General features: G+C 45.2%; 18 protein-coding genes, 1 long non-coding RNA gene, 3 other non-coding genes and 2 pseudogenes across 41 annotated transcripts; 13 read left to right on the forward strand and 11 right to left on the reverse strand.

Annotated features, from left to right (window-relative positions):
• Positions 1-23198: 23198 nt before the first annotated feature.
• LOC130709140 (small nucleolar RNA SNORA51) lies at positions 23199-23330 on the reverse strand. The gene has a single exon (XR_009009628.1). It is a non-coding gene; the product is annotated as a small nucleolar RNA SNORA51 (small nucleolar RNA).
• A 19673-nt stretch (positions 23331-43003) lies between these two features.
• LOC103004076 (C-C chemokine receptor type 1) lies at positions 43004-49436 on the forward strand. Of its 3 annotated transcripts, none has more exons than XM_007168866.2 (2): positions 43004-43212; positions 46906-49436. In XM_007168866.2, the coding sequence occupies exon 2, from the start codon at positions 46973-46975 to the stop codon at positions 48038-48040; it is 1068 nt and encodes a 355-aa protein (XP_007168928.2). In that variant the 5' UTR covers positions 43004-43212; positions 46906-46972; the 3' UTR covers positions 48041-49436. The 3 variants fall into 3 exon arrangements, with proteins under 3 accessions (XP_007168928.2, XP_007168929.2, XP_007168927.2); XM_007168867.2 differs by lacking the exon at positions 43004-43212 and adding an exon at positions 43720-43799; XM_007168865.2 differs by lacking the exon at positions 43004-43212 and adding an exon at positions 43741-43881.
• A 5240-nt stretch (positions 49437-54676) lies between these two features.
• On the forward strand, positions 54677-54749 carry TRNAE-CUC (transfer RNA glutamic acid (anticodon CUC)). Its single transcript has one exon. It is a non-coding gene; the product is annotated as a tRNA-Glu (tRNA).
• A 67713-nt stretch (positions 54750-122462) lies between these two features.
• XCR1 (X-C motif chemokine receptor 1) lies at positions 122463-123464 on the forward strand. Its single transcript, XM_007168868.2, has one exon. It carries the CDS (start codon positions 122463-122465, stop codon positions 123462-123464), a length of 1002 nt encoding a protein of 333 aa, XP_007168930.1.
• A 6022-nt stretch (positions 123465-129486) lies between these two features.
• Positions 129487-215418, forward strand: FYCO1 (FYVE and coiled-coil domain autophagy adaptor 1). Of its 6 annotated transcripts, none has more exons than XM_007168869.3 (18): positions 129494-129677; positions 139193-139335; positions 142351-142457; positions 144074-144199; positions 148056-148162; positions 157461-157604; positions 160883-160973; positions 161933-164356; positions 165408-165500; positions 166183-166301; positions 168454-168621; positions 170916-171065; positions 171828-172039; positions 173460-173604; positions 198441-198536; positions 202015-202225; positions 209416-209525; positions 211528-215418. In XM_007168869.3, exons 2-18 carry the CDS (start codon positions 139281-139283, stop codon positions 211601-211603), a joined length of 4434 nt encoding a protein of 1477 aa, XP_007168931.2. In that variant the 5' UTR covers positions 129494-129677; positions 139193-139280; the 3' UTR covers positions 211604-215418. The 6 variants fall into 6 exon arrangements, with proteins under 6 accessions (XP_007168933.2, XP_057410536.1, XP_007168934.2 ...); XM_007168870.3 differs by lacking the exon at positions 129494-129677 and adding an exon at positions 138622-138719; XM_057554552.1 differs by lacking the exons at positions 129494-129677; positions 142351-142457 and adding an exon at positions 138622-138719.
• Positions 180732-185345, reverse strand: CXCR6 (C-X-C motif chemokine receptor 6). The gene is made up of 2 exons (XM_057554554.1): positions 185280-185345; positions 180732-181778 (listed from the first exon to the last, which is right to left on the reverse strand). Exon 2 carries the CDS (start codon positions 181755-181757, stop codon positions 180732-180734), a length of 1026 nt encoding a protein of 341 aa, XP_057410537.1. The 5' UTR covers positions 181758-181778; positions 185280-185345.
• Positions 215419-231280: 15862 nt separating the features above from the next.
• On the reverse strand, positions 231281-239953 carry CCR9 (C-C motif chemokine receptor 9). Its single transcript, XM_007168874.3, has 2 exons — positions 239909-239953; positions 231281-232369 (listed from the first exon to the last, which is right to left on the reverse strand). The coding sequence occupies exons 1-2, from the start codon at positions 239927-239929 to the stop codon at positions 231281-231283; spliced, it is 1110 nt and encodes a 369-aa protein (XP_007168936.1). The 5' UTR covers positions 239930-239953.
• Positions 239954-289328: 49375 nt separating this feature from the next.
• Positions 289329-308153, forward strand: LZTFL1 (leucine zipper transcription factor like 1). Its single transcript, XM_007168875.3, has 10 exons — positions 289329-289470; positions 295335-295459; positions 298087-298281; positions 299797-299857; positions 300955-301026; positions 302652-302717; positions 302804-302881; positions 305306-305482; positions 306267-306370; positions 307466-308153. The coding sequence occupies exons 1-10, from the start codon at positions 289468-289470 to the stop codon at positions 307482-307484; spliced, it is 900 nt and encodes a 299-aa protein (XP_007168937.1). The 5' UTR covers positions 289329-289467; the 3' UTR covers positions 307485-308153.
• Positions 308154-359319: 51166 nt separating this feature from the next.
• On the forward strand, positions 359320-410379 carry SLC6A20 (solute carrier family 6 member 20). Of its 4 annotated transcripts, none has more exons than XM_007168877.2 (11): positions 359320-359519; positions 375319-375459; positions 377570-377661; positions 381581-381808; positions 385969-386079; positions 387058-387299; positions 388558-388720; positions 398075-398279; positions 399784-399943; positions 401143-401308; positions 409839-410379. In XM_007168877.2, exons 1-11 carry the CDS (start codon positions 359399-359401, stop codon positions 409863-409865), a joined length of 1656 nt encoding a protein of 551 aa, XP_007168939.1. In that variant the 5' UTR covers positions 359320-359398; the 3' UTR covers positions 409866-410379. The 4 variants fall into 4 exon arrangements, with proteins under 4 accessions (XP_007168939.1, XP_007168938.2, XP_007168940.2 ...); XM_007168876.2 differs by lacking the exon at positions 409839-410379 and adding an exon at positions 402960-403369; XM_007168879.2 differs by lacking the exons at positions 359320-359519; positions 409839-410379 and adding exons at positions 373380-373464; positions 402960-403369.
• Positions 410380-411703: 1324 nt separating this feature from the next.
• Positions 411704-470233, reverse strand: SACM1L (SAC1 like phosphatidylinositide phosphatase). Of its 2 annotated transcripts, XM_007168880.3 has the most exons (20): positions 470080-470233; positions 452303-452400; positions 449179-449253; positions 447516-447643; positions 441246-441395; positions 438354-438413; positions 437460-437493; positions 433451-433552; positions 431277-431362; positions 430415-430501; positions 429839-429907; positions 425983-426062; positions 423444-423542; positions 420355-420493; positions 418433-418502; positions 418244-418316; positions 417408-417501; positions 417196-417288; positions 416474-416531; positions 411704-413557 (listed from the first exon to the last, which is right to left on the reverse strand). In XM_007168880.3, exons 1-20 carry the CDS (start codon positions 470109-470111, stop codon positions 413421-413423), a joined length of 1764 nt encoding a protein of 587 aa, XP_007168942.2. In that variant the 5' UTR covers positions 470112-470233; the 3' UTR covers positions 411704-413420. The 2 variants fall into 2 exon arrangements, with proteins under 2 accessions (XP_007168942.2, XP_057410446.1); XM_057554463.1 differs by lacking the exons at positions 447516-447643; positions 470080-470233 and having other exon boundaries at positions 452303-452377.
• Positions 470234-470519: 286 nt separating this feature from the next.
• TRNAR-ACG (transfer RNA arginine (anticodon ACG)) lies at positions 470520-470592 on the forward strand. The gene has a single exon. It is a non-coding gene; the product is annotated as a tRNA-Arg (tRNA).
• A 6087-nt stretch (positions 470593-476679) lies between these two features.
• On the reverse strand, positions 476680-559767 carry LIMD1 (LIM domain containing 1). Of its 2 annotated transcripts, XM_057554656.1 has the most exons (9): positions 559536-559767; positions 545209-546884; positions 511525-511626; positions 488028-488095; positions 485404-485466; positions 481380-481510; positions 480055-480106; positions 479470-479538; positions 476680-478319 (listed from the first exon to the last, which is right to left on the reverse strand). In XM_057554656.1, exons 2-9 carry the CDS (start codon positions 546593-546595, stop codon positions 478182-478184), a joined length of 2010 nt encoding a protein of 669 aa, XP_057410639.1. In that variant the 5' UTR covers positions 546596-546884; positions 559536-559767; the 3' UTR covers positions 476680-478181. The 2 variants fall into 2 exon arrangements, with proteins under 2 accessions (XP_057410639.1, XP_057410638.1); XM_057554655.1 differs by lacking the exon at positions 559536-559767 and having other exon boundaries at positions 545209-547297.
• LOC130709039 (uncharacterized) lies at positions 551668-568525 on the forward strand. The gene is made up of 4 exons (XR_009009484.1): positions 551668-551890; positions 554249-554303; positions 565686-565823; positions 568504-568525. It is a non-coding gene; the product is annotated as an uncharacterized LOC130709039 (long non-coding RNA).
• Positions 568526-580273: 11748 nt separating this feature from the next.
• On the reverse strand, positions 580274-848536 carry LARS2 (leucyl-tRNA synthetase 2, mitochondrial). 3 transcript variants are annotated; one of them, XM_007168883.2, is made up of 22 exons: positions 848353-848536; positions 832591-832805; positions 737198-737452; positions 731503-731631; positions 710339-710430; positions 707472-707532; positions 677866-677955; positions 667008-667151; positions 641878-641985; positions 640524-640683; positions 632107-632211; positions 629190-629305; positions 626223-626506; positions 622350-622448; positions 619247-619384; positions 604055-604155; positions 601429-601611; positions 599672-599841; positions 597868-597945; positions 596852-596963; positions 586247-586374; positions 580274-582209 (listed from the first exon to the last, which is right to left on the reverse strand). In XM_007168883.2, the coding sequence occupies exons 3-22, from the start codon at positions 737429-737431 to the stop codon at positions 582030-582032; spliced, it is 2712 nt and encodes a 903-aa protein (XP_007168945.1). In that variant the 5' UTR covers positions 737432-737452; positions 832591-832805; positions 848353-848536; the 3' UTR covers positions 580274-582029. The 3 variants fall into 3 exon arrangements, with proteins under 3 accessions (XP_007168945.1, XP_007168944.1, XP_057410805.1); XM_007168882.2 differs by lacking the exons at positions 832591-832805; positions 848353-848536 and adding an exon at positions 741190-741345; XM_057554822.1 differs by lacking the exons at positions 731503-731631; positions 832591-832805; positions 848353-848536 and adding an exon at positions 741190-741345.
• On the forward strand, positions 706191-706811 carry LOC130709051 (small ubiquitin-related modifier 2). Its single transcript, XM_057554823.1, has one exon. It carries the CDS (start codon positions 706340-706342, stop codon positions 706625-706627), a length of 288 nt encoding a protein of 95 aa, XP_057410806.1. The 5' UTR covers positions 706191-706339; the 3' UTR covers positions 706628-706811.
• A 190-nt stretch (positions 848537-848726) lies between the features above and the next one.
• Positions 848727-850586, forward strand: TMEM158 (transmembrane protein 158). The gene has a single exon (XM_057554029.1). The coding sequence runs from the start codon at positions 849061-849063 to the stop codon at positions 849943-849945; it is 885 nt and encodes a 294-aa protein (XP_057410012.1). The 5' UTR covers positions 848727-849060; the 3' UTR covers positions 849946-850586.
• Positions 850587-921247: 70661 nt separating this feature from the next.
• CDCP1 (CUB domain containing protein 1) lies at positions 921248-982127 on the forward strand. Its single transcript, XM_007168884.3, has 9 exons — positions 921248-921487; positions 949931-950137; positions 956941-957303; positions 958245-958613; positions 970123-970344; positions 971383-971763; positions 973152-973517; positions 975545-975632; positions 978263-982127. The coding sequence occupies exons 1-9, from the start codon at positions 921406-921408 to the stop codon at positions 978693-978695; spliced, it is 2511 nt and encodes an 836-aa protein (XP_007168946.1). The 5' UTR covers positions 921248-921405; the 3' UTR covers positions 978696-982127.
• Positions 982128-993160: 11033 nt separating this feature from the next.
• On the forward strand, positions 993161-993819 carry LOC103019068 (40S ribosomal protein S15-like; annotated as a pseudogene).
• Positions 993820-1009968: 16149 nt separating this feature from the next.
• Positions 1009969-1018262, reverse strand: CLEC3B (C-type lectin domain family 3 member B). Its single transcript, XM_007168885.3, has 3 exons — positions 1018007-1018262; positions 1013818-1013916; positions 1009969-1010404 (listed from the first exon to the last, which is right to left on the reverse strand). The coding sequence occupies exons 1-3, from the start codon at positions 1018113-1018115 to the stop codon at positions 1010004-1010006; spliced, it is 609 nt and encodes a 202-aa protein (XP_007168947.1). The 5' UTR covers positions 1018116-1018262; the 3' UTR covers positions 1009969-1010003.
• A 9325-nt stretch (positions 1018263-1027587) lies between these two features.
• On the reverse strand, positions 1027588-1058248 carry EXOSC7 (exosome component 7). The gene is made up of 8 exons (XM_007168886.2): positions 1058129-1058248; positions 1050345-1050446; positions 1049946-1050040; positions 1042695-1042860; positions 1037457-1037527; positions 1032341-1032464; positions 1031118-1031273; positions 1027588-1028116 (listed from the first exon to the last, which is right to left on the reverse strand). Exons 1-8 carry the CDS (start codon positions 1058183-1058185, stop codon positions 1028012-1028014), a joined length of 876 nt encoding a protein of 291 aa, XP_007168948.1. The 5' UTR covers positions 1058186-1058248; the 3' UTR covers positions 1027588-1028011.
• Positions 1058249-1058281: 33 nt separating this feature from the next.
• On the forward strand, positions 1058282-1117185 carry ZDHHC3 (zinc finger DHHC-type palmitoyltransferase 3). 6 transcript variants are annotated; one of them, XM_007168888.3, is made up of 8 exons: positions 1058282-1058527; positions 1074147-1074476; positions 1085346-1085470; positions 1092859-1092955; positions 1093618-1093699; positions 1093807-1093902; positions 1097371-1097501; positions 1111823-1117185. In XM_007168888.3, the coding sequence occupies exons 2-8, from the start codon at positions 1074171-1074173 to the stop codon at positions 1112078-1112080; spliced, it is 1095 nt and encodes a 364-aa protein (XP_007168950.1). In that variant the 5' UTR covers positions 1058282-1058527; positions 1074147-1074170; the 3' UTR covers positions 1112081-1117185. The 6 variants fall into 6 exon arrangements, with proteins under 6 accessions (XP_007168950.1, XP_007168949.1, XP_007168952.1 ...); XM_007168887.3 differs by having other exon boundaries at positions 1058282-1058518; XM_007168890.3 differs by lacking the exon at positions 1111823-1117185 and adding an exon at positions 1099891-1101550 and having other exon boundaries at positions 1058282-1058518.
• On the reverse strand, positions 1112189-1132227 carry TGM4 (transglutaminase 4). Its single transcript, XM_057555756.1, is given in 13 exon segments — positions 1112189-1112269; positions 1113848-1113943; positions 1115063-1115225; positions 1118117-1118253; positions 1119815-1119927; positions 1119930-1119980; positions 1120560-1120841; positions 1120998-1121002; positions 1122358-1122391; positions 1122394-1122498; positions 1131000-1131024; positions 1131027-1131136; positions 1132152-1132227. Coding segments are annotated over 13 exon segments (1278 nt in total).
• Positions 1132228-1139662: 7435 nt separating this feature from the next.
• Positions 1139663-1143379, reverse strand: LOC130709118 (protein SET-like; annotated as a pseudogene).
• On the reverse strand, positions 1143071-1146596 carry TMEM42 (transmembrane protein 42). The gene is made up of 3 exons (XM_057554989.1): positions 1146355-1146596; positions 1144341-1144487; positions 1143071-1143728 (listed from the first exon to the last, which is right to left on the reverse strand). The coding sequence occupies exons 1-3, from the start codon at positions 1146544-1146546 to the stop codon at positions 1143588-1143590; spliced, it is 480 nt and encodes a 159-aa protein (XP_057410972.1). The 5' UTR covers positions 1146547-1146596; the 3' UTR covers positions 1143071-1143587.
• Positions 1146597-1153433: the final 6837 nt, after the last annotated feature.

Here is a 1153433-nt window from a genome sequence, read left to right on the forward strand (position 1 = left end):
TGTGGAAAAAATGAAGCATTTGTTGACATGAACCTACTTGGAGAAGGAGTTGGCTGTGCCTGCAGTTTCAATAAAATTCTTTGAAAGGCATTTCTCATGGCCCAGACCTTATAAGAAGCAGAGCAGGGCTCAAGGCCATATTTTCTTGATATATTCTGAAACAAATTTCTCTGACTTCTCTTAAGCTCTGCTCTTTAAACCAGATCATAGCATGTGTTGTTGAGGTTAAGAAAATACCACATCCCTGGGATGCTGAGGGCAGAAACCTTGAGCAGGAGAGAACACCTTGCTGCCTAAGGATGTTGCCAGGCCAAGAAGTACATCTTCGTGAGGTGCTCAGTGGCCATAAACTCACCTTCATTCTATGCTTTCCTCTCACCCTTACGTATTTTTACTTTAGAACACTGTGTACACATGGGTGTTGGTTCTGTTCTCACTGGTTCACAATATAGAAAGCAGGTAGCAAATGCCTAAGAAATAATTTTGTGAAAGAACATTATGACTTTCTTTTTATTTTCACAGTAACTCAGACCAAACTGGAATCTCTATAGTAGAAAGTGTCACATTCCTCACACTTGAATAAAATATTTAGAAATTTAGCAAATGGGTTCTATGTCCTAAAACAATGTTTACTTGTAGCTATTATTGACTTCATTTTTTAATTTAAATACGTAATTTTGAGTCCTGGCTCTACGATTTGTTTTTTCTAACTGACTTGACTCTGCAGCTTCATAGCATTGAAACACTTGAGCCAAGAGGTTCACAGGGTAGTGTTGGTTTTGGATTTTGTTTTTGTATTACAGTTTGTGGTCATTTAATTTATCAACAAAGAAATTCAAACAAATGGATATTCCCAGAAGTCAAGTAATTTCCCCAGAGGGAAAATAAAATGCCATTAGTTCCTAAAGTTTAAAATCTCCTAACTCTCTTTAATAATAACGATGGAAATCCTATTTCTTCACATGTGACTCAAAGAAAGATTTGTTTGTACATCCTGAATGCGCAGCTGCTTTATATGTTTCCTGACCTTCACTTACATGCGTTCTAATCCCTATATGAGAGGTAAATAGATTCTAAAAATCGATTTAAAATGATTGCCTGAGTGACCTTTACCCTTATTAGCATCTGGCTGTAATCTAAATGAAAGTACATTCTAATAGGGGCATTAGAAATCATTCAGGCTAACTCAAAAGGGTCATTTCTGGCAGAAATGACACAAGTTTATTATAATTAAAAATTAAGGGATATAATTAATTATAATTAAAAATTATGCTTAATAATTAAAATTAATTAAGCATCTCATAAACCTAACATACACATGAAGTTGCTTAATGGGTCAAGCTTAAAGGAACGGTAATATTGCTTGATGTCATTGCCTGACAGCATTACACTCCCCTCTCTTTGCTAACCTAACTTTGAACTAACAAGAGGAAGCCAATTACAAGGTTATCCCTTTTTCAGCATAGAGTTCCTCTACTGGGTGACTCTGCCTTGGAAGCTGGGCAGCCCTAGGAAAGATAGTGTCGTCTCCATAAAGTGGCTGAAATTTCAACGGCAAATGGTATTAGAATCATTTGAGAGGCCATACTTGAAATCCTTCGTATTTGATTTAGTGAAAAATTTTTATTATACTGTGTTGTCAAGCCTAATTTTAAAAAATGTGAATGGGAAATATTTTCTGAAATGAAAATGTAAACATTTTTTCTGTTTTTATAACTGGTTTTTGACTTAGTAAAGGGAAGATTTTAGAGAGTTTTGAGTGGAAAAAGTGACAGGATCTGACTTTTGGCTTAAAAGGATCACTCAGGATGCTATGTTTAGAATAGAATCAAGGGGCAAGGGGGACCAGTTAAGAGGTTACTGCAGTAATCCTAGTGAGAGACGGTGGAGCAGAGTGGAAGCGGTGGAGGTGGTGAGAAGTGTCAGATTCTGGATACATGTTAAGATAGAGCCAGGAGGATTGGATTGTGACAGGAAGGAGAATGAGAGGTGTCAAGGCTGACCCTAAGGTTTGGTGCTTAGGCACCAACTGGAGGAAAATATCTGCAAAACACATATCTGATAAAGGTCTTGTATGCAAACATATAAAGAATTCTTACAACTCATTAATAGGAGGAAACATAACCCAATTTTTAAAAATAGCAAAAGATTTGAATAAGCTGTCCACCAAAAAAGATATACAGGTAGCAAATGAGAATACAGGAAGATTCTCAGCATCATTAGCCGTCAGAGAAATGCACCACAATGAGATACCACTTCACACTCACTAGGATACCTATAATCAGAGTCAGAAGATGATGTCAAGAAATTGGAACCCTCATACACTGCGGGTGGGAATGTAAAATGGCATAACCACTTTTAAAAACTCTTCAGTAGTTTCTTATAAAGTTAAATATACACTTGCCATATGATACAGCAGTTGCTCCTAAGAACTTATCCAAGTGAAATTGAAACATGTTGTATACAAAGACTTGTATACAAATATTCATAGCAACTTTATTTATAATAACTCAAACTAGAAATAACTCAAGTGCCCGTGAACCAGAGAAGGGATAAACTGTGATACATCCATGAATAGAATACTACTCAGCAGTAAAAAAAAAAAAATGAACTATATGCAAAGAATAATACATACAACAACTTGGATGCATCTCAAATGCAGTATGCTAAGTAAAAGAACCAGACTAGAAAAGCTACATACTGTTATGATTCCATTTCAGTGAAATTCTAAAGAAAAAAAACCCAAACTATTACAACAGCAAGCAGAACAATGTTTTCCAAAGGCTGCAGGTAGAAGGGAGGGAAACAGAAGGGGCACAGGGAGCTTTTGGGGTGATAGACGTATTCTATATCATGATTGTGGTGATGGGGACATAGCTGTATAGCTCTGTGAACATCTATTAAATAAGTACATGAGGGTCTTCCCAGGTGATGCAGTGGTTAAGAATCCACCTCCCAATGCAGGGGACACGGGTTCGCGCCCTGGTCCGGGGAGATCCCACATGCCGCGGAGCAACTAAGCCCGTGCGCCACAACTACTGAGCCTGCGCTCTAGAGCCCGCGAGCCACAGCTACTGAGCCCAAGTACCACAACTACTGAAGCCCGCATGCCTAGAGCCCATGTTCCGCAACAAGAGAAGCCACTGCAATGAGAAGCCCGTGCACCACAACGAAGAGTAACCCCCACTCGCTGCAACTAGAGAAAGCCTGCGCACAGCAACGAAGACCCAACGCAGCCAAAAGTAAATAAATAAATAAAATTTAACAAAATGGTCAGTCAACAAGCATTGTTACAGGCACACGTGGGGACAGCACACTTAGCACAGGATCCTGTATGCACATCCACTCATCCACTTGCCAGTGTGAGGCATTTCTGTTTCCTAGTGCACAGCACCCTCCTCTGAGCCCGCCTCCTTGGCACCTGTGTGCCGCAGACCGGCTGCAGAAAGCTAGAAGTTCCTGGCGGTGAGGGGTAAGGAACTGAAAAGCACCAGTATGGGGTCAGAAGGGCCAAGACAACTGATGGTTGCAAGGCAAGTTTATTCAAAGAGCATGAATGTATATATAGGTTTAGTACGGAACGAATATCAGACAATAAATCAGTAAACCTTGTATTTCCGCATAATTCTGTCGCCACTATCTATGCGCCACTATCTATGCACCACTATCTATGCACCGCTATCTATGCACCGCTATCTATGCACCACTATCTATGCACCACTATCTATGCGTCAGCATGCCTTATGGGCCATTCTTTGGAGATACAGACTTCCCCCTCAGGGCAGCACGTCCTTCTTCTGGGGAACAACCAGGGGCTCTTAGATGCAGAGCAGGCACCTGGAGCGAAACTGGCCGCAAGCCATTTTCCTTTTTTACGCTCAATACCGCAGCGTCAGGAGTGCATACCAAGAGAGAGACAAGCAGTTCTCCGGAAAGCAGAAAGCTGAATAAGCTTACAGCTTGGGGGCCACCACATTTCCCCCTTTTTTATTATTTTTTAAAGCTTGATAATGTAGCTTTAAGCCATGAACATCCTGACGCAAGACAGCGAAGCGCCCCATTACAAATCTAACAACACAAGGTAATAAACCGATCACCAATAAAAGTAGTACACCAATTGATATCAGGCCTGAGAGCCCTCCATGAATCCATTGTATCGGGTTTAGCCCTTGTAGTTGATCTAATAATCCTTGAATCAAATTCTGGGGTCCATCTTCGTCCAGGTGGGCCTCTTGAATAGCTTGTATTTCGGCATTTAACTTTTGAATATCAAGCCTAATGTGTCCATCAGTCCATACACTTAATATATGCATTTTTACTTTTTCCCAATCCCATTGTGAATCATTATATAAATGTTGAGTTACACAAATCCAGGTATATTTGGTATGACAAATCAAACGCATTTTTAATTTTAAAGCCATAACTTGATCCCCTATTCCTATTAGAACATTTTTTAATTCATCTACTTCCGTTTTTAGTTGGGTATCAATATGACTTTGTAGGGCTAATGCTACACTAGTATTTTTAGATAACTGATTAACATAATGAGCCTGGTGAATAGTTTGTGAAAGAGCAATCCCAGCAGTGGCCGCAGTAGCAGTTAAAGCTGCTAAGGCTAGGATTGCACATATTAAAACACCTATAAATCTCTTTGGTCGTTTTAATGCTTCAGTCAATTCCAGCCAGGCTTGCATGCCAGTATTATGATACCATGGTTCAGACAAATTAACAGGTAACATTATATAAGAAGGTTGCTTCATAATCATAACAGATGTAGATCCTTTAACGGGCAAAACACAACTACTAAAGATACAATTAACACAAGTAATATTATAACCTATAGGATTCATAGTGTTTTCTACAATTAAATCTCCAATCAATAAAGCATAAGGAGGAGCGACGCAAGTAATCACCGGTCTATAAGAAAAGGATAAGGCAAGTTTCCAGAATTCCCATTGCTTGTAAAAAACAAGGCTGTTATTATTAACGGGGACAGAAGAAACTAGTATGGTGCCATTATCATAATCTAAAGTCCACCAGACAGAGGCTGTGGTCCATGTATCGTTACAAACAGGAAACTCAGACTGCGGGAATTCAGAAGCCATCAAAGCAGGAAATTGTAGTCCTGTGACAGTCTTTACGACCGTAATTTGATGTCCAGCTAATAACGTCCCTTGATTACCTATGGTAGTTTCAATACACAAATAATGTCCAGTATCTTCAATCCTCAAGCGGTATATGCATAGAGAGTGATCCAACGAAGTATTAGAAGCAAGCTTAGTTACTCTAGCATTCATGTGAATGGGAACGTTATCCTTATACCAAAATACAAAGGTGGATAAATCTTCTCGTCTAGAAACAGTCTGTTTGCAAGGAAGACAAATATTAGATCCCACAGCTTTATAATTTTTACGTAAATGAGTAAAAAATTGAGAATTTACAGTGGTTTGGTAAGAAATAGCATGTTCTAAAGCAATAGCCTTAACACAACCAGAATTGGTACTCATAGGACTTAAACAAACAGGGGGAGTATTAAACCAATTAGAGTAATTAACAGAAGTATTAGTAATAGGCAAATTTCCTAGCACTCTTCCAAAAGTAGAATCATTATAGAAAATTGGAAGGTCAGCTTCAGACCATGTAACAGGTTGTAATAAAGGAGGATCGGGTACATAAGCCCAATAAGATTTAGCCTCTATAGGTGGGGCTGCCAATACAGCTATCATGGCTAAAAAAAGGTAAGAGGAGAGCGAGGATGAGCACTCTCCTCCATAATCTTACGTGCTTGAAATACTAAACATTGCAATTGATACCAAGTAATTTGATTTCGATCTCCCCTCGCCTCCCTGACAAGTTGTCTCCTACTCTGTCGCCGCATTCTTCTCGTCCGCCGGGGGGAACCGGTTGGGGTGTGCTGTGGTCGATTGCGAGAGCCTCAGGCGACGCATTCTTCGAGTCAGGGTGTTTATTGGTGATGGCATGATAATGTCGAACCAAGCGCTCCGGGAGCCACCGAGGAGAGTCTGCCTCCCTAGGGAAAACACAAACATGGCCTCGGCCCCATACTAAAACAGGGTCTGGTCCATGCCAAAGGTTAGTCATGGGATCTTTCCATTTAACAAGCGCTTTTTCAGGAGGGGTTCCAGAAAGACCTGTAAACAATCGTTCATAAGGCGTGTGACTAAATGCATCTAAAGTTAAAAAATTTAAAATAAATAAAGCATGATTAAGCATAATCTGAGGAGATCTATCATATTCCCCCTTTTTTATTTTTTGTAATGTAATTTTTAATTGTTGGTTGGCACGTTCTACAATACCTTGACCCTGAGGATTGTAGGGAATGCCTGTTTTATGTGAAATATGGAAAGTTGCACAAAAATTGGCAAAAGCTTTACTCGTATATCCTGGAGCATTATCTGTTTTTAAAGCTTTAGGAATTCCCATAGATGCAAAACAATGAAATAAATGAGTAATTACATATTTAGTAGATTCCCCAGCCAAAGGCGTAGCACATATAAAATTAGAGTAAGTATCAACAGTTACATGAACAAATTGTAATTTACCAAAAAAGGGAATATGAGTAACATCCATTTGCCAAAGATGATGAGGGAGTAAACCCCGAGGATTGACTCCAAATTGTGGAACAGGAAGGTGGGGTAAACATTTAGAGCAGGACTTAACAATGTATCGGGCTGTTTCTCTAGAAATAGAGAATTGTTTTTGAAGCATAGCAGCAGATTGATGATGTAAATTATGTGATTGAGTAGCAAGATCCTGAGGTTGAGATAAACTTAAGGCTATAATCTTTGTATTTTCGTCAGCCAATTGATTTCCCAAAGACAATGGGCCAGGGAGACCTGAATGGGCTCGAATATGTAATATGGCTACAGGAAAGTCATGCTGACGAATAATCTTTTGTAGTTGAAAGAAAGTCTGAAACAACTGAGAATCAACAGTATTGCCAATTATAGCAGTTTCTATGTTATGCAAAATAGTAACCAAATAATGGCTATCCGTATAGAGATTAAAAGAACAATGTGAAAAGATTTGAAAAGCCAAGGAAATCGCATGTAATTCAACTCGTTGGGCAGAGGTATGATCTGTTTGTTCTTTATGAAGTAAGTCATCAGAAATAACCACAGCGATGCCATTGGCAGAACCATCAGTAAAAACATTTGGGGCATTGAGAATAGGAGTTGAACAGATAGTTTTAGGAAAAATAAATAGATGTTGAGTAGCAAAATGAAGGAGCTTATTAGAAGGATAATGATTATCAATAATTCCTGAATATCCAGCAAAAGCAAGAGCCCAAAAATCAGAGACAAATAATAGCCAAGAATATTGATAAGTAGTATAAGGTATAATAATAGAATTTGGTTCATATCCTACCAACTGAATATTTCTTCTACGACCCAATTGAACAAGGGTTGCTATTAACTCATAATAAGGTGTAATGACTTTATTAGGCGTATTTTTCATATGAATCCATTCAAGAATTCCTGTTTCTTGCCATAATAAGGCGGTAGGGGTATGTGACGTAGCACAGATTATTAATAGTATAGGTAAAGAAGGCTCAATTCTAGTTAGCTGAGCAGATTGTATTGCTTTGTTTACAAGCTTGAGTGCTTGTTGAGCTTCAGAATTTAAAATACGAGGGGAAGAAGGATCAGGACTTCCTTTTAGGATATTAAAAAGAGGCTGTAACTGACCCGTAGTTAATTTTAAAGAAGGTCGCAGCCAATTAATATCTCCTAATAACTTTTGAAAATCATTTAAAGTTTTAAGAACGTCAGTCCGTATCTCTATCTTCTGAGGTGTAATATTATAATTTGTGATATACTTACCAAGATATGAGAAAGGTGGGTTCATCTGCCCCTTGCCTTATTTTAGCAAGGTCTTCAGTCCTAGTGGAGGCAGGTAAATGTTTCCATGCATGTAGAGCTATATGATTGATCTGAGCATAAGCCACAAAAGGGAAAGCTAATTGATCCTGTAATAACTGATGTTGTCCTTCCCCAATCAACATCTCATAATTTACTAGCACATTATGTGCAGTATTTCTTTCAGTTTGTTCAGCAGCCTTTTCATAATATTCTGATTTCCAAAGTAAATAGTCGCCACCAGTGAGACAAGCACGAGCAATAGATTTCCAGTCTGCTGGAGGCAATGCTTCTGTTGCAATAGTATCCAACATAGTAATAGTGAAAGGGGCTATAGGCCCATATTGTGCACAGGCTGCTTTTAAATCTTTCAAAACCTTAAAGGAGAGAGGCTGATATTCCCGATTATTTTGTTGTGGATTTTGAGGATTAGGTCGTTCCACCACCGGGCAGCAGAATAAAGGATCCTCCCCTCTATTAAGAGCTCCCCGTACTGCTTGTTGTAAAGGACTAAGCTTAGGAGGGATAGGGACAGAGACATGTAATTGCTGTAACCGCGGAAGAATATCTCCATCAGGATATTTTTCAGCCTCATATTTGGCTTCTTCACCCGCTAAATCAAAAGAAAAGTCATCATCATCAAGTGAATTAACACTCTTTATCCTCGGTGGCAACGGAGGAGCAGTAGCTACTGCAGCAATATGTTCTACAGATTTAGCTGTTAATTTTGGAACTGAATCATAAATTGGATTAAAACAATCTTTTATTAAATTACACAAGCTAAAAATGGAATCTGAAACAGAAGATGGTCCATGTACTTCATGATATTTAGATAACTCATCTCCTACACGAGTCCAAATTGCTAAGTCCACTGATCCTCCTTCAGGGAACCAAGGACAAGCATCATATACTAATTGCAAAAATTCCAAAAGTTGTGAGGTAGTTACCTTAGTTCCACGGGCTTTTAACATTGAAAGCAAAACCTGAGCAAATAAATCACGCTCCTTAGAGCCCTTTTGTCCCATATTATTTTACTTCTGACTCTTTCTCGAGTTACCGTCCTAAAAACGAAATTATTTCTTGTGGCCACACTATCTCACTCGAGAGTTCTACTTACCTGAAATCTTCCGAAATGCCTCACGCACTCAGGTCCCTGTGCGGGCGCCACTTGCCGCAGACCGGCTGCAGAAAGCTAGAAGTTCCTGGCGGTGAGGGGTAAGGAACTGAAAAGCACCAGTATGGGGTCAGAAGGGCCAAGACAACTGATGGTTGCAAGGCAAGTTTATTCAAAGAGCATGAATGTATATATAGGTTTAGTACGGAACGAATATCAGACAATAAATCAGTAAACCTTGTATTTCCGCATAATTCTGTCGCCACTATCTATGCGCCACTATCTATGCACCACTATCTATGCACCGCTATCTATGCACCGCTATCTATGCACCACTATCTATGCACCACTATCTATGCACCACTATCTATGCGTCAGCATGCCTTATGGGCCATTCTTTGGAGATACAGACTTCCTCCTCAGGGCAGCACGTCCTTCTTCTGGGGAACAACCAGGGGCTCTTAGATGCAGAGCAGGCACCTGGAGCGAAACTGGCCGCAAGCCATTTTCCTTTTTTACGCTCAATACCGCAGCGTCAGGAGTGCATACCAAGAGAGAGACAAGCAGTTCTCCGGAAAGCAGAAAGCTGAATAAGCTTACAGCTTGGGGGCCACCACACCTGTGGATGGACATGGAGGCAGTTTTCAGTTTGGGGCTGTTAAAGATACAGCTGCTATGAACATCTGTAACAGGTCTTTGTATAAACATAAGCTTTTTTTTCTCTTGGGTAAATACCTAGCGGTGAATGCCTGGACTTTATAGTAGATGCATATTTAACTTTCTTAAAAACTGCTCAACTATTTCCCAACGTGGCTGTACCATTTTATATCCCCATCAGCAGTGTGTGAGAGTTCCAGTTGCTCTACATCCTCACTAACATTTGGTATGGTTTTTAATTTTAGCCATTCAAAGGAATAGAGGTATCTTCATTGCATTTTAATTTGTATTTCTTTAATGAATACTGATGTTATATGTTTCTCTTTCCTTTTTCTTTTAACCAGTTTGTTTCTTAATATATGAAGTTGGTGTCTGAAGGCAGCATATATCCAGGTATCTTCATACTAACTTTGCAACTTTTCTGTAAGTCTGAAATTATTCTAAAATTAAAAGTTTATGTTTTAAAAAAGACTTAAATAATAAGAGAAAAAATACTTTATATTTATTCATGTAGTTACCATTTCCACTGCTGTTCATTTCTTTGTGCAGATCCACATTCCCTTCTCATATCATTTTCTTCTTGTATGAAGTTCTTCCTTTAATGTTTTTTTGTAGTACAGCTCTGCTGGTGATGAATTATTTCAGCTTTTGTTTGTCTGAAACCATCTTTATTTCACCCTGAGTTTTTTTTTTTTTTTCTTTTTTCTTTTACAGTTTAATTTTTTTAAAATTTATTTATGGCTGTGTTGGGTCTTCATTTCTGTGTGAGGGCTTTCTCTAGTTGCGGCAAGTTGGGTCCACTCTTCATCGTGATGCGCGGGCCTCTCATTATCGCGGCCTCTCTTGTTGCAGAGCACAGGCTCCAGACGCGCAGGCTCAGTAATTGTGGCTCACGGGCCTAGTTGCTCCGCGGCATGTGGGATCTTCCCAGACCAGGGCTCGAACCCATGTCCCCTGCACTGGCAGGCAGACTCTCAACCACTGCGCCACCAGGGAAGCCCACCCTGAGTTTTTGAATGATAATTTTTGGGGGTATAGAATTCTAGGTTGGCAGTCTTTTTTCAGTACTTTAAATGTGTTCTATTATTTCCTCACTTGATTTGTTTCTAATCAGGAATATATCATCATTATTTTTATGCTTTTTGCTTTCTTCATGTTACTTGTACTTGGATTTCATGGAGTTTCTTAGATCTGTGGATTTATACTTTTCATCAAACATGGAAGTTTTTCAGCCATTATTTCTTCTAATTGCTTCTTCCCCCACTCCTCATTTTCAGGGACTCTAATTATGTGTCTATTAGGCCATGTCTTAAAATTGTCCCACAGCTCATTGATGATTTTTTTTTTTTTTAAGAAAGAATTTTTTTTTTTAATTTTTATTTATTATTTATTTATTATGTTTATTTTTGGCTGTGTTGGGTCTTCGTTTCTGTGCGAGGGCTTTCTCCAGTTGCGGCGAGTGGGGGCCACTCTTCATCGCGGTGCGCGGGCCTGTCACTATCGCGGCCTCTCTTGTTGCGGAGCAGAGGCTCCAGACGCTCAGGCTCAGTAGTTGTGGCTCACGGGCCTAGTTGCTCCGCGGCATGTGGGATCTTCCCAGACCAGGGCTCGAACCCGTGTCCCCTGCATTGGCAGGCAGATTCTCAACCACTGCGCCACCAGGGAAGCCCGATGATTTTTTTTTAATTCTTTTTTCTCTGTTCCATTTTGGATACTCTCTACTGCTGTCATCAATTTCACTAATCATTTCTCCTGCAATGTCCCGTCTGCCATTAATCCTGTTCAGTTGTATGACTTCTCCATTGTTGCATGACAAATTACTACAGATTTAACAGATTAAAACAACATACAGGCATACCTCATTTTACTGTGTTTCACTTTATTTACTTTTGCAAATAGTGCGTTTCTTACAAATTGAAGTTTGTGGCAAGCCTGTGTCAAGCAAGTCTGTTGCTGCCATTTTTCCAACAGCATTTGCTCCCTTTGTGTCTCTGTGTCATATTTTGGTAAGTCTCACAATATTTCAAACCTTTTCATATTATTTTACTTGTTATGATGATCTGTGATCAGTGATCTTTGATGTTACTGTTGTAATTGTTTTGAAGTGCCATGAACCACAACCATGTAAGATGGCAAACTTAATCAATTGTTGAAATGACAACAAAGGATTTAGAATAGTCCATAAAGCTAGTTGGTAAAGCAGCAACAGGGTTTGAGAGGATTGTCTCCAGTTTTGAAAGAAGTTCTACTGTGGGTAAAATGCTGTCAATCAGCATTGCACGCTCCAGAGAAATTGTTCTTGAACGGAAGAGTCTATTGATGCAGCAGACTTCAGTGCTGTCTTATTTTAAGAAGTTGCCACAGCCTCCCCAACCTTCAAGCGCCACTCGCTGATCAGTCAGTTGCCATCAGTGTGGCAATAGACCCTCCAGCAGCAAAAAGATTACAACTCACTGAGGGCTTAGATGATGGCTAACATTTTTTCTCTCTCTCTTTTTTTTTTTTTTAAAGGGGGGTAGAGTTGTTTTACAGTGTTGTGTTAGTTTCTACTGTACAGCGAAGTAGAGTTCCCTGTGCTATAGAGCAAGTTCTCATTCGTTATCTATTTTACACATATTAGTTAGTGTATATATGTCAATCCCAATCTCCCAATTCATCCCACCCCCTCCCATCCTCCGTTGGTGTCCATACGTTTGTTCTCTCTGTCTGTGTCTCTATTTCTGCCTTGCAAACAGGTTCATCTGTACCATTTTTCTAGAATCCACATATATGCATTAATATACGATATTTGTTTTTCTCTTTCTGACTTACTTCACTCTGTATGACAGTCTCTAGTTCCATCCTCATCTCTACGAATGACCCAACTGCATTCCTTCTAATGGCTGAGTAATATTCCATTGTATATATGTACCACATCTTCTTTATCTGTTCATCTGTCGATGGGCATTCAGGTTGCTTCCATGACCTGGATATTGTGAATAGTGCTGCAATGAACATTGGGGTGCATGTGTCTTTTTGAATTATGGTTTTCTTAGGGTATATGCCCAGTAGTGGGATTGCTGGGTCATATGGTAATTCTATTTTTAGTTTTTTAAGGAATCTCCATACTGTTCTCCATAGTGGCTGTATCAATTTACATTCCCACCAACAGTGCAAGAGGGTTCCCTTTTCTCCACACCCTCTCCAGCATTTATTGTTTGTAGATTTTTTGACGATGGCCGTTCTGACTGGTGTGAGGTGATACCTCATTGTAGTTTTGATTTGCATTTCTCTAATAATTAGTGATATTGAGCAGTTTTTCATGTGGATGGCTAACATTTTTTAGCAACAAAGTATTTTTAAATTAAGGTATGTACATATTTTTTTTTAATATCTTTATTGGAGTATAATTGCTTTACAATGGTGTGCTAGTTTCTGCTATATAACAAAGTGAATCAGCTATACGTATACTTATATCCCCATATCCCCTCCCTCTTGTGTCTCCCTCTCACCCTCCCTATCCCACCCCTCTAGGTGGTCACAAAGCACCGAGCTGAACTCCCTGTGCTATGCAGCTGCTTCCCACTAGATATCTATTGTACATTTGGTAGTGTATATATGTCCATGCCACTCTCTCACTTCATCCCAGCTTACCCTTCCCCCTCCCCGTGTCCTCAGGTCCATTCTCTACGTCTGCGTCTTTATACCTGTCCTGCCCCTAGGTTCTTCAGAACCTTTTTTTTTTTTAGATTCCATATATATGTGTTAGCATACGGTATTTGTTTTTCTCTTTCTGACTTACTTCACTCTGTATGACAATCTCTAGGTCCATAACATCACAAGGAATTAGAGAAATGCAAATTAAAACCAAAGTGAGATACTGCACACCTACTAGAAGTATCAAAAAGACTGACAGTACCCAATGTTGGCAAAGATATGGAGCCACTGGAACCCTCGAACATTGCTAGTGGGAAGATAAAATAGTACAGACACTTTAGAAAACATTTTGGCAGTTTCATAAAAAGTAAATCATGCACTTACCACACAACCCAGTAATTCCACTCCTAGATATCTACCCAAGAGAAGTGAAACATAGATCCATATGAAGTCTTGCATGGAAATTTTCGTAGTAGTATTATTCATAATAGCCAGAAATGGAAATAATCAAAATGTTCATCAACTAGTGAATAAATAATCCAGATTTGGTGTATTCATACAATGGGATACTATTGAGCGATAAAAAAGAACAAAATGCTGCCACCTGCTACAACATGGATGAATCTCAAATACATTTTACTGCTCCCTTGCTCTCCCCCTCTCCCTCCCTCCCTCTGTATTTGCACAAAGAAGAGGTCATATGAACACACAGCAAGACAGTGGCCACCTACAAACCAGGAGGAGGCATCTCACCAAAAATCCACCATGCTGGCACCCTGCTCTGGGACTTTCAGCCTCCAGAACTGTGAGAAAATACAGGTCTGTTGTTTAAAAACAAAAAAAAGTTCTGTGTGAAAAAAGTTGGACATAAACAAAAATAATAATAATAATAATAAAAATCATTGCCTTAAATTTTTTTTAAATTAAAAAGCAAGGTGTGTTAGGAAATAGTTTCACGAACTCCATATGTTAAAGACATCATGGCTTTTACAGCAAATGAATTTGGCATAGCCAGAGGAAGATTATATAAATACCGATTAATATACCTGAATAAATACCTGAAATTTCCAAAACCCAAATGTCATTTTCTATGTAGCTTTAACCTTTGGCATTGCCGGTGAGTAAATACAAAACTGGATCCATTTATGAGTACGCCCAAAGTACATTGAATTGGGGTTGAACGTTTCCCGTCTGCCCAATCAAGAATGTATTCTTCAGTTATTCCTGAGCATCCCCAAATGGGTCCTCACGTGTGTCCACAAACCAGTTTGTCAGTGGTGGTTACCTCAGCACATCTGCCACCTCCTCAGCCAACCCCCACTCAGTCTCTGCCTGAGAAGCCTCATTCTAGCATCATTAATGAAGCCTTTGCTAATGGGCTTTATTGTGAGAGTGCCAGCCCTCTCGGTCCCAGAGCCGGGCCAGCTTTCTCACAGAGGCAGGGACCCCAGACCATTTCTGAGCCTACCGTGCTTCGGATGTATCACCGCTGCAAGAATCTTACAGTCTGTAATGAAAGCAGTTCAATCCTCCAACATCCAGGCTCATGTGCAATCCAGGGAGCCAGACAGGGAACAGAGACCACATCACCCTCTAGCCTCCTCTTCTCTCTTCCCCACCACTTCTGAGTCAATCAGACTTCATCTCTGTCCCCCCTTACAAAACAAAGGCCCTTGTGCTCATCAGCCAATGACAGCAAACATTTGATGGGGCAAAGGGAGAGAAGAGTAGGTATTTCGTGCATTAGCAATATCTGGATGCAAAAACCACACAACCCAAGTGCCGTGTTCCATAGTTGCTGGAGCGCCACGTCATGGACATTGGGGTCGTCGGGCCTGGAGCCTCAGTTGAATGTCTCATTGGGTTGTTGTTGGATCATCCGGCAAAAGCTAAGAGCAAAAGCCACCCTCCTGGGGTGATTTGGCATTCTCCTTGGCAATCTAGAATAAGGTATCCTCCCAGAGCCCCTACATTCCCCGTCTTTAGAGAAGGCATGACATCTCTTGCGTCAGACACAGCTGTGGACTTCTTCCTTCTCCTACTCCTCCTCCAGGATTCCGCCAACAGATTGGTACAGTGGAGTCTTATTTCCTTTGGTGTCCTGGACCTTCCTTTCCACTGTGATTATAAAAACATTTATTAGAGAATAATTTATTCCTCAGGCGCATTAATGGAGTCCAAATTCTGTTTGTTTTATATGGACAGACAGATGTGCAGTGTTTTGTGCTACTTTTAGATGAGCAATGCTGTTTACACAGAATTTTCCTGAGACCACCCAACTCAGTTCGCATGTCATCTTCAGCTACTTGCAAGCCTTGGCTTCCAGAGGAAAAGAAAAAATTTAATAACTCAGCGCCCCACCCAGTTTTGAAGACATGACTTAATACTGAAGGAATTTGCAAGCCTGCACTGCCAGTCAACATGTCTACATCAAATAAACCATCTTTTCTTGTTCTGAAAAAGGGAAGATGGCTCTAGAAGCATTCTGCTCTCCGACCTTTTCACACACGACTCATGTCTCACTTAGATACCTGGAGCAGTTGGAGCAAAGACCATAAATCTAAAAAATAATAATAGTAGATGAAATACTTATAGTTGGTCCTCCCCAAGTCTTCCACTTTCTGTTATGTTTCACATAAATTACCTTTCCCCTCAGCTCTGGATTATGCCCAAAGATATGGCTAATGATTTTTTGCACATAGAAAGTTTGCCATATTTTTATAGCATTTGCATAAATTGACAATTTTTTGCTCATTTCATGAACTCTGAGAAGCAAGTAAGGTGGTTGGTAATATGTGTGTTTTACAGATGAAGTAAATCAGAAATCAACTGAGTTTGCCAAGGTGTCCCAGTGAGTAATTGGTGAAGGCAATCACTCTGGTTAATCATAATCATTTACTTTCTCTCATACGATCATGTTTAATCTGGAACCATTTCCTATTTTTAAATTTGGTTGTTTTGAGTTACATAGACCAGGTGTCCCTGCCCCCCACTCCAGTACCGGTCCGCGGCCTGTTAGGAACCCGGCTGCACAGCAGGAGGTGAGCGGCGGCGAGCGAGCAAAGCTTCATCTGCCGCTCCCCTTCACTCCCCATCACTCACATTACCGCTTGAACCATTCCTCACCCCCACCCTGGTCCATGGAAAAATTGTCTTCCACAAAACCGGTCCGTGGTGCCAAAAAGGTTGGGGACCACTGACATAGACATACCATTATATTATAGATGGGTAGTAAATATATTATGTTACTTTATCATTTACTAAGATGTAAGGATACATCAGTGCCTTTTATTTGTAAGGCTTATCGGAATTTTAGCCAGTGATTTGTACAGGAAATATGAACCAGGAAACAATATTCTAGGTTTCTTCTGTAAATACTGATAAATTTTAGTCACATGAATGACTGGGAGTTACTTACATAACCAAAATAAAGTACAGTAGAGCTTCATAGAGTGGAAAAATGACCAGAATAATAGTTAAGATACCTGGTATCTTAAGCCTGGTATCTTACCTGGCTCTGTCTTTAACTCACTTTCATGCCCACCTCCTTTCCTTATTCGGGTAATAAAAGAGGAAAATCCAATTCAATAAATAATTATTGGGTGAGGCATTTTACGTATGACATGTAATTTAAACCTCATAACAGTCCAAACAGATAGGTGTTACTGTCCCATTTTATAGACGAGAGGACCAATATCAGGGAGCTAAGGAAGGGGGCAAGGCAGGGTCACGTTCCTTTCTGCGTACAAAGTCCTGCTTGTGGTCAAGGAACCTATAAAGATGAAAGAGATAGAGTCCCTCTCCTCAAGGTGCTTTCAAAATAGCAGAAGTGAACAGATGCACAGCCAATGAACAGGGAGGTGCCAGTTAACAAGGAAGAAGCAAGCGCTGCATGAAATGGTGCTGAAGGCAAGGGAAGCACATCAGAGGGAGAAATCAATTCTGGCTGTCGGTGGGGGTGGGTGAGGGTCAGGTGATGATTTATCATGAGAGTGGACTTTAATTTGTATATCTAAGGGAGGTTATGATCTTTGACAAACAGAGATGTGGCAGAAAGACATTCTGGGTGGTGGGAGCATCAGTAAGACATGGTGATGATAAAACATAGAGTGTGCACTGGACTTAGCCAGCAGGTTGGCGTGGGTGGAACACAGACCCTGGTGACTCAGAGTGTCCCCTCTGGACCTGCTCCATCCCCCTCGCCGGGGAGCTCATTAGAAAGGCATGCTGTCAGGCCCCACCCCAGACGGGATCACATTCTGCACAGGTGATTCATGTGCAGAAGGAATAAAGGGGCAAGTCACACAGAAAGGTAACTTCCTTTTTAAAAAAAAAAAAAAATTATTTATTTAGGCTGCACCGGATCTTAGTCGCAGCATGCGGGATCTTTTAGTTGTGGCATGCATGCAGGATCCAGTTCCCCAACCAGGGATCGAACCCAGGCCCCCTGCATTGGGAGTGCGGAGTCTTACCCCCGGGCCACGAGCGAAGTCCCAGAAAGGTAGCTTCCGATCAGACCCCAGAGAGAAACTGTAGAATGTACTGGTTAGATGGAGGCCTTGGAGCAAGACAGAGGGTCAATCTCTGCTCTGCCTTCAGCTCCATCACTTTCCAGCTCTGGGACCTTTGGCAGAGTTACTTAAACTTTAAGTTACCTGTTGCCTCATATGATTTTTGTTTTAAACGCACTTTATTTTTTAGAGCAGTTTCAGGTTTACAGCAAAATCCAGGGGAAGGGACAGAGTTCCTGTATACCCGTTGCCCCCACATGCCCTTAGCGTCTCCCATTATCAGCATCCCTGACCAGAGTGGTACCTGTGTTATGGCTGATGAAGCTACACTGATTCATCATCATCACTCAAAGTCCATAGTTTACAGTAGGGTTCACACTTCGTGTTGTACATTCTAATGGGTTTAGATAAATGTGTAATAATATGTATCCATCACTATGGTATCATAGAGTATTTTTACAACCCTAAAAATCACCTAAGAAATGTGCTCTACCTTTTCATCTCTTCCTCCCCCAAATCCCTGGCAACTACTGATCTTTTTACTGTCTCCATAGTTTTGCCTTTCACCCTTGTCAGATTGGCTTCTTTCACTTAGTAATAGGCATTTAAGCTTCTTTTCATGGCTTGATAGCTCATTTCTTTTTAGTGCTGAATAATATTCCATTGTCTGGTTGTATCACAGTCTGTTTATCCCTTCACCCACTGAAGGGTATCTCGGTTGCTTCCAAGTTTGGCAATTGTGAATAAAACTGTTCTAAATATCCAGGTGCAAGTTTTTCCTTTATATTTTTTACGTTTTAATACTTTTAAATTGAAGTATAGTTGATTTACAATGTTATGTTAATTTCTGCTGTACGGCAAAGTGATTGTTATATATACGTTCTTTTTTTTTAAATATTCTTTTCCATTCTCTCTTTTTTTTTTTTTTGGCTGCATTGGGTCTTCATTGCTGCGCTCAGGCTATCTCTGGTTGCGGCGAGTGGGGGCTACTCTTCGTTGTGGTGCATGGGCTTCTCATTGTGGTGGCTTCTCTTGTTATGGAGCACAGGCTCTAGGCACATGGGCTTCAGTAGTTATGGTGTGTGGGCTTCAGTAGTTGTGGCTCGCGGGCTCCAGAGTACAGGCTCAGTAGTTGTGGCACACAGGCTTAGTTGCTCTGCGGCATGTGGGATCTTCCCGGGCCAGGGATCAAACCCATGTCCCCTGCATTGGCAGGCTTATTCTTAACCACTGTGCCACCAGGGAAGTCCTAAATATTCTTTTCCATTATAGTTTATCATAGACTATTGACTATAGTTCTCTGTGCTGTATAGTAGGTCCTTGTTGTTTATCTAATCTATATATAAAAGCTTATATCTGCTAACCCCAACCTTCTACTCCATCCCTCCTCCAACCCCCTCCCCCTTGGCAATCACCAGTCTGTTCTCTGTGTCTGGGATTCTGCTTCTGTTTCATAGATATGTTCATATGTGTTGTATTTTAGGTTCCACATATAAGTGATATCATATAATATTTGTCTTTCTCTGTCTTAATTCACTTGGTATGACAATCTCGAGGTCCATCCATGTTGCTGCAAATGGCATTATTTTGTTCTTTTTTATGGCTCAGTAATATTCCACTGTATGTATGTACCACATCTTTTTTATCCATTCATCTGTCCATGGACAAGAAAACTAATGGAAAAACTGGACTCAAAGAGAACAAAGATTAATTATATGGGATTAAATAAACTGCTAAATATGATTATAATTTTTATGACTTGTCTGACATAGTACTGGCTTCTAATCTTTGTTTTTCAGAAATAGAAAAGCCCGTTTCCTCAAGCTAATTATGATTTACAACAATTTGGTAGTTTACACCTGTGGGTAAAATTATAATATTTTTCTTTTCCTTCTGTCTGGTTCCTCCAGAAATTGGAGACTCTTGGGTTCTGAGCAACCTTACCAGGTGAATGAAAAAGACTATCTTTTGGCAGGTGCAGGAATCTAGATATTTTGGGGACCTGGAAAAGAGACAAATTTACCCAACTTATAGATATCACAGGCACAATCTGAAGGCAAGCCATTGGCATGGCTTTCCTAGCCTTGAGAGGCCTTTTAAAAGTTCGATCCGATTTTCCTAATAAAAAGTTCCAGGGCAGCCAATTTGAAAGAGCCTATATGAGCAATTACACTTATGTGAATAATCAGGCCATATTTATTGAAACCAAACTTATTTTGAACAAATTAGTCTTAATTTGGCTATATTTAGTAGCCAAACTTTATCTATTTAGTAGATAAAGTAGATTATCTTTAGAAATAAAGATAATCTCGAGAAAAAAAATTGATACTGAACTTTTGTATTTACTGAGGCTTTGTATTATCTATGTCCAAGATGGCTCCTTGTTGCTATGTTACATTATTATGAAGTTCAGTTGAATTAGTAAAGGATATTCTAAGCTTGTTTCTAAAGCTGATCACAGTAATCTGTTTTTGGATGAAGATTAGATGCCCTATGACCTGCAGCTAGGAGATTATATACACTGGAAGAGACATTGTTTAAAGGACTGTCTTCAAAATAAATAAAAGGACCCTTATCAGGTACTCACCTAGCACATGTGCAACAAAACTGAAGGGAATTGACTCTTTTTTGTTTGTTTTCATTTTGTTTTGTTTTTGTTTTTATTTTCTTTTATTTTTAGTTTTTCTTAACATCTATATTGGAGTATAATTGCTTTACAATGGTGTGTTCGTTTCTGCTTTATAACAAAGTGAATCAGCTATACATATATCCCCATGTCTCCTCCCACCCTCCCTATCCCACCCCTCTAGGTGGTCACAAAGCATCGAGCTGATCTCCCTGTGCTATGCGCTGCTTCCCACTAGCTATCTATTTTGGTAGTATATATAAGTCCATGCCACTCTCTTACTTCATCCCAGCTTACCCTTCCCCCTCCCCGTGTCCTCAAGTCCATTCTCTACATCTGTGTCTTTATTCCTGTCCTGCGCCTATGTTCTTCCTAACCAATTTTTTTTCTTTAGACTCCATATATATGTGTTAGCATATGGTACTTGTTTTTCTCTTTCTGACTTACTTCCCTCTGTATGGCAGATTCTAGGTCCATCCACCTCACTACAAATAACTCAATTTTGTTTCTTTTTATGGCTGAGTAATATTCCATTGTATATATGTGCCACATCTTCTTTATGCATTCATCTGTCGATGGACACTTAGGTTGCTTCCATGTCCTGGCTATTGTAAATAGAGCTGCAGTGAACATTGTGGAACATGACTCTTTCTGAATTATGGTTTTCTCAGGGTATATGCCCAGTAGTGGGATTGCTGGGTCGTATGGTAGTTCTATTTTTAGTTTTTTAAGGAACCTCCATACTGTTCTCCATAGTGGCTGTATCAATTTACATTCCCACCAACAGTGCAAGAGGGTTCCCTTTTCTCCACACCCTCTCCAGCATTTATTGTTTGCAGATTTTTTGATGATGGCCATTCTGACCGGTGTGAGATGATATCTCATTGTAGTTTTGATTTGCATTTCTCTAATGTTTAATGATGTTGAGCATTCTTTCATTTGTTTGTTGGCTATCTGTATATCTTCTTTGGAGAAATGTCTATTTAGGTCTTCTGCCCATTTTTGGATTGGGTTGTTTGTTTTTCTGATATTGAGCTGCTTGTATATTTTGGAGATTAATCCTTTGTCAGTTGCTTCATTTGAAAATATTTTCTCCCATTCTAAGGGTCGTCTTTTCGTCTTGTTTATGGTTTCCTTTGCTGTGCAAAAGTTTTTAAGTTTAATTAGGTCCCATTTGTTTATTTTTGTTTTTATTTCCATTTCTCTAGGAGCTGGGTCAAAAAGCATCTTGCTGTGATTTATGTCATAGAGTGTTCTGCCTGTGTTTTCCTCTAGGAGTTTTATAGTGTCTGGCCTTACATTTAGGTCTTTAATCCATTTTGAGTTTATTTTTGTGTATGGTGTTAGGGAGTGTTCTAATTTCATTCTTTCACATGTAGCTGTCCAGTTTTCCCAGCACCACTTATTGAAGAGGCCATCTTTTCTCCATTGTATATTCTTGCCTCCTTTATCAAAAATATGGTGACCATATGTACGTGGGTTTATCTCTGGGCTTTCTATCCTGTTCCATTGATCTATATTTCTGTTTTTGTGCCAGTACCAGATTGTCTTGATTGCTGTAGCTTTGTAGTATAGTCAGAAGTCCGGGAGCCTGACTCCTCCAGCTCTGTTTTTCTTTCTCAAGATTGCTTTGGCTGTTGGGGGTCTTTTGTGTTTCCATACAAATTGTGCAATTTTTTGTTCTAGTTCTGTGGAAAATGCCATTGGTAGTTTGATAGGGATTGCATTGAATCTGTAGATTGCTTTGGGTAGTATAGTCATTTTCACAATGTTGTTTCTTCCAATCCAAGAACATGGTATATCTTTCCATCTGTTTGTGTCATCTTTAATTTTTTTCATCAGTGTCTTATAGTTTTCTGCATACAGGTCTTTTGTCTCCTTAGGTAGGTTTATTCCTAGGTATTTTATTCTTTTTGTTGCAGTGGTAAATGGGAGTGTTTCCTTAATTTCTCTTTCAGATTTTTCATCATTAGTGTTTAGGAATGCAAGAGATTTCTGTGCATTAAATTAATTTTGTATCCTGCTACTTTACCAAATTCATTGATTAGCTCTAGTAGTTTTCTGGTAGCATCTTTAGGATTCTCTATGTATAGTATCATGTCATCTGCAAATAGTGACAGCTTTACTTCATTGTTTCAGATTTGGATTCCTTTTATTTCTTCTCTGATTGCTGTGGCTAAAACTTCCAAAATTATGTTGAATAATAGTGGTGTGAATGGACAACGTTGTCTTGTTCCTGATCTTAGTGGAAATGATTTCAGTTTTTCACCACTGAAAACAATGTTGGCTGTGGGTTTGTCATATATGGCCTTTATTATGTTGAGGTAAGTTCCCTCTATGCCTACTTTCTGGAGGGTTTTTATTATAAATTGGTGTTGAATTTTGTCCAAAGCTTTCTCTGTATCTATGGAGATGATCATATGGTTTTTATTCTTCAATTTGTTAATATGGTGTATCACATTGATAGATTTGCGTATATTGAAGAATCCTTGCATTCCTGGGATAAACCCCACTTGATCATGGTGTATGATCCTTTTAGTGTGTTGTTGGATTCTGTTTGCTACTATTTTGTAGAGGATTTTTGCATCTATATTCATCAGTGATATTGGTCTGTAACTTTCTTTTTTTGTAGTATCTTTGTCTGGTTTTGGTGTCAGCGTGATGGTGGCCTCATAGAATGAGTTTGGGAATGTTCCTTGCTCTGCAATTTTTTTGGAAGAGTTTGAGAAGGATGGGTGTTAGCTCTTCTCTAAATGTTTTTTTTTTTTTTTTCCCCATGTCACCCCATTCACAATACAGACCAGGCAAAGGGCCTGGGCTGAGGTGTATATGGGGTGTGTTTACTCTGCCTCCTCTTTCTATACAGTCAGTGTAAGAACACAGCCTGTGGTAAGCACCAGGAGGCCCCTCTAAATGTTTGATAGAATTCACCTGTGAAGCTATCTGGTCCTGGACTTTTGTTTGTTGGAAGATTTTTAATCACAGTTTCAATTTCATTACTTGTGATTGGTCTGTTCATATTTTCTATTTCTTCCTGGTTCAGTCTTGGAAGGTTATACCTTTCTAAGAATTTGTCCATTTCTTCAAGGTTGTCCCTTTTATTGGCGTAGAGTTGCTTGTAGTAGTCTCTTAGGATGCTTTGTATTTCTGCAATGTCTGTTGTAAGTTCTCCTTTTTCATTTCTAATTTTATTGAATTGCGTCCTCTCCCTTTTTTTCTTGATGAGTCTGGCTAAAGTTTTATCAATTTTCTTTATCTTCTCAAAGAACCACTTTTTAGTTTTATTGATCTTTGCTATTGTATTCTTCATTTCTATTTCATTTATTTCTGCTCTGAGCTTTATGATTTCTTTCCTTCTACTGACTTTGGGTTTTTGTTGTTCTTCCTTATCTAGTGGCTCTAAATGCAAGGTTACATTGTTTATTTGAGATTTTTCTTGTTTCTTGAGGTGAAATTGAATTGCTATAAACTTCCCTGTTAGAACTGCTTTTGCTATGTCCCATAGGTTTCAGGTCATTGTGTCTTCATTGTCATTTGATGCTAGATATTTTTTTATTTCCTCTTTGATTTCTTCAGTGATCTCTTAGTTATTTAGCAGCACACTGTTTAACCTCTATGTGTTTGTGTTTTTTACAGTTTTTTCCCAGAAATTGATTTCTAATCTCATAGAGTTGTGGTTGGAAAAGATGCTTGATATGATTTCAATTTTCTTAGCTTTTCCGAGGCTTGCTTTGTGACCCATGATTTGATCTATCCTGGAGAATGTTCCATGTGCACTTGGGAAGAAAGTGTATTTTGCCACTTTCAGGTAGAATGTCCTATAAATATCAGTTAAATGTATCTGGTCTGTTGTGTCATTTAAAGCTTGTGTTTCCTTATTTATTTTATGGCTGCATAATCTGTCCATTGGTGTATGTTGGGTTTTAAAGTCCCCCACTATTATTGTGTTACTGTCCATTTCCCGTTTATGGCTGTTAGCATTTGCCTTATGTATTGAGGTGCTTCTATGTTGGGTACATAAATATTTATAATTGTTATATCCTTCTTGGATTGATCCCTTGATCGTTATGTAGTGTCCTCTCTTAGCTCTTGTAACAGTCTTTATTTTAAAGTATATTTTATCTGATACGAGTATTGCTACTCCAGCTTTCTTTTGATTTCCATTTGCATGGAATATCTTTTGACATCCCCTCAGTTTCAGTCTGTATGTGTCCCTAGGTCTGAAGTGGGCCTCTTGTAGATAGCATATATATGGGTCTTGTTTTTGTATTAATTCAGCCAGTCTGTGTCTTTCGGTTGAAGCATTTAATCCATTCACATTTAAGGTGATTATCAATCTGTATGTTCCTGTTACCATTTTCTTAATTGTTTTGGTTTTGTTATTGTAGGTCTTTTCCGTCTCTTGTGTTTCCTGCCTAGAGAAGTTCCTTTAGCATTTGTTGTAAAGCTTGTTTGGTGGTGCTGAATTCTCTTAGCTTTTGCTTGTCTGTAAAGCTTTTGATTTCTCCATTGAATCTGAATGAGATTTTGGCTGGGTAGAGTAATCTTGGTTGTAGGTTCTTCCCTTTCATCACTTTAAATATATCCTGCCACTCCCTTCTGGCCTGCAGAGTTTCTGCCTAAAAGTCAGCTGATAACCTTATGGGGATTCTCTTGTATGTTATTTTTTGCTTTTCTCTTGCTGTTTTTAATATTTTTTCTTTGAATTTAATTTTTGTTAGTTTGATTATTATGTGTCTTGGTGTGTTTCACTTAGGGTTTATCCTGTATGGGACTCTCTGTGCTTCCTGTACTTGGGTGGCTATTTCCTTTCCCATGTTAGCAAAGTTTTCAAGTATAATCTCTTCAAATATTTTCTCAGACCCTTTCTTTTTTTCTTTTTCTTCTGGCACCCCTATTGTTCAAATATTGGTGTGTTTAGTGTTGTCCCAGAGGTCTCTGAGACTGTCTTCAATTCTTTTCATTCTTTTTTCTGCTCCTCGGCAGTTATTTCCACCATTCTGTCTTCCAGCTCACTCACTCGTTCTTCTGCCTCAGTTTTTCTGCTATTGATTCCTTCTCGTGTATTTTTCATTTCAGTTATTGTATTGTTCATCTCTGTTTGTTTGTTCTTTAGTTCTTCTAGGTCCTTATTAAACATTTCTTGCATATTCTTGATCTCTGCTTCCATTCTGTTTTCAAAATCTTGGATCATCTTTACTATCTTTACTCTGAATTCTTTTTCAGGTAGGTTGCCTATCTCCTCTTCATTTATTTGGTCTTGTAGGTTTTTCCCTTGCTCCTTCATTTGTAACATATTTTTTTGTCATCTCATTTATTTTGATGGGTGGAGTGTGTTCCTCTCTTACTGTTTGTTTGGCCTGAGGCTTCTAGCACTGGAGTTTGTAGGCTGTTGGGTAGAGCTGGGTCTTGTTGCCAAGATGAGGACCTCTGGGAAACCTCACTGTGATTAATTTTCCCTGGGGTCTGAGGTTTTCTGTTAGTCCAGTGGTTAGGACTTGGTGCTCCCAGCACAGGAGCTTAAGCCTAACACCCGGCCTGTGACCCAAGATCCTGCAAGCTCTGTGGGGTGGGGGACAAAACAAAGGAGAAGAATAACAACAAAAAATATAAAATAAGATAAGATTAGAAAACTAACAGATATGTTAGAAAAAATAAAAAAATAAACAACAACCAGAAGGTGAAACAGAACCACAATAGCAGAAAAGAAAAAAAAAAAAAGGCTGGAAAAGACCTTGGCTGTGGGGTGGAGCTTAGGCAAGGGTGGGGCTTAGGCAGAGGTGGAGTTTAGGCAGTGGCGGGGTCTAGGTTTAGGACCCACTGCCCCTAAAAGGCCTTGGGGGGTTGGGGGGGCGGGGCTTAGGCTCAGTGCAGCTGGAGGGGCCCCGGAGTACCTCCAGCCTTCGAGTGCAGATGATTAGGCCCAGGACCTCAGCAGGCTCACTGGGGCCCAAGTGGACAGAGGAAGCACTAGCTGTGTTCCCCCCCGATCCTCTGATCCTGGAGGATCCCTCCCCATTCACCTCTATTCCTCTCCACCCTCCCTCCCACACCGCTAGGACCCACGCAGCGGAGGGGACCTTGGAGGGTGGAGCACCAGGCCTGGTACCCCAGCAAGCTCCCTGGGACCTGAGTGAGCAAGGGAAATGCTAGCCATGTTCTAACCCAATCCTCTGATCCCAGAGGGTCCCCCCCATTTGCCTCTACTCTTCTTCCCCCGCCCCATCCCCCTAGGACCCACGCAACTGGAGGGTGCCTCAGAGGGAAGAGGACCAGGCCCGGGAGCTCAGGAGGCTCACCAGAGCCCAAGTGGGTGGGGGAAATGCTACCTGCATTCCCCCCCCAATCCTCCAATCCCAGAGGGTCCCTCCCTGTTCACCTTTACTCTTCCTCTGGCACAGCGGCCAGAGGGGGCCTCGGAGGGTGGAGAACCCTGTCCAGGACCCCTGCAGGCTTCCCAGGGCCTGAATGGGTGGGGGAGATGCTAGCCACGTTCCCCTCTGATCCTCCGAACCCCCGAGTGTCCCTCCAGGCGTGAGAACCCCTCTCCTCCCCCAGCCACCCCTCAGGGGCTCTGGCCCTGTCTGGCCTCCACTTCTACTCTCCACTTGCTCCACCCCCCCCATCCTACCTGTTCACTTGGGGGTTCCTCCTGTCCCCTTGGGTGTTAAGGTCCCCCACCAGCGTCTGGTAGGTGCCTTAGTTATGAGGAGACACAAACTCCGCATCCTCCTACTCTGCCATCTTGACTCCGCACCTCACTGCGTGTTTTAAGTGTATTGCTAAAAACATATGTACAATGTTTGTGTGACAGTTAAGTACAAGTGATGAAATGCATAGCCTACAAAGTGTTTCCCCATTAATATACCTCTGAGCCTCTTCTTGATATCTGATTAGTTTTCCCCCAACGTGGAGAACTAGGCAGAAAACAAAAAAATAAAGAGGCCTAGCACTGAGAGACATAAATGGACCCAGAGCAGGCAACTGGGCCACTCTGACAACGTTAGAAAAATATATTGATTATCAGTGCCATTTACGGAAAGATTTGCAATCGAAAGTGGAAAATGATGGGAGGAATTTTCACATGTTGAGGTGTGGGGAAATCATTCTGGCTTGTACATGATTGAATTTGAACTTTTTGCTAATCAGAACAGCCTGTTTATGACCTGTTAAACTTGTGTTGTACATCTGCTTCAGCCATTAAAAAGATTACATTAAAAAAATCAAAACGAAATAACTGTCGTTCAGACATCCAAAATGGAACTAGGTGGCTGTTATGGATGTGGATTTAGACACGTTCCTACATTACTGAAAACTTGAGTTCTCTAAACTTTATCAGACTTAAGGACATCATCAGCCATTTTCAAAACGATATATACTACCAGCTGCCAACTGCAACCTTACGGTCTCAATGTCTTCTTGTAGCTATGAAACCTTTCTCCTACTTTAAAAATAGTAATAGCAAATGAGACAGCTCAAGCTATAGCCTCCCAGCAAAAGTCTACCTGGTTACTAAATATATGTAAAAAGAAAACACTCCAAAACTTATTTTTCTGGTTGCCATCTAAAATAGGAGGACTCTTTTCAAAAATACTGCAAAGGTGTATTTTAACCATTATCTTCATTGTAATACATCTAGTAATTTTCAAATGTTTGTCCAGATGCTATGACAAAGCAATCAAAGAGAGAGGTAATATTTTCTTAATATAAAATATCGATGCTAAGCTTGGAACTCAAGATTATTTCCAACTCTGTGTCCATTCCCCAAATTAGGCTCCTCCTGAAGTACGCCCATTTCAGCAGGAAGTAACCAGAGCGGTCATCATCCCACCCCCTCAAAAAGTTGGGGAAAATTGAAACAGAAACGGAATTAAAACTGAGTTCCTCTGCCAAATTTATGATTAACCTCTCAATCTAAAACTTTATTCCCTTTCTTGTTCCACACCTATTTCTCCTCAAGATTGAGGAGTATCAAAGAAAAAGGGGAATTGAAACCATGTACAAGCGTCTGTGTCCTTGTCTTTTGAAGTAAAATGCTGACTCAAGAGTTATTGATTGGGAAATGTGAAGATGTAGAAACAAAGAATAGTTGTTGGACTGGGGAACTGGTAACAATTTAGGCTATTTTTCTGCCACATAGCAGAATCACCAAACTCACAGTTCCCTGAAAGATACAGACAAAGGCTTGACACACATTCCTAAGTTATTTTTACAGGAAGCAGACCCCCCCCTAGTTGAAAACTGCAGACAAGAACAGACCCTAGACTCCTTGAAACTAGAATGATGCTTGAAACTTCACCTTGTTGCCAACCAATCTGAGAATCGTCCACAAGTTGTTCATGCCCTGCTCCTTGAACACAATTAAAATCCTCACTATCCCCTCCAGGGGGTTCACACAGTTTTGAGGGCATTAGCCAGCTGTAGCCCGCTTTGTCTGGCAAAGCAATAAAAAGCTACTCTTCTCTACTTCACACAAAACTCTGTCCCCAAGTTTCTATTCAGCACTGGTGAAGAGAGGCCGAGTTTCGACAACACTACCTCTGGTCCTCTGCCTGGTCCTCTGGTAGACTTCAACTCATTGTCTGCACTCTCACATTAACTGTCAGTGTCTCTGCAAAGCACTTGGGACCCCATCTACCCTCCTCTGTGCATCTCTTGAAGCCAAGCAGATTCCTATCCCACTAGATTGTGATCTTCTAGACCAGAGTGCCTCACACTGTGATGTGCAAACAAATCCCGGCGTGGGGGGAGGGCTGATAAAAGTGCAGATTCTCTTTCAGTAGGCCTGTGCTGGGACGTGAGAGTCTGCATTTCTGACAAGCACTCAGGTCTTACCATTACATTTTAAAGGGCAAGGGTCCAACACCAATTCTCAAACTCCAGCACAAATACGAAGCACCTGGAGGGTTTGTTCATCTGAGTGCAACACCCCACCCCCCACCCCAAGACTTCCATCCTGCAGGTCTGAGGATGGCACCTGAGAATCTTTATTTCCACCAAGCTCCAAGGTGATGCTGCTGCTGATGGCCCACAGACCTGACCTTGAGTTAACACTATTTCCAGGCCTTGCCTAACTCATCTTTGAGACCCCTTAACTGGCAGAGAAGGAGGGCGTTTAATAGACATATGATAAATGAGATGGAAGGGAATGAATACCAGCATGCGCCAACCAGGTAATTAGAGCTTTTAGACAAGATTGAGGAGGTAGTGGGTATGTACATGTACATGTAACGGTCTACAGGTTAGACTTGAGGTACAAAGGGTCATTATCAACCTCTTCATTCCTCCCTGCCTTCCCACCAGGCTCAGCCCACAATGAGCCAGTACCCAGGGCTTGCGGATACTTGGTTCACGGAACTGACATGGTCTAGCTCGCAGCCCTTGGCACCAGCTTTTGCAGGCTCAGTGGCCACACCCTGGGCTCTCTACCAGCAGGAACCACCCCCAGAGACCCGTGTATTTGAGCAGGTTGTGGGGGAGAGGAAAGAGTCTGGGAGGAGATAACTCGTTCCCCTTTGTTCTTTGCCTCTCAGATCCTGCCCCCCAGTGTCTCCTTCCTGCTAAGCAGTTCCCTGAGGCAGAAGAACTGCAGACAGGAGTTCTTCCCCGTGTCACCATTGCCCAGCCCTGCCCTGGGAGGCCAGGTAGAGGGGCTGTCTCCTGGTTTCACTGCAGAGAATCCACCTCCCATGTGACTGTTTTCTCACAAAACCTCTCAGAGCTTCCTTGTTTCTAAAAACTGACAAAAGGAAGAGGCGGCCCTTTTTTCTGTTAGGTGTCATCTTGCCTGGATGAGCTCAGCCGTCTCGTGGCTGTGAGCACAGCTGGTCATAATGTGTTAGAAAGATGGAAAGAGCCCTGGGTCCTGGATAAGCTGTAGAATGGTTATTAAACAGCTCTGTAGCCATCCTGCCTCTGAACTTCTTGCGGTTTATCCATTCCAAAATGCTTATTCAGCACCTGCTATGTGGGGATACAGCAGTGAACAAAAGAGAGAACATTCCAGCCCTCAGGAAGTTGGCATTACATTGGAGGAAAACAGTGGACAATAAGTACATATTAAGTATATATATTTGTTAAATATATATAAATATTTTATATATATATAGCTTAGGTGGTAATAAGTAAATCTGGGAAGGGGGTCATTGATTTCTGAGGTGGGGGAGGAGGAGATTCAATTTTAATTAAGATGGTTAGAGAATACCTCCTGCGAAAGTAATGCACATGTATAGAAATGAAGGAGGTAAAGGAGCAGGCTTTCTAGGCATCTGGGGGAAGGGCATCTTGGCAGAGGAAACAGCAAATGTAAAGGCCCTGAGGTGGAAATGTACCTGGTGTGCTCAGGGACATCCTGGAAGCCAGTTTGGCTGGAGCAGAGTGAGCAAAGGGGAGAGTAATAGGAGTTGAAGTCAGAGAGGGAATGAGGGCAGGTGGTGAACCACCTTGCAGGCCAGTGTAGGGACTTGGAAGAGGAGTGCCTGACTTGAAATAACTTTTGAAGAATCACTCTGACTGCTATATTGGAAAGAAACTATGGCCTTGGGTGGTTTGGACCAAAGCGGTGCCAGTGGATTTAGCAGGAAAGGATTGGAGTCTTTATATATTTGAAAATGGAGTCAACAGATTTTGCAAAAAGATCACATGTCAGGTTCAAAAGAGTAGAGTCAAGTGTTACTCCAAGGTTTTGGTAGGTTCAGTGGAAAGGTTGGAGCTGCCATTTACCTCTAGATCTGGATGACAGTGGCAACAGAGAATTTGGGGGAAAGATCAGGAATTCAGTTTGAAGTGCTTTTGAGAAACCCAAGTGGAGACATTGAGCAGAGTGTTGGGTATGAGCCTGGATTGGGGATGGGGGCGGGGGCTGGGCCGGAGATGTACACTTGGGCGTCTTCAGCGTGGATATGATGTTCAGAGCCATGAGAGAGATGGTGCCACCAAAGATGTGAGTGTAGATTGGGAAGAGGGGGGTTCAAGGACTGTGCCCTGGGGCATGCCAAGGTTAAGAAGTTGGAACATTGAGCAAAAACCAGAAGTGGGAACTGAGAAGGGGTTGCCTGTGGAACAAGAGAAAAACCAGGAGAGTGCAATGTCCTGCACACATGGAGGAAGAGTTTCAAGAAGAGGGAGCCATAATGAACGGTGTCAAGTGTGCTGAGCACTCAAGTCCCATGAGGCCTGAGAATTGACCATTGGATTTAGCCACATGGAGGTCACTGGTGACCCTGACAAAAGTGGTGGGGGTGGGGGAGAAGAGCCTGAGAAGAGTGGGTTCCAGAAACTTGGGTGGAGTGGAACTGGATGCAAATAAAGACAACTCTTTTAAGTATTGTAAAAAGCTGTGCAGAAAAGAATCAGTAATTAGAGATGAAAGTGCAATCAAGGGAGACTGTGCATGCTTACTTGTTTGTTTGTTTGCTTATTTATTTCAGATAGAAGTAAGGGCACGTGTATACTGATGGCAATAATCCGGCAGAGCAGGGAAAACTGGTGATACAGGAGAAAATGACTAGAGTGATGTCCTCGTGCTAATGAGAGAGGATGAGATCCCGGGCAAAGTGGAAGAGATGGACTTGGATGGGAGCCTGGAGAATCCATCCACACGGCAAGAGGGAAACAGGTAGAAGGGCCAGGAAGGGGTGGGTGGGAAGAGGGGAGGTGGGATGTGTAAAAAGTCTCTTCTGATGCCTTCTGTTTTCTCAGTGATGTAGGGAATAAGGTCATCAGCTAAGATTGAGGGTGATGGAGGTGGTGTTAGAGGTTCAAGGAAAGGGCAGAAGGTGTGAAATAATGTCTAAGAGAGGAAAATACAGTTGATGGGCATGAAGGACCCTTTGAATATGACCACCACTAATTCAGAGCGATGCCAGTCAGTACCGTTGTGTGGTTTCCTCCAGCTGCATTCAACTTCACGGGTGCCAGTGGGGATTTGGATCTAACCAGGACTGGGATTTTGCCCGGTGGACACAACAAGATCAGAAAAGAGTAAAGGCGTTGAGGATGTATGTAAAGGAGGGACTGTAATGATGGCTCCTGGACTTTAAGATGATGGAAAGCATGTGCATGAGGAGGCTGAGGGTCAGGAGAAAATTAAAATGTCAGTGGTTGCACTGGGGTCAAAGAACCATTGGAGGTGAGGTGCTAGAGGGATTGAGCAGTAAAGGTGGATGTGGGATCAGGGGCTGGGATACTGGGAACTGAGACAAGAAAGGCTACAGATGTTGGTGATGGTAAGATCCCGGGATTAGGGAGGATCACAGGAGTGGCTAAGGCTGAGGGAAGACAAGACCATTAGAGGAGAGGAATTCAAGGAACCCCTTTGAGAGGGAGCTAGAGGAAGTCTGTGCTTTTTGTAGAAGGTAAATATGGCTTCAGAGTCCTTCCATCCTGGTACACACAGGCTTTTACAATGTGACTTTATTGCTCTTCCTAAAAGACAGATTCTGTTTCCTGATTCCCTTCTCTGTGGCTGGGCTCTGTGACTTGCTCTGACTGATAGACTGCAGCAGAAGTGATCTTATGTGACTTCTGAGGCTTTGCCTTAAGATGCTTTGCAGCTTCTGCTCATACCTGAGACCATCATGCAGAAAGCCAGTCTGGCTGACTGGAAGATGAGAGCCACATGGAGAATTGAGGCACTCCAGTCAACAGCCAGCACCCACTGTCAGATGTGGGAGTGAGGCTCTGTGGGAGCTCCTGCCTAATCCACACAATCATAGAACAATCTCGTTGTGACTTTAAGCCCCCAAGTTTTGAGATTATTTATTAGGCTGCAAAGACAGAGATGTATGTGGATAGTGAAATAAAGAATTATTACAAGAGAATGTTAGATAGTAGTACCAAACCAGAGCTAACATGCAGGATTTTTAGAAAATAATAGTTTCTATTCTTTTCATTTTTTGAGCTATTTTGAGTGATGCCTTGCTATTTATTGTCGAAATGTCCAACGTATACAACTAGGTGTGAATAAAGAAAACCCTACTGCCCCCCCAAAAAACTTAAAATCCTCAGAGCTCCAGCACCTGCCTCTCATGGATGACTTCCTGCTGTGGAGGGTAGGAAGGCTTCAGGGAGGAGGTGCCCTCTTGGGACCTGACCCAGCACAAGGGGGCAGCTGAGCAGAACAGAGGGACTATTAGACCTTCCCTTTGGTTTGTCAGGTTAGGGGTTGTAGGATTCTGGGGGTGGGGGTGCAAGAGAGCCCGGGAGAAGCCAAGCTGGCGAGGAGAGGCAGAAACTAAGGAGATAGAAGAAATACGGAGTGAGAAAGGGTGGTGGGAAGAGAGGCTGGGGAAGGAAATTAGACAAGGAATGGGGTAGGAGGGAAGGGTATGAAATGGGGTGGTGTGGAGGGGGCAGGGGTGAGCTATTGCCTAGGAGCCACTTGTGTCACCCAAAGGCCCTCTTGTCCATCTGTGGGACACTCACCAATCGGGCTTCAGTGTCTGAATGTGGCCTGAGATCAGAAGCAACCTCCTTTGCCATGTAGCCAGACAGTGCGTCCCAGGATTAGGCAACAGAGAGATCTCCAAGGTCATGACACTGCCACCCCCTCTCTTGGAGATTAACCTACTGGTGTAACATTTGAACCTGAAAGATGTGCCTCATTGACAGGCAGGCTCCCTGCAGCCAAGGAGCCTGGCTTGACCCTGTCTTGGTTACACAGAGCATAAGGTTTCTGGGATGTTGCCATTGTGACAGGAAAGGAGAAGCAGAAACAGGGCTGGGTCAGGATCAGATGTCATGGATGAGACACAAACAGGAAGTCTGTGAGATCAAAGAGGAGAGGCCAGTGGGAGGGGTTGTTGAATTAAGGAATCAGAGTCCTAGACAAAGTCAAGGTCAGAATCTTGTGGTGTGTGCCTTACTGATACTCTGTCTGTTTCCACCACGTCAGGGGCCACAGGTCCTATGTGGTGGTGGGGAAGAATCTCCTGGGTATGATGTTCAGTGACAAAAGCAAGATGGAAAACAACGTGTATGATATGCTCCACCTGTATTAAAAAAAAAAAAAAAAGGCTATGTGTATGTATGTGGATGTGTGTGTGTGTATGGTTTTTTTTTCCCACTATCAAATATTTTTTTTCTTATTAGTCATCCATTTTATACACATCAGTGTATACATGTCAATCCCAATCTCCCAATTCATCACACCCCCACCCCCACCCCCCGCTGCTTTCCCCCCTTGGTGTCCATATGTTTTTTCTCTACTTCTGTGTCTGAATTTCTGCTCAGCAAACTGGTTCATCTGTACCATTCTCTAGGTTCCACATATATGTGTTAATATACGATATTTGTTTTTCTCTTTCTGACTTATGTCACTCTGTATGACAGTCTCTAGATCCGTCCACGTCTCTACAGATGACCCAATTTCGTTCCTTTTTATGGCTGAGTAATATTCCATTGTATATATGTACCACAACTTCTTTATCCATTCGTCTGCCGATGGGCATTTAGGTTGCTTCCATGACCTGGATATTGTAAATAGTGCTGCAGTGAACATTGGGGTGCATGTGTCTTGTTGAATTACGGTTTTCTCTGGGTATATGCCCAGTAGTGGGATTGCTGGGTCATATGGTAATTCTATTTTTAGTTCTCTAAGGAACCTCCATACTGTTCTCCATAGTGGCGGTATCAGTTTACATTCCCACCAACAGTGCAAGAGGGTTCCCTTTTCTCCATACCCTCTCCAGCATTTGTTGTTTGTAGATTTTCTGATGATGCCCATTCTAACTGGTGTGAGGTGATACCTCATTGTAGTTTTGATTTGCATTTCTCTAATAATTAGTGGTGTTGAGCAGCTTTTCATATGCTTCTTGGCCATCTGTATGTCTTCTTTGGAGAAATGTCTATTTAGGTCTTCTGCCCATTTTTGGATTGGGTTGTTTGTTTTTTTAATAGTGAGCTGCATGAGCTGTTTATATATTTTGGAGATTAATCCTTTGTCCGATGATTCACTTGCAAATAATTTCTCCCATTCTTAGGGTTGTCTTTTCGTCTTGTTTATGGTTTCCTTTGCTGTACAAAAGCTTTGAAGTTTCATTAGGTCCCATTTGTTTATTTTTGTTTTTATTTCCATTACTCTAGGAGGTGGATCAAAAAAGATCTTGCTGTGATTTATGTCAAAGAGTGTTCTTCCTATGTTTTCGTCTAAGAGTTTTATAGTGTCCGGTCTTACATTTAGGTCTCTAATCCATTTTGAGTTTATTTTTGTGTATGGTGTTAGGGAGTGTTCTAATTTCATTCTTTCACATGTAGCTGTCCAGTTTTCTCAGCACCACTTATTGAGGAGACTGTCTTTTCTGCATTATATATCCTTGCCTCCTTTGTCATAGATTAGTTGACCATAGGTGCGTGGGTTTATCTCTGGGCTTTCTGTCCTGTTCCATTGATCTATATTTCTGTTTTTGTGCCAGTACCAGATTGTCTTGATTACTGTAGGTTTGTAGTATAGTCTGAAGTCAGGGAGTCTGATTCCTCCAGCTCCATTTTTTTCCTCAAGACTGCTTTGACTATTCGGGGTCTTTTGTGTCTCCATACAAATTTTAAGACATTTTGTTCTAGTTCTGTAAAAAATGCCATTGGTAATTTGATAGGGATTGCATTGAATCTGTAGACTGCTTTGGGTAGTATAGTCATTTTCACAATGTTGATTCTTCCAATCCAAGAACATGGTATATCTCTCCATCTGTTGGTATCATCTTTAATTTCTTTCATCGGTGTCTTATAGTTTTCTGCATACAGGTCTTTTGTCTCCCTAGGTAGGTTTATTCCTAGGTATTTTATTCTTTTTGTTGCAGTGGTAAATGGGAGTGTTTCCTTAATTTCTCTTTCATATTTTTCATCATTAGTGTATAGGAATGCAAGAGATTTCTGTGCATTAATTTTGTATTCTGCAACATTACCAAATTCATTGATTAGCTCTAGTAGTTTTCTGGTGGCATATTTAGGATTCTCTATGTATAGTATCATGTCATCTGCAAACAGTGACAGCTTTACTTCTTCTTTTCCAATTTGCATTCCTTTTATTGCTTTTTCTTCTCTGATTGCCGTGGCTAGGGCTTCCGAAACTATGTTGAATAATAGTGGTCAGAGTGGACATCCTTGCCTTGTTCCAGATCTTAGAGGAAATGCTTTCAGTTTTTCACCATTGAGAATGATGTTTGCTGTGGGTTTGTCATATATGGCCTTTATTATGTTGACATAGGTTCCCTCTGTGCCCAATTTCTGGAGAGTTTTTATCATAATGGGTGTTGAATTTTGTCAAAAGCTTTTTCTGCATCTATTGAGATGATCATATGGTATTTATTCTTCAATTTGTTAATATGGTGTATCACATTGATTGATTTGCGTATATTGAAGAACCCTTGCATCTCTGGGATAAATCCCGCTTGATCATGGTGTGTGATCCTTTTAATGTGTTGTTGGATTCTGTTTGCTAGTATTTTGTTGAGGATTTTTGCATCTATATCCATCAGTGATATTGGTCTGTAATTTTCTTTTTTTGTAGTGTCTTTGTCTGGTTTTGGTATCAGGGTGATTGTGGCCTCATAGAATGAGTTTGGGACTGTTCCTTCCTCTGCAAATTTTTGGAAGAGTTTGAGAAGGATGGGTGTTAGCTATTCTCTAAATGTTTGATAGAATTCATCTGTGAAGCATTCTGGTCCTGGACTTTTGTTTGTTGGAAGATTTTTAATCACAGTTTCAATTTCATTACTTGTGATTGGTCTGTTCATGTTTTCTATTTCTTCCTGGTTCAGTCTTGGAAGGTTATACCTTTCTAAGAATTTGTCCATTTCTTCCAGGTTGTCCATTTTATTGGCGTAGAGTTGCTTGTAGTAGTCTCTTAGGATGCTTTGTATTTCTGCGATGTCTGTTGTAAGTTCTCCTTTTTCATTTCTAATTTTATTGATTTGAGTCCTCTCCCTCTTTTTCTTGATGAGTCTGGCTAATGGTTTATCAATTTTGTTTATCTTCTCAAAGAACCAGCTGTTAGTTTTATTGATCTTTGCTATTGTTTCTTTGTTTCTATTTCATGTATTTCTGCTCTGATCTTTATGATTTCTTTCCTTCTGCTAACTTTCGGTTTTGTTTGTTCTTCTTTCTCTAGTTCCTTTAGGTGTAAAGTTAGATTGTTTACTTGGGATTTTTCTTGTTTCTTGAGGTAGGCTTGTATTGCTATAAACTTCCCTCTTAGAACTGCTTTTGCTGCATCCCATAGGTTTTGGATCATGGTGTTTTCATTGTCATTTGTCTCTAGGTATTTTTTGATTTCCTCTTTGATTTCTTCAGTGATCTCTTGGTTATTTAGTAACGTATTGTTTAGCCTCCATGTGTTTTTGTATTTTACTTTTTTTCCCCTGTAATTGATTTCTAATCTCATAGCGTTGTGGTCAGAAAAGATGCTTGATATGATTTAAATTTTCTTAAATTCACTGAGGCTTGATTTGTGACCCAAGATGTGATCTATCCTGGAGAATGTTCCGTGCGCACTTGAGAAGAAAGTGTAATCTGCTGTTTTGGGATGGAATGTCCTATAAATATCAATTAAATCTATCTGGTCTGTTGTATCATTTAAAGCTTGTGTTTCCTTACTAATTTTTTGTTTTGATGATCTGTCCATTGGTGTAAGTGAGGTGTTAAAGTCCCCCTCTATTATTGTGTTACTGTCGATTTCCTCTATTAGAGCTGTTAGCAGTTGCCTTATGTATTGAAGTGCTCCTATGTTGGGTGCATGTATATTTATAATTGTTACATCTTCTTCTTGGATTGATCCCTTGATCATTACGTAGTGTCCTTCCTTTGTCTCTTGTAACATTCTTTATTTGAAAGTCTGTTTTACCTGATATGAGTATTGCTACTCCAGCTTTCTTTTGATTTCCATGTGCATGGGATATCTTTTTCCATCCCCTCACTTTCAGTCTGTATGTGTCCCTAGGTCTGAAGTGGGTCTCTTGTAGACAGCATATATATGGGTCTTGTTTTTGTATCCATTCAGCAAGCCTGTGTCTTTTGGTTGGAGCATTTAATCCACTCACGTTTAAGGTAATTATCGATATGTATGTTCCTATGACCATTTTCTTAATTGTTTTGGGTTTGTTTTTGTAGGTCCTTTTCTTCTCTTGTGTTTTCCACTAAGAGAAGTTCCTTTAGCATTTGTTGTAGAGCTGGTTTGGTGGTGCTGAATTCTCTTAGCTTTTGCTTGTCTGTAAAGCTTTTGATTTCTCCATTGAATCTGAATGAGATCCTTGCCGGGTAGAGTAATCTTGGTTGTAGGTTCTTCTCTTTCATCACTTTAAGTATATCCTGCCACTCCCTTCTGGCTTGTAGAGTTTCTGCTGAGAAATCAGCTGTTTACCTTATGGGAGTTCCCTTGTATGTTATTTGTCGTTTTTCCCTTGCTGCTTTCAATAATTTTTCTTTGTCTTTAATTTTTGCTGGTTTGATTACTATGTGTCTTGGTGTGTTTGTCCTTGGGTTTATCCTGTATGGGACTCTGCACTTCCTGGACTTGGGTGACTATTTCCTTTCCCATGTTAGGGAAGTTGTTGACTATAATCTCTTCAATACTTTCTCGGGTCCTTTCTGTCTCTCTTCTCCTTCTGGGACCCCTATAATGTGAATATTGTTGCGTTTAATGTTGTCCCAGAGGTCTCTTAGGCTGTCTTCATTTCTTTTCATTCTTTTTTCTTTATTCTGTTCCGCAGCAGTGAATTCCACCATTCTGTCTTCCAGTTCACTTATCCGTTCTTCTGCCTCAGTTATTCTGCTATTGATTCCTTCTAGTGTAGTTTTCATTTCAGTTATTGTATTGTTGATCTCTGTTCTTTAATTCTTCTAGGTCTTTGTTAAACATTTCTTGCATCTTCTCGATCTTTGCCTCCGTTCTTTTTCCGAGGTCCTGGATCATGTTCACTGTCATTATTCTGAATTCTTTTTCTGGAAGGTTTCCTATCTCCACTTCAGTAAGTTGTTTTTCTGGGGTTTTATCTTGTTCCTTCATCTGGTACATAGCCCTCTGCCTTTTCATCTTGTCTGTTTGTCTGTGAATGTGGTTTTTGTTCCACAGGCTGCAGGATTGTAGTTCATCTTGTTTCTGCTGTGTGCCCTCTGGTGGATGAGGCTGTCTAAGAGGCTAGTGGAAGTTTCCTGATGGGAGGGACTGGTGGTGGGTAGAGCTGGCTGTTGCTCTGGTGGGCAGAGCTCAGTAAAACTTTAATCCACTTGTCTGCTGTTGGGTGGGGCTGGGTTCCTTCCCTGTTGGTTGTTTGGCCTGAGGTGACGCAACACTGGAGCCTACCAGGGCTCTTTGGTGGGGCTAATGGCAGACTCTGGGAGGGCTCACGCCAAGGAGTACTTCCCAGAACTTCTGCTGCCAGTGTCCTTGTCCCTTGTTGAGCCACAGCTGCCCCCCGCCTCTGCAGGAGACCCTCCAACACTAGCAGGTAGGTCTGGTTCAGTCTCCTATGGGGTCACTGCTCCTTCCCCTGGGTCTTGATGTGCACACTAGTTTGTGTGTGCCCTCCAAGAGTGCAGTCTCTGTTTCCCCAAGTCCTGCTGAAGTCCTGCAGTCAAATCCCGTTAGCCTTCAAAGTCTGATTCTCTAGGAATTACCCCTCCCGTTGCCAGACCCCCAGGTTGGAGAGCCTGACGTATGGCTCAGAACCTTCACTCCAGTGGGTAGACTTCTGTGATATAAGTGTTCTCCAGTTTGTGAGTCACCCACCCAGCAGTTATGGGATTTGATTTTATTGTGGTAACACCCCTCCTACAGTCTCATTGTGGCTTCTCCTTTGTCTTTGCATGTGGGGTGTCTATTTTGGTGAGTTTCAGTGTCTTCCTGTCGATGATTGCTCAGCAGTTAGTTGTGATTCCGGTGTTCTCGAAAGAGGGAGTGAGAGCATGTCCTTCTACTCCACCATCTTGAACCAATCTCCGTGTGTGTGTATGTTTGCATTAAGAAGTTTGCCTCTCACCCTCGAAAGGCCATAGGTGCCCTGGGTGTGGGTGTCAGGAAGAGGAAACAGAATGGGCCACTGAGCAGCCTCTTGTTTTGGCCTCTAGCTGAAAGCAAAAGAAGTCTTCCCAGGTCACATCAGGTCCAGCCAAGCTCTCCTAGAGAGAGATCATATAAAACTTTGAGCCAAAGGCCTGGCAGAAATCCAGATCCATGGTTCCCAAACATTTATGTGGAGGGTGTGTTAAAACACAGAATTTCTGATTCAGTGGGTCCTGGATGGGAGCGCAGAATTTGCATCACTAGCAGGTTCTCGGAGGTGCTGATGCTGTTGGTCCAGGGTCCTCACCTTGAGAACCTCTGCTCTGGAGGGCTCCCTCACCCTCTCCTGCCACCCAGGTGCACCCTTCCTTGGCCCTGGGTACTTCCCAGGCCTTACTGTAGTGACCTGCTTAATTGTCTGTGACCTCTCGAAGAATGGCATCTGCCTCTCTTGGTCACCACTATATCTGTAGCACCTAACACAGTGCCTGGCACATCGTGGGTACTCTATCAATATTTGTTAAATGAACAAGTATATTTGCCCACATGTCCTCTCTGTGGCATGGGTCCTACAGAAGCCTAGCACAGAGCTGAAACGCCAGTCAAGGACTGACCATGTCTCTTTCCTTAGACTTGACCACAGAAGAGGCAGGCCTCGCAAACCTGTGTTGTCTGGAAACTCATCTGGCAGCAAAGTACTACAAATAGGCAGATGCAGACCTCCCATTGACTACCATTGGGGGCAGGGCTGAGAGATGATCAATTCAGCAGAGTCCTGTAGTGGGGCAGGGGCTGGGTGTTTAGCTGTGCTGACACTAGCTGGCACGCATTGGAATTTCCTGGGCACCATTCAGTGTCCCTGGCCACACATCTCAACATGCACCTCTACACGCTGTAGGCTGTTTCCTGAAAATACGAGGCTCCCTGCTTGTGGAGTGAGCTTGACCAACATGCAGGCAGACTGGAATTCAGAATACCCCAAGAAGCAGCCCTCAACCAGCAGTGAGTGGGTAGAGATTTGATGGACACATGCTCAGTTTCCTCACCCCTCCGGCCGCCCCAAAATTGGGATGACTCTGAGGGGTGTCCTAAGTTCCCCAGTAGGACCAAGCTCCTGGCTCACAGCGGCACTGGCTCTATGACACCCTCTTCATCGGCTCCTTCCCTTCCCCGTCCCACTTTCCCCTCCCCTGCAGTGTTTCCCGGGATCCCCTGCAGACACATTACTGGAATCTGCATCAGGGTTCGAACCTGAGAGATTCTAAAGTAAGACAGGCATTTTTAATGTCTTGAGCAGCACACCGAATCATGCATTCAGATGTGTGTGTGTGTGTGTGTATGTCTTCATTTAATCCTCTCTATGAAGTATTATTAGCTTTGTTTTACAGAAGAGGAAAGAGACACTCAAGAGAATAAATAAATAACACGCCCAAAGTCAGTAAAAGGTGGACCTGGGATATGAATGCAGGACTGTCTGATATGTGAGGCCTCCCCTCACTGGTGCTCCCCTCACGCCCTGGTTTTTGCATCAGGCGGCAGGTTCCAGGCTCACCCATAGCTGTCTGTCAGTCTACTCACTTTCTGCCTCCTGCTTCCTCCATCTCTCGAAGATGGGCTGCCGAAGAAGGAAGACCCAACCCCAGAAGACTCATGGAATATTGTACTGAAGGGCCCACTGTCACCTCATCTGAAGTCTTCATTTTACAGATGAGGGAACTGAGCCTTGAGGGACAAGTGACATTTTCAAAACACATTCACATTTGTGATTTCTGAAATGGGCATTTTTGCAGCAATCCTGTGGGGAAGGTTCGAGCACCCCCATTTTACAGAGAAGGAAATGGAAACCCAGAGGGGCACAAGCACAGTGGCAGCAGGAGTTGGTAACTGTGGGGAGAATCCTAATGAACCTCATCCATCGGCCATTTTTCCTGGTGCCAGGCACTCTGTGACACTTTTCATGTACAAGCTGACCTAATGCATCCTCCTCTGAGCATAAGTATTCAGTGTTCTTCTTTGATGGAGGGGTATCCAGGGCTTCAAAAGACATAGTGATCCGTCCACGTCTCAAGCAGAGAGCTTGGGCCACTGCATAAACCAGGAACCCAGCATCAGAAAGGGACAGCCGAAACCCAACCAGCAGACCTGTATTCACTCCAGGCTGGAGGCTCCTCGTGGTAAAGCCGCTCTGTGGGGCTTGTGGGGCAGAGACTAGGGAGCAGTCACTGGCACAGGCACGTAGGGGTGCCAAAGAGAAGCGCCTCCTGCCTCTCTCAGGCTGAATGAGCCAGATCGTTTTGAGGAACAGGACCCAGGGTTCCTGTTTAAATCCTTCTATTGCAACCTTAAAAAAAAAAAGACTGCTAAGTGAGGGCAGGAAGTCTGTGCCCTGCCCCCGCACCATACACATTCCCAGCCTTCTGTTGCTTCACAGGTTCTGGGAACACCTCATTGCCACCCACCTCACCCTGCTCAACTCCACCCAATCCCCTTAAGGCAGAGAGCCCAAAGGAGAAGTGAAGCTGAGTGAACAGAAAAATACCTCAGAGTGCATTTGGCCTTCAGGAACTGGCCACCAGTGGGTGTTGTGGCCATTCATGGACACCCAGTGGTACAAGAAGAAGAACGTTGTCCCCTTCTTGTTGTTCTGAAAGACTGAGACCCCAAGTTCTATCTCCATCATCACACAGGAAGCTGAGAACTTCTGACTCAGTCAGGATCTTGACCTTGAATTCATAAAGACTCTAAAAGCTCCAGAAACAAACGCTTCGTGGACACAATCCCCTGAAACCAGTGTAAGTGGCACTTGTCTTTTCTGTTCATCAGTCACTGTTGAGGGCAGTGTTGTTTGCATGTGGCCAGGTTGGACTGTAGTCCTTCTCCCGTTGCAGGAGGTGACTTGTTTACCTGGCTGTCTCCTCAAAGGTGGGGAATTCTTCGAAGGCCAGGCAGATGTCTAAGTAACACACCCATGCACCTGTAAGGCAGTGAATTGTATAGCAATACTGAGGATGGAAGGATTTATAAGACTGGGTGCTCAGATGTAAAATAAGCTGTTCTTTTTGTTTTTGGGGGGTCTGTTTTTGCTAAAAACAGGATGCTTTCTTGTATGATTGGTTGCTAGTGACTAATTAAGAAAGTCAGCCCAGTATTAAGGGACAGGAGGCACTTTCTTTGGAAAGCTATTCAAGACACTGACAGTTGCCAAGTTTCCCCACGTAAACAAAACCCAAACGTTGGGTAAGAAGAAGTTGTAGCAAAAGGGAAGTATTAATTAGAAAAACTTTGCAGATGCAAGGACGATTTGATACTGAGACAATTTCTTAAGAAGACTAAACCCAAGGATCCTCAAGATCAGGACTGTGGGATGTCTTTGGAGGAGGTAGGATTTCACCTACGGGAAGGCAGGGAGCTGGCCAGGTGACCTCCTGGGAGGCATCCATTCTGGTCTAACAAAGAGGCAGGTAAGAATTTGGTTCTGAAAATACAGGGACATGGGGGCTACTTGGAGGTATTTACTTCAACCTTTCCTCCTTTAAATCTGGAGGGTCCCAGATTTTCAGAATTAGAAATTCCCAGAAGTTTGCATAGCCTGCCCCCAGGCTGTGTGCCACTCACTGACCCTTTAGCTGGCTCACAGGACAACTCTAGGCTATTCAGACTGCAGGGCGTTGATGTGCTGGTAAATGTTTAATAGCTGACTCTCCTAAAAAAGTGCCCTGATATCTAGTGTTTCCTGATTTCCATGTGTAAATATTCCCATTCTGGTTGACTCCAAGCTACCAACATGCTGAATGCAGAGTTGGGAAGAGGTACACACTGCTGGCTTTTATGAATTAGTGTAAGGCACCTCCTGCACGCCACCAGGCCAGGGTGTCTTCTACCATCACAGACTGCCCTTTGTCTTTTCAGAGACTTGCCCAACTCCGAGGTTAAAGGATGCTGGCACTGGAAAGTTCCAGGCTCCAGGGCTGCAGCTGAGCACTAGTGCAGTGACCTGGGGCAGACTTTTGTAGCAGACTGCAGCAGGGCTGGCACATGGCATGGCAACATGCTCCTTTGGTCTCTCCTCCAAGGCCTTACCGCAGCCCATGTCCCTTTAGGAGCAACATACTCTGGAGCTGGTGCCTGGTGCCTGACAAGTTGGGGCAATAGTGAATGGAGTTGGAGGTGGGGAGTGGTAGCCTGGTGCCTGACAAGTTGGGGGAATAGTGAATGGAGTTGGAGGTGGGGAGTGGTAGCCTGGTGCCTGACAAGTTGGGGGAATAGTGAATGGAGTTGGAGGTGGGGAGTGGTAGCCTGGTGCCTGACAAGTTGGGGCAATAGTGAATGGAGTTGGAGGTGGGGAGTGGTATGAAGGTGACTTTCTGTTCAAATGGCACCTGGCAGTGCTGACTCAGTTTGCCTTCACCTTTGCCAAAATTCCCCAGAAACTGGGCTCACGGGCTCAGCCTTGCACCCCTTGCTCACCGTGCTGCCTGCTGCTAACACTGTAAACCTGGCCGCCCGCCCACCCACAAGTGCTGACTGCCAAGCGGAGCTGTCAGCACTGGCAGTGGCAGCAAAAATCAGAAATTGCCAACACAGCTTGTTTAGTGACTGGCAGCTTAGGTTTCTCCAGAAAGAGGCTTGACCGGGATATGCAAGTTTGGAGATGGTGGAGTGAGCCATAGGGATGGATTTGATGGGAAATGACAGTCCCCCAGCCAGGGTGCCCAACAACCCGCCCCCCCCCCCACCCCCAGCCCCATGTGCCTTAATCTCCGAATGCCACTGCAGAAATGTGAATTTTGTGAGCAGGAAACATTCATTAAGCACTGTAGAAGGAAGAGCACTGGAGACTCCAGCGTCAAGATGGGAATTATGATGTAGGTTCCACTCACCTTACTGATTGGTGTTTAGGTCAAATCAATTTAGATTGATGGCCACATTTTGGAAATTTCAAAGCGTAGCGCAGATGGAAGGGACTGTCAGTGTCTATCACTGTCAAGCAGGATTCATCTTCCAGATTAACTACAGAGAGACCTGGTAGGGAGTGGGGTACATTGGCCAGAATAGGATTGAAGCCTGGGACATTCCTCGTGGTGCTGGGCCTCAGAACGGGACCCCTTCAGGGAAGGAGGTCCCCTAATATTTACCGAGGGCACGATAATTGCCAGGGGATGGCTCAGACATTGCCTTAGAGTAGCCCTGCAAGGTAAGGCTTACTTTCCCACATTACAGATGAGGAATGGAGGCTCAGAGAGGTAGGTTAACTTATCCAAGGTCACAGAGCCGGTAGGTTACACCAAAGCCTGTGCTCCCTTTGTGGAGGCGTCTTCAATAAGTGATTGGAAAGGAGTGCTAAAAACAGGGTCTGGGGAAGTTCTACAAAGGCAAGCTATCTAATGGTTTTTTGTTTGTTTTGTTTTGAGGCAACCCTGGTTTAAAATATCTAAAAACTTATTTTAGGAGAATTCCAGCCTCTTTCTGGTCACTGTGTGACACTTCCTGGCTTGAGGCTGTTCTGAGCCTTTCTTCCCCCAAAGCCCCCTCTTCTCCATACCATGTCACCCCACTCCTCCTAGCCTGTGCTTTCCTTGAATCCTCCTCACGGCTGTCACTGGAGGTCTACAGTGTTACCTGGGTAACCTCAGAAGACCGTGTGACGTGGGCCAGGCTGGGCCCACTCTGGTGCCCTCAGTGTCCTCATCTGCTGAGGGATGGGTTGACCTTCTAGGATTTCTCTATGGCTGCAGTATTGGTGTTTGGTGTAGGGTAATTTTTTACATTACAGAACATCCTTAGCCCTGCCTACCAAATGACAGTAGTGTACCCCAGTCTTCGTGACGACCAAAAAAAAAAAAAAGTACACATTTTCATGTGCCCCCAGGACACTGTATCACCCCTGGCTGAGAATCTTTTTAGGCCCAAAAGCCATAAAGATCCGTTTGTAAGTTTTTGACTCTCAGCCTTGACTATTTTCCTTCCCAGCATCCCTCTGGGGACACCATGGTACAGAGTCAATGCTTGTGATTGGGGGCAGGAGAGCCAGGTGGTTTCAGGAATGGGCCTGAGAGTGGTACACACCTGTGTTTGAGCTCCAGCTCTTGTTCTCACCACCTTTGTGTCCTAACTACTCCCAGTTTATGTGTCATCACCTCTAAAATGGGGAACGATAATGGTACCCCCTCAAAGGTTGTTTAACACTAAGTCCAGGGCCCAGTCCATCGGAAGCACTGGGGAAGCATTGGTCATGAATAGTGTGGTGAGGCCTCCCTTTGTCTGCGCTTTCCATCCACCAGACTTTTCCTTCACAACACCCATTGCCAAAGCAATGAGTGATGTGTATATGCCTTGTTTATTAATGTGTTAGACTACCAGTTGCATGAGGGCAGAGAGGACCTGGGTCTCCCTTGCTCAGCAGGGCATGATACACAGTAGGCACTCGGTAAACAGTTGCCAAGTGGTTAAAGACATATAATCACTGCCTTGTTCTTGTTATCCAGAGCCCACTGCCTTTAATAGCAAAGTAAACACGGAAAACATTTCCCTTGACCCGTGGGAGAAGCCAGGATGGAAACTTCCACCGCCCCAAAGGACTATGACATGACCACAGAATACGACTATGGGGACACAACCCCGTGCCAGAAGGTACAGGAGAGGGCCTTTGGGGCCCAGCTGCTGCCCCCCTTGTACTCAGTGGTATTTGTCATTGGCCTGATAGGCAACATCCTAGTGGTCCTGGTCCTCATGCAATACAAGAGGCTCAGAAGCATGACCAGCATCTACCTCCTCAACCTGGCCATGTCTGACCTGATCTTCCTCTTCACGCTGCCCTTCTGGATTGACTACAAGCTGAAGGATAACTGGGTTTTTGGTGACCACATGTGTAAGTTGCTCTCTGGGCTCTATTTCATGGGCTTGTACAGCGAGATCTTCTTCATCGTCCTGCTGACCATCGACAGGTACCTGGCCATTGTCCATGCTGTGTTTGCCCTGAGGGCTCGGACCGTCACCTTTGGTATCATCACCAGCATTGTCTTCTGGGTCCTGGCCATCTTGGCTTCTGTCCCGGGCTTGTACTTTTCCAAGACCCAGTGGGAGTTCACTCACTACACCTGCAGTCTTCATTTTCCTCCTGAAAGCCTAAGAAAGTGGAAGCAGTTCCAGGCTCTGAAACTGAACATTGTGGGGCTGGTGTTGCCTCTGTTGGTCATGGTCGTCTGCTACACGGGGATTATAAAGATTCTGCTCAGACGACCAAATGAGAAGAAGTCCAAAGCTGTGCGGCTGATTTTTGTCATCATGATCATCTTCTTTCTCTTTTGGACCCCGTACAATCTGACTGTGTTTGTTTCTGCTTTCCAAGACTCCCTGTTCACCCATGAGTGTGAGCAGAGCAGACAGTTGGATCTGGCCATACAAGTGACGGAGGTGATCGCCTACACACACTGTTGCATCAACCCCGTGATCTACGTCTTTGTCGGTGAAAGGTTCCGCAAGTATCTACGGCAGTTGTTCCATCAGCTGGTGGCCGTTCACCTGGCTAAATGGCTCCCCATCCTCTCCACGGAGAGGCTGGAGAGGGTCAGCTCCATGTCCCCCTCCACTGGGGAGCATGAACTCTCTGCTGGGTTCTGACTCAGGCCCCTGGAGGCTGACCCAGGACCCAACAAGAGTGACCTGCCTGGCATGCCAGCTGGGGAGGAGGCAGCTTGGGTGTCCTGGCCAGATTATGATGCATGACGCAGATGGAATGGTAGCCACGTGGGGCTGAGGGAGCTCCAGGTGCTCTAGACCAAATCACCTCTGGGGCTTGAGTTTTCTCTGTGAACTTCCCTTTGGTGGAAAGGAGATGAATAAATGAAACAGGACATTCCAGAAGACTGGGACAAAGGCTGACCAAGAAGGGCTTGGTCCCAAACAGGAATTCAGATTTGTGAACATTAACATTTTTAAACCAAACCACTGAGCATCTGCCACCCTTGCCCCGTCACCAGTGAACTTGGAAATAGTGATTTCCACCACGGACTCCACTCTGAGCCGAGAGCCAGTCAGGAGCCGGCAGCTGCCTCCACCCACCCACCCCACTCCCACTGCAGGATTTAGGCTCTTGGAAACCCGGAGGAACCTAGGACTCATGATGGAAGAACTTGACATCTAATGGGAAGTAGGATTGGGGAACTTCTTTTGGCAGTGGAACTAAGAAAGCCCTTGGATGGAATTTTTATATTCACTAAAATTGAACAATTCACGCAGTGGGCTGGACACAGACGAAATGTATAAAATGCTGTACTTCTTGAAATAACCAGGGAGTGGAGGAAGTCATTACTTCCATTTAACATCCCTTTCTTTCTGAATATTTTTCAGAATCTCCCTTTTCTGTAAGTTGAGGGATGTGGCAGTAAATTCTGACAGCTTTATTGCAGAAATTAACAGGCAAAAGGAGACCGGATTGATTTTCTTCCTCTGGTTCTCCATCCAGACCTTTTAGTTGTGTGGCTCAGAGTTCTGGCAGCCACCTTACACACTTCAGCAGAACAGGGACCTGGTGTGCAAGCTGATGGGGTTTGAGGCTGGGAGGGTAACGTCTACCAGGAAGGGTGGGGGGACCCTGTCGATGTAGGAAGTCGAGGAGACCTTAACTCAAAGAAACTTCTTAATCACCCTAAAGGTCCTTAGCACTTCAGCTCTCACCTGAAGTGCGATAGGACTTCCTATCCATTATGTCTTCTTCCGTTTTCCCTCAGACATATATTTCTTTTAAAATAATTTTCCCAATAACAAAAATTGTTTTCTAGAAAAGCTTAAAAACACAAAGGGAAAAAAATATCAAAAGCATTCATAATCCCCCTACCCAAAGACAACCACTGTACATTCTTTGATGTATTTTCTTTTAGTTTTTTTTTTCTCCTATGCATATCTATGTTCATGAGCAAGATGGACTTCAGCTGTATTTACTCTTCCACTGTTGTTGTTTTTCAGTAGAAGTATGTTGGGAACACTTTCCTAGGCAATAAATCATTTCAAAGCATTGGTTTTGGTGCCTGCACTGAATTCTACCATAGGAATTCACCCTAATTTACTCCGCCTACTTCCCCGTGATTGCTTGTGCAAATCAATTCAGTCCGGCAGCAGTGACTGAGGGACCTGCTTTGTTCAGAGCGAGCTCTTTGGGACCTGGGAGACATGGATGCAAGAGGAATGTCTGTTCTCACAGAGCTGTCAGTGCAGTGGACAGGTACAGGGATGCCATCTGAGCCCAGGCGGGACGGGTGGACCTGCCCCAGAGCCCATGGTGCCAGGGCAGCAAAGCGGAAGAAGGACTCCATCAGTCAAAAAGCACCCTAAGTGAATGGGTGTCCCACCTTACATCACAGTGACACCGTTGAGCTGGCCTCTCATGGACACTAGAATTTTGTGCTCTTACCAAGTCACCCTCTCCTTCAGTCAGGGACCTACTGTGTTTTCCTGCTGTCCTTATGCAAAGAAGCTGGTGTCATGAAGGTTTAGGAAATTTTTGTCTGGGGAAGAAGAGGTCACGCTGCACTGGGTTTATGCTTCCACACAGGAAACGTGGACAAATATAGGCTTCAGGAGCAAGGCGGGTGTCAACTCTCCGCTTGTAAACCTGCCAGGCCTCTCTGCGGTGTGAAGAGAAGAAGGCTTAATGGACTTAAGAAACATTTATTTGTCCACTACTTTGGTAAAATAACACTGCCTCAAAAAGTACTACTGGATCCACAGCAATATCATAATGAAGACTATTTCACAACATCCTCCAATTCAATTTTTGAAATAATACTTATTTTAAAACTTGTTACAAAGGCAGTCTGTGTTCATTGTAGAAAGCTGGAAACAGGAAAAAGCCCAAAGAAGAAAATGGAAGCACCTGTAATTCCACTACCCAAATGCAACCTCTCTTAGCGTATTAGTGATTTAGTGTGTTACCTTCCAATGTTGTTTTCTAAATGTGCGTGTGCGCACGCATGCGCGCGCACACACACACACACACACACACATATCCAATCACACTTAACATTTTTTTGTGTATCCTCAGTAAAGTTTGACACATAGCAAGCACTCAGTAAATGCTGGTTGAATGGATGATTCTCTGAACCTCCAGTTTCTTTATCTATAACATGAGGATAAGAGTAGTATATACTCCATGGGGCTGTTCTGAGGATTAAATGAAATAAAGGAAGGAAAGTGGGGCGATCTTTCTCCAGCTCCATCAGATGAGAGATCTGACTCCTCCTGCCAGGGCCTCTCCTTGGTCACTCAGGATGCCTCCAGCCCTTCCCAACTGCCTGCATCCCATCACCTGCCCTCCCTGCCCCTGTGTGAACGGGCTCACACCCCATGTCCTTGTTATTGTTGTTCTTACTCTTTTCTCCTTTTCATCCTTTCCCTAAGATGGATGCATAGCACAAAGAACTTCCATCTCCCCCACTCCAAACTCCCCTACTGTCAGCTTTTTACCACATTTGCCTTAAATTCCTTATTATCTTTTTTCCTCCCTCTCTCAAAAGACGGACAAATAGGCGCAGATACTTTTTTTTTTTTTTTCCCAGAACCATTTGAGAGCAAGTTGCAAATAAGATGCCTCATCACCCCGTTAGTACTTCAGGATGGTTTTATTTAGACAAGGATGCACTCCCACACAATCAAAACAGGAAACTAACACAGACACAGTATGACCATGTAATTCACAGCCCTCTTTCCAATTTTGCCCACTTTGTAAACAGTGTCCTTTATAGTCCCAGGGTCCAGAACCACTTGTTTTACTTAGTTGCCATGGCTTTCTAGTTTCCTTCATTCAGGAACAATTCTTCAGGCCTTTTGTGACTTCATTATTTTTTATTATAACACTTAAGTAACCTGGCAGGTGGTTCCTTGTTTGGGGTTTACTGATGTTTTCCTGATGATTAGATTCAGGTTATTCAGCTAGGGCAGGAAAATCACAGAAGTGAGGCTGTGTTCTTCTCAATATCAGGAGACACGTGGTGCCAACTTGCCTCATGACTAAAGACGTTAAACTTTATCACTTGTTTTAGAAGGTGTCTACCAAGTTTCTCCACTGTAAAGAATTTTGTACGTATTAATTAATAAGTGACTATTATTGTCATTCTACTGTAAAGTAAATCTTTTCTCTTCCACTTACATATTATTCATTTGTTTATATCACCATGACCTCCTGGGTTCCTTTTTTATCCAGTTGAATACAGTCTAATATTGTCTTTATTTTGATGCACAGATTGTCCCAGATTTATCTGTGGGAGTCCCTTCAAGTTGGATCCTATGTCCTTTTGCTATGCCTTCCTATCCTTTTTTGAGCACTTTCTTACTTTTTGGCACATGAGGTTCCAAGTTCTGCACAGAAAAAAAAAAACTATCAGTAAAATGAAAAGGCAACCTATGGAATGGGGGAAAATATTTGCAAACCACAAATCCCATAATGGGTTTATATCCAAAATATACAAGAAACTCACTCAACTCAATAGCCAAAAAAAAAAAAAAAACCCTATTTAAAAATGGGTGAAGGACCTAAATAGACATTTTTTTCAAAGAAGACATACAAATCTCCAACAACATGAAAAAGTGCTCAACATAACTAATCATCCAAGAAATGCAAGTCAGAACTACAGTGAGATATCACCTCACATCTGTTAGGATGTCTGTTATCAAAAAGACAAGAGATTCCAAGTGTTGGTGAGGATGTAGAGAAAAGGGGACCCTTGTGCACTGTTGGTGGGAATGTAAATTGGTGCAGCCACTGTGGAGAACAGTATGGAGGTTCCTCAAGAAATTAAAAATAGAGCTACCATATGACCCAGCAATCCCACTTCTGGGTATGCAGTATATCCAAATGAAACGAAGTCATTATCTCGAAGAGATAAATGTTCTCCCATGTTCCTTGCAGCATTACTCACAATAACCAAGGTATGGAAACAACCTAAGTGTCTGTTGACAGATGAATGGGAAAAATTGAATGACCAAAAGCAGAAATCCCATTCTAAGGGTTTAAAAAAATTTTTTAAACATTTATTTATTTATTTATTTTATTTATTTATTTTCAGGCTGAGTTGGGTCTTTGTTGCTCCGCACGGGCTTTCTCTAGTTGCAGCAAGCGGGGGTTACTCTTCATTGCAGTGCACAGGCTTCTCATCGTGGTGGCTTCTCTTGTTGTGGAGCACGGGCTCTAGGCGCGTGGGCTTCAGTAGTTGCTGCAGACGGGTTCAGTAGTTGCGGCACTCAGGCCCTAGAGCGTGCGGGCTTCAGTAGTTGTGGTGCACGGGCTTAGTTGCTCCACGGTATGTTGGATCTTCCAGACCAGGGCTCAAACCTGTGTCCCCTGCATTGGCAGGTGGATTCTTAACCACTGCGCCACTAGGGAAGTCCCCATTCTAAGGTTTTTAATGAATATCATTTTCTTTTTTTGTTCCCCACAATTTTTATTGTGGTAAAATACACATAAAATGTACCATCTTAACCATAAAGTTACAGTTCAGTGGTATTAAGTACATTCATCATGTTGTGTAACCATCACCACCATCCATCTCCAGAACTCTTCTCATCTTGTAAAACTGAAACTGCTTACCCACTAAACAATAACTTCCCATTCCTTCCTCCTCCCAGGTCCTCATTTTTGTGGAATCATACAATATATGTCTTTTTGTGACTGGCCCTTTCACTTATGTTCTCAAGGTTTATCCATGTTGTAGCATTTGTCAGATATTCCTTCTTTTGAAAGCTCCATAGTGTTCCATTGTATGGATGTCCAGCATTTCGCTTATCCATTTATTCATTGGTGGACACTTGAGTTGCTTCCATGTTTTAGCTAATGTGAATAATGCTGCTGTGAACATCAATGTACAGATATCTCTTCAAGACCCTGCTTTCAGTTCTTTAGGGTATACACCCAGAAGTGCAACTGCTGGCTCATAATGTAATTCTATTTCATTTTCTTTTTATGTGTTCAAAATATTTATTGTTTTGTGTAGTGTTTTTAATTGAGGTAAATGGTATCTGTTCCTTACTTTTCAACATAGCACTTGGTTTGCATGCCCATCCATGTTGCTATGTAGAACATCCAATCCATATCTTTTCCCTGCTGCACAGTACTGCACAGAGTATATCTTCCATGTTTTACTTGTCTGCTCTCCCAGGGATGGACACTAAGATTTCTTCCAACTCTCTGCTCTTACAGATAAAGCTGCAATAGTCTCATACAGAGTTGGCCTGAAAAAGGGCATGTACGTGAGTTCAGTCTATATCGCCACTAACTGCATGAAGGTTCCTTATAACCACTTGGTGTTACGGTGCTTTCTAATCTTTGCTAGTCTAACAAGTAAAGTGACAGAGTTGTTTCATTTTATATTTCTCTGAATACTGATGAGTTAGGACATCTGTTTACATACTTGGTAGGCTTTTGAGATTCTTCTTGAAATTACTTGTTCTTATCTTTGATCATTTTGTATTGGGTTTGCTGTCATTTCTTGCTGACTTGCAAAAGATCTTTGTATATTCTGGATTTTAATTTCTTATGCTTTAGACATTGCAAATGGCTTCTATCATAGTTTCAGCTGTATATTATCAATACTTTACATATAGTTTCCTTTGTTGAATAGAAATCCTTCACCTTGGTGTAATGAAACTCATCAAGTTTTGTCTTTTGGTATATGCTCTTTAAATTGTAGTTTAAAGGTTCCTTTCCAACCCGGAGGTACTGGTGTTTTCCCGATTTGTCCTGTATTTTCTTCTCTTGGCATAAGAGTACTCCATCTCTTATTGAGGCCTTTAATCATGTGTGTGACTAAGGCAAATCACTTCACATCTCAGAAAGAGAAGGTACCCAAAAGTTTAATGAGATTTTTTAATGTATCATTCAGGGTTTCATCAGAGAAATGACATGAGATAAGGCCATGGTTCCCAAACTGTGGACTGAGACACCCCAGGGGCTTCAATGAATTCAGAAGAGTGCTATGGAATATTTCCAATTTTCAAGGGCTATAAATTGATACCTGACATTTCTTGGACACCACAGGAACTACTAGTTTGAGATAGGTTACAGTTTCAATATTAGATTGTAGTACATGCCTTTCAAAGTTGTCATATCTTTGCAGAGCTGGGTTTTCAGTGGTTTGAGATAAGCAGTGAGGAACAGGAAATGAGGGTGGCAGTGTCCAATGGGATTCCAAGGTTTGAGAAGTTGGGCCACATCCAACAGCTGTACATATCCCACTGGTACTATTTAAAAATATAAAATCAGGGGATTCCCTGGTGGTCCAGTGGTTAGGACGCTGTGCTCTCACTGCTGAGGGCCCAGGTTCAATTCCTGGTCGGGGAACGAAGATCCCACAAGCTGTGCAGCGCAGCCAAAAATATATATATATTTTTTCAATTTATATGTATTTTCCTTTCAAACATAACTTCAGTTGTTTGGATCTAACCACTTAATGAGTGGAATTGTTTGGTATTTCTTTTGGCCCAGGGCACTGAGAAAAAAAAGTATGAAGGCAATAAAGGCACCAAGAACTGAGAAGCCTTGGGAACCTCCGGAATAAGGGATTTGTTTGGGAATTGGATTGTATGCCGCTGTGGGAGCTGGTAGGTGAGTCTGTGCAGGTTGTCGCCTCCGCATCTGATGCTGAGTCATCACTCTAGAGGAAGTCTCTGTAGGGCAACCTAGAGATAACTGTAGGACCACTAGACCACATGAGGACAAACTATGCAGAGAATGACCTGCAGGGGAACCTGCACTTTTACCATATTGATGCGTAGGTGGCCCAGGATGCAGGAGCAGTGGGACTTGCACTGGCTGTGGGTCCAGGCACTGCCCCACACCCACAAGAGTAGCCTGTGAGCCAGCACACTGACCACTGTTTTCACCTTCGGAGCACAGCATTGTAGCTTGCTTCACTCTTGCAGATCGCCCGCTAATGATCTCCTGCAGACGCTCACCTGGACCACTACAGGCAGGGGATTCTTGGAAATGTCCTTTCAGCGTAACTCCAAGGATGCTGTACAGAGCACCACACCAGTGGTTTATTTCCTTCTGTACACTCTTTCAGAACTCTCCAATATTTTATTTTATTTATTTTTTAATTTAATTTAATTTTATTTTGTAAAATATTTATTTATTTATTCAGTTGTGCCGGGTCTTAGTTGTGGCAGGCGGGCTCCTTAGTGGCGGCTCGCCGGCTCCTTAGTTGTGACATGCGAACTCTTAGTTGCGGCATGCATGTGGGATCTAGTTCCCTGACCAGGGATTGAACCCAGGTGGAGCCTTATCCACTGCGCCACCAGGGAAGTCCCTCTCCAATATTTTAAATGAGCACATCATAAGAAAAACTGTTCTTTGTGAAAAGAAAGAAATGAAGAAGGAAAAGAGAGAGGGAAGGGAAGAGAGAAGGAGAGTAGGGAAAAAGATTGAGAAAAGAAAAGGATTCAGTGCTTCTTCCAAGAACATCCAGGATCAGCATTCCTGGATGAAGGTATGGTGTGAATAAGGACCCAGAAGCATGACACCCTTTAGGAAGTGTAAAACATTGGGTAAGACTTCCAGTGGGGGGTTGGGTGGGGAGTGCTGGGGTGGGGGCAGAGGGTGGAGCGGCCGGGAGATGGGCTAGAGCAGGAGCCATCAGAAAATACTGAGTTTGAGTTTTCTATTCAGGAGGGGACTGAGTGCATGCATTAAGCACAGGTTTAAAACACAGGTATCTAAATGCCAGGAGACCCCGGAGAAGCACTTTAGCATTTCCCTGAGCCTCGCTTTTCATATTAATTGAAAAGGGTAGCTTAAATAGTGGTAGTTATAAAGACGGGGTAAAGCCTCGTGGGGTGGTGGCAATTGCTCAAAGCCCTTTTGTCCCCACACCGCTCAGTGACCAGTGTCCCCTGACCCTCTCATTGCTCACCCTCCACTGCCTCCCAGGCCTCTGCCCCTTCCCGCCTTGTAACAGTGTGGGTAGAGCTGTGTGGATTGCACAGAACTCCAAACGGGGATTTAATAACTACTATCTATGAAAAACATCTACCCCAGAGTGCCCCCTCATTTTATTTTCACTTCTTACAAGGTTTTCCTCAAAAGGAAGGTTTGGTGCATTTTCTTTGAAACAGTGTCACACTCCAGTAATTTCCTCACATTACTTTGAAGCCCCAGATGCCTTCAGGAAGCTGACACATTGTGGCCATTCTCACTTGACATCACTCCAGTGCCTGTGAAGACAGTTGTTTCGCCCTGCAACATTTGCTTAATTCAATACTTGGTTCCTGAGAAGGAGTAAAGGAGAAGTCACCCCCTTAATTTAAATGTTGAATATGTGTCTTTGCAAAATTGCAGAAGTTCAAGCAGCTTTGTACTTCTGTTTGGTCAAAACTCAGTTTTCTTTATCTTCTCCAGGAAGCAAGGTGAGGAGTTGTCCTGAAAGTAAATATGATGGGCATTACTAAATCTGACCACAGGAAGGCTGCAAGAATGTTAACCATAGCTGTGCTCATTATGAGAGAACAAATTCCCTGGAGGGCCAGCATTCATTTATAGCAGGGAATAAAAATAGGCTGCTTCTTCCTGCTTCGAGGGGCACTTCTCTATATTGAGGGTAAAAGGTGGAAAAACAAGAAGCAAACAAAACCCCCTCAAATCGCGGGGTATTGGTTAAATACATTCAGTAATGTGCTGCATCCAGCTTGTAGCAGTTTATAAGAACCAACTGTGAGATCTCTTCCCAACTCCATGATGTTATGTAACATTGGTACCTTGAAATTGGAAATGGTTGGATTATTTACACCAGGGGAATTGGCAAATACTACATATTAGGGCTGTTGGGTTTTTGTTTGTCTGTTTTTGTTTCTTTTGAGAGACAGTTGTTAAACACTTATCAGGATCCTGCTATTTATAGTATGTTCATGAAATGGAATATTAAGTTGCTATCAACATTGACGTTATAGAAAAATATTTCATAGTAAGTAGGTGTATGCAGAAAGATGAATAAGACCCTCACCTCACACCATACACAGAGATTAACTCAAATGAATCATGGACTTAGACCTAAGAGATAAAACAATTAAACTTTTAGAAGAAAACACAAAAGAAAATCTTGAGACTTTGAGCTAGGCAAAGATTTCCTAGATGCAGTACCAAAAGCATAGTTCGTAAATGGAAAAAAAAAATTGATAAAGTGGACCTCATCAAAATTCAAAACTTTTGCACTTCAAAAGACAACATTAAGAACATGTAAAGGCAGGGACTTCCCCGGCAGTCCAATGGTTGGGAGTCCGCCCTTCCACTGCAGGGGGCATGGGTTCTATCCCTGGTCGGGGAACTAGGATCCCACATGCCGTGTGGCACCCCCCCTCCCAAAAAAAACCATGTAAAAACAGGAAATAGACTGGGAGAAAATATTTGCAAAACACGTATCTGATAAAAGACTGGTCTCCAGAATTACAAAGAACTCATACAACTCAATAGTAAAGAAAACAATGGGCCCAAGCAAAAAATAGGCAAAAGATATGAACAGATATTCCACCAAAGAATATTTATGAATGGCCATTAAAGTATGAAAAGATGCTCAACATTTTTAGTCATTAAAGAAATGCAAATTGAAAATTAAAACCACAATGAGATACCATTTCACACCCACAGACACCAACCAAGGTCACAGCTCCCATCCTTCCTAGAGCTGGTCACAATCAGTTAGGAGTTGGCACTTTACTCCTCCTTTCCCACCCAGACACTTGATCCCAAGATGTCTTCATGGCATCTATTATTTTTAATATTTGAAATTTTATTTTAATAATTTATTGACAACTATTGAGATAGATATTTCAAGATTAGGGTGAAAACTCACTCATGATTTTCAGTTCCATATTTGACCCTTTTGGAGGTTGAAAGATTCCTTGGAAGGTCATATCCAATGTGGGAATACGCTCTGCAATAAGCCAACAGAAGGTCATCCACCCCTTTAGTGTTTTTCCACTAACCGAGAACTTGCTTTTTTCCATGCATTCACAAGGAGAGGGTGCCCTTGTTCAGGGTCAGCCAATATCTGACCAGCCTGAGACAAGAACTGGACAACAGATGTTGAGAACAGAAGAGCATCTGGAAAAAGACAAGGATCAAAATTGAGACCTTATTTCTAACCACCCACATCTAGAGAAGTTGACCAGCTACTTAGTGTGAAGGGGCTACTGGGTTGTACCTGTGGTAGTCAGTGGGTATCTTCCCAAGCTGGTTCTTAATTTAATCCAGAGGTAATTTATCCATCGTAGCCCTTTGATTTTTCCCAAGTGTTGGTGGGGGTGGGGAAGGGGAGTAGAGTCCCTTTGTTTTCTAAGCCCAGAGATAAGCAGATCTTTGCAATGAATTTTCTAGCAAATGTCACACAATTGGTTCTTATTGACCTAGTTTTAAGGTAAGACCTTGTCACTTATGGCCTGATCACAAGATAACTTTTCCCTGAACTGCCATCCATCACAGATCTTACCATCTAGTTCTTGTGCATGACTAATGTTCTAAGTATCAGAGCATGAATTTACTTTCTTTCCTCTTAAATCTCATCTTGTTGGTTTCAGTTCAGTGACCCAGTCTATCAAGATCCGTTTTAATCTCCATCTTTGCATTGAGTTCCTAACCTGTGTTCTTGTCCTCAAAATTGACAAACAGTAAATGCTATGTGGAACATAAATCTGTAAACTGTTATAAAATAATCACTGTAAGAGAACTACAAGGTTGACAGGCATTGTTGAGTTGTATTCACTTCCTCGCCCTTGAGGAAGCCAAAGATCAACGCTGAAGAGACTGAAGTAGCACAAAGTTCACTGGGCACCGTGGCATAGGAGTGGTGGGTACAGAGCAGAGGGAGTTGTGGATACTGGCATGTGCACACATCTGTGTACCTGGGTGTGCAGAGGGCAAAAGGAGGAGGCTTCTGTGGGGCTCGCTGTGAAAGACTAAAAGGAATGAGACCTAGGGGGGCGGCACTAGCACGTTTGGATAAAGACCGGGAACAGTGAACCCCAAGACTCCTGGAAGTGTCTCGTAACCATTTCCACAATGTTAATTTTGTTACCTGCTCTGTTTCTCTGTTTCGATATGTGATGTTCCTTGGAAAGACAGCTGTGTGTTTTTTCGGTCCCTGTGCAGTGAAGGGGTGGGGGAGCCTCGGCAACTCTAATGCCCTTTGCAGAGAGATCAACTCAGGGAGAAGGGGAAGCAGAGGTACGCAAGGTGATGTGGGCCAAACCCAAAGCAGTCGAGGGAGGAAGGGGGCGCTTGTATACCAAGCTCAGACCCTTTGGCAGAGCCGTCCCTGTCTCGCACAGGTGGGCTCTTTTCTCCTTCGAAAGGGAGGCAGCGGGATAGGGTAGGAAGCAAAGGTCTCTACACTTCTGATTGCAGCCTGCTGTCAGTTACAGCGCTGCGCAGGTACCTCCAACCTGTGAATATTTATTTATTCATTATCACATGTGTGTTCTACTGTGCTAGTATCTTATGTATAGAATAACACCAAAAGAAGATAAAAGTATAATATAAAAATAAAGAGCAGTTCTGTTTTCTTCCCACATCCCAGTGGAAGGTCTTGTACTCCCTTGCCCACGTCTACCCCTCCAGGCATCTGCCTTTTTCATATGGGGGAATTACATGGCATGTGAATTATATATCAGTAAAGTTGTTGTGTGACAGAAAGAAAGGGCACTGGCTGGCAGGAGTTGGGGACATCTGGGAAGGCTTTATAACTCTAAAATCAGGCACAAAGAAGAGGTTGTCAGTGTGTGGAGTGGAGTGGAGGATGTGCCAGATCGGTTGATGCAAAGACCTGAAGTGAGAGGGGGGCTTTCCTTGTTTCAGGAGCCGAAAGCAGCCGCAAAGACAGGCACAGAGTGAGGTGGGGTGAGCAAGGGGGGAGAGCCTGAAGAGCCCAGCAGGAGCCAGACCCCCAGATGCCTTGTGAGCCAACTGAAGTTTAGGACCTCTTCCAATTAGCAAATGAGTCAAGCTTGGGAGTGACATGCCCAGATTTGCATCTTAGGAGGATCATTCGGGCTGCAGAATGGATTAAAAGAGGATAAGACGGGGACTCTTTATCAGGAGGAGGTTGTCCTCAAGGGATGAAATAATGGGGACCCAACACAGGCAAGTGGCATTGAAGACAGAGCCAGGTGGACAGGGTGTGAGGGCAGGGACCTCCAGGTATCTGTTTCTGGCAGTTTAGTCAAGGGCACTGCCATTTGCTGAGATTGTGAACCCAACTTGGGCAAGGAGTCTGCTAATGAATTGGGTTCTGGGTGTACCACATGTGGCCACAAGATGCTCGGTGGGTACCTGGAGGCAGGCGCTGCCGGAGATCTTCTAAATGCAGGCGTTTAATAACTAAAAGTTTTCAAACAAAATCCAGCTTTCTGGCCTCTCTGGGAAACCTGAAGATTTGGTCATTCTGCATTTGTGTTCACTCTTGAGCAAGGATCAGCAAACTACAGTCTGAATGCCAGATCCAGCCCTTGGCTCGTGTTTATATGACCCTAGACGTAAGCTTTTTTTTTTTTTTTTTTTTACGTTTCTAGAGGGTTGTTAAAACGAAGAAGGATATATGACGGAGATTGTACGTGGCCCACAAAGTCTACAATATTTGCTCTCTGGCCCTTTAAAGAAAACGTTTGCCGACCCTGCTCCTGGCAGCCATCTGCTAGTGCTGAGTTGCTGCTGCCACCTTTCCACCATACGTGCCCCCGGTTGCTTCAGTCCCCACGCTATGCTCCTGCCCAGCCCGACTCACTCACGTACAATTTCTCCTTGGCCCCTGGCTGGACCCCTGATCCTGAGAATGTGTGACAAGAGAAAAGGGCCAGAAGCCAAGGCAAAGACAACCTTTTAGAGACAAGCAAAGAAAGACTGAAAGGAACAGAGAGATAGGAGGGAAACTAAGAGAGGGGGTGTTTTCCAGGTCAGAAAATAGAACTTTTCAAGGAATAAGTGGTGGTCAGGTTCTCTGGTGCAGCTGAGCAGCCAGGCTGGGGGAAGCCTTTAGAACCCCCAGTGGGTTTAGCAAGTGACCGTGGGGTGATGAGTTTTAGTGGAATGGAGAGCACAGATGCCAGATTTGAGTGGTTGAGGAGCAGATGGCTTTCCATTTAACTGTGGAGGGAGGGAGAGAGGGGGCAGCAGCTGGAGGGGTCACGACTTTATCAGATGGGAAAGGCTTGAGCTACAGAGAGGAAGAGATGGAAGATGGGGGACAAAGCTGATGGAGTAATGTCTGCAGAGGGGGTCGGGGATGGGCAGGATTTGCCTCGGCTGAGCGTCCCATGGGAACGAGGCCAGGAGGTGTGAAAGTGCAGGTGAAGAGGAAGGTTTTCTAGCAAGAAGTTAAGAGTATTTTATCCTGTTGGCTTCTATTTTCTTGGTGAAAAAGTAGTGGGTCACCTGCTGATAGTAGGGATTGGGGGACAGTCACAGAATTCTAGAGTGAGAGGGTTTGAGCTACATGTGGCACAGAATAGGGAAACTCGGCAGAGTTGCTGTGTAGCTCTGTGAGGCCCACTGAGCCTGGAGGCTGTGGCTCTGTGGGGACCCCTAATCTTCTAGGCTGTCTGAGCAGCCCAGGGAGTGGCCTGAGGAAGGTGGACGGGAGCCTGTGAGTCATAAAGGCATGACCATCTTCCCCTCCCTCCTCTCAGGGACCCTGTAAGTGTCGACTTCTGGCCCGAAGTCAGAGGACTGGGCAGACACAGGGTGTCAATCCACACACTCCAGCCAGGACTTCCAGCAGCGCAGGAAAGACAGGTTCTCTCTTTGAAATGTGCTCTATTTACAATTGAAAAAGCAGAAGAAAAGGAAAGCAGAAGGAGCCCTTTTCTAAAACCTTGCTTTAAAACCAGCACAGTTCAACATGAATTATGATTTAGCATCTGCAGAATATCTCATCGTTTTAATGAGTGGTCACATTGACTGCCACTCACACGGATTACACAGCAGCCCCCTTTCTCACTTCATCTCACCACAGCAACAGGGTGCTGAGCAGGGAAAGCAGAGGGAGGCGTGTTTCATTTTCACAAGTGAAAGGAGCAAAGTTCACATAATTTGTAAACACCACAGCCAGGAATGTCAGGCTTTGGATAAACCTAACTTATCCAAAGGTACAACTACAATCAGAATTCTGAACTCATCCTGTAACGAAGGGAAAGACAGTCGGGGGTGCAGTTGACACTGGGACCCCTTTAGTTAACCTTGAGTTCAAATTCCAACTCCACTTTCCTTAGCTATGTGACCTTGGGCAATACTTCAGCTCCTCTCAGTCTTGTTTCCTCATCTGGGAGGTGGGTATTGACCACAATCTTGACAACAGAGGGTGCAGAGCCTCAGTGACGGTTCAGAGAGATAGCCCCACGGAGCAGGAGCAGAGCACGTGGGGAGCTGTAGATAAGGGCTCAGGTTTCTAACTGTGATGGTAACGTTTCTTCCTGTGCAGAAAGGAGAAGATTTCGGAAGACCTGGCCCTCAGTCTTGCTTTAACCACCAGCTTTGTGACCTGTGCAGTCACTTTCCCTCCCGGGTACTCAGTGTCTCCATTTACAACGGGAAGCCATAGATGGGAACAGTGATCAGGGTGTCCTGAGTCCTTGCGGGAGTATAAATGACACAGGCTCTGTCAGCTGAGCCTTAAGCCGGACTACACGACCTCATCAATTAGGCTTCTATATATTTCCTGTCTGATTCACCTGACCAGCTTATAGTATGTGTTGTCATTTGTTACATTAAAAAACAAACAAGCAAAAAAACCCCTAGAACTTCATGGCTTAAAAATAACAAAACTGTTTATTCCCAGTCATGATTCTGTGGGTGACTGAGGGGTTCTTCTACTTCGTGTGGTATTGGCCGGGGTGCTGGGATGGCTGGAAGGTCCAAATTGGTCTCCATCACTGAGAGGGCAAGTTGGTGCTGGCCGTCTACCAGAGTTCAGTCCTCCATGAAGCCTCTGTGTGACTGCACTGGGCTTCTCACCTCAGGGCACTGGATTTCAAGAGGCAGCAACCAGCAACCAAGAGTGAAAGTTCCAAGAGGAAGAAAGCAGGAGCTGCCAGGTCTGAAGACCAGGGCAGGAGAGTTCCACCACATTAGGTCAAAGCAGTCCCAGGCCAGCCTAAATGCAGAGGGCAGGAAATGCACCCCACCCCTCGATGTGTACAGGGAAGGACGGAACTGATGGTGACCACTTTGGAGATTACATACCACCCGGTAGAGACACGTATTTTTTTTATTTCACCAATTAATAGTTCACAAAGATTCATTGTTTGCTCTCTGAGGCCCCTCCCTCCTCAAATTGTGTAAGAACCCTGGGGGCTTAAAAAGTCTTGGTCCTTCCAAACGCAGGCTGGGAGAGAACTTGAAGGGGCTGTGCTGGCCACTGCTACTCTGTTCTAGAAACAGCACACAGGTCACTGTTGAAGCCTGGACGGCCTCAGCCCCAAGGACACTTGTCTGTTCAGGAGGTGATGTCCTCGCTGCTCTGGCTCCATCCAGGCCACTGTAGGGGTGTCACACGCTGGCCTCCAACATTGTTGCTCCTTCAGCTCACACATGCTCAGCCATCGTTCCCAAGGTGAGGCGCCATGCTGGTCCAGAGGCTGCTGGTCTAAGCTGCAGGCTATTCCAGAATCACTGCTCCCTACACACACACACACACACACACACACACACGCACGCACGCACGTGTGCGAGCACACAAACACACTCACTCTGCAAAGTCTTAGGCCCTTGAATTAAGCTCAGAGCCCCTTCCCCCCAGTGAGTTTACCTTTGCCCTTAGAGCCCTTGTCCTTTCCTGTCACCCTGGGCCCCTCTGCCAGATTTTCTCAACTTTTAATGTATGCAGTCCCTCCCCTCCCAAGGCTTTTGACCCCTTATGTGAAATAGTTTTCCCCTCCCTAAAGCTCCAAGGAGACCCAGGAGGGGCAGCTTTCATCAGGCCACACAAAGCACATGGCTGTTGCACCCTCTCCAAAAAGCAATTTGATTCTCCTTGCTGCCATTAAGTTTGCACAACTACATGGGGACACTCAGGAAAAATTGCTCCCAGGTGACCTTCAATCCGGAAGCCTCTGGTCAAAAATTAATATATAGAGTAAACTCTGTTAGAATCTTAGCAGAAATTGGTGGTCGCCAGAGGGGAGCGGGGTGAGGGGTTGGGCAAGATAGGTGGAAGGGATTAAGAGGTGCAAACTTCCAGTTATAAAATAAGTCATGTGAAGTAATATATAGCATCAGGAATATAGTCAATAATACTGTAATAACTTAGGTGACACATGATTGCTAGACTTACAGTGGTGATCATTTTGTAATGTATTTAAATGTCGAATCACTATGTTGTACACCTAATACTAACATTATATTGTATGTCAACTATATGTTAGTTTTTTTTTTTTTAATAAATTTATTTATTTATTTATTTTTGGCTGTGTTGGGTCTTCGTTTCTGTGCAAGGGCTTTCTCCAGTTGCGGCGAGTGGGGGCCACTCTTCATCGCGGTGCGCGGGCCTCTCACTGTCGCGGCCTCTCCCGTTGAGGAGCACAGGCTCCAGACGCGCAGGCTCAGTAGTTGTGGCTCAGGGGCCTAGCCGCTCCGCGGCATGTGGGATCTTCCCGGACCGGGGCACGAACCCGTGTCGCCTGCATTGGTAGGCAGATTCCTAACCACTGCGCCACCAGGGAAGCCCCATACGTTAGTTTTTTTTAATAAATTTATTTATTTATTTATTTTATTTTTGGCTGCATTGAGTCTTCATTGCTGTGTGCAGGCTTTCTCTAGTTGTGGCGAGCGGGGGCTACTCTTTGTTGTGGTGCGCGGGCTTCTCATTGCGGTGGCTTCTCTTGTCGCGGAGCACAGGCTCTAGGCACGCAGGCTTCAGTAGTTGTAGCATGCGGGCTCAGTAGTTGTGGCTCGCAGGCTGTAGAGCACAGGCTCAGTAGTTGTGGCGCATGGGCTTAGTTGCTCTGCGGCATGTGGGATCTTCCAGACCAGGGCTTGAACCTGTATCCCCTGCATTGGCAGGCGGATTCTTAACCACAGCGCCGCCAGGGAAGTCCATATGTCAATTTTTTAAATGACAGCACAAACAAAACTGGTAGTCCCTAATTATTAATATTTGAAGAATACATTTAAGTCAGTCTTCCACAAAGGTTGATTCTAAAGAAAGCAAAAAACCCAACTTCGGTTCACTTGCTCCCCTCACAAAGTTTAGTTTATTCTCACCCTGAGTTTAGATTTCAGCCCTAAGCAAAATCCAACCCTGACCCTTGCCTTTGCTTCTTTGTAAATTTTAAATTTGATATAATTTCAAATTTGCGCAAAAGTTTCAACAACGGATCAAAGAACTCAAGTTCAGGGAACATTTTATCCAGATTCACCAGTTGTTAGTATTTTGTCCCCTTTTATGTAACCGTTCCCCTCCCCCTCCATATTTAGTATGTATGTTGTTTTTCTGGGCTATTTGAGAGTAAGTTGCAGACATCGTGTTCCTGAAGACCTTCTAAGTACTTCAGTGTGTATTTTATAAGAACAAGGACATTCTCTTATGTAGCCACAGATCAGTGATCAAAGTCAGGAAATTTAACATTCATCCAGTGCTGTTTTCCAATCCACGGTCCATATTCACATGTTGCCCACTGCCCTGAAATGGTCCTTTGTGAGCTATATCTCCCTATAATCCAGATCCAATCTGGGTTCTTGATTTGCATCAAGTTGCCAAGTCTCTCCAGCTGACTTTCATCTGGAAGAGCCCTCAGCCTTTCTTAGTCCATGTCTCCTCTTTAGGCAGGTGCATTTCTGTGCAAGGATTGGGAGCTCAGAGCCCTTCACCTCTTTGCAGCCACACCTGCTCCTTTCCCTCTTTGCCCCCTAATCCTTCCTGGAACGTGCAGTTCTTCTGTAGATAAGGAAGCCCCACTAAGCAGCCTTGCCTCGGGGCAGAGAGAAGAGACAGAGAACATGGGGTAAGCATCTGTATTGTTTCTTGTGACTTCTCTCCAGCCAGGAAAATGTGATTCTGGTAGCTCCATGCTTGTTCCCTTTTTATTTTAACCACATTTTGTTGTAAAAATAATGTGCTGATCATGACAAAGGAAACTTAGTGAAATGGAAAGAGAACATAATCCTCGTTACATTTACATGTGCCAGTCTAGTAATGCATTTTATACAGTTGAAGTCATTAGACTTTTTGTCATCTGCTTTCCACATTTTTTAAAATGTAAATTGTTTCTGACCTCTGTCCTCCACATAGGACACTCAGACGAAGGTGCAGACAGGACCTAGCATAGTTCGTGAAGCCCCCGCCTGCCCTCATCCCCTAGTATATGGCCCCTGTGCTCCTCAGGCCAGGCTGCCTGGAGGCCTCTGAACACACCAGGCTCTTTCTCTGCTGTGTCCGTTCTCTCCCACTGTCGATGCTGATCCATGGTGCCCACCTGGTAAACGTCCCTGTGATCTTGGGTGCCCTTGGCCTGCAGTGGCTCGAAGCAGGATTTCGGTTCCCCGGCCGGAGATGGAAGTCAGGTCAAGGCAGTGAGAGCGCTGAATCCTAACCACTAGACCACCAGGCATAGTGGCCAGTGACAAGGCCGTGGCCCATCGGCTTTGTGGAAATGAATTCCCACAAAGAGGTGGAAAGTAGTGAAACAAGTGAAGTGTTTATTAGGAGGATAAAGGGTACATGTGGATAGACACACGGTTGGGATCTGAGAGGGAGTCACGCCCTCGTGGTAGTTTGAATCACTTATATGGGGCGTTTCTTCCAGGTTTCCTTTGGCCAATCACCTTGCTTTGCCTGGTTCTGAGTCCGCATTTGGTTTATCTCAGTGTCCTCCCATGTGTGCGCGCCAAGGTGGATTCTAGTGAAGAGGCCTATGGGTAGGTTGACATCACCTGCAATGGGGTGGCACCCCCTCCCTTTTTGACCTTCAAGGAGCCTTTCTGCCCATGTGTATTCAAGGAGGTCTCCTTGACTTCGAGAATGAGGAATATGTGGTCTCTTTATCTCTCATCTGGGCAGGGCTCAGCTTCTCTCTCGTTCCTGCTATTTTGGAGTCTCTGTCTGCAGGGTATGAACTCCAGCTGCTCAGCCTGGAGCCCATCTTTCTCCTGCCTCACTTGGAGGCAGCCTAAGCATTACTTCCTTGTTGCAGCTGCTCCTGACCCTGATCTTACTACCTCAGCCCCTCCTACAGCCCAGGACAGTCCCTCCCTGCTGGTTCCAAACAGTGGTTATCGTTCTGTTTTGTAGATGTGCTCTGTGAGTTTCCTGTAGGCGGCACCTGCTCCTTCTATTTCAGTGTCCCCAATACCAGGCACAGCACATAGTCTGGGAGTGAGTAATGCATATGTGAGGTTCAGTATCCTTTTTTTGTGGCTGCGCGGCATGTGAGATCCTAGTTCCTCGACCGGGGATTGAACCTGCGCCCCCTGCAGTGGAAACGCAGAGTCTTAACCACTGGACTGCCAGGGAAGCCCTCAGTATCAGTATCCTTCTTTCATCCCGATTTCACTTCAAACCATGCTTGTGTCGATTGGGGGAAAAAAATGCAAAATCTAACAGTTGAGAATTATGTTTTATTCGTTGGAATTTCTGAGGACTGAAGCCTGGAAGGCAGCCTCTCAGATAATGCTGAGGGACTGCTCTGAAGAGGCAAGGGAGGAGCCAGTATATATAGGAGTTTTTGCCACAAAAACCAGGCAGTCAGAACATCAAAAAATTACTGTCAGTTAAAGAAAAACCAGATGTCTCAAGTTAATGAATTTAGCACTTTTCCGTGTATAGGAATATGCAAGAGTCTGGACTCATTGAAATCATTCCTTTGATATGCACCTTAGCTATCTAGGGCCAGTATCTAGCTTCTCTCCATCCTGAATCCCCTCAGGGTGCACAGCTGGGGGCAGCTGCAGTGGCTGCTGCCACAGCATCCTTTGTTTACTAATATAGCAGGCAACATTTTTCACCCGCACTTGTAAATACTCCTTTTGGAGAATCATGGCATCTGCCTGTGCCCTCCCTCCCTCCTTGTTCCTGCTGCTCTTCGTCCCCTAGCTTGTCGGCTCTACCTCTCTGGATTCTGAGTTTTGTTTAAATCTGACGAAGATTCTTTGCTTGACCAAACCTTAATCAGCCTCCTGAATCTCCTCCTAGGCCCATCTGTGCACTTCCTTGTAAAATCCAGTTTTAGCAAGAACCCTGCTAAGTCAGTTTAGTAAGAACCTCCCTCCTCGATACCTGATTGGATTCCTCATCCAACACCAGCCCCCAGGTGGGGTCTGATCACTCCAGCCTGCCTGCAAGAGTCCCCCTTACCTCTGATGTTTCCTGTTAGTAATTGCCCACCCACTGCCCCCTCACACCCTGTTTCTTGGCTATACATTCCCATTTACCCATGCTGTATTTGGAGTTGAGCCCTGTCTCTCTCCCCCACTGCAAAATTTCATTCCAGTGGTCCTTACACTGGTTTCTGCAGCCTCCCCTTAAAGTCTGCTTACCGTGCTTTAGCAAGTATCCTTGAATTTTTCTTTTCCTTTTTTTTTTTTTTTTAACAAATCCTATCTCTCTCAACGACTAGCTGTGTAATCTTGGGCAAGTGTACCTCTCCACCCTTGAGTTTCTTGACTTCAAATCCTTTGCCTTCCCCACCCTTCAGCCACCCACACTCTAAACCTTGTCACCTCCAGAATCTGCCTTGCCAGGAAATCTTTAACTTAACATCTCCCTCACTAACCACAGCTTCCTTTAGTTCCTACTCTCTCATGCCCTCATTACCATCACTCCCACCTACCTTCCACCCCATCAAGACCTCTGGCATCTTGGATCTGACATTTTTCCTGAATACTAGCAGTCCCTTATGTCTTGACTTAATTCTTTATCCAGTCAGGACACATGGTCACTACTTCAGGCCATCTCTTGCCAATACAGTCTCTCTCCACACTGTCCTTCTGCCATCTCAGCCTGGAAGACCCCAGCCCTGCTTCCCTCTAGCAATTCCACCTCTGTTTTTATGCCCAACTGCCTAGAGAAATTCACCCAGGTGTGAAGACATCACGAATTCATGGGTGCTAATTTCAGCTGGGCCCTCAGAGAGCACAAGAGAGCTGGATCAATAATTAGACACCATGTGGTCAAGTCCTGGCTCTGTGATTTCAGGCCCTAAAATGTTTGTCCCTTCATCTCCGTGGTGGTGGTGGTGAGGCTTGGTTTCCTCACCACTAAGTGGGAATCCCAAAAGTGTGTGCCTCTCTGGAGGTTTTGAGAGGGTCAGAGCCTGGCACGTGGCATGCCCTCAGTAAATGTTAGTATTAGCAATTGCAATCGCTGTTGATGGCTGCCATTTACACATGAGCACAGGGAGGTTCCTTTGAAATTCCCCACAGCTGTTCCAAGCCTTCATTCTTCTCTGCCAGCCCCTCGCCCTGCACTTCCATAATCACTTACCACCCACCCCGTCCTTAACGGAGGAGATGGAAACTACTGGAGCTGGCATTCTGTCTCATTCGCATTTACCTGCACCCTCGGTCCATTCTTACCTTCATTTTCAGGATTTAACCTTCCCCTGCCCAAGGCTAATCCCCCCACCCTCCAGATCCTAGCCTGACCATTTCCCGACATCGGCTTCCATCAGCAGCTCCCTCCCTCCCTCCTTCCTTCTAGCCCTTGGAACATGCTCAAGTCTCTCCTAACACAAGAGCAAACACCTAAAGAGACTTCCCCTCCTGAGAAGATGGAGTCAGTATACTTTTCCCTATTCCCTTCTTTCAGTACAATGAAAAACCCAGGACATAAATATAAAACAAACATAAGAAGACTGAAAGGTAGAGATGAAACTGCACCTCAGATGGGACTTGAACCCACAATCTCCCAAATGAATCTGCACACCTGGTCTCAGGACTTAATGAAGGTCGGGTTCTTTATGTCTTGGCGTAGAAGGAATTCAGCGAGAAGCAAAGTGATAGGTAAGAGGTAGGTTTATTAAGAGAGATACACATTCCATAGGTAGAATGTGGTCGGTCTTAGAAGGCGAGAGTGGCCTGGAAATATGGGGTGGTTAGTTTTTATGGGCTGGGTAATTTCATAGGCTAATGAGTGGGAGGATTATTCCAACTGTTTGGGGGAAGGGCGGGGATTTCCAGGAATTGGGCAACTGCCCACCTTTTGGCCTTTTATGGTCAGCCTCAGAACTGTCATGGTGCTGGTGGGTGTGTCGTTTAGATGCTAATGTATTACAGTGAGCGTATAATGAGCTCAAGGTCTACCGGAAGTCGAATCTTCTGCCATCTTGGGCCTAATTGGTTGGAACCAGTTTTTGTCTCCAGTTTTTCTCTCCAGCTGTGCCATTATTTAAGGGTTGTGCCCTGCCCCCTTCCCTCCTGTTTCAGAGAGAAGAAGGCAGACTGATCAAGGACCCTAGGACTTGATGAATGACATGGTGGTGAGTTCCCCGGGTTTGTTTTTTTGCCTCATATATCCCAAAATTGGAGCTGAAGAAGCCTGGAACCAGGAAACACCAACAGGCAAGGAGGAAAAAAGCTCCCACCAAAGCCTGCTCTCCCCGACTCTCCTGCTGGGGTGGTGTCAGTGGATGCCCAGTAGGGAGAGGGGCTTTCATCTCCGCTGGGTCGTAACAACACCCCCACCCTCACTCCCTTAGGTGTCAGAGGAGACCACGTGGGGAGCCCTTACTTCCACCCCTCCTGACAGGAAGCAGGTGCCCCCACCTGGGGGAGTCAGGGCTTTCACCATTGTAAGGGGTAAGGAGGCCACCACCCCATCTGCCGTGTTGTCAGTGGGAGCCACGTGGGGGCAATAATGAGGCACTCCTACCCCTCTTGAGGTGGGGGAGGTGTACCAGTGGAAGCCCCTGGTGACCAGGCAGACTTGGGACTCCCACCTCTGCTGGCAGTAATGAGGAGTCCACCCCACCCTGGGTGTCAAGAGAGGCCTAGCAGGAGCCTGGGCTTCTGTACATGCCTGATGGAAACCGGGCGGTCCCCTCCCTCCCCCTGCTAAAGTCAGCTCAAACAGAAAGTTTAAATAAGTTCCAAAGTTTTGTAACATAATGGCCTAAACTTCCAGGTTTTTAAAATAGTGATAAAGTGTACATAAAATTTACCATTTAACCATTTTTAAGTGTGCAGTTCAGTGACATTAAGTACAATCACATTTTTGTGCTACCATCATTACCATTCATCTCTAGAACTTTTTCATCTCATTAGACATTAAACATTAAAAAGTCCCTGTTATCAGCCTCTGATAACCACTATTTTAACTTTCTGTCTTTGAATTTGCCTCCGTATTCTAAGTACCTTTTATAAGTGGAATCACACAATATTTGTCCTTTTGTGTCTGGCTTATTTCACATAGCATGATGTCTTCAGGATTCATCCTTGTTGTACCATGTGTCAGAATTTCATTCCTTTTTAAGGCTGAATAATATTCTATTGTATGTAAATACTACATTTTCTTTATCCATTCATCTGTTAATGGACATTTGAGTTGTTTCTACCTTTTGACTATTGTGAGTAATGCTGCTATAAACATTGTTGTACAAAAATCTGTCTGAGTCCCTGCTTTCAGTTCTTTTGGATATATACCCAGAAGTGGAATTGCTGTGTCATATGGAAATTCTATTTTTAATTTTTTTGAGGAACTGCCATACTGTTTTCCACAGCAGCTGCACCATATTACATTCCCACCAGCAGTTCACAAGGGTTCCAGTTTCTCCATATTCTCTAAAACACTTGTTATTTTCTGGTGTTTTGATAATAGCCATACTGATGGGTATGAAGTGGCATCTCAGTGTGGGTTTGATTTGTATTTCCCTAATGATTAGTGACGTTGAGCATCTTTTCATGTGCTTATTGGCCATTTGTATATCTTCTTTGGAAAAATGTCTATTCAGATCCTTTGCCCATTTTTAGATCATGGTTGGGTTGTCATTGTTAAATTTTAGGAATTCTCTACATATTTTGGATATTAATCCCTTATCAGATATGTGAGTTGCAAAAATTTTCTCCCATTCTGTGGGTTGCCTTTTTACTCTGTTGATAATGTCCTTTGATGAACAAAATTTTAAATTTTGATGAAATGCTATTTGTCATATTCAGGAAATCACTGCCAAATCCAATGTCATGAATATTTCCCCTATGTTTCCTCTACGAGTTTTATAGTGTTAGCTTTTATGTTTAGGTCTGCGATCCATTTTGAGTTAATTTTTTAATATAGTGTAAAAAGTCAGGGTCCAGTTTCCTTCTTTTGCATATGGATATCCAGTTTTCCAAACACAATTTATTGAGAAGACTGTCCTTTCCTCCACTGAATGTTGTATTAGTTTTCTAGGACTGCCATAACAAAACACCACAGACTGGGTGGCTTAAGCAACAGAAATTTATTTTCTTACAGTTCTGGAGGCTGGAAGTACAAGAACTTAGTTTCCTCTGAGGTCTCTCTTCTTGGCTTGCAGATGGCTGCCCTCTTACTATCTTTTAACAAGATCATTCCTCTGTGCACATATGCCCCTCCCCCTGCCCTCACCATGTATCTTCCTTCTTATAAAGACACCAATCATATTGGATTAAAGCCCCACCCTAAAGGCCTCATGTTAACTTAATCACCTCTTTAAAGACCTTCTCTCCAAATATGGTTACATTCTGAGGTACTGGGGTTAGGACTTCAACATATGCATTTGTCAATCCATAACAAAGGGTCTTGGCTCTCTTGTTGAAAATCATTTGTGAGAGTTTAATTCTAGGTTCTCTGTTCTATTCAGTTGATATGTGTGTTTGTCCTTATGCCATTACCATACTGTTTTGATTATTGTAGCTTTGTCTGTAGTAAGCTATGAATTCAGGAAGTGTGAGACTTCCAACTTTGTTCTTCTTTTTCAAAATTGTTTTGGTTATTCAAGGTTTCTTGAGATTCTATATACATTTTAGGGTGGATTTTTCTATTTCTGCAAAGAAACGTAATTTGGATTTTGAATCTGTTGGTCACTTCGGGTAGTATTGACATCCTAACAATTGTAACTCTTTCAAACCATGAACACAGGATATCCTTCCATTTATTGATATCTTCTTTAATTTCTTTTAGCAACATTTATAGTTTTCAGTGTATAAGCCTTTCACCTCCATGGTTAAGTTTGTTCCTAAGTATTTTACTCTTTTTGATGCTATTGTAAATGCAATTGTGTTCTTAGTTTCCCTTTCAGGTTGTTCATTGTTAATGTATAGAAATGCAACTAATTTTAGGTTGTTGATTTTATATCTTGCAACTTTGCTAAATTCATTTATTCTAATAGTTTTGTGTGTGTGTATGTGAGTTTTCTATATATAAGATCATGCCATCTGCAAACAGAGATAATTTTACTTCTTATTTTCAAATTTGGATGCCTTTTTTTTTTTTCTTACCTAATTGCTCTGTCTAGAACTTCCAGTACTAACGTTAAGTAGAAATGGCAAAAGTGGACATCTTTGTTTTGTCCCTAATCTTAGAGGAAAGCTTTTTTTTTTTTTTCCACCATTGAGTATGATGTTAACTGGGTTTTTCATATATGGCCTTTATTTTGTTGAGGTACTTTCCTTCTAGTCCTAGTTTGTTGAGTGTTTTTATCATGAAAAAGTGTTAAAGAGTGTTGAATTTTGTCAAAAGCTTTTTCTACATCAGTTGAGATGATCATGTGGGTTTTACCTTCATTCTGTTAATGTGGTATATTATACTGATTGAGTTCCATATGTTGAACCATCGTTGCATTCCAGGAATAAGTCTCACTTGGTCATAGTATATAATCCTTTTAATATGCTGCTGAATTTGGTTTGCTAGTATTTTGCTGAGGATTTTTGGCATCAATATTCATAAGGGATATTAATCTATAGTTTTCTTGTCTCTTCATCTGGCTTTGTTATAATGGGATAATGCTGGCCTCATAGATACAAGAGTTTAAGTAGGATTGGTGTTAATTCACCTTTAAATGTTTGGTAGAACTCACTAGTTAAGTCGTCTGATCCAGAGCTTTTCTTTGTCAAAGAGTTTTTCGATTACTGCTTAAATCTCCTTTCTAGTTATAGGTCTGTTCAGATTTTCTATTACTAGAAAGCCATACAAAGATCTGGGAGGAGAACATTCTGGGCAGATGGAAGAGCAGGTGCAAGGGTCAAGGTGGAAGCATGCTTGAGGAGAAGCAAAGAGATCCATGTGGTTGAAGCAGAGTGGTTGGGGTAGGGGAGGGATAGGAGATGGGGTCAGAAAGGTGGCGGGACCAGATGAGGTAAGGTCTTGTAAAGAATATAAACTCCATGGCAAGCCATGGGAAGCTTTCCATGACCCGGCCCCTTCCTCCTCCCCAGTCCCCTTCCACCATGCTCCCCACCTTTGACCCTGCAGTCTGGCTGTCCTGTCATTACCTAGAACAGCTGCTCTGTCTGCCTGGCCAAGCCCTACTGTTCCTCACAGACCACCCTGGATGCCCATTCCTCTGAGAGGCTGTCCCTGACACCCCAGGCTACATGGGGTGCTCCTCTCTGTGTTTTGATGGTGCCCTGCAGCTGGGTCCTGTAAGAGCTCTTATCTTCATGAATGGGAACTTTCTCTCTAGGCTGGTCATTTTTGTGTTCCCAGCCTCTGGCTAATAACAGACACTGATATATTTGAATGAATGACCATCTGGACCCACTGACCTCTCCTGAGCAGAGAGGCTGATGCCCCAGCCTGTTCCTCTTTTGCTCTGAGCATCAGCTCAGTTGGAATCCTTTCTATGTCCCAAACATCTATGCCTGGCTCTTGGTTCATTATGTGTGTAGCAGGGCAGGAATGGCCGCAGTGAACTGGGACGATTTTCTTTGTCAAACAAATTTAAGAGGAGGAACTGAAGCTATACATTACCACAGACTTTTCCTTCTTGCTATGTACTTCTTCCAAGTTTTGTGTTCTCACCAACATGTGATCTTGTTCTGACTAAATGAATCAGCTGAGATTGGATTATTCATTTATTTCAGCAAATGCATTAGTGTGGAGCATGTGGTTGGATGGACCTGCTCCCTGACAGGTGGTTGAGGTGGGTAGAAACTGGCATAGCCTCTCTGGAGAGTATCTTTCTCTAACTGTATATTAGGTCTTAAAATGGTTCATACCGGGCTTCCCTGGTGGCACAGTGGTTGAGAATCCACCTGCCAATGCAGGGGACACGGGTTCGATCCCTGGTCCAGGAAGATCCCACATGCCACGGAGCAACTAAGCCCGTGCGCCGCAACTACTGAACCTGCTCTCTAGAGCCCGCGAACCACAACTACTGAGCCTGTGTGCCACAACTACTGAAGCCCATGCACCCTAGAGCCCGTGCTCCACAACAAGAGAAGCCGCCGCAATGAGAAGCCCACGCACCACAACAAAGAGTACCCCCGCTCTCTGCAGCTAGAGAAAGCCCGCGTACAGCAACAAAGACTCAATGCAGCCAAAAATAAATAAATAAATAAATAAATTCATTAAAAAATAAATAAATAAAATAAAAATAAAAACTGAAATCTTAAAAAAAAAAATGGTTCATACCTTTTGACCCAGGAACATCATTTCTAGATATGATCCTAAAGAACTAATCAGACATATTTGTACAAGAATATTCAATGCTGTACTAACATTCATATTGAAAAGCGGGAGACAGCGTAAGTGCCTAACAGTAAGTGCCTGGTCATTAAATTATGGTATACCCATGTGACAAACTGTATGTGATCATTAAAAATTATTTTGGAGAACTGAAATGATATAGGGAAGTGCGATGCAATGCTAAGTGAAGAGAATGGTGAACAATTTGATCTCAATTTCACCCACCCCTCCAAAAAAAGATCAGAAGCAAACACTTCACAGCATTATAAGTGGTTATTACTGAGTTGTGTTATTATTGGTGAAGTTTTGAGTTTATTTTTGTTGTATTTCTCTAAATTTTCAGTAGTCACTATGTGTTTCCTTTTTTAAATGACTTCAGTATTTACCATGAAATATTTCAAACATTCAAAAATACAGGAACCAATGAGCAGATATACATTAGGTTTCTACCTCATACAAAAAAATTAATTCCAGATTGATTATGGTACGTAAGTATGAAAAGCAAAATGGAGAAACTTTGAGAAGAGAATATAGAAGTCCCTTTAGGATCTCAAGGTAGGAAAGACTCTCTTTAGCAAGAGCAAGACATGTTTTATTTAAATATTTCTGTATTACCAACCAGCTCCAAACTTGATGGCTTGAAGCAACAACCAGTTTTCATTGTTGATGATTCTGCAGGTTGGCCAGTAAGGCTGGGCTTAGCTGGACAGTTCTGACAGTCTTTGCTGGGCTCACTCATGAACTATGGCCAACTGCCAGGTTAGCTGGGAACTGGCCATTGGCTGGGCCACAGGGTGTCTGGACCACATGATCTCATCATCCAGTAGGCTAGCTGGAGTTCATTTCCATGGCAGCTGGCAGAATTCCATGAGAGAGCAACCCCTAAGATATCTCTGTGCTCAGAACTGCCACTGCATTACTTCCACTGCTTTCCCTTGGCCAAAGCAAGTATTGAGATTCAAGAAGGGTAGAGATAGAGTGCATCTCCTAACAGGAGGGGCTGCAAAGACACATAGCACAGAGGCATGAATCATTGGAACAAAAATAGTGCAGCCATTTATGCAACCTACCACAAGAAATAAAATGCACAAATCATAAAGGAAAAGGCTGATACATTAGAATACATTAAAACAAAAATCTTCTGTATAAAAAATGATACCGGAGCTTTCCTGGTGGCGCAGTGGTTAAGAATCTGCCTGCCAATTCAGGGGACAAGGGTTCGAGCCCTGGTCTGGGAAGATCCCACATGCTGTGGAGCAACTAAGCCTGTGTGCCACAACTACTGAGCCCACATGCCACAACTGCTGAAGCCCGTACACCTGGAGCCAATGCTCTGCAACAAGAGAAGCCACCACAGTGAGAAGCCTGCGCACCGCAACAAAGAATAGCTGCCGCTCGCTGCAACTAGAGAAAGCTTACACGGAGCAACGAAGACCCCGTGCAGCAAGAAAGAAAGAAAGAGGGGGAGGGGGAGGGGGAGAAAGAAAGAAAGAAAGGAAGGAAGAAAGAAAAGAAAGAAAAAGAAAAAGAAAACCTTGAACATGTATTACTTTTGTAATCACAGAGTAGTAAAGGCAAAATAAATAAGTCATGATGCTGCACCAGACCACATTATTTTTTTTAAAGCACTGAAGAAGAACATCTAGTATGTAAACATCTGAACTTTCAAATTGGGGAAAGTATTGGATCAATAATTTCATTATCCTTGGATGCTTTCTTCTTAAACAGACATATTACAAGATTAAGTTAAATCATAAAGCCCGCCTCCTGCATTTGAAAAGGAATTCCTCCCACAGCCATTGTTATTCCAGGACATATCTATTGTATATAATAAGGTGTGCCCAGTTGAAATTGTGTTTCTTCACCTTAATTCTTCTCCTTCAGAAAGATCCTCAAACCAACCACCAGAATCTTGGAAGGAAGTCCTTTTTTTAGAGAAGCAAAAAAATTGAGGGAATTGATCATTTCTGGCTTCAGGAATGAGTGAGAAGGAGCTGAGACCAAGAACAGACTGAGGGGGTGGGGGTGACAATTTTTTTTTTTTTTTTGCTGAATCTGTACTCAAGAGTGCTACCTCATCCTTGTGTATGACTCGGGATATGCCCAAAACACAGACCTCCCGCCATGGCCCCCTCCAAGGTCACGTATGAACAGTTTGGGGTCAGACCATGTAATGAGTTATCCTAGAGGCTTGTGCCCTGAACAGTGTGAACAGAGGGGGCTGAGGTTTCTTAAGGATGTTAATACAAACACACCTCTGTGGGCAGCAAGAAGCTGTGTCAAAATGATTAGAAAAAAAGCCAAGCAGCCCTGGCTTATACCCACAGAAGAAAAGAGAGAAAAGCCAAGCAGCCCTATCTGGCTTATACCCACAGAGGAAAAGAGAGAAAAAGAATAACAGAGAGCGAGTAGAGGAGGGCCACAGAATCTTCCAGATGCCTCTGTTTCACCTGCCCTCCCTTATTTGCCTCCACTGCGCCGGCCAACATCCTGGAAAGAGCCAGGTTTAGGCTCAGAGATGTTTACGTAAAGAACACGTGGGATAGTGAGTCACCTCTGACTTTGAAGGGCCAACAAAGGTGACCGCTGAGCATTGATGTGGTTTCCTTACCCAGCCGCGCACAGCATCTTCCTGCCAAAGTGGAGTGTAACACAAATCACACCTCCTTGCTACCTGCTGGCCCCACTCTCCAGGGGGGGTGGGCAGGATGGTGCCTCATTGGTATATGTCAGGACCCCGTTTACAGGGATGCCTCAGTGCTGCTTGGTGATAAATCTGGCAGCATCGTGGCCTTGGACAGCTGGTCCACGGCAGAGAGGCCGGAAAGTGCTGTGTGGCAGGCCTGCAAAACAGGAGAGCCTGGTTACTAAACTAGAAACAGAGAGCTGCTGCCAGCCTTTGGGCGGGGGCGGGGGTAGGGGAGGGGACTGCCGGGGCACAGGCCACACGTCCTACTCCTGTGGGGCCAGGAAGTTGGGACTCGGGGCTGCCCCGGGGCAGAGCCAACAGAGAAAGGAAACTGTGTTCATTCCTCAAGGAACGTGTTCTGAAGCATAAAGCATGGTGTGCTGGAGGACTGCCCACAAGTCGGTATTATTAGTACCGGGCTGTGGATAGTCTTTGTACCAAGCTACAAAGCTGATGCTCATGGATGTTGGGGAAATTAGAAATCCTGCCAATGCAGAGAACCCTCTCCACATAGGTGGAAAGGAAAGAAAACAGTTTTATTATTGAATAAGCATAAAACCAGATCACAATGTGTGTCACAGGCAACCCACTGATGAGATTACAAAGGCAGAAGAAAAGTTTCCCATTTTTGTACTGCCTAGCGGTTACAACCCATTATGAAAACGTGCCCAAGACTAATGGTAGCATGTTTTCCAATAGGAGGACCTGGCAGCACCATTTGCTGTGCATTCTTTCATACTTCACCCAAGTTCACCTGCTAACTGGGGGAGCCAGTGTGCTAGCTAATTGCCTTTATCTGAATTGCCTTTGTCTCTATGACAAGCAGACGAGTACAGCTTAGAACAGGTGCCAGGCTGAACTCCAAGGTGGCAGGGAAATAGGGGCAATTTTTATATTTCAAAGAGATCTCAAAAACATTAAATACTTGAAAAACATTCCTGGGTTTTAAAGCTGCAAGGTACTTTACTTAGCCCGTACAAATACTTAACTACATATCGAAGGGACAGAGTAAGGATCCACAAAGACTAGGTTTCTCACGTACAAAAGGGAGGGGGAAAGTTTCTTTGCTCTTTGGCCACCAGGAAAGCTGAGTTTTAAAATTTGCCCTTACATAGGTGATGGCAAGGCACTAAGACCTGGGCAAGGCTTGGGTCTCCTTCCCTGAATTCTGTGGGAGATTCCACAGCCATTTTCCAAAAGGAAGCGATTAGGGAGTTGGTGGTGACCAATGGATGACACAAAGGGAATTTTTTCCAGGCCTGGGAGATGGGAATTGCTTTCCTGGTGGAGCGGTGGATGCCTCTGGTTCAGTTAGAGGTGATGTTTTTTCAAGGAACCTGCCAGATACAGCTTGCTTTCATTTCTGTGAACAATGTCTGAAGCTCTCTATGGGGCCCAGAGCCGCTGAGATGCCCTGAGATGCGCTGTGGGGACTCAGCACACAGGAAGTACCGGCCAGGTGCGAAACCAACTCTTGTCACGGGTCCAGCCTTGAAAGGGCCACTCCGTGTGCCCTTGGTGTGGGGGTCTCTTTCTGTGGCCTCAGAGTACCCTCGGTTGGGCCCCCTTTTGACACCTACGCCATCCCACCTCTGTGTGCAGTGCAGTCATTTCCAGCAATAGAAGATTGCAGACGTTTCCCAAGTTGCTTCTGCAAACCACAGACGATGCCCACAGCACCCCATCCCCCACCTCAAATCAAGAGTGTCACAGAGATGGTGTGGCCTGAGCAGCAGGACTCATTCTCTCTGGAAAGCCAGGGGAGCCCCCAGGGTGACTGTGGAAATCACTCTGTTGCATCTCAGAATCCCCCTCCCCAAGAGAAATGATGCAGACTTGGCAGCACAGGGACTCAAAGAAAGATTCCAAGAGGGGACGGAGACTCTGTGACTCTAGGAAAAAGAAGGTGTGCAGAGCAGCAGAAAACCATCATCATGGCCTCGGTGTTCTTCCTTGTGAATTTTGTAGCATTCCAAGGCCCAGTTCAAATGCCCCCTCTTTTATGAAGCCTTCCTGCTCTCTCCCATCCCCAGCTGCCTGTGCTCTTGCCCACCTCCCACCATTTCAACTGAGTAACTAAATGACTGTGATACTTTACATTTTTTTTACTTCAAAAGCAAGAAATGGTCATTATAGAACATCTAGAAAAGCACAAAGAAGAAAATTAAAATAAAACACAATTCCCCCACCTTGATGGACCTTTTTCTATGCTTTCTCCTGTCCATTTTGTACACACTTTAAAAAAATAAGAACCAGACTGACTGTATTGCTTTGTAAGCCACTTGTCCCTTCGACCTTATGTACATTTTCCTGTGTTCTTCTAGAACATCATTTTAAAAATTTATTTTATTGAAGTATAGTTGATTTATAATGTGTTAATTTCTACTGTACAGCAAAGTAATTCAGTTATATATACATTCTTTTTCATATTCTTTTCCATTATGGTTTATCACAGGATATTGAATATAGCTTCCTGTGCTATACAATAGGACCTTGTTGTTTATCCCTCCTATATGTACTAGTTTGCATCTGCTAATCCCAAACTCCTAGTCCTTCCCTCCCCCTACTCCCCTCCCCCTTGGCAGCCACAAGTCTGTTCTCTATATCTATGAGTCTATATTTGTTGCATAGATATGTTCATTTGTCCCATATTTTAGATTCCACACATAAGTGATATCATATAGTATTTGTCTTTCTCTTTCTGACTTACTTGACTTAGTATGATAATCTGTGGGTGCATCCATGTTGCTGCAAATGGCATTATTTCATTCTTTTTTATGGCTGAGTAATATTCCATTGTAGATATGTACCACATCTTCTTTATCCATTCATCTATTGATGGACATTTGGGTAGTTTCCAGGTCTTGGCTATTGTAAATAGTGCTGCAGTGAACATTGGGGTGCTTGTATCTTTTCGAGTTTTAGTTTTGTCCAGATATATGTCAAGAAGTGGGATTGCAGGACCATCCAGAAACACTACTTTTAGTTTTTTGAGGAACCTCCATACTGTTTTCCACAGTGGCTGCACCAATTTACATTCCCACCAACAGTGTAGGAGGGTTCCCTTTTCTCTGCCCCCTCTCCAGCATTTGTTTACTTGTAGACTTGTTAATGATGGCCATTCTGACTGGTGTGAGGTGGTACTGTATTGTAGTTTTGATTTGCATTTCTCTAATAATTAGCAATGTTGAGCATCTTTTCATGTGCTTGTTGGCCATCTATATGTATTCTTTGGAGAAATGTCTATTTAGGTCTTCTGCCCATTTTTCGATTGGGTTGTTTGTTTTTTTGTTATTGAGTTGTATGAGCTGTTTGTGTATTTTGGAAATTAAGACCTTGTTGGTCGCATCATTTGCAAATATTTTCTCCCATTCCGTAGGTTGTCTTTTCACTTTATTTATGGTTTCCTTTGCTGTACAAAAGCTTGTAAGTTTGACTAGGTCCCATTTGTTTATTTTTGCTGTTATTTCTATTGCCTTTGGAGGCTGACCTAGGAAAACATTGTTATGATTTATGTCAGAGAATGTTTCGCCTATGTTCTCTTCTAAGAGTTTTATGGCGTCACGTCTTATATTTAAGTCTTTAAGCCATTTTGAGTTTATTTTTGTGTATGGTGTGAGGGTGTATAGAACATCACCTTGATGCTTATGGACCATGGTTTATTTGGGGCTGTAGAGAACAATGATTAAAACTGTGGGCTGTGGAGTTGGACCACCTGTGTTGAAATCCTGGCTTGGTGACCTGCAGCAAATCAACTTCTCTGAGCTTCAGTTTCCACATCTATATAATGGGGATATCCCTCAGTGGGTTCCGTGAGTAGTAAAAATATGTAAAGCACTCAACACAGTGTCTGGCACATATAAGCACTTTACAAACATTAACTACTGTTCTTGATTTGTTCATAATCCTGTAGAGCTGAGTGTTTAATAAGAGTCAGGGTTGCTCTCCTAAGCTTCACTGCAGTGACCAGCTATGATTTTTCCTTAGGATAACTGGAATTTCTGGGTTATAGTATTTGCACACTTTAAGGTTTTTGTGTATGCCAAATGGCTTTCCATCGATATGGAACCAGTTTAAGAATCACCAGTGTAGGTGTATGTGACAGTGTGTGCTAACACAGGACAATGGATGGCAAAGATCAGAGAAAAATTAAAACTTGTATAACCATACCCCTCCACTTTCAGGCAGTTTAATAAATCAGCTGCATGTTGTTCTTCCCTTGTTAAATCACAGGTCATGCATGTGACAGGCTTTTTACATCTCCTCTACTAAAGAGGAAGCACTGAGAGGCTGAACTGTCTGCCATTTTTTCAACCTATTCTGCCCAGAGTAGATAGTCAATAAATGAGGGGGGAATTGAATTGACTTAAATATTTTTAATGTTTTTAAAATAAACAAACTTGAGCCCTTTAAAGTAAAAGCAAGTCTTTGTTGGAAGTCTAAATTTGACGAGTTAGTTAAGAATTTCTCTTCTGTCCATTTCGCATTGGCCTTTCCACCACTAGACCTTCAGCCCTGCATGGGCTGGTCCCCAGCACAAATCCAGTGGGTCCCAAAGCACTGTCCACTTCACCTTGAATCTAGCCTTATGCTGTCAGGTGTAGGGGAGATCCTCCCTTTGAACTGGAAAAATGATCACGTAAAGATCACACAGAGGTGATTACAACCAGTCACATCTACCTTTGGTCAAGCTGTGTGGAAAGAAAGCCGAGTTCTCCATCCCACCAAGAAGAACCCAGTAAACAGATCTCAGTTGTTGATACGAGTAGAACTGGGCCTATCGAGAAGAAACAACAGGTCCAACATAAAACAGAAGATTCCCGGAGATCTAGACTTTGATGTGATTGGGGCTTCTCAAGGCCTTATGGCTTCACCAGTATTCACAAGAGCCAAGAAATAGGAGTGGGGAGTTTTTCTTTTGCTTTGTAACACTTTGCAGTTACTAAAGCAAATTCTCATTAGAGTCTCAACACAACTCTTCAGCATAGGTAAGGCAGGGCCAGTGTCTCCATTATGCAGGGGAAACGAGGCCAGTAAGCTAAAGTGACATGTTCAGAGGCCGCACAACTCAGCAGGATAGAGCTGGAACCTGAACTCCAGTCTTCTGGCTCCCAGTTGCCCCCTCCAATATAGATGTGGGGTCTCTGCTTAGGCCAGGGGACTCCAGTCTGGACACCTCTGGACACTTCGTGGGGTGGGCAGTAAGTGACTGTCAGACTTTAATTTCATTTTGTAAATATACAATATTGATGTTAATTCATCCTTGCATCTTGTGATGGTTTTGAAACATGCTTATGAATTCTTTGACACACCTCACATTAAGGGGTAGAGTCTATGTCCTCTCTTGTTGAACTTGGACAGGCCCTATGGCTGCCTTAATGAATAGAATGTGGTAGGAGTGGTGCTGTGTGACTTCTAAAGTCAGATTAGAAAATGTCGTGCAGCTTCTGCCAGTGTCTCTTTAAGACACTTACTCCAGGGTTCCGGCTGTAAGAATTCTGGCTACTCTGAAGCCACTTTGGGGGGAGACCACATAGAGACACTAGATGGATAGATCTATACATGGATACATGAACAGGTTGATCTCCATCTGTTCGAGTCTTCTCATCCCAGACCTGTAGTCATATGAGTGAAGAACCCTTCACGATAACTGTCGCCCCAGCCACTGTCTTTCTGCAACTGCATGACAAAATGAAAACTGCCTTGCTGCGCCCCATCAACTGCAGGCTGGCTTTGCCTTAAGCCACTGTTTGGGGTGGTTTGTTACACAGCTATAGCTAATCAGAACAAGTCCTATTATTTGTTTAATAATAGTTCATATTTACAGAAAAAATCGTATAGTATCCTGTAATCTGGGACTCCCTCTTCCATGCTTCTGATTTGAGCTCCCTGTCCATATTCTAGGCAAAATTATTCCCTTGGTGGCAGTGACCCCAAGATTAGAAATTATTTCTGGCCCAGAAACATAAATGGTTCACATGAATGGTAGGTGTTATTTCTATTATTAATGAAACCATAATAAACAAATTAAGGCTTCGAATTCTTCCTGTTTACATCCTCTCCTGCCCCAGATGAGGAAACTGAGGCTACGACTTGCCCCAGGTTGCTCAGTTGTCAACAAGGGAGATAGGACCAGAACCCAGGTCTCCAGGCAACCAGATTGATGTCCTCGTTACTCCGTTTCATCACTTCCTGCCCTGAACTGGAAATGGACTGTGCCATCTTTTGGACCCAAAGTAGAGACCAGCCTGAGGACGAGGAAGACTCTAGGCCAACTCAACAGGTCATATCAGAGTCGAGAGGAAACCGATTCATGTCCTGCTCATTCACCTACTAGTATTTCAAGTAGTATTTGACTCTAGGTCAAATCAGGACCCCATTCAAGCTACTACATTTGTGTAAACAGCTATTAAAAACAAACAGAACCAAACCAACATAAAGCTAAAACAAACAGGGATCTTTTTCATTGAAAGTGTGAAATCAATGAGAGTTGTCTGTGTATTAATTACATGAGGAGGCCTGGAAAGATGTGGGAGTTGAAACAGATCTGAAATTCTCCCTCGCCCACAAATCTAATAACCACCAAAGTTTTGTTTTTTTTTTTTTAAAAACAGGCAGAAGTACTCCGGCAGCTCTCAAACCAATAAAGGAGCAAATGTCACAACATACACTACTTTGCAAAGTGCTGTTGAAAGCAGAAATAGAAAATTCGTGGCATCATTGGGTCCCTTCCCCCAGAAACAGTGTGAATGGGAACGAGGTGGAGAGCAGGAAGACTGGAAGCTGAGTGGACAGATTCTGAAAAGTATGTGACTTAGATCCCCAACTCTGAAGAAGTGGATGGGGAAGGACAGTTTCCAGAGTAGAAACTCTTTCTACCAACATATCAAAGATTAAAAACAAACTCATGGGTGTAAAGAAGAAAACAGCATTGCTTACAACCTCTTCCCTCACTGATAACACTGATTAATATGAACAGATACATTTTACATCATCAAAATCGTGTGATACATACAATTTTATGTCCTTCTCACTGAGTAGTCTACCATAAAAATTATCCCACATCATTAAAAATGGCCCACATACATCACTTTTGAGAACTATATAGTATTTGTTGACTGTACCATAATTTACTTATTTCCTTATTGCTGGATATTTTCCCAAATTTTCAATATTACAAATAATACATCATTAAAGCACATTGTATCCTATTTATGTTTTCCAGAGATATGCTTCTCTCTTAGCCTTCCCTTATAAGCACCCAGAAATAACTGGAGCAGAATTTGATAAAGAGAGAGAACATTGATGTTGTTACAAAAGTAGAGGTTAATGAGCCGGTAAAATGCAATATTATATTATATTATATCATATCATATCATTAGATTATAATTTTACCCAAAAGCTTAGGAAGGTTGTGGATATTTGAATTATTTAATTATTTACCAAATTATCTACAATGAATATCACTTTATAACCAAGAAAGTAAACTTCATTTAAAAGAAAATTTTATTTTCAAAGAATAGTTAACTTGAGTTCAAGATGACAACCAGCCACATTTATCAACCCTCTTTATTGAAAACTTGTGGAAATAGCAATAAAGGCTTACAGGGATGAATAAATTTTAAAAAGTACTGTGTATAGGGAAGAGGACAGCAGACCAAAATGATGATGAATTTTGTAAAGGTAGCAAGTGGATGGAATACTGTTTGTAAAATCTGAAGTTTGGAGACCAATGCTTAGAGCACTTTGGGGACAGCTGTAGAAGTGGAAGTTAGTGATCAAGGCAGCATGGGTCTTTCTCGTCAGAGCCTCCCAAAGTTGGCAAGTACACAGACCAGGGTGGGCGTAAAAGGAGGTGATTGATGGAAAGTCTCTACCTAAACTGCTTTGGGAACTACCCTCCCCACCCCATTGACCACCAACACTGTGGGTAAGAAGTGGTAGCTTATACTACAAAGGTGAAGCTGGATAGATCATTTTTTCTTAATAACTAAATGAAAGCTGACAGGAAGGGGCTAAGGCTCACAGCGCGGGGCTGCCATCCCCGAGTAGGGTGGCGAGGGGTGGAGCCTGCTTGCCTTCTCCCCACTCTCCCAGCTGAAAGTGAACCACCCCCCCACCCCCACCCTCTCCAAGCCCCCCTTCCACACCCAGAGCACTCACAATCAGCCTTCTTTTTCAGAGAAAAGGAAACGCTCCCCAGTTACCTCAAGTAAACACCCAGCTTGGTGTATATAAATAGGGATGGGCAGTCAAAAGTCCCCAACAGGGGCTTCCCTGGTGGCGCAGTGGTTGAGAATCTGCCTGCCAATGCAGGGGACACGGGTTCGAGCCCTGGTCTGGGAAGATACCACATGCCGCGGAGCAACTAGGCCCGTGAGCCACAATTACTGAGCCTGCGCGTCTGGAGCCTGTGCTCCGCAACAAGAGAGGCGGCGCTAATGAGAGGCCCGCGCACCGCGATGAGGAGTGGCCCCCGCTTGCCGCAACTAGAGAAAGCCCTCGCACAGAAACTAAGACCCAACACAGCCAAAAATAAATAAATAAATAAATAAATAAACCCAAAGTTTAAAAAAAAAAAAAACTCTTAAAAAAAAAAAAAAAAAGTCCCCAACAGTAAAAGGGAAGGACCAAGATAGGTAATTAGAACAAATGAGCCTGGAGGAGGTGGAGCTAAGTAACGAGAACAAAATGAAAACCCTAAACTTGACTTATCCTCGTGAAAAATCAAGAGTATACATCCATAAAACAACAACAATCTTCTAAAAAGGAGCAGTTGAAAACTAAGAGTTTGTTTTAAATCCCTTGTGAACTGTATTTACTTTTTAATAATTAAAATAAATATAATACATGGAATAAAAACCAAAATTCAGACAGTAGAAAGACTACACTAAAAAGTCTAGAGGATCTTGCAGAATAGAGAGTAAAATGGTAAGTGGATAATTTGAGGAAAAAAATGCATAAAAGGTCAATTCAGATGGGCCAACATTTATGTAACAGGAGTTTTAGGAAAGAAGAGTGAAAAGGGAGAGGAGGAAATAAAGAAATAATTGAAGAAAATCTCCCATTGTGGAAGAAAGACGAAGGTTTTAATTTGAAAGATCCCAAGTACCCAGCACAATAGATAAAGAATGATCCGTAGAAATAATCTCATGGCATTTCAGAGTACTGATCATAAGAGGAGATGCTAAATGCACTTAGACAGAAGAAACACATAACCAACAAAAGAATAAGAAGATAAACATCATTCTCATCTGCAACGCCAGTGCTTGAAGACAATGGAACAATTACTTTCAGAGATCAAAAAAATAATTTTGTACCTAAAATTTGATATTTTACCAAATTATTGATCCAGTGTGGAGGAGAAATAAGGACTCATTCAGGCATGCAGGAACTCAGACTCCCATACATCTTCTGGAAATAGAATTACTTGATGGTATACTACCCAAGAAAGAGAAAGATATGAGAACTAAAAACCATTAAACCAGCCTAGAAATGCAATTAAAAGAAACTCCAGTACAGATGTGCACTTGGCCTAGCCAAAAGTCAGTACATTTTGGAGCACTTAATAAATGATTTAATTAAAAAGCTGGAAGGTATCTGTATTATAAAGAAGGCATATGTTTCTATTGTCAATCAACTAAAAATTCCAGGAACAGTAAGTTGTGAAAAAATATATATAAATATATAGAGAGAGATAGAAAGATAAATAAATAGATAATCTCATGACCCACATATAAAACCAACCAAAAAGTATCATGATTTTGTGTAGATGAGGTCCAAGAAAAGAAGACCCACTTGACCTTGACATTGGAACATTCCCCTCTGCAGATCTCAACATAATACCTGCTTCTGTTGGGAATAATATTTACATCATCTTTGTACTTTAAATACTGTTGGTTCATTGGCTTTCAGTTATCATAATTAACTTACTGACAAAACATGGAGGACAACTTTACTAAACAGAATTCTTGTGCTATAAACCTTGACAATGTTAAAGAGGTGCTATAGCTGAGAGAGGGTAGGGAATAGAAGAGGGAGAAGAGGGAAGTAAAGGAGTGTTACTTTCCTGTCTTACATAGTGGAGAATCAAGAATCACTAGCTACAGTTAATGGGTCAATAAATAGAGATTGAACGTGATGTAAAATCATAAGGTTAACCATCAGAAGAAATAAAAGTACACAACTGTAAATGATTTGGAGGTGGGAGAAGGGGGTCAATAAGTGAATAAGTTACTCACCAGTCAAAACAAAAAGTCTATAAATAGTGCTTCAAGCTGATAAATGAAGACATTAGCAATGTCAATCAAGACAAATACCATAAGAAATAGAAAGAATCAAAAGAAGATACCTATTAGAAGAAAAACTAGGAAAGGAGTGAGGAAGAAGACTTACTTTTTGCCTTCATATTTTTAAAATTCTTTTCCATTAGGTTTTACTACAGGATATCGAATATAGTTTCCTGTGCTATACAGTAGGACCTTGTTGTTTATCCATTCTGTATATAATAGTAGTTTGCATCTACTAGTCCCAAACTGCCAATCCAACTCTTCCCCTCCCCTCTTGGCAACCACAGGTCTGTTTTCTATGTCTGAGTCTGTTTCTGTTTTCTAGGTAAGTTCATTGGTGTCATATTTTAGGTTCCATGTATAAGTGATATATATCATATGGTATTTGTCTTTCTCATTCTGACTTCACTTAGTTTGATAATCTCTAGGTCCATCCATGTTGGTGCAAATGGCGTTATTTCATTCTTTGTTATGGCTGAGTAGTATTCCATTGTGTATATATACCACATCTTTATCCATTTATCTATTGATGGACATTTAGCTTGTTTCCATGTATTGACTATTGTAAATAGTGCTGCTGTGAACATTGGGGTACATGTATCTTTTCAAGTTATAGTTTTGTCCTGATGTATGCCCGGAGGTGGGATTGCAGAATCATCCAGAAACTCTATTTTTAGTTTTTTGAGGAACCTCCATACTGTTTTCCATAGTGGCTGCACCAACTTACATTCCCACCAACAGTGTTGGAGGGTTCCCTTTCCCCACACTCTCTCCAGCATTTGTTATTTGTAGACTTTTTAATGATGACCATTCTGACTGGTGTGAGGTGGTACCTCATTGTAGTTTTGATTTGCATTTCTCTAATAATTAGCGATGTTGAGCATCTTTTTATGTGCCTGTTCATCATATGTATGAAGAAGACTTACTTTTTATGGCTTTCTATACTGTTTGAATTTTTATTTCCAGGTACCTATATTTTAATAATTAAAAAGCTTAAAAATATTGGAAGATTTTATAGTAATAGTTAGGTATCTCAGGTCAAAAAGAGATTGTGTGGGTGATTTTTCTTCCTCTGTTTTCCAATTATACAGTAATGTGGTTTTTGTTATTTCCGTAATGGAAAAATTCATAAAGAAAAGAGAGATATGGTTAATACATTATTTTTATCACATGGTGGTTATAAGTTGTAGGAAATGGGGATGCCTAAGCAGAGCAATTTTTGTTTGTTTGTTTGTTTTCCTCAAAATGTTTTCAGCTTTTTTAAAAAAATTTTTTAACGTCTTTATTGGAGTATTTGCTTTTTTCTGCTTTATAACAAAGTGAATCAGTTATACATATACATATGTCCCCATATCTCTTCCCTCTTGCATCTCTCTCCCTCCCACCCTCCCTATCCCACCCCTCTAGGTGGTCACAAAGCACCAAGGTGATCTCCCTGTGCTATGCGGCTGCTTCCCACTAGCTATCTATTTTACATTTGGTAGTGTATATATGTCCATGCCACTCTCTCACTTTGTCCCAGCTTACCCGTCCCCCTCCCCATATCCTCAAGTCCATTCTCCAGTAGGTCTGCGTCTTTATGCCTGTCTTGCCCCTAGGTTCTTCATGACCATTTTTTTTTTTTTAGATTCCATATATATGCGTTAGCATACGGTATTTGTTTTTCTCTTTCTGACTTATTTCACTCTGTGTGACAGACTCTAACTCCATCCACCTCACTACAAATAACTCAATTTCGTTTCTTTTTATGGCTGAGTAATATTCCATTGTATATATGTGCCACATCTTCTTTATCCATTCATCTGTCGATGGACACTTAGGTTGCTTCCATGTCCTGGCTATTGTAAATAGAGCTGCAATGAACATTTTGGTACATGACTCTTTTTGAATTATGATTTTCTCAGGGTATATGCCCAGTAGTGGGATTGCTGGGTCGTATGGTAGTTCTATTTTTAGTTTTTTAAGGAACCTCCATACTGTTCTCCATAGTGGCTGTATCAATTTACATTCCCACCAACAGTGCAAGAGGGTTCCCTTTTCTCCACACCCGCTCCAGCATTTATTGTTTGTAGGCTTTTTGATGATGGCCATTCTGACTGGTGGGAGATGATATCTCATTGTAGTTTTGATTTTAAGCAGAGCAATTTATCTGGACTATTTATGGGATGATCCTACAATAACCATGAAGGCCAGGCTAGCAGTATGACCTTGGGCAAGTCACTTAACGTCTCTGGACTTTGGTTTCCACCTCTGATTCATAGAGGAGTTTGCTTCAGAAGTTGTCAGGCTCTGTTCAACTCCCATAGCTTATACGTCTCTGAGTTTCTAGCAACTGTGAGCATTGCCATTGAGATCATGTGACCCAGGCAGTCTTGACTACAAAAAAATGGCTGGGCTCTATTTTCTGTGCTTGTTGAGGGGCTGAAGAAGTCTTCCATTTGAAACCTGAAGCAGTCAGGTGCTGCAAACCTCATGTTTCTCTAACAGATTTTCAGGTGTTCATTCCAACAGAAGGTAAAGTCCACGTAGATTAATCTCAGGGTTCACATAGGAAAACCAAAGCCAAAGGCCTCACACACTGAGGGCCAGCGATGTGCCCCGCGCCCTGCCCAAGCCCTCAGAGGAACCTATAACCATTTGGGCTGTGGTCTGCAAGAGAGGAGTCAGTCATCTCTGTTTTGCAAGAAAAGCAGGAAGTGTGTTGAAAGACATAACCACAGCAAAAATTGCCCCATCAAACCGAGAGGTATCCTCTAAACATGGGGAAATATTGCACCACCAGGAACCCAGATAGAACGACATCCTGTTGCCTGCTGGATTAAACATCATCTCTCCATGTCGTGGCCAGGATGATACGGACATTTTATCCAAAATGAAGTTCTACGGGTAGTACGTTATTAACAACAACAACAAAACAGAAACCCTGTGGTGAGATCGTGTAACAAATGGCAAGTCATTTGCTTTTTGTGATGACAGTGTCTGAAATTGTGAAGTCAAGTTTAGAACAGTTGAGGGACAGTAACTAAGGAATATCCACAAGTCGTTAGTAGAGAGTCTACAATCTTTTTTTTTTTTTTGAGGTATAGTTGATTTACAGTGCTGTGCCAATTTCTGCTGTACAGCGCAGTGACTCAGTTACACACATACAGACATTCTTTTTTTTTTAATCTTCTTTTCCACTACGGTTTATCACATGATATTGAATATAGTTCCCTGTACTATACAGTAGGACCTTGTTGTTTATCCATCTTATATATAATAGTTTGCATCTGCTAATCCCAAACTCCCAGTCCTTCCCTCCCCCCACTCCCCTCCCCCTTGGCAACCACAAGTCTGTTCTCTATGTCTGTGAGTCTGTTTCTGTTTTGTAGATAGGTTCATTTGTGTATATTTTAGATTCCACATATAAGTGATATCATATAGTACTTATCTTTCTCTTTCTGACTTACTTCACTTAGTATGATAATCTCTAGGTCCATCCATGTTGCTGCAAATGGAATTATTTCATTCTTTTTTACGGCTGAGTAGTATTCCATGGTAGATATGTACCACATCTTCTTTATCCATTCATCTGTCAGTGGACATTTAGGTTGTTTCCATGTTTTGGCTGTTGGGAATAGTGCTGCTATGAACATAGGGATGCATGTATCTTTTTTTTTTAACATCTTTATTGGAGTATAATTGCTTTACAATGGTGTGTTAGTTTCTGCTTTATAACAAGGCGAATCAGCTATACATTGTTGCTGTTGTTATTATTTCTTCGTGTATACAGATGAGGAAATCCAGGTTAACTTCAGCAGAACTGAGATTTATTAAAAGGCTGCCAGAAGCTTGGAGAGAAGGCTTAGAGAGATTAGAAACTTGTCCTAGGTCAAAAGGTAGTAAAGGGCAGAACTGGGCCTTGAAACAAGATTTCCTTGAACCCCCCTATAATTTTCAGTTGCCTCCCTAGGGTTGAATGTTTTCAGGTGATTCACTTGAACAGTTGCATCCAGTTGGTAGCATGTGGAGAACCATTTTCCAGAATGTCATCCTAAGGATATCTCGTAAACATCCTTAGGAGCTTTTCCCACCCTTCACCTGACCATCTGGGTGGATATAGATGGGCTGGGAGGGACACTTCCTGGAGTTTTGTACCAGAGGGTGTGACCCTCCTAGGCAGTCAAGTCTGAGTCACCGTGGGGCTGAGTATGACAGTCAGCCCCAGAAGCAAAGCCTAGAAATGCCTGTGTTTAAAAACAGAAGGCCAAGGCTTCCAGGAAGGCTGATCTATTTTATGATGCCTTAAGGTTTCAGAATGACTGTGGGCCCCCCTCACCTACCTCCTCTGAGCTAAAACACTATCATCTACCCTCTGCCACTCTTGGGTCTGGAGACAGAGGGTGTCAGGGGTGGAGGCAGTTGCAGCTGACAGGAACCTTGCTTTTCAAGAATCTGGGCTCCAGGACAACCTGGTCAAGGTTCCCCAAGCCCCTCATGATATGGCTTGGGGAAATGAGGGTTTGCTGGAGAGCCCTGCATGCTTTTCCTGCATGCAGGGAAAGGAGAAGTGGGAGAGTCCAGTAGTGAGCTTCTCAGCAGCCCGTTCTTAGCCCCACTTTCTAGAAGATCCCACATGGGAATCATCTTCTCTATGTGCAAGAATTAGATTCAGCTGCCAACAACAGGAAAAGAGTAAGAATAATAGTGGCTTAAATCAGTGCTTCTTAAACCATCATGTGCACATGAATCACCCATGGCTCTTGTTAAAATGCAGATTTGGATTCAGAAGGTTCAGCATTTCTAACAAGCTCCTGGGGGGAGCCCATGTTTCTGGTCCACAACACACACTGAGTCGTGAGGGCTTCAACACGATGGAAGTTTATTCCTGACTTAGTAAAGAAAACCTAGAGGCTGACCCTCCAGGCTACTTGGGATCCATAGCAGATCCAACTCTCTCTGCTGCTCCATCTTCAGCATGTGGCTTCCACCCTTAAAATCACCTTACGATCTAAGATGGATCCTGGAGACCCACCCCATCCGCGCTCTGAGCCAGCAGCCAAGAGGAAGTGGGAGAGGGAAAAATAATGATGTTCCTACCAGCCAAACCAGCAACTCTGAAAAATTTTCTTGCAGACCCTTACCTTCTGCTTCATCCCTTGACCACCCCCAAGCTAAAAGAGGCTAAAAATTGGATTTCTTTTCCTAAGAAAAGAGAGGAGAATGGGTGGCTGATGGGCAGTTAGATGTCTGCCCCATCTCTCCAGCATGCTTATCATTTTGAAACCTTAAGGCGAAGGATCACAGCAGCCCCTCTTTTCCAGCAGTTTCCCTGAGGAGGAAAAAGCCAGACTCTGCCTTGCATTGTCTGGGCAATCAGTGAGCCATGGTTAGAAGCCAGAGTAAGAACAAATGAAAAAATGCTGGCAGCAGCGCAAGATGAAGGATGAATTGAGCAGGGTAGTCTGGAATCTTCTGCTAGAATTTGGCAGAAAAGTGGAAAGACCATGGACAGACCTTACGTCCTACTTTTGAAAACTGGCTTTGGTCTTGCTGCTGAGATTTAAGATCTATCTTGTACCCAAGGGGTGGGCCTCTTCCCCTGGGCCTGCCAGACTCTTTTGGTACCCCTGGAGCAGAAGTCCTCTCTGCAGTGTTCTAGCTAGACTTTCCCCATCCTCCCTCCCTCCCTACTCAGAGATGGGGTGCTGCCTGTACCCGCCCCAGCTGAAGCCTGGGGCCTCACTTTTGGCTTATGCCATTGGCACCTGGCCTCACCCATTCCTGGGTCCTTTCTCTTGCTTTGAATAGAACTTCCCCTGTTCTGTAATCTGCCAGAATCACCAGAAGTGGTTGCTGCCAATTCCTTGAGGCTTTCGGTGTTTTTCTTCTATGACCAATGTCCCCTTGAGCTGAAACTGCCTGTGCAGCACACACCCCCTACATACACACCTAGGGAAAGCAGTTCTGGGGTGACTTTGGGCAGCGGTGACCACCTAGGGACCCAGGAGTGGATACCCTACCATGCACTACTAGTGGCTTATGACATGGCCTGATACAAAGGGAACTGACAAACCAAGGTGATAGCATTAAGTAAGCCAATCAGAGTCCCTCACTACGGAATTTGACATGAAGTTACAGCACGGAAAGAGGCAGACCTGTGGCTGCCACAGAATCAGACTAATGATCTTATTTCTGACATCCCCAGCTCCTGGTGCCATTGGGCCTGCATTTCTGGATATTCAGCCTTATGGTTTTCCATCCTGCTTGCCATCTAGGAACCCCACAGATTTTTAGACTAGCACAGTTGACATCCCCTTCTATTCATCTAGTGACATGTTGTGACATTTGACTAATGCTGTGCAAAGTTCTTGTTTTGATGCCTGCCCAGCCATACTGTTTATCCCTTCCTGGCAGAAACTACCCTCCCCAGAGCTCCGTACCCAGGGAAGCAGTGCTAAACTATTCTCTGTGCAAAGGTGGCCACTGATTGCATCAAGGGTGGGCATCGACCCAAGAGAGCCCAACTGTAAAAGCTTTCTGGTTGAGGTGGCTGGCTTGAAGGCAACAATGATTTCCTAAATGTAACAGTAGCTCAGCTGCCATGAGAAAACCCCAATAACATGGCTAAAACAAATACATGTTTTTTTTTCTCATGTGGGAGTCTAAGCTAGTATGGAAGCTCTATTCTGCAAAGGTTTCAGGGGCCCAGGCTCTTTCTATCTTGTTGCTCTGCCCGCTGCAGTGTTGTCCTCATAGGCACTGCCCGAGATGGTTCACAGCATGTCCACTTTCCAACAAGTGGGAAAGGAAAAGGGACCCCAGAGGACATGCCCCTTCCCTTTAAAACACAACCTGGAATTTGCACAGATAACTTTCACTCGCATCCCATTGGCCAAAGGAAGACTCAGGTGCAAGGACAGCTGGGAAATATTAGCCGTATTCTAGGCAGCCATGCCTAGCTAAAAATCCAGGGCTATATTATTTTGAGAGAGAATGAATAGTAGGGGACATCTCCAGTCTCTACTGGTCAGACCAGCATCCTCTGGAATCTGGGGCTGGAGAAACCAGAGATGATTGTCTTCTTGAGAGTAGGAGGAGATGGAGGGTGACACACAGAAAGAATCACAGCCATGAGGCCCAGGAGAGAAGTCGAGGGCATGGGCAGGCCCCAAACTCCCTGTGACACCAAAAAGCACTCCCACCCCTGCCCTCACAGGTGGGTGTCCTCTCAGGAAATCCCCTTCTTTTAAGGGGCCTGAGGTACTCAGAAGTCTTTGCTGCAAGTCCAGGCTATTCAGTCCTGTTGTAGGTGAGGTCTGAGCAATGTTTTAATCGTGGTTCCATTCTCTAGATGAGAAAACTAAACCGTAAATGCTTCATCATCTGTCCTCAGGTTCCCTGGCCCTAATGAATCGAAGAAGAAAAGATACATCAGAAACTGTTACTTTCAGCCTCTTGATTAGTGAGACAGAAACAAACCATCGACACACAGTGCTATCTGGCTTCCTCTGTGTGGAAAGTGCAGGTGGAGATCTTGAGGGTCTTGTTTGCCAAGGCCACAAGCTCAGGGTGAGTCAGCCGTATAATATAACAATAGAAAAGATATGAGGCTGGGATGTTTAATGGGCACAGAGCGCCAGACACACAGGCCCTCGTTGAGGTTCCATGTGTATGAAGCCTCCCTTGGAGATCACAGTTCAGTCAGCCAGAGTGCACAGTGGTTCTGGGACATGCAGGAAAGGAGAATGGGGCCAGGACATAACTAGCATGCAGGGGATAGGATTAGCCTTAGGTCTTGGGGGAGGAAGTCCTTCCCAGAAGGCAGAAATGGTTCTTGAAGGGGATGGCCAGGGTGACAGCTTGCCTGGCAATGTAACTTTTGAAAATAAGAGTCCAAAATCGCTTTACAGGCCTTAACTGATCTACAATATGCATGAGCCAGTTGTGGGCAAGCTCAGAGGTACAGACATCCTGCTAACCCCAAGAGTGGGCGTCTGCCAGACACACTGGCCATAAACTAACTGCTCAGCAATAGTGAGGGTCTCCATTCTGGCCTAGATGGTCCTCAGGTTAGGACCGGGAAGCATCAGGAGAACAGACTGGGTGATTGTGGTCCTTAGCAGCAAGCACCAGAGGTCCCAGCAGCAGCACAGGGCTTCAGCAAGGAAGGTAAAGGTGGTCCTGTAAAGCAACTACTGACCATTGTTGGTGGATAAGTTAATCAGAAACTTAAACCAGCTTGCACCAAAAAAGGTCACTGTGGGCTGTATAGCCAAACCACACAGAGTGCACATTTGGGTACAGCTGGACCCAGGGACAACTGGATTTAGAGATTCAACTATTGTCAGGACTTCCTATCTCTCCATGTACATCTTAATCGGCTCAGGCTGCTGTAACAAAATACCATAGACTAGGTGGTTTAAATAACAGGCATTTATTTTTCATAGCTCTGGAGGCTGGGAAGTCCAAGATCAAGGCACTGGCACGTTTAGTTTCCACTTCTGGCTTGCAGACAGCCACCGTCTCTCTGTATCCTCACATGGTCTCTTCCTTGTGTGAGTGCATGTGGGGAGAGAGAGTATGAACTCTGGTGCCTCTTCCTTTTCCGATAAGTGCACTAATCCCATCATGGGGGGCCCACCCTTATGACCTCATCCAAACCTAATTACCTCCCAGTCCCCACCTCCTAATATCACCACCTTGGGAATTAGGACTTCAACATATGAATTTGATGGGAGGGACACAAACATTCAGTCCATAACAACGTATGTCTCTGATTCTCTCTGCATATTGGATTTATCCTCACAATTCAGCTGTCTCCCCAAGGCCAAAGACATGCCTGCAGGCAGCTTTAAGAGAGTGTCTTTGTGGAACTTCCCTGGCAGTCCAGTGGTTAAGACTTCGCCTTCCAATGCAGGGGGTGCGGGTTCGATCCCTGGTCAGGGAGCTAAGATCCCACATGCCTCGCAGCCAAAAAACCAAAACATAAAACAGAAGCAATATTGTAACAAAATTCAATAAAGACTTTAAAAAAAATGGCCACATCAAAAAAAAAACCTTAGAAAAAAAACCAAAAGAGAGTGTCTTCGCCAACTCTGTATTGAAAAAAATCTCTAGGAAGTCTCTTGATTGGCTTTGCAAGCCCCTTGTCCATTCCTAGCCAGTCACTTTGGCCAAAAGGATGAGGCTGTAGTGATTGGCCCAGGAAAGTCACATGCTCATTCCCACAGCCACACGATGGCTGGAGTGGGGAAGAAGCAACTTACCCCCAACATGGGGAGTGCTGTTGTAGGCATTCCAAACAACAAATGCCCGTTGCAGAGGAAGCTGGAAGTGGAAAGAGATGAAGTGGGGACTGTGCTGAGCTATAGTTAATGAACCCGTTGGTGAGTCCACATGAGACTCCTGACAGTACCTAGAAATAATTCAGGGGACTTACTTTGCAGGGGGCTGAAAACCATGGAATAACATCTTGTGAGCCAAAGAAATGCTGATTATTACTATTATCATGGAGGCTGGGGTGCCCTAGTACTATGACGTCTGCAGTTTATACTTCAGCACTGACAACGTGCTCTAAATGTGGTTCATTCCTTCTTAATCTATACCCTAGAGGAGGCCAGTTGTGCTAATCTGGGCAACTCCAAGGGTGCTAATTAGGGCTTAATCAGAAGGCCACACTCCAGAGGAGCTCCCACAAGTGCTTCAGCCATCTTTATAGCTGATCAGTACTAGAGGTTTTGTTAATTAGCATAATGAATGGAGAGCAAGGTGTTCACTGGTGAAGCATGGAGGAACTCCACAAACATATATGAACAGGGTATTAGAATCTAGTGAATCTTTCCTCCTTCCCTGTTAGGAATGTTGCCCACAGTCCAGCTGCTGCTTCCGGAGAAGGTGGGCCAACCTGAGTCTGACTAGATGGTTCGCCAATCCCACTACTAGAGTATTATCACATTTGCCCCAAGTGAAACTTTGTTTCACGTGTGATCTTGTTGGAGCACCCTAAAGGACAGAGAGTCTGGACTTTATCAAGCTCACAGGAGGTGGTGTGACTTGTGCCTATTTGCTAATCATTGTCTCTTTGCGGGGAGAATTTAGTCTGAGACTTCCTTTAATGGTAACCTAGAGTGAGGCCATAAGAAGGAGCCAGCCCTTGAATCTTATAACTAATGGCGGCTGTTGATATTAACCAAATGGAACCTCATGGTTGTATGTGACCAAATTGGGAAGTAGGAGCTCCCCTTCCAAGTCTAGGGACTCATCAGTTTTCCTCAGAAAGACCTGTCATCCATCAGGTCTCAGGGTCCCAGCTGGGCTGGAGTCTGGGCAGGAATCCAACCCCCAAAGAGGTGGAGGAAGGGTATTGGGTACAAGGCAGGGCTCATTCATAGTGAGACTGGGGATTGAGCAGGCTTCCATGAGGGAGGCAGGAGAAGACCCAAGAAATGAGGCAAAGATCTGGTACCCAGAACTGGAGTAGGCCTGGAGCCAGAGCGCACAAGGGGCCTCCATGGACGTGAGCCTCAGGATCTGGGCTGTAGCCTCCTTAGAGATCCGGCAGAAGGGAGCTGAAGGTAATGTCGGCTGTAGAAAGAAGGAGGCTGCAGAGACTGGAAACCAGGCCAAGCCTGACAGCTGTCCATCCATCCCAGCAGCACCCTGGAATTACCACAAGGAAATGCAACGAGATTAGAACTCGTGATGCCTCACTCTGTGTCAACAACTCTGAGTCATCACCCCTTCTTTTAGCTGATCAGCACTTTCAAGGTAATTGCAAGGACTATGGAGAAAACGTCTTTGTAGTTGCTGGCATGAAAATTTCTTGGAGGAGAAACGGTCTTTGAAAAGTCCAATTTTCAAGGGTAGAAAGGGCCCTTCCAGCCTGGACTTGGAGCTTCTCCCCAGTTTTCTGTAGAAGGAAGGAGATTTTCTGGAACATGAAGGAGGAAGGAGAAGTGGGGCTGGGTGCTGTAGGCAGGAGGCCAGGAGAGAAGAGCGATGCCACCATAGCCTAGAGGAAGAGTTCAAGGGACTTGCTGGATACATGCATGTGAGGTTAACTTTCCCTGGTCCACTGCCTCCAACTCAAATCTTTAGTCAGTTCTCCACTGCCCATTAATGCACCTCCTACTCCCCAGTGTTAGAACTGACCTAAGCCAATTTAGTCCTGTATAACCATTCAGGTCCTTTTGGTTAATAACAACAGCTGCCATGAGCTAAGGGAGTTGACAATCACCTACTCCCCTATAACCTCACTCAGTGTCACCAAAAGCACAAGTTTCTGAATTCGGCCCTGAATACAGACATTTGTTAGCAAGGAGGCAGTACTTTGAAGTGCAATCATTTGGGACCACAAAGAGCTGGTGAGAATGAAAACAGAGACCTCAGGCAAAGACGAACAGATCTTAGTGGGAACTACTGTAAATGGATTTTCTGTGTATTTATTTATAAACACCTATTACTTCATTCAGAAACTCACTGGAGTCAGGGACTACTTGTTTTGCTTTTAAAATCCCTGTGTGACCTTACTCCCTAACCAGCAGGGGAGAAATATGACAAAACATGAACGACATAAAAATGTGCCTTGTGCACTGAGAAACATGAACGATTTTTGTTCTGCTATAAACACTGCAGGTGAAAATCTAGGCTGTTGTCCCTCTCAAACCAAGCATTGTCCCCCAAGGTGTCCACCAGGAAGATCTATAAGGAGATTCCCTTCGGAGGGCAGAAAGGGAAGTGTGGGAGGGGCTTGTCCAATGCAGGTGCAGGGAGAAAGTCCAGTCCAGCAGGCAGGACTGGGTGTCTGGAATCTGGTACAAAAACACGGTACAAAAACAGACCTAAACCAGGTGAGCATCCAGCGCTGGGGTCCAGCCAGCCAGGTACCAAGAGGGGTAGAACTCAGAACACAACAAAGAGGACCCCAAGAGCAGTGGTCCTCACAAATCCAGGAGGATGGGCAGCAGTTAGGAGGGCACCTGGACAACAGTGGATTATAAGGCTGTAGCCACTGGAGTGAAATTTTGGAAGTGGAGGGAACTGCAGCCCTAAGCAGGAACTGAGAATGACAGGACTAATAAGAGTGGGTTCCAGAGGGACTGAGCCACTGTCAGGTAGAGGCTGAGTGCAGAGAGTGAGAGAAAATCCCAGAGTAAATGAACAAGGAAAGATTCAGAGTCAACTTTGAGAGGCTGTTTCTGATAGTTTCAAAACAGTGAATGTATCTCAATTCCTCTTTTTGGCTATTTAAGGAATCAGTGGAGAGATTCTTTGGAAGCGTGATCTGTGGGCATCTTACCAGGAGGTAATAATGATGGACTTTCATGTTTATGCAGCTCTTTGGAGTTTGTGAAAAATAAACTAACTAATTTAAATGTCAGAACTAATGGCTAGGGCACCATTCAATCTTCACCATGGCCCAGCACCTCCTCCTGGAATTCCTAAGACTATGACCCACCTGCTTTCCTTAGAAAGAGCACTTACGGCTGAGTGCCATATGTAATGGGCACATTGTCAGGCACTTTTCTAACTGTCTCCACATTGTACCTTCATATGGGGACAGCAAAGAGGACTGGAGGCCTCTGAGCTACCACGTTCCTGTGTTGGTCCTCCTTTTACTTGTCTCAGAGCTTCCTGTGATGGTCTCAGAGTCCAGTCTCCAGCAACCCTTTTTACAGCTGTTTTTAGCAGCTGCTGTCTTGACTCTTATCAGGTGCATCCTCTGGTTAATGGTTTTTCTTGCAGTGGGTATGCGAACAAAACCTCCTGATGGCTCTGTGGGATGGGCAGGGCAGATATTACTAATGGTACTAATTACTTCTAAGGTGGTAGCCAGCCTTCATGATGGCCCCCAGTGGTTTGTACCTTCTGGTGTTCACATCCCTGATTAGGGTTGACTTGGTTAACAAGTGAGATAGTGCAGAAATAACAGTGCTTGACTTCAGAGGTTAGGTCATAAAAGATAGTGTGGCTTCTATCTTGCTCTCTTTGATTGCTCATTCTAGGGGAAGCCAGCTACCATGTCAGGAGGACACTCAAGCAGCCCCATGGAGAGACTCATGTGGCAAGGAACCGAGGCCTCCTGCCAGCAGCCATATGAACAAAGCTGTCTTGGATGTAGGTCCTCCAGCCCCAGTCAAGCCTTCAGATGACTGCAGCTCCAGTGGACATCTTGACCTCATCCCATGAAAGACCACGAGCCAAAACCACCCAGGTGAGTTGTTCTCAAATATCCGACCCACAGACACTGTGTGAGATAATAAATACTTACTGTTTAAGCCACTAGGTTTTGAAGGAATCTTTAAAAGAGTGATAGATAATTAATACACCCATTATACAAGTGAGAACCTGAGCCTCAGACACATACAGTGACTAGCCCAAAATTGCACAGCTAGAGCTGTGGCAGAACTGGGAAGAGAGCCCTCATCTTGTGACTGCTGACACACACCACACGGGTTCTCTTACAGTCCCATGATTCAGCAGTTCTCTAATTTGGGTTCAGAAGAGGCAGAGATGAGGTTGCAGGCATGGTGCAGCGACTGTCCAGGCACCCGTGGCCACACTCAGGGCCTAGACTCACACGGGTCCTTGACCAGGAATCCAGGGTAGGGAGGGGAGCTGAGACCCTTTGCTCCCACTCATGTGTGGCTCTCATGAGGAAGAGACACAAGCCAGAAACAGGGACTTCTTCCCACCTGGGCAGACCCACACCTGTGCAGGCTCACACACGTGTTCGGGCCTCAACCCGAACTCAAAACAAACTACAGCTGACCCACAATGCTATAGATCTTCGGGGCTGTGGTGGGGAAGATTTGTGGTGTTAGGGCTTGCACTTAAGATCCCTGCCTGCGGCGCAGGGTCTGGCCTTGCCTCCCAGCTTCCCCGCCTCTGATTCATGCGTCCACTTTAGAGAAGTCACCCCACTGAGGGGTGCTTTCAGTTTCCATGTGACTCACCAGCCATGTGATCGCTGGTCCCCGCTCTGCAAGCAGGGCCTGTGGGCAACGTGAGCTCTCTGTAGTGACAGAGGGTGGTGGACACGGGGTCAGCAAGTGATCAGTCTAGCTGGCTCTATTTGCTCATCCTTCCAGCTGGGTTGGACTTACTCCAGCAAGAGCTACGATGGCGCCCTGGGTGGGACTGGAATTGGACAAGTCTAGAGGATAGTTGAAGACAAAAGGGTGAGAAGGGCTCTGTAATCACTGCTGGTCTCCAGGGTCTCTAGCCAGGCTGTTAGCGCCAGGGAGGAAGCAGCCAGATAGAGCCCTAAAGCAGGGCTGGGCTTCCTAGCAGAGAGCAGAAAAATGCTCACGGGGTTGGCAGAGGATGCAAGAGGGAGTGGCCCCTGGGCTGTGCAGGAGACCTGTGGAAGCAAACATCGAGAGACCTGAGGTGGTGACATTTCTTGATAAAGGACCTTAAAGGCCCACAGGACATAGTCTTGTGCCTATGTCCTCTTGTGGCATTCAAGGACCTCCATAATAGGAGAGATTAAAAAAAAAAAATAGGGTATAGGACACCTGCATTCGAATCTAAACTCAAGATCCCATCACTTGGATCACCTTGGAAAAGCTGTTGGCCCATGTGAGCCTCAGTTTCTTCATGAGTGGTCAAGTGAATGGTTTTCTAACTGGGTTCCTTGCAGACCAAGGGTTCTGCAGACCTCCCTTAGAGTTTGCCATTAGGAGAGAGCCTCTAAACCTATACTGTCCAATAGAAATATGAAGTAAGCCACACATGCAATTTAAAATTGTTTAGTAAACATATTTTTAAAAATCTAAAAAGAAATAGGTAAAATTAATTTCAAGAGTATCTTTAATCTATCTAGAATATTATTTCAACATGTAATCAATTTATTACATTTATTAATAAGATATTTTACATTCTCTCTTTTGTACTAAATCTTCAATATCTGGTGTGTAATTTGTACTTAAGCACATCTCAGTTGGGACCTGCCACATTTTCAGTGCTCAATAGCTAGAGTTGTGTACCTGACCTGTGAAGAGGGAGGAGGAATCAGGCCTTAAGAGAAAACTTCCCCCTGGTGGACAAAACAGGAAAATACATGGAAGACCAAAAGATTGGAATGAGCAAAATGTCTTTGGATTGTGAACTACCACATCCATTTCCTTGATTCAATAATCATGTATAATATCAGCATTATATGTATAGTGAGGGTGTTTGGAGGGAGCACATACAAATCAGAGAAGCAGGTCAAGGCCAGACTCCTGAGGAACTGGAGTGAGAATTGATGGCAGAGTCTCTTGCTTCTGGGAAGAAAGTGAGTGTGGACTATTCTTTCAAGGAATTTTGCTGTGAAAGGGAGGGACCTATAAGGGATGGAGCATAGACTTGAAGGTGTTTTAGATGGGGAAAAAGTATTTGGACAAAATACAGGCTGCAGAACAATTGTCATGATCAGACCAAAAGGAACCAGAGGCATTCAAGAGTCAGATTTGCAGAGCTGCTAAGAATACAGACCTTGGAGCCAGCTTCACTGCTTCCTGACTGTGTGACTTCGGGCAAATTACTTATCTCCTTGTGCCTCTGTTCTCGCATCAATACAGTAGTACCTGCCTCTTGTGTATGCATCCTGTTGAGTTGTGTTTGTTATGAGGATTGATTCTTTTTTTCAAAATAACACATTCAAATGCTAATAATAGACATAAGAAAGTAGCTATATTGTATTAGCTGTAACGATTAGAGGGATTCCTTTAGAGGGGCAGCATTTTCTGTGAGTGCTGAAACAGCAGTCTGCCTTCTCCCCAGTGAGTTGAAGTTCAAATGCTATTACATGGCAAGTCTGAGAATTCTCTACTCGGAAGTGACAACATTGTTTCAACAGGGGGCAGTGGCCAACAACATATTTCTCTAGCATCTTCAAACTGAAACTGCCAAGAAGGCCAGCTTCCTGACCTAGTGGGGACATTCTGGACCATGGAGATCCAGCCCCTTGTTTTACCTCCTTCCCAGGGAAATATGGAACTTACCAGGATTCACAGTTCTATTTTTTTAACTTTGGTGCTGATGAATTCAATGATCTCCTACTTTTTTTTTTTTTTTTCAAAATAATGGCTACCATCTGTTGAGCCACTACTAAGTGGCAATCAGTGACCAGCATCCCGTCTAATCCATTCAGTTCTGCAAGGTGAGATTGGTTTACATAAATGACATTATGCCATAAATATCATTCAGAATACTTTTTTATTCAACATGATGTTTTTGAGCTACAACTGTGCAGCTGTAGTAAATGTATTTCTGATTACTGCTTTGTCTTACTGTGTGTGAATGTACCGACATTTATGTATCCATTTCCTAGTGACAGACACCTAGATTGTCCCCGATCTTTGCCATCAAAAACAATGTTGGAGTGAGCATCTTTCCATCTGTCTCCTTATGGCCTATGCAGAGTTTCTCTGGATGAAGAACCCAAGAGTGGAACTGCTAGATCAGAGGTATTTGCAGCCTTAGCTTCTTCCAGGTTGTCCCTCAGATGCTACAGCAGTCCACATTCCCATCAGCCTTGCCTCCAGGGTTCTCACTTTCCTCATTCTCATCAGCCCTTGGTATTATGACTTTCTTATTTTTGCCAAATACATGGGGAAAAAATGATGTCTGGCAGCTTTAACTTGCATGTGCTATTGAAATCTCCTCATATTCCTAGAGCCATTCCAGACTTGAATTCAAAGGGCTGTGCAAAGGGCAGTTTCCATCCAAGAACAGGTAAAAATTTCTGACAGATGTGTAGCTTTTCACCAGGTGACTTCGTGTATCTATTGCTCCCACCAGCCCTGGGAAGTACTCACAGCAGATGAGACTCAGAGGGCTTAATGACTGACCCGTGGGTCATCCAGCCAGTTATTACTAGAACTAGGATGAGAATCAAGGTGTCCTGACCCCTCACCACAGCTCTTCCTACTCGACTGTGTTGTACCCGGAGCCCATCAATAAGAGATGGCCTTTTCCCCAAAGTGCAGGGTTCAGATGTTTGTGAGAGAGCTGGGGATTTTGTTTGTTTTTGTTTTGTATATTTAATCAGCTTCATTGACGTATCATTCACATACAATAAAATGTACCCATGTTAAATGAGTGTTTCCACGAGTATACACCAGTGTAACCACAACCAATCAAGATATGAAACATTCCTGATACCCCCAAAAGTTCCCTTGTAACCCACCTTTCCAGATAATCACCCACCTTCCCAGATAATCACCCACCCTGGCAACTACTTATTTTCTTTCTGTTGGTGTAAATTAGATTTGTCTTTCCCAGATTTTCCAAAGTTTTGTTCAGAATATGTACTCTTTTGTGTTACTCAGCATAACTTTTGTGAGGTTCATCTATTTTGTTGCATGGATTAGTAGTTTGTTCCTTTTTATTGCTGACTAGCATTTCATTGTATGACTATATCACAATTTACTGGTCCCTTCACTAGTTGGTTGACGGTTGTTTCCAGTTTGGGGGTATAATGAATAAAGCTGCTAAGAACCTTTAAATCCAAGTCTTTATGTGGAGAACAGGGCCAGGACCAGGTGGAGACAATCTAAGATGCAAAATTTAAGGAGGCATTCACTCTTAGGTTCAGGAAATGCTAACTCTGCACTTCCATGGACCCGAGAGTGAGTGCCTCCTTAAATATCACATCCTTGGCTCCTTGCCTGCCTTACCCCATCCTGGATCTGGTGAACATATATTTTTGTTGTAGAGGAGAGTGTTAACTGTAAACTAAGAGCTCAAGAGCAGAGCCAGAGTCTGAGTTTCTCAAAGTGTGACCTGAAGACCCCTCTTGCAGCCTGATCAACTGCTGAGCTCATTAGATATTCTGACCCCCGCCCCACCCCCTTACCTACTGTATCAGAGTTTGCATGTTTAATACAGCATTAGTCATACTTATGTACACTAAATTTGTGAAACCACTGCTGTGGGCAATGGATAACTGTTGAAGCTTTTTGAGCTAAAAATAGCAGGATTATAGCTTTTTTGTTTGTTTAACTTTGAAATAATTATAGATTAGCAAGAAATTATAAAAATAGTATAGAGAAATCCCACCTAATTCACTCATTTTCCTCCAGTGGTTACATCTTCCATAACTATAGTACAGTATCAAAACTGGGAATTAGACATTGGTACAACGTGTGTGTACAGTTCTCTTCCATTTTATCACATATGTAGATTCCTGTAACCACCACCCCAATCAAGATACAGAACGATTCTATCATCACAAAGATGTCCCTCCTGCTACCCTTTTATAGTCACACCTGCCCCCACTATTCCTAACCCCTAACCACTGATCTGCTTTCTGTCTCTATGATTTTGTCATTTCAAGAATGTTATGTAAGTGGAATTGCTCAGTATGTGACCTTTTGAGATTGCATTTTTTAAACTAATCATAAAACCCCTGAGATCTATGCAAATCATTGCATATACCAAAAGCTTGCTCCTTTTTATTACTGAGTAGTATCCCATGGTATGGAATTTAGCCATTCACCCATTACGGGACATTTTGGTTGTTTCCAGTTTGGGGCTATAAAGGATTAATCTTCTGTAAACAATCATGTATTGGTTTTTGTGAGAACATACGTTTTCATTTCCCTGGGGTAAATGCCCAAGAGTGTGATTGCTGGATCATATGGTGTGTGTTCAGTTTTTTAAGAGACTGTCATACTCTTTTCTAGAGTGGCTGTGACATTTCACATTTCCTACAGCAATGTATGAGAGATCATTTCTCTACATCCTTGCCAGATTTTGGCATGGCCCCTGTTTTTTATTTTAGCTTTTCTAATAGGTATGTGGTAATATCTCATCATAGTCTTAATTTGTATTTCCCTCATGGCTAATGATGTTGAATATCTTTTCATGTGCCTATTTACAATCTGTATATTCTCTTCAGTGAAATGTCTCTCCAAGTTCTTTACACATTTTTAACTGAATTGTTTGGTTTTCTTACTGCTGACTTTTGAGGATTCTGTATATATTCTAGACATGGGTACTTTGTCTGATATGCGGTTTGCAAATGCTGTCTCTCAGTCTGTAGTTTATCTTAACAGGGTCATTTGCAGAGCAAAGCTTTTTCATTTTGATGAAGTCTAATTTATCTCTCTTTTGTTTATGCTTTTGGTGTTATGTCTAAGAACTTGTCACCAAGCTTTAGGTCCCCAAGATTTTCTCCTATGTTTTCTTCTAAAAGTTTTTATAATTTTATATATACATTTATATCCGTGATGCATTTTGAGTTAATTTTTATATAAAATCCAAAATTTAAGTTGAGGTTCTTTTTTTTTTGGCCTATGAATATCCAATTGCTCCAGCACCATTTGTTGAAAAGTCAACTATCCTTCCTCCAGTGACTTGCTTTTGCACCTTTGTCAAAAATCAGTTGGCCTTACTGGTGTGGGGCTATTTCTGGGCTTTCCATTCCCTTCCATTAATCTTGGTGTCCACCCCTCTGCCCATACTACGGTCTTAATTACTATAGCTGCATAATAAGTCCTGAAATAGAACAGAGGGATTACTCCCATTTCTTTCTTCTTTTTCAAAATGTTTTATTTATTCTAATTCTTTTGCTTTTTATATAAATTTTAGAATAAGCCTGTCTCTGCCTACAAAAAATCTTGGAGGATTTTGCTAAAAATTTCATTATAACCATATATCATTTCAGGGAGAATTGACATTTTTACTATGATGAATCTTCCAACCCATGAATGTCTCTCCATTTATTTAGATCTTTTTTATTTATTTCATCAGCATTTTATAATTTTTAGTATACATGTTTTGTACATTTTGATGATTTATGCACGGGTATTTCTTTTTGGAGAGAGAGATTGTAAATAATATTGTACTTTAAATTTTGCTTTCCATGTGTTTATTGCTAATATATAGAAATACAATTGATTTTTATATGTTGATCTTATATCTTGCAACTTTGCTAAACTCACTTATTATCCTAGGAATTGTTTCAGTTTTGTTTTGTTTTTGGATATTTGGCATTTTCTGAGTAGACCATTATGCCATCTGCAAACGGGGACAGTTTTATTTATCCCTTTCCAACCTGTACACCTTTTATTTCCTTTTGCTTACTGTGCTGCCCGAGGCTTCCAGTACTATATTGAACAAGAGTGGTTAATATAGACACCCTTGCCTTGCTTCCAATCTTATGGGAAAACATTGTCTTTCAACATTGGTATTTTGTCAGCTGGTGGTTTTTAATAGGTATTTTTTATCAAATTGAGGAAGTTCCCCCCATCCTTAGTTTTTTCTGAGAGTTTTATCATAAAGGGTTGCTGAATTTTTTTTAATAAATTTATTTATTTTTATTTATTTTTGGCTGCACTGGGTCTTCATTGCTGCATGTGGGCTTTCTCTAGTTGCGGCGAGCGGGGGCTACTCTGCGTTGTGGTGCGCGGGCTTCTCATTGCGGTGGCTTCTCTTGTTGCGGAGCACGGGCTCTAGGCGCGTGGGCTTCAGTAGTTGTGGCACGTGGGCTCAGTAGTTGTGGCTTACGGGCTCTAGAGCGCAGGCTCAGTAGTTGTGGCACACGGGCTTAGTTGCTCCACGGCATGTGGGATCTTCCCAGACCAGGGATCGAACCCGTGTCCCCTGCATTGGCAGGTGGACTCTTAACCACTGCCCCACCAGCGAAGTCCCAATAGTTGTTGAATTTTGTCAAATGATTTTTCTGTATCAGTTGATATGATCATGTGGTTTTTCTTCTTTAGCCTTTTAATACAGTGGACTTCACTGATTAAGTATTGAACCAGCCTTGCATCTCTGGAATAAACCCCATATTCTATTTGCTAATATTTATTAAAGAGTTTTTTCATTTGTATTTGTGAAGGATATTGGTCTGTAGTTATACTATGTACTTTTTGGTACCATCTTTATCGAGTTTTGGTACCAGGATAATACTGGTCTCACAAAGTGAGGTGTGAAGTATTCTGTCTTCTTCTGTTTTCTGGAAAGGATTATGTAGAATGGGTGTTAATTCTTCTTTAAACATTTAAAAGAATCCTCCAGTCAAATTATCTGGGCCTGGAAATTTCTTTCTCAGGAGTTTTAAATTATGACTTCAATTTCCTTGAAGGGCTTATTGGGTGAGCCCTTTCATATTGGGTGAGTTTATTTATTTATTTATTTCATATTGGGTGAGTTGTGGTAACCTGTGTTTTTTGAGGAATTAGTCTACTTCATCTAAGTTATATAGATGTTCATACTATTTGATTATTATCTTTTTTTAAAAAAATATTTTTATTTATTTATTTATTTATTTGGCTACACCAGGTCTAGTTGTGGCATGCAGGATCTTTTAGTTGCAGCATGTGGGATCTTTTAGTTGCAGCATGCAGGCTCTTAGTTGCGGCATGCGGGATCTAGTTCCCTGACCAGGGATTGAGCCTAGGCCCCCTGCATTGGGAGCGCGGGGTCTTAACCACTGGACCGCCAGGGAAGTCCTTGATTATTATCTTTGATGTCTGCAGAATCTGTAGCAATATCCACTGTTTCCTTCCTGATATTAGTAATTTGTGTCTTTCTCTTTTTTCGTTAGTCTTTCTAGAGGCATATCACTTTTATTGATCTTTTCAAAGAACAAACTTTTTTTGTTTCATTTCTCTTGGGTTTATGTTTGCAGTTTTATGAATTCTTCTCTTTATTTTTTCTTTCCTTCTACTTACTTTGAGTTTATTTTGCTTCTCTTTTTCTAGGTTCTTAAGATAGGTGCTTAGATTATTTATGTGGGACATTTTCTCTTTTCTAGTGTAAGCATTTAGTGCTAAAAATTTCCCTCTCAGTGCTGCTTTAACTGTGTCCCACAAAGTTTGATGTTGTATTTTCACTTTTATGCCATTCAGTGTGTTTTTTTTTTAATTCCCCTTGAGTCTTGTTTGATCCTTGGATTATTGAAAAGTGTGCTATTTATTTTCCAGTAACTCACTTGTTGAAGATTTTCAGGCACAATAAGTTGGTTTACTATTTTTATTATATTCTTTCCAGCTGTTGATTTCATGGTGAGGGTGGGTTAGAAGGAGACCCATCTTTATCATTGAAGGTGCCCAGAACTTTGCCAGCCAACTTGTGTTGACATGGAAATCTATACATACACACTCAGGAACACACAACCACACACACGCATGCACACACACACACCCCCATGGCTTACTTATACCCACACCTAACCAGCAGAGCTCAAATTCTTATTTTCAAAAAACAAGGCTAATGGCAGAGACCGTGGTAAACAAAAAACAGGAAACAGAAGCTGTTTAGGAAGGAAAAAAAAGTACCAAATCAGCATTGCGTCTCTAAAAGAATTAGGCCAAACCAGAAACCTCCAGCAGAAATACCAGTGACGTTTCAGGGTGTGGGTTGACTGTAGACAAGCTGAATTTCTTGTATGTTGGCAACACCTGCCTTCTAAGTCAGCTTCTTCGCCCCTTCCCACCATCACTGCCCCTATCACAACAAGGTCAATCCAACTAATTCTGCTTCAGAAAATTGAAAGGAAAAAAGACACTACACTGACTACCACAACAGAATAGAAATTCCAGGAACTAAAGATGTATCAAGAAGAAAGCAAGCTCTATCCTGCAAACCAATTCACTGTCTGACAGATAATAATGTCTTTCTTAAATGACATGTGCTGAAAACCATGGACATATTGTATTTATGTTTATATGCATATATGTAAATATATGTTTATGAAGTCATTCCCCATCCATCTGATAACTATTTCTGTTTTCCCCCTTTTTTGGTTTCACTTCTTACATTTCAGTCTATCTAGAACTTCATATGGTTGTAACTTTATAATACGTTGACATATCTGGCAGTGTCTAGTGTCCCTTAGCAGCTAAGCCATGAAACTGAATCTCTGGGCTCATAGCTCCAAACGTGCAGTGACACAACTTCACCTCCGTGTATAAGCTAAGGGCACCCAGTCGGTTTAGACCATCGTTTCTCAACCTCGGCATTATTGCCATTTTGGTAATTTTCTCTCATGGGAGTTTGTCAGCATCCCTGGCCTCTACCTGCTAGATGTCAGTACCTCCTCCAAGCTGTGAGAACCAAAAATGCCCCCCAGACATCACAAAATTGCCCCCAATGAAATCTGCTTGTTTAGACATATGCCTCCTTATTTCCTGATTTGGGTGCTGTACAAAGCCGTGATGCTTGGTGCCATAGCAGCCATCTTGCAGTCGTGAGGAATGATACTACAGAGGCGCTGAGGCTAGTACAAGAGGTAGAAGGGGCCGTGGTTCTTGATGACGTTGCCAAGTTGCTGCACCAACCCTAGCATTACCTTCCTATGGAAAATTAACAGCTTCGACCACTTAAGCCTCTTCAGTCCTGTGCTTTGTCACTTACAGCCAAGAGCATCCTAGTGAATCCACTGATCACCTTATTCCTCTGCTTAGAACCCTTCCCTAGTTCTCCATTCAGGATGAGTTTCAGACTCCTGAGCTTAGCACCCAAGGGCCTTTGCCTCCCTCTCCTGCTCATCTCCCACCGCCCCTCTCAGCACACATCTCATCTCGAGCCTAAGCTGAGTCCTTTGACCCAGCCCCAAGACTTCCTATCTCCTGATGTTTACATTTGCTGGTCCCCGAATGGCACATCCTTCCTGCTCTTCTCTCCCTGTTCAGTCCTACTCACCTTTCAAGACTTGGCCCATGTCCTCTCCTTCAGGAACTTTTCCCTGAATGTGGTGATTTTGAAAGATGGACTCCAAATTATTTGACACTCCTCCACTGAGAGTGACTTGGGCAGGGATTTGGACCTCTGTGACTTTTCATACACTGGACACCAAAGCAGGGTGCTAACTGACTAATACAGGGGACCGTTATTCAGTGACACACAAGGCAGTCTTCGTGATCAGGACGTGCAGTGCGTGAGATGAGCTAGTCAGACCTGAAGGCATTGGGCAACCCAACTCAACCCAACCAGCTGATGCTGCTCATCTTTCCAGCCTCAACCCCCAGCGGTCTGCCTCTTCCACCACACGTCTCACTCACTTCGAGTCATTGGGAGGCTCAGAATGTGCCCTACTGCGTAAGTGTTCCCCCACACCTGGCATTTGTCCCCTTTCCCTGCATAACTCCTACTCATCCTTCAGATCTCCCTTTGACATGACCTCCTCTAGGAAGCCTTCCTTGCCTCTCCAAGGCTGGTATGCCCAGAGCCTGTCCCTCACATCACACTTAACACACTGTATCCTAACCACCCATTTCCACATCTGTGAGCCTGTGAGCATCTTAAGGGGCAGGGAATGATTTATTCCTTTTTGAACCACCAGCACCTAGAATAATGCCAGAGCTTGCTATAAAAATAAATGTTCATGGCATGGTTGTGCCAGTGGTATGGCTGAATGTGTTTTGCTCTTGTCCTCCATTGAACAAACATTTATTGAGATCTGACCCTGTACTGAAGGTACTGCTTCCTGCATTGCATCTACTGCCATCGTCCGGGTAGCTGGAGCTCACAGTTATTGAGCACTCACTGGGCGTTGTCCTAAGTACCTAACTCATTCACTTTGTCTAATCCTCATAACAAGTCAGTGAGGTTGATGCTGTAATTATCTGCAATTCACGTGGGGAAACTGAGGTGCCAAAATTCCATGGGCACTGAATCCTGGAGTCCACGTTTGCACCCCTGCAGCCTAACTCTGGAGCCCATGGTATTAATCTCTACACTGCCTGGCTTCCTTCTGAACCCTCCAGACACTTGTCACAAATGCAGAGGCCCAAGCCTCACCTGAAGAGCTTGTTTCTATAGGTCTGGGCAGGGCCTGGGAATCTGCATTCTTCACGAGCCCCACATATGCAGAAATGATGGCTGTGCCAAGGGCATCCAGGAGTGTCCGAGGCTCTGTGAGGTCTGGCCCTGATGCACCTGTCTCACTGCCTCACGAACACATCCTGTACTCGCTCTTCTCCGAACTCTTGCTGCCTCTGCCAGGAATGCTGTCACGACGCCCCCCCCCCATCCACCCAAGTGTGCTTGAGGAGCACTGGCGGGCGTGAGAAGAGGGAGACCTTGCTGCTCAGGGTGGGCTGGCAAAGCCCCAGGGGCATCCCCACACGGCCCCTTCCGGAGGCCCTGGAGAAGGTCAAGAGGCCTCAAGCCTCTCAAACGTCTCTTTAGCCTGTGGTCCTGCCAGAAACGTCCAAAAGGCTCCATTCAGAACCCTCCACCCCTTCAGAGCACATCCCCAGGGTTTAGTCCTCTACCTGAAACCCATGTGGCCCTCGGAAGCTCCTCACAGACAAGTCCTGGTGATGCCAGCAGTGTTCGCTCTGCCTGGGACGGGACCAGCCGGGGAGCGGGGCAGCCCCGGCCAGCGCCTGATTTCCCCAACTGTCAGCGTGAAAACCATCCAACCAGGCCTGTGCGTGGTCGGGTGGGCAGAGCAGGCCTCCAAGGAAAGGGCCTCTCCCCGGGAGTCGGTGATTTCACTGTCACAAAAGGTTGAAGGGGGGCCATGTGAAGATTTGGCAGTTGACCCAGAACAACTCAGCTCTCTTTGCTGCCTACCGAGCAGCCAGGCCTGCCCATGGGGGATTTCCCAGCCGTGTTCAAACGGAAGCTCCCTTGAGTGGGCACCTCTGTTAAAGCCACATCAAAGGTAGCTTGCTGGAGAGTCAGCAAGACTCTGGGTGATGATAGTCATCAAGGGGCACGTAGAACGTGGGATGGGTAAAGGTGGGATGAAAAGTCAGCATAGGGATTTCCCCCTAACCAATATTATAAGTTCTGACTATTGTTGTGTAATTAAGCACCCTCAAATACAGAGGTCTAGAATAAGAGCCGTTTTATTATATCTCATAAATTGTGACTCAGAAGCCTGAGCAGCGCTCAGCTGGGTAATAATCCTTTTTCGTGTGGCATCAGTGGTGGTCCCTCGATGCCACTGAGCTAGGAGATGGAGGGCTGCCCCAAGGCAGCTTCCCTCCCAGGCCGAGCCCCAACAGAGAAGGCTGGAGAGCTGGGCTCAGCCACAACTAGCAGCCGCTCCACATGTGGCCTCACCAGCATGGTGGCCTCGTGGAGTCGGACTTCATAAATGGTGGTTCAAGGCTACCAATGAGAATGTTAGGGACCCAGCCGAAGTCCCTGAATCTCACTCTCACCACATTCTATCAGTCAGGTCAGTCACCAAGACCAGCAACATTCAAGGAGAATAGAGTTAGACTTTGCCTCTCAGTGGAAGGAGCAGTAAAACATTTGCAGCCATGTGTAACCTCCCATGCTACAGACGAACTGGGAAGCACTTGCTAGGGTCATTGTGAGGATTTTTACTCCACATGTTTGTCAAGCTCCTAGTGTGTTCCAGGCTCTGTCCCGGGCACTGGAGAGAGAGAGCAATGAACAAGACAGAGACATGGTGCCTGCCCTCTCGAATACAGCCTAACAGTTACACAGTGCCTGGCATGTGGGAAGTGCCAGTAAATGTTGGCTGCTGGTATTTTAATTGTTAAATGAATCATTATTGGATAAAAATGATAAGCATAATAAGCATAAGCAGAGAATTGCTTTGAAGAATGACAAGGTGTAAAAGAACACAGTCAACAGGAGGGTGATGTTTAAGCCAAGGAGGAGGAGTTATGAGCCATCAGGGGAGGGAGGGAGCAGCGTGTGTGGCCACCAAGGGCAGTGGGCAAGGGAAGCGTGCATCAAATGAGCTGGATGGGGACGGACCACTTAAGGCTCTGAACTGGATGCCTTACTTCCATCCCTCCAGGTCTGCCTTCCACCTTCCCCACCCGCCTCTGCTTCTGAGGCTTCCCTGTATGGGCTGTATCAACAGTCTCCCTTGCCTCCCTCCTGGTGCCAGTAGAAGGCACCAGCAGGAGTTTGGGTGGAGTGGGGTGGGAGGAGAAGGAGGTTGGCGTATTTATTCTTCTGGCTCTCTCTCTGCTGGGCAAGTGGTAGAAGTGAATACTTCCTCTGCCAAAATCCACGTTCAGTGTCCAGCAACCTTCTTGTAGGGCCCGTCTCACCAGGTCCTTCAGTGGCTCTTTCTCCTGTGCATTCAGCCCTGGGCTAAGTAGCAGCTGCCCACTCTTGCTGGCCCAGGGGTACCTCACCATCGCTGCTTGCATTCCCTACACCCTGCCCACACCTTTGTAAAAGTCCTTTCCTTGCACTGTCCTCAGTCACCCTTTTGAGAGGGCCATCTGTCCCTTTCTGGAATCCTGAATGATACCACTACACCAGCAAGGATAGGAATTTGGGACTTTATCTCAGGAGCAATTCTAAGAAAATGCTAACCTTCTATCTAGTGGTGTGCTGGTAAATTTTAACAACCAGCTCTCCAGAGGGAAAAGCCCTGATCTGCAGTGATTGCCAGATTCCAAGGTGTCAGTACTTCTACCATGGTTGATTTCATGCTACTAATGCAACAGCAACCAACTCATAAAATTCCTAAAAATAAAACACACACAAGCTGGTATGAGCCAGCTCTAGCATACCTCTGCCCAAATCAAACACTAGCTCTAGTCTCTCCCACTAGGGCCACCCCAGCCAGGGGCTAGATGTTCCAACAGAGAGGTGGATGGGCCTTCTGGATGCTGTCAGCCTCCTCCCTCCTGTGCCCTGTGAATGTACTTCCCAGTGAAACCAGGATGCTGTCTGCAAGGGCTCCCAAAGCTGCAAGACCTTTCATGTGCCCATGCCTGTACCTGTTCTCATGTGCATGGGGCTGAGGCTCAAACAGAACCATCCATCTTGCTGGACTTGGTCCAATTAGATCATGAGACCCTGGGGATCTAGAGTCAGTGGTTCCCCTATTAACAGCAATTAATTCCCGCCAAGAGCCCCACTCTGATGCTGATGCCAAAGACCTCTGATGCTGGTCTCTGCCCTGAATCCCACTCCCCCACAGATGGGTCCAGACCCTGAATGTGATAACCAGGCCCCTATCCACATTGTGCTTTACCCAGAACTGAACTTCCCCTTCTGTACGGCGAGTCTGTATGAGGCTGGAACTCAATTCCATCTTTGTCCAGCCTGACCAGTGTTTTAGAACTTTCTGTTTAAGGTGAGAGCATGAACTTTTTTCACAATGAAACCAAATGTGAGGAAATGTGAAAACGTTAGTTTCAAATTGTGTCTTCATATTTAGGGAACAAACATTTGTTAAACACTTGCTATATGAGTCCTTGCAATAATTATCTACCTCAGCAAGGAACAATTACACACACACACAATTGGACAATAAATCTGTAGAGAAAATTCCTAACTCAAAATAACAATATTTTAATCAAAACAACGTGATACTACAAGTATCCTTTCAGAATGACCAAAATTTTTAAAGTTAGTAACACCTAATTTTGACCAGGTATACACTATTTTGGAAATGTAAATAAATACAACCATTTTAGAGGTTCTAAATAGTAAGTATTTTGGCAGTACTTACCAAAATGTAAAATGCACATTCCCTATGACCCAGAAATGCACCACTTCTAGAAATCCATCCTACAGTAATTCAACACCAGTACATAAAAGGTGTATGTATTAGATATACCTTTAATCCCTGCAGCATTGTGATAATTTTAAAAATTGAAAGCAAACTGGATGTCCATTGACAGGAAAATAGGTAAAGCCTGATACCATAATGCAGTGGAACACTTTCCAGCTGTTATAAAGAAGAAGGCTTGGAAAGACTTTCATTCCATTTTGTTTAATGGAAAAAGGATAAATCAACGTACATCATACGATCCCCTTGTTGCAGAGAAAATCAACAGAATTGGAGCCTTCATACATTACTGGTGGGAAAATAAAATGGCACAGCTCTGTGGAAAATGATATGGAAGTTCCTCAAAAAGCTAAACATGGGGTTACCAAACAATCCAGCAATTCCACTCCTAGGTGAATACCCAAGAGCATTGAAAATATATATCCATACAGAAATTTACAAATGAATGTTCAGAGCAGCATTATTCATCATAACCAAAAAGTAGAAACAACCCAAATGTCATTTAATTGATGACTGGTTGAAATGTGGCTTATCCATGCAGTGGAATATTACTCAACCATAAGAAGGAATGAAGTACTGATACATGCTACAACATGGATGAGCCCTCAAAACATTATGCTAAGTGAAAGTAGCCAGACACAAAAGGTCACGTATGATTCCACTTACATGAAATGTCCAGAATAGGCAAAACCATAGAGACAGAGAGTAGATTAGTGGTTGCCAAGAGATGGAGCGAGGTAAGGAGTAGGATTTTCTGCTGGCAAACAAGCGTGAATTTCTTTCGGGGTGATGGAAATGTTCTGAATTGGATAGTGGTGGTGGTGTACAACATTGTGAATATGCCCAAAACTACTGAATTATACAATTTAAAATGCTAAATTTTTTGTTACATGAATTATTTCAATTTAAAATAATAATAATCAAGCATTACTGGTACATTAATCAAGTATAATTTTTGATAAGATTAAAATACCACTTTAAAAAAATACATTATCTTTTACGATCCCTTCCAACTCCAAAATTACCTGCATCTATCCTTGGTGGAACCCAGGGGCTTAGATGACCCCTAAGCTGTGGACCCCACCTTCCTGTGGAGACAGGCTGGGTGACCAGCTGTTTTCCAAGTGACGAGTGACGTAGCCAGGTTCTACTTGAGGTCTTGGGTGGAGTGGGGGGTTGGGAGCAGATCAAGCCAGGACGCCTAGTGGTGGGAAGAGGGGGGATTAGGAAGACTCGCTGTCTCTCCCTCTGTCTCCCTCTGAGACTCTGCACATTAGCCTTCCCCCACCTTCCTCTAGCCTACTGGGAAGGGTAGGTGTTTCGGTTTCTTTGCGCAAAATATGAAACAAAGAAGCACCATTTCTGCCTCAAGACGCGTGTAAAGAGGTGCAGATATAGGTGAGTTCCTTTACAAACATTTCAAACATATGTTTTCCTCTACTTCTAATAGCCTATAGCAGGAGTTCTTAAACTCCCAGGTAGGTATCAGAACCACCTGGAGAGCAGGTAAATAATGCAGATTCCTGAGCCCTCCCTCCAGAGGCTCTGATTCCCTGGATCTGGGGATTGCCAAAAACCTGTGTTGCTAAAAAGCAAGTCTGTGGACCGTGCTTTGAGTACAACTATCATATATAATGCTTTGCTTTTCCTTGTGCTAAAGAAAGTGGAGGTGTTTGGTTAAAAGTCTCTGTGTAAGGCACTGTTATTATAAGTGTTTGGGTAATTTAGAGCTGTCTTTCTCAATCCAAATTATAATGTGGACCAGAAAGCTAAAGTTACTCTATTAGAATTGAAGTGGGCTTCAGAGATGGGGTGGGAGAGCAATGACAGGCAAAGGGAACCAAACCCCTAGGATGTAACTCAGAGAGGTTTGGGGTTTGGCACCATTCTTCTTTCTATGCCCAAGGGCTACCAGGCCCTGACTGGCAGCTCCTCTGAAAATTTGAGTAAATGAATCAATAACCAACAAAAAACTGGAATGTTTTTTGTAGGTGCCTGATATCCCTTTTATTTCTAGTTTGCTGAGTGTTTATATCATGAAAGAGTGTTGAGTTTTGTCAAATGCTCTTCTGCATTTATCAAAAAGGATCATATAGTTTTTGTCTTAATATGGTCACTTAAATTGATTGATTTTCAAATATTAAACCAACTTCCTACTTCTGGGATAAACACTTGGTCATGGCGTACTAACCTTTTAAAATATATTGCTGGATTTGATTTGCAAATATTTGGTTAGGGATTTTTATGTCTATCTTCATGAGGGATATTGGTCTATAGTTTTCTGTTGTAATATTTTTCTCTGGTTTGGTATCAGGGCTATGCTGGCCTCATAAAACAATTTGGGAATATTCCATCCTGTATTTCAGGTAGTTTGCCTAAGATCATTGTTAATTCTTTCTTAAATGTTTGAGAGAACGCACTAGAAAAATCATCTGGGACAGTTTTTTAGAGTTAACTAAATTACTATAATAAAGGTAGGACTATGTCATATCATTTCATGTCAGTTCTGGTAGGTTGAATTTTTAAAGAAGTCTGTCCATTTCGTTTAAGTTGTTGAATTTGTTATAACTGATCATAATATTTCTCTGTTATTCTTTTAAAGTCTGTAAGATCTGCACTCTTTCATACCTGCTATTGACAGTTCGTGTTCTCTCTCTTTTTGTTCTCAGTCTAGCTAGAGTTTTAGTACCTTAAAAAAATTTTTTTTCAAACAACCAGCTTTGGCTTTGTACGATATGAAGGGTGCTTACAAACCCCCTGTTCCAAAATATCTCCACTTCCAACTTGTCACACTACAGGAAATCCCAGGTATTTGTATCATTTCTGAGTTCATTCTAAACTGTAAGCTTCTTGTAGATAGAGTCTATTACATTCATACCATATAATCCAGCATCTATCATAGCGCCTGGCATATGTCATTGGTCATTAAGGGCTGTTCCATTGAGTCAGATAAGCTCTTCTTTAAAATGTAAGTACCCAATTTCTAAATGTCAAAAAAATAAGACCATAAGACATAGTGAAAAGCAGAATGGGTTGACCAGACTAAAGTGCTCTTAAAAATCCGTAAGAAAAACAGTGTTATCCCAAGTAGAAAAATGAATAAAATCCATAAACACTTTAAAAATAAGAAACAGAAGTGGACAGTAAACATGCAAAAACACATGTATCCCTCTCTAGATATCAAAAGAATACAAAACAAAACAACCATATTAATATTTTCAACTATCTTCACTTTTGTGTTTAGAGACACAAATTGATTTAACTACCTAAAATAGGGTACATTTTGAGACTGCACCCTCACCCCTATTATTCTTCCTGTCCCAAACTAGGAAGTGGGAAACTATTTCTCCAGTTCTTCTCCTCAGAGTACAGGGTCATAAAGCCTGGGTTCCAGTCTTGGCCCTCCTTGCTGCTTCCTGGCTTTATAACATTGAGAAGGTCATTTTACCAGTCTGAACCTGTCTCCTCTTCTGTAAAATGGAAATGGTCACGTCTTAAGAGAAAGCGTTGCAGGATTAAGGGAGCAGTTGAGCATAATGTGTTAGCACAGTGCCTGGCACATAGTGGATGATGAGAGCTCTCTTATCTGTTTCAGGCAGATGCTTCATCCGAGTCTCCCATCTGAGGCCCTGCAGCTTCATTTGCCTCTCAATGAAATTTCCAGCTCTTCAATCACTTTTTCTCTTTTGTCTCCTTGGCCTTCTAGTCTCACTATTTCTTTTTTTCTAATATATATATTTATTTATTTATTTATATTTTATTTTTGGCTGCATTGGGTCTTCGCTGCTGCACACAGGCTTTCTGTAGTTGTGGCGAGCGGGGGCTACTCTTTGTTGTGGTGCGCGGGCTTCTCGTTGCGGTGGCTTCTCTTGTTGCGGAGCACGGACTCTAGGCATGCACGCTTCCGTAGTTGCGGTGCGTGGGCTCACTAGTTGTGGCTCGTGGGCTCTAGAGCGCAGGCTCAGTAGTTGTGGCACACGGGCTTAGTTGTTCTGCGGCATGTGGGATCTTCCTGGACCAGGGCTCAAACCTGTGTCCCCTGCATTGGCAGGCGGATTCTTAACCACTGCACCACCAGGGAAGTCCTAGTCTCACTATTTCTAAAATCTCACTAGCACAGAGGATTAAATCAATTTGACCATATGTTTTCTTAGCTACTCCCCTCCTATTGGACACTAGGTTATTTCCACTTGCTTGTAAGATACTCTGTAGACCAAACTCCCAGATGATGAAGCTTTCTGCTCTGAGAGTTAATCCTCTGTGTTAGTGGGGATTTGGTCTCCCAGATTCTCAACATTCACTGAAGTCTTGAGATTATTTCATAATTGGATTTACGTGAGAGAGATGTTTGCTCCTTTTGTGTCTTCTCTTTTTGGACTAGTTCCTGGAGACAGCAAGTTTCCTGAAACAATCCTGCCATCAGCATTTGTACATTTCACGGGAGGAAGAAAAGGAGGGAGCAGAGGAAGAAAGAAAGGAAGGGAGGGACAGAGGGAGAGGAGAGGGAAAGGCAGGTGGGCATAGTAAATGCTTAGTAGATATTTGTTGAATAAATGAAGGAATGACTCTGGGATCATTAGTCCTGTTTTGTAGGTGAGGACCCAAGGTTCAGAAAGGTTAAAAAGCTTGCCCAGGAACGTGATATTGGGCCCCACATTTGATCTCAGGTCTTTGAATCCAGTTCCACTGTCTTTCTCCTCCACCTACTGGGACACTGGTCTAGCTTAATGTTACTCAAATGACAGTCTTCAAGAAGGGAAGGGGCTTATGACATACTGTAAATTAATGTGTCACTTCCTTCAAGAAAGCCTTGCTTAGAAAAAATGCTAGCCAAACTAAACAGCATGCTTAGTGACTTCACGTTTTGGCAAAAGTTCCTTATTTCATTATAAATAGTTCGCCGACCAGTAGCTGGACCATGGACCACACTTTTTTGTCTCATGGGTCCTATTGCTCTCTAGCCTAACCACATGGCTTTGAACTCCATGTCTGTATCACTTCAGATGCTCTCAACGTCTAGATGGAACCCTCAGACATCCCGGAGACCACCACCCCTTTTGAGTATGATCCTCAGAGCTTTCTGTGTGAGAAGAAGACCTTTGTCTTTGCCACCTTCAGCACCACCATCCTGTACTGCCTGGTGTTCTTCCTCAGCATGGTGGGCAACAGCCTGGTGTTGTGGGTCCTGGTGAAGTATGAGAGCCTGGAGTCCCTCACCAACGTCTTCATCCTCAACTTGTGTCTCTCAGACCTGGTGTTCTCCTGCTTGTTGCCCGTGTGGATCTTGGGGTACCACTGGGGCTGGTTGCTGGGAGACTTCTTTTGCAAGCTCCTCAACATGATCTTCTCCATCAGCCTCTACAGCAGCATCTCCTTCCTGACCGTCATGACCGTCCATCGCTACCTGTCCGTGGTGAGTCCCATCTCATCCCTGCGTGTCCACACCCTCCAGTGCCGCATGCTGGTGACCATAGCTGTGTGGGCAGCCAGCATCCTGGCCTCCATCCCCGATGCCATCTTCCACAAGGTGTTCCCTTCGGGCTGTGATTATTCAGAACTCGAGTGGTTCCTAGCCTCAGTCTACCAGCACAACATCATCTTCCTCCTCTCTTTGGGGATTATCCTGTTCTGCTACGTGGAGATTCTCAGGACCCTGTTCCGCTCGCGGTCCAAACGGCGCCACCGGACAGTCAGGCTCATCTTCACCATTGTGGCGGCATACTTCCTCAGCTGGGCTCCCTACAACCTGATCCTGTTTCTGCAGACACTGTTGAAACTTGGGGTCATTCAGAGCTGTGAGGTCAGCCAGCAGCTGGATTATGCCCTGCTCATCTGCCGCAACGTTGCCTTCTCCCACTGCTGCTTCAACCCGGTGCTCTACGTCTTTGTCGGGGTCAAGTTCCGCAGACACCTCAAAAGTCTGCTCCGGCACTTCTGGCTCTGCCGGCAACAGGCACCTGGCCTTCCCCCGTCACCTCACCCCCCAGGTGCCTTCGCCTATGATGGCACCTCCTTCTATTGAGAGGGAGTTTGGTGGGGCAGGTGGAGGTAGACAGAGGAGCTGGAGGAGGTGGAGCTGAAGGAGAAGTAGGGCAGGAAGGAGCATAGGAGGCACAGCACTGGGAAACGCTACCGCTGCAGCGATGGGAGTGAAAGAAGTACATTACATCAAGGGGTCCTATATGCCCCCTCTTCTGCGGAAAATTTTCCCATCTGGAAATTTTATATTGCCATCCAGAAAAACGTTTCTTAGATTTTGAGAAAATCTTTTAGCATTTATTCCTTCATTCAGACATAGATTTCTTATCCTTGCTTAGTTCAGAAGGCTCTAAAATATGAAAGCATTCCCTGAAAGGAGCATCCCTCAAGACTTTATGAGGGTCTGAAATTCAGTTGTGCAAATGTAGGCTGCTGGCAAGACGGTCTCTCCCCTCCCTGATTGCAGGGCTGTCCCAGCTGATTTTGGAGGGGGTTGGCTCTGGATGACTGCTGGATGGGGCTGTCTGCAGAACAAAAGTAATCACATCCTCAAATAAGCTTAGTCAGAAGGAAATCTGGATTCTAAAAACCCACAGCTGGACTCGAGACGTGTTCTGTGTCATAGTTCCAGTTTCTAGCACGTGAACTGGCACTTGCATATTTAGTCTATAAATCTTAAGAATGAACGCGATAAGCGCCATCTTCTGTCGGCATTTATTTGGAGGATATAAAAATGAATGAGATGCAGATGCTACCCTCCAGGTGCCAACAGTCCAGCTCTGAAGGCCCAGATAACTATACACCCACCTTGATGAAGGCATCCAGAGTGAAGATTCCTCCAGCATCTCCTCCTCTCCAGGTGGATATTGAGCTGACATTTCCGATTCATCATGTGCCGCCTAAGATGTTCTCTCCCTCCTGGCTGATGGTCCCAGCTTCCCCCCAAAACCAAGTTATCTTTGAGCCCTGCATTTCCTTTCCCTCCACTCCCACTCCCACGGCCAAGTCCTGTTGATGTTACCTTCCCGGTGTCTCTCACATGCCTCACATGTTTGGGCTTCGCCCCCAAACCGCCTCACTTTCTCTGCATCTTCCTGCTGCTCATCTCTTTCCCCACCAAGCGTCCTCTGCATTGACATCAGGGTGCTTCAGAACCCTCAGTGGCTCCATGTTACATGCAAATAAAGCCCAAACACCTTAGGCTTTATTTGCATGTAAATAAAGGCCCCTACAATCCGGTGCCAACTAACTTTTCCATTCTTTCTAATTTTATTCCAACGTAAGCCCCCACCCCCCAAGCAGCCTGGGATCCAGCCACAAAAGACCACGGGTCCTTTCCCAGATACCCTTCTCCCAGTCTCCTCTGGGCCTTTGTCACGCTGGGCCTTCTACTCCCTAACCTGCAAGCCCCAGCTGAAACGGCAGCTCCTTCAGGAAGGTGTCCACAATCTGCAAATCAGAAGAGCACTCTCTGGGTTGCCACAGCACTCCGCTTGTTCTCTCTAAAGTAGTATTTGGCACTCTCCAACATGTCGTAGTTACACCCATGGATGTCCTATCTCCCTGCCCCGTCACACTGCAAACTGCCAGAGGGCAGGAACCTGGTCTTGCACCCTGCCAAGCATGGGCCCTGGTGTTCTATCACTGTGTACTGAGTGGGAGAAAAGAATGATAGCTGTCATTATTCTTACAATTTGTGCTCTTTGTAAGAGCCATGCCCATGTGACATATTCTACCTTGTTTGCCCAGGCTGCTGCTTTATAAATATTAACCTTTCTTTGCTAGTCTCCACTCTCAGAGCACGTTGCTTATCTCTCTCTGTGGCATTGGCTAAACTTGCCCTTGCTTTTTAGTTAGTGGTACACATGCCTGTCTCTTACACTGTCCCAGAGCTTCACATCCAAGGACATAGATAAAAACCACCCTCTGAGCTTCCCCATACCGCACAGACCTGGTCTCAATCTGTGAACCTGATTCAGCTCTGGAGAGGGGTCTTTGGAAAAGCTCCCCATGTGATTCTGACATGCACCCCAGTTAGGAACATTTGGCTGCAACTCCTTGAAAATGGGAATTCCAGAGTCTTCCACAGTCCCTTGAGCAGGACTTTGCACTCAGCAGGCACTCAATACATGCTTGTTGAATAAAGTAGCTACTAATATAGCCCTCACCTGGAGCCTAGAGAGCTTGTAAAGCTTTTTCCCCTTCACTTCCAGCTGCAATTGATCAATGATCTATTTGCCCCTGGGCAGCCAGCCTTGAAGGAGTTTGACCTGACTGGGGAAGAGTGAGGGTCTAGTTTTAAGAATCAGGCCTGTAGCACCTGTTGGAGAGGGCTGGGTAGTGCACCCGTGAAGGGATAAAACTCCCGTGGACTTATATAGCCAGTTGGTGGGGCCATCACTCACCACAGAAGAAAGGAACAGCAAAAGGAAAGACAGTTATGGGGTCAGAGCTAAGCCTATGAGCTTCTGGTCAGGCTAATCATTCTGCACTCCTTCAAATTGATATTATTAAAATTTTATTCAACTTTTGTTCAGAGGGCGGGCTGAGCCCAGGGAGCAGAAGAGCAGAGGGCTCCACTGGCACACCCACTTCGCCAAACCAAAGCAGGTTTTGAGCCCACTCTTCTTAGAAGGCAGGTTTGGGGAGCTTGTATCACTGCAGAGCATGCATGCCCTTTGAGAGCCTCACTCCACCGTCTTCTCGCCCCATCCCATTCCTTCACATCCCAAGATACTCATCTAAGTATTCTTTTCAACACATAGCTGTATCCCTGGGAGCACTTCATCAGTACAATCACATTTGTCTCTTTGCATTTCTAGTGATGTTTTGGCATCCCTAGTAGACTAGCTCCCAGGGTAATCTTTTTAATCCAGAGTCTTCTCCTAATCTAGCTCCTTGGGAATCCAAGGGAAGAGGCACAGAGAAGGAGAGGTATGAATGGGAAGATGGGGGGGCATCCATCCTACCAGAAAGGGAACCTGGGCAGGACTGCTGCAGGAAGTAACACACAAGCTGCACCCCAGTGACCACACTCCACATTCGCTGACCACACTCTTCATGGACCACAACCTCCTGCTTTCCCCTCCCGCTACCCACTGAAACAACTGCTCAACCTCAACTGGACCATTGTGGGCCTATCCCTCCTACTCCAGTCAAAAAAAGGCGCCCTGGACCCAGTGCTGCAGACCTCCTACTACTGCTGGAGCATAAAAAATCCACAGCAGCTCTGAGGGAAGATCCTCTTCACAGCATTTCCACCTCCACACTCTCGGACAAAATCAGCAGGAGAGAAACCTTGCTGATCTTTAAATAGGAACATGCCTCCAAGCCTGGGGCAGCCCCAGACCTCAGATGACCCAAGCCAGAGTGGAAGTTCATTGAGGGCACAAACCCCATGTTGCATGTCTAGAACCTCCCTCAGTGCCCAGCAATGTTTGTGGTTGGTTGCGTAAGTGGATAGGAGACCATCTTTTTGGCTCTTTGCTACTTCTGTTTCTTCTTCTCACACTTGCTTATGTCTTCCGGTCAACACCAGGCACCACACCAATGGGCTTCCCATGAACTCTTCTCTTGGGCCCACCAGCCCAGACAGTGCCTGGTTTGCTGAACTCACGGCTTTCATTTGTGAAACCTGCCTGTGACGGGATAAATATGAATTACTCTTAAAATCATCTCATAAAAACAGAAAGCATCACTGTATCATATATGCAAATAAAAGATTAGCATGTACTGACTTACCTCAGGCTGGTTATGTTCCCCTCATTTCTACCCAAGATCATTCTTTAGGATTCTCAAAAGTTCTCTGCTTATGAAGGATCTGGGTTAAGATCTTGGGTGAAAGGAGTGATACAGAAGGAGGACTGGAGATAAAGTATCAAACAAGCCCTGTGTGGGTCAGGATGGTAGGAAATTGGCTCCGCTCAGGCCTTAGGTGAAATTTTCCAGGAGGCCAAGTCTGTCTTGAGAGCTCCTAGCCTCAGCTTTCTGTCCCTATCTGTCCCCTGGTCTGGCACCCATGTTTTCTGTCTTCAAGTCCAAGGTTTTCTCTGTCTCATGACCCATGGTGCCTGAACAAGTACCTTCCGAAGATTAACCCTCCAGCCAGAAGGAGTGATAACCACTTCCTGCGGGGAATTTCAGGCATTCTGAAAACTTGGTAGGATGTATTTGGCAGGTTTGCAGGGGATTTTGGTAAGGGAAAGAAAGTTATCCTAAATCCTCACCAAGTTATTCCGAGTACAGAGCTCCCCTCTCTACCTTGGGGTCAGCCCAGATTTTAGGTGTAGGGTTGTTGCAATCCCCCCACATCCCACACCCCTATCCCCTCCACAAAAGAGTGTGGCTAGAAGGACCAAAGGATGACAAAGGTGGCCTGGCTCCTTGACTTTATCATTTCAGAAAATCAGCCTTGGGAACTTCCCTGGTGGCACAGTGGTTAAGACTCCACACTCCCAATGCAGGGGGACTGGCTTCAATCCCTGGCCAGGGAACTGGATCCCACATGCATGCCACAACTAAGAGTTTGCATGCTGCAACTAAGGAGCCCTTGAGCCGCAACTAAGGAGCCCACCTGCCGCAACTAGGACCTGGCACAACCAGATAAATAAATTAATTTTTTAAAAAACTTACTAAAAGAAAAAAGAAAATCAGCCTTGAGCATCACCCACAGTTAGAGAGAAGACATGGGCAACAGATGGCACATGGAATTGGATGGTTGCAGGGAGTAGAGACGAGGGTGGGGGTGAGGGAGGGATATGTAGACCTCCAGGAGGTCCCTGGCCACTTTTGTAGAGGGCCTGTTCCGGGCTCTGTGCAAAGGCTGTGGGAGGGCCACGTTGGGGGGAGTGAGACCACAAAGCCCCACTCTCAAGTTGGCCAGCCTCTGCTCATTCCTGTGTGGGGAAAGATTTCCATAGGATTACTTCCGTCCCAGGGAACCTTGGCCCTTTTTCCAGGTGACCTGGATGAACCCTCTTGACTGAGAGAGAACAAACGGGCTTGATTGTCCACACAACTGGGAACGAACACCTTAAATGTGTCATTAAAATTATTCCAAGGCACTTTGCAGTGAACTGTGGGAGTCTGGGGAAGGAAGTACCCACCTGTGTCTGTTCCCTTGGCAGGGGAACTCAGTTTTAGGGGGACTGCATTTCAGGAGGAATGACTTCCCTTTGCCATCTCCTTCCTCCTCTTCCCTTTTCCTTTCATTGTTTCCATCCTAACAGGAAGGATGGAAGTCACTTCTCCCCAGCCCCCACAAATTGACTATTCCAGTCATCTAACTCACTGCCTTCTCTACACCTAACTCAGAAAAGATGGCTAATGAGATGACGTAGCCTAAATCTATTTCCTTTCCCGAATTATTCTACCAGATAACTCCCCTCTTTGTGCATTTGTAATGTTTGGGCCATGGCTCCTGACTGGACACCAACGGCCAAGTCCTGTGAGGTAGAAAGGTGTTTTGGAGCCCAGTTCATAGGCTGAAGTACTCCAGGTACTGTTGCTCTCCTCTCTTGTGACCATTCATTACTGATGAGTGCATTTTGTTCTATTGAGTGCAGCCTCAGAGTGCTTCACAACTTATAAATAGAAAATGTAACTTAGAAATTGGGCAGAGAGTAGGGAGAAGTTAGGGGTGGTAGTTCATTCATTAACACATAGTTTTTGAGCAGTGATTTTAAGCAGGTCCCTGTGTTAAGTAGCAAGGGGGATGAAAAGATAGACCATTAGGCCCAAAAATATATAATGCTTTTTATTTAGCCCAATATATTAAAACATTATTTCAACATGGAATCAATATAAAAATGTTAATGAGCTATTTTACATTCTTTTGGAACTCAGGTGTATTTTGCACTTACAGCACATGTACAATTCAACTCAAACTAGTCACGTTTCAAGTTCTCAAAAGCCACACGTGTACAGCACTGCTTTCAGGATCCCAGACATACGATTTGTGGACACACATGCTCCCAGGGATTGCAAGGGTTAATTTAAAGCCGGCCGACCCCGTGGAACCCCTGGCAGTTTTGAGCATCAGCTCTGCGGAGCATGCCGGGAGTTGTAGTCCGCACTCGTCTGTCCGTGGGGTCCGATGGGAGTTGTAGACAGAGGCCCCGTGGAGCATGCTGGAAGTTGTAGTCTGCGCCAGCCTGTGGCGGGGTCTGCGTATCATGGCCGCCTACGCCGCGCTCTCGTACTCTTCCGCTTGGCCGCAGAAAGTTTCGGTTCTGTCCCACCGTGGACCCACGAGCGCGTAAGTGCTGCGGGTAGCCGGCCGGACTCACGGGGCACCTCTAGTTGCTGTCGCCTCTGGAGCGGAGAACTTCCCTCCAGGCGCGGCTTGTCACCTGTTGCCCTGACCGCCTCCGCCCTTATGCCGGGTCTCCCACAGACTCCGCCGGAGCCCTTGCCCATGCCCTTGCCCTTGCCCAGCGGGCCTAGGAAGCACCTAGGGCCGGTGAATCTGACCCTGGAACCCAGGCTGCCTCTGGTAATCAGTTAGAAAGACAGACAGTCCCCCTCCCCCCCCCCCCCCCCCCCGCTCCGCCCAAACACCAGTTCCAAGACACCCGACGGCCAAGGAGCCCACATGTGTGGTCTCAGAACAAGTCTTGGAGTCTTTAAGCACAGGAGGGACAGGCCCCCGAGTTTCTGCTTGCATTGTCCAAGAAGCCGATGACCTGAAGAGGCGTACTTCCTGGCTCAGCTGGGCCGGGACAGCCCAGACCTTAACTTTGCAAAACTCCAAGACCTAACTTTGCCCGGGTCTCTCCCTTCTCGTAAGGGGACGGTTTGTTCATCCTGGGCCGTCCCCAGGCCATGGCCCATTCTCTTTACCCACTGAGCACATTCTCTTGTGCTCTGGTGCAGGGTTTCGAGATAGCCCCCAGGTGACTGTTCCTGAAACACCTGTGGATTTTTGGATTGTGGTGTGGCTGCACCGGACTTCGGCTAGAGTCCGTGATATGAAGAACCTAGGCTGGAGGGTGTAAGGGGAGGGCTGAATTTTACTTTTCCTAAGAAAAGCATGTGTGGTTGACACCTTAGCCACGTGGCTCCCAGATAGTGCACTTGTGTCATCTGATGCCCCTTGTCACTCTTCACAGTTCCATCCGCTGCCCCCCTCCAGAACAAAATAGAGCACTCTTTGAAACTACCGGTGTTGGCCACAGCCTCTCTGCCCCTCTGCCTGTCTTACCACAGCAGTTTCCTTTCCCAACAGAGAAATGGGTCAGGGGCTCTTTGAGGGCAGAGGATCAGGAGTTAATCTGCTCACTGCTCTCCTGCCACTTCCAGCCTTGTGGTGCTCTGTAGCCAGCTTAACTCCCCTGCCATCTGCCTAATGCGGGCTGCTGGGTATTGTAGCCGGGGAAGAGCTGTCACGCTGAGGTTCTGCTTTCAGTGGCTCCCACCCTCTGAAGTGGGCCATGTTGAGTAGGTTCCACTTGACCCTCCCTCCCATGAAAGCTACTGTTCACAAATTATTGAATGCCCTGTACCAGTTATGAGCCATTATTATTAATCACCCTGGAAATCAGAGTTAATTGTCTCAGTGATGGGACGTGGCCTTCTTTGATGAAAAGAATGTGAAAAGGCTTTAGGAAAAAGATTTTCTGTTTCTGTTAAAAGTGTTCTTTGCGTAATGCTTCATTTAGTTTTTAATTTGGGAAAACAAACATACAGAATCATTGAAAGAATTGTATAGTGAACATATACCCACCTGTTAGATTCTACAGTTAATATTTTACTCCAGTTATTTTTGTGTTGCTTTAGAGTCGATCCTCTAGCTGCTCTTTGGATGGTCTTTGCTCCTTGTGGCTGGTTTTTGGGACACCAGCATGGGTTCAGGAGCCACGCTTTTAACCTGGTCCTTCTGGGATGGGATGGCCCCTACTGATGTTTGTGACAAGAGGAACCACCCAAAACAGCACAAGATCAGAGCAGTTGGTAACTTTGTCCCATGTTGGTCACTGAGGCTGTGGGCTGCTGCCTCTAGAACATACAATAGGCACTCAAGAATGGCAGTCCCCCTCTTCCCTTTAGGGGAGAGGCTTGGCTAATGGGTAACCTGCATTTTCTGGTGATTCCAAGGACAGCTTTGGTGACTCAAAACCAGAGTGTCTTTAAACCTGAGGCAGAGGAAGCATGTTGTCTAGCTGTGGTGTCGTGGTGAAAATCACTGATAGGAACTAAAAAGTCCGGAGCCACATTCACTGGAGCCAGCCCAGGCAGCAGAGCAGGTAAGATTCATTAACCAGAGGCCGCCTGTGAGCAGAGATGATTCGGGTTTGGCCTTGTGAACATCTCTTCACCTAGGGGATGGATGTCATTGTGTTGCTCAAAAGATAAACAATATTTCCTATTTGTGATCTCAATGCCAGATTTTTTTTAAGCTCTTGATTGGTTTAATAGCCTCTGTTTGAACAGCTAAATCAATCAGTAGGGTGGGTTTTGAACTGCTTCCGTGGGTCTCTGTTTATCATGCTGTTTTTAGATGTGTTACTATACCGCCCCCATAAGAGCTGCGGCCTCAGAGTGCATGGGCTCCCTGGCTTTTAGAAGATGAGGATGACAGAACTGTGCTGATTTGGGCAGGATGTGTTTCTCCCTCTTCCTCACTTTGGAGCCAGTCAGCCTGGTGGTTTTAGTGGCCGCCAGTGGTCCTTCCTGTTCTCTGTGGCATTTGAAAGAAATCAGGTGCCTGTTTCTAGTTGGGGTCAGATCCTCTTTGCAGGGATGAAGATGTGCGTGTCAGTGTGTTTCCGAGGACAGACTTAAGGAGAATCTGTGGTCTGGGTGTAGTCCTGTGGCAGTGTGGCTAGTTTCAGAGCCCAAGGGCAGGTCTGGCTAACCATCTCAGGAGCCTGGGGTACCGAGTTAGGGGAGCCCTTGGAGTCCAAAAGAAAAACCTGAAGGGAAAAAGCATTCCAAGCAAGCCATTAGTCTGCAGAGGGCTAGGCCGAGAGTAGAATCCCTGTAAGAGGTCCAGGGTGGGCTGGCAACTGAACCAGAGGTGGTGGCTTAATGTGGAGCTGGAAGAAATTGTAGCCCCAGGTGCTTTTCCCAGGGCATCTACAGCCTGGCTCAGGAGCGGGGCTTAGAAGCCTCAGCCAAAGTTAACCACCGAGAATGTCTGTTCTTCTCCTTGCGCACCTCCTCCATGGAGGAAGGTAAAGGGTAACCTCTCTACACTGTATCTGGAAACACACACACACACACACACACACACACACACACACTCTCTCTCTCTCTCTCTCTCTCTCTCTCTCTCTCTCTCTCTCTCTCTCTCTCTCTCAAATAACTTCGCCAGGACAGATATGTTACAATTGCCTCAAAATACTTTGAACTAAATGTACCATGGGTCTCCCCCAATCATGGCATAATCTTTATCGCATTATTTGTTACATGATAGGGAATGGAAATTTCACAAGATGAATCTGATTCTGCATTCTGAATAGGGTCCAGCTTGGCAGGACTCAGCTGTGATTGAGAGAAGAGAAGACACTTTCCTTGCCCATTGCTTCCTGGATGTTTTCTCTGGGCTTTCCAGTGGCAAGACCTCTGCCCTGCACCCCCAAATATGGATATATGGCTCCTTCCTGAGCAACTGCCCACCTTCCTAAAAAAGATAGCTTTCTCCAAGCCCAGAAGCAACACCTCACAACCACAAGTTCCTCTTGACCCTGCTCTACTGGGTCAGCAGACTGGAATCAGGGCCAGTTTTGTGTATGTTCCAGGGGGAGTGACCAAGAGACCTGGAATTGTTGGTGGGAGGGAGGGGGCCAAGAGAAGGTTCAAGAAGTGATGGCAAAGTCTCAAGTCTTCATTCCCTTTAAGAAAGAGAAGATGACAAGCAAGGAGTGTTTGGGCGAGATGACCCAGGCCTGCAGTTGGTCAGCCCTTTAATTATAGGTCTTCAATTATAATTGTGTCTCCTAATGAGCCTTTGTTCATGTGCGCTGAAATGCTGGCCTCTGACAAACTCTTGAGCACTCTCCTAGGCACCATCTAGAAGCCCTGGTGAGGGCAGTCTGCCTGACCACTGACCGTTTTAGCACTGAGCCCCAGGACCTCCAGGCCTTCAAAGCTGCAGGTACCAGCCAAGTGCCCCCTTCCCATAGGTGGTAACTAGATAGATGCTGTTGGGTGTGCTGAACCAGGCCAAGGCAATGGACTCTTCGGAAAGGCTTTCTGCTTTTGACTGGTCTGAACTGTCCTTGTTAACGTTCTTTCCCAGTCAGGGTGGAATTGACAACTTGTATGCCCCACCTTGTTCGGGAGTCCGGGAGGAGCCAACTGTATGGTGCCCTCTCTGGGTCACGCCTTAGCTATTGTGTTGGGAGCAATTATGACAGATTTGGCAGGCAGGGCAGGGTTGTCTTCTATGCCCCAGACTTCCTCCTCCCCTTCTGAGCCTTCTTTCCTTATGTGGCTACTCCGATGCTATCGTCAACTGAAAAAAAATGCACAACATGAGAGTCGTGAGTTAAGTTTTATTAAGGGGGGGGAACGTCAGTATCATATATGATTTTAGTGAAGGGGGGTACGTGCAGTCAAGCACACATTTTGGCAAGGCTTGCCGCTAGTCACAGGGAGCAGATGTCACTGTTAATGATTTTAGTGCTTTTCTGTATATGAGAAGATGGAAGAATTTAGGCTCGTAAAATCTTCTCCTGAAAATATCGAACTATCTGAAGGCCTATTCTGCCAGTTTTTCCCAGAGTACAGAGTGCTTCATTCCTGATCTCCACCCTGAACTCCTTTCAGGATGTCTTGAAGGTCAATGACTGTAGTGGCTTAATCCTTGTAGAGGCAGATGGCAAGTGCCAATTTCAGCTGGCACTGTGTTTCTCCTGCCACAGCCAGTATGGGGGCAACATCATGAGTATTAGTCATTTGTACCATAGTGTAAAGAAGTTTACATGAGTCAGTGTCTTTGTTTCTTAATTTGGGACTGAACTGCTGTCTCCGTTGTTTAAGGCATTTAGGGCATCTAGGCAGGTATGGGAGGAATTTGGAGGTCAGGGAAGATCCTTTACCTCTGAAATAATACATAGGCTGTGACGAGGAACCCAGGCAACAGTACCAGGTAATAAATAAGAATTTTTAAAAATGCGTTTAGTCCCTTTTCCTCTTTACCAGAAGATTGGATGTTTTCAGACATTCTGGATAAGCTTAAACATCATTTTGAGTTGTTGACAAGAGAATCCAGTGTTCCCCAAAATTTTATAAAATGAATTTCTCTGGTATTTGAAAGAGCTTGCCAGAGACAGTGATGGAGGGGTTCACAATGTCATGCAACAAGGACCCTGGGTTGATGGAGGTGATTTGCACGTTGGGGGCCTTGCAAGGCGCTGGAGTCCTGGAGCCCATGGTGGTGTGGATAGAAGCAATCTCTGAGTGTCTCGTGAGTTAGGAGAGCAGTTTGCCAATGGGCTGTAGAGGTCAGGATCGCACTGGTTCATGCCAGAAGTCTGTGATTCCTGTAATATAATAGGAAATATATATTTGGTCTCTTTCCCTGGTTCCTGGCACAGAGCTTCCAAAACTCTTGGAATTTCCTGAGTAATAGGAGTGTCTTTTGTTATTCATAGCAAAACCCTTTCAACCATAAGCATAACCATATGCTAATAAGATGACTCTTCATGGGCCCCTGGATAGATAGCTTCTGCCTGAGGGCTGGTTGCCAGAGGACTTTCAGCCCCACCCTTAGACCCCTCTGGGGAGTGGAGAGGGGCTGAAGGTGGAGTAAATGGCCAGTGGCCAGTGATTTAATCCGTCATGCCTATGTAATGAAACCTCCATAAAAACCTCAAACGTCAGGATTCTGAGAAATACTGTGCTGGTGAACACACTGAAGTGCTGGAGGGCGCAGAGCCCTGAGGGTATGGAAGCTCCCACCCCACCCCCCTTATCTTTGCATCTCTTCCATTTCCCTGTTGCTGAGTTGTGTCCTTTAAAATAAACCGGTTATAGTGAAATGTTACCCCAAGTTTTGTGAGCCGTTCTAGCAAATTATAGAACCTGAGATGGGGATTGTGGGAACCCCAGTTTATAGCTGGTTGGTCAGAAGTACAGGTAGTGACAGGTACTGGGACCTGTGACTGGTGTCTGAAGCCGGGGCAGTCTTGTGGACTGAGCCTTTAACCTGTGAGGTCTGCACTGACTTCAGGTAGTTAGAGTTAGAATTGAATTGAGGGACTTCCCTGGTGGTCCAATGGTGAGGGCTCCGCGCTTTCACTGCCGAGGGCACGGGTTCAATCCCTGGTCGGGGAACTAAGATCCCGCAAGCCCTGTGGCATGCCCAAAAAGAAAAAGAATTGAATTGAATTGCAGGACACCCATTGGTGTCAGCTGGATATCGGTGTGGGGAAAAAAGCCACACGTTTGGTGTCAGAAGTGTTGTGAGTAAAAAATATCTCATCCCTAAACCAAAGGGCAAGCTTATCTAGAGACACAAGGAAGTTGACCAAGGGGTGGAGAGAGACTGTGCCCCATTCTGTGTCTTTTGAAGTTTCATAATAACCTCAGGCCCAGGAAAAGGGAGGCCAGAATGCGAAGAGTCATTCTTTAAAGTCCATGAAAATAGCATTCCTGTGGTGACCATTTGCTTCCTGAAACCCTGTGAGGTGGTGACCCACAGCCATGGTGGGTCACTGTGTAGTCACTGTGACCTACAGGCCCAGCAGTGGTTTCTCAGGGCTCATTATCTTGGTGGTGAGGCAGAGGCTCTTTGGAAAATCAACTTGTGTAACCAGTGGTTGGGCACAGCTCACCCCGTGACCTGGGAACTTGGCCTCAGCGGAGGGAGGCACTCCGAGGCTCAGGCGGAGAAGGCCTCCTGGGCTCGGGCTGACACTTGCGGCTTCACCAAAGTGCCAAGAAGTCTTGAAGGAGCATGTTTCTGTCTGTTCAGGCTCGTCATTCCAAGATGCCAGTTTGGTTTACAGACGCTATTGCCCTTGTGCCAGGCTCCAAAGAGGGCTGGTTTCTAGGAAATCCAGCTGGTCATATAGTTCATGCGTTGTCCCAGCCAGAGCCTGGATGACATAACTAAGAATCTGTTGTCATTAGTGCTTCCTTTCCAGGCTCCGCCCTCTCTGTCATTTGCGGGTCTCAGCCTAGTTTTAAGTAAGTATACACAGAGACCCAGTGAACTCACGGGGTTTAGGTCATCTTCCTTCAAGATTATTTCTTCCCGAAGGTACAAAGCTCTCTGTTGACCATAGTCAAATAAGGGGAGTGCAGGTAGAGAAACAGCCTCTACACCTGCCGTGCCCTCCACCCTGGCGCCCTTTCCTCCTCAGGTCTCTTCGATGACCTCCTATTCATCACCCAACTCAGTTGCCATTACTGAGAGTGTCCACCATTCTCTCCCTTCCCCCAGCAGAATGAAAGTTCCCTTCCTCAGGTCCCATTGCATCTTGCTAAACTCATACCGATGCTGCTCTTTTGTTTGTTGAGATAAGATGTACAGTATGTGAGTTTTGACAAATATATGTTCGTCAAATATATACAGTCATGTAACCACCACCATAATCACGACACAGAATAGAGTTGCCCACCAAAATTTCTGCATACTCTCTTGTAGTCAAACCCTCCCTTCCCCCTCAGCTCCTGGCACCCACGAATCTGATTTCTCCCCAGTGTTTTGCCTTTGTAAGAACAGCATGCAGATGGAAACATAAAGTAGGTAGCTTTTCAGTCTGGCTTCTTTCACTCGGCAAACATCATTTGTTGTGTGTATCCCTGGTTCATTCCCTCTCCTTGCTGAGTACCCATAACTTTTTATTCGTGTCTCTGCATGGACCTCTTCTGCCATGTCCGCATATCTGGATGCTTTTCTGTCTGTCTTCTTGGAGCACAGTCGAGCTCCTCCAGGGCTGGATGGTGCCTGGTTGCCCCAGTATCCCCAGGCTGCAGTTGACAGTGTAGTGCCAGGGCAGCTGTGCACTGACAGTGATGATCCTTGATCCTCTCCTCCTCGCTGGGGGAGGAGCCAAGTGTCTGCCCAGGCAGCAGAGCCCCTGCAGAAGTCTGGTCCATCCTGGGCTCCTGCTCTCTAGGGCCCTGGCTGGTCCCTGCTCAGGCTCTGTGTTCAGCAGGTGACCTACAGGGCCGCCCAGGGATGGGCAGGCTGGCTTCTGGTAAATCACACCCACCCTCGGTTTGGTGTCTGTGATGGCAGGGTGCCAGCACTTGCTAGGGACTTTGGCGGAGTCTTTGTGGATGCCCTGACTCTCTGGGGCTCCGTGTCACGAATTACTGGGAGTGTGGTACAGGTATGTACCTGTCTAGTTCTTCCTAGGCTGGAGAAGCCCTCTTTGGGCCTTGTTTTCACTGAGTCACAGCTGCACTGGCTTGTGGGTTAGAAACAGGCCTAGGCATATCTGCACCAGGCCCTCCCCAGGCCTCAGGCTGACCTGAATGCTTGTGTAAATATTTGGAGGAACTTGAGGTTGGCGACCATTTGTCCTCCTGGATCTTCTTGCCTTGTCTCCTGGAGCAGTAAGGCGAAGAGCGTGGTGGGAGAGTGAGGACCAGTTCATGTTTGAAACACTCAAGGTGGTGGCACATTTGAGAGGCGCTGGAGTTCAGGGCAGTTCCTAGGAGCCATGGAAGTGGTTAACATTTGCTGTAGTGACAGTGGCTCCGTTGTAGAGCCAAAGGGGTTGAATTCAGACTGACCAGAGTTCACATCACGATTCCCCTCCCTACTGGCCCAGGGCCTTAGACAAGTTACACGGCTTCTCTGTATGCCAGTTTCTCCCTTGTATGTTATCTATCTCCCAGGGTGCTGCTGAGAATTAAAATGAGTTAGTGTGTAAAGCACGTAGCAGGCCCGGTGCACAGCAGGCCCTCGTCTAGGGGTGGCTACTATGGCCACCTCTAGTCTTGCCAAGTGCTTTTGCCAGCAAATGTTATACCTTTGCATCGTACATCTAAGGAAAGGGTTAGAGGTTCTGAAAGGAGGATACGGTGGTGTCCAAGTGCACGTCCAGACCTCCTTCCAATGCTGCTCATATCTCCTCTTTATTGGTCTCCAGCCACCACTGCGTCCTTAAATCACTTCAGCAGCTGCCCAAGTAGCGCTGGTAACTCGGGACTCACCAGCCATGAGAGGACTGTAACCGAGCTTAAAATAGAGATGGCCCTTGACTGGTCCTGAGGGCTGCGCAGGCCCCTGGCGGCCCCTGGTGTCTGCCCTCCCAAGCTGAGCCGGACTCTGGCGGCTGGAGGCTGCAGACCTCCCTGAGAGGCAAGCCAGGCTCTCCTTGGTCCGCAAGCCCTGAGGGTATGTGTCCTCAGCCTCACGCCTCCACCGCTGCCTGGGGAGGGGGTAGGGCCCGGCCTGGGGGAGCCGGCAGATCTGGTGTGGTGGCACCTTAGGCTTAGCAGGTCAGTGAGCGGGGTTGGACTAGTTCTGGCCTTGGTGTAGGGGGATGGGGGGAGCCACTGGAAAGCATTTTTAAACATGGAAAGTGCGGCAGGCCTGTCTAAGGGCAGACTAGGAGGGGAGCTCAGAAAGAATAGGTCATGTTATTTAGTTGATCTTGTTTCTTTTGAAGCTCCCAACCAGGTCACTGTGTCTGAATATAAGTGTATCAGAGAATGCCCACAGAGCAAGGCCCACACAGAAAGGTCAAGCCCTTCCCATTGAGGGAAGATGCCCAGATGGGGCGACTTTGTGCCCGGAGCAGCGTGCCTCTACTACTGTCTTTAAATTGTGTCCGTGACCGCCTCCTCCACGGCCTCCTTCCTGTGCAGGTGCCACCACGGAGTCTGACCGCTGCTGAGCGGCCCCAGGCAGGCGGCCCACAGCCAGGAAAGGCGGCCCCTGACGGTCACGGTTACCATGGCGTCCACCAGCGTGGAGAGCCAGCTGCAGAGAATCATCCGTGATTTGCAAGGTACGGCTTGGCTGCAGGACACACACCGAGCTTGGTGTTGAGAGAGCTGTGACTGTGCTTTTGCTGTTGCCAGCTGAAATTAGCCCTGTGATCTGTGTTTACACCGAGAGTAATCGGAGCCCTCGGGACACATCATATTGAAATATTTGGGGCTCAGATGTCCGCCCTGTTAAGGCTGGGAGACCTTGCCTGGCCTTCCTCTCAGGCACTGTAAAGGCACTTTGTAAACAAAATCAAATACCCCTTTCTGGGTCTGGGTCTGATTTCTGTGTGTGTGTGTGAGTGTGTTTGTGTGTTTGTGTTTTCAAACCACCTGTTAAGTCTTTGAATTGTGAGCCTCTGGGATATGGTGGAATTGGCTCATTTGCAGAGATATTCTCCCTCCTTCTAAGCAGGAAGACGAGACACCCGTCTTTCTTGTTTTGCTCTTCCACCTGGTCCCGGGTGGAACTCACTCCAGTTCTGGGCCTGCTGCCTCCCAGACTTCCCTGAGCTCAGTGTTGCCCAATGAGAGAGACTTGTGGGCCTCGGCTCACTGGACAAAGGCAAGGCAGGCGGGGGTGCGTGTGCAGAGAGCAGGCTCGGGAGGAACGCGCTGTGTTCTGTACTGGCTGTGGAGTCCAGGGCCCAAGTTCACCCTTTCAGGTGACGTCCCAAGGGGAGAATTTTGGCAAGTTTTCTGTCCCTCATGGATCACCAGGGCTTGTAAGCCTCTCTGGAGCACAGCACATTTGCTACAACACAGTCTGAAGCTGACTCCTTCCTCCATGTCATGGGGACCCCAGTGACACTCTCCTGACAGACTCAAGGCGCAGGTTCCTAACTGCTCAGACATGGTGACAACCAGCTGCAGTCGCTCATACCCGGGCCAGTGGAGGCCACAACAGTCTTCACTGTGAAGGCAAATATCGATGAGATAAAAATCACTTTCTCAGGCTTATCTCCTGTTTATGTAGTATTTTGGGCCTTCATGGCATTTCATGTGTGCCAGGCACGAGTCTCACAGATAATAGCTCATTGAGTCCTCACGTTTGGTCCTATGAGGCAGGGACCATTATTATTCCCATTTTGCAGATGTGGAAACAGGCACAGAGAGGTTAAGTGACTTGCCTACAGTCACACATCCAGTCAGGCAGAGCCTGGGTTTGCACACACACCTGGAGCCAGGGTCTGTGCTCTTAACCACACCAGTCTACGTCCAGCTAAAATGTGGGAGATGGCTTTTTTCTTTTTAAATCTATATACACACATACACATGCACACACATACACACAGAAAGTAAAATGACAGTCCCTGCAAATCTGAGATTGCCCCTGGTCTTCAGAGGTTTCTCCACAAAGTAAGCCATCTTCTCTCTGTTTTAGTCTCTGGATCTCAAGGATGACTCTGGGACCCAGAGGTCGTTATTGGAGGGAAGGAAGAGGAAGGGAGGAGCCCATGGTAGAGCTCCTGATCCAGGGAGGAAGATAGGCATCAGAATTTGTTCAGTTGCCCTTTCCCACCCCATGTGCTATCCTCGTCTGTCATGCCCCACATCCCAAGGCCATCTCAATGTCCTATACCCAGCCCTCAGAGCACTTTGGTGGGAATTTTTAAAAGGCACCACACTTTCTCAAGACCCTTTCTTTTCATCTGTTGGTAATTATCAGAGATTAGAGCTGGAAATTTCATATTCCACGTCCAAGGCTCCTTCTTTCAAAATTTCAGGAGTTCCCAGGTCAGGTTATGAGCTTTACCCCAGCCTGAGGGTGGGGGAGGAAGGCTGTGTGTCTTTCCTGGTCCCTGGCTGCTGGCTCTCAGTGCTGCCACAGCAGACACTTCTAGTAGGGCACACCAGACCACAATCACTTGTTGTGAGACTCAGTCCCAAGAACATGTCTTTGCCATTTGCTGACCTTTGCCTGAGGGGTCAGTGTTGATTAACTTTTTTAGCAACTCAGGCTCAGCTTCAGTCCTGGCAGGTCTGCTTTCTAACCATGGTGTTTGAGAGCAGTGGCTAGGGGTTCCTTTTCTTTCAAGAATTGTCTGAGGAGATAGCTTTGTGCAGCATGTCCCAACCATCTCGGCTGGGGACATTTTTCTCAGTGTCTAAACCAAACCCAACTTCTGACAGTCCCTCTGTCCCACGGCAGGGCTGTGAGTGAGAGTCAAAGGGGTTTATCCTCTTTTTCAACACTGGGAGGTAAATCGTCTTAGAAGTTAAGAGGTGAGCTCTGGGGTCAGAGAGCCCTTGAGAAAACCAGGGTTCTCATTTCAGCTCTGCTGTTTGCCACCCGTGATCTTTGGGTCTGACCTCTCCGTGAGTTCCTCATCTGTAAAGTGGGGATGATAATGCCAGCCTTCGTCAATTCTACCATGCAGTTACTTTTTTTTCACATTTTAACAGCTCTGAAATTGGGATCATCTTAAAATCAGTTGCATCTTAGATTTGTTGAAATAAAGCAATTCCTTCCTCACAGTGCTCTATTGAATGAGAAAGACATGCAGAGGCCTGGTCCCTAACCAGTACTCAGTTAGCAGAAGCAGGTGGTGGTGTCATTCTTGGCACTGTCATCATGACCTCTGTTTGCATATTCTGGGTCCTCTGGAAACCTGGACTTAACCTGTACCGAGCAGTGGGGTTATAGTGAAGAACAAGAAACATGGCTGGAATAGAGGATAAAGCTCTCAGGAAGTCAGGATTAGGGGACTGCTCTATGCAGACATTTATCCACACAGCAGACATTTTTGACGAAATAGTACTCGCAAATGATAAGGCCTACACGGTGGGCCTACAGGGATGACCAAGAAATGTGCCCAGTCAGTGAGCTGTTGTAAAGTACCTGTGGGCTCTCAGGACATCCTAGCGCCTTCTGACTTGGAGTTCCAGCCCATGGATGTTTATGTAGCACTCCACATATGCACAGCGCTTTGCTATCGTGGGCCACTTCCTCCTGCTGCTCCCCAGGGCCATCCCGCTGCTCTCTCTGAGGCCAGTCTCCAACTGGTTACATGCTCCTGTTTGTTGTCTTAAAGATGCTGTGACAGAACTAAGCAGAGAATTTAAGGAAGCAGGGGAACCCGTCACAGATGACAGCACCAGCTTGCATAAGTTTTCTTATAAACTTGAGTATCTCCTTCAAGTAAGTGACTCCTGTCATGTGTTGATTTCTGCTCTATTGTCTCTTGTCTCCCTCTTGGCTTCTTCATCAACATTCAGGATGCAGCTCCAAAAACTCAGTGCAGCCATTGAGGCCTTCTGGTTAGACTGAAGGTCACAGCCGTCCCCAGCCTCCAAGTGTGATCCTCTGGGGAATCAGAATGTTGCCCCTCAGGATGGTTTTGGGAATCGAGAACATTCTTCAGAGATGTAGGTCATCTTAATGCAGGTCACAAGGTCTCTCTGTATAGCAGGGATCTTAACTTTGGGGGAGTCACATAACCCTTTGGCAGTCCGGTGAAAGCTATGGAATCTCTCCCCAAACATATGCATACACACGCAATCACACATTTTCCAGGAGTGTGCGGACCCTCTGAAGATTATCCAGAGGCCCCTGTTTTAGAGCCTCGCTCCTCAAAGTGTGGTCCATAGTCCAGCAGCATCGGCATCACCTGGGAGCAAGTTAGAAGTGCACTCTTGGTTCCCACCTTGACCTGCTGAATCAGGATCTCTGAGGTCAGCTCAGGAAGTTTTCTTTTAACATGTTTACAGTGTAATGCTTATATCTGCTTGGTTCAAGAAGCACAGATCTAGAGAACTCTGCAGATGTGGAAAAATACAGGCAACTACAATAGGCAGGAAGGAAATGGACCAATATGATAACAGAAGTTATCTTAGGGTGATGGTGTAGGCATTATAATTTTTTCTTTTCTTTTTTTTTTTTTTTACCCAGTTGTCCTAACGATGTATGCACATCTTTTATAATCAAAAAAAATGCTATAGAACATTACGTTATAGGAAGATATCCTCTGTCATTTAGAACACCATAAGTTTGCAATGTCACCTCCCACCAACGTGTATAGGATGAGAGCCCACTGGAGGAGGTGTCTCAGTGTGTTGAAGGCTCACTTTTCACATGCCTTTTTTTTTTTTTAATTTTTATTACAGTATAGTTGCTTTACAATGTTGTGTCAGTTTCTGCTGTACAGCAAAGTGAATCAGCTGTATGTATACATATATCCCCTCTTTTTTGGTCACATGCCTTTTCAACTGGTTCTCTTGTTCTACATTGTGAAAGTATTAATGGGGCTTTTTTTTTTCTTAGCCCATTTTGGTTTTGGATTTGAAATGACTCATGGCTGACATTTATTTGGGTTTATTCTATGTATATTAAAACAGTATTGAATCTTGAGTTGAGTAACGGATAGAATGTCACTAACACATTTTCCTATATCAAGACATTGTCAACACTCTTCATGTTGCCCTTAAAACTTTTCATTTGCGTTTCTTTACCATGTCTTAATAGCACCTTTGGTGTCTTCCACCCAACTCTGTGCACAGAGGTCCCTTTGGGCGCCTGTTATTCCTGAATCTCACTAGTTGTATGACCTTGAGCTAGTTACTTAACCTCTCCTAGCCTCAGTTTCCTCACCTGTAAACTGAGGATGAAAACCCCCTCATTCACCAGTAAATAAAAATAATGCCAATAAAGGGCCTCGCCCAGTGCCAGGCAACTAAGAAGCTGTTATTATTCTTCGTTTAAATGGTGGGATAAACAGCAGTGGGTTTGGACGTCCTCACTCTCCTTTCCCTGCCCAGTTCGATCAGAAAGAGAAGGCCACCCTCCTGGGCAACAAGAAGGACTACTGGGATTACTTCTGTGCCTGCCTGGCCAAGGTGAAAGGAGCCAGTGACGGGATCCGATTCGTCAAGTCTATTTCGGAGGTAAGCAGAGCAACCAAGGACATCACCCCTTTCCCTTGCCTGCCTTAAACCTCTCTCGCAGAGACCTTAGCTGCAAACAGCCAAGTGAGGAAGTGAGGGTTTACGTGTAGGAAAGAAGTAAAGAAATCCAGTCCAGGTATGTGCAGTGCCCACTGAGAGCTCCGGGAAGCCACCTATGTGAGCGTTTACCAAGCCGAGGAATGGCTCAGTCATGACTGTATTAGACCCGAACCCAAACGTAACCTAACAGGGTGGGCTGCTCACATTGTGGTCTGCTCATGGTGCCCCTGAGAGGTGTACAGCATAGGACACCTTTACCTTTTCTAAAAGAATCGGTTTCTTAGATAAAATTCTTAGAGTTTGCTAGGCTACTTTCCCTATGATTTGCCCAGGAAACTTGGATTTGAAATGAAGAGAGTGATGTGGGATCTTGAGAGACAACTAAGCAGCTTCCCACATTAAGTTCTGAGCCCCTCAAGAGCAGAATGCCATGGCTTTGCTGTTTTACAAAACTCCAGATCAACAACAACACGCATACTCTGTCTCTCTGTCTCTCTCTCTCTCTCTCTCACACACACACACACACACACACACACACACATACACACACCAGCCTACTCCATCTGGGAGTGAAGAACTTTGTACATTAAGGAGCAAGTAATCCCCTGGATTTGATGCAGGAGGCCTAAAGGGTTTGTATATTTCATCTTTCTTTCCAGTATCTCATGAGTAAGTCTAAGGTCCCTTTGAAGTCGGCAGACATGCTCCTTGGCCGGCCTTCCACAAAGGCCACAGGGTCAGGTGCTCTGGGAAGAACTCCCTGGCCGTGCCAGCTGGAGCCAGGTGGGTTTCTACTTGTAGAGAATGATGGTGTTAGACACGTGGACACTGAGGGCTGGGCATTTTCCACCAGCTGTACCTTCTGACAGCTGAGAAAATGAGGAAAGATCCTGGCTCAGAGGAGTTGGTTTAATGTCCGGGTAGCACAGATAGGTCCTGTGAGATCTTGCCTGGTGGGACACTCAGGTGCATGATTAAGTGTTGTATTGCTTCTCGGTATAGTGCGATAAGTTCTGATTAGATGCTAACAAAAATTAAGAAATTAGATAATGAAAGTGGACCCATGATCTCAAAAAGTTCAAAAACAAAAAAACCCAACAAGGCTATGCAGTATATTCATTTGCAGTATAAGGGAACTATTACTGTTCCCTTCCCCAAAGGATGTTTAAAAAGACCTTTTTTTAAAAAAAAAAAAAAATTATTTATTTATTTATTTTACTTTTGGCTCTGTTGGGTCTTCTTTGCTGTGCGCAGGCTTTCTCTAGTTGCGGCGAGCGGGGACTACTCTTCGTTGCAGTGCGTGGGCTTCTCATTGCGGTGGCTTCTCTTGTTGCGGAGCACGAGCTCTAGGCGTGCGGGCTTCAGTAGTTGTGGCGCACGGGCTTACTTGCTCCACGGCATGTGGAGTCTTCCCGGACCAGGGCTTGAACCCGTGTCCCCTGCGTTGGCAGGCAGATTCTTAACCACTGTGCCACCAGGGAAGTCCCTAAAAAGACCTTTTAAAATAGCTCCTTTTACATATATAATCAATTCAGTTAATAGGCCTGATTTAAAATGTAGCCTCAACTGTTTGCCTTTAAAAAATTAAATGTTCTAAATGCTGTTACAATGGCCATCTTATTAATAAGGACAAGCCCCAGGACATCCCTGGTGGCACAGTGGTTAAGGATCCACCTGCCACTGCAGCAGACATGGGTTCGAGCCCTGGTCCGAGAAGATCCCGCATGCCGCGGAGCAGCCGAGCCTGTGCGCCACAACTACTGAAGCCCACATGCCTAGAGCCCATGCTCCGCAACAAGAGAAGCCACCACAATGAGAAGCCCACGCACCACAAAGAAGAGTAGCTCCCGCTCTCCTCAACTAGAGAAAGCCGGCGCACAGCAACGAAGACCCATCACAGCCAAAAATTAATTAATTAATTAATTTAAAAACAAAACCAAAAACAAGCCCTTCCCTTGGGAGCTTACAGACATGGGCTGTTATGTGGGGTTCTTTTTAGATTCTGCAGGGCCTATGTGTGGGTGTGCATTTGTATGACCAACACACTTCACTTCAGGATGCCTTGCTCAGCTGTTCTCGGCTGCCTGGGTTTCCTGGTTATCACCACTGAACACTTTGTTTTCACCTCACTTATCAGTGGAAAAGCATTTGGACGTAGGGATGTCATCAGGATTCTCCCCTGGGCACCTGTCTTGATCCACTCCCCGCAGACGTGCCATGGTGGTTTTTATAAAGCCAGGTCAGGCTGCTGCCCACCGTCATTTCCAGACCTCCTGGCTATACCCCAAACCCACAAAACTCACATAGAAAAATGTCTTACAGCCTCTTACATAAATGTCTTATGAGGTTTCACACCTTCTTATTTTTTAAAACTACTTCACATTGTGGTATCATTTCCTTGAGTCAGCAATGAGAAGGCATACAGCTCTGAGCTAAAAGGTGCTGGGTACCAGGATGTTTACAGCATCATGAATGTGCCGGTGCTTGAGGTCATACCTCATGTTTCCTGTCTCATTCCAGCACCATGGCTGGCTTCTTAATAGGATGGAGGATTAGGACCATCTTTTGGTCAAACCACTACCGTCCCTTCCCCCAACCACCAAGTTAAACATTTCTGACCTTTGAAGAGGTGAGGAGGGAATGGGTCTTGGCTTACCCTGCTCAGAGCCAGCACCTGACAGAACAGGTGCATGTGGTAGGTTGAGAGGTTTTGAGTTCCTGCCTACTTATCTTGAGCTTCTGGGGCTGAAACATTGGGAGCATGAATCCTAATTTGCCTACAGATCTCAAGTGTCTTCTATAGCTGTACCCTTGGACAGCTTAATAGCCCTTGGTCCATCCTGGCAACTAGGGCCAGAGTCTGTGACCAGCATACCCCACCACCATCACAACAAGCTTCCAGAAACCTCTTTAGAAGCCACGTTTTGGCACTGTGGGGAGAGGTTTTGAAGACAGGCCTGCACCTGGACCCTCCGTCCACCTCAGACTTCCTGAAACAGAACCACACCCATTTTTCATTACTTCAGTGTAACTGGGCCACCTAGAAACACCCCTGCCCTCACCCCCTGGGCACCTTCTGACTAAATGCAGTGAGTTGGTATAGCTGAAAATAAATCCAACCAGGAAAGCATTGACAGATATGTGGATTTTAGTGATGGTTCCACGAGGACACAGAGGAGGCAGTTATACATCCATCACAAGTCCCCCTAACACTCCTCTGCCTTTTGCCCTCCTCTCTCTTCCCCCTTCCACATGGGCTCCAGCCAAGCCCCTTAGGCCTCTTCGCCTGCATCTCTTCTCCCAAAACTTCAAAAACAAGCCCAGGCATTAGCTAAATTGAGACCATCTCTTCCTCTTCAAGCGTACTTCTGGTATGAGAAGCCCTTCATTTACCTCCAACCTGTTTTCTAAATATTCCAAATTAAGTCAGACCGTTTCATCTCTGACTCTAAACCCAAGGATTCTGATGGAGCAGGGGAGGAAGAATGACATTCCAGTAGAATCCACAGTAGATGTTTGAGCCTCTAGTGACTGTATCTTCCTTGACACGTTTGCTGGAGTCTACAGATTGTTCTCAGACGGAGGCCTGCAAGACGTCCACCCACTTTAGGCCTCCCTCTGTGGGGTGACATTCTCAAATGTTTTGTGTTCTTTGAGAGACATAAGTGAAGGTTATGTGTAGGGTAGGATTGGGTGACATTTTCTGCCCTGTTGCTGCTTTTGTCAGCCATCCATGAGGCCTGTATTTGGAGTTAGGCTAACAGCTCTTTATTTCTATTTTATCTACATTTTCCAGCTCCGAACATCTCTGGGAAAGGGAAGAGCATTTATTCGCTACTCCTTGGTGCACCAGAGGTTGGCCGACACCTTACAGCAGTGCTTCATGAACACCAAAGTGACCAGGTAAATACATGACAGTGCTGGGCTTTACCCCACACCATTCAGAAATGACCCAAAGTCCCCTCATTAATAATAACGATACTACTTATAAGTCAGACAGAGAAAGACAAATATCATATGATGTCACTTATATGTGGAATCTAAAAAACAGTGTGAATGAACGTATTTATGAAACAGAAACAGACTCACAGACATAGAAAACAAACTTACGGTTACCAAAGGGGGAAGGGGGAGAGGAGTAAATTGGGAGTATGGGATTAACAGCTGCACACTACCATATATAAAATAAACAAAGATTTACTGTATAGCACAGGGAACTATATTCAATATCTTATAATAAGCTATAATGGAAAAGAATCGAAAAAAAGAATATAGATATGTACATATATATATGTGTAACCAAATCACTTTGCTGTACACCTGAAACTAACACAATATTGTAAATCAACTAGACTTCAGTTAAAAAAAAAATGGTGATGCTACTTTTAATACACAAGATGGAAGCCATCAATGTCCAGTGATGGGGGGCTGTTAAATTACAGCAAATTAGGGCTTCCCTGGTGGCGCAGTGGTTAAGAATCTGCCTGCCAATTCAGGGGACACGGGTTCGAGTCTTTGTCTGGGAAGATCCCACGTGCCGCAGAGCAGCTAAGCCTGTGTGCCACAACTACTGAACCTGCGCTCTAGAGCTCACAAGCCACAACTACTGAAGCCTTCATGCGTAGAGCCCATGCTCCACAACAAGAGAAGCCACTGCAATGACAAGCTCGTGCACCGCAACGAAGAGTAGCCCCTACTCGCCGCAACTAGAGAAAGCCGTGCATAGCAACAAAGACCCAGTGCAACCAAAAAGAAAACATAATAAATAAATAAATAAATAAATAAATTTATTTTAAAAAATTACAGCAAATTATTTTAAATGGCATAGCAAGGCATCATTTAAAATTGCAGTAAGGTATACCAAAACCTGAGATGAATTACCATATTTTAGTATACATTACCACCCTTTTGCTAATATACATATGATTTAAGTAGCGCCATGACAGTCCAGGTTAGACTCTATAGGGTTAAAGGAGGAACTAATTATGTAAGTCTTGACAGCTGCCCAAGAGTGAGGAAGAGGTGGTCTTCTCCCCTCCCCACTTTTTCTTGGATTATAAGAATGTAGCCTACTCTGTTCTTGGGGCTGCTGCGCTGCCTTGCCTGCCCACTTGTATCTCTCACAAGTTTCCTATGCTAAGAAACTCACTCTTTGCCTGCCAAATAAATAAATAATTAAAATTGCAATAAGGAAGTCTATATAGCAACAAGGAAAATAACAATATAATAATGAAAAAAAATGCAAATCTTACCTATCCTAATGGCAACAATGAAATTACAAAAAAATATATAAAAGAATTAGAAAGTATATGAGAACATGGGGAGGCGGAGTCAAGAGGGCGGTGTGGGAAGATGCAGAGTTAGCGTCTCCCCACAACTAGGGCGCCTGCCAGCCGCTGGTAGGGGACTCTGATGCCCAAAGAGACGGGAGGAAACCCCAGAGTGAACCGGTAGGACGTAGGGGGACTGAAGGGGGAGGAGAAGTGGAGGCCAGACAGGATCAGTACCCCTGAGGCCAGGGAGATCAGGAGAGGCAGGCAGGAGGGACTCTCCGGGAAGAGCGGGAGAGGAGCGGAGGGCGATCGCCTGGCGCACTCGGGCTGGGGAGCCTTCTGAGTTCCCAAGCCGATCCCCTGCCTTCCAAGGCCCCCTCTAGGCCACGTGGGTCCTTGGGGGCATAGGAGGGAGGCCGGGGAGATCAGGAGAGGCAGGTGGGAGGGGCCACCCCGGAGGAGCAGATGACATTTTCCCTGCCCACTTGAGTCCAGGAAGCCCACTGGGCATCCAGGAAGCCCACTGGGCTCCCAGGTGAGGTCCCCTGCCCTCTGAGACCAGGGCTGGGGAGCACGCCTGGGCCCCTTCTGTTCCTTGAGCCTAAGCCCCACACCCCACAGCCCCCAGGGTGTTTTCCAGCCCTGTGGGTCCTGAGCATTGGCCCCGCCCACCACCCAAACCTCACCCTTGCTTAGGCCCCACCCTCCACAGGCAACGCCTTTTCCCCCCGTTTTTTAAATTTTTATTTATTTTTTTTCTTTTCCCTCCTCTTTTTTACTATTGTGGTACTAATGTACCTTCCGGTTGTTGATTCATCTATATTTTTATTTTTATATTCTTCCTAGCATATCTGTTAGTTTCCTAGTCTAATTTTATTTTTTACTTTGTTATTGTTGTACGTTTCTTTCTTTTCCTGCTGCCCCAGGCAGCTTGCGGGATCTTGGTTCATGAGCCCAGGGTTGGGCCAAAGCTCCTGCGGTGGGAGCTCCAAGTCTGAACCACTGGACTAACAGAACCTCAGACCCCAGGGAATATTCTTTGGAGTGAGGTCTCACGGAGCTCCTCATCTCAGCACCAAGACCCAGCACTACCCAATAGCCTACAAACCCTAGTGTTAGAAGCCTCAGGCCAAACAACCAGTAAGACAGGAACACAATTCCACTCATTAAAAAAAAAAAAAGGAAAATGAGATGGCAAAAAAATATGTCACAAATGAAGGAGCAAGGCAAAAACCTACAAGACCAAATAAATGAAGAGGAAATAGGCAATCTACCTGAAAAAGAATTCAGGGTAATGAGAGTAAAGATGATCCAGAATCTCGGAAATAGAATGGAGGCATGGATTGAGAAAATACAAGAAGTATTTAACAAAGACCTAGAAGAACTAAAGAGCAAACAGAGATGAACAACACAATAACTGAAATTAAAAATACACTAGAAGGAATCAATAACAGAATAACTGAGGCAGAAGAACGAATAAGTGAGCTGAAAGACAAAATGGTGGAAATAACTGCTGAGGAGCAGAATAAAGAAAAAAGAATGAAAAGAATTGAAGGCAATCTCAGAGACTTCTGGGACAACACTAAGAGCACCAGCATTCAAATTATAGGGGTCCTAGAAGAAGAAGAGGAAAAGGGTATGAGAAAATATTTGAAGAGATTATAGTTGAAAACTTCCCTAACATGGGAAAGGAAATAATCACCCAAGTTCAGGAAGCACAGAGAGTCCCATACAGGATAAACCCTAGGAAAAACACACCAAGACACATATTAATCAAACTAACAAAAATTAAATTCAAAGAAAAAATATTAAAAGCAGCAGGGAAAAACAAAAAATTACATACAAAGGAATCCCCATAAGGTTATCAGCTGATTTTTCAGCAGAAACTCTGCAAGCCAGAAGGGAGTGGCAGGATATACTTAAAGTGATGAAAGAGAAAAACCTACAACCAAGATTACTCTACCCAGCAAGGATCTCATTCAGATTCAATGCCGAAGTCAAAAGCTTTTCAGACAAGCAAAAGCTAAGAGAATTCAGCACCACCAAACCAGCTCTACAACAAATGCTAAAGAAACTTCTCTAAGCGGGAAACACAAGAGAAGAAAAAGGCCCACAAAAACAAACCCAAAACAATTCAGAAAATGGTAATAGGAACATACATATCGATAATGTAAATGGATTAAATGCCCCAACCAAAAGACACAGACTGGCTGAATGGATTCAAAAACAAGACCCATATATATGCTGTCTACAAGAGACCCACTTCAGACCTAGGGACACATACAGACTGAAAGTGAGGGGATGGAAAAAGATATTCCATGCAAATGGAAATCAAAAGAAAGCTGGAGCAACAATACTCATATCAGATAAAATAGACTTTCAAATGAAGAATGTTACAAGGGACAAGGAAGGACACAACATAATGATCAAGGGATCAATCCAAGAAGAAGATATAACAATTATAAATGTTTATACACCCAACATAGGAGCACCTCAATACATAAGGCAAATGCTAAAAACCATGAAAGGAGAAATCGACAGTAACACAATAATAGTAGGGGACTTTAACACCCCACTTACACCAATGGACAGATCATCCAGACAGAAAATAAATAAGGAAACATAAGCTTTAAATGGCACAAAAGACCAGATAGATCTAATTGATATTTATAGAACATTCCACCCAAAAGTGACAGAATATACTTTCTTCTCAAGTGCACATGGAACATTCTCCAGGATAGATCACATCTTGGGTCAGAAATCGAGCCTCAGAAAATTTAAGAAAATTGAAATCGTATCAAGCATCTTTTCTGACCACAATGCTATGAGATTGGAAATGAATTACAGGAAAAAAACTGGAAAAAACACAAATACATGGAGGCTGAACAGTGCAGTGCTAAATAACCAAGAGATCACTGAAGAAATCAAAGAAGAAATTAAAAAATACATAGAAACAAATGACAGTGAAAACACAATGACCCAAAATCTATGGGATGCAGCAAAAGCCATTCTAAGAGGGAAGTTTATAGCAATACAGTGTCACCTCAAGAAACAAGAAAAATATCAAATAAACAATCTAACCCTACACTTAAAACAACTAGAGAAAGAAGAACGAAGAAAACCCAAAGTCAGTAGAAGGAAGGAAATCATAAAGATCAGAGCAGAAATAAATAGAAACAAAGAAAACAATAGCAAAGATCAATAAAAGTAAAAGCTGGTTCTTTGAGAAGATAAACAAAATTGATAAACCCTTAGCCAGACTCATCAAGAAAAAAAGGGAGAGGTCGCAAATCAATAAAATGAAAAATGAAAAAGGAGAAATCACAGCTGACACTGCAGAAATACAAAGGATTATAAGAGACTACCAGAAACAACTATATGACAATAAAATGGACAACCACGAAGAAATGGACAAATTCTTGGAAAGGTACAATTTTCCAAGACTGAACCAGGAAGAATTAGAAAATATAAACAAACCTATCACAAGTAATGAAATTGAAACCGTAATTAAAAATCTTCCAACAAACAAAGGTCCAGGACCAGATGGCTTCACAGGCAAATGCTATCAAACATTTAGAAAAGAGCTAACACCGATCCTTCTCAGACTATTCCAAAAAACTGCAGGGGGGAGAAACACTCCCAAATTCATTCTATGAAGCCACCATCACCCTGATACCAAAACCAGAAAAAGATATCACAAAAAAAGAAAATTATAGACCAATATCACTGATGAACATAGATGCAAAAATCCTGAACAAAATACTAGGAAACAGAATCCAACAGCACATTAAAAGGATCATACACCACGATCAAGTGAGATTTATCCCAGGGATGCAAGGATTCTTCAGTATACGCAAACCAGTCAATGTGATACACCACATTAACAAATCAAGGAATAAAAACCATATGATCATCTCAATAGATGCAGAAAAAGCTTTTGACAAAATTCAACACCCATTTATGATAAAAACCCTCCAGAAAATGGGCATAGAGGGAACCTACCTCAACATAATAAAGGCCATATATGACAAACCCACAGCAAGCATCATACTCAATGGTGAAAAACTGAAAGCATTTCCTCTAAGATCAGGAACAAGACAAGGATGTCCACTCTCACCACTGTTATTCAACATAGTTTTGGAAGTCCTAGCCATAGCAATCAGAGAAGAAAAAGAAATAAAAGGAAGACAAATTGGAAAAGAAGAAGTAAAACTGTCACTGTCTGCAGATGACATGATACTATACATAGAAAATCCTAAAGGTGCCACCAGAAAACTACTAGAACTAATCAATGAATTTGGTAAAGTAGCAGGATACAAAATTAATGCACAGAAATCTCTGGCATTCCTATACACCAACAACGAAAAATCAGAAAGAGAAATTAAGGAAACACTCCCACTTACCATTGCAACAAAAAGAATAAAATACCTAGGAAAAAACCTACTTAAGGAGGCAAAAGACTTGTACTCAGAAAACTATAAAACACTGATGAAAGAAGTCAAAGATGACATAAACAGATGGAATATACCATGTTCTTGGATTGGAAGAATCAATATTGTGAAAATGACTATACTACCCAAAGCAATCTACAGATTCAATGCAATCCCTATCAAACTACCAGTGGCATTCTTCACGGAATTAGAACAAAAAATTTTACAATTCGTATGGAAACACAAAAGACCCCGAATAGCCAAAGCAATCTTGAGAAAGAAAAACGGAGCTGGAGGAATCAGGCTCCCCGACTTCAAACTATACCACAAAGCTACAGTAATCAAGACAGTATGATACTGGCACAAAAACAGAAATATAGATCAATGGTACAGGATAGGTAGCCCAGAGATAAACCCACGCTCATATGGGCACCTAATTTATGACAAAGGAGGCAAGAACATACAATGGAGAAAAGACAGCCTCTTCAATAAGTGGTGCTGAGAAAACTGGACAGCTAATGTAAAAGAATGAAATTAGAACACTCCCTAACACCATACACAAAAATAAACTCCAAATGGATTAAAGACTTAAATGTAAGACCAGACACTATAAAACTCTTAGAGGAAAACATAGGAAAAACACTTGTTGACATAAACCACAGCAAGATCTTTTTTGACCCACCTCCTAGAGTAATGGAAATAAAAACAAAAATAAACAAATGGGACTTAATTAACCTTAAAATCTTTTGCACAGCAAAGGAAGCCATAAACAAGACAAAAAGACAACCCTCAGAATGTGAGAAAATATTTGCAAATGAAACAACGGACAAAGGATTAATCTCCAAAATATACAGACAGCTCATGGAGCTCAATATCAAAAAAACAAACAACCCAATCCAAAAATGGGCAGAAGACCTAAATAGACATTTCACCAAGGAAGACATACAGATGGCCAAGAGGCACATGAAAAGCTGCTCAACATCACTAATTATTAGAGAAATGCAAATGAAAACTACAGTGAGGTATCCCCTCACGCCGGTTAGAATGACCATTATCAAAAAATCTAGAAACAATAAATCCTGGAAAGGGTGTGGTGAAAAGGGAACCCTCCTGCACTGTTGGTGTGAATGTAAATTGATATAACCACTATGGAAAACAGTATGGAGGTTCCTTAAAAAACTGAAAATAGAACTACCATACGACCCAGCAATCCCACTACTGGGCATATACCCTGAGAAAACCATAATTCAAAAAGAGACATGTACCACAGTGTTCATTGCAGCACTATTTACAATAGCCAGGACTTGGAACCAACCTAAATGTCCATCGACAGATGAATAGATAAGGAAGATGTGGCACATATATAAAACGGATATTTCTCAGCCATAAAAAGAAACAAAATTGAGTTATTTGTAGTGAGGTGGATGGACCTAGAGTCTGTCATGCAGAGTGAAGTAAGAAAGAGAAAAACAAATACCGTATGCTAACGCATATATATGGAATCTTTAAAAAAAAATGGTACTTATGAACCTAGTGGCAGGGCAGGAATAAAGAGGTAGACATAGAAAATGGACTTGAGGACATGGGGTGGGAGGGTGAAGCTGGGGTGAAGTGAGAGTAGTATCGACATATACACACTACCGAATGTAAAATAGTTGGCTGGTGGGAAGCAGCAGCATAGAACAGGGAGATCGGCTCCGTGCTTTGCGATGTCCCTAGAGGGGTGGGATAAGGAGGATGGGAGGGAGGCTCAAGTGAGAGGGGATCTGGGGACATATGTATGCATATGGTTGATTTGCTTTATTGTGCAACAGAAACTAACAGTATTGTGAAGCAATTATACTCCAATAAAGATCTATTTAAAAAAAAGTATATGAGAACATGATTTGATAAAGGATAGGATTATGTATATTTTTCTTTTTAAATTATTGTTTTTGCAGTGAACAATTTTTCAGCACTTTTCAGCATGTATTAAAGTGTATAAGGTCTCTGAAACAAGTTCAGAAGACCTCAAATAAATGTGATAAACTAAACAGTAATAATGACAGCCGCAGCAGCAGTGCCTGTTTGTGTCACACCCTGGCACGAGCAGGGACCTCCACCTGTCATCCTCCTCTCCCCTTCCCTACCACAGTCCTTGGCGCACATTGGGCAGGTAGCACTGAGCTTTCACAGGTGAGGAAAGTGAGGCTCAGAGAGGCCAAATGCCTTTCTCTGGGCCCCACTGATGCTGAGGCAGAAAGCAGGAGCTTGGGTTTAGGTCTCTGAACTAATGCCAGGTAGTTTCCTCTGGTGGATGGCAGGTCCTTGGTGCTGGCACTAATGGGCAGACCCCACTGGTCACCCTGGACCAGTGGGTTGCAGCCTCGGCCTCTCAGCAGAATCACCTGTGGGGTTTTTAACACCAACGAGCCTGGGGCCTCACCTGAGACACTGAGTCAGCACCCGCCCCATGGGTCTGGGCTCCCTGGAGATTGTGATGGGTGACCAGATTGGGAGCCTTTGTGCCCCTCGTGCTGAAGCCTCAGCAGGAGGGGAAGGAGGAGGGAGAGGTGGGGTTGAGCGTGTAAGGCGGGGAGAGGGTGTCAGATTAGGAGCCGCAGATGAGCTGCCAATCAGCTGAACCTCTTTGGCTCGCCCGGCACCCGTTTTCCAGCTCTGCCTCCCCTCTACCTCCAGAGTGTTCTTCCAGTTAATTAAAAGAAATACTTCTGAATAAAAGAAAAACCATTGGGGGGGAATATTTTGTTTCATTTTGTCACCTTTAAGATTGATTTGCATAAATGTGTATTTCTCTTGTATGTGCCAGGCTTTGTGAATGCATGTGAGTTGAGAACCTTTGCGCATTTGATTTGAAGGTTATTTTGTTGTAATGTTTGGTGAAAACTGTCATAAACAGCTTGACTTCCAGTGTGTCCCAGTTCACGGATATCAGCCAAGTAGCTCATTAAACTCATCAGTGTTGTCTTTTTAATTCTTATTGTTTCACGTGAAGTGAAACAACTACCACTTCAAAATGGAGATGTTTTGTTCCTTGGCTTTTATATTGGTGTCTGGACAGAAATTAGCAGCGAGTTCAATGTCCTGTATTGAGTTCTCTGGAGGGGATAGAAGACAAGATTTTCTTTTAAAAAAAGAAGTGTTAAAAAAAAAAAAAAAAAAAAAAGAAGTGTTCTTTCCCCTACAACTGCCCTTTCTAGGACAGTAATTCAGATTTAAGGTTTCTCGCATTCATTTGGAAATGGGTATGATATAAATAATAAACAAATAAGCATCTAATTCATTTCAGTAATTTCCCTGAAGAAGAGCAAGCTTATTTGAGAGTTATGTGCTCCTACAGTGAAAATCAAATTAGGGTGTATGTGTCTGTCTTTAATTAATTTAGTCATCTGAGTTGAAATTTGATGAGGCAGAGCCTTACTGGGAGGACTGATGAAATGCACTCTTCCCTTTCTTTATGTACTCCTGTACTTGACCCCTTTTTGTGTTTCCCTGCAGTGACTGGTACTACGCAAGGAGCCCCTTTCTGAAGCCAAAGCTGAGCTCTGACATCGTGGGCCAACTCTACGAGCTGACCGACATCCAGTTTGACCTGGCATCGAGGGGCTATGACCTGGATGCTGCCTGGCCGACATTTGCCAGGTACCTTGAAGAATTAACTGCTTGGTTGAAAAGAGGGGAAATAGATGTTTGAAGTTTTGAAGCTTGCCACCAGGCCACTCAAAGCAGTTTTGCTCGTGCAGTAAATTACCTGTAGCCTTGCAACTCTTACACTTGCTAATTTTACAGACTTGGTTGAATCGTGACTAACGATAGCATCTGGAGGCTCCAACCTTAAACTAACCTAACTGGCCAGGCAGCATGAGTCAGTGGAGACGCATATGTGAAACCCAAGGTTTTCAGATGTGTTAAGGGACTTGGTGTGGGAGCGAGGGGGGAGCAAGTGGGCTTTTCCCCGATGTGTTCTCATAGATACAGTTATCATGGAGGCCAGTAAGAGAGGGAGCGAAGGCTCGTCCATGTAAGGGTTGCTGGAAAGGTTGCTTTGCTGTGTTTTCTTTTCTTACACCGGTACGGCACTCACACACCGTCCAACTGCATCCTCACAACCGTTCCAGGAGCAAGGTGCTGAGGAAACAGGCTCAGAGAATTGGAGGGATTTGCCCAGAGTCACACAGCTGGCAGGCAGCAGGGCCAGGGCCAGGGTACTAGACTTGAGTTAAACTCAAGTCCAGCATTCTTTGTTTTGTTTTGCTTTCTGTTAATAAGGTGGTGGTTTGTTTTTTTTTTCTTCCAATTTTTGTATTTCTTATTAGGGAATTCTTTCTATGGAGGAAAAAATACTGACTATAATGGAACCCATTTGCCAACCACCAGGATTTAAGAGCTAACATTTTTGCCATATTTACTTCGTGTCATTTTTAGAACTGTTCAATTTTAAAATCATTTCAGACTTACAGAAAAGTTGTAAAAATAGTACACAGTACTCATTCACTTCGATTCCCCAGTTATCAGTATTTTACTACAAACGTTTTAATCATTCTTTCTCTCTCTCTCTCTTTTTCTTTTTCTGGCCGTGCCGCATGGCATGTGGGATCTTAGTTCCCTAACCAGTGATCGAACCTGCGCCTCCTGCAGTGGAAGCGTGGAGTCTTAACCACTGGACCGCCAGGGAATTCTTATCGTACTTTATCTTTATGTAAACATGTTGGTTTATTTCCTGCATCATTTGAGAATAAGTTACAGACCTGATTCCCCTTTACTCCTAAGTACTTAATCATATATTTCCTAAAATCAGGAACATCCTTTCCTAAAGTCAGAGACATCTATATAACCTCAGTACAATTGTTAAAATCACAGAACATTGATACAATACTGCTGTCTAATCTACAGACTGTGTTCAAATTTTAAGAATTATGCCAGACATGTCTTTTATAATCCAGGAGCCAATCCAGGGTCACATGTCAGTGAATTGTTGGGTCTCTCTAGTCCTTGTTCATTTGGAACAGTTTCTCCTCTTTGCACAGACATTTTTGAAAAGTACAGGCCAATTATTTTGTAAAATGTTCCTTAATTTGAGTTTGTCTAGTGTTTTCTCATTATTGGATTCAGATTAAGCATTTTTGGCAGAAATACCCCAGGTGTTGTGTCCTCAGCATGTTGTACCCAGAGACACAGGATGTTGGTTTGTTTCATTACTTGCAAGGTTAACCATGATCATTTGGTTAAGGTGGTGTTAGCCAGGTTTCTCCTAAAGTTACTGTTTCTCTGTTTGTAATTAATATGTATCTTATGGGAAGACATTTTCAGACTAGGTTTTCATCCTGTTTCTTTTAAATCTCCCTCCTGTTAGTTTTAGCGTCCGGTAAATCTTTCCTGAATCAATTACTGTCATGGTTACCAGAGTAATTTTCTGACTCCATCATTCCTTCTACATTAATAGTTGGCATTCTGTTGTAAGGAAGATCTTTTCCTTCTTCCCCATCTATTTATTCATTTACAGCAGCATTGACTCGTGGATTCTTATTTTATTCAATAGGTTATATTCCGTCACTGTGATTATTTCAAAGCTTAAGGTGTCTTATATTTGGCCAAAGTCCCTTCAAGCTGGTTCTTGTGGGATTTTTTTGTTATGTCTGATACCTTTTTTTTTTTTTAAGAAATAAAATATTATAGATCCAAATAAAGCCCCACCCCGCGGCCGTCCTTTCTCCTTTTCTCCCTTTCTAGAAGTAATTACAACCCTGTAGTTGATGCATGTCATTCCCAAATATTTCTGTGTTTCACTACATGTGCCCGTAAATATTACGTATGTATAGTTGTATTTTATATATATATTTTAAATTTGCTACACTGATTGAATCATGAGGTGGCTTTACTTTTGCAGGTGCTTTTTTCATTCCACATTGTTTTTGAGATTTTTATCTGTGTTTGTACAGGGAGTTCTATAGATGTGGAGTAGGGCTGGCAAACCATGGCCCACAGGGCAGTGTGTAACACACCTTCATTTACCTATTGTCTATGGCTGCTTTCATGCTACAGTGGCAGAGTTGAATTGTGACAGAACCCATAAGGCTTGCAAACCGAAATATTCACTCTCTGGCCCTTTACAGAAAAGATTGCCAACCTGTGGCATAGAGTATTCCATTGTGTGAGTAAACAGTTTATCTGTTTCTCTAGTGATACGGAGTTAGAAAGGTTCTGCTTTTTCCACCATGACGGTGCTGCCAAGAGCATCCCCACACGTCACCTTATGCACATATGTGACTGTCTTTCAGGTAGTACTGAGAAGTGCAGTTGTTGGGTTGTGGACACTAACAAGGTTTAAAATGCAGTAATTGTAGATTAAGGAGAAGATTCTGGTCGTTAAGTAAAAGTGTGTTTCGTTCGCAATGACTAGTGCCATCAAATAGAACTTTCTGCAGTGAGGGAAATGTCCAGTGTGAACCAGAAGAGGTCTTCCAGCCACATTACTCGTGTAACATAACGTAAAGCAGTGACCTCAAGGCCCGAAGCACAGCGTGACCTTTATTTACCAGATTAACTGTTGCTGGTTCCTCCCTGGTAGACAAGTTATGGCTGGCATCGAAGGTTCTAGGAAAACTTAAACTAAAAACTGGGAAATACTATGTTCACTTCGTTCTTTTTTGGCAGTGAGAGCAAAGCCATCATGCTTAGACTTCAACAGTGGGGTCCAGCTGCTACGACCAACCTGAATGTGTGCTTTGGTGGAAATTGTTGGACTTTGCCCTCTTACTGGACCTGGGAGGGCACTGCCCCTACCACCACCTGGTTGCCTAGTGACAACCAAGGCCTCCCCAAGTGTGTGTGTGTTTGAGTGTGTGTGTGTGTGTGTGTGTGTGTGTGTGTGTGTGTGTTTCCTGCTCTGATGCAGGCATGTCTGTTTTGCGGCCCAACAGGAGGACCCTGGGCACTGGCTCTTCTGCTTACCTATGGAGACCCCCCAGCCGAAGCTCCAGCATGAGCAGTTTGGTGAGCAGCTACCTGCAGGTAATGCCGAGAAGGCTGGGGACTCGCTCTCTGTCATGTCAACCAGGGCATGTTCTTGCCCCTCCCAGCTCAGGGGGATGTTCTCAGACGCCTGGTGTTCCAGCCCAAGCGATATAACCCCTCAGTCCTACCCACTGTTTCCTCGAGTCCAGGTTTTTACAACCAAAAGGAATTTAGGCCTTTTAAAAAATAAATTCTTTTAAAAGCTTTTTAAAGTGTTTCAGAAGAAGTGGTTTGGCACTCTGGTTAAAAGTGGCAAGGTCAAATCCTGACTGTCACTCGCCCCTGTGTGACCCTGGGAAGGTGACCTACCCTGTCGAAACTTGACCTCTCTCATCTGTAAAATCTCATACCAGCCTGAAAGGTGGTTGTAGGGAGTAAATGAGGGCACACACGCACAGTGCTTAAGGGCTTGGCACAGACTAGTGCTCAGTAAACGTTAGTGCATCAGGTCAGTTTCATTAATTTTGTTAGAAATGTGAATGTATCGTATAGTTTAATGGGAAAGAACACTGAAATTAATCAGCAAAGCAATATAAGACCAATCAGTAGAAGAAGCATTAAGAGTAGCATTTTTACCCTATTTTGTGATTTAATTGCAACAGGAATTGTGGGTGCAGTGCAGTGGGTAAGCAGTAGTTTACATATAACATCATTTCCCTAAGAACCAGCATCCATTATGTTACCAAAGCTACAGGAGGCTGAATGGGAAAGGCAAGTTCTGAGTCTCAGTGGAGCTCACACGTGTGACGTTGCATCATATTTTAGGATGTGCTACTGACCTCCTCTGGCAGATGCTTTGAGCAAAGGGGTTCTGGTCCTTTGAATAGCTCGATAGACTAACCTTAGGTCATGTAATTGCTGTATTTTTACTTCTGTTCTCATTAAATTCTAAAGTTTTGCCAAGCAGCCATGTAGCTTCATCCCCAAGCCACCTGTTTTTCGTGTTTCCTCCCCAGACTCAGGAGATGGCCTCCCACCTTGACCTGAGCAACCCCTTAAACCACGAGGCACTGGAGGGCTTTGACGAGTTGCGGCTGGAGCTGGACCAGCTGGAGGTGCGGGAGAAGCAGCTGAAGGAGCAGATGCAGCAGCGGGACCGAGAGAACGAGGAGCTGAGGGCGGCCGTCAGCCTGCGTGGAGAGCAGCTGCAGGCAGAGAGAGAGAGGGGCCGCGCCGCCGCCGAGGACAACCTTCGCCTCGCCGGTATGGTGGCCGCGCTCCGGAAGCAGTGGGAAGTCACCCAGGCCACACAGAACACTGTGAAGGAGCTGCAGATGTGCCTGCAGGCCCTGGAGCTGGGGGCCTCGGAGAAGGAGGAGGATTACCGCTCAGCCCTGCGGCGGCTGGAGTCCCTACTGCAGCCCCTGGCTCGGGAGCTCGAGGCCACACGTGACTCCCTGGGCAGGAAGGACCAGCGCTCAGCTGATGTCCCAGACCAGCTGGGTGCAGCCGAGCAGAAGGCTGACGTGGCACTGGATGCAAAGGGGCGGCAAAAGCGCATCCCCAGTGACTCGCCCCTGGAGACTCAGGAGCTGGGGGAGAAGCTCCTGGAAAGGGAGAGCACCTGGGTCCAGGAGCTCAACAGGCAGCAGAGCACCCAGCTGGAGCAGCTGGCCAAAGAGCTGCAGCTGAAGGAGGAGGCCCGGGCCAGCCTGGAGCGCCTGGTGGAGGAGATGGCCCCGCTCCGGGAAGAGCTGTCCAGGAAGGGGCAGGAGGCAGCCCAGCTCCAGCGTCAGCTGCAGGAGTCATTGGCCCACTTGAGCTCCCTGGAGGACGAGCTCGCGGAGGGGCGGCGGCAGGAGCAGCGGCGGCAGGAGGAGAAGGAGCTGCTGGAGCAGGAGGCCAGGTCCCTGACGCGGCAGCTGCGGCTCCTGGAGACCCAGCTGGCCCAGGTGAGCCAGCACGTGAGTGACCTGGAGGAGCAGAGGAAGCAGCTCATCCAGGACAAAGACCGCCTCAGCCAGAGGGTGGGGGCGCTGGAGCGACTCGCTGCGCAGTCCGGCCCAGAGCTGCCCGTGGCAGCTGAGGAGCGCGAGGCTCTGAGCTCCACCCTGCAGCAGGCCTGTGAGAAGCTGGAGGAGAAGCTGGAGGAGGAGCCGCGGGGCCCGTGGGAGGAACAGGTGGACGATCCCAGGATGCAAGGGGCCGGCCAGGAGAAGAAGCTCCAGCAGGCCAACAGGGAGCTGGAGAAGGAGCTGCAGAATGTGGTGGAGCGCAACCAGCTGTTGGAGGATAAGCTTCAGGCCCTGCAGGCTGACTATCAAGCGCTGCAGCAGCGCGAGGCGGCCATCCAGGGCTCCCTGGCCTCCCTGCAGTCAGAGCAGGCCAGCATCCGGCGCATGGGAGACCAGATGGAGGCAAGCCTCCTGGCTGTGAAGAAGGCCAAGGAGACCATGAGGGCCCATGTGGCTGAGAAGGAGGCTGCCCTGCAAAGCAAGGAGGCCGAATGCCAACAGCTGCGGGAGCAGGTGGAGCAGTGCCGGCAGCTAGCAGAGGCCCGGGCGGGGGAGCTCAGAGCGCTTGAGGACCGGTGCCGCCAGCAGACCCAGCTGATTGAGACCCTCACGGCAGACAAAAGCCAGCAGGGGTCCAGCACACCTCAAGACCACACGTCCCAGGAGCTAGCAGCCCAGCTGGCCCTGTCTCAGGCGCAGCTGGAGAGCCAGCAGGGGGAGGCCCAGAGACTGCAGGCTGGGGTGCTGGACCTCCAGGCCAAGCTGCAGGCAGCCCTGGGTGACCGGGAGAAGGTGCAGAGCCAGCTGAGCGTGGCCGAGGCCGCTCTGAGGGAGCACAAGGCCCTCGTGCAGCAACTGAAGGAGCAGAACAAAGCCCTCAACAGGGCCCACGTCCAGGAGCTGCTGCAGTGCTCGGAGCGTGAAGGGGCACTGCAGGAGGAGAGGGCCGGAGAGGCCCAGCGGAGGGAGGAGGAGCTCCAAGTAGTGTGGGAGGAGCTGTCCCAGGCAAAAGGCGGCTCCGAGGAGGCTCAGCTAGAACATGCTGAGCTGCAGAAGCAGCCGCACCGGGCCACCACGGATATGGCCGAGCTCGGCATCCAGGTCTGCGCGCTGACCGCGGAGAAAGAGCCGGTGGAGGGGGCGCTGGCCCACGCCATGCAAGAGCTCCAGGATGCCAAAGAGGCATCCTCCAAGGAGCTGGAGGGCCTGGAACACCAAGTGGCAGGGCTGCGGCGAGAGAAGGAGAGCTTGCAGGGGAAGCTGAAGGCAGCTGAGGAGGCAGCTGGCTCACTGCCTGGCCTGCAGGCCCAGCTGGCCCAGGCCGAGCAGCAGGCCCAGAGCATCCGGGAGACTGCACGCCAGGAGCTCGACACCCTCAAGTTCCAGCTGAGCACCGAGATCATGGACTACCAGAGCAGACTTAAGGTAACCCTCACCTTGACCGTCTGAGCTGCACCTGTCTCCTGCGGCAGGGCCTGGTGGGTCCATGAGTGGTTGGGATGCACCTTCGGCCAGGTGGCACATGAGGGCCCAAGAATGTCCTGGGGGGCCCAAGCCAACATGGTCTCGTCCAGGTGTCATAGCTCACAGCATCCTTCTCCCTGCAGGAACATGTTAGGGACACAGCATTGGAGAGGGATGCTTTAACCCAGACGTCTAAATTTAAGGCCATTACAGACAAGTTTGGCCCACACAGAATTTTTTTTTAACTTAGTAGCCAACATTTCAAGAGCAGGGTGTTTATAGATTCCGTTTTTGGACTTCTTTTGAAATCTTGGGAGTTCCTAAAGCCTGTGCTCTCATTCCTACGTGGCAGCAGTCAGCAGGAGCTGGGTGGGGACTGCCCACTTTAAGGAAGCTTGCATCCTCTGCTATTTTCCTTGCACTCGTTTATGTACTTGTCCAGCCCCTTTTGGCATGTGAGTTCCTGACTGCCTCAAGTCCTGTCCCTGGATTCTCTGTCCCTTCAGGTGCCTCCTGATAACAGAGCAGTTGTAGGAAACCAACTCAATTCATTTTCACAGAGCCCTTGGGATAGACAAGCTTATGAGAACAGTGTTTACCGTGTGTCTTGAACTGCAGAGAAAAAGGGTTAAGAGTGAGGACACAGGCAGACGTCTACGGGGCTTTGGCTTCTGTCTGCTTCTGGGTCTGTGCACTCAGACCACTCCTGACCTCTGTCTTAGGCAACTACTGCGTTCCCACAGATGTGCCTCCCACCTTGTGTCACCCCACCCCTTGCAGTTCCGTGTGGCTCATACTCCACCCTTTCCTTGGCAGAAATGAAATTCTAAGTTTGGGGGCCAAGCTAAGTCTCTTGGCTTGACGGGATTGTGTTACCAGGGAAGCCCAAAGTTTATTGAGTTTGGGAGAAAAAGAGAGAGGTAGCTTGTTTTCACCCATTTGCGGGGAATGGGGCCGAGGGAGTCTCAGAACAAGGACCCCACTTTTCTGATCCCTTTCTCATCCTCTCCAGACCTCCAGTGAAGAATGCAGGAGCCTCAGGGGCCAGTTGGAGGAGCAAGGTCGGCAGCTACAGGCCGCCGAGGAGGCTGTGGGGAAGCTGAAGGTAAGCCTGGCCCCTGAGGCCCAGGGGCGGTGCTCCTGTGAGCCCTGAGCAGCGGCCGGCCCATTGTTTGCCTGGTCGTTCCACTCCCAGGGCGTGGGCCTGTCGAGGAAGGGGATGTGGCTTGGCTTTCATTGGACCATCAGAGAGGCCTCCCTGCAGGAGTTCCAGTGCCCTGGCTAAAGCTGCCGTCGGCTCACCTGTGTCATGGCTCTCCCACTCCCTGGACACCTGGCTAGAGCTGTCAAGTGTGTTTTTCACCGCCCCTGTGTCTTATGGAAAGGAAATAAGTCATCCCCCTCTGCAGATGCTCTCCAAGTCAGTGTTTCTGACGTGAGCCAGAGCAGGGATGGGACTGAAACCCGTCTTCAGGGCAGTGACTTTTTTCAGTGACTCCTGTACCCTGCCACCCCACCTCTGCCCCCACCCTGGAGATTCTGATACCTGCTGCCCCTCCAGCCACCACAACCGGTTGCAGCTGATGCTTGAGGGACATAATTACAAATGGGAGTCTGTCATACTCCACACACATACTAGTTAATGGTCTCTTGAACTTAAAAACAGACAAAAGCCCCTCCTGTTAGAAGTGCGCCAGCCAGATGGGGTGGGGAGCATGCCAGTCACTTGATGGCATCTTGCATGGGCTTCTGCAACCGAGCGTCTTCTCCCTGCTGTCCTGCTCCAGGCTGCCCAGGCCGACGCGGCGGAGAAGCTGAGCTGCACCAGCAAGCACCTTGCCGAGTGCCAGGCCGCCATGCTGAGAAAGGATGAGGAGGGGGCCGCCCTGCGCCAAGACTTGGACAGGTTAGTTACACGGTCCACCCACGCGGCCAGTGAGAGAGTCCTCAAGGGAGGGGGTGTTTGGTACAGTCATTTAGAAAGTCAACCACTCATATCAGGTTAAAGAAGCCCTTTTGCAAGAAAAGCCACAGACTCGTAAAGTGCTTGTGTCAGAAGCATGCCACAGAGAACCTTGGCAATCTGCCTGTCACAAGCCTATAGAAGGCTGCAGAGACCCTTTCTCTTAATTCCATTGTCTTATCTCTAGCAGGGCATATTTCAGTTCAGTAACTTCATGCTTTGGTAAAACTAAAATGAAATAAAAGCTGGGAGATAATCGTGGTACTACTAACAGCAGGCATTTAAGTAATGCCTAAAATGTGGCAGGTACCGTTTTAAATACTTGGTATTTATTTGCCCATTTAATCCTCCCAACAGTCCTGTGAGGATGGTATTATTATTTATCCCATTTCATAGATGAGGAAAACAAGGCTCAGAGGAGTGAAGTCACTTTCCCAGGGTCACACAGTGTGTAAGTGGTGATGGCAGGATTGGAACTCAGAACATTTGGCTCCAGAGTCTTTGTCTCAACAACTACCCTAGAAAATATATAGACAGATAGTTTTGTGTTTTGTTTTAGGGTACTGGTGTGTGAGTATTGTGTGTGCATGTTTTCCCCCCTGTGTGTTTTGACTTGAGTTCTTCATTTCCTCTGTGAAGTGAGAGGCTGCGGGGTTAGGTGTGAGGTTCTCCCAAGCTCATCTGAGAGTGAGCGAGCGAGCCAGGGAGCAGGACCGGCTTGTCTTCCTGGAGACTCTCTGGTGCCGTGTCTGTGGAGAGCACGTCGTGCTGTCACCCTTTTATCGTAATTTTTTTTTAACCTTAAAGTATGGCCCTACCTGTGTCCAACCCCAAGACCTCTTCATCTTCAGGCTTTGGGGCCACCCGGAATTGTGAGCATCAGCAGCCCACTGTCTGGTGATGGGGCCAAACTGGTCCTGTAGGGGATGCTGGGACCTGATTGCATGTGTGCTCCCAGCAAAAACAGACACACCACGTTCTCCCGAGGCTTTAACTTTTCCACCCATCTCCTACCATCTGCTTCTAGGCCTGGGCCCAGGCTCAATGGGAGATCCAGACCACACTGGATGTTTAGTAACCTCAGTGTACATTTCTTCTCAGCTGACTCCTTACAGAGTTTGAATCCTATAGGACTCTGGCTGCCCTTAGCCAGGTGGTGTTCATGTGACAATTTAAGTAGAACCTCCTAAGTTGGTGGCATTTTTTTTAATGCTATAACTCTGTGGTTGTGTGTGTGTGTGTGTGTGTGTGTGTACCCGAGATCATTTTGGAGGACAGTGTCTAGTAAAAAACCTCCTGACAACTTTATACTGGACATGGAAAGGCTGGATTAGATACAGATTAATTAGTCTTGCACAGCCCTCTGTTTTATTGGAGCTGTTATGAAAGCCTTGCTTTGTAAGGCATCCTTGGAAAACCACCGCCTTAGGGGACAGGTGAGCTGAAAGAGAAGTGGGCAAGGGCGGGAAGACCGTGGTTCAGCCGGCCCCTCTGCTGCAGCTTGAGGCTCCGAAGCACCCAGAACAGGATTCCTTAGGCCTCAGGGTTGTCAGGTTGAACGCCTTGCAGTGTAGATTGAGTGCCTGCTGTGTGCCCCATGCCAAGCCCCATGTGTAGAGTCCCAAAGGCACATGGAAGATAGGCGCTCCTCTGTGTGGTCATCTCCAGGAAGCTACGCCTCTGTTCCTTCTCTCCTGGCTCCTTTTTCCTCTTGTGTATACCGCCATCACCAGCCCATGCACTTAACCCATTGGGCTCCTTTCAAAGCCTCAGTCTCTGCCCAAGAACCAAGTGGTGCAGAGTTTGACGCACCTGGGGTGCTCCTAGTGACCTGAGGTCAACCTCCTCTCCCAAATGTCCCTTGTATTTGTTGTGAGGGGTAGTGGTGTGTGAAGAGTTTGGGTGTGTGAGGGAAGTTTTGAAGGCTTAAGAGAGTGTACAGCCTGTGAGTGGGGCAGTGCCAGGTGGCTCCCCCCATGAAGGGGAAAGACTGGTAGGGCAGCAGGACCCCCCATTAGAGGCCTGGGTTAGCCCAGAGGCACGGGGGAAGCTGGAAGTAGTGGGTAGTAAGGAAAACTTACTACTCCTCCACCAGGACCCAGAAGGAACTTGAAAAAGCCACGACAAAGATCCAGGAGTATTACAATAGACTCTGCCAGGAGGCGACAGACAGGGAGAAGAATGACCAGAAGATGCTTGCTGACCTGGATGACCTGAATAGAACCAAGAAGTACCTGGAGGAGCGGCTGATAGAGCTGCTCAGGTGAGTGTCAAACAAGGGGCCAGGGGCTCCCCGCAAGCTTGGCTTTTCTTTAAAGAAATGCAACTGTTCTTGAAAGGACTCTTTAAGGGAAATGGGCCCCTGTCTGCTTGTGTTCTGTTGTAAGCGCCCACACATATGAACAGGGTCTGCTCAGACCCTTGGCAGCCTTGCACCTGGTCCGTGTTTTCTTATTGCTATGCTAACTGTTTTCAAAATCTCCATGTGCTCAGCCACAAGAGTGACAATCAGAGATGTTTAATATCCTCAGGGACTTCTCCATTCCCTTGTCCCTCTCTCATGAGCCCTTTTCTCCTTCTCCTCCATCCCACTCTCCCCAGCACCTGGGCCCCCAAACTCCAGTGCCTGCAGGTAGCAGACAGTGATGTAAATGTGTGAACCGGGCCAGGACGGGGGCTCTGAGAAACCGGAGGACATGGCCTGCCCTGCTCTTGCTGACTGTTGCCCCACAGGCATCAAGTCCAGGGTTGCCAGGTCACCTTACTTCTTAAGAGAAGGTGGAAATCTGGATTTTTATGTGAAATTGGCCTGACTTTTAAATGTTGACAACTCATTCAAAAAGTTTTTAAAGGTTTTTGTATGGAATTTTTTTTTTTTTTTTTGGCTGCGCCTGGCTGCTTGTGGGATCTTAGTTCCCCAACCAGGGATCAAACCCACGCCCCCTGCAGTGGAAACGTGGAGTCTTAACTACTGGACCTCCAGGGAAGTCCCGGAAATTTTCAAAAATACAAAAATAGGATAGCAAAATGCACTGTTGTGTACCTGTCACCCAGCTTCAACATTATTCAGCTCATGACCAGTCTTGTATCATCCAAGAGTCCTACCGATTTCCCCCACCTCCTCAGATTATTTTGAAGCAAATCCCAGACATCCTATCATCTCATCCACAAGTATTTTGATACGTACCTCTCCAACACAAGGACTCTATTTTAAACAACCACAGCATCATTACCGTGCTTGAAAATTAACTAATTCCCAGTATCATCAAGTGTCTAGTCAGTTTGAAATTTTTCTAATTGCTTTATAATTTTTTCTAATCAGGATCTATATTAGATCTATACATTGCATGGTGATATGTTTCTTAGATCTCTCTTACTTAGTCATGGTTCCCCTACCATCTCTCTCTCTTTTTTTTTCCTTTGCAGTTTACTTTTAAAGAAAGCAGGCCATTCATCTGGTAGAGTTTCCCATAGCCTGGACTTTTCTGATTGCATGCCCATGGTGTCATTTAACGTGTTCTTCCATCCTCTGTGTTTCCTATAGCCCCGAAAATTAACAGCAGTTTTTTTTTTTTAATGAATTTATTTATTTATTTATTTATTCATTCATTTATTATTTATTTATTTTTGGCTGTGTTGGGTCTTCGTTTCTGTGCGAGGGCTTTCTCCAGTTGTGACAAGCGGGGGCCACTCTTCATCGCTGTGTGCGGGCCTCTCACTATCGCGGCCTCTCTTGTTGCGGAGCACAGGCTCCAGACGCGCAGGCTCAGTAGGTGTGGCTCACGGGCCTAGTCGCTCCGCGGCGTGTGGGATCCTCCCAGACCGGGGCTCGAACCCGTGTCCCCTGCATTGGCAGGCAGATTCTCAACCACTGCGCCACCAGGGAAGCCCAACAGCAGTTTTAAGGAAGGCTTTATACACATCTTCCCTGGTGCATCAGGCACATTCAGATGCTGCTAGAGCCTCCTGAAAATCCTGCCACTTTTTTCAGTGTGCTTGCTTCCTGTAGTGGCTGTGCTGTCTCTCTAAGGAGTGGAGAAGGTCAACATCCCATCAGATTTTCAGGAAAAGCTCGACTCTCCTCCATTAATTGTTACTTAAACCATAAAAACATGAAGGATCCCAAGCACATTTAAGATTTGGGTTCTTGGGCTCACAGCACACAGACTGTCATGTAATCATGGCAGCACGTGACAGCTTAAACTCCCAGTGGCCACATGCACTGTCATTTAGACATCTGAGCAGTTGGTGACCCTTGTCAGTGCCAGCAGGTCTTTGCAGTTGCCAGAGCCCTTTATGGACATCGCAGGCCCCCCGTACCTTCACACTCACACGTGTGGTGTCAGATGAGGACTTACACGTTGGGAGGCTCCTGCTGAGTCTGGGACTGGTGTGGGGTGACAGAGGAGACCTAGACTGGGGGGTTATTTGCAAGGTAGAAGTGAATTTTCCTTGTGTTTTGGGAAATTCGGAAGCAGTCTTTTGAAATGAACCAGAGATAATTCTGTTGTTTTCATGGATTCTTTCTTCTGTTTTTCTAATGCGGCTTTTTCCCAGGGACAAGGATGCTCTCTGGCAGAAGTCAGATGCCCTGGAATTCCAACAGAAGCTCAGTGCTGAGGAGAGGTGGCTGGGGGACACGGAGGCGAACCAGTGCTTTGACTGCAAGCGGGAGTTCAGCTGGATGGTGCGGCGGCACCACTGCAGGTCAGCAGGCGGCTTGCGGGCAGGGCCCAGCACTAGAGCAGATGCCTCTGAACGAGGACTCCGTGGCAGGCGTTGGCACCTCAGCCAACTGTCTAGGAAGAGCACGTTGCCTCTTAGTTTCAAGGGAACCAGTTGAGGAGGGTATGTTAGGCAGGGTCTCAGCAGGACACTCAGGGATCCCCGAAAGGGAAGAGAGTTTAATACAGAGGTCGTAGGCAGAGTTAAGGGGACCCACAGGGATGTAGAGCACCCAGAGACCCAACCCCTGACCCTCTCTTGGCCTGCAGGGGTCAGAGGGGAAACGAAACCCAGAGAGAGCAGGGGCTGAGGCTTCACTGGAGGAACACAGAGCAAAGACCCCCCACCCCCCAGGACCCAAAGAAGGGCAGACAGGAATGAATCTTGGGTTGGGGTGGGGTCAGATGGAGAACGGTCAGCACAGCGGGATGGGGTCTGTGGTCTCTTAGAGCCCAGCCCCCGAGGCCTGGAATGCACACCTGCATCGTTGCGTCAGGGAAGGGGGCTCGGCCTGCCTCCCAGGACCCTAGGAAGTAAAAGTGTCTCCCATCAGGCTTACCAAGATGGCTTTCTTGGAATCTTATGAGATAAGCCTTCAGGCCTCACTCTAGAGTGGGGGCAGAGCCAGGTCTGACGAGCCGTGTGGCGTCCAGAGCCCAGAACAGAGCCCGGTTCCGGTGCCGAGCAGGTCACTCGAGACCTGTAGTGCAGCGTCCTCAGGGCCCGTGCCTGTGTCGTCCCCAGGATATGCGGCCACATCTTCTGTTACTACTGCTGCAACAACTACGCTGTGAGCAAGCACAGCAGCAAGAAGGAGCGCTGCTGCCAGGCCTGCTTCCAGAAGCTGAGCGAGGGCCCCGGGTCCCCCGACAGCACCAGCTCGGGCACCAGCCAGGGAGAGCCCAGCCCCGCCCGGTCACCAGCCCAGGCCGCACCGCAAGCCACCAGAGGCCAAGGTCAGGCTCCGCCACTGCCCTCGGTGTTTTCCAGGTGCCGCCCTCACTGCTTCCCCACTGTGGCTGCTCAGCTGGAACATGCTTAGTTCAGTGTTTTCCACACTTAGGCACTAAAAAGGTAGTACCACCAATCTGAGACTTTCTTTTTGATGTAATCAGGATTGAAGGAGAATTGAAAAGGGAATAACTTTCTCCTGGTATGATTCAGTGTTATTTAACGTGGGGTCTGTTTACTTCTCAACTCACATACCACCAGTGGATCCCACAGCTTTGGAAAACGCTGTCTCCCAGGGCCCCAGCCCCATATCCAACCCTCTCTTTCAGGGTAACCAAAGGCCAGGAGTTGAGTGTGGAAACGAGCACATCCTTCCCTGTCTCCCTGTAGCTCACATTCTCTCTCGGCGGCCAAGAAGGGTGTATTCTCCTTCATGTCCTCTCACTCAGCTCAGTAAAAGGAAACGGGATTTGGTTCCTGCTGCTTCTCAGCACAGCCTCGCAGACCAGCCCAGGCTGCCCTCTCAGGACTGGACTGTGGGTGTCTATTCTGAAGCACGGCCTGTCCCAGGAGCCATGCGGCAGGGCCTGCTGGGAACTTGTAACTCCCGTGAACTGTTCTTCTTGCTGACCAGCCCAGGAATCTTCCCCTCGCCTGGCTCACTAGTGGGTGTTCCAGTGACGACAGAGGGTGGCATGGTGCCAGCATGCTGAGGTTGCTTGTTGTGATTTCTGACATTTCCTGTCTCCTCCTCTGTCTGTCTGTCTTACTTTCTGTCTTTTCTTTTTTCGTCTCAGGCCTGCCATCACGTTTTCCATCACATGCAAAAGACTGCTTGTTGGCGGGGTCGGGGGTGACTAGCACAGCCACATCGCACAGCATCCTTCCTACTGGGGAGCCTGCAAAGTTGGGCACAAGTCCCCCTGGTCAGAAGCACAATGGCTGCTGTGCAGAGGGAGGTTCTTTTCCACCCCCCAGTGGATTGAGGTGAAAATGCAGGTCAGACAGAATCCTCCTCTCAAAGAGGCATAAGTGAGGTCTGTGTCTGCTGGAGCAAGGATTCAGCAGCACAGAAGTATGATTACCTTTTTGTTAGGTTCTTTCCTGGTAAGATTTTGATAGGTTTTTTTCCTTCTAAATAAAGGGGCTCAGAGAACATGTAAGAGCTTAAATCCTCTCCACGCCACTGCCTAAGGGACTTCAGAGAAATCGCTTACATGGTGCATTCAGTTTCATCTGTAGTCCCCTCATCTGCTTTTCTGGAACATCCCAAGAGCCATTTCTCTCCATCTGGACAGAATAGCTGTCGGTTGAGTGAGCACTTAGAGTGTGTCCTGGTGGCTCGTCCCACATAGCTGCACTCCCTCCCCGTACTGTCCATGACTGTGCATTTCTCTTCTCTCCCGACCTGCCCCTGCACCCCAGGTGCTAACACAGACTGCCGGCCGCCAGACGATGCCGTGTTTGACATCATCACAGATGAGGAGTTGTGCCAGATACAGGAGTCCGGCTCCTCCTTGCCTGAAACACCCACCGAAACTGATTCTCTTGACCCAAACGTGGCTGAACAGTGAGTAGACATCACCTCCATTTCCTGAGTGCTCATTAAGTGCCTGGCCTTGTGGTTTCTTATCAAAGGATTAGGAAAGCTCGGAAGCAGGATTGGCTGTCTTTGCTTAAGGGAGGGTGCCTGCAAACAGTGCTCGGGGCAGGGTGCCCTTGAGGAGCACCAGGGCTCCAGGAGTAGTCAGTGTTGAGCCTTGTCAGAGAGTTCCTGGGCGTGTCTGTCAGCGGTTCCCCTGATTTCAGCATCTCCAGGAAGGCCTTTCTTGGCTTAGGCGACTGTATTAATCTGCTCAGGCCGCCATAACAAAATACCATAAAAAAAAAAAAAAAATACCATAGACCAGGTGACTTAGACAACAGAAATCTATTTTCTCAGAGTTCTGGAAGTCCAAGGCCAAGGTATCGGCAGGTTTGGTTTCCTGAGGCCTCTCCTTGGCTTGCAGACAGCTGCTATCTTCCTGTCTCTTAACAAGGTCATGCCCGCTATGCATGTGCCACCCATGTCTCTCTGTGTTCTAATCTTTTCTTCTTATAAGGACACCAGTCAGATTGAATTAGGGCTCACCTTATTGGCCTCATTTTAACTAACTTACTTCTTTTAGGTCTTATCTCCAAAAACAGTCACATTCTGAGGTACTGGGCATTAAGACATCAACATACGAATTTAAGGGGGGGACACAATTCAGCGCATAAGAGCAGCGTTGGCTGGGCTGCTATAGCCACGCTCAGAGCAACGCACTGCTCTTTAAAAACCGTGTTCATCTTTTGGAACCACTCATCAGGCTTGGTAATGGTGCCACAAGATTAATTTCTGTTGTCTCAAGTAGATGTTTCTCTCAGAAGTCCTCTTTTTTTTTTGGCTGCGCCATGCAGCATGCAGGATCTTAGTTCCCTAACCAGGGATCGAACCCGCGCCCCCTGCAGTGGAAGTGGGGAGTCTTAACCACTGGACTGCCAGGGACGTCCACCCCAAAGTTCTAAAAGCAATAAAAATATAACCAAGTTTGTTACCCAGTGCTTTGTGGAACCCGAGGGACTTTCCCCTCCCCCAGCCCGTGCCTGCCCCATCACCAGTATCTTGTGCTGCTCTTAATCAGTGACCCAGACCCACCAAATGTTCCCGATGCCACAGATGGACAGCATCAGGCACAGGGGCGTCCTTTAGTACCGGCTGTCCATTGGCCCTCTCATTTTTCTGGGCCAGCTCTTTTCCAACAAGGCCTGTGAGGAGAGTCTGCAATGGCTAATTTCTAAATATATGAAGTAACTGCACAAAGTGCCATTGTATTAAAGTGTCAAGAGTTTAAGCCAGGGGACCCATGGGAAAAGTCAGGTTCCCCTCCATGGCAGCCTTGCTTGGTGTTTCTCGGCCCCTGTGGTCTGGCTTGACTGCGGTTCCTGCAGCAAAGCACTGCCTGTTTAGAAGCTCAAGGGAGAATTGACATGGCTCCTGTGTCCAGACGTTCGTTGACTCACTTTCCATCCAGTTAGGGAGTTTTGTGATGCTCCTGCCGACTTGTATTGAGATCTCTGTTCCTCTATTCCTGCCCAGAGTTCAGAGGAAGGGCTGTCAGATTTATCATCCAGGATTTCTGCTGCGTGGGAGGAGATGCACTTAATCTTCGGGAGGTTCTCAGCGCAGGAGATTTTAGGCTCAAGTGTATGTCTCCATACTCTTCTGTTCTCTTGCTTGAGGGTGACTGACCTTGCCTCATGGATAAAGCCAGCCCCATCACCCAACCCAAGAAAGCCTCTGCTCACTGTGACCACGGGCCCTTTCTTTTCCTTCTGAAGCCTTTCCTGGCTGCGTGAGCCTCCAGCGTTCTCCCCAACCCCCATGGTTCAGTGGTCCCCAGGGCACGTTCTGTTGCATTTGCACTAAGCCATACTCATGCCGTCGTCACCTGGCAACTCTTCACTGACTGTGCCTCAACTGCCGGCCAGGTGGGTGGGTGGGTGGGTAGGGGGTCCGGGGAGCAGGACCGGAAGCTCAGGGCCTGGGAGGATGACCTTGGGCTGTCACCTGCAGGAGGAAGTGCCGCCCTGCAGCTCCCTCTTCCCTTCACCTTTCGCCTTCCCCTTTCTCAGTAGGAACAAAAGCAGAAGGTCTTCTGACCGCTGACAAATAAGTGTGTTTTTGGTCATGGGAAATCAGGAAGCGGTTCAAGGAAAGGAAACTGCCAGCATGCTGGCCTGCGGCCTCCAAGGGAGATCCAGGGCTAATGGATGGACCTGCAGTCCCCATGCATCATCTGTTTGGGTGAAGGGCCAGCCCTCCAAGTCAGTTCAGGGCCTGCCTTGTCTCACACCTTCCTTGTGAGTTAGCCGAAGACAGACCCCCGTGTCTCTGGTGGCTTTTTCTTATGTTCTTTTTCTTCCTAAGCTTAGGACCAATCAAAACCACCAGGAGTCTGAGAAACTCAGACAGGTTTGGTGGGGTGGGGGGGTGAGGGGTTGGTATAGAGCCTGGGTTTGTGTATACATCCCTGCCAAGACACTGAGAGAAAGAAATCAGCAAGTCCAAAGGAAGAAGTGGTCCAGGAGGGGTTAAAGGCTGTGAAAGCCCTGATGAGGGGGGGAAGGAGGCTGCCTGGAGGCAGTGTCTGTTGAGCACTTTCCCTGTGTAGCAGCTTTTGCACGTGACCTCACTTAGTCCCTGCCCAACCCTTCAAAGAGTAGGGATTATGGTCCCCATTTTGCAGGTCAAGGTACTGAAGCTCAGGAGGGCAGGTAACTTGCTCAGGGTCAGGGGGCTGTAAGTGTTAGCACTGAGCTTTGTGCCCAGAACCCCTCCCTCCAGTCCACAGGCACGAGATTCATTTTGAAGAGTACAGCCCTCTTCTCCTGGTCCCGTTTCCCTATCTTCACATCAAACACCTGCCCACCTTCCCTGCCTCTTTGTCCATTCCTCCCCCGCCACACACACACATTCTCAGGACAAACACAGTTGTCTGCCTTGGCCCTCCTGGCCGTGATGGGACAGGAACAGGTCCCAGAATCCAGGCTCTCGGGGAGACCTGGCAGGATCCCGCAGATCCCTAAGCAGCCTCCCAGAGCCCCCTGCATGTGACTCAGGAGCACAGCCCGCCTCAAGTGGAGGGGCGATATTCTCCAGAACCCTGCAGGTGTGCACACCCCTCCCTACAGTGACCCAGGCCCACCCTCAGCCGTCTCCCTGACCAGGTGCCCAGCTGTTCTCAGGACCAAGGCAGGCAGAGGAGGAAAGAAACTGTCCTCCAGCAACAGGCCTGGCCTTGGGTCCCTTGGCCTCTGCTCTGCTTCCAGCAGCCATTCTCTCCTCCAGGCCCGGCCTCCCTTCTCGAGCAGACCGTGCCGATGAAGAGCTTGAGGGCCAGAGTCAGACACTCCTGGTCTGCTGCCTCCAGGTTCCCTGGCTTTGAGCACCGCAGCCCGCAAACTCAGTTCCCTCCCTCGTACAGAAGAGACAGGGACGGCACCTCTGGGGTTGTTAGGAGGATCAGACGGAAATGATGTGGAAAGCCTTCCACGGAATTGCGTGGTTTTGGTGATGTTTCCCCTGAGCTGTGAGGTCAAGGGCCACACTGTGGTGTCTACTGCCACGGGCCCTGGTTCCTTACATCTCGTAGCTCAGTTGTGTTCGCCAACGAAAATCCCGCCAGATGCCCAGATGATACTGAGCTCAAACTCACGCACAGAGACTGTCCCTGACCCACAGAGCATCTTTGCCAGTACTTGCTTTAGAACAGGTGCTCTGTGGTCAGAGTGCTTCGGGGATCTGCGGCAGGTTTATCACCAACCAGGAGATACAATACCTGGTATCTCAAACCGAGAACAGGATATGGTGATAACGGTTAAGGTTAGAAAGCCACCTTGTGCTTGGGTTAACCTAGCACCTCCGCCTTCAGACAAGTACAGAGTTGTCAGGTACCCCGGGCCGTCTTAGCCAACATTTGGGGGAAGAGAAAGAGGTTATTCACCGGGGTTCCAGCCCTAGCTCTGCTGTGTGAGCTTTGGCAGGTAGTAATGTCTCTGAACTAGTTTCCTCATCTGGAAAACAGGGATGATAGTACCAGGCGTCCTACCAAACGGCATTGGGAGTTACCGTGGACCACAAAGGACTGGGCCTGTGGAAGGGGTGCTGCCCTGAGAGAACAAGGCTAGAGCCAGCGCCCCGGCCACTCCTGGGCCCTGTGCTCTTTGCTCCGCCTCCACCCCTCCAGTACGGGCAGCTTCTGTTTTTTCTCTCCTGCAGCACCATTTCCTCAGTCCAGAATGCTCACTGAGAATCCCAGGCTTCTGGCTCCAGGTAGCCCCTGGAATCAGGTTCACCCTGTGTTCACCGCATCTCGGACAGTGTGGCCATCATGGCCTCTAACCGCCCCGCCCCCGGCCTGCAATTGCAGGGAAGCTGGTGGGGGAGGAGACCCTGAGGCCGCACGTGAGGCCAACTGGACTCACCCAGGGTCCACACCCAGCCTGACCCCCCTCCCACCAGTTTCCCCCACACCCCAGGCTGCTTACGTCAAGCACTGGTGCGTGGGAGCAGAGGGGAGAGCCAAGGGGAGAAGGGCGGGTCTGAGCTGTGCTCCATGGGGCTGTCTCGTGGATGAGTGAAGTCGAGAGTGAAAGCCTTGTTTGGGCTGTGCCAGTGTCTGTTGCCCGTAATGGTGTGTACCCAGGCGGGCTTTGGGAAAAAGATCTCTACTCCCAAATGTGAGCAGGTGAGGGCCCAGAGAGTAGGGCCAACGAGTGACTGGGGAGGCAGAGAAGGTGAAAGAAGATTCAGCTGCTGTGCTTTTCCTCAGGACAGGCGGGCAGGTTCTCCTAAGCTGTGGAAGGGCCAGTGCAAAACCTTCTTGCAAGGAGCCTGGAGAGAGGGCACATAATAGGCCTGGGATGGGGCACGGCCTGATGGGTGCCTGGTCTCCTTTGACTCAGCCAGGCAGGCACCGTTCGGGGAGAACCCAGCAGTCCCAGCAGCCGCCCCTCTGTTGCCGTGACCAGCAGCCCCCAGCGTGGCTTGGAGTGCACTGTCCGTGCCTCACAGCGCTCCTGGAAGGAGGGCCGTCGTCAGCTCGTGGTGTGGATGGTGAAACAGGCTTGAGGAGGCTGCGTGGCTTGTCCCGGGATGGACAGATGTGGAGCTCTCCCCGGGGCAGTGTCTGAGTCATCCCAGAGCCCTACTTTTCCCATCCCACCACACTGCTTTCCTCCGTGGGGACACATGGAGAGGCCGCAGGGCCCCTGGCTCCCTGACTCTTCACTCCTTCCTTCCCAGTTAGGGCCTCTGCCTCTTGTTCTGGGACATTGTTGGGGAGGCCAGGGGCTCGTGGCCCCTCTACCAGAAGTGCTCAACATTAAGGTGACAGCACAGAGGAGGGTGACCAAAACTCCCCCTCTGAAGCCAACGTAAACAAGTTGAAAGTCAGCCTTGACTCCATGAAAAGGGCAGGTTTTGGTGTTCGAGGAGCACTGGGTAGTCCGTGCGGCCTCAGCACAGTAAAGCCGCTCTCCCCGTGGGTGCATTTAGGCACGTGTATGAAACAGTCGGTGGCCCTGTGGGCCCTGCAAGGCCGGCCTGTGCGCAGCTGGACGGTGCCGTGCACCTCTGGAAGGCACGAAGCCGACCGGCCCACGCCCCGCCAGTGCACAGAGAAAGGCAGGCGGCTAACGTTTTGTGTGGCTGGTTCTTGAGAGAATAACAACTACCACCGTTTTGGGGGCCCTTCCTCCCACAAATGCAAACCGTGCTAAGTGTTTGTGTGCACCCTCTCCAGTCATCGCACGCCTTCCCTGAGAGGTGGTACTGTTACGGTCCACGTTTCACCAAAGTGGAAGTGATTAAGAGATTACCAGCTGGTCTTACCCACTCGTGACGCCGGTCTGTCCAAGCTGCGAAACCTCACTGTTCAGCCCTTTCTGGCCCACCTCCCTGAGCGCTCTTCTTAGCTGTTGTCAACAGGTTCTCCATATTTCAGTGAGTGATTTTGTGACATGTGAGCCAAAAAGGCCACTTTAAGCCTGTTGAGCAGGTTGCTGGGATCTAATAAACATGCACAAACAAGTGACTGACATTTAAAACTCTGCCTCGTTCTGTGACCACATCTCAGAGGTAACAAATGCACCTCTCGTTCTGGGCAGGAGGTTGAAGCCACAGTTGTTATCATTGGTGTATTGATAGAGCAGTGCCCTGAAAGTTGACAGTTTTAACTTATTTCCTGTGCTCTGAGCCCACAAGTGATCACTTTTGGTATATTCAGGAATACCACAGTAAGGTGGAATGTGCCTAAGGATAAAAGTAGTTTGGAGACTTTTAAAAAGTTTTATTTCTCAGTCATGAAAATCATGCTCTTTGAGATGTGTGTGTGTGTATTATATATACATTTATATATGATTTGTGTGTGTGTGAGGCATTGGGTAAATTCAGGTTTTAAATGAGCAAACCCACCAAAGATCCATTTCAGAGGTGCTGCTTAGACTCATGATAGTCTTAAACTCAGCTTTGCACATTTTTCTAGCATTCTGTGGCCCACTGGAATCCTCAGCCGACCCTAATTTGCTTTGGCCCGTTCATATTCCCTGGTGCTAGTCCTTCCAGGATTAATCAAAGAGAACATAAAGCACCTATCTATATAAAACCAAACCCACAAGGCGTGGCAGAACCTGAGCTCATTTCTGTTGGGTGCCTGGTGATGGAGGTCTGAGTCACAGTGTCAGCACTGGTTTTCATGGCTGCTTTAATCTCCCCTGCTTCCCAGTCGGCAGAAGAATCTTCTGAACTTGGGAGCCCAGAGTGTCACCTGCCATCAAGACCTTTGTTGGCCAGGTCCCCCTCTTCAACCCTTAGTCCCAGTCCCATTCCCATTGAAGGAGAACCTGGGGTCTTGAGAATCACACGTCATTCCCTGGTGTCAGTATTCTCGGGGTAGAGGAAGGAAAGCCCTGGCAGCTTTCAGACTCCCCTTTGAGCCTTAGGCCTGGGTGTAAAAGAAGAGAGCACAATCTGCGCATGCCTGAGAAGAAGCATCCCACCCCAGCTGCACCATTTGGTAACTTCTCCGTGAGAATGCTCATGCTATACACAAAGCCTTAGAGGACACAGCCATGCTCCTGTGACTTCCTGAGCAGCCTCTCCAAGCCCAGCAAGGCCTACAGCTGGAACATGCTGGTCGCCTCCATGTTGCGAGAGGCTGAAGCAGTCCTGGAATTGTCCTCTGAACACTTCCATTGGCTTGAGACACCCAGGTAAGGGAGGCAGCCAGCGTCTTTCACAAGTTTCCAGAAGTTCTTCCGAAACTTCAGGCCAACAAAGGCATAGAGCACAGGATTAAGGCAGGCACGCAGGTAGGCGATGGCCTCTGTCACTGTGATGGCATAGTGAAAGCTGGTCATGGTGTGGTACTCCCAGCTCATGCTGCCTATGAGCTTCACGAGGTTGAAGGGCGTCTGGGTCAGCAGGAACACCGCCACTACCAGGAAGATGATCTTCAGAGACTTGTGCTTCTGGAAGCCTCGGGCCTGAAGCAGGGTCTTGATTATGACTGAGTAGCAGACAATCATGGCAAGCAGTGGCAGGAAGAACCCCAGTGTCATCTGGGTGGCCAGAACCATGGTGGAAATCTCCTCGTTGTGATAGCCGCAGACAGGCTTGTCAAGGTAAAGGACGTTGCCATAGATGATCTGTGGCAAGGAAACCAGCAGGGAAACTACCCAGATGGACAAGCAGATGACCTTACCCCAGGCCATCCGCTTGGCCTGCTGGTTATAGGCCTTGGTGGCCTGAACCACTGCAATGAAGCGGTCCATGGTGATGCAGGTGAGGATGAGCATGGACGTGTAGAAGTTCAAAGTGTAGATGCCCAGCAGGGTTTTGCACATGACGTTGCCAAAGACCCACTCATGGATGCCTGCATAGGCCCAGAAGGGCAGAGTACAGACGAACACCAGGTCAGCCAAGGGCAGGTTCATTAGGAACACGTCCGTCAGGCTCTTCAGCTTCTGGTAGAAGATGTATATGACCAGCACCAGGGAGTTCCCCACCAGGCCACAGATGAACACCACCACGTACATGCAGGGCAGGAAGAACTTGCTGAACTGCAGGAAGTGTTCGTGCCCCTGGCTGCTGTCATTGGAAGCGTTGAAGAACCCGGGGTCTCCGTAGTCGTACTCGGCCATGGTGTCTGTTCTGATGGACCCCTGGGAGTCAAACCACAGGAATTATATATATTTGGGGCTGAGGGTGATCCCTCCTGCCTTCCCACTGTCCCATTGCCCACAGTTAGGGGGCAGATAGTCACCTCCTAAACCCACCCACTGTTCTGCTCAGTAACAGCCCAGTATATTGGGGACAACCAGTTCTGAGGGGAAACTGCTCAGACAGGACGAGGAACCCTTCACTGGCCCTAAAATTCTCAGGCTCTTACCCGTCTGCGAGACAGCACATAACTGACCCCACCCACATTCCATAAAATCCTGTGCTCAATGGCCTTGGAAGCAAAGGTCACCACGTGGTGAGCTGGGGACTGTGTCCTTTTGGAAGAGCTGCGCTGCTCTTCAGTGGGGAGGGCTGTGTTCATCTGCCCATGCCTAGCAGAAGGTGCCCACCCAGCCTGTGCCCCATCTTCTGTTAAGTTGACCCCTGGACTACGAATTGTGAGAGCTAAGGCAGTATCCCCTTTCCAGGGGGTCCACCATCAAGGAGACTCCTGGAGACCAAGAGGTGTTTGGGCCTTTCTGCCTGGGTGGGCCATCCATCCTGCCTCGTCTTGCCGTGATGGGGAGCCAGGGCAGGGAAGAGCCCAGGCTGCCCAGTGCTTTGGCTGAGCGGCTTTCTGACCAGGGAACTGGGCAGTTTTCCTCACGCCCAACCCCAGCTTTCCCCTTCATCATCTGTCATAGTGTATGACATTCCACCCTCAGGGCCTCTTTGATCTTCAGGAATCTCTTACAAGGTAGGTTCCCCCAGAAGGGAACATTGCTTTAGCTTTTATGACCAGCAGTGTAGGGCTGAGGGGTCTCCTTTAACACACGGAAGAGCTGATTGAAATGGGACGTCAGGTGGGTGGGCTACCGCAGCAGGGCTGGTGGCCAGCCTTGCAGTGGGGCTACTTATAGCAAAGACCAAATAGCTGTCTTTCTTGCCTGGGGGTCCCAGCCCTTCAAGGGTATCACTTCCCTCTGACCCTTCTCTGGGCCCCGTGACCCTGCTGGGGACCATGGAGCAGACACGGGTGATATAATCCGTGGTGTGGGAGCAGGGGCAGCGGCGGCAGCGGCGGCCTTGGAGGGCCAGGTCAGTACCTGCCACTGTGCTGCGGGTACTCAGTATGCAGGGACTCTTCCAGTGAGCGGTGCTATGTCCCACTGGCGCCTCAAGGGAATGTTTAAGAAGAGCAGGCATTTGGTTTAGCAAAGTCAGACTATCAACCGGCCAGACAAGGGGGTGTAAAAGGAGAGATGATCTCTCCTTTCTGGTCTCCTCGGAGACTTTTCTTTTCCTGATGCTGGGTCCTGACGGGAAGGGATGTCAGCCCTGCTGCCACCTTGGCATTTCATGGGCTCAAAGCACCCTTTCTCTCCAAGGAAGGACCTTGTCTTTGGGCTAAGACTACTCAGTGAAAAGTCCCTCCTCCTGGACCACAAAATGTTAGATCTCTAAGAGTGAAAGGCCAACCCATAGGCATTGTACCCCACCAGCTCTGGGCTGCTGGGTTAAGTGAGTCAGACGATGCTGTGTGTGTGTTACTGCTTCACATGGGGACAAAAACATATTCTTCATCATTTAGAATGTGACACTGAAAGTAATATCAGATCTTCATTATTGTTTGACTTACTCTTGGGCTTTAAAAAAAATTCTCCTGGGACCTCCCTGGTGGCACAGTGGTTAAGAATCCTCCTGCCAATACAGGGGACACGGGTTTGATCCCTGTTCCGGGAAGATCCCACATGCCGCAGAGCAACTAAGCCTGTGTGCCACAACTACTAAGCCTGTGCTCTAAAGCCTGCGAGCCACAACTACTGAGCCCACGTGCCACAACTTCTGAAGCCCGCGTGCCCTAGAGACCGTGCTCCGCAACAAAAGAAGCCACCGCAAGCAATGAGAAGTCCGCACACCACAACAAAGAGTAGCCCCCGCTCGCCACAACAACAGAAAGCCCACTCAGCAACAAAGACAGCCAAAAATAAATAAATAAATAAATAGATTAATTAATTAATAATTCTCCTACTAAGGCTGTTGCTGCATCCTTAGGCTGGCATTGCAGTTTCCTCAAAGGACCCATGCAAATTCATTTGTAATAATTGGTAAACTAAACAGTGTTTAACAGATTGGGACTGCACAGTTCTGTGCAGATCGAGTATTAAAAATTACTTTCCCTTCTAGAAATATTAAAACCATTTCTTTATTTTCTCTAACCAAAGTCCTATGTTGATTTGTGAAAATTAGAAAGAAAGTAATATATACAACTTTGGAAATAGTGTCTGATAATAAATAAATAAGCAAAGTATAATTTAGGCATAAAACAGAATATGACTGAAATGTTTAGGAAGTGCCTTTAATGATTTTGGAAAATGCAATACATTTAAAAAAAATTTTTATTGGAGTATAGTTGATTGACAACGTGTTAATTTCAGGTGTACAGCAAAGTGAATCAGTTATATATGTATAACTGATACATATATATAACTGATATATATATATCAGCTATATATATATATCACTGAGATATATATATATATATATATATATATATATTATATATATATATCTCCACTCTTTTTTTTTAGATTCTTTTCCCATATAACTCATTGCAGAGTATTGAGTAGAGTTCCCTGTGCTATACAGCAGGTTCTTACTAGTTATCTATTTTACATATAGTAGTGTGTATATGCCAATCCCAATCTCCCAATTTATCCCTCCCCGCTCCCCAAAAATGCAATATAATATTGGCTGTTACTATTACAACGAAAAGATGACAAAGTGAATGTAAAATTGATCATGATTCTCAGCCTTCTTTGATCATAAACCCCTTTGAGAGTCTCATTAAAGCTGTAGCTCTTTTCCCTCAGTAATAATGTACAAACATGCCTGCAACTCCAGGGGTTCATGAACTCTTTAAATCCCTCTGCCCCATATTCTATAGACTTTGTTTACAAATCTGTGATAAGCTATATGATTTTGACTATATTTTTTAAAACATAGAAAAATGATCAGATTTTATCAGCAGTTCACCCCTGGCTGGTAGAATTAGGGGTGACTTATTTCCATTCCTCCTTTATACTTTTCTGTATTTTCTGAAGTTGCTACAGTTGTATATTGACATATATGGAGAAAAGAAAGTAAACCGTAATCTAAGATAACAGCCTGTCTTATAAAATGGAAAAGAAAAACAGAAAAAGAGATTAGTCAATGAACACACACAGTGACTAGACTCTCCTTATCTCCTGGGGAGGGTCTAATTATGCCATTCCTATCAGCATCATCTTACAAGCATCATCTTACAGAACCAGGTTAAGTCATAATCCTCTCCTCGGACCCTCATGGCAGCAAATAGCAGAGATGGAGTTTGAGCCAAGGGCAGTTGAGCTTGAAAGCCTGGGCATTTGACACCGTACCGTGCTGCAGGCAGGACTCTGACAATCCCAACAACCTGGAGTTAGCCCCTCTTTTAACTATAAAGAAGAAGACCAATGACTCACCAGTAGAGATGCTCTTTCAGTTTGTTCCTGAGATGAGGTTGCTCACAGCAGCAAGGTCGGCCTCTGCCTCTCTCATGTGGTCTGTGTTTCCGTTGAGTGATTTTTAAGAGCTCTCGGTTGGTGATGATAGGAGACCCAGCCCTTCCCCATCTTGCAGCTCAGAATCCACATGACCAGCCTGCACCCATGTAATTTGGGGGTCAAAGAGACGAAGCAGTGGCTCTGATGCTGCACACCCCCTGCAACCTGGCTGGGGTCTTACTCTTTTGCCAGGATCCAAGAGGGTTTTAATTTGTAAACTGAAGGGGAGCAATATGCAGTGTCTGGTAGTCCACTGAAGATGGTGGCATTTGTACCCTAAAATTATTTCATTCACTAGTCGTATGTCTCTTTGGAGCAGTTTGGGTCTGGACCAATGCAAAGTCGATGCTATGGCCTGGGTTCCCTGTGTGCCTGCAGCTCCAATATACGTGACAGCCCTGATCCTCATACCAGTCCTGCAAGTAGGTATTACACCATTTTATAGATGAGAATACAGAGGACTGTAGCCAAAGAACAGCCCCACGGACTCACAGCTAATAACTGCCACTTCCAGGATACAAACGCAGGTCTCCGTCATTGCCAGACCAGTGGACCAGATGGCTTCTAGATGATGGGTCTGCCAGACGGCCAGACACAGCCCTTCCTCCTAAACCCACACCACTCAGACAGGGCTCACCGCCCTGCTTGTCCAGGCTAGAATCAACAGTGAACAGGCTGAACCAAATACTGAAGGTCAAAGCACCCATCTTCCTGAAGGAAATCTTCTGAGACAAGACATTCCTTCACAGTCAGCCAGCCTGACATCTTGGAATCTTTAAGCTTTGAGAGATGAGTTTTTCCCAGAGACAAACCAACTGTGTCACTTAGGACCAGTTCACAGGGTGATGTTAGAAGGGGCTGAACTTTGGCAGACACACTGGCTCAGCCATGCTCGTCCCTCTCAGCAATCGCTTATCCTCCGTGGGGAAAAACAGGCCTCGGCCCGGTGCCCTCCGTGACCACGTACATGCTTGGGAAGGAGGGGTGATGTGTGTCTTAGAGAGAGCGTGACCGTACTTGTCATAACCATTCTCCAATGGAAAGTTCTCTGATGGAAAACTTGCAACTAAATTAGAGGATAAGAGCCCTTCACAATTTGGGGGCCAGAATTTTATTTCAACCACTTTACAAAGTGCCTTCTGTTGTCTTCCAATTTGTAGTGCTCATTGCTTTTCTTTGAAACAAAACTCTGAACTACTTAAGGGCAAGTACCCAACCATATGTCTTGGGTTTTCCCCAGAATATGCAAACATTTCCGAAACAGAATTGGGGGAGAGTAAAAGGGCTGTGGCAGCCGTGCCCCCCGCAGATTCTCTCAGAAGTCAGACTGAGTTGACCTGCTTCCTTTTGCTGAACACCTGGCATTCTGGAGCCATGGCCCTGCGTGGGACGGCAGTTCCAGGACGCGGGGATGGGGCAGTTGCTGCTGGTAGAGGAGTAACTGCCAGGCGGTGGTGGGTGGCGGCGGCTGTGGAGGATGAGTTGGAAAAACCCTCAGAAAAGCAGCCTAACCAGAGGGCAGTGGGCGGCAGGTCAGTGGTGAGGACGGGCATGTGGGTCTGCGTGTTTTGGTCAGCCCATAGTTACCAAGTAATCAGAAATCAACACCAGAAGCTATCTTCTTCACTTGGTTTTTAGGCAAAAAGGAAAACAATGACTAAAAGGAAAACTACTAGGAATTTAATAGTAAAATAGAAAGATGCGCCCAAGCCCCACAGTGGATGTGGCCCACCGTGTGGCTCAGCCTCTCCTTCCAAACCCGAGCTGTTCAGTAGAGCCTTCTGAGATGACAGGCGTGTCCTGTGTCTGTGCATCCAACACAGCGGGCACTAACTCCTGTGGCTATTAGGCACTCGAAGTGTGGCTAGTGCAACCACAGAGCCAAGCATTTAGTTTTGTTTTAATTCTGATGAATTTGAATTTAAGCAGCCACATGAGGCCAGTGGTACTGTATTGAACAGGGCAGTTGTAAACCAAAGACTTCTCCAGTTCACAGGAGATCCCGTGTCACAGGCAGAGCAGCACTCCTAACCGTGCTGGCTTAGCAAGGCGGAGGGGTGGATGGAGCCCTCTGGGGAAGGCTGTCAGCAGGACACTCAGGCCATGAGGCGCTCTGGGCTCCATTCCTTCCTCAGCCAACCTGAACAGCCAGAGAATCTGCTCCTTGGGCGACTGGCAGAATTGAAGTTAAAGAAAAAAGAGGCTAAGGTGTTGTGATTTGTGACAGGAGAATACTCTATATTACAGTTGCAGAGAGCAAGCTGGAGGGACCTCACCTGTGACCCCTAGTCCAGGCAGGCGTGGACCCCTGGACTGCGTTGCTGGGGACTTCCTCAGCGTCCTTGCCTGTGGTCACCACTTTATTCTCACTGGGTTCCGAAGTGGAGCAAGCCTTGGTCATGTCCTTGGGGACATTTGGGACAGAAGACCACCTTGGCTGTGTGCATGACAGGTGCCCAGGCCAAATGTGGCAGGTGTGGCCAAGATGACCACCCTGATAGGGTGGAGCAAGTTGACAGATACACGTGCCTTAGGACAGTTCAGCTCGACCGACCGCAGGCTCAGGGACAGAAATTCAGATGGACAGGAAGGGATGACGAGCCATCGGCCATGAGAGGCCACCATAGCTAGCAGTAGGCTCCCGTGGCCAGAGTAAGGGGAGGAGGAAGGGCACTTGTGGGCAGTGAGTTTGTCTTGCATCTTTTCTGAGGGAAACACCTCAATGGCAACAAAAGGAGATAGGGTGCCCCCTAGTGGCCTTATCTTTGTTCCCCGTCATTCTCAAACTTAAAAATCCTTTGACATCTTCCAACAGAGTTGCTTGAACATTTTCTGCTGCATCCCACAGTCAGAAATTTACATGACTACCCAGGTGTGTATGTGTATAGACAGAGTCAAACAAGAGCCTCATAAAACAATACTTATCCTTACCACATGCAATATAATGCAAAAACACGTTCATATTTTCTATTATATCCTATTTCTTTTTTTTTTTTTTTTTACCCTTTTTTAGGAACATTTTTGCAAAAGCATCAGGTACACCCAGAACTGTCTGTAAATGACAAAAGACTTAAAAATGACCACGGTTAAAGATCTGATGAAAGTTCATAATAATGCAATTGACAAGGAAATTTAGTTATTTCTGAGATACACATTTTAAAATAATAACTAGAATTATGGCTTATAACATTATACCAGAACATATAAGATTTTTGGGAATTTCATGTAATGTCTGAAACATTTATATTAACATATTTCCATGCAAATAACCCAAAGAAAGTTTAGTATTAGATTTTTGTCTTTTGTTTTATTTAATTTTTGAATTTTATTTTATTTATTTTTTTATACAGCAGGTTCTTATTAGTCATCAATTTTATACACATCAGTTTATACATGTCAATCCCAATCGCCCAATTTAGCACACCACCATCCCCACCCCCCTGCGGCTTTCCCCCCTTAGTGTCCATACGTTTGTTCTCTACATCTGTGTCTCAACTTCTGCCCTGCAAACCAGTTCATCTGTACCATTTTTCTAGGTTCCACATACATGCGTTAATATACGATATTTGTTTTTCTCTTTCTGACTTACTTCACTCTGTATGACAGTCTCTAGATCCATCCACATCTCAACAGATGACCCAATTTCGTTCCTTTTTATAGCTGGGTAATATTCCATTGTATATATGTACCACAACTTCTTTATCCATTCATCTGTCGATGGGCATTTAGGTTGCTTCCATGACCTGGCTATTGTAAATAGTGCTGCAGTGAACATTGGGGTGCATGTGTCTTGTTGAATTATGGTTTTCTCTGGGTATATGCCCAGTAGTGGGATTGCAGGATCATATGGTAAATCTATTTTTAGTTTTTCAAGGAACCTCCATACTGCTCTCCATAGTGGTTGTATCAATTTACATTCCCACCAACAGTGCAAGAGGGTTCCCTTTTCTCCACACCCTCTCCAGCATTTGTTGTTTGTAGATTTTCTGATGATGCCCATTCTAACTGGTGTGAGGTGATATCTCATTGTAGTTTTGATTTGCATTTCTCTAATAATTAGTGATGTTGAGCAGCTTTTCATGTGTTTCTTGGCCATCTGTATGTCTTCTTTGGAGAAATGTCTATTTAGGTCTTCTGCCCATTTTTGGACTGGGTTGTTTGTTTCTTTAATATTGAGCTGCATGAGCTGTTTATATATTTTGGAGATTAATCCTTTGTCCATTGATTCGTTTGCAAATATTTTCTCCCATTCTGAGGGTTGTCTTCTCGTCTTGTTTATAGTTTCCTTTGCTGTGCAAAAGCTTTGAAGTTTCATTAGGTCCCATTTGTTTATTTTTGTTTTTATTTCCATTACTCTAGGAGGTGGATCAAAAAAGATCTTGCTGTGATTTATGTCAAAGAGTGTTCTTCCTATGTTTTCCTCTAAGAGTTTTATAGTGTCCAGTCTTACATTTAGGTCTCTAATCCATTTTGAGTTTATTTTTGTGTGTGGTGTTAGGGAGTGTTCTAATTTCATTCTTTTACATGTAGCTGTCCAGTTTTCCCAGCACCACTTATTGAAGAGACTGTCTTTTCTCCATTGTATATCCTTGCCTCCTTTGTCATAGATTAGTTGACCATAGGTTCGTGGGTTTATCTCTGGGCTTTCTATCCTGTTCCATTGATCTATATTTCTGTTTTTGTGCCGGTACCATATTGTCTTGATTACTGTAGCTTTGTAGTATAGTCTGAAGTCAGGTAGTCTGATTCCTCCAGCTCCGTTTTTTTCCCTCAAGACTGCTTTGGCTATTCAGGGTCTTTTGTGTCTCCATACAAATTTTAAGACATTTTGTTCTAGTTCTGTAAAAAATGCCATTGGTAATTTGATAGGGATTGCATTGAATCTGTAGATCGCTTTGGGTAGTATAGTCATTTTCAAAATATTGATTCTTCCAATCCAAGAACATGGTATATCTCTCCATCTGTTGGTATCATCTTTAATTTCTTTCATCAGTGTCTTATAGTTTTCTGCATACAGGTCTTTTGTCTCCCTAGATAGGTTTATTCCTAGGTATTTTATTCTTTTCGTTGCATTGTTAAATGGGAGTGTTTCCTTAATTTCTCTTTCAGATTTTTCATCATTAGTGTATAAGAATGCAAGAGATTTCTATGCATTAATATTGTATCCTGCAACTTTACCAAATTCATTGATTAGCTCTAGTAGTTTTCTAGTGGCGTTTTTAGGATTCTCTGTGTATAGTATCATGTCATCTGCAAACAGTGACAGTTTTACTTCTTCTTTTCCAATGTGTATTCCTTTTATTTCTTTTTCTTCTCTGAATGCCGTGGCTGGGACTTCCAAAACTATGTTGAATAATAGTGGTGAGAGTGGACATCCTTGTCTCGTTCCAGATCTTAGAGGAAATGCTTTCAGTTTTTCACCATTGAGAATGATGTTTGCTGTGGGTTTGTCGTATATGTCCTTTATTATGTTGAGGTAGGTTCCCTCTGTGCCCACTTTCTGGAGAGTTTTTATCATAAATGGGTGTTGAATTTTGTCAAAGTCTTTTTCTGCATCTATTGAGATGATCATATGGTGTTTATTCTTCAATTTGTTAATATGGTGTATCACATTGATTGATTTGCGTATATTGAAGAATCCTTGCATCCCTGGGATAAATCCCACTTGATCGTGGTGTATGATCCTTTTAATGTGTGGTTGGATTCTGTTTGCTAGTATTTTGTTGAGGAATTTTGCATCTATATTCATCAGTGATATTGGTCTATAATTTTCTTTTTTTGTGATATCTTTTTCTGGTTTTGGTATCAGGGTGATGGTGGCTTCATAGAATGAATTTGGGAGTGTTTCTCCCTCTGCAATTTTTTGGAAGAGTTTGAGAAGGATGGGTGTTAACTCTTCTCTAAATGTTTGATAGAATTCACCTGTGAAGCCATCTTTTCCTGGACTTTTGTTTGTTGGAAGATTTTTAATCACAGTTTCAATTTCATTACTTGTGATTGGTCTGTTCATATTTTCTATTTCTTCCTGGTTCAGTCTGGGAAGGTTATACTTTTCTAAGAATTTGTCCATTTCTTCCAGGTTGTCCATTTTTTTGGCGTAGATTTGCTTGTAGTAATCTCTTAGGATGCTTTGTATTTCTGCGGTGTCTGTTGTAACTTCTCCTTTTTCATTTCTAATTTTATTGATTTGAGTCCTCTCCCTCTTTTTCTTAATGAGTCTGGCTAATGGTTTATCAATTTTGTTTATCTTCTCAAAGAACCAGCTTTTACCTTTATTGACCTTTGCTATTGTTTTCTTTGTTTCTATTTCATGTATTTCTGCTCTGATCTTTATGATTTCTTTCCTTCTGCTAACTTTGGGTTTTGTTTGTTCTTCTTTCTCTAGTTCCTTTAGGTGTAAGGTTAGATTGTTTATTTGAGATTTTTCTTGTTTCTTGAGGTAGGCTTGTATAGCTATAAACTTCCCTCTTAGAACTGCTTTTGCTGCATCCCATAGGTTTTGGATCATCGTGTTTTCATTGTCATTTGTCTCTAGGTATTTTTTTATTTCCTCTTTGATTTTTTCAGTGATCTCTTGGTTATTTAGTAATGTATTGTTTAGCCTCCATGTGTTTGTGTTTTTTACGTTTTTTTCCCTGTAATTCATTTCTAATCTCATAGTGTTGTGGTCAGAAAAGATGCTTGATATGATTTAAATTTTCTTAAATTTACTGAGGCTTGATCTGTGACCCAAGATGTGATCTATCCTGGAGAATGTTCCGTGCGCACTTGAGAAGAAAGTATAATCTGCTGTTTTTGAATGGACTGTCCTATAAATATCAATTAAATCTGTCTGGTCTATTGTGTCATTTAAAGCTTCTGTTTCCTTATTTATTTTCATTTTGGATGAACTGTCCATTTGGTGTAAGTGAGGTGTTAAAGTCCCCCACTATTACTGTGTTACTGTCGATTTCCTCTTTTATAGCTGTTAGCAGTTGCCTTATGTATTGAGGTGCTCCTATGTTGGGTGCATATATATTTATAATTGTTATATCTTCTTCTTGGATTGATCCCTTGATCATTATGTAGTGTCCTTCCTTGTCTCTTGTAACATTCTTTATTTGAAAGTCTATTTTATCTGATACGAGTATTGCTGCTCCAGCTTTCTTTTGATTTCCATTTGCATGGAATATCTTTTTCCATCCCCTCACTTTCAGTCTGTATGTGTCCCTAGGTCTGAAGTGGGTCTCTTGTAGACAGCATATATATGGATCTTGTTTTTGTATCCATTCAGCAAGCCTTTGTCTTTTTGGTTGGAGCACTTAATCCATTCACATTTAAGGTAATTATCGACATGTATGTTCCTATGACCTTTTCTTAATTGTTTTGGGTTTGTTTTTGTAGGTCCTTTTCTTCTCTTGTGTTTCTCACTTAGAGAAGTTCCTTTAGCATTTGTTGTAGAGCTGGTTTGGTGGTGCTGAATTCTCTTAGCTTTTGCTTGTCTGTAAAGCTTTTGATTTCTCCATTGAATCTGAATGAGATCCTTGCCGGATAGAGTAATCTTGGTTGTAGGTTCTTCCCTTTCATCACTTTAAGTATATCATGCCACTCCCTTCTCGCTTGTAGAGTTTCTGCTGAGAAATCAGCTGTTAACCTTATGGGAGTTCCCTTGTATGTTATTTGTCGTTTTTCCCTTGCTGCTTTCAATAATTTTTCTTTGTCTTTAATTTTTGCCAATTTGATTACTATGTGTCTCGGCGTGTTTCTCCTTGGGTTTATCCTGTATGGGACTCGCTGCGCTTCCTGGTTTGGGTAGCTATTTCCTTTCCCGTGTTAGGGAAGTTTTCAACTATAATCTCTTCAGATATTTTCTTGGGTCCTTTCTCTGTCTCTTCTCCTTCTGGGACCCCTATAATGCGAATGTTGTTGCGTTTAATGTTGTCCCAGAGGTCTCTTAGGCTGTCTTCATTTCTTTTCATTCTTTTTTCTTTATTCTGTTCCGCAGCAGTGAATTCCACCATTCTGTCTTCCAGGTCACTTATCCGTTCTTCTGCCTCAGTTATTCTGCTATTGATTCCTTCTAGTGTAGTTTTCATTTCAGTTATTGTATTGTTCATCTCTGTTTGTTTGTTCTTTAATTCTTCTAGGTCTTTGTTAAACATTTCTTGCATCTTCTCAATCTTTGCCTCCATTGTTTTTCCGAGGTCCTGGATCATCTTCACTATCATTATTCTGAACTCTTTTTCTGGAAGGTTGCCTATCTCCACTTCATTTAGTTGTTTTTCTGGGGTTTTATCTTGTTCCTTCATCTGGTACATAGCCCTCTGCCTTTTCATCTTGTCTATCTTTCTGTGAATGTGGTTTTTGTTCCACAGGCTGCAGGATTGTAGTTCTTCTTGCGTCTTCTGTCTGCCCTCTCTATCCTATTTCTTTTAATATTCATCATAACTTACTAAATTGATTCACAACTGACGGAATGGGTCATGACCCACAGTTTGAAAAGCCATTGAAAGGAGACTCTGTGTCCCTAATCATTGCCTTTGAGACTGCATCACCCACCCATGCACACTCCCACCTCCACCCATCTCCCTTTCCCACCTCACAAAGCTCCCCCATGCAGGGCCTCAGCCAGGACTAGCAAGGGTTGCAGGACCTACTCTGGTAATAGTGTTGTCTGTGTTGTGATGGTCAGAGAGGTGGGGAGATGGAAGAGGAGAGGGAATAAAAGATTAGGACATCTTGGGGTTTTTTTGGCTGCACCCCACAACTGGTGGGATCTTAGTTCCCCAACCAGGGATTGAACCCTTGCCCCTTGCAGTGGGAATCAGAGTCCCAACCACTGGACCACCAGGGAATTCCCGACATCTTTTATTCTTAATGCGGGTATATTGAGAGAACCAACCACAGTTTTCAGAGTGCATTTCATCATATGTTATTTATCTTTCTCATTTATGGTGCTTGCACTTTGCACAAGGATGAGAGCAAATGAAACGAGGCAGGCCTGAGTGGGCTTGGGCCCGTCTCCTCTCACCTGGCCCCTGCCTCCTTAGCCATCAAGTGGAGTTGGACTGGATGGTCCTTTGAGCTTCTTCTTGCACTGACATTCTCTGATGGGGGTGGGGGAATCTGGAAGCCAGCGATTGGAAGATGAACAAGAAAGAGGTGTTGGACAGGAAGGAGGTCAGAGGTGGGCTGGGCTGGGGAGAAAAAGGAGTGACAAGGCTTGCCCTTGGTGGCAGCAGGCACTTTAGGACATGTTCTTGCTGCACCTTCCCTGGGAAGAGTGGGGAAGGCTGAGGTCAGGAGCTGCCGACCAGAGCGAGCCCACCTCTTTCCCAGCCAGTAAAACGCCTTCTCCAAGTCCTTTGAAACTTACAGCCTTTTTAAGCCAGCAGAACCTGGAGTCCATCCAGTTCCATCTCCTCCCATTTAGAAAGGAGAAATCTGAGGTCTCAGAGGAGGAAAGGGCTCACCCAGAGTCACAGTCATAAAGCCAAGACTGGGACCACCTTGGAGTGATACCCCCCTCCCCTGAGCCGTACCACCTCCCCTGCCCTCTAGAGCCACAGTGAGCTCCAGCCAGAGGGAGCCCACTGCTTAGGCCTCAGCGCTGAGGGCGAGGTGTTTGTGAGGACGGGCTCTCCCACCTGCCGTGGGCTGACGTAGACTGTGCACAGACAGCCCTGGCCTGACACCTGAGCGCTAGCGGGCGTCTGATTACCTAGGCAGCCCTGGAGGCCCCCGTGCCAGCCGCCACCTCCACCCCCTCGCAGCAGCGCCCTGAGCAGCTTGTCACAGCCAGCGGCCTCAGCACTCCAGCAGTAGACAGGAGCGAGGCCGGGAAGCGGGGCCATATGGCGGAGCGAGCAGGCGTGATGTCCAGCTGTCTGAATGAAGCCAAGTCTCAAGCTCAGAGATTTCCAGAGAGGCCGGAGGCCTCCCCCTGTGCAGTGCTGTCCTCCAGACAGAGAGGCTTTGTAAGTTGGCGGCGAACAGTCTGCTTTGTGTCTGAGAAAATCCTGTTCGAGGTGGAGGTGCTGCAGTTTGTCCCCAGGTGTGGCTTTGCTAACCCAGCGTCTGCCACTCCATGTGTGACTCGGGGTCTTCCTCCTTCAGGATCTGTTGCTGATTCCTTTCTTGATTTCATCAGCATTACCTCTGCCCTTTTATCCTGAATTTACACGCTAACAATTTACGCCCCCATGTATGTTTTTTAGCAAGTAGCACAGACATTCTTTGGTTCCAGCACACGGCAGTGACCTGTCCTTTGGGACGGGAAAAGCCCAGCCACAGCCCCTGCTTGCAAAGAGCTTGTGGACCAGGGGGAGATAAGACCCAAAAGCAGATAGGCAAAGCCCAGCGTGACCAGGGCTGTGACACGTGGGTGGCAGGGAGGAGTATGGGGTGCAGGAGCATGGGGGGTGGGAGCGAGCTGCAGGTGCCCTGGGGTGACGCCACCAGTCACTGACCCCAAACTCTTGGTGCATCGTGGTTGCTGCAGGTACGCTGCATGTTGCACAGATATTCCTGCCCCCAGGGTTGAGTGACAGCCAGGACAGGCTTAGGCGAGACTCACTGGATTTTGCCAACTCTGAACCACCCCTCTTCACATCCGCATGAAGAACACCTGGGTGCTCCAGGGACCTTCCCAGGGTCCTACTGACTGAGTGAGGAGCCTCAGGCCTCAGACACAGGACGTAGACTTTGGGGGACGGTATCTGCTGCCCCTCCCCATGGGCGGGTTGTGCGTCTCTGCCCATTGTTAGTGCCTCTCCCTGTGGAAGGATGAGCCTCATGCCCCTGCTGTGGTGTGTTTGGCCACGGGACCCACCAGGCAGTGAAATGTGAGGAGCAGTGTGGTGAGAACCATTTCTGAGCAGAGGCGATGGCCGCCGCCTCCAGGCAGAAGCTCTGTGAGCATTAGGGTCTGGCTACCCACTGTGCTCTCTTGTATTTCTCATGTTCCAGAGATGATGTGAGGTCCCAGGCTCACCTGAGCTCTGGGATTCAGGGTCTGTTAACTCCCTGGGAAAGCTGCAGAGCCCCTCCCCAGGCATCACACCTGGCCGCGGCCCAGATAGCGCTCTCAGAGAAGCACACCAGTTTTCCAGCATAAGTTGTAGGTCCACTCTAGGGGCAGCCGTGAACTTGGTGCCCAAGTGGGTGTGAGGGCAGGTGAGGAGGGCCATCTGAGCACATGGTCTGGATGCTTGCTGTCAGCCGCTGACCTTGCGTGTGCCACTGTATGTGCTGAGGCCTCCTTCCAGGCAGGCCGCAGCTGTCTGTCCCTGCCTCAGATGGAGCGCCTCTGTGGGGTAGGGCCCATGCCCACCTCACGTGTCCTGTGCAGTGCTGGGCTGCCACTTCAGGACCCGCTCAACAGTAGGCAAGGTGAGGGTAGGGCAGGTCTGAGTTCACACAAGTTCACACGGGGCCTCAGAGGTTGAGTGAATGTGCCTGGGGGCCAGGCTGGTGACAGCCCAGGGATGTGTGTAGGGGGTGGGATGGGGGAGCAGAACTGGGTGAGGGCATTTTGGGGCCTACTGACCTCACCCCAGAAACATCTGGGGAGAGCCTGCCAGGACAGTTGAGAAGGGAATTATCACAGCATTTTGGGAAAAAGCCATGCTGCTCAGGAGATCTTCCTCATTAACCCCTTCCCAAAGGGCAAATCAGCAAATCATTTCCCTTTCCTGGACCTAGGTTCTTCTCAGGCAGCATTGGGCACTGGAGCTGGTTGGGTTTGAGATCCCTGAGCTCATATAAGTGATTGGCCGCACTGGGCTTGGGACCCAGCAAGATGAGCACTGAGCTGGAGTCAGGGTGTCTGATTCTGGCCCTGCCTCTCAAGACCTGCCTGGGCCTCTGTGTCCCTATCAGTGAAGTGTGGGCACTGCTCCGAGGATCAGCAACTCAGCAGCGGTTAAAAATGTTCCATGGGAACGCTAGAGTTAACATTTAATACATGTCTTGGGACTTCCCTGGTGGTCCCGTGGTAAAGAATCCGCCTTCCAATGCAGGGGACTCGAGTTCGATCCCTGGTCAGGGAACTAAGATCCCACATGCCGTGGGGCAACTAATCCCGCGTGCCACAACTACTGAGCTCGCGTGCCTCAACTAGAGAGCCTGTGCGCCACAACTACAGAGCCCACGCGCCCTGGAGCCTGCATGCCACAACTAGAGCGAGAAAACCCGCACGCCACAACTAGAGAGAATCCCTGAACGCTGCAACTAGCGAAGAGCCCGCACACCGTTAACAAAAGATCCCGCATGCCTCAACAAAGATCCCGCATGCCTCAACAAAGATCCCGCATGCCTTAACAAAGATCCCGTGTGCCACAACTAAGACCTGACGCAGCCAAAAAAATAAGGAAAATAAATATTAAAAGAAAATTAATAGATGTCTTTACTGCAGGACATCTCAGAGCCTTGAATTTACTGTTTAAGAATGCCATGAGTTTCTAAGAAAGAGTGCAGGGTTCCCCTCGCTGGCAGTGGTGTTCCACAGAGCACACTTTGGGAACCATGGCACCTCTGTACTGCCAGGCAGCTCCTACAGCTAGTTCTCCGCACAGCAGACAGTGGGTTGTGAGGGAAGAGGAGGTGTGGCGTGGATCTGCCCTCTTTGTATGAGTCTCTGTCCCACAACCTCCTCAGGCCATGCCGCTTCCTGCCTCATCAGCTCTGGGTGCCTGTCCTTGTTCCCCAGAGATGGGCCAGAGCAGGCTCGTCTAGTCAGGGACTGGCGCTGAAAAGGCAGCATCAGTGGTGCTGGAAACTTACCCCGTGGCTGTAGCTCTGCTGGCGTGGGACAGGAGGGTGGTCCATTTGTGCTGTGGTCACCCATCCCACGCCCACTGGGAAGACATTGGGCAAGTCACTGCAGCCCTGTTGTCTTCCCTCCCTATCCTGCCTGCCTGGGCCTGACCCCCATGGCTCTCCACCCTCAGAGTCTGCGGGGCCTCTGTCCTGGCCTCCATGATTGAAGGGTTCCCCGTGCGTTCTGAGGTTGGCTACCAGACTCCAAGACTACGGGCTTCAGGATGCGGGACCCTGTGTGCTGATAGCTAATTGGCTGTGTTCTCGTTTGTGACATTTCAGGGACACCACATCAAACTCGCTAACCCCTGAGGACACTGAAGACATGCCTGTGGGGCAGGATGCTGAAATCTGCTTGCTGAAGTCGGGAGAACTGATGTAAGTGACGGGCCCCCAAGCTGGACTTGCCAGGGTGTCACTTTTGGGGAGGAGGAACACCAGAGGAGGCCTGGCCTTCCGGTGTCCCAGCTGGAAGGCACCCCAGAGGCTCAGACTTGGCACCCATGGTGGTTTTCAAGTTTGTGCTTCTTTTTCTTTTTCTTTCTTTCTTTCTTCCTTTCTTTCTTCCTTCCTTCCTTCCTTCCTTCCTTCCTTTCTTTCTTTTGTAAAATTTATATACAGTAAAGGTCCCCATTTATAGTGTACAGTGCTTGGATTTTGATAAGTAATACAGTGTAATCACCAGGCATCTGCCAGCCCCCACATCGAGCTCTGCCAGTGGCTTTACAGTCTCAGGCCTCAGCACCCAACCAGCTCCACTCCCAAGTCTGCCAAAGAGGAAACCTAGGTCCAGAAAAGAAAATTGACCGGAGTGAAGATATAGAACAGTTCCATCACCCCAAAAAGCTCCCCTGTCCTTTTATACTCATCCTTCCCTCACCCCTATGTCCTGTGTTCTTCCTTTTTGAAAATAACTTTATTTTCTTATTGTAAGAAAATTTTCCTTGTAGAAAATCAGGAAACAGAGATAAGCAAACCACTTTGCATATAGCCTTCCAGTCTTGTTTATACTAATATACCTAATTTTTCAACATAAACAAATATCCTACATCTTATTTCACAGTCTTTTTAAACTTAATCTTGTATGAGTATTTCCCCATATCATTCTTTTTCTCCAGTGTTGTGACCAATGGCTGCATGATTGCATTATGGTCATTGAGTACATTCAGTCACTCGTTCACAGATATTTATCCAGCACCTACTATGTGCTAGATACTGTTCTAGGTCCTTAGAGCACATCAGTGAACAAAGCAAAAAAAGATTACTGCCCTCATGTTCACTTTACATTCCAGCAGGGGTGACAGACAATAAACATCAGTAAATAAGTAAATTATATAGTATGTTACAAGGTGGTGCTTGCTTTGGAAAAGAAACAAAGAGTAGGATGAGGGGGGAAGGGTTGCAATTTTATTTTTTCTTAATTTTTTAAATTAGTTATCTATTTTATACGTATTAGTGTATATATGTCAATCCCAATCTCCCAGTTCATCCCACCACCACTGCCATCACCACCACCCCACGCCCGCTTTTCCCCCTTGGTGTCCATACATTTGTGGGGTTGCAATTTTAAATAGAAAACGCTAAGAAGGTAAGACTTGAAGGAGTTTTCATGCAGATATGTGAGGGAACAGCATTCAGGCAGAAGGAACAGTCAGTGCAAAGGCCCTGGGGCAGGATGGTGTCTGGTATGTTTAAGGAATAGGGATAGGGTCAGTGTGACTGAAGCAGAAAGAGGGAAGGAGACTGGGTCAGAGAGGGAACAGGGCCCACGTCACATCAGGCCTTCTTGGCCATTGTAAGGACCTTGGCTTTTAATCTGAGGGGAATGGGAGCTTTAAAATTAGATTTGGAACAGATGTGTGACTTAATATAATTTACATTATAAAAGGGGTCACTCTAGTTGCCATGTGGAGAATGACTATGAAGGGACAGAAGTAGGGAGACCAGTTGAATTTACATTTATGATGTGAGTCTTATGGACAACAGACTTCTTTTATTTAAGATTATATTTGAGCAGAGATGGCAAACCCTTGATTTCTTTTTATTAGCATCTCCTTTGGTGAGACTGAGTATTGTCCTCTCACTGAACAGATGAGGTCTAGAAAGGTAAAAAAGATTAAAGACACAATCCAAGTAACTCGGTGCAAGGGGAGAATTCTGGAATGTAAAATTATGAAATGACCCAGCATCAGTGGGGCACCCTGTCAGAGTAAGTAATGCAGCAAGATTTCCATGTTGTGAGAGACCTCTTTTCCAAAATGGACCCTTCTGCCTACTTGCACATTCTTGAAAATTGTAAATATTGGACAAGACCTTTTTTTACTATAATTAGCAATAAAGCTTAAATTAACACATGGGAAATTGGTCCATGGAATTAAATTTTTACACAGGTGAATGACCTATATCAGAGCTGTTCCTTAGAGCATTTTGGTTTTCTAATCATTGATTAGTCTTCTCACTTGCAAAGCTTGGGGAGTATTCCCATCCACCTCTACGCCTTTGGAGCCAACAGAATTCTTAGCGCCACCACTTATTTGCTGTGCAGTCTTGGGCAAGTTACCTCCCCTCTCTGAGTTTTGGTTTCCACCCCTGTGTTAAAGGGGACAGTAATATTTTTGTCCATGAAAGGCAGTTTGGTATAGTAGAAAGGCAATGGCTTTGGATCAGACCTGTATGGATCTGGATAGAGTTGCTTAGTCTTTTTGAATCTTAGTTTCCTTGTGTGTAGACGGGAGCATCATGCTTCCTCACATAGCCCTTGTGACAACACCCGAAGCTGGCGAGCAGAGTTAGCCCTTGTACAGTTGAGGAGAGGAGATGGGACCGTCCAGGGCCGCACACTCCTGAGCTGCAACCCCGCACTGGAGGCCCTGCCCTCATGGCCCTCGCTCACCTGCTGCCTCCGGATTTGCTGGGCAGGAGGAGGCACCACTTAATCAGGGAGACTTTGCCCTTCAGCATGGGTTCATCTTCTGATGTAATTGTCACACCCGCCAGAGGCAGGCGTGGTTGTCCCTGTCTGCAGGTGAGGAACCTGAGGCTGACGTGAGGGTGAGCCCTGCGGCAGATGAGAAGCGAGGCAGGTACCAGCACCAGGTTCTCTGGGTCCTGCAGAGAAACTCACTGTCCCTAAACCCTTTAAACTTTTGGAACTGGCTCTTAATCCAGCTAATGAGAGGTAGAATAGGGACACAGCTCCAAGAAGCCTGTCTCCCCAGGGCCCTCAGACTACCCTGCATTAAAGAGTCTGGGGTGTTTGCATTTATGAAAAGTCAGGGTGCCTGCTTGGAATTTTTTGGCAGGCCCCGGATTTCCGCTGAAAAGAGGGACGACTGACCGAAAGGGCAGGAGGTTTCAAACGATGCGTGTGCTTACTTCTGGTGCTAATTAGGTAAAAGCAGGAGGCGAGGAACTGGAAGGAGTAAGGGGAGAGAAAGAGTGGACAGCTGAGCAGCAGGGCAGCTGCAGGAGAGCTGCAGAAGGCTGAGGCCTCGGCATGCACTTCCTGTCCTTGAGGGGCACGGAGTGGCCCAGGCCGTCCTCTCAGTTCCAGCCGGCTTGCGGGGACCACACCGGCTCCTTGTGGGCAAGGGTTATCATCTATATTTTTTACTTCTGTGTCCCCAGTGCCTAGAGCTATGCCAGGCACCTAGTAAGTGCTCAGGAAACATCTGATGGCGTGAGCTGCACATCAAGAATTCTCCCATGTTTAAGCGTGTGAGTCATGGTGACCCAGGGCTTGTCCTCCCAAGAGCCTCCAGGGTTTCCAGTCACCTCGGAGTCACAGACAACGTGGCCAGTGGACTCAAACGCTTTCCCCGCTTTGATCAAGTCCCTCTCTGCATTCCTATTTTAGGATAAAATTACCCCTCACGGTGGAAGAGATCGCCAACTTCGGGGAGGGCAACAGGGAGCTGTTTGTGAGGTCCAGTACCTATAGCCTCATCCCCATCACCGTGGCCGAGGCAGGCCTCACCATCAGCTGGGTCTTCTCCTCCGACCCCAAGAGTATCTCCTTCAGTGTGGTGTACCGGGAGGCGGAGGACACGCCGCTGGATCAATGTAAGGTGAGGCCATCTCCCTGCCAGCAGGATTCCCCGGGCAGACCTTACCTGGGATGTTCTGAGAGGGGCACAGAGTGACCAGAGTGGGAAAACCCCCGGGGCTGCATTATGCAGAGCAGGCAACACACCCGGGCTTGTCCAGCCTGGGGGAGGAGAGCTGTCTCCTAATGTCTGAAGGCCCACTCCTGGGTCAGCTTCAGACTGACCTTGGAATAGGTCAGTAGGTGAAACTGAAAGGAATACAGATGTGTGACTCAGTTTAAGGATCATTTTTTTAACAGAGCCATGCCGAGCAAGAACGGGTCACCATGGGAGGTGGGGACCAAGATCTTTGCTTCTGGTTATGAGCTTAGGGTGTTCAGCATCTCACCTCAGAAAGGTCAGTAGGGACTCATAGCCATTGTGTCACTTGGGTGGTTGGGCTGGAAATCTTCGTGGCAGATACCAGTTCATAAACTCCTAAGACATTCTAAACATGGGACATTGACAGTGGCCGGGACCATAGTTCTCAACCTTGGCCACACATTAGAAACACCTGGGAAGCTTTTTTTTTAAATAAATGTATTTATTTATTTATTTTATTTATTTATTTTTGGCTGCGTTGGTTCTTCATTGCTGTGCGCGGGCTTTCTCTAGTTGCGGCGAGTGGGGTCTACTCTTCATTGTGGTGCACGGGCTTCTCATCGCAGTGGCTTCTCTCGTTGTGGAGCACGGGCTCTAGGCATGTGGGCTTCAGTAGTTGTAGCTTGCGGGCTCTAGAGCACAGGCTCAGTAGTTGTGGCTCACAGGCTTAGTTGCTCCGTGGCATGTGGGATCTTCCCGGACCAGGGCTCAAACCCATGTCCCCTGTATTGGCAGGCGGATTCTTAACCACTGCACCACCAGGGAAGCCCTGGGAAGCTTTTTTTTAAATAAATTTATTTATTTATTCATTTATTTTTTGGGTGTGTTGGGTCTTCATTTCTGTGCGAGGGCTTTCTCTAGTTGCGGCGAGCGGGGGCCACTCTTCATCACGGTGCGCGGGCCTCTCACCGTCGCGGCCTCTCTTGTTGCGGAGCACAAGCTCCAGACACACAGGCTCAGTAGTTGTGGCTCACGGGCCTAGTTGCTCCGCGGCATGTGGGATCTTCCCAGACCAGGGTTCGAACCCGTGTCCCGTGCATTGGCAGGCAGATTCTCAACCACTGCGCCACCCGCGAAGCCCCCTGGGAAGCTTTTTAAAACATACTTCTGAGTCCACACCCCAGACCACTAAACCAGAATCTCTAAGGGGGATCCAGGCATCCTTAGATGGTCCCAGTGGGCAATCAAGGTTGAGAGCCACTGGTTTAGATCAAGGAGAAGAAGAGTAGAAAGGATGGAGTAGGATGCAGAGCACAGGACAATGAACAGGCCTCCGTGGGGGCTGATTCACTGTGGGCCGAGGAAGAGGGAGGGTCTGAATTCCACACCTGAATCTCTGCGGGGAGGGTGCCAGGGGATGATGGAGGGAGAGCTGGTTTGGGTGGAAACGCGAGTTCCATTTGAATCACTGTGACTGGAAGGAATAGTGAGGACAGTCACACAGGCTGGATTGGAGCTCCGGGTAGATCTTAGACTTTTAATACAGAATCTCCATTTTCTAAGAATGAAGCTAGAGAGGAGCAATTTGAAGTCGTGTGAAAGGAGCCTTCTGTGAAGTCTCTGCGATGACATCCACTAGTCCCTCAGGCTTGTGGTCCTCTGGGTGTCCTAAGGGGCTCGCGGTGAGGGCTGGGGTAGGCCCAGAGCCCCAGGAGGGCCAGGCTTGGGCATGCTGGGCACACAGGTCCCCGCTCCAGCTTCGGTATCCACATGGGGAGGACATGTGTCCATCTGTGTTTGCTCTCCTGCCATCCCTGTCCTGGTGGTATCTGCCTATTATAGAGATTGCTTTGTCATTTCTGTCCTCTTCAGATTCACTCCTCAAATTTAATTCTAGCCCCCCTGAGTTGGCCTTGATTATTGGAGCCTCATGCTCGTGCTTATTTAAAAACTGCTCTGCCCCTCTTTTCCTTTTGGAGGCTCACAGCCACACCACACATGTAGCCTTGGAGCCCTTCCTTCCTGAGCGGTTCTGAACGTCCACCTGGGAGGTCCTGGGCTTGTGGTCAGAGAGTGGATTCAGGCTCACTGCTGCCACCTGGGCACATGTCTCAGTCCATGAGGCAGGTCTTAGTCCCACTTTGCTGATGAGGAGACTCGGGTGCAGAGCGGCCTGCCTGGGCAGTTGGTTGGGCCGCAGCTTAGGCAGCGTGCTTCTCAGCTCTGCACTAGCAACCGGCTGCACCACCCGGTACTCAGCACCAGCACCTTCGCTGTTCACCTCCTGTTCCCAACGCCCACCGAGCGCCTCGTGCTGTGTCTGCCCACGTTAGATACTGGTGGATATTTGTGGGAGGGAGAGAAGGAGGCGACGAGATCCGGTCTCCACGCCTCTCTCCTTGCTCAGTCACTCACCAGCCTAATCCTCATGGCCCTGGGAGACCTGTGTGGTTCCTCCCAGGAATCAGGAGCTCAGGGACGCCCAAGAGCCATCCTCATCTCTGGCTCCCTTACTGCCTGAAGGATATGGTTACCATTGTCTTTCCCACAGTGGACGCCAGGGGGCAGAAGGAGCCCATCTGCAGGGTGGGTGAGAAGGGTGCTCAGGTGCTCCTCTGCCGTCACAGGCCCGACTGTCACCAGCCAGCTGTGGGGATGGCTGTTACGTCTGCCTGAGGTCCCGTACAGACATCAACCTGGAGAACCTACGTCCAGGCTCACACCTTTAGCATCTATCCTGGGGACTCCCCGTATGATGCCCTGACCAGACTGGACCTTGTTGGGAATAATGGGACATAGTGCAAATTGCAACACTCAGGTTTCATGATTGTGGAGGTTCAGGCATGAGGAGCTCTGCTGTGTACTTGCACTCTGTTCACAACCATTTACTGTACTGCTGTATACTGGGCTCTGTAGGGCGGGCCCACTGGGGATAAAGAGAGAAGGAACAGCATGGGATCTGCCCTTGAGGAGCTCATGGTGTGATCAGAGAGAGACCTTATTAAAAAAACAACTGTGGGAGAAAAAAGAAAGAAAGAAATAACTGTGATTCCAGGTGGTGACTGTCATGGTGGGGTGGCACTTGAGGGTGGGGGGCAGGCACCTAACCTGGGGAGCAGTGATCAGGGCAGGAGACTCCTGGGCCAAACCAAGAGAAGTCGTGGGGAGGGGATGGCAGGGGGACATGGGTTAGAGGAAAAGCATACAGGTAGAGGGAACAGCATGGAAGGCCAGTCCCATCTCTAGGGGCATGTCAGACACTCCCACCCAGGACCACCCTCTCTCCAGAGGGACCTCCTCTATCAAGGCCATGCCTCGACACTGAGATTAGGGACTGTGACTTTGGGAAGCACTTGACGAAAGAAGCGGTAAATCAAGGACTTGAGGCTACCCATGTGCAGACTGCTGCCCTGAAGCCTGGGACAAATCAGGGAAGAAGACCTAGGCCCTGCCTCTCTCTTTGGCCAGAGAAGCTCAGAGGCCTGCCTGGGGCTACTGGGAGCAAGGACCCTTGACTTTATTTTTTAAACAGCTTTATTGAGGTATAATTTACACACCATATAATTTACCCATTTAAAATGTGCAATTCACTGTTATTTCAGTATTATTCACAGAGTTGTGTAACCATCACCACTGTCTGATTTTAGATCATTTTCATCATCCCCCAAAAGAAAAAGAAACCCTGTGTCCATTAGCAGTCACTCCCCAACATCCACCCAGCAACCACCAACCTACCTTCTGTCCTTACAGATTCCGTGTTCTGGACATTTCATGTGAATGGAATCATGCAATATGTGGCCTTTTCAGACTGTCTTTTTCCATTTAACATAGAACCCTGGCTCTGTACCAGGCCGCCAGGTCACTAGAGTCCCTCGAGAAAGCAGTAAAACCAACTTGGACTGTTTTACAGACATATCACATAAATCAGGTCATGGGCACCCAAGCACTGGAGGCTGATTGGGAGACGCCCCCAGAGCTCACACAGCAGAGACCTGTCTCACTCAGGGTTACATGAGACCCCAGTCATCTCCCGTCACCTCTGCTGTATGGGCTTTGACACCAGAGCCTTCGTTAATCTCCCCTAGACGTTTTGATTGACTGATTTTAAAATCAGTCTTACAGATTTTGACCATGGTAGAAAAAACAGCAGCTGGAATGAACCAAAAGTCCATAGAGTAGACTGTTTAAAGAAATGAAGAGTATTATCTTACACATGTCCTCTTCAGAGGATCTGCCTTAACAAGCTCTTGGGTTTTGCTTTGTAATCACAGTAGTGTGTGGGAAGGTTGAGGTGTGGGGCACACAGGCGTCCCTGTGTAAACAGCAAGCCTTTCTCCCCAGCACTTCCTCCTACATGTGGTTGCTGAAGTATCTTAGGCCAGGCTCAGAATTTTTAGATTATGCATCATGGGAACAGACCCAACCACCCAACCTCCTGGGATTCTCAGTCCCCAGTGGAATTAGAATATTGTAGAACATTAATGGAACTTGATGAGATAAGAAGTAGCTGCCACAGAGCCCACGCATAGTAGGTCCTCATGCATCTTTGTCCCCTCCGGGCTTGTCTTGGGCCCGTCCTACTCCCTCACCACCACCAGCTTCCAGCCAGAGCAAATGTACTGTGGTGTCAGGAACATACTGTGTGCTCTGTCTCTCTCTCCCATGCCTTTGGGATCTCCCTCTTGACTTCTCTCTGACCCATATGTTATTTAGTTTCCAAATATTTTGGAATTTTCCAGACAACTGCTTTTTTTTTTCTTACTTAATTCCATTGTCAGAAAATGCACTTTGTATAGTTTGAATCCTTTTAAATGTAAGTTTTGGGTTTTTTTTTTTTTAATGACCTAGAATATGGCCTACCTGGTGAATGTTTCACGTACACTTGAAAAGCATGTGTGTTCTGCTGTTGTTGGGTGGAGTGTTCTATACATATCAGTTAGATCAAGTCAGTTGATAGTGTTCTTCTATTTCCTTACTGAGTTCCTGTCTACTTATTCCATCAATTATTGAGGGACATTAAAATATCCAACTATAATTATGAATTTATTCTATTTCTCCTTGTAACTCTACCACTTTTTGCTTCATGTGTGTTGAAGCTCTGTCATTAGGGCCATAAATGTTTAGGATTGTTTTGTCCCCCTTGATGAAATTGACATCTTTATCATTATGAAACTGTCCCTGGCCATGTTCTTTGATGTAAAAATCTACTTTGATATTAATATAGTCAATCCCTCTTTCTTTTGACTGGTGTTAGCATGGTGTATCTTCTTACATCCTTTTAACTTCTTTGTGTCTTTACATTTAAATTGTATTTCTTGTAGGCATGATGGGGTTGGGGCTTGCTTTTATCCAACCTGATAATTCCTGCCTTTCAATTGGGATGTTTAGCCTACTTACATTTAATGTGATTGTCAATAAGGTTAGGTTTGAGTCTCTCATCTTACTGTTTTTTATTTGTTCCATCTGCTTGTTGTTCTCTTTTCCTCTCAAAGCAGTAAACTAGGGCAATTGCAGGGCTCACCTTGTTCTCTCACAGATCACTGTCCATCATTGCCTGATGTACAGTGTCTTAAAAACTGTTTTGTATATTTTGTCGGTTTTGGTTGTTACTTGAGAGGGTAAATCTTAGCCATTCTCCCATGCTTTTGAATATGTTGTCCCTGCTGCCTGGAGCTGCCAGACCTCCCTATAACTAGCTAAATTGTCCAAGCTCAGTGTTGCCTCTTCCAGGAAGTCTTCCCTGATTCTGCCTCTCCCCCCTCCCACCCAGAGGCTGGGATAGGCACCCCTCCCTGGTAGACCCCTCGTGACAGTTTCACCCAACATAATTGAATGTTTTTTTTATCTGTTGTCACCATTAAACCACAAGATCCTTAAGGGCAGCAGAGCCTTCTGTGGGAACTTACTTCACTTTGGGAACTTTGTGGCCACCATGTAGTGTTTCAAGAAATAGGTCGCTGTATTCAAGTTTGAGTTGAAAAAGTAATCACATCTTTATAACTATTTTGGATTCAGTCATTTTGCACAGGTTGAAAAATGTTTAATAGGAAAAAATTAAAACTAAATTTAACAAAAATTGAATTTCCAAAAAAGGAGCAACATTTAATTTTGTAGAGAATGAAAATTTTTACATTGTGAGGCAGCTCACTTCCTTAGGAACCCGTTGCTAAGATGTTACGTGGTCTGCGTGACCATTTATTTATGTGTAGTCCCAAATGGGAGGCTTATGGATGCTTAATGAGACAAGACCCTCTAAGTGCTTGTCCCATCAGAAAAATGTGTTTAATTTTGGTTGGCTCTTGTGTTAATTCCTGTCATATCTTCAGTTTTAAAGTATCTTAGCTGGCTAACAGGTTGAAGACTCTGCCCATGGGAAAGAAGTTGGCCATCCATAGACCCCAGCCCTGGCCCTGTCCAGCTCACACCATTTGCTCAGATTTGGGCTCTGACAGTGAGGCCCTTAGAACATGTCCTTAGAAAATAAACGTCTCCTGGGATTAATTTCTCATTCTCAGAGGACATAGAGAGGAAGCAGGAGACTTGGAAAGATGAAAGGGCTCTGAGGCATATGGACCGACTGGGGCCAAGTGAGAAGCCACGGGTGGAGCCAGGGGTGGTCAGCCTGGAGGAAAGTGGGCCCAGCAGCTTCACAAAGTGCTCAAGAGATGTGGAAAGAGGGCTCGGCCTGTCCTGTGAGACCCCCAAGGGTAGCAGCACCAGCGCAAAGGAAAGAGCCAGGCAGGATTTCACCTAGAATAAGCCTCACCTTCCTGAAGCCAGAAAGGGGCTGTTCCTCTGGACGGTGGAGCGTTCTGGCACTGGCCATGGTCAGAGGAGGCTGGAGGACCATTCTTTTGGGATGCTGACCAATTCATGATTCTGGATGAAACTCATGTCTACAGCCTCCCCACTATCTCAAGTTATCGACAAACCCAGGGCATGTGGGAGGTACCCCACCAATCCTGGGGGCTGATCTCAGCCCCAACCCTGCTCAGCTGTGACCTTAGACGAGGCAGGCTCTCAGCTTCCCTGGGCCTCAGTTTCCTTCCCCAAGATAAAGAGTCTGCCCAGAGGATCCATGGTGCCCTCTCAGCTTCTGTTTCACTTTTCCTATCTGCTTTGTCTCCCAGGTGCTCATTCCCACAACCCGATGCAATTCCCACAAGGAGAACATCCAGGGCCAGCTCAAGGTCCGCACACCAGGCATCTACATGCTCATCTTCGACAACACCTTTTCCAGGTAGGGGCCACCTCATTCATCAGCATCCAGATGAATCCACCTGGCACCTGGTCCCAAGAACAGAGGTGGATGTTTAAAAGAAGTTATTTAATTATCAGTAGCTTATTATCAGTAGTGCTTTGATTTTAGACCTACGCTTTGGTGTTCCAGTGTCTGTTATAGACTGTGTAACACACAGGCTAATACTTACAGAGTCTCGCCACATGTCAGGTGTGTTCTCCGCCCTCTGCTCTTACTTACTCACTTCAGCCCCACATCAGCCTCACGTAATAGGGACTGTCTTTCTCCTCGTGTTACTACTAAGGGACTGAGGACAAGAAAGATAGAAGAGTGACAATCCCAAGTCACACAGCTGGTGGTAGAGCTGGATTTGAACCCAGGTGGCCAGGCTCCAGACTCTAGGCTCTTACCCGGGACACCCTTCTGCCTCTCTGCTGTCCAGATTCCCACTGCCCAGACCAGAGAAGAGCTCAGTAAATATAGTGGAAGGATTAGGTGGATGGATGGATGAGAGAGAAGCGAAGGAATGAAGGCTAAAGTTTGAGATAATCAGGACCAGAGCTGTGAGGTGAGGCCCCTGGGCCCTCCTGTCATGGGAGTGGAGCAGCAGGTACCATCTTTGGGAAGCACTGTTTCAAAGCACCAGATGCAGATCCAGGAGTGTAGGGCTTGCGGGGCAGGAGGATGGGGATGTAGGGAGATAAGGCTGGAGGGGCGGCCAAGAAAGGAAGCAGGACAGAGGACCACCATTGATTGAGCATCTGCTGTGAGCCAGGGGCCTACGTCATGGAGACGTGAGACAGGTTGCTGGGCACCTGTCCCTTTTATGTCTTCTGCTTCAGCGTAAGCCCTTAACTGGGGCTTGCCTCTGTTATAAGACCTGTCTTGTCAGCATCCAGCCACATCCTCTCTGAGCGGAACCTTGAGCTAGCGGCCACATCCCTCCACATGGGTGCCCTTCCCAGCCCACTTAATAGGCTGGGAATTACTTAATAGGACACTCTAGGGGAACGCTAGAGTGCCACCCCCTCACCACCTCCAGGCCTTGAACTCCCAGGGCTTGTGGCCATGGGCATCCACCAAGGGAGAGGTTAGAAGAATGGGCTTCCCACCTTGCCCCACTCCTGCCCCTCCCCCCAACCCCCCCATGAACATGAACACACCTTGAGTTAGCAGGACTCTCGGGCACAGGCCCAGCGTGTCCAGAGAGCTGCTTTCGGACTGGACGTGGGCCTCAGCCCCTCTGGGGCAGCGGTTAGGAGACTGGGTGAAGGCCAGCCAGGCACAGGCTCTGCTCTTCCCTCTGTGGGTTTTAGTTGAACCCCAGTTTCCTCTGCAGTGGCAGCCAGCATTTTTACTACCTCACGCAGCCCCACTGTGTTGACGGAGAGGCCGGTAGAGGCGTGTTGAGGGCAGAGTGCAGCCCCAGGCCGGCCCCCAGTTATCGTTAGAAGCGGCCGTGGTGCTGTGACACACTCTGGCCTTAATCCACTGAGGTCATCTCAGGGGCCTACTCGAGATTTCCAAAGCATGGACGGCAAAATGGATTTAGATGCCCAGTCAGAATGAAATCCAGGCTCACTTCCACCGTATATGTCCCCTCCATGCCTGCTCCATTCACTTCCCCAGTGCAGTCCAGACCACCTAGACCCCAGAGACCCCCGGGACTGCTTCAGAGCAGCAAGGCAAGCAGGGGTGGGGCTTCACAGTGTGAGACCAAATGGGCCTTTCTGCACCCAAGCCCCAGGAAAGTCTGTGGCGGTGTCCCAAGACCCCTGATACTGTGCAGGGAGATGTCTCTGCTAGACAGACAGGAAGTGGGGGTGAGGGGGCCTGGAAGAGTCCACACATTCTGCAAGAGGCCCCAGCCTCCGAGCAGAGGCCTCTGCACAAAGACTCGCCGTGCCAGCCAGCGCCCGCTCCAGCCAGGTCACTGCAGCTGCTGCCCCTCGGGCTTTTAGCCCTCAGGGTAACACCTCCTTTTCCATTTCTGTCTCCTCAGGTTTGTCTCCAAGAAAGTATTTTATCACTTAACGGTTGACCGGCCTGTGATCTACGATGGAAGTGATTTCCTGTAGCCTCAAGCACGTGGATTTTAATAGTTTCCCATTACCCACAGGAAACACTACTCTTCCTCTCCTGTCACATAAAGCACTTACAAAACCCAAAAAACAAAAAACAGCTGCTCTGAAGCTATCAAGATCCACTGTGCAACTTTAAGAGACGGGCCCTTGGCTGCTCCTTGGAGCTGGGTTGTTCTTGTACTCAGCACCATGCACGTCACTCTTAGCCCTGTGGCTTATAAGGGCTCAAGCAACGTCTCCATTGTCCTCACACCCAGAGGGACACTATGCCAAAGTTTTAAACACTCAGGAGACCATTGGCCTCTCCTGGGGGCACAGTTGGTTCCAGGCCTCCTGTGGAGAGTTTCCCAGGCCAGAGAGGATCCCAACTTCTGCTCAGGGAGAGACATGGCCCCCCTGTGCCCAGCCTGGGGCCATGCATCACGGGTGACCATGAGCTGGGATGCCCTGGCCAGACCCTGTGAGGCCCTCGAGTCCTCGCAGGAAAAGGAGGTCGGGGCACCCAGGGGCCCACCCAAGATCCCAACCAGCCTCCTCCATCATGCTCCTGTCCCTTCCTGCCCCGTGAGTCCAGGGCTGCTCCAGAACTCGGCCATTTCAGAGGGGCCTCCAGCTGCACTTGCCTCCTGGCCCTTCTGTCTGGGCAATTCTGTCCTCAAGCAAAGCCCTTCACTCAGCCAGGCCTCTCAACAGCTCAAAACATCACCCTAAGAATCAGAACTGAAGCTAATCCAGGGAACAGAACCCACCTACTGGGGGCCTGCAGTGCTGTCTGTCTACGGATGGCCAGAGCCCAGATGCTGGGTAATGTCAACGCCATGACCAAAACACAGGGTTGTGCATCAGCCTATAGGGCCCACTCCTCAGCTGACAGCCTGTCTTTGTTTATATCAATAAGAGCTTCTGCCTCACCTGCAGATATGTTTACTAATGATCATAAATCAGGGTAGGAACCACTTTTAAAAATTGGGGCTTCTTAACAGAAGTCTTTGGTAACTCAAGTGTAAACAGGCATAATTCATGAATCTGCTCTTGGCTTACCTCTTGGTCCCTCCTCCCCACCTACCAGATTCCCCACACCCCGTTTGCCCACTTCCTGCTGCTCAGCCTGCACCTGACACCTGGGAGCTGCCTCCCTCTGGGGCCAATGAATCCTCTGTCCTTTTCCAGGACGAGAAGGAGATAATCTTCCTGTTCTCTGTGGCCCTCTTCTCCCACCAGAGGGCTCACCTTTGATGGCCTTTTTGTGCCCTGTTCACCGGGCAGTCAGGACCCAGGTATTGCCACAGTGAGTAGAGCATCTGACAAAGCAGCCCACCTTGGCTGGGACAAGGGAGAGGGCGCCGGGCAGGGTGACTGTGGGTCTGAGTGCCGGGCCCAGCCAGCCCTCCAGCTAGCCTGGTGACTAAGCCAAGCCACACCACCTCGAAGCTTCATCTCGTCGTTCACAAGCCTGGTCTGACCGGTTCTGAGAGCTGGAGAATGGGTCAGGAACCCCAGGCCAAGTTCAGCTCAGACCCCACACCCACCATGCACCAGCGGAGAGGACTCATGGGGCAGGGGCAGGAGGAAATGACTTTGGCGATGGACTCAGAACTTTGATTTAAACAGGAGACTTAGGCACTCCCAGTCACTTTAAGTGGGGTTTGGGACATGGTGAACAGAACCTTCCAGAGAGATTAGCCCAGAGAAAAGCTGGACCTCTTGTGCTCTCTTTCCTGGGAGTAGCCACCTGTGGCAGAAAGCCACGTCTCTAGCATCTCCTCGAGCAAGGTCCTGACAGTGCTCAGCACCAGAATGGAAATAGCCAGGCCCCCAGAGACTCCCTAGCCTCGTGCTTGTCCCCACAGGGTGCCACACAGCCTGAAGATGGTTCCAGGGCAAATTATCCTGCCTTTAAAGCCACCCACCCTCTTGGAAAGGATAATCAGATGTAGCTAGTTCACCACATGAGAGAGACTAACAAAAGAACCCAAAGCAGTCTGGAATCTTGGTTTGAGTGCTTAGCTTTCCCAGGATACCGTGGAGACTCTGGCCAAGCTGATGGCCTTCTGCTGGTATCACCACCATCACCTGCAGCTAGAACCAGCGTTTCGAGAGTAGCTGATGTGTTTCCTGCGAAAGGCCTGGGACATTCCATCTGAGGCTGATTCTGAACCTCTGTCACTCAGCCCAACTGTAGCTTAAAAAATCACTTGGCTCTTGTGAAGCCAACCCAGAGCCACTCCTGCAGGAGAGCGTGGGCCCCTAGTGGCACCACAACAAAAGGTGACTGCAGTTGTGCAAAAAGGCCTTTGCTGTGTTCAGAGACCTGCCCCCTGACCCCTGGTCACACCCCGCTTCTGCAGCGTATTTATTTTTTGTGCTGAATGGACTCATGTCCTTTGTTACTTTGCTGTGCGAGCTCAGGTTTGCTGTGCACTACGCAGCTAGAGAGTATCTATGGCTGCAAATATGCTTGCAGCCATATTTAAGTATGGCTTGTATAAATAGCTTTCTTATTTTAAACAGGTTCCCAATTTTACTGAGGTTTTGGGGTTGCAGTATTTTTTTTTAATGCAAACGACAATGAAAGACAGCTATTGAAAGTGGTGGCCCCAGCCAGTAGACTGAATTACACTAGAAGTCAACAAGAAGGAAACATCCTTGGGATCTCAGATCACTATTTAAAAACAAAAACAAAACCCCAGCAGTCCCTTGATGGCCCAGCTCTCTGAATAACTGTCACTCTTTAGTATTGATACCAGCCACCTTGCTCACCACTGTCTCAGAAGCCACTGATCACCCTCGCCTATGAACACAGCCTCTGTCAGGCGCACTCATACACCTCAAGGAAGGGCGTTTGGGAGAAAGTGTGGCCTCTGCAGAGCACTTCTGGCTGGAGCCCACCTACTCCAGGTCTACTGGACCAAGAGCAGGCAAGGAAATTCTCAAGCAGGAACCACATAGGGTTTAGAAAGTAGACGTGAAAAGCCACACTATGTAATTCAAAAATAAAGGGGATGGTTTTTCTGGAAATTTTCAGTTGTCACTCACCTTTGGTGGTGAAGCCATTCCAGACTCAGATGAAAAGAAATCCCCATTTGGGGATGAAATCTCAGAGTCTGTTTTATGATACTGGTTAGATGTCCACTGACATGGTTTTATAGGAGTTTAAATTTCAGAAGCCCACCTTGGTGACTCTACATGGGAGAATCCCATCCTTGACTCAGAGGTTTTGAGAATCAGCAGAGCCGCCATCTGTGATGCTCAGAACCAAGGGTTGCCCAGAGACTGGAGTCAGCCATCCACATTTACAAAATGCTTACTCAAAAGGTACTTTTCAGTGGAACCTTGGGTAAGTTTCTTTTCATTATGCTTCTTCCAAGGAAACAGGAAAGACTGAGTTAATGCCTTTTCTCTCTTAAGCACTTTTTCAAAATAATAAAGTACATCTTTAAATTCTGGGAGGCATCTCTGATAAAAAGGCTTCCTTAGAACCTTAGGAGAGTGTTATCCAGAGATGATCCTGCCCCTGGTGGCTGCAGAGCAACAGTGAAGCCTCAGTTGGCTGGCTTCCAAATCGGAATTGCACTTTAATTGACTAATCCTCAGTTCTTGCAGTCTTACAGGATAGCAGGTCTGGAAACCCATCGCATTCTTATCTGCCAAAGAATTACCCAGAAGCACATCAAATGTCAACAGTCCACCTGCACAGCAGGGGTGAGGAACTTTTGTATCCGAAAACATATTCCTTACAGCATCTGCTGCACCATTTGGGAATGTCTTTATTTTTAACCTCAGGATTTAAATAAACACTATGTCATTGACAGTAGTGTCATCTTTCATTCTGTTGAGACATAAGGCAAATGATGAAGTTGCCCACAGCAGAGTCGGGGTCGAGCTGCCCTTCTGGGACACGTCTTGTACCATGACTTTTCAAAAGGGCCCAAGCCAGCAGCTGTCCTGAGCAGTTGCCACGTGGCCTGATATCTGGACCCACAGTCTGCTCTGAGGCCTGTGTTCAGACCTGCCTGAACCATCGCAACGCACCAACCCACTGCCCTCTGCCAGGTGAGCTTTTGCTTTCAGCAAAATTCCCCAGCCTTCCCCTGGTCCTCAAAAGAGCACACTGAGCAAAGAGCAACCTGATTTACCAGAATAATGGGGTGGGGGAGGAGGTCACGGTGACCTAAAACCACAATTAGTGAATCTGGATACAAATCTGGGCAAAACTGCCAGCACGAGGCAGTACAGAGGATCAGCAGAGAGCCTGGACACAGGTCCCGAGGTGCATGTCCCAGTCACTCCACTGGGCAGATTGAGCTCAGGCTGGGCAGTCCATCTGCACTCACCTCTCCTGAGTGCCTTGTGCCCCACAGAGCCCCTCCCAGCCCCCCGGATTCTCCTGTGGCCTCTTCTTTCATCAGTTACTCAGGAATAAGTTACTTTCCATTATCGGATTGTTCCCGCAAGGGCCAGGACCTGTGTTTCTTCCATCTTCATCTCCCTCCTCTACCTCACCTCACAGCCTCCAGCACTGTGCCAGACACGAGAGCGCTCTCCAGCCTCTGAATCGGCGAGGACACTCGGTGCCTTGGTCAGCTCTAAGCCATCAACAATCCCACTGGCCAACTTGGCCAGAGACAAACTCCCAAAACCCCCATGTCAGAGAAGGACAAAGGGCAAGCCTGCAGGGGAGGTTTGGGGAGGATGGAGGTGAGCTGGTCACTAGATCCGACCCCTCACAACCCCCTATACCCTCAAGTCAAGCCTCTTACTGTCCAGTAACAGAAGAGTGGTTTATCCAAGTGCCCAAAACAGCACAGCAGAAGGATTTCTTTGTTAATAGGACAGTCCCTCCAGAGACTCAGGTGGCCACGTGGACTGGGCCTAGAAGGAGAACCGACGGGGACACGTGGATGTGCAGGCTGCTCTATCTGGGCTGGGATCCTTCGTGGCAGAATCCCTGTGCACCTCACCCCACCTGCTGAACCGCTGAGTAGTCCAAGGTGACCAAACCAATCCTCCGCTCCAGGGTTTCCCAGCCCCCACTCGATTCCAGGCATTCTGGCCCATCTCGGCGTCCGTACGCGCCGTGGCACTCCGGTTCCCCGCCTCTTCCGCCCGGTCGCTGCGTGGTGCTGGAGAACGTAGAGATTCCCCAGGTGACTCAGAAGGACACTGTCTGCAGGGTCAGCCCTTTCGGTTTGAAGATGCGTGGGAAAAATCTGGCGAGTGGGGCCCGCCACCCACGCACATTTGAAAAGCAAATAAATGGTGAAACCTGTCGCCCGAGATGAGAAAACGGACTTTTTCGGGGGGAGAGATTGAAGCCGAAGCCATCAAAACCCAGGGGAGAGCAGAGTTATTATGAAAGCCGCTCAGAGTGGGTTAGGGTTGAAAGAAAGGTCAGCCTTTTACTTTTTCCACACCTGCTGGTTTCTAAAGAAAGATGGTAAAGCCGAGCAGAAGTGTGATTGCCAACCTCTGGTCTTTGATGTGTGTCTCCTGGTCCCTCCCCCACTCCCCGAGCTCTGGGGGAGGATGGAGGCTGGTGTGGTTTCCTCACACCTCCTGGCAGGTTCGTGCTGAGGTTATCGCAGACTTGGCAGCCCCATCTTCAGCCTGGAATGAGTTGTCTTCTTAGCTCGAAAATGAACAAAGGGAGCCAGGCCTCGCCAAAGCTGAGATGCGTGAGTGCCCTTCCCCAAGGAAGGCCTCATTTCCAGAGCAGGTTTGGCTTTGTTCCTGTGGCTCCACAGAATCCTCAAAGGGGAGGTGATTTCAGGGAGGCCTCCCAGCTTTCCACTCCCAAGGTGGCCTCTGACTGAGCCCCAAGGAGAGAAGGACACCATTCCTGGGAGGTCACACATCCGTCTGCCAGGTCAGTGGCTCAGGCGTTGTCTTCTCCCTGGCGTTAGAAAGGAAAGCGGGTGGGGGGGTGGGGGTGGGGGAGGGTGAAAGCATAGGAGAGTGAAGAAGGAGTTGGAAAAGAGGGCCAGCAGCACGGAGGGCCTTTCCGGAGGAGGCCTGGAGGGGTGCCACACCGCAGGCCAGCTTAGCAGAAGCCGCCTTTCTCGTGGGAGGAAAGGAGTAGTGGGGAAATGGCAGGTTTACCGAACAGACACCAAAGGCAGTGACTGCAGACACGGAGAAGGTAATCCAATTTGTCCCTCTGTCTCGGAGGCTGACTTCAAGGCCCCATGTGCATTCACACAACGGCCCTTGGGCGTGGCAGCAGGTCAGCCCTCCAAGTGGCCTTTGCACAACACACAGGGTCCATGTGTAGAAACAAAGGTCTTTGTAAAGACAGCCCTTCTTCACCAGCAAGGACCCCACAGGACTGTTGGGTGTTCTCAGCAAGAGGATCACACGTTCACACCCCCAAGATAACCCTGTGGAAGAGGGATAGGGACCCATGAGGTACAGATCAGGCACACTGGCTCCTTAGGATCAAGGGTTCAGGTGTTAAGCTATCAGGAAAAGCCCAAGACTCACCCAGGGCTCAATTTTGCTCCAGAGTCAAACTGTTCATTTATTAAGTGTCAGTAAATACAAAGCAAGTAGCAAAGAGTTTCTTAGAAGAAAGTCCTCTTATTTGGGTTACCTGGTGGCATATTACAATGCAGAGTCATGGGCACTCCCTACATCAACTCTGGTTCATCAGGTCTGGTTCATTCACAAGTTTGCCAGGTGATTCTGGTGGAGGTGACCCATGGACCAGAAAGTCGTTGATGATCACTACTGTGTCATCATTTTGGTTAGAACTTGAGGAAAGGGGTAAAATCAGCTAATGGATATGTCTTCTAATTTAACTCTACCAGTGACCCTCAAATCTTGGAACCAGGACCTATCCCTCAATCCACTGATCCAAGCACTAGGTTGCAGTGATGGAAATTTCATTCTTGGAGAGGAAGATATTTCTAAATGAATCACCTGTTATGAAACTATTCTACAGGTAAAATCTTTTTACAACCATAATTTTCTTCTTTATGGCTTGTATTTGTATTCAAGGGATATGTTGTTAACTGGCGTCATTTGTAAATGGAAAGACATTCCCTTCCCCAAATCCAAAGTAGTCCCATATGTGTCCACAATTTAAGAATTAGAGGAAGAAATATGAGTTTGGTACCAAAGGGTTTGGGTTAAATATGGGTTCCTAAGCTGGTCCATACACAGAATTCAGAAGGTCTATGAACTTGGAAAATGACATCTTTCCCCTATTATCTAACTAAAATTTAGGTCTTCCTTCAGTTATGAATATAGACTACATGTCACACTAGTATGTATTAGCAAGACCTGTGACTCGGTCACTGGTGGAAATGACAGATATTTTCAAGTTACGCGAAAGTTGTTGCAGACTCTCAAAATATCATTTATGCTGATTTCCATTGTGAAATGAAGGTTGTCATTAGGCCTGCTGGTAGATTTTATTTAACGTGTTCATAAGGAGGCATGTGTGTTACTAGTTCACAAATTTGTTTTAATAGTTAGAGAATTATGCGTCAGTGTAATTGGTTTCCTTTATAATCCTATTTATTTTATTTTATTCATTTTAAAACATTCTGAAAAGGGGCTATAGGCTTTGTCAGATTGTCAAAGGGGTGCATGAGGGGAAAAAAAAGGTTAAGGACCTTCGGGTTCTGGCAGGTCTTCATGGAAAAGAATAGAAAGATCACCTCATTGCAGCACTGGTTTATTAATAATAACATAATTAATAGCATATATAATTTAATAGACTCTTGCCATAAGTCAGCCACCTTTTACAGATGAGGAAACCAAAGACCCAGGGAACCTGATAAGTTTGAGCCATTTGGAGAACATGTCACTACTAGGCTGAGACAGCTGTGGGAGTAGTTTTCTCCAAACCGTTACCATTTCACTGGAACATAGATTCTCCAGTGATTAAAAAACAACCTTCCATATACCAGGCTATGCTATGGCAGCTCTTGACCTTCAGACCCTTACTGTGTATCATCTTCCATACACGAGGCTTTATCAGTTATTTATTGTCACAATAACACTGCATAATGAACAGCCTCAAAACCAGTGGCTTAAACCACTAAGCATTTATTTCGCTCACACATCTGTAGGTTGACTAGAAGGTCTTCTGGACTCACTCTTGCCGGGCTCGCTGATGTGTCTGCCCTCCGTCAGCTGTGTGTCATCTAGGCAGTTCCGCTCATCTCAGCTGTGCTCTCTCACATCTGGGACGGCTGGCTGCTCACTGACCTTGGCTGAGCTCACTCCCCTGTCTGTGGTCAGTTGGTTGGTCACCTGGGGCTGGGCTAGCATGGCCTTGGCCAGATGACTGTGCTCTGCTCCTCACAGTCTCCCATTCCCCCAGCAGGGTGGCCCAGGCTTGCTCAGATGCCTGCTGGGCAGGTTTCCAAGAGAGCAAGGAGTACACAAGCCTTGGGAGACCTAGTCTCAGAAGTGCACAGCCTCACTTCAAACACATTCTGTTGGCCAAAGCAAGTCACAGGCCAGCCCAGATTCAAGGTATAGGGAAAGGGACTCCTTGATGGGAGGAACTGCAGGGTCACATTGTAAAGGCTTTGGGGACAAGGGGTGGAGAATTCGGACCATTTTTGCTATCATTCTACCGCAGAGTCGGTCGATCTTCCCTTCTTGCACTTCCCCCTCCAGCCCGATTCTCACTCTCCTTCAGGAAAACACAGGCCTTCTCCAGATCCACTCATCCATGTGCACAAAGATACACACAAGACTCTTCATGGACACATTGTCTGTGACAGCAAAACACAGGAAAGAGCATGTTCAAGGTGGGTGGGTTGAAGAATGACTGCCTGTGGAAATGGGGCTTTGGAGATGGTGGCTTTTACTTTTCTCTTATAACTTTTTGTACCATAGCATTATTTTTACTGCATGCCAGTTTAACTTTTAAAATTTGAAAACTAATTTATCAAAAGAACAAATTCACCTCAGTTTATGGTTATCTCAGTTTCCCAGTAAACAACCAAATGCCCAATTCCTTCAAGCTCAAGTCATAACAGAGTTGTTAATATCTTCCTACATTCACCAGAGGGCCACTGCTCCTGTAAGCATGACCGCATGAAGCCAGAAAGGGAGGGCCTGGGAGCAAGCCACAATCTGATCAGGCCTCTTGCTCCCCCGACCTCAGGGCTGACCCATCTGGGGCCACCGCACCATCCTGACTCTACCCACATGAGAAGAGAGCTATTCCTAGGCTCCACGGTGGGAGATGGCCACTGGAACAAAAGTGCTTGAACTCCAGTTGGGGAGAAGGTATAGCAGTATCGAGGAGGTCGGATTCTAGTATCAAGAAGGCATGAATGGATTCCTGGTACCACTACCTGCTAGCTGTGGCTTGCGGCGATGCGGGTACTCTGTGCCCCACTTTCTCCATCTGTTAAATGGGAGACATAACAGTAGCTTCTTCATAAGGATGCTGCGGAAACCACATAAGATCAAAGAGGGCCTTATGGAGTGTTTCCCATAAAGAGCCACTCAGAAATGTGATAGCTGTTGTTATCAAGAAAGCTCTCTGCATACACCTTGTCCAAGCCCTTTTCCTCTCCTCTCTGGGTATCAGTCAGCTAGGTAGTTGAGGGATTGAGTGGTTGGGATCATTGAAGACAAGTTAATTTACAGAATAGCAGCTTCTGGTGGTTCTGAAACACAACCCAAAGTTATTAGACATTCCTCCCATAAGAGGTGGGTCTGGGGCCACTCCCCCATTGAACCTGGACTGGCCTGGCACTGCTCTGACTGGGGAGAACAGCCAAAGTAACGCTATGTGACTGACTTTTGGTGCCAGGTCAGAAAAAGACATACAACTTCCCCTGGTCCTCTTGGACCCTTGCTCAGGAGAAGCCAGCTGCTATGTGAGACCCCTGTGCTGAGGGACCATGTGTTGGCACCCTACTTGGCAGGCAGCTCAGCTTCCGGCCCAGTGGCCTGACCCTCCCAGTGCAGCTTTCAGGTGACCACAACCCCAGCCAGCATCTGACAGCAGCCAGAGGCCTCAAGCTAGACACGCCCAGCCAATCCCCTTCCAAATTCCTGACCCTTAAAATGAGGAGCACAATAAATGATTATTGTTTTATACTGCTGAGCTTTGTGGCAACAGTAACTGGGACATAGCTGAACAGAGTACAAGCGCGTTCTAAAATCACTCCTTTCATTTAATTGTGAGTGAGACAAAAAGAGAACACCGTATCAAAAAAATTGTTCTATTGGATGACCCCTTATACTTCATCACAGCAGATCTGACATGAATGTTGTCTATACATCCCCTTTCCATATCCTCACTTCCCATTTGCTTCTCACCCAGCCCTAATCTGCCTTGATTAGGCCTCAGAAGCCACTCACATCAAGGCCACAGCCAGCCGCTACGGAGCCAAGTCCAGAAATGCTCCCGGTCCTCAGCCTCCAACCTTTAAGCATCTCAACACAGTTGACCCCTCCTTGATCCGCACTTGCTTGCCTCCCACGGTAGCACTCCTCTCCCATTTCTCTTACCTGAGTGGTCGCTGCTTGGTCCCCAACGCAGGCTTCTCCTCTATCCAGCCTCTAATAGTGGGTTCCTAGAGCTGCATCCTGCCCTACCCTCAGCCCCCGTCCTTTCCACTCTGTCTTGATCTTAGCACTTCCCATGGGCATGACTGTCATCTTCATGTGGGTGACCTCCAGATTTGCATCTTTTCTCTGAACTCCAATCTTGCATGGATAGCTAGGTGACATCTCCACTTGGATGGCCCTAGATGAAACTCTTGATTTCTCCCCCCAAGCTTCTTCTCCACTAATCCTCCCCTCCCCAGTGGTGGCACCACCGACCGCCCAGAAGTTCAAGCTCAAAACCTGAGTCATCCTTGATTCCTTCCTTTTTCTCAACCCTCACCCGCACCTGTTGCTTCTACTCCCAGAATGAGTCTCAAAGTCATCCACCTCTCTCCACCACCTCTGCCACCATCACCCTAAGCCCAGCCACCGTCGTCTCTTTCCTGAACAACTGCAGCAGGCTTCCAACTGGTCTCTCTGCTTCTACCCTTTCCTTCCCACTCCCAGAACCCCTGCCAACCTTTCTTCACCCAGGGGCTTTAGAGATCTTTAAAACATGAGTTAGATCAAGTCACACTCCCACTTAAATATCTTATCCCTGACAGTGGAATAAAATCTAAATTCATCATCTGGGTCTGAGGAAACCCCTACCTTTCTCTCCAGTCTGACCTCCCTCACGCTCATAACCTCCAACCAACAGTGAAAGAAGCCACAGTCTTCTTTCAACTCCTTAACTGTGATGATCACTTTCCTGCCTCAGTGACACCAATGAGGACTAGAGCTGATGGTCCCACACTGTCTCAGTGAGTCAGATCTCTTCTGGCCCTTAGAGGGTTTCTGGTTGAAAAAGTTCAAAAGTTCAAAAGTTGAACGAGAGAAAGTACTGGGGCTCACTCTGCATTTGTTAGTCTCCCAGGGTATTCTGAGTTCCCTGGATTGTTAGTTCCACTGAGAAGGTGTCGCCCACAGTGTGAGACCTTTTAGAGTCTGCTCATTCATTCCCAACTGTCTCTGTACTTCCCTTGGTCCCTTTGGTAAGGAGTGGCCCAGCTAGATAGGAAGTTTCCATCCAGTATTCATTCATTCATTCATTCATTTGTTTATATCTGGAGCTTTGAAAGGATAAGAGCATGATTTTTGAGGGAATTTATGTGATGTTTTGGATTTGCTTTAAAATACTCTAGCAAAGATAAAGAAAGGAAGGAGCTAAGAGAGAAAGGTAGGAGTGAAGGAAGAAAGAGGGGAAGGGAGGAGCAAAGGAAGGAAGGGGGGCAAATGAAACAACGAGTGAAGAGAAAAGGAAAGAAAGAAGAAAAGAGAGTGGGTGGTGTAGGCGGGGTAAGAATGGAGAGAATGTTGATCACTGTTGAAGCTGGGTGATGGGTGTGTGGAGGTTCATTATGCTATTCTCTCTACATTTATGCAAGTTTTTTAAATTTCCATAATTAAAGAGTTTAAAAAGAAAAGAACATGAGTGGAGATAACCTGAACCAACTCAATGGCAGGGACACTTTCCTAAGTACTTAGCCTGGCACAGGCATGGGTGCTGCAGGGCCTTTGCACGTGCCACTCCCTCCTCCCAGTACACCCTCCCTCCCCTTCTTCCTGTAGGTAATTCCTGCTCATCCTTCAGCTCTCAGCTCAATGTCACTTTCTCATGGAGACCTTCCCTGTCCCCCATCCCCAGAGTAGGTCAGAGCCTCCTGTAATGCACTTTCTAGCATCTTAAAAGCATCTCTTTGTGACAGTCTGATTAGGGTCTGTCACCTGTGGACTGCGAGCTTCCTGAGCGCTGGGCCTGTGTCTGCTTTTGCTCAGCATCACCTAAGCCCGGTGCCTGACACGTAGAATATGTTCCGTAAGTTTCTGTTGAATGAGGTTGTCAAAGTATTGTTGTCAATTGCTGTATTTTCCCAAGATACAGGATTTCACGAGGATGGGTGCTTCATGAAACCAAATATTTGAAATTGGAGGGGCCACTGATTCATTTGACACACGTTTATTGTCTGTCATGTGTGAAGCCTATTGTAGGTGCTAGGGAAATAGCAATGAACAGAACAGAAAAACAATCCCTACCCTGTGGCGTTTACAGTTGTTGTGTATCAGGCGGTGCTAAGAGCTGTGGAGAACAACAAAAGCGGGGGGGCTGGCGGGGGAGGACTGAGGGTGGGCAGGGAAGGCCTGGAGGAGAAGGTGGTGCTTGACCAAAGACCTAAGGAGGCAGGGTAGGAAACTTGACTGGTGGGGATCCAGCCAGAGTCACCTAGAGAACTGCAGGGTGAACTGTCTGATACCTCGTCCAGCCTCTTCTTTAACGCTGGGTCTTTGCCGTATGCTCCGGGGGGTTCACCCGGGATGGTCACGTTATTGTGTTGGCTCTGAAAGACTAACACCAGAAATTGTTGGCTTCTCAGCATTCTGTTTATCAGCTGCTGCATAATGAATTACCTCAAACTCAGTGGCTTAAAACAATAATAACCATTTAATTATATCTCATGATGTTATGGGTCAGGAGTTTGAGTAGGGCTTGGCAGGGTGATTCTTCTGTTCCATGTGGTATTGCCACACTTGGTGGCATTCAGCTGGCGGATGGGCTAGTCTGTTTGTGAGAAAGGAGCTAGGAAAGACAGGTGGGGACAGAGTGGGGTGAGGAGGACAGGTGAGTGTCCAGAAGTCTGGCCAGATTTGGGTGCAGTCTCCTTGGACCTGCACGTCTGCCGACCTGCAGCGGAATCTGTGGCTCCTTCACAAAGAATTTGAGGCTCCACAACTGCATGTGTCTGGGGGGGAGCCCGGGCGAGGGAGCAGGGAGGAACCTTCTTGAGTCCGTGAGGATGATGACGTTGTCCTGTGCTGGTCCTCCCGCATGGCCCACTTGTGAAGGAGGGCTCAGCACGGCCTCAGCTGTCACATGTCATCATTTAGAGTTTGTGTGCAGTGGTATATGAAGCAGTGCTGGCCAAGGCTGTGCCCATCCATCTTTGCATCCCCTGGTACTCAACCTGGTACTTGGCAAATTGTTGGTCGACCCTCCAAAGCAATGGCTGATATGTCTGACCATGTCAGGCAAGGCGGGACAGCATCATGGTTAAAAGCCAAGGCTTGAGTGCCAGACATGCCCAGGGTCATGTCCTAGCCTTGCCAATTACTGATGGCATGGTGCTCAGCGAATTCCTGATCTCTGAAGCTCAGCTCCTTCATCTGTAAAACGGGGTGAGTTACCATGTCTACCTGGCACAGAGCAAGCAAGCAGGAGATGACGGCTGAACGGTCACGAGGGGAGACTGTGTCTGTCCGGTACCCGCGGGACCTGGCAGGCCACTGGTGTGCACGAAGGTCTGCTGAGGGTTGAATTAAGATCAGGCAGGCTCGTGCTCCCAGCCTCCTGAGATGAGTTCTGTGACGGATGCTCACAGAATTCTCTGTAGCTCTGGACACCCCGTGTTCTTTACCCAGCGGGTCTCAAACGCGCTCTTGTAATTGGCAGCCCCTGGTGAAAAGACTGTTGCAGGCTGCCTTCTCTAGAAGCAGATGCTGAGCTGGAATTTGGGGGGCGAGATGTCTATTAGGGATCAATAACTAGGAAGGGAAGTTGGGGGAGACAGGATTGTGCAGAGGGAGGAGTCAAACTGAGAAGCAAACCCAACAGGTGTTGCCAGCCTGGCAGGAAGCTCTGGAGCAGATGCTGCCCATCAGAGCCCCCCCAACAGTCTGACACCCTGTACACCCGCTTCCAGGCGCTGGACGCAGGGGAATGGACCTTGGGTCACGTGGCTCCGACCAGGGCTGCGCTGTGCAGCAGAGGCAGACCTGAAGGAACTGGCAGCTGGAGATTACATGCTGACCAGGTTCCCTACAAGTTATTTCACGAAAGGACATCCGGTTGGTGCCTCTCCATTAACCACAGAGATTTTTTACTTATCCTGTGTACAAGAGCGGAGAGGAACTCATAAAGGGTCTCATTTTGGAGAAACACATTTGCATGTCTTTCATAGGATTTTATAAAACAAACATTGAAAGGGATGTTAGCTATTTGGGTTGTCTGTAGTAATAATACAGAATTGACTAGAGAAACACTGCATGTCCCAAGAGGATGCTGGGCTTAGACCGCAGTTGTAACAGGAGGGCCATATGGAATGGGGCAGAAGAAACTGTGTTGCAGAAGCACCATGTCTTGGTTGTGATGGTAATTCTAAAGCCACAATATTTGTTAATCACACATAGTAAACAATCAGTAAACATTTGTCAAATGAAGAGAGAGATTTGTTTGGAGCATCTAAAATGTGTGAGGTGTGGGTGCTGGAGGCCCTGGTTATTTCCCTTTTCTCAAAGCCACTTGGAGCCCCTTGACCAGACCTCACTTTGAGACAAGCTGACCAGAGTGGAGGAGGAGGAGGAGCAGCTCCAGTGTAGAGAGGTCAAATCCACTGATGGACAGAGATCCAGGGGTGGCATGGGGTGATGCTTTGACCTGGAACCCATGGGAAGCTCCAACCAATGAGGCCAACTCAGAATTGGAAAACCAAGCACACCTGCTGAAAGATTACAACCACAAAACACATGTGCCAGCTTTTCATTTATTAAAGCAGAAAGACAGTTGGAGGTGTCCAAAGGTTTAAGCTTCATGGCAGTTTTGCTGTGTGTTTAAGCCCATCATACAAGCACTCCGCATAACCGCCACACTACAATGGCGATGGCCTTCTGTGAGGCTGACAGGTCACAGTGGAAGGAGCTCGCTGGAGCTGGTTGCTTCCTTGCACAGGACTATTTGTAGCAGCCGCTATGGACAGATGGAGGAAATTATAACCACACGCCTCTCCCAGGGGTTGGCGGCGGTGGTCTGAGCCACTCAGTGGACCGTGGGAAGGCAGTGGTGTCCAGTACCACTCTAGCCAGCCCTCCTTGACCACCAACTCCTCTCAAGCTGCTGCGGGTGACAGGACAGCACTACTGCCCAATAGACGTAATGTCCCGTTGCTCAACGTTGCTAATTTTGGGGGGGATGTTTTCCGGCACCTGATTTCTGATATGTGAAGTACAAATTTGAGAAATGACCAATTTTAACAAATTTATTCATTCAGCATAGGGTATCTGCTATATCCAAGGCACTGTGTATGGGGTATGTTTGGCACATAGACCAGATGAGGAACACACACATGAAGTTGCTGTCCAAGGGCTCACTCACCCAAAGAGGCTGCTTGTCCTGGAAACTATCTACAAACCAGCTTATAAGCCATGCAGTGACACCAGCCTCATGGTTCTCAGCCGAGGGGGGGTGGGTCTCACCTGAGACTTGGCTTTCCCATATTGCTAGAATGTAAGCATCTTGACAGAAAGGACTATCATATTCCCATTATAACCTCAGTGAATAGAAAGGGACTGGCTCATGGTGTGCACACAAATGTTTGCTGAATGAACAAATGAGGATTCTGTAGGCCTGAAAGACAGGCCAAAGACCAAATCTCTAGTCATGCAAGCTGACTACTTCAGAATGGCAATCCCCACTTGAGTGTGCATGTTGTGATGTGTTGATTTAAGATTAGTTTTTAAAAATTGTTTTTCAGTAGAAAAGGCAATTTCTTTTTTATAATAAACACACATCACATTTCATTCAGTTTCTTGATTTTTCTGATTTATAGAGTTCCAGTCAAATGTAATTATATTATAATCCTCTTTTATCATTATTTCAGAAAAGTACGCACACAGCATATTTTATAGAAATGTTGAATGGATCACAACTTCCTTGTGGGTTTCCCCTTGTTGATTCTTCCAACGTTTTTATCTTAGGATAAATCTGCTACTAAAACCTAGTTTAATTTGAATATAAAATGGTCCTACTTATGCAGTCATTTAAAAACTAAGACAATTTGCCAACAAAGGATACTTAAAATCTTTAAAATATAATATAGCTGCAGCATGTCTTTAATCCTGCATTGAAGCTGCGTTAGGACTGGGACAGTCCAATAGTGACAGTCGGGTCCTAAAAGAAGTCTTTGGAACTAGGTGTGGTCATTGTGCGTTAGGGTGCAATGCAGGGTTCGTAGTTCTTGTGGTGTTCCCACATCTCCTTTCTTAAAAATCAGAGGGGGAAAAAGTACAGTCCCTGGCATTTTTTTTTTTCTCAACTAATGTACACTGACCAAAGCCTTATCTACCTCTGAACTCCTACTAAGTCTCCATCATGGTGTCCCTTAAGTAACTCTAGGCTGGAGTAGATTGAACAAGTGTAATCATGGCTCACCCCTCCCTCCTTCCATCCCTCCGCCAATCCTCAGCTCCACTGGGACCCCTAGGACATATAGTACCAGAACCACAGTATCAAAATGGCATGGGATCCAAAATATATAAACAGCTCATGCAGCTCAATATTAAAAAAACAAACAACCCAATCCAAAAATGGGCAGAAGACCTAAATAGACATTTCTCCAAAGAAGACATACAGATGGCCAAGAGGCACATGAAAAACTGCTCAACATCACTAATTATTAGAGAAATGCAAATCAAAACTACAATGAGGTATCACCTCACACTGGTTAGAAGGAGCGTCATCAGAAAATCTACAAACAATAAGTGCTGGAGAGGGTGTGGAGAAAAGGGAACCCTCTTGCACTGTTGGTGGGGATGTAAATTTATACAGCCGCTATGGAGAACAGTATGGAGCTTCCTTAAAAAACTAAAAATAGAACTACCATATGGCTCAGCAATCCCACTACTGGGCTTATACCCAGAGAAAACCATAATTCAAAAAGACACATGCACTCCAATGTTCATTGCGGCACTATTTACAATATCCAGGTCATGGAAGCAACCTAAATGCCCATCGACAGATGAATGGATAAAGAAGATGTGGTACGTATATACAATGGAATATTATGCAGCCATAAAAAGGAACAAAATTGGGTCATTTGTAGAGACGTGGATGGACCTATAGACTGTCATACAGAGTGAAGTAAGTCAGAAAGAGAAAAACAAATATCACATATTAACGCATATATGTGGAATCTAGAAAAATGGTATGGATGAACCAGTTTGCAAGGCAGAAATAGAGACACATGTGTACAGAATAAATGTATGGACACCAAGGGGGGAAAGCACAGGGGGAGGTGGTGTGATGAATTGGGAGATTAAGATTGACATGTATACACTAATATGTATAAAATAGATAATAAGAACCTGCTGTATAAAAAAAACAAAAACAAACAAACAAACAAAACGGCATGGGATGGAAGAGCCAAACTCAGTTGAGTTCTTCCACTTAACTTCACAGTGTTATTTAGGTTTGGCCCATGCCTATTGCTTATTCTTCTAGGTTCCTCAAAGGGTATCTGGGTCTCCTCCTGGAAAAGGTGGCCATATAGACAGCTCCGTCCATAGACTGCCTTGGGGAAGTCATCCTTCCCTTTGACCGTAGGCAGTTCTTGTTGTGCCGGGACCCATGTTGTTGTGCTGGTCCCAGGCCAATGCTTATTTGCCACCAACTGCCCACACTCGGGGTGGGTTGGCGCAGCCTTTGTGTTACCCTTTGCTCCCCCTTGTTGCTGCCCACTTTCTGCTCACCTTATTTTGCACTGACATGTAGTTTAGAAGTGGGTGGGGAGAAGATGGACACCATGGCAGAGTCTAGAGCTTTTGTGTGCCCTTTGGAAGGGATGGCCTTGGAACTGAAACCACAGCAATTCACAGCCTGCTGGGAAAATGAGATGCTTCCTCAGGAGCAAGTGGCAAAGCTCGTATGGTTTATGGTGCTGCTGTAATTGTCCTTCTTGGAAATTCCATTGGACTAACCTGGAAAAACTTGGAAAATAAGTTTGAACAGAGGAGAAATTAAAAATTGGTCAACCAAGATGATTTTATGGTATTTTGGAAATGTTATTTCCCTATCCTAGTCTCTTATTCTTCACACTCTGATACGGCTATTTGATCTCTAATTGTACACATTTAAAATATAGAGACAGGGTGAAGAAAGTGAAAAGTAACGGATGTTTTTAAACAGTCATTTAAAAAGCACTTTTCTAATAAATGAAAATTTTAAATGTGATAAATTTGCCAAATAGTTGAAAGACACAGAACAAAGGTGAGTTCTATTAACTTTTTTTCAGCCTAATCTCTAAGTTGAAAGCTTTTTTTTAACATGTTAGCATTATACAGTATGAAGAAGAGAAGCATGGAAGCAGATATCCTTGCAGTGGCCTCAGAAACAAAAGGGCAAATAGGACCAGCCCGTTTTATAGGGAGCAGACAGAGTGGACCATCACACAAGCCACTCAACACAGTGAGCCCATGATGGAGCCAGGTTCCCACCAGCTGAGGTTCTTAGTCTCCCTGCATGGGCTGAGAGGACCACTTCCATGACACCACTGGACAAGCTGAATCCTTGATCAGATCAGCGTGGCAGCCAGGTGTGAAATCACAGAACCTCTGGCAGAAATGGGTTGGAAACCAACAGAATCCGGGTGACGTGCTGGTATGGTCAGTTACCCAGGATCAGTTACCCAGGGCCTCACTGACCAGTGCTGCAGATAGCTTCAGAACAGGAACAAGGACCCTCACTGGCCCAAAACAGATCAAGGAGACCAGAAGGGCATTAGATCTGAGGTTGTTTGGAAAGATTCTAGAGCAGGAATCTCTAAGACCTGGCATGGTATCAGCCCCCCAAACCAGGGTAGAAATTCTCCAAAGATGGGAGTTTTCATGAAGCCTTGTGCATTTGTGGACTATGGCAGTGGCCAGTGCTTCTGTGTCTTCTTTTGGAAGGGGTGGCATCAGAACTGAAGGCACAGCGATTCACTGTGCACTGAGAAATCAAAGCCTCCTCCAGAGGTCGGCTGCATTAACGCTCAGGCAAGTGGCAAAGCCAGGGAGGCTTGCAATGCTGCTCATTAGTCCTCCTTTGAAAACTGCAGGTATTGCAGCCAGGAGCCAATCAGCAGCCCCCTGGGATGGCCAGTCAATTTTGAAGACTCTGGCTTGGCAAATCCTGACAAAAAGTATAACGTTATTCAAATTCATCCCTTTCTGAGTTTTTTATTTCCTTTTATTCACTTCCTTTTCCTTCTCTGCTTTCCCTCTGGCCCTACCAGTAAGGGAAGCCGTAGCTGTATTTCTTGTTACTTCCAAAAGGACCATCCACCTCAAGGAGAAGATCCCTCAGAGGGAAAGAGCTCCTGAGGTTGTCTCCAGCAACATAGATGACAGCTTCAGGCTTCCTTCTCTCCTTGTAAATGAAACCCACTGAGCCTGGCTGATGCAACCCAAGTTCTTTAGGGTCTTCACAAGATCCCGGCGGAACCTCTCACCCACAAAAACGTAGAGAACAGGGTTCAGGCAACTGTGGAGAAAGGCGATGGTTTGAGTGACCTGGAAGCTGATGTCAATGTTGGTGGAGACAGCACAGCTGGAGATGAACGTGCTGTAGGCATCGATGGTCTGCACCAGCAGAACGCAGTTATGGGGGAACTGGGATAGGACGAAGACAGTGAGCACAGTGATGGTCACCTTCAGGGCCTTGTGCTTGGATGACTTCTTGGCTTGTTTCAGGGTGTGAATGATGATGGTATAGCAGCAAGCCATGACCACAAAAGGGAGGAAGAACCCCAGGATGACTTTCAGAGTCAACACAGCTGACTTCAGTTTGGTACTCTCGTCACTGGGGTAAACCATGGTGCAGATAGCAATCCCATACTCCTTCTTGACTTGGCTGTACAGGAGTTCCGGGATGCAGAGTGCGGCTGCCATCAGCCAGACAGTAAAGCAGACCATTTTGCTGTACAGAAGCCTTTTCTGCCTCCACATCTGCGCTCTCGTGGCCTGAGCAATGGCGATGTACCTGTCCACGCTGATGCACGTGATCAGCAGCACACAACTGTAAAAGTTCATCTTGTACATGCTGTTGACCAGTCTACACATGAAGGTCTGGAATTTCCACTGGTCAGCGGCGGCAATGGCCCAGAAGGGAAGGGTGACAAGAAAGAGAAGGTCAGCGATTGCCAAATTCAAAAGGAACATGTCAGTCATGGTCTTCACCCTCGTGCAGTACCAGTAGACAAGGATGACCAGACTGTTGCCCAAGGACCCCACGATGAACACGAGCCAGTAGAAGGGTGGAAGGAAGTAGCTTGCGAACTGCCTGACGTGGTTTTTCTTACAGAATAAGTCAGTGATGTTGAAGTTCCCGTAATCTTCCATGGAAGACGTGGTGTCATAGCTATAGTCATCTGCCATATTAGGGATCAGGCTCTGCAAGGAGACACAGGACGGCATTGGGTCAAGGGCATGCTTTTGGAGGTTCTATCTGATGATGGCAGAGGCATGGAGCCCTTGAACCTTCCATTCCCAAAGTCTGTGATAAGACAAAAGAAATGTATGTGTAGGAAGTAGGAATTCTGAGAGCATCTGCTTGGATTGTAAATGATTTATTTATTCAACAAATGTTTATTGAGCACCTTCAACATGGTAGGTAATGGGTACATGCTGAAGAGTCAGACATGGTTCCTGCTCTCATGGAACTTACCTACTCTGGGAGGAGACACTCAAGCAAAGGAACAGTCACAGGCTGCATGACAGATGCTCTGACGGCGTGGGAAAGAGGGTCTGGGACCACTGGTGGGCGGACCTTTATCAAACTAAGTGAATGGTTCTGATTGTCCCTTCTCTCTACTCTACCCTCCCAACAAGGTCCTCAGAGGCTTTTAAACTTTTCTGGGTCCAGGTTCCCCTGAGTCTTCTGAAAGCTGTGGATCCTCTGTTTGAGAAGCACCAAAGAGTCACACATGCACCCACTTACACATGTGCACACACATGAACACACACACACATATTCATACACTCTCACATACACGCACATACATAAGAACCAGGACAGACTACGTGATTTCAGGGTCCCTTGTTCAAAATTTGTTAAGAATTTCAAGATAGCAGAGCATTAAATCAAGCAAGTGACACTTCTAAGCATGAAGTGTGCAGCAGTAGGGGTCACACACCCATGAAACCAGCCCTCACAAGCACACACACACACACATTTACAAACACACGTGCACACAAACATGCCTACACTAATATACATACTCACATGTACATACCAACACACATACATGCACACATTCAGACACGTGCGCACACACCCTCACAATGTGCACATGCGTGTGCTCATGCGCATGCACACACACACCCCTCATTACAGCTTCAATGGGTTCCTGGCTCAGAAGCCTTCCTAGAACCCCTGCTGGGGGAGGAGGAAATAAAGGCTGGAGATGGAGCCCTTGAGTCAAGCCTGGGATGGAGGGAATGGAGGAGAGGGTTGCCTGGTGGAGGGGAAACTCGGTCCCGTATCTGACATGTTCCAAGGCCTCCACTTACAAATTCTCACATGCTCTCACTTCCCACCAGCAACCCCCTCCTAGGGCCCCCATTAGGGCCCCCAATCCTGCCAGGGACCACTAGCTCTCGTTCCCTTGCCCCAGGGCACACGCCTTGCCAAATCTCATCTCTCCCTTCATTTCTGCTCCGGAAATTCAGCAGTTGTTCAGTTCATCTAGAAGCATTTGGACTAGAAGTAACCTCAGATCCCCACTAGGTTTTCATTTTGTTTTAAATATTAAATATTTAATGCCAATAAATATTTAAGTAAAAATATTTAGTTTATGTATTAAACTATTCATATCAAAATAATAAAACATCTTCTACCAGTCTTCTTTTAGCTGGGAGCTCCCCTTCTACACACATTATAATCTCCATCTATTTCTAATAGTTTCAACCAGCATTTCCCAAACCATGTTTTGGGTGGAACACCAGTAGTTAAATAGTTGAGAATCTCTGCTCACTATATCACCTTCTTTGAAATTCACAATAATCATGAGCATATTAAAGGCTCTGAGAAGTCCTGCAGAGCTTGTTTTATTTTAACGGCATGATAGCATAGTAAAGGCTCTGAGAAGTCCTTCAGAATCTGTTGAATTTTGTTTAATAATGTTTCCTAATCTTACATGAGCATGGAACCTGTCGTGTGTGTGTGTGTGTGTGTGTGTGTGTGTGTGTGTGTGTGTGTTTACTGAGTGCTTATTAAGATATCAGGACACACTGAGTGGACTGATAAGGTGCAGTAGATGCCAGGAGGCTGTGGTCTCCTGAATTCTGAAGCTCGTGCTGAGAGCTGAGGTGATGGGTCCATTCCGTTTGGGCCCCGACTGGCAGGAAGTGCCAGGGGGATGCCCAGGGTAACCTGGATTACAATTAGGAAAATCTGGAATCTGGTCCTGATCCACCTCTAGTGTGCGACCAAGAGAAAGTCCTACTGCAGAGAGACCCCCGGGGGCCAGATCCAGGAGCCAGCAGCCGGGAACGGCCCGCTTCTGGGAAGAGCTGAAGAAAGCTCTCCATTTTGAATGTGCTTCGTCCCCAGGCCTGGTTCACCCATTCTCAGTGTACATTTAAAGACTTCCCTCCCAGCTTTGGCCGTTGTCTACAGGCCCGGATAATAGGGAGGACAGATCTTACGGATGACTCGTATTTCAGTGAAGATGCCAGGAGACTTCTGCCAAAGCGGGACGTGGGAGCCAGGTACCGTCAATGGCCCCACTGGGAAGGGCATCCCCTAAGAGGTGGGGTTTGAGTAGACTTTGAGAGGAAAGAAAGAACTTTCAGGTGGAAGGAAGAACATGTAGAGCACAGAGACCTACAGAAGTATCACTGGCGATTTAAGAAGTTGGGAGGGTGACATTTTGGAGGAAAGTCAGTAAAGCCAAGCAGATGAGCAGGTGTCAACTGTGAATCCACAGTGAGTAAGCGTCAAACTGCTCTGTAGAGGGTGGGTTTTTTTTACGTTTTGGGGGGGGTTAAATAGCTTTAATAGACTCTCACATGAGCCTGTACCCAAGGCTGTGAGTTAGGGAGGCAGACAGCATCCCCATTCACAGATGTGGCACAGAGGGTCTCACAGAGGGGACCCCTAGCAGTCCCAGTGTCCCGGGAGACCCAGCCTTCTCCGTGGCCTGGTAAACGAGCCCGTGACCACCGCTGCCCAAGACTGTGTCCCAGAGTGGGGACACTGTGTCCTGCTTGAAGCACAAGGAGCACGCTTTCTTGTTGGGTGAGGGTTGGAGGACCAGTGCATCAGCATAGAATTATATTTAGTTAGGGACTCCCCAGACATATTTTAAGAGTGACTGAATTCACACACAAAAAACCTGGGTTTGTGTGAATTTTATCAAGACTACAAGGTAAGCCTATATCATCCTTACAAGTTCAAAGCGTTGGCCGTCTTTTTCAGGATGACAAAGGAAGAATACACGTCCCAGGCTAGGGAGAGCCTGGACAAACTGTCCACCTGCATTGAGACTTGTGCTCACAGCTTTGTCCATGCCTGATAGGTAAATACCCAAGGATCCTTTGAAAATCTTCCAGCAAATGTAAACGTCGATTATTTACCAATTTATTTGATTCCCTACTGTCAGAGCACCTAGTGCACATCAGACCCAGTGCGGAGTACAGGACATGCATGCATTTAATCCTTGACCTTCCAGGTAAGGGCGGGCCCCTCTTCCAGATGAGGGGCACCTGGCTTCCGGGAGGAATTCTGAGGTTGCCAAGCCATTCCTTCCTCCCTCCCTCCCTGCTCTCTGAGTCCTAGAGACACTGCTCTTGCTGGAGAAGCTACCCACAAAGGCTGTTTTCAAAGTCTGGGTCAGAACATCTTGAGAGAAGATCAGTGTAAGCATCTGAAATCCACATGGTTTCGCGTGCATCCAGGAGCACCTGCTGGAGCCTCCTGGCCTGAGCACTGCGTAGAACGACTTCCCACAAGCTGCCATGAGTTTATCCCGGGGTCTGCATCGAGGTGGCATCTAAGGGGCTCCCCGTGGAGCCCACCCTCTCCACCGAGAGGGGACCTCCAAGGGCCTGTCCGTATAGCTCTGTGTCCTACTCACCAAGACCTAGCCTAGATATTTATTTGGCATTTAAATATAAAAGAGAAGTGAAGAAAGGCTTTCGTATCTCCTGAAGAACAGGTGAGGTGTTTTTTTTTCGCTCATGCACCATATAAATTTTGTGACTTAATCAGGATTCCCTTTTTAATTGGGAAACTCAGTCAAACTGGTAGCCCAATTATAGTAACCAAATAAGACCCTTCGACCAACGCTGTCCAATAGGAGTATAAGGCAACTCTGGGTTAATTTTGCATTTTCTAGTAGCCAAGTGAAAGAAGTGAAAAAGAGACAGGTGGAATTCACCTTAATAATGTATTTTATTGGAACCTAGTATGTCTAAAATATTTTTTCGTTACATAAGCAATGTAAAAGTTACCAAAATATTTTACATCCTTTTGTTGCGGAGACTATATTTGAATGGAGTGCATTTTATACTCACGGGGCATCTTAGTTGGAGTGGCCCCATTTCATGTGCTCAGGGGCCCCACGTGGCTCGTGGCTACCTCACCAGACAGCACAGCTTTAGGCTGAAAACCCAAGTTCTAACTCCTCTTGATCTTTTCTCCCTATTCTGTCAATTTCCTCTGACCCTGTTTTAATGTATGTCCTTTCTTTTCTATTCTGTTGTACGCACCCAGTACGGTGCCTCAAGCCTGTTATGGAACACGAGGCAGGCAGTGGAGACGGAGTGAGACAGGGTGTCGTTATTGCTGGGAAGTGTCCAGGCCCTGCTCTCTGAAGGGGCTGACCATTCTCTTCCACATCATATTAGAATGTCTAGAAATCTTCTTACCTAAGGTTTCTCTTGCATTTCTTAGCAAACTGTGTTGTTCTCAGACACTCTTAAAAACATGACGTCTTTACCAACTAGACCACTATTCGGAGCCTGTGGACCCCCATGAGCAGAGGTCTGAGCCAGATCTAGAACCTTCTTCCAGTGGGAGAAGTGGTGATTCGCTGGGGTGGACAGGGCCCAGACCTGGCCGGGATGGTGTTTGTGTGAAAATGCCGCCATCTCATTCCCTGCCTGCCTAAGAAAACGGCATGCTCGTCCTAGGCTTGAGAAACAGCTCTTTATTTCTAGTTCCTTGCCGATAAATAATGTGATTTGTTCACTCATTCGACCGATATTTAGTGAGCACAGAGTACATGCCAGGCAAGGAAACCACTTCCAAAGGACACCATTCGCCTCGGTGATGGAAATAGAATTGGAGCAAAATGTTAGAGAGGTCGATGGCTCCTGCGCCAGGCCTCACCTGTCGAGCTCGAGGCTGGGATGGGGGTGGGGTGGGGGGAGGGGAGGTCCCTCTGTGTGCAGGGCCCTGACGGCAGCTCCACAGCTCAGAGGTGCCCTAGACAGGGCGGCATCGTGGGATGGCTCTGTTACTCCCAGGGGGCTGCTTAATTGGGGGATTTATATCATTTATTTTGGATGATTTTTAGCATTTTGATCAAGAAAAGAAGCGCATTATAGTCATAGATCTAAGTAGACGAGAGAATGTGTCACAGCGTGACCCGTGGCCGGCCTGGAACTCAGCAATGGGGTGCCTTCTCCTCACGTAAGCTTTTGTTTCTGCTCTGGAAAATTTTTTTGGAAGCTCAACAGGTTTTAGAATGATGTTCAGATGTTAGAGACCATCTTAGAGAGGAGGAGACAGACCCAAGGAATGGGAGGTTCTGCCCCAAACCCTCAGCCACTGGGGGAGGGTCAAGGCCAGAGCCATCCCCCCAGCCCCTCAGTCCCAAGCTGGGGCACTTTTAATCCCTGCTGACCCAAAGCCCAGCTCTCCATGTGCTGATGTTGTCAAAGTGGCCACACCAAACGTGAGCCACGGCATCTGGGTCCCAGCACCTGAGCTGGGCCTCACGGAGCCCAAGCAGAGTGGCCGTCAGGTGCCCTACGTCCCCACTCCCAACCCTGGAAAGATTCTGGGCACCAGAGGATGCCCTGTGGCTTCCTCTGCCCGGAGCAGCCGGGCGCTGCCTGATGCTGGGGGCAAACCTCAGGGCATGGCCGGGCAAGGGGCCTGCGCTGCCTGCTGGTGCCCCCAGCGAGGCTCTGCCCCACAGGCCTCGGCCCCCGAGCCCGGGCAGGTGTGTCCTCCTCCCCTCAGGAGAACCTTGGCCCCGAAGCAGCAGCCCAGGCAGTGAACGTCGTGCAGCTCCTGGAGCAGGAAGAAGGTCTCCAGAGCTTTCCGAGGCCTCCCTCACCGATTCACGTTGTCTCTGGAAACCTTCCCCCAGCTCCAGGCCCCTCATTCCCACCTCTGGGGAGAGGCCAGGGTAGAGGGCAAAAACTGTGTCCCTCATTGCTCCTTAGTACCAAGATGGGCGTCTGGGGACAGGAGACGGGAAATGGGAGGGGAGGGAGACAGGCAGGGAGGGACGCAGAGTCGTTAGGAGCAGTGGGAGGTGGCAGGCACCGCCCCAAGGTGCTCTGTCCCTGCCCTCGAGGAAGTGAGACTTCCACACAGCGAAGCTTGGACCTCGGCGTGTTGACATTTGCCCACAGGGGGGAACCCAGTGAAGCCGTGACTCTGAGAGCACCCTCTAGGGCTCCTCCTCCTTGTAGCCACGAGACCTGGAACCTTCCGTTCCTTCTCCCAGCCTCGTTTCCTCATCTGTAAGCATGGCTCTGCCTTTACCGTGAGGCTGCAGGAAAGTGGCACCCTGGCTGGTTACTGGCACGTGGCCAGTGCTCAGAAAGGTGGCCACAGGGACGTCATGGCTGTTTCCCAGGGTCATAGCCACAGAGACCCCATCTTGTCCCCATGTAGGTGGTGCTGGACACCTCTTGACCACAAAAGGTCATTACTGGGGTGCATTTTTCTTCCTCTCTGGAGCTGCCTTGCAGAGTCTGGATATCTTCCAAGACTCCAGAGGATAAAACCGAATGACTGACAGTGTCAGCCCCGTTTCCAGCATCAGGGATGAAGAGCAAATTCTAACTCAGGAGAAACTAAGGGTCTAATTCTGGTTAGAAAAATAGAGACTTGCCTCGTTACTTCACCAGGTCCAAAATAATTGCCTTGTTGTTGTTGTTGTTGTTGTTACGGGATATGCAGTGACATATGCAATACTAAATATCATGAGCATATGATAAATAACTTATTTGACATCAGGGGTGGCAACCACCAATCTGCACAGATGGTGGGAGCCTCCAGTGTACTGTGAGGGACAGTTTGTCGGCTCCACTAAGAAGGTTTGATTTCAATACCGACATGCAAAACCCAGATTCTTACTTTGAGAAAAGCAAAATCAAAACCTTTAGATATGTTTGTGAGCATTTATGAATATAACAAAAGCATAGGAATTTGATTTGATTCTATAATTAATTACATTTGACTATAAAACCACAAACAATTCTCTGGATAATGACTTCACTCACTCATTTTTGTTGGCCTCTTTTCCTCTTTCAGAGAAATATATATCATTATGTGTTTTTTGTAAAGGCTACATAATGTTATGTAAGAAACAAAACTAACATGCCCACCGTGGGTCTTTTAAAAACAAACTAAATGGATTCTCTCTTGCCCTCTTTTGTCTGAGTTTCAGAACAGACACATGGGACAAAGACATCCTAAAGATCATACAACCCTCACCTATTAGTAAAATCTAAAGTAGCATTTTCCTCTGTGCTCCCACATACCCCAAAGCTCTTCTAGCGCTTCACGTTTGCAGAACCCCCTGTGCTGGGCATCAACCCCCTGTCCTGGGCACTGCTCAGCAGAGCTCTTACCCTGGGAAACCACAGAGAAGTCCTTCCGCCACAATGGATTCCTTCCCACTCCCTGAAAAGAGGCCCCAAAATAGAGTGCATTTTGAGGAACCCGAGGGGCGTGGCTGTACTCACTGTGACTTCTGTGGGGACCATGGTGGGTCAGGTGCAAGCTTGCTTCTAGAAAGAGAGGGGAAAAATCAAAAAGAGGACTGGCTCTTAACTGAACAGTAACTAGTACCTAAAGATGGAGATTAAGCATTAAATCTGTTTGTTCTCATGGAAAAAAAAAATCCCAAGTAAGAGCTAGAGTCCGTGTTATACTGATGTCAAGTCAGATAGATTTCAAGTCAAGTCTAGATTTCAGTATCATCTGGGTTGTTAACCTAGAAATGAAAGAAACCTCTCCTTTGAGAGCCCTTTGTGGCTTTGACATCTTCCCAGCACGTCCTTTTAATCTTAGCCCTTTTTCTCTTGACTCAACTTCTCTATCAGGTGCCACCTACCCCCATTTTATCCACCAAAGGACTCCAGAAGATGGCAGGACAGCAGTGACTTAAAAATGCGCTGTGCTGACTCTGCAGGGGAGGGGCCTCTGGGTAACCGGGTGGCAAGAACACAGGAGTGCGGTGGCTCTGTCAGTATCAGTCCCTCTCCAGGAGGGGCCCCGTGCCCCAGCACCTACCTGTGTGCTCTGTTTACAAATTCAGGGCCTATTTACTCTGTACCCCAGCTCCAGCAGGAAAAGGAAGTCCTAGGTTTGTTTACCAAAGAAAAGGTATTTGTCTAACGCAGAGGGCCTCCGAGCTGAGATAAATCTCAGCTATTGTTTTCCTGTGTTTTGAATCTCTGCAAAACTCCCCCCTCTGTGACCAAAGGAACAACAGCTTGGCTCCCTTCAAGGAAGGGGTCTGTGCCCGTATCTCCAAGAAACATGTTCAGCCCACCCCAAGCTTCTGGAAGGAAACATTCTCCTTCATAAATCCAGCCCTAACCTGTTGGGCTTTTTTTTCATAACACAACGTTGTAACTGTCCCTGCTTTTCTAAAAGTGCAGTCGTTTAAAAAACATAACATGTGGGACAACCACTCTGGAAACCCGTTAAACACACACCCTGTGATCTAACCATCCCACTCCTAAGTATTTACCTAAAAAAAATGCAAGCTTATATCCACACAAAGACCGATATATGAATGTTCATGGCAGCTTGATTTGTAATAGCCAACTACTGGAAATAGCTCAAATGTCCTTCAAGTATAGCTAATGGATAAATCACTGTGGAATAGCCATACAATGGAATTGGAACAGCTACTGATACACACAGCAACGTGGGTAAATAATTATGCTAAGTAAAGAAGCCAGACCCCAAAAAAGTACATACTGTGTGATTCTACTTACAAAAAATTCTAGAAAATGTGAACTAATCAGTAATGACAGAAAGTAGATCAGTAATTTCATGGTGAGAGAGGGAAGGGGAGGACGGGGCAAGGCAGGAGGGGGATAAGAGCACGCCAGGAAGCCTTTGGGGTGATAAGTATGTTCACTATATTGATTGTGTGATGGTTTCACAGTTACATACGTATGTCAGAACTTAGGTTCTGCACTTCATATATTTGCAGTGTTTGTAGCTGGACCTCAATAAAGTGGTTAAAGTAGAGAAAGGAAGAACAGCAAGATCTGATGAAAACTTTGTTTTCGTCCCTCCTCAGAGTCATATCTGGCCATTAGCAGGCAAGGAGAGAGGCGGCCAGAACTTCCTCCTTGCAACCTTCCTGCCAGTAGCTTCTCCACAGTGCCTTGTGCTGTTCTGTGGGAATTGAGGGCTCAGTATGAACTCATGTGTTTTAGGGTTAGATGAGATTAGACAGATGATGATGATGATAGAGAGGTAGATGATAGATAGATAGATAGATAGATAGATAGATAGATAGATAGATAGGTAGATATATTTGTGTGGACAGGTGCTATGTATTTGAGCATATTTCCTGGCTCTGTCTGCTGAGAGGACCTAAAAGCCATGACACACAGTAGAATGACCTTCTAGTGCCCAGATCTTGGTTTCTAAATATCTTTCTTCCTGCCAAGAAACCAGGATTCCTAGGAGAAATGTCTGATTCCAGAGTTAGGGCAGGGAAACTATAAGATGAACCTGGGACTGATTTTTGCCACAGAATGCAAGTGTTCAAAGACGGTGAGGATTTGTCAAAGGACATAGGTGCCAACTTGATGGGGTTCCACTAGCCAAATCTGAGGCAATTTAAGCATCAAATTAAATAATGATAGCAGTCTTTATAGCACATTCAATTAAATGAGGATCCATGAATCCATACTAAGGAAAATAAATGAGTAAATACATGAGAAAAGTAATATCCTCTTATGGTGCCAACTAATAAGTACAGAATGAATAACGTAATTGGAAAATCACCAATGGATGATGAAATTAGTGGGTGAATGTTTGATGAGGAATTTACTTCATCTCAAAGGATCTCCCCCCAAATTACATATTGCCCCATTGACTTTATTGTTCTCTCTGGGTTTTTTTTCTGAATCATGCTCTAAAAAAATAAAATCTTTGTAAAAAATTGCCCAGTTAAGTTTGAAAGATCTCAACTCAGCTAATTTAATTTTAATACAGCTTGGGTAATAGGGAGATGGTTTTTGAGACATTCGTTAGAAAACATTTCATGTATTTCTAGTACCTGTGGCTTATGTCATTTCCTTTTAACTTGCATGAAGAGACTGAATATTAACCAGATAATATCTGAGAAAACAAATGCCCAAAGAAGGAAGCCACATGAAAGAATGGCTTTGGTTATAGTTATAGGTTGAAAATAAGGATTGATGGTAATGATGTTGGTAAGAGTTTGGGGGAAAAGTCTCCACTTGGCAGTGGGGAGTGTAAATCTTTGTGACCTTTTTGGAGGGTTAAAAATCTTTCAAAACATACAAAGCACAACAGCTCTGACTCAGCAGTTCATCTGCTGAAAACATGCCCTCTTAGTAGTCACACAAAGAACATAAAGATGCATGTACAGGCATATATGTTGCAGCATTTTTTTTTTTTTTGTAGAACCAAAAAACTAGTAACAACCTACGTATCTAGCAATAGTTAATATTCTGATACATCCATTCAGTAAACCACATGTAGTCAATACATAGAATAAAATAGACCCCACGCTGATACAAAGAGGTCACGAAGATTATTATAGGTAAAAATGCAAGGTGTAGAAGATTATGATGCATGATCTTTTTAGAAATATATAAAAGGTTATACACTTCACAGCTGATCAGTACTGAAATGTTTTCTGGAAGGAGCTTGAACAAGGATGACCAGTGGAAAGTGAGACTTTCATTTTTTTCCTTTAGGTTTTGTAAACTATTTAAATATTTTACTTTGTGCGTGACCTTCTATTTTAAGGGCTATCATAAAAATAACTTGTCAGCTTAAAAAAAAAAAAAGCAACCCTAGTGCTATTCCATTCTGTACACCTGTTTGCAAAACTCGTCCGAAGGAGGAACTCGTAGCCTCCTCCAGCTGGCCTGGAAAGCAGCACTGGAAGAGCAAATCTAGCAAGTAACTTGCTCGGGCTACTTTTTGCAACTTTGGAATCCTACACTAGCTTTTTATAAAGGTTTTTCTTCCTTCCATTATAAATGTGTTTCTGGCTCATAGAAGATTTGGAGAGAGCCCAAGAGTAAAAATAAAAACGAAATATATTCCTCCATGGACCCACCACCTAAAGACACCGCTGAGAGCCTTTTCATCTATTCCTCTCTTCTCTTTGTCAGAATACTTTTTGTCTATTTTATTCCACAAACTGCAAAGTCTCAGAGCTTGCTTTCATTTTCTTCTCGCCCCTGAGAAGGAGAGAAAAACAGAGGGGGAAAAACCCCACATGTGACAAAACACACTGAAAGCAAGGAACCTCTCAACCGTCTGTTGGGAGAACACGAGCGTTGGACTCAGTGCCGCCCCAAATCTCTCCCCTTGCTGCTCGGTGTGGCCTCATCCAGGGCAGTGCAGCTGCCCAATCTGAAAAGCCTGCTTGTGTTTCAAAGCCCAGTGGAGTGAGGTGGGGGTAGCACACTGGCCCCCATCTGCTCCTTGGTCCATCCTTTGCTGCCTGTGGGACCTCAGCAAGGAGCGACCTGCCCTTCCCCAGCCTTGGTTTCCTCCTCTGTAAAATGCATGTGATAGCCCAGCCTACTCCAAGGGCTTGTTTCGAGGGTCAAGTGCAGTGCTGTGCATTAAGGCTCTTAGCGGAATGCAGAGAACTCTGCAACAGTGAGGGAGCAGTCTTCATCCCACAGCTTACTTGACACCAGATACACTTGCTTGGCTTAAACACTGTACAAGACATGATCCATGTCCTCAAGAAGCTCACATTCAAGTACAGGGAATACATCGTGGCTGCAAATACCAATAATGGGAAATGCTATGAGACGATTTGGGAATTGGGAGAAGGAAGCTGGGTCTCCAGCGCTGGGGAAAATCCAGGAGGGCTTCATTGAGGAGGTGACATTTTTGCTGACCCTTGCAGGCTGGAGAGCAAGGGAGGGGGGAACATGACTCCAGGGCAGGGAAACACAAAACATATCCACAAAGGCATGAACGCCAGAAAGCAGAAGGTATGTGCAGGGTCCTTAGAGGTAGGGAGTTGTTAAGTCTCCGAGAGTGGAAAGTGCCTATTAAAAAGTTTGCCTGGAATCCATTAATATCTAACCATTATTTTTCTATTCTCTGCTGTCCTTAAAAGTAACCAACGTGAAAATCAGCATGGAGTTGCTGGTAGTAGCCCCAGTGAATTAGATACTGATACTAAAGTGAGTCAGGAAGTCAGGTCCTGACTTTGATCTTTGTCTGACTTTGTGCACGGAGGTTGAATCACCTCTCGCTTTTTGGTTTTTGTTTGGAAGCTCTGCCTTTTTCACCCTGCACGAAAGCAGGGACTCTGAGCTGTCTATCAGGCTATCTACTGCCCCGGCCTGGGCCAGGTGCCCACCCCTCAGGCACTGTGCTGGGCCCGGGGCTGTGAGTGGGTTGCGTGTGAGGGGGCTTCCGAACAGACGGACAGATACTGGAAAAAAAGAGGCTGTCAAACTCCAGGTGCTGAAATGGCAGATGAACTCTGGTTTGTTGGGTGAGGGGAGGGAGGAGCGGGCCTCACCTGCTGGTGGCTGCCCCACATCCCAGACCCGCACTCAGCAGCAGCTCCCCCGCAGCGCATCCAAGCAGTAACAGCCAACTGAGAGCTAAAGAGAGTGTGTTGACAGGACAAAACAGTAGTCACTGATGAGTCATTTAAAATAGAGTGGCTTTGCTTTTTTCTGATTATAAAGGAGTATATTCACAATGAACAACAACCAAAAAAAAAAAAAAAAACCCCCCAAAGCAAACATATATAATGAAGAAAAAAAAAAACCCTCAAACACCTCTCTCCTAGAATAGCCACTGTTCATTTTCTGAGATGCAGCCTTTTAGACATTTTCTCTGTAACACAATCTCACACACACGAACGCACACACACACTCTGAAAGGAAATCAGACTGCACAAACCATTTTCTGTCTTGCTCTCTAGGGAACAGTCTTTCATGGACCACTTTATATGCCAATTCAGTTTGAGGCCGTATCACCAGATTGGGTGGCTGCCAAGTGTTCCACTCTCCGGATTCTCTACAATTCATTTAACCAGTCGCCTCTCGGTGCAAAGTTCGCTTGTTTCCAGTTTTTCACTGCTACAGAGAATGCTGCCAAAAGCATGCTTTCCCTGGGACAGTCTCTCAGACCCAGGGACCTCATCGGGGCTTCACTTTCCCAGCCCCTGGCCACCTTCTTGCCATCTGTGCCCCCTCCTGCTTCTCCCTCCTTTAACGAACAAATCACAGAACAGACTGCCTTGAACCTAAGCTTCACACATGTGGGTGGCAGGCTGTCCTGGAAGCCTGGCCAGGGCGCCGCCGGATTCACCTCTGCCTCCCTGGCAGCTTCTAGCCAAGTGCCTGGTTCTCAAGGCCACTGAGCAAACGAGTGGGTTTTAGAAGCCATCGTGGCAGCACACAATGGAGGGCACGGGTGACACTGGGACGGGGAGGAGGAGGAAGGGCGATACTCACGGTGGAGGGCAGCGTGTGAGGCCCCTGGAGGAGACCGCCCCGCCAGCTCCGGGTCTGGGGATGGTGCTGGCCTGCTGTCTGCCTGGGACGAGGGGCAAGCCTTCTGTGAGCTCTGAGCAGGCAGCTACCTGATGAAAACACCAGAAAGGAAGCCAGGCCACCCCTGCCTGTGCTGTCACTGGTGGGGTGGCCAGGAGGGTGGGGAGAGGGGAGTCACCAGCTGCAGTTTCCAGCACTCAGCAGAGTCGGTGATCTGCAACCAGAAATGAAAAGCAGAGAAATGCTGGGTTAAGGAAAAACCGTCTTCTCTGAAGACGCACATACAGATTGATCATCTGAGAACAGTTTCTTTTCCTAGACAGCATGGCTACTTTCAGGGAATGGGGAAGTGGAGAGTCCCATCCAGAGAGGTCAGCCTTTTCTGGCAGGCTAAAGTGTGTACCTTTATAGGATCTCTTTGGGTGGTGTTGTCTGAACAGGCCTGTATGGGGTCATCACCCCCCAGCACCGTGCATCCCAATGTAACCCTTTTGGCCTTAGATATACCTAAACCCCTACAGCTGTGCTGTCTAATGCCGTAGCTGTTAGTCACATGTGCCTATTTAAATTGTTTAAAATGTGACTGGTTCCTTAGTCACACTAGCCACATTTCAAGTGCTCAACAGCCATGTGTAGCCGTGGCTACCGTAGTGGACGGCACAGATGCAGAGCAGGCCCATCACCTCTGAACGTTCCATCGAACGGCGCTACTTTATTAGAAGGTCATGTACGTGACACATATATGGGAATACAGGGAGTGTTGGAGAACCAGAAACACCCTAAAATTGGGGTCAGATACAGTAAGATTTTATTTTGACGTGACCACTATCCATCAGATAGATTAACATCAAGGATGCATTTCATCTTATTAATCATGGGTGTTTAGGTGAAATTTTGAAAACGCCTAAACAAATACATGTTATGTTTTTAACAGAGTCACAGAGGAAGTCTTCACCAGCCATGGCTATGGTGGGGCCTTCGATCATGACACAGTTGCACCCCCTCTGGGTCCCAGGGCCAGGTGCTGTGCCTGGCATTTGAGGGGCGTTTAAGGAATAATTGTGGAAGAGAAGCTGCAGTCCACAACCTCTGATGTCCATAACAGAAAAAAGACCCAAGTTGATTCCTTGTTGTCATTATGGCAAAGACCTCTTTTTTAGATTTGTTCTGGGGAAAAATCACAACTACCCTGCAGTGGAGACTCATTTCATCTTTTCAGTATACTTATTATCCTGTGGCCTTGGTGGTGCTCTCCTAGGCACATGGCCTGTCAATCACTGTTAACTCCTACAGAACAAAGCGATGCACAAGATGCAGCTTGATTTATTATCTTATTATCTAAATGGAAAGGCCAACGAATAGCCCATATGAAAGGTACAGAGCAGTGAGCAGTAAGAATGAAAGCAGTGGTTGATTCAGCAGCCTTGAGGGAGCTGTGAATTCCCTTCCTTCGTCCACATTCATTGAACATCGTGTCTAAAACGGCGCATGACTGAGAATCGGCCAAATGCTTTCGCCTTTCACTTCTCCCTCTGAATTGGCAAATAATGACAGAGAAGGAAGGGGCAATAGACGGATGAAAATGCTCCCTTAACTGATTTCTGGGTGTCTTGGCAGAGAGAGTAGAGAAGCTGCTTCTCCCTTATGTTTGACTGGGGCCTGGGAAAGCTTCCAGGAGGCTGACACACACACTACAGGTACAAGAGCCCTGGGTGAGGAAGATGCTGTACTTTCTACCTCCTCTTGACTCAAGCTGCTTCTTCACCAGGTATGGGCATCCCAAGTAGACACTGCTTGCCCACCAGATGGCTGGTGAGTCTGGTGGGAAGAAGGGAATTGGGGGAGGTGGTCAGAGAAGAAGAGAAGGGGTAAATATGCTACTGTGGGAAGATGTCCTCTTCTGTGTGGCCCCTCCCCTGCCCCCATGGTCCACGTGTTCTGGAACTTGGTCCAGAAGTTCTGGATGAGCTGCTTTAGAACTCCCAGGTCCCCTCCCCTGGGCTGCAAAGGAGGCATGAGGCTGGAAGATGCAAGGAGGTAGTAGAGAGAATTTCTGATTTCTCTAAGGAGCCTAGGACAAATGGGATTCTTTTTGCTGTCATTCAGTTTGGGTTCATTCCTTGGAGGGAATGCCCCATTCTTTTGTTTTGTTTCTTTTTGTTTGTTTTCTTTGCTGTGTTTCTCTCTCTGCAAGTAGAATTCAGAGCTGGGTGATTATGGGAGGTTGCCAGTTCCCTTTTGCAGCGGGGATTTCTCTTTTTGCATTCTCACCTAGATGAGTTCTAGAGGGCAGGGTGGTGGGTAGGCCCTCTGGGTCCCAGGGCCCAGGACTGAGCCTGGAGTTCAGGGTCATTGAGGGACTAATTGTGGAATGGTAGCTGTAGCCCTGAGGTAGTCTGATGTCTACCTCGGAGGAAAGGCCCAAGTTGACTTTGTCACAGGGGCCAGTGGGAGAGCCATGTCTGGGTTCTCCCGTGTTCGTCCTCACATTCCAAGTGTCTGACACTATCTCTGGCAGAGAATAAATGAGTTTTGCTTCAGTCCTCTACTTTCCAGGTTCTCCATATCTAAGTCTCGATTTGTAATCTTTTTTTTTTTCACATCTTTATTGGAGTATAATTGCTTTACAATGGTGTGTTAGTTTCTGCTTTATAACAAAGTGAATCAGTTTTACATATACATATGTTCCCATATCTCTTCCCTCTTGCATCTCCCTCCCTCCCACCCTCCCCACCCCACACCTCTAGGTGGTCACAAAGCACAGAGCTGATCTCCCTGTGCTATGCGGTTGCTTCCCACTAGCTATCTATTTTACGTTTGATAGTGTACATATGTCCATGCCACTCTCTCTCTTTGTCACATCTTACCCTTCCCCCTCCCCATATCCTCAAGTCCATTCTCTAGTAGGTCTGTGTCTTTATTCCCGTCTTGCCACTAGGTTCTTCATGACCTTTTTTTTTTTTCCCCTTAGATTCCATATATATGTGTTAGTATACTATATTTGTTTTTCTCTTTCTGACTTACTTCACTCTGTATGACAGACTCTAACTCCATCCACCTCATTACAAATACCTCCATTTCGTTTCTTTTTATGGCTGAGTAATATTCCATTGTATATATGTGCCACATCTTCTTTATCCATTCATCCGATGATGGACACTTACGTTGCTTCCATGTCCTGGCTATTGTAAATAGAGCTGCAATGAACATTTTGGTACATGACTCTTTTTGAATTATGGTTTTCTCAGGGTATATGCCCAGTAGTGGGATTGCTGGGTCGTATGGTAGTTCTATTTTTAGTTTTTTAAGGAACCTCCATATTGTTCTCCATAGTGGCTGTATCAATTTACATTCCCACCAGCAGTGCAAGAGTATTCCCTTTTCTCCACACCCTCTCCAGCATTTATTGTTCCTAAATTTTTTGATGATGGCCATTCTGACCGGTGTGAGATGATATCTCATTGTAGTTTTGATTTGCATTTCTCTAATGATTAATGATGTTGAGCATTCTTTCATGTTTGTTGGCAATCTGTATATCTTCTTTGGAGAAATGTCTATTTAGATCTTCTGCCCATTTTTGGATTGGGTTGTTTGTTTTTTTGTTATTGAGCTGCATGAGCTGCTTGTAAATCTTGGAGATTAATCCTTTGTCAGTTGCTTCATTTGCAAATATTTTCTCCCATTCTGAGGGTTGTCTTTTGGTCTTGTTTATGGTTTCCTTTGCTGTGCAAAAGCTTTTAAGTTTCATTAGGTCCCATTTGTTTATTTTTGTTTTTATTTCCATTTCTCTAGGAGCTGGGTCAAAAAGGATCTTGCTGTGATTTATATCATAGAGTGTTCTGCCTATGTTTTCCTCTAAGAGTTTGATAGTGTCTGGCCTTACATTTAGGTCTTTAATCCATTTTGAGTTTATTTTTGTGTATGGTGTTAGGGAGTGTTCTAATTTCATACTTTTACATGTACCTGTCCAGTTTTCCCAGCACCACTTATTGAAGAGGCTGTCTTTTCTCCACTGTATATGCTTGCCTCCTTTATCGAAGATAAGGTGACCATATGTGCGTGGGTTTATCTCCGGGCTTTCTATCCTGTTCCATTGATCTATGTTTCTGTTTTTGTGCCAGTACCAAACTGTCTTGATTACTGTAGCTTTGTAGTATAGTCTGAAGTCAGGGAGCCTGATTCCTCCAGCTCCATTTTTCGTTTTCAAGATTGCTTTGGCTATTCGGGGTCTTTTGTGTTTCCATACAAATTGTGAAATATTTTGTTCTAGATCTGTGAAAAATGCCAGTGGTAGTTTGATAGGGATTGCATTGAATCTGTAGATTGCTTTGGGTAGTATAGTCATTTTCACAATGTTGATTCTTCCAATCCAAGAACATGGTATATCTCTCCATCTATTTGTATCATCTTTAATTTCTTTCATCAGTGTCTTATAGTTTTCTGCATACAGGTCTTTTGTCTCCTTAGGTAGGTTTATTCCTAGATATTTTATTCTTTTTGTTGCAATGGTAAATGGGAGTGTTTTCTTAATTTCACTTTCAGATTTTTCATCATTAGTGTATAGGAATGCAAGAGATTTCTGTGCATTAATTTTGTATCCTGCTACTTTACCAAATTCATTGGTTAGCTCTAGGAGTTTTCTGATGCATCTTTAGGATTCTCTGTGTATAGTATCATGTCATCTGCAAACAGTGACAGCTTTACTTCTTATTTTCTGAATTGGATTCCTTTTATTTCTTTGTCTTCTCTGATTGCTGTGGCTAACACTTCCAAAACTATGTTGAATAATAGTGGTGAGAGTGGGCAACCTTGTCTTGTTCCTGATCTTAGTGGAAATGGTTTCAGTTTTTCACCATTGAGGACAATGTTGGCTGTGGGTTTGTCATATATGGCCTTTATTATGTTGAGGAAAGTTCCCTCTATGCCTACTTTCTGCAGGGCTTTTATCATAAATAGGTGTTGAATTTTGTTGAAAGCTTTCTCTGCATCTATTGAGATGATCATAGGGTTTTTCTCCTTCAATTTGTTAATATGGTGTATCACGTTGATTGATTTGCGTATATTGAAGAATCCTTGCATTCCTGGAATAAACCCCACTTGATCATGGTATATGATCCTTTTAATGTGCTGTTGGATTCTGTTTGCTAGTATTTTGTTGAGGATTTTTGCATCTATGTTCATCAGTGATATTGGCCTGTAGTTTTCTTTCTTTGTGACATCTTTGTCTGGTTTTGGTGTCAGGGTGATGGTGGCCTCATAGAATGAGTTGGGGAGTATTCCTCCCTCTGCAATATTTTGGAAGGGTTTGAGAAGGATAGGTGTTAGCTCTTCTCTAAATGTCTGATAGAATTCGCCTGTGAAGCCATCTGGTCCTGGGCTTTTGTTTGTTGGAAGATTTTTAATCACGGTTTCAACTTCAGTGCTTGTGATTGGTCTGTTCATATTATCTATTTCTTCCTGGTTCAGTCTCGGCAGGTTGTGCATTTCTAAGAATTTGTCCATTTCTTCCAGCTTGTCCATTTTACTGGCATAGAGTTGCTTGTAGTAATCTCTCATGATCGTTTGTATTTCTGCAGTGTCAGTTGTTACTTCTCCTTTTTCATTTCTAATTCTATTGATTTGAGTCTTCTCCCTTTTTTTCTTGATGAGTCTGGCTAATGGTTTATCAATTTTGTTTATCTTCTCAAAGAACCAGCTTTTAGTTTTATTGATCTTTGCTATTGTTTCCTTCATTTCTTTTTCATTTATTTCTGATCTGATCTTTATGATTTCTTTCCTTCTGCTATCTTTGGAGTTTTTTTGTTCTTCTTTCTCTAATTGCTTTAGGTGCAAGGTTAGGTTGTTTATTTGAGATGTTTCCTGTTTCTTGATGTAGGCTTGTATTGCTATAAACTTCCCTCTTAGAAATGGTTTTGCTGCATCCCATAGGTTTTGGGTCATCATGTCTCCATTGTCATTTGTTTCTAGGTATTTTTTGATTTCCCCTTTGATTTCTTCAGTGATCACTTCGTTATTAAGTAGTATATTGTGTAGCCTCCATGTGTTTGTATTTTTTACAGATCTTTTCCTGTAATTGATATCTAGTCTCATAGCGTTGTGGTTGGAAAAGATACTTGATACAATTTCAATTTTCTTAAATTTACCAAGGCTTGATTTGTGACCCAAGATATGATCTATCCTGGAGAATGTTCCATGAGCACTTGAGAAAAATGTGTATTCTGTTGTTTTTGGGTGGAATGTCCTATAAATATCAATTAAGTCCATCTTGTTTAATGTATCATTTAAAGCTTGTGTTTCCTTATTTATTTTCATTTTGGATAATCTGTCCATTGGTGAAAGTGCGGTGTTAAAGTCCCCTACTATGATTGTGTTACTGTCGATTTCCCCTTTTATGGCTGTTAGTATTTGCCTTATGTATTGAGGTGCTCCTATGTTGGGTGCATAAATATTTACAATTGTTATACCTTCTTCTTGGATCGATCCCTTGATCATTATATAGTGTCCTTCTTTGTCTCTTATAATAGTCTTTATTTTAAAGTCTATTTTGTCTGATATGAGAATTGCTACTCCAGCTTTCTTTTGATTTCCATTTGCATGGAATATCTTTTTCCATCCCCTCACTTTCAGTCTGTATGTGTCCCTAAGTCTGAAGTGGGTCTCTTGTAGACAGCATATATATGGGTCTTGTTTTTGTATCCATTCAGCCAGTCTATGTCTTTTGGTAGGAGCATTTAATCCATTTACATTTAAGGTAATTATCGATATGTATGTTCCTATTCCCATTTTCTTAAGTGTTTTGGGTTTGTTATTGTAGGTGTTTTCCTTCTCTTGTGTTTCTTGCCTAGAGAAGTTCCTTTAGCATTTGTTGTAAAGCTGGTTTGGTTGTGCTGAACTCTCTCAGCTTTTGCTTTTCTGTAAAGGTTTTAATTTCTCCATCAAATCTGAATGAGATCCTTGCTGGGTAGAGTAATCTTGGTTGTAGGTTTTTCTCCTTCATTACTTTAAGTATATCCTGCCACTCCCTTCTGGCTTGCAGAGTTTCTGCTGAAAGATCAGCTCTTAACCTTATGGGGATTCCCTTGTGTGTTATTTGTTGTTTTTCCCTTGCTGCTTTTAATATGTTTTCTTTATATTTAATTTTTGATAGTTTGATTAATATGTGTCTTGGCGTGTTTCTCCTTGGATTTATCCTGTATGGGACTCTCTGTGCTTCCAGGACTTGATTAACTTTTTCCTTTCCCATTTTAGGGAAGTTTTCAACTATAATCTCTTCAAATATTTTCTCATTCCCTTTCTTTTTCTCTTCTTCTTCTGGGACCCCTATAATTCGAATGTTGGTGCATTTGATGTTGTCCCAGAGGTCTATGAGACTGTCCTTAGTTCTTTTCATTCTTTTTTCTTTATTCTGCTCTGAAGTAGTTATTTCTTTCCACTGTTTTATCTTCCAGGTCACTTATCCGGTCTTCTGCCTCCGTTATTCTGCTATTTATCCCTTCTAGAGTATTTTTAATTTCATTTATTGTGTTTTTCTTCATTGCTTGGTTCCTCTTTAGTTCTTCTACGTCCTTGTTAAATGTTTCTTGCATTTTGTCTATTCTATTTCCAAGATTTTGGATCATCCTTACTATCATTATTCTGAATTCTTTTTCAGGTAGACTACCTATTTCCTCTTCATTTGTTAAGTCTGGTGTGTTTTGACCCTGCTCCTTCATCTGCTGTGTGTTTTTCTGTCATCTCATTTTGCTTATCTTACTGTGTTTGGGGTCTCCTTTTCACAGGCTGCAGGTTCGTAGTTCCCGTTGTTTTTGGTATCTGTCCCCAGTGGCTAAGGTTGGTTCAGTGGGTTGTGTAGGCTTCCTGGTGGAGGGGACTAGTGCCTGTGTTCTGGTGGATGAGGCTGGATCTTGTCTTTCTGGTGGGCACGTCCACGTCTGGTGGTGTGTTTTGGGGTGTCTGTGGCCTTATTATGATTTTAGGCAGCCTGTCTGCTAATGGTTGGGGCTGTGTTCCTGTCTTGCTAGTTGTTTGGCATAGGGTGTCCAGCACTGTAGCTTGCTGGTCATTGAGTGAAGCTGGGTCTTGGTGTTGAGATGGAGATCTCTGAGAGATTTTCACCATTTGGTATTACGTGGAGCTGGGAGGTCTCTTGTGGACCAGTGTCCTGAAGTTGGCTCTCCCACCTCAGAGGCACAGCCCTGATGCCTGGCTGGAGCACCAAGATCCTTTCATCCACACGGCTCAGAATAAAAGGGAGAAAAAATTAGAAAGAAAGAAAGAAAGAGGATAAAATAAAATAAAATAAAGTAAGATAGAATAATATAAAGCTATTATAATAAAAAATAAAAAAATTATTAAGAAAAAATTTGTTAAGAAAAATTTTTTTTAATTTTTTAAAATAAATTTTTTAATTTTTTAAAATGAAAAATAAAAAAATATTAAGAAAAAAATTTAAGAAAAAAAATTTTTTTATTTTTTTAAATAAAAAATAAGAAAAAATTAAGAAAAAATTTATTAAGAAAAAAATTTAATTTTTTAAAATAAAAAATAAGAAAAAATTATTAAGAAAAAATTTATTAAGAAAAAATTTTCTTTAATTTTTTAAAATAAAAAATAAGAAAAAATTTATTAAGAAAAAAAAATTTTTTAAGTAAAAAAAGAAAAACGGACTGACCGAACCCTAGGACAAATGTTGAAAAGCTATATAGCAAAGCTATACAGACAAAATCTTACACAGAAGTGTACACATATACACTCACAAAAAGAGGAAAAGGGGGAAAAATAATATATCCTGCTCCCAAAGTCCACCTCCTCAATTTGGGATGATTCGTTGTCTATTCAGGTATTCAACAGATGCAGGTACATCAAGTTGTTTGTGGAGCTTTAATCCACCGCTTCTGAGGCTGCTGGGAGAAATTTCCCTTTCTCTTCTTTGTTCGTACAGCTCCCGGGGTTCAGCTTTGGATTTGGACCCGCCTCTGCATGTAGGTCGCCTGAGGGCATCTGTTCTTCGCTCACACAGGATGGGGTTAAAGGAGCAGCTGCTTCGGGGGCTCTGGCTCACTCAGGCCGGGGGGAGGGAGGGGTATGGATGTGGGGCGAGCCTGCGGCGGCCGAGGCCGGCGTGATGTTGCACCAGCTCGAGGCGCGCAGTGCGTTCTCCCGGGGATGTTGTCCCCGGATCACGGGACCCTGGCAGTGGCCGGCTGCACAGGCTCCCGGGAGGGGAGGTGTGGAGAGTGACCTGTGCTTGCACACAGGCTTCTTGGTGGCTGCAGCAGCAGCCTTAGCGTCTCATGACCGTCTCTGGGGTCCGCGCTGATAGCCGCGGCTCGCACCCATCTCTGGAGCTCGTTTAGGTGGTGCTCTGAATCCCCTCTCCTCGCGCACCAGGAAATAAAGAGGCAAGAAAAAGTCTCTTGCCTGTTCGGGAGTTCCAGACCTTTTCCCAGACTCCTTCCCGGCTAGCTGTGGCTCACTAGCCCCTTCAGGCTGTGTTCACGCCGCCAACCCCAGTCCTCTCCCTGCGATCCAACCGAAGCCCAAGCCTCAGCTCCCAGCCCCCGCCCGCCCCGGCGGGTGAGCCGACAAGCCTCTCGGGCTGGTGAGTGCTGCTCGGCACCGATCCTCTATGCGGGAATCTCTCCACTTTGCCCTCCGCACCCCTGTGGCTGCGCTCTCCTCTGTGGCTGCGAAGCTTCCCCACTCCGCCACCCGCAGTCTCCGCCTGCGAAGGGGCTTCCTAGTGTGTGGAAACCTTTCCTCCTTCATGGCTCCCTCCCACTGGTGCAGGTCCCGTCCCTATTCTTTTGCCTCTGTTATTTCTTTTTTCTTTTGCCCTACCCAGGTACGTGGGGAGTTTCTTGCCTTTTGGGAGGTCTGACATCTTCTGCCAGTGTTCAGTGGGTGTTCTATAGGAGCAGTTCCACGTGTAGATGTATTTCTGATGTATCTGTGGGGAGGAAGGTGATCTCCATGTCTTATTCTTCTGCCATCTTGCCCCCTCCTCTCGATTTGTAATCTTGTTCTCCTTCCTGAACCTTTGGTACATATTAAGAAAGTCAGATCCAAAAGCACGGTGGGGTCTTTGGAAACACGATGCTAGATTTCCGCTCTTCGTTGATAAAGGCCTTATCTTACCTTGGGAAGTCCAGAGTGTCTTGAAGGGGTTAACAGTCAATTTGGCAGTGAGGGTCTGACCAGTGCAGGTACAAAGAGTTCCAGGGGCAAACTTCCGAGGAGTTAAATTCATAAGGACTTTCCCCACTAACTCCGTGAGGACAGGGGCCATGAGGTCTTGGCGTAGTTGCAGCTCAGCAGCACATTCCAGGAGCTTATTAATCATCTTTTGACTACATTAATGAAAAAAACAAACCTCATCTAAGTCCTGGGAATCTAGAGCAATGCCATCCGTTAGAGCTTTCTACAAGGTGGTGGAAATGCCTTGTATCTGCACTGTTCATTGCCCAGCTGCCAGCCACATGTAGCTAATGAGCACTTAAGCTGTGGTTGGTATGACTGAGAAGCTGATTTTTCTAAATTTTATTTAATTGCAATTGGTTTGAATTTAGATGTAAATAGTACATACAGCTAGTGGCCACGATAGTGCACAGTATAGGTCTAGACTGGCCCACATTTCAGCAGCTAATAATCTCTGCCTTAGCAAGAGATTTAGGATGGCTGACTCTACAATATAGGGCGGGACCACTCTCCTCTCCCCGAGGGCAGAGGGGCTTGAAGGGGATCCTGTCCCTCCCCAGGAGGCTTAAAGTCAGTGCAGACTTTCCAGGACACCTGTAGATTCTTTAAATTCTTCATGTTTTGTGGTTAGCAATTAAAACCATTAAAGGACAAGAAGGAGGAAAAAGTAGTCGTTTTTGCTAATATCAGGTCCCATGAATAGCCACTGAAGGTTGGGAAGAGACTCAGGAGACAGTTGTCAGAGGCAGAGGGATGGGGGAAAGAGTGGTCCACAGCATGCACAGCAGTAGGAATGAAAGGAATGGGAGAGACATGGCCATGTGACCCACAGGAGCTGGCAAATGATGGGATGTTGCAGGAGGGGGAAGCAAGATCGTTCAGAGGCTCTGGAAAGACTTGGGTGCCTTTAATAGAGAGGGCATGCGAGGGGAGGTGTTAGTTTTATAAGAGAGTGGTACATTTAACATTGGATGTGCTATGGTTAACGTTCTGAAGTGAAGGTATCTGGAGGCCAGAGAGGAGGTCAGGAGTTCACTGTGTGGCTGCCAAGTTCGTGTAGAACATGCGCTATTTATAAAGGAAATAAACGTCATCCACACCTCCTGAGGTTTTGTGCTCACAGCATGTGAATCATGAGACCAGTTGCAGGATTTCTGATTTTATTTGCACCATATATTTATGATAAAAACCAGCCCTTCTGCCCTGGCATGCTTTATCTGACTGGAAGATCTCATGTGAGTCCTTCATTCAACATCTGTTTGCCAAGTTCCTGCTTTGTGCCAGCACTGATCTAAAAGCTAGGGATGGAGCAGTAAACAGGACAAAAAATATCAAGTTAAATGACGGAATTAAAGTAGAGAGTTGGCGGCGTGACTGAGGGGGCTGCTCACACCGGGTGGTTAGGAAGGGCTCGCTGAAGAGGTGACACTTAGGACCCGGATTGTAAGTTCCCCTAAGGTGAAGATTGGGGTAACCATTCCCAGCAGAGGGAACAGGTGGCAGGAGGAGCTTGGTGTGTCCAAGGATGAGAAGACCAATATGCTGGGGGACAGAGAGATGTGAGGCGGCTGGAGAAATAGGAGGGGTCCAGTGGTATGGGGACTTGAGGCCCGGGTCCGTAGTGTTGATCTGATGCCAGGTGTGATGGAAGCCACCGAAGGGATCTGTGTAGGCAATGACTCAGTCCGATTTCCATTCCTAAGAGATCACTGGCTACTGTGTGGGAAACTTCAGGGAAAAACAGCAAAACCTCATGGTTTCTCTGCAGACTGTCTCAGCATGAACTCCCGCCGGCCAGAATCAGCTCACTGGATTCTAGCTTCCCCTTAGCTGGGCCACCGTCCATCCTCCCACTTCCGCCTCTAGGGAGGCATCAGGGCAAATTCAGGGCACTTATGTCCCTCCCTCCCTCCCGACAGCCCAGATGGAGGAACTGTCAGGGAACTTTTGCAGTGATGATGACAATTATGCAGCAAGATTCCCGACGGCCTTTTTAAAAAACAAATAGACATTCTTTTTTAGAGCAGTTTAGGTTCACAGCAAAATTGAGTGGAAGGTACAGAGAATTCCCACGTAACCCCCTGTTGCTTCACCACGTATATCCTGCACCAGAATGGTATATTTATTACAATGGATGAACCTATGTCAATGTATCATTATCACCCAAAGTCTGTATACATGAGGGTTCACTCTTGGTGTTGTACATTCTCTGGGTTTTGACAAATGTGTAATGGCATGTATCCACCATCATAGTATCATACAGAATAGTTCTGCTGCCCTAAAAATCCTCTGTGTTCCACCTATTCATCCCTCCCTCCCCCTAACCTCTGGCAACCAGTGACCTTTTTACTGTCTCCATAATTTTGCCTTGACAGAATGTCATATAGTTGGACTCATACAATGTGTACCCTTTTCAGATTGGCTTCTTTCACTTTGTAATATTCATTTAAGTTTCCTTCAGGTCTTTTCATGGCTTGATAACTTCTTTTTTTAGCACTGTGTAATATTCCTTGTCATTCACCTACTGAAGGCCATCTTGGTTGCTTTCAAGTTTCGGCAATTATAAACATCCATGTGTAGGTTTTTGTGTGGACATAAGTTTTGAACTCCCTTGGGTAAATACCAAGGAGCTGGAATGCTGGGTTGTATGGTAAAAAGAGTATGTGTGGTTTTGTGAGAACCTTCGAAACTGTCTTCCAAGCTGGCTGTACCATTTTGCATTCCCACCAGCAATGTGTGAGAGTTTCTCCTGCTCCACATCCTTGCCAGCATTTGTTGTTTTGTCAGTGTTCCAGATTTTGGCCATTCTCATAGGTATGTGGTGGTATCTTATGGTTTTTTTAATTTGCATTTCCCTGATGACATATGATAAAGAGCATCTGTTCATATGATTATTTGCCATCTCTATATCTTTTGGGTGAGGTGTCTGATAAGGCCCTTGGCCCATTTTTTTTTTTTTTTTTTTTTAATGAGGATCTTGAATCAGATGCGTATGTTTGATTGATTGATTGATTGATTGATTTTGGCTGTGTTGGGTCTTCGTTTCTGTGCGAGGGCTCTCTCCAGTTGTGGCAAGCGGGGGCCACTCTTCATCGCGATGCGCGGGCCTCTCTCGTTGCGGAGCACAGGCTCCAGACGCGCAGGCTCAGCAGTTGTGGCTCACGGGCCCAGCCGCTCCGCGGCATGTGGGATCTTCCCAGGCCAGGGCTCGAATCCGTGTCCCCTGCATTAGCAGGCAGATTCTCAACCACTGCGCCACCAGGGAAGCCCCCCCTTGGCCCATTTTTTAATCAGGTTTTTTGTTTGTTTTTAAACTGGTGAGTTTTAGAGGTTCTTTGTATATTTTAGATAACAGTCCTTTACCAGGTGTGTCTTCTGCAAATATGTTCTCCCAGTCTGTGGCTTGTCTTCTCATTCTCTTGACATTGTCTTTTGCAGAGCAGTTTTTAATTTTAATGAAGTCTACCTTTTCAGTTCTTTCTTTCATGGATTGTGGCTTTCGTGTTATATCTAAAAAGTCATCACCTACCCAAGGTCATCTAGATTTTCTAGTGTTGTCTTCCGGGAGCTTTGCGTTTTACGTTTAGATCTAAGATCCATTTTGAGTTAATTTTTGTGAAGGGTGTAAGGTCTATGTCTAGATTCATTTTTTTTGCACGTGGGTGTCCTATTGTTCTGGCACCATTTGTTAAAAAGACTGTCTGTCTTTGCTCCATTGTATTTCCTTTGCTTCTTTGTCAAAGATCAGTTGACTATTCACGGGGGTCTATTTCTGAGCTCTCTGTTCTGTTCCATTGATCTATTTGTCTCTTTTTTCACCAATACCACACTATCTTGATTACTAACAGCCTTTTTAAATTTGGAGGCTCTTTGTGACCCTAAAAATCAGTCCATTAAACTTTTAATTCTTCTTTTCCTATAAGAAATGTAAATAAAAAATAGACCCCTATTCCCCAGCCTCATCCTGCCCCCAGTTTTCTTTATGATGTTGACTCTCACCCTGTCCCTGACCCCGCACTGCATTGAGACTTGGTCATTTTTTCAAAAGCTTGAAGCTGGTGTTTTTAAAAAGTCCAAAAATTTCCACAGCATTAAACTAGCTGTGTCAAAGTTTCAAAATGACCACATCAAAACAGCCTCATCAAAGGTCAGGTCTCTCTCATGGAGGCCCAGGGAAGAACTTCTTCATGGGGGGCAGTTAACCTGAGGCCTCCAGTCTGATGCTTCCTCTGTAAAGTCACACACACGCTGAACACACAGGTGCTTACTGAATTTCTATCTGCTGGACGTGGAGAAGCATGAATTAAGACCCCCATCACAGGCTTCAGGTTGCTCACAGGTTTCCATCTGAGAAATAACAGCCCGCTTTTCAATATTAGCCACAATTGGGGAAAAAAAAATATGCCCCCAAAACAATGTAGAGCAGCTTTCCCGAACTTGAGTCTTGTGGCCCAGAGATGTGGGTAAGTATTCAGCAAAAGGTAAAATTCTTTGCAGAACAGGCAAAGCAGCACATCTAAGGTTCTGAGACATTCTGCAGGAAAGACATCTGCTTGCTATCTTTTAAACTTGGAATTTGTTTTTTAGTAGTGTCAAATATTTTATTCGACACATCTCAGGCTATAGGAGCTGGGACCCCCATTCTTTTCCCTCCCTCTTGTGTTGATGAGACCTTTCCCCCTATATTCGAGATTACACAAGAGGGAGACAGCTGCTGTCTTGGCTTCTACCTCCACCGTCTTGCATGCAGGGGGCTCTGCCGAGAGGCTGGGGGATAATTCCACTTCCACTTGATGACCCGCCCTTCCTTTCTGTTGTAGCTAAATCTCAAAGATTTAGCTCATTTCTCTTTCTTGTTTTTTTTTTTTTTTTTTTTAAAGAATTTTTTATTTATTTATTTTTGGCTGCGTTGGGTCTTCGTTGCTGAGCACGGGCTTTCTCTAGTTGCGGCGAGAGGGGGCTACTCTTCATTGCGGTGCACGGGCTTCTCACTGCAGTGGCTTCTCTTGTTGCAGAGCACGGGCTCTAGGCGTGCAGGCTTCAGTAGTTGTGGCACGCTGGCTCAGTAGTTGTGGCTCGCGGGCTCTAGAGCTCAGGCTCAGTAGTTGTGGTGCACGCGCTTAGTTGCTCCGCAGCATGTGGGATCTTCCCAGACCAGGGCTCAAACCCGTGTCCCCTGCATTGGCAGGTGGATTCTTAACCACTGCGCCACCAGGGAAGTCCCTCTCTTTCTGTTTTAAGGCAGCTATCAACTAATTTATTGAACTTTCTTTCCTCCATCCCTGGGAACGGTCAAGGAAGAGAATGAAAGTTCTCTCAGCAGAACAGGGTTGGGATGACCGGCTATGACCCTGTGACCCGGGGCAAGAGACTTCCCTTATCTCTAAAACATGGTGACAGTCCCCCCTTCCACCCCCCACCCCCCCCCACCCCGGCTGCTATGAGGGTTAAAAGAGCTACTATAAGAAAGGAGCCAAGAAGGGCCTGGCACTTAGCACATGCTCAGTGAGCAGTACTTTCTATTGAAGGGGGTCATCCTGATGTTATGGCCATGTCTGAGGTCTGTCCAATTCTACGCTTACTTACAGGGTGGCCTTTGTCTCAAAGCCTCAGTTTCCTCTTTTGTAGAACAGGACAGTAATACCTATTCCTTACGGTTGCCATCAGTGTTGCTATCTGAGAGATTGCCATTCGGGAGGTGCCAAAGCAAAAATACTGGTCCTTTTTTTTTTTTTTTTTTTAATTATTTATTTATTTATTTATTTATGGCTGTGTTGGGTCTTCGTTTCTGTACGAGGGCTTTCTCCAGCTGCAGCAAGCGGGGGCCACTCTTCATCGCGGTGCACGGGCCTCTCACTATCGCGGCCTCTCTTGTTGCGGAGTGCAGGCTTAGTAGTTGTGGCTCACGGGCCTAGTTGCTCCGTGGCATGTGGGATCGTCCCAGACCAGGGCTCGAACCCATGTCCCCTGCATTGGCAGGCAGACTCTCAATCACTGCGCCACCAGGGAAGCCCTGGTCCTTTTTTTGATAAAAATACTTCATTTCTAAACACTACAGAGAAATCTGGTAAATAACAATGCAGGAACATCATTCAAATTCAACTGAATTAACAGGTTTGCTTTGCTATCTCACCCTGGGTCCCCTTCCTAATGACCTCTCTTCTTAACGGTTCCAAAGCCTCTGAGGGCTTTCTTGGGGTTTTCTCTCCTGTTACTGGGGGAGAATGGCTCAGGCATCCTCTTGACTGAGATCACCACTCTTCTCCAGGGAAAGAGGAAATAAATAAACGTCCTGAGCCCCCAGTTTGTGCCAAGAGCTTTACAAACATCACTTTATGTAATCCCTTAGTAAGTATATAAGATAAAGAGTGTATCCTTTTTAAATATGAGGAAGGAGAGTCTTTGAGCAGCTAACTGAATTTCCCAAGAAGGGCTCTAAAGGAAATAAGCAAGGTGTATCAGTTAGCTATTGCTGCATAAGGAGCCACTGTGTAATTTAGTGGCTTAAAACAATGACTGTTACTTAATTCATGATTCTGTAAGTTGCAATTTAAGCTGGGCTCAGCTGGCCAGTTCTCATCTCGGGCAACATCAGCTAACTTTAGCTGGGCCTGCTTATGCGGCTGTGGTCAGCTAACAAGTTGATGAGGGCTGGCTGTCTAGGATGGCCATAGCTGTCATCTGTGTGGTCTCCCATCCTCCACCTGGGTCACCTGGGTTTGTATATGTGCTGATGACAAGGTTCCGAGGGGTGGGGAGAGACAGAGAATGCACGTGAGTGGAAGTACACAAGGCCTCTCAAGGTCTGGGCTCAGAGCTGACACACCATCACTTCTGTCACATTCTGTTGGTTAAAGCAAGGCACAAGGTCGGCCTAGATTCGGGGGGTGGGGAGATATCCACCTCTTGATGGGAAGAACCGCAAACTCCATCTCAAAGGATACGGAAGGAGGGAGACCATTAATTAGGAACTTCGATGAAATTAATCTCCCACACAAGGTGATGTGATAGAGGGTGGCTGGGTCATGGGAAAGGGAGAGGATAGGGCTACTTCCAAGGGGCGAACAGGGAAGGCTTCTCTGAGGAGGTGACATTTATGCTGAAGTATGAAAAGGAAGAGCCATTCCAAGACATGGGAAGGAGCTTCCCCTAAGATGGAGTTATAAAATATACAATCCCGAAGGCAAAACATCCATATCCTGCAGACAGACCTATTGGATAAACATATATTAAATAAAGGACCTAACAGCAGGCACACAGGAGAGCAACGTAGCATAAACTTAGCATCAAAATGCTCATCCCTTCACCTCCCTCCACCCCCAAATGGCTACTGAAAGCCTGAGGGTTTTTTCAGTGGCCATTATTTTCATGAAGTAGTTTTGGTTCCTTAGAGAAAATTGCCTCCTAAAGTAGGGATGTGGGAGAGAGGAGGAAGCAGAAAGGAGTATGCATGAAGAATGAAGACAGGAGAGAATAACAAGAAAGAGGGAGCTGGAAAGACAAGGGTAGAAAAATCTCTGGCACGTGGGAAGCCCTTATAAGTACTTGTAGAATCCATGAATGGATGACATCACTGTCTGCGGCATAAGATAAAGCAAATTCCAAGTAATTAATATAAGACAGAATAGGAAAATGTCATGAGGTAAGTATATGTGTTTGCGGGCGGGTGGGCGCACGCATGCGTAATGGAGGAATAAGGGAGATAAAGGGAAGCAGAGGAAGACATCTCTGCTAATGGGGGCAGAGAAGCTAAATGTCTTCAGAAGGTTGTGTTACGATTTGAGCTTTGAGCGATGGGCAGTACTTCAATAGGTTACATGGAAGCCTGTGGGGAGGAGATTGTAGGAGAGAAGGCATGGTATTTAGGAGGCATGAATGGCTTGAGGAATGCTCAGAGGCTAGAAGGGTTTGTTTTTCTTTGAATCTGGGGAAGGAGTAAAGTAAGTGGGTGTAAGGAGGTCTTCCAGAGAAAAGGGGACTTGGTAAAATATCCGTTACAGGGAGCTTTGGGAGGAGACACAGAGGATTATTACGAGCAAGATACTATAAGAAGAAAAGAAAGGCAATTCAAAACTCCTCGGTGATAGCCTTGACTTATTAGCCACTTTCACAAAGGATGGAAACACAGCCTACTCCAAGCCTGTTTTCTAAAAATGGCTGGAGCCTTTCCTGTCAAATCTTTTTAAACAATATTTAAAAACAGAGGGTTCAAGGGATTACGTCACACAGATCCAGCTCTTTGCCCCACACCACACCCCATCTTTGGAGTTTATCCTTGTTTGCTCCATGACCTCCTCCACAGACACATCAGAACCAACCACAGAGAGGCTGGATCCCCTGCCGCCTTCCTCCTCGGCCCCTCTGTGCCCCGTAAGTGCCCTGTTCTCTCAAGCCCACAGGTTTCAGCTTTCACCCAGGAAGATGCCCTGTGGAGATAAGTTCCCCTGCGGTTGAGAGTGAGTTGTGAGCCCAGGTCTGCCAACTCCTTGCTACCACCTTGTTGTTCCTCTGTCTCTGTCACTACCACGGTCGATGAGCCCCTCAGATAACCCCAGACGAGGGCCACAGACTGACATCACTTCCTTAGGTGGGCAACAGATGAGCAGGAGCCCAAATCCCAAGCTCCCACCACAGGAAAGATTTCTACGGGAAAGAGTTGGTCCTGGGGTTGCAAACGAAGCTCCTGCAGGCTGTGAAAGCCAGAGTGCAGCTGTTGGCTGGAAATTGCCCTTCTTGTTACTAAGCATCTGTCAGAGCTACCTCACTTTTCTGTCTTTCATCTTTGCCGTTGCACTCTTTGGGGGCTTCACTCCGTTTACTAAACGTGTGTGGGTGTTAAAGTCACACCATGGAAAACAACATGCACATACACACACACCGCAGGCTTTTTTCCCTCCATTTCTACACAAACAGGTGCTTTTATAGCTTTTTGCAATCAAGAAAACTGTCTTTTACTACTTGCTGTTGCAATTTCTCTTGGAAAAGAAGTTCTGCTCCTACAAACTCAAAAGAAGACAACCCAAATTTTAAAATGTGCAAAAGTATGAAGAGGCAGCTCCCAGATGAGGGAAGAAAAACACCTGAAAAGATGCTCTCTAAGTGGTCATCAGGGAGATACACGTTAAACAACAACAATATTTTCATCCTTCACATGGGCAAATCTTTATGAGTTTAATAGTGAGCATTAGGGTGGGGAACTAGATACACACTCCTGAGAGTGTGTGAATTGGTTCAGCCATACCGGGAGGGGATGGTGGCAGGATCTGTTAATGTATAAAAGTCGCGACAATTCCTTTATAGAATATTCATGCATGCCCTCAAGGAGGTATTATAGCAAAGGTACTTGTGTTGGTGCAAATGGAAAACCACCTATATGCCCATCAATAAGACAAGGATTTCCTAAAGGATGGCATATCCATTCTATTGAATACTATGCAGAGGTTAAAAAGGAGATGGATCTATAAGTAGTAACATGGAAAAACCTCCAGAATATGTTTCTGAATGAACAAAGCAAATTGTAGATTTATAACGGTATTTCTGATGGAAACAAAACAAAACATCACAATGACATTAGCTATTTGTCTGGGAACATATACATGTTTATAACTGCAAAGAAAAGACTTTGGAAAGATTCATACCCAAATGGCCACACTGCTTACCTCCGGGAAGAAGTCGGGGTTGGTAGGAAGTGGTTAAGGAGGAATTTAGCTTTGTCTGCAGTCATTGACTATTTTACTATGAGAGTGTATTCAGGAATAAATTGCATAATTAACATTAAACATTTTAGGATTCTAACAAGTTTTTCTATTGAGTAGCATTAAAAAAATCTGTAATTCATCTTAAATGTTAAGTAGACTTTGTGCAAATATATGATTATTTCTCTTTAGAAAGTTATTCTAAAATCATCCCATTTGTCAAAATCTCTCATTGTTCATCTGATAGTTAAAAACAAAGATAGGTTCTCTGTATTCAACCACACACACACACACACACACACACACACACACACACACCCCATCACTCATCCTGGGCATAGCAATTTCCACCCTATGCCACACTGTGCTAACATTCAGGATATCTAAACCACATCCAAGCAGGCCTTTCTGATTAGCTGATAACTTTGTTTCCAGGCTTCCGTGCCATCTGATTGTCAACTCATAATTTCAGAGCTGCCAAAACCAAGAGACACCTGACTTGGTGGTGATGCCTGGGCCTGTGGGTGTAGCCTGACAGCCAGGCACCTGGTTTCCTGACCCCAAACCACACGGCTCCCCATGTGGCCTCATGAGCATCCTTGTAACGTGCTGCCCTGTCCCTCCCACCAGCCTGAGCTTGAGAGCACGCCCTGGGGAGATGGTGAGAGGCCTAGAAGGCTGCTGGTCTGGCAAAAGCCATCTCAGGAATATCTTCATTACAACCTTCTAATCTATACCCCATTGAACGAGGAAGTGTTGCATAATGGAAAGACACGGAGATTTGGAGGAAAATGTAAAACCAAACGTCCAGGGGGCTCATCCTTCTTTGTTGGCATAACTACTCTGTCTCTGTCCATGGGCACACCCAAAGGAGAAGCCAAATTATAAACCTGGAGGAAATGGTTTTAGAGAAGAGGTTAGAAAATGATGTAAATGTTATCTTGGATTCTTCCAGACTTTGGGGGTGACCTCATCTTTCTGGATCAAACTTACCTGAATTCCTCTTTACTTCCATGAGATGGACATTTTAGGGCACCAAAATCAAAGCCTACTTGGGATCTTCATTCCCTGCCAATGCAGTGCCATGCCACAGCACAGTTTACAAGGTCCTTTAGGTACATTGGCTCTTTGGCCCTGACAACCCTTCTCTGTTCAGGTGGCTATTACGACACAGGGCTTCTCCCCACATCTCCCAAACCTGGAAATAAGACTATCCTCTGCTGTCGTTCTACTCAAAGTGTAAAGTGTGGTGTGAGGGGAAAATTTCGACTGTTACTATAACTTTATATTATACAAATTATTTACTTACTTTGGATTTAAAGAGAGCTGGATTTATCCCTCTCACAGCTTACTAAGTAGGGGTTTGAGCAAGTCAGTCAATCTCAGTTTCCTTAGCTATAAAATGGGAGGTTATCCTTTAAAGAAAGATGTATTTGCAGATATTCTTAAGTGAATATATATTTACATATTCATCTTCTCTTTGTAATCTAAATGAACAAAACCTTTGTGTGTGTGTGTGTGTGTGTGTGTATTTACCTCACTAAACATTTCTGCTAAATGCTGAGAATCTGGAACCAGAACGTGGCTAAAAATCCACTCCAAAACTATTAAATCAAACAGCTCTGTTAAGAGCCATCTGGTCTTCTAAGGTTTGCAGAGCTTCTTAAGGAACCCAGAATGATTTATGGTTTGTTACCACAACTCTGCGAAGCTAGTGGTTTCAACCAAATTTCACTTACTCAATCCTGAAATTCAGTGGAAAGCTAGGGAAAATCCACTCAAAAAGAAAATTACTCCCCTGAATCCTTCTGATGACCAGAGCTATCAGGGCCAGAACGTGGAATCCATTCCATTGGGACCAACGTTTATCTTTGGCTGACATGAGTATTCTAAAGAAGTACTAAGTAGTAGTGCTTTTTTTTTTTTTTTTTTTTACAAAGTTATTTATTTATTTTTTGGCTGCGTTGGGTCTTCGTTGTTGCACACGGGCTTTTCTCTAGTTGTGGCGAGCAGGGGCTACTCTTCGTTGCAGTGCACGGGCTTCTCATTGCAGTGGCTTCTCTTTGTTGCAGAGCACAGGCTCTAGGCGCGCAGGCTTCAGTAGTTGTGGCACGCAGGCTCAGTAGCTGTGGTGCACGGGCTTAGTTGCTCTGTGGCATGTGGGATCTTCCGGGACCAGGGATCGAACCCATGTCCCCTGCATTGGCAGGTGGCTTCTTAACCACTGCGCCACCAGGGAAGTCCCAGTAGTAGTGCTTTTATTTTTCTCTTTCATTCTTATGTAATTTCCAAATTTTCTATATTAAACATGCATTACCTTTTTTTTTACAGATTCATTGAGATATGTAATTGGCACACAATAAATTGCACCTATTTAAGGCATAAACTGGATAAATTTTGATATAGCATACACCAGCGAGCCCGCCACCACGTGAAGGTGGTGAACATACCCATCACCCCCAAAAGTTTCCTTGTGCCCTTTGTGAACCTTCCCTCTCACCCCTCCCCATTCAGCCACCAATCTGCTGTTGTTCACTGTTGCTTGGTTTGCATTTCTAGAATTTTCTATAAATTGAAATATGTAGTGTGTACTCTTTTTGTCTGGCTGCTTTCACTCACCATCGTTATTTTGAGATTTATGCAAGCTGTTGTGTGTATCAATAGTTGTTTATTACTGTTGAATAGTATTCTGTTATATGGCCATAGCACAGTCTGTTATCCAGTCACCGGTTAGTGGGCATCTTGGTTGCTTCCACTGTTTGGCTTTTACAAATAATGCATCCATAAACATTCATGTCTTTATGCCTGCAGGTATTTCTTTTTCTGTTGTGTAAACAGCTCGAAGTGGAATGGCTGGGTCATATGGTAACTCTGTGTTTAACTTTTTGAGGAACTGCCAAATTGTTTTTAAGTGAACTGTACCATTTTTACATTTCTACCAGGAGCGTATGAGTTCATCTTTCATCCTTTTTAAAAACTGCTTGAGAAATAAATGAATATCTGTTGCTGTAAAGAGAAAATTCAGAAATATCTAGAGTAAGAAAAGTTAAATTTCCTTTTCATTCCATTCCTTTCCTAGCTCCTCATACATATTTGTCATTAAAAGCTTGGTGTGTGTTCATCCAGAGCCTTTTCTTTGCATGGGCAGGCATGGGTGTGTACACATGTGTTTGCATGTGAATGTGTATGCATGTGTGTAAGTGGGATTCTGCGGTCCTGTTGCTCTGGCTTCCTTCCTGCACAGTGAAGCCCGGAGACCTTCCCTGTCAGTGCCTGTAGCTCTACATCAATCTTTTGAACCACCGCTGAGCATCGTACTTCAATCATTGGGGGAGGAAAGAGGTTTTTAACTCAGCAAGAACTTATTTACCTGTCTCGTGAAAGAGGCAAGCCTCTTGGAAATTTTAAATGAATGTGACACTTGGTGAAGTTTCTTTTTCTTCTCACAACTGAGAAAGGGCTGCCCCTGAGGAAGGATTGCGTTTTCTTTCAGTCAATCCTGGTCTCCTGGTAGCACCGCAGGCCTGACCGCCCTTCTGGAGAGTGAGGGAATTTTCAGTGAACATTTAATGGATAACCATAGATTTAAACAGCTCTGCCATCATGTTATATGTATGCGTATCTCGTGTCTGTCAGAGCAGCGTTGCTTTTTCTGGTCCCCAGTGGGGGAGGATTTGGCGGTGAGGAGGTACACATACATTTAGTTATTCTGAGAAGGTCAAAAGGGCTTCAGCTCTTCAACTTTCAGCTTTGGAGATGAGTAAAATTAGATTCTTTTCTAATCATGTTGGAACATTTACCACATCTGCCCAATGTGGTGAGAGAACTTACTCTCTGTTTTAAAACAGACAATAATGTAATCCATGCCTGGTGAACTCGACAATTTTTTGCTGCCTCCTCTAAATGTATTTTTTTCTATTATTTTAACAATCCAGTGTTGCTAGAAATACATTAAATGGTTCCTCTTTATCCCTCTCTCAGCGATTATCTGGAGGCTCAATCACTTACACATACATAAAATTGGGACTGTCATATAGTATATATCATAAATATGTTTTCATGTTATTGAATATCAATTCAAAAGTTAAATTAAATCCAAATCTTAATTGTCAGTCACTTCACAGTATTTCAGATATGGATATACCATAATTTATCTAACCATTCCCTTGTGGTTGATCGATTTTTGCTAATAGATGAAGATTTTGAGTGGCACTAAGTGAAGAAAAGTTATAAAAATCATTCATTGTGATCATTGGAAATTAGGTTCTGGCGGCAATACTAAAATTATGTGAGATGTCACGTCTTGCGTTTGTTTTTGCTCATCTAATGATAATGCTTTCCTCACTATGTTAAGACTAAATATTTTATGCTACTCTTTTTGACTTTTACTCCTTTTGACTTTACTCAGTTTAAAGACTTTAGTCTTTAGGAAATGCTGTACAAAATGTTACTCATTATTTGATAGCAACTTATAATTACATATTACTTGCTAGTCTCTGACGAGTGTGGTTGGTTAAAGGTCTATGTGTGCGTGTTCAGCCATTTCATAGGGGACCTGAATGTCACAGTCTGTTTTACACGTGGTATCCCACTGTACATCATCCGCAAAGAATAAATTAGAGACATCATGACATTACCCCCTAAGTACCTCAAAATGCATCTCTAAAAGAATAACACTTTCCTATGTAGCAAAAAAATAACATTATCACACCTAAAATTAATAATCATTCTTTAACATTATCTAATAGGCTGTATATATTCAAGTTCCCCAAATGTTCCCCCAAATGTCCTTTATAGCTTATTTGTCCAAACCAGAATCCAATCCCAGACCATGCATTGCACCAGACCAGTGAGGGTTTATTATGTCCCCTCACTGTCTTTTAATCCAGCCTCTAGTTTCTTTTGTCTCTTTCTTCATGGAACCATCTTGCTACAGCCACTGGGCCTATATAGGTTCCCTGCACCGCCACTAGCCTGTGGTGTCATTTAGCTTGTTCCTCTTTTCCCCTACGTTTCCTGGAAGTTACATCTACAGGCTGATTAGACCCCAGGTAAATATCTTTGACTAGGCTTCATCCCAGGTGATGCTGTGATTTAGAATGCATGACACCAGGAGACATGTAATATTTGGTTGTCCCACCATTTCTAATGTTAAGATCAACCATTAGATTAGGGTGATGGCAGTCTGATCCATCCATTGTACGACTATGTTTTTCTCCTGGTGAGCAGAACTGTATTGTTGTGATATTACTTTGGTTCCATGTGACTTTCCGAGGTCCCATCGACTCTTCACCTGATATTTTCTACACAAGTTGATAGTCCTTGCTTGGATCTACATTCTCATTAAATGTTGCAAGATTATGATTTTCGAAGTTTCTCATCCTTCTACACCTCTCTGGCGTTCTTCTGTAAAATAGAGCTTTATCTCATCAACTGGAGCTATTTGTTTACCCTGAAATATAGTTCCTACTGGAAAGACATTAAATGTATTTTCCCCTTAATTACATAGTTTCCAAATAAGGGGCTGGTAACTAACTGCCTCAAATGAGTTTCTTTTGGCTTTTTCTTTTTAAAGTATCATTATGGGCTCATGAATTTTCATATATTCAATGGGTATGTTTTTATTGAATTATTCTTGGCTTCCATGATAATACTATTCTCATCAGAAACCAACGCAGCCAAAACTGAGTTTAATTTAAAACAAAGTTTCAAAACAAGAGTGGTTCCAAATATAACCTTCACACGTTCTGGAAAGAGGAAGTGCTACTCTCTAAGAGAACCATGGAAGACAATCTAATAAATTACTGTTATCATTATTATTCACATTTGTGTTCTCATCTTCAAGATGTGGGAGAATTCCAGATGTGCACCTGAAGGATGGTCATGTTCACCGATTGTCAGCGAGTTAGGTGTGTATTATTACGAATGCAGCACAGATAAACTCATATTCAAGGTCAAGATCTAGTTGACTGTTCGCCACTTTAAGAGGCTTCCAAAGCCACAAAATTTAAAAAAAAAATGTTCTTACCTGCAGCAAAAGCCTGATTGAGGCTCTCTTTCTTCCTCACATAACAGCTTGTAGAAACAAGAGGATCAGAATCCATCCCTCAGTAAGTCATGGTTTCCCCACCATAGTTTGCGGAAGAAACAAGGAGGAGACTAAGGTTGTTGTTGTTGTTGTTAAAATAACTGTTGAGGAGGGTGTATGTGCAGAGTCCCCTCCCCTCCTCGTCCTCCATGGCTCTGCAGGTGTGCGCTTTGGTTGACTTTGCCCTGTCTCACTCCTGGTCTTTTCCCTGGGGAGCAGATGCATCTGGGGAGAAGCCAGCGCATCCCAGCTCCTTGCCTGGTACATGACCCCACTTTGCCCGCCCTCAGCAGAGGCTGAGGCACGCCTCCAGGCTACTCCACATGTCCATAATATGTCCAATGGGGGATCCAGAGGCTACCATTAATCTGCAACTTTCTCCAAAGGAAGAGCAAAATTTTATTTTATTTTTTAATCAATTTTTAAATTGAAGTATAGTTGATTTACAATGTTGTGTTAATTTCTGATGTATAGCAAAGTGATTCACTTATACATATATATATGTATACATTCTTTTTAATATTCTTTTCATTATGGTTTATCATAGGACTTTGACTATAGTGCTCTGTGCTGTACAGTAGGCCCTTGTTGTTTATCTATTCCATATATAAAAGCTTCCATCTGCTAGCGCCAACCTCCCACTCCAGCCCTCCCCAACCCCCACCCAGTTGGCAACCACCAGTCTGTTCTCTATGTCCATGATTCTGTTTCTGTTTTACAGATAGGTTTATTTGCATCATATTTTAGATTCCATGTGTAAGTGATATCATACGGTATTTGTCTTTCTCTTTCTGACTTACTTCACTTAGTATGATAATCTCTAGTTGCATTCATGTTGCTGCAAATGGCATTATTTCATTCTTTTTTATGGCTGAGTAATATTCCATTGTATATATGTACCACATCTTCTTTATCCATTCATTTGTCATTGGACATCTAGGTTGTTTCCATGTCTTGGCTATTGTAAATAGTGCTGCTATGAACATAGGGGTGCATATATCTTATTTTTTAATTAATTAATTTATTTGTTTGTTTTTATTTTTTGGCTGTGTTGAGTCTTCGTTGCTGCACACGGGCTTTCTCTAGCTGTGGTGAGCAGGGGCTACTCTTCGTTGCTGTGCACGGGCTTCTCATTGTCGTGGCTTCTCTTGTTGTGGAGCACGGGCTCTAGGCATGCGGGCTTCAGTAGTTGTGACACGTGGCCTCAGTAGTTGCGGCTTTCGGGCTCTAGAGTGCAAGGTCAGTAGTTGTGGCACACGGGCTTAGTCCGCTGCATGTGGGGTCTTCCCGAGCCAGGGCTCCAACCCATGTCCCCTGCGTTGGCAAGAGGATTCGTAACCACTGCGCCACCAGGGAAGCCCTCATATATCTTTTGAATTATAGTTTTGTCTGGATATATGCCCAGGAGTGAGATTGCTGGATCATATGGTAATTCTATTTTTAGTTTTCTGAGGAACCTCCATACTGTTTTTGACAGTGGCTGCACCAACTTAACATTCCCACCAACAGTGTAGGAGGGTTCCCTTTTCTCCAGACCCTCTCCAGCATTTGTTATTTGTAGACTTTTTAATGATGGCCATTCTGACTCGTGTGAGGTGGTACCTCGTTGTAGTCATTTAGTTTTGACTTGCATTTCTCTAATGATTAGCGATTCTGAGCATCTTTTTCATGTGCCTATTGGCCATCTGTTCTTGGAAGAGCAAAATTTTAGAACCAATTTGCACAGCTTTAAGACTCACTTTTCCTCACGAGAGGAGAGACCATATCTGTTTTCCTCATCAATGTGACCCCAGAGCCTAAGATGGTGCCTGACATATGTATCAGGTCTCACTATCCATTTGGCAAACAAATAAATAAACGTGATTACCAAGAGTCCGTAGCTGGCCGTATATAATTTTTATTTTCCCAGGAAAAAGAACTCCATAACAATGATAGTGGTACTAAGCACCAGGTAGGGAATCAAATGCTCTGACAGTGCCTTGGTACCTTAGGCAAGCCCCGTGGCTGTTTTGGATCTCAGTTGTCCCCAAGACAGGTTGTAATAAACGGCATGCATGTCCCTCACAGCTTTCAGTTTCTAAAAATAAATTGCTTTTATAGGTAAAGGGTGAATAAATTCTTCCAGTTAGTTACACTGAGAGATGTAATTGGTGAAGCCTAAGAAAGTGATGGACCTCAAATCAGTTGTGTGCTTTAGCTTGCAATGAAACACCAGTAGGTATTTCTCACGAGGTCTTCTTCATCTGTGATTTTGCTTCTTATATCTGCAAATAAGCAGGCATTGGAAAACACACACACATACACCCCTTTGCAAATACAGTTCACTCATAGGCAGGGTCAACTTACCAATAGGACTTTTTTGGTTAAAGATCGCCCCATACCCACCCCGCACAAACGTTGAAGCTGGGGTAAATGGTTTTATGTGAGACTAGCAGCCAGTTAGAAAAACCTTTTAGGAACAAGGTAGATGTGTTTGATAGGCTTCTGGCTCAGAAAAAAACAAACACTCAGCAAACCAAACAGCACTTCTGGGCTTTCCGAGCTATTGCATTTTCATCGGTGTTCTCGAGTTTACTCACAATCCATCTTCCCTTTTAACATTAAAAATAAATCCTCCCTTGAACTTTTGCCCTCTGAAGTTTTGATCTCTAAAGGGTGTTTTTTTTTTTTTTTCCTCCTTTGCATTCTCTCAGAATAACTCTACTACCCACAAAGAGTATCTGTACTGAGATTAAGCAGGTTTGGAATAAATGCTATTGCCAGGCCCGCTCTAGTTTCCCAGAAACGATGCCTATGTCTCTGGCCTAAACTCCTTCCTACAAGGCCAGTGTACTTGGACCCTGTGCTAAATAGAGTTACATTTTTTTTCCTTCTCTCTAAAAATAACCCCAAATAAAAGACCCAGAAGAAATATGCCCAAACGAGAGTTAAGTATGGAAATGTTGACAGTGGACCAGACCAGGTGTCAGTTCAGAGACTTAAGCTGAAAATCTCTCCTAGTAGCAGAAAAATAGTGATTTTTAAAATTAAGGTGGGAAAGATGTCACTTAAGTATTCCATGTTTATTATAAACACCTTTAGCTGAGTTTCCTCATTGTGCAGTGTTAATGAGACCAGATGAGAACCAACCTTTTCTACACTGTAAAGCTCCCCTGGAGCTCTGTCAGGCCTTTATGATCCATTTTCAAGATGATTCTTGTGTTCCACGTGCTCTGGAAGTCACATAGTGGCCTTTACTGAAAACATAGGTGCCTGGCCTAAGTATTTTGAGAAAATCTAAAATAATAAAAGATTGACTTCAAGCAAAGATAATCTTTACCTGCCAAAGAGAACTCCAGAACTCTGTTATGAGAAAATAGATGGTTTTTGTTTGCTGATGCTATTATTTTTATCACCTACAAAAAGCATTAAGATAGGCTCGTGATAAATGCCCATCCACCATCGGAATTATCTTAGGGCTCCAAAGTCCTTTCCTGTTCATTTCTGTTCCTCCCCACTAACACACACACACACACCCCAATACACTCACGCACATGCATATGCACCCATACACATATATACACACACATCCATATACCACACAGATATATGCACACACATACACACATACCACACACATACACTCATGGACATACTCTTCTCTCATTCTCTTGGCATCATTTCTTGAATAAATTATTACTTGCAGCTGCAAATTTTTAAATCTACATTAAATCTCCATTTTCTCCCTCTAAAATAACAGTGGCTGTTCATCATGATGTGATCCTTAGAGACTAGCAGAGCCATATTCTATGATTAATATATAATTAATATGCCATTCCATTTCAAGTTTCCCAAACCCTTATTTTTCAAAAAGGAAGTGAATTTTATTTCAGTTCTTTATGCTATTTAATAAGTATTCCATGTGATGTTCTCTCTGAAAGATCCATGTTCGTTCACCTATTACTTTTCGCCATTTGAAAATGAGAACTAGCGCACTGATGTTTCTTGTTGGTTAAAGATGAAAGCATCAGCATAAATTAGAGGCCTGGAGAGGGTCAGACATTCTTCTGATAGGTGTGAATGGATTAGAAAATTTAGACCAGACTTTTAGGTTAATTGTAAGATGAAAAGTTATCTCTGCAAAGCAGTTTTTTTACATACAGGAAGAGATTAGTTCCCATTTCTGCCCCACATGTTGTATTATAAACTTGTGCTTTCCCGAGAAGCGAGATCCTGCATTTTGTTTTAAGTCCAACTGTTAGAGCCGTATTTTTTTTTTAACCTGTAAAATAATTTTTACAAGGAGCAACACCTCCACCTGTGTCATTTCTTGGAGAGCTTCCTGGAAGCCTGTGAGTTCCCAGTCAGTGAAAACAAGGTTGGTAAACTACATCAGCTCTTCTCTGAAACCCACGTTTTATACCTGTAAATGAACAAATACTGATTTCTACTGTAAACATCCCATAACAAATATTTGCAAACATTTGAAGCTTGTCGAGCTTCAAATCAACAATTCTTAGAATTATTTTTTTTAATGATGACATTACAGGAAAACTCTTTGCTCTTTTAGTAAACACAGACTCAGCTTTTTGGTGAGATAAAATATGAGTCCAGATTTAACAAAGTTGACTCTCCTTTTCCTTTAGATCTAAACAAGGCACTTTCAAAGCAGTCATGTCTACAGCTTCTCATTCTCTCAAGATTTCTATTTTTTTAAATTGAGGTTGCTTTTTTTAGTTTTTGTTTTTATAGTATTTATATCATATAAATACAGGTTGTAAAATATGGCATCTGATTTTAACAAAGGATAACAAAAGTTATTGGGGTAATAATAAGTTATCTCAATAACACTAAGTAAAAATGTAAGCAAGTATATTATTTAGTTTACCTGTCACTTTGAATGCTTCTCTGTCACCATGTTTATACCCCAGCAGTCCTATACCCTAGAGTCTCCCAATCTTCCCTTGACCTTGGAGGTAATGTTGAAGGGCTAATTCCTATTTTGGCTAAAGTACTTACAAATACAAGCCTCTCAAGAATCTTTCAGAGTAAAGAAGAGAAACATAAAATAATTCTTTTGTGAAGCATTGGTGTTTTCTTCTTGACAACACACCCTGATAGTTGTTAAAAGAGCCAAAGATGGTAGCATTTATTTTTAATCTACTATTTATGTACTTATTCGCTGTTCTTGGAAAGGGATATAAATTAGCCAGTGTTTTTTTTTCCTGAAAATTGAGTGTGTGAAAGTGTGAAATGCCTGGAAAAGCTTTAAAAAAAAAATGATGGGGCTTCCCTGGTGGCGCAGTGGTTGAGAATCTGCCTGCCAATGCAGAGAACGCGGGTTCGAGCCCTGGTCTGGGAAGATCCCACATGCCGCGGAGCGACTAGACCCGTGAGCCACAACTACTGAGCCTGCGCGTCTGGAGCCTGTGCTCCGCAACAGGAGAGGCCACGATAGTGGGAGGCCCGCACACCGCGATGAAGAGCGGCCCCCGCTTGCCACAGCTAGAGAAAGCCCTCGCACAGAAACGAAGACCCAACACAGCCATACATACATACATACATACATACATACATACATAAAAAGAATGTAAGCAGACAAGAATATCATTAAAAAAAAAAAAAATTAGGGCTTCCCTGGTGGCGCAGTGGTTGAGAATCTGCCTGCTAATGCAGGGGACACGGGTTCGAGCCCTGGTCTGGGAAGATCCCACATGCCACGGAGCAGCTGGGCCCGTGAGCCACAATTGCTGAGCCTGCGCGTCTGGAGCCTGTGCCCCGCGACGGGAGGGGCCGCGATAGAGAAAGGCCCGCGCACCGCGATGAAGGGCGGTCCCCGCACCGCGATGAAGAGTGGCCCCCGCTTGCCGCAACTGGAGAAAGCCCTCGCACGAACCGAAGACCCAACACAGCCAAAAATAAAAATAAATAAATAAATAAATAAATAAGAAAATCCTTAAAAAAAAAAAAAAAAAAATGATGGCCCATTCATTTAACCCATTTCACAAGAAAAATGCAAAATTCGGAGGCATTCAAACTGGCACATCTTTGATAAAATTATCATTATGATTAACTGATTTGAAAAATCACAAAACTATTTTCTACACAGTTCTATTTTTTAGAACTAAAAACTAAAACCAAATGGTCTTTCAGCCTATTTGCCAATAGAACCTCTAGCAGGTTTTTAAATTTTTTACTTTAAATATTTAAATATGAGTTTTAGCCCATTGGGCAATTTTGTCAATATGATTAACTTCTAGGTTGGTGTAATTGATATACCTCTCAGTCCACAGAGTCAGATGTGCAAGAATCATCACTTTGATTTTCCAAGTCGCAATTAAATTTTTATTTTGAGCTCTCATTTCATGGGGAAGGAAGACAATATCCATCAGTTTGTACCCCACTCACCCAACCTTCCACAACTTTTCCCTGAAGCTGGTCTAAATTCCAGTAGGAGAAAGCTCTGTAAATTAATAAGTGCTTTAGACAAATCAGAATTTTGTTTTGGTTTTGTTGACATTTTTTTGTGTGTGTTTTTATTGCAGTAAGAGGAATGGGACGAGGGGAGTAGCTGTGAGAATGAAGAGGAGGGTGGTGATTTTGCAAGTTATTTCAGGAGATGTAATCCCAGGATATGCAGCAGGAGAGAAAGGAGAACTCATGGAGGACTCTGAATCATCTCACTGGTGGATGGTGGTAAAATGATTGGTGATGGAACAGGACCAAGACAGACTGGTGAGTTATGAGTTCTCTTTAGATGTGTTGATTTTACGTAGCTTTTGGGACACTCAGTTGGAGAAAACCTAGAAATATAAGTTGTAAGCTTCTAGAAATATAAATTGGGTATGCAGGTGAGAAACATGGCTTGAAGGTGCAGCTTTGATGGTCATCCTCATACGTGAGAGATGAAACCCTAGGAATGAATGCAATTACACAGATGAGGAGGGTGCAGTGTTAAGACAAAGCAGTTGAGGAGAGACCCCAAGGGACACCACTTCTCAGAGGGGAACAGAAGAGGAGCCAGCGGTGGAGAGCAAGAAGAAACAGAGAGGAGAGACTAGAGCAGAAAAAGTCAAGGGAAGTGTAAAGAAGGAAGCGGTCCACACTGTGAAATGCTGCCAAGCTGACTCAGACGACGTATTAGATTTGGCAACTAGGAGATCATTTGATGGCTTTTGAGAAATCTGTTTCAGTAGGGAAGAGGAAAAAAAGCCAGACTGTGGGGTGACTGAGCTGTGAAGTGTAAGCAGTCATCAGGGAGTAATCTCCTCAAAGAGTTTAGCAATAAAGAGAAGGAACAAGTTAGGGGAGCCGATTATAGGAAAAGTTTGGACAAAGGACGCATTGGTTTGGGGTTAACGTTTGTTATTGTTTTGTTTCATTTTTAATCTGGAGGAGACGAGCATAATTTTAAACTGAGGAAGGATCAAAGAGAGAGAAAGAGAATGCAGATATAGGAGCTAAATATATGTATATATTTATACATATATACACATGTGTGATGGAGTTGAGTCCCAGCAGAGGTAGAAGGAGGTGGATGGGACCATGAGAACTGGATCATACTTAGCCTTAGACAAGAGTTTCTCCTGAGAATCAGTAGGGAAAGGAGAAGTTATGTGGGTGTTGTAGAAGATAAGGTGAGAACTTAGATTATCTGTGTAGCCCCTGAGATACACAGCATGCATTTAATAATTTTGCCCTCTATTTCCAGAAAGAAGGGTGGCAATAATAAACCATGATTGATAATCATTGATAATTTTGGTGTAAGTCACACCAAAATTCATATGCACCTTTCCCATAAAAGATATTCCATGTAATGCAGTAAGGAAAATGAGCCTAATGGTTTTAATATTCCTGTACAGTGCACCTTTGTGTCCAAAGACACATGCCAGCTTCTTGTTTAATTCTGCAATATCTGCTCAGTCCTCTGGAGAAAAAAAAAAGAGGAAGAAAGTTAACAGCAGAGGGCTGCGACCAAAGTGAAAATGTCTAAATGTTGGCAATAGCGTTTGGAGTGACCACCTTTGGGTGGTCTCCTTCCAGGTCTCTTGGTGACCTGAAATTTCTGCCTCATTTCTTGTTTAAGGAGAAAAGAAGTGAGGCTTGACCCTCAGAAGGAAGGCGCCTTGATTGTGGTGAGCACATAAAACAATGACAAATGTAACAAAAGGGTGTTTTAGTATCGGATTTCGTTTTCTCTTTATGTCACTAAATTATAAAAGTAATGACTGCTTAATAACGAAATTAAAATTACAGGCATGTATAACATAGGGATCAACCACCTCCCACACTTGTCACCATTCTATTACCCCTGCCCGGATTTGGGTATAAGGAGTTTAGTGCTTCACCTTTCTGAATTTGTCTGTATGTGCATTTACAACTAAGTAAGTGGGATCTTACTATGACTATTCTCCAACTTGATTTTGTCATTTTATTATATATTATAGATATCTTCCCATGTCGGTGCACGTGGATTCTTCCTGGGCTTTTTGACAGCTGCTGAAAATTCCACTTTATTGCAGCACAATTTATTTAGTCATTCCCCCAAAAGAGGAACGTTTAAACAGTCTCAGGAGTTTTACCACATCAAAACCACAGTAAATATCTCTGTACGTACATCTTTGCACTCTTGTTTTCTCTTGAATAAATTCTTAGAAGTGAAGACAAATCACTGGGTCAAAGGGCATGTGCATTTTCAGTTTTGATAATAATTTCCAGTTTGTCCTCCAAAAAAAGACCCACTATGCCCTTTATCCTCCTACCAAAGTTTTAAAGAATGTGTTTTCCTTATGCCCTAGGCAATACCAAGTGTTAATAATCTTTCATATTTCCTCACTTACTGATGAAGAAAATGTGAGCATAAATGCAGAGACATCAGGGGAGCTTACCCTCCTGGAAAAGCAGAAGGGGATCATCTGTGGGGGATGAAGAGAAGGGAGAGGGATGATGCTTAAGGAAACCTTAGGGGACAGCCCCTTGGATGACGTGGAACAGGAGCTGAGCCAGAATGTCTAAGCAACTGTAAAGGCCAGAGGAAACTGAAAAACAAAAAAAGTTCAGAAGATTTTATGAAGTAAATACAGTTATTTATGTGAATTCTCTGGTTTTGGAGCAAGAACAATAACAAGAAAATGGATGGCTGGGAGGATTGAAGGTTGGTCAAGTTGGTGTTGTAACAGAGTTAACTGGTGAGAAATAGAAACTTCTCCTGGTGGAGTGATGACCTGGAGGTCTAGAAGTGGGACCAGGAGAAGTGAGTCAAGGAGAAGGGATGCTAGAGCAGAAGAAAATAGAAGGTTCACAAGATCACAGTTAGCTCACAATCACGTGAGAGGCAAGGTTTAAGGAAAGTGCAGGAGTTGGAGCAACCCAGATAGCTGGTGATGATCAGAGAGCGTCACTTCTGAGTTGTCAGCACGGCAATGGAGCAGCTTCGGGCTATGATGGGATGTGGGGAACAGAGTAGGTGCTACAGTGAAATAGAGCTCAAGGTTGCCAGAGAGCATCAGGCAGAGCCAGGACAAAGGGGCGCTAGCCGGGTCATCCCCTGGGATGGCAGGATAGGCTGGAGCCAGATGTGATAGGCCTCGAGGGTGCTTGAATACATGAATGATCTGGAGGTTGGTGGAAGATGGTTGATGGAACACAGGTGGCATTGGTAACTAGAGACAAGAGCTGGTTGAGGGAAGGGTCAGTAGGTGACTGTGAAGGAGGCACAGCCTACAAGTCCTTACAAGGGTTTGTGTGTTGAGGGTCGCAGTGGTGGGAAGAAGGAAGTATTTATCTTCTGGGGTTGCTTTGAGGATTAAACTAAATATCGCATTTTAAACATGAAGCATTCGTTACTGAAACACAGTTCAGTGTGCAAAAAATGACAGTTATAATGACACATCATAGAGGGTTTAAAAATACATATCCATTTTAAAGATACAAATCTTCACAATATTGTAAATTCTAACTGAAAAATACATTGGGCATGTGGACAATCTCTCAACACACAGACAGAACCTTCTTATGTGGATACAAGCAGAGATCCTAGGAAAAAAGCCAACTCCGTGGTTTTAATGGTTTCTCACACACAAAATCAAATATAGAAATTCACACTTTAAATCTCTTAAAATGTGAAACTGTTTCTGTCCTTAAAGTATGCGTTGTCTTCTGACTTATGCTCAGGTCTCGCTATTTTAAAATAAGACCAAATTATATCAGAAAAGAACAGTTAGGGACCATTGATGTCCAGTTCTGTTCAGTGAAGCTATTGATTCTGTGAGTGTTAGATGTTCAGGGTTAGTCTCCACTGGTTTGTTCGTGGATGATTTAATAAAGCTGCCCCTACCACACTTCTCTTCCACTGTACCTGATGGTGCTGGGGGGGTCTTTGCAGGCTGACGGAGTGCAAGTCAGATAAATACACTCCAGTCCTGGAAAGACATCTTCCCCTTAGGTTATCACCAGTGCCTTTGATAGGTGTCTTAGCCTCAATCATAGCAGTTAACCACATATATAACCTACCTTTTTTTTTCTTTTTAGCATTTTAAAAACCTTTTAATTGAAGTATCTGTACACAAATACATACATACATGTATAGGCATTTAAATTTTCAAACTCTTTATTGAAGTTATATATGTAAGGGTATAGCTCATTAATTTTCACAAACTAAAAATACATAACTTGCACCCAGATCATGAAACAGAATATTACCATAGCACTAGTACCCCAGACGTCCCCCTCTGCTCCCTTTTAGACAATAACAGATGTAGAGATATAACTTATCTTTATATCCCTTTGGTTTTTAGTGTGTTGGGTTATTTTTTTTCCCTGTGAAGGTAATTTGTTTTTCTACTCATGACTTATTCACCAATATTTTTAGCAAAGCAATGACACTTTTGGCAGCATTAATTCCTAAAAGTAGAGGCTAACCTGTTATTTAAGCTTTGTTAGGAATTCACACGCTGGACTGTTTCAGGTTTTGTTGTGTTCCCTCTACCCTTTCTGCCTTGCTTTCCCAGGCTAACTCTTGCCAGTCCCTCAAGATTCAATTCAGGGATCTTCCTCAGTGGTTTCCTTGAAGTCCTAGATTGAACTAAGTGCCCCTTATCTCGTTTCCCAAAAGGTGACCACATTATACGAACGTGACCTTCTAATGGGTCTATCTCTCCTGCTACACAGTTAGGAGCCTGGAGAGCAGGGACCTTGTTTCAATCCTCTTTGCTCTCCCAACATCCAATAGGCATTTAAGACACAGAGCCTGTAAAATATGTGAGATCTGAAATAAAATACTGCAGATATTATATAATATGTATAATATATGATATTATATAATATGATATATAATATAATATATAATAAAATGGTGGGAGTCCATGATATGAAAAGAAAAGCACAAAATCTAAATTAGTACTAGTTTTATGGGATATCTTCAAAATGTAACATTAAGTCAACTGATCAACTAGAATTCAATTTGTAGTTTTTATAAAAATTTAAGCGTTAAATCACAAGAACTAAATAATTCATTCTCAAAGACTCATGATTATAAAAGTTATATAAACCAAACTCACGATTACATTTAATATAGGAAATAGGGATAGCTGGATGTTTGATAATACACGATACGTTTTCTAAGAGGCAGCATGCCCAGGGCCAACGACGTCCCCCACCAAACATACATACAGTGCCTGGAACCCAGCAGGATCTCACGACTGTTTGCTGAGATGTTCCTGTTTAATTTCATTTCAATTCTGCAAGCACTGCTCAGAGATATTATAGCCGAGCCCTTGCTGGGGGGCTCAGGTTGATCATGTAATAAAGATTCCATCCTGCAAGGAGCTTGAAATGTAGTAGTGGGAAAGACAAACAAGTATAGACCAACCAAGAATGACATTTCCTTTTGCCTTCTATTTACCTATCCCGTCGAGAAAACTTCCGTCCATGAACACAGTTTGCACTAGGACATTCAGACTTTCCAAAGGGACTGCATAGCCCCATCTTTGTAGGCAAAACTTCCGGAGCAAATTTAAGTCTGTTTTCCATTTTCTAAGATGGGATGCAATTGGTGAACATCTTTCCATTGACAGTAGTCCAGGTAAACATTTAGCAAAGATCACAGATCTAGGAAGGCCCACATTCCTGAATAAGATACTGGAATAGATACTCCATCGTTGTATATCTCTTTTTGTAGTTTGACCCTTGAAATAGTAACAAATTAAAAGTACGTCTCTGGACAGCTCTTCTGCCTCACCTGATGAAAATTCTGGTTCTTTGCACAGGACAGCCTTCTCTCCCTCAATCATCATGCCGACCCACACTCTGCCACACACCTTTTAAAGCCCAGCCCAAATTCCACTGCCTTCTGAAAGACTCTCCTGAACTCCTCCTTTCTACCTTCAAGAGAGGTAACCTTTCCCTTCTCTGAACTCACATTCCACTTATTGTCTGCTCTGAGATCGTTTTGCAAGCTTGCATTTTCCCTTGACTTGATTATAAGGCCATGTTTGAAAGGGACAAATCCCATCTTGCTCATTGTTCCCTTCCCCACAATGTCTGTTGTGTGTGGGGTTTTCCATGAACAGTCGCTGAACACAAAGGTTCAGCTCAGGGGTCTAACTCCAATGTATACATGCACACATGGAATAAGGATTTGGTGCATATCACCATATTTACAATAAATTTTTCTTGTACTTCACAAGGAGGTATTCCTCACAACCAATCCCTAACATTTTTTTTTAGGTGGTCTTCAGTTTTTGATGTTTTTGGTGTTTGTTTCCTGTGGGGTGTTTTAATTTTGGAGATTTATCAGTGAAACTGATCTATCATTTGGGCTAAGAAATTATCATCATCCACACAGTCTTAAAGGGAGTTGCAGTATTTTATGGTGAACCACTTCCTTTAAAGCATGTGATATTGATTTCACTAATCTAATTTGTTAGCACCCTCTAATACTCTGCGGGTCACGCTGCATCTTGAAACCAACTGACTGAAGGAGCAAATAGAATAACTGAAAATAGCCTCTTGCCCACTAGAGACCCAATCAAATGCCATAGCTCCTGTAAAGACTCTTTGAATCCTGTGTTCTTCCCTTCTCTAACGTCTTGGCTACCTTCTCAGTTGTAATTGGGCAGGGTGCGGGGAGCTGCAGAGGACCCTGGTAGTATCACATGTACAAAGCCATGCACTGAAGGCTCTGCTCCTTCTTCAAGATAATCCACTCCCCCGAAATGATTTTCCCCTAACCATTTCCTGCCTACTCTCAGTTCAGTGTTTCTCAAACGTCAAACATTCCTTTCCCATATACTCTTCAAGGTTTTTGCCTTTTTTTGTGTACTACCTGTATTAGTTTTTACTTAATCATTTTCTTTATTATTTCCTCTTTTTTACTTAAGTAAAGACCCACCTGAGTCCCCCAACCTTACCCAAGATTTATAGAGTATAGGGGAATCTGGGGCTTCCTAAATCCCTCCACTTCGTCCCTCAGATTCTATCTTGGCCAGAGAACCTTGCACACAAAGGGGCTCTGTAAATAGTGGCAGAAGGAGCAATCTGTCAACGCTGCTAAGAAGACCACGATCACCTTCCCGTTCCTCCTTTTGCCTAGTCTAGGTTATAAACACCCTGAAATTGGTGTCCCCAGTGTTAAGACTAGTAATTTATAAACTCATAATATAAGTCTCATTTTGTAGTAATCTAAAAAGACAGAGTTGATCTTCATTTTATTGGTATTGAACTATGCTAAAAGGTATATAATGGCCTTGTTTGTATGCCTCCCATCCAATCCTTCCAAATGGACATACACATGTATGCATGCACACAAACACATTTTTTAAATTGTCACAGTGATTAAAAAAAAAATAGAATGAGGCTGAGAAGCTCACTGCTAAAGTAGGGTGGAGATGTTCTTCCTCACAGCTTGAACTGTTTGCTTTGGTAATCAACTCAAGCTAGTAAACAACCCAAAGCATGGGCTCAGTCTTTTCCTGAGCCAAATTCATCACTTGAAGACCAAAATACATGTTCATATTTGCTGACACTATTTAGACAGCTTATGTAACAACATTCGACTCAGCTGGGTAGATGGGCTAACAGTGATATTATAACATCCTTGGTACAGAAGATTTTAGATTAAAATAGAATTTTAAGTTAAAATAACCAGCTGATGTAGCTTTGCATAACAAAGAATCACCAAGCCCCAAACGTATTCGCCAATGAAATACTTGCATTATCCACCCACTGCTTTGGTTCCCCTGCATTAATAACACTTAGTAAGCACAGGAGTTTGCCAGCAGGAAAATACACTTAAGTTTCCTTAGAAATGCAGACTGGTGAACAACTTTGTTCACTTAAATGTCATAAAAATGTTTATGAAATTCCTTCTTTACCTTGTGTCCACAGCACCTAGTAAAGTGACCTTTCCCTATGTGAATTCAATGAATACCTACTGCAGTAAGAAAAAAACCAAAGATTTTGAGGATTAACTATTGAAATGGAATATGTCTAGCCTATTGTAGGCACTAAATAATGGCAACTATTATTATCAAATTAGACCAGCACTCATTGAACAGAAATGTAAGGGATGGCATGGTAAAGCAGAAATTTAACTGAGCTTGGAGGGAGTCATAATGGGAGGCTGAAAACCTGCCCTTTAGACCCTGCAGGGAGACAGAGATTCTGCCCCGATACTACTGGGAGGCCACTGAAGTGGGGCATACCCAAGCCACTGCCACCAGGCCATCCTTCCATGCCTGGGAGTGCTCCATTACACACAGGAGAGCCTTGTCAGCTGTTCATGTCCCTGAGGATTGAGATCCTTCCATGGGCAACTGCCTGCATATCATTCCTGGATCATCCAAGCAAAGGACTCTTGACTGTGCCCCAAGATTTTGCGAAGCCCCATCCAAATTGGAAAACTGCTCTTTCAACCCCTGCTTTTCAAGTAATGGGACACTCATAAGCTCCCCTAAACAGAGGGTGAGAGGCCTTACTTACAGAGGGGAAGAGAAAGACCTGTCACCTGTATTTGGTTGGAACTAAATGGTCAAGAAACTCTTGCCAGTAAGTCATAAGATTTGGATTCCAGACCTGGTTCTGCTGCTTCTCTGGCCAAGACAGTTTACTTTTCTGAGCTGCCTTTCCTCATCTGAAAGTATTATTTCCTTCTAGCTCTTACTTTGTCTGAATTGAAAATTATCCATTTAAATTACTTCCATTTTACCGTATTGACCGTTTAACTAGTAAATGTTTTCATTGCCACACCTCTTTTTCTAAAGACATCATCCCTTCGTAAGTTAGCTTTATTCTACAGAATTTATCTGCTGCCACTTTATTCTAGCAGTTAAAGTGTCAAGTTAAAAAAGTATTGAGCTCAGTTCTTGGGACAATTACTAAGCTTTGTACATAATTTAGTATATAATTTATACTAAATAAAATGAATGTGGTGATAAGTGAAAAGAAAAATGAAATTCTTGAAACCAGAATATGACTTAACATGCACTGTACCAGAATAGTTCACACCTGCTTTCTGGTTTTGCTCTTAAAAACATATTTGTATTAGTTTCATCACTGACTCAAGCTTCAGATGCCCCCACCTAGCCCTCTGAAGTCTTGGACATGTGACCTTGGCTCTCAGTCTCTTCATCCATAAATTAACCAAGTGGAACCAGGTCTCTAAAATCTTGTCTAGGTGTTTAGGTTCCAATTGCGATCCTTTTTTTTTTTTTCTCAATTGTGATCCATTTTAAATTGCACTGTGTAGTAGCCAAAATCAACGTAAGCCCCATAAGCATTATCTAAATTAGCTTATCTTTTCCTGAGCAGGGATAATGCCAAATATCCTGTCCTCAGTTTTGAGCCTCCCAGATTCTCAGAAAGCGCCCGGCTCTGTGCTCCTTCTCATTTCAATGTCTTCTCATGAGGGGCTCACTTTTTAGCCTCCCCAGTGATTGTATCTGCTCGTGTTTCTGTCTTCTGAGCCTCTGAAATGCCCACTGAATGGCCCATATTCATTGGCTTTCACCCACCCATCCCAACACCTCCATCCCCCCCACCCCCCTCCACCCCCCCACCCCCCTCCACCCCCCCACCCCCCTCCACCCCTCCACCCCTCCACCCCTCCACCCCCCCACCCCCCTCCACCCCCCCACCCCCCTCCACCCCTCCACCCCCCCACCCCCCTCCACCCCTCCACCCCTCCACCCCTCCACCCCCTCCACCCCCCCATCCCCCTCCACCCCCCCACCCCTCCACCCCCCCTCCACCCCCCCATCCCCCTCCACCCCCCCACCCCTCCACCCCCCCTCCACCCCCCCTCCACCCCCCCATCCCCCCGGCAGTATTTGCAATAATGCATCTCTTCCTACACCTCTGCTTCTTCTAGGGCAGTGTTTCTTTTTTTATATAAATTTATTTTGGGCTGCATTGGGTCTTCGTTGCTGTGCACGGGCTTTCTCTAGTTGTGGCGAGCGCAGGGGCTACTCTTCGTTGCGGTGCGCGGGCTTCTCATTGCAGTGGCTTCTCTTGTTGTGGAGCACGGGCTCCAGGCGCGCAGGCTTGAGTATTTGTGGTCTATGGGCTCAGTAGTTGTGGCTTGCGGGCTCTAGAGCGCAGGCTTGGTAGTTGTGGCGCACGGGCTTAGTTGCTTCGTGGCATGTGGGATCTTCCAGGACCAGGGATTGAACCCATGTCCTCTGCATTGGCAGGCGGATTCTTAACCACTGAGCCACCAGGGAAGTCCCAAGGACAGTGTTTCTTAAAGAGTGATCCATGATCAATCCTGGAGGGTCGGTAAAAGCTGCAGATTCCAAAGACCGGAGTGATTCAGGATTTCTGGGGGTTAGGCCAGGGAAGCATTTGTACAACACGCTCCCCTGATGATCTAGGCATAATAGTTCGAAATTCACTGCTCTTTCACCAATTCCGTTCGCAATTTTTTTTTTTTTTTTAAGGAAAAAGGTGCTATATTAGACATTTTTACCAAGAATATAAGAGGGAAAAAATGGGAGCGGTGGGGAGTGAGTCGTTCAAAGCTCTATCCAGGAACCTGGCAGCACTGGTGCTGTTGGCCCATCTCGGCCAAGTAGGAACACTCGGGAGAGAAGAGAAATAAGTCTGGGACGCCCCACGAGACCGTTAAAAGGTCGGGAGTCAACGGTCGAGGCCACGGCCCTCGGGGCCGCCAGGTCACAGGAAGTGCAGGACAAGCCCTGAGCAGCAAAGCAGACCCAGATGCCCCGCGGCTCCCGGGAGCGGTGGGGAGTTAGGCGGCAGCTCCACTTCCGTTACCATTGGCAACGGCGGCCTCCCCCCAAAGTCGGCGTGGCACGGAAAGGAGGGACTTCCCGGCTCTGGGAGCAAATGCGCATGCGGCTGTCGGCCGGTCACAAGGCACTTCCTGTCGCGTGATCTTGAGGACCAATAAAAGTGCATAATTCCAGGGTCACGTGCGTCGGTTGCCATTAGCAACCGGAGGCTTCTAAACAACCCGCCCGCCCTCCGCGTCCTCTGCGGTCCAACTTCCCTTGGAGACGCCGGGCCTGGCGAAGCTGCGCCTGGCCTCTCCCGCTTTTCCAGACCGCTGACTCCTTTCCGCCGCCATGGTGAGTAGCCGGCCGGGTACCGCCGGCCCGCGCCGGGGAGAGATACAGAGCCGGGGGCCCCGGAGTGATGCCCTGGCCTGTAGCGGGTCTGAGTCCGGCCCTGGGCCTCCCTGAGGAGGGGAGGCTGCGCCGGGTGCGAGAGGCTCTGTTAGCCTCGGCCGAAGCCCTTCCGGCATAATCCTAGGTGGAGTCCTCTCCTAGCAGCCGCGCTCCGCCGCGTCGCTTCATTCCTCGCCCCTGCCTGAGGTGCCCGGGCCAAGTCACTCTTCACAGGTGGCTAACGAAGAGAGCTGGAGGGAACCGGCTGCCAGCAGAAGGCTCAAAGCGGGATTCTCATTCGATTCCAAAAACTCCAAGTTTATGCGCTCGCAGACACAGATACACACACACGCCCTTTGGCAGCATTACTTACGTTAACGAGCCGAGGAGGAAGAACGTGATTGAATACAACTTCCTGATGTGAGAGTGACTGTAAGAGTCCCAGCCCCTATTTTATAGCTGTGAAAACTTGAGTGACATTTATTGTGTTTTGACCTGTTCAAATGAAGGCACGTTTTTCCTGTATGCTAGAACATATCCCATTAATCACTCCAGCGTACACAGAATGCCAACTTAAATAGCAACCGTTCTTAGAAGAAGGCACAGTACTGAAGTGTTCAGAAAAAAAGATGACTCCAGGGTTGGGGGCACCACTGAAATGGGCTACTAAAATACCTCAGCAACCAGAATTCCTATTTAGCCCACGCTATGTCCCAAGCACTCTCTTGCAGCTGAGGGTACAGCTGTGAACAAAACAGACCATTCCCTACCCTGCTTGAGCTTGTCCCTCTCATTCTCTTGATTTCCCTAAAATATCAGGAACAAGTTGAAAAAATGATGGTGATGTCACAAGAAGGTTGACATTTGCTCCCATTCTATCTTCCGTAATTCCTTTCTATCAATTTGCTTAACGACTGAGGTTTCGGAGTCAGGCTCAGTTTCTTCATTAGTAAATTGCAGATAATAAGTATACTTAGGTTGTTAAAATGATAAATGAGATAATGCATATAGGACAAATAGCCCAGTACCTGTTAAAATATTAAGCATTCAGTATATAATAGGTTTTATTAGATTGTGTTCATTTTTTTTTTTAATTTTTACGCTTTATTTATTTTTATTTTTGGCTGTGTTGGGTCTTCGTTTCTGTGCGTGGGCTTTCTCTGGTTGTGTCGAGTGGGGGCCGCTCTTCATCGCCGTGCGCGGGCCTCTCACTGTCGCGGCCTCTCTTGTTGCAGAGCACAGGCTCCAAACGCGCAGGCTCAGTACTTGTGGCTCACGGGCCCAGTTGCTCCGCGGCATGTGGGATCTTCCCAGACCAGGGCTCGAACCCGTGTCCCCTGCATTGGCAGGCAGACTCTCAACCACTGCGCCACCAGGGAAGCCCCGATTGTGTTCATTTTTATCATTACATTTTCATCCTTATACTTCTCGTAGTAAAGCTGTATATGGACTTCGGGGTGTGGCCAGGAATAGGGAACCATTTCTGGTACCTTCACCACTCTCCCCTCACTTCATGGCACAATTTCAGGACACTAGCTTGGCAATGCTCTGGTAGGATTCTTGCTCTGTGTTTTAGCTTTTTTTTTTTTTTAAATAGAATCTTTCTGCAGCAAAATTCAAACAAATTCTGATTTCCCTATTTGGATACCTCCCACTAGCTCTACATATATTACAGCTGAACATCATATCTTCTCTGATTTAACAGCTGGCAAAACTGGTGTCAATGAGGTTAAGTGATTTGCTAACAGAAAGTTGCATAGCTAGGCTTCAATTTGGTTTTTAAGCCAGTGCTTTCTCTACTTACACCATACATCAACCCATTCCTTTTTCTCTCTAATGATGTGATTCGTGTACGTATAATGTACACATGTGCATATGGGGAAGCAAAGGTTTATGAGTGCTGTTTCCTGGGCTAATGCTATTTCTCCTACTGAACTCAGCTGCTTATTTCTGCTCCCTTTCTTCACTCCCATCCATTTTAGAGGAACTTTTCTGTCTTTTGTCCTAAAGTTCATCCTCAGTTTTTGTAATTTTTTCTTCTTGGTCTTGGGACAGTCAAGACTTTTCTTGACAGAAGAGAAAATAATTAACAGATTTGAATTGGCCACTTACTCTGCACAAGGCACTGTACGAGGAGCTGTGTGGTATAAGAAATGATTCATGCCCTCAGGAGCTTACAGTCTACTTGAAGGAGCAACACCTGGAAGAAAAGACTACTAATAGTACAAGGTAGTAATTAGTCTGTGGTGTTGCCAAATGAGTAGCAGAGGTGATATGTGCTAATTTTTGGAGGAAGGCATAACTAGAGTTACTGAGGGCATATTGGGAGGCTTCACAGAGTAGGTAAAATAAGTTTGGTCTTGAAGGATGGGTAGGAATTTGGTGATTTTCTGGAGCATGCTCATACTGGCTGGTGAGAGCCAATCGTGTGCATTTCTTCTCATCTCTGCATTCAGTGACGTTACCTTGGTAGCTTGAAATCAGCCATGCTGGGAATTTTTATACCACAGAAATCAGTAAGGGCCGCAAATCAGTTTCATACCCCCCCACCCAAAAGCCTGTTGTTAAGCATTTACCAGCACACCACTGGGTTGGGTTCAGATTCTTGAATAAGAATGGGGAGGTACTTTTAGTCAAGGATTGGGGTAATGAGAGTGAAAGTATAAGCAGGAAATGTTAAATCATGCTTCTGATGAGCAGACTAGTCTGACTGAAGTAGAGTGTTCTTACGGTAGAATCCTGGGAAATGGGGTTAGAGAAGGAGTTTGGGGAGTGTGGAGGCCTTATGAATTTAATACTGTAAACAAGGAAGAATAATTGAAAATTTGTTTATGGGATTTTTTTTTAGCAAGATGTGACATTGTTTTGAGTTATTTCCAATTGTAAGATATTCTTGCCCATACTTACGTGACTATAAGAGATAACACCTTTTCTAATGTAGGTATTCAGTTCTTTTTTCAAATGCCTGGTGGAGATCTGTCTTGTTGTGAGTCACAACTCAGGTGCATATGCAACTATAACATGTTTGTGTTCTTTTATTTATTTAAACTCTGACATTTTCCAAAAAGAATTTAAAACAGCCAAGGTGAGTGGGGGCTGTGGAGTTAGATTGCCTGGTTCAGATCCCTGCTCTCCCACTTACCTATTCAGTAGCATAGAAAATATTTCTTCTCTGTATCTCAGTTTTCTATCTGTAAAGTTGGTTGTTTTTTTAAAAAAATTAATTAATTTATTATTTATTTATTTTGGCTGCTCCGGGTCTTAGTTGTGGCGTGCAGGATCTAGTTCCCCGACCATGGATCGAACCCAGGCCCCCTGCATTGGGAGCACGGGGTCCTACCCACTGGACCACTAGGGAAGTCCCTGTGAAGCAGGTTTATACTACCTTTATCATAGGGTTGTACTGAGGATTAAATGAGGTCATGCCTGGCACATTGTAACCTCTGAATGACTTTTAGCTGTTATCATCATTACTATTATTATTTCTAATGTTCGACATTAGTTCAGGGAGGTGGCTAATAATCAGTATAAACCAAAACGAAAGAAACTTCTTTCCATTCACTTTGTCTAGCTCTAAGGCAAGATCTTAGTTACCATTTTAATCAAATAAGGTAAAGTCATGAAATTTAAGGTAAGTACATATCTCAAATGTGTTGGTTTACATTGGTCAAAATACCTCAACTGGTTGTTCTGAAACATTAGTCTACTGGATAAATGACCATTAGAGAACATCGTAATATCTTGGGTAATTCTTAAATTATTGAACTTTAACATCTTGAATTGTAGAAATATTAAAAACAATGTGGGGGAGAAAAAGACTTGGTAGAGCCGTTCATCATGCGGTTGGGGGTACACGTCTGTAGGCCAGCCTGTTATATTTGAGAGTCAGATGCATATAGGTAACAGCTGACACCTTGAGATAGATCATGTCATCAAGGAGAGGATATAGAATGACAAGAGTAAGGGTCCCCACGCAGGGCCCTGGGAAGTACAGCTACTTAAGAGGCAAGCCCAAGAGGAGCCTACAGACGAGATCAAGAAGGGAGGTGGGGTTAGCAGCCAAAGAATGGAGCAGGTCAGTGGACAGCAAAGCATCAGCCACGGTAGTTGGATTTGTTATTAAGAAGTTGCTGGTGAGCTTTGCAAAGGCAGTTTGAACAGCATATAGAATGGAGACAGCAAGAGTAGAAGGGAAGTAGAGAAATGCAGCAGTAGCTGGAGGGAATTTCTGGTTATGTATTTTTTTAGCATGAGTGAGATTTATGTACACAGTCTTCTGTATAGTCCGAGGGGAAGAAGAAACCTATAGAGAGTTGAGACAGGGAGTAATTGGTTAAATAAAGTCCCCCAGGAGCTTGAAAGAGAACAGATTAAGGCCACGATGGAGTGACCTTCAAAAAGAGGAACTCTTTCACTTCACTTGTCAGGCACATATTTGTTGTATGCCAGGCACTATGAGTCGTCCCGGGGATACTCAGGGAACCAGAGGGACAAGGTCATGACCCTTGTAGACTTCTGTTCTCAGGAAATGGAAACTGCTGAGAGGAGGTAAGGATGTATGTAGGTGCAGCAAAGCCATGGTGCGGGGCTTGGGGGGTGAAGGAGGTCATGCCCAGTGACCTTGGTGCTGGCCTCCACAATGCAGCCCAACACTGTGCTGAGAATGAGAGTTAGACCTTTGTCTCCCATAGACAGGTTATTCTTAAAATAAAGATAATCCTGACTTATTCAGTCCCCTGCATTAGATGTTCACTTTTATAATTTCCTTCTTTAATTTTCAGTATAGCTATAAAATGAAAAAGTTTCATCAATTTCTAGCTTATAGTTGTCAAGCTCTCATCCAGTTTAAAATGAAGACCAATTAGTGGCTATTTCAAAACCAAATATATTTTTTAAAGCTGTATGAGATGGGATAAGGTTAAGTTGCTGTAATAGAGACTGAAAAAAAAAAAGAAAAAAAAAACAGTGCCTTAAAGAATACAGAAGTTTGGGCTTCCCTGGTGGCGCAGTGGTTAAGAATCTGCCTGCCAATGCAAGGGACATGGGTTCGAGCCCTGGTCCGGGAAGATCCCACGTGCCGCAGAGCAACTAAGCCCATGCGCCACAACTACTGAGCCTGCATGCCACAACTACTGAAGCCCGCGTGCCTAGAGCCCGTACTCTGCAACAAGAGAAGCCACCACAATGAGTAGCCTGCGCACCACAACAAAGAGTAGCCCCCGCTCGCTGCAGCTAGAGAAAGCCCGAGCGCAGCAACAAAGACCCAACGCAGCCAAAAATAAATAAATTTATGAAAAAAAAAAGAACTAATATTGTAACAAATTCAATAAAGATTTAAAAAAAAAAAAAGAATACAGAAGTTTATTTCTGTTATGCTTAACAGCCCTCTCACTGCTCATCACAGTTAGGTACGAGGGTCAGTGCTGCTCCACAAAGTCGTTCCAGGGATACCAGTCCCTTTCAGCTTGCTGCTCCCCCAGCCCCCAGGGCGTTGTGCTGTCCGCATGGTTCAGCGGAGTCACCACCCCCAGGTTTCAGAGAGATAGGGTGTGGCAGAGGTGTGCCCCATGTCTTAAGTCCCAGGCTTTAGAAATAGCTCTTATTCTTCTGCTCACATCCATCGCTGAGAAGTAGTCATGTGGCCACACCTGACTTCACGGAGGGCTGGGGAGTGTTTTCTAGTTGGGCAGCCATGCGTCTGGGAAGACGGGAAGAACAGAATTTAGCAGACATCTTCCAGTCTCCACCACAGGATAACCTGTATGTTTTCATTGTTGGTTCCTTTATTATATCTTCAAGACTAACAATTAAATTCTTTCTTTCAGGCAGAGTTGGGTCTAAATGAGCACCATCAAAATGAAGTTATTAATTACATGCGTTTTGCTCGTTCAAAAAGAGGCTTGAGACTCAAAACTGTAGATTCCTGCTTCCAAGACCTCAAGGAGAGCAGGTATCAGAGAATTCTAAGGAAACCCAGTGGGAAGGAACATGGATCCCTTCTGGTGGCCAGTATGAGGGTGCTGTAGCAGAGAGGCCTTACAAACCATTGCCAGGATATCATGATCAATTATTCATTGAGAGCAGCTACACTAAGCCTTATGGATATGTGAAACTCAAGAAATCAGATTGTGGTGGGAGCAGTCTATTACTAAACATGCATATAATGATAATTGAGGGGTTGCAAAGTTTCAGAAGGGAAGTCAGGAAATTGTGAAGTGCTTGTGGGTTAAAGATTGGCTTGCTGTATTAAAGATTCCAGAACCTTAATTACTTGAGTTATTAATTAAAAGATTAGAGCCATAAGACATGGAAGTTAGCAAGAAAACACCTATGCAGTTTATATTGAAGAATTAGAAGAAGAGAAAACAGCAGGAAACCATGAAAAGCTTGCTGACTAGTACCAAAATTATTAGTTGATTTGTAGCAAGAGATGATAATTAGTTTAGTTGGACCAATAGTGGAAGATAATAAAAGTCCATAGAAAATTTAGTAATAGAGGATAATAGGGAAGCCAACCAAAAGGACTGAATAATAAAGAGACATCAGATTACCTGGGGATCAGATTTTGGCACACTTAAATGTCAAGACGTAAATGAAAAAGGTCTCCAAGTGATCTGTAACTGTGATAAAGTCATTAACTTCACTCAATAGCAGAGACCATCAGCTGTAGACTGTTACCTGTTCGATCCATTATTCTAATCTGATAATCTGGCTTCCTAACCCACAGCAGAGGTAAGCAGCAATCTGATTGGTGAGTCTGTGAGACAGCCAGAGAAGGTACCCATTATTTACTTTATGCATTGGAGTACCTTAATTGCTGTTCATAATAATGAACTTGGGTTGCTCAAAAAAACAAAACAAAACATATTTTTAAGCAGATTTGCTTTGTTCTATTAAAGAATATAGAAAGATTGTTAATATATTTAATAAGGACTTGCATCAAAAATAAAGTTTTGGTTTTTTTAGAGTGGTTAAATTCTGCTGGGTAAATGAAACGTTAAAGAATGGTAAATCAAATAAAAGTTTGGTGTAACTCCCTTCGTTATGTCCTTTTGGAATGATGGAGAAGATGACCTGAGGTCAGGGCTGTAGCTCTTCATCTGCTGAGCATCTGAGGGATAAAAGACTTTGAGGCTGGAGGCAGGGAGCGGAGGAGACTGTCTTACTATAAAACTGTCATTGATCGTAGGAGGCATGCTTTCTCAAGAATTCAGCTGTTGGGCATGTTCCTGAGATTGTTGGAAATGATTGTGGAGTTGGGACCATGGGCAAGTCACCACCACCTTCTGAGCCTGTGTTCCATCTGTGAAGTGAGGGAATTGAAGAAAATGGCTCCAGAGTTCCCTTCCAACACAAACGTTCTCTGTGGAAGAGTCGATCTTTAATCTTTTTGATGATGATGTTTGTTTTTAATGGAGCTTTAATTAAGTTAGGATTTTTTTTCTTTTGGGTGTCAAGAATGCTAAGAGAAGCAATATATAATTACCATTGATTTTCTCATAGGCATTTACTAACATGTGAATGGTCATTCAGTCATTGAAATGCTAGACAAATGATATAAAGAAAGGAGAAATTACACCTCTCAGGTGACTTATGAAATAATTAAATGTGATAAAACTAATTTTAGGGGAGAATAAAGTTAAAAATTTTTCACTGAAAAGCTAAAGAAAAAAGTAGATAGTTTGGGGAATGTTTCTGAGCATGTACTTGTATTAAAGGATGTGCACATTTGAAGAGTGAACCACAGTTTAATCATTTAAATAGACATCAAAAATTAATTGAGCTTAAATTATTTTCAAACTTTTATTAATAAAGAAGATAATTTCCAGAGAGACTTTCACTAAACCCTTTAATCTCTTAGATGAGGGGTCCCCAACCCCTGGGCCACAGACTGGTACCGGTCCGTGTCCTGTTAGGAACTGGGCTGCACAGCAGGAGGTGAGCGGTGGGTGGGCGGGCGAGCAAGTGAAACTTCATCTGTATTTACAGCCGCTCCCCTTCACTCGCATTACCGCCTGAGCTCCACCTCCTGTCAGATCAGCAGCGGCATTAGATTCTCATAGGAGCGCGAACCCTACTGTGAACTGTGCATGCAAGGGATCTAGGTTGTGCTTATGAGAATCTAATGCCTGATGATGTGAGGTGGAGCTGAGGCAGTGATGCTAGCGCTGGGGAGCAGCTGCAAATACAGATTATCATTAGCAGAGAGATTTGACTGCACAGGGACCATAATGAATCAATTGCTTGCAGACTCATTTCAAAACCCTATCAGTGAGTGGTAAGGGAAAACAAGCTCAGGGCTCCCACTGATTCCGCATTATGGTGAGTTGTATAATTATTTCGTTATACATTGCAATGTAATAATAATAGAAATAAAGTGCACAATAAATGTAATGAGCTTGAATCATCCTGAAACCATCCCCCCACCGCCACCCCCCAGTCCATGGAACAGTTGTCTTCCACAAAAGGTTGAGGGCCGCTGCCTTAGATGACATGATGTGTGTTTCTTAGTTTTGTTTTACTTGTAAATAGTTGTTGTTGTTTATCCAGAGGTTTTGGATTGTGGTTGTTTTTCAGGCTGGTGGAGGAGACCTTCACCATAGATGAAGTCTCTGAAGTCCTGAATGGGTTACAGGCTGTGGTCCACAGCGAGGTGGAGTCTGAGCTCATCAACACGGCCTACACCAATGTGCTACTTCTGCGGCAGCTTTTCTCACAAGCTGAGAAGTGGTACCTCAAGCTACAGACAGACATCTCTGAACTTGAAAACAGGTACTAAAATTTGTATCCACAATTATGACAATAGAGGCCCAAGCATTAAGAGTTAAGAGTTAGTGAATATCTTTGCTGCTTTGCTTGGGCCTGGTGTGTGAGAAAATTTGGGTAAGGTAACAGCAGAGCATCCAGTTACTAAGTGATCTCTTAGGTGCCGCTCAGCATCCTCTTCAAAATGCCCTGTTTCCACTATTCCTAGGTGTTATAAAGGCCTCTGAGATTTATGAGATTGCTCTTAAGGCTATAATTAATTATTCCATATGGTATCTCTGGTTAGCCTGATCAGTATTATAATAAGTCTTCAGAGATAGGTCAACTAAGAAAAAAAGATTATGAAACAGTTGAAAAGTTAATTCAAATACCATCAAATCACACTTAGTAGTATTGGAAGTTTATTTCTAGATAATTGCATTAAAATTATACACTGATCTTTAAAATAGGGAAAGTAAAAAAAAAGTTTTATTATCTGAACTATATCAAAAAGCTCATTAATTTTTTAAAAATATGATAAAATCAATGAAATTGAAACTCAGTCTAAGAAAAGTCATGCCAGAGATCCGGAAAGACTGATATCGAGCCCAGGGGCCGTTTGCTAAGCACAGGTGCAGTGCAGCTTGCGGACAGTGCTTAACAACACTGGCTGTGGCCTTGGGTAGGGAAGGAAACCATTTAGCTTCACCAACTGTCAGTAGATAACTGGTGAGAAAACTTTGAGAAACTGACCTATTAAGAAGCTTAGGAGAGTAGTTACTGCCATTCACTCTGTAAAGTTTTGTATAGTCAAGCCCCCAGGTACCTTTGCAAATAAAAGGAAATGTTCAGGTGGATCACCCCCAAACCATCTGTCTTCCTTGAGAATTTACCATACTGTTTTTCAGTAGATGTGAACTAATTTTATTTTTCCAAGGCTACTCTATTAAAATCAGTTTTCCTTGAACCTCTACTAGCTAACAATGTGTATTATAGAGCAATTTCCCATTAGCACCTCAAAAATACAGTGTTGACTACAAATTTCAGACATAGTTGTATTAACATTGTAATATAGTTCTAACGATTATATTGTACACTCAGTAGGTACAAAATAGTAGGTGCTATGGAGATTCAAATTTGAGTGCATGGAACTTAGGTTCTCGACCATTAGTAACTAAATACCATTTTTGATGTGAAGTTTTGTTCATCTTGCTCTGTTGTTTCTGGCATGTAATAGATTGGTACCAGTGCTTTTATTCTTCTTCTTTTTTTTCTTTTTTAATTTTATTTATTTATTTATTTGGCTGTGCCAGGTCTTAGTTGTGGCACGCGGGATCTTCGTTGTGGCGTGCGGGATCTTTTTTTAGTTGCAGTGTGCAGGATCTAGTTCCCTGACCAGGGATCGAACCTGGGCCCCCTGCATTGGGAACACAGAGTCTTAACTGCTGGACCACCAGGGAAGTCCTGCTTTTATTCTTCTTGTGTGTATGATACAAATCTATTCTAAACAAATATTTTTTCATATTTGTTTTTGTCTTCAAGAGAATTATTGGAACAAGTTGCAGAATTTGAAAAAGCAGAATTTACATCTTCAAATAAAAAGGTAATTTTTGGTCCTTATAAATCCATACCTTAATAGCCAGTGTTTAAAATCCTCAAGTTGCTCAGAGCATTCAGAGATTAAAGTGAGAACTCTCAAGGAAAAGCATTCAACTCAAGAGCAGAATTCCAAGCTTGCCTCTCAGATTTTTAGGTGAAAGAAGATAAGTTTTGGAAGTAACTATGAAAAACTTGTTTTTGTCTACTACCTCACACACGCATGTGCATGCACGCAACTTCCCTGCAGTCCACCCGCCTCCCAGCCATGGAAGCTCTTCACTCAGATGATGCGGAGCACAGGCTTTGGGGGCATGCATCCTGGCACTGTCACCCCTCAGCTGTGCGACCTCGAGCAGGTTACCTGAGGCGGCTGAGCCTCGTTCCCCTCATCTGTCAAGTGGAGACAGTACTAGTAGTTACCTGCTTGTCTCTTTAATCATTCTCATTACCTGCAGTGACCACTTAGCATTCCATTGTGTAGATGCACCATAAATCCTCTGTGGTGTTACATAGTAAAACACTGCCAAGATCAATCCATGAACATACACGTACAAAACAATTTTCTAATTATTCCTTTGGAACATATTTCTAGCTAAGAAATTTCTAGGTCAGAGGGCATGAATTGTTTTGTTTTAATGCATATTGCTAAACTGCCAGAATGTTTGTGTCAAGTTACTCATCTGTAATGTAGTTTACCTAAATCCTCATCATTATTACAATTTTTCTGCGGTTCATGCAGAAATCTCTGTTTTAGCTCCCACAGTATAAAATCCCAGTCCCTAGGTACTAGGATCTTTATCGGCTCTGGCTTTGAGCACCTTCCCTCTCTCCTTTCTCTTCCACCTGTTTTGTTTTTTTTTTGTTTTTTAAAGATACAAGGAGGATGGGTTTCGTTTTTATCTCTAATTTGCATTGGGCACTGTGGGCCAGGCACTGTCCTAAGCACTAGGACGTAGCAGAGATCCAAACCAATGAAAATCTATCTGACATCTCAGTGAATATGTTTACACAGTGTCTTCCACTTAGAAAGTACAAGCGTTCAGTGATTACACGTGCTTTATTCAGTGGTGATTTCAGTTTGGTTTCTTTGTTTTGTTTCAGCCCATCATAGATAACATAAAGCCAAAACTTGCTCCACTTAATGAAGGTGGAACAGCAGAACTCCTAAACAAGGTAATGTTGCCATCGTTTTGAGAAATGGCAAACTCTCTAAGGGTGTATGCTCACTGCCTGCACAGCTCTAGGGTAGAGAGACTGGGTGGAAGGTGTTGATTCAGGCTGTGGTCCACTGAGGGTAATGAGCCCATCGCAGTAGTTGTACTTAATGGTACCTGGTGGGCCAGAAGAGGGCACACTTAACTCCCAGAGAGTCTGAAGCAGCTCTTGGTTGCATCTTTTCATAATGAAGTGAAGAGTATAGAATTTTGGAAAGTGTTTATTGATGGACATTTGAAGTTTATGAGCTGTGATAACAATGAAGGGATTTTTTAAATAGGTTTATAAAGATTAATTACCGATATACAACTATTTTTCATGACTCTTATGTTCTCAACATTATGCTAGATATTGTTACATAAAAAGAAAAGTAATACCTGGCCTTTTGCCCTCAAAAACCTTGTAGTCTCATTGGGAAGGGGTAACTAATATTCTAGAAACAGAGACAGCAGACTGCTAACCTGTGTGCCACAGTTGCCACTAACTTGGTGCCAAAGGTGCCACAGGGTGGCAGAGAAGACACAGTTCTGTGTGGATAAGAGTAGTTGAGGGGCTTCCCTGGTGGCTCAGTGGTTGAGAATCTGCCTGCTGGTGCAGGGGACACGGGTTCGAGCCCTGGTCTGGGAGGATCCCACGTGCCATGGAGCGGCTGGGCCCGTGAGCCACAGCTGCTGAGCCTGCGCGTCTGGAGCCTGTGCCCCACAACGGGAGGGGCCGCGACAGTGAGAGGCCCGCGCACCGCGATGAAGAGCGGTCCCCGCACCGCGATGAAGAGTGGCCCCCGCTTGCCGCAACTGGAGAAAGCCCTCGCACGAACCGAAGACCCAGCACAGCCAAAAATAAATAAATAAATAAATAAATAAATAAAATAAATTTAAAAAAAAAGAGTAGTTGAGGACAGGCTCTTGGGTAAGGTGGTGCCTGAGCTGGGCTGAAAGGTGTAGACAGATTGAATTGTCAGAGGGAAGAGAAATGGTATGGCCAGCAGAGGAACAGAGTGGGCAGCAGTCAGAGGCAGAGAGGGGGCTGGCATGCCTTGGAGCAGAGTGCAGGCTCTCCGGCTGGGCGATGCTGCGTGTGCTGGGGTATAGTAAGAAGTGAGACTGCACTGACAGGTGATGCTTGTGACGGAGCTGCTGATGAGCAAGGCCCTTGGACCTCAGCTCAGCTGGAACCACTTAGGGGCTGGGCACAGGGTATGGAATGATGAAGATTGTGTCTTGAGGATAAGCGGCAAGGGGTATGCAGTGTAGGCTGAGAACAGACCCAAGAGTTGCAGGATCAGCTAGGTGAGAGATGGCAGGGGAGGGGGACTTTGCAAAAAGGCTGAGAGTAGAGGGCTGCAAAAAGCCTGAGAGACTGCGAAAGAAGGAACTAGAAATCTTAGAGCCAGAGATGACTCATAGGTGTTGAGGCTGGTGGGCTGGGTAAAACTGGAATATTACCAGTAACCAGGGCATGCAGACTTGAGCTTTTATGTAATTTAAATTTAATATAAAAATTAAATTTTTAAGTGAAACAAATAATTTCAAGGATTAAAAATACTTTGGCTAACATAATAAAACTTGAATTTACTCACAAAGGAAATTTTAAGACTTCAAGAAGAGAATGAGAAATTAAAGTCAAGGCTGAAGACCCTTGAAACACAGGTAACCGAGAAATACTTTAACAAAATTATTGAAAGAGTTACTTACAGACTAAATACTGAATGTATTGTGTTTAATCTTGATTATAGGCAACAAATGCATTGGATGAGAAGTCAAAACTAGAAAGAGCACTGCAAGATTTACAGCTTGATCAAGGAACTCAAAAGGTAAAATCAGTTTTAGCATTTTCACATTTTCTAGATGATCAAGTTATAAACTTATATTAAGTCTTAGCTACTATCGATATTATGCCCCACTGCCAGCCACTCCCTGAGAGGGAGGCCACCACTGTAGTTCTGCATCGAGACAAACTTGTCCAGGAAAGGCCAGGTGAGAGCCTGTTGAGGGCAGTGGGGGCAGATACACAGCTCACATGCTTCACATGTCCCCGAGCCCATTGGCATATGAGATATGCTTAAATTTATTTTTTAAAAGTTCTTCTCCCTTTCACTTTGCCCTTCCAATTACAATGGGAAGAAAGGAAGAGTTTTTAGTTATTATTATACAGAACTTATTATTGCTTAAGTTTCCCTTCAGTGAGTGTGACAAAACAGAATGAATTTACTAGTCATGCATCTTCTAATCCACCTATATCTAGCTGTGCTTGTGTAATACAGTGAAATCCAGTGTTGAAGTTCTCCAAGCTTGTCTGAATGGAATGACTGAGTATCACTCCGCCCTGGAAGTCATCATGTGCACAGTTCTGCCTCCTTTGGCCTTTCCATTGAGATTAGATGCTGTAATAGGATCCTGTCAGCAGGACCATTTGAGTGAATTTTCATTGCAGCACTGGCTTTTCTAGTGGTTGTAGTGCCATTGTAAATGTCTACTAAACAATCCCCAAACTTACTTCATTAGACTTTGGTTATACTTTTTCTATGGCAAATTTCAAACATATACAAGAGTAGAGAGAATAGTGTAATGCACCCCAGGTACTCATCACTCTGCTTTATCAGTCAGTCATCAAGACATGGCCAGTCTGGTTTCATATTTACCTCTACTTTCTTCTCCCTTCCCCCATGTCTTTTGTTTTTTTTAATTAATTTATTTTTTGGCTGCATTGGGTCTTTGTTGCTGTGCACAGGCTTTCTCTAGTTGCAGCGAGCGCGGGCTTCTCATTGTGGTAACTTCTCTTGTTGCGGAGCACGGGCTCTAGGCGCGCAGGCTTCAGTAGCTGTGGCACGCAGGCTCAGTAGTTGTGGCTCACGGGCTCAGTAGTTGTGGCTCGTGGGCTCAGTAATTGTGGCTTGCGGGCTTCAGAGCGCAGGCTCAGTAGTTGTAGCACACAAGCTTAGTTGCTCTACGGCATGTGGGATCTTCCCGGACCAGGGCTCGAACCCGTGTGCCCTGCATTGGCAGGCAGGTTCTTAACCACTGCGCCACCGGGGAAGTACCCCCCCATGTTTTTTTGAAGCAAGTCTCAGACATTACATTATTTTATCTGTAGGTATTTTTTAAATAAAAGGATGCTTCTTATATGGCTAAAACAAAGGGAAATATGTATGATTTTCAATGATTATATACCAAGGACCATAAATTTGTAAAACAGCTAAATACTCCAGAACAGCTTTATAGTTTCTCAAAAGTAAACCAGTTGCCAACATTTTCGGATGATGAATTTGTTTTAAAAGCCATTGAAGGCTTTGCTCCAATTTTACTTTTAAGATTTGGCAAAAGCACACAACAAGAGAAAGCCCTCGCACAGAAACGAAGACCCAACACAGCCATAAATAAATGAATAAATAAAATAAACAAATAAAATAAATAAATTTTTAAAAAAAGATTTGGCAAAAGCGAAATGTGTACAGGCCTTCACTAGATGCAGTGAAATAATAATCCTTTTAAAAACCAGATTTCAAAAATAAGTAAGGAATTCTTCTTTTGTTGATAGTAGTGCTTCGTCTTCATAGTTAGCAATTATAGACCATTTTCCTGTCATTAATATAACTTTTATCTTTTATAAATTTTATCTAGTTAAATCCAGGTAGAGAGAAGACCCAGCTGCTTATATTACACTGACAAAGTGTACAAATATGTGCATATCGAATTAATGTAAAAAACTTAAAATCTTGTAAATTTAGCAAGCCATATAATCAGTAAGCATTAATTAGGCTCTCTAATATTGTAAAACATGTCTGTTACACTTTTTGTATAAATTGTATTAATTTTATTATTTTTCCATCTGTATCATTCAAAATTCTTCACCAGGATTTTTTACCTTGACTTTTCAAAAATGAAGCCTATTTGCCACCCCAACTCTGGGAAACACAATCTTGTCAAATTTAGGATCCCACCTCTCTTGTTCCTCTTTTGGAATTCCAGCAGTTCATAAATCATATTTTACATACTTGGAAATCAGTGACCACTGAGTGTCTGCTGTGCTCAGGACACAGTGCACTGGGTGCTGAGGGTGAACTGGGTGTGCTGGTGTCCTCACTGGGCTGCAGTGGCAGAGAAGGCTGGCGGGTGATGCTGACATGCACACGCAACACACAGCATCATCTGTTCCCATCACCTGTGATGCTGAATCTAAAGCAGTTACTATTTAGGATGTCAGCATGAAATCATGTGAGTGTCTGTATTTTTCATAGGATTTTATGAAGGCCCAAGACTTGAGTGACTTGGAAAACACAGTTGCTGCTTTAAAGAGTGAGTTTCAGAAGACACTTAATGACCAGACAGAAAACCAGAAGTCCCTGGAGGAGAGTCTAGCGACGGCCAAGCATGACCTACTCAGGGTGCAGGAGCAGCTGAGCATGGCTGAGAAGGTCAGATTTGTCTGTTTATATCCGATTAAGTGATGAATGCAGTGTAACTAAGGGAAACGGACAACTACAGATCCACTTCATTTTTTGTCAAGGTATTAGGCAATTTGTGTTCTAAAGAGTTATCATTTGGGGACACTGAGATTCTTCCATCTTTGACACTAAAATATCTGTGATAATAAAAACCTACACTCCTTCCTGTTCTATAGTAAATACTCCACTGAGGGTGGCGTACACCCGGCACCCTGAACGCCCATTTTGCTCTTCCTGATCATCCCTCTCACAGTCTGGCAGAGGGATGGGTGGCTTTTTTCTAAAGGGTTCTATACCTTTTTCTTAATTTATATGAGATATGTGGAGAACTGGTTTTTTCACTTTAGGGGTTAGACTCTTAAGAATATGGGAGCTAAGATGTAATTAAATTTAAAATCCTCCTCTTCAAATACTGGCAATATTTTGGGATTTGGAAAAAAGAGCATGCTTATTTTACCTGAAAATGAATTTACTTTTTCAAATAGATTTCCCATGTCTATGGCATAGTGTGTTTGAGTTATTTGCTAATATCGTACTTGGGAAATGTTACTATTTTATTAGCTTCCCATTTGAAAGAATGTATTTTTAAAGTTTGAATGGTCTTAATTTTATATAAGTATATATTTTTTTAAATTAGAAAATAAAATAAGCAGAATATTAGTAAAATTAGGGCAAAAATATATATTTTCATCAGATATGTTATTTCTTTCCTTAACTATTTGTTAGTAATGGACTGACATTTTTCACTATGCAGGAATTAGAGAAAAAATTCCAACAAACAGCAGCTTATCGAAACATGAAAGAGATTCTCACCAAGAAGAATGACCAAATCAAAGACCTGAGGAAAAGATTGGCGAAGTAAGCCATACTGATCCTGTCTCTCGGATCATCTCCCTGCTGGGTTGATGTCTGTCCTTCATTAAGTCTAACCTTGTGTCTGGAGAGGTCAGGCCTGTGGGGAGTTGCTCTGTCATTCAGTCCAGAAGCCTGTGTCTGAGGAAGGCAGAGGGGCTTTGACCAGGCCTCATGTGTAACACCCACCAGGGTTTCTTTTCAGGTTCAGCCGAACCTTTAGCCTCACACAGGGCTACGCTAGGCTACTCTGGCCGTGGATTCTCTTAGCAGGGTATTGGACAGAAACCACAGCAAGCACACAGGGCAGCACTGGGCATTTCTCCTCAGTGGTGTGCTTGCTGCAGCCCACAACTTGATCATACTGTGCTCTCACATGACAATTTAGGTGCTAGAAAATGAGGTCCATGCGTGGGTGCCAGAGCCAGCGTGGCTTAGAAGTTCCATGCCCCACATAGGACCAGTGTCTTTGGTCCAGCCACGTGATGCCCAGGCAGGGACACATCCAGGAGGGAGGGACTCAGCTGTACCCAGGGAAGCTGAAGCCATGGTTTCCGCCATGGATGTATAGTTGTTCACAGTTCTCCTGGTCCAGATGGAGTCTTCTAATCGGGGTCATTTCTGTCATCAGTGGTTCTGCCTGGAAACTCAGCTGACATTTTACCTTTATCAGGGTTCCAGGGTACCAGAGCTAGAAAGTGAATCCAGATCATATTTTTCTTTAGAGAAGAGGGTCTGTTAACCCTGTACTCACAAAGCCATATCAGCTGTTTGTGTCCATCAGGCCATCGATTAGATAATTACCGCCGAATCCCTAATCTACTAAGCTATCACAGATCTAGATGCCACATGTAGAAACTTGGAACCTGAAGGTATCTCAGCAGTTATCTGGTCCATTCTCCACCTGTGGCAGGAATCCCCTGAGTCACCCTCGTCATGCCTTGAATGTATCTGACTTCTACTGTAGCAGTGATTTTAAGTGAAAAATGCAACAATACTGGTTTAGTCACTGGAGATGTTTCAAGTAAACTTATTCGGTAACAACAACAACAAAAAGTATCATGACATTATGCTGTAAATTTAATATATATCTCTTTCCAGATATGAACCTGAAGATTAAAAACTGAAGAAGATTTCATCTGGAAGCTGCCACAACATGAAAGTACAAGCTGTTTCTCACCTCAGGCATGTATTTGAAGCAGTTTGTTGTATTCCCTCTCTTTATTTTTCTAATATTTAGACTTTGCTTCTAATATTTAGAACTAGAGTTCCTATTTCAGTTACCTAATTGAGAAGAGAGAAAACCTACTGACTGATTCTGGCCTGTCATCCCAAACTCCTCTCTGCTGAGTGCTCCAGAATCTTAGTTCAAATGCAGTGAGAATTCTTTATAGTAAAGAAGAGGCTTATCCTTCTGCATTAGTGTAAAGAGCACGCCTTTTCAATAAATGTTAAAGCTAGCATCGTCTAAACTTGTGCATTCCCCAGAGTAAAAGTGTAGAATTATTAAAGATAGTTACTACAAATAAACCTTATTTTTTAACATGAAATCTAATTTGTTTTCTGTATGTGATCATCAAAAAAATATGAATTTATTGAAAATGTGAATACCATCTATTATAGGCATCATTTTTACCAATTATAATGAAAATTAACAGTGAACATGAGGGTTCGGTTAACTCCTTCGGTCTCTCTAGCTAAATGCTGAGGAGGGTCAGACATTTTTTGCAGCATAGCTTAGGAGTCCGTATTACTAATGGAGAAGGCAGAGCCATCCTGTACTTATACAGTTAAGAAAGTATCTGGATTCAGAATAAATGTAATCTTTATACTTCAGTTTCCAGAATATTCTTTTGAATTATATGTTAAATGAGAACACTTTTTTTTAATATAAATTTATTTATCTTATTTATTTATTTTTGGCTGCGTTGGGTCTTTGTTGTGGTGCGCGGGCTTCTCATTGCGGTGGCTTCTCTTGTTGTGGAGCACAGGCTCTAGGCATGTGGGCTTCAGTAGTTGTGGCTCACGGGCTCTAGAGCACAGACTCAGTAGTTGTGGCGCATGGGCTTAGTTGCTCCATGGCATGTGGGATCTTCCCGGACCAGGGATCGAACCCATGTGCCCTGCATTGGCAGGAGGATTCTTAACCACTGCACCACCAGGGAAGCCCCGAGAACACTTTTTAAAAGACCTGTATTTAACATAAATCAGTCACCAGACCTCAGATTCAACTTTTGATTATAGTTTATTTATTTTTGTGCATCTACAGTAACTGCATTTTCAAGAGGTTTTGATTACATTTCCATTGGTCCTGCTTTTTCTTGTATGATTTTGGATAAATCATTAGAAGTTAGGTATCATATCTGCACTTGTGTAATGCAACAATATACTCTAAGGATAAACAAAATAAAGACCATAAAGCAATAATGCCTCAGAAGGAAAGTACTTACTTTTAACACATTATTTAGAAAGTAATTACTCCCACTTCCAAAAGCAGAGTGTCACACCCTAAATGAATGCCGTCTGCTAAGAAAGGTCATCCCACTTCCACAAATGAAAATTTTATTCACCAAGAAGAGTTTACTGATCCAAGGATAAGACTTCTTGATATCTTTATTCAAGCTCTTAATACTAGCCTTGAATTTGTTGTTTTTCTTGTTGGTTTTATATTAAAGTACTGAAGGAACAAATGATGAAGGGTAAGATAATTTCCCCCCAAAAGGACACAGAAGGCAGTCTTAAAAAGATGAATGAATGAGAGAAGGGAGGGGAGAAGATCCACTAACAAGCCAGCACTTACTGCATAGTCGTTCCTCACCCATCCCTCACTATTCAGGTCACTCATTGGGTGCTGTGTCCTTTTAGCGCTTTCACTGAGGGTTCCAGTCTCACCCCATATTTCTTTAGGCAAAAGTTGATTCTGTCTCTGAAAACTATTCCATTATTTATGGACCAGAATATTCTGTGTAATTCAGAAACAGACCTCTTTAAATGGCTTGTGTATCTTTAAAAAACCATTTATTTTCTCTCTACATGTTTCTTAGTTTGATGTCCATAGAGAAGGAAGTTATGTTGAGAAACCTATGTTGCTAGGTAGAATTTCAACTTTGTTTTCTTTTTTTTTTTTGGTAGCAACTTTGAAATATTCTATATATCCAGTTCAATAATAAATTCAAAAGTATTTATGAAACCTTAAAACCTAACTAGGCCCTGCATTAAGATAAACAAACATGATATTCTTTGACATAAATTAACGTGATGATTCTTCCACATATAAATACTTTCTGTGCCTGGTTTTGTCACTGTGTGTGTGTGTGTGTGTGTGTTAACTCATGTGCCTAGCAAAATGCAATATTAAATTTTTATTTATTGAATGTTTTCCTAGTCTTAAGATTTATCTCATTTAACCAAGAAAGAAAGCCTTTTTAGTTGCTGTATTTTGGGTTTGTAAGAAAGTTGCCTCAAGCCCTGATTGAACTTTCAGAGTGCTAAGCTGTATAGACTGTGCACAGTGGCTGTTATAATGCAGCTTTAGTTTAGCTTAAATATTCAAGGCTCCTGCTAAATTATGACTCAGACCCTTTATTGACAAAAATAAAATGTAAAGGGTTTTTGTTATTAATTTTTTCTGTTCAATATTTAAGTGTTCATTTTTTCTCATTATGTATTACATTTGAGTTATATTAATGTTTAATGATCATTTGTTTATGTCTTACATAACTCATACGGAAAATATTGCTCTACCTTGAATTTGTTATCCTATTTGATAAAACCTTTGCTATTTGTTATTTCCATTCTGATGAGTTGAAAAGGGTTAATAGAGACGTTTACATCTTTATTTTTTTATTGAAGTATAGTTGATTTACAATGTTGTGCTAATTTCTGCTGTAGAGCAAAGTGGCTCAGCCACACACATACACACATTCTTTTTTATATTCTTTTCCATTATGGTTTATCTCAGGAGACTGGGTATAGTTCCCTGTGCTATACAGTAGGACCTTGTCGTTTATCCATTCTAAATGTAATAGTTTGCATCTACTAACCCCAAACTTTAGTCCATCCCTTTCCCTCCCCCACTCCCCCTTGGCAATCACAAGTCTGCTCTCTATGTCTGCGAGTCTGTTCCTGTTTTATAGGTAGGTTCATTTGTGCCATATTTTAGATTCCACATATAAGTGATATCATACGGTGTTTGTCTTTCTCTGTTTGACTTACTTCACTTAGTATGATAATCTCTATTTGCATCCATGTTACTGCAAATGGCATTATTTCGTTCTTTTCTATGGCTGAGTAGTATTCCATTGTATATATGTACCACATATTCTTTATCTATTCCTCTGTCGATGGACATTTAGGTTGTTTCCATGTCTTGGCTATTGTGAATAGTGCCGCTATGAACATAGGGGTGCATGTATCTTTTTGAATTATAGTTTTGTCTGGGTATATGCCCAGGAGTGGGATTGCTGTATCATACGGTAATTCTATTTTTAGTTTTCTGAGGAACCTCCACACCATTTTCCATAATGGCTGCACCAACTTACATTCCCACCAACAGGGTAGGAGGGTTCCCTTTTCCTCACACCCTCTCCAGCATTTGTTATTTTTAGACTTTTTAATGATGGCCATTCTGACCGGTGTGGGTGTGACGTGGTACCTCATTGTAGTTTTGATTTGCATTTCTCTAAGAAATAGTGATGTTGAGCATCTTTTCATGTGCCTACTGGCCATCTGTATGTCTTCTTTAGAGAAATGTCTATTTAGGTCTTCTGCCCATTTTTGGATTGGGTTGGTTTTTTTGTTTGTTGAGTTGTATGAACTGTTTATGTATTTTGGAGATTAAACCCTTGTCGGTCGCATCATTTGCAAATATTTTCTCCCATTCTATAGGTTGTCTTTTTGTTTGTTTTTATGGTTTCCTTTGCTATGCAAAAGCTTGTAAGTTTGATTAGGTCCCATTTGCTTATTTTTGTTTTTATTTCTATTGCCTTGGGAGACTGACCTAAGAAAACGTTGGTACAATTTATGTCAGAGAGTGTTTTGCCGATGCTCTCTTCTAGTTTTATGGTGTCATGTCTTTAGTTTAAGTCATTAAGCCATTTTGAGTTTATTTTTGTGCATGGTGTGAGGGTATGTTCTAAATACATTGATTTACATGCAGCTGTCCAACTTTCCCAGCACCACTTGCTGAAGGGATTTTTCCCATTTTATATTCTTGCCTCCTTTGTCAGAGATTAATTGACCATAGGTGTGTGGGTTTATTTCTGGGCTCTCTTTTCTGTTACATTGATCTATATGTGTTTTTGTACCAGTACCACACTGCTTTGATTACTGTAGCTTTGTAGTATTGTCTGAAGTCTGGGAGAGTTATGCCCCCTGCTTTTGTTTTTTCTTCCTCAGGATTGCTTTGACAGTTCTGGGTCTTTTATGGTTCCACATAAATTTTTGGATTATTTGTTCTAGTTCTGTGAAAAATGTCATGGATAATTTGTTAGGGATCATATTAAATCTGTAGCTTGCTTTGGGTAGTATTGCCATTTTAACAATATTAATTCTTCCAGTCCAAGAGCATGGGATATCTTTCCATTTCTTTGAATCCTCTTTAATTTCCTTTATTAATGTTTTATAATGTTACAATGTTTTCATAAGTCTTTCACCTCCTTGGTCAGGTTTATTCCTAGGTATTTTTTTTGTATGCAATTTTAAAAGGTACTGTTTTCTAACATTTCCTTTCTGATATTTCATTGTTAGTGTAAAGAAATGCAACCGATTTCTGCAGAGATGTTTACATCTTTAAATGCTTGGTGCTTTTAGATATATTGGATTGCCAAAAAAATTGGCTTTAATGATTTCCCTTTGCTTACGTGTAAATACTTAACACATAAAGCTTTGGCATTATAAATTCAAGACATGATTTCTCTCATGTAAGCAAGTCTTTCAGAAATAAAAACCATCTCAGCAAAATATTTAGTATTTAGACAAAATAATAGTATTTAGGCAATATTTAAAGAAAATGATTTTCAACACCACATAGGAAAAAAGTTTCAGTATTTTACAGATAAAAATCCACCAATGTTAAACAAAGCCAAATTAGACTTTGAAAATTATTTATAATTTTTAAAAAGTAACAATATGCCTACTATCAAATTATAACTTATTAAATGGATTTTCATGAGTACTTAGAAAAGAAACATAATCACCAGGAGCCAGCATGGGTTTCCCTAGCAAGAAATCATAGCAGACTAAACTCATTTGTCTTTTAGGAGAGAGAGATGTGGTGTATGAGGATTTCAGCAAGGTGTTTGTCAAAGACCTCATGATAACACTGTTGAAAAGGGTCTTACTGGGGTTCTCCCAAATGCAGACTTTGGGATAAGGATTTGGGTGTAGGTAGTTTATTTGGGAAGTGATTCCAGGAAGTCCTGTGGGAGACTGAAGACTTGAGACAAATTGAGAGAGTCACCACTAATACAACTGGGGCTCAGTCCTGCTGGGGACCCCCTGAGACACTGGCAAACATCTCCACATTCTTCCACTACCTGTACTAGATTCCCCCTCGCCCTCAGCCAACATTTCTTGTCAGAATTGCTTGCTTAGTGAGCCAGACCTTCCTCTTCTAGGGGTCTGAATCCATGATTATTTTGCCCTTGTCATGCTGTTATTTGTGAAATTTCCCATTTATTGTTATCCCCAAGTATCACCAAGAAGCACACCTATGAATCCTGAGTCCAGAAAAACTTCTTTCTGCCTCATTGTATAGCAACAACCCAAGCTCCTCATGATAATTAGGGTCAGTTATCCTTTGCCAGTATGGTAACTCCTTTCTTTGCCTTCTAGTCCATGGACTTGAAGAGCCTTCAAATGAGCAGGCAGCAGTCATAACTTTGGGTTAAGTAGAACCCTTACTGTGTCTAGAAACATTAATCCCCAGTGCCTAAAGCTGCGGAATCATGAAGCACAAAATCCCCAAGTGAGTAACAAAATGATGGTGAGAGGACCCACTCTGTTTGCACCTCTTGGTTCCCAGAATTATGTGATCTGGTTGTGGGTTCATTATATATACCATATCATGAAGGACTACACCTCAGCCCCATGGGGCATCATCTGCTATCAAGTAATTCCAACATTTAATAATCTGGCAATTTCCAAGTGATGTAGTATATTATAGGATCAATAGACCTTGTGTCCATGTGCCCATTGTCATACTTCTTTGACTTTAGTCCCTTTCTGTGGGTCCTTGGTCTGAGACGATGTTATGCAGGATCCCATGTGAGCCCTCAGTAGTGGTATTGGCAGAGGCGTGGTTGACCGGTAAGGCAAACCTGTGTTTGCAATACATATAAGTTCCAATAAAGATGAATCACTGCCCTTCCCAGAGTGGAAGAGGTCCAACATAATCAACTTGTATCAAATTGGCTGATTGTTCTCTTAGAGTGATAACACTATATAAAGGATTCAGCACAAATTTCTACTGCTAATAGTTTGGACATTCAGCAGTAACAGTAACTAAATGAGCATTGTTGAGAGGGGACCCATACAGAGCCTCCATCCCTATCAATATGACTACTTCATTTATGGGTTCATTATCCAAACACTGAAGCAGCTGATGACAGAGGCTGGCTGACATCTGTGGACAAGTCATTCTGTTCACATAGTAGTTCAGCACCTTCTACAATGGATGTTCTCTGATGGGTATTGACAAGAGATAAAAAGATCCATCCCTCATACTTAGTAGTGAGAAACTTGAAGCTTTCCTGCTAAGATCAGATACAAGGAAAGGGTGTCTCCTCTCACTATTCCTTTTCAACATTGTATTGGAAGTTCTAGCTAATGCAACAAGACAAGAAAAGGAAATAAAAGGTATTCAGATTGGGAAGGAAGAAATAAAACTGTATTTGTACACAGATGACATGACTAGAAAATATGGAAAGAATCATCAATAACAACAACAAAAACCTCCTGGAACTAGTAAATGATTATAACAAGGTTGCAAAATACACGGTTAATATAGAAAAATCAATCTTATTCTTTGTATACCAATAATGAACAAGTAGAATTTGAAATTCAAAACACAACACCATATACTTTACCCGAAAATGAAATACTTAGGTATAAATCTAACAAAAGATCTGAAAGATCTATATGAGGAAAACTATAAAACTCTGATGAAAGAAATCAATGAAGAACTAAATAAATGGAGAGATATTTCATAGTCACGGATAGGAAGACTCAGTATTGTCAAGATGCCATTTACTCCCAACTTGATCTATAGATTTAATGCAATCCCAATCAAAATCCTAGCAAGTTATTTTGTAGATATGATTTAGTAGATCATTTTGTCTACAAAAATGATTCTAAAGTTTATATGGAGAGGCAAAAGACTCAGAATAGCCAACACAATATTGAAGAACAAAAAAGTTGGAGGACTGACATTAAAACTTACTATAAAGCTATAGTAATCAAGATGGTGTGGTATTGGTGAAAGAACAGACAAATAGATCAATGGAACAGAATAGAGAGTCCAGAAATAGACCCACATGAATATCGTTAACCGATCTTTGACAGAGGAGCAAAGATCATACAATGGAGTGAAGATAGTTTTTTCAACAAAGGATGCTAGAACAACTGGCCATCCACATGCAACAAAATGAATCTTGACACAGACCTAACACCTTTTACAGAAATTAATTCAAAATGGATCACAGACCTAATATAAAATGCAAAACTATAAAACTCCTAGAAGATAACATAGGAGAAAACCTAGATGGCCATGGGTATGGTGATGACTTTTTAGATGCAGCACCAATCCATGAAAGAAAGAATTGAGAATCTGGACTTCATTAAAATTAAAAACCTCTGCTCTGCAAAAGACAATGTCAAAAGAATGAGATGATAAGCCACAAACTGGAGAAAATATTTTTAGAAGACACATCTGATAAAGGACTGTTATCCAAAATGTACAAAGAAGACTTAAAACTCACCAATAAGAAAATAACGTGATTTTAAAATGGGCCAAAGATCTTAACAAACACCTCACCAAAAAGATATACAGCTGACAAGCATAAGAAAAGATGCTCTACATCATAAGTCATCAGGGAAATGCAAAGTAAAACAATAGTGAGAAACCACTACACATCTATTAGAATGGCCAATATTCAGAACACTGACAACACCAAATGCTGGCAAAAATGTGGAGTAACAGGAACTCTCATCCACTGCTGGCAGGAATGCAAAATGGTACAGCCACTTTGGAAGACAGTGTGGCAGTTCCTTACAAAACTAAACAAACTCTTGCCGTATGATCCAGTAATTGTGCTCCTTGGTATTTACCCAAAGGAGTTGAAAATGTATGTCTACACAAAAACCTAGACATGGATATTTATAGCAGCTTTGTTCACATTTGCCAAAATTTGGAAACAACCAACATGTCCTTCAATAGGTGAATGCATAAACTATGGTACATCCAGACAATGTTAAAAAAGGAGCTATTAAGCCATGAAATGCATGCTAAGTGAAAGAAGCCAATCTAAAAAGATACTATATGATTCCACCTATATGACATTTTGGAAAAGACAAAACTGTAGAGACAGTAAAAATATCAGTGGTTTCCAGGGGTTGGGGGTGTAGGGAGGGATGAATAGGTGGAACACAAAGGATGGGGGGGCAGTGAAAGTACTCTGCATGATACTATAATGATGGATACATGTCATTATACATTGGTTCAAACCCATAGAATGTACAACACCAAGAGTGAGCCCTAAGATAAACTGTGGACTTTGGGTGATGATGTGTCAATGTAGGTTCATCAGTTGTAACAAATGTTCAACTCTGGTGGGGGATGTTATTATCTGGTGAAGGAGGCTATTCATGTGTGGGGACAGGGAGTATGTGGGAACTCTGTACCTTCTGCTCAACTTTGCTATGAACCTAAAACTGTTCTAAAAAATTAAATCTTAAAAAAAAAATCCATCCCCACACTCTCTGTGCTTTTTACCATGAGTCTATCCACATGCCTCTTTCCCAGACCTCCTCATTTTCACTCTTCCAAACTTGATCCTTCTCGGATCCTGGCCTCCAGTCAAACCATTCACCACTTTCAAAACTCCATATATAGGGGCTTCCCTGGTGGCACAGTGGTTAGGAATCCATCTGCTAATGCAGGGCACACGGGTTCGAGCCCTGGTCCGGGATGATCCCACATGCCGTGGAGCAACTAAGCCCGTGCACCACAACTACTGAGCCTGTGCTCTAGATCCCGCGAACCACAACTACTGAGCCTGCGTGCCACAACTTCTGAAGCCCATGCACCTAGAGCCCGTGCTCCACAACAAGAGAAGCCACCACAATGAGAAGCCCGCACACCGCAACGAAGAGTAACCCCACTCGCCGCAACTAGAGAAAGACCGCACGCAGCAACGAAGACCCAATGCAGCCAAAAATAAATAAATAAATTTATTTTTTAAAAAAAAGTCCATATATATTCTTACGTCTGACCTCTTCTCCCTCCACACCAGGTTGATTAAGTGTACAGCTTGAAGTTCTGCCAACTGGGGGGATTTCCACCCAAACTGTCTTTCAGCCACTGAGTGGAATTATGCATCAGTAGCAAGCCATTTGGGGCTTATCCCCAGCCATTGAGCTGACCCATTCATTTACCAAACCCGGGCTTTTTTTTTTTCTTCTCTCTTGCCATAGGTGTGAGCCAAAGGAGAGGTATTAGTGTAATGACATGGGAGTCTAGACCATCTGTGCAGTTTGCTTGTGCCCTCTGGACTTCTTGGCCCAATCCTGAGCATAGCGTCTTTATTATATTATGGATTGATGATGTGCCTGCTTGACCTTATGATTTAGTGGTTCTGACGAGATTTAGCTCATGATGGATGACTCAGTCTCTACAAGGGCCTAGTAGCATGCCAGGACCTGCTTTTCAAAGTGAATAGTTCTTTGCTGCCTTGCTCCAGAAACCTAGAAGTTTCTGCACCACAACTGTCCTATTGGGGGCTTGTCAGCCCCTTCACCTCAGCTGCCTCTTGCACTGTGGAACTTTTAGGACATGTAACCCAAGGGGAAGGGCACATTCTGTGCTGTAGTCTGAAGCACAGAGGGCTACAGAGCCCTCTCTGACTCTGTGTACTCAAAATTGGAAGCCTTCTGAGTGACCCAATAAATGGTCAGAGCTATATTCCCATGTGCTGATTTGTTCTAGTAGAGGTACCACTTCCAGCACAGCAGCTGCTCTTTGAAGCTACTTTCTGCTTTGCATTAGTCCTCTGTCATCTTCCATTATCCATTTGTGTTTCATTTTGTTTTGGTGGGTTTTGTTTGTCTGGGGGTTTGTTGTTGTTTGCAAGAACTATTCAGTGGGATATCATGGGGATCACTGTCGTTACACCTGGGACATGGTGTTGCCTCTGATTTTGGCCAGGAGGGGTGATAGGGTAGGAGGGACATTTTGAGCATAAAATAAGCCTTTTCTACCATTATGATTCTACTCCTCAGGTCAGGAAACAAATGTGAGGGTCTATAAGTTAAGTACGCTCAACCCAGTTATCTACTCAGGAACCAGGGAAGCAACCACAGGATGGATCCACAGACTCATTGGATCCACTTTGAGATGGACTTGAGCTAGAACTTTGTTTTTGTCTGGATCCTGTATAGCCCTATTCTAACAGGGGCTGTCATGGTGTTTTGGATCCCCTAAGTATGTCAACTCAGGCCCTATGTTCAGCTGTGCTCGAAAGATGTGTATATTCCACTTTCCCAGTGTATAGTTACTCTGATAAATAGCCACAGGGCTCTTTGGGAAAGATTGGGGGGCATATTTCTTATATATGATTGCCATAGCACTGTAGGGTTCCTCCTCAGAGGACCCACCTCACCTCCAGTTGATGGGCTCTGGAACTGAGAACTGACTCAGGTATGGGAACTGTAGGAGAGATCATGATTTTCCATTATGGTGACTGACATCAATTTTTTACTCATCAGCTGTTTGTTTGGCTTTATAATGCAAAAAATAACTTCATTGACTGCCCATTCATCTCATCTCTAGGAACATCATAATCTATTAGCTACTGATCCTCAGCCCCCTGGTTGCTATTCTGGCCTTGCAGCCCATTAGGCTACTGCATTCAGTTTTCTCTCAAATGGTTCAGTGCTGCCATTAGACTCTTATTGTGGAGTCCTATCCATTGACCCTAGGGAGCCCAGTTATGTACCAGCATCTTCTACTCTCAGCTCCGGCCAATAGGACAGCAGCCACTAAGTTCTCAACAGTGCTAATGTTGCATTCCTTATTGTTTCGGTGAAGGGAATTATCCTCTGCCTATGGGTGGGCTTTCCTGTCCTATCTCCGTTCTAGCATGCTGTCCCTCCGAGCCTTCTGATCTCTCCTCAGTACTCTGCCAAGGAAGTTATGGAATCTCCAACTCCTTTTTGGTACGTCATCATCTTTGAGCTCCAAGGAGCCATTGCAGCAATGTATTAGGAGTGGCTTCAAGTGTCCTTGCCAAGGTGCCAAATCCTAAGTCATGGAAATGGGCCTCCTTATCAATAAACTCTTCCTTATCCAGCTTCTGTTCTACCTCCCACTCCATCATCCTCAAGATCCATGGCCATACATGCTCGTCCAGTTCCTGCCGGTCCATATTAGCCAGGTTCTTCAGCTCTTTTGGGGAATAATTTGTTCCCTCTCCAAGCAGAACAATATTTCTGTACACAGGCCATGCTGATTCTCACCCCTATTTATTGGTTTAGGAGTAAGTGGGGGCAGATCTTGGGGAGGACAAAGGTTATCTTGCCAGTCTTCTTTCTGAAGAGAGGCCTTTGAATGATTTCCAGGTAAGGGGAGAATGTTCTCCTCTAGCAAGGAGGAGTGAGCCACTTGCTAGACCCACCCAAGGGTTCAGGGGGGTCTGGAGTGTCCAGGTTCTTGAGGGCATCTACCCAAATGGGCCCAACTCATGTCTCAGAGACCCATTCCTTCCCAGTCAGAGCTCTGACTTGAGCAAGAGTCTTTCCAAGCGTGAGAATTTGGTTCCCTTTGTAACTGCACCACTTTTTTTTTTAATTTGTATTTTTTTTAAATTTTATTGGATTATAGTTGATTTACAATGTTGTGTTAGTTTCAGGTGTACAGCAAAGTGGTTCAGTTATACATATACATATATTCATTCTTTTTCAGATTCTTTTCTCATATAGGTTATCACAGAATATTGAATAGAGTTCCCTGTGCTATACAGTAGGTCCTTTCTTATATATAGTAGTGTGTGTATTTTAATCCCAAGGTCCTGATTTATCCCTCCCCCCCCCCACGCTTCCCTTTTGGTAACCATAAGCTTGTTTTCGATATCTGTTAAGTCTGTTTCTGTTTTGTAAATAAGTTCATTTGTATCATTTTTTAAAATTAAAATCCACATATGAATGATATCATGATATTTGTCTTTCTCTGTCTGACTTACTTCGTATGCTTATCTCTAGGTCCCTCCATGTTGCTGCAAATGGCATTATTTTGTTCTTTTTTATGGCTGAGTCATATTTCATTGTATATATGTACCACATCTTTATCCATTCATCTGTTGATGGACATTTAGGTTTCTTGCATGTCTTGGTTATTGTAAATAGTGTTGCAATGAACATTGGGGATGCACCACTCTTATAATCCAATCTTGGGCCTGATTCTCAGCACCTTCTCTCTGCTGCACATAGGAGACATGGATGGGTCTCTTTAAATGTTGCCATGGGGCATTCTAGTTGTCACTGCATTTCCTGAGGTGACACTTGGCTTATCATGGCCTATGATCCTCTTCCTTTATCCCAATCCATCCCAGGTGGGAGTTTTGTAACTGACCCAGCAGAGCACCACAGATTATCACCACCACACTTACCATCAGCAGTGGGATCCTGTTGTCAACTGGCTGGCATCCAAGTCCACTGTCTCAACCAGGGACTGTTTTCTAGGGCCACTTCTGTTTTAGCTGGGCTCCCCTAAGATCAGGCCTTGAGACAAGGATTTTGTTTTAAGGAGCTTACTTGGGAGGTGATCCCAGGAAGCATGGTGAGGGCTTGGGGCCATGATGCAGAAAAGGGAAGAAAGCCAATAGAGGATATATGTTGATGAGCAGGTAGCTAGCGTGGACCACCACACTCAGTCCCACCTTGGAGTGAGGAGGCTAGGGCATGACCCACCAGCTCCTAATTTGTCAGGTCCAGGGTAGCTCCTGCGATGATAAACCTCAGCACTTCTTGTGCCTGGGTTCAGCGTGTGCCGGTAACCAAGAAAGGCCCCCAGATGAAGAGACACAATCTTCTGCAGGCCACCTCCAGGTTAGGATAAGTGGATATTTGTGGGGCATCAGTAGCATGTGGTCAAGTGGACCCACAATGACCAGAAGAGAAAATGCAATGGACATTCCATACATGCTGTCAATACTCACTAATCAAATGATAAACTCAAGAGACTTCCCTGGTGGAACAGCGGTTAAGAATCCACCTGCCAATGCAGGGAACATGGGTTTGATCCCTGGTCCAGGAAGATCCCACATGCCACAGAGCAGCTAAGCCTCTGCGCCACAACTACAGAGCCTGCGCTCTAGAGCCCACAAGCCACAGCCACTGAGCCTGTGTGCCACAACTACTGAAGCCTGTGCACCTAGAGCCCGTGCTCCACAAGAGAAGCCACCGCAATGAGAAGCCTGCGCACCGCAAGAAAGAATAGCCCCCGCTCGCCGCAACTAGAGAAAAGCCCACATGCAGCAACGAAGACCCAATGCAGCCAAAAATAAATAAATAAGTTTTTAAAAAATGGTAAACACAAATTAGAAGAAATGACAAACCTGCTTGGCCTTTTCAGCTTAGTGTGCTCACATGGCCTGGCCATTGCTGCCTTTAAGTAGTAACAGATCTGAAAAAAAGAACGTACCTGGACTGAGTACCCAAACCAGACTCCATCTTTGTGACTCAAGAATTGGGCCCATTATAGGAGCTCAATCCAAGTGTTTGTGAAACTGAACTTCTGGTTCCTGCACAGGCACTGCTTAAGTCATGGAAAACTTCGGGTTGGTTGTCAAAAACTATGCTATATTGTCTGTAAAGTAATTTTCTGATAACTAAAATTTCTCCATATAAATAAACAAAACTTCTTTAAAATCAGCCATTGGGGGGGCTTCCCTGGTGGCGCAGTGGTTGAGAATCTGCCTGCCAATGCAGGGGACACGGGTTCGAGCCCTGGTCTGGGAGGATCCCACATGCCACAGAGCATCTAGGCCCGTGAGCTAAGACCGTGAGCCACAATTACTGAGCCTGTGCGTCTGGAGCCTGTGCTCCGCAACAAGAGAGGCCGCGATAATGAGAGGCCCGCGCACCGCGATGAAGAGTGGCCACCACTTGCCTCAACTAGAGAAAGCCCTCGCACAGAAACGAAGACCCAACACAGCCATAAATAAATAAATAAATAAATAAATAAATAAATAAATAAATAAAATTTTTTTTTAAAATCAGGCATTTGAAAAATCTTTAATGCAGAATACAATTTTATGTCCTCTTAAGCAGTGAGTCATAAGCATAATCTTATCTTTTCCTGATGATTCAAAGTCACTATTGCAAGTATCAATGATTGTCCTTTTTTTTTAAATTTTAATTTTATTTTTTTTACACAGCAGTTTCTTATTATCTATTTTATATATATTAGTGTATACATGTCAATCCCAATCTCCCAGTTCATCCCACCACCCCCCACTCCCCCCGCCCCGCTTTCCCCCCTTGGTGTCCATACGTTTGTTCTCTACATCTGTGTCTCTATTTCTGCCTTGCAAACCAGTTCATCTGTACCATTTTTCTAGATTCCACATATATGCATTATTATATGATATTTGTTTTCCTCTTTCTGACTTACTTCACTCTGTATGACAGTCTCTAGGTCCATCCACGTCTCTACACATGACCTAATTTCGTTCCTTTTTATGGCTGAGTAATATCCCATTGTATATATGTACCACATCTTCTTTATCCGTTCATCTATCGATGGGCATTTAGGTTGCTTCCATGACCTGGCTATTGTAAATAATGCCGCAGTGAACATTGGGGTGCGTGTGTCTTTTTGAATTATGGTTTTCTCTGGGTATATGCCCAGTAGTGGGATTGCTGGGTCATAAGGTAATTCTATTTTTAGTTTTTTAAGGAACCTCCATACTGTTGTCCATAGTGGCTGTATCAATTTACATTCCCACCAGCAGTGCAAGAGGGTTCCCTTTTCTCCAAACCCTCTCCAGCATTTATAGTTTGTACATTTTCTGATGATGCCCATTCTAACCACTGTGAGGTGATACCTCATTGTAGTTTTGATTTGCATTTCTCTAAGGGAGAAAAGTTCCCTTTTCTCCACACCCTCTCCAGAATTTATTATTTGTAGATTTTCTGATGATGCCCATTCTAACCACTGTGAGGTGATACCTCATTGTAGTTTTGATTTGCATTTCTCTAATAATTAGTGATGTTGAGCAGCTTTTCATGTGCCTCTTGGCCATCTGTATATCTTCTTTGCAGAAATGTTTATTTAGAGATATATACAGATATGTGTAAGAGTAAGCTGGAGAACCAAGAAAGCAAGTGGTGTGATTCAGTCTGAATCAGAAGAGCTGAGAATCATGTGGCCTCTGTTATAAGTCCTGCTATGAGTCCAAAATCCCAAGAAACAGGAGCACTTACATCCAAGGGTGGGAGAAGATGGATGTCTCAGCTCAGAGAGGACGAATTCACTTCTTTGTTCTATTCAGGCCCTCAATGGGTTGGATGATGTCCACCTGCATTGGTGAAGGCAGTCTCCTTTACTCAGTCTGCTGATTCAGATGCTAATCTCTTGTAGAGACATCCTTACAGACACACCCAGAAATAATGTTTTACCAGCTATCTGGCTTCTAGAAATATATAATAGTATCAAATCACACAGAAAGGGTGCCAACAGAGAGGAGAGGTAGCTACTGCTTGAGCACCATCCACTTATCTCAGGTTATGAGCTTAGAACAAGAAATTTCTAAGCTTTCCATCATTTTCCTGTATTATATTTCTTTATAGTCACAAAGCAAAGGATGCAGCTGGAGAATTTTAGTAATGCCAGTAATGAGGAAGTCTTAGAATTTAAGAATAATTATATATCTTATTTCTGTTTAATTTAGTAATTTATATTAAAAATAAGGATCACTGAGCCAGTACTCTGAGTTGGGCACTAGTTTAGGTGGTGGTGGTAGACTATGGAGAAAGACAGATAAAGCCCTGACCTCATGGTGCTTCATTTCCAGTGGGGACGAAAGGAAAAAAAGTAAATATAGAAGAGGACCATATTATTATAGATAGATTTTAGTTATTATAGATAGCTGAATTGTGTCCCTACCCTCAAAAATTCATATGTTGGAGTCCTAATACCCAGTACCTCAGAATGTTACTGCTCTCAGACATAAGGACTTTAAGAGGTAATTAAGTTAAAATGTGGACATTAGGATGGGCCCTTATATACAGTCTTACTGGTATTCTTATAAAAAGAGGAAATTGGGACATAGATAAACACAGAGGGAAGCCTATGTAAAGACAAAGAACATGGCTATCTACAAGCCACATAAAGGTCCTCAGAAGAAATAATCTCAAATTTCTTAGCCTCCAAAATTGAGAAAATAAAATTCTGTTAAATCCCCCAGTCTGTGGTACTTTATTATGGCAGTGCCAGCAAGCAATAGTGATAAGTGTTATGTAGAAATAAAACCACACCTGAAAGTGTGATTGATGAAAGGAGTCTGGTGGGGGAGGCAGCACATTTTGGTTAGAGATGTCAGAGGAGAACTGTGCGAAGAGATGACATTTTGATTTGAACAAATCATACTAAAACCCAGGATAGCCACATTTCAGGCAGAGAAGACTTTAAAAAAAAAAAAAAAGAAAAGATGTCTATTTAGGTCTCCTGCCCATTTTTTGATTGGGTTGTTTGTTTTTTTAATATCGAGCTGCATGAGCTGTTTATATATTTTGGAGATTAATCCTTTGTCCATTGCTTTGTTTGCAAATATTTTCTCCCATTCTGAGGGTTGTCTTTTCATCTTTATAGTTTCCTTAGCTGTGCAAAAGATTTTAAGTTTCATTAGGTCCCATTTGTTTATTTTTGTTTTTATTTCCATTACTCTAGGAGGTGGGTCAAAAAGGATCTTGCTGTGATTTATGTCATGGATTGTTCTTCCTATGTTTTCCTCTAAGAGTTTTATAGTGTCCGGTCTTACATTTAGGTCTTTAATCCATTTTGAGTTTATTTTTGTCTGTGGTGTTAGGGAGTGTTCTAATTTCATTCTTTTACACGTAGCTGTCCAGTTTTCCCAGCACCACTTATTGAAGAGACTGTCTTTTCTCCATTGTATATCTTTGCCTCCTTTGTCTTAGATTAGTTGACCATAAGTGTGTGGGTTTATCTCTGGGCTTTCTCTCCTGTTCCATTGATATATATTTCTGTTTTTGTGCCAGTACCATATTGTCTTGATTACTGTAGCTTTGTAGTATAGTCTGAAGTCAGGGAGTCTGATTCCTCCAGCTCTGCTTTTTTCCCTCAAGACTGCTGTGGCTATTCAGGGTCTTTTGTGTTTCCATACAAATTGTGCAATTTTTTGTTCTAATTCTGTAAAAAAATGCCATTGGTAATTTGATAGGGATTGCATTGAATCTGTAGATTGCTTTGGGTAGAATAGTCATTTTCACAATATTGATTCTTCCAATCCAAGAACATGGTATATCTCTCCATCTGTTTGTGTCATCTTTGATTTCTTTCATCAGTGTCTTATAGTTATCTGAGTACAGGTCTTTTACTCGTTAGATAGGTTTATTCCTAGGTACTTTATTCTTTTTTTTGCAATGGTGAACGGGATTGTTTCCTTAATTTCTCTTTCTGATCTTTCGTTGTTAGTGTATAGGAGGAATGCAAAAGATTTCTGTGCATTAATTTCGTATGCTGCAACTTTACCAGATTCACTGATTAGCTCTAGTAGTTTTCTGGTGGCATCTTTAGGGCTCTCTGTGTATAGTATCATGTCATCTGCAAACAGTGACAGTTTTACTTCTTTTCCAATTTGTATTCCTTTTATTTCTTTTTCTTCTCCAATTGCCGTGGCTAGGACTTCCAAAACTGTGTTGAATAATAGTGGTGATAGTGGACAACCTTGTCTTGTTCCTGATCTTAGAGGAAATGCTTTCAGGTTTTCACCATTGAGAATGATGTGTGCTGTGGGTTTGTTGTATATGGCCTTTATTATGTTGAGGTAGGTTCCCTCTATGCCCATTTTCTGGAGAGTTTTTATCATAAATGGTGTTGAATTTTGTCAAAAGCTTTTTCTGTATCTATTGAGATGATCATATGGTTTTTATTCCTTAATTTGTTAATATGGTGTGTCACATTGATTGATTTGCATATATTGAGGAATCCTTGCATCCCTGGGATAAATCCCACTTGATCATGCTGTATGATCCTTTTTTTTTTTAACACCTTTATTGGAGTATAATTGCTCTAAAGTGTTGTGTTAGTTTCTGCTGTATAACAAAGTGAATCGCTATATGCATACGTATATCCCCATTTCCCCTCCCTCTTGCATCTCCCTCCCACCCTCCTTATCCCACCCCTCTAGGTAGTCGTAAAGCTCTGAGCTGATTTCCCTGTGCCATGCAGCTGCTTCCCACTATCTATTTTACATTTGGTAGTGTTTATATGTCAGTGCTACTCTCTCACTTCGTCCCAACTTACCCTTTCCCCTCCCCGTGTCCTCAATTCCATTCTCTACGTCTACGTATTTATTACTGTCCTGCCCGTAGGTTCATCAGAACCTTTTTTTTTTTTTTAGATTCCATGTATATGTTATCTTACAGTATTTGTTTTTCTCTTTCTGACTTACTTCACTCTGTGTGACAGACTCTATGTCCATCCACCTCACTACAAATAACTCAATTTCATTTCCTTTTATGGCTGAGTAATATTCCATTGTGTATATGTGCCACATCTTCTTTATTCATTCATCTGTCAGTGGACACTTAGGTTGCTTCCATGTCCTGGCTGTTGTAAATAGTGCTGCAGTGAACATTGGGGTGCATGTGTTTTCTTGAATTATGGTTTTCTCAGGGTATATGCCCAGCAGTGGGATTGCTGGGTCATATGGTAGTTCTATTTTTAATTTTTTAAGGAACCTCCATACTGTTCTCCATAGTGGTTGTATCAGTTTACATTCCCACCAACAGTGCAAGAGGGTTCCCTTTTCTCCACACCCTCTCCAGCATTTATTGTTTGTAGATTTTTTGATGATGGCCATTCTGACCAGTGTGAGATGATACCTCATTGTAGTTTTGATTTGCATTTCTCTAATGATTAGTGATGTTGAGCATCTTTTCATGTGGTTGTTGGCAATCTGTATATCTTCTTTGGAGAAATGTCTATTTAGGTCTTCTGCCCATTTTTGGACTGGGTTGTTTGTTTTTTTGATATTGAGCTACATGAGCTGCTTGTATATTTTAGAGATTAATCCCTTGTCACTTGCTTCGTTTGCAAATATTTTCACCCATTCTGAGGGTTGTCTTTTTGTCTTTTTTACCGTTTCCTTTGCTGTGCAAAAGATTTTAAGTTTCATTAGGTCCCATTTGTTTATTTTTCTTTTTATTTCCATTCCTCTAGGCAGTGGATCAAAAAAGATCTTGCTGTGATTTATGTCAAAGAGTATTCTTCCTATGTTTTCCTCTAAGAGTTTTATAGTGTCCGGTCTTACATTTAGGTCTCTAATCCATTTTGAGTTTATTTTTGTGTATGGTGTTAGGGAGTGTTTTAATTTCATTCTTTTACATGTAGCTGTCCAGTTTTCCCAGCACCACTTATTGAAGAGACTGTCTTTTCTCCACTGTATATGCTTGCCTCCTTTATCAAAGATAAGGTGACCATATGTGCGTGGGTTTATCTCTGGGCTTTCTATCCTGTTCCATTGATCTATGTTTCTGTTTTTGTGCCAATACCATATTGTCTTGATTACTGTAGCTTTGTAGTATAGTCTGAAGTCTGGGAGCCTGATTCCTCCAGTTCCGTTTTTCTTTCTCAAGATTGTTTTGGCTATTCAGGGTCTTTTGTGTTTCCATACAAATTGTGCAATTTTTTGTTCTAGTTCTGTAAAAAATGCCGTTGGTAATTTGATAGGGATTGTACTGAATCTGTAGATTGCTTTGGGTAGGATAGTCATTTGCACAATGTTGATTCTTCCAGTCCAAGAACATAGTATTTCTCTCCATCTGTTTGTATCATCTTTGATTTCTTTCATCAGTGTCTTATAGTTTTCTGCATACAGGTCTTTGGTCTCCTTAGGTAGGTTTATTCTTAGGTATTTTTATCCTTTTTGTTGCAGTGGTAAATGGGAGTGTTTCCTTAATTTCTCTTTCAGATTTTTCATCATTAGTGTATAGGAATGCAAGGGATTTCTGTGCATTAATTTGGTATCCTGCTACTCTACCAAATTCATTGATTAGCTCTAGTAGTTTTCTGGTAGCTACTCTTAGGATTCTCTTATGTGTAGTATGTCATCTGCAAACAGGGACAGTTTTACTTCTTATTTTCCGATTTGGATTCTTTTTATTTCTTTTTCTTCTCTGATTGCTGTGGCTAAAACTTCCAAAACTATGTTAAATAATAGCGGTGAGAGTGGGCAACCTTATCTTGTTCCAGATCTTAGAGGAAATGGTTTCAGTTTTTCACTGTTGAGAACGATGTTGGCTGTGGGTTTGTCATATATGGCCTTTATTATGTTGAGGTAGGTTCCCTCTATGCCTACTTTCTGGAGAGTTTTTATCATATATGGGTGTTGAATTTTTTCAAAAGCTTTTTCTGCATCTATTGAGATTATCATATGGTTTTTATCCTTCAATTTGTTAATATGGTGTAACACATTGATTGATTTGCGTATGTTGAAGAATCCTTGTATTCCTGGGATAAACCCCACTTGATCATGGTGTATGATCCTTTTAATGTGCTGTTGGATTCTGTTTGCTAGTATTTTGTTCAGGATTTTTGCATCTATGTTCATCAGAGATATTGGCCTGTAGTTTTCTTTTTTTGTGACATCTTTGTCTGGTTTTGGTATCAGGTTGATGGTGGCCTCATAGAATGAGTTTGGGAGTGTTCCTCCCTCTGCTATATTTTGGAAGAGTTTGAGAAGGATAGGTGTTAGCTCTTCTCTAAATGTTTGATAGAATTCACGTGTAAAGCCACTGGTCCTGGGCTTTCGTTTGTTGGAAAAGTTTTAATCACAGTTTCAATTTCAGTTCTTGTGATTGGTCTGTTTATATTTTCTATTTCTTCCTGGTTCCATCTCAGAAGGTTCTGCCCCTCTAAGAATTTGTCCATTTCTTCCAAGTTGTCCATTTTATTGGCATATAGTTGCTTGTAGTAATCTCTCATGATCCTTTGTATTTCTGCAGTGTCAGTTGTTACTTCTCCTTTTTCATTTCTAATTCTGTTGATTTGAGTCTTCTGCCTGTTTTTCTTGGTGAGTCTGGCTAATGGTTTATCAATTTTGTTTATCTTCTCAAAGAACCAGCTTTTAATTTTATTGATCTTCGCTATTTTCTTTGTTTCTATTTCATTTATTTCTGCTCTGATCTTTATGATATCTTTCCTTCTACTAACTTTGGGTTTTGTTTGTTCTTCTTTCTGTAGTTCCTTTAGGTGTAAGGTTAGATTGTTTATTTGAGATTTTTCTTGTTTCTTGAGGTAGGCTTGTATTGCTATACACTTCCCTCTTAGGACTGCTTTGGCTGCATCCCACAGGTTTTGGATCATTGTGTTTTCATTGTAATTTGTCTCTAGGTATTTTTTTATTTCCTCTTTGATTTCTTCAGTGATCTCTTGTTTATTGAGTAAAGTATTGTTTGGCCTCCATGTGTTTATGTTTTTTACATTTTTTTCCTTGTAATTTATTTCTCATCTCATAGCGTTGTGGTATGAAAAGATGCTTGATACGATTTCAGTTTTCTTAAATTTACCAAGCCTTGATTTGTTACCCAAGGTGTGATCTATCCTGGAAAATGCTCCATGTGCTCTTGTGAAGAAAGTGTAATCTGCTGTTTTCAGATGGAATGTCCTATAAATATCAATTAAATCCATCTGCTCTATTGTGTCATTTATAGCTTGTGTTTCCTTATTAATTTTCTGTCTGGATGATCTGTCCATTGGTGTAAGTGAAGTGTTAAAGTCCCCCATTATTTTTGTGTTACTGTTGATTTCCTCTTTTATAGCTGTTAGCATTTGCCTTATGTATTGAGGTGCTCCTATGTTGGGTGCATATATATTTATAATTGTTATATCTTCTTCTTGGATTGATCCCTTGATCATTATGTAGTGTCCTTCCTTGTCTCTTGTAACATTCTTTATTTTAAAGTCTATTTTATCTAATATGAGTATAGCTATTCCAGCTTTCTTTTGATTTCCATTTGCATGGAATATCTTTTTCCATCTCCTCACTTTCTGTCTCTTTGTGTCCCTAGGTCTGAAGTGGGTCTCTTGTAGACAGCATATATATGGGTCTTGTTTTTGTATCCATTCAGCAAGCCTGTTTCTCTTGGTTGGAGCATTTAATCCATTCACATTTAAGGTAATTATCTGTATGTAAGTTCCTATTACCATTTTCTTCATTGTTACTGGTTTGTTTTTGTAGGTCCTTTTCTTCTCTTGTGTTTCCCACTTAGAAGAAGTTCCTATAGCATTTGTTGTAGAGCTGGTTTGGTGGTGCTGAATTCTCTTAGCTTTTGCTTGTCTGTAAAGCTTTTGATTTCTCCGTCGAATCTGAATGAGATTCTTGCCGCGTAGAGTAATCTTCGTTGTAGGTGCTTCTCTTTCATCACTTTAAATATATCGTGCCACTCCCTTCTGGGTTGTAGAGTTTCTGCTGAGAAATCAGCTGTTAACCTTATGGGAGTTCCCTTGTATGTTATTTGTCGTTTTTCCCTTGTTGCTTTTAATAATTTTTCTTTGTCTTTAATTTTTGTCAGTTAGGTTACTATGTGTCTCAGCATGTTTCTCCTCAGGTTTTCTGTGCTTCCTGGACTTGGGTGGCTATTTCCTTTCCCATGTCAGGGAAGTTTTCAACTATAATCTCCTCAAATATTTTCTCGGGTCCTTTCTCTCTCTCTTCTCCTTCTGGGACCCCTATAATGCAAGTGTTATTGCATTTAATGTTGTCCCAGAGGTCTCTTAGGCTGTCTTCATTTCTTTTCATTCTTTTTTCTTTATTCTGTTCCATGGCAGTGAATTCTAGCATTCTGTCTTCCAGGTCACTTATCCGTTCTTCTGCCTCAACTATTCTGCTATTGATTCTTTCTAGTGTATTTTTCGTTTCAGTTATTGTGTTGTTCATCTCTGTTTGTTTGTTCTTTCATTCTTCTAGGTGTTTGTTCTTTCATTCTTCTAGGTCTTTGTTAAACATTTCTTGCATCTTCCCGATCTTTGTCTCCATTCTTTTTCTGAGGTCCTGCATCATCTTCACTATCATTATTCTGAATTCTTTTTCTGGAAGGTTGCCTATCTCCACTTCATTTAGTTGTTTTTCTGGGGTTTTATCTTGTTCCTTCATCTGGTAAATAGTCTTCTGCCTTTTCATTTTGTCTATCTTTCTGTGAATGTGGTTTTCGTTCCACAGGCTGCAAGATTGTAGTTCTTCTTGCTTCTCTGTTGCCATTTCTAATGTGGTATGGGTTTGGAAAATAAATAGAGAAGCTGACTAGAGTTACATATCCTCAGAGTGAGGGCTTAAGGGACTTCCCTGTTAGTGAAGTGCATAGACTTTGTGACATCTTGGCTGCTCCAAGACCTTTTTAGATTGTTTTATAGGGGACAGTTAACCTTCCAGGTTCTCAGCTTTGTTTCAAATAGATGTGGTTTCCACGTAATGAATTCTTGATAAGTGAGATAGTATGCCTTTTATTTATTTCTCTTACTTTATTGCACTGGCTAGGACCTCTAGTATGATGTTGAATAGAAGTGGTAATAGTGGGTATCCTTGCCTTGTTGCCAATTTCTGGGGGAAACTTAAAGTATTTTACCAATAAGGATAATATTCACAATATTCTGTAGCAGAATAAGGAAGCTCTTTTCTATTCCTAGTTTGATAAGAGCTTTCATAAGAATTATAAATGGGTGTTGAATTTTGCCAAGTGCCTTTACTGCTTTTGTTGGGATGATGATTTAATTCTTCTCTTTTTTTCCTGTTAATGTCATGAATTACAACACTTAATTTTCTAATGTTAACTAATCTTAGATTCCTGAAGCATACTCCACTTGGTCATCATGGTGGGTGCTGTGGGCACGTAGACCATGCGGGCAGGGGTTGAACTGCAGCTAGTTTGAGTCTTGGCCGAACACCTTGTGATTTTCCCAGTAGCACAAGGGTGGGAGGCTGGTGAGGAGCTGCTCCAAGGCCATCTCCCCTTCCCCCACCTATCTACCCTGGGAGGAGGACTCTGATGAAGCTCTCATAAACTTGGGATAGACCTGCTTAGCTGCAGTCTACACTTGGCTCCTCAGCAACGTGGCATCCCATAGCTTCTGTTGTAGCTACCCTGCTGTTTTTGTTTTGGTGCTGTCCTTTCTGGTATGTGAGTGAAGGGCCCGGAGAGCTGGCCCTTTGCCGTCCTCTCTTCCATTGTCTAAGTAAGTAATAAACCGCCTGAATGTAAAAGTGGCTTATTGTATCTCTACCATGTGACTCAGTCCAGCCACCACCTCACCTTGGCTGCTGCTGTGTGTTTGGAACAAAGGACTATGGCCCCAGCTACTGGAAATGTCCAAGGCAGTCAGCCCTTTGCGGATTGCCCAGCTAAAGAGAACTACTTCGCCCAGGTTTACACTCCCCTTCAGGGTGACTGCATCCAACTGTTGATGGAGAAGTATAAATCCCCAGCATGGGACTGTGCTGAAGTGTGCCTCATCCTCAGAACGCCCCTCAGGATCGAGAGCCTTTCCACTGGGCCTGCCAGTCCTGCTTCCTTCCCTTCCCAGGGGCACTCCCTAATAGACGTCCAGCTCACCAGCACACCTCGGAGTCTGCTTCCCAAGGGGCCTGACCTGCAATGGTCGTGTTGTACTGTCCTTTTACACCTTGCTGATTCCTATTAGTTGATATATTATTTAGGGTTTTTGCATCAATATTTATTTTAGAGGTAGGTCTGGAATTTTCCTTCCTTGTAAAGCAGCTGTTACTTGAAAGCCACCAATAGTCTTTCTGAATCAATAGCTGATTAACATTCAACTAAACCTTTGAATACTTTAACCAGTGTTTACTCCACTTTGTATGTAGAGTCAATTATCTATCATCAGAAACAAGCCCATCTTAAAAGAAAGAGCAGACATATAGTGAGGAACATGAGTGAGTTAGATGGCGGGGGGCAGGTAATGAAGAATGACCACTACCCCCAGGACAGCTGTCCTATTAACCGTGAAAGGTTTTCTTACATTACTAAGGCCACAGATCTGTGTCCCAGGGCTTCACGCAGAAGGTGAGGAACTTGCTGTGTGGCCTAAACGTGGATTCTGTTAACAGTGCCGTTCTGCAAGTGCCTCCTTGGTCAGGCTCCCAGTAGTCGGAACCACCTGCCTTCTGTCACTTTAATTTTATATTTTCTGCTTCCTTCTAATCTACATTCTTTTTTTTAATCAAAGTATAGTTGATTTACAGTATTATGTTGGTTTCAGGTATACAGCATAGTGATTCAGTATTTTTGCAGATTATACTCAGTTATAAGTTATTACAAGATAATGGCTATAATTCCCTGTGCTATACAGTATATCCTTGTTGCTTACCTATTTTATACATAGTAGTTTGTATCTGTTAATCCTATACCCCTAATTTGTTCCTCCCCCTTCCCTCTTCCCTTTGGTAACCACAAGTTTCTTTTCTTTATCTGTGAGTCTGTTACTGTTTTGCGTACACATTCATTTGTATTATTTTTTAGATTCCACATATAAGTGATATCATACAGTATTTGTCTTTCTCTGTCTTATTTTAGTAAGCATAATATTCTCTAGGTCCATCCATGTTGCTGCAAATGGCAGGATTTCATTCTTTTTTATGGCTAATATTTCATTGTGTGTGTGTGTGTATATATATATACACACACACACATAAACACACCACATCTTCTTTATCCATTTGTCTGGTTTTCTTTAATTTTTATTATATATTGGAGTATAGTTGATTAACAATGTTGTGTTAGTTTCAGGTGTACAGCAAAGTGATTCGGTTATATATATACATGTATCTCTTCTTTTTCAAATCCTTTTCCCATTTAGGTTATTACAGAATATTGAGCAGAGTTCCCTGTGCTATACAGTAGGTCCTTGTTGGTTATCTATTTTATTTTTTTTTAATATCTATTTATTTTGGCTGTACTGGGTCTTAGTTGCAGCACACAGGATCTTTAGTTGCAGCATGAGGACTTCTTAGTTGTGGCATGCGGACTTGGTTGCAGCATGTGGACTCTTAGTTGTGGCATGCATGACGGATCTAGTTCCGTGACCACGAATCAAACCCAGCCCCTCTGCATTGGGAGCACGGAGTCTTACCCACTGGACCACCAGGGAAGTCCCTGGTTATCTATTTTAAATATAGCAGTGTGTATATGTCAATCCCAACCTCCCAATCTATCCCTCCCCCCCATCCTTCCCCCACCTTGGTAACCATAAGTTCATTCTCTAAGTCTGTGAGTCTCTTTCTGTTTTATAAATAAGTCATTTGTATCATTTCTTTTAGATTCTGCATATAAGTGGTATCATATGATATTTGTCTTTCTCTGTCTGACTTACTTCACTTAGTATGATAATCTCCAGGTCCATCCATGTTGCTGCAAATGGCATTATTTCATTCTTTTTTATGCCTGAGTAGTATTCCATTGTGTATATGTACCACATCTTCTTTATCCATTCATCTGTCGATGGACGTTTAGGTTGCTTCCATGTCTTGGTTATTGTAAACAGTGCTGCAATGAACATTGGGGTGCATGTATCCTTTTGAACCATGGTTTTCTCTGGATATATGCCCAGGAGTGGGATTGCCAGATCATATGGTAACTTTTTGGTTTTTTTAGTTTTTTAAGGAACCTCCATACTGTTCTCCATAGTGGCTGTACCAGTTTACATTCCCATCAACAGTGTAGGAGGGTTCCCTTTTCTCCACACCCTCTCCAGCATTTATTGTTTGTAGACTTTTTGTTGATGGCCATTCTGAGTGGTATGATGTAATATCTCATTGTAGTTTTGATTTGCATTTCTCTAATAATTAGTGATGTCGAGCATCTTTTCATGTGCCTCTTGGCCATCTGTATGTCTTCTTTGGAGAAATGTCTATTTAGGTCTTCTGCCCATTTTTTGATTGGGTTGTTTGTTTTTTTAATATTGAGCCACATGAGCTGTTTGTAAATTTTGGAGATTAATTCCTTGTCAGTCACATCGTTTGCAGATATTTTCTCCCATTCTGTGGGTTGTCTTTTCATTTTGTTTATGGTTTCCTCCATTCGTCTGTGATGGGAACTTGGGTTGCTTCCATGTCTTAGCTATTGTAAATAGTGCTGCTGTGAACATTGGGCTGCATGTATCTTTTTGAATTAGTGTTTCATTTTTTCCAGATATATACCCAGGGGTGGAATTACTGGATCATATGGTAGTTCTGTTTTTAGCTTTTGTGGGTTTTTTAAAGATTTTTATTTATTTATTTATTTTATTTATTTTTTGGCTGCTTTGGGTCTTCATTGCTGCGCGTGGGCTTTCTCTAGTTGCAGCGAGCAGGGGCTACTCTTTGTTGCGGTGCATGGGCTTCTCATTGCGGTGGCTTCTCTTGTTGCAGAGCATGGGCTCTAGGCATGTGGGCTTCAGTAGTTGTGGCTTGCGGGCTCTAGAGCGCAGGCTCAGTAGTTCCGGCACACGGGCTTAGTTGCTCCATGGCATGTGGGCTCTTCCCGGACCAGGGATCAACCCTGTGTCACCTACATGTGGATTCTCAACAACTGTGCCACCAGGTAAGTCCCCATTTTTAGCTTTTTGAGGAACCTCTATACTGTTTTCCACAGTGGCTTTGCCAATTTACATTCCTACCACTATACATTCTTGCCACATGTTTTTGGACTCTAATGTAACATCTTTAGACCTGCTTCAGGGTCCACGGTGGGTATTTCCCTTAGATAATTATTACATTATTCTAAACAAATAAACCACCTTATTTTTAATCACCTGTTTGAGGTAAAATTTACAATAACATACACCCATTTTAAGGTACAGTTTAATGAGTTTTGGCAGATGCTGACACCCACGATGCAGTCCCACAATCAAGATATAAACATTTTCATCACCCCAGACGTTCCTTCCTATTCCTCTACAGTCAGTCTTCTTTATCCTGGGCCCTGGGAAGCCACTGTTCTGCTTTCTCTCTTGATAGGTTAGATTTGCCTTTTCTAGAATTTCATATGATGATATCACACAGTGTGTCCTCTTTTATGCCTGGCTTCTTTCACTCAGCAAAATGTATTTAAGATCCATATTGGTGTGTGTATCAGTAGTTCATTTCTATTATTGTTGAGTCGTAGTCCAGCATATGGATATATCACAATTTGTTTATCTACCTAACTAAATCTTAGAATACCTTAACCAGTATTTACTACACTTCATAAATAACCTGAATTATTTTTCAAGCTTCAGTGTCTACTATGTGCCAATCACTGGTATTTGAAATACACCATGAACAAAATAATAATTTGTTCCCTTATGGAGCTAACAGTGAGGGGATACAGAAAATAAACAATAAATAGTAATAAATAAATTATATAGTATGTATACTAGTTTCCTAGGGCTGTTTTAATAAATTACCACAAACTTGGTGGCTTAAAGCAACAAATTCATTCTTGCACCTTTCTGGAGGCCTGAAGTCGAAAACCAAGCTGTTGGTAGAGTTGGTTCTTTCTGGAGGCTCTGAGGGAGAATCCACTCCAGGCCTCTCTCGTAGCTTCTTGGTGGCTTCCAGCTATCCTTGGATTGTGGACGTGTTGCTTCAGTTTCCGCCTCTGTCTTCCCATCACAGGCTCCTCTGTGTGTTCTCTCCCCTACTCTTCTCTTAGATGGACACTTATCATTGGATGTAGTGATCTAGCATCTCTCAAGACCTTAACTTAATTACATCTGCAAAGACCCTTTTCCCAAATAAGATCACATTCATAGATTCTGGGTAGATGTTTTTGGGGGGCTACCACTCAAACCATTACAGTATGTTAGAAGAATGCGCTGTGGTAACATAATAATAACGGAGTAGAATTAGGAGGATTAAGAGTGTTGGAGGGGGACTTCCCAGGTGGTCCAGTGGTTAAGAATCTGTGCTTCCACTGCAGGGGGCATGGGTTCGATCCCTCGTCAGGAAGCTAAGATCCTGCATGCCACGCGGTGCAGCCAAAAAAACAAAGAGTGCCAGAGGGATGCTGGATGCAAGATCAGTAGGTGGGTCAGAATAGGCCTCACTGAGGAGACACTGAGCCAAGGCTGTGAGGGGTCAGCCCTGGGGGATGAGCACCCCAAACCGAGGGAACAGCAGGGGAAAGGCCTTGGGTGGGAGTGGCCCTGGCGTGTCGAAAGGCAGCAAGGAGCTACATGCCTGAATCATGTCAGCGAGGGCAGCAGGGCAGGATCATGCTGGCCTGGGGGACTGCTGGAAAGATTCAAGTTTTTACTCTGGAAGAAACATTGTGGTTGTGAGCCTTGGAATGATAAAATCTGATGACATTTAAAAGGACAAGTCTGTGGATATATTAAGAACAGACTGTCCTTGGGCAAGATTGGGAGCAGGAGCAGGAGCAACTTAGGAGTCATCCAGGTGAGAACCAATGACTTAGACCAAGGTAGGAGCAGCAGAGGTGGTAAGGGTGTGATTGAGTCTGGACTGTTTTTTTAAATTGAACTAAAACTTAAGTGAAAGTGCACAGTGCAAAGAATTTTCACAAAGTAAACACTTCATGTAGGACCAGGATGAAGAATCGCTTATTATCTGCCCCCTGGGACTTCCCTGGTGGCGCAGTGGTTAAGAATCTGCCTGCACCACCTGCCAATGCAGGGGCACAGGTTTCAGCCCTGGTCCAGGAAGATCACACATGCCGCATAGCAACTAAGCCCATGCACCACAACTACTGATCCTGCACTCCAGAGCCCGCGAGCCACAACTACTGAGCCCACGTGCCACAAGTACTGAAGCCTGTGTGCCTAGAGCCTGTGCTCCGGAACAGGAGAAGCCACCACAATGAGAAGCCCGTGCACTGCAACGAACAGTAGCCCCTGCTCACCGCAACTAGAGAAAAGCCCACGTGCAGCAACAAAGACCCAACAGAGCCAAAAATAAAATAAATTAAATTAAATAATTTTTTTTTAATTAAAAAAAAAAAAAAAGAATCCACCTGCCAATGCAGGGGACACAGGTTTGACCCCTGGTCTGGGAAGATCCCACATGCAGCGGAGCAGCTAAGCCCATGCACCACAGATACTGGGCCCACGCGCCACAACTACAGAAACCCACGCACCCTAGAGCCTGCACATCACAACTATTGAGCCCATGCACCACAACTCCTAAAGCCCGTGTGCCTAGAGCCCGTGCTCTGCAACAAGAAAAGCCACTGCAGTGAGAAGCCTGCACACCGCGATGAAGAGTAGACCCCACTCGCTGCAACCAGAGAAAGCCCACTCATAGCAACGAAGACCCAACACAGCCAAAAATTAATTAATTAATTAATTAATTTAATTAAAATTAAAAAAAATAAATTGAAGTAAAACTTACATAAAACTGCACAGACTCCCTCTTGTGAGAGCACCGGAATCACAACTAACTGCTGAACAGTCATCGACAGGAAGACACTGGAACTTACCAAAAAAGATACCCCACATCGAAAGACAAAGGAGAAGCCACAATGAGATGGTAGGAGGGGCGCAATCACAATAAAATCAAATCCCATAACTGCTGGTGGGTGACTCACAAACTGGAGAACACTTATACCACAGAAGTCCACCCACTGGAGTGAAGGTTCTGAGCCCCCCATCAGGCTTCCCAACCTGGGGGTCCAGCAACAGAAGGAAGAGTTCCTAGAGAATCAGACTTTGAAGGCTAGTGGGATTTGATTGCAGGACTTCGACAGGACTGCAGGAAACAGAGACTCCACTCTTGGAGGGCACACACAAAGTAGTGTGCACGTCGGGGCCCAAGGGAAGGAGCAGTGACCCCATAGGAGACTGAACCAGACCTACCTGCTACTGTTGGAGGGTCTCCTGCAGAGGCAGGGGGTAGCTGTGGCTCACTGTGAGGACAAGGACACTGGCAGCAGAAGTTCTGGGAAATACTCATTGGCGTGAGCCCTCCCAGAGTCCGCCATTATCCCCACCAAAGAGCCGGGTAGGCTCCAGTGTTGGGTTGCCTCAGGCCAAACAACCAACAGGGAGGGAACCCAGCCCCAACCATCAGCAGACAAGCAGATTAAAGTTTTACTGAGCTCTGCCCACCACCAGTCCCTCCCATCAGAAACTTGCACAAACCTCCAGCCACCAGAGGGCAGACAGCAGAAGCAAGAATAACTACAATCCTGCAGCAGGTGGAACAAAAACCACGTTCATAGAAAGATAGACAAGATGAAAAGGCAGAGGGCTATGTACCAGATGAAGGAACAAGATAAAACCCCAGAAAAACAACTTAATGAAGTGGAGATAGGCAACCTTCCAGAAAAGGAATTCAGAATAATGATAGTGAAGATGATCCAGGACTTAGGAAAAAGAATGGAGGCAAAGATCGAAAAGATGCAGGAAATGTTTAACAAAGACCTAAAATAATTAAAGAACAAATACATAGAAGAATTAAAGAACAAACAGAGATGAACAACACAATAACTGAAATGAAAAATACACCAGCAGGAATCAATAACAAAATAATTGAGGCAGAAGAACGGATAAGTGACCTGGAAGACAGAATGGTGGAATTCACTGCTGTGGAACAGAATAAAGAAAAAAGAATGGAAAGAAATGAAGACAGCCTAAGAGACCTCTGGGACAACATTAAATGCAACAACATTCACTTTATAGGTGTCCCAGAAGGAGAAGAAAGAGAGAAAGGACCTGAGAAAATATTTGAAGAGATTATAGTCGAACACTTCCCTAACATGGGAAAGGAAATAGCCACCCAAGTCCAGGAAGTGCAACAAGTCCCATACAGGATAAACCCAAGGAGAAACACACCAAGACACATAGTAATCAAATTGACAAAAATTAAAGACAAAGAAAAATTATTGAAAGCAGCAAGGGAAAAACGACAACATACAAGGGAACTCCCATAAGGTTAACAGCTGATTTCTCAGCAGAAACTCTACAACCCAGAAGGGAGTGGCACGATATATTTAAAGTGATGAAAGAGAAGCGCCTACAACGAAGATTACTCTACCCGGCAAGGATCTCATTCACATTCGACGGAGAAATCAAAAGCTTTACAGACAAGCAAAAGCTAAGGAATTCAACACCACCAAACCAGCTCTACAACAAATGCTAAAGGAACTTCTCTAAGTGGGAAACACAAGAGAAGAAAAGGACCTACAAAAACAAACCGATAACAATGAAGAAAATGGTAACAGGAACATACATATTGATATTTACCTTAAACGTGAATGGATTAAATGCTCCAACCAAAAGACACAAGCTTGCTGAATGGATACAAAAACAAGACCCATATATATGCTGTCTACAAGAGACCCACTTCAGACCTAGGGACACATACAGACGGAAAGTGAGGGGATGGAAAAAGATATTCCATGCAAATGGAAATCAAAAGAAAGCTGGAGTAGCTATACTCATATCAGATAAAACAGACTTTCAAATAAAGAATGTTGCAAGAGACAAGGAAGGACACTACATAATGATCAAGGGATCAATCCAAGAAGAATATATAACAATTATAAATATATATGCACCCAACATAGGAGCACCTCAATACATAAGGCAAATGCTAACAGCTATAAAAGAGGAAATCAACAGTAACACAAAAATAATGGGGGACTTTAACACCTCACTTACACCAATGGACAGATCATCCAGACAGAAAATTAATAAGGAAACACAAGCTTTAAATGACACAATAGGCCAGATAGATTTAATTGATATTTATAGGACATTCCATCTGAAAACAGCAGATTACACTTTCTTGTCAAGTGCACATGGAACATTCTCCAGGATAGATCACATCTTGGGTCACAAGTCAAGCCTCAGTAAATTTAAGGAAATTGAAATCATATCAAGCATCTTTTCTGATGCTATGAGATTAGAAATCAATTACAGGGAAAAAAACAGAAAACAGAAACACATGGAGGCTAAACAATACGTTACTAAATAACCAAGAGATTACTGAAGAAATCAAAGAGGAAATCAAAAAATACCTAGAGACAAATTACAACGAAAACACAATGATCCAAAACCTGTGGGAAACAGCAAAAGCAGTCCTAAGAGGGAAGTTTATAGCAATACAAGCCTACCTCAAGAAACAAGAAAAATCTCAAACAATCTAACCTTACACCTAAAGGAACTAGAGAAAGAAGAACAAACAAAACCCAAAGCTATTAGAAGGAAAGAAATCATAAAGATCAGAGCAGAAATAAATGAAATAGAAACAAAGAAAACAATAACAAAGATCAATAAAACTAAAAGCTGGTTCTTTGAGAAGGTAAACAAAATTGATAACCCATTAGCCAGACTCATCAAGAAAAAGAGGGACAGGACTCAAATCAATAAAATTAGAAATGAAAAAGGAGAAGTTACAACAGACATTGCAGAAATACAAAGCATCCTAAGAGACTACTACAAGCAACTCTATGCCAAAAAAATGGACAACCTGGAAGAAATGGACAAATTCTTAGAAAGGTATAACCTTACAAGACTGAACCAGGAAGAAATAGAAAATATGAACAGACCAATCACAAGTAATGAAATTGAAACTGTGATTAAAAATCTTCCAACAGGGCTTCCCTGGTGGCGCAGTGGTTGAGAGTCTGCCTGCTAATGCAGGGGACACGGGTTCGAGCCCTGGCCTGGGAAGATCCCACATGCCGCGGAGCGGCTGGGCCCGTGAGCCACAACTGCTGAGCCTGCGCGTCTGGAGCCTGTGCTCCGCGGCGAGAGAGGCCGCGGCGGTGAGAGGCCCGCGCATCGCGATGAAGAGTGGCCCCCGCTTGCCACAACTGGAGAGGGCCCTCGCACAGAAATGAAGACCCAACACAGCCAAAAATCAATCAATCAATCAATCAATCAAACATACGCATCTGATTCAAGATCCTCATTAAAAAAAAAAAAAAAGAAGGTGCTGAAGTAAATATCTGTTCAATGAGTGAAATAATTTAAAAAGTGGAACTTAAAAACATTAAAAAAAAAAAAAAAAAAAAATCTTCCAACAAACAAAAGTCCAGGACCAGATGGCTTCACAGGTGAACTCTGTCAAACATTTAGAGAAGAGGAAACACCCGTCCTTCTCAAACTCTTACCAAAAATTGCAGAAGAAGGGACACTCCCAAACTCATTCTATGAGGCCGCCATCACCCTGATACCAAAACCAGACGAAGGTACTACAAAAAAGAAAATTACAGATGAAAATCGCTGATGAATATAAATGCAAAACTCCTCAACAAAATACTAGCAAGCAGAATCCAACAACACATTAAAAGGATCATACACCATGATCAAGTGGGATTTATGCCAGGGATGCAAGGATTCTTCAGTATACGCAAATCAATCAATGTGATAACACCATATTAACAAATTGAAGAATAAAAACCATATGATCGTCTCAATAGATGCAGAGAAAGCTTTTGACAAAATTCAACACTCATTTAGGATAAAAACTCTCCAGAAAGTGGGCGTAGAGGGAACCTACCTCAACATAATAAAGGCCATATATGACAAACCCACAGCAAACATTCTCAGTGGTGAAAAACTGAAAACATTTCCTCTAAGATCAGGAAAAAGACAAGGATTTCCACTCTCGCCACTGTTATTCAACATAGTTTTGGAAGTCCTAGCCACGGCAATCAGAGAAGAAAAAGAAATAAAAGGAATCCAAATAGAAAAAGAAGAAGTAAAACCGTCACTGTTTGCAGATGACATGATGCTATACATAGAGAATCCTAAAGATGCCACCAGAAAACTACCAGAGCTAATCAATGAATTGGTAAAGTTGCAGGATACAAAATTAATGCACAGAAATCTCTTGCATTACTATACACTAATGATGAAAAATCTGAAAGACAAATTAAGGAAACACTCCATTTACCATGGCAGCAAAAAGAATAAAATACCTAGGAATAAACCTACCAAGGGAGACAAAAGACCTGTGTGCAGAAAACTATAAGACACTGATGAAAGAAATTAAAGATGATATAAACAGATGGAGAGATATACCATGTTCTTGGATTGGAAGAATCAACATTGTGAAAATGACTATACTACCCAAAGCAATCTACAGATTCAATGCAATCCCTATCAAATTACCAATGGCATTTTTTACAGAACTAGAACAAAAAAATCTTAAAATTTGTGTGGAGACACAAAAGACCCCAAATAGCCAAAGCAGTCTTGAGGGAAAAAAACAGAGCTGGAGGAATCAGATTCCCTGACTTCAGACTATACTACAAAACTACAGTAATCAAGACAATATGGTACTGGCACAAAAACAGAAATATAGATCAATGGAACAGGATAGAAAGCCCAGAGATAAACCCACACACCTATGGTCAACTAACCTATGACAAAGGAGGCAAGGATATACAATGGAGAAAAGACAGTCTCTTCAATAAGTGGTGCTGGGAAAACTGGCAGCTACATGTAAAAGAATGAAACTAGAACACTCCCTAACACCATACACAAAAATAAACTCAAAATGGATTCAAGACTGAAATGTAAGACCGGACACTATAAAAGTCTTAGAGGAAAACATAGGAAGAACACTCTTTGACATAAATCACAGCAAGATCTTTTTTGATCCACCTCCTAGAGTAATGGAAATAAAAACAAAAATAAACAAATGGGACCTAATGAAACTTAAAAACTTTTGCGAAGAGAAGGAAACTACAAACAAGATGAAAAGACAACCCTCAGAATGGGAGAAAATATTTGCAAACGAATCAACGGACAAAGGATTAATCTCCAAAATATATAAACAGCTCATGCAGCTCAATATTGAAAAAGAACCCAATCAAAATATGGGCAGAAGACCTAGATAGACATTTCTCCAAAGAAGACATACATATGGCCAAGAAGCACATGAAAAGCTGCTCAACATCACTAATTATTAGAGAAATGCAAATCAAAACTACAATGAGGTATCACCTCACACCAGTTAGAATGGGCATCATCAGAAAATCTACAAACAACAGATGCTGGAGAGGGTGTGGAGAAAAGGGAACCCTCTTGCACTGTTGGTGGGAATGCCAATTGATACAGCCACTATGGAGAACGGTATAGAGGTTCCTTAAAAAACTAAAAATAGAATTACCATATGACCCCGCAATCCCACTACTGGGCATATACCCAGAGGAAACCGTAATTCAAAAAGCCACATGTACCCCATTGTTCATTGCAGTAATATTTACAATAGCCAGGTCATGGAAACAACCTAAATGCCCATCGACAGACCAATGGATAAAGAAGAGGTGGTACATATATACAATGGAATATTACTCAGCCATAAAAAGGAACGAAATTGGGTCATTTGTAGAGACGTGGATGGGCCTAGAGACTGTCATATAGAGTGAAGTAAGTCAGAAAGAGGAAAACAAATATCATATATTAACGCATATATGTGGAACCTAGAAAAATGGTACAGATGAACCAGTTTGCAGGGCAGAAATAGAGACACAGATGTAGAGAACAAACATACGGACACCAAGGTGGGAAAGCGGGGGTGGGGTGGGGTGGTGGGATGAATTGGGAGATTGGGATTGACATGTATACACTAATATGTATAAAATGGATAGTAAGAAACTGCTGTATAAAAAAATAAATTCCAAAAATAAAGTGCAGAAATCGTAAGTGCACAGTGCAAAGATTTTTCAAAAAGGAAACACTTCGTTTAGGACCAGGATGAAGAATCGCTTATTATCTGCCCCCCAGGACTTCCCTGGGGGCACAGTGGTTAAGAATCCACCTGTCAATGCAGGGGACACGGGTTTGATTCCTGGTCTGGGAAGATCCCACATGCCGCAGAGCAACTCAGCCCATGCGCCACAACTACTGAGCCTGTGCTCTAGAGCCTGTGAGCCACAACTAGTGAGCCCACCCACCACAACTACTGAGCCCCCATGCTGCAACTACTGAAGCCCGCATGCCTAGAGCCTGTGCTCTGCAACAAGAGAAGCCACTGCAATGAGAAACCTGTGCACCGCAACAAAGAGTAGCCCCCACTCGCCGCAACTAGAAAAAGCCTGCGCATAGCAGTGAAGACCCAACACAGCCAAAAACTTTTTTTAAAAAAGTATTTCTGTCTGCCCCCCAGAGGTTTCCTGTGCTCCCCCTTCGGGCACCATCTCCCCGCAAAGGTAACCATTTTCCTGAGTTCTAGCACTTGAGATTCATCTTGGCTGGTTTTCAGCTTTCTATACGTGGAATCATACAGTATATATTGTATCCAGCTTCTTTCAATTTTGTTTGTGAGATTCATCTATGTTATTGTATGTTGCAATTGTTTGTTCACCCTCATTGCTGTATAGTGTTCCCTCAGTGAATAGTCCATAATTTACATATCCATTCAACTGTTGCTGGACACTGGGGGCTGTTCCACTTCTGGGCTAGTACAGAGAATACAAAGAATGCTGCCATAACATCTGGGGTGGATCTTCTGGTGGAGATACATACATCTAGGAGTGCCATTGCCTGGTAGCAGCATGTACAAATATTCAGGTACTGCCCCAGAGTTTTCCAATTTGACAGCTTATACTCCTACTAGCAGTGTAGGAGAGTTTGGTTCCAGATGTATAGTTTGAAGGTAAACAAAAAGGACAGCAGCTCAGATTGGAAGTGAGGATTAGAGAGGAATCAAGAATGACTCCAAAGGTCTCGGTGTGAGCAACTGAAAGGTTAGACTTGGTATCAGGGATGAGGAGCAGGTCTTGGGAATCGAAGATTGGAAATTCACTTTTAGACAAGTTTGATATGCCTCCCTCCCCAGACCTCCAAATGGGGATTTGGGGACGTGGTAGACATACAAGTCTAAACATCTGAGGTATGGTCTGGGCTGAAGATACAACGTTGGGAGTTATAAATGAATAAGTGGCTTTTAAACCACAATAAAGAAAGATACAGAGGTGAGTGTAGGTGAGAAGCCCAATATCACAGATCATGGAGAGAGGAAGAATCAGCAGAGGAGACTGAGCAGGGAATCCAGGAGACAGTGCTGTCCTGGAAGCAAGCTAGGAAAGGTGCCCCAGGAGAAAGGAGTGAGCACCTGGGTCAGAAACAGCTGAGCGGGCAAGGGAAGGAGTCCTGAGAGCGGACCGCTCAATTTAGCCACCTCTGGGGTTGTTGGTGACCTTGACAAGAAAGTTAACTGTAAGAAGCCATGGGAGGAGAGAGACTGAGACAAAGTAGGTATAGACATCTCTTGATGAGTTTTGCTATAAGATAGAGTAGAAGCAAACAGGACAGAAGCCAGAAGGGAAAGTGGGGTCAAGCAAAGGGATTTTTTTCTTGAGATGGAGAAGCAGCAGTATGTTTTCTTGTATTCCTTCCTACTAGAATGCATGCCTGGAGTCTGGGTTGTCTTGTTTACTGCTGCATCCCCAGTACGTAGAACAGGGCCCTGCACATAGGGACAATCAATAATTACCTCTAAATAAACTAATGAATCAGACCTGATAAATGAGAAACTCACATTATATGCTAAATAGTGATAAGGGCCAAGGAGATAGAATGAAGCAGGAAAGAGGGTATAAAACCTGGGGGTGGCAGTTGCCATTTTAGCTAAGGTTATCACTGAGGCCTCACGAGAAGGAGACTTCTGAGCAAGAATCTGAGGAAGTAAGGAAATTAGCCATGTGGCATCTGGGAGAATAACATTCAGGCAGAGAAAACAGCCAGTGCAAAGGCCCCAAGGCAGGACCAATCTGGTGCTGTGCCTGGGGTAGTTTGAACAAGGCAAAGTAGTAGGAGAGGAGGGCATAGAAACAGTGAGGGGGTCAGGCCATACAGAGCTTTGTAGGTCACTGCAGGGACTTTGTCTTTCGTGCTGAGTGAGATGGGGAGACCACCTGCGGGTCTGAGCAGAGGAGTGACCTGTTTTGATTTATATTTGATAAAATTCAACATCCATACTGAGTAGTGATGTGTGGAATGCTTGCCCTTTGATCTTAGGAACATAGTAAAGTCCCCTGCTCTTCCCACTTCTGTTCAACATTGTGCTGGAGCTTCAAACCAAAGCATGAGTCCAGGGGAAAAAAAAGTCATTATCTATAGATGGCAGGATTGTGAACATAAAAAGTACACAACAATCTGCAGGTAAATTATTCAAATAAAAAGAGAATCTAACACTGCTAGAGATAAACAGAGTCACTCTATAAAAGTTTTATTTCTCCAGGAAGATATAACAATTTAAAGTTTGATTGCCTAACCCCTTCAAAATCTATAAAGTAAAAATGGATGCAATTAAAAGGAGAACTAGACAAATCCACAATCATAGTGGAAGATACTAACACCCTTCTCTAGTGATTGACAGAGCAAGCAGACAAAAAAAAAAAATCAGTGAGAATATGAAGATAGAACCATACCAAAGCAAATTTGGCCTAACAGACAAATAAAGCACTGACCTCAAACTGCTGCATCCACTCTCTTTTTAACCACATAGAGAATATTTGTAAAGATTGGCCACACTCCACCTTGTGAGGCCAAGTCTCAACAAAGTTCAATAGACTGAATCGGGACTTTCCTGGTGGCACAGTGGTTAAGAATCCGCCTGCCAATGCAGGATCCCTGGTCCGGGAAGATCCCACATGCCGCGGAGCAACTAAGCCCGTGAGTCACAACTATTGAAGCCCACGTGCCTAGAGCCTGTGCTCCGCAGCAGGAGATGCCACCGCAATGAGAAGCCCGCGCACCACAATGAGGAGTAGCCCCTGCTTGCCTCAACTAGAGAAAGACCGCATGCAGCAACAAAGACCTAACGCAGCCAAAAAAATAGACTGAATCACACAAAGTATGTTCTACTGAAAATTCCCATGTGCTATAATCATAAAATTGACTGTCTACAGCAATGAAAATACACAAGTGACAACTACATACAACATGGATGTGTCCCACAGACAGGATGTTAAACAACAGAAGTAAAACACAAAAAGACATTATGATTCCATTTCCATAAAGTTCAAAACCAGGCAAAACCAAGCTACATTTTTTAGGGTATGTGGATAGGTAGTAAAATCATAAAGAAAAGCTAAGAAACAGATAGGATAGTGGTAATCTCTGGGCGGGTGGGGCGTTGGAGAACTGCGGAGAGGAGGGGTGGAAAGCGCTCTTGAGCACTAGACATTATTTCTTCATTTATGTGGTGGCTACATGGGCACTAACATTATAATTATTTGCTACATTACACACATGTGAATGTACTTTCCTATAGGTATCCTATATAGTCGGAATTTTAAAGTACTGAATAAATGAAAACAAAACATGACAGACCGTGATAAAATGTAATTCTGGGTAGGTTGTATGTTGGGAAATAGAAACCAGAAAGTCAGAAATTTGGGAAGCATGTCATTCCCTGTGATACAGCAGGGAATCCATGTAGCAAAATACCTCCGGCAAGGGCCTTGAGCTATATCCAGGCAATGTGGCACCTTGGTAAGCAGGGAAAAGATTTCCAGCTCCTCAGGTTCAGGAGGAGAAAGTTTTGTTTGCATATACAACAAAATTATCTTTAAGATCTTTTTTCTGTTGACTCAGTGTATTTTAGAGAAGAAATTTGAAAGGTGGAAAATGCCACGCGACTTCTAAACGAACACTCACTTGGCATCCTGCATCTGTGCTTTAAAGCTGCATAGAGGATCCTGCCGTGAAACCAGGTTGAAGAACCAGCATGCTCCTGAAACTTTAACCTTCCTACAGATCCCCCGGGGGTCTTGCTAAAACGTAGGTTCTGACTCAGGAGGCCTGGAGAGGGGCCCGAGAGTCTGCATTTCTCACAGGCTCCCCAGTGGTGCCCATTCTGGGCCAGAGACCACATTTTGCATATCGACAGGTGAAAGAAATCCAGTGTAATTTGAACTATTGAGCTTGTGAAACGAAGCATGTGTGTTTTCTGGCAGAGTGAGATTCATAGGGCTTCTCCTGTTATGAAATGAGAGAACAGGCACAAAACAGCACAGCAGGACACAGTGAAACTCCTTTGGGGGTCACTAATTGAGACAGCGTGGCCCCAGGCGTACTCTGACCCTTGAAAATATTTTCACAGGGCTCTGTTTTTCTCCACCAGATTATGCCTTCTAGTTGGTCTTGATTGCTTGTTCCCAGCAAAAATATGTGAGGTGAAGAAATAAATTTAGCCAACACCAAGTACGGAATGGTTCACCGCTGCTCTCAGGCCGGTGTTTTCGTAGCATGTGGCTGGATCTTACTAACGCAGGTGATCAGCTGAGTGGTCATGGTGAGAAGCCACAATGTTTTCCAAATAAGCTTGTTTCTGCATCTGTTCCCTCTGACCTGAAAAATGCCTGTTTGTTCCATTTGGGTCTTTCTAAACAATGCCCACTTGGTGCTCTTTACCCGAATGAGTTCCTTCAGACAACAGAAGGATCAGTTTACAGAAAAGCCTTTCAGGTTGCTCTCTTGAAACAGCTGTCCTTTGGAAGTGGGCATGTGGACAAAAGGACACAGCATATTAAATTTATTATTTTCTTTAACCATACTCTGAGTCTCACAAAGCCCTGAGTTTTTACCAGTAAGTAATAGTAAAGTATACAAATTCAAACATTTATGCTATGATTTCCCTATCATTTTAGGTTATTAAGTCTTCTTTGCTTTCAAGCCTTAGACTTCTCATTTTCTTTTATCTCATTTTTAAAGCTGCCATTAAAGTCATCTGTGTACCATTCGTTTTTTCATATCTCACAGCAGAAGCAGCCCTAGAAACAGAGCCACAGCCTGCAGCTGCCACCCCAGTCCCAGCTCTGTGTGGTCACCAGACTTCAGTTCTAGCCAGTGATTCTTCGCCACCCTAGGGGCATTCTGCCTCGCTTAGATGTGCCAGATAGTCTGAATTTAGTGGAGAAGGTCAGTACTGTCTCTCATTTTGCGAACATAAATTGCAAACTCAGGTTACTTACTCATTTTTTTCCCAAAGTCTATCGGTAACAAATACAATTAATTGCCTAAGTGCATTTACAGTGCTATAGTATATATCACACATGCCATATAAAGACTAAATTGAACGTGTTCTCTGCAAGTTATAAGGAGGAAAAAACAGTGTTAAATGGCCCCCAACGAAACAATCAGGCAAATCCTGAATGTAGCACATTCTGCAATTTAAACAATTTAGCCTGGTCTCTTCAGAAAGTCAATATCATGAAATTTAAAAGGTGGGAAAACTGTCCTTAAAGCAACCCTATTCATAACAACCAAATGCAATATATGAACACTGATTAGATCCTGGAGAGCTATAAAAAGCATTTGGAATCAGCTCCCTGAAATGTTCACTTTGCATGCCATCACAGAGTCTAAAGTTATTCACCTCTGTAGAACATTTGAATTCTTATCACTCTTCTAAATTATATGCTATTCTACTTGTCCAGGACCTAAGTTCTACCTTTCTATTTTTTTCAAAATCCCCCAAATTAAACAATGCTCTGCAGTGAGACCTTTGTCATGGATTAAGCGCTCACCATGATGTTCTGGAGCCTCATCATGATGCATCTTGAGATAGATAGATAGATAGATAGATAGACAGACAGACAGACAGACAGACAGATAGATAGACAGACAGACAGACAGATAGATAGACAGACAGACAGATAGATAGATAGATAGATAGATAGATTTTTTTTTTAATCCTGCATAAGATTGATTGGACTGCATGAATCCATAGTGGAAAATGCCGAGCTCCTAGTACTTTAAGTATGGCTCTGTCTCAGTTTCTTTCTCTTTTCATTCTAGAATTCTAGGTAAGCGTATACTACTTTATTGCCCTGCATAGCTTGTCTATATATCTTAACTTCTTTTAATATTTTTTACCTATTTATCTCTCCGTGCAATGTTCCAGAAAATTTCTTATGACATATCTTTGAGTTCATCAAATCTCTCCTTAACTGTGTCTAATCCACTTTTAAACCCACTCATTGGGTTTCTCATTTCAGTTATTGCATTTTTCATTTCTAAAAGTTCCATTTGGCTCTTATTCTAATAATCTATATCATTTTCCATTCCTTGTTCTTTACTTTTTATTTTCTGCTTTACCAACAATGGAGAGAGGAGTGCAGAAATCTCCATCATGATAGCAGATACGTCAGTTTCTCCTTGTAGTCTATCACTTTTTGCTTCCTGGTTTTTGAAGCTATGTTACTAATTGTATTCAACTTTCAAAATGTTATATCTTTCTAGTGATAGATGTTCTTTCTATCACTAATAACATTTTTTGGCTTAAAGTCTATTTTGTCTGATGTAATACAGCTCCTCTTAGCTTTCTTTTGGATAACATTATCCTGCTATATCCTTTTCATCATTTTACTGTAAATCTTTCTGTGATCTTGTTTGATTTTTCTCTTGTAAATGGCATGTAAGTGTATGTGTGAATTTTTTTATTCTGGTCTTATAGTCTCTTTCACCTGGTCCGTTTAATCCATTTATACTTATTGTAATTAATGATACATTTAGACTAGGTACAATAAAACTACCATACTCAATACTGATGATGTCAAAGACATCCTCACCAATTAAACCAACAAGCCTACACTAACTTTAATACCAGATATTAATTCAATATTGAATATTTCCCAGATCATGTGAACCTGAAATTCATTCTGGTCAGTTTCCTTTATATTTCCAAGAATTTATATAAGCACTTAAGTTTCCTTTAAACCAGTTAAATAGAGCTAATTTACAAATTAATTTTGATAATACCGCCTGGAGATAAAGACGTCATATCTATAATATACACAGACATACCTACATCCATGTAGACACAGATATCTCATAGTTTTCCTGCTTGAATTAAAAGGGCTCTTCCCCCACCTCACTTTTTTTTTCAGTCTTAGGAATTGGAGAGGGTCAGATAAGATGAGTTCCTGAGAGCCCTGGTAGAACATTTACATCTCAAAGGCACCTGGAGAAAAAAATAAGTTCCTCCTAGAACACCAGCTTCTTCTAACTGCATATGCAAAAACCAGTTTTGGAATGTCAAAAGAGCCCCATATTGGCCATTTTCATGGTGGTTTCCTTCAGTTCTCAAATAGCCAATTCAGTCTAAACGAACCACAGTAATAGACAATAATACATATCGTTCACTCACCTTCACACTTCCAGATGAACTTACCTGCTCTGAATCAGACTCAAGACCAAATTTAAACTGTCAGTTTCTAGGACTGTCTAGACCACATTCAAGTTACCAGGACCCTCTAATGGTCAAAACCAGGGCCCTCTAACAAGGGTCAATACCAAGAGTGTCTCTGAGAATGATTAATCCTTTCACTTTCTTCCTCTCCTACAGGTAGGGTTTCCCCAAAAACCCCAGGACCCCTTAACGAGGGTCAAAACCAGGGAGAGAAAACAGGATTTGGACATAATGTACCAAGACACTCATGCACACACCCAAGATAAAAGCCAAACCAATTCCAAAAGGCTTACATTGATAGACTATCATAAAAGCCTATGCATAAGCAATTTCATCCCATTTTCCTTCCCTTTTACAAAACAGTTCTAATTGAAAGATGGTGTTATAATCTAAAGCACCATTGAGGGGCCATTGTTCTCCAGATCTCAGGGAGTACCGAGGCCAAGCAGTATTACAATAAAATATCATTTTTTCTTTCATGGGAGCATAGCTGAAGATCTCCCAGTTTTGCAAAATACACCCTAGGGTGTCATGGTCTGAACGCAGGTTGGAAAAGAATTTCCAGACATAAGGCAGAATGTAAAGAAGATAGAATTTATTAGAGGGAAGGGTTGCTGCCATAACAACGGGCAGACTTCCTAGTAGTCTGGGAGAGTCAAGCCCGAACATGTGCTATTGATCAGTTTTTATAGCCAGAAAACAAAGGAATGGTCCAAGGTGAAAATTTCGTTTGCTGATTGGTCGAGGCACATATACCTTTCTTCTGTAGGGTGGGGGTAGGACAAGGCAGATGCCTTTCCTTATTTGGAACAGGTCCCGTTACCCAGGTGGGCATCACCCAGGTGGGCTCAGGAATTTCATAACCATCGCAACATGGTGGGGAGGGCGATTAAGAGTCCGGTAGGGGGTGTGACGCTGACACTTTTTCAGGCAGGGTTGTCCTTTGTCCTTGAAGCACCGTTGTCCTTGGAGCATCACATATGGGACTACAAGGTGGAATAGAGTTATGGTTTCCCATTATTCTTTCACACGGCTGGTATTACTAGAAACAGGCAGATCAGTATCCGATGGCCTTTCAGGGTTGCAGTTCCCTAGCACAAGAATGGAAAGTTTCCTACTTGCCATTCCAGATGGGAGTGCGGGCAAGCCTTGGTCTAACAGGGAGTTTCCCAATTACCACTCAGGCGGTGCCTGATGGCCAAGGAACTCAACCCAGAATGGAAAATCCAATTAAAGCAGCACTCCACTCAAAACCAGATGATCAAGTCCTATGCCTTTCCCTCCCAAAAAAGGGAAATTCCAATCAAGGCAACCCAGTAGGGAAGAATATCCTGATGTCGTCACACACAAGGTTCTGGCACTTGCCAGAGGTGTCTTACAGACCAGGACCAGAGCCTTGTTTCCTTCACCATAGAACCAAAAGCACCATGGGTCAGCAACGCCTGGTCAGCAGCAAGTTCTAGGGTTTGTCCCTGAGACGAAGGTGCTCAGGCAGCTGCTGGACAGAATCTGAGCGTCACCACCAGCCAGGGGACAATGTGCCATGGGCAAGATGCCCACTTGGGACAGCTGTCCTTTCATGGTTGCCAAAACTTTAACTGAACTGAACTTGGGTCTGCTCACCTGCTGCACAACAAACCCAGTCTACTGACATCAGGTTGTGGTGAAGGAAAGTACAGCATTTATTTGCAGAGCACCAAGCAAGGAGAACGGGCAGCTCGTGCTCAAAAGACCCTAACTCTCCGATGGCTTTCAGGGAGGGGTTTCTAAAGGCAGCGTTTGGGGTGAGGGCTGCAGGGTGCAAGACTTTCTTCTGATTGGTTGGTGTTGAGGTAACAGGTTGATGTTTCAGGAATCTTAAATATCAACCCTCTGGTCCCAGTCTGGGGTCTTGGAGTCAGCATGTAGTCCTCCACCTGGGCGGGTGTCTTAGTTTCTGCATAAAAACTCAAAGATGTGCATCAGACTGTTATGTGTGTCTCTTGAGGGGAAACTAAGACTCTGTTTTATCACTGAACTGATTGGTTTTCCTACGGAACCATTTGCTTTTTCTTTGTTTCTGCATGCCCTCACTTCCCTAATTAGTAACTGCTTGAGTCTGCTCTTTGGAACTCAGGGAAGGCCTAGGAGACTAAAGCCTTTTTCTACAAACAAGAAACGGGGACACAGAGGAACTGCTGTACCCAGGAAGGCCTCAGAGGGTCCTGCTCAGTTTCACTGTCTCCTCAGCGACACACACACACACACACACACACACACACACAGAGGCATTTATGCACCCACATGTGCACACATGCAGGCACACACAAATACATGCACATACATATGTGCACACACTCAGCCCTGGAACAGGGGCTCCCCCAGGCTCTTGGGAGGGCCCTCCTCTTCACCACCTGAGCTGGACTAGTCCCCCCAGCAGCTTCAGTGTTTCTTCTGCAGAACCTCCTCCCGGTGGCTTCCACACACCTATTTGCACTGTGTGTGTCTCTGTGCTCCCCATGGGAGAGTGAGCAGGTGGCTTGGAGAGCAGGGAAGGGAGGGCCATGTGCAGAGGTTTTACCTCGAGTCCCCAAGCTGACTCCTGGGACACAGTAGTAGGTGGGCAATAAAGACTTGAAATGTCTGAAGAAACCTTCTGCAACACAGACGTCTCGGGGTCTTGGATGCTATGGCATTTATTACTGAAGTGCTCAGATTATTCAGCAGGCTTCTCCTTTATCAGCTAACTTCAGTGAGACTCAACCGTGCGCCTGGCACTAGGGAAAAAAGGATGACTTAGACATGATACCAGCCACAGCCCAGAGGGGACATGTATCTTACACTTTCCCTGACAAGGCAGCACTGAAAGTGTTAGAAGCCAGATGTACACCCAGGCTTGAGGGCAGGAGAGAGGGAGTGATATATTCTGGCTGGGGATAGAGGTGCTGGGGCTTCTTAAATAGGGCAATAGTCCATCTTGGAATGGACATGGACAGGCTTTTCCTGGGTGAAGAAGGGAGAAGGTGTTCCTGGCTGAGGAAACTGCCCAGAAGTATAAAAATGCACAGCATTTTCCGGGGGTGAAAAGTCTAGCTTCTCCTGGGACCTAGGTAAGCAAGGGTCAAATTCCTCAGGGCCCAATTTTAAAAAATTCCTAGAGCCTTCCAGACCAGGCTGAGGAGTTTGGACTTTATCTTGTGGGGAACTGGGAGCCACTGAAAGGGGATTAAGTAACAGCGGGATCACCAGGGTGAGCACGTTACTGAAAGCTGTGTGGCAATAGCTGGTGGGTGAGAATCTGGAATGCTGGCGCGGGGCCGTGACCCACACCCACACAGCCGAGTCGGGGCCATCCCCACTTTCTCCACCCTCTTCCCGAAATTAGATGACTTGGGCAGGCTGGCCTATCCTTCAGGGAGTGTGTCCTGTGTGACGTGGCACAGTGAGACTAGACAGGCCGGTCCACGGGAAGATTTCTTCCACGCTGCCAGTGGAGGCCCCTGGGGAGCACTTGGGGTGGGGCTTAGCTAAGCCAAAAACCCTGCTGTCCTTGGGCCCCTGACTGCTGAGAGCTGAACTCGCTCCCCTCGCTCCTGCCACACAGAGGTTGCTTCCCCAGCCCCGGGTCCCTGTAGAGTGCTGGGCCAGCACCTACAGGCTGGTGAGTGCCACCTGGTACATTTTCAGGAATTTTGTGGCTTGATTGCTAAACAGTGCCTTTTTTTTTTTTTTAAAGAATTCTTTTTTTTTCATGTTTTTTTTAAAAATTTATTTTATTTATTTTATTTTTGGCTGCATTGTGTTTTCGTTGCTGCACGCAGGCTTTCTCTAGTTGCAGCGAGCGGGGGCTACTCTTCGTTGGGGTGCGCAGGCATCTCACTGCGGTGGCTTCTCTTGTTGTGGAGCACGGGCTCTAGGCGCACGGGCTTCAGTAGTTGCAGCACAAGGGCTCGGTAGTTGTGGCTCGCGGGCTCTAGAGCGCAGGCTCAGTTGTTGTGGCACACGGGCTTAGTTGCTCTGCGGCATGTGGGATCTTCCTGGACCAGGGCTCGAACCCACGTCCCCTGCATTGACAGGCGGATTCTTAACCACTGTGCCACCAGGGAAGCCCCATAAACACAGCCATTATTAAAAATTAAGTTATATGAACTAACAAATGATTTAAAACAGAGGTAGTCAATACTCAAAGCCCACCACTTCCTAATTATTTTCTACACTATTAGCTCTGTTCTTGAGGTTATCTGTATCATTGCATATGTGTGGTGGACGTTCTGTTTAACGGTGAGCTACTGCACTTCTCTCCCAACTCCACGTTCAGTGACACCATGTTGGTAGCTTAGAATCGGCTGTGGTGGGAATATTTACACCATAGAAATTGGTAAACCTACATATCAGAGCTCTTGCCGCAGAGAGCCAGTTGTTAACCATCTGCCAGCCCACCACCACTGACATCCACCCCCGGCTTTGCTGGCTCCCTGGGCAAGCACACCCACCCTTCCCAGGCCTGTTCTGTCCTCTCCTAGCAGCCACAGCAGCACAATGGGTCTTGTCTGGTTAGAGTCTTGTCAGAGGGGGTTCAGGAAAGTGTGGGGACGCTACCAGCAGGCCTGAGGTGTTACTTAGTCCTGTTACAGGGATGCCTCCTGTGCTACCCACAGCCCCACCCGGGGCCTCACAGCAGGAACAGGCTCCCAGGGAGTCCCAGCCAGTGTGACGGGACAGAGGTGCTGGCCTGATCCCTGGGGGAGGGAATCGAAGAGGGGCCTTGCTTATGTCAAACCAACAAACACCAAGCCGCCTCCTCTTCCAGGTAACAGGCTGGGCATCTCTCCAAGGCGCCCAGTTTCTGAAATGCGGCGACACAGCCAGGTAGTCTCTAGGGAAAAGTCATTCATGAGAACAAGAACATGCCAGGAGGATGGCTAGAGGCAGCAACATGCCTTCTTTACTATTCGACAGCATTAAAAGGCAGCCCTCTCTGTGGGTCTCTGAGACTTATTTTGCCACAAATTTTAATTATCAGGAATATCATCATGACCCTGGAGATGGTAAGGGAGGGATCTCTTAAAATGACATTAAAAAAAAAAAAAACTAAAGGAGAACAATAAAGTGAAAGACTGGTAAATTGGGACTTTATTAAAATTAAGAACGTCTGTTCATCAAAAGACACCACTGATAAAATAAAAAGGCAACTCACAGACTGAGAGAAGAAATCTGTAATACATAAAACTGACAAAGGACCCATATCCAGAATATATAAAGAACTATACAGACAAGCCATTTAAAAGCTGGCAAAAGACTTGAACAGGCACTCCATGAAAGAGGATATGCAAATGACCCAATCACCCTATGGAAAGGTATGCAGCCTTATTAGCATTAGGGAAATTAAGATTAATAGCCACAGCGAACTATCACTACACACCCACAAGACTGGGTGGAACTTTGAAAACAGAGTGACAAGTGTTGGTGAGGACGCCCAGCAACTGAAACTCTCAGGGGAGTGTAAACTGGTACTGCCTCTCTGGAAACAGTTTGGCCACGTCTACTAAAGGTGCACATATACCTACCTGATGGCCCGGAGTTCCCAGCAATGCGTGGATTCATGCACCTAAGGACACGTACTAGGATGTTCAGTAACGCTTTATTCATCACAGTCCCAAACTGGAGACAACACAAACGCCCCTCAGCCATGAATTCGAGTATGTTCACCCCTCAGAACCCTAGGAGGCAGGGATAAAGGACGTCATACACTGCACACCAGAATGTGAGTAAATCCCACCGAGGAAGCCAGGCAGCAAAGGGCACACACTGCATGAGTTCCGTTTTGTAGAGGTCAGAGCAGCTGAAACTGACCTCTGGGATGGAAACCAGGATAGTGGGTTCCTCTGGGGAGGAGGCGAGGGGTAAAAAAACCACTCTCTAGAATTCGAAGTCTAAAAATCAAAATCGTCTCCCCTGATGCACTGAGAACTTTTTCTCCTTGTTGGAGGTAGGAAGGTCGAGGACAGGTGGTATGTCTGAGGAGCCCCTATCTTCCTCAGCACACCCCGCTTTCTGTTGTGCCGCTAGCCAGGCAGGAACTCCGGGGAAAGTCCAACCAGGGGTTGAGCCACAGTGGTGATTTCATTTTGGCATCAACTAAGATTCCTACTGGCAACTCTGCTTTTCATCTCTTTTTAATTTCACTTATTTATCAAGTATTTTCTTAGCTCTTACTCTGTACCAGATGCACTGTTCAAAGTATGTCATTATTTAATGTGTTATTCATTCATTCAGCCTGTAATAATGGCTTCTTTGTTGAGTCCTTAGTATGTGCCAGGTAGTAAGCTAAATTCTCAATTAATTCTCACATGAGCTCATGGAAGGGGAAAATATTTGTTCCCATTATAGATAAGGAAACAGAGGCTCAGAGAGGTTAAATGACTTGTTCAAGGTCACATAGCCAAGTTGGTGGCAGAACTGAGATTCAAAGCCAGATCCTGCTTCACTCCCAAAGCATCTGACTTAGTCGTTTCTAGCGACCTCCTTAAACCAAATCACCTGAGAGACTGGTAGAAATATGAGGTTTCTTAGCCCCCTACTCGAGCCTAGTGAACCAGAATCTCTGGCCCCAGGAGTAGAATCTCCCACAGTGGTTGTTCGAAACCTGATTCCTGGCCACGTCCTGCACTACAGAGCCAGACTCCCGGCCCTGCACACAGTAGGCACACACAGCCTGTCTGTGGATGGAAGGAGATGGCTGCCTGGATCACTCCTCTTCCGCTGGAGAGGTGGGGGGAGTCCCTCGCTTCCTTCTGGTCGCTGGGCAAATGTAAGTCCCCTCCTCTGGGAAGCCCTCCTTGACCACCCCAGCCTACCCACCCACTCCCCCGCCCCCAGAACTGCTAACCCCTTTGCCTTAGTTGCCTTCCTTGCCTCTCTCTGTCTTAAATATGGACTAGGGTAAACCATATGGAATTATCCTTTCTGTAGGTCAAAAATAGTTGAAAATGGGCTATTTCATCCAGTTCATTTAAGCAATTCCCTTTACCAGAATGTCAGCTCTGGGAGGACTGAGGATGTTTGTGCTGTTCACAGCCCTGTCCCCAGACAAAGCCTGGCACACAGTAGGCACTCTGTAAATGCTGGGTAGGTGCTCGCGGGAACCCGACCACTCCCAGGAGCTCCACAGAGGACGCACCAGACCCCACGTCGAGCTGGAGGGGCCCGGGCGCCATCCCGTACGGCGCAATCTCGGGTGCCTTCCCGGCCGCGGCGGCCCGGCGGCGGGGTGGGGCTCGCCGTCATCCATTTACCAGCCTCGCCCCTCCGACGCGAGCGCCGTTAATGAGATTAGCAATTAAAAAGCGGGCGAGCGGCCGCGGCAGAGGCGCGGGGCCATCCCCAGGCCGAGCCGGGCGGGACGGCGCTCCTGGCGGCCGCGCACCCACCGCGCCGCGCGCCGAGCTCCGGGGCCATGGACGAAGCGCGGCCCCTGTGGGCCACCCCGCTGCAGTTCGTGTTCGCCTGCATCTCGTACGCCGTGGGCCTGGGCAACGTGTGGCGCTTCCCCTATCTGTGCCAGATGTACGGCGGAGGTGAGTGCCGGCGCCCGGGCTGCGCAGTCCCCGCAAGACCCTGCGGGGTCGCCTTCTGTGCCGAGTGGCCTGGGGGTGCGCGCTGGGGTCGGCCCCATATTGCGTGCCAGTAAACTGAGGCTCAGAGAACGAAGTGATTTGCCCAGAGTCACAGAGGCGGGAATCGGACGTAGGACATCTCAGTCCACAGCTGGAGCTCTTATCCAGAGCGCCTTCCCGAGCCCTCTGCAGCCCCGACCCCATCCCCGGGGCGGCCAAGCCCTCCAGCGCGCCCTTGTCACCCTTGTTGGTCAGGCTGTGGCTCTGCGAGCAGTAGGAGGCACGGGGTGGGGGGGACACTATTTTCCTCCCTCGGGAGAAGAGGTGGCAGTGGTCTGACAGTGAGCAGGAAATTGTCTTGTTCAGCAGAAACTCGTTATACAACTTTCAGATCAGAAACATTCCTGGCAGCATGATTTGAAACTCAGGATAAAAGGATTTTGAGCTATTTCTTTAAATTTCTTATCACAAGATTGATTTGGGTTTGGGACCACAGTAGGCAGGAAGGCTAATCAGTCTATTGCAGTGTTGTTCATTTGTTTTGGTTTTTTACAAATTTTTCCTCTGAAGCATCACAGTGCACTCACTAGACAGCAACGCACCCACACAGCCTTCGCATACCTTCCAGGGAGCTGGAGACGCCTTCTGTGACATGCCAGAGAACCTCAGTGAGGGTCAAGTGCCTTTTTGGAAGGCAAGGTGGCAATAGAGACTGAAGTCTCAGCATTAAAAAAATTTTTTCTGAGTTATTCCATTTTTAGCATTCTACATAAAGAAAATAGTTCTGACAGAAGGTAGACAGTAGACGGATAGCCTCCATCTTTTAATAAGAGCCAGGCATGGGAAACCTCCTAAGCCCTCAACTATAGGGGATTTGGTTCCATAAATTATGGGACATGCACGCGGTGGTGCTCTTGAAAGCCATTAAGATGGTTTTTCAAAAAATGTATTTGAGTATTTTTTCATGTCATACATTAAATGGAGGGAGGGAAGTCAGATTCAAAGCTGTATAAAATGGATGATCTCAATTATGTTTTAAAGTATGCAGAGAAAAGAGGATGAACAAAAACATACCAAAGAGAATAAAACAATAGTTATCTTTGGCTGTGTGTGTGTGTGTGTGTGTGTGTGTGTGTTGTGGTGTCTTCTATACTCAGCATGAGTGGTTTTTTTCACCATAGAGGACAATGAAAGATGTTAGACCGAAGTATTTACTAGGTTTAACTGTTCAAGAAGACCAACATAAAACACTACTCCCTCACTCTCACCCACCCCTCCCAGCTCAAAAAAAAAAAAACTTGACAGAAGATTAATGTACAGTTTTTTAAAAAAATATTGCATTCTTAATCCTCTGACTCCTTTTTTTAATTTAAAAGGCATATATATATATATCATAAGTATGTGAAGTGCATGTATTCCCATATGCTCCAACAGCTTCATAACTGACTTTCATAAGAATTATTTGTCAGGATGAGATTTCCACATCATTCGGCATTCAGCACACCTACCCATGATACCTTTATCCTGCTACACGTTTCCCAAACATCAGGCCAGGTGAGCCTTGCTGTCACGTGACTATTTAATTCCTTGTTTCTAACAACAGCATTACCTGAGTAGTCTGCAGGTAGACACTGGTAAGGTGGGGTAGTTCTGAGGTGGAATATAATTGACCCTCAAACAACATGGAGGTGAAGGGCGTCCATCCTGCACGCTGTTGAAAATCCCTGAAAATCTGCATATAACTTACAGTTGGCCCTCCGTATCCACAGTTCCTCCATATCTGTGGTTCAGCCCACTGGGGATTATATAGTATTGTAGTACTTATTACTGAAAAAAGTCTGCGTGTAAGTGGACCCATGCAGTTCAAACCCAGCGTTGTTCAAGGGTCAACTGTATATATAAATTGCTAGGGAAACAGCAAGACCTTCAAGACCCAGGAAAAGAAAGAAGAAATCTTGTGCCTGGTACAGAGTATGGTTAAGCTGATAGGTGGAAAGGTAGATGGATGGATGATGGTTGACGAGCAAATGGACACTGGGGAGAGGATGGATTGGTGGGTGGGTGGAGGGATGGATTGATGGATGGATGGGTCCAGGATGGACAGATGTAGGTTAGGTGGGTGGCGTCCTCTCAGTCATCAGTGTCTACAGAACAAAGACCAAACAGCTTATCCTGGCTCGGTAAGGACTTGGCCACCTAACACCTGCCCTTATTTCCACCTCATTTCCTGTCACTCATCTTCCAGCAGCCCCCCTCCCCGCCAACTATTCTGAACAACTGTCCATTAGTGAATGCCCACTCTCTACCTCCACACTTTGCCCAAGCTATTCCTCCACCTGGGATGCCACTGTTAGCCTGGGGCACTTCCAGCACCTGGGCAGAAGGCCTGCACTTTGTTCTAGAGTTTCTGTCGCCCACTAGCCCCGTCTCTGTGAAGTGGTGGGGTCAGAGGAGGCACCCAATGAATATTTGTTGCATGAAGAAGCCAGGTCTGTTATGAAAAGCCGCAGAGTTCGTGAGGCAGGGGCGCTGGTGGTTTTCCCAAGCCTTTCACTGCCCAACAGTGTCACCTACAGTAAGTGATTTCTGTTTACACTCCCGTTCTGTACCTGACAGGTAACCAACCACATCATGAAAGGCTCCAGAGGGGCGTCTAACTTCCCTCTACACAGAGCCCTGGCTTCCACCACCCCGCCCCCCACCAGCCAGCAAAGAGCTTGTTTATAAACCGCAGAGCCAGGCTGCGCCAAAATACTTCCCAGAATAAAAAGGATTAGGGGTCTGTGCTCCTTCCCATGAGGCTTCCTTCCTGCTCTGCGGGCCAGGCGGCACAAGGAATGTTAATTCTGAAGATTACATTCCAGGTGCCAGCACCCCGACGCTAGAACAAAGGAAAGGCAGCTGAAGGCACAGCATAAAATCTGTGCTTGATAGTCAGCAGGCCTTGGAGACCAAGTCAAAGTCTAAGGCCGTGGTTGTTCAGGAAGAAATTGGGATGCAAATGTGTTGTATACCAACATGTGGAAAATGAGTGCACCTGCTGTTGACTTTTATATAAATGTGCTCAAATCATGGAAGAAACATGGAAGAATGAGAACATTGATGTGGCTCATGGAAATGTGGATTTTTTTCCTCTAAATTTTCTCTATATGATATTTAACCCATAAAGAGGGGCAGTCAGAAGACACCTGAATAGGCAGTGGGACAATGACACTTTTCCTCAAAGCCCCTTCTGCTCCTCCCTGGTGCTTAGGTCATTGCATCTCAGACTTTGCCCACCGAAGCTTCTTGATAAACTACAGACTGCTGGCCCTGCCCCTAGAGATTCTGATTTGGAGAACTGCGGGGAAGGGCAGGATTCTGCATTTCTGACAAGCTCCTAAGTGATGCCGATGGATGCTGCCAGGCCATGGACCACACTTTAGAGGAATCCCCCACCCCAGACCACCAGCTGCTGGGAGCCAGGCGGTGGGGTGCCAATAATGTAGAACAACTGGTTTTTGGAGGGAGGAGCAGGACCTAATTTATAGCATTTGCTGATGACCATGGTGTAAATACTCCCACTGTGGCCAAGTTCAGACGAACCAGTGGAATGTCTGGGAGTGTGGGGTTGGGAGGAGATGTGCAGCTCTTGAGAGCTGGTGGGAGCCAGCCCCGGCATGCCTGGAGACACAGCCCTTCGGGGCAGCACCCGGCCTGGGATTGAGCCCCACCAGGCCAGTCCACAGATGGACGGGTGGGCAGCACAACGGCTGCTCCCTTGTGTACTGTGTGCGTGTGTGTGTTGTGCTCAGTCTCTGGCCCTTGGTGTTTCTACAGTGCTCCTGGATGGAACAGAAGCCTGAGTTTCAGAGGCTGTAAAGTATCAAACACAATTTGCAAAGTAAGCTCGAGAGGCTGGGTCCCGGCCGTCAGAAAATGTCCCTGGGAGTCTCATATCTGCTGCTCATCCTGGGACTTCCAAATTCAATCCTGGTAACAACCACACTCTTGGGCTCCTAACATGTGCCAGGCACATGTAGGGTGGACACAGGGGACTGAGGCAGAGATGTGATGAGTGTTAGGTTGGGGTTAGGCTGGGCCTGTAATAAGGAAGAACCTTTATATTCTATCACAAGTTAATCAGTAAAGGCATGTTGCCTATAAGCTTAAATTATACGTAATGGCCCATCTCTGGGAACCCTGGCTCCCAGGTAAGGAGCATTAAGCTAAAATACCTTTGTTTAGCTCACAGCAAACATCCTGACGAGGCCCACCTGTGAATGGCTCCATCCCCCCCCTCTGGAGGCTGACCGGAACCAGGAAGTGCTTGGCTTTACTCCCTCCCCTTTAGTATAAAAGAGCCTGAATGCTAACTTAGGCGAGATGGTTCTCTGGGAGACGAATACACAACCTTCTCAGTTTTCTGGCTTTCCGCGTAAGGTTGCTATTCCTTCCCCCAACAACTCATCTCTAGATTTATTGGCCTGTCGTGCAGTACAAGCTTGGACTTGGTAACAAATTTTGGGTCGGGGAATTTTCCGGTAAGGCCCTAGCAGCTGCCGGGACCACTTGTCCTGAGAATCTGCCCTTCAAAATTCCCCAAAGTGGCACCGGCTGCCCCAGTGCTAGGCAATTGGAACAAGGAATTGATATTTGGGAGCCGACGGTTTCTATACAGTAGGGTAAGTCACTCTGGTGTGTACAGCCGGAAACTTTATTTCCTCTCCATTTGGGGCTTTTTCTCCAAAATAAGCCAGTTTGTTTTGTATTTGAGTGGGGTACCCTGTTGGAGAGAGGAAAGAGCTGTTGGACTTTTACCCGGTTCGTTTGCTTCTTTGGATGCTAGCACTGGTATGTTGCCATTTGTGTTTTGTTTGTCTTGGATTTCTGTCTTTAAAAATGGAGAATGTTTCAACTATCCCTAAAGAAAGTCTTCTGAGGTGTGTTTTGGATAAGTGATCTGATTACAGCCATGACCCATGAGTAGAAGATGATATTTTATTGTAACATTGTGTGGCCACAGTACCTGTTAGAAACTCCACAAGGGGTTTAGGCAGAGTTATCTTGGGACCCTGTGCACCATATACTGCTACCCTTGCTGTGTTCACTACGTCGTTTGTGGGTCTCCTATGTCGTTGGTATATGTAAAACCTCAAGACCAAACTTGAGGGTTTATTTAGATTTTGTTTGTTCTTTGGGGTTTTTGTTTCATTTTGTTTGGTACTCTTTCTCCATTTACAGCCAAATCAATTTTGTGATATTTAAAACTCTTAGTGATGTCAGATGGAGGAAAGGAATAGAAAAGGGGGGGAAAAAAAAAAAGACCTGTCTGTAGGACATTCCCAGGGAGAAGAGAAAGGTTCCACTTGGTTCCTAAAATCACCAAAAGCCCCAGCCCAGAATTCAGCCCGGTTGGTTGATGCCAAGGCAAAAAGGCATCCTTTTAATTGTTAGAGATGATCAATTACTATTTATGGTTTTATGGTGGCTTTTCTGTGAAGAAATGGGGAAGAATGATGAAATTCTTTACATGCAAGTATTTGTGCTATTACATCAGGGAAAATAAGAAAAAGAAAGGAATGAGAGTGAGGATAGGTTGCTTCAAACCTTAACTACTTCAGCTGAGCTCGGGACTGCCCCTCCTTCGAGGGATCAACTAGAAAATCCTGTGTTCGTTCCTGGGGCACAGGGGCCTGGTCTGGTATCGCCGTCTAAGGCCCGGCAGGGCACCCAGCTGGGGTGAGGGGCCACTCCCGGGGCAGGGCAGTTTCCCTTACGCCGTTATCTCATAGGGGCCTAAATGCCAACAACCAGCCAGCTGGGTTTCTCAGACTTGTTTATTTGAAAAGATTGCAACCCTCCTTTATAGGGAGCTTTCCTACACCTGAACCCACTTGGCAGTACCAACAGCTGAACCAAATTGGAACCCAATGAGGGAGGACTGCCCTTATTAGAGCATTACTTATCAGTGCATCTTGGCAGGGCTTTGAAAAGGGGAGCCAAAACAAAAGAGGTTGAACAAAATTAAGCAAAAAAACAAATGAAGACCCCTCTGAATTCTTGGAGAAGATTTATCAGGCCTACAGACATTATACTAATGCAGATCGTGTGGCCCCTGAAAATATCAGAATCGTAAATTTGACCTTTTTTAGTGGGGGCAAAGTGCCTTCTATCAGGAGAAAGTTGAAAAAATAAGATGGTTCATTTGAAATGAACCCTTCTCAATTGGTAGATGTTGCTTTTTAAAGTGTTCAGCAGGGCTTCCCTGGTGGCGCAGTGGTTAAGAATCCGCCTGCCAACGCAGGGGACACGGGTTCGAGCCCTGGTCCAGGAAGATCCCACGTGCTGCAGAGCAACTAAGCCCGTGCGCCACAACTACTGAGCCTGCGCTCTAGAGCCCGCGAGCCACAACTACTGAGCCCAGGAGCCACGACTACTGAAGCCTGCATGCCTAGAGCCTGTGCTCTGCAACAAGAGAAGCCACTGCAATGAGAAGCCCGTGCACCGCAATGAAGACTAGCCCCCGCTCACTGCAACTAGAGAAAGCCCGCACACAGCAGCAAAGACCTAACACAGCCAAAAATAAATAAAATAAAATAAAATAAATTAATTAAGAAAAAAAATAAAGTGTTCAACAGGGAACAACAACAGAAGAAAGAAGATGCAAAATGAAGCACCACTTTTTTGGCAGTGGCGTTGAATTCCCGGAAGGTGAGTAACTGGAAGAGAGGTAAGTCACCGTTGGGGTGGGAACATTGGAAAACAGATTGCCCTAGGCTAAAACATAAGAAGAAAAACAGAGATGAGAGCCTCTCGTACGATAGAAAGAGAGGAACACTGGTGAATGAAGAGGCCAGGGGCTCCCTTGGACTTGAGGTGCCTAATTCCCTACAGGAACCCCGGGTGAAGCTGACAGTGGGGGATGAGCTGATTAACTTTCTGATAGACCTCACCCTGAAGTTTTTCACCGGAACAGCCTGGCATCAGAGTCCCGCCAGAACACACTTTAAGCCTACAGATGGTGCTCAGGAAAACCCCAGGAAGGGAGACAGCTCTTCCCCCATGCTCCCCACCCTCCCCAGGTCCATGAAAAGGTAAGACCAGAAGTGTGTGCTAATGGCACCCCAGGGAGGGCCAAAAACACACGACCAACACGAATCCCATTAAAAAGGGACGCTGGGAGGTGAGCGCCCTCCCCCGAGTGGTTAAAGGCACGGCCGGTCACGGGCGCCGCTGGAGAGGCGCGGGCTCCGAGAGCACCATGAGACCCGAGGCAGCGGCCGGAGCCCAGGAGGCACAGGGATGCATCTGTCACTGCCGTGGGGATGGTCCCCAGGGACCACCACCTCCACGCCTGAGAGCCAAACACCGTGGAGACCTTGTATCCTGACCCCCCAGGTTGCTGACCCCACCAGAATTGGAAGCCAGCTTGAGGCTGGGTATGACCAACAAACCTTTGGATCGAAGGGGGCCTTTGGGTTTCAGCATCCTGTAAGACTTTACTTACCCATTTCTAAGCATCAACAGTATCTGCAGAGTTCCGGGGAGAAGGTGCTGGCCAGTTTCCCTGTGCAAGCCACCATTCACTTCTATAACAATGAGTCCAATTCAGATGAGCAGGAGGAAGGAACCCAGCCCTCCCACCTTCAGTGTCAGGAGGCGCAAGACGGCCCAGGAGGAAAGGGCAGAGACCGGCTGACAAACCCAGGATGGCAACCTGGAGGCTGCAGTGGCCTCAGTGGTAAGGGTTCGCTCCACCACCCTGACTCTCCGGAGGATGCTGGGTACCCCTCATCCAAATAAGTGTGTTTCTCCTGCACCAGACCAACCTCACATGTGCCCTATGGGACAGCCCTTGGGGACAGACGCTCCAGGACACTTTGCATTTCAACTGGGTGTACAAGGACTTGACTTTCTCTGGCCAGCACCCCACTCGTGGCAAGGACTCAGCTTTTACTAACCCTTCTCCTAGTGATTCTTTGTGCCTCATTTATACCTTTGAGAAAGGATTCTAGGACCAAGAGGTTTGCATCCACATGGGTTGCTATCAGGCGGGGCCAACTTTCAAAGTACATTCAGCAGTGTCACGGTGCTGATCAAACAACAAATTATTCCATATCGATTAATAACCCACCCATGCCTCTCACTTAATCTGAGACCCTTTATTTGGCTATTTCCACTTTTGTAAAAATGATTCAGATATTGTCCGAGGTTTATGTGGTTGCTTAGTGACATTGTGAAAAATAAAAACTTATTTATAAAAAACACACAAACACACTGAATAGTTTCCATAAAAGTAACAAAAATAAAAAGATAAGGATTTGGGGGGGGATCATCCTGGATAAAAACATATGATGCTTGTCTAAGGGCTGCGTGTATGAATAGAGAGACGAGCTTTAACTCTTAGTTGAGGACCACTTTGGGCTTATTACTTGACTAGAGTAACACTGTTTTCAATCAAAGTACCTAATGTAATATTATTTTCAGCTTTTTATATTTTGATGACCAAATGAGTGTATTTGTCAAGGTTTTTTACTTAACTATTTTACATGTTGTTGTCTTCCCAATTTCTACTTGAAATATTTTGAGAGACAAAAAAAAAAAAAAAAAAAAAAAAGGGACGCTGGGACAATCTCCTCTGAGGCAAGAGAATCGCTTCTTCCATTGATAGACTTGTCAAAATACCAGCCAGTGTATTCAGGAAAGGACAAGGTGAGGGCTGAAGAGTGGGGTTTCACTTGGACCACACCTCACCTGGCTGGAAATGTAGTGCACAAGGAATTGTTTTGATCCCTGAGGCATCTTGGACACTGGGCTGCGGCACATTCACAATAGTGTCCATTAGGGAGAGATGCCACCTCACAATGGATTCAAAAGTCAGGGGAGTTCCCAGGCAGTCCAGTGGTTAGGACTTGGTGCTTTCACTGCCAAGGGCACGAGTTCAGTCCCTGGTCGAGGAACTAAGATCCTGCAAGCCACTCAGCACAGCCATAAAAAAAAAAAAAAAAAAAAAGAAAAAGCATATAATGGGGCTAACCTACAAAAGACCATCCAGCAAGTCACTCAGAATTGCATGATTTGTGCTAAAAATAACCCAAAAGCGGCTATTGGACCTCCCCAGATGGGGACCCAACACAGGAACCTGCACCACTAGGACTGGACTCAAATGCCTTGAGCTGCAGGAAGTCAAGTCTGTTGAAATGCACAAAGAAAGCTTTGAGTAAAGCCCTTCCTGGGGACAGTGTGGGCCTCAGTGTGTCAAGAACGTGTCTGTCAAAAGTGTTTGTTGTGGCAGTGTGGCTGATGACAGCAAAAACGACCCGCCGATGGAAGCAGCTGGCTTCACAGCTCAAGAGGATTATCTTGAACCATCAAGGCCAAATCAGTGCTGCATGTGCACCTGTACCGAATTGTCAAAGAGCTCACATTGCTTGCAAGTTTGCTGGGCTGAAGAAGATTGATCGTTCTGGGGGACAAGCTGGAAGATGGCCCCCAATTCTTAATCTGGGGATGCTGCCATCATTGATATGGTTCCTGGAAAGCCCATGTGTGTTGAGAGCTTCTCTGACTCTCCTCCTCTGGGCCATTTTGCTGTTTGTGACATGAGAGACAGTTGCTTTGGGCGTCATCAAAGCAGTGGACAAAAAGTCAGCTGGAGCTGGCAAGGTCACCAAGTCTGCCCAGAAAGCTCAGAAGGCTCAGAAGGCTAAGTGAATATTATTCCCCAATACCTGCCACCCCAGTCTTAATCAGTGGTGGAAGGATGGTCTCAGAACTGCTTGTCTCAATTGACCATTTAAGTTTAATAGTAAAAGACTGGTTAATGATAACAATGCATCATAAAACCTTCAGAAGGAAGGGAGAATGTTTTGTGGACCATTTGTTTTTGTGTGTGGCAGTGTAAGGTTCTTAGTTTTTAAAATCAGTACTCTTTAATTGGTTAAAGCCCTCCTTGAGGAAATTATCCCATGATTTGGATTAAGGCATTGGAACTACATTCATCCTGGAGACCACAATCAACAGGAAAAACTGAGAAAGTGAATACTAATTTGACTTGGGATAAAGCCTTACCAGTTGCCCTGCTGTGAATCAGTGGCTCCCAGAAGCAAGCTTAAAATAAGTCCCTTTGAAATGTTGTGTGGTAGGCCATTTCAGGTGTCTGCACAGGCGAGAGAATCTATAAATGCTCTAAAAGACCTAGCAGTTGCCAACTGTGTTAAAACTTTGGGCACTATACTAACCTCTGTTCATGAGGTTTGCCTCCAACAGGTCTGCCTATCCAACTGAAGTAAATGGTAATTTCATTGTAGCTGGAGAAGCGTCAGCCTATTTAATTTTGTCCAAATAAATAGCACAGGAATTTAGTATATGTATTGGGAACTGGAACCAAAACTCAAGTCCAATTACAAATTAGACAACAAAGTGCTAAGGGGTTTCATCACATTCAAATACTTGTAGATAAAAAAGGAAAGATTCTAAGATTCTAAGGAATATTCGTTGCCCCATTTAACCGGAAGTAGCCAGAGCAGTCTTCATCACTTTCCCCACAAAACCGTGGAATGGACATCGACAGTGGGGAATTGTAATAAGGAAGAACCTTTGTATTCTACTACAAGTTAATCACTAAAGGGATGTTGCCTATAAGCTTAAGTTACACATAATGGCCCATCTCTGGGAACCCTGCCTCTTGGGTAAGGAACGTAAAGCTAAAATACCTTTGTTTAGCTCACAGGAAACATCCTGACCAGGTCCACCTGTGAATGACTGCAGGCAGGGAGAAATTAACACATTCCCTCCAGAGGCTGACCAGAACCAGGGAATACTTGGCTTTACTCCCTCCCCTTTTAGTATAAAAGAAGTCTGAATTCTCAGTCAGCCAAAATGGTTCTTTGGGACACAAGTCCACCATCTTCTCGGTCTGCTGGCTTTCTGAATAAAGTCGCTATTCCTTGCCCTAGCAATTCATCTCGATTTTATTGGTCTATGTGTGGCGAGCTGTACAAGCTTGGACTTGGTAACAGGCCATCCACACAGGGCTGGGTTGGTGCCTCTGTTACCTGTTTCTGCATGACAGACCACTCTAAAACTGAAGGACTTAGAAGGAATGATAGAAGAAGAAAACCACCATTTGGCAACCAACACAGTAAATAATTGTTTCAGGCAGGATTCTACCCATGGATGCTAAAAGTAGTGGGCAAAGGTCTGATGAGAAATAGGATAGTTACCTGGTCTCAAAATATCTCCCTACAAGATACGTAGTCATTTCAAAGGGGAGATAGTAACTTTCAGCAGAGAAACCTGGTGGACCCCACCTTAACCTAGTGAGTAAGTTAACATTTCCAAGCATGGGGCAAATCTACATTATGTCCCTCCGGACAAAGAACCAGGTCACTTTAGTGTTCCTGCCAAAACTGAAAATGATGGGCTTTCCACAGAATAACTGGCTAGTGTCTCCAATGTGTCAAGATCATGAAAGACAAAGACTGAGGTACTGTCCTAGATTAAAGGAAGCTAACTAGACGTGGCAGATGCCATGTGCGATCGTGAGCTGTATCTGAGACCAGGAAAAGGACATTAGTGGAATAATTGATAAAATTCCAGTAAGGTCTGCAGATAAAATAATTCTGTATCAGTGTTAATTTCCTGATTTTTTTGCTCAGTGCCCTGGGATTATGTAAGAGAATGTCTTTGTTTTTAGGAAAGACATACTGAAGTATTAAGAGGTAAAAAAGAAAGTCATGGCTAAAACAGTGTATTTCTCACACTTCTGTGAGTGGCTGGGCACTTCTCTACTGGTTTCATCAGGCCTGGCCCACGCGGCTACATTTGCTGGTGGGTGGGCTGGGCTGGAAGTGCCCTCACATGTTGGCAGTTGGTGCTGAGTTGGCTGGGCCCCTCGGCTCTCCTCCATGTGGCCCTTCATCCCCAGGTAGCCTAGACCAGCTTGTATACGTGGTGGTCTCAGGGCCATGCTCCAAGAGGATGAAGGTGGAGCTGTAAGGTATCTTGAGGTCTGGGCTCTAGAACCACCATGGTGCCCTCTTGCCCACATTGTACTGGACGAAGCAAGTCCCAGGGCCAGGCCAGATCCATGGGTGGAAATAAACTCCACCTCTTCCCGGGAACAGCTGCAAAGTGTGTGGCTGGATTTAGTCTCCCACACTATTGCCTCATTGAGATACATGGGAGCAGATGCACCCTTTTCCAGGCCCCTGTTAGCTTCTCCCTGATGCCAGGGTCTCCTCATACAGAGCCAGGGTCAGAATTTTTACATAAAAGGAGCATGGGGAACAGTCCAGTTGGAAGAGGGTTGGTTAATGGACTTGTTCTCAAACTGATGACAAAACAAAACTATTTTATTGAGGTATATTTGCATGCAGAAAAATTCTTGTTTATTGGCACACAGTTATATGAATTTTGACAAATGCAGGCAGTTGTTATCCCCACAATCATGTCCCCTTGTAGTCAGCCCCTCCTTACTCCCAGCCCCCAGCAGCCACAGATCTGTCTTTTTCCCTATAGTTTTGCCTTTTCCAGAATGTCATATAAATGGAATCACACAGTACGTTGCCTTTTGAATCTGGCATCTTTCACTTAGCATAATGCTTTTGAGATTCTCCCATGTGGCTGCATGAATCAGTAGTTTGTTTCTTTTTATTGGCTGAGTAACACTCCGTTGTATGGACGTACCAGGGTTTATTTATCCATTCACTCACTGAAGGACAATGAGGTTGTTTCTAGTTTATGACAACTGTGAATACAGACACTGTAAATGTTCATGTATAGGTTTTTGTGTGAACATAAGTTTTCATTTCTCTAGGGTAAATACCCAGGAGTGGGATTGCTGGTCATACAGTAAATGTATGCTTAACTTTATAAGAAACCGTCATACTGCTTTCCAGAGTGGCTGAACCATCTTACATTCCCACTAGTAATGTATGGGAGTTCCTCCAAACCCTCGTCAGCATTTGGTATTGTCAGCATTTCCTGTTTTAGCCATTCTAATAGGTGTGTAGAGTCATCTCATTGTGGGTTGAATATGCAGTCTCCTAAGGAACACCAGTGCTGATCATCTTTTCATGTGCTATTTTACCATTCATATATTTTCTTCAGTGAAATGTCTGTTCATATTTTTGTACATTTTTGAACGAGTTCTTTTCCATTTTTGAGTTTTTATATATTCTAGATCTAAAGATACATGGATATCTTTGTCAAATGTGTTTTGCAAATACTTTCTCCCAGTTTGTAGCTTGTCTCTCCTCTTAACAATGTCTTTCATGAAGCACAGTTTTAAAATGAAGTCTGATATTTTATCAATATTTACCAATATTTTCTTTCACAAATAGTGTTTCTGATGTTGTATCTAAGAAATCTTTGCCTAACCTAAGGTCAGAAGGATTTTCTCCTGTGTTTTCTTTTAGAAGTCTTACAGTTTTAAGTTGTACATATAGGTCTATGATCCATTTTGAGGGCTTTTGTTTGGTATAAAATGTGATATATGGGTTGAGGTTCATTGTTTCTGCATATGGATGTTCAATGTTCTAGCATAATTTGTTGAGAAAATGATCATAGAGCAGATCCACGGGGATTGTGTGTGTGTTTGGATGGTTGGGCAGTGGGAGGGGCAATAGAAATTACTGAAGGGCAGCGCTAAGGAACCCATCTGGGCACCTTGAATGTCCAACCTTCCCACAGGCAGTGGACCATCAAGCAGGCTCTGTGAAAGAAAAACCTTCCGTGGACCTTGCCAGGCCTCCTGTGGCTACTGTTTAACACCTTGGGTGAAAATAATCTTTTCTTATAACCACTGAGGGTTCGAATGCTGCTCCAGGCAGGTTGTGCCAACGCAACCTGTATTGATGGGTATATGGTGGGTGGGAGCTCCTGACAGCCTCGTGGACTCCTTGCTGTTGAGAGGAACTGGGTAAGATGCTGCAACACCTCCCTGCTGGGCAGGAAGGGAGCAGGGTCTGGCAGAGTCTTCAGAGCAGGGTCCAGAAATGAGGGGGCAGGATTCGTCGTAGCCTTGATGTGAGCAGGGAGGACGAAGCTGGGAGTGCGGAGGTCCGGTGATGTGGGGCCCGCTGTCCCGAGCACACGCTGGCACCTTTCTCTCCGGGGTGAGAGGGCCTTGCGGGGGCCCCGCTTGGCCTTGGTGCCAGCCATTCTCCTTCTGGGATTTCTGTCCCGAGGAAATAATCAAACACGTGGACCGGTCTTTGTTTAGGACGGCAGAAAACTGGCAACAGCCTAAGTGCCCGAGGACTGATGTGTTGATAGAAATTCTAGGCTCATTCTCCCAGTGGAATGTTGTGCAGCTTCTTAAGGGGTGATGGGAAGGTACATGGTGTGGTCGAGAGAATGACTGTGAGATCCTGTCGGGAGAGAAAAGTGGGTTATAGGACAGCACGTATGTACAATGGAGGCATTTTTGTAAATATCAGATGTTCCAGTGAACATACGTATGGTGTTGTTTACCTTAATACTTCCAGAGCCAGTTCCTTCTGTAACCAGCCTTTAATTCCTGCAGCTGTAGAGTCAGGGTTTTCTTTTAATCAGAAGTCCTGCCCTCCTCTCCCAGTGAACCTTTTTTCAGGTCCGCTGCCAAGGAGCTAGGAGCTGGGGGAGGGATGTCCGAGGGGCTGCGGAGGAGGGGGCGGGACCAGCAGGAGAAGCAGTGGGGCAGCCGGGATGGGGGACGCCCCAGCAGGCTGCCGTCCTCTGTCCATGTGTCTGGCAGTGGGGGGGCCTTTTGTAGCTCCGTTCACACGTCCTGGCTCCCCACTATCACCGAGGGCCATTGTCTGCAGATGGCTCCTTGGGAACCAGTGGGTTTAAAATTTGAACTAGTCACGATACCCTTTATTAAAATGAAAACTTAGGCTGAAGGCCACTGTATAAAACGGATGTACATCCAACAGAGGTGCTCTGTAAAGGGAGCTGGTGGCCTGGGCTCGGTCCGTCGGGGACCTCCTTGTCTCCACACATACATAGCAAGCCCTTGCCTCATCTCTGAAGACAAAGGCCCAGAGGAGTATTCCATGGCTCCAGACAGTCATGAAGCAGCTGAAATTCCTCTGCCCAGGTGATCCCTCGTGGGCAGGGAGCAGGGCTGCTACTCTCCCATCCATCCTACACTCAGCTCAGGGCCCGGCCCAGAGGAGGCGTTGAGGAAAACAGTTGTTTGATGTACTGCCTCCCGTGGGGCACCATCTGGGCCATGTCAGAAGCCCAAAGGAAGTGTGTGGGGGTGGGTGGCTGGCTGACTGGATTCAGAGGTGATGTTCAAAACATTTAACCACTCAGTGGTCCAGACTCTGATCAACCATTAGTTGCTACAGTAGGAATGGAATGGGGGTTTCTGGCAGAGGGGCTGGGGCAGCTGAGGCCTTGAGGAAGGCGCTCAAGGGTCTTGGCATGGTGGCAGCTTACCACCCAGGATGGGCGTATTTAACGATCTTAACAGCTGATTTGGCTGCACGTCATCCGTGGATGGAATGATGGATAGAAAGACAAAAGGGTAGAAGGACAGCTGGCTGGATGGAAGGGCAGAAGAGTGGATGGGTGGAAGGATGGAGGATGAGTAGAAAGAGAGGAAGATGGATTCCGAGGGAAAGACAAAATACAAGAAGGGATGGAGGATGGGTGGAAAGGTAGAAGGATGAATAGACTAGTGGAAAGACAGGAGGGTGGATGGAAGGCCATTTGCACAGAGGTTAGGTGGGTTCCAGAGTCAAGCCCTGGGTGACGGCCTGGTTCCGGCCCTGGACACCCACAGGTAGTTTCCTGGTGCCCTACATCATCATGCTCGCCGTGGAGGGCATGCCGCTCCTGTACCTGGAACTGGCCGTGGGGCAGCGCATGCGCCAGGGCAGCATCGGCGCCTGGAGGACCATCAGCCCCTACCTCAGTGGCGTTGGTAAGTGCGTGCTCTCCAGTCCTCTCCCGCCTGTGGACCCCCAGACTGTGTTTTGGGCGGGAGAAGGCGACCGGGGGAGTCCCTTGGCAAAGCTGCTGGAGCGAGGGGCAAGCACGAGGCCCCAGAGAGAGCCCTTGAGTGGGGCGGGCAGAAGGCCCAGGAGGGGTGCCACAGAATGGGGGCTGAGAGGGGCCGGATTTCTTACCCACTGGACGGTGAGAGGGGGAGGAGGCCCAGCCTCTGCGGGGCTGATGCCCCATTGCTTCTCTTCTCTGGGGCTCAGTTTGCTCATTTGTAACAGGGAAACAGCTGCCCGAGAAAGGAGCTGTAACTCAGTGTCCTGTCCAGCAACCATTCTGGGAACCCGTATAACGGCTCCCTCTGTCGGTGAGCCCCTGCCCTGTGCCAGGTGCTGGCCCGTCTGTGTATGTGTGTGTGGGCTCATTTAATCTTCATCGCACCAGAGAGGGTGTGGCTGCCATTAACATCTGCAGTGCATGGAGGCCGAGGCACCGTGGGTGGCAAGAGGGGCACTGCTTTCCATCCTGCCTCCCCTGAGTTACTTTGAGCCAGAGTCCGGGGTGCCCGCGGGAGATCTTTGCCCGACCTGTGCGGCCCTCCTGGGCCGGGGCTCCTCTGCTGAACTTTGACCAGCAGTGGCCACGGTCTGTTCTGCTCACCTCTCCCACCCCCCAGGCAGAAAGGGGGGACAGGAAAGTTTCAGGAGCGAGGAGGATGTGAACTTGGGTGTGACTTAGTCTCAGATGCAGAAGAACTGTGTCCGGTGGCCTCACAAATCACCTCCAAGTCGAACTGCCTCCTCATCTTGAATGGCTGTTAATATTTAACACAGAGGTGTGTGGTTTTACAATCGGCCCGAGTCATCAATCACAGAGGGCTTCTCTGAGGCAGCATTTGCTGAATAGGAAAAATACCAGATGTTGGTGCCAATTGGGGATGCTGGTGAATGTTTAACAACCAGCTCAGGGAGGTGGGGGGGGAGGGGAAGGCCTGGTTGTAGCATTTACTGATACTGGTGGTGTAACTACTGCCACCACGGCCACCGTCAACTTCTAAGGAGATGTCCCGGAGCATGGGGCTGGGCAGAGAAGTGCACAGTGGCTCTCAGGGCTGGTGAGGACCAGCTCCAGAACACCACTGGTTGTGGAGCAGCCCTCTCTGTGCCCCGGGTCCCCCGAACACCCCCACTGGTTCCCGGCAGGCCTGACCAGGTCAGGGGTAGCCCCCATCCCCTCCACTCCTGACACACCTCCTCACACCCTGTTCCCTGCCACTGCTGGGCAGGGTTTGGCACAAGTGACCCAGCTTCAGGTAAGCCAAGGAGAGAGCAACTGTTATGTCTGGCATCAGTGACAAAGTGCTTCTCACACTAGGTGCGAATCCTAGTTGTGCCACTTAATAGCTGTGTGGTGTTGGGCAAGTGCTGTGTCTCAGTTTCCCTCTCTGCGAAGTAGGCATAACGTCGCATTTCACAACATCGTTGTGAGGACCTAAGCACATCAAAAGAACATCACAGGGGCTTCCCTGGTGGCGCAGTGGTTGAGAATCTGCCTGCTAATGCAGGGGACACGGGTTCGAGCCCTGGTCTGGGAAGATCCCACATGCCACGGAGCAGCTGGGCCCGTGAGCCACAATTGCTGAGCCTGCGCGTCTGGAGCCTGTGCCCCGCGACGGGAGGGGCCGCGATAGAGAAAGGCCCGCGCACCGCGATGAAGAGCGGTCCCCGCACCGCGATGAAGAGTGGCCCCCGCTTGCCGCAACTGGAGAAAGCCCTCGCACGAACCGAAGACCCAACACAGCCAAAAATAAATAAATAAATAAATAAATAAATAAGAAAAAAAAAAAATAGTTTAAAAAAAAAAAAAAAAGAACATCACAGGCCTCACGTCCCAGAAGATGGGGAGGGAGGTAGTGGAAGAGACTAACCCTTAGAAAGTGCTCGCAGGTGCCAGGTTACAAACCTGGTTTTGCCTTCCCAGGGCGGGCACTGCAGGCGTGTCCTGGGGGCTCTGGGTGGGACCCCCGCTGCCCGGTCCAGGCAGGCAGGGTAGGGGCCGTTCTCAGCACCCTCTGCATCCTGTCCCTGCAGGTGTGGCCAGTGTGGTGGTGTCCTTCTTCCTCTCCATGTACTACAATGTCATCAACGCCTGGGCCTTCTGGTACCTCTTCCACTCCTTCCAGGTGAGCGCACCCGAGCAGGGGTCAGAGCGGGAAAGGGGGAGGGCAACAGAGTGCCCACTGCCGGCGCATGGGTGGAGCATGGGGGCAGCAGCCTCGAGGGAGTCAGGAGCTGTCAGGAAGTGGTGCGAAGGGCTGGGGGAGGCTGGGCGCCCCCAACCAAGTGGAGGACTTCTGAGCCAGGGATCCGTGGACCCCTGCTGTTGTGTGTGATGTATGTGCACATTTTGGGGGAGCAGGCCCATGGCTTTCATCGGGTTCTCTCTGAAGGATGTGACCCCCCCCCCCAAAATATTAAGAACCACTGCAGAGGGGGCCCAGGGGGAAACCTGTGGAGAGAACTGATGGGGAAGGGCTCCACCCACTGAGCGTAACAGTACCGGCCTCCCTCCTCTTCCCCCTTCCTGCCTCTCATCACTTGTCCTTCCCGGTTTCTGACTCCAGGCTGGGGCCCTCCTTTTCTCTACAAAAGTTCTCAATAGCAGCTATTCCCAAGATTAAACATTTTAAAAATGCATTTCTGATTATAACCATAGCTGATGCTCATTGTAGAAAATATGGAAGGAAATGGAACATGTAGAGAAGAGAGGACCCTAATTCCACACCGAGAGGTGGTCTTCATATCCAAAATGGGAACTTCCCGTCCACTGCCCACGTTCACTTCTTTTCCTCGGAGTCTGCCTTTCACTATCAGGGACCCCACTCCTGCGGCCTCCCAGCAGCCTCCTCCATCTCGGCCGCCTCCCAGATAGGAAAAGAGAGGGAGGAGACAGGAGCTCACGGGGTGGATGCCTTACCCTTTGCCACTGAGCCAACCCTTCATGGGACAGACCCCATCTCCAAGGTCCAAAAGCTAGATGGGGCCGGTCATGGACTATGAACTGACCCCAATTTGTGAGGCCAGTCTCTGGAGCATTTGGGCACAGCCTTGAATCTTTGGGGCCCCAAGGAATGCTTGGGTTAATGACCTCAATAATCAGGAGTCAGCATCTATGCTCAGAAGGTGCTACATCCACACCCAACTCTGGCTTCCCAGTCCACCCCACCCAGGTCATCTCACTGGAAAATGCCCTGTGCATGTCCCTGACAGGAAGGACTCTGCCCTGAGCACAACTGTAGCCCCTCATCCTTTCCCTGGCTCAACCTAGAGTTCCATGAAGACTAGCCACAACCTTGCCTGTCCTCTGCCTTCTGGGTGGAGGGCAGCTCCTCTACTCTCCAGCCTGGTAACCATTTCCCTCCTCTGTGCTGTGCTGTCATGTATGGTTGGGCAGGTTGTGCACTGCACAATGCCGTTCCAATTAAGGGGTTGCCATACATGTCTCAGGCACTATATGTCTGCATACTTAAGACAGTTTTCCAAAGGTGGAAGCAACGTGTCTTGTAACAAATCAGGATAATCTGACCATTTTCTAAAGGCAAAAATAAAGTGTCTCAAGTAAGGGAGTACTTTTTCCTAACCTTCAGAAGTGTGAAAATTAGTGATTCCTGAAAATCACTTGACTATTCATTCCAGCCTTCAGAGATCCATGGGCCTCTCCCTTATCCCCTCTGCCCTGGAGCCTCCTTCATGGTCACATCATAATGATAGTATGTGCAGCAACAGACACTCACACTTGCTGTGGACCAGGTAGAGTCACGAGCACTTCAGAACTATTCCCTTGTGTGATCATCACCGCACTCTATGGTGCTGACACAGCGCGTACCAGAGGCAGAGGGGAGTTGAGTAGCCGGGAGGCTGGATGCGGCAGCCTAGCCACAGGGTCTGTGCTCTTGTCCACCTCCCACCAGGCTGGGCTCTCCAGCTTTTCCCTGCGGGAGCACCGGGCTGTTACAAACACAGATGCAGCGATCCCTGCCTGACCCACTGATTCAGAGGGGGAGAGTCTGGGTGCTGAGAATTGGTCAATTTAAGTCCTTCTGTACTTTAAAGCTTCTCCATGTTGGCTGCTTGCTGGAATCACCTGGGGGAGCTTTTAAAATTCTGAGGCCCGGGACCTACCCCAGACCAATGAAATCCGAGTCACTGGCGTTGCAGCCGGGCATCCGAGTTTTTAAAGCCTCCCCTCCTCGCGAGTGATTAAGTCATGTACGTGTAGCCAAGGTTGGCAGTCAGGCTGGGCTGGGCTGGCAACAGCAACGGTCCAGTGAATGGACCCAGTCAGTCCCATACGGGCCAGGCAAACCCAGGGGACTGTGGTCTGGGCTTCAGGTCCACAGGGACCCTCCCACCTGACAGGGGCTCGGTGCTGGCTGTCGCCAGACACCTCAGTTCACTCCACGTGGCCACTCTTTCCACGAGCCCGCCTCGCTCAGCCGTCAAGCCCGAGTGTCTGTACAGGGCAGCTGGTTTCCAAGAGGGTGAAAGTAACAGTTGCAAGGCCTTGGGATGCCAAGGCCAGGAAGTCACACAGCTTCACTCCACTGCATTCTGTTGATCTAAGCAAGACACAGGTCAGCGCAGGTTCACAGGGAGGGGCAGTGGATGGCACCTCTCGAGAGGAGGAATTGCTGGTGGTCGCCTTTGGGAAGATTTGAGGTCGAAGCTAGAAACCAGCTCTTATATTCTAGCGGGTGAGGGGCCCCCTGTTGCTGCCAGGGGTCCTACCAGCATGGGTCCCAAGCACTTTCCAGGTGACAGACCTGGGCTCCAGCTACTCACGGGCAGAGTGGCCCTGGCCCATCAGGTAGTGATGCCGTTGGGTCTCATTTCTGTTTTCTGTGAAATATAGGGATTGAACCCAATGGGGTTAGAGTTGCTTCTGTCAGTGGAGAGTTTTTGTCGAATGAAATCTGATCAACGAGGGGCTGGTCTTGGCAGAGCAGAGGGGGGACCCCCTTCCCCCTCCAAGCCAGAATCTACCACCCGCCCCCACTCAGCTCAGAGCTTCTCTCAAGCTCTTGGCCTTGGGTCGTGTTCATTGTACATGCACCATGTAGGCTCTTTGGTTTCTAAGTGACAGAGAGCCCTGTTCAAACTAGCGGAAGCAGAAGAGGCTCTTACTGGCTCTATCTACAAAGTCCAGGAGTGGAACTGCTACAGGTGTAGCTTGACTCAGGCTCAAAGGAAGGAAGTCATCAGTGCTGGGTTGTCTCTGTCTTAGACGCAGAAGACGGCTGTGGTGGGGCTGAACTGCGTCCCCCTCTAACTTCCAAACCCAGTGCCCGTTGTAGGAAACGCCTGTCTCCACCACCAGTTAGTGAGGGCAGGACCCAAGTCTTATTCATGCTAGGACTCGCTAGGGGCTTGTGGAAATAAACAGACCACCCAAATGAGAGCAAGCAGAGGCTGTCTATCCGGAGCTCGTTAGCAGGAGGTCAGCACCTTCACTCGTCTTTGGCAGAAACTCCAGGCAGGACAGGCAGAGGAGCGGGAGATCGTGCTAGTGGGAAACGGAAGGCTGCAGGTGTGCCCTGATTGGAGCATGCTGGCATGGAAACTGTAGCTGTGTGATTGGTTAGGGGAGCGTATTTGGCTTTTTCCACTTGGTCCTGAGTTAGAGGGAACACAAGTTTGGAAAGCTGCAGCCGGTGACCGAGTCGTGTCCACTTTGGGCTGATTACTGCAGGAATTGTGGTTTGGGTTCCTGGGCTGGTGGCTGCAGAAGTTGTGGGTCAGAGTTCGTTTGTCAAAGATGGTCTGGCCATTGTCCCTTTGATTTGGTCTCTCAGACCCACTGTAGAATTCGGTAGATTGGGAGTGTGGAGCCCCTCCCTGCCTGACCCCTCTGCCCAAGCCCCATCCGTGCCCGTGACAAACCCCTCGATTCCCTGTCTGCCTTCAGGGGCTTCAGCCGCCTGCCCTTTGGGGACCAGCGTCCTCTTCCAGGAGCCTCCTCTCAGGGCCACCTCCCGTCCTCCCCACCCCGACCTTTGGCCTCAGCCCTCACCTCTGTGTATAACGTTTGTCTTGATCCCAAAGGATCCCCTGCCGTGGTCCGTGTGCCCACTGAATGGCAACCGTACGGGCTACGATGAGGAGTGTGAGAAGGCTTCCTCGACGCAGTACTTCTGGTACCGGAAAACCCTCAACATCTCGCCGTCCATCCAGGAGAGCGGGGCGGTGCAGTGGGAGCCGGCGCTGTGCCTCATCCTGGCCTGGCTCCTGGTGTACTTGTGCATCCTGCGGGGCACGGAGTCCACCGGCAAGGTGGGACGGGGGCACGGTGTGTGTGTGTGACGGTGGCACGGTGTGTGTGTGTGTGTGTTGGTGGCGGGGGGGGGGGTGTCAGCCCCGGCCCCGGACAATGGCGAGAAGCTGCGCTGGGGGGGAGGGCGAGGACAGGGATGCTGGCACAAGTCACCTGCTAGTGACTCTAGAGATGGCCAGCGGTGCTCGAAGTCACAACCCTAAATCTCGAAATGAGGACTTTCCCATTTCCTAAAACGATGAGCATTTCTGTCCCAGCCCCAAACCCGTACCACCCAAGGGGTGCCAAGCAACTAAACAGAGTTTTCCTTGCTTTGAAAACTTTTCACGTTGGCAGATGTCCCCAAGACACCCTCGGCTCTTGACCCTAGCTGCATAGTGGTACCACCTGGAGAGCTTTTAAAACCCTGCTGTCTCAGTCCTACCGTCAGAGGTTCCAGAATGATCATTGTGAGGTGCCCCCTGCGCACTGGGATTTTAAAAGCTCTCCAGGTGATGCTGGTGTGCAGCCGAGTTTCAGAACTCAGCTTTGGTCTAAGCTGCTTTCAGTGACCCTCCAGAGCTGTCGGGCCTGATGTAGAAACCTTTTCTCTTCGGTGTGTCCCCAGGTTTATACTCCTGCTGGGGCTGAGACACTTCTTTAATCTGCTCCACGTAGAAAGTTCTCCTGGAGAGTTTCCCTCATCTTCCGTCTCTCTCAAGCTGCAGCAGGCGCTCTGAACCCCCCGTGTGCCCTGCTCATACTCAGTCACTCCTCTCACCCTGGGTTAGACAGGCACATTGTTTCAATCTTCAGTCCTTCATGGTAGATTTCACCGTCCCACTCGCCTGAGGCTTAGAGAGGTAAAGTCCCGCCCAAGGGCACCAAGTAGTGAGGGCAGAGCCAGGCAGACCCAGCTTTGCCCCAGAAACCCCCCATCATCTCGGTTTGGTGAGTCACCTCCTGTTTGCTGACACTTTTCATGACTTAATCCCCCAGCTTTTCCCTTCTGAAGGTCCCAAGAATCCACCTGTCCTCATCCTCTTGGCCATCTGAGTTGCCTTCTCTAGCCCCACCATGTGTTTCTTGAGGCATCAAGACTAGAACTACCCACGGTATTTTAGGTGTCCTGTGATGCCCCAGTACCATGCCTAGTAGGACATCTTCTGGTTTCCGAGACCTTGTGGTGGCCAGCATCTTAGCCCTAACAACACCCCATCTCACCGCCAAGCTGAGGGACTAGTGAATCTTCCTGGCGAAAGCTTAGAGTCTGCAGCAACTCACTCTGTCCCGTCTTGAAGCTTCCTGATAGTTTATGCTCATAAAAAAAAGTTCTTCAATTGGTCTATGCCAAATTATCATGACCATGATCCAAAAGATCCGAGGGCAATATCTGCAAACTTGGAGATTTAATGAGGCCATCCCTTTTCCAGATCATTTAGAAACTTGTTAGATGAGGACATGTCATGCCATGAAAACTTACGCATTCTTAGTGTCTATTTCCTCTGCTTAAGCCACACCTCTCTCCATGATAGAAGTGTCCCAACAGCTCTCTTTAGTTATTTTTTTAAATTGAAGTATAGCTGATTTACAATGTTGTGTTAGTTTCCGGGGTATAGCAAAGTGATTCATTTATATATATTCTTTTTCATATTCTTTTCCATTATGGTTTATTACAGGATATTTAATATAGTTCCCTGTACTATACAATAGGACCTTGTTGTTTATTGATCCTATATATAATAGTTTGCAACTGCTAATCCCAAACTCCCAATCCAACCCTCCCCTGTTCTCTATGTCTGTGAGTCTCTTTCTGTTTTGTAGATAAGTTCATTTGTGTCATATTTTGGATTCCACATGTAAGTGAGATCATATGGTATTTGTCCTTCTCTTTCTGACATACTTCACTTAGTATGATCATCTCTAGGTCCATCCATGTTGCTGCAGATGGCATTATTTCATTCTTTTTATGGCTGAGTAATAGTCCATTGTTTACATATACCACATCTTCTTTACCCATTCATCTGTCGATGGACATTTAGGTTGTTTCCATGTCTTGGGCATTGCAAACAGTGCCGCTGTGAACATAGGGGTGCATGTAGCTTTTTGAATTATAATTTTGTCTGGATATATGCCCAGGAGTGGGATTGCTGGATCACATGGCAACTCTACTTTTAGTTTTCTGAGGAACTTCCACACTAGTTTTCCATAGTGGCTGCACCAACTTACATTCCCACCAACAGTGTAGGAGGGTTCCCTTTCCTCCACACCCTCTCCAGCATTTGTTATTTGTAGACTTTTTAATGATGGCCATTCTGACCAGTGTGAGGTGGTACCTCATTGCAGTTTTGATTTGCATTTCTCTAATGATTAGCAATGTTGAGCATCTTTTCATGTGCCTCTTGGCCATCTGTATGTCTTCTCTGGAGAAATGTCTATTTAGGTCTTCTGCCCGTTTTTGGATTGGGCTGTGCTTTGTTGTTGTTGTTGAGTTGTATGAGCTCCAACAGCTCTATTTACGGGGATTGATTTTGTTCAAGACTGTGTGCCATGTCCTGGCCTCCTCTGCTGGAATCTGCTTTTCACCCCTCCAAGATTTTTTTTTTCAGATTATTTAGAAATGGTTTTTCCCAATAGTTGAGGCTGGATCATGTGTCCAGCAATCCTGCCAGCTTCCCTGATGGGGGAGAAGTGAGCCAGCCTGGTCTCGACTCCAGAGAGCCTTCCGGGAAACTTGTTCACCTGAGGGGACGGGGGGAGATTCCATGGGCTTGCTCTAAGTGTCCAGTGGTTATGGACATTGGTCACCCCTCCCCTGTTGTCTCTTGTTTTCCTTCAGCTCACTCGCCGGATGCCCTCTCTTTCCACCTATCCCATTTCCACCTCAGACCTGGTTTATCTTCTTGTAATCTCAGGTGGATTTATTAGTCATCTCAAGTTCAATGTTTTCAGTTAAGAAGCAATCATAGAAGACACACCCCGCTTCTGCCTGCCATTCCCAGGGTGAGAGGGGACAGAGCACCACTCTGGTGGCCTTGGAAATTTATGGGAAGATGGGTGCCACACCTCAGTGGGAATGGAGGGCCAGGTGCCACTCAGGCTCGTCTGGACTTGGGTCACCAGCTATATTTCTCATAGGAGGATGTAAACATTAAGGGAACTGCTCTCACCAAAAACAAACAAACAAAAAAACTTGCAAAGTATTTCATTGCTTTATATATGGGGCTCTTGTGCACATACAAGTTGATATACAGAAAAAAAATTCCAGTCCTAGATGGGCATCCATGCACTTGAAGGTCACTATTGTAAGGCTTTGTAAAAGTTAAAATTACCCAGAATATGAGAGGCTACTTCTAAATCCACCATGAAAACCGAAGATAAAACATTACTGAACCCATGACGTATGTCAGCAGGGAAAGGTTTTGGTTCACAAAAAATTCCATTGATGTGCAATTTTAAAGCCTCTAGAAGTGAGGCCTTTCATAAAAAATCACTGAATTTCTATTGTATTTATTATAGGGACACCAGTGTCAAGACTTTTCCTTTAGGGCACCCATGGCTAAGCTTCTCTCAGGCCCCAGTCCTGGGGGATACCTGACATTCCTCCAACCTCTTGGACTTTTTTTTTCCTTTCAGAGACAATATAAATCTTGTAAGTGATTGTGCTTCCTGCTTTGCTTGGGCCACGAGGAAGCTCAGAGATCAATCTGGCTCAGAAACTGGGTAGCACCTCACACACCTATTCTGTGGGCTGCCCTTTTCTTTGGGCTTATCTTACTGGATTGCCCACATTTTCTTTTTACGCAGATATCTTTATCTAGCAGTTTTAAAATGTTGATGTGATTATGTATTTTTGTGGGCTGCCTCAAATCCTTTCTGGAAGAAGTTCGGGTTGAAGGGAGGGTGGAGGACAGAGGTCTCTAGGACCTGTTCCCTCTTCCCCACTAAATAAGAGATTTCCTGGTGGCCACACACGTGGGCATCCACATCCCACCACCCAGTTTCCCAAACTCGGAACCTGTGCCTGACCAAGGATCTCGATACCTTTCCAGCTATCAGTAGCCCGAACAGCCAAGACAGTGCCATGGTGTTTTGGGGGGATGGCGGGTCTGCCCTGGGCAAAAGGGCCCTGTAGTCACTGCATCTCCAGGAGGCTGACTCTGCCCTCTGGTGCCCGCAGGTGGTGTACTTCACTGCGTTGCTGCCCTACTGTGTGCTCATGATCTACCTGGTCAGGGGCCTCACGCTCCACGGAGCCACCAACGGCCTGGCATACATGTTCACTCCCAAGGTATGGGCTGGAGGGGAGGGGTCCCGAGGGCACCCCCATGCATCCTGCCACCTTCCAGGATGGGTGGAAGGGGGAAGACCAAGGGTGGGGGCAACAGTAGTGGACCCGGGGAAGGTGGGTGTGAGCCCGCCAGGCAGTGGAGGGGCGTGGATTCCGTCCTCAGACAGGCAGTCCCTATGCCCTGCTAATTCTGGGGCATTAAGTCTTCCGTCCACCCTCCTCTTCATCCTCACTGCCCCCAACCGACTGCTACCCCAGCCCCACATCTGGCCTTCACCCCAGTCTCACCCCAAACCCTCCCTCCAGCCTGTGGACCAAGTTGTTTACCAGGAGCGTCACGCCAGTCAGCTCACCCTCCTGCTCGCACCTCCATGCACCCCGCTCCCGACAGGGGTGCCTGCATACTCCGCAGGGCTCTCCGTGATCCGGTCCCAGGCACCCCGCCCCCCAGTCACCCCATAGCTGATGCTAATCAAGGGAGGCCACCATTGCCTTTGGGGCAGGACAAGTTATTCATTTAGCAAATCTGGTCCCTGGAAACAAAATGACTTTGGCAGCACCCCCCCCATTAGTGCCCCCATCACCTTCCAAATGCCCCCTAATATTAGTGCTGGGGTACAACCCAGACCTAGACACCAGCACCGCCATTTCTGGAGGCCCAGACCCGTGCAGTGCCTGGGTCATGGATCAGGGGCTCAATACCTTTAAAAGTTATTTTACCCTACACTTTTCAATTGCACACCTCCTGTGGGTAAGAGGCAGTGGAGGGTAGGACATGAGGATGCGTTTTATCTGCTGAGGACCGGGCTGGGCACGCATGGGGCCAGGAGAGCTGGGTTCGGGGCCCAGGGCTGCCTCTGGCTGGCTGTGTGCCACGGGCAAGTTCCTTCCCCTCTCCGGGCCTCCTGCCCCCTGCTGATCTGAGAGCCTGGGATTCCCACCCGGGGCTCTCCAGCGCTGTCCCTGCTGGCTTTCCAGGTGGAGCAGCTGGCCAACCCCAAGGCCTGGATCAACGCAGCCACCCAGATCTTCTTCTCACTCGGCTTGGGGTTCGGCAGCCTCATCGCCTTCGCCAGCTACAACGAGCCCTCCAACGACTGCCAGAAGCACACCGTCATCGTGTCCATCATCAACAGCTCCACCTCCATCTTTGCCAGCGTCGTCACCTTCTCCATCTATGGCTTCAAGGCCACCTTCAACTACGAAAGCTGCTTGAACAAGTAAGCCTGGGCCATACGGTGGGCCCCAGGCCTCAAGGCGGGGGGGCAGTGAACCTCCAAAGGCCCGAGCTGAAAGGGTCCCTGGGAGGAGGCAGGCACCAGAATTCAAGGGGTGTGGGGCAAAGGGCACAGGCTTTGCTGTCCTCAATCCAGGGTTCAAATCAGAACCACCAGCAGCTGATGAGCATGAGGCAAGTCGGCGTCTGCCTGAAGGGATGAGGGCAGTTTTGTGTCTGCAAAGCCCTTAGCACCAATAGGGCATTCAACAGATAAACCTTAGTTTCTTCGGCCCCATCTCCCCACCTCAGAAGTAACCAAGAGCTCTCCAGCTGAGTCATGGAGATTGCAGGATCTACTTTCTGCTGCCCCTTACCCAAAATATACGAAACATCATCCAGAAGGTGTGCTGTCCAATACAGTAGTCACTAGCCACAAGGGGCTAGTGTAAACATTGAAATGTAAATTGATTTAAAATTAACTAAAATTTGGGGGACTTCCCTGGTGGTGCAGTGGTTGAGAATCTGCCTGCCAATGCAGGGGACACGGGTTCGAGCCCTGGTCCGGGAAGATCCCAAATGCCACGGAGCGACTAAGCCTGTGCGCCACAACTACTGAGCCTGCAATCTAGAGCCCGCGAGCCACAACTACTGAGCCCGTGAGCCACAACTACAGAAGCCCGTGCGCCTAGAGCCCATGCACTGCAACAAGAGAAGCCACTGCAATGAGAAGCCCGTGCACTGCAACGAAGAGTAGCCCCCGCTCACCGCAACTAGAGAAAGCCCGCGTGGAGAAATGAAGACCCAGTGCAGCCAAAAATAAATAAGTTTAAAAAAATTAACTAAAATTTTAAATTGATTTAAATTTTGATTTAAATTGGTTTCCATTTCAATGTAAATTATTTTAAATCAGTTCCTCAGTTGCACTAGCCTCATTCGAGTACTCAGTTGCCACATGTGGCTAGTGGGTACCATATTGGACAGCAGTGATGGAGAACATACCAATCATCACAGGAAGTTCTGTCAGACAGTGTTGGTCCAGAGGTTAAAATAGCCCAGCTGCGTGGGTTTGGTTCCTTTGATCATCACTGTTCCTATGTGAGGCTTCTTCAAAGCCGGTCACAATCACCCTGCCCTTTAAAAGCTCACCAGTCAACAGATTCCCTTTGTTGGAGCGACCTCACCTAATCAGAAGAGGCAGAGGGTTTGGTGACAGCGGCCTTTGTAATCAGCAAAGGTCAATCAGCTGCTCTGCTCTGCAGGGTGATTCTGCTGCTGACCAATTCTTTCGACCTTGAAGATGGCTTTTTGACAGTCAGCAACCTGGAGGAGGTGAAAAGTTACCTGGCGTCTGCCTACCCCAGCAAGTACAGCGAGGTGTTCCCACAGATTAAAAACTGCAGCTTGGAATCGGAGCTGGAAACGGTAAGGTTTCTCAGCTTGCTTCTCCCCACCCGCTTCACAGGGCCCTCTGGGAGCTGCTCTAGAGAAAGTGCAACTTGAGGGGTATGCACATCCCGTGAAAATCAGGGAAAACTCGGGACTTCCCTGGCGGTCCAGTGGTTAAGACTCCATGCTTTCAATGCAGGGGCCACGGGTTTGATCCCTGGTCGGGGAACTAAGATCCCACATGCTGTGCGTGGTGTGAAAACAAACAAACAAAAAAACCAAAACAACAACAACAATATATATATATATATATATATATATATATATATATATATATATATCTTCCTTGTGCCTCTTAGAGGACGAGAACTCTGCCCACTAGTCTCCCCAAGTGCTGCACAGGAATCCCAGTCTCTACACAGTTCCTTTGGGATCCCTGTGTCCTTTCTTCCTTTAAATTTTCTCTTTTTAAAATTTAAAAATAGAGGAAAGTATAAAGAATAATATAACAAACACACATCTATCCATCTCTCAGAATGAAAAATTGTAAATATTTTGTCATTTTGGGCTCAGATTTTTTTGATGTAAAAGAAAACATTTCAGAGATAAAGGTAAAATCCCCTTTGTTACTGTCCGCAAAGCTTTCACTACTCCCCAGAGGCCAGAACCTTCATTTTGACGTCCTTATTACCCGTATATATTTGTGAGTTATATTGTTGTTTTGCTTCACAGTTTTTAACTAGAAATAAGAGATCCTGGGAGATATCTTTCTCATTCAACATTTCATTTTTGAGACTTGTCTCTGGTGATACATATGGACTCCCATTCATTCATTGTAAGAGCTACATTTTATTCCATCATTCAAATATCCTACAGTTTACTGGACCCAGGCCAGCGGCAGTGGAAGCCCGGAGTCCTAACCACTGGACAACCAGGGAATTCCCTATGGATTCCCTTACTGATAGACATTTGGGTTTTTCCACAAAACTTTTGCTACTAAAATCACCTTTATTTATATTTTACAGAATTATATTTGCTATGCTGGCAACTTTTTTTTTTTTTTTAACAATTGAAGTATTGTGTTACTTTCTTATATACATCAAAGTGAGTCAGTTATACGTATATATTCTTTTTCATATTCTTTTCTGTTATGGGGTATTACAGGATATTGAACATAGTTCCCTGTGCTGTAGAATACTACCTTCTGGTTTATCCATTCTATATGTATAGTTTCCATCTGCAGGTCCGAAACCCCCAATCAAACCCTCCCCCCACCCCCCTAGGCAACCACAAGTCTATTCTCTATGTATGTCTTTTGTTCTTTCATAGATAAGTTCATTTCTGTCATACTTTAGTTTTTCAAACTTTGTTGAATTTAATTTTATTTTATATTGGAGTATAGTTGATATACACTCTTGTGTTTGTTTTAGACATCCAGCAACCTGATTCAGTTATACATAGACATAGATCTATTCTTTTTCAGATTCTTTTCCCCTATACATTATTAAAGGGTGTTGAGTAGAATTCCTTGTGCTATAGAGTAGGTCTTTGTTGGTATCTCTTTTATATATATTAGTGTGTATATGTTAATCCCAACCTCCCAAGTTATACCTCCTCCACCCCACTTTTCCCGTTTGGTAACTGTAAGTTTCTTTTCTAAATCTGAGAGTCTTTCTGTTTTGTAAATTGGTACATTTGTATCAATTTTCAGATTCCACCTGTAAATTATGTCATGATATTTGTCGTTATCTGTCTGACTTACTTCATTTAGTATGATCATCTCTAGGTCCATCCTTGTTGCTGCAAATGGCACTATTTCATTTTTTATGGCTGAGTAATATTCCATCGTATATATTCACCACATCTTTTCTATTCATTCCTCTGTCGATGGACATTTTGGTTGCTTCCATGTCTTGGCTGTTGTAAACAGTGCTGCAATAAAGGTTGGGGTGCATGTGTCTTTCCGAATGATGGTGTTCTCTGGGATTACGCCCATGACTGGGATTGCAGGATCGTATGGTAGCTCTATTTTTAGTTTTTTAAAGAAGCTGCAGATTGTTCGCCATAGTGGCTGTCACAAATTTCCATTCCCACCAGCAGCGTGTAGGCAGCTTCCCTTTTCTCCACACCCTATTCTGCATTTATGCTTTGTGGACGTTTGCTGATGGCCATTCTGACTGGTGCGAGATAATACCTTGTCCAAGTTTTGATTTGCATTTCTCTAATAATTAGCAATGTTGAATATCTATCCCTGTGCTTTTTTTTTTTTTTTAAACAGTGTGAGTAAAGCTAAACTCTTGAAATTGGCTTCTTGAAAGTCGGCCCTGTTTTGAATTCTTTTTCTGTTACCTACAACAGGATATTTCTTTAGACCAGGGGTCATTTACTGCCCAGCAGGCCCTGCGAATATAAGTGCCCATAAGCCCCCTTTTAAGGATGTTATGAGAAACGGCCACAAGGCGGCAGCATTTCTTCATGCCCCACTCTGGTAACTCCGGCAACCAGAGCCTTAGAGAAAGTCGTATTCCTGGGTTGTAAATTACATGGAAAATGCCCGAAGAAAACCCCGAGGGCTTACGTCTCATCTCGTTACTTCATCCCCTCACCCCACAGACTGATCCCCAACCCCTGCAAAAGTGCTATGCAGATGGTGCTGTGGTACGTAGGGGGGGCGCCTCTAAGGAACGAGGCTAGAGGTGGGAACCCCACCACCAAACCCATGAAGACCAGGTGACTTTTCAAAGCTCTTCCTACCCAGGAGGGTCCACCGTCCTTTGGGTGCACTAGGCTTGCTTCAGCTGTAGGAGGACCTGCCTGGATCTGGAGATTGTAGTCCCATGCAGAGGGGACCAGGCACTACAGGTCCCGGGGGGGCTCTTTTGCCAGCACATTCTCCCACCCAGCTCCCTCAGCCCCAGCATACTCCAGCCTTGGGACCCAATCCTGCTCAGGCTCCAGGGATGTGACACCAGCCCAGGTCACCGAGGCCTCAGGGCAATATAGTAGGCATTTTTTTCCTCTTTTTTTTTTTTTTAATTTAATTTTTACTTTCTGTTGGAGTATGGTTGATTTACAATGCTGTGTTTGAGTTTTACAGCAGCTTGATTTAGTTATACATGTACCTGTTCTCTTTCAGATTCTTTTCCCACATAGGTTATTACTGAGTGTTGAGTAGAGGTCCCTGTGCTCTCCAGTAGGTCCTCATTGGTTATCTATTTTTATACATACATATATATGTATATATATATTTGTGTGTATGTGTTAATCCCAACCTCCTAATTTCTCTCTCCCCCCTCTGCAACTTCCCCCTTTGGCAACTCTAAATTTCTTTTCTAAGGCTGTGAGTCTGTTTTTGTTTTGTCAATTATTTCATTTGTATCTGTTTTTAGATTCCAGGTGTAAGTGATATCATATTTGTCTTACTGTGTCTGAGTTACTGGACCTAGTGAGATCATCTCTTGATCCATCCATGTTGCTGCAAATGGCATGATTTCATTGTGTTTTCTGGCTAATAGTCCACTGTGTATATGTAGCACATCTTGTTTATCCATTCATTCATCTCGGTGGATTTTCGGTAGTTTTGATGCCTCGGCTATCGTAAATCTTACTGCAATGACCACTGGGGTGCATGTGTGTACTCGAAGGATGGTTTTCTCTGGATATTTGCCCAGGAGTGGGATTGCTGGATCTTATGGGAGCTCTATTTTTCAATTTTTAAGGACCTTCCCTACTGCTCTTCATTGTGGGTATTACCAATTTACCTTCCTCCCAACAGCATTGTTGGGTTCCCCTTTCTCCACGTCCTCTGCTGCATTTATTCTTTGGAGAATTTTTGATGATTGGTGCCAGGGGATAACTCGTTGTCATTTTGATTTCCATTTTTCTACTCGTTGGCGACGTTGAACATCTTTTCACGTGCTTTAAAACAAACAAACAAAAAACACAACAGGGTGAGTAAAGTTAATCTCTTGAAATTGCTTTCTTGAAAGTCGGCCCTGTTTTGAATTCTTTTTCCGTTACCTACAACAGGACATTTCTTGAGAGCAGTGATCATTTAGTGCCCGGCAGGCCTTGTGAATATTAAGTGACCATGAGCAGCGTTTTAAGGATGTTGTTATGAGAAGCGGCCACAAGGCGGCAGCATTTCTTCATGCCCCCACTCTGGTAACTCGGGCAACCACAGGCTTAGAGAAAGCCATGTTCTGGGTTGTAAATTACATGGAAAATGCCCGAAGAAAACCCCAAGGGCCTGTGTCTGGATACTTCCCACCCCCCTCACCCTGCAGACTGATTCCCAATCCCTACAGTAGTGCTATGCTGATGGTGCTGTGGTTCGTAGGTGGGGCGTCTCTAAGGAAGGAGGCTGGAGGTGGGAACACCACCAGCAGGAGCCGTGGAGATCCGGTGTCTTTTCACAGCTCTTCCCTCCCAGCGGGTCCACCATCTTTTGGGTGCACTAGGCTTGCTTCAGCAGTAGGAGGACCCGTCTGGATCCGGAGATTGTGGTCCCATGCAGAGGGGACCAGGCACCACAGATACGGGGGGGGGGGGCTCGTTTGCTGGCACATCCTCCCCAGCTCCCTCGGCCCCGTGACAGCCCAGCCTCGGGACCCAAGCCTGCTCAGGCTCCAAGAATGTCACACCAGTCCTGGTCACCGGGGCCTCAGGGCAATATAGTCTGCATTTTTTTCTTTTTTTTAATTTATTTTTTATTTTCTATTAGAGTATGGTTGATTTCCAATGCTGTGTTTGAGTTTTACAGCAGCTTGATTCAGTTATACATATACAAGAACCTATTCTCTTTCGGATTCTTTTCCCACACAGGTTATTACTGAGTGTTGAGTAGAGGTCCCTGTGCTCTCCAGTAGGTGCTCATTGATTATCTATTTTATAATTATATATATACATATATATTAGTGTGTATGTATTAATCCCAACCTCCTAATTTCTCTCTCCCCCCTCTGCAACTTCCCCCTTTGGTAATTCTAAATTACTTATCTAAGGCTATGAGTCTGTTTTTGTTTTGTCAATTAGTTCATCTGTATCCTTTTTTAGATTCCACCTGTAAGTGATATCATATATTTGTCTTACTCTGACTTATTGGACTTAGTTAGATCACCTCCTGATCCATGTTGCTGCAAATGGCATGATTTTGTTCTGTTTTCTCGCTAATAGTCCACTGTGACACGTATGGCGTTTTCTTTATCCATTCATTCAACTCGATGGACATTTCGGTAGTTTCGATGCCTCGGCTATTGTAAATCTTACCTCAACGACTGTTGGGGTCCATGTGTGTATTCGAAGGATGGTTTTCTCCAGATATTTGCCCAGGAGTGGCATTGCTGGACCTTATGTGGGAGCTCTATTTTTCAATATTTAAGGACCTTCCCTACTGCTGTCCATTGTGCTGTTACCAATTTACCTTCCCGCTAACAGGGGTTCCTTGTTCTCCAGACACTGTCCCGTATTTATTGTATGTAGACTTTTTGGGTTTTTTTGACCAGGCTGATTGTCTTTCCTACTGCTGTGAGGTGACAACTTGTTGTAGTTTTGATTTGTATTTGTGTCATAATTATATATGTTGAACTCTTTCCTTGTGCCTTTTGGCCATATATATATTTTTTTTGGAGAAGTGTCGTTTTAGGTCTTTTTTCCATTTTTTGATTGGGTTGATTTATTGTTGAGTTGTACATGCTGTTGGTATATTTTTGAAATTTAGCCCTTGTAGGTTGCATCATTTTGAAATATTTTCTCCTAGTCCGTAGTTGTCTTTTTGTTCATGGTTTCCTTCGATGTGCAAAAGCTTTATGTTTGATTGGGTCCATTGGTAGGTTTGCTTTTATTTCTGTTGCCTTGAGTCTGACCTAAGAAAACGGTATGATTTATGTCAGAGAATGTTTTGCCTATGTTCTCTTCTGGGGTTTTATGGTGTCATATCTTGTATTTAAGACTTTAATCCCTTTTGAGCTTATTTTTGTGTATGGTGTGAGGGTGTGTTCTAACTTTATTTGCGGCTGTTCAGCTTCCAACACTACTTGTTGAAAAGACTGTCTTTTCTCCATTGTATATTCTTGCTTTCTTTGTTGAAGATTAATTGACCATAGGTGTGTAGGTTTATTTCTGGCCTCTCTATTCTGTTCCATTGATCCATATGTCTGTTTTCGTGACCATGACAGTTTTCTTTACTGTAGCTTAGTATTTTCTGAAGTCTGGGAGGGTTATGTCTCCTGCTGTGTTCTTTTTCCTCAGGATTGCTTTGGCAATTCTGGGTCTTTTTTGGTTCCATATAAAGGATTATTTGTTCTGGTCTGTGAAAAATGCCATGCATAATTTGATAAGGATCTCATTAAATCTGTAGATTGCTTTGCGTAGTGTGGCCATTTTAGCAACATTATTCTAGGACTTTTTTTTTTTTTAATAATTATTTGGTTGCACCAGCTCTTAGTTGAGGCAGGCAGGCTCCTTAGTTGCAGCACGTGGGCTCCTTAGTTAAGGCTCACGTGCTTCTTGGTTGTGGCATGCATGTGGGATCTAGTTCCCTGACCAGGGATAGAACCCAGGCCCCGTGCATTGGGAGTGTGGAGTCTTATCCCCTGTGCCACCAGGGAAGTCCCTAGGACCTTTATTTTTCACATTAATTTTCAGGTCAATTTGACAAGTTCCACTGGGGGGTGGGAAATCCCTTTAACTTTTATTAGAATTGCACTGACTATAATGTAATTTGGGAACAATCAATATTTTTTCAACTGTGACTTCTGATTTAGGAACAGGCTTTTTCTCGTCATTCACTGAAGTCTTCTTTTATATTCTGCAACTAATTTTCTCCACGAAATCCTGGCAGATCTTTGATTACCTTTAAGTCTATGAACCTTATTGTTTTGTTCCCATTGTAAATAGTGTCGTTCATTTCCCAATTTCTACCATTGCTGGTTTTCGTTGCAAAAGAAAGCTAACAGTTTTTGTGTTGGTCTTTTATCTAGCAACCTTGATGAATTCTCTTATTCTCGTATTTGTCTATATATTTGCTTTACTTTTCTGTGTAACTCTTATGGCACCTGCGGATCCTAGGAATTTTTTTCTAGCACAGTGGAAGTGCAAATGAGAGTGGGCATGTTTGTCTAATTCTTATATTTAATGTAAATACTTCTAGAGACTGCCTCTAGAAAGTGTCTCTAGAGAATGCCTTTCAAGAAGAGGGAACAGTAAAGCCCCATAGCTCTGCTTGCCAGTAAGGTACCCTGGAGTTTTTTTGGCCCCTTGATTTCATAGGTGGAGCCATTCCAGGTCATTTCATGGATGAGGCAACACTTTGTTACTCCTTCCTCCCTGCTTACACTGACCTGTGGCACGACCCTCCCTACCAGGGTGTCAGCAGATCCCCAGACCTCAGCCCCTGCCTTTAAGGCCTGGATCCTGTTCAGATGACTTCTGAGGCCTGCTTGTGTTCCTGCTCTCAGTTCAAATTTCCTTTTTGTTTTTGGCACCTGGGAATTTTCCTCACTTATTTTTGAGTTTGGCTCAGTGCCCAAGAATTGTGTGGTTATTGATTTATTTAGACTTTTTTCCACTTGAATTTTCCATGAATATTTAACAAAGTCTAAAGTTAAACTATACCTTGAGTTCAGTACGAGGACTTTCAGACACTTTCACTCACCCCTCCTGTTGTAAATACCTTTTATGTCCAATTCTTTTTTTTTAAAGGTTAACAGATTTTTTTTTTTTTTTTTTTTTTTTGGCTGCATTGGGTCTTCGATGCTGTGCGCGGGGTTGCGGTGAGTGGGGGGCTACTCTTCTCTGCGGTGTGAGGGCCGGGCTTTTCATTGCAGTGGCTTTTAATTGTTGCAGAGCATGGGCTCTAGGCACGAGGGCTCAGTAGTTGTGGCGCACGGGCATAGTTGCTCTGTGGCTTGTGGGATCTTCCCAGACCAGGGATCGAACCCGTGTCCCCTGAATTGGCAGGTGGATTCTTAACCACTGAGCCACCAGGGAAGTTCCTAATTCTTTTTTTTTTTTTAAGCCGGATTTTTTTTTAATTAATTAATTAATTTTTATTTTTGGCTGTGTTGGGTCTTCATTTCTGCGCGAGGGCTTTCTCCAGTTGCGGCGAGCGGGGGCCACTCTTCATCGCGGTGCGCGGGCCTCTCACCGTTGCGGCCTCTCCCGTTGCAGAGCACAGGCTCCAGACGCGCAGGCTCAGTAGTTGTGGCTCACGGGTTTAGTCGCTCCGCGGCATGTGGGATCTTCCCAGACCAGGGCTCAAACCCGTGTCCCCTGCATTGGCAGGCAGATTCTTAACCACTGCGCCACCAGGGAAGCCCCCTAATTCTTTTTAAACTGATAAATTGGATGCTATTGTTATCTTATACAACAGTGTCTGTATTGACCTGCATGCTTGCTATTTTGTTTACCTTTATTGCATCCCAGCTCTCTTCTGGGGGCATGTATTATCAGTGACACTGTTTAGCACTGTTGGCTCAAGGTAATAAAAAGCAGGCCACCTTTAGTAGGTTCTGTTGTTGTTTCTAAATTCTCTGCAAGTGATCACTCCCTTATGGTCTGCACCCAGGGCGGATGAATACCATTGTCCCCATTGGTATGCTGTTGAGCTGACCTATATTTTGAATCTGACAATCCAACATCTGCCATTCCAGGGGAAGGGTGCTGAAATCTTAGTTCTTATTCCTGCAGACTCTTCACTCATAGTGGCATGTTTTCTGGTCAGTTTATAAATCTCGGGTTGCAGGCTCACTGCTTGATCATCTCTGGTGGTCTTACAGGTAACCCAATTCAGACCTGCAATGGAAGCTTTCCCCAGTGTCTGCTTCTGCTGCTTCTGCTACTGGCAGCCAGGCGGTGCTCCCCGCCCCCCACCATGAGCCCTTTCAACCAGGAGTTGAGGCTCTATTTCCACAGTTCAGTATCCCTACAACAGCACTACCGCCGCAGGCATCCGGCCGCTGAGCAGCCCTGCCCACTTGGTTGCCTGCCGGCCAGGCCAGCTCCCCACCATTCTGGCTCCTGTAGCTGTGGCTCCCCTATCTCAGCGCCCAGAACACCCAGTCAGTCATGATACAGGAAGCAGAAATGATCCAACCGTTATTTTACTATATTTTATCCATGATGATGTGAGTTGGGGCAGGAGAGAGGAACTCAGTGTTCCAAGTTGACTGAGATGTCTCCTCACACTTTGCAAACAAGGGCCCCTGACAGCTCACATTTCTATCCAGCCCAGCTCAACCTGAGTGGGCTGGTGTGCAGATGGAAGATCCAACCTCAGAATGTGGCTTCTCGTGGCTGATTCTCAGGTTCCCCAAGTAGCTTAGCACTGGGTGTGTTTAAGGAGTCCTAAGTCCCCCGGGTGTGTAACTGGTGTCTTCATCCTGTGGGCAGGCTGTCCAGGGCACCGGCCTGGCTTTCATCGTCTACACAGAGGCCATTAAAAACATGGAGGTGTCCCAGCTGTGGTCGGTGCTCTACTTCTTCATGCTGCTGATGCTGGGCATTGGAAGCATGCTGGGGAACACGGCCGCCATCCTCACCCCTCTGACTGACAGCAAGGTCATCTCCAGCTACCTGCCCAAGGAGGCAATCTCAGGTGAGTGGGCCAGCGAAGGTGGTGGGGCTCGGGGAGGTGAGCAGAGGGAGGCGTTTCCTCAGGGGCCATGGGCTTACCAAGAGGCTGCGGCAACCTCACAGGGGTCCTGCCATGGCTCTCTCCTCTCGGGCAATCTGGGACCTGGTACACGTGATTCACCCCCATGCATCTGGTTCTCCACAGGGAAGTGAAGTGGTCACCCCAACCTTGGCAAAGGCCAAACTCCCCAACATGGCCCTCAAAGCTCTCCAGGCTAGCAGAGAAACTGCTTTTGTCTTTGTGTTGACTGAAGCATAACGACAACACATACATTTCTCACACCAGAGCCCCTCCCTGCTCCTGCCCCGTCAGTATGCCCCCATCCCCATCCTCTTTACCGTCCGTGTAATAATCCAGCCTAAGACCATACAGCACAATTCATCTACCCCTTCTGCAGTTGGCGGACCTTTGCCTTGTGAGGGAAAGAACCTGTTTATCCAAGCGTGCCTCTCCGTTTCACTCCACCACCCATCTGCTCCAGTGCAACCTGGCAGTGTCCGGAGAACCGTGACTCCTCACCCCCACATCCGGAACCCCTCGTCCCAGCCCACATCAAACCCAGCTCCCACCAGAGCCCTCTAGCGCTTAGCCTCCCTGTGCTCAGAAGCCAGCATTATGTGAGCCTCCTCTCCGGCACAGAGCCTGCTCTCCTTGTGTCCCCCTCAGGACAGCAGTGGGGCTCACTGGCTGGTGGTATAGGGTGTGGCCATGGAAAGGGCAGGTGGGAGCTTTAGAGTCTAATACTTTGTGGGGTGCCCAAGGGAGGCAGCAGAGACTGGGGCCAGAGCTTCGGTTCTGGAGACAGAAGGGCCTGTGTCTGAATTCCAACTTGTTTTCTTTCTGTGCTGTGGGATGTTGGGAAAGTTACCCGACATCTCTGAGCCTTGGCTTCCCCCTCTCTAGAAAGGGGGCTCCTGATAACCTGCCCCAGAGGCTAAAGGCTCCACTGCATGGCAAGTGCCTGGGGCGTAGTGGCAGCTGGGTAAGCATTCGTTTCTTCTCTTCCCCTCCTACTCCTCTCTCTGGTCAGATGTGAATCCTCTCTAGGGGGTCCCGTGAGGGGTGCCCTGCAGCTCAAATCTCCTCCCCTGATTCACTTCCCATGAGCTCAGTGGCTGAGTTGCTGGGATAAACAGAGTCACCAGACCCATAGCCTGGGTGAGATTCCCCTAGACAGCAACGCCTACAAGTTTCTCTTTTCCACCGAGTTTGATTCCCCGCTACTGGACAGCTCCATGAATTAACAGCAGTAAGTCCTGCTGGCACTCCTCGCAACACCTTTGCCCCATGCTCCCCCACACACACACGTGGCACACACACGCAGAGGCGCCGCTCCATGACGGCTCCCCCAGCCCGTGCGGATGAACCGAATGGCCAGCGCCTCCTCAGGGTCCATGGCTCTTGGGCCCCACAGAAAGCTGGGTGCACAGGCCGGGGTCTCAGGCAGGTGGCCTTGTGTTCCTAGGTCTGGTGTGCCTCGTCAACTGTGCCATCGGCTTGGTGTTCACCATGGAGGCCGGCAACTACTGGTTCGACATCTTCAACGACTACGCTGCCACGCTGTCCCTGCTGCTCATTGTCCTGGTGGAGACGGTCGCCGTGTGTTACCTGTACGGACTGAGGCGGTAAGGAGGCCCCGCCCCTGCCAACTGCCCCGGAAACCCACCCATGAAGGCCATGCGTCACAACACTTTCTGCCACATGTAGTTTCGAGAATCCCAGGTGTTCACATTATGCATGTGGGTCTTTGTGGTCTACAGCCCAGGGTCCTGCTAGGTCAGTGGCAGCAGGGGGGCAGGTGGTGATGGACACGCCGCAGGGTCCAGGAGAGGCAGGGGCTGTGGTTCCCGCTGTGACAGTCTCACCCGGCCCCCTCTCCTCCCCCATGGCTGCCTCTTCCGCCGTGGGGAGCAGTTTCAAAGGCCCTGCACTGGAGGTAAGACACCAATCCGGATGCTGGGCCTGGGTCGGCCACTAGCTGGGTGCCCTCAGGCAAGTCACATCACAGCCCTGGACCTCAGTCCCCTCCCCTGGGAAATGGGGAGGTGGCTGGGTCAGCATTTCCCAAAGTGCTGAGATACTTTCCATATTTGTGTGTGTGTGTGTCCCAGAAAAATAAATATATGATTAGCCTATCCAATCCATGGTAAAATGGATATTGTCATGCTATTGCTAAATTCAGGTAAAAGAGTCAATTAAAAAAAAAAAGCCCACAGACGATGGAAATCACAATGGTGGGCTGCAGGCAGCTACACTTGGGAAGCAGCACTCCATGCCAGCTCCAACGGGTCAGGGCCAAGGTGCTTCCGGTTCCTTCAGGTTTGGTCCTGCCTCCCTCTGCCCCAGAAAACCTGCTCTGGTTTCAGGGGACAAAAGCGATTCCCCTCTGGGGGCGTTTCTAGGGGGAAGGAGAGTTGCTGACAGACAGCAGGGTGGGAGGGGTGGAGCAGGGCTGCCCTCGGGGTCCCCTGGTGTTGAGGACTGGCTTCACAGGCGCCCCGCCAGGCCCTCTGTTCCCACTGTCGCTGGGCGCTGCCCTCTGGTGTACAGCAGCCGCCTCCAGCTGCAGGCCAGCACCAGGAGGATGGCCTCTCATGTCCACTCACCTATGGGCGGTTGCTTTGCCCCCTCTGTGGCGGCCTCAGCCCTTCTCCCCTCCCTGCTCCCAGGACCCCCAGAAGGAATCAGAGACGGCCCAGTGGTCGTGTTCAAACATCAGTGGCGCCCAGCACAGAATCTTCCTGAGCAGACGGGGAGGTGTGGCCTGGACTGCCTGCTGCAACAGCATGGATAATCCAAGCTTTCTCTCCCCACCTCCCAACAGATTCGAAAGCGACCTGAAGGCTATGACTGGACACGCTCTGAACTGGTACTGGAAGGCCATGTGGGGCGGCGTGAGCCCGCTGCTCATCATCAGCCTCTTCGTCTTCTACCTGAGTGACTACATCATCACGGGGACCCTGCAGTACCAAGCCTGGGACGCCTCCCAGGTAGCTATCTGCCATCTCAGGCCCCAGGCTCGTGAGCGAGCACGGGCCTCTAGTTTGCTGAAACCAAGGAACTCTTTCCAGGGTGGGGGTAGGTTATTTGTCACAACATGGAAACATCACCCAGGTATGTAAAAATACTCAGCCCAGGACAGTGGAGCTGGGCTGTGAGTTTTTCAACATGGGCTGCAGTGAAGAGAGTGAGATTCCGTCCAGAACTTCCTGGTGGCCTCTGTCCACTGAGGCCACTCAGGAAAGGCCAAGCAAGGCTGGAGGGCATGGCCCCTGAGGAGCTGGGCGGGGCAGGGACTGGCATTTACACTGGAGTTGCTAGGACAGAACGGGGGACTGAGGGGGGCACTCAGGAGGCTGGGCTGCATCTGCTCACCCAGCAGAGGGCAGCACATCAGTGTTTTAACAACCTGGACAGCCGTATCACTGCACCGGGCCTGAGGGTCAGCCTTAGCTGTCCCTGCACAGACACACTCTCATAAAAAAGATTTACTTTTTAAGGAAAGTAATACAACTGACCAATTTGGATTTCTTTCCCTGTGGGTAGAAGATGCTGCCCCTTAGCATATGGTGTGTGTGGAGTGTGCAGACACGGTGCACAGGGCCCGTGCTCCCTCCACACACTCCACGCTGCACCGCGGCTGGGAAGGCGCCCCTGCGTCTGGTTCTGGCAGTGGTGCCGAGCAGGGCTTCCCACTCCGCAGTGGAGGAGCAGGGTGTTTCCTCCAGGCCATGCAGCCTGATACTTTTGGAAAATGCAATTAACAAACAGTGAATTCCTTAAAAAAAAGGTAGAGCAAATACAAGCACCCAATATGTATCAGATTCAGCAGACAAAAGGATTATGCTTCAAACTGCTAAAATCATTTATGTTTCCTCCCAATTCCTGTACTCATCACACAGAACACAGAGTAACAACAGATGAGCAACAGAAGTCTGTGGGCTGGTTCCCACGGCCACACTCCGTGTGGCATTTTGGTTTACAAACCGTACGTACTCTGGTTGACAGCAAGTGCCTGCTCCCTGGACTTAGCTGTCCTCTGGTTCCTTTGTGGAAAGGTAGTGTAGCATTTATTGGCTTTTGGGCCTCAACTGGTTTCTCATCAGTTTTGCATTTAGGGAAACATCCATCATTCTTCCAAGTCCTAAGTCCTGAGGTCCATCAACACTTCTCGTGAGATGAGAGCTGTGCTGCTGGACACAGAAGCTAATAACCACATGTGGCTATTGAAATGTAACGCATTAAAATTAAACAAAATTTAAAATTCACTTCTTGCGCATCACCGGCCACATTCCCAGTGCTCAATGGCCACCTATGCCGGTGGCTGCTGTATTTGGACAGCACTGGGCAAGGGTAGCCCCTACATTTAGGTGCCCTGCTGCTGCCTTGAACATAAGCCTTGGATTATTCTCATGGTTGCTCTTTCCAGGTAGCTCCAAAGAGTATGCACAGGGGGAGTTAGTCTGCCCAGCAGAACCACTAGTGACCTGCACGCAGAGCTGGGGCAGCCCCGGGTGGAAGGATGCTCGGCCGCAGATGCTCTCTTCCTCCCGCCGGAGGGCCTGAGGCCTGGAGGGGTGGTGCCCTCAGAAGGTTCCGCACGGGAGGTTCTTTCTTCTGACACTCAGGTTCCTTCTTCAGGGCCAGCTTGTGACCAAGGACTACCCCCCGTATGCACTGGCCATCACTGGGCTGCTCGTGGCCTCCTCTACCATGTGCATCCCCCTGGGGGCCCTGGGGACTTTCATCGTGCGCCACCTCAAGCGGGGAGACACAGCCTCTGTGGCCTGAGAGCTGGGCTTCCCCGAGACTGCCGTCAGCTGCTCACTATCTTACAGCTACTTACGTACAGATGGAGCCAGCCGCCTCAGCTGCTTTTGGAAATATTGACTCCGGAAGCACTCAGCCCATCGTCTTCTCTAGAAAGGATTAGGAAGGTGAAAAGAAAGAAGACTCCCTCAGGAGGACACACACCCTGCTCACCGAGCCACCCCGCCCGCCCCCCCCAACCCCCAGAGTCACACACGGTGCTTCCTACCTGTCACCACGGAGGCAGAATTCTCACGGCCAGTCTTGAAGACAACTGCTTGACTCTAGCAAAGTCCTAGAAGTAGGGCACACCGGGAGCTGAAATTTGACTACAGTTTTTATGGGATAAAATTTAAGGAATTTTTTTTTTTCTAAAGAGATCCCAAAATACTAGCAGGCATTCATTTTTAGAGAATTTTGAAAAGGAGTTTTTTAAACTAAGATGACTAATCTGAATGTCATCAATGCAAAATTAGTTCTTTTTTCAGTCACAGTGAACCTGCAATCACTGTGTTCTCCTTCGCTAATAGGATTGACTGGCCATAAAGAAGGCCTTTGTTTGGAGCTCACAAAAGGAGTCACTTTTCCCTAATCTGAGGCCTCTCAGTGGGTCCAAGACCAGTCCTCTCTACGAACAACCCCAAACCACCTTCGGCCCTGGTGTCTCACGGCACTGAAGAGCTGCCAGAGCCTCTATGAGGATGAAAGTGAAGCTAACTTTCCCATAGACCTAAGGTTATATTTGGATATGATGACCAACTCTTTATAGGAAAGACCATGACCATATTTATCTGTACATAAGTTTTCTAAAATGTATAGAAAGATGGCTCTCAAACAGAACACCGAGTAAGTGAAGACACACTATTTATCATACAGCATTAGTCCACCTTGTGAACGTCTCCTGTCTTTTAACTGCAATAAGTAGGTCAAGGTTATCCCGGAAGTGAGGAGGTCCCTTACTGCTCTAACATTCCTGAATTCCATGTTCTCAGTGAAGCACACAAAGTTTCTTTGAGTAGATTTGTACAGACATCTTTAAAGACACTTAAACATTCACCTGGGAAATCAGCTAGAGATGGCTTTTCTTTTAAAACTTCGTTTTCATGCCATAAACTTCCCTATAACAAGAATAGGCATTAGAGAGGTCTTAGGCAGTCTTGAACTTCCAGCTTCACCTGATGCCCATAAAAAGACCACTTGGTGGTGTTAGGTAAGCTGGACAGCCGCATGTAAGTCAATGAAGTTAGAACACACCCTCACCCCATATACAAAAATAAACTCAAAATGGCTTAAAGACTTAAATATAAGACACGACACCATAAGACTCCTAGAAGAGAACATAGGTAAAGCATTCTCTGACATAAATCATACCAATGTTTTCTTAGGTCACTCTCCCGAGAGAACAGAGATAAAAGCAAAAAATAAACAAATGGGACCTAAATGAACTTAAGCTGTTACACAGCAAAAGAAACCATAAACACAACAAAAAGACAACCTATGGACTGGAAGAAAATATTTGCAAATGATGTTACCAACAAGGGCTTAATTTCCAAAATATACAAACAGCTCATACAAGTCAACAACAAAAAATAAACAACCCAATCCAAAAATGGGCAGAAGACCTAAATAGACATTTCTGCAAAGACAACATACAGATGGCCAACGTGCACATGAAAAGATGCTCAACATCACTAATTATTAGAGAAATGCAAATCAAAACTACAAATCAAAACATCACACACCAGTCAGAATGACCATTATTAAAAAGTCTACAAATAACAAATGCTGGAGAAGGTGTGGAGAAAGCGGAACCATCCTACACTGTTGGTGGGAATGTAAACTGGTGCAGCTACTATGGAAAACAGTATGGAGGTTCCTCAAAAAACTAAAAATAGTTGCCATATGATCCAGCAATCCCACTCCTGGGCATGTATCCAGACAAAACTATAATTCAGAAAGATACAGGCACCCCTATGTTTACAGCAGCACTATTTACAATAGCCAAGACATGGAAACAACCTAAATGTCCATCAACAGATGAATGGATAAAGATGTGGCACATATATACAATGGAATATTACTGAGCCATAAAAAAGAACGAAATTATGCCATTTGCGGCAACATGGATGGACCTAGAGATGATCATACTAAGTGAAGTATGTCAGAAAGAAAAAGACAAATACCATATGATCTCACTTATACGTGGAATCTAAAATATGATACAAATGAACTTATCTGAAACAGAAACAGACTCACAGACACAGAGAACAGACGTGTGGTTGCCAAGGAGGAGGGGGGGTGGGGGGAAGGATGGATTGGGAGGCTGGGATTAGCAGATGCCAACTATTATATATAGAATGGGTAAACAACAAGGTCCTACTCTAGCACAGGGAACTATATCCAATATTCTGTGATAAACCATAATGGAAAAGAAAAAAAAAAATCACTTGGCTTTAAAATGCATGAACCAGCATTTACTTACCACAACTAGTCAGTCCTCCGATTTCTCATCAGAGGGTTCTTCGGTGTCAGAAAACCTCAGCTATCAAGGCTTGCAGAGTGAGCACACTCGGCAGCAAATACACAGCACAGAGTCTGTTCCTAAATCCTTACGGGTCACAGCCTCCGAGCCCCCAGCCCTGATCACTGTCTTACAACAGGGGCCGCCCCTCGGGGGTTGGTCATCACCTGGGTATTTCAGCCCTGAATGCTAGGTATCCTCAGGAGCGTAGACGTAAATGTTGTTCTAGAGCGGCTCTTTAATTCACAGTTGCTGTACTTCAGTGGTCCTCCACCTCAGTGTCCATTCAAACCACCCGGGAGCATTTAAACTCCTGGTGTCCAGGCCACGCCCTGGAACCTGCCAAATCTGAGAACCGGGGCCCTATTTAAGAGAGAAGGAAAATGTGTCATATATTTAGGCACACTTACATCGAAAGTGACCTTTAAAAGTTTGAAAGCACTTTTGAGCATTTCTAATTGTATGGAAAAGTTACTTCTCCAGAATAATTTTTGCTCACAGAACTCAAATAGATGAAGTCCCATTATTATAGACTAACGTGCTCCAGATGAAAATGTCTCCAGCTTGGGTTCAGTTTTATTCTGCTTTCTGAGAACGCATGAAGAGCAGAACATTTCATAGTAATCCTCTTGAACCACTAAGTCCTGTTTCAAAAGATTCTTTGAATTCTTTGACTATTTTCTAGGGACTGCACAAAAGCAGTCATCTTAACATTTGTCCACCCTCTTCCAATAAGCTGGAGAGAAAAAGGCACGTTCCATCCTCGTGCCCTTAGCAGTACAATGACATTAGAGCCAGACACGGACTCCAGAAAGCTTTCTGATTATACTAAAAACACACCTACTCTTCACTTAGTTCTAAAGAATCAGGTAGGGAAATGCTTGGGTTTTTTTAGCAATTGTCATAAATAAAACCCTAAACAAATATATCTCTAGGTCTTTTTGGTCACTTATGAAATGTAGTTTTGTTTTGAGACCTCTCAACCCAAGATTTTCCCTCCTTATGTAAACATACTAGCTAATTTTGAAAAAAAAAAAAAATAAAGGAGAATCCATCTGGTCTCTTTTCTACTGCCTTCTCTATGTTTGCTTCCTCACATGCAGTGAAACCGCACCAATGCAGTGTATGAAGGCCATCACATGAGAAGAGGATCACATGATAACAGGAAGGGTAGCATCCAAAAGAGAAATTAGGGGAAAAAATTCTAATTTGCTGGATTTAAACAGAATGTGAGCTCTTCCGAATTGCTGCAGAATCTTTCCAACCCTTTTGAGAGGTGCCCTGGGCAGTCTGCCCACCTCAGGATCCCTTGTTGGCTGAGGCCATGAGAACCCACACAATAGGTTTGGGTGTGCCCTCAGAACTGTCCTGGGGTGGAAAGAGCGTGTAAACTATTGTGTTAGATTTCTGTATAAGTTATTTTACATAGAAAAATTAACTTATGGCTGTTCCACTTTATAGATAGAAAAGCTGGGGAAGAGAATTAATTCACCCAACCATTTTCTACTCAACATCCAGTCAGAGGAAGAAAAAAAACGAGCGATTTAAACAATCCTTTTGCAAGGCAAAAAGTACATCTACAAATATGAAATTCTCAACCAGAATTTTCTGACCAGTCTCTTACATGTGAATCATGTGTCCTTTCGTATTGCCCACCTGCACAGGATCAGCCTTTATGGAGTGTATTACAATCCAGTCCCTGTGTAGGCTCTGGGTAAAGTTCTGGTCCCTGGACTTCATGGCTCTTAGATTCTAGAAGGGAAAAGAGACAATGATAACAAATGATATAATTACAGACTGTGATCTTTTCTAAGAAGGAAATAAATGGGCCAAGTGATGGCGTGAGAGGGACAGTGCTTCAATCAGGTGGTCGAGGAGGAGATATGTGGACTGAATTTTGAAGAAGAATGAACTAGTTATTGGAATTGCTGGAAGGTCTGTCCAGGCAGAGGCAATGGCAGTGCAAAGGCCCTCAGGGGAGAAAGAGCAGAAAGGAGGCCTGTGGTTGGACTGGGGAGGGGAGCTATGGGAGATGAGCTTGGAGAAGTGGGCAGAGACCAGGTCATATAAGGCCTTGTAGGCCACAGCAAAGAGCTTCGGTTTTCTTCAAAGAGCAACAGAATCTCACCTGAGGGTTTAACGTGGGGCCCTGCGTCATCTAGTTTACACTTGAAAGATCACTTGTAGCTATGGAGAACAGACTGGAGAGGGTTGTAGATGGGGACCTTGGAAAATTATTCCAGGAGCTACTTTAGTAAGTCCATGGGAAAGATGATGGTGGCATGGACTTGGAAATTAATATGGAGAGGAATAGGTGGGTCCGAGTTATATTTTAGCAGGGGAGAGTTGCCAAGACTTGCTTATGGACTGGATGCATAGTTGAGAGGAGAGGGGTGAAATGTTTGACTTACTGGGTGGATGCTGGTGGCATTTCCTGAGATGGGGAAAACTCGGCATGGAACCAGTCTGCAGAGTATAAATCAAGAGCTCGGGGGCGGGGGGGGGGGGGAAGAGCTCTGCTTGACCGTACTGAGTTTGAGATGCCTGTGAATCAGGTGGGAATATCTGGTAGGCAGCAGAACATTAGAATCTGAACCTCTGGGAAAGGTCCAGTCTAGAGGTATATATTTGGGAGTCACAGCATAAAGATGCTATTGTAAAACCATGGGTCTAAATGACATCACCTGGGGTAAGTGTGTACATGGAGAAGAGGGCTTAGGACCAAAGCCTACAAAAAAATCCAACATGTGTTCAGACAGGGCCACAGGTTCTTTTCCATCTTTCTCATTGAGAGAGGGGGTCTGTGTCCCTCCCCCTGAATCTGAGTGGGCTTGTGAGTGCTCCGACCAATAGAATATGGCGGAAGGGACACCACTGGACATTAGAGGCTAAATCATAAAAGGCCATGCAAGCTTCCACCTGGTTTGCTGGAACACTCACTCCGGCCGCCCTGAGCCAACCAGGTATGAAGTCCTACTACCTTGAGGCTACCGTGCTGCAAAGCCACATGGAGGTGCTCCAGCTCACAGAACCAGCTGGGCCACCTTCCAGCCACCCTTGTACAGCACCAAACCAGCACGGACCAGAGACCAGCCCCTCTGTCAGCTGAGTATCACTGAGTGACCTCTGTCAGTGCCATCTGGAACAGAAGAGATCACCCAGCTGTGCCAGGTTCCATTCCTAACTCGCAACACTGTGAGATTACTTTCCAGAAATAGATAACTAGAACAGGGATAAAGCAGAGAGGAGACATCAGTAAGCAATGGAGTTGTGAGTAAAGCTGGACAGAACCCAGGAGAATGTGTGCTCCCAAAAGGTCAGGAGAAGGACATCTTAAATTCTCCTAAACATGACTTACAACCTGTACTTCCTACTTCTCCTAACCTCAGAGTCTATGTTTAAACCGAAGTCTAATAGGAGCTCAATTTAGGACATAAAATGTAACATGATATTTTAATAGATGATACTTTAGCTTCCTACAGCTAGAAAAGTAAACAGGCAACAGGCACACATCACTGAAAATGGTGAATGAAGAAAGACAAAAATCTGGGCCTTTGGCTAAAACAAAAAGCAAAGACAAAGTCATGCTCAGAATAACTTACAAAGGGAAGCACTAAGAACAAACAGGCCATCTGACCAGTTCACGCAGGACCAGGGCATTCGTGGTAATAATTAAACATGTCACAACTCCTTTCAATTGTCTCTCCCCCTCCACCCCTGCAGAGAAATCCCATTTATGGAGCCTCTGCGTGACGTCCAACACAGGGGATGAGAGCTGGACGTCAAGGAAGAGCTCCCGCCTGTAGATTTACCTGGGTTTCTCAGCAGGGGGGTGTGTCCGTGTGCATGTGTGATCTTAGGGAACTGCCATATGGATGAGAATCCAAGAATTTAGAGTTAAGAGACAAAGTTCAACACACAAGTGAGGTTCAAATATAAATTAGAGCCCATGTTTTCTTTAACTCCAAGGCCAGAGTGCTCGCCCTCATGCGAGCCTTATTCAAAATCAATTTCACAGAATGGTCCTATTGAGATGCTCTGTAAATAAAAAATGCCACAGACCAAAAAAGTCTGGGTGCTGCTGCGTTGCATACGCCCCTCTAGGGGAGTCAAACCTCTGACAAGTCCAAGAGTTGAGAGAAGTCTTTGACTATGTTTAACCCAATGTTTCCAAACGGTTCTCACCACAGATCCCTACTGTCAGAAAACGGCTCTGAGCACACAGGACTCGTGTTATTCCAAACACACTCAGGAAAACGCTTTGCCGAACAGACTGAGAAGCTGGGGGCCCAGAGCTCAGGGAAGAGCCAGGCCATCCTGCAAGACACGGCTGAGTGAGGAAGAGTTCTCAGCAGTGAAAACACCCAGGCCAACGGGACAGAACAGAAAGCCAAAACCCCGCAAGTGGAGGGAAGCCTGATGTGTGACAGTGGCAGCACCGCACAGCAGGACGGAGGGAGTCGGGAAGGCTCTCTGCTGACTCTTCCCGTTAACCCAGTGGGAAAAGAAAACTGGGGCCTGTGTCGGATGACAGCACACAGTCCCTCCCCAGGGGCTACACTCTCCTCCCTCCATCACTTCAAGTATGGCCATGCGACTTGCTTTCACCAATGAAATGTGAACAGAAGAGATTGTCACCTTCAAGCAGAAACTTCTCCCTTTTCTTTCTGCCAGGACGACTGGTAATGTTTCTGTGTGAAGCTGTTCCGTCGCTCTGGGTCCCAAGATGCAGATGTCATGTAGCAGAGCTGCAGCAGACCCTTCAAGGATACAGAGAATGAGTGAGAAATAAGTCTTCATTTTTTTAAAGCCACTGAGATTTGGGGATCATTTGTTACTGCAGCATAATCTGATCTACCTGGATTGACACAGACCATTTCCTTACTTTATAGAATGGAGAAAAGACCTAAAGTGAAAAAGCAAAATTATGTGAAAAGAAGTCCCTTGGAGTTGAGCAATGTTGTCTTACCCAGGCACAAGGGATGGTAGGAAACTTTTGGTAAATTCAACACCATTGAAATTATACACTTCTTTCACCAAAAGTAACCACAAGAAAATGGAAAGACAAGCCACAAACTAGAAGAAGATATATGTAGTACATATAAGCAACAAAGAATTACTCTCCAGACTATAAAGAATTTCAGAAATCTTCAAGGACAAGCAATCTAACAGAAACAGGCAAAAGACCTCAAAGGCACAGCACAGGAAACATCCAATTCCCTCCAGCACCAGCTCTGAATCATGACTTCGGGTTTTTCTCTCCTTACAGGCTGTGGGAACAGACTTCCGGAGAGCCCCACCTCCCGGTATTCATGCCCTGTGTAATCCCCTCCCCGAGTGAGCTGATCTAGTGGCTTGTTTCTAATGCATAGAATATGGCACAAGTGATGGGATGACACTTCTGAGATTAGGTTAAAAAAGACTGTGACTTCCATCTTGCTGGCTTTGGTGAACCAAACTGCCAAGGTGGAGAGGTCCATGTGCCAAAGAACATAATATTTTAAAGATTTATTGTAATTTATCTGTAGTAGGAAAACTTCTGACATCAGGACTCTTAGGCAAGCTGGAGGAAAAACCCCCAAACCCTTGTTTAAGCCACTTCCCCCCAAAACACCCCTTCACACACCACACACACACGTGCAAGGGTCTCCTAGGCGCCGAGGTGTCTACATCAGCATTTCCCTCGTACTCCCTGACACCTTCCTGTGGCCTGAGAGGACGTTTTCTAATAAGCATATTGTCCCACTTCTTGGTTGACAGCCTCTATCATTTTGAAAAAGAAATTACAATTTGGAGGTGGGAATACAGGGGACATCATTTAATGAACACTATACTAAATATTCCCCTGGAATATCTGTAACTGAAAAATAATTATAAGGATAAACACAATTTTTCAAGTGGCCATAACTGGAAAGTAGAATTTCAGAAGCTACTCATTTTCTTGCTTACTTATATTGTCTAATTTTTCTATAATGACCACACATTGCTTTGCATGATTTTTATAAAAAAGAACATCCCTTTGTAAGACAAGGTATAGGAATGACACCAACATTAGTTAGAAAAGAATATGACATTTTATTTTCACTTACGGATGGACAGTACATGAATTTAGAAATATAATCATTGCAGGGTTCTGAAACATTGATACCTTAAGATCTAACGCACCAACATTAGCCCATTCACTGCAAAACAGCCACATCAGCAGTTCAGATTTGGTCTTTGTTGTGGTCGTTGAAATAAGTTCTTAATGTGAAATGCCCAGTAGCATCTGAGTAATACATTACAGTAGACATGAACTAAGTTTCGATATTTCCTCTTTGGAACGAATTATGCTTATTTACAAGTTAAAAGTAGGTAGTTCTAATTACTTACCCTATTGTGAGTTTTAATGACTGACTTTAAGCTACAGAGGGTTTTCCAGCTATTATTTCCTTTAGAGTTTCTAAAAGCAACAACTCTTATTAATGTTTATAAAAGATAACGTTGGAAAAAAGGTAATGTTAAAATCAAGGCGCTCTTTAGAGATATTTAAGGACAGGAAAAGGTATTACCATTGAAAAAACTGTACATATTTTCAAGCACAACACAAATATTGTAGCAGTATTTAATTGAACTATTTTAAAATAGTGGCAATTATACTTCCTTACATACTTTTCTAATTTTTAAACCTCATAATTACAATTTGAATATACAGTCTGACTTATAATTAGAACTATGCACAGCTTCTAGAGTGTATTTTTCAGATTTATTTCTGCACATAAATTAAAGTTTAAGTTGGTCCTTGATTTGGAGAGCTGTAACTACCTGGAAGCACTAAATTTTAGACACTGTTACTGACAGCTAACAAAAACCCTTAAAGAGGGAAAAGCATCGACACTACCGTGCGTGGAAAAGCAGCTGCTGCCTCCAAGTGCAACATCGGATTCAGCACAAGACCCGCTCAGAGGCCTGCATGTCTCCACGAAAGACCCCCAAGAAACCGAAAGGTCCAGGAGGAAGGAGCTGACCAGCCAAGGGTATTTTCCACACTGGGGCAATCCTGAAAACGGAGGAGGCTTTGGACCTCTAGCATAAGAGAGAGACTTCACATTCTTTGATTTCATTTACACCTTTTAAAAAAGATAAAATACACCTGAACCTTTTTCATCACACTTAAACTGCACAGCTCAAGCTGACTGAACTCATAACGCAGCCCAACTGAAGCTCCAAAGGAACACCAGACCCCGGTCTCCTCTTTCCTACCATGTAGTGACAGACTATTTCGTCCAACTACTTGATGTATGTAAAAGACATTTTATAAACAGAGTAGAGTTAGCTTATTATTAAACTAAAGAAAAGTCCAAAGATGTATGGAAAAGTATGCTTGCTAACAGCAACTGCTTCTACAGTGACAATAAACTGAGCTAGAAAAATAATTTCACTGTTTTAAATAAGGAAAGAAGCTAGATTTTTTTAAAATATATTACTTATTCTGCAACAGCTGATTAAATTGACAATGAATAGATTCCTTCCATTCCGAGAGCTGAATTGAGGTTACATTTTAATTATAGAATAGCTTCAAATTATAAATATAACCATCCCAATAGTAAAGAGATCATCAAGGCAGTAACATCAGATCAATTCTAAGTCATCACCCCCACACCAAGCGCAAGATGTGCTTCTGGATAAAGGATTTAAAAAGACCTTGGGCTGATGTGGAAAGCGGGTCAGTAAAGACTCCAGTTCTGCATAATGGAATCTTCCAAGCCAAGCCGCTTTCCACAGACACAAATTCAGTCTATCTTTTCTTTCTGGACCAATCTGGGAGCATCAACAAAATCTTTGCCATTGTAAAGAATAATAAAAAATGTTCCAATGCTTGCAACTCCCCAGAAGAGCACATAGGCCAGTGTTTCTGTCCAGGTGTCACCTGTTGATTTTAAAAAACAAAGAGCTGATAAATAACAAGTCATTTTATTGATAACTAGATCCAGCTTTCAGCCGTTTAGCACATCTTGACAACATTAAAGTTTACAAACACATCCAAAGGAAAAATATAAGAACCTCTCAATTAAGGTTTAAACTAGTGGTTCTCAAACTCTGGCTGGCATCAGAATCCGCTTCAGGGCTCGATAAAGAATCAGCTGCTGGGCTCAACCCCAGAGTGTCTGTCTCATTCAGCAGGCCTGGGGTGGCGTCCAAGAATCTGCATTTCTAACAAGTTCCCAGATTATGCTGATGCTACAGGTCAAGAGACCACATTTTGAGAACCACTTGACTAAACTAATTTCAGGTTATATCAAGCAAATAGTAATTATTAGTTTTAGATTATATACTTAAATATTATAAGAAATTATTACTAATAGATTAGTTCACAGTCCTATCTATGACAGGTATCAGCTACTACCAAAATGCCTACACAAAAAATACTGGGTTGGCCAGAAAGTTCATTCGGGTTTTTCTGTTATGGAAAATAACTTTACAAATATACATGCTTCAGAAAAGTTATGTATTAAAGTGTATAAAACGAAACTCAATACATACAACATATTTTAACAACATATTTAACACAACTCTCCTGATACGCATTTTTTTTCAAAGTCTAGAGTACATGAAGGAAGCAGCAAGCCAATGGGAAAAGATCTATTTTGTTCTACTCCTTGAATAGATGAACCCAGTGCTGCTTCTCTCCTGCAATAGTACTGGCCTCACCTGCTGACAGGGAAACATGCAGAGGTCAACAGCCAGTAAGAGAGCACGCCAGAAAGGAAATTCAGGGTGTAGACACTTTCCTAATAAGCTGTCAGAGAACATGCTTGCATTTATTTGCTATTCTCTTAAATACCAAAGTAGGGGCTAGAAATCAGACACTGTCATATCTAAACACCACAAAGATCATTACTTTACAAGAATTAACTGACACGAGATGTTACTATCCACAGCATCCAATATCTTTTCACTTGAAAACATTCAAATTTCCACAATTGCTAATTTTGACAGCTCTGGGTTTTAAAACTCTTTTTGGATAAAGAAAAAAGCAGTTCCTCACAAGCCCACTCTAGGACACTCCCCAAAGGAATGGTCCGTTTGTTCACGCTGAGTCTTGGTCTTGACTTCCCTGCCTTTCCAGAGGTTCCACAGGGAAATGTGAGTATATAAAAAGACCAAAATAACAGGGAAATGTGAGTATATAAAAAGACCAAAATAACAAAACTAATTCAGCAGTGGAGTGGTTCCCAGAAAATGGCATCCAACAGGCAATGTTTTAAAGAAAGAAGCCAAAGGATCTAGGGTGTGAACTGAACCGTGAGCAGCACGTGCCAGCTGGTCCTGTCCTCCTCCTTCCTGCCCCAAACGTGACACAGACCCCCTAGTCATGCCACACAGTGATGCTGCACTCGAGAGTCCTCGGCTTGTTTCTGCACTGTGATGGTTTTTACATTTTTAAAGAGCTGTAAAAACAAACTGTGCATACAGAGACTGTATGTAGTTTACAAAATCTAAAATATTATCTGACTCTTCAGAAAACGTCTGCTAACCCCTGCCCTAGAGTAACAAGAGGACAGCTCCTTCCTGTGTCATGACTACCTACACTGCTGAACACTGAGGGGATTACAGAGATGAACAGGTTCTGAGCCTCCCCTCAAGAAGCTGGCAGAATTAGTGTGGGCTGTGGGGGGTGAACAGGAGTCCTTAATTCAGCAAAGTTTTGCTGAGGGCAAAACTGTATCCCAGACACAGGAGATAAAACAATGAGTAAGACACCATCTCTGCCTTCAAAAAATTGCTGATTCAGTGATAAAGACGAATGAGTATGCAAATAACTACCACACAAACAGAAATACACCTTGGGTGCATTCAGGACCCCAAAGAGTACAGCACCTCTGAAGAAGAAATCCCTAGGTGCTTACAAGGTTAAAAGAAGAAAGTGCTATAAGAGAGGTACACAAAATGCTGTGGAAATCAGAAAGGGGGAGATGAGGTCTGTGTGGGAGAACAAAGAGACACTTCATGAGAGGGGAGCATGAGGATGGCAGAAGTCAGCCAGGCAGAGAAATGTCAGCCCAGCGAATTCAGGATAGAGGATGAGACTGGAGGTGCCTAAGGCTGCACCTCCCAGGTACAATGCAACGTGTTACACACTCAAACTCCCAGAGCACTGAACACTACTTAATATGCATTTAAGATGAAAATGTCTCCATTAACTTAGTAACACAGAAAAACATTGAGAGAAAAAAGAAAACCAATAAAGACCTTGTTAGCTCAGGTTCTTAGGCAATTTCGCTATTAAAATTTAAGAAGTAATGTATTAATCTATAATAACATTTATTGTCCAACATAGGTGGTTGGTTAAATAAATTATACATCCATTAATGGAATACTGTGCAGCCATTAAAAATAAAGAACATGGGGAAATATTTATATTGCTCAGTGAAAAAACAGATTACAAAAAAATTTGTATCTCACTTTTGAAAAAAAAATGCACACTTATAAAGATTAAAACAATGTTAAAGAGTAATTAGCTTATCTCTGAAAGACAAGGTGATAAATAACATTATCTTCTTTTTTGCCTAACTGTATTTTCTGTAATTACTATGTATTACTTTGATAGCAAGAAAAAAATATTTTAAAAAGCTTAAGTGGAAAAAAAAAAAGTATCAAGCTACTGAGTATACATTTTTCCTTCTGTCACATCTAAGGACTAATCCTCCCATCTGCCCACTTTACTCATTCAATTCAATAGGGAAACATCAAGTACTGAATAGGCGCAAACTTAAGATGCTGTACAGGAAAGTTCAACATTCTAAGAAATGACTGTAAGAATGTGAAACAAGGGCAGACTTACCAGCCATAAGCAAACAGATAATGCACATGGAAAAGGCGACAACCATGATAATAGGCAACTGGAAAAGAAAACGGAAACAGAAACCATCACGTAAGATGCTAATCAACGGTTGTACAGTTATGCATGTTTTGCTTGAAAGAGAATAAAACCCTTCTGCAATCTAATATACAAAATATCTTTCTTTCAGCAAAACATCATTATTTAGAGTTTTGTTCATAACTGCCCAAATCTTCGAACAGGTTAAAAGATCTGAAAAAACATGGCTTTGCTCCAAACCGGGGAGTGCTAAGCAGAGGGAGGTCGCCCAGATGAGAACCCAGACACCAGGCCCCTCCACTCCAGGACACCTTGCCCACTGGAATGAGACCCCAGAGAGGCTCTTGAAAAGTCTGGTGAACAGAGGAGTCAACTTCCAGGTCACAAGTTTGCCTCCGGCAATCCCTGAACCTCGGGGGAGTAGTCTCCGGAAATGAGAAACCCTCACACTCCCTTTGCGTCTGTGTTCTCACTTAAAAAGGATCCGCGAAAGACACTCAAGTTTGAAAGAAGACAAACATTCCAAAGTTATTTTACTCCTCTCCCTGATCTGCTCCTTCGGGAAACTTAAATATTTATGTTCCATTTAGAACAACATACAATGTTTTATATCAAGGGGAGTTGGCACCACCTATACCTTCAGACACAATGCTTTTAACAACTTGAAAAACATAAAGGTTTCTTACAGCCAGGAATTTCAAATCCCTTGGAACACTTAAAGGACTATGAGATTCTAATTCATCCACTGAATAGTTCCCAAGAAATAAGTCTATGGAATCCTAGAAGAGAAAAAAAGGAAATTAGTAACTCCCAAATTAGATATGATTATATTACTGAAGAACAGTACAAAGATACAGCCACCTAATGACCAAAAATTAGCACCAAATAACAAACTTACTTGTCTAAATCCATCAGAAAAGTTGTTCTTGTAATACCGTATTAGTGAGTTCCAGCCATCCATTATAAGTCCCAACTGAGTTCTCTTCCCAGTTCTGGTTAAATATGAGGTTAAGTTTTGAGTTACAGATTTGCATATTAAATTCTCACACTGTTTTACAGCCAATAAGTATGTGGTATGGAGATAAGTGAATTATAAAGATTTTTTAAAAAACATCCCTGAATATATGAAGGAGACACCTCACAACAGAAACCAATATCGGGTCCAAGAAATGTGTATCCTATTTCTAAAATATTACCAAAGTAGGCACAAAGAGGAAAAATGCTCAGTTCCACTTGCAAAGACAAGAAATAAGAAGAGAAACACACAGCCCAGGTTAAGTGGCATGAAATAGCAAAAAGACTAGAAATCTTATCTTGCTCCCAGGGAATCCATATAGCAGAAAAAGACGCAACCACATGTGTAACAAATTCAAAACATTCTACCCTCTCACTACCCAGTGAGAACAGCACCAGCATCACCTGGGTACAGAATCTCAGGCCCTGCCCCAGACCTGCTGAGTGGGACTGCGGTGAGTCAGGTGCACAGTTAAGTTTTGAGAAAAGCTAAGGAGCCATGGTTCTCAACCCCCGCTGTGCATCCGAAGCACCCAGGGATGCTAAGAAGCCCCCAGTGCCTGGGCCTCATCTCCCTGCAGTCCTGACTTGACTGGTCTGAAATGAGGCCCAGGCACTGGTGGTTTGCTGTTGCTATTGTCTAGAAGTTGCCCGAGTGATCTACTATGCACCAGAACTGTGAACCACTGGTCTGGAATGTGATTTTAAAGCATGGCTTGCCTGGTAAAGTCAGTCTTCAAGGCACCAGTTCCCGCATACTGTTTGGCACAAGCATTTGCATTGTCAGCCCAGGCTGTGAAAAAAAGTAAAAATCAGCTGATAATGATTAAAATGGCAACCAATGCTCTAAATCCAAAATATTTATTTCAAACTTTGAGTAACCTTGCCTCTGTTAAAGAAATTACCTACCGTTTTTGTAAATCTTCTCAAATTCATCTTGTTCTTCAAGCTTTTGTCCCACATGCAAAACTCCTAGTCTCTGGAATAAGAATCATACCTATGTTTATGTGTAACAGATTTCGGCACATACGACTTAGGAAGAAAAAGCATAGTCCCCAGATCAGCTCACATGGCTGCTGGCTGCTGGCTGCAGGTGGGAGACGCTCTCCCTGGATGTGGGGACCACAGCACTCTCCCGCTCAGGCCAGGCTGCAAGGCCTCTCTTTGGGCTTCCTTCTGCCCACAGCCCCCACTCTCCCTTGAGCCCCAGCACCAGAGGAACAGTGGCAAGACTGTAAACTCAGAGACAGGGGCAGAAGGGAAAGGAGGGGGGAGAGTGAAGGCTGCTGCAGGATTCCAGCCATTACTACCTCCTTTCCTGCCACCCCCAACCTTCCACTGCCTTTACCCCTCTACCTCCTCACAATTCACCATCTCCAGACTTCTGACCTCCAAACTTATCCCCTAACCCTGGGACCCTTTGAGAATTGGGATGAATGCTACCTACCTACTTCCCCACAAACAGCCCTTTGCATATAATCTCAGAGGACTCCTGGGCATCCCGAAGCTCTCTATGGACTCCCCATTGGAGTTCACTGACCACAGATTAGGAACTCCTGCCTTGGTCTGTCTCGGACCCGCAACCCTCTTAGAACCACCATCTTCACTGCTCACCTCAAATGACATCTCCCTTTCTCCCCCTCAGAATGGGGCCTGCCCACGCTCAATGACCTGCCCTCACTGGAAGGGGAAAGGCACAACTGGAGTCCTCACGTTAGCTGGCACTGAGGCTAGAGAGGTTCCTGCCCAAAGACTCTCTGAAGGTTGGTTAGGTTTTATAATACTATTTTTAGCATGTAAATTAGTTAAATACAGATTACAGAACCTAGTTAAATAGATTTCTGTTAATCAGCCTTGGAAACAACCATTCCTAATATTGTTTCTATTGAAAAATATATTCTGAAGTATAATAAATCCAACAGACTGACAAGGACACAGTACCATACAAGCTAGAGAATGCTCAAAGAGGGCAACCACTCCTTTGGTATGTCCTACTTGAGGATTTAGGGAGGTATTTTCCCTCCATAATTCTTCCCTGAGTCCCATAAAATTGTCATAAAGTTGAACGTTTACAAATTATTTAGGCAGGAAACCATTTGGGATGCATTTTGTTTGCTCCCTACAACAAATGCCAATGTGATCTGGAAATCTGGGATATACATATTTTTAATTCCAAATATAAAGAGAAGAAAATATTTATACCTATTCTTTCTCAACAACACAGTCTTACTGGTAAAGCAAAGCTGTGTCAGAAACTTTATACCTGGGAGTTAATATCCCTTGCCAAACAATAAAACAGGTGCAAACGAAAACAACTTTGAGGTACTACTCTGTACTATTAAAGAAGAAAAAAAAACCTTTCTAAATAAAAATATTTAATGCTGGCAAGATTCACTTTTCACTGCTGGCTAGTCTTAGGGGTAACTGGTATAACCCTCTTGAAAAGTATATATTCTCTTTAACCCAGCAGGAGTTAACCCAAAGGAAATAATTCAAGCTAATAATAATATACATCGGTATATTCTCTATAGTCTTATTTATAAGCCAAAAATGTAGCAACCTAAATGGCTTAGTAAATTATAGCACAACAATGCACCTCTTAAAAACTATGATCACATACAATGCTAGAGCAAAAAGGCAAAATTTAAAACTGTGTACATACACTGACCATGGTTATGGACAAAGTGTACGTCCATGGATGGCAAGACACAAAACCAAAAAGAATTGGGTTAGGACGAGGGCATGTGAATGTTTCTTGTTATTGGTTTTTAAAGATGAAGTTTCTGTTTTGCTATATTGTTTATCTGATAAAAGAAAAAAAGCATTTGTACCTGAAGCTGGGCCTGAAGCGAACGACGAGCTAACAGACTCTGGATCACATTAGTTCTGTCCAGACAATCCATGCAATTGCTGCGGAACACGCCTTCCTGGTTAGTCACCACCTTACCATCAGAGTCCACTAGAAAATAACTAAAACATATTTGTATAAACACTCTCATACCAAAGTCAGCCAAGCCTACTAAGGACAGACCTCTTATAACACAGGTCCACGTCAGAGACATTATTAAAACTGGTAAATTAAAAGGTCAGATGGGAAATGTACGGTTCAGGTATATTTGATTACCAAAGACCAAAAGGAAGTTTGAACAGAAGACGCAAGACAGCCCCTATCTCAAAACAACTGTAGCATCAAGGTCACTTCATCCAAGAGATGTGAAAAAGGACAGTTGGGAGTATTGTAAAGATGGCTATGGACATCACCGTGTTTCCCTAAGGCCAGAAGAGGTCTTCCTTTGACATAATTATTGCACCTATGCCCCCTACGTCGGGATTTCTTGAAGCACAGTCCCCTGTGCTGTCTGTATCAGAATTCTGAGATGTTTGTTAAAAGTGAAGATGCTTGGCCTTGAAATAAACTGAGTAAGAATCTCTGAAGCAAGGGCTGGATATCGTGCATTAAAAACATTTAACATTTAAAAATCCCTTCATAAAATGGGTAACAGGGCTTCCCTGGTGGTGCAGTGGTTAAGAATGCCAATGCAGGGGACACAGGTTCGTGCCTTGGTCCGGGAAGATCCCACATGCCGCGGAGCAACTAAGCCCGGGTGCCACAACTACTGAAGCCCGTGAGCCTAGAGCCCGTGCTCCACAACAAGAGAAGCCACCGTGATGAGACCATGCACTGCAACGAAGAGTAGCCCCCTGCTCGCTGCAACTGGAAAAGCCCATGTGCAGCAACGAAGACTCAACGCAGCCAAAAATAAAATAAATAAATAAATGAATTTTAAAAAGAAGGGTAATATATGCAAATAGTACTAAATTTATAAGGTATAATAGGCTATTATTTGAAAAATCCATTTTCCTTTCTCCCCTGAACCACCCAGATGTCTGCACTGGAGCCAACCATGGTTACCAGTTCCTATGTTTCTGTCATTTTTAACAATCTGTTCAGATTATTCTATGAACTCAAAAATTTGACAATGTTGGCACAGTGTGGCAGTAAAGAGCATGGACTTTGGCAGCAAACAACTGGTTTGCTACCCTTAGCTCCTTAGGCAAGTTACTAGCTGTGTAACTTTAAGTAATTAACCTAATCTCTCAGAGCCTAAATTTTTTTCACCCACGAAATGGAGATGACAGCACCACCATTAGCCCGCTCTTAGGTTTAAATGAGATAATGTAAAATGCATATAAAGTGCTTAGCCAGAGTATATGGGACAGAGAATACAATGAATACTAGATAATATTAATTTTATTGCAATTACTCCCCAAAATCAAAAAGTGAGGGAGAAACACAATAGATTCACCAAGGGCTAAAAATCATGACCTTAAAATTAAGGGCTTAAGGGACTTCCCTGGCAGTCCAGTGGTTAAGACTCCGTGCTTCCAATACAGGGGGCATGGGTTCGATCCCTGGTCAGGGAACTAAGTTCCCACATGCCGTGAGGCGTGGCAGAGAGAAAAAAAAAAAAGGCTTAAAAGAACGTGTTTAGACTAAAACTCTACATGAGGTTTATGCCAAACTGGTGAAGTCTGATTAGAGTATGTATATATAGAGTGCATGTGAGTGTTGGCACCCCATTAGTACTTATAAACTAAATACTACATGTTTGTTTCATAAATATTATTTCTTAAATTATACAAGTCTAAGAGATAAGTATTATTATCTCCACTTTACAGATGGAGAAATCAAGATTTGAAGATAACTAACTTGCTCCTTGGTCACACGGCTAATAGGAGGCAAACTGAGATTTCAAACTTATTGTGTAGGACCCCAAAGCCCAGATTCTTTCCACTTCCCCCAAAATCCCTGGAAACAAATGTGCAGAGATGTCATCTGAAAGTCACAGGTGAAAGGTCTACTGTCCCTGTGGAACATAGTGAGAGCAATGGACAAAAATTCTGGTGTCAATCCTCCCTTCTTTCTTATACTCTGTGGGGCAACAATTAACAGATGAACCCAAGGAAGTAACCCCTCTGACAAGGTTTCTCTACCCCAATAATGATATAGGTCAACCCCCCTTCACTAGCTATGCTCAAAACAAAACCTCATAGAAGAAGAAAAAAAAAAGCAGATTTAACTAACTATAGCTGATGACTTAATATGTATAAAAATATTTTTTTAAAAGCTGAGCAAATGTCTACAGAAGTTTTACTATGTTACTGTGTAACTGAAATTACACAGTGCATTAGAACTACACAGGCAGAACAAAATGAGACTGGTTTCCAGATTCCTACTTCTGGCTTTAAAATAGGTAAAGACTGACATGTGCATAGAGTACAGCGAATATCTGAACCCACACAGTAAGTAACACTGTAAACACACGTGAGAAGTACCATGAAGATATTCAAACCCTTTGATCCATTATCCTACCCCCAAGAATTTATTTCAGGAAACAGTTTAACAGAAGTAAAAACATATTTATACCGAGAGTGATTCACTTCAGCACAATCTTTCACGGTAGGAAGAGAAAAGGAAACAAACCAGATGCCCGATGCGAAGAAAAGCATTTAACTGAAACTGTACTATGACAAAATGGAACACAGAAAAGCCATTAAATGCTATCATTACAAAGACTTGGTAGGCTAATGACAAAGTGTGATAAAATGTTTAGTGGAAACAACTGAACATAAAACAGTAGCAAACTAACTTCAATTATATATAAATTTGTAAATGCGTAGAATACATAAAAATATGAAAATACCTGGACTTGGGTCATTTTAAAGAATTTTTAAATATTTAAAAATCACCAAGTCTCATCTTTCAGGGGAAAAAAAAAAACTACAAATGAGAGTATAGACAAGTGCTATCAACCTAGTGAACTACATCTGTAAGTCTGTTAGATAATGCATAATATACATGATTAACATATGCACCTACCTCATCCCTCAACCTCTGTAGGGAAATAACATAGCTTACCTTAATTCATCTTGCATTTCTGCTACTTGATCCAATAAAATACTTAGTCGATCCCATCTCATATTTTTACATTCCTTATGGAAGTCAAAGGCAATATATCTACCAAAAGAAAAGATATTCAGAAAGTGACTGAAGATTATTCATTTTCTTTCTGTTAATAATACCTTCATAAGCTGATCCTCTTCTCTACATACGTATCACCTGGGAATAGTAGAGCCTCCTTCACTCTGGGTTTACCACTATACATATACACATGAATGCAGGCATGCACAGACACACCCACCTTCTCATGCTCATATCTACTGAAGGAAAAAAATACACACACACACTCTTCTATCTTCACGTTTTTCTAGAGGCCCTCAGATAGGAGTTAAGAAGCCCAGTGAAATGCTACAGAAGTGAGCTCAGGTACAGCAGTCAGGCATGTTAATATAAAGTAGTCTTGTCCAACTGAATATCTACTGTATATTTATTCTCTACTCCCATGTACAAAGAATAGGGTCTCTTTTTGATTTTCAGATCAATTAAGATGTTCAAAATGGTCAAATTCGATTCAGTCCAAGGAGGACTGGACTGTCTGTTGCGTATTAGGGGCTGTGAGAAGAACAGAAGCAGGATGGTCCCCACTCTGGTTAGTTACTGTTCATCCTACCAAAATATTCATTATTTCTATCCATACATCACACATACATGTGGTAGAGAGAATTTTCTTGTCCATCAATCTGTAATGGGCTGTTTTCAGCTATCTAATATTTAAGAGGTAGAACACATCTAACAGGGAAGGTGTCCTACTATGAGCTGGAAAATGTTGCCCCTTGAGAGGGCGAAAAATCATTAACCAACTCCCGCAAGTCAAGAGAGGAAGAAAGAATGAAGAGAACCTGGGCACCAGGGTACATAAAGATTCTCACACATTCCCCTTCTACCCAACTTCCTATTCAGGGATCAAGTCAAGTCATAAAGGAGGAGAACTAGAAGAACATTACACTCTCATCTACAGAGTAACATTCAGATTAGGTGTCTGCTCTCACGGAGCCTTGGCTCCAATGGCTGAAGGGACATCAATGTAGGGTGGGCTTCCAGCAGGTCAAGAGAGGGGCTTCTATCACCTCCATGGTTATCTCAGGGGAGAACGGGGTACTTAGAAATTAGTATAAAAACAGAAGTTAGCCAACTGTGAGGCCAGACTTTGGGAAGACTGGGAGTGGGGGGAAGCATTTCCAAAGGCAGCTCCATTAGAAGTGGTGGTGTAATAGTTATTTTTGGAGTGCTCTGACCATAGCTCTAGACTCGCCTGAAGAATTTAAGTGGCTCACTAGCACATAAATGCATTTGGATTCTTAAGCTTGTATCCTTCTAAAATTACATTTGTATCTTCTAAGAATGTCTTACATCATTATATTTTGGTAACAATAGCTTTAGGGTGTTTATTCCTTAGCAGTATGTATCCTCCAAGTGTCCTGGAACACCAAGGGCATAACTTTAGACTCTGACTTATGCCTCAAGTTCTCAAAGTTAGGTGCTGCTACAAACACTAGAGGCAACTCTGGAGGTGAGTACACCTACAGAAACCCTCTGAAGCACAGACAGGGGCTTAACCAGGGGTGTACAAAGGAGGCAGCAGATAAACTTTTTCCAGAATAGACATGTTGGACTCTAAACCCAGTGATTCTGATTTTGCAGGTCTTAGGTATATTCTGAGTAATTCCTCTGAGGGTTTTCAGGCACATCCTGGATAGGAATCACTTCTTTGACTCATCCAAGTGTGTTTGGGGAGGTTCCACTATGAGAAGGCAGAAATGGGCATGGAGTAAGGGTCTGATAAATTTGCTACAGTTTTTGAGTTGGACAACAGACTTAAATTCTTCCCCAAAGGTTCATTATATCTTTCTATTTTTGTGTATGTTTAAAAGTTTCCGTAGGTTAAAAAAAAATTCTCCCCAAATAACCGAGTACCATTTCTTTTGAAGTCTTCCCCCAATGCCTGTGACCACTTGCTACCACAGTATACCCCCACCTCCTACCCCGGTTTCCTGATGCAGAAGCTCCAAACAGGCTGACTCATTACCCTGCACGTTTCCACAGGGCAACTGTTTACGTTTTAGGATCCCCCCTCTTTTGACAAGGCTACACAGAATTTGTAACTGTTGCCCGGTGCCTCACAGGAGGGGCAAGCTGCTGCTCCAGACAAGGCCGCCATGCAACAGTAAACTGCTCCAGCTCGTGTGGTGGTCAGGACCAGGCAGACCACACCAAACAATCATGAGTAACTGAAATTCAAGACCCAATGGGCAGAGCGACACAAAGCCTCAAGGAGAGGATTTTAATCAAGGACTAAACTTTTACAAAATTCAAATTAAAATTCAACTGTTAAGAAGTTATTCTGCAACATGAATTATGCCAGAGAAAATTTCAAGCTAACAAAATCATGCTTTGAAAACAACAAACTGAAATACATCTAGAGAGATCTATGTACTTACGTATATATGCACTGCACATCTACTCTGAAAAGACCTACAACAGATTTCTAGTGAGGTACCTGATCATTCCATTTGCCAAGGAAGACACCATTGTTGCAAACGCCTGTTCAAGTGGCTTCTCTGAGCCCTTCTGATTAACCTGTAAAAAATTAAAAATACCACAGCTTGCTTTCGTTTTAAATATTTGTTTGTTTGTTTATTTATTTATGGCTGCATTGGGTCTTCATTGCTCCACGCGGGCTTTCTCTAGCTGCAGCGAGCAGGGGCTACTTACTCTTCATTACAGTGCGCGGGCTTCTCGTTGCGGTGGCTTCTCTTGTTGTGGAGCACGGGCTCTAAGCACCCGGGCTTCAGTAGCTGTGGCACGTGGGCTCAGTAGTTGTGGCTCACGGGCTCTAGAGCACAGGCTCGGTGGTTGTGGCGCATGGGCTTAGTTGCTCCGCGGCATATGGGATCTTCCCGGACCAGGGCTCAAACCCGTGTCCCCTGCATTGGCAGGCAGATTCTTAACCACTGTGCCACCAGGGAAGTCCCACCATAGCTTTCTTTTAAGTTTAATTAAAAGGACAGAGTGACATCAGCAAAATGGCAGACTAGGAAGCTTTAAGCTCTTATACCCTCACAAAAACATCAGAAAAAAGAGAAGCTTTCAAACCAACTTTGTAGGAGCTCTAGAAACCAATCAAAGGTTTTTTTTTTTTTTTTTTTTTTTTTTTTAAAAGCCAGGTCTGATTTATTTATTTATTTATTTATGGCTGTGTTCGGTCTTCGTTTCTGTGCGAGGGCTTTCTCTAGTTGTGGCAAGCGGGGGCCACTCTTCATCGCGGTGCGCGGGCCTCTCTTGTTGCGGAGCACAGGCTCCAGATGCGCGGGCTCAGTAATTGTGGCTCACGGGCCTAGTTGCTCCGTGGCATGTGGGATCCTCCCAGACCAGGGCTCGAACCCGTGTCCCCTGCATTAGCAGGCGGATTCTCAACCACTGCGCCACCAGGGAAGCCCCCAATCAAAGGTTTATAGCAACCAAACAAATGTCCAATCAAGATAAAGCCAACCTCAAAATTGTAGGACAATTCTGTAGCATTTTTCTTGCCCTTATCTCATCCTTTCCCCAGTGCAATGACGATCTTAGCTTAAGCAGCGGCAACACAGTTCTCAGCCCCCCTCCACAAATAGGAAGAGCAGACCAGACCTTATTTGCACACTGCTCATATAAGCTACAAGAGGACTATAAACCAAGACGCCTAGGGCAAGATATTTCGGGTGGAGACATAAAATAGACCATCTAAAGCCTGCAGAAGCAGCTGGGGTGACACTCTTTGAGAAATTAGGATACTCAAAAGCAGCCACGTATATGGAGGGTTTTAGACAGCCGTATGCATACCCAAGCAAGATGCATGCTCAGAAAAGTCCTGAAAAGACCTTAAGCTTTCACCTCAGGCTAATCCCTACAGTTCAGAGCAAGCCTAAGTAAATAAGTGAAGGACTGCTCCAACACAGAAGCAGTCTGCAGAGATTAGGAGATGGGTTGTTCTCTCTTTTTTGTTTTTTCCTTTGTCTATTTCAGTTCCTCGTATTCAAGGAAATTTCTGTCAAAACATTAGCTGAACACAAGCTAAAAGAACGGAGACTTCAGTGAGCATACACAACAAGGAACAGTCTTTGCAAAAATAGTTTGGAGGGGCTTCCCTGGTAGCGCAGTGGTTGAGAATCTGCCTGCTAATGCAGGAGACACAGGTTCGAGCCCTGGTCTGGGAAGATCCCACGTGCCACGGAGCAACTAGGCCCGTGAGCCACAACTACTGAGCCTGCGCGTCTGGAGCCTGTGCTCTGCAAAAAGAGAGGCCACGACAGTGAGAGGCCCGCGCACCGCGATGAAGAGTGGCCCCCACTTGCCACAACTAGACAAAGTCCTCGCACAGAAATGAAGACCCAACACAGCCATAAATAAATAAATTTAAAAATTAAAAAAATAAAATAAAGGCAGAAAAAATTAAAAAAAAATAGTTTGGAAAAGTCTCAAAACAAATAGATTACTACAGCATTCAATAATCAAAACACAAACAAAATAAAACAACAGCAAACCCCTGGGAAAGAAGAATCTGACTTCCAGAGTTACTACATTATAAACATCCAATGCCCAGTTTTCAAGAACAACAACAAAATCATAAGGCATACAAAAAAACACAGGAAAACAAGGCTTATTCAATGGGAAAGGATAAATTGATAGAAACCATCCCTGCAGAAGCCTTATTTATAAAAAGCTTTCAGGGAATTCGCTGGTGGTCCAGTGGTTAGGACTTGGTGCAGCCTGGGTTCCATCCCTCGTTGGGGAACTAAGATCCTGAAAGCTGTGTGGCGTGGCCAAATTAATAAATAAATAAATAGGACTTCCCTGGTGACACAGTGGTTAAGAATCAGCCTGCCAATGCAGGGGACACGGGTTCGAGCCCTGGTCCAGGAAGATCCCACATGCCTCAGAGCAACTAAGCCCGTGCGCCACAACTACTGAGCCTGTGCTCTAGAACCCTTGAGTAACAACTACTGAGCCCGCGCGCCTAGAGCCCATGCTCCACAACAAGAAAAGCCACTACAATGAGAAGCCCATGCACCACAACGAAGAGCAGCTCCCGCTCGCCGCAACTAAAGAAAGCTGGTGCCCAGTAACAAAGTCCCAATGCAGACAAAAATAAATAAATAAATAACAAAAAGCTTTCACAACAACTGTCTTAAATATGCTCAGAGCTAAAAGAAAGCATGGACAAAGAACTAAAGGAAATCAGGAAAACTGTATATGAAAAAAATGAGAATATCAACAAAGAAACAAAGTATTCAAAGGAATGACATGGTAAGTCTGGAGCTCAGAAGTACAAAATGGAAATTAAAAATTCACTAGAGGAGTTCAACAGCACATTTGAGCAGGAAGAAAGAAGAATCAGCAAACTTGTATAGGACAAAAGAAATAATCAAGTTGAAGCAGCAGAAAGAAAAAAGAATCGGAAAATTGAACAGAGCCTGGGGGACTTCTGGGATACCATCAAGTAGACAACATATTCATTATGGGAGTCCCAGAAAGAGAAGAGAGAGAGAAAGGGTCAGAGAGATTATTTAAAGAGAAAATGGCAAAAAACCTTCCCAAATTTGATGAACGATACAGATCTTCAAATCCAAGAAGTGCCCAATCCCCAGATATGACGAACTCAAAGAAACACACCAATCACATTATAATCAAACTACTTAATGACAAAGAGAGGATCTTGAAAGCAGCAAGAGAGAAAGGACTCATCACATACAAGGGATTCTGAATAGAATTATATGCCAATTTCTCTTCAGAAACCTTGGAGGCTAGAAGGCAATGGGATGATATATTTAAAGTACTGAAAGAAAAGAACTGTCAACCAAGAATTCTATATCTGGCAAAACTGTCCTTCAAAAATGAGACAGAAATTAAGACATTCTTGGATAAACAAAAGCTGAGGGAGTTCATTATCCCTAGACCTGCCCTACCAGAAATGCTACAGAGAGTCCTTCAAGTTAAAATGAAAGGACACTACAAAGTAACTTGGAGCCACATAAACAAAAACATTCTGCTTAGGGAAATAAGATACAAAGGAACAAATATTACACAATACAATTTATATGGGATACCTAGAATAGACAAATTTATAGAGACAGAAAGTAGAATAGAGTTACCAGGGGCTGAGGTAAGAGGGATAATAGGAAGTTACTGTTTAATGGATACTGAGTTTCTGTCTGGTATGATGAAAAGTTCTGGAAATGGTCAGTGGTGATGGTTGCACAACACTGTAAAATATTTAATGCCACTGAATTGCACACTTAAAAATGTTAAAATGGTAAACTTTGTTTAAAAAAAAAAAATGCTAAGGTTTTATTCCCCCCAAAATGTAAGAAACATACCAGATTGATTATGACTTGTTTTCCATAAATAATTATTTGTGAATCAAAATGCCTTTGGAAACCATCCATCTAGAGAGGGGAAAAAAAAGAGTTACATACTTTACCAGATTACATTATAAGAATATTTATAAGATGTTAAAAAGTATCTCCTTAAATGTCCTATCTCTATATTCAAGAGAATGACATTAAGATGGACTATGTCTTCTAGATATTCTAAATACTATGTAGTGAGTAGTAATTATAAGCCATTCTACTCTGAGCTACAATATTACTATTTTATTTCTGAGCATGTCAAATAGAATACACTAAATATTCTAAACAGTGTAAGACTGCAAATCTTACTGAGATCTCTAAAATCAAAATTTACCAAGTCATTCAGTTTGTTTTTCCACATTTCTAACATGCCATATACACAGTCCTTTGGTTTAGAAGCTCACTAAGTGCCAGAACCAAGGAGAAAGGCCTCAAAGATGTTGAAGTCTGACTTATGAGAAATAAATACATGCTCTAAACACAAACTATAATGCCACTAAGCTTCTATTTATAGCCAATGAAAAAAGCATGGAAGATACACACATGATTTGCTACTTTGTTGATCAGTGGCAGTGGTTTGTACTTGAGATTTGGTCTTTGAGACCAGTACAGTGGTATTGATCCTCGAGTCTAAAAGAAAAAAAAGATATATAAAAAGAAACATACACACAAACTTGTTTTTCTCAGCTTATTGTCAGGGGTATATACAATATCAATGACCGCAAAAGAAAAAATAAAAATGCGATCTACTAACTATGAAAGAAATCCATGCATACCGGCTCCTAAAATTCATATTTTGGGGCATACATTTGGAAAGGACTTTTTCTGATTTTATATACATGCACTTGTGTAGTAGACAGTTGTGTTTCTCCTAAATTCTAAAATAAATCAATTTTTGTCTACAAGTAAAAATTACCAAGTTACGTCTGGTATATAATTTGGCATTATAATAAAACTAGAAATTGCTTTATTCATTCTCGAAAGAATATGTTTATGAACTGAAAAATATTTTTAGCCATTAATACTCTGGAGCAGTAAGTGATCCACAACTCAGATATTATGTCACAATGAATGCAAGGCAGGTAAAGTCAGGCATAAGCCAGCTGCTTGTCCTGTCATCACTGTCCTGAAGAAGTCTAAGGGGTTAAGCAGACCAATGGCTCCATTTCTGTAACCCTTGCACCTCCTACCCTACCCTCTCCTTTAGGGATTTAATTCAAGGGCAGAAAACCTCAGCAGCTGAGTGCCAGGTTAATGGAATATCCTTGTTTTGGGTGAACTTTTTCCATATTGTAGACAATGGTATTACTTTAAAAAGGAGAGAAATTTCAACAATATGTCAGGAAATTACAATCCAAGTAGAAAAGACCAACTGGCTGGCTGCCTAACAGACCCGTTAACTTGCCTGTACAAATGAAGCTCTGCTCCCATTGTAGTGCACAATTTGTTCTGTTTCTACAAAGTTAGCCGCATGGCCTTCAGAATCAATTCCTGAATTGGAAAAAAATTAACTATATTTATTACATAAGAAAAACATCAGAAACTCACTAATTCACTCTAACTTGAAGAGAATTAAGTCAGTTCAAATTAGTGGAAAAGTACTTATAAAACTAAATTTCAAACAAATGCATAGTCCACCATCAGAAAGCTAACAAAGCTCACTCATTTAAACAGGCTTAAAGGGAGTATTAACGACCTATTAACAAACAAATAATGTTGGCTGCTATTTAATATATCAATTGTTTATATATACACAATTCCACTACAACAGTGTTTCTCAAATTTTGGACATATTTTAAAGAAAAAACAAGTTCTCAAAAACCTCTCACAGTATATCCAAAGATCCCAATTTTGGAGGTTAAAACCATTAAACACAATATTAAATGCAAATGTGGGCCATTATGTTAACAGTATTTTGTTATAATGATGCAAATGGTCCAGCAGATGCTTACAATTTTAATTATCAAAATGAAAGCACAAAAACTGTATATGATCCTACAATTTCTACAACTCCATGAATATACCCAAAAAAACCAATTTGAAAAGCACTGCTCTTAAATATTTACCCTTGACTTGGTTAGTTCTTTCAAATGTTTGAAGCATTACCTTACTATCTTGTTTACATTATCTTTACTAAGAAAAGCTTGCTAAGCAAAGGCAACTTTCAAGTGAGTCCCTGACTCAAATTATTAGGAAAGGAAAAAAAAAAAAATCAACAGATTTTTAATGATCTCAAATATTTCTTAACATCCTTTCTATCTGACATACTTCTAAAACATGTAACATTTTGAGGTGTAACATATAATATCAGTGTTTCTGTTAACACATTAACAGAAGGGAAAAAAATTATGAGTCAAATCAGCAATAAAATGCCTTCTCAGTACGTTCTAAAATTACTTGTCAGAAGCATGGGCTATACTTGGTTCTGTCCAGAATTCCCATTAAGGAATAATATGTAGTTATTTTAAAAAGTGAGATTGAGAATAAGAGTGAGATTGTGTGTGTGTGTGAGAGCAAGTGAGCGTACGAGACATCTTTATGAAGGGATTTCTAATATATATTAAGATAAAAAAACCCAAGGTGCAAGAAAATGTACACAGTATACAACCACTGTCTGCAAAAGAAGCAGAACATACTTGGAATAGCATAAAAATTATCTGAAGGATAAGTAAGAAACTAACAACAGATCAGCTGGTCGAGAGGTAAGATGCAGCAGATGAAGTCAGAAATGAGAAATATTTTTTAACTGCATATCTTTTTATACCTTTGATACCTGATCTATGTGACTGCATTACCAATTCAAAACTTTTAATTAAAAAATATGACTCCATCCAAGAAAATCCAGATACAAGGGCATTGCTAACTCTAATCCTGGTTGTGTGATCTTGGCCAGGTCACTCACCTGGCCTAAATGTCTTTCTTCCTCTGCTATATCACCTATACTAAAGGAGATTAACCAAATGACTTTTACAACTTCCTGGCCCAAAACTTCTATGATTTACCTAAGGGTCTATAGGATTTTATTCTGATATACTCTGGCTTAAAAAAAAAAAAAGAGTTCAGGAAACTCATTTTCATAATGACAGTAACTTCTAATACAGATTTTAAAAGCTTGGTTTAAGCAAATTAGCGTGTTGCTAGCACAAAGCCTAAAGAATGCTCAAATGTAAATCTTCAAAGTTGAAGGCATAAGGTCAAATGTCTAGCTTTATACATGCAAAGAAACCAAGAGCAATAAAAGAAAATACTTTCTGATATGAGTTTTAGGTTATTGAAAACTATAGTGAGTTCAGCTACGCTTTCAGACATCCAGCAAATAACATGATCAATTCCTCTTAAAGCAGTAAGAAGCAGCCTACAGTGTCTCATTAACATCTGCAATGTAACTACAGTAGCTGGAGTAAAGCACAGAAGACCTACCTAATTATCATAATGAAGCAGGAGATAAATATTTAGCGAGGCTATCAAATGATGAAACAAATAAAATACAAAAGGTTACATTCATGTTACCATGAGCCAAACATTAATTAGAGATAGATATAACCCAGTACCAAATTGTGCTGACAAAATTAATCTCACCTCTTACATAATAGCGGACACCAGCTCTGAAACAACTCCTCCTCGAGATGAGAATCCAATCAAAGTATTTTCCATTAATAGAACATGAGTGCATAGTAATAACTTAACTACATTAAGAAAAATATAACATATTGCAAAATCATATGTATTATTTTCAGATGAAATTTGAATCTATCTACCGTAGTAAGAATGACTCTGCCTTTAGAAAATAAAAAGGATAGAGAATATGCAAATTTTTGGTTCTCATGAATATTCACAAGCCTTTAGTACTGATTGTGAAGTTCTGTCAAGTCAGTAACCCTATAATGACATACAGTCAGTGTGTTTAAGTGGTTCATTACAGTGTTTCTATTTAAATAATATGATTTCCTTTCCCACGTAAGTCTCAACCACTTTCTGAAAGTAAAGAATTAAATAATAACCACATCACAAAAAAATCTTTGAATGAAAGACTTATACATTTAAAATAGATTAACCTTCCAATAAGAAATGGAAAAAAGGGGGGGAAAAGACTAAGCTATTGAAGTTTATATTATATGCGTAATTACAATTACAAATAACAGTTGCTAAGTATATAAAGATTTACAGATCAAACTGTAAATTAAAGATCATTCAGAAACAGAATGTATCTCTCTCCTCCTCATAGGTTTGGGTTTACCATATGGTTATTTCCTATACAAAACATTTTGCTTACTATAATTTGATTCATCCATTATAAAGCATAAGAGCATAATAAAATAAATATCTATACATCTACCTCCAACTTGCGAACAGTATCAATGCCCTGAATCTAATATCTGTTCCTTCTTCATCCCATCCAACTGCCTTCTTGCCCAGAAGCCCTGTGGAGACGATTCCCCTGCCTTCTTAGTTTCATTATATGCAACCATGACTTGAAAACACAAAGCTTGCTTTTGAGTTTTATAAAAATGGCACAACACTCTTAATAAACTTCAAGTCCTTGTTTATGCCCCCAGTAAGTACCTAAGAGCCATCCTTGCACTGCATGAAGCAGTAGTTTGGTCCTCTTCAGTGTTGTGTGCAATCTATAAGGACCGTATCACAACAGCCCTAATTCTTCTGCTGATGGAACTCGTGGTGCTCAGAGTTTGCTCTAACAGTGGTGCCGTGAACATTTTTTGAAAAACCTCCTGGTATAAACGTATTGGGTATGCAGAGGGGAAGGCCTGGTAAATCCATAAGGAAATGCCAAATAATTTTCAAAATAGTGGTACCAAATGATACTAGCAATATGAATTTCTTATGATTCATCCCTCTCTATCACCTGGTATCCTCAGACTTAATAATGAGTCATCTTGAGCTCCCAATTCACAATCCTTTAAAACCACAGTACTAGAGAAGACTCCAAAGCCGCATTTACTCATTCATTCACCCAAATTATCTATTTGGAGCAGGGCACAAAGATGAATCAGACATGGAGTCTGCCTCTGAGAGAACTGAGTATAGCATGGAGTATGTCTGTTTTATGAATCATTTTCTTCTTATTACAAGATGAATATCCATCCAAAAGCATGGAAGGAACGAAAGAAAAATAAAAATCATGCAGAATCCCACCAGCATGACACAACTTTTAAAATGTCGATGTATTTACTTCTAATCTTTTATCAATTAGTGACTCAGCTAATGGCACTGCTTCCAATTTCACTGTGAAAATAAAAGCCATCCACAGGCTCCCACCACATCTATCTACCTACTAGCCTCCACTTCCACCATAGCTGCTTCCTTTCTACTATGGCAGATGAGCTGGATGGTGGACAAGCTGTCTGTGTCCGGCCTTCGACCTGTGTACTACACCCCACCCCTCACACACTCAAGGACATTGCTTGAAGGTGCTCCCACCTTCTCCAAAATCTTTCTTCCCAGCATTTGGTAACAGCCCCCATTTGGGGAGGAGTTGGGGGAACAGGAACATAACCTCCCTCTCTAATGGTCATTTTTAAACAACCAGCAGCATTATCAGCTGATGAGACCCTCTGCTTGGAAACCTTATTTTCATTTGCTTCTGGGACACTGCTCTCACTTGGTTGGTTCTTCTCTTCCTCACTGCCTTTGCTGGTTCATTTTTCCAACTTCAAATCTTAGAGTAACTCTATATGACTCGTCCTCTCAGTTCACTTACTTTGGTTCCCCCACTTCAGAAGTCCTTTGTCCTGAGGCCTGTAGTCCGTGGCTCTAGCATTTATTCACTATCTAGAACCCCCTTCAGGCTGTCTTCTTTCTTTCTCCACACCTTTTTCTTCTCTATATACATTTCTTCCTTTGATGATCTCATCCCACTTCATGGCTTTAAATGCCATCTATACCCTGAGGACTTGCTTAACATGTCCAAATAGAAGTCCGGATACTCTGGCCTGTCTTCCACCTCGGCTCTTCCCCACCACAATGCATGGTTTCCTTCCACTTACTCTGGCCAAAAATCTTAAGTCATACTCAACCCTCCTTCATTCCCCATGTACAATTTGTCAGAAAATCCTTTTAGCTCCACTTTCAAAACATATCTAGAACCTGACCATTTTTCATCACCGTCAGCTACCACCCTGGTCCCAGGCAACATCACCTCCCATCCAGATTACTAACTGCTCCTAGCTATTCCTTGCATCCTCCCCTGCTCACCTTTGGCATATTCTCTACATCACTGTCAGAGTGATCCTGTCTTACCATGACAATCCTCTACTCAAATCCCAATAGTTTCCCTTAACAGTTAAAGTAAAAGACAAAGCCTCTAAGGCCCTGCACGATGTGGGTCCAGCAGCCTCTCTGAACACAGCTCTCACTCCCTGTCCGTTTTCTGCTCCAGTCACGCTCCTGCGTTGGGCCCTTTTTTCTTGCTGATCTCTCTCTAAATACATGAAACATCTGAGGACAGTTCTAGTCAAAGAGCTACACTAAACAAAAGCCAATGTAAAGCTTCAGATTTAAAGCTAAACAGATAAACTGTTTCTGAAATCACCTAGAAAAAGTGTTCTATAATCTCATTTGTTATCATTGCCCATTCACAATCTCATTTTGGAATTAAAAAAACACATACACACAATTGGCCCAAACCCTTAAAGCACTACCTAAATAGTAGGCTTGTTATTATTTCATCCTTAGGAGAACTTAAGAGAGCTCCAGGGAAAAACAAAAACAAAAACCAGAATAAATAAGAGCTTTTATCCTGCCATTTTCTGATTTTTATTCCCCCACAACTGTGGAAAATGTTTCCTGCATTACTTTCTGTTTTTAAGTATAACAAGCATAATAATTTAAGGAAATCATACTAACATAATGAACAAATAAATCACAGACTGTTGTGTTAGTTAATAAGCTTCTTTGGGGGTATGTGATAGAAAGACCCCCTCAGTTTCTGCAGGGCAGAGTCCTGACGATAGGCACTCATCAGCACATTGTGCTTACCCTTTAACAGCCAGCTCACTTTGCTTCCCTATTTTTATTATGATGTCTATGATAAAGATAAGCTTTAAAAATGAACTTACAATTAGATAACCATTACTCATTTTGCATTTGTACTACACCTCACCCCAAGCATCATTCTTTGTACACCATGTATTTTCATTTTTCTGTGGCTATTTCAAATGACAAATATAAGTTTTAATTGTAATTCTCCTCTCCAACTTGCTGGCTACCCTAGTTCCTGAGTCTAACTTTTTTAATTGCTAAGGAAAATTCTCAATAGGCTAAAACTATTCTTGTTTATTGATACAGTCTAGTAAAGCCAAAACACAGTAGACATATTTCTTCTTTTAAAACACCAGCACCAGAGAGCATTAGTCAGTCTAAAGAGTTCATTCTATTAAAAAAAACAATGGTCATTTACAACCAGTATTCTAAGATTTTATGTTAATGGTTTGATATTATTATCAAAAGAGATTTCTACTCATTCTAAAATACTCTCCTCATGTAATATTTGAGACTGTCTTTAAATCTAACTTCTAATAATATTTAAATAAAGGCTGCTAGAAAACTAAAGAGTAATATGTAAGGATACAGCCATATAATACCGGAAGAGCAAACCGATGGACCTGAAATGAAGATGTATGTTACGTTTAGGAATAAATATACTTCAAAAATAATAAACAAAAAGAAGCACTATATAAAAAATACTTACAGATGGGGAGGTAATATACAAATACAACAAAGTAGTAAGCTTATGGGTAACTTTTAATTTTAAAGACATTTCTCTAATGTAACATTGTCTTTTTAATTAAAAAAATTTAAGTATGTGCTACAATCATTTGGGCTTGAACATTTGCAGATTTTGGAACACTAATAAAACTACATGAAGTTGCAGAATATTTATCTCCCTCCTTCTCAGTCTTTGCCCACAACAAGTTCACTGCTCCAGGGAAAAGATATCCCCACGCTAACGGGTTCGCAGTTTAAACTACCTTTCCCGAAAAAGCAAAGCAAATGCCAAGAAATAACGCCATTAGGCAAATCTGTTTACCTAGATTCAATACATTATGCTTCCTAGGTGGCCTCCTTGTTTACATCTCATTTGTATAAACCAAGAACAGAGGAAGGTGACACCTATGCATGTCTATCCTGGGTGACTGAAGGGAGTCAGGTTCCCATAGGAAGACAAATGCAGAGCTCTCCACTGCCTGGGGAATTAGCTCTGGCCTGATTTCTAACATTATTCATCTACCAAGACCCATTCTCTCTCTCTCACTTATAGAAAGCAATGTATTTTTACTGAGGTATTTTCTTCAACCTACAATGATGTGGGAGGGCAGATCGGATCAAAGTCCATAAGTTATAAACAGAGTTAAATTAGAATTCTTTACCAAAATCCTTGGCAATTAGGTAGCCATTTTATAACATGTATTCAATTAAAACTTGAACTGTAACAAATAAGCTGGTTTTATTTAGTGTACATTACCTCTGGCTGAGCAGAAAGTTCTCTTAGAAGATGACCATTCCATACAAACCGCTGGTCTGCCTAAGAGAGAAGTTTTAAAATTAATATTCAATATCTCCTGCCAATTTGAGTTTCTATAGAAAGAAAAGTATAACAGTCAATGTCTCCACCTGGTGGCTAGGAGCAGGTCTCTTTGACATGCTGCAAAAAGAACTCCACTTCCCCACCAACTTGCCCCTCCTCCGGGTATCCCTCTCTCGTTGCCTCAAGACAGTGCTGCTGGCCCATACAGAAACCTGGCAGTCCTTGCAGGCTCCTTCTCTTATATTTAATCAATCATCGAGTCCTAAATCCCCTTCCAGATCCATTTCCTCTTCTACATATCTATTCTCACCACCCCTGGCTAACACCTGACTGCAGCCCAACTACTAAAACAGCCTCCCTGGCCTCACTCAAGCCTTAGCCTGGCCCTTCACACCCTTCCTCCACATGCTGCCAGCAGCTGTTGTCTAACGTGACACATCTCTTGTCTGCTGGAAATTCTTCACTGGCTCACTGTCATCTAAAGAACCAAATCTTCACATGGCCTAACCAGTCCTGGAACCTGGCAACCCCTACTTAACTCTCTGCTCTCATCTCTGGCCACTCTGACGTTCAAACTATACAGAAGGAACTCCCTCAACAACTCAGCAGACTAACCAGTTCTCTTCATTCTCTTTATAAAACACAGCAACGGACACTCCCCTGTCCCCCGTCACCAGCAGAAAGTCACGAGGAGTGGCTCTTGCACTCAGGCATAACCAGTTGAATGGTACACTTCCTGAGATTCAGACTGTGTGTTCCCAATCAGTTTGTTCCAGTTTTTCTTATTATTCATAACATAATTTAACTATTTTATAAGTCAATGAAATATGACTTAAAAATAAACTGCTCTTTCTATAAAGTTGAATGATTTAGAACAGAACTTGATAAAAGGCAAGCTGCTAAAAACAAAACTTCTGTTGAATTAGGAGGAAAAATGGCAACTATAAAAGACTGGAGAAACATAGTAAAAATATATAGTATTCCGCAAACAGACTGCTCTGTGTCAAAATCTTTAAAGAGACTCAAACTGGAAAGCATTATGGATATAACTTATACAGGAAAGACAATTAGGAATCAAGGAACCAAAAACAAAGAAAAGCTTACGATCCTACATCAAAAAATTGACCAGTCAATGTAAAATTGTATGTTTTAAGTTGAGATAAAATGTTTATAGTATATATGGTTCACTTATCACTTTTGTGATTCCCAAAGTTATGGTAACTTTGACTCTTCTGATTAGCTGACAAAAAATTCCCTCCCATCCCAACAGATGAGATGGCTTCTTCTTCAGTTTAGCCTAATATTGCCACTGCCTCTGACTGGAACCCTCCTTCTCCCACGGCCACCTGATCAATAAAGCCTATTCATCATTAAGTCTCGGCTCAAAAATCACCTTCCTCTGTACAGTCGTCCCTGACTCCCCCAGACAGAGTGAGTCCCGTCTTCCTTCAGGATCCCACCACACTTGGGTACCTATCTCTGTGACAGCAATTGTCCCTTGTTCTGTGATTGCCTGGACTTCCACTTCCTCAGCAGACTGCAGGCTCCCGCAAGGCAGGGGCATGTCTTTTCATCCTGTGTGGCTGGTGGCTAGTACAGTGCCTGGTACATAGCAGGCATTTGAGAGACATTTCATAGCAAATGGAGACTGCAGCAAAAAAGCAAGAGTCTCTTTGCAGTTAAACGCCAAATTTCTTCATTGCTTAGCTTACATCTAAACTTACATTGAAGCCTACATATAATCTTACAAAATTAGACTATAAAGTCTTTAAAAAGCCAACTAAAATATTGATTTAGGACTTCCCTGGTGGCGCAGTGGTTAAGAATCCACCTGCCCATGCAGGGGACACGGGTTTGATCCCTGGTCCGGGAAGACCCCACATGCCGCGGAGCAACTAAGTCCGTGCGCCACGACTACTGAGCCTGTGCTCTAGACCCCGCGAACCACAACTACTGAAGCCAGCGCGCCTATAGCCCGTGCTCCGCAACAAGAGACGCCACCGCAATGAGAAGCCTGTGCACTGCAACGAAGAGTAGTCCCTGCTCGCCGCAACTAGAGAAAGCCCGCGTGCAGCAACAAAGACCCAATGCAGCCAAAAAAAAAAAAAACGATTTAGGTTGAGCTATATAAAATGATCATTTTTATTGGTCAAATATGGTCAATTAGTGGCAATTTCATATGGTCCAACCTAACAGTTATCTGACAACTTTTTTTTTTTTGACAGCAACCTTTTAAATGCTGTCTGCTCCCTAAACATATCTACTTTTGCTAACAAAAAATCAAGGCAGCAATTATCTAGGTTCCTGAACAGCAGAAATTTTATGTTGAGATCATCTGAGGTCCAGTTTTAAAGATACACTTAAGTCAATAAAATAACCAAAAACCCCACCCTAAACAAAAGCATATTTTTCAAGTCCTTAACAAGTTGTTACTTTTCTACTTGTAAAAACTATAAATAACACCACTGCAGAAAGAACATCATCCATTAGAACATTAATGTTACAAGTACAATTGTGTTGCTAATGCTAATAATTGTTATAACACAGAACACTGAGAGCTAGGAAATTACCAACATTCATGTTTAAGCTAGATTTCTGAAAATGGACCCCTGTGGTTCTCAATCCTGTCTGTGTAACATACACAGATTCTGGGGTCCTGAATTTGGAAATGAGATGTCTATTTGAAACATGGTATACTTTCAAAGCCCCATACATGATCCTGATATAGCCAGGACCGAGAAAAATCAATATGTATTTTATGGATGAAATAGAGACAATCTCCTTAAAATTAAAAAAAAAAAAGTAATAATAATTGAAGATTAAGCTTACCCTTTCCAAGAGACTCATTTCCTGGAATTCTGGACTAGTGTTAGACAGCCGCTGCAAAGTATGGGTCAAATCATATGTCGTTGAAAAGTAAAACCCATCCACACTCAAGACATGGTTTATCATTGCTAGGAAAGTTTTGTTATCTTGTAACTGTAAACAAAGGAGAGCAAATAATCAGTCTATCTTATACTTGAAAAGGAATCTATCAACATGACAAAAGAGTGAAAATAAAAACCTGTAAGTTCAGCCCTGTTAAATGCCACTGGCACAAAGACTGGGCGAGGAGATGCTCACCATTTCCCCAGGACCTGGGACAGTTGCTGATACATGGACAGTGCTCAACACCATAGGGTATTATATTAACTGATTAGGCAGACCTCCTTTCCCATTGGTGTCCTTCACAATTTTTACTTTAAAGGGCAGAAGAGTTACTTTAACAAAACATCACCACTTTAGGTTATGACCTACTGTGTCCCAGACACTTTACAGAGATTCTCCTTCATCTTCACAGCAACCCCTTGCTAGTTTAGCATTAATTATCCTCATTTGACAGAAGAAAAACATAAATTCATGAGGGGCCCAGTAACAGAGAGTCAATAACGAGAGAACAATACCATCCTCATCCCTAAGAAACTTTACTGGTTTGGGCTAGTTGGGAAGTTAAATGGAATTCTTTACAAAAAAAAAAAAAAAAAAAAGCAAAGACTGAAAAGAAAAGTCCAGGAGAGAGAGAAGTGGCCAAGATGGTAGCGTAGGAAGACCCTGAGCTCACCTCCTCCCACAGGCACACCAAAACTACAACTATTCACAGAACAACTATCTATGAGAGAACTGAAGACTAGTAGAACAGATTTTTCACAGCTAAAGATATAAAGAAGAAACCATGATATGGGTAGGAGGGGTGGAGACCTGGTATAGTCAAGACCCACACTCTCAGGTAGGTGACCCAGAAATGGGGAGAATAATCACAATTGCTGAGGTTCTCCCCAGTGAGCAAGGGGTCTGAGCCCCACGTCAGCTACTGAGGCCAACGATCTTGCACCAGGAAGACAAGCCCCCAGAATGTCTGGCTTTGAAGGCCAGAAGGCCAGCAGGGTTTGTGTGCAGGAGAGCAGGACAACTGTAGGAAACAGAGACTCCACTCTTAAAGAGCCCATACAAAATCTCACATGCTCCAAGTCCTAGCGTGTAGGCATTTGAAGGGAGCCTAAGTCAGACCCACTTAGTGATCTTTGCGAGCCTCCTGGAGAGGCAGGAGGCAACTGGGACTGCTACTGGGGGTGCAGATGTTGGCAGCAGCTGTCTTAGGGAGTTTGTTCTACCACGAGGACACTCGTGCTAGCAAGTGCCATTTTGGAGTCCTCCTTCTGGCCTATTAGTGCAGGGGCTTAACCTGCCCACCAGCAGGCAGGCACCAGTGCCGGGACACCCCAGGGCAAACAACAGAAAAGAACAATGAAACTAAGACCTGTTTTTCTGATAAGATAAATAGAAATTGATAAACCTTCAGCCAGACTCATCAAGAAAAAAGGAGGTAGGGCCTAACTAAAATGAGAAATGAAAGAGGACAAATTACAACCAACACCACAAAAATACAAAGGATCATAAGAGATTATTACAAATAATTATGCACCAATAAAATGGACAACCGAGAAGAAATGGATTCGAGAAGAAACGTACGATCTCCCAAGACTGAATCAGGGAGAAACAGAAAATATGAACAGATTTATTACCAGTAACGAAATTGAATCAGTAATCAAAAAACTACCAACAAAGTCCAGGATCAGATGGCTTCTCAGGTGAATCTACCAAACATTTACAGAAGAGTTAACGCCTATCCTTCTCAACTATTCCAAATAGCTGAGGAGGAAGGAATGCTTCCACACTCATTCCATGAGGCTAGCATTACCCTGATGCCAAAACCAGATAAAGACACCGCACACACACAAAAAATTATAGGCCAACATTACTGATGAACACAAATGCAAAAATCCTCAGCAAAACATTAGCAAACCAAATTCAACAGTACATTTAAAAGATCACACGCCATGATCAAGTGGTACTGATCCCAAGAACGGAAGGACAGTTTAATATCCACCAATCAATCAATATGATACACCACATTAACAAACTGAAGAATAAAAATCATATGATTATCTCAATAGATGCAGAAAAAGCTTTTTACAAAATCCAATATCCATTTATGATAAAACCTCTCAACAAAGTGGGTATACAAGGAACATACCTTAACATTATTAATAAAGACCAGGGAATTCCTTGGCAGTCAAGTGGTTAGGACTCCATGCTCTCCCCGCTGAGGGCCAGGTTCAATCCCTGGTCAGAGAACTAAAATCCCACAAACCACGTGACGGGGCCAAAAAAAAAAAGACCATATATGACAAACCTACAGCCAACATCAAGCTCAACAGTGAAAAGCTGAAAGCATTTCCTCTAAGATCAGGAATAAAACAAGGATGCCCATTCTCACCACTTTTACTCAACATATTATCAGATGTCCTAGCTACAGCAATTAGACAAGAAAAAGAAATCAAAGGAACCCAAATTGAAAAGAAGTAAAATTGTCACTGTTTGCAGATGACATGATACTATATTTAGAAAACCCCAAAGTAAAGATGCCACCAAAAAACTAGTAGAATAGGACTTCCCTGCTGGCGCAGTGGTTAGGAATCTGCCTGCCAATGCAGGGGACACGGGTTCAAGCCCTGGTCCGGGAAGATCCCACGTGCTGCGGAGCAACTAAGCCCACACGCCACAACTACTGAGCCTGCACTCTAGAGCCCGTGAGCCACCACTACTGAGCCCACGTGCCACAACTACTGAAACTCATGTGCCTGAAGCCCACGTTCCGCACAAGAGAAGTCACCGCAATGAGAAGCCTGCGCACCACAACGGAGAGTAGCCCCCACTCGCCGCAACTAGAGAAAGCCCACACGCAGCAACGAAGACCCAATGCAGCCAAAAATAAAATAAATAAATAAATTTTAAAAATAAAAATAAAATGGCAGGATATAAAATTAATATATACAGGAAGTCTGTTGCATTTCTATGCAGTAACAATGAACAGGAAGAGAAATTAAGAAGACAATCCCATTTACAACTGCATGAAAAAGAATAAATTACCTAGGAATAAATCTAACCAAGGTGGTAAAAAGACCCGTCATTAGAAAACTGTAAGACACTGACAAGAAAACCATAATTCAAAAGGATACATGCACAACAATGTTCACTGCAGCACTATTTACAATAGCCAGGACATGGAAACAACCTAAACATCCAACGATAGATGGATGGATAAAGAAGATGTGGTACATATATACAATGGAGTATTAGTCAGCCATAAAAAGGAATGAAACTGGGTCATTTGTAGAGATGTGGATGGACCTAGAGTCTGTCATACAGAGTGAAGTAAGCCATAAAGAGAAAAACAAACATCGTATATTAACACATATATGTGGAATCTAGAAAAATGGTACAGATAAACCTATTTGTAGGGCAGGATTAGAGACGTAAACATAGAGAACAGACATGTGGACACGGGCAGCAGTGGGGAGAGGAGGGTGGGACGAACTGGGAGATTAGGTTTGACATAAATACACTACCATGTGTAAAACAGATAGCTAGCGGGAACCTGCTGTATAGCACAGGGAGCTCAGCTCAGTGCTCTGTGACGACCTAGATGGGTGGGATAGGGGTGGGCGGTGGGAGTGAGGTCCAAGAGGGAGGGGATATAGGTATAACTGACTCACTTCACTGTACAGCAGAAACTAATATAACATTGTAAAGCAATTTTACTCCAATAAAAAAAATTTAAAAAGAGTTAAAAAAATGATACAAACAGACCCATAGACAGAGAACTGGTGGTTGGCAGTGGGGAGCGAGGGGTAGGAAGGACGAGTGAAATAGGTAAGGGAGATTAAGAGATACAAACTTCCATTTATAAAATAAGTAAGTCATGGGGATATAATATATAGCATACAGAATACAGTCAATAATATTTTAGTAACTTTGTATGGTGACAGATGGTAACTAGACTTCTCATGGTGATCATTTTATAATGCGTAAAAATATTGAATTACCATGTTGTACACCTGAAACTAATATATTGTAAGTCAATTATACTTCAATAAGCAATAAAGGAAGATAAAGTAAAAGCAGTATATCTATTTATTTTCTGATAATCATTTTAGCTGGCTTTCCCGATGAATACCAAGATTGATATCTGTTTTTATCCTTGTTTTAAAAAATAATTTTTAATGTTTGTTACTGTTTAATGTTTAGCAAATGATTAACATGTTAATTCATGTTACGAATCTACGTACAAAATTTTTAAGTTGGCCTCAACATTTTTATAAAAAACAAAAGGTATAAATAAGCAAAGCATATACAGCGAGGAATGCTAAAATTAGTTACATAGCCTGAAAACAAACTATAGCAATAAAGAAGAAACTGTTCAAGTAAATATTACTAGGCTATTAAATGAAAACAACCATTTTTATTGCCTTAAATTATCGTGTCTCATAGAGAATGAACTTATTAATATATTGATATATATACAGTAAGAAAGAAATTTTAAGTTTAAAGTATAAAAACTATATTCTACAGCTTTACTTAGCCAATAAGACAATAGTGCTAGGACTGATTTTTTTTAAATGTTTATCATAGGTAAGATACATATTTTAGAATAATTAACTTTCTTTTAAAAACAAACTTTTTGTAATCTTGGGAATAAAAATACAACTTAAAATTTTAAAAAAGCAAATACCGTAAATAAAGTACATTTAGAAAACAAGTACTCAATAGATGTAAATCTCTAAACATAATGTTGACTTAAAAAAAGTAATTTTCAAAAACTAGAACAGGGTTAATGCCATTCATGTAAGTTTTAAAAAATACTGCAAGCAAAACCAGATATTGTTTGAATATGAATACAGGCAGTCTTCACTTTGCATGATAGGGTGGGACTATAAAAATGATCATGTTATCTTAATCTTAATAATCTTAAACTATCTTAATAATCATAAGTAAAGTTAAGATCATTCCGTGACTTAAAATTTTTTAATCAACACATTAAAAACTCTCCTACTGTAAGTTATAAATGTATAGGGAAATGAAAAAATAGTAAAACGTTACTTAGTATACTGTAATTTGAAACATTGATAATTAAAAATATTTTACTTCTGGTCAAAATTTATCAAGAGTAGCCTGAACAGTGCTTGCATTCTTCTCATCATGTAACTTATGATACCATCTTTTCTATACCCTGATGAACTGTCATACATCTAAGCCTGAACTAGCTTCTAACACTTAATCCTTCATACTATTAATATCATGAAATACTTCTGTGAGTTCCTTTAATGTGAAGTTTGTTACCGGCATCACTTGCTCTGGGACACGTTCAACCTTTTCATCACAACCACCTGACCATTAATGTCGATAACATCACCTTCACTGAGACCTCTGGCTGCATATCCAGAGTCTCTTATTCCCACCATCAGCTATTTCTTCTATACTCTATTCATGTTCAATGTGAATTTCACTTCTAGAGTCATCATTTTTTGTTTCATTGCACTTTCATCTTTGGTGAGCTAATTCTTTAGTCAATATATCATGGGAACTGAAATTTAAAGTGTGTTGTTGGGAACTGGTGTTAACTAAACTGTGGTAACTGAAATCCATGCATATAGGAACTGAGCAAAAAGAGGACTGTTTGAACATGTACACATGCACACACACTTATATTCCCATGTGGCAAAACTGAAGAAAGCTTTCTCCCTAGGGAAAGAGGGAATGAAATGGGATGAGTGAAACTTCAAAGATAATTTTTTTTTTTAGTAATATATAGGAGCATCCCTTTTATTTTTATTTCTTTTAACATCTTTATTGGAGTATAACTGCTTTACAATGGTGGAAAGATTTAATATTTTATTTCTTCACAAAAAGGATATGAAGTTAAATCTACGTGTTGACTACATGTGCATTTTCAGTCTGTCCTTTTCTCTCGTATGAAATTTCATATCTAAGAATTGAGTTGGTTAAAAAAAAACCCAAGTGCAATAAAATATATGAACAGTTTTAAAAAAAAAATACATTTTAGGGCTAGGTATGTAGAGTGACCATGCTCTATGCATTGTTTAAATAATTAGGTTTAAAAGAAATCCATCAAACATTCTTTGTGTTCCACCTCCCTTCCCCATCCACCCCATGGGACTTCTTTGGATTTTGCAATTAGTAAGTGCTTCCAGTTCTTACCTGAATATCAGTTAAGTGCAACATTGTCTTCTTATAAGAAAGGACATCAAAATCTACTGCTTTCCAGATTACATGATTGAAAAATTCACCTATTTTCTTCTTTTTGGTAATGACAATTAGATAATTACCTACAAAAAAGCAAAGCCAAGTACACATAAATAGAAATAAGGCAACTGTAAAGCCAGAAATAGCAGTCCTTACTCTTTAAAGGCAAGAGTTGCGGGAATTCCCTGGCAGTCCAGTGGTTAGGACTCCGCGCTTTCACTGCCGAGGGTGCAAGTTTGATCTCGGGTCAGGGAACTAAAGTCCTGCAAGCCTTGAGGCGCAGCCAAAATAAATAAAGGCGAGAGCTGTGCTAAATAGATAAAGGACCCATACTTTTCGAAAAGCAATCTTATAATTTATGAATAGAAAGACCAGCATATTATTTAGACAAATTTTTATTGAAAGATCAAATTTTTTCTCAGAAAGATAAAAGTAAAAGCTTTTGGTAACCAGAGCAGTGATCCTAGCAGATGGAAAGTACAGACAGGAAACGCTTCTCTCTCACTCTCCTGTCATCCCCAAAGCATACGGGCCTCTGCTAATGCATTTCCCAACTTGTAGCTTAAAGCATCACAGGTCATAATATCTGGCCACTGCAGATATCTACACCTCCCATGTCCCTCATGTCATTCTAAATGGTAGAGAAATGTGCTGGGGCAGTATAACTAACTGGTTACTGCAACATTCCAAAGATGAGTGGTCAGGAATCAAGAAGCGATCCCAGCACCATGCATTAATACACCAACCCTGATCCTGGCCACCTCCTCCTCCCACAAATAAACCAGGGTAAGCCTTTACCACTAGATTAATTCTTCACATCTGTTCAAGGCTCTAACCACAAGTGCCCTCCCTGAAAGTTTTCCTATGTACATCTCTCTCCTAGAACTTGTCACACTGTTCTGCAGTAATTTACTATTTAACTGCCTCTCTCACTCAACTGTAAGCTACAGGGCAAAAGGGACTTGCATCTTTTATAAATAACATCCAGCACAGTGCCTAATACAATAGGAACTTTTCAAAAGTTCAATGAAATAAAATTTAGATTAAAAACCATCACTTTCCTAGTAACTCAGAACCATGGAGTTGAAGGTTTAGAATACTCTGGTCCAGGACTTCCCTGGTGGCACAGTGGTGAAGAATCCGCCTGCCAATGCAGGTGACACGGGTTCGAGCCCTGGTCCAGGAAGATCCCACATGCCACGGAGCAACTAAGCCCGTGTGCCACATCTACTGAGCCTGTACTCTGGAGCCCACGAGCCCCAACTACTGAAGCCCGTGCGCCTAGAGCCTGTGCTCTGCAACAAGAGAAGCCACCGCAATGAGAAGCCTGCACACCACAATGAAGAGTAGCCCCCGCTCGTCGCAACTAGAGAAAGCGCGCGCATAGCAACGAAGACCCAACACAGCCAAAAATAAATAAATAAATAAATTTATTTTTAAAAAAATAGAACCTCAGGCTCACAAATTTAACCACTTGCTATTTGGGGTACTTTTAGAAATTAATGACAAACACCTACAGATTTATTGCCTAAAGGGAGATATAAAGTATGCCTTCATCTTATACTCTAATAGCGTCGATTTAATTACCTTCTTGTCCATCTTAGCTCATTTTTCTTACCTGCCACCAGATGAATTGTGCCCAGTATACCAAATATTGGTCTTGTGACAGCTGAAGGAGGAATATCTTTCTTGACTTTAAAGAAGAAAGTAAAGAAAAATCACTTAGAAAAAGCTCACCAACTGAAAGAGAAATTTAGTTTCATTTCAATGGTTACTTCAATATGCACGCTTCGTTCTAAGAAAGCAATATTCCTTCATTAGTGTTAGACCTCCACTTTGGCAGAATATAAAATAAAGATGTCCATGTTACATGTAAAGGTCTCTCTGCCTGTCTAGAATATGGTGCCAAAAGTAACATGCTTCAGCAACCTCACTACGTAAATTAAAGGTTATTTCCAATGCCAATCTTCAACCAAATTTATTCAACCTCTTGTCAGAAACCAAATCTTTACCCCTTTAAGAGAATTAGAAAGTAAATGCAAGTTGAAACAAGATTTTAATCTCAACATGCAACAAATGGAATGCAAAAAAAAGGACTCGCCTAATTCCCTAATAAGAATGTGAGACATGGAGGCCAAGATCCAAGAGGGGAGGAGGAAGGAAAAGCCTCCTGTTCATGTCTAAAAGAAACTGATACAGGTATCCAGGGAGGCAATATCATTAGCTGCGATTTTATCCATAATGCCGTTATTAATAAAGACTACCTTACAAGGTTCATTTCACAACTGTTAAACTTTAAGCCAATGTGCTTCACAAAACATATTTTGTAGAACTCTAGTTTAGGGAATAATGCCCCAAAAGGGGGGAGGTAGGGTCTCCCAGTCAAAGAAACTTACTTTGCTACATCCATACTAACTCTACTCCTTCTCCCAGAGTCACAATGCACAGTAGGAAATTAAAGGCTCTGAGAAGGCCTACAGTAAACGAAAGCTGTTCCACTGTTTAATTCAAAGTTTTCCAAACCTATGTGGCTATCAAATTTTTCTTTCAGTCACAGTTTAATTATCAGCCTGGGACCCATTTTGAAACACTGCTGTAAACTCCAGTCCTGTTTCTTAAAGGCAGTCCTGTTTTTCTGAATAAACTTATTCTGAATAAGGTCTAAAATTCACTTGTTTCTCTCAATAATTCAATTTACTTAGCAATGCTATGCCATAATTAATTACCATGAAAAATGGAAATACCAGTGCAGTTAAAAACTCAGAGAAGATTCTGAATATATTGAGATCACTGATAAACATAAATGTACTACTGATACAGCTGTAAGTTACATTAACTGGAGCGTAATAGCAATAACACTATGATAATTCCTAAGACTACGTTGGTTTTTCAGGGAAGAAAAAAAATTCCTCTTTCGGTGTCAATGGTTTGTATTCCCAATGGTAAAAGGAAACTGCCAGAGAAACTGTGATCGACAGCCCCTCATCATCACTAGCTTCAGGTCAAAGTATCTCTTCATGTGTCTACCAATGACTGTTTGGTTATCATTTTTACATCCAAACTATTCAAAACCTTTAGCTTTGTCCACTCAAATGGGTCTGCATTCTCTACTTACAAATAAAATGTCACTGAAAGGACAAAAAATAATTGAAAATACATCCATACTAAAGCTTTTATAAGACAGTAGGTGGTAGGGAATTCTCTGGTGGCCCAGTGGTTAGGACTTCGAGCTTCCACTGCCGGCAGCACGGGGTGGATCCCTGGTCGGGGAACTAAGATCCTCGTGGCAAGGCCCACCACCCCCAGCCCGCCCCCCACCCCAAAAAATAAAAAAGACACTGGGTTGGGGCTTCCCTGGTGGCGCAGTGGTTGGGAATCCGCCTGCCAATGCAGGGCACACGGGTTCGTGCCCCGGTCTGGGAAGATCCCACATGCCGCGGAGCGGCTAGGCCTGTGAGCCACAACTACTGAGCCTGCGTGTCTGGAGCCTGTGCTCCGCAACGGGAGAGACCGCGGCGGTGAGAGGCCCGCGCACCGCGATGAAGAGTGGCCCCCGCTTGCCACAACTAGAGAAAGCCCTCGCACAGAAAAGAAGACCCAACACAGTCAAAAATAAAAATAAATAAAATAAATAAATTAAAAAAAAAAAAAAAAAAAAAAGTTGTAGCACTGAGTGCAACTCTTAAAAAAAAAGACACTGGGTTGTATCAATATGTTATAAAGAAGTAGTGGGACTAAACTTCAGAAGTACACTAAGGGTGGTTAAAATCAGTCAGCTATTCTGAGAGAGCAGTCACCAAGCAACAGTCACAGGAAATGCCAAATTATCAAACTAAAACAGCTCTTACTTTATTTGGTCAAAGGAAAAGCTTAACAGAAAAAGCAGACAACCAAGGAAATGGAGATTTATAGTCCTACCTTTCTTACACTTTAGTATCCTATGCAAAATATTTTCATGTTTCACTTAATCCATTCAAAGGATATTTGCCATTTACCGAATGCCTACTCTATGGTTACTCAAATACTGCCCTTCAAAAAAAAAATTAATACAGAACACTATCTAGAGGTAAATTTTTAAACAAATGAAATATAAAATTCTAAATGTGATATCACATGATACATTAATTCATCACCAAAATTACTTCACATTAATCTAGTCAGAAATCAGTGTTCCACACAACTGAAAAACAAGTTGCTTTTCACACCCCAGAGAAGCAAAGCTAAATTATAACTGGATTGATAGATAAGATAGATAGATAAAGCTTAGGAAAATCATTCTGCCTAAAACACAAGTTTTACCCAGTGATGTATATATTATTTTTCATTTATTAAATTATCCTCATAGTCATGAATATTTTCAAAAACAAATCAGCTGTTAACATTCCACACACTTAATGTTAAAACAACTTTCTCACACTCAAATAATTCAAATCTTATAGCTAGAAAGGAACCTAACATATCAACAAAACCAATCCTGTTATGGTACTGATAAGGGAACAAATAAAGTTTTTAAATCCTTATGAACGGTAAAATGCTACCTAAAATTTTCAAGATCATTTCTCCTTTTCATGAAAAGGAAAAAGTATAAAATTAATGCATAAAAATCAAATGAGGTAGCAAGAATTAAAATTTTCTAAGAAGACACTCAGAGATCCACACACTCACATGGATCTCATTAATTTAACTACTGCAACTTAAGTGTAAAATCTTTCTAGACACTTCTAAATCTGGCCATGAAATACCTGAGAGCGTAACTTCTGTGGACACACGGTCGATGATAAGTACATCATCTGCTCCATCATCACAAGCTTCCACATAAAATTTTTCAGGTGTGATATGCCTAAGAAGAAATTTAAAACCATAAATAACGAAGTGAAATGAAGACTTCCAAAAAAACCTATTATAACAATTTAGCAGTGTTTAAATTTGACATCATTTTCCCAGCTTCTGAATAGATAAAGCTATTATGTTGTCCTTATGTGTTCACTGCAACTCTTTTCACCTAATTTAATGCTGATAAGGTTTTAATTTGCTGTAAAACTACCACTCTGACTTAACATAAGAAAATCATACTAAACTCTAATTTATACTCAACATGGTACAGAAGGCAATGTAGCACAGTAGTCAGGAGCACAGGCTATGGAACCAGACTGACTGTGCTGTGTGAACTTGGGCACGTTACTCATCCCCTCTGTTCCTCAATTCCCTTATCCATAAAATAAGGATAATACCAGACTCAGTAAATTGCATTGTTGTGAGGATAAAATGAGATAATCTTTGATAAGCACTTAGAACACTTGACACATAGTAACCAAGATTTATGTATTAGCTAAAAACACTAAGAAACACATTGCCAGGAAATTGTTTAAAATAAACTACTTTAACATTCTTGTATTTTGTTTGAATGCCACTGATGTGTTCTTGAAAAAAAAAAACCTCATCCTGCAAAGTAAAAAATAAAGGGGGTAACATTAGGGTCGGGACAGAGTACTCAGAATTTATGCAACTTTGTAACCTGAGTCCAACAAAAATTAACAGTTGGCTCCTCAGGAGGTAACATGGGTAACTCCAGGCAAGCAATTCAGCATGGCTGGGCACTGCCTCAGGAAATAACAATCAACAAAAACTAAATAAAGTGAAAATAAAGATTTGCAGGCACTAAAACAATGGAGACTGAGGCTGTTGTTAAGGTGGGCCCAGGAGTAAATACAGGTATCTGCCGGGGACTGGTTCCAGATACCAAAATCTGTGGATGCTCAAGTCCCTCGTATTAAATGGTGCCGTACAGTCAGCCCTCTGCAACCGTGGATTCAACCAAGTTGGAACCTGCAGGTACGGAGGGCCTCCAGGAGCTGACCAGAGTTGGGGCGAGAACTAGCTTGTTTGTTTTTCCAGGGACTAATCTCTGCTGTTCTTAAACCACACTTGAAAGAACATCTGTCTGTGCAGCAGCCAATCTGAGGGCTTTTTCCTTTTCTTTTAAATTCTACTTCCTCTATTCTACTCCTCTTGCCAATGAAAAATCTTATAAAAACCCACACACCATCACTGACAGCATTTCTTATTTACTGACCATGTATAAACTATTTGGTGTATAGAAACACGTCCTGTAGCAGAACAAACTGTACTCAGCATTTTTGACTATAAGTTTTTGAGGAATAATCAACCCTTAATTATCCAAGTATAACTTACATCCTTTTATGGTTCATCCATAACTAATTTCTTAATATTTCCTCCATGGGGTGGGAGTGGGGTATGCCAAGGGAATAAAAGTCAATTTTAATACAAAATAAGAAATGCAACAAAGGAAACAAATCTGCTTCAAATATGGCAGTCCTCAATTCAAACTAAATATATGTTCCTTTTTATTCCTGAATAGTAGTCCACTGTATGGATATATCACAATTTGTTTATTCATTCACTTGCTGATGGACATTTGTGCCGTTTCCAGTTTAGGATATTATGCATAAAGCTTCTATAAACATTCTAGTACAAGTCTTAAGGCAGACATATGCATCATTTCTCTCGGATGACTACCTAGAAGTGGAATGGCTGGGTCATATGGTAGTTGTATGTTTAACTTGCACAGAGAAGGGAAAACGGGAGTGATTACAGACACAAGGAAACTTTTAGGGGTAATGAATGTATTCATTTGATACTGTTGATGGTTTCACAGGTGTAAAATATATCAAAATGTATCAAAGTGCATGCTTTAAATATGTGCAGTTTATTGTATGTCAACTATGCTTCAATAAACCTATAAAAAGAAAGCAAAGTGAGAGGTCCTGAAACAAACTAAAGGAAGTATAAAAAAACTTCCAATCTAGTCATAGGATAGTTACCTCTAGTCTCGAATCATTAAAAAAAAAAAAATCCAACACATCAGTCCATATCTGCAGAAGATGTTTTGTGCAAGGGTAAGTTGCACTCCAGGAGTAAGTCAATAAATTTATTGAAAAGCTACCATGTGCTAAGCATTACACAAGCAGTAGGGACAAGGAGGTAGGTGATAAATAAAAAAACAAGTAACAAATAGAAACAAAAATTTTAAACAAAAAGTAGACCTGAAAAACATGACTTCTTTATAAAAGCCTTTGGAAAAAATTCTGTCTCTAAATCAGAGGGCATTTTATAAGCCTCACTCTTTAGAATCCCTCCACACCCTAACAACCCCCAATCTTCTAAATGCTGTTTAAATGCCTGTGCATCAGATGTCCCACTGCATTTCCAGGTCTTAAACAGGCTCAGGATCTGAAAGAGTCACGTGAAATGCTTTCCTACAATGGAAAATGCTTTCCTACGATGGAGATTTCAATCATGAGAAGGATGTGACAAGTTGTTGGTAGTTCCTGAGATGTTGAGGTCATGTGCAGGGACAGGAGAGTGGCCTCAGGCTGACAGCCAGCAAGAAAACAGGGACCTCAGTCCAACAACCACAAGAAAATGGATTTGGTCAACACCCTGAATGACCTGGATTCTTCCTCAGAGCCTCCACTATGAAACATTTGATTTTAGCCCAGTGAGACTCATATTGGACTTCTGACTGACAGTAACTAAGAGATAATACATTTGTATTGTTTAAAGTTTCTAAGCTTATGATAATTTGGTACAGCAGCAATAGAAAACTACTACAGTGATCAAATCCCTCCTGGAATGAAATAACCTCCACATTAACCCCTGGCCAAAACACAAAAACACTTTATCTTCCTGGAACAAAGCAAAGAGATGTTTCCTTCAATTGAGTTTGATACCTGGTGTGTGAGTTTCTAAGTGATAAAACATTTTAAAAACCATTTTTAATGGAATGTCTTTAATTTATATTTTATTAAACCAAGGTTTTTTCCTTATGTCTTAACCTAAGTATAAGTAACAATGTTTTCTTGACTGACTAGGATCTTGAACACACAGATTTCTGGGCCATCCTACCAAAAGATGATGCCTTCAAATTCTAGTAACACAGTATGGTGAAAAAATTACAGGTTTTAAACTCTTACAAACCTGGTTTGAAATCCAACTCCATGCTTACTGTCATGAGTCCCTGAACAAATCACTGAACTTCCCAGCTCAGCTTTCTCTCTATTAAAAAGTGGTAAGTGATCGGTGAGGGTAAATGAGAGAATACGTGTGACATGCCTGGCACTAAGAAGAGACTCCATGAAATGGTGGCATTATTTTTTTTTTACTAAATGACCTCAGACCACTGAGTTTTAGTTTTGTTTCTCTTCTGCTGTCTCAGTCTCTTGACAAAGCCATCACCACTGCTCCTACTCAGCCGCTTTAGTTTTACATTTGAGACAAAGGCTGATGAATACTACACAGTTCTGACCACGAGTGAAGTCCCTGGGTTTTATTATATCCATTTTCTTCATATTGCTCAGGGCCCTACGCTCTTCTAAATTCACAGCTGTTTTTTTTGGGGGGGGGGGGGAAGCTAGCACAGTTTACTTCACACAAATGGTGTTACTTCTTTAATAACTAATGTTATTCTTAATATGAGATGATTATCAACATTCAATCTCAGAAATCAAATTCCTCCACTTTTTCAATACAGTGGACAAAAACACAAAGCTTGCATCTAAATAAACAGCCAGTAGAGAAATGCATACTGTGTTCCCTCAATAGCTCCACCCTCTTATACTTTGACTTCTTTTATCTATACAGTAGGCCCTCTTTATCCATGGGTTCCACAAGGGTGGATTCAACCAACAGTGGATTGAAAATATTCAAAAAAAAAAAAATTCCACAAAGTTCCAAAAAAGCAAAACTAGAATTTACTGAACACCAGCAACTATTTGCATAACATTTACATTGTATTTACAACTATTTACATAGCATTTACATTGTATTTACAACTATTTACATAGCATTTACATTGTATTAGGTATTATAATATAGAGATGATTTCAAGTATAAAGGAGGATGTACATAGGTTATATGTAAACACTACGCCACTTATATACGGAACTTGAGCATCTTTGAATTTGGGTAACTGACGGGGCCCTAGAACCAATGTATTTAACCTTCTCACCTGCAAAACTTCTACCATAAAAATAAATTATTTGAATGAAGTCAATGAATTAAAAAAAATCATACTTGTTTCCATATACAAGTTTTGGTGTGTTACCTAACAGATACCTTTTAGTCAGTGATATTTATTATAAAATCAAATGTTTATAAGAGCAGAAAAATTTCCTATTAAAATTTTAATATGTATAATTATGTAAAATATATATATGTAAATATATAAATAAATATATTTAAAAAAATATATGGAACAAAAAGTATCCCTAATATAAGCAATTAAAAAATTTTTCCCAACTTGACATTTAAATTTAAAACTTATCTGGAAGGCTGTGGAACACTGAAAAAATATATACATCTTGGGGACTTCCCTGGTGGCGCAGTGGTTAAGAATACACCTGCCAATGCAGGGGACACGGGTTCGAACCCTGGTCTGGGAAGATCCCACATGCCGCGGAGCAACTAAACCCGTGAGTCACAACTACTGAGCCCGCACGCCTAGAGCCCGTGCTCCACAACGAGACGCCACCGCAATGAGAAGCCCACGCACCACAACGAAGAGTAGCCCCTGCCCGCCACACTAGAGAAAGCCCGCACGCTGCAATGAAGACCCAATGCAGCTGCAAATAAATAAACATTTTTAAAAAATATATATATACATCTTGGATTAAGACTTTAAATCATATAAAAAAAATATACAGCCACAGAAATAGGCCTTTACTAATTGTTACATTCCTAATAATCGCAGTCAAAGTTAATAACCGCACTATGTGTTTAAAATCCTTAAAAGTACAAAGTTAGAAATGGAAATTTGTGGGGCTTCCCTGGTGGCGCGGTGGTTGAGAATCTGCCTGCCAATGCAGGGGACACGGGTTCGAGCCCTGGTCTGGGAAGATCCCACATGCCGCGGAGCGACTAGACCTGTGAGCCACAACTACTGAGCCTGCGCGTCTGGAGCCTGTGCTCCGCAACAAGAGAGGCCGTGATAGTGAGAGGCCCGCGCACCGCGATGAAGAGTGGCCCCGCTCTCCGCAACTGGAGAAAGCCCTCGCACAGAAACAAAGACCCAACCCAGCCAAAAATAAATAAATAAATAAACACGTTCAGTTCAGTGTTTATGGTCTCCAAAAAGCAATGTAACCAAGAAGCTTTTTTAAAAAAAAGAAATGGAAATTTCTTTTATAGGAAAGTGAAATATACTATATATAACACTTCCAGTCTGGCTAGGTACATTTGAAATGAGAAGATCAACAAATTAGCTTTTTAATCGAAGTAGAATGAAATGAATTTCCAAAAGTGAAAACCCTCCAGAGAAAAAGCCTTGATATTCTTTCAGAAGATGGAATCTGGGTAGTACCAAGAGGTGGGTGCAGGCTGTGGGGCAGATACTAGTCATTCAAATGCAGGTCTGGAAGAAGAAAAGTGCTTGGAAATGGGCTAATTAAGTTACTACAGAATCTAACTGCCTATGGGGTGAGAGCCAACAAAGCAAGCAGATTCCAGCTGTAGAGTGGTGAAAAGCCTCAACAACTAAGGACCTGGGTAGGGGGTGAGGTGGGGCAGTGAGATTAACTGCAGGGTTGGGGGTAAGAATAAGGTGGTTCAAAGTCTGTGTAAGGAACAATCAGATCCCTACCCAAACCTAGAGTCCAGGTACCTCCCTGACCACACGATTTAACGCTTAGAGCAGTTCAACAAGAGAGGCCCTGAACTCCAGAAACCAGGCACAGTTGAGGACCAGAGTGAGTCAAGTAAAGTCTGGAGACACAGAGACGGTCTGCTTACAGATTGGGAAAATCATCCACCCTCTTCCTCTGCCAGGTTCCCAGAATGCTAGCAGCCAAGCATCCCACTCCCCCAACTCCCGAAGGAGCTATGAATACCGTCTCTGAAGAAACTTACTGGCCCAAAAGAAAAGACCTGCAAATGCTGACATTTAGGGCATCTCCCCCAAAGAAACAGTTGAGTTCCTGCACAATCACTCTACAGTGAAGACCACCAATTGACAAATCCTGACCCACAAACAGACCCTTCCAATCAATTTTTTAGTGCCTCATTCTTAAACATGAAATGACAACCAAGGATCACCAGATATTTGAGATAAGCTTCCATCACAGAAGACACAGAACAAAACAAAGAGAAAAATAACTTTGGGTAAACAAACTATGCTGAGAACAGAATAAAACTTCAAAACACATTTATAACTGGTAGCCTCAGAGAGAAGACACTGCATTCATGAAACAAGAACACCAAAAAGAAGGAGGGGGAGGAGAAGGAGATTCAGCAAGAACATGTTTTTGGACTGACAGCAGAAATAATAACTTGAATATTCAATAGAAGGACTGGAAAATAAAACTGAAGAACTCTCCTTGAGAACAGAATAAAAAGGTAAGAGCTGTAAAACAGAAAAGCATAGGAAGGAAGAAAGGGGGAGAGGGAAAGAGACAGGAGGGGGAGAGAAGACAGGAAGAAAGAGAGGGGCACAATCCAGGATGTTCAACATCCACTTAGCAGGAATTCCAGAAGAGTACACAAGAAAAAAATTTATCAAAGAAATAGTACAAAAACAAAGAAGAAACCTCAAGCCAAAGGACAAGTTTCCAGATGAAAAGGCCCACCAAATATATGAAACACACACACACACACACACACACACACACACACACACACACACAGAGGCACATTAAGTGTAAAACTCAAAACACTATACAGATACAATCCTAAAGTTTCCAGAAAAAAAAAAAAAACTAAGAGAAAGAAGCGCAGAAATATTCAACAGCCACACTACTGGATTATTCAACAGCAACACATTGGACTATTCAACAGCAAGGTCTTTAAAATTCTGAAGGATAATAATTTCTGAGAATTCTATACTTAGCCACACTAACAAATAAACGTGAGGATAGAATGAAAGCATTTTCAGATGTGCAATATCTCAAAAGATACTTCTCTTTCACTCTTTCTTGGAAAGAAGCAAAAGTTCTTTCATCGACATGGAGTAAATCAAGAGTTAGACTTGGAATCCAAAACAGGAGAGAGGTAAAAGAAATTCTCATGATGATGGTAAAGGGAGGTTCCAGGACAATGCAACAGGCCTAAAGAACAGCCAGTCCAGATTAAAGCAGAGGGGACAGGGCTCCTGGAGGTAAGCCTCACAGAAGATGAGTTGACAGTTAACCGTCAGCAGAGGAGTTTTACTGCTGTCCCAGAGACTGAAGATTAATTAGCAACAGGTACATTAAAGAAAAGTCAAGCAAACCTTTTAATTCAAGGAAAAACAAAGCATTTTTATAAGGAAATGTAATTATAATACATTACTGACTTCCTTTGAGTCATACCTACACAACCATAATAATGTGAACACTGAATATCTTAATATAACCACACTGAGAGGAGAGGAAAGGAAGAGAGGTATAAAAGCTAAATTCTCATCTCCTGAAGTAAAAACTCATCATATGACTGAAACTGAAAAAAAAATCAGGAAATAGCAGTATAAGCATGTTGTTTAGAAGTGTGAAGCAAAATACCAGAAGAAACTGCTTAAAAACATGAAAGTACTAGGACTTCCCTGGTGGTCCAGTGGGTAAGACTCCACGCTCCCAGTGCAGGGGGCCCGGGTTCAATCACTTGTCAGGGAACTAGATCCCGCATGCTGCAACTAAGAGTTCACATGACACAACTAAGAGTTCACATGCCACAACTAAGAGTTTGCATGCCGCAACTAAGACCCAGCACAACCTAAATAAATAAACATTTTAAAAAAATGAAAGTATTGATAGATGTCTCTGGGACAATGGGAGTTGGAAGTGCTGAAAAGTGCTCTTTTATTATATAAGCTTTGTGTAACTATTTAGTTTTAAACCTTACACTTGTATTAGATTATAATAAAAATTAAGCTTAAAAAGGTGTTAAAAGAACAAAAACAAAAATAAGAGTAACTGTGGATCAAGGTAAAGAGTTCTATCTAGCCTAAGGGCTCTGGGACCTTTGCTGGATCTTACCTTACCTCTCAGAGAGATGTTGCTAGAATCTAAGTTGCTGGTGCTGCCACCAGGCTGCTCTGATAAATGTTATTGAAAATGGCTTAAGAATTGGAGATATGAACAGTGACTGCCAGCTAATCAACATTTCTAAGAGTAATTACAAGTAATCGCTCTAATTAATCCAACTAATAACAGCAAGTGTCATCCCAACTCAGCTATTTACGTATGCCTTTGCTGCCTTCCTCTTCTCCTTTCCCTCCTTCCATTTCCCACCACTGTTTAATTGGCCTTAATACTGATCTGAAATGTGTTTTATGTAATAAATTTTATTCTTTAAGTTTTATGCTCCCAGGTTTCATTTCAAAAGCTCATGAAATTAACTTTAACTCTCTAGCACTTACAGTCAGAAACACTTGAGTAAACATTCAGGGTGTAATTTTTGCTGGGGTTATGGTTTTATTGTTATTTTTGTTTTAAAATCTTCACCAGGGACTTCCCTGGTGGCGCAGTGGTTAAGAATCCGCCTGCCAATGCAGGGGACATGGGTTCAAGCCCTGGTCTGGGAAGATCCCACATGCCGCGTTGAAACTAAGCCCGTGCGCCACAACTACTGAGCCTGCGTGCCACAACTACTGAAGCCCGTGAGCCTACAGCCCGAGCTCTGCAACGAGAAGCCACCACAATGAGAAGCCCTCACACCACAACAAAGAGTAGACCCCACCCGCCGCAACTAGAGAAAGCATGCACGCAGCAATGAAGACCCAACAACAAAGACCCAGTGCAGCCATAAATAAATAAATAAATTTATTTTAAAAAAATCTTCACCAAACAGGCTACCAAGCCTCTGCAGGACAAGGACTCTAAGCTTATCCATTCCCATTGGTATTCTCACACAAGATAGTAAAAGCTCAATCAATTTTCTTAGAGAATAGAACGTGATTAGTCAGAAAACACATACATTGTTTTTTCTATATGGCCCTTAACTAATGTTTTCTTTGGCTCAGTGACAGAATAAATGGAATTTTAAAAATTGTTTCTTTTCTCTTAGCTAAGGAAAGATCATGAGAGGTCAAATTTTAACTGGATTTGAAGTTATACTGTAACTTATAAGAAGAGAAAGAGGAAGCAGGGTATTCTCTAAATAGAAAGTCTACAAAGTATCACTAACACCAAGTTCTGCCTGGAGTTTTTCCAAAATTAACCAGTCAACAGGCTCTGCTAAGTTCTCAATGTAATAAGTACATGGAAACCAAGACAGAAGACTCAATGATGAACAAATATCTAGGCAAAATCCTCTCCCTGTTGCAAAAAGAATGGCCCTCAACTGGTGTGATGTTTCTCATTTCAGTAAAACTCTCTCACATTACTTATTTATGAAATAGATCTTAGAAGTTAAAGAAATTCCCTCCAAGAAGATTATCTGGTCATTAACTATGCTGTTGATATCAAATCTCTAAAGTTCAAAGTAATACTGTATACTAAAATAAACTGTCTGGTGAGATTATCAGAATCCAATAGGTATCAACTATTAACTAACAGAACAGGAATACTACCTAGTTTCTTTCAAGACAGGGGATGTGATATCAACCCAGAGTCCTAGTTTCTGTTAAGATAACACATATTTTGGAAGATATATCAAAAATAGGCATGAGCTTGCACTCTCTCTTCTTGATCCCAGAGACCATGGACTTCAAAGCCTATTAAGCTTTGAAAATAAAGGCCCATGGAGATGTGTGGCCAAGATGGCAGAGTAGGATGACCTTGAGCTCACCTCTTCCCACAGGCACACCAAATTACAACTCTTTACAGAGCAACTACTGATGAGAAAAACTGGAAGACTAGCAGAAGAGATCTTCTACAACTGAAGATATAAAAAAGGAACCACAACAAAACGGGTAGGAGGGGAGGAGAGCCAGTGTAACCAAGACCCATACCACAGTGGGGGCAACCCACAAATGGGAGGATAATTACAACTGCAGAGGCTGTCCCCAAGGGGCGAGGGGTCCAGCCTCACATCGGGCTCTCCAGCTCGGGGTTCCTACATCAGAAAGATGAGCCCCTAGAACGTTTGGCTTTGAAGGCCAGTGGGACTTACCATCAGAAGAGCCAGAGGGCTGTGGGAAATAAGAGACTCCACTCTTGAAGGACACACACAAAATCTCACATGCTCCAGGACCCAGGACAGAAGCAAAAATCTGAAAGGAGCCTGGGTCAGATTCACCTGCTGATCCTGGAGAGGCAGGAGGCAACTAGCTCACCCTGGGGACACAGATGGTGGCAGCCATCTTTAGAAGCTCACTCTACCACGGGGACACTGGGGGTGCCAAGTGCCATTTTGGAGTCCTCCTTCTAGCTTACTAGCACAAGGACCTGGCCCCACCCACTGCCTAAACTGGCTCCATCAGCATCAGTACCCGGACACCTCAGGCCAAGCAACTAGCCAGGCAGAGACACAGCCATACCTACCCACCAGCAGACATGCTCTCTTAAGACCCCTCTGAGTCCACAGCTGCCCCAGCAGTCAGCCCTGTCCACCAAAGGGCACAGGACCACCCCTAGACACCAGGGTCCCAGTACTAGCCCCAGAATCCCCAGGACCCTGCCACCAGAGACCTTGGGACCCAGCTCAGCCCACCAGTGGGCTTGGCACTAGCCCTAGGACCAGCCTCACCCACTAATATGTAGGCACCACCTCTGGGATGCCCTAGGTCCCCGTCCCACACACCAGTGGGCAGACAACAGCCCCAGGACCACCGCAGCCCCACAGCCTGCCATATTAGGACCCAGCCCAGCCCCCTGGGCCTGGGCTCTGCCCACCAGCAGGCCAACACGAGCTCTGGGACACCATGAGCTCTGCAGCCAGTGGATATAGCCAGTAAAATCACCTACATCCACAATAAGTAGTTACGGGATACACGAAACAAAAAGATATAAAAGATGACATCAAAAGAGTAAGCATGCAGGATAAGGAGGAGAAGAGGAGCAAAAATGCAGGGTTGTTAAAATGTGTTTGACTTAAGAGATCAGCAGCTTAAAATAATGATAAGACAGACAGACTGCTATATATAAACCTCACTGTAACCACAAACCAAAAATCTATAACAGATATACACATAAAAAAAAAGAAAGGGGGGCTTCCCTGGTGGCGCAGTGGTTGAGGGTCTGCCTGCCAGTGCAGGGGACACGGGTTCGAGCCCTGGTCTGGGAGGATCCCACATGCCGCGGAGCAACTGGGCCCGTGAGCCACAACTACTGAGCCTGAGCGTCTGGAGCCTCTGCTCCGCAACAAGAGAGGCCGCGATAGTGACAGGCCCGCGCACCACGATGAGGAGTGGCCCCCACTCGCCGCAACTGGAGAAAGCCCTCACACAGAAACGAGGACCCAACACAGCCAAAAATAAACATAATAAAAAAAAAAAAAAAAATTAAAAAAAAAAAAAAAGAAAGAAAGAACTTCTTTCAAGTGCACATGGAACATTCTCCAGGACAGCGTGCTTGGAAAACGAGACAGCTAGATGCAAAAGAATCAAAATGGACTACTCTCTCACACCATGCACAAAAGTAAATTCAAAATGGATTAAAGACGTAAACGTAAGACTTGAAACCATAAAACCTCTAGAAGAAAACAGAGGCAGGATGCTTTCTGACATCAGTCTTAGTAATATTTTTTTTGGATATGTCTCCTCAGGCAAGGGAAACAAAAGCAAAAATAAACAAATGTAACTACATCAAACTAAAAAGCTTTTGCACAGTGAAGGAAACTATCAATAGAACAAAAAGGCAGCCTACTGACTGGGAGAAGATATTTGCAAATGATACACCTGATAAGGGGTTAATATACAAAATATTTAAAGAACTCAAACAACTCAAGATCAAAAAAAAAATGAACAGGGACTTCCCTGGTGGTGCAGTGGTTAAGAATCCGCCTGCCAATGCAGGGGACATGGGTTCGAGCCCTGCTCCCACATGCCACAGAGCAACTAAGCCCGTGCACCACAACTACTGAGCCTGAGCTCTAGACCCTGCAAGCCACAACTACTGAGCCCTCATTCCACAACTACTGAAGCCCGCGTGCCTAGAGCCTGTGCTCCGCAACAAAGAAGCCACTGCAATGAGAAGCACACGTGCCGCAACTAGAGAAAGCCCGTGCACAGCAGCAAAGACCCAAAGCAGCCAAAAATAAATTAAAAAAAAAAAAAAAAGTTAAAAAGAAATGAATAACCTGAGTAAAACATGGGCAGAGGATCTGAACAGACATTTTTCCAAAGATATTCAGATGGCCAATAGGCCCATGAAAAGATGCTCAACATCACTAATCATGAAGGAAATGCAAATCAAAACCACAATGAGATACCACCTCTCACCTGTCAGAATGGCTATTATCAAAAAGACAACAAATACAATAAGTGTTGGTGACAATGTCAAGAAAAGGGAACACTGCACTGTTGGTAAATTAGGGCAGCCACTATGGAAAAGAGTATGGAGCTTCCTCAAAAAATTAAAAATAGAACTACCATATGATCCAGCAATTCCATTCCTGAGTAATAATAGAAAACAAAACACTAATTAGAAAAGATATACGTACCCTTATGTTCAATGCAACATTGTTTACAAAAGCCAAGTTATGGAAGCAACCCAAGCGCCCATCAATGGATGAATGGATAAAAAACATGTGTGAAAAAAAAAAAAAAACGTGTGAGAGAGATATATATATATACACACACAATGGAATATTACTCAGCCATAACAAAACAATGAAATCTTGCCATTTGCAACAACCAATGCACCGACAGGGTATTATGCTAAGTAAAATAAGTCAGAAAGAGAAAGACAAACACTGTATGATTTTACCTATACATGGAATCTAAAAAACAAACAAACAAACAAAACAGAAGCAGAGTTAGAGATACAGAGAACAGAGGGTTGCCAGAGTGGAGGTAGGTAGGGGAAGGAAAGGAATAGGTGAGGGAGATTTAAAGATACAAACTTCCAGTTATAAAACACTGTAAATGAGTCAAGGGTATGAAATGTACACTGTGGGAGATATAGTCAATAACTATGTAATATCTTTGTATGCTGACATATCATAACGAGACTTATGGTGACAATTTTTAAATGCACAAAAATATCGGGCTTGCCTGGTGGCGCAGTGGTTGAGAATCCGCCTGCCAATGCAGGGGAGACGGGTTCGAGCCCTGGTCTGGGAAGATCCCACATGCCGCGGAGCAACTGGGCCCGTGAGCCACAACTACTGAGCCTGCGCGTCTGGAGCCTGTGCTCCGCAACAAGAGAGGCCGCGACAGTGAGAGGCCAGCGCACCGCGATGAAGAGTGGCCCCCGCTTGCCACAACTAGAGAAAACCCTCGCACAGAAACGAAGACCCAACACAGCCATAAATAAATAAATTTAAAAAAAAAATACAAATCACTATGTTGTGTACCAAGAATTAACATAGCACTGTAGGTCAATTACACTTCAAAAACAAAATCATAGAAAAGAGATAAGATTTGTGGTTATCAGAGACAGGCGGGAGGGGGGGTGGACGGGAGAGGCGGAATTGGATGAAGGCAGTCAAGAAGAGAGATGTGTGAGTAATCTGAATGTTCACTGTACTGTGTAAACTACATATATCTTCATCACAGAATTGCTTAGTTTACATCTGTTCTCAGGATTCTATCACCTCTCCCCTGGCTGACCTCACAGCTATGACAATCTTTTAAAAAGAAAGTCCACTTCTTAACTGAGAAAACAATGTTTCTTCAGATAGAAGCTGCAACCTGATTCACTTTCTAATTTCCTGCCTTACACTTTTTTCACCTGACCTTTAAAAGGAAAAAAATGCTTTAAATGTTTCCAATCATGGATTTCTGTTAACTGTCTTGCAATTTCAAACTTATCACTGTTTGACATTACAAAGGCTTACACAAATGATTTTAAATGAAAAAAGGAGTTGCAAAATAGGAATATTAAGAACTGCCTGGATGTTTAAATAGTATAAACTTTAAATTCTGAACAAATCAATATTGTTTTCTACATCAAAAATCCATAATGAACATGTCAATTATTTTCAGTTGTTAAGTAACTCATTTCTATACCAGACATGTCCGAGGACTAAGGTGAGAGCAATCTGATGAGAAAAAAGGTAATCTGAATAATGCAATATAATGAAAAGATCATTGGACTCTGGGCCTGCTGTGTTCCACGGTCAGTTCTGTCATGGTTTGGCTGTGTGACCTAACTGTGGTGGCCAAGGGCAATTATCTCCCTGTCTTCAACAATGACAGATGATGTATATCAACCTAGACTTCACAGAGGCACTGGAAAGATAATACCATACACAAAATGACTTAAGTTGCTGCTACTTCAAAAGAATACATTCCAAATTACCCCAGACTGTGTTTTGGTTTTTTTGTTTTTTTGAAGTACTGGTAGGTGTTCTATACTGGAAAGTTCTTTTCATTTACTTAGGTGATCCACTGAGGACCTGTAATGCACCAGGCTTTACGTTAGGAACTGAGGACTAGAGAAGAAATCAATGTTAAGGTGTTTCTAATATGTTCTACATACTGGTAACCTAGTTGGAGAAACAAAGTATTTATTAATGACTTCATTTCTAGGCAGCAAAGTGAGTGGTTCAAACGGTGCTACGGCTCGATCATTCTTTCAGTCCTCGTGTCCATCAGACAGTAACTACACTGCTAATGAATCATAAGAGACAGAATGTGAAAACTCATATAGATGTTTGGTGTCTAGTTCCTGTGATAGTAGACTGTTATGGGAGCTCAGTGAAAGAAAAGACATTGGAAAAAAGGCTTCGCAGAGACAAGGAGTATCTGTTAAGTATGCTGGTTTCATCTACGCTCTTTCAGTCCTTATAATACTGTGAAGTAGAAACGTTCCCATTTTACAGATGAAAACCCGATTCAGAGAGATTAAGTAACATGGTCAGGACACAAAGCAAATAGCAGGTGAATCTAAGTCTAAGTTGAGTTGTCTCGGCTCTACCATAGATGTGATCAGCATGTAAAGAGGGGAGAGAGGAAGAAAACATTCTGGATAGAAAGATCAAAATGAGCCCAAGCTTGAAGCAAAAAGAGGGTGACCAAGTCTGGTGAAAGGGAAAAAAAGGAAAAAAAAAAAAAAGCACTAGGCAGTTATGGGAAATAAGGTTGGGGATAGACTGTGAAGAGGCTAGAATACAGGTGGCTAAGAAATGTGGGCTTATTCCTGTAAGTCAATAAAATGGAACTGGAGATTTTAAGCAGGAGAGTAGAGGATGAAACTTAGGGCATTAGGAAGGTGAACACCACAGGACAGAGATGGACTGGAAAAAATGTATGGCATAACACAGAACAAATTTTTAAAATCCCAAGCACTTCAATATTTAAATAAACCCAGTAACAATACTTTCATAATAAAATAATCAAACTATCTCTTGTACGGATCTTCCTTAAAACATATCTCTAGGCACTTTTAAAAATGGCCGTTATGTCCTACTAATTCTTATATGGATCAGAAACCACTTCCACCTCCGATGCATCTAAAGAAGAATACACCTTAGGTCAGAGGCCACATTTTAAAACCACGCCTCAGAGCAGCAAGGGCCAAACAAAAGAAATAAGAGCAGAGACTCCAACTCACAAACTCCTTGGCAAAGAAAAACAAAGTTGTAAAAAAGTTGTACCTTCATTTACAGGAGCACTTAAAACTAGTTTTTTTCAGGGAAAGAAGTTAAGCACTGAAAAATTAGAGAATGACTTTCATATAACCCCAGATTTACTTTTTCCCCCAAATTTATAGTTTCCACTTCTCACAAAAATCAATACAAAAGCATCAGCCTCACCACTTCAGTGCCAAATTTCCTTTCTCTTTTATGGATATAGCTTTTTTTTTTTTTTTTTTAAGGTCTGGACTGGGCATTTATTGCCTCCTTGGCAGTTATCATCATAACTCTCAAGTTCTCCATTCCATTCAATCTTTGCCACAGGAAAATTCGATTGCATTTCGTAACCTAACGCTGAGCTGCAATCAAGCCAAGGCTCCATATTTCTTAAACACAACTGAGACCTGGTGTAGGATCACATTAAAACCCTTTAATGACTATCAGGTAGACAACAATAACCTAATTAGCCAACACAGCACACGTGACACTGGCCCTGCCAGTACCTCAGTCAAAGACACTTTCCTAGACTCATTCATCAACAAGGTGATCACCTTGTGAAGGGGAACTGGGAGAGAATAAGGAAACCTGGCAAGGAAAATGTGGAGGGAAGTGTGCAGCTGGGGTTTTTCAAGGGAATTACAGTGAAGAGAAGAGGCAAGGGGGGTGGACTGAGAAAAAAGTAATCTTCTTTTATGCAAAACATCTGATGTCGAGATGGCCTCACTTCCAATTCTGCAGCGCTAACTTTTAACTGAACCTTCCAGAAAGTTAAGTGAGCTTGAGGTTCTGGGGAGCATAGGAAGTGCCCAAACCACATCTTGATGTCCTCATATCCTTGTATAGGAAATGCGATACCTGTGCCTAAGTCCCAAGATATTTTAACTTATTTAGGGATAGATAAGCTTCTCAAAAATCACATCTGCTTCTGGTGCCAAAGACTTTCTGAGATGTGGTCACTGGATTTTCAGTCTAGAGGTAAAGCAGTAAACACAAAGTGAGTAGAACAAAGTTATTCACAGACAAGAAAAGCATAGGGGCTGGTAGTAATGCTAAGGGAAATACATGTTTTTGCTTTTGTTTTAAACCCAGGACGAACCCCAAACCCTACAAATACCTAATTTACAACTCTAACAACCAGAGCCTATTTCTCAGAGCCTCAAGAGCTTCGCTTTACCGAAAATTCAATTTGCAATGCCAAAATTCTCGACAGTAGCCCCTGGCTGTCCACATGGACTTAACAATCTGCTTTATGATTGGGCGGTATAATATTTAAAGCCAAGTAAACCTTTTAGGACCTTAAGAGTATTGACTGTACTTTAAATTTTTCCTGCATCCTAAAGACCGGTCAGGAAGGCTTCAATGCCCAGATAGAGAAAGGTTTATCCATTTGTGTGTGGCCTCTAACATGCTGCTATGGGTCCATGAAATAAGAAAAAAACATCTCGTTTTCTCTCCTAAGCAATAACGATAAATTTAGCCGGCACCTCTCCAAACAATAAAAAATAAAATAAAATAAAGCAGGGAGGAGCGTGCCCCGAAGGGCTGCATCCAAACGCCGAGCCCGGCTCGCCGGAAGACGGTGCGCAGCTTCGGTCCCTCGCCGTGGGCTCTGAGGCCGAGTCGAGCGGAGAAAAGCTGGCGGGACTGCCGCTCCCGGGCCTGTGGCGACTCGGGCGCGGCGCCGGGGGCGGCCGCGCCCGGCGAGTAAGGCGGGGAGCGCGCGGGGTTCCCACACCCGGCCCGCCGCCCCGGGACTCAGGAAGCCTCCCCGCTGCCGGCGGCCCACACCTGCCGCCCCACCCGCCGCCTCGCAGACCCTTTCGGGCAACGGCTTCCGGCCCGCGGAACTCACAGCTTCAGCCGCTCGTAGGTTGTTGCCGCCATCCTGCACCACAGCCTCCTCCCTGCTCTTTCCGCCCGCCCCGCCACCTCAGCTACGGCGCTACCGGTCACCCTGGCACGGCAGCCGCAACGCCCCACCTCGTCCCACCTCCTCTCCCCGCCCGGCCGTGCGCCCCCCGAACGGGAGGCGGCCGTGGACAAACTTAGCGCGCGCGCTAGAGAACGCTAAAGGCGCAGTCCGACGCGGCGGATTGGAGTGCGCCGAAGAGCGCCGTGACGTCACCGCTGCGGATTGGTGGAGCGCATGGTTGGGGAAAGGCGGAGCCTTGGGAGCTGTGGACTAAAGCCGCGACGCCCGGCTCAGGGGCGGAAGCGCAGCGCTAGTGTCGGGGAGCCTGTTGTAGATGCGTAAGGCGTAATCTATGCTACAGTGCAAACCCAACTAGTACGGGGCCAGTGGCGCAATGGATAACGCGTCTGACTACGGATCAGAAGATTCTAGGTTCGACTCCTGGCTGGCTCGAGGCGTACTTTTTAGCCACACCTGGGTTTGATGTTACAGAACGTCCATAGAAAGGACTCTGGTGTGAAGGTTAAATATCTTGAATTTTAACGCTACTCTGCCCGAAATGTCATTTTTTAAGCTGTGTTTGGAAGCCGGAGTTGTGTGAGGTGGTTTGTAAGCTGCAAAGCGTCCTAATTAATGATGCACACGAGAAGACTCTGTAAATGGGGTACATGTAGGAAAACACACCTAGAATGGTGGTAGTTTGCAGTAGGGGGGCGTGCTGTGGCCCGAGGTTAGCTAGCGGATGACACAAAAGCGCATTTAAGGCAGCAGTTCTTGCCCTTTTTCCCGTGGAGCAGAACCCCTACGGTGACGTAAAAAGCGGCACAGTCCCAGTTTACCAGGATCTAGTGAGCTCTGGCTCTTACCTGCCCCGGAGACGGGAACGCTGCAGTGCGGCTGCGCGCGTTAGAGGGGGTCCGCAAAGTGATCGGAGTCTGCAGCCCTGTCCCTTGAGAGCTCCTGGTCCCCAGTGAATCGGGAAACCTTAGCACATGGGTGTTTTTACAGTACGAAGACCCCAGGTAATCTAGTATTATATATTACCCCTCATTTTATTGGCGCCTGGGGGGAAGACCTGAGAAGGACCGAAATGTCTGTGGCGGAAAGGAGAGTCAAACCTGAAGAGTGGCTGAAACATCCGACACTGTCCATAACTAATCATTCAATCGATCAATTAATCTCTCCAATATAACGTTTCTTCCTCCTGAACAAATTACAGGAAACTTGTAAAATACAGAAAAGTACTGGGAATCAAAAAAACGCAAATTCCCATCCCGAGATAATTATTATTAACGTCATAATCCCCGCCCCCCCCGTCATTACTATTAACGTCATAATTTTTTTTCCTTATGGACTTTTTCTTCCACACTTTTTAATATAAACCTACACACATAGTTTTTCCAAATTTGGGTTTTTTTTTTTTTTCAAATTTGGGGTTTTGTCACAAATGTCTTTGTGTTCTCATTTTGTCCCCTTAGCTTTTTGTCTGAGATTTATGGTCATTAAATATTCTTTGAAGATAACCCATCAAAAAACTAGATATTTTAAACATTACTCTCTTTGTTGGGAATCTGGGTTGTTGTCAGTTTAATAGTTTTTTAAAAATAATGCTATGTTGAATTATTTCTGATATCTTACAAATTTTTAGATGTTGAATGATCAGAGAGACATTTTTAAGGTCCATTTCATGGACTTTTTAAGACTTTGGTACATATTTTCAAGTTGCCTGCCAAAAAATTTAAACAAATACACATTTCCATCAATAGCATCAGTTTCCTTGCATGCTAACCCTGAGTATTATAAATTTCATTATGATTTTTTTGCACTTTTCTTAACTGAAAAACGGAACTTCCTTTTACTTATATTACTTGATGTATATATTTTCTCTTGATATATGTACTCATTTTCTTCTTATAGATTTGTTAAACTTTTAAATACATTAAGGATATTAATTCTTCAGCTATCGAACGCATTGCAATTTTTTTAGCTTATCTGTTATATTTTCCTTTTCCTTATAATATTTTTGAACCTCAAGTAATTTTCACTTTTATATATTTCAGTTTACCAATATTTACCCTATGGTTTCTCTGTTGCTCTTTACTTTCTTTCTTTCTTTTTAATATTTTATTTATTTATTTATTTATGGCTGTGTTGGGTCTTCGTTTCTGTGCGAGGGCTTTCTCCAGTTGCGGCAAGTGGGGGCCATTCTTCATCGCGGTGCGCGGGCCTCTCACTATCGCGGCCTCTCTTGTTGCTGAGCACAGGCTCCGGACGCGCAGGCTCAGTAATTGTGGCTCACGGGCCCAGGTGCTCCGCGGCATGTGGGATCCTCCCAGACCAGGGCGCGAACCCGTGTCCCCTGCATTGGCAGGCAGACTCTCAACCACTGCGCCACCAGGGAAGCCCTGTTGCTCTTTTCAAATTGTGTTTGTATTGTTTTTTCCATGTACTTTAACCCATTTGTAATTTATTTTGTTAGTTGTCCCAATGGAAAGATCAAGTAAGTCTTAAAACCTGTGACTATTATTGAAAAATTAAGAGCTCTAAGCTCGTTACTTGGACTAATTCAGTCAGTTCCACGATAGTCCTGTAAGGTAAGTTCGGTTGTTATCCCCATTTTTACAGATGAGGGAACTAAATTTGCTTACGTTCATTGAGCAATTTGGTGGTGAAGCCTGAGTTAGAACTTCAATCCGGGCTTCTGACCCCAAAGCCACCCTGCCCGAGGGCTTATTGTGCACCAGAGGGTTGACGACATGAGTAGATTCAGGGCTATTCCCTGTCTGGGTATAGATGGCAATCACATACCTTGGCTCCTCACCCCTTCTCCCATGCTAGTTAGCAATCGGGAGACCTCATCTCTAGTCCTGGGCACACCCTGGCCCAGACAACATTTCCCCTGACTACATCTTCATCCCTTGTAGCATAAGGGTCATAGAAAAACAGCAGCCTACATTTGTAAAATCGGAATAGCCACTCTCTCATTGCTTGCCCCTTCCCTCTGCAAGTCCTGCCTTCCTGTATGTGGTTGCCTTAAATCTAGAGGGTCACTCACCTCTGGAATTCTTTGGTCATAACCTCATTAGAAAAAACAGTAACATACACAAAAGGGAAGGAGACAAAACGACCACCGTTTTGAGCATGACCTGAAAAGTCTCAATAATAAGGTCCCAGGTGAAGAAACTGCATGCTTGGAAGATGATTCTCCCAGGGTCTCTCACATTCCTACACATCTTGTGAGGGAGGCACTGCCTTACTTCCAGACTACCTTTTCAAGGATGTTTGTGTAGTAAACAGACTTGGATGGAAGAGAGAGTGTCTCTCTCTGGAGCAAAAGTCAGGCAGGTTTACTGCCCATTTATAAAAGATTGTGGTTCTCTAAGCTTGGGTTTCCTCTTGTAACACAGCCCATCGCATGTGCAGGTATCACCTGGCCCTCTTCATGGGGCCCTGTAGGAACTGGCGCTCAGGCAACTAGTGCAAAGGCTGACAGTGTGAAATGCTACTGCTGCTACTGTGAGTAATAAAGTGTCCTTTGTCTCTGACCCAGGAGTCTTATAACTTCTGCCAGGATCCACAAAACCATGGCATGCTAGCTTATTAGCTTGCCAGTAGGATAAAATCTGAGACCCTACACAGTTTCAACGCCCGAATATTCCTTTAAGAATCCAGAGCTCTCAGACATAAAAAAGAATGAAATAATGCCATTTGCAGCTACATGGATGGACCTAGAGATTATCATACTGAGTAAGGCAGAAAGAGAAATGACAAATATCATATGATATCACTTTTATGTGGAATCTAAACTATGACACAAATGAACTTATCTACGAAACAGAAACAGACTCACAGACATAGTGGACAGACTTGTGGTTGCCAAGGGGCAAGGGGGCGGGGGAGAGTTGGACTGGGAGGTTGGGATTAGCAGATGCAAACTATTACATACAGAATGGATAAACAACAAGGTCCTACTGTATAGCACAGGGGACTATATTCAATGTCCTGTGCTCAACCATAATGGAAAAGAAAGAAAGAAAACAAAAAGAATCCAGAGCTCTAAAAGACCAAATCCCGTTAGCAAAAAGCCCCATCTGCGTACTCCATACACACAAAAGAAGACCCAGTAAACATGATTATGTTGGAGATCACTTTAATAGTCTACAAATTAAGGCAGTTTTATTGTCATGATATTTGGAATAATTTTATAGTAACAGTAAATTTTTGAATAATTTTATAGTAATGATATTTTGGATAATTTTATAGTAACAATATTCTGAATAATTTTATAGTAACAGTAAAATTTTGAATAATTTTACAGGAACAATATTTTGAACCAATTAAAGTAAAAGAAGAGACACAGGGGAAAATAATTTCCCTGCAGAGTGAAACTTTCATACACTATATAGAAATTTCCCACATCTGTCCAGTTCTGGCTCAGAACAATTGATAGCTAACACATCTTCCTCATCTTTTTCCTACTGCTTTTAAAAGTTACTTCCAATAGTAACTGGGAAATTAGGACTCATTCCTGGCACAAAGGAGAATACAAAGCACTTGGTTTCCTGGTCGACAGTTTTAACAAGTGCATCAAACAACAATGGTTTGGGGTCAAGTCTTGCACACATTCTTTGCAAGGGCACTAGCAGCCATCATAGCTCTCATACTTTCACACATGTGGGAAACGGCACACAAAAACAGCCTGCAAAGGAGTGTGAATTCCAGATCATTCTCTCAAATTCTAACATTTCTGTTTTTCATCTTGGGTAACTCAAGTCCACTGAAACAAGGTGATGGCAGCACTTGAAAGCAATCAGAACTCCTTGATAATCCCACCGGCCACCCAGGACACAGTGGCACAACCTCAGTGGACTCAGCCGAAAGAGGCTTTCGCTCAAGCACTAACCACAGAGAAATAGAAAGTCCTGAGTCCTGCCGCCACGTGCAGGCAATGACCCAACAGGACTCAATGCCCTTCTGTGTGAAAAATGAACAAATTACTCTCTACTCAACCACAGATGGGAGGATAATGTCAGAGAGAGGATCCTGCTATGACAGGCGAAACTGCATTCCTGGCTTTTCTCAGATCACTCAGGCCGTTTTTGAATGACTCTAGCTGGGGGGAAGAAATGACAAGAAAAAACTAGAGGGCAAAGTGAGGCAAGGGAGAAGGCTGGAGGCTGGCTTTGGCGTCTGGAATCAGGCCATAATTCTTGTTTATCTAAAGCCCAAGAGTCATCTAGGGAACTCAAGATAAGGCTATCTGCTCTACCTTTTAAAACAAACTTATTCATCCTCGTCTACGAAGTGCTTGTGTGTTCTTTCTACATGCCTATAAATACAACCCCATTATAGCTCTATTTGGCTAATAATTTATAGAAAGTTTAAAATACCAGGTAAGTGGGCATCTATTCATGGCTTTTTTGCAAGGGCCTGAGGAGGAGACAAAACTGGTAGGAGATTCCTACCCAGTACCCTCTCCAGGGACACTGACAGTAAGAGAAGTCGCTGCTCAGATTTCTAGGGTGTCTAGAAATTCTCTTATTGTTCTTCTTCAGCAGTATAAAATATTTGCTGAGATATCAAAATTACATCAAGGCCACTTTAAAAATTTCATTTAAAAAATGAATCAGATTTTTAAACTACAGTTATGCCTTGAACAACTTAAGGGTTAATCCTCATAACTTATAGTCGGCCGTCCGTAACCATGGTCCCTCTGCAGCGTGGATTCAACTAACCACAGATCTCGTGTAGTACTGACTGCAGTCTTTACTACTGAAAAATATCCACATATAGATGGACCCATGCAGTTCAAACCCGTGCTGTTCAAGGCTCAACTGTTACCCACTTTGCAAACAAATCCCTGCTACTTCTGATGGGGCTCCAAGGCAGCTTTCCTTCTTCTGCTTGACTTGATGAGTGGAGCAAAGGTGTGTCATCAAGGCCAGAAATAATCCTAGGTTGGCAGAGACAGGTTGAGACATACCGGCTGGCTCCATCTGCCCACCAGCCTTGCCAAGGCTGAGCTGGATGGTGTGCTGGGAAGGGGGGGGGGGGGGGAACCCCAGGGTTCACCTCCCCAGCCCCCTGGATTTTTAGCCCTCCTGAAAACATTCATGGGTTTTTAGGAGGCTCAGCCTGTGAAGAGGAACCAATAGAATCACACAGCTTGGGCTGAAGTAACATCTGGCCGAAGGATTCCAGCAGAATGAATTTAACGAAAATGGAAAAGACAGTCCATAGTGCCATTTCTGTGCTTCTTACAGGCAACTGCTACCAAACGAGTCAAAGCGTGGTCTACAAGTAGAACTGGGCCCAGTGAATAGTCTGTGAGTCCCTTGTGCCTTTGGGTTCCACTGATGCCCTCAGAGGCCCCAGCCACCCAATCCCCTCCCTCTGGATATGAGGTGAGGCGGCAGAGAGCAAGCAGATGCCAGCCGCCATGCTCCCAGCCTGGCTGGCAGTGGTGAGATGGCCCCTGCCCTCCTGCGACAAGGCCCGGGGTCCCTCCCCGTGGGCTGAGAAGCCAAATGCTAGCCAATCTTTTTCTCACACTTTCTTCTCATTGACATACCCAGGGGTATTGACCTCTGGCCTCAGCAGTGTGACACACAGGGCACATTTTGCCTCTTCAGAGCAGAGGTGGCCTGGAAATCCTGCCAGTAGGTGGCCCTCCCTTAGCCCTTGCCATCCCGGGGAGCCAGCATGATGAAATGCGTAAGGCAGGAGCACCCAGTATCAATCAGATCTATTCCCAGCTGAACTTTAGTTAAGATTACAGTGCCCGGACCCACTGGTCTGACCTGGGTGAAGCCGGAGGTTCCTAACACACACTGGCTGAGTCCAGTGTGATGGCCAAATTCCTCCTTAATCTGAAGCTCTTATCTGTGAGGTATTTTTTGTGTGTGGGAGACTGAAAGTAGAGGGAAACAATTTTTACAGAAAGAAAAAGAAAAAAAAAAAAAACAGACAAAAGCAGTGTACCTTATACTGGTTTCTTCAAGCATAATGCCTGAATTGGCAAGAGAGAAACCTGTGAAATTAATATCATAACTTATGCTCAGGCACTCTCTCCCAGGCTGGCTTTGAGAGCTTACACACAAAAACTCTCCTCATTAATAAGGGGTCAGGTCTCAGCATGTGGGCACACATCCCCAAAGTCCATTGTTAAAGAAGCGAAAATAGGCATAAGAGGATCCCCACAAAAGATCCCGAGACCAGCCTGTGCAGGGGGAACTCTGAAGTCCCAGATTCTTGAGAGCTCCAGAGGAAAAAAAGCACAACAGGCGGGCAAAAGAGGCCTGGCGCCTGCACCAAGTTCTCATCCCAAAGCACACTTTCCTTCCTAGAACAGGATCAATCCTCCTTCAGGCCGCCAGCTGCCTTTAAAGGAGTGACAATTTCCAGGGGCACACAGAATGCTATCAGGCCACAGGGAGAAAACCCCATCTCACTTATTTCACACCTTGGCTCTGCTTTACCAAGTGAATTCTTCCTAAGATACAAAGCACACGTTAGAGCATCCCTCTTGCAATGATGCAATTAAAATTTGCAGCCATTCTACAGAAGAACTGAAGCTCTGGAGTGGAAGGAAATCTTAAATTATGGTGTGTGTGGGGCGGGGGAGGGGTTGGGAGGGGGTGTTTGGGTGCAGGTATTTTCCGAAGGGGAGGGAAAGGATTGAACATATCGGCAGCTGAAATCTCTCTTCAGTGCAAACCTTTCCCACTGAAGTGTGAACTCTTCCCAGAGGGGACAGGAAGGTTCATTCAGTCACACTAATGAGATCTCCTGTCACATGCCACGCTTGCTGGGGCTTCTTCCTGAGTAATCTGATGAGGGTGTGGCAGCAGTGAAAGGCACTTGGAAAATACATAATCCCAGACCAGCAGGGATCCCCTCCTTGTTTAAAGGAAAGGCACCTGCCTCCCCTCCCCTCCCCCGCCCCCAATCCCTCCCCAGAGGTGACAGGAATTAACCCGAGGACTTCTCATGGTGCAACCCTGGCTCCTCCTCCCCACCGTGAGGTCTGCAGGAGGCTCTGGCTAGAAGTGGTGCTGGTGAAGGGCTGTGGATGAGTGACCCTTCTCCAGCCTCTTGATGTGGCAGGAGTGACAGAACAGGTGGTCCTCCAGGGGGTAGCAGCGGTGACCATCTTCATCATTGAGCTCCAGACCGCAGTCCTGGGGTGAGGCAAAAATATCCAGTGGTGACGAAACAAAACAAAACAAGACTGCAAGAGTGACACAAAGGCCACACACAGTCCCGTAAAACCAGCAGAGGGCGCTGTGTGATTCTTTCCGGGCAAAAAAAATGCCGGTGCAGAGACACGCAGCTCCAGCCCAGTGAGGGTCTGGACTGTACTGTCCAACACTGGCCACATGAAGCTCTCCGGCACTTGGAATGGGGCTGGTCAGAAATGAGATGTCTTGTCAGTGCAAACACACACACCAGATTTCCAAAACTTAGGACAGAAAAAGGATGTAAAATATCTCAGGAAAAATGTTTTCTCTCAACTGCATGTTGAAGCGATAACATTTTGGATATATTGGGTTGAATAAAAGCACAGTTGAGCAAGTGTCTTTACCTTTTTTTCCAGCACCTGCGGTACCAACCGACAGTGATGCCCACCTATTTCTTCAATGCTGGCAGTGGGATCAAGCTATATGTCACCCACACTCGTTCTCCCTACCCACAGCATCACAAAATAAATCTCCTTCCTTTGGTGAATCCACTTAATTCTGGCTGAAATTCTACCAGCACTTAACGCGTTTGCACCCTTCACAACCTCTGGCTCTCCTGACAGTCATGGGGCACCAGTGGCTCCTTCAGCCTGGGGTGTGACACAACAGAGAAGGGACAGATGGGCCCCACCAGCCTTTACACCAACCAGCGACATGCCTGTTTCCAAGGGGGCGTTTCTTCATGATTTTCAGGGCTTGGTTGAAAAAGGGGTTCCCGGCAGATAGAACAGACTACAAGCTGGAGGGGAAGGAGTCTATTCTTCAAATCACACACCTGCCTGACAATCTGGCCCCCCAAAAGGACCTGAAACCCACACCCCCCGTGACCCTCCCACTCTGTGGCTTCAGGGAGAGCAGCTGTGACGGGCTCAGGGCTTGGTGGTTACAAACATGGAGAAAACAGTAAAGACTTTTATGCATCTTCTCCAACCTCCCTCCCCCCACCACCAAATCAGGCTTCACCCCACTTCTTCCACCAGCTCTGGAGGGCAGCCCCTTGCCCACATCCTGCCTCCGTCAGCCTGTGATGCTTTCCTCTTGGACTTCTAGGATAGGCTTTGGGGGCCTCGTAGGGCGGGGGGGGGCCTACCTCGCAGTGGTAACACGCCACGTGGTAGTCTCTGTCCATGGACACGACTCGGATGGTCTCGTCTGAGCCCTGGACCAAAGGAAAGCAAGAAGCAGAGGCTAGCTTGGGGGCCATCGGGTTCCGCGGCCAGGAGAGTGGGGGAGGGTTCTGGGGTAGCAAGTAGGCGGCCTTAGGAGAAGAGCAGGAATCCGTAGTGGATACTAACACCAGCAGAAAAAAGGACACGTACAGGAGATGAGAGGAAGTGAGAGGGATGCAGCTCTACCATCTGGAATGTCAGAGTCAACAGCGAAAAAACCACCTACTTGGTCTTGTTCATCTGCTCATCATCTAATCTGGGAGTTAGTATCAAGTCAGAGAACTTGACCCAATTACAGGGACAAACAGGGCATAAGAAGGACACTGGGCTAGGGAAGGCAGCTAGTGAGAAAGGGGCTTCTTGGTGAGGACACCATTTATCTCAGAGTTGAGATTTTAGAAGGATTTTTAAAGAGGTATAAGGACAGGACACAGATCTTGTAAATGACCCAGGGAGATATTCATCTCTTGGAAGACCCCAGGAGCGGAGTTGAAAAAGCATCTTACCTCAGGTGGAAGGATGGGAAGGCCACAGGCTGCACACTTGGGGGCCAACACCCTGGCGGGAGAAGCAAAGAAGCAGTGAAGGGCATATTGAGGTGTTTCTGGGAGACTTGTGCCTGGAGCCTTCCTCGCTGGCCCGGCCCTGCCGCCCACCCGTCACTCTTCACGTGAATCCCTCTAGCTCGTCTATAAAGACAGACCCGGCACACTCCTGGGACTATTGCTTCGGGATTGTTCCCCAGCGGTTAACAAGTGCATTTGCCCCCTCTCACTCTGCTAGGGCTGGAGGCTGACCTGTTTACCCCCCTCACGGTGCCTCACACAGGCCCAGGCAAACTGAGGGTGGTGGACACCAGCCCTGAATCGGGGCCTTTTTTTTTTTTTTTTTTAAAGGATTTTCTTATTTATTTATTTATTATTTTTGGCTGTGTTGGGTCTTCGGTTCGTGCGAGGGCTTTCTCCAGTTGCGGCAAGCGGGGGCCACTCTTCATCGCGGTGCGGGGACCGCTCTTCATCGCGGTGCGCGGGCCTTTCTCTATCGCGGCCCCTCCCGTCGCGGGGCACAGGCTCCAGACGCGCAGGCTCAGCAATTGTGGCTCACGGGCCCAGCTGCTCCGTGGCATGTGGGATCTTCCCAGACCAGGGCTCGAACCCGTGTCCCCTGCATTAGCAGGCAGATTCTCAACCACTGCGCCACCAGGGAAGCCCGGGCCTTTTTTTTTTTAAAGATTTTTTATTTATTGATTGATTGATTGCTATGTTGGGTCTTCATTTCTGTGCTAGGGCTTTCTCCAGTTGCGGCGAGCGGGGGCCACTCTTCATCACAGTGCGCAGGCCTCTCACTGTTGTGGCCTCTCTTGTTGCGGAGCACAGGCTCCAGACGTGCAGGCTCAGTAGTTGTGGCTCACGGGCCCAGTTGCTCCACGGCATGTGGGATCTTCCCAGACCAGGGCTCGAACCCGTGTCCCCTGCATTGGCAAGCAGAGTCTCAACCACTGCGCCACCAGGGAAGCCCCTGAATCGGGGCCTTTTGAAGTTTGGTAAGGCTGGAACCACAGGGCTTGGCACATTCCTCCGGAGGCCTAGCCAGGCACCTGATTATAGGTTTTTTGGTCCTGTTTTTCCAGTAAACATAATTCTTTAACCAGTTCCTGTCTGCACGGGCATCCGCTGACCCCCGAGGCCCGTGCTACACCCCTCAAAACCACTGCACGTTCGCTGCACTGTCGACAACAGTGCAAGCAGCCTGCAGACGTGCCTCAGCAGGTCCCCACCCTCCACCCTGCTGAGTTTCAGCCAGTGTGGCTTACACAAGTGGCTCTCCTTACTTGTGGTAATCCCGGACACAGTAGATCTTGTTCTCTGAGTCCACAGTGAAGGGTACCCCGTCCAGACACTCATTACAGATGACACAGCGGAAGCAGCCGGGGTGGTAGGACTTCCCCAGGGCCTGAAGGATCTGGGGGTGCAAAGGAAGAGGTCAGGACTCAGCAGGAATTATAGGGAAGGAAGTGCCAGCGGAAGGGAGAGACACATCAGGCCGAGGGTCCATATGAGCAACTGCCACCCTCATCCCAGTTTCACTTGGACCAAGTCAAGAGATGATGGGGGCAGGAAAGGCTAACCTAGTTACAGGTATAAGTAGGAGGAAACAAAATGGGATCCTTCTCCTGCACTTCATAAACCTCCAGAAGGGAGGGTTCTCTATCAAAAAACATGATTCTCTGCAGGAAATGATGCAAAGCAGGGCCATGAAAGGTTCCACCTCAGATTTGGGAAGCAGCAAGTACATGGAAAGATTAAAGGAAACTCCACAAGGAAATGGAAGAGCTTGGGAAAAACCTCTTAACTTCTCCTTCCTGGGTGCCCCTACTAAGCAGCTTTGACTCTGCAGTGATAATCCAGAAGCCCCGTGACTCAGCCCCGGATTATCTCAAATCCAATTGTAAGTAAAGCCTCTTTGTTGCTGCTGCTTTTAAACACAGTGAGGAGAAAGCCCCATGCACCTTCTTCCTCTCGGCATCGCTTGATCTGGATGTGACTGATAACCTGGAACTGTAAGAGGCCATCCTGAAACCAGAACAGAACCTAGACGCGGAGGGTGGGAGAGAGAAGAGAGGGAAAGAACGTCCTGTCTATGGTGGTGTCAGTGAGTCACCAAATTAACTCACCATGGAACTGCCTCCCTCCAAACCTCTTAGGTGAGATAAAACACTTTTTCCTATTAAGTCAGTGGTTCTCAAAGTATGGTCCCTGCACCTACAGCATCAGCAACCCTTGGGAACTTGTTTACAATGCACATTCTTGGGCCCTATCCCAGCAATGGGTGTTTTAATAAAGTGATTCTGATGTATGCTAAAGTTTGAGAAACACTGGTTTGAGTTGAGTCTGGGCTTTCTGTAATCTGCAGTTGAAAGCATCTCTGATGACTCAGTAGCAGATTCATTTCTGCGATTACCTGAGCCATGAAACTTAGCACAAACAACAGAACTACGGAATCAACACCAGCGAGCCTGCACCAAAACACCGTAGGCAAGGAGTGTACAGAATGGTCATGAGCATCCCTGAGTGGGGCCACACGGAAAGCCTTCCGACAGGCAGAAGGAAGGGGACTTGGAACCAAGGAGAACCTTGGCAGAGCATCGTAAGTCCCATGGGAAAGCCATGCTGTGTTCTGGCCATGCCACACCTCACACGCTGCAGCCGGGGGGCACCGGGAGGACGTCGTGCTAGCCCAGCTCTCCTCTGAAAGCACAGCTTTCAAGCTTCCTCATCCCCTCTGGGATTTCAGGCTCCACAAGCTGCCAAAGTAGGAAGAACAACCGGCTGGGCTTCAGAGTCCCCTTGGCAATCTGGACCTTGGAATGCACTTGGCCCCCAGACTAATGCTGTCTTGGCAGAAAGAGACCCTTAAATTAATTTAACCCACACTGTGCCAGAAGTATGGTAGGATAAAGATACCATTTTGCTGCATTCTGACTAGGTGTAATAATTTTTTTCATGTGGGAAAATGCCCAGTTCCAACCTCCAAGCCCGGAGTATTCCCCTCTACTAACAAAGATGGAGCAGAGACAGACAATTTACACCAAGAGTTGCACAACTGAATTCTGCTGGAGAACCAAGAATGGTAACTGAAGGAACCTTTCTCTGTATTATTATAATTCTTGGTGGCAATTAAGGGTTCTATTTTTAAAAATAAGTGTCACTACCAGTCATTCACTGAAAGTTGTCAAGTCTGAGAGGAGTGTGACCTCATGTTATCCCATGAGGTAGAGATGGTCTCCAAAATTCAGTTCCCCACTTCCCTTGAGTTGGGATTGGCCTTGTGACTTTCTTAGATCAACAGAATGAGGAAGAAATGATGTTCTGAGATTTTAAAGTCAAGGATGTAAGAAAATTGGCAGCTGCTACTTCCTCTCTCTCGCTGAAAGGAAGTCCAGGCTAGACTACTGAGTAAGATTAGTAGCCACGGGGAGAGAGGCCTGGAGGGTGAGAGATCATCTTGTGCCATCAGCTGAACACAGCTGAGTCAGTGACCCCAGCTAATGCCACATGGAGCAGAAGAATCGCCCTGCAGAGCCTTGACCTAATTCCTGACCCATGGAATCATGATAAATAATACATCACTGTTGTTTTAAACCACTAAGTTTTGGGGTGGCTTGTCATGTAGTAATAGATAAATGAAATACCTTGAGGCCCAAAGAAGGCTTAGGATACCCACAGATAAGAACAGTGTATAGTCATGTTCATAAATTTGGATACTGTTGGCCTCATATGTATGTGGTGGGTTTGTCAGAAGGGCTCTAAAATCAAGGACAAAATCTGCTAAAGAAATGGAGCCCTGTGGAGTTGGGCAGGCACTTGGGGAAGGTAGGGGTGAGGGTGTGTGGTTTCCTCCTGCCTCCCCTGGTGGAATGGGTGGAGGGCCACATTCCTAGGGAGGCCTTAGCCGCTTATCAGGACACCGCTCACAGGGCCAAGCTGTGCTGTGCGGTGTCAGAGCCTGGACGGCAGCAGGGTCTGTTCACAAACAGGGACAGCTCTGGTTCACTGTTTTATACCTGTCAGCATAAAACCAGCAGAAATGAGTGTTTATGTCCGCCAAAGACATGCATAAGAGCGTTCACAGCAACTTATTCATAAATTGCCAAAAACTGAAAAACACCCAAATCCCCATCTGCAGGAGAATGGATAAATAAAGGGTGCTATATCCATACAATGGAATTCTACTTAGCAATGAGAATAAATGAACTACCAACACAGACAACAACATGGATGAATCTCAAAAACATTTTTCTAAGTGAGAAAAGGCTGACCCAAAGGAATCTATACTATATGAATCCACCTGTATGAAGTTCCAGGACCAGCCTGGGGCAATAGAGGTCAGAATAGTGGGTATCTTTGTGAGAGAGGGTCTTTCTGGATGTTGAAAATGTTCTATACCTTGATCTGTGTGGTGTTTACACATAGGTATATACATATATAAAAATTCATTCAGCTGTACACTTAAGATGCACGCCCTCTGAGTTGTTTCTCTATAAAAAAAGGTAAACAAACAAACAAACAAAAACAATGACTAGCAATTCCCTTCTCCAGAATGGAATTAATGGCTCAGCTTAGAGAGGGATTTATCTCTTTCAACTAATAGAATGTTATATAACGATTTTCTCTGACCAATATATTAAAGAAATTCGATAGGGCTGTTCTCCAATGGTGAGCAATTTGATCCCTGAGAAAAATAAGAACTCTGTATTCATTAACCTCACAACCTTACCCTAAAAGGAGGCCAGGAAGGAAGAACTGTCCTCGCTCAAAAGATAAAGGCACTGAGGCCCAGGACAAGCTCAGAGAGCCATGGCTGAGCGAGGAACGGAATGGATAAAACCTGCTCCCTGTTTTGCTATCTCAGAACTAACAACGGGCCCCCAGACCTCATCTTAGGAAATGATCAAGCCGGGAAGAACATGGGGGAAAAACAACTGTGTTATCTGACGTTCTGCACCCAATTCCAAAGTAGCTGAGATGTCTGCAGCTCCGTTTGGCATCTCACCTGGGATGCCACAAGGATCACGGAAAATCAGAGGGAGGCCAATGTGACATGAACAGCCCAAAGGAGAGAGTGCCAGCAGCAATGACATCATGTGGATTGGATGGCGAAGGATGCTAATTCCAGTAAAAGCCAAATGCGGGTGCCACTACAGCAGGCAAGCAAGCATGGGGTCTTCTTTTAATAAAACCAGATGTAGCCACAAATCAAGGTAGGAAACACTGTTCTCAATTATTAATTTCTTTTTTCTCTGAATGCCTCCCCCTCCCACCATGCTATTATCTGGTTCGGCTGCCCCTACTCACCATGTCCATGATCAGATGTCCACAAAGAAAACACCTGTCAGCAGACTGCTGGAAACCAGAGTACTGCAGTGGAAAGAGAAAAGAAAGTTAAACTCAGGCAGGGCAGAGGAATCTTGCTACTTCCCTGCCAGTCATGAGGAACACAAGGAATTTCTCAGAAAGATGTGTCACTCCACACAGGATCTGTCATGTCCCCGTGGACAACAGTGTGATGAATCACGGAATATCCTCTGCCACAAAAGCCATTACAAATGCTAATACCACTCGCCTTCAACAGCTGCACCCACGCACCCATGACACGCCAGGCTCTGCATGAGAGGCTGCGCAGAGAGAGGCGTCAGTCTCTCATCCGGTGGTTCTCAAAACGGAGTTCCCTGGCATCACCTGGGAACTTGTGAGAAGCGCAAATTCTTCAGCTCCACCCCAGACCTACTAAACTGGAAACTCAGGGGGTGGGGCCTGGCCATCTTGAGTTTTCACAAGCCCTTCAGGGGATTCTGATGTACACTCAAGTTTGAGACCATCACTCTAATTTTCAAAACAATTCTGCAAGGTATATATTACACCGTTTCTCAAACGGAAGCAAAGGGAAGCTCCGAAAGGTTAAGTGACCTTCTCATGGTCACACAGCCTGTAAGGGGTAAGGATGGGATTCAAATTCAAGTCTGGGTCTGGTTAAAAAGCCAATGCCTTTTACAATTAGCTTCAAAGAAACTGCATAAATATTATTTACCTTACCTTACCAAAACACACACACACACACACACACACACACACACACACACACACACACACACACAGCTCTAGTCTTGAAAGAAACGAGGAACTCACCTCAGAAAACAGACTAGATACTACACACTGGAAGATACTAGAAGCTTACATATTGCAAACACAACTTAATAAGGGAAATGTAATGGAAAGGAAAGTGGAAAAGAAAAGGGAAATTTTCTGCAACTCTACACCACATAGTGTGGGGTTTTGCTGCCCAGCACTTCCTCCTGATTCTAGGGGTAACAGTTCTTTATTTTCTATTGGGATCCAGCCCCATTCCCCATCCTGTGGTCCTGTGATTCCCGTGGGGCTGACCCCATGGTGGGATCCAAGGCAAGGCACTGGCTCAGACCTGGCCAATCAGAGCCTCGCAGTCATCCAGCACCCAAGACTTTGCCCAGGGGTGGGCACCTGGCCCACCAAGAGCCCATGAGACTCCAGGAGCAGGACAGGCACTTGGCCCATCAGACGTGAGACGGGGAGACGGGGAGACGGGGAGACGGGGAGACGGGGAGACGGGGAGACGGGGAGACGGGGAGACGGGGAGACGGGGAGACGGGGAGACGGGGAGACGGTCAACTCTGGTGTGCCACCATCTGACTGGCAAACACGCGGCGCCGGAGACTGAAGTGAGCACGTGGAGGAGGTGATTCCTGAGGGCTCGCAGGAAGCTATTTCCTTGGGTTTGCTTGGCTGTTGCCGGCAAACACGAGTCATAATGAGTCAACCCACACATCCACGGAGAAGCTGGCCCCGAGCCATCTCTGGGTCTCACGTGGGTCGTCCCACTGACCACGCAGCGCTCCATGCCTGGCCCTGTGTTAGGGTCTGAAGGTGTAAAGGTGAAGCAGCATGTTCCTCCCTGCCTAGGAAGTTACGGTCAAGTCAGGGAAAGACTTGTAAACAGACACGCGGTGCGCTGACCACTGGCAAGCCCGGGGCAGCAGCAGCACACAGGAGGGGAGATCCACTGTGAGGCGGGGGAACATGAAGGCCGTCGGGTGACCTGGGCAAACGAAGGGTGGAGACATTCCAAACAGGGGACCCAGCGCAAGCTAAGGCGCACAGGATGGGGCCATGGCGTGCAGAGAACGGCAAGCCACAGAGTGAGTGAGATGGGAGGCTGCCCAGACCGCAGACAGCTCCTGCGCATGCTCTGAACCCTGGATCCCGGGCCTGGGCAGTGACACAGCACAGCAGTGAGGGGGCGGCGGAGCCATGCTGACATCACGAGCCACACAGGCTCACCAGGCCCCATGCTTGGCCACACCCTAGTAGGAGAGACAGGAAACAGGAGGGGTAGAGGAGGAACCTAGGACACTGTTCTCAGAGATAAGGTCCCAGGCAAGGGGACTTTTCTGCTTCAGGTGACTCTCAAGTACAGTGGGAGGGGCTGGTGGATGGGCTGGGGACAACCCTGGGGACTGTCTGATGGGCAGGGAGATTGTGAACAGCTGGCCTCAGAGTTCAGACGTGGGAGTCACTGGCACATGGACAGACTTTCAGTGCGTGGGAGAGGCAGGCAGGATGAGAAGTAAGGGGGCCCAGGTCCCAGACTGAGAGTTAAGAGCTGGGTGGAGTAGGCAGAAATGGGCAAAGCACAAGAGGACAGGCTGAGCGACCCCAAAGTCCCTGAAAAGCACAAAGCTCTGCAGTTTGTCATTTGCCTGGGAACGTGGGCCACCCCATGCTTCTGCAGAAGGAAAGTCAGGACCCCTTTCTCCAGCAGTGCAGCTTCCAGATGGCACTAGGGACCACAGAGAGAAACCATCTTCTTCTGCTTTAGCCCAGCTTCTCTGCACGCTCCCCGCCTGACTCAGGGCAAGGAGGGGGAGCTTGGGTGACAAACTCACCAGGAAGTCTTCCTCACAAAACACTTTGCCGTTGACAAAATAAAAGGCTTTTCCTCTCAGTTTCCGGCCTAAGGAAAAAACACAAAGGGGGGGTAAAAAGAAAATGTTAATATGCAGTGAAAAAAGAGAAAAGAAAGGCAAAATCTTTTAAAGCAGAAATAATCATGCCAAAAAATGCCAATTATCGATAACAGCTTCTGGTTCCTGAAAGCTGCTGTGGTCCTTGGTAACAGGTAGACTCAGGCCAGAAGACAGGGTCCCCTGGTGGTTGCTGCCTGGCAGACTGACTTGGGAATCATCCTACACCCACTTCTCGCACCTCGTCTCTGCTGAGAAAGAAGCCAGCGAGACACCGGGTGACCAGATGGCAGAGGTATCCACATGTGGGGACACCAGGCAACAGTCTCCTGTGACGCTGCCGTTTCCCACAGACATCGGGCGTCATCACCTTTGACATGTTCTCCAGGGGAGGCTGGTGACAACCTATCAGGAAATTCCTTACAAATTGGTCAGCTCTTATCTTCCTTACTTTCACATCTATTTTCACCTGAACGACAGAAAACACACACTGTTGAAAAGATGATGATTTTTCCTATTTTCTCTTGATCTCAATGGGGTGGGTGGGAGTGGGAAAAATTCTAAGCACCCTGAGTCCTTAGATGTAACTTTAGTTTCCATAGAGCTAGGACACTGACAAGAATAGCACACTGTATCAATTCCTTGGATCCCTTATGAAAAAACACAATGGGCCACCTGTTCGAGGTAAGCGGGAGCATCTTTGTGGGAGACCCTGGATCTGTATCCAGCAGCAAACCCAGATCTGAGAATACCTCCAGGGCCACGCACAAATCACACCCAACAGACTCCGTGGAAGTTTCAAAAACTGAATGAATTCTAAACACTAGTGGAATCAAGCTCCTTAGGCCTAAAGTCACCTGAAACCAAAATCACTGATGTCGAAAACATTAACGGTGCTTGAGACACAGAGAAGTCCCCTCCATACACAATGGGTGTCCTTGCCTGTGACGCCCCAGAGCAGGCAAAGAGGACAAGGTAATGAGGGAGAGGTTGCTGATGAAGACTCATCGGAGCTCAGAGAGGACTTTGAAAGCATCAATGTAGGGGAAAAGCCACAAAAAGAAATAAATGAAACTACAATAGCAAAAAACTCCAGATGGACTAAAGACCTCAGTGTGAAAAACAAAAGCTATTTCAAGCAAATACAGGCAACTGTCTTTGACTTTAGCACGGTAAGGATTTCCACTCACTGACCATCCACTTGCCTGCCTCTATACTAAGCTTAACAGGAAGGCCCTGACCTTCTCCTGACCTCATCAGACCCTTTGCGGGGCGTTAGTTGCTGCCAGATTTACTGTTATCTCAATGTCTCCCCAACCCTCTGATGGGTTCCTCTAGAACGTTTTAATGCTCTGAGCATGTGCTACATTCCCTGAGGACGTAACTGTAATTTCAACTCAGCCTCAGACTAAGAGGTGTTGGTAACAGCCTAACCAAGGGAAGGGCAATAAATGGAATAAAAGGAAAGGCAAGTCAGGGATCAGAAGATGGCTACAACATACAACATGGCATTAGTATCTAAAACATACAAAGAATATTAATAATCCTAAGAAAAAGACAAGCAACCCAATGGGGAAAAAGATCAAAGGAAGGTGTAGAGAAGAGAAGACTGTTATTGAATCCAAGCTCATGCTGCTTGCCCCACGACAGGCCAATACATGGAGAGATGAGTCGTTGGGACAAGGAATAGCGACTTTATTCGGAAAGCCAGTAGACCAAGAAGATGGTAAACTTCTATTCCAAAGAACCATCGTGCCTGAGTTAGAATTCAGGCTCTTTTATACTAAAGGGGAGGGAGTAAAGCCGAACATTTCCTGGTTCCAGTCAGCCTCCAGAGGGGGACGCAGCCATGCATGGGTGGGCCTGGTCAGGATGTTTCCTGTGAGCTAAACAAAGGTATTTTAGCTTAATGCGCATTACCTGGGAGCCAGGGTTCCCAGAGATGGGCCATTATGTATACTTTAAGCTTAAAGGCAACATGCCTTTAGGGATTACCTTGTAATAGAATACAAAGGTTCTTCCCTATTACAAAACCTGTTAAACTCTAGGCAACAACCATTGAAAAAGATGTTCAATCCCACCACCAATCAGCGCAAGCAAATTAAAACCACAATGAGAAGATAACTCATCCCTAGATGGGCAAAAATCACCAAGTCTGACAACTCCCTGTCTTGGCGAAGTTGTGAGACAAAAGGGGGACCCTTTCACACCGCTGGTGGGAATGTCGATTGGCTTGACCACTTTGGGAAGAATTGGCAAGAGCCAGTTGAGCTGAAAATTGACATTACCCACAACACACTGCTAGGGACACCCCTTGAGAAGATCCCCCAGTGTGCAGAAGGAGGTGCATGTATGGATTTTCACTGCAGGGCTGAAATGAAAACTGAGAAACCCAGAGCATCTTCAGTGTTCACCAATATGGAAAAATTGATAAATACATTGAGGAAGAATTTAGAGTTATATTCAATGGATGCGATACTACACAGCAATCAAAATGAATGAACTAGGTCTGTATGTATCATTATGAATTGAACTGAAAATCCTCATATACAAATGAGGAAAACTGTTCAACGATGCATTATTATGAGAGAGTGTATATGTCAGTTACATACACAAAACTAGTCCTAAATATTGTCTATTGATACTTGTATATGTGGTAATAGTATAAAAGCTGGGATTGGAAGGATCCATACACTCAATTCAAAATAGTACCTGCCCTGGGGAAGGGGGAAATGGGACGGGAGGGGGAACCAACATGATTCCAATTTATCTGTAATATTCTTCCTTTATTAAAAATAAGCCAAAATGACAACATATAAATGTTTGTGCATTCTGGGTGGTACGTAAATAAGGGTTATTTCCTATGGTACTTTCTTGTAGCTTTTTTCTTGTTGTTTTTAAACTGCACACACACATCTTCTTTAGGTGAAACACTCTAAACCAAAAGGCAAACGACATGCTAGAAAAAGCACCTGTACTATATGACAAACAGAACTTAATCCCAATATGCAAATTACTCAATTAACAGCCCAATATTTTAAAACTGGGCAAAGAATGGGGGGAAAATGACAAAAGTAGTATGAATGACCAATGAATATAAAAGAATCCTTAACTTTTCTCAAATTTTTTTATAACTGCAAACTAAAATAGTATACCAAGCTTTGTCTATCCAATTAGCAAAGGCTAAAAAGAATGACAGTGTTAGTAATGACATTGACAGACTGACACTCTCCACTCTGCAAGGAAAAGCAGAAACTGAAACAAGCTTTTTAAGACAAATTTAATATTAAATTTCAAAAGAATTTAGAAAGTTTGGATTATTGTGACCCAAAAATTCTACTGCAGGAATTTATTCCAAGGAAATAATCAAATTGTTTAAAGGATCTTCATCTCAGCATCATTTATAACAGCTTACAAAAAAATGAGTGTCGGGCTTCCCTGGTGGCACAGTGGTTAAGAATCCGCCTGCCAATGCAGGGGACACCGGTTCGAACCCTGGTCCAGGAAGATTCCCACATGCCGTGGAGCAACTAAGCCCGTGCAGCACAGCTACTGAGCCTGCGCTCTAGAGCCCACGAGCCACAACTACTGAGCCCGTGTGCCACAACTACTGAAGCCTGCGTGCCTAGAGCCCATGCTCCACAACAAGAGAAGCCACTGCAATGAGAAGCCCGTGCACTGCAAGGAAGAGTAGCCCCTGCTCTCAGCAACTAGAGAAAGCCCGCGTGCAGAAACAAAGACCCAACGCAGCCAAAAATAAAATAAATAATAAATAAATTTTTTAAAAAATGAGTGTCAACCAAATATCTAATTCTTATCAGATAAATTATGTACTATTACGAAGCCATATTAAAGAATGTGTTTCTGACAGGAAGAGGAGAGTGAAGAGAAAAAAAAAAAGATTGTTTTCCAAAAATATTTAGTGGAGAAATATTTAAAATACTGCAAAATGGGGTTAAAAACATCTGTGTGTGTGTGCGTGTGTGTACACAGACATGGATATACATACACACTTATATGCTCATACACAGTCATTATCTCTGAGTAAAGGAAATGGTGATGTTATTAGTTTTTTTCTGCAATGATTATGTATATTATTTTTATTGCCTGAAACAAACTTTAATGGAGTGAGAGGGTGTGAATGGCAATGGGGCATATGTTAGAAGTCTTGAGTTCTCCAAACTTTCCCTCCTGTCCTCACCTCAAAGTTGTTCTAGGAAGTTCTCATTCTAGAACCTTCACAAGCATTTCCCAACTAAACTAGGGTAACAAGAATGAGTACCTACAGCTCAGTGATTTCAGGGTTCACTAACAGAACCCTCTGACAGCCATGGAAGTTAAACTTAATTACTTTACTGACTTACAAATTTCCCCTCTATAAAAAGACTCCACAGGACTCAGAGTTTTAGAAAGGAAAATGAAAACTAACTAGAGTATCCTTTCTGCCTTGTGTCCCCGCCAGGCTCGGGGTGAGTGCTTAAGTCCTGCTTCCAGTCCCTCCCTGGCAGCCAAGGCAACAAGGACACAAACAGCCCACCCTAAGAGGAGAGCAATCCTCACACCGTCTGGCTGCAAGTCCGTGGAGCGCCGTTACTCTGCTGCCCTCTTCTGGGATGTCCCACTGGGAAGAGCGGGTTCTGATGAGAGGAAGGGAAGCGAGGCTGCAGCTACTGAGGACGCCACTAGAGGGAGCGAGGAGGCCGCCTGGAAACGCACAGGACTTCCCAGAGAGAGGTGAGGCTTCTGAGGCAAGACGTGGAGAACGCCCCGCTCTGGCTCCTGGAACAGGGTCAGGGAAGTTCTAAAGGATCTAAGCAGGAATTAGCTTTTTGATTTAATAGAGGGTAGATCACCTCTGTTCCAAAAATCACAGAGGAAAATCATCACACGTGCAAAAGTGTCCAACCCTCCAGCACTGTAAGAAACACAAAAGTAAACAAGAGCTTTTCCCACTTATGATAACAACAAAGATTTTTTTAAACAGTCATATTCATTTGTGATGGCTGTCAGTGCATATTTCTGTAAGCTATAGAGGAGAGTGTAAAATGATTAACTCACCCTGGAGAGGAAACTTTAAAATGTTTATCTCTGACTCAATTGGGCTGTCTGGGACTTAGCTTAGGGAAAGAATCGGAAATGTGAATAAATGTTTACTTAGATCCAAATTGGCAGCCTTAGAGAAATGATCACATAAAACAGAACACATTTAAATGTAATATGTAGCCATTTAAAATACCAGTCAAATAAGTGTTTCATTGGTATTGGAAAATGCTTATACTATAGAAGGATACTCGAATTACATTAGTAAGTGAAAAAAGCAAGCTAGATAACTATATTTATAGTACAATTCCATTTCAGTAACCTATACCCATACACACACACCACTGATATGAAAAAAAAAACTGGAAGACTGTATATTAAAACTAATAGTGGTTAGCACTGGCTGACGGTGTTACAGGGAAATTTCACTTCCTATTTTATAATTTTCTTTTTAAAACTTATCTAATACCATATAGCACTGACAGGTTGTATTAAAGGGAAATTTCACTTACCACTTTATATTTTTCAATATTTAAAATTTTTTTCTAGTATTTAGTACACTGGAAGATGGTATCAGAGAAATTTCACCTTCTGCTTCATACATTTCTAGATTAAAGTTTTCTGGAATTATGTATCCATAATCTGAGAAACAATACTTTCTTCTTAATTTTTAAAAGAAAACTCTTACGTAATAATGTGAAAAGTTAAAAAAAAAAAAAAAGTAAGATTCAACTACGTAAAGAAGAAATTCAAAGAAAAAAAGACTGGAAAGTAAATCTGTCCAAGAATGACAGTGCCTCTGAGACATACATGGTATCTGTAGGATGTGGGGTGGGGGGGTGTTAGCTAGTTGTTTGCTTCTTTATACTCTCCTACACATCCCCAAACTTTTAATAATGAACAGGTATCACTTTGATCATCATTTTAAAAAGTGCCCAACTGGCTAGGCAAATCCTCTTTTTTTTTTGGCCACGCGGCTTGAGGGATCTTAGTTCCCTGACTAGGCATCGAACCCAGGCCCTCCGCAGTGAAAGTGCCGAGATCTAACCACTGGACCTCCAGGGAACTCCCTAGACAAATCCTTTTGCTGCCAGGCCCCAGAGCTGAGGAGTCCCATGTCCAGACCCCAGAGGCCAGGGGAGGGCTCAGAGGTTGCATCTGCATTTCCTTTATTACCAAAAAAAGAAAAAATATTTAGGACTCCGCCACAGTCCTGAGAAGGTGGGGACTTCCTCTGCTCTGAAGGACTCAAACTCCAGTTTTCACTAAAGTTTTAAAAGACCCCCTGCGTTTAGAAACTGGCTCCCACACCCATATTTAGTTTGCATTTTGTCAGAGTGAGAGAAAAAAATTAACATCTGTTGATTGCCTTCTATGTTTCAAGTACTATATTTAGAACTTTCATATACTAAAAAAAGTTTTAAAGGTGTCTGAAAACACTGCCACACATATCACTGTATCATTAGCCCCCTTTCTGTCCACACCTGCCACATGCCTTTCACAGAGACGTTTCACAAACCACTCCGTGTCACCTACTCTAGGATTCAGCCAGCGTGGAAAGGGTTCACCTAAGAATTAGGCAGAAATAGAATCCGTCACGTGTCAACATCACGGAGCAGTGCAAAGATGCAGGAATTGCTTACTCTTGGGAATCACTGGAAGTGACACCCAGGGTTGCTCCCAGCTCTCTGGGTTTCCTCTTCTCTTCATAAAAACACCATACTTATAAGTTAAACGTTATCATCTCCATTTCATAAATTCCAAGGCTCAGAGAGGCTCGCCCAGGCAGTAAGTGGGCAGGTTGGAAGCCAGGTTGTCTGACGCTGACGTGCGAGCTTGTTCCATTGTGCCATGAGCCCGCCCGCACTATTTAATGCTTGCTGAGTGCACACCTCCACGTGGATTCCAGTTTCTCTCTTCCTACCAGGGAACGGAGAAGGGCATTTTCATTTTTTAAAGCACTTTCTATGTACTGGGCACTTTACCTACGTTGTATCTCTTTGTCTTGACAATTCTGTAAAAATCCTCCGCGATGGCACCCATGTGGCTATAACATGACTGGTGACTGGCCCCCATCTTCTACCACAGACACATTGAGTGACAGTGAGGCCAGGCAGAAAACAGCAAGCAAACTCATCTTGAGAAGCAGGGAGGCAGAGAGAAGGTATCCTCCCATATGAATCACTCCAGATCTAGCCAATGAAACAGAAACCAATGAACCTGGAAATTCCTGGAATCACGGCCACTGTCCTGAAAGTTCCAATCAAGCGCAGGACCCAGAACCGCCCTCGTTGACAAATAAGCTAGAGCAGCCAACTACCACTAGGCGGCGCCAGACCACAGCCAGGACAGGGACAGGCGGGAACAGCACAACCAGCTGAGAATTCCAGGCTGGCGGATGTTGGAGGTTGGCGGGGGTCATTTCGTTAATCCTGCAATCATGTGACCCCACGCTTTAAGCAGTTTAACTCCACTTATCGCATTATATGCAGGTTTACTGAGCCTTCGTTTTGCAGATGGGGAAACAAAAGCTAAGGCGGTCAGGCAAACTCGGCTGTGTGTCTGAAGCTAAGCAGAAGAGCTGGGATTTGCACCCAGGTCTCACTAATGCTAAGTCAACACTCTCCCCATCACAATATACTATCCCTTTGTCCCGGAACAAGTATTTCTCAGACCGTGGGAGGGGAAGAAGGTGGATTCTTGACCTTCCTAATCACACCTCTTCCCCACGCGACTCCCTTGAGTGGTGACAAATCACTGTCCTCACACTTCCTATGGTGGCGCATACTTGGAGCCAGCTGTGCCGTGCCAGAGCTCATACACACCAGAAGATAAGACAATGGTCGAGGTGTGAACACCAGAAAATTCAGCCAGCGGTCCTCAAACTTTAGCGTGCTTCAGCACCACCTGGTGGGTTTGCTAAAACACAGATTTCTGGCCCCTCCCCAGAGATTCTGATTTAGTAGGTCTGGGAAGGGCCTGAGGATTTGCCTTTCTGATGAGTTCCCGGGTGATGCTGGCTGTGCTGGTCCAGGGACCACACTTGGAGAACCACAGAGTCAGGCTGTGCCTCAGGACTGTCTCTGAAGCAGCATCTCCACTTGAAGAGATTCATCTTGTTCAAACAAAAGTGCTAAAACCTAGACCATCCCTATAACGATTAGCATCAAACATAAAGCTGTTGAGAGGCAGGGTGTGTCCGGGTTACGTCTTTATAACTCTAGTTTCAGAATCATCCTGCTTCTAGCAGAGGAAGTCCCTGAAATGGGAAACGGATAGTGATATGCACAAGAAAACTATATCAAATAAAGAGCTTTTCCACAGCTTTAGAATATAGTACTCAAAGTTGCTCTTTATTTTCGAATCACCACGACAGTTTATAAAATATTCACTAATAAATGTACAGACGCATCAAGAACCCGTTCCAGAAAGTCACTTCCCATAGATGGAGTGAATGAATATTTTATATATGCCTTCAGGGGCACCTTCAGATGAAAACAGAAAAATGTGGATAAAGTCAGTGTAGCTTGGTGAAGAAAACAGCGGTTGAGGATGATGACACAAAGAGAGGTTGGCCATTTAATGTGACAAATAAAACTAAACTTGCAATACTCACCATTCTCCCTTGTTTCTAGAAATAGAACCAAATCATCTATTCTGGAAAAGTAATTGGCCCTTAGCTGTAAGACTTTACCGCAAATTTCAGTTTCTAAAATATCTCCCTAAAAAGTAAAAATGCAAGGTTTTCCCAACAATGAAGATACTTCCTGAGAAAAGTAAAAGCTAGCAATTGTTTAGATCATGGTTTTATTGCACCATTCCAACTGGTAACTTCTACCTGTGCTGTCCACAGTGGCTACCAGCCCATAGGTGGCTATTGATATGTAACTGAATTAATTAAAATAAAATAACATTAAAAATTCAGTTCCGGGACTTCCCTGGTGGTCCAGTGGTAAAGAATCCGCCTTCCAATGCAGGGGACACAGGTTCGATCCCTGGTCAGGGAACTAAGATCCCACACGTCACGGGGCAACTAAGCCCGCGCGCCACAACTACAGAGCCCACGCGCCCTGGAGCCTGCGCACCACAACTAGAGAAGAGAAAAAACCCGCGTGCCACAACGAAGAGCCCGCGTGCTCCAACTAAGACCCGAGGCAGCTAATAAATAAATAAATAATAAATAGATCTTAAAAAGAAAAAAGTCAGTTCAACTTGAACAAGCACATTTCAAGTCCCTGAAAGCCACTTGTGCTCAGGGCAGCTACGGAACACTTGCGTCATCCACAAAGGTCTACCGGATCTACTTCTTCAAACAGCTTTTTCCAGAATAGGATAACTGTTAGAAGGTATTGCTAACAACAAAGCAACAGAAAGAAACCAACCAAATTGGTTCGGCTCCAGTGAACAGATCAACCTGGATTCCACAGGCTCACCTTGCCCCAGTGGGATGAGGAACAGGAAGAAAGAGGAAAGTGGAAAAGCACTCAGGCTGGGGTCCGTGGCTTTGCTACTTCCCAAGGGAGAGGCTGGCTGGGCACCTAAACCCCTGGGTTCCTCCATAGAGGGTGCTGAGGAGAGGACAAAATCAGGGATCACAGTGGGGCCCAGCACAGCACCGGCTCATGCTAAGCATGTGACATAAGGCACCGTTGCCAGGATCCCTTCAGAAACCTTCAATTATTGAAGCTAATAGTCACATCCACTTCCGTCTCCCTCTTTGTCCAAATCCTCCAGGTCACTGTTCCCTTCTCAGTTTTTCTGTGGTAAAGGGCCAGGTCTTGGGGGGTTTTTTTTGTTTGTTTGTTTGTTTTTAATTTATTTTTATTTATTTATGGCTGTGTTGGGTCTTCGTTTCTGTGCGAGGGCTTTCTCTAGTTGTGGCAAGCGGGGGCCACTCTTCATCGCGGTGCGCGGGCCTCTCACTATCGCGGCCTCTCTTGTTGCGGAGCACAGGCTCCAGACGCGCAGGCTCAGTAACTGCGGCTCGCGGTCCCAGTTGCTCCGCGGCATGTGGGATCTTCCCAGACCAGGGCACGAACCCGTGTCCCCTGCATTGGCAGGCAGACTCTCAACCACTGCGCCACCAGGGAAGCCCGGGGGTTTTGTTTTTAATTTCCACCTGTCAGACTTACTTTCTCATAAAATACAATAATATGGGAAAATGAAACATATGATATCCAAGCCTCAATATGCTCTGTCAAATTGTTATGAAAGTTTCCAATTTCTGTTGAGAGTGTTATGAAAAGCCTCAATTTCTGTGCTTCTGTCCTTACTGGCCAGCACTGGTTGAGGACCACACTCTGAGTAGCCCACTCCACACTGCAATCCTCTTCTCACTAGCCACTCCCAAGTCTTTTTTTTTCCTTACAGTTTTCCATGCCCACTATTCCAGACCATCATCATCTGAGTCAGAGAAAAGAACGCTGCACAGAGAAAAAATCCTGGAGATTCGCAGAGGGTCTCCTCTGAGGATTTAGCAGAGCACGGATCAGCACATGCATGTGAAGAAAATAACCACCGCTGGGGGTAAAAGACATCCGAAAGGATGAGAGAGAACAGTGCCTGGTGTGCACAAGGGCCGGAAACTGTCTATTCCCACCAGACTGGGAAAACACATAATAATCCATGCAACACTGAGTAAAATACTCAGAAAGGTTTTGCCCTGGGAGTGGGGCATAATTACCCCTAGACTGAGCTCTACTCTAAACTCACTTAGCAAATCATAAAAACCACACTGGAAAGGATCACTGTTTCTAAATAAGTTATCTGCACCCCAGAAGATTTAATGCTCAAGAAGATTTAATGGAATGTAAAAAATCTAGGACTCAACAAGGTATGATTCACAACGTGTGGCATCCAATCAAAGATGATCAGGCGGGCTTCCCTGGTGGCGCAGTGGTTGGGAGTCTGCCTGCCAATGCAGGGGACACGGGTTCGAGCCCTGGTCTGGGAGGATCCCACATGCCGCGGAGCGACTAAGCCCGTGAGCCACAATTGCTGAGCCTGCGCGTCTGGAGCCTGTGCTCCGCAACGGGAGAGGCCACGGTAGTGAGAGGCCTGCGCACCGCGATGAAGAGTGGCCCCCACTTGCCGCAACTAGTGAAAGCCCTCGCACAGAAACGAAGACCCAACACAGCCATAAATAAATAAATAAATAAATAAAATTAAAAAAAAAAAAAAAAAGATGATCAGGCATGTAAAGAGGCAAGAAAACACAACCCATAATGAAGAAAATAATCAATCTATGGAAATCAACCCAGATCTGACACAGACATTAGCATTAGTAAAGAAGTACGAGTTATTGTTATTCTATTCCATATGCCCCAAAAGTTAAACAGTGACACAGAAGATATTTTTAAGAGGCCCAGATTGAACTGCTAGAGATGACAACTAAAATGTCAGATGAAAGATACACTGAATGGGATTAAAAGCAGATTACACATTGCAGGAGAAAACATCTATGACGTTAAAAGCATAGCAATAGAAACTGTCCAAAATGCAACAGAGAGGAAAAGAATCTAAAAAACAAAAAGACCGTTAATTGGGGGGGAGAGATAAATTAGGAGGTTGGAATTAACATACACACACTACTATATATAAGACAGATGATCAACAAGAAACCACTATATAGCACAGGGAACTCTACTTAACACTCTTTAACAACCTATATGGGAAAAGAATCTGAAAAAGAATGAATATGTGTATACGTATAACTGAATCACTATGCTGTACACCTGAAACTAACACAACATTGTAAATCAACTACACTCCAATAAAATTTTTAAAGAAAGAAAGAAAGAAAGAAAAGACCATTAAAGTGAGCCGTGGGACAACTTCAAGATGCCAAACCAAGGGGCCACTGGAGTCCCTGAAGGGGAAAGGAGGAGGTGGCAGAAAATTTGAAGAAATAATGGCCAAAAATATTCCAGATTTGATGAAGACCATACACTCACAGATCCAAAAAGCTCAACAAACCCCAAGCACAAGAAACATGAAAAGTGCACCAAGGGACATCATGATCAAACTTCTCAAAATCAATGGTAAAGGGAAAATCTTAATCAGAGGAAAAAGACATGTTACATACAAAGAGACAAAGATAAAGATGGCACTGGATTTCTGATTGAAAACAAAGCAAGCAAGAAAACAGTGAAACAACATTTTTTAAAAATGAAAGAAAAAACTATCGACCTAGAATTCCACACACAGCAAAAAATATCTTTTAAAACCAAAGTGAAGTACGGCTGAATTCAGACATTCAAAAGCCGAAACAATTCTTCACGGGCAGATCTGCATCACCAAAAAAAAAAAAAAAAAGTTAAAGGAAGTCTTTTAGGGAGAAAGAAAATGGTACCAGATGAAAATCTGGATTTAAACAAAGGAATGAAGAGGACTAGAAACAGTAACTGCATGGATAAGTAAGATTTTGTTCTCATTAGTTAAATCTCTTTAAAAGATAATTGACTAGAGCAATGGAAGAAAACTGAGAGACCGGAAATAAACTCTTACATTTTAGGGTCAATTAATTTTTGACGAATTTGCCACAACAATCCAATTGAGAAAGAACGGCCTTTTCAACAGACGGGGCTGGGAAAACTGGCTATCCACACGCTAGAGAATGAACCTGAACTTCTACCCCAAACCACATACAGGAATTAACTCAAAATGGATCCAAGAGCTCAACCTAAGAGCTAAAAACTATAGCTCTCAGGGCATGAATCTTTGTGACATTTGGTAGGTCTATGTTTTCTGAGATAAAGCACCAAAACCACAAGAAACAAAAGATTAGACTATATCAAAATTTAAAACTTCTGTGCTGCAAATAATAATATCAGGAAAGTGAAACAATAGTGCACAGAATAAGAGAAAACATTGGTAAATTATATATCTAACAGGATATTTACATGTAGAACATATAAAGAACCATTAGAACTCAATAATAAAAAGACAAATAACCCAATTAAAAATGGCTAAGGGGGGACCTTCCCTGAGAGTCCAGTGGTTAAGACTCCGAGCTTCCAATGCAGAGGTCGCGGGTTCAATCTCTGATCAGGGAACTGAGATCCCACATGCCATTCGGTGCGGCCAAAAAAAAAAGGGTAAGGGATCTGAATAGACATTTCTCCAAATAAGACATACAAATAGGCCATGAAAAGATGCTCCACATCAGTCATCAGGGAAATGCAAATCAAAACCACACTGAGATTCAACTTCACACTCACTAGGATGGTTAGAATCAAAGTCAGACAATCACAAGTACTGGCAAGAATGTGGAGATACTGGAACCCTCATACACTGCTGGTGGGAATGGAAAATGGTGCAGCCATTTTGCAAAACAGTGCCTCAAAAAAGTTAAACATAGAGTTACCATATGACACAGCAATTCCACTCTTAGATATCTATCCTAAAGAACTGAAAAAATATGTCCACACAGAAACATGCACAGGAATCTTCATAGCAGCCTTATTTATAATGGCCAAAAAGTGGAAACGAGTGTCCACTGACTGATGAATGGATAAATAAAATGTGGTCTACCCATACGATGGATTATTATTCAGCCATGAAAAGGAATGGAGGGACTTCACTGGTGGCACAGTGGTTAAGAATCCGCCTGCCAATGTAGGGGCACGGGTTTAATCCCTGGTCTGGGAAGATCCCACATGCCGCGGAGCAACTAAGCCTGTGCGCCACAACTACTGAGCCTGCACTCTAGAGCCCACAAGCCACAACTACTGAGCCCACATGCTGCAACTACTGAAGCCCGCATGCCTAGAGCCCATGCTCCGCCACAAAACAAAACAAAAAGAAGCCACCGCAATGAGAAGTCCACGCACCTCAACGAAGAGCAGCCTCCGCTCACCGCAACTAGGGAAAGCCCACGCGCAGCAATGAAGACCCAACGCAGACAAAAATAAATAAATAAATGAATAAATAAACATTTTAATAAATAAATATAAAAGGAATGAAGTTCGGATACATGCTACAACATGGATGACTCTGGCTCACATTACGCTAAGTAAAAGAAGCTAGTTACAAAAGACCACATATATATGACTTTATTTATATGAAACATCCAGAATAGGCAAATCTATACAGGAGTGCTTGCTTAGGGCTAGAAAAAGAGGGATGGGAAATGGGGAGTGAAAGCTTATGGGTACAGGGTAATGGATAATGCCACCTTTATGCCCTCCAACATTTCCTCAGTGCCGTGTGCCCTGCATTATACTAAAGGTGACAGATCAAGGGTAAATCAAGGTCAGTTAAACACTGTCCCCGTTCTCACAAAACTGACCACAGAGGGGGAGGCATAGACCCCTGCCAACAGTTTCAATCTAACCATAATTCAAAACACCACAAGCCAGGTAAATGAACAAGGTGGGTATGAAACCTGCGTCAGAGGGGCCACAGCAGAGATCACAATGGAGGACGTCGCTTGGAGAGTGATGCGTGCCTGGTGGGATGAAGTGTGAGGGTGACAAGACACAGGGGTAGGAAAGGGTGGGTGATGGTTAGTGTGGCCGGAGGTTCCGATGGACACAGGGTGGAGGAGACAGTGGCAAGAGAGCAGACAAGAAAGGGGTTGGAACTACTTGAAGGAATGTGTTCAATGTCAAGTAAAGGAATCGGACTATGATGTTATGAGAAGAAGTGGCTGAGGTCTCAGAGCAGGGGAGTGGTCCCCTCACAGCTGTGCTCAAAGGCCAGCTGTGTGGATGGAGGTGGGCAGGGCAGCAAACAGGACCTGAGGCAGTCAGGAGGGACAGCAGTGGTCCACAGGAGGAACAGAGAGGGTCTTCCCTCGGTGGGGCCCCCGGGCCCCCGCTGGCATGCAAACCCACCAATGGTGGACACTGCAGGCGCTGCTGCTTGCACGGTCTGTCCTGGCAATGGATTTGCCAGACTCCCAGGCTGCTCAGTGCCCCAGAGGTGCATCTGGTCCTTGAAAACCTGATCACAGGATCCACGCCTGGCTCATGTGGTAATAAGGATTCTCTTCCCCTTTAAAGTTTAACTGGCAGGAAGGTTGCGTTGGCTTTGAGTCATCAAGTCAACAGTATCTTATGCAGCAGATGCTTAAGGAGACCACGCAGCAATGAGGAAGAAGCACGTGACATACTTCTAAATGGAACAAACAGAACATAAAAGCAAGCACTGTGATGACAACCTGGCAAAAATGATGTCCATGTGGGTATAGCCAACATTATTTTGTTTTGTTTTGGTTTGGTTTGGGGTTATGGGTGATTTTCTTCTTCCACATGTATTTTTTTTACAATGTGACTATATTGCCTTTGTGACGCATAAAGTAAAAACAATAAACTTACTGATTGTTTCTTATTAATAAGTGAACTATGGCTTAGGAGTAGAGACTTTACCTACAACATCCAATATGGTAGCCACTAGTCACGTGTGGCTATTTCAATTTAAACTGAACTAATTAAAATGAAATAAAAATGTCAACTCCTCAGTCACACTAGCCACATTTCAAGCACTCAAAAGTCACATGTGGCCGTGGCTGCCCTACTGGACGGTGAACGTCTAGAGCTCAGAAAAGCAGCCAGGGAGCTGGGGGCCAAATGAAGGTAAGTGGGTGGGGGTGAGGCCAGTCACATGGCCACAGACAAGATCCCAGCTGACTGCATCAGACCCCCTGGGATGCTCGTCATGCACGCGCGGGCCTCTGCTCTGTAGACTTCAGGAATCAGGATGTCTGCAGGTGGAACCAGCTTCTCGGGACCGGGGCTGGTGTTCGGTAAAGGGTGAGGACCGGAGAGGTGGCAAAAACATAGACTGTGAAGCCACCTGGACCTGAGTCGGGACCCCAGTCCCCCACAGACCAGCTATGCAACCGCTCTGGGCCTCCACTTCCTCTTGTGCAAATAAGTGTGGCTGGGAAGCAAAAGAGGGGCGTGAGACGACCAAGCAAATATTCTGCAAACAGTGGCTCATAGTACAACCCATGTCAGAGGCATCAGAGCACCAATAGAAAGCCTGGGTGCAGACGAAATTGTCAGTATATACACGGGGAAGGCAGAGGAGGAAGAGAGAGAGAGGGAGGGAGGTTGATTGGTTATAAGGAATTGGCTCCCATGATTATGGGGATTGACAAGTCCCCAGATCTGCAGTCAGTGCTGGAGGCCCAGGACAGTGATGATGTAGCTCCGGTCCAAAGGCAGGAAACAACTGATGTCCCTGTTCAAGGCAGTCAGGCAGGAGGAAGTCCCCTTACTCCAGAAGCATCCACCTTTTTGTTCTATTGAACAAAACTGATTGGGTGAGGACCACCCACATAAGGGAGAGCTTTACTCAGTCTACCAATTGTTACTCCCATCAAGAAACCTTCACAGACACCCAGAATAATGTTAGACCAAAATCTGGGCACCCCGTGGCCCAGTCAAGTTGACACATAAAATTAACCATCACAGGCCCAGAGGTGGGGACAGAAGTTTAAGAGAACATTTGAGAGAGAAGAGATGCTCTTAGCAAGACAAGGGCACCAAGGAGACCCAAGCAGTAACTGTGATGCCAGAATAAAGCTCAGTTTTCCGTAAAAGATCTCACTCCCTAAACCCAGGATTCTGGGTCTGAGATGAGGCACCCAGTGTGACGTCATGTGCTAATCAGGGTGTGATGAGCCCCGTCGTGTCAGAGCACCCTCCATTCTGCTCTTAGAGTGGAGGACACACTGGGTACCACCAAGTCTCACCCTTGGTCTGGGATTATTGAAGGAAAGGGTGCAGATTTCCACCCAAACTATGCTTGTGCAAATATAAGAGAAGTGTTTGGAATGCAGGTGTGGCAATTAATGATACAGGTCGCACTGGAGTTACCCTCACAACATAGCTTAAAAATTCCACACTCCTTTAATGTCACAGGCACGAAGAAGCTGATGTTCTCTCACTGTCGGGGACATCATGGCTTCTCACTGCATCAACAAAGTCTGATCTGGGAAACCAAGTCTGGTCCCAATTCTGGTGCACGCAGCAGAACTGGGTTTGCTGGAGAGGGACAAGTGACCGTCTGATGACACGTCAAGTAAAAGCCACCCCTCTGCTCTCCTTCGACCCGCACAGCCCTTTGCCCAGCTCCGTCTATTTTGGTTGTTTCCTGATTTCACTCTCACCCGCTGACTTCCTTTGTATCTGCCCACTGTCCCTTTCTCACTTTCTTGATCTTCAGCTTTTTCCCTAGATCCAGCTGACTCATTCAGCTCGCACACAAATGCTGAATATGATGAGAAATATTGGGATGACTCAACAGCTCAGAAATTCAGGGATCAAAACCCTTAAAAAGGAACAGACCTCTAATCAAAGCCCTTAATCCATTTCTCTCCTACGGGAACATCCCACCCACTACTGAATTCTAGCTCCCCTATTCCAAGTACAAGGCCACTCTTCTGCATTCACAAGTCAAAAGTGTCCCCAAACCCAACCTTTGCTGTCACATAGCCCCCAGGCAGAGATGAACCTGAGATGTCACGGCAAGATCCAGTGTCTCTCCAAGCAAAGCTAATTTGATACAGTGGCTGCAAGCAAGGGCTGTGGGTCCACATGGTCCTGGGTTCAAGTGCCAACCAGGCTATTTAACATCGATATAACCAACCACAAGCAAACTAAACTCTCCAAGCCTCTGCTCGTCTGTGAAATGAGAGTAATAACAATGATGAACTCACTGGGCGGTTAACAAGGATTTAGTGAGCTACTGCGAGTGAGAGGATCAGGGCAGGGCCAGGCCGAAAGTAAGCTAGAAAGCTCACCTGCGAATTACTTACAAATATTGAGATGACTCTTAAGAAAGCATGCCTGCCATGAATTAAAGGGAGACCTCCCTAATTCAGGCTCAACTATTTCAGAATCCGGGCATCTCCAAAGGCTGGGCTGGTGAGGAGGCATATACAAAGTCAATGAAAAAGGTTAACATGATTTCAGAGGCAGTGCTTACTTAGACTTGGTAAGAGAAACAAAACAACCTCCAAGAACCCTCCCGCACTTCAGATGTGAACTTACTGATGGATGAATCACCAATCACTGATTTATTCACTAAGAACCTCCGTCCCACAGCTCTGGGCTTATTTCTAGTTGTTTCATTTACCTGAAGGAATGAAATGGCACTTTCTAGTGTTCTGGATGCAGGATTTCACTAACTCTGTTAGACAGACTTTCCCAGATGGGGTCTAAATAAATGTGTGAGATTTCACTATAAAATCCCTTCACAACCTTTAACAGGCATGGATGTTTGGTTTTTGGAAGGTGGGATGGGCAGTGGCATATGTTCTTAGTTTTGTTGTGTTTTCTCCCTAAGGCAGATCACAGTGCAACACCAGGCTCAGGAACATAAGCACTAGGTCACAACACTCAAGAGTCACCTGTTCTGGCCGTGACCTGCACATCCCAGCCCTGTTCTGTAAGTGGACCCCATCCGGCCCTCAGCTGCCTTCCTCTGAGCTCAGGCCTGTGCTGGGCATAATTCCCATCAGCCTCAGGACTGCCTGCCCCCCAAGCCCTATCCCCAAGACCAGGGCACCCTTGTGGTCTATGGGCTTCTGGGGAAGAGCATGTCTTATCTCGTCCATCGTTTTCCAACTCACACGGCTGAGAAACAGTAGGGGCCGTGAACATGGCAAACTGGTTTCCCCATGACTCCAGGATGGAATTTATTTAGTCTTTACAAAATGAACAAAATCTTACTTTCTGGACCTAAAATGGCCTGCGGCGAGGACACAGAGCCTGGCCTCTCTCTGCCTCATAGTCTATTCTGGAAGGTGCCGAGGAGACTTCACTTGACCCCCCCAAGTCCAGCACACTTTTTCTTCCTTCTTGTTCGGCCTCTCTCGAGCCACAGACGGGCGCCAGCTTCTCCTCATTCAGGCCACTTGACACATGGTGTCCAGACACATGGCACATGGCTGCTGGCCAAGGCCATGCCCACCCTCCCCCCACCCCATGGTGTGCCAACGGCTCCTGAGAGCATCCAGTTGGGGGCCTGGCCACCTTGGGTGGGCAGAGCCGAGGTGGGAGAGGGAGACCCACAGCACACATCTCCATGGCAACCAAACACACCCGCTGCGGCCGGAGGAGCACATCAAAAAAGAACTTTAACAAACCACATAAACGCCCACGCATCGCGCCCTGAATGCTTGCTTCTGGGAACGAACACCAAGGAAACAACTCAGCAGAGGGAGAAAAGCACGCGGGCACAAAGACATTCACTGGGGCCACGTGTAGTAACCAACAAACCCGAGACACGGAGACACTCGCTCCCTGCCATCAAACCGTGGAACGGCTCAGTTGACAACTATGTAACTATTAAAATGATTATTATGAAGAAGACTACAAAGACAGGGGTGAACTTATGACACAATATTAAATCAAAAAGGATACAATACTGGTTTACACTCTATGATCACAACTCTAAAAAATGTGTATAAATCTGGACAAAATCTAGAAGGGAAAATATTAGTGAAAATACCTGTTCTAGAATGATAACAAACCAGGTTACTGTCTTTAAAATTTTTTGTGGCGGTCATGTCGTTCCCACAACTAAAAATGAACTAAACATTGTTGCTTGTTGGCAGATGGGGAATTGGCCGAGGTGTCCGGGAGAACTTGCACCACCCAGAGGCAGAGGTTTGTCTGGGCGCGTGAAACACCTTGGGATCCTCCCGGGACATAGGATGAGCGGCTTGTAAGGAGCTGCTCTAGGACTGTCTCCGGGACACGAGACAGTCTCTCATCTCTGACGGGGTGAGGGCTCTCTGCACCCCCCCTCTGAAGGGAGCTGCTGACTCATGACCACTTAGCCGCGTCCAGGACGGACTGCTTAGCATCCCATAACTTACACTGCAGTCATCGGCCCTTTTGTTTCAGGGTTGTCCCTTTTGGGGTGTGGGACAGGGACAAAGGCACCTTTGGCATGTCCTTTTGGTTGCTCACGAAGGGAATAAATTGTCTGAACCTAGAAATAGCTTGTTTTATCTTTACTGATCAAATCAGTCGGGCCTTGGCCTTGCCTTGTAAGTGCATGTGAGCTCTCAATAAGATCCCGATGTTATGTTTTAATAAAGTATCAATAAGATCCAAGAAGTGAGTGTGTGCACGTGCCGGTGTGTGTGTACCTACAGAAATACATCTTGACGGTGTTTCAAGCTAGATTATTCTCATAAATGAAATGGGAAAACACACTCACACACATATATACAGTACACTCTCACACACACTGTAACCAACCAGACAAACAGATGTGCAAGGCTAACCTACTCTAGATTCAGGAGCCATGGATTCAGCTCAACTGCTAGGTTTTCAACCTCGAGAAGTCTCTTTCCCTCTCTGACCCCAATTTTCTCTTCCGCAACGAAAGAGGGGACGGACTGGATGAGAGCCCGGCCCCCACTGTGCTGCGTCCACGTGCCGAGGCTCATGCAGACATCCTTGAGGACTCGCAGAGGCAGGACGTGGGCCACCCTGGCACCTCCTTCTGCTGAAAGCAGTTACTGGCAGCAGTAAGTTAACTGAACAAAGGCAAGTCACTTCTGGCGTCCACGAGAAGCTGCTCAGACACGTGCCTGGGCCTCCAACTGCTCCCTGTGAGTGGGGAGGAAGCTGTATGTTTACCCACAACAGGAATGCCACCACACTCACTTTCTGATGGAACTCAGAGCTTCCTTCAGCAACTCTGCTCTAGGGCCTGGTTTGCTGGCACCAGAATCGCAGACAGTGGTTCATTGTTTATGCGAGAAGGTAGGGCATGCCTAGTTCAGGAGAAACGGTTCTTTCCTGCTTGGGGAACAAGGAAGGCTTCCTGGAAGAGGAGGCATTGGAGCTGGGTCCTAAAAGCTGGACAGAATTTAAATGCACGAAGTGAGTGGGGAAAGGAGGTTCCAGGGAGTGAATGGGGAAGAGAGAAATTGTCTCACTGTGATAAGGAAGTAGGAAGCAATAAAACACAGACCAGACCACAAGGGCCTTAAATGCTAGAACAAGCAAAATTCCTAAGCAGCTGTCTTCCTGAGTATTTGTGTTTGTCATAATTTGAAAATAAACTCAGCCCATTAAGGAATTGCCAGCTAGTCAAGCAGCCACTGGTGGAACCAACAGACTCACCAGTAGTTTTTGCCCCCCAACAACTTTCTAGTTCAAATGGTAATTGCTTGAGATATAAAAACAGCCTCTACTTAATATTTATTTTCTTTTTTCCTGGAAGATAGAGCAAATATCAAGAAACAGTTACAGGAACCAAAAGTCAAAGATAATTTTTAAAAGAAGGTGTGATCACAACTCTTTACGGATAAAACACAAACACAGGTCAAAGATTTTATTTAATGCATCACTGAATGAGAGACCAATAAGATGTTACAACTGGGAGACAGCAAAGAACCATCCATATGCAGGCCATCAGAAATGCTGAAGTAAATTTGCTTAATGGATGCAAAACTGGTCAATCTCTGCCAGACACAGTTTGCGTTGCTGTGGACAAGAATCACGGGCCTTGCCGTCAAGATTCTACAACTTACAGAGTGTAACACAGCTCAAAGGCAAGGAAAGGCCCAGAGACCCAGGGACTCCAATAACCAGAAAACTCCTACATTTCCACTGCGGACGCTCAGGAGACTGTGTGATCCATCTCAAAGTCTTTCACAATTTTCCCTACAAAGGTGAGTAACGATCAAGGCGGAAACTCTTAGGCATGTGTTTTATGGGAAATCACCGTGAGGATGAAGCCCAAGGTTTGGAACCGGGCATATGCCTGTGCCATCAAGGCATGGCAGGCCCATGCCCACCTGGTGAACTTCAGACTGGGAACCAGGCCTCTTGAGGGCTGTGCCACAAACCAGCCAAGAAAAGTCCCTCCTCTTCCCGTCTCCGGAGGCTTCTAAAATGAGAAGCTTGGCACTAATCCCAGGTACTCAGTTCTGGCCACACCTGGGAGTCACCGGAGGAGCCTAGAAACGATACATGTGCCCCACTCTAGAAACCCCACCCCTAGGGCTTCTGATTCTGCTGGTCAGGGTGGGGCTGGGGCATCACTGGCTTTTTTTTTTTTTAATTAATTTATTTATCTTTGGCTGCATTGGATCTTCATTGCTGTGCGTGGGCATTTCTCTAGCTACGGCGAGTGAGGGCTACTCTTCGTTGCAGCGCACGGGCTTCTCATTGCGGTGGCTTCTCTGATTGTGGAGCACGGACTCTAGGCACGCAGTCTTCAGTAGTTGTGGCTCACGGGCTCAGTAGTTGTGGCTCACGGGCTCAGTAGTTGTGGCTCACGGGCTCAGTAGTTGTGGCTCGTGAGCTCTAGAGTGCAGGCTCAGTAGTTGTGGCACACAGGTTTAGATGCTCTGCGGCATGTGGGATCTTCCCGGACCAGGGCTCGAACCCGTGTCCCCTGCATTGGCAGGCGGATTCTTAACCACTGTGCCACCAGGGAAGTCCATCACTGGCTTTTAAAATCTCTCCCCCCCAACTCTCCCGTGATTCTAATGAACTGCCAGGACTGAGGACCACTGGGCCAGACGATAAGACCCCCTGGTCCCGGACTCTCTTTGGATTTGTTGTAATGTTTCCTTTTAATAGACAGCTGCCAGCCTTGGTGTAGAAGTGGAGATATCAGTGGGACATTTTTCAAAAATGCTCCTCAAAATTAATCTCTGGTAGAGACCATGAAACAAGCACAATTCATGGCTCCGTCAGACTTGGCAAACAGCCTGCAATGTGTTAGAATCTTCCACTGTGGATGCCATCAGTTCAATGAGCAGTTTGCTGAGCTGAGCACAGGCCTAGTTTCCTGATTTGCTGCTTTAGGCATAATGCCCGTAATGCAGTACAAAGATGCCCACAGGTGTTTGCTAAGAGGCACCGATACGTGTGTGGCATGCATACACACAGGCATTCACGCACACGCTCACACTTCCCACTGAACAGCAGCCTCCAAATGAAAGATCGGGGCCAAAGAGTTATGAAAGGACCCTGCTTCACACAGGGGTAACTGACTGACTGGTCCCCACAGTGGCGGAGAAAACTGACAACAGGGCAGACAATGGTGGATCCCAGCGCTTTCCTCCCGACTCTTCTGAGACCTCTGATATGCATTACAAACCTGATGTTATTAGGGACTGCTCCACTACCACCAGAGTGGGCCCCAGGCAAACTCTGGTACTCTGTGATAAGTCAGCTTACCCTGATGGGCCTTGTGTTGGTGGTACAAAACCCTGTTCTAGAGGACACTGTCCTGCCTTCCCATAGGACCATGGAGGGACATGGGCCAAGTGTCTCCAGGAAGGATGCTCTTCTGTCTCCTCCCTTCCTGGTTCCCTGTGTTCCTTACCCTGTCCCTCAACACACACACACACACACACACACACACACACACACACACACACACACGCACTTACTGCAGGCCGCACAGGTGAAGCACGCATCGTGGTAGAGGTTCCCCATGGCCTGGCAGGCCTGGCCGGCCCCAAACACCCCCTTGCTGCATTTCACACAGGCTCCTGCAAGGGAAAGAACACAGCAGTGAGTCAGGAGGGAAACAGTGTAAAGTGAGTGATAAAAAGCCAATGGACAAAGCAAGATACCCACCCCGTCCCCTAACCAGCCCATCACCAACTCCCAAGGATTCCTCCTTTGCAATGTCTTTCTCTCATGCTCTCTCCCTCCATCAGCCTTTCAACTATCAGTCCTTTCCACTGCAGGAATCAGGCCCCAGGCTCATGTTCAGGCCCCCTCCACACCAGCGTGCTAATGTTCAGAATACCTCCACTTCTTCCATCTCCTCCCTTGCCCAAAGCTTTCAAAGCCTCCCACCCTTATAAGACAACATCCAAATGTTGCACCAGGATTACAATATGCCAAATACACAGGTTGGGCAACTTCAACCAAATTATTTCCTTTAATTTACAATGGGAACCACCAACGGGGATTTACTCACCTCACTTTTTACAAAGAGTGATCAGGCCCCCAAGCCCCAGGCCTCTCAGACTGCAAGCCCAGTGCTCTGCCCTGCCCCTGCCCCTGGCCACTGGGTCGAGCTCCTCGCCTTTGCTCGGGGCTCCCCTGTCTGAGCCCTATGCCCATTCTTCGGTCCCTTTATATGGTCCTTTCTGTGGGCCAGTCCACATAAAAGGAGGTCTTGGAGTCTCCCTTCCAAAGAACTCCCCCATTATAGTCAAATGAAAAAGATCACAATTATGTAAATAATGCATGAAATTTTTTTTAAAAAAGATTCAAGAAGGAAATATACCAAAACTGTAAAATTATGGCTGGTTTTACTTCTTTCCATCTTCTGTATTAAAAAAAAACTTACAAGGGCAGGCATTGTTATAGCTGAAAAAAGTCTAGTCTCAAAAAGTGTTTGGATCTGTTTTCTTAAATTTTTAAAAATTTTTAAGTTTTTGGCTGTGCCGAGTGGCTTGTGGGATCTTAGTTCCCTGACTAGGGATCGAACCCAGGCCCATGGCACTGAAAGCGTCGAGTCCTAACCACTGGACTGCCAGGGAATTCCCCTGGATCTGTTTAAATATACTGTATAATGTTAAAATTTTTGAAAAATCAATTATACATCTCTATACAATTTATATATAAAATATATATAATGAATTTTTCAAAAATTTAAATATATACAAAAAGGTCCCCCAGCATCCATGAGGGTAGCCAGCTCATGTCCTTGGTCAGGGGCTCAGCCAGCCTTTTCTAGCTCTGGTTCCCACCTATCAGGCTGTTCTCAAGCTGCAAATCCCCAGCCACATTCTGCCTACAGGGCAGAAAGCCCTGTGTTTCAAAGTTCTTATCATTTCAAGTTGATAAACTGCATCACCTTCCAAGGAAGTCCAAGCTAACACATCCTTCATGAAACACGCCCACACCAACCACACCAGGTCCACAGAGAACACACTAAGCCCAGGGCCCTCACGTCGCTTCACCAACACTCCCTTAGGAAGCAGGTGATGCCATTTGTAGGAACGGTACTGGGTCAGCCGAGAAAACTGGCTCTTGGGGGAATTCGCTTATGGAAAGTTCTAGGGATCACAAGTGGTGGTTATTTGTAGTTCTTCTGCTTTAACATTTTATTATGAAAACTTTCAAGCATGCAGAAAAATGGGAAGAATCATACAGGGAACACCCATATGCCCACCACCTCAATTCTACCATTGTTAGCATTTTGCTGCCCATCCCTTAACCAATCCAACCATCCATCTTATTTGTGACACATTTCACAGTAAGATGCAGAGAGCAGTCCACTTCACCCTGAACACTTCAGCCTGCATATCATTAATCAGTCCATTATTTGCTTACAGTTATTTTTTCAAGATAAAATTCAAACAGTGTAATGCACAAATTATAAGTCTATCATCCAATGAGTTTTGACAAGTAACCTATGTGATGTAAACCCAGATCAAGATATAGAATGTTTCCAACACCCCGGCAAGTTCCCCAAGGCCCTTCCCTTCCACCTTTTCTTACTGGCTATGAAATTACCTTTGTGTGTGGGTACGTGTGCACACACATGCACACACATATGCAGGGTGAAACTACTGGACAGCTGGTATTTCTGTACCTAGCAAACAGCATGATGAAATTGAAAATATCAAGGAACTCAGAGGCACCAGCATTTCTTTTTTTAAAATTATTTATTTATTTATGGCTGTGTTGGGTCTTTGTTTCTGTGCGAGGGCTTTTCTCTAGTTGCGGCAAGCAGGGGCCACTCTTCATCACGGTGCGCAGGCCTCTCACTATTGTGGCCCCTCTTGTTGCGGAGCACAGGCTCCAGACGCGCAGGCTCAGTAGTTGTGGCTCACGGGCCCAGTTGCTCCGCGGCATGTGGGATCTTCCCAGACCAGGGCTCGAACCCGTGTCCCCTGCATTGGCAGGCAGATTCTCAACCACTGCGCCACCAGGGAAGCCCCATCAGCATTTCTTTTTGTCTGATTATTTCATATACAACTTAGGCTGCTCTTAAGTCAAGAAATACATCCGTTCTGGGCAAACTGCATTCCTTTGCTGGCACAGTCAGAGCTGTGTCCAGCTAGCAGGGAAGAGTGAAGACGGCAGGGTTCTGCCAGTACCACTCCTCTCTAAACCTGCTGCAGCAGGCTCGTCACTCTAGAAACCAATGGTGCTGGTGGCCGGCCACTGAAGCAGGCAGCCCAGGTGGGCCAGGTGGGGCCTCTGGCATTTAGGCGTGTGTGTGGACATGGAAGCAATGGGGTTGGTGTGCCCAGCACTGGACACGGCACCTACTGTGCTGTGGCAGGTTACTGGTTACCTGGGCACTGCCTGCCTCTCCTAGTGAATTGGGAGCACCTTCAAGATAGGGGCCACATGGATGTAAACTGGTGTAGCCATTATGGAAAACAGTCTGGTGGTTCCTTAAAAAACTAAAACTAGAATTACCGTATGATCCAACAATCCCACTCCTGGGCATGTATCCAGAAAAGACAAAAACTCTTATTTGAAAAGATACATGCACCCCGATGTTCATAGCGGTAATATTTACAATAGCCAAGATATGGAAGCAACCCAAGTGCTTCAACAGATGAATGGATAAAGAAGATGTGGTGTATATATATATACACAACGGAATATTACTCAGCCATAAAAAGAATGAACTAATGCCATCTGCAGCAACGTGGATGGACCTAGAGATTATCATATTATGTGAAGTAAGTCAGACAGAGAAAGACAAATATTATTATATGTGAAATCTAAAAAGTAATACAAATGAACTTATTTACAGAAAAGAAATAGACTCACAGACATAGAAAACAAACTTATGGTTACCAAAGGGAAAAGAGGGGGGAGGGATAAATTAGGAGTATGGGATTAACAGATACAAACTACTGTATATAAAATAGATAACAAGGATTTACTGTACAGCACAGGGAACGCATATTCAATATCTTGTAATAACCTATTATGGAAAAGAATCTGAAAAAGAATATATATATTCTTTTCACTTCGCTGTACACCTGAAACTAATACAATATTGTAAGTGAACTATACTTCAGTAAAATAAATAAATAAAAATGTTTAAAACATAAAATAAAATAAAATCCAAAAAAAGAGAGACAGGGCCACGTCTTAACTGTGGCCTCCGCAAGTGTTCAGTGAAGAACTGCTGAGCTGAATCACTTTCTGTGCAGCTCCACATACAGCCTGTGTCACCTCCCCTCTGCCCTGGCCCTCACCTCCTTGTACCTGGGGTACACACACCCCTGTAAACGCCTTTTACAGTCTTATGCATCTCTGAACACCTGCAGCCCCTGACAAAGTGCACTCATATGCCCTCAACAAACATACATAAAAATAGAGAAATGGACAACGTGGGCCTCTACTGAGCCCTGGTTGACGGCAAAATTCAAACATGGTGACGGGGGGAGAATTTTCCCTTGAAAAATGGCAACTATCGGACAATGACAAGGTATTAATTATACTATTTGGTGATCCTGGGGTTGATTTCCACACCACCCATCCCAAGCGCCCTGGGACTGGACTCTAAACCTTTACAAAGAGCAACACCGGCTGGTTTGTTCGGCAGCAACCAAAGCACGCTCACAGCAGCCTGGATGGAACCTCAAAGCAACGTGAATGTAATTCTGCTCACGAACCTGGAACAAAACCGCCCCAAGCGCAACATCACTTCTTCCCTCTCCATCACTGTGGTCTCTGCGCTTAAGCCCCGTAGACATGTTAGCTGCAAAGCACAGAGAGGCAGTGAGACTCAACTGAAGCCGTGATCAGCCCTTCCACCTGTCCGCATGGGGAGCGCGGGAAGAGGACCCCCTTGAAGACAGCTTGCCAGTGAGGAGAGGTGGAATACATCTCCTGAGCCAGATGGATGCTGCTGGGTCACAAGGACATGAACTCATCTTGCCTGGGCTTGGGGAATAAAATCAGACAACCTCCCACTCCAGCTCGTAAAGTGAGAGGCAGGGTGGGTAGCATCTTCCAGTGGACACTGACAACTGCCCAGGCCTCCCTGGGCTTCCTGCTGTGTTATCTCTCCACATCAGGCCTTCCTCCGCTCCTGCAGCCAGCAGAGTGACACTCTCTCTGGCTTCCTCTTTATCCAAGGGCTGGGACCTACTGACTTCAGCATCCCCCTCACTCTCTCTCATTCCTTGGGGATGCTGACATCCTTTCTCACCACTCTGAGCGTCGAGCGCAGATACAAAACAAGGAAGGAAGCCGCTTGTGCTCTAAACCATCAGTCACGGACGGAGGAGGCTTCTTACCGGAAGCCAAGTAGGTAAGAAAATATTTCATCCCTGTGGCTTGTGGTAAATGGACAGAAAAGTACTTCATGGGCAAAAAATAGATCTAGTCTTCCTTTGGCAGGAAAAAAAAAAAAGACAAAGTAAATTTCACATTCTAGGAAATAACGTACCTCCCAGAGCCTGAGCTAGGAGTGTTCATCCAGTGCATGCTGGATGTGCATCCCTTTTCTCAAACCCACGTTCTAGAAAGGTGCTGTGACTTGCTGAAGGTCACACTGCTGGGAGGTTTGAAAGATGGAATCTGAGCCCAAGTTCTAACTCAAAGGTCCCGTTATTCCCATCCGGTTGGCAGCTGTGTGGCTATTCCTGCAACACACACGGGGCCCCCCCAAAAAAGAAGGAGCTCCTTACTCACCACCCACCTCCCCCCAACATACAACCTGTTCAGGGATTCAGACCCAAGACCAGCCCTGCCCCAGATCTCCTAGTGGCCATCCGGCCCACCTCCCATGCTGGCCTATCCCACGCACACAAGGCCATCTTTCTGCCAGGGACCTCCATCCCAAGGCCGCCCCCACGCAGACCCTCTGCTCCTCCTGCCCTTCTGCCAGGGACACTGCAGCTGAAGGATTCACCCCACGAGTGCTTCTCCACCATTCACTCGGAGCCAAGCTCTCTGCAGACGCTGGCAGCAGGATGGCGAGCAGCGCGACTGCACTCTGATCCTGCCCTCACGGGATGGTCATCCAAGGAGCCAGGAAACCAGACTATGCCACTGCTGATAGATGAGCTGACCAATCTCACCCAAAGTCCTGTGCTGTAAGTTTGCTTAAGTGCCAGGGCTGAGCAGAGGCTCAGGCTTGTGAAATAATAAGAAATACATATATTGGTCTCTGCCCCCAGTTCCTGCTAATATTTGGTTTTTGACCCCAGTTCCTGACACAGAGCTCCTAAATCCCTTGGAATTTCCTGGGCAAAATGAGCATCTTTTTTTCTAATGAGGAGACACTGTGTGGGCTCCTGGTTGGGGGCTGGTCACCAGAAAGACCAAGCCAGGCTTATAAGTTTGGAACTTTCAGCCTTACCCCTCCATCCTCCAGGGAGGGGAGAGGGGCTGGAAAATAAGTTAATAATCAATCATGCCTACATGATGAAGCCTCCTCAATGTACAGGATTCAGAGAGCTTTGAGGTTGGTGAACACAACCACATGCCAGGAGGTTAACACACCCCAACTACACCAGGCAGAAGCTTCTGTACTCAGGACCCTTCCGGACCTTTTCCTATCCGGACCTTTTCCTATGTATCTCTTCATCCAACTGTTCAACTGTATCCTTCATCATATCCTTTATAATAAACTGGTGAATGTGTTTCCCTAAGTTCTGTGAGTCATTAAGGCAAATAATCAAACCCAAGGAGGGGGTGGGGGGAACTCTGATTTATAGCCAGTCAGAGGCATAGTTGACAAAGTGGGAGGGGGACTTGTAGGACTGAGTCCTTCCTTAACCTGTGGGGTCTGTGCTAACTCCAGTTAGCATCAGATTGAATTGACTTGTAGGACACCTGGCTGGTGTCGGAGAATTGGTTGGTGTGGGAAAAACCACACATCTGGTGTCAGAAGTGTGAGCACTAGTAGCACAGAGAAGAAACAGAAGTGAGTTTTTCCGAGACAGGACTCAACAAGAACAAAAGACCCCTAGACACCCTTTGTTTTCCACGTGGTCCCTTAGTTAGAAGATTTTAAAGAAAATCCTTACTTTTCCTCAACAGAGGAAAGTAATAAAATGTCAATCACATATTACTATAGTAATCCAAGCTCCAAAACCAGGAGGAAAGTGAGGGAAAGAAGGAATTAAACTTTTAGGAGAAGGGAGGAAAGGATATGCAACTATTGCCCTGTAGTTAGACTCACTGCCCTTTAATCCATTCTCCAAACTCTAGCCAGAGGGATCTTTTTTTAAACAGCTTTAATGAGGTATAAGTGACATCCAATAAACTGCACATATTTAAAGTGTACAATTTGATAACTTTTGACATCTGAATACACCTGTGAAATCATCACCACAATTAGGACAGTGAACACACCCACCATCCCCAAAGATTCCACATGTCCTCACACCTTTTCTAATGCCCCCTCCCTGGGCAACCACTGCTCTGCTTTCTGTCAGCAGAGATCAGTTTGGAAGGCTATGCTCACCACTATACCACCAATGTGAGCTCAGTTAGTATTTTCTAGAGGTTATATAACTGGACCCTAGAGCATGTACTCTTTTTTTGTCTGGTTTCTTTCACTCAGCATAATGATTCTGAGATTCACCCAGCTGCTGTATATACCAAGAGTTCACTCCTTTTCATTGCTGAGTAGTAGTCCATTGTGTGATGGGACCACCATTTTTTTATCCACTCAGCTGGTGATGAACATGAGTGGTTTCCACTTCGGGGCTGTTACAAATAAAGCTGCTTGTGTGCAAGTGTTTATGTATAGACATATTTCTCCTTTTCTCTTGGGTAAAGACTTAAGAGTGGATTGGCTCAGGCTTATGGTAAGTGTATATTTAACTTTTTAAAAAGCTGCCCAGACTACCCTGGTGGTCTAGCGGGTAAGACTCCGAGCTCCCAATGCAGGCAGCCTGGGTTTGATCCTTGGTTGGGGAACTAGATTCCGAAGGCTGCAAGTAAGAGTTTGCAAGCCACAACTAAGAAGCCTGTATGCTGCAACTAAGAGTCCAAGTGCTGCAACTAAAAGATCCTGCATACTGCAACTAAGACCTGGTGCAGACTAAATAAATAAATAAATAAATAAATAAATAAATAAATAAATAAATATTAAAAAAAAAAAAGCTGCCAAACTGTTTCCCAAAGAAGATCTATCATCTCACATTCCCACCAGCAGTTTATGAGAGTTCCAGTTTCTCCACATCTTTGCCAGTACTTGGAATGGCAGTCATCCTGATTTTGTCCATTCCAATCGGTAGGTAGTAGTACCTCATTGTGTTTTTGGTTCTGTTTTTTTTTTTTTTTGCTGCTCCGCATGGCACGCAGGTTCTTAGTTCCCCGACCAGGGGTTGAACCCATGCCCTCTAGAGTGGAAGCGCAGAGTCCTACCCACTTGACCGCCAGGGAATTCACCCCTCGTTGTGGTTTTAATTTGCATTTCTCCGGTGACTAACGATGTCGCACCAGAGCATCTTTTGCTGTGCTTATTTACCATCCTGTATCTTCTTTGGTGAGGTGTCTGTTCAAATCTTTTCCTCATTTTTTTTTTCTTTTTCTTGAGTTACGAGAATTTCCTACATATTCAGGAGACAAGTCCTTTATCAGACATATGCTTTGGAAAGATTTTGCTAGAGTCCTATGAACTCCAGCTACCTTAGTCTCCCCCAGGATCTCAGCAGCACTTTTTTTAAAAATTAATTAATTTACTTGTATATTTATTTATTTTTGGCTGCGTTGGGTCTTCATTGTTGCACACGGGCTTTCTCTAGTTGCAGCGAGCAGGGGCTACTCTTTGGTGTGGTGAGCAGGTTTCTCATTGCGGTGGCTTCTCTCGTTGCGGAGCACGGGCTCTAGGCACACGGGCTTCAGTAGTTGTGGCTCATGGGCTCAGTAGTTGGGGCTCGCGGGCTCTAGAGCACAGGCTCAGTAGTTGTGGCACACGGGCTTAGCTGCTCCGCAGCATGTGGGATCTTCCCGGGCCAGGGCTCGAACCCATGTCCCCTGCATTGGCAGGTGGATTCTTAACCACTGCGCCACCAGGGAAGTCCCCTCAGCAGCCTTTTAACTCAAGGAGTCTCCCAGGCTCTCTCTCCCTTCTCCCTCCTTGTGTCAATGTCTGGAAACTCTCTCAAGGCAGTAAGCTGGGGCAATCATAGGGCTGCCCCATTTGCTTCCCATCTCTCAAGGATCATTGTCCATCCTTGCCTGAATCCAGTATCTTGAAAACCTTTTGTTTATATACTAATTCAAGCCAGCCTAACTCTCCTGGTGCGCAACAGTGGTTTCCAAACGGCTTAGAGGGGGAGAAACTTTTCTCAAAATAAGTATCAGTGGAACCTCAAGAGTATATAACAGACAAAAGGGAAACCACGACGCTTGAGATGGGACAGAGCCCACTCTGCCTCCTGGAATGTCCCGACCCACTGCAACAGTTCCAGGAAGATTATTCGAGAACCAATAACACAGCCTAACTGATCGAATGCAGACACCACCCAGCCTAGCCCGGGCAGCGTTCCACGTGAAGGAAGTGATCCCAAATTGGCATTCAATGATCTCCTGTACACCCAAAGCCAAAAAACAAATTGGGTTTAGGGCCATGGCATCTTCCCTACTGGCTTGCAAAGGCAGGATTTACAAACAAGGGGGCCCGCAAAGCAGCCTCAGCATGAGGTTTTGGTTACAGCAGAATTCCTGCCTCCTTCCTGCAGACAGGCTGAGGACCCTGCAGCACTCCTACAACTGAACACACAGCCAAACTGGGTGATGACCAAGTCGCCACCTTTTATTGTTAGGATAAGGTTTGAAATAAAAAGATTCCATCAGGCCGGCCAATGGGAGTGGCCCTGCACCTCCAGCTCACACCTGGGCCTTGTCCGGGTGACCACTCCTGTCCCAGTGAGGAAGGGAGGCCTCTGAGAGGTGCGGGCATCCTTTTTAGCTCTGAATGGATGCTGCACATCACATGGCATCACACAGCCATGCACCGCATACTACGCTGAAAGGGGGCTGAGGCCAGGGGCAGGGCACGCAGTCAGGTTGGGGGTGGTTACAAGGGCAGATTTGAATGAATTAGTCTGCACACAAGTTGAGCAAGGCTTTTTCTCAGCAGAAGGTTGCAGCCTATGGACCTGGGCGGCTCTGGGCAGCTCTGGGAGTCAACAGGTTCTAGAAGAGGGGCCAAGCGTTTGGCAGAGCTGGACCAATGGCCTCAGCAACAGACTTCCTCCTAGCCACAATATAAGCTCATGGAAAAAGCCCTGAAGGCGGTGGGTGCCAGGCTCCTGCCTCCCAGGCAGAGGGCTGCTTCTCAAGGAAGGGATCAAAGTAGACGCCCACCATCACCTCCAGAGACTCTGCTTCCAATTTGGGGGTGGGACCACAGTGCCTCAGTTGACTCTAAGGCTCGGCCAAGGCTGAGAACCATGGATGCAGATAACACAACAAACTACATCCTCCCCGGCACCCGTGCCTCCCCTGCCTGCCCTCTCTCCCACGCACCCTGTAGTTCCCAGGTCAAGGGGTGATACTCTCACCAAGCTACAAAGGAAGTACTCAAGGCCATTCTGGGCTATGGGGTCATTGCACCAGCCTACTTTCTTCAATCTCAAAGCTATTCAAAACCAACGATGGCTTCACTTCATTGCAGTGGGAAAGGAAGTTTCTCTTGCAGCTTCCCAATCACCACCGTAAGCTCTAGCTAGCCTTGCCAGACAACCTGCAGGGGCACTTCTGCCCCGGCGCACTCCCATTCTCTGGCCCGAATCATTCCCTGCCCTCCGCTCTCCGAAGGAAAGAGTTCAACAGCCTCCAGGGCACCCTGTGCTGTGGCTTCTGGGCTCGCCACCTGCGTACTCCCCCTCTTCCAGCCTCTCTGCACAGAGCCCAGTTACCTTTCTCAACTCTAATCTGAAACAGAAATATGCCAATCAGCACAGGAAAAGGTGTTCCACCCAGGAGCCAAATGCAAAGGTGGGTGCCACTCGTCACTGTCTCAGCGGCAAAGACGAAAACAATGATAATAACAATAGTAAGAGTGTCACGGAGGGTGCCGAGAAAAGGGCATTCTCGTACACTGTTAGTGGAAGCATAAATGTGGACGACCTTTCTGGAGGGCAGTGTGGCACCACATATCGAAAGTCTTAAAAATGGGACTTCCCTGGCGGTCCAGTGGTTAAGACTCGGAGCTTCCACTGCAGGGGGCGTGGGTTTGATCCCTGGTCGGGGAACTAAGATCCCGCATGTGGCCTGGCGTGGTAAGTAAATAAATAACTAGAAGAAAGCCTTAAAAAGCCTTCATGCCATTTGATCCAAGAATTTAACAGAATTTTTCCCAAGGAAAAAAATCAAAGATGCTGCCCAAAATAGATATGCAGAGACAGTAAGCAGATGAGTGGCTGCCTTGGACTGGGGGAGAGGGGGGAAGGGGGCATCTGCTAATGGGGGTGGGCTTTCTTTTTGGGGTGATGAAGATGTTCTAAATTAGACAGTGGAGATGGTTATACAACTCAGTGAATATACTAAAAGCTGTTGAATTGTACACTATCAAAGGGTGGATTTATGGCATGTGAATTATATCTCAGTAAAGCAGTTATAAAAAAACAAAAAGTCATCAAACTATTATTAAAACACTTAAGCATGGATAATTGAAAATAATATAAATACCCGAATGAAGACGTAAAGTTAAATAAATACTACACAACTTTAAAAAATCATATTCTACAGCGCTGCCACCCAGTAGAACTTTTTCTGTGATAATGAAAATGTTCTATTCTGGATTGTCCAATATGACAGCTCAAGTGGCTGCTGAGCCCTTGAAATGTGGTTAGTACACCTAAGTAATTGGATTTTTAAATTTTAATTTTAAATAATCCCATGTATTGAGCAACACAGTTCTAGAGTATTCTTTTATGACACAAACTGTTCACAATACACTGTTAAATGAAAAAAGGGGAGGGGACCATGATGCATATGGACACATTGTTTTCTATTCTGTTTTTTTAAAGAGTATATTTACATATAAAGTCATGACCACGAGGATGAACACTAATTATTGTCCACGTTTACTGCTGAGAAGTAGGGGTTAGGGAGGATTTTTATGTTATTCTTTAACCTCTTCATATATTCTAAAATGAAGATACATTACCATCATAATCAAAAACAAGGTTTTTTTTTTAAGATTTAAACAATGTTTTAAATATAATGCAAATCCGCCACCTCACACTCTGATACCCACAGGAAAAGTGCTCCTCAGGGCATCCTGCAGCCCTACAACCAGCCCCTCCCCATGCACAAAGGTGCTGCTCCCACCACCCCACCCCCAAGTTCATTCACTTTCAGGGGCTTCTCACGTGATTTTGGACTCACAAATACGTTGTAAAAGTAAAATAAATACTTTCTATATACTCTTCATCCAGATTTCCCAAATGTTAACTCTTGTATGACCACAGTACAATTACCAAAGATCAGGAAATTAACACTGATATAATACATATTATATATATTATACACACACACACTAATCTGTAGACCTCATTCAAATTTCAACAACTGTCCCACTAATGTCCTTTTTTTTGGACCGGGAGCCAATGCCAGAACTAAATCCACTACATTTAGTAAGTGTCTCCTTGGTCTCCTTTTATGAGACACAGATCCTTAATCTGTCTCTGTCTTACATGACCTTGACACTTTTGAAGAGTACTGGTCAATTATTTTGCACACTGTCTCTCACTTTGGTTTTGTCTAATGTTTTCTCATGATCAGACTGAGGTTATGTGTATCTGGCAGGAACACCCCAGAAGTAATGATGTGCCCTTTACAGCGCATCATATCAGGATATACATGCTATTGATACGTCTTAACTACTGGTGAGATTAACTTTGATCTCTTCTTAAGGTAGAGTCTGCCAGGTTTCTCCACTGTGAAGTTTTACTTTCTCTTTGTAATTATTAAGACATTTATGAGAAAACACTTTGACATTAAGCAAATACCCTTTTCTTCATCATATATTTTTGCCCACTATTCAGCCTCCACTGATTCTTGCCTGAAACAATTATTACAAGGGTCTTTCCAAATGGTGACCTTTCTATCTTCATCTTTCTTTCTACATTTCACTAATAGGATCTTCGGTACAAGAGTTTTCCCCCCAATTCTCCCCATTTATTTATTTCAGTAAGGACTCATGGATATTTATTTTATTCTCTGGGTTATAATCCATTTCTATCATTATTTGTTTTGTTGCTCAAATTGTCACAGATTTTGAAGCCAGTTTCTCAAGGTAGCTCACTTCTAACATCACTCTTTCTTGTGAGAAGGCTCAAAATTGTGCATTTTTCCCAGGATCTTTGCACAAACATAAACTGCTAGAACAAACGTCAACCTCCAGCAGAACCCATTTTGAAGGCTGAGTGGTACAGCATTTATATCACTACTCCCTTACCTGTCAGATTATTCTGCATAACCCTCTCTTGACATTGGTTCAATTTCCCTCCAGCATCTCAGAATCCCCCAGCCAACATCCTGCCCCCACCTGCTTTTCTCCTAGATTATTTTCTTGCCTTTGGCCTCAGAATCCTCTGATTTCTCAAATGAGGCTCAGTTGCGTTTCTCACCCCGTTCAGCTCTCAGCTCAAACGAGGGTTGTCAGATAAAATACTAGTCACCCAGTTAACTGTGAATTTTAGATAAACAGTGAGCAATTCTTTAGTGTAAGTATATCCCATGCAAATTTGAATCTCAGGTAAATGAATAATTGTGTAGTATAAGTATGTCCCAAACATTGCATGGTACATACTTACACACTAAAAAAATTATTCATTGTTTCTCTGAAATTCAAATTCAACTGGGTGTCCTATATTTTCATTTGTTAAATCTGACAACCCAAGTTCAAGCATAAAGAAGAGGTGGCATTTATTGTCCACACAACTGGTGACCAATTTAGGCAAGAAGATAAGCAGCTAAAACACTTTACAGAGTTCATTATCCTTTTCTAGGGAGCGTTTTGTTTTTGTTTTTGTTTTTTTAAAAACACTTTTACTGAGGTATAACATGCATAAAGAAAACCCCATGGTTTACGACTCAATGATTTTCCCCAAAATAAGCACTCCTGTGTAAACACCAAGCACATCAGGACATGCAGCATCGCCAGCCCCAGGATCAGGGTCCACTCCTGCTGAGCCTGAGGATGGCCCAGCCCCCCTCCTGTGGTGGATCTGGAAAGAGTGGGTTTGGGCATAAACACTGGGCTCAGATCCCACCTTGGGCACAAGCACAGTTTCCTCACCTGCCAGATGAGTTTTAATAACATATACATTTCATGGGGTAACTTTGAGGATTAACTGGTAACTTTGAGGATTAACTGAGATCATGTAAGTGCCTGCAACTGCTCCCAGCACATGGGAGGTACCCAATAAAAGTTCATTTCCTTCCCTCCCTTTCCAGGAAAGGGGTTTTCCTCCTTAATTTCCTACCAGGCCTAAGACTGAGAATGAAAACATATCATCCACTCTCCTGACAGTCACCCACACTCCAAATACCTCACAAAACTCCTGAGTCCTTCTGTGGGGGACCCCCAGGCACTCAGATCTGAGCTCCCCCTCCACTCCCCCACTGCATTCTAACCACACAGAGGGGTAACTGCTCCTGCCCAGCACACGTGGGCGCTCAATGGACGTTTGCTCATTGAATGAATGAATGAGTGAATGAGTGGATCAACCCACACACCCCGCCCCTGGCTCCTCTCCTGCCCACACGGCTCTGTGCATTTCCCTACTCGGCACTTTCCCAACCTCCCGCTGCTCTCCATCCACCCCACAATGGAAAACACAGCAGGCGGGGTGCCCAGTCCACATCTGGGTCAGAGAGGACTGCTGCGGTGCAGAGAAGCTCTGAGATTAGTGACCCCAGATCAGTGAGAAGCCTCAGACGATGGTCCAATGCCACAGGCACAGCTAACCATGTGGAACCAGAAAGGAACAGGAATGAAAATCGTTTTTTTTTTTTTTTTTTTTAAATTAATTAATTAATTAATTTATGGCTGTGTTGGGTCTTCGTTTCTGTGCGAGGGCTTTCTCTAGTTGTGGCAAGCGGGGGCCACTCTTCATCGCGGTGCGCGGGCCTCTCACTATCGTGGCCTCTCTTGTTGCGGAGCACAGGCTCCAGATGCGCAGGCTCAGTAATTGTGGCTCACGGGCCCAGTTGCTCCGCGGCATGTGGGATCCTCCCAGACCAGGGCTCGAACCCGTGTCCCCTGCATTGGCAGGCGGATTCTCAACCACTGCGCCACCAGGGAAGCCCCCGAAAATCGTTTTTTTAAGGAAGAAATAAAGTCCTGAACTTTCCTCAGAAGTAACACGAAGCTTAGTTTAGAGATGCTTTAAATCCACATTCACCCAAGACGAGAAAAGGGTGCGATGGAGCAGGACAAAGACATAGTGAACAGTGCCGGTGGAACCTTGAAGCTGAGGGGACATGTCTGCTCTCTCCAGTTTCCAAACAGAGCCCTTCTTCCTGCCCTTCCTCCCCCTCCCTAGGGAATCAGGAGCAGAGACTCTGGTCTCGGTTGAGTCTCCAGCTTCAGTGCCTGTGGCAGAGTAACACCACCAAAAGATTTCCCTTAGAACAGAGGGAAAGTCTGGAAGCAGGCTTTGTTGGGTTCTATGGCCGAGCGAGTGAACCACCCTGGGCAAGCTACTTCATTGCTCTGTCTTACTTTCCCCAGCTTCAAAACGGGGAAGTAGTCACAGGCGCACTGCAGGGCTTCAGGGAGCCTGAGAGACGGCGCGGGTGAAACCCCTGCACATCACTCCTTCATAAACGGTCCTGAGCCTCACACAGGAACGATGGTTTTCAAACAGAGGTTTTAACATCACTTTTAGGCTTGACTGAGAGTGTAACACAGGGTAAATCATTCATTCCCCTTTCTGCGAAAGGACAAAACATTGCTTTTTAAGACTATCCATTTAGAATCTGCAGGATAGGTGAGCTACCTGCAAGGCACACACAGACATGAGTTTCCTGGGGGACCAAGAACAAGACATCTTTCAGGAAAGGGCCTTAACAACTAACCCACCCAGAGGAAGGAGCTTGGAACAGTGACGTCCACCATGCACGGACCAGGAGAGGGGAGGATGTGGAGGGGGAAGGCTAGTTGGACGATGGCTCTAATTCTGGGAGTGAGGAATGGGGAAGAGGGGAATGAAAGGTTTTTTCTGAGCCCAGGAGTGACAGGACCTGGTCATTTTAACAGGCTCAACCTGGCTGCCAATTGGGTCAGATCTTCAGGAAGACGGTTGGCCAGACAGAAGAAAGACTTTCTGATGATCAGAACTGGCCAACCCTTCTCCGGCTGCCTTGAGACTGAGCCCCCTGAGCTGCTGGTGATCACAGGAGGGAAGAAAGGTTTCCTGCTGCATGGAGCGGGGAGAGGCCCCCAGTGCTGGGTTCAGACTCCATAATTACTGGCCGCTGGCCCTGCAAAAAAAGTCAAGACAGTAGCTGGGGTGACACAAAGTTCCCTGGGCAGTTCCAGAAACTAAACGGAAGTACGACTTCCAACAAGCAACAGAAATGGAAAGTGTCTCATTCACTGGCTTCTGATCTCTAGTTTTGTGACATACCGAGAGGCCTTCTACCAGTACAATCCTCACCAAAGTCTCAATTCACTCAGATGCTTAAAAAATTAAATATCTGTGTGTTTAAAAGAGTCTGTCTTAACAGTGATTATCTCTAGGTAGAATGATGGGTGCCTTTTACTATTATCTTTGTCTATATGTTCTGACTTTTCTACAGTTAGTTCTGTTTGTTTAAATGTTTTAAAAATGACAAAAAAACACAGAAGAAAGCAGGTGAAAAAAATCAAACCCTTCAGAGAACACAGTTCTCTTAGCATATGTGTATAACTGAGTCACTCTGCTGTACAGAAGAAATTAACACAACATTGTAAATCAACTACACTTCAATAAAATTTTTTAAAAAACAAGAGCATAGTAACTACCAGAAAAGGGATGAAAATCTCTTGTGAAGATATTTCAACAGAAGAAGTTGGAAGGTTATCAGCCAAGCAACACCAGCTTGGAGAGCAGGTCGTTGAGAAAGCGACGAGCAGAGAGAGCCCAAAGAAACTCCTGAGCCAGCTCGAGTCAAGGACCACAGAACTGGTGCAGCCACTATGGAAAACAGTACGGAGGTTCCGAAAAAATATAGAAACAGAACTACCGTGTGATCCAGCAATTCCACTTCTGGGTATATATCTGAAGAAAATGAAAACACTGATTCAAAAAGGTACATGCAGGGACTTCCCTGGCGGTCCAGTGGTTAAGACTCTGCGCTTCCCCTGCAGGGGGCACCGGTTCGATCCCTGGTTGGGGAACTGAGATCCCGCATGCCATGTGGTGTGGACAAAAAAAAAAAAAAACAACCCCCAAAAGGTACATGTACCCCAATGTTCAGAGCAGCACATTTACAAGAGCCAAGATATGGAAGCAACGTAATCACCTATCAACAGATGAGTGGATACAGAAGATGTGTCATACACACACACACACACACACACACACACACACACAATGGAATACTACTCAGACATAAAAAAGAATGAAATTCTGCCATTTGCAGCAACATGGATGGACCTAGAGAATATTATGCTTAGCTAAATAAGTCAGATAGAGAAAGACAAATACTGTAAGATATCACTTATATAATACAACACAAATAAATGATATGCGAAACAGAGACTCATGATATAGAAAAATAATACAACATAGTACAAATGAATGTATATGCAAAACAGAAATAGACTCACAGATACAGAAAACAAACTTGTGGTTTAGACTCAACCGAGACCAGAGTCTCTGATCTGTGGTTTTCCCTCTCCCCTTTGGGAGAGGGAAGGGAGGAGGGACAAATTAAGGGTATGGGATTAACAGATACAAACTACTATGTATAAAATAGATAAGCAACAAGGATATACTGTATAGCACAGGGAATTATAGCCATTATCTTGTAATAACTTATAATGGAGTATAATCTGCAAAAATACTGATCACTAAGCTGTGCACCTGAAACCAATATAATATTGTAAATCAACCATACTTCAATTAAGTATATATAAAAGAACCATGGGAGGGCTTTCACACTGCTGGTAGGAATGTTACATGGCACAGTCACACTGGGAAACTTTCTGGCAGTTGCTGTAAAAGTTAAACATACTCCTACCGTATGATCTAGAAATTCTACTCCAGATACATACCCCAGAGAAATGAGCACATATGTCCACACAAGTGATCACAGCAGACTTATTCATGATGGCTCTACACTAAAAGAACCCAAGGTTCCTCCACAGGGAAACAGAAAAACTGTGGTGTATTCATACCATGGGCTACTACTCGGCAGTACAAGAGGACCAACCACTGATACAGGCGGCAACAGAGATGAATTTCAGACATTGTCTAAGTGAAGTAAGCCAGACAAAAGAGTACTACAGTAGATTCTCGCTATTTGAGGCGAGAATAAAGTTACGTTCCATAAAGTCACCGCAAATACCAAATTAGTGAATAGTGAATCACTGCTCCCAGAGGAAACACAAGGTTAGGTTCCTGTGAGCCTCTGGTCACAACGTTTTCATCCATCAAAAAATACACAACTTGTTTTATCCATTTCTGTTTAAAGACACCTTATTTAGTATATATTGTTCTTCATTAACATTGAACTCACGGCCAACAGCCCTGTAAGTCATGCCTGAAGGAAGCTTATCTAACACATGTATTTTCTCCGTCAGGCATATCCCAGCCTTCTCAAGTTTAGGACCACTAGATGTCACTTCAGCCATTTTTTTACACGTGGGCCATTTTAAACAGAGAAATCATCAACAAAGAGCACAAAAATGCAAAAAACCACATTGCACTAAATAGACCATGAAAAGGACACTTGTTTACAATATGAGAGCAGAAACAAGCCGGCAGAACCTCTCCCAGATCAACCTCAGCCGGGGGTACGTGTGTGGGGTGACTCAAATTTTTCGCCACTCTACACATGTTCCCAAATGATCACCAAAGTGCTGTGAGTATTTGTTTTTTTGTTTTTTGGCTGCGTTGGGTCTTCATTGCTGGGCGCGGGCTTTCTCTAGTTGTGGTGAGCGGGGGCTACTCCTCGTTGCGGTGCGCGGGCTTCTCATTGCAGTGGCTTCTCTTGTTGCGGAGCACAGGCTCGAGGTGTGCGGGCTTCAGTAGTTGCAGCATGTGGGCTCAGTAGTTGTGTCTCGCAGGCTCTAGAGCGCAGGCTCAGTAGTTGTGCCACACGGGCTTAGTTGCTCCACGGCATGTGGGATCTTCCCGGACCAGGGCTCGAACCCGTGTCCCCTGCACTGGCAGGCGGATTCTTAACCACTGCACCACCAGGTAAGCCTGTGCTGTGAGTATTGATCTGGGGTTACAAAAAAATTTTAGCAAGCAGGCAATGTCACAGATACAGAATCTGTGAATAATGAGGATCAACTGTGTATGAATACCACGTGGATCTATTTACATTATGTTTTGGGGCAGGCAAAACTAATAAATGATTAAAAAAAAATCAGAACAGGGGTTGCCTGGGGATGGACACTGCCTGGAAGAGGCAGGAGGGAACTTTCTGGGGGTGGAACTGCTCTGTCTTGATAGGAGTGTGGGTTACACGGGTGCATGTGTTTGTCAAAACTCATCGAACTACACGTTATTTCACTGTATGTTATTTCCTTCCCTTGGCTTCCTCTGCTCTCTGGCTGTAAACTTGGGCAGAGTTGCCCTCCCCACACCCACACGCCCACTGTCAGGCATGGGTAACGAGGGTGGCAGCCACAGGTGGACCACGGGCAGACGAGGGGCTGCCGTCTCCTGTCCACTGGGCTTCTAAAACTGACCTGTAAGGCTGGCCAACAAAGGGACGCTCTCTGAGCCCCACCACCTGAGAGGGAAGCCTCAGCTACTTCACAACAAGCCCCAGATAACTGGGTCTTTGGAAGCTGCCTGGAAAGCCACCCTGATCTGGCCACTCTCCTGCACGCCCAGGTGAGGCCTCCAGAGCCCGGCTGGAGGCTCACGGGGTGGGCAGCCTGTCGGCGGGGCCCCCAGAGGAGCCAAATCCCAAAGGGCCCAGTTCCCACCTCTTGACAGGAAACACTTCTCTAACTACAGAGACGGGTTGGGTGATCTCTTTGGATGCTCTGCCTGTACTTGCTAAACTGAGGGGGGCTTTTAAGGTCCTGGAAAACTGGCTCAGCTGCAGATACCGCCTGCTCCATCACGCCCTGTGCAGACACCAGCTTCAGACCCCAGAGTATCTGCTTCCTCCATCAGAACACACGTGAGCCTCGGTGGGCCTGTTCGGGGGGTGCAGGGGGCAATCATGAAATCAGTCTCCTTTGGACAAACTACAGTCCTTCTGTTTAAGCATTTGTGGGTCTGAATGAATCAATTGAGCTTGGCTTTCAGATGGAAAAAGGTAAAGGTGCTTTGATACTTCTGAGAAAATACTAACTGTAAGTGCTTGTCCAGTAAATGATCACCACATGCCAGAGCCTGTTCTAAGTGCTTCATATAGCAAAGCCCCGTCCAACAGAAAAATAATGCAAGCCACGTGTCAGTTTACACTTTCAAGTAGCCATGCTTAAAAAGTAAAAACAGATGAAACTAATTTTAATGATGTATTTTACTTAGCCCAACATATCCAAGTATTCTCATGTCAACATACGATCAGTATAAAAATATTAAGGAGGTATTTTACTTTTTTCTCCCTATACCAAGTCTTCAAACTCCAGAGTCTATTTCACGTGTATAGCACATCTCAACTCAAACCAGCCTCCTCTTGAAGTGCTTAGTAGCCTCCTGTGCTGTGGCTCGCGCACTGGCCAGTACAGATTGTACTAATTAATTTAGTCCTCACAACAACTATATCCACATTTTCCTAATGGGGAAACTGAGGCATGAGGATGCTGAGCAGTCTGCCCAGGGCAGTTCCAGAGCCCACAGTCTTATATGGCTTTTCATTCCCACAAAGAGCTCCTCAGGGGCTTCCCTGGTGGCGCAGTGGTTGAGAGTCTGCCTGCCAATGCAGGGGACACGGGTTCGAGCCCTGGTCTGGGAAGATCCCACATGCCACGGAGCAACTGGGCCCGTGAGCCACAACTACTGAGCCTGCGCGTCTGGAGCCTGTGCTCCGCAACAAGAGAGGCCGCGATAGTGAGAGGCCCGCGCACCGCGATGAAGAGTGGCCCCCGCTTGCCGCAACTAGAGAAAGCCCTCGCACAGAAACGAAGACCCAACACAGCCAAAAATAAATAAATAAATAAATAAAAATTAAAAAAAAAAAAAGAGCTCCTCAAATTCTGATTTTTAGTGTTAACAGGAATGCCTGCTCAGTTAAGAACACATCTGCCAGCACATCTCTCTGCTCCCATCCAAACTTCCCCAGGACTCTGATGAGCTGGTCCCTGGAGCTCGGTGAAGTCTCCACCCACACAAACCTGGCATCCCAACCTCTTCCGGGCTCCCACTCCTCAGCTACCCGAGACACCTTCCACACACATAGGAAAGCTCTTCCGAGTAACTGCCAGTCAGGGTGAGGGACGTGGACAGCCAGCCCGGCGCTGTGTGCCCACCACAGGGGTAACACCCCACTCAAAGCACTGCCACGCAGGAGGGAGTCAGGGAACATCCCTTCCCTCCACTGGCCGGGGCGTTCACCATTTGTTCAAGTACATACTGAGCATCTACTGTGTGCCAGTCACTGCCCTAGGCCCTGGGGGTACAACAGTGACCAGCACAGACACCCCACACCCAGCAGAGGGCCAGGCAATAAGTCTGGCACAAAAGAAGCCCCACAAATTCTAATCTAGTCTCTTGTATACAATAGGCGATCCATAATGGCTCTTGAGGGAATACGCTATTTGGGCTTGGAACTGGAAGTGGTGATGGACAGAGGTGGGGGAAGGGTCTGGGTAGGACTGGGATGGGGGTCGGTGAGAGCCTCGGGAACCTGGCCGGAAAGTCAGTGCCCCACTCAAGGTTCATGCCCACAACCCCTGCTTCAGGACAGACTCCAAAGCTCCACCCAGCCAAGCAAGACAGGAAACCATCCAGAGATGCACCCAGGTTCCATGCTGTCCTACTGAAATCCCCTCCTCCTCAAAATGTGGTCATGTCTCAAGTTTGCCCTGGGGAACAGGACTTCTCCAGGCTTACAGACTAGCCCACCTGCCACCAGTCATGTCACCCAAGTCCCTGTCCAATAAGCTCATCCTTCTACTCAGACGGGGTAGCACAGATATCAGCACAGCGCGTCACAGCTACCACCGGGAACAAGTGACAAAGCAACTGTGTCTGTAGCATCCACTGTGTCTCAGCCCACGGGCATTGGAACTAAAACATTTTGATTTTTTACTCTGATTGCATAACATTATAAATACACGCCATGATTCATTCATTCAACAAATAGTTCACAAGTAACTTCTATAGACCAGGCCCCGTGTTTTGTGTATTGAATCTTATCACTAAATCAGTGTTTGGTTTTATTTCCTCACTTTCCTTCTTTCTTAAGGGCTGCTTTATCATAGAGTGTCCATTTTTTTCCCAAAAGAATAGAGTTCTGAGTTCATGAGCAAGGCCGATGATGACCAAGCATTATTAGTGGGAGAAGGGCATTTTGGAGTCACCTCTGCTGGGACATGATCTCACGGAGGGACCTGGTGGGCCAACCAGGAGAAGCGCCTGCCATCACCACCCACTGGCCTGCTGCCTGGGGCGTGTCTGTTGTTTTCCATGTCCTTCCCTCCCCGGGCTTCTGCGCTCTGTTGCTGGTTTCTCTGCAAGCCAACGAGGGACCAGCTTCCATTCAACTGATGCCCGCATGCCCCCCATACAGTGTCTGAAGCAGGTCCTGCCTCCATAACACTGTCACCCTCAGAGCCAGGAGTCTCCTCCCAGGCAACAGCCCTGAATCCAAAAGTGGCTCTGGAGGCTCAGAGCACAGGAAAGGAAACAGAATTAGAAGGAGCACAGGACCTCCAGTCCCTGTCAGGTGAGGAAACCACGGGCAGCAAAGTGAAGCAGGGTGTCTAAGCCGGCGCAGCCCTCAAGCATCTCCAGGCAGGCCTGCATCTTGCTGAGCCTGCTGCCGCCATGTCTCATGAGACAATAACGCTGTCAGCAAACGCCCTGGGGCCCAGCCCTGAAATCCATCTCTCTCTAAATTCACTCCCTCACTGCACCAGCAGGAAGCAATGCAAACTAAGGAGCCGGAGAGGGGAACAGAACAGGCGATGTTTCAGCAGATGGGAAACCTCTACCCCGCTCCCTGGGGCCAGTCCTGAGCATCATGTGAGCAAACACGGCCACGACTTGGCTCCACTCTGCTGAAAGGAAGCCATTAACTCAGCTCATGGGGAGGTTTGGGAGAACAGGGAAGCCGCTGTCAAGCTCTAGGCAGCAAAAGGCCAATCTGCTACTGTCTTATCGTGCTGAGGTGACCGTCACATGCCGTTGGGCCCAGAGCCTGCTGTGATGGGTTCACCCTGACTCAGGGCCTGTGTTATAAGATGGGGGCCTTGTCCACGACATCCTGAATGACCTGGGTCACTACACCTCCCAGGATCAGCGGCAGGGCAGACCCATGCTGAACTGAAGTCCCCTCCTCTTGAATGACAGACAGCATCATGGCAGGCTTCCAGAACTTTCAATATGTTACAAAGACATGTGTGGGGGAAGGAAGGTAGAGGCCCCGATACGCTCCTGACCAACTTCCAGTGACCGGGAGTAACCAGATCACACTCCCCTGGGACACACGGAGACAAACTACAGAACAAAACAGATGAGGGAAGAACTTGGCCAAGTCTAAACACCGTGGCTCTCAAAATTTAAAAATAACCTGCATCTAAAATACTCCCTCGGAAACACTCAGGCAGAGAGTCTCCAGCCTTCCAGCGTGACCCTGAGATTCTGTGTCCAGCTGGTTTCTCTGGGAGGGGACAGATGAAAAACAAAACCCGAAATGGATATAAATATTTGGTGACAAGTACTACCCTGCAGTTGACATGCCTGGGAACTTTTGGAGCGTGTTTTGTTTTAGGGTAAGGTTTCCGTTTGGTTTGCCAGATGGACGCTGAGCGTAGATTCATCCAACGCTGGGTTTTGAGCATCTCCACACACGGCCTGGGGTTGATACTGACCCTCAGACCAAGGCATCCTAGCTGCCCCCAAGGAAAGTGAGGGCTGGCACACCCCTGTCCTTGCCCACAACCCTTGTGGGTGTCACACAGGCACCCCCAAGGGCATGGCCCGCTCGCCCTAACCAACGCCCTTCAGGGGAACAGGAGAAGTCAAGGGCCAAGAGGCTGTGGGCAGTCAAGGCCCCTACGCGGCCCATGTATGTGCCTCTGAGCCTCCACGATTCTGTCACTGCCCGGCAGGGAGGGGCTGGTACAAGCCCAGGCTCCTGGCTTGAAGATGAACCTGGGTGCACTGCTAGCTGCAAGAGTGGGATCCGCCCCTCTAGCCAGCTTGGGTAGCCATACACGGCCTGCCTTCCTCATTGATCCACCAGAGAAGCGGGAGACCTCAGGCCTGATTTACTCATAGCCACAATGCCCTCTGGGGTCCCTCTGTCAGAAAGCCACTGTGCTCCCAGGAGCTCTGAGCCAGCGCAGCACGGCGGTCAGGATCCTGGACTCAGCAAAGCTCCTTCATAAATGCATTAGGCAGGTTACTTAGGTTCTGTTCTGTGTACCTCAGTTTCCCCGTCTATAAAATGGGGATCATAAAATAGGGTTGTTGGAAGGATTAAACAAGTTAATGCGTGTGAGATGATTAGCAAAGTGCCTGACACAGAGCAACTTGCTCAATAAATTTTTGCAAAACTATCTCAGAGCTGTAACCCCAGCTAAACATCCCTTCCTCTTCCCCCTCCACACCTTAACTGAGGCCCCTCCATTCCTTCAACAGACAACCACCCAGCCCCACGATCTGGGGCCCTGACAGTGCCAGGCCCCAAGGCCACTGTCCCATTTCAAGCCTGAGACCCAGAAACGCTGAGGGTACTGCAAGAGCCCTCGGAGATGTCCTGGGATATGCCAGCAAAAACAAGCTCAGTGAGCCCCATGGCCAGTGCTCTGAGCTGTCCCCCACACTAGGGACCCCAAGTTTAATTAGAATGAGAGTCTCAAAAGGCCTCTAAAGGGACTTCCCTGGTGCTGCAGTGGTTAAGAATCCACCTGCCAATGCAGGGGACACGGGTTCGATCCCTGATCCAGGAAGATCCCACATGCCGCGGAGCAACTAAGCCCATGAGAGCCACAACTACTGAGGCCTCGTGCCACAACTACTGAAGCCCATGCGCCTAGAGCCCGTGCTCCACAACAAAAGAAGCCACCGCAATGAGAAGCCCACACACCGCAATGAGGAGTAGCCCCCGCTTGCTGCAACTAGAGAAAGCCCGCGCGCAGCAACGAAGACGCAATGCAGCCAAAAATAAATAAATAAAATAAATAAATTTATTTTTTAAAAAAAGGCCTCTAGGGTGGGTGACCCCCGTAATATCAGTGGCTCCCCATGTGTGGCTGTTTCCTACAGGAAATCTTCAGTCCTTCCTAATCTCACTTTCATCAGACACACCGCAGAGCAAACTGGCTTCTAGCTCAGTAAACGCTTCTACATCTGGCCAAAGAGCCAAGAACCACAGCACATCATGCAGCCTGCATCACCGCGGGCTCCGGACACTACTTGGGACTGGAAACTTTCTGCAGAAAATCTTAACACTGATTATTCTAAGGGTGGCAGGCATGTCAGTGATTCATGGTTCTTGTTTTAACTGTATGTATTTTCCAGAATACCTACAGTAAAAATGACTACCGCTTACAAGTGAAAATGTAACTGTAACTAAACAAACATAAAAGTTCTTTTTTAATTCTGTAGAGGCCTGGAAGGGAGATGAGATGCTAGGCCATTCAGCCCTCTGCCTTTCCGGGCTCTCGCCACTGTGGACAATACTGCTGCCCGGTCCCCTGTTACTCGATCAGCTAAAATCAGGCATCCGATTGTACCCACAGCCAGAGCACTTTGGGTTAGGAAGAGCCCTCAGAGGTGGCCCTGGCTCAGCACAGAGGAAGAGCAAGCAGCCCCACATCACACCTGGGGCTGTTGGTAGGCTCGGGCCCAGAACACCTGGTTGCCTCACTCCCAAACACATGATGCATTTCTTACACAGTTCCTTCTCCTGAGCGGGAGCCATAAATCCAGAGATGTAAAGAAACATAACTTTTTAAAAAAAACCTCTGGCAAGAACAGTCATGTCAAAAGGTCAATTCGATGTTCTGCATTATGAATGGAAAGAGCAGGAAAATTAGATGGAAAAAACAAGACATTTTTTTCCTGGTCACAGATGAACAGAGCAGAAACATTCCGAGGAGGGAGAACCTCAGAAAGACAGCCTGATGGGATGAGGCAGCTGCCGTGGGAAACGGCTGTCAGGACTGGCCAGGGCTACAGCTGGAGACCCGCCGCCCCGAGGGGGATGGCAGGGGGCAGCACTGTGCTGGCCAGAGGACGTGGGCTGGGGAACAGCAAGGGCAAGGGCCCTGTGGTGGGAAAGAACTCCATAAGCTCAGGGACGAGCAATGAGGCCAGTGCGACAGAAGCCGGTGATCACGGCGGGGTTGGGGGGACACCCCGAGTGCAGGCCTGAGGCCGAGGTGACAGAAGAGGGGCTGTCACTCCAAGTGCAAGGGCTGAGTCTGACCCTCCAGTGTCCTTCCAAGCCCAGTGCTAAGAGCACAGCAGGGAGTGGACACGCGCACCTCGCCGACACGTGGACCCAGTGAACAGATGAATCACTCTGAATGAACTGTAGGGGTTGCTGATCGTCCCCCTACCCCGAAATCTCAGAAGAGAAATCCTGTGGGGAGAGCGGGCAGTAGGGACAGGGCTAAAGCATATGATGAAAAGTCCATCCCTTCAGAGAACACAGAGGACCAAAACAGTGTAGGAGCCCTGACCACTGACCACACGGGAGCAGCCACTGGTACAGAGTGAGCTGGATGGCCCCGCTGACAGCACCCACTCCTTGCTGTCCCAGCCTCAGCTGCACTGTGATCAGCCACGCGCTCTCCATCCACCCAAAAACCTGCCATGAAAGGTTTTTTAATTATCTCAAGGTTTCAGAAGTTACTTCAAACCACACAATTGCTCAGAAACTCATGTTTGGAGACTTCCCTGGTGGTCCAGTGGTTAAGACTCCGTGCTCCCAATGCAGGGGGCCAGAGTTCGATCCCTGGTCAGGAAACTAGATTCCCGCAGGTATGCCGCCACTGAAGATCCAGCGTGCACAACTAAAACAAGAAAGATCCCGTGTGCCACAACTAAGACCCAACACAGCCAAATAAATAAATAAATATATTTTTAAAAAACCCTCATGTTATTTAAATAACTAAAAAAAGAAAGATCCCGTGTGCCACAACTAAGACCCAACACAGCCAAATAAATAAATAAATATATTTTTAAAAAACCCTCATGTTTGCAGTCAGAAGTCACAACTATCCCCGGCGGGTAGTGGTGACTGTAAGGGGGCACACGGCAGGGGGCTTCTTGGGTGCTGGTCGTGCTCTGTGCTTTGATCTGAGTGCTGCGTGTCTTCACTTTGTGAGCATCTACAATATATGTATACCATACACCAATAAAAATTTAAAATATATACCTTCCTGGTTTTGAGGGGAAGATTACCTGGCCTACAAAAAAACATGCACATAAGCTACCCAATTTCTAAACAGCTGGGAATCCCCATGTCTCAGGGTGCACCCCGGCTGGGCTAGACAGGCAGAATTGGATTCCTTTATTTTTTTTATAAATTTATTTATTTTATTTATTTATTTTTGGCCGCATTGGGTCTTCGTTGCTGCACGCGGGCTTTCTCTAGTTGCCGTGAGCGGGGGCTACACTTCGTTGTGGTGCGCGGGCTTCTCATTGCGGTGTCTTCTCTTATTGCGGAGCACGGGCTCTAGGCGCGCGGGCTTCAGTAGTTGTGGCACACGGGCTCGGTAGTTGTGGCTCGCTGGCTCTAGAGCGCAGGCTCAGTAGTTGTGGCGCATGGGCTTAGCTGCTCCGCGGCATGTGGGATCTTCCCGGACCAGGGCTCGAACCCGTGTCCCCTGCGTTGGCAGGCAGATTCTCAACCACTGCGCCACCTGGGAAGCCCAGCATTGGATTCTTGAGTGTCACTTACAAAAGTTACCAAAGGATCAGAAATCTACTCCACGGCTAGAGAAGCCTCCGAATTATGGCACCATGTCTCCAGAAGGAAGGTGGGCAGAAGTCCCCACACTTGGTCATGCCAGCTACTCAGACAGGGCCAGATGGTTAATGACCTTCTGCCCCCTTCTGCTACTTCAGCACTTGGTTTGGGTTTACTGCAACGCCTGGTATCTGGGGGGTAAGCAGGGCCTCTGGGGTGCACACTGGCCCCCGTCCTGAATTCTGGAGGGGCCCCTCTTCTACAGGATTGGCCCATGTTGTTTCCTTTTATATGACAAATGCTCTGAAAATCACCCTCAATTTTTCATTCAAGGCTGGACTTAAGCCCCATATTTCAAGCATCTGTTGCTAAGCAAGTCAGATAAGACGTGCTTAAAAGGTCATTAAGACAACACGCAGCTCGATGTTGAAGAGACTGTCCAGTGGGAGGGAGCAGATAGGACATTTATGGGTTCCTTGTCTGGACTGCTTTTTTCACCTCCTGCGTTGCTAGTAAAATGAAATCAAGTGTGACAGGCTCTCTGGTCCCTGGCAGGGCAGGACCATCCCCAGAAGGAGTCACACTTGTTCTCAGGCTCTCAGGCTAAGGCAGGTCTGCCGTTGCAGTTTTCTGAGTTCAAATACTGCAGCAGGAATGTCCACCCAAGACAGGAAAACTAAAGACAGAGCCAGGTGCTTCTCTCTCCATGCAGGTGGAGAAGGGCCCGTCCGTCCACTTGCTGGGTGACAGAGACCCTGAAACGAGCTCCCTCTTGCCTCGCCACCCCGCTGGTGCCTCACAGAGTGTGGCTCTCGTGGGCGGCACTAGCAGTGCCTGGTCCCCCAGGCCCACACACAGCACGGAGGGAAGGAGCTGGGGGCTGCAGGTCCAGAGTCCTGACCACAGGGAAGAAGGCCTGGAAAGGGCAGGGAGGCCACTGATGCCCCCGCAGCAGCTGGGCGGAGAGTGAATCTGGAGGGGCAAACGGAGAACATCCAATTCAGCCCCGAAAGACCACCTAGTTCTCCCGTGCGAGCGGTCAGAGCCCCACCTGGCGTGGCAGCACCACCGCGGACACCTGTGTGGTCCTGAGCACGTCACGGCCTTAGTTTCTCAACTGTGCGCTACTTCTCAACTGTGCGCTGTTTCTCCACAGTTAGGGTCCCAATAGCACCCTTAGTCAGCCCCCTGCACGCTAGACTCTGTCTCAGAGTCAGCTTCCCGGGAAACCCAGCCTGTGGCAGGTGGTTTATTTGTGTCCTTTTTCCTTAGGAAGGGGGACGACCAGTGTGAGGAGAACAGATGGCTACCGTGGAAGAAAAGAGGGGCGAGAGTAAACAAACAGCACGAGGGCCTCTTCACTTCCTCTGCAGGGAACACAGTGGTGTGAAAACAACCACACGGGGGGGCACCTTCTGAGCGCAAGGCCCAGGGAGGTGGAAACCCAACAGTGTTCTCTAAGAAGCATCAAGAGTTTGCTCTTAACTCTTTCCTCAAGGACAGGAAGACACAAAGAGGCCACAGAGGAACATGGGAGAAGAAAGAGGGGGAAGAAATGCCTCCCTGGGACCAAACTGTCCCAAAGCCACAGAGACCTGGCCTTGGAAAGTGCCAGAAGAGTCCTTGGTGATAAGCTGATCAATAACTGGACACTGAGGTGTCTTCAAACCCAAGTGTCCTCCAAGGTGGCAGCAGGGATTCACAAGCTCTTCCCACAAGGTCAAATGCCCAGGAAGGGGTCCAGGTAAGCAACCCAAACATCAACTTTGCTTTACTTCTGGCTAGAATTACACTGACTCTGATGATGACTGTTAACATTACCCTGATTCCCTCTGGCAAGAGCCCTGTATCAGTAGATATTCTTCTATTTAGAAGTAAAATTTCATCCTTATGTAATAAATGCAGTGTGTTGGACAGACAAAATCTTTCAAGTAACACCAGATCTAGAGAAGGGAAAGACATCTGCCGATGTGAGCCCCTCAACCAGCCAAAAGCCTCGTACTGTGGATGAGCGGGGAGGCCTGGAAGGGACAGTTTGTTCAAGGTCCCACAGCAGGGCTGGGCCACACACTGACGGCCAGGTGCTCAGAGGAGAGACGCCCTCCTTGGCCACGTGGCCAGTCCCGTTAGAGTGGCTGGAAGCTCAGCTGCCAAAGCAGGTGGGGGCAGGCCCTCTCCTATATGATGGGCAGTGGGGTCCCTGGCATGACCTCTGCGGAGGGCAACTAGGCAACATTTAAAGGCCACAAAGCCCCCAGCCCTGCAACCTACCCCCCGCCCCGCCCCTGGGAGTCTGTCACAAAGCTAGGCTTTCACCTTGCAGTTGGCCCTTCTGAAGTCCACCATGAGGCTGCTTACGTGACCCGGGGCACATCCACAGAGGGTGACACTGAGCCAACTCAACGCGTGCTGATGCAGAACAGCTGCCAAGACGCACTGTTCAGAGGGAAAGGCAAAGAGCAGGTGGACAGCAGGCCCACAGAGAGATACACACACATATACACTCATCACACCAGGATGCTCGGCTAGAAACCGGGGTGAGAAAGAGACTAATTTTTCACTCTATGTGTTTTTGTGTCTTTTGAATATTCTACATGTGAATGTGATGCTTAGTCAAAAAATAACTTAAATATGATTCCCTCTATATGCAATATCCAGAATAGGTAAAGCCAGAGAGAGAGAATGTACATTGGTAGTTGCCAGGGGCTGGGAGAGTTGGAGGATTGGGGAGCAACTGATTTATGGGGGTGGGTTTCCTCTGGGGGTGATAAAAATGTTTTGCAACTAGATAGGGGTGGTGTTTGCACAACATGGCGAACGCGCTAAATGCCACTCATTACTTTTTAAATTAATTCCAAATTAATTAAAATGATTAATTTTATGTTATAGGAAGTTCACCTCATTTAAGGAAAAAACAACCATAAAAATAAATAGATAAATAAAGCAGGCTTTCACATCTGTGCTTGGGAGGCAGCTGGGCAATGCTGGTTAGAAGAATGGGCAGGGAGCCCCAACTGTGGGGCTCAGACCCCAGCTACACCCAGTCCCCCCTGTGAGACCTGGGATCAATAATCTAACCTCTCTGAGCTTCAGCTTCCAGGTTGGTGAAATGGGCTTCCTAAGATTACACGAGTAAATTAAACAGTGTCTAGCACATTGCCTGGCACAGCCCAGGTCCCGGGGCCTCTGCTCTTGCTGTCTGCCCTGCTGGGAACGCCCTTTCCCTGGGCAGACCCGGACTCAGGGTTCACCCCCTCGCCTCCTTCAAGCCTAGCTCCAATGCCACCTTCTCGATGGGATCTTCCCTGATCACCTGATTTAAAACCAGAAACCTCCCTGCCACTCCCTGCCCGGAGGCTCCATCCTCTCCTCTTCCTATTTCTCTCCCTCATACTTGCTTATTTATTTTGTTCATCTCCTGTCTCCCTCTATTGCACTGTCTGCTCTGGGGAAGCAGGGGTTTCTGTCTGTCCCATTCATTATGTACCCCATGGCCCAAAGTAGGCACTCAATAAACATGGGCTGAATGAATGGCTAGTGTTAGCCAGTATCTCTGCTCTGAGGCAGTGTATAAACTTGCCTCCCTGAAAAAGTAAAACTGCTGTTTTGTTGTTTAATGAGCTTGAATTAAAAATTCAAGATAAATACTGTATTTCATGTATATGTGGAATCTAAAAAAACAACACAAGTGAACAAACACAACAAAACATAAACAGAGTTATAGATACAAACAGGTGGTTGCCTGAGGGGAGAGGGGTAGGGAAGGAAAGAAATAGGTGAGGGAAAGAGGTACAAACTTCCAGTTGCAAAACAAATGAGTCATGGGTATGAAATGTACAGTGTGGGGAATATAGTCAGTAACTACATACTATCTTTGTAAGGTGACATATTGTAACTAGGCTTATCGTGGTGATCAGTTTGAAATGTATAGAAATACCGAATCACTGTGTTGTGTAATAGGAACTAACATAGTGTTGTAGGTCAATTATACTTCAAAAACAAACTCATAGAAAAAGAGATAAGATTTGTGGCTACCAGAGGTGGGAGGGGGGGTGGAGCCGGAGAGGGGGAATTGAACAAAGGCAGTCAAAGGTATAAACTTCCAGTTATAAGGTATATAAGTACTAGGGGTGTAATGTATAACATGATAAATACAATTAACTCTGCTGTGTGTTACAGATGAAAGTTAAGAGAGTAACTCCTGAGTTCTCATCACAAGGAAGAAGTATTTTTTCCTATTTCTTTAATTTGTACCTATATGAGACGATGGATGGTCACTAACCTTATTGTGATCATCACTTCATGATGCATGTAAATCAAATCATTATGCTGTACACCTTAAACTAATACAATGCTGTGTCAATTATATCTCAATAAAACTGGAAGAAAAAAATTCAACAACAGTTTGAACTAAAAAAACCCACAGTTTTTCCAGCCAAGTGTTATTCCCAAAGTGGGGGATTTGCAAAGGAGAAGAGATGGTTCACAGTAAGAGGGTGCTACGTGCTCTAAAACATAAGCCAGTCAACAGTCACCCCGACCTCTGACTGCCCAGGGTGGTGTGAGAGCTGTTCCCGCGAGGCTCTCATGAGAAGCGAGAACACAGTGCTAGCTTGAGTGCCTCGGACCCCAACCCTCCAAGCACCTTGGGACAGAATCACTCACTGACGCAGAATGAGGCAGACGGAAAGGAGCAAGCCGGTCACCCTTCATGTCCAGGGCCTTCCCGGACCCTGCCTGGCAGAGCTGCCACCCCAGCGGCACTCAGCTTCCCAGGGCTCACAGGCCTCATGTGGGGAAATCGTGACCTCAGTTGTGCAGAGTTCAAAAATGCAAAAATAAAATAAAATAAAACCAACCCTCAGACTCTTCTAAAAGTATAGGCTGTCTTTCTAGTTAGCTCTCCTATGAGACGGCTACATCATTACTCAACAGAAGCATATCACTGCTTTCCTGCTGCCTCCAAACCCTGTGAGGAGAAAAAAGCTGAAGCTAGCAGTCTCCAAGAGTTTGTGGCTTTAAAAGAGAAGAAAACAAAACTTGCAAGTTGGAGTGAAACCAGCAAAAAGCATCTTCCATCCTCTTGGGAGCCACGACGGGGGGTGTAACCTGGCTGCCAGCTGGAAGCCGGGGCGGGGTGGGTGGGGGGAGTGGGGGCGGCGGGTCCTGAGTTAGAAGGTACCTAATGCACAGGTCTCAAATTTCCCAGAACGTCAGGATCCCGGGCTGGCTTGTGAAAATGCCGATTGCTGGGTCCCACCCACCCCACAGTTTCTGATGCCGTAGGTCTGGGGTGCGGCCTAAGAATTTGCATTTCTAACTAGTTCCCAGGCTAAGGGTCCAAACTACACTTTGAGAACTACTGCTCTAGAACAAAGCCTTCCATGTCAGTGTTTCACCTCCCTCAACCGAACACAGAACCTGCAGGCAGACATGCGCACACACAGGGAGCCGCAGAGAGCCCCTGCCCGACCACTAGTCCTCAAACAGCCAGAGCCACCTGGCCCAGCCAACTACAGATGGAACACTCACAGGGTACCTGGACCTAAGAAGCCCATTCAAGTCCTGCCTGAGCCGGTCACTGAGAGAGGCTCTAAGTCACCCCCAAAACCTTTGAAATCCAAAATCACAGCATTTCCCTTTTGGGGGAGCAGTCATGAGTAATCCCGCCCTTCGCACATGGGTAACCCCCGGCTGCAAGATCCGCTTTCTGCCTAGGGATACTTTCAAGTTTCTTTTCAAGTTTCAGAAGAAGCAGCTGAAAGAGGAACACACACACACACAAAAAGGCAGGCCACTCAAGGAGAGCTACAGCATCCCTGGTGGGGGGCACTTCCCCCAAATGCCCAAATGCAGGGACCCCATCAACCCACCATGGGCAGTCACACCCGTCTCTCACTCACCAAAGTAATCGGCCTTCGGGTGAGCATCCATCTCACGCTCCAGACGCTGGGTGAGGGCCTCTAATTTCAATTCGGCAGCCGTGGGTCCAAGCTCAGGGCCCGGGATGAGGGTCTGGCAGGGCAGTCTCACCCTGGGGGAACCGGGGCTCTCTGGGAGCACAGGCCCCAGGCTGCCATCAGAGGACCAGCCAGAGGGACTTTCTTTACAAGATAACTCAGGCAGGGTGGACATCACTGGATGGACAAGGCTGAGCTTGGGACCAGCGCCAGCGTCTGTACAGCCAGGCTTGGGACCCGGCCCAGGGACTGCACCCAGCTGCATATTGTCCATGCTGGCTAGCGAGGATGAAGGGGCAGAGCTAGAGAGGTAAGATTTGGGGCCATCCTGGAACCAGGGTTGAGGGTCCACAGTGGGTTTGGGCATCATGCCTGAAACCTCACTCCCTACCCCCGAGTTTGTTCTTGGAAGAGGTCCCTGACTGGAGCGGTTCAGGGCCAGGGGCACTGAGAAAGAAGGGGTCCTGGGCTGAGCAGGTCTCGGTAGGGCCCCGTTCTCTGGGCCTGGGGAGGGGAGGCCAGGGCTCACTCGCTGGGAGGAGGCGGTGGTCCAAAGAGCTGCTGGCTTCTCACTGCTGTGGCCACCAACACCACCATCCTGGCTGCTCTGCAATGATCTGCTGGAGCTCGGGGAAAGCTGCAGCTGGTATAGGTGATGGTCCCTGGAGGGTGTGGACAGTGGTGGGCCACTCCCTGGCGTGCCAGACCACCCACTTCCTACACCCAGCCTGATGCTGGGGGACACTGCTGGTTCATCGCCCCAGCTGGGGCTTGCCAAAAAGAGGTTGTCATAATAGTCTCCGTGGGTGAGGCAGGAAGGATCCTCACAGGGGCCCGGCCGATGGAGAGCAGACATCTCAGAACTCGTCACGCTCTCCTTGGAGCCACAGTCCTGGCTGCCTTGCCTCGCGCCACGGACACACAGCTTGGCCCTCTGTTCCTGGGGTGGGGACAAGGGCTGCCCAGCCGCGATGGTTGTGGCTGTCCCAGGGGCCACTGTCGAGGCAGCGAGAGGAGGCTTTGCAGCGCCATCCCCCGTCACCTTGCTGCCCCCATCAGCTTCCCGGTAGGCCTGTGGGCCCAGGCGGCCCCCACCATTCACGGGACCTCGGCTCCCCCTGGGCAGGGTCTCCTCCTGCAGGAGCTGGTGCGGCTGGTGCAGGTGGATTTTGGCCATCTTGGTGGCAAACACCCTGCGTGTTTCCTCAAACTCCGGGTTGTTGCTTGCACCCTTGTCCACTCGGAAGAGTCCATCCTTGGAGGCCTCATACATGTTCAGGTCCTCAATGAATTTACTGGCCTCCAGGCCCAGGTCGTCATACTTATCCATGTTGCTGACAAGTGTCCGGGCCTAGCCTAGATGCTGGGTATTGAGTGTGTGGAGGCGGGCCGGTGGAGGTGCTGGCGAAGGGCAGAGACTCACGTCCAGCCCAGGACAGGCAAGGCCTTCCACCTGCCCAGCATGAGAGTCATGACCCCAGGCCTTAGAGTCCAGCCGACGGTGAGGCCTCAAAGTCACTTGGACCAAGTTTGCTTCCAATTCCCTTTCCTCTCAGAGGTGTCCACGTGGGGGCAGCTGGTGGCGCTTCGCTGTCGGAGCTGGCTGTGAGTTCTTTTCTCTGTTTCAAATCATAAAAGGAAAAAGAAATAAGGGGGGTGAAAAAATCACATCCTCCTTAAGCAACCAAACTCGGAAACCCACAAGGCAGCAGCCGCTGGACGGGGTTAAGTCGCTCAGAGCGAAGAGCGCAGAGGCCGCGGACCCGCCGGGCCGAAGCAAAGGCGCGGCGGCGGGAGACGCTGGAACGTCCCGGGCGCTCGGTCCTCCGCTGCTTTCCCTGGTGGCGCGGAGCTGCGATCCTGGCCGGCGCGGAGAGAGATCAGGGCCCGGGGCACACGGGCCGGCCGGGCCCCGGCAGGAAGTTCACGGCAGCCGGGCGGGCGGCCTATTGTCCGATGGCGGCGGTGGCTGGGCGCGCGCGGACCGGAGGGCGGCGGGACGCGGAAGTGAACGCGCCGGACGCCGTCCCTGCAGCTCGGTCGCCGGCCGGGCACGTCGCGGGCCTGCGAAGAGGCGGAGGCGGAGGAGGAGGCCGAGGGGCGGGGGCGCCGGCAAGGGGCGGGGTCGGCGCGCGCAGAGGCTGGCGCCCCCGGGCAGGCCTGCGCCCGACCGGTCTGGGGAACCTGGAGGTGTGTCCCGCGCGCCTCTTCCAGCGCTCGAGCCCGGGGATGGCGCCGAGTTCCCCGCCGCCGCTGCGGCCCCCTGAGAAGCCCGGCCCAGCTCCGGTCCTCGGGCAGGGCTAGGCGGGGGCCACTCCGTGGAGACGGCTGGCAGGCGGCCTGGACAGCTTGCGTGGAGACGAGACGTGCCGCTTGGAGTTTGCGGGAGTCTGGAGGGCGCGCGCTTCTCTCCCCACCGTGCCTCAGTTTCCCGGGTGGGAAGCCAACCCCTTGTGCCGCCTCTGCCCCAGCCGTACCCTCCACCCTACACAGGGATGCAGGATTGGCGACCCAGGGTGTCACCGTGGGCTGGCCCAAGTCCTCCTAGACAGGTAGGGAGACTGAGGCACCGAGGGGGAAGTGTCCAAGATGCCATCGTGACCAGCAAAGCGTGGATGCGAGCCCAAGTCCTCTGAAAGGGGGTTAAAAGTCATGTTGTTGCCCGGAGCGCGCTTATTTGAGGTCCTCTGTGCGGCAATAAAAACACGTGCCCTGGTGGCTCGTTATTCACGAGGGGACTCCTGACCCCCCGAATAGATCCACGCGACTCTGAGGGCGCCGGGCCTGACTCCTGGGCGCCCTCGCATGGCCCAGCACTCCCTGCACCACCTCCGAAGGGACCCTGGAGAGGTTTCATTTCCTGAACAGCAGCCAGCGTGATCCCAAGGCAAATACCAGACCAGTCACTTCCGTGCTAAAACCCTCAATGCTTACCCCGCATTTGGATTGAAATCGGCCCCCTACCACGGCCTTCCTGCCCTGGCGGGCCCTGCCTCCACCCCCTCCCCCTTCCGGATTTGGGGGTCTTCCTTCCCTGCCTGCTAGCTGCAGGAGCTTCCTGGTGTCTGCCGAGAGCTGGCCCTTGAACTTCTCCGTGGCTCATCCTTACCGTCACTGCCAAAATCACCTCCTCCTAGAGCCCTTCTTTTTCGGCACCCTCTTCATTTCCTGATCAGTTCTGATCACTATTTATATTTATCTGTTTACATGTGGGTTTTTTTGGTGGTTGGTTGGTTTTCCACCCCATTAGACCATATCTGTATGTCCAGTATATGTATGTTGTAGTACCTAATGGTTGCATAAGTGAATTAGTGAATCTGTTTGCCAGGGTTGTAACAAGGAACAAAAAATGTAATACACATGTCAGTTCTTTGTACTCTGTAAATCCAAAGTGTGGTTCCTGGGCCAGTAGACTGGAATCACCAGGGAGCCTGTTGAAAACGCAAAATCTCACAGCCCTGCCTCCCCCGCCCCCATCCTACTGAACCAGAATCTGCATTTTTAACAAGATTCCTAAATGGTTTGCACAGTAAAGTTTGAGAAGCACTACTGTAAAGAACTATACTAGAATGAGGTATTTATATTTTTAAAATATATTTTTCTATCTGCAAAAGTAATACATGTTTACAATAACAACTTTGAACAATTCAGAGATACATCAAGTTTTAAAAGTTGCCCGCAATCCCCTTGTTCAGAGGCAATCACTGTTAAACAGCCCTTAGGTATTCAGTAATACTTGTTATTTAATAACTGGATTTACTCATAACCTACCTGAGTGATTTGCTTGTGAAATTTCTAGAACACTGGTTTTCGAAGTATGGTCCCAGAACGAGCAGCAGTACCATCACCTGGAACTGGTCTATATCAGTGGTTCCCAAACTGCAACGCACATCACAATTCCTTAGAGAGCTTATTCAACGCTGGTTGCTGGGACCTACCCCCAGAGTCTCTGATTCAGCAGCTCTGGGGTGGAGCCTAAGAATCTGCATCTCTAACAAGTTCCCAGGTGATGCTGATGCTGCTGGGACCACACCTGAGAACCACTGGTCTAGAGTCCCAAGTCCTGAGCTTCCTAGAAGCACTGTGGCAATGACCCTTGGTGCCCAGAGCGGTGAGGACATCTATCAAAGTGGAAGGCTGTGGCCCGCTTTGCCTGACCCTCAGTATTGGGGAAGGAGCTAACGAAGCACTGGGAACACGCAGCCATCCCCCTGCAAAGTCTAGCAAGCCCAAAGCCAGCTTCCTGTGTGCTCAGTTATGATAGCTGGGACCCTGGTACTACAAGAGCCATAGACACCAGCCAGCACCTCTTTAGAATCAGTCTTCTCTTTTCGTCCTAGCTTGGCAGCTGCCGGGGCCCACCATCCTTGGTCCCCTTCTAAGCCCCCATACCCCCATTTTGGCTTGCCTGGAACGCTCAGAGTTGTGGACTTTACTCCCCACTCCCACTGCAATTCTAGAAGCAGCTGCACCAACTCCACCAACTAAACACATAGACCTAAACCCACAATCCACATATTTCCTGGCCAGACTATCTTGTCCCCTCTTAGCGAATACTTTATACCTTTACAAAACAGCTTATAAAGATGGCATCTCATGAGCATTGGACCACATAGTATACCACCTGAAAGGGTACTTAGAAATGCTAGACGTCGCCAGGAGACTGCTGGGTGTTTTACTGCTGCTGTTTAATGCTTAAGGGGCAGAGACATTTTCAAATTCTGGGCCCAGCATTTAGAATCCCAGCTGTGGTTATTTAATATAGGCCAGTTTTGCCTGTACCATATGCTCAGAAATGTCTGTTGGTTAATATCTCAAAAAATGTGTTAATACTTGCACACCAGCTGTTTAAAAAGCAAGATACTGAAGAGCTAAATATTTTTATCAGTAAGTAGGTGAGCATGGATGGTTCTGTGTAAGTGCTTACCAATAATGTTTTGTTTTGTTGTATTGCATTTTGCTGGGTGAGAAACGTCCTACATTCTATTTTACCTGTAAAGCCATTTCTATATAACAAAAGCCATCATCAACACAGAACTTTCCTTTAAGTCTGTTTTCCTTGAAGTCTATTTACATGAGCACGAGGATGTAAAGATTGCCTGCCCACGACACACTCTCGAAACGTAGAATTTTCACCTTGACCGGCCCAGAGTCTCAGTGACATCAATCAGATCATGTCCCTTCACAGCTCCAAACCCTCCAGCAGCGTCCCAAACCACACTTAGAGTAAGACCCTCCCCTTGGACCCTATGTGATCGGGCCTCTTGCCACCCCTCCCGCCTAATTTCCCCTATCCCCCCTGCTTAGTCTGCTCCGGCTGCAGTGATTTCCCTGCCGCTCCTCGCCCAGCCCTTACCATGCATTCATTCATTCACCAAACAAACATTGCTGGGCACCTCTGATGCCCTGGGCCCTTTTCCAGGTGCTGGGGATGTGGCAGACAGCTGAACAAATTAGCAGACATCACTGTCCTATTTGGACTTACATCCCAGTAGGGGGGCGGAGTAGATAATCAACAAAATGGATACATGCCTTATAGAGGGTATTAGCAAGTGATGAGAGCTACGGAGAAAAATGAAGCTGGGAAGAGGACATACAGAGGGGGTGCCACTTTCAATACAATGGTCAGGGAAAGTGTCCCTGAGAAAGTGACACCTGAGCAAAGACTTGGAGAAGAGCATAAGGAGAGAGGTTAGAGACAGGCAGCCATCTAAACAACTCTTCCCAAGAGTTTTGTTGGGTAAAGTGGAATGGAGGGAAAAGTGCCACTAAGAGAGAGTTAAAAAAAAATTTTTTTTTCAATATGGGAAATGGTACTGCCTGTTTCTATGCAGATGTGAATGAGGCAGTGGCTGGGGAAAGGAGAATTGCTAATATAGGAGAGAGAGAGGAGGATTTGGGGAGTGGCATGCCTGAGAAGCAAAGGGGGGCTGGGCTCCCCTGTACATTTCTTCCATGGTAATAAGGAGCAAGGATTTGGGCAATCATCTGATCGGTAAGTATGTAAGGTGTTGGCATCTTGGAGTGGTAGGTAGCTCTTCTGATTAATTTTCTCAGTGGGATAGGAGGTAAAGAGAGTTAGCTGAGAGTGAGGCCAGGGAGTTGTTGCTAGGAACTGGCCGTCTAGGGGAATGAGAGAGTGAATGGGCTGGAGAAGCATTTGTGATGGAAGCATGAAGCTTCCTCTGTGCTCCCCACCCCAGATCCTGGGCCTGAATTGCTACGAGGCCAGCCAGCATGGGGCACGTGTCTCTCCAGAGGAGGTTCAGCTGCACGGATGTGGGTGTGGAGTAGGTGGAGAGTTGGGTCTAACCAGGGCTGGCTTTTGCCAAGTGAGTGCAACGTAACTAGAGTGGGCAAGAGAGTTGCGGTCTCTCTGCCTAGAACCTGCTCCCCAGATATGCCCGTGACTCCTTCACTTACAGTCCTCAGGTCTCCACTCAACACTCACTCCCCTGGGAAGTCTGGATGCCCCTCTCTCCATCCCCATCCCTACCTGCCACCGCAGTGAACGGCTGTCTCATCAGGAGGCCAACTTCACGAGGCCACAGATCTTTGCGCATTCTGTTCATCGCTCTATCCCAGGAACCTAGAACAGTGCCTGGCACTGTTCCCCAAATGCTTGGTAAGTGAATGCATGAGCCACATCAAAAAAGGGAGTACAAATGTTACCATCTATAGGTGGAAAGACTTAATCGGACTTAATGGTGACCCAGATTCAGAGAAGCAAAAAAAGGAGGCTGTATTATTACTCTTGTAACTGTATGTCACTGCAAACCTTCTGCAGATCTTGTTTGATTACCTTGTACCAAATATTTGATCTGCATCGCATATCATATATCTTGCTAGTCAAGAGTATGACTACATAGAATTGTAGGTGTGTGTGTTTGAAAGTATAAAGGATATTGGACTTAAGAATATCTGTTTGCATGCATACATATATGTTTTTTATATAAGTGTGTATAAAGAATTATTGACTAAACGGCATTTGAAAAACACTCATCCAATAGGCTGTAGGCAGTAAACGGTGCTCAGACAGCCTATAAATTACCAGGGGGCCCAGGAGGCAAAGGGCTCCTGTCTTTGGACAGAGCCCTGCTTATTTTGCAGTTAACTGAAAGGGCCTCTCTGTCACTTTTGCTTGGCTACAGGGAATGTCCCTGCACACAATGCTGTGTGTGTCCTAAAGCTGGAGGGCTACTTCAGGGAGAGCTCTGAAAAGAATCTTTGTATTTCAGCCAGGCAAATGGATGAAGAAATAAGAACCCAGGTTCCTTTGGGCTCTTTCCATCCCACTGATCCCTAAAGCAGGCCAGGAAGCCCTGGTCCTTCCAAATCTGTTTCCTGAACCTTAGGCTTTTCTGGTCCCAAGTTTCACTGTGGAATTGTCCCATGAATGGACAGAAGCAGCTGCGATGAAGGCCCTTTCCTGGTGCTTCTAACGAGGTTTTGTCTCATGATTGTCTCCCCTGGAAAGCTGCCCAGGCCAGACCCAGATATTAGGACCATGACCTTGCTCTGTGTGTGCAGCCCCTGCCAGGCAACTGGAGCCCATCCTTCCCGAGTCTCAGTCCCACACCCTGGGCCTCCCGCCACACGGGGAGACCAGCTGCAGGCATGTGCCAGCCACAGGGCCCCACGTGGCTCCCCACACACCCACGGGGGGGGAGGCTGCCCCCTGGCCCTGGCCCAACCCCTCCCGGGCCATCTGCTCGGAGATCAGCGGAATATGTTTAACAGAACAATGAACTGGAATGAGTTTTGAATCAGCACCAATCTTCTGCTTACTTTTTTTTTTATTTTAAAGTAATACATGTATATGGCTTAAAATTCAAAAGGTGCAAATGAGCACCCAGTGGAAAAAGGAGTCCCTCCTGCCCCTGAGCCCCAGAGAGCCAGTGTCCCTCCAGAGACAACCACCGTCATGTTACCAAAGTACACGGGCATGCGCATTTCTTTTTCTTAACACAGAAAGTAAAAGTGCACTGCCCCTTGCTTTTTGCATTTAACAATACTCTTGGAAATCTTTTCACATCATTTCACATGCAGCTGCCTCATTCTTTCAGAGGGCTAATATTTCTGTCTTTGGGTGAGTCATGGATTTCTTAACCAGTCTCCTATTCACAGAAATGTAGGCTGCTTCCAGGCTTTTGCTATTACGTATTCTGTGGCCATGACTGACTTATAAACCATACCACACCTGTGCAAGCATAGCCGTGGGATAAACACCCCCAAGGCAGGTATATTCTTGAGAACTCCACCATGCTGCCTGGATTTCTTCATCGACAACAAGGAGCTCTGCCTTGTTTTCTGCTGGTTACCATCTCACTGGGGTGAGGGTTAGAACCGTTGATGAGTCATAACAAGAACAACGATTATTAAAAGCGTCATAGCACCTACGCTTTGCCCAGCACCATTCTCTGTATTCTACATATGCTACAGTGTTGAATCCTCCCAACAGCTCATGAGATAGGTTCTATTATCCCCTTCTTTATACAGGTGAGGAAATTGAGGCACAGAGGAGGTAAGGAACTTGCCTGAAATTCCACAGCTAGGAGGCATCTGGGATCGGAACCCAGGCAGCCCGGCTCTCTGCCACATCACCTCTCATAATGAAATCATCTAAGAAATCACTTGGCTACTGAAGCTGCTTCCAGGGTGTGAATATCAGTGGGTGCTTGCCTGCAAAGCCCGAATGGGAACTGTGTCTTCTGTTCCCAATACACTGTGTGTCTAGAGGGAGGACTGGATTAACCTGTAAGCTCTGTGACGGTAGGAACCAGCTCTGCCTTGTTCATCTTGGTACCTTGCATACTGCTCATTAGTTACTGTTGAATGAATGAATGAATATTATCCTGAATAATAATAATGCTAGTAATAGCTGATATTTATGGAGCACCAGCTAAGAGTTTGTCATAAATTATCTCATTTAATCCTCACAACAGCTCTCTGAAATAAATTCCATTATACTTCCATTTTACAGATGGAGAAACAGAGGCTCACAGAGGTTAAGTAAATTGCTCAAGGACGCACATCTGGTAAGTAGATGAGTTGGGATTTGATCCCTGGATGTCTGCTCTCTACCTCGAGTGATTTCTGAATGATGTCAGTCTGCACCTAAGTCTGTGAATCCACGAATTTCCCACCTAGGAATTGACCTCCACTGGGTGCAGCCTGAAGATGATAACCACACGTCCTTTTTAAAAAATTAAATAAACTTAATTTTTAGAGCAGTTTTAAGCTGAGTGGAAAGTACACTTTTGTGTACTCAGAAGTACAATTTTTAGCTTCATAGAAATATTGAGTGGAAAATACAGAGATTTCCTATATGCCTCCTGACCCTACACACATAGCCTCCTCCACTGTCAACATCCTGCACCAGAGTGGTGTATGTGTTACAGTCAATGAACTTATGTTAACACATCATTATCACCCAAAGTCCATAGTTTACATGAAGGCTCACTCTTGGTGTTGTACATTCTATGGGCTTGGACAAATGTAAAATGATGTGCATCCACCATTATAGTATCATACAGAGTAGTTTCCCTGCTCTAAAAACCCTCTGCCAACTCATCTCTCCCTCTTCCCTAACCCCTGAAAACCACTGATCTTTTTCTGTCTCCATAGTTTTGCATTTTCCAGAATGTCATGTAGTTAGAATCATATAGTATGTAGCCTTTCCAGATTGGCTCCTTCATTTAGTAAATCCTCCATGTCTTTTCACACTTTAGGGTAAATAGGTTACAGTTTGTATTTGTGGGGAGGAAAGGCCAATAAAGTTTAAAGATAGAAAAAAGAAGGATAGCTAAAAATTAAACCATTGAGTCTCTGGTCCACCTGAAAAAAACGAGGCAGAACAGAAGCAGAAGGTAGTCTGTCTACCAAAGGGCCCCCAAAGGGGGCTGGCAGCCCTTCACACAGGGCCCCAGGCTCACATTTTAATCTCTGTCTTGAAGTGAAAGCAAACAGAGAAGCACCAAGATTGAAACAAGAAGACATGTATCACACAGCTTCATGCCTCTGTCCCTTTACCAGCCACATTGCCCATATTGGGTACAAGGAACTCATTAAAAAAAAAAAAATCCTGGGGGGGAGGGATAAATTAGGAGACAAGGACCTACTGTATAGCACAGGGAACTCTACTCAACACTCTGTAATAACCTATATGGGAAAAGAATCTGAAAAAGAATAGATGTATGTATAATGTCTGAGTCAGGTTGCTGTACACCTAAAACAAACACAATATTGTAAATCAACTATACTCCAATTAAAAAAATAATAATCCTGTAATCATGCTATGAGTGTGGAAGTTTTGTGTGAGTTTGAGCATGTTAAACATACTATTTAGTTAAATGTAAATATTTAAAATATGCCACAAACTTTGAACTCTATTTTAATGCTATTTGTTTTCAAATATACTGGGAGTCTCAACGAATCAAAGCAGCCAGGACCTCTCTTGACCCTTAAGAGGCCCCATCTGCTTGGGATCTGGGAAAAAAGGAGCTAAGAAAGAGTGTGTGTCTCTGTTATCCAGCCCTGTTCCCGCAGAGAGGATCCCGAATGCTGGAACAGAATGACGAAGGATTGGGGGCATAGCACAGGGTTCCAGTGGGGACAGAGAGGGTACACCCAGCCCACCCAGGGCTGGCCCTCTGCTCTGAACGCTCCAGAAAGTTCTGTTACTGCTGCTAAGCATCCTGTCTTCTTTGTGAGACAGGAGATCAACTGTTGTAGGTTAATGAAACACAATTTTTTTTAAACTTTATTTTATTTATTTATTTTTGGCTGCATTGGGTGTTCGTTGCTGCACACGGGCTTTCTCTAGTTGTGGTGAGCGGGGGCTACTCTTTGTTGTGGTGCGTGGGCTTCTCACTGTGGTGGCTTCTCTTGTTGCGGAGCACGGGCTCTGGGCACGCGGGCTTCAGTAGTTGTGGTGCACGGGCTTAGTTGCTCCGCGGCATGTGGGATCCTCCCGGACCAGGAATCAAACCCTTGTCCCCTGCGTGGGCAGGCGGATTCTTAACCACTGTGCCACCAGGGAAGTCCCGGAGGCTGCATTTCTGACACCAGGGAACACGAGACCAGCCCCGGGTTGACTCTCTCTCCACTTTGTAAGTGGGTGGAAGAAATAAATTCTTATATTCTTAAGCCATTTATTTTGTGGTTCCTATTGCTTGAATCTAATTATGACTAACATAAACTTTAAGTTCTAACATGGAAAAATCAGCAAAAGCAAGCATTTGGGGTTAAATTATGCCACCACCACCCACCTAAATTCATATGAAGAAGCCCTAACTCCTAGTAAACTGAAAATAGAGCTACAATATGATCCAGTAATCCCACCCCCGGGCATATATCCAGAGAAAACCACAATTAGAAAAGACACATGCACCCCATGTTCACTGCAGCACCACCTACAACAGCCAGGACATGGAAGCAACCCAAATGTCCATCAAAAGATGAACAGATAAAGAAGATGTGGAACACCACTAGCACAGTAGTATTTCACATCCTCTTTATCTACTACTAGTAATGCTACTTTTAGTAGCATTACTAGTAGCAATGGAATACTACTCAGCCATAAAAAAAGAATGAAATAATGCCATTTGCAGCAACATGGATGGACCTAGAGATTATCATACTAAGTGTAGTAAGTCAGACAGAGAAAGACAAATATCATATAATATCACTTATATGTGGAATCCAAAAAAATGATACAAATGAACTTAATTACAAACTAGAAACAGACTCACAGACTTTGAAAACAAACTTATGGTTACCAAAGGAGAAAGGTCGGGGGGCAGGATAAATTAGAAGTTTGGTGTTAACATATACACACTACTCTATATAAAACAGATAATCAACAAGGACCTACTGTATAGCACAGGGAACTCTACTCAATATTCTGTAATAACCTAAATGGGAAAAGAATCTGAAAAAGAATGGATATATGTATATGTATGGCTGAATCCCTTTGCTGTACACCTGAAACACAACACTGTAAGTCAACTATACTCCAATATAAAAAAATTAAATTAAAATAAACAAATTTAAAAAAAAAATAATAAAAAGAAGCCCTAACCCCTAGTACCTCAGAATATGACTATTTAGAATACAGCCTTTAGGGGCTTCCCTGGTGGCACAGTGGTTGAGAACCTGCCTGCCAATGCAGGGAACACGGGTTTGAGCCCTGGTCTGGGAAGATCCCACATGCCGCGGAGCGACTAGGCCCGTGAGCCACAATTACTGAGCCTGTGCATCTGGAGCCTGTGCTCCGCAACAAGAGAGGCTGCAATAATGAGAGGCCCACGCACCGCGATGAAGAGTGGCCCCCACTTGCCACAACTAGAGAAAGCCCTCGCACAGAAACGAAGACCCAACACAGCCATAAATAAATAAATAAATAAATAGAATACAGCCTTTAAAGATGTGATTAAGCGAAAATGAGGCTGTTAGGGTAAGCCCTAACCCGAAACGCAATTTTTAAAAAAATTTATTTTATTTATGGCTGCATTGGGTCTTCATTGCTACATGGGGGCTTTCTCTAGTTGTGGTGAGCAGGGGCTACTCGTCGTTGCAGTGCGCAAGCTTCTCATTGCAGTGGCTTCTTTTGTTGCAGAGCACGGGTTCTAGGCGTGCGGGCTTCAGTAGTTGTGGCTCGCGGACCCTAGAGCACAGACTCAGTAGTTGTGGCGCACAGGCTTAGTTGCTCCGTGGCATGTGGGATCTTCCCGAACCAGGGCTCGAACCCGTGTCCGCTGCATTGGCAGGTGGACTCTAAACCACTGCACCACCAGGGAGGCCCTGAAACGCAATTTTTGTTAAGCAAATGAATTTCGTGATCAAGGGCTTCAAATTTGCAGAGTATGTGAATATAAAGATATCATCTTTATATGTATTTGTGTTTCATGTAAAAGAAAACATGTTTTCTGATGCCAAAAATAATTTAATTGACAAAAATTGGGAAAGCATGGCAAGTACATAGAAGAATATCAAAGCCAGCCCCCTGGGCAGCAAAAGCCAAGACAGAGTTAAAGTGCAAATGATTAATTCAAATATCACCTGTGAAATTAAAAGGGGTGAGGGATCAGGAGTGGGTGGGAGAGCCCACAGACTGTGATGCAGGTCTAACACCTGTGAGGGCAGAGGGAGAAGGAAGGAGGATTGGGCAGGAAGAGCCTCAGGCTGCAGTGAGCTCTGGGAGAGTTTTGGCCAACCCAACATAAAGCTCCAGCACAAAGATTGCCTAGAAGAGTCTCGTGCTAGGCAGGAATGACCAGGCCCGAGTACTCCACCACACTTAGTCATTGGCTGCGGCTGCCAGGAGACAGCGTTGCCTCGGCTCCAATGTTGCAGCTGGAGGCTCTCAGCTAACTATCTCCTCTTGGCAGGTTCTCTCTTAAAGGGAGAGCTGACCATATGTATGTGTATGAATGTGAATATATGTGTGTGTGTACATAAATTATTTTTGTTTTACAAAATTGTGATCATATGGTACAGACTGTTTGGTAGTCTGAATTTTTTCTACTCAGTTTATGCCACTGAGTACCCTGACACATATCATGAAATGATTCTTTCAAATCACAATTCATTGAATGGAGCTTCTGTGAATCCACCAGTTTTCTGAAATGATGTGCTGAATTTCGTGACAGTGTATTTATGAGCATTTTCCCAAGGACAGGGCTCATAGTTTTCCTCACATCCTCTAAGGGGTCCAAAAAGGTTAAGACCCACAATCTAAAACATGATTTATGGCAGTGATATACCATGATTGGTAAAACCGGTCCCCTACCACTCAGTGGTTTCCAGTTCTCGGCTATGGTGAACATTGATGTTCATAGATCTTAGCATAATATGACTATTCCCTTGGGGTAAATTCCTACACAGGCAATGCTGAGTCAGAAGGTATGTGCCTCATCTTTAAGGCTTTTGATACTATTGCCAAATACACCAATGCCTGGGAATAGAGAGCCTTGGGCAGATGATAAGAAAATCCTGGTTGCCATAACTTTTTATCCCTTTTGTCTTCTCCACTGGTGGACATTATTATCCTCATTTTACTAATGAGCTCACTGAGTCTCAGAGAGGTTAAGTGATAAGCCCAGGGTCACACTGGGATCTGTCTGGTTCTAGAGGAGCCAGACTACAGAGGACTTTTTCATAAAGAGCCCCATTATTTAACCATCCATAGGCTGAATCTTCAAATACTTCCCCTCTGAATTATTTATGATTCTTTTGCTTGCAAGTGACAAGGGCCCATCTCAACCTACCTTAAGAATAAAGGAAGCTGACAGCAGGCGATGGCACGGTGCATAAGGCCCGGAACGCGGCGGATGCTGGGTGTGTGAAGGGTGGTGGTCAGTCAGGGTGCCGCCTCAGCCCTCTCCTCTCTGCTCACCACGGCCACGCCGTTGGCTTCTCGGGCTGCATGATGACCATCCCCAACGCTCAGGTCCCGCCTGTTGGAGTCCAGGCAATCATTGGAAGATTGACTCTGCTTTTTCTGTCTCAAACCCAAATTCCTGGGAAGGAACTCTGACTGGCCGGGTTAAGTCAGGTGATTCCCCCTCTCAGCCACTGCTGCCAAGGGAGGAGGTGGGGCAGGGGGTGGAGTTGCCCTGTATTAACAAGAGCTCCGTACACTAAGTAGTCACCACAAGCAAGGAGGGGAAATGCCATGACCCCTACAGTTTGCTCTAGAAGAAGGAGAATAGGATTTTTCATGGCCCCTCTTCAGCTCATGGAGATGGTCTTTGGGGAGAAAAGCACATGCCCTTGACCCTGGGCTCCACCCACAAGTGTGGTAGGAGATCTGTGGCACTGCAAGAGAACAGGTGTCATTTATTTGTTCAGCCAACTCTTTGTGGTACTAACAGCGAGGCCCTGGAGCAGATGAAAATCATCAGTTAGCCTTTTGGTTATTAGCCTGCCACCCCCCTCCCCCCAAAACACACATGCGGCTCAGCGTCCAAAAGGAAGAGATTAAGTAAAGGGGGAGATGAAAGTTCTCTGTACAATAAAGGCACAGGCATTTTCAGGGAGCCTGTTAGGGAGAATATTTAAGGGGAGATCTGGAAAAGCCAGATACTGGGGGAGTATTCTTGCAGAGGGAAAGCAGCTCCCAGTTCTGGGGCAGCAAGGCCAGTGTGGCTGGAGTGCAGGGAGCACTGGGGGAGAGGGGGCGTTGAGGCCAGCAGGGCCGGGACAGGGAGGGGGCTCTCAACGGCCCGCTGCTGGGTTTGGCCCTGGGGATTGTTAAGGCAAGTACGTGATTTGAGCTAAGCTCTGAAAAGATCAGCACAGCTGCCATGTTAAGAATAGACTTGGGAGTGGGGTTGGTGCCAAGGGTAGGTGCCGGGAGATGGGTGAGAAGGCGAGGCTGTTGTAGGGCTGGCGAGGAGATGGCACTGAGATCAGTGAGATGGCCCTGGAGCCAGAAAACAGTGGATGGACTCAAGATACCTGGAGATTGTGGTTGGATATGTGGGAGGCAAGAAAATGGGGAGAATCAAGAATAATTCCTAAGCTGCCCATGTGTGCAACTGGATGGTTGGGCGACGGGTGACGGGTCATTTACTGAAAGGGAGCAGACTTGGAGGGAAACAGGGTTGGAGAAAGAAATCAAGAGGAGAGGCAAAGAAGCCAGCTGAGCGGCCAGAAAAGAGGTCTGGCTGGACATTAGATTTGGAGTCATGGGTGTTGGAAGCCGTGAGGCTGAGTGAGCTCACCTGGGCAGGGGCTGTAGCTAGAGAAGAACAGAGGGCCCAGGACCAAGTCCTGAAGAGCTCAAAGAGAGGGAAGAGCCAGAAAACGAGCCTGAGGCAGAGCAGCCAGGGAGGTACCAGGAGAAGAAAGAGTGTGTGACATTAAGAGGAGGGTCAATCCCTGTTGTGGGTTTGCACCATGGAGGTCACTGCTGGGGCAATTTCCGTGGGGAGGGCCATGGCTTCCCTGGTGTCATGGGAACAGGGGCTGGATCTATTTCACTTGGGTGATATGGAAGTGGGTGACTCCACGCCAGAGGACTTGGGGACCTTTGTGCTATGTTTGTAGAGCAACATGAAAAAGAAAAAAGTGCCTGTGACATTTTCATCAACCAACATGGTTGGGGTGTGAGCTGTGAGGGCAGCCTGCGGGCAGCCTGAGGAACGCCCTCGGAGCTGCTAGAGGAACTGTGAACTGAGGACCTGGGTGTGAAGCCGCTCCCCATCTGCTACCTGGGAGGAGAAGTGCCCTGCCACATGGGGAACGTGAGCCCTACAGACAGGAAGGAGGATCGCCCTGTTTATTTTTGTCTGCCTGATTTCACATCTGCTGATGTCTTCACACCCACCCTCCTCCCCTTCTTTGAGCCTCAACAGTTGAGGAGCTAAAAATGTACCCCTGAGGCCAAAGCTATCCGTTACGCTTGGTCAATTTAGCACAACCAGTCTACTGGGGAACTCAAAATGCTCACAATCCTCTAAACCTGTAAAAAAACAACCCAAAAAGATGGAAAAGATGTGCTCCATGCCCTCCGAGCACTGTGACCACAAGACGGGTGTCCACAGGGCGCCCACCACATCTGAGCGCTGGTTGGAGTGACTATTTTTTTTTCTTGTCAAAATAAATGGGCCTTTTGTGTTGAAAATGATTTCACGGTTTCATTTCCTTCGAGGGCATCCTGCCCTCATTGACGTGAAAATGCCTCATGGACACTCCTGCTGCGGGCTGGCTGTCATGGGTGACCTTCAGGGCGCCGGGGCCCCCCCTCCTGCAGCCCCCACCCACTTGAGAGCTGACCTACCTGGGATCCCCCAGACCCCAGGCTTCTTCCCCTGGTAGGGCCTGAGCTTATGGCAGGGCTGGGAGAGAACTGCTGGCCCTTGTGACCCCCTGGTAGGCCCTCCAATCTCCAACTGTGGGGAGCATGATTGCCTGATGCCAGGCTCTGAACCCAGGTGTGCTGAGGCTACACGTCCCATGGGCTGTTCCCAGCGCCTGGCTGAGCTCGGCGGAGACAGATGCTAAGCCAGGCCTGTTTCTGGGAGACGCAGGGCTCCTCCAACAGGCAACTTTGGCCTGGGAAGACCTTTCTTCTCCCTTCCTTCTCTCCTTCCCAGGGGTCGACCAGCATCTCCTTCTCCCAGCCTCCCGCATCTCCCTCCCCATCCCCTGCGCAGGCTTGGAATCTCATCTTGGTATCTGCGTCTCAGAGGATCCAAGTTAACACACCTGGAGCTTCCAGAAATTGATGGGAATGCAGGAAACAGCCCCAGTGTTCATTGCCTGGAGGGCAAGGTCAGTCTTATGCCATAGTCTGTCTCTAATTGGGGTCATCCCTCTGTCCCCTTCTTCTTCTTCTTTTTTTTTATTTTATTTTATTTTATTTTATTTATTTATTTATTTATGGCTGTGTTGGGTCTTCGTTTCTGCGCGAGGGCTTTCTCCATTTGCGGCGAGCGGGGGCCACTCCTCATCGTGGTGCGCGGGCCTCTCACCACCATGGCCTCTCTTGTTGTGGAGCACAGGCTCCAGACGCGCAGGCTCAGCAATTGTGGCCCACGGGCCCAGTCGCTCCGCGGCATGTGGGATCTTCCCAGACCAGGGCTCGAACCCGTGTCCCCTGCATTGGCAGGCAGACTCTCAACCACTGCGCCACCAGGGAAGCCCCTTTTTTTTTATTTGAGTTCCTTATATATTTTATTTTATTTTTTAAAATTTTACTTATTTTATTTATTTATTTTTGGCTGCGGTGGGTCTTCGTTGCTGCGTGACAGCTTTCTCTAGTTCTGGCGAGCGGGGGCTCCTCTTCGTTGCAGTGCGTGGGCTTCTCATTGCAGTCGGTGGCTTCTCTTGTTGCGGAGCACGGGCTTTAGGCGTGTGGGCTTCAGTAGTTGTGGCACATGGGCTCAGTAGTTGTGGCTCACTGGCTCTAGAGTGCAGGCTCAGTAGTTGTGGTGCACGGGCTTAGTTGCTCCACGGTATGTGGGATCTTCCAGACCAGGGCTCAAACCCATGTCCCCTGCATTGGCAGGCGCATTCTTAACCACTGCACCACCAGGGAAGTCCCCTTTGTCCCCTTCTGAAGAGACAGATTCCCTCATGAGAGGTGCACGTGGCATCCCCATGCCTTTGTGGTGCCTGCTGCAGAGCACTGACACTGAGCTCCAGCCTGTCTTAATTCACGTCCGCCCAAGTCACTGAGTGTTCCCATGATGGGCACCTCAGTGAGCTGGTGATTCCCATGTTCAAGTATGAGGGGACATGTGACTTCACACTGAGAAACATAAAGCGCAATGGGACGCAGTCAGCAGTCCATCCTCTTGTTTGTCAAGTAATGTGACTTTAACCAGGGATTCTGGGTGCTGCGCGATTAGAGAAGAAGGATGGGAGAGGAGGAGGGAGCAGGGAGGGAGGGTGAAGTAACAGGGTCATTTTACCATTTACCAAGGGGAGGTGTGGGGCTGGCAGTGAGTGGAACATAGGCAGGAGGTAGAGAAATCAGACGGAAAAGAGCAGCTGAAGACCTGTACTGGGTTGAACAGTGTCCACCCCATCCCCAAGAATTCACGTCCTTCCTGGAACCTCAGAATGTGACATTATTTGGAAATAGGGGAGTTGCGGATGTCATTAGTCAAGACGATGTCAAACTGGAGTAGGGTGGGCTCTAAATCCAACATGACTGGTGTCCCTATAAGAAGAGGAGAGACACAGAGAGCCAGGAGGAGATGCCATGTGGAGACAGAGGCAGAGGTTGGGACAATGCAGGGGCAAGAGAGGAATGTCAAGATTGCTGGCAGGCCTTTCTCACCTTCTGAGATGGCCCACACTCTATCTGTGGAGTTTGTTTCTCTCTAAATAAATCCACTTCTTACCTATCACTTTGTCTCACACTGAATTCTTTCTGCGATGAAACATCAAGAACCTGAGCTTCATTAAGTCCTGAAACCAGGGAACACGGGGTCGAGCCCTGGTCCGGAAAGATCCCACATGCCGTGGAGCAACTAAGCCCGTGCGCCACAACTACTGAGCCCACGTGCCACAACTACTGAAGCCCACGTGCCTAGAGCCCATGCTCCGCAACAGGAGAAGCCACTGCAATGAGAAGCCCGCGCACCGCAAGGAAGAGTAGCCCCCGCTCGCCGCAACTAGAGAAAGCCCGCGCACAGCAACAAAGACCCAAAACAGCCAAAAATAAATTAATTAAAAAAAAATGAATACCCCAATGTAAATGTCCAAATTATATGAACAGGCAAATTACAGAAAAATTAACAATATGGAATGTTCACTAAAATTTTTAAAAATTTCAAATTAAAAAAAAAGAAAAAGATTGCTGGCAGCCACCAGAAACTAGGAAAAGGCACAGAAGACTCTCCCTTAGAGCCTGAGTTTGTGGTACTTTGTTACAGCAGCCCCAGGAACTGATACTGCGGAATCTCGCAGTGAGGCAGATTGGAAAAAGCACTGTAATAACAGTTCATTTCATTCATTCAACAATTATTTACTTGCACCTACTCAGTGCCTGGCCCTGTGCTAAGTGCCGGGTAAGCCGTGGGAATGAAGTAGATGTGCTCGTGGCCCCATGGAGCCTCCAGCTAACAGGAGACAGATGCACATGGGACGGTCACGCAATGGATGGAGAATTACAAGTTGTAAAAAGTGCTGGGGAAGGCAAAGAACATGTTCTTATGAGCGCAGTTGGGCAGGAGGGACAAAGCATAGGTGAGCAGTGGGATAGTTAGGGAGGACTCTGTGAGGAGGTGACGTTTCAACCAGGAGTGTGTTGCAGGCCGAGAGGAAGAACCAGAGGAAGGGTGGCTGGGCATCTGGACTGAGCGGGTGGTGGGGCAGTGCTCACCCTCCAGGAACTGAAAGAGGGTGCGGCTGAGCTCAGTGGGGAGAGGGGCGCAGCTGGGAGAGGGAGGCAGCCTCCTAGGGCTTACTGGGGCTCTGGGTTTATTCAAAATCAGTGAGAAACACTCCCAGTTAAACCTTCACCCCAGGTGGTCATGCACATGAATGAATTTTAAAATGGGGATGGGGGGCCCCTGGATGAAAGGTCATGATGAAGTGTTGTCACCCCCTGGGCAGCAGTGGGTCACCTTGGCTGAAAGGGCACCCTTACATCCCTCCTTCAAGTGTGTACAAACCTCACACCAAGTCTATATGGAAAAACAGGCCTACACCTGGATTCCAAATTGAGGGGAAAAGGAAGGAAGGCGGAGGTTGGAGGGGCTGCCCTTCTGCCCTTTACAGTAAAGCACTAACTGTCAAGTCAGCCTTCTGAGGCTGGGCGGTGGCTCTGCAAGTGTGGATGCCTTACTCAGGGGCAGTGTTTAGAGAAGAACATTCTATGGGTCTCATCTCTCTCTCAGGGCTGCCCTGGATCTCAGAGGCCCTGCTGCTCTTTCATGTGTGGGTGTCTCTTCCCTGTACAGACAGCGGGAACCTGGGAGGAAGGTGCGAGGGCTGAGAAGCTGGTCTCCCGTGGAGGGTCACAGATGGTGGTGGCCCCAGCTCAGCAGGGCCTCTTTCCCTCTTCTGTGACTTGGCAGGAGCAGGCCAGGACCCTGGGGGTAAGTGTCACACAGGAAAGAAGTTCTCAGCATCTCTGGCCTCAATTGAAAGTCTCACTGTCCCATATGGGTCTCCATTTTTATGTCTGTGTGCCTCTCATCTCTTTACTTGATAATATGTATTCATTCACCCACTCACTCATTTTTTCAACCAATATCCATTGTAGTCAGCATTATCGAACTGCAAACAGCATCAACCTCAAATAAATCCAGAATCCTTAACATAGCTAAACGGGCTCCCACCCACCTCTACATGGTCCCCTGCCCTCATTCATTATGTCCTGGTCACCCTGGCCTTTCAGTTCCTCAAAGATGCTGAGTACTTTCCTACCACCTAGCATTTGCACAGGCTGTCCCCTCTGCTGGGACCACCCCACCTTCTTGTTTTTACCTGACTGACTCCACTCCCCTTCAGAAGCCAGAGATCTCCAACTAGCCCTCACCATCTCCCCTCAGTAGAAGCCAGTATATTACCATCTCACTTTGACATCATCTTGCTGCATCTGCTTCTGTCTCCTGTGTCAGGGGACTCATAACCACTCTTTGGAACCCATCATTCAGACCTGGGGTCCATCTTTTTCTCACAGAATGGGGAGTACCCATCCACCCTCATTTTCATCATGTGACTCTGGCATGTGTCAGATGGAAACGTTCTTGGAAACAAGTTTACAAAGTGAAACTGGGTAGGTGCCAATGTGCCATTGGTCAGTGAGGAAGGCCGTCTCTGGGTCTTCTGCTGCTCACCCCTACTCTTATCCAGTCCTCCACGATGGGAAGACAGTGCCTAAATCTTCTTTCCTTCATCAAGGGAATTCCTTAGTTACATCTAGATATGCATAAAATGCTCCAAATATGCTTCTCCTCCCGTAACAACCATCCCCAAAACCTGCCCAGCAAGGTCAGTGTTGATTTCCCTGCCTTCGATTACTTTGTTGTCTCCTTTTCTTAACTGCCTGATAGAGCCATGTCCTTCAGAAGGGCTGGGTGGATGGATCAAGGTCCTCTCTGCTCTGGGCTTGACTGCAGACCCAGTGCAAAACCCTGTCCTAAATGCCATGTTGACCCACACCCCTCTGCTAATACACTCCTCCAGAAGCTTGTTTGTTCAGTCAAAAATATTTAGTAAGTGTTAGCTTTTGACCCAATTCACAACCACTATCTACTGATGGGAAACAGAGAGGGATGAGACACAATCCTTGTTCTTAAGGAGCCTACATGGCGACAGGATTGAGAGAGGGCAGGAGAGAGTAGAAACCCAGGTCATTCCAAAGCAATGGGGCAAAGGCATGGAGGAAGGTGTGTGTGGCGGTGGTGGGGGAAGAACTCTGACGTAGCCTAGAAGTTCTGGGAAGGTTTCCTGGAGGGAAGCCTTGTAGATGAACAGTGGTTAGCCTGGTGAAGAAGAATGTCCTTTAGAAATCCGGCAGACTTCCTGGGGATGACACTCAGAGTTGCCAGATCTCCTTAGCCACCTGTTCAGAGACCATCTCTGCTAGAGGGAGGGGCCTGACACCCATTCAAGACTTGAAACTAAGTGAACTGAAACTACCAAAGCTATGACTGAGCCCCCGGAGGGTTCAACTCCTGAGCACGTGAGGAGATCAGCCCCTCTCTCTAGCTTCTTGACAGAAGACAGGGCAAGTCCTTTCTGGGGAGAATAGTATCCACCTCATTCTCTAGTGTGCTTTTATACCTACGTCTGGCATACACTAAAAAAAAAATTATGACACATGAAGAAGCAGGAAAATGTGATCTTTCATTGGGAAAAAAGAAACAAATAATAGAAACAGACCCACAGATAACCCAGCTGTTGGAATCAGCAGACTAGGTATTTAAAACAACTTTAAATACATTAAAGAATTTATGTAAAGAGATAGACAAATATAGGGAAAAAATGGACTAATTCAACAGAAAAATGAAAACTTATTTTAAAAAAACCAAATGGAAAATTTGAATTAAAATATATAGCATCTGAAATGAAGAATTCCTTATATATATAAGTTTAACAGTAGACTAGACACAGGACAAGAAACAATCAGTGAACTCAAAAACATGCCAGTAAATATACAATTACCACATAACCCAGGAATTGCATTCTTCAGCCTTTATCCCAGAGAAATAAAACCTCATGTTCACACAAAAGCCTATACATGAATGTTCATAGCTGCTTTATTGGTAATAGCCAAAAACTGGAAAAAACTCAGACGTCCTTCAGATCGTATGTGCATACCATGGAATGCATCTCAGTAATAAAACGGAACGAACTACTGATAAATGCAAAAACTTAGATGAATTTCAAGGGAATTGCGCTCAGTAAAAAAAAAGCCAATCCCAGAGGTTACATACCATATGATTCCATTTATGTAACATTCTTGAAATGACAAAATTATAGAGATGGAGAACAGATTAGCTATTGTCAGGGGTTAAGGAAGGGGTGGGGATGTGGTAGGGAGGTAGGGTGGTTATAAAAGGGCAACATGAGGAATCCTTATACTGATGGAACTGTTCTGTATCTTGACTATGGTGGGGGACACATGAACCTACCGTTGTGATCAAATTGCACTGGACCAAATACATGCACACACATACATCAGATCAGTACAAGTAAGACTGAGGAAATCTGAATAAGATTGGTAGATTCTATTAATTTCATTATCATGGTTGTGATATTGTACTACAGTTCTGCAAGATGTTATCATTGGGGGAAATGGTACAGGATCTGTTTGTATTACTTTTTTTTTCCCCTTTTTAATTTTTATTGGAGTATAGTTGATTTACAATGTTATGTTAGTTTCTGCTATATAGCAAAGTGAATCAGTTATATTGATACATATATCCACTCTTTTAGATTCTTTTCCCATATAGGTCATTACAGAGTATTGAGTAGAGTTCCCTGTGCTATACAGTAGGTCCCTATTAGTTATCTGTTTTTTTTTTTAAATAGCTCTTTATTGGAGTATAATTGCTTCACAATACTGTTAGTTTCTGTTGTACAACAAAGCGAATCAGCCATATGCATACATATGTCCCCATATCCCCTTCCTCGAGCCTCCCTCCCATCCTCCCTATCCAACTCCTCTCAATCATCGCAGAGCACCGAGCCAATCACCCTGTGCTATGCTTCTGCTTCCCACCAGCCAACTATTTTACATTCGGTAGTGTGTATGTCGATGCTACTCTCACTTCGCCCCAGCATTGCCCTCCCACCCCACGTCATCAAGTCCATTCTCTATGTCTACCTCTTTATTCCTGCCCTGCAACTAGGTTCATCAGTACCTTTTTTTTTTTTTTTAAGATTCCATATGTATGTGTTAGCATACAGTATTTGTTTTTCTCTTTCTGACTTACTTCACTCTGTATGACAGACTCTAGGTCCATCCACCTCACTACAAATAACTCAATTTTGTTTCTTTTTATGGCTGAGTAATATTCCATTGTATATATGTGCCACATCTTCTTTATCCATTCATCTGTCGATGGACATTTAGGTTGGTTCCATGTTCTGCTATTGTAAATAATGCTGCAATGAACATTGTGGTGCATGTCTCTTTTTGAATTATGGTTTTCTCAGGGTATGTATTACTTCTTACAACTGCATGTGAATCTATTTTTTAAAAAAGAAAGGAGGGGGCTTCCCTGGTGGCGCAGTGATTAAGAATCCGCCTGCCAATGCAGGGGACACGGGTTCGAGCCCTGGTCTGGGAAGATCCCACATGCCGCGGAGCAACTAAGCCCGTGAGCCACAATTACTGAGCCTGCGCGTCTGGAGCCTGTGCTCCGCAACAAGAGAGGCCACGATAGTGAGAGGCCCGCGCACCGCGATGAAGAGTGGCCCCCACTTGCCACAACTAGAGAAAGCCCTCACACAGAAACGAAGACCCAACACAGCCATAAATAAATAAATAAATAAAATTAAAAAAAAAAAAAAGAAAGGAGGGACTTCCCTGGTGGCGCAGTGGTTAACAATCCGCCTGCCAATGCAGGGGACACGGGTTCAATCCCTGGTCCTGGAAGATCCCACATGCCGCGGAGCAACTAAGACTGTGCGCCACAACTACTGAGCCTGCGCTCTAGAGCCCGCGAGCCACAACTACTGAGCCCATGTGCCACAACTACTGAAGCCTGCACGCCTAGAGCCCGTGCTCCACAAGAGAAGCCACCGCAACGAGAAGCGTGTGCACCGCAATGAAGAATAGCCCCAGCTTGCCGCAACTAGAGAAAGCCCGCGCACAGCAACGAAGACCCAATGCAGCCAAAAATAAATAAAAAAATAAATTTATAAAAAAAAAAAAAAGAAATACCAAAGAAGATTCTTTAAGCCAACAGGAAATTATCTCAGACTGAAGCCCAGATCTGCAGGAAGAATCAAGAATATAAGAAATGGTAAGTATTTGGGTAAATATAAAAGACTATTTTTTTTGTTGTTTTTAAAGCAAAAATAATAAGCAATTTGTGTGGGATTTATAACATATGTATAAATAATTTTGACAATAGCTCATAATTTGACAATAATTTGACAAAAGGACAGGAGGGGAGAGTTCTGTCAGAACAGTTCAATTTGTCCATTGTGAAGTGATTACAACATTAACTCAAGGAAGACTATTATTGGTTAAGGTTGCACGTTGTAATGTCTAAAATACCCATGAAAAATAATACAAGGAGATATAATAAATATATTATCTATTCAACACTCATGACAAGTAGGTAGAATGAGCATTAACACCCAGTTTCACAGGTAGAAAAACTGAGGCTTGGAGAGGCTAAAGCTTTGCCTGAGGGCACCAGATGGGAAACGGGTGCACCAGAACTTAAGACAGGTTTTCAGACCCCCCAAGCCCAGCGTCCCTCCCATCATTCTGAGGTTCAACAAACTTTCTCTGTGCAGGGCCAGATAATAAATATTTTAGGCTTTGTGGGCCACAGAGTCTCTGTCACAACTACTGAACTCTGCAAAAACAGCCACAGAAAATTCATAAATAATCAAGCATGGCAGTGTTCCGATAAAACTCTTTATTTATAAAAACAGGTGGTGGGCCAGATTTGGCCCACGGGTCACTGTTTTCCAGTCTTGCATTATGCTACTGTCCAGTGGTTTTTTGGTTCTGGCCCAGAGAGGGTCATTGTGATCCACAGCCAGCGTCCGCAACCACCAACATAGCAACAGGCTCTTTTTGGTCTATGGCTGTCCCCCGCCCATCTCCCCTGCCTGGCTCCCGTGGGCTCTGGCCCCAGCCTTATGATAAATAGAAACCTTAGTTCCTTTTCATTCCTTCCTCAGGGGAAATATCCAGCAACAGGCCAGGGACTGCTGGGCCCCGATTACTGCATCACATTTTGCTCCCTCACCTCTGCTTTCCAGCCTTAAAAATAAACCCACAGCGCTTCCGCCAGCAGCAACTCACTGCCTTCTCACTGTTTCCCTGCGTCCTTTGCTTGAAGCTCTCTCCCCTGAGGGCTTCCAGTCCTTAGGGTCAGCCCAGCTCTTGACAACCAAGACTTTAAAACACACACAAACCATAGTTGCAAGAGGCTGATGTGCTCCAATAATGCCCCATGACTAACGTTTAACAATGACTCTGTGGCAGCCCAGGCAAGAGAGGCCAGAACTGAAGTCTTAACTGAAAGAGCAGGAAACCATCCGGTTGCTGTCCTTTTGTTCCCTTGGCAGAGAAACCCCCAGACTGTTACTTAGGGCTGCTCAACAGTTTCTAGTTTACAAAATATCCCCAGACAATTTTCAGCAGATTTCCCTTCCAGGACGCCCACCTCACCCACCAGCTGGCTTTTTTTTTGGCCTCGCTGCCGTATGGCATGTGGGATCTTAGTTCCCTGATCAGGGATCGAATCTGTCCCTCCTGCAGTGGAAGCACGGAGCCCTAACCACTGGACGGCCAGGGAATTCCCTCAATTTGTAATTAAGGAAATAAAAACCTCTGCTGGGTTTAACAACTTGCTCAAGGTCACCGAGCCCACTTAGGACTAGAATCATTCATGCAAATATTTACTGAGCACCTACTGTGTGCCTGATGGTGTTCTGGGTCTGAGACACAACAGAGACTAAAATTGCTGTAAATAAATAAAATAAGGCCCTGCCCTCACGATGCTGACCTTCTGGAAGGAGAGACAAATGATAAGATAAATATGCAAACTGGGTTATTATTTGCTAGGGGGTAGGGGATGCTGGGGATGGGGTGGTATTTGGTAAAGGATGGTCAGGGAAGACCTTACGAGCACAGAGACCAGCAGGAGGTGAGAGAAGGAGCGATCTGGGGAGGGGCTTTCTTGGTAGAGGGACTCCAAGTCTGAGATGTTGAGGCAGGAGTGTGCCCGGTGTGCCCGGGGAACAGCAAAGAAGCCAGTGTTTCTGGAGCAGAGTGACCTCGGAGGAGTGTGGAGAGGCAGCGGTGGGAGGGAGTGGACCCATCATGTGGAGACGGCGTCTTATTCATTTCCAGGTACACTTTGCTTAGCACAGCACAGAGCAAAGCACGGCTGATCAGAGGTTTATGGCAGCTTGTGGGGCTGCAGTAACAGATGCGGGGGAGCTCAACCCTGCGGGTGACCTGGTGTTCTGTCCTCACCTGGAATCTGTCCCGGAGCTCCTGCGGGGAGGAGGGGCACAGGTAGAGTGCGTGGGGAGAGGCCTCCAACTCGCATTCCTAGCTCTTGCACTGAAAGATCAGCACCTGGATAAAAACGAGATGGGATCTGGGAAGCGAAGACCCCTCCGCCCCTGCCCCCACCTCTCCCTGACCCCCAAGGCCACCCTCTGGGAGGCTCGTGTTTGTCGTTACCCTAGGCAGGCCCCCGCCCAGACCTCTGACCCCTGCCCCGGCCCTGGGGCTGTGCCTCAGCTCACCTGCCCCACCTGTGACCACCTGGCAGTTGTTTGTGGCCACAGGGAAAGGGAGGGCTCTGAGAGGGGAAATGGGGAAACCAAGGTCAGGTCTCTGAACCCTCCTCTCCTCTGCTCCCTTCCGTAGGGCCCTGTCTCAGGCCAGGAAAGTGGGGAAAAGGGGAAGAGAAAGGAACTATCCTGTGCTAAGCACTTACCGTGTACCAGAGCTCATGACCTCGCGCATCCTGGTGGGCACCATCCCTGTGGGGTGGGTTAACTGCGAGCACGTGGAGCCTCTGAGCTGTGGGAGGCTGGCCCAGGGTCCTGCCGGGTAGGTCATGACTGGCTTTTTTTGCTTTTAGCACTTGGTGTTATAGATTTTTTTTTTCTTGAAGTATAGTTGATGTACAATATTCTATAAGTTATAGGTGTACAATACAGTGATTCACAATTTTTAAAGGTTATACTCCATATAGTTATTATAAAATATTGCCTGTATTCCCTGTGTTGTACAATATATCCTGTAGCTTATATAGACTTCTTAGAAAAAGTGAACATTTGCGGAAATACAGATTCCGAAAACGCATACACATTAAGCGTACAGCTCAACAAATCCTCATAAACTCTGCCATCAGCACCCAGATCATGAAACGGAAACCAACAGCACCCACCTCTAGACACTCACCAGCTGGCGACCTCAGGCAGGTTCCCCGACAGCTCCAAGCCTCAGTCTGCCCATCTGTAAAGTGGGGCCCTGCTTGTTAACCTCCTCACAGCACGTCTGGTGAGGATTAAATGGGATAAAGCATTTAATCATAAGAACACTGGCCGAGTCATCAGCCTTTCTACATACATGAACTCATCGAACCCTCGCAACAACGCCAAGGTTAAAACTGTCATCCCCACTTCCCCAGGTGAGGAGACGGAGGCTCGGGGGGTTAAGCGGCCTGCTGAGCTCTCAGGACCAGTACCTGGGAGAGTGGGGACTCCAGCCAAGCCAAGTTCCAGGGTCCCCCATCTCACCCGCCATTTGCCGAGCTCAATCTCTGCACAAAGTTAAGCTTAATATGCAGTAGAGTCCCAACTTATTACTGTGCTTCCATCAACAATACAGACGACTCCCACCATAGGTGGGTGCTGTCACAGGAGGGTTCCCTGCAGTTTGATGCCTCCGGTGATGGTGTCACCTGAGCACAGGTGAGGATGGGGGCCTCCCTGTGTAACTGTCCGCCTTGGCCCCAGCCTCAGGCCCTTCCCTGACTGGCAGCTGTGGCTTGGATTAATCCTCAAGACTAAATTGCCCTCCCCACAACACTCCTAGTCACCTGATGTGAAGCTCATCCTCTGTCAGGCAAAACCAAGTTACCAGTTACCTCCCCCAAAGCAGGTTTCTGGCTGTGGGCTTGTGCATGTGTTGTATGCTGGCGTGTATGGCGCGGGGTGTGTGTGCAGTATGTGTGGTATTGTGTTATGTGTGTGTGGTATCTCTATATGTGTGTGGGGGGGTGTGTGTGCGTGTTGAGGTGTGGGTGTGTATATGTGGGGTGTGTGTGTATGCGGTATGTGTGTGTTGTGTATGGGCTGTATGACGTGTGTGTATGTGGTCTGAGGAGGTATGGTGTATGTGGTGTGTGTGGTGTGTGTGTGTGGTGTGTGTGTGTGGCGTGTGTGTGTGTGTGTGTGTGTGTGTGTGTGTGTGTGAGGTGGGATGGGGTGGGATGGGGTGGGGTGGGGGTATAAGTCTCCAGGACCAAAACAAGGTGAAGCATTTAGGGCTGTGTCACATTTCTACCGTTAATAAACAGCCCTGACCCTTCAGAAACAGGAATCTGAAGAATTTCCCAGGTTTCCAGCAGGGCACGTGGGAAACCTGCCTTTCTCTACCTTTTAAAATGCCCCACTTCTTCCAAACCAGCAAAACACTCCAAACTGTCTCCATTAATCAATGTGTGAATCTCATGGAGGAAGAAAGTGGGGAGAACTAGAGACCAATAAACGGACCTTTGGAGTAAAAATCAGTCATTTATAAAGTGGCACAAAGCAGATCTGTGATTTCATACATTTCTGGAGTGAGGCCTGGAGTCCAGGACAGAGGGCAGGGCCGGCATCAGCAGGCAGGCGATGAATGAGTTATTTCAGAGCCACAGTCAGCAGCGTTCACACACTTAGAAGGTGAACAGTCATCACTCAGGAGATGCCTATATACCCAGGTGTCAGCAGACAACTGAGATATTTAGAAGATAACAGATTTACACAGACAGCCAAGAATTTAAAAGCAAAGATTGTTCAGGTGGTGGAGGCAGGTGGCTGCCCACCGAAGATTTGGGTTCCCCTTCCCTTAGGCAGAGTTGCTCTTGGGAAGGGGCTGCCCAGCCGGGACCACATTTCCCAGCCCCCTGAGGCCAAGAGAAAGTGGGCAGAAGTGATGTATGGCCATTTCCAGACCCGGCCCATAAAAACCACCTTCTGAAATTCCACCTCTCTCTGCCCATATCTGAGGGCTGGATATCGACGTCCAGGGCAACTTGAGAGCCAAGAGGTGAAGGTGGTGGAGGTTCCTTCAGCCTGGGTCCCTCCATCAAGCTGGAATGCGATGGAACAGGATCCCTCCCTGCTCCCTTCTCCAGAGGATTAGACTTAGGGAATGAGAAATAAAGTTTGCTGAGTGAGCCCACTGTGGCTTAGGGGCTTATCTGTTATAGTTACATTAACAGCTGATAATTTTTGAAAAATTATTGCTAAAGATGATGGTAGACAATCAAGATACTGGCAGACCACTAAGGTGTTAGTGCACAATTAAGGGGTTGCAGGTAATCATGAGGTAACTTGTAACTGAGGTCTACTGCACTCACTAAGAGGGGAACTGACTCCTAAGATGTTAGTAGTTGTCTTAGTTCTGGCTGCTGTAACAAAGTACCATAGACTGCATGGCTGATAAACAACAGAAATTTATTTCTCACAGCTCTGGAGGCTGAAGTCTGAGATCAGGGTGCCAGTTTGGTCGAGTTCTGGTGAGAACCCTCTTCCGGGTTGCAGACTGCTGACTTCTTGTGTCCTCACGTGGCAGAACGCAGAGAGGAAGCAAGCTCTCTTGTGACTCTCATGAGGACACTAATCCCACCCATGAGGGCTGCACCCTCATGATCTCACCTAGTTACCGCCAAAGCCCCACCTGCTAGTATCATTACATTTGGAAGTATGATTTCAACATATGAATTTTAGGGGGCCACAAACATTCAGGCCATAATAAAAATCAATTAAGATATTACTAGAAAGCTAACATGTTACCTGATAACTAACAGGTTAACTGACATCTAATCATGGAGATACTTGGTGACATCTGGCTTTTCAGCCTATTTCCACGTGGTGGCTGCCTTGTGTCCTGCCCACTGACAGCGAGCCCCCTGGGGAACCCACCTCGCAGAGCCCCACTGGCCCACCCTGGCCCTGTTTCTACTGGAAGGGAGCTGCCTTTTCCCTGATGAATGACATTCCAGGTTCAGTGAATAATATCACCTTTTGGGTGGCCCCGCCTCCCCAGTTGATCCCACAGTGTCCGCTATACCCACTGGACGCTCGCTCCTCACCTCACAGTGTCTGAGGAAGGGGATCCCTGCCCAGGCCTGGTTCTTCTCCTGGTCCTGAGGCAGCCCATGAGGGTGCAGCTGCAGCAGGTGTGGCAGGCGAGTCCACCTTTGGGGGGGCTGGGGTGAACCACCCCTAAGTAATCCCAGATGAGGTTCTTCTGTGGGCGGAGGAAAGGATGTTCTGGGGAAGACACTGGCCTGGGTGCTGTGAGGCCAGGCAGCTCTCGCTGTGCCCACAGGCCCAGGCCAGGTCTCCCCTTCCATGGGATTTTCCTCGCAGTATGTGGAGCAGAGCAAAGTTGACCCCCTGACTTCTAGGTCTCACTGATGCGGCTCAAAGGTGAGGGCTCCCTGGGAGTGGTCAGTCCCAGGCTCAGAGAGAAAGCCCAGACCTCTCCCTGGGTACCAGGGAGGTACTCACCCAGCTGTCCTCAGATCAGGAAGTGTGGGCGTGGCAGGTTCTAGGGTACTCTGAGAGCCAGAAATCAGGGCTGTCTTGGAAAACCCAGGAGGTTCAGGGCTGGTTTGCATCAAGGCCTTTGGGAAGCAATGTGGTGGAGCAGGGTCGGAATCATGGCTCTGCCAGCCTCTCGTGTGGTCTTGAGCGGGGCCCCTTCTGTGGTAATGCTCTTACAACAGGGCCTGGCACATAACTAGTCCTCGGTAAGTGGTAAATGTTATTATTGCTGCTGATATCGGGGCATCTCAGGCATCACTGGGTGTCTGGCACAGGCCTGCTCTTCCAGAAGCCAGACGAGAACTGGAATTCAAGTTCAGGGCTTGAGGCGCATGGAGGTGAGTCATGACTGCTGGGTTCCAGGCGCGTGACTCCAGCAGGCCTGGCTCTGCACCCCCGCAGGGCCTCGTTGTCTGTGCATCCGCTCCCTCACGTGGGCAGACGCAATGAAGACCTGGAGTGAGGTCAACCGTTCTGGACGGCTGTTGGCCCCACCCTTGGATCCGAGGCTGCTGCCCACAGGACTGGCCCTTCCCCAGCCGTTCCAGGCTGCCGCCTCCCTGCCAGCACTGCCTGCCCACCCACCCTGGGGGGATTCCTCCTTGCTCATTGTTGGTCACCACAGATTCCAATCTCCAGACTCATCAGCTTGGATGAGAGCCTTTGGCCGCCCACCCTCTGAGCTTCAGACAGGGACTCAGCCCATGAAACAGATGTTTTCTGCTTGCTCTTCTCACAGGAAGAAACGGGAGTACAGACTCTACTCATTTTGTCTACCCTGATGGTTTCCACAATTAAGAATATTTACCTCCTGAGCTAAGTTTTGCCGGGCAGTACCACCAGGCTTTTCCTACAGGGTAGGGGCAGGGGCCCCTGAGTGGAATGAGCACAGAAGGGGGGTCAAGATACTCCATCACTTACTGTAGGACCTTAAGTAAGTCACAGCCTGTGTGAGCCATGGTTCTGTCATCTGCAAAAGGGGAATGACGCCTTCCAGTTTGGTCTCACCCGCTGCCTTGAATGCAGCAGCAATGCCCGGAGCCACCCAGCCCAGGGCATCAAGGCAGGCCCAAGGCAGCTCAGCTTGTCCTCACTCCATCCTATGTTCATCCACATCTCTTGTGACTCTGCGTCTGTCTAGAGCGTTTCCTCACCCACGGACTCGCTGCTTCTCAGGCTTCTCAGGACTGCTTCTCAGGACTCTCACCTTCTCTCCTTGTGGTGGTCGCCTTGGGTGCTCCACCCGGGTCCTCCTCACAAGCAGGGGTGCCTGTCCCCAGCTCCCGTGCATGCTGGCTGCCGACGGCTCAGCTGTGCTCCTCTTTGGAAACCTTCCCTGAGCCAGTGGGAGTCCCTTCATCCCAAGATGCCCAGGAAATTATTAACTATCCCCCTCCACCTGGTGTTGGCCCACAGCCAGTGATGGACGGATTCAGGGTACAAAAGCCCAGCCCTCTTCTTTAAGGAGGGTCTGCGGGGAGGTGAATCATGAGTGTGGGGCTCCAGTCTGCGGGGCCACATACATGCCAGAGCTCCAGTTCAGAATTCCCGGGACAGAAAGAACAAGAAAGAGCTGTATTTCCTCCCAAGACATCCCACTTCTTCCCTCCCGGAAGGGAGGGTGGGGCTGCAGAGAAAGCATGAGCTGTGAACAGAAAGGCAGAACTGGGGCCGAATCCTGGCTCGAGCAGTTATCAGTGGCATGATGTAGGTCATTTGCTATACTTTTCTAGGCTTCAGTTTCCTTCTTTATAGGATGTGGGTCATAATTCCCACTTTGTAGCACTGCTGTGAGGATTTAAGAGCACCAGCCAAACCCCTTGCATGGTTTCTGGTGCACAGAATGACCCTGTAGCCTTGTCTGCCTCCTTTCCTTCCCTCCTAGGAGGAGAAAGACAAAGAGGGCAGCTGGTGGTGGAGGCCAGGGCAGCTGGTGCAGGAACCATGCCCTCTTTGGCCTGAGTAATGGCCAACTGTGGCCCAGCAGAAATGTCATCAGCCCAGTTGCATGTTGCTGCATGTCCGTGTGCACTAGTGGCCTCATAACACTGACTTGGGCTCAGTTCAGGAATCAAACCACCTGGAAATGAAAACCAAAGCCAACTTCCGATCCTCAGCTTTTGGTTTGGAGGCCATCTTGTCTGAGCATTGGCCTGCCAAGAAGCCTGTGGGCCATGAGTGGCTTGCAAGGATTTCTGGTGGACTTCTTTATGTGGCCCCAAACCTCTAGCTCACACCACTGGGCCATCTGCCCCCAGCAGCCACAGGCCATCAATCAGTAAACCCCAAGCCAAGGCAGCAAAGGCAACAAGAATAATGGCCACTCCATTCAGTCACAAGGCTTCCCTAGTAAGCCCCAAGCTTCCAGCCAACATCTCAATTTTCCCGACTTCAAGCAAGATGCGCAATTAGGTGAGGGGACTGGTAGACACAGTGGATGGCATAAGGGGATTTGGAGGCCAGAGGACCTGGGCTTGGATTCGGTTCTTCTACTTAGCTGTGGAAACTGAGCAAATTACTGAACCTCAGAACCTGGGGATCTTCATATTTATGAGAGAATAATTCCTTCCCTCTAGAGTTTTAGTGGAAATTAAATGACATAATGCAAGTGAACTTGTTGAGTCCAGTTTTTGACCTAATCAAGGCAGTTAATAAAGGACTGAGATCATTTCCCACCCTAGGGATCAGATTTTTCTGTTCAATTTTTCCATTACACCAACCATCTCAGTAGTACCAATGAGCTCTTGTTTTTAAAAGTTTTATCCTCTTGGAGAAAAAGGTCTCCAAAGACATGCTGGTTAGTCCAGTGGCCTTGAGGCTGGACTCATCCATTGCTCTGGTCAGATTATGTGCAGACAAAGGGCTCCCTACACTCATCTTGTTGACAGACTCAAGACCACTTACCTTACTTCTGGAATAAACAAGACAATCAAGCAAAAACACTCACTCACCTCCTTGTACCAAATACCCTCATCCGTTCACTTATATTTAATCCACATTTGTTGGTACATGGAATTGGATTGTGTACACTCAAGTCAGCTCTAGGAACGTCTTAAATATTTGCTCCAGAGTTCCGGCCCCTGCCTTCCCTTCTGGTCCTAGTCTTTCCCAGCTCTACTTCATTGTGTTTTGGTCGTTACCAAATTCATCCCAGTTAAGCTGAAGGTTAGGGAGAGAAAGGACTAGTTAGACATATGGTTCAAATGCATCAATTAATCCTGTGGTTTTCAAACTTAGCTGTCCATTAGAATCACCTGTGATGCTTTTAAGATTCCCAGATGCCCAAGTGCACTTCAGATCAATTAAACCAGGATTTCTGGGCATGGGGATCAGGCAGAATATTAAGTTTGAGCCAAGTGACTTAGTTGCTGTTACTAACGTTCCTGAGTCAGTATGGTCTACCATGTTCTGTAAGTTCCGCATGCATCCCACTTTATAACAGTCCACGTGGAGTCAGGCACATAGCCAGTGCTTCAGATGACGATGGAATACCTCCATCTGTTCCTGATTAACTCCCAGAATTGGAATATGGTGGCTATTCCAGGATCACACATATGTCCCAAAGTCATACATGACAAACATTTTATTCCATTAAAAAAAGTCATCTGTTAACTGCTGAAGTGCAGGGGACCACATCTGAGGCTACTTCAGAAAAAGGCATCAGAGAATGAATACAGATTTTCAGTGTCACAAAATGGCTAGATTCTCCTCCTCCTCCCCCTATTAAATAGTAATCAGTGGCTTAGGCCAGTTCTGGTAAGAGCACCTGATAGCTGACTTCACAGAAACCCAAGATCACCCTAATATACAATCACACAGGGTCTCCCTGGCAGCCAACTGCTGTGGCTCAAGCACAGGAGGAGAGGCCTGGGTGGCATCAGTCCCACCCCCTGCGGTGGCCTTGCTCTTCCTAATGACTGGCTCTGGGGGCCACATCCATGGCGGCATCACCATCTGCGGCGCACATGAGCAGACTCCCTGTTGAGCTGCAGCGGGCTCCGAGATTGGTTCCATCCGAGGCTGGAACCAGCTCCGTTCTGCTTCACTTCACAGCAAATTTTACACCCTGAGGGAGTGGTTAGGAAGCGCTGCTCACCAGTCACAGTGGGAAGTGGTACTTCGTCCAAGAGCCTGAGTACCAGGATCAGAGAAGGCCCGGCAGGCAAGTCCAGCTGGGCTGGGGTTGAAACAGCCCGCACGGCAGGGCTGAGAAGTGGTGGGAGTGCTGGCAGCCAGACTAGCCCTGCTTGCCTTTTGATTCCGAGCAACTTCTTCTTCTTCTTTTTTTTTTTGGCTGCGCCAGCCCACAGGATCTTAGTTCTCTGACCAGGGATCGAACCCGGGCCCACGGCAGTGAAAGCGCCAAGTCCTAACCACTGGACCACCAGGGAATTCCCCCGAGCAACTTCCGAACACCCCAGTGTCCATTCCTCATATGGATATTTGGACACGACCCAAATGGCTTCTCCATCTAGCCTGAAGGCGGGAGACAATCCACCACGATGTTGAGGCTCTGTCACCATTGCAACAGTGACTGCCCACGCTGCTCCTGAGCCCCTGTGCCTCCTCAGTTTAGCCTCATGTTCCTAACACCTGCCTAAGGCAGTGCAATTTCTGGGGTCCAGAAGCTCCCAGGCTGCTCGAGAGGCTTCGTGCTCATCCTCACTTGCTTTTCAATTCACCTTCTCGCTCCCACCCAGCTGACTCTCTGGTGGCTTCCTATGGGGCTAGATGCTTCCTCCACCCTGCAATGGTGGAGGAAGGTACAGGGTCCCCAACCCGCTTCACTCATATTTCTCCTCTGCCTCCACCCACCTTCACCCCTGCACCAGGCCACACCTCAGAGGCACCCTGTTGATGCCAGCCCGTCAGAGTACAAAGGCAGACATTCAAGACATTGGGCTTGGGGCTTGGTGGTGCAGTGGTTAAGAATCCGCCTGCCAATGCAGGGGACATGGGTTCAAGCCCTGGTCCGGGAAGATTCCCACATGCCGCGTAGCAACTAAGGCCATGTGCCACAACTACTGAGCCTGTGCTCTAGAGCCTGCAAACCACAACTACTGAGCCCACGTGCCACAACTACTGAAGCCTGCACGCATAGAGCCCGTGCTCCACAACAAGAGAAGCCACGACAAAGAGAAGCCCGCGTACTGCAACGAAGACCCAACACAGCCATAAATAAATAAATAAATAAATAAAATTTATGTATCTATATAAAAAAAGGCATTTGGCTTTTCCCTGCCCCTGGGCCGCAGACTCCTTCCTTCATCCCAGACCTGGAGGAGACGCGTCAAGCCCTCGTGGTAGCCGCAGCGTCCCTGCAGTCACTCCTGCACCAGGAAGTTGATGAGGGCGGTTCGGGGGGAGAGGAAGGCCTTCTTGATGCTTCGCCCCTGTAAGAGCCTGACACCCAGTTCACTTTGGAGAACCAGTTCGTGGACTTTGTCCTGGTCTTGGGCAACTTGCTGGGGCACAGGGATTTTGCCGCAGGCTTTGTTGTTGATCTGAGAAGGTGAAAAGCCGAGACAAACAATGAGGAAAGTCCTGAGAGTGGCAGGCAGCCAGACATCAATACCCACTGCCCCTAAAGGGTACTGCTGCTTCTGTGTGGGGAGGGAGTACGGGAAAAGAGAAAGAAAAGGCAGCACCCAGCTTCCAGGAAGAACAAAGTGCACTTAGATGGGCAGGATTAACGCCTGAACACTTCGGATAAGGAGAGGGAGAGGGCGCCGCCTTGTATTTCCTGAGTGCTGCCCCATCACAGCTGTGGTGGAAACTATGTCAAAAATCCTCAGCATGAGATGGCTTAGGCTGTATCCGGGGGTAGAGGGATTATTGTGTTACTGAAGCTCCAATCAAGTTCAGATCTGGCTACAGGGGGTGTCACCGAGGATTTACCTAGATCTCACGTGGACTAATTTCTGGGGCGTGTAGGCAACCTCCCTCCCTGATGACTGGTTCCAGAAGGGGGCGCTCAAGTTTGACCACCTGGAAGCTGGACTCATATCACACACAACTCTTGCCTAAAATGGGCCAGTACGGTTCTAGCCGTAGTGGTATTCACTGAATATTAGTTTCATAAGGATAAACTTCACATCAAATATGAACTGATACTGCCACCAAGGAAAGCGACACATGACCCAAATAGCTTCTGAGCAGCCGTGCTTCAAATCCTCCATCCCATCGCTCCTGTAAGAACGCGTACGTTTTTTTCACGAATGCTCCTGTTTTTAACCAGGAAAATAAAGTCACTGTGTTATGAAAAATTACCAGGAATAACTTCTGAAGTTTCACCCCAAGCACGTTATCCAAGATCCCTTAATCACCCACTTCATCTTTTCAGATTTCTGTAGAATTTAGTGGCATTTTTATGGGCTGCATTAGCCTAGATCACTGGGTGGGAGACAAGTAAGACATCACCTCAAACAGCGGCTGCTTGACTTTAGAAAGGTCTCCCAGTCCCCATTTGGTGGCCTTGCAAGCTTCTGCCCCTCCAGGTTTGCCACCTCCACTTCATCGCTCAGCCTTGGTCCGGGCCTCTGCATTGTTCTCTTGGACTTTTCCAACAGCTGCCTGGAGGGCCTCTGGCCACAAGCGCTATCCACCCGCCCCATCCACCACTACTCACTGACAGGAGCCCTGCAATGGCTAATGACAATAAAAGCTCACGTTGTCTGAGCTCTCACTCTGTGCCAGGCACTGTGTTCCACCATCCACCTGAGTGAACCTGTTTATCCCCACCACAAGCCTGTGAGGTAGGTCACAGCCGTTCCACCCCCGATTCACAGAGGGCAAAGCTAAGGGATAGGAGGTGAAGCCACTTACCCAAGGCCCCTTTCCAGCAAGTGGTGGAGACGGGATGACCCCGTGGACCCTCTCTCTTCCCTGCCAGCCCCCAACCTCTCGGGATGGAGTCTGGCCTTCTCTCCAGTGCTGCCCTGCCTCTGCCTCTGCCTCTGTTCCACCTCCTCCATGGCTCACGGTCCAGTGAGGACTTCCCCCGCCTTTGCTCCTTTCTCCACTAGGGAAATGCTGCTCCTCTTTCAAAGCCAAGGTCCACATCCCTTTCCTCGGATGCCTTCTCCAATCCCCCAGCTGCCAGAGGCAGCAATGCTGATGCTAGCAGCAGTTACCATTTACTGGGTGAGTTATTAAGCCCTGTTCTGCCACTGTTTCCTCACTTGCAAGATGCGGTTAGGCATGTATCTGCCTCCTCTGTGAAATGGGGAAAACGGCGGGGTCTGCTTCACAGGGCTGTTGTGCGGGGTCAATGAGTTAGTATCTGGAAAGTTCTAAGGGCAGTCCCTGCCTCTTAGTCGGTACTCACTGTGTGTTAGTGGCTTTTGTCATTAGTGTGTCCAGAAGCAGGCTAAGTACCTCCTGGCATTATCCCATCTAATTCTTTCAACAACCAGGTAAGACAGGCCCTGTGTTTTCTAACTGAGGAAACTGAGGCTTAGAGAAATTAAGTACTTTGCAAAACTGAGATGGTCCAACTCCCAAGCTCTTACATCTTAACCTGGAGGCTACACAAACTCTCGGTGTGCATGACAATGCGTGCACCTTCCCAGACTGTCCCTCCTGGGTGCTGGGCTCCGTGAAGACGATGTAGTGTCTCTGGGCTCAGAGCACACGGGCACGGCTGAACTGAATTACACTGAGTTACACTGTTCTGTGTTGCAACTTCTATTTCTGGCCATGGCACCAAGTGAGATCATGTGGAGACAGAACACAGACCCTGACAGAAGTCCTGCCACATGGCACAGTGCCCCAACCCAGAGGTTCTTGAGTTGGGTGTACTTGCAGGGGGTCCTCCACACATTTTTTTTTTTAATTTATTTATTTATTTATGGCTGCATTGGGTCTTCGTTTCTGTGTGAGTGCTTTCTCTAGTTGTGGCGAGTGGGGGCCACTCTTCATCGCAGTGCGCGGGCCTCTCACTGTCGCGGCCTCTCTTGTTGCGAAGCACAGGCTCCAGATGCGCAGGCTCAGTAGTTGTGGCTCACGGGCCTAGTTGATCCGTGGCATGTGGGATCTTCCCAGACCAGGGCTCAAACCTGTGTCCCCTGCATTGGCAGGCAGATTCTCAACCACTGCGCCACTAGGGAAGCCCCTCCACACATTTTAAATCTTGGATTTTTATTTCAATGATAATCTGAAATTATTTTACCAATTATCAAAACTAAATTTCTTTTCTTCAGTGGTAATTTAAAATGGAAAGACATTTTCACAGATTAAAACTTCAGTGTCTCAGGCTGGCATTTCTCAGTTGCACTGAGGACGAGTTCTTAGGGGTACACAGTTATTTCTTAGAAACATTATTCGAGTTAAAGAAATCGCTTCTCTGTGCCACAGGCTGGTTTCGGTTTTGAGGATTTTTGGAAGAAGCCTAGCAGGGCAGTGCCCCTCCTCCCCTCCATGGGGGTGGGGGCGAATTGGAGGCAGCGAGGAACTAAGTGTCAGGGAGGTGGTATGGAGACAGAACATCTGTGACGGAGCCAGTCTCCTGCGGGAAACTGTCTTTCTCAACATGGACCTGCCCGCAGGGCCCAGGGTTTGCAGACGCAGCAGGTGGGGCCTGGCAGGCCGGCCTCCCGTTCAGCCCCTGGGTGATTACTTTGTGGTACTTTCCACAGTTTGCAATTATTTTGTTTATTTTTCTCTTTCCTTCTTCTTTTCCCCTATCTTTCCCACCAGGCTTTAAGCTCCGTGAGGGCAGGGACCCTGTTTTTTGCATTTCAGTTTGTGTCCCCAGAGCCTAGCACTGTGCCTGATGTATTGATAGCATAGGTAACTTGATAATGACTGAGGAATAAACAAATAAACGTGGGCAAGGTGACGAGCTTCTCTGAGCCTGTGTCCTCAGCTGAAAAAAATGGGAAGAGCTATGCCTATCTTTTAGGGTGGTGAGAGTTAAATTAAACTTGGGATGTAAGTTAGCTGGCCCACATGTGGTTCAGACTAAAAGGTCCACCCCGTGTTCTCTTTCCCTCTTCAGCCACATCAGCATATTTAAGAGATATTCCTCATAATGGGTCTCAGATTAAACAAATTAAATACATAAAAATTACATAAGGATAAACTATAGGAGAGTTATTTGCTCTATAAACTATAACCAACTACTTTTATGTATTTAAAATGACACAATTTACCAAAAAATAAATTTCATGTAGCCTTTCTGAAATATATTTTGCAGAGCGAGGTGTTCCTTGCCCACCTCCTCACCATCACCCTACCCCCGCCAAGAGCCCAGAGCAGCTGAATGAAATTTAGAGAGATTGAAACACAGTTGGAAAGGAAGACAATTAGAACCTATAATGCAGGACAGGTTGATACTTTCCACTTTCTGGCCACAAGTTTTATGCTCACAAGCTTTTGGTATGTGGTAACTTCAAAACTGAAGGTGCTGGCAAAGGAAGACAGGCTGGAGGGTTGGGCGGAGAGCTGGGTGGGCTAAAAAGGGCTGGCGAGAAACTTCCAAACCCATCCATGTGTGTGTGGCTGGTTCGCCTTGGCCCTGGGGGCTGCGGGAGACACTCACCAGAACCGCCATCTGTACGACATCGGGCTGCTGGAGGAACTGCGGGTCCACAGCTGGCCAGGCTTGAAGCAGCACACTGGTGTCCCAGGCGTAGTGGGTACACAGCTTCCTCGGCACCAGCGCCAGGCCTGCAACGCCAAGGCACAGAGAGTCACTGAGCACATACGAGGCCCTTGGGAGCACGTAATAAAGCGTTTGCCCTGACACAGCCTGGCTTGGAGCCATCTGAGGCCCCAGGAGGCCACACCATGGCTTTCCACAGCCTACCAGGTGCCCCCTACTTCCTTCAGCCTGGCTCATCATCCCAGTTTATAGGTAGCTTTCTTTTTCTTTTTTTTTTTTTCAAACGACACCCAGAGCCGTAAAGATGGACGGACACACTGTTCTCAAGTGCATTTGCAAAAGCAAGGCTGCTGATTTTACTCGGTCTCTCTGCAGTCCTGCTGGTGAAGGAATCCTTTGTGCTTCTGAGAGTGGATCCCAAAGTAATGAGCTACATTTGCTTCCTTTCTGGCCCATGAATACTTGTGGCCTGAGAGTACTTTTACTCATAATCACCAGAGCCAACATGCTGAGAACAGCGGGGCGCTCCTTCTGGACCTACTCAGAGGGCGCTCAACCTTTCCGCTAAACTTCTCGGGAGGGGCTCCCGCCATTACCAAATTGGAAAGAGCTGTCCTTGGCTCAGGGTGGGGTCAAACCCAAGGAAGCAGGGAGGAATGAAACCCTCTCCAGTCTCTCTTCCCAGAGTGCTTCACGCTGCAGTTCCCAAAGCAGAGGGGGCTCACCATCCAGAGCTGCTCAGGGCCAACTGTCAGTGCTTCGGGACTTCAACCAGGGGCTTCCTAGCAGGGAAAGTTTGATTTCCAAGCCTCTGTTGATCTCATGAGTACAAAAGATGCCCCCAAATGGGCAGGAAATACACAGAGCAGAAAACAGATCCCTGGGCAATTGTTGTGTGGTACATCCCCGCTGCCTCCTGGTCCTCCCAGAGGCAAGCCCTGGGCAAGCGGGCAAGTGCATGTGGCCAGTGTGCCCACTCTGGGGGTGGTGCTGTGGCAGATGCACAGCCCTCACGCTGTGAATGGCTTTTCCAGGGCTGGTGGAGGTGGGGTGGCCCTTGCACACCTCCCCCTTATTATTAGCCTTGAGACCAGCAAATGCATTTGAGGGACGGGCCCATAGCTCAGGGGATGGTCTGAGGCCAAGTCTGGGACAGAGGGAATGAATCCCACCAATGCCGGTCCCGAACACTGGGCTGTGAATGACAATGTTTTATTTTATTTTCTTTGATGACAAAAGTAATGCATGCTCCTTGCAGAAAATTTGTAAAAAGTCTAAAAACAAAGAAGAAAGTCATGTTCATATGGATAGCATCTTTTAAACTTTTTATTTTGAAAGATACTAATGTAATATATTTAATGAATACTTGTATGTACAAACCAACTCCACAAAATGAAACCAAACTACCACCAGGATCATGCTGTAGATATAGCTTTGGATTCTCTTTTTTCCTACATTTTAAACTAATAATCAATTTCATGGAAAAGGATGACACACAATAGTATATATAGTATGGCCACAGTTTTAGTAAATATTTAAATAAACAGATAAAAATTTAGAAGGAAATACATCAGAATAGCAGCAAGCATTATCCCTGGGAGGCAGAAGTATAGGTGATCTTTCTATTAAGAACAAATTATTGATGATGATGAAAAACCACCACTGAAACAATACCAATGCTGGTGAGGAAGTAAAACAATGGAATTCTCATGTACTGCCTCCATCTAGGCCTTTAGTAGTATTAGGAAGAAGGCAGCTACAAGAGCATTCACTGAAGCATTGTTGACTTTTTTTAATAGTAAAAATAATTAAAACTTCAAACAGCCCATATGTCCATTAGTAGGGGACTAGATAAATAAATTGTGAGCTATTTATTCAACAGAACATTATACAGAGTGAAATGGAATAACTAGAACTATAAGAATAAACATAAATTTCCAAACAAAATTTTATAGGTTTTCTACAAGGAATACTTATTACTTTTGTAATTAGAAAAGATATTTAAGAACAGTTTTCCCATGCTATAACATCAGTTCAAGATTTTTCTTCTGGTTTCTTTTTAAGGTTTCATTTTCTGGCCCATTTATCCATAATTTATCTATCCATAATTTATTTTGCATATAATGTGAAAAAACATTCTTTAAAAATACTTGGTCAATTCTCCAAATCCAATCTGTTGAATAAACCTTCTCTTCCTTATTGGTTTGTGATTTTTCTTTTACAATATATTATATTAGGGATGGTTTCAGAACTATTCACTACAAAGATACTCAAAATGCCTGTCTGTGATGAGGTGAAGAACGGGCCAGAATATGAATCAACACACTGCTTCCTTCATTGAGAAATTCTTGCTACCAAAAAAATGGTCAGTCTTACACGAATATGTGCTTAGTGACACAGGTGATGTACCTGCTAAGCTCCTTATCTTGTCCTAGAGACAGTTCCTAGACCAGCCTCAGGTCTACGGACCACTCTGAATAGCACTGGTCCATTTTGTTCTGTTGACCTCTGTCTTGGTTCTTGTGCAGGCATCACAGATTTGTTGTAGCTTCCCATGTTTTACTATCTGTCATTCCTATTGTAACCCTGTGCTGCTAGTCAACCTGGGGGAAGGGAAGGCCCATCGGGGTCTGAGAATCAAGTAGCATAAAAGATGTATTCCTGGGGCCCATCTGGCCCCTGTGTCCTGGGGTTCCCATGCTTCTAATGAACCTACTCCATTTCTAACAGACGTGCCTTTTGGCAGAAGCAGAAAGGAGCTTCCTGCTTGTTCCTCAGAAGGGATCCTATTAAGACTCATATCGCAAGACAGAGGTCACAGAAGGAAGATAATTACTTCTTTATTTTAGCTGGCTGGGCCAGCATGCCTTGTCCTGTGACCCAGCTGCAGTGGGAAGCATTCCAAAATCTCCGCATGGCAGTTGTACAGGATGCCTGGGAGATGAAAGGACATTGGACACAAATGTTCTGGGCAGAAGCTGTTACAAATTCCACTTTAAAAAAAATGAGGAAGTCCAGCCTTCCTGGAGCAATCAGGATGCTTATTTATAGCGGCCTGGGCCCCCGCCAGCGATTCCATATAGATGGGAGTGGGGCCATCCTGCTCAGCAGGGAGGAACAGAAACTCACTACCCCAGGTTCTACGTAGTGTTTTTGCCTTCCTGCTCTTTTTAGGGTAGTAAAAATACCTAATATTTGCATGGCAAATACAATGGTTTCTTTACGTGACACAGGGCAGGTCAAGAGCTGGCCTTTGGGAAGCATGTGGAGAAAGTCTGAATACAGGCTGGGAAGTGGCAAGGCCCTTGCACACAAGGCCACCACGCAGGGCCAGCTGTCGCTCTCAGCCCACCCCCTTCCTGCCCCTCCTCTGGAGAGCTGTTGTCGCTGACCTTCCCGTGAAATAACTGAAACAAGCCTCCTCTCCCGCTCTGAGAGCTGGCGAGGTCGCCACACCACCACGGCACCCGGAGTGAGTGCTGGGTGGTCATGGTGTCCGTGGATGGCAGGCCTCTCCTGAGAGCCATCTTCAGGCCTGTCTCCACCCCACCCCCATCCTCATATACACACAGGGGAGGACCTGGGGACTCTGTGGTGTCTCATCCCCATCATGCCTTGTCCAGCCCTGGCACTTCCAAGGAAATGGACAGGAAGTGATGCTACTTCACATTAGCCTTTACCCACAGAAAGGGTTCTGTTGACATTATTTTGAAATAACAACACTGACACAGCATACACATTCATGTATAAAACCATCCGAGCATCAGCAGATGTCTTACTGTCCCTTACAAGTATCTTAGCGTCCCTTACAAGAAGTGTTCCCACACTTCTAGATTATTTGTAGATTTGCAGTTGTTGTTGCTGTTGTTGTTGTTTTTTGGCTGCACTGCGTGCCTTGTGCGATCTTAGTTCCCCAACCAGGGATTGAACCTGCACCCTTGGCAGTGAAAGCGTGGAATCCTAACCGCTGGACCGCCAGGGAATTCCCAAGATTTACAGTTTTGTTGAAATTAATGAATACAGCATATATGTACAGCAAAACAATATAGCTACAATATTTTACCACCATTTGTACAAAGAAAAAGGGGTTTATGGTAGTAGACTATACTTCAAGATTAGAGTTACTTCAGAAACTTAAGAGAGGCAAAGGGTCACCTTGCTGTGACCCTCACAATTAAAGTACTGATGGAAGACTTGGAGATGACAAGAGGTAGAAGCTGGAGGCAAAAACCAAGATAGATAAATCACTGTTGAAACTGTAAAAATGGCCAGAGAAACAGAAATGGAGATCTTATCACCCCATTTTAAATAACTTGTATTTTGGACAAGAGGCTCATCTCAAAGCAGCACAAAAAAACAGAAAAAGAGGAGAAATCACTCAAATGCCCATCAGTGGATGACTGTTTAATAACCTATGGAATATTCACTGGGTAGGACACCATATAGCTGTTAAAAAAGAACAGGGTCAGCCTGTAAGTGTTGATATAGAATGACTCTATACACTCCATATGGTAAGAGAGAAACATTTCACATACATGCATGGAGTTCTGTCAAATCAACTATCCAACTGGCAGTGCAGGTACCTGGGGAGAACAACTGAGCATAGGGGTGAGGATGGGAGGGAACTTAGGACACACCCTTTGTAAGAACTGAAGGTTTCACAATATGCGTATAGATGTACTTTTCAATGAAAAATCTAGGTTTTGCTTTTGCTTTAAGAAGCCCAGAGAGGTACACTGGAGGGTGGAGCTATTTTCTGCAGCTGGCTCTATGGGCTTTTCTTCGGAAGCTAGGCCTGTATAGCTGCGAGGTCACCCTGGAGGAGCAGCGCTCCTTGGGCACTTAGGGCAGACCCATCCCGTCATCACGAGCTCCTTCACGCTGCTCTGCAGAGCGATGCAGGAGACACGGGCGCCTCACACACTAGTGGGATGAATGGCTGCATCTGGTCAGTTGTGTGTGTGTGTGTGTGTGTGTGTGTGTGTGTGTGTGTGTGTCTATTAAAACCTTCCACAACAAGAAATAAATTGCTTCTTCCCTTCCTTCCTCTCTCATCGTCTATGACATTCCAGAACCAGAATCTCAACACTCAGGACTTGTGGGTTTAGAAAGGTAATTTAAAACAAACAAACAAAAGAAATTGAAATAATTATAGATTCACAGGAGGTTGCAAAGAAATGTACAGGAGGTCCTGTGACCCCTCCCCCAGCCTCCCCCACTGGTAACATCTGGCATAACTACAGCACAATATCAAAACCAGGAAATGGACATTGGTACAATCCACAGAGCTCATTCAGACTTCACCAGTTTTATAAGCACTAACGTGTGTGCGTGAGGCTTCATATAACCACCACTGCACTCAAGAGACAGAACTGTTCCATCACCACAAGGCTCCCTCTCCCCTTTTGTGGCCACCACCCCTCTGCCCAGTCCCTAACCCTGGGCAACCACTAATTGTTCTTCATCTCTATAATTTTGTTTTTTCAAGAATGTTATAAATGGGATCATAGAGTATATAGCCTTTTGAGATTGGCTTTTTTTCACTCACCATAATCCCCTTGAGATCCATCCAAGCTGCTGCCTGTTAGAAAGGTCATTTTTTTTTTATAGTCAGGCTATAGTTTATTACAGCAAAGGAATAAAAGGCAGGATCAATAAAGGAAAAAGGTACATCAGGCAGAAGCTGGAGGATACCAGGTATAAGCTTCCAAGAGTCCTCTCCCCGTGGAGTCACACAGGACATACTAAATCCCCAGCAGTGAACTGCAGAAACACATGCAAAATGTTTTCTTCCAGGGAAGTTTGCTTGAGCCTAAGAGTCCAGGGTTTTTATTGGGGTAACTGCAGTGCTGACTGCAGTTACTGAAACTTCAGACCCCCCAGAAGGAAAGGAGGTGTTCACCATAAATCACATTTTTTACACAAACTATCCACACAACCTGGTATAATGTGGTTCAAGACCTCAAGCATGCACAGTACCCTAATCAGTTAGTAGCATAGGGAATGTTCTAAGACCTCAGTTCCTAGGAGCCAGCCAAAGCCTAGTCATACAAGTAGGCCCTTCTGAGAATGTACAAGATTTGAGTAACTCAAGGCTGCTGGGTTAATTGTTTACTTCACAGATAGGTATCAAATTATCGTGAATTTAATGTACTATATATACATATATGATAAAGCAGTACATTATAAAATACATACATTAAATTATAATTAAATGTAAATAAATATATCATAAACGTTATAGGACATATCATACATATGATAAGCAGTACATTAAATGCAAGGTATTACTATTACTACAAATGAGTAATGAGGGCTACAGCTGTCCTAGGGTGTGACTGAGCAGAGTAATAATGGACATTTGCAAGGCAACTCCTCAGAGCACTGAATGGGAGGCTGTGAAAAAAATCCCACTGAGGAGTTTTTCTCTCTGATAGAGATAATTTTGTCACTAGAACCATTTTGTCCCTCTCCAGTTTGACACCATACATTCTTATCATTAGCTATGTATTTCTTGGGGGGGCATGCACAAGCTAAATTGTTCCACCACCCACGATGGAGTTTTGGCAAGGATGTGACCCTTCCAAGGAAGGTGCAGAATTGAACCTCTGGAAAAAGGCATAGACAGGTGCTTCCTAACAAACCCTGAGCAAGGCTCAGTAAAAGACTGTGATTAATAATATGATGACTAATACCAACAGTGAATTTGAGTCTGAACTGAATTGAGATCAATTTATGTGAACCTGAATACTGTTGGAATATCATTCTGAGCTAAATACTGGACTAGATGCCCAGCCAAACCCTGATCTTTTTTTTTCCAAAAAACATTTTCCCTCTAAGGATGAAGAAGAAGACTATGGAAATGAAACTTGGGCACTGTGCATTAGAATGACTTCCTTGTGTAGAGGGGGCGGAGGAGGGTCATCCTGAGGAGGCACACTTACTCATACCCAAAACTGCCAAAAGCATTTACCAAGGCATAGTCTGTATTACCTGAACCCAGTTGGTGGTGGCAGCCAGTAGATTGGACGACAACTTGGGGGAGGGTGGATCTTACAGATGGACAACAAGCCTCCTGATGGAGCTTTGGTGAGGGAGTGCATGTTAGAGTATTTTAGCTGCTGTCAGGCTCCTCCCCTGCTTTACACCTGCGTATGTGCTGTAGTTCCCCCCACCAACCGCCCAAGAGCGGGACCTGAGGCAGTTGCCCTTATTCTGCATATAAGATAAAACCAGCTCATTTGTATTGCTGATATATTCTTAGAAAGGTCATTTTTGATGATGATAAAATTATACCTTTAACCAGAGTACCATCAAGGAGCTCCCTGTTTGGTGATTTTCTGCTTTTTTACTATCCACCAACAAATGAAACCTTGTGTCCTTTGAGTAGAAACAGTATCAGTAACTCCAAATATGCAAAATTTCCCTAACACCCTCATAGATAGGACAATATTCTATGATGGTAAACAAAAGATAAGTTTGTAAATTCAGATGTGGTCTATTGACCTTCTCAGATCCAAAGTTTCAGGAAGGAAAAAAAGATTTCCTCATCCTGTTGAAGTGTGCACACTGCCAAGACACTGGTTCTGTTTCTTGGGTCTCCACTGATTCTTTAAGTGATCGGTAGAGAAGTACTTTGGGCTTCTCTAAAGGTTTCCTTTTATCCAGAGCCATGGTGGCCATTTTGCCCATGGACCCCAAATTGTCCCCAGAAGACAGATCTCAATTCTGCTGCCCTTGGGGGAGGATCTCTTTTATGAAAACCTGCTTCTCTGGAGAACTCTGAGAAATAGTAATTTCTGAACATCTTACCCTCACTGACCACATTTCCATTATAGTCATTGTGAGGTTATCTTTCAAAGATGCAGGAATGAAACCAGAAGTTATATGAAAGCTATGTTTTGCAGAATAAACCAAATGTGTGTAAAAACTGTCCCAAAGCCTTGAGACAAGAGTGACTGACAGTGTGGGGTGACAATAATGACCCTCACAACATAGCACTTCTGTTTGCAAAGGACTTTCAACACCTTGTGACACTGGCCCTTATCCGCTGCTGGGAGAGGCAGGAAGGGGTCGTGGCCCCATTCTCTCCAGAAGGCACCTGACAAAGACCTGTGAGTTAATGACCAGGGTGATATGCCTGGTGTGTAGGACTCCTCACTTGACTGTGCTACAGCCCCCGATGCTCATTCAGAGGAGCCACAGACATACACATGTGAAGGGCCAGGAGACAAAGGTTTCCCATTGTTTCTTTGAATTAAAAAAAAAAAAATTAGTTGCCATGAATTTGTAAAGCTTGAGGGAAGATCTTCTCAAGTGAATGAACACAGACTGCAATGCCCGCTTCTCAGAATGGCCTCCCCAGCTTTCCCACCAATGCCTAGAACAGAGTCAGGCACAAAATACATTCTCAATGAATGTTTACTGAATGGCTGAATGAGACATGCTAGCAAAACTAAGACTCAGTCTAGACCCTCTCCTTATTATAACACAGCTCACAAAAGCCCACTGGTATTGTGTGTGGAAAAAAACATGGAGCAAAGTTTGAAATGGGCCAGTTTCTACCATACTGCTTTAGTGTATGTCCTGCTGGAGATCTTGTCACACAGTTGAAGGACAGACTAACGGGGTAACACCACAGTGTACACCTGTCTGGTAAGACCTGCCGGGCAGGGACAGGACCCTGGAGACAGCAGACCCTCTCTGCAACCCCCCCAAATCCTGGCCCTAAAACACAGAGACTGGAGGGGCATGCAAGGAGGGAGTTTCTGAAAACCCCATTTACATCAGTCCCTCCTGGGAGAAATGAAATGAAGGAGGCAGACAGATAACGTGGGACAAAAAAGGATGATAAAAGGGAGGGATCTGTATATTCTAGGGTCAGAGTAAACACGTTTATGATAAATTAGGTAAGTTTTGTTTTAAAAGAAGGGAAGACTAGGAAAGAATTAACAGTGAGCCATTTAAAAGACTCAGTGTGATCACCAACGCTAAATGAAAGAGGCATGTTTCCTGCCCAAGGCGATAATGAAAGGCTACATAATCTAATATAATATGGCAGTAGCCTGGCAGGGCCTAATACCACCCTCCCTTTAGGGCATTCTGTCTATTCAGCAAAGAATGGGTGAACGTCTTGTCCTGTATAGTCTGTTCTAAAGCACAGAAGCAACTCAATTCACTTGGTGAAGTCAGCAAAACCCTTATTCCCAAACCTGACAATGCATACTGAGAAAAAACTGGTGTCTCTTAGGCGTATAATTGCGAAATTCTAAATAAAACACTAGCAAATAGAATTTAACAGTATGTTAAAGGTTTACTACCCCATGGTTAAGGTAAATTTATCCCGCAATAGGCTATTAGGCAATCAATTAATTGGACATAAGTCATAACAACAGGGCAAAGGGGAAAATTAAAAGCAAAGGATACAACACCTCAACAATTGAAGAATGGATGTTAAGTAAAATCTACCTCCCAATTCCTAAGATGAGTTCTGGTAAACAAGGTTAGAAGGCCGCTTCCTTAACATGACAGGGAATATCTACTCTAAACCAACAGCCAACACCATACCTAATAGGGAAGTGTTCCATTTAAATCTGGAAGTGAAACAAGATTGGCTGTTGCCAGTATTCTTTAACATTACATACAGTTTTCTAAGCAGTATATTAAAGAAAGTAAACAGACACAAGGGCATTACTATCAGAAAGGAGAAAACTTAACCTTATTTGCTGATCATAGACTCCTAGAAAATCCAAGAGGATTCTACCCCTTACATGAAGGAGGAGAGATTGGTAGGGAATCTGGTTAGAAAATAAGGAAGTAAATTAATATTAAAAATTATATGCCAGATATTACCAGTCAAAAATTATTAAAGAAAAAAGATTCCAGTCGCAATAACAAAAATAAAATGAAATGTGGCAAGATAAAATACTTGAGAATTATCTTAAAGAAATGTGTGGGACCTACATGAAGAAAATTACAAAACTTGCCTAGGCATGAGGGAAATCTTGAATGAATGGAGAGACAGATCATGTTTTGGGATGGAAGCCTAGATGCGGTAAAAATGTGAAACTTTTCCAAGTTAATTCTAGATTTAACCAAATCTCAATCAAAATCTCAAGGAGATTCTGGGAGAACTTAACAGAACTATGCCAGAGTTCTACCGAGAAGAATAAACAGGTGAGAAGAGCTAAAATAATTATGAAAAAGAAATGAATGCTATTTCTCAGAGGCCCCAAGATAAAAGCATGATGTAAACACAGCATCCCTAGGCTGCCTGTCTTCTGCAAGCTCCTTTGAAACATCCGCAGAAGTCACAGGAGACCTCTGAACACAAGGTCTGGAGAACGGGGCCCAGAATAACCATCAAGTCCTCCTGCACAGCACCTTCTCACTTCATTCCCATTTCCACAGAGAGGTCCCAAGTGCAGATGCCAAACGCTGGACCCCACGGCTGAGGACATCTGAGTCCTGAATAATGCTCAACAAGAGGCTGGAGCACATGCTGGTCAGTAGTAACTGGTCAAGCAAGGCCTCCCCACCTACCTGCCCAGAGCTCCGAGGTTATGTGAGGGGCCATGGGAGCAGCCATCACCATCAGGGCGCACAGAGCATCCTCAAACTCAGGGCTGTGGAGAACAACTGTCTGAGAAGCTTGCTGAGGAACAGAAAAGAACAGCAATGTAAGAACACTGAGGTGTACAAGATAAGCCTGGGTAAGAAAGGCCATGAGTGTACGTGAAATCCAGAGACACAAACAGGCAGGAAGAAACCCTCTTCAACATCATTTTTGCTCTGGGCAAAGAACTCTCCCCGTTTAATCATAGTATTAAAAATAGCTGGAGTAGCAACAGCAGATATATTACTATTTGTCTTTTTGGCCGTGCTGCGCGGCTTGCAAGATTTTAGTTTCCTGGACCAGGGGTCGAACCCGTGCCCCCTGCAATGGAAGCGCAGAGCCCTAACCACTGGACCGCCAGGGAATTCCCGAGCAGATATATTACTGTTGACTGAGCATTTAACCACGCCCGCGGACTGATGCTAACTCATTTGGTTTCTACTACCCTTTGAGGGCAGTATTGTTTCCCCATTTGACAGATAAAGCAGCTGAGGGTTAGAGAGGGAGAGTCATCTGTCCCCGGGTACACGGCTAACCAAGAGATGGAGACCAGATTAGAATCCAGGTCGGTCTTAATTCTTAACCACTCAGCTATGTTTCCTATGTGCACAGAACCAGTGGGAAATACAGAGACTTGCTCAAACGTTCTGCAATGTGGAACCTCCAGGACAGGGGTCCTCTTGCGCCCCTCAGGGAGCTCAGGGTTCCCCATTCTTTGACAGTTCCTGCAAACACTCAGTGTCTTCCTGAGGTGTGGCTAATCAGTTAACTCAGTCACACCCATTCACTTTATGGGGCACCTACTATACACCAGACTTCAGAGATAAAACGTCCAGAAAGGCATAGTCTCTGCCCTCAAGGAGCTGCAGGCCACCTCACAATGTGACTGGAAGCCACGCTCCCTCCTCGGTTACCAGCAAATGAGCACAGACGGGCCACTTACCAAGAGGGCATTGCTGAGTCCCATCAGTTGAGAAATCGCAGAATTCAGTGAGAAGTCCTCTGTGAAATGGGCAGTCACCTATTGGTAAAAAGTTGAATTATTCACTTTGTTCAAATTTCCTTTAAGCTTTCCATAAAAAAACTGAATTATCCAAAAAATGTGAAACTAAATGAATGCAATAAAAGATATTTATAAGTGTATTCACTATCTCAAATAGTCACTTTAATGTTTCGTCAGCACAAAGGTTTTTAAAATCAAAGTCAATGTTTTTCCCACCACTCAAGACTGTTACTCTTCCCCCATATCTGGGACAGTGTTGGTTCCCATAGTAGGTGCCTAAGAAAACATTGATCATTACCTGAAAAGGAGGCGGGACCCATTTGATGAGCAAACATCAAAATATTAAACAGGAGATGGGGTAAAGGATGTCACTTCTCCGTGGTTACATGACTTCAATTCACAGTGAAGGTTATTGGTATATGGGATAAGGTTAGTTTTACATTTTCAAATACGGAGTCAACACAAGAACACAAATACGATTTGTCAGCTTTTTCCTGTTGGTGTGCTTTTCAATTTTGACCATGGGCAAAGATATAGAAAAATAACACATCCTTAAGATGTCAAGAGTTTCCAACTTGTTGAAATAACCCAATTCCATTATCTGACAGAAGAGAAGAATTTGCCAAATCCAAAGAGAAAATATGGGGTATGAAAACGATCATTCAGGCATCACTCAGATCACTAAATTCAATTCCGTGAGCTCTGTTTCTCTACACTATAGTAGAGAGGATGAAAATAAAGCTGAAGAAGTGTCACTAAATGAGACCATGCTGGACCCAGGGCCACTGTAGGTTATACAAACCAGAGGAAAAGCCCTGCTCCTTCGATGTAATCAGTTGCCAGAGTCCAGCGAAGTGACCTTGGCTAACTTTCTAAGTTTGAATCAGCACAACTTAAAAAAAAAAAATTCAGCCTAAGGAGAATTTGGGGTATCTGGTACCCATTAAAAAATGGCTTCAGATTTCCTAAGGGCCTTCTTTCAAAGATATATGACATTTTTTCACAAAGTTCTTAAAAAAGGTGAATGCCATGGTATTATAGCAGACTTCTAGATGAACAATTTAAAGGGATGCTATCAATGAAGAATCTTTTAAAATGATTTAGAGAATAATATACTATTCTCTAAGAAGATAAAGTGAACAATTATTTTACCTGTAAAATTTAACCCACAATAACTCACGTGAACATTGTGTAATGAAGTACCTGAGTGGGAAAGTACCCGCTATTCTGAGTATCAGGGAACTCTCTGCTCAGTTCCTCACTGGTTGTGTGACTTTCATAAGACATTTAACCTCTCTGCGTCTCAGCTCTGCCCACAGACAGGATGATGAGGAGGCTAAAGAAGAGAGTCTTTTCAAGCCCCTTTCAACTCTAAAATTCTGCTTCTGTTTTTATAACATATACAGTGTGTCATCAGTATGATATTAAATTTGGTTCTCTACCTGGATGTGTTAAATATGGAAACATGGAAAGTGGGCAGCTTCTTGAGATCCGGGATGGATAAATGGGAGGCACCATTAGAGGGAGCCATTTCCTGAGAGCATCTCTGTTCATAACAACGTTTGCACTGTTGCTCCACCTTGGAGAAATACCCAAAGCAGTAAGACCAATTAATCAAGGCAAGTGGGCCACCATAATAAGAAAGGAGGAAGACCCAGAGTGCCCACCCCAAGGCAGGGTGAGCCACACAGATCACGAGGGCTCAGTTACAGAATCAACCAGTGTCCCCTGGAAGGTTTCTGACCTGAGAGATGATGGAGTTCTTGTACTCCCACAGCTTCCTGGCCTCGGCTTTCTCCTCGTTACTCAACAGCTGAGGCCTGGGAACCTTCCCAGAAACCCTGGCCTCGATAAATCGAGTTGCCAAGGACCAGAGACGCTGCTGCCATCTCAGCACCCCAGGGAGGGCGTCGGCTGAGTGTAATGTCAGTGAATGAGAGAGAGAAAGAGAGACATGTGAGAATGATTGGTTTGGTTACACCTAAGTGACAAAGCACCTGTGAATGAAGAGACACTTCATTGTGCCCGGTGGATCGCTCCAAGGGCACGGAGGAGGGTCCTTCCTGGCTTCCAGTGTCTGGGAACTCAGACCAGGACTGACTCTATCATTTCTTAGAGCCCCAGATATTCAGAGTACAGGACGGCAGGGCTACACAAAGGGTTTCCACCAACTGTCACTGGCCCACAACAAGCTTAGAAGCTTGGGCCAGGATGTGCATCAGGGTACTGCCTCCTTGGTTAAGAAAGCTTGCTGTGACAAAAGGGTCCTCGGAACTAACAGTGTGCTTGGAGACAGGGTTGACTTACACTGGTGCAGGTGCCCCATCTCACGCGGACAGGTAACATGCAGAGGCGGCAGTGGTCCACAGACCGCACTCTCAGCTGCAGTTCTGCACAGCCTGAGGTGTTTTAACACAACCCCTGTCCTCGCCAGATCTGTACGTATCACATATTTCAGATGTGTTCATCAAATCAGCTGTTCATCTGATCTGGAGAAGTTGAACAGCTTCACCTGGTGGCGCTGGGTCACATGGCTAACCAAATTAGGGCCAGTTCAGGTCTTTTACACTTTAGCCACTGGACTAGACATTCTCAAGCCTGGATGCACAGCAGGATCTTCTGGAAGGCTTGTTAGAAACAGATTCCTGAAGCTGGTCCCACAAGGAGGGCTGGGGAGCCAGAACCTGGGCCTGAGTGTTCCCAGGGATTCTAGTTCCAGGACTGGCTTCTGTGACCACTGCTCCAGACCACACTTCTCACTAGAAATGGTGTGTTGAGCTGAACGGTGATTCCAGGCACCTGATTTCTTTTTCCCATAACACTTGGATAAGACCACATGAAGGAAAACTGAATTACTGATTACTGTTGGACAGCTTATTCTAGGATATCCAGATACCTGAGATTATTTTACCTCACACCATTTTAGGTCTAAACAACTTTGGAGGGACGAATCTCCCCTGCCGGGGCCTCTGAAGGCTACTGTGGGTGACTGAAGAGGTCACAGGTAACATCAGGACCAGGCCCCATGCGGGGTTTTCTGGACTGGTGAGGGGCAATGACACAATTCTAGAAAAAACCTTTCAGGTTAGACCAAAAGGGGACTGGCTTCTGTGGACCACAGCGGGCCCAGGAGTACCACAAACGCCAGTCTGGCTCAAGGAAACGTTTCCAAAGTGGGATCCTCGTAGAACCTGCATGAGAACGCCACAGACTCATTGAAGGCAGGCTCTGGGGCCCTGCCCTGGGGGCTGGGTCAGCAGGGCTGTGGTGAGGACTGGGAGTCTGCAGTCACAGGGAGCTTCCCCAAAGGTTTGAGGCTCATTACATCTGAGAAAACTGGCCTAGGAATGGCACAGGATGTTGGGCAAATTGCTACTTGCTTCACAGAGCTGATTCCTAGAACCCTACTATTGACTCAGCAAAGACATTTCCTTCCCTGAATTCCTTCGGCACCGAGGCGGATCACGGAGGAGGCAGGCTGGGAAGAGGAAGGTGACTTACTCTTTACGTCCCACAAGATATCCTTCTCAGGAGGGGCGGCGAAAAGGATGTACAGCCGGATGGTGTCAATGCCGTACTGCTCCACGACGTCCTCGGGGTCCACGCCGTTGTGCTTGGATTTGCTCATCTTCTCCCAAGTCACCTCTAACTTCTCCCTCGTGTTTGCATGAACAGGAACAGAACCTAGACGCCAGAAAATTGCATCGGTAGGGGATGTGTGATGCCGAATTGGTTCTATAACAGTATATTCAATAAGAAAATACTGGGTGAGCAATTATAAGTGTCAATTTAAAGAATTCCACTAATTCATTTAACATGACTCGTTCTCTCCCTCTAGACGTCATAAAAATGTTTTTGTTTTCAAATAAATGAGGCCCACCTCCCATAACAAATCTTCCTTTTTCTCAATCACAAAACAAGACAAAGCAATTTCCCTTTTTTAAAAAGAGTAAATTACTTATATACAAAACGGAAAGTGAAAAAGGATAAGACTCGCATATTGCTCTCTTCTTTACGGATTCAGGGTCTCCTTTGGAAACTGGCAGATGACCAGTCAGGGTCTCGGAGCAGCAAAGCACCTGAGAGGTCACTTCACCTGGAGGCTAGGTCCCCTGTCTGTGCTGAAGTCACCAGAACATGATCTCGCACCATCGAGGCCCATGCATGGAGTTAGCCCGCTGGGCTCACAGTAAACGTGGTGTCCCGTTGTGGAGCCCTGTTCTTTGTCTCCTCCCCACCCACACACCATCGGTCTAGATGGTGCTGATGGAGGAGGCCTTCCACGGCCATGTTTGGATGAGGTGACCTTGCTGCCAAGCTCCAGTGGCTGGGACCAGGAAGGACATCTGAGAAGGCTAAGCCTCCTCCTCAGGAATTGGAACTAAGAGACAGAAACTCTGTCTCGATGCTGTTGGGCACTGGAACCAGAAGGTCCTAAGGAGATGGGGCAAGACGTGGCTCTGCGGCTGCCAAAGGTCACTTTGTAAACTGAAATTAGGGAGAGCAGAATCCAAGCCTGGCAGAGGAAAGAGAACACGGCAGAAGAACAGAGAGGAGCAGGAAGAGGAACTGGAGGCTCAAGAAAGAGAGAGGAGAGAGGAGTGGCCCGGCGGCTTCCTACATGTTGTACTTCCTGCAGCTGGGTTTGGGCGATGTCCCTACATCCCTGTGCGAAACCTGCCTTTGTGTGGATTTCTGTTCCTTCCAGCTAAATACTCCCTCTAACAGCAACCAAACTCACTCCCTATATACCTACAAGCCAACTCCATTATTTCATGAGAGGCACACCCACTAAGGAGACAGATGCCTGCCCTTGCTGATCCACGTACATATTCTCCCCCTGGGGGCAAGTCTGCGTGGGAAGGGAAAAGATGTTCACAACAATGCTTGACCCCGTGACATCAGAGCAAAGGGAGACTGAAGTCCTGGAAGATGTTTTATTCAAGCTGTGGTGAGGATCAGGGAACCACTGCCCCCTCTACTCCACACCCCCCGTCCAGGCTGCAGCAAGCCTTTATAACACTGCTGTGAAAATTAGGAAAAAGGCATCTTTCTGGGCAGAGAAGTTGAGAAGTTAGAAAAAGGTGCCCCCTCTTGGCAGATGTGGCCCTGAGGTGTATAGTTGGGTGAGTGGCTGGATCTCGGGCCCTGCTCACCCCCTCAGCCGGCTGCCTTTGTGCATTGCACAAACTGCACAGTCATACGTAGCAGCCCTGCCCATGACACAGAGAGCCCTTCACCAACAGCTAAAAGTTATGTGTCCCCTGGATTTAGCTCCTTTCCCTCTGGCAAGTGTTGGAGAAACACTGCCAATTTCTGCTTCTCCAGCTTCTTTTTCTCCCAAGGACCATGGTGACCCTTCCAAACCCTGAGGAATTACTGCTTTAACTAGGTAATCCCATTGCCTGCTTCCACCTAAACCTTCTCTCTAGTGTTTGGCTTGGGAGGCTGCCTACCATTTAAGGGGTTGTTGGGTTTACCTAATTTCATCCATTAAGCATGAGTTATTCTAAATTTAATGGCCAGAGTTTCTCACAGCCACCTCCCAATTTTCTAACATGTCATTTATTTGTATGCTGGGTGCACATGATACACCCTCATCATGCCACCTAGAGATCTTTGAGGATGAGTGAAAACACAGGGTGGAAGGAAAAGGCTCGGGAAAGCTGGGAGAAGGGGAAGTCCAGGGGGTCAGGGGGAGGAATTCCACCTGGGGGCCCAAGTAGAGTGGTCGCCCCTGACGTTCTGAAATGCCCCTCTAGACCACGGGGGGAGATGTGCCGAGAATGCCCCAGTCTTACAAGAATGTCTCTTGGGTCTGGGGGCTCTGTCCCTGAGATGGGCTGTCAAACACAGGCTAGGACAGGAGGTGATGCCAGAGTTGACTCCATGTTATACACAAAAGAAAACACTTCCAGAAACTGAACTGACACTTGAGCTGGATGGGACGGGGCTGAGGGGCAGCCAGCCTCAGCCTCAGAGGGCGCCAGCCCAGAGCCAGCTGAGGCTTTGAGACCGTGAGGCTAAAGGGTCACTCTCCTGGATTCCTGCCCAGCCAGGGCCTGGCAGCGTTCTCCTGTTTGGTTTTCTGTGAGCACCTGGATGGGACTAGATGGGCCATTCTTACCTGTGAGATCTACTTCCTCTCGCTGTAGATACTGTCCAGATGGTAGGCGGAATGTCTGCCCCTTGACAAGGCCTTGGGCCAGCAGTTTATGAAAAGGCTCTCTGAGGAAAGATAACAGAAAAAGAAAACTGGTGGGGCAGGGGTTCAAAGCATCCAGAAAACAGCAGTACCAGCCTTACCAGCTGATGAGTAGAGATAACTGCCCTGCGTGAAAACAGGCTGACCAATGCCACTTGTAAATCCAACTTGAACAAATGGCTCCTTACAAATAAGCGATAAGGAAATTAAGTCAAATCAGAAGAAATTAACTACTTTCCGATGTGGCAAAGTGGAAAGAACACCAGGCCTCACATCTGGAAGGCCTGGGTCTGAATCTCTGTTCTGCTTCTCAAAGACGTTTATGAGCCAAGGCAAGTCACTTACTCTGAGGATCAGTCTGCTCATCTGTAAAATGGGGATTTTAAAAACCTGCCTCAAAGGGTTGTTGGGAGAATTAAATGAAATGACTGCATGAAAATACTTGTAAATTTTAAAGGTCTGTACAAATGTCAGTTATGCTGAGCCCGGAGTAATGAAGGGCTCAGGGGGACACAGGCAGGTTTACGTTGGCGTTTTGCTTAAGAAGATTACTCTTTCCTTAACTTTTATACAGTGCCTGCTTACATTCTTTTTAAAATTTTTAAATCATACAAATTATATATGAATATACCCTTTCTGTTCAAATTCAAACACCCCTGCCCCGGCCTTCCCAGGCCTATCCCCCTCTGGTGAGGCAGTTATTATCAGTCCATACAGATCTATTTCCTTTTTTTTTGGCTGCTCCGAGAGGCTTTCAGGATCTTAGTTCCACAACCAGGAATTGAACCTGGGGCCCCAGCACTGAAAGCACCGAGTCCTAACCACTAGACGGCCAGGGAATTCCCCAGATCTATTTCATTTTTAAAAATCTATCTAGCATTTTACATATGGGTGGATTACAATTTATTTATAGTGCCTTTTTTTTTTTTAGTAGTGCCTATGTTTTAAAAAGCTGTTTTAGTCACATCCTTACTGGCTGAATAGTGAACTATAGATGTTTTCTTTTAAGAGAACAAGCAGGGGTTGACCCTCCAACTGAAATTACTTTGTTTCAGATTTGAAATTGTTACTCAGTTTTGAAGCATGTGAGCAAGAGCTATGCCAAACTCAAAGATTTGTGGAAACCTCTGCTGAGAGCACGTGCCTGTATTTCACTCTTACAAAGCAGCAGGCAGGAACGTCTGAATGAGAGGACAGATTGATGTTCTCCACCAATATCACCCCCAGCATGACGAGCCTATTGATGTACAAACCCTCGGGTGCTTCAAGCTCACTTACATGGAATGGCTTTTATTTAGAGGCTCAAAAACCCAATAACCTCAAAGAGGCCAAGCAGACCACAAACCTAGCTCTAGTGATGGAGGCAGAGGGCGCTGTCTTTGTTAATTTAACAGGATCTCATTTCACACTCGAGGCTCATGTAGATGAACCCTGATACAGGGTAAGGCCTCTGGACAGGCCTCTGATTTGTACACTGTGCAGCCCCTGTCACAGCAGCTGTGTGGACAGAGGCAGTTTAAAGGAAACTTTCTAGTGGATTCAGAGGGACAGAGTGGAACAAAGAGGCTGACTGGGAAAAAGATGAAGGTCAGCTAGAAAAAAAGGACTCCTGGCCTTCGTATTTTAAAATCTTGTTATGAGCGTGTGTATGTATGCGCGTGTGCATGTGTGAGTTTGGTGGTATGTGTGTGTGGGGGGGTATTTCCCAACGTGGAAAAGACCCATATATTTAACATCAAATGGAAATGTAACACGTATTTTTGAAGCCTCAGTCAAATTATTCAGTGTCACAGGGCCCGTCCAGCATGGTACCGTGTTAATTTGGAAGAAATTTCACATGTGCATACGCATAAAAATAGTCACCCCATTGTTCCGGCTCTAAGATCTATCTTAATAATAAGCTCTTTTGAGTCATAAAACTGCCTTCCTTCCACCTCCAAGAAATTCTACCAGCAATGTCACCACTGGCAGAATGACATCCTTTTGTGCCACATCCCAGCAAGATTCCCAGAAAATGTGAGTGATGGGAAGATATGAAAAATGATTTAAAAATACAATGCACTTGGATCTTATGATGCATTTTAATACAGAAGCACCTTGAAGGGGGAGCAATGGTGTCTGGGGTCCCTGTTTCTCAGGAACACTGGCATAGACACTGCGGGAACCTTGTGTCCTCGGGCCACATGAGCCGTATCCAGGGTAGGTGGGGGTTTTGATGCCCAAGGACCCAGATCTGCATTTTCCTCAGGAAGCTCAGGGAACTGTACCCACAGACCAAGCATGCAGTTCTACCATCAGCCCCATCTACCTTCCTGGCCTCTCCTCTCACATCTAGATGCCCCTGCTCCTCACAGAGGTCACACGGACACTTGGCCATTCCCAGAATGTGCTGTGCTTCCTAGGATTCAGCAGGACTGCCCACCTCAGCCTGGGTTCCTGGGGAAACCTGGACCCAACCTTTACCACTGAGCTCAGGCATCCCCTTCTCTGGTGGCTGTCCCTGTACCCTGCACACAGTCCCCTTCACGCAGCTCCGAACCCTCCTTTGTGCCCTGCCACGTCCAGCACACCCTGCCGTGAAGAGCATGACCAGGTTGCACTGTGATTACAACATAAATACCCGTCCGCCCCCCGCCCTACCCGCACCGTGGCAAGGAGCATTCTCTTGTCCTTCCCTCTATCCCAGTGCTTAGCACTGTACTCAACAGACAACAGGCTCTTTAAACATGTTCAAAACATGGATGGATGGATGAACAAATGCGAATGAACAGACGGATGGCGGGATGGAAGGAGGAAGACACAGGATGTTTGGGGCTGCCAGCTCCTGAAGCCATCTTTGCCTTCCATCCAATTTGAGGTGGCACCTGAATTTAAACCTCATTACAGAAACAATACAACACAGTTTTAAAACAGAAGGAGAAAATCGTATGGCTACGTTTCATTGGGCAGATGAAGAGACTGGTTACAAAGCAAACTACACAAGTGTTCTACACAGAAGGGATGCCTCCCCAAGCCCCATTGGTGCCTTCACTGGCCATCAGTGGCTCGACGGGGCTGATTTCTCACACGCCCAGGATGCACGTTTTTGAGCACTAATCTTTCAAGAATCTTCCTCAAATAATTTTACATGCTGCTGCCTAACACAAAAGAGACAGACTGCAACCTTGTCCCTGCTGTGCTCAGTGGCAGGAGGATGAATTTGCTGTTTTTTTTTTTTAATACTACTCTTTATTTATTTATTTATTTGGGGCTGTGTTTGGGTCTTCTTTGCTGCGTGTGGGCTTTCTCTAGTTGTGGTGAGCAGGGGCTACTCTTTGTTGCGGTGCGTGGGCTTCTCATTGTGGTGGCCTCTCTTACTGCGGAGCACGGGCTCTAGGTGCACGGGGTTCGGTAGTTGCAGCACACAGGCTTGGTAGTTATGGCTCGCGAGCCCCAGAGCGCAGGCTCAGCAGGTGTGGCGCACGGGTTTAGTTGCTCCGCGGCATGTGGGATCCTCCTGACCAGGGATCGAACCCATGTCCCCTGCATTGGCAGGCGGACTCTCAACCACTGCACCACCAGGGAAGTCCCAGGTTTTTCCTCTCTTTTCTCACTTTGAGTACATGGCTTTGGTCACTCTTAAGAGAAAGAAAAAAGATGTCTTTGGGATGGAAGGAGGGAGGGAATAATCTGGATCCCAAAGATAAAGGCCAGTAGGATGATCAAAATCAGTAGTGTTAAGCCTCCTGAAGGGGCGGGGTCAGAAACAAGGAGCTTGTTCTCCAGTCTTGCAGGTTATCAAGTGGCACAATGCTGCCCCCTTCTGGGAATTGACAGAATTGCAACCTGCCGGAATCTTGACCCTAACTCCAGCCTTTCCGCCTAAGGCTGCACTCCTCAGGGCTCATCTTTTACAACTCTCTCTCTCTTTTAAAAGTAAACTTTTAAATGAGGTAAAGCACACATACTGAAAAGCATATAATTCCTACGGGTAAAACTTGAGGAATTTTCACAACATAAACACACCTGTGTAACCAGTACCCAGGTCAAAGATCAGAATGTGACCCACTTTCTGAAGGCCCCCTCCTCCCACTTCCAGGCAACATCTCCCCACCATGGGCACCACCAGCCTGGCTGCTAACACCACAGATCAGTTCTGCCTGTTTCAAAACCACTTCTAAGCCTTTCAGAATGAGGGATCTCGGGGGAGCGTCCACACTGGAGGCCTTCCCCAGAATGGCAGGCGTACCCTTCTCACACAGCAGCACGCCCAAAACAAGGCCTGCCAGTTAAATGAATCAATCTTAATTCCCAAAAGTTAGCAACAACACAACTTGATAGCTGAGGCTCATCTGGGCTACCTTCTTCTCCCAGGGCCGAAGCACTGCAGGGATGGCTGGAGGTGTCATCTAGTGCGGGGATGGCAAGACTGCCCCAGTGCCCCTCCCGCCCCATCACTGATCCATGGCAGCACTTCCTGGTGGACTCAGGCCGAGGCTCAGAATTCTTGGTATCACGTCCTCAGAAAGCAGAGTTACCCTGTGAAATCTATCATTTATTTATTCGGCAGGTATTTATTGAGTGCTGACTATGACTCTGGCACTGAGCCAGGCATTAGGGATGTCATGGTGGGCAAATCAATCCCTGCCCTCAGGGAGCCAGCCTGTCTGCTATCACTGAACCAAACCAATGCCTGACCACTCTCAGAGCTGGGAAGGAGGAACAGAGAGTCCAGTCAGATCTGAAGATCAACTCCTGCCACATCAAGTCCAAACTGCCGGCTTGGCCATCGGACTTCTATCCCTCCCTCCCTTTTCGCTTCCTTTGCTCTTTCTACATGTTGCCCATATGCGCTTCCATGTCCTCACTCACACTGTTCCCTGAAGTGCTATCAAAACTGCCCATTTGTCAAAACTCTACTCCCCCTTCCAGGCTTGACTCAAATGCCACCTCCACTGTGAAGGCATCTCAGGCCCTCCTGGTCAGAATTAGTTGCTTTTTCCTCGGTGTGTCCAGTGTTGTGCCTGTGACGGCATTGGGCAGATAGTACATGTCACTGTGTATTCAGGTGAGTTGCATTGCTGCCTGTCTTCCTCCTGAAAGGGAGGAGGAGGAGGAGAAGAGGAGGAGCCGTGAAAACCCCTCCCAGCGCCCAGTTCATAGTAGATGCTCAATTAATGTAACTGGTTTGAAATGAATGAATAAATAAATCTGCCAGCAGCAGGGGGGGGGAACAATGTGGAGGGGACAAGAGATGAAGGAAGAAAGGGGATGAAGAGTGGGCACTGGATGCTATGGCTTCGAGGTGGGGCCAGGACCTTTTTGCAGAGAGAGGCACCCTCAAAGATTTCAAACTCTTTCTATTTCAAGCCCTTGGGAAGATCAGCAGGGAGTGAAAGTGGGAGAGAGAGAGAAATTCCACAGTGGGGAGGGGCGCTTCCCAGGTCCTGGAATCCTGCTCACTCCCCAGTGATTCTCCCTCCACTCTTCCAGGGCCAAAGGGCTCTAGGAAGCTGGTTCTTATTCCATCCATCCTCAGGTGTAGTTTAGCCCAGAATGAGGAGTCACATTTGTATTTGAGCGACAACTGGGTACAGAGCCCTCTGAAATTAATCAAAGAGCTTACAGTAAAATGAGTGGCCCAAGACATGCTCATAAACCGCCACCACCACAAGGAGGAGGCATGAAGTGTGATATAGAGAAGCACGGTACATGGGAATGGGGGACAAGGGGACATCAAGGGCCCTGCTAGACTTGGAGCCTAGTCCTGCTGGAGCAGAGATGACACCACATTGCCAGGTTCATTATTCAGATTCACAACAATGTAACTAATGTATTTCCCATTTGTTCATTCATTCATTCATTCAACAAATGGTACCTGGGAACAAACTTGTATAAGCAAACAAGTTATTCACACATCATAATGACTGTGTATAGCAGGGAGCTTTATAAGAAAGTGAAGAGTGAATGTTTTTAAAGTCTGGGAACAACGTCTCCACTGGGTTAAGATGATGGCCACGCCTGGGCACCCAAGCTTCTACTTTCCTCCATTTGAAGGTAACAGGAGGCGTTCCAGCAAGGTCAGGAGTGCAAACGGCACTTTCTCTTGCAGGTGGCGCCCTCCTCCACTTTGGGTGGGTCACGCTGCTGGTGCCCGCAAGGGACCAACATGACCGGGCCATGTACCTGGGTCCCAGACCCCTCCGAAGGAGCCCGGGGACACCTGTCCAGCCAGGCCACGTCCCAGGGACCCGCCCACCATCTCCCTGGTCACTGCTCCCACCCACTCTAGCTCCTGGGCCTTTCTCAACAGCCCTCCTCCAAGCTTCCCTCTGAAGGGAAAACTGGACAACAAATACACAAACCGGGGAACAGGGGGGTGGACAGTATTAATGCACTTTCATCTTGTTTGAATTTTTTTAAACATGCATTTGTCCTTCTGTGATATTTATTTATTTAGTTAGTTAGTTAGTTAGCTAGTTATTTTTCAAGAGAAGGAAGGATTTATTATTACTGACAGCAAGTAAGGAGAACGCCGGGGATCTTTCCCAAAGCAGCGTCTCCCTGAACAGCAAAATTGGGAAGTTTTAAGCTAAGGATACATGCATATTCATGACTTCTGTGATTTTTAAAATAAATTAAAGTAAATTAAAAACAAGAAAAAAAAAAAAGAAAGTGAAAAGTCTTCAACTCTAAACCACCAACAAACCCCTTCTGACTCTGAAGCCATTAAAGGTGGAGGCGTTCTGCAGGGCATCTGCCTTGAGGAAGGCCTAGATGGTTTCACTTTCATGAATACAAATTTGTGCTCTTTGCTGAGTCAGCTTTCTTCTCACTCCTTCAATACCACCCCTAGAGATCGATTACCTTTGTTTGTACCACAGCACAGCTATATGCAATCAGAATGATGAAAAGGGATGGAATCTTCACTGTTTCCTTGGTAGTTTGGACTGTACTAATTCAGAAATTACAATGAATACCTGCTGGTCATTGAAAGGCACCTTTGTTCAAGGAAGGAAAGAAGGAAGGAAGGGAGGGTGGGTGTGAGGAAGGGAGGGAGGGAGGAAGGTTACTAATTCTTAGGATTAACAAGGAATTTCAGAACATAGATAAGCTATTTTAAGCACCCTTGTAAAACTCACTGCATAAAGGAATGCATTAACCAAGATGGGCTAAAAGAATCTCAGGATCCATCAGAGCCCTAACTAGTCACTGCAGATGACATTTCCCTACTTAAGAAGACCTGGAGAGCCTGCTACCCACTTTCCTGCCTGGTCAGGCAGCTACTATAGATCTGGAAAAAAGAAAACAGAAAGCCATGGATCTCTGAAAATAGTCTCTAACTGGGATTTTTCAGACTAAGTTCACCTTGCTCTTCGTCCCTACCCTGAGTCTAGGACCATCATGTTCACATAATTAGCCCGTTTCTAAGTATCAAGACATGGCTCATCTTAAAATATCACGGTTTCCATTTCCTAGCAGCTAGCCAGGGGCATGGAAGGAAGCCTTAGCATTACAGCGAGACTCAAGTAAGGCTTTTCTTCTCTTCCTTTGCCTTTTCCCAATAGCTCCATTTCTGGTGTGATCAGAAAAAGTTCCCCGGACCATGGATGGGGGCCTGCTGAGCTCTCAATGGTCAGCAGGTGGCTGTTAGCACGGGGGCAGCAGCTTCCCACGCCACCCCACTCATTGTTGTTTGCGAACTGCAGGGAGAAAGTCGGTTCAGGGAATTTAGTGTCTGAGTTGTATGAAAGAGCGAGAACAAAAACTGACAAGATTCCGCGTTACAGCTGTCTCTCACAAAGGGGGAGAAAAGGCTTCCTGACCCCAGTTCAGTGGAGAGGAGCAGAGACACGCACCCCCACCAAGCGTGCCCCTCTGTGCCTCCCAGCATCCTGGTGACGAGCAGCCAAGGCTGGTGCCAACCTCACACTCACAAGTCACACTGGCAGGCCCAGTGCACTTCCCTGCTTCAGAATATAAACTGTAAATGACTTCGTTTTACTTTCTGTTATAAAGTTACATAATCATTGTATAACATCTGGAAAAAAATCCATTAAAAAATAATAAAATCATCAATAAGCTCACCATCCAGAGAAAAATAGTGTTAGCATGCTGACATAATTTTTTCTAGTCTTTTCTCTTGCTTTGTGTATGTGTATTGGTATGTGTGTACATATAAAGACAGAGATAATCAAACTATCTACAATTTTCTATCTTGCTTTTTTCACTTCTCATTACTTCAGATGTATTTCTCCATGTTATTCAACATTCTTTGTAATATAATTTTAAAGAGTTGTACAAGAATCCTCCATACAGATGGGGTATACTTTGCCCTTTCTCAGCATTTTGGGGCATTTAGGTTCGGGGTATTTAGCTACTTGAAGTAATACTTACAGGAACACTTTGCTGTATAAGTTTGCATTTCTGATTATTTCTTTAGGATAGATTTCTAGAAGTGCAAATAGTATCCAAAAGTCTGACTATTTTTAAAGCTCTCACTATATACTGCCAAAATGCTTTTCATGAAGCCTGTTGGCAATTGCCTTGTAGTATATGAGAGAGCTGCTCTCATTGGGATGCTATATGGAAAACAGTACCTCACTGCTGTTTATTTTGTATTCCTTTTGCTGCCAGCGAGCTAAACATTTTGTAGTATGGTTATTGATCACTTGTATTTCTCCTTTTGCAAATTTCCTGTTGACATCAATTCCAGCTTAATCATTAACCTGGGGCTTCCCTGGTGGCACAGTGGTTAAGAATCTGCCTGCCAATGCAGGGGACACAGGTTCGAGCCCTGCTCCGGGAAGATCCCACATGCCGCAGAGCAACTAAGCCCGTGTGCCACAACTACTGAGCCTGTGCTCTAGAGCCCGCGAGCCACAACTACTGAAGCCCACGTGCCTAGAGCCCGTGCTCCGCAACAAGAGAAGCCACCGCAATGAGAAACCCGCACACCGCAACAAGGAGTAGCCCCCGCTCACCGCAACTAGAGAAAGCCCGCATGCAGCAACGAAGACCCAAGGCAGCCAAAAATAAATAAGTAAATAAATTTATTAAAAAAAAAAATCATTAACCTGGTGTTTCACACAATAAAGGCACTCGCTGTCCCATGTGATGGCATACCCAACCCATAGGCCAGTTTCTCATAAAGGGTAAAGAGACCTTCTGAAAGTTCAAACTGCAGACCTAAATGTACAAGTGATGAAAGAAAGGGCCAGGGCTCTTTTAGGAACTAGGAAGATTATTAAATCCACATAAACCTTTACTTTTATATTGATATTTGAAGACATTTAACCAGAATCATAGAGTGAAAAGGGTGCTCAGAGGTGACTGAATCCCTAACCTATGAGGCCACTGAGAACCAAAGGGGTTAGGTCTCTTGTCCACACCGCTAATGACAGGCCCACGTGATCATGGGACAGAGGTTTTTTTGGACTCCCAGTCCAGAGCTACTACTTGAGACAGTGGCCACATGGCTGAGAAATGAAAACAAAAGTGAACAGTTGTAGTCTCAAATCCCTCCTGAAATGACAACGCTAATCAAAAAGAATACAGAAATGGACATGAAATTCCAACTTATACACATTTCAGGAAAAATAGCTAATAAACAGAGAAAAATACACACATGGTTGACAGGTTTCAAAATTTCCTCCTAGGCCAGCTTGATAAAATTGTTTGGAGGCTTTAAAAAATGTTTAATCAGAGAGTTCTGAATTACTCATCACAGAAAGTAGATGATTTTAGTTTCATTTGAGGCCAAGTGGTTTACCAAAACACCTCTGATAAACAGGTAACACTCAGGAATAGTTTTCAGAGGCTATTGTTGCCCTGATGTAATTTAACAGGAGTAATTCTGACAACTGTGCTGAGAAACAGAGATAAGATGACTTTCTGCACCTTCCTCAAAAAAGTCAGCCTTCTAAGTACTTAAAATAAATCTCCCTCTTTTTGGGGAGTGGGAGGGCATGGAATAGAACGTACCGTCTTGTCAAGAATTAAAAAAGTATATTGCCTAGGTATATTTCCATTTATACCATACAGCTGTCCCTTAAAGTTGATGGTAAGGCAAATACCAGGTGTCCCTCGAGGCTTTGCAAATTAGAAATTTATCTGAACAGAAACAAGTCACATCCAAACCTGTATTTTAAATTATGTCAGAATGCTACAAACATTTTTCCTCCTTGACTATAGTTTTAAAACACTGTAAAGAAATCAGAAAAGTAGCCAGGGCCTGTCCTACATCTTAAATTAGTGAGCCATTGAATAATTTATTTGCTCATTCATTACTTCTACAAATAATTGTTCCAAAGCTGAGAAATGTGCCCTACTGTTAAGGAGCCAGAAGCCATTTATGGTCTTTGTTTCTAGACCTACATGAGAGGGAAATATTTCTCATGTTGTGTTTGGTCTTTGAACTTAACCTCTCTCTATCCAACTCTCCCGATCCCAAGAAGAACATTTCCTTTGAACAACATAAACTTTTATCTGTTTATATCAAGGGGTTAAACTCAACTTATTTAAACAAATATTCACTGAGAATATTTAATGTCCATGAGACTGTGATAGTAACAGAACACGGTTTCCATCCTCCAGGGTAATCTTTACCTAGTGAGGTAAAGAAGTTTCCATAGAGAAGAAATGCAAGACAGAATGGTAAATTCTATAATCCAAGTTACAAACATTTTAACTACAGTCAGCCCTCTTTATCTGTGGGTTCCACACTCGTCGATTCAACAAACCGTAGATCAAAAATATTCGAAAAAAAGAAAAATTCCAGAAACTTCCCAAAAGCAAAACTTGAATTTGGTGCACCCAGGCAACTATTTACATAGCATTTACGTTGTATTAGGTATTATAAGTTATCTAGAAATGACTTAAAACATTCAGGAGAATGAGTGTAAGTTATATGCAAATACTACACCATTTGGTATGAAGGATTTGAGCATCCTCAGATTTTGGTATCTTTGGGGGTCCTGGAACTAATCCCCTATGGATACCAAGGGATGACTGTAATTTATTTCTCTGAAGATTAACACTGTTAATGTGTTTAGTGTCCTTCTGGTGCAGATGGGTTAATTTTTACACATGAAGGTCTCTGGGACTAATGAGAAAAAATTATTTTAAGCATTTAATTTATATCCTAAATTAGCCTTCTGTAGACTTTTAATCCATGCATGCATGCACAGAATGAGGGAGCAGGTCTGAGGTGAAAAGGGAGGGAGCTTTCAAGATACTTCATTTTAATGAAACTGGATTTTAGTCTGCATTACAGAGGTTCTAAAAGTAATATATTTTTTAAGGATCAAAAATTTAAAAATACATATCCTTTGACCCAGCATTCTCCAGTGTCAGGACTTGAACCTACAGATATGATCCCAAATGCCTGCTAAGAATATAGATAAAGAGCATCATTGGACTTTTTCTTTTTTTTAATAGCAATTAGAAAATTAGGTGACTGCTTAAATAAATTATGGTATATCCATATGACAGAATACTGTGCATAAGTTGTAAATGCTGATGTAGAATGACAACTGAAATATATTATATCAAAAATGCAAAAGGCATATATATATATATATATATATATATATATATATATATAATATGTGTAACATTTAAAAATGAGTATATCAATAGAAATATGGAGATATGCAAAATATTTTTCTGGAAGAAATCAAAAGAAACTTAACAGGTTGAGGAGATGGGTAGAGGGTGGGATGCAGGGAGGGAGATTTCAATGTTTACTTTCTGTGCTGTTAAATTTTTAAATTTTAACCTTAGACGTATTACTTTTTCATTATTTAATTTTTTAATTGTTAACATGAAGTTATCTGCACAAGGAGATAACCAGATTTTCCCCCCTTTTCTTCTCTGCAATTAAAAAATATTCTAAAGGTTGTTGTATTAAAAAAACAAAACACAGCAAAACTGAAAAAAAATCCCAGGAACCATGCTCCAGGCGGTATGGAAGACAAGAGAGCCTGAATCATTGTCCTGATGAAAAACAAGTGAAAAAGTCAGGTAAGATATAAAACGTGTATAAAATGTTTTAAATGTGTTATTGAGCTGGCAAACTCTAAGAAATGAGGTTGAAATAAATGTATTTTTAGATAAATAATAACTAATAGATGGACCTTCACTAAAAAACATAAGATATATTTCAGTATAAGGGAGAGTATATATTTCAGATAAAAGGGAAATGATTTCAGATGTTAAAGTCAGAGATGCAAGAAGCAAGAGTGAGAAAAGATATTAGTAAGTATGTTGATCCAATGCAATTACAGTTGAACTCCCAATAGATAACCTCTGTGGAATTTGACAAGCTAAATCTGAAATTTATATGGAAGAACAAAGGTCCAATTATAGTCAAGATACTCCTAAAGTAAAAGAACAAAGTAGGAGGACTTCCCTTACTGGATACTGAGACTTGTAAAATTAAAATAACAATGCCAGTAACTAATTAGCACAGCAAAAAACAAATAGACTAATGGACAAAATAAAGACCTTATAAATAGGCCCTTGCATATATATGAAAACTGGATTTATAGTGGAGAGGGCACTGCAGATCAGTGGGGAAATGGATGGACTGTTCCATTAAAGGAACTGAGACACTAAAAGCAATAGCCATAAAGGAAAAGATTATTAAAATTTACTACATTAAATTAAGAGTTTCTGTTCATGACTAGTGGCAGGGCAGGAATAAAGACACAGATGTAGAGAACGGACTTGAGGACCGCGGCTGGGGGGGAGCTGGGAGGAAGTGAGAGAGTAGCACTGTCATATATACACTACTAAATGTAAAATGCATGGCTAGTGGGAAACTGCTGCATAGCACAGGGAAATCAGCTCGATGCTCTGTGACGACCTAGAGGGGTGGGATAGGGAGGGTGGGAGGGAGGCTCAAGAGGGAGGAGATACGGGGATATATGTATACATATAGCTGATTCACTTTGTTGTACAGAAGAAACTAACAACATTGTAAAGCAGTTATACTCCAATAAAGATATAAAAAAACATATGGGGCTTCCCTGGTGGCGCAGTGGTTGAGAGTCTGCCTGCCAATGCAGGGGACACGGGTTCAGGCCCTGGTCTGGGAAGATCCCACATGCCGCGGAGCAACTAGGCCCGTGAGCCACAACTACTGAGCCTGCGCATCTGGAGCCTGTGCTCCGCAACAAGAGAGGCCGCGATAGTGAGAGGCCCGCGCACTGCGATGAAGAGTGGCCCCCGCTTGCCGCAACTAGAGAAAGCCCTCGCACAGAAACGAAGACCCAACACAGCCATAAATAAATAAAAAAAAAAAAACAAAAAAAAAAACATATGAATCCATGTGTGACATGAAAAAAAAATAAAAGAGCACAACAATCATTAAAAAAAAAAAGTTTCTGTTCATCAATAGACACCATAAAAATAAGACAAGCCAAAAACCGGGAAAAAATATTGCAATTCATATAGCTGATAAAGGATTAGCATCCAGAATATTTATAGAACTCCTACAATTGATAAAAGACAACCCAGAAGAAATAAGGGCAAAGGACACAAATAGGGATTTAACAGAAGAGGAAACACAGAGGTCCATAAACATAATAAAAATATGCTAAACTTCATTAAGTAAGCAGTGTCTTTAAATTCAAATTTAACTCACAAAGTGATCCATTATATAACCACCAGTTTGACAAAATTTTAAAAGTTAGATAATACAGTCAGCCCTCTGTGATTATGATCCAAGTTTGGTTGAATCCAAGGATGTGGAACCCACAGATAAGGAGGGCCTACTATGAGAACTGTGCATCTACAGATTTTGGTATCTGTGGCGGGTCCTGGAACCCATCCCCCGCAGATACACAGGGATGGCTGTACTATATGTTGTAATGATGAAGATCTTGAGTGATAGGACCCTCACCTCTGTTGGTGCCAGTGTAGGTTTATATAACCAATTTGGAAAACGGTCTGGCATTTCTTAGTGAAGTTGAACATGTGGTTACCCTAATCTTACTCCAGGTACACATCCTAGAGAACTGCTAACACGCGTATGTCAGGAAACGTACCGGGATGCTTATGGCAGTTTTGTTCTTAATTGCACAAAACAGCCCAAGGACCGTTAATGGTGGTATGGACATAAACTGAGCTCTGTATTAGAAATTCCATTCCATGTAATGGAATACCAGATAGCAGTGAATCACGAATGAAACATAACTCCATGCAGCAACATGGATGAATCCCCAAAAATGCTGAGCAAGAGAAGCAAGAGAGAATACGTGAAATATGATTCTACTTATACAAAGTTCAAACACAGAAAACTAAACAACACATATTGTTTAAAAATATATAAAGAAGTAATACATTTAAGAAAAGCAAGAAAATGAATAATTCAAGATTCAGGATAGGGACTGTATGGGGGAGGGGTGGGTGGTGTAGGAAGGGGGATGATCTGATTAGTGAGGGCACCCTGGGTATTCTAAGGGACCTGGAATACTCTACATCCTAATCTGAGGAGGGGGTGCATGGATGTTCATTTATTTTTTATTTTTTAAATTGTATAATACATTAAATACATATTATATAATACATTATGTATATATTATATATACATATATATGATATATTTCATGGGAAAAAAGCACACACACACATCTTTCTGAACATGATGGGGAATATATTATAGACCAACAAGAAAAGAATTTATCAATGGATTTACAATGTGATTCCCTAGCTTTTAATCCATTTTATCAGAATGACATATTGAGACAGGATTCAGTCAAGCAGAAACAGAGCTTACACCAAGGGACCAGATGATAAACATGACCTCACATGAGAAGCTATAAAAAGCTGTGTGACATTATGAACTGCTCTTCTCTGCCTCACAAGTGAAAATCTCAACTACTTAACTCAGTTCAACAGAGAAAAGCTGAAGGGAAGATCCTATGCAAGCAGGCAGACACCACGGGCTAGAACTGACTAAGCAACATAAATGGACTTCCAGTGGTTAAGGCTGACAGTGACCTCTAAAGTATGCTTGAAAAATAGAGTTCTTCTGCCACATATATTTACCTTGCTTCAGAAGAACCAACACCTGCCTTCAGTTGCTGTTCAAGGAACTGAATTCTTTTGCAAAGCAGTATAAATGCTCACCTGTGTTTGACCATTTTTTGATCATGGCAAAAATGACTAAAGAATCTTGCATAGAACAAGTGCATGACAGCATGTTCTTTCCCTCCAATGTACACATCCACAGGCATCCAGTAATCTGCCAACGCTGTGCTGAAAGGGCTGGGAGGAAGAGAGATGGTCATTTATAAAAAAACCCTGCTTTGTCACAATTTCATAAATTAGACCAATCATAATTTGCATATTCCCTGAAATAAATTATGTCAGAGAAAAACAGTGATTTTCTTTTTAAAATATAATGAGAGAAGCTTATGTAACAAAGGAGAAAAATATCAGAGCAGTGTTAATTTATGAAATTTATAAAAACTGTTTCAGAAGCCATTATTGACATATTTTAACAAATGTGATTTTCATATATAATGAGGACAAAAGGAAAACATACCAGCAAAAAGGATATTTCTGTACAATGCATATTTGACTATCTGGATTTATTTTAATTTTTATTACCATAGACAATCAAGATTTTTGAGTTCTTACCAATAGAGGGCAATATGGCATGTACAATGGAGACTCTCATGCAGACAGTCTCACTCTCATGACACATGCATGTCATTTCTTAATACACTAGAAAGGGGAAATAAAGTACACAAGTCCAAGTCTAAAATTAGTACTTTTCCATGCAGATTTGTGCACCTGTGAGAGGGTGTCCAGTTTGTCTAGTGATTGTTAGAGTTGGACCACTATTGTACGTTGCTAATAATCATCGACTGTAGTCCCAAAAAAGCCTTGTGAAAATGTTATGTATGCCCTATGTAACAGCAGAGTAACATAAAATAAAATTACATTTTATAAACCAAAAAGTAAATAAATAAATAAAACAGAAATTCAATCTTATTTTTAAAGCAGCCTCAAAATGCAGATCCTCAGCAAGAGCCTGCATATGCTTCCTGAATGCACTGAGCATACTTGGAGTAATTAACATGAAATAGCCTAACTCTCTGTCACCTAATAGATACTTTTTAGTCAACAGAGGTCCTAACAGAAAGGCTTCCTCACTGGAAGCATCATTTCCTAGTCCTAATGGATGCTAGGGAGGAAAAGAAATGCCACTCACTTTATTTTCTGGGGGAGGGTGTGTGTGTGTGTGTGTGTGTGTGTGTACACTCTGTGTGTGTGTATACACCCTGTGTGTGTGTGTGTGTGTGTGTGCACTCCATGGTTTCACATATATGTGAATTCTCTTCCCCACACCTCAAGGTACTTTTTTCCCTGGCGCTCAGCAGGTGGGCCTGGCCAAACACCATGTGTTTGCATCTTAATGCAGCTTGGTTTTCTCTCCTCCAGTCACTATGCCAGAATTCTGGTAAAATTTTAAATAATGTTTCTTTGTGAAAAATGCTTCCCCAGAGAAATCTAACTGCTCATGCAGGTGACAGAAAAGCAAGGGAAGTCAAGGATGGTACTTGGCCTGACAGTAAGTTTGAAATAAATTGAGGAGTGAGATGTTGAAGGTAGCTATAGCTGGGATCTATGATCTTTCCTGGAAACCACCTAGTGAGAATGCAAGCCAGCATGGAAATAAACAACAGCATTTTACGAGGGAAATGATGTGATACGTGGTATTCCCAAACTGGGGGCTGCGAAGGTCTCGGGACATACCTCTCACCAGTTAAGGGTTCCATCATTAAGTTGGAGTCTATCATCTGTAAGAAGGTTTTCCCTTGAAGCATTCTGAGAGGTGGAGAGCCTGATCTCCCTTGCATTCTAAGGCAGCTCTTCCTAACTGGAAGTCACCAAAAGCCCCTTCTAGAAGGAAGACCCAGAAGAGGGGCCCCTCTGTGGGTTAGCAGGGGCTGCCCTGGTGGTTCCCAGCCACAGCAGTCGCCCTGTATCCTTTCTTGCCTCTGCCGGCTGCTATTTACTCCGGATCCTGCTCTTCCTGCACAGCCTCAATTCAAATCACAGATTCGCAGGACTGCAGAGCAGGCAGGAGCGCCTGTCTCCCTGGAAATATATTATCTTACAACCAACGAAGAAAATGGGGGCATTTTCATACGTGGACTATGGGGTTTCAGTATAATTGTTCTCCCATGGACAAGAGCAAGCTGGCAAGGTCTTTGAAGCACAGTGTCTGTGGTTTTCCTGTGCTCTGCACCAGTTTTCTTTTGTTCTCATTTCCTTCTTTACCTATCTACCTACTGCTCTCTTTCCCTTATTTATTGTTGTCAAAGAAGCACATGCACATAGCTGAAAAAAATCAAGTAGTACTAAAAGGTTTATAATTTAAAACAGTGGTCTCCAGCCCCATTCCTTCACTAACCTCCCTCCCACTCCTCATCTGTCGCTTAGCCATTTTTAATTCTTTCAGATGCTTTTTCTGGCAATTATTAAAAAACATGTTTAGGCTCTTTGTTTGTTTATCAATTTTGGAAATTATCTAGCGACTGTATGTGCTAAGAAGTCATGCTTCTCAGCTCTCTCACACTCCCTACCTCCTATCCTCCCTGAATAGTTACATCATTATTTTCAGTTAAGTAAATAACATTACATCTTTACAACTGCATAAATGCAGTTCACCACAGGGCCAACGAGGGTATTAGCACTTCCTTCCTTTTTCTGTTTTTCATTTTCCTTGTACCTGGGACTTACCTGGCTGTGAAGAATCTAATTTAATAATCGAACACACTCCCTACAAGAGCCTGTTTCAAAGAGCACAACTGATCAACAGCTTCCAGCTCTTCTGTCTTTGGAGCCACTGGGTGTTCACGCCAGCCCATGCCCTCCTAGAGGGAGCGGACCACAGCAGGCATTTCCTCCTGACTTGGGACTCTCTAATGGACAAGCTTTGCTTGAGGCTTCCCGTCAGCCTGCTCGAGACTTTCTCAAGCTGCACTGGGGTCTGAGGCTCTTCCTACGCAATCCTCCTACCTTCGCCCTCCCCTTTCACAGGTGTCAGACCTGCATCACGGTCAAGGGCTTGCCCTGCCAACTCCTGCTCCCTCACCTCCTTATTCCCTAGAGGCACTTGCCCCAATAAATCTCTTGCCCATCGAATTCCATCTTGGTGTTTGCTTCTTGGAAGACCTAGACTGACACATGCTCACAAATTCAGCAGGGCTTTCTTTACCTCTGAGTATTCTGAGGGTCGGTATATCTGAAGTAGTACCAAGCAGAATCAACAAAGGTATCCATCGTGTCTGTCTCTCTCGTGGCTGCTCCCTTGCACCTAAGAAATAAATGAAGTTCATCGATTGGTTTCTTTTTAAATATTAATGCATTTTCCACCAGCTTTTGAGAAAGCTATGATAATCATTATGAATTTAAAATGTCATAAGAACAATGCCCCATCATGAAAAGATAATTCACAGTATGGACTCTCTTTGTACTGCAGAGTACATGATGTTTTAAAGAAACTTACAAAATAAACATTTAAATCTTCAACAATGAAAAGCCCTATTCTGTACTTCTCTGAATTTAACATGGTAGAATATCTAACAGGAATCTTGTCTCTTTACTGCATTCACTTTTCTTTCAGGCATATCAAGACTGCCTTCAGCCAATGCCTACTCTATGATGCTTATGAGGCAAATCAGTTTATGAAGAAAAGCTGAAAACCAAATGTAGTGAGATACTGTGCTGAAAAATGAACTTGGGGTTTTTTCTATCTCTGTCTCTTGGGTAAGGGGAGCAGAAATCCACAGGGGGTGACCTCAGGAAGATAAATCACCCTGGGAGCCCAAAGGCAGAGCTATGCAGGGGCCGCCTCATACCAGCTTGTGCGGATTAACTGTCGGGATCGCTTCCCAACTCTGGGACAAATGATGCCAAGTTGGTAGTCTGAAATTAGCCCTTGGTGGAAGTACCTATACCACAGAAATGGGCTAACACTACAAATCAGAAGCTCCCCTCCGGAGAGCTATTTAGTACACTTACCAACACACCACTGCCTAAAGGAAGCTTCCTTATAGAAGGGTGAAGATAGCCCCCCTGTTCAAGAAAGTGAATGAAGTGAGATGCTTGGTGTGTAAAGGGTTGAAAAGAAAAAGCAATCCTCATCCTAGGCATGCAGATGCCTGGGGAGGACTAAGGTTCCACAAGGACCCAACTGCTGAACCAATTTTGAAACATGTTGGTAGGGTGATGGCCCTGTGGGACTGAAGCCAAAAGCCACAACTTCTGGGAAGCCAAGAGAGAGTACCCTGAGCCAAGTCTGGCCAAGGAGGGTGCTTGGCTTCCTTGAAGACCCCCCAAAGGCATGGAACAGCAGTGGATGGGGTGAGCCAGCTACCGACAGCTATTAGCAGGGACCCTTTGTGGCCGTGAGAAGCCACAGCAGGAGAACACGGCTCAGACTCCAGGCTCTCCCTTCTGAGGCATGGAAGTGGGACCAACCACCTCTCCAAATGCTGCCCTTTTGGCAGTATGGGTCCTTGGGGGTTCTTGGAGAATTTGAGGAGGGGGATGAAGAACCCCAAGAGGAACTGATGAATCCTCTGCTAATTTAGCACGCAAGGGCTTGAGTCTGTTTTTAATTTAAAAATAAAAGAAGTGTTGCCTTTATATGTTGCATCTGTGACGCAGTTCATACTGGCTTTCCAAATATTATTGGAGGAAACAGCCACTCCCCATCTTCTGCTCATTAAATGGAAGTGGCTCAGCAGAGAGCACAGGAGCCCAGATCTGGCAGGGCTCTGGGCTCCCAGGGGCCTCCTCATTTCAGTCAGGGGGCCTCCCACGGGGAAGAGTGGTGGTCCCTGGGGTAGGAGCTTATCGGAGAGAGCCCCAAGGGAGCCCTAATCCTGTTTCCTACAGTGCATCTCTAAATGAAAGCCAGGGGACTTCCCTGGTGGTGCAGTGGTTAAGAATCCGCCTGCCAAAGCAGGGAACATGGGTTTGATCCCTGATCCGGGAAGATCCCACATGCCGCGGAGCAACTAAGCCTGTGCGCCACAACTACTGAGCCTGCGCTCTAGAGCCTGTGAGCTGCAACTACTGAAGCCCATGTGCCTAGAGCCCGTGCTCCGCAACAGGAGAAGCCACCGCAATGAGAAGCCCGCGCACTGCAACGAAGAGTAGCCTCCACGCACTGCAACTAGAGAAAGCCCGTGCGCAGCAACAAAGACCCAACGCACTCCCCCCCAAAAAATAATAAAATAATTTAATAAATAAATAAAATACAGGTCTTTTTATTTGGAAGGCAATCAACCAGAACACATACTATTTGGGGAAATAATTAGAAGATAACTGTTACTTCTTCCTCACCATTAGGGCACCCATACAAGTTAGGAAGAAAATGCAGGATTCAACTGATAAAAGGACTAATATCTGACTAAAACTTGCCATGCTGATTTTCTTTTTAAAGGTCATGTTGGACTTGAAGACAACCAACATGTTTTCCTGCTGACACTAAAAGCTGGACTACACGGAAGAGGCTACTTGGTAAGTGGGATGGAGAGATGATGGTGATGGTGACAACGTTATTACCATTATTAGCTCCAATAGTAATAATACTAACACTGGGTGGCAGATACTAAGCCAGATGCTTCACGGGCATTATCTCATTTAATCCCTAGTAACCCTGGGGATTATGAGGTAGACACTACTCATGTCCCCATTTTGCAGTTGAGTAACTAGGGTTCCGAGAGGTTAAGAAATCTGCCCAAGGTCTTGGAGCTCAAGGGTAAGGAATCCACCTTTGCTGGACTCGTGCCTGTGGTGCTTACCACCCCATGCTGTCCCGCTTGGCCACATGGGCTCAGTGGCTCTCAGCCCTGCGTGCTCATTAGAATCATCAGGGAGACTTGACCAAGACCAAGGCCTGGGCTCTGCCCTCCAGGAATCTGCAGCCAAGGTAGGAAACCTTATCCCCACCACCAACGCCCTGGGCTGCCACAGCTGGTGGGCTGAAGGCTGCTGATGTCTCTGGAAGGGAAACCCTTTGTCACTGTTTATCAACAAAGAGGGTGATACCCTAAAATGGCCCAGAGCTTCCTACGTTCCTGAATGCAAGCCCCATCTCAAACCTCAGAACCGCCTGGGTGAGGACCTGGGTGGACTGTTGGCAGGCCCGGGCAGGATGGCACTAATATTTCCAGTTACAGAGTGTCTGCTAGGTGTCACTCTGCAGAGTTACATGCATTAATTCTCGTCTTCTGAAATCCCTTCAAGGCGGTTATTTTAGCTCCCGATAAGGGAATCACAGCTCAGAGAGGTTAAGTGACTTTCCCAAGACCACACAGCTAGGGAAGAGGCAGGGCCAGGACTTGAAGCCATTACTGTCTGACTCCCCATTCTGAGCCATGCACTTGCACTATATGGTTACCCAATTACTGACCTAGAGATACTAAGAAGAGGACTAAGTTATTTTAAAACAACCCCATCATGATCTATAAGGCAGAGGAAAATGGCTTTTCCATAGAAGGAAGAAGGGAAATATTACAGCTCGGCATCTGTTATTTATTTGTTTAATCAGCTGGAATGGTATCATAAAAATCACATGTGAGACATGCCAGTGAATTAACAGAAAAACATAATCCTACTGCCAAAATGAGAAGAAATGAGATATGGTATGTTTCAGTATATTAAAGAATGAGACCCCCTGAGCATACTTGTCCTCGTAGCTACTACTGCTCTGCTACTTGTGATAAAAATCCCCACTGTTATCACAGCCGCTGTGTGGGAAAACGGTGAGGCGTTTTCTCTCATCTCTGAGAAGCTCTTTGGAATATAAAATGGAGGAAAGTGGTCTCTTCCAAAGCTATCATGAAAATGTGTAGCTTTTCCACCAGTTGGATCAGCTGTTTCTGGGGAAGATGTGAATTGACATTGCTGCTTCTACCGGCTCAGAAGAGAGGACAGGGTGCTCATCACAGGGGCTGGGCCCCAGATTCCAGCCCCTTCTCTCAAAGGTAGCAAAAGACCTAAGACCTACGTTATTCTTTCCAGCTAAGTGGAAGTCTGGGACCAGACATGGTCACAGCTGGGGGACGTGGTTCCTTACCTAGGGCAGGAGCAGTTCACCCACTCCGAAGCCGAGGCCAGTGGGGAGCCTCCCTTGCCAGTGAAAGAGGTGATGCTGGGCAAGGTCACAGGCAAGTCCTCCAGAGGCACGGGCACAGGACCGCAGGCCGGGCAGTGAACCATGGGGATGGGCGTGCCCCAGTACCGCTGCCTAGAGATCAGCCAGTCCTTCAGTTTATCACTTGTCACCTCTCCGCCCACTCTCTTCCTCCGGGCTTTCTGAGTCACAGCTAGAAATGCATCCGGCCGGTTCATACCTGTGAACTGAGAGGGGAAGGAGAGAGATCGCGTTCCTCCCTTGGTAAGAATGAGCTGCCACCCTGATGCCACCACCCTGGATTGCCATTTTTTGTGTGGTCTGTGCAGGGCCGCATTGTGACTCTCTGTTGCCTTTGTGGGCACATTCCTCCTTACAGTATTAAAACTTATATTTTATGATGGTGGTGAATAAAGATGAATATAATTTTTGACCTTAGGAGTTCACTTTTTTCTTCTGATGTTAAAAGAAATTAACACTTTTTTGGGGGCCCCTGAGAGTATTGTGGGCCCTGGTTTATGGCTCTCCTTATCACCAGAGCCCTGTGGCACCTACAGAGAGAGGCAAATATCAGCATTCAGCTGCCAGTAAAAAACTGCATATTTATTTTAATGACTACTCCCCTCTTGAGATAGGGGTAGCCAGAAAAGAAAAGTTCATTATCCTAGAGCTGAAGGAATTCGGGCAAGCAGGGGAACAAACTGAGGCCTCAGCTTGAAGGACCACCCCTTTTGTATTTAAATGCTCCCACGTTAGAGACAGCAGGGCAGGACACTAATAGCAGAAAAGAGGAATTCTCTGTTCACCGGACACTTTTGAGAGAACCAAACTAATGATAAGAATCGGGCCAGCATGGCTTGCCAACGAGGGGATCGTGGGAACCTTGGAATTGGTTCAGCGCAGATGTACCGCAAACCTACTAGGTGTCAGGCTTGTGCTAGGCGTTGGGAGCAAAAAGATAAATCTGATCTGCCCCTATCCTCAATGAGCTTACAGCCATGGGGCATAAAGAATAGGAAAGTACAGCTATGTTTATCAAAAGCAGCCTTTTCCATTAAGCGTCTCAAGTGTCCTGAAGACTGAGCTCTCTACCAAGGAACCACTTACACTCTGGGAGAGCACTTTCTTTGTCCTACACTCCCACTATCATGTAATTATGGTGCAGGTGATCACAAGCTCTCTTGAAAGTCCATCTTCTCAATGCATTACTGTTTTCACATCCCAGAAGCTCATGGAGGCTTTCACCATCCATTCTCCTTCCATCCATTGAAAGAATTCCTCCAGTCTAGATATTCAGTCTAGGGCCACCAGAGGATTCAACAGAGCACCTGAAGCTATTTGAAAGAAGCCAGGGAGCATAATTAATGCTCAGTCCTATAATAAGGAGGAGGCATTTTTCTGGCTAATTCAGAAGACTAATTTTGGCCATGACTGTCCCCTTTCTCGCACTGCACAGGGTTATCTGGGTCTCCTTTTTGGCACCTTGGCTTGGCTCTGCTCCACATCTAAGAAGCCTGCTCACACACAGTCTTAAGAAGGGTTTAAGGTTCAGTATCTTAAAACATGACTCATGTCTGTGGATATAATTTATGAAGTGAAGGCACAAACATGAGGTCAGAAAACATTGCCACTCCTGATAGAGGAAAAAAACCTGGCTAGTCGCTTATTTTTTATATACATAATATCCTATAGCTAGGTAGTCCCAAACCTGAAAAACCTGGATCTTCAGGTCTAACGGAATCAGGATCACCCAGGTGGGGCCAGTAAGCATCTCCCAGGTGATTCTGAGACATGGCCGGGTTGTAATCACTATGTTAAGCCAGGAGTTCCCAGGCCCTACTGCACGTTAGAATCACCTGGGGAGTACTGAATGCTCCTGATGTGTGATCCATGTCCTCTCCACTCCCCCAACCATTAAATCAGAATATCTGGGGTGGGACTCAAGCATCAGTATTTTTTTAAATGTTCCAGGTGTTTTCAAAGGGCAGCCAAGTTGAAGAAAGAGTGCTCTAAACCGGAACTCTCAAACTTTAATGTGCACTCCAATCACATGGGGTTCTCACTAGACCAGGTCGGGTCTGAGAGTCTACAGTTCTAACAAGCGATGCCAACGCTGCTGGTCCGGGGACCAGACTTTGGGTGGCAGAGTTCTAACCCAGGGATTCTCAAAATGTGGTGCCTGGATCAGCAGCAGTAGTGGCATCACCTGGAAACTTGTTAGAAATGCAAATTCTGCGGTTGCATCAGGGACTGTGAAGCAGGATCTCCAGATGGGGGCCAGGGAATCTGTGTTCTAACAAGGCCACCAGGTGATTCCGGTGTGTGCTCAAGTTTGAGAATCACTGTCTAAGCCATTTCCCACTTCCCCCTTCCCCACCTCACCCTTCTTCTCCCATCATAATTTCTGGCCTAGTTCGGTATCAAGGCTGAGCTCAAATCCTGCCAGACTTACCACCTAGCAAGAGACAACCTTGACCAAATAAACATGACTCAAAACTTCTCTGCTGATTTCTAAAACTGAGTCAAACTTTAGGTGGGAATAAGTCAGTAATCTGGGGAGAACAGAGATCTCTAAAAGGAACAGCCAGTTTTGGTCACCTGTCCCAAGGACTCAGTTTCCCTGGAAGAGGTCATTTTTCTTAAGCAGAAGATTCGCAAAATAAAGTTTAGTTGCTTCGATAACCACACTATCCTAGGATCAGGTTCAACTTGGAGCTGATAAGTTTTAGATCTTGAAAAAGAATATTATTTTGTTTTCATAGATTAAGAAACGAGGCTGCAAGACTGTTAGTGTGGGTATGAATGAAATGATAGGTTGTAACTTGCACCCAAAGGAAAATGTGTCATCAAGCTCATGTCAAGGCCCTGAGTTTATAAGTAAGTTCTTCAGCCACCTCCACGGGCACCGACCTCCGCAGAGCTGCTCAGTCTCTCCGTGCCATCTGGCATCGTTTCAATGACTTCAGAGTACGACAGGCCCAGGGTTTGGGCTAAGAGAGTGTCCTCTAAGCTGGTGCTGGGAATTCCTGTTTAGGGGAAGAAACACAAAATGTCTCCTTTGCAAATGGCCAAATCACAAAGTAATTGACAGCACTGACACTCAGCGTTAGCTTCTGAAGGGAGACTCTAAAAGATTTTAGTCACAGAAATTATAAAACCACATCATATTCATTGGGAAAATGGAGAACAGTCTTGGAGAAACTCACTACCCTAACACAATAGTTTACCATATTGGCACTACTTCCTGTAAGTCTTTTTCCATTGCTTAGTTTCTTTTAAAAAATAGTTGTAATTCTAAAATATACAATTTTGGATGCTTCTGTCACTTAAATAGTAAATCACAAGCATCTGGGGAAGTGTCTCCTTTGAGTGACACAGGGCAGTGGAGTTCTCTTGAGAAGCAGGGCTGACTCCTCCAGCAGCTCCTAGCACCCCAGAAAAATCCACTCGGTAAGTGGAAAGCTGGCCACTGTGTTTCTTCAAACTATGCTTTGTTCCCAGAGGCAACAATACATTCTGAATAGACATTTATTCTTCAACCCACATATGCCCTTGAGGAGATGGAGTTGAATGTAAGTAAATCACTCATCCAGAGGGCCAAGGCATGCTGTTTCAGCTTCAGCTATTAATAAAAACAGGCTTTTTAGTTGTTGGTTCTGTAGGCCAGGGTTTCTCAACCTGGGTCCTACTGACATTCTGAACTTTGCTGGGGGGCCTGTTCTGTGTGCTGTAGGATGTTGAATAGCATCCCTGGTCTCTACCAGTAGAAATGTTTCTAAAATTGCCAAATGTTGCCTGCTGCCAAATCACCCCTGGTTGAGAACTGCTGTACGGTCAACTGTCAAAACTGCTGACATCCTTATGGACACTACACATCACGCAGCAACTGAGAGAGATAAAACTAAGGGTAATACACAAAATGCTTACGTCAGGTGTCCATGAACAACCTCTCTGGAACACTGCCCTAAAAGGGTGATTTAATGTTTGGAGCACACATTCTGAAGCTCCTTGGTAAGATGGAAAACTCCATGGTATGATGGAAAGTTCTGTGGTGTTCCAGCTGAGATTATGGACGAAAAGCATCTAATGAAGCAAATAAACTCTCAGAATGGACTTGAAGGATACTGAAGGGTGAGGACAAATGGCAAGCAATAAAGGTTGCTGAAAAGTGTTTATGGTCAAGAAGGGAAAAAAGTCATTTACTGCATTCCAAAAGCTTGTGGTCTGTAGTAACTAGGAGCAATCTTCGAATGGAGACATTGTGACCACGGAATTTATTTGATCACATAAAGACCGCTCTGGGCCATGGTGTTGGTCATGTGGGGCTCAGTAGAATGTGAACTATTTGTAATATGCAGGTGAGATGGTGAAAACTCCACTTTAACTCTTGTTTACTTTTGTTTCTGTTCTTCTTGGAAGGCAAGAGCCAATAATTCAGAAAACATTAATTACGGAAGTGTGGGAAATCAAGACAACAGGAAAAATGATTTTCCATGCATACCCAAGAAAATCAGATTTTCCTTTTTCTTTTTCCCTTATCCTTCAGAACTCTCAATATTGTGTTAATACTTTGACTCAAAATACCAAAAGGGGAGACTTCCACGGTGTCCAGTGGGTAGGACTCCACGATCCCAATGGAGGGGGCCCAGGTTCAATCTCTGGTGGGGAACTAGATCCTGCATGCATGCTGAAACTAAGAGTTCGCATGCCACAACTAAGAGTCTGCATGCGGCAACTAAGAAGTCTGCACGCCGCAATTAAAAGATCCCTCATGCCGCAACTAAGACCCAGCACAGCCAAAATAAATAAATAAATATTTGAAAACAACAATAACAACAAAAACAAAAGGGAAAAAAGCCACATCAACAAGAGCTTCCTTTATTGTTTATCTTGGCTGGTTCTATTAATGAATTTTACTAATTATAAAATGCATTAAAGTAATAGAAGGAATTATTTCCTTTAAGCAACATACTTTCTAGGTTTAAATTGTCAGAGGAGAATGACTTGAGTGGCTTAATATCTGTTTTCTGTGTTGATGTTTCTTCAAATCAGTTTGCCAAAAAAGGATCTGAGAATTGTGAGCAAAAACATGATTTCAATAAGCAATGCTATTTCTTCTGTGTGCTAGGAGATAGAGAGTGTGGAAATAACTTTCTCCGCAGGTTTTGGCACTTTGGAGACTGGCTGGAATCTACAGTAGGAAAGCTGTAGAGAGATGCTCAGGTCTACCCTGAGGGCAGGTCTTGGATGGGGTATGATTAGGTCTCACGCCTTGGTTCAATCCCAGACTTCCTGTTACGTGATGAGAGGTTAGAACTCTTAGGAATGAGTAAGGCCGCCAAGGATATCCAATTTACAGCTCTAAATATGCCTTCGATTTTACTGCTATTTCACGATCCCTTTCTTGCATAGCTGAAGTTCACTTCCTCCACAAAGCCTTCACCAAAAACCCAGCCCACATCGATCATGTGTGCTTTGAACGCCCATCTCAGCAGTTGCTGTTGGTTCTGTGAATTCTGAAATTGGATTTTCATCTGAGTTGTATGGTTCCCCACATTGTATAGGCAAGTCTCACCAACTAGCTCTACTGGCAAAATCCATGGGCCAGACATTTTTCATTACTCTCAGTAGCAACTAGCAAGATGTGATATACTTGGTACGTTTTCAAAATGTGATGCTTAAATAAGAGATGATGAAATGAAGGGACATTCATTTTTACAAAGAGGCAAAACAGATCATGGAATATATAGTCAGCTCTTCCAGGCTAGTATTTTGATCTTAAACCTGCCAAGTATATTATCCTGATTACATTTTAATGGCTACTTACCTATTTTTGCATCCAGAGAGCCCTCAGAGTCAGCTTTGGCCAAGATGACAACAGGGACTTCCTGCTGGGTGAGCATGCTCACAGCCGTCACGGGTGTGAGGCAATCTGAAAATGAGAGCAAACAACTGTGGACGCCAGTGTGCTGGGACTCTAACACCATCTGAATCTCAGAGGAGACAAGTGAGAAAAATAAGCTTTAGAATTTCTGTGTTTTTGTGCTAATTATTACAGAATTTGTTCTTTGAAGGTATTAACAGATAATTCACACTAGTGGAGAATCAAAATTAAACAAAAAAATGAAAATATTCATTCGCGCTCCTAACCAAAGACATGAAAATGGCATTTTTACTTTCCAGATGGTGGAGTAAAGATGTTCCCACCACCCCCTTTTCCTTTTGAAAAGTACCTCAAGTATACAGAAGAATGAGAAACACAACAATCTATCTATGGTGAAACTAAAAGATATCTGAAATTTTAAACTATACCACTTGAAGACGGAAGTGTATAGGAAAGGAGAAAATGACTGAGCAGAGAGGAGATTTCCACACATACAAGGACAAAACAGTTCCTTCCCATGTACCATTTCTAAGGAGATACCAGAGGTTGTGGTCCAGCAAAAGGAAGGGGTAAATCAAGAAAGAGACAGACATGGGATCTAGGAAACAGAGGATCCAACAAAGAAAAGAGGGTAGGGACATTTGCAGAGCAGAGACAGAGAGAAGTCCCAGGAGGACAGATATGCAGAAGCCTGGAGGATGACCAGGTCATATTTAAGCAGGACAGAGAGCCCCAGGAAGCATCTTCAGGAAAAAAAGGGGATGGATAGATTATCTGACAGGCTGGAATATGCAGAAAACTTGAGAGGAGTTTTAAACAGCTTCTGGGAGGATGTGGGAAGACAGTCAGAAATTCAAAGAACACAAAGCAAATTTAAAAAATGAGGACACCATGAACTTCAGGAAAAATAGAAAGTTATATAAAAAGGAAAATGTAATCGTAGTATATTTGGCTCAGGTGACCAATATTTATGTGGTCATAATAAAACACTTAATTTGGAATTATCCAAACAGTGTGTCATCTTAAATGAAGCTTATTACAACTACTGCAGCAGTGAGATAAACCATACATACATGAATCTTCACTGAATATATGTAGGACTGGAAGCATGAAGACCGCAATAAAGTCCCAAAGGAAGAAGGGATGAGAGGTGTAAACAATTAGTGAGTTCATTTGAGCTTTTGCAACATAAGCAATTAACTACAGTTATAATTTATGAACTATTACTATTTACACCCGCTATGTTTTAAGACTTTATATAGATTTATCTAAAATATGTTCTACAAACCCCAAAGTTAAAATAAGCCTAGGGGGACTTCTCTGGTGGTCCAGTGGTTAAGACTTCGCCTTCCAATGCAAGGGGTGTGGGTTCGATCCCTGGATGGGGAGCTAAGATCCCACATGCCTCGCAGCCAAAAAACCAAAACATAAAACAGAAGCAATATTGTAACAAATTCAATAAAGACTTTAAAAATGGTCCACATCAGAAAAACCTTAAAGAAAAAAAAGCCTAGGAATTAGGATTTATTTTTCAGAGAGGTAAAGATAGGCTCTGTAAACATCTAAGCCAGCTCCGATCTTCCTTCACCTTGGGTGTCAGGAAGCACAGGACAGGGTATGGTGGGGACAGAGTGAAAATGCAACGCAAATGGGTCTCCAGGGATGAGGTTCAGCCAGCACCCTGGTACCATGACTGGGAGGCACCTGCTGCCGGAGCTGCTGAAGTGCTGACACCCTCAAAGTGGACACCCAGATTTCTGATTCCATATGGTCCCTTCTCAAAGAAAAGGTATACATTTGCAAATTCTGTAATTATGGTATGTTATTAGGAGGATGGACAGTGAGGCGTGGTGGAGTGAGAATAAAAGTCACTAGGTAATGTCAGGAACTGGTGAATGGAGAGGCAGCAGTGTAGGCATATTATACAGACATGTGGCGGTCTATACCAGAGAAACAGCGGTGGCACAGACTGCCAGTTGACCCCATATCTGTCTCTCCTTCTGATTCAGCAATAGAATGTTTAGTTGGACACATGACTGCATAGCTAATGGCAGCCCTGCTCAGCCTCCCTTGCACTGGGTATGGCCATGGGGTAAGTGTAGAAGCAACTTGCAGGTCATGCTCTCAAAGGGAAGGAGCTGCCCTTCTTCCCCCACCACCTTCTTACTGTGACACAGATGAAGTGTGGAACAACCTAGAACACACAGATAAGGGCAACGTCCTAGAGGGGCAGAGCAGGAAGACAGAAAGAGCCTCGACCCCAATCACCCCACAAAGCAGACTTGTTACACCCACTCTGTATGTCACGTGGGCAAGAAATAAACTTCTGTCCTTTTAGTCACTGTTTTTCTAGGACTCTGTCACAGCCATCGAACTTATATCCTAAGTAACAAATTCCCCCCAAAATTAAAAGTGGTTGGGTAAGGTGGCTACTGTCATTGTTGTTGTTAGTACTCTCTGAAATTTCACGTAATATACATATATCACCTAGATTTTTAAAAACACAAATGGATTTTTATAAAGAGAGATGGAAATTAAAGTAATCTTGAAGTATTATTATTTTTCACCTGATAAGAAAAACTTGTAGAAGGGTACCATCACTGGTTGTGAAGTTGCACTGAAATTCATATATCATTGGATACAGCACTCTAAACTGATATAGCCCTTTCAGAAACCAATAAAAGCAACTTGTAAACAGAACTAGGAAAGGGTTCATAACCTTTGACCAAAAAAATCACACTCTTGGGGATGTTTCCTAAGGAAGTAATTCTATAGAGGCAAAGAGCTGTCTCCATAATAGCCCAAACATGAAAAAGGCCAAATGTTCAACATGATAGGGAAGGTTTAGGATATTATGGTACACTGAGTAGACAGAATATTATGTATGGATTAAAAAACAATTGGGAAGCCTGCCTAAAAACAAAGAAATATTTTCTGATATCATATTAAGTAAAAACCAAAAAATAAAGACAGAAGCAGTCTGATTTTTAAGATAAGCATGTGCGGGAACACGAATTTAAAAGATTTATGACACATACAAAAGAACGAAGTTGAACTCCTACCTTTGCTATATATAAAAATTATACTTAATTTAAAAATGGATTAAAGACCTAAATATAAGATCTAAAACCATAAAACTCTTAGAAGAAACATAGGTATAAATCTTTGTGATCTTTGATTAGGCAATGCTTTCTTAGATATGACACCAAAAGCAAAAACAAAAGAAAAAGTAGATAAATTGGACTTTACCAAAATTTAAAACTTCTGTGCTTCAAAGGACACCATCAAGGAAGTGAAAAGAAAACCCACAGAACTGGAGAACATTTTTGTAAATCCTATATCTGATAAGAAACTTGTATCTAGCATAAAAGACTATTAAAATTTAATAATAAAGACAACTAAATTAAAAAATGGGCAGATGATCTCAACAGATATTTCTCTAAAGAAGATATATAAATGGCCAATAAGCACGTGAAAAGATGCTCAATACCATTAGCCATCGGGTAAATACAAATCAAAACCACAATGAGATAATGCTTCACACTCACCAGCATGACCATAATAAAAAAGACAGACAATAACAAGTGTAGGCAAAGATGTGGAGAAATTGGAACCCCCATGTACTGCTGCTGGGAATGTAAAATAGAGCAGCTGTTTTAAAAAACAGTCTGATTGTTCCTCAACCAGTTAAAAATAGAGTTACCATAAGACCCAACAATTCTACTCCTAGATATTGGGTTGGCCAAAAAAATTCGTTCGGGTTTTTCCATTTGATCATATAGGAAAACCCGAATGAACTTTTTGGCCAAGCCAATATATACACAAGGAAATAAAAACATATATCCACACAAAAATCTGAACGAATGTTCATAGCAGCTAGCTGGAAAGTGGAAAGAAACAAAATGTTCATCAACTGATGAATGGATAAATAAAATCTGGTATATACAATGGAATATTATTCTGAAATAAAAAGGAATGAAGTACTGACTACAACATGGATGAACCTTGAAAACATTATACTAAATGAAAGAAGCCAGTAACAAAAGAACAAATATCATATAAGTCCATTTATATGAAGTGTTCAGAACAGGCAAGTTTATGGTGAAAGAAAGTAGATTAGTGGCTGCCTGGGGCTGGGGAAATAGGAGGAATGGGGGTGACTGCTAGAGGGTATGGGATTTCTTTGGGGGATGATAAAAATGTCCTAAAATTGACAGTGGTGATGGTTGTAAAACTCTGTAGATATACTAAAAACCACTGAATTGCACATTTTAAATGGGTGAATTTTATGATATGTGAATTATATCTCAATAAAGTCATTACAAGAAAAATATGAAAAAAAAGTAGAGTACTTGCATTAAAGGGTTGAATTTTTCTCCATTTTCCCACATAAAAGGTCTATTATGACAGTTTTTCAATTAGAAAAAAGTTCTTGGCCAGGCCTAGCATTCTCTACATTTCTCATTAGTCATGTGCTGGTGACATGAAGCAGGAAGCCAAGGAGAAATCCCAAGTAACTGAAGCAGTTCATACAGGGGTTAAGTCACAGCTAAATGCTTTAGAAGATACAAAGGATTACTAACTTAATAGTTAGAAATTACAAAGGAAACATTCCAGTCAAGAAGCTGCCCTCTGCTCTCAGGGCCCCCACTGCAAAAAAGGCAGGTCTTTCACGCCCCATGGAAAAACAGACCAAAGTCTCTGTTCATAACTCAGCAAAGCAGTGCTGCTTGCAACTAGGTCGCAGGGATGCTCTGTGGAAACAGGGTCCTCTGGTCAAGTTAGCGTGAGGAGAGCTGCATGACGTCCCCTCGTAGACAGTCGCAGTGCACGTTAGCACAGCGAAGGCACTAAAAAGTCCAGAAGCAAAGAAACCTATTTATTTTTGCTTTATTCCAGGTTACCTGAGCACGGAAGCTTTCCTCCACACAGCATCTATTAACATGCGCTGAAAGGATGCTAGTAGGAGCAGTTTGATCCGAGAATAAACTATTATCCACAGGATTCTGTTCCTTACCCTTTGTCCCACCCCCATGCTGAATCAATGGAGCCGGGGCAAGACAATAGGGAGCAATAAATTATTCAGTGTTCTGGGGCTTCTCTCTAATGTGTCAATAACAACAGGGTTTCTAAGTCACCCATTAGGGAGACCTCATTTACCCTTTTGGCAAAAAATACATTGTGTAGACCACTGGTGACTCAGAGCTGAAATGCATGGTTCCAAAGCCCCAGGGTTTGCATATTTTAATATTAGGAATGTAAGAAAAGACTCCAGGGAATGCCAGAACAGCTTCTAAAACTCTGATGATATTTCCCTATTGATGCTTTTTATGGTTTCTAGTTCCTATCAAGTCACAGCTTACATAACATAACTTAAATCAGAGGCGGTCAGCTGAGAAAAGGAGGCAATGCCAATGATTATGGAAATACACTCAATTTCAAGAACCGTATAGAGAAGGACCTTAATTTTTGCTCTCTTAAAGGAATCTGTGCCAATTATAGGAGCAAAAACAGTACATTTAGTCAATAACATCAGCAACCCAGTCGGCCAGGCCAGAAATCAGGGAGTTGTCCCAGGAGCCTTCCAAATACTTCTCAGAGCTGTTCTCGCCCCTCCTTTTGATGGCCACTGTTCTAGGGTCTTCACCATCTCTCACCCTAACTAATGGGGTAAGCCAGCTCTCCTGCCTCTACTCTGTGACTCAAGCATCACCCTGTCCACATGTGTCATCCTCCTCCTCCTCAGACCCCTCAGGGCTCATTCTGTTCCCACCAAGCACTCCATCCCACCTTGCCTGATAGGCCCATCACCTGCGCTGCAGAGAAAACTCAACTTACAAAGGTAAAATGACCATCCTTAAGTCATAGGATGGATCTGGGATCAGAACCTTGATCATCTTGTGCCAACTCAGGAGCCAATATGCAGAAATCAACTTAGCAACTGCAGGAACTCATGTTTGAGAATTTAAACTTCTGCAAGTGATATATTCAGTCACAACTGTGTGTTGCCATGACTTGCAGCAGTCACTGCTTTAACATTAGTTATCCTCAAAACTGGACATTTGAGGGAAAACCAAGCTGCTTGCCTGATTTGAGCCAGATGGCAATTGGTAAATGACACTAGTGATAAGATGTTCAGGTTTAAAATGTGACCTCAAAGGCCAAAGGAGGCATAAATCCATATTCATATGGTAATTTTAATTCATTGGGAAAACTGCATTACACTCAAGCACTGTACTGGCCATAAATGACTGATTCCACATGTCAACATCCAGAGACTTGACATGCAAATTAATCTAGAGACTTTGAATAAATTGACATCTGCAAAAAGAATATTTTTTAAAAAATATTTCCATTCTGAAAATTAGAATCAGAAAATTTAGAGACAAGTTTAGTGTTCCATTTGGAATTATTTCAGAGATTACTAAAAAGAGGGGAGAACAAAGCGAATGAGCCATTTAGCGCCAAAAGGAAATAACCAGGCCAAGTCAGATCTGCTGATATCCAAATGATCATGAAAACACTGCTCTCTGCATATGCTAAAATCATTTCTTAATTTCTTATGTATGAAAATGTTTTTGATTTATATAGTGTCTTTCATGTCAGGAACTCCATCTTTTGTAACTTATTAGCTGGTTAATCCTCTACTGCTATTACTTCACTTTAATTTGTGTCCCCAAATTAACCATGGGAAAAAAATCTAAGGCCAGATGTTTATATTTTTCAGTTTTTCAATTTTAGATATTATTTAACCAACATAGCCCTCAAGGAATCTCAAAATGCTCATGAAAGTAAAAACAATGAGTTTTCCCTTTAAACTAAACAGTTGAAAACAATCCAATCTTTCTTTTGAATACGTGGAAAAGAAAACTGAGAGAGACAGCTACTGGACTTTATAAGCACACACTGAAATCTTAAAAGAGTCTTTTCTCCATTTCAATATACAACAACAAAAGAGATGAAACCAAGTGATATCTGTCCTGTGCCAGTGAATTACATATGCACCTAGGTCTCCTCTGCTATGACGCCGCCTCCGCCCCCCGAAGACAGGACTGTGGACGGCCACCTATGCATCCCCGAGTGCTCAGTATGTAGCAGGCTCTCAATAAGTATTAACTGATCTGAATATTAACGTTGTTAAGTAAACAATTAGAAGTCTTAAGCAGAGATAAGCTGGGATGACATTGTTTATCTTTCTAACGTGATCAGGAAATCTTTCGTTCTGACTATTTTAAGAATAGCAATTAAAAAAAAAACTTTATGCCACCATTCAAAAAATTTTATTAATCAAATAATTTAAATAGACCTCCAATAATTCAGACTGTGTGCTTTGGGTTGAAGTTTATAGTCTATGAAAAGTGAAGTAGGCTGAGATTTTTACAGAAATTTTACATTTCTCTGGAGACCTACTTCTAAATGACAGGGGAGTTCCTTTCGCCTGCCCAGGATCCATATCCCCTTCCCCTGGTAAGAGCCTCTGAGTTTTAGAAAGCTACCCCTTCCTCACTGATGACAGTCTTGTTGGTCTATCAAGGAAGGTGCGTGGCCTTCCCCTGGCCAACAAAAAGGCCAGGGTCCCCAGTTATACCAAGCAAACACCTTTCTCTGCAACAGGAATCTCAAACCAAGTGCCCCAAGCACTGAGGGCAAGGTGAGAGCAGATTCACTCAGTCAGTGGTACTCAAGACACTATTAGTTCCTGCTGCCCAAACCCCCATGGCTGTCTGGTCCAAGTCCTCTTCCAGACTGGTTCTTCCCCACAGCTTTCCAGTATGTTCCCCTTCTCCCCTGGGTTAGCCAGAGATGGATTCTGTTGCTTGCAACCCTGGAATACTGACTAATGCGTAGGCACTTCCCAGTCCTCACTGACCAACACCTGCTATGCCAATTCTAGGTCAGCTTGATCCACTCATTTAAGACCTGTATTGAGCAGGACTCTGCTTGTCTCCTCAGATCACTGTGTGAATTCTTAAAGATACTAAAATTAAGTTACTGAAAATGTTTCCTCTAATTGTCACTGGCTTCCTTCCTGTCCCTGTCAATATAGTTTTATTTGATGATAAAATTATAAATTAAGTACCAGATTCTATTCCTATCAGAAAAGAGCTTTAAATCTAGATTATATTTAAAGGGAAAGAGTTGAGCTTTCAAACAAAAACTTAAGAAGCGGACAAACTAGTAACTCAAAGTAACTTAACATTTTCAAAGTTCTTTCTGATCCTCATGTTTTAAAATCAAAACATGAAAAGTTAGGCCAAGGAGAATAACAGATCACACAAGATGACATATGTGAAAGGACCGTGAACTCTGTGAAACATAAGGCATAATGCCCCCGTCTTAACCTTAACTTGCCAACTCACCTTTGCCAGGGATGAGAGCCTTCTGAAAGGCTTCCTTCAGAGAGCTGTGCCCATGTAAGAGTCTGTGGCTGGGAGAGATGGCCACGTGGGAGGTGCCGTAAACGGCCTCAGGGGTGACTGTGTAGGCGCTCAGCTTTTCTCCTGTGACTTGCCCATCAACCTGGCAGGGGGGAAGCAGAGTCATTTCATTTCTCAGTCCTCCCTCTGGGCTGCTGTGCTCCCCAGCCATATCCCTTCCCCCCACCCCTCCCCAATCCCAGACAGTGGTGACAGCTTCTGACCATAGCCACAGGGATGTGGGGACCTGAGGTGGTCCCTGGCAGGGGCAGAAAGGGCAAGAGAGAAGAGGGTCGCAGCTCCTCTTTCAGGAGGCCTCTCCAGTGTCCACAACCAGGCGTACTTGGGGGCCCCAAATCAAAGGGGGTCAAAGCATGCTCAGAAGGATGCCTTCCCCGGTTCTTGGCTCCTTTGTTCACAAATCAATAATAACTGTCAATGTTATTTGTCCTGAGAAAGGAGCTATACTTTCCTCCAGGATTTAAGTTACAAATAAAGGCATCAACATTTCTAACCAGAAAAAGACACTGAGACTAATTCCATTTTGAATAGGAAAGAAAGGACAGCCTGAGCTGAGCTCAAGAATGAGTGCTCCTAGGGCTGGTTAAATGCCTTTCAAGGAAGAGTCAAACATTAGGCACCAACTGAACGCCAACTATGTGACAGACACAGAGGACACAGAGAGGCCAGATCCTCCTTCCTTCACACATTCAAATGTGCTCACAAAGTGCCAATGATGTGCGAAGCGCTTGGGGCCCAGAACTAAAAGCCCACACTATGGACTGAGTGCCAATTAGGTGTCACCTATGGAGCCAGTCGTGGGGCCTCAGAGGCACAGTCACATGGCCCTGTACCTGCAGGACTGAGAGTGTTCCCTCCGGAGATGTCTCATTTTCAGGTGGGTCCAGGAATGGAGATGGAAACACTTTCATGATAAAATATTGGGCAAGGGAGAGAATACAGAAGACATTCCACATACAGTAGCCAGGTGGCTCAGAGACCCGCATCCCTCACCCTGGTGGAGAAGCAAAGGTCTTCTATGTGATCACATCTTGAAATGAAAATTTTGGATGTAATGAGTTAAATAAAATATGTTATTAAAATTAATTTCACCTGTTTCTTTGCACTTTAAAAAATGTGGCTACTAGAAATTTGAAATTACATATGTGACTCTCAGTATCTTTCTACTGGATAGCACTGCTGCAGAGTCTCAAGTTGCTGGTCTCTTCAAAGAGTTCTAAAAATGCAGAAGGGGGTTTCTAAGCATTAATTGCTGGAGATGCTCTTGCTCGATCACCTTTAACGTGAAGTCCAAATGGCAGCCCACACAGTCCCCGATCCAGTGGGCCTGCATGCCTTTTATTCCGTACCATTCTGGAAGGTCTGCCAGCGCGTCCTGCATGGGCTGTAGGAATGAAAGGAGAATGGAGAGGTAGAAGCACACAGCTTACTTAAGACAAAGCAAGTGATCTGGGGCTCGCTAAGGTGGGAGAACTGGGGACACTGAAGGAGGTTCAGGATTTAGCCCTTTTCTCCTTCACTTGTCAATCAGAGGGGCCCAGCAAAGGTCACACAGATGCACTCATCATGACTCAATTTAGTGAGATGGGTTTCATTCATTTCTCTATTTTCAGTGGGCCAAGGTTTCAGAGAGAGAAGAAAATTAACAAGGAGAAACCACGATTAACATCTTTGATGGATGTGGTTAGTGCATTCTCCTCCACAGCCTGGGACCTAAACAAAAGAAGTTCAAGTTTATGAATTTTTAAACCCTAAGATAAGTCATTCACAGGTATGGCTATTCTACCACTCAACTGTATCATATATAGAACATTATAAGTTTATTAAAAAAATAAAAATTAGCATAAGGGAAGCCATCACATTGATTTGTGTAACATTTACTATTAAAAGCACACATTTATTCTCATCGTTATCTAATTTTAATCCTAAAATCTTACAAAAGGGAGGCTTTTCAATAAACTATTCTCTATGGTCTGAAGCTCATGCCATCCCTTTATTTGAAGATGAGGTACATTCTTTCAACAAGTAAGTTTAAAAGTAAATCATATATTTATAATAAGAGTCCAATTTTAAATTCCTAATTGCATTATGACTAATACAGGCAACATAACGATGCTTTATTTGTGTAGTGTTTTGTAATTCATAAAGTGCTTTTACACACATCTCTTCTCACACCCTCTGGGTAAGGTAGCTCACTTTCAGATTAATGAGCCCACACTGTGAAAGGGTATAGCTTTCTCATGCAAGCCTGCAGGAAAGGACAAGTCAGGACTAAAACCCAGACCTTACTAACCGCATTCTTTTGCCTACAGTGCAGAGACTTACTCTATTGTGTGATAAACAACACAGAGCATTTTCTATACTTGTCATCTATCTATCCATCCATCCTCATTTATTCGGGAGAGCCTGCAAGCTTCAAGATCCAGAAATTTCTTCTGAGGCAGAAATTGTGGATTATGGACACCATCAAGTTGACCAGCAATGTGTTCATTCATTTGTTTATCCCTAGGAATGTATTAATTCCCCAACCCTAAACACAAGGACCTCATCTAGGCATTGGAGACTTGGGCATACACAAAGCAGGATGTGCCAGAGTCCCTAAAATGAAGTTTAAATAATGCACACATGGAGCCTGCTGCTATTAGTTGGGTAACTGATCAAAATGCAATGCCAAATGCTATTAGCATCAAAGAAGATGGGACACGGGTTGTGGAAGTGAATCAAGGGAAAAGAAAAATAGTGGGAGGGTAGGGAAGAAAAGTAACAGAGTGAAAAGTAGGGAGAGATATAACAGATTTGGGGGGGGTGGACCACAGAGGAGAAGGAAAGTCATAGGAAGTGGGTGGGTGAGGAAAGAAAAGTTCCAAAAAGAAAAGAAAGGAAGGGAAAAGAAGCAACTAAAGAGTGCCTGCCCAGCCCACATTAGGGTGCAATGACCAATCAATAACAGGGTGAGCCTTCCTGCCATGGGGCTGTCAACCTTGAGAGAAAAGCAAAGGAAAGAGGGAACGGAGTTACACTAATATTAAAATAGAAACCAGACGTGTGTGCAAAATAGGAAAAGGAGAGCACTGGAAAGCCTCAGTGAAGAGCTCAAGCTGTCCTTTTAACGCAACGTCACACTAAGGCTCAGTAAAGGCAGGTCCCCTTCCTTTTTGCTACCAATAGGAACCTAGCTGTGTGACACTTGGCATAATCCTTGTGCAGAGACCCAACTACCCAGCTCATGTTTATAGGTCATCTTCAACAAAATGATTCTAGGGTTCTCCCATTTCCGGACCATTAATCATGAAAGATAAAAATGTTTTTTTATGAGGAAATGTCATCAATTAGAAACCGTGGGTATTTTATAGTCTACCTGGTCATTTGGAAAGGAGATCCACAAAAACCAAATAGCTGATGACAAAGATTCAGAAATATTTTAGGTAAGTTTTGAAACTTGATAATTCAGCATGACCTATACTTAAGCCAATTCATGATGTTGATGAAACCGTATTGCCCAATCTCCCAGAGCAGGATCAAGGAAAACCAGAGTTGCTAGTTTTAAGTAAAATAAGCAGATCAACATGTGTCAATGCCATACATATATTCCAACATCTGTGCTTGTGAGATGGCTTTCCATAGGATATACAAAATGCTTTATGGGTCAAGTAAAGTTGCCCAAAAGGACCATTATGTTTCAGTATTTGCCTGAGTGAAAACTGACTTTTGAGAAGGTGGTAAAAGTCCTGCTTCAGGTTCCTGATTGTTCATTACTTCAATTAAAGTGGCTTTCTTTTGGTACAAACTATTATGTATACAATAAATAAGCTACAAGGATATATTGCACTGCCCAAGGAATATAGCCAATATCTTATAATAACTATGAATGGAGTATAATCTATAAAAATTTTCAATCACTACCTTATACACCTGAAACTAACATAATATTGTAAATCAACTATACATCAAAAAAAAAAAAAGTCAGAGCAAAGAGATTGGTTCAAGATGGCGGAGTAGAAGGAGGTGCTCTCACTCTCTCTTGCAAGAACACCAGAACAACAACTAACTGCTGAACAATCATCGATAGGAAGACACTGGAACTCACCAAAAAAAATACCCCACAACCAAAGACAAAGGAGAAGCCACAAAGAGATGGTAGGAGGGGCACAATCACAATAAAATCAAATTCCGTAACTGCTGAGTGGGTGACTCACAAATGGAGAACACTTATACCACAGAAGTCCACCCACTGGAATGAAGATTCCGAGCCCTACGTGAGGCTTCCCAATCTGTGGGTCCAGCAACGGGAGGAGAATTCCTATAGAATCATACTTTGAAGGCTAGTGGGATTCGATTGCAGGACTTCAACAGGATGGGGGGAAACAGAGACTCCACTCTTGGAGGGCACACACAAAGTAGTGTGCTCACTGGGACCAAGGGGAAGGAGCAGTGACCCCATAGGAGACTGAACCAGACCTACCTGCTAGTGTTGGAGGGTCTCCTGCAGAGGTTGGGGGTGGTGGTGGCTGTGTCTCACTGTGGAGACAAGGACACTGGCAGCAGAAGTTCTGGGAAGTACTCCTTGGCGTGAGCCCTCCCAGAATCCACCATTAGCCCCACCAAAGAGACCGGGTAGGCTCCAGTGTTGGGTCGCCTCAGGCCAAACAACCAACATGGAGGGAACCCAGCCCCACCCATCAGCAGACAAGTGAATTAAAGTTGTACTGAGCTCAGCCCACCAAAGCAACAGCCAGCTCTACCCACCACCAGTCCCTCCCATCAGGAAATTTGCACAAGCCTCTCAGATAGCCTCATCCACCAGAGGGTAGACAGCAGAAGCAAGAAGAACTACAGTCCTGCAGCCTGTGGAACAAAAACCGCATTCACAGAAAGATAGACAAGATGAAAAGGCAGAGGTCTATGTACCAGATGAAGGAACAAGATAAAAACCCCAGAAAAACACTAAATGAAGTGGAGATAGGAAACCTTCCAGAAAAAGAATTCAGAATAATGATAGTGAAGATGATCCAGGACCTCGGAAAAAGAATGGAGGCAAAGATTGAGAAGATTCAAGAAATGTTTAACAAAGACCTAGAAGAATTAAAGAACAAACAAGCAGAAATGAACAACACAATAACTGAAATGAAAACTACACTAGAAGGAATCAATAGCAGAATAACTGAGGCAGAAGAACGGATAAGTGACCTGGAAGACAGAATGGTGGAATTCACTGTTGCAGAACAGAATAAAGAAAAAAGAATGAAAAGAAATGAAGACAGCCTAAGAGACCTCTGGGACAGCATTAAGCATAACAACATTCGCATTATAGGGGTCCCAAAAGGAGAAGAGAGAGAGAAAGGACCAGAGAAAATATCTGAAGAGATTATAGTCGAAAACTTCCCTAACATGGAAAAGGAAATAGCCACCCAAGTCCAGGAAGGGCAGAGAGTCCCATACAGGATAAACCAAAGGAGAAACACGCCGAGACACATAGTAATCAAACTGGCAAAAATTAAAGACAAAGAAAAATTATTGAAAGCAGCAAGGGAAAAGAAACAAATAACATACAAGGGAACTCCCATAAGGTTAAAAGCTGCTTTCTCAGCAGAAGCTCTACAAGCCAAAAGGGAGTGGCATGATATACTTAAAGTGATGAAAGGGAAGAACCTACAATCAAGATTACTCTACCCAGCAAGGATCTCATTCAGATTTGATGGAGAATTCAAAAGCTTTACAGACAAGCAAAAGCTAAGAGAATTCAGCATCACCAAACCAGCTCTACAACAAATGCTAAAGGAACTTCTCTAAGTGGGAAACACAAGAAAAGAAAAGGACCTATAAAAACAAACCCAAAACAATTAAGAAAATGGTCAAAGGAACATACATATCGATAATTGCCTTAAACATGAATGGATTAAATGCTCCAACCAAAAGACACAGGCTTGCTGAATGGATACAAAAACAAGACCCATATATATGCTGTCTACAAGAGACCCACTTCAGACCAAGGGACACATTCAGACTGAAACTGAGGGGATGGAAAAAGATATTCCATGCAAATGGAAATCAAAAGAAAGCTGGAGTAGCAATACTCATATCAGATAAAATAAAGAATGTTACAAGACACAAGGAAGGACACTACATAATGATCAAGGGATCAATCCAAGAAGAAGATATAACAATTATAAACATATATGCATCCAACATAGGAGCACCTCAATACATAAGGCAACTGCTAACAGCTATAAAAGAGGAAATCGACAGTAACACAGTAATAGTGGGGGACTTTAACACCTCACTTACACCAATGGACAGATCACCCAAACAGAAAATTAATAAGGAAACAGAAGCTTTAATGACACAATAGACCAGATAGATTTAATTGATATTTATAGGACATTCCATCCAAAAACAACAGATTACACTTTCTTCTCAAGTGTGCACGGAACATTCTCCAGGACAGATCACATCTTGGGTCACAAATCAAGCCTCAGTAAATTTAAGAAAATTGAAATCATATCAAGCATCATTTCTGACCACAACGCTATGAGATTAGAAATGAATTACAGGGAAAAAAACGTAAAAAACATAAACACATGGAGGCTCAACAGTACGTTACTAAATAACCAAGAGATCACTGAAGAAATCAGAGGAAATCAAAAAATACCTAGAGACAAATGACAACGAAAACACGATGATCCAAAACCTATGGGATGCAGCAAAAGCTGTTCTAAGAGGGAAGTTTATAGCTATACACAAGCCTACCTCAAGAAACAAGAAAAATCTCAAATAAACAATCTAACCTTACACCTAAAGGAACTAGAGAAAGAAGAACAAACAAAACCCAAAGTTAGCAGAAGGAAAGAAATCATAAAGATCAGAGAAGAAATAAATGAAATAGAAACAAAGAAAACAATAGCAAAGCTCAATAAAACTAAAAGCTGGTTCTTTGAGAAGATAAACAAAATAGATAAACCATTAGCCAGACTCATCAAGAAAAAGAGGGAGAGGACTCAAATCAATAAAATTAGAAATGAAAAAGGAGAAGTTACAACAGACACCGCAGAAATACAAAACATCTTAAGAGACTACTACAAGCATCTCTATGCCAATAAAATGGACAACCTAGAAGAAATGGACAAATTCTTAGAAAGGTATAACCTTCCAAGACTGAACTAGGAAGAAACAGAAAATATGAACAGACCAATCACAAGTAATGAAATTGAAACTGTGATGAAAAATCTTCCAACAAACAAAAGTCCAGGACCAGATGGCTTCACAGGTGAATTCTATCAAACATTTAGAGAAGAGCTAACACCCATCCTTCTCAAACTCTTCCAAAAAACTGCAGAGGAAGGAACACTCCCACACTCATTCTATGAGGCCACCATCACCCTGATACCAAAACCAGACAAAGATACTACAAAAAAAGAAAATTACAGACCAGTATCACTGATGAATATAGATGCAAAAATCCTCAACAAAATACTAGCAAACAGAATCCAACAACATATTAAAAGGATCATACACCATGATCAAGTGGGATTTACCCCAGGGATGCAAGGATTCTTCAATATATGCAAATCAATCAATGTGATACACCATATTAACAAATTGAAGAATAAAAACCATATGATCATCTCAACAGATGCAGAAAAAGCTTTTGACAGATTTCAACACCCATTTAGGATAAAATCTCTCCAGAAAGTGGGCATAGAGGGAACCTACCTCAACATAATAAAGGCCATATACAACAAACCCACAGCAAACATCATTCTCAATGATCAAAAACTGAAAGCATTTCCTCTAAGATCAGGAACAAGACAAGGATGTCCACTCTCGCCACTATTATTCAGCATTGTTTTGGAAGTCCTAGCCATGGCAATCAGAGAAGAAAAGGAATACAAATTGGAAAAGAAGAAGTAAAACTGTCACTGTTTGCAGATGACATGATACTATACATACAGAATCCTAAAGATGCCACCAGAAAACTACTAGAGCTAATCAGTGAATTTGGTAAAGTTGCAGGATACAAAATTAATGCACAGAAATCTCTTGCATTCCTATACACTAATGATGAACAATTTGAAAGAGAAATTATGGAAACACTCCCACTTACCATTGCAACAAAAAGAATAAAATACCTAGGAATAAACCTAGCTGGGGAGACAAAAGACCTGTATGCAGAAAACTATAAGACATTGTTGAAAGAAATTAAAGATGATACCAACAGATGGAGAGATATACCATGTTCTTGGATTGGAAGAATCAATATTGTGAAAATGACTATTCTACCCAAAGCAATCTACAGATTCAATGCAATCCCTATCAAATTACCAATGGCATTTTTTACAGAACTAGAACAAAAAATCTTAAAATTCGTATGGAGACACAAAAGACCCTGAATAGCCAAAGCAATCTTGAGGGATAAAAACGGAGCTGGAGGAATCAGACTCCCTGACTTCAGACTATACTACAAAGCAACAGTAATCAAGACAATATGGTACTGGCACAAAAACAGAAATATAGATCAATGGAACAGGAGAGAAAGCCCAGAGATAAACCCACACATTTATGGTCAACTAATCTAAGACAAAGGAGGCAAAGATATACAATGGAGAAAAGACAGTCTCTTCAATAAGTGGTGCTGGGAAAACTGGACAGCTACATGTAAAAGAATGAAATTAGAACACTCCCTAACACCATACACAAAAATAAACTCAAAATGGATTAAAGACCTAAATGTAAGACCGGACACTATAAAACTCTTAGAGGAAAACATAGGAAGAACAATCTATGACATAAATCACAGCAAGATCCTTTTTGACCCACCTCCTAGAGTAATGGAAATAAAAACAAAAATAAACAAATGGGACCTAATGAAACTTCAAAGCTTTTGCACAGCAAAGGAAACCATAAACAAGACGAAAAGACCACCCTCAGAATGGGAGAAAATATTTGTAAACAGATCAACGGACAAAGGATTAATCTCCAAAATATATAAACAGCTCATGCAGCTCCATATTAAAAAAACAAACAACCTAATCCAAAAATGGGCAGAAGACCTAAATAGACATTTCTGCAAAGAGCACATACAGATGGCCAAGAAGCACATGAAAAGCTGCTCAACATCACTGATTATTAGAGAAATGCAAATCAAAACTACAATGAGGTATCACCTCACACCAGTTAGAATGGCCATCATCAGAAAATCTACAAACAACAAATGCTGGAGAGGGTGTGGAGAAAAGGGAACCCTCTTGCACTGTTGGTGGGAATGTAAATTGATACAGCCACTATGGACAACAGTATGGAGGTTCCTTAAAAAACTACAAATAGAACTACCATACAACCCAGCAATCCCACTACCAGGCATATACCCTGAGAAAACCATAATTCAAAAAGAGTCATGTACCAAAATGTTCATTGCAGCTCTATTTACAATAGCCAGGACATGGAAGCAACCTAAGTGTCCATCATCGGATGAATGGATAAAGAAGATGTGGCACATATATACAATGGAATATTACTCAGCGATAAAAAGAAATGAAATGGAGGTATTTGTAATGAGGTGGATGGAGTTAGAGTCTGTCATACAGAGTGAAGTAAGTCAGAAAGAGAAAAACAAATACAGTATGCTAACACATATATATGGAATCTAAGGAAAAAAAAAAAAAAGGTCATGAAGAACCTAGTGGCAAGATGGGAATAAAGACACAGACCTACTAAAGAATGGACTTGAGGATATGGGGAGGGGGAGGGGTGAGATGTGACAGGGTGAGAGAGTGTCATGGACATATATACACTACCAAATGTAAAATAGATAGCTAGTGGGAAGCAGCCGCATAGCACAGGGAGATCAGCTCGGTGCTTTGTGACCACCTGGGGGGGTGGGATGCGGAGGGTGGGAGGGAGGGAGATGCAGGAGGGAGGAAATATGGGAACGTGTGTATATGTGTAGCTGATTCACTTTGTTATAAAGCAGAAACTAACACACCATTGTGAAGCAATTATACTTCAATAAAGATGTTTAAAAAAAAAAAAACACTAAAAATAGAATTACCATATGACCCAGCAATCCCACTCCTGGGCATATACCCAGAGAAGACCATAATTCAAAAAGACACATGCACCCCAGTGTTCATTGTAGCACTATTTACAATAGCCAGGTCATGGAAGCAACCAAAATGCCCATCGACAGATGAATTGATAAAGAAGATGTGGTACATATATACAATGGAATATTACTCAGCCATAAAAAGGAACGAAATTGGGTCATTTGTAGAGACGTGGATGAATCTAGAGACTGCCATACAGAGTGAAGTAAGTCAGAAAGAGAAATACAAAGATTGCATATTAACGCATATATGTGGAACCTAGAAAAATGGTACAGATGAACCGGTTTGCAGGGCAGAAATTGAGACACAGATGTAGAGAACAAACGTATGGACACCAAGGGGGGAAAGCAGCGGTGGGTGGGGGTGGTGGTGTGATGAATTGAGAGATTGGGATTGACATGAATACACTAATATGTATAAAATGGATAACTAATAGGAACCTGCTGTATAAGAAAATAAATAAAATAAAATTCAAAAAAAATTAAAGCAACAATCACACAGTGTATAAGTAGTTCCTTTTGTATAAAGAAAAAAAAAAGTCAATAAAATTTATTGTAAAGTTAAAAAAAAAGAAGTGGCCTTCTTTCAGTTTCTCAAAAATACCAAGCCTGCCTCATGGCCTTGGCACATGCTATGTTCCTACCCTGAAACACCATTTCCTCACCCTCTATACGGTGGCTGCTGAGTCTCCCCATCTAAAGTGGTGCCCCTATCATTCTCCTTGCTCTTCCCACATCCCTAACGGTCCATTTCTTCTCTAGTCTGTTTGATTGCTTGTTGATGGTCTGGCTCCTTCTCTGCATTATAAGCTCCCTGAGAGTTCTGTTCACCAGTATAAACTCAGCACCTATAGTTTCTGATACATAATAGGTATTTTGAATAAGTGAAAAAAAAAAATGAGAAATGGGCCTCCTGCCAAGGTAATGTAGAAACCAACCCTTTCCCCTCCTCTTTTCCCTGATAATGATGAGGAAGCCTACCTCTAATAACCTGGATCAGCCAAGGCTCTGGTTTCAATAGACCTGTCCCAGCGGACACACTGCTGACCATGGACAGGTGGCCTTGTCCTCCTGTGGCACAGCCAACAGGAACCTGGCTCTTCAGTGGGCCCCTTGGTGGCCTTTCAGTTTCATTGGTGTCCCTCTCTTTCCCTCCCTCAGGGATCTCAAGAGGCCTCAATTCCATGATTTTAAGTCTGCAAACTTTCTGCTTTAAGAGAAAGTTACAAAAGTCCAAAAAAAAAAAAAAAGATACAGATTTATTTATTTATTTAATACAGGTTTATTTTTAAATGTGACTTTTGGGGTATTTAAAAATCACTCATAAGGACTTCCTTGGTGCTTCAGCGGTTAAGACTCTGTGCCCCCAATGCAAGGGGCCTGGGTTCGACCCCTGGTCAGGGAACTAGATCCCGCATGCTACAACTAAAAGATCCCACACGCCGCAATGAAGATCCCTGGTGCCGCAACCAAGACCCAGTGCAGCCAAATAAATAAATATTTTAAAAAAATCACTCATAGAGGTGGCCGTAAGGCAGCGTAAGATCATGATTCATTGAAGAAAAGTTGAATTATATTCCATATGTAGTTTATATATATTTAGTTGGATACAAATTCCTTGGAAACTAACCATATACGTAAAGGTACCTATAAACACACTCAGCTAAGGAGAATATTTACTTGACTGAAAGAGCCTATTCCCAAAATCTTTCAGGTAAACCATAGTTTCTCCATATTTTCCCTTCCTGGCTGACATAAATGGAACATGAGATTGCAGAGCTACACATACATGTAACATTTTAAGAATGCTACAAAACAAATATTAGAAACATGGAGTTTCTGTTACTGACAGCACAGACTTGAAAAGTCGAACAACTAATTTTAGCATAACCCAGAGGTTAATGGGATTTCTGGGATTCGATCTTTGATATACTATCCTAAAGATGCATGAGAGATAAAAATGAGTCAGTTGGTAAGAACTGCAATGTAAACTTCATCTAAAATAAGGCTTTCTTAGAAATTCTTTCAAAAGAAACCAGCTGCTATGAAGATGGCATGTGGTATCTCAATTATGAATGAATCATGTACCAAAGTTTCCATGTTCCCATCCACTTCAATTATAATATGGCCACTGAGCTCCCTTGTAGAAGACATTGTGTTTCGTGTAATAAAAGGTGCCAGGAAATCCAGAGAACACAGGGACATGTTGAACTGCCCCATGAGTGTTCAATCGGCAAAACCCAGGAAACTATGGGCCAAACAGCCCAGGTCCTTCAACTGATAAATTGTAAGAAAAAGAAAGGGATAAAGAGGGAAACCTGTAAATTAAAGTACTTGAAAGACATCAAATTTAAAAAGTGAAGGTAGGAATAAACTATACTCTCTAGGGAGGCACATTTAGGTGATAAAACTATAGAGAAATGTGAGGACGTGACTATCTAAAAGTTAGGATAGTAGCTACTTTGGGGCTAGGGAGGCACTAATGTTGAGATGAGGCATGTAGAGGGCTTCTGGAGTGCTCTGGCAAGATCCACTATCTTGACTTACAAGGGCGGCTGCTTTAAAATAATTCAAAAGCTATATATTTGTTTTATACGGTTATCTGCATTTCATTTTATAGTAAAAATGTAAAAACAAAACAAAAACTTACTACTAAGTTTGGTATTACATAGGTCACAACTCTTATCCCACATTGTTCCCAGAGTATGGCATAGAGAAATGTTGGCCTGTGATCTCTATGATTCAAGTGCAAACTCTCTTGTTTTTCTTTAAACCCCACAAAGGGCCTGACCTAGAGCCTAGAACTGTGTCTTGAACTGGGCAAATGCTCATTAAATTCCCATTTAATTCCCTCCACTCAAGGGAGAGTCTCAGAGAGCAAGCAGTACAACAGAACCAGATCACCAGGCATCTAGGGAAGGAAGTAGTAACCTTTGTAGAACACTTCCTATGTAGCAGGCACTTTTATGTATGTTGCCTCATTTAATCTTCACAACAGGACAAGTCAAGAAGTATTATCTCCACCTCACAGATGAGAAAACAAGTCTCAGAAATTTCCTCTAAGTCATTCCAGAAGTATGGGGTGGAACAGTGAAAAAGCACTGGCAGCAAGGTGTAGCTGACTCCTAAGTTCATACGCATTCCTATACTCTACTATGCAATGACTACTCTCCAGCAGAGGTCCTTAAATCCAGCTTTCCCACATCCATATTTCAGATAGTTTTGGCTTATCATTCTCTAAGTTAAAAGAGACACTTATTAGAGATCTGCCTGCTTCTATTATCCTATTTATATTTTTATTTTTTTCCTGGAAAGAAGACTCTGGTTATAGAGTCATAGGACTGGCGTTGTGATCAAAATTCCCTTTCTTCAGATAAGGACACAAAGGTTCCCAGAGGTTTAGCAAGCTGCCCAACATCACTTAGCTAATTGGAGTGAAGTTAAAAACTCATTCCTCGGCCTCATTTAACTACAATGCATCTTCCTCAGAACCTTTCTCCCCAATTGCACAGTGAACTTCTATTGTTTAAGCTGCCCAGCACCTGAAGTCTCTTCTTTCTTGGGGGTGGGGGTAGGGAGGGGAATTGCAAGATGGGGTGAGTGGCAGGGCCCCACCACCAACTATGGAAGCTAGAAAGGGGGTGCTTTTCCCATCCCAATCTCCTCCTCTGTGGAAGCTAAACAAATAGTGTAACCAATCATAGGCTCAGTACAATTGGAACACTGAGGGGACCTACAGGCACAGGGTCAACTGGTTTAAATGCCACACCAGAACTGAGAGGCTGGAGATGCTGGCACCAAGGGCAGCAATGACTTAACCAGACCATTCCTAGGGCAAGGTTTCAGCTGTGCCCTTGTTCTCCCTGATTCCTGCCTGGGCCTGGGTCCCCTGCCTTCCCATCCAAATGTGAGGAACCTGATCCTCTTCTGACCAATTCCTTTTTGGCTTAAGTTAACCAGAGTAACTTTAGGTTGTTTCAATCAAGTTTCCTAACTAATAATGGATTTAAAAAGTTTCAACATCCTGATGTATATCTATATTAGCTGAAACTATACTGTCTGATATCATTGTAGCAAAAGTGTAAAATCTTGAATATATTAATTATATATTAATGTTAGAAAAATAAAACAATGTTAATAAACTATTATTCAATCTTCTGATACAATTATATATTTTAGAAAGCTTTTCAATTTATGCAGCAATTTAAGGGGTCTTAAATGCCAACAAGCACGTAACTAGGGCATTATGAACTCAGAATGACCCTCGGCTTTTCCTCTCCAAGGATCAGTGAGATTCCATTTAACTTCAAAGCAAACCTATGTGTGGTATCACGGGATCTGATGTCTTTCCATCAGATAAAACCCACGTTACATGATCTGAAGGTTAGCCCCAACTCCCACTCCATCCTTTCCTGCCACAGAAAATTCGGAGCTGATGGGGTCCATTTCTGACACACTTTACGCCCCTCCCTTCCCCTGCATTACTGAGCCGCAGTTTACAAACCCTCTCATTGTGTTTTTCTTCTAGATTGAACTGTCAAAGCTGGAATATTTCCTATGGAGGTGCTTTGCTTAAAATATTCAGATCGTGATGAGGACAAAAGATTCAAATAGAATGAAATGTGAATGTTTTGATATGCTAATTGTGGCAGGGAAAAAAGTCCGCCTGCTTAAAACCTTACCAAATCTATGAATATTTTTTAAAAATCAAAAGAAATGAAAAAGAAAAAATGAAACCAAACCTCTTGAGAATAACCCAGCAAGCCCTTTTTAGTCCCCACTATAAAATAAACTCATTATTCACGACTGAATTTTGAAGAACAGGGCTCCAGAAAGCACCTGCCCAACAGCTTCCAACAAGCTCCCCTCAGCCCAGGGCTGGCCCCACCAAGTCTCCACCAGAACAAGAAAAGCCTGGTGAGCATTTACAGTGCTACAGTTGTTCAATGCAAAGAACTGTTTTCATTTGTTTGTTTGGGATTTTTGTTGAGATTATATCCTTTTTGTGATGTTTTGCAATTACAGTGACAGTAGATGGTATTCATCTCAAGTCCTTACGTTTGCCAGTTGGCAGTGCCTCCCTTCCCCACTCTGGCCAACCTCAATTTATAGAAATCTTACTGGCTCATAGAATCCAAAAACTTGGGGAAGTACCAGGTTTTGAGACTCTTTATTAAAGTGCTATGAAATCCCTTTTCAAATAAAATCTGAGGGAACCCAATATCTAAGAGTTGAAAGCTGAACTATTCTAGGAGATGCCCTGCTCTCTCCTCTAACCCCTCTACATCAACTCCCAAGGCTTGGGCACAACTTGGAAACCATTAATTATTCAACTCCCTTCACTTAATTAATGAAAAAATGGCTCACTCGACCAAGTCAACAGCAGACCCCAAATAATGAATTCACCAGATCTGGTTTTTCTGGGGCCATCATGCTCAGTTTTCAGGCATCTTTCTGTAAATTAAAAAAAAAAGACAACCTCTTCTATATGCAAAACCTAGAAATGAACAACGTGAATGGGCCCCTCATTCAATTTTTACAAATAATTATTGTATTTAATACTCAGCTGGAGTCAAATTATAAAGTTTCCCTGTGGTTATTATCTAGCGTATATAGAAGTACTATGGTTAGGATTAGGGGGGACTTACTATAATCATTTCACTAGGATAAGTCTGAAAAGACGGCCACTGTTGCTCCATAGGTACAGTGCGTGACTGAAGATGCTTTCAGAAGGTGAAACAACACTGTACAGGAATGAGTCTCAGTGTGAGCCCGTGTTTAAGAGCATGTACCATCAGGAGATGGGCTGAAGCAAACATCCAACTGAAAAGGCTTTCGTAATACAAAATAGAATCAGGAATAAGAAAGAGGAAGATCAAAACTACAAAGCTGGGGATAAAAAAGAGGATTAGATATAACACGGCTAATCTGACTGTTTCTTCAAAGAAGCAGAAATAATGCCAGGAATAAATCCATACTTCCCAAGAGAAGACAGGATGTGAGCTAAAGCATGAAGAACAAGGTGCAACAGGACCGTAAATAAGAATTCTAGAAGACGTGGTTTTAAAAACATGACACATTTTAAAGACCTTGATAAAAAAAAAAAAAAAGTTTAGGCAAACTGAGAAATATAGACCTTTTAAAACAAGTGGATTTATTAGCTACTAAGGGGAAAGTTGAGAAACTGGAACCTTGAGAGCTTGTTACAGATTTGAGACAGGATTTAATGAGATTTAATTAAAATGGACATTTTTTTAAAAGCTTAACACTTAGCCTTCTTCTGAATCAGTATGATTTGATTAGCAATTATTTTTAAACGATAATTTGTCTGTATTTTTTCTAAAACTTATTATTGTTGCCAAGATTTCTTTTTTCTTTTTGTTTCTGGAATCATCTCAGTGCAATTACTCCAAAGACACAGTATATATTTGAGTTGTAATAAAGGAAAGCCAATTCTGGAGGCAGTAAGATGTTTAAAAAATCTAGATGTCCCCTCTGGAATATTCTAGAGGAATACACTCTCTCACATCCTAGTCTCCCTCTTGTGCTTTGGCTCTGGCACGAAGTTGTGCATGAAGATTATAGACACATTAAAAAGCTCTGGTATGATGTTTACCTTGTTTAACTCTCTCCTTTTGATGGTTCTACTTTAACCTCTCTTCTGCAATATAATATGCATTTCTAGCAAAATCCATTTGATGTGGCATCTCAATGTAAAACATTTATTTACAAATACAGTTGTGCTATCCAAGGGTCTCAATTCCAGTGAAGTTGCTATTAACCCAGAAGGGAAATAATCAGTTCTAAGCAAGGCACCCTGCAAATGATGTATGACTTGCCAACAATGTATGAGTCATGGGACTGCAGAGGCAAAAGGAGAAGAGGCACCAAGCAGCCCATGCTTACATCAAGGGTGTATCTCAGAGCCATGTGAAAAGGAGGAACAAACCAAGTGCTATTAAATAGATTCCAAATAGCTGGAAAGAAGGAAGTGCTTTCTGGGTATGACCAGCATGGATGGCCCAGTGTGCATGCTCTGTGGGAAAGGATGTGGTGAAGGAAACCAGGAAGCTACAGTGGCAGCCAGATTGACTAATCTCTTCTTACTCATGTATCAACTCAGGCCACACATCAGCCTTTTTGCTTTTTCCCTCTGTCTCAGGTAACCCACTTTTTCAGCAGCAAAATGATTTAAATTCCACTAACTTCTAAGAGATGGTGACTATAGGTTCTGAAATGTCACCACCAAAACCTCAGAGTGCAGATGACAGAGGACAAACTCTCTCAGTGACAGAGCCACCTGTCTGATGAGACAGCTTCTGATTCCCAGAGGCCACCCACATCACCTCACTGCCCATGTCTCCACAGTACAAGAGAGAGGCTGTAACTGTACCCCTTAGGGGGAGGGAGAAATTAAATCACTATCCTGCAAACAGAACACGGTACACAGTCCAATCTGTGGCACTAGGCTACCTTTGCCTGAAAAGGTGCTTTTGTTCCAAGAAAGGGGAGTTTTGGGAGCAACACTAAGAGCTTTTATTGGTCTAATTAAGGAAAACAAAATGGGGACAGCAGTCCCAGAGGACATTCTGCTCAAATGCCTTCGACCTGGAAGCCTGCTTATAAACTTAAAACTTGCAAGAACATAAGACCATCCCTTTCCAAGACACTCAGGTCTAAAGAAGATGTGTAAATAAATGCTGACATAACCCTGTTGTCAGGCTGTTTTGTTTTATGATTATCAAAATAACAGTAATCATTATGGAAAATTTGGAAAAGACAGAAAAGGATGGGGAAAAAAATTACAGTTACCCAAAATCAACTTAAGCACCCAGGGAGATCACTATTAATATTTGTTCTATATCCTTCCATCCTATTTATATCCCATCTTCCAGTGATAGAGATACATATTTTCCCCACAAATTCTGAAATTGAGACATGTCTTACAATCAATGGTGTCTCTGATTGAGCATTTTTCATTCTCAGTGGAGCATAAAATTTAAAACCAATCGTGTGTTAGAACTGATAAAACAGTATGAGTGTGTGTACTTGTGCATATGTTTTTACACAGTTAAAATTATGCTGTTAATATACTGTTTTTAAATGACTAGAGTTTGCATTTTACCAGAGTTCACAACTTACTACAGCTCTAGAAAGGATTAAATCTCTTTTTTAAGCAATTCTGACACTCAGAATTAGCCACCCTGGAATAGTAAGCAAAATAAATAGAGAAATGGAAAGATACTGTGGAAAATTGTCCCTTTCTATAAGAAAACACATTCTGAAAAACAAAATGGAACAATATAATGTGGATATGTATGTATCTGCTAATGTCTGTTCGCTTCCTTAATAGCAGTGGAAGCCACTGGATCAGTCTCAGTGTTCTCCGAGCAGCTGGGTTTAGAATGCCCTGGGGTAAGGAAAGGGCACTGGATTAGAGAATAATGACATAAAACATGACACTGCTCAAGCTCTGAGGCCAACAAGCCAATTCCATCAAGAACAAACTAGAAAAGCTCTAATCACTGTACTTTCCGTTATCTGGCCATTTGTGCCCGCTCCCTGTACCTATAACATTTCCTAACTTGCATTAGCTGCCTTCCTGCAACACTCACCCTCCGACTGTCTGCCCTCTGCACGTGGTTGTCGGAAATGCTTGGTTGCTTGGGAACTAGTGCTCAAGAGCAGGTGGACGAAACACAGGCCTAGGGCTTTGGAGACTCAAGTTGGGTCCTGGCTTTCCTAGCCTTGGGGGCCTGAGTTATAAAAAGAGGAATGGGATCAGGCGGTAATTTTCAGGGACACCTCAAACTGGCCATCAGCCCCCCTGGGGAGCAGGAGGAGGGCAGGATGTGGGCTGCTTAAAATAAAGCAACACCTCATCCCTTCGTTTTTAGACATCATATTGACTTTGTAATTTCCGGCAGCAGTAAAGGCAGGCACAAGGGGGTTTTTTGTCGGCTTTTATGTTTTTCAGATCAGGACAGTGATTAGAAAGCACAGGAGACTGAGCCTAATGTCGGGGAGGCTGCACAAAGTTCTCTCGGGTTTCTTCTAGTGTTAAAATCCAGATGACTCCCTAAGCTAAAGGAGTTCGTTGGTGACACTCACTAGCCCTCCCGAGCACAACCAGGGACTGCCCCCAACAAGGTGCTAATCAATCTCTTTCCTCCCACTGAGTCCAGGCTAACACCTTGAGAAAGAAGGTGGCCTTTACACTCCTAAAGGACCTGGCTGGGAGCTCAGAAAGGCTACTAGGGGTTTAAGAGCAAGACATAATGTTTACTTTGTTCATTTTTTTTCCTAATCAAATTTATAATTTATTTCATTGTCAATACACAATAGGAAATATATTATCATGTATTTCTCCCATTTTCCCCTTGCAATCATTCCATCTTGAAACAAAAAAAAACCAAAGGAAACCTTCCTGCTTGCAGAGTATGTGTGCCAAGCTGGAAACTGTGCGTCTCCTTCCTTCAGAAGTTCTCGTTCATTCTCACACACTCTGGAGTGGGTGTGCAGGCAGGGCTGTCTTCAGTTCCCTGATGGGAGGGACAGGGTGTGGGCACGAACTCAGGGGTGAGGAAATAAGGCGGCCCTAGAGACCTGACCTAATAGAGGCCACATACAGATGTGATCAGGCATTGATGGGGGACATTCCCGAGACAGGTAGGAAGGCACTGCATTTAGGGGACAGGAAATCTCATTGCCTGTTCTGTCATGAAATACCATGGTTTCCAAATCCAGAGCTGGAACCCAGCCCTGCACCAAATCTGATGAGCTCTTCCAGGCAGAAGTTATCCCTAAGGCCTGCTCAGAGCCAGCCGGCGGCCTTCTCCCAGCAGTCTCACCTTCAGCCCCAGCTGACATTAAGGAGCCTGTCTCCTTGGCTGGGGCTGTGGGCCGGGATGGAGGCTGGCGTAAAAGTCTCCTGATACACCCCAGGCAGCCTCTCGCTCGCCTGCAAAGTGCCGGGGACTGTCAGCCTCAAATCATCTACTTTCCTTTCGCCTCTGTCCCCCTCCCACCCCCGCCCCCAGAAGGACTTCACTGCGCCCCTTGGCACAAGCCAACGATCACCCTGAGGAGGACCGAGAGGATAGGACGGAAAGTGAAGAGTAGCGTTCGGCTCATGGTTTAGAAGAGAAAGGATCCTGGAGAGGCAGGTTAAACAGAGAACAGCAGGAAGTATTATGTAAGAAGGAGCAGAATTTAACAATTAATTAGCTCTGTGAGACAGGGAGTCAAAACCAGATCCTGGGGATGGGAGCAGACTCTGCTGCTTCCAAAAGAAGACACAGCCGGGGCCTGGGGGAGAACTCGGGCAGGAAGCTGGCTCCGAGGCTGCGTCTGAGCGCTGGTCTGAGTCCCGGGGTCCAGAGCCATATGGGCTCTGCCCCCCTACCACGCAGGAGCTGATAAACTGCTTTTTACAAGGAGGGAGGAATAAGGCCACCCTCAGCCCTGACTGGCCACAGAGGGGCACGGTGGGGGTGAACGCAATAACAGCTTTAAAGCCACTGGTCTTAACCCTAACCCTCACAGTAGATACACCTCAGCATCAGCGTTGTTAAATCTGGCCCTGGTCTCGATCCTCACGGCTTTTTATCCCAACCGCCCTGCAGAGAAGCTGATAGTTCGTTAAACGTTTCTCACTTGCTCCTCTTGGTTCTCAGAAACTTTGCTTCCTCTGCCAACATCTAATCTGTGCACACGCCCACCGTGTGAAGGGCCAGGCTGAACACACAGCAGGCGACACTGGGGCCAAGGGTCTTTTTGGGGGGACAAGGTGGGGTCAAGTCGCCAAACCTCACTGATCAATCCCTTTGCAAAGTTTTCTGAGGGCACAGGAGGACTTGGATGCCATTACAAGGAGGCGCTTCCTGGCACTATCTCTGTTCTGGGGCTGGGAGAGGACCTGAGGGTAGAAGCAGAAAGCCAGGTGACAGCCCACTTTCCAGGAGACGGCCAAATGCTTTCACAGGGAACTCAAGGCCTCAGGATTAGAACAAGGGTGCCCAAGGGTCCCCATTTCAGAGTGCAGGGGACTCTTAAGCAGCCAGGGGCACCCAGGGGACTAGACCCTTATACCGCTGCTCCTCCGGGGCTGTCCTTCGGCTCCAGCCTCCTCCTCCACCTCCCCAAAGAGCTCCTGTCATAAGCCTCATTCCCTTCCCTCACCTCCTTGGCTCTCCAACTCCAGAGTTTCACTCTTTGCAGTGTCCAACAAGACCAGTGCGTTCTGGTAAAGGCATCTCTACTTTACCCACAAGTGCAACATGAAACCAAGATGAGAGGCACAGAGGGCGCAGGGAAATGGGTGGCTTATTACCTCCCATCCTCCCTGATTTCATAAGGGCTCACTGTTGCCCATCTGCTTCTTGCCAGCAGAAATTCTACTTGGAAATACTTGTGAAGCGTGAAGTTTCCTGCATGTCTGGGAGGCAACAGAACGCTCCGTTACAGACATTCTGCACTTCCCATCTTTCATCACCATCTTGTGATACCTCCTCAGACCACTGGGTAGAGCTGGGGCTTTTCCTCGCCTCCCCTGCACTCTCCTGCAATGTGATGTTGATCCCAAGGGCTGTGACCTCTCATGTCTGCGAATGTCTCCTGCACTAGCCTCCAAGTTCCCAAAGAGCAGGGACCTCAGCTTTTCTCACCTGTATTCTTAGCACCTAGGCAAGAATACAGCTGGGGAGAGAAAGAATGAATTCAGGCTACCTGAGAAGTGGCACAGACTGCCAGTTAAGAGCTCAAGCACCTGGATTTGAATCTCAGCACTGTTACTTATGGCCAGTGTGAGCCTCAGTTTCCTCATCAGTAAAACAGGGATAACAGGCGTATCTACCCTCCAAAGAATAATGTGAAGGTTCAGTAAGATGGTGTAAGTAAAAGCCTGAGAACTGATCAGATCAGGGGCAAGCAGATAGGAAGTGGGAGGTGATCACAGACTTGGTTCACATTCTAGCAGTTGCTGGGTAACTCCTGGAAACTTAGAAAACATAAGCACCAATTTGGTGTGGGCACTGACTAAGCACCATCAGGGCATGATTATGTCCATCTTAACGCCAAAGAGAAGTCCATGTATAGTGTCCCAGCAGCTGAGGGCCTGTGAGAAGTCAGCCTCTGGGGGAAGCCGCACAGAAAACGAAACCACAGATCTATCAGAAAAGTTCAAACGGGAAGCTGTCTATTTGTCTCGCCTTCCAATTGTCACCCTGTTGTCAGGAGCTGAAGTGTTCGTTCTACCCGGCTCTGAATCCCTCTTGCTTTCTGTATGTAAGTCTCCAATCCGCCCTCCTCCCCTTGCTCTCACCTCGTGGTGCTGCCCACAAGAATCCTCCCACACATCTCTGCCAAGACTAATTCATTTTCTTCAGATACTCCTACTGCCAGTTTTCTTTTTCACAGAACGAGTGGCTGAAATCACTTTTAATGTTTCATAAAGCAAAGCAAACAATCCTAGGAAGACTGGGTGGGGGGTAAAGGGAGGAAAATCAAATATGTCACAGAACAGCCTTAATAAAGGATTTTTATATTTCAGGGTTCCCTGTAATTTTTACATCAGGCATCGTCTTTATAATTTGGAAGTCAAGTGAATGAAAGGAGGGCTCCTTCACAGCCATGCTCCCAAGCAGACCACCAGCTGTACATCACAGAGGCAGCCCTCAGAGCTGCAAAACTAGATGTAAATACAGAGCTCTAAAGATAACTGTGGCAGGCACAGCTCACCGGCCATCCCGGCACCCATTCCCCATCCCCTACCCCCAACCATCTTGACTATAGAAGCTAAAAAGCCTGAGCCTGCTTTCCTAGTCTTCCTTGAAGCTGGGTGTAGTCACATGACACAACCGGGGCTAACAGAACATCAGTGGAAATTGGCTGTGGGTTTGTGGGAAAGTTCTTGCATTCTAGTCACTCACACTGCCTCTTTTGCTTCTTTCTGTCTTGAATGGAAGCGTGATGTCTGATCTACAGCAGCCATCTTGCAACCATGAGTGATAGGCAGGAAGGAAAGGTCATGAGAATCACAGAAATGCCAACTCAGAGCCCTCTCCCAGTTTGGTCTCAGCAACTGGGACTTCTTGTGTGGGAAGTAATCGCCCATCTGTTAAGCTACTGTAACTTGGGTTTTTATTTACTTGCAGCTAAAAGCATTGTTGACTCAATATCTCATCCTTATCTAAATAGGACCTCATCACTAACTCAACACTATTACTGTCATATCAGGTTTTAAAGTAGATGTCCTATCTCATTTGATCTTCTTTGAAGTTTTGGACCCATTTATCCAAGCATCATTTATTTCTACATCTCTACTCAAATGACTCATGGCCACTGCAAACTCAAAAGGGTCAGGACTATATCTCTTCCAGGACTCCCTATACCCAGTGAGTAGCTTAATCATTCACTTCATGTCCAAGTCAGGGTCTTTCTTGATGACATCATCTCCTACACACTCTCATTCATTATCACCAAGTTCTATAGATTTCACCATCTGAATATTTTTCTAACCTACCCATCTCTTTCCACTACCATCTAAGTCTAAGTTATGCATGCCTGGACCATTGCAATAACCTCCTAACTAGTCTCTCTGCACCCACACTTGCCCTTTCCACAGTGAATTTATAAAAGCACAAATCTGACCATGTCATTCCCTTCCTTAGAATCCTTTAATGGCTTCTCAGGGCCCCCATGATAAAGTACATATTTCTTAAGACCTAAAAGGCCTTGGCTGATCTGTCCCCTAACCACCTATTCAGGTTCTCCAGCCCTATCTTGAGTTTCTCCTCTTGGCTCTCTTAGTTTCAGGTATACCGTCATTATTTCAGCTTCTCAAACTTGTCATATCCGTTTCTGTTTTAGGGCTACCACTTGTTATGTTCTCTATGTGGGGGAACGGGGGTTCCCCTATAGCTTTATGGCCTACTTAACCCTTACTCATCCCTCTGCAGCTCAAACAATAAATTTTCCATTTTAGAAGTTGCACTTTTCTGTTCTAGATTTCCAGTTTTTTTAAAAAAAAAAGTTTCCATTTCTCTTCAGAGATTCCCCTGTCCACTCATTATGACCATCTTTTCCTTTAAGTTCCATTATCTCAGTATCTATTTCTATTGGGCTGACTCCATTCCCGCCCCCCCTTTATTATGAGTCACAATTTCCTGATTCTTTGCAAGTCTAGTAATTTTTTTTATTATATGTTAGACATTGCAGATGAAACCAACCTTGCAGAAAGTCTGGATTATGTTGTTTCCTTTTAAAGGTGTTGAGTTTTGTTCTGAAAGTTCCTTTTGAAACTGTCAGGCTTACTTTTATTTTTAATTAAGGTGAGTCTATTTTAATTTTGTCCTTGGTCCTAGGGTGTCATCCATACTTGTAATATATAGTCTTTCTGAGGTCTCAACTGCGTACTTTTGGCTGAGCCATAACTCCAAGGTTTCAGAGCACTGTGCAGCCCCCTGGTATCTCTGTTCTCCTCTCAATCTCATAGTAACCATTTTCTATTAGGCCTTATGAAGTCTTGCTTTGTGCATGTGCAGCCCTCAGCCAAGGACCTGCAGTGAACATGGATTTCTGCCCACCCCTACCTCCCATGCCACCCCCTCTTCTCCTGATTTTCAGGGCAAACCAAGTGTTGACCTCCAAAGTCAGCTTTTTCAATAATTCTTCACTGGAGTTCAGAAAGAACCATGCAAGTCACCATGGTAACTAACCATTTCTGCTGAAGAGCTGAAAATTCACGGCTGACAGTTTAAAGAATAATGCCACTCAGTTAGGTTATTACATTTCCAATTAGAGGCAGAGGACAATTAGGTGGCCTTTCCACCAGTGCCTATTACAGAGTCATCTGACAGGTCCTCGAGGTGACCTGGCATGCCTCCCAGTAATGCAGTCGACCCCAACTGTCAGCACCTAGGGGCTCTTACTGCCTGGGATGTTATAGAAAGCAATGTCCTCAGCTTTCTTCTTCTTATTCAGTCTCTCAATACTACTAGTGTGCTTAAAAGGAGTAAGGCATTATGTTAACAAGTTCTAATTAGTAGTTTTCCAAATCCATATGCTACATTCTGAATAAATTAAAAAGGGAAAACAGTCTCATTTAAGACATGTCTTTTGAGTGAGAGAACTAGAGGTCATATAACCATATGGCATTGGTATGGTGAGCTGGTGTACTACAGTTCTAATTCAGCAAAGTTTTGTAGTGATCAGAGGTTATTTATAACTTGTGCTTTCTTTGCATATAAGAAGTGCAGTATTTGATCTGACCCAAAGTCCATTTCAGTCCAGTACCCTCGCTGTGATGGAGCAACCCATGGGCTACTATGGAAAGGTACAACTATCCTTTTTATGGTGACTACCCCAGGGTAAGAACTACCATGACATACCATCAGTAGCCCTTCATGATGCCTTTACCTTTTCAGATCCTGCTTACTTCCTGTCTTATGCTAATACAGAGATTATCAAATTGCCATGGAAAATGCCCCTGATTTGCTCTAACCACTTTATTCTGGAGTTTCAGGGAGTGATCACTCAATTCCATATCCTGAAACATGGTAGGCTCAAAGAGTACCTTGCACAGAATGGTTCTGGCATACCCAGAACAAGTTATTTTGCCCAGGCTATTGGTGATTTAGTAAGCAAGCTCCCCCTTTCAATGGTTGGGTTTGCCTTGAATTCCTGAAAACATAAAAAGCCAGAGGCACCTTAAAGACCACTTGGTCACACTCTCTCCTTTTATTGATGAGGAAACTGAGGTGCAGGGACTTGCATCAGTTTACACTATTAATCAGAGACACAACAAGAGTTGAAGTCCAAAGCTTTGGTTCCTGGCTTAGTTCACTTTCACCCTGGCCTTCCCTCATGGAGACTGGCCATCTCTTCACTCCTTTTAGATGGTCTTCTCTGGACCCTCTGAAATGTCATTCTGTCTTTCTGGGGGTCTTACTAGAACTGCACAGGTGAAGATACTTTCTTCCTTTCTGGCTTTATTGTTGATATAATTGCAGATGAAGATGAATGTTTTTTGGCCTCTATGGCAGTACAATGATTTGTTGAAAGGTCAGAAAACAATGGCCTACAATGACCTCCAGGTGCTATTCTTGATTTCCAACTGAAAGACCCAAATCCATCACCCTCTACGTGAGTGACCCTGAGGTTCATGTGCTTCCTGTCTGCACACCCATGGCTCTAACAGCTCTAACTAGAGTTCACCCCCAACAGTGAGGCTCTCCAATACCGAGAAGACCTTGGTGTTGCCTGCCAACACGTACGCATTACTGGGGAGCCTCCAGGCTGACACTCACCTTTGCATAAGCGGTTGTCTTAATAAACCACTGTCTGAGGTACTTCTGTTCCACCTTTGCTCCAGAACGCCACGAACAGCCATGTTCATCCACCTGCTCATTGGCAAGCACTGTTTGATCCACTGGGTCCCAGTTAACCAAGGCCTGTTATAATTCGTGAAACAAAATGATGCAATCTGGTAAGTATACTGAATAGGATCATATTGAGGTTCCTTACATGTGAGAGGGTCTGCAAAGGCAGTATCTCTGCTCTGAGACTTGAGGGCATCTCCTTGGAGCATCACTTGGCAAGGAAGCCACTAGCAAGCTGTAAAAAAAGAATGTGAACTGCCTCTGTGCTTTCATTTTATTAGAATAGGCTTGGGAAGGGAGGCTCTAAGTATGTGTCTTCAAGTTTGGAATCTGCTTGTATGAAAGGATGGACTTGCAGATTGGAAATTTTAGTAAACAGATGAAAAGAAGAAAAAATGGTACCTAGACCTTAGCAGAATTGGGTTATTTTAGGGGAAAGAATGTATTTATTTTCATGTAAATAGCTAACACTTACCGAGAGATTACCATGTGCCAGATGCTGTGCTAAGTGCCTTCCTAAGGTTGGCTCTTCTAATCCTCACAACAACATTTTGAGGTATGAATATTATTATCCCCATATTGCAGAGGAGGAAGTTAAGGAACAGAGAGATTAAATAACTTGCCTAAGGTCACACAGTAAGTAAGTGGCGGAGATAGCAAGGTAGGAACTCAGGTCTCTAGGAACTGTAAACATTTTTGCAATTTTTTAAAACTTCTGTTTAAATTAAGGTACAACATACATAGAGTAATGTGGGTAAATCTTAAGTGTACAGCTCAATCAATTTCTACCATCACTCATACCAAGACATAGAACATTCCCAGCAACCCAGAAAATTCTGTCGTGCCTTCTCCCAATCAACATCTGCCCCCCCAAAAGGTAACAATATTCTGAGATCTATCTCCATAGATTTCTTTGGCTGATAGAACCTGTAGTCTTAACCATGATGAAGTTTCTCTCCATAGAGTTCTAATTCGTTTCTATTTTCATTTAAAATACCTCTGCCATCTACATCCACTCCTTTATGACATTTAGGTACAACTGAGTACAAAGAAGGCAATGAGTACAGAGACATGTTTAGGCAGTAAAATACACATTGTTTTTTAAGATTTTAATAAGCAATTTTAATAAGAGATTGTGCTGAATGTTGCCAATTTGCCCGTCCAAATCCTCTTTCTACCCTGTTCTGTACCCCAGGAAGCTGTCCCCTGTGCCTACATTAACCAGGACCCTTGCCCTCTGGCTGGCCAATGAGAGGCACCCTGGCTTCCTCCCAGCTGGGCCACGGCCCCCGTTGGGTGGGCCTCTCCTACTGCTCCAGCTACTGCTCTCCCAGTTGCAGTAACGGCTCCCGATGTCGCCCCTGCCGCCTGGGGTGGGCAAAAGCTTCCTTCTGTTCCCAGTGCCAGGTGCTTGACCATCCCTTGTGGGTTTCCCTGAACTCTGCACAGAAAGTCTTTTTTCTTTTTCTTTTTTTTTGATGTGGACCATTTTTTTTTTTAAGTCTTTATTGAATTTGTTACAATATTGCTTCTGTTTTATGTTCTGGTTATTTGGCCGCGAGCCATGTGGGATCTTAGCTCCCCGACCAGGGATCGAACCTGCACCCCCTGCACTGGAAGGCAAAGTCTTAACCACTGGACCGCCAGGGAAGTCCCAGAGACAGTATTTTCATTACATTTTCTTCAATGACTGCTTTCGGGTAGGCCCTCTTTTTCCTGCTGGGACCCTGACTGATTCAGAGACATACCTAAAAATTACATAAAAAGTAGGAGTGGAGGAGAGACTAACCCATCTATGGGTTGTGATTTTACAACTAAAAAGTAGTACATCCACTGAAAAACTTAAGCCTGTGAAGCCTAGAGTCGGAATGGGAAAGACATGCATTGAATGATTTTCTCCCCTGATTCTAGGGCCCCCCAAATCCTTGAATCCATAAATAGAGATAGACAAAATATAGGACAAATTACCTTAGACCTAAAAACTTGAGGTGAATAAACCAAGGGTGACTTACTTATCTATTATCATTGCCCATATTAGGGGTTAGGGGGAAGGACACCACTTAAAAGATAAAAAGAAAGAGCCAAGTATTGTTTAGTAACAAGGACAGCTCCTTCAAAGGCACCCCGCCCCCCCAAAAAACCCCATATACAACTAAAATGGTATAAAGTATGAAAGGGAGGGAAAAAAGCCCTATATGCCTTCACCTCTGTCTCCTGCCCCCTGCAGGTGACACGGAGAAGCAAACACTCAGCATTGCAGATTGCAAAAACAAATAGGACTTTATTTTCTTATCAACATTCCCACATGGCCTGGCATCTCTCAGACTCCGAGTTACAAAATGCAATAAAACCCTGGTAATGAACGAAAGACAAATAAAAGCAAAACACAAAAGCAATCTTTCCCGGATGAAAGTCTTGGGGGTGGGGGAGATGAGGAAAAACACAAAAGGAAAGTCTCAAATCAAAGATGCATCCTTGTGAGAACCCACTCTCTTTTCTTCCCAGGACTGCGATCCACCTCAAGCACAGAGTTTCAGGGTTTAGACTCAGCCTTTCTGCTGGCGGTAAACCCATGGGTGGTCAAAATGTAGGGCCTGTGGGGTCCAGGGTGCACAGCACCTGTGGCCTCTTGAAGTCCTGGAGTTGCTTCCCAAATACCTTTCTCTGGGTCTCCTCTCTTATGTAATGGTCTCTATCCTACAGCTTCCCCTCAAGCCACAATCTGTCTTCTCTCATCTGGCATTCTTGGGTTTTCACATTTTGAACACTTACTTTGATAGATGCCCTGATTTTTAAGCAAGCACAGTCTTGCTACATAGAATATAGTTTCTGGACAACTTCACTGACTGTAGTCACTACGGTGGTTGATTATGGTCTCCATCACCTCCTGAAGCCAACTCCATGCTCCTTATAGTTAACTAGTCTTATTAGTAAAATACAGCCTATCTCTGTATTTTGAAATCAACTTTAAATCAATACTGAAATCATTAAAACACCTGCAGAAACACTGGACTCTAGTCGATTTTGCCCACTGCTTCCCTCACATAAGTTATCTGGCAACACCACAGAATGAGCCATCCCAAATAAGAGAACTTCCCCAGTTGATCAAGGGTTAAACACTAAGATTAACATTTTTTTTTGTTTGAGTGATTTGTGGGAAACTTTCAGAAAGCATTTTAGAAATGCACATCACAACACGATTCTAAACAAGAATCGGCCATGTTCACAGGGTCAGTTTTGCACAGTGACTGTGGGTGCTGCATCATTTTTGCCTCCTCCCCCTCCCCTTCTTGGCTGTTAGGCTCTTGGAGGTGTGGGTGACTATGGGGTCCATTGGGGATTCTCAAGGCAATTTCATCCTGATTTTGACTTTATCAGTGCTCCTCTCTGCGACACAGCAGCTGTGGTGCCTATTGCCCAGCAGGCTTCCTATTCCAAACCTCATCCTTTCTCATCTCATCCTCCTCTTCCCCTGGATCCTCCTTCCCCTTGCCTCCCTGGCCCTCACCCATTTCACAGGGTGCCAGTCCCAACTAGAGCACATCCTCCATTAGTATGTTTTTGTCTCCTGGCCAAGGCATCACTCTTCAGGCCTTTGGCTGCTCTCCATCATTTCCCTTGCTTCTTTCTCCTCAAGCTCTGCTTTTATATGACTGAAGACGGTTTTTTGAGTATCCTGTCATGTAGCTTCACGTTCCAGAAGGCTGGTAAAATATATGTTTTAGGGTATTGATTTTCTCAGGGTCTATTAGCTTTTTTCTCCACAAAAGCGTGTTTAATTAAGGAGCACCATATAGATCTTATTAAAGGATCTAATTCTCAAAATTGATTTTGCCCCACTCCATCTAGAATGGGCCTGAATTTGGACTCAGTCCAGAATGGGGGGTGGAAGGTTCCCAAAGCCAGTTTATTTGTTACTTGCCACCACCTTCCAAAGCCACCAGGGGGCAGACTGAGAGAGGCTGCCTGCCTGTGCACCATGTTTCTTTTTTTTTTTATTTATTTATTTATTTATTTATTTATTTATTTTTGGCTGTGTTGGGTCTTCGTCTCTGTGCAAGGGCTTTCTCCAGTTGCGGCAAGCGGGGGCCACTCTTCATCGCGGTGCGCGGGCCTTCTCACTATCGCGGCCTCTCTTGTTGCGGAGCACAAGCTCCAGATGCGCAGGCTCAGTAGTTGTGGCTCACGGGCCCAGTTGCTCCTTGGCATGTGGGATCTTCCCAGACCAGGGCTCGAACCCGTGTCCCCTGCATTAGCAGGCAGATTCTCAACCACTGCGCCACCAGGGAAGCCCATGCACCATGTTTCTTTAAGTAGCTTAGGTGGGTGAATTAGCACAATAAGCAGCTGCCGCTGGAATCATGAAGACAACCAAAGACAAACTCATAAATTAGGTGGCACTCCACAGGTCTCTAGAATGTCCAAGTGGAACACAGCATCATTCTCTCTACTAGCTACATCCACAGAATAATTTTTTTTTAAACCAGAGACGTGAAATTAATGTTCTCCCAAGAAGAGGTCTCTATATTCATATTTTTGGCTGAAAATATTTTGTTCTGTGAGAGCAAGAAGAGATTCCCTTTTGCACGGAAAATAAACATTCTGATGGACAGTGCTTGTCAAGAACAAGATTTAAAGACTCCGGTTCTGTTTTGTAATGCTCTGCTAAAATACTTTCCCTAAATGTCCATTTATACAGCTTGTAGCAGAACTGAATTTAAGAATTAAGGCTATCTTCTTTTAAAAAAAGTAAGTTATGACAATGCCATTAGAGGAAAAGTATTAATATGTGAGTTATTTTTTGCCAAATATGCTTTACAAAGTATGCTATATGCAGTCTTTCTAAAGTAAATTAACTTTCTAATGTTAATTTCAAGTTTATATTTTGAAATAAACCCCAGGAATAGAATGTTAACTGATATCGATATGTTTTATTTTTATTTATTAATTTAAAAAATTTGTTAATTAATTAATTAATTTTTAGCTGTGTTGGGTCTTAGTTGCCGCACGCGGCATCTTTTGTTGCAGCGCACAGGCTCTTCGTTGTGGCGCACAAGCTCTCTAGTTGTGGCGCGCGGGGCTTAGTTGCCCCGCGGTGTGTAGGATCTTAGTTCCCAGAGCAGGGATCAAACCTGCGTCCCCTGCATTGGAAGGAGGATTTTTAACCACTGAACCACCAGGGAAGTCCCAATATGTTTTATGTTTTAAAGCCAATTTGAAAATGGCTATCCAATAAAAGGAGATCTACCTGGAAAAAATACTTTGGATTAGAGCTAACTCTGATCTTCAAACAATGTACCAATTGTGCACGTTTGCATTCTACTTATGATTTTTTTTCTTAAGATCATGTCATTTAATAGTGACTTTTAAACATTAATACACCAAAAACATTTAAGTCAATGTTAGCAAGTTTTAGTTAGCAATAAGAACATTATCTTTCTAAATGAAAATCCATGAAATAATCTACATTGTTTTTCTGTGATACCTTCCCATGGACAGCCTGCCTTAGAATTAGCCAGGAAGCTTCAGGATTTTTTTTTTTTTTTTTTTTTTGGCTGCATTGGGTCTTCATTGCTGCATGCGGGCTTTCTCTAGTTGTGGTGAGCGGGGGCTACTCTTCATTGCAGTGCGCGGGCTTCTCACTGCGGTGGCTTCTCTTGTTGTGGAGCATGGGCTCTAGGCACGCAGGCTTCAGTAGTTGTGGCACACGGGCTCAGTAGTTGTGGCTCACAAGTTCTAGAGGGCAGGCTCAGTAGTTGTGGTGCACAGGCCTAATTGCTCCAAGGCATGTGGGATCTTCCCAGACCAGGGCTCGAACCTGTGTCCCCTGCATTGGCAGGTGGATTCTTAACCACTGCACCACCAGGGAAGCCCCTTCAGGATTTTTTTAACTTTCTATTTTTCCAATTTAAATATCATAATGACTCCAGGTACCTGCAGGCATGCACAGACAGGCACTTATTAAGCACATACTCTGTGCCAGGCACCATCCCAGGCTCTCTACAAGCATTCATCTGTTTTACCCTTGTAACACCCTATGAAGTGGGGAGAAGAGGGTGGTAGGCAGAACAACTGCACCCCAAAGATGTCCACATCCTATGTCATCCAGAATCCAGATGCCCATGTCACTTGCAACCAGTGAATATGTTACCTACATGGCAAAAGGGTCTTTGAAGATATGATTAATAAAGGATTTCGAGATGGGGAGATTAACCTGGATTAACCAGATGGGCCCAAAGTAATGACACAAGCTCTTATAAGAGAAAGAGTAAGGCAGAAGATTCAGAGTCTGAGAAGGAGAGGTGACGATGGAAGCACAGGTCAGAGAGATTTCAAGATGCTACGCTCTGGCTTTGAAGTTGGAGAACAGTCCAAAGTCAATGACAGAAGCAGCCTCCAGAAGCTGGACAAGGCAGGGAAAGAGATTCTCCTCTAACACCTTCAGAATGAAGGCAGCTCTGCCAACATCTTGATTTTTATCCCAGTGAGACCTATTTCATGGACCTGTAAGACAATGAATCTGTGTTGTTTTAAGCGACCCAGTTGGTGGTAATTTGTTACAGCAGCAGCAACGGGAAAGGAATACAGTCTGTTCCCATGAGAGAAGTAGTCAGAGGGAAAATTGGACCAAATTCCCCAGGGGTATGCAGATTGTGAGGCGGGGGGGAGGAGTGTCACACTGACTTGGAAACAACTGGGGAGAAGAGAGACATCTGGAGCCAGTAGCATGGTCATCCTTGTGCAATGGGGGGCCCCAGAAACCCCTTCCATCATGAGAAAAGTTACTCAGCTCCTAAGATGCTGTCTGTGATTGGCTTTGGATCCAACCCAATAGTGATGAGATTAAGCTTCCTACTTGGGTTTGATGTGCTTAGAACTGAAGCAGCATGAACAAACCCGGGGTGTGGAGACAGAGAAGCAAGTGTCCTATGAAGAAATATTATAATAAACATTCAATATATTCAAAAAGTCAGCTTAACTATACAATAAATAGATACAAAAAAATCAAGTGTCTTGTAAAGGGATATTACACAACCAAGGGCTCCATGCAAGAAATGTTTACACTATTACACTAACATGTCACATCATTTCATACCCCGTGCATATAAATAGTAACTATGCAACTGAGGATAGGTAACATTGGCTAATCTAACTGATGCTGTGTACAACTGCTTACACTCTTTAAAGAACTGTTCACTCTTTCCTGTGTTTTACCTGCAGGACGCCCTCTGCTTTGCTGTGGCTTTTTCATGTCTTATAACTTCAATTTTTGTTTGTCCTTCCTGCTATCACTTGGGATTCACAATGTAGCTCATGATCTCTTACTCCCTCTGCCTGGACCCATGGGTGATTCCAGTGTGGAAACCCCTTTTGGGTATAATTATAATCCACCTGAGCAAGGGAGGCTCTTCTGGGAAGGTGTCTGCCAGGCTGCTAGATCAGCACCGAACCTGCTGATTAGAGTGGAAGTCTGATGATTTTCCCACCAATTCTCTTCCTACCCTTTTGCTTTTGGATATTGAATAATGCTGTTAAGAAAAATTATCCAAAACTTAGAAACAGGCAAAAGGTATTGCTCCTTCAGTGTAGGCTGGGATTGGCTAGCAGACCCACATCCCCCAGGGATTATCTGATTGTCTAGGGATGTGTACCTTTGTTTGACTCCCTATTCACTATTGTTTAAGTTATTTTACAGCCCTCCTAGGTGAAAAGAAGAGGTTAACTTGTAGAAAACTCAGAGCTACACAAACGCTTTTTGTCTGAGAGTGATGCAAATGGCTCCCATGCAATGACAATGCAAATGATTTCTGTCTCACAGAAAAGATTGTCCCCAGAATTGTAGGACAGACATTAAGCAGTTTTGATTCTATTAGCAAATTCATTTCAGCACGCCTGTGACCCTATAAACCGCCCTTCCTTGAATTCTCATTTGAACCAGTCTTAACATACAAATGGTTCTCTCACTAATTAATGAGTTGAATAAAATCCTTGACACATATTCATTTTTTTTTTTTTTTTTCACATATTCATTTTATATTTGTATGGGAGTCATATTTTTAACTTCTGAAAATAATGCTTTAACAACACAAAAGGTCTGTTGCAGTCAGCACTTTGGCCAGGTACTCGTCTCTCACCACTCCTCACCTAACGGGGCTCTGGGCAGAGGAACAGCTATGGTGTGTTAAGAAATTAAATTGACCCAGGAGGCTCTACAGTGGTTAAACATCAGTATGACTCAGTTCCACAAAGTTCTCACTCTCAATTTATCCCAAATGTTAATGGGGATGGAATAGTCTCTTTAAAAAAACAAACATAACAACATAATATTTTAAACAACCAATATTTTAATAACCTTAATTTAAAGATGAGAGTGGGTTAGGGATTGTATATGCTGTACAATGGTTCTCACAGTGTGGTCCATAAACCTCTGGGGTCCCTGAGATCCCTGCAAGGGGTCTGCAGGTCAAAACTATTTTCATTATAATAATAATGCATGGGTACAACATTCATTCAAAGTGTAAAATAGGCCAACACATTTTAAAATATCAGAGTACAAAAAGTTCATTGATATTTAGATTCAACATTGCAACTGACCTTTAAGAACCCACCACTTGTTGAGTTTTGGTGTAGTATCAAAGGAGAATATTCATAATTATCTGCAATGGTTATTAAAATACTTCTCCACTTTTAGCAGGTTCTGTTAATTAGTTCTTCTGGTATTTACTATTATAACTTTAAGTAATAAAATTGTACTACCTCAAGTTTGATATATTATCTTTATTATTTTTTAATTATAATTATCATTTTTGGCTGAGTTGGGTCTTCATTGTTGAGTGTGGGCTTTTTCTACCTGTGGCAAGCTGGGGGCTACTCTTTGTTGCGGTGCGCGGGCTTCTCATTGTGGTGGCTTCTCTCGTTACAGAGCACGGGCTCTAGGCGCATGGGCTTCAGTAGTTGTGGCACGTGGGCTCAGTAGTTGTGGCTCATGGGCTCTAGAGCGCAGGCTCAGTAATTGTGGCACACGGGCTTAGTTGCTCCACGGCACGTGGGATCTTCCCGGACCAGGGATTGAACCCATGACCCCTGCATTGGCAGGCGGATTCTTTTTTTTTTTTTTTTTAAATAAGATTTAATTTTATTTATTTTTTTTGGCTGCATTAGGTCTTCGTTGCTGCGTGCAGGCTTTCTCTAGTTGTGGTGAGCAGGGGCTACTCTCTGTTGTGGTGTGAAGGCTTCTCCTTGCAGTGGCTTCTCTTGTTGCGGAGCACAGGCTCTAGGCGCACAGGCTTCAGTAGTTGTGGCACATGGGCTCAACAGTTGTGGCATGCGGGCTCTAGAGCGCAGGCTCAGTAGTTGTGGCGCATGGGTTTAGTTGCTCTGTGGCATGTGGGATCTTCCCGGACCAGGGATCGAACCCATGTCCCCTGCATTGGCAGGTGGATTCTTAACCACTGTGCCACCAGGGAAGTCCCTGATATACTATCTTTAGACAGTTCTCCTGACCCTCTACCATGTAATATGAGATATTCAGCACGGTCATACAGCCTTCCTCCCACCTGACCCCTATTCTAGTTTTTGCTACCTTTGTTAACTTTAACTTTAATAGCTACCTTTCAACTTAAAAAAAAAAATAGACATAAATCTCTAATTCTCCATCTATGACTCCTTGTTATAAAAGATGTAGGGATCATCTCACGCTTGCTTCTACTTCTCTTCCCCAATTTCACCTCCTGATTTTTGTTAGCTATATTATTTTTTATGTTGTCAAGGTTTAAGACATTTTGTGTTATTCTCATATTCTAAACTGAGCCTTCTATATGAGTCTCTATACTGATTGTAAAATGTTTTATATTTAAAACATAATGATATTATAAGTACTATTCTTTGCAAGATGAAGCAGTGTGATGTGACCCACAGAAAAGTAAATATAATTCTATGTCATTAAATCCCTCTGGTCAAAGGAGAACATCTGAAGTATAATGGTACAATGAGTTTTCTACTTGGTACTTCTGAATTTTCTAGACCAGTGCTATCTGGTACTTTTCTTATGTGGAAGCATATTCTGTTATGATGGGAATGTTTTATATCTTTGCTGTCCAACACTAGCTACCAGCACATGAATGTGGCTAGTATGACTGAGGACCTGAATTTTTAATATTATTTAATCTTATTTACTTTAAATTTAAATTTCAAAAACCACATGCAGCTAATGGCTATCATCACACTGGACGGTGCAGTTCTAGGCCATGTGATGATACTCTTTCTCTCAACTCCCACCATCTAAGGCTTATCTACTATTACTGACCTCCTGTTTTAAGAAGCATTCCATTTCTTGGGAGGCCACTAGTGTGGGCACTGTGCTTGTTGTTCTTTAAATATTACCTTTCTCTTCCCAAGACCCGGCAAGGAAGATATTATCACCCATCAGCAGATGAGAAACCATGATTCCTAAAGGTTGTCACCAGCCGGCACACATCTATGAGAGGTAGCTAGGATTTGAGAAACGTGTTCCTCCTAAGCCTCCTTGACTTCATTACAGACATTGTTATGTGCTGGGAATTCAAGGGTGAAAGAAGCTCAAGCCCTGTCCTGGAGGCACCAAAATAAGCCAGACAGTAGTTACTCTCTGGGCCTGCTGTGATTGATTTCATGAATGTGAGGTTGTGTTCATTTTCACTGTTACTGTGCAAATAGGGTTTATTTTATTCCTTATTTAACAATGATGTCTTCTAAGAAGATGGAGAAGGTTTATAGAATCTTAAAAGCATAGCTAACTTTAACTTACCTCTTTTTGATAGGCCAGTCCAGCTTCATAGAGTTTAATAAAGAGACACTGAGTCCATTTGTAGTAATCTGGTAAACACGTGGTTATTTCCTGCCAAAGAGGGGGAAAATCAGGTATAGGCCATTGTAAATATCCCCTCTCCCAACGTATGCATGAGCTTTGCAATTCAATTTTGAAAAGCAATCACACTGCAAAAATATTTATCAACCTATAATATTTTTACCAATTTGCAAAGTAAGGGAAGAAGCAATTTATTCTGGGAAGAGAGATGTTATCGAAAGCCACCCTCACCTTTCCCAGGGCATGTTTAATGATGAGAAACTCGACATAAGTCTTTTGTACAGCACTACCCCCCATGTATGCAAGTAATAGCTGAATTACATTGTACAAAATTGGGTACTCCCATTTTTGTCAGCATAAACATATTTGGGGGGCCAAAAAGCTAATTCATAAACGTAGTTCATTTTAGAAGCAATCACAAAATTCAAGAAGAATATTTGCCTGCTTTGGTATGATCCTCACTGGAAAACAAACCTGTGTTTCTATATACAACTGGGGACTGGTACCTCTTTTAGACTCATTATATTCCATTTATCCCATTATGTGAATCATGCTGTAGTCTACTTAGGAAGGCCCATTAAAAAGCATTATCAAATATTAAACTTAGTGAGAAATCACCTGGCTTGTATTTTGAAGCTTAATTTTATTTAAGCTTATTTTCTGTCCTGAAAACACATGTGCTATAGAATCTTTAAAATCAGGTTTAATTAATTAATTAACCAATAACGTTTGCAGTTGAGGAAGTCAAGTAAGCATAAAAACCTCTACACTGTCACACCGTTTCTCTTCTAGTGCTCTTCTTTCACTTCAAAAAAGAGCTAACAGAGAAATGGATGTAGGGCAGGGGACATTTCAAATGGTTCCATTCATCATGGGCTATTAACAGAGGCATACTTCCTTCTATCAGAAATGCAAACAATCCAGTCTTTCTTCAGATGAGTAAATGAGGAGAGAGTTTAAAGCCAAGGACAGGAGGGTAAGTGTAGCAGGAACTGAGCAAGGTGTCAGGTAAACTCCTGCTGTCCCCAGTGGGTGATATTTCTTATGTGAGATTCCTGGGTCCTTTTATATGCTGTTCTGTAATAATAGCGGAGTAATAGCACTTAGAAAACAAATAACTCAACTCTGATCACTGGCTCCACTTGCCCCTACAAGGCAGGGAGTGAACAATGAGCCAGTCGAACAGCTCTGCCCACACCGTAGCTGTCCCCTGCCAACGCCAAAGCCGTGATTTCTGAGCCATGTGCACACACAGCCTATACCAGCTCCCGAGGCTCCACGGACATCAAGTCTGCAGGGCGTCGGACACAAAGCACTTCACCAATGCAAGAATCAGACCAGCACACTGTGGGCAGGCTTGCTCCCCCAAACCTCCAAATTCATCCTCATCCCATCATCTTTTCCTCACCAGCTAGCCCCCCTGCAAGCCTGGCACAGAACTCATTTTCCTGACAAGCAACTTACAAAACCCAGGGCAGGGGCTACGTTTCGTCTGTTTCATTTTGCTTATCATGTACGCTTAGGCCCCGACACATCAAGGCACCCCCAAATTGGTGTTGAACAAAGAATAAACAAAATAGATATAGGGATGTCTGCATGTCGAATTAAATTTGTATTCCTCATGGAGATTTCACAAACTAAATTCAAATTACACAGGTCTGCAAGATGAACTGGAATAGGGAATGGGGTGGGGGTGAGGGGAATGCGGTGGAAATATTCCCAGACCTTGTTAGGGTAGGTATGTTCTTTAAAATTCTTATCCAGTAGAGGTCTAAAGAAATAGGTGAAGCAAATATGACATAAAGAAATAGGTGAAGCAAATATGACAAAATAATGACAACTGTTAAATCTAGGGGTTGGGCTCTTTTCTCTATTTTTCTATATATTTAAGTTTTTCAAAACAAAATATCAAAATACTCCTAATGAATAGGTATATGTATGTATGTATATACATATGTATTTTCTCAGCCCCTGAATCTGTTTCCATAGATTGAGAGTAAAAATTACACAGCAATGGAGCATGATAATCTTCACTTAGGTTTGTAGTTTTGAAATTTACTTTTATCTAAAATAGAAAAAAGATGATAGATCCAGTCAGGGGGAGAAAAAAACAAGATTATCCAACCACGCATTAGCCCACTTTCAGTCAGACGGGTGATGCAAAGTGCATTGTCTTTGGAAGTGTCAGCTCCAAGGTGAGATGAGGTGGGTGGGGTACAGGCCCCCTCTTTCACTCTGCCTTCAAACTTGGGTCTGACCTGTTTTATTTATATTGTGTTTTTGCACATGTCATTTGAAGAAAAAGTAACATCAGCTGCTAAAAGAGTACAGCTCGAAAACCACGGCTCCAGAACCGTCATTCCAATCCCAACAGAACTGTTTCAACTCATGTTTACCTCACTTGCACTGCCCCTCCTACTGAAGTGTTGGAGTCTCCTGCCTAGAGGAGGCTGGGGACGTCCTGGGGACAGGAACCTCGCCCCTGCCCATTTATTCCCATCTGCTGCACACAGGGCCCAGCCACGACCCTCAGTACTGCCCACTCCATGAAGAAATGCCAGAGCAGGAGTCCAGTCTCACAAGAACCATAAACATGGTAGGTCAGAGACCCTGCTCGGAAAAGTATTTCCTGAGAAAGTCAAAGAGCCTTTCTGGAACCTCCCTTGATTTGCTGATTTAAAAAAAAAAAAAAAAAACCCGAACAGCTATTTCTAGTCTTCTAATGTCTCATCTCAGTAAAAATCATCAAACACATCTTTCTGAAATTAAACTGCTTAAAAGCTTTAACTGTAGTCAACTGGCTAGAAATTGAGAGACTCCCTTTTCAGGCTTTGGGAACTAATTTAAAACCCAGCCCTGTAGACAAAGGTCTTCTGGGGTTTCAGCACCCACAAAGATGTTAAGACCCCTTCCTTCCTTTTCCTAAAGCAGGGATTCTCAACGGGGAAACTTTTGCTCCCCAGGTATGACTGGAAACATTGCTGTTTTTGACAACTGTGATGGGGGTGAGGGTGGGGGGACCTGTCAATTGCATCTAGTGGGTGGAAGTCAGGGATGCTGTTAAAACCCTACAATGCTCAAGACAGCCCCTGGAACAAAAAATTATCCAGCCCCAAATGCCAATAATGTCAAAGGGAGAAACCCTACTCGAAGGATTTCAATCTTTTTAGTCTGAGTCTGTAACCACAGATTAAGGGGAATGAGCCAAGCAACTCTGGAGGGCAGTCCATAAAAATGATAAAACGTCCTTGGGAAGAGTGGAAACGGGAGTAAATTAACTTAGGTTTCCCTCTCCAGCTGGTGTGACCCCATCTCCGTTGAGCACATCATGCAACGCAGGTGGGAACGCTGCACGATGCAGCCACCGGCCCTTCCACCAACGCTGAGACCAACCAGAGGGGAGATCTGGCAATTGGGGTGCCGGCAGACACAGGTCTGAAACTGTTAGGCACACATAATGCTACTCACTGGGAAAGAGTGACTGCCTTTATGAACTAAATTTTAAATCATTCAATATACCTCCGAGTAGCTGTCTGACTTGGAAAATCTCCTGTAATAAATTCATGTAATAAATTTCCTATTTTGAAGTTAGAGAGGCATACAGTTTTTCTTGACACAACATCAGTTTATCCCCGCCCATGAAAGAGTTGTTGAACAAAATGTTTAAAGATCATCCTTTGGAATCCAGCCCACAGTACCCAAATGTCTAGGCCCAGCCCTGCCTGTCCTCCAGAGGGAAGCCCTACGTCTGCGGGCGGGGATTCTTGTCCCCAAGCTGTGGGACGGCACCATCTTGGTAAGACTTCTCAGTGAGACCACCAGAGGAGTCAAACGAGGGCTGTTCCCTGTGTTCCCAAATCCCTTTTCATTCCTGTGCCTTCCTTGCCCTGCTTTCCAAATAAGCCAACACCTACGTGAATGCATCCTTGTTTTTAAAACAAAAAGTCAGGTAATTCAAAGTTATAGCTCCAAAAGCAACTGCAATTCGGCCACGCTGCACATAGATCTATATAAAGATGTCAACTTTTATAACTCCCTGAGCTCTAGAAAGTGCAATCTAGCTGCCAAGAGACCAAACTTATGCATCTGGAATCTCAACTAGACTCATTCCTCCACACTGTTTTAGCATTAGAAATATTTTGCACATTCACAGCCAAACCCAGGGCCCAACAGAGAAGGTGACACTCCCCCAGAACACAAGCAAGGATCAAAACGTGAACCTTTGAGGCCTGCCACCCACACCTCAGTGACTGTACAGATTAATAACCAAGCCAGCCTTGCCAGGACTGCCTGCACACAGTGCTCGGCAATGGCCAGGAGAAGGCCGAGGTGCAGACGTCCACCGGATCGTCCCTGAGAGAAAACAGCATTTGATCTGTGAAGGTGACTGACTGCTGTGTACCTCACTGAGGTCTCCTCAGGCTGACACTCCTTGCTCCAGGAAAAGAGAGAGAGAGTGATCCAAGGGAAGGATAACCCACTTTGCAGCCATTTGACTGGGTTCAAGTCCTTGCATCATCATTAGCCTTGTAGCCACAGCTGAGTTTCCCTGTCTAGAAGAGAGGGGTGATGAGGTCTGTCAGAGGGGCTGTAAGGACAAACGTGATGATGTGTGTAAAGCACACGCTGGGCACACATGAGGGATCGATGGTGCCACTTCCGTTGCTTGACCCAGAGTGTGTGACGAGAGGAGTGAGGCTGGCTGCATCAGCACAGCCCTCTCAGAGGCGGCTGATGCCCTCATTGGGCTACTGGGACAGGGCGAAAGGCAGAGGAAGGGACTGGGGGCAGAAGAGCTTGCCATCACCATCCCTTACCAAATGTTGGCTTTCTGACTAAAAAGAGATAGTGCTTATGAGGGGAAGACCAAAACACATGACCCCGACAGAGAAATCCACACCAGGCTGCTCCCAGTCACCTCTGGTGGCAATGCCCACCGCAGGGAGAGCCAGCAAGGTCACTTCCTAGCCCCACCTTTCTGCTCTGGCAGGATTTAGCTGGGTCTTTGTTACTTGCTCCCATTGCACTTTTGACAGTGATTGGTCCCAGATCACAGAACCACTCAAAGCCATCGTGCATGTAATTTGCACTGCAATCTCACAATGTTTAGGTCAGCTATCAGGATTGAAGAAAATGAAGCAAACCAAAACCTGAGGCAACATTTTATCAAGTCAGTCATTCGGTGGCCGTGTACACCGGGAAAATAAACGCAGTAAGAAAGGTGAGCCACCACCATGCATCACAGTTTCCAGCATCGTCTCCCCTCTCCTCATTCTCACCAGAGCCTTCTGCCTCCAAAACAACCAATCTTGTAAACAGAGGAGGGAGGGGGGTACTCACATACCTTTTCTGTGCATTTCTATCATTTGCTCTTTACTGCAACGGATCAAAAGGAAATGTATGGTAATGGCCTTGCCTTTTATTCCTTCCCAGGTTCTCTAATTCTGAAGGGGAGGGGTTCTGAAAGCAGAGCACAGCTTAAAGGCTGGAGAAACCTGCCTCAGGATTCATACTGCACAGCTTAGGAGTAAATATATATCCTGCATCAGATGTTCCTCACTGGTGATGGTTCAAGGTTCCAGTCCACAGCTCAGTGCACCTGCTGTGTTGGAAGAAGGGAGAGGGAGGCTCACCAGAAAAATCTGCCGGAATAGGACATGTATGGCCACCCCCGCACGAAGTCCTCTAAACTTAGCACTGGCTCTCAAACTTGGTTGCACCTTGAAATGGAGCTTTAAAGGTTACTGGTGCCTAGTTCTCACCCCACCCCCAGAAATTTCATGTGCTGCCAGGGTGGAGAACCACTGCAGAGAGGTTCTTCCCAAATACATCTCCCTCCCAAATTCTGCATGAAGTGACAGGGTCCTCTGTCCTGCCCTTGTGTCTTCATGGAACTTAATGAACTGGGCTTCGACAGGAGCTAAGGGCACAATGTAGTCCATACGAGATTTCTAACAAGGGCCCCCAGTGCACTGTGCTAAGAAGGGTCTCTCCAGGAGCCTGTCCTGGGTTCAAACCCTTCCTGTGCGCCTCAGGCCTGCCCCAACACAGATTCTCTTCGTCCTTACAGTCAATCGTCACTCTCTGTTTTCACAAAACAAACATAAGAAAACAATAAGAAATAACCACCTCCACCCAACAGACACAGAAACTTGATTAGGTAACTACTGTGCTCAATGATCATCTGTTTAAAAATACAAGGCTGTCTGACAGCTCAGCCCTCTTCCCAGAGGAGACTTGGTTCTGGAAGGGAAGCTGCAGAAAACCAACAAGAGTGGCCTGGCCTTCCCCTGGGGCTTCACAGGAAGAGATACGGGGGAAGGTGACTAATTCCTCACTTAGAGGCTCCTAAAGGATCCTCAGGCAGGAGGGGGCATAGAGAGTGGAGGCAGACCGCGCAGCACAGCCCTGGCTTGGAGTCTTAATCAGTAAATAACAGGACACATTTGTACACGGCTCTGTGCTCCCAAACTGCTCCTCCCGCTCTCCCCTCCTCTCCTCTCCCATCCCACGCCCCACGGTGGCGCTGTGAAGCGGTGCCACGAATGCTGCTTTACACACGAGGAAACGGCACCTCAGTGAGGAGGGGGTGGCCTGCCTAACGCTGCCCAGCTTTTGGGTGGCGGAATCAAGACAGGAACCCAGGTCTCTGGGCTCAGAGGGGCACCAGGCAGTGAAACAGCACCTTGGAAAGTACAGCCAGGCTGTGCCCAGACTGACTCAAATGTGTGCTCCCAGGAGGTCTGGGTAAATCAAGCAGGAGGAACAGGCTGGAGCACTCTTAGATAAAGGAATACCGCAGTGAATCTTCTTTTAGGAATAACAACAGCAGTAATAATTGCAAACATTTACCAGGCGCTGCCTAGTACTGGGTCCCATTTTGGCAGTTTAGAAACATCTCAGTTAGTTCTTATTATGATGCAAGCAGTCAGTTATTACGGTTATCAAATGTAGACTTGACATCCCTGCTTAAAATTGCAATTAACCCCTGGCCGTCCTGTCCCCCACCCCTTACCTTGCTCCACTTTTTTATTTCTGTAGCGTTTATGACCTCCTAACATACTATATTATTTACTTATTTATTATGTTTATTGCCTATCTTTGTCTCCCCTCCTCCCACTCCCAGTCAACTGTAAGGTTCCTTCATTAAAGAAAGAATTTTTGTCGGGGAGTTTCCTGGCGATCCAGTGGTTAGGACTTGGCGCTTTCACTGTCATGGCCCAGGTTCAATCCCTGGCCTGGGAACTAAGATCCCAGAAGCCGCGTGGTGCGGGCAAAAAAAAAAAAGTTTTTGTCTTTTTTCCTCCCACTGATATATTCCAAGAGCTTAGAACAGTACCTGGTACAATGGATGTTTAATAAAACGGCTGCTGAATGAATAAATCATTTTACCTTTCAGAAAACTGAGTCTCTAAGTAACTTGTTTAAGATCACATAGCCAAGTAGGAGGCAAAATTAGGATCCAAACATGTGTCTGAGTGACTTGATGACTGTACGACCCCGAATGATTTCTTCCCCTCAGTGTCAGCCCAACTTTTGTAAGACTTTCACGCTAGATCTTTTCAAACACGGAAAGCCACATGAACCAAACACACACTACATGTAGTTAAACTTCTGTTATAAATGTTCACATAGCTGTCTTTCTATTGAATATTTGTACAAGTTGCACTAAAGCTAGACATAATGAAATATTTTAAATGTTATATCCTTGACTTTCATAAAAACTATATATAATTTTTAATGACATGGGAACATGACAGTTGATACAAAATGGAGTATGTTTTATGGTTTCAACTATATAAGGGAAAAATGATAAGAATACTAGAAAAAATGCCAACATATAAACAAACATTGGGTTGCCTCAGGATGACACTGATGATTGTGGGTGATTTTCTTAAAATTATAAAGTTTTCTGAACTTCACTGATGCTGTATAGTGATTGTGTTTTACTCTGGGAATTCGCCTATGGTTTTACAGTCCTAGAAAACCTTTAGATTCAAAGGAAGAAGAAAACCAAAGAGCTAGGTCTACAGCAATGGGACCCTTGCCCTGGTGAGGAGCTTTCCAACATACTTGGAATACACACCTCGAGACTCACACAGAAGAGTTTAAAGGAACTAGAGATGGCCCATCTACAGACAGATGTCCTGGGGTCACAAAGGGGCATCCACATGGCCACCTCCAAGGCCCCCAGACAACCTTAGTAAGTATCCATATAACCAATTCCAACAACCCAGGCTCCAAAGGGAAGGATCTGGCCTAAAGGCAGAACCACAGGGGAATATAACGGGGGAGGAGGGCTCACTGTCCACAATCTCTAGGTAAGAGGCCTAGGATGGCCTACCCACCTTCTAAGTTGCTATTATAAGGGTGTAAAGGGCCAGGTAGACACCTTTGCCTGCGAGTAATGAGCAAGAGTGGGGTGGGGGCAGGGCATGCAGTGTCCTGGAATCAGGAGGTTAGGGCTCAGATCCCACCTAGGGGCCATGTGATACAAAGCAAGTGACTTGTCCATATCTGTACCTCATTTTCCCCATAAGTTGTGGCAAGTGGCCTCTAAGAGGGACCTCAATGATCCCTGCCTCCTGGTATTCTCACCCTTATGTTATCCCCTTCCTTCGAGTGTGGGCTGAGCCCTAGATACTTGCTTCTAACAAATAGAATATAGCAAGTAAGGGGATGTCACTTCCAAGATTAGGTTACAAAGGGACTGTGGATCTGTCTTGGCCGTTGTTCTCTTTGTCTCTTTCTCACTCTCTCTTGCTCTGAAAAAAGCCAACTGCCATGCTGTGGGCTGCCCTATGGAGGCTCATGTGGCAAGGAACTAAGGTAGGCTTCTGCCAGCAAATGCAAGGAACCAGCCCTCAGTCCAGCAGCTAAAAACCACATGAGTGAGCTTGGAAGCAGATCCCACCAAAGCCGAGCCTTCAAATGATACCTCAGCCTTGGCCTTGATGGCAGCCTTATGAGGGACCCCGTGCCAGAGGACACAACTAAGCCATGCCTGGATTCCTATCCCACAGAAATGATGAAATAATAAATACTTATTGTTTCAAGCTACTAAGTTCTGGGGCAATTTGTTATGCAGCAAATAGATAACTAATACATTTGTAGAAGGAGCCAATAATTGGACCAAATCCTGGGATAGACACGAAGATTAAATGAGAAAATGTTGGTAATGTACTTGGCAAATGCGTAGCACACAGATGAGAGGAGAATGGTGATGCCAGGGGCCCCAGGGGTATCTAAGGATCATCCGCTCCCTTCCCCACAGTGTTGGGGTGGAATCAGTCTGCTGTTCAGGCCACAAGGGAATGAAAGGGAGGCCTCGTGCACCATGCTCCTGCTTGGCTGAGTCTTCTTCTTTTTTTAAAAAAATTTTTTAATTTAATTTTACTTGTTTTTTTTTGTTTGTTTTTTTTTTTTAAAGGTTTTATTTATTTATTTATTTATTTATTTATGGCTGTGTTGGGTCTTCGCCTCTGTGCGAGGGCTTTCTCCAGTTGTGGCAAGCGGGGCCACTCTTCATCGCGGTGCGCGGGCCTCTCATTATCGCGGCCTCTCTTGTTGTGGAGAACAGGCTCCAGACGCGCAGGCTCAGTAATTGTGGCTCACGGGCCTAGTTGCTCCGTGGCATGTGGGATCTTCCCAGACCAGGGCTCGAACCCGTGTCCCCTGCATTGGCAGGCAGATTCTCAACCACTGCGCCACCAGGGAAGCCCCTACTTGTTTTTTTTATACAGCAGGTTCTTATTAGTCATCAATTTTATACACATCAGTGTATACATCTCAATTCCAATCTCCTAATTCATCCCACCAAAACCCTCACCCCCCCCCGCCACTTTCCCCCCTTGGTGTCCATACGTTTGTTCTCTACATCTGTGCCTCATTCCCTGCCCTGCAAACTGGTTCATCTGCACCATTTTTCTAGGTTCCACATATATGCGTTAATATATGACATTTGTTTTTCTCTTTCTGACTTACTTCACTCTGTATGACAGTCTCTACATCCATCCACGTCTCAACAAATGACCCAATTTCGTTCCTTTTTACGGCTGAGTAATATTCCATTGTATATATGTACCACGACTTCTTTATCCATTCGTCTGTTGATGGGCATTTAGGTTGCTTCCATGACCTGGCTATTGTAAATAGTGCTGCAGTGAACACTGGAGTGCATGTGTCTTTTTGAATTATGGTTTTCTCTGGGTATATGCCCAGTAGTGGGACTGCTGGATCATATGGTAATTCAATTTTTAGTTTTTTAAGGAACCTCCATACTGTTGTCCATAGTGGCTGTATCAATTTACATTCCCACCAAAAATGCAAGAGGGTTCCCTTTTCTCCACACCCTCTCCAGTGTTTGTTTGTAGATTTTCTGATGATGCCCATTCTAACTGGTGTGAGGTGATACCTCATTGTAGCCTTGATTTGCATTTCTCTAATAACTAGTGATGCTGAGTAGCTTTTCATGTGCTTCTTGGCCATCTGTATGTCTTCTTTGGAGAAATGGCTATTTAGGTCTTCTGCCCATTTTTGGATTGGGTTGTTTGTTTTTTTAATATTGAGCTGCATGAGCTGTTTAGATATTTTGGAGATTAATTGTTTGTCCGTTGATTCATTTACAAATATTTTCTCCCATTCTGAGGGTTGTCTTTCCGTCTTGTTTATGGTTTCCTTTGCTGTGCAAAAGCTTTGAAGTTTCATTAGGTCCCATTTGTTTATTTTTGTTTTTATTTCCATTACTCTAGGAGGTGGATCAAAAAAGATCTTGCTGTGATTTATGTCAAAGAGTGTTCTTCCTATGTTTTCCTCTAAGAGTTTTATAGTGTCCGGTCTTACATTTAGGTCTCCAATCCATTTTGAGTTTATTTTTGTGTATGGTGTTAGGGAGTGTTCTAATTTCATTCTTTTACATGTAGCTGTCCAGTTTTCCCAGCACCACTTATTGAAGAGACTGTCTTTTCTCCATTGTATATCCTTGCCTCCTTTGTCATAGATCAGTTGACCATGGGTGCATGGGTTTATCTCTGGGCTTTCTATCTTGTTCCATTGATCTATGCTTCTGTTTTTGTGCCAGTACCACATTGTCTTGATTACTGTAGCTTTGTAGTATAGTCTGAAGTCAGGGAGTCTGATTCCTCCAGCTCCGTTTTTTTCCCTCAAGACTGCTTTGGCTATTCGGGGTCTTTTGTGTCTCCATACAAATTTTAAGATGATTTGTTCTAGTTCCGTAAAAAATGCCATTGGTAATTTGATAGGGATTGCATTGAATCTGTAGATTGCTTTGGGTAGTATAGTCATTTTCACAATATTGATTCCTCCAATCCAAGAACATGGTATATCTCTCCATCTGTTGGTATCATCTTTAATTTCTTTCATCAGTGTCTTATAGTTTTCTGCATGCAGGTCTTTTGTCTCCCTAGGTAGGTTTATTCCTAGGTATTTTACTCTTTTTCTTGCAATGGTAAATGGGAGTATTCCCTTAATTTCTCTTTCAGATTTTTCATCATTAGTGTATAGGAATGCAAGACATTTCTGTGCATTAATTTTGTATCCTGCAACTTTACCAAATTCATTGATTAGCTGTAGCAGTTTTCTGGTGGCATCTTTACTATTCTCTATGTATAGTATCATGTCATTTGCAAACAGTGACAGTTTTACTTCTTCTTTTCCAATTTGTATTCCTTTTATTTCTTTTTCTTCTCTGCTTGTCGTGGCTAGGACTTCCAAAATTATGCTGAATAATAGTGGTGAGAGTGGATATTCTTGTCTTGTTCCTGATCTTAGAGGAAATGCTTTCAGTTTTTCACCATTGAGAATGATGTGTGCTGTGGGTTTGTCGTATATGGCCTTTATTATGTTGAGGTAGGTTCCCTCCTGCCCACTTTCTGGAGAGTTTTTATCATAAATGGGTGTTGAATTTTGTCCAAAGCTTTTTCTGCATCTATTGAGGTGATCATATGGTTTTTATTCTTCAGTTTGTTAATATGGTGTATCATATTGATTGATTTGGGTATACTGAAGAATCCTTGCATCCCTGGGGTAAATCCCACTTGATCTTGGTGTATGATCCTTTTAATGTGTTGTTGGATTCTGTTTGCTAGTATTTTGTTGAGGATTTTTGCATCTATATTCATCAGTGATATTGGTCTGTAATTTTCTTTTTTTGTAGTATCTTTGTCTGGTTTTGGTATCAGGGTGATGGTGGCCTCATAGAATGAGTTTGGGAGTGTTCCTTCCTCTGCAATTTTTTGGAAGAGTTTGAGAAGGATGGGTGTTAGTTCATCTCCAAATGTTTGATAACATTCACCTGTGAAGCCATCTGGTCCTGGACTTTTGTTTGTTGGAAGATTTTTCATCACAGTTTCAATTTCATTACTTGTGATTGGTCAGTTCATATTTTCTATTTCTTCCTGGTTCAGTCTTGGAAGGTAATACCTTTCTAAGAATTTGTCCATTTCTTCCAGGTTGTCCATTTTATTGGCATAGAGTTGCTTGTAGTAGTCTCTTAGGATGCTTTCTATTTCTGTGGTGTCTGCTGTAACTTCTCCTTTTCCATTTCTAATTTTATTGCTTTGAGTCTTTGCCCTCTTTTTCTTGATGAGTCTGGCTAATGGTTTATCAATTTTGTTTATCATCATAAAGAACCAGCTTTTAGTTTTATTGATCTTTACTATTGTTTTCTTTGTTTCTATTTCATTTATTTCTGCTCTGATCTTTATGATTTCTTTCCTTCTGCTAACTTTGGGTTTTGTTTGTTCTTCTTTCTCTAGTTCCTTTAGGTGTAAGGTTAGATTGTTTATTTGAGATTTTTCTTGTTTCTTGAGGTAGGCTTGTATAGCTATAAACTTCCCTCTTAGAACTGCTTTTGCTGCACCCCATAGGTTTTGGATCATCGTGTTTTCATTGTCATTTGTCTCTAGGTATTTTTTGATTTCCTCTTTGATTTCTTCAGTGATCTCTTGGTTATTTAGCAACGTATTGTTTAGCCTCCACGTGTTTGTGTTTTTTACGTTTTTTCCCCTGTAATTGATTTCTAATCTCATAGTGTTGTGGTCAGAAAAGATGCTTGATATGATTTCAATTTTCTTAAATTTACTGAGGCTTGATTTGTGACCCAAGATGTGATCTATCTTGGAGAATGTTCCGTGTGCACTTGAGGTCCTGGATCATGTTCACTGTCATTATTCTGAATTCTTTTTCTGGAAGGTTTCCTATCTCCACTTCATTTAGTTATTTATCTGGGGTTTGATCTTGTTCCTTCATCTGGTACATAGCCCTCTGCCTTTTCATCTTATCTATCTTTCTGTGAATGTGGTTTTTGTTCCACAGGCTGCAGGATTGTAGTTCTTCTTGCTTCTGCTGTCTACCCTCTGGTGGATGAGGCTATCTGAGAGGCTTGTGCAAGTTTCCTGATGGGAGGGACTGGTGGTGGGTAGAGCTGGCTGTTGCTTTGGTGGGCTGAGCTCAGTAAAACTTTAATTCACTTGTCTGCTGATGGGTGGGGCTGCGTTCCCTCCCTGTTGGTTGTTTGGCCTGAGGCGACCCAACACTGGTGCCTACCCGGTCTCTTTGGTGGGGCTAATGGCGGACTCTGGGAGGGCTCACGCCAAGGAGTACTTCCCAGAACTTCTGCTGCCTGTGTCCTTGTCTCCACGTTGAGCCACAGCCACCCCCCGCCTCTGCAAGAGACCCTCCAACACTAGCAGGTAGGTCTGGTTCAGTCTCCCCCAGGGTCACTGCTCCTTCCCCTGAGTCCCGATGCGCACACTACTTGGTGTGTGCCCTCCAAGAGTGGAGTCTCTCTTTTTCCCAGTCCTGTCGAAGTCTTGCAATCAAATTCCACTAGCCTTCAAAGTCTGATTCTCTAGGAATTCCTCCTCCCGTTGCCAGACCCCCAGGTTGGGAAGCCTGACATGGGGCTCAGAACCTTCACTCCAGTGGGTGGACTTCTGTGGTATAAGTGTTCTCCAGTCTGTGAGTCACCCACCCAGCAGTTATGGGATTTGATTTTACTGTGATTGTGCCCCTCCTACCATCTCATTGTGGCTTCTCCTTTGTTTTTGGATGTGGGGTATCTTTTTTGGTGAGTTACAGTGTCTTCCTGTCGATGATTGTCCAGCAGCTAGTTGTGATTCTGGTGTTCTCACAAGAGGGAGTGAGAGCACGTCCTTCTACTCTGCCATCTTGGTCACAAGCTCCTGCCTGGCTGAGTCTTAAATGCCAAGTACATCTCCATCTTTTAGGACCCAAACTTTTTGGCCCTATTATTTAAGTCCCCAAATTTTGTTCACCTTCCTAAACAGGCTGTCAGCTCCTGGAGGCAGGTGAAGGGCAGTGGATGGAAGGAGTGAAGGGCAGGCAGGCTGAAGACCAGGGTCTGAGCACTGGACTCAAGTCTGTGGGTCTGCTGTGGACTCACTGGTAACCCTGGACAAATGACTCATCTCTCTGGGCCTCACTTTCCTCCTCTGGAAACTGGGATGCTGTTGTGAGGATCAAGGAATCTGGAGAGGGTCAGCCTGCCTTTCCAACACTGTCTGGCCCAGTATTTATGCATAGCAGCTGCTCAATAAATCTTCATTAAAGCAACAAATACAACAAAATTCAGGATGTCAAGTGTCATTATATTTAAAAAACAAATTAAAGCTTTGAGACAGAACCCTTGCAAGTTTTCTTAAATATAACAGGTTTTCTAAAAAAGTATCAATAGAATGCCTTTGTTCTTGGAACTAGTCTGGCTTATTCACATTAAATGTTGTCAAGTAGGGGTTCACATGAGAAATGTCACTCCAATTCACACTGAACCCAGTGTTCTAAGAAACCTGTCTGCAGAACCTCTGAACCTCTAAAGGCAAACGAAGAACCACGTTTACCTCCATTACCAACTTCTACAACATCAAAAACAAATGGCTTTTCAAAAGGAGACACACTTGAGATCAGTTTCTCAGCTCCCTGGTATAACACTGGTTTAGAATTCTGTGTTTCTCCCCATTTAATCCACCAATGAGAAAACACTCACCAAGAGTCTACATTACCGAGTCCTTATCCTGAGAGACTCAATAACTGGCTATCATGATAGAAAATGGAGGTACAGAGAACAAAAAGAAGGGAATTTCCATCCAACTCAGGGCTCTGTTTGCTCATTCACTCATTGAATTATTCCACAGAGATTTATTGAGTACCAACAACATATGGGCATTGGGTCAGGGGGCATGAAGATTCAGGCCATCTACCTATACATTAAGCCTTTTCACAGTCCCTCCTCCCTTAAGCAGTTTCTCTGAACTGTCAGCCCCATTCCTATCCCCTTCACTCCCATTTGTCTCTGAGAGAAAAGAGAGGCAATCCATCACCCACCTTACCTCCTATAGGCATTCCAGGCCCTAGACCCATCCCTCCTACCTCTCCGGTTCTGCTTTATTCCATTGCATTTGCATCTTTCCCAACAACTCTTTGTCATCTACAGGCCCAGCCAGTGGTCCCTGTTCTAGACCACACGGCCACTGTTTCCTCCCTCCTAAACTATTTGTTACCCCCCATGACTGCCACTGCCCAGGCTTCTTCAGCCTCACTGTCCACTTCATCTTGGCTTTATCTTCTCATCCCTCTTCCTTCAACCATCTGTTTAATTCCATCTTGGCTGAGTTTCTCCCTCTGGACTCCTTTACCTTCCCTGTTCTCCTCCTTTCTGCAGAACTGAGGGAACAGGTGTTAATATCAGGGTAATTAATTAATCATGAACCTAAACATTTGTCTAAGAACTCATTTTTATATAATTATGTTTCTTCATCTCAGGACTAACTTTAGACTGAAAATGAGCATTTAATGACAATTGAAAATGACAAATGCTAGACACTCTGCTTTTATAGAGCATGTATTTTATTCTTAAAGGTCTTGTTTTTCAAATCTAGGGCTACAGCTAAATTTTCAAGTAATTTGAAAAGTTCATGTTCTACGTGCTCTTGAAGCCAATTTAGAGAATGAGTATTAAGTGAAGGGAAATCATGGTCTTTGCAGTTCTGAAGACAACTGACGCTTTCTGAACTGAAATCAGACTCATCAGTAAGCTCCTCTTTTGCTATTTTCTTGACCATTATGTATTATTTTTTTTTTTTGGCATCATTGGGTCTCAGTTGCAGCAGGCAGGATCTTTGTTGAGGCATGAGGGATCTTTCGTTTGCAGCACATGGGCTTCTCTCTAGTTGTGGTACGTGGGCTCCAGAGCGTGTGGGCTCTAAAGTTGCAGCACGTGGGCTCTCTAGTTGAAGCGCGCAAGCTCAGTAGTTGTGGCGTGTGGGTTTAATTGCCCCGAGGCATGTGGGATCTTAGTTCCCCAACCAGGGATCGAACCCGCGTCCCCTGCATTGGAAGGCTGATTCTTTACCACTGTACCACCAGGGAAGTCCCTTGACCATTATTTTTTGAGCATTGTCATTTTTATGGTAACCTGAAAGCTGCCTCCTACTACAAACTGCACAAGATTCTGTAAACTATCCATAATCGGACAAGAAGCAACAATTTGCCTAATTTCCTGGTAACTGTTCTTTGCCAGCTGACAAGAATTTCATCAAGGCAGTCAAACAATACAGACAGCTTTTCTAACTAGACAGTTGGGAACGAAAACCCTCCATTAAACTACAGATAAGATGAATGGGTTTGAGTTGCAGTTTGTTATCGGTCTATTTGGGGAGATGCCAGTATTTCAACTATCCATGCCAAACCAGCTCTTTACAACTGTTCCATTTTTCTGGAAGGAAAAGAACATTAATTTTATCTGCAATATACTTGAAAGTTTCAGGATCAACAGGGCAGAGTCATCTGAAAGATATTTTTGAGATGTGAGTTCTCTAGGTTTCCTGAATAATGTGAAGGCTATTTGTTAGATACGGGCATGGATCCAGAGGAAGAGGAAATATCAATTCATCAATTCCTAGGATGCAAAAGCGACAGCAGTGCCCAAAATGAGCTGCTCTGCTGCCTGCAAGCGCCATAAGCAACGAGTAGTAGAAACCCATCACAGCTTAAAAGATTTCCTATGTGACACAGAGCAAGAAATAAAACTATAAACTTAGAAAATAGTATAGAAAATTATTTTGAAGATCTTTTAGTCCAATGATGTTTAAGGGAAAGATTACAGGCAGGGAAGTGCAGATCAGAATCTCACAGGAAGAAGGAGGGATTTAAAACTATATATGCTGTCTTCTTCTGAGAAGATGGAATACATGTACTTTTCCCTGTTCTTTCCACTAAGTACAACTAAAAACCTTGAATATTATATATATGTATAAAACAAACATAGAGTCCAATAAATTGAGAAGAGAAGGTAGACTAATTAGAGACCTCAGCACCTGAGGAGTGACACAGTGGTGAGTTCCACGGATTTTCTCATAAGTCCCAGAATTGGAGCTAATGAAGCCAGTAATCCAGAAATGCCAAGGAGTATAGACAAAAAATTAAAAAGAAGAAAAAAGAAAAAAGAAAAGCCTGCTCTCTTTAGCCAGAGTACCAGGAAAGGGACAGCCTAGCAAGAGAGAAAATTTAGACAATAATTGCTCTACCTTAGTCAACACCACAGAAAAAAAAATGACAGTCCTACCCTCGCCAGCAAGGGCTCAGTGGAGAGTCTAGACTTACAACCTTGGGAGGCAATAAAAAGGCAGCCCAATCTCTCTCTGCATCAGTGTGGCATCAGAGGAGGTTGAGTGGAAAGCCGGGACTCTCCTACCCCTGCTGGGCACTAAGCTTTTATATACAGAACGGATAAACAACAAGGTCCTACTGTATAGCACAAAGAACTATATTGAATACCCTATGATAAACTGTAATGGAAAAGAATATATATAAAAAAAGAATGTAAATATGTATAATTGAATCACTTTGCTGTACAGCAGAAACTAACACAACATTATAAATCCACTATACTTCAATAAGAATAAAATAAAATGCAAGTTAACTTAGGAAAAAAAAACCCTTGGCGGTGTCAGTGGAGACCACAGGGGTGGGGTCTGGACTTCTACTCCAACCAGCAGTAATGAGGTGCCCCTCCCTCTCCCTGATGGGACAGTGACAGAGGAGTTCAAACGGAGAGTCAGGGAGTCCATCCCTGCTCTATAAAAACTCTTGAACAGTAAGATTTGATGAGCCTCTGGATGATAACGTGCAGGAAGGGTGGCCCATCCCAGTTCCACTGGGACAGAAGATTCTGTGCTTGAGACCCTACTGGACCTCATCCTATATACTTCGTCATCTGGATGTTCATCTGTATCCTTTGATGTCCTTTGTAATAAATCACTAATCTAGTAAGTAGACTGCTTTCCTGAATTCTGTGAAATTCATGAATTCTTGCTAGCAAATTAATCAAGGAAGGGTTGTGGGAACCTCTGACTTATAGGCAGTTGGTCAGAAGCATAGGTAACAACCTGGACTTGTAATTGGCATAAGAAGTGGGGGAGGGGGAAAGTCCTGTAGGGCTAAGCCTTTAACCTGTGGGATCTGACACCATCTCCATGTAGATTGTATCAGAACTGAGTTAAATTGTAGGACACACATCTGGTGTCAGAAGTGAAGGTGCTGTAGTAGAGTACTGAGAGTACAGGAGACACACAGGAATGTTCTTCCTCCAGAAAATCATGCAGAGAATATTCTCTGATCATAATGTTGAGTTAAAGAAGCTAGACGCAAAAGAACACATACTATGTGAGTTCATTTATGTAACTATGAAAACTATATGTAGGTGGTAAAACTGAAAACAAGGCAGTGATTATCATAAATGTCAGAACAGAGGTTCCCTATGATAGTGGTAGTGGGGAGATATGGAGTTGTGATTGGAAAAGGGCACACAGAGAACTGCTGGGTGCTGCAAAGTTCTGTTTCTTAACCTAGGTGGTAGCTGTACATTCCAATAATGCGTTAAGCTTTACATATATGCTTTTGCTTTAGTCTATCCACGTCTAATATTTCACAGTGAAAGAAGTTATAAAAATAATCTTGTATTTGCAAAAACATTGCCTATTTCTTAAAATTTTGTTTTTATTATTCATTTACGCTCTACCACATGTCAGAAAAAATTGATGGTAGGTCTTCTTATGATTCCTACCTAATAAGGTTTGGGAGCACGATCATTCCTAAGATCCTTTTTTTCTGAATAGAAAAACAGAACCACAGACCTTCTGCATCAGAAACTCTGGGGGTGGGGCCCAGAAATCTGTGGTTTAATAAGCCCTCTTGGTGATTCTGATGCTCGCCAATGTTTGAGAACCACTGGTATAAGCACACACATAAATTATCCTTGTTATTTTCATGGAGTAACAACTTCATCTTCAAGACCTTGTGATCTTGAACCACACGCTTAGAGCACCTTGCATTGTACACCTACAGGAACCTGTTCTGTCAAAGGTTGTACTGGCCATTATGCAAAACTGACCTGGAGACCTGATTCAGCCATGGGGAAAGAGGTTTTGTACTCTTATTTTCTACAGTATTTGAAGAGTGATCTAATCTCTTTAATAACCATAAGAACTTGAGGCTCAGAGGGGCAATAGATCATGCCCACCATGTGTGAATGGTAAAGCCTATCACCAAAACCCAAGCCTCTGGAATGAGCATCCAAGATCCAATCTCCTAGAAGCATTTAACAAGCATTAAATTGGTAAATTCTATTCCCATTAGCCAGAGTGTACATCCTTGATAGGGCTCATGACCACCACTGGGGATGAGGATAAAACAAACTACTTCCTTGCATAGCCACATTTGCTGAGCGGCCCCAGGAGACCTCCTTCTTTAGTTAGGGCTGAAGAGTCCAAGAACACTATCCTGTCTGAGGCAATGAAAAACTTCCCTCCATGTTTTAGGCTGGTAAGGACTGAGCTGCACAGCTGTGCATGAGGTCAGCTGCATGTGTGCTAGGTATTCATTATGAGACGTGGTTCCCAGCCTCGAGATGATGACAATTCTGAACACTAACCCTTATGCACCAGCACCAACCTTCCCTGAAATGAAAGCACTAGAGATATGCTGCCAATTCATTTCAGTTAAAACAAAGGTGTTGCCTCTTCCCTCCCAACCAAAAGAAAAACCTCTGGAAAAAGGTTAATTTTCTGATTCTGAGAGACAGAAAGTAATCTAGAGTCAGAGATCTACCAGACCAACTGCTTCACCTCTGTAAGGACTTGAAAGAGGACTCAGAGAGTCAAACACTTCGAGGGCCTGTTACACGTTGTCAAGGCAACCACAACCCCGAGCTCTGACAACAGGAATCTTCCCAACCAGGTTTTCAGGCAATCACTTCCCCTAAATTCTTTTTGTTTTAGGCTATTCTTTAAATTCTTTTAAAATAAAAACCGTTAAAAATATATCTTTCTATTATCCTGGAACCCTCATTATTTCTTGGAGTTTAATCCTTCCTTTCGAATGTCTAGTCTTCTATGTAAATAAAATTCCGAGGTTGTAAGGGTCTTGAAGCAATAATAATTTTCACTTTGTAATCATACAAATCATGCTGTCTTTGAAAATAAACTCATGCAGGTATGGTCCAAAGGGTGCGTGTTTTGGATGAAAAGAGAGTACTGGTTCCAAACCATGATTATGACATGAGGGTGGGGAAGAAAAGGCCAGCAGAAGTGCAGGCAAACAAACCCACAGAATAAGAAATACTGATAAGACAACCAGTGAAATCTGCAAAATGACTGGTATTCCATGATTTTATGGTATTATCATTAATTGTTTTAGGTGTGATAATGGAATTGTGAAGAAGGAAGGAAGGAGGGAAGGAAGGAAGGTGAGTCAAGGAAAATGGATGAGAATAAGGGAATGGAAAGAGGACAGTGAAAGGGAAGAAAGACGGAGAAAGAGAGAGAGAGAAATAGAAGCAAAGAGATGCAAATAGAAGCAAAGCACCATCTGCACATGGTGGAGATGCCACAAATGCCTCAGCAGCCCCCTTAATTTATGTAGGCTGTGCAGCATTGATGGATAAAACTTGGAAAAGCTCGACATCATAAAAGCCTGTCCCAGTAAAAATTCTGATGGAGCCCAGTTCTGATGTGCCTCTTCCACTGCTCCAGGATAATCACACTACACATCCACCTTAGCCCACTCAGCCTTTGGGGAACATGGTGGGGGGCACACTGAGTTCGTTTCAATGGATGATTGTCTTGGGGGCAGTAATTCGTGTGTTTGCCTGGCCCCAAGGGGACTGATGGGCAAAGCCATCAGTCTTATTACTGGGCATCAACATGTAGAGAAGGCACAATGGAGAAACACGAGAAGGAAATCAAACACAGGAATTTAAAATCCAGTGAAAATGAGTGCAAATAAAAGTTCATAAGATCTCCATAGTAAAGAAACTCAGCAGAGTCAACTCTTGATTACTCTAGTAAAGGAGACAAGAAAAGTTAATCCAAACATCATTTATGCCCAGTCCTATGTTCCTGTTTTGTTTTGATTTTACATTGGCGTATGAGTGTTTGGGGATTGCTCAGCAAGCACCATAAACAGCTAATAAAGCCCTGCTCTCGCAGATTCCACAGGCATTACTTTGAATCCTATCTGGTTTGGATGTTTTTTTCCTTTCGTATACTTGTCTGGTTTTGAAGGGAACTCCTAGGGAACTGGTCCCCAAATAATTATCCAGATGACTCCAGATAAAAATCAAGCCCCAGAGTCTATGCCAATCAAAACACAGCCAAGGCCTGGTCCAGAACCAGCTCAGGCACCAGAGCACTGGTGAGACGGTAGAGATCAAAGTCAGAGACACACTTGCCTCAGTGGGCCATACCACACAACTTAGAAGCTAACTATGTCACTGTCACAAGGAACTCACAGGGCCATCCCCTAGGACCAGTGCATGATCACCAAGGCCATAATCTGAACCCATGAGAGCAGAATGCAGGGTCACACCCTCTCCAGAAAGGCTGCCAATTATTCCACAAAGTAAATGCTCCACAAAAAAACACGTCTGATCTCTCTCATTGCACAGTTTGGAATTTTATCTCCTCTTCACTCTTCCCTTAGTAGATGTTCAACTACTCAAATTCAGCTTTCAGTTTCTTACTTTCCAAATCGAGACGATACAAACTAATTGCGGAATAACATCTGAAAAAGTGAAACACAGTGCTGAGCTAAAAGACATCATTTGATTATCATTCTGGCTCACCATTAATTCAAGAAATGTATACTTTTTTCCTTTTAATTCAGAGAATTAAGCATTTTCTGTAAGAAAGATGAGAATGCAGCTCCAGAGCTGGACCATTCCTACAGGGATTCCCATCCAGGCAAAGACAGGAAGAATGAGGCCATGAGCCACGTTTTCAAGTTAGCTTTCTTCACCTGGGGGAGGAAGATAACGTTTCTGAGCCATCTCATTTTTTAAATATTCTGTTAACTGTCAGATACCCATCTGCTTAATTATCCAGTTTTTATGGGACTTTAGAATTGTTATTTGCAAAGAGTACAGATCTGCCTTGTCAATTAAATAAACTATTCCTCTACCTCCTCACTCTGCTGCTCTATATGACCAATCAGATTGTAAAGGTTTCATTAAAAAGCACTGTGGATTTCTGGGAAAAAGGGCATCAAGAACACATGTATCTAAACTTGTTTCCATTACTCCCATTAAAATGACCAAGAGAATATAAAGATGGGGGCCGAGGGGACTGCACCAATACAGGAAATAACAGAGGTGCCACTGACATGCCAGAAATGTCAAGGAATTTTGGCAGATGGGACTAGGTTGAAGAAAAATACCATAAGCCAAATAGCATCTCTCCCTCTTAAGGACAGACTGGGTTCTTGAGAAGCAGGGCTCTGGCACCCCTTACTTGAAACGGCAAATCCAGAGGGGAGAGTGGGCTACGGAGCAGGTAGAAAGCCCACCAACTGGACACCCCTGTCTGTGGTGCCTCAGAAGCATTTGAAGCAGGCAGGGTGTCACAGGGGCATCTGAGATACCACAACTCACACCCGGGTAAAGATCAGAGCAAAGAGAAAGATGCCCCAGGAGCTATGGGTTCCCCGAACCTGGACAGAAATGAATGAGGCAGAGAGTATGACAGAGCTTCCACTCCGCTCCCCTCATGCTGATGGATCCCTAAACTGATACACTAGTCCACCTCACTCAGGAAATGGGGGAAAAATCCACAAGGTGTCTATGAAAAGATTCTGAAACAAACAAGGAGAGCACAGCATTTCAAACTTGTAAAAAGATTTATTACAAGAAGCAAAAATAATTTTTCAAGAGCATCACCTTGTATTCTCAAGAAAATTTTTGAACATACACAGTCTGTGAAATGAGATAAGATAGCAAAATAAGAAGAAAAAAAAAGCAGTTGGCCAAGAGGCTTGAGAAAGAAAATGCGAACTGAATGAGATGAGGAACACTAAGAATCAATCTAAAAATACAATAGCATTACTATCTGCATTAGAAACCATACAAAGCAGCCCTGATTCAATAGAAACTGAATCAGTGATGTGGAAAGCAAACATGAGAAGTTCTCCCAAAAGGTAGAGAAGAACAAAGGGACCAAAATCATGAGAAAGATGGTGAAAACAATGGAGGACAGCGAACAGAGCACACACTCAAAATCAGTGTTCTTGAGAAAGAGAGTCTAGAAAACCAACAGGAGGAAATACCTACACTGCAGATCAAAAATGGTCACCAAGCACCAGGCAAAATTAAAGTGAAAGGATGGACACTGAGCTACACTCTGATGAAAATTTTAAATGGAAAAGGCAGAGACAGGAGTCCAACAAGCATCAAAACGAGGGTAGAAAGATCACTGTATTACAAAGAGATGATCTGGGCTGGCCTCAGACTTCTCCATCAGAGGCCAATGGGCCAGAGGGTGGTCATTCCATAAATCTACACATGTGATTAAATTGTACAGAATTACTACTACTACTCCTATACACACACACACACACACACACACACACACACTGTGTGTACATATAAAAACTGGTGAAATCTGAATAAAATTTGTACTCCAGTTAATAGTATTGTGCCAATGTTAATTTCCTGGTTTTGATATTATATTGTAGTTGTATAAAATGTTATCATTGGGGGAAGCTGGATGAAGGGTCCATAGGATCTGTCTATACTATCTTGGCAAATTCCTGTGAGTCTATAATTTGTTTTTTTTTTTAAGACAGTAAATCAAGGATCAAGGTCTACTAAAGAGATTTGAAAGAAGAGAGAATTTCATACCCCAGTAAGTTGCTGGTCATAGGTGAAAGCAATGAAAAGTCATTCTCCATTATGAAAATAACATGTAATATCGGAAGATTCAAAGCAAGAGCTAAAATATCTAAACATTTTCTTTCATGAATCTAAATTGTGAAAGTGGGCAATCATGCTCTATAAGGTCTACTGATGAGCACTGAAACTAGTTAAGGAGCATTCAGTTTAAGTAATTTGCTATGAAAATGATTCTAAAACCAAAAGCAAAGATCTATGTTTATATTTAAGAAATGATACATGATAAGAAAAATTACAATAAGAAGAAATTAGGGGGCTTCCCTGGTGGCGCAGTGGTTGAGAATCTGCCTGCCAATGCAGGGGACACGGGTTCGAGCCCTGGTCTGGGAAGATCCCACATGCCGCAGAGCAACTAGGCCCGTGAGCCACAACTACTGAGCCTGCACGTCTGGAGCCTGTGCTCCGCAACAAGAGAGGCTGCGATAATGAGAGGCCCGTGCACCGCCATGAAGAGTGGCCCCCACTTGCTGCAACCAAAGAAAGCCCTCGCACAGAAACGAAGACCCAACACAGCCAAAAATAAATAAATAAATTAATTAATTAATTTTAAAAAAGAAGAAGAAGAAGAAGAAGAAGAAATTAGGCCTAAAATCTCAGAACATACCCAAAAAAACCTCTGGAAAATAGATTTAGAAAGTGGAAAGTGTGGGACTTCCCTGGTGGCACAGTGGTTAAGAATCCACCTGCCAATGCAAGGGACATGGGTTCGGTCCCTGATCCAGGAAGATCCCACATGCCGCAGAGCAACTAAGCCCATGTGCCACAACTACCGAGCCTGCGCTCTAGAGCTCACGAGCCACAACTACTGAGCCCACGTGCTGCAACTACTGAAGCCCATGCACCTACAGCCCATTCTCCGCAACAAGAGAAACCACTACAATGAGAAGCCCACTAACCACAACAAAGAGTAGCCCCTGCTCGCTGCAACTAGAGAAAGCCCATGCGCAGCAATGAAGACCCAATGCTGCCAGCTAATCTCCTTACCTTATTGATACATGGGAGGCAAAAACATATGTTCTGTTTTATTTTTTATGTTGATACTAAACACGTGGTTTAAGACCCTTACAGCTATCTTTTAGCACAATAAAGAATTGCTATACTAGTTATAAAAACAAATACAAATAGCTTACACTTCCCTGTTAAAGACAAAGACTCTAGATTAGCCAAAAGAAGGTTTCCCCCATATGCTTTGTCCATCTTTTAATTTTTTTAATTAATTGTATCCACAAGTGATGCACCAAAAGAATTCAACAAATAAAGGATAAAATTTTTTTCAAATGGGCAAAATATATCAAGGAAACAGAAACACAAGATAGTAGGGATGGCACTGTCAGTATCAGACCATAAGAAGAAACTTCTGTTACCTGGTATTAGAGCCAATTATAAAGCAACTGTAACTAAAAATAGCTTAGTAATGACATAGTAATAAATGGATCAAATGAACAGAAACAGAACTTACTGTATAATAAGTGTAAAAGAAGATGGTTATAATAAAGGTAGCCTTTTAAATCAATGAGGAAAAGAATGTTTGAAAATCAAAGACAGAAACAATTGGTTATTCAGAAAAAGGAGGAATTCCTTATCTTATATCATATACTAAAATAATTCCAGTTGAGTTAAATGCAAAATTAAACACAAGATTGAGAGTAAAAATGTATTTATCTGAAAGGTCTTTCCAAGTACATATTTGTGTGCTAACAATAATCCCACTACAAACAAAATGCAAGGCAAATGATAAATTGAGGGAAAATATTTGTAACAAAATGAAAATCATTAAGAAAAGGACAAACACCCTCTAACCATATGGGCAAAAGACATGATTAGATTATTCACACACACCCTCCCTCCCCAAATTCAAACATTCGTTAAAAGCACGGAAAAACTCATCACTAACAGCAAAAGAAGTACAGGTGAAAACAACTATATAATAACTTGGGAGTATAAATATGTATAACCTTTATGGAGGATAATTTGGCAATAGCAAAGTAACATAAGCAAATTATACCTTTAAGTATCTTTAAATTCAAGTACTGTAAGCTTTAAACTTGCTCATGGTTTTTTGAGAAGTCATATTAAGGAAACAAAATATGTGTACTAAAGTATCTGCTCCAAGTGCGGGAGGTGAGCACAGCAGTCATAAATTGGCCAGTGGATTAGCCCAGCCCTACCACTTGGGTGACCAGCAATAAAATGATGTCAATAAAATCACCCACATTTTAGAGATTTCTGGAGATCTGAAGAGAGAATTACGGGTGCCTGGCCCATGGGAATTGTTCAGTAACTATTAGACACTGACAGCAGGGGTGATGACATTTATCTACAATCCTGCACTAACAGGTTCAAAATCCCTTATCTGAAATGCTTGTGGTCCAACTGTGGTGCTTCAGAACTAAGACCTTTTTGGATATGAAAAGGTAACAGTATATTTACCTAACTAGGTCTGGGAGAGCACCTGGTAATCAATTACATCACTATTCGTAGAGTAAAATATATGAATATTCATTCTAAGTGAGATAAACATCAGTTCAGGTCAGGTTTTGCAGTCAAATGAGTTATGGAAAAACTTTTCGTGTTTACAGCTTTCTGGACTTCAGATTTTTACAAGAGGGATTGAGAACCTATATTTATAACAGAGAAACATTAGAATCTATCTAAACGTACGATAATAAGGGGTAGGTTACATAAATTATGATACATTCATAGGATGGAAAACTATACAGCTATAAAAAGTCACTTTTTCCAAAGAGTATTTAATAAACTGGGAAAATGTTCATGAATAGCAGGTAAAAAAAAGCAAAATAAAAAACACAAATTATGAATTCTTTTTTGCAAAAGTAAATTATATAATATTCCAGAATAAAAGACTACAAGGAACCATACAAGGACGTTAAATTAACCACATTAACCACATTATGTTCTTCCTTATACTTTTCTGTATTTTCTAATCTTCTATGATAACCAGGAAAACAATCCATTAATTTTTGAACTATTTATGGTTGCTGTTCCTGCATAGGACTAGGCTAGTTCTCATCCTAGAGGGTTAACAAGCCCATCTCTGCTCTCAAGGAATTTACCAACGCATCTCTGGAGAGCTGAGGGCATTACTCAGTTCTCTCCACATTAGAATGCATTTCATTCTCCATCAGCACTTCCCCACTGGCACCTCAGGACAACTTGACTCAGGCACCAGGACTTTTTCACACCTCTACCAAATGAAACCCTGGTGACCTTGCAAGTTAGTGATAAAAATGGCATCAGTGCTACAATAAGAACTTGATTCAACCCATGACCTTATCTAAAGAAGCTAAAAAAGAAAAAAAGAAAAAAGCAGGGACTGTTTAAACGTGTTTGATTTTCACTCTTTTTTACTGTACTCATCAAATTGCAATCATTTAAGAAATTATGGGGGAGGAGGAGAAGGTGATTACATTTGGGTTTGTTCCAGGTGCTTCGCATGAGTAAAAGGATGTGAACTTGAACTTGACAGACCCAGCAATGAAAAGCATTTTGTGGAGTTAATGGGATGCTAAGAGAGATCACAACATTGGTTTGTGGAGAGGACAAGCAAGAGTTCATCTTACCTAACAGACCACTCATCAATGTCTAAGGGGTGGTCTTTGGCCAGAGCTTTAAAGGGCTCAGCCATATTTAGTGCAGGTGTTCCTAACACCCAGGTGGTCTTCACTGAGCTCCACCCAGGTCTGGAATTCTCCAGTGGTTTAATACACAGTTTGAAAACATTTTATACCAAAAGGCTATTTGTTATATGCCTCAATTCCAAACATGGAACAAAAGAGATAAATGATCCATCAACCTACACCTAATCACCTAAAGGGACCACATAGGTTGATATTTAATCACTTTTACATAGATTCCAATAGTCTTTTTAAACTATTGCTGAGAACACGAGAAATCCTTGTGCAAAGCTTTTGCCACACATAAATAATAGCCAACTGTGAAGTTAAATAAGAAGTTAACTCTCGGCTCGCGCACGCAGGATGGGGGGAGGGAGCGCACGACGTGCGCGCGCCCTCTCCCTCCTCCACCGCTGCCGCCTCCTTCTTCTGCCGCTCCTGGTGCTGCTTGTGTGCTCGTTCGGTGCGGACCTGGTACCTCTTTTGTGAAGCGGCAGCTGAGGAGACTCCGGCGCTCGCCATGGCCGACGAAAAGCCCAAGGAAGGAGTCAAGACTGAGAACAACGATCATATTAATTTGAAGGTGGCGGGGCAGGATGGTTCTGTGGTGCAGTTTAAGATTAAGAGGCATACACCACTTAGTAAACTAATGAAAGCCTATTGTGAACGACAGGGTTTGTCAATGAGGCAGATCAGATTCCGATTTGACGGGCAGCCAATCAATGAAACAGACACACCTGCACAGTTGGAAATGGAGGATGAAGATACAATTGATGTGTTCCAGCAGCAGACAGGAGGTGTCTACTAAAAAGGGAACCTGCTACTTTACTCCAGAATTCTGTTCCTCCAGACCAAGAAGACATTCTCAATTAGAAAACCGCAATTTGGTTCCACCACATCCTGACTACTACAGTATAGTTTCTCTATTCTTTCATTTTCCCCTTCCCCATTCCTTTATTGTACATAAAGTAACTGGTGTATGTGCACAAGCATATTGCATTTTTTTTTTAACTAAATGGCCAACGGTATGTTTTGATCGACATCAAATGGAGATGGAATGGGGAAAAATACTGGTTCTGTGAAGATACCCCCTTTTCTCCATTAGTGGCATGCTCATCCGCTCTTATCTTTATATTCCAGTAAGTTATTTTGCTCTCACTGTTTAACAAAAAAAGAACAACATAAAAATTCTTGCATACCTTGTTCGATTGGAGAATTTTAATGTTTTTCATTTATCATTGTAAAACCAAGGACAATTTTATAACTTTTTTGTACGTAGCTGTTACACGTAGGGCAATCTGTCTTTAAGTAGGGATAAATTACTCTAAAAGAAACGAATCCTAGATAGTTTTCCCTTCAAGTCAAGCGTCTTGTTGTTTAAATAAACTTCTTGTTTAAAATGAAAAAAAAAAAAAAAGAAGTTAACTCTCTTAGCTTAATCCCACAGAAAATTACTTGTTTGCAGGCAAATTATCCACTGGGGATACTTTTTTATTTGTGGAGTGCTAATCCTTCCCTCCTGCTTTCTGCCACCCTTCTTTTCCTCCTTCCTCCCAAACTGAAGAGAAGGAAGATAAAGTAAATGTGCACAATCCCGCATTCAATCAGGACCTTGGTTAAAATAAAGACCTTCCAGGAAAAAGGTGACTTACCCTATCCCAGCTGAAACACAGGCCCAGTCGATCAAGTTGTTTCCTCATGTGTCTAATATTACTGCAAAACAAAGGGAAAAGAGTTTGGATTTTAGAAACAGGAAAAGCCATAAACAAACTACACTTTGAGAATATGAAAAGGAAACTGGAAAAGTCTAGATTATTCCAAAGGGCTTTAAGTGTTGTTTCGCCCTGGCGAAAAAATTAATTACTAAGAATCAGTGAAAATACCTGCCTAGTAGAAGACATCTATTCTTTGGACCTGTGCAAAATCCACTAAAAACCATGATAGTCTTTGGTCCTGGGGACTAACCCTTTCCCTGGCCATTCAGGAAGGCAACCCTTCTGATTTGTGCACTCCTGGCCCATCCATATGCCTGTATTCTGCACAAATTTAAGCCAAGCATTTACAAATTTAAAAGCGACTGAAAAGAAAAATCTTAACATACAAATTGCGGGAATCCAAGAGGAGCCATACAGTGCTCTGTCAATCAAAACCTAAATCCGAAAACTCTCCAACAATTGGAAAAGAGGAGAGAAGTAAATTAATCAACTTTAATATAATATGAAATAAGAAAATATTATTTACTTTTTTCTATTTAAATTTTTTAAATTAAAAAAATTTTAACTTTTATTGAAATATACTTAATTTACAGTGTTGTGTTAGTTTCAAATATATAGTAAAGTGATTCAGTTATACATATATACATATAAATATATTTTTCAGATTATTTTCCATTATAGGTTATTACAAGACAGAGTATAGTTCCCTGTGCTATACAATAGGTCCTTGTTGTTTGTCTATTTTATATACAGTAATATGTATATGTTAATCCCAAACTCCTAATTTATTCCCCCCTGCTCCACCCCACTATCCCCTTTGGTAACCATAAATTTGTTTTCTATGTCTGTGAGTCTATTTCTGTTTTGTAAATAAGTTCATTTGTATCATTTTTTTAGATTCCACACGTAAGTGATATCATATGATATTTGTCTTTCTCTGTCTGACTTACTTCAGTTAATATGATAATCTCTAGGTCCTCTTTTTTCTTTTTAAAGAAAAAGGGCTAATTCATTTCTACTGTGTCCCCTTTCAGTTCAAGCAGACTGAAAATATGAAAAACCATGAAGAAGTTCTCTAGGTGATCTCTGATTAGCTAACAATAGCTTATTTTAATTCCAAGCCTCATGTTAAGCATTTTGCCGAAAAGTGCTTACAACAGACTGAATGTTTGTGTCCCCCTCATATTGTTATGTTAAAACCTTATCTCCAACGTGATGGTATTTTGAGGTAACCAAAGGTACTGTGAGAGGTAACCAGATTAGTGCCTTTATAAAAGAGCCTCCAGAGAGCAAGCTTGCCCCTTCTACCATGTCAAGACACAGAGAGAAGACAGCTGTCTATGAACCAAGAAGCTGGTCCTCACCAGACACCAAATCTGCAAGTGCCTTGATCTCGGACTTCCCAGCCTCTAGAACTGTGAGAAATACATTTCTGTTGTTTATAAGCCACCCAGACTATGGTATTTTTGTTATAGCAGCTGACTAAGACAGTGCTTAATCTTTATCCATTCATAAGAGGTAGGAACTATGACTATCCCTCCTTTACAGATAAATAAACTGAGGCGCAGAGAGGTTAGGTAATTTGCTCAAGGTGAATGGCTAGGAAGAAGGAAAGGCAGGATTTGTACCTATATGGCCTGATTCAGGGGCCATCTTCTTTACTGCTATGCTTACTACTCCTCCTTGGAGGAGTTGGCAAACTTTCTGTAAAGGGCCAGATGGTAAATGTTTTCAGCTCTGTGAGCCATATGGTCTCTGTCACAACTACTCAGTTCTGCCATTGTATCATGAAAGCAGCCATGACCGATATATAAACAAATGGGTGTGGCTTGTCTTCCAATAAAACTTTATTTACAAAATCAGGCAGGGCCAAATTTGGCCCATGGAATTTGCCAATCCCTGGCCTAGCTTACATCAAATTTATACCATATTTGACTCATTTTATTTAAATCATTATTTCCTCCTTTTTTTCATCACGCCCATTACTCTAGAATTAACCATAATTGGAAAAGTGGAAACTAGGGATTAGGAAGAAAAAAGACAAGTAGATGGTGCAGAAGATATTTCTTTTTACAATGTAGCCTTGGGTAAGATAAAGCAAAGGGAGGTGAAAGACAATGGGGATAGACTTTGAACTGCCCTCTCTACCTCTGAGGGGTAGGGTGAGGAAAGGCTTTGTGAAAGGGGCTGGAGTGAGCCCAGAACATTCTGCTGGGTTCTGGTATAAGGCCCTCAAGGCTTTACCAGGAGGGAGAGGGATGGGCACTGCTGGCCCACAAGTACATGGAAGCCTGAGGCACAGGGGGTACTGGGAGTATGTCCTCCTTGGAGAAAGCCACACCCAGAATAAATTGGCCATATATTTCCTCGGTGAATATCTAAGTTCCTCTTGCTTCAAAATGGTGAAGGCAAAAAATTAACAGAATTTGCAGAGAAAATTATAATGTGGAATTTGAATATGGCTCAAACTATGGTCAGGAAGATGAAGAGCACTGTAGAAATTTAACAAATGTCACCCTTTCCTTCTCCTTTTTCCTTCCAAATGTAAATACTCAAAGGAAGAATAACTGTAAATAACAAAGCATCAAAATGAACACATGAATGAATATCCAAACCCTCTTTGTTATTTCTTAGATAAGAATACAGCGTGCTAAAAGGCAAACACCAAATACAGACAATCCTGTTTACTGCTTGGCAGACTGCAATGTTTTGTTTGCTTTACTTTCTATTTCTTGTGCACAGGTTAAAAAAAATTGCTTAAGGGTTCTGTATACAAATGCTTGAATATGCCTGTAAACACATACCTCTGTGTCCAACTTTCTGGATGTAGATTCCTCTCGATCGCAGCATTTTCGGCAGGTAATCCAAATGCATCCCATCCCATGGGATTGATAACCTAGCACCCAGAAAAGAAACATCAGCCGTGGCAGATTGCTAAAGTCTTTATCAGTATTCTCTTCTGGGAAATAAGCAGGCATTCTCTCCTTCTAACACGTCTTATCCCTTTCCTGGATGATTTCAAACTATGCTTTTGAAAGCCAGCTGGCTACCTAAGACATAAGCACAGAAGAGAATTTAGAAGGTTATACACCAAGGTGCCAATAGCAGTTATCTCTGAGTAGGTATTTTCGTGACTATTTTTTACTTTCTTCTTCTTCTTGTCTGTATTGTGTGTAATGAACCCAAAGGGTTTTTCTGAAATTATAAAAAGTTTCTTTCAATTTCAAAAATAGGTAAAATATATAAAAATATATATAGGCATTCAAAATGCTCACCTCATGTTAGATTTTCCAATTAAGGAGTTGTGCTGTCCAATAGGGTAGCCCCTAGCCACATGTGGTTATATAAATTTAAACTTAAATTAATTAAAATTTAAAATTCAGTTCCTCAGTCACACTAGCCACTTTTCAAGTGTACAATAAGCCACTTTGAATCACCTCCTATAAGATATTTCCATTTTCCAAACAACAGAGGATCCTAAGATCTCAGAGCTCGAAGAAGCTTTTGAAATATATCCTCCATCCCCACTCCTTTATTTGACAGTCCAAGCAACGATGGACCAACAAGAGTAAGCAGCCTAGCTAGGTCACACCAGAAGCAATTACTTCAGACCAGGATAGGCTCTCATTTCTGCAAATGGATGACCAGTCACAGCTCAGCTGGCAGCTTCAATAGCAAGTTCTCTCAACCTAACTTACATGCCATGAATGGGAACAATGGCTTGAAACACAAGCTGTGGCATCAAGGGACAGACTCAGAAGGCCGGGCTCTCTACCCACTGCCAGGAAGGACACCTGCTTTGAAAACTTAGACTCCTACCCTTCTCTAATGCTGATTTTCAGCCACAAAGCCATAAACACAGCTTCTCCCAGAGCCATATTTCTGAAGCTTGCCTGTGGATGAGGATGGCTGGAGGAGGCTCCAGTATTTCTAGAAAACAACCCTTTACAGCTGGCCTTCTTACTTCCTATCAAGCTCCTGATCTGTCAACTGCCACAAGCTGGGTTTGTTTGTTTGTGTGTTTGTTTGTTTGTAGTCATGCAGAGAACCTGAGCTTCTGTTCACATACATCTTGGATAGTGATGGACACTCAGACACACTTATTGGCACTACCTCATCACCCACCCATATCATGATGGAACATTTTCCACTGAAGAAACAGGTCTCATTTTCTTTTATAAATAACTTTTCCCCCTGATTATTGAAATAATGCATGTTCACTACAAATAGCTTTGGTACATAGAGAAAAATATTCGGAAGAAAATAAAATACACTTAATTCTACCATATAGCCATACATAAATGTTATTTGGTAAATTTATATCCAATTTTTAACAATTGGGATCATATTATTTCTGTGTGGTTTTTTTTTCATTGTGCACCTAGAGTTTTCTTCCATCTTTCTGCGTTGTTCAAAGACTCTCTGAGATGCAAATGAGTATCACCCATGGCCACCTCTGCCTCAAGTCCATAAGCACCTACAATTTAGTGTCCCAAACTGGATTCACACTCGAATCCCAGTGCCCAGATCCGTTCTCTCCCTAGTCCCTCTTAGCAGGTGGCAGTAAGAGAACAGGCACGGCCCTCCCAGTGGCAGAAGACACTTGCCTTATATCGTCCTTCCATTCTGCACATTATTATTTTTTAATTAGGTTTTAGTTCTGATGGAACAATTCCATCTCAAGAACGAAGACCATGCATCTAAAATCAGAGCTGCTCTAACTCCTTTGGCTAGTGAGTGGGAAATGCAACAAAGGCTCGCTCCTCGGGAGGCTGTGTGGTTTGGGGGGAAATGTCCTAACCCAAACCTGCCATTTACTGGCAGTGGGACCTGAGGCACGTCACTTACACTGAGTCCCAACTATCAACTCTGACTGAAAGCAGCCACCCAAATCGTTGAGCATTACACACTAAGATGTATGTGGTACACCCAGCACAGTACAGGCACCCAGTAAATGGCAGGGCTGGCTGCAGGGGCAGCTGCTGTCGTCTGCTTGATCTTCAGCACCTCACAACATTGCACATCACCAATTCCCTCGTCAGGACCTCAGCCTGTGTCTCTTTGGCCACATTCATTATGGTGGCTCTGTGACAAGAGGCAAGGAGACCCCTTGACCTCACACACATCCTCATCCATGTACATTCCTAAGGGTGTGTTACTTATGATAAGAGCCTCTGTAGCAGGTTGGTGCCAGGCATTGGAAGTTCTTAACCAAACCGAACAGACCATGAGGCTCAAAGGGCCAGCCGTTTGGCCTTCTTTTCCATGGAAGGGGCCCATCAGTTCTTCTTTTGTGCGTAACTAGTGGCTCACATCAGGTGCTTCGTTCGAAAGTAGCCCAGCTGTTCTTGCCATGGCTGACTGGAGCAGGGGTAGTCCATGAGCAGAAGCAGCCATCTGTGTGCTGGGTAGGAAGGGCCCTGCCCAGTAGATTTTGCCATATCAGGGGAGGTGGTAGGTCTGATCCACTCAGGTCTGCTTTCTGTACGGGATACAGACTTGGTGAACAACAGTGCTGTGGATCTCTCCAGTTTGCTGCTGCTCCAGTCTGGTTTGCCACATCCTCTGCCGTGCTTCCCAGTCCTGGGCATCTGGGAAGAGTGGAATGCCCTGGCCTGCCAGCCTAAGATAACATGACTCCCGGGGAATTCCCTCGCAGTCCAGCGGTTAGGACTCCGCGCTCTCACTGCCGAGAGCCCGGATTCAATCCGTGGTCAGGGAACTAAGATCCCGCAAGCCATGCGGCACGGCCAAAAAAAAAAAAAAAAAATGACATGACTCCCAAGCTATCACATTCAATCCCTGCATCCACGCTCCTGAGGTCAGCCGGAATAGCCTCCTCTTCTTTTTCCTTAATTGGTTGTTTCTCAAATTACGAGCATAATACAAGCTTATTTTAATAAGAGAAATGACACAATACATGATATATAAAGGCAAAGCTGATCATCTCCCCCAGCCCCGACTCCTATTCTCAACTCCTTGATGTAACCAAAAAGCAAGTGTATCCTTCCACACCTTTCTCCTCACTCAAACACAGATACACAAACATATATATACATATACAGGAGCTGGCTGGTTTGTTTTTATGGAAATAGAACCTGTCATACACTATTTTATGACCTGCTTTTTTTCATTTAACATATCATGGACATGTGTACAAAATATGTAAGTACGTGTGTGTGTGTGTGTACATGTCTTTTAAAAAGATTCTAACATTCCCTAGGAATATCTAGTCTATGTAGTTTTAGGAAGTTGTCAAAACATAACCCAATCCAGTTGATCTTTCAGACCTGAGGTCTCTTTTCCTCTTGCTAAATGTGTCCTACCCAAAGTGTTTCATCTTTCCAAACAGCACCCTCCCCTTCTTCTGGGAAAATGCTCCTCCCCCTACTTCACATGGTCCTGCTGCGGACGGCGAATCACAAAACCCACCCCTCTGGCCACAGAGGGAGCACCTGATGGAGATGTCTAAGAAAATACAGCTGGCATGTGGACAGATGCAGAAATGGGAGGCAGAGACTAGGGATACTGATGTGCTCCAAGGACGTGGGCCCAATTCCCAGTGGGCCCCATTCCTACAACATTTCCTTTGGTTCTGTGAGTTACACCAGGATTTGTAAAAACACACAAAACCTCCTTTTTTGCTTAAACTGGTCTGAGCTGGGTTTCAGTCCCTGGTAGCCAAGAATCCTGACTAAAACACTCACCCTTTAGGATACAGCTTTCTCTTGAGTACTGCTTAACCCATAGATGAAAAACATTTCCTTCACAGATTTTTCTTTTTCTTTTTAATTTTCAAGAGCTAAAAATAATAATAATAATAATCCCATGTTGGGGATTTGTGCTTGATTAGTAGAAAGTTCTGAAATACTTCCATGGACAACACTACAGTACAGCTTCCCGTGATGCTTTAATTCTCCTAGGGCTACTTTGCTGGCAGAATAATGTAACTGTTGTATAACCATGTTCCACAAGAAAGGGGAAAACTTAATTACCTCTTGGTTTCTTCACTGGAACTGCCAAAATGGCACCAGTTCAATGTTTCTGCCTATTAACATTCTGTTAGGTTACCATCCATGTTTTTAAATAAAGTCAATACAGAGACAGTCAAAAAATCAGTCTGGATTTATGTAATATACTTATTCATTTCTATTTTTGTTTTCAGATGAAATTAACATGAAAAGATATTCTTAGTTCACATGTTACCCCAAGCTGTCTATGAAAATATAGTTAGGGAAGGAGGAGTCAAGAGGGCGGTGTGGGAAGACGCAGAGTTAGCGTCTCCCCACAACTAGGGCACCTGCCCGCCGCTGGTGGGGGACTCTGATGCCCAAGGAGATGGGAGGAACCCCAAAGTGAACCAGTAGGACGTAGGGGGGCTGAGGGCGGAGAAGTGGAGGTCAGACAGGATTGATGCCCCTGAGGCCGGGGAGATCAGGAGAGGCAGGCAGGAGGGACTCTCCAGGAAGAGTGGGAGAGGAGCGGAGGGCGATTGCCTGGCCCACTCGGGCAGGGGAGCCTGCTGAGCTCCCAAGCCGGTACCCACCCTCCAAAGCCCCATTCAGGCTGTGTGAGTGCTGGGGGCATAGGAGGGAGGCCGGGGAGATCAGGAGAGGCAGGTGGGAGGAGCCACCCAGGAGGAGCGGGAGAGGAGCAGAGGGCAATTGCCCCGCCCACTCGGGCATGGGGACCCTGCTGAGCTCCCAAGCCAGTAACCGCCCTCCAAACCCCCTTCCAGGCTGCGTCGGTCCTTGGGGGCATAGGAGGGAGGCCAGGGAGATCAGTAGAGGCAGGCGAGAGGGGCCCTCCCAGACCAGAGGAGAGGAGAAGAGGGCGTTTGCCCCACCCACTCGAGCCCAGGAAGCCTGCTGGGCTCCCAGGTGAGGTCCCCTATCCTCTGACACCAGAGGTGGGGGGCAAACCTGGGTCCCTTCTGTTCCTTGAGCCTAAGCCCCACCCCCAACAGGCCCCAGGGCCTTTCCCAGCTCCATGGGTCCAGAGCATTGGCCCTGCCCACTACCCAAACCTTGCCCTCGCTTAGGCCCCGCCCTCCATAGCCGAGGCCTTCCCTGCCCCCACTTTTTTTTTCTTTTCCCTCCTCCACTTTTTTTTACTATTGTGGTACTGATGTACCTTCCAGTTGTTGATTCATCTATAATTTTATTTTTATATTCTTCCTAACATATCTGTTAGTTTCCTAGTCTAACTTTATTTTTTACTTTGTTATTGCTTTTTTTTCTTTTTATTTATTTATTTTTGCCACCCCAGGCGGCTTGCGGGATCTTAGTTCATGAGCCTGGGGTCAGGCTGAAGCTCCTGTGGTGGGAGGTCCAAGTCTGAACCACTGGACTAACAGAGAACCTCAGACACCAGGGAATATTCATCCAAGGGAGGTCTCACGGAGTTCCTCATCTCAGCACCAAGACCCAGTTCTACCCAATAGCCTACAAACTCCAGTGTTGGAAGCCTCAGGCCAAACAACCAGTAACACAGGAACACAATCCACTCATAAAAAAAAAAACAAAAAAAAATTAGATAGCAAAAAAATATGTCACAGATGAAGGAGCAAGGTAAAAACCTATAAGACCAAATAAATGAAGAGGAAATAGGCAATCTACCTGAAAAAGAATTCAGAGTAGTGATAGTAAAGATGATCCAGAATCTCAGAAATAGAATGGAGGCACTGACTGAGAAAATACAAGAAATGTTTAACAAAGATCTAGAAGAACTAAAGAACAAACAAACAGAGATGAACAACACAATAACTGAAATGAAAAATACACTAGATGGAATCAATAACAGAATAACTGAAGCAGAATAAATAAGTGAGCTGGAAGACAAAATGGTGGAAATAAGAGCAGAATAAAGAAAAAAGAATGAAAAGACTTGAAGACAATCTCAGAGACCTCTGGGACAACACTAAACACACCAACATTCGAATTATAGGGGTCCCAGAAGAAGAAGAGAAAAAGAAAGGGTCTAAGAAAATATTTGAAGAGATTATAGTTGAAAACTTCCCTAACATGGGAAAAGAAATAGTCACCCAAGTCCAGGAAGAACAGAGTTCTGTACAGGACAAACATTAGGAAAAACACACCAAGACGCATATTAATCAAACGAACAAAAATTAAATTCAAAGAAAAAATATTAAAAGCAGCAAGGGAAAAACAAAAAATAACATACAAAGTAATCCCCATAAGGTTATCAGCTGATTTTCAGCGGAAGCTCTGCTGGCCAGAAGGGAGTGGCAGGATATACTTAAAGTGATGAAAGACAAAAGCCTACAACCAAGATTACTCTACCCAGCAAGGATCTCATTCAGATTCGATGCCGAAGTCAAAGCTTTTCAGACAAGCAAAAGCTAAGAGAATTCAGCACCACCAAACTAGCTTTACAACAAATGCTAAAGAAACTTCTCTAAGCGGGAAACACAAGAGAAGAAAAGGACCTACAAAAACAAACCCAAAACAACTAAGAAAACAGTCATAGGAACATACATGTCGATAATTACCTTAAACGTGAATAGATTAAATGCTCCAACCAAAAGACACATGCTTGCTGAATGGATACAAAAACAAGACCCATATACATGCTGTCTACAAGAGCCCCACTTCAGACCTAGGGACACATACAGATTGAAAGTGAGGGGATGGAAAAAGATATTCCATGCAAATGGAAATCAAAATAAAGCTGGAGTAGCAATACTCATATCAGATAAAATAGACTTTCAAATAAAGAATGTTACAAGAGACAAGGAAGGACACTACATAATGATCAAGGGATCAATCCAAGAAGAAGATATAACAATTATAAATATATATGCACCCAATATAGGAGCACCTCAATACATAAGGCAACTGCTAACAGCTATAAAAGAGGAAATCGACAGTAACACAATAATAGTGGGGAACTTTAACACCTCACTTACACCAATGGACAGATCATCCAAACAGAAAAATAATAAGGAAACACAAGCTTTAAATGACACAATAGACCAGACAGATTTAATTGATATTTATAGGACATTCCATCCAAAAACAACAGATTACACTTTCTTCTCAAGTGTGCACGGAACATTCTCCAGGATATATCACATCTTGGGTCACAAATCAAGCCTCGGTAAATTTAAGAAAATTGAAATCATATCCAGCATCTTTTCTGACCACAATGCTATGAGATTAGAAATGAATTACAGGGGGAAAAACGTAAAAAACACAAACACGTGGAGGCTAAACAATACGTTACTAAATAACCAAGAGATCACTGAACAAATCAAAGAGGAAATCAAAAAACACCTAGAGACAAATGACAATGAAAACACGACGATCCAAAACCTATGGGATGCAGCAAAAGCAGTTCTAAGAGGGAAGGTTATAGCTATACAAGCCTACCTCAAGAAACAAGAAAAATCTCAAATAAACAATCTAACCTTACACCTAAAGGAACCAGAGAAAGAAGAGCAAACCAAACTCAAAGTTAGCAGAAGGAAAGAAATCATAAAGATCAGAGCAGAAATAAATGAAATAGAAACAAAGAAAACAATAGCAAAGATCAATAAAACTAAAAGCTGGTTCTTTGAGAAGATAAACAAAATTGATATACAATTAGCCAGACTCATCAAGAAAAAGAGGGAGAGGACTCAAATCAATAAAATGAAAATGAAAATGGAGAAGTTACAAGAGACACCGCAGAAATACAAAGCATCCTAAGAGATTACTACAAGCAACTCTATGCCAATAAAATGGACAACCTGGAAGAAATGGACAAATTTTTAGAAAGGTATAACCTTCCAAGACTGAACCAGGAAGAAATGGAAAATATGAACAGACCAATCACAAGTAATGAAATTGAAACTGTGATTAAAAATCTTCCAACAAACAAAAGTGCAGGACCAGATGGCTTCACAGGTGAATTCTATCAAACATTTAGAGAAGAGCTAACACCCATCCTTCTCCAACTCTTCCAAAAAATTGCAGAGGAAGGAACACTCCCAAACTCATTCTATGAAGCAACCATCACCCTGATACCAAGACCAGACAAAGATACTACAGAAAAAGAAAATTACAGACCAATATCACTGATGAATATAGATGCAAAAATCCTCAACAAAATACTAGCAAACAGAATCCAACAACACATTAAAAGGATCATACACCAAGATCAAGTGGGATTTACCCCAGGGATGCAAGGATTCTTCAATATACGCAAATCAATCAATGTGATACACCATATTAACAAACTGAAGAATAAAAACCATATGATCACCTCAACAGATGCAGAAAAAGCTTTGGACAAAATTCAGCACCCATTTATGATAAAAACTCTCCAGAAAGTGGGCATAGAGGGACCCTACCTCAACATAATAAAGGCCATATATGACAAACCCACAGCACACATCATTCTCAATGGTGAAAAACTGAAAGCATTTTCTCTAAGATCAGGAACAAGACAAGGATGTCCACTCTCACCACTATTACTCAACATAGTTTTGGAAGTCCTAGCCATGGCAATCAGAGAAGAAAAGGAATACAAATTGGAAAAGAAGAAGTAAAACTGTCACTGTTTGCAGATGACATGATACTATACATACAGAATCCTAAAGATGCCACCAGAAATCTACTAGAGCTAATCAATGAATTTGGTAAAGTTGCAGGATGCAAAATTAATGCACAGAAATCTCTTGCATTCCTATACACTAAAGATGAAAAATTTGAAAGAGAAATTAAGGAAACACTCCCATTTACCCCTGCCAGAAAAACAATAAAATACCCAGGAATAAACCTGCCTAAGGAGGCAAAAGACTTGTACTCAGAAAACTATAAAACACTGATGAAAGAAATCAAAGATGACATACAGCTGGAGAAATATATCATGTTCTTGGATTGGAAGAATTAATATTGTGAAAATGACTATACTACCCAAAGCAATCTACAGAGTCAATGTAATCCTTATCAAACTAGCAATGGCATTCATTCTTCACAGAATTAGAACAAAATATCTTATAATTCATATGGAAACAGAAAAGACCCTGAATAGCCAAAGCAATCTTGAGAACAAAAAACGGAGTTGGAGGAATCAAGCTCCCAGACTTCAAACTATACTACAAAGCTACAGTAATCAAGACAGTATGGTACTGGCACAAAAACAGAAATATAGTTCAATGGTACAGGATAGAATGCCCAGAGTAAACCCATGCACATATGGGCATCTAATTTACGACAAAGGAGGCAAGAACATACAATGGAGAAAAGACAGCATCTTCAATAAGTGGTGCTGGAAAAACTGGACAGCTACATGTAAAAGAATGAAATTAGAACACTACCTAACACCATACACAAAAATAAACTCTAAATGGATTAAAGACTTAAATGTAAGACCAGACACTATAAAACTCTTAGAGGAAAACATAGGAAAAACACTTTTTGACATAAACCACACCAAGATCTTCTTTGACCCACCTCCTAGAGTAATGGAAATAAAAACAAAAATAAACAAATGGGACTTAATTAAACTTAAAAGCTTTTGCACAGCAAAGGAAACCATAAACAAGACAAAAAGACAACCCTCAGAATGGGAGAAAATATTTGCAAATGAAACAACAGATAAAGGATTAATCTCCAAAATATACAAACAGCTCATGGAGCTCAATATCAAAAAAACAAACAATCCAGTTAAAAAATGGGCAGAAGACCTAAATAGATATCACTAAGGAAGATATACAGATGGCAAGAGGCACATGAAAAGATGCTCAACATCACTAATTATTAGAGAAATGCAAATCAAAACTACAATGAGGTATCACCTCACGCCGGTCAGAATGGCCATTATCAAAAAAGTTAGAAACAATAAATGCTGGAAAAGGTGTGGTGAAAAGGGAACCCTCCTGCACTGTTGGTGAGAATGTAAATTGATATACCACTATGGAAAACAGTATGAAGGTTCCTTAAAAAACTAAAAACAGCACTACCATATGACTCACAATCCTACTACTGGGCATATACCCTGAGAAAACCATAATTCAAAAAGAAACATGTACTGCAATGTTCACTGCAGCACTATTTACAATAGCCAGGACATGGAAGCAACCTAAATGTCCATCGACAGATGAATAGATAAAGAAGATGTGGCATATATATACAATGAAATATTATTCAGCCATAAAAAGAAATGAAATTGAGTTATTTGTAGTGAGGTGGATGGACCTAGAGACTGTCATACAGAGTGAAGTAAGTCAGAAAGAGAAAAACAAATATCGTATGCTAACACATATATATGGAATCTAAGAAAAAAAAAATAGTACTGATGAACCTAGCTGCAGGGCAGGAATAAAGAAGTAGACATAGAAAATGGACTTGAGGACATGGGGTGGGAGGGCAAAGCTGGGGCAAAGTGAGAGTAGCATCGACATATATACACTACCGAATGTAAAATAGTTGGCTGGTGGGAAACAGCAGCATAGCACAGGGAGACTGGCTCAGTGCTTTGCGATGACCTAGAGGCATAGGATAGGAAGGATGGGAGGGAGGCTCAAGAGGGAGGGGATACGGGGACATGTGTATGCATATGGCTGAGTCGCTTTGCTGTGCAACAGAAAACACAGTATTGTGAAGCAATTATACTCCAATAAAGACCCAATAAGAAAAGAAAGTTAGAAAAATCTTAAAGCTCCTTAATATTTCACAGTCTTACCAGAAATTAACAAAAAACAAATGTCTGCCCTGGAATACAGACTGTGGGGAGTCAGGATAGTTCTTTCCACCATGGGCTGGACCACTGGAGTCAATGTCCCTGTGAACCAAGTTTCTACGGAACAGGAAATGGTCCAATCAATTCTATACCTTGGGTTTCCCAGACATCCAGTGACCAAGGGCAGAACTCACTCTTGTGCCATAAGATGACTCACTACTGTCCAGAAGGAACAAAGTAAAGACCTATAACAAGATTACAAAATGCCAAAGCCTGTCCCTTTCCCCTGGGCAGCAGATTCTATTTGCTGGTCAAATTGTTATAGCCTATTTATTTAAAAGACACCATGTCAGTGCTGCCTTTGCCCACCTCGTTCACCTCTTGGTCTCTTCTACATCAGGGGTCCCCAACCCCCAGGCCATGGACTGGTACAGGTCCATGGCCTGTTAGGAACCGGGCCGGACAGCAGGAGGTGAGCGGTGGGCAGGTGGGCGAGCAAGCGAAGCTTCATCTGTATTTACAGCCGCTCCCCTTCACTCGCGTTACCGCCTGAGCTCTGCCTCCTGTCAGATCAGCGGCGGCATTAGATTCTCATAGGAGCGCAAACCCTACTGTGAACTGTGCATGCGAGGGATCTAGGTTGCACTCTCCTTATGAGAATCTAATGCCTGATGATGTGAGGTGGAGCTGAGGCAGTGATGCTAGCGCTGGGGAGTGGGTCCAAATACAGATTATCATTAGCAGAGAGGTCTGACTGCACAGGGACCATAATAAATGAATTGCTTGCAGACTCATATCAAAACCCTATCAGTGAGTGGCAAGTGAAAACAAGCTCAGGGCTCCCACTGATTCTGCATTATGGTGAGTTGTATAATTATTTCATTATATATAACAATGTAATAATAACTGAAATAAAGTGCACAACAAAGTAATGTGCTTGAATCATCCTGAAACTATCCCCCCACAACCCGCGGTCCGTGGAAAAATTGTCTTCCACAAAACCGGTCCCTGGTGCCAAAAAGGTTGGGGACCACTGTTCTACATCATCCAGATCAAATACCCCCATTCTGGATATATAATGCCCACTTTCTTGTCTGTGATTTCTCTATGGGCAAGAGTATCGAAAACATTCACTGGAGGAACTCTAAACTCTCCTTTTGGCTTCTAAAATTCCTATTCTTTTCTATCACCATAACTTGGTTTAATCCTTCCATAGTTCCACAAGTAACTAAACCTACAGTTCACATATGCCAACTAGACAATTTATCCTAAAAACAACAACAACAACCCACCCACCAACATCTGGATTTATATTTTAGGGCCACCTGAGCCCTCTCAATCCCCTAGGTGTTAACCTCTTCTTGGATGAGTGCTTTCAGCAGAAAGGGAATCAAGAAGTCCTGGCAGCTATAACTTGGAAATCATAAAATAAACTTCCAGGGTGTAAAAAACCATCATTTCCAGCTGTTCTTCTAACAAATGCTCTAAGTATTTTAAATTGAGTGAGAAGCCAAGAGGACAGGGAAACAACCCAGAAATTAGGACGAGTGGGACACTGCCCCCACTTCTAGACTGAAGGAACAAAGGGAGGAAGCAGAGATAACTGAACCCAAAGGCTGAGATCAGTTGCAGAAGCTGAAAGAGGCAGGTCTGGCCAAATGGAACTGGATTAATGAAGGAGATACTAACCAGGGCAGAGAGAGAGAAATTCTTTGGCTTCTTCCTTCCTCCTCCCCTACAGTCTTGCCAGAATTCTTCCTGTCCAAAACCAGCCAGACGCCAGCTGACACCAGAGCTTGGGAAATGTGGCCTGCAGAGTTCTGCCCTTCCACCATACAAAGCAAAGCAGGAGATCCATCTGACAGCAAACTAGTCAAAGACCAGCAAAGGAACACTACAGGACTGCAAAATTTACCATGACTCGCGATATCAAAGGCGAGTGAGGGCCAGCTACTGATGAGGGGCAAACACAGGGATCAGAGCCCTGTCAAGTTAGACAGAGCTGGCCAGGAAGCAAGACCTAGAAGTTCAAGCTAGGCCGGCCTCTGGTGTGGACCCAGTCACATGACCATGGCTTACCCAACAGGACCTCTTGCCTCCATTTGGGCAGAGCTATGGGCATCTCAGGGTTGGCAGGCAGGATGGATGGCAAGCAGACGAGAAGGGATACAGGAGAACACAGTTACATGTGACAATGTACAGATGAGGCTCTGGAGGGATATACCCTAGAAAATGATAGGGATCACTGCCCAGAAGGGCCTGGGGGGAGTGGGCATTCAAAGGGGACTGCAGCCTTATCTATGTTGTATCTCTCCTTTTTAAAGGGGAGAATATGGAGTTTTATGTACAAGTTAAAAATACCTTTTTTAAGAAGGAAGAAACAAACAGGCAAAAGTACAGTTCTTCCTCCAGCACGGGAAGGAAGATGAAGGAGAGTTAAGAAGACTTTGGAGGTTAAGAAGGGAAGGGAGCTAGGGCAGCTGATTGTCTGCCCTCCCAATGAGAGAGAAGTACCAATTCCCCAGGAATGACCAGCTTTCTCTCCCTTTCATCAGAAAACAAAACTTTATATTTGAAACCAATTCAGCTTCTAATTAAGAGCAACCATGGTTACTGCTTCTGAAAAAAATTGCTATTTTCAGAGAGTGTCGTGGTTTCTGTGGAGTAGATTCAACACTTTATTTCCAAGAAATGAGAAACACAACATTTAATTTTGTTTAGCAAGTTTAATAACTCACTATTATTACAGGTTGGGGATCAAAATGAAGCGAATACTTCAGGATAAAGAATCCAAATGACAGTAACTAGACCCAAAACAGAAGACCTCTGGGAATGTGAGGCAGATAAATCAGGCAGTTTCCAATCAAAATACTGGACTAGCAACTCATTGTCCCTTTCAAATTACATCTGAGAGGATAAGCCCTGGAAATCTACTCTCTACTTTCAGATGCTCCAGAGATTAGAAAATCTGAAAACTAAATGCCATGCGATGCATTCTCTGGGCACTTCATAAACACTTGTTGACTGACTGGCCAACTGAAAGCTGATGAAACGTATATTATGGTTCACTTGCTAAGAACTCCCCTCACTTCCTGATATTTGTGGGTAATTGCATTATGATCATGCAGGTGCCAGACACAGCCTCAATTTCCTTCCTCCTCCACAGGGAATAGCAAAAAGGCCCAGGCAGAAAACACTACTTGGGCAGTGCCCTGCGGCGTTTTGCCTGAGACAAATTACTCAAGGTCCAACTCTGTGAGGGGGGGACTTGGCAGCTTGATGCTTTAACTGCCCCGCTTCTGGCCCAGAAGGTGCTGAGGAGACCAGCCGAGGTGGGAGGTGGGTAATTTTATTTTCTAACCATCTGTGCATACAACATATGAAAACACAACAAAATCACCATATGGTGCTAAACTTTAAATATGTCATCAGACATTGTATGAGTTTAAGAAGAAACCGATCGGCACTGTGGTCTTTACTGACTCCTGAAAGAGAATAATTTATCTCCGGCTTCAAGTGGCCCCTGCTTAAACATCCAAACCTCAGGACTACCGTATTACTGCTATTATTAATTGGGTTACACTGGAAAATTGCATTATGGTTTTTAAAGAGTTTTCTCATTGATCATTGCACATGAACCTTGCAACAAATCTGTGAGGTAGGAGGCTGGTGGGAGGCCACTGCCACTGACTAAAGTCACAGATTCCTGATCAACTCATCACCCCCAAACCACCTCCCTCTCCACTTGCCAAGTCCACATGTAATTTACTTGTATGCCCAAGGCCTGGCCAACTTTGTGACTTTAGGTTTCCCCAAGAGAACTGTGATGATCATGGCCTCAGGCACATCTCCACTGACTACAACAAGTACGTGGGGGACCCCAATGATCTGCTTACACTCTTGTCTCATTTCTCTCCTTTGCTGCTATAGGACGAAACCAAAGTAAAAGCAACCTTAAACTTTCCAAATCATCATTCTTGTCCATTCTCAAACCCAAATTACAATCTGCGGTCTGGCAGGCTCACAAAATACAAGGACAAACCACAGACTGGGAGAAGACATTTGCACTGTATTTAACTAACAAAGAATCAATAATCCAGACTATATAAAGAACTATATGAGGGATTTCCCTGGTGGTGCAGTGGTTAAGAATCCACCTGCCAGTGCAGGGGACACGGGTTCGATCCCGGGTCCGGGAAGATCCCACACGCCGCAGAGCAACTAAGCCCACAAGCCACAACTTCTGAAGCCCACGTGCCCTAGAGCCCGCACGCCCTACAGCCCGTGCGCCACAACTACTGAGCACATGCACCACAACTACTGAAGCCCGTGCTGCAGCCACTGAAGCCCATGAGCCTAGAGCCCGTGCTCTGCAGCAAGAGAAGCCACTACAATGAGAAGCCCTCACACAGCAATGAAGAGTAGCCCCTGCTCACCTCAACTAGAGAAAGCCTGTGCACAGCAACTGAGACCCCCCCCCCAAAAAAAGAACTATATGAACAGTAAGAACAATATGAAAAAGACAAACAGCCCAAGAGGAACTTGGCAAATAATGTGAGCAAGCCAGTCAGAGAAGAGGAAACTTAAATAGATAAAAAATAGCTTCACTAGGACAGAACTCAGGAAAACGTAAATTAAAAACACAATTAGATGCCATTTCCCATATATCAAATTAGCAAAGATTTAAAAGCCTAACATTAGTGAGTATTGTCAGGGATGTAGGGCTATACGAAATGCCATTCATTTCTGGTAGGAATATAAATTGGCACCAACATTTTGGCAAGCAATTTGGCAAGATATATTTATGCTGAGGAGTGTACACTCAATGACCCAGCAATGCCACTTCTCCCACAGGCTAACAGTCAGGTGCAAGGATGTTCACTGGAACAAAAATCTAAAACAACCTAAAACTCTATCAATGTGAAAATGGATAATTAAATATTGTCATAATTATACAGCACTTATAATGGATGAACTAACTCTAGAGACATAGATTAAATCTTGAAACAAAATACTGACTGAAAAAACATGCAGAATATTAAGATGTCTTTTACATAAAATTTAAAACACACAATACTACACACAAGTGTGTATGTATCCATAAACAATACATAGAATAAAAGCATGAAAACATGAAGGCAAGGAGAGACACTAGCTTTTTTTTTAACTGAAGGACTGGAATCTGATTGTGGAGAGGCACAACTGTATCTGCAACATAGAAAAAAAAAAGCTGAGATTAACAAGATTAAATGGTAATATCTGTTATATCAGGATGGCGGGTCTGAGTATTTAGAATAATGTTCTCTGTACTCCTGTGTTGGAAATGTTTATAATTTTTTAAAGTATCATATTTAAACTAAAGAGGATAGAGCCTACCTAGGGAAAGTGGATAGAGAAAAAAAAGAGAAGGCAGTCTAGAAAGGAATCTGAGGTAAGGTAGACAAATCCCTCGAAAAACACAAATTAAAACTGACACAGAAAAAAAAATCAGAAGATCTGAATAGCCTTATATCCATTAAAGAAATAGAACTGTAATTTAAAAACTTCCCACAAAGAAAGCTCTAGGTCAAGATACCACCACTGGTGAATGCTATTGAACAATAAAGAAAGAAATAACACCAATAATACACAACACTTTCAGAAAATGGGAAGAAGGGAACACTTCCTAGCTTGTTTTATGAGGCTAGCATAAACCTGATATTAAATACAAAGACATTACAAGAAAAGAAAATTACAGGTCAGTGTCTTTCAGGCACATAGGGATATTGACAAATGAATACAGCAATATATACATTCAAAAAAGTACATCATGACCAAATGAAATTTGTCCTAGGAACACAATGTTGGTTTAATATTTTTAAAAAATCAATCAACATAATACATCACATTAACAGATTAAAGGAGAAAAACCATGTATTGTCTCAATAGATGCAGAAAAGGCATATAACAAAACTCAATACCCATTCATGATAAAAATTCTGAGCAAACTAGGAATACAGGGATAACCTCGTTTCACTGCACTCTGCTTTACTGCACTTCACAGATACTGTGCTTTTTACAAATTGAAGGTTTGTGGCAACCCTTCGTTGAGCAAGTCTATTGGCACCATTTTTCCAACAGCATTATTTTTTAATAAGGTATGTACATTTTTTAAAAGACATAATGCTATCGCACAAAACAAACCACAATATAATGTAAACATTACTTTTACATGCACTGGGACCAAAAAATTCCTGTGACTCACTTTATTGCGATATCCACTTTATTGCAGTGGTCTGGAACAAAACCCACACAATCCCTGAGGTCTGCCTTTAAAGCAGAACTTTCCAACCTGATAAGAGTATGCAAAGATGGAGTGGAGCAGGAAAACCTTGTGGAGTAAACTGGGAGGAAGAAACCAAGATGCAGCAAAAAAACCTGGAGAGTGGGGTCTCATGCCAAGAGCACAGTCTTTCACAGAGGGGGAAATGTTCTACTGTATTACATCCCACTGAGGTGAGACAGGATGACAGAGACACATCCAGGGAGGTCACTGGTGGTCTTGAAGAGAGCAGACTTGGTGCAAAGGTCACTCCACTTTTTACTTCTCATCTACTGTTCTTAGTGTGCCTTAGAATGACTTCCATATCTCCATTCAAGAATTAAGCAAATCAGGGGGCTTCCCTGGTGGCGCAGTGGTTAAGAATCCGCCTGCCAATGCAGGAGACACGGGTTCGATCCCTGGTCTGGGAAGATCTCACATGCCGTGGAGAAACTAAGCCCACGCGCCACAACTACTGAGCCTGTGCTCTAGAGCCCGTGAACCACAACTACTGAAGCCCGCATGCCTGGAGCCCGTGCTCCGCAACAAGAGAAGCCACCGCAATGAGAAGCCCACGCACCGCAACAAAGAGTAGCCCCCACTCTCTGCAACTAGAGAAAGCCCGCGCGTAACAACAAAGTCCCAGTGCAGCCAAAAATAAAATTAATTAATTAATTTTTTAAAATAAATAATAATAATAATAAAAAAAAGAATTAAGTAAATCAGGGACTTCCCTGGTGGTGCAGTGGATAAGAAGACTCTGTGCTCCCAATACAGGGGGCCTGGGTTCAATCCCTGGTCAGGGAACTAGATCCCACATGTGTGCCGCAACTAAGAGTTCGCATGCCACAACTAAGGAGCCCACGTGCTGCAACTAAGGAGCCGGCAAGCCGCAACTAAGGAGCCCACCTGCCACAACTAAGGAGACCGCGTGCTACAACTAAAGAGCCGGTGAGCCACAACTAAGGAGACTAGCTGCCGCAACTAAGGAGCTCACCTGCCGCAACTAAGACCCAGCACAACCAAATAAATAAATCAATCTTAAAAAAAAAAAATTAAGCAAATCTACCAACAAATTAACAAATTATAGAAAAAGGCAAGCTTACTGAATTTTTCCTAGGCCTACTGACTGATTTTGAATCTAAGACTCCAATACTACTATACAATACAGTAGAAAGGCTGGTGTTTGGAAAAGCAGGTGCCCAAGGACTATGTACCGAATGAATTAATCAATACACATGTCAGACCTTGCTATTGCAGAGCAGATATTCCTTCCCTCCTTAGAGTAAGGATCACTGAACCTGACCTGAATCCCAATCCCTGGGACTAGTCCTGACATTGGGAAAGAAGGATTTTAAAACAACAGGAAGCTCAACAGGCTTTCACACTGTTCACCATTACAGAGATTTGCTTCTTTTTTGCCATTACCACTTAGAAATGGCTGGACAAGTTTTCACCATATTTGGCGGTTATCTTGGGGATGATCTGACTTAAATATGGGCTATGAAAATTAACAAGAAATTAATTTCAAGAGAGCCTGGAGGATACCCGCCCCCGTCCAAGATAGCTTATCATCTTAAAGAGAGCAACTGAAACTGAGGAACAGAGGGAACCCTAGGTGCCTGCTGGTCACAATGACTAAGGTACCATAAGCCAAATAACAAAGAGTGGTTTCAGGAATCAACCGAGTCACAGGATAGATAATACAAATAGCAGGTGATGATCTGCAATCTAGTTGCTTCTCAGAAGGCAACTCCATGCAGCAGGCCCCAAGCAGAAGAAAGCAGATTCATTTACTAAATGAATTAGATTTCATTTCATTTATTAAATGACTTCCCAGAGTAATCAGATCAGTATAAATAATAATCATGGCTACCACTTATTAAGGGACTATTATGTGCCAGACACATGTACTATCTCATTTAACCCACACAACGACCCAGGAGGGAAGAATAATTATTACTATATTATTATCCCTATCTTAAAGACAAGGAGAGTAGGATTCACAGACATTAAATGACTTGTGCAGGGTCACTCAGTGAGAAAGTGGTACACTGGGGTTGAAACCTGGGTTGCCCAGTCCCTGGGTCCAGCCTGACCTTGGGCTTCAGTTACTGTAAGGGACTCCATTTTGTCTTTTGGGCCTAAGCTGCCTACAAGGGTCCCAGTTATCTCTGGGCCTGGGGTTCTGCCTTGAGCTTTCTCTGTAACGTCTCATCCATCCAAGGGAATTAGAGTCCCACCTACATCCCCTCAACCACTTATCCACTAATGTACCATAAATGTACAGTTTTGCTTTAAAAGCTTAATCTTCAGCAACTGGCCTGTACTCACTAATTGTCCAAAATAAGTTGGCCTAAGTAAAAAAAATAATAATAATAAATCTAGTTGAAGAAACACAGTTAGATAATATGCTTCATGACAAGAGCCAATTTATTCTGCACCACCTCTTTCTAATAAACATTGCAGAAGTGATGGAAAGCAGTATCTGGGAAAAATAACACCTGGCATAGCCCAGGGAGACATCCCCTGTAGAAGGCAAATCTCCGAATCTGACAGTAAAAGTCATTAACTCTTCAAGTGACAAAGAGACATTATACCTTGACTTCCTTTTTATTTTTAGGAATACTTCTTGCTGCCAATGTCAGTTCAGCACAAATTTTCAAACCAATTATGACAATGGATTCATGTACCTTTCTAAAAGAAAATCTTGATAAAGAACTGGGAGGGGGCAGATACCCTTTATATAGACCCTGAGAGGTTAATAATAGCAACAGCTAGTGGGAATGCCAGTAAATGTTTAACAATCAACTCTCTGGCAGAAAAAGCCCTGATTTGTAGGCTTTGCTGATTTCCATGATGTAAATACTCCCACCATGGTGGATTTCAAGCTACTAAGGTGACAAATAATTAACATGAAGTTGGGCAGACATGCGCACAGCTCTCAGGAGCTGGTACAAGCAGGCTCCAGCCCTCCACTGGCGATGCTAATATTTACTGGTTACATACTTATGCGCCAGCTATGTGCTAAGTGCTTCATAGTCATCCTCTTTCAATCCTTGTAACAGTCCAACGGGCAGGTAATATTTTATCCCCATTTTACAGATGGGAGAAAACTAGGTATTAGAGACGTTAATTTAGTAATTAGTCAAAAGTCGAATAGCTACTAAGTGTTAAGGGCTGGCATTCAAATGCTGGCCATCTGGTTCAATGGGCCATGCTCTCAGCCCCTCTTTGATCCTGTCTCTCTCTGTAAGGTGTTAAAGAAGCTGCTATGATCATTGCCACCTCATCTTACAGATGACGTGTTGGTAAAGAGTAGAGTGCAGGCTCTGGGGTAACTGGCAGTGGGGTAAAGGGGTCTACCCACAACAGACATGCAAGGGTTCCTTTCCTCCTCTCCCAGGAAATTTCACCTTGTCCTTCAAGGACAGATGCTCCCTCTTTAGCGGAGCCTTCCCCAACTCCCGCAGAGCTGTTACTCCCCACATATTTTTTTGTTGGGAAAATTTTACTTTTTCCATTATAAAATAAATACATACTCATTAGAGAATACAGAAAATATCAAATACAAGGAGAAAAATCTCTTGTGGCCCCACTTCCTACTCACAGCATTTGTTCCTCATTTCTACTATTGGATTCATTCCCCTGTTCAATGTTTGTCTATTTATGGATGTCAGCCCCATTGGACTGTGAACTCCTCCTGAGGAGATATCATGTGGTACCCACATTTGTAACCTCCTTCCACTGCATCCACACCCCACCTCCCTCCCTAGCACAACATCCAACACGCGGCTGCCCCCCAATTAATCTGGATGCTTTATTATGTCCTGCAATTCATGAGAGGAAACCCTGAGCTTTTCATGTTTATCTTCAAAGCTGTCCTAATCTTAACTAAGATTGGTTTTCTTCCTTTGTCCTACATTCTTATTGTCCTGAGTCAGGCAGGAAAGTGCTATTCCAGCAGGCATCTTGCCTTACCTGCATCCCTCTCATCTTCTGGAAGCGTGCAATGGTGTCGCTGATGGTGTACACACGCACGTGGCCCATGTGCAGCTTGCCAGAAGGATAAGGGAACATGGAAAGCACGTAAAACTTGGGCTTTGATTTCTAGGAAAGAATGACAAAAAAATGACAATGAGTATTTATTAAGCATTCACGGGGAAACCTGCATGCACATAATATTTTGGCATTTTACTCAAGATAATAATTTAACATTTTTAAAAGTTTTCTTTTTAAAAAACCATTCCTATAAGGTAAACTGACAAAAATGCCTAATACCAAAATTCAAAGCCCTGGCTTAACCTAAAGAATATCCAAAATAATGCCAAACAACCTCAAAGTCCTATTACCCACATGTATTTTTAAATCCGTCTTTTTCTCTTTTATAAGCGTCTCTTTTAGGACAGCTATCTAGGTCTTAAAGAACTATATGTTTTTCCAAATGAAGCTCTGACACATATGTCCATATAATTCAAGGAAACAATGGTGAATCACAGAGATGTGACACGTCTAAAAATGGGCCCCCTCCCTAAATTCCCTGTAGCTGCACGCAGACTTGGATTGAACAGTACGAGCAGGGTCCTCAGGCACCGGTTCAGGTCCTGGGTTTCTCTGCTGTATTGTGAGCTTATCTTTCAGCAGAAAAAGTTGAAGTGGGAAGGTAATGAGAAAATTTTAGCCAGGCTGCTATTTCCCAGGGGGTGATCTACAGGCAGCCTCAGGCCAGGGTTACATAACTCTCCAACTTCCAAAGATGCGGCTTCATCACGAGAAACACAGAAAAAAGGTAAATGCACTGGAACATAATGAACACAGGGCAGGAGGTCCTCACTGGAACACTGACTTTTGGCACCTTAGTTCTTCCACAGTAAAATGGTGAATGCTGTCACGAGTTTGTGCACATGAGGGGACAACGCTCCACAGGAAAGGTGGTATCATTTAATTGATTCCTTATTGGGGACCTATTGTTCAAGGGCAAGGAACATGTTTTAATCATCCCTCCCCCCCAACCCCACCTTCCCGGCTGCTGGGAGGTGTCCCAGTTTAATAACTGTTGGATAAATGTTTGTTGGCCTTTGTGCTCTGAAGTCTGATAACAGGCCTCTGCAGAGCACTTATTACTGAAGGGCACTTTTCCCAGCACACTTCACCAATCCTGTCCAGGTGACAGGAATGTTCCCCCTATCCAACCTTAAATCCTCCCACTGGGGAGAAGGGGTGCCTCTGAAGAAAGGAAGAGAACAGGTAACTGCTTCTGTTTAGTCACTAAGGGTCTGGACTGTCTGATGTTATCATTACTTTTTTGCCACCTTCTATTTTTCTCTTTCTGTCCTTACTCCCTTCTGTGAGCTCTACTAGAGTTCTTTAAGGCCTTGCTTCTCCAAAACTAATGAAAACAAATGCAAGACAGAATATTCATAACCATTCTTTTGGGTATGTGTGTGTATTGGGGAGGTATTTTTTGGTAAGTATTTGCATGACTGATAATTGACAGCCAACTGTAATCAGGAGAACAGAAGAAACCAGAAATCAGATTCTTTCCAAATCTCATTCAACCCCTTGCTTTACACTTCCTTCAGCAAAGAAGTTAAACAAATCTTTAGCAGGGCCCCTAAAGGGTGGCAAAACAGACCAGAGTGGCACTTTTCTCTGTACTGCCCATCTTCTGGAAATTACCAACTGAGTGAGTGGTAAGTAAAGCTGCCTGAAGGAAGAGAAGGGAAAAGTGAATAAATAAGAAGTTTGGATAATACATAAACTTGGAAATCTGGAATACTGAAGTGACAGCTGCTATTGATTTCTAGAAACGGATGGAAAGCCCCACATTGATCATGTACTTTAATGTGGATCCATAACTCTTAGGAAAACCTCAGGAGCATGAGAGAGGACTTGAGATTCAGGAGTTAGTGGGGACTCAGGACTTTCCTTCTTTAAGAAGGCAAGTGACAGACAATCCTCTCAGCTTGTAAACAAATCCCTCAAAGGAAGTACAAGACCTCGTTCTGATACTTGGTGCAGAATAGGAAATAAGCAGACTATCCACTCGATTCAAACATTACTCATTGCAATGGATTAGGCCTACTGCCTTTCCTTTGGGAATTTTTAGGGACATGGGAAAACAGCTGTTACAGAGTTCTTTGGGACCTGAAAAAAACAATAAAATCCTTGATATAAACTATCTCTAGTTTTTCACTTTAAAGTTTTTACATTAAACCTACTTTTTATTATAATCACTTTGTTTTTATTATAGTGACATATATATTAAAATTATGTTTATTTAACAATGTTGCCCCAAACATTTTCCACATATAGCTTCTTCATTAACATCTCCATTTTGTATGTCTATCCAACAAAGGTTAAATTTATAGCAAAATCGAGGGATTCATTATATACTAGCTAAGCCAAACTACAAAACTGAGTTTACAGAATATATATAGAAAAGTATTGGACTTCCCTGGTGGCACAGTGGTTAAGAATCCACCTGCCAATGCAGGGGACACAGGTTAGAGCCCTGGTCAGGGAAGATCCCACATGCCACGGAACAACTAAGCCCATGTGCCACAACTACTGAGCCTGCACTCTAGAGCCCGTGAGCCACAATTACTGAGCCCGTGCGCCTAAAGCCCGTGCTCCGCAACAAGAGAAGCCACCTCAATAAGAAGCCCGCGCACCGCAACGAAGAGTAGCCCCCGCTCGCTGCAACTAGAGAAAGCCTGCACGCAGCAACGAAGACCCAACACAGCCAAAAATTAGTTAATTAATTAATTAATTTTTAAAAAAAGAAAAGTATTGCTAGCAAAGTCTTTACTATTCATGAATATTTTTATTTATTGCAGAAAAGGTATTCAGCTTATTGCCTGCCCCTGCCTTTTGCTTTTCTGTGTGAATTAAGTCAGTTTCCTCTGTGACAATGAAATGAGTCCTATCTCTGGGAGTGGAAAGAAGGAATTACGAGAATTTATACTATAATTGAGTAGGAATCTGATTGAAAGGGAAATTTTCATAATTATATAAAAGTGTAAGAATTTAAGCCTTTAAAAGAAATTAAGATTGGAAGCGATGGGAAAAGGATGGTTTTTATAAGTGGGTCCTATTATTTTTGTCAGCTTCTAACATCAAGAGAAAGATAACTTCTGCCTCTTTATAGATCATGCTCTGAAGCTGTCGCTGAGTCTAGAGGATGGAGGGGGAAGGACCACTCAATAGGAGCCTGCAGCCTGGGATCTGGTCGAGCTTTGACACTAGCTGTGAGACCTTAGGCAAATTCCTTTGTCTTTCTGGGCTCGGTTTACAATCTATAAATCAAAGGCAAGGCAAAAGAAGGTTCCTGGTGAAAGCATGAGCTCAGAAATCAAACGTGTCTGCGTTTGAGTTCTGAGCTCTGCCACAAGTGAGTTGTGCATCTCAACAAGTTACCAAACCTCCCTCTGAGCCTGTTTTCTTACCCCCAAAATGAGGATAATACTACCCACCCCCAGGGTTGTTTCAGGATTTAAATGAGATAATAAATGGAAAGATGGTGGCTGACATAGTAAAATGCTCATTAAATGGAAGTTCTTTTTATAACGATGATTATGATGATGATGGCAAAATATTCAACTTCTAGAAACTCATTCAGGTGGATTTCAAATGTAGCTAATACCAGAGAGAGGTTGATCATAGATGCTTCAAAATCCACCAGCATCTAGTCATGTTCTCATTCCTGACAAAGACACACCACACATTTTTATCCTCTTTCAGTTTATAAAATGGGTTCAGTCATATTTTCTCATTTGATTTTCAAAGCAATTCTGTGAGATAGACAATGCAAAGAATCTGAGGATCAAAGAGGTTAAACGATGCTGATGAGATCACACTGATTTGGGGCAGAACCAGTATTACTGCCCAAGCTCCCGATCCAGTGCTCTCTCCACTTTGCCATTCCCTAATTCAAACCCTCATAGAATGCCACCAGGGGATCACCCAAAATGTCCCTCAAGCTATTTACCCAATTAGTGAAACACAGTTTATTTTGATCCATTTAGTTTTTTACACAACCATATGCTTAAGAATGCAATGTCACAAGAACAAAAAGCTACAACTTCAGAATGTTTGGAAGTGACTAAATCTAAACCAAAAGAAAAAAGAAAAAAAGCTAATTTTATGCTCCTCATTGAGAATTAAACTGCTCTCTAAGGTCTGCTTCCAAAATACATTTAGTTACATTAGTCTGGTCATGTTGCCACGAAGAATTTTCACTTCCTAATGAGGTAAAAGTCAAGCTTTTATTGTATAATTATGCATTATATTTAAACCTTGCTTTTTATCATTTCACGTGTTACACACTACAGCTCTTAAATACCAGATTTTCTTTGTAACTAATGCCAAAAACCATCCTTCAGTTTAACACAAATAGCTACCCACCCCCATTTTTCATAATGATCAATCTCATAGAAAGAATGAGTCTGATAAGAGTGGAGAATCAGGAAAGGTGATTCAAGCACAGTGTGGTCTTGTGCAGATATATATTTACTCAACTGCTTGTCTTTGGCCTAATCTCTTTAATTAAACATAGAGGGTCAGTATTATTTGACTGGTAACTATTATGAAAGGATGGTCAGAATTTAAGAGTAAAACTTTATTTTATAGTGCTGTGCTCTGATCAGATTCAACATTTCATGTAACAAATCACATCTTCCATTTGTCATTTTGACCAATATCGTAAGGTAAGGGTTACTGCATCCAAGACTGATCCCCAGCAGGTTGGCCTCCCAGAGAAGGAGCTGGCCTCCAGCAGAGCACTCCATGGAAATTGGCTACAGCCAAGTGCTTAAGACAATTAATTCAGGTAGAGCGCTGAGCTGGTGCAGACAGACCAGAAGCCAAGGGTCCACTAACTTATATAGCTGCGACCATGAGGTTGGACCCCAGTCCCAGATCACACCTGGGAAGGGCTGGTACCTCCCAAGCCATGATGGCAGAATAGGGTTGGAGGTCAACGTCATGGGAGGGGAGAGGGAGGTACTTCTCAGAATATGCAGGAGCTTAAAAGTTCCACAGCTGAGGGGCCCAGGAGCCTCTCCTAGAGTCTCCTGTGTGACCCTGCTGGATCCCTGTGTGCTGCCCCACCATGCGGTGGACCACAGAGGACCTGACATCTGCTGCGGCTCCTGTCTTGATGAGTTTCCCCAGTAAATGCTGCTCCAGAATGCCCAGTGTGGCACCCTTTGCATGCACCTTGTTTGTACGTGCACCACACTGAAACTCCTCCAAGCACCATCCTGGTCTCATCCCAGTTACCCCTCACAAGCCTCCTGGGAAGCAGGTGGGCGCTACTATTAACACTGCTCATTTTAGATTTAAAAAAGTTGAAGCCCTGAGAGATTCAGAAATTTGGTTCAGGGTCACATACTCAATAACTTATTTGAATTCAGGCAGTCTCACCCCAGTCCAAGCCCTTAGTCCCTCTTCTCTACCCTTTCAGCATCTCTTAGAATACTCACGGGACTTCCTTGGTGGCGCAGTGGATAAGACTTCAAGTACCCAGTGCAGGGGGCCCGGGTTCGATCTCTGTTCAGGGAACTAGATCCCACATGCATGCAGCAACTAAGAGTTCGCATGCCACAACTAAGGAGCCCACCTGCCGCAACTAAGACCTGGTGCAACCAAAATATATATATAAAAGAATACTCACATCAGCTTCTGACATTTTGGAGGCCTGTTCTTTTATTCGTTGATGCCACCATTTCTCCACATCCTTTCTTGTCTGCAGCGTATACTCTTTGGTCCACTTTCCCGTAGCACTGTAAATACCCCTGGAACATCCTGGAATCACTCTCCTTCCCCATTTGATGACATCTGGACCATCATTTAGCTGCCTTTTCAGAAGAGAGGCATATAAACCCAGCCTCTGCCAGGAAGGAGCCATTCTTCAAAAGCAGGGAAGGCCCTGAAAGAGAGGGCAGAAAGCACACGTGTGAGCCGCCTGGAACCTCCCCGAGCTCATCCTTCCATTCAGCACAGCCAGCGCTCCCTGCCCGTCCACATGCTTTCCTCTTATTCTGATGACTTCTTTCCCTGAAAAGAATACTTTAGAAGTGCAGTTGAGCTAAACACAAACTTCTTAATTGGAAAATATTAAAGGTGTTCGATGTTCCCAAACAACAAAGATACAAAAGCCCCATAGGAACAAAAGGAGACCACCACCTGGGCCAGCTCCTGCTGCAACCTCACAGCTTGCCTGCATGGGAAGCAGCAGAGCCACCTCCGGCCCTCGCCTTTAGGCCAGCCCAGGGTCTGCACAGGAGGCTTTACTTCCCGTTGTCCAGGCTTCAGAAGAGCTCTAAGCACATCTGGGCTTGGCCTTAGGCTCAAGTATCAGAAGAGATCTGAACACAGGTCTCCCCAGAAGATTGGAGACTCTGAGCAAAGATTAGCATTCTTCATACATATTACAAGTTAAGTATACTCAGTAGGCTGAGCCAGGAAATAACCATTATTTAGAAGACTGCTTATTCATTTAGTTCTTCATTCACCTACCAAATATTTATTGAGTGTCACTAGGTCCACACACTATTCTAGGCACTGGGGATAGAGCAGTGAACAAAAACAAAGTCCCTTCTTTCATGGCACTTATATACTAGTAGAGAAAAGCAGATAAGAAACAAACAAATAAATATATAACATGTGTAACAGTGATGAGTGTTATGGTTTTCTGGAATACAACCCACAGGTTGGGGCCCACTAAGACATCTAGCTGCAAATCAAAATTCAACTTTAATTAATTAATAAATATCTATTTATTTATTTATTTATGGCTGTGTTGGGTCTTCGTTTCTGTGCGAGGGCTTTCTCTAGTTGTGGCAAGTGGGGGCCACTCTTCATTGTGGTGTGCGGGCCTCTCACTATCGCGGCCTCTCTTGCTGCGGAGCACAGGCTCCAGGCGCGCAGGCTCAGTAATTGTGGCTCACGGGCCCAGCTGCTCCGCGGCATGTGGGATCCTCCCAGACCAGGGCTCGAACCCGTGTGCCCTGCATTGGCAGGCAGATTCTCAACCACTGCGCCACCAGGGAAGCCCCAAAATTCAACTTTAATGTTTCATTGGTTTCCTCCAAAGGTGAATTCCAGAAATGACCTCATAGAAGAAGTTTCATGTTTTATCACTGTGTTAAAGCCTAAGGTGACAGTTCATCAAATATTTAAGATTTATGACTAAATAGCCTAAACTTTCTGCCTTCCTGCATAACGCATTAGCTATAGTGCAGAAACAGACAAAAACAGACCTTTCAAAACCAGAGAGAAATGAAGGAAGAAACTGGCACTCTGAGCTGGCATTAATTCTTTTTCGTTTTGTTTTGATTTGATTTGAATTTTATTTTATTTATTATTATTTTTTATACCACAGGTTCTTATCAGTTATCTATTTTATACATATTAGTGTATACATGTCAATCCCAATCTCCCAGTTCATCACCTCCCCCCAACCCCCACTTTCCCCCCTTGGTGTCCATACGTTTGTTCTCTACATCTGTGTCTCTATTTCTAAGCTGGCATTAATTCTTGATCCTCTCAAAAGTTTTGTTTCGATGCTGGTTAGCCATTGTGAAAAAAGAAATACCAAAGAGTGCAGACAGATCACCAATATGAGCAATATGAAGGAAGGAATTTAAGTTCACTTAAAATTCTAATCCTGTCTCTATAACTTACTTATACTATGCACTAAATTATAAAAAACGTATAACAACATTCCCTGTCTACATAACAGTAAGCTTTCTAAAAATGTTTACATAATACCTGGCTCACTAATAACCTTTCCTGTACATAAATCAATGGTATAGACTAGAGAATTCTGAAATGGATCCGGGTATTTTAAAGAACTTAAAGTTCATAAAGCAAAAAGCACAAATAGATTAGAAAGTGATAGACTATTCAATGAATGGGGGGCTGATTCAAATTAGAGCCCCACCTCAAACCAAAAAGCAGAGTAAATCCCACATAGATTAAAGAATTTTTTAAAATACCATAAAACAAGAAAAAACATAGATGAGTATGTACTAATTCTGTAAAAGGTGCAGGATGTTCTGTCCTAAGCATAAAAGCAATGGAAGATTTCATAAAGGAAAATATTAATAAAACTCTCTAAAAAATGTAAAATACCTGCATATCAAAACCACCACGAACAACATTAGAAAGCAAACAACAAGCTGAGAGAAAACTGCCAAAACTACAACAAAAGATTACCCTTCTCTATAAAGAGTTCACATATCAGAAGAGAAACAGTAACAACCTAATTTTAAAAATTGGGGAAGGAGAAAAGAGGAAATACAAATTGGCTAACAAATACCTGAAAAAGAATGACTTTACAACTAATCAAAGAAATGCAAATTAAAACAACAAGGAAATATTTTGCTTATCAGATTGGCAAAAACCTGTTATAAAAAGAAATGTGCACTTTTATACACTGCTGGTGAAATGCAAACTGATTCCAACTCCCTGGGGAGCAACCTGGTAATATATGTGTCAAGACCCTTTAAGAAAAGTCCACACCCTTTATGTTAGGGGAACTCAGCCATAAGTGCACTCAGGGCTATGATTTACTGCAGCCCTGGAGCTCAGTCCAGTTCCCTTTCTTTACATCCCAGGCCCTGCTCTGGGACACTCCACCACCGAAGCCCTGATGGACACTGCCTCTTCCTGATAAGGAGCAGCCATTTTATTAGAGGGCCATGCCCCTACCATGAATGTGAAAGGTGTGATTCATATCTTGTGTTATGATCAACTTGGCCCTTTTCTTCCTTAGCTCTGTCACATCCAGTTCCTTGCCTAGATGTTTGGAATCTTGTCTCTTCTTCCACATCCTTCCAAAGCATCAATCCCCATTACTCCATTCCTCTTTAAGAGTCAGCCCTGATCTCAACCTCACTTAGGGCTTAAGGTTAAGTTTTTTAAGAATGGTGGGGGTAGCGGCCTGTGACCATAGAGGGAGGGGCCTGAGAACTGGACCCAAAACGACAATCATATACGGACAGAGAAACCTAGCAGAGTAGGGAAAAAAAGGGCAAAGAAACAGAACACAGAGAAGCACACAAGAGCATTAGTGTGCACCCAAAAGAAAGTGTGCGAGAATGTACCTGGGAAATTAATCTTAAAGGTGCTAAGTTATGTGCAAAAACAAAAACAAAAAAAACCCCAACTAATTCTCTATGTGACCTCAGGGAAATTACTTCCTGCCTGGAAAATCAGCTTCTCCTTAAGATAAAGGGGTAAATCCAGATGATCTCTGAGGAACTTAGAGTGCTAACATGCTGTGACAATGATCTGTGGGTCACAGAGATGATGTGGGCCAATGGATGTCCTTCGAGTCTAAAGCCTCAGCCCCGGGAGCAAAGATCCAGGGACCAACCGGGGTAGTGGAGCGGTGGAGAGAGGGAATTGAGTACAAAACTATGCGTACATATGCGTTTTTCTGGGAAAGGGTCCAAACCTATCAACAGAGTCGGTGGCTCAAAGAGTCTGAAGATCTGAATCTCAGAAACTTTTCCAGTTGGGAAACTGCACAGCTCCGAGACCACCAAACCCAGCCCGCACTTTCCCTTCCGGCTCCCGGCAAGTCGAAATCTACCAATCCGGGTAGAGGGGAGATCAGGCCTCGTCTCTTGCCCCTATGAGCCCGGGTCAGGGGTTTACCTGCTCACAGGCTCTGGCCTGCGCCTCCTTACGCCTCGGTTCCCACCTTAGTCGAACACGGCACGGCCAGTCACCACGGGCGCCGCCATGTTGGCAGAACAACAACTTTATTGATGGCGGCCACTGCAGACACAGACAGGCGGGGGCGGAGCCGAAGGAGTAAGAGCGCGGCCTGGTTCCGACTCCCGGCATTCCTTGAGGCCGGGGCCGCTGGGCGGCTGTCGCAGGTTCCGCTCTTCGGTCACTGGCACCGCCCCCTGGCCCCAAGCCCCGCCCTTGGGCCCAGACCTCCACCCTGCGTCTGGCGGCTGCAAAACTCTGGACACCCAAGGATCAAATTCTTAACAATTGTAGCAGGCGTGTGAAAGCCATCAGTTTAGTGTCCTAGGCGGCACGTGGTGTAAAGAGCACTGGAGGAATCCTGAGGCCACGGTTCGAAGTACATCGTAGTTACAGCCTCCTCCTCCTCTCTCAACCTCTTGATCCTTAATGGACCACATGATGGTTAAGCCATCTTCCACTATATCCGTGGTCTAGCTCTGGGAGGGGAACTTACCTGCCCAAAGTTGGAGGTAAAGTGTGCTTTCCTCACCTGATACTTGGGCTGGGAGTCAGGAAAGCATGATGCCTGACCACCCACTTTCCTAGAAGAGTTTATGTATTCCACCCTGTAACCTCCCCATCCCTGGCAAGTATTTCTTGCTATAAATAAATAAATGAATGAATCAATGAATGAATTGCAGAGGAACAGTGGTGTTAAAGTATAAATTTCAAAAACGTAAAACCTGTTTAAAGGAGATTTAGAAGAACACATATATATGGGCAATCAGGAATACTGAAAGAAATCTGCTACTTGTGCAAAACTGGTTGATATCATGTAGGACTAGAAAAAGTAATGTTTGAGAGCTATCTTTTTCTACAGGGCTGAAATCACTTGTACCTCTATCAAACAAAATTCATCCCATTATTCTGTATTCTACATCTATAGTCTATATCTTAGCTTTTACAGAGCTGGACAATAGAAGACAAGCAAATGTGCATACCCCACAGCACCAGATAATCCCCAGACCAGTACTCCACCCACACACTAATCTCTCACCAATTTCCAAGTCTTTAACAAAGTTTCCTGACAGTTCGAAATCCAAATACTTTGTTATTCAGTGTACACTTCAGACCAGCATCAGCCTCACTTGGGAATTTGCTAGAAATATAGAATCTCAGGCCCCACCCCAGTCCTGCTGAACTGGACTCTGCATTTTAACAAACCTCTAGGGAATTCTTAGGCACACTGAAGTTTGAGACTCACTGTCTTAGAATGTGAGAGTTAGAAAGGATCTTGAGAATACTCCAGTCCAGCCTGCTCATCTTACAGATGAATAAACTGAGGCCCAATGGAGCTGTCTAGCTCAAGATCACAGAAAATTAATACAGTCATCCCAAGGTATCCCAGGGGGACGGGGTCCAGGACCCCTTGAGGATATCAAAATCCAAGGATGTTCAAGTCCCTTCTTAAAATGGTGTAATATTTGCATATAACCTATGCATATCCTCTTGTACACTTTAAACCATCTCTAGATTATAATACCTATTACAATGTAAATGCTATGTAAATAGTTGCCAGTGTACAGGAAATTCAAGTTTTGCTTTTTGGAACTTTCTGGAATTTGGGGGGGAATATTTCCCATCTGTGGTTGGTTGAATCCACTGATGTAGAACCCGCGGATACAGAGGGCTGACTGTAAAAGATTTGGTATTCAAAACTGGGTCTCTAACCTGCTAAAATAGTGCCCTTCCCAAAGTGCAGAATGAAAGATCATTAGTTGAGACAACTTCCAGGCCAATTCTCTCATTTCGAAGATGAGGACACTGAGGCCCAGAGATTGGCTACAGCTTACCTGAGGTCACACAGCTAGTTGATGGCAGAGTCAGGATTCCCATCCAGGTCTCCTGATCTCTCCACCCCTGAAACCAGATGCTTAATTTAAATTGACACCATGGAAGCACTGACTCTCATATCAACATACCATACAAAGTAATTCAATCTTCAAGGACTTCATGCTGTATGCACATATAACTAGGGTGCCCGTTCTCTAATTTACCCAAAACACTAAATTCTAAGTAGCCTCTACCCTTATTTTGATTCAAAATATCTCTTTCCTCTTATGAATTAAAGTTGACATTGACATTTCTAGGAGATTATTTCAAATAGAATTTTTCTAAAAGTTCACTTGCTTTACAGGAAAGTTGCTATTTTTACATCAAAGAAGACATAGCATGAAAGTAAATTTCTTTTACTCTTAAAGAGCTTGCTACAGAGATACATTATTAAATGAAAGAGACAAGTTGCTGGGCTGTGTAAAATGTTATCCCATTTTTGACTTTTTAAAAAGGAAAGGAAATAAATGAAATACATGTGTTAGTATATGCATGGAAAGAAATCTAGAAAAATATGTCTCATACTATTTATTTCCTGTGATGATCTCTAGGGACAGTGGGGTTCTATGGGGCTTTCTATTCATGATAGTTTTCTATGTTACTTTTGCTTTTTCTATTAGCTTGTGTGGTAGGCTGAATAATGGTCCCCAAAGATATCTAGGTCCTAATCCCTGGAACCTGTGAATATTGTTTTATATGGCAAAAGATACTTTGCAACGTGATTAAATTAAAAATCTTGAGATGAGATTATCCTGGGTTATCCTGGTAGGTCCTAAATGCAATGACAGAGAGAGGCAGAGGGAAATTTGAGACAGAAGAAGAGGCAATGTGACCACTGAACAAGATGCTGCCCTGATGGTTTAGAAGATGAAGGAAGGACCATGAGCAAAGGAAAGCAAGGAATGCAGCTCTAGAAGATGAAAAAGACAAGAATATAGATTTTCCCATATGATCCAGCAATTCCATTTCTGGTTAGATACCCAAAAGAACTGAAAACAGGATCTTAAAGAGATACTTGCACACCCATGTCATAGAGGCATTGTTCACAATAATCAAAAGGTGGAAGCAACGCAAGTGTCCATCAAGGGATGAATGGATAAACAAAACATGGTACATAAATACAGTGGAATATTATTCAGCCTTAAAAGGAAGGAAATTCTGACACATGCTACAACATGGACAAACCTTGAAGACATGCTAAGTGAAACAGTCACAAAAGGACAAGTATTATATGATTCCTCTTGTATGAGGTACCTAGAGTAGCCAAAGTCATAGAGACAGAAAGTAGAGTTGTGGTTGCTCAGGGGCTAGGAGGAGGGGGAATGGGGAGTCATTGTTTAACATGTACAAAGTTTCAGTCCGGGAAGATGAAAAGGTCCAGAGATGAATGATGGTGAATGCAGAGCCGTGTGGATGTATGTAATGCCACTGAGCTGTACACTTAAAAATGATTGAGATGGTAATTTTTAAAATTTATTTATTTATTTATTTTTGGCTGTGTTGGGTTTTCGTTGCTGCGCACAGGCTTTCTCTAGTTGTGGCGAGTGGGGGCTACTCTTTGTTGCGGTGCACGGGCTTCTCCTTGCGGTGGCTTCTCTTGTTGCGGAGCATGGGCTCTAGGCGTGCGGGCTTCAGTAGTTGTGGCACGCGGGCTCTAGAGCACAGGCTCAGTTGTTGTGGCGCACGGGCTTAGTTGCTCCACAACATGTGGGATCTTCCCGGACCAGGGATCAAACCCGTGTCCCCTGCATTGGCAGGCAGATTCTTATCCACTGCGCCACCACGGAAGTCCCGAGATGGTAAATTTTAGGATTATTTTACCACAATTAAAAAGAAGGAAAGAAAACAGATCCTTTTCTAGAACCTCCCAGAAGGGAGTGGACTTCTGTTGACACCTTGATTTTGGCCCAGTAAAACTGATCATGGATTTCTGATATCCACAACTATAAGAAAATAAGTGTGTATTGTTTTAAGCCACCGAGTGTGTGGTAATTTGTATACTATTCAGCTTCTATGACTTTGTATACAGAAAAAGATTAAGAAGACTTTTTATTAAATAGTGTGATGCCCATCACCATTTGTTTGATTTCATCTTTATAGGGCATTGTATGTTATTAACATTCTAATTTATGGATCTTCAGAAAGGTTCTTTACATGACACCCTCTCATCAAAGGAGCCTAGCTCTCCAGAGTCTCACCCAAACATTACTTGTCTCCTTTGGCCAGGACTCAACTTGAAGAACAGGTCAGGGTCAAACATGCCAGATACCACAAATAATCCTTAAAGAGAAGGAGAGCCTTCTTTCACACTTGATTAAGCACTGCTAATAGCCGTGATAGTGGACATCCTTGTCTTACTCCACTGGTCCCTCACTTGGATTGGGGTTGCTTCTAATGTTCTACCTTAACGTATGATGCTTGCTTTAAGTTTTTGGTAAATACTCTCTGTGGTATCCCACCTCCAAGATACCACCAGTACCACTGATAACCCCACCTCCTGGTCTTCACAACCTTGTGTATCCCCTCCCATGTTATACTGGGCTGGGTTAGTACGACCAATAGAATACAGCAGAAATAACTCTATGTACCCAAACTTTCCACATTAGGTTGTAAAAGACACTGCAGCTCCCATCTTGGTGTGTGTTTTTGTTGCATCACTCACTCAGGCGATGGGGTATGAGGGAGTATGTCATGAGCAAGGCTTTAAAGAGAGCTAGGGACTTCCATGGTGGTCCGGTGGTTAAGACTCCATGCTTCCACTGTAGGGGGCATGGGTTCGATCCCTGGTCAGGGAACTAAGATCCAGCATGCTGTGTGGAGTGGCACGGCCAAAAAAAGAAGAGAGAGCTACATGGTGAGGAACTGAGGTCATCTGCCAGCAGCCAGGTCAGTGGGCTTGGAAACAGTTCCTCCAGTCCAGTCAGGTCTTCTAAGACTGCAGCCCCAGGCAACAACTTCACTGAAACAGCAGGAGAGACCCTGAGGAGGAACCCCAGCTAAGTCACTCTCAGAAGCGGCATGAGATAGAACATGTTTGCAGTTTTAAGCTGCTATGCTTTGGGATAATTTTTCTCAGCAACAGATAACTAATGCACTCTTTATCACATCAGGAGAGTTTCCTTCTAATACGCGGTCTAGGATCCAGTCCAGGGTATACCCTGCATTGAGATACAATTCTTCTTTGTCTCCTCCAGTTTGGGACAGCTCCTCCATCTTTATTTGCTTTATTATGACCTTGACACTTCTGAAGAGTTCCAGTCAGGTATTTTGTAGAATGTCCCTCCTGATTTAATTCACTATTAGTATATGGGGCAGACATGCCACAGAAGTGAAGGCTGAGCCCTTCTTGGTGCGTTTTTTAAAAGGAATCGGAAATGCATGAACATGTTTGTAAGGGGGTGGAGATGGTAAAGTCAAAGGAGGAATCAGTGCCGGACATGGAAGGAATAACTGAAAGAGGGAAGCCTGAAAAAGTGAGAGGGGGCAGGATGCCCAGCTCACAGAGGTGGACTTCCACATTTTACTCACTGTATTGAAACACTGAAGTTTTTAACAACACACATGTATTACTTTTGTGACTAAAAAATGAAAAAGACTTATTTTTTTAAACTCTAGGCTCAATCTTGTTTCAGAAATTATACTACCTTTCTCCCCCATATTGTAAGAGGCTTCTATAGCGTGGAGACTTGCAAATTTTACTTTCCTTCCAATGTATTTACTCATGTTTATGCCTTTAACAGCCGTCATTCGATCTTTAGCCTGAACCACTGCACATCTCCCATCCCTGTGTCTCCCCCTCCAGCTTCCTGGCATCCTTCTCTGCGTGCTTCCTCTGCCTTGGTTTTCACTATAAGAGCCAGGCCCTGCATCAGGAAATGGGTGGACAAGGATGAAGAAAACAGGTTTCCCTGACCTCAGGGAGACTCTCATATTCAAATTGTCTCTCTAGTTCTCTCTGCCTGGGTGCCCCTGCCTTTCCTCCCATCTGTGTGCCTTTCATATTATGGTGTCTGATCCTCCAAGTTTCTCTTCTTCTTCTTCTTCTCCTTATCCTTCTTCATCCTCCTCCTCCTCCTCCTCTCCCTGCTTCTTCCTCTTCTCCCCCCCCCACCCCTCCCTCTCTCACTGTTTCTTCTCTTCCCAACCACCCTATCAGTTGGTCTCTTTCTGGTCCCTCCCACGCCACCTCCTCACCCCCTTCCCACCTCGCCTTGCCCCACCTACTCTGTTGGACCCTACCAAGGTTTAGACATTATGGATTCATTCAAGGACTATTTTGAAAATTGTAATGACCAATTTCCTGAGTTCTTTGAGGACTCCCTTAACATCTTTGAGTTTTATTTGAATCACTGAAACTTTACTTCTGTACCCTTTCTTCATTTTCCTTACCTCTTGCACCTTGCTCTGCACTCTCTTTGATTAATACAACAGCCTGCACGTCAGGAATTTCCAGGAATAGGAGTCTCCATTTCTTCATTCATTTCTTCCCTTAGTGTAAAAACAAGCTTTTTCCCTGCTTACCTCACTAGGTAAAGCAAACTCACTAGAAATGACCTCGAGGTGCAAGAGTAAAAAATAATTCCAACTTGACATTTATTTCCATGCTTTTGCGACCTTTCAAACAAATAAATCCTGAGGCAGCCATGTAAATTCTTATCTGAACTGTCACATTTCAGACATTGATTCAGATCTTCTGGGAACAACTTGCAGTCTTCCACTATGAAGGCAAACCCCAAGACTCTTGCTACTGTGTGGATTGTTTTTCAATAAAAATGCCCCAGCTGTGATAACCAAACCACTGAAGATGTAGATAGGTTTATCATCTATGATTTTTCCCCTCACCTACTCCTCCCCCTTTTCTGATCAATGCTTCTGGACTTCCCTTTAAAATACCACCCTCACCCCAACTCTGAGCCATTTATTCTTGTGAACTTGACCCCACCCCTCATACTCCAGGTCTGAGGTCTAGCTTAATCCAACCCAGTTATTCCATCCCCTGACCACAGAGACGGTTGAGGCAGGCACATTATCTAAGCTGGACTAACCAGAGGAAAGCATAGGACTTCTGCTGGGAACACTAGAACCCAGATTCTTTTTGCTGCTGTGTGGAAAGAAAAATCTCAGTAATTGCAGCAGCCATCCCAGAACCAGATGGATGAGTCTGCTAAGAATGAAGGCAGGACGCTAAGAGAGGAATTGGGTCCTGGTGCTACAGAAGGATCTGCCAGATCAAGCCCTACCTGAAGCCAGCTGTCTCAGAATCCTCTTTCCAACTAGGCCTCAACTTTTGGACTTCTGTGTCTATCTTTGCATGGCCCAATCATAGCAAGAATCCTGTTAAGGCAGTTTAGCCAGACTCCCCTTGCCCGGGGTTCCTCTTCCTCCACCAACCCCCAAGTGATGCCTGATCACCCTGGCCTGCCTTCAGCAAGAATCCTGTTAGGTTGGCTTAGCCAGACTCTCCCCTTACCCTTGATGTTTCCTATTAGTAATTTTCCATCCACTGACTCTCACTCTGCTCCTTGGCTATAAATTCCCACTTTTCCTTGTTATATTCAGAGCTAAGCCTAATCTTTCTCCCCTACTGCAAAACCCCATTGCAGTAGTCCCTACACCTATAGTAAAAGTCTCCCTGAATAAAGTCTACCTCACTATTTTAACTAGTGTCATGGATAATTTTTTCTTTAATAGTTCTTGCTGACCTGAAAGTTAAGCCTAGCACTGGTGGGTCAAAACACTCATAATGATCTTTGCAAAGCCAGTGTCCAAGAGATCAGGAACAAAGAAAATGGGAGTAGATGCCTTTCTGAAGAGCAGTCTTGGCCTTGAGTGGCCTGGAGCAAAATCAGTACATATTTTCCTAGGTGCCTGATATAAAAAAGTACCCGTTTTTGGCGTCCCTTCCAGGATACAAAGTTTGCTGAAAGTGATCTCTTTTGTTGACTTTTAAAATCTTATGTCTCCCCCACCCCGCTGCCATGCCTTGCAGTTCTTGAGTGTGTAGGAAAAAACCCACTTGGAGTGACTCACACCACAATGATCCTTGGACACAAAGACAGACCTTGGGATTAAGCTGTTGATCTGTTCATTACAGGGGAGAAAAAAATCCTTTCCACCGCTGCAATTCTCTTTAGGCTTTGTGATTGCTTCTAGAAAAAGATAATCCTATTTGAAGAAATACTGAATGTATAAAAGAGTACTGAGTTACATTTGACCTGAAGATATTCAGGATTTGTTATTTTTAGTCTAAGAGTGGGTTATGGGTTACTTATATTTATTTGCAAATGTGTAAAATGTATCTTGTCCATCTTTTGGTGATATCTGCAATTTTAATAAATAAATGTTAGTAAGATCTTATAGGTCCTATATCTCTGCCATTAATTTGGTGTTTAGTCAGACCATCTCTGGCATCTCTTATATTCCTCTAGAGGTAATTAGCCCTTGAATTTATGTGTATATGTCTTCTCTTCCCAAGTAGACAATAAATTAATTAAGTCAATGATCACACTCCTCTGATCCTTGATCAGCAGCATAGTTTTGTACACAGAGGACAGCAAGTTGTGTGTCAGTCCCAACGATCTAGTTTAGTGTGTTACAGTCCAAACTGTAGAGCAGACAAATAGAGAAAGCACAGGCCTCAGTTTCCTACTCTGCCCAATCTGTGAGATGTAGGAGTCGTGTATGGAAAGAATTTAACAAGCGCCAGGCATGCAGAGGGAGCGTAGGAAGTGGCGGGCTGGTATTAGCAGTAACAATGATGTAACTGCCGCTTAATGTCCTGCAGTGGCTGGAAGGACTTGCCGGCATACCCTTAACCTGACAGTGGCTTCCCAGTGGCTGGTGACGAACACACCCCAAGTAGAGAGGATGGCGCCAAATAGTCTGTGCTTTTCCTACTAATCCCCTTGCAGAACAACCAGACTGTGTGTCTGAGGAGCACCCTGGAGTTCCCTCTTTCTAGTCTCTTCTCTTTTCTCTCCCTCCTCACTCCCTGCGGTCCTTATTACCCATCATGTCCCTCCTCCTCACCCACAGAGTTTCTAAATCTTTAAGACAAACCAGCCTTTCTCTTCCTAATGTTGGTTGTCTTTCATAGCAGTTCATGTTCTTATGCTGAATGACCTCCTTCCCACCAGGGTAGAAGATGAAAAGAATAAAGGGGGAAAAGGGACCGAAAATCCTGCATGGCCAAACAATAACAACGATAAAATCCTCGTTGTCATCATTGTCACCATCATCATCATCTGAATTCTCTACCTGGAGCCCAGAGAGAAAGGAGGGAAGGAGGGGGATGGAAGAAAGAGGAGCTGCACTGAGTTCAAGTGCTTGACCATGGGAGGAGAAAGAAGAGAAAAAAGGGAAACATCTATCTATGAAACAGAAACAGACTCACAGACATAGAGAACAGACTTGTGGTTGCCAAGGGCGAGAGGGGTGGGGGCGGGATGGATTGGGAGTTTGGGGTTAGCAGATGCAAACTATTACATATAAAATGGATAAACAACAAGGTCCTACTGTATAGCACAGGGAACTATATTCAATATCCTGAGATAAACCATAATGAAAAAGAATATAAGAAAAATGTATATATATGTATAACTGAATCACTTTGCCGCACAGCAGAAATTAATACATTGTAAATCAACTACACTTCAATTTAAAAAATCTAAAAAAAAAAAGAAAGGAAGAGGAGAGGGAATAGAAAGAAGAAGAGGAAGACAAGAAAGAGAAAGAGGAGAAGTTGGAGGAAGGAGAGAAGGAGGAGAAGGCTGAGAAGGAGGAGGAGAAGTACATGGAAGAGGAAGTGGGAGCCTTGGGACGGGGCAGGCAATAAGATACTATCCCTGGCTCTTGGCCCAGGGTAGCAAATACCATTCTAGAGTCTGCAAAGGGTTGAAAACAGAAGATGACACCTCAGTGCAGTTTATGAGTCAACTGAACTATTCTGCAGCCATTTAAGTCTGGACCACCCTGTTCCCAAAAAGAGGAGGAGGATGCTGAAAGCCTTCAATTATAGAACCCTTGTTACAGGCCAGGTGCTGTGCCAAGCTGGGTGGCGGCAAGCAAGCTGTTTCACCTCTCTAGTCTTCAGCTTCTTCATCGGTAAAGAGACAGAGGTGGTGCCTACCTCATAGATTTGTTGTAAGGATTGAGAGAGAGAACGCATATAAAGTGGTTAATGGCAGTCCCTTAGGGGCAGTGGTGCTGCTTCTTACAGAAGGTGTGCGTGGGACAGGTAGGGAAACCTTTCCAGTGTGTAGATCCCGTAAAGGTGTAGGCCACTTAGTGCTGATAAATTGCAAAGAGGTATATATTCAATCCTCTTCTTTCGGTTCAGTCCCCACGTCATCTCCAAGGTATGGAACAGGGACATTGCCCAGGTTAGTTAAACCTCTGCTCTCAAACATGTACATGCATATGAATCACCCAGGGATCAGAAAGTCTGGGGTGTGCCTGAGGTTCTGCATTTCTAGCAGGCTCCCAGGAGATGCCGATACTGCCAGCCCATGCACTGCACCGTAAGCAGTAAAGAGCTAACCAATAGCTTTGGTGTGGCAGTGTCGATTGAAACATGAAAGCAATGCAGAAACCAGACAAGATACATGACCGCAGATTTACTTCCTAATACTTACTTATTCTCTTAATTTGGGGAGCAAACTTTCATCTGAGTGAGTGGGAAGGAAGGAAGGAAAGAAGGAAGGAAGGAAGGAAGGAAGGGAGATGAAATGAAAATGAATTACTTCTAAGGCCATACAGTTAAAGACAGTAAGAGTTAACAGAATTTTGCCAAATAGAGATTGGTCCTATTGAACTTACTTGAATAAATACATCTAAATCATTTGAAACCAACCGTTCATCAAATGGAAGCTGCCAAAGTACTTGGAAAAGATTTTTTTTTGAGTGCTTAACATCTCTCCACCTGAGTCTTGTTTACATATTAAATTTGCTCAGCAGCTCCAAAGGCAAAGACCAATCCCTATCAAAATAACCACATTTCCTTCTGAATTGAACTAATCACGTATGAACAATTCAATTCAACTCATGAAACAACATCTGAACATCCTGTACATACTGAGCGCCACCTTCGGTCCTGGAGAGGAAGAGAAGAAAGGCACTGAACACGCGTTCTCAGGAGCTCAGGGTGTAATGGTGGACACAGACAATGGAGCCCTGCCATCATCTATGATGTTGGTCAGCACAGGGACTGTGGCACACAGAGGAGGGACACATCTCTCAGCCTGGAGAGGAAGAAGAGGGCACAGTGGGTAGGGATAAGTCAGGAAAGGCATCCTGGAGGAGGTGATTTGAGCTCTGTCCTGCTTGTGTGAGTGGAAAACAGCTTCTGGATGTTCATTCTTCAAGTCCCCAACATGGGACCTAGGAAGATGGATAGGCCTCTGTCCTCCCTAGTCATGAATTGCTGGCTGGCAAGTCTTCAGTTCCTTGGCTTCTTTGCCACCCCATACCCGACCCATCACCACAGCCAATAGAGGGCAGAGACAGTGGTCCTGAGCAAAAAGAATCTCCAGGTATTACACTAATGTATGCAGTAGCATCTCATTAGCATCTTTGCCAGCAGAAAGCACTGAAATAATTCATTGGTTCTGCTCTAGAATATCTGATAGAGTGGTCCAAACTCCCTCGCAGAAAGGGGAAGCCTCAGGAGCTGGGCGAGGGCTCTGATGCAGCAGCAGCTCTCAGGCTGGAAAGTCTTCACTCGCGGACCCACAGTGCTGCTCTGATGGAAGAGAACAAAGCGATGCATTGCCTTCCCTTTACCCAAGAAGGAGACCCCTTTTCTCCTATAAATGAGACCCTCTAAAAGAGTGGAAGCCGACCAGGGTGACCCACTTACAAAACAGAATAAAGATTCACTGTCAGGAAGCTCGCAATAACCCCAGATCAGCCCTTTCCAAGGCTCCAGATGTGCTATACGGAAACTGATCCACGGCCAAATTAGAAGTTCTGCAACACAGAGACCTTTTAAGCATTGTTTGATAAATAGTTTTCCCAAACATAATTGACCATGGAAACATTTTTTTTAATAGCTGAGGACTTATTAACATTCATCAAAAACTAGTATTCCATAGATCGCAGAGCTGCAGTTAGAGTCAAAGACCTCAAGATCTGCTGCAGAATTCCTTCTTGTGGACTTCCCTGGTGGTCCAGTGGTAAAGAATCCACCTTACAATGCAGGGGATGCGGGTTCAATCTCTGGCCAGGGAACTAAGATCCCACATGCCGTGGGGCAACTAAGCCTATGTGCCACAAGTACTGAGCTCGCACGCCTCAACTAGAGCCCGCGTGCTGCAAACTACAGAGCCCACATGCTCTGGAAGCCGCACGCCACAACTACAGAGCCCACGCGCCCTGGAGCCTGTGCGCCACAACTAGAGAGAGAAAAAACCCTCACGCCACAACTAGAGAGAAGCCCTCACACCACAATGAAGAGCCCGCGTGCTGCAACAAAAGATCCTGCATGCCTCAGCGAAGATCCTGCGTGCTGCAACTAAGACCTGACACAGCCAAAAATTAATTAAATAAATAAATAAGTAATGAATCTTAAAAAGAATTCCTTCTTGCTCAGGGGAGGTCAGTCTTTGTTCTATTCAGACCTTCGACTGATTGGATGAGGCCCACCCTATTATGGAGGGCAATCTAATGTATTCAAAGTCCACTGATTTAAACGTTAATCTCATCTGAAAAACACCTTCAGAGAAACATCCAGAATAATGTTTGACCAAACGTCCAGGCATCCGGGCACTGACACACAACATGAACCATCACACAGCCCTATTTAGTGCCATGTCACTCTATGTGCCATGAGCTAAGCTTGACTGGAGCTGGAGGACCAAACCTTCCCAGCTGGCTCACTCCCATGGCTGGCAAGTTAGCACTGCCTATGGGCTGGGAGCTCAGCTGGGCTGTTGGGAGAAAGGTGCAGGGCCAGGTTTCTCTCTATGTGGGCTTCTCCATGGGGCCGACTGGCCTTCCTCCAGAAGGATGGAGGTATTCTAGGACTTATTACAACCCACCCTCTGCTCAAGTTATTTACATTTATCCCACATGCAAAATACACTCATCCCCCCACCCACCCAAGTCTCATCCCTTTACCACATCTGGCTTGAGGATCAGAAGCTTATCATCGGCATAAGGTTCAGGTGTGGATGAAGCTTGAGTTCAAAGAGACAGCCACAAAACATTCCGCCCACTGAGAAGGTGGGTGTATGTGCTCTCCCTTTAATCTGGGGACAGGGACCTCTGGTGACTATGCTGACAAATGGCAGATGGCAAAGTGACGCTGTGCTGGTTTCCAGGCCTGCGCCTTAAAAGACTGGTGTTTTCTGCTTTCTGTCTCTTGGAACACTTGCTCTGGACCCTGAGCTGCCATGAAATCCAATTACCCTGAGACCATCCTGCTGGAGAGGCCATGGTAGATGTTCCAGTCAACAGCCTTCCAACCACCCCGACAAGGCTCCAGCCATGTGAGTGAAGCCATCTTGGACCCTCCAGACCAGCCCGGACACCAGCTGAGTAGCCCTGAGTAACTCTGGTGGGCACCATAGGGGTAGATCTGCCCAGATTCCTGACCCACAAAATCATGTATTAAAATTGTTGTTGTTTTAAGCCATAGCAAGAGATAACAGGAACAAACAGTATTTGACATCTTTTAGGTCACTAGTTTATAGCTCTTGGTTTTATGTTTAATAGCAGAAACCTCCTTTCCAATAACCTCTCACATGGAACCCTAATATGTAAAGAGATCCAAGGAGCTACTTTGCTAAAAGTAAAACTCCCTCAACCTTTGTATCCCCATGGCTAAAGCACCTCTGAAAAAGGTACTCCTTGTTTTACAAAGACTGTACTCAAGGTCCAAGGTTTAAATGGCTTGCTTTATGTCAGTAGTTCTCAAAGTGTGGTTCCTGGACCAGCAGCATCAATATCTTCTGGAAACTTGTCAGAAATACAAATTCCCAAGCCACACCCCAGATCTTCCAAATCAGAAACTCTGGGGTGGGGCTCAGCCTTCTGTGTTTTAACAAGCCCTCCAGGGGATTCTGACACAGGATAGAGTTTGGGAACCACTGCTCTGTATCACAGAGTGAGGTAATTACCGAGCAAAACCTTGACTTGATCTGGCCTGGGTTTGAATCCCGGACACTTCTCGGTTTTGTGACTGTAGGCGAGTTAATGTCTCAGCCTCAGTTTCCCTACCTGAAAAGAGAAGAGAGTAATAACTACTGTTGATACCCTCTTCCATTCTTTCTCTCTCCTCTGATGGTCCCAACCCTTCTGGGTGATGGAAAAGGAGAAAGGGCTCTAAGGCCCAGGCTAAAGTGGTGACTCAGAGCCCTGCTGGTAGAGTGGGTGGCTGCCATTTCCTGAACCTGGGTTCTGGAGTTTCCTTCTAAGCAACCTTGACTAATTTGAAGAGCCAGGGAAGCAAGGAGGATATGCAACCAGTGAGATTTAATTTAAATTGAATGGCTTCACTAAAATTTCTGAGAGGAGCCTCAAGTGTCTCTAGCACATGAGTTCAAGTCCATCCCTGTACAGGAAACCCCATCTCTCCCTCTAGTCCTCATGCCTCTGTCTGAAACACCAGCCCAAGAGCCCTCTGCCTCTCCCGGACTCCTCCCCAGACCTCCCTGCAAGATGAAGCAAGCCAGACCACAGCTGGTTCTGCCTCTAATGACTATTTTCTTCATTTGCCTGTTTTCCCTTCTTTCTCATCATAATGTCAATACCAGAAGGAAAAGGTTGTCAGGGCAACCTAGAGTGGAGGCGAGAAGTTCATCCTTGACCAAGACCTTAAGTCTGCTTGGTTAAACACCCACTGAGTTCTTGGCTGCCCTCTGTTTCCTGGAAGCAAGAATGTAAAAATTCAACATTTTCTGCTTTTCTCTCTTTTCTCTCCCTCTAATCATCTTAATCTCTCTCTTCTTCTCTCAAGTCAGCCTGACCTGTGTACATTCTCCTGAATTTACTAGCTTTAACTCCTTCTGTTTCTACTAACTAACCTTGATACTCTTTTCTCCCTGAATCAATACATTGAGACCCTCCAGTACCCTGTCTGATGGGTACTGCCCACACCACCCCACCTCATATGCTGGCGGGGGAGGGATTAGATGTGGTCCAGCACCAGGAGGGCTGGGGGCATATGGCAGACACATGGATGTTGGGCTGGTGGTATTATTGTTTTAGTAATCCCTGTCTCCCTGGCTGGCATTCTCTCCATTATAAAACTAGAATGTCAGTGCTCAGAGCTGCCACAATTGTGTTATGATAGCATTTTAAATGAAAGAATGGAGAGAAACATACCAGAATACAGAGAGTGATTAAGTCTAAGAGATGAGATAATTTTTATACTTTTCTGTATTCCCTGATTTTTTATAATGAGCATACATTACTTTTTTAACTTCTTTTTTGAAATAATTATATATTTACAAGAAATTGCAAAAATAGTACAGAGAGGTCTCTCATGTACCCTCCACCCAGGCATATATTACTTTTATAATAAAAAATTAAAATTAAAAATAATTTCTCCTATACACACAGGAGCCAGTTTGAGAGTTCCCAATGGCCAAATCTGAGATAATTTGAGCGATAAATAACCATAGTAATGGATTATAAATCATAGGGAAAAAAATCCATGAGTCCATACTGTTACAAATAAATACTTGAATAAGTAAATAAGAAGGAGAAGGGATAATTCTTCTTTAAAGTAAAATTCTGATTAATAAATGTAGAATGAATGATAGAGATAGGAAATCAGCAATAGGCAAACAACATGGAATAATTGTTGTCCAAAGGCATTATCAATGGATGTCAAATCAATGGGCAAAAGAACGAAAAAAGAAGATATTTCCACAGTTTCAAAGTATCTCAAGATAATTATTAATTACAAAGGAAAAAATAGAAACTGCACAGATACCTACCACCTTAACCAAGTGATGAAAGTCAACAGCACCAGTAATAAGACATGTTGATATAACGTATCCCTTTTATGATTCATAATATCACTTCTGGTGCTCTTGTCCAAAATGCATTACCTCAATCTAATCATGAGAAAATCTCAGACAAACCCAAATTGAGGGACATTCTACAAAATGCCTACTCAGTACTCTTCAGAAGTGGCAAGGTCATAAAAGACAAGGCAAAACTGAGAAACTGTCCCAGATTAAAGGAGACATGACAATTAAATGTAATGTGGGATCCTGTGTGGAGTCTGAACTACAAAAGGAGATTAGTGGGAAAACTAATGAGCATATCATTAGCATTCTTGGTTGTAAGCAACATAAACCAACAAGATTTGTTGGAAAACCATCAGGGTGGGGAGGAGGAGGCCAGATTTGAACCTAGGCATACTGGCTCCATAAGTCCAGCTCCTAACCACTTCATTTTGCTTCCTTTTGACAAATAAATAAGCCTTTACCGAGACTGTCTGTGTTCCAGGCACTGGAGATATAAAATTAAACAAAGAATTGGTCCCTGAACTCAATTATTCCCAACCATGTTGGTATCCCCGGTCCTGAGCGTAGTGCCAGACTCCTGGCAGGTGCTTAATAACAGGCAATCGAATGAATCAATGAACCAACGTGGTAGCTAGCCCCCAAGGTGGCCCCCAATGATCCCCACTTCCTAATGTTGACTCTTTAGGTAGTCCCCTCCTGTACTGAATAGCGTTGTCCTGTGGGACCAATATAATACAGTGGAAGTGATGGTGTGTGATTTCTGAGGCTAGCTCATGAAAGACATTGTGGCTTCAACCTCCTTTTGTAGGATCACTTGCTCTGGGGCAGCTACATCACAGACACTCAAGCAGTCCAGGTTTACATGGCAAGAAACTAAAACCTCTTGCTAAGAGCCATGTGAGGGAACCATATTGGATGCAGATCCTTGAGTACTGGTCAAGCCTTCAGATGACTGCAGTCCTGACTGGCTTCTTGACTTCAACATCAGACCTTGAGCCAAAACCACTCAGCTAAACTGTTCCTAAATTCCTGATCCACCAAAACTGTGTGATAATAGCTATTATTGTTTTAGGTAGCTAAGTATTGGGGCAGTTTATTGCCCAGCAATAAATAACAAATACAGTCAGTGAATGAATGAAATGTCAGACCTATTCTTTCCCTGCTGTGTCTTGTGCTTATTATCATAGCATTGTCATAACATTTGATTGTTTACAAGCCTGTATCACCTGATGCCCTGAGGACAGAGATGGTCTGTGGTCTCTGGGTCCCCAGTGCCTGGAGCCATACCTGACATATGGCAAGTGCTCAATAAATATTTGCCGAATGGATGAGTGCCAAGAGACAAATGGAGTCCTAAACCCATCTTTATCCAGAGTTCTCTAGCAGTCCTAAAAGTATTACTGCTGGGAAGGAAGAAAAGGGATAGAGTTTTATTGAGAACACTGAAGTCAGTAGGGTTTTTTTCTCCTGACTTCCAATCATCAATGTATTCCAAATAGTTCTGAATTTGAAACAGAAACAGAAGTATTTAGTAAGGAGATCAATGCCTTCCCTCCACTCACTTGGGTTGAGGAATGACACCTCCCTCTTTGCCACAAAGGTATAAAATGACCCTTCTTAGGTCACCTCAGTGGGCTGACTTGTCACTCTTTTGCAAATAACACAAAATATAGAAATCGATTATATATAAAATTTAAACTTTTCCCTCTACTTGGAAAGCAGCCATTAAAAATTATGAGAACTAAGACAACCTATGGAATGGGAGAAAATATTTGCAAATGATGTGACCGACAAGGGATTGATTTCCAAAATATACAAACAGCTCACATAGTTCAATATCAAAAAAACCAAACAGCCCAATCAAAAAATGGGCAGAAGACCTAAACATATATTTCTCTATAGAAGACATACAGAAGGCCAAAAGGCACATGAAAAGATGCTCAACATTACTAATCATTAGAGAAATGCAAATCAAAACTACAGTGAAGTATCACCTCACACCAGTCAGAATGGCCATCATCAAAAAGTCTACAAATAATAAATGCTGGAGAGGATGTGGGAAAAAAGGAATCCTCCTACACTGTTGGTGGGAATGTAAATTGGTGCAGCCACTATGGAGAACAGTATGGAGGTTCCTTAAAGAACTAAAAATAAAGTTACCATATGATCCAACAATCCTATTCCTGAACAAATATCCAGAAAAGATGAAAACTCTAATTCCAAAAGATAATGCACCCCGATGTTCATAGCAGCCCTATTTATAATAGCCAAGACATGGAAGCAACCAAAATGTCCATTAACAGTTGAATGGTTAAAGAGGATGTGGTACATGTATACAATGGACTCTTACTCAGCTATAAAAAAGAATGAAATAATGCCATTTGCAGCAACATGGATGGACCTAGAAGTTATCATACTAAGTGAAGTAAGTCAGACAGAGAAAGACAAATACTATGTGACATCACATATATAGAATCTAAAATGTAATATAAATGAACTTATTTACAAAACAAGCAGACTAACAGACATAGAAAACAAACGGTTGCCAAAGGGGAAGTGGGGGAGGGATAAATTAGGAATTTGTGATTAAAAGATACACACCACAATATATAAAATAGATGAACAACAAGAACCTACTGTATAGCACAGGGAACTACATTCAATATCTTGTAATAACCTGTAATGGAAAATAACCTGAAAAAGAATATATATATATATGCATAACTGAATCGCTTTGTTGTACACCTGAAACATTGTAAATCAACTATATTTCAAATAAAAATTTTTGAGAATTATTGATCGATATGGAAAATATATAAAGTTCAGTGGGGAAAGCAAGGATAAAATTAGGTGGGCATCACCAAGATTGTATTGGGCACCTCTTCAGATCTGCTTGGCCCTGCCTGTCTCTTAGTCCCACCCACGCTGGGGTGACCAGTTCTGGGTCGACTCCAGCCAGCTTCTCACAGCTGCAACCTGACATTATGTGTCCCCTGCTTATGCCACTCACCCTCGGGCTTCTCTGTCAATGCCATCGCCTGGGACTTGGGGGAAACCCACTCAGCACCCATGCAAGGGCAGCTCAGAAATGTGGGTGAGTTACCCCACGGGGAAAGCCTTTGACCGACGGGGGTTGGGAGCCAATGGAAAATGCTTCTCTCTTTCTCCCCCCACCCATGCAAGGTCTTCCTATGACTCCTCAGATGATCTTGGATCCAGCACCCAGGTGCACTCAGTTGTGGCCAATTCCATATCACATTCTTGCCAGCTTCGCTCCCCATTTCCCATTCCTCCTCCCTGAAATCATGTTCCTCAGTAAAATATTTGCACAGAAACCTTTGTCTCAGACTCTGCTTTCTGGGGAACCAGGCCAAGACAAGCATCACAACGTTCAAATAAAATGTATTTACAGGGACAGAGACTGCAAGGGAAAAGCACCAATATGATGGTATTGCTTGTGTTAGAGTTGGGGGGAGGAGATTAGAGTGGTTTTTTTTCTTTTCCTTATTTTAAACATTTTCTTTTTTCTTTTTTTTGGCCGCGTGGCACGGCTTGCTTGATCTTAGTTCCCCAACCAGGGATTGAACCTGGACCACAGCAGTGAAAGAGCTGAGTCCTAACCACTGGACAGCCAGGGAATTCCCCTAAACTTTTTCTTAAACGATGCATTACTTTTGTACACTTAAAAAATCATTTCCATTTTGGAAAAGAAAAAAAAAAACAAAAAGAAGAAGAAGTGCTTAATAAAACCAAAAAAAAAGTGTTTATTATATTAAAACGTTAAACAGCCTATTAAATTGTTTTTAGAATATAATCACACAACTATGTAAAACAGATTTAAAATATTAAAAATTGTAAGTAAATGACAAAAAAATCATTTCTGTTTTGAAAGTCACTGTTGGAAATGGTACTGAACTAGATAGAAAACTGACAGGATGTCATTTGGAGACCTCTGCTCAGATGCTAATTGTCTTCCTTAAGGGGCAGGGGCAAGGGAGAGGTGCTGGGAAGGCTTCCTGCTCCGTGGGGGGAAGACAGGGAGTGGAGTTACTTGGCCAGAGCGATGCTAAGGAGAACCTGTCCTCTCTACCCTGCTGGTTGCTGAGTTTGACATGGAGTGTTTTTCAGCATTTTGACCAGCTGCAATTTTGGCATTTTCTTCTACTTAAAACATCTCTATTAATATTGACATATTTAAACGTCCCAGGAACCTTTGAAGCTCTTCTTTGGGAAAAGCTCTTCAGCTCTTATGGAGTCTCCTCATCCCACCTAGTCATTGGCCAAGGTTAGGGCTGGGGTCTCTGGGGGAACGGGGTAGGAGATAGGGGTTCTGGTGAGAGACAACCTAGGGGTTCTTATAGGTAGGAACAATCATGACAGCATCTTTTGGGGAGGAAAAAAGCATTGGATCCTGGAGGAAGCCAGGGTTGATGGAAGAAGGTCAGGAGCAGGGTAGGGTGGGGCAATGTCCCCTTTGGGCTATTCTGGAGTCTTAACAGCCCTCCATTTGAGACTGGTCCTGGTAGGTGACACACTTGAGGCTGTCAATTCCAGTCAAAGAAGGGTGGCAGAAATCTGGAAATTTCAAGCTCCAAATCCCTTCCCTGCCTTTTTTTTTTTTTTTTTTTTTTGCCATGCCACTTGGCTTGCTGGATCTCAGTTCCCCAACAGGGATTAAACCTGGGCCAAGGCAGTGAAAGCCCAGAATCCTAACCACTAGGCCACCAGGGAACTCCCTGCCTGCATTTTCCAGCAATGTTTCCAGAGTCACCTAAATGTGTCGGTTTTGTTTTTCATGCATTGATGTGGGAATTACCCCAGAGAATCCCTGGTATTCCAGAGAGCCAGATGACAGGGCTTGGGATAGCCTGTTGGGTACTCTCTGGGCTTCACTTCAGGGGGGTCAGTCAGATCCCCCAGAGAGTAAAATGTCAGCTTTAGAACATAGTCCCCAAGGGCCCAGCTTGTGCCTACAGCAACGCCCCCCACCCCCAGGCCTTTAGAGTGTTTAAATGCACTTTCACAGCGCCCTGGAGGTGGCTGGGGTATCGATCCACATTATCACTCCCACTTTACAGAGGAAGAAACTGAGGCCAGAAGAAGTCAAGGGATTAGAAACACAGTAATATGTGCTAGAGCTCAAACCTGCCAACCCCTCTGGCCCCCACATTTAGTAGTCTTTTCGTTATACCCGCAGTCCAGCAGTTCTCAAACTTTTCCATCTCAGAACCCCTTTATACTCTTAAAAATTAGTGAAGACCCCAAAGAGCTTTTGTAAGCTCCTTGAGGGCAGGGATCAGCTTTCTCAGTTTTGTGTGCCCATCCCCTCCCCACAGAATTCACACACAGTGGCGGTCAATTCTTATAACAGGATGAGAAAGAGAAGATGAAAGGAAAATGTAAGGAAAGACGACTCCAGGTCCAACTTGACTGTGGTGTTACCTACCCCACCATCACACCAGCTCGTCCTCTGGATGTACCTGCCATAAACACTGTCCCTTCACGACTGTTCCACAGTGACCAACAGTTAGAGCCTGCAGGCCAGGAGGAGCTGCAAACATCACCTGCGAATCATCAACATAGAACAGGCAACATTCATGAGCACATACTGTATGCCAGGCACTGTTCTATCACTTTACAGGGATGGTATTTAACCCTATTTCTCAGCTGCTATTATTTTTACGGATGAGGGAAACTAAGGCACAGAGAAGTTAACCTGTCCACAGTTACAAAATGAGTAAATGGAGGATCCAGGGTCTGCTCCAGATTCTGCTGGCTTAACCACTCCTCAATGCTGCCTCTCATAGTGGGAAAGAGTAATCTGGAAGGGGTTGCCACAAGACAGGAGCACCTAAAGGGAGATGATGAGGCCTCAGCGAGGAAAAACAGCCAAGGAAGCAGCCCCCAGACCACACTCACCCCTGCAATCACATATAAATATACCCAAGTCCATGGCGTGCAAGTAAATGTTTAACAACCAGCTCTCTCGAGTGGCAGGGACCGATTTGTAAAAATTTGCTCATTTCCATGGTGTAAACATTCTCCCACCATGGCTGATTTCAAGAGACCAATAGTTTACCATCAGTTTACAAAATTCCTGAATACTTAACCATTGGCTCTTGTGAGCATGTATGGTCCAGCTCCGGCACACCACTGTACAAGCCAGCCCCGCAGCACTGATTTGGACCCTACATACCCAGCAACACATAGGACGCTACCTGAACGACTGCCATGAGATGGACTATCAATGGCATTACACAGATGGCTACATAGCAGCTCAGGACACATAAATAATTTTCTCAGGGCCACAGAGCTAGAAAGAAACCAAGCAGGGACACAGATTCAAGTCTCCAGACCCGCACTGTCCAGGACAGCAGCCATAAGCCACACGTGACTATTGAACACTTGACGTGGGGCTGGTCCAAACTGAGATTGCCGTAAGTGTAAAATACACACCAGATTTTGAAGACTTCATAAGAGAAAAAAGACTGTAAGATATCCCATTGATATATTTTTATATTGAATGTATGTTGAAATGATAATTTTGTATATGCTGGGTTAAATAAAATATATTTTGGAAATAGATTTTCTTTTCTTTTTTTCTAATGTAGCTACCAGAAAATTGAAAGTTAATGTCTAACTCACGTTCTATTTTTATTAACATGACTACACTCCTGGTCTAGAGCTCTGCCTGCAAAGCACCAGGCATTCCCCATATCCGGGGATACCCAAATCCCTATAGGTCCCTGTGTAAGCGAGAGAGCACGCGCGCACGCGCACAAGCACACACAACCCGCTTGCGCAGGACAACTGAACACTCTCTGCCTCCCCCACCCCCAACACTCACCACTCGTCCCACAGAGCCACTCAGGGAAACAGAACCCGGGGCCACAAAGACGCACAACCCCCAAGACCAGCCACAGAGCACCTGCCTGAGGATATCATCCCCCCCGCCCCCACACTGGACTTGAGGGAAAATGCGGTTCTAGAACATCGGCTGGGGGTGCCTCCCACTCACTGATCAGCAGCTGTCTGTCTGGCTGAGTGGTAGACATGTGGCAGATGGCACCTCTACCTGTAGCATCAGTCTCTTTGAGGGGGTTCTTCTGAGAGAAGGATGTTTGCCTTGGTGCTGAAGTATTACTGCCTGTGAATTTGAGCTGCAGGGCGGGCCCTTGAGTAATGAGAGCAATGGCTGAGGTGTCCACGATGAAGGTGGCTTCTATTTGGACCCGGCTTTTCCCGAGTTTTCTTCCTGAATTTTCTGGCTTGAATTTTTCCTGATAGCGGGCGCCCAGGACAGAGGGTGCCGTATCAGAAGCCCACCGCTGCCTGCTTCTCCGTGAATTTGCACACCCTTGTGCCTGTGTGTGAGGAAAGCAGGAAAATCAACACATTTTCTATGAGGCTCCTCTCTACCTCACCCACGGGCACACTTGTTCAGCACGCTGGTGGCTGTGCTCTGGCCTCACCACAATGGCTCACTAATTTTTAGGGCGATTTCCAAGTTCACAGTCGTTGAGCCTCTCCAAAGGGTTTTGTTTTTCTTCCCTTAAGCAGAAAACAGCAGACCTCTGGCCCAGGTGACATTAATCCCACAATCACCTGGAGGTAATTATCCAAAGGCAGACTTTAGATTCCATAAAGAGGGCCACAGCCCACAGGCCAGCCCAGCAAGACTCGGCTTCCAGAGGTCTCCGCGGCCCCTGGCATCCGTCACAACAACCAGTGAAGGCTTATAAAGGCTCAACATGAAAAGCAGGTAGGCTCTGGAGATGTAGCCTTCCTGCTCTTAATTGCTTAATTAGGTGGAATATTGCCTGCTGGATTCAAATCAGATGAGCTTCCACAGACACAGCTGACTACAGAAGGCTCTGGGCTGGGGTGGGGGGGCAAGGCAACATGGAAGATTCTAGAACCTGTCTTACCACGGGATGAGGCCTAGGTTAGAAGGGAGGTGAGGCTCTTGTCTCTCACTGCCATCAGTTAGTTTTGACACCTGGATACACAGATGTCCCTCTAGGCCTTGGTTCCTTTCTCAGTAAAATAAGATGGTGGTGAGTCGGCCTTCCTCAGGCTCTGCAATATCAGGGCTGCAAGTAGCAGAAAACCGCAGTTCAAACCGGATTGTCATTTGCTATTTCACACAAAAGGCAGAAGAGAGTGCGCCTGAGGCAAGGTACAATCAGCAGCTCAATGTCATCTAAGACCCAGGTTCCTTCTGTACAAGGTAGCTGTGGCCCCTCCAGGTGTACTTCCCAACTCCTGCGGTTAGAAGGCAAGAGGGGCTGTCTTGCCTCCTGGAGAGGAGGAAGCCTTTCCCAAAGGCTCCTCCCAGAGACCTCCCCTCACATCTCATTGGAGGAACTTGGTCACATGCCCACTCCTGAGCCAATCATTGGTAAGGAACACTGGACAACCTGGATTGGTTCTGTTAATAAGGTGGAAGGTGGGGAATGGATGGTAAATGGGCAACCTACAGTGTTTGCTGCAGATACCACTTACATTTAAATGGAAAACAGAACAGGTCTGGTCTTGTCCCCCTTCCCACCTGACCCCCTTCCGCCTTCCTCCATCTCTCTCTTCTTCCTTTTCATTCTTTTTTTTGGCTGCCCCACATGCAACTTGCAGGATCTTAGTTCCCTGACAATGAACTGAACCCAAGCCATGGCAGTGAAAGTGTGAATTCCTAACCACTGGACTGCCAGGGAATTCCCTTTTTTATCCTTTTAATCTCTATTCCAGTTATAATTGGAGGGAATATAAACCAAATCAAACTGGCTTAAGACTTAAAAATATATATATTGGCTCATATAACTGAAAAGTTGAAGAGGAGATTGACACAGCTTGATCCAGGGGTTTGAGTGGTATCATCAAGAAGGGCTGGAACTTTCCTCCTCTTCATTGCCAGCTCTGTGCCAGCTTATTTCTCAGGCCAGCTCCTTCTCTCTGTCCCTTTGTTAGCTGATATGGCCTTTGGCAACTCAAAGCTTCCACAGTCCCCAGCTCAAGGCTCTGGAAGGACAATGTTCCAGTTAATAGGAAATATCCATCCAGTTAATAGATATTGCTATATTAAAAAAATTACTCCAAAGCTTAGTGGTATAAAACAACTGTCTCTTATGCTTATGGAGTCTATGGACCAAGGATTCAGACAGGGCATGGCAGGGTTGGCTGTTCTCTGCTCCACTATGTCTGGGGTCTCAGCTGGTATCTTAGTGTGCTTGGATTACCATAACAAAATACCATAGATTGGGTAACTTAAACAACAGAAATTTATTTTCCTACAGTCTGGAGGCTGCAAGTCCAAAATCAGGGTACCGGCACAATCAGGTTCTGGTGCAGGTTTCTTCCTGGCTTGCAGACAGCTGCCTTCTATGTGATCAGAAGGTCTTTTCTTAGCACGTGCTTGGGACAGCTCTCTGGTGTCTCTTCTTGTGAGGGCACTAGTCCCATCATGAGGCCACCACCTCCATTACCTCATCTGACACTAATGACCTCCCAAAGGCCCCATCTCCAAATACCATCACATTAGGGATTAGGGCTTCAACATATGAATTTGGGGGTGTAACATTCAATCCATAACAGCTGGTGAGACTCAAATGGCTGGGAGCTGGTATCATCTAAGTGCTTTTTCACTCCATGTCTAGCACAAGGGGTGGGATGACTCAAATGACTAAGGGCTCATATTCCCTTCCCTCTCCTCCCCTCCCCTCCCCTTCCCTCCTTCCTCTCCTCTCCTCTGTTCTACTGTCTGGTTGTTCAAGGCTGTAAGAGCAAGTGTTTTAACAAACAAGACAGAAGCCACATGATCTTTTAAGCTGGAGCCTTAAATGTCAACTGGTGTTACTTACATCGTATTCTGTGCTCAAAGCAGTTATGATCCTGCCCAAATTCAAGGGGAAAGTCATGGGCTACAATTCTAAGGCAGGAGTTATCACAGAATTTGTGGCCATGACTTAAAACCACCACAAGGGGTCCCTCTCTCTCCCAGAGTGCTTATGATCCCAGGAGAGGACACTGATTGGTCCTGCTGGTGTCCCAGGACCACCTCTGGACCGATCACCACCAGCACATGGATGTGGTGTCTGTCCTAAGTGGCCAGTCTTGGGTATAAGCTCCAATTTGTGCCATTTGATGGACATGTGACCTTGGAGGGAGAGGGCTCAGCTGACGAGTACATGTAGGCCAGCAGGAACTTTGAGTTCATGGCTAGAGTCTATTATCCTTAAAATGATGAAATGTACAGATTCTTTTCCACCATTTCACATTGGTAAAAATCGAGAAAGAAGGATAGCTAAAGGCAAATAACATTAAAAGTGTGCCCAGGCAGGCCCCTGGTGAGGCCCTGGTTCCACCTCTGCTACCCTTCCCTGCCTTTCTGCTCATCTGCACCTGAGCCAGCCTTCAAGGTACAGCTACAGTTAACCCCCTCCTGACACCACCCCTGATCGCCCCAGACTATGGAGGTTTCCTCCTCCCTCGAGCGAATGCGCTACACATATCATCCATCCCTGGTCTCTGCATTTATCTTCTCCATCCCGTCTCTCCCAGAGTCCTCCTGCAAACTTGCATCTCCATCCCCGGGAAGGATTCTCCCCTGAAACAGGAGGAGTTTAAGGAATTCCCGGGATTCTGTATTAAGTTACTTTGGTTGCCAGTCCAGTTCTGATAACTGGGTTCCTAACTTGTGCCCCACAATAATGACATCCAACATTTTCAAGCTCTGTCTACGTGCTTTACATGTGTATTCCCACTTCACGGTAAAAACAATTCTAGCATTTTTTTTCCCATTTTACAGAGGCAGCAGAAGCACAGAGAAGGTAAGTAACCTGCGCCCCCTCAAAGGAGAGAACATAGATTCTACCTCTTGACGTGGAGGTGGCAAACTTTGGAAGACCATGTGGCATCCACTTTTAGAAAATATGATCTACCACACCATGCTCTCCTTCTTAAAAATTGCTTTTTGGGCTTCCCTGGTGGCGCAGTGGTTGAGAATCTGCCTGCCAATGCAGGGAACACGGGTTCGAGCCCTGGTCTGGGAAGATCCCACATGCCGCGGAGCAACTGGGCCCGTGAGCCACAATTACTGAGCCTGCGCGTCTGAAGCCTGTGCTCCGCAACAAGAGAGGCCGCGATAGTGAGAGGCCTGCGCACCGCGATGAAGTGTGGCCCCCACTTGCCGCAACTAGAGAAAGCCCTTGCACAGAAACGAAGACCCAACACAGCCATAAAAATAAATTAATTAATTAATTAAAAAAAAAAAAAAGAAAAACCGCAATTTGAAAAAAAAATTGCTTTTTATTTTCAAATAATTGTGAAGATTTGCAAAGATGGTACAGAAAATTCTGTGTGCTCGTCCCCTAGGTCCCTCTGTTGTTAACATCTTACATAACCATGAGTCATTTATCATGGCACATACAGTCACTAGGTCTCCATGGCTTCCTCTGATCTGGGCAGCTTCTCTCTCTTTCCTTATCTTTCACAACAATGTTACTTTGGCAGAGGACTGGGTCAGGCATACACTCTCATTTTGATAAACACACAAATCTCACATCCTGCTTTAACGATGTATAAAATTTAAAAAGTAAAATTCCATGACCACAAAGTCGCTATCATATTGTATGCTTTCCCCACTATACGTGACCATATAGAGATTGTGATTTTGTCACCCTAGGGATCTGGGCCCTCTTTCTTATATGGAAAACTATTCATTGGCTGATCTGAGCCTCGCTTTCCACATTTGATAATAACGGAGGGGGTGGGGTGGGCTAGAGGATCTCCAAGCTCTGCCCAGCTCTAAAAGTTGATCCCACAAAATCAATTACATGAACTTAAAATAGATTTTCCAATCCTCAATTCTTAGTCAAATTTCTACATTGATTTTAAGGTAATTAAAGAATATTAAATAAGTTTCTTATAAAGCCTGAGACTTAAATTGTCTCTGGCTCTGGGTGTTCTTCTCACTCTCCCTTCACCCCACCAGACTCAAGGCTCGGGGAGGGCAGGGTGGACCTCAGGATTCATCATGCCCCAGCACTCAGCTGAGCAACCAGCGTCAGTCAGCACTCAGGACATTTGATGGATGAATGAAATCACTTGCAGATGGACGGCCCTATTTGCCTCCTTGTTGCTCTGTTTCTGTTATGAGTTCACTAACTTCTATAACACGTACATTTTTTTTTTCCTCCCAAATTACACATTCAAGTCCTCCAGGGCTGCAGCCTGGGGTACTATTCCCTTTATCCCTCCCATACTGTGCCCACTGTATCTACCTCAGAGGGTAGTCGATGAATATTGTGGGCATCAGCACAACCGGGTCTGGGCGCATCTGAGTGAAAGAATTTGTCATTCATTCATTCAACAAATATTTATTGGGCACCTAATATATGCCAGGGGTTTTCTAGGTACTAGGGCATATTCTCTTGGGGATAGGATGGCCCATCTCTTGGATAAGAGGACATTTGAGAAGGGCTCTGAAAACTTCCCACCAACTGATGGCTAAATGTATCGGAAAGATAAAATGAGGTATAAATCATACCAAGGCAAAGTGTCTGCATTAAAAAATCAACAACAGAATACTTTATTCCTGGTGAAATACATGATTGGTTTTGCTTCATTTTGCTGCAAGGTCTTCGGTTATTTTGTTTTTTCACTCAAGTGGCCCATCAGGAAGAAAAGTCTGGGGGCAAGGACAGCCTAGAAATGCAATAAAGGTAGAATGGGGTGTTTGGGTTTAGATTCCATCTACTTTAGAGCAAGATAATTAGGCCCAGCATTTGGAGGTGGGGCTTGGAGGCTCACTGTAGTGCCAACTTTGATTTGAGTAGCTCACCCTGCCCTGCCCTCCTTGAAACTGAAGGATGCCATTTGGAAGTCACTGGACAGTAACAGACCCCCCAGTTCTTCTGGAAACCTTACCCTCTTCCAGTTCCGCATCGCCTGGTCAAATCACCTGTCAACCACACCCTGAAACTGCTGACCCTCCCTTGGCTTCCGGGCACGTAGGGACACCATACTTCTGAATTCTCCATCCTGGAAGAACTCTCATTTCTCTTGTGTCTCTCTTTTAAAGAAAGAAACCCATTTCCTTTCAAATGGGATCCAACAGTTTAAGAAAAAAAAATCTATTGAACTTTGTTTTTTCCTTTGGTCTCTTGGTAAGACGGATTTGGGTTTTGATTCTGTCAAAATGAGAAATTTGCCTTGTTCTGTAAAATCAGAGGTTGGAAGTGTTTCTCTTTTCTTTTTCTTTCTTTCCTTTTTTAAGCCCTCAGGGGCACGGACTGACAAGGGAGCTGCATCTGACTCTGGACACCTCAAGCACAGCCAGCAGAGCTCCATCGCCCAGGAGCCCATCCCTGGGCGCTGGGTTTCAGTGCCATATCGTACTGCAAACGCCAGGAGGCGCCACTCACATCCTCATCCATGATGGGGCAACGTTGTACATGACAGATAAGAGGAAGCTCCCTCTTGATGAGGCACTGCCACTCCAAAGGCCTAGGTTGTTTAATGGAAGGAACCAGCAGAGATCCTGCCTCTAAACTGCCTTGTGACCTTGAGCAGGTCACTGAGCATCTCCGACCTGTGTCTCAACTGTAAAATATGAGGTTTTAACAGGTGGGTCTTCTGTGACATAGTGGTCCTTTTTCGACTGATGTTGACACAGCAAAAGGTCACTATGCTCAGGGTCCCGTATTAACCAAACTCGGTTGACCCTATAGTAAAACATAAAGTATTTCTCCCCAGGTCCAAGAAGCATGAAGCTTTTCTTTTTCCTGTTTTTTTTTTTTTGGGGGGGGGGGTGGTGGTGGCAGTAGCTACAAAAATGACATTTTGCAGTTTAAATAGAATGAATGAGGAAATGAAAGAGAGTCCTGGAGGCAGGGCAGGGGTGAAAGATACATTTTCAGACATAGCAAAGGTGACCAATGGTTGCTTTGCAAAGGTGACCTTTGTCAAAGGTGACAGTTGTTTGCTTGCTGGCATCTTCTTGGGGAACCCCATCGTGCCCTCTGGAGATGCTCTGGAGGGACGGTCAGTCAAGGTTCCCTGCCCACTGAGACGTGGGGCCAGCAAGTATCCCAGGCTAGTCCAGTAACTCTGCTTCCCAGGAAGATGGATAGTGGACCCAGTGCCAAGCCCAGGGGGCCAGCGGGAAGGGCTCCACTCAGGGCATTGCTGCCCTGAAGAGGCTATCTATTCATTCCTGCTGTGTACATGCTCCTGTCTTCCCGAGGCCCAGATGTTCAGCTTTGTCTTCAATTTGGTGTCACCTCATGTCCTTCCACTAAATTTCAACTTTCATCTAAGTTAGTCAGAGTCAGATTCTGTTGCTTGCAACCAAGAACTCTAAATCTAATGGACATTTCATTTCTCCTCTCCTTCTTCCAAACTTTTCTAAAAACACAAAGAAGGAAGGAAGGGAGGGAGGGAGACATCAGTGTTTTTAAAATGTGTTTTGGCCACAGAGCCCTTTTTCTCTAATTAAATCTAATGTGGACTACCTAAGACAGATGAAAGCAGAGGTCCTTGTCCTCCTCCTACCTGTTCTGTTTCAGCTTCCCCAGATCTGCTTCCTCAGAATCCAGAAATCTCAGCCACCATTTCCCCTGTTAATACCTACCTGTGAGAAGTTAAGGTTCCTTGGGGAGAGGGGCCAAGGAGAGAGAGGGCATAACAGCAGCATTCATGGAACACCACCTGTGCTCTAGGCACAGCTGGGAGCTTCATACATGCTGTTCTAGTTACTATAACAAGCCTGTAAGGTGGGTTCTGTTATTATCATTTGCAAAGGAAACTCAGAGATCCAGCAATTGGCTGGAAGGCACATAGATACAAGTGACAGAGCTGAGATGTGAACCCAGGTCTCTTGTGACCTAACACAAGCAGATGGTCCCCCACTTGGCACTGTTATGGGGTATACAGTATGCCTCTCCCACTCCTGCGTGTCCGTACCACCAGCAATTCCTGCCCCCAGAGCCTTTGCCTTACCCAATGCTTCTATCAATGGAAGTGTCAAATAAAATTCAGTAAAGTATTGAACAAAAGAACAATGATTATATGAAAGGAGTACAGTTTAAAGGTTAAGAATACAGGGTCTGGCATTAGATGGGCCTGGGTGAATCCCAACTTTACTGCTCACCAGCTCTGTGATGTTGAGCAAGCCGCAGGACCTCTCTGTGCCTCATTTTCCTCCCCTGGAAAATAGGAGATAATAATATTTCCTATTGTGATAAGCAGAATAATGGCCCCAAAGATGTCCACATCCTAATTCCCTAATCCCTGGAACCTGTGAATATGTTACATTATTTGGGAAAAGAGAAGTAAGGTTGCTAATCAGCTGGACTTTAAAATAAAGAGATTACTTTGGATTATCTGGGTGAGGCCAATGTAATCACAAGGATCCTTACATGTGAAAGAGGGAGGCAGGAGAGTCAATGTCACAGTAATGAGATGCGAGAAAGACTTGCTGGCTTTGAAGATGGAAGGGGACCATGACCAAGGAGTGTAGACAGCTTCTAGAAGCTGGAAAAGACAAGAGAATGATTTCTCCCCAGAGCCTCCAGCAAGGAATGCAGGTCTGCTGACACCTCGATTTAAGCCCAGTGAGACTCATCTCAGGCTTCTGACCTATGGAACTATAAGAAAATAAATGTATTATTTTAAGACATTAAATTTATGGTAATTTGTTACAGCAGCAAGAGAAAACTAATACACGCCACTGAGAGGGCTGTGAGGATTACTGGCGATGCTACTGGGCACGCAGGAACACAGGGAAGCTGTGTTTCCTCATTGGTTGGTGTGCAGAGCTGGGAGCTATTGAGAGTGGTGGTGAGCTGTGCCCGGTTTCTTCTGACCATCCCTGTCCAACCGCCCACCCCTGCACCTTCATGCCTTAATTACGTTGGAATATTTCTCTATAATCACACACCCGATGACTCCCTTTGTCACGCTGAATTCTAAATTGCACTTGAAGTACCTTGTACAATGTGAGTCTTCTGATTAGCGTCTTTCTGAGCTCCAAAATGAGGGTAATCAGAGTGGAGGACAGACCTTGCTGTGTACCCTGGGACGGAGGAGAGGGCAGGCGATCTCTCCATTGCAATTTTCTAATAAGACTTGAAGAGCTTTTATAGAGCCGGCTCACCTCACTCTGCAGGCCTGTGCTCATCCTCCCTCCCATCCCCTCCAGAAACGCAAGCTCTCAGACTTACCCTTCCAGGTTCCGACGCAGCTGCCTTTAGTCCCTCCTTCACCCTGGTCTCTCCTCCTCTGCGATTGTAGTTTGTTCTGGAGACTAGGAAGGTGATTATAACCCAGCTGTCAGTCATATCCAGCCAGCCCCTGAGATCTAGATCAGCTTGACTCAAACTCCCCCATTGTGTGGACTATGGAGCCCAAAGCCCCCTCAAAAATTTCTGAGGATTCTCAAATGGGGCCTGGCTCTCCTGTGGTCACGTCTTCCCAGTGAAAGATTTATAAGAAAGCTAATGAAGTTTAAATTCCAGGGCTGTTCCCTTCTGGGAGGCCCTAGCAAAATGTTCACGTGGTCATATGTTTTGGTAAAATTTGCAAAAGGTTGATATTTTTATATTATTTTTCTTTAAGGGCATCTCACCAAAGTGTATGAGCTTCAGATTCCATGAAATTTGGATCTGCCCCTGTACCTAGCTCCCTGTCTGTATGTCACAGTGCATTCACCCTCACACAAGATTCAGCCCTTTGTTTTCCTCCAAAAGGTGTCAAGGTATTCCTGAGTGTGGTAGACTTCTCTGCCGCGCGCGCGTGTGTGTGTGTGTGTGTGTGTGTGTGTGTGTGTGTGTGTGTTGCGGTGGGGATGGGAAGAAAGGGATTACAACTACAACTGGCCACTAGGCGTCCTCATTCTTAGAAGTTTCCTCGGGCCACCAGCATGGACCACCTGTTTCTGCTACTTTTACCCCTAGGGACCCACCCTCTGGGTAGCTCTGGCTTCTCTCTGCCTCATTTCTTTTTCCTTCTTCCTCTCAGGAGCAGAGCAAATTCCTCTTACTCTCTCATCTTTAAGCATTACTTTTGACTTTTCACCTTGTAACCTCCCTGCTCTGCCCTCAAAAGTTGATCATGGTATCTTCCCAGGCTGGCTTTCCTAAGAGGGCTTAGGGTACCTGCAGTTAACAGAGTATACTTTTTACATCACAACATGGTTATCACAGAAAGTATTGGGCTTTTCTTTTCTAGGGCTGGGGGTGAGCATACCCAAGGGTCTGGGGGATAACACAGTCAATAGGGTGGTGGGGGAACCTGCAAGCAGAGGTGATTGGGAAAAGGGGGAGTGGCCAAGAGCTTTGGCTGAAAAAAAAGTGTGTTGAGATGCTGGTGCTAGGCCCATTTTTTCCCAACCCATTGGAAAGCCTCAGGACTTACAGCCAGCTGAATAACACTAAGGAGAGGGGACCATTCCCTCCTTTGTGCCCAGCTGGACCCTAACAGCTGCTCATGGTGGCTCCTATAATATTTTATTTTTTTTATTTTTATTTTTATTTTTTTTTAAATATTTAATTAATTAATTAATTAATTTATTTATGGCTGTGTTGGGTCTTCGTTTCTGTGCGAGGGCTTTCTGTAGTTGCGGCAAGTGGGGGCCACTCTTCATCGTGGTGCGCGGGCCTCTCACTATCGCGGCCTCTCTTGTTGCGGAGCACAGGCTCCAGACGCGCAGGCTCAGCATTTGTGGCTCACGGGGCTAGTCGCTCCGCGGCATGTGGGATCTTCCCAAACCAGGGCTCGAACCCGTGTCCCCTGCATTGGCAGGCAGACTCTCAACCACTGCACCACCAGGGAAGCCCCTATAATATTTTATTTTATGTTTTTGTTTATGCATTTGTCTCTGCCTCCATGGTCCTAAATCCTTGATGCCAAGAAAATATGTTAGTTTTTCTGTTCATCCCCATTTAGCATAGGACCTGGCATATTTCTTGAAAATTTCTTACTTATGAAATAGTGATAATATTAGCAGTTATCCCATAGAGTAATTATATAGATTGAATGAGGTAATCATCTTAAGTTCTTAGCATAAAGTTTGGCACAGAGTAAATACTCAAAAAGTATCCCTTGTTAATATCATTGAATGAATGATTGGATGAATGAATGAATGAGGTGCTTTGGTTTAATTCATCAGCACAAGCTTTTACATAGGCTTGGAGTTCCTTTTTCATCTTTTTTCTTGCTATATTGAACTAAAAGAAATGGCATGATAAAAGAAAAGAAAGATAATCAAGTGGAAATCACAACTGTTTAATTATATCTAGAAATACAAATTTTTCCTTTTAAATTTCTAGGGTACTGACAGTAATCGAATGCAACGCCACCGATCAGCTGGAGGAATGTATGCACTGTCAGTGAAGGTTGCCTTCTTTTTTTCAGAAGAATTACAGTCCACCTTCCACATCTGCAGATTCAACCAACCAGGGGTAGCAGATATTTTTTATTTTATGTTATCTAAAAATTTTTTGGCCACACTGCATGGCATGCAGGATCCTAATTCCCTGACCGGGGATCTAACCCTTGCCCCCTGCAGCGGAAGAGGGGAGTCCCAACCACTGGGCCGCCAGGGAAGTCTCCTAGAAAATATATATTTTTAAAGATTCCAGAAAGTTCCAAAAAGCATAACTTGAATTTGATGTGCACTGGCAACTATTTACATAGCATTTACATTGTATTTATAACTGTTTACATAGCATTTACATTGTATTAGGTATTATAAGTGATCTAGAGATAATTTAAAGGAGTGGGAGTGCAAACCCTTACAATTTAAGATCCTTTCCCAAAAATTTCTACCAGAGGAGAAAGGGGAAAAAAAGGGCAAAAAAGGACAGAAACACCATGAGGCAGCCACAGAGAGAAGGCAAAGGAGACAGGGACCTAAAGAGGGTGCATCTAAGCGAAGTGTGGAGGCCCTCCTGCAGGTCTGCGCTCCCATCTCCCCCTCTCTGGATATAGATGGAGTGAATTCAGAGCTTTGTGACCCAGCCTTGACCCCATGGAGCAGCTAGAAAGGACTGATGGGAATTGCCGACCAATGTGCCTGGGTGTTGGGAGGGAAAGCAGATTGTAGGGTGCTTTTCAGATGCAGACCGCCTCCAAAATGTAGCACCAGAGTGAGTGCATGTTATCAGAAAAGCCGCCTACGCAGCTCAGGAAAATAAAGAGATTTCCAGGCTGACGATTTTTGATAAGCATTGATCTTTGACTTTATAAGCAGCAGCAAATTCTGCTCAAATCAAAAGGCCAGCTGGTCGCCTGTGGAAACCTAGATTTTAGTTGAGGAAAAAGAGGAATAAAAAAAGTCTTAATTTAAAAAAAACTTCACACTAAGAAGGCAACATGTTTAGTCCCAGTTTACGACAAATTCCTTTTGGTTCCAAAGCATCCTAATTACTTAGAATTTATGAGGACTTTAAGACCCATCTACACCATCCCAATTATCAAGATGTGTCTGCCCTGAAAAGGGTTACATAGTAGTAGCCTATCTGCTAGTATAGACTCTGCCTGGAAAATGACTTATGTTTCCATTATATCAAAATTATATAGGCCACTTTGGAAAATACTGGATCACACACGTTAACACTAGAGCGAGAAATGACGTCCTGGGGCTTAGGTCTATTCCTCTGCCTTCTGGAAGCTCTCTGACATCTGAAGCCAGTGATTTTTTAAGTCTGTTTTGGAAAGTCCCCAGGAGTCAAGATTTCACAGTCTCTGGATTTTAGTACCTAATCACTATTCCTACCAGGATATTCTTTCCAGAGAACTTGATTTTCTCCAGCGGTAACTTAAGCACAGGTTCAGGGAAAGCAGTAATGAACGATCAATGTAGTGTTTAAGCACACATTTCCCCCAGGTTTGAGGCATCTCTGGTGTGTTTGTTATTCTCCCTCTGCCTCTCTCTTCTTCTGTTCTTGGCCCTGCCCTGTGTACCCCAAGGCTGGTCCTGAGGATGGCAGCACCAGGGGTTCCCTCGCCTTCTGGATTCTGGCTGGGTTGGCCAATGCGAGACCTTCCTCGGGGAGGAGAGACAGGGAAGGTCTGCCCTGTTGGCCCTGCTCTGGCCCTGGACGTGGCCCCATGACCACTGCTCCCTCGGGGCAGTCCTTTCTTCATGCTCCAGCCCTCAGGCCTCCAGGAATACCTTTCCTCCTTCTTTTTAGGTCCGGTGGTAACAACAGCCCCCATTGCAGCTGGTCTCTGGGTTTCCTTAACCTGCCCAAACTCTGTAATAACAGCCCCAGCATTGAAGTCTCTTGAACCGTAAGGGCTAGATTCTGTTCCAGCCGGGACCCCACTGAGGAACTGGGTGACAAGATGTCTTGAGCCTTTTGGCAGCATAGGGTCACCCTCTCTGGCAGCACATTTATCCCATTTCCTCCCTGAATTACTGCAAAGGGTCTGGGTTTCCCCAACTGCTCTGAGGCTAGTGGGACCTCTGTGTCACCAACAAATCATGCTGTGACCACTATGGAAGGTGCTGGAGTGGGAGCTCGGGGTGGTAATGAGTAGAATCGACTCTGCCGTCTAGCGCCAGAGGGGAGCCGGCAGAGCCAAGGGTGCCACCTTCACAGTCTTTCTACTGAGGGTGAAGGACGTTTGCTCTGCAGGGTGGAGGGTGCAGACACAGCCTCCGACCATAACCCCGGGCCCCGCCTGTGGTGTCCCGACTCCTTTCACACTGGCCTCTGTGCAGACCTCCTCCTGGGGCCCAGCTCACCCTCTCCTGCCCTACACAGCCCTCCTGCTCAGGCTCTCTCAGAACATACAGCACGAAACGAGATTAAATGCCTCAGGAGCAGCCAATGGCCTGGGTCTAAGAAACAACACTTGTGACATGGGACAAGCCCCTTCTCTCTCTGGCCCTCAGACTCTCCATCTGTAAAGAGAAGTCCCGCCCACCTCCCAGGGGTCATCAAAGACCCTAATAATATGCACACGAGCACTTTGAAAATGGTTTCCGTATAAAGTCAACTTCATTAAACTTCTTTTTCCTCTAACACTCATATCCAAGACATCAGGAAATCCCATCAGCTTGTCTTTGAAAATGTACCTAGAATCCAGCCCCTAGACCACCATCAGCCTCCAAACTGGTTTTCCTGCATCCACGTTTGCCCCAGCCCCCAAGTCTGTTCACCACTCAGCAGCCAGAGTGATTCTTTAACACAGAAGTAAAAAAACAAGTCAAGATCCTCCAAAGGTTCTCCAGCTGACCTGGGCACAACACAAAGCCATGTGAAGTCATCTGCAAGTTCCTATGATCTACCCCCTGCCCCGACCTCGGCACCTGACTCTCTCCCTGGTCCACTGCCATGGTCCACTCCTCTGCCTTCCTGCGGGCCTGGCTTGCCATGCACGCTCCCACCCCAGGGCCTTTGCTCTTGCTGATCCCTCTGCCTGTAGCCCACACTGGGCTCCCGCACTCGTCCAGTTTTCTGCTTTACTTTCTCCATAGCACCTCCTTCCCTCCCTAGAAAGTGCTATCTGCCTACTCCTGGCTCCCTGCACTGGAATGTTAGTCACTACTGTGTCCCCAAGGCAGTGCCTGGAACATAGGGGATACTCAGCAAACATGAAAGTATGAATGAATGGGATTCGATTTTCTTCCCCCAGCTTTGGCAGAGGTCTCTCTGTCCAGAATCAGGGCCTGCTGTGTGTTTGGATTGCTACCTGTGTGGTGGGAGTGTAAGTACACGGCATGTGAGCTCCTGATGAAAGTGGGGGATGGTGGTGGTAAAATCCCACAGGAAGGTTCAATTTTTTAATGGGCACGGAAAAATTAGACTTGGAATTTCAGAGTCTTAAAAACAAAAGAAGGGGGCTTCCCTGGTGGCGCAGTGGTTGAGAATCCGCCTGCCAATGCAGGGGACACGGGTTCGAGCCCTGGTCTGGGAGGATCCCACATGCCACGGAGCAAATAGGCCCGTGAGCCACAATTACTGAGCCTGTGCATCTGGAGCCTGTGCTCCGCAACAAGAGAGGCCACGATAGTGAGAGGCCCGCGCACCGCGATGAAGAGTGGCCCCCGCTTGCCACAACTAGAGAAAGCCCTCGCACAGAAACGAAGACCCAACACAGCCATAAATAAATAAATAAATAAATAAATAAATATTTAAAAAAAAAAACAAAAAAAAAAACAAAAGAAGAAGCTGGGACTGAAATATGCTTAGTGCTAATCTCATTCTACAAACATTATTCTGCAAGCATCATTCTAGAAACGTAATGTCTTTATAATTTCCTACCTCCTGTAACAATACAAGAGCTGTGATGCAACAGTTCCTTACTGCATGCCCCCACTCCAGCACACACACAAATGGTGAGGATGAAATGGCAAGTGGGAGACAGAGGGGAAGGAGAGCAGGATGGGGGACCTTCTGGAGGGGCCCCCAGGCTTTCACAGCTCAGACAGATGTGCCAGGAGTTGAGAGGAGGAGGAAGCCACTGGCTGGTGGGGAGTTCTGTGCAGGAGGCAGGAATGTGGATCTGGGCCTTGGAGACGGGAGTGGTGTATGCCTGGTAGGAGGGCATCCTTTTGTTATAAGCTAAAGTGAGAGGTGGGACGGGGTGGGGTGCAGATGACCTCTACCAGAACAGGGGGTGTGTGGGGAGGTAAGGAGGCTGGTTGAGACAGGTGAGAAAGAGCTTCCCTGATGGATAGGAGTCTGCCTTCAGCCTCGGTGTCCTGAGCCTCACCCCCTCTTCATGCAGCGTGTGGATGGAGTCCTGGGTGTGGGGCAGATGCTGGTCTAGTTGCTGCGGATACAGGAGTGAGCAGGCAACCGTGCCGCCCCTCCCAGCTCTCCTTGGAGTCCTCGGTGGGGTCGGAGTGTGGACTGGAACCTGGACACCTGGGCTCTGAGACAGATAAAGACAGAACCCACCCACCACTTCTCTGGTTCCCTGACCCAGTAACACTTTGCCTAAATAAAATGACACCAAATGAGCCCAAAGGATTTAAATTGTTAGTTTATTTCCAGGCCAAAGTGAGCTTCAAGTGTCACACAAATGGATGCAGTCACACAAGACCAAGCGAGCAATTTGTAATTAGATGCCCCTGGGTTTGAATCCAAACTCTGTCACTCAGTAGCAGCATGGCCCCAATGTGGCCCCGGTGTGGCCCTGGCTTCTCCAAGGCTCGTTTCCTTGTCCACGCAAGAGAAATCCTAGAACCTGCCTCATGCTGTGTGGGTTCTGTGCGATAGTGCACAGAAAAGTCTCGACTCAGTGCCTGCCCGGAGGACATGCCTGGGGGCTGTAGTCAGGACTCTCTAGCAGGAAAATACGGCCTGTCCATGCTTCCCAGACACTGACAGTTCTTTGACAAGAGGGGCACAGCCCAGTCGCCAGCCTGGAGGGGGACGGGTTCAATTTTCATGAGACATGGGTTAATGACGAGGACCTAGTTTTCTGCAGGCATAAGCATACCTATAGAGGCCTTACCCTGGCCTGCTGCTTTCACTATTCAAAGCATCTCCCATTTCCTCTCATCCGCACGGTAGGACAGATGAAAGAGGGAGAACACAGGAGTGGCAGCCCAGCTTGTCACTTGGCTGCAAGCTCTGAGGATGAGTGGTCCTGGCCAAGGCTGGCAGCGTGGCGTCGGCTGCCCTGAGCATCCTTGTCACTCAAAGCTCAGGCTTCCAAGAGCCTCGCCTGTAGGAGACCAGGCCGTGGCCAGGAACGTCGTCCTCCTCTTGTCCTCCTGGGGCTGGAATTGGTCCCTAATTCTTTCCTGGGCTCATCCTCCCCCCATAAATACCTTCCCGGGGACAGGGCAGATGGCACAGAGGCTCCTCTCTCTCTGGTCCCTCCTGCTATCTGGGCACCATGGCAACAAATGCACTTCCTGGAAACACGGCTCATTCACCACCTGATTCCAAGCAGCATTACTGCCCCGGTCCTGGCCAGGTCAACCCTACGAGGATCCACAACTGTTTAGAGCGATCCCCCCCTTTCAGGTGCTGAAAGCTGGGCTGCTGGCCACTTTCAGGGTCACCCCAAACAGCAGGTCCTCCTCTCGCTGTTGCCTGCAGGACACCCCCTGGAGGTCTTTCCATGAATTCCCTGGCTATGCCATGCTTTAAGGAAACGGTGTTTGTCTCCTTATGACCTTTTGACACTCTTGAGAACAGGACCCTGTGTTTGTTAAATTTGCAGCCACAGCACCTTACACATAGTAGGTGTTCAGAAAACGTCTGCACAGCAAGCCAGGCCTACACAAGCTGTGACAAGAAGGACCAGAGACCTACCAAGGTCAACAGCTCATTTGTTGGGGAGCCAGCACTGGAAACCAGAGTACGGCACAGTGGCAGCTAAGAGCACAGGTTTGTGGCCAGGCTGCCAGGGTTTGAATCCTAACTCTACTGTGTATTAACTAAGGACCTTGGGCAAGTTGTTTTAATACCTCCTCACCTCAATTTCCTCATCTGTAGAGTGGTGGAGATAAAAGTAGCTTTCTTTCTAGTACTTGAGAGGATTAAATAAGGTATTATCAGTAGAGTATGGAGTGTGGAAAATTGGTCTCAGTACACAGCTAATGCTCCATATGTGTTGACTGGCAGTATTTAATAATTTGGATAGTATGCTAAAGTAAAAAAAAAATTAAAAAACAGAGTATTTTGTGTGAGCTATTACTCTATGTATGCATCAAAACAGATGGAAATAGATACCCCAAAATGCCAACCATAGTTATCTGTGGCTGGTGGGATTGTGCGTGACTTTTGGTTTCTTTTATATATTTTTCTATAATTTCCAACTCTTCTATAGTGAACTTATATAAAGTGACTTTTGTTAAAAAACCACCTGGGACCTCTAATGACTACCTCCCCTACCTCTTCCTGAATATGATTTTGGATTCTAAGGAGACACACTTGCTGTTTCCAATTGCTTGGGAATAGAAGGAAACCTGCCGAGACACTTCAGCTGGAGTAGTGGAGGCTACATTTCCGCAGTACTTTGCTTGTACACCCAACTAGGAAATGAGATATCTTGTGTTTTGACTGAATCTCTCCTATTAATCATGGGGATACTCCAGGTCTATCGGGCAGAGTGACTGGCATAATTAGGGCCTCTGTCTGCAAGGTTAATGCCAGCAGTCAAGAGCAGTGTGCGTGAAGCAAGCCTGAGTCTTCCCGGAGGTTGTGGCAATATGATTGCTTCCCCGAGCCACGGAAGCCAAACGTGAGAAGGTCTGGGTGGTCCCGAGATTTCAGGTGGAGACAGAAGTGTTGTGATAGCTATTGAGAGGATCTCCCCAGGCTCTCCCATATGTGAGTAAATGTGGGGTTGGCCAGAATATCAGAAAAAGATTTCCACAGTCCAAGAATTTCCTTAAGGACAGATGACTCAAGTCTGACATGTGATTTTTTCCAGCCAGGCTCTGTGTCTTTTTTGCAAGTGAAAGCAGTTTGTACCCATCAGAACGTCATGACGAGTTCAGAACTGCATCCACACACTTCACTCCAACATGTGCAAATTCTAGAGCCCAAAGAAATGGATGGAAAGATGACCAATAAAACACGTCCATTCCCAGCCACTGGGTCACCTGCCCCGGCTGTTCCCTGCCCTCTTTAGTAGCTGTGGGTTCCTTGTTGGTCTTTGGGCAATGTCAAGAAGGTAGGAACTGACCTGGTCTGGGAATCATAGAAAACAGCATTCTCCTCCCTTATGGTGTCCACAGTGTTAGGGGGACATGAATTCAGTACAGCTCAGAGAAGAAAACTTTTACAGTGGTTCATACAAGTTATGCCCCTGCCTATAAATAATCACATAAAACCAAAACACCAAACCCTTCCCCATTCAGCCCTCTCCCATCACCATAACACCCTCATCCCCTAATAAAAGGGGCATTTATCAAGACAGACAGAATGAGCAGCTTGATGGTTCTCACTGAGAGTTTTCTCAACCCTCCAATCTGCCTGTGGTTTCTGACATTTTGAGACGTACATGCACCGGTTAGCCCCATAACAGTTCCCACAGGATCCTGCTACAAGAAAGGACCCTTAAATCCTTCCTTGTCCTTCCCTCCCCCATCACCCAACCTCAAAATAGGACAAGCATCAAAGAAAACTACCTGAATCATGTGAATCAAACAGGAGAGAGATGGAGGCTTGGAAGGAAATCTACCCTATTGCATCCTGATTCCAAAAAAGAAAAGAAAAAGCCTGAAAAAAGGAGAAAATGCAGGAACTCTGAGCAGACGGTGCCCCTAGCTCTGGGACAAGGAGAAACAGGATATTCAAAGAAGGGATTAGCCATCCTAAGTGCTAACCAAAGAGCAGTGGCTACTGTCTCTGGGAGGTGACAGTGCAGCATCCAACAGTGACCCTGGGCCATTACTGGTCAGGCACCTGGCAGTCAGGAGGGGAAACGAGCAAGAAGGGTGTGACAAACTCTCTTTCAGTGCCTCCCGCCAATAACAACCTTCAGGGTTGCTGCATCAGTTCTGCTTCTTGGGTCTTGCAGAACTTCAGCTGTGGCCAAATCAAACTCAGAACCATACCAGGAAGGCAATTTTGGAAAACAGAATTCCCAGCGTAAACAAGTTGACAATAGAACAATCCAGCAAAGGTTGCCAACCCAAGTGGGGTGAAACCCACTGAGGATGTCAGCTCTGCGAAAGGACGGAAAAGTGCGTCACCTGGAGATTACAGAGAGACCTACAGACCAAGGCAGGCTTGAAGCCCTCCACCCCTGCAGCTGCGTTTCTAGTACAGCTTGCCCTGATTTCCACACGGGAATCTTCTCCACTTTTAAGTCTATCCAATATTTAGCAGCATTAGGAATGTGTGTCAATCAGGGTTCAGTACAGGAAATAGAGCAGAAAAGGATTTAACCCAGGGAATTGAGCCCTTACAAAAGTTGTTGGAAGGGCTGGAGAAGTGGAGCTAGGGACCACCACTGGAGCACAGCCTTCAAGGTCCAGCCTCAAAGCCAAGATCCAGAGCCAGGACCTGCTGTGACTGTCTCTGGCCACAAGCTGTGATGGCAGTGGGCGGAGAGTTGGCCCCTGAAACTGCTCATGCCCCCGGCCCCCAGCTTGCCTGCCAGCAGCCTCTGCCTTGCTCTACCTTCCGGTGTTAGTCAGCTCAGGCTGGTAACAGAGTATCACGAACTGGGTGGCCTAAAACCAGAAATTTATTCTCTCATAGTTCTGGAGGCTAGACATTTGAGATCAAGGTGTGGGCGGGGCCATGTTCCCTCTAAAGCTCTAGGTAGAATCCTTCCTTGCCACTGGTGGTGGCCGTGTTCCTTGGCTTAAAGCTGCATCACTCCCATCGCCGCCTCTGTCGTCGCATGAAGTTCTCCATGTGTCTCTGTCTTCACATGGCATTCTCCTCTTCTTACAAGGACACCAGTCATATTGGATAGGGACACACCCTAATGACCTCATCTTAACTTGATTATGTCTGCAAAGACTCCATTTCCAAAAAAGGTCATATTCACAGGCACCGGAGGTTAGGACTTTAACATATCTTTTTGGGGGAACACAATTTAACCCATAACATTTCCTAACCTTGCATCTCATTGGCACAACCTCATTCACATCCAGAAGTCTAGGAAATGCTGTGTTAGCCTTCCAACTGGTCAAATAGAGTGAGGGCGAATAAAGGGGGAAAGCCCACCCGTGTGGCTAGCACAGAGGCCACCGTGCAAGCACCGCTGTGTTCTGGCTGAACAGATGAGGCAATCCTGATACACAGAATGAGAGGCAGTGCAGTAGGGTGGTTAGTAGCACTGGATCCAATGTTTGAACCTGGCCCAGCTTCTGCTGGCTATGAGACCTCGGGCAGGTTAGTTACTTCTCCTCTGTAAGCTTTAGCTTCCACACCTATAAGTGGGGATAATAACAGCCACCATTTCTCAGGGTTTACCTGAGGATTAGATGAGATTATGGACTCCAAGTTCCAAGGACCAGGCACACAATAAGCCATCTACAATGGTAACCATTATTAAATTATCAAACTTACTAGATTTATTCTGTGTCCCACCATGGGAGAGAATTGAATGAAGCACAGACACATGGACGAACTCTATGGAAGGGTTCCCCCTGGCATGGTTAGGACTTTATGTAAAAATCAGAAACTCCAAGAATTTGAGCCAAGGCATAGATTTCCTGATGTAAGGATTTTCTTACTCAGAGCAATGACCCATCAGAGTATCAAGAAGCTAAGGGATTTATCTCTGGAATAGATTCCTCCAAATTCTGTTGGTGATTATTTAACTTTAGTTGACATAAGAAGAGAAAAAGCAGGTATCAGCTAAAGTATGGGTGTTTTCTTACACAAGCATTGTTACATGTTTATGTTCCTGAAAAAAGGAAGTTAAAAGTCCTATTAACCATGTTTAGGGTTCAGAGGACAAATGCTTGTTCAGTTTTAAAAGGTGCAATGGATTAAAATAACTTTTTGGTGGTCAGCATGACTTGGATGGAGGCACATTCTGTATTTTACTATTATTAAATCTGTCTCTCTAAGTGAGATAAAGCAGTTGAGACAGAAATCAGACTTCCGTGCCTCAGACTGGGTCATAGGGAACATTTAGCTATTAAAAATTTGGCATTTTACAAAAAAAAATGAAAAAATGCCATTTGCAGCAACATGGATGGACCTAGAGATTATCATACTAAGTGAAGTCAGAAAGAGAAGGACAAATACCGTATGATATCACTTACATGTGGAATCTAAAATATGACACAGATGAACTTACCTACAAAACAGACTCACAGACATAGAGAACAGACTTGTGGTTGCCAAGGAAGGGGGAGTGGGGGAGGGATGGATTGGGAGTTTGGGGTTAGCAGATGCAAACTATTATGTATAGAATGGATAAACAACAGGGTCCTACTGTATAGCACAGGGAACTATATTCAATATCCTGTGATAAACCATAATGGAAAAGAATATGAAAAAAATGTATGTATATGTATAGCGGAATCACTTTGCTGTGCAGCAAAAATTAACACATTGTAAATCAACTATACTTGAATAAAATAAATTTTAAAAAAATTAGGCATTGTACAATTCAATAATAAAAGGACAAACAACACAATACAAATATAGGAAAAAGATCTGAACAGACATTTCACCAATGAAGATACACAAATGGCCAATAAGCACATGAAAAGATACTCAGCATCATTAGTCATCAGGGAAATGCAAAGTAAAACCACAACAATACACCACAATGCAACTACTAGAATGGCTAAAACACACAAAATAACAACAAAAACTGACAACACCAAGTGCTGACAAGGATGTGGAACGATTGGAACTCTTGCACATTACTGATAGGAATGCAACGTGGTACAGTCACTCTGGGAAACAGTATGGCTGTATCTTTTAAAGTTAAATATAAACTTACTATATGATTCCGCCATTCCACTCCTAGATATTTACCTATGACAAATGAAAACATACATCCACACAAAGATGTGTGTGTGAATGTTCATAGTAGCTTTAGTCATAATCACCCAAAACTGGAAGCAACAAATGGTGGATGGATAAACAAATTGTAGAATATGCATACAGTGGCATACTACTCAGCAATAAAAAGGAACAAAATAAGGGCTTCCCTGGTGGTGCAGTGGTTAAGAATCCGTCTGCCAATGCAGGGGACATGGGTTCGAGCCCTGGTCTGGGAAGATCCCACATGCCGCAGAGCAACTAAGCCCGAGCGCTGCAACTACTGAGCCTGTGCTTTAGAGCCCGCGAGCCACAACTACTGAGCCCACATGCCACAACTACTGAAGCTTGCGTGCCTAGAGCCCGTGCTCTGCAACAAGAGAAGCCACCACAATGAGAAGCCTGTGCACCACAACGAACAGTAGCCCCACTTGTCGCAACTAGAGAAAGCCTGCGCACAGCAACGAAAGACCCAATGCAGGCAAAAATAAATAAATAAAATAAATAAATTTATATTAAAAAAAGGAACAAAATAGCAATACATGGAACAACACGGATCAATCTCAAAAACTTGATGCTAAAGTGAAAGAAGTCAAACACAAAAGGTGATATATTACATGAGAGCATTTATGTGTAATTCTAGAGAAGGCTAAATTATAATGACAGAGAGCAGACCAGTGGTTGCATGAGGCTGGTGGGGGGCAGGGAGCAACTGCACAGGGGCAGGAGGGATTTCTTAGGGTTAGGGGATGGTTCTGGTCTGTGTTGTGATGGTAGTTACATGACTGTATACAGTTACTCAAACTCTTCAAAGTGTACACTTCAAATGGGTGAACTTTATGTAAATGATATATTAATGCAAACATAAGCTTTGAGTTCTGATGTGACAGGCTTGGGGAGAGGGAGCAGTTGGAGGATAGGAGTGGGGTGGTGGTGCAGGGCATGGCTTATCTATGTGATGCCTGAACCCAATGATTTATCCTCTAAGATCAAGCCCATCAGTTATAACTGGGAACCTAGTGCAGCCAAGCTCTGCTCCAAGGGGGGGTGTTAGCATCATCTCTATAGGTTTTTTTCATTATAAAAATTTAGTGCTTGTTATTTTATTTTTTATAAATTTATTTATTTATTTATTTATTTTTGGCTGCGTTGGGTCTTTGTTGCTGCGCGCGGGCTTTCACTAGTTGTGGCGAGCGGGGGCTACTTTTTGTTGTGGTGCGCAGGCTTCTCACTGAGGTGGCTTCTCTTGTTGCGCAGCATGGGCTCTAGGCGCGCGGGCTTCAGTAGTTGTAGCACGCGGGCTAAGTAGTTGTGGCTCGCAGGACCTAGAGCGCAGGCACAGTAGTTGCGGCACATGGGCTTAGTTGCTCCGCGGCATGTGGGATCTTCCCGGACCAGGGCTCGAACCTGTGTCCCCTGCATTGGCAGGCAGATTCTTAACGACTGCACCACCAGGGAAGTCCCTAGTGCTTTTTATTGTTATATTGATTTTTATTATAGCTACAAAAGTGAGGATAGGTATCATCATACATCAAAGAGCAGATGAGAAGCGGTGAGGTCTACATTAAAGGAGAAAGCATATGTGAAGCAGAGTTCACAGAGGACATTCACAAATGGCAACTATTATTATTTGCCTAGGCTGATGTGGTCAGCACAGAAGTGTGAGGCCAGGCTTCTCGCAGGGGAGAGGCAGCAGAGAGCTGGGAACAGGATTAGAGTGGCGAGGCCCTAGCCTTTCAGCCCCAGTGACTTCTCTTTAGAACAGATATTTTATGATGCCCTTTTTGCTAACCCCAACACTTTTGCCAACAGCTTCTTGGCTTCCGATCTGATTTCCTACCCTTGGTGTCCAGGACAGCGTCGTGGTCCACTTAGCCCCCACCCTCATTCAGATCACTTCCAGCTTGCTCTCCCTCTCGGTCTCCATCTCTTCCTCGGAGAGGAATTGCTGCATTTTAAAGTTAATCCAGGACAAGAAGAGCCAAATGTGTCTCAGGATGCAGAGGGTTCCCAGAAGAACTGAGGGGAGATGAGGGAGTCCTGGCCTTCCCTCCAGGGCCCAGGCATAGGGGCTCCAAGTCATAAGGGCTGAGCCCCGGTGTCCAAAGGGGCCTGAGATCAGCAATGTGTGGGTTTCTTGCTCTCCCCTTTGAGCCCACGTGTCTACTGCAGCCTTTTACAGAAGGAGAGTCAGCAATTCATTCCAGGACCTTTTATGTGCCAGACACTGCCCCAGGTGCTGGGGACTCTGAGACAAAGAGGGAAAGTCCCCACCTTCCAGGCACTCACAGTCTGGTTGGAAGAGATAGGCAGTTGCTGGTGATCACAACATGGAAACCAGAGCAAAGGTTTAGAGAAGCCGTGCTGGGAACATAGAGGGAGAAAGCTGTCTCTGCAAACTATTTTTTAAAACAGAAAATTACTTTCTATTTACTTCCCATTAAAGAATTTAAGAAGTATATCAGCGTGATGGGGCACCAAATTATTAGGCTGCCCAGGGTGTCCTCATGCCTTAGGCCAGCCTGGACTAGGCTTGCTTTGGAGGCATGCATCTCCCTCTGCACCCACCCCGGCCCCCACCTTCTGCAGCTTTCAGAGGTGCAATCCTCTGAACCAGGTATTCTGAACCCGATTCTGGGGGTGGGGCTTCTGCAAATCAGGCCCTTGTCAACTGGGGATCATGGTCTGTAGTTCAACAAAGGGAAAATCAAGAGGCAAATCCAAGCAGGTCTGGACTCACGAGGAGCAGATGGCGAGAAGGGAATGAAGTGGGAATGGGGAGGCAAGGTCGGGAGGAGCTCTGAGCTTCATCCTGGTGGTTTATGACGGGGTCCCTCTGGTCACAGGAGGGGACGTGTCCTGGGGGCTTATTGGGATCACCAGTATGCTCCCAACCTCTGCTGAGTGCCTCCTGTGTCCCAGGCCCTGTGCCGAGGGCTTTCTCTACACCAAGCTCCTACCCTCTCAACAGGCCCTAGACTCCAGCGTGATCCCAAGGAGAGAGTGGCTATGATTGAAATCTGAGGCTATGAGCGGCCTTTCATTTTCCATCTTGATAAGAGCAACATATATGACATAGGATTATTCTTAATATAAAGGACTGTGCAATCAAGAAATTATGGATAAAATTATACTAAAAAAACCCCATGATGGGCTAATGAGCGTATGGAAATATGCTCAGCTTCCTTAAATAATCTGGTATGAAAACTAAAATTGGATACCATTGTCTTCATCTATCAAAATATTTTTACAGAAAATTCTGGCTTGGTGAAGTTGTAATAAAATGGGCAGGGGAGTAATGGCTGGCGGATGTATAAATTAATCAACTATGGCACCTTGTTAATGTGTACCAAGGTGTACATAGTACTAGCCTAGTAGTTCCATTTTAGAAGAAGATAGGTAAGGATTTGGATGCAAGGATGTTTGTCATACATGTAAAAGACAAAAACTGGAAATGACCTAATGCCCAGCAATAGGACAACTGATCAAATGATGGATGGATCACACAGATACACACACACCTCCCCACACAGAGAATCTGTGAGCTTAATTTTGTTCTTAAAAAGGATATTTATATATGTTCTCTCATTGTTTCTCTTTATATACATGCAGAGAACAAAAGACTGGCAAGAAATGCACCAAAACATATTTATTTTGGAATGATAGGACTATGGGCTGCCTTTATTTATTTTTTCTTTACATTTTTCCATAATAACTTTGAATTGGTTTCATTATCTGAAAAAATATTTGAAAAAATCTGTGACATACTCTTGCCAAAGATTAATCAAATGAGCCTTAACTCCCACTTTGCATGAAAGAGAGAGATAAGTGAAATGACACCACGAAGAAACAAGTCGACAACATCCAGAAGATGGAACCTTCTATAAAGAAACCGATTATCTTCTCCAAAAGTTGATATGATAAGGGACAAACAATTGGGGGAACCATTCTAGATGAACGAAAACTAAACAGGCATAGCAACCAAATGCCACGTTCAAATCTTGATTGGGTCCTGACTCAGAGTCAGGTCTAAATGACATTGTAGGGACAATTGGGGAAAGTGAAATATGGATCTTCATTTTGATCTTCACTTGGCCAAACTACAGACCTGCCACCCAGCTGGCAAATACCTGATCTGCAAAAGCCCCACCCCTAGAATCACAGTCCATAATAGACACACTCAGAGAGGCCATTATGGTATGTTCCTAAACCAAGGGGAATTCTGCACAACTTCAAAATAGCACATTTTTCTTCATTTTACATAAAATGCCTATTAGAAAACTATTTAAATTCAGTTTTGGTAACTAAATTTTCAGTAAGTACCACTTATTAAGTAACAACATCTTGGCTTACTGCACAGTAATTCCCCCGTGACTCCCAACCAGCGGGGACATGTAAGATGCTGCAGGTGGGCTGGTGGAAGGAGACCACCCAGCACTGTCCCTCATTCCACATGGGTGCCTGACATACCCCAGGCTAATCCTGAGCCCGGTGGTGTGCGTGTCTGTGTGTGTGTGTGTGTGTGTGTGTGTGTGTGTGTGTGTGTGTGTCTACTTCTAATTAACAAAAGGTAGGAAACTCTTGATTCAGGGACCAATTTTACAACAAGTCGCCAACTTTACCTCACTAGATTGTTATTTGGTTCAAAAGCTTCCGTTTGTGGGTAGAGGTACAAAAATATCTAACAGCAGCCTATGACTTACAGAATTCTTTTACTGACATATCACATTTAAAAGACTCCAAAGCTCCCAAGGGGGCAACTGTTCCTTTCAGTCTTGGAGTACGTCCTTGCTGACGAGAATTTTTGCCAGTCACCCTTTTCTTCTTTGGTGCAGGGGTGGGGGTGAGCAGGGAACACACAAGTCTGTGTGGTGGGTAAAGTAGGGAATTGTTATCCCCATTTTATAGACTTTTTATAATATAAATATAAAAATATATAATGTAAAAATATATTTCTATATAAGAATATGTATTTGCTATATATAATATAAATATAAAACATAGGAGATTGACACTCAGAGAGATGCCAGCTACCAACTCCAGGCAAAATACCACCTGGATAGCCTGTGGGGCCGGCAAAGCTCAGTTTATTGCTCTGTAGCAAGTGGGGAGGTCAAGGGTACCATATTTATAGGATTCGAGGGTCTGGTTTAAGGTGGATCTTCAACTGTGGGGAGCTGATTGGAATTGGACTAAGTTCCTGATACAATAGTTGAGGATTGGGAAAAACAAAGAAAGGAGGTTTTTGAATGAACCTTAAGAGTAAACAGTCATTTGCTAAAACCAGCTGAGCAATCCACTGTTCTGAGAAAGGGGCTATTTATCCTGACGAAGGCTAGTTCAGTGATAAATAAAAACTCAGAAAAATGGATTTTCAGGAAGTTCATAAGACAAATATTACAATTATTTGTAACTTTATCTTCCTGGGCAGGAATTTTCTGCAGAGAGCGGAGGGCTAATTTTATTTTATTTTTATTTTTTTGAATTTTATTTATTTTTTTTATACAGCAGGTTCTTATTAGTAATCCATTTTATACACATCAGTGTATACATGTCAATCCCAATCGCCCAATTCAGCACACCCCCACCCCCACCCCCCAACACTTTCCCCCTTGGTGTCCATACGTTTTTTCTCTACATCTGTGTCTCAATTTCTGCCCTGAAAACCGGTTCATCTGTACCATTTTTCTAGGTTCCACATATATGCATTAATATACGATATTTGTTTTTCTCTTTCTGACTTACTTCACTCTGTATGACAGTCTCTACATCCATCCACGTCTCTACAAATGACGTAATTTCGTTCCTTTTTATGGCTGAGTAATATTCCATTGTATATATGTACCACATCTTCTTTATCCGTTTGTCTGTCGATGGGCATTTAGGTTGCTTCCATGACCCGGCTATTGTAAACAGTGCTGCAGTGAACATTGGGGTGCATGTGTCTTTTTGAATTATGGTTTTCTCTGGGTATATGCCCAGTAGTGGGACTGCTGGATCATATGGTAATTCTATTTTTAGTTTTTTAAGGAAACTCCATACTGTTCTCCATAGTGGCTGTATCAATTTACATTCCCACCAACAGCGCAACAGGGTTCCCTTTTCTCCACACCCTCTCCAGCATTTGTTGTTTGTAGATTTTCTGATGATGCCCATTCTAATTGGTGTGAGGTGATACCTCATTGTAGTTTTGATTTGCATTTCTCTAATAATTAGTGATGTTGAGCAGCTTTTCATGTGCTTCTTGGCCATCCGTATGTCTTCTTTGGAGAAATGTCTATTTAGGTCTTCTGCCCATTTTTGGATTGGGTTGTTTGTTTTTTTAATATCAAGCTGCATGAGCTGTTTATATACTTTGGAGATTAATCCTTTGTCTGTTGATTCGTTTGCAAATATTTTCTCCCATTCCGAGGGTTGTCTTTTCGTCTTATTTATGGTTTCCTTTGCTGTGCAAAAGCTTTGAAGTTTCATTAGGTCCCATTTGTTTATTTTTGTTTTTATTTCCACTACTCTAGGAGGTGGATCAAAAAAGATCTTGCTGTGATTTATGTCAAAGAGTGTTCTTCCTATGTTTTCCTCTAAGAGTTTTACAGTGTCTGGTCTTACATTTAGGTCTCTAATCCATTTTGAGTTTATTTTTGTGTATGGTGTTATGGAGTGTTCTAATTTCATTCTTTTACATGTAGTTGTCCAGTTTTCCCAGCACCACTTATTGAAGAGACTGTCTTTTCTCCATTTTATATCCTTGCCTCCTTTGTCATAGATTAGTTGACCATATGTGCGTCGGTTTATCTCTGGGCTTTCTATCCTGTTCCATTGATCTATATTTCTGTTTTTGTGCCAGTACCATATTGTCTTGATTACTGTAGCTCTGTAGTATAGTCTGAAGTCTGGGAGCCTGATTCCTCTAGCTCCATTTTTTCCCTTAAGACTGCTTTGGCTATTCGGGGTCTTTTGTGTCTCCATACAAATTTTAAGATTTTTTTCTTCTAGTTCTGAAAAAAAACGTCATTGGTAATTTGATAGGGATTGCATTGAATCTGTAGATTGCTTTGGGTAGTATAGTCATTTTCACAATATTGATTCTTCCAATCCAAGAACATGGTATATCTCTCCATCTGTTGGTATCATCTTTAATTTCTTTCATCAGTGTCTTATAGTTTTCTGCATACAGGTCTTTTGTCTCCCTAGGTAGGTTTATTCCTAGGTATTTTATTCTTTTTGTTGCAATGGTAAATGGGAGTGTTTCCTTAATTTCTCTTTCAGATTTTTCATCATTAGTGTATAGGAATGCAAGAGATTTCTGTGCATTAATATTGTATCCTGCAACTTTACCAAATTCATTGATTAGCTCTAGTAGTTTTCTGGTGGCATCTTTAGGATTCTCTATGTATAGTAAGTATCATGTCATCTGCAAACAGTGACAGTTTTACTTCTTCTTTTCCAATTTGTATTCCTTTTATTTCTTTTTCTTCTCTGATTGCCGTGGCGAGGACTTCCAAAACTATGTTGAATAATAGTGGTGAGAGTGGACATCCTTGTCTCGTTCCTGATCTTAGAGGAAATGCTTTCAGTTTTTCACCATTGAGAATGATGTTTGCTGTGGGTTTGTCATATATGGCCTTTATTATGTTGAGGTAGGTTCCCTCTATGCCCACTTTCTGGAGAGTTTTTATCATAAATGGGTGTTGAATTTTGTCCAAAGCTTTTTCTGCATCTATTGAGATGATCATATGGTTTTTATTCTTCAATTTGTTAATATGGGGTATCACATTGATTGATTTGCGTATATTGAAGAATCCTTGCATCCCTGGGATAAATCCCACTTGATCATGGTGTATGATACTTTTAATGTGCTGTTGGATTCTGTTTGCTAGTATTTTGTTGAGGATTTTTGCATCTATATTCATCAGTGATATGGGTCTGTAATTTTCTTTTTTTTAGTATCTTTGTCTGGTTTTGGTATCAGGGTGATGGTGGCCTCATAGAATGAGTTTTGGAGCGGTCCTTCCTCTGCAGTTTTTTAGAAGAGTTTGAGAGGATGGGTGTTAGCTCTTCTCTAAATGTTTGATAGAATTCACCTGTGAAGCCATCTGGTCCTGGATTTTTGTTTGTTGGAAGATTTTAAATCACAGTTTCAATTTCATTACTTGTGATTGGTCTGTTCATATTTTCTGTTTCTTCCTGGTTCAGTCTTGGGAGGTTATACCTTTCTAAGAATTTGTCCATTTCTTCCAGGTTGTCCATTTTATTGGCATAGAGTTGCTTGTAGTAGTCTCTTACGATGCTTTGTATTTCTGCGGTGTCTGTTGTAACCTCCCCTTTTTCATTTCTAATTTTATTGATTTGAGTCCTCTCCCTCTTTTTCTTGATGAGTCTGGCTAATGGTTTATCTATTTTGTTTATCTTCTCAAAGAACCAGCTTTTACTTTTATTGATCTTTGCTATTGTTTTCTTTGTTTCTATTTCATTTATTTCTGCTCTGATCTTTATGATTTCTTTCCTTCTGCTAACTTTGGGTTTCGTTTGTTCTTCTTTTTCTAGTTCCTTTAGGTGTAAGGTTAGATTGTTTATTTGAGATTTTTCTTGTTTCTTGAGGTAGGCTTGTATAGCTATAAACTTCCCTCTTAGAACTGCTTTTGCTGCATCCCATAGGTTTTGGATCATCGTGTTTTCATTATCATTTGTCTCTAGGTATTTTTTGATTTCCTCTTTGACTTCTTCAGTGATCTCTTGGTTATTTAGTAACGTATTGTTTAGCCTCCATGTGTTTGTGTTGTTTACATATTTTTCCCTGTAATTGATTTCTAATCTCATAGTGTTGTGGTCAGAAAAGATGCTTGATATGATTTCAGTTTTCTTAAGTTTACTGAGGCTTGATTTGTGACCAAAGATGTGATCTATCCTGTAGAATGTTCTGTGTGCACTTGAGAAGAAAGTGTAATCTGCTGTTTTTGGGTGGAATGTCCTATAAATATCAATTAAATCTCTCGGGTCTATTGTGTCATTTAAAGCTTCTTTTTCCTTATTAATTTTCTGTTTGGATGATCTGTCCATTGGTGTAAGTGAGGTGTTAAAGTCCCCCACTATTATTGTGTTACTGTCAATTTCCTCTTTTATAGCTGTTAGTAGTTGCCTTATGTACTGAGGTGCTCCTATGTTGGGTGCATATATATTTATAATTGTTATATCTTCTTCTTGGATTGATCCCTTGATCATTATGTAGTGTCCTTCCTTGTCTCTTGTAACATTCTTTATTTGAAAGTCTATTTTATCTGATATGAGTGTTGCTTCTCCAGCGTTCTTTAGATTTCCATTTGCATGGAATATCTTTTTCCATCCCCTCACTTTCAATCTGTATGTGTCCGCAGGTCTGAAGTGGGTCTCTTGTAGACAGCATATATATGGGTCTTGTTTTTGTATCCATTCAGCGAGCCTGTGTCTTTTGGTTGGAGTGTTTAATACATTCACATTTAAGGTAATTATCGGTATGTATGTTCCTATTTCCATTTTCTTAATGGTTTTGGGTTTGTTTTTGTAGGTCCTTTTCTTCTCTTGTGTTTCCCACTTAGAGAAGTTCCTTTAGCATTTGTTGTAGAGCTGGTTTGGTGGTGCTGAATTCTCTTAGCTTGTGCTTGTCTGTAAAGCTTTTGATTTCTCTGTCGAATCTGAATGAGATCCTTGCCGGGTAGAGGAATCTTGGTTGTAGGTTGTTCCCTTTCATCACTTTAAGTATATCATGCCACTCCCTTCTGGCTTGTAGAGTTTCTGCTGAGAAATCAGCTGTTAACCTTATGGGAGTTCCCTTGTGTGTTATTTGTCATTTTTCCCTTGCTGCTTTCAATAATTTTTCTTTGTCTTTGATTTTTGCCAATTTGATTACTATGTGTCTTGGCATGTTTCTCCTTGAGTTTATCCTGTATGGGACTCTGCGCTTCCTGGACTTGGGTGGCTATTTCCTTTCCCATGTTAGGGAAATTTTCGACTATAATCTCTTCAATATTTTCTCGGGTCCTTTCTCTCTCTATTCTCCTTCTGGGACCCCTATAATGTGAATGTTGTTGCATTTAGTGTTGTCCCAGAGGTCTCTTAGGCTGTCTTCATTTCTTTTCATTCTTTTTTCTTTACTCTGTTCCGCAGGAGTGAATTCCACCATTCTGTCTTCCAGGTCACTTATCCGTTCTTCTGCCTCAGTTATTCTGCTATTGATTCCTTCTAGTGTAGTTTTCATTTCAGTTATTGTATTGTTCATCTCTATTTGTTTGTTCTTTAATTCTTTTAGGTCTTTGTTAAACATTTCTTGCATCTTTTTGATCTTTTCCTCCATTCTTTTTCTGAGGTCCTGGATCATCTTCACTATCATTATTCTGAATTCTTTTTCTGGAAGGTTGCCTATCTCCACTTCATTTAGTTGTTTTTCTGGGGTTTTATCTTGTTCCTTCATCTGGTACATAGCCTTCTGCCTTTTCATCTTGTCTATCTTTCTGTGAATGTTGGAGGGTTAATTTTAATGCACAGTCTTAGAACTTAATCCTATTTAGCTGTGGGGCTGCAGGTAGCTTCATGCTCTGAGGGTAGTGACTTGCTCAGGTCCATAGCAAGTTGATTCAAGTCTTCAGATCCAAGCCCTGGCCCTTCTTTCACACCACAGTGCCTGTCTTCACTACTGTGGTGCTGAGCTCACCCTGCTCACACTTTGCCCCAAAAAAACCCCTCGCACAGAGGATATATAAGGATACATAAGCCCCAGGGATACTGTACTGGGTTAAACAGTGTCCCCCTAAAATTCAGCTCTACTCAAACCTTCCTTGGAAATAGGGTCTAGGATATAATTGGTTAAGATGAAGTCATACTGGATTAGAGAGGGCCCTAAATCCAATGACTAACTAAATCCAATGACCCTTCTAAGAGGGTCATGTGAAGACACACCAGGAAGAAGGCCATGTGGCGATGGGGCAGAGATTGCAGTGATGCAGCTACAAACCAAAGAGCATCAAGGACTGTCAGTAGCCACCAGAAGCTAGGAAGAGTCAAGGAAGTATTTTTCCCTGGAGCTGTCAGAGGGAGGATGCGTCACCTTGATTTTGGACTTTCAGCCTCCAGAACTGAGAGAGAGTAAATTTCTGTTGTTTCTAGCCACCTCCCCCCCCAACCCCTACCACCCTGCTCTGCCAAGCACAGAACACACTCCAGATTTGACACCCTGAGTGGGAACCCTGGGTCCTGGGGTGGGATGTGCAGCCTTCCTGGGCTCTGAAGTGGGTGGGGAATCTAAAAAGGGCAGAGGGACACTGTCCATGTCATAACTTTTTCTGGCAGTCTGGCCACTTTGCCAACATTCAAGAAGGGACCCTTTAAAAAAGTGTCCGAAACAATCAATTCTGGAAAAGCTTCAAAATACAACACCACTTCCCACTGTGTCCCTCAATTTTCCCCTCCAGAGGGGAGAGCCTCATTCCCTGTCCATGCCGTACAGGAAAGAACAGAACGCATAGGAGGGCAGTGCTCATCCTCTTTCCTCACAGTGGGCGGGCAGGCATGGTGACAGCCTTTCCCTTAGGACAGGGGCACTTAGAAATCTGGGCCACTTCAGAAACCTCCCAGCAGGAACCAGCAGCTGTTTTGGAAGCCTGCACGGAGTTCTGACTTAACCCACCAGCCTGAAAATAGCTTGGTCTTTTTCCCCATGAAAAACAAGGTTTAACAGTAATTAATTTGGCAAACGATGATCGGGCATCCCTGGGAGAACACTGCAGAGACTCCTGTTGGAAACCAAGAAATGTAGGATACAAAGTCCTGTCCTCCAGGGAGCCATTGGTGAAAATGTTAACTAGGGCTTGAATGCTTGGATTTCCAAAGTGAGTCCTTACATATCATCTCAGCCATCTTCCCCATCTTACTGGTGAGAAACCTGAGGCTCAAAGAGGATAAGTGATTTGCCCTAACCTGGGTGCTCACCCAAGGAATCTAAATCCAATGACCCTTCTAAGAGGGTCATGATTTGCCCTAACAAATTTGCCCTGGGCAGGAGGGGGCCCAGGGACAAGCTGAGTGGCAGATGGCACATTCCTGGATTCCTAAATCCAGGAATCTCACCCAAGATGGGGAGCTGGAACCAGAGTTCAGTTCTAAGTTCTTCCTCTGGGGACACGATATGTATGTACATTCCCAGGGAGAGAGGGAGGAGGGCAGGGGCCAGAGGCAGTGGGAACCCAGGGCCAAAGTTCCAAATCGATCCTTGAGTGGGAGAGAAAGGAGTCTACTGACGTCCCATCATAGCAGCAAGATGGAAATCCAAGGGCACCCAGCAACCTGTAGGGCGGGCGGGGTTGGGGGCGGGAGAGCACAGAGCCTCAGATGTAGGCCTTGGACACTGACTCCAAAGATGTAACAGTGAAGGATGGAATATACGAGCCACTCCTCATGATTTTAGAGCCATTAGTGTCCCAAACCGTTCACACAAAACCATCATGGGGTGGGGGTTGGGGTGGGAGAACTTTTAAATCCTGAGGATGGGTCCCATTTCCAGAGATTCTGACTTCATTTGCCGGGTGTGGCCTGGAGCTGTCAGAGCTTGCAGGGGGTGCTGGGGACAGCTAAGGTGGCAAGCCCCTGCTTCAGAGACCTCCTAGTTTTTATAATCCTGCGTTGGCGTTTCTCCTCCTTCTCCCCTCCTTTAAAAAATTATACAAGGATCCCAGGAGTTGTAGGCAGGACTTGGAGTTAACATCCGACCAACAGAGGCCTACCTGGTTCTGGGTGAGGAGAGCCAGCCTAAATGACCCTGTGTATGTGTGTACTGTGTGTGTTTAAATTTAGGGAAAATCTACATATAGTAGAATTGACTCTTTGAAGTTTACAGTTTTATGGCAGGTTTGACAGAGGCAAACCAAGTTCCAAGACAGCAGCAAGAGTTCCTATATACTCCTCACCCAGTGTCCCCTGATGTTAATATCTTAGGTTACCATGGTACATTTGCCAAACGAAGAAACCAACATTGGTACACTACTAAACTTCCCACTTTGTCCAGATTTCATTCGTTTTTCCTTAAAGTCCTTTTTCTGTCCCAGGATCCCCTCCAGGATGCACATTACATCTAGCTGTCATTTCTCCTTAGGTTCCCCTGATCTGTGATAGTTCTTCAATCACAGTTTGGGCTTGTCTGATGTTTTTTTCTCGTGCTTGAACAGGGTTATGGGCTTCTGGGAGGAAGGGCGCAGAGGTGAAGTGCCCCCCATCCTCATCATTACACCCTGCTCTTTATTACTTATTGCCACATTCTCCTAGCCTCTCTTCTTGCCTCTTTTGTCCAATCTGTCCTCCACAGAGTGGGTTACAAGACGTACCCACCATTTTAGTAGATGCCTGAGTGGATGCCACATAGCAGGCATTGTCCCAGCCCTGAGGTTCCTAAGATACCATCAGAGAATAATAATTGCAATACCAAATGCCTTCTCCTGGGTCCTTAGGTCTTGGGGACCTAAGAGAATCAAGGATCAGGGATGGTCTCCCATCATTGGGTGAGGTCTTGGGCCTCTCTCTGGCTCCCTCTGGTTTTGCTGGTGGGGTGCTCTCTGCCTAGATGGTGGGTATGGCCCTCATCAGGTGTGTTCCGCCTCAGCTTGGCCCCCTTTGTCACTGAGGATGCCCTCAGAGAGGGACAGCTTGGCTTCCTCTCCAAGGGGGAGAAACGGCACCGCTTCCCTCTCCCACTGCCAACATGAGCCATGTTTGAGTGGGGTGAGGGGCTGGAGGAGGCAGATATGGGTCAGGAGGCAGTGAGGTGGGGCTGGATGAATCCATTTAGTGCCCCGGGCAAGAAAAGACATCTGTTATCTGTCATGCCTCCTCCCTATACCTAACTCCAAATAAAAATCATAAAGCACAATATTTATATGTACGCTGAAATTATAATAACTTCTTAATTACCTGGTTGCCATGGTTCTGCATAGGTTTGTTGAAGGTAAATTTCCCTCCTTCCCTCCGCTTTGTCTCTGCCCCACGAAGCCCAGCTCGGTTGGGAGGTCCCCTTCATTTCTCACTGTCTTCCTAGCACCTCTCCTCCCAGTGTCCCAAAGGCCAGGACGCCCTCATTCTCCTCTGGCTCTTCCACACGCCCACAGGGCCCCTTCGACCATGTTGAGACCGGTTGTTCTTCAAAAGCCAACATTGTAAAGAACTTGGATGCATTCCCTCCTGAGAGAGAAGAGCAGCGCTCAGCTCCCCGCCTCCCTCACACCCAGGGCTCCTCAACTGCAAATGTTTCAGCAAAGGCACGCCCAAGAAGCAACAAAGATGGCACATCTTTAGAGACTATCAAGGAGACTAAGGGGCATTCTAAACCAGCCGAAGGCCACAGTCAGCCCACAAACCAGCCCACGGCATTACTTCATTCTCGATGGGTGAGTCTGGCTCACATTTCTCCTTCGTTCACGCCCTAGACACAGGGTGCTAGAGCCGCTTCTACTGGCTCGAGAGCCCATTGGGTGCCTCTCTTCCCGACTTTATTCAGTGGCATCATGTCAACAGCTTGAAATAGGCCGTGGTGGGAGTGATTACACCACAGCAACCAGCAAACGCTACAGCTCAGGGCCCCTGCTCTCCCCAGAGCTGGTGACCAGTTAAACATACACCAGCCTACCCCTGCCTTGAGGCCAGGTTTCCCATACTGACAAATCAGCACCACAACCTTTTTCCAAAAAACCGATCAACGGGGGCTCCCTGCTCCTCAAATGCTCCACAGAAACCCCCTTCTTCCTGCAGATTCTCTAACTCCATAGGCAAACCTCCGGCGTCTTCCTTCCTAGCTGCACATCCTCGGGTAAGTCCCAGGTCTTCGCTGGCGCTCTGGTCTCCCATGCATGAAACGGGGACAGTACTATCTACCCCATAGGCAGGTGGCACCTAACGGGGCTTTAGAATGGGCCTGCGCCACTGTAGTAAGTGACCTCCAGGCAGTGTTGAGTCTATGCCTCTCTCCTCTGGAGGGAGAAGGTTTTCCTCTTCCCTACCACCAGCACCTCAGATGGGGCTCCATGTCCGCAGGATGGAATTCTACTTCTCCCTCAAGGCTTAGACTGGAAACCACTTCCTTCATGCAGCCTTCTCAGATTTCCCAGATTGGAATTCATCCCTTTTCCCACAGCTGTTGGTTCCTCCATTTCTGGGTTTATTGCAATGTGCTTTGCCTTGGAGGAGCATCAGCTCTTGATCATCACTGTAATCTCGCAAGTACCTAAGATGCAGTAACCCTGAGGTTCCCACACTTTAATGAGTGGAAAAATCACTTGGAGAGTTGGCTAGTCTGATAGATATCCAGACCACTGCCAGAGATTCTGATTCATTAGGTCTGCGGTGGGGCCCAGAAACCTGTATGCTTAACAAATACCCCAGGGGATTCAAATGCAGGTGGTATGTAGACCACACTTAAACCAGCATGGCAGCATGGAAATGCCCATGAAATAAACACAGGAGGACTTTGAGACCCTGGGTTGGGGGGAGGGGGGAAGTAACTTGTCCAAGATCACACAGCTGGAGAGTGATAAAGCCAGGATTCAGACCCAGTTGCAGTCAGAGGTGCACATACTCTGTACATATTCTTTGGGAAGAAGAACACACCATGTGGGCCACTTGTACAGCTCTAAACTCTAAGGCTATGCTGGTGGCCATTGTGGGCTTTCTTCCTGTAAAGGAGCTAAATGATTTCAGAAAAACATGTGCACATGCACACACACACCCCTTTAAACAGCTATTTCTCAGAGGGTCTGTCCCAGCAGACGGCCCTCCTCCTACTCAGTCATACTCCTCAGCTGCATTGGGAAGGTTTCAGATTAATTGCCAGATGTTGCCGGCATCACCTCTGATGAAGAATCAGCCTTCTGCCCCAACACTGAGAAATACAGAGATCTCAAGGTCCGTGTCTGCTTTCCCCCTCCCCAAGTCCCCAGCAAGGTAGCTTCGATGAAGTCCTGGAAGGGGCCAGGTGCGGAAATAAGCAAAGACTACCCAAATGAGAACAAACAAAGGATATTTATTCAGGGCTTGCTATATAGCAAGGGAGTCAGCACCATCACTTGCCTTTGGCAGAGACTCAAAGGCAGGCGGAGGAGTGGGAAAGCTGTGTAGTGGAGAAAGGGAAGGTTTCAGGTGTGTCCTGATTGGAGGCTGTGGGCAGAGGGAGCTGGAGGTGGGCTAACTAGAAGCCGGGCATCCTATGTGATTGGTTAGGGGAGCATATTTGGCCTTCTGTGATTGGTCCTAAGTTGGAAGGAAGACACACATTAGGGAAGCTGGCAGCTATTGATTGTAATGTCCCAGTCATTTTGGGCAGAATGTTACAAGCCTTGTGGGTTGGCTTCCTGAGCTGGTGGCAGCAGATTGTGGGTCAGAGTTCTATTTTTACATGTGGTCCAGCTGCCTGCATTTGTACATTTAGTCTCTCACAGGGAATTCAATTCCCAGCACATCTCCTCAGCCATTCAGCCCTGTCCTTACTTCCCACAGAACAATCCAGGGTCAGACTTTCCCCGACTCGTGAGATGTCTTCCCCCAACCCCCTAAGCTCTCAGTGCCCAGAGGACAGAGCTGAGAGGAGTTCAAGCAGAAATGCCACCTCTTTGGGGGCTCAGGGTGGAGCTCGGCTCTCATTCACGTCCCAGTACATCATCAGAGACGTCTACGGAGGAAAACCCACCTGCTGAGTCACCAAGAACCCCCATGACCCACCCCACCCCCATTTCCTCTAATACTGTTCAGACACAGTCAATGACCTTTAAGTTTTCACTCTGGGGCCTGTGAGGAGGGAAATTTTGCACAAAGGACCTCTTGACATCATTATTTGTGGAGTAAACAGATTTCCGAGGGACATTCTACCCTCTTATTTCTTTTCACGGACAATCCTCCGGGTGGTTCATGCAAGGAACCTGGGAGTCATCTGTCAAAGTCCCTCCCACAAAGTCCCTCAGTTCAGTCTTTTCCCAAGTCCTGTCAATTCTCCCTCCGGAATCTTTCTCAATTCTGTCCAATTCCCAGCTCTCTCATCCCCACCGCACCGCCCCCCCCCCAATCCAAACCTGCAGCATCTGTCACCTGACTTTGCAAAAGCTACGAGTCTCCAGGGTTAATTTCAGTGAGCCAAAGCTAGCAAACTCTGTTTAAAAAAGAAATACAAAAAGGTATTTTTTTTATAAAGAAAGAAGAAGGGAGGGTTCATGTTCTCCTCCAGGCTCGAGAAAGAAACCTCGCAAGTACTTATCACTTTTAGAGAATAAAGATGCCATTTTAAATCTTATTACCAGGGCACTCAATTAGGACAAGAGACATTTTAGAGGTTAAAAGGTAGTTATAGGGCAGAGCAACCATCTTCAAAATTCAGGCATCTTAGAGAAGACCTTGTCAGAAACAGCATTTGCAAAGACAGTTTTAAGATGTAGAATAGTATCTGCTTTGCTAAGGCAAAGGAGGTTTGCCTAAGCTGCAGGAAAGAAGGCAATATTTTTCTTTCTTAGCACGATGCGAATTCTTTCCCGGCAGTTAGAAGGACCTGCAGTTTCAAGATCAAGCACTAGAACTTGATCAGTAAACAGAAGAAAGAGTTTGCCTAAGTAATTCAAAACTTGTGGAAAAACAAATGGCAGAAAAAGAACGCTGACCTGTGGAATGTGGTGCAGGGGTGAAGTGTAGCCTCTGTGTCCCGCTTCCCTCCTCCCCCTGCAGTTCCCTCCCCACTCAGCAACCAGAGGGATCTTGTGAACGTGACCATGTCCCTTCTCTGTTGTTTAAATACATCACTTGCCTGTGGGACCCATTGCTTGTCGAGCCAAGACTCCGCCCTGCTGGGGATGACGAGGTTCTGTATATCCTGAACCCTCCAATCCCTGCCTCTCCAGCGGACTTTCCTATCCCTGTTCCCCTCACTAACTGGGCACCAGCCCCACTGGTCTTCCTTCAGATCCCAGAAACTCCAAGTTCCATCCTGCCTTGAGGCCTCACATACCTGTCCCCGTGCCTGGAACACTGTCCCTGTGCCTGGCCCACTCATGTTCACCTGTCAGATCTCAGCTTAAATGGTTTATCACAAAGAAGCCAGCTTGGACCCCTGTCCACCTCCAAGAAACCAAAACCAAATGATATTTTTCTGTTACATCCTTTCATGGCTCTCTAAACTTTCATAACAATTGTCACAATTTAAATATGTGTAACATATAATAGATATTTATTTTTGCTTCTTTATTTTATACGTCTCCCCTCTGAACTGTAAAGTTCATGAAGGTTGGAGCGTTATCTGATTCTTTTCAACACTGTATCCTCATCAATAGTACTCAATAAAAATACTAACAGTCAACATTTACTAAATGCTTATAATGTACCTGGCCCCATTCTGAGTGCTTTAAGGAAATTAACAACATTTAACAATATTTATTGAGCAATGGTTATTGAGCTAGGCTGGGTCATAGGTCCTGGAGATACATCAGAGAACAAAATAGACAAAAGTCACCACTTCAAGGAGTGGATATTCTAGTGGAGAAGACAGACAAGAAACAAGATAAATAAGTAAATTACTTGACATAGTATAAGGTGATAAGTGCTAAGGAGAAAGATAGTACAAGGAAGAGCGTTGAGGAAGCATATGAGATGCATATTTTCCATGTCTCGTAGCTGAGGAAACTGAGGTGGAGAGAAGTTAAGGAACTTGTTCAAAATCTAATCCTTTGGCTATTAAGTGGCAGATTCAAAATTGAAACCCAGGTTCAGATACCACATGACTAACCACTGTACCCTCCTGCCTCTCAAAATAGGAACTCAGTAAGATTGGATGGAGGAGTGAAAGAATGAATCTAGGGGTTACCTGTGCTATTCAGAGACCTAGCATGCACATGTGGAGGGACCACTATGGTTTCGACAACTGGTTTTCAGACTACGCTTCTTGGAGACTTAAGGTCCACAGAGACCCTCCAGGGGCCACTGCAGGAAAGAGGGAGCAGGCAGCCAAGGACACACGGCTCCCAGCCCCTCTCCTGCCTCCAGCCGGAGCAGCTCTCCTTTTATCTGTCCTATATTGGGCTTCCAGGTGATCTGCCTTTTGAAGAAAGAATAAATGTTTTAAAAAGATGTTTTAAAAACATCTCTTCTAGACAAAAGCATAATTAAGGCAATTAGCATAGTCAAAGTCAATGTTAGCGCTGGCTAGGGCGGTAGACATAGCTAGCCCAACCCCTTCATTTTACTGAGTTGGAGAGTGAGGTCGAGAACAGTGACATGACTTACCCAGAGTCATGTAGCCAGCGCCAGAGTGAGCACTAGGACTCCTGTCTCCAGTCCAATCTCCTTCCCTCTGCACCACCACTGCTGACAAAGACGACTGGGCAGCAGGGAGGAGAGTAGGGCTGGCACTGGCCCCGCTGAGGCTGCTGTGTGGCGCTGGTTAACGATCACCAGTCCCATTCCCTCTTCTCCCTGGGCATGTGGCCAGGCTACATTTCCAAGTGTTCCTTACATAGACATTTCCCAGCCTCCCCTGAGATCGTGTGGCCTTTTGGTTGAGTCTTTGCTAATAGAAAGTCAGCAGAAGTGACAAGCATCACTTTCAGGCCTGGTCCATAAAACCCTCCCACATGGGGTCACCCATGCCCTTTCTCCATCTACTGCCTTGACTTAGAGGAAGCCACCGGTCAAAAGTGACAAAACCATAGGACGGAGACAGCCTGGGTCCCTAAATCACCACTTGGAGGGGAGCCACTGCCAATCAGGAACATTTGTTTTAGGCTTTGGGTGAATGAAAAATAAATTCCTATCATGTTTGAGCAATTGTATATTGTTAGGTTTGTTCCAACAGCTAGCATGACCTTAACTAACCAGCTATGATCTTCAATCAACAGCCCTCAGGATCTCTTCTCTGCTTTTTAAGATGAGGATTACATTATCCATCTCTGGGATCGTTGCAGGATGATGTGGAATCCCCAGCATGAGGCCCAGCTCAACACATGACAATGGAGATAAGTCATTAAAAGGTAATGCTGCTGGAACTGCCAGATATTCAGAACCACATTCCAAGAAGACTGAGAGAGGAAGAGAGGAACATAGCTGCCTCTGATAATAAGGATATCTCAAAAATGATGGGTTGTGATTATATTCGAGTCTAGCAGAAAAATGGAAAAAACAAAAAACAAACAAACAAACAAAAAAACCAAAACAGTGAAATACAGTGGTTGAATCCCAGGCTTTGGAGTTTGACAGAACTAAATCTTAGTTCCTGGCTTACTGTATGACTTTGACAAATCTTTTCACTTCTTGGAGTTTCAATTTCCTCTTGAAGAAATGGACTAACCCCAGGGTGAGGGAATCCAAGGGTGTTAATGAGGACCCTTGGTTGCAGGCAACAGTATCTGTTCTAGCTAAGGAATTTATAAGGGAGAATAGAAAACTTACAGAATCATTATAGGGGCTGAGGAAATTGGCTCTGGGCTGAGCTTCCAGGAACAACTGCCAAAACCACAGTGCCAAACTGGGCCACCAAAAGAACTTCCTCTGCTTAATTAGGAAACTGCAGGATCAGGAAGCGAACTCTACAGTTGCTGACTTAAGAACCATGCTACCTCTAGACCAACCTGTGCCAGGAAAATGGAGCCTTGGACCCTGCTTCTCTGCTCAAGTAACTCAGTTGTAAATCAAAGTCTTATAGGAGAACAACTGGAGACAAGCTTTTAGGGGGTCACGAAAACGCCTAGCTTTCCAGTCTTCGCAGTGTAGGAAGATATTTTAGAAAGAGGTAGGAAAGGGTGTTGAGTAAGCCAATAATTCTATGGAAAACAGAACAGTGTCTGGCACATAGAAGGTGCTCAATATGTTTTAACTAGAGTTAGCAGAGCTTAGTTGTTAAGGGCCTAACCTCTGCAGCCATACTGCCTGGGTTCAAATCCTGGCTCCACCACTATTAGTGTGTCACATTAGCAGCCTACTTCCCATCACTATATTTCAGCTTACACATCACACAGTTAGGCTTGTTTCAGTTTACTCATCATAAAATAGTCATATTATAATAGGTCATATACCTTACAGAAGCACTTAGAGAAGTGCCTGGTCATTGATCCTCAATTAACACTAGCTGCTACCAGCACTGTCCCGGTCTTCATGGCTCCAAAGGGTAATTGCATTTACTAGAGGCCTCTGTGACACCACATGGGCATCGAAACTCTGCTGACTCTGCAGGTCAGCTTTGCCTCTCATCTGAACATCTCATTCCTTTCCTCTATTGACTCAAAGAGCCTGATGATAATAAACAGTAACAGCTAGGCCCTCCGTTAATTGCTTTATTCATGGTATTGCACTGGTTCTCACAATATCCCTTTGGTGATTGGTATTGTCATCTCCAGTTTACAGGTTAGGAAACTGAGGATCTGTGGTGTTAAGGCCCTTAACAACTAAGCTCTGCTAACTCTAGTTAAAACGTATTGAGCACCTTCTATGTGCCAGACACTGTTCTGTTTTCCATAGAAGTATTGGCTTACTCAACACCCTTTCTTACCTCTTAAATCCATAATTTCAGAAGAGGAAAAGAAAAGTGGAAGTGCTCCCTTTTTCCCAATAATCATAGGAAGAAAACCTAGTAGTACTAGTTCACCTATGGCCTTAACACCTCCTCCTTCTGTGGATCCAAACTACCCAATGAGAGAGACACCATCTCTGAATAGAATGATCACAAATAGTGCTGCTTCTCCAAAACAGGCACCAATACTTAATCCTTCTATGGTTACAAATGAAGGACTTGGCCTTGCAGGTGCAGTTTCTGGAACTAACAGCTCTCCTAGTAGTCTAAAAGATTGTCTCTCCAAATCAGCACAACTTTTCAAGTCTGTTTTTGTGAAAAATGTTGGTTGGGCTACACAGTTAACTAGTGGAGCTGTGTGGGTTCAGTTTAATGATGGGTCCCAGTTGGTCGTGCAAGCAGGAGTGTCTTCTATTAGTTATACATCTCCAGATGGTCAAACAACTAGGTATGGAGAAAATGAAAAATTACCAGAATACATCAGACAGAAATTACAGTGTCTTTCTTCCATCCTTTTGATGTTTTCTAATCCAACTCCTAGTTTTCATTGATTAAAGCTCCTTTTAGATATATGTTTAATAAATAACGTTTTTGTTGGCTTTCAAGTGACTTTTATTTATTTAAAAAAACTTCTTCAGAAAGCCTTTCTATAAAAGAGAATTTTAATCTATACCATAACGGATGTATTCTAATGAGAGAACAAAGCAGAATGAAACTTGAGTCACTTACAAAATGTAGTGGTAGTAGACTAAAATAACTTTGCTCTTAGAACATATACTCCTAAAATTACTGTGTTCATATATTTTTATTGAACAATCTTTTAAAGCAAAAATATAAATGGTGTGTGGTATACTTGTGCTTTTATTTTTTTCCCTACTTCTTAGACATGTTAAGAATCATGGACAAAACATGCTGGAGTTTCTGAATTTTGAACATGTAAATAATGTGTATTTATGTTACAAGTAACATATGTAAACATGTATATATTTCCTACTTCCTAAAATTACGGATTCCAAGGGTCATGTGGTTGGTTAGTGCCAGCTTTGCTATCATAAGGCAGCTCTCTGCTCATGGTTGTAACATATTAACCTACCTTCTTTTTTATGCTTTCCCTAGTTCAAGTGGAGCAGAGCTGTGCTCTCCCTGTGCTTCAGTTCTGATTTACTCTGATTCCTGGAGTACAGCAGTAAATAAGAAACAGTCTTTGTGTTAGAGGAGCCTACAGTCACCTAGTATATAGAAAGTGTGGTCCATTCAATGTGAAGTATGTATAAGGTACAGAAATAACACAAAAGAGCTCTCAATTAACTAGGGCTTCAGACAAGGGCTTTAGGGAGGAGGTGAAGGCTGAGGGGGTTACCACACTGGGGCAGAAAGCAGAGCAGGAGGAGAAGACATATCACACAGAGAGCAGTATGTGCAAAGGCACTGAGGTATGAAAAGCAGCATGGGGTGTCCAGGCAATGACAAGGAGGTCTGCGTATTGCAAGTACAAGGCGTGATATGAGGAACAGCAGAAACTAGGATTTGCAAGGACTGTGAGGAGCCTTGGAAAGCTACATTAAGGTAGTGGGGAGCCAGGGAAGAGTAGAGGGTTTTAAGTAGCTGAAGGACAGGTATGACTTGCATTTTAGAACAATTCCTGTTTAATGGGCAGGGCTGAGTAACGTGCAGGTCCCAGTGCAAATGAAAATGTGGGACCCCTTGTGCAAAAAGCAGGAAAAAAGTGCTGTTAAAGTACGGATATATAAAGTTTTTTTCTTTAAAAATATTTGATTACTTATAAAACATAAGTTTTGTTTTTCTACTCTGCATTTTGTTTCTGTTCTAGTCCTTATTTTATTCCTTTTTCTTGCTTTGGATTTAGTTTGCTTTTCTTTTTCTAGTTTCCTAAGATGGAAGGTTAAGCTATTGATTTGCAATTCCTTCGTCTTTTTTTTTTTTAATAAATTTATTTATTTATTTATTTTTGGCTGCGTTGGGTCTTCGTTGCTGCGCGAGGACTTTCTCTAGTTGTAGTGAACGGGGGCTACTCCTCTTTGTGGTGCGCGGGCTTCTCATTGCGGTGGCTTCTCTTGTTGCAGAGCACGGGCTCTAGGCGCGCCGGCTTCAGTGGTTGTAGCTCGCAGGCTCTAGAGCGCAGGCTCAGTAGTTGTGGCACACAGGCTTAGTTGCTCTGCAGCATGTGGGATCTTCCCGGACAAGGGCTTGAACCCATGTCCCCGGCATTGGCAGGCAGATTCTTAACCACTGCACCACCAGGGAAGTCCCCCTTCTTCTTTTTGTTACTATGAGTATTTATAGCTATAAATTTCCCTCTAAGCACTGCTTTAGTTTTATCCCATAAGTTTTAGAATGTCATGTTTTTGTTTTCATTCATCTCAAAGTATTTTCTAATTTCCTTTGTGATTTCTTCTTTTTCCCATTGGTTATTTGGGAAACAAATGTGGAAATTTAATTCTACATATTTGTGTATTTCCCAAATTTCCTTGTGTAATTGATCTCTAACTTAATTGCATTGTGGCTAGAGAACAAACTTTGTATGATTTCATCCTTTAAAATGTATTGAGACTTGTTTCATAAATTAGCATGTGGTCTAACCTGGGGAATGTTCCATGTGTGCTTGAGAACAATGTATTTTCTGAGTGGAGTGTTTTATAGATGTCATTTAATGGTGTTGTTCAAGTCTTCTTTATCTTTGTTGATCTTCTGCCTAGTTGTTCTATTCACTATTGAAAGTGGGGTATTGAAATTTCCAAGTGTAATTGTTGAATTGTCTATTTCTCCCTTCAATTCAGTTAGTTTTTGCTTCAAGTATTTTAGGGTTCTGTTGTTAGGTGCATATATAACTATAATTGTTATATCTTCCTGATGGAATGACCCTTTTATCATTATAAAAAGTCCATATTTAACTCTAGTAACATTTCTGTTTTAAAGTCTATTTTGTGTGACATTTGCATAGCCACTCCAGCTCTCTTATGGTTGCTGTTTGCATGGTATATCTCTTTCTATTCTTTTACTTTCAATCTACTTATATCTTTGAATCTAAAGTGCCTTCTCAGAGAGTAGATAGCAATAGGCTTTGGAGTTAGTACTCAATGGGCTTTGAGTTATGTACTCAAAGATATAAGTAAATTGAAAGTAAAAGAATGGAAAGAGATATACCATGCAAACAGCAACCATAAGAGAGCTGGAGTGGCTATGCAAATGTCACACAAAATAGACTTTAAAACAGAAATGTTACTAGAGTTAAATATGGACTTTTTATAATGATAAAAGGGTCATTCCATCAGGAAGATATAACAATTATAGTTATATATGCACCTAACAACAGAACCCTAAAATACTTGAAGCAAAAACTAACTGAATTGAAGGGAGAAATAGACAATTCAACAATCACACTTGGAAATTTCAATACCCCACTTTCAATAGTGAATAGAACAACTATTCACTATTGGAAACTGTGTAACTTTTGCTCTGCTTCTTAACTTGTGTGAGACCCAGTCTTGTCATCTGCAAAATGGAGATTATAATGCCTATTATTGTGAAGAGTGAGACGGTATAAATGAAGCTCATGGCAACATTCCTGCTACACTAAGGAGAATCAACGAAAACTTAAGGGCAATGACAATGAGCCATTCCAAGCTGCAAACCCAGCGTGTGCTGAAGGACCCTTCAAACTTTTTGAAAGCGACCTTTAGAGACATCCTAAAGCAACTCATCTCTTTTTTCATCTATAAGTTTAGAGATTGGTTTTTTAAAGTTCTGTAGCATAATCCCGATTTTAATGGGTGTCTCCTTGGCTGTCCTTTAAATACAAAGCCACCTGCTGTCTCTGCTCCATCCCCATTCCCCCGCTCCCATTAATACTCCTCTCCAGTTTGACACTGAACTTGAAGAAAAGATGAGAGTTTCCTTTGTGGACACGAGAATTGTGTTGTTCCAACAAAAGCTGGCAGACTCCTCCTTGGATGTGTTGACAGCATTTTGATCACCTAGACATCCGCTAAAAACTTGAACATGTCTAGCTTTTAATTGCCTTGCCCACCCACACAGAAGCTGTTTGGAGCATTAATCTGGGCTGTTTAGTACTTTTGAATTGCACCTCTACTGACGTAAACAGAACCACAGCTCTTTGTTGAGATGAGAGAAGACTTTAAATTTCTTGTTCTTCTCTGGTATGAATTTCTCAAGAAATTATCACCAAAGAGCCCTTCCACTTCATAATTACAAAGGATATACAAAACCACAAAGAAGAGATTAAACTACAAAGATGAGGTCAGAAATAAAAGAAGAGGGGAGGGAGAAAATGTAAAAGAAAGAGGTGATGGGGGAAAATAGTTATTTAATAGGATCAATGCCAACATAATCATAAATAAGAGGAGTGTTGAAGGGGGCAGATATGCACATTGTGCATCTCCTATGCATCAGCCACTGTGTCAAAGAGAAGTGGAATCAAGAAGACTCTTTTTTTTTTTTTAAACATCTTTATTGGAGTATAATTGCTTTACAATGGTGTGTTAGTTTCTGCTTTGTAACAAAGTGAATCAGTTATACATATACATATGTTCCCATATCTCTTCCCTCTTGCATCTCCCTCCCTCCCACCCTCCCTATCCCACCCCTCTAGGTGGTCACAAAGCACCGAGCTGATCTCCCTGTGCTATGCAGTTGCTTCCCACTAGCTATCTATTTTACATTTGGTAGTGTATGTATGTCTAAGAAGACTTTTAATCTGAGCTGGTACCACCCATGCAGGTGGCTGAGAGGGAGGCCATTTACAGCCACTTTGGCAACACTTGCAGGGACAGAAAAAGTCAAATTCATCTTGCCACAATTATACCAGGGGTATGATAGTCATGCTCAAGGCAGACAGACATTTTCCTCATATTGAGGCTGGACCTACCTCTGAGGGGAACAAGGACAATGCTTGCCTTGGTGACGTTGCTTGCTTCTTGGATAACTTAGTGGGGGAAATTGGCTACAGATATCATGGGTGGGGAGATTGGAATGGAATCAGAGAATCTACCATCATCCCTAGGAAAGGGGCCAGAGAACATCAATTAGTTTCCAGCTAAAGCCCAAGGTGCCCATATCTGCAAGACACAACAAGAGATGGAGGGAGGCAAAGGCTTTCCCCCTTTGGCATTCACCAGTGGCAGCACCAAGTGTGCCCTCCTTTCTCTCTTCCATGGACTACCATAAAAGACTAGCTCTCCCTTGCAATTATTTTGGAGGAGTCCCATGTGCTGGATAAACATACCTGCTAAGTTACCTGCTTCTTCCTTCTCAGCTTGTCATGAAGTGGTACCCAGGGTGGTAACACGTTGCATCATGTTGTTTTGCATCTTTCCTTATCCCTGCCCCCCTTCTCTTTTTCCCCCACTCTCACCACCCTGGGCTAGACACTTGTCAAACAATTAATGTCCATTTTTTGATTGGGTTATTTGTTTTTTTGTTGTTGAGTTGTATGAGCTATTTGTATATTTTGGAAATTAAGCCCTTGTCAGTCGCATCATTTGTAAATATTCTTTCCCATTCTGTAGGTTGTCCTTTTGTTTTGTTTATGGTTTCCTTTGCTGTGCAAAAGCTTGTAAGTTTGATTAGGTCCCATTTGTTTATTTTTGTTTTTATTTCTATTGCCTTGGGAGACTGAGCTAAGAAAACATTGGTACTTTTTATGTCAGAAAATATTTTGCCTATGCTCTCTTCTAGGAGTTTTATGGTGTCATGTCTTATGTTTAAGTCTTTAAGCCATTTTGAGCTTATTTTTGTGTATGGTGAGAGGGTGTGTTCTAGCTTCACTGATTTACATGAGACCTAAATGGACATTTCTCCAAAGAAGAAATACAGATGGCCAATAGGCACATGAAAAGATGCTCAACATCGCTAATTATTAGAAAAATGCAAATCATAACTACAGTGAGGTACCACCTCACCCCAGTCAAAATGGCCATCATTAAAAAGTCTACAAATAAAAAATGCTGGAGAGGGTGTGGAGAAAAGGGAACCCTCCTACTCTGTTGGTGGAAATGTAAGTGGGTGCAGCCACTGTGGAAAACAGTATGGAGGTTCCTCAGAAAACTAAAAATAGCATTACCATATGATCCAGCAATCTCACTCCTGGGCATATATCCAGACAAAACTATAATTCAAAAAGATACATGCACCCTTATGTTCATAGCAGCACTATTCACAATAGCCAAGACATGGAAACAACCTAAATGTCCATCGACAGATGAATGGATAAAGAAGATACAATGGAATACTGCTCAGCCATAAAAAAACCAACAAAATAATGCCATTTGCAGCAAAGTGGATGCAACTAGAGATTATCATACTAAATGAAGTAAGTCAAACAGAGAAAGACAAATACCATATGATATCACTTATATGTGGAATCTGAAATATGACACAGATGAACCTATCTATGAAACAGAATCACAGACATAGAGAACAGACGGGTGGTTGCCAGGGGGAGGGGATTGGGGGAGGGATGGAGTGGGAGGTTGGGGTTAGCAGATGTAACCTTTTATATATGGAATGGATAAACAAGGTCCTACTGTACAGTACAGAGAACTATATTCAATATCCTTTGATAAACCATAATGGAAAATAATATAAAAAATGTATATATATGTATAACTGAATCACTTTGCTGTGCAGCAGAAATTAACACAACAATGTAAATCAACTATACTTCAATTAAAAAATATTGATTAAAAAAGAAAAAAACAAACAATTAAGGCCAATGTTTTAGTCTTTGCTTCTGGCTCTGCTTTCCAGAGGCCTAAGCTAAGAAACCCTTCTCATTATCTTGTCTCATGTTCACCCAGGTATTTGATCAAGTCCAGACTATCCAAATCCTTAAAGAATCTGGAAGTGACTGTTCTTCCTTCCAAACTGAGAACAGTTTGTGCTCAGTTGTAGTATCAGTCACGTAAAATAAAAAAGGATATAAAATAAAAAAGGAAATGAGGCAGGGAAAGAGTCAAAGCAATATAAAATTTTACAACCATGCGCTGAAACCTTTCTCTGTAAGGTAGATCCTTGTATTTTCCCATTTTGCAAGTGACAAAACTGAGACTCAGATGTTTTATAGCTTAAATGATTGAACTGGAACTCTTCTCCCATTTTCTGAATGCTCATTCCTCTCCTGGTACCTCTCAGGACCATGTCTTAAATCCCCACTCCAGTAAGCTGCCAGGAGAGAGCAGTGGGGTCTCCTCACACGTAGTCAGCATGGGCCTGGGCAGAACTTCAAGGGCTGGATACCCGGTAAGAGTGAGCTGGCCATGACCCCCACCCATGCCAAGCCCATCCTCTCTTCTCTTCCAAGAGCTGAACTTCTGCCTAGAGTTTCCTCAGTGGGGAAAATGATGCTGTGTCAAATCCTCCTACCAGGGCTCCCTCAGAGCCCGGGACCGGGGTGTTTGCAGGCTTGTGGAAGAGCTCACAAAACTGAAACCCAGTTCTCTGACAGTGGCTCCTCTTTGACAAAGAGACTAGCAAGCTGCCCTTTGCTGCTTCTTCTCCTCCATGATCACCCCGTTGACTTCTGATCATTGCACTGTCAGTCCCAGGCTAGAGAGGACAGCGGCCACTCTAGTCAGCTGTCTGCTATTTACAGATGTCGCTCTTAAAGGTTTCACTGGGGAGAGATGCTTGTAATACGTGTGGATTTCTTTACCCCATGCTACCTAAAGTCTGGTCCCACACCAGCACCATCAGCATCATCTGGGAATTTGTTAAAAAATGCAGACTCTCAGTCTCCACCTCTGACCCACGAGATCAGAATCTCAGCTGACAGGGCCCAAAAATCTGTGCTTTAACAACCTCTCCAGGTGATCCTTATGTGCCTTAAAGTTGGAGAATCACTGCTTTTACTGACTTCCTTTGTCCCCTCCTTAGCACGAATGTTAAGAATTAGCTAAATTACCAAAGTGCCTTCTTAGGACAATTGGAGAGGCGGTGTGTGGAGTGGGCGGAGATTTGGAATCCAGCAGAGTGTCTCTTGCTCCTCTCTCCTCCACGTGCACTGTGACCATGAACTAACCTTTCTGAGACTCAGATTCTTTATTGATAACATGGAGATAATTACAACCACTTTATGGAATTATTGTGAGGATTAAATGAGATAGTAATAGACGGCATTTGCTGCGTGGTAGGAGCCCAACAAATTGTTGTAGATGTCATCATCACCACCATCATCCTCATCATCTCCTCTTTAGTGGTGAGTTTGGGGTGCATCGTAAACATCTGCCATGTCTTCTGGGTTCCCAGGACCTTCTGAACACCATTGCTAACTCTGAGAAATAACCATCTGTGATGGGTATTTTTATGTGTTAACTTTTTATGGGTACTAGGCTATAGAGCCGTTATTCAATCCAACACTCATCTAGGTGTTGCTCAGTTGACGTTAAGTAAAGGAGATTATCGTAGATAATGTTGGAGAGCCTCACCTAATCAGTTGAAAGTGTTAAGAGCAAAACTGAAGTTTCCCTGAGGAACAAAAACTCTTGCCTCAAGATGGTTGCATCAACTCCTGCCCGGAAGCTTCCAGCCTTCCGGGCTGCCCTGAGGGTTTTAGGCCCACCCCCACAATCACGTAAACCAATTCCTTAAGATAAATCGCATATACCAGCCTTACGAATTCTGCTTATGGAGAGCAGAACCCAGAAAAATCAGTTCCCCAACCTCCATTGCTGCTGGGACACAGGCACACGATCTATATGTCAACTCTCATCTGTGTGAGATACAATTTCAGAAACGAGCAACTCAACAAAGAAGGCTCTATTCAGAACATTCTGCAGGGTGGTGGCAGAGGCATCTAGCTTTCAGGGTCAGCAGCGGGTACAAAGTCACTTCCTGGGGGAAAAGCAGCCTCAGAGGGGTGGGCTGGAGGTGGGGGGAGTGTTCCTCTAGTGCCAGAGGCGGCAGTGTCCTCATCAAGTCAGGTCTGCAGTGTGATTCTGGGAGCTTAGCCATGAGCATGATTCTCCACCCTCCCAACACTTCTACAAGCTATGGCAATGTGTTTTTAATAAATGCCTTTCCTACTTAGAGTCAGTCTCGCCATCAGACACCTGACTTATCCAGAAATTGGGACTAGAAGTCGGTCCCAGCTACAAAACCCTGGGAAGGAATGTGGGCTTGGTTATCTGACTTAGTTGGAAGGGATGGCGCTGAAGGGCCAGCTGGCAATAAGGAAGGGGACCAGGCAGTCCAAGGCATGACTCTTGAAAACAGTGTTTTCCTGGGGCCGCCTTGAAGAGCACATTGAAGGCAAAGCTCAGGGTGATCTAATGGTGCTGCCATCAAATGGTATGAAAAGTATGAGGAATTCAGGGCCGGAGGGGTGGTAAACTGGCTGCCCCCAGTACACTGGCCAGCTCACCAAGAGCAGCACTAAGCCCCTCCATCCTGCTTTTGTTAGAACAGTATCCCCTTACTTCCCTGCCTGCTTGAGGGCCTGGAATGCCTCACCCACAGGAGTTACTTGGCCCGGTAACTCTAACTCCCTCCAAGTTCCCCTCACCCCCAGCCATCACCACTCATTGCCCTGAGACCTATCAGGAGATCAGAACCCAACAGTCACAGGAGGCCAAATATAAAGTCAAATCTGGGAAGGAAAGGCATCTGTATTCAAAGACATGCAAGAACCTGCTAATTTGTGCCAGAAAGAAGCATGGAGGCGTGTGTAGGGATTGATTCTGAAGATGCTGGGCCAGGGAGGGAAGAACATAACATAGATAGACCTGCATTTGTCAACTGCAGTGCTCTGACCAGAGTCCATGTATAATGGACTGTCTTGAGCAGGTGATTACTATTCTAATTACTCTCTCTAATTGATTGGTGGACTTAATCCTGAATTCAATGGCAGCCAACATAAAACAGAGTTCGAGAAATTTCACAGCCTAATGTAGAACGGCAGCTCTCAAGCATGGCTGCACATTAGAATCATCTGAGGGGCTTTTCAAACTACTGATGCTAGGGTTGCACTGAAGACCAATTAAATCAGAATATTTGTGGATGGGGATTTCCCTGGTAATGCAGTGGTTAAGAATCCACCTGACAATGCAGGGGACACGGGTTCAATCCCTGGTCCTGGAAGATTCCCACGTGCCACGGAACAACTCAGCCCATGTGCCACAACTACTGAGCTCGCATGCTGCAACTACTGAAGCCCGTAAGCCTAGAGCCTGTGGTCTGCAACAAGAGAAGCCACCTCAATGAGAAGCCTGCGCACCGCCAACAAAGAGTAGCCCCCGCTCACCGCAACTAGAGAAAGCCTGCCCCCAGCAATGAAGACCCAAGGCAGCCAAAAAAAAAAAAAAAAAAAAAAAGAATATCTGTGGATGGGGCCTGGGCACCAGTGTTTTGTCAAAGCTCCTCAGATGATTAAAATGTATACCCAAGGTTATGAAGCCCTGATGTAGAGGAAGGAGCTATAAATGTTGGACTAAGTATATGAGACCTGTTCATATAATATGTCAGGGGACATGTCATTCCCTAGACATGTCCCCTGAAAGGGCCCTGAAGACACTATCTTGGCCAAAGTATTGAGAATTACATTAATAAAGAATGAATGGGAATGTTTGAAAGGCACTACTGTAGCTCTTATCTGTAGTTTGGATGTGCTAGTGGGAGAAACTGCATTAAAATGGGTTCCCTGATATCAGCAGGGGGTGAAGGGATACAGAAGTGGCTGAGGCCAAGAGGTGGCCTAGCTTCCAGAAGGTGCTTCGGGATCACGGCAATCAGCAGAGAGGCTGGGGTAGCACTCAGCATAGTCTGACCACAGAGCTTTTTGGAGCAGCCAAGTGATCATGGGGTCCTTAGGACTAAAATAGGGTGGCAGCTAACTGTGGTACCACTTGACCTTATACCTCTAGTTTGGCCAACTGGAGCTTAACTCGAGCCGCCAGAGCAGTTCCCAGATCTGAGTTATTTAGAAGACCCACAATTTCTGGATAATGTGATAATATCACAAGTATGTACATAACTTCTTACACCTAACATGGGATAAACTGGCCTCTTCCAGTGGCACTGGATGGCTTAGTAAGAGAGGTACCAAGTCCCACTAATCCACTTGCCAGAAAACGTCCCTTCCTCCCCAGTTTGAAGAGGCTCTCCCCACCTTGCTTGAAGCCCTGTAATGGTATCACCTAAAGAAGTTACTTTCATGGGGAAATCAAAATTTCTCCAGGCTGCCCTTACTCCCTGACATCACCACTTTCCCAAACGGACCTGTGGCCATTTCCCAGGGTAACTATGTTCTGGGGACAGGGAAATCATCAGACCATTTGAGGAGCATTGGACATCTGCTCTGAGGGACCCAGGACTACACTCTGGTACTAGCCCACCTCAGTCAGCCTCCTGATTTCTTACACACTTATATCCTAGCACATAATGGCTCATTTCCCAGTTCAGCAAGAGGAAGAATCCCCACACTGACTCTTTGACCTTGGACTAAAGGCAATTATAGTAAGAAGGAGGGAGTCCCTAGAGCTTCTCTTGCATTCCAAAATTATAAACAATAGGGACTCCCCCTCACCAAGATGATCTGGTACTGCCACTCCTGTTTCCCCAGTTTGCCAGCAGCAAAGACCATTGCCGGGCATCTGATATAGTACCTACCTCAGGTACCCAGGGGCAGGTTGTTTATAATCCCTTCCATCTTGAAGGGGGCAATGGGTTGTCCTCAGGTAGTAAGGGCCCACTCTGGATTTGAATTTGCCTTCCATGGTCACCATGTTTCTTCCAGCAACATCATCAGTAGACTTACTGAATGCTTTACTCCATCATTGCTGTATCCCACACCACGTGCATCTCAGCAGGGAATTTATCTCAGAGTGAAAGGACTGAGGAAGTGAGATGAAAACTATGGCATTCCCTGGTCATATAGGAGGTTAGAATGTTTAAGAAAGACTCAGTAGTGTTTATACTTTTACTTCTTCCTCAGCCACAGGGATTGCCCTGCGTGTGGAAAATCAGACGCAATGCAAGATGAAAGATAAATGAATTGATGCTGTATTTGGCTTCCTTCCACCCTTGGGACAAATAGAAAATAATGTTTTGCTATGAGCAAGTGACTTACCTTCCGATGCTTGATCATTTTGGTTTTCCCAACAGGTGAGAAATGGTGCCTGGAGTAGGTACAGTTGGCGTCCCACTGAGCTCCTCTTTTCCTGGCCAGCGCACCCAGACCTCAGCTGCTGCGGGTGTCAGTGACTAATGGATTCCCTTCTCCAGGGAATCATCCTCACCCGAAAAAGCCTGGGAGGTTCTGCCCTCCCGCAGAAGCAGCTGGCAGCCAGCGGTGACTGGTCTGCGTGTCCAAGGGCCAAAGGCCTTACCTCCAGGTGGAAAAACTCACGCCTCTGAGCTCCCCGTGGGATTAGGCTGAGACTAGATTTCAGTTTGACCTACACGTTTGCCCAGCCTCCTCCCTGCCCTATCCTGATTCCCTCACTCCCTTACAGGTTTTACCTGGGAGTAGTCCCCCAGTAAACCCCTGTCTCAGGCTCTGTTTCTCGGGAACCCAACCAAAGACAGTGCCTCAGGGGCGGTCAGAGGAGGGAGACTCTGCGTGGAACGGGGCCAGCTCTGCCTGATCAGCACTGTGGGCTTGTGGGAAGACTCTGGGAACTCCACTGGGCTGATAAGCCGACTGGGGGCCCAGAGGAAGCCCAGCGTGACCCTGTCCCCTGCCAGGCTCACTTGTGCACACCGCTGCATGGCTCCGGAGGAGCAGGGTGAGCTCATTAAGAACCATCTGTGCCACCTTCCAGCACAGCGGGTATTTTTACTACAGGGCAGCTCCTGTGTCCCTGGGCATCTTCAGTGAGCTCTATGATTCACTCATAAGATTGGCAAGATGTGCCAAAGGGCATCCTTATTATATTTAGCTGGGACTGTTTTTGAAAGACTTAAGGTTGGGAAGAAAAAAAATGAAGTTTCATGGTTGCAACTTGTGCTGTGTAACATACCGAACCGAAAACCAGGAGCTGCAGTGACCTGGCTGGGGTAGTCCTGTTCTCAAAGTGGCTCCACTGAGGAGACCGGCAGACACCAAGGGCGGGTGGGAGGGGAAGGCTGAGTAGCTCACTGTGGTCCCCAAGAGGCGCGGGGGGCAGGTAATGCTCCCAGTGTAATTGTGGGACAGTGGGGGCCGCAGGGGAGCAGAAGGGGCTGGCATTTGGTGTCCAAAGACAATCAGTCAGGTTCTGACTATGATCTTCACTAACTACAGGCAGACCCTGGAGATACTGTGGGTTGGATTCCAGACCACAGCAATACAACGAATATCACAATAAAGCAGTCACAAGAATTTTTTGGTTTCCCAGTGCACAGGAAAGTTATGCTTACACTATACTGTAGTCTATTAAGTGTCCAATAGCACTGTCTAAAAGAACAATGTACATAACTTAATTAAAGAATACTTTATCGCTAAAAAACGTTAACCATCATCTGAGCCTTCAGCAAGCCATAGTAGTAACATAAAGACTACTGATCACAGATCACTATAACAAATATAACAACAGTGAAAAAGTTTGAAATGTTGTGACAATTACCAAAATGAGACAAAGAAACGTGAAGTTAGCAAATGCCACTGGGAAAATGACGCTGATAGGCTTGCTTGATGCACAGTTGCCACGAATCTTCAATTTGTGAAAAAACACAATATCTGCGAAACACAATAAAGCAAATTACAATAAAAGGAGGTCTGCCTGTACATTTCCTTGAGCCAGTTACCTTCCTTCTTTCCACCTGCTTTTCCTTTCCTGTAAAACCCAGCTCACAAGGTCTCTGCAAAGAGGCATGTGAGAGAATTTATAAACTGTGAAGTGCTGGGCAGAACAGCAGTTGTTAGGGAGAGACTAAGAGGGGACGGACCCTCAGAGCCTCTGGTATTTCCTCTCCCTCCTGGGCAGGTAGGCTGGGCAAACTCTCGCGATGCCCTGGGGGAGGAAGTATGTCAGAGCAAAACACTTTTCAGCCATAACTTCAACCACTATGTCACTTTGTTCTCACTAGTTCCTCTGGGAAAGGGTATTTTAGGGATGTTTAATTGACGCCACCTGTTTCGGTGTGCACAGCTACATGCCCAGACAGGATGGATTGGAGCTGATCTATATTTTGGTGGTGGAAAAGATTAATTCTGGGCCTGCTCAGCTGTCAAGATCCTCCGCTGTGACCACACAGTCATAGATACACAACATCCCAGCACAGCATGAATGCCCATCCAGGTCTGTGACAAAGGATGGAGGCTGGGCAGCGGCTGCAGCGTGCTTTGGTTTACATTTCTCTTCCCGAAGACGGCTGTTCAAGGAGAGATTTTTGCCTGTCTTACATATAGTCAGTGAAGGAAAATGTGTTTGCATTTCTCAAGTCCTGTGAACCACCCCAGGGAGACAGACTTGAGCAACCCCTTCTTTTGGTGAGTTCTCAAAGAAAAGACCTTTGCTTCATTAGTAAGCACAAGTTCAGCCTCTTCTGGGTACCCAGCCTCATGCTAGGAACGTGGGCAGGGTTTCAAGAGATGGCAGCACTCCAGTTCGTGTTTACAAGCCACTAGGGCAAAGAGTACTGGACGTGGAGTTAAGGGACCCTGGCCAAGTTACTTACCCTGTCTGTGTCCTCATCTTTAAAATGGGAGTTCAAAAGATTGGTTATAAGCATGAAATGAGAAAAGAGAACAGTTTATGACAATGTAACTGTGGAATATTAGAGCTAGAAGAGACCTTTAACTGTGGTAGCTAGTTTCCCCAAAATGTCCCTCCCCCTCCACCAGTGAACCAAGCCTCTCAGTACTCACATCTCCCAGTATTCACTCCTTTAGGTCATAGGGAGCCTTGAGGTTTCCATGACTGGGTCTCTTGGGTAGTTTACTTTTGGGATTCCTGCCCTTAGGACCCAGCTCCCATGCTGTGTGAAGCCCCCAAGTCACAAGGAGAAGCCATGTGTAGGCGCTCTGCATGCCACAGCTGAGCTCTCAGCCAGCCTCCAGAATCAACTACCAGCCATGAGGGTGAGCCATCTCGATGGCCAACCCAGTCGAGCCTGTTGATGACTCCAGCCAACGTCTGATGGCAACTGTTTGAGAGACCCCAAGTGGGAACTGCTCAGCTGAGTCCAAGTCAACCCACAAAATAGCAAGTGATAGGAAATTGCTGTTTAATCCACCAGATTTTAGAGCATTTTGTTATATAGCAGTAGAAAACTAGAAGGAAAATCTTCTATTTCAGTGGTTATTAAAATTTGGGGGACATGGGCTCCTTTGAGAATAATAATAGTACTCACTACATTCTAGGCCTTATGCCAAATGCTTTACCTAAATAAATAAGATTAAATAAGAATTCCACTGTTTAATCCTCATAATGAGCCTCTGCAGTGGGTACCTTTATTATAATCCCCATTTTACAGATGAGGAATCGGAGGCTTAGAGAGGTTGTCTTATGAAAGCTGAGGCCTCTTTCCCCAGAAAAATGTCCTCATGCACCAACACCGATAACTGACGTTTCTCTGTTTGAGAAGCCCTGATGAATCTAACTCGGGTACTTGACATTAGCCAATGTGGGGTACAGAAGTGCAGTAATTGCTTAAGAGTACTGCCTTAATTCACAGGAAGCCTTTCTCAAGTTGGCACAGAAAAGTCCATATGAGCCAAAAGCTGGTGAGCTGCCCTAAGTAAACAGGCACCTCAGTCAAAACACGTCCTTTATACATGGCTGCTCCCCAAGCAGAGTATGTGTGGCTGTGTGTGTGTGTTTAAGGAATGAAACTATAAAAGTGCTGGAAGACAATAATGTCTGTTACAGCTAACAGGAAGTTTGAGAGAATTATGGAAGATAGAAAACAGATGAGTCTGAGCTGATTTGGCAAAGTGAAATAGGATCAGAGAGGCTTTTTCCTCTAACTCCTAAGGAAATGACAAAAAACACTAAGAAAAAATAAACAAACCAGAACATTTTACCAGTAGGAGCCAGACAAAGGCATAACCTAATGACATAAGAATTCAAGAAGTGGTGACAAAGGGGAATAAAATAACTCAGAATATGGTGGAGTGCAGCCTACCTCCCACATGTAACTCTCGTGAGTCAACAGGATCCTGAGAATTCTACTTATAGCTATTCTGGAGAGAATGTGACATTTTCTTTTCCTCTTCTATTTGGGTGGGGGGGCTGGGTGGGAGAGTAAGAGTAGTGGAAACAGCCACTGAGAGGAGAAGGGAGGTACTTTCTCAGATGAAAGCAAGGGCTTTAGTACTCCGCAGTGAATCAGGAGAATACTCACCCCTACCCCACGCTCTCATGTTACAGAAAAGTAGACAGAACAAGAAATACTTGTAGGGAAATTTCTCACAGAATATACTCTGTGTGGATATAGCAGTCCACATTCAAACTAGGAAAAAATACCCCAATAAACAAAAGGAAAGAAAAGGACAAAGCATGCCAAAGATAAGTGAAGAACATATTCTAAAAGAAAACACAACTCAAAAAACAGAACATGAGTGCTTCTTCTCACGAATTCAACAGAACAAGAACTGAAAGGTGAGTTCATAAAATCAATAGATCACAGTTAAACTAGATATTTCAGAATTAAGAAAACAAATCGAGGACAAACACAATATCATAAAAGAATTAATACAAATATTATAGGGACTTCCCTGGTGGTGCAGTGGTTAAGAATCTGCCTGCCAATGCAGGGGACAAGGGTTTAAGCCCTGGTCCGGGAAGATCCCACATGCTGTGGAGCAACTAAGCCCGTGCGCCACAACTACTGAGCCTGCGCTCTAGAGCCCACGAGCAACAACTACTGAGCCCACGTGCCACAACTACTGATGCCTGCTCACCTAGAGCCCGTGCTCCGCAACAAGAGAAGCCACTGCAATGAGAAGCCCGCGCACCGCAATGAAGAGTAGCCCCCGCTCGCCGCAACTAGAGAAAGCCTGCGCGCAGCAACGAAGACCCAACGCAGCCAAAAATAAATAAATAATTTTTTTAAAAATTTACAAACAGTAAGAAATAAAAGGCTCAAAATCAAGTTGCTATCATAAAAGAACTTATAATCATGACAATGCAAAGGAAAAATACAAAGACATTAATGCAATTAGAAAGAATAGATATTATGAACAAAGATAAGTCAATGTAAAGAGAATAGAATGACTGAAGAAGAGTAGCAAACAATTTGAGCATCCTGAGATCTAGCAACAAAATATCTTAACATGATACACACACACACAATCTCCTTTATAGCAATGAAATAGTCTGCAAGAAAGTAAAGTAAGGGAATCATCTGTGATTTAGAAAATCGGCAGGAATACCAGCCCTTGAAGGTAAATAAAAATCAAAAAGCACTTCCCAGCCTGAGGTCATCTTTAGAGAAAAGAGACCTAGAATTTCCTCACATAGAAGCTAATTGGGGTGAGGGGTGGATGGAAAAGGAGAACAAGCCTTAGATGTGAATAGTGATATAGACACAGAGCAGCAAAACCTGGCATCAATCCAGGACCCAGAGGGGGTTACACCCTGAGAAAAGGGGTGAAGTAGAAGAAATCCTGCCTATCAGAGGCTGATTACAAGAAACAGTGACTTAGGACCAATTCTGTTGGAGGAGAAAAAAAAAAGGCTTCCCCTGAGATTTCAAGGCCACTGGCCAACACTCATATAGATTCATACACTGAAATATACCAAAAAATCCCAAGGTAAGAATTTAATTTAGAGGAACCCAGGTCTTAGTGCCTAAAACTCCTGACAGAGGCAAGCATGTACCTTCAACTCAGGCCTCATAAAGCTCCTGCAGGCAAAGTTCCATCATATATGAGCTCACAATATAAAACCAGAAAATGCCGCAATAAACAAGCCACTGTGATGAGTAAGAGACAGCAAGGAAAAAATGTTACTCACCAAGATTAGATATTAGAATTATCAAATTTAAAATATTATTTTAATATGATTATGTAAATAACAGAGAATTTAAAAGAAGCAAGAAACTATACAAATGAGCAGCAAATGTACTACAAAAGAACCAAAAAGACTTCTTCTAGAAATGAAGGCTATAATAAAAATTAAAATATCTATGAAAGAGTTCAAAAGCAAAAAAGAGCTGAAAAAAGAATCAGTGAACTCAAATATAAATCTGAAGAAATTACACAGAATGCAGCTCAGAGAGGCAGAAATATGGAAAACTTTGGTTAAGAAAATGACAAGATGGAGTGAGAAAGTTCAACATACTTTCAATCAGGGTTAGAAAAGCAGATAATGGAGAGAATGGGGGAAGAGGCAATAGTCAAAGAAATAGTAGCTGAGAATTTTTGCAGAATTCGGTGAAGATGTGAATCCTCATATTTAGAAAGTTCCTAAAAAATCCTAAACGGGATAAACAATAAAAAAGGCCATATCCAGACATCATAGTGAAAAGACAGAATGCCAAAGACAAAGACAAGATCTTAAAAGAAGCCTGAAAGAAAAGATAGATTATCTACAAAAATATAAAAATCAATATCTGACTTCTCAAATATAGAAGCCAGAAGATAGTGGAATCATGTCTTCAAAGTGCTGATAGAAATAACCATCAACTAGATTTATAAACCCAACAAAACTATATTTCTGGAATGAGTGAAAACAGAGCACCAGCGGGGCAGGGGCAGTAAATGATAGTGCAGCTCCTCAGAGAATTATGCCACCATTTAAAAAATAAAAAGAAGTTATGACAACTATTAGGTATCCCAGAAAAATGCTTAGAATAGTGAGAAATAGGACCTGCACTTGTATGTTAAATATTCCTACCTAGGACAACATAATAGAAGGAAATAACTTCAATGGTATTAGTAACGGGAATAGGAGAGTGGGATTTTGAGTTACTTTAAAACTTTTCTGAAATGGGATTATTATTTTCATAGAAAATTTGAATTTCCCCAGGCCTCACCAAACTAGAGAAACAAGTTGAGATCACAGTAGCAAGAATGAGTTGCATTGGCTTTGACCTCTAACAGATTGGTGGACTAATACTGGCTGCTTGAAGAGCTACACTGTGATGTATTCTGAAGCCCCACTGAAGTTCAAGGGCACAAAATGCTGAAATCAATTCATCATGTCTGCCATGGGAGCAGAATCAGAAGCAACAGCATGTGAGCTTTGTGTTTGTCATTCTAGACCTAAAGATTCCAATTTGCCTATGGCTTTCCTTTTAAAAACGGAGACATAATTAGTACACAGCAAGGTGCAATGATCTTAAGTGTTCAGCTTGATAGGTTTTGGCAACTGTCTACATCCTTGGAACCACCACCGCAAGCAAGATATGGAGCATTTTCATCATCCTGGAATGATCATTTTCATCATTCTCAATCTGATGGGCATTTGGGTTGTTTTCAGTTTGAGGCTATTTATAAATAAAGTTGCTTACGAACATTCATATACAAATCGTTTTGTGGACGTGTGTTTTCATTTTCTTGGGTAAGAATAGTAAGAATGAAACTACGGAGTCAAAGGGTAGATGTATATTTGTTTAACTTTACAAGAACTTGTCAAACAAGTTTCCCAAGTGGTTATACTATTTTGCATTCCTACAGGCAGTTGTTCCACATCCTCACCAAGAGGTGGTGTCATTCTGAGGTTGGCCATCCTAGTGGCATGAAACGGTTTTTCACCGTGGTTTCAGTTGTTATTTCCCTGATGACTAAAATATTGGAGACCTTTTTCATATGCTTAGTGGACACTTGTATAGCTCTTTTGTTAAGTGTTCCTGTGTGCTATTTATTGAGTATTAAAATGGTTTCATCCTTAAAAGGAAGTGTATGGGAAGCTCCTCCGTGGGCTAGGGTCTGGCTTCTGTATCAAGGTTATTTCGTTGTTGTCATTGCCACAGAATACAGAAATTCCCATGACTGTCTGGCTTTCTTACCTCTGGTAACCAGGTGCTCTTTCCTCCTGTTTATCTAGCTCCTGAGCTCTCTGCCTTGGGACCTCTCTTACCCTGCCTTGAGATGCCACAGTCTTGAATTCTGCTTGCCATCCAGCCACATGCCCTTGGTTGCCCTGGTTCAGTGTGGGCCTGTTGCTTGGTTACCATCTCACGGGCCCAGCTCTGGCTGGTCCAGCCCTGCCTCACCTCTTAGTTCCTCCTGCCTCAGAGCTGGGCATTTGGAAGTGTCTGCTCTGGAAAGTCTGGGGGTTTGATGGTATTGATTCTACACCCATTACTAGCAGCTGCTAAGAGACAGGGTGATCTAGTTGTCTGGCTTTGGGGCTTGTTTTTCCCCTGAGTTAAGTACTTTGCAGGTACTTTTCTCCCAAATGGAAAAAAGGAAAAACTATTTGTCACTATTCTAAGTGGGAAAGAAAAACGCTGGCAACGAGAGTGGATGGAACTTCCATCTTCTCCCCATCTCACAAAAGCCTATTGTCTCCATAGCCTATTGCCACTGTTCCCATCATCCTCCTTATGCATTATTTCTTTTTTTTAATTAATTAATGTACTTGTTTGTTTTTATTTTTTTTGGCTGTGTTGGGTCTTCGTTGCTGTGCGAGGGCTTTCTCTAGTTGCGGCGCGCGGGGGCTACTCTTCGTTGTGGTGCGTGGGCTCCTCATTGGCGTGTCTTCTCTTGTTGTAGAGCACAGGCTCTAGGCATGCGGGCTTCAGTAGTTGTGGCTCACGGGCTCTAGAGCGCAGGCTCAGTAGTTGTGGCACACGGGCTTAGTGGCTCCGTGGCTTGTGGGATCTTCCCGGACCAGGGCTCGAACCCGTGTCCCCTGCATTGGCAGGCGGATTCTTAACCACTGCACCACCAAGGAAGCCCTGCATTATTTCTTTTTTTTTTTTATTATCATTTATTTAAATTTATGGCTGTGTTGGGTCTTCGTTTCTGTGCGAGGGCTTTCTCTAGTTGCGGCCAGTGGGGGCCACTCTTCATCGCGGTGTGCGGGCCTCTCATTATCGCGGCCTCTCTTGTTGCGGAGCACAGGCTCCAGATGCTCAGGCTCAGTAGCTGTGGCTCACGGGCCTAGTTGCCTCGTGGCATGTGGGATCCTCCCAAACCAGGGCTCGAACCCGTGTCCCCTGCATTGGCAGGCAGATTCTCAACCACTGCGCCACCAGGGAAGCCCCCCTGCATTATTTCTTAATTAAGATCAATATTTTAGTTGTGGAGAAGTCTTAATCATGGGAATAGAACTTGCATCTCTCTGGCTGTGTCTTACCAAGACAAGTCAAAAGCACCATCTTCCACTGGGTGGTTCACAAGCAAATTAATAAAAATAAGTTAATAACCAGGACTTTTCCCTCCATGGACCCAGCTGCCTGGCATGTCCAGGCTGGAAAGACAGTGGACACAGCTGGTAGAGTATCAAGGACCAAAGCTGCGGGGGCTTGTAGCAAATTTTGTTTCCAGGCTGCACGAGAGTGTTGGGTGGTGGTGTGACTTGCACTTAGACTCAGCTATGTCCTGAACTGACCATGACTGGGCCTGGTTCTTACTCTCCCCCACCATGTTTTCACTTCTGTGAATGGGAACAACAATGCCTGCCTTGCCCATTAATGCAGTCAACAAGTAAATATCCAGCCTTGTGCCGCATGCTAGGGAAAGCACTTGAACAGCATAGAGGCTGTCTCTGGCTTCATGGAGCTAGCATCCTGGTTGAGGAGTTGGACATTAGAATCAGGAAATAAATAATGGGTGATGAGCTTTACAATGGGGAAGTACAGAGGATTATGGGAGCCTGGAGGAAGGGCACTTAAAGCAGGTGCAGAGGGTCACAGGAGGTAGCATCTAAGTGGTCCCCAAAGGAGACTGGGAATTAATTGGACAAGGAGATATGAGAAGAGCATTCTGTACTGGGAAGAGCATGTATGGAGGAAGGACCTCAGTAAGAGAAAATGCAGAGTGTGTTAAGGAAAGTAAAAGACTTTCAGATGACTGGGCCTGGAAGGCATAGTGGGTAGAGAAAAAAAGAGAGCTGGAGAGAGCTGGGACTTTAAGACAGCACGGAGCAGAGACAACTCCTGTTCCTACTATGTCTTGTTCAAATTCCTGACCCAAAGAATCCACGAGCATAATAATAAATGGCTGTTGTATGCTACAGAGTTTTGGGGTAATTTGTTATGAAGCAATGGTAACAAAGTACACGTTATTTTAATGAAGTTCAGTGACATCAGAGCAATGGAAAAGTAATGCTTACAAAGCTTTGAATATCCCTCCTCTCGTGTGTTCCAAGCATCCATATTGTTGTCCCAAACGGGTGTTACTCTTAAGCTTGGTGCAGACAAGAATTTTAATCTTAAGGCATGTCTCTTTCAGAGATATCAGGGAATCTGATTTAGGCCATAGCAACTCATTAAAGTCTCCTGCTCTCTACTCGCTAACACCTAAAACTCCTAATACTTTTTCACTCTTCTGCTCCAACATAACTCTCATCCATGCTGTCTTTTCCCACCATCAGTGCATTTCCAGGCAACGTGTTCCTTTTATGTTGTACAATCCTGCTATGCAAAGCAGCCTTAGGAGTTCTTGTTACAACATAATTGCCTTTCTTTTGATAATCAACCTGTATATTTTTTCTTTCAATATTTAAAGCTGGAGAAGGGGGAAAAGTGACCTAAGAAGAAACAAAATCTGAATAGTCCTGTAAGACAACTGAATTTATAATTAAGAAAAAAAAATTCATTACAAGAACACTCCAGGCTCACTGGTGAATTCTATCAAAAATTTAAGGAAGAAATAATATGAACATCATATAACCTCTTTCACAAAACAGAGGAGGGATTTCATTTTATGAGGCTAGCATATCTCTAATATCAAAACCTGACAAACACATTACAAAAGAAATACAGACCAATATCCCTTATGAACCTAGACACAAAAATCCTTAACAAAATATTAGTAAATCAAATTTAACAATGTTTAAGAGGATAATGTTTCATGATGAAGTGAGGTTTATTCCAAGAATGCAAGACTTATTTTACCTTCAAAAAGTAATCAATGTATATATTAGTTATCTATTGCTGCATAAAGAAATCACTCCCAAAATGCAGCATACTAAAGCAAAGAACATTTATTATCTCACTGTTTCTGTGGGTGAGGAATCCTAGTGCTATTTAACTGGGTTTTCAGGTACAGGGTCTCTCATGAGGCTGTAGTCAAGGGGTCAGCCTGGATAGTCATCTCATCTGAAGACTTGACTGAGGGAAGATCTGCTTCATGATGACTCATGTGGTTCTTGGCAAGATTCAGTTCCTTATGGGCTGTTGGGACTGAAGCCCTCAGTTCTTCTCTGGCTAATGGCCAAAGGTTTCCCTCTGTTCCATGCCATGTGGACCTCTCTCTCCAGAGGGTGGCTCACAACATGGCAGCTGGCTTTCCTCGGAGCAAGTGAGTGAGGGAAGTCACCCATGATGGAAGCCACAGTCTTTTTATAACCTAATCTCAAAACTGACAAGCCACCACTTCTGCTGTATTATGTTCATTGTAAGTGAGTCACTACGTCCAGGTCATTCTCAAGTAGAGGGAATTACACAAAGGCATGAATACCAGGAGAAGGGGATTACTGGGGACCATGTTAGAGGCTGCAAACCACATTGTAGTTCAACCCATTAAAAAATCAGAATAAAGGACAGGAAATGTGATCATTTCATTTACGAAGAAAAAGTGTTTAACAAAATTCAACACCCATTCATAATAAGAATTTTCAGCAAATTATTAATAGAAGACAACTTTCTCAACCTGATAAAAGACATCTATGTAAAACCCAAAGATAACATCATGCTTAAAGATGAAAGACTGAGTGCTTTCCCCCTAAGAACAGGAATAAGGCAAGGATGTTCACTCTTAACACTTCTAGTCACCATAGTCCTAGAGGTCATAGCAAGTTCAATAAAGCAAGAAAAATAAATAAAAAGTAGAAATACGGGACAGGAAGAAGTAAAACCATCTCTATTTGTAGACAATATGATTGTGTATATAGAAAATCCTAAGGAATCTTTTTAAAAATTACTAAAACTAATAGATGAGTTTAGCAAAGTCACAGAATACAATGTTAATATATAGAAAAATCAGTGTTATTTTTATACTGTCACAAACAATTAGAATATAAAAACTTTTAAGGTACCATTTATAATAGCATCAAAAACCATACAATATTTAGGATAAATTTAATGAAAGATGATGTGCAATACCTCTGCTAAAAAACTACCAAAAATGCAGAGCAAATTAAAGATTAATGGACTAAAGGAGAAAAGCAACCACACGATCATTTTAATAGAGGCAGAAAAAGTCATTTAACAAATTTCAACTCATATTTATGATCAAAAATCTATTTTAGAAAACTGAAAAAAGGAACCCCTTAAATACAGCTGCCAAAAACATATATCCAGTTATCTATGGCTGGAGGACAAACTATCCCAAAACATAGTGGCTTAAAACCACAACGATTTCATGACTCTGTTGGTGATGAATTTGGGCAGTGTTCAAAGCTGGGCCGTTTTCCCGCTCCATCTGGCATTGACTGAGGTCACTCACCTGCATTCCAACGGTAGGTGGGCTGGGTGGGAAGGCTTCATTCACCTCTGGCACCTCAGGTTCCTCCGCCTGGCCTCTCCCTCTCTGCGTGGCCTCTCATCAGCCAGTAATCTAGCCTGAGCTCCTTTACGGCACAGCGCAGCCTCCCAAGGGCACAGCATCACTTCCAGCACATTCCATTGGTCAGAGCAAGTCACAGGCCAGCCCAGAATCACCTGGAGGGGAAAACAAACTCAGCTCTTGATGGAAGGACATGATGAACGGAGTGGTAAGAATTGATGATGACCATCTTTCAAAGTTACCCACCACAATGAATGGATGAAAAGATGAACAAATGAATGAGTTATAACCTTCCTTCCGATTCTCACGCTGGTTAAAGAAATGAAGAAACTAAACCCCACACTCCTGATTCTTTGTAGCCTGTCTTTCTTTAAGCAGAGCATAAACTGGTGACAGATTTTTTATGTCTTTGCTGGTCTGTATAAACTCCAGTATGGCATTAGCTTCACATAAAATGGCTGACAACTTTTAGCATCTTCCTTCAGTGTCGTTTTAGTTCCTCCTGCCCCCTCCTGCCCTCTTCTCTCATTCAGTTTCTTATTATTCTCTTCTCCTACATTCAAACCCGGACTAGAATCTCTCAGTTTGGGGTGAGGAGGCTAGTTCCACTTTGCCCACCTTACAAGACCCAAAGAAATGAGACTCTAAGTAGTAAAATGTCACCAGTCTGGGGCAATTATTTTTCAGAACTGCGACTTTCCTACAGGGCCGTTAAGTTTTATCCCCCTGGCACATCCACGTCCTCCATTTGGAAGGCAAGTTCTGGTCAAATCCAATTAGTATGTGGATTGCTGGGCCTTCAGACTCAGTAGTTACTCTCGGGTTTGACTCGAATCCCCTGACCATCCTTTCATGGCTCTGTACCTAAAATATAGTCGAGCTTTTATGCTCTCCAATAAAAACCCAAAGCCTCATTCTGACTAACAAGTCAGGTACACACAATACAAACTGTAACAAAGGGGAGTATGGGAGAGCCAAGGCCCTTTCTTTTATATATATTAAAAGAACGCAGCCTGTTCCAGGAAGCCAGTGACTCAAAATCATTGCAGAAACCAACGCAGGATTCCGTCCATGTATAGGATTTTTCTTCCTTAAAAGGTAGTGTATAAAAGGGAACAAACTAGCAATATTTCCTGGAATTTGGAGGCCAGACAATGCCTCAATGTTTCTTTATCATGGGCATTCTGGAGAAAGTCCCTCAATGCTGGAGGGGAGGAAGAGAACACCCTGGGAGTCATGCTTGCCCACAGCATTTCAGCAGATGCTGGAGACTGGCAACACGGATTGTATATATTATGTTGAGGAGAATGTGTGTGTGTGTGTGTGTGTGTGTGTGTGTGTGTGCGCGCGCGCGCACGTGCGCACCCTGGTGCCCATGGCTTTAATAATGACCTCATTCCTTTCTCTTTTAGAAAAGAGAAAAAATACATATTTTGAGAGCTCGAAAGAGACATTTGAGACACACCACCTCATTAACAAATGAGTAAACAGAGGCCAGAGAAATAGAGTAACTCGCCTGAGGTCACACAGCTGATTGGAACCAGGGCAAGAACACAAGGCAGGTCTCCAGTCTTCTAGCTGGAGAGTTTGTGCATCACTTAAATATAGGTGGACACCTACTAACACATCACTATGTACTTGGGTACAGGGAATTTGATCAAAATGAGCTTAAGTGTGCAGACTCTAGAACGATGCTATTCAATACAGTAGCCACCACATGTGGCTTCTGAGCACTTGAACTGTGGCTAGAAACACTGAGAAACCAAAATTTTAATTTTATTTAACTTTAATTAATTTAAATGTGAATGTAAAAACCACTACTTGATTCAATAACTGGGAAACTTTAAGTCTATTTGGAACAACTTGAGTATGTGTATCTATATAAATTTTATGAAATATAAAACACAGATCAAGTATTTCTAGTGAAAATATGGTGACTGAATTGAGATATACTTTAAGTATAAAAGATATATTGGATTTCAAAGACTTAGTATAAAAAAATGTAAAATATAGCATTAGTAATTTTTCTGTTGACATGTTGAAATAATCTTCCGGATACATTGGGTTAAATAAAATATATTAATTTCACCTACTTTTTACTTTTTAAATGTAGCTACTAAAAGATTAAAATTGCATATGTGGCTTGCATTATGTTTCTGTTGGACAGTCTAGAGTCAGACTTCCACACTGAAATCGCTGCTCCACTATATTCCCAGCTCTGTGGCCTTGGGAAGATTATTGGGTAGCTTTGAAAAGCAATTGTCTTCTCTGAAAAATGAAAGAGAGAAAGGCGTGAGGATATCTTTCTCCTTTCTTTCTCTGTTTCTGGCCCTCACTGTGTGATGACATGGTGTTTGGGGCAATGGCAGCCACTTTTAAATGATGGGGAGAAACATGGCCAATATACAAAGCGCACAACAGCCACTCAAGAAGGGCTAGCTGAGCAAATGACATAAGTAAAATTTCCTGGCATGTGGTTGGGTTTAAGAATCCATCATTCCCTCTCTTGCTTCTTTGCCCCCACATCCCGAACACGCTTTCCCCGAGATCTCTCCTTGTCTGCTCCTGAAAAACACATCTAAGCAGATGTAATCCAGGGCAGAGTCACATGTGTTATTTGCATATGATTTGCCAAAATTTGTGTGTAATTGGCTTCTGTCTACAGAATCTGATCTCTGGCTATTTGATTTTAATGCTGAAATTAAGATATACAGGAGGGTCATTCCCTCTGCCTCCCTCAATCCATCTTGCTACTCTTCCTTCGCAGCTGGCAGCGTTGCCCTGGCAAGTGGGGTGTCGGAGGTCTCTGAGGGGTGAGGAGATGCTAGATGAGAGGGGCAATGGGCCAGGAATGGGACGCTTTGCTTTTATAACACGAGGAGCAGCATGAGTGTAAAGGGTCCCGACCAGGCTAAGGGCAAGGGTATCCTTGTGATGTGGCTGGACTCTGCTGATCTGGGCCTGGAAGTCGGTCCTCTCAAAGCTTTCAGCTGGTAGGACTTTGGGGGTAAGAAGAGATCAGGGCTGAGGGAGGTGGGGTGATATCCTACGGGGAAAACAAGAGCACATAATAGAGACTGGGAATCCAACAGGAATCAGGGCCAGAGGTAGGCAGGAGAAATGTGAATGCCCCAAGAATGCCCAGAGGTGTTTCAGAGACATCAGGGTGTCTATGATAAATAGGGCAGATTTCCAAGGTGATTTTAATAAAACTTAATAAAATCCAAAATGACAAGTTGATGCCTGCACATTTAAGGATTGGGGGAGGGGCAGACTGATCTGTTAGTTACAGCGGGTCTCCCAAACTGTGGATTCTGATCTAGCTGGTGACACCTTCCTCCTAAGCACGGCACCCCACCCACCACTCTCATCCAACCCCTCTGGGGACAGCCAGCCCCTCCCATCTACTTGTCCCCCCGGGTCTACCCAGCATCTTCCATCACCCTCATTCCCTCTGGGACCACCCAGGGCCTCCCTTTCCCACCACAGTTGTCTCAGGCTGCATGATCACTGTCCAAGAGTCAGGCAGGGAATCTGGGACGGGGCATGGAGTTTGGACCTGCACATTTAGGCCCACACAGCACACATGATCTCAGGCACAAACGGACACAGTTGCATTTTAGCAAGTCATACCCAGATAGCATGATGTCCTAGGTAGAGTCTGCTATTCTCCGAATAAGAAATACCATGAACTTCACACTTTGCCTCGCCAGCCTGCAAGGTGCCAGACAGATGCTTGCCTGATGCTAAAGATGGTCACCACGAGCCCAAACACTCCTATGCTTAGCTTACATTTTCTGCCTGGCATCTAGAAAATACTTCATGCAAATCAGCCCTCTCAAGGAGGCTGAAGACCCTCAGGTGACATTTTAAAGCAGTTGTGCTCTAAAGTAGCTTTGAATATGAAGAGAAAAAAAAAAAAAAGAAAAAAAACCTCACAAAAAGTATTTTCAGCTCCTGTAGTTAGTTCCCAAACACCAGTACTCTAAAAATTGCACAAGAATCACCTTGAGAGGTGTTTAAAAATATGGATGCCAGGTTTTCAGCCCCAGGGATTTTGATTCCACATGTCTTGTGTGAGTCCCAACACCTGTGTTACTAGGATTTTGATACGCAGCCAGGGCTGAAACCCACTGACTTGGACCATCACAGAAAGATGATGATCTGTACTTGAGTCTGTTGCCACCCGGATATCACCTGCAATTGGGCAAGGATCTCTGGAAACAAGGTTCCCAGGTAGGGAAGGGTTGTACCTCCATCCAAACAGTATGCAGATTTATCAGGAGGCAACAATTTGATCTAAAGTTTCAGTAAAGGGGGTAGCTTAAGCAGGCATACCTAATCGTCCATCTATTTGAGACATAACCATTTATCTTCCTTCCTGTGGGACTTTTGATATAAGGAGAGCTTATCTGCCCACCTCGTCCCCAGCCATTTGGACATTTGATTTTTCATTAACTGTAATGAGTAAAATTAATAATGAAGCCCGTGGTGCAGGAAAGTTTATGTTTCTTGTACATGAACATTGTCGAAACAGGTACCAGGCGTTCTAAGGAAGACCTAGGATTTATGTCAAATTCCTTATTAAAGTGTAAGAGGAGAAACAAAGTCTGTACGTTTTGTGTTTTGTCTAAAACTGTCAGGCCTCCTCACCGTTGCCTGGGTTGTTACCATGCTCGGATTAGAAGGTTACCCATTACCCACTCCTGCCTCTGCTCAGCCCAGTTTAATTAACACCTTACCCTCAGTCCCCAACATCCCTTTAAACCATTCTTCTCTGCCCAGATAGACTGTTACACCTGTCTTAGCAATTCTGGGAGAGATGCTTTGAAGTGCCTTTTCAAAATCCCTTGTTAATGGTCTGGTAATTATTGTGGTGACTTTTCAATGAAGTGTGAAGTGCTCAGCTGGCTGTCAGCTAAGAGAATCCCCAGGCACCTGGAAAGAGGGACACGGGAAGGGAGAAAGCAGGGGAAAAACCCTGAGCCTAGGTCTGTCCCAAAGTTACAGGGGCAGCCCCCATCGGGCCAGAGAAGGGCCCTGCCTGAGGCTGGCAAGGCCATCAGGATCTCCTGTTGGCAGACGAGAGCTCTCCGAGTCCTGGGAACAGTCTGACTATAGAATCTGGGGAAACTACATAAATGCCCTGCAAATCCCCAGCAGTACCCTAGTGGGCAATGCCACGTCCCACGGCTGGCTGCAGGGAGGAGCCACGCTCCTGCACTCAGACGACAATATTGTCCTCGGTGCCCCTGCCCCAGTGGAGTGCCTCCCTTCCCTTCACAATCCACATCCATTTTAAGCCATCAGGGCTGCTGTCCAGAGAGGCCCTGCAAGAGCTATCGATGCTTTTCTTCCTGTCCTTCAGATCCCAGCAGCCAGTGGGGACCAAATGTGGTCCAGCTGTGCTGGGCACTCCCCACATCTGGAAGCCCAGTATGCAACCCATCTCCACACCTGCACTCCCCAACATCCTGCTTCCACTTGTCAGAGTGAAAGGAGCACCCCAGGGACTGAGACAGGGTGTTGGGTCTCTCACAGCCTTGACGACCCCTCATAACCAAAGAGGCTGCCACACGCATCAAGGCGTCCTAACTGGCCCAAGTTCTCGCAACATCCGAGCTAGCCCTTTATCCCCCTTACCCCACAAAAGGAAGACTGTCCCAATGAAGAAGAGAAGTGCCAGCCCTGAGGACACATTTGACTGTGGAATCTTAAGGAGCCAAGGACATCATCTGGTGCAGGCCCCTCGTTTTACCAATGAGACACTGGAACTGAAGAAGGTGACGTGACGTGCTCAAGATGGAAGGCTCACCAGCCAACACCAGGGCAGGACTAGAACCAGGTGTCCTGGGGCTTCCCCACCTCCCGTGGCTTTTCCGTCGGTGCCCACCATGAGTCTGGGGTGACTTCATATTTTCACGTGCTGACTTGGCCTGGTTCCCCTTCCTCCACCAGCAGAGAGCTGTGTCCCTGGTCATCTCTGACATGCCCTTGGTACAGTGGTAATTGAGTAGAGCTGCCAGTGAGTTGACTGGTCCCTGACCTGGCTTCTGGGGCCAGACTCCAACCTCTGCTGGCCCAGCCCTGCTCCCAACGCTGCTCCCCATCCTGGCACCTTCTCTGGCCTGGATACCATGGAAGCTGCCCTGGTCAGTTGCTGGAAATCATCTTTCCAAACCATGGAAAGATCTGGATCTCTTTAGTTAAGCAAACCCAGATGATGGGCAGCCTGGGATCCCCTTCTCTGCTTCTCTGGAGAAACTGGGAAGCAGATGCCCCTGGCATAAACATTTTTATGTAACGTTTTCTATCTCCAGGAATAGTACTACAATAATATGTGACAAGATGGAGCAAACACTGTTCACAAAATTCCTCTTAGGGAGAGTATTCTATGTGTTCAAAAGAAATGCTCCAAGTCAGTGGTTCTCAAAGTGTGTCCCCAGACCAGCAGCCTCAGCATCACCTGGAAATCATCAGGGATCTTGTTAGAGATGCAGATTCTCAGACCCCACCCTGCACTGCTGCATCAGAACCACTAGGGTGGGCCCTCCAGGGGATTCAGGAGCAGTTAAGGCCTGGAAAGCCGATTTTGGTGGAGATGGGGAAGCTCCAGAACATGCTCCAGTGGCAAAATCCAGGGCTCAATGGCCTTGTAAGAAGGAAGGGTCTGGTTCCCTGCATGGCTCAGGTCAGGGGAGTCCCGGGATAGATTGGGAGGTAGGAGCCGGGGAAGAACTGGATTGCTCTTCATGATAGAAGGGAAGGACTTCTGAGGTCCCCTGAGGAAATCTAGGGGGGAGGAGAGTGAAGACAGTGAGGCTGGGTGCTATGTGGGAAAAAGGAAGAGAGAGTGAGACCCCCCCCTAACAAGGAGTATCTCAAGACATTGTCTGTGGAATCACAAGCCGTATGCAATGTGCCCTCTCCCTAAACTGCACAAAGCATTGGTGAGGGTTATGCAAATAACCAAAGTTCTGGGGGTTCTACACTCTGGACACCATAAGAGGAGCTAAATTCTGCATGATGGTCTCAATGCCACACTCAGCAGAAAACTCTCTGTAAAGAGAATTGTCATGGCTGCATACTCTTTCATAAGGAGAACATTTCTCTATTTCCTAGCCATCCCCTTACTGGGGGGCATTTTGTTGGTTTCCAATTTTTCACTATCGTAAACAACATGATAAATGTCTTAGAGCTACAAACTTTCTCTTTATTCACGATTATGACCTTGGAACACAGATTCACAAATGTTGAGCGATTTGGTTCAAATGCTAAGTATACAGAGAACAGAAATTTCCCCTGAGATTGAGCAGGGGAGGGAGTGGTGCTCATTTATGAATACGATTAAGGAGAGAAAAAAGTGTCTTCTTTCTTTGAGAGAATTAGAGGGGTTCAAAGAGTAGAGCTGGCATTCTGGGGGCTGTGAGAAAAGGGAGTAGAGGGGCTTCCCAGTAAGATTAAAGCAGTGCCATAGCTGAGGGTGTTTTGCTGCATGTCTGCTGCATGTATTTGGTTGCATGTGTCAGACACGCATCTCTAGCCAGCTTCCAGTTTCACAACTGTGCTTTTAAGCTCACAATCTGGTCAGAATGGGGACAGTGCAGGCTTCAAGTCCTGCTAGATCAAGGGTCACAAATGATAACAACAAGCCTTCTGGCATCTCTCAGCAACTGCTATTGGTTATTCCTTCCTACTGTAAACAGGCTTTCTGTGTGCAGGGACAGGAGAAATGGGCAGGGGGTGGAGGAAGGAGTGGGCAGAGCTGCAGACAACTCCAGTATTCCTTCATTCCAGTCAGACATGCCAGAGGAAAGAGATGCCTTCTCTCCTCCAGCTTAATGTATCAAATCCCAAGGAAGGTCTCTGATTGGCTGGCTTGGGCCACATGCTCCCTGGGCAAATCATTAGGGTTAGGTGGTTGGGGCACTATGATTGGCTAGGCCTGGGTCACATGTTCATCACTGAAACCAGGGGCCAGGTACTCTAACTGGTAGCACCACCAAAACCATATGGATTTAGGGAGCAGCAGATACCCAAGAGAAAGGGATGTCCTTTCCTGAAGAAACAGGCAGACAAAACCAGATATTCACTATCTGTATTCCTTCATACCCTGGCAGCTACTGTTAATCCATAACAATATTTCCCCCTTGAGCCAAGATTCAGCCTCTGAATCCTTCTTAACACAGCACTCAGGTAATGACTTCCAGCCAATCCAAGCTAGCTTACAAGATAAAAGTGATTTGACATTTTGAGGCTTAAAACAAGATGCCAGATCATTGATGAACAAGAGACTAAAGTGAACTGGATTTAAGGAAGGTGTAAGCCACAGGGGTCAGTTCAGAACCCTAATGGGTCCCCTCTGGGAGATGCCTGCTCAGGGGACTGTAGGTGACTGCAGGTATCAGTCTCTGTGACAGTGAGATGGTTGGGCCCTGGTGGAGCATGGGACATTGTGAGACTGTCTGCCTATGGGAAGCCAAGTGTGTTTCCTTTCCATCACTGTCACTGAAAAGCGAGTTGCAAGTGGGCAGTGTGGGAAATCTCTGAGCTTCACTCATTAGATTTCCACAGGAGTTTGGCTTTAAGAGAAGTCTGATCCCTCCCACCTGTGTGCTCCATTGCTTAGTCAACAGCCAGCCAGAGAGGGCGATACATGCTGGGCTAGGGTGGACAGGGCTGGAACCACAGGCCCAGTTCCAGGGTAGCACTGGGTTCTTCCACGGAGGGGCTCACAGCTCACATCTCCAAAGTGCACAGGGCAAAGCAAACTGAGGCACCATCAAAATGAAGAATGCCATTGAGGGGGACAGCCTGGATGGTGAGGACAGGGCACAGCCAGCTCTGGGTAGTCACCTGGGGTAGTCACCTGGGGATTCTCATACCATGCAAAGGACTGCAGGAGTTTGGCCAACAGCCCAGGTATCAGGAAGAAGCATGACCTGATGGCCCCAGTGGCCTCACTTGGACAGTGGGCTCCAAGTTCCTGCCTATTCCCATGGACTCCTTCAGGACTTAAGGCTGGGGTTGGTTCAGCCTGGGCTTCCACTCACATCTGGGTCTCCTGGGGCCTGACCCAGGTTCTCAACAGAGCTGGAAGGAGAAAGGCTTAATTGCATCAGAATGGAAACTTGCCAAGTGTGCTGACACTTTCAGCCCACGCGATCAATCCTCCATCGTGTAAATAGAGTTAGAAGTGTGATTCTGGCAATTATAAAGCCCGTTATTTTCCTCTTCCTCTCTAAGTAAATTAGAAAGGCTCTTTGCTCTCACTTTGCAACTGGACCTCATTTTTACAGTGCAGCTGTAAAAGCACTGCAATAGACTGTACTTAGAGAGGTGCCATGTTTGATGGCCAAGTTGGCCATGGGTTTTGGCTTCCAGCCCTGGTTTTGCTGCCAACCAGACTGTGATCTTTGGTGAGGCCAGCAGCCATCTCTGGGCCTTGGTTTCCCCATTTATAAAACGAGGAGCTTGGACTAGGTGGCCTCTGTGATCCCTTCCAACTCTCACGGCCACAGGAATCCAAGTGTGCTTGATTACTAGGGATGGCTCCGTGTAGACAGGAATGTACACTAGCTTCTTTTAAGCCAGGAGCCATGCCTCTTTCTTTATTTTCCACATACAATGATGAACCCCTGCAGGTGCAAATACATCCATTTCCACAGCAGTGTAAGGACAGAGGAAGAGCCGCGTGCCCATGTTTCTGGAAACCAAAGTGCTAGCCACGCTCACTGAATGCTGTTTTGCAATAAGAATCCCATTTAACCCTTACAAGAGAGCAGCTCTTAGGCCCATTTCACAGACAAGAAAACCGCGACACAGTAAAGTAGCGCATCCAGTCTAGGTCTGCCCAGCTCCGAAGGCCATGTTCATAGTCAAAACTCTCTCAAATCTCCAAATCTGGGGACTTTAGTAGAGAAAGAATGGGTAGACCAAGAGGCCAACTCAACACGAAGGGAATGCCAGGCAGGACCCCTGAGTGACAGGACATGCCCAGGCAAGTGGCAGATGTCCCCCTGCATGTGGGGCCAGTAGATCCAGCAGGAAGGGGGCACGGTGAGAAGGCATGAAAGACTTTGACAAATGTGTTCCAATGTTCCTGGCTCTCTCTAAATGGGCTCTTGCTTCCTCCGTCTCCTCCCTACCTCTGGAAATGGAACGCCAACGATTTCACTTGAAGGGAGTGTTTGGCGCTGTTTAGAAGCAGCATGAAGTAAATTTTTATGATGCTGGTTACTGCTTGATGGGGAACATTCAGCTGCCTTGGCTCTGATGACCCAGCTCTGTCTCCCATATTTGCCATATTGAAATTCTCAGAATTTACATTTATAAATGTTAAATGACTTTTTAATTTTTTATAAGGTGGACACAAGAACCACAAAATATCATTTGCTTTAAGGGTTGTCTTTCCAAGAGAAATTACTTTAAGCAGCACCAAAGTTTTAGAAATGCACATCACCATATTACCAAAAAAAAAAAAAAAAGTTTTTAAAAGATAGTTTCAGTCAGTTTGCCTGACAGATGCTCACCCTGGAAATAAGTGTTTAATGGCAGTTTTTTCACAGAAACTATTCTGCTATCCCCATCAATGGGGTTTAGTCAATATCTCTTGAATATTTCGCCAAGTTAACTTGTGAATACATTATCTTAGAATCCATCAACGTCATACCTGAAGGCTCTCAGGTATCTCAGGAGCTCCAGGCTGGATGTCTGTCCAGCTGAGCAGTCCCTGCTGAATCCCAGGTTCCTGACCAGCACTTACTGAGTACCAGGAGCCCTGATGGCCCTGGAGGCAAAGCAACAGGCGTGGGGAATCCAGGGCTCCATCCATAAGGATGCACCAGATTGGGAAAACATCCTCCAGAATTTCAGTATTGGTGGAATTTATGAACTGGGACTGAGTACAGGCTAGATATAATTGGAATGCTGAAGAGATGCAGATGACCCATCCTTTGCCAGCTGCCCAGACATCCTGCACCTGCTTCCTCATCATTAAAACAGGACGATAACCTCCAACTCACAAGGTTGTTGGTGACGGCGGAGATCATTTAGCAGGACTGTGATTAAGAACACAGTTGTCAGATGAGGTTTGGATTCTGGTTCCACCACTGTGATTTTGTATAAGTGACTTAATCCCTCGAGCCTCCGTTTACCTCATCTGTAAAATGGTCACAGTAATCTCTTCCTCAGTAAACTACGGTGGGGATGCATTTCAAGTGCTTGACACAGTGCCTGGAGCACAGTAAGTGTCAAGGGACAGTTATCATCTGGTGAAGGTACCAATGCCAGGCCAAACCCAAAAGAGGGTCTCACTTGGCAGGATTTCTCTCCCCTTCAAATTCTTTCACATATGTTATCACCCGGGCACCATTTTCTTCCTCACAGTTCTCTCTTAGATAATCTCCATCTTCCTATAACAGCACAAGCTTCTTATTGCCTCAAAAAGGCTTCGTTGAAATCTTACCAGAAGCCCAGCATGATGTCTGGGTCTCTGGATAGAAAAGAAATACCAGCAGTGGCCCTGCCCACCATGCACAGAGGATATCCAAAAGCAAACAACGAATGCACCAGACTGAATTGTCTCAGTAACAGCTTGAGCTGGCCACAGCAGCCTTGTCCCAAGGCAGCCCACGATTAATTGCCAAATGAATTGTGTGGGCTATAATTGCTGCCAGAAGTGCGCGAAGGGAAATCTCCCTTCTGACCACAGTGATCAGGAAGGATAAACATCCACACCCTGGAGATCTGGCTGAGCCACTCGGTGAGGTCACGAAGCAACCTGGAAGCAGAGGGCACAGGACTGGTCAGGCTCTAATCACCTGAACACTGGGGGCCCCCAGCCCTCCCCCAGTGCCTGGTACAAAGGCCCAGCTCTTCAGCTGCTTCTGCAATCAGTCAAGTTTCCCATCGGAGGAATGGGATTTCGCAGGGAGACTGGAATGAAAAGAATTCTTCCCCTATTTCCTAGTGCCCCCCGCCCAAAACACACGCCAACCCAACTACCACAACCTTCACCAGTGACTCTGGTATAGCTGAACCACTGGTTTCTAAGCCCCTCTTTCCTCTGTCCTATTTTTACGATTCTTTTGTGGTTCTTGCTTACCTCTCAGCCTACAGCGTGTGGTAATCATATCTAACGAATTACTGTACCTGTGGCACTCTGAGGTCACTAGATGAAAGGAATTCAAATAACCCAGAGAGATCTTTTTGTTAATTATAACTTCAGTAGGCAGCATAAGGAAAAATTAGCTAACACCGGCGAAGGACACAGGAAATGAAAAGAATGAAACAACTGGGCATCATTACTAATTATTTTCTTTGAAGTCCTCATGATTGTTTTCTAACAATACAGTCCATGTAGAAAAACTTGCTATTTGTATTTTATAGGCAAAACAGAGATTTATCAAAGTCTTCCATTCGTTTGATAAAAATGATAGGACTTGAGGAGATGGAAGGAGTCTCGTTTGCCTTTCTTCCTTACATAGAAGGGAAGTCTGGGCTCATCTGGGATGTTCTTCCTAGTCATTCAGCTTGCCCCGACTCATGTCCCTCAGTGCTGCTGGGTGTCAGGGTTTGTGAGATCAATTCAGCCTTCCAGGCCAAACTCTGCCCCACCAGGTGGTTCCCCATGGGACCTGGCTCCTCCACCAGTCCCAGGCAGGGCAGGGCAGGGCCAGGTGGGCGGCTCCTGGCCTGCAGGCTGGTAGGGGCTACGTGAGTCTTGTTGCTGTGGAACTGGCGTGGCTCTGTCCATCTCAATTCCCTGACTGCTTCCCGACATCCTGCCTGCTGGGTTGGCCCAGTCTATTAAATTCACTCACTCATTCATCAGCTCGTTATTGAACCCCTACTATATGCCACGCACTGTTCCATTGAACAAAACAGATAAAGCCCTGCTTTCAGGCAGCAGGCATTCCAAAGAAGGGAAACACATTAAACAAAGAAGAAAAACCTACGGTGTGACGGCTGACGATAAGTACCAGGAAGACACGGAACAATGCACAAGAGGATGGAGAGGGATGGGGATGCTGGGAATGGGTGCTGTTTTACAGGAATGGTCCAGAAAGGCCTCTCTGGGGAAGCTGACATCTTAGCAGAGATCTGTGGGAAGGGAGGGAGCAAGCAAGATAGCTATCAGAAAGAATGGCGTCCTAGGCAGAGGAAACAGCATGGGCAAAGGCTCTGAGTCTGGATTTGCTTGCTGTGTTCCAGGAATAGCAAGGAAGGCAGTATGCCTGGAACAGAGCCGGTGAGGGAAAGGGAAAGTGGTAGGAGATGGATCAGAGAAGGGACCAGGGGCCACAACTTAACCAACAGGTCTCCGCCTGTAGCTTGGGCAGAATTCTTAACCAGCAGGCCAACTCACTCAGTCAGCAACTGCATGTTGAGTGCCCTATGCTCCTGGCTGGACCCCAGATCCCCGCTGGGCTGAAGGAAAGAACACAAAGTGATAATGGCTGTAAAAGGTAGTGGGAATTCAATTTCCTTTTTTTTTTTTTCTTCAGAGTATTAGTTGCACATTTAGAGAATACAAAGATTGCAGAAAAGAATAATGATGCAGATGCAGAGCAGTAAAGAATCAGGTAGCCGGGATTCTAATGGTTTCCTCCACTGTTTTCCAAACTTTGTCTAATGCTATTATAATATGTTGGTTATATATACATCTTTAAAAAGAAACTCGACCAAAAGTTTTTATCAAAATGAAATTAGAATTACACCATATATTCTTTTAACTTATGCACAGACTTTGGAACCCAACCTCAATAAGATAAGACACAACTAGTTCTTTGAAAAGCACAAACTTTTGAGTCAGTGGAGACTGGACTGATATTCTGGTTTTGCCACCAGTTGCTGTGGGGCCTCAGGTAGGTTACTCACGCTCTTTGCGCCTCAGTTTTTTCACTGTAAAATAGGTATCACATCCATAGGATTGTTTTAAAGAGTAGAGATGATGTGTAAAACACCTGGCATGTGGTAAGTACTAAATAAATGGTGGCTAGTCAGAGCTATTAGCAAACAGGCAAATTTGTCCAATCAACAAACACAGCCTCTCCCCTGTGCTCAAGTGCTTCTGCCATTGCTGGTAACACAGCAGTAAACAAGAACGAAAATAACGTAATTTTATCTTATCTTCCCAAATTCCAATTGCCCCCAAAGACAGCAAATCAATCTAGAACTGTGTGGTTGTCCCTCTGAATGAGGGTAAGGTGTTGGGAGTCCTACACGTGCTGGAAAAGTGGGCAGAATTCAGGTTCCTGGGACGCAGGGCAACGGTGGCACAGCTTTGCAGCGAACTATTTGGCTCCCCAAGCGGCTCTGTGTCTTCTTCCTTTGCTGCTGCCTCCCTGCTGCTCAGACAAAGCCAGGAAGCTCCCACCTCTGGATGAAACCCTAGAGAGCATCACCCGCTGTCAAAGCCAGTGGACTCAAAATCCACCCCTTGAAGACTGGGCCTGTCTCAGCCCTGAAGATTACCTGAGGCCCTTGTTCTTGGGCTGTTCACCAGCCACATGTCTCAGATCAAAACAGCTCCGCCATATCAGACAATAGATTCTGTTCCTGACATGCAAGGCTAAAAGGAAAACTAACTTTTAATAAAAGCACGAAAATTCACATTGCTCTCTCTGGTAGTCTGCTTCCCAGCAGAGAAGTGACGAAGGCTTAAACAAAAGGGAGTCCCATCCCCTCAGGGAAAGTCATCATTTCTGTAGAAACCAAGGGTCATTCCAGGCAGCCAGCTCGGGCTAGACTGACAGGAACTACATCTCATCAGCCACCACATGAGCACCTCTGTGAACAGACAGACAGACACTGGGTTGAGTGCACTGATCACAGCAACCCCGCAAGGCAGGTACCACTGATCCCACTGTTCAGATGGGGAAGCCAAGGCCAAGTCAGAATAATAACTTGCCCAGGTGGAAAGAAGGCAGGTAGGTTTGTGACCTATATTTTGGAGCTGTTTTTACATCTTCCTCAACCTGGTTTGACTCATTGTTAGAAACAATGGATAAATCTGCCAGAAATGTAATCAGCCACCAAGCCTAGCAATGTAGTTCTGTTCAGGAAACGGAGCTGGTTTAGACGGAGTGCCATTTTGGTGACGGCCTGTTTCTGCTCTCTCCACCCCTTCCCTCTCAGACTCAGGAATAGCTGGTGCTCACGGAGCACACTGGCTTCAAACCACAGGGTTATTCTCTTGGAGCAGCATCAGTGAATTTTTCTTACCAAGTGTAAAAGGCCAAACTGCTAGGAAAGTGTTTTTTAAAATATAAATCTGGTCTTGGCACGTTATTCTTGACAGGCCTTCCTCCACTTAATATCCTAACGGGGATGAATCTTCCCTTGAACAGATTCTACATGCAAATCTTTCATAAATACATGCTCATTGGACTTGCCAGACAGGGCCTTGCACATGAGCAGCTGTTTCCTGGGAGAGAAAGTCCCTATCAGGAAACCCCAGAGCAGCAAGGCTATGGGGCTCACATTCCCACCCGACCCTTTCCACCCCAACTCCATAGAGTTCTTGGAATTTTGGGGTTTGCTTGCTGTAAGAATACCAAGTGGATCTATTGTGTTGGAGGTACATTAAAAACCCGCCAAACTCTCCGGACCTAAGAGACACTCGTGGCCAGGAGTTTCGGTTCTGGCTCTTGGGGTGGCCTGGGTAAGTCTTTCCCCCTCTCTCCGCCTCAATTTTACCTTCTGTAAAAGGAGCGAGGTCCAGGTGAGCACTAAGGTGAGACATCTCAGGCCCGCCTCAGGCGTGACAAAAGTCTCCCTTCGAGGACGCAATTCCCTCAAAGCGCCTTCGCCGCTTGGAGTTGGACTCCGGCGGTGTGGCGGGGCCGCCAGGGCGCGTCCGCAGGCTTCGCGAGCCGGGCCAACCCACCCCGCCCCAAACTATCGGACGACAGCCACAGAAGCGACCGTCCGGGCCCACGCGCAGGCCTCGGAGTCCCACCCCCGCACGCTGCCTACACCCCTCCGGGCCCGCCCGACCACGCCCTCGCTCCCGCCGCGGCGCGTGCAACCCCGCCCTCCCCGGAGTCTCCGAGCCTCGCGGGCGGAGGGCGGGGCGGGATGGGGCGAGGCGCGCGGGAGGCGGAGCCGAGTCGGGGAATCCTGCTCCCGGCGCGCGCAGGGCCAAGCAGAGCCGTCCGGCCGTCCGAGGGCCCTTGCGTCGGGGGCGGCGGGGAACCCCAGACACCGCCGGGCCGGGAGGGAGCTCCGCGCCAAGCGAGCCGCCGCCACCGCCTCCGCGCCGCCCCCGCGGGCTGAGGGGGGCCCGACGCGTCTTCACTCCGCCCGCCGCCAGTCCCCGCGGTCCAGCCGTCAGCTCGCCGGCTCGTCTCCCGCGCGCCATGCAGCCACCGCCTGCCCTGCGCGCGTAGGCGCCCGCCACAGGCCATGCTGCCCCTGCTCGCCGCGCTGCTGGCCGCCGCCTGCCCGCTGCCGCCCGCCCGCGGCGGGGCCGCGGACGCGCCGGGCCTCCTCGGGGCGCCCCTCAACGCCTCGGTCAACGCGTCGTCTGCGGACGAGCCTGCCGCCCCGCGGCTGCTGGCCTCGGCGGCGCCCGGGGCCCCCGAGCGCCCCGGCCCGGAGGAGGAGGCGGCGGCGCCGTGCAACATCAGCGTGCAGCGACAGATGCTGAGCTCGCTGCTCGTGCGCTGGGGCCGCCCGCGGGGCTTCCAGTGCGACCTGCTCCTCTTCTCCACCAACGCGCACGGCCGCGCCTTCTTCGCCGCCGCCTTCCACCGAGTCGGGCCGCCGCTACTTATCGAGCACCTAGGGCTGGCGGCGGGCGGCGCGCAGCAGGACCTGCGCCTCTGCGTGGGCTGCGGCTGGGTGCGCGGCCGCCGCCCCGGCCGCCTCCGGCCCGCCGGCGCCACCGCCGGGGCGCCCACCGCGCTGCCCGCCTACCCCGCAGCCGAGTCCCCCGGGCCGGTGTGGCTGCAGGGAGAGCCGCTGCATTTCTGCTGCCTGGACTTCAGCCTGGAGGAGCTGCAGGGCGAGCCGGGCTGGCGGCTGAACCGCAAGCCCATCGAGTCCACGCTGGTGGCCTGCTTCATGACCCTGGTCATTGTCGTGTGGAGCGTGGCCGCCCTCATCTGGCCGGTGCCCATCATCGCCGGCTTCCTGCCCAACGGCATGGAGCAGCGCCGGACCACCGCCAGCGCCGCCGCCGCCCCCGCCCCCGCCGCTGTACCCGCTGGGACCACCGCCGCCGCCGCCGCAGCCGCAGCCGCTGCCGCCGCAGCCGCGGCCGTCACCTCGGGGGCGGCGACCAAGTGACCCGCCCCACTCCTCCCCTTGTCCGCCCTATGTCCGCGCTCTCGGTGCCTTTCCCGCCGGGAGACTCGGCCGGTGTGCTTCGTGCAGTAGTGACCGTTAGTTCTTCCCGGGAGGGGTCCGCGGAAGAGGCCCCAGCGTGTGGGAAAAGCCAGGTTTGTGCCGCGCTTCTGGCTCCGAAAAGCAGATGCAAGCCCTTGCCCTGCAGGGTGAGATCCGCAGCTTGGAAGACGGAGAGGAGGGAAATGGGGCCCTTTCCCCTCTTTGCGTCCCCCTGCCCTCCTTCCTTCCCGCACCCACGTGCCCTATATTCATGGCAGAAAATGACCAAATCCTGTGTATTTGTTTTATATATTTAATAACCGTTTTAAATGAAAGTTTTAGTAAAAAAAAATCAAATTGCTCTTGCTGTAGTAAGGGAAGCTCTTTGTATCTGAACACAGTATTTGAAGTTTGTTGTTTTTTAATTTATTTAAAAGGGGGAGGAGGCATGGGAATGATTTAACACTGATATATTGTTACCGCTGAAAATGAACTTTATTAACCTTTTTCCAAGTCGATCTATCCAGTGACGTGGCCAGATGGGCGTTTCTTCTTGTACTTCTGTGTTTTTTTGGCTTTTAATACAGACATTTTCCTCCAGAGATGCGTATGTGTCTTTATTTGATTCGGAAAAGGAATCCAAGAATTGCAAGATGATCCCCTGAAACGTGAGGAAGGGAATCTTCAGAAAGTGAGAGAAGGGCTAACTCTGTCTCCCTTGCCTGTCTGGGAGAGGCGGGAGATGGAAACCATACTACTGGCCCTAATGGCAGTGCTTTTGCCTCTCACCACGCGGCCACCCCCACCCCTCAGCCTCACTGACACCCGTCACGGCGGCATACAGGGTTTTATGTGATTTATCTTTTTACGCATTTCCCTCAGGCCCTGTAAAACACCCAGTTAAGTGCCAAAATGGTGAAATCGGTAGTTCCTCTGAGCCAGGTGTCTTTCATGAAAATGACTCATTTTAAAAGGCATGTAAATATCCTTTTCATATGTGTAACCTTTAGTATATGAACACATTTCAAAAGCTGGTTTTAAAGCCTGAGCTATTTCGGCATTAAGATTTTTTTCAAGGTGAACTCATACAGACTAACACCTTAAAAAAAATTTTAAGCTATTTTCTCTTGCTCCATCTCCTCCCCACTTTTGAGTGAATACTTGATAACTGTTCTAGAGCATACTGTTCTAGTGAATACTAGGTACCGTTGTTGATAGTTCTCAAGGTGGTGTCCCTGGAACAGCAACATCAGTAACACCTGGGAACTTGTTAGAGATGCAGAACTGGGGCCCTGCCCAGGACCTACAGATGCAGAAACTCTGGGGTGGGGCACAGCAATCTGCTTTAACAAGCCCTGTGACAAATTCTGATGTGTTTCAAATTTGAGAACTGCTGTGTACTAGTGGAAGAGAACCTTCAAAGTATGTAGCCTCCTTTTATCTCAAGATGTCTCTATTATATCAAAAAAATGGGACCCTTTTTTCACAGGAATGTCTGGAGGAGAGTCTGGGTCATTGCCCTGTAGCTTCAATTGTTCCTCTGTCTCTTAGGGGTCCAGGATATCTCTAGCAGAAGCTAGCCTCTTAGAGAGGAAAGCGTGAGGGTGGCAGTCTTCCTCTATCTCCTGATCCAGACACTGGCGAAGTTCAGTGTAATGCAAATCCGCTAGCCTCATGCGTCACTGTAAACCTTCTTATACCCCAAAGCAAGGTGAGTTGTGAACTGCTCTCTTCTCCAACCCTGTGGTAACTAGCAGGAGAAAATAACTTTCCTAACCTTGGTCAATTTTAATATAGTCATAGCATTTGTAATTCTGGAAGGCATATTGAGAATTCCTAGGACAATACACACACACACACACACACACAAACACACACACACAGTCACCCTCCCTGATTTTTCCAAGATGAAAATTGAGGCTCAGGTTCAGCATTTTGCCTACAATCACATAGCTACACAAAAAAGCAGAGCTGAAACCAAACCTGGGTTTTCTGCCTCCCTGACTCTTATTTTTTCATCACCAGAAACTTCCCTTCCTAGGTGAATTAGGAGCTAGCCCCTCAGAGTCTGATCCTCTGTTGACCCACCCCGTCACTGTCAGATTCTGTGTAGTCACAAATGCAAAGGAGCCGGAGAGCATCAATTTTTTAAATGAGACACTCAGGCACTTGATAAAACTTTCTATCTATGTATTTTTACACACACACACACCTAAAACGTATTTAGATCTATTGATCGATCGTTCTACACACACGCGCGCAAACACACACACACATACACACACATTGGATGACCAGTTAGTTCACTATGCTGACTCTGGCTGCTTTCTAAGAGCCAGAGCTCTAAGCAGGAGACTACAAAGTGAGGATGGAGCCTGTGTCCTTTTGGTCTCTTTAAGTTGGGACCATCCACTGGGTAAAGGAAGTAAGACGCTGGCAGGCTCAGCTCCAGGGTCTGTGCTCCTAGTCAGTTTGATTTGCATCATCTCAGTAGTGAAACACTTCCAAAAATGCAGTTTACTAAAGTACTAAATCAGTACTTCTTTGACGGGACAGGAAGTGTGCCACGGTAGCCTGTGTGCGCCTACGTGTGCAATTCCCAGATTACAGTTCATTCTTTAAGTCTCCTGAGTGATGGAGGTCATCAGCCTGGTGGCCATTCCAATGTTTTGGGTAGAGTGCGTCCCAAAAGAACTCAACTGGGGAGATTCAGACAAAAATACACTCTGGATCTCCATGACCTAGGAGTCATCAAGGGAGAAGGATGGAAGAAGTTAAAATGGAAAGAAAGGAATGGAGAGAAGGTCAGAGCAGGTGTCCCCTCTCACCTGGCCTAGCCCCTCCCCCACCGCACAGAAATGACTCGTTCATTGACAACAGGGGCAAGAAGAGGGCTGGTCTTCACTGTTCCAATTGTCTCCTTTCACTGGGGAAGAATCATCCATTTCTCAGCTAGGTTAAAAGGTTTAAAGCTACAAGGACTGGGAGAGTTAAGCTGCTTTCTCTCCCTCCTCACCTCCAGCTACCAGAATCGCACAGTCTGCAGCCCAGCTTTGGCATCCCCCACACAAGGGCTGATGCGTGGTAATTTCTGCCATGCCCTGGGACAGGCCAGGGTCCAAGCATATTTTGAGGATGATGGAGATTTACTGTGGTTCTCTGAAGGCTGGTAGCATGGCTGTTGCTCACCCAGGACAATTAAAGGCCTCTCTCCTCCCCTCACCCTGAGCATTTTCCTGGTGTTCTTACTGCCTGAGTATTCCCAGAACTGTCTCCTTAAAGTACTGGGGTGAGCTAGTGTGCCTCTGAGGGCCTGTTATTTTTTTGTGCTTTCACAGAGGCACTGATGAAAGTCAAAATAATTGGCATCTTGATAACATCCTAAGGCCTCATTTTGACTCTTCGTACAAACTGTCTCCCAGAAAGCTTTTTTGGCACTTGAGAAAATAACTTACCTTGGGGGTACCCAGCAGGCCCCACTTTACTCTGTGACCAGAGTCCTTCCTGGGCTCCTGGGAAGTTCTATGAGACTTCCTGAGGGTCAGCAGGCAGGGAGGGGGGTGGGGAAAGATTGCTGACCCCATAGCTCTCTATCCCACCCCGGTCTGACCCTGGACTGCAGGTGTAAACCTTGTTCAGAACCTAGAAGAGCTCCCCACCCCCTCCCAGTGGCTGTGCTACAGTGTCTCTGAGTCCCTGCTGTTTTCCCAGCAGTCCAAGGCTCCGTGTTGTTCTATCCCAGAGGATATACTTGTGAATTGCAGCCTAGCTCTTGGCCTTCCTTGTACACTTAGCCACTCTGGACTTAAATCATGATTCACACTGTGTAATGATCTAGAATTGTGATTTCTGTCATTGTAATAATTTGGAATTTTATTTTAGAATATTTTATGATCATAGGCGTACCCTGTCTTGAGTTAAATGCCATATTCTTTGGTTCACCTAGTAAGAAAGATGCTGAGTTTCTTACTACAAGCTTTAACATTATACCCTACCTCACCTCCTGTGTTCCTAGATAATTCTGCAACCTCTAGAGGAGGACTGCACTGGTAATAATAATAATAATAATAATAATAATAATAATAATAATAATAATTATCTGGGACTTCCCTGGTGGCACAGTGGTTAAGAATCTGCCTGCCAGTGCAGGGGACACGGGTTTGATCCCTGGTCCAGGAAGATCCCACATACCGTGGAGCAACTAAGCCCGTGTGCCACAACTACTGATCCTGCGATCTAGAGCCCGCGAGCCACAGCTACTGAGCCCATGTGCCACAACTATTAAAGCCCGCGCACCTAGAGCCCGTGCTCTGCAACAAGAGAAGCCACCACAGTAGAAGCCCGCGCACCGAAAAGAAGAGTAACTCCCACTCTCTGCAACTAGAGAAAGCCACATGCAGCAACAAAGACCCAACACAACCAAGAAATAAATCAATAAATTTATTTAAAAGAAATAATAATAATTATCATCATCATAAATAATATTGTTATTAATTGTTATTCTGAATTGGAGAGGGAGAAGTAGAAGGGAAAACAATAACTAACAGGAGAGAAGAAGCGAATTTAAAACACCAGCTTTAATTGTGCACAGCAAAGGAAACCATAAACAAAATGAAAAGACAACCTACAGAGTGGGAGAAAATATTTGCAAACAATGTGACCGACAGGGTTTAATTTCCAAAATATGCAAACAACTCATACAACTCAACAAAAAAACCCCACAAATAACCCAATTGAAAAATGGGTAGAATATCTAAATAGAAATTTCTCCAAAGAAGACATACAAATGGCCAACAGGCACATGAAAAGATGCTCAAGATGGCTAATTATTAGAGAAGTGCAAATCAAAACTACAGTGAGGTACCACCTCACACTGGTCAGAATGGCCATCATTAAAAAGTCTACAAATAACAGAAGCTGGAGAGGGGATGGAGAAGAGGGAACCCTCTTACACTGTTGGTGGGAATGTAAGTTGGTACAGCCACTATGGAAAACGGTATGGAGGTGCCTCAAAAAACTAAAAATAGAGTTGCCATATGATCCAGCAATCCCATTCCTGGGCATATATCCAGAGAAAATTCTAATTCAAAAAGATACATGCACCCCAATGTTCATAGCAGCACTATTCACACTAGCCAAGACATGGAAACAACCAAAATGTCCATCAACAGATGAACGGATAAAGAAGATGTGGTACATTTACACGATGGAATACTACTCAGTCATAAAAAAGAATGAAATAATGCCATCTGCATGGACCTAGAGATTATCATACTAAGTGAAATAAGTCAGGAGATAGCCTAATCCACCAGAGGGCAGACAGCAGAAGCAAGAAGAACTACAATCCTACAGCCTTTGGAACAAAAACCACATTCACAGAAAGATAGACAAGATGAAAAGGCAGAGGGCTATGTACCAGATGAATGAACAAGATAAAACCCCAGAAAAACAACTAAATGAACTGGAGATAGGCAACCTTCCAGAAAAAGAATTCAGAATAATGATAGTGAAGATGATCCAGGACCTCAGAAAAAGAATGGAGGCAAAGATCGAGAAGATTCATTTCTTGAATGAACAAAGACCTAGAAGAATTAAAGAACAAACAAACAGAGATGAACAATACAATAACTGAAATGAAAACTACACTAGAAGGAATCAATAGCAGAATAACTGAGGCAGAAGAACGGATAAGTGACCTGGAAGACAGAATGGTGGAATTCACGCCTGTGGAACAGAGTAAAGAAAAAAGAATGAAAAGAAATGAAGACAGCCTAAGAGACCTCTGGGACAACATTAAACGCAACAACATTCACATTATAGGGGTCCCAGAAGGAGAACAGAGAGAGAAAGGACCCGAGAAAATATTGAAGAGATTATAGTCGAAAACTTCCTTAACATGGGAAAGGAAATAGCCACCCAAGTCCAGGAAGCGCAGAGTCCCATACAGGATAAACTCAAGGAGAAACACACCAAGACACATAGTAATCAAATTGGCAAAAATCAAAGACAAAGAAAAATTATTGAAAGCAGCAAGGGAAAAATGACAAATAACACACAAGGGAACTCCCATAAGGTTAACAGCTGATTTCTCAGCAGAAACTCTACAAGCCAGAAGGGAGTGGCATGACATATTTAAAGTGATGAAAGGGAAGAACCTATAGCCAAGATTACTCTACCTGGCAAGGATCTCATTCAGATTCGATGGAGAAATCAAAAGCTTTACAGACAAGTAAAAGCTAAGAGAATTCAGCACCACCAAACCAGCTCTACAACAAATGCTAAAGGAACTTCTCTAAGTGGGAAACACAAGAGAAGAAAAGGACCTACAAAAACAAACCCAAAACAATTAAGAAAACATACATATCGATAATTACCTTAAACGTAAATGGATTAAATGCTCCAACCAAAAGACACAGCCTTGCTGAATGGATACAAAAACCAGACCCATATATATGCTGTCTACAAGAGACCCACTTCAGACCTGGGGACACATACAGACTGAAAGTGAGGGGATGGAAAAAGATATTCCATGCAAATGGAAATCAAAAGAAAGCTGGAGTAGCAATACTCATATCAGATAAAATAGACTTTCAAATAAAGAATGTTACAAGAGAGGAAGGACACTACATAATGATCAAGGGATCCATCCAAGAAGAAGATATAACAATTATAAATATATATGCACCCAACACAGGAGCACCTCAATACATAAGGCAACTGCTAACAGCTATAAAAGAGGAAATCGACAGTAACACAATAATAGTGGGGAACTTTAACACCTCACACCAATGGACAGATCATCCAAACAGAAAATTAATAAGGAAACACAAGCTTTAAATGACACAAGAGACCAGAGAGATTTAATTGATATTTATAGGACATTCCATCCAAAAACAGCAGATTACACCTTCTTCTCAAGTGCGCACAGTACATTCTCCAGGATAGATCACATCTTGGGTCACAAATCAAGCCTCAGTAAATTTAAGAAAATTGAAATCATATCAAGCATCTTTTCTGACCACAACACTATGAGATTAGAAATCAGTTACAGGGAAAAAAACGTAAAAAACACAAACACATGGAGGCTAAACAATACGTCACTAAATAACCAGGAGATCACTGAAGAAGTCAAAGAGGAAATCAAAAAATACCTAGAGACAAATGACAACGAAAACACGATGATCCAAAACCTATGGGATGCAGCAAAAGCAGTTCTAAGAGGGAAGTTTACAGCAATACAATCCTACCTCAAGAAAGAAGAAAAATCTCAAATAAACAATCTAACCTTACACCTAAAGGAGCTAGAGAAAGAAGAACAAACAAAACCCAAAGTTAGCAGAAGGAAAGAAATCATAAAGATCAAAGCAGAAATAAATGAAATAGAAACAAAGAAAACAATAGCAAAGCTCAATAAAACTAAAAGCTGGTTCTTTGAGAAGATAAACAAAATTGATAAAACTTTAGCCAGACTCATCAAGAAAAATAGGGAGAGGACTCCTATCAAAAAAATTAGAAATGAAAAAGTAGTTACAACAGACACTGCAGAAATACAAAGCATCATAAGAGACTACTACAAGCAACTCGATGCCAATAAAATGGACAACCTGGAAGAAATGGACAAATTCTTAGAAAGGTATAACCTTCCAAGACTGAACCAGGAAGAAATAGAAAATATGAACAGACCAATCACAAGTAATGAAATTGAAACTGTGATGAAAAATCTTCCAACAAACAAAAGTCCAGGACCAGATGGCTTCACAGGTGAATTCTATCAAACATTTAGAGAAGAGCTAACACCCATCCTTCTCAAACTCTTCTAAAAAACTGCAGAGGAAGGACCGCTCCGAAACTCATTCTATGAGGCCACCATCACCCTGATACCAAAACCAGACAAAGATACTACAAAAAAAGAAAATTACACAACAATATCACTGATGAATATAGATGCAAAAATCCTCAACAAACTACTAGCAAACAGAATCCAACAGCACATTAAAAGGATCACACACCATGATCAAGTGGGATTTATCCCAGGGATGCAAGGATTCTTCAGTATACCCAAATCAATCAATGTGATACACCATATTAACAAATTGAAGAAGAAAAACCATATGATCATTTCAATAGATGCAGAAAAAGCTTTTGACAAAATTCAACATCCATTTATGATAAAAACTCTCCAGAAAGTGGGCATAGAGGGAACCTACCTCAACATAATAAAGGCCATATACGACAAACCCACAGCACACATCATTCTCAATGGTGAAAAACTGAAAGCATTTCCTCTAAGATCAGGAACAAGACAAGGATGTCCACTCTCACCACTATTATTCAACAGAGTTTTGGAAGGCCTAGCCATGGCAATCAGAGAAGAAAAAGAAATAAAAGGAATACAAATTGGAAAAGAAGAAGTAAAACTGTCACTGTTGGCAGATGACATGATACTATACATAGAGAATCCTAAAGATGCCACCAGAAAACTACTAGAGCTAATCCATGAATTTGGTAAAGTTGCAGGATACAAAGTTAATGCACAGAAATCTCTTGCATTCCTATACACTAATGATGAAAAATCTGAAAGAGAAATTAAGGAAACACTCCCATTTACCGTTGCAACAAAAAGAATAAAATACCTAGGAATAAACCTAGCTGGGGAGACAAAAGACCTGTATGCAGAAAACTATAAGACACTGATGAAAGAAATTAAAGATGATACAAACAGATGGAGAGATATACCATGTTTTTGGATTGGAAGAATCAATATTGTGAAAATGACTATACTACCCAAAGCAATCTACAGATTCAATGCAATCCTTATCAAATTACCAATGGCATTTTTTACAGAACTAGAACAAATCATCTTAAAATTTGTGTGGAGACACAAAAGACCCCGAATAGCCAAAGCAGTCTTGAGGGAAAAAAACGGAGCTGGAGGAATCAGGCTCCCAGACTTCAGACTATACCACAAAGCTACAGTAATCAAGACAATATGGTACTGGCACAAACACAGAAATATAGGTCAATGGAACAGGATAGAAAGCCCAGAGGTAAACCCACACAACTATGGTCAACTAATCTATGACAAAGGAGGCAAGGATATACAATGGAGAAAAGACAGTCTCTTCAATAAGTGGTGCTGGGAGAACTGGACATCTACATGTAAAAGAATGAAATTAGAACACTCCCTAACACCATACACAGAAATAAACTATAAATTGATTACAGACCTAAATGTAAGACCGGACACTATGAAACTCTTAGAGGAAAACACAGGAAGAACACTCTTTGACATAAATCACAGTAAGATCTTTTTTGATCCACCGCCTAGATTAATGGAAATAAAAACAAAAATAAATTAATGGGACCAAATTAAACTTAAAAGTTTTTGCAGAGCAAAGGAAACTACAAACAAGACGAAAAGACAACCCTCAGAATGCGAGAAAATATTTGCAAACGAATCAATGGACAAAGGATTAACCTCAAAAATATATAAACAGCTCATGCAGCTCAATATTAAAAAAACAAACAACCCAATCCAAAAATGGGCAGAAGACCTAAATAGACATTTCTCCAAAGAAGACATACAGATGGCCAGGAAGCACATGAAAAGCTGCTCAACATCACTAATTATTAGGGAAATGCAAATCAAAACTACAATGAGGTATCACCTCACACCAGCTAGAATGGGCATCATCAGAAAATCTACAAACAACAAACGCTGGAGAGGGTGTGGAGAAAAGGGAACCCTCTTGCACTGTTGGTGGGAATGTAAATTGATACAGCCACTATGGAGAACAGTATGGAGGTTCCTTAAAAAACCAAAAATAGAATTACCATATGACCCAGCAATCCCAGAGAAAACCGTAATTCAAAAAGACACATGCACCCCAATGTTCATTGTGGCACTATTTACAATAGCCAGGACCTGGAAGCAACCTAAATGCCCATTGACAGATGAATGGATAAAGAAGATGTGGTACATATATACACTGGAATATCACTCAGCCGTAAAAAGGAATGAAATTGGGTCATTTGTAGAGACGTGGATGAATCTAGAGACTGTCGTACAGAGTGAAGTAAGTCAGAAAGAGAAAAACAAATATCGTATATTAACGCATATATGTGGAACCTAGAAAAATGGTACAGATGAACCGGTTTGCAGGGCAGAAATTGAGACACAGGTGCAGAGAACAATCATATGGACACCAAGGGGGAAGTGGTGGCAGGGGGCTGGTGGTGGGATGAATTGGGAGATTGGGATTGACATATGTACTCTAATATGTATAAAATGGATAACTAATAAGAACCTGCTGTATAAAAAAATAAACAAAATTAAACTTTAAAAAAATCATCAAAAACATGTCAGAAAGAAAGAGAAATACCATATGATATCACTTATATGTAGAATCTAAAATATGACACAAGTGAACTTATCTAAGAAGGAGAAACAGACTCACAGACGTAGAGAAGAGATTTGTGGTTTCCAAGGGGGAAGAGGGGTGGGGGAGGGATGGAGTGGGAGTTTGGAGTTAGCAGATGCAAATTAGTATATATAGAATGGATAAACAACAAGGCCCTCCTGTATAGCACGGGAAACTATATTCAGTATCCTGTGACAAACCATAATGGAAAAGAATATAAAAAAGAATGTAGATATACGTATAACTGAATCACTGCTGTACAGCAGAAATTAACACAACCTTGTAAATCATCTATACTTCAATAAAAGATTAAAAAAATAAAACAGCTTTAAGAACATAAAGATTATTCCCCACCTCATCCTGCCCTCCCCTTTCCCTCACACACAATAAAAGACCCCATATAAAGGCACAAAGGACATTAAAATGGAGTGGTTGACCTGGAGCCATAGCCTGAAGCAGGTGAAGAATGGGCCATAGGAAGGCCATCTGGGGGACCTACAACGGGATGGGCATTGGCAGGAGCACATGGGGACAACAGTTGGGAACAGATTCTGCTGGCCTCTCTCTTATAAGAGCTACCCCTGGGGGACTTCCCTGGCGAATCAGTGGTTAGGACTCTGCGCTTTCACTGCCAAGGATGCGGGTTCAATCCCTGGTCAGGGAACTAAGATCCCACGAGCTGTGTGGCGCAGCCAAAAAAAAAATCAAAAAATAAAGAGCTACCCCTGAGTGGACAGCCCCATCAACTCTCTCCTCTGCCCTGAAACAGTCTTCTCTTTTGGCCCTGGAAGGCTTGAATCACTGAGTTCCAAATTGCGTCTCACCCAGCCTGAGAGGCACATCCCACGGTGCCAGCTCCAGGTTGTCACCATGTCCCCGTGGTGGTTAACGCTGCTCAGAAAGGACACTTTGCTGCAGAGCATCATCCTTGTACTCTTGTTGAACACGGATACTACCTATCCATTGTAGAAGTATTAGAAATGAGGACACATAAAAAAGAAGGAAAAGAGAACTCATCTTCCTACTACCCAAAAATAAGCCCTGCCAGCATTTTGGTGAATATACTTCCAGTCTATTTTTACACATGTATACGTGTCTGTGAGTAGTTATTTATATTAAAAATGGAATTGTTCTGTACCTGTTTTGAAAACTTTTCTTTATTATACAAGTGCTACATCATAGAAAACTGAGAAAACACCCTCCATAAGATAAAGGAATCAATGGCAGCAACAACCCCAGCACCCCCAGTGACCGTGGCTAATATTTATCGACAAACGTTCATGCATATATTCTACATATTTTAACCCCAGCAGGCACCTGCTTCTCAGAGGCCACTCTGCTTTCTCAACTCAGGGGCTCTTTGGGGGTCCCTCCCTCTGCAGAAGGTGATAGAGGGCTTCTCTGGGCAGCGGGTATATAAAGGCTGTATTCCTGATGTGGGTCAGAGGTCAGCTGCACAGGATATTGAAACCTATCTGAGGGCCAAAGGCTTGATGGAGATTGTTGGCAGGGAGTGGGCTGGGGAGGTCTTCTATCTTTCCCATCCCAAGTCTATCATCTCCGACACATATCAAACCAGACCAAACTTTCCACTCCGCCTGGAGAAACATCTCTACTCTCGAGTCTGAGGTTTCAGACGAGGCTGATAAGGAACAGAACACAACTTTAGAGGATGAACAATGCAATTCATCTCCTCCAGTCATAACCATGGAGCTGCCTTGTATTGTCTGGGTTTGTTTGATGTCTTTGGTGTGAAATGAATTCTGAGATTCAATAAGCAAGAAGGATATTGCTCCTGTATAATGCTGCCCCCAAAGCTGACTCCATGTGGAGTCACAACTCCACATGGCCAAGTAACAGCTGCATTCAGATGCCTCTGCTGTCGGGGGCAGGGACTGAAGACAGAACCTACCCAGAGAAAGGAGAGAGCTGGGGCCAGAGGTGGGGGAATCAGCCAAGGACAAGAACCATTACTGGGTCAAAATGTATTCAGCACCACTCACAATAAATGGACCATATTAAGGCTTTCTAGGAGGGATCTTGTCTAGGACTGGGGTCCCTGGAAGCGGAGCTTGAGATGTAGAGATTCATACAAGGGATTGATTGAAGGGTGCTCTCAGGAGGAAGGGAGTGGAGGAATCAGGATGGGGCAGGGAAGGAGCAAAGCAAGGATGTGGTCTCAGCTGGAGTCAGCTTCAGCCTGATCCCATGGTGGCTCTCCAGCAGGAATTGCACCATAGAGTTGTACCCTCGCTCCACTTGATGCAAAGGGCTGGTCTTTTGTCCTCCCATTTCAGTCGTTGGCCAAAGTCTGGGGGTACGGGCTGCAACACCTCCCTGGCAGCTCCCATTTAGCTTGGCCCAGTTCTCCATAGAAAGAGGCAACTGGGAGATATTAGCAACCACACCCCCAGCAGCTGGGGGATGGGTGTGCAGGCCTGAAAAGGGGGTCTGGGGTGGGACACCCACAGGATTCACTGCAGACCTCACCTTGCTCTTGAGTCCTGTTCCCAGTAGTGGCGAGTGGGTAGTGAAGCTGAAAGGCACCAGGCGAACTTTAAACTCCCCGTCCCACTCGCCAGCTGACCTCCAGGACTTTGGCCTGTCTCAGATGATGTCTGGCTAGCTGGCCTTGCCTCTGGGTGTCCTGCACTTGTGCCAACTGTGGTGCAGCCAGCTGTAGCGTGCTGGCCCTTCCTGATGAAGTCTGAAGTCCCTGCCATTCGCCTCTGTGTTCAAAGCCCTGGCTCCCAGATACTTGCACTATAAGGGAGGTCCCACAGTATTAGTATCAGCATTAGACACAGTATTAGCATCCCCAAGACTGCCAGCAGACTGGTAGTAATGCGACAGGGCACTGGGCCATCTGCTTAGGGTTCTGGCCTTGCCATTAATGAGCTGTTTGGTCTCGGTTTCCTCACCTACAGAACAAGGTTGTTGGACAAGACGAGGCCTTGGTCCTTCCAGGCCTGCAGTTTCGTGTTCTGGCTTCCCCTCCCCATCTTCCAGGCTAGTCAGACCACACCAGCTACAAAGACACACCCCTCAAGCATTTCTTCATTGTACCATTGTACCATTGTGCCCACTCATTTTTCTGGGTGACTTGCAGGGGAAAAGCATAGTACAAATTAGAGAAGAGGGGTTTTAAGATATCAGAGTGGTTTTTACCACCGGTCCGTCTACACTGGCTGCTTGTGTGGGTCTAATAATCTATAAAATTATGATTTTTACTTTTCCTGTATTCAAATGGCCAGAGCCATGGCATAAAGGTTTTTCAAGCCAATGAAGCAAACAAAAAATGAGAAATTTTTCACATTAAAAAAAATGACTTCTTTGACTTTGTGAGTTAACACTCGGTATCATACTCTAAGGCGGTCTGCACAAGGCAAGGAACAGGAGAAATTAACATGGGTTGTGCACCTACTACATGCCAGGAACTTGACCTTCCAAATCCTCACAGCAGTCTTACGAGGGAGGCTATGTTTTCACTATTTTAAATATTTATGGACAGACTCAGGCTCTGGGAGGCTGAATAACTTTCACGGCTCAGACACAGGAAAATGTCACAAAGCCCACACCCCTCCTTCGAATCCACACCCCCTTCGCTAAGGTTTACTCGGTTCAGTAACTCTCTGCTGGAAGTTATTTTAAAACAAACAAACAAACAAATGTGAATTCATTCAACACCTGCATCCTTTTTTTCTTTCTTTTCTTTTTTTTCCCCCATGTAGACCATATTTAGAAGATTTAGATCTAAGCAGGCATATTTTCACTTAGGATAACCAGAAGTATATGTTTAGCATGTTTTTCCAAATTAAAAATTAAGTGGTCAGTTAGGGAAATTGTCTTATTTTTTAAAATCAGAATCTTTGGTGCCAGACTAAAAAATATGTGTCCCATGGGGAACAAGGCCATTCTTCCATGCACCATATAAGACTCTGAGTTTGGGTGCAAGATATCCAGGAGAGTCCCGGGAGAGCTGGCTACCTAGAACCTGTAGACTTGGGAATGGTGAGGTCATGTCCTGGGGGAGAAGCCACCAACGTCATGGGAAGCTGAATTTGGGAGCAGCACACACACTCTGCTGAGGGAGGAGAGACAGCTTGCCCTAGACATTGCTCCTGGGTCATCGTGACTATCCCCCTACAGGATCCCTGTGGGCTCTGAGCAAAACACCCAGAAGGGAACCTCCCTGGCGGCACTGTGGTTAAGAATCTGCCTGCCAATGCAGGGGAGGGTTCGATCCCTGGTCCGGGAAGATCTCACATGCTGTGGAGCAACTAAGCCCATGAATCACAACTACTGAAGCCCGTGCTCCACAACAAGAGAAACCACTGCAATGAGAAGCCCGTGCACCGCAACGAAGAGCAGGCCCCCCACCCACCGTGCGCAGCAGTAAAGACCCAATGCAGCCAAAAAAAAAAAAAAAAAAAAGACACCTGGAAGTTGGCAAAGCTTTTCTGTAAAGGGCCAAGTAGTAACTATTTTCAGCTTTGTGGGCCACACAGCTCTGCTGGTGTAGCTCAAAGACAGCCATAAGAAATATGTAAATGAATAGGTGTGGCTATTTATTTATTTATGTACTTTACAGTTACATATGTTATATAAAGTTATGTATTTATAACTTTATTTATGGACACAGAAATTTGAACTTTGTATACATTTATACAAAATTTGAATTTTGCTTAAATTCCATACATCATGAATTATTCTTTTGATTTTTTTCAAGCACTAAAAATATAAAAATTATTCTTAGCTCACAGGTCATACAAAAACAGGCCCACGGTCCTTTGCCACAGTTTGCAGATGCCTGCTCTATACCATCCATCTCCAGGTTCAGATGACTGAGGAGTCCCATCGTCAGGCAGAGAGATGGAAGGAGTGTTTGCACACAGCATTTGATGAGCAATAAAGGTCATGGGGAAACTCTTTCTGATCCTTCCCTGAAATGTTCATCTCACGGACATGGAAAGAATCAGAGTTCTGATTCTCTGAGTTGATAGACCCTACAACATAAAGTGTGATGGTGCCTTACGCACCACGTTTAGAAGTTCCATGTCTTTTCTGTCTACCTGGTAGATTACAACAGGGAACACAGCAGACTGAACCACACACCCCACCTTTACGCCAAGGGCAGGTACCAGGCGTGCCTGACCCTGAGCATCAGACTAGAGCCTGCTTGCTCAGTGAGCAGAGCAGGCCAACAGAGGAGAGGCAGGAGCTGGCGGCCAGACGCACTGGCATGGTGGTATAATGATGCAGCGAATTAATTCTCAAACCCTTCTGCAAAAGTCTCCTGGCCACAGAATGCCCCTCCACCTTGGGGATGTTGAGGTTGTTACCTAATGCTGCCTCTTGCAAGGGGCAATTTTTAAAAATATTACGCTTTATTTTTAAAATTCATGCAAAATTTATCTCGTACACAATGGTTTGTTTGTTATTATAAAATTTATTTATTTAAACTGATCGGCAAATTGTTCCCTTCTGGTTGATAAGTGCTTGTCCTACGAGGAAGGCAGCAAAAAACAGACATGGGGTCCTCCAGGAATGCCCCAGCCCCAACTCACGCAGCTCCCAAATCCCTTCTAAACATAGATGCATGACTAGTGGGGTTATTAAGTTTGAATGAGCCCGTGTTTATTATGATTCACATCCACAGCATTCAGGAGCCCCCAAATCACACTTAATTAGCCAGATGAGATGGCAAAATTCCCACAGACTCACTTCAGCCTACCAGTTGCATTCAGAGGGAAGCCGAAGCCCCAGCAATGCTTGACATTTCAGCTCGTTGAGTGACTCCAGCAGAACGGAGTGAGAAACAGGGCCAGTCCAGTGGGGCAGAGGCAGTGGGCAGTGAGGCCAGACTGGTCAGGTTCTAATATTGGCCCTGGCACTTGCTAGCTGCTTTTAAGGCCTCAGTTTTCTTGTCTGGAAAATGGCAATAGTATCAGTACCTCTCCATAGGTATTGTTGTAAAGATTTTAAAAGATAACCTAGTGAAGTGTTTACTTCCTCTTCACACCCTTCCAGGAACACAGATTCCAACTGGGACCTGGCTCTGCCCTGTACTCCCTTGGGTTAAATACTTAACCTCAACTTCCTTGTCTGTAAAACGGGCATGATGATGCTTACACTTGCAGGGCTGTTGGAAGAGTGAGCGTTAAGCACCAGGTACATGTCGGTGCTCAACAAACAGTACTAGCAGTATTATTACTCCAGGGCAGCAACCCACTCCAGCCCTGTGGACCAGCTGTCTCATTCCATATTCAGAAAATACTCATTAGTACTACTGTACTACATGCTAGGCAGGTCAGAGTGAGCCCTGGGTACAGAGTGGAGATCAAATGATCCTGGACCTTGCCCTCATGGAACACACAGCCCAGTTTGATCACTTCTAAGGACCAAAATATTAAATCCATGCTTATGTGTAATTGACTGAAACGTGTATGTTATTCTTACAACAGTTAGTTGCTGTTCTCAGAAGTGTTAACGAAGAGTGTCGGTGACCACTGGTGTCTTTGGTTGCCAGGCAAGCCAGGCCAGTGCTGTGAGAGGATCGTATGGGCTGGGTGCCCTCTTTGTTTCTTTCAAAAGTGTTCTTTTTTTTTTTTTTTTTTTTTTTTAAAGTGCACAGTGGATAGAAATGTAAGGGAAAAACTTGCTTCCGTCAACAGATGATGGGATAATCTCACTTAAAAAGGAGGGAAATTCTGGCACATGCCACAACATGAATGAAACTTGAAAACATTATGCCGAGTGAAATAAGCTAGTCAAGAAACTACAATACTGGGACTTCCCTGGTGGCGCAGTGGTTAAGAATCTGCCGGCCAATGCAGGGGACACGGGTTCAATCCCTGGTCCAGGAGGATCCCACATGCCGCGGAGCAACTAAGCCACAACTGTGCCACAACTACTGAGCCCGCGTACCTAGAGCCCGTGCTCTGCAACAAGAGAAGCCTGCACACCACAACGAAGAGTAGCCCCCGCTTGCCGCAACTAGAGAAAGCCCGCGTGCAGCAACGAAGACCCAACGCAGCCAAAAATAAATAAATTAAAAAAAAAAAAAGAGGACAAATACCCACTAGTATTATGAGGTACTTACAGTAGTCAAAATCATAGAAACAGAAAGTAGAATTGTGGTTGCAGGACTGGGAGGAGGAGAGAATGGTGAGTCGTTGCTTAATGGGGACAGGGCTTCTGTTTGGGGTGATAAAAAAGTTTTGGAAACAGCATGAGGATAGTTTCAAAACACTGTGAATGTAATTAATGTCACTGAATTATACATTTCAAAATAGTTAAAATGGAAAGTTTTATATTATATATTTTACCACAATAAAAAAAATTTTAAATAATCATAATAGAAAAAAGGCTTACCTGGCTCCAACCAAGAACTGACCATTAAAGATGGGTTTTGTCCTCTGCCCAGTGGAGTCACCTGGAAACAGCTCCTTGCCCCCACACCATGATGCTCTCCATGGCAGCCCTGCCCAGCCCACTCCCAGGCTGCTCTCCTGCTAGTACCACATGAACCTCGTCACCAGCACTGACAGATGTGGCCGCAGCACTTAGGAAGGAGAGCTGAGCAGGCCCTCTATTCCAGGCTATGATGCTGGCAATGAGACCCTGGGTCTCTGGCTCCCGGTGGACAGGAAGCAGGCCCCATGGGCAGGCAGGCTCCAATATTCCACGTGGTCACAACTGGAAATGAGGGAGAGAGCAGGCCCCCAGCCTTTTCCTCTTTCCACCAATTCCCTCTTCTTCTCTCTCAGGCCTAAGTGGTGCAGGAAAAGAATGATAAGGCCATTCCCTCACTCTCTCCAACCATTGAGAATTAGTCCTTTTGTTAGTATTCCAAGGCTCCCAGTGAGTCTCAGGGGCTGGAGGCAGCCATGGGGCTTGGATGGAGTTCATTCTTGGGCGCAGACCCAGGGCAGAACATAAAGGATTCAGCCTTGACATTTTACAGAAGGAAACACATTTCTGCACAGTCATGGTTGGGCTCAGAGAGAGAGAGCATTTTTATTCAGGCACAGAATGAACTCTTTACAATCCTGGCACTGGTGGGAGCAGCGCTACCTGCCCACGGGAGACCAGCACTGACGTCATCTGACCCAGGACCAGGGCGAGGCTCTCACACTCTGTGAGCCCCAGCCTCCTCATCTACAAAATGGGGAACATCAAACCCCGGCTGGTAGGGCTGTTGGCACCTGTGCTCCCCATGGCACAGTCTATCTGTCCCCCTTCTAGTTTGTCAGCCATATCTCACTTTGGTGGAGAAGGGGTGGGCTACATTGGGTCACTGATGTGTACTATTATTGAGAGCTATTGTTTATTGAGATGTTACTAGTATCCCAGTCTGTTCTGAGAACTTTTAAATATGCATATAGAAGATTTTGCGATTCACCCCTCACACACACGCTGAACATTTCCATACATATTGGCCCAACTTCCAAATATCATCATTTCTGACTCTTAGGACACTGGCTGCTGGAGCCTGCTATGTGCATGCACTGAATAGGCCAGAAGTGCTAGGAAATTAAAGCACCCCAGCAGGACCTCCCCCGCAGTCAGAGACTGATGGGAATCAGTGGAAATACCCCAGCTCTATGCCCCTCAGGCCAGGTAATGCTGAGAGGGACTAAGCACCCGGTGCCCCAGTGGCAGAACGCCTGCTGGATAAATCACTCTTGCTGTTTTCTTCCCCTCACCTGTCTCATATCCTCCCCAAGTGGTATTTCCTGAGATCACCTCCAAAATAAACTACTTACATCTGAATCTCAGGATCTGCTTTTGGGGAACCCAGACTCAGATAATGCCTAATCTCTCATTCTTTACAAAGAATCAAGGGAGGCAGGTCCTTTGATCTCCCTTTTACGGATAAGAAACTGAGGCTTGGAGAGTTCTAGTAGCTTGTCTAAGTTCCCACAGTGGTGAAGATGTGGCTTGAATTCCAGCATCTGGCTCCACTGCCCCAGGAAGCCCTCAATCACAGCTAGTCAGCAAATGTGCCCCAGGCAGTGACTTGCCAGGGAAGTCTGAGACTGCAGGAGGCAAATCTCCACCCCTCCACCTCCGTTTAGTCCCCATCTCCAAGTGTCCCAGATGAGCAAGAGAGAGAATGCACTCCCATCCCTAGAGTGCCCACCACCAGGTGGCGCCCTTTCCAGGAAGCCTAGGCTGGCTCTGCAGAGACTCTAGGCGCTATGAGCAAGTGGTCATTAGTTGTGACCCTGCTAGTTCGAAGAACCAAGGTGTCCACCTTCTGCTTTTCCACAAAAGGCAGAACCTGAATTAGGAGGCTTCTCAGAACTCCCAGGACCTCTGAGCTGTGTAGAATAACCCACAGTTATACTTCCCCAGCTGTTAGCAGTGGGAGGACAGAGCACTCCTCTCTCCAAAGCTGCCAGGAGGGTGGAGAGTTCTAGAAACCCTCTCTGTGGTCACTCAGGGTGGCAAATCAAACTCCATCTCCACTCAGCCCTCTTTACGCTGCCTCTTCCTTCCCTGTGGCCTGTGGGTGGGCCTGGGGTGTGGGGCCCACGAGTCAGGTGCAGCAGGACAGTTATTTTGGTTGAACTGCCCCTGTTCTGGCCTCTGGCCTCACCTATGCACTTGGGAGGGCAGCAGGGAGGGAGCCTGCTCCCCATTCTCTGAGGTGATTCCAGCCCCCATAGAAGTTCCTTGGGATCTGGCATCAGTGTCCAGAGGACACAAAATGAGCACCCATGATGCACAGGGATCCCCCTCCTATTTCCCTGCTGCTACAGTTGAGACTCCAGACTGACATGTCAAGGGAAGTGAGTCTGGCTTCATTTTTTACTTAATAAGCTGTACAGACTAACTCAAATTTTTGAGTACACCTACAGAAACTGCTCTTTTTTTTCAAATTTATTTTACTTTAAAAATGTATCACTGCACAAACAGATGGAGAGATATACCACGTTCTTGGATTGGAAGAATCAATATTGTGAAAATGACTATACTACCCAAAGCAATCTACAGATTCAATGCAATCCCTATCAAATTACCAGTGGCATTTCTTACAGTACTAGAACAAAAAATCTTAAAATTTGTACGGAGACACAAAAGACCCCAAATAGCCAAAGCAGTCTTGAGGGAAAAAAACGGAGCTGGAGGAATCAGACTCCCTGACTTCAGACTATACTACAAAGCTACAGTAATCAAGACAATATGGTACTGGCACAAACACAGAAATATACATCAATGGAACAGGATAGAAAGCCCAGAGGTAACCCACACACCTATGGTCAACTAATCTATGACAAAGGAGGCAAGGATATACAATGGAGAAAAGACAGTCTCTTCAATAAGTGGTGCTGGGAAAACTGGACAGCTACATGTAAAAGAATGAAATTAGAACACTCCCGAACACCATACACCAAAATAAACTCAAAATGGATTAGAGACCTAAATGTAAGACCGGACACTATAAAACTCTTAGAGGAAAACATAGGAAGAAAACTCTTTGACATAAGTCACAGCAAGATCTTTTTTGATTCACCTCCTAGAGTAATGGAAATAAAAACAAAAATAAACAAATGGAACCTAATGAAACTTAAAAGATTTTGCAAAGCAGAGGAAACTACAAACAAGATGAAAAGACAACCCTCAGAATGGGAGAAAATATTTGCAAACGAATCAACAGACAGAGGATTAATCTCCAAAATATTCAACAACTCATGCAGCTCAATATTAAAAAAAACAGGAGCTTCCCTGGTGGCACAGTGGTTACGAATCTGCCTGCCAATGCAGGGGACACGGGTTCAAGCCCTGGTCTGGGAAGATCCCACATGCCGCGGAGCAACTAAGCCCATGAGCCACAACTACTGAGCCTGTGCTCTAGAGCACATGAGCCACAACTACTGAAGCCCGTGTGCCACAACTACTGAAGCCCGCGTGCCTAGAGCCTGTGCTCTGCAACAAGAGAAGCCACCACAATGAGAAGCCTGCGTCCCGCAACAAAGAGTAGCCCCCGCTCACTGCAACTAGAGAAAGCCCGCGTGCGGCAGCTAAGACCCAATGCAGCCAAAAATTAAATAAATGAATAAATAAATAAATTAAAAAACAAAAACAAACAACCCAATCCAAAAATGGGCAGAAGAGCTAAATAGACATATCTCCAAAGAAGACATACAGATGGCCAAGAAGCACATGAAAAGCCGCTCAACATCACTAATTATTAGAGAAATGCAAATCAAAACTATGAGGTATCACCTCACACTGGTTAGAATGGGCATCATCAGAAAATCTACAAACAACAAATGCTGGAGAGGGTGTGGAGAAAAGGGAACCCTCTTGCACTGTTGGTGGGAATGTAAATTGATACAGCCACTATGGAGAACAGTATGGAGGATCCTTAAAAAACTAAAAATAGAATTACCATATGACCCAGCAATCCCACTACTGGGCATATACTCAGAGAAAACCATAATTCAAAAAGACACATGCACCCCAATGTTCACTGCGGCACTATTTACTATAGCCAGGTCATGGAAGCAACCTAAATGCCCATCGACAGACAAATGGATAAAGAAGATGTGGTACGTATATACAATGGAATATTACTCAGCCATAAAAAGGAACAAAATTGAGTCATTTGTAGAGACGTGGATGGATCTAGAGACTGTCATACAGAGTGAAGTAAGTCAGAAAGAGAAAAACAAATATCATATATTAATGCATATATATGGAACCTAGAAAAATGGTACAGATGAACTGGTTTGCAGGGCAGAAATAGAAACACGGATGTAGAGAACAAAAGAATGGACACCAAGGGGGGAAAGTGGCGGGAGTGGTGGTGGTGGTGGGATGAATTGGGAGATTGGGATTGACATATATACACTAATATGTGTAAAATAGATAACTAATAAGAACCTGCTGTATAAAAAAATAAAGAAAATAAAATTCAAAAATTCCAAAAAAAAAAAGTATCACTGGCTGTCTTAGGTCAGGTTCCCCAAGCAGACATTGAGACGAGCTTCGTATGCAAGTGACTTATGAAGGATGCCATCTCAGGGAAGCCACGCTAAGGTGCCATCTCAGGCAAAGTCCCATGGAGGGTGGCTGTAGCCTGATTCCATAGAGGGGTCTGCAGTGTAAGCAGCACCTCAGAATCCCCCCGCTTCCCGCCCTCAGGGCACCTAAACAAAGCTTCCACTTCTTACACCCCACCAGTCAATGGTTAAGGGCTGCCCCAGAGGGATGTAAATTCTCAGGCAATGCCTTCCCAGATAGCCTAAGACTAGACCTCCAGAGACTAGACAGGGGCCAGCTATTGGAAGTGTGGCAGCGGGGACACACACATACACACACACACAAAAAAACAGTAAAAGGGATCTGAGGGATCTGGGCAGAGCATCAACATTTTCCTATAAACATGCCTTATTCCATAGAGGATTCAGGATGGCTTAACAAAATTAGGTACAATACAAAAAAAAAACATTAAATGATTAATTGTTGGAGTTGAGGCCATGGGGAAACAGAGATTAAAAGGAAATATATCTAGAAGGAAACTTAGTATGCTAGGATATTTCTAGACAAGGATCACAATAACAGCACTGAGTTTCCCAGGAGCCAAAGCAAAGAGGAGAAATTAACTGAATGCAAGATTTAGATTCCCACACAGTTTAGACACTCTTGCTGGTCCCAAGGTTAAGAATTTTCTAAGTACATAGTGCCTGCATACAAGACAGTCTAGATCAGAGCTGTCCAATAGAAATACAATGCATGCATAAATGTGATTTTTATATGTTCTAGTAGCTACATTAAAAAAAAGAAGCCCACTCAAAAAACCTCACAACAATGGGGTATGTCAAAGGGACATAGGACAAACTGAGAGAGCTCCCAATCAATGGCCAAAGCTATAGAACAATTAGAGTAAGAATGTAAATATAAAGTTGTATTGGATTATAACCCAAAGAATAAAAATAAATATCCATGAGTCCATACTGACATAAATAAATGATTGAATAAATAAATATATGAGAAGAGACAACTCTCCCTTCCAGAAGCATTCCAAATAATCTATGCAGATCTCCACTCCCAAGAGGGTGAAGCACAGCTCCTCAACTGTGGGCAGAGAAAGAGTCACTTTACAGTGGAGAACCTGACAGAGGCCACCTTGGCCAGGTGACCAAGGTTTGCATTGACAATGATGGCCATGTTGACAGTATATACCCTTGATATGATATGATGAGATGGACATCTTACCTTTATGGTCTTTCTCCCCAAAACCCATAACCCCAGTCTAACCATGAGAAAATATCAGACAAATTCCAATTGAGGGTCATTCTACAAAATACTTGGCCAGTACTCCTCAAAAAACTGTCAAGATCATCAAAACCAAGGAAAGTGTGAGAAATGGTCACAGCCAAGAGGAGCCTAAGGATATGTGATGTAATGCAGTATCCGGGTTGGGATCCTGAAACAGAAAAAAGGCATTAGGGGGGGCTTCCCTGGTAGCGCAGTGGTTGAGAATTAATTAATATAAAAATAAATTAATTAATTTTTTTTAAAAGGCATTAGGTAAAAACTAAGGAAATTTGAATAAAGTTCAGTCAATAATAATGTATCAATACTGGCTCATTAACTGTGACAAATATATCCTACTAATACATTTTTTTAAACTTTTTTTTTTCTTTTTTATTATTAGCACCTTTAATTATTATTTATTTATTTATTTATTGTTTGGCTGTGTTGGGTCTTTGTTTCTGTGCGAGGGCTTCCTCTAGTTGCGGCAAGCGGGGGCCACTCTTCATCGCGGTGCACGGGCCTCTCACTGTCGTGGCCTCTCTTGTTGCAGAGCACAGGCTCCAGATGCGCAGGCTCAGTAGTTGTGGCTCACGGGCCTAGTTGCTCCGCGGCATGTGGGATCTTCCCAGACCAGGGCTCGAACCCGTGTCCCCTGCATTAGCAGGCAAATTCTCAACCACTGTGCCACCAGGGAAGCCCTAATACATTTTTTTTAACTTTGAAAAACTTTTTTTAACTGAAGTATAGTTGATTTACAATATCATGTTAGTTTCAGGTGTACAGCACAGCAATTCAGTTATATATATATATATTCTAATATATATATATATTCTAATATATATATATATATTCTTTTTTAGATTCTTTTCCCTTATAGGTTATTACAAAATATTGAGTATAGTTCCCTGTGCTATACAGTAGGTCCATGTTGGTTATTATATCCTACTAATATTAAGATGTTAATAATTGGGAAATTGGGTGTGGGGCATATGAGACTTCTCCATTTTATCTTTGCAATTTTTCTGTAAATCTGAAAGTATTCTAAAATTAAAAGTTTATTTTAAAAGAGGAGAACTAGGTGAAATTAATTTTAATGACATTTTATTTAACCTTATACATCCAAAATATTATCATTACAACCTGTGATCAATATAAAACATTTACTAATGGGACAGCTTATGTTCTTTTTTCATACTAAGTCTTTGAAATCCACTGTGCATTTTACACTTATAGCACATCTTAACTTGGATGCTAAATTTTCACTGGACATATTGACCGTATTTAGTTAGGTTTCATAAAACTTAGAGTCAAAAAATAAATTCACATATTCAAGTTGTTCCAAACACCCTTAAAAGTTTTCCAATAACTGCATCAAATATCAGCTTTTAAATTTAAATTAATTAAATTAAATTTAAAAATTCCATTCCTTAGTCACATTAGCTCAATATCTGCATGTGGCTGATGGCTGCCATATTGGACAATGCAGGGATGAATAGCTAATTATAATACGTTCCAGCTTTTCTGGAACAGTCCTAATTCCAAAGATTCTTTTCCATTGTCCATTAAGTATTCCTGGATTTGTCAGGCTGAGTCTGAATTGTTAGTTTGAAAAGCACAGTTACCATATGTGAGTAACCGGGCAGTGTTTGGAAATCTGGCATGGACTGTCCTTCACCAGAACCTCCAGTAGTGACCCTCTCCTCAGACAATTTGCTCTGCCATGTCTTCACTTTTTTTTTTGGCTGCGTCGGGTCTTAGTTGCGGCGTGCGGGCTCTTCATTGCGGCGTGCGGGCTTCTCTCTAGCTGTGGTGTGTGGTTGTTTTCTCTCTCTAGTTGTGGCCCACAGGCTCCAGAGTGCGTGGGCTCTGTAGTTGTGGCGTGTGGGCTTAGCTGCCCCGTGGCATGTGAGATCTTAGTTCCCCAACCAGGGATCGAACCTGCGCCCCCTGCATTGGAAGGCTGATTCTTTACCACTGGACCACCAGGGAAGTCCTGCTCTGCCATGTCTTGATTTCCCCTCCTTTAAAGGAAGACAGCAGTGCCTTCTCCTATCCTATGTGAGACCCCACCAGAACAATGAGGCCTACAGAGCCATTCTGGAAGGCAATTTGGCATTACGTATCAAAAGCCTTAAATAGCTTCATATCCATTGACCCAGGAGGTTCCCTTCTATGAGTTTAACCCAAGAAACTAGAAAGGCACACTGAGATTCATAAGCATGCATTGCTCAAATGGAGATGAGTTTAACTGAAAACAAACTGAACATCATCTAAATGCCCAACAATTAAGTAACCAGGTTAAATAAATGATGGTGCATCCATTCCAGTAAATGTCAGGCAGCCATTAAAAATTTTTCTTTGAAGAAAACTTAATCACCCATGAAATCCTCATGAAATGAAGAGGAAAAATCGTGTCAACATTATAGGTCAAAATAATCAATGAGAAAGAGAAGCTGTACTTTCAGTGTGACAAGTTTTTATCTAAATCAGGTCAGTTCCCCCATCTGATAGGACTACAAAAAAATCATAACATATCTAATAAGTCAGAGCTGATAATCTGAGCAGTCCCCGACCCATAACCCTTTCTCCCATTTCAGCCAGCAAAGAGGCAGCCAGCTCTCTGGGCTAAGGGAAGGAAGCCGAGCCTCTGGCAAGAAATAAACACAGGAGTAAGAATGAGATGATGAGGTAAAATGAGCACTTCTGTAACTGCTGCTCAGTGTAGAAATCATTGTCATTGTGGGCCTGTTCTGTCTGCATTTTAAGGTATTTACAGCACATGAGAGAATCTGATAATATTGGAGATTTGTAATCAAATGTTTATGGAAGTTTAATTGATCACACTTCCATCAGTGTTTAAGCATCTGGGGAAACTGGATTTGATGACTTCTTACATTTTCAGTTTGGTGGTCATGAGTGCTGTGAACATTAAGAATTGTTAATTATTTACAGATAATAAACAAAGTACACAAAGTGGTGGGTATTCTTTTCCACAAACAAAAGTGCCTCAGACATTAAAGACTCTTGTCAACAAACAAGAAGCACCAGTGTACAATCACAGTAACACACACACACACACACACGTATATGTAGAAAAAAGACTGGAAGGAAATACACCAAGATAGCGCAGTGGTTATCTGTGGTTGGTGAGATCATAGGATGATTTTTATTTTCTTCTTTATACTATTGTTCTCCAAGTTTGGAATGAAATCATATTGCCATTATAATCGGAAAAAATTAAGTATGTTATTATAGAAGTCTTGAAGGTGAAGTATGCTGAGATGTGCAAAACACGACTGTCAGTAAGATCCCCAGCAGCTCACAAGCCCCCTTTTTCCACTGTAGGCAAAAAACTCTTGTTTGTGCCATTATGGTATCTCATACTTTTCTGGTTTAAAATCATCTCCTTTTGGGTAATTACTTTGTCTTTAGTCTCTCCATCACTACAAGGGTTCTCCTTCCACCTCTTCATTCCAAGATAACAGCTCGTTGCAGGGGAAGCTTACAAGTCTTCATGTCTTGTGGCACAATTATATGCTGCCTTCGAGGTTGGAGGTGCTGCCTTGCCGTCTAGGTCTCACTTGGCTCTCACTGAGGCTCCTGATGCCCCGAGGCCTGCATGGGAAAGCCATTTGATTCCTGGTTTGAGAAGTCCATCCTGTAGCTCTCTGCATTTTTTTTGTTGTTGTTTGTTTTTTGGGTGGGGCGATTTTGGCCGCACCAGACAGCTTGCCGGATCTTAGTTCCTAGACCAGGGATCGAACCCGTGCCCCCTGCAGTGGAAGCGTGCTGTCCTAAGCACTGGATGGCCAGGGAATTCCCTGTAACTCTCTGTTAAAAGGTCACTTTGCTTTTTTGCCATGGGTGAACTAGTGAACTCACCAGCCAGTACCTCAGCTACTATTTGGGTCCCCCTGTGGCACAAAGGAACTTCTAGACCTCCTCCACATCTCATGCTGGACCAGACGTTACGAACCAGGGCTGCCGTCTCAGCCCCAACCCACTGAAGCACCTCCCTCAGTCATTTCTACTCCATGGCTTGGGCGCCATGTTGGAAGCAGTGTCAGGCTGACCCAAGGGTCCAGTGAAATGTGTGAAGCCTTCTCAGGGGACACCCAGGAAAGTGCGGACACCAGCCCTGGTGTTCTTGGAGCCCTTAAAACTACCGGGTGTTTCTATCCTCCCTTACCCCTGGGGTTTGATTCCAACGGGTGGGTTGGAAAGCATCAGCACACTCACAGCCTGACCCCTGCCTGCCTTTTCTTGCCCTATTTCTCGATTCTTTCCCCAAGTCCCAAAATAGCTGTACTTCCCGTGGAATAGAAACTTCTCTTTTGTCATATCTGTATTCTGCCATCCTCTATGATTCACTGAATGATCACTCAGCTTCTCTCAGCTTTGATTTCTTGATGTGTGAAAACTCCAGCCTTGGTAGTTTTTTTTTTAATCTTAATATGTAATACTGGCAAGGATGTCTTCATGCAGGCACTGATGAGAGTATGAATTTGTGAAAGCAATTTGGAATGTAATTTGGAAATATGTATCACAATAGGGGTGATACGTATTTCCAGTAGGGGTTGGCAACTGCCCTTGGCAGGAATGGATACTCCTGAGAAATAGGCTTTTACTTCATCTATTATTTTCAGGGTGAACACTCAGGAATGTGCTAGAGTTATTCTGTCCCATCCCTCGTACCTGGCGAGTGGGCAGGTAAGTAGCCAGAGTCTCCAAAACATCTGGAGTTGCAGAGGAAGTAACGGGAGAAAAACCCACTCACTCCTCCCATGGGGATGGCAGAGGGCACCTCGTGGTGCCCTGGCAGAGCCTCACTCTGAAGCTCGCATCACTTGTGGGGGGCTGTCCTTGTGGGGACTTTGGGGACATGGGAAGCTTCGCCTCTCCCTGGAAGCAGGCTGGCTTGCCTCCTACTTTCTGTAACCATTTCCACGTGCTTCTATAACCTTCATCATTAAAGAGGCTTCACTTCCTTCACCCAGGTCTGCCGCATCTTTCCATCAGATACATCACAGCCTGTGGTGACATCCATGTCACAGTGGGTTCTTCACATAGGCTTCCCAAAAAGACCATTTCGGCTGCTGCTGGAAAGGCTGTGCTTCTATAAACACTCAGACAGGTCATCAAAATCCAGAGCTGTAACCACGGGGAAATGTTGAAGACTAGGTCTGCCCAGCAATCAAAACAGCTTAATCCACTTTCCTAACAATGCCTGCATTTTTGTCAGCCCTGTGAGGTTCCCAGAAATGCTTCATCAATGCCCTAAGATAAACCAGCACCTCAGATGATTAAGTCCTGAGTCAGTGAGTATACTTCCTGGTGTTACTATGCCACATTCATTTGATCTGTTTATTGAGCAAACACCTATTCGTTGAGCACCAGCTGAGTTCTGGGCCTTAATCTTTGTGGAGGATGGTGCTCACGCTAAGTCTTGAGCCCAGCTTTTTGACCACCTTGATGATCAGAGGGGAAGTGGGTGAAAAGTTGGGCAAATTTGATTCAGTCTTTTTTTTTTTTTTTTCATTTCTGAAGTGATTCTTTTTCTTTTCTATAAATTTATTTATTTATTTTTGGCTGCATTGGGTCTTTGTTGCTGTGTGCAGGCTTTCTCTAGTTGCAGCGAGCAGGGGCTACTCTTCGTTGCAGTGCACAGACTTCTCATTGCAGTGGCTTCTCTTGTTGCGGAGCACGGGCTCTAGGCGCATGGTCTCAGTAGTTGTGGCTCGTGGGCTCTAGAGCGCAGGCTCAGTAGTTGTGGTGCACGGGCTTAGTTTCTCCGCGGCATGTGGGATCTTCCCGGACCAGGGCTCGAACCCCTGTCCCCTGCGTTGGCATGCGGATTCTTAACCACTGCGCCACCAGGGAAGCCCGGAGGCACTTTTTAAAATCATGGAATATTAGGGTTGGGAAAGTCTTATGAGCCTTGCCTTTCATCAGTTTGATGCAGGTCAACAAATACCTACTGAGCACCTCTCTGTGCCAAGCTCTCTGCTGGGAATCAGGAGTGTGAGAGGAGCCTGGCAGGGAGGGCAGTGTGCACTCAAATCATCAGGATGTGGATGCCGAGGGAGAGCTGCTGTGATGGAGGCGAGTCACAGGCACTATGAGGCCCCAAAGGAGAAAGTCACATCTGCTTGAGAGGGGAGTTCTCAGGGGAAATGGAGGATGTTTTACCCCAGGGAGAGGGAATAGATGATCTGTGGTGTGTGTTCATAAGGGGCTGGACTTGAATGGGGCAGGCGGATCTGCCTTACAATGCCTCTGTGTGCCTCACAGACCCAGACTCATAGCAAAACCCCCAGACAGCCCTTCCTAAACCTGTGATGGCAGCAGGTGAAGGGCTGGGAAATCTGGAATCTTAGATCCAAGGACAAAGGCCAGGATGCTGGGCGGGCTGCATTCCCATCTTGGTAGCATCTCGGAAAGCCCACACATGAAAAGGAAACCAGGAAAAAGGACTCTTCCTTTGCTGAATCCCCCAAAATGATTATGGCCTGCCATTTAGTATAACCATGTTTTGATTTTAAATGTCTTGCTTTCTTGCAATAATGCATGCCTATCAAAAGAAACAAGTTTAAGACTGGTTACAAAATGAAAAAAGATGCTATTTGGATAATTAAGAGGGAACAGAAGAGAACAGACCTGATTAAGCACTAATTGGGTCCAAGGCTATTCTAAACACTTGATTCATATTATCTCATTTTATCACAACACAAAGGTAAGGTATAATATTCCCCATTTTACAGTTTCCATGAGCAAACAGAGATTCAGAGAGGTTAAGTGCCTTGCCTAAAGTTGCACAGATTAATAGTGACAGAGCCAGAATTCACACTTGGGTTTGAGTGCCACCTTCTCTGGCTAGAATTACTGCAAAGAAATGGAAATGCATGATGCGTGTGAGGCCTGGTTATTTCATGGCCACATAAAAAAGGACAAATAACCCAGGGAGGAGAGGGTGGCAGCTTAGTGTGACTTCAGGGGACCTAGCTGATTCTATGAACAGGTCTCTTCTGGCCAGAAGCTCCATGCTTCTCCATGAGCCTGCCCTTCCTCACAGTCACATAGGAATACCCCTGTCTTTCTGCTGTCCTGCCTCCAAGTGTTTCCATCCTGACCTCTCCTTTTAGATCATCCTCCAGGCTTCTAAACAGATTCTCTTTTCTGTTGATTTAAAAATAATATTAATAATAATAATGATATTATTAATATTATTTTTAAGGCTTTGATTCTAGGTCTATAGCATACCATTATTCTTAACTGGGCTGCATGATAATTGGTGATGATTCACTTATTGGCAATTAGGGAGTGTCCTTACATGCCTGCAAGCTTGGAAAATATTCCCTGAGAGCCTTTCCTGGTTTCCAAGTCCATTTATCTTCCTGGTGTTCTCCCCCAGCCCTTTACTCCTTCTGTCCTCCCTGGTGTGTGCCTTGCTCAGATCAAAGAACTCAGGGATGTTTCAATCAGCCAGCGTCCCACAGCTGCCCTGCATCTTAGTCAGTGTTCTGATGGATTTCTGCACTCTCTTTGCTCACGAGAACTGCCAGTTCAGTGCCTTTTTAGGAAAAGATCCCTCAGCAGGAAAGCAGGAGACGTGGAGAGGTTTCCATCCGAGGCCCTGCATATTAAATAGGGCTTGGGAGGAGATGAGCCAACATGATTGAGGAGCTGGGAGAAGAGGGGAAGGAGCAGAGATTCAAGCACGTAGAAAAGGTGGCAGAAAGCTGATAAGGGAGGAACATCCAGATCAAGGCTGTCTTAAAGGAAGCCAGCCTTGGAGGGAGGCAGACTCGGAAGAATGATTTCACCCTGCGTGGAGAAGGTGGTTGTGGGTGTATTTTCCAAAGATGGGTGCAGCAAAGTCTTCCACTCCTCCTCATCCCCCACACTCTTCTAGAACCTTGTCACTCCCTCATCAAGAAGTGGGGCCTAATTCCCTTGCCCTTGACATTAAGTGAGCTTTTGTGACTGTTTGAATTAGCAGTGCACCCTTGAAGTGATGCTACGTGAGACTTCAGAGGCTCGGCCATAAAAGACGTCCATATTCCACCCGTGGTCCTCACTCGTGAAGCCTTCAGCCCTCTGGAATATTTTGACTGCCTTGAGGCCTCCATGCTGTGAGAAAGCCTAAACTAGGCCACATGGAGAGGCCACACAGAGGCCCTGACAGCACATGAAGAGATAGAGGTGCCTGGCCAGCTGCCTGCTGCTTCAGCCCTGGCTCTCTGAGCTCCGGCCACTGTCTGACCATAACCACATAAGAGACTCAAGCCAGAAACGCCCAGATGAACTTTTCCCAAGCTCCTCACCTACAGAGATCACGGCAGGTTACAAAATGATTATTGTCTTAAGGTGCTAAATTGCGGGGTTATTTGTTACAAAGCATTTGATAGCTGGAACAGTGGTTCTGGCCAAGTTTGGATTAGACAGGAAATGAAGTGGGGAGGTGAAGTCATTGCAAATCATTTCAGGAAAGAAACATTTGCCTGCCTTTCCTGGACCTTTCATTAAAATAAATTGATAGAATCCTCACCAGCCTGTGACTTCAAAATGATGCCAACCTTCCTTATCGCAGCCAGATGGTGACGGACCAAGCTCCAGCGGCTTGATCACTGGCCATCAGCAACCTGTGGTTCAACCTGCTACTTCTAGGAGTCCCAGAGGGGTGTCCTCTTGGTCTTGCTAACAATGCTGCGATTTCTACCCTCCACTGCCCCACTTCCTGCCCCAGCTCCCACTCTTCCTGGTCGGGAATCACTGCCCACAAGGCCATCTGATAACCATCAATATCAAACACCAAGGTGCAGACCAAGGGCATACCCTCAGTGGTTCCGGGGCAGAGGCAAGGTGACAAGTCCTCCCCACAGCCAGCTCCCTACTGTACTCCCTGGACCCTAAGGCAGTTGTGCTTGGATCCAGGGTCTTAAAAGCTCTCACTTGAGCAGCTACAGTCTTGAATCCCTTTCTCTATCATGGTTCAAAGAACAGGTGCCATAACATTCCTCCTGTAGTCCTTCTGTTTCCTCCAGCCCATCCCCCAAATAAAACTCATCCCTCCTCCCCTCATTACAGATCAAAAGCTCTTATGTATCCAAAGAGAAGCTGGGTGGGAGCAGAGTGTTTTTTATACATTGAGGCCCTGAGCAGCCCACCAAAACTGCTCTCTTAACTGGAATCATCTCAACCAACGCCCTCATCTCCACAGTGGACATCAGACCTTTGACGAGCCAGAAATTAAGAAAAGGACTATTTAAATTGCATTTCAGTGAAATAAGGGTGAAGGAATGGAGACACAAAAGCTGCTAGCAGTAAAACTCTTTCAGTTACAGGAATCTTTCCTAGCAGATGTTGTGGGAGCATTATTGCAAGTTTCATTCTGGACTTGAGCAGACACCAGTGCCATTATGGAAACATATAACAGCAGAGTTATTTGCAAAACACTTTGACTTAAAAATGCACTTAGGACTTCCCTGGTGGTGCAGTGGTTAAGAATCCGCCTGCCAATGCAGGGGACACGGGTTGGAGCCCTGGTCCGGGAAGATCCCACATGCTGCGGAGCAACTAAGCCCATGTACCACAACTACTGAGCCTGTGCTCTAGAGCCCGCAAGCCACAACTACTGAGCCTGCGCGCCCAGAGCCCGTGCTCAGAAACAAGAGAAGCCACCACAATGAGAAGCCCGCGCACCACAACGAAGAGTAGCCCCTGCTTGCCGCAACTAGAGAAAGCCTGCACACAGCAACAAAGACCCAATGCAGCCAAAAATAAATTAATTAATTTAGAAAGTTTTAAAAATAAATAAAAATGCACTTAAATTATGCCATGCAGACGGAGATGACTTTATACTGAAGAGTGGAAATCAGCTAAGAGCTGGTTATCTGAGACAAGGTCTACATGATTAGTTGAAACCATTAGTAGAAAGGTACTTCCACCTGGGCACTGGGGAGGGTGTCTGAAAGGACTGAACATTTTTATAACTATGCAGAACAGAATCTGAGCTGAAATCTGCAGCTGCCTCCCTACTTAGAGTGTCCAGACAAAACATTAAAGACGAGGAAACTACTTCTTGAGAACTTATGAAAATTAAAGACTTGGTAAAAAAAAAAAAAAAAGGAAAAAGAACAGAAAAGATACAGCTTTAAAGATTCTGAGACAAGGAAAGACATGCTCGGTGTTACAGAAAGTCAATAGAAAAGGAACTGGAATGGAAATGTTGAAGCAGAAACGACTGCAATCACAGCATGCAAATGAGATCTTATCAGAGACTCTCCCAAGAAGCAGAGTATTCAATAGACCTTATACTTATGGCCACTCAGATAATACCTTCCCCAGCCCCTATTTGCCCTGAGGTTTTTTAGGGAATCACCAAAATGTCCCGACTGACAGCAGTACATCACCCCAGAAGAGAGATCTGTCTGACCCACCACCTCGTGCCTCCCCCGCCAGGGAAATGACACCCTCCTTTGGCTGTGCCCTCCTTTCCCTCTGTCTTCCACGACTCGAAGATCAATTAATTCAGTCTCACAGTGGCAGACACATGGCTGCAAACCCAATCACTTGTCCAACAAACCCAGTTTTACCCTGGTATCCACCCTCCACTGTGGCAGTTAGATGATTTGTGGGGGTTGAGTCCATCCTTACCCCCAGGAGTGAGTCCTAATTAGTCTAAGCCCAAGTTGGTGGTACCATTACCTTGCCTGTGATTAGTTTAGACAGGAACATATGATAAAACAATTCTAATGAGATATTAGTGAGAGTTTATGGGGGTGGCTTTTGGGAACTATTTCTTTGAGGAAAAGAGACACACAGGAGGAGATGCTGCTCCCTTCTGAACGACAACCAAGTGGAAAGGGGAAGATCTGGAGCCACCCAGACGGCAGATGGTCGTGGTGTGTGATGAACTCCTCCATATAACCCCTCAAATCCATGAAGTTTCCAAACTCAGGAGATGTTGAGAAAGATTGGGTTTCCTGTGGAAAAAGAGTGATGGGGCTAAAGTTCACATCGGGGTTTGATGTGAGGCAACACACAGACATGGAATGTGGGGACAGAGAGCAGCATCAAGAAAAATGTTTTTTTAAAAAAACATTAGGGATCAGAGTTTGCAGAAACGATGAGGAAAACTCTGAATTACCTAATCCACTGCACAGGATGTTTAAATCAAATGTGCCAAATCGCCAAGGGGCAGGAAGGCCCCATGGGACATTCAGATCACGCACGGTCTTGAGTTAAGCGTCATGCCCAGAATGACACAGTTAGTAAGAGATGAGCTGGGATCCCAAGCCCATTCTAACTCAGATCCATCAAAGTAAAGAAACATGTCTTCCATGTTATTTTTTAAACTACTGGTATTGCCACAATATCGTCTGCTAGTTTTATTATCACTGGGCAATAATTCAGCTACATTCATTATACTTTCACCCATATTAATCAAGAGTCTAGGGAATTCCCTGGCGGTCCAGTGGTTAGGAATCTGCGGTCTCACTGCCAAGGGCCCAGGTTTGATCCCCATTTGGGGAACTAAGATCTCGCATGCCGAGAGGCATGGCCAAAAAAAAAAAAAAAAAAAAAAAGAGAGAGTCTATTACATATGTAAGGTATTCAACGTTGGGTTTTGGTTTTAGATCTTGACTTTCCTCTCCTCTCCCTCTGTGATTTCTCGCCAAAGGAGCTGTACTCCCCAGGAATGAGAACCGAATGGGAAATAAAGTACTACTGCATGAATACAGAGCAAGAACCTGACAATGAGGGGGCCCAGGGGCCCTGGTTGGCCTGGAACGTGCCCTGTTTGTGACTCTTTCCCCAGGGTCAATATTAATAACCTCCCCTTTCATTCTCAAAATGCCTGACTTGGATGGTGGATTATATGGTTTCCCAAATGACAGCCTCAGGGACAAGCTGGTTTGGAGAAGGCAGTTCAGGTTAGTGGTCACTAAGTGGTCCCTTGATTCTCACTCACCTCCCAACCCCTGAATCTCAGGTACCTGCATCTGCAGCTTCCAGCCTCAGGTGGAGAAAGTGGACCAGAAAGGGAGGCAGACCTTGCCAGGTGTGAGGTCTGCGTGGAACACAAAGTGAAAGAGGACAGCTGGGCCTGCCCTGAGAAAACAGATTTTTCTTTGTCATACTCATCACCCGGAGACAGAAAAGGCAAGAGGAAGTTCACTAATGTGCCCACACTTCTAACACCCACTGAGCCTGCCCACCAGTAAAACGTGGCCCAATGGATGTCTCAGGCTCTGACCAACCATTCTGTCAATACTTCCTCACTTGGGAGGAGCTAGATGGGGAGACAGCCTGGGAAGACCCCCCCTCTCCCTGTGACAGGCATAGAGTCCTGCGAGGGTGCATTCAAGATAGAATAAGGCAGGTTCCTGTACCCTAGAAGCATCTATGGTGCGGCCAGGAAGTCGGAGGGGTAGATCATATCTCATTATTTTACACATTGAAGAGCTCTTGGTGCTGTATCTCTTCGCTGGGTTTCCTGACTCTATGGACATCATGCCATTTACCTGGGGAGGAGAGGCTTGCGCACAAGCACCCACAGTGTGAGGTGGACAGTGGGAAGAGGCCTAAGGGAGATTCAGACCCTGCTCTGGGTGCTTAGAGGTAGAGATGTCTGACGAGAAACCTTGGCAGACTTCAGAGAAAGAAAGGCTCATGTAGACTTGAAAGAGAGGGCGGGGCTTCAATGCATGGAAGTGGAAAAGGGGGCTGTTCTAGACCGACTTTTTTGGTAGCAAGGGAAAAACCCAACTCAGACCACTTCATGAAAAGAGTTCTCCTACAGGAAGTACATGGACTAAACTGAAAATGTGAGACTTGGTAACTGAAACAATTCTAGGGACCTGTCCTTTCCTCAACAAATTTCTTCCTTCGCAGGTTTTCTGTTTTCCCCTCTAAGCCCTCCGACTCTACTCCGCCACATTTTTTCTTTAACAGACACAGAGCATGGACTATGTGCCAGGCACTGTTCTAAGGGCTTTAAACAATATTAACTCATGGAACCCTCCTAGCAACTCTCAGAGGCAGGCCCTATTTTCATCTCTGTTTTATAAATGAGAGATGGGGCACAGAAAGGTTCAATTACTTGGCCAAGGACACACAGCCCACGGGTGGTGGAGCCAGGATTGGAAACCAGGCAGGTCAGCCCCAGATTCTGCTCACACCCACTGTACTCTGCTGCCTCCTGGCTGGCCCAGTGGCAGCTGATACCCAGTCTGGTCAATAGCCCAGGATGTGGTCTGATGGCAAATGGCTTTCCAGCAGTGTAACAGTTATTAGTTGTGCCAATCAGATTTCCCTAGCTGTCAAGTATGAACAGAAAAGGCCAGTGAATGGACAGGAGAGAGGAGGGCAAGTCCCATGCAAGTACCCAGATCCCAGGTGGAGATTCACAGCTCCTCCTGCTGTGGTCCCAGAGGTACTTATATGGATTCTGGCCTCAGAAGACCCAGTTCCGTGGTTTTCCCAGGACTGGATCTTGGGCTTCCCTGGCTTTCTGAGCTCATGAATCCTTGCACTAACTATACTTTCCCTTAGCTGATGTCATTGGAGGGAGTTTGCTTTTCTTAGAATCCAGGAAGCCCCACCTCTCCCCCTACCCTGTGAGGCAGTTGAGCCAGAAGAAGGACACTCGTCCTGGCTTGGTTATCCACTCGCTGGCTGAACCGGGCAAGTCACTTCCTCCTTCTCTCTGCCTGGTTGGCTATAACTGCACAAATGCTAAGATTTTCAAGTGTGGTTCATTGGGATGGGATACGGGTGGAAGGGGGTGCACTGGCTCATATTGTCTCAGGCATGTGAAAAATATGGGGAGAGAGTGGATAACTGTAAGACTGTTGCTGAACACCATTCATGCTTTAGAGAGAAAAAATAATAGACTGAGGGCAAGTATTAAGTTCAAAATGTGAAAGCCAGAGGGCCTCGTTGGCAGTGGTTAAGGCAATCCTTATCTCCTGTAACCAAAGGGCAGACCAAGCTGAGGAGCAGCCTTAGGCTCTAATTATAAGAATAGCAGAACTTCAGAGAAGTTGATTTCTCCACCTAGTCAAAGCTCTGGTAGGGAAGGAGTGGGACTCTGAGACCCCGGATGGGAATATCTAGGTAGATTTACTTGGAAAACTTGACCTCTGATTCTCCTGAAGCCTCTGTGCCTGCAGGAGTGGCTCACTGCCCCTTGATAGAAGTACCTCCCCTTGCTCAGTGACTGTGCAGAAGCGTCAGATGAGACAGAGGCCACACAAGACAATGTCTGCCCTCCTCAGAATCTGCCCCACCTCCCCTCCTGGCCACCAGACGTACAACTAGGGTTAACTTTTAGCCTTGCTTGAATCTTAGCATAGCTAGTTTGTTCGGATGGGGAAGTTCTGGCCACGCTCAGGAAGGAGACAGATTATGTGTTGAAGGAGCTGAAGTTCTTGCCTAATACGAGCAGGATCAGGGAGAATATGCCTGGAAGGAGATCCTCTTGGTGCTGGATCAAGGGGGCCAGAATCTAAACTAAATAAGGAAGAGTTTGTTGATATGAGCACACTCTCCCATGACACAGGATTTAACACCCAGAGAAGGTCCTAGGAGCTTGTCCTGATACTCTGCTGAGATTAAGACAGGCTGGGACCTGGGATCTGGGACCATTTGCTGCAGTGCTTGCACCTGGACAAATGTCTCCTCAAGCAACAGAATATAAAGAAACTAAGAGGGACTCAAAATAACCGCATGCATGCCCAGTTGGGGCAAATTATGAAAAACAAGATACAAAAAGACTAAAAAACCCAACTGCCACTTCCGAAGAGCCGGGAGCAAAAACAGGGTGTAGGGAGCAAAAGCAGGGTATTATCCTGCACTCAACACCACCAAAAGGGTGAGCAAACCACCTAAGTCACCCCTCCTGCCTGATCCCTTATATATACCACATATAAGGAACCAGCTCGCTCCCCCCTTGGGGAGCAAGCAAGGGAAACTGTTACCTGTTTTCACTCCCCCCTGCTGCAGCAGGGGCCCCAGTAAAGTCTTGCCTGAATTTCTTGTCTGGCCTCTTATCAACTTCTATTTATTAAGGAGGCCAAGAACCCTGGTTGGTAACAAGATGACCCTTGGAAGCTTGGAAAAAGCAATACCTAATACATTAAATTAGGTTGGAATGCCAAAACTACCATGGAAGACTCTAGGGAAATGGATCAAAAGATTCAAAAAGTGGGCAGCTAGAATGGGACTAACGTATAAGACTGGAAGACCCCCTAGCTAATTGTGTTCCTTGGGAGGGCCTGGAGGTCACTCCATTTACCAAAGCAGTGCTCTGATAAGGGGGCACCAGAATGGTTGAAAATCTCAGAGCTGGTTGTCTGCCATAGGCAGGGGATAAATGTAAGAGGAACTATTACAGAACTGGGCTCCTTAGTAACTATGAGGATGATGGGATCTAGGGATAGCTGAGGTCAGCGACAACACATAACCGTCAGAGTCAAGGTGGGAGTAATTACCATAATGGGTGACAATTTTGGAATAGCAGCCAGGGGTGCCCAACCTGCACAGATCTATGGATATGGATAATATGAGATGATGCTCCTAGTGGCAAAATAGATGGTCAACTAACAAGGGTATTGATTCATACACAAAATCAAGAGTGATCAGGATGAACAGAAGGCCAAGGTTAGCTACGTCAATATACAGTCACAATCCCTTGCTCAATTTCCAGACTTGAGCCAGCTCTTAGACTCAGAACCCATCATTTGAAGGAGATGCCAGGTCTCTGTGAGGGAGAACCCTGCAAAATCATGCCAACTGAATACAGGAGCGAACCCCCCAGTCCTTCCCCAAAGGAACCCATGGATATTTACTCAGGTAATACACAATGGGAAAAAAGAAATGCCCAGATCTTTTGGCACCAAAGAGCCATCATGTTCCCCCTATGAGACTGAGGCTTGCAGGGGTCAGTTAACAAATGGAGCTCCAGCCCAGGTTCATCTCACAGTGGGTCCACTGGGTCCATGGACCTATCCAGGGGTCATTTCTCCAGCTCCCAGTTGTTTAATTGCAATGGATTTACTTGAAAATAAATCCTCTCATTGATTCCTTGATCAGTAGAATAAGAGCAATAAGAGCTATGTTTCGTAGCAAAGACTAAGTGAAAGCTCCTAAAATCATATCCTCTCCTGCCAAGGCAGTAAGTCACAAACGATATCACGCTTCAGGGGGACGACAGAGATCAGGCCACCCACAATGATGAAGGTCATCTCCAATCTATCCCCATTTAATTCGACAGCCTGGCCTCTGCAAAAGCCAGCCTGGCCTCTGACCACAGTCTGATGACAGTAGTCTACCACAAAATTACTAAACAATAGTCATATTGCTGCTGCTAAACCTGATACGGTACCTTTATTTGAGCAGATTAACATAGCCTCTGGTAAGGGGTGTGGCAAATGCATTGTGTTCCATACAGATCAGTTTACATTCACTTGGGACAGACAACAGTGTACGCTCATGGTCTTGCCCTAGGGCTATGTTAATTCACCTCTGCCACAACAGAGTCTAAAGGGACCTAGACTAGCTAGATATCCCTGAGAACATCATATTGATCTACTCTATAGATGACATTATATAAATTGGACCAGATGTGCAAGATTAATGTCAAGTACCTTGGATGCACAGTCACTACAAAGAATGGGTCATACAAAGACTCGAGGGTGCAATGGTTCTGGGACATAGGGAGACATTCTGTTCAAAGTAAAAGATAAAATTTTGTCCTTTGATCTTCTACCTGTGTGAAAGTAGCACAATACTGCATATGCCTCTGGGTTTTGGAGGTAGCATTTTGAGAAAAATGCTACGATCCATCTTTGGGGTGACACTGAAAACTGATGGTTATGAGTGGGGCCCAGAGCAAGAAAGGGCCCTGCAGTAGGTCCTGGCTATAATATATACTTGCAGCCCTGCTTCATGGGCCAGGTGACCCGTAAGATCCCATGCTGCTAGAGGTATCTGAGGTAGAAAAAGATGTTATGCAGAGCCTCTGTGTGCCCCAACAAGAGATGCACAGCACAGACCCATGGGGTTCTGGATCAAGGTCATACAACTGCAGGAAAGAACTACATGCCACTCAAAAAGAAGCACCAATCATATTACTGCACCCAGGTAGGGACTGACCAAATGACCATGTGGCAGGACTGGCCATCATGAGCTGGGTAGTGTCAGACCCACCGATTCATTAAGTGGGCAGGCCTAGGAACAATCCTTCATACGATGGAAGTGGGACATCCAGGATCAGGCATAAACTGGGCTGGAGGGGAAAACTAAGCTGCATGACCAGGTGGCAAGGACCTTCAGGCCACCCATCACTGTTGCACAGATGTCTCTCCCTCAGCTCACCCCTTTGGCCCCATGAGGGGTCGCTATGGCCAGCTGACAGAGAGGAAAAGGCCTGAGCTTGGCTGCTGGGTGATGAACTCAGTGCGTGGGTACCATACGGAAGGTACGGCTGTCGTGCTAACACACACAAACAGGAAAGAAAAGACAGGAGAGAAAGGGAGTGTCCCTGATGGGCGGGGCTTTGGGCAAAGGGCACCTGGTCATCCATCCACCTTGCTTGAGGTAAGAATGTACACAGATGCATGAGAGGTGACGAAAGACTTGGCCAGTTGATCAGAGGCCTGGGAGGAGCAAGATTGGAAGATCAGGAACAAACAAGTCCCAGGAAAGGCAAAAGGTGGAGGCAATTTGTGAAGGCACAAATTGTGAGGATTTCTGTGCCGCCTGTTAGTGCCCATCATCAAGATCTGCTCCAGAAGAGGCACTAAATTATTAAGTGAACAGGATGACTTGGCCAGTAGATGAGTCAGTCTCTGCCCCTGACCACCCAGTGTTTGCACAGTGAGCTCATGAAAGGAGTAGCCATGTGGTGGAGGTGGAGTCTGCAGGTGGGCCACTAGCACGGGTGTCCTAGCTCACCTAGCTCTTATCACTGCTACTGCTCCTACCTGCCAGCAACAGACACCACTGAGACCCTACCACGGCAAGCCCCATCACACTTCCATCTATTCTCTCCCTTGTACAACGAGGGCTACACTTAGCAGTTCCCATGGCATCGGGCATTATTAGCTAATGATTGTCTTCACCAGCCAGAGATTCTACACTCAGTGGTAATTACAAACTGCAAGTTATTTCTGCAGAGGCCTGCTCAGTGCAGCTCACTTTTTTTTTTCTGATGCCATTTTATTCATCAAAGTCTAAAAGTGAAAAGATCCCTAATATCTGTCAATTGTCAAATGGAAAAACAAATTGTGGTATATCCATACCATAGAATACTACTTAAAAATTGTGATGTTTTTCTTTTTTTGAAATAAATGAATTTATTTATTTATTTATTCATTCATTTTTGACTGCGTTGGGTCTTCATTGCTGCGCATGGGCTTTCTCTAGTTGCGGTGAGTGGGGCTACTCTTTGTTGCGGTGTGTGGGCTTCTCATTGCGGTGGCTTCTCTTGTTGCAGAGCACCGGCTCTAAGTGCGCAGGTTTCAGTAATTGTGGCATGTGGGCTCTAGAGCGCAGGCTCAGTAGTTGTGGCACATGGGCTTAGTTGCTCCACAGCATGTGGAATTTTCCTGGACCAGGGCTTGAACCCGTGTCCCCTGCATTGGCAGGCGGATTCTTTTTTTTTTTTTTTGGCTGCATTGGGTCTTCGTTACTGCATGCGGGGCTTTCTTTAGCTGCATCGAGCAGGGGCTACTGTTCGTTGCAATGCGCGGGCTTCTCATTGCTGTGGCTTCTCGTTGACAAGCACGGGCTCTAGGCGCTTGGGCTTCAGTAGTTGTGGCACGCCGGCTCAGTCGTTGTGGTTCGCAGGCTCCAGAGCACAGGCTCAGTAGTTGTGATGCACGGGCTTAGTTGCTCCGCAGCATGTGGAATCTTCCTGGACCAGGGCTCGAACCTGTGTCCCCTACATTTGGCAGGTGGATTCTTAACTACTGTGCCACCAGGGAAGTCCCCCAGCTCACTTTTTAAAAGGACAGGAAATTGTCTGCTCTCCAGGGGTGGAACAGTGTCTGGGAAAATACCAATATGGTGGAATTAGGGGTCCTTTCATTTTACCATACTCTGAAATGGTACCTTTTGAGGAGTGTTTGTGTGACTGTGACTTAATTTCCTGCAATGCGCCTAGCAGGGCCTAAAATGGCTCTGTATTCCCCCTGCAGAGTGGAGTCCCAAGATCCTGATCTTCATTTTCCTGGAAGGCAGAGGGGAGCTAATTGTAGTGAGAGCCCCAGTACCTGGTACCTGGTATACTCACACACACATCACCCCGGCCTTGGGACAACTCCACATAAGACAGATCTTCCCTGTGTTACTGGGAGGACTTGAAGTTCCAAGATGGGTAGCGACTCGCCCAGGGTCTTCGGCTCCGGCGGGCCAGATTTTGCCAAATCCCCCACCTGCAGAGCCACTGGCCACAGCCTGGTTCTGCTAGCAGTGTCCTCCGGCCACCTTTGGTTTGGGCGTAGAAACCCATTTGTAGTGTCATCACTCCTGTGTCTCACATTTAGAAGCCTAGGGTTTAGGGGTTGCTTCTTTTTCTTTCAGCAGGTGAATCCCCATTTGAAGCCCCTCTGGAAAACGGACCAAATGAACCTGCTCAGAACTGAACCTCTACTTCCCCAGCCCCAGCCCCTTAGATGTGGAGCTCTGTTTAAAAGAAGAAGTGCATGTCCCTAGGGCTGATGAGAACACTGGCCTTGGGACTTCCATAATGAAAGGCAGGAGATCGGATGCAACACAGATGCTCCTGGCTCCTAGGCAGGTGGGGTCACTCTGGCCAGTTAACCCCTTCTGGGGGTGGCTCTGAGCCAGCAGCCCAGGGCTGGGCACATGGAGAGATGCCTGGACAGGGTCTATTCCCACCAGGCTTCTATCAGCATGTCCAGCCATCACACTGCCAGGGGAGGAGGAATTGATGCCAGCACACGAGAGGGAAGACACTGGGACTCAGAGCCCCCTGCCCTCCCCGCCAACCCCACGCACCCATTCAACAGATGGAGCTCAAGTAACCTGCCCCACGTCACCCAGCTGAGGCTAAAGAGCAGGGAAATGGGAGGAAGGAGGCCTGAATCCTAACCAAGATCCTAAAACAAGCACTTGGTGGCCTGAGTCTCTGGGGTGGGAGATATCCTGGGGCCCTAAATCCAGCTCCTAGTACAGAGCTACTCTTTGTAGGTCTTCAATAAGTGGTTGGTGGTGGAATGTCAGAATGAAAGAGGCCTTGAACCCTTGTGGCCAGGGCTCCTGTTCCCACAGGCTTCATATGAAGCCCCAGTGTCCCTCTTTTCCTTTCCAGATTCCTCAGCCCCTGGGGGCAGCCCTCCACCCTAAGAGAAACCGAGAGAGAGGTTTGAGTCAGGACATTCCTTCCCTGCCGACTCAGCCTGCCTGCCTGGGATCCGAATCAGCCAACACCCATTCCAAACATACTGGTTACACGGGCCAGCCACCAGCCACCACCCTCACGTTGATACACACCCAGCTCTGCCTTTAAGGGTGGCACCCGGCTTGCTGTTCCTTGGAGGCCCACACCCTCTCTGCAGCTTTACCGTCTACTTTAACCCTCCCACAGAAGCACAGAAACAGATGATCCTGGCCCCTGCGAAGCATCTCCAGTTCTCAGGAGTCAGGTAAGTGAGGACTGGTTTGTACTCTGCATAATTCTGAAAGGACTGGGGGCCGCTGTTTAAAATGAGAAACAGACAAGTCCACTATTACTGCCAGGAATGAAACCACAGTAACAGTGTAATGAAGTCCCTGTGTGTTTACTTGGCAGGGGGCAGAAATTTCTTGTATCAGAAATCCTGATTTAGGAGGAGTACTGCCACTTACACAAAAATCTTGCTCAGAGCCTCCTAGCAGGCAAGGGGAAAAGTGATTTATTATCACTTTTACTATCACTCCCATTATCAAACAAAAGAAAGTCTACCATATCTTCTCAGGGACCTAGACTCTTGGCAAATTTTTCTAACCCAGAGAGAGCCTTCAGAAAAATAAGCATGGAGGGAAAGAAAGGAAAGCAAACTTACTCCCAGCTTCGACACCTTGACTACTAAATGCTAACTAATTATCACCTGGAGAGAGCATTGAATAAGCATGGGCAGTAGCATTCATGGAAAGTTTTACAAAATATGCCAAGTTACTTTCCCTGTGCAGTTTTAAAATCAGTTATGAAGCCTGCGAAAAAAGCAAGTTTCTGACCCCAACCCTAGACCTATAGAACTGGAATTTCTGAAGGGAGGGACCCAAGAATCTGCACTTCCCTTGTATTCCCCATGCAGTTCTTGAGCACCCTGAAATTGGATAAATGATTTAGAGCTTCCTTGCACTTGGAAAGTACATTCCAATTTGGACCAAAGAGTAGTTCCTCCTCCCCTACTACTACAGCTTTGAGCAGCAAAACATGGCCCCACTGCCAGGACCATGCCAGCTATAATGAAATGAGATGTTTGTAAGCCAAGCCTGCCTACTTGAGCTCCCCACTCCCAGCCCTGCCCTGCTGTATTAGTCCAGGTCCTCTGAGAAATAGATGCCAAGAGGGATTAAACATGCAAGGATTTTATCAGAGGAAATGCATGTGTGACAAGAAATAGAGAGGGAACAGAGGAGGCTACAAGGTGAGCCCGACCCCAAGTAGGTTTACCAGATTTAGCAAATAAATAGCCAGTATGCCCAGGTAAATATGAATTTCAGATAAACAACAAAAATTTTTTAGTATCAGCATATCTCATGCAGTATTGGGGACATACTTACACAAGAATTGTTTGTTGTTTGTCTGAAATTCACATTCACCTGGGTGTCCTGTATTTTATCTGGCAGTCCTAACTCTGAGCAAAGGAGAAAGGAAGGTTGAGTGGGAACGTCCTAGATTGCTGTGCTGTCTAAGGAGGTTCAGCAAAGCTACTGGGGAGTCCTTGAGCCAAAGTTAGGGGACATCCGAAGACTCTCCCCAAAACGGGCTGGCCTTAGTATCCCTTTTGCACTCAGTATTGATGGGTCGTGGGAAGTGCCATGGCCTCAGCACAAATGAGGGGGTGGATTCAGGATCCAGGATCTGTGGCCCTGGGTTGGTTAAGCTCCCCTTTGTTGGAGGTCTTCAAGGCACATGCTCACAGCTGCCACACCCCAATACAAAGCCCAGAGTGGCAGAGGGGTCAGCAGCAGCTGCCACTGGACACCTGTCTTCCAGCCCCGGCTCAACTTCTTTGAAATGAGGTCACGAAAAAACATCTCTGCCCCAGTTCCCTCACCCTCCCTCCCCGCCCCACCTCACAGGTGCACTGGAAAGAGAAATGGGTGATGTGGTCAAGTACTTCTTCATCCTCAGATCTAAGGGTGTGTGCGTGCTGAGTGGATCAGGCTTCATACAGGCTCACTTCTCTCATGGGGACCAGGATACTCTGCCTCAGCCCCACAGAGACTCCTCCCCAGCATCCTTGGCAGATGTGACCACACTGAACACACCTTTCCCACAAAGGTCAAATCACAGGTCTTAGAGCATCTCACATCCGTCTCTGGGAAAGCAGAACGGAGATGCCTAGAGAAGAAGAGAAGAGATTTGGAGGGAAGAACCATGAGTATTCCAGGTCTGGGGAAGGGTGGGTGCAGCAACAGGTGGGAGAGAGCCCCCCCAACCCCAGGGGTAGAATGACACAGGGGCCTTCATCACCCAGGGATTGAGGGCAGCAGTCTCCAAGCACACCTGCAAGGTGGGGAGCAGCTGTATAACAATGCAGTGGTTGTAAAACATGTCCTTAAATTCTTTGATATTTCTCCCTCTAAAAGGCACTTCCCCTTCCATTAAGCATGGCTATACTTAGTGACTTGCTCCTGACAAATAAGATGTGGCAGAAGTGACGGTGCGTGATGGTGTGTAAGACGGGGAAATAAAAGACATTGTGGCTTCCTCCTTGCTCTCTCTTGGACTGCTTGCTCTGGGGGAAGCCAGCTGCCATTTCGGAGTATACTCTAACAGCCCTATGAAAAGCCCAGTGGTAAGGAAATGAGGCCTCCAGTCATCAGCAGTGTGAGTGAGTCTGCTTGGTATTGGATCCTCCAGCCCCAGTTGAGCCTTCAGATGACTGCAGCCCCAGCCAACAGCTTGAGTACAACCCCACAGCAGACCCTGAGTCAGAACCACCCAGCTAAGCTGCTGCCAGATTCCACGCCCACAGAAATGGTGAGATAATAAATGTTTGTTGTTCTAAGCCACTAAGTTTTGGAGTGATTTGTTATGCAGCATTAAGCAATAAATATAAGCACTGCAGTCACAAGTTCAAATCCCAGCTCTACTTAACAGTTCTGTGTCCTTGGACAAGGTATCTAAGCCCTCAGTTCCCTCTGGCTGCCCCCGAACAGCAGAGGAAAGCTGCTGCCTGATCCCCACATCCCAGAGAGAGCACCAACCTGGAGTCAGATGTGGCCGGGTGCCCTAAGGGCAGGCAGGGGGCCTCCTCAGAGGCTGGCCAGTTCTCTTGGGGAAAGGAACTCAATCACATGTCCTTCCAAACATCTTCTGTCTTACACCTGACAAAGGCTTCCAGACTTAAAAGTCAAGATTTTGTTAACTTTGTTCTTTGGCAAGGGAATGGGTCCTGGTCCCAGCAGCCTGGGCTTGGGAAAGCCCTTAGAGCACAAGCGAGGAAATTCAAGATTGCACAAATCTCCTCCAATCCTTCCCCCAGCTTCTGCATGCTCTGCTCCTTGGGGCTGGTCCCTGATACTCTCAGGAGATTGCACTGGAGCTGCCTCACCCTTACAGAGAGCTGGAAGGGCCTGGGAGCTCTGCATCCCCCACTGCCCAGCAGCCTGTGACCAAGAACTCTCTACATGAGAGGACAAATACCAGCTCCTTTGCCTCCAGCTCCCAGGGCTCCCTGATGCCCAGGATCAGGCTGAGGCTGTGCTTCACCTGACTCTCCCCCTTGGGCAGAGGGAGGGTGGGGTTGGGGGGGGGTGTCTCTTTCACCTCCCTCTCCTGCTTTCCCCACTGCCTGACTGGTTCTCCTGAGAACTCTGCCTTCAGAAACTGCTGGCATCAAGTCCTTGGCCAGGTTCTAGAAGAATCTGACCTGAGACTGTGAAAACACAGGACCTTCCAAGAGTCATGCAAGAGTTATCATCACTGGACACACACTTATGAGTTGGGCTGTGCCCTCCATCTTCAGAGCCAGATGTCAACAGGAGTATTTTGGGTGCCAAGTCACATCTGGAGAAATTGGGCATTCAGGAGATTAAGAGATTGGCCCAAGCCTCATGGCAAATAAAAGTGCTGGGACTCAGTCAGATCTGTTCCTCCAAGGCCACGCTCCTGGCTGTACCTCTCTGCCACCCCGATCTAGGCTGGTTAGGAGGTGTTTCTACTTGTTTGCCCTTTTAACCCAGAAACACAGACCCACTTATCCAATTACTGCTAAGACCACACATGTTCCAAAGAAGAGGCAGCCCTCAAAGCTCACCCATCAATGGCAGTGCCAGGATTCCAACCCAGAGTCGTTGGTTCCATCCCAGGCAGAGTTCTGGAGGCAATGCTGCAATGGAGCCTGGTGTAAAAATGTGGCTGGTGGTGAAGGTGGATGGTTGAACACTGCCCCACAGGTCCTGGCAAGGCAGAGACGTGCACTTTCAAAGGAAGCCAGAAGTCCCAGTTTCAGACTCCCAAAGGAGATGTTCTCAGCTGGAGGCGCTGGAGATGACTTGGGGGACGAGCTAAGACTTCTCACTGTCACCGGGTCTCCCCAGGCCATCCTGGTCCATTCTGTTCTCATCTCCATGACCTCTCTCCCACTTTGTGCTCCAGTGACCCTGAACACACAGAGCTGCTCCACCCCTCTGGGCCTTGGCTAGGGCTGTTCCCCTTGCCTGCAGAACCCTCGCCATGCTTCACTCTGTAAACAAATCTTAAACCATCTATTATATGGGTGGCAGTGTGTCATAGTGGTTAAGGGCTTGGGATCAGGTTCTGAGATCCTGTGGCCTAGGCTCTGTTCCAGGCTGTGCTGCTGAAAAATGTGTGAACGTGGGAGAGTTATTCAGCTTCTCTACAGCTCTCGTCATAAAGTTCTGGGTAGATGGGATGTAGACAGGGCCCTTGAGACACAGAGTAGACTCCTAATGTTTAACTGTAGTTGATACGGCCTGACTCACTACCTCACCTAGAGTGGCAGAATGTGCTTTGGGAGACAAAGACTACACGGTGTTGGCGTTAATCGCTCAGACTGCCTCCAGCTGACAGCCTCTTCACGGACAGTGTTGGGTTCAAACCCCAGCTCCTCCCTTTCCAGCTAAGTGACTTTGGGTGTCTCTGACTTACTTCCCAGGGCTGTTGGGATGACACATAAGTGCTTTGGACAGCAAAAAGCAAGTGCCATACAAATGGGAGATGTTAGTGCCAAACCAGTGCTTCCTGGAGATGAAAAACAGGCAAAAGTATGGCTTTCTAATGGTGAAGTCTCAAGCACATGCAGCCCAGAAGAGGAGCTGCCTTTAGAAGCAGGCGACCTGCAAGTTCTGGGGGATCCAGCTTGGGCAGTCTCCCATAAAGCTGATTCTGGGCTCAGCCAAAGCGCCGTCAGTCCTAAAGGCAAAGAACCCTGTAGAAGTTGGGCATTCAGAATGAAGAGTTCTTGATAAAATAAAGCTTTCATTCAGGGAAAGCTGAGTGTGGAACTATGCCAGACACATGTTTTGTAGTGGCTCATTTACACTTATGACAACTTTGCAAGGCAGATGTCATTATACCCATTTTATAGATGAGGAAACTGAAGCTCAGAGGTGTGGCAACCTGCCCAAAGGTACACAGTCCATTAACGGTGGTGCCAGGATTGCAACCCAGAGTACCTGGTTCCAAAGTGAAAATAACTGTCACCTATTGCATGTTACAATCTTCCTCTCTTATATTATCTTATTTGACCTTAACATCAGCCTCTGAGATAAATAAATCCCTGGCCCAGGTCCAGCTCACAGTGGTGCATCCCTGGAGCCCACTGGTGGTCATTTCTCTAGTCCTCAAATGCGTAATGTGAGTGGATATACTTGGGAGTAAAATCCCTCCTTGATTCCTTGGCCTGTGGGATGGGAGCTACCATGGCGGAAAAGGCCATATGGAAGCTTCTGAAACTGCCCCTACCCACGTCACATCCCTAGGAGAATGGCAGAGACTAGTGCTCTCTTAGTATCCTAAAAGACACAAGGATCGTAGTACCCTATCTAAGCCAGAAGGTCCTGGAAGATGGCAGTGAACTGTCTCAAACTTAATTAGCTAGTAGTCCCAACTGTTACCAAATGTGGTATCTTTGCTAGAGCAGATGAACAAGACTTTGTACACATGGTATGTAGCTATTAATCCGGCAAATCCATTTTATATTTCCTTCCGTCCTTTATCAGAAAAGGAGAGCAGAAAAAATTCACTTTCACTTGGGATGGACAGCAGTACACACTGATGGGCCGGCCAAGGGCTATGTTACCTCTCCTGCCCTCTGCCATAGTATAGTCCAAAGGGATATGTCTCACCTGTATACCCTCCAGAACACCCTTGGTCCACTGCTTTGAGGAGATCATGTCATCAGAACAGAGGATTGACAAGTGACAGGTATGTTAGACACATTAACAAGACGCATGCACTTCAGTGGGTGGGAGATAAATCCTAGGAGGACTCAGGCACCCACCAGACTGTGCAAGTATTTAGGGGTCCGGTGGTGTGGGGGCACGACAGAACATGCCCTCCGACATCAAGAACACATTGGAGGGCTTCCCTGGTGGTGCAGTGGTTGAGAGTCCGCCTGCCAATGCAGGGGACATGGGTTTGAGCCCTGGTCTGGGAAGATCCCACATGCCGCGGAGCAGCTGGGCCCGTGAGCCACAACTGCTGAGCCTGTGTGTCTGGAGCCTATGCTCCGCAGCAAGAGAGGCCGCGATAGTGAGAGGCCCGCGCACCGCGATGAAGAGTGGCCCCCGCTTGCCGCAACTGGAGGAAGCCCTCGCACAGAAACGAAGACCCAACACAGCCCAAAATAAATAAATAAATAAATTAAAAAAAAAAAAAAAAGGAACACATTGGAGAATTAATGGAGAGGGTGCCCTGAGAGGATGGGGTGCCATCCTCCAAGAGGCACTGTATACCCTGCCATCCTAAGTCAGTGGGCATTGTATGGGGCTGTGTCCCCATTAGGGGTAGATACACAGTCTGAAAACCAAGTGGGAAGAGCCAGAGTGGCCCCAATTATTGTCACTTCTGGGAACCCAGATGGAGAATTTCAAGCCCCACCCCCAAACTGTGAGTTTAGAAATCCTGGTTTCTAGAGGAGGAAATGCTTCCACTGGTGACAGAGTGAGAATTCCATCAAACCCCAAGCTGCCCAGTCACTTTGGGCTCCTTTTGCCAAGAGACCAGCAGGAAAGGAGAGGAGTCACCTTCCTGGCATGGGTAATGGGCCCTGGTCATCAGGAGACAGTCAAGTTGCTGATACACAACGGGGGCAGGAAAGAATATGTCTGGCACCCAAGCGGTTCACTGGGATAGCTCTTGGTTCTCCTGTCCCCAATTTCAACAGGAAATAAACAAATGCATGGACCAAGAAGGGCCTGGTGATGAGGGGAGCAGACCTCTCAAGGATGAGGGTCTCAGTTACCCCATCCAAGCCACCTAACCAATGGAGATGCTAGCTCAGGGTATGGGGATACGAGGATGGTGGTAGATGAGAGGATGATGGGTATCAGTTACACCCTCAAGTCCAGCTGCAGGGAGGAAGGAGCTGAATTCCATCCCTCTAAGCTTCCTCCTGTAAGAGTCCCCAGGAAAAGAGGTCCAGTAGAATCTGGAGGAGCTGCTTCTCAAAACTTATCATATGAAACTAGTGAATCTGAGTAGTGCGAGGGGCAGTGGACACTGTGTGAACCACCCAGATATCTCCTCCCTCCAGGACTGGAATCTCACTCCTCCGCCTGCTGATGGCTCCTGCTGAGTCTCTCTGGGACTTGCCTTCTGCTGCAGAGAACCCCCTTGCCCAAGGCCGAGCTCTGTTCACAAGGGCAGCCTGCATTCAGTACCTGGTCACTGTGACCCAGCAACCTTTTTCCCATCCAGGTCAACTTGGAAGACCTCGGAGGAACCCAGAGCTCTCCATAGGCTGGACTGAGGCCTTTGTCAAGACTGAATCATGTTCAACCTTGCCCTCTGGCCAGGTCTGCTCTCTCTATCTCCTAGAGGTCTTGATCCCAAGAGCTCTCTCTCACAAGCCTGGATTTTGCAGACAAAACTATGCCAAATCTATTTCCCCGGGGAGCTGACTTGAGACAGGGACCCTCGTACAGTGAGCCTCCGCTGAAGGCTTTGGAGTATGAATCTCACCGCAAACTCAGGGGAGCAAGAAGTAGGATTTTATTTTTCTATAACTGAACCCAATATCCACAGAAGCCTCATGCTGCTGAGGTTCTGTATGCTTCCCCTGGTGTGAAGTCCAAGTTTGGAAGCTTACGTTGGACTGAGGCCCCTTGAGAACCCTCCAGAAGTTCCATCCTCAACAGCCCCCTCAACTCCGCCCCCGCCTGGGGAGTCCTCTCCAGCCTCCTCACTCCCTCCCTCCCAAACCCTTCTCTCTGCCCCAAATCTTTTCAGCCAAAAGTTGTGAACCGAGGTGGGGCAAATGTGGCCCATGGAATTAGCTTGCATTCTAAAATTTTAAATTAATCATCAATAATTACAAATTAAGAAATCCCACATAAAAATCCATATTTTTTTGCTTCTCAGGAAAGATTAGATGATCTATCTTTCAGTTCCCCTGGTAACAACTTGCTGAAGCAAGAAGGAGCTGCCCCCTTTGGTAGACCAGTTGGCTGCGGTCCTTCCTGTGGTCCAGCTGGCCTCCAGCCTGCTTCTCTCAGCCTCCTCACCTGCCTGGTGCCAGGGCTTTTGTCTTTGCTGCCCCTGGGCCTCCTTAAGGACTCAGGACTGCAGCTTTGGGAATTAAGCCTGCTTTTCACTTCTCTTGCCCAGGCAATGGTGGGGAAGAGGTTGGTGGTGGTGAGAGGGAAATGCCAAGAGAGAAAGTTCCTTGAGCTGGGTCATGAAGGCTGGGTAGCAGTTGGAAGTATCGATAGAAAGAAGAGAGGGCATCCCAGCAGATGAACCCACCTGGGCAAAGGCTGTCCCCACTGGGACAGAGTGAGGGGACCTGTCTGATTAAAGCATGGGATTGAGTTTATGGAGCAGTGGGGGAAAGGCTGGATGGGAAAATGGGGGCAGATGACAGACAGCAACCTTGACCCACCTAGATCCCAAGCTTGTGGGCAGCCGGAGGCAAAAAATTCATGACTTCTCCAAGTGTTCTGTGTTTCTGAACAACATAAACGGGAAGCAAGTGTGTTCACACCAAACTATCCTCTGCACCCAGGTCTGCACCAACCCGAAAGGCAATTCAGCTCTACCAACAATTCTGGCTAATGTTTAGTTCAAGGCTCTGTGTCAGGCACAAGGAAGAGCGGGGTACAAGGAAGGCCAACAGTGGTGGTTAGAAAACATATGTGCAAGCTCTTGAACATTCCTCACATCAAACGACGAATTCCAACTCCCCTTCCCTTGTATTTGGGTCACCTTTAGTTACGTGATTCTAATCAGTAAAATACAGTGGGGATGACACTGTGTGACTTCTGAGGCCAGGTCATAAAAGGAATACAACCTCCTCCTGTCTGGCTCTCTCTCTCTCTCTCTCTACCACCCTGCTGTGAGGAGGCCCAGGCCATACAGAAGGAGGCCAACTGTGGGTCAACAGCCCCAGCCGTGGTCCCACCCAAAGCCAGTATCAACCACCAGAGTGTGACTGTGAGTCCTTCAGACAATTCTTGCCCTGCCCCAGCCTCTGACTGCCCCAGCTATCACCATAAAGGTGAGCAAAATAGAAGCAGTTGTTGTTATAGTCTCTAAGTTTCGGGATAGTTTGCCGTGCAGTAACGGGTAAGTGGGCACAAATCCACAGACCCAGTCCTCGGAGGACAGACAAGCCCACCTCCGGACAACACGCAGCCAAGCACAATATCTGGCACATCCTAAATGCTCCCTTAGCTGCCAGATGTTTATTCTGTTTGTTTTCAGATGGAACAAGTCAGTTCTGAACTGGGTTTCAAACACTGTGGACACACAGACTGACGGATGTGCAGTCCAGGCAGGGGCAGGGAAGGAAGGCCCCGCAGGGGTGAAGGCATTCGTGCCACATCTTGGAGTATGAGGAAGAGAATTTCAGGAGCAAAGGGCAGCACAGATCACAGACACTGGGAGCTGGAAGGGGCCTTGGAGCCCCCAGTCAATCCCAGGATCCTTGGTTCAGGACTGGTGGTGAGGACCCCAGAACCCATGTCTCCAGGGCCCTATTCTGGGTGCCTCCCCTCTGCAGGCTGCCTGCATGCTGTTTCAGCCTGGGCATCCATGACCAGTTTTCTCCCTGACAGGTGTGAGGGCTTTGTTTGTCAGCTGGACCTGGTCAGTGAACTGATTGTTTTAACTGTGTGCTCTGCACTCCTTATCTCTTATACTTATCTCATTCCCCACCTTGACCCCTGCAGGGCCCAGCAATTTCTTTTACCTACTCAGTGCTTCATCAGCCCTGGAGTAAATAACTCAGACTTCATCAGGCCCTCATTGATGAACACTTTCCTCTTGTCCTCCTGCCAACATCGGGGCTGGGTCTCCACCCGCCTTCCCTGTGAGACTGTGGCTTAGCAGGTACAACTTGAGAACCAACTTCCCAGATGAACAGCTACTTACCGTGTTTTTTAAGTTACAAAGGCAAGGTAACTACATTACAGAAAATGTTAGAAAATCAAGAAGAAAAATTATTCACGATTCCACCACCCCGCCCCGCCAGCTCATTCGCTCATCTTTGTGTATTTTCCCCCCAAACCTACACCTTTTTTTTTAAAACCTGTTAGAGTCATATTTTACATTTAATTATGAATCCTGAGTTTTCCATTTAATGTTGTAGCACATACTTTTGTCATAAGTTTCTTTCCTAATGAATACGTAGCAGCATTGAGCAGCTGAACCACATTTTCTGTAACCATTACTCCACTGTTTGGCATTTAGGTGGTTTCCAGCTTTTCCCAGCAGTAAACTTCTTCCTGCCTAGAGATTTGCCCCAAAGCAGAATTAGTTTCTCAGGACAGATTCCTGGAAGAGAAATGACTGGGTCAGAAGGGGTGGAATTGTATGGTTTTGGATATGCATCCCTTGTCAAATTATCACAGTGACTTTTAAAAATCTTGAATTGTGATTATTATAGTTGATGCTGTTGTTATTATGAACATATTAGTAGATCAATGTAGAAAATCTGGAAAGGTTGAAAGAAGCAAATCAAAATCACCCATGTTTCACCCAGCTAAAGATAATCATTATCAGTAACATATTGGTATATTCCTTTACTACATTTGTTTTTCTTTATGTAACTTTAGGGTTTTTTTGGTTTGTTTCAGTGCATGTATGAATTAACATAATTCTGATGATACTCTAAATAAACTGGAGATTACAATTTTACTTCAGCATTACAGCTAAGCATTTTCCAGTTTATTGCACACTCTTCATAAATATCAAGTTTAAGAAATACATAATTTCCCACTGCATAGATGTATCCTCATTTACTTGCCCATTATCCTATTTGGGGACACTTAAGCTGATACCAAATTTTGGCTTTTAAAAACATTTGTCATGAATAAATTTGCAAATTATGATTTAAAAAGCAATTTGTAAGTTAGGGAAATCGAAAAATTATGGAAACTCATGACAGAAGAGTTGACTAATTGGTCTTGATTGTGGAAAAGATTAATTTAAAAACTTTCCTATTGGGGCTTCCCTGGTGGCGCAGTGGTTGAGAATCTGCCTGCTAATGCAGGGGACACGGGTTCGAGCCCTGGCCTGGGAAGATCCCACATGCCGCAGAGCGGCTGGGCCCGTGAGCCACAACTGCTGAGCCTGCGCGTCTGGAGCCTGTGCTCCGCAAGGAGAGAGGCCCGCGCATCGCGATGAAGAGTGGCCCCCGCTTGCCACAACTGGAGAAAGCCCTCGCACAGAAACGAAGACCCAACACAGCTAAAATCAATCAATCAATCAATCAATCAAACATACGCATCTGATTCAAGATCCTCATTAAAAAAAAAAAAAAAAAAAAAAAACTTTCCTATCTAAAAAAAAAAAATGATTCTGAAGAACATAGGGGCAGGACAGGAATAAAGACACAGATGTAGAAAATGGACTTGAGGACACGGGGAGGGGGAAGGGTAAGCTGGGACGAACTGAGAGAGTGGCATGGACTTATATATACTACCAAATGTAAAATAGATAGCTAGTGGGAAGCAACTGCATAGCACAGGGAGATCAGCTTGGTGCTTTGTGACCACCTAGAGGGGTGGGATAGGGAGGGTGGCAGGGAGACACAAGGAGGAGATATGGGGATATATGTATATGTATAGCTGATTCACTCTGTTATAAAGCAGAAACTAACACACCACTGTAAAGCAATTATACTCCAATAAAGATGTTAAAAAAAAAAAAACAACTTTCCTAGACTCATGATTGGAATTTAAATAACCAGGGGTGTTTTTGTTTTGTTTCATTTTTGACAATCATAGCAAACCCAGAGGAAAGAATACTGATTGGTAGTCGGGACACCTGGTTTTCTGATGGCTTTGCCTCTTGCTGTGTGACCTTGGGCAAGTCACACAGCCCCTCGGGACTGGATAAAATGAGTAAACTAGATGGTGCTGGCCCTGGTGCCCGCGATCCAGGCTGGTTCTCTGTCCTGCACCGACACCTTTGTAAACAGTGCCTTCCTCGGTCACCAGGTTTGAGTTGCCACCTGTTTCCTGCTCCCTGAGTAACAGAGCAGCCTGGGGACATGCATTGTATAGTCTGCAGGCCCCAGGGTGGGCTGGCAGCAGTGCCCCAGAGCAGAAGTGTGTTTGATTAACCATTAAAAACGACTGGGGACTTCCCTGGTTGTCCAGTGGTTAAGACTCTGCGCTCCCAATGCTCCTGGGTTCAATCCCTGGTCAGGGAACTAGATCCCGCATGACGCGACTAAAGATCCCACGTGCCGCAACTATAAGATCCCGCGTGCCACAACTAAGACCTGGCAAGCCAAATACATAAATAAATATTAAAAAAAAATTTTTTTTTTTAAAGAATAATCTAGTGAAGTGGTTTAAAACAAAACAAAACGATTGATGTTGCTTCCTATGTACAGACACACTAAGATAATCAAGACTCTTGTTAGGAAGAAAGAATAAAAATCCCGAGGGCTAGAACAAGGTGATAATATGCTATTATTTGTATAAAAATAAAATATAGAGCCAGATACACATATGAAAAATATATATGGAGCTCGGGACCCAGAGAGCAGCAAAGGGCTACACAATGACCAGTGGCAATCACGCAAAGTGTGATGCTTGTTCCCCAGATAATCACGTTATTTTACACATAGGTAAGAGTTTGCTCACTGAAGAGGCCACCTGGTGAATGATACAGACATGGTTGGATGAAGTGAAGCCAGTTCCCCCAAACACTTCCTGGGCCCCCAGGCTGACCTGTGGCTGAGACCTCACCCGCCACCCCATCACCCCTGACCCCTGTTCAGCCCCATCAACAGACCAGCAAGGACTGAGCCCTCAGAAGCTAAAAAGAGAGATGGAAGGAGAGCGAAGGGACAGGGATACAGAGGGAAGGGAGTGAGAAAAAGAAAGAGTGGCCATCTTCTGAACAACCAGGAAGATCTTGGCAAAGTTCTGATGATGTTCCATTTAGAATGAGCCTTTAAAAAATGATATTCTTTAAAGCAGCCTGCCTCTCGGATGTCTTTCTGTCTCTTAGCAACTCAGAAAGGCAAAGGACTGTCCTGCCTGGGATGGGACCTGAGGTCCCAGTTGGCCCGGCCTCCAGTCCCAGCCCTGTCCTTCCAGCACAGCAACAGGTGGCCAGACCCTGACAGCCACCAGCCTCCAGGAGCGCTGGGCACCAGAACCCCTGAGAGCTCACCCCCTGAAATGAGCCACTCCAACAACCTGACAAGGCATTGAAGCGAAGCCGCTAAAGGTGTGAAGGCCCTGGGAGGGACGATAAGAAGGAGCAGAGTCAATATTTCCAGATGTCTTTTTTCTTATCTGTCGGGATTAATCTTTGGTGACAGAGCAATTAAATTGGGCAGAACCCGTGGGGGAACGAATATGAAGCAGACGTCCTGAATAATAAGGGGAGGAGGAGGAAACTGCGGAAATTGCATAGAGTGGACAGAGTCCTGCCCAAGGCGATGCACATGGCAGCAGGCAGCGGGGACCCTGGAAGACAACCAGTCGCCTGGGGCCTGAATGCCACTCACTCCTTTTGAATCTTCCGGCTGTTATTTTGCCAGGTTCCTCTGTTCTAGAGGCTGGGCTGGTTGGAAGAGAATCACTTTCTTGCTCTCTCCTCTCCACCTTCTGGCTGGGGTCAGTAGCTCTGGGCAGCAGGCCAAGGTCAGCTTGACCACAGGCCGTGATTTACTACAGAAAATTTCTCTTCTGCCCTCCTACCGACTGCCTCCTGCCACCCTTAGGACCCAAGCTAGTCAGTGTCTCCAAGTCTTTTTTATTCCTGAAAAATGACCCAGGAACCAAAGATAAAAATGTTGTCTTTCTAGTAATAGCCGATGTTTTAGAGTAGCTTGCCAGGTGCCAGGCCCTGGGTTCAGTGCCTTACGTGTAATATCCCATCTGATCCTCACAACAACCCTATCAAGTAGATGCAATTATTTATCCCCAGTTTACTGGTGAGGAAATGGACACAGAGAGGTTAACTGACTTGCCCAAGATCACACAGCAGGCTAGATTTCAAGCCAGGCAGTCTAGGAATGTGTTTCCTTAAGGACAATAGTGCACCTCATTAATGATAAAGCTGATCAGAGGACACAGCTTAGATCTGTGGCCAAGGGACTCCTTAATACCTCACTCTTAAGTTAAACTGGCCTAGCCAGTCAGTCATGGCTGGCCGTGCCAGAAGGGGGTGGGGAGTGGGCCCTGGGGCACATCTCACAGAGGGAGCAGAGGACATCTGTACCCCAAACTGAAGAATACTTAAAATCAAGGAGGCAGGTCATCCAAGTAGGAAGAGGTGGGGTTTGAGGACCTGGCAGGCTGTTTCTTAATTCAGTTTCCACTTTTCACTGGTTCTGAAGAGTATCTACAGATGTACCGTGAATACTGTATTTCCTCAAATCTCAAATACCATCAGTGTATCTGACACCATTATTGCAGGTACCTCTAAGAAGAAACATACTATTTTCTTACCTAATGATCTGTAAGATGCAACCCAACTTCAAAAATGTTAATATGTGAGAGAAAAAAAATGAGTGTCTCTGAGTCAATGAAATATGGTAAAAGGTTTCAAGGTGAAATAGCCTTGAGAAACCTTTGAGTTAATCAGGCCTCTTTATTGCCAGACTTGTCAGACCTTTTATTATGCTCGTGTGCTCTGAGTCTCTAAGAAGGGGTAAGGAATGAGCGTTTTCCACATGCATTGGTCCAAAGAACCTTTTCTACCAGAGTGTCCCAGAGAAAGGGCGATCTGTAGCACCAACTCAGAAAAACCTACTTTAAGGAAGAGAGGAGCATGTGGGAACTGATGCCCAAACCCAGGAGTATTTAAATCTGAAGAGAAAAACATCAAACAGACATTGGAAGAAAAACCTCGGAAGAAGACTTTGGGAGGGAACTGAGGTGAGGGCAAGGGAAGAAGAGATGAGAGAAACATAGGAGGTTGACTCTTAAAAGAAATCCAAGCTCCACTCTAAATGAGAGGAATTGTAACTTTCCATCACCTAATGTGGGACTGAGCCTAGTTACCCCCTTCCAGAGAGTCCTGTATGGAAAAGTGGGGGCAGGGAGAGAAACCTGATGAGCACCACCCCAGCCACGTGATCAAGATTAATATCAACAGCGGTAAGTCATGTTGATAGTTTGCACTCTCGATGAGATGTGATGAAAATGTCATTACCTTGTGGTCTTCCTCCCCCAAACTCATAATCCCAGTCTAATCATGAGAAAAACATCAGACAAATCCCAACAGAGGGGCATCTTATTATATACCTGACTAGACTCCTCAACACTGTCAAGATCATCAGAAACAAGGGAGAGAGACTGTATCAGCCAAGAGGAGCCTAAGAGACATAACTAATTGTAATGTGGGATCCTGGATCCTTAGTAAAAACTAGGGATGTCTGAATATGGACTTTAGTTAATAATAATGTATTGGTATTGCTTCATTAATTGTAACACACGTACCACACTAATGTAAGATATTAATAGGGGAAACTGTCGTGGGGGGTTACATGGGAATTCTCTGTACTATCTGCTCAATTTTTCTGTGAATCTAAAACTGTTTTAAAAAATAAAGCCTATTAATAAAAGAAAAGAAAGAAGGAAAGAATCCATAGAGACAATTATCTGTCCTGTGGGGAAAAAAAGAAAGAGTAATGTTGCTTGAATGTAACTGGAAATCACCCATCCTGACATGGACATTTTGTGGTTCAGGCAAATCTTCCAGCTGATTTGTCAGGAGTCCATGGAGGAAAATGAACTAGAGGGTGGTCATGAACATGACCATGTTTTCTTTTTTTTTTGTTTTAAAGATCAAATTTATAGAGAGAATGTTTTGCTTATCTCTTTTAAATTTTATTTATTTATTTATTTATTTATGGCTGTGTTGGGTCTTCGTTTCTGTGCAAGGGCTTTCTCCAGTTGTGGCAAGTGGGGGCCACTCTTCATCGCAGTGCGCGGACCTCTCACTATCGCGGCCTCTTTTGTTGCGGAGCACAGGCTCCAGACGCGCAGGCTCAGTAATTGTGGCTCATGGGCCCAGCTGCTCCGCGGCATGTGGGATCTTCCGGGACCAGGGCTCGAACCCATGTGCCCTGCATTGGCAGGCAGATTCTCAACCACTGCGCCACCAGGGAAGCCCTGACCATGTTTTCTGATCCCCAAATCCATTCAGGTGACCTGAAGATGGGAATCAGGACTCTTGTAGAAAATCTAAGATAGACAGTTGGGTGTATTTATTCCTCAAGTGGAAAAGAAACAGAAAGGGTACCAATATAGTAGTAGAAGACTTCAACCTGGCCAAGAACAGCTGCAGAAATGTGATGAGAATGGGGAAAAGCAAATTAACATTTAAGAAAGGGAATTGGTTTGGGTTCTCAAGTATTTATCCCAACTAGACCTTGTTCCTGGTAAATGCTCAATAAATATATATTGCTTACTGTTGGTTTCATTCCTCCACAAATATTTTTGAAATAGTTGTAAACACTGAGCTAAAGTCTGGGGAGATCACCCAGATAAATAAAATGGGATTCTTGCCATCCACATAACCAGAAACTCTGTGTTTCATCAACTGCAAGGCACATGTCTTAAAAATTTTTAACATCTCTGTAACTGGGGCACTTCTCATAGTCATTGCCCAACAGTGGCAGGGCGGTCACCATGACTGGACACACTCACACTTGACCATCACTGTTCATAATGCATCACCTTCCACTGAATTATATGCATGGTTGGTTCTACGCATACGGGGTCTAACTATCATTTAAAATATCATCAAAAAGATGACAATATAATTCACTGTGGAAACAAACAGTTGGCATGGGCACAGGAAGGCATGGAAACAGGACAGTGGGACACAAATGTAACAGCAGAGTAGCAATTATCTGTCTTTAGAGGAATGACTACAATTCCGTATTTTCTTGCAAAGCTATAACCAAGTGCTTACAGGACTTAAGAAAGGACGTGGAAGAAATAGAATTCCATTAAGCTGTTTTGTCACTGAGAAGTATGCAAAAGGATGGCAGACCACACAGCAAGCAACAACGCAAGGGAGTGTAGAGGAAACTGAGCCCCAGGGATTGATGAAGGCAATGTGACACCTCAACCACAAAAGCCACTGTGAGCGATGCCCCTGCAACAAGGGCTGCCCAAACATCCATCCGCCAGCAACCGCTGACTTTGACTGAACTTCTACAATTCATCCGAGGAAAGAATAAAACTATGAGGTTAGTGGAAAATGAAAACACTACCTTGGTTTTCTATGGCTGGCAATGTGCCATAGGTGAATTCACAGCATTTTTTCTTTCTTGGTTGTACAGAAACAATGTTTCTTACCATGGGAGCTATCTTTTGATTTGCTGAAATCTACTATGTTTACTGAAGGAAGAAAAGGAACTTTCTTCATGTAGGAAAGGTTACTTTCATGATAGGGTTAGTCCTGAGGAATCTAAAGGTATCAGAACTGAGGTAACACAGTGGGCATCAGTAGCTGCTAATGTTACAAAAAGGAGACAATTGGTGCCTCCTGACAGAAGCCCACAGCCCCACCCGTGCAGTGGCCCTGCTAAAAAAATCAAGCATGAGGCAGATCAGGCCTCGAGATCCAGTTTAAAGGAACCGCAGAGGGCAAAAGAATAGGACAAACGGCCCAGTTTCTTCAACAAATAAATTTTGAGAAAAAATTAAGAGATGGGGGAATCTACTGATTAAAATGAATTTGAAAGACACACCATGAACTTAATGGTTCACTTCCAAGGAACAGAGCAGGGAAAGGGGGAGATAGTAACTTTATGATGGAGAAGCCGAGAGACACCACTTACCCCAGAAATGAAGGTGAGCATCACCAGTGATGTCCTGTGGATGTCACGCACCCCTGATGGGATGTGATGAAGTGCTCTGCCTCTGCGCTGTCCTTACCAAAATCCATATCCCCAGTCTGATCATGAGACAAACATCAGCCAAACCCAGACCGGGGGACCCTCTAGAGGATACCCGGCCAGCACTCCTCAAGACTGTCAAGGTCATGAAAAATGAAAAACTGAGAAAATGTCACAGAGCAGAGGAGCCTAAGAAGACATGAAGACTAAATGCAATGTGGTATCCAAGATGTAATCTTGTAACAGAAAAAGGATATTAGTGGGGAAACTGGTGAAATCCAAGTAAAGTCTAGAGTTTAGTTAATAGTAAAGTACCAGTGTCAGTTTCTTAGTTTTGACCAATCTCTCATGTTATGGAAGATATTAACATTAGAGGTACCTGGGTGAAGAGTACATGGGATGTCTCTGTACTGACTTTGCAACTTTTCTGTAAATATAAAAGTATTCCAAACTAAACAGGTTATTTTATTTTTAAAAAAGGCTTACCAATCAATTGCAATACAGGAAAGGTGTTTTGATTTTGATTCAAACAACTAAACTATTAAAAATGATTTTAATGAGACAACTGTAAATTTGAACACTGACTAGATATTTGATGCTATTAAAGCATCATCATCCATTTAGTTGTAGGTGTGGTGATGGCTTTGTTGTTACCATATGATCAAGCAATTTTGCTCTGGGTATATAAACAAAAGGACTGAAGGCAGGGATTCAGATAGATACTTGTACACCCATGTTCAGAGCAGCATTATTCACTATAAATAAAAGGTGAAAATAATCCAAATGTCCATTGATGGATGAACGTATAAACAAAATGCAGTATATCCATACAATGGAATATTATTCAGCCTTAAAATGAAGAAAATTCTGACACATGCTACAAAATGGATAAACCTTGGAGACATTATGTTAAGTGAAATAAGCCAGACACAAAAAGACAAATATTATATGATTTCATTTATATGAGATACCTAAAATAATAAAGTCATAGAGACAGAAAGTAGAATAATGGTTGCTCAGGGGACGGGGACGGGGGAGGGAGAATGGAGAGCGGTTGTTTAATGAATACAGAGTTTCAGTTTGGGAAGATCAGAAAGTTCCGGAGGTGGATGGTGATGGTTGCACAACAAGTGCAACCTGAGCCACCTGAGGATATGGATTGGATTCATAGCCCATTAAGTGGGGTGGGAGGGCACTGCAGGGAAAGGCAGTGACCAATGGCTTTGGTGTTGTTGGGTTAGCCCTGTCTTTGCCTGTCCAGCTCCCAAACCAGTTCTGGACTAGGGAAGTCTCAGAACCTTGGCCCACACCCCTTCCCCATCCTCTCCTCCTTCTGAAACCATCTCCCTGTCACCAGGCCTGGTGTGACCATGGGGAGGGGCATTGGCCATTCTGGGGAGAAACATTTCAGCAGAGCAGTGGGGGTGGAAGCCAAGCTGCCAAGGTCAGAGGCAGGTGGTAGCGTGGTGAGTGGGCGGTGGGCATGACGATGCCGGCAGAGTTGTACCAGGTTTTTTAGGAAGGAGAGCTCACAGACTCCTGGCTGGACACCTGGCTTCCGCTCTGAAGGGCACTTGTTGTGTGACTTGACGGTGTCACATCCCCTCTCTGTGACTCCATCCATCAGGAGGTGACAACCAGATGAGCTCCAAGGCTCCAGCTCAGTGGTTATGACTCAGTTCCCTCTCCCGGGGGAAGAACATCTCTGAAGGCATTCTAAAGACCGTTTTCCTCCCACACTCCAAGTGAAAATATAGGAAAGAAAGAAACAAGGCTGGCAAGCACAGGCCTGACATGGGTATGGGTCATATCCGAGGGCGGTGCTCTCCGGGGAGGGCAGGGTCTGGCTTTCTTCACCCTGCGGGCAAGAGACTTACAGGGAGCTGGCTGCACAGGCTTAAAAAGGGAGGAGAGGAGAGCTCTGTCTCCTGCTTCACGTTTCCTCTTTCTTCCCCTGTCGTTTTACCTTGACCTCCTAGGTGCCATGATTTGGGGAAGTGATGAAGTGCGGATTCCTGGGCTTCAGGTAACTTTGGGGTGAGCACAGAAGGTGCTTGGCGGCCTGCTGGCGAGTTCCTGAGTCACGCAGATGCACGTTCACGCAGCCCTCGTCCGCAGCAGCATGACTAGCTGCTCCTTGAGGATTTTCCTTATTTGTCTTACTCATCCCAGGACTGAAATTGTACCACATGGTTCCCCCTTGGGTAAATTACTTGGCAAACTGGGCTTCCCTGGTGGTGCAGTGGTTAAGAATCTGCCTGCCAATGCAGGGGACATGGGTTCGAGCCCTGGTCCGGGAAGATCCCACATGCCACGGAGCAATGAAGCCCATGGGCCACAACTACCGAGCCTGAGCTCTAGAGCCCACGAGCCACAACTACTGAAGCCCGCGTGCCTGGAGCCCGTGCTCTGCAACGAGAAGCCACCGCAATGAGAAGCGTGCGCACCGCAACAAATAGTAGCCCCCCACTCGCCGCAACTAGAGAAAGCCTGCACGCAGCAACAAAGATCCAACACAGCCAAAAATAAATAAATAAATTAATTAATTAAAAAAAATTACTTGGCAAACTAGGAACACCTATCTCATCCCCAGACCACAGCCAACTCCTCTGTTTCAAGGCTCACAAAAGGGCCTCTGCCCAAACTGTGACTGGGAGGTTTTCTCCTTGAAACAGTGGTTGGCATTACAGTGACAGTAAGGGCTGTTTGTGCACAGAAAGAATCTCCCCGTTGTTAACTTGCTTAATCCCCTGGAAAGCAAAGTCTCAAAGAAGCTGCCTGATGCAGACAGATGTTCTTTCCACCCCTGTTCCAACCAGATGAAGTCCTGGCCCACCAGACACTGGCCAGTCCCACAAGGCCAGGGTCTCTGCCAGACACCTGGCATGGGCCACAATGGCCTCTTTCTGGAAGACAGGGGCCCCACCCCTTTTTAAAATGAACACTTGCCATTCATCTTTTCAGGGTCCCAAGTTACAAGGAGCTCCCCAGGCTCAGCTGGCCGGGTTAGCAGGGCCATCCACGCATTCATTGGCTTGATGAATCCATTCATTCCCCAACTATCTGCTGAGCAGTGACTACGTACCAAGCACTGTTTTCAGCACTGGGAACATCCAGATGAGTAAAGCAGAGGCAACTTCCTGTCTTGGGGAACTGACGCTTTCGTGCTTGAATGAGATCATGAAGAAGTTGGTCTCCAGACCTCTCTTTCCAGAGTTCTCCCCTCCACCCCCACCAAGTTGATACCCTCTCCTTTCATACCAATCCCCATAGCAAAGGCAATCTCAGCCACCTTTATTATGCATTTACTATGTGCCAAGCACTGTGCTAAACCTGTTACATATATTATCTCATTAATCTCTACAGCACTTTCTGAAGGATGTCCTCTCATAGACCCAATTTGCAGGTGAGGAAACTGAGGCACATATAGAGTTGCACAAGCTGGTAGGTTGCAGAGCCTGTATTTGAATCCAGGACATCTGACTGCAGAATTGCATTGTTAGTCATTGAGCCATTCCACCTCTCTCATTTAGGTCAAATTCCTTTTTGCAGTGAATCACTTGGGTCTGCTTTCCCTTAACATTCCACGGCACCAGAAAAATCTCCTGTGCTTGCCTAAGGATGAGGTTCCATTACAAGTGACTGGAAGCCCCAAATCACAGAAGCTTAAAAAAAAGTTTATTCCTCAGGGCTGTGTCACTCCATGGTGCCAGCTCCTTGTCTCTGGTTGCTCAGCCGTGTGTGGCTCGAGTGCATCTGAAGAGCATAGGTATGCTGAGGTGTGGAGTAGGCACATCTTGGCCAAACACTGTTATTATTTGAGGATCTCATCAATAAATGTAATGACTACATTTGATTTTATTCTGTGCAATGGTTCACTCGGGAGGGACTTCCACAATCCTTGGCCATACATTTTACAACTTGACTCAATCTGGTCTCCAGTTTCTCTAAGCCTAGTGTACATCACCCTGGAAATTCCTTACCTCTCCCTTGAGCTGGATCTTGTGCTTCTTGTGTCCAGAGGCAAATATATCATAAAGATAAGAAAGCTCAAATATCACTGTGCAGCCCTTCCAAAGGCATGTGCTCATCTGGTCATGTTTCTTGTAAAATTTGCAAAGGCATGTATTTCAACTGCAAAAAGAGTTTTCCCCCACCTCCCCTCTATCCCACCTCCCCTGATGCAATGCAGGATTGAGTGGCTATGGGCATTTTGGGATCTGGCTAAGGAGAAGTTGAATTGGAGATACATTTAACTGGGGGTTGCTAGGATATCTTTACGTAATGCATGGTCACTTTCGTGTCGTTGCTTGCCCTCATGCTGTAGTAGTGGCTTCCAGCAATACTCCTCCCATCCACTGGGCTGACTTATCAGGTGAGGTGACCAAAAGGAGCAAGGTCAGAGATGGTATTATATTATGAATGTGCCCTACAGTGCCCAACCAGAAGTATGTAGATAGTGGAGGAGGAGGAATCAAAGAAGCTAGTCTGGAAAATTCTTCCAATTATCAAAACTAAAATTTGAAGCAGAACATGCAGTTCTCATCATGTCTTATCAAAAACGAAGGTTTCTTTTTTCTGTCAGAAATAAATGGATAATGTAGCATATAAAATTATAAATGTCCCACACTATTTTGTTCTTTAATAAGAATCACACATATAGAATTTGTAAGAATTCCTGTATTTGTAGGGCACAACACTGTAATGTTTCTATAAACACTGAGTATTTCTATGTGTGAATTCACATGTCTAAGGTGTGCCAACAAATAAAGATTGCATCTTACCTTATCTGATGCATCTTGATGAAATCTGGAAGTTCCAGAACAGATAGTACACACATCAGTGAAGCAAAATGAACTGAAGAAATGAATGAATGAATGATATAGAGCTGTACCAGTGAGTTAACTGTGAAGATATCACATTTTTTTTTGGATTTTGTGACATTTGGGGTATTTTTCAATTTTTTCAAGTTTGTGATTTGTTGTCATTTCTTTACTTATTCTAAATAAATAATCATTTTTCCCACTTGATCTTCTATTTGTAATTCTGTATTCTTTTTCTTAAGGTCATTAAATTCAGCCTCACACACCTGTATCCTCTCCTCTCTGTGTCTCATGCATTTCTTGTTTTAATGGAACACATCCTCCAGTATTTTCCTGAGAGAGGTGTGTGGGAGTTTGTTGTTTGGAGGTTTTGTTGGTTTTGTTTTTGTTTTAGATTTTGAATGTCTAAATCAGAACCTTACCACTTAATTGGTAACTTGGCTGGGTATAGAATTCTTAGCTGGAAGTTATTATACCTTCAGAATTTTGAAGGTATTGCTTCATTGTCTTCCAGCTTCTAGTGTTGCTGTTGGGAAATCCAAAGCCATTTTGATTTTCATTTCTTCTCATGAGACCCTGGAAATTATCTGGAAATCGTAAAATGTTCTCTTTGTTCATAGGTTCCTGAAATTTCACTGTGATGTACCTTGATGTGAGCCTATTTTATCCGTTGTGCTGGATGCTCCATGAGTCTTTAAATCTGGAAACTCATGTCATTCGGGCCTGGGAAATTTCTTGAATTATATTATTGATGATGTCATCTCTATTTCATCTGCTCTCTCTTTCTAGGAAACCCATTATTCAGATGTTGGATCTCCTGAACTGGACCTCTAATTACCTTAATTTTTCTCTGCTATTTTTTATCTTTATCTTTTTGCTTTACTTTCTGGGAAATCTTCCAACTTTTCTATTTACTTTTTAATGTCTACTATAGTTTTAAAATTTTTCTAAGAACTCTTCTGTGGGCCCCTGAATATTCATTTTTCATAAAATCCTGTTCCTACTGCATAGATACAATGTTATCTGCTACCTTTCTAAAGAAGTTAGTAATTGTTTTGCTTTGATTTGTTTTGTTTTATTCTCCTTATATAGTCTCTTTTCTCCAAGTCGCTTTTTTCTGTTTAGTTAGTTGGTTGATTTTGACTCTATCATGTTAGATGCTTTCCTCAGATGTCTTGAAATCCTACCACCTGGTCATATTTAAATGTGAGAGATCAAAAAGCTGAATTGGTGGGGCTTACCAACTGGAAACATCATTGTAGGGATCTGGTTAGCCTATTGATGGGGATAAACATCTGTATCTTTAGGTCTTTCCCCTTGAGCTGGTCAGATTCTCCAGGAGAAGACTCTTTCCATCTCCAGAATGGACTGAGACTATTGCAATCTGGGAGGCAAGTTGGGGCCAGGTGGCTAGGGAGCTCAGCATAGAGAATGCATATGTTCCTTTTATCTACCTATTTTTCAGAATGTTTCCTAGGCCTTCAGCTATGCCTGGCACTCCTGAGCCCAATTCCCTCAGTTTTAACCTCTTCAGAAAACAATGCTTCAGACTTCTGCTGAGGGACAGTTGCCCAGCCAGAAGGAATGGAGGACAGTTTCCAGAGATCTAACTATAGTGTTTTTCAAACAGCTTTCTCCCTGGCTTCATTGTTTTAGCCCCTCCTTCACCCTCCCATTCCAGAATACCTTGTGCTGCCAGTTCCTTAGGGTTGGTTTATTGTTTTGTTTTTGTTTCTTTTTGAGAATTCTATCGTATAAATCATGCTACTTCTCAATTTTCCCCATTACTGGCTTACAGTTACCACTTGTCCATCTGCTTTCCAGCTTCTAAGAGGATTCTGCTGTTGTCTTCTGTCTATTCTCCCTGTCTTTGTAGGCTTATGTCTTTTTTTTTTTTTTTTTTTAATTCCTGTTTTGTAGTTTTTGTAGGGTTTCCAGAGGGGTCAAAATTAGATAGAACAGTCTGTTTTAAAACTTATCTTTCAATGTCATTTTTCTCTGGCAACAGAATGCAGCTGCCTGGATTTCTGCCAGTTCAGAAATAACCTTTTAAAACTGACTCCTTCCATTCAGCCAAGTTTGTAAAGACAAGACATTTCCAAAATTTGGCAATGCTTTGATTACACTCTACTCCAAGAACCAAGCTATTACCTCAAGACATCTTGAATTCAACTATGTAGTTGGGTTGTCATGCAAAGGATGCTGAAGAGCCTCCCCACTTTCCTCATCTCTTTCTCTTTGCTGCCATTATCTGGAACCATCACTAATCCTTCACATCTGAGAATTATCGACTCATGTCATTTACAGAAAGTTAGTTTCACTCTCCCAGGGAGACCGGTTAAGGAAACTTTGGAGAAATGATACAGTAAAGAAATGACTTGTTCCTTAGGCTTAAAGTTGTCACAAAGTATTTCCAGTATTTTCAATTCAACACATTGCCATTATCATCATCATCATCATCATCATCATCATCATCATCATCATATGTGGAAAACAATGGTGTTATGGATGCTAGGAAAAGATGCTGGGGTATATATGCCTGCTTAGAATTAGGAAAACAGACAAAATCTGCTTTACTCTCCTGATACCATAAACATATTTGAAAGATGTTTAGATTTTCTGAAAATTTCTTTCTCTTGATGAATCTGCCCTCAATTCTCTGGGGAGCATCAAAAGCTTTCCTACTTTTCTCATCCTCTTCCTTCTCTCTAGGCCTCAGTTTCCCCATCTGTCTGCCTGAGGCAGAAAGTGAACTGGAAGGTAAACTCTGACGTTCCCCCCAGCTCACAGTCCCGGCCCTGCCATAGATGGAAGGGTGGGGGGCAGTCATGTCCGCAACCTGGACATCCCTGCCTCCCTTGTGGACTGGGGGCAGAGTTTGCTTTATTCTCATCATTGAAGACACACAGAAGGAAGGGGATGAAGCTCCTAAGAGATGGTTTCTCAGCCCTGTTCCCAGTGAGTGTAGGGACAGCCTGGAGAAGCTCAGTTCCCCCAAGAATCAAACAAAAGTGGGAGCTGAACGTAGACCAATGCTCTTTCATGTGCTCTTCTACCAGGTTGTTCTGGGTGACCCTGGCCCAGCCTCTGGCTGCCCACTGGCACAGACAGACCCAGGGGGGCCCTTGGAGTCATTTTGGCAGAACCTTGGTCTGCTAGCTGAGAGTCCCTGAACCATCCATTGCCTCTCCTTGTGGCCCTGTGACCCTGGATATGGTGTGTGGTCTGCAGGGGGTAAGAAGAATCCATAGGACCTCGGAAACCAGAGAAAGATGGCACACCAGCAGCTGGGAGGAGGGAAAGATACCCAGCGCCATTGATTTACAGCCCAACGACTGGAGTAAATGCCTCACACTAGTCCCATACATACTATTCACAACTCAAGGAAGGGGCCTCTGTGGACCTGTTCAGGTTTCCTCTCTTGGCCCTCTCCAGCCTCATGCATTTATTCACTCATTCATTCACTCTTCAAAAATGTAACAAAGCAACCCCGTTTGTGGAAACCCCTTCCGGGGCTATCAAATCCTGCCTCCATAAATTACTAACTGGCCTGGTGACCTTGGGCAGGTTGAGTGACTCAGTAAATCTGTTTCAACTGTTATATGGAAGGGTGGCTGTGAGCATTAAAAATACTGTCTGTGAAGTGCCTGGAGTTGGCTTCAGGCTCACAGTTTTGCAAAGATTAGCTGTAGCACCGGCGTTAAAGTCCAGCAAGCCTCCAGCCCAAATCAGGAAGCAGAGGGGGAAGCCAGGGTTTGAGTGATCCACAGACATGATTCCCCGGAAAAATGTGCGGCACACTGGCCTCCTTTGTCGCCCGGAAAGTAAAAGGACGCCTGACTGGGTTCCCCAAGGGCGACCTTCGCGCCTGTAGACAAAGTCTTGAGAGGGGCGGCAGCTGGGCCCGGGAAGGTGGCTACAGGTCCCACTGCTCTGGACGAGAGAGGCGGGTGTAGAGGCAGGAAGGGGAGGAGGAAAGGGAGGAGGGGACTGACCCAGCCAGCTCGGGCTCCCGCGGCGCTAGGCGGAGCCAGGGCCAGTCCGCCCCGCGCACAGGTGAGCGCGACGGGACGGAACTAAGAGAAGCTCGTGCCAGCCGCTCCGAATCACGGGCCACATTCGCTTTCCCCGCCGAGACCGAGGCGCCGCGGAGCCATGGCCGGCCTGAACTGCAGGGTCACGGTCGCACTGCTGGGGGTCCTGCTGCTGGGCGCTGCGCGCCTGTCCCGCGGAGGGGGTGAGTGCGGCGCTGCCGGTGCGCGGGGCGCTGAGGGGGCACTGGGCGCTGAGGGTCTACACCGCCCGCCACGGTGGGGCGGGGACGGCGCGGGCGGGGCGCACGGACGGCTGGGGCTCCCCGGAAGCCCGGCTCCGGGGAGTGCCGCGTCGGGAGTGGTGGCCGTACCCTCCTGGATTCCGCGCGACCTCGCCCAGGGCTCAGACCGCGGCAAGTGGAGGTGTCCCGGAGCGGGGAGCACCGCGGTGGTCGGGGCCACGAGCCGGGCGCCGGCAGATAAGAAGGAGAGAAGGTGCGCGCGGAAGCCAGGCCCGGGGAACCTCGCTGAGGTGGCGCGCCGCGCGCTCGGGGGCTCTACCTGGATTATTGATGGCGCCGGGCTGGGCGTGAGGAGGGAACTTCCCTCTCTGGCGCACCCTCTACCTCAGCGCCTGGGCCAGAGAAACGGGGCGAGAAAACGGTGGTTTGGCGCCACGACGTCCCACCTTTTTACTCACCTTTTCCCCTGTCCGTCCGGTCCTTTCTCGCTCTCCCGAAGTTCAGGAACATTAATCCTAAAATGAAAGCGCTTCTGTGCCGCGGAGGCTCTGCACGCCCCCGCCCCTCGCACCTGTGGGTAGTGGACTTGGACAGCGGAAGGGGGTCGGCGGAGGGGGCGGTCCACAGTTGTGTGAGAATTCCGAGTTCCGGTGGGGGGCAGGGACCGCCACATCCCAGCTACCTGGGCCTACGAGGAGGTGCCCTGTGGGCCCTGTAAGTATTAAAACCGTACTGGTCTCTTCATGTAAGAACTTGACTTGAGGCCTTTCCTGAGACTAGTACGAGTTTTGTGTTTTTGAAAGAGCTGTCAAGGAAGCGATTTTTGATCAAGGAAGGGTTTTTTGATCAAGGAAGGATTTTTGTCAAGGAAGGGTTTTTGATTACCCTTTGCTGCATCTAAGGGGACGTTTGTGTTTGGCAGGCAGGTAAATTAGAGGAAATTAAGTTAAAGAATCAGTCTAAACAGATGAGTTGAACTTGGGCGTTCCAGCAACTGGCATCATGACAAATCCGAGACAGGAAAGCTTCCTGGTTCTTTTCTCCAACAGCAGTGAGGTGACATATTGCTGCACTGAAGAGGGGACATTGAAAATATTTACTTTGTTTATTGTAATTTGGACTGAGTTTTCAAGATTCCCTTGAGGAAAAAGTCAGTTTAAGAATAAAGAGTAATTTAGTGAAAATAGGTGTAAATGTATGTGTGAGAAAAAAAGTGTGCCCATCACACTTGGGAGCTGTCTTGAAGCTCTGGGAATTGTCTGAGATGTTTCCGGTTGTCTGTGATAACAGTTGAGAACTCCTCCAGTAAGAGTATGGTGTAAGTCAAGGCGTCAGTGCATTACTGACATCTATGACAGCCTATCCTGAACTGGCTTTTGTTACATGTCTCATTCCTCCCTGTGGCCTGGAGAGGCTGCCATTTTGGTCTCCAGTGGAGTCTGTTCTTTCCAGGAAGTTCTTGACTGTTGGAACTGTGTCTCTTGGTTCATTGTACAGATACAGGGAAGCCCAGGAACTTTCCCATTTCACCTTCTTAAATCTTTCCTGTGGTCTTAGGAAGTGGACCTGTGAGGCCACATCTCTGGGCTGAACTAAAGGTTATCCCTTTGTGGTTGGAGCAGTCACAGAGTACATTTGCTTTGCCCAAAGTCTTGGGGTTGATGTAACTGGTGGAGGCCTTCGAGAAGTTAGTAGCGTCTGTCCTGAAAAGATGGAGGGAACCAGAGAGCCTAGCACAGTGGATTTATTTTATAAATCGCTGAACTCTCTTAAGACTCTGCAGAGTGAAAATGATGTTGGTCTCACTGCAGAGATGAAGAGTAAAGGAAAGTTTGCATCTTGGTGGGGTGTGTTTGTTTGAGTTTGGTATTCCTACCAGCTCTCCCACTTCTAAGAATGAAAGACTGGTTAAGTTAAAAGAGCCTTGTTAAAACCTCAACTTAGGGACTTCCCTGGTGGTGCAGTGGTTAAGAATCTGCCTGCCAATGCAGGGGACACAGATTTGAGACCTGGTTCTGGAAGATCACACATGCCACGGAGCAACTAAGCCCGTGCGCCACAACTACTGAGCCCACGTGCCACAACTACTGAAGCACACGAGCCTAGAGCCCGTGCTCTGCAACAAGAGAAGCCACTGCAATGAGAAGCCCACCCACTGCAACGAAGAGCAGCCGCCGCTTGCCACAACTAGAGAAAGCCTGCGTGCAGCAACGAAGACCCAACGCAGTCAAAAATAAATAAATAAATAAATTTATTTATTTTTAAAAACAAGTTTAGTCTAAGAGATTCAAGTAGGATAACATTAAAAAAAAAAAGAAAGAAAAAGAAAGAACGAACGAAAAAAAACCCTCAACTTAGTGGCTTTCCAAGAACCACTCAGGTACCAGAGGCTGGGTCAGTGACCCCATTCTTACCGCCATTGTTTCTTGCCAAAAATATGAGTACGCATCAAATGACGTGTTCACTCACCCTGGGTGAGTGTGTGTGTTCATCATTCTTCAGATTCAAATGTGTAACTGGCAGAACTGATGAGTCTGACCCCACTCTAACCCCCACACCCACACAGACTGTTTCTCTGCTGGCTGCAGACATGTGCCCGGGTGCTGACCCATCAGCCTCAGGGGTCACTTCATATGTTACTGTTTTGTCTGTGATGACTGTACCCTGCCCCCCCACATTCTTCTAGGGGTTCTCCCAGGCTATCAATGTGGCGAAAGGAAGTTGAAATTATTTAAATGCTTTAAGTAATGTATATATAATTATTGTAGAAAAATTGGCAACAAATATAACAAAATATCTGTGAGCAAACCACCTTGGTCATTTTGGTGCACAGGTTTAGTGTGTGTGTGTGTGTGTGTGTGTGTGTGTGTGTGTGTGTGTAAAACCAAAAATGGGACCATCCCTTTGTATAGCTTTAACTAGTCCCCTATTGATGGACATTTAGATTGCTTTCAATTTTTCCTACTAAAAATAGAACATGTCCAGAGTTTCCCTTGTGGTGCAGTGGTTGAGAATCCGCCTGCCAGTGCAGGGGACACGGGTTCGATCCCTGGTCCGGGAAAATCCCACATGCCGCAGAGCAACTAAGCCCGTGCACCACAACTGCCGAGCCTGTGCTCTAGAGCCCGCGAGGCACAGCTACTGAGCCTGCATGCCACAACTACTGAAGCCCATGCGCCTAGCGCCCGTGCTCTGAAACAAGCGAAGCCACCACAGTGAGAAGCCCGCGCACTGCAACGAAGAGTAGTCCCCACTCGCTGCAACTAGAGGAAGCCCGCATGCAACAACGAAGACCCAACGCAGCCAAAAGTAAATAAAATAAATATATATATTTTTAAAAAGCTTTTGGGCTTCCCTGGTGGCGCAGTGGTTGAGAGTCTGCCTGCTAATGCAGGGGACACGGGTTCGAGCCCTGGTCTGGGAAGATCCCACATGCCACGGAGCGGCTGGGCCCGTGAGCCACAACTACTGAGCCTGCGCGTCTGGAGCCTGTGCCCCGCAACGGGAGGGGCCGCAATAGTGAAAGGCCCGTGCACCGCGATGAAGAGCGGTCCCCGCACCGCGATGAAGAGTGGCCCCCACTTGCCGCAACTAGAGAAAGCCCTCGCACGAACCGAAGACCCAACACAGCCAAAAATAAATAAATAAATAAATAAAGTAGCTATAAAAAAAACTCCTGATTTAAAAAAAAAAAAAAAAAAAAAAAGCTTTAAAAAAAAAAAAGAACATGTCCAACAACAGGGGTCTGTTCAGTGAAAAGACGTTAAGAATTATATAGCACAGATTCTATAATGACATGAAATGATATTATCTTTGCGTTGCTAAGGTTATAAAATAGTGTCAGCTGGGTTATCCCATTTTGATATATCTGAGAATGTGTTCCTGTGGCTATATTGTTCTGCACATTCTTGACTATTTTGTCCGACTAAAATTCTGGAAATAGAATTGCTGGGATGAAGAGTAGAGAAAAGGTTAAGGTTTTGGATACACATGTCCATGTTGCCCTGTGGGTAGCTTGTCCTGGTGTCCTGGTGTACCTTCCTTCCAACAGAGTATGAATGCCTTTTTCCCACACTCCCCTGGGCTGTCATCACTGTTGTTTCACTAGCAACTATGGGAGAAGCATTCCTCCCTCTAGCTCAGCAAGCAGGGTCTGAACGGCGTTGGTGAGTATTCAAGAATCTCAGTAGCGCCCCAGTTAGGTGGTACTAATAGTCCAGTAGCACTTTTTTTGCTAAAAACAAAAACAAAAACCCAGAACTGAGTCCCTTGGCTTATAACACAAGCCTCACCTTTGATTTTGCTCAGTGGTGCTGACTTTGGTTTCGATGTAGGAGAAGGGGAGTTTGCTGGTCAGAAGGATCCATGATTGAGGTCAAGATAGGTGGGACAATGGGGCGTGATATGGGGGAGCCATAGCTAAGGCTCTCCACCTGGGTGATTAAGAAAAGTTCACACCCCTTAATTATCATTCTAAATTATAAAAATTATTCCACAATCAGATTATTTCAAACTACTTCCTACAACCTTGTAATTAGCCCATCACCTTCTCCTAGGCAGCTGGCAACATTTTAGAGAAACCAGCAAGGAAAGCCAAGTCCCCTTCCTCACCTCTTTGTAGCCTTGGGTTTGTATTCAGTACACAAGTTTTTTGGTTTTTTGTTTTTGTTTTTTTATTAATTACTAACTCCTACTTGTAATACCTAACACATATTGAGCTTCTGCTCTGTGCCAGCCACTCTTCTGAGTATTTTACGTGTAAGCATCTCCCACTTAACATCAGTAATTCATCCCTAAAAACCGGACATTCTGCATGAAAACACTAACTGATGCCCTACATCTCACTATTTCATGTGGGACAAACTATAAAAACCCACTGCACAAAACCCAAACCCCCAACAGTTTCCAAAAGCATAATGAAACACCAGAAGATACCCATATATAATTAACAACCAATTCTGTTAAATGTAAAATGCATGACATCCCTTCTGGATTGCCAGACCATTTACTGTATGTGGCTCTTCACAGACAGTTGCTTTATGCGTAATAACTTCCTGCACCCCTTTTGTTGGCAGTCGCGGCATCTCCACCAGATCCTCACATTCTGCCTATTGTGTTTGCAACATACATTTTTTTTCAAATGTGTTGTGTTTGGAGATATAAATATACATATTTCCTAAATAGACATTGGCCCAAAATAACTGTGATAGATGACACAATGTTTTTTGTTTTTTTGTTTTTTTTTCCACACACACACACTGTATTTTATTTTTACAAGAGATAGATAGACTGACACCAAGCATTGTACATGGATGACCACAACAAAAGCAACAATGATTGCAATTACCAAACATGAAACACACTTATACTATGTCATAACATTGACATTCAGTCCAGTAATCCTCCACTGTAACAGCTCCTTTACTTTGCAGTGAAAATTGATTTGTATATTCTTTTCCTCTGAGTCCTTGTGGGATTTTTTTTTTTTTTTTAATTCAGACAGAAAGTCACAAAAATTATACTCATCCTCATCAGTTCACTCAGTCCCATGTAATTAATTTCTTTTTTTTCATCTTGATCTTTTGTTAGCACTTTTATGAGTTCATCAGTTTTTCATTAGAGTTCTGAAAATGCTTATTCATTCAGTTCAGCAGTACAGTCAGTTACCAGAAACCTGTACTTGTCAGAGTCTTTTCCATGAATTTCTTGAAGATGAAACTCTTTTATAGGAACATATTTGCAAAATCATCAGAGTACACCCAGAACTGTCTGTAAATGACAAAAGACTTAAAAATGACCATGGTTAAAGATTTGATGAAAGTTCATAATAATGCAGTTGACAAGAAAATTAGTTATTTCTGAGATATACATTTTAAAGTAATAACTAGGATTATTACTTATAACATTATACCAGAACATATAAGATTTTTAGACGTTTCCTGTAATGTCTGAAACATTTATATTAACATATTTCCATACATATTTCCATACAAATACAAATATAAGATTTTTAGAAATTTCATGTAATGTCTGAAACATTTATATTAACATATTTCCATACATATTTCCATACAAATACAAATATAAGATTTTTAGAAATTTCATGTAATGTCTGAAACATTTATATTAACATATTTCCATACATATTTCCATACAAATACAAATATAAGATTTTTAGAAATTTCATGTAATGTCTGAAACATTTATATTAACATATTTCCATACATATTTCCATACAAATACAAATATAAGATTTTTAGAAATTTCATGTACTGTCTGAAACATTTATATTAACATATTTCCATACATATTTCCATACAAATACAAATATAAGATTTTTAGAAATTTCATGTAATGTCTGAAACATTTATATTAACATATTTCCATACAAATAACCCAATGAAAGTTTAGTATTAGTTGTTTTGTTTGTTTTTTTATACTGCAGGTTCTTATTAGGCATCAGTTTTATACACATCAGTGTATACATGTCAATCCCAATCGCCCAATTCAGCACATCACCATCCCCACCTCATCGCAGTTTTCCCCCCTTGGTGTCCATATGTCCATTCTCTACATCTGTGTCTCAACTTCTGCCCTGCAAACTGGCTCATCTGTACCATTTTTCTACGTTCCACATACATGCATTAACATACGATATTTGTTTTTCTCTTTCTGACTTACTTCACTCTGTATGACAGTCTCTAGATCCATCCACTTCTCAACAAATGACTCAATTTCGTTCCTTTTTATGGCTGAATAATATTCCATCGTATATATGTACCACAACTTCTTTATCCATTCGTCTGTTGATGGGCATTTAGGTTGCTTCCATGACCTGGCTATTGTAAATAGTGCTGCAATGAACATTCGGGTGCACGTGTCTTTTTGAATTACGGTTTTCTCTGGGTATATGCCCAGTAGTGGGATTGCTGGGTCATATGGTAATTCTATTTTTAGTTTTTTAAGGAACCTCCATATTGTTCTCCATAGTGGCTGTATCAATTTACATTCCCACCAACAGTGCAAGAGGGTTCCCTTTTCTCCACACCCTCTCCAGCATTTGTTGTTTGTAGATTTTCTGATGATGCCCATTCTAACAGGAGTGAGGTGATACCTCATTGTAGTTTTGATTTGCATTTCTCTAATAATTAGTGATGTTGAGCATCTTTTCATGTGCTTCGTGGCCGTCTGTATGTCTTCTTTGGAGAAATGTCTATTTAGGTCTTCTGCCCATTTTTGGATTGGGGTGTTTGTTTCTTTGATATTGAGCTGAATGAGCTGTTTATATATTTTGGAGATTAATCCTTTGTCCGTTGATTCATTTGCAAATATTTTCTCCCATTCTGAGGGTTGTCTTTTCGTCTTGTTTATGGTTTCCTTTGCTGTGCAAAAGCTTTGAAGTTTCATTAGGTCCCACTTGTTTATTTTTGTTTTTATTTCCATTACTCTAGGAGGTGGATCGAAAAAGATCTTGCTGTGATTTATGTCAAAGAGTGTTCTTCCTATGTTTTCCTCTAAGAGTTTTATAGTGTCCAGTCTTATATTTAGGTCTCTAATCCATTTTGAGTTTATTTTTGTGTATGGTGTTAGGGAGTATTCTAATTTCATTCTTTTACATGTGGCTGTCCAGTTTTCCCAGCACCACTTATTGAAGAGACTGTCTTTTCTCCATTGTATATCTTTGCCTCCTTTGTCATAGATTAGTTGACCATAGGTGCGTGGGTTAATCTCTGGGCTTTCTATCTTGTTCCATTGATCTATGTTTCTGTTTTTGTGCCAGTACCATATTGTCTTGATTACTGTAGCTTTGTAGTATAGTCTGAAGTCAGGGAGTCTGATTCCTCCAGCTCCATTTTTTTGCCTCAAGACTGCTTTGGCTATTCGGGGTCTTTTGTGTCTCCATACAAATTTTAAGATGATTTGTTCTAGCTCCGTAAAAAATGCCATTGGTAATTTGATAGGGATTGCATTGAATCTGTAGATTGCTTTGGGTAGTATACTCATTTTCACAATGTTGATTCTTCCAATCCAGACACAATGTTTGAGTAATAAAAACTCAGCTGTTTCCTCTTGTGAAAATGTAAATCCAGGAGGCGTTCTTGAGTAGACCTGCTAGTCATTTAGCTCTCCAGCCTCAAGCAAGTACTCCTATAAGCCCCTGAATAGAGGGGCACAGAGAGGTGAAGTAACTTGCCCAGGGCTACCCAGCAAGTATGTAGTGATGCTGAGATGGTAGCCCAGGTAGCCTGAATTCAGAACTCAGCTTCTGTCACCAGTGTGCCATGCCCCCTGTGCACAGTGGGACTCCTAAAGACAGCATTTGCTGGTCATCTTAGAGACAGTGTCTGCACTCCAGACATTTTCTTTCATTTTTTGAAAAATCAACCAACACTTACTGAGTGCTGTGTTCATATTTGTTCTAAGAATGTGTGTTTTTTGTTTTTAAAATGGTTTTTTTTGAGGTCACATTGGTTTATAACATTGTATAAGTTTCATGTGTACAGCGTTGTATTTCAACTTACGTATACCCTACGGCGTGCTCATCACCAAAAATTTATTTTCCGTCTGTCACCGTACAGTTGATCCCATTTTCCACATTCGCGCCCCCCCACCCCCGACCCCATCCCTTCCCCTCTGGTAACCACTACTCTGTTCTTTGAATCTACATGTCTGTTTTTGTTTGGTTTGTTCATTTATTTTGTTTTTTGTTTGTTTGTTTTTTATGTTCCACATATATGTGAAATCATACAGTATTTGACTTCCTCCATCTGATAGCATAATACCCTCAAGGTTCATCCATGTTATCGCAAATGGCAAGATTTCATCTTTTTTATGGCTGAGTAATATTTCATTGTTTGTGTCTGTGTGTGCATATCTATATCTATATCTATATATATATATATCACATCTTCTTTATCGATTCTTCCATCGGTGGGCATTTAGGTTGTTTCCATATGTTAACTATTATAAATAATGCTGCTATGAATATCTGGGTACATGTATCTTTTAGAATTAGTGTGTTTGTATCTTTGGATAAATACCCAGAAGTGGGATAGCTGGATCATATGGTAATGTGTATATGTTTTAAATATGTAAACAATGTAAAAACTGTGCTTAGAAAAAGAATTACCTGTACATGTTAACAAAATTTCAAATAGTACAAAATGATCTGTGGGGAGGAGAGGGGAGTATGTCCCCTTCTACCTCTGACCCCAGGCCTCCTCCCAGAGGCAGCTGTGGTTTCTTGTGCATTGTTCCTGAGCATGTACAAGTTTACAAATATACATACCTCCCTTCTTTACACAAAAAGGAGCACAATATAGTATATATTACAGGATGTGTCCCATATGCGTCTTAATTTTTTTCATGTAGCAATCCATCTTGGTTCTAACTCCATACCAGAACATACGGAGCTGTCATGCTTTTTGACAGCTGCATAATATTCCTTGTCATGGGAGCATCATGTTATATTTAATCAGCCACTTGTTAATGGATTGTTTCCAATCTTCTGTTGCTATGAACAGAGCCTCACTGACCATGTTTGCAGCTGACTTTGTTGGGTATATGGACAAGTTTATCTGTAAGTGAAATTCCTGGATGAGGAATTACTGGGTCAAAGGGCTTGTACAGAAAATGTCAAATAGAAGAAAGTGAATAATAGGGGAAGCAACTTGCCCAAGAGCCCAGCTAATAGGTGGTAGTGCCATCTGTAAATCTGGGCAGTCTCGTTTCAGAGTACAGGCTCTTAACCACCCCAGGCTGCAATTTACTCCTTTCTTTTTTCTTTCCAGTTGAAGCTAATCATAAACTTTAGGCAAGGGAAATATTTTGAATTTCCTTTCAAATATTTACTTTCAGTTCCGTGATCAGAATGCCATGAGCACTGTGTATTGAGAAGGCTGAAGACGGGCTTGCGCTCTGATAGCTCCTCATGTTTGCATTGAGGACTGATTAATTCTTTGTGACTTTTTACCTTGATAAGTCTAATAGTTAAGGTGTAACACTCTTTGAGCTGCTATAACACAGACCCAGATGTGTCTAATGGCTCAAACGCAATAGATGTTTATTTCTTACTCACAGAAGGTCCTAAACAGGGGATCTCCTCCAAGCAGTGATATGGGGACCCAGGCTCCTTCCACTTTCTGACTCCACCATCTTCAAGAAGTGTGGCTTCTGTGTTCATCCATATCAAACTGATAGAAGATAAAAGAGCAGGAGGGGGTCTTACATGGAGGGTTTTATGGTCCAGGAATGGAATTTGTTTCATATCACTTCTGCTGCCACTCTGTTGACTAGAACTCAGTGGCATGGCCCTATCCAAGTGAAAGGGAGACTGAAATGTAGTATAGATGGGAGCCCAGGAAGAAGTCATCGTTGTCCAATTGGCAATGTGGCGGACAGAGTGGTAGGAGCGCCAGACTTATGGGTCAGGACACCTGGTTCTAACTTCAAGTCTTGTCAACAGTTAGCCTTATGACTTGGGAAAAGTTGCCTTGTCTCCCTAGGCCTCAGTTTTCCAGTCTTTCACGTAGGGGCTTGGACCGTGCGGAGGAACCACCAGCCCTAATGTCTTATGAGCTGATTTACATCAGAGCTGATTTGTGGATCTTCTGGAGACCCCCGAGCTATTGGAAGAGCTCAGGCAGGGTCATATCCAGTCCCCATTAGGAAAGTGGCTGGAATGGTGCTTGGCACATAGCAGGCACTTAATAAATATCTGTGGAATAAACAAATGGATAATCCAGGTCAAGGCCAATTCCTTTTAGGAGAGGGTACGAGCTTATAGACGTTAGATGACTTCTTCAAGTCACTGTGAGAAGGTGGCAAGGTCAAGAAGGTCTAAAGCCCAGGTCTTCTGGCTCCAAATCTGATGCAAATCAGACAGAAGAGGAGGAGGAGGGAAGCACAGTCCCAGTGACTGCGTGTGTGGACTGGGAAAACTAGGAAGTAGAAAAAAGAAAGTGCGGATTGACAGATGGAGCCACAGCTTTCTGTGTCCCTTCAGGGTGTGGAAGACACCTTGGTTGTCTGGGTTCTCTTCCTCACCCCAGGGCCCAGGATCTTCATTCTGTAGAACATGCTCATAAGTCTCTGCGGGTCCACTTCCAGGAGGAAGTGGACGGGGGTGTGGGTGGGTTTTCGGGAATGCAACCCCACTCCTGGATACTTGCAAGGGAAAAACTAGAAAATGATGGCGATACAGTGAAAGAAGCAAGGTGTAAAGTAGTGTGTGTGTGTACAGTGTGACTCTAGTCCTAGGAAAAAAGACTGGAAGGAAGTAGTTACACCAGAAATATCTGGCCTACGGTGTAGCCAGCAGAGCCCTCCTGCGTGAAGGACGGTTTGCTGGTAGCCGTGATGATCATGACAAGGACTTTGTATTGTCCTGCACATTCTCCCACGTGAACCACATTGCTTCACAATATCCCAACTTGGTTCGTTTGGTTTGGATTTCTCTAAACAGAAATACTGAATTTGTGATAGAATACAGTAGAAAATCTGAATTTGTTTTACAGACATATACTTCACAAACTTTTATAAAATTTAAAGTTCTTTCTTCAGTTACTGTACTTAAAAAATAATCTGCACTTTTCAGTTCTCTCCTGAGTACAGCCCAAGCCAAGGACACCACTGAGAGCCTTGTTAGTCTGACTTTGCCAGGGAGAGGCTGTACTCTTGGACGGGCCATGCATTCTGCCTGATGGAAATGCAGCTCAACAATATACTATGAGGCCATTAACCACCTCACCCTAGACTGTGAACATCTTTAAATAATAAATTCAGAAATATTTTGAAAAAGCAAATTATAACTATTCCATGAGCACAAATGGTATAACTTTCTTTGTTTTAAGTGAAGTGCAAATATTCCCTACCCTCAATGGCAGACAATCAAAGCATTCTGGGGGAAATGTGCCACTTCTGTAAAAACTTATGGGTGTCCACCTGCTGTCTTTGGCTGGGACAATAAAAGACAGTCTCCAGAATTGCGTTCATCAACTTTCTGCATCCAAAAATTACACAGAGTTCAAGTCAGGCTGTTGTTTTTGTTTTGGGGTCTGCCCACTTGGCCATCTCCAAGTAACGTCGCACAATGCTTGGAGCCATGAGGAGACTTCTCAACACTTGACAATTTGTGGTCCAGCTGGGAGCTGGGCTAGGATGGTGTATGTCCAGGCACGTGCCAGATTCCTTCAAGCAGATGCTTTATCTTCCATCATTGAGCTGGTGGTGGGGACATCAAGCTATTTCAAGCAAGGATGTTTGGCTGAAACATTTTTTAACCTGAGAACAACTCACAAACATTTGGTGAGAGGTCCCAGGACATCATGGTGGATGCAGAGATGGTGAGATGGAGCCCCTGAGTGTGAAAGGCTCAGGGCATCTTCTGGATCCAGACAGACGCTTGACTCTGGTGCACAGTGGCACACCGGCCACGGAGGAGAGGCCAAGAGCCAGCAGCACAGAGGGTGAAGTTATCAAATGCTGCTGCTCCTGCCAGAAGTCTACGCTATGCTGGAGGCCCCAGGAGGACTCAGCCTGTGGTGATGGGCTGTCTTTATCACCAGCCGCCCTGCTGACAATTCTCACTGGAGTGGGGCCTTGGAGTATCTTCGAGGCATAGACCCAATGAAAATAACGTCTGTAAATCACTCAGCACAGTGTCCAGCCTCGAACAGATTCCTCACTTAATAATTGTTATTACTTTGATTATTTGAGTTGAGCCCAAGAAGAACATTGAAATTTTCAGCAGCAGACAACATGGACCAAACTGCCAGGCCGTTGTGTGTAACCGGGTTGCTTTTGGGAGACATTTTGGTTGTTTCAGCCTCTGCTACTACATACTGTGCTTCAGCCACTATCCCAGTGCAGTCAGCTTTGGGCCCTTATGAGGAAGGGGAAGCTCCTAGAATCGAAGCTGCTGGATTAAAAACTGCAAGAAATTGTTCTCAATGACACTAGAACATGTTTTTAAAAATTGTTTGCAGGTGAATACTAGCGCACGCCAGTGCGTGCGTGCATGCACGCACACGCACAAACATACACATTTCCTTTTAGCCAAGGAACTGACCAGACCGGTTTTATATAACTTAAACATCATGCCCAATTGCACATGAGAAGTGAAAAGAACTTCCCAGTGGGCTTCTGAAGATTACAGCTGTCCTTGTGAGCAAGTGTCATAAACTGAGACTGGGCTGGAATGTGCCAGGCCATGAAACCAGAGCTGGATATTCCGTGGAGTCTGGCAGGGCCCCTGCTTTCATCCCTGCTGAGAGGTGGAGGATTGCCCAACTGCCCTGAAGTGGCTGACAATCTTATCAGGCACTTCAGCCCTGGGCTGTCAGGAGCAAGTTCTCAACTTATCACGACAAAGAAGACTTTTTTTCAAATTGTAGACAGTGCTTGGGTCATTTTGCAGAAGCCCATCCCAACACAATACAGCCAAACCCTTGAAATAACATCTTCCAGCCTCCCTGATCTCTGCTTCTGTGGGAATACAATTCCAGTTACAGCCAGGAATGTGGGACACCAAGGAAGGTATGTCCCACTGGCACCTTGAAACTCCAGATGAGCATCTTCTTCTCCTTCCCCTGGTGACTGGAGACTGGAAACAAGCCAAATGTCCATGATTAGAAGACTGGTTAAATTAATGATGGTACATCCAAACAGTGGAATGCTACACAGCCATTTAAAAGAATGGGGTGGCTCTCAGTTTACAGACATGGCATAACCCCCCCAGATATATTCTTGAGGGGAAAACACAAGATTCAGAACAGTGAGGATGGTATGCCACCCTTTGGCAAAGTGAAATGAAATAAAATAGGGGTGCCTTATAGAGATATGCTTACATATTTTACTTTGTGCTTCATGTATTTTTTATCTAAAAGTAAAATATATTTTTCAACTTTATTGAAATATAATGTACATACCATAAAATTCACCACTCAACTGCACTATTTGATGAGTGCTGTCAGGCGGTACAACGTTTCAATCACCCTGCAAAGTTCCTCCAGACCCCTTTGCAGGCAATTCCTGCCCTTTGGCCCCTGGAAACCATTGATTTGCCTTCTATCACCACAGTTTTGTCTTAAAAATAGTTTTAAATTAAAAAAAAAAATTTAAAGCCAGGTATGAGTATAGCAATGATTCTGTCTTCAAAAAAGTCTACAGATGCTTCCTGCAAGAATTTGGTTGTGTAGAAGGGATGGAGTAGAAGTGTTAAGTCACTGGGAATCAAGGAACTAATGACCAAAATTGCCTTCTCCACCTGGAGCAGCTTTTCTTGAAAAGCAATTTGCTGCATTTCCCACCCCCCTATCCACTTTTAGGGCCTAGCACTGAGCAGGCCTAGAGAATTTGATTTTTGCCTAGAATGTCTTGAAAAGATCTAGCCTAGTCTTGGGTTATTTGGTAACAGATTCCATTCATTCCCCAGATGTTGGAGTCCCCTTGTGCTGGATGCTGGACATTCAGAGGTAGAAAACCCTAGTTCCTTGCTCTCTGGGGGCTCACCACCCAGAAGGGATTCAAACATGTAAACCAAGAGCTACAGATGGGTGGCCTGAGGGCCTTGGCTCAGTTCTGTTTGATGTGTTTTGGAAAAAGCTGAACTACAATATATTTAGTAGAGCATGTACCCTCTGATTCAATAAAGACTCTCCTCACTATGTTGGCTTTTCTCATTTATATTACCTGCCTAGGCCCTGAAAGCATTTGAGTTTGAGACAATATCCAGTGTGTAAGTACAGCAAAAGATGTATGTATAAGAACTGCAATAGGGGCTTCCCTGGTGGCGCAGTGGTTGAGAATCTGCCTGCCAATGCAGGGGACATGGGTTCGAGCCCTGGTCTGGGAAGATCCCACATGCCACGGAGCAACTAAGCCCGTGAGCCACAACTACTGAGCCTGCGCGTCTGGAGCCTGCGCTCCGCAACAAGAGAGGCCGCGACAGTGAGAGGCCCGCGCACTGCGATGAAGAGTGGCCCCCAGATCACCGCAACTGGAGAAAGCCCTCGCACAGAAACGAAGACCCAACACAGCCAAAAATAAATAAATAAATAAATAAATTTAAAATTCCTGAAAAAAAAAAAAAAAAAAAAAAAGAACTGCAATAAAGGTTGGGGATGGAGAATACCTTACACAGGCAGGAAGAGAGAAGGAGGAGGACAGGCGTTCTGGTGTCTGAGGTCTGTGGAACATCAGCAAAACCCTAAGATAGGACCTGGAACAGAAGTACGGCTCTGTCATTCATCACCAGTAATCCCATGGTGTTGTTTTGATATTTTAAAAGTGTTGGGTCATCTGTAGAGATGTGGATGGACCTAGAGACTGTCATACAGAGTGAAGTAATCCAGAAAGAGAAAAGCAAATATCGTATATTAACGCATGTATGTAGAATCTAGAAAAATGATAGAAATGAACTGGTTTGCAATGCAGAAATAGAGACACAGATGTAGAGAACAAACGTACGGACATCAAGGGCTGGGATGAATTGGGAGATTGGGATTGACATATATACACTAATATGTATAAAATAAATAACTAATAAGAACCTGCTGTATAGCACAGGGAACTCCACTCGCTGTACAGTAGAATCTAACACAACATTGTGAAACAACTATACCCCAGTAAAAAAAATAAGTAAATAAAATAAAAGTGTTCTCCCACCATCTCTGAAAAGACAACTTGCAAAGTGATCCTCTATCTGGAAAAATGTAATGAAGAGTATTCCTTCAATGTATGATTCATGACTGGAGACCAGCTATAGGCGCAAGGCAGAATGTAGTTTGAATGATGATTAAATGCCTCATTACTCTGGGATTTTCTAACTGAGTTTTGTTCCCATCCTCCTCTTCCTTCCTTGGCAATAGCACTTAGCAGCAGGACCAATTCCTGCTGTGAGGAAAGAATATGGGTCATGAAAGGGAAAGTGCTCTGAACCACAGCCTCTCTCCCTTTCAGGAATAACCATCTACTTTTTTCTTCCACCTGCAGATACAATGTGCCTTGGAGCCAGCCTCCTCAAAACCCCTAGCTCAGCATTCTTGGGCCCTCAACTCAGTTTTTCACCTCCCTGAATTTATGGCATAATTATCTTAAGATCATTAGCTAGTGCCACCACTGGCACTGTCCAGGTGCCAGTAGCGGCCATCCTAGTTGATGTAACACCCTCCATAATGATCATCCTTGTTGATATAATTTCATCCATGATGGCTGAACACCTATAATGTCCATTCTTATTGATTTAACGCCTCCCATGTTAATACCTTCTGTAACAGCAATCCTCGTGGACATACACCTTCCATAACGACGTCCTTGTTGACATAGTACCTTCCATACTGGCCCTCCTCATTGACATGACACCTCCTGGGGGCTGTCCTGACCCCTCTGGATGAAGAAAGCATGTGTCTGTCTGGCCCCAAATATCTCCTAGAGTGTGCAGGCTTCCTTTGCTGACCTGTTTTACCATGGGGCTACGTGGTTTGCTGGAGGAATCACTCTACTGACTGGCCCATGGTCGTTTGAGAGAGCTTCATTCAAAGACTTACTCTCCAAGTCAGGCTATGTGGATGGATCACCCCCACCCCCACCCCCACCCCTGCCTTTAAGATTGCTGGAAACAATGGTAACTAGACTTATCATGGTGATCATTTCATGATGCATGTAAGTCAAATCATTACATGGTACACCTTAAACTTACACAGTGCTGTATGTCAATTATATCTCAATAAAAGTGGAAGAAAAAAATTTAAAAATATTAAAAGATTGCTGGAGATAACAACAACAAAAGGTACTAACCCCTACTCCCTAAAACAAGAGGTTTAAACAGAACGATGTATTCCCAGTTGGCTGCAGCCCTGGCCCCTGGGATAGGGCTGGCCCACACTCCCCAATCCTATCCCCCTAAATGATCAGGAGGTTGGGTCTCTGCAGTTAAGAAGCAGTTAGAGGGGCTTCCCTGGTGGCGCAGTGGTTGAGAATCTGCCTGCCAATGCAGGGGACACGGGTTCGAGCCCTGGTCTGGGAAGATCCCACGTGCCGCGGAGCAGCTGGGCCCATGAGCCACAATTACTGAGCCTGCGCGTCTAGAGCCTGTGCTCCACAACAAGAGAGGCCGCGATAGATAGTGAGAGGCCCGCGCACCGCGATGAAGAGGGGCCCCCGCTTGCCACAACTGGAGAAAGCCCTCGCACAGAAACGAAGACCCAACACAGCCATAAATTTAAAAAATAATAATAATAATAAATTGTCATATCTTTAAAAAAAAAAAGAACAAAACAAAGAAGCATGTTAGACCTAGGGCTTCCCTGGTGGTGCAGTGGTTAAGAATCCGCCTGCCAATGCAGGGGACACGGGTTCGAGCCCTGGCCGGGGAAGATCCCACATGCCGCGGAGCAACTAAGCCTGTGTGCCACAACTACTGAAGCCTGCGCGCCTAGGGCCTGTGCTCCACAACAAAAGACGCCACCGCAATGAGAAGCCCTTTGCACCGCAACAAAGAGCAGCCCCCGCTCGTGGCAACTAGAGAAAGCCTGTGCACAGCAACGGAAGACCCAACGCAGCCAAAAATAAAATAAATCTATAAAAAAAAAAGAAGAAGAAGCATTTAGGCCTGATGTGTGTAGATTCTTACTTAACCATCTCTCTGCTAGCTTTTTTTTTTTTTTTTAAAGGTTTTTTTTTTTTTTTTTTTTTTTTTTAATTTATGGCTGTGTTGGGTCTTCGTTTCTGTGTGAGGGCTTTCTCCAGTTGCGGCAAGTGGGGGCCATTCTTCATCGCGGTGCGCGGGCCTCTCACTATCGCGGCCTCTCTTGTTGCGGAGCACAGGCTCCAGACGCGCAGGCTCAGTAATTGTGGCTCACGGGCCCAGTCGCTCCGCGGCATGTGGGATCTTCCCAGACCAGGGCTCGAACCCGTGTCCCCTGCATTGGCAGGCAGATTCTCAACCACTGCGCCACCAGGGAAGCCCTCTGCTAGCTTTTTATCAGAGGAACTTGAACAGCTAATCTCTGATGGCAAGGTGAGACCATTGGCAAAGGACTCAGGGAACACTAAAGAAATGGGAATTTCAGTAACTTCTGAACTTCTGGCAGACGGAGAAGGGGAAGGCCCCTCATTCTGTTCGTGTCCCTGAGCACACATACAGATGGGTTTTTTAACTCTGCTCCTTTGATTCTTCCCCATCTGTCCTTGTGATCCTCAGTGACTTTCAAGTTCATCATGACTCACACTTCAAGGTCTGGCAAAATGAATCTTTTTAACATTTCATAAAATGTTAATGTGATTTACACTGGCCCTGTGGCAATTTAGCATATCATCATGACTTATTTGCAGTGGTCATAAACTCAGTTATATTTGTTGTTTAATTCTGCAATTCCCACATGCAAAGTCTCTTATTATGCAGATTTCTCTACTTCTGTGAACCCCTTTTAAATCATCCCTCCACCCAGTACAATTCCATTCCATGTGGAGTGAAATGTTAAAGTCCGGGTCTTATCGCGGCAAGAAGCCTTAAAATGCCCACAGTCCCAGAGGGCTTTATACACAGATGTGTTCATTTGCTCCAGATTGTGGCCCAGACAGGGCCCATGACCTCGTTATGCATCTCTAACATACGTCTCCAATATGGCATGTGTCTTTGATCACAAAAGGGAAAGATACAACAGAAGAAGGTTTGGATGGCTTCCTGCAAACCCATCACCACTTTAAAAAGTAATTCAAAGCACAAGCCCTGCAGACAGTTGATCGCTAGTGTCCACTTTGGAGAATCATTCAGTTACTTTAGAAAATTAACTTGCATCGCATATAAATTTCTTTCTTAGGGGGTTTGGGAATTAAGAGTAGGGAGTGGAGGGATGGACACAATGGTCCCTGTTTTGATAAACTATTCCAACAAGTCAGATTGACTAAGAATGCCCATGGTTCCTTCTATTTAACATTGCTCTTTGAACTTTATTGTCCTCTATGATTGTTCTCAGAGCCATGGAAATAGTAAACTATTTTAAAGGGAACCATGGGTCTCTTTCACTGAAGGGGTGAGAACATGATGTCCTTTGAGTTCTGAAGTCCATGGATGTGACTCCCCGAAGCTGGGCCCAGCCTTGTGCATCTCTGTGTGCTGGCACCCGGCCTGGAGGGCAGCTCACCATTACCTTGAGTCATGTGGCCTGAGTCAGCCTTCATTGCAGTCGCAGCACCAAGTTGTCTGTGGGCCTTCCGCTTCCGTTGTGCGTGCCCTGGTCCTCCTCCTGCGCCTTCTTCCCTGCCCTGACCCCTGCCCCGCCAGTGCAGGCCTGGGTCCCAGTTCACCCTGATGCAAGGTTGCGCTTGGTCACCCCCAGGCCCTTTATTTATAACTGTAGTTGATGTTCAGTCCTTTCTGGTGTGTTAACTGACTGTTGCAGTGTTTTTAGTGTATGGGCTTAAAATGTGGCCCTGTCCTTTAAAGAGCCTATGAAGCTCTCGTGGTGGAATGGCAGGCTAGTTCTTCAGTTGGGAGGTGCACATGCTATTTGGGGCTGGGGCGTGGGATGATCCCCTGTCCTGTCACCTCCTGTTCCTCCATACTTCCAACAATAGCCTGAGGAATTCCCCCAGCTTGGTCTAGCCCCCGCACTCAGCTTCTCTGTGGGGATGCTGTGTGGGCAGCCATCAGCCCACTTCCCTTTGCTTCCGAGAAAGAGAATGAAAAAAGATTTGCCCTGCTACCGCAAGAGGCTGCTTTTCCCAAGCCAGCCAGGGGAGTAAGGTGGGTGGAGTGGGGAGGGGGACAGGGTTATGGGGGAGCATTGGTGTGCCTTCTCAATCAGGTCCTGCCTGATCTCCAAACCAATGAACGAGCAGCTTTACAGCTCAGATACCTGGAAGGCCAGGTGGGAGTCTCTTTCCAGGAGGAGAGGCATTTCCTGCCAAGCCAACAAGAGGTCTGGGTTGGGATTCTTGCAGCCCAAGTAAAGGGGAAGGAAATTCAGGAGATGGGGGTTTGGGGAATTCTCCTAAACATAGGTGTGATTTCGCCCATGAATCTCACTGACAGTGGCCTTGAGAAGTGAGCCCCTCGGGCAGGGGCTTCTGGAGGATGCTTTCCTTCCAAGACCTGGCACTAGCCCTTTATACCCAGTGCTTTGTTCCAGAATTATGGCTGCTTTTCTTCTGCCACCAACTTGGCCACTTGCCTCCCATGCCCACAGTCCCCAGGCAAGGCTCACAAAACTACAGAGCCATCGACGGCCAAACACGCCAGGTTCCCTTTCTCAGGTCCTTGCCTAGAGATGCTGCCAAAAAAAATCACACAAAAGAAGAACCAGGCCCCAAACATTTTGAATTCCGGGGAACTTTAAATCTTCAGTTTAAATTCACACCACATTTTCAAATTATTTTTAAACGAAGCGCCTGTTTAAACAAAGTGCATTTTAAACAAATACCTTTCCCTTTTGATATCCTGGAGATTCCCTAGAGAGCCAGCAGCTGGGAAATGTTTTATTCCATTTCGATTGACTGTTGATGATAATAGGCCAGTCTCATCACAAGGCTCCTGGCCATGTGTGGACTTCCCTGGGCAGGGCTGGCTCTGCTGACGAGCCATTTTTCATGTGCTGAGCTCCAGTGTCAGGCTGCTCGGGCACAAATCTGGCCCTGCCTCTTACTAATCATACATGCCTGGGCAAGTTACTTGACCTCTCTGAGCCTCGGTTTCGTCATCTTTAAAATGTGGATTAACATTAGAACCTGCTCTGTGGGGTGGCTGTGGGCATTTATAAATTCTTATCAAGTGCAAGCACGGACCCTGCACATACTAAGTACTCAGTGTTATTATTAAGACTGGCCTGGTATCTAGACTCCAAAGGCTTCTCATCCAAGAAAGGCAGATTGGTTTCTGAAACAGCAACTTGCCTTGTGGTTCTTTTTGATGTGAATGTGGGAAATCTAACTATTTCCAGGCAGGCAGAAGTCTGGTCTTCCTGCCATTGGTGAGACTTTCCCGTCGGTTTACCAGTCTGTAAACAGAGCTGGTCAAAGAGATTTAGCGTGTCTACACCATTTATTCCTCCACAGCCTGCAGGCCTTGCTGCCCCAGGTCCACTGGATTAATAACACTCCGACTTTGGTAGTGTGAGAGTCTGGCACCCCCTCGTCACAGCAGGCCCCATTCAGATGGGTTACGTTGGTGCTGATGCTCAGGCCCTCCGTGTCAGCCAACGACTCCAAGTACTTCATAGCAATGGCAGCACTTCCTTCCCTTCTGCTGGTTGATTCCACCAGCTTTGGCAGCTTCCGGGAGGGCAGCTCAGTGTGGTACCCTGGGGGGTGGGGAGGGCAAGTGTGCTGAGGTCAAACCAGAATCTCCCAGCTGCCTCCTGAGCTCAGCAAACAGGGACTTGAGGTCACTTCTCTGAGCCTCAAAGGGATGCTGGAGTCACATGAGTCAACACATGTAGAAGGACCTTAATAGTCGGTGGGCAGGGCCAGGCCAGGGCAGGGGAGGTGTGGAAAATTTAAGGAAGCACTCACACTTGCATAATCCTGAGTGTGATGAAGTTTGCCCCTAGGCACCTTACCTGCCTCGCCCTGAGTCCAGCCCAGCCAGCCAGGACTCTGGGCTTTAGATTGACAGCCTAGTTGCTGCTACAGTTGTTTCCCTACTTAACACCCTTCAACAGCACCCCAGCAGTACTGCCCCAGTAGCAGTAGTTGTAATGTGCTATCTATCATTACTAATATCAACAGTAACAGCTAACATCGATTGACTACCTGGCAGCGTTCTAAGCCCTTCATAGGTACTAACTCATTTAGTCCTTATGAGAATTCCATTATTACCTCCGTTTGCAGGTAAGGAAAGTAAGGCACAGAGAAGCTAAGGAATATGCCCAACAGGACACAGCTGGTAAGTGGCACCAAGCCAGGAATTGATCCCAGGTAGTCAGATTCCAGACTCTAAGCTCTTCACCACTACACCAAGCTGCTAAGATATGCTGGTCCCACTGGGTGAAGCCCAAACTCCATGGCAACAACCAAGCCCCTTCCTGACCTGGCCCCTTCCCCTGTCTCCAGCCTCCTCTACCCGCATTTCCTTGCCCTCTGGCCAAACCAAACTCCCTGGAGTGGCTATAAGGAAGCTGTCTTCTTCACACCTGTGACTTTGCAGCTGCCGTTCCCTCTACCTTTCCTTCCAACACCTGTTTCTCTATAGGCAAACTCCTTATTCATTTTTCTAGACCCATCTTAAGTTTCCTCTGTGAAATCTTCCTTGACCACCCCCAGACAGTTAATAGCTGACCTCAGCATCTTCAGAGTACCTTGACCTTCCTTGGTGCCCTCAAATTGTTGACTATATGATGGGGTCTGATGGAGTAGACAGACAGGCAAACGTACGTTCAACTTCTGTGAATTCAGCAATTACCTCCCGCAGGGAGTAGGTGGGAGAAATCATGCAAATGGTGTGAGTGTCCCCACGAGGTGGATGCAGGGTGGAAGGGTGAATCACCAGCCCTTCTACTGGTATCCCTTCCTCCAGCTCTCATGATATGTGCATCCACAATTTAACAAATTGGGTTTTGCAAACCTGGTCCCTAAAATCAAATCAGTGCTTTATCTGGTGCTCAGTCTGAGAAGCAGGGATCTGCTCCGTGGGGGAGCAGACACCAGCCACAGCCCCATGGACTCCTTGAGAGAGCGATGTGGGTCTGCAGTGTGACGTCTTCCTGAGAGAGGACAGGGTTATTTCCCTGGAAGTGATTATCTCCTTATGGGCTTGCTTTGGAATGTGACTCCCACACAGACTGTGACTGATCGGCCACGCTGATTCACAGTCGTACTGCTTGGTTCCTGAGTCTGAGTCCTCGACATCCTGGGAATTCGTCCCATGGGTCTTCATATGTATTTCCTGGTGCCCAGGCTGTGTCCAGTCCCTGGCTGGGAGCTATTCTGCTCATCTTCGTTGGGCGGAGAGAGTGGATGAGGGCAGAGTGTCCCAGGAAACCACACCCAGCTTTGAGGCAGCAGGTTCTGACCCGTCTAAGAAACTGTAAATTACATTTGTCAGTCTTTTAACCTGTATTGGACACATCTGGGAACAGATAACTTCCTAGTGAATCCCCTTCCTTGCATTTACTTCCCTTACAAAGACATAGGATGTCAGGGAAAAGGAATAACAGGGACATTTGTATAATATCCTGTGATATGCGAATAACGAATGGTGATTAAAACAATTGGAAATTCCCGCCCGAGAAGCCACTGGTGAGGCAGAGACTAACCGAGGCATCCTAATAAGGAGAGGTCGGAAGGCAGGAGAGCTGAAGATGAGAGCTGTGACTCATGTGCCCGTGTGTGGTGCCTGCAAGCTCTCCAGCCCGACAGCCCACACGCTGCTAATGTGAGGGTCGCCTTGGATTTCTTTCAGCCCGTGAGATCTCAAAGTCACGCTAGAGTCTGGAGCTTTGGGTTTCTGTGAACTTGGGTAATAGGTCTTCCAAAACACCAGACCAATGAAATACCAAGTTCCTAGGGAGACAAAAGAAAGAGATGTTGAAGAAGAAAACGCCCATCCATTTTCTTTAAATTACAGTCCATTTATCAAGCACTCAGATGTGCCAGCCTGACTGGGGGATAGGGGTGGGGTGGCAGGGGGCTGAGATTTATTCTACAGTGCTGGAATTTTCAGTTTCAAGGGGTGATTAATGGTGGTGAGTGGGGAAGAGGGGAAAAATGTGCAACCAAGATGGCGTTCCCAAACTCTAAGCATCTGTGATAAATAAGTTATAAGTGATTTTACTCAAACAGCGGGGGCTCTCTGCTACTTTTATTACAGTAGAATAAGTGACTCTAGTGGGGGCTTGATAAGGAGGGTCCAGATTTCAAGTGTATACATGGTTGAATCATTATTTTCTCATTCTGGCTGTCCCCCTCCAGCTGGTATATTTATCATTGAGGTTGAGGAGGAACAGTTGAAAATGAAAGCCCAATGGATGATGTAGCCTTGGCTGTGACCCTAGGAAACAGCATGTAATATAAATGGTCTCCTGCTGCAAAGGTGGATAAGCCCTTCAGTGTTCCCTGGGCTGTGAGCCAGGTGGGGATTCTCTGGTTTGAGGCACTGAAGGAGAGATATGAACTGTGACCTGATCGTAGAACATACTGGCTTGGTCATCTCAAAGTCAGAGCAAAGAAACATGGTAAAATGTTAAAAGTCCACCCCAAGTGAGTCATTTAACCCTTATAAGGCTTCATCTGCTTTGTTTCCAAAAGGAGTTTGGATGAAAATCTGGGTTATTTAGACCCCAAATAAAAAATATAAACAACAGAAGTAGCATTAACAATTCATGAAGGAAGAATTGGCATATTCAATCATTAGAGTTGGGACGATTGGTTTTCCATCTGGAAAAAATAAACAAAAGGAATCCCTACCTCCCACCATAGGGGGAAAAACAAAAAGTGGTTCCGATACAGATTCCCAGGTCCCATGTTGGGCCTACTGTAACTTAGAACGTCATTTTTAAAGCCCTCCACAGACCACTTAGAAACCCCTAGTCTAGACTATTAACTCCCAGGGGGCAGGAACTCCAGGGCTTTTTTGTCATTAAATCTTTTGCACCCTGGATGATCCCTGGAACATAATATGAACCCGGAAAATGTTTGAATGAATAGAAGATTTCAGATTCTAAAAGAAAAAAGATGAATTTCTAAAAAAGATTGTACATTTTTCTTTGGCTGTCATTGATAATGGAATAGATTGTCATATATGCAGAATTATTTGGGATACCAACCTGGCTGAAAACAGGAGAGAAGAACTGAATGGAGAAACTTAGTAAGATCAGCATTTTCTTCTCAAAATCTAATTTACAGCTATTTGAAATTATTACACATACCTTGGGAGAAACTAGGCCCACCTCAAAATATTATTAAACCATATTTTAACTGTGGTCATGATTATTCCTTGTTTCATTTATTAAGTGCCACTTTGTGTAGAAATACAATCTTTCTAGCACAAGTTTTTTCCCCTCTTTTTTATTTATTAAGGTGTAACTTAAACGTGATAAACTTCACCAATTTTAAGTGCACAGTTTTGTTGAATTGTGGCATTTGTGTACAACCTATAATCACCACCATGGTCAAGATACAGAATGGTTTTCTCATCCTACAAAGTCTCCTCTGCCCCTTTGTATTCCATCCCCTACCCCCACCTCCAGCCTTAGGGAACCGCTGATCTGTTTAGGGTCTAACGCTCAATTAAAATAACAGTAATCCGGACTTTCCTGGTGGTCCAGTGGTTAGGACCCTGTGCTTCCACTGCAGGGGGCCCAGGTTCAATCCCTGGTCAGGGAACGAAGATCCTGCAAGCCGTGAGGCGCAGCCAAAAGTAAAATAAAATAACAGTAATCATAATTGTAGAGTCAGGAATTTTAAAATAGTTTTGCCAAAGAGGAGAAATGACAAAGAAATTGGTAACCTGGCCAGCCAGACTGCAGCCCCGAGATGGATTACAGCTTCACTTGACAGTGAATTAGCCCCCCTGGAGACCCAGGGTTGGAGGCCACGGGAGAGCGTGCCAAGCCTTCAGAGACCTGGTACCCCAATAATTTTTTACAGATAACATGGTAAGACCTTTTTCATGATTACAGAAAGAGAACGCAAAGGTTGACATACTCAGCTCAGATATACATCTGACAACTGGGTTTCTGAACATGCATCTGAACTCATTTTTAATCTGGTATCTTAAAAGAACCCCTGGGCCTTCCGATCTTTCTCAGAAGATTCTCAGTGACCATGCTGCTTGAAGATGAAGCATTCAAGTAAAGAAACTTCTGCCTCAGAGGATGTTTTCTTTCTCTGAGGCTATTAATTACAAAGCTCAGAGTCCCTGGTTCCCACCAAGATTTATTAGCCCAAACTGAAACACAGGAATGGTAGTAAGTCTATGAGAAACTAAATGCGGCAAAGACAAGAATGTGGAGATTTTGTATGGCGCTGTTGGGAGGGTCATCAGTTCTGCTTCCATGTGGGCACCAGGCACTGTTTGGGTCCTGAGACTACCACTGAAAAGACAGGCAAGTTATTGCTGCCTTCCTGTAGGCAGCAACTCGCATTCTGATAGTGGGAGGTGGGAACAAATAACACGGGTCCTCTCAGAGAAGAGAGCAGGGATGAAGGGAAAGCAGGTGCAGGACGGCTGGGGTAGGAGTGGGGTGAGCATTTTGGGTAGCTGGTCGAGGAAGACTGCTCTGAGGAGGTGATCTTTGAGCTGAGACCCAAATAACAAAAAGGAACCAGCTATTGCTAAAGAGCATTTTAGAAATCAGGACCAGTACATGCAAAGGCCCTGAGGTTGGTATGTTCAAGAAAGAAGGCAAAGATGGCCCGAGCACAGTGACCAAGGTGGAGGGGGGTACAAGCTGAGGTTAGAGAGATAAGAAGTCTTGCTCCAAAAGTGCAAACCTGAGCCCTCTTGAAAACAAAGTCACGAAGCCAGCTGTGCTGGTGCCCCTGTGCTCTGAGAGATGTGTCACTGCTGGGCCATAGTTGGGAATGCTTACATTTGCAAAATCGCTTCTTATTTCCTCGGATACTGATGATAGATGAGCTGGCAGGGAAGGTAGAGCTTTTCTAGCCCAATCCCCTCATTTTACAAATGAGGGAACAGAGGCCCAAAGAGGGTAAAGTTCCTCCCTCATAACCCGGAGGAAATTTTTGCAGTTCGTTATCACAGGTTGAGAGATCAATTTCCACCCTATATAAAGAGCTGCTGGCTGGCCGGTCTGGCGCAGAGTGAATGGTGGGGGAGAAGGGTACAAGAGGAGGTTGACAAAAATCCAAACGTTTGATCGCACACAGCAGCTAGGCTGTGGGAACACAGGCACGCCCATGCACTGAGTGGGAGGAGAAGTGAGTACAGCTCTCGAGCAGGCTAGCAGTTCTGGTAAAATGAAAGCACGAGGTTGGTCAAAAACTGGAAAGAACTCAAATGTCACTGAACAGGTGCCTGGATAAATAAATTGCAGTCTCTCCAGAGAATGGAATACTACTCAGCAATAAAAAGGAAAAAAAATGCTGATCCATGCAGTTGATTCACAAACACGCTGAGCAAAAGCAGCCAGGTACAAAAGGGAGTAAGTAAGCACACCGTTTTGCAGGAAGGTCTAAGTCAGGCAAAACTAATTTATAGTTTTCTGGGGCCAGGAAGGTCTAAGTCAGGCAAAACTAATTTATAGTTTTCTGGGGCCAGGAGTGGAGGTCGACTGCAAAGGGCGCTGAGGGAACTTTTGGGGGTGATGAATATTTTTATATCTTGATTGTGGTGGTGTACATGTGCACACACATTTGTCAAAACTCTTAAGTAGGTCCTTTTATAATGTATGTAAATTATATCAATAAACTTGATTCTAAAAATTTTTTAAAGGAAGGGAAAAAGTAAAGCTTTTGGTTAAATTGCTATTTACCGGCTAAACAATTACCAAGCACCTCCATGTACAAGGCGCCTTTACAGGTGCTGACCAGCTGTTGGTGCAGAACACGGTGGGACAGAGGCACCGACACCAGCCCCTCTCTGTGAGCCCCATGATTCCCTCCGCCAGACAACCGGCCTCCCATCCTCTGCTCCCAGCCCATCAGCCACCCAGAGACCACAGTCAGAACCCAAGTCAGGGAAGGGACAGTGGCTACTAGGAGGAAAAGTAGCTCTTCCTTTTGGACTGAGAGGACCTAAAAATCCATAAAGCAAAAGGAATGGGAAGGAGATTGGGCTTGTTTGTGAATCAGGGCCCCGTCCTGACCGGTGCGCACCCACCCCTGGGTTTAGTAACCAACCTCCGTCTCTCTTGCTTCATAATGTTTGTTCAAATAATTTTGCTGAGCCCCAGCCTGAGGTATTAGCGTTGTTTGGCTTTAACTTTCCACGCTCATTGGCACAATATGTTTGTATCTAATTTCTGCAAGTTCTCCCGGCCTCCACTACTGCATGTATGTGTGTACAGGGCATATGAAGTGGCCTGGGCAGGGGACAGCAGCTCTTTACAGATAAGCATGTCTCTCTACAGAAAGACCGTTTCTGTGTGTGGACTTTCACCTACAGTCATATTGTGTAGAGATGTGGCAGTTTCTCTCTATTTAATATTGCACAGATGGGTATCTGAAAACATGCTGCTCCAGACACCTAGAATGTGGTGTAGTGTTTTTAATTTTTAGAAAAATTAATCAGCCAAACAAGAGATGTGTGTCAGTGCCCAGCCCTCAGTGGCTGGGTTCTTGCCCACAGGTGAGGATAATACTTTCATTTTGCATCATCCCACTTCTCAGACCTGGGGGAAGGAACAAAGGGGTCAAGGAGGTCATCCCCCTGGACAACTGAGGGGACGGCAGCAGGTTGGCGGCCCTAAATCATCCCGTTCACTCCATTTTTCTTCCTTCCTTCAGAAACTTATGAGATTGCTCTGCCACGTGGAAGCAACATTACAGTCCTTATAAAGCCTGGGGTCCCAACTCTGCCAGCGAACGTATGTCACATCATTTCTAAAAAATGGGTAACCTCATTGTCCATCAAAGCCGGAGAGACAGCAGTCTTTTCCTTTAGCTGCCGGAATCCAGAGAATCACTTTGTTATCGAGATCCAGAAGAATATTGGTAAGTATGCACTCATGGACGGTTTGGCCTCCCTGCCTCTCTTTTACATGCTAAGCCAGCCTCTTCTGCTAGAGAGGTGAGATCTGTTCTGAAACTCCGCACTCTCTTTAGCTTTTATGTGGCCATTCACAGTTCTAAGTGCTTTACATGGTTTCAGGTTTTTTAATCCTCAGAGCAGCCCTAGGAGAAATTCTCAAAGAAAGTAACGTGCCTAAGATGGCACAGCTGGTGTGTAGCAGCAAGATGGGAGCCCAAGTATTCTGGATCCAGAGTCTTTGCCTGTAACCACTATGCCACACTGTTTTGTAACAGAGCTATGGATTCTCAGGTGATGCTCTGTCTGATGTGCTAAAAACATCTGGCTGAGCAGGAGCAAAAGTCAAGGGAGTTGGAGGACAGAAGAATTGGAAGGTTGAGGAGATAAGAGTGGGGAAATGGGTCCGCAAGGCACAATGGGAAAAAACAGCAGCTTTGCAGGCTGAGAGAGCTGGGTTTGACGTCAAGTGCCAGGGCTACTGATCATGTGGCCTGATTGCATGGCTTCATATGAGTTACTTAACTGCTCTGTGATTTAGTTTTCTAGTCTGTAATATAAGAATCATTGTACCAACGGATAGGAGTGTTTTGGGGAAGAAATAAAATTACGGATTGAGAGTGCACGACACACCAGAATTCAACAAACTACAGATAACTGGTATTATTAATCATAATTTGGGATAGGAGATTGACATAAGAAACAATAATCAGGCAGAAAGAATTAAAGGTATACTTTCCCAATCATTTTAAGGTGGCATGCCAACTAAGAACTAACAGATATATCAATAACAGTGAGAACACTATTTTGATCTCATCAAAGCCATACTCAGAAAACTTCTTCACCTTTAACTGAAAATAAGTGAATTGGCAATAGATCATGGGAGAAGAAAAAGGATAAAATAAACCTTAAGAAGGAATTCATAAAAATAAAAGGAGAAATTAAAGTACTTAAAACCAGTTTTAAAAACTGTGTTTGATAACTAAAACCAAGACCTGGTTCTGTGTAAAGACCAATTAAATAGACTAACTCTGACTAGTCTCCTGGAAAAAAGAAAGAGAAATTACAGATATACAGCACTGAATGTATAAATGTGGATTTAATGACTTATACAAAGCAGATTGCTAAAATTGTAAGAGACTATGATAATAAATGTGAAAATCTGAATGACAGGATGATTTCCAGGGAAAATTTAATGAGCCAGATTGACTCAAAGAAAGGGAGGAAACCTGAATAAGTAAATAACCAAGGAGGAGATTGGAAAAAATGTCCAGTGTGAAGGAGAACAGGGTTTGGGTTAGTTAGAGATGGTTTCATAGAGGAGTCCTATAAAACTCCAAGTAGCAGATAATTTCTGTGATATTTAAACCATTCTAGAGGAAGGTTGACAAACCTTTTCTGTAAAAGACCAGAGAGTAAATATCTTAGGCATTATGTGCCAGATGGTCTCTCTCACAACTCCTCAGCTCTGCCATTATAGCACAAAATCAACCGTGGACAATAGATAAACAAATGGGCAATGAATATCCCACGTTTATTTACAAGAACAGGTGTTTGGCTGGATTTGGCCGTTTGCCAAACCCTAGTCTAGAGCATTGAAAGAGGTAAAGGTTCACAGTTCATTTTATAAGGCTCTTACCACCCTGATGTCAAAATCTTCCACCACATAAAAAAGAAAACCATAGACCAATCTCTTATGAATATACATACATGCCAAAAAAATCCTAAGTAAAATATAAATACATCAAATCCAAAAAATTGCATTAAAAGACTAAAACAACAAGAGCAGGAGAGCTTGTTGGAAGACGGAAGTTTAATGTACTGCTTTGTGTGATTAGGTGAAAGAGAAGAAACTGCATTTGATCATCTTAATAGATGGTCTTAAATGTTTTTAATAAAACGCTCTTAGTAAACCAGAAATAGAAGGATGTTTTCTTAATCCAATAAATTGTATCTATCAAAAACTGATAACAGGGACTTCCCTGGTGGCTCAGTGGTTAAGAATCCACCTGCCAATGCAGGGGACACGGGTTCGAGCCCTGGTCTGGGAAGATCCCATATGCCACAGAGCAACTAAGCCCGTGCACCACAACTACTGAGCCTGAGCTCTAGAGCCTGTGAGGCACAACTACTGAGCCCACGTGCCACAACTACTGAAGCACGTGCACGTAGAGCCCATGCTCCGCAACAAGAGAAGCCACTGCAATGAGAAGCCTGCATACCGTGACGAAGAGTAGCCCCCGCTCGCCACAACTAGAGAAAGCCTGTGCACAACTACGAAGACCCAGTGCAGCCAAAAATAAATAAATAAAGTAAATTAAAAAAAAAAAAAAAAAGATTCCATGTTTCCACAGCAGGGGGCATGGGTTCGATCCCCGGTAGGGAAAGTTCTGCATGCCTTGCAGTGCGGCCAGGAAAAAAAAAAAAACTGATAGCAAATATATTTAACAGCCAGGCATAGAAGCGTTACCAATAAATCAAGGAACAACATAAGGATTCTCACTATGCATGCTTTTGGTCACCATTATTCAAAAGTTCTAGTTAAGTATTTAATCTTAATAAATACATAGAATGTATATGAAATAAAATATACAATTTTACTGAAAGACCAAAGAGAAGATGTAAATAAATGGAGAGATATACCATGTTACTTGATGAAAATCTCAGTATTTTTTTTTTAATAAATTTATTTATTTATTTATTTATTTTTGGCTGCATTGGTCTTTGTTGCTGCACGTGGGCTTTCTCTAGTTGTGGTGAGCGGGGGCTACTCTTCGTTGAGGTGCGCTTGCTTCTCATTGCTGTGGCTTCTCTTGCTGTGGAGCACGGGCTCTAGGTGCACGGGCTTCAGCAGTTGTGGCACGCAGGCTTCAGTAGTTGTGGCTCACAGGCTCTAGAGCGCAGGCTTAGTAGTTGTAACGCACGGACTTAGTCGCTCTGCGGCATGTGGGATCTTCCCGGACCGGGTCTCAAACCCATGTCCCCTGCATTGGCAGGTAGATTCTTAACCACTGCGCCACCAGGGAAGTCCCTCAGTATTTTTTAAGTGTCATTTCTCCCCCAAATTAATTTATGAGTTTAAGTCAATTACAATTAAAATCTCAATGAAGCTTTTACAGAGCTGAGAAGACTATTGATATACTTAAGCACTCAAAGGAGTAGTGTGTTGCTATTAAAAGAATGAAGTAGATCTGTGTATTTAACATGGAAAGATGCCCCAAGTCATTTTGTTCCATTGAAAACAATGCAGCTTTTAGTAGGAGAATAGTTTGTATAGTTTAATCCCACTTTATTGAATACGCATAATCATATGGAGCCCAAAGTCTGGGGGGTTAAACACCAAAATGCTAGCCTTATATTATTTCTATAGTGAGTAGGGGAGGGGAACAGGTGACATTCATTGTCTTTTTTCTGTTCTTCTGTAGTGCCATTTTTTTACAAGCATGCATTACTTTTACAATCAATTAAGCCAAGAAAGTGACTGCCATCTTGAAAAAGGAGAAGGGTACTGGGACTTCCCTGGTGGTCCAGTGGTTAAGACTCGGCCCTCCCAATGCAGGGTGCCCGGGTTCGATCCCTGGTCAGGGAACTAGATCCCACATGCCACAACTAAGAGTTTGCATGCCACAACAAAGATCCCGCCTGCCGCAACTAGGACCCGGTGCAACCAAATAAATAAATAAATATTATTTAAAAAAAAAAAAAAAGGAAAAGGGTACCACAATCTTATCTCACAAGACACATCTCACAAGATCAGTCTCACCCACAGACCACACACAGTTTACTATATAGTAAAAACCCATGCTCACAATTTTTGAAAATGTTATGAAAATAAAAATTTTAGGTTATAAATCTAGACACTGGAATCAAGTTCAGTGTTCTGCTTGCCTCTTGTTTTTAAAAACCTTTCCTGAATAAACATTCTGAAAGTTTCAAAGTTTAGCCCCTCTGCAGTCATCCCTTCTTTTTTTTAATTATTATTTTTTAAAATTTTATTTTATATTAGAGTATAACTGATTTACAATGTCATCCCTTCTTGAATGGCCCCATTAAAGCTAATGAAAGTAGAAGTCTGTGCTGGGGAAAATGAGGTGTGAGTCACTTCAGAAATTACACTTCTCTGTCCTCTGGATAGGAATCATTTCAGTTATTTAACATTTTTGCACTGGATGGGGAGCAGAAAACTTGGAGGCGTGCCCATCAATTTTTTTTTTTTTTTTATAATTTGATGTAATTTGCAAGACGTGCAAGACTTGAATAAACAGAGGGAACCATTATTTTTATTTTTTATTTTATTTTTTTTAATTTTTATTTATTTATTTATTATTCATGGCTGTGTTGGGTCCCCGCCTCTGTGCAAGGGCTCTCTCCAGTTTCGGCAAGTGGGGGCCACTCCTCATCACAGTGCGCGGGCCTCTCACTATCGTGGCCTCTCTTGTTGCGGAGCACAGGCTCCAGACGCACAGGCTCAGCAATTGTGGCTCACGGGCCTAGTTGCTCCGCGGCATATGGGATCCTCCCAGACCAGGGCTCGAACCCGCGTCCCCCGCATTGGCAGGCAGACTCTCAACCACTGCGCCACCAGGGAAGCCCATGCCCATCATTTTGACTACTCTTACTTGTGTATCCATTCTGGAAACAAAGCTCTTAGCAACAAATTAAAAAGTGCTCGCACAACCTGACACCGCCAGGGTCACATGGCTGGTGGCAGAGCCATGGCTGAGAGACGGGGCTTTTTGACTCCCGGTACTTGGTACGGAATTAAATCAGAGTCGCTTGGGTGGCCCAGGCATGTGTATTTTTTAAACATCCTCCAAGTGAGTCTAGAGTGGAACCAGGGCTGTGAACCACTGCCTTAGTAGGGTTAAGTGATCCCACAAGAACACAGAACCCAGTAGGGCACATGGGAAGTGTAGTTGAAAAGTTATGAAAGAGATGGCTTGATAGAAACAATGAAGTTTCCACGAGCTCCAAAAACTAGGTACTATCCTTACCTACACACAAAATCTAATTTTAGTTGCATTTGTCACCTTATTATCTAACCTTGTTTTATTGGTTAAGCAACGCAGTGCATTGGCAAGAACGAAAGTCGACCAAACACAGCCTGGGCTTTTGTCCTAGGAGCGTGTGCACTGCGAGCGCCACACGACTCACCCAGACTCCAGGTCTGCTTTGCAAAAGTGAGAGGTTTGACGTGATGACCTCAGAGGTCCTAGACAGCTCTGAAATTCTCCCATAATTCCATTTTGAGTTGGCACTAGTTTCAGATACTCCACTGGAGCAGCAATAAAGACTTGCAGAGTATTATTACAGTGGCCAAAGTCCATTGCACCTTTCAGATTCCCCGCTGGAGGCAACAGAAGCCTCACTATCAGGCTGCCTGCTTTCTCTTAGTGCTTCCCTGATAGCAACGTTTCTCCCTTTGTTTTAAAAAGGCTTAGGAAACAAAGTACGTCAAAGGATGTCATTAAGTGTTAGCCTTTGGGAAAAAAAATTTCAACTGCAGTGGTAATAAAACACCAGCATTAAAGCCAGGAGGCAGAAGATGACCTTGCCTCCAGGTTCCAGCCACTAAGGGGCTGTACATTCAGAGCATACTCAGTCTGTTGATGAATGTGTTGATGGGAAAACCAGTTTTAAAAGGTAGAGCTTGGCGCAGCACCCTTAAAATTGAGAAATCATGACTCTTTCGGTATAGAGGAGGTAGGATATGTATCCCAAAGCAAGGCTCCACTGCAAAGGGCCTCCCTCTGGCTTCCAGTAGGGCCTGGGCAGAGATCCACCAACTGGACTAACTTTATCTGGAAAACAGTGCGGGTCCCCCCTCCCCGACCCGCACTATCCCAAAAGTAGAGTGTTCCTATGACATCTTTCACACGCCAAAATGGCGTTAAGTCAAAGAAGCAGTTACCTTAGGACACATCTTGCTAACGGATGTGCAAAGTAATTTGAAATAAAGCACAAATGCTCACGGACAGAGTTCAGAGCTGTAGCAGCGTGATGCTGAGATGCTGTGTCGTTCCCGGGGAAGGAGCTTGGTGGTGACTCTCGGGGTACCCACTGCCTCTGTAATGGCTCCCTGCAAAACAAACCCTGAACGCTCTTTTCGCTTTCCACCTTTTTTTATAAAAGCAAAAATTCTCTTTGGATTTATTTTGGTTAGCGGAAACAAGTACCAATGAATGCAAGTCTTTCGTAAAAGCGAAGTGGAATAAAGCGAACGTTCAAAAAGCAGGGGAAACTTGTAGTTAGGAGGTGACTTGGGTCTGGTTCCCTAGAAGCAGAGCCTGACATGGGGATTCTTGTCTTTAAGACATGAGTCAAGAGAGTGCCCTCGGAAGAAACCTGTGAAGAAGTGAGGAAAGCAGGGTAGAACGAGGACAGCGAAGCAAAGATGTGGTTTTAGCTGCAGGCTGATCTGGAGCTTGAGTGACAATTGCCAGGCTGTGTCACGTGAATCAGGGATGTCAGGCTTTTCACTCCTGGGTTGGCAGTGATTGGCTGTGGGTTGACACTCCCTGCTGGGATGGGAGTCAGGGGCAGGGAAACCTCTCAGGCTTTTCTGCCCCAAGGCAGCTCCCTCCAGCCAAGGCACTTCCCCAGAGAGCGATCCATCCGTGAGCCATTGGCAGCCAACTTTCATGTAGCCAGGAGATGGGTGGGCCCCCCAGAAAACCCCCCCTCCGAAGAGTTCACTACAGGGGCTGAGGAGGGGCAGTGAGTGGCCCAGTAGCGTTTCTGACCAGATTGTTTTGTGACTGTGTTTCAGACTGCATGTCAGGTCCATGTCCTTTTGGAAAGGTTCATCTTCAGCCCTCAACGTCGGTGTTGCCCACCCTCAACAGAACCTTCATCTGGGATGTCAAAGCTAACAAGAACATCGGTCTAGAACTGCAGTTCTCCCTCCCTCGCTTGAGGCAGATCAGGCCGGGGGAGAGCTGCCCTGATGGAGTCACTCATAGCATCAGCAGCCGCATTGGCACCACGATGGTCAGGATCGGAACCTTCTGCAGCAACGGCACTGTGTCCCGGATCAAAATGCAAGAGGGAGTGAAAATGGCCTTGGACCTCCCGTGGTTCCTCAACAGAAATGTCTCCGGCTTCAGCATCACAAACCGGTCGTCTATAAAACGTGAGCTCGCCATGCCCTCCCCTCTGTTTGCTGAGGTTGAAACCTACAAAATCACCCTTGCTCTCCATCAGAAATGGTCAGATGTCGGCAATTGTGTGATTCTATCTGAATACCTTAAAGGAAGTCCCACTCTTCTGTAAGCATGTGGGCCAGTCCTGGTGTGAACCCACCCTCCTCAGTTAAACAAACCAGGTGGTAACTCTTTCCTTTGTCCTTTGTATGTGAGGCTTGTTTTCAAGAAATGAAACGGGACTGGCTCTACAGACCTTAATGACTCTGTTTCTCGTGTCTTTGTCCTGTCTTCTGTCTCTTTCAGAGTTTCTAGAATTGTATCGGTCGTATGCCAGAGCTGGCCCACAGCAGCTCATGAGTGCCAATGTTAAGTGTTCTGGAATTTTGTGAGCTGGTATTAAACGGAGCCATTACTAAAAATAAAATTATATAAACTTACAATTAAATAAATTAGTTTAGGAATAAAGGTAATAAGTACTCAAAACTCAACACTTTGTAGTTAATATACTGCATTTTACTATTTATGCTTTGAAGTTAGGTATGCCCATTGGATCTGTATGGTGAAAATCCTATGTGATGGTGAGAGGGCTGTCCATCTCCTTCCAACTCCACGTTCATCCATCTCCTGTTGGTAGCCTGAAATCAGCTATAGTGCGAGTCTTTACACCAAGGAAGTGGGCAGACACTACAAATTAAGGCTTTATTTTTTTTCCCCTGCTGGGTTGAATATTAAACATATACTCACACACCACTGATGTATCCTCATTCTCACTCTCTACCTTGAGTATAAACATGCCATATCCAGACCCAGTGCTCAGGACCTAAGACCCACCTTCACCTCTTCTCTAACCCCTGTCCCCCCACCTATGGATGACCAGGGCAGGGTCTAATCACCTCCTATTCTCTCGTTTGGGTTCCACCCCCAACAGGCCTGTGCATCATCGAATCTGTGTTTGAAGGTGAAGGCTCAGCCACCCTGATGTCTGCCAACTACCCGGACGGCTTCCCCGAGGACGAGCTCATGACGTGGCAGTTCATCATCCCTGCGCACCTGCGGGCGAGCGTCTCCTTCCTCCACTTCAGTGTCTCCAACTGCGTGAAGAAGGAGGAGCGGGTTGAGTACTGCATCCCAGGCTCCACCACCAACCGCGAGGTGTTCAAGCTGCAGGACAAGCAGCCTGGGAACATCGCCGGGAACTTCAACCTCTCTCTGCAGGGCTGTGACCAAGATGTCCAAAATCCAGGCATCCTCCGGCTGCAGTTTCAAGTATTGGTCCAACATCCACAAGATGAAAGCAGTAAGTAAGCCTCACTTTCCTTCCCCTCCCCCTCCTCCAGTGCCTTCTTTCCTTCCTGGGTAGTCTGCTTGGGCTGAGGTTCCCTTCCTACTTCTTGTCTGTGGCTCTGGCACACTTGGACTCTGGACCCTGTAAGACTTTCAGGAAGTGCGTTGCTAGGCAGTGAGACCAGGTCACTGGTGAATGCCGGGCATACTGTTCCACTTCAGCACAGTAAGAAGCTAAGATGATCTTGCATTCAGGGTGATAAGTTGTTTTTTTTTTTTTTTTTTTTAATTTTATTTATTTATTTATTTATTTATTTATTTATTTATTTTTGGTTGTGCTGGGTCTTTGGTTCGTGCGAGGGCTTTCTCTAGTTGCGGCAAGTGGGGGCCACTCTTCATCGCGGTGCGGGGACCGCTCTTCATCGCGGTGCGCGGGCCTCTCACCATCGCGGCCCCTCCCGTTGCGGGGCACAGGCTCCAGACGTGCAGGCTCAGCAGCTGTGGCTCACGGGCCCGGCTGCTCCGCGGCATGTGGGATCCTCCCAGACCAGGGCTCGAACCCGTGTCTCCTGCATTAGCAGGCAGATTCTCAACCACTGCGCCACCAGGGAAGCCCTGATAAGTTGTTTTTAATGAAGACATTGGAAGGTTACCTTCTAGAGCTCATGTCTTGACTGACCCTACAGCGTGAATCAGGATGTCACCAGCACCGTGAGCAGTGATGATAACACTTTTATTGTCTGAGTGCCAAGCCCTGCGCTAAGCACACCACTCACATGGTCTCAGCTAATCCTTATTATAGCCTTGCAGGGGAAACAGGAATTATCTTCATTTATTGATGAGAAACCAGAAGTTTCAGAAAGGTTATGGAACTAGCCCAGTATCACACAGCTTGCCAGGAGCAGAGCAATCTCAGAACCCAGAGCCTGTGCTTCTGGACCACACAGAACCCCAGGTTCTGTGAGAATGAGGTTGTGTATCATTCCACACACATTCACTGAGATGCCGTGAACCTAGAGAAGGGTCATCAGGGCCAGGACTGCAGCGAGGCTATATGCCCAGGGCACAACACTGAAGGAGGCACCCGCTCTGAGGAGCTCCCTCTCACAGAGGCTCTCACCCTCAGGGTTGTGTCAGTACAAGGTCAGCCCCCGAGAGTGAGCACCTCCTTAAAACTTGCTCCCTGGGTGCCCTTCCCTCACAGAGAGGAGTGGCATGGATCTTGAGAAAAAGGTACAGGATGAGTTCAGAGTGGCTATTCCTGGGGCTCATCTATGAGCTGGAGTCTGTGAGTTGTGACAAGTGGTCTTGAACCAGGACATCTGTGATCTGTGCTGAGGATGGGTTCTGCCCACAGGGTTGATTCTCATCCTTGTTTTTAATATTATTTACTTCCGGGAAGTAGACAGAACCAGGCAGAGAAATTGAGAATGTGAAATGGCATGGCTGATAAACACCTGAAAAGTGACCATGTGGGATCCACTCCCAGGGTTGCCCATCTGACACCGTCTTGGGAGTGCCCGCTCGGCACCCACTTGGAGCCCGGCTCCTCAGGAAGCCTCATTGCCTTCATATCTTGACCCAAGATTCCTTCTAATTCACAGTAACCGTGTACAAGGCATAACTTTATATATACATGTGTGTATGTGCATGTGTGTCCACTGACACATTTTGATGACTCTATGTCACAATTTTATCAGAATGTTGAAAACAGCCATGAAAGGATTCAGAAATGGAGTGGGTTTGAGTTTTAGAAGACGCAGGGATTTGTTTATCATCTCAGTCACGGTGAAGTGCTGCTGATTAATTCTGTTTCCTGTAACATCAGCTGGGTTGATTTCTAAATATAATCAAATTGTTAAACATGCTATTACCAGCATCAGGAAGGATATGACTTCAGTTTTGAGGTAAATAGTGGTTAACTGCACTTTAGATGTGTTTAGCACTGTCAGGGCTTTACATCAAGCATGGTTTGCATTTTTCTAGGCAAGTGAGTGAACTTGGCCAGCAGAAGTATCTTTACTTAGGCGATGCTGGAGTCCCTGAGAGCTCTGATTTCTGGACATCTCCATCTTGATTCTCTGAATACCAACGTGGACCCTAAGTTTCAAGAGATTGCCCAAGGCAGCCAGCCCTGTGCACTCACACGTTTGTCTGGTTCTGTAAATATGCGTGGACAGCTTGTTTTGCAGGCAGCATGGCCCAGTGGTTAAAGGCACTTAACTCTGGAATTGGCCTGTGTGGATTCAAAATCGTGATTCCCCTACTTACTGTGTGAGCCTGGGCAAGTCACTTAACTCCTGTGTGACTCAGTTTATCTTCAAATAGAGATAATAGGACTGTCCTCGTAGGGGTGTTGTGAGGAGCAATGAGGTGGCAGTGCCTGGCAGGTAGTAAGCACTCTTTAAATGTTATCCTGCAAGGCTCTAGGTCAAGGAAGGGATACAAAGTTGAAAAAGACACAGCACTGGTCCTTAGACGTTAGCCTGTAATCCAGAAGACAGATGAGACTTATAGGATACAGGAGGTCACTTCCCAGAAGGAGTTTCTTCTTTTTATTTTCTTTTCATATCTTGTTGATTTTATTTTAATAATTACAATCTGTGTACCCTATTGGTGTAATATTTGGTCTCTACATAGGTGGCCATTTCTCCACGGGCTCCTCTGGGGATGCAGTGGATAGTTGTAGGTACCCAGGACTCTCTCTCTATACACTGTGCATCACTGGGATGGACGGAGTTCTCCAGGGTGGGGTTTCTTGGTTCTGTGTCAGCCGATTCTGTCTGTTATTTTCATTCACTCTCTTCATCAGCTGGTGGTAACAAATGCTGTTGGTCTGGTTTCTCTCTTGTACTTTCTTGCACAGATGATGGATGTTTCAGAGAAACTTTTGGCTGCCATCTCTACCCACTTGGCTCTCTTCCACACCTTGGCACTGTCTCTGCACTTGTATTGGCAGGGGTCATCCCCTCCGTCCTTTCCTGAGTGCTTGTGGTTGGCTGTTCCCTGCTTGTGGTTGGTTGTTCTGTGCTTGTAGTTGGTTGTTCCCCAACTGTGGTTGGTTGTTCTGTGCTAGGGGTGGTTGTTCCACGCTTGTGTTTGTTTTGTACTTACGGTTGGTTGGTCCGTATCTGTGTTAAACTCCCGTGGTTTGCCAGTAACTTCAGCCATGCTGAAGGCTCCCAGTGGTCTGCGCCAGGGTTCCTGATCTCCCTACATATACCTTCTCCTAGGCAATGAGGAACCACACTCTTCAGCTTTGTTTGTTCATCAAGTCACTGCTCCAGCCAATGGTAGCCCTGGGATGGCTTAGTCATCACAAAACACCCCTCCTAACACCCTGGGGGGTGGTGAGAGGAGGGAGGGGGATGCACAAGGAAATTTCTGTGGGTGATGAATATATTCACTATCTTGATTATGTTGATGTATATACAGGTGTGTATATAGGTTCAAAACTAGGCAAATTTACACCTTAGATATGTACAGATTATTGTAATTCAATCATTGCTCAATAGAGCTGCTTAAAAATTATGTTCTCTGTAAGAAAACAAACAATTTTGGAAAGAAAAGAACCATTTTTGGTGAGGGAGAGTAGTTTATCACTGACATTGTTTAGAAACACTAGAGCATAGTGACAATAAAAACAAGCCTGGATTTACTCAGATTTATTATTGTTTTAAAATTCTCTGTTCCCCTTTATTCCCCCACAGGGAATGAAATATCCCCACTGCCCTGACCTGGATAGGCCACTGCATGACTCCAAGTCACTTAGCAAGAAGGTGTCCTAATCTGTGTGGGATTTGTGGCCTCCAAACACTGTTATGGAGGGTGGGGTTGGTGATTTTCTGTACGGCGAGTTTTTGTCCCTTCTGAGGGTCTTTAGTTGTTTACAGCATAAGGTAGGTTACAACACACACCACTAAGAGGTAGATGGCTGGAAGCAATTCATTTGTGTGCCTTTTTGGTGGGTGCCCTGCCACCCCATACACATCATGCCTCTCCTCCGGGCCCCCTCTCTCCAGCCCAAGCAGCAGTGCTGAGCCCTTCTTCCTCCTTGCACAGGAGATAAAGTGTTAAGGGGGAGTTTGTCTCAGGTGCTCACTGCTCACCCAGTCCTTATTCCCAATGTCTAGCTGACTTTGGACACTGAAGGACCCAGTCTGGTCCTCCACCTCGAAGGACCCCACCTGCATTCCTTGTCACACACCTGCCTCTTCCTTTCTTTCCTCCCCATCAGCAGAGACACACACTCAACCCCTGGATGAAGGAGCCTTTCACAAACTGTCAATTTTGTTTTAACCCTCCCTGTTAAAGATTCAGTTTCTGTGGTTGGCTAGCTGGGCCATTGGAGACCAGCAGATAGTTCTGGAGTCTCTGGCTTTGCTCTGCAGTTACTGTCTGTACCAGTCATTACTTGGAGTGGTGGATTTCTCTTGGGTCTCTTGGTCCTGCTCTGGCTGATTTTGATTCATTTTCTTATTCAGACTGTGGCAAGAGACTGATATTGTTGGAGTCTTACTCTCGGGTGTTCTCAAACCCCCTTGAAAAGGTCTTTTTACCTTCGTGGCTTTCTTTTGCACCTGGAAAGGCAACAGAGTGAGCCCAGAGTGGCTTTGGTTTGGGGGAGGGGGATGGTGACTGAGTGGGAGCGGAGGCTTCATGAGAAGGGGTGTGCGTTGAGAAGGGGATTGGTACCCAGCAAGGACAAGTTCAGAGTCTTAGCGGGGGAGTCTTTGGGAAAAAGAGGAGCATGAAGAAGGCATTCTGACATTGCCACTGTCTCTGAACTTGGGTTGACAGGGGCTCTTCTTTCATTCCTTTCTTTGCTGCTGGGAATGAGTCGTTGTACATGTGTGTGCAGGTCCCCTTGGTCATAGCAGAGCCTCCCATTGCCTACCCAGGGAGACTGCCCTTCTTCTATATCAATGACCCCTGGACAGTGAGACTCCACACGCTTCAGTTTTGCTAGGTCAGCAAGCACTATCCCCAGCGAGTGGTGTCTGAGGGTAGGCTTAGACTAAAGAAGGTGCCACTCTTGACACTTCCAGGGTGGGGCATGCTGGGAGGCCTCGAGACTGTGGCTGGAGAAAGGGAGTGTTTCCTCAACACCCTCTAAAGACGTGTCCCAAACCGACCTGCCACCCCTCCTCGTCTCCCCACGTTCAATCCCTGTGGTGCACGTGGCAGGGAAAAGGGGATTCCTCCAAACAATTTCCCACGGCCACCCCCATTCAGTGGTTCATTCTGTTGTCTCCCCATCACTACCATGTCTCGTTTATCCATCTGAATGTCTGTGTCCCACTAAACTCCCAATCAGGCATCTTGTCTTATTCCTCTGTTTTCCTACGCTCAGCACAGTTTCCAGCGCATTCCAGGCCCTCCATAAACCCTGTCGCACTAATCTCAGGAGGCAGCCTCTTGTCCAAAGTGGCTTGAGAGCCAGATGCACTATCCAAAGGCACAACCCCTCAGAAGGGGCAAGGTAGATGGGACACAGTGGGGGCACCAGGAGCCTGGCTGCTGGGGGAATCAGACAAGGACAAGAGCATCAAAAACAGAGTGGAGGGCTTCCCTGGTGGCGCAGTGGTTGAGGGTCTGCCTGCCAATGCAGGGGACGTGGGTTCGAGCCCTGGTCTGGGAGGATCCCACATGCCGCGGAGCAACTAGGCCCGTGAGCCGCAGCTACTGGGCCTGCGCGTCTGGAGCCTGTGCTCCGCAACAGGAGAGGCCGCGATAGTGGGAGGCCCGCGCACCGCGATGAAGAGTGGCCCCCCGCTTGCCGCAGCTAGAGAAGGCCCGCGCACAGAAACGAAGACCCAACACAGCCAAACATAAATAAAGAAATAAAGAAATAAATAATGCAACTGCAGAAAAAAAAAAAAAAAACTTAAAAAAAAAAAACAAAAAAACAGAGTGGAGGCAGAGCTGGGAGGGTTTCTCAAGCCAAAGAGGGCGGCTGTCACAGCAACCATGCAAAGCCAGAGCCTCAGCAAGGGTGGAAGCAGCTGTCAGAGGCACCCTGACCCCTCATCATCCACAGTAGGACCTGACTACAGTGGGCCCAGACTGAAAAAAACCAAATTCTGAATGTGGGCAGCAGGCAGATGTTACCTTGTACCTGATTGTCTCTCCCCCGACCCTACTCTGTACTCTCTCTCTACTTTGCTGACAATATCAATTTAGCTAAAACTAGACCCAGAGGACTCCTGCAGAGAATATCTTTCCATGGCTTGAGTACAAGTGTCCTGTGTCTTAAGATGAGTAATGTACAAGCTGCCCTGGCTGATCTGGCCAGCTGTGACCACATGTGTGAGCATGGATGGCTTACGTTGCCCAAAACGTGCAGTTCAGCAATGTCAGAGAGCTTGATTTACATTTGTCTCCACCAAACACATCTTGCTTTTCAGTGCTCCATAACGCACTCTCATCTTTTTTGATGATACAATACTACCATGCCATACCTGGCATTATTACCACTCCATTACCTGGAGATATAAAAAATAATTTTGGTCCTCTTGAAGTTTCATCTAATAGTCACCGTAGAGAGAGAACTTCTCTGTTGTCCCACACAGCCTGTCTCTCATTTTCTGATATTATTTCTAAAAGGTTCAAATGGCCCTGCTGATAACGATCATATGAGTTAATAGTAGTCTACCTGTCTATGTTACTCCCTTTAGTGGGAGCAGACTGCTAGCCTACTACCTTTTGCATCCTCCTCTAGCTTCTGGAAGATACGTTTACTTGCTCTGAAAATACCAGCAGACTAAGTGTATCTTCAAGCCCTGTAGGTTTCTGGGTTAACATGATTCAAATAAGGTAGATGGATGTGTTTCCAGAATGTTATACCAGATACGTCTAGTAACTGATCTAGGTAAATGCTGGTTGTGGAAACAGTTGCATTGCTTCTTTTTCAGCTTTTATAACCCCCCAGAAGCCACCTGGAGCCCTTAACTAAATATTGGCGTTGTTTTTGTTTTTTCTTGGGTAACTCTTGCTCTGTGAGTCTTTATTTACTTATTTTTGGCTGTGTTGGGTCTTCGTTGCTGCATGCAGGCTTTCTCTAGTTGCGGCGAGCGGGGGCTACTCTTCATTGCAGTGCACGGGCTTCTCACTGCAGTGGCTTTTCTTGTTGCGGAGCATGGGCACGCGGGCTTCAGTAGTTGTGGCTCGTGGGCTTAGTTGCTCCGCAGCATGTGGGATCTTCCCGGACCAGGGATCAAACCCACATCCCCTGCATTGGCAGGCGGATTCTTAACCACTGCACCACCAGGGAAGCCCCTCTGTGAGTCTTTAATTTGTCCTGGAAGAGTTGACACATATTGTGGCCTCTGACTTATCTCCATGGATAAGTAAGAAATCTCAGGAGTTCCCTGGTGGCCTAGTGGTTAGGATTTGGTGCTTTCACTCCCTTGGCCTGGGTTCAGTCCCTGGTCGGGGAAGTAAGATCCTGCAAGCCTCGAGGTGCGGCCAAAAATTTTTTTCTTTCAAGAGAGAGGCAAAGGGAATCTTAGGATGATGGTACAAGGGGACCCAAGACCATACCTGGGCCCCTTTAGATGAGAGCAGTTGAGAAGGCTCTGGAGAGACTTTTCAGAAAGATAACTTGATGATATACCTAATGTTCTCATAGGTATTGAAAGGAGATTTATACAAGTTGGGGAGAGTTTGGGTGTCAAATTACTGATAAGTACATAGAAACTAAGGAAATGATTTAAATGGCAATAACTAATTCTAGGGAAATAAAATCTTGTGCAAGAAAGAGAAACTATAGCATGGAAATAATCTGACTGTGTAAACACTGTGTTACTATTGTTTACATAGTCATGATAATGCCAACACAGAATAATGAGCTAACATAAAAATATGATGGTAAAGATTGGGAAGATGGGTGAATAGGAAGTGTGTGGTTTGGATGTTTGCTGGACATGTGTACTGTGGGTGTGTGTATGTTGTATACGAGGTGTGGAGTGTGGGAAGGGGGATGTGAGTGTGGGTGAAGGAGAGGAAATCCTCATCTTCTTTTGTGGGAAACCAACAAATAATACCTGAAACAGGGCCTCCCTGGTGGCACAGTGGTTAAGAAACCGAGCCAATGCAGGGGACACGGGTTCGAGCCCTGGTGTGGGAAGATCCCACATGCTGCGGAGCAACTGAGCCCGTGTGCCGCAACCACTGAGCCTGCGCTCTAGAGCCCATGAGCCACAACTACTGAGCCCGCGTGCCTAGAGCCCGAGCTCTGCAACAAGAGAAGCCACTGCGATGAGAAGCCCGCGCACCGCAACGAAGAGTAGCCCCCGCTTGGTGCAACTACAGAAAGCCCATGCGCCGCAACGAAGACACAACACAGCCAAAAATAAATAAATAAATAAATTAATTAATTTTTTAAAACAACCTGAAACAGAAATATCTAGAAGCAGCAATAGAAGCATGTTGTTGGGTGCTGTGGATGTAATTGTAAAGAGAACCTGCTAAAAGAGTTGAAAGTTGTTATTCTGGGGAGTGGTCACAGTGGGGAGGGAGTTTTGTTTTCATAACAAACCTTAGAAAACTATTTGATTCCTTAAACCAGTGGTTCTCAGCCAGGAGCAATTTTGCCCCCCAGGGGACATGTGACAATGTCTGAAGACATTTCTGGTTGTTATAATGGAGGGCCATGGGGGTGCTACTGGCATCTAGTGGGTGGAGGCCAGGGATGCTGCTAAACATCTTACAGTGCACAGGACAGCCCCACAATGAAGAATTACCCTGCCCCGGGCTTCCCTGGTGGCGCAGTGGTTGGGAGTCTGCCTGCCAATGCAGGGCACACGGGTTCTAGCCCTGGTCTGGGAGGATCCCACGTGCTGCGGAGCAACTGGGCCCGTGAGCCACAATCACTGAGCCTGCGCGTCTGGAGCCTGTGCTCCGCAATGAGAGAGGTCGCGATAGTGAGAGGCCCGCGCACCGCGATGAAGAGTGGTCCCCGCTTGCCACAACTGGAGAAAGACCTCGCGCGGAAACTCAACACAGCCAAAAATAAATAAATAAATAAATAAAATTAAAACAAAAAAAAATCTTTAAAAAAAAAAGAATTACCCTGCCCCAAATGTCAATAGTGCCAAGCCAGAGAAACCCTGCTTTAACTTCTGTGCGTGCACTACTTTGATACCGTACAAATTAGGAAAGGGAGGGGGTAGGGAGGCTTCTGCAACCTGTGATTGGACCTCGATAAAGGTGAGTGGGGCTTCAGAAGCAAAAGGGCTCCTAACACAGCCAGGGTAGGGGTAGGGAGGGTTTCCCAGAGGTAACAACGAAGATAAATTTTAAAGGACAGTAAGATATGAGCTGAATGTGGGGCTAGGAGATTGAAAAGCTAACCATTTTCTAAATCAAATCATATTTAAGTTAACAACATTAGCATATATACTCCAGCTCTGGATATGTCATCTCTCTGATTAAAGCACTATTAGAACTTACAGTAAAATTTACATAGACATAAGCAATAAGAACTAAAGAAAGGAGTCAGCAGATATGACAACCATAAGACATTTCCCTAATTTTGCTCCTAATTTGACACTGAGCTCCCTGGCAGCCAGTTCAAAAGGAACAATTCTATTAAGTATGTGGTTCCTGTTACCAGGAAGGAGGAAGCCTAGCAGACTCTCTTGGGAAACAGAGCTTTCCCAACTGGCACTGGACTTATTTATTCACTGGAGCTGCAGGCAGAGAGGCTAAGAGACCCGATGGACACGTCGGCAACACCCATGACTTGCAAAGGCAGCACCACCTTGCACAGGCATCTTCCTAACTTGATGGCTTCTGTAAAAGCAGAACGAATGAAATTAAAAAGCAGCTCAGTAAAAAGTGATTTCCAGGGGTTCATAGTGTAGAGCCTTCTGGGGATGGCATTATAAAGTGAAATGATTCTTTTATAAAGTAGTCTGGTAATCCATTCTAAATAGTTGAAAAAATATTCCTATTCTCTCACCTAACAATCAGTTCTGGGATTTTATCCTGAGGAAATAGATAAAAACGAAACATGCGCATGTGCTTATTAGAGTCTTTTATTTCAAGTGGCGCAATCACAGAAGTGACCTAAAAAAACAATAATTGGGCAGTTTTTCCAAATTACATAAGAAATACATATTTTCTAACTAAAAATTCAAACATCACAGACAAAGCTAAAATCTTCCCTGACCATCTGTATTGTCCCTACTTCCAGGCCCCTCTCTTAGGTAACCACAATTATGGATTTGTTATATTTCTCTCCAAATCTTTTTTCTCTTCATTTAAATATTAAGTACATACATACATAAGTATGTACATGTAGAAATAGCTATTTCATTTTACGTAGAGACTTTATAATCAAATGGTGTTATAGTCTATGGTTCTACAACTTGCTGTTTTACCTAATACTATATCTTGGAGGTTCTTAAATCAGCATATTTAGATCTCCCTCATTCTTTTTAACTGCTGCGTAATATTCCATTGGTGAAAGTTTCATGGTCTGTTTAACTATTCCAGTATTACTCCAGTCACTGTCACAGCACTGGCGTACACATGTGGGCATATATACCCATGTCACACTGCTGGGTTATAGGGGTGTAGGGTTTTTATTTTTATACTATACACTTTCTTTTAATTTGCTTTTCTCTAATTATAAGTAGTATTACAAGTGATACTAACAACACTTCATATTTTGGCTATTTGGACATTTATATTTCCTTTACTGTGAACTGCTCAATCATTCTATGTAGAAAATATTTTCTCCCACTGTGTCCCTTTCCCTTTAAACATTATTTATGGTACCTAAGTCAGACAGATATTTTAATCTTTATTTATTTATTTTTTTGCTTTTATAATTTGTGTTTACTCCACATTTATAAAGATATTCTCTTTGTTTTTATTTTGGTGACTGCTTTGAAGTACTAGTGTAATTTTATTCTTTTACTAATGGGAGAGACCGTTCTCCTGGCCCAGCCTATGGAGTACTTCATCTTTTTGTCACTTATTTGAAATGCAGCATTTATTAGAGATTAAATTATAATACCTATGGTTCCATCCTGTCTATGAATCTTGTATCCCTGCACTAATACCAGCTGTTGTTAATTACTCTTCATAGAGGGAGAATATTTAAATAGGTGATGCTAAATCTCACTTAGATGACTAAGATTAATGAATATTTTAAAAGCTTAGTGAATATGAAAACTATATGGTAAAATAAGTGTATCTGTATAAAATAATAAAGTAAAATCTGAGTATAAAATTTTATATACACCATACTGTTAAATAGGTGAAAATATGCATGCATACGCACAAGGACAAAAATGAATTTGAAGAAATGAAAGCAGTTACATAAGGATGGTCGAAATGCGGTCCACTGACTTTTCTTTTTAAATTTTGTTTCAAGCTATCATAATGTTTTCTTAATAATAAAAAAATTTCCCCGTGTTCCCCAGCCATGAGAGATTTTGTGCTCATTTTTGCTGTCTCACGGGGCTCATCCTGATCCATTCTTCATGCCTGTTTTCTATTTGTGGTTCCAGATAAAACCTACATGGTTGACTTGAGTAACGAGCGAGCCATGTCGCTGACCATTGAGCAACGGCCCAGCAAACTGAGCCGCAAATTTGTCCCCGGCTGCTTCGTGTGTCTGGACTCTCGGACCTGCAGCACCAACCTCACCCTGACAGCTGGCTCCAAACACAATATCTCCTTCCTTTGTGATGATCTGACACGCCTGTGGATCAACGCCGAGAAAACCATAAGTACGCCCCCACCCCTTCAGTGTGCTCCTGCCGAGCTGTGGGAGTTCTCCCCTCCCTGCCCTGTCTTAGTGGGGTCCACTGGGTGGGTTGTAAATAGTATGATCAGAAATGCCCCCAGCAGTGAGGGTGAGCAAGAGCAACCAAGAAGCACAGAGCAAGGTGGAGACACACCCACTTTGAGACCAGCAGCCTCCGTGGGAACATGCATCCTTCAGAAGCAAGTGGCATCCCCCGTGTCCATGCTCACGTCTCCTCTGTCCAGCCTCCGGTCTCCCTCCTGTGAAATGCTCGTAGCCTTCCCCAACCTCCCTCATCCGCACGCCTCCTGCTTCCACTCTCACTGCTCGCTTGTCTTCTGTTGCATGAGACCAAGTCTTGAGCTCAAAAACTTTGGCTTCTTCCGTTTTTTATCCCTTTAGCTACTAGCCGTGCCTGACATGTGCTAGTCACATAGAAATGTTTAATCAGTGGAGGGCAGCAAAACCAATAGTCACCTCCTTGCTGGGCCACCATCATCTCTGATGTGGATGCTCTTAGGGTCTCCACTGAGGCAGTAGCTGAAGCCACGAGAGGCAAAGCAGCCAGCCCGAGGCCACCCCGTTAGGAAGCGTCAGAGCTGAAACACCAGCTGAGATCTCCCCAACTCTACTCCCAGCTCTAACCACTAGGCGAACTGCCTCCCCACAGGCAGCGACACTGGGCAGCAGGGCTGGGTGAAGGGAAAAACCTGTACCCTGCCCACGTGGCACTTAGCATCTAAGACACAGGTTGTCTTAGTTGAGAACTTGAGTAAACAAGAAGAGAAAATTTCAACCCTGAATACTCCCCAGAAGTCGTTCTGCCGGTTTAGTGGGGAGTAAGAATGCAAGAGCACAAGGGAAGCTAGAAAAGGGGCGTCAAGGAGGCAGGAGTGCAGGACAGAGCAGGAGAGGAGAGACCAAAGGGAAAAGTGAGAAAGCCTCGGGCTGACTTGAGAGCTGGAGAGGATGCACTTCCGGTTTCCTCCCAGCCTGGGTACCACGAGCCCCTCTTTCGTAGGCTGCCTGGACCACCGGTACTGCCACAGGAAGTCCTACTCGCTCCAGGTGCCATGGTACATCTTCCAGCTGCCTGTGCAGCTGCACGACTTCTCCTGGAAGCTGCTGGTGCCCAAAGACAGCATCAGCCTGGCACTGGTGCCTGCCCAGAAGCTGCAGCAGCACACTCACGAGAGGGTCTGCAACACCAGCTTCAGCTACCTCGTGGCCAGTGCCGTTCCCGGCCAGGACCTTTCCTTCGGCTCCTTCTGCTCTGGAGGTTCCATAGAGCAGATTCAGGTGAAGCAGAACGTCTCGGTGACCCTCCGCACCTTTGCCCCCAGCTTCCAGCAAGAGGCCTCCAGGCAGAGCCTGGCCGTGTCCTTTATCCCCCACTTCAAAGGTAAGGGGGTCTTTCACTCTCTCCCCATCTCGATGCCCTCTTAGCCTTTCTTATTGGGACACTTATCTTATTTTGGTTTTCTGATCGTCTTAATTGTCAGTTTGAAGAGAAGGGATAGCTGAGGGGGCTGTTCCTCATACAAGATGATGAGTCCTAATCCTGACTTTACCATTAACCTAGTGTGGAAAATTCCAGGAGTTAGAAATAAGACTCTCTGACAGTGGGAGGTGATGGTTGGTAGGCAGCAGAACAAATAATCAGGTTCGAGGCTTTTTTGGAAGCAGGCAGGGCATAAATGAGAACTAACCAAATATTCCCAAGTCCTGGATTCTTGAAGTGGTAACATATAAATCCTTATGCAGATATTTTTATGATTCTGCTTTGACAATTCAGAACGCAGTTTGGAGGGCACAGAGGAAGGAATACTGGGAGAGAGATGAATCTCTAGAGCGTTCTCCTGCATGGGGGAGCAGACCCCTCCTGGGAGGCTAGTGTATGATCTTCTCAGGCAGCAAATGAGGTTTAAATCGGTCACAACGGTGAACTCTACATTGTTGATTTTAAAATTCACAGTCACCACTACAAGTTGCTAAGTTCATTTTTAAATTGACCAAGACCTTAATTCAAGGTTTACTCTGTAATTTTGTTCTCAGAGGCATGAGTGGGAGGGAAATGAATCTGGCCATAAGATTAAGATCAGTCCAGGTTGCCTGGTATCTCCAAGGTTACCAGAGAAACTCCTTCTGGGGAGTCTTTGAAAATAAGACATACCCTCCTCAGTGTGGAGTGTTGGGGTTTTATCTCACCTGAAGATAAGGAGTGGATTAGTTGACATGTCAGAGACCCTTTCAACTTTGCAATTCTAGAATTCTTCCCAGAACCTGAAGTTTTCTAAATCTCCAAAATAGAAATCAGTTTACACCAGTCCCACCATGGAGCAGGGCGTTAGATAGATGCTAGCCCCATTGAGGGCATCTCTGAAAGGAAGCTGAGACAACCACCAGTTTGGCAAACTGGCTTGTTTTATGTTTGTTTGTTTGGTTGGTTGTTTGGTTGGTTTTTTCAAAAGGCCCGAGAACCTAATCTGAGACTCTATTCCTTTGCTGACCAATATGGTAGCCACTGGCCACATGTGGCAATTTAAATTTAAATTAATAGTAAACAAAATTAAAAATTCAGTTCTTCAGTCACACCAAGCACATTCCAAGTCTTCAACAGACACATGCGGCTGTGGCTACTCTCTTAGCCAGTGCAGATCCAGAGCCTCTCCATCATGGCAGGAAGCTCTGTAGTCTGGACGGTGTAGCAACATCTCCTCCACCCTCCTATTCTCTCCATCTTGATTGAGTGAAACAACTTCTGCGTGGATTCTCTTCCTTTTCCTGCAGAGGAAGGTGTTTTCACAGTGACCCTGGACACGAAAAGCAAGGTCTACCTGAGGACCCCTAACTGGGACAGGGGCCTACCATCCCTCACCTCCGTGTCCTGGAACATAAGCGTGCCCCAAGACCAGGTGGCCTGCCTGACCTTCCTCAAAGAGCGGACGGGCCTGGTCTGCCAGACAGGGCGTGCGTTCATGATCATCCAGGAGCAGCGGGCCCACACCGAGGAGATCTTCAGCCTGGAGGAGGAGGTGCTGCCCAAGCCAAGCTTCCGCTATCACAGCTTCTGGGTCAACATCTCCAACTGCAGCCCCATGAGCAGGAAGCAGCTGGACCTGCTCTTCTGGGTCTCGCTTACCCCAAGGACCATGGGTAAGGTCTTTCGGGGCTGGTGGATAGCAGTTGGTAGCTGAGGGATCAGGAGCAAGACTGGAAGGCAAGTCAGAAAGCATGGATTTGAGTCCTGGCTGTCCATGTATCAGTCAGCTATTGTGTCAATAATACTGCATAACAAACCACCCCAGAACTCAGTGGCTTAAAACAGCCATTTGTTATTGCTCACATGTTGGCTGGGCAGTTCTGAGCTGGGCTTGTCAGGGTTCATTCACTCAAGCACCTGTGGGCAGCTGCAGGTTGGCTAGAGGACTTTGTCAATCTTGGCCGGGCACTCTCACATGTCTGGGGCCCAGCCAAGATCAGCCATGTTAACTGGGATTCCTTGACTCTCCTCAGCATGGTCTCTTATCCTCCAAACTGGGGCCTGTTCTCATGGCAGAGGCAGAGAGATCCAAGAGAGGCTGGGGGAAGCATGCAAGGTCTCCTGACGATTAGGTTACGAACTCATACCCTGTCCCTTTGACAGCATTGGTTTGGTCAGCCCAGATTCAAGGGGTGGACAGGTGGACTCCATCTCTTGATGGGAGGAGCTGCAGGATCACACAGTAAATAAAGGACATGGGTGAGGGCAGGGGGAGAATTAGGGCATTTTGGTAGTCAGTCTACTATTAACCTCTTTCTGACATAGGGGAAGTCTCTTTACTCCTCTGATCTTCCTCTGCAGAGAATAGATGATTGTTAACTACCCCGTAAAATTATCACTGGGGATTCAGTGTTGGTGATTAAACTGTGAGGACCTGGAAAGTGTGACACAGATACATGATGCTGGCATTTTTTATTTAGTCCAGTGAAACATTAGAATCCTTGAATGCCCTCAGTCGTGGGCCTCAGAGCCATGATGAGGATTTTGCCTTTATGCCCGAAGTGGTAGTATCCACTGAAGAGTTTCAGGTAATCTGTGGTGGGGCCATGTTAGCCCTTGATTCCAAGATAGTCACAGAGCAGCACAGAGTGTTGGAACCATGGAGGTTTTTTTCCCCAACCCCTTCCCTTTTTGGTGGTCAGATAGACTGTGTGTCCACCCAACGCCACACAGGTGGTTAGCAGCAAGAGAACCGACGGGGACCAGAAGCCACAAGTGAAAAGCTCTCTCACACTCTCAGATTAGCTCCTGAGTTTTCTTCCTCTCTTACATTCATTTTCTGTCATTTATTTCTAGTCCTGTTTTCTCACAGTCTCACCTTTTGTTTTCTTATTGAACAAGCCAGAAATTCTAAATCCCGGTTTGGTGCAGGGCTCTCTCTCTCTGATTTATTTTCTTTTTCCTTTGTACAACTGTAGGAAGAGGACAGCACACATGAAACAACCCTCTCCTTAACTCCTTCACCTCTGACTTTTGACTCCCTGCTTTCTTCTACACTCCCTGCTCTTCTCTCCTCCAAAATGGGCTGCGGCAGTCAGGGGAGCACAGCTGGGATAGGCCAGGAGTAGCCTTTGGAGTAGATCTGGTAGGTCCCCCAGTTTGTTTTATCTTTCACTGCATAACAAACTCTTCCAAGATTTAGTGGCTTAGACAATAACCGTTTTTTTTTGCTCACAATTCCATGGGTCAGGAATTTGGATGGGGCACAGCAGGTGGCTCATCTCTGCTCTAAGATATCGGGGACCTCAGCCAGATGCCTTGAATAGCTAGAGGGGGGCTGGGATGGTTCACCTTTGCTCACTTTCAAGGCTGGGAGCCTTGGTTTGTTTTCCTCGTGGAGTCTCCACATGGCTACTTGGGCTTCCTCGTGGTCTCAGCCTAGTCAGGCTTCTTACATGGTGGCTGGCTTTTCCTCAGGAAGCGCAGGAAGCTGCCAGGTTTCTAAAAGGTTAGGTCCACACCAGCACAGCCCATATTCAAGAGGAAAGGAAGCAGATTCCCCTTAAAGTGAGGAGCAGCATGTGCATATGGGGAGGGAAGGAATGGATGGTAGCCATCTTTGAAGACTGTCTACTGGAGTTCATCACCAGCCTGATACCAAGTGTCTCCCCATCTCCCTCCCTTGTGTCTCTGCTCACAGACCTGACTGTCATCATCCTCGCGGTGGTGGGAGGTGGCGCCTTACTGCTGTTTGCCCTCGGACTCATCGTTTGCTTTGTGAAAAAGAAGTAGGTGGAATTTCTCAAACTGTCTTCACCTGAGCTGACACCTCCTTACAGCACACAGACCAGAGCTGTCATTAATTATTGACTTTTTTCTTGCTTTCCATTTTCCCCGCAAAGATCAATGTTAAATAATATTGCCGGGGCGGGGGTGGGTGGAGGTACTTCCCTGGCGGTCCAGTGGTTAGGACTCCATGTTTCCAGTGCAGGGGGCGCTGGTTCAATCCCTGGTCGGGGAACTAAGGTCCCATGTGCTATGCAGTGCGGCCAAAAAAATAAATATTGCAGGGGGTGAATTCCCCGGCAGTCCAGCAATTAGGACTCCAAGCTTTCACTGCCGAGGGTGCGGGTTGGATCCCTGTTTGGGGAACTAAGATCCTGCAAGCTGCCTGGCATGGCCAAAAAAAAAAAAGTGGAAAATAAATAATATTGCTGGATGTGAATTATGCTTGGAGGGGGAAAATATCCCCTACCTAGTAGGAAAACAAAATACACATGCGGTGACATTTTAGCCTGCAGTTTTACGCAGCTGCCTCAGCACAAGTCCCCTGTGAATCATTTAGTGTCTGCTCATTAGACTGTGGTCCTCACAGGGGTGATCTTGGCAGGAAAACGCTCACGTAGACCCTGCCAGACCAGGCCTGTGAATCCTCTCCCCCCGTCACCTTGAGGAAAACACACTCACACTGCCCAGCTTGTTCTCCTCCAGTTTCTTAAACAAACTGTCTGTTTTATGCTTGTTTATTGGCCTCCAGACAAGCACCAAAAAGCCAGCCCTGTGGGCAAGAGGAAGGAAGACCCAGTTAACTGACTCAGTCTCACCTTCCACCCCCTCAGGATAACAGCTTCTGTTTTATGAGAGGAAAGTGTTGACCTTTTTAGACAGAGTGCATGCCGCTGCCAGATTTCATCAGTTCTGCTCATATTTCTAATTAAAGCCATGGGGGTGGGGGGAATCTATTTCCCTTAGCAAAAAACTAAAAAAAAAATTTTTTTATTAACTGGGGCCATGCGCAAACAATTGAAATTGCTGATTTGAAATGTCTCTGCTGATGAGGATGGGTTGGCAGGTTCAGGGGGAGGCGTCTTCTCTGTGAAATGGGATTGCACACATCTCACGTGAGGGAAAAGGACTTCTTTTATTAAAGAGACATCATTGTATCATTCCTCTCAGGAAACTTTCCTGTCTGGGTGCACAGTATGTTCCACCCAGATGAGAAAGCATGGCATTAACACTGGGCCCCAGCTTCCTCATCAGGAGGGAATTGGATGAGGGGAGGGGCCCGCACTTGCCTCCATCCCTAAAGTGCCCCAGTCCCGGCCTGGGAATTACCAGCCACTGCCTTGCTGTGGGGGAGGCCACTGGCTGGCAGGTTTGCATAAGGCTTGTCTGTCCCCAAGTTGGGTTGGGAGGGAGGACGGGTTCCTGCTGTGAGAAGGAGGGCAGACAGTGCCGTTGAACTTGGTCATTAAGCTTGTATTTCCTGAGGGTCTCCTGGGCCCTAGGAACCAGGAGAGGTGCTGGGGATACACAAGACCCAGTCTTTTCTCCTGCCGTCTATGGGGACAGAGGGACTAAAGAAGCAGGCAAATAAGGAGGCGGTGTCAGGACAGTGTGAGAAGAGCTTGGTAGGGGCAAGCAAGGCGCTGTAGGAGCACGTGGGCGGAGCATTGCTACAAGGCTTCAGGCTGGAGGCCTTGCAGCCTGTCATCCTGGCCAGGGAACCCAGTGTTACAAGCTACATGTACTAGATTTACTTTTATCTCAGAAAAGTATAGGTTCACAATTAGTGAACCGCCAGCCATGCATTATGTGGTCCATTATGCTAATTGAGCTACTGTCCTCCATTTGAATCCCTGGTCGGCTAAAAAGTCAGCATCCCCTGCTTTTCACTGGTGGAGATGGAGGGCGAGGCTTTGTTTTCCGAGGCAGGGAGTGCAAATGCCCATCCATGTCCAATACCAAAGAACATTACAAACCAAGCATTAATGGTGTTAGGGAGGAACCCGGGCACCCGAGCCTGACTTTTGTCTTCTTTGTAGCTCTTTCCTCTTTTGGAGGTTTCTGCTGAAGGGACTGGATCCCTCTACTGATGCTGAGTCCTACTGTCCCCAACTCCAGCTGAAAACTAAGATACAGCCTTCCATCCTGAGTGTCGTATGCTATCATTTAGAAGCTAGATGGTCGTAGTTTGTGCTCATGCAAAAGTGAGATGAAGCATTAGCTACAGGAAAGAACTCAGAGAGTCATAGAAGGTTGGCCTAGGCACACCCGTGCCTTGATGTGGTTGGTTTGGGACACCACCTGTCTCTGCTAGGAAAGAGAGGTTGTCAGATGTCTCTACCTTTGGATACCATGCAGGTATCAAAACAAACTCAGGCACAGAGGGTGTTAACAGTGCCCTCTCTAAACCACTCTCTGCTCCTGTTTCCACCTTAAAAACTGGAGACAGAAGCTGGTCCCTTTCTAAATGTTCGCTGAGGACAGCAGTTTCAGTTTCAAATGCTAAGCTATTTGAGGGACTTGGGGGAGACCCGGTCAGAACCCTGAATGATCTTCATTCCAGTAGGGATGTACAGTTGGTGAGCCTCTAAGATCGTTTTCTTCCTGACTTCTGTCTTGTTCCCTTCCTCAGTAGGAAAAAGAAGATCAACAAGGGCCCAGCTGTAGGTATCTACAATGGTAACGTCAATACCCAGATGCCGATGCAGCCAAAAATCTTTCAGAAAAGACAGACGGACAACGACTCCCATGTGTATGCCGTCATCGATGACACCATGGTGTACGGGCATCTGCTGCAGGATTCCAAAGGGTCCTTCCTCCAGCCAGAGGTGGACACCTACCGGCCCTTCCAGGGCGCCACAGGGGACTGCCCTCCCTCCCCACCCCCCGTATGCTCCAGGGCTCCAACTGCAAAGTTGACCGAAGATGAGCCATCCTCTGGCTTCCTTTCTGAGTCTGAGAGTGAATCGTACACTTTCTCCCACCCCAAAGACAGGAATATAAACAATGGGAACACAGACCTTCCCTTGCTAGAAACCTACGAGACCATGGAGCCTGGGGAGTAACTTGGACCCACCCCAAAGACACCACATAAAGCAGGGCACTGAGATGCCCTTTAGGGTTCCCACCCAGAAATCCCGAAGAAGAGGAATTGTGTGGAAGGGTAGCAGGAGGTTTTTCTGGATGCCACCAACTTCTGATTTCCAAGTGGACTCATTCCAATGTTGAGACATTGAAAATGATGAATTGTGATCTGGATACAATCATCACGGTGAATGTCCTTCTGAACTCAGGTTGGGTTGTAACCAGTCCATAATGAGAGGGGAGAGGCTGAATCACGCAGGACAGGGATACAATGAGCCCTGGATTTGGATTTGCATTTGGATTTAGACTTCTTCAGGTTGACAGTGCCAACCCCTAGGAGCCCATGGAGACCCTTGCTCTCACTGGGGTCCCCTGGATGGAAATGTCAGTGTGCTTTATTATTATTATTATTTATTTGGTGGTCCTGTGTATTTAAGAAGTCAAATGTATAGCCATGCAACTCTTTTCACCTGACATAGTGACAGCTCACGCTAACTGGTTAGATGGCTGGGTTTTGACTTCTGCTGACCACTAGATAAACATGTGCTTGTCCCCTGGGAGGTGGGAATAATTTGCAGTCTGCCCAGCCAGAAAAGGGTGTGTGTGAGGGTACTGCCGCACACCTGCTTTGATAAGAGACTTGCTGGTTCTCTCGCTCTGCGTGTGGTTATCCTACCATAGAAATCCATCTTGAGTCCCATTGTCCTTTGACCTAGAAATAAGAGAAATTTCCTGGAATTGCCATGTGTGGCTCTCCCAGCTGCAGCCATACTTTAGCATCTAAATAGAAATTTAGAGAGTATTTTCATCCTCTAAAAACATTGAAGGATACACCAAAGGGTGGCCACCTGTATTAGTTTCCTAATGCTACTGCAACAAATTACCGCAAGCATGGTGGCTTAAAAGAACACAAATTTCCTATCTTAGGGTTCTGGAGATCAGAAGTGCAGAATGGGCTTCACTGAGCTAAAATCCATGTGTCAGCAGAGCCGTGCTCCTTCTGGAGGCTCTAGGGGAGAATCCATCTCCTTGCCTTTTCCAGTTTGTAGAGGCTGCTCACATTCCTTGCCTGTGATGGTGGCAGTGTGACACTCTTGCTTCCCTCTTTTACTGGCAAGGACCTTTCACTTACAAAGCCCAGCCGGATAATCCAGAATTATCTCCCCATCTCAAGATCTTTAATTACACTGAAAAGTCCCTTCTGCCCTGTAAGGTAACATATCCATAGGTGCTGGGGATTAGGACATGGACCCTTATTCTGCCTACCACACCTTTCCTGCCCCTGCAGGAGAGACTGCAGAATGATCCAGACTACAGGTGTGTTTTGTTTGCCTGCACATCTTTTTAAAGAGTTAGTCACCAACATTTAAAATTATAAAATTATAAGATGTTTACATAAAAATCCAGATCAGAAGGTCTGGCCATGCCGGGGCTCACATTCTCACCGAGCAACAACCAGCTGGAGTTGAAACGCAGCTCATCTTTAGATGGGGCATCTGGTTCACCAGTTCACCTCAGGGCCCACCAACCCTGTCACCTCCCACACTGAGGCTGAGGGTCTGCTGCTATTGGTCAACGCCCTGCAGAGTTGCTTCTCTCATAATGAAATGGAAAGTTCAGGACTCATATCTCATATGAAATAAGAAGACAATTCTTGAGGCTGATGGGTGCTTCAGGAAAGTTTCTTTTACACACAGCCCACATCCATCATTTATACTAAGTACCAGCCCAGCTCCTGTGGGCATTTGCCTTTGTGACCCCTGTTCTCATCCGGGAGGACAAGGATTGTGTTATGGCTTGTCAGTACAGTCCCAGGTCGATACTTCTGTGGCAAAACCTCCTTTAAAAAGTAGATGCAGGGGGACTTCCCTGGTGGCGCAGTGGATAAGACTGCGCTCCCAATGCAGGGGGCCTGGATTCGATCCCTGGTCAGGGAACTAGATCCCACATGCATGCCACAATTAAGAACCGGCACAACCAAATAAACAAATAAATATTTAAAAAAAAAAAAAAAAAAGTAGATGTAGGGCTCCCCTGGTGGCGCAGTGGTTAAGAATCCGCCTGCCAATGCAGGGGACATGAGTTTGAGCCCTGGTCCAGGAGGATCCCACATGCCACAGAGCAACTAAGCCCAAGCGCCACAACTGCTGAGCCTGCACTCTAGAGCCCGCGAGCCACAACTACTGAACCTGCGTGCCACAACTACTGAAGCCTACGCGCCCTAGAGCCCGTGCTCCGCAACAAGAGAAGCCACTGCAATGAGACGCCCGCGCACCACAACAAAGCGTAGCCCCCGCTCGCCGTAACTAGAGAAAGCCCACGAGCAGCAACAAAGACCCAATGCAGCCAAAAATAAATAAATTTAAAAAAAATAATAAAAGGAATTAACATTTAAAAAAAAAGAAAAGTAGATGCAAGTCGTCGTGTTCAAGTGACTTCACCTTGGAAATGCACTGCCCAGACTTGTCCACCTGCTACTTTGCCTCCATGAAAAGGAGTTTTGCAATCTCCTAAATGGTGTGTGTTCCAGGGGTTTTTTTTAACTCTTTCCAGGAGGAAGAGTATGTTGGGGGTTTTAAAATTATGCCTTCGGTGCTGACAGTGACCTTTACTTCTGAAAGGCTGGCTCTGCCCAGGGACCCTCAGCCTCTTGACCTGAGATGCTGGCAAACACCCTCCAGGAAGGGCCAGAGGAGGGCTGTGCCTTCCTTCCCTCTGCTGAAATTGTATCAATATTTAAAATCATCGTTGGGGCTCTGGCCCTCCATTCTCTGCCTTCTCTGACCTCCTGGCCACTTCTGGCAGTCACTCAGTCAGTGCTCTGAATCCCACCCTCAAAGCATGGCTGTCATCACACGTCACCTTTACTTACAAGGGCCCCACGTGGCCATTTTCTTTTAACTGAGAGCTCAAAACTCCAGGCCAAGTTGCTGTCTTCCTGAGACCTCAGGTGGATTTAATGTTTTCCAAAGACATGCCTCCTTGAAGGGCCCAGCCCGACATACCCCTGGCTCTTTCCTTTAAAGCCCAGGCCCCACTTCTGTAAAATATTTCAGGGTCGCTGAAAACCGAACACATTTGTTGAAGCCTAGCTTGTGCCAGCACAGTATCCTCCACGCTGGGTCTGCTGATGCCGGGCTGCCCTCACGCCCATCCTCTGTACCTGTGACAAAGCCCGACTCAGACAGGACTGGTTAATGCTGCAGTCATTTTGCACGGGAGGGGGATGTCTCAAGGAAGAGTCAAGGGAGAAAAGCGTAAGTCCATGGAACATAACCTGGGTCAAGGTTAGGACTGATTTGTGTGGATCTGCAATGCTTAACTCGAAATAATTTATTTGTTGTATATACTTTTGAGGCAGCGTTTTATTCATTTCCTACACTTTTTTAAATAAACAAATATACAGAAAAAAAGGCATCAGGTTGTTTAAATGCTTTGGCGACTTGTCCCCTGGTTCAGCTAAGGCCCTCATTTCCCAGGTTCAACATGGGCTCAGCAGATTCCATCTTCTCTATGTGTTTATGGTCCAGCAAGCTGGATTCTGGGCTGCCAATGAGTGACTGAGAGGCCAGAGTTTGTTCTGTTCTGTTCTTGTTGAGGCAACCTGAGCCCCCTCTGTGTGACCCTCCCAATACCTGACCCCCACAGAGGCCACCCTTGCCACTGACTGCTCTACACCCAGTGCAGGTCACCAGCCACCAGAACAGAAGCAAAGGGAAGGCAGTGGGAGAGGGAAGCTCCAAGCGGGCCCCCACCGCCTGCCATGCGCTTGGAGGGGAGACCCAAGTACACAGAGGAGACCGGGCGCTGCTGTGTAACAAACCACAGCAGACCTTAGTGACTTAAGAACAATCACATATTTTGCCACAAACCTACATTGAGCAGGGCTCAGCAGGGATGGCTTATCTCTGCTCCGTGTGGCCTCTCTGGGGCAGCTCAACTAGAATCCACTTTCAAAATGGTGCATCACACAGCCGGCAAGTTATTGCTGGCTGCCGGCTGGGAGCATTGATTCCTCATCATGTGGACCACTCACTCCACAGGGGTTTCTGGGCTCCTTCACAACACAGAGGCTGGCTTCCCAGGGCGAGTGTTCCCAGCATCAGGATGTCGGAGCCGCCAGTCCCTCGAGGCCTGGGCCTGGAAGCTGGCACAGTGTCACATCCATTCTAGCCTATGGGTGCGTCAGTCTCAGAGCCTCAGATTTAAGGGGATGCATATATCGCATCGTAAAAGAGCATTAAATTTGTAGAGAAGTGACAAGACAAAGGAAAAGTACTTTGAGCTTCTAGGAGTGGGTGGCAAATTGTGAAAAGGTAAATATATGGGGGGAGCTAATGGAAAATACGGGTTTTCGGAAGGTGTGTTGTATAGATATGTCTGCTGTCGTCTCTGGGCTAAGAGTCTAGAGTTGTCTCTGGTGATGAAGAATCAAACTGTCCTTCCCAGTAGAGAGGGAGAGGACAGAGAGTTTTTCTTGTGTCTGTTTCTTCTTAATTGGCTTCGGCTCAAAATAATCCTTACACCAGGCTTGCATATTTTGGGGTGGAATACTCTGAATCCCTCATTCTCCCATTTGAAACATAAGTTTCATATATTAAAAGTTGAGTTGTCAGCTGTGCAGAGAGATTTGGGTTAGAAGTAGTGAAATAAGAGATCTACAAAGGCGGAAGCAGCATAGATGGAACAAGGGGAAAAGAACAAATCTAAGTATATTGCCCCATATCTTACTGAATCAGTCTCTTAGACCTGGGAGTAAGTCACTCTGGTGAAACAGTTGTGTTTCATTTCAGGAAATGGTACTGCAGGTGGGAGCAGGGTGCCCACTTAAGTTAAGCCTCTATATAGTGTGAGCAATCAGGCACTTAATGAGGGACATTTCTATAGAAAATGAAGGGGGGAAAGGGCTAATGGTTAGAACAAACTGTAACCTCAGTTTTTGAGTCCAGAAAGTAGTTAGAAGATTTCTAGATGTTGGGCTCAAAGCATTTATTTATTTATTTATCTTCCAGTTTTATTGAGATAATAATTAACATACAACACTATATTAGTTTAAGGTACACAGCATGATGAATTGACTGACATACATCATGAAATGGTTACCACAATAAGTTTAGTGAACATCCATCATTTCATATATATACAAAATAAAATTTTTTTTCTTGTGATGAGAACTCAGGATTTACTCTCTGAACTTTTGTATATAACATACAGCAGTGTTAAGTATATTAGTCATGTTGTACATTACACCCTAGTACTTATTTATCTTATAACTGGAAGTTTGCACCTTTTGATCACCTTCATCCAACTCCCCCTCCCCCACTCTCCTGCCTCGTTCCATAACTTTTTTTCTTTTCCTTTAACATCTTTATTGGAGTATAATTGCTTTATAATGTTGTGTTAGTTTCTGCTGTATAAAAAAGTGAATCAGCTATACGTATACATATATCCCCATATCCCCTCTCTGTTGCGTCTCCCTCCCACCCTCCCTATCCCACCCCTCTAGGTGGTCACAAAGCACTGAGCTGATCTCCCTGTGCTATGCAGCTGCTTCCCACTAGCTATCTATTTTACATTTGGTAGTGTATATATGTCCATGCCACTCTCTCACTTCGTCCCAGCTTACCCTTCCCCCTCCCCGTGTCCTCAAGTCCATTCTCTACGTCTGTGTCTTTATTCCTGTCCTGCCCCTAGGTTCTTCAGAACCTTTTTTTTTTTTTTAGGTTCCATATATATGTGTTAGCATACGGCATTTGTTTTTCTCTTTCTGACTTACTTCACTCTGTATGACAGTCTCTAGGTCCATCCACCTCACTACAAATAACTCAATTTTGTTTCTTTTTATGGCTGAGTAATATTCCATTGTATCTATATGCCCCATCTCAAAGCATTTTTAGATGGTGGAGTGAGAATAGCAGTGCCAAGCCAACGAATTTCCTAGTTTGCAATTTGAATGTCTGGTGCTAGCATCTACACCAGCGTCACAGTCACAGATATTTCTCAGTGCGGAGCCTGGAGATGTCCAGCTGCACTTTGCAGGGTTTCTCCTCCTTCTGCTGCTCCTTCTCCTTTTTTTTAGGCAGTCCTGATAAGGATCTGAGCAGCCAGGTTTTAGTTCTCAGTGGCACCAAGTTGGGAGGGGGAAAGAAAAAATGGAAATGTTAATTACTAAAATGCACAAATGTTAGGAGCCAGTTTACAGAGGTCGAAAAGCTCAGAGACAGTGAGCATGGCTAGAATTTGACAACCCACAAGAGTACACTATATTTTTTCTATTGACACATAGAATTTCTCTCTATAATTATCCGCATTTCTATCAAAGATAATCAGACTCTTTTGTTTGAAAAATAAATATAGGGACTTCCCTGGTGGCGCAGTGGTTGAGAATCCGCCTGCCAATGCAGGGGACACGGGTTCGAGCCCTGGTCTGGGAAGATCCCACATGCCGCGGAGCAACTAGGCCCGTGAGCCACAACTACTGAGCCTGCGCGTCTGGAGCCTGTGCTCCGCAACAAGAGAGGCCACCACAATGAGAAGCCCGCGCACAGCAACGAAGAGTAGCCCCCGCTCGCCGCAACTAGAGAAAGCCTGCGCACAGCAACGAAGACCCAAAATAGCCAAAAATAAATAAATTAAATTAAAAAAAAAAGAAAAATAAATATAGTCTCATTAAATTTGGCTTAATCATTTACATAAGTGCAGCATGAGTAGTAACATCTATCCCCAGACTGAAGAGACCTCAGAATTACTAAGAGGCAGCTGTGAAGCACCAGCTGTGTGACCCTAACAGGCAACCTAACTTATCTGAACCAAAATTTCCTCAACTGTGAAGTGTGAATCCTAATACCTATTTAACAAAGGTGATTGCCAGGGTGGGGAGAGATGATGTATATGACAATGTCTGGATTTAGTAGCCACTCTTCATTACATCTGCATTGAAGAGAAAAGAAATATCGCCCATAGTCTGCTCACCTGGCTTGGTCTCATCTCCAGCAAGCTGGTTATCTTTTCCTGTGAGCTGACAGTTCTCTAGCTAATTGTGTCAAATTCAAAGATGCTGTACACCTCGTTCTCTCCAAACTCATTTAGCTGTCAGCTCCAGCAAGCTGGCATATGATCCTACAGCATTTGTGCAGCTCTAGAAAGAGATGTTCCTGGGAGAAGCATCACAGCATGAGCCGTGTGGGCTCCACAGCCAAGGAACCGGGAACTGCGGGGTTTCATTTTCTAACATTATTGCCGTATGTTAAGATATTTGGTTGCCCGTGTCTGAGGCAGCCCTGGGTGTTTGGGCCTGCCTGACCAGGCACCCAGATCAGAGACGGACCCCAACAAACCCATGTGAGGGGTGCAGCATTCCCTATCGCCTGAAGTAACCATAGCAACGGTCCAGTCTTTTCTCCCTGCTCCACCCCTACCCGCAAAGGACACCTTTCCTCAATGACAAGAGGCTGGGCAAACAGTACCACTCCTTTAAAGATGGTCAGAAACTCATCACTTCTTCTCCAATGTAGAGCTAAGTCAGTGCCTCTAAATAGCCTCTAAGCATTTGAAAAGTTTCAAACAGAAGTTTGAAAAAAAGCTTGTTAAACAGAAACTGTGGACAGTGTTTGCCCTCATGGAAGGCAACTGTGACTGGGAAACTTTTCCTCCCCATATACCCTTTTGTAGCTTTTGAATTTGAACCATGCAAATGTACCTTATTTTAAAATAAAAGAAAATGAAAACAAAAACTTTTAAAAAACTTGTCATAACTCAAGATTCTTTGGTGGTTTCACTCTTGCCAGCCTCCTGTGTGTGCAGTTTTTCAGAGATTTTAAGCCTCCCTTCTCCCCTCCCCACCCCCCGGTGGTGGGACCAGTTTGGCCAGATTTCACGCCCCTCTGGTCAGAGATCCCAGGTTACTCCCAGAGAGGCTAAAGGCTGGAAAAGACTGGAAGGTGTGGTAGCTGCTCAAACACCCTGGAAGGCTCTTCCACAGCACCTCGGGGACTCCATTCCTCAATGCTGATACTCCCAGGCCAAGAAGTCCTCTCGGGGCTGACAACCAGTCCTGGGAGAGGAGGTGTGGAACTCCCCCGTCTCCCATCTGGAAAGAGGAGTCCCGGCACCAGCTGGTGAAGTGACTTCAGCCCCTTCATTGCCCAGGACGTTCAGATCTGCCCTCTCCAGGATCCTGGCGGGAGGGACTAGAATCCACTCAGATCTTAAGCCCAGGAACTAGGGTTGGGAGGGGGTTGGGGGGCTCCTTGGAGTTCAGGGAGAGAAAATCATTTTGTGATACTTAGTCTTTTGAAAGGAAAAAAATATTTTTAGCCAAAATCCAAGTCCATAACCCTGTGGGAGTGAAAGAGCCATTCTGCCTCAGACTTGGATTCAGTGTGTACTTTGGACCCTGGGCTGGCTCACTGGGTCTCAGGATACCAGCAGTGGCCAAGTCCGTTGTCGGTCCCTTTCTTTTCAAGAGACACTAATTGCTTGGCGGCCTGCCAACTGCAGTGTCACCAGAGCTATCTGCAGGCTGAGCATTTTCCCCACCTTCCACCTGGGGGGTTGGGGGTGAACCTGCCCTCCAACCTCCTCCCAAGGCCACCGCCATCCAACCCCATCACTGGTTGCAGGCGCTACCCAGGAGGCCCCTGCTGGTATCCTGAGACCCAGTGAGCCAGCTGATGGGAGGATAATTGGGAAATGTGTTCTTCAGAGGTGATCCTTTCCAATCAGGAGTTAAATCTTCCTCACTTCCTCTTGAAAAGCAACCCAGTGATATTTCTGCAAATAACAGTCTCTCTGAGAAATAGTGGTAACATAAGTACTTCCAATAATGAAGATAAAAACCCCTTATACCTTTTAAAAAATGTCTAGTGTCAAATCAGTCCACTATATCCAGGAGGAAGTATTTTCAATTATATTTTCCTTAAATAACATGGGTAACAAGCTCCTTCTGAGATAATAAAGCCTTTGTCTTTGGTGTTAAAAAAAAATTAGTCTATTTTCTCCAGGCCAGGGACATCAGTTTTTAAGATGAGAATTTACACTTGCTACAGATGCTGCAAGCAGACTTCTTGCACAAATAGATCAAGATGTTTCTATTTGTCTTCAGATCCTTGCCAAGAGTTGAGCAATGATTGAACATGGCATCAACTCTGCTTTGATCTGCATGAAGAATTTCAGTGTGGGTAGCACTCAACTGTGTGGTATTCGTTCTGCTGTGTACCCAGTTCAATCCAGTTATTTCAATGTACTCATTAAATACCTACTATGTGCAAGACAGTGTGCTAAGGCTGAGTGCTGGTGGAGAAGCTGCCAGGTAAAGTGCTATGAGGGAGGGTTGGGACACGGAGTTGGGGAGGGGAGGAGATTACAAAACTTCCATGGCAACATTTGCTCATTCATTCAAAGAGCATGGCACCAAACGAGGTGCTGGTTATCTCGATTGCATTAGATCCTTTCTTGAGTTGTTAAGACACTTCTAAACTGAAAGAGGAATGAATGTGGGGCTTAGCTGGAGAGGCAGTCATAAAATGTGATGAGTTCTTTGCCAATTTTTATTCAATTTTCCCAATTCTGACCTTTTGTTTCTAGCCCTGCTCCCAAGGCAACAGACCAGGTTGCAAGTATTTAGCAAACAAGCTACATTAATCTGTAAACTAATTAAAACATATTGTGATGATTTCTCAGCAATATTCTTTAACCCATAACCTTCATTTTGGATACTGAAAAAGAAAACCGTGCACTCTGTCGTGGCCCTCAGGAACGCTTAGGGCTGGAGCAGCTAGAAGGTAATAGACTCTGCACCTGTAAGACATAGGTCATCTCGAGATTTACCCTTGATTCCAAACCTCTGCACAGAGGACTATTGTTTCTTTAGGAACAGCAATCTAATATTTTCTTGCCTGAAGGAGAGATGAAAAACATATTCAGGCTACTGAGGAATAAAAGGAACCAAACAGGCTCATTTGGGGAGGGTGGCATCTTGGGGCTTCCTGGATCCAACTCACCATACCCAGAGTTTGGGGTAGAGAAGGGTGGGTCCTTCTATGATGCTTTGGTCTCATCTCAAGTTTCTGAATTGCCATTTTCCAGGTCCCCTTTCCCAAGTTCTTTGAGGACCCAGAAAATTAGAAAGAGGGTTTTGAAGATCATGGCTGTGCTAGGGATGAGCTTCTGCGGAACACACACTGTCCTCCTCTGTGAACAGCTGCCCTAAGATGCTAAATATCGGATGACATGAGGACAGAGGAAGGGAGTCAATGAGCTTTGTCTCCTCAGTTGGTCAAATTCTTCCAGCAAATTCCTGTGAAAGGGCTCTTGTCACAAGGGGACCATTAAATAAAGGACTGTTTGTGCTCAGGGGGGCCCCTTCCTCCCTAAGGTGTTCAAGGCCTGCCCCCAAAATGACAGCAACAACAAAAATCCCCACCCAAGGATCCTGGGTTACCTCAGCTCCTAATCCTTCCAGATCTTTCTAGTTGAAGAGCAAGCTCTCATCCTGGAGCTGTGAGGCAAGGGCCTGAGGCCAGACTCATCCCCTGCCTTCCTTCCAACCCATCTCCCAGGGGAGGATGAGGCCCATCTTGAGGCACATTTGTAAACCAACTGCCCTGGCCTCCCGTCCTCCCTTCCCGCTTCTAAGCCATGATTTTAAACTATGTTTAAAGCTGACCAGGTGAGGACAATTAGGGCAAAAAATACCTAGGCCTGAGGGGCCCAGAGGGTGAGAAAGACCCTTGAGGCCCAGAGGAGAGTTGAGGGAGCCCAAGGTCCAGAGACGGAGGAGGCCCTGAGTGAGGTAGGAGGAGGGGAGGGTAAGGACGAGGCGAGGTGTTGTGGTGGGTTGGGGGGGGATCAGGAGGGCGGTTTCTGTTCAGGGTGGAACAGCACGGAGGAGGCCAAGAGCTCCGCCTCACCGGCCTGCAAGGAACCTTCCCCATAGCTTCCGGGTACGGGTGAGGAAACTTGGGCCCTCATCAGGGCACAGAAGGCCGTGAAAGCCAGGTTTAGGGCCACCAGCGTGTGAGTAAGGAAACTGCAGGATCCGCAGTCGCGGGCATAGGCAGGTCATCCATGAGACTGTGCCAAGGGCGTTTCTGGTTAACATTTTCACCACTGAGGGCAAGAAAGGTTGCTCCATCTCGCTTAGGGCCCCCCTTTGCCTTTGGAGCTTGCATTTCCCCACCTGGGGCCCAGATCCTCCCCCAGGTAAAGCACACAGCTAAAAGTGGCAGCCGTGTGGTAGGACAGGTGGCTTAAAGGCCGTCTGGCTGGCGGCACCATTCAACACAGGCAGCCTGCCCGCAGCTCATGCTGACTTGGCTCAGGTAGGATGCATAGAAAACCTTCTGCCCACCTTTCGATTTCTTCTCTTTGAGATCACAGTCCCTTTAGTCTGGTCCCTCCTAGAACCATGAATTTTCCTAACTGGTGCCCTCTACTTCGGCCCACGAGTTAAAAGTTGAGCCGTTAACTTTGGGCTTATAAGTCTCTGGAAGGCGACGATCATTATTGGTCTGTTTTTGCTCCTGAAAGGCATGTGCGTTTCTTTCTTTCTTTTTTTTTAATTTATTTTTTTTATTGAAGTATAGTTGATATATAAAATTATATGTTATAGGCATACAATATAGTGATTCACAATTTTTAAAGGTTATACTCCATTTATAATTATCATAAAATATTGGCTATACTCCCCGTGTTGTACAATATATCCTTGTAGCTTATTTTACACCTAATAGTTCGTACCCCTTTCTCTCCTACCCCTATATTGCCCCTCCCCCCTTCCCTCTCCCCACTGGTAACCACTGGTTTGTACTCTATATCTGTGAGTCTGCTTGTTTTTTGTTTTTTGTTTTTGTCTGCACCATGTGGTTTGTGGGATTTTAGTGCCCCGACCAGGGATTGAATTTGGGCCCTCAGCAGTAAGAGCGTGGAGTCCTAACCACGGGACCACCAGGGAATTCCCCGCTTCTTTTTTGTTATATTCGTTTGTTGTATTTTTTTAGATTCCACATATAAGTGATATCATTTGTCTTTGTATTTGGATTTGTCTAGTATTTGTCTTTCTCTGACTTATTTCATTTAGCATAATACCTTCCAGGTCCATCCATGTTGCTGCAAATGGCAAAATTTCTTTTTTGATAGCTGAGTAGTATTCCATTGTATTTATATACCACATCTTCTTTATCTATTCATCTGTTGATGGACACTTAGGTTGCTTCCATATCTTGGCGATTGTAAATAATACTGCTGTGAACATAGGGGTGCATGTATCTCTTCATATTAGTGTTTTCATTTTTCCTTGATATATACCCAGGAGTGGAATTGCAGGGTCATAAAATAGTTCTATTTTTAGTTTTTTGCGAAACTTCCATACTGTTTTCCACAGTGGCTGCACCAATTTACATTCCCGCCAGCAGTGCACGAGTGTTCCCTTTTCTCCACATCCTCGCTGACATTTGTTATTTGTATTCTTTTTGATGACAGCCATTCTCACAGGTGTCCTGTGCGTTTCTAAACTGATGACTGCTCAGACATCAGAGTTAACTTTGCAGCCCTTTGAAGGTTCAATGTATTTCCACTTGTGTATGATTTGTTCAAGGGCACAGAGCAAGTTGAGTTAGAATTGGAACCCTAGTCAGGAGATTCATCTACACCTCGACTCTTTGTACTGAGACCTTTTTCTCATCATTGTCTTGCCTTTCATTTCTTCTCTTTTTCTTTCATAGGCTGGATCCAGCACCTGTGGACCACCTGTCTATGCCCTGTAGCCAAAGACCACTAGGAACAAAGTTGGATTTACTGATTTGTTGCAGGGAAGGAGGCTGTGTACACGCATAGATGAGGAGTCATGGGGCCTCTTAGCACAAGGTACTTGGAATAGAACTTGCGCTTGTGTTAAGTGTTGTGGGGGAAATTTTAAGGAAGCAGGGGTTTGCTCTGGATTGGATGCTATCAGGAAGCAGGATCGATTCTATGCTCAGGAATTTCAGTTTTTATATAGAAGGTGAGACAAAGGCAGCAGAGCCAAAGCCGTGGTTGGTGAAGGGACAGCTGTCATTTGTGTTACCTGGGGCTGGGTGATTTCTGTGGTTTGCACAGTGGCTTCGTTTTTGTCTGTGCTCACACATGACTACAGAACAGTGTTTTGTCAGTCTTGTCTGAGGTTGGTGATCTGTGAGACTGGCTCTGTTCGACAGCAGAACGTTGCAGCCTAGCTCTGAGTGCCTGATGGTAGGGACTATTTTTCTCTTTGTCATTACAAAGGCCAAGCCTTGATCCTCAAGTTCCAACCTTCTTTATATCCTAGTCTCATATCTTCATGGTGGGATAGAGGTCCTCACATTTGAAGAGGAAGAGGAGGAGGAGAGGGATTTCCTTGGGGGTGGGGGGTGAAATAGTATCTTAGCTTAGAGGATTCATATCTTTGTCACCTGAATGGATCCAGGGTTCCATTCCTCTACCAGGATAGAATGATATTCCAAAGCCATGTTGAGGGGGCAGGGGAAGGAATTAGGGTAACATTGGTGTGCAGGTGTCCCATGAATTATTGGAGGAAGTTCCAGGTAGAGGGGCGGGGAAGGCAATAAGAAGTGGCCGTTCTTAGTACAGAAATCCTCACTTAGAAAGAGTGGATACATGTGTATGTATAACTGACTCACTTTGCTGTACAGCAGAAACTAACACAACATTGTAAATCAACTATATTCCAATTTAAAAATTAATTAAAAAAAGAAATATAATCCACTCTTCTAGGAAACATACACAGGATGATTGTACATCCCAATTTTCTGGTACATCCCTGATTTTAAGTAATATAACTATTCGATTACCTCGGGAACAGTTTGGCTACATATTACATTGTTCTATATAATTTTTTTTTTTTTAGTGAGGGGAATCCATTACATGTCAGATCCTCTGAGAAGCAGACAGGAAAATGGGATTTGAAGTGCAAGAGATGGATTGGGGGAAACACCTGTGAAGGCTCAAGAGCAGCAGTCTGCAGAGAGAGCCCTCTGCAGTACAGGTCTGACCCTGTGTAAAGAGAGGGGGGAAGAAGGACTGGGTAGGAAGAACCTCAGACCACAGCACAGTTCTGAGAAAATCGTGGCCAGGCCTCTGGGGCGCCCCCAGGCTAAACTTTCCCCTTAGAGGGGTCACCTCTCTGGCGGGAAAGGTTCCATGCTGGTGCCCCTGCCGAGCTCAGTCACTGCCCAGAGGCAGCCAGGGAAAGACTGGCCCCTGTAACCCCGGGTGGCAGCCAAGGTTGTCAGTCAGCTCCAGCTCTTGGCGGCAGGTTCTGTTAGAGCCATCTGAGCGGCACCCTCGATGGCCATAGGTTTCTTCCTTCACCAGTACCTTTTTTTTTTTTTTGAGTCATTGAACCGGGTCAAGTCCTCCTAGAAGCAGGAGCCAAAAGAGGATTAGTCATGCAAGAGATTTGTTAAGGGAAATGCCTGTAAAGGATAAAAGGGGTAAGAGAGGAGGGAAAAAAACCTATACAAGTGTGATTTAAACTGTAGAGTGCTGGCGAATAAATACGTTCATAGACGTGTTTTGTTTTGTTTTGTTTTAAGCCTCTGTTAGGTCATATGTCCTGAATTTTGGCTTGGGAAATACGGTTTCCTTATAAGTCGCGTTAAGTGATGATACTGGAATTTAGGAAGTGCCAACAAGGTGGCGGAGGAACAGCAGAAGTGGACCTTCCGCAAGTTCACCTACGGCCGCGTGGACCTCGACCAGCTACTGGACACGGCCTGCGAGCAGCTGATGCAGCCGTACAGCCCGGGACAGCGGCGGCGGCTGCTCTACGGCCTGCGGAGGAAGCAGCCGTCGAGTGGCTGCTGAAGCGCCTGCGCGAGGCCGAGAGGGCGGTGCCTCCCACGGAGGAGCCTGAGGTGGTGGAGACGTGCAGCACGGCGTGATCATCCTGCCCAAGATGGTGGGCAGCTGGGATGGTGTTTACAACGGCAAGACCTTCAGCCAGGTGAAAACCAACCCTGAGATGACTGGCCACTACCTAGGCGAGTTCTCATCACCTACAAGCCTGTGAAGCACAGCCGGCCGGGCATGGGGGCCACGCACTCCTCCCGCTTCGTTGCCCTCAAGTAGCGGGCTGGCCGGTAAAGGCACAGACTTCTCTCTACAGAAAAGAAAGACATTAGAAGTTAAAGCATCAAACAAACAAGGTCTGCTTCAACTGCTATTATATTTGCACGGCTTCTTTCTGTGAGGGCTTCCCAGGTACCCTCTCCCTTACTGCTTCTCAGCTTTTCAACAGGGGGTGGTTTTGCCCCGCGGGGGACATTTGGCGATGTCTGCAAGTATTTTGGGCTGTTACAGCTGGAGCTCGTGTTACCGGAGAGTAGGCTCTCCTCTCATTGCAGAAAGAATTCAGAGGAGACAGGTCAAGAAAGCAAAGCGAGGATTTATTTAAGGGATGGTAGGCTCTCAGAGCTGAGTAGCTGGGCTGTTTTCTTGGCAAGCCGGTTATGTGGGGTGTAGAAATGAAGGGGCGGGATATTCATTGGGGAGGGGGGGGAGGGGGAGGGAGAGAGGGAGGGAGGGGCTTGGGGTCATATTCCCTGATTTTCATCCTAGCTCCACCTTGCTGAGGGGAGGAGGAATTTTTGTCCTTATTTAGTCTTTTTTTTTTAAATTTTGTTTTATTTATTTTTTTATACAGCAGGTTCTTATTAGTTATCTATTTTATACGTATTAGTGTATATACGTCAGTCCCAATCTCCCAGTTCATCCCCCCCCCCCGTTGTCCTTATTTAGTCTTGATAGGAAATGTCATGGCCTCGGTGCTTGATGGGAACTTCTTATCTGTAAAGTTTTATTGTAATGAGAGCATAATGAGCAAAAGGTTACGTTCGGACGCCAGAGATTCCCGCCTCTCCACACCTTTCTTTGCCTCCAGGACACTTACCACACCAAAATGTGTGGTTTCCTGTCAGTCCAGAGGTTCCTGCTTTTCTTTGTCTGCCGGAGGAGCCCCCCTGCCCCCCACCGTTGTTTACACGATGTATGGTTTCCTGCCATTTGGTCCATGTCCCCATTTCTCTGTTCCCATCTAGCTATCTGCCTGCTCTAACATTCCCACTTCAAGGAGTCTGAACCCTTAAAATCTTTTAAGGGGCAAAGGGTCGATGGTCCATCTTCTGTAACTGCTTCGAGTGAGCACGGGCATTGTCCCTACCTGTGGGTCCAGATCTCCTTGCTGTTTGTCAGAGATACGGATCTCGGGGTTGTTTACAGTGGTGGAGATGGAGAGTGGGGCGTAGATCCAGTGGCTGGTGGTAGTCCTCATCTTCAGGTGAGATGGGCTGAAATCCCTGCCACATCGTCTTTTGAAGTTGGAGTTCCCTGAAGCCATGAGTTTTTTTCCCTCAACACCTCAGGTTTCGATACAGCAGCTGTAACAGGGAGAAGTTGGAGTATATCTGAATACAGTTATTAGTTATATTAAACATTAGTCTGGAATATTGTCCAATCCCTGTGCTGGTCTTCTCTTGTGTATTGTTAACTATTATTGAATATTATGCTTTTATTGTGAGTTTTAGTTTTATTTATTCCAGTCACTAGGTTCTTCCACCAGGTAATGATGTTCCCCACATGTTGGATATTGGCAGTCTGGTTGGTGTCTGCCACCCAACTGTGATTACTAAAAAGTAGAGTGTGATTGTACTGTGTTTTCATTAAGCCATCCTAATTCTTGTCCCTGGATGCTAATAGCAGTAAATAGCAGAGGCTAGCTTTACCTAAAAGATGAAATACCCTTCCCTCTGATTTGGAGGAGGGTGTCTGTTCCAGAGTTTGGCCTCCAGTTGGTTCCTGCCCCAGTCCTTCCTTACTGCACTGGGTGGTAGATGAGAACCCAGAATATTTTGCTGTTAGCGCCACCATGTCCTTCAAGGAGGCAGGGAGTCCTAAAAGACGTAGGTCCTTTGGGGAGGTACAGCTGTGGGGGCAGATCCAACAGTCAGATGAGTTAGTAACTTTAGCAATGGCATTTATGGTGTCTGAGAGTGGATATTTGTAAGGTGGAGCTGTGCCAGTGTGAATAACAAGGAAGACCATTAGGATGGGTGTGGTTAAAGGGGACATGATTTCATGAGAAGCAAAAGAGCTGAGAAACGGAGAGTTTACTGGAAAGGGAGGGTATTGATGCCTGGAAGGGAAGTTATTAGCCTCCTTTAAGGTGATTTTTACAGGAGTGACAAACTTTGTTTTCCCTGGGGTTCCCTGATCCCAGACCTGTGGATCTGTAAGGTTTTTTGTTTTTTTAATTTGGGGGGAATATTTTGCGCTGTCCATAATGCATAACCCAGCCAAAAATAGGCCTTGGTTTTGGTTTTCAGGGAGAGTAAGAGTTGCTCCCAAGGCTGAGAGAAAATCCCTTCCCAATAAATGGGCTGGGGCATTTAGGCATGACAAGAAACTTGTGTGACAAGGGTCTTTCCCCAGGTGCAAGTGAGAGGGGTGGTGAAATGTTCTAGATTTGGTCTTCCTTCTACCCCAACAATAGAGCAGGTTTCAGGGGCAAGGGGCCCAGCATGAGAAGTCAGGACAGAGTAAGTAGCCCTTGTGTCCACTAGAAACTGGACAAGCTTACGTGCCACGTTAGTGGTCACTCACTGATGACTGTTCCTCCCGTGTGATGATGACTGTCTTTTTGAGAGCCTTGGGAGGTCCCAGGTGCCGTCAATCAACCACTGCCATGACTGGCATGGGGGAATTTCCTCGCTCCCTTCAGAGCTGGGGGCAGTTCCCTCCTCCACTGGTACATCTTCTTACAGAGTGGGCATGGCGTCTTGGGTGGAGGCTGGGACGTGTTTCCAGGGCATTCCTTGCTCTAGTGTTCGGGGCTCCCACAGCTAAAACAGGCTCCCTTTCCTGGCGGGGGGGTCTTCTGGGAGTACTTTTGGGGTGACCAGGAGGTCTTGTCATGACAGCTGCCAAAAGCCTGGCTTGCTGTTGTTCCTTTCTTAAGTCACGCTGTTCCTTCCTTTCTTGCTCAGCCTGGTGTCTATTGTTAAAGACACTAAAGGCTGTGTCAGTTACAAGGTTGAGAGGGGTTTGGGGCCCCATGGCAAGCTTTTGAAGCTTCCAATGGATTTCAGGGGCTGATTGGCTAATGAAGTGGGTTGCAAACACAATGTGTTCCTCAAACGTGTATGGGTCCACATTCGTATACTTTCTAGGGGCATCTACCAATCGGTCCTGAAGTAAGGCTGGATTTTCATCTTGGCCTTGGGTGATCTCTTTAACCTTATCATAGTTAACAGGTTTAATTATGCATCGCTTCATCCCTTCAATCAGGCAAAGGGTCATGTGGTCCCTTCTAGTGATACCAGCCTGGCCTGGTTTATAGTCCCAATTGGGATCCATTAGAGGCACTGCCATCATGCGCACAGGGTATTGTTGTGGTTGGACAACATGTAATCCATCAACATATGTTTCAGCCTGTGCCCAAATACGGGTCTTTTCCTCAGTGGTGCAGCAGTGGGAAAGGACAATATTTAGGTCCTTCCAGATAAAGTCAAAGGAGAGAGTCAGTCCCTGGAATTCTTTGGTGAACTGGCTAGGGTCCTCCCAGAATCTGCCCGAACGAGTACAGCACTGGTTGAGGTCAGACAAAGAAAAAGGGGTGTACTACTTCTTGAAGGGGGCAAAGAAGCTCCAGCTGCACTTCTGGTACAGAAGGGTAAAGAGACTTATAGGACAGGAGAGGGGCTGAAGGTGGTTAAAGAGCATTGGGGCTTGGGTTTTCTGTCTGGGGCACCTGTTCCTCCAGGGATGCCACTAGAGAGGGCTTTTGTAGCCTGAATGGGTCCCAGCTGGCAAGGTTCCCTAACATAGGACTTGCATAGCTCCGGGTTCTCTCTTAGGGCCATAAAAGCCTGAACATAAGGAACTTCTGTCCATTTTCCCTGCCTTTTGCAAAAATGTCAAACTGTAGGATGGTATTACAGTTGAGGCTTCTATTCTCAGACCAGGCCTCATCGTGCTCAAGTTTATATTGGGGCCAGGCTGTTTCACAAAAGAAAACAAGCTTTTTGCATTTTAAAGGATCTAGAGAAAACTTATTCCAGTGACTCAGAATGCACTGGAGGGGTGAGTCCTTGGAGACGGAGGAGGTGTTTCCCATCGTTCCTTCAGGTAGAGGGTGCTCCTGTAACAGAGAGGAGCACTAGGGTTAGGAGGGCCTGTAGGGACTCCCCAAGGCAGGAGGGGTTCCAGGTGTCCCCTTCCACCTAGTCCTGTCAGCTCTAGCCAAAATGGGGGTTAGCTACTCCCCCATAAGGCAGTCCTGCTGACCACAGCGTCCTGGGGCCTGTGTCCTATCCTGGCGTCCATGGAACCCAGGAGGAGCGACCTTCCTGAAGGCTTCTCTATAGACTCTATGGCAGTATTAATTCCTGTGTTCCAGGGTATGTCCCCCTGGAATGGACATCCTCATGGTTCTAGGACCCATTTAGTCAGGGAAGCATCTTTTCTCTAAAAGGGTGGTAAGTTTCCAAAAACAGGCACTGGCCATTAAGGATCCCTCAAGCCTGGGGAGGCAAGCGCAGCAGACCCGCCCCTACAGGACAAGGCAGGAGTGGGGACGGGAGGGACCATGGAGGGGGCCTGCGGAATGCTGGGTGGAGAAGAATGGCGGCCTGAGGCATCCTCCTACCACCATGGGTCCCCCTTCCCAACACCCCTGGGTACACCCACAGACCACCCACAGAGTGAGGGAGCTCCTGAAGGAACTCAGCTGCCGTGGCCAGGGTGCAAACTCTAAGTAAGGCTGTATTTTATATTTCCACACAATTGAACCTGATGATGGTTAATTAAATGGTGGATAAGGCAAATCCAAAGGACGCAAAGGTTGGGGGGTCCTATGGTTGGGGTCCCTAGCTGCCTGTGAGAAGGGCCGGAAAGTTTTCCTGACACGCCTTGCACAATGAGAAGTGCAGGACCTAGCGACAAGGTTGGAAAATGCCTGACAGATTTCTTTTCCCCCATTTCCAGCAGAATAAGCTGCAAAAGTAAGAGTGAGATAGGGACACAGAGACGAGACAAGGATAATGAGGCATAGGTGGACCAATAATAAGCCTATAAGGGTAACTGCGAGGAGGGGGCAGGGTTATGCTTTTATTTTTATTTTTATTCTTATTCTTTTAAAATATTGATTTATTTAGGCTGCGCCAGGTCTTAGTTGTGGCACGCAGGCTCTTTAGCTGTGGCATGCGGACTTCTTAGTTGCAGCATGCATGCAGGATCTAGTTCCCTGACCAGGGATCGAACCTGAGCCCCCTGCCCTGGGAACTTGGGGTCTTACCCACTGGACCACCAGGGAAGTCCCAGGGTTATGCTTTTAACTGTGTGCCTAAAACGTTGCGTGGAAATTGTCTTGAGGTGGGCAGACAGACCTACCGTCTCTGTAGTCCATTGCACGACCCACTCATCATCTGAAGGGAGATTTCTCGTGGTGAGCATCTTAGTGGCTTTTACGGCTTGACCCCATCATTGTGGCAGTAGGTCTGAAAATGCGACAGACAATAAGAAAGCAGAAGAGAGAGAGAGAGTGAGGGAGAGAGAGTTAAGAGAGAGAGAGTAATGGCAGGAAGTAAGGCAGTGCCTCTCAAGCTCAAGAGAGGCGAGAGGCTGAGGCAAGTCTCCTGGCTGTTGCTCGCCAAAGATCGGGGAGTAGGTTCTTGTCTTATGGCAGAAAGAATTCAGAGACATGGGCGTCCCTGGTGGCGCAGTGGTTGAGAATCTGCCTGCCAATGCAGGGAACACGGGTTCGAGCCCTGGTCTGGGAAGATCCCACATGCCGCGGAACAACTAGGCCCATGAGCCACAATTGCTGAGCCTGCGCGTCTGGAGCCTGTGCTCCGCAACAAGAGAGGCCGCGATAGTGAGAGGCCCGCGCACCACGATGAAGAGTGGCCCCCACTTGCCGCAGCTAGAGAAAGCCCTCGCACAGAAACGAAGACCCAACACAGCCCAAAATAAATTAAAAAAAAAAAAAGAATTCAGAGACAGACAGGGAGGTCAAGAAAGCAAAGTGAGGATTTATTTAATTGATAGCACATTCTCAAAGGGAGGGTGGGCAGTCTCAGGTGAGTAGCTGTGCTGAGTTTCTTTGGCAAGCAGGTTATATGGGGGTGTAGAAATGAAGGGGCAGAATATTCACTGGGGAGTGAGGGGTCTGGGGTTGTAGCCCCTGATATTCATCCCAGCTCCACCTTGTGGAGAGGAGGAGGGAATTTTGTCCTTATTTAGTCTTGATCGGAAGTGTCATGGCCTCGGTGCATTATGGAAGCTTATCTGCAAGGCTAATTTTATTGTAATGAGAGCATAATGAGCAAAAGGTTACCTTCAGACAGCAGAGATTCCCGCCTTTTCCCACCTTTCCTTGCCTGCCTCCAGGACACTTATCACCCCAAAATGTATGGTTCCCCGTCAGTCTGGAGGTTCCTGCTTTTCTTTGCCCAGGGACCCCTGTTGACTACAAGATGTTTGGTTCCCTGCCATTTGGCCCATGTCCCCCTTTCTCTGTTCCTATCTAGCTATCTGCCTGCTCCAACACTGGTACTGCTGGCACCTAGTGGGTAGAGGTCAGGTATATTGCTAAATATTTACAATGCACTGGACAGCCCCCATGACAAAGAATTATATGGCCCAAAATGTCAGTAGTGCCAAGGGTGAGAAACTCTGCCCTGTTGATCCTCTCCATCCTTTTGCAAGGAAGCTGGCAGCATGAGTAACTTAAATGGGCTTAGTGGGTAGACCCCAGGGACTGGAACCTCCTGGATGGACTAGCCCCAGGGCAATAGCAATATGTACAGCCATCTCCTAACAGTAGACCATTCGTAGCAATCAAGCATTCTGAAGAAGAGCAACCAGAGCCTCTTTCCTGTTTAAATAGCAAGTTTTTGATTAATGAATGCCCCAGACCTCCAGTAGCTTTCCAAAGACATAACTAAAACACACAAACTCTCTTATATAAGTTGTAGAAACTCTCATGTTAGTAAGATGCTTTAAAACTTGATCCCAAGCAACATACTTTATATTCAGTCACATCTGAGAGAGATGTACCCACGCCTGCCCTGACATTCTGTCAGTGGTATTTAGAATGTAACTTGACACTTTCCTAGCCCATCTTGCTTAAAATCTACTGAGTTTGGGGGGCTGTCAATAGAAATTTTTCTTTTAAACATTGAGTTTGCTTTTTCTCCTCCCAATTGTCCTCTAACTCTCTGTGTTTTGTGTCCCAGCTGATATGACAAGCATCACTAAGGGAATTCTGGAGCACAGTGGATGTTAGAAGGGACTTTATATTGAGAGAATGAAAACCTAGATTCCCATCTGTGTTCACTTAGTTTTTACTGAGCATCAGAGAGGCGGGTAACTCTGTCCTCAACTGTAGGGCATGGACATAAAAATGACAGCACAGTGTTAGGTGTACTTATGACCCCCTTCCAAGCTCCACCCACCTCCACCCTCTTGTATGCCCTAGTCTGACCTGACTGCATTGCCTGGTCCTACTGCAAGCTGCCTTTCAGCTGGATTCACCCAGTGAAAAGCACCTGCAAAGTCAGGAGGGTGGGATGTTTCTCCCAGTCCCCTCTGTGCTTGCATTTTCTGTCTGTGGCTGTATCCCTCCACACAGAGATCTCTTCCCCTGTGTACCTGCTTCATGGCTCCAGATGCACTATTTGCTCCCCTGGCCCTTCTGCCGTGTGCCTTCTGTCGTGTCTAGCCTGAGAATGCCCTGCCATCCCTTGCTCGTTTGCTGATAGCGCCCCATCTCTGTAAATACAGGAGTCCTCACTTTGCACAGTAGTTTTGGGACTGTAAAAATGACCGTGCAAGACAACCTTAATAATCAGTGGGAAAAAAATATGATTATTCTGTGACCTTTCAAAATGTTTGTCAAAACACTAAAGCCCTCTTACTATTGGTAAGAGAAAAAGTAGTAAAAATTAGTATTAAATAAACTAATTTGAAGCATTAGAAACATTGAGGATAAAAAGTATTTCTTCGTAAAAATCTTACCAAGAACGCTTTGAACAGTGTTTGCCTGCTTCTCCTTGTTGTATATCTTGATAGAGAGTGAACATCTTTCCTCTGCCTTGGCAAATTGACATACTCTAAGTCTGGATCAGCTGCCACTATTTTATCCTTTTTACTTTCAGTGTCACAGAATACCTTTGAGAGTTCCTTTAAATCCAGCAGGTTTTTGCTGGCATCACTTCCTCTGGGACATCTTCATCACTTCCATCATTTTCTTCACTTATTCATTTATGTATTAAGTTCACCTTCCCTAAGTTCCTCCAGCTGCATATCCAGAGTCTCCAATGGCAGCAGCGTCAACTCCCACAGTCAGCTCTTTCTTCTGTAACTCCGTCAATATGCTATTCAAATTTTACTTCCAGTATTATCACTTTTCATTTCCTTCCTGCATTTTCATCTTTATTAGCCAGTTCCCTCTTTCAGTTAACCATTTTGTAAAAAGTCACATGGATTTATCACTGGGAAACAAGGAAGCAACACAACCACACACTTTGCTGTCTGTGCATGAATTGAGTAACAGATGTCCAGTGACCAGTCACCAACAGGCTTTGAAAGAGGTGACATGATTGGTCATGATCATGCTGTGCATTTGTTGTTTACATAGTGATTTGTGGACTGATGAGCTAGCCGTCCAATTATACTTTAGCAACTGCAGCTTTATACAATTGTTCACAGTTCATATACAAATGTAACTGAAATTTTAACCATCTTGTTGGGGGACTGGTGTTACTTAACTAAAATAATTGAAATTACTGATCATTGAAATTCATGCATATCAGAGCTGTGCAAAACGACGACTGCCTGTACCCCTTTCGTTATAGTCCTTTGAACTACCTGAGTTGGATTCTGCTTCCTGCTGGTACCTTAACTGACACAGGGTGCATCTAACTCCTCAGAGGAGCAGAAAAGAAAAAGCTTCTCAGAATTCAGCCAAGGTCTGTCAAGATATGCCCTGTGGCTTTTTTTTTTAATTAATTAATTAATTTATTTATTTATCTATGGCTGTGTTGGGTCTTCGTTTCTGTGCGAGGGCTTTCTCTTGTTGCGGCAAGTGGGGGCCACTCTTCATCGCTGTGCGCGGGCCTGTCATATCACGGCCTCTCTTGTTGCGGAGCACAGGCTCCAGACGCGCAGGCTCAGTAATTGTGGCTCACAGGCCTAGTTGCTCCGCGGCATGTGGGATCTTCGCAGACCAGGGCTCGAACCCGTGTCCCCTGCATTGGCAGGCAGATTCTCAACCACTGCGCCACCAGGGAAGCCCTGCCCTGTGGCTTTTGACTCAGGACCAGCAATAATGATTCTACCATCCAGTTGTAGGCAGGCAGGAAGGCACCTGGGGTGTAATAGCCTTCTAGGTCCAGGCTTCTCAAGAAAAGGGCTGGCCTATGAGACGACTGATCCAAAACTAAGGCTGAGATGGCCATGCCTAGAAACTAGGAACTTGTTGAAAGGAATGAAGGCTTGACCCAGCTATGCAATTGAAAGTAAGCTTCTCTTACTGAAAGACCCACGGCAGCAAGTTTTTGGGAACCACATGAATGAATCACCATTCCTCCTTCAAGACCTCTTAATTCTCCTGCCTCCTAGCCTCTAGTTCCCTCCCACGTTCAGGCTTTGGATCTGCAATGGCTCTATGGCACAAACTGCTGGTCACCTACCACTTGCCCCTTCTTCCTTAATAAAGTTTAATTTTATTTGGGGTATAGAGGAACCTACCTAAAGGGTTTTACTTCTTAGTCTTCCTTGCCGATAGACATTTGACAAAGTTCTGGCCTATGAGATAAAAGAAAAAGAAAAGGCTCTTTAATGAAGCTGACTGGACCTTTTTTGTCCATTCTCCTTTTGCTTTTACTTGATGTGGATATAATGTGGATAATAATGGTTGGAGCACCAGCAGCCATCATGGACCATGAAGTGACCTCAAAGATGGAAAGCCCCCACTAGAACAGTAGGGTGGGAAAATAAAAGGAACGTTGTGTCCCCTATGACCATAGAGATGCCATACCAGCGTTAGACTACCTGCCTCTAGACTTCTGTCTTGTTTAAGGCTCTTTTATTTTGGATTTTCATTATATGCAACAAAATGTAATCCTAACTGATAAACATTCGTACTGAAATTAACTTACTATACCAAGTCCTTCAAGATGAACCTCTACTTCCTGTCAAAATCAATATAGAACAGTAACCAAACTGATTGTAGCCAATCCTGGTTACTGTGCAGGGTACCACTGTTCAGTGCTTAGAATGGTAGGAAATTCAGACTGAGGCAGACCATGGGGGGAGATATTCTGGAGCTGATGGATTTCTTTCAAAATCTTAACCTAAGATTAGGTAGCTTCACCTAAGTCAGTAGTTCTCAATCACTATAGCTTGGAATCACCTGGAAAGCTTTAACTACTCCCAGTGCCTGGTCCCACTCCCCACAGATTCTGATTGATTTAATCAGTCTACAGTGAAGCCTGGCTGTTGGGTTTGGTTTTTCCTTTAAGTACCTCAGGTGATTCTAATGTCTGGCTGGGGTTAAGAACCACTGACCTAACCTTCAATTTGACCTGGTCCGTATTAGTTCAGCTCCAACTACATTGCCAGACTATCTTTCCAAGAGAATTGTCTTTTCAGTATGATATTAGGTCACAGGTGAGCTCATTGTGGCTTTTCCTACCCAGGTAAAAGTCATGGCTTTTTATTATCTTTTATATACGGCAGTCTTATTTCCAAAGCTTTTTTTCATACAGTACTGCATTCTCATGGTCTTCAAAATTGTGTGCCAAGCAGTGGGCAAGAGGCTTTATGTATATTTAGTCTTCACAACAGTGGTATGAGAGAGGCATTATGCCCTCTCTACAGATGGGGAAACAGCCCCAGAGATTCATCCTAAGCTGGGTCACCACGGTCCCCAAGGGATGGTTTTCTGCTCTCACCTCCGAGGGCACATCCTCTCATCACCCCAGAAAGTTGAATTGGTTTGTGGAAGCAGAGTGGGTGATAGCTTAACAGATATGGATTCCAGGCCCTTCTCTGATGCCTTCTCCCATGGCCTCGGAGAGAATAATTCAGAGGGGATTGGAAGAGACTGCAGTAACCACAGTTAAGGCAGTCATGGTTGGTGAACATGAGAGGCTAAGAAGTTTGTCTCCATCCATGTCTATGAGCTTGGCTCTGATGCTCTGTTCTCCCATTTCAAGCCATGCAATCGAAGAAACCACAGCTCAGAGATTGTGACTCTCCCAACGGTCCCAGAACTAGAAAGTGGCAGAGCTGGAATCCAAATCCAGGGTTTCTTCCTGACCCTATTTCACTACCAATGAGTAACTTCAACCTGGTGTAAGGTTTTCCTGATGAAACTTGGTGATGAACTGGAGGAAACACTAGTTTTCCAATTTGTCTCTGACCTAGCTATTTGGCTTGTATGTCCTATTCTGAAAGACATTTTCCTACGACTACTGCACAGTTGTTTTCCCAACAATGCGAAACAGGAGAGCTACCCTTAGGGGGAAAACCCAGCCCCATCCCTCTGTTTCTGAGCTCCTTAAAATGCCAAGTCCCTCAGCAAGCCGGTGAACACCTCAAGAACAGGATCCAGGTCTCATGGCCCAGCTCCTGGCAGAGTGCTTGGCACATGGAAGGCACTCAGTACTTACTAGTTGGCTGTTGGGAGAAATGGTTTGCACAAAGCTCTTTCTACTAACAAAGTGAGACTCTTGGGCTCATTCTCTTGCAAGCTGCTTGACCTTGGCTTGTCACTTAACCTCCCTGGGCCTCAGTCTTTTCATCTGAAGATTGCATTGATCTGTGAGATGTTTCTCCCCTGGCTGTGTTTTCACACTGTATGAAACAGCAGTACATTCTAGTGGAGAAGATGGTTAGTTTCTTCGTAGATTGTGTCATGATTTTTAGCCTGAAAGAGACACTCATAAACCATGCTTTTCATGAGTCACCCATGAAAGCAGGTAAAGTAGAATCTAACGTTAAGCTTCAGAAACAGCCCTGGAAAATCTGGGTGGAAAATGTGTTTTTACAGGAGTCCCTACCAGCAATCTCAAATACACACCAATGCACATCACCATCAACTCCTTTTCACAAAACTTTCACAATCACATCATGAATTATCTGAAAACTTTCTTCAAGGTTCAGGAAGAACTGATTGTATATAGTAGATGGCACATGGGCCTTGGAACTCAACAGACCTGTGCTGGAAATCCAGCCCCATCCATGGATGTTCTTAGAAAAATTATCCTCTCTGTACTCCATTTTCCTCAACTGTAAAATAGGCTTAATAATACCTCTCTCCTAGGTTATTATGAATATTAAATGAGGTAATTCCTGGGTTGTTGTCAGGACGTAGGGGCTTGTGGGTCAGAGCCCAGCACACATCAGGAATGCACACATTGCTCATTTTCTTTGTTTTTATTAATATCTCCACTGTCAGCAAAGCCAAAATCAAAAGAAGAATGTGCCTAGAGGTTTAAGGCATCCAGGACACATTAATGCTTTCAGTTGAAGCAAATATGTGTACGTGTGTGGGAGGGAAGTTCGCATTCCAGGGGCCGACTGTGACCAAAGTTTGAACCAGCCTTCTCTGCTGTATAGCTAGCTAGTGGTTATGCAGGAAAGGCTATGGTTTAGGGAGGCTGGGAGAGATGTGGCGGGAAATGGGAGCCAGGAAGGATATTATTTTTAAGGGTCAAGCAGGAGCCTTGGGCCTAGTAGCAGCAGAACAGGAGAGGTGATCTGAGACTTCCTCAGCAAGTAAAATCACCAGGAGTCCTGATGACTTGGATCTCAAGCGTGACAGACACTGAGGCACCTGTGATGCCTCACAGGTCTGGGGCTTGAGTGACTGGTAAGGTGGGGACCTCCCATGGAGATGGTGATCTCCGGAAGAGAAGCAGACTTGAGTGGGAGATGCCAAGTTCTCTTTTGAAACATGTTAACTTAGGTGCCTAAGGACTCCTAGGTGGCGGTGTCCACCAGGCATCTGAATTTGTACCTGTTTGGGATTTAAGAGAGAGAGAGCAGGGCCGACGATCGCTGCAGAAAGTAAAGTGTCGGGGGGCGGGGGCTTGTTTGGGCAGAGGAAACAACCACCAAACAGCTTTCTCTTCTGGAGAGAATTCTACAAAAGACATTCCCGAGGATAGTTGGGCAGAATCCTGGACTCAGGAGGCTTAAGAGGTCATCTAGGCTAAACCTCATTTTGCAGGTGAAGAAATTGGGGGCCAACATGCCCCACAGGCCTTCTCCAGGATCCCACAGCAAGGGCTACCATTACCAGCCCCAGGTCTCTCAGGGCACCCCCTTCTCCACACTGGGGGTCTCCATCTGTACTTCCTCCCCTTGACTCTCCCTTCCCTTGGCTGGGATGAGCTAGGCTGAGGAAGGTGGTAGGAACAGCCAAATGCAAAAGGATTAGGAATAGGAGTGGCAGCGGTGGTGGGACAGGGAGGAGAGAGCAAGGCTCAGTTGGAGCCTGAGCACATGGCTCCAGCACACTGGTTAAGGGCCAACAAGCAGACAGAGAAAGACCCTTCCAGAAACCGCCCTCTCACATGATTAAATAGGAATCTCTTAATCAGATGGATGGATTTTTCTTTCATTGGTTCATGTATCCTAGAGTGAAGCAGGGCTCAGCGTCAATATTACTCCAGTCTTGTTCAGATAAGTAGGCTGGTATCACTGAAAAGAGTGATGTCACTTAATACTTGAACTTCTCCTAAGGTACAGGTCAAAAGCGCTCTGTCGTCAGAATCTATTTTGCGTGGTCTGTGAGCATTAGGCTCTTCTCCAAGGCTGTTGAAGGCGAAGAACTGGAAACAACTGAACTTGCAAAAGGAGTTTTTACCCAGTCTTTTGCCTCCTTACAGCAGTATTTCAAATTATCCCTTTGTTGTGCATCCTCAGAGTTTTTTACACACCAGGGCAATACACGGTAAAGAGGGAAATGGATGATTGTGAAAGAGGGCTCTACCATCAGCTCTAGTAAAGAGTAATGGAGAAGCTGAAGATGTAGAAACCAGTTCCCTTGAAGATCTAGAAACCAATACCTTGTCATTTTTTATATACGCCTTGGAAAATTCAAATTTTGTAGCCAGGGCCAGGAATAGTGAGGTGAGTGAGACACTCCCTGGGGTACAAAATTTAAAAAGTACCTAAAAGCTCAGTAATTATGATAAAAAATATTTGAACACGATGTTTTAAAAAATAAAAATTAATGCAAAAAATCTGTGATAAAAAAACACATCAAAGCTTAAAGACAGGATCCCAGGACAGGTGTACCCCAGCTTGAAGTCCACAAGTCTCAGTGTCTCAAGTGTAAGAGCATTCCCGGCTGATTAAAGATGGGTAACGATTCTCTTGCTCATACTTCCACCTGCTGCTGGAAGCAGGCAATGCCACGGTGGCACCTCTCCACCGGGACCCATGCTCACATGCAGAGGCCTGGTGCCCTCTTGCGGGCATCCACCCAATGCAGGGAACGTCACAAAATCCGTGGCCACCTACATCCTGCTAGATAGCTGAGTGGGGTAAAAAGAGCCCAAGATTCAGAGTTGCCAGACCGAGATTTGCATTGCATTTTTGCTTCTCACTTACTAGGCCGTCTTGAAAAAAATCACGTTACTGTTCTGAGCCTCAGTTTCTGCACCTATAATGGATCTCATCCATCATTACCTCTTCCTATAACTGTGGAATTACATGAGATGCTTTCTGTGACAATGCCAAGCAGGCTGTCTGGCACAAAGTATGCACACAGTTCATTGTAAGCTACCTACCCCAGCCCAGCCCACTCCCCTTGATCAAATCAAACTATCATCAATTTATTACTGAAGGCAAGACACACTAGAAGACAACCAGGGAGAAAAGATGTGGCACAGTCCACACAGTGGATGATGCCATGGCTGATGTGATAGGGAAGACCTCCCCTAAGGGTGTCACTAGAGCTGGGCTTACATGGTTGGATGGGCCAGGTCACACCAGGAGCTGGCCAGTAGCCTCTGGGGGTCACTAGGCCACTTCTCTGATGTTTTATCTCAGGGAAGTTCCAGTAACATGAGACAAGTATCATGGTGGTGGAAAGGCCAAGGCCCTTGTAATCCTGACTCTGCTCCTTACTAGCTGTGTGACCAACGGAAGTCACTTAACTTCCCTGAGCCTCAACTTCCTTTTCTACAAAACTGGGATAATAACACGCCTGTCCTGGTGGATAAGATTAAGTAAGATGACATACTTAGAGTGCCTGCGAGTCCGTGGGCTCAATAAGTAGTAGCTGGTATTGCTAGGGTGGAACTTTCTGTGAAGAGTGGGAAGGAGGGGGACACACCAGTCAGGCAATGTTGGCCACTGCCATATTTGGCTCCTGAACCAGCCCCCTTGTTGGGCAAGAAGGCGTATGCAAATATCCCCCGTGGGCAGCCTGTGCTCTCACCCCGACAGGACTCAGCATGTCAGTGCACCCCAGAAATGAATCCCCAACAGGAGGGTGTCAGGTGGGGGTGTCCCTCCTCCTCTGGAGTTGTGGAGGGGATGCTGGATTCCAACACGAGGAAGTGGAGTCTGCAGTAAGAAGCCTGGAAATCTGAATAAGGGCTGTAACTTAGATAACAATATTGTATCAGTGTTCATTTCCCAACCTTGATAATAGTGCTCTGCTTCTGTGAGAAAATGTCCTTGCTTTCAGGAAACACACTGAAATATTTAGGGGTAAAGGGGCATCACGTCTGCATTTCACTGTCAAACGGTTCAGGAAAAAAATAGAAGGATAAGCAAATATGGGAAAACATTAATATTTGTGGAATCTGGATGAAGGGTATACAGGAATTCTTGCAACTTTTCTGTAAGTGGGAAATCCAATGAAATATAAAGTTATTTAATTTTAAAAAGGCAGCAGCAGTCAGGGGTTCCTTCGTCCCACCTCTTCTTTTCCTCCTCCCCCTCCTCTGCGCCCAGCTCGCCATCCTTCACCACCTCCCTACTCGCCTCCTTCTAAGCAACCTCTCCCTGGGATCCGGCCGGGCTCCTGGATTCCCCACCCCTCGGACCTGGCACAGACCGCAGCCACTCTCCGCCAAGCTGCACCCACTTTATTTGCAAGAGGAGGCCCCCAGCGCGCGGAGTCGGGGATGCGGGGCGGGAAGGTCCCACGGCCCCTCTTCCGGGGCTCAAGATCCCACCCTCCCCTGGCCCCGCCCCCGGACTCTGCCCCCGCCCCCGCCCCTCTCGGCCCGCTAGACGATGGCGAACTGGCAGACGTAGGGCAAGTTGTCCCGGCAGCGCTTGTCGAACCACTTGCCGTTGGCCGCACCGGACAGGGCAGCGCAGTTCTCGACCTTGCCGCCGTCAGGCTGTGCGGTGATCTCTGTCTCCCAGTTCTTGTAGGTGATATGGCCGCCAGTCATGTCCACCCAGGCGCCTTCGTTCGCCATGTCGTTGAAGCCCAGCCAGACCTCGGCCTCGCTGCCCACACTCTGGCTCAGGTACTCGTACAGGGCGTCGTTCTCGGAGCCCGTATGCGGGGTGCCCAGGGTGCCCCCTCGCGAGATGCAGTCCTCGCTCGCCTCGTGGAAGGTCTTCGCCTGGACGAAGGCCAGAAAGCACTTCATGTGCACCTTGGTACCCTTCAGGCAGACTGGGGGGGAGGGGGGGAAATGGACGTCACCCAAAGTCTCCGGTTCCGGAGCCAAGAGCCAACCGCCAGGGGCAGTCACACCATCCTCCATCCCATCCCTGTACATCCTGTCCTCCATGGACAGGCTTCAGACCCAGGCCAGAGGGCCGTGCTGTGGTGGGCACTGATGCACATCTCAGATCCCCATTCAAGAGGTGGTGGAGCCCCTGCTGCTGGGAGTGAGGTCAGCCCCCTCAGCTGCACACGGCCCCTCCCTCAAGGTCACACCCCTCTCCTGGGTGCCCCATCCAGTGCCCAGGGGAAGAGGTAGGGTCATCTCTCCCCCAAGCAGGATAAGTCTGAAGGGGCCTTTTAGCTTGGAGGCTCCACAGGGTGGCAGAGGCTGGCCTTGGGCCTGTGTTGCTACTCAGCTCCCCCTCTGCCCAATCTGCTTCCAACCCCTCCTTCCCTTCACAGTTGGGACCCCGGGCTCTCCCTAATAAATAAACTCCATCTCAGAGTGGGCTTCCCGGGGAGCCCAGGCGGAGCCACCTGCTCTGATCTTCCTCCAGCCCCATCCTCCCTAAGATCAAGAAGCTGCAGGGCCAGGGGACATCCCTACCCAGAGCCTAGACCACACTCCAGGTACCCAGGACCCCAAAGCCCTGCCCCAGGGGCCCAAGCAAGCTCCCAGAGTCTGCCAGGGGCCTCTTCTGGGGCGGCGACTGGGAGGATGGAGCTGAGACGGGCAAGCCCTCGGGACAGAAGTGATGGCCCAGGCGGTGGGCCAGGGGCTAGCTCTCTCAGGCATGGAACTCGAGTCCAAGATTCTAAATTTGAATCTGGTCTCAAAGGTTGTGATGAAGGTATATATTTGGTCAGCTTAGGAGCATAGAATGTTTTTACTTAGCAGTTTGGGGTTTTTTTTGTTTTTAATATTTATTTATTTATTTGGCTGCGCCGGGTCTTAGTTGCGGCACACGGGATCTTCGTTGCGGCATGCGGGATCTAGTTCCCTGACCAGGGATTGAACCCAGGCCCCCTGCATTGGAAGCATGGAGTCTTAACCACTGGACCACCAGGGAAGTCCCAGCAGTTTGTTCTTCAGCTGGGTTTGTAACTTAAATGTTTAGGCAGTTGGGGTACATGCCTCCATTTGTCCTCTTGCTCCTGACCCCAAAAGTGTTAGGGGCGGGTCTGCACTCCACCCCACCCCCATCCCCTCACTCACTCACCCTCTCACTCAGTTGCTTTCACTTAACACACATCTCCATGTCCCCGTGAGCACCTGGCACTCCTGGAATTCTGAACTCCGGGCCTGCAGCATCACAGAGGTGTCTTTACTCACAGATGCCGTCCCAAGGCAGGCAGCCCTACCGCGTGCTATCCTGCAGCTCATCCTAGCCGGGTTTCATTGCCCTTCCCAGCCTGGCGCCACACTGCCTTTCCTTCCTGCTGGGGACACTGACACGCCACCAAGACCCCCTTGGGGTGAAGGATTGACTACCCCAGCTGCTGGGAGCGCTGCTGGGAGACAACTCTTAACTCTCAGCCCCTTTGGGGATTGCATCAGCGGAAGACAGCCCCCTCCCCCATGGTGTGCCCCCTTCCCAGAGCAGCCTGCACCCAGTGACTGGCCCATGAGCCCTCTTGCCCCACCTCAGGACAGCTCTGAAGGGCCCTCCCGTCGTCAGGGCTCCCTCTGCAGTTGGCTGAGGCTTTCGTTGAGACGCGCAGGGCACTCTTCCCACTCCTGCGTCCTTCTGTCTCTTCCCTTCCCTGGGTGCTGATCCTGGGTGTGCTCCCTAATAAACCTCCTGCAGGCTAAACTCCACCTCGGGGCCGCTTCTTGGGAACCCCACCTGCAACACTCCCTCCAACATAGTTAGTCCTCAATAAGTATCAGTTCTCAGTGCCTTACCATCGTTACTGACATTTTGTCACTCTGGCCTATTCATGATCCCGTTGATTCTTGCTGGCCTTCCATAGCTTTGCTCCTACCATGCCCTCTGCTTGGAATCCTTCTTTATCTTCCTACACATGCGGGTTCCAGTGAATACATTGATTTCATGAATATATTGAGGCTCCCAGAGCAGGACTACGGCTGGGTCATCTCTGCCTCCTTGTGCCTGGCAGAGGCTCGCTGGGGGAGGACCTCATGTGTGTTTGCTGATTGGGGGAGGGAAGGGGCAGATGGCGGGAGGGGAGGGTTGCTCCCCTAACCCCTGATTCTCTCACCTCTTCAGTTAGGTCAGGAGAACTCAGGAGTGCTTTGTGTGGGGTTACTGACAAGGTGATTTGCAGGTAGTGGTAGTAAAGGAGAGGGTGATGAGAGGGAGAAGGTCCCCAAGGAGGCCAGGAGCCTGTGAACCTCCTGGGAATCAGCAGACATGGAGGGGGTGTTTAGTTCTTCATATGCCATGGACTTTGCACGGGGAGGTCCCCACCACATCACCCACCTCAGGAGGCAAGTGGCATCTGGGTTGCATGGTCTTGGCACAAGCACAAAGCTTAGACATGAGACCTTAGAGCTTGCCCTGCAAGTCCACCCCCAGCCCTTCGACTTTACAGATGAGGAAACTGAGGCCCCGAACAACACTGTGCTCATTTTAAACATTCCCCCATGTGTTAAGTATTATTGTTAGTCTGTATTCTGTGTTCTCCAGGGCAAGGTCACGAAGAAGTAGGTGAGTTTTGAGATGTGTGGAAAATAGAGACAACATGAAAGGAACTTGGTGGAGAGAAAGAGAACAGGTTGCCCAGGCAGGCTGGCCAGGCAGTGCTAGGGCAGGTGGCTACGAGCTGTGTCCCCGGGCTCTGCAGCCGTGTATTTTGTCCATCCTGGCTTAGCTGGTTCGTGCAGGGCCAGGAAGACCAAAGCCCACCTTTCCTCACACCCAGCACGCACCAGGCAGGCTGCTTCCATTCCCATCCTAAACTGCACTAACTAGCCAGGTGGGTGTGGCAAAACCAGAACCTCTCTATGCCTCAGTTCCCCTCTTTAAAATAGGGGTGATAAATCCTGCCTCAGCATAATGATGATTAAGAGTGGCAGCCTCAGCAAAGCTGCGGACACAGGGAATGAGGCTCACGCCCTGTAGGGCTGTGGGGGCTGGCTGAGCGGAGGGTCTCCTGGGGTTCGTTAGGGTTGCCTCTGCTCCATGAGCGCTGCAGGGCTCGCACTTCCAGTGGGCGGTAATGGATTCTTGTGGGAGAGCTTGTTGTCCTTTTGGGACATTGCTGCTTCCACACATCAGGGGATCTTCCTGAGAGAAGCAGGCTGAGGAGGGGGCTCCTTGAATCCAGTGCCCTGGACTACAGGGGCCAGCCAGGGCCCTGGTGCTGGCTCGAGGCTACAGGTGGGTTGCTGGCTGCTGGCCTGAGCCCCTCTGTCTGATGTACCCCTGCCTGGAGAGGCCACCACGTGCACTCACCCGTCTGCAGGGCCTGCTGCTCTTTCAGCAGGGCCACCTCCTGGGCCAGGCTGTCCAGCTGGGTCTTGAGCTCCTCAAGCATCTTCGGGCTCACGGCATCTAGGATGAAGTCAGAAGGAAGTGGGGACAATCACAAACACATGAGAAAGGCAGTAGGGGTTGGGGCAGGGCAGGGACTGGGAGGGGTGGACCACTGTCAGCCACAAGGGCACGAGGGAAACGACTCCCCTCGACCTTGATGTCTTGGCATACTCTCCCTCTCCCTGTCCCTGCCGGTGGTAGTCTAAGTGATCGCTCGTGATTTTCCTTCTGCCGGGGGACCAGCCTTCACTTGCTCTTGCTAAAGTGAGACCTGTACTGCATTGTTTAGGAGAGCTGCTGGGATCAGATGGGGTTGGGATTGGCAGGAGCGGGGTGGAGGGTGCAGACAGCTCCTTCGGTGACACCCAACCACCCTCCCAGCTCTAGAGGAGAACAGAGCACAGGAAGCAGGACCAGGGGCCCTTGAGACCTCCCAGATTCACTTCCCCAGGCTGGAGGAACAAGACACAGACCAGCAGGGCAGGTGCTCGGCCTGGGGCTGTGTGCAGCAGCACAGGTGAACGTGTGTACAGGCTCTGAGGTTGCATGCATGTGGGTGACCTGGGCAAGTTCCACAGCCTCCCTGAATCCATTGTCCTCATCTGTAAAATGGGATGATAACAGCCCCACCTCCAAAGACTCTGAAGAAGAGTAAAGACTAAGAGAAAGCGTGTGACCAGTGCTGGGCTCACTGTCAGCCCTGTGACGTGGGTAATGTGTCTCTCCTATACCACCACCAATTCACAGACGGGAAACTGAGACCAGACTGAAGCAACTCGCCTGAACTGGCAGAGCCAGCAGCCCGAACCCGAGTCTGCATGGCTCCAAGCTTGTTCTCCCCACGTCCGTGATGGCAGCAGGTTCCTAATGTGAGCGTTCCTGAACACAAAGGCCCGTTTGGAGCCAGTTATGCATGAGAGGCAGATGTGAAATGTCTTTCTCTGTGTGTGTAAGTTGAGAGCTAAGTGGGTGGACCCCAGTCTTTCTGAAATCCCAGGAGCTTCAGGAACGGCTGAGCTCAGCTTGGGTAGAGGGTGAGGAAGCGCTTCCATGGTCCATTTGGCTGTGCCTGCATAAAGTCCACGGTATGAGGGGTGAAGTCAGACCTTTGTCCACCCCAGATTCCTTTGCAGGGGAATCGCAGGAAACGTGAGCAAGAAACATACTGGCATATATAGAAATTCATGATGTAACTTACCAAATATGAGGAAATTAACACCCAGATGAGCAAGGCAAAAAAGGGAATGTTTGGGGCTGGCAAACTAGCCTGACTGGGTTATGTGTACCTCACAGTGGGCCTCTGCCTCAGTGGTTCACAGCAGCTCTGTACTGAGTCCCGTGATGCACCAGCACAGGGCACCATGTAAAGTTGTGAAAGTTGGGTACTGCACAAGGGCACTCAGCTGAGGGGACAGGTGGGGGCCCATGTCCAGCCCCTAAGCCTTGCCCTGGCTGTGCTGTTTGACCACACCAGAGAAAGGGATGCTCTTCTATAATTTGTCAGCTCAGAGGGGGGAGCCTTTTGTGATTTGCACCAAGGTGCCCGGGTGTATGAGGGGCCCTCCAGGGACTGGCCAAGGAGCAAGGTGCTAACAGAACTCCACTGAGGAAGGCGTGGGAGTTGGGTGTTTCTACAGCTCTGGGCTAGGAGTCGGAGCCCTTGTGCTTGCTGCCCCTCACTCTGAGCCTCAGATTCCTGATGCATGTTATTGAAATGGATGCCCTCAGGTCCTCAGGTCCCTGTTCTAAGAGTCTGTGACCCCCTGTGAGGCCATCCTCCCCATACCGGGAGCTCCTCTGCCCGGTACGGCCACATGGCCCCTGGAGCTCCAGCCGCCCAAGCCCTCCCTGCCTCACGTCTGGCAGACCCCCATACAGCTGGCTCAGGCCACACCCCACACCAGGGGCAGATGAGCTCCCAGAAGCAGCCTGGGCTCTTCCCCTTCTCATCCCACCCTGGGGGCCAGCATGGGGGCATAGCACATGCTGTCCTTTCCTCCCCTCGTCCATCCTGCCAGCTTGTTCTCCACCACTCAGCGGGCACTGAGGGGTCTCCTTGGGCACGACTGTCCCTCCTCCGGACACCCTCCCCCACTTTTGTGCACTGGCCCCTATGACTAGGTTGTTCCTTTGATTCCCAGTCCTGGCTGCTCCCAGGAATCACTGGAGACTGGTGGGAAAGGCAGATGCTGGGGCCCATTCCAGGCCCCTGATCCAGCATTTCTGGGGGTGGGTCCCAGGTGCCTGGATTTTAATGTATTTCCCAGATGATGCTGATGATTACTGAGGGAGAACCACCGTGGTTCTCAAATTGGTTCACATCTTAAGATCAGGGATGCTGATTGTCTGCTAGAGTGTTCAGCACGTATACTGGCCCCTGCCTGGAGAAAGAGCTCTGTAAGCATGTGTGGTGTAGGTGGGCAGCAGGTCGAAGGAAGAAACACCAACCTGCAGTGGGTTTCAGCAAGAGGCAGGGCTGGACAGGACACTCCACTCTTGCTCTGTCAGCTGTTCTGTGGGCCTCCAGAGTCCTGAACCTCCATGGGCCACCTCCATGGGGACCACATGGAGCTAGGGTTCAAGTGTGACAGCTGCAGAGGACCAGGGCATTGTCTGGTTTGACCTTCTTGTCCATATGATCAAATACATGATTTACATGATTAAATAAATACATACTAAATCTTTGGTAAACTTGAGAAATTAGCAACTATTTTCCACATGCAAAAATTCTGTTATTTGCCTTTGGAACTGTGTATCCTTTACAAAGAACATCCATGGTGGCAATTTCAGCTAACGTTCGTGGACACACCATGCATGCTGTGAGTCTTCTTTTTTTAAATGAACGTTTTGTAAAAGGTAATATAGCCATATAACTTTTAAAAACCCAAACAGTTCTAAACGTCAAAGTCTCCTTCCCAATCAGGTCTGCCCTTAGCTCCCTAGTTTTTCTTCCCAGAGGTAATCACTGTTACTAACTCTTGTGGATCCTTCCAGAAAATTCTATGCATATACAAGTAAATATATATTTTTATATAAGTCCCTTTTTCAAAACCAGTGTCAGCATAGTATCCATTCAAAGTATTGAACTTTTTGTTGTTTACTTTATGAACTGAACCTTGGGGATTATTTCCTATCAGCACCCAGATCTGCCCATTCTGTGTTGCAGGCCTGTGGGTCTCCATGGTCCTAATGTGCCCTTATGTACATCGTCCGTGACCAGTGGGCAGCTGTCCATTTACAGAAGAGGCTCAGAGAGGGGCCTGAGGGTGGCCCATACCCCTCTGCCTTGCCTTTTCTGTACTCTTGGCCCCAGCCACCTGTTTCTCTGCTTAATCAGCACTCTCATCCCCTGAACTCTCTCTCCTTGCTTTGGAGCCCTGTGCGGGGTGACAGCCCGGTTCATTGCCATGGCATTTCACTAATGTTGTCTCAAAACAGCCCGCGGTGACCTCACTGCAGGCAGGGCTCCAAGGGCAGGCCTTGCTGAGGCCAAGGCAACCCAAGGACACCCCAAACCCAGAGGCAACAGAGGGAGAGCAAAGCTGCCTCCACTGTCCTAGTTTGGGTTTGAACATTTTTATTTCCTTGAGGCTGTGATACACTATAGAACTAAGAATTAACTTGTTCCTTCCCCGCCCCCACTGTGCATCAAGTATATCTTATGTTCCAGACACTTCACATGTTTTCTATCATTAAATCCTCACAACCAGCGTTGTGAGCAAATGTCACAATCCCTATTTTACAGTTGAGAAACCTGAGGTTTGGAGATGACAAGGCAAAGCCTGCCAACATTCCTGATGAGAGTCGGACATGTCCAGACTTCTGAGCCAAAGGTTTGATTTCTGTAAAATATTAGGGTGGTGGGGGAGTGGATGTCAGTTTAGGTGATGTGGAAGCTTCTTTCCGATTCTAAGAGCCAGTGACTCTTACAGTTTTGACAACTGCCCCTGCTGCTGGAGGACTCTCCCAGGTCCCAAGGGGTACTTCACTGAAGTTCCCTGGACTCATGGAGAGGGAAAGTGAAGGAGGGGAAGGAGAGTGAGGACCTGCAAAGGAGAGGGCGACCAGCTCCCTGGGGGATGGGGAGGGGCCCCACCCCCCTCCTTACCTTTCTTAACATTTGCAGCCTTCTTGACCTTGGAGGTAGGTGTCTCAGCAGTGACCTGGGTCAGGAGGGAGAAGAGGCAGAGGAGCAAGTAGGGCCCCCAAAGCTCCATGCTGCTGCACCGGCTGGGGCTGCTGCTGCCGCCGCCTACAGTGGACCTGGGTCAGAGAGCACTGGCGGCTGTGGTCTGGGCTGCACGTCTTAAGGCAACTGCCACGACAACCTCTGTCCAGGAAACCCTCCCAGAGTTGGCTGTGGGAGTGCCAAAAACAAAAAACAAACAAAAAAAACGCTTGCAAAAGGAGGAAGCCCTTGGAGCCACAGAGGCTCGCTGCCCGGGGAACACCCACCCAGCATCCTGGCCCCGCCTTCTAAAACAGAGTCATTATTTTCTAGGATTCTGAAAAATGCACGCTAGTTGTCATAGCTCACATCTGCTGAGCAGTTACCTTGGGCAGGCGCTGGGTCATACTTTTCCCTGGCCTCGTGGAGGCCTCACACCAGCAATATGAGGGAAGTGCTGTCATTTCCCCATTTTACAGTTGAGGAAACTGAGGCTCAGTGAGGTTAAGGGAACCCAAGCTACCCAGCTGTAAGGGGCAGTGCCAGTATTTGACCCCAAGCGGGGTGACTCCAGAATGGTCACACAATGATGTCTCCTTACAGAGTGAGCTGGTGCTGACTGCTCGATTGTCTAGAATGTTTGCTGTGATTCTTTTGTGGTTCTGTCTCTATGCACTTGATGTATCTTTGGTTAAAAATACAAGGGAGTCCTCTCCTTTTTTCACTTTCTGTTTCTCAACTATCCTGTCCTGAAGCAGAGGTGACCACGGTGGGAGAGGGGCAGCTGTGGTGCCCCAGAGTGGTGTCAGAGATGGAGCGGGGAGAAAAGAATGTCCCCGTGAGGAGCAGCGTGTGGTGCGGGGTGTCAGGGCACAGCAGGGCGGAGGGGGGCACCCCCCGGGGAGCAGAGGTCCTACATGGAGTGTTGGAGTCCAAGCGAGGAGAAGAGGTGGTCCGCATGAGAGAGCGGGTGGTGGCAGAGGTGAGAGAGTGGTTACATACAGGGGCACCCCATCGAATAAGTACATTTATTAAAGACCATGGGAGCCAGGTTTCTCATTGTCAGAAAAGGGAGGTACAAATACAGAGAGAAAACTAGAATGAATCCTGTGGTGTAGGATTAAAATTGGAGCTATCGGTGTGCAGTTGTGGACTTCGACACCTAAAGAGTAATCTATAAATGTCAATGGAAATGTGCGCATCAGTCTGCCAGCTGTCTGGGTGGAGCAGCAATGCCTCCAAAGCCTCGAGCACTCCTGGCATCCAAGTGCCACCTTCTGTAATAAATACAGCTTTCCACTAAAAGGAACCAGAGCACCTTGGAGAAATGGCTGGGGCAGGAAAAGTAGAAAATGAGCCCAGAACAAGTTGTTTTGCCAGAAAGCAAGGAATTGTTTAAAGAAGGATGGGAACGTGCCAGGACACAGAGCCAGCTTGAAGGAGCTTCTTGGGGCCAAAATCAGGGACAGTTGGAACATCAAAATAGTGACAGTAACAGCAAAACAGGAAATCATGAGCATACACAGATATAAATAAATAAGCGAATACACTGGAAGTCTGATGAGCAATGGGGTATTTTCATCATCTCAGATTACTTGCCCACAAAATACTTATTAATTACAAAGAGGAAAGAGTCACCTCGCAGTGGAGAAGCCGGGAAGATGTCACTTGAATGAAGTGACCAAAGTAAGCATCGTCAGTAATGGGCCAAATGGAGAGCCTGCAGCACGTGAGCCCCTGATGGGCTGCGGTGAGGAGCATGCGGCATCACCTCCGTGAGACTCCTGCCGAGGAAACACCACACTAGCCCAACTGAGGGGCTTTCTGCAAAACAACTGCCCAGCAATTTTCAAAACTGTCCAGGACATGTCTGAGGAACTGTTTCAGACTGAAGGAGATTGCAGGCACAGAGCAACAAACGCAACGTGTTTGGACCAGACCCTTCCGCTCTCATGGATGCCCTTGGGACAACTGGAGAAACTTGATGGGTCTGAGGAGCACGTGGCAAGGATGTACCCCTTGGATGTTACTGTCCAGTTTGGATGGTGTGTTGTGACTACGGAGGAGAGTGGCCTTGTCAGTAGGAAACATGCACTAAAGCACAACCTTTGGGCATCAGGTCGACAACTCACTCGAAAATGGCTCAGGGGAAAAATAGTCTTTGTACTGTAGTTGCAGATTTTCTGTGAGCTTTAGATTGTTCCAAAAGAAAATGCAGTGCTATGTAATTCAGGCTTTTCTTCCAGGGACCCGGCCTTGCCCCATCTGATTTGGGGAGGGATGTGTCTGCAGCCCAGCCTGGCTGACCTCCCCCTGTGGTCCCCAAGGGCAGGAGCCTGGGGCAGGCAGCAGGCACTCTGTGTGGCCCTTTCTGTCACATTCTCAGAGTGGGAGAGGGTTTTATATTCACAGCCGGCCCCTCAGTGGGACGGTTTAGGGCCGAGGATTATGCAACCTAACAGGCAGGGAGCCTTGCTTCCTGGAACTTTGGGTGGGTAGCACATGGCAAGAGAAAATTACGATTCTTTTTTTCTTTTTAAAGCTCCATTGCTTTCCTGATTTTCTCACCTCAGCTCTTTGGCAGCAGGGAAATGGGAGGAGTTTGTTTCCAAGTATGAGGCCAGGACAGGCCTGATTGTTGAGGCCATGCCCTGGCTATGCTGGGGAGGAGGTCCCAGAGAAGCTCTGCTGTGGCCGTTCAGAAACCCGGACCCCCCTGCTCTACGTGTCATCCCACAGGAGCCACACAGGAGCCAGGCCGTGTCAGGACCCGCCTGGAACTGTTCTTGCCCCGTCGGTCCCTCATTCACTTCACAATGTGCCCAGGCCTGTGTGAGGTCCTGGGAGTGCAATGTGAGGGGCCCTCTGTGCCAGTGGGACTGAGGTGGGCCTCAACAAAGGCAAGTGGCCCACCGTCCCTCAACCTTTGAGCTAAAAAGCAGATGGGAAGAGGCCACCTGGTTTAACCACCACTCGATATGGGCTGTCCTTTTCCACTGACCCTGTCAGATGTCTCCATGTGCTTGCTTAAATCCCTCCTGGGACGAGCAGCTCATTACTCTGCAAAGCAGCTGGTTCCATCATTAGACGCTCAGCTTGTTATAAAGTCCCCCTGTGGTGAGGCAGGCAGGCCTCCGAAACATCACCTTGTGGTCCCTGGCGCCGGCCTCTGGAGCAGTCATTTAAGAGGCCAGCAGATGTTTGCAACTGGCCTTCCCGTCCCTCTTTGACTGTCTCCTCTCCGTGTTCCTTCGCCGCTTCCTCCCAACTTTTCCTCTGAGATATGGTTCCTGGACTTTTTCATCTTCCCAAAATCACCTTTGGATAGAATTCTGCTTGTCCCTGTCCTCGCTGTGGTGTGCGTTTTCTCAAGCGGTCTGCCGTGGGCAGGGGCCTGTGCCTCCTGTGGTCCGAAGGGACACGCTGTTCAGAACCCACCTCTTTGTAGCCACCACGCCTCATTTGCTGCCAGTGGTAATAAGCTTATGGCCAGTAAGCCCCCGTGTCCTCTTGTCCACCCCCAGCTCTCCCTGGCCGGGTGAGAACCAGCACTGCAGGCACCTCCAGTGGACTCACCAGCAGCCCTGCTGAGGTCTATGGGTTTCATCGTCCCGGCGTAAAAGATCTTCTGGTGGCACCGTCCCGGAGGCCTCTGAACCAGCCGGTAGGGCAGCAAGCGGGGGTGGTTTCAGCCAGGAGAACGATGCTGGGTTAAGGTTCACAAATGACCCACCCTCAAGGAAAAGTCTGTGAGCTAACACACCACCCTCAGGGCCCAGTCTTTTCACATCAGTTTCCCTGCACAAAGAATCATCTTGACAATAAAGCCAGAGGCAGAAAAATCTGAAGAGAGCTCTAAAAGGCACATTTCAGGTTTCAAGTGGTTGTTTTTTCCCTCCAAAGCTGTTGGAAGTCTGAGTTATATAAAACAAGCTCTGGCCACCCCACCCATGTCAGCCCAAACAACATGAAAACTTCTGGCCCAACGTGGAACCATCCCCCACCCCTACTCTCTCCCTGCACAGATGTTTCCTTTTAGCTCCACTGGCCCTGTATCAACAGAAATGGGGCCCCGCCTATGGAGCAGAGAATTTCCACACTCTCCTCAAAGGTAAGAACATCCAGGGTGCACATCTCCAAGAATATTGCAAGGGCAGTCTTGGCCCTTAGTCAGAACCAAAGACAAATGGCCTGTTACCATGGTCTCAGTGACCGTCATTAGGAAAGTCATTTGCTCCTTTTTGAACCCTTTTTGACAACCTTGTTGTCATTCATTCAACAAGTATTGCCTCTGTCCTTGTGTGCCAGGCCCTGGGGCACACAGTACTGGGGGAGGCAATACCCCACCTAGACAAGTTCTTGGCTCCATGGGGCCACATTCCTTGTTGTTTTGTCCCTAAAGGTCAGCAGTATCCTAGTGGAAAGAGAACTGGGAGTCCTGGAGCTCAGACACCTGGCACTTGTGTCTTCTGGGGCAAGTTATTCAAGACCCAGATTCCGCTTTCATAAAATAGGGCAATAATCTCTGCCTACACAGTGGGATTCTTGTAAGGAGCATGTGGAGATCCTGTGTGTGAGGCAGCTGGGCCACCTGCAAAGGTGTGGGAAAGGAGGACTGGTGAGAGAAGCTGCATGGCCCTCAGAGATCCATGGCCTCTGTCCACCGCTTTACTCCTTCCACTCCAGGGCTGAGACAGTAGATGACCTGACTTGTAAATTTGGGAAGAGTAAGCTGGGCGTATGGCCGTTTTGCACTTAGCTGATGTCTTCAGCTGTAATAGCTCACACAGGAAGAAATAGAAAATCTGATTAGTTTTGTAGGATACTATAGATTTCCATCTGCCTTTTTGACACCTGTCCCTCCACCCCTCCACAAATGGCCTTAAAATTCAACAAATATAAACCCAGTTGTGCATTTAGGGATCCTGAAGTTTCCAAATTATCACACTAGCCCTGCACAACCTCACTAGTTAAGTTTTGCTGGTTTCTCTTTTTCCCCCCATGGAACTCCTCGTAGAGCCCATGTCCAGAATCTGCAGATGCCCCCAGGGAATGAAATGACTGGTGACAGACTGCTCCCTTCTAAAGCTCTCTCCCTTCTCTGGAATTTTTCAGAGAACAAGCTTTTGGTTTCATTGATTTTCTGATTTCAATTTCATTGATATCTATATTGCTCTAATTTTTTTTTAAGGAATTCCTTTATTTTTATTTATTTATTTTATTTTTTATTTTTGGCTGTGTTGGGTCTTCATTTCTGTGCGAGGGCTTTCTCTAGTTGCGGCAAGCGGGGGCCACTCTTCATCGCGGTGCGCGGGCCTCTCATTATTGCGGCCTTTCTTGTTGCGGAGCACAGGCTCCAGACGCGCAGGCTCAGTAGTTGTGGCTCACGGGCCTAGTTGCTCCGTGGCATGTGGGATCTTCCCAGACCAGGGCTCGAACCCGTGTCCCCTGCATTGGCAGGCAGATTCTCAACCACCGCGCCACCAGGGAAGCCCTGCTCTAATTTTTATTATTTCTTTTCCTCTGCTTACTTTGGATTTAATTTGCTCTTCTGGTTTCCTAAGGTGGAAGCTTAGATGATTGATTTTAGATCTTTCTTCTTTTCTAATACATGTATTCAAGGCTATAAATGTCCTTCTAAGCACTGCTATTGCTACAACCCACAAATTTTGATAAGTTGTGTTTTCGTTTTCATTTAGTTCAAAATACGTAATTTCACTTGAGATATCTTCTTTGACCCAGGTGTTATTTAGAAGTGTGTTGTTTAATCTCCAAGTGTTTTGGGATTTTCTGGCTATCTTTCTGTAATTGATTTCTAGTTTAATTCTATTGTGTTCTGAGAGCAGATCATTGTGATTTGTTTTATTAAATTTGTTAAGGTGCATTTTATGGTCCAGAATGTGGTCTATCTTGGTGAATGTTCCATGTGTGTATCCAGCTGTTGATGGATGCAGCAGTCTATAGATGTCCATTATGTCCAGTTGATTGATGGTGTTGGTGAGTCCAAATATGTCCTTACCTATTTCCTGCCTGCTCCATCTGTCCATTTCTGATAGAGGGGTGTTGACATCTCCAGTTATGATAGTGGATTCATGTATTTCTTCTTGCTCTTCTATCAGGTTTTACCTCATGTATTTTTTTTTTAAACATTTTTTTTTCTTGTCTGCGTTGGGTCTTTGTTGCTATGCGTGGGCTTTCTCTAGTTGTGGCGAGCGGGGCTACTCTTCATTATGGTGTGTGGGCTTCTCATTGCAGTGGCTTCTTGTTGCAGAGCACGAGCTCTAGGTGCACCTGTGCCTAGTAGTTGCAGCACGTGGGCTCAGTAGTTGCGGCACACGAGCTCAACAGTTGTGGCTCGCAGGCTTTAGAGCGCAGGCTCAGTAGTTGTGGTGCATGGGCTTAGTTGCTCCGTGGCATGTGGGATCTTCCCGGACCAGGGATAGAACCTGTGTCCCCTGCATTGGCAGGCGGATTCTTAACCACTGCACCAGTAGGGAAGTCCTACCTCATGTATTTTAATGCTCTGTTGTTAGGCATATACACATTACAGACTTTTATGTCCTCCTGGATAACTGACCCCTTTATCATTATGTAATGTTCCTCTTTATTCCTGATAACTTTCCTTGCTCTGAAGTCTTGTCTGTCCGAAATTAATATAGCTGCTCTAGCTTTCTTTTGATTAATGTTACCATGGTTTATCTTTCTTCCTCCATTTATTGATACTTTTAATCTATATGTCTCATATTTAAAGTAAGCTTCATATAGCTATATTAATTTCTCTGGATTTGCCTGTTGGTCTCTCTGATTTGGGGAGCAGTGGTTGCCCTGTGACCTCACTTCTCTTACAGATCTAAGAAGCATTGTTGCTTTTTCAGTTTATTCAATTCTGGTATCTCCTCCTCATTTACTTCAGGTGCTGGCCAGGTCCAACTTCAGGGGCTATCCCAGCAGTGAATTAGGACAGCTTCAGACCTCCTTGCTAGGACATTAAACCCCCTTTTCAGCCCTGGCCCTGGTCCAGCACCCTCAGATCCACTGCCACCTCTGTTTCCTTGGTACCTGCCAAGCCAGGTCTTGCAATTATTTTGATGAGTAATATCTTTCTTCCCATGGCAGGGACTGCATTTCCCTGCTCAGGATGGGCTGTAATCAGAGTCTAGTTATGGGTCTGGAGCCAATGAGGGAAGGTGGGGCAGAGGTTGACAAGTATCACCTCATGAGACATCTGCCTCAGTGTGGTCCTTGCATGGGAACTGGTATAGTGTTTCTTTTGGGAAATGGCTGCTCTCCTTTAGCTAGGGGTGGGGGCTTCTTCTGCCTGCCTAAAGCGTTCCGGGGAAAATGAGGGACCAAGATCCTGTCTTTATCCCAGGTCAGAGTCCCTTTCTTCCTGAGGAAAGCCCTGTCTCTGGCAAAGGAACCTGCCAAGGATGCACCTTCAGGCTCCTTTGCAGCTCTGCCATTCTTGCACAAGCAGTGATACTGGCATGAACTTCTTTATACTTCATGTTTTTACTCTCCTTTGGTTACATTTCCAGAAGTGGAGTTTTAGGTCAGCGGGCATGAAATTTTTAAGACTTTTAATATCCACTGCCAGATTATTTCCAAAAAGTTTTGAATAGCACAGATTTATGCTCGACTGGCAGTTTATTGAGCAAGATGCAAACTGCTGTCAGTATTCTAAATTCATGTGTTTTGCAGGCTTGAATTTACACAGTTTGAGAGACCAAGGAATCACAGAAACAATAAAACCAATTTGAATATTCTATAACATTTCATTCCTTCTATGCCCACCCTTACCCTCCCCACCCACAAGCTGTTGACTGCCTTTTGGCTGACTAGTTTTTCTCCCTGACATTTATTTAATGGCCACTAAAGACAGCTCTGGTTCTGCTGGATGAAGCAGTGGATTTCCCCAGGACAATATTTTTCCAAGTCTTTGCCAGTCTCTGCCTTCAGTTTTCTCTTATTCTGAGAGCTGCAACCATCAGACAATTCTAATAAAGCCTCTTCTGGAGAGACCTTGCTCATTTGGTATTTTGTTTCATTTGTGATGTACGCTTCTTCCAGGTAGGGTGGCCTTCAAGGAAAGGTATGGATGGGGTGGTAGACACAGATGCTAACATCTACTTCTCCCCTTCATTTGCACCATAAATGCTTAGCCAGCAGGCCCAGTTGGGTAGCTGTTGTACAACTGGCCTGGGAAGGCCTCACCTGTCTGTCTCAACTATCTGATGTCTTTAATCATCAAAACTGAAGGTTTCTAAACTTTATTCACATTCTAGTTGCATCTGTGCAGTCCCACTGTTAGTGTTCCAGCACGGTCAGTCAACCAGGGGCAGGGGAAGAGAAACAGGCCTCCCTGGGAGCACTGTCATGGCGCCTGTAAGGACAATCACTGGGAAAAAAATAAAGAAAAAAGAGAACCCAGGCTGTTCTCTCAACAGGGCAGCAGCTCCAGGTCCAAGTCTAGGCAGCTGCTTCTCTCCACAGGACATACCTGGCCATGCCGGGAGGAGATGCCCACGCCAGGACCTCTGGAGTCAGTCCTTAAGGGCTTCAGCTCACATTATGTTCTTTGCATTAGGCAATAACTTCCTAACTCCTTACTCTATTTGTCTAACTGAAATGCACAGAGTAAATGCCATGGCTGAAATACGCTCTTTCATGAATCAGCTCCTTCCCCAGGGATCTCTTTAAGATTGACTGGGGAGTTTCAGTTCCCCTGGAGAAAAAATAGAGACTGCTCAACCCATGAATAGACTTAATTCCAACACACTGCACTGTGAGTAGAACACAGGCCTATAGAAAAAGCCTTCTGGCGCCATTGAGAATGGCCTCTCCTTCCGTCCCCAGAGTAGGAAGGTGAGCTGAGTAATCAAATGACAACATCTCTAAAGCAGCCCTCTTAATGCTGATAAAACATGGAAATCTTACAAAACACCAGGGAGTGGCTATAAAACACAAAGCAAGTTCCAAACAAGAGTGATAAGAAAGGTTGGCTAAGGACCAAAGTACATGTTAAGCCCCAGACTCTAGGGGAGCTAGGTTGGGAATCTCTTGGAGGGCAAGAAGCAAGAACTGGGCTTCCCCCAAAACTCGAGAAGGCTCACCAGCCAGGCAGAAGCCCTGGGTGCGTACCTGGAGCAGAGCGCCTCCTCCACCTCCCCTACCAAGAAGCCCCCAAATACACGAGGCGAATTTATTTTTTGTGTGTGATTCTTATTTTGAAGGCTCTACAGGGGAGAGATATTGACAATATACATATCATAAACATTTCCTTTGAACCACTTTTCTGCTAGGTCTTGATGTTGTTGTTCTGATCTCCTGTGGCAGGTGATAAGTCTCCCTGGGGAGGCCTGTGACCAGAGCCCTCGCATTGGAGCAGACCTCTGGACTTAGTTGTCATTCACTAGACAAGGGTCAGACTCTCTGAGGTGTCACCGAATGGCATCTTGGCTTACAGCTGAGGAATTCTAGCCATATCAAGCCAGACCAGAAAACAGACTTTAATTTTATATAATTTTTTTAAAATTTATTTATTTATTTATTTATGGCTGTGTTGAGTCTTCGTTTTTGTGTGAGGGCTTTCTCTAGTTGTGGCAAGCGGGGGCCACTCTTCATCGCGGTGCGCGGACCCCTCACCATCGCGGCCTCTCCTGTTGCGGAGCACAGGCTCCAGACGCGCAGGCTCAGTAATTGTGGCTCACGGGCCCAGTTGCTCCGCGGCATGTGGGATCTTCCCAGACCAGGGCTCGAACCCGTGTCCCCTGCATTGGCAGGCAGATTCTCAACCACTGCGCCACCAGGGAAGCCCCCAGACTTTAATTTTACATGTACAAATGTTGCCTTAAATTCATAATAGTTAAGAAAAATGTATACAGACTTCAGCTTAAAAGGAAAAGTAGAAAACAAACACGTGGCAGTTGGGGGTTGATGTGCAAATCATCCCAGGAATCCAACTTTCTGTCTCTTGGGCCCCAGGCTTTCCTCCTTGTGTAGAACGCTCTGCAGGGAGGTGTGCAGCACCTTGCCCACGCGCTTGCTGGTCTGCAGGACAGAGAAGGGATGGAAGAGGGCACAGGCCCGCTTGTGAGGCACACACACTCTGACCAAGAGAAGCTCCCCGCCAGCTAGCCATTGTAAAGCTGCATGCGTTCCATCTGCCTTACAGGACTTTTATTTAATTAACAAGTCAATATAAAAACAAACCCCAAACCCCAACTACATAGTAGTTGCATTCTGGAAAAACTTCCATTTTGAAAAAGGAAAAAAAAAAGAAAAGAAGAAGAAGGCAAACCCCAAAGCAGCAAGCAAGCTGCCTCAGTCCTTAGCTGCTGCCACTAGAAGCAGCAAAACTGTCAACCCAGTCAGGTCTTGGTTACAGCCACTGTGCTGCAGTGAGAAGGCATGGGGAGGCCACAGAGAATCCAAAAATCTGTCTGATGAAGGAACAGATGGTGCTGAGGACCCATGTTAATAAGCAGTTTCTAATTCACCTGCCACCAAAGGAGACCTGCTCAGATAGGACCAAAGTCAATACCCGGATAGAGTCTTTGATGTTACTGACATGCAGAGATGCTAAAGGCGTGAAATGTTGGAATCAAGACAGATCGAGAGGTCAGACAACCCACAAGATTTCCTACACAGCAGAAAGAAGGGGGCCCTGGCAAAAAAACCCCAACTATACAACAAAAATCTTTTTTTAGGCAACTGTTTTTCTGTCCCATGAATCGTTTTAAGAATACAGTGAACCAACTGCAAGTCTCTTCATCAAGCCTTCCACGTTCCCATAGCAGTTTTAGTTTCACCTGTGCCACTGGTTCCATTCCCAACAATGTCAGGGAGAAAGGCACCCAGGCCTTGACCCCCACCCCAATCCTCCTAGTCATAGGTGGATTCTCCCTAGGGCTGTGTGCCTTCTCCCCTGATCCCTGACTATAACAAGGGATGAGACTCCAAGAATTACTGAAAACTCGTATGAAGAGAAGATCTCAGTCTATAGGCTGGGGAGTGATCAGTTCTATGAAATGCGAAGTCAGGGTTAAGGTCCAAAGTGACTTTGGAAAGATTTTTATCATGACATTAGAAAAAAGAAAAAATGTCCAAGTTGATCGAGTAGGGGAACTGATTATTCATGTGAATGAAGGCAGGGAGAGGAGAAGAGAAGATGAGACAGACAGGACACCAGGACTTGAGAAGTCTGAACCTGGACTTGCAGGAAAGAGACTGCAGAGGTTGGGGGTGGCAGCCGCACAACAACCTGAGTTTCTAAGCTTTACCACGAGCGGCATCTCCAGAATGCTGCCTCCCCGCTCGAGACAAATGGTGAGACAGGGCCTCAGGGCCATGGTCCCTCTGAGCAAGGTCTGCAGACCTCATTCCTGAGCCCCAGGGGAGGGTGAAGCCCAGCTCACTGGACAGCACTCTGGTTCTCCCACCCATCCACGGCCGACCTGGTTTATGAGGTTAAAATAGCTCCTGACTGGAGGCACACAGTCCAGGTTTGAATCCTAGCTCCCGCATTTACAAGCTGTGAAGCCTGTAGGCAAGTTCCTTATTCTCTACGTGCCTTAATTCCTCGTCTATAAAAATAAGGGTAACAACAGTTTCCTCACAGGGTTGTTGAGGAGTAAATGACACGCTTTATTTAAAGCACTAAAAACAGGGTCTGACACGTAGTAAGCACACAATAAACGTTAACTATTTACTGTTTTTGTTGTTGTTTAGATACTGCAATTCTCATCAAACTCTCCTGGGGGGGGATGAGGGGGGAGTTCCTTTGAAAACAAGATTTGAGAGCCACTCATCTAGAGGCCTTTGGTAGAACTTATTATAAAGCTTTTTAAGAGCTTTTGTTTAAGAAGAACCCTTGTTGCCATGCACAGTTGGAGACACCTGAACTCAGGGTGCTCAATGGGGCACAGAGTAGGAGCTGACACTTACTGCAAACTGACGACGCGTCAGACGCTCTGACACGTGCTTCCCCTCCACTCAGCCTGCCCACCCCTCACAACACCTACAGCAGCAGGCACTACTACTGTTGTTATCCCCATTTGCAGATGAGGGAACTGTGGCCCAGAGCCCTCATTTGCAACCTGGGCAGTCTGTCTTCAGAGCTTATGCTTGGGCCCTCAACACTATACACAAGGCCAATTTTTTGCTTCCAAGTAAGATGACAAAAATAAAAACAGACATTAAGTGCTTAGAGTCTTCAGTGAGAAGTCACTATTTCTAGAAATGAAAGAAGAGTATAGATGACCTCTGGGCATGTGTTGTGAGGCAGTGGTTACCTAAAGCAAAAAACGGGGGCTGGCTAACTCTGTTCCTGGCAATTCAGTCAGTCAGTCAGTCAGTCTGTCAGTCTCAAAGTCCTCAAAGACTTCTGGAAAGTCGAGGTGGACACGAGGGAAGGAAGGTCTGGAAAGACACAGGTCAGCAGGACCTGGTCCCTGCTGCAGAGGGGCTTCCAGGCCAATGTGGGGGACAGACCTGTTGACCAATCAGTACAGAGCAGCTGGAAAGCACCCTAGTGGTGCTGCCAGGCCCGAGGAGACCTGAGGGGAGCAATCTGCCAATCGAGAGGATTTCCCACCTTTCCTATTCATCTCCACTTAAACACTTCCAGACCCACGAAGAATGGGGAGATGGCCATCCTTCAGCCCCCTGGCTCCACCTCTGCTCACTCCCTTCAAGGGACAGGAAGCAGTCAGCCAGGATTTCAATTCCCTCATCAAATCACAGAAACTTGGGATTTTGGAGTTACAAGTGACTCTTCACCTTCTCAGTCCAATATTCTCATTCAGAAATGTGGAACTGAGGATGAGAGAGGAAGAGGATAAGAGACTCTTATGAGCAGGTCGCTACTTCCTGGTCCAGAGCCCTCACCTCAGCTAGCTCAGTGACATCTGGCTCATACCAGCTGCTCTCCAAGCCCCAAGCCTGGGGTGAAGGGGGTCAATGGGGAGAATTCCCACAGTGTGACCAAGGGGGCAGGAGGCAGCCAGCACTCCCAGCCAGGTCCAAGCACCTGCCTCAGAACCAGTCTCACCTCCATCATCTCGAAGATGCTCTCTGGGTCCAGGCTGCCCTTTCCCGCTTTCCTCATGCATGTCACGACTCCCTTGCTGGTCACGGACACCAGCAGGCTGGCCAAGGAGCAGGCCTCCTCCTGAAGAGTAGCATCCACCACGTGCCGATAGCCGATCTGCAAAGTCAGGCAGCAGTGCACGTGCGTGGGCAACGCACATCCCAGATCCCCACTTTTGAGAGCCTCGTGGAGGGAATATCTACACCAGCAAAGAACCTGTATCTCCCATTTAGGTCTTATTTTAGTTTCTGCTCATATGGAAAATATTTGAAGTACCGTTCGATCACTCTATCGCAGGCTACTGTGTAAGCAGTGTAACAGAAGCATGAAATGGAAATATGGGGTAGGGGGAAGGGTGGTTGGAATTGTAATTCAGAGACCTTCCAAGTCAGAGGCCAACCAGGGGGTTTCTAACAGGCCCCTGGAAGTTTCACTGAGGACAAAGATGAATCAAGAGGGCCCATGCTAAGGGACATGCTCAAGAATGAGTCAAGGGCAGGTGGCTCCGGTTGTCCCAATGCTTCACCAGAGCCTGGGTGAAGCGATTCTGGTGGAATTAAACCTGACCGGTTCAGTCTGATTTTTATATAACGAATCCTGCGTGGAATCAGCGACAGTCTCAGCCAAAACAGACCTCTTTGCACAGCCTTGGGAGGTGCCAGTCACACATCAGCATCAGCCAGGTGTTACGCTCCACAGGCCTCAGTGCTAATGTAAAAACCATACTTGATGTATTAGACACCCAGGCCCTGCTCCAACCCCCTTATTTCATAGATGTGGACATTAGGGCCACAGAGGGGACAGTGTCCACCTTTCAACCACCCTTTTACTACTCAAGCAGCGTAGACACCACAGAGTTGAGAGAATTAAAGGAAATATGCATTCAGGGTGTTTTGGTGAAATGCCTGGTAGGTAGAAGGAGCTTAGCAAACTCTGGCTACTGTTACTATGAACCCACTCGTGTGCTCCTGGGACCAGAGCCATTCTCTTCCAGTTAAAAAGAAAAGAAAGAGCTGCTCGTGGTAGTGGTCTCTAATATAACAACAAAATTATTTGATTTGGGTTAAGACTACTTCTATATGGGTTGTGAAACTATAACTTCTCAATCTATTAGGTAACCTTAACGGGTTGGGGTTGAAGGAGATCCACAGGGAAGACAAAAACCATGAGATATAATCTCATACTTTGCACAGGGTGACGATACAGGGGACGTTCTCCACACTTAGCTGGATGCAGTCATAGGGGTCGTCGGACAGTTCAATGTCCTTCAAGCCCTCTTCATCTTCCAGAACACGAACTCTTGGTATCCTAGAAGCAGAAGCACAATTAAAATTCCCACTAACTGAAAGGAAGGATGATAACTTCTTTTTCTTGAGTTGGAATCCCTGTGCCTCACAAGATGAAGTCATGCTATGCCTAAGCTCCCCGTCAGCCCTGCCAGAAGTGTACAGGTGACACAGTGCAGTGAGGAAAGGAGGTCTTTTAAAAAAGGATGCTAGGGAGGGACTTCCCTGGCGGTCCAGTGGTTAAGACTCCGCGCTTCCACTGCAGGGGACCCGGATTCGATCCCTGGTCAGGGGACTAAGATCCCGCATGCCACGTGGCCGGAAAAAAAAAAAAATGATGCTGGGGAGAGGGAAGGGGAGAGGGGCTAGAAAGAGGTAGGGGGTTAAGAGGCATGAACTACTAAGAATGAAATAAATAAGGTACAAGGATATATTGTAGCACACAGGGAATATAGCCAATATTTTATAATAACTTTAAATGGAGTATAACGTATAAAAATACTGAATCACTATGTTGTACACCTGAAACTAATATAATACTGTAAATGAATGATACCTCCATAAAAAAATAAATTTAAAAAATAAAATGTAGGGGCTTCCCTGGTGGCGCAGTGGTTGAGAATCTGCCTGCTAATGCAGGGGACACGGGTTCGAGCCCTGGTCTGGGAAGATCCCACATGCCACGGAGCAGCTGGGCCCGTGAGCCACAACTACTGAGCCTGCGCGTCTGGAGCCTGTGCCCCGCAACGGGAGGGGCCGCGACAGTGAAAGGCCCGCGCATCGCCATGAAGAGCGGTCCCCGCACCGCGATGAAGAGTGGCCCCCACTTGCCGTAACCAGAGAAAGCCCTCGCACGAACCGAAGACCCAACACAGCCAAAATAAATAAATAAATAAATAAATAAAGTAGCTATAAAAAAAAAAATAAATAAAAAAATAAAATGTAAAATGATGCTTAGTCAACCAGATGTCCAAAAATGAATCCGGATCCCTACCTCTCACCATACACATACCAAATGGACTGCAGATGTAAAGGTGAAAGATAAAGCAATAAAGCTTTTATAAGAAAAACTAAGAACATTTTCATGACCTTGGGGTAGACAAAGATTTATTGAATAGGACAGAAAGTACTCACTGTAAAGGGGAGAAAAAAATAACAGATTCAGTTATATTATAATTGAATACACACACACACAGAGGCACATCTTGGAGATACTGCAGGTTTGGTTCCAGACTACTGCAATAAAGTGAGTCACACGATTTTTTTGCCTATAAAGTTATGTTTACACTATAGTGCAGTCTACTAAGTATTCAATAGCATTTTATCTAACAAAAAACCAAAAAAAAAAAAAAGACAATGCACATACCTTAATTTAAAAAGACTCTATTACTAAAAAATGATAACCATCATCTGAACCTTCTGCAAGTCATAGTCTTTTTGCAATGGTAAGTAACATCAAAGATTACTGATCACATATCACCATAACAAATATATGAATAATGAAAAAGTCCGAAATATTGCGAGAATTATCAAAATATGATACAGAGACATGAAGTGAGAAAATGCTCTTGGGAAAATGGCACTGATAGACTTGCTCAACGCAGCGTTGTCACAAACCTTCAATTCGTAAAAAACGCAGTATCTGCTAAGCACAATAAAGTGAAGTGCAGTAAAACAAAATATGCCTCTGTGTGTATAATATAATATATATTAAGATTATGAACTTCTGTTTGTCAAAAGGCATTATTTGGGGAATTCCCTGGTGCTCCAATGGCTAAGACTTCATGCTCCCAGTGCAGGGGGCCGGGATCAAGTCCTGGTCAGGGAACTAGATCCCACATGCCACAACTAAGAGTTCACATGCTGCAACTAAAAATCCCGCATGCCGCAACGAAGATCCCGCGTGCTGCAACTAAGACCCGACACAGCCTAAATAAATAAATAATTAATTAATTAAAAGGCATTATTTGGAAACTAAAAGATAATCCAGAGTGGAGAAAATATTTCTCTCTGTGTGTGTGTGTGTGTGTGTGTATATAAACTAACATATTACATAAAGAATTCCTACCAAATATAAAAGAAAGTCACACGACCCAACAGAAAAATGGGCAAAAGACTTCAACAGGAACTTCATGAAAGAGGCTATTCACATAGCCAATAAACATACAGAAAGGTGCTCAACTTAAATATTCATCAGGGAAGTGAAAAGTAAAACTAAAATGTGACACCAAGATATACCCACCAGAATGGCTAATATTAAAAAGACAAAAAGAAATCCAAGGGCTGGCAAAGATGTAGAGCAACTCAGACTCTATACACTGCTAATGGGAGTATCATTTGGTAAAAGCACTTTGGAAAACTGTTTTGCATTATCTACTAACACTATTTGCAATAGCTCAAAACTGGAAACGACTCAGATCCATCAACAGAAGAACTGCTAAATTGTGGCATATTCACACAGTGGAACACCCTACAGCAAAAAGCAAACTATGACTACAGGCCACAATACAGATGTCTCAAAACATAATGCTCAGTGAACGAGGCAGACATAAAAGAGAAAACACTGCGTGATTCCATTTATATCAAGCACAAACCAATCTACTGTTTTAGGACTGTGGTTATCCTCTGTGGGTATAGCGACTTGCATGGGGGTACAGGGTGGGAGGGCTTCTGGGGGGCTGGCAGTGTTCTGTTTCTTGAGCTGGGTGCTGAAAATATATTTAAGCCATAAAGTCAGTTCATTCCAGTGTGGGGTGGAGCCAGGAAGGAAGAGGTGGCCCAGCCAGCTACTGTTATAGAAACAGTGTTGGTGCTTTTCCCTGTGCCTCTAACAAAAGCCCCTTATGATTCAGCCTGCTGGCCATCCCTACACAAGCCAACGTCCAGAGCAAAGGAGTTTCAGCCAGAGAATCTCCACAAGGACTAAGGAGTCCTGCTAGGGTCTGCCCTGGATGAAGTCTCCATGTCAGGGGTCCCCAGGGTGTAAGTACTAAGTAATATCCTATTTGAACAAATCAGGTAACCAGTTTGAATTTTGGTATAGTAAAAAATAAGCGTACACACACACAGACACACCCCTTCCCAACCCTCTGGCCACAATATGGTTCAGCAGAAGGGCTAGAGGATACTGTCGAGAGAATGGCCTCTACCCTTCTAAAAGGCCCTGGCTCGGGCTTCCCTGGTGGCGCAGTGGTTGAGAGTCTGCCTGCCAATGCAGGGGACACGGGTTCGAGCCCTGGTCTGGGAAGATCCCACATGCCACGGAGCAACTGGGCCCGTGAGCCACAATTGCTGAGCCTGCGCATCTGGAGCCTGTGCTCCACAACAAGAGAGGCCGCGATAGTGAGAGGCCCGCGCACCGCGATGAAGAGTGGCCCCCGCTCGCCACAACTGGAGAGGGCCCTCGCACAGAAACGAAGACCCAACACAGCCATAAATAAATAAAGAAATAAATTACAAAAAAAAAAAAAAAAAAAAAAGGCCCTGGCTGTACAAAAGGTCTCTCCATACACTAGAAGGACCCAGTGCCTTGCCGAGTCCCCATCCCTTGCTGCCTGCAGGGCTGTTCTTGCTCTGGGAATGAGACTTGCAGCTATGGCCATGACAGGTGTCCTCCCCGTCCTGAGCAGCTGGGTTTACCATCCTGATGTACAGTTTGCCCAACACCTCCCCCACAGCCAAACAGCCTCATCTGGTCCTACTCTCCCTTTTTGCCCTGGTGCCCATGGAAACCAGCTGGCAGACAGGAAGTAATTTCTGAGGCTTGAGGTACAACAGATGGCGACTTCCTTTCTTCTCCAACGGAGCCCAAGCCCAGGCTGCTGCTGATGGCATCTGGTACTCGAGCCCTCACAGTGGCCACAAGTGCCAGGTCCACCCTTGACTAGTGTCAGCCAGGAGTCTAGTGGCACAGCTAGGGTTAAGGGACTCTATAGCTTTCATTCTCAGCAAATATTCCATCCTGCAATTTCTGACCTACATTTATTTAACTTTGTTTTTGTTTGTTTTGTTTTAAATTGTGCAAGTAGTCTAAATTCACCACAGAAAAGCTCTAAAATACAGATAAATTTTAAATCACCCATGATATGAGCACTGGAAAATAACCACAATGACCATCTGGGGATATATACATTTACAGACATACTAAATATGCCACTGTGTAGATTTCAATCCCCTATGTTGGGACATTCAGGTTGTTTCCAACTTCTCATCACTACAAAGAAGCTGGGATAAACATCTTCGAATAATATCTTTGCTCACTTATCCAATTAATTCCTTAGGCTATATCCCTAGAAGTTTTAATCCTCAGTTTCAAGTACCCTAGAACCCTCCATTACCATAATGTAAGCTCTCTCACGGAATGGACAGCCTCCTCCACATACTTATTTTCAAATGCTGCAGACTTTCCTCAAAGAACCTTGCGCATAGAGAAGGAAAAGGCCGTATCATCAAACAGTCAGAGGGAATGTCAACTCCAAGAAAGCTTAGTGCCATGTCCTCTGCCACACAGCCTGTCTGGGAAGCTGAACCACACTGGCATCATCATTTCCTGCTCTTAACTTAAACCAAACAGCAGGCTGCTACCCTGCTTTGAGAACATTCACGTGTCCAATCAAGGAGTATGTGTCAGGCACTGTTTATGGTGAGACAGCAGAGTACAAAACAGGCAAAACCCCTGTCTCCGTGGAGCTTTATCTAGTGACAGTATTTGGACAACTGACTGTGTCTCTGGTTTCTACTCTTTTTGCTGCGCTGTAGTTTTCTAATATTTTTCTATATGGTACATGTTTACTTATGAAAATAATAATCCAAAAAAATAAATACAGAAATATATTTAGTTATTAACTTATAAAATCTGTTTTCTGAAGCTTAAAATTAAATACCACCATTGTCAATGCTGAAACCCCTTGTTATCTTCTCCTACGAGCTTCAGTAGCAGTGCCCTCAGTGGCCCATCACAGGTGTCTGCTCAGGTTCTCCACGGGCCCAGGGGGCTGTTTCCAGGAAGGCGTACCTTGTATTGAAGAGCGCAGCCTTTACAGCAATGGAGATGGCATCAAACAAATTTCCACCACATTCCAGCAGCTAAGGGAGACAGGGAGTGAGGGGGAGAAGAAGAAGGTAGCATCACTTCTTACTTTAATTATTATCCCAAGTAAAGGACACTGGTTCCTGAGAAGTGCCAACCAAATGTTTATAAAGACAAGAACGCGTGGCTGCTCTCCTGGCTCACTGACACGCACTGGGTCTTCACCCTAACCGCAGGCGCTGCCTTGTTGCCCTGGCTGTGGTACCAGCACTCGGAGGCCTCAGCCTGTGGTGCAGCTCCTCAGCCAGTCAGGCCTGCACTGAAGGAGGAACTCATCACCGGCGTTTTGCCCCAGGTAACTCTCAGTTGCACTTGGCAAGTGTTACTCTCATCTTTGCTAACATATGCCTGGCCTCTAAACAAGTAAAAAATGGTGGCCACTGATGCTGCAGCTGCCACCAGGGCCATGTTGATTAGTGCAGTTACTACTGCACGTAATTACCAATGTACATCTGATGCTCAAACACCTAACACTCCCTGTTCTACATTAAGCAGAGTAACAACTAAGGTCTTTCACACGTTTTTGCCCATGAGCAAAAGTGTTGACTGTACTCGTGTGCTCATTCAACAGGGAGGGTTACAGCACATTATTAAGAGGAAGGCAACACATCCTTCTTCCTTATTTTAAAGAAGCCTTGGCCTGAGTTATGGAATAAAGCCAACAGGAAGAGAGGAGAGGAAGTCACATGTAGAAAGAAAAGTTGTGTACTTCCATGTGCGTTTGTTTAGAGTCTATCTCCTCTTCATCTGAACTGTCAACTCGTGAGGTTGGACCCTGTTGGTTTTGTTCATTCCTTTATCTTCAGAGCCCAGGAGGAAGGGCTGCTGGGAAGGAGGAACCTGGTGATTATTTATGGAAGACAGGCAGGCCCTAAACCAGGCCTTCCAAACTCTACTAAGAATCAACAATCACACCTGGCATGTCTCATGTACTTCATTCATACCCAGTGCAAACTCTAATTCCCATCTTTAAGCTTTCTGGGCAAACCTCCAGTGCAGACACCATCTTTCCTACAGCCTGGTATAATTACTGCTTATTAGAATACGATCCCCCAGCCTGTATTACCAACTGGCTTTGTAACTGCAGCTTGTTTGTCTAGCAACTGGACTAGCTCTCCTGTACCCTGGTTCAAGTACAAACTACAGCATGGCCCCCACCTCTGGCTAGACTCTTGCGCCAGACAGTCTGGTTTGATTCCTATCTTTGCTGGGTAACTGAATAACCCGGGGTGGGACCTAACATCTCTGGGCCTCATGGAGGGTGAAAGCCACACTATCTCCCAGAAGTGTTGAACAACTTAGTATCTGTAAAGCCCTCAGAAGTGTGTCTGGCACATAGTAGGCGTCAGCTAAGTGTTTTAAGATAAATACCAATTTGCTCTTTCATCTTCCCATGTTGTCCTCACAGACTGTCTGAGTGCATCTGCATGTTCTCCATCTTCACTGTTGACAGCCCAGGTTCCTAACCCTGGCTATGCGGGGTCAGGGAGCTTATTAACAATGCAGGGTGAGGCCCTGGAAACTGCATTTTACTCCAGGTCCTAGGTGGTCCTGATGACTGGCCAGGGGTGAAGACCACCGTTTTACACTCTGCTGCCCACAGTATCTACTTTATGCAAGGAAAGTGCTAGATAAATGCTGACGTCTGCTCTAGCAGCTGTGAGGCCTCCAAGCTGGAGAGGACTTGGAGAGCACCTCAGCCAACCCTTCCCTGACAGGTGGGCTCAGGGGCCTGACGGCCAGTCAGAGCTCTTTCTACTGTCCAGCACCACGTCCCGTTAAGGCCGGACACAAACATTGGTTTTCAACATTCTGGCTTATCACCAAAAGATGAAATCGAGAGGGCGGAATGCTGAACCCTAAGTATCTGCTGAGGGGCCCCCGAAGGGCAGGTACCCAACTCCAGGCCTCAGCTTGCCTGCCTGGCTCCTCACAGGGTACCGCACGACAAGGAACCCAGGCCGGGCAGCGTGCGTCTGACACTCTTCTCGGCCACTTGCTGGCCAGGTGTCCTCCGAGCTTCGGTTTCCCCCTCAGTGAAGCAAAGCCATGCTTCTCTATAGGGTGGCCATGAGGACTAAATGAGATCACAGCCCTACATCCCTGGCACGTAAGAGGTGCTCAGAGACCCTACCTTCCTCTCTTGCTGCCAAGCAGGCCCAGGCTAGCTAGAATCTTTCTGCTAAACACAGTGGCACAGCCAAGAAGCAGGGGGAGAGTGGGGGGGATGTGGAGACCCAAAGCAGCCCGACTGGGCTGTCTGAACAGGCCTACTCGAGCTGGGAGGAAACGGGGAGGTGCCAGACAACTAGTGTTACAGAGAGACGGGACTGTGGTCCCAGAGAGGTCATAGGTGTCCACCTTCGCTGAGGAGAAAACCCCTCCTGTAACAGAGGTGCGGCAGGAGCAGAGCTGGGGAAGGGGAAGGAAGACACACTTGGTCACAGATGCACCTCCCGTCAGATGCACAAATACTACAGTGGCTCTTTTAGGGGAACAGGACAACTTATTCTGTTAGCCTCTTCTTTTCATAAGGTACACCTCCAAACCATACTGCTAGGAGGTACAGTGTGCCAAGTAGGAAACCTGCCTCCCCACAGAAATCCTGCTCCTCCTGGGTTTCCCCCCACTGTCCTCTCAGACACCCATGTTGGGCACCTCCTGGCACCACACACAGCCACTGCCGGGTGCTGCAATGGCTCCTCCACTCCACCTTCCCTCCCATGCGCAGTGCCACAGACCACATGCGGGTCTCATCACCACTCCTGGGCCCCCTCGCAAGACAAGCCTTGTGACCCACCTCCCCACCAAAGGTCGCCTGTACACCGTCAGTGCAATGAAGTCCAAAGCTATCCCACCTGGGGTAAAAAGTATGCCATTAAAGAACTGTGAAGAGCAAAGATGAATGAAGTTTCCGTGATGGTAAATTTCTACTCATAAAATAATGCAATTGGGGAAAAAACCAATACTGGAAACAGGTGGATCATCTGACTATAGTAGGTTTCAAGTAATTGTGCCTACCATAAAAGTATGAAAGCACGGAAGGCTGCCCAGTGAATATTTGTTTGAAAGATGGGCTCTACCTGAGGACTACGCAGACCAGTTGGTAAAAATAAATCACAGGAGATTCATCTTTTGCAATCCCAGTGACAGGACTGGATTTCCACCATCTTGCTTCAAACATGGACTCAATGTATCCAATGTATTTTTAGATGTAGGACAAAAACTTACTCCTCAAACAAAAGCCTATCTCCTACTTCACATGCATGAAGTACGTTCCCACCAAGGCTGAAAGCAATTATGTGAATGATAAAAAGTGATCTACCTCATTAATAATATAATTTTTAAAATGCTTTTCTAATTCATTAAAAACTTTTCTGAAGATGACAACATTTCAAAAGCTCACATCTTCTTCCAAAATAAGTGAAATCTTTAAAAAAATATTAGAGAAGAAATCCAAATGCAAAAAGTCTTAAAAACAAAGGCCTGGGACTTCCCTGGCAGTCCAGTGGTTAAGACTCTGCCTTCCACTGCAGGGGGCGTGGGTTCAATCCCTGGCCAGGGAACTAAGGTCCTACCTGCTGCAGGGTGTGGCCAAAAATTAAAAAAAAAAAAAGAAGGAAAGAAAAGAAAGAAAGGCCTGCAGGTGACCAAGACACAATGCACCCGAGACACTCCTGCTCACCATATATCCCTGCTCATGGAAGAAGCATGCTGGTTCTAAGCTGAGATAACGTCCCTATGATGTTCACCAGTTTTTCAAGAGCCTGCACTGAGAGAACAGGCTTCTTGCCTGAATCAAAAGAGCATCAGGCCCCCTCACCGGGCCAGCCTCCTACCAAACCACAAGTGTGCAGGGCTGCACCTCCCTGGGCAGCTATGAAGCCTGCCTCTTATCGGTAATGACTGTAGGCTGCCAGTTCCCACCTCCTCAAAACCAGGACGTGTAAAACTACCTGCTTGGTAGGAATCAAACTACAAATACATCCTGCTTACCAGAGATGAGAAAAAGCAAATGGACTTGTAATTTCATTATTTTTACCCATTAGCATCAGCATTCAGAACAGCCCTAACCTGCTAGACAATGGTAAGCACTGCTCTCTTTTGGTTAGCTGTGCCCATCTATTATCAAATTAATTTAAAAGTATCCAGAAAGCCCCGCCCTGTTTCATGCAGGGCCGACAATCAGAGACAGCTGGGCTGTTCCTTGCATGAAGTTCACTATCAGTCCACAAGATGGGCTTTATCTTCAGATTCATTAAAGAACCTGTTTGGTCACTGGCTTAGCCCTGTGCCCTCAATATGAAGTGGAAGATGTAGCCACTAATCTCAAGGTTCATAAAATTAAATGAAAAGGAATAAAATAGACCCAACAAGAGCCTGTACATGAACAAGAAACTGGCAAAATTAATCACAGCTGTAAGAAAAGTTACTGCCAAGTGCCAAAAACCGGGCAGACGAGTATTTGGGAGGGAAGCACCAGGAAGGAAATGGAGGGCTAGACTAGAAAGACTCCTGCAGGTGCAGTCTCTGGAGGAGGGAGGAGGCAGGGCCTCAGGGGCCTCACTGGGGAAACGAGGGACTCAGAGTAGCTGGGCTACAGGGTGTTTTCGAGGGAGGATGGCTTGGTGAGGTCACGAGCCAGCTCTGGCACTAAACAGACCTGGCTTTGAGGCCCAGTACCACTACTCACAAGCTGAGACCTCCTGGGCTAGTTACTTGACCTCTCTGTGTCTTAGTTCCCTCACTTATAAATGGGGAAAACAAGTGCCCACTCACAAAACATTTGTAAGGGTTACATGGAAATGCATGTAAAGAGCTCATCATCTTTCCATTATCCTTCTTGTCTAAACTCTGCCCATCAGCTCCGGTTGGCACCATCTAGAGAGCATCTCTTGTTTTCTTCTTCCCTGACAGCCTCTGTGGATAATTTTAGGTGCTACCATGATATGACTGTAACTTTACTGTAGGATGGCATTATACGTGCACTACTATGTTGTATTTAATTTAAAAATTATTACAGGAGACCAATCTTTTCCCAACTAACCTCACCCCGGAAATTGAAAGCATCCAACTGAAGACGGAAAAAGCAGTGGGAGGAAAGTAGGCCAACTGGTTTCCAACAAAGGTAGAGTATGGCCAGTACAGCAATGTGATACTTACTAGCACATCCACGTAGAGAATCCAGCAGTGCTCCCGAGGATTAATGCACAGGGACTTCAGGTCGACGCTGCTCTTGTTGTTAAATATCCGGTAGAGGGTGTTAGCAATCTCTGTGCCAAGGTCATCACCTCCCCGACCTTCAAATTCAGGGGCAGCGTTGGCTGAACTATACAGAAGGGCAACAGAAAAGGCGTGAGTCTTGTCGAATGCAACGAGCAAAAGGGCAGGCTTTGTTCCAGTTTCCCTGGGGGATGCTGGAAGAACCAGCACTATGAGGAAAGTCACTGAAATGAGGAAAGGATACATCTGACACTTTTCCAGCCTCCAGACACACACAATGAGCCAGGCCAGGACCGTGTCCTGGATGTGTCAGTGTGTGTGGTGGGAGTTCCCACTGACTTCTACAGAAGCCATATTTATCCAAAGAGAAACAAGAACGCTGGTAAGATGAACCCCAGCCAGTAATAACGAACACTCGTATCTTGAGGGTATAATAAAGACTCTTCTCTGGCAGGCCCAGAGAGGCCTAGAGAATCAGTCCAGCCTACAGAGGGGTTACATTATATACACCATCCCTAGATGATGATACGATACTCTCAAAACAAAAACCACAATGTAGGTACAATAACTTTCCTGGAATGATTTAGAAGATATATATATAACAGTATGCCAGAGTTATGTCATTAACTTTAGATTATCATGGTACTGAAAAGCAGGAAAATAAGACTGTTGGCTGATTTAAATATTAGGTTCTCTCTTTTACTTCATTTTTCTAGAGAAAACTTTTTCCTTTTTAGCCTCTTCAATTTTATACCAAATCACCTCAGCAAAGAATGAACAAGCATCAACATTTGCCACGCTAAGCACTACTCAAAGTGTTTAACAGGAAATTTTTGAGGGTTCTGGCTTAATGAAAACAAATCCTTAATACACTTGTGAGACATATAAACATTCCAGTAGTCATTTTATTGTAATAAATAAGGCCTAGAAAGACAAGAAATCAGTTGTTTCAGTATGGTCTCTACAAAATCACATACTGAAGCTTTCTGGTCCCCATCCATCTGTCCATCCACTCATCCACCTGGAAGGTCCCGGGCCCTATGCTAGGCACTGGAGACCTAGAGACTGAGCAAGGCAGATGCAGACCCTAAGTCAGCAATTCCAACTGCTGGGGGGAGTCACATGATAGTGGGCAAACAGGAGGAGTGGGGGGTCAAGAGGGATGTCAACCAGTGTTGAGGGTAATAGGAGGCCTTGAACCTGAAGATGAGTAGAAGCTGGTCAGACCATAGACACGCAAGGGGATTCCAGGCAAAGCAAAACCTATGTGAAGGCTCAAGGCTGTACCCACCCCGTTTGTGTAATGCTGAAAGAAACCTCACCTAATATATTTAAGTGTCCCTTTTGTCTGGTCCATTGTAATATAGCTGTAAGATGAATCCTAAAACAATGAGAGTGTATCGTTGTATAATAACTTTGCTACTCTCATAGTTTTCCCTTACTACTACGAGCCAGCAGAACCCCAGTTTAAAACCCCTATGAGAAACTTCATTACTGTCATAGCAACCTCACTGTTCCCTCACTGCCTCTGCCAGACTCAGGCACTGAGCCATGAAAAGAAGCTCATTTATGGTAAAATAATCAAGTCACTAGAGACGAAGTTCATTATTTTGCACGGCTAGCAAAAGACAACATGTTTCTAATTTAAACGCTAAGCCATTAATATTAAGTCCCATCTTTTAAGTGTTCAAAAATGCACGTAGGGCTTCCCTGGTGGCGCAGTGGTTGAGAATCTGCCTGCCAATGCAGGGGACACGGGTTCGAGCCCTGGTCTGGGAAGATCCCACATGCCGCGGAGCAGCTAGGCCCGTGAGCCACAACTGCTGAGCCTGCGCATCTGGAGCCTGTGCTCCGCAACAAGAGAGGCCGCGATAGTGAGAGGCCCACGCACCGCGATGAGGAGTGGCCCCCGCTTGCCGCAGCTGGAGAAAGCCTTCGCACAGAAACGAAGACCCAACACAGCCAAAAATAAATAAATTAATTTAAAAAAAAAAACAACCACCAATGCAGCCAAAAATAAATAAATAAATTTATTTAAAAAAAAAACACATCTAAATAGACCACTGTGTAAACAAATCCAGGCAGAGATGCTTATGCTTAAAATGTTGACCTTTCCCTGATTACAGTGGGCCACATCCTTCTGGGAGGGACTAATTACTGGGGATTGACGCACTAAACACTTTTACAGCCCGAAGGGATGGTTTAAGAACTTCCCAGGCCAATCGGCTAAATAATCTACCTACAAAACCACCCCCCACTGGTTGTTTTTGACACTGGGCTGGTTTAAAGTGGAAAATTTTCCCATTTTAAAAGGTTTCTCTTTTTTTTCCTTTTTAAAATACAGGTTAACTCTTTCAGCATAGCTGGTGGCCAGAGAAAGGAAGGTTTAGATGCTCATGAGACTACGGAAAGCTCCTGCTCTGGACTCTCCCTGAATGTGTAATTCAGCATGCTTGGCTTGTAGCCTAACATTAGTCAGGTTAGCGCTCCTTGGGTCTGTCTTATGCCTCAAGGTAATGAATGGGTGCTCTGGTCTTGGGACTTATTACTAGGCCACGAATGTTGGAGTCAACGAATGCAGACCAAGGGAGTCCTAAATAAAAAGCTTCTCTATTAAGTGCCAAGTAAAAAAAGAGAGCGAGAGAATGCAGGCTGGTAATCCTAGCCTCCTGTTCACAGGCATCACAATATATTCTTTCAGTAGAGGAATATATACTTGGGTTTGTTTTTTTTTGTTTGTTTGTTTGTTTTTGGCATAAAACAAGTGGTTTCTATAATTACAATTACCAAAACCAATTCAGATCCTTCATAAAGTATGACCCAGCCCCTCTTCCAGGGCTGTTGGGAAATCGCTTATTGCGCTGGATAAACATAAAAATCCTGGGAACGCTGCCCCTCCCAGTTCTCCAACCTCCTGACTTATCACCTCCACTGTGCTCCTCCTGCTTGGCACATCTCTGGTTTAACTGGATTAGGCTGAGATCAAGGCCATGACTACCTGGAACAGGACTTCAGACACTAGGCCCATTGTTGTTTCCCTTGCTGTCAATCTAGCCTGCAAATCTGTGAAGCCTTACAGCCAGGCCAGGCCAGGCCCACGGCAGAAAAAGTGATTTAGGGCTTCCCTGGTGGCGCAGTGGTTGAGAATCTGCCTGCTAATGCGGGGGACACGGGTTCGAGCCCTGGTCTGGGAGGATCCCACATGCCGCGGAGCAGCTGGGCCCGTGAGCCACAATTGCTGAGCCTGCGCGTCTGGAGCCTGTGCCCCGCGACGGGAGGGGCCGCGATAGAGAAAGGCCCGCGCACCGCGATGAAGAGCGGTCCCCACACCGCGATGAAGAGTGGCCCCCGCTTGCCGCAACTGGAGAAAGCCCTCGCACGAACCGAAGACCCAACACAGCCAAAAATAAATAAATAAATAAATAAATAAATAAAATCAAGTAAAACTTTAAAAAAAAAAAAAAAAAAGTGATTTAGTAGGTACCTGGGCCAGGGATGACTCCGGGCCTTATCCCTCTAGTCATCTAGCCCCCGGGTAGGTCCCAATTCCTCAGGGAGCACATGAGCTCACTTCTGAGCCTGCAAAAGCTTCCCTATAAATGGGTATGGGAACAGTGGCACATTCTGAGTGTTTCATCGTAAGCCCTTGTTTGAAGTTCCTGGGAGAATTACATCGTTCGCTCTGGAGACTTTCAGAGCACAGCGAACCTCAAGTAACTTCTGCAGGTTGCCTCTCTGCTTTGCCCCCACCCCCAGCCCTTCAGCCGAGAATGGTGCCCCCTTCAAGCAGCACGAAGTAGGTAAGGAACAGAGATCAAGTGGCTCCACCCACCAATTCAGGGCTTGAAGCTTCCAGATCAATATTAGTGAAAAAAAACAAGTGGTCACATTTAAAAGTAGTTGAGATCCCAGAGAAGTGACAAGTGCCGGGCACGCTGAAATGTCTATGAACGAAACGTGTTCTCCTCACCTCCTCCAGTTACAACCCGCAGCCTCTCTGAGAGACCAAACACAGCTCCTAAACCCATGAACATGGTGGCCAGAGAGCCAAGAAGTGACTTGATGGTCTGCCACCTGGTGGTAACCAGAGTGAAACACCAGCTCACTAAATTCTTACCTTCTGGGCTTTAGATGGAAACCATCTTTTCCCAAAGTTTCAAGCTTCTTATTTAAAATGGCCTATTCTCAGGCTACAACTAACAAAACAAAGACATAGAGACAGGAGTTAGAAGGTCCGAGTGTGCTCCCAGTTTAGTCAAAGTGCTGCCAGGCATCTCTGGAGCAGATCTCAGGAACCCCAAGGTTTTCCTCCTCCACTGGTATGGGGATCAGGGTCTGTGTCATGGGTACCCTTTCCTAAGGGCATCATTTCTAAGACCCAGGGAAAATCACTGGGGTGGGAGAAGGTGTCTACCCGAGGCTCCATATATTATTCCAAGTAGACAAATAGAAGTAGAAGGAATTAGCAGAAAAGCAATTCGTTTTCTGTGACCTCTCTGGTAATTACCACTGGTAATTTAAATAATTAAAACATGAAAGTTGCTAGTAAGTAGTTAAGTCAAGCTGGGCTCAGTCAGGCAGGAGCCCCCCCCCCACCCCCGCACCCGCCCAATTACTTTCCTCCTACTGGGTAACAACTCTGTTTCAGCCTGTGGATGGGTGCATGCCTTGAGCTCTCCAGCAGAGGCCCCACGCCTGGGGCCCGGATGGGGTTGGGGGCAGCACCCTTATGGCTGGGCATAGCCACAGGTGCCCAGAAGCCATTCCTATTCATTGGATTGAAATAAAGGGGGTTATTTGTTTACACAATTATGAGTTGCTCCTTGAATATGCAAATGAGGTTCTGATAAAGGTGGCAGCCAGTGGTGCTTGGTAACCTCGCTCTTCTTTGCAGGAAAATGGGGTTTTATGAATTCTCATGGTGATTCTACCCGCTGGGCTGATCACACTGAGACACTTAAAGACACCGAAGGGTGCCACCTGGAGAAACAGACTCAGGAGAACTCCCTGGGAAATGGAGTTTCTGGGCCTGGTGAGGTTCTCTTGAGACTTACAAAGGGGGAAAAGAGACCGGCAGGCAGCCACTCTCAGCCAGGAGACAGAGGTTTACTTCTAGAAGCCAGATCTTGGGAAGAGGCAGCTCAAAGGCTCCTCTCACCCTGGAGCCACCCTCTTACAGCTGGGACAAGAAAGGGACAAGAGCAGCAGGCTAACTGGAGTCATGTTCAGACACAGAGCCACAATGAAACGTGTCTCCTATAGCAAGCATCTGAGTGCAACACCCTCTCTTTGGTGTGGCTGGGCTGACTGCCTTTGGTCTGCCTAAGATGAATGAGGCAGAAGGATAATGAAGAGGAAGAAAAGGAAAGCAAATTACAGCCCCTAACACGTGGCGTCTGCTCCTCAGTGACTGCTTACTGCACCGAATCAGGCAGATCAAGGCAGGAGAGGCATTTATTTCTTCCTCCACGAGCAAAGGAAAGGATAAGTTGGAGGCCTTAACAAGTTCACCATCATGCACAGCAACTTAAAGGATGGGCCAATTCCACTGGACAACTCAGACTGCTGAGAGCAGCTGGGCAGAACCAAGAGGAGACTGCTCTGGGGGGGGCCAGGGCCGGGGCAGGGATGGGCTGGAAGGAAAACTGGCCAGAAAGATGAATGCAGGCACATTCTGAAAACTCTAAGCAGGATATCCCTCTAAAGCTGGCTCCTGCAGGCTACATGAAGTAGAAAGAGCAAAGACTCAGCACTGGATAGACCTGAGCTGGCATTACTAGCTGTGTGATCCCAGGAAAGTCACTTACCCTCTCTGAACCCCTTTTGTCATCTCTCTCACAGGAGTGTTGTGAGGATCAACTTCTGTGTCTGGAAGTGAAGACTGGAAGACTGTAACTCGCTGTGCAAATGTGGGTTAGCATCTTTGCAGAAAAGGGGTGACATTGCAGGTGCAAGGCTGCTACCTTTAGAAGGGTCTGCTTGCAAGGTTGGTCCTCAGCTGGCATCTGGGCACTTGGCTCTCAGAGTGGACTCAGTCAACAGTAAACTGGGTCTCCTGTGCCTAGACTGTGCAAATAACGTGGTTTATCCTAAACACCTGCTTTCCTTCTGGGAGTCTGGAACTTTGGTATGTGTAAAGCAGAGGGTGCCTATGTGACCAGCCCCAATCAAAATCTTGGGTGCTGAGTCTCTAATGGGTTTTCTTAGGCAGAATCATCACACATGTGTTGCTGCATCTCTGTGATAATCATAGCTCTGAATACAACTCCATGCTCTATGCTAAGTCCTGTGAGTCCTTTCAGGAAATGTTTGAATGTGGGGGGTGGTCTTGCCACCCCTCCCAGTAAAGTACCAATATTATATACCTGCACCTAGCGTGAGCCAATAGAGCCTTACACACCTCAAGAAGGTCTGCTGTCACCACCTAGCTAGAAGAGGAGTTCCAGATAGAAGATGAGACTGGGCTGGCAACCCGATAGAAAGCCCCAAACCCTAGAAGGGGAGGTAACATGAGGGAGAGAAAGAACACTTTTGAAAGCCCACTGAACCAGTCATTGTGCTGGATGCTCGCTCTATTTTCATTACTTCGCTTCCTCATCATCACAACAGTATTATTATCTCAATTTTTTAGATAAAGAAATTTAGGCATAGAGGGACTGAGTAACTAGCCTGAGGTCACACAGCTAGCCAGAGAAGGAAGCCAGCAACAAAGCTGGCTGGCTGGCTGCGGAGACTGCGGAGTCTCTGCTTTTCCCAGTACCCACACTGCCTGCCCAGCTGCCACCCCCTCGGCCTGTCAGGCTGCTTGGCTGGCCCTAGTCCCTGCTCTGCCAAGCAAGTCATGAAAAGTCTTCTGCAAAACTAGAGCAGCAAAAGAAACAGGACATCATTTAATTTGACTCTCATAACTACCATGTGCTGGGCTGCCTGGCAGACACCCTCCTTTTTCAGACAGGGAAAATGAAGCCCAGCGAGGGCCAGCTGATTAGGACAAGGGCAGGACCTGAGCCAAGGCCTCCTTTCACATTTCCCAGTGCCTGGCACACAGGAGAACTCAGTAAATACCTGCCGGTTGGTGAATGATGATTAAATACAAAATAAAAGTGGGCTCAACAAGAAACCAGAGGTTCATTCTCTGAATCTTCTATCTTCTAAATCATTTTTCTTTAAAAACATCTGCAGAGTACTGACCAGTCAACAAAGAACTCCAGGTAACCTTCATTTGGCTTCTCCAGCTTCGGCGTCCCCATTTCTGCTTTCACTCCCACCAAAATGTCTGTGTGACCCTGCAGACACATACAAGAAGGGTCCTCACTCGGGGCAGGCAGCCAGGCACCCAAACACACCCTCCTCTCCCAGACATACACCTCCAGGGCACTCGCTTAGCATCAGTGCTGGGACTTGGAAAGTGGCCCTTTGAGAAGGTGAGGGGTCCTTTAGATGTATATAGACCCCCTCCCAGAGTTTGGCTTGGGTCTTAGATTTCCCCTGGAACAATATGCACTCCAAAAGCCCAGAGGGGCCTGCAACTGGTTCCCCAGAGCCTACCCATTCCTCCACCTGGGTACAGAGTGTGGCCACAGTACTCACCAACTTGACTCTGGCAGACCCACTGGTGTTGGACACCACGTCAGTTTCCACTTCAACACATCGGTAGTCTTCACAGCCACGGCCATCCATGCGGAGGTCTTCCTGAGTGCAACAATCAAAATCCTAAGGTTATAATCCTAAACCTCTAACAGACTCTTCAACTGACTCACTCCTTTCCCCCCACAGAGAAATATGTGGTACAACAACTCCTTTTCTCTTAGTGATTCATCCAAAAATTCTGTCCTCATAGGTAATAACATTACTATTTTACAAATGAGGAAATGGAGACTCAGAGAAGTTAAGCGACTCACATCCAAGGTCCCACAGCTAGGGACAGCAAAGCTCAGCTTCCATCCCAGGTCTGTCGGAGCGCAAAGTCCAAACTACATACCACTATACAGAACAGGCACACACAAACAAAATCTGAACAGACAAAATAAAAGCTGTCTCTTTCCAAATCTGCAATTCTGAAGTCACAAGAAGTATGGATGTCAGAGCTACAGGTACAACTGTCTTGGCTGTAGCCCTCCTACTCCCCAAACCCAATCAGATCTAGTCTGTAAACAGCTAAAAACAACTAACTGGTATCTTCTAAAAGATCTTCTAAAACAGGCATTCTCTAGAACAGGATCAACAAAGTTAGGCCTGCGGGCCGCCTGTTTTCATAAGCCGTTCTACTGGAACGCAGCCGTGCCCGCTCGCTCAGGTATTCTGTGGCTGCTCTCATACCACAGCAGCAGAGCTGAGGGGTTGAGATAGAGACCACATGACCTGCAGCCCCCAGATCATTACTATTTAGTCCTTCACAGGAAAAGTTTGCCAACCCCTGCTACAGAGGATGGGTTTCAGGGTGGTCTACGTACTGCCTGGCCTTATCCCCAGTTATTTACTTCCTCAATTATTTACTTCTATCGGTATAACTCATAGATAACTATTTTATGCTGTGGTTGTAATCCAGTACTTCCATTATTTATCTTGTTGCTCAGAGTGTCCCAGATTTGGCCACTGGGAGCTCCTTTGGGTTGGTTCTTGCATTCTCTCAACATGTCTCCAATCTCTTCTGAGCACTTCTTTACTTCTGACAACACAAGGTGTTCCAGCCACTTGTATTTTACCTGCCCCAGCCCTGGGATCAGCCCTTTTTCCAAGGAGCCCTGGTTCCTTTCATTGCAGAATAGTACTTAAAAACCAGGATCTGGGTGCTAAGTTGGTTCACTGCTACTGCGGTATCATTGCTTCTAGATCGTCTCAGTAGAACAGTGTTAGAAAATATACGTATGGGTACTAACCCACACACATACACACACCTATATTTATTTCTGTATCTATCCACATATCTGTTAAAAAGTCATGTGTTCATACTGAGAGTTGGTTCTAACCTACCTCCTTGTCTTATTTGTAACTTCTTTCTTAGACAGGGAGAAACCTGGCTCTCATTATCTATGATGTATTTATGTATTTGTTAAATCTCTGTATATACATAAAGCAGTTTCAGAATTACTACGCCATACTCCTGTGAAAAACAAATTTACTAATAGAGTATTTGTGTAGTTCTTTTTGTCTTTAGCCTTACAGCACCCACTCAAAATATTGTTTCCAGTTGTCTTTCCCCATCCTTCCTGTGCCTCTGTTACTCATCTGTACCCCTGTCAGTTCGTTTGTAACTGCTGGGGTTCCATTTTGGGTCCCCCACATCCTGGCTACTTTTAATTACTATCACCAGGGCTCTAAGAGTCAAAGCTATCAGAAAAGGTGTGATCAGAGAAATGTCACTCACCCCTCATCCCTATTTTCATCCCCCCCGCCCCGCCTTCCTACCCCCTCCCACCAGCTCCAGGCAGGTAACCAATCTCTTTAGTTCCCAGTCCATCTTTCATGTACTTCCTTTGCACAAATGAACAGATAAGAGTATTTTTAATATCCCTTATTTTCTTATATAAAATATGGCATACTACAGATATTCTTTTACACGTAGCTTCTTTTTTTAAACAATTAACAATACATATGCAGGAAATCACTCCACATCAGCTCATAGAGATTGTCCTCATTCTCTGTAAACATTTTTTGAAAGCTCTTTCTTTCAGCAAAAAAATCATTAGCCTCATCAGATTCTCAAAGGGATTAATGCTCCTCAAAATGTTAAAAACAAAAACCAAACAAACAAACCACCACTGTTCTGAAGTATGTATCTGTCAGAAATTTATCTTTAAACTGCTTGGCTCACTGCATATCTGATTGACTTTTTTATTTTGAGAAATTAAAATACAGAAAAGGAAAACACTGAATACTCTCGCCACACAGTACCAACTACTACCATCTGTCGTGTTTGTTTCAACTCTTTCACTCTTTAAACTCCAGTTAAAGGAGAGAAAATAAACATCCTAAATCAGGTTGAAGTCCTTTTGCAGCCAGTCGACTCCCAGCCATCCCCTCCCTGGAGGCAATCCCTATCTGAAGCCTGGGGAGACATGTTCTCGAAAAGCAACAGAATTTCAAGTCTAGGAGAATGAGTCTCCTGAACTCTACAGAGTGAGTTCTCTTCCCTGGAGGATCCCAAAACTATGTAACTGTGTCTCTTCACAAGCCCACCCACGCCTACCCACATGAAAGCATCCTAGGTCAATCTCGGCTTGCCCTGTCCCCCAGGTGTGCCCTGCTAGGAAGTGAACACCTGGCCCAGAAATAGCATTTACGATGAGTCCTTGGTGGATTGTAGGCATGGCACAAGTGTGAGCAATCACTAGGAGCATCAGTCATGGCCTCCAGGCCTGGTCCTGCCATTAACTAGCTGCTTGACCTAGGACTAACCCTAACCCTAACCCTTCCCCTCTAGACTAATTTCCTCATTTGTAGATGTAGAGATTGAATTAGACGGCCTCAAAGGTGCTTCTCTAATTCTGTGGATCTATGAATTAAAAGAGCCACAACTATTTGCAAGAACTAATAGTAGCTATCATTGAATGTGCATTTACTATCTACCAGATAATGTGCTAGGAACACTATACAGTTAACATGTTGAATCCTCGCAATAACCCTATAATGTAAGAGAGCAAATTTTCATTCCATTTTACAAATGGGGATCAGGTTGAAAGATGCTAAATGGCTGGCCCAACGTCACAGCCAGTAAATAGCACTTGAATTCCAAGCCAGAGCTCTTAACCCCAATTCCACACAGTCTCCTGCATTCTAAAGAGTCTCTTCACTGTGCAAAGGAGGCAGCACAGGCCTCCCTCAAAGGACGAACTGGCTGGCTATACCAGTTTGTCCTAATGATGGTGATGACGACTGTGAAAGCAGGGAGGCCGCAAGGCTACAGGGCTTCCCACTCTTGCTTTAAATTACCACTCACTCTAGTCACAACCCTTTGGTGTGACAACCCACTGTTCCAAAATGCGGCTGGAGGGGTGTCAGAAAACGGGGCCTCACTAGAGCTTGCCTTTCCAGCCTTTAAATCAGTCTCTGCCCCCCTGGGGAAGGCTCAGTCAGGAAGGCTCGGGTGACAAGTAAGAGATAAACAAAAAAGCTACAAATTTCCCTTTCCAGGGATGCATAAAGTATAATCTTTTTCATAGAAAAAAGCACACAACAGGAGAAAAACAAAGTCCCTGAATCACTGCACACAGGACTTTTGAAAAATCCACTTTTCCTCATAAAAGGCTTAGGAAATCGCCAAACCTGCTTGGCCTGGCTCAGAGCCTGACGCCCTACCACAATTTTTATTCATCTGTAGTACCCAGGAGCTAAGGAATCAATCCATGTGAACACTTAAACATGGGCTACCCTGAAGTGAAAGCTCCATTTAAAAAATCAATAGAGACGTCCACAGGTGACGGACCACACCAGGGAGTGGAACCCTGTTCTCAGCAGAGGGGACTGAGCACCTTTCTAGGTAAAGGCCTTCTGGATGCTAGGATGGCTCCTCGTGACTTTCAAGTTGTTACCTGTGTGATCACAACAACCCTGCTGGTTGGGTGTGGCACAGAGTCACCGCCAACCTATATCTAAAACTCCACTGTTCCACGCCAGCTTTTTGACCTTGAGCAAGTTAGTTCCTCAACAGCTCTGAGTCTGTCTCTTTGTCTGGAAAGCGGGAATAACCCCGACCCTACAGAGTTATAGGAGAATCCTCAGCACAGTGCAGCACACAGGAGTCCCTGCAAGAACTGGAGACATGTTGAGAGAATGCAAGAACCAACCCAAAGGCTCAGCAGTTCCTTCTTCTGCTTCTGGCAGCACATATTAACTCACTGAATCCTCAAAAACAACCTGGAGAGAGGTTACAAACGAGGACATTGAGGCGCCAAGTTTAACCTCCTGTTTGTGACAGAGTGGCAGGACAGATGACCCAACCCAGAGTTGCTGTTCCTCACACCCAGGTAACCCAGTCCTACTTCCTAATGGGAGTTGTCAGTTGGCTCTCCTAATCCAACACACTTGGGAGGATTTAGACTCAAAGTAGTCCTCTGAGGCGATGTTAACCACCTCCCACCCCGACTACCTTGCTTTGACTTGTCCAAGAGCGCAGAGCTTGCTGGAGAAGAACTGAGACCAGACGGCCTCCCCTACTAGAAAGCCACCCTACTTTGGGAATGGCCAGCTTTGCAGGCCCAGGCCCCAGACACAGCAGGCAAAACGAGATGTTGTCCTCGTTCCACTTTCCAAGCCTGTTGGGTGGGCCTGCATTCCTTTAGGATGGGATCCCACTCACCTTGCAAAGGGCCCGACTCAAAGGCATACAATCCAGAGAGTGGCCAGCTCTTTGGGGCATGAAACTGATTCTCTCCTTGCAATCTGATCTCTGATCTGGGAAATACTTGGGAGGGAAAGGGAGTTAAAGAGGAGCTGACAGGTCATGGTGTGGAGGGAGGCTGGAGAGGCCTCACAGAAGTAAAGGTGGGGGGATGGCACGTACCAAGGTGGAGGGCAGCTGGACAGCAAGTGGCTGCGGAGAAGTGAGACACTTCAGCAGAGAGAAGTAGGGCTGTCACCAGAGACATAAAGACAGGCAGAATCACACAGTCTACGTGATCCATGCTGAAGCCCTGAAAAGGCAGTGCCCCAGAGCTGCCTAGGGACTTTCTAGGCCTGGCCACAAATCCCCCTTGTCTTGAGACAATTTAACAATCTCTAGCCCTCCAAATCAAAAGAGCTTAAATCTCAACAGCCACAGGCTGAACCCCACATGGGGTCACTATGAAGGTCGCGGATATAGCATGGATGGTTCCGGACAAAGCCACACTTCTGATGGAAAAATCTTGACAGGGAGCCAACTTCTCTTCAGGGTTGACCACATGCCAAGTGGTCCATATTCTCTTTTCTCATCATTCCTCACAATCCCTTTCTGCTCCCAGATGGATAAGTTCTCATTTTACACAGGGGTAGCTAGCTCAGCTACTCAGGTAAGAATCACTCTTACTGTGAATGGTGGAGCCGGGAAAGGATCCCTGCTCAGTCTGACCCCAAGTTCTCATTCAAACAGACGCAGGGGGCCATGTGACTTTGTTAGGGGAACCACTGACGGAAACCGCCCACCCTGGCCAGAGCTTATAGTAACCATTTGCATGAGTTATCTTACAACAGGAGTTCCTGGTAAGGAACACGGAACTAACAAGCTATCACCAACCGGAAGAATTCAGGAAGGGTCAAAAGGAGAGAGGACACCAGTCAATATGTCCTACCAACCTCCCAGAATCCTTCTCGCTGGAATCCATCTTGGCTGAGTGATGCACGCGCCACCATGAAGGACCCTGAGTCAGAATGATTGGCCAGAGACAACCCAGAAACTAACCCCATCACCATAAAACCTGAGAATGCGAGCCACATGGCAGAGCAGTTCTCCTGGGTTCCCTTACCCTGCTGCTCTCTGCCTGGGTGCCCCTTCCCAATAAAGTCTCTTGCTTTGTCAGCACGTGTGTCCCCTCGGACAATTCATTTCCAAGTGTTAGACAAGAGCCCACTCTCGGGCCCTGGAAGGGGTCCGCCCTCCTGCAACAACCTCAGGCAGGGGGGCAAAGATTTCTGCAGCAGACTCCAGGCTGGACCAGGCCAGAGGCTTGCCCATAGCCCAACGTCTGGTGACTGCATCAAAATCTCCCAACATTTATGAAAATACCCATTCCCAGGCCCCAGCCCCAGAGATTCTGATTCAGAAGGTCCAGGTAAAGCCCGCGAAGCTGTATTTTGTGAGTAAAAGGCGCTTCAAGGTTTCAGAATCACTGGGCTAAGACGGAGGTTAGCAATGTCTTTTCATGGAGGAAGAAAGCACATATTTAGCTAGTTAAGCAAACCCCAAAAGAGGATTAAATGCTAATTCTGGAAACTCTGACATCTGCCCCAAATTCCTGAATATAAAAACCAGTTTGATACAAGTTAGTAAAACAAAAGTTGTACAAAGAAATGCAAAATTTCTAAAGAAATTCTAAAGAAACTTAGAACCAACGTGGGAAAAAATACTACCTAAAAAGATAACAATACAGCAATATATGTCAATATACTATTTAAGGTCTAGGAAAATGGTGGGGTTCAGAACTTGCCCTCCCCTTCTTATTTCCCCAACATGCTTTCAGAGGACAGAAGAAAGATTAAGTAGAAGTGGGGAGTCTCTCTGGCCTTTGCCTTTGAATCCCTATTTTAAAAAAGGGAAAGTGGCATGCAAGTCGAGTTGGGCTTTGCAATCAGAAAGATCTGGATTTATATCCCAGGTCCACTGTAAGCAGAGAGGGTAGGGGGCCCTGGAAAAAGAGAACCAGGCATGGCTTTCTGGACATAAGAGAAGCCAGTTTAGGTCTAAGCATTTTTGTGATCTAAGCCTGACCATAATGCTTGCCCTTGAACAGGTCTCTGTAATCAATGATCTTGAGGGAAGTAAAGAATGCAGGAAAAAAGGAAAAGCAGTGAAGAAATAACAGTTGAGATAAAACAGAGCCCTAGTTTTTCCTCAAGGGATATACTTAACAATCTGATACAGATCTTTGACTTGTTCTACAAGAACTGAGGCCCCCACCCAGCTAGAGGATGGTAACTACAGGATAACACCCCAAGCTGGTCTCAACCTGAGGAAGGATGATGTTGACCTTTTTTGACCTTCGGAGACTCCAATCAACTAAAGCTTGGAGTCTGTTAACCTTTGCCCCAATTCTATGCTAAATTCTCCTCTGCTCAAGCCCCTACATGAATATGCATGTGCCCTTAGCTTATTCTCCAATTTTGCTAATTGGATAGACACTGCTTTGGAAAAGATCCTCAGTGTCCCCTCACTTGCTGCAATTAATAAATCCTTCCTTCTCCCAATCTTTGGCTTGGTTGTGTCTTTTGGCTCGGCACTCAACAAGAGGCAAACCCTGTTTTCGGGTAACACCACCACACACTTACTTTGTGACCTCAGACAAGTGATTTAACCTCTCTGAGCATAGTTCCTTATATGTAAAGTAGAAATAATACTTACCTTCAGGACTGTTACAAAGATTCAATGGGATAAAAATTATGATAGAATATGTACCTAACAAAAGTGGGACAGCTCAGCCTTCAAAGGCTCAGAGGGTCTTTAACAGAATCAGGGACTGCCCACCGCTTCCTACCCAGGTGTGGAACCTTGTAGACCCAGAAAGAAGCAAGTACGCATACAATCCTAAATGGATTCTCGCCGCCCGGTCCCAAATACGCCCGCATTGCCGGCTTCGAGCTGCACACGCCGGCCGCAGAGCGGTTTAATCACAAGGTAAACCCAGTCAGCCGCAGTCCTAGGGGAACCCGGCGGCCGGCGCCGGTACCGCTGCTGCCGCTACCTGAACGCCATGCACAATGTACACCTTCTCCGCCTCACTCAGCGCCACAAACGCCATGCTGCCGAGCCTCCCCGCCGCCAGATGTCATCTGCCAGCGTCTCCCCCGCGGACCACGCCCCCTCCGCGCCCATGCGTCATCAGCCTGCGCGGCGGCCGCTCCAGCAGCCGCCGCCGCCACCACCGCCACCACCGCCGGGAGCTCGATGGGCTTCTCTTGCGCGCCGCCCTGTGTCTGGCCGAGTCCAGGGAGCCGCGGCGCCTCGTGCCGGGGAGCCATCGCTGCAGCCCGAGGCCGGATCGCGGGTCGGGGGCTGCAGGGGGAGCGACGGCGGCGGCGGCAGCCGAGCCCCACCGGGGGCCTGGGACTGGGGAACTGCCTCCGGCTTCACGGTCAGTTGGGTGAGGAACCTGGGATTGGGTGAAAAAGCTGGGGTGAGACGAGAGGCACGGGCCGGGGCCGGAGCTGGAGGACTCGTAGTAGGAGAGACGTGCGGCGCAGTTTGCTCAGAGCTGAAGTTGAAGTAGCAGGTCGTGTGTGTAAGAGAGAGAGAGACAGACAGACAGACGGACTCCGAGTGAGGGGAGGCGGACGTCGTGATTGGCCTGAGAGGCTGTCTCCTTGCTCTCCTTCCTGCCCCCTGTCTTGCATTTCTCTGGTCCCTAGAATGGTGGAAAAGAAAGAGGCGATAAAGACCTCTTTAGGTCGTTCTCGGTGGGAAGGGTCTGGGCCAGGAGTGAATGCCCACTAGTCCCGAGGCGTCTTCACCCCAGGGATTCCCCCACCCCCACCCCCGCTCTCTCTCTGGGGCTGGCTGACCGAACGCTGACCCGGAACCTTTGCAGGATCCCCTTGCCCCGGGTGGCTGCCGGAGCATTGTCCCAAAGAGAGTAGGGGGGGGGAGAGTCTTGGTCGGCGCTGGCTGGGGGGCGCAGTGCCCAGGCGTCCCCAGCGCTTCCCAGCAGTGACTGGTGATCGCTGGGAGCCGTGGACGAAAAAAATGCCAGCCCCGCTCGTGGCCAAGTAAGAATATGGGCCTTGAATATTCAGAAAGGATACCTGCAAGGTGAATGTGGGGTCACTGAAGGAGCCCATTAAGGCGGGGCTGACATGGCATGAAACAAATTTTAAAGGGGCCACGTGGATAAATGGGGGAAAGTTAACCCAAAACGACAGAAACAAAGAGGGGTTCTGATGACTTTTCCGAATGCCCCATTTTTGGGGAACCTCCCTGTACTCAAAAGTGAAAGTAACCCTTGACAGCTTGATCATCCAAAGAACATTTGGTTTTTCTCAGATAGTAGCTCAAATACAGTTTCACACATAACTCTTGGGAGCTTAGCATAGATGGACTTTGTACTAGCTGTGGAACACTAAGACAAGTGGAGCACAACTTCTGCCCAGAGAAGCTCCCCAGGCAGAGGGGAAGGACCCAGGGCCAGCATAACCACAGAACATGGTGGTTAAGAGCTATGACAGTGGCACCAGTGAACCCAGTGGGATAGGGAGGTCAGTCCGAGGAGGGTATGGAGAGGAAGTACCGCCCACATTCTTAAGCACTAAACTGCTGAGCCCCAAAATAGATGATCACTTCTTAGTAGACTGGACATTAGTTGTTGCTGATGTCTCTACATAATTCTCTGCAGGTGAACCTACAGGGAAGACATCCTGCAGTGTTGAACTTTGCCCTCCAGGGAAACTAGGAGAGGTGAAACTGGAAGTGTTTCCTCCCTAACGAAAGCACAGGTGCCCCACCTGTTGTGGCACATAGATGCCTTTGTGTGTGGTTGGACGCCTGGATTCTAGAGAGGACCTCCGTGGTGAGATAACAAGGGACTGCTGATGTTAGAAATGGTATCTTGTGCTAGAGATTGCTCAGAAAGGAGAGACCCTGGATGTGGAATTTTAGTAGCTAGGATATCTAAGAAGATTGAGGGTTTAAAAAGTGGCAGTGAATAGATCAGAAGAGACACCGAAAGAAAATTCTGAGTTTGGATACCATGGAATCACCTTTATATAAAGATTCATCTTTCAATGAATCTTTTAAAATATAGAACATACATTTGAAGTGTTCCCCTAATAATTGACTAAGATTCTTTGCTGGAGAAGGGTTGGCAGAATTTGCTAAATAACATTATGAACAATATCTGACATGTTAGACTAAGTAGATATAAGAGGTGTAAATAGTAGAATGTTCATTTAAAATTCTCTACTAAAACAATGACACCTTTACTAATTGTTTTGCTTGAATGCAGCCAGAACATTTTTATCACATTTGTTGTGATAATGTGTTAGACATTTCAAACACCTATAAATCCAGAGTTCTATTTGGTTTACTGAAGCAATTCAAAGATTGTATGTTTGCCAGAAAATCAAAATACCAAGGATGGCATATTATTCTGTTAACCTGCTTGTTTTCCCATCACTGTCAGATTCTTTTGGAGGCATACTGATTTATAGGTCTGTCTGTTAAATCTCTGTATTGTTATTAATTTTATCTAACAGTAACTTAAGCATAATAGTGCTTATTATGTGCCAAGCACTGTTCTAAAGCACTTTACAAAGACTAACTGATTCAGTCCTATTAACAATAGCCCTGTGAGGCAGGTACTATTATCCTGTTTTACAGATTGGAAAACTGAGGTGCAGAAAGGCTGTCTTGACCAAGGTCTCAGGTCACACAACTAGTAAGTGGTAGAGCCAGGATTTGAGACCAGAAAACCTAGCTCCCAAACCTGCATTCCTAACCATCCCCTTTATGTAGCTGTCCCCTTTCATTTCATTCACCAGAGTATTTGAAGGAGGCCTGTGTTTGTTATGGAACTGGTAATGCCTTATAAGTTATAGTTAGTTTTAATTCCAAAAGCAAGGAATCTGTTCCTTTTTCTAGAGGAACATTGAACGTGGTGCTGATGGGAAGCTCATGTCTCTGTTTCAGCCAACTCTTTTAGGTAAGGGGAAAGGTTACATATAGACCAAGTAGAGCTTAACTCAAAGTACCTGAGATCCCTCAACGTCAGAGAAGGCCAATGGATCAGGTACAGAGGGTTGAGATAGGCATGGAGACCCAGATTCCAACCATGTGCTTATTCCCAGAATAGACATCTAGAAGCTGTTCAAACAATCAGGAAGTATTTGTTTGCATGCCTGTGTGGCCCTAGTGTTCTTGTGGGCCTGAAGAGATAAGAAACTGAAAACACACACCTGCCTAAAAGGAGTTTAAGATTTCTTATAACTGCGGAGCCCAGGTTCTTGAACTAGTACATGAACAAGACAAAATAAAGTGCTCAGTTGAGATACATGGTAGTTAGATGAGAGGCTGGCCTATAATAAGGTGCTAATTGTGCAGGCCAGGCATCAAGAGCAACAGGTAAAGAGCTGCTGCTAGCCACTGGTGGATAACAGTAACATTACACAGATGGAGTAAATCTGTCCCACCTAGCCTTGGTTAATTAAAGCAATAAAAGTCAGTTATAGGAGAGCTTGGGGCAGTGCTGAGTCCGTGGTGCTGAAGTTGCAGAGAGTTCTTAAAAGAGACCTCTTAAAAGCCCAGCAAGGGAACATTTTATTCCCAGTCTTAAACAGAGGTAGCCAAGTTTTAGGCCTTTTCCTTTGCATTCTCACAATTAGCCCAGCACCCCAGAAAAGCAAAAGCGAGCTATTGTTTTCCCTATAGATCCGTTTCCTTTAAACACTTTGCATTTGTCCTGCCTGTGCCTTGTCTTAAAGAATACTCGGTATAAATAACCTGTCATAGTCAGGCCAGCAGGTCTGTCTGTCTTGTCATTCTAGAAATCATAACTTGTGGTTCCAGTGATAGAAAAATTGATGGGAATACATAGGTAAAGCTTATTCTCATTTAGAGGAAGGGTCTTCACGTGTGTTTCATTCTGAGCGAATGGCAGGGTGCTTCCTATGTCTTTCATTAGGGCATGTGTGAGAAAAGGGTGTCACATGTCCTGACTAGCAAATCTGGAAGTATTTAAACACGTACACACCCCGATAGCCATGGAAAGTAACAGAAGCTGAAGCAGCAGTGAAGGTGTGATGTCTGGCTATAGACCTTTTGGGGGAAATAAGGAGGCTAATGCCATGCTGCCTCGAATTTCTTCCTGTTTTCTGCATTTTTAAATCATTTGCCTTCCTCTTCAAAAGCAGATTTCCAGAGACAAATGACCAGGTTATTGCTGACTTTTGACTGTGCAGGTAAGAAGACTACCTTGCATGTCCCACCTAATTCGGTCATTCATCCAGGCAATGCGAGGAAACACCAGGAAAACTTCCTCTTTTCATAGTTCCTTCCAAACTGTAACATTCCTGGTATGTAGAGACTTGTTGATTGAACTCTTTGGATTTTCTGGTCTACCTGAGACATGAATATCTCCTGTTCAGGGTCAGTGGGGATGGAATATCTTGGGGTAGGATTGATTTTTCACCTTAGGACAATGGCCCTAGTGGGACAAGTACAGTTCTGGCCGCAGTTCTGTTGCAATAAGTTTTGACTTTGCTTTGTACAAAGTGTGCGTTTCTAACCCAAGAAGGAGTAGCAGAGACTCTAGAAAGGCAGGTTGGCTAGGAAGATAATGATCTATGGTGGAAAGACTATTGGCATCTATTCTAGTGATTAGACTTTGCCACTCACTTGCTTTGTGACTTTGAGTAAGTCAACCTCTCTAAACCTCATTTTACACGAAAATGCCTATCTTACCAGGTTATAGAAGTCACAGTAGGTCTCGGATATACAGACATTTAAACATTGAAAAATGGTCATGTTTAACTTTGGACTTTAAGACTTCTCTCTTTTACCACTTTGTAATATTTGATGTATTTTGATAGTGCTTTCCCCTCTCTGCAAAACATTAAATGAAAGAACAAAGGAAGTGGTAATTACATGCCATACTTCATTGAAAAAATTGAACATGCTCAGGAAAATTGCTAACAGACAACTGTTTCTTTTTGAATATTAACAAAGAATGGGGAAAGAAAGTTAAAGGATACTTTTGATAATAAAAAAAATCCCAGAAATTAACAAAGTTGTTGAATTTGTTTCTGAGAACAGAGGAATCAGAATCTCAGCCCTGCAGAGGACTTTAGCAATCAGCTCAATCTTCCCTCTTGTCTTATGGGTGAGGAAACTGAGGCCCATGGAGGGTAACTGTCTTGCCCCAAATCATGAGGTTAGTGAGCAGCAGGGTGGGGAGTAGAATTCTGGCCTCTTGACTCCAAGCCCAGTCTTCGTTCTGCTTAGCACTAGTCTCCCATCTATCTCCAAAGGCCTCTAACAGATGCCTCGCCTGGCAGGCAGGGGCTGTGGACTTGTAGGGCCTTGTTTCCTTGGGCCCAGGTTCCTCCCAAGGCTCTGCTCTTGCATTGCCACTTACAGGGCCTGAGCTGAGTGGGATCAGCAGGGACCTGAAAGCAAAATGGCTCCCCTCCTTGAAGCCCGGTACAGTTGTAGTAACTGGTTCTCTCTTCTCCTTCCCTAACTCCTCTTTCAGATCCCTCTAAGCACTTTTGCTTTTAGTCCCTAGGAAAGCCGCGCTCTTGCCTGGGCGATGTCACAGTGGCTGCGTATCTGCACATGGCACAGTGTGGGGCCAGGTGCCATTTTCAGCCTTTGCTGCTTGGTCTCTGCCTAGCATGGGTGGGCTTTCCCTCAGAAAAAGCAGCGTGCTGGAACTTGGCCCTACAGGAAGTGTTCCCCAGCAGAAGCAGATTTTAGGGATTCAATCTTAGGGTGACTCTTCTGGCTGAAGCTTCACAGCCCTCCTGCTTCCTAAGTTAAGGCAGGATCAGTCTTCTGAATGGTGGCTGGTGTTCAGCCAGGGCCCCACCTTAGAGCACAAAATGCTTAAGCTCAGGTCTGTGGTCTATGAACAGCACTGCATGTGGCCCACCCGAGAGTGCCATCTCTGGGTGACCATGTGTGGGCAAGAGATGCAAACAGTAAGTAAGCCAAGGTCACTGGTAGAAACATCAGCACCCCTCCTCCTTTTGTTTCTAGTTAATGGGCAAAGTTAATGATGGTAGTGAGTAGTTAAAGGTAGGCTCTGGAATGAGAGCGGGCTTGGGAGTGTATCCTGTCTCCACTGCTTCCTAGCAGTATGAACATAAGGTAGGCTCTTGAATGAGAGCGGGCTTGGGAGTGTATCCTGTCTCCACTGCTTCCTAGCAGTATGAACATAGGGTAATCTTTCCATGCCTCAGTTTCCTCACCTCTAAAAGGGGGCGGGAAAGTGAGGACTTATCCTACAAGGTCCAGTAGATATGAGGGTAGAGCAGGATGAGAGGTGCGTCTAGCGTACAGCCCAGTATAGTAGACCTTCAGTAAGAGTCAGGGCCCCACTCCACGTTGGGCGTGCCCTGCACTGTGGCAGCTGCCAAGCAAAAAGCCCATCTTGGAACCTACCCTGGCAGAGGCCAGGGGCAGTTCAGTGTCAGGTGAGATCATGCACCTGATTACAAAGGGTTCCATGTACTATGAGTCTAACACTTGTTGACAAATATTAATTGGGTAGCTAAATCAGTGATATGTTGTTGCCTTTTTAAAGAGTTTCCTGCTGGGTTGCAGACTTCCTGGAAGGAGGAGTTAATGTAGGGAGATGGCCGCATAAGCAACAAGAGGATACCATCCATTAGACCTAGGTAGGAAGTTAGCTACCTCTCTAACCATTTTATGGAAATCAGCTGACTCCTTGAGTTTCATTTCTTTACGCATCTGTAGAAGAGGCTGGACCAGAGTTTGGAAGAGGTCAGCTAGTCCCTATGGTCTCTTCCCGAAAGGCGGTGTTTTTGAGGGCCCAAGTGTGTGGGGTGGCCTGATGGGTGCTGTGCTCCATTGAAGAGGAAGCCGCCAGCAGCAAAATGGCTCATAGAAGAAAGAATGTTCCTTCTTTTTTTTTTTTTTTTTTTTCCAAAGAATGAGTATTATAGGCTCCCAGGAGTGGAAGGAAAATCTGCTTAGAGTCCTTTTCTAAGGTTTTTAAAAAAAGAGTCACAAGGTTAGAGAACTAGGCCTCCCCACTTGAGAGATGAAGACATTAAAGCTAAGTTGAAGTGACCTCTCCTTAGGTCCATGAATTGTGTGCGAGGGAGCAGGAAGCAGAACTCATGTTTCCTGCTTGGTCATTCCTCCTGTCCCCCTCTTGCAAAAAAAAAGAAAGAAAGAGAAAGCAGCCATGTGCGGTGCTCAAAATGTGGTCTGTGGCGGCAAACAGAGCTGGTTTTGGATCCTGGCTTTATCTGATCTAGGGAATATTATTAAGAACCTCTACACCTCACTTTTTCCGTCATTACAATGAATAATAAAAGCTACTGTGCTAAGTTGTTGTGAGAATTTAGAGGGGCTGCTTTGTGTACATCCTCAGTCTTAATGGGCATTCAGTTAATGATAGTGCCCATCTCCATTCCTATAGCAGCACTGCATGTTCTAGGCAAAATCTCAGCTGCACTTGGATTTCCTCATCTGTAAAGCAGAAGAGTTTGACTAAAATCTATTAGATGGTCTTTAAGGTTCCTTCCCACTCTAAAATTCTGACTCAGATAGTGATTGTTTTTACCAGTTAATCTTATGCGTGGTCTTGTTTTAATTTTTTTCTCATTGTTGCAACATATGATAAAGCACGCTCATAAAAAAGGATGAATGTGTTACCCAAATGAATGGTAGTTTCTACTGATCCCCAGTGTTTGTGACATATGTCATCCTATATGTGGGTGTGTATTTTTTTTACTAGATCTAGAAAGCTAGGAGGTGGTAAACTAGCCAGTTGTAGTACTGTAGTAGTCAGTTGTAGTAAATGGAGGAACTGTTAGCCTCCATGAGCTTCCAAATCCCCAAACTTTTTTCTGAAATGGAGACTTATTGTTAGGAGTCTGAGTTTGCACATGAGTGGGTTTTATAGGAAGGTGGCTTTTATAGGAAGAAGGCAAATTTCACTTACTGGCCACTTGCTGGTTCCCTCAGTGAATTTTAATGTATACAGGATTTGGTTTGGGCATGTGATATCTTCCTTCCTTCCTCCCTCCTTCCCTCCCTCCCTTCCTTCCTTCCTTTCTCGCTCTCTCTTTCCCTCCCTCCCTCCCTTCCTTTCTTTTTTCCTGTTTTTTGTTGAAGGTTAAGTATGACAGAGACAGCAGGCAGGCAGAGGGAGACAGACCCTCTTGTATAGAGAGACACAATGTAGACTCCTTGGTAAAGATCTTCTAGCACAGGCTAGCAGCTCTGCCTGTCTGGACACCTTCCTTGCCTGGCAAGGTGTGGTGCAGAGGGTAAGATAAGGCACCTTTCCTTTGGACCACACCCTTACCTTTTGGAAAGACTTGCGGGACTCATTCTGGTTTTTTTATGAAACATTTCAAACATAGTGATTCATGGTTCATTCTCTTTTTCTGAGAATCATCCAAAAATGGGTATGAAATTTACAATCCTTTTGGATCCTTACACAAATTAAGAGAATTGTAACTCAGATAAATTCATTTTTTGCTAGATCAGATTTATTTCCAAAGCTTCCAGGGAATGGACCATTTATTCATCTCTAAAGCTGTAGGGCTGGTTTGTGAATACTTGAAGTCCATCACCCTAAAACGTGAGGAGTTCTGAATCTATACAGTTCCAAGATCTGCTTGTATGTTGTGCATGCATGCATGTGTGGACGTGAGAATGTGAGTGGGTGTGCTGTTTTAGGAAAGTAATCTTCGCAAAGTCCTTTGAGATGCCTTTAAGGACTTGGTTTTAGATCTAGCTGAGCCACCCATGACTTTAGTGTAGTATCTTCTCTCAGGAAAGCAGCTGGCAATCTGAGAGGATCTGGGGTTCTTGGGACATTCGCTGGATTGAGAACAGTGGGATTCGGGGGTTCTAATACATCCAGTACTGAACTTTTATGTGATGGTCATGCCTTTGACCCTTGTTCATAAAGCATGGACTTTTGGTCAATTTTCTTAGGCCAGGTGATGGATTTATAAGGGTTTGCCCCTCACTCAACAAATAATGATTAACTACAGCCACTGTAGCTGGATTCTGCCCATCACTAATTGTCAACACTAGGCCAGGCCAGGAGGCTAGCCTGGCCAACAACCATCTATGGGCCATAGTGGAATGGGGCCTCTGAGCTTGGCCTTAGAATCACCGCTTTCAGTTGCCCAGCCATGGATAGGCAGCATGGGAACTGAGTCATGAGTGGTGTACTGCGAGGCCGATCCAGAACCCCCGTCGCTGGGGCTCACAGGACTCTAGATGGCACTTCACTAAATACATTTTTGTCTGCTTATTTGGATGAGTGGAAGGGCACGATTGTGGTCAGGCATAATGACGCACGTGTGTTATAGGTGGATCTGGAGGCAATTCTCTGGACCAGAAGCAGTGGCGTTTTTTGGAAGTTAGCACTAATTTCAGTCATTTCTTGGTTTTTGCTCCTGAAACTCTAAGAAGGAAGACTAGATGGTTTTCTTAGACTTCCAACACTCTACTCCCCACAGAGCTCAGGTTGTCATTCTGGACACCATGTCTGCCTTATCATCGGGATCACCTTCTCTAGGGAGCTCCAGAACACCTCTGATCCTGCGAATCTCTTTCTCCTGTAGTTTTACCAGATTGGGAGCTGGGAGAGGGAAGGGCAGGGCCTGACCAGGGCAGCACACACACATTATTGTCATCCCTGGGTGTGAGTGCCCTGCACAGTTCCTTGTGGTTAGTGGCTGTTTCACGCATGTCTTTTTGAGTTGAATTGAAGAGAGGGGGCTTGAGAAGGCAAACAGGGCAAGGGCATGGGATGAAGAAGGCAGGGAGGGAAACTGGAGGAGGCTGCCCCACTGTGGTATGAGCCGGCTGGCAAGAATGGTATTGAAGCTTCTGGGACCGACCAACCTCCCTGTGGACCTGCCCCAGAGGCTGAGCAGCCAGTTCTGCACACCTCCTCTCACGCAAGGACTCATGTCAGGAGTGGGTCCTTGGCAAAGAGCCTCAACCCCAAGGATTGGAATTTCCCTAATTGGAAAAGGAAAAGAGGTCAATATTTGCCTTTTCTATTGTTGTTACTAGGGACAGAGTGAAGGGAATGTGTATAGTTTGTTTCAAGGTGGGTTTTCCCCCATATTCCTCAGATTTTCAGTTGGCTAATGTAATGAAAGCTACTTCCGTTGCTTGTAGGGGAGCTGGGGGTTAAGAACATTTTTTAGAGCAGCGTGCCTTCCTTGGTTTTGATTGGACTGTTTGAAACTCTGAAGCGTGGATTGGAACATGCTGTTCGGTTCAGCCCTTAGTGTCTGGCTCTGCCAGACACCCTTGGCTGGGTTCTTTCCCAGATCACAGGCCCTCACTCGCCAGCGTGGGGCAGTGGGGAAACACAGCTCCTCTGTCCACCCTTTGGGCTCACGTGGTCTGAGTGTGGAACATCTGGGAACTTGAGTCAGAGTCACAGTCCTATCGGGGGCACCCTTCACCGTCTAAAATATGACCACAGCCATGAAAGTAATCAAACGAGGGCTCCAGGAGGTGGGCCGGGGGACACAAAGCTCATGGCATTTTACTCCTGTATTCATGTAATGAACACAGATAGTGCGTGGCTACTGCATGCCAGGCACTGGCTAATGAAAGACAGGGCTCCCAGCCCTCAAGGACTGTGTGGTAGGAGAACGTAGCTGGTGTTCCCTAAAGGCCAGTTACCTACAATGAGTACCTTTCTTTTACAAACAAATCTAACAAGATTTCGTTTTATTTGCTTTTCCAGTCCACAGCCAATTAGCAGTAGTAAATAGAGGGTATGTTGGGAAGATTGGTAGCTGTAAACACAGAAATGACAGCCAGGAACGGAGGAGGAAGACAAAGAACCACACAAAGGAGATGCCAGAATTACAATTCTAATAGTCTGCACAGGCCAGTTGGTGTGAGGCCGAGAGCCCAGTGGATCTCTGTACCCCCTGAGGACATCATTACCTAACACACTCCATTAATTGATGTTCCTGGTAATGACTCTAAATCATTCCGAAGAAAGGGATGGTTATTGTACTTAAGACAGGAAGAGCTATAATATCCCTTTTTTGTTGTTTTTTATTTTACTTTTTAATATTTCCAGTTTAACCATCCAAATTGTTAAAATGTGTTTCTGCTTAGGAACAAGCCACAGTTACCTGGGAAATTTGCTTATGTGGGAGGGCCTATTCCTCAGGAAAACCACACCTATGAAACACAGCTCAAGTTTAGTCAACTCATTGCCATATGTACAATCAAGAATGAGCAATTGTCAGAGGACAGATAGAATACAGTCAGCTACCCTGAAGATACACCATGAGCATAATGTGATCACTGGAAGTATATAAACAAGAACATTGCTCTAAAATTTATTTTCAGTGATTATCCATTTCTGAAAACCACACGGTTTATGATAATTGAAGAACAATGGAGTACACAGGTTGTGGTGAGATGACCCTCAGGCAGCAGATGACAGGAGGATACACTGCCACAGACGTAGGTTGGGGTGAGGTGAGTCGTCACTGACCATCTAGGTCACACTGAGCTGTTCTGCAGGGGAAGCAGGCAGACCTCGGAGATGTTGCAGGTTCAGTTCCAGACCACTGCAATAAAGTGAAAATTGCAATAAAGCAAGTCACATGATTTTTTTTTTTGCAATAAAGCAAATCACATGCATATAAAAGTTACGTTTCTACTGTAGTCTACTGGGTGTGCAATAGCATTATGTCTAAAAAACAATGAGCATACCTTATTTGTTTGTTTGCTTTTGTTTTTTGGCTGTGCCACATGGCTTTCGGGATCTTAGTTCCCTAACCAGGGATCGAACCCGAGCCCATGGCAGTGAAAGCGCCGAGTCCTAACACCGGACTGCCAGGGAATTCCCATATACCTTATTTTAAAAATACTTTAATGCTCAAAAATGCTAACCATCATCTGAGCCTTCAGCAAGTCATAATCTTTTTGCTGTTGGAGAGTCTTGCCTTGATGGCTGCAGACCAGTCAGGGTGGTGCTGAAGGCTGAGGTGGCAAAATAAGACAGCAGTGAAATTTGTGGCATTGATTGACTCTTCCTTTCAAGAACAGTTTCTCCGTAGTGTGCAATGCCATTTGATAGCATTTTACACGTAGTAGACCGTCTTTCAGAATTGGACTCAATCCTCTCAAATCCTGCCGCTGCTTTATCAACTAAGTTTATGTACTGTTCTAAGTCCTTTGTTGTCATTTCAACAATCTGCACAGCATCTTCACCAGGAGTAGATTTTATCTCAAGAAACCACTTTCTTTGCTCATTCATAATAAGCAACTCCTTATCCATTCAAGTTTTATCAGGAGATTGCAGCAGTTCAGTCACATTTTCAGGCTCTACTTCTAATTCTACTTCTCTTGCTGTTTCCACCACATCTGCAGTGACTTCCTCGAGGCACTGGAGTCTTGAACCCCTCAAAGTCATACATGATGGTTAGAATCACCTTCTTCCAAACTCCTGTTAATGTTGATATTTTGACCTCTCCCCACCAGTCACAAATATTCTTAATGGCATCTAGAATGGTGCATCCTTTCCAGAAGGTTTTCAATTGACTTTGCCCAGATCCATCAGAGAAATCACTGCTTATGGCAGCTATAGTCTTATGAAATGTATTTCTTAAATAAGACTTGAAAGTCAGAATGCCTTTTTGATCTGTGGGCTGTAGAATGACTGTTGGGTTGGCAGACATGAAAAAAACATTAATCTAGTTGTACATCTCCATCAGAGCTCTTGGGTGACCAGGTGCATTGTCAATGAGCAGTACTATCTTGAAAGGAATCTTTTTTTCCTGAGCAGTAGGTCTCAACAGTGGGCTTAAAATAGTAAACCATGTTATAAACAGATGTGCTGTCATCTAGACTTCATTTCCATTTATAGAGCACAGGCAAGAGTAGATTGAGCATGATTCTTAAGGACCTTAGGATTTTCAGAATGGTAAATGAGCACTGGCTTCAACTTCAAGTCACCAGCTGCATTAGAGAGTCCACTTGTCCTTTGAAGCTTTGAAGCCAGGTAGTGACTTCTCTCAAGCTACGAAAGTCCTAGATGGCATCTTCTTCCAACAGAAGGCTGTTTCGTCTACATTGGAAATTTGTTCTATAGTGTAGCCACATTTTATGAATTATCTTAGCTAGATCTTCTGGATAACTTGCTGGCGTAGCTTCCATGTCAGCACTTGCTGCTTCACCTTGCACTTTTATGTTATGGAGATCGCTTCCTTCCTTAAACTTCATGAACCAAACTCTGCTAATAAGCTCAGACTTTTCTTCTGCAACTTCCTCACTTCTCAAAGCCTTCATAGAATTGAAGAGAGTTAGGGCCATGCTCTGAGTTAGGCTTTGGCTTAAGGGAATATTATGGCTGGTTTGATCTTCTGTCCAGACCGCGAAAACTTTCTCCACGTCAGCAATAAAGCTGTTTCGCTTTCTTATCATTCGTGTGTTCACTGGAGTAGCACTTTTAATTTCCTTCAAGAACTTTTCCTTTGCATTCACAACTTGGCTAACTATTTGGTGCAAGAAGCCTAGCTTTTTGGACTGTCTCAGCTTTTGAAACGCCTTCCTCACTAAGCTTAATCAAATAGTAACATCAAAGGTTGCTGATCGCAGATCATATAACAATATAGTAACAATGAAAACGGTTGAAATATTGCGAGGATTACCAAAATGTGACAGAGACAAATGCTGTTGGAAAAATGGCACCAATAGACTTGCTCAACACAGGGTTGCCGCAGACCTTCAATTTGTAAAAAAGTAGTATCTGCGAAGCATAATAAAGTGAAGAGAAATAAAACGAGGTGTGCCTGTGTTTATTTGGTGGGTGACAACTACCTAGAACCAGAAAACTTCTGTAAAGAGCCAGAGGAAATACTTTAGGCTAATGGATCTTTCCATCACAACTATTCAACCCTGCAAAACAGACATAGAGAATATAATATGTGTAATCGAATAGTATGGCTGTGGTCCAATAAAACTATTGGTTTAGAACTTAAATAGCAATCGTGGGGACATAGCTGATATGCATACAAATCAGTGTGGCAGCAGGAAAAACCAGGAGAATGCTTGCATTTGGAGGTTGTCAAAATGTTGAGCTTCCATCAGCTTTTGAATCATAATGGGATTTCAGCTTTTCGTTTGTTTGGTTTTGGTTGTACAGAGTTTAGAATTTTAGAATTTGCTTGCCATAGGTCAGGTCCCAGATGTCCCCAGTTTTCAATCTCCTGCTGTCCTTCTCTTTGGTGCTTCAGAAGGTATCCCTGCATCTTTTAATGCCTCTAGGTTGTCCCTGGCAACACTAATTGCCACTATCTTGTGAAGAGCACAAGGTTGCTCTACTGGAAAATTCTGGTTGAATGTGATAGTCACTCTGAGTATTTGTTGAGTCAGTGTTCCTTTGGACAAGCACGCAGTACACATTTAACTGCCTTTCAGCCATTAATTCTCTGCCACCGTGGGAGGGGAGGCCTTGGCCTTATTCTTTCATTATTAGTCAGTGCAAGTTTTGATTCCAGAATGTCTGTCATTTGAGTAGTAGTTACTGATCTGCCCTCTCAGCTTTCTGGACACATCCTTACTTTTCATGACTCTACTGTAGTCACTTCAGATCCTCTTTCTTCGTTGGGGGTGAGGGCAGTGGAGGAAGGAGGAAAATTGGGCAAAGGGTAAGGATAACCAGGTACAGCCGTTGAAAGCTTGCCCTTTCCCTTCAGAGCTGCAGTCTTCAGAAAAACACACAGAGCCAGTGCTGCTTTTGAGTGATTCCCTCTGCTGTGAAGTGACTTGAGTTCTCAAAAGACTGAGATGTTGCTTGCCTGCATCATAGACTGTGCTCCGGGTGGTTTTCCCATGGCGCCTACATCTGGCAGAGAACTGGAGCCATCACGGTTTCTGAGAAACCTGGTTGGTGAAACGACAGGCCCCAGAGTTTAAGATAAAGAACTGGAGCAGGGGAATCTGGACTTGCCGTGTCTTGCAGCGTGTGCTGTGGACAGAGAGACTTCAGTTATCGAGTCTTAGTGATTTCATTGCTCTCTCCAGAGACTCAGCTGCAGCTGTGAGGAAGAAAGGACGCGTTGCTCAGCACTTGCTTCTGAAGTAACTGACGTCTTTTCCTAGAGAGAAGACGTGCACACCGCCTGTGATGTGCGCAGGGTCTTGGGGTTGACAGCATGAGTAAAAGGCACCTCCAACTCCCTCGACCCTCACACCAACTGTGAGGAGGGGGCTGGGGCTGGAATGTGGGTGTTTTCCTAGGTCAGAAGACCAGAACTCACAAAGCCCCACAAGCAGGTGGTGCGGAAACATCTCTGGGCTCATTGTCCAACATTCCTACGCTTTGCCCTATCACCACGAGTAGAGCAGAGCTCAGAGAGTCTCTCATTCCTGGAAAATAAACCATTTTGGCCATAGGGCTAAGAACCCTAGCTTGTTTCAAGAACATTCCCCATCCTAGTGAGTGTTTTGCCTTTATTATTGGCTAATGCCGTGCAGTAAGTTAGAAGGTCTTCATGGTTGCAGCTTAACCCTAGTCCTAGGTTACCACTACTTTTCTCCTACTCAATCCCAGCCAGCCTCAGCACGAGTCTCTGGGTTTGTCCACAGTGTAGAGGCAGCAGTGTTACTGATGAAGAGAGTTTTCCCAGAGGGCCTGGTGCTCCCCCTCCCACCCCTTTGTCTTTTCGGTCAAACTTTGAACACATCTGTTAGTCCGCCTCCCAGCCGGTGTGCTGTGTGTGCTGCTGCTGCTCCGGCTGACCTCAGGCGAGGCATTTGCCCTTTGAAGCCTCCCCTTCCTTTATCTGTCGTGTGAAGGCTTTGGGCAAGGTGGCCCTGTTTCACCAAGGCTAGCTTAGCTTTCAGAAGTAGGGACAAGAACTCACATTGGAAATGAACAGAAGGTTTAGGCAGCTTTTCTGCAAGAAGTTCACACATGGATACTCATGGCTCGCTTTGGAAAGGTAACTTTGTCAAGTCTCCTTGATGACAAGACCACACCAAATTTCTGGGTTCTTTTTTCTCTCTTCCAGATGCCAGTATGGACAGAATAGCTTATGATGCTTATCCCCGCCCACCACTTCCGAGACATTGAGCGGAAGCCAGAATACCTCCAGCCGGAGAAGTGCGTCCCACCTCCCCACCCCAGTCCTGTGGGAACCATGTGGTTTATCCGCGATGGCTGTGGCATCGCCTGTGCCGTTGTCACCTGGTTTCTGGTCCTCTATGCGGAGTTTGTGGTCCTCTTTGTCATGCTGATTCCATCCCGAGACTACGTGTACAGCATCATCAATGGAATTATGTTCAACCTGCTGGCCTTCTTGGCCCTGGCTTCCCACTGCCGGGCCATGTTGACGGACCCCGTGAGTATGTCTGGGCTTGTTTTGACCAGCCCACACTCTCCTCCTCTGGCCCTGGCATGGCCGCAGCCTGCATGTGCCCCCTGACCTTGGGAATGTGGAGAATAGGAGGGCCAGGGCTGGGGTGGGAAAGTGGACTCAGGCCCCACCGAGGGGACCCCATCTGTACCACAGCCTGTCTTGGTTGAATGATGCTTTCTGTACATAGGTGTCTGCATTAGTTGAGCCTACCATGGGAGGAGTTTGATCTAGAGGAGGCTTAGCCTCTAGTTAGAAAGGCACAGTGAGAAAACCACGAGGCTGGGGCCAGATGATCCGAGTGGAAAGCATGCTGGGGGTTGGATCAGGATGGGGCCTCCCAGTGAAGATAGGACTGGAGCGAGGTCAAGCTGAAATTAAAGCCCTATCCAGTTCCAGGAACCTGCACGACAGTGGCCTTTACCTTGTTTGGGTGAGGCTCATCTTTCCCTGAAAAGCTGGATAAGCCTGTTTCAGGCCCTAGCAAGTGCCTCTTGGTGAGTATCTGTGGGTAAAGCCATGGTTTTCTGCCCGATGACTTAGCTAAACATACCAAGCTGTGCAAGTGGCTGTTGAGTATTAAATTCTCCGTTCCTGCTCATTATCTTGTATGGGAAAAGTGAGAGAGAGCGTTATTTGATAAACACCTCCTATGGCTTAATTGTTTCAGTACGTGGGACGAGTGTGTTTAAATTAAGAAAGGGAGAGCACTGCAAGTGGCAATGCACTGGCCGCACAGATTTCGTTTCTGTGAGTCCCGGGGAAAGCACAGTAAAAATGCTGGGTCCTGAGCTAGTTCCCTTCTCGGAGGGCTCCATTTCCTGCTGGTTCAGGTGGTGGATTGTTAATCCGTCCCGAGGGAAAGCCGCTTTCCCGGCTCAATCACGAGTCAGTGACCGGCCCATATGGTGCCTCTTCTCATGCACGTGCCTGGAGAGATCGCACACACTGGCAGGCAGGGGCCTGTTGGCCCAGTGTTAGCACTGCTTGTAGGATTGTTGAACAGCTGTCACCTGAAGGAAATGAAGTACATGGTTATAAGTGCCCTGAAACACAGGGTAGAAACAGTTTTCCTCAGCAGCATCAATTTGATCATAATGGAAACAAATTAAGGGTTCATTCAGAAATTTTTATGATGCCCTTGCTATTGGGGATGCAAGAGTAAAAGACATTATTTGTCTCAGCTTATAATTTAGTGTCTGCTGAGCCCCAGGCACTCTTCCTTCTCTCAAGGTGCCCTCTGTCTAGAGGAGACGACAGGTGAGGTTAGCCCCGTGTGATGAAGGCTGTGGCAGAAGGAAGCACAAGTTGCTGTGGAAGAACAAAAATTAACCAGTCTAGGCAGGGGTGGCTGCCTGGAGGAGGTGACGCCCAGGCCAGTTCTTGTCAGAACAGTGTACATGGGCAGGGAAGGTGGAGGGTGATAGGGCAGGAAGACACTGACAGCATTCCAGGCAGAGGGAGCAGCATACACAGAGATACAGGAATGCAGGAGTGTGGTTGTTTCGAGTGGTAGGAACTTAGGAGAATGGGTTTGGTTTGGTGATGTGGCCAGAGTGCCAAAGAAGTGGGGTAGGAGTTGGAAAATGGGGCCAGCGAGAGCCCCTGAGGATTTTATAAGAGTGATGAGATCAGATTGTCATTTTACAAGGATCACCGTGGCAGCAGTGAGGAGGAGCCCTGGGGGCACTGAGGAGTGGGACAAAATGAATGCCGTGTTTATTGAGTACCTACTATGTGAGAGGGTCCTTTTGAGCAATGGATACAGCTGTGAGCAAGACAGACCACAATCCCTGCCCTACTGCTGCCCACATCCTAGCGTAGGGCGTCAGGCAGTAAAGACGTGATGGAACAAGGTAATTTCAGAAGTCGAAAAGGGCTTTAAAGACAGCAAAACCGTGTGATCCAGGGTCTGTGGTAGTGACTTTTCTGGGGCGAAGGAGGAGTATTTATTTATTTATTTATTTACTTACTTACTTACTTATTATTTTATTTTATTTTATTTTTCCAGAATCCTAATCACTAGGCCACCAGGGAACTCCTGAAAGCTCATAGTGGTTTGGTTTGGTTTGGTTTGGTTTTAATTAATTAATTTATTTATTTTTGGCTGCATTGGGTCTTTGTTGATGCGCGCAGGCTTTCTCTAGTTGCGGCGAGCGGGGGCTACTCTTCGTTGTGGTGCGCCGGCTTCTCATTGTGGTGTCTTCTCTTGTTGCCGAGCATGGGCTCTAGGCGCGCGGGCTTCAGTAGTTGTGGCTCACGGGCTTAGTTGCTCTGCGGCATGTGGAATCTTCCTGAGCCAGAGCTCGAACCTGTGTCCCCTGCATTGGCAGGCGGATTCTTAACCACTGCTCCACCAGGGAAGTCCCAGGAGGGCTATTTAAATGAAGGTGATCTGAGAAGGACCCCTGAGGCGACGCCACTTGAGCTGAGGCCTAAATAACATGAAGGGTAGGTCAGGCAGGTGAAGGTCAGAGGGCAGCGCCTTGCAGGCAGAGGAGAGGTACAAAGGCCCAGAGATAGGAGCGTGCTTGGCGTGTTTGAGAAACAGGACTCAGACCAGGGTGACCGGAGCATGGTGAGTGGAGGCGAGAGGGGCTGGAAGAGGTGGGGAGGGCTGCAGAAGCCAGGCGGGGCAGGACCTGTGGGCCTCATGAGAACCTTGGTCTCTATTGTACAGTGAGAAACCATCAGAGAGGCATGATGTGACCTGATTTTTAAAAAGACACTGCCTTGTGCTTGCGATAGGGTTCTGAGGTGGGGCAAGTAGAAGCAGGAAGATGAGAGTTATCACAGTGGGCCACCGTGGTGGCAGCTCAGACCAAGGTGGGAGCGATGAGGCTGGGGGAGAGAAACTTTTGGATTTGGAATGTGTTTTAAGCCCCTAGTGCTCAGGCCTGGCTGCATATTAGAATCCCTTGAGTAGCTTTTGAAAAGTACTGATGCCTTGGGCCCCATCCCCAGAGATTCTACTCTAATTGGTCTGGGATGGGGCCCTAGGATTGAGGTGCTTTAAAGCTCCCAGGTATCCCTCATATTCATCCAGGTCTGAGAACCGCCATTCGGAAGAGTGACAAAAGGGGAGAGGGATCAGAGAGTGTGCCTTCCAGAATCTTGGCTGGAGTAGCTGGGAGATTTGCTGGTCCCCTTTATTGAATGGGAGAGTCTGGGGAGAACAGATTTTGGAGGAGAAATCAAGACTTCTGTTCTGGCCAAACTGTGTCTCTGTTACGTGTAAGCAGGAGTGCTAGGCAGGCAGTAGACAGCCAGGTCTGGGGCTGGTGGGGAGTTGGGATCAGAGAGTAGAGTGTGGAGTTTACTGGTTTCTAGAAGGCATGTGAATCAGGGCACTGGATGTCGGGTGGGAAGGAGAAGAGGCTTCTGCCCTGGCCTTCCTGCTACCCTCACACACGTGTGTTCTTTGACCTCCACATTGTGCCCTCTCCAGGGTCTTCCTCAGTCTGGCCCCTTGCAGTCGGATGCAGGAGAGAATGATTCTCACTGTGTGTTGCTCGGCTTCCAATCCCAAATGAGAGCCACAGACTATATCCCAAACACCATTTAGCTTCTCATAGGTGTGTTTTGCTGTTGGCCTGAAAGAAAACAGGGCAAAAAAATAAAGCGTCTGCCAAATATCTACCATTAGTAAGGGGAGCAACTCAAAGCATGCCCTGCAGACCTGCCCCATCTCAGGCTCTTCATGCTGCCACCTGCTTCTCCCCACTCCCAACATGTGACATCTTATGCAAAACCCAGTACACAAAACAGAGAGAGGTGGGGCTGCAGAGGAAGGAACCCTGGGACACCCCGGGCTTCCAAGGGATGGAGTTGGGAACCCAGATCTCACACTGAAAGCAAGTCAATTAGGGGTTCCTTATTAACACTGCAGGCAGAGTCTGTTTTTAAAAAGGCATCACTGCAGGATTCTAAGGAGTTCCCTAATAGGATTGTAATGTTTTGTATCTCAAGAATTAATGTTGTGTATAATTTTTCAGAAAAGTTTATGTCCGGAGGTTATAAACAATATATAACAATGTATGCATTGTATATCATTTTGGTTTGTTAATATTACTAGTAAAACAAACAAAAAACTCCTGCAGTCTTCCCCAAACAGTTACTGGTAGCCCTTTCAGTTTTGAAATTCTTATTCCAAATGTAACATCAGAACAGTTGCAACCGCTACAGCTTTCTGGACCATTTAGCAGTCATTTACTCCAACATAGTAGTAAGTGGGTCCACAAAGAGCTTGAGCAGAAAAGGGAAGAAAGAAATGACTTGGAGGTGGAACTCCCATTTGAGAAATGGGGTGAAAGGGTTAGACAGGCCTGTAAGAAGAGGGAAGGGGGCGGGTGGACAGAGGGGCCGTACCTCACTTGGCAGGTGTGCTGGCCTGGAGGTGGCATGGTTTGGGCAGGCGCGCGAGTCAGACTGGTGTTTGATTTCAGGCTGCCCTCTCCTTGCCTGCTCTGAGGTTGTGTAATGTCTCCAAAGGAGCTTTCTGTGTTCCTGAAACACTTGAGATGGTGCGAGGTCGAGAGTGGCTCCGCTTGCCTGGAGGAGGCAGCCTCTTGAAGGCAACCTGGGCTCAGGGACTCTTTCTGACCTTGGTACCTGCTCTGTCTCCCCGCCCCATCCCAATTCACCACCTGACCTTTTCCAATTATAAATACATTTTAACTCCTCATCCTGGGAACCCCCTCAGGAATCCTGAAGGATTCCATTTAAAATTTAGATCTGGGACAACGCCTGTCTCCCAGAAGGTGCTTAAAGCTGAGAGCTTGTTTCTTTTTGTCCTGGCTGCCGGAAGCCCAAAGCCAAGCACTACACAATCACGGCAGTTGTGTCAACCCTATGATCAGCTTTTTTTTTTTTTTTTTTTTTGCCCCTGCTTTCTTTGGACCTAATCGTTTATTAACCTCATTGTAAATTATCTCAAATCTGAGATTTGAGAACAAGAGGAATATAAATGAATTCAATTTAACCACATTAAGGGAAAGAAAATTCATCTTTCTGCCTGCCAGTGCCCCTCCCTGCCTTTGAATCACACCCTGTGAGCACCTTGCTATAAACAGACCTCACATGACTATCTGAGACCAATGCAGGCCAGTGATTGGAGTTTCAGCCGCCCAAACCAGAATAACGGGACTCACTTCAACATGCAGTTGGTAATCCCTTCTGGAGTCTCTCTCGGTGACCTTATTGAGCACAACTGTGTACAGAATCAGTGAGTATTTACTCGGGCCAGTACGGTGGCAGAATGAGGTCAGGTCCGTGGGAGCATAGGACGAATAGCACCAGGTCGTCCTGCAGTGTGCTGTGTAATGTGCGTGGGTGCTGCGTGCGCCGTGTAATGTGCGTGGGTGCTGCGTGCAGCCAGAGAAGGGCCTCGCACACTTTGCCCAAAGGTGTTGACACATTCCCTGGATCAGGTCAGGGACTTGACTCAGGGTTCATTTGAGGAGGGTGCTGCACTCTGCCTCGTGCCAGGCAGTTTCTCATACCTGCCACTGAGTAATCCATAAACACTGACCGGAAAATCTTTTTAGCTCCAGAGAGAAGAGGGTGACCAATTTGGGGGTTACCTACCTCCTACCTTTCTGTGGAGGAGACAGGTGGCCTTTCGACACAGGCCTGGGGCTGGTCACCTGTTCCTGGCAGAGCTATTAGAGGGAGAGTTTCTGCCTAGACCAGCAGGTGTGCGCATGCCATGATCCCATGGCCCCTGAAACAGTTTAAGCAAGTTTTCATACTTGTTGCTTGAAATAAATGGAATCATTGGTGCTTCTTTGGAACCTGTCTCCACCCCTTTCCAAGTGTGTCCTTTTTACAACGTCATATTATCCTGGATACTAACTGAAACAGACCTTGTTATCTTGGGCCTATTTCAACCTTAATGTTTGTGTAGTTATACAGTTCTTCGCGGGAGAATGATATTATGGCATCAAGGCAATTAAAAAGAAAACCCTCTTCAATCACTTAATAGAAATAGAAACGTAAGCTGGGGGCTTCCCTGGTGGCGCAGTGGTTAAGAATCCGCCTGTCAATGCAGGGGACACGGGATCGATCCCTGGTCCGGGAAGATCCCACATGCCGCGGAGCAACTAAGCCCATGTGCCACAACTATTGAGCCTGCACTCTAGAGCCCGCAAGCCACAACTACTGAGCCCACGTGCCACAACTACTGAAGCCTGCGCTCCTACTACTGAAGCCTGCTTCAGTAGGGCTCTAGAGTGCGCCTAGAGCCCATGCTCCACAAGAGAAGCCACTGCAATGAGAAGCCAGCACACCACAACGAAGAGTTGTCCCCACTCGCCACAACTAGAGAAAGCCCGCATGCAGCAACGAAGACCCAACCCACCCAAAAAGATTAAAAAATTTAAGAATAATAAAATATGTAAGTTGTCTTCTGATAGAGGCATAGATTCTAGACTTGGGTCTGAATCCTGCCACTGCCACCTGTTAGTCATGTGATCTTGGGAAGTTGCTTAACTTCTCTGCTTTAGTTACCTCATCTATAATACGAGGAATATCATAGTCTCTGCCTCATAGGTTTATTGTCAGAATTAATTGACAAAGTATAGTAAAGCCCTTGGAACTGTGCCTGGCATATAAGCAATCAATAAATGTCTGTTGTATCATCACTGTTATTCAGCTTGGATTTATTGAAGAATTGCTCCATGCCAGGCCCTGGGCAATTCATTGGGCTACAAATTAAAGACATTGTCTCTGTCCTCCAGGAATTTACAGTCATGTAGGAGAGATCAGTGTATACTTAAATGATAGGTGTTATAAGACAAATACAAGCTATGGTACCACAAAGGCTGAGTGATGGGTTCTGTCTTGGGTGTAGCCTGGGGCCATTAGAAAGAAGGCAGAGGATGTGGTCCCTGAGTGGGTTTGTTGTAGGTGCAGGAGGCAGGGATGTTCCTGACAGGCTGGAGGGGAGGTGCTAATATGGGTCCCTAAGGGCACAAGAGGAAGACTTGGAGAGCACAGAGCCTCTGGGAAACTCCAGGCAGTCCACAGGGTGGGACTGTCAGGGGAGGGAGGTGACACTGGAAGGGTGGTTCAGGGCTGGATCTTGGTGGCCTTGCCTGAGCCCTGCCCAGGAGCTTGGACTCTGTACCATGTGAAGGCTCTAGGGAGCCGGGGAAGGCTTTTAGGCAAGGGGAATGACATGATCAGATTCACATTTTAGAAAGTTTACTCTGGAAAATAGTGGGGAGAAAGGATAGAGGTGAGGCTGCAGGATACAGGGAGAGACTGGAAGCAGGAAGACCTGGGGGACTCTAGTGTCTGGGGCACACGATGATGGGGCTCAACTAAGGCTGTGAGAGTGGCAGGGAGGGGAGAACATTGGATTCAGGGCATCATTTGGGGCCATATTAAGTTGGTGGAGTGGGTGGGAGTGTGGGGCAGAGGGTTAGAAGAGCTGGAGATGACTACTGGGTTTCTATCCCAGGTGACCGGGTAGATGATGTCTCATGGGCCAGGGAGGGAGAACAGGAGGTACAGTTTGTGGGGAAAGTAGTGGGTTCAGTTCTACCAAGTTGAATTTTGGGGGTTTGTTTTAATGCCTTTTGAACAACCAGGTAGAAACATCTTCATCCCCAAAAGAGGTCTGAGCTGGAGCTGGTGGTAGAGGAAGATTGTCTGGGGAATGCAGGATGAACAGGGAAGAGGGCTAGTGGTGGAGCCCCAAGTCCAGGATGGGCAGGAGAGTGAGAGAGGCATAGCCCTAGAGGCAGGTGGAGACCAAGAGGGCATGGAGCAGTCACAGAGGGTGACAGGAGGAGGGACTGGTGGGCGTGAGGAGACCCAAGCAAGATGAGGGCTGGGAACTGACCTTTGGGTTTGGCCACAGGGAGTTGCTCGTTGACCTAGTGGGAGCAGTTCTGTGATATGGAGGCAACAGGTGCCAGAGAACCGTGAACTAAAGAGTCAGTGAGAGGTGAGCAGAGACAGCAAGTGTACACAACTTGGAGAAGCTTAGCTGTGAAGGGAGGAGAGCATGGAGTCTGCTAAAAGCATGAAGGGAAAGCTCTGAGGTAGACGTATGAGCCCCTGAGGGCCGCTCGTCCTCCAGACAGTGGGTCCCTGTGAGTCCAGGGAGAGGAGGAGTATGGAGGGGGTTACCCCGGCAGCCTCAGTTTCCTCTGACATAGAAAAGGAAGTGGGCAGAGGTCGAGGAAGGTACTGGGAGTTTGGGCTAGCCACTGAGGGGAATGGTTGATGGAGCTATGTCACGCCTCCTGCCCCCAGTTTCAAATGGATTCCACTGCGGGACCAAATATATGTTTTAGAAGCATATGAGCATTTTTATGGATGTATAGATTGTTTTAAGTGTTTTTAGCCTACAAGGAGAAAAGACTGGAAAACTATACTCCAAAATGTTAATAGTACTAATCTTTGGATGATCGAATCAGAGGGTCCATTCTTCCCTTTTAATTTTCTCTTCTCTATACATTTTAAAAAATCATGAACAAGTATTACTTTGGAAATGAGGAAGAAATCAGTATGTTTTGTTCTCCCGGGGTGCAGTAATGTGGAAGCTTCAAGCCATCCCTGTGAGATATAAGAACAGGGGTGGGGTGGAGGTAGGGGGTGTTTCTTAGTGCACGCGTGACAGCAGTGGCAAAAATGTCTCAGCAGGCCTTCCAACTCCCAGCCGTCTATCAAGAGTTATACAGAACAAAATTCCTTACCATGAACTAGTAAGTTCTGAAATCTGTGGAGATGAGCCCAGAAGAGCCTATTCTTTTAAAGAAAGAGACAGACAGAAAGGGAGGGAGGGAGGGAGGGAGGAGGACACAGTCTCAGGGGCTGGCCCAGCTGGTCTCTAGCTCTGCGAGGTGGGCTCGCTGGGCAGGTGGGGTCTTGCCTGGATGGGAATGAGCCTTCCAGGAGATTTGAGCAAATGGAGTCACATGGAGGAGGAACTTTTAGGAAGGCTGCGCTGTTGAATGATGTCTCTGACTGTGGTCTGGAATAACAGGCAGTAATGAGAGGACCAAATGAGAGCTCCGATTGCCGTTGGTTCTGTAAAGCTCTTGTAGTCCTTTATGGGGGGATCTCCTGAGATTTACAGCAAATTGTGGTGGTGGGGACCTTAAAAACTGGACCTGAAAAAAACCCAAACGACCTTCATTTAGGAAAACAGCCCTATTGCTTTATCACCTTGGGGAAACGATGTTCCTTAGTGCATTTCTCTTGTACACATGACAATAGTGACTTCCAGATGCGGTCTGTTGGCTTCAGGATCTACAAAAGGTCACACGGTTGCCCAAACTCAATTACTTTTTTACATTAAAGAGAATTTAAAGTATGACCCTCTGGGCTTTTCTGCAACCTTCCCCTCTGCCTGGGCCAGCGCCCTTCCCAAGCCCCTTTTAAAAATCCACTCGTCTAGGTGGTCTGGGCCCTGCCTTACCTTTGTGAAGACTTCCAGACCCTGACCCTTCACTGGTGCCTTAAGGGGGGACCCTCAGATGTCTCAAGGTGAGACAAGTCATAGCACTTTGGTTACAAAATTCAGGAAAGTTGGTCATACTCCTACTTTGCGTAGCTCCTTCCTGAGTATATTTTTTTGCTTGTTTTTTTAAATGCATTTTTTCCTTTTTGCAAAAGCCACATGTTCACATTAGAACATTTAAGAAATATAGTTAATAAATTAAAAATTACCTGTGATTTTAGTACGTGAGATAACCATTAATACTTTGGCATGTACGTGTGTGTTTTTGTGTGCGTGTGTGTGTGTGTAATCTTTACCAAAATGGGCTTGTAGTCTACATACTGTTTGGGAATCTGCTTTTCCCTTTAACAGTCTATCATAGATGTTTCCCATGTCAATAGCTGTGTACTTTTATGGCTATTTGATGTCAAGAACTATAGCCTAAATGGCATTGTATGTACCAGGTAGTCCTTGCCTACCAAAGTTTGTTTGCTTTTAAAAGGTCTGTGATAGGTTCTTCTGGCATCTGACTGTATTTTGCAGGCTATATATTTTTTTTCCACTTCTCTTTTGAACTTTCAGAAAAAATTTTAATGAAATACTTGAGACAGTTGAAAGGGTGTAAAGGATAACATGATGACCACTCATGTGTTCACCTCCCAGCTTTGTAAATTAAAAAAAAAGTTACAAAGACAGGTTAGCCTCTTCATATGCCCCACCCCACTCCACCCCTACTTCATTCCACTCCCAGCCTCCTCACCACCACAGAGGTGATCATTATCCTGAGTCACGTCTGGTTTTCAGCATCTTGGTGTGGAGAGCACTTGAATATCTTAGGGCAGTGGCTCACAGTTGCTTGTGGATTCATAAGAACTAAACACAGATTACCAATCCATAGCAATAGTACTGGTAAAAAATAAAATAAAATAAAACTTGATTCCAGTTTAAACAGAACCCAATAACATTCCGAGCTGTGAATTATCACCTGGGAAAACTGGACTATTAGATGTGATGCTCACCAATGAAAATTCACAAAGGCCGAAACTGTCACTGGGAAATCTAATGTAAATCAAAATAGTAGTTGATGAGTCAAATCCTCACTGTATATTTACATAGGAAAGAATGCATTCAATGAAAACCATGTTAGTAAAATGAAAATAGAAGATCATCAGGAACAGTGTAACTGTCCAGTGTAGAAAATCATTCACTTTTCCTTGGGGAAATTCTTTGTTAATAACTTATTATCGGTATTGGCATAACTCTGAACAGAACCCACATGTCGTTGGGATGAAAATATCCTGTCCCCGTGTGTGGAATTGCTGCTTTCAAATGACCGTCGCCTCTGTGGAATGTCAGAACTGAGGGAACCCCTAGCCTGACCCTGACACCTCTCTTTCTTACAGGGGGCAGTGCCCAAAGGAAATGCCACTAAAGAATTCATCGAGAGTTTACAGCTGAAGCCTGGGCAGGTGGTGTACAAGTGTCCCAAATGCTGCAGCATCAAGCCTGACCGAGCCCACCACTGCAGGTACACTGCCCCCACCTGGGCTCCCCTCCTCACCCCCTGCGCCCCCACCCTCCCCCTCCCTCCACGGGTGCCATCAGCAACAGGACTTCTGAACGTGCCCTGCTCTGGGCACCGAGTGACCACAGTGACTCTCCCTCCCTACCTGAACAGGAGGGCAAGGGTGGGAAAGGGTGTTTGGTTTGGGCTCGGGACACTTGGCTTCGCCACACTGGCCGGAGGGCCCTGCCCAGGCCCTTGCTTGTCTCCACCCTTGTCTCCAAATCTGTAAAATGGAGGGGATTCCTGCTCTTCCTACCGCACAGCTTTATTACTTTTTTAAGGGCACGTGAGACAAAGCTTTAGGAAATCATTCTGTGAATGTCTAGCCCCTGACACATTTAAGGGGCAGGTGCAATTTCACTTAAATTTTATAGGGAAATGAAGGGGTTGTCCTTGAAAGAAAAGAAAGACTTTTCTTTAAAACAAAACTTCTAGAGGTCTGACAGTTGTAGAGTTCAGCCAAAAAAGCCATTTCCCTGTTTTATCTGTGGTGGTTTTTCCCTTTTGATTTTCAGATTTCTTTGTTGTTTTGAGTCTTCTCGACAAAAAAAAACCTCCAGCTAAATATTGCACTTTATCATGATGAGAACTTTAAATGCTAAATTACAGAAATAACGAACCTGTCACTTAGTCCCTTTTTCACACTAGTGTGTGTTCGGGGTGGGGAGGGGCTGTGGAGGAACGAACTGGCTCCTGATGTCAGGAGGTATCGTCATCCTGAGGCTGTGGAAGCATCTGGGTTTTGTGCGAGGTCTGAGCGGCTAAAAGGTGGCTTTTCTGTGTGGGCCGCACTGCCCACCTTTTGGAGGAGAGCAGTCAGTCTCAACATCCAGATGCCATGGTCAGCTCCTAATACCTGCTGTGTCTCAGGCACCTCAGCCCACCCTGTCTCATCATCGTCATCCCCATGGTCACCCCCGGAGATAGCTCTGCCATAGACATGACCCTCCCTAGATGAGGAATTAAGGCTCAAGGTGGTTAAGTGGCTGCTCAAGGGTCACACAGCCGGTGACTACGAGAGACAGGATTGGTTCCCAGTGTTTCTGGCTCCGAGTCTGGGGCTCTTTCCACTAGAACTCTAGTTTGGGATGACTTGTGTAACTTGATATAACCATATGCATATTTTTCTGTATCTTTTTCTGTCTGTCTGAGAGAGCGATCTGGAGACCTCCCCAGCTAGTTGCCACTTCTCAAGGGTGAGGGCCAAGGAGCTTGGGCAGGGACCATGGGAATGCCGTCTCCTGTGGGGTTTTCTGTGTCTGGGTCAGCTTGTTTCTGAAATCTGTATTAGAAACTAATTCAAAGCTTTCTTCTTGTGCCTGAGATGGAGGCATCAGTCTAGCCTTTTCCTGCCACCCCGAGGCTCGGGAAGCCAGCTGTTTTCATCCCCTGGGTGATGTGCTTCCTCCGGGCAGCCCAGTGTGGTGGAGTGGGCTCCTGCCTTGAAGCTGGAGAGGTCAGCATTGGAAAGGCAGCGCTGTCCCTGCCACACTGGGGACTGTGGGCCAGGCACCACATCTCTCAGAGCCTCAGCTTTCTCCTTTGTAAAATGGGTTGTTCTTCCTGAGCTTGTGAGGATTAAGTATGAATATCTATCTGTTAATGGAGGAATGTGTGAGCGTTGGGGATGTGCTGGGTTTACATAGGCTGGACCAGAAACAGGGAAGTGTGAACTTTATAGAAGGAACTTGGGTGACCACAGTGGTTCTTTTCTCTTTCCTCCCTGAGCCCTTGGCAACCTCCACCGTCTGGCATTTTCCTCACCGCCTCCTCCCTGCCTCTCTCCCCAGGATGATCCAAGGGAGGTATTCTTGAGTGCTAATAAACAAATCAGCTTGAGCAAAACAAGAGCTGCTGATTCAGATGAACTTGAGTGAGGATGCCTGTGCGTCGCCTGTTCCTGTGTCAGGAAATGTATGCTGACAACTGCTCCTTTGTGATGGCTTGTGGTAGCCCAGGCCATCTGGGGACCCATGGTTTTGGATAAGCAGAATCCCCAGCACACCAAACGGAGCTGGGTTTGTGACTGGTTGAGCCAAGGGGCCTGCTGCCCTGCTAGAGAAAGTTGGTGTCAGTCTTCCTGCTCAGGTGAAGGGGCATGTGTTTGTGCCCAGCTCTTTGCTTCCTCTCCTCCCAGTAGTGTCCGTGGAATTTAAAACTCTTTTCCCTGAGCTCTGATGGGTACGACAAATATTCCCTGACCTTGCACTTGTAGGTGTTCCTTCCAGCCTGGTGATACGTGGCTGGGTCTTCCTTCCAAGCAGGCTCCTTTCATCCTGGTGTTGAGGATCATGGAAGCCTGTGGAAATCCTTGGGGTGGGTGGGTCATGCTAACGGGGACAGCCAAGGTGTTAGGCTTATGTGTTAGGTTCTTCTTTTTTTTTTTTTTTAAAAAGTTCTGGCCATTTTTTTTTTTTTTTTTAATTTATTTATTTATTTATGGCTGTGTTGGGTCTTCGTTTCCGTGCAAGGGCTTTCTCCAGCTGCGGCAAGCGGCGGGCCACTCTTCATCGCGGTGCGCGGGCCTCTCACTATCGCGGCCTCTCTCGTTGCGGAGCACAGGCTCCAGACGCGCAGGCTCAGTAGTTGTGGCTCACGGGCTTAGTTGCTCCGCGGCACGTGGGATCTTCCCAGACCAGGGCCCGAACCCGTGTCCCCTGCATTAGCAGGCAGATTCTCAACCACTGCGCCACCAGGGAAGCCCTGTTAGGTTCTTCTTGCACAGGCTGTGGAGACCTCTGACCTTGGCAAAGCCTCACACCCCTCCCCCCCTGCCAACAAACACACACACACTGAGATGAGACAGTTGGGGACTGCTTAGGGCCCCTGCCAGCTTGTTTATCAGTTACTGATAAATTTATATTGCACTAGCATTGGGTTTTTTTTGTTTGTTTGTTTGTTTGTTTTTAAATTAATTAATTAATTTATTTATTTATTTTTGGCTGTGTTGGGTCTTCGTTTCTGTGTGAGGGCTTTCTCTAGTTGCGGCAAGCGGGGGCCACTCTTCATCGCAGTGCGCGGGCCTCTCACTATCGTGGCCTTTCTTGTTGCGGAGCACAGGCTCCAGACGCGCAGGCTCAGTAGTTGTGGCTCACGGACCCAGTTGCTCCGCGGCATGTGGGATCTTCCCAGACCAGGGCTCGAACCCGTGTCCCCTGCATTGGCAGGCGGATTCTCAACCACTGCACCACCAGGGAAGCCCACTAGCATTGGTTTTAAAGCATTTTACACACATCATCTCTAACCCTGAGAGAGCAGAGCTAGTTCTACAGAGGGTGGTTTGGAGAAGCTAAGTTTCTTTGCCCAGAGCCCAAAGTGGTGATCTGAGAGCAGTGTCCTTTCCACGGGCCTTACACTGTTTGGGCACTGCCTTACCCCATGTTGTCTGAGCTGGGGCCAGGATGTTATAGATGCCGTTTTTCTTATAATTTTAATCATAGTGAATGAGGTGTGAGATGAAAACCTATATGGGGAGCATGGTCCCCTTGGTACCTCCTTGCTATGTTTTTTCCTCTTCCTCTACTGTGGTATTCCAGCCTGAGGTGGTGGAGCCCAGTTCCCCATCTATAGTGTCAGAGCCTTCACTCCTCCAACCCTTGCTAAGCGGGGCCCCAAACTTGGCTCTGGGCTGTAGTGGTGGATGGGACATGGCCCTGACCCAGGGGCCTCCCGCCCAGGCAGGGCTGATGCACTTGTCTGCCGTGATACAGTTTGGTGGGTGCCGCTGTAGGGAGAGTCACAGGGCCATCACTTAGGGTGGGCAAGAGGTTACCTCAACCTGCTCCTTGGGGGCTGAGTACCAAGGAAGGGCCCTTGTACCTCCCTGGAGAAGGAGCATGAGCCCCAGGGAACCTGAATGCACACAATCCGGTGAGGTTGTTGGGCTCTTCCAAGCTTGCGAAAGAAGTGCTCTGGGGACTGAAAATGGTAGGGAACCTGGAGGAAAAGGAGAGAAGCATCCTCCCTCTTGTAAAACCAGGATTTAAAAAGGCGGGGGTGGGGGGGGGGAGACTTCCCTGGTGGCGCAGTGGTTAAGAATCCTCCTGCCAATGCAGGGGACACGGGTTCGAGCCCTGGTCTGGGAAGATCCCACCTGCCGTGAAGCAACTAAGCCCGTGCTCCACAACTGCTGATCCTGTGCTCTAGAGCCCGCGAGCCACAACTACTGAGCCCGTGTGCCACAACTACTGAAGCCTGCATGCTCTAGGGCTCACATGCCCTAACTACTGAGCCCACGTGCCACAACTACTGAAGCCCATGCACCTAGAGTCTGTGCTCTGCAACAAGAGAAGCCACCGCAATGAGAAGCCCGCACGCCGCAGCAAAGAGTAGCCCCTACTTGTCGCAACTAGAGAAAACCTGCGCACAGCCAAAAATAAATTAAAAAAATAAACAACAACAAAAAAGAACGGGAGGGGCCTGGGAAACCCTGAAGGTAGGAACACCCCAAATACCTCCATTGAGGACATTTGGTCTTTTCAGCAACTGCCATTGAATGCTTAGGACATGTCTCTGTCCACAGTGTCTCGCACGGGAGACACTGGAGTTGGTGCAAGAGAGGAGTGCAGGCAGGAGCCCCAGGGAAGGTGGATTTCGCCAGGAGGCAAGAGTGGAGAAAGGGCCCTCTGGGAGCCTGCCCTGGCTGCTGTGCTTGGGCTGCCCTGCTGTGTCTGGGGAGGGGACACCAGGGAGCCCACTGTGCTGTGGGGACTGGGAAGAAGACTGACTCTGAGGTGCCTGATTCCCAGTGGGGTGTCGGGTTGTGGAAGGCTCACATTTTTTCTTCCTCCCGCTGTGGGCTGGTGCCTGAGATGAAATAGCCAGGCAGGTGTGGGCATTCACCCCCTGGGCCTGGAGCATCCTTCACTTGGCCCACTGAGGGACCAGGCCTTGCCCTTGGTGCTCTCCAGGCCCCAGCCCCAGAGCCGTTCAGGCTGGGTGTTTTGTGAGCCGTGGGTCAGTTAGCCTCTAAACAGCGCCTCCAGCCACATGCGTGGATGGACCTCCGCCACCCACGTGCACTACCTCCTGCCCCAGGAGCCCGCTTCTGAACAACTCTGTAAGCCGGAGGGAGGGGTGCACCTCCGCCACCCACATGCACTACCTCCTGCCCCAGGAGCCCGCTTCTGAACAACTCTGTAAGCCGGAGGGAGGGGTGCCATCTTGGCATTTCCTGTCTTTGCAAATAGGAAACTCAGAGACCAGCTCTCTGGACAACTTTTGCAGCTCTCAGTGGGCTGCACTTCTGCCTGCTCCCAGAAGGATGAGTAGTGTTCTAATTTGGCTGCCCAGTGAAACTTAGCCCATTGTGAAACCCAGCTTCCCAGGGTTCACACCTGGCCTCTTCAGAGAGGCTGGGAGGGGAGAGCAAAGGACAGATTTGCTTAATCTCTTAGACAGCTTTCAGAGGATGTCAGGCCATTTGGCACCTCTCTGCTGCTGAGCAAACACTGCCTCAGAGCACCCACCTGAAACCCCTTTTACAAAGAAGTACAAGTGGAAGAAAAACTGCTCAAGAGTCCAGAGCAGGGAGGTGGTTACCCTCAGGAGTTCCCCAGACAGGGAGGGGATTAAGAAACCCCAGAGCTGAGGAAGGACATACGAGAAATGGGCTACAGGGGTGGTTCCATGGTGGGAATGTGTTGGCTGAGGCCCAGAACGCAGGGAGCTTTACTGCCTACTTGTCCATACTTTCAAGATTGTACACTGGGAACAAGTGTTACCTATTCTTTCATTCATTCATTCAAATCGGTAACATACACAGAGAGAGAGAGAGAGATTGATTGATTGATCAAGTAATGGAGTTGCTGGTACCTGGCTTTCTCTTTATTGCCCTCCATGCCCCTTTCATGCGTCCTTTTCTTACCCCGCCTTTCTGGCTCCCAAGGAGATTTCTGGAGCTGGGTCAGCATCTCTGAAATGTGTCCATTCCCCATACTCCTGTGTTATCATGACCCTTTGAAGCTGTGGGAAGAACAAGGGTGGAGACCAGAATGACCCCACCACTCGTCTGAGCCAGCATCTGTTCTCACTTTCTCTTATAACGGTACTCACGTCCTGTGGGGGGAAGGGGGGGGGCCCAGGTCTGCCTTGCCACCAGAGCTCATGCCATGCTTAGAAAAGCCCACGCCCCCCCCCCTTGGGGTGCAGGTGAGCCCTCCTTCAGAGTAGTCCGTGCTTCCTGGCCTGCGGTCTGGGAACAGCCCCTTCTGCGCCATCCCTGCCCTGTCTGTGGGTCAGCCCGAGCTCAGCGAGCACTGTGTGTGAGCACGAGGCAGTCTTCTCTTCAGCGGGCCCCTGAGCCAACCCTTCCCCCAGCGTCCACCCACCATAGCCCACCTTAGTAAGAACCTGAGATAAAGTTGGTTATGGAAACTAGTAGAAAGAAAAGCTGGTGTGAACTAAGGCACTGTCAAAAATATATATAATTCTATTATTTCCAAGCTTATATTTATAGTATTTCAAACTGTTTTGAACAAATACTGCCCCCAAGATAAATGTTAGAGAGCCTACTTTAATGAATTGAGAAAGAAACAATTTTTGATGAGCCCATCTATTGGCAAATGGGTCTTCCTGAACTTGAGATTCGGGAGTAGTTGCTTTTGAGCCCCCATTAGCCTCGTGCTCTTGTTTCAGATTCTTACTTGTATCGTCCAAAAAGGGGTGGGGAAGGCATTTGCTATCAAATAACAAAGCTTCAAACAGTCTCAGTCCAAAAATTGTCCCAGTAACAAGTTAGTAATTTGCAAATTAGTGGGATGTCTGATCAACTTAAGCTCAAATGACTTTTCTGCTGTTTTGGGCTAAGTGGATATTATCTTAGAGCTGAAAGGTCCTTAGAGGGGGACTTCCTGCTGCCATGTGACGCACCGCTCGTGACCCCACTCTGAACTTTTCTAGCAATCTCTCTCATCAGCCGCACCCTGGGAGTTTCCCTGGTCAGGTTTTTGGTCTTTGGGGGGAAATTAGGAGCAGCTGTATCCCATCTCACCCTGTCAAGTTTTTGAAAGTGCTTCTTCTTTCTGTCCTCTCAGTAAACCGAATTCTCAGCCCACTGTTACCTCAGGAGAGCAGTCTCTTTCTCAGCCTTGTCAGTTCCAGCCTGTTTTTATGTGAAACAAGATAAGAGGCCTTGGAGGTGGATAACTGTCCCCCTGTTTGGAATGATTGTGATCCTGGAGGTCCTGGCCCTGCCTTCCAAGCCCCTTACAACACACATGCAGCAAAACATTGGGTGGCGCCCTAGAGGCCACTTGCCAGGAGTGGTGCAGGAGCATGAGTTTTGAGTGCCCTCGACCCTCCCGCCTCCGTGAGGACCCCCCTAAAGATCTGCCTTGCGGCTCTTTCAGTGTTTGTAAGCGGTGCATTCGGAAGATGGACCACCACTGTCCCTGGGTCAATAACTGTGTTGGCGAGAACAACCAGAAGTACTTCGTCCTGTTTACAGTAAGTCAGCTTCCAAATTCTGCCCCACCCTCTGAAGCAATGGAGAGCTCTGTTCCTTCGAAAATTGTCAGCACTCACAGTGTTCTTCGCTGCTGTTCAGAATAGTGCCTGGCCACGCAGACCTCCGCCTTTCTGCCAGAGCTCTCCTTGGTTCAACAAGTGCCTGTTCCTGGGCCCTTCACTTGAGCATCTAGAAAGTTGACTCAAGTTGATTAGCTATAAGCAAGGGCCCTGTTTTGGGCTCCCATGCCTGGTGTCCGACCTAAGTAGCTAAAGAAGGCGGCAACCCTCCCTCAGCTGCAGGTAGGTGGAGTGTATCTAGCCTGAGGGCTGGAGGGGCCAATGGCAGTCGGCGCCCTGACCTTTCAAGTGAGGAGCAGCAACCGGCCTGGAGCCCCCAGGGCAGCCCAGGTCACACCTGGTGACACGTGCTTGTTTCTGTTCTTGTCCCACACGCTCCCAGTGAATGGCCGCTCACCTCAGACCCAGGGCTGGGGGCGGGGGACCAGTGGGGAAATCACCAGATGCCTCTCTGGCCCCCCTCCTGCTCAGCCCTCAGCCTAAGTGTTCCTGAATGGGAGGTTCCGAGCACCCCGTCCCGGGAGCCTGCACGGCCAGAAGGTTCTCACAACAATGGCGTCTGCACTGCTTTCCTGTTTCAGATGTACATAGCTCTCATTTCCTTGCACGCCCTCATCATGGTGGGATTCCACTTTCTGCACTGCTTTGAAGAAGATTGGACAAGTGAGTATGTGCCAGGGCTTGCCTCCTTGCTGCAGGGGGCGCGTGACCCGAGCAGGGTGGGCTCTTTGTTTCCGTCCTGGTGCCAGGGGCCAACCTCATTTTATTAGATCTCCTGCAAGCCTATGGACCTATCAGGGAAGAAACAGCAGAGGCCCGAATATCTCTTCATGAAAAAAAGCAGCCCCTTAAAGTCAGTTCCACAGGTAAGGTAGTGAGTTGGACAGACCCTCTAGCCTGAGTGGGCCCAGGGAAAATGCAGGCCCCCAGCAGGGAGGTGCATTCTCTGGAGTGGAGCTGTGCCTGCAGAGAGAGCTTTTGCTTCCATGTCTCTAAGTGAGGAGCTTTAATTGAAGGTCATTTTATTCCAACCTTGCAGAAATCCATTTTTAACTTTCTGGCTAGGACATGGATGGTTTTTGTTTTTTGTTTTTTGTTTTTTTGTGTGGTGGTTGTTTTTTTAACTGCTTAATCACCAATTTACGTTAAGATTGTAGACAAATTCTTCCTGCTTTTGAAGTAGTTCATTTAAATGTGCAAATGCTAAGGAAGGAACTCCAACCACAAAATTTCATAAATCCTGAGGGAAAAATATAGATGCTGAAAAAATAAATAAAATTTAAATTTTTTTAAGAAGAATAAAAATAAGTTATAAGAAAACAATTTTTAATACAGTAGTCCCCCCTTACTTGCAGGGTATATGTTCCAAGACCCCCAGTGGAATGCCTGAAACCTCAGATAGTACAGAACCCTATATATACCATGTTTTTTCCTATACATACATACCATAGTTTAATTTATAAATTAGTCACAGTAAGAGAGTATCTGAATTGCCAGCATCACTGCTGTTGCATTTTGGGGTCATTATTAAGTAGAATAAGGGTTACTTGACCACAAGCACTGTGACACCACGGTAGTTGATTTGGTAACCGAGATAGTAGGTAGCATATGCAACATGGACATGCTGGACAAAGGGATGGTTCACGTCACAGGTGGACAGAGCAAGATGGCGTGAGATTTCATCACGCTACTCAGAACAGTTTGTACTTTAAAACCTGTGGATTGTTTATTTCTGGAATTTTCCATTTAATATTTTTGCACTGAGGCTGACTACAGGTAAATGAAACTGCAGAAAGCAAGACCAAGGATAAGGGGAAGACTACTACAGATACTGGAGGAATTAGAGAGGCCACCTGCTGGGCTCCATCTTTCACACATACATCTGTGAGACACATCTTGAGCAGAGACATCGTATTTTCGTTCTTTTTCCATTGATTGGTCCCCCTCTTCATTTCATCATTTTTTAGGAGTTTTGCTCTTCCTGCACATAGTGACTTCTTAGGCTTTTTCTTGCTATTATTTCCCCCAGAACTTGTGAGGCTGTGAAAAGGACAGTATCTTTAGCTCCCAACAAGATATTAAGAGGCTTTCCCTGCCTCTGTAGTTTGCATCTGCCCCCCTTCTACAGTAAGTCCGTTACATACGAACAAGTTCCGTTCTGAGAGCACATTCGTAAGTCCAATTTGTTCGTTAAGTCCAACAAAGTTAGCCTAGGTACCCAACTAACATAATCCAACTAACGTAATTGGACATGCGAACACACGTTCACATCTTTGAAAGTTCGCAACTTGAAGGTTCGTATGTAGGGGACTTGGTGTATCTCCCCGGTCCTGCCCCCATCTCTGCACGGCTTGACCTCATCTAGGGGAAGAGAAACCCCATGGGTATTAGTCACCTCAGGCTGCCATAACAAGATGCCATAGACTGGGAGGCTTAAACGTTTATTCCTCACAGTCTGGGAGGCTGGAAAGTCCAAGATCACGGTACCAACCAATTCCATTCCTGGTGAGGACCCTTTTCCTGACTTGCAGAAGGCCCTCTCCTCTTGTGTGCTCACATGGCAGAGAGAGAAAAGCAAGCTCTCTGGTGTCTCTTTTCATAAGAGCACTAATCCTATCACAAGGGCCCTACCCTCATGACCTCTTCCAACCCTCATTAACTCCCAAGGGCCCTGGCTCCAAATAATATCACATTGGGGGTTAGGGCGTCAGCATGTGAATTTCGGGGGGCGGTTCACAATTTAGTCCATAACACCATGTCTCCCCATTTTTGTGACTGCCACAGTTCCAGCCCAAGCTAGAGAGGGGAAGGTCAGGCTATTAGTAAGAGCTCATAGTCAGGAGTTGGTACAGGATCCATGCCCACCCTGCCTGCCTTGTCCTACCCACCACCCTGACCAGCCCAGAAGCCAGGCAGGTACCTGCCCCAGTTGTGGCCTCCCAGGGCCAGCCCGTCAGGCTGCTGGGCCACCCTAACCACACCCTGCCCAGCAAGGAACCAAGAAGGGAAGTCATGTGGAGGTGTTAAGTTCTGAAGAAAATGTGGGGAGATAAGGCATTTAGACAAGATGCTCTTACCCTGCTACCCATTCAGTGCTAGTGTGTCTCTAAGCTCGTTCCAGATTTATGTCCTTTTCCTCTCCTGACATTCCTGTGAGGGAGCTAGCAGGGCAGCTTGGAGGGGGCACTTACTCCCTGAATTCCCAAAGCCCAGTGAAGCCCAGCTCTGCCCTGCAGGATCAGACCCCTCCTGTCAGGAAAACAGGCCAGAACACTGGAAGAGCCAGAAACATGGGCCACGGCCCGGGTGTGACAGGCCCGGCAGCTGTTGGCAAGGGCAGGAGTCCTTGGGTAGTGAGTGCCAACCAAGGGGCCTGGACCAGTGCCACAAGTGGGGCCCCCGTCTCCCAAGGTGGTCCAGGGCTCTCCTGAGAAGCTGCCTTGATGGTGAAGAGCCAGAGAAGGGGTCCTCTGCCTGCTCACCCCCCACCATCTCCCTCAGCACCTCTGCTTTTCAGTGGGCTCGGTTTCTGACTTAGACTCTGCCCAGACAAAGGATTCTGCTGCCTAAAACAAAACCACACATCTGGTCAAACCTCACTGCTCTACAGTGGAGGGAGTAGAGGCCTGGAGAGGGACAAGGACTTGCCTCGGGTCACACCCAGGTCAGGATGGGGTCGAGGTAGGGGCCAGGGGAGTGAAAGTGTCTGCTCTGGGCCAGGTGGCTCTTCTGTCAACTCCCCAGCGTCAGGACTGACTGTCTCAGGGATGCAGATGCTCCTGAGAGCGGGCCTTCCCCGTGGGGCTTACTGGGTCAGGCCAAGCCCCAGCACTTAGACTGCCCGCTGCCGAGCTCTAGATCCCACAGCCACTGAGTGATCCTCCAGACCTGCCCTTTCCTCTCACCCATGAGCAGATAGAGGCACAGGAATGCCCAGAAAACCCACGGCCAAACCAGGCCTGGACTGAGGCCCCTCCACCTGTGCAACCTGTGTTTTGCTCTCTGAGGAGAGGAGGGTCTCCCTGTGGTGTCATCAGGCCTTCGTGCCTCAGCTCTGAGTCCTTTCTGGTCCTTCCAGACTGTGCTGGGTACTGTGCTTGGCACCAGGATGCAGACATCCGTGCTGTCCGGGAAGAGGGACGGAGAGCAAGGAGTGGTGTGTGTGAGGGAGGGGAAGCTGGCAAGGTCCAGCCTGCTGAGAAGGGCTTTCCTGAGGGAGAGCTGGTGCGGCCAGGTGTGGGAGAGGACGGCCCCTGCCATGGCCTCGAAGCCAGAGAGGAGCCCTGGGGGTGGCGAGGGGCAGCCCTGAGCCCCACGTGTCCCTTCTCTTTCAGAGTGCAGCTCCTTCTCGCCGCCCACCACAGTCATCCTCCTCATCCTCCTGTGCTTCGAGGGGCTGCTCTTCCTCATTTTCACATCAGTCATGTTTGGGACCCAGGTGCACTCCATCTGCACGGATGAGACGGTAAGCAAGCGGGCAGCCTGCTCACCACCTACCTCCGCAGCTGGGGTCGGGGGAGGGCTGCTTGCAGGCCAGACCTGGGAGCCCAGCGGCCAGGCCCTGGGTGTGCAGGGCACATTCCTCCATTTGCAGTGACTCGGGATCTTCTTCCTCCCCACTTGGGACTGGCACTCACATCACACCAGGAATGGGGCCCCGCAGCCTCGGCAAAGGGTTCCCTTTTGTTACGAGCCCTTCCACCTTCCCGTGATGGTTCTGTCTTGTACACGGCTCTGGGTCGGGCATTCTGCTAGGCACTGGGTTGCCCTTCCCATCCAGTGGCCACAGGCTTGGAGACAGGTGGTGGACAAAGGGCACCCTGACCCAGGTGGCACAGACAGGGTCGGCTTCCCAGAGAAGGTGCCTTCACGAACAGGTCCTGAGGGTGGAGTCAGGAGACAGCCCAGCTTGGGCCCCCAGAGCAGTGGGCAGCAAGGCCCGGCTTTGGTCCTCATCTGCTGCCTTCTACCTGGCCCCACCTTCCACCCCGCTCACAGCTTCTTCTCTGGGAGCTTCGAAGCTGCTGGCTTGGCCGAGCTGGAGCGCATACCCCTGGTGCCACTGCCACTACCTCTCAACCTTCCTAAGGTGTCCAAAAGCCTCCAGGTGGTCAGTCCGTGGCTGTGATGTGGGCATTTCTTCCCTGTTTGGGTTTGGGGTCTGGGTAAGGGGCCCCAGGAGGAAGGGGCAGCCCTTAGCTCTGGAGTGAGGTCATGAGTCCGTCCTGGCTTCCCAAGGTCCCCTTCAGGTAGGAGCTCTCAACAATCGTCTAGGGTTCTTTGGGGGAACTTCGGCCGATTGGGTAGTCAGCCTTAGATGGAGGCTCGTAGGAAGGCTCAGTTGCTGCTGCTGCTGCTGCGGCCCCATCCCTGTGGGTGTGGAAATTGAGCATGTGCAGAAGGACGATGCCGCCGGCTGCCGAGGCACCGCCATTTGGCTCTGGGGCAATTCCCCATGGTTTAGAAGGCTGGGTGCCTCTCAGCACCTTTTTTCTTTTATAAGCATTCATATCATTATAAAAGAGTGTCTGTAAAAATAGTAACCAATGGTGTAGATCCAGCTGTGTATCCATGCAGTAAATTGACAAACTTCTCTGCCTAAGACCTGCAGGGAACCCAGAGGTGACTGTCTGGCCCTGCCCGCTGTTGGGACACCCCCCAGGCCACAAAAGCCATGGTCTGGGGGAGCTGGAAGGAAAACTCTCACGGCCCTGGTCCTAGTTGTTCTTCCCCCTCAAGGCTATTCCTGAAGGGAGTCACATTGAAAGGAAAGGAGAAAGGAGCCGAGGGCCTGCAGCTCATGGGAAAGGGCATCTTGCCCTTGGCCTGTATTGTCCCAGGGCCCTAGTCTGTGAACCGAGACTCAGACTGGGCTGTCCCCTCAGGCCCCAGCCCTGCTCCTCCACCTCACAGAGACCACAGCAGACAGACCCCTGGCCAGGCTCCTGCCAGGCTGCTTCTCCCCTGTCCTCCGGCCCCACCCGCTGACCAGCTCCTTCAGGAGAAGGGAAAAGGGAGGGATCAGCCTGCTCCCCCAGGCCACATTTTTCTTGCGAGACTTGGCCAGGGGGTGGTGCGGGCTCTGTGACAACTGCTGAGGTGGCCTTGGGTCACACTTCTCCCCAAAGGAGCACAGGAAGGCCTTTGCCGGGACTGAGACTGAGGCTGAGCGGTCTGTCCGTGCGGCCCTTCTAACCTATACTAATCCCTCTTCTTCTCCTCTGTGGTGACCTCTCCCTCCTGTTCCACCTCCTCCACTATGCCTCGCCAGTCCCGCTAAGCAGGGCGCTCCTTGGCCTCCCAGGCTGGGGGGCCTAACAGCACCAGAGCTGGTCCTTCGACTTGGTTCTTTTTTTTGTCTGCAAAGTGGTCATAGTAGCTTCAGACTTACCATGAACCGATCCCAAATTAACAGCCGTCCTTGGCTATCATGATCTCAAGCTCCCCGCCAGCTGAGGCTTCCTGCGCCCCGGCCTTCACAGTGCTCCCACACACACAGCTCAGCACCAGGCCTGAAGCGCCTCTGCAGACCCAGCAGGGACTCACTTAACAAAACACTGGACTGCACAACTAGGAACAGTGGCTTAGGGGCCTGCTGACTTTGCTCATTTGTCCCTTCCTTCCTGGAGGGACTTATACAGACGTGCCTATGTGCCCACCCCAAAAAAAAAATTATGATTTTTTTCTTTAGCACTTTTTATGAGAGAAAGAGAAGAAAAATGTACTATGTAGATAAGCTTCATGGCTTTAAAAAAGAAGCATTTTCTCCATTCACCTTGAGCTAATGGATATCTCTCCCCCAAAACCACAGCAGTAAAGTGCTTGACTGAAAGTATAATTGTTCTTGTTTTCAGGGAATAGAACAATTGAAAAAGGAAGAGAGAAGATGGGCTAAAAAAACAAAATGGATGAACATGAAAGCCGTTTTTGGCCACCCCTTTTCTCTAGGCTGGGCCAGCCCCTTTGCCACGCCAGACCAAGGGAAGGCAGACCCGTACCAGTATGTGGTCTGAAGGACCCCTGACCAGCATTGCCACTCAGACACAAACCACATCCCAGCACTACCATCCAATCCGTTCTCATGAACATTTAAACCGAAAAAGCAAAACAACTACTCTAAAACATTTTTTTTAATGTCTCAAGTAAAATGGCTGAACATTGCAGAGAAAAAAAAATGTCCCCATGTTTTATTTTTAAAAGATCATCCTTTCTATTTTTTTGGTGACCGAAGCTGCTTTTCTTTTTTCCTTTTTAAAATCACTTCTCTGATCTCTGGTTTCCTCTCTGCTGTCTGTCTGGCATGACTAACGTGGAGGGCGCTGTCTCCAGGCCATGCCGCCTTGTACTAACTGAGTCGTGACGCTTGTGCGTGGATGGACCGGCCCGGACACCTGTTTGGGACGCATAGGAGGGCCCATGACCTCCCACTGCCCAGGAGGCAGTGGTGAGCGCCTAAATGGGAGTTAAAACCTCACCGAAGATGGATGCTTACTCCTTGTGACCTGAGAGGGCCAGGATCAGGGCTGGAGCCCTAAAAAGGGTCCTTGACACAGTGGCCTCATCCCCCATGTGAACACAATTCGCCTCCTAATTCACAAAATCAATTGCCTGCGTAGTACTTTATGGGCTGTGGGTGTGTATAATGACTTTGGGGTGGGGGATGGAGATGAAAGGGGTCTTATTTGTATTCGGAATCACCAGTTATATTCCAACTCTGATTATTTGGAAGAATGTGAAAGAAAGAAGTTTTTCCAGTTCAAAATGCCTTATACAATCAAAAGAAGAAGAAAATGACCCAGCTTCAGGCGAGCTACATTTCCCTCATTAACGTTTGCTTCTTCTCTGACCTCCCCACCTCCTTCCCTCTCCTAGCGAGGTGTCGGTTAAGCAGTGTTACTGCCAAGGAAAACAGCCTCAGCTCCACCGTCAACCCCTTCTTCCTCATTTTGTAAATCCCTGCAGTGGGTTTACTTTCTGATATTTTAGACCCATAAATGTGCACATACCCATGTCTTGTCTGTATTTTAACCTGGGAGACCATTATCCTGCGTGGGCTGACCGTGATGCAAGGGCAACATTACAGCCAAACATTTTAAAGTTGAGAGATGGCCATCCATCCACTGGAATCGGCAGACACACCTAAGCCTGCAGCGCCAAAACTGACTAGCTTTTCCATTTGCACACTTGTGTGTTGAGTCTCATTTGAAGGAGGAAGGGCCTGAAGACAGTGCGGGGAGGTGAGGGGACAGGGAGTATGCATCAAATGCAGAGGTCGCAAATCCGAATACCATCTCAACATGGATTTGTTTTTTTAAGCGATCACCACAAACCTTTTTTTATCTTTTGCTTGGGGTGGGTTTGGGGTGAGGTTTATTAAATCAGCCCTGGGTGGGGAGAGACTTCATCTAGCTATGTGATCTTTCAGAAAAGTAAGTGGAACATGCTGCCTCTTTTCAATTCTGTCAGTGCTTCCACATGGAAACAAAACGCAATAAAATTTTTCCAAAACCTGTTCTGGCTGAGCTCCCATCTCTCACAGTGTTACCCCTCCGGGGAGAGTCGATCGTCCAGTCAACGTGAGTGTGCTGTGTTTGGGCATTTCTTTCATTGCTTTTAAAGGACATTTATGCATGCTCCCTCTCTTGAATGAGGTCTCTACTGCGTCACCACTAAAGGACGTTTACAGCCCCCTCTTGGACAAGCTGCCCCCACCGGGCCTCTCTCCTCTGGCTCTTTCTGCTGCCTGAGTCCCTTCTCTCATGCTTGTGGGCTCCCAGTTGCTACAGAAAAACTCATCAGGTCTGTGGAGTTTGCTTCTAGGGTTGGGCCTGGGAGAGAGACCCATTTTCTTCTGCCCACCCAGCAGAAGGCAAAGTCAAGCCAGAGGAAATCACTGGAAGCTTCCACACACACCCTGGGACATCGCTTTGAGAAGCTCTTCACCATGCCTCGGATGTTTAACCAAGGAACCCTGTGACCTTTTCCAAGTCAATTAACTTCGACCTGCCTCTGCTGTGCTGTTTACGCCATGGTCAAGGCTGCGATCTGGGCTTTTTTTTTTTTAATGCTGCTTTTAAATCTAGTTTGTAGCATTTGTTGCCCATGTGCTTTTTTTTTTTTCTTCCTGCATATGTTTATGAAAGAAGTGTGGTGTTGAATGACTCTAGAGCAGTTTGGAAAGCTCTGACTCTGCTGCTGTCCCTCATGGATCCATCCCTTGGGAGACAGTGCTTTTGCTCTGCTCTTCCTGCCACAGAAGGGAGAGTAGGACTCAGGGAATATTTTTAAGTATTTGGATGCCTCAAAATACCCCATCTTCAAGGGCATTTTTTTTAAGTGATCCAAGTTGGTTCTTCCTCCCATGGAATTTCTAAGGAATACAGTAGATAGTGCTGAAGATGTATTGAATTTTTTTCAGATCCTAAAAATGGAAACTCATCATTTACACCTAAGCGTACCACGTATATCTTTACCAGAGGGAGATTCTCCTTCCGACATCCTGTATGATTCTGTCTGGGTTTTTACGAGCCCTTTGGCTGAAAGAATGAATTTTCCCCAGTTCTCAAGCCAGAGTGAAATGCTGTACTCAGAACATAGGAATAGCCCAAAATTCTCTGTGTTCTTCCTATTTTATCTTGTTGAGATGGAGAACGTTTTGCCAGGAGCACATTGACTAAGGAATGTGGCTGTTGTCTGCAGCATAGTGACAGGAAGAAACAGGCATCCCTGAGCCCTCCTCAGTATTCCCAGACGTCTGATGAAGGAGGACACCTCTACACAAAGGCAGCCCTAGCCTTTTGCTTCGGCACAGGAATCCTGACAACACTGAATGGTGTGTGCATGGGAAAATGAGACAGTAGTAGCTACAGTCTTTCAGAATGTGGGCTCTGAGGAGTGGGAAGGAAAAATAAAGAGGAAGGTGACTTGGCCAGTTGGATTAGTTGACTCCTTCCTGCCTGTCAACTTCCTGTTTGTGTTCATAGCAACCAGACTGACCATGCAAAAGGCTTAGGAGCCAACAAATCTATGCATATTTCCACAGGCTTGGTGACATCATGCGCAAAGTGGATTCGGGTAGAAATGTATGTGCTACGTCTCCTTTTAGTCATACCATTTCATCTTTGTAATACTTTTTCCTTGGAAGAACCCAAAGTGAGACACGTTGAGTTACCAGCTTTTAAAATCCACCTTCCTGGGGGCTTCCCTGGTGGCGCAGTGGTTGAGAATCTGCCTGCCAATGCAGGGGACACGGGTTTGAGCCCTGGTCTGGGAAGATCCCACATGCCACGGAGCAACTAGGCCCATAAGCCACAACTACTGAGCCTACGCGTCTGGAGCCTGTGCTCCGCAGCAAGAGAGGCCACGGCAGTGAGAGGCCCGCGCACCGCGATGAAGAGTGGCTGCCGCTCGCCACAACTAGAGAAAGCCCTCGCACAGAAACGAAGACCCAACACAGCCAAAAAAAAAAAAAAAAAAAAAAAAAATTCCACCTTCCTGATGAGGTAGATTAAGCAATGTTTATTAAACACTTACGTGAGGTTGGCATCACACAGAAACCCCAGACTTTGAGAGCCTGGGCTGGGCTCTCCCAGCTAGGCCAATGGATTTTACGTTTTTCTCACTTCAAAACTTGTAGTGCATAAGCCTCCAGGGTGGGCCAGCCAGTAGAAGTGAGGGGTTCCAACCTAAAAGGGGACCTTAGTTGTCAAAGATACGTGAAGAGAAGAAGATTTTACTAGATTCCCTCTTGCGAATCTTCTTGCTGAGGATGTACTGAGGCAGTGCACCCCACAGTGTGGTCCATAGACCAGCAACATCTTCATCACCAGGGGACTTAGAGATGCAGATTCTCAGGCTCCATTCCAGACCTGCTGAATCAGGAACTCTGAGCGGGTGGGACGGCAGCGATCTGCATTTTCACAGCCCTCCAGGTGATGTTGACGCATGTTAAAGTCTGAGGATCCACTTGGGGCTTGCAGGGGTTGCCCAAAGGCCTGCTGATTAAAGTGATCCTGTGTGCTGCGGGGCTCAGTGTGGTGCTGGGTGGGCTGTGCCCACTATGAGCCCCTCTTCCCTCATAACCAGCGGCCTCCCCAGCCAATGAATGCTGAGAAAACAAGGAAAGTATTTGTTTGAAGGAGAGCCAAACTGTTAGTCTGTCCAGCAATCTTTCTGCACATCTTATCTGGCCAACTGGTTTCTGGACTGAGGGGCCCTTTGGGTGAAGAACCATCCCAAAAGGAGATGAGACAGAGTGAAGCCAGGGTCCTCCCAGTGGGAGCGGTGGCCAGTGAGTGATTGGAGCCTGGGGCGCCCACACACATGAATGTCCTGGTCTTTGGTTTCCATCTGTGGATCTCAACACCCATGTGGCTTTTTCTTGTATCTTTTAAATACATATCTGCCTGAGAATCACCTAACAAAGGAAAAGGATTCACAGTGAAACAAAGACAAGCCACTGATGAGTCTACTCTCCCAAACCAAAGACTTCATTCCCCGCCCCACCCCCACACCCCGCTTCCTCAAGAAAAAATCATTAATGACTTGAGCCTCGTGATTACCCTAGCAAAGCTGAGTGAGCCCCAGGGATCCCTCATCTGCGCGCACGGGAGCTGATGACGCCGATCCAAGGAATTACGAAAAGCGTTGCAGGATAGTGTTTGCAAAAACCTTCGGGGGAAAGACATGTGCTCTGACATGTACATAAAGGATGCCCTGAATTTCTGCAGCTGAGGTCATGGGGTGATGGGGCCTTGGGCCCTGGCCTCGGTCTTTGGTTCAAATCCCTGCTCAGCTGCTTCCTTCCTGTGTGACCTTGGCAGTAATTTACTTAAGCCTCAGTTTTCTCGTCTGTAAAATCAGGGAGATAATCTAAATCACAAAATTGCTGTGAGGATTCAAAGAGAGAAATGAATGTGAATGTTAGGATGGTGTCTGGCACGTTGTATGGCTTTAGGGAGGGTTTGCTCTGTTGAAGCTGTACTTTCAGACCATGTGCACAACTGTTCATGATGTGTGAGATCAGTGTATTGGTTTGCAACAGAATTTTTTTAAAGAAATAAAAAATAATGCATTACACCTTGTAAAATACGTATTGTTTCATGAAACTGGGGTGAGGGGGGGTGTGCACGTGCGCTCATATGCAACAGAAGAGTATTTCCTATTGTGGGCTGCACTAAAAAGATGTGAAACCACTGATGAGGAGAGAGTTGTCTGGCCATCTCTGAGGAGGACACATTTGCATAAGCTGCAGCACCTCCGACTTTCTACCTCTGAGATGCAGGGAGCAGGGGGACCTCCTGCTCTTGCTCCGTGGGCCTTAGCTGAGTCCTTACAGAGCATGTGCCTGGGTCTCTGCCTCCTGGGGAGCCGTAGTCCTGGTACATTCATTTTGGGGCATTCGTGAGTTTGTTTATAGATCACAGCTCATGTGTCACCCAGGGAGACCAGGCCCAAAAGGCCCAAGTCACACACTCCCTGCAAGAGGTGCTGGTTTAGGCTGTTGCCCCCTTACCAGGAATCAACCATTCTTGTCTGCATGAGCCTGAAGTGGGTATCACTGCTGCCTCCGCAAACCTCCAGCTTAAGAACTCTGCCTTCAGGACGCCTTTATAGCCACACAGAACTCAAAATTGAGTCCTACCAGGAAAAAGAAATCCCACTGGCTCCTCCTGAACCTGAGGGTCCAGACCCTCAGCCTTTCTTATGCATCAGATTCGTTTGGAATATTTTCTCCTCTTCAGACCCAGAGTTGACACTCCTGGATGTTTACTCAACTGCTGAGGAGGTTCATCTGGTGGGCAGGCCAGGCTCCATCTGGAACATTTTTATGAGCTTGCTGAGGAGGTTGAGTAGAGACCAAGAGTGCTCTTCTGGGAACATGCCACCACAGGGGAAAATCATCATCCTGTGGGCTCTCTTTTTTTTTTTTTTTAATTAAAAAAAATTTTTTTATTGAAGTATGGTTGATGTACAATATTATATGTTACAATATATGATTGAAAAATTTTAAAGGTTATACTCCATTTATAATTATTATAAAATATTGGCTATATTCCCTGTGTTGTACAATATATCCTTGTAGCTTATTTTATACAGAACAGTTTGTACCTTTAATAACTTACTCCGATATCGCCCCTCATCTTTTCCCTCTCCCCACTGGTAACCACTAATTTCTTCTCTATATCTGTGAGTCTGCTTCTTTTTTGTTATATTCACTGGTTTTTTGTATTTTTTAGATTCCACATAGAGGTGATATCATACAGTATTTGTCTTTGTCTGACTTATTTCACTTAGCATAATACCCATCCATGTTGTTGCAAATGGCAAAAGTTCTTTTTTCATGGCTGAGTAATATTCCATTGTATATATATACCACATCTTCTTTATCCATTCACCTGTTGACGTACACGTAGGTTGCTTCCATGTCTTGGCTATTGTAAATAGCACTGCTTTGAACATTGCAGTAACTTTTTGAATCAATGTTTTTGTTTCTTTCAGATATATATCCAGGAGTGGAATTGCTGGGTCATATGGTAGTTATATTTTTAGTTTTTTGAGAAACCTCCATACTGTTTTCCACAGTGGTTTCACCAATTTACATTCCCACCAACAGTGCACAAGTGTTCCCTTTTCTATACATCCTTGTTAACATTTGTTATTTGTATTGTTTTCAATGATAGCCAGTTTTACAGGTGATACTGTAGTTTTGATCTGCATTTCTCTGATGATTCGTGATGTTGAGCATCTTTTCACATGCCTGTTGGTCATCTGCATGTCCTCTTTGGAGATCTGTCTATTCAGGTCTTCTGCCCATTTTTTAAGCAGCTTGTTCGTTTGTTTGTTTGTTGATATTGAGTTGTATGAGCTGTTTATATATTTTGAATATTAACCCTTCATCGGTCATATAATTTGCAAATATTTTCTCCCATTCTGTAGATCGTCTTTGTTTTGTCAGTGGTTTCTTTTGGTATGCAAAAGCGTTTAAGGTTAATTAGGTCTCACTTGTTTATTTTTGCTTTTATTTCCTTTGCTCTAGGAGACAGATCCAAAATTTTATTGCTATGATTTATGGCAAAGAGTGTTCTGCCTATGTTTTCCTCTAGGAGTTTTATGGTTTCTGGTCTTACATTTAGGTCTTTAATTTATTTTGAGTGTATTTGTATATGGTGTTAGAGAATGTTCTAATTTCATTCTTTTATGAGTGGCTGTCCAGTTTTACCAGCACCACTTATTGAAGAGACTATCCTTTCTCCATTGTATATTCTTGCCTCCTTTGTCTTGGATTATTTTCCCAGAAATGTGTGGGTTTATTTCTGGGCTGTCTATTCTGTTCCATTGATCTGTTTGTTTTTGTGCCAGTACCATACTGTTTTGATTTCTATAGCTTTGTAGTATAGTCTGAAGTTAGGGAGCATGATTCCTCCAGCTCTGTTCTTCTTTCTCATGATTGTTTTGGCTATTCTGGGTCTTTTGTGGTTCCATACAAATGTAAAAATTATTTGTTCTAGTTCTGTGAAAAATGCCGTTGGTATTTTGATAGGGATTCTGTTGAATCTGTATATTGTCTTGGGTAGTGTGGTCATTTTAACAATATTAATTCTTCCAATATAAGAACACGATATATCTTTCCATCTGTGTTGTCCTGTGGGCTCTTTTGCTTCATTTCCCTCTGCAGCTTTTCTCTGCCTTGGAGTGAGGATTTGCAGTAGGATTGAAAATGCATTGGGCAGAGAGAACACACCAGTTCTTGTCCTGGTTCTGAGGCACAACCAGCAGGATGAGCTTCGGCCGCTGTCACAGCCTCTCAGAACCCCTATAACGAGTGTTAGTACTAACACCCACCTCCTCTCAGGGTGGTTGTAAGGACCCCCAGTCACAGCTTTAAGTGAGCTCAGTCAGTGCAGACCCAGCGAGTCTGTCATTTCTGGGTGTCCCCTCTGCAGCCTGGTCTGCCATGTGGCCACATCCCAGCTCCCCTGCAGTCATGGTTAGAACGCCTGTCTCAACAGGCTGCAAATGATCACCCAGGAAGGGAACCCAGAATCCCCAAAGCAAGTCACTCAGCTGGCCATTGCCGCTCCCGTTAAGGAGGGAGGCCTGGTGAGGGGCCGGACCATGAATAGCACGGCATCCTGTGCCTCAGACCCACGTGAGGTTCCCTCAAGAGTTGTGTCAATAAGGTCCATTTTCTGAAACAGCTTTTCTGTTCTGATTATAAAAGTCACACCTGCTTCTTAGTGAAAACTTGGAACATGTGGGAAGTCTACAGAAATAAATCAAATCTAAAATCCCATCCCCAGGACTTCCCTGGTGGTGCAGTGGTTAAGAACCTGCCTGCCAATGCAAGGGACACAGGTTCGAGACCTGGTCCGGGAAGATCCCATGCACATTAGTGGAGCAACTAAGCCCCTGCGCCATAACTACTGAGCCTGTGCTCTAGAGCCTATGTGCCGCAACTACTGAGCCCACGTGCTGCAACTACTGAAGCCTGGGCGCCTAGAGCCCATGCTTCGTGACAAGAGAAGCCACTGCAATGAGAAGCCTGCACGCTGCAATGAAGAGTAGCCCCCACTTGCTGCAGCTAGAGAAAGCCAGCATGCAGCAACAAAGACCCAACTCAGCTGATTAATTAATTAATTAATTTAAAAAAAATAAAATAAAATCCCATCCCCAAACGCCAGGTTCCACAATGATGTCAGATGCAACTTTGCTTTCTTCCCTTGTCACCACGTGGACAGGACTTTCCAGTGTATGTAAAACTGTAATGATGCCACTTTTTTTTTTTTAATTTTATTGAAGTATAGTTGACTTACTGATGTGTTAATGATGTGTTAATTTATGCTGTTCAGCAAAGTGATTCAGTTATACATATATATATATATTCTTTTTCACATTCTTTTCCATTGTGGTTTATCACAGGATATTGAATATAGTTCCCTGTGCTATACAATAGGACTTTGTTGTTTATCCATTCTATATATAATAGTTTGCATCTACTAATCCCAAACTCCCAATCCTTCCCTCTCCCACCTCCCCTCCCCCTTGTCAACCACAAGTCTGTTCTCTGTGTCTGTGAGTCTGTTTCTGTTTCTTAGATATGTTCATTTGTGTTATAGTTTAGTCTCCACATTTAAGTGATACTATATGGTATTTGTCTAGGTCCATCCATGTAGCTGCAAATGGCATTATTTCATTCTTTTTTATGGCTGAGTAGTATTCCATTGTGTGTATGTATGTGTGTGTGTGTGTGTGTGTGTGTGTGTGTGTATATATATATATATATATATATATATATATATATATATATATATCTCTCCTCACCACATCTTCTTTATCCATTCATCTGTTGATGGACATTTAGGTTGTTTCCATGTCTTGGCTATTGTAAATAGTGCTTCTTTGAATATAGGGGTGCATGTACCTTTTCAAATTTAATTTTGTCTGGGTATATGCCCAGGAGTGGGATTGCTGGATCATATGGCAACTCCATTTCTAGTTCTTTGAGGAACCTGCATACTGTTTTCCATAGCAGCCATTGGTATGTTTTCCATACCAATTTACATTCCCACCAGCAGTGTAAGAGGGTTCCCTTTTCTCCACACTCTCTCCAGCATTTATTATTTGTAGACTCTTTGATGATGGCCATTCTGACCAGTGTGAAGTGGTACCTCATTGCAGTTTTTATTTTCATTTTTCTAATAATTAGCGATGATGAGCATCTTTTCATGTGCCTACTGGCCATCTATATGCCTTCTTTGGAGGAATGTCTATTTAGGCCTTCTGCCAATTTTTTGATTGGGTTCTTTGTTTTTTGTTGAGTTGTATGAGCTGTTTGTATATTTTGAAAATTAGGCCCTTGTCGTTGATGCCACTTTTAATAACTGCACAGTGTTCTGCTTTATAGAATAATTTACTTAGCCATCATTACTGGACATTTTGATTGTTTCCAACTTCTCATTATTAATCCGTGTTCAAGACTGTATTGCATAAATCGTGTCTCAGATTCTTCTTAGCTTTTTATTGAGAAATAATTTCAGACTTAACCAAAAAAAAAAAATAGTAAAAATAGTACAAAGAGCTCCCATATGCCTTTCAATCAGTCTTTCCAAATGTAAACATTTTATAAAACCATAACACAAATATAAAAACCTGGAAATTTACTGATACAATACCATTAACTAATCTATATACTTTATTCAGAGTTCTCCAGTTGTCCCACTAGTATCGTCCTCTGTTCCAGGATGCCACATTACATCATTTGTCCTGTGTGTTTAGTTCCTCCTCAGTCTTTCTCTGTCTTTCATGAACCTGATCCTCTTTCTAGTTGAGGTTAAATTCACATCACATAAAAGCAAGCATTTTAAAGTGTGTGGTTCAGTGGCATTTAGTACATTCATAATATTGTACAACCACCACTCCTGTCTGGTTCCAAAACAATTTCATCAGACTTTGATCTGTTGAAGATTATTATCCTGTTGAAGATATTCTGTAGAATATCCTGACATATGCATTTGTCTGATGTTTTCTCATAATTAGATTGAGTTTATGCCTTTTGGGCAGGAAAACCAGTGAAGTGATGTTCTGTCCTTCTTGGGGCACTGTATCCGAGGGCATGTGATGTTGATACATTTCATTATTGGTGATGTTAACTTCAATTTGGTTAAAGTTATATCTGCGAAGTTTCCTTACTGTAAAGGTACTGTTTTACCCTCGGTAATTAGGAAGTATCTTATGAGGAGATACTTTGAGATCAGGTTCTTTAACCTACCATTTTTCCAAAACCCAAGAAACTTAAATCTCTCAGATGGTGTGGGAAGAAAGAGTGGTGGAGAGGAACTGGCCCAGGTGTGGCCAGATCTCAGTCTGTGCGTGTATCTCAGTTTCTCCTTCTGCACAACAGAAAGAATTATGCTGGTTATGTAAGGATCTTGTATGGAAAAGAAGAGAAAACCTAGAACTAGGTACTCAGAGGTCATTCTGAGGTGGAAAGCGCTGTCAGTGAGCAGTACCTCTGCCTGGCAAGCCCACGACAAATCTCCTTGGCTTCCTGAAGAGATGGAGGAGGCAGAGCCCCAGTGGGGGTAAAGCCTCTGCAGAGGGTGTGGTGGGCCTGGAGAGCTGGCCTGGCTGTGCCTTTAACTCCTTTGGCTTCTCCCCCTTCCCAACACCCTCTTCTGTGGCCTGGCGCAGCCGACACCCAGAGGCAGGTGAGTGGGCAGCTCGGGAGAGGCCACAGGGCATGTCTACTGCATGTGCAGGTTCGACGCCAGCCTTTGCCCCCTCACAGCGGCCCCGTGCACCCTCCAGCTGCCCGCTGCATGTTGGCACTCGCTGTGCACACCTCTGCTTCCTCACCTCACGCTTCGTGTGTCTCCTGCGCTCCCCCTTAACCCCATCATCCTCCCTCGTGCTGGGTTTGCTGCGCCTGCTGTAGGGGGAGTAGCCCAGGATACTTGGGGAGGGGTCGTCTTTCTGGGTGGTCTCCGGACAGGTGGCCCAGCTCATGCCTGCAGAGGCCTGAGATGTTACTCCTTGGCCCTTAGCCACTGGGCAGCCTGGTCACCGCGCAGCAGCTGGCCGGTCACCCTTGCTCCTGTGGAAGGAAAGGAGGGCAGTTGGTGGGAAACACAGGCCCTGCTTGCTGTGCTGCTCCGAGCCCCTCCCCACCCTCTGGAAGCCCCTGGCTCTGGGCCTTGGTGCTCTGCTGCTCTGCTGGGACCTGGGGTGTGCTAGATGGTGCACGGCTGTCCCACGCTGACCCTCTTTATCCCATTGTCCCTCCAGGGCATTGAGCGCCTCAAGCGAAAGCACCAGCCCAGGGAACGCACAGGCAGCTGGAAGTCAGTCAAAGAGACCTTTGATGGGGACTTTTCCCTGAACTGGTTCAACCCCTTCTCCGGACTGCGTCATCCAAAGCCTCTCAGTGACGGTGACTGGGTGCGACAGGTGGCATCGCTGTCAGACACTGAGAACACAGAAACAACAGAGGAGCAGTCAGAGCAGAGGAAGGACGAGGACTCTGTGGAGGTGATAGATGAATGATGCTGTGGGGAGAGGGCCAGGCACCAGGCAGTCGCATCACCCTATACGCCGGCGGCGTGGCCACAGGGCTCCTGGGCACCACTCGCTCCCCTGCGCCCACTGCTCCCTTCACACCACCCCCTTGGCCTTGCCGTCCTCTGACCCCTCCTCCCTCTCCCCACGTTGGACCAGGTCGGAGATGGGGGTGGACTAGGGGTGACAGAGGAAGACGAGAAACTTGCTCTGAGCTCATCTGCCCATGAGGGATTGTCGGGAACCATTCTCCGAGGCTGGGCGCCCTTCACAGCCGGTGCAGCCTCACCCAGCAAAGGAAGCTCTGAATCGGGCAGCCTGGGGGCAGAAAAGAACTGGCCTCTGTCCTTTCTTGGGATGTCTGTCTTCTCTTGAGAAGGTTGGGGCCCAGGCTCCTGGCTTTTGAGAACTAAGGCTGTGCGGTTGTGATGGAAGAAGAGAGCAGGGCTGGCCTTGGGAACCTGGGGTGGGACACTGGCATCAGGAGAGATGAACCTGGAAAGGCTGAAAGGATCCTGGTCACTCCCCTGAAAGGGCTTCCCCCTGGTGCCTGCCTAAACTAGAAGAAAGGCATGGCGGCCTCAGCTACCTTCAGGGCTCAGGCTTGTTTTGAGAGAGGACTCCAACAGCAGGCTATACACACACACACGGGACATGCCCAGGTTGGAAGCAAGCCTGAGTTATGACAGTAACACCAAAACTTAGCTCCCGTTCCATAGATACTAGAATCCCTGAGTCAGCTTGGAGGTGTCCTGCCTTGTGGCTAAAAATCTGTCCATTCCCACTGGAGGGTCGGGAGGAAGAACCTATTTAGAGCTACCGGAACTCTGACCTCCCCCATGAGAACTGCATTTAACTGCCCGTCCTGGAGAGAGTCTAACTACCTACATGGGCAGAACTGACCAGAAATCTGGCCTGAATGTTTTAGGCCAGTTCTCCCAAGACAGTGCCCATCATGAATCTCTGAAAGGATGGGTGGTGGCCAGGGCCTGCAGATTGAAACAGCCCCCCGCCACATACACACACACACACACACACACACACACACACACACATACACTACCAGAGAGGGCATCCTGCAGATTGAAACAGCCCCCCGCCACACACACACACACACACACACACACACACACACACACACACTACTACCAGAGAGGGCATCCTGCAGATTGAAACAGCCCCCCGCCACACACACACACACACACACACACACACACACACACACACACACACACACACACACACACACACACACACACACACACACTACCAGAGAGGGCATCGCTGGCGGGCCCCTGTGCTGCTGCCCACAGCTCTGCTTCCAGGCCAGCCCTATGGGGCCACCAGCACTGGTGAGATGAGGTGGTGGGCAAGGCAGACTTGGGGCACCCCTTGGGATGTCTTCTTTACCCCAAAGGTCAGGAAGGGGCACCCTTGTTTAACACCCTTCGTTTCCTGGGTCTGGTCCAAGTCACGACCCCTCTGGCTGGCCTGTCCCCTCTGCACTCCGAGGTGGAGGCCCACAGGGTTACAAAGGCAGCTTTATTCCTGGGGATGGGGGAGTGGATGGGAGGTACAGAGGGATGGATCTTACCTCCTTGGCCATGAGAGAGAGGGACTGAAGCAACAGGATCAGCAAATTCACAGACCACATCTAGGGCCACATCCAAGATGGTTCCCAAGGGAAGGCCTTCCTGAAAAGGGGACCTGGGGTCCAGCAGCATGTCCGGGGAGCACAGGGCTGGCCGTCCTCACCGCGCGTGAGCTGGGAGTGCTCAGCAGGGCAAGGGCCTGGGATGGGCCTGCCTGGTATGAGGGGGAGGGCTGCTCTCCGATCACTCCCAATGCTGCCTGGAGGAGGGGGTGTTTCAGGTGTTAGAGTGAGAGTGACATGTGTGGATGGGACCAGGTGAGGAGGCTGTGGCTTCCTTGGAGAAGGTTCGGGGCTGTATGGAGGGAGCAGGTATGCAGGCTCCCTCACCAGGAGAGGTGGGGCCATTCACCATCTTCCTCCCTCCCTCCCTCACCCCCCCACCCCCGCGCTGGCCCCCTTGAAGGTTCCTGATTTTAACTTACCAACACCATCAGTCATCAAGTAGGAGGGACCACTGGGTCATCCGCCCCCACCAAGGGGCTGGGGCTCCTTCCACGTGGAAGACTGGACATGCCTACTACACTACAGGTGCCTCGAAGGCTCACCAACCGTGGGGAAGCGTAGGGGCTGTGAAGTTGGGTTTTAGGTGCCATAGTTTCAAGTTGCCTGAAGTTGTCGAAAGTCAAAGGTGAACAGACAGCACCTGGCCCTCAGTCCTGCTTCTGGTTTGGCGGGCAGGCCTAGGCCCAGGCTCAGTGTGTGCAGAGATCCGAGGGAAAGGCCCCGTCCATCCGCTCTTCCTCAGGTAGGCCCCCGTCAGGGAAGGAAGAGGGATGGGATTTCAGGCAGACAATAGCGAGGAGAGAATGTATTTCCAGCAGGCCCAGCCCAGCTCTGGCAGAAGACTCTACTTAGCTGGTGCGTCCAGGGCTGATGCACTCTGGGGCTGAAAAGGTGGTCCCTCCTCACGGGGCAAGTGGGCAGCAGCTTCTGATAGCCTGTGTCTCCAGGGAGGGACTCTGTGGCTGTGGACGCCTTTGCTTCTGACTGCAGATAGTGGTGGCCCTGCTCTTTGAGGCCATGACTCAAGGCAGGGAGGTGAGGTTCTGTGGCCCAAGCTGGGCGTTTCTAGCTGTCAACAGGCTACCCTGTGATTCCACATGACCTGGCCTAGTGGGTCCTGCTGCCTGTGGTTTGTGTTGGCCTTTGAACGCTAACTTTCACCCAGCTGGCTCTTGAATCTGCCCTCATATGAGTAATCAAATCTAATCATCTGAAATCTAATGAGTAATAAAATCTAATTATCCGAAAGCTAATCCCAAAGCAGGAAATGCTGAAACGCTCAGCCAAGGCTTAGAGCCAGTCAGAGCTGCTGCCTCTTTCCAAGGCATCAGGCGAAGGCTAGTTGTGATGAGAACAGTCCTCTCAGCATGAAGCTCTTTCACCTGATTGGAACTAAACTTGATAAATTTCTCAAGTCCAGCTATTGTTGGGATGCCTTTTATTTGGAATCTAATGGTCTCACCTGGCTTCACCGTCCTGGAAAATTCAGACACACAGACAAGCATTCAGCTGAGGATGCTGCAGGAGAGGGGAGGTAAGTTGTGTGAGAAACCAGGGGTCCCAACCTCAGCTCAGCCTCTTTGAAGGGCCCTGGCCATTCCTGGACACGGCACAGTGGGCATCCATGCTGGGCGCTGTGAGAAGCACCTAGGGAGCTTCTGATGAACACTGGTGGTTAAACCCATGCTGGAGAGTCAGATGCAGCCTGTCAGGGTTGGAACATGGCACCAGGGCAGGGCAGGGGTGCCAGTAGCATCTCAGCTGTTGGCAGCACTGTTTATAAACTGACAAGCTAAGAACGAGTTCAGCCTCTGACTTGCTGTGTCTGATCCACACAGTGATTTTTACAACTTGAATTAATTGCCGCATTTTAAGACCCAGGAGCTTTACACTGTAGAAGAACACACACGCTCCTCTAGCCTATTCCAAAAGGTCAGAAGATCCGGAAGTGCAGGGCCCACGTTCCTACACAGTCTCAGTTAGATGAGGTGAGTGGCAGCACCCACTCCTGTTTACCACGGTCATCCCTGTTCCTGTTTGTCCACAACACCCCACTGGCCCCATTGTTACCGCCAACTGGTCTGGCCAGTTTGAGTCTGTGCCCCCTGGGTCTATAGGCTGCCTCTTCACTCACCATCACCCTGGGGGAAGACAAAGGGCCAGGAACAAGCATGACCTCTGGAGCCAGACAGACCTGGGTCCTCTTAGGCACTCAGGCCGTTCTCTATCCATTTTCCTCTTGCTGTTTGGCCCATTTGACTTTCACAGCTGTGCCATGCGGTGAACAGGTATTATTATCCCCATTTTATAGATGAGGAAACTGAGGTTCAGTTTCTGAGGCTTGCTGAAGGCCAGTCCCCTGGCTAGTTAGAATAAACTGGCCCCGGTATGGCACTCACCAGATCTGGGACACAGTTCTGATGCTTTAGATGACTCTGCTGCCTCTTTGGGCCTCAGTATTCTCCGATGTAAAGCAAGGTGATTAAACCAGCTTCCAGGGGCTCTTCCAGCTCTGACATTTCACAAACCCTCCTAGGAATCCTGCCCGTGTTTACAGATGTTCTTGCTCCATGGGTATTAGCAACAGTTGTTTCATATGAAATCCAAGAGGAACATCTGTTTTATGGTGGATCACAGAAAAGGAATCATCTAGCCTCTCACTACTAAAATGTGCTCTGGGGCTTCCCTGGTGGCGCAGTGGTTAGGAATCCGCCTGCCAATGCAGGGGCCACGGGTTCGTGTCCCGGTCCGGGAAGATCCCACATGCCGCGGAGCGGCTAGGCCTGTGAGCCACAACTACTGAGCCTGCGCGTCTGGAGCCTGTGCTCTGCAACGGGAGAGGCCGCGACAGTGAGAGGCCCGCGCACCGCGATGAAGAGTGGCCCCCGCTCGCCACAACTGGAGAAAGCCCTTGCACAGAAACGAAGACCCAACACATCCAAAAATAAATAAATAAATAAATTTATAAAAAATAAAATGTGCTCTGGGGGCCACACTATTGGCAACAGTGGCATCACCTGGGAGCCCTGTTAGAGACACAGATTCTGAGCCTCCAACCCCACCTGCTGAATCAGAATACACATTTTAACAATATTCCCCCAGTTAATTTGTCTGTATCTTAAGGTCTAAGGAAAACAGTAGTTTACTGGTTTTTCCTTGGAATATTCAGACACCCTATAAGAAATAGACCATCAGAAACCTTCGTTCAGGAACAAAGCATTAGAGTTTGGTCAAGTCCTTTGCTAGATCTATCAGCGTATCAAAATCAATAGTTTCCATATAGTCCAGCAAGCAAGTACAAAATATAATGAAAAATATTTCATTCACAAAAGCTATAAATACATCTTGGATGTAATCCCACTAGGAATGTGCAAATTGTGTATGAAAAATAAAACTTTTCTAAATGTAACAAAGAAGACCTGAATAAATGGAACAATGTCCCACATGCCTAGATGGGAAGACTCAGTGTAGTCACTTGGCGTGATTCTCACCCCCCCCCCCCGATAACTTGGTAAATTCAATGCAGTGCCAATCTCAATCCCAACAGTTTAAAAAAGTTCTATGAACAAGAAAAATAGTGGTGAGGAGCATCTGCCTACTACGTATCAATATGTACTATAGATCTACAATACTTCAGATGGTATGATATTGCATTAGGAGAAGATAAATAAGAAAATTAAAGAGTCCAGAGACCCAGATGTATGAAAGCAGCATTTCAAAACACTAGGAAATGATAGATTATTTGAGAAAGTTGGAGCTCAATCTATATCACTCCACATGCTAAAAAATTAAATTCCAGGTGCCTAATAGTATAAAGCCAAAAGTTTTAGAAAAAAGCATAGGAAACATATATTCTTGGGGTGACATGAAACCCAGTATCCCTAAAGGAAGGAATTAAATTTGGCTACATTAAAATGGCAAAGTTCTAGTGGTGAAAGGCATTTAGAGGTTAAAAAAAGACTGTGAAATTATTTGCAGCAGTAACACTTTTTTGTATAAAGACTACACACAATATGAACAAATTAATGGCTCAAAAATAGGTAAAGGATCTGAACAAGCAATTCACAGGAGATAGTCAATTAACATAAAAATATTCAGCCTCACAAATAGAGATGCAAATTAAAACAACAGTGAAATTATTCAACCATTATATCGGCAAAAATCAAAAAGATCTGTCGGTGGAGCATAAATCAATGCAATCTTTTCCCAAAGCAATTTGGCATTAGCAAAATGTATCTATATTTTGACCCTATAACCCCCTACCGTGAATTCACATCTCAGAAATACCTGCACACATGAGCAAAGATCTATGTCCTGGAGAGATTTTCTGCACTGTTTGTAAGAACAGCTTAAGTGAACTAACTCACCCTTGGTCAATGGTCTGCAGCGGGGAGACGCCCAGGCTTTCCACAGAGGACTTGGTGTCTGTCAAAGGGATGTGCAGGGCATTTTAGAAGATGTAAGTACCGATAAGTGGCTGGCCACTTCTGCCTGCGTCAGGCAGCTGTGGTGGGGCGGGGATGAGAAGCGGGGGAGAAGATGTGTGAGTCAGGTACATGTTTTCATGGTAAGTTAAAGCAGAGAAATAGAACCAAAATGGTGAGTTATATCAAGCCAGGAAAATGTGTGTGTGTGTGTGTGTGTGTGTGTGTGTGTGTGTGTGTGTGTGTGTGTGTGTGTCTGTGTCTGAAGGCTTTAGGAGAGAATCTGTTCCATGCCTTTCTTTAGCTTCTGGTGTTGCCGGCAATCATGTATATCTATAAATAACCTGACATCCTGAGCTTTGTCAGACTCTCTTTTAAGGAACTCAAGACATGTCATGCCATGCCAGCCAGAGTTCAAGCCTGACCTGTATCCTGGCCTCTTTGCAGCCCTAAGCAGTATCCCTCTTCACCAAACTAAGGACCGTCCTGCACCACCCAGCCCCACCTGCAGCCTGTGGTTCTGAGATGCCCCATCTAGCAAGACAGACGGGTGCAAGGAGGCTTCCCCAGAAAGGCCCTTTAAACAAGGGACATTTGTGAGGGAAGATTCCCATAGATGCCCTTCCCGAGCTCCAGGGTTAATACACAGGCTCCCGCCCACCACACCAGGGCTCCCTTCCATACCCTTGGATATCATACCTCCTCACAGACAAGACCCCAAATCCCAAAAGGGGCCTGTCAGTCAAGTTGCCTCACAGAGCAGCCCAGAGAAAGAAGCAGAACTGAAGCTAAGCTCTGTTCTTCCCTCAGAGTGCCCCTACCTCTAATCTGGCCAGAACACCTGACACTGGTGTACCCACTTCCCCCACCTGGCCCTGGCTGAGCCCTCTTCCTCGGACCCACACCTCAGGCCTGGTGCCCCTCCTCCACCCAGGGATCCCCTGGGCTTACATCATGTTTTGCATGTTTCAGGCTTCACCTCATTTGTAACATTCATCCAAATATCTAGCTCTTCCGATCCAGTTTCCACTCCCCACCAACACCCTGTGGTTTCTCCATGCCTTTGGCAACGCAGATATATTAGCTAAAACCTCTTAATTCCTGAAATACAGTCAGAGCCAATTAAAAGGCAGGCCAGCCAGGCAAAGCTAGAACACCTTTTAAAAGGCACCTCAAACATCCCTGGAACCATGACTGCCTGGAGAGAGGTGCGTTTTCCCAGACTCCTCTCAGGAGGTGGAAGAAACACTCTGCTAAGCCACTTGGGTGAGGGTGGGGAGTGAAATTCCCCAAGAGAAACTCTTGACAATTAAGTAATGAAAGACTGCTAACTGCCTTCCAGGAGGGTGGGCCCCTGTAACTTTTGCATCTTTAGAATTTTGTACAATGTGCAAGTAATTACTTATTCCAAAAATTAAAATGTTAAGAATTCAGTTGACCAAAAATGTAAAAAAAAAAACCTGTTTGATCCATCACTTCTCCAGAAATAATTATTTGGAAAAGCAAGGTGTCATTTTTCTTAGGAATACAATTGACCTGAAGAATAAGCCAACCAGGGGTCCCTCCAGGATTCTTAGGGCCCCACCCCCAAGCCAAGGCTGAACTCCAGCCAGGAGCCCCTTCTGCCTGCAGGTGGCTAACCTCTACGGGGAGCTCAGGGTACTGGAAAGATGCAAACTCCTGAGAGGCGGTCGTTTCCTTGGACTCTAGAATTCCTGCAATTATGAAACTTTTGATGATTGGTTCATCATCAGACATAGGCTGCCCATGTAGGTATTGGAGTCCAAGGGCAGAGTCTCTTCAGATGCTGCCAAAGAGCTAGAGAGGAGGGGTGTGGTCATTTATTATAGCCTCCCCAAATGAGTGATCATCAAACACAGAATTAGATGAAATCTAGATGGATGGAACTGGGTTATTTTGGGTAAGTCTCTTCCTCTCCTTGGAAAACAAGAAGTTGAGCTCAAGGTGGAATAATAATTGGCTGCGTTCTCCAGGCTCCCATCCTGAGTCCATGGAGACATCACAGCTGTTTTGGGGGCTTTCTGCCCATTCTCAACTGCCCTGGGTACCCACAACCCATTGACTAGATTAGGCATTTGAGATAAAATCTTTGCCATCATAAAAGAAGACTTCTAATGACACTTCCAGCACCCCTAATTTCTGACTCTGTGATAGACCCCAGGCTCCTGGACTAGTAGTCTATTTGGCCCCCGTTTTCTCTGTGCCTAGATTCCTTGTAACTACCAGGTGGTAGGTACTTAATAAATGTTTGTTTGTGTTTACTCATATGCACAAGTTTGTTAGTGTATGGAAATAGTCCACAGCGAAGAGGGGCATCTCAGATAGTGGGGACTCTGATCCCTCTTCTTGCCCATGGTTCCAGTACCTTGACCTTGCCTCTGCGTGGTCTTATGAAGGATGCCCAGGCTGGTGGCGTTTTTGCCCATGTATGTCTGCAGTTCAAGGGAGCCCGAGATGTGACAGTCTTTGGGGTAGCTGTCTGTCTTTCTTTTGAGAGTGATGGTGAACTTGATAGGGTTTCCCAGCAGCACAGGATCTGCGTGGACATACATCTAAAGAAGGTCCTCTTTTTGGGGTAGTTTGTACTCTCTCTCATAACTGCGGAGGGAGAAGGCATGGTCCATGACCTCCCTCTCCTCAGCGGAGCCTGAGTGAGACCCAAAAGCAGTTTCCTTAGAGGGCTCCTCCACGGGCCCAATGTCCCAACGCACCCCGGAGGCAGAAGCAGCCTACCCATCAGCCTGGACTCCAAGGACATTCCAGGGACCCAAGGGCTATGAACTCAGAGAGGTGTTCAAATCACCATGCCTGAAAAATAACACATTCTGATGTCAGTCAGTGGGAATGGCAGAATAAAGACCTCTGAAAATTCACTCCTCCATAAAAGCAATGAGGACATTGGCAAAAATGGTCAAAATCAACTTTTTCAGAACGCTTGAAATTAACCAAAGGCTTGCAACTATCTGAGGAGCATTTATTCTCTGTAACAATAGAGTGTTTTATGGTTTTTTTAACTTGCTGATTCCCATCCCTTTCTCCCCAGCTCCACAGTAGCCTTAAAATCCAACAGCACCACAATCACAGTGAAAACCAGCAGCCTAATCACCTCTGAAGGGAGAAGAATGGGGTTGGATCTCCAAATATCCACCACAGAGAGCTGTCATTCTGGCAGTCCCCTGGAAACCCCAACCCATGGGGCTTTGAGCTGATTCAGAGCTCACTCCTTATAATTTGCCTTAACCCAAAAGCAATTGTCAAAAAAAAAAAAAGGGCATTGTTTAACATTGAAGTTGCCTAAGGCAACAGTAACAGCTGAGGGAAAAAGCTCACCAAAAAACTTAAAAGAAAAAGCTGAATAACATCCATAGGGGCTTTGAAAAACTGAGACAGATTCCTGGGAATCTAGAAAGCCTCGTGCATGTGTAGGGCTGTGTACATGCCCAGGAAAGACCTAGAAGGCCATAAGCTGTCACCTCTGACTGACCCTGAGTCCCTGCACAGGCAGGAAGTGAAGGCTGAGGCAGAGTTGAAAACTGCCTGCCAGAGCACTAAATGTGTACCCCAACTTTACACAGAGCCCCTTGGCAAAAGCTAAGAGACTTATCAATCCAAGATGTTTATGGAAGTTCCTGTCCAGTCATTAGCTGACCACTAAGCACTGAGCAGAGACTTTAGTGGCCACGTACAACAAAGAATACAGACTTTGCAGAACTCTGTCAGGAAAGTCACTAAACAAACAGCAACAGCAAACAAACAAGACTTAACACACATTGGGGGCCGGGGGGCAAGGGGCACGTGGATAGCAGAGACCTCAGAAAAGAAAGTAGCAGATGGGGAAGGCAGAGGCAGAGGTCTGGAGGGGGGAAGCCATTTAAGGGAAGAGGGAGCAGCACAGTTGGGGTGTAAAGTCAGGAAAGGAACTGGAGGCTGACTCTGCAGGGGCTGGAAGGCCAGGCTGAGGAGCTGCTGTTTCATTTGGGGAGCACTGGGAAGCACTGAAGGTCATAGCAAGTTGAATCGGCTGGTCAGATAATACAAAAACCTCAATGAAGACATTTCTAAAAAGAGGTGCAAGGCCTGCTTGCCTCTCCCCAGGCCTAAAAGCCCTACTTAAAGAAGGACTGACACAAAATCAACAAGAAGACACTCTGAAGGGCAGAGACCTGTCAGATGGAATCTCAGTCATGCTAGAGATGGCTCGCCTGTCTCATTCAGGTAGGTGTCTACCATGAGGCTATTTTCAGTGTCATGGGCTGAATCGTAGGCAGTCATGCTGCGTGCTGGGATGCCCAATGCTCTCAGCTCTGAGATGACACCAGGCAGGGGCGATCAGCCCCACCCTTGGTACTTCTCCCTTTGGCCCCTGGTCTCCCGAGGGCGGATGGTCAGTGCCCATCCCCAGCGGAACAAGGTGTTGGCAGCCTAGCCCAGCCTGGCCACACAGCCCCCAGTGCGGCCCCACAGAGCATCTCAGAACATGGGGAGGGTGCAGTTGGACCAGGACAAAGGGCCAAGGAGCGTACCAGCCAGCTGACCTGAGGCACATGCTGACCTCTCTGTGCCTCAGTTTCCTCCTCTGTAAAATGGTAATCGTTAGAACACCTACCTTTAGGGTTGTTCTGCAAATGACATGTTTATGTTTTCTTCCTGTCCCAAGTGGCCCCAGCCTGTCAGTGCCTCCTGGACCCAAGCATCCACAGAGCAATGGGTGGCGGGGAGGGATGGGGAGTGATGCTGGGCTCCAAAGATGTTCATGCTTTCAAAAATCCTAATGGGCGGTGTTATATTTCCTATGGAACAAAGCAAATTCCTCTTCCCAGGTGTGGTAGGCAGCTTCTAAGAGGGCCCCCAGTAATGCCCTCCTCCTCCCTGCAGAAGCCCCTCTCCCAGAATGTGGACTGGACCCAGTGACTCACTTCTAGACAACAGAGCACGGCAAAGTGAGGGGATGTCACTTCTGAGACAAGGTTACAAAGAGGCTGCGGCTTCCATCCTGGGGTCTCCCTCTCTCGTTCACTGGCTCTGACAGTAGTCGGCTACCTGGTGTGAGCAGCCCTGTGGAGGGGCCCACATGGTGAGGAACTGATGTCCCTGCCCTGAGGCTGCCAGCAGCCACGTGTGAGCGCCTGCCCCCAACCCAGTCAAGAGCCCCAAGAGGCCTACAGTCTTTGAAGGACCCTGAGCTAGAGCACCATGCCTGGATTCCTGCCCTGCAGACACTGCAAGATGATAAGCATTTGTTGTGTTACGGCCTTACATTTGGGGGTAACGTGTTACACGGCAGCAGATAACCAACGCGCTAACTGCCCATCCAGTTCCCCTGCCCAGGGTGGGAGTGCTAGTCAGGCAGCCCTGACCAGAAGCCCTGCCTTGTGGCCAAAGATTCACAGTAGCTCCTGCAGGCCCACGGACAGCAACATATTTCTAGGGGTGAAGGTGCAATATTAACCGGGGACCCAGGAGGGGAAAAGTTGTCAGGCCTACAGCGGAGGCCTCCAAAGTCAGCCTGGGTCCTGAGATTCCCTTACACACGATGGAATCTTTTCTAACCTAACCTCGGAATTGACTGCCACAACACCTGGGAGGTCTGGGTGCTCAAGCTTGGGTCACAGGCTAAAAAGGTGCCTGGATGTCAGGAGGGAGCACTGCCCTGGGAGTCAGTGTTGCTGACTCAACCACCACCTTGCTGTGCAACCTTGGGCCGCCTGCCCCATGTCTCTGGGCTGGTGTCCTCAAAATAAACAGTGGTTTAGCCCACTGCTTCCCAAACTCCAACACATAAGAATCACCTGGGAATAGGTACAAACAGGCCCAAACGTGTCAGGCATAACACATACTTGTTACATGTTACTGAGTCCTCATATTAACCCAAGGATGAACCGACAGAAACCCAGAGAAGCTCAGAGCCTCGCCCCGGGTCACAGAGCTTGGAAAGAGGGTGCAAGTCCACCCGCACCCCTGAGAACTAGAGCAAGACCAGTACAAGCTTCGCCTGCTGGCGGCCCGTCCCCTTTCCTCTCCTTCCTCACACTCCAGCCCACCGCCCTGGGCTGGAGAACTCAGCCTGGTGGTAAAGGGGCAGGAGCGGGCATATCCTTCCACGGGCACCGTGCGCTCTGTGCCTGGGCCCCTGAGGGCCAGCGAGCGGGCCCCGTGGGTACAATACCAGTCACTTACTTGGAACTACCAGGCAGGCCAGGAGGGAGTGGGAGCCCCGACCATGGAGGGGGCATCCCCCTGGGTCAGGTACACAGTCACAGCCACCCCACAAAGGTGGCATTTAAGACTCACCTAGAGATGAACGCAGCTGCCCACCACCCAGGTGGCAAGAGCAGCCCCATGGCGCCTGTCTCTCTCTCTCGGCCTTGGAGAGTGTTCCCGGGGTGCTGGCCGGGTTGTCCCGAGGTCTGTGACCAAAACGGTTTGCACAATAAACCCCAGGCGTTATTTGTGTTTCTCCCTCTCATTCTCTCCCACACAGACCGAAGATGAAAAGTTGATTGACATGGTTTCAGATTCCACACAGCGATCAACTTTACAAAACCAGCAATTGTTACACATGGGTGTAGAATCAAAGAAGACTATCCACCATTATCTGAGAAGGCTATGGAGTTATGCCTGCCTTTTCCACCTACGTATCTGGGGGAAGTCAGATTCTCTTCCTATATTGCAGCTGAAACAATGTCCCTGGACAGGTTGAATACAGAAGCAGGTAGGAAAATCCAGCTGATTTCTATTAAGCCAAACATTAAAGAGATTTAGAACAATTTAAAACAATGCCACTCTCCTGACATAGTTTAGGCTTCCAAAAATAGTTATTTTTCATAAAATGTGTTATTTATGTTAACGTGTTGAATTTATTATTATTCTTTTAGAATCAGTTAAATAAATATATTTTAAACTTCCCAGTTTAAATTTCTAAAATGGTAAATATTTGCAGAAAGAAACGTCATGGGACTTCCCTGGTGGCTCAGTGGTTAAGAATCTGCCTGCCAATGCAGGGGACATGGGTTTGAGTCCTGGTCCAGGAAGATCCCACATGCTGTGGAGCAACTAAGCCCGTGTGCCACAACTACTGAGCCTGTGCTCTACAGCCCGTGAGCCACAACCACTGAAGCCCGCGCACCTAGAGCCCATGCTCTGCAATGAGAAGCCACTGAAATGAGAAGCCCGTGCACTGCAACGAAGAGTAGCCCCCGCTCACCGCAACTAGAGAAAGACCACGCGCAGCAACGAAGACCCCACGCAGCCAAAAAAAATAATAAAGTAAGATTCCCTTAAAAAAAAGTCATAAACACAAGTGATTTGGGGTCTCAAAAATTTGTAAGAGTGTAAAAGGGACCTGAGACCAAACCATTTGAGAACAGCTGCTCTGGGCAAGGTGGACAGGGGTGACAGCCATCCTGCTGGCCCAGGACTGAGGGGTTTCCTGGGACACGGACTCTCAGTCCTAAACCCAGGAACGTCCCAAAGGAACTGGAATAATTTGCTTACCCAACTGGAGCCCAGCCTGCAGGCAGGAAGAGTGAATTCCATGTGAATACCATTTGCAGATGGGGAAGCTGAGGCTTGGAGAGGTCAAGCCGTGGGGTCAGCCTCCAAGCGGCAGGGCTGGGGTTCTGCACTTGGGTCTGACTAAAACCTGCACTCAGAATAGACTTCAGCAGGTGTAGATCTCTTGATAGCTTTGAATAGTCAATCAGGCCTAGCACTGAGGTGTAGTTTAAAGAGCTTACAGTCCAGTGTGGCGGGGGGGGGGGGGGGGGGGAGAAACCTAGTAACTGCTGAGCAATTGGTAAACAGTATGAGACAGCAACAAATTTGGGGCAAAATTACTCTACAGGCTTCTGTATTATCAGAATCTTTTATACTGAGATTCAATGTATGTATTCTTTGTAATATTATTTATGATTTATTATTATTTGGGTAAGAAAACTTATGGAAGGACTCTCAGAGCTGCGATAGTTCAAACAAGTGGGATCCCTGTAAGAGCTGGGGATCCTGGTCCCCACAGGACCAGGTGTTCATGTTCTGGTCTGGGAAGTGGTATTGGGGGGGGTACTGGGGGTCAGACAGTAAACACGGAACACACGAACACTTTCAGGAATGACAAGTGCTATGAAGAAAAGACAGCAGGTGGATGTGAGAGCAGCAGGCTCCTTTGGCCAGGGAGCCAGGAAAAATCTCCCTGAAGAGGAGGCTTCTGGTCTGAGACCTGTGTGACCAACAGAGGTGACCAAGCCCTGACTTCACAGCCAGAGATCTTCCTGGAGGAGGAGAGGCTGGAACTAGGGGTCGTGTCCATCCCTGTGTGTACCTGGGCAAGATGAGGGGATTTCTCTAGGAATCAAGGGGCCCCCCTGCCACTGCTTTCCCCAGAGCAGGCTTTAGGAGAGAAAGGGCAGGGCACCAAACGGCACGTCCAAGCAGGGGAGATGGAGGCCATGACCAGGCCTCCCACACCTACCAGAGCACACAGGGTCCTGGACCCTGGCGTGGGGTGCTTCAGCTCCATGGTCTCAAGGAGGCTCTGGCTTGACAGACAAATGCAGCAGTTGTTTTGGGAAAAGAAGAGGCCATTAACAAGTGTTTGTTCCATGTCAGAAACTTAACACATACCCCCTAATTTTTTTTTTTCTGTACTGCGTGGCTTGCAGGATCTTAGTTCCCCCACCAGGGATTGACCCCACGCCCTGGGAAAGCGTGGAGTCCCACTGGACCACCGGGGAGTTCCCACATACTCCCTAATTTGCACTTCACAACCACCCTGTGGGACCACCCATCACCCGGCAAGGAACTCTGCCCACAGTCTCACAAAAAAGTCTCCCACAGCATGGAAAACCAGAAACCACTTAAAGGTCTATACCCAAGGCAGCCATTAAGTAAACCCACAGAGCCATGGGATGGAATATTACACAGCCATTATAAAGGCGTACCAGCAGAGTTTTTAATACCATGGAGAAAATTCCTTTGTGATCAAGATAAACAAAATAGACTACAAAGTTGTGCACGTATAACATTATCTCAACTCTGTAAGCATGAATTAGTAATAGAAAAAGAATGACACACACTAGAACATGAAGTATTTATCACTGAGGGAGGAGATTATGATTTCATTTCTTTCCATGTCTCTGTATCTTCTAAGCCTTCTAGGTCTTTTGTGATAAACATATGTGTTACTTTTTGAATTCTATTGATATATTTATTTTAAACCACTTTATCGAGATATAGTTTACAGCCCATAAAATCCACCCTTTAAGCTGGATGATTCAATGGTTTTAGTATATTTACAGAGTTGAAGTACATGTGTTATTTTTGTAATCTGAGAGGGAAACTACCAAAATAAAAGGAATAGCTAATAATCTTCATTCTTCAGAAGGAGTCTGGGAAAGTTCTGTGGTCATAATTCTTTGAGGTTGTTAAAGCTACCCCTTGATTTTCTCAGAGGGGCAATTACCTAGGATTCAGGTGATTCCTTCTTCCCCACCCTGCTGTGGTCCTCATTCTGGCTGTTTCCTTCCTCTGGTGACTGGTCTCCCACCAACTCGCTACCTGCTCCCCACCTCCTGTGCCAACCACTTCCTCCCATTTTGTTTCCCTCCACCCTCTCACCTGTAAGTAGTGATGGTAACCACCCCAGGGATGGAGTGAGGGTGAAACAAGAGGATGCTTGTGAAGCACCTTGCAGAGTGCACACAGCAGGCCTCACTCATGGGAGTCCCCCCTCTGTTGTCCCCATTTCCATCCTATCCTAGGTGTCCAGACCCAGGGAGGGGAGGGGCAGCCAAGCAGTTGTGTAGAGTATGGAATTTTCCAGAAGTTTTTTTGTTGCAAAAGGTGGTGAGACGAAAGGCTGGAAGTTTCTGGTGCCATAAGTCCTCGTCACTGGATTTGTGCATTTAGAGCCATAGAGCCCGTCCTCCTTCCACATTGTTGCTCTGCCTCATGGCTGCACAGAGACATTCATCCTTCCACTGAGCAGAGGCCTCCAGACCAAAGTCTTCTAAAAAATCTCCCTCAAGTTTTAGAAGTTCTAGGAATTCCCTTCTGGTCCAGTGGTTAGGACTTTGTGCTTTCACTGCCGCAGGCCCGTGTTCAGTTCTGGTTAGGGAACTAAGATCCTGCAAGCCGTGAGGGGTGGCCAAAAAAAAAAAGTTCTAGAAGTTCTTTATCTTTGTCAATATTTCACTTGTAATGGAGCTTCCTTGTGAATAATTGTTAGGTGGTTGGTTCTTTGATAAATACACTGCAAAGTGGGGGTGGGGGGGTGGCAGAGAGTAGAGGGGAATGGGAAAGGCCCTACGTCCAGCTCTGATTCTGCCACCTGTCTGCATGTTCTGGTGGGGAGGGTTACCCCTCTCTAGGCAAGTGTCACATGTACAGGGTTGGGGTTTGGCATGAGGCTCACAAACATTTCTGCCTAACCTTTACCGGCTACTACCTAACTAAAAAGGTGGGGCCTGGCCCAGCCATAGGATGACCAATTCATCACCTGACCAAAGTTCCAGGGCTTTTCTTTGATAGAGTCGACACAACAGATGTAACGGTAGCCAGTGCTGTGGGGGACGCTCTCATTTCACTCTGTCTCATCAGCCGTGAAAACCACGTCCTCTGAAGCAAGGGCACACGTGCACGTGGGGTTATCGTCCACCCCCTGGACACAGGCAGCCCTGTCACAGGAGGAAGCTGCCTGGCCTGGGGGAGCGGTGGGGGGAAGAGGTGGGTGGGAGGTCCTGCAAGGTCTATACGAGGGGTTTGAAACAGTGTGTGTTGCGGGGTAAGACATGGGAGGCAAGAGTTAAGACAGGTGTCAAAAAGATGCTCGATTCCTGACCAGCTGTGCGGGACTTCCACTGGGCAAACGTGGGACAGTCTGAGCATAAACATAATTAAGAACAGGAATGATTGTAAACCACTGGGATCAAATGAGATCCCTGAGTCCATACAGATAGATTGTTTCATAGACAGATAGATGTTTGATAGATTAGACAGACAGACAGACAGATAGACAGATAATAGATTGGTGAAGGGAGGGCTTTGCTTACAGGAGAATACCAGGGCCCAGCAGGTAAGTGTGGAGGGAGAGATGGAGTTGGAAAATCACTGTGCAACCATCATAGAGAAGGTTGGTTCAGGCATGAGCTGTCAGTGGTTGGTAAATCTAGGGGGGGAGCATTTTCATGAGGACCAGGATATTTGCACGGCCTGAAAGTGTTGCCACAAGACAAGGACTGCTTATTAGTAACAAAGGAAACAATAGTAATTATATAGCAGGGAAATTGCGCAACACTTTGACCAAATGATCAAATTTAACATCCCCAATGAGGGGCAGGTGGACATTGTGTGCCACCAGATGTGATGTCCTGAGAAGGACAGCATCGCTTATGTAATATTCCAGGCGGGGAGGCATAACCCGAATCTAAAGATCATGAATCATTGGGACTTCCCTGGTGGTCCAGTGGTTAGGACTCCTCGCTTCCACTTCAGGGGGCACAGGTTCGATCCCTGGTCATGGAACTAAGATCCTGCAAGCCGTGCAGTGTGGCCAAAAATAAATATTAATTAAACAAACAAACAAATTAATTAAATAAAAACAAAAAAATAAAAATCATGAATCATCAGACAAACCCCAAATGAGGAATGTTCTAGCGAAAATAAACGGGGGGGGCCGAGGGGGTCTATTACTCAAAAATGTCCATGTCAAAAAAGACTAAGGCTGAGGAACAGTTCCAGATTAAAGGAGGTAAAGAGACAGGACAACTGAACACAGTATGTGACCCTGGACTGGATCCTGTACTGGAGGGAAAAAAATGTTATAAGGAACATGATTGCATCAACTGACTAAGTTGGAATTCCAGTAAGTAGATTAGATACAGTGTTATGTCCACACTGAATTACTGAAGTTGGTAACAGCAGTGTAGTAAGAGAATATTCCTATTCTTAGGAAGTACACACTGAAATATTTATGGGTAAAGAGCAAAAATGTATGTAACTCTCTCACATGGTTCAAAAATAAAGTGTGGGTGTGTGGAGAGAGAGGAAGAGAGAGAAAATGATGAAGAAAATAGGGCAAAATGTTCACAGTGGATCTGGATAAAGGGCATATGGATGTTCTTTATACCATTTTTGCCTACTTTTCTGCAGCTTGAAATCATTTCCAAACACTAAATAAATAAATAACCAGCTCCCTGGTTTCTAGCTTGTACACCTGAGTTTTTAGCTTCAAGGTGGCTGTAGGAGCGCGGGTGTGGAGAAGGTCTGGTAACCAACGAGCGCATGTGAAACTGTGGCGAGATGCCCAGCAGTCACGGGAGAGAGGCTGGTGCTGGTGGGGGAGGAATGCCCTCCAGTGCCGTTTGCGCGAAGGCTCCCATGGAGCCGCAGGTAGGAAGGGGTTGGGCCAATGAAAACGTAGAGAGGAGAGAGGAGACCCAAAAGAGCAGAGAGTTTTCCGGAGGAAGGAAACACCTGTCAGGATTCAGGCCCCGCGCCCGGAGAAGGCAAGTAAGAAGCTGGGGTGACGCCCCCAACAAGGGAAGCCTCTGGACAGCGGTGGAGGCCAAAGCCAGACGGCGGGGGTCAGGCAGGGGGGAAGTGAAACGGCCAAGGAGCTCAGCCACAGAGGGGCTGCTCCAAAGCCACCCATGATCTGTCCCTGGGCCTGGTCCCTTCACCTAGTTTGAAAGCACCTGGACGGCAAGCAAAGCTCACGGACCATGCGAGGCATACAGTAGGCGCTGCTTCTTGCCTCCTCCCATGAGTCTCACCTGACACATTTCCCTAGCTGACCTGAGTTTCGCGTTACCCTCACACCATGGGTTGAAAAGAAACCTGGGTACAACATATTTTCTTCAGACTTGAAGATATGTTTGATTCCACTTTTCACTGGCAGGTGGTACTTGCCTACGACAGCCTGCGGGGGCTGCCGACCACCACCTTGACCTAAGCAAAGACACGTGACATGGTGGACATATCCCCCTTTGGCCACACCCTGAACTCTACAAAAGCCTCCCAGAAGAATCCATCAGTCCTAACACATCACCCTGTCTGGAACAAGCCTGTCTCCCCCAGAGACCAGGAGTGGCCAGGATGGGCTGGGATAGCAGATGCCCGAGACAGAAAAGCAGCCACGCAAAGCAGGCGGCTTCGGCGAATCCTGCCGACAGGCCTAGACAGACTTGGTTTGAAACCTGGCGGGTGTTTTCACCTTTCCCCTTTGACCTTTACTCCCTTCACTACAGCATGGAGGGGAAGCCTCCCGGGTGGTTGGAACGATTCCATAGATAATATAAACATAAGGGTCCTGGCCCACCACCTGGCACTTCAGGGGGCAAGTTAAATGTCAGCTGTCTTTTGCAGCAAAAAAACCCCCCCTCTCTGTTGTTGGAATACGAGCAGCCTGAGCCTGAGCCCCAGAGGGGCATCGGTCCCAGGGTGCCCCCGGCTTTCACCCAGCCTTTGAGGGTAGATAATGACTGGATGGATAGGTAGAAGTTGTTATAGCCACAGTGGCTTGTTGTTGTCACAAAGCAGTTCTGTTTGTGACCCAGGATCTCCCCCCAACCAAAACCTGTGAGATGCTTGTTTTTATAAGATAGGAGCAGTGGGCTCTCGGTTGCAATCCCAGCTCTCCCTCTTACCAGCTGTAGGACCTCGGCTGGTTACTTAATCTCTTCTGTGCCTCAGATTCCTCATTTAGACACTTAGAATGACCATAGTGCTCCCCCTGCCCCAATAAGACTATGAGATAAACATTTATTAGCTCATTAAATTAACTATTGTTAGTATTTTGCTGGTGGGGAAACAGGCTCAGAGAGTTGACACAGGAGGTGAAGTGGGGACAGGACTCCTCTGACACAACTCCGCCTGCACCACTCTGCCTCCCCACACCCCCCTCACCTGCAGCAAAAGGAGGGCGCTGAGCCCCTGCCCCCAACCCACCAGGCAGCTGACCCACACGACTGATCCACGCGGGGCCTGGACTCCGTGAGGGGCATGTCCGGGCACCAGCAGAACTGTGACAGTGTCCCCATTCCGCTAAGCTGCAGGGCAGACCTTAATTTTGCCTTCCCGGCTGCATCCCCATCACCACCCACAGTAGGCCCTCCTTGATGTTACAAAGGAGTGCAGGTGACCTTCCAGGATGTGGGAAATGTTATTCACCTTGACCTGGGTGGTGGTTCCATGGGTGTATTTATATGTAAAAACTCATCATAAGGACACTTAAGATATGCATCCTTTATATGTGTTGTATAGCAATAAAATTTTTTAAAATAATACTTTGTTGAATGAAGAAATACAGCTCCCTCTCCCACCCCACTTCCACCTCTCAGGCATAACCATGAAGGCAACTTTCCCACCAGACTTCCTACAAAAACAGAGACTTCCAAATGAAAGGAAAATTAAATCAACGGCCTTTTCCTGGGAAGATTTTCATGAATCCCTGAAAAACACTCAGATGCTGCAAAACTCAGGGTTGGGAGTCTGGGATCTGGACCGGAGGCCGAGGAAGGAAGAACACACAGGCCAGCAGTTGGCTCACTTACCTCCTCATTTCCAGCTGCAAGTTCTGCTTCTGAAGAAAATCCTGGAATCAACCTCACTATTAAATTTCTGGGGATTTATCCTAAGGAAATATTCACAGATTAGTCCAAAGATCTGGCTGAGAGCATCTTTATGACAACCCTGGGAAGACTGGACAACTGTAAATCCTCACAGCCCCCAAGAGGAGATGGGCCGATCGGCCACCACGAGCCCACATGCCAGAGCAGGAAGCTGCCACGAAGAGTTCTCTTGTAGGGGAACCACTGAACGAACAGGAGCATTCACAGTATCTTATAATGTGAATGAAGTGAGAGGCAAAACACTTCTATTTTTGTATCTAACTATTATAGAGTCATAGAAAAAAGCCTGGAAGCAAGGATTGACAACTGTTAATTGGTGGGATGATGGGTTATTTTTATTTACTTCTTGCGTGTTTACTCCAATGAACACTGTCCCTTTCTGAAATGAAAAGGGGAGGAGGTGACATGTAGGAGGTTTGACCACAGTCAGAGCTGCTAAGAGCCTCGGGGAGGGTGAGGAAGCAAACGCTGAGACGTTTGGAGACGCAGCCCCTGCTACACTCTGCTGGGGGTTGGTCTTCAGCACCGTTACTGACTGAATGTCCTAGAACATCCCTCAGAAGTTTAGGCCTCTTGGACAGGAAGTGAAGGTGTCACCGTGGGTGGGCAGCCTCCCCCTAGAAGCAGATGGCCCACTGGGTCTGGGCTCAGGTGTTGAAGGCATCATGGGAGTGAATATTCAGCACGGCAAGGAAAGGGCTCCTCAGATTAGGCAGGAACCTGCCAGAAGCCAGCCAGCCACTTACGCAACAGCCTGGGGGCCCTCACCTCCACACCGGACTCATTGTGAATGGCTGCCTGCCAGGGACGTCTGTCTGATGATCTCGGGTCCAGCTCCATCACGATGTTGTTGGAAACACCAAGATTCAGCCCTGGAAACACCCGAGGGGCACAGAGTCTTGATGGTGGCCCCCAGAGAGGTTCCCTCGCTTCAAGACACATGCTGCCCCCTCAGCCCAAGCCTCAGCTCCCAGCCCCCTTTGAGGCTCCTCACTTGTGTCCTCTGCCTCTCGGAGCCCTGTGTCCAGCTCTGCAAACTGCAGCCTTTCCCCATCCAACTGCCCTCACCCACCAGGGCTGCGAGGCCTCCCTCTGACCCGAGTGTCCAGTTTTCATTTTCTGCTCAACTTGGATGAATCTCCTCTGCCTCCTGCTCTCCACGGCCTCCCTGTTCACCACAACAGAACCCAGGCCTCCCTCTTGTCTCCGCGTGTGGCACTTTCCGGTGCCTCTGCCACGTACGTGTCCCCACCTGCTTCTTTTCCCTGCCTGTTTAGCCCTCGCTGGGCTCTGCTCAGATGCACAGGCTCATTGGCTTTGGGCAGCCAGTGCCAGCGGCTTAGCCTCTGTTTCTCTCACCTGGAAGAGGCAGATGTCACCGCCCACCCTGCCAGCTGTCGGAGGACTTAAGAAAACGTTGGTCAGGTTATGTCATGACCTCCGGGAACTCCCTACTGCTCTTGGGATCAAATCCAACCCCTCCTTATAACCTGCACATGGTTTCCGTGCAGCTTCTCCAGCCCGCCCAGTCCCCTCCCTCTCCTCCCTGCAATGACCAGCCTCTGGTCCTCAGAGAGACAGTTCATGACAATGCTGATGGCCAGTGTGGCCTCCCTGGGGGTCACACACTGTGCCCCCGCTGGGAACCCTGCTCTCAGGTCTTTAGTGGTGGCTCCTGCATGGGGTGTGGGTCCCATCAGGGAGACCACCTCCCAGGAGAAGCCTCCTGCCTTGCCCTGACCCTCTTGCTTTGGTTTCTTGGGCCCATGTGTCCCTGTCTGAAATGACGTTGTGCTCTTGTTGGCTTCCTGTCCGACTCCCTCCACTAGAACGGGCAGGTCTGGGAGGCCAGGCACTGCTTTACTTGTGGATTCCTGGAGCCTGGGATGTTTCCTGGCACATAGTGGGTACTCGGCATTATTTGCTGAGTGAGTGGGTGACTGATACAAGGTAAATGTTTGTGAGAGGGATGCACGTGAACTCGGGGGCACTATATACTCACTGATGTTGGGGACCGTGACGTCCTGTCGTCCATGCTGAGCAGGGGGCCCTCGGCGCAGAACATAGTAGGTACTTATCTCGTCTTGGCTGAAGAGAATGGAGACCGTTCTTACTGTAAGGTCCACCAGCACATCTGAGGAGACTCTCCGCCTGTCCCTCCTTTGGAGAAGGAATGAAAGCTCTCTCCCAGGAAGTGGTGTCATATACCCTCTTGTAAAGCTGATCTACTAAATCTATTTATAAAACTTAAAAAACGGCATTAAAGAAGCAAGACCCTCCCCATTATCCCATTCCCTGTCACCAGATCTGTAGATCTGTTCCCCTAATTGCACATATGCCCATAGATATAGCCAATCATAACCAGCAGCTGAGCCATTTCCATTATCTATTACCCCAGGTGTGGTGTTTTAATCACTATTGCCCACTTGCCTCCAGCCCACACTTCCATGGTGTCAGCAAACCTCAGCCCTATGATTCATCTCTAGAAACATCCCAGACCCTTCTAAAGCAGCTGCCCAGCTGAGTTTCTTCTCTTTTCTCTGCCCCTCCCCAGCCATCCCCCAGCTCCTAGCCAAGGAACAGGAGCATCTGAGGAGGGAGGACTCACCACGGGCCAGGTCTCTCCCATCTCCCACTGCATCCCATATCATTCCCACTTTACAGATGGGGAAACTGAGGACCAGGGAGGCGAAGACACTCCTGGCTCAGACTTGAGGATCAGAACCCGCATGGTCCAGCCCCTGAACCCCGTGAGCAGGTGAGCTGCAGGTGCGCTGTCCCAGGTCTGCAGGGCCTGCAGAGCGCCAGCCACAGGTAAACACCAGGCCTCACCAGAGCAGAGTTTGCACATCTGGAACTGCAACGTGTGGTGAGGAATGGCATCTCCTTTCTCAGGAAGTCAGCATGGAGAAACTTCAGACCTGTCAGCAACACTCCATGTGGAATAAAGAAAGAAAAGAGAGGAAATTCCAGGCAGTTCGGTGGTTAGGACTCTGCGCTTTCACTGCCAGGGAGCCGGGTTCAATCCCTGGTCAGGGAACTAAGATCCCACAAGCCGCACAGCGCAGCCATAAAAAAAGGAAAAAGAAAAGAGAATGTTCATTTCCCCAGTTGTCTCTTTTTGGCTCCAGAATCTGACATTGCGGTGAGGTAGAGCCGGGCAGAGCTGGGTTTCCAGCCAGGCGTGGGCCTCTCTGAGACTCAGTTTCCTTACCTGTAAGATGGGGGTGAACATACCTACCTTGTGGGGTTACACAGATAAGCTGAGACAAATGGGCGTTAAGTGCTCAGCCCAGCACTTCTGTTGTAGCCCATCAGGTGCCACCTCTTTGTTACTGAACCAGGTCCACTAGCCCAAACGCAGTAAAGCCAATCTACTGACTCCAGGTTGCAGTGAAGGAAAGTACAGCATTTCTTGCCAATGCACCCAACCTGGGTCAAGCAAGGAGAATGGGCAGCTCATACTCAAAAGACCCAAACTTCCCGATGGCTTTTGGGGGAAGAGTTTTTAAAGGCAAGGTAAGGGAATTCCCTGGCAGTCCAGTGGTTAGGACTCCACGCTTTCACTGCTGAGGGTGCAGGTTCAATCCCTAGTTGGGAACTAAGAACTAATCCCGCAAGCAGCGTGGTGCGACCAAAAAAAAAGGCAAGGTGAGGGACAGGGTTGTGAGGTGTGCAATCAGCTTGTGCACAATTCTCTGATTGGTTGATGGGGAGGTAAGAAGGTGGTATCACGGGCTCAGTATTATCAATCCTCAGCTCCAGCTGGTCTGGGAGCTACGTGTTGGTGGTCAGCACGCAGTTAACTTCTTCCACCTGATGGGGGTTTTAGTATCTGCAAAACTTAAGGAGGAACTAAAGGCCCTTGACTTTCTTTTACCTCTCAACTATTATTATTTTGTCTTGCTTGACACTTGAGGCCCCGTGACCTCACCCACGTGTGGCTGGCCATTCCAGTTACCATGAAGATCAATTCTTGAAGAGCTGGACTAACAGAGCTGTTATTTAATTGAGATCATGTGTGAGGAAAGGCTCTGCACCACGAATCTCTCAGTGCCGCCAGCACCTGGCACACAGTGGGGCCCAAACCACGGAGGCATCACTGACTTCTTCCTCTCATAGGCACATCCAACCCATCAGCAAATCCTTTTGGCTCTGCCCTCAAAGTGCATTAGAGTCTGATCACTTCTTATCACCCCCACTGCCACCAAAGGCTCCTCTCCCTCATCTGCAACGCAGCAGCCTCCTGACAGGTCTTTCTGCTGCTGCCCTTGCCCTCTGTAGTTTGCTCTCAATGAGAGGGTCTCCTTTAAGATATGGCTGACCAGCTCTCTCTTCCGCACACTCACTCAGAGTCAAAGTCCTTTCAATGATCTAAAACAGGCCCTGCATTATCTGGGGTCATATTCTGATTTGGCAACGGATATGACACCAAATGCACAAGCAAAATAGGAATGGATAAACTGGACTTCATCAAAATAAAAACTTTCATGCTTTAAAGGACAATATCAAGAAAGTGAAAGCGACAATCCACAGAATGAAAGAAAATATTTGCAAATCGTATACCTGATAAGATACACTTGTATTCAGACAATTTAAATAACTTTTTCTTTTATTTAAAGAACTTTTACAACTCAATAATAAAAATATAAGAAACCCAGTTTTAAAATGGGCAAAGGCTCTAAAAAGACATTTCTCTAAAGAAGATACACAAATGACCAGCAAGCACAGAAAAGACGCTTGACATCATTAGTCACTATGGAAACGCAAATCAAAACCACAATGAGGTGCCACTAAGATGACTATCATAAAATTATGGACAATAAAAATTGTCAGCAACAAGGTGGAGAAATTAGAACACTCGTATTTTGATGGTTGGAATGTAAAATGGCGTGGCTGCTTTGGAAAGCAGTCAGTTTCTCAAAAAATTAAATACAGTTATATATGACCTAGCAATTCCACTCCGACGTATATACCCAACAGAACTGAAAACACAAATCCACACAAAAACTTATACACAAATAGTCTTTTTAAAAATATATATATATTTATTTGGTTGCACCAGGTCTTAGTTGCAGCAGGTGGGCTCCTTAATTGCGGCAGGTGGGCTCCTTAATTGCAGCTCCAGGGTTTCTTAGTTATGGCTCGCCAGCTCCTTAGTTGCAGGACATGGGCTCCTTAGTTGCGGCATGCATGTGGGATCTAGTTCCCCGACCAGGGATCAAACCTAGGCCCCGTACATTGGGAGCGCAGAGTCTTATCCATTGTGCCACCAGGGAAGTCCCCACAAATATTCTTTTTTTTTTTTTTTTAATTTATTTTTTATTTTTAAAAATTTTTTTTAATTTTATTTATTTATTTATTCATTTATTTATTTATTTATTTATTTTTGGCTGTGTTGGGTCTTCATTTCTGTGCGAGGGCTTTCTCTAGTTGTGGCAAGCGGGGGCCACTCTTCATCGTGGTGCACGGGCCTCTCACTGTCGCGGCCTCTCTTGTTGCGGAGCACAGGCTCCAGACGCACAGGCTCAGTAATTGTGGCTCACGGGCCTATTTGCTCCGCGGCATGTGGGATCTTCCCAGACCAGGGCTCGAACCCGTGTCCCCTGCATTGGCAGGCAGATTCTCAACCACTGCGCCACCAGGGAAGCCCCCCACAAATATTCTTAACAGAATTATCCAACAGCCAACGTGGAAACAATCCATATGTCCATCACAAGATATACTGATAAACAAAATGTGGTACATCCACACAATGGAATATTATTCAGTCATAAAAAGGAATAAAGTACTGATACATGTTACAACATGGATGCACCTTTAAAATATTGATATTATGCTAAATGAGAGAAGCCAGACACAAAAGGCCATATGTTGTGTGATTTTATTTATATGAAATGTCCAGAATAGGCAAATCCATAGAGACAGAAAGCAGATTAGTGATTGCCAGAGGGTTGGGGGGAAGGTGGATAGAGAGTGACTGCTAATGGTGTGGGTTTCTTTTTGTGGTGATAAGCTGTTCTGGAATTAGACAGTGGTGATGGTTCAGAACTTTGTGAATATGATAACAAACTATTGAATTATACGCTTTAAAAAGAAATAAGTAAAATTTTAAAACCAGAAAAAAAAAAAAAGTAACACTGACCTATCAGGCCATTGGCTGTTGAACCTGGACATCAAATTGCCAGCTCCAGAGCAAACAAACTCCAACCCATCATCCGGGGTGCACACCAGAAAGACAAATTCAGATACACAGTTCATTCTCTTATCAAGATTCGATACCTCTGAAATGAGTAAAGAGACACAGTGAACACTTCCCATCTTCTTAGATGGAGACACATATCTCTCTGATTTTTGAAAAATGACAAACCTTCCTCTTAGACAAACATCTCATTGTGTCCCGTGGTCTCCTGCAGGCACATCTGTTGAGAGTGAGATGGTCTGGGTCAGCACCAAACACTTTGTGTGTGTGTGTGTGTGTGTGTGTGTGTGTGTGTATACACATTTAGTTTTATTGTAACAAAGCAACTTGTACGCTTTTAACGTTTAAAACTGAGCATCATCTTTCCTTTCCAGTGAAACAAAAAGAAAAATTTTTAAATAAACAGGAACAAAATTACAATAGAGAATGTCAATTGCAAATAAGATCCTACAGGTTCTGCTGATTCTCCCATTGAGTGGCAGGGCTCAAGTCATCACTAGGAGAGAATTTTATTTTAAAAGTGTCATCTTAAACTGCAAGGATGTCCGTTAAACATCACAATTAAACATGTCAAAGGAGAAACCATGTTGTCAAAATGCCCACTCAACCCACCCAAACATCTCAAACCCCCCCTTTGCTGACCTTTTATAACCCCATTTTTTAAAGTTTTTTTTTTTTAAACAACAGAAAGTAGACAGATACATGTTGGTAAATGTTAACTGTCCATATTCACATAGAGACACAGTGTAATCTCTGAGCCCAATCAATATACAGAGAAAGGAGGAAAAAAGCTAGAATTCTATGCATTACTACACAGGGGCCTAGCACCCTCCAGCTTCCAGCAGAGCTAAGGGAGCAGAAGGTTTTTCTTTTTTCCCACAGAGCATGGTGGTGTTGATTCCATAAAGTTTTTTTGAGACAGGACGGGATAAAAATGAATTTGGAACAGAAAGGGGTAGAGATTCTTTTCCCACTGAATTCTGCTCAAGGTATTTCCCCCCAAAATAAGTTGTGAGCCACGGTATAAAGGAGAAAAGAGACCTCAAAAACAGGGCGACTGAGCACAAGAGGAGGAGGAGAAAAAAAAAAGACTGCAACTTGCTCCCAGGGACTGGAGAAAATTTAAAAAGGAAGGTCAGAATCCATCAGTGTTCCATTAGTCATCTTCTCCTTCATCTTCTTCTCCTTCCTCCCCCTCATCATCATCTTCATCTTCTTCACCTTCATCCTCATCCCCTTCTTCATTAATATCTTCCAATCCTTCTTCCTCTCATCATCATCATCATCTCCTTCTCCTTCCTCATCATCCATGTCTGGGACCAAGTAGTACTGTAATGGGTTTGGCCAAATATCATCTTTGATGACCTCTCCTAACTCATCTGCACCTGCATCAGAATGATCAGTAAACCAGGTGAAGAAGCTTTCTGGTTCCTCAAGCTGTCTCTTCCTGCTGGCTTTATTCTGCGTTTCACTTGAACGTTTTGTCAGATCCTTTCCGGATTTCCATTTGATTTCAGTGGACTTTGAAGATGGATCACCACTCTCATTCAGATGAAATTCTTTGGAAGAACTTTATTTTCGAAGTAAGGGTTTTCATCAAAATAAAAATCTATTCTGTAGCCTGATTTAATATCTTCAAATTCTGTCACTTCGACTCGTGTCAAATAATGCAGCGCCTCTTCATCCTCCTCCCCAAGCAGTGCAGACACTTGTGGATGGTTAACAAACGTTGTTACCCCCAAATTTGGGATTTTGGCGATCAATTCCGACCTCTTCTGAAAAAATGGTTGGCGGAGTTTGTTATATTTCTGTTCTATTTTCAAAATCTCCTCACTGGCTTGTTCGTTAAGTCTGTCTATTTCATTTTGTACTTCATCAATATGTTCAATTGCTTCTTCCTGTTCTTTTTCTGAGGTCCCGTCTGCCGCCTCCTCCTGGCGCTCGCTGGCTCGCTCTCCCTCCCCCTGGCTCACGCGCTGCCCTTGCGGCCTGAAGACGCGGGAGGGGCTGAGGCAGTGTGCCGGCCCGGCCTGGGCTCCTGCTTACGGAGGGGAGGCGACGACGGACCGGCAGGCGGCTCAGCTCCCTCACTCACGCTCCTTGCTCCAGCTGCTGCTCCGTCTCCCCGAGCCGCCTCCTCTTCCTCAAGCATCTTTATGTATCCGGCAGGCGTCTGGATGGGAGGCTGGGTCCCCTCGTGACAACGTCTGCTCCGAGATGGACTTCTTCCTGCCCTTTTCATGAACTGCTTAGGGAGGCCGGGCCACCAGCTCTCAGTAGCCTTCACGTCTGGCCTTGGATGGGTGCCTGACTCACATATGTGAACACACCCTGCAGAGCCTTGAATGGCCTTCATCTTCCTCACTGGTAGAATAATGGGGTCAGATTTGACCAGGGAGACGTGAAGAGTGTTCCAGGGAGCATCACCTTCAGAGGGGTAGGAGGTGAGACTTGGGGAGCGCTATTAGACACTGTAAAACAGGATCCTCGTCCACAGGACCTCTCCGGGGCTTTAACGTGCTGAAGTGGGAGGCAGGATGGTTATACGGATTAAGAGCCAAACCCTGGAATCACACAGTGATTTGGACATTCATTAGCTGTGTGACCTTGGGCAAATGACCCAACCTCTCTGAGCCTTAGTTTCCTCACCTCTAAAATGAGAGTAACAAGAGTACCTCCTTTGGGCTTCTTCCCTTGTGGCGCAGTGGTTAAGAATCCAGCTGCCAATGCAGGCGACACGGGTTCGAGCCCTGGTCCGGGGAGATCCCACACGCTGTGGAGCAACTAAGCCAGTGTGCCACAACTACTGAGCCTGCGCGCCACAACTACTGAAACCCGCATGCCTAGAGCCTGTGCTCTGCAACAAGAGAAGCCACTGCAATGAGAAGCCTGTGCATCGCAACGAAGAGTAGCCCCCGCTCGCCACAACAAGAGAAAGCCCGCGCGTAGCAACAAAGACCCAATGCAGCCAAAAGTAAATAAAATAAAATAAATTTAAAAAAAAATACCTCCCTCCCAGTGAGGCTGGGAGGCTTCAATGTGTCAAAGTGGGGCTAGTCGATTACCATTCTGTGAATCACAGCTTGGCCTTGGCCCCTGTGGGAGCTCAGAAAGCACAGCAAATTGTGCCCTGTTGGATATGAAGGAGGAGTTTTCCAGGGACAGGGGAAGGGGGAGGGAATCCAAGGCAAACGGAAAAGCAGGCACAAAAGCATGGAGGCACGACTGGCTCTGGTGGCCTCGAGAACTGCTGAGATGCAGACGTGTGGGTGACTCAGGCACGGTGAGTAGGGGAGGGAAGGAGGCAGCAAGGGAGCAGCTGGAGAGGGGACTGGGCCACAGCGAAGTCACTGGGAGCCACAGAACAGCTCTGGAGAGCATCCGGCAACTGCTACGAGTAACGGAGGAGAGCAATGAAGGTGCTATGTGCGTGGGGAGGAGGGGTCAGCTGGATACGACCCTTCTCTCCCCCAGCCTCGTGGCTAAGAAGGCCCTCTCTCCTGCAGGGGATGTGGAAGGAGACCTGGGGCCGGCAGTCAGGCTCAGGAGAGCTGAGAGGGCTCTCAGCCAGCCAGGGGAGCCCCGGGGAACTGGAGCAGGTGAGCCTCGCACTTGAAGCTATGCACGGGGAGAGGGTGCAGGCAGCAAACAGACTGTTTTGAACTAGGAATTAGATTCACATGGCCTAAGATACAAAAAAGTCACAGGACCAAAGGACAGAAGAGGTAACATGAGGGGGTGGGAGCAACCTCTGGGCCAGTTTCCTTTCCTAATAAGTAAAATAAAACTAGGCCCCCAAAGTGAGGTCAAGCTTTTCTCCTTGGTACCAACAGAATGGACAGACGCTCCTGAATTTGAAGAGCACCAGCCTGGGTGAAGTCAGGAAGGAACCACGCAGGCAGGCAGAGAGCAGTCAAGCCCCAGGTCTGGAAGCGGGGGGAGGAGTTTCAACTCCCCCTCCAGGAATTGCAGCTCACCCTGGTTGCTCTTACTCCAAAAAATTAGGAAAGGAAAAAAAGTAGGAAAGAATTAAGATTCCACACCTGGCAGTTTTAACTGACAAAAAAAGTATTTATTAATCTAGTTTTCCTTCTCTTGCCATAATCCAGAAGCATGACACTGATGGCCCGACATATCAGTGTGAAGTTGTCGAAAGCCCCACCAGTGACTGATTCCAAAATTCCATGACTGGCCTTTGTTAGGCAACAGGACTGCAGTTACAGCAATGGTTTCAAGTCCATACAGGAAGCCCACCAACCCCAGGGTCTCCCGCACCTGCCATGGCTCACTGGGTGGGTTGTGGAGCGTGAGAATCAACAGCACCGAGCAGACGGACCGAGAAGGCTTCGGGCAGAACATGCTGCGGTGTACTTCCCCTGACAGAGGCCGGAGCTGTCCACCCACAAGGCTTCTTGGTCACAGGCCTGGTTCCCTGGGAAGCATCTCTCTTTGGCCGAGGGTCAGAAGGCTGCACACCCAGGTCGCCCTGAGAAGCAGTCCCCACATGCCAACCCGAGCCTGAGCCGCCATCGCTGTCTTTCCAGCGGGTCCGCCCAGCCCGCTGGCGCTACTGCTGCTTGTGTGGAAGAGCCTTCCTGGGTGGTGGCAGCTCCCTGTGGATCAGGGTGAGTCCGCAGAGGATGAGGAAGACTCCTCCCCACCACAAGACCTCCTGGCACTCTCCATACAACACAAAACCCAGGAAAGCCTGCAGGACAGAGACAGCTGTGAGGCTGGGCAGGCACGTGCCCGCAGGATGCGACCACGGTGGGTGGGCACCACCTGACTCCCCTGTGGCTGAGTGCCCTCCTAGGGCGGGAGGAAAGGTCTGGAGCTGCAAGTCTTGGGCCTGAGACCCATCTGTTACCTTCAGCATATCTCACCTGGAGAAGTGGGGAGGGTACCTCCTCACAGTATCGGACCCAGCAAAGTGCACAAGAAAGCCCAGCAGAGGCCAGCAGCCAGGCCCAGCACACAGCTGGTCCACCAAGTCCTCCCCGCCTGGACTGCAGGGCTGACCGGCTCAGCCCCATCTGGGAGAGAACCTCGACCCTCCACATCTCCTGCCTGAGTTCACAGACCCCTGAGGAGCAGCAAGTAGGCTTTTGACAGTTGGACTTCATCCCCATTTAACTTGAGAATTCCTCCAAGTTAGAGATTAGAGGAGCAGCCACCGGGAGTCAAGACACAGCCCAACCTCTGCTTGAGTTCCTGGCCCTTCTCCTATGTGGGAAAGCAGGGGTTGCCCGAGGACAACCCGCCCAGAACCCTCCCAGAACCCAGGTTTGGGACAGAGGAACTGTACGCTCAGGCTACTCACCGAGCTGAGGATATTTGAAAAAGTCACTGTGACAGATGCAATGGCTGAAGACATGGAGAAACTGAGGCCCCGGCTAAAGAACGTCCACATCAGAGAATTGGTGGTAGCCATCACAATAATGCCTAAGACGCAGAAGCCCACGTTCACCTGCAGGAGAAAGCGTCACTGCAGCCACGGCCAGCCCCGGGGAAGCACGCCCAGCAGACCCCCTCACAGTACCCAGGGTCATGGTTACTGCTGGCAGCCGGGCCACCACAGCCTGGGGGTCCTCAGAGCTTTCCTGCACAGGGCTTCACTTAACCCTCAGCAGGGAGCACACCCATTTAACAGCTGAAACAACCTCAGAGAAGACACTTATTTGGCCATCTTGCCAGCCATGTGACCTTGGGCAGAAGTAAAATACGAATCCATACCAGTTATCTTCTATTGAACACCAGTCCCTTATTGGCCTCACAGTGACCAGTGCATGAAGTTCAGTCTCAGCAGGCCAAGTGGTTATTGCTCCGTCTGAGGGATGAGTAAATCAGGGGCGGAGCCGTCACTTCCCGGGATCAGGTAAAGCATGAATTAGGCGTCTCCCCACCCCCCCACCCCTGCCCCCATTCTGTGAAGGCTAAAACCCACTCAGGCTGGTCCCACTGGGCATTCTTGAGCTTTTACTCTGTACCAGGCCCTGTGCTAAGTGTTTTAAGTACAGTTTCATTTATTCCTTAACTTCATTTTACAGATAAAGAACCTGAGGCATTAAGTAACCTGCCTAAAGCGCCACAGCTTGGGGGAGCTGCCAGGATTCAGGCCCAGGAAGTGTGACTCCATGATCTGAACTAGGACACAGCCATGCCTAGCGAAACCACACGGGGGACTATTTGACTGGTGACCCCAGGCATCACTTGGAGAACTTGCAGATTTTTTTCTTTTGTTTTTAAAGGAGAGTACTGAAAGAAGAGAGGATCTTTAGAAGCCTCCTACACAAAGGATATGCAGACCCCTTGCTTGGTTTTGAGTTATAAACCTGCCTGCAGACAGAGCTGCTTCCCCTGGGGATGGTGCCCATCTATACCTCATCCTCTTACTTCTCATCAGCAGCTGAATATACAGAGTCTTGAGAAAGGAGTGTCTCTGTATAATTTACACAGAAGCATTTTATGTGCCAGTGCCAGCCTGCTTACGTAAAGGCTTATGAAAGTCTGATGCACAACTGAGAAGACTAGAAAACCTCATGGCTCATAGTCACTCATCTCACTTTGGACCACTTACTCCAAGAATTACACCCAACAGGATACCAACCTAGAGCATGGCAGCTCCCACTGGATTAGCTTAAACCTAAAGAATCAACCTGTCTACTGTCCAGGTCAGGGCCTAACCCTGGGTTGCAGATGCAATGAAATCTCTTTAACAAGCGGAAGGTGGCGTATGACTTGCGATGGGAGAGGCAAAGGTACACCTTAGCAGACATGGGGAGGCAGTTAAGGAGTTCTCAACATCGGGGTTATGTCCAGAATGTTTCTCTCAGTCTCCCTTATACCTAGGGTATCCCAAATTCCCAAGTTTCCGCCAGCAAGGGAGACCAGTCAAAACAGCCATTAACTACGGAGTTAAAGAGATGGGCAACAGGTGTCTCACCTTTAGAGTCACGTGGAGAGAAATGTTCGGGCAGAAAGGGCTTAAAATGAGAGGCAGAGAGTGGATGTAGGAGGTGTGCGTCTTCCCCAAGAGTGAACTAGCCCAATCGGAGGACAGATTTTAGGTCCCTGGTAAGGGAACAAGCCTCAGTCCCCGACGTCTCTTACCACCTACAATGGACGAGGGTTGGGCGTGATGTGGAGTCGAGGGATGCCTTCCTGCCCACGCTGTCAGTAGTGCCCGGCTGCGGAGTGGACCAAACAGACCAGCGGCGGTGAGGCGGCCCCCTGCGCCCCCAGCCCCGCTCCATCCCGAAGCCCCGCTGCCCCGTAGCGCCCCTCCTGCCCCGGCCCCACCCGCCGGCCCGCCGCAGCAGCGCCCCCGGCTCGACCTCGCTGCCGAAGGCCAGCTTGGCGGAGGCGGCAGCCAAGGCCCCGAACGCGCCGGCGCACAGGCAGTTGAACACGCCCCAGAAGCGGCGCCGCATTGCGCCCGCCTGGAGGTGCGGGGGGAATCCGGCGGAGGCGTCGGGGTAGACAGCCGCGCACACCCCTCCGCCGGCGAACTGACGCCTTCCCTCCATGGTGCCCGCCACCACCTCTCCGTGCGCCCGCCGCGCCAGCCACCGGCTGAGCCGAGAGCGCTCCGCGATTGGACGGCGGCCTCATGTGATGAGACGCTCACGTGAGAGGGGTGACCAATTGAGGCTCCGCGAGGGCCTCGAGGGGCGGGGCTGCCGGCCGAGCGACAGACAGCCTTCTCCCGAGGGTGGGCGGCTTTCCGTGTTAGGTTTAGGCTTTCCGAGGAGCACTGCTGGACCGGTGTCCAAGGCTGACTGCGGTACTGTGCTTGCTGTTGTAGAATAACTCTTCGCTGCCTAGCAGTTTCAATCCTTGTCACTCTGTGTGGTCCAGCATCAGCTTCCCGTGGGAATATGATTAAAACGCCCCATCCCAGGCTCCGCCCCACATCCATTGAATTAGCATATGCATTTTAGCAAGACCCCCAGGAGTCTGGCCTGCACCTTCTAGTTCGAGAAGCGCAAAACGTAGAGATGCTTCGGCAGAGGGCGCTAGAGACCGGCAGATTCAGCGAGAAAGCGGGGGTGGGGGGCTGGGGGGGGTAGGGGTGGTTAGGGCGTTTTTTTTTTTTTACATCTTTATTGGAGTATAATTGCTTTACAGTGTTGTGTTAGTCTCTGCTGTATAACAAAGTGAATCAGCTATATGTATACATATATCCCCGTATCCCCACCCTCTTGCGTCTCCCTCCCACCCTCCCTATCCCACCACTCTAGGTGGCCACAAAGTACTGAGCTGATCTCCCTGTACGATGCGGCTGCCTCCCACTAGTTATCTATTTTACGTTTGGTAGTGTATATATGTCAATGCCACTTTCTCACTTGGTGCCAGCTTACCCTTCCCCCTCCCCGTGTCCACAAGTCCATTCTCTACCTCTGCGTCTTTATTCCGGTCCTGCCCCTAGATCCATCAGAACCAGTTTGGTTTTTTTTTAGATTCCATATATATATGTGTTAGCATACTGTATTTTTTTTTCTCTTTCTAACTTAACTTAACTCTGTATGACAGACTCTTAGTCCATCCACCTCACTACAAATAACTCAATTTCGTTTCTTTCTATGGCTGAGTAATATTCAATTGTATATGTGCCAATCTTCTTTAACCATTCACCTGTCGATGGACACTCAGGTTGCTTCCATGTCCTGGCTATTGTAAATAGTGCTGCAATGAACATTGTGGTACATGACTCTTTTTGAATTATGGTTTTCTCAGGGTATATGCCCAGTAGTGGGATTGCTGGGTGATTTGGTAGTTCTATTTTTAGTTTTTTAAAGAACCTCCATATTGTTCTCCATAGTGGCTGTATCAATTTACATTCCCACCAACAGTGCAACAGGAATTCCTTTTTTCCACACCCTCTCCAGCATTTATTGTTTGTAGATTTTTTGATGATGGCCATTCTGACTGGTGTGAAGTGATACCTCATTGTAGTTTTGATTTGCATTTCTCTAATGATTAGTGATGTTGAGCATCCTTTCGTCTGTTTGTTGGCAATCTGTATATGTTCTTTGGAGAAATGTCTATTTAGGTCTTCTGCCCATTTTTGGATTGGGTTGTTTGTTTTTTTAATATTGAGCTGCATGAGCTGTTTATATATTTTGGAGATTAATCATTTGTCCATTGATTCTCTTGCAAATATTTTCTCCCGTTCTGAGGGTTGTCTTTTCATCTTTTTTATGGTTTCCTGTAGCCTCTCTGCTAATGGGTGGGGTTGTGTTCCTGTCTTGCTAGTTGTTTGGCATGGGGCGTCCAGCACTGGAGCTTGCTGGCCGTTGGGTGGAGCTGGGTCTTAGCATTGAGATGGAGATCTCTGGGAGAGCTCTCACCGATTGATATTACATGGGGCCAGAAGGTCTCTGGTGGTCCAATATCCTGAACTTGGCTCTACCACCTGAGGCTCAGGCCTGACACCAGGCCAGAGCACCAAGACCCTGTCAGACACACGGCTCAGAAGAAGAAAAGGGAGGAAAAAAGAAAGAAAAAAAATAAAAGAAAATTATTAAAATAAAAAATAATAATGATAATAAAAAAAGAAGAGAGCAACCAAACCACTAAACAAATCCACCAATGATAACAAGTGCTAAAAACTGTACTAAGATAAACATAAAAATCAGAAACAAATCATTTGTAGACAGCAAACCCCAAGTCCACAGTTGCTCCCAAAGTCCACTGCCTCGATTTTGAGATGATTCGTTGTCTATTCAGGTATTCCACAGATGCAGGTACATCAAGTTGATAGTGGGGATTTAATCTGCTGCTCCTGAGGCTGCTGGGAGAGATTTCCCTTTCTCTTCTTTGTTCGCACAGCTCCTGGGGTTCAGCTTTGGATTTGGCCCCGCCTCTGTGTGTAGGTCGCCCTCAGACATCTGTTCCTGCCCAGACAGGATGGGGTTAAAGCTGCAGCTGATTAGGGGGCTCTTGCTCATTCAGGCTGTGGGGAGGGAGGGGTATGGAAGTTATAATTGGAATGTGGAGCGAGCCTGCAGCAGCGGCCAGCGTGATGTTGCAACAGCCTGAGGCTCACTGTGTGTTCCCCCTGGGGAACTAGTGCCTGGATCACAGGACCCTGGCAGTGGCGGGCTGCACAGACTCCCGGGGGTGTGTGGATAGTGACCTGTGATTGCACACAGGATTCTTGGTGGCTGCAGCAGCAGAGTTAACGTTTCATGCCCATCTCTGGGGTCCAAGCTGATAGCCGCGGCTTGTACCTGTCTCTGGAGATCGTTTAGGCGGTGCTCTGCCTTCTGTGGGCAGACAGGGAAGGAATCCCCTCTCCTAGTGCACCCTGAAACAATGGTCTCTTGACTCTTAGGCAAGTCCAGACTTTTTCTCAGACTCGCTCCTGGCTAGCTGTGGCTCACTAGCCCCCTTCAGGCTGTGTTCACGCAGCCAACCCCAGTCCTCTCCCTGAGATCTGACCTCCGAAGCCCGAGTCTCAGCTCCCAGCCCCCACCCGCCCTGGTGGGTGAGCAGACAAGCATCTCAGGCTGGTGAGGGCTGGTCGGCACCGATCCTCCGTGCGGAAATCTCTGCTTTGCCCTCTGCACCCCTGTTGCTGCGCTCTCCTCCGTGGCTCCGAAGCTTCCCCGCCGCCACCCACCCGTCTCCCCCAGTGAAGGGGCTTCCTAGTGTGTGGAAACTTTTCCTCCTTCCCAGCTCCTTCCCAGTGGTGCAGGTCCTGTCCCTAATCTTTTGTCTCTGTTTTTTCTTTTGCCTACCCAGGTACTTGGGGAGTTTCTTGCCTTTTGGGAAGACTGAGGTCTTCTGCCAGCGTTCAGTAGGTGTTCTGTAGATGTATTTTTGATGTATTTGTGGGGAGGAAGGTGATCTCTATGTCTTACTCCTCAGCCCTCTTGAAGGTCCCCTAATTAGGGCTTCTGACAAATCAAATGGCCCAGATGGATACATGCTCATTGTAGGAAATTTAGAAAGTATAATTAGAAGAACATGTCATCAATAATCACCCTGCTCAGATAATCAGGATTAACATTACTTCCAATTTCCAATGCACTTAAATACTTTTAAAATGTTTTTGTTTAAGAAGTATACATTTGTTTGAAAATAAACTGCTGTTGCAGTATATAAAGGCCTACTTCTGCCCTCCAGGAAAGTCATTGTTCTTACAGATCTTTTTCTCTATGTATAGTTTCATATATAGTACACATTAAAAAATAGTTCATATAATATGTATGGGGCTTTTTTTTTCTAAACCTGATTTCACAGTGCACATACTGTCCAGCAGCATTCTTTTTTTCCATTCAGTAAGTTTTCATGTTAGTCCTTACTTGCCATCCTCTCTCACAAGGTGGCTTTGTGGCTCTAATAAAAGCATGGATAACCCTGATAAATCCTATGTGGTACAGATTGTCCTATTTTGCAGTTGAGAAAATTGAGGCTCAGAGAGGCACTGTGCCACTGAACAAAGAGCTGTGTGAACCCCAGCTCAAAGATGATCCCAGCTCTTATGTTACTTGGAACCTACAGGAAATCGAATTGTGCTGCACTGGATCAACTCTGCATGCATTATAAAGAGTTTTCTTAGAACAAATGATGCCTCTACTAGCACTAGCAGTTGAGCATCTCAGAGCCACCACCTCTGTAAAGCAGACTCTGCTACTCCCCTACCTTTGCACCACTCCTGTGGTTGTGTGTTTGTTTCCCTCTTAGCCTCCTAGAGGGCAAGGACACATTTATTTCTTCTCTAGGTCCCCAGTCCCCAGCACAGGGCCCTGTTCTGGTGATGATGGTTGAATTGATACCATCTTTGGACACTCTGCTGGGAAGTGATTTCTGTCTCCTGGACAAATCTCCTGTGTGCATAAGTATCACCTGCTAGCAATCTTGTTAAAATGAAGATTCTGATTCAGGTCTGGAGCTGGATTGAGGTTCTGCATTTCTAACAGACTCCCAGATGATGTTAATGCTGTGGGGCAGTGGGGACCACACTGAGTAGCAAGGGTGTAATTGATCGTTGCCCTCAGCGCACTCACAGGCCTTGCAACATACTTGCCTCCCTAACTGGGCTCCATCAAGCAGATAAAATGCATGTTTTCTCTTTGTTCCTGCCACAGTGCCCAATATTGTGACCCGTTCATGTCCTTGCTACAAATGTCTGACTGAACAGACTATGATTTGATTATAAAAGATAAATAAAATTTTAAAACTTGCTGACGGCCTCATGGTGCAAACTAGAGCACCCTGAACTGGGAGTGTGGTGGGGGAGGAATACCTTATCCCACATTTATTTAAAAAGCAATGAAGACAAACCTCAAAGATGGCTTATGGACAAAAGATGACCTATTGAGTTCTGGGAGACCCATTCAGACTCTCCCTCACCTTTAGGAGCTAAAGTTACAAATTTAAGAGGCCTTAGGGGCCAGGGAGGGAATTTAAATATGAGAACCACCCCACCCCCACCCCCATGTGAGACAAGAGGGATGGGTGTGGCCTGTGACAACCTAGGGAGTGAATGTCTTTCTCTTAAGCCTTCACTCCAACCTTACCTCAGTCTCTTCCTCTCTCTCTTCTCTTTTCACTCTGTGTCCATTTATTTCTCTGCCCAGTTAAACAAATGAGTACATACATACTCTGGACCAGGCCTGTTTCAGGCAGCAGAGTTGCCAGGATGACTAAGATCCCTGCACTCCTTGGGTTCTGGGTTTTTGCAAAACATTCAGTTCTAACTCCCTGTCCTGTACTGGCTGAAGGCTTTAATCTCCTTTTTCTTGCTATGACTGATGTTATGGGCTGAATTGTGATATATTGGGAATTCCCTGGCAGTCCAGTTGTTAGGACTCCGAGCTTTCACTGCCGAGGGTGCGGGTTCAATCCCTGGTCTGGGAACTAAGATCATGCAAGCCATGCAGCAAGGCAAATACATACATACCTACATACACGATATATTGAAGTCCTAATCCCTGGCACCTGTGAATGTGAACTTATTTGGAAATGGGGTCAATTGCAGATGTAATCAAATTAAGATGAGATCATTAGGGTGGGCCCTAATCTGACTAGTGTCCTTAGAAGAAGAGACAGAGACATGGGGAGAATGCCACGTGACCACAGAGGCAAAGATTGGAGCGATGCGTCTACATGCGAAGGAATGCCAAGTGTTTCCAGCAACACCACAGGGTAAGACAGGGGTGGAACAGATTGTCCTCTAGAGGCCGGAGCCTTGCCAACACCTTGATTTTGGACTTGTAGTCTCCACAACTGTGAGAGAATATGGTTTTGTTGTGTTAAGCCACCAGGTTTTTGCCAATTTGTTGTGGCGGACCTAGGGAACTCAAACAGGTGATAAGACACAAGCCTCTTTATTACCAGCTTCGCTACTCCACCTTCTCCCACCTCCAAAGCAGTCACAGGCAGGGAGAGGCCGTCCCCTGTGGGGGATGCTCGGGCACCGCAATCAGCCCCGTGGATCATGTGACTTCTGTTGTTAAATCAATCACCAGTAATTAGTGACTCCCATTGATTCAATCAGCACCCTTGTATCATGTGTCTCCTGTATATTAAACCAGCCCCCTAAATTGATCACTCTCCCTTTCATGGAAGCATAATAAAGGAAAGAAGAAAATAGTGTCCAAAAGTGGTCAGTGTGTTAGGCTTCCTTTTTCAGTATTCCTATATCATGGTGTTTTATTTATTTAACTTTTTTAAAGATTTTTTTTTTGATGTGGACCATTTTTTTTTAAGTCTTTATTGAATTTGTTACAATATTGCTTCTGTCTTATGTTTTGGTCTTTTGGGCTCGAGACATGTGGGATCTTAGCTCCCCAACCAGGGATCAAACCAACACCCCTGGCACTGGAAGGCAAAGTCTTAACCACTGGACCACCAGGGAAGTCCCTCATGGTGTTTTAATAGACTGCAAATCTATGGAAGTTGTTCCTTCATGATAGTAATCTTGTTTTAAAGGGGGTATTAATTTTCGGTGTCTTAGTGGGAAAATATTTAGTGTAAAATTATTCCTAAATTATAAAAATCATAGTAATTTTATAAACATGCAAATCTCAACTTTCCTTTAACAAAATTACAAAGACAAATTATTTCTTTATATCATAAAACTAAAGTATTTCCAACACAAATGTAACTTTTCTACCATTTGCCTTTACTAATCTTGGAAAACATTAATCTTGTTACCTTTAACTTAAATGCAACTCTATTTTCTTAGTTTCTTGCTGCAGTTATTTATACATATTAATATTTTTAGTAAATATGCAGAAAAAGTCAATTCTGAAATATTCTTATAAATCAATCTCTTTTAACATAATCTTTAAGTCCATAATCTTGGACTTCCCAGTTACTTTAGTATTAGTAGATCCTTAACTGACATGGTTCCAAATCTCTTTATAATTCTTTGTTTTTGTTTTTTTTGGCCATGCTGTGC

Source organism: Balaenoptera acutorostrata, chromosome 10, assembly GCF_949987535.1.
Source record: "Balaenoptera acutorostrata chromosome 10, mBalAcu1.1, whole genome shotgun sequence".
NCBI classification, from domain to species: domain Eukaryota; kingdom Metazoa; phylum Chordata; class Mammalia; order Artiodactyla; family Balaenopteridae; genus Balaenoptera; species Balaenoptera acutorostrata.

Coding starts and splice junctions, on each gene's coding strand:
- CCR9 (XM_007168874.3), bottom strand. CDS start 239,929: ATGGTCCCCACAGAAGTCACA. Junction 232,370..239,908: donor TGGTCCCCACAGAAGTCACA/GTGAGTACAGCC, acceptor GTCTCCTTGCAG/AGCCTGATCCCTAATATGGC.
- SLC6A20 (XM_007168876.2), top strand. CDS start 359,399: ATGGACGAAGCGCGGCCCCTGTGGGCCACCCCGCTGCAGTTCGTGTTC. Junction 398,280..399,783: donor GCCCAAGGAGGCAATCTCAG/GTGAGTGGGCCA, acceptor TTGTGTTCCTAG/GTCTGGTGTGCCTCGTCAAC. Junction 399,944..401,142: donor TACCTGTACGGACTGAGGCG/GTAAGGAGGCCC, acceptor ACCTCCCAACAG/ATTCGAAAGCGACCTGAAGG.
- SACM1L (XM_007168880.3), bottom strand. CDS start 470,111: ATGGCGGCAACAACCTACGAGCGGCTGAAGCT. Junction 429,908..430,414: donor TCAACAAAGTAGCAAATCAT/GTGTGTATCTTC, acceptor TCCCCTCTCTAG/ATGGATGGTTTCCAAAGGCA. Junction 426,063..429,838: donor AACAAGTCATAATCAATCTG/GTATGTTTCTTA, acceptor AATTTTTTACAG/GTTAATCAGAAGGGCTCAGA.
- LOC103004076 (XM_007168866.2), top strand. CDS start 46,973: ATGGAAACTTCCACCGCCCCAAAGGACTATGACATGACCACAGAATAC.
- CXCR6 (XM_057554554.1), bottom strand. CDS start 181,757: ATGGCCGAGTACGACTACGGAGACCCCGGGTTCTTCAACGCTTCCAAT.
- FYCO1 (XM_007168869.3), top strand. CDS start 139,281: ATGGCGTCCACCAGCGTGGAGAGCCAGCTGCAGAGAATCATCCGTGAT. Junction 160,974..161,932: donor TGGTGAGCAGCTACCTGCAG/GTAATGCCGAGA, acceptor TTTCCTCCCCAG/ACTCAGGAGATGGCCTCCCA. Junction 202,226..209,415: donor CGCCGCTGGATCAATGTAAG/GTGAGGCCATCT, acceptor TTTGTCTCCCAG/GTGCTCATTCCCACAACCCG.
- TMEM42 (XM_057554989.1), bottom strand. CDS start 1,146,546: ATGGAGGGAAGGCGTCAGTTCGCCGGCGGAGGGGTGTGCGCGGCTGTC. Junction 1,144,488..1,146,354: donor AGCTGGCCTTCGGCAGCGAG/GTCGAGCCGGGG, acceptor TTTCTCCTGCAG/GTGAACGTGGGCTTCTGCGT. Junction 1,143,729..1,144,340: donor TTTCAAATATCCTCAGCTCG/GTGAGTAGCCTG, acceptor TCTGTCCTGCAG/GCTTTCCTGGGTTTTGTGTT.
- LOC130709051 (XM_057554823.1), top strand. CDS start 706,340: ATGGCCGACGAAAAGCCCAAGGAAGGAGTCAAGACTGAGAACAACGAT.
- LIMD1 (XM_057554656.1), bottom strand. CDS start 546,595: ATGGATAAGTATGACGACCTGGGCCTGGAGGCCAGTAAATTCATTGAG. Junction 488,096..511,524: donor CTTCACCTGTGCGGCCTGCA/GTAAGTGCGTGT, acceptor TTTTTTCCTTAG/GCCGGAAACTGAGAGGAAAA. Junction 480,107..481,379: donor TGTGTCCGGGATTACCACAA/GTAAGGAGAGCC, acceptor TTCTCCCGCCAG/GGTGTTGGCCCCCAAGTGTG.
- LARS2 (XM_007168883.2), bottom strand. CDS start 737,431: ATGGCTCCTTCCTGGCAGAGGCTGGGTTTATATGCCTCTCTTCTGAAA. Junction 707,533..710,338: donor CCAGAAAGTTGGACACAGAG/GTATGTGTTTAC, acceptor TTTGTTTTGCAG/TAATATTAGACACATGAGGA. Junction 629,306..632,106: donor CTCTCTGGATGCAAAAATAG/GTAAGTAGCCAT, acceptor TCCCCTAAACAG/GAATTCCCAGCACCAGCTTA.
- XCR1 (XM_007168868.2), top strand. CDS start 122,463: ATGGAACCCTCAGACATCCCGGAGACCACCACCCCTTTTGAGTATGAT.
- TMEM158 (XM_057554029.1), top strand. CDS start 849,061: ATGCTGCCCCTGCTCGCCGCGCTGCTGGCCGCCGCCTGCCCGCTGCCG.
- CDCP1 (XM_007168884.3), top strand. CDS start 921,406: ATGGCCGGCCTGAACTGCAGGGTCACGGTCGCACTGCTGGGGGTCCTG. Junction 970,345..971,382: donor CAACGCCGAGAAAACCATAA/GTACGCCCCCAC, acceptor CCTCTTTCGTAG/GCTGCCTGGACCACCGGTAC. Junction 973,518..975,544: donor GCTTACCCCAAGGACCATGG/GTAAGGTCTTTC, acceptor CTCTGCTCACAG/ACCTGACTGTCATCATCCTC.
- CLEC3B (XM_007168885.3), bottom strand. CDS start 1,018,115: ATGGAGCTTTGGGGGCCCTACTTGCTCCTCTGCCTCTTCTCCCTCCTG. Junction 1,013,917..1,018,006: donor GGCTGCAAATGTTAAGAAAG/GTAAGGAGGGGG, acceptor ACTTCATCCTAG/ATGCCGTGAGCCCGAAGATG. Junction 1,010,405..1,013,817: donor GCAGCAGGCCCTGCAGACGG/GTGAGTGCACGT, acceptor CCTCCCCCCCAG/TCTGCCTGAAGGGTACCAAG.
- ZDHHC3 (XM_007168888.3), top strand. CDS start 1,074,171: ATGATGCTTATCCCCGCCCACCACTTCCGAGACATTGAGCGGAAGCCA. Junction 1,093,700..1,093,806: donor CTTTGAAGAAGATTGGACAA/GTGAGTATGTGC, acceptor TCATTTTATTAG/ATCTCCTGCAAGCCTATGGA. Junction 1,093,903..1,097,370: donor CCTTAAAGTCAGTTCCACAG/GTAAGGTAGTGA, acceptor CTTCTCTTTCAG/AGTGCAGCTCCTTCTCGCCG.
- LZTFL1 (XM_007168875.3), top strand. Junction 302,882..305,305: donor TTGATCAAGGAACTCAAAAG/GTAAAATCAGTT, acceptor TATTTTTCATAG/GATTTTATGAAGGCCCAAGA. Junction 305,483..306,266: donor AGCTGAGCATGGCTGAGAAG/GTCAGATTTGTC, acceptor TTCACTATGCAG/GAATTAGAGAAAAAATTCCA.
- EXOSC7 (XM_007168886.2), bottom strand. CDS start 1,058,185: ATGGCGTTTGTGGCGCTGAGTGAGGCGGAGAAGGTGTACATTGTGCAT. Junction 1,032,465..1,037,456: donor GCTGCGCTCTTCAATACAAG/GTACGCCTTCCT, acceptor TTCTGCTTCTAG/GATACCAAGAGTTCGTGTTC. Junction 1,028,117..1,031,117: donor GCATCTTCGAGATGATGGAG/GTGAGACTGGTT, acceptor TCTGTCCTGCAG/ACCAGCAAGCGCGTGGGCAA.